Here is a 1,153,433-nt window from a genome sequence, read left to right as displayed (position 1 = left end):
AAAACCTTCCCTACTATCCACGGGGACTGGAGTTGGAATAGTAAATTAAACTATTCACTATCCAGCGCCCCCCACCGCAAGTCATAACGACTTGCGTTGTAAAACCTGCATGGTAAAGGCATGCATTGTAAAAGCATGCGTAGTAACGACATAGATCCGATGCGTACACATCTAAATCAGACGGTTTTCCGATGTGTGAGCTGCTCACATACAGTTGTCCATTTGAGAAGCACGGATTCTCCAAATCTAGTCCACACACTTGCAGCGATCGTCCTTGTGCTTTGTTGATGGTCATTGCAAAAGCGAGTCGCACCGGAAACTGTAAATGTTCAGTTTTGGAAAGATTATGAAAGCCCCGGGGGGCCGATATTTAACAATTTTTGTTTGTTTGCCAGAAACCTTTGCGGGAGTGTACTCAACAACTTTTAACAAATGTATTTTTTTTATTTTTTTAAAATTAATATATATATATATATATATTTATATATAATTTTTTTTTTTTTTTTGCCGGAAACCCTCGTTGGAGTGTACTCAACAACTTTCCAAAGTTTCATGCCGATCGGATGAATGGTGTAGTATTGCATAAAGGACAAACAGACAGACATACATTTGTTTATATATATATATAGATAGAATACTGTAGGACTCAACCAAACCAACAGACATTCTCCATGATTGAGTGGATGGCTAAATCAGCTAACAATTATAACTTGGAACTTCAGGGACCTTAATAGCGCTCTGAATGTCACACAGGTACCGGCAGAACTTCATAGGCATCCCATTGGCATCATTTCTGCAGGAGACTCACTTCATTCCAAAGTCGGAGATGGGGCTTGGGCAGAGCCGCCATGCGCTTTTCATATAACCCACACTTCTGCGGTGATGCGGTTGTTATCACTCAAAATGTTAATTTCAGATATATAGATGTATATGGGATGACGAGGGAAGATATCAAAACCTATATTTGACAATAGATGGCTAACAGATGCTGATGGCCAATCGTGTGTCCAGAACACTGATGGCGCTGCATTGCTATGATCGCGACGTGCAATGAACTATACTCTTGCGCAATTGTTTGGGGGTAGGGATTACAAAACTTATTAGATATTGAGCAGGGCCACCCAACAAAATCACTTATATGTCTCACATCAGCTGTTCGCAGCATACACAGCATAATAATTAAAAGTCATCTAATGGTAGATGCGTGGAGGTGTTTACACTCCAAGGTTAGGGATTATACCTTCTATGCACCTGGACATGATGCGCAGGCGTCCAACGCCCATAGGGCTGTAAGGGTTTTAACCCCCCTTACCCTCCCCCAACTTGTTGTGTGCCTCAGCCACGAAGAGAGAGACAGACCGACAGAAACACACACACACTTGTTGAGCTGCTGTGGGCTGGCTTGACAGTGGCTGGCCTCCTATCTCAGCCTCACCCCAGTATTTCAGAGGTCTTTCAAGGCCATTTATTTATTAATGAGGCTTTGTTGTTTTTTCACCAGTTCCTGGAGCCCCTTCCTTACCACTCTGGCTATTCCTTGCATTTGCCAATTACTTTTGGTGCCATAGTGTGAGAATGCATTTTCTGATAAGTACATTAGGCTTTGTTTTTTTGCAGTTTTATAGAGCAAGAGATCAATTCGAAGGTATTGAGGCACTTTACATGAGCACCAGTAGCATTATACAAGGACACATTCATTTTTGGAGGCACATGGAGATTAAGTGATTTTACCGGAAACACAGAGCTGACGCCTAGACTCAAACCTGGATCCCCAACTCAAATCCAGCAGCTCTGGCAGTTATGCCACATCCAGTTTCAAAGCATATCATTATATTTCATATAGCAAGGCATATCACAAGCCTGGAAGTTTGCTGCAGGACCCACAAATCATTTATTTCTTCCATCCTCCATCCCTGATTGATGCCATAATAGAAATAGTTTACCTTTTACCTTAGATCCCCAGTTGCTACTACGAATAAAATGCTGAGTTGCTCAGAATGTCTGGAAATGCATTCTATATTTAAACAACTCACCCATCATTCTCAATGCTCACCTTGCACTCACACCAATCACACTGTACTTACACCGCTCACCATGCACTCACACCATTTGCCCTCCTCTTACCCTGCACACCGCTCAGCCTGCCACACATGACACTCCACTCACCTGTCCCTCTCACCCTGCAGTCTCACCACTCACAGTGATCACACTGTACTGCCACCGCTCACCATGCATTCACACACTCACCCTGCACACGTCGTTTACCCTACACTTACATAAGCACACCACTCGCCCTGCATTCTCATGACACTCCACTCACCCTGCACTCAGTCTCAAACAAGCACCATGCATTCATTCTTCCCCTTTGCAATTTCCCTGCATCCAAACTCAAATGGGCACATCACTCACCCTGCACTCACATCACTCACCCTGCACTCACTCCCTCACTCTCCTTGCACACAGTCACATTATTCATCCTGCATTTACATAGGAACTCCAGTAAATGACACAGCTCACCCTTCACTCACATGGGCACACCACTCACCATGCACTTACACCTCTAAAATCGACCCAACACTCACCCTTGGCTCCCACCAACCACTCTGCACTCTCATCTTTCCCCCGCACTCCCACAGGCACACTGCTCAGCCTGCACTCACACAGGGATTCCATTCACTCATCACTCATGCAGCTCACGTTACTTGCACACAGGCGCAATTGTCTGCCAGAACTCACAGAGACACACCACTCACCATGCACTAACTTCCCTTACCATGCACTCACCTGTCAGTCCCACAGCTCATCCTTGACTCTCGCCACTAACCCTGCTCTCAATCAGGCATACTAGTCACCCAGTATGCACACAGGCACACCACTCACTCTAAATTTACACTGCTCACACCCCCTACCTGCACTCATTCTTCTCACTCTGTGCGCATTCCTCTCGCTCAGCACTCACATGGGTCCGTCTCTCACCTGCACTCCTGTAGGTCACCCTGCACTCACATTGGCACAACTGTCACTCTACATTTGCAACACTCATGCTGCATTCAGTCACACTATTCACAATAACCCAGCACTTACATGAGCACACCTCTTATGCTGCACACATAAAGTCATTGGCAAAGCCCCTTCTTGTATACAATATGTCTTGCAGGCAACAGAGCATGCACAAGCAGGGCATGCGTTGTCACAGGCAAGGCCTAAAAATGGCCCAACTTTCATTTCTACAAATGCACCTGCGGAATACCGGATCTTTCCATACAGCCAGATACCTAGGCAGCTCCATCTGTAACTATGTGGCTGGTGCAAGAGTGGAGAGTGAACTGAGAATGCTGAATGGTGAAAGGAGGGAGATCAGGGCTGAGGCTCTGGGGGAGGGTGAGGATGAGCAATTAAGTATCAGTCTGAGGCTGTGGGGATAAGCTGGGAGCAAGTGTTTATTTGGTCCAAGAGGAGAAAACAGGCAACGGCTGCAGAAGGGGGAAGCAGACCCAACAGGCTAAAGATGACGCAATACAACAGAGGCTGTGAGCTGGTAAGGGAATAGACTAGGGACTTTAAGCCAATGGTGCATTTTGGGTGGAAGAAGTAACACTGGCTCCTGCGGTACTTTTTAATCCTTCACCTGGGCCCTCTTGGTCTACCCAGTGGCCTGTGTTTTTGTTTGCTTTGAAGGAACAAAGTAGATTGGCAATCGGGCCCTGTTGACCTGCTTAGAGGCATTGCTCTGTGGAGGCAGTAACCACAGTGTAGAACTGTCTGAGGCTGTATGCACCAGCTTCTGTAGGACACTTGGCGTCAAGTACCAACAATATTTCAGCTGAGAGGCTGGGCCCTGTGAAAGCACACCAAAGCTTTGGCTTTGCATGTGAACACATGTGCCAGCATTGAGGTTTTCTGTTCATCTTCTCAGTTCAGAGATGTTGAATTGCTGCTTCCACATATTGAGACCAAAGGGTTGCAGGTGATGCTATATACAGCATTGGCCCTATACCACCGCAGAGCTTTCGCTGTGTTAGGCAGTCCATTTTAAGCAACCTTCAGTTTTTTTAAAGAAGTTTCAGATATTACTTGAATTCTAACTTCTGCACATGACATTGAACATTTCCGCTTTCACCCCTTCGCTCTTAATCTTTCATTGGTTTAGAAACATTAGGCTGAAAATCAGAAAGTGAAACTTGCTTTTACAATTGTTGACATAGTTGTCCATTTCCTCTGTATGACACTTTAAGCCATTACTGGCTTTCCATTCACCACAATGGTTTATTCTGGTTTTTGTTGTTGCTTTTTTACATTGTATGTTGGGTTTGAAAATCCCAACATGCATCGTAATACTGGATTAAAAATCATGTTTGCCAAAGGAGTGAATCATTTCATCAGATCAATTAGATGCTGTGATATTAATTTTTTAATAGTGGATTAATTTGTTCACAATAGTGCAAGTGCTTACACAGTGCTGTGATGGTGCTTTAAAAAGTGCATTACAGCACTATACAAGTATCTTAACTTTTCCAGTCTACAGCATGGAGTTATGTCATGGGTTGCCATGACATAACTTATTATCTAGAAGCAGTGCAGTGGTTTTATCCAAATTACAGTTTTAATTTCTTTCCTTTCATGCATTTCTTGCCAATAGTCTCACACAGTTCCTTTCAGCACCCATTGTGCCTTTGATTTCATTGAAGTCCTAGTAAGTGAATGGCACTGGCTACGTGGATCAAGGTAGTGCACAATGCACAGTTGTCCTGTCAGATTATGAATAGGAATTATTAGTAGGTAGCAGGGAAAACAGACTGGAGCCAAGATACTTGATGCCTGTCTTGCTTCAGAGAAACCTGTTCTTTGTCCTGTAGAGATGACCTGTGTCCGGAAGAGTAGACCGTAGTCAAGAGAGCTAAACATGAGACAAGAGATCTGAACAAGGAGAGGAGAGCAGACGATGGGCCTGTAGATCACAATGACAGACCCACTGGAAAGGTTCACAGGTTTAAAGGGCCCTCTAACCACAGTAACTGAAGTGGCCATACCTAAGAACATCCTGATGCCTTGGCAGCACAGTAAAAGGCCTCTCGACTTTCTCTTGCAGTCTGCATGACACACATACATTGCATTAACCCTCCAAATGATTTTATACCCCTGATTCCCTCTCCATTGCTCAATCATAATTCCATAAATGTTGCACAGTTCACTAGAAAACAGATTCTGAAAACAACCACCAGTTACTCATCTTTAATCTCCTGACCACACAGGACTTCATCAAGGCTGCACTGGTAGATGCATGCCCTGGTATATATGCAAGAATATCCTCATTAATAGCTCTGCAACTAATCTAGCTATATTGATCAACAACTCCTTAGATAAAGCTCTCTTCTCAAAAGAACTTCCTAAATCTAAGAGGCCTTCAAATAAGGGCTCTTTCTAACTTCCAGTCAATAACAAACTGTTTCTAGGCAGAATGATTAAAAGATCAACATCAAGACAAACAGCTACATTCATCTAAGAAAGTAACCTTGAAGATTACTGTAGTAAATAAGATAGCGTAGTCCTTGTAGTTCCTTGTAAGTAGTTTATTCATGTAAGATGGTAAGATAAGAAGAAGAGGATAAAACCCCCTCAAGAGCAGCCTCCTGCCCCTCAGCTCTTCATCTAACTGACAGTCTTACACACTCAACATTCTAACAAGCTCTCACACCAAACATTCTAGGCTGAGCAGCAGGAATAAGTACAACACATCTCCCTTCTTTAATAGAGAAACAATAAAGAGGAATACAATTGCGGAGAACAAGTCAAATCACGCAACTTCCGCAATTAACATGAAATCAGGTAACATCAGCAACTTAACATTCACTCACGCATACCAGCAAACTACATTCACCACCACCTTCTCCCTTTCTCAAACAAATAAACAAACCTCCCACCGAAATTACTCCCAAATCAAAATAACCAACACACCACCACGCCAACACACAGCATACAAAACCCAAGGAACCAAGCATACCGACTGGCCAGGTCAGCAAGAAGCAAAACGGTCCAAACTCACGGCGTGACAGGGAAACATCAACCAATCATAGACAACATTATACAAAACTTACAAATGTGACAACAGTCACGTCACTTAGGTCACACGCTCACCCGCTAAGGTCAGGGTCGACAAAAAAAAATAATAATAAATAAAACAGGTGACCTGTTCACACCCTGCCATACCAAAGCAGTAATCCAAAAGTGCAAAACAATATAGTAATGAGTGGCTTAAGTTTGACAGACATCTCTTGCGCAACATAAAACTCCCATACATGCAATGAGTGACCCAAAACTACTTCTCAGTCATCTCATAAATAGTAGAAAGCATGAGTGACTTAACACATAACAGGCATCTCATGCACAACCATAAAAATAATGAGTGACTTAGAAGCTAACTGTCATCTCATATACCACAAAACATGTGAATGGACTAATTCAACTTAATGTTCTACTGTCATTTTCATGCACACCCCAAATAAAAATGACAGAAAATCTCATGCTCAACAAAAGCATGAATAACTCAAAACTTGGTGTGATCAAATACACAACCACAAACTGATGAGTGACTAGAACTACCAGTCCTCTCATGTTCCACATAGATTATTCATGTAAGATGGTTAGATAAGAAGAAGAGGATAAAACCCCACCAGGAGCAGCCTCCTGCCGCTGAGCCCTTCATCCAACTGACAGTCTTACACACTCAACATTCTAACAAGCTCTCACACCAAACATTCTGGGCTGAGCTGCAGGAATAGTACAACAATTACAAAACAGATTCTGGTATGGCTGTGGCATGAAAGAAGCACTGATTTCCACACGGGATGATTTAAACACTGCAATGGATTCAAATGGAGTACCGGGATTCCTATTAATTTATCAATCCCTTGCCTTTGATTCTTTCCATCTTTGCAGGGACTTGGAAATGGACAAATCTCCTTAATTACCTTTGTATCTGAAGTTAGCTAGACCTCTGCCATGGAGACTGCCACCTATGCCCATTATACTCACTACAAATCAACTTTTTTGCCAACCCTTCAATAACAGCCTGGTGCATTACTGCCTAAATGTGGCTCGTGCTTTCAAATATGGGAACTGCTTAATGTGGCATGCTAACAATAACCATGTTTTTTTTTTAGTGTGGCACATGTGTGCGGCAGTGCATTTAAATGCAGTAATATTACCAACTCATTGGCACACAATAAACTGAGGGAGAGGGAATGGTGTTTGGGGAATTAAACCTGTGCCTTACCAGTTACCTACCTCAACTTCACGTGTGGTAACCCACCAAGCAGTCCTTTACTTCATACAATAATAAAGTCTGGGCCCAAAGTTTTTCTCAAGACCCTGCGACCTGCAATTTCAAATGTCAGGAGAGCCGAATACCAAGACTGCCTAGACGTTATTCTACTGTGAGCCACTTTCATTCACCACCAGGCACTCCCCGACTCTTTATCTAACTCTTGCAGGCTATTTTTCGTTTTTGATTTCTCCCTTTATCATGCTTTTTGCATCTTTCTCTTTCTGCTTTCCTCTTTTGTTTTTTTCTTTCTCTTGTTCTGGAACATAGTCTGATGGAGAAAAATTAGTGCAGGACCTTAAACATTAGTGCAAGTGGGCTCCACCTGCTACCACCATCTCAAATTAGGCAATGCCACTAATTCTAATATTTTAAGACCTGAACTTAAGGGCAGCCATATCCAAGAATATTTTGCAACATCCAATTGGGCAAACTAAATTGTACCTTCAGTCATTCATTGGGCAGGAGCATATTTCTGGACTCACTACCATAAATATTTCACATGCAAATGGTCCTGCACAGAAGGAATGAGGGAACTTGCAAAAAGGGGATTGTCTTGTAATAACTTTGTGGAAATATCTCTTATGAGCTCCGTATTCAAATTTATAGATGTTTTTTTCGTTTTAAGTGCACTCAATCTGTTTTTCAAAGATCACTGTGAACCCAGGAACAGTGCCAAATCTTCAAAAACATGCTCGTTATAAAATCAAGTCTGTCCAATATGTTTAAATTGCACAGTTTGTCGCTTGTTTTCCTACTATTGCTATGAGGATAAAAAATTTAAATTTGATACTTGTATAGCGCACTACTCACCCGCAAGGGTCTCAAGGTGCTTGTACGAATACCGCTGTGGAACCCATCCTGGCTTTCCTTGTGAGGCGTCCACTCCTGGGCACCCCAAGGTGGAGGCCAGGCATCCTTAGCGTTGTGGGGGCCGTTGTGGAGATTAAGCAAGTTATTGCCCAGAGTTGCAGAGTGGGACTCCATGATTGGAATAGGCACCGAGGCGAGAATTATCAGGTCCGTGGAATTTTGATCCCAAGACCCGCCGAGGCGGCAAATTGAACCCTGGTCCCAGGCTAGACCTCTGCATCAGGGTCTGCCGCTCTAACCATTGAGCCACACTTCTCCAATGCCACTACTGGAAATGCCTGTCCTGACACATGTCTTGATGTATTACCCCCCTCACCTGAAATGTGGCTCTAGTTGCGCCTCTGATGATGTGCCTTCTCATATAGACAACTGGTTGATCATGAGGGATGTCAGCATGCAGACTCAAGATATTGCTATGTAGTCTCTCCCAATACTCCCCAGTGATATTAGTTGTAACTAGTGTAAACCTGAACAATCCTTGGTATCCCAATCGAGAGCCCTGCTAGATCTTGTTTTTGTTGACAGCGTCAGACACAGTATAGAAGAACACTTCAAACTAATATGAAATCAATATCGAGACACAGTACACTAATGGGAGCTTTAAAGCCTACACCATAGGAATGTGCACTTCTCTACATGCAGGGATTATTACACTGACTTACATTACCCTGGGCAAGTAAGAAACTGAGCTAAAGCTATTATGATTATAATACTCGTGGCAAAATAACATCAAAGCTAGGAAGCATACACACCCAAAATGGATGCAGTGTAAGGAGGAGGCAGACCAGGCCCGCAGGTATAGTAAAGACGAAATGCACAGATGAACACTGGCCAGAACATTGAACCCTACAATGGGCAGCATGGGGAATTGTGGCGATAGAGGAAAGGGATGGCATCAGACACACATCTATCAAAGGTATAATGCAAGTCTTTGCAAACTTTTACGAAGATCAAGTGGTGGAATTTCTGACTGGAGCAATCCTGACAATGTCGAATGGGAAGGAGCATGGAGCTGAAACCAGCACAGATGACTTTAAAAAAGAATACGTGGACATGTTGGCCACTCAACTATTAGCAGTTTTTGAGGTGGTGCAGCAGTGCGGCTTCTTGCCCGGGGCTAAGAGAGAGGCAATTATTACAAATAGTCTCAAATCGGGTAAGTCTCCCGCTGACTGTACATCCTGAAGGCTGCTTTCACTAATTAACATTGATACTAAGATTCTAGCCGAGGTGATAGCAAAATCATTACAGACATATCAGAGGGCTGGTGCTGCCAGAGTTGTCTGGTTTGATATTATTCCAGCTAGATCTACAACAGATATTGTTCACACATTTTTTCCTCTTACTCAGAAGATTGACCACAAAATAGCCATACTTTACAGCACTATTGCATTACCATTGGATGGCCCAAAAGCCTTGGACTACTTAGGACCTTCTTTAGAGCTTGTCGTAAGGATAACTCTATCACAGTGGTGATAGATATCCCATTTACGGAAATATAAATCCAATTAGAACCTATGGAATTTATATTTCAGCAGACGGGGTAACCCGTTTGCCAAGATCTAAATCAAGCCCTTAGACTGGGGCTGTATGTTCCAGGTGCTGGATCTAATAGGGCAACGGGAGGGTTTCGAAGGTTGTATATGCTTGGTTTATACTGATCCAACTGCTTGAATCAGTATTACCGGTAGTCTGTTACCACATATTGAAATACAGAGAGGTACGAACAAGGATACCCGCTGTACCTGCTACATTTTGTACAAGTAATCGAAGTTTGTTTAGTATCCTTAAACAATAGCATGGGGATAACGGTTTGTGGATTACCAGCAATAGAAACCCAATATCATTGCATGCTAACAATATTGCACTATCTATAAAGGATCCCACTAATATTATCTCCCCAATAATTAAAGAATTCCTGGGGTTTGGTTCTCAATTCTGAATAAACCATAAACTGGGAAAGCTAATTTATAATTCCCAGAAATCCATTGGAAATTGTGCCAGTGCTAGATTATCCACTGCTCTGGTGCAAAGAGCCCATGGGACATCTAGGTGTTAAAATGTACAGGAATGTGGAGACCGTGATTAGATAGTACTGTGCCCAGCAGTGCTGAAACTTTCAGGAGAATGCCACCAAATGGCAAACATTATTCCTATCTATAGCAGGCCACATAGTGATAATAAAGATGGTTTTCCTTCTGTTTTTTACCTGTTTGATTCTTTTAAACATATATTTTTTTTAGGTATTTACACACTTTCGTACTGCAGTTTGTATCGACAAACAGTTAAACAGTCTAGGTTAAATTGGATGCAATTTACGCTCCCATCAGCAAGAAATGGATTCGCTGTTCCAGACTTTGAGAGGTATTACTGGGCTGCTCATCCTTGTGACAAGGAGAATACAAACCCCAAGCTATAAAACAGAATACATAGCAGCACCAATCCCACTGACCATGGCAATAGTAAACAAAATGCCAAGAAATAGAACACAATTTCATACTGTACCAAATACAATACAGACTTGGAACAAACCGGCACTTACTGGGCAATTGGAGAATGGCTAGACACCGGAGCTTCCTACCACTGTTAATACCTTGATATCAGCTACGCTGTAACCCAAAGCTCAACAAAAGGGGAAGGCATGGTTTGGCAGTTCGGGCTGGACTGTTCCCATGAGGCACAGGGTCAGACTGATCTGCATATGGCCATGTCTGAACTGGGGTGGCTGAGTGAGCTAAAGAATGGTGATGGATTAAACCCAGATCAGTTGACTGGGGGTGAGTGTTTGATTTGCTCAAATGCTCCGCCCGTCATCCCCTTTTGTTTCGCTTTGTAACCCAAAGCTCAGCAACAACTGACACTCTTGGGAAGGGAATATCTGGGATAGGAGAACTGTGTACTGGTGGCTCATTAATTACACTAGAACACTTTAAAGCTAAACAGGAGGCATCCCCATTAGATATTTTTCTGTACTTCCTACTTCATTAAAGGCTCGTTCTAATGCATTTCCAGCGACGCTTCTCTCCTTTAATGCGCTGACATATTACCATGGATAAAGACAGAGATGAGAAAACACTTGAATGATGACAGATATACGCTTCTGAGATTGTGTGAGCATTGAGTGTTGCCAACACTTCTCTTTGCTTTATTGTTGTGTGCTTCCTTTTTGCCGATTGTGAAAATAGCTGGATTAGAGATGGAGTTTACAGGATGTATTTAATGGTATTAGCATTTTGTCTGTTTCCTGGTTGAATAAAATCATGAAAATAAAAAGTATGCATTTAATAAAACAGTAAAGTGTCAGGACCCCAAAAACACTTTGCGTTCAGCTAGGCTTTTACAGAACTGAGCAGAAGGGACAGACATTTCTAGTGGTTGCCCAAAAAGAATTAAACAAGCCTTACATAGTGCCACAAACAACCACCACAGGTAGACGTTCAATAACCGCCTTGTGGTCAAAAGTGTCAAACACAGTGGAGAGAGCAAGATTACTCCTGGCACACCTCCGATGCCCAAATTGTTCTCAGTTAATCCACAATCACTGCTAAGGCCAGTCCTGTGACCCTATCTGGATGAAACAGTACGTTGTCATAGATCCTGAGCTCTGACCCTTTCAAAATTGTCCTGCCTCAAGTTTTCTTAGTTTATGAAGTGCCAAAGGCAGTGTGATGGGAGGATAGTTAATAACACTATCTGGATGAAAATCAGAGGTTTATTGTCCTGAGAAAATATTACCCCATATTTTCCAGTACATTAAACAAGTCCTGCCACAAGGGACTTTGGTCAAAAGAAACTCATTAGCAATGACATTTCAGGGGGGATGCCGAATTCTACAAAGACTTACAGCTCTACTAGTCAATTCAAGAAAATCCCAAACGTTAAGTGAGTTCTGACACTATTCTGATATTCCTCTACTTTTTGTTTGATTTTATTTAGATTATTTTAATAGAGCAAGCCTATTACCAGGTGTAATGGAGTGTTGCTGATAGTGTGTGGATGCATTAGAGAAAGCAGAGCACACAATGTGAGACTGAATAGATCTGGTAGGTTGCATTGGTGTTGGACATTGCAGACCTGAGAATGGTAAGCATATGCTAAGGGATGGCCTTTATTGAGTACAGTAACATAAAATATTACATTTACCTATTTCAGCAATATTTGTAGAACGTTAGGTATTAAGATGTTCCCTCAACTGTTGGGTGGTCTGGGAGAGCCTTGAGTTGGTTTCAGCATCTGAGTGCATAAACAGCAAATGTTCTTCTTTGGGTTTTTGGATGAGATTTGTTGACTAATTAATGTGATTATGTGTTGTTTTTTTGCAGACTAGAGGTGCTCAGTCTAGATAGCCTTTTTTGCGGATTGTTTGCCACATTTTTAAGGCTTTGTATAAGACGTGTGCTTGTAGAGAGAACCAGTGTAACTGTATGTATATATGTGATAATTGTGCGGCACAAACCTAGCCAAGAAGCAGTGGAATGATGTACACAGTCAAAGGCAAAGATACAGTCAACAAGCGAATGGAAGGGTCCTTCAGTTCGGACAGTGGAATCGGACTGTTACCTCGTTGCTGCGATGCAGTGATCTTTAAAGAGGTGTGCCTTCAGCTGGTACCTCACTTGGAGCAGGGTTGGGATGATCCTGATGGATATGGGAATACCATACCAGATCCTGTGTGCATAGAGGGAGAGAGCCTGTTGCTTTTTTTCATTTTATTCATGCGCATCTTCGTTTCCTGCCTGATGGTGTCCATGATAGGGCTTTGCTGAGTGTCACCAAAGGTGGTGACCTTGTCAGCCATATAGGCCAGGGTGCATGTTGTGATGTCTTTTGTAAATGATGCCGAGGAACCAAAAACAATTATTTATGAGACTTATAAAATGGAAAGATCATATGTGGAGCAGCAACATTCTGTCATGTCAAGTGCACACTTCTGGAATATCATTTGATTTGGCTATAGTGTTGCACTGGGGAAACTTAATTCTGGAATAGTGTGGATACAGGAGCTATATTTTAAAATGGCTCCTCGTTGGCCAGTGAATACCACATTGGCTCTTCTTGAGGTAAAGAAACTTCGCATTGACAACCCCGTTTCAGCTGAATTCTGAAAGCGCCTCTCACGTCTGAGATTGCATAACATGTCCGCAGTTGAATCACAGAGCGCAGATGCATTCTGTAACCCGTCCTATTGTAGGGGAATTCTCGAGGTTATCTAAGGAACTATGGGGCATATTACATTGCTTGGTTAGCGTGAAAAAATTAACGCTGAGCTGCAGCGATTTGTATCGCAGATAAACCTTGGTATTACCAAGGTTTATCGCAAATGCGATAAAAATCGGCAGCAATGCATGAATATCGCTGAAAAGTCAGCGATATTCATGCATTAGCGAGCTAATGCTCTTAGACATGTTATCCACCTCCCATTGGATAACATAATTAAGAACTGCTCAGGGCAGGTGTTAGCTTTTGGAGATATTCGCGCTTAGCGCGAATATCTCCAAAAGTTGGTAATAGGAGATAGCGATGTTAGCGACTGTTTCCAGTCGCTAACATCTTGGCACGCCCACTTTGCATGTCATTAGTGATAAATATCACTGACATGCAAAGTGGGGCCCAAGATGGTCGCTATCTCCTACTAGCTCGCGCTAACTGGTGTTAGCGACAGCTAGGTAATAGGGAGATAATTGTATCTCCGCTTTCTTGGCTTTTAAAGCCAAAAAAGCGGAGATAAACCCCCTTGATAATATGCCCCAAGATTCATTTTGCGAGCTTTTCAGATTGACATTGCATTTTAGGGGGCAGCGAAATTATGACGTTTATTCTGAGGATGCAGCTCAAATCTGCATTGGACTAACAGAGTGCGGCTGAATTAAGTAGGGCCGCCTATGTCTTTGTTTCCTCAAGGGGGCTCTCCGTGGGCGTCTGGTTATGCACAAGGATATCTAAAAGAAAGTGCGCAATTTGTCCTTCGGATCCAACATGAACATACTACAAGAGCAGCTAAAATGTCAATCTTATTCTGTAGTGCCATTTTAGGGGTAACTCGGCCCTGCTGTACCCAGTTATCTCAGGCACGAACGGAATAAACCATGTGCCCCCGGCAAATATCTATGCACCGAGGTGAGGAGACGTGGGTGGCAAGCAAGGCAGAGTGAAACACAGACTGGAATAACTTAATGCCTGGCTTTGTGTCAACACTCCGGTTTGCATTTCAATCTCCCTGATTGCAATCAGAGCAGGATTAGAGTCTTTTTGCATTAAGTAGGCTAGAAAGCAGCCTCACTCGAGATAAACCTGGCCCGAAATTCTGTGTTCACACACAGAAATGAAAGCTCGAGGCAGGTGTTTCCACGTCATTCTCAGTCATTGTGCGGAGAAAGAGCCTTTCAGTAGAGATGCTGTCACAAAGGCACCATTATAACACAGTGGGTTGTGCACTCGCTGTGAAGATTCCTGTGTAACATTAAGGCCATTGGTTCAAAACCTTCTCTAGGCAGGGCTGATAAACATGTTCATCCTTGTGGGGTAACAGAACTTGAGAACCGGTAAACTGCGTAAATGGGCATTTTTTCTTTCATAAAATGTCCACTCACAAGTCAAAACAAGCATGGGCAAAGTCAATAGGTCTCGCCATTGGAATCTATTGGTTTTGTCAGAGGTTTATAGCTGTGCTGTGCAGCATTCCTGTGCCGTACAGTATAGTAAAGGAATAAAAATAAAAATAAAAGGTTTAATGCGGCCCTCATAATTTTGCAGGCATGTGCACCATGCATCATTTTGTAGACATGCGCACCACGCATGTGTAGACAAACAACTGACATGGCGTTCTTTCTATTTAGTTACCTATCTAAGTTGGACCGGTAAAAAAACGAAAAAAAACATGAAAGTCTTTCTTTGTTAAAAAAGTGAAGCGGCGGAAGCAACACTAGGGGAAGCGGAAGCAAGCCAGGCAGCAGCAGCAGCCCACGGGGTGGTGGAAGCAGCACTGAGGGCGAGTGTTGGGGTCGGAGAAGCAACAGGCAAGTGAGCAATGTGGGGCGGTTGAGGGAGAAGCATAATGGCAAGCAGGCAAGGGAGGAGTGTAGGGGTGGGAGAAGAAGCAATAGGTAAGAAAGAGGAGCGCAGGTGGGGGACACAACATGGAGGGTGGGGAGAAGAAGCAATGGGCGAGAAAGCAATGGAGAATTATACATGGGCAAGCGTAAAACAGAGGGGAGAGGAGGCAAGCAGACAGATAACACAGAATGCAGGGGAGAGAAGTACGCAAGGGAGACAGCTGGAGAAAACATGCACTCTTGTGGAGTGCTCAACGGAAAAGAAAAAAAAGTAGTGCTTGAAAAGAAGGCAGTGGACGCATTGAAGCCAGCCAATCAAAAAATATGGTAAAGAGGCAATGCTCAATGGGAGGGTTAAGCACAAGAATGACACCCTGGTGCATGCAAAATAAGCATGCAAATGAAAGTGTTAAGAAAGCCAGCCAATGCTAAGCAATTGTAGGATTCCTAGCCCCTATATGTACTTGGTAAGCCCACAATGTGTCTTGCAACAGACAGCTGGAGAAAACATGCACTCTTGTGGAGTGCTCAACGGAAAAGAAAAAAAAGTAGTGCTTGAAAAGCAGGCAGTGGACACATTGAAGCCAGCCAATCAAAAAATATGGTAAAGAGGCAATGCTCAATGGGAGGGTTAAGCACAAGACTGACACGCTGGTGCATGCAAAATAAGCATGCAAATGAAAGTGATAAGAAAGCCAGCCAATGCTAAGCAATTGTAGGATTCCTAGCCCCTATATGAGAGTGCATGCTCTGTGTTAGACCCAGCAGTTTCCAGCTGGCTGGGACGCATCGAAGCCAGTAAGAATCCACCATCCTCGATAGGATGAGTACGATACATGTGTCAAATAACCTGTGCTCACTCTTGGGTAGCTTGGCACAGAGCAATCAGGCTTAGCCTCAGGGCCCAAGTGTAAAGTGTTGGCACAACACCACCCTTGCAACACACTGCGTACACTACTAAAGAGATTCCATACGTATATATGGAGGAAAGTTATCTTTCCTTATGTCAGTCTATCACTGACTCGTTGGATAAGCTGGTGCCTCTTCGTAGGTCTCGAGGGAGAGTAAACCGTGCCTTCCCCTGGTACACGGAAGAGCTACGACTGCTTAAGCTGAGCTACAAATGTGCTGAGCGCGCGTGGAGGAAGCAGTACTTGCCATCGGCAAAGGCCTCGTTTAGGCTCGCACTGCAGGGCAATAAGACGCAGATCAAGTTGGCAAAGGCGGCCTTTCTGGAATCCACCTTGAACAAGGCGCCTAATAAATCTCAAGCCCTGTTCAAAATTGTCAGGGACTTGTCTCACCCAGTGTGTGTGGCCAACACGGTCGTGGCGTCGCAGGCCCTGTGCGAAGCACTGGCGGGTGCCTTTGAGGAGAAGACTGCAAAGATCCTAGAGGGCTTAAAAAACCCTCTGCCCGCGGCCCTCGTCTGGGAGCTCCGGTTAGCCCGCTCAGTCGACCCCGGTCAGTCGGGCTTCGTCCTGACACGGGAGCTCCGAACGGGTCACCCAGTCGACCCCAGCCGACTGGTGCAGCTCTTATACAGGGCACTCTTGGAGTGGGAGCTCCGGGTGGTCCGCCCAGTCGACCCCAGACGGGCACATCTAGCCCCATTCTGGGAGCTCCGGACGGAACACCCAGTCGACCCCAGCCGAGTGACCCAGGTCTTTGCTTGGGAGCTCCGGAGATCTCATCCAGTCGACCCCAACTAAGACGGTTTCCCTGTCCCTCTTGTGAGGAATTTTGAAGCATGGCACACACAGTCGCCTCGGGCTCCCCGCTCGACCCACTACCTCCCAAATTTTGGAAGGTTTTCCACGCAGAACTCTTTCCGCCCCTGCATGCCATCTGCCTCCAGTCCCTGGAGCTTGCCTTGGTTCCTGATTGCTGGAAGTTAGCAGTAGTGTCACCTCTGCTTAAGAAGCCAACGTTAGACCCTGCCTGTCTCTCCAACTACAGGCCAATCTCCCTGCTCCCATTTCCTATTAAGATCATGGAAAAATGGGTGACCCGCTCGCTCTCAGGCTTTCTGGAGAACATCGGTTGGTTTGATGAGGCACAGTTTGGCTTCCGCCCCGGGCACGGGACGGAGTCAGCACTGGTTACCGTAATGGACAATCTTCGTACGCGTGTCAACAGTGGTCGGGCAGCCTTTTTAGTGCTGCTCGACATGTCGGCCGCGTTCGATACGGTCTGCCATCAAACCCTTATCAGAAGACTGGAGGAGTGCGGGGTCACAGAGAGTGCTAGAGATTGGCTGGCTTCCTATCTGGGTAGTCGGCAACAGCTGGTTTCGCTTCCTCCATTCCGCTCTGAGCCAAGGAAAGTTGGACAGGGGGTTCCACAGGGCTCGGCCATCAGCCCTATACTTTTTAATCTGTATCTTCGCCCCCTGGTCCAGCTTATAAAATCTTTTGGTGTCTCGGCTTTTAATTATGCCGACGACACCCAGCTGGTCTTTTCTCTGGAAGGAAACAACGCGGTCTCGCTGGAGACATTTCATCGCTGTATGGCAGTCACAGCAGATTGGCTACGGGCCAACTCCCTCCAATTCAACAGCTCTAAGACGGAGGTACTCCACTGCTCCAGTGACCGAATTCCGCGGGTTCTTCCAGAGAACTTTTGGCCCACCACCTTTCCTGAACCAGTAGCGGCGGCGGAGTCAGCTCGCAACTTGGGGGTAATCTTCGGCCCAAATCTACAGCTTGACTTGCACGTAAACAAATCCATCTCTAAGTGCATGATGCTGTTACGCATGTTGCGTAAAGTTCTGCCCCTTCTCCCCGCACAGGCCAGGCCAGAGGTAGTCCGCAGCACTATTCTAAGTCGTTTAGATTACTGCAATGCGCTACTTCTGGAGGCCCCAAAAAATCTGGTGGGGAAGCTACAACGGGTGCAGAACATGGCCGCCAAGTTGGCTCTCTCGCGCCCCAGGTCTAGCTCCTCCACTCTTGCTTTAAGAGACCTGCATTGGCTCCCGGTGCATCTGCGAGTGGTGTATAAGGCCGCGTGTCTGGTGTTTAAGGCGGTACACCAACAGGGCCCAGTACCACTTCGTGACATGTTTGCTTGGTACTCTGCCTCGCGGCCCCTTCGCTCCTCTTTGGCCAACCTGTTGGTGGTCCCGAGGTTCCAGAGAGTTAGGATGGGTGGCCGCTCATTTAGTGTTGCAGCGGCCAGACTCTGGAACTCCCTGCCTCTCTCTCTGAGAAGCCACAAGAACTACCTGCCGTTTAGGAAAGCGTTGAAAATGCATCTGTTTCCGAAAACTGCCTGAGCAGCGAGAAGCGTAATCGTCCTGAAGTTCAAAGCGCCAGGATGCCCTCTGGGTGACAGGCTTGCGCTCTACAAGTATACAAAAATAAATAAATAAATAAATATGGAACACTGGTCTTTGTACCACACACACATTGAAATCAAAACAAAATATACACTGTACATACACTTTACAGTTATGTGCAATTGTCAAACTTTCTCATTATCAGCAAAATGGCAAGAACGTATATGCCCTATTAAGAGGTATTCATCCCACACAACATTCCCTAATATAAAATACCCCTGACAGTTGCAATGGTCAAGGAATCACAGGTCTTTGATTATGCCTCGAGACCCATTCCCACAGTCATTCAACTACACCTTCCAACGATACACGTTGCCCTTGCTGGCACCATGCTGAGTAGATTGTCAGAACCAGCTAAGGTGGAAAGAAACAGTTACTTGGTTTCGTCAATCCGGATTAGACCTCCAGGCACCCAGCAGCACCTGCACAAGTGCGGGAGGTCTATCCCCCCGTAGACAAACTTAGTGACCCAGTAAACTGCAGAGCTCCCAAGTCTGTAGAAAAGTTTCTCCTCCAGTGGAAGCACAAGCTAATGTAGCTCTCGGCAGCAAGCCATAGGTGTACACAAGGCACATCAAAAACTCTTGCACCCTGTCACAATGTTCTCCACAACAAAGCACCTTGTGGTGTGGGTACAGGGCGAGGGAGCCAGCGACCTTGGACAGAGGCTCTATTGTCCTCCCGATCTGGAGGTTGGAAATAGTCTCATATCCTGGCTCCAGCCCCCCAACACCTATCGGACACCACATGCTCTGGAGTGCAAGCTAGCACATGTTCCCTGGTTACAAGCACGGGTCCTTTGGACTCTGCAAGTTTCCCCAGCACTTCTCGAACTCCTCATATCATATCCCGGCACCTCTGGTGGGCTGCTGATCTTTGCAAGCACACTCCTCTGAACAGTGTAATGATGGTGTACGTCGGGACTGTCCTTGTCCCAACCGACAATCACTTCCACCAGTTTTCAGCGCACTCTGCATAGTCTTTACAATATTGGGGAAATGGGGAGATCCTTTGTGTCCCTGGGATCTCGTGAACAGGAGGCCAGCAAACCAGCCCTTGGAGGGTACTTAGGAGCCCGAGCTATGACAGTTGACACTTAGCTGCAGGCCTGCAACTTTCAGGCAAAATCCAACAAGTGATAGACACCTTTCTGGAGCACGACAGGATCCAGGCCACCACAAGTCTGTGTATAATCCAGTTGCAGTCCCGCCTGTCCAAATATTCCTCTTGTGGGTGTCCCAGCGCCGAACCAGCGTAGTATGGTTCCAAATACAAACGCATCTCTAAATTATGAGGCCACAGCCCCAGTAGTTATCTCTACAATGGCCTTTGGAGTTATGATCAGTTCAAAAGGTCACCTTTGAAATGCACAGGCCCTCTACAAATGTTGTCCTGTCTGCCTTCCTACCCCAGTCGGTTGGATTACTATCTTCAGTGGGGGCAAGACCTTGCCCCTTGGAATGTAGGTGCCAAATCCACCCCCATGCAACTATCCCAGAAATGCCCCTCAGAGTCAGAGGTCTGCAGTTTCCCTTGAGCCCCTAGTTTTTGGCCTTCTATCAGGAATGCACAGATGTAGCTGTACCCCCGCACCCAGATGTGAATTAGAGACAGACGAACAGACACACAGAGCCACAAGCATTTAAATGCCCACTTTTCCAAAGTGACATTTCCACATACATAATGTCGGATACCATCCAAACTCATCGATATCAAACACTATACCCAGTGCTTTAAATGGAAAAAAATAAGTGCAGGTACTCTCCGAATTGCGATGTAGACTAGGGGGCGGGGCTTGGGGTGGGGCTAGGGGCGGAGCTATGGGCAGCACAAAGGGATCCGGCCAGGGGCCCATTTAAGCATAGATGCACGCAGACAGGGCATTCAGTACATGTATTTTAGAAACGGTTACATTTGCTGCAGCCCACATTAATAAACCTTGATTCCCACCTACTGCGCTACAGCATTACTATTGCCACCTTCCTCCTCTGTCTGGTTGCAAACAAGTGCTGCTGTTTTCTGCTATGCCAGCAGGAAGCCTTCTCTTCGATTTCACGAGAGTAACAAAATATGTGTTAGCAGGTCCTGCTCACACACGTACATTTCAATGCACTCCACAGAGCCTAAGTGGACACTGTGCAGGCGCACAACGCCCATTGAGCTCAAAGGGCTTCAGCCCCTCCCCCCTGTCCCCCCTTGTGTGTGGCAGCCAGGGCTAAGACAGCTTCCTGGCACACCCTCAGGAAGAATGAATTTAAAAACTGTAGATATGTCATTCACCGGCTAGACAGAGCATGCCATATCCCTAATGAATCAAAGCCTGGCGGCTCCCCCTCGGGCACACCCGTCTCTCCCTCTCTCTCCACCTGCTAATCCCTTCCCTCTCCCTCAATCCGCTCACCACTTCGGTCCTCTGCCTGAGGATTGGCTCACTGTGACACCAGGTCAACGGGTTAAGCGCCCGCTGCTCGTGTGTGAACAGCCTTTAGTCCCTGGCGACCTGTCCTGTTGTTTTCAGCGCAATGAGGTATTCAATGAGGAGGTAGGCGCTAAGGTATTCATTGCGATCATTTCCCAGGCTTCATCCCTTTACTTCATTCACCAAAGAAAGGCATGGTCAGGAAGTTTGAGTTTTCGAGCCGGGGCTGAGACAGCTCCTGGGCACACACACAGCCACCGCACCTGAGTACTTCACAGGTCTTTAGAAGACCATTAGCTTGCTAACGAGGCTTTGTTCTTTTTCTCCCCATTTCTTAGAGCCCCTGCATCTCCACTCCCACTCTGACTATTGCTGGGAGAATTAGCCATCCCTCGCCCCAGATCTGGCTCTAGTTGCGCCTCTGACACTGTGTCAGTAATCACAGTGTGAGTCGCCCCCCTCCCAAACTTCCTGCCAGCACTGAATGGCCTTCTGAAGGCCGTGCAAATAGCACTTTGTAAAGCGAGATTAGCACTCGATCAGAGTGTTTCATGTAAAGGGATCCACTCCTTGTCAGTGTTCCACTTCTCTTTGAAAATGCCAATTTCACTGAGTTTGACTCATATCCCCATGAGTACCGGTACTCTCTTAGGACAAAGAAAAGTTCCGGTACTTAAGCGCCGAAAATTTAGAAGTGCCGGTATTCAGTACCGGTGAGTACCAGCCCATTTAAAGCACTGACTATACCGCTACGATGCTGCACCTAACACATTCTGCTCAATAGCCTTTTCCTACATTGCCCCATGGTAATCCAATATGAGAAGCAGGCTCCATCATACGGAATAAACCATCCAGTGCCTTCACTGCCCTTACATGTAATCCACAAGCTATACCACTTCCTGACATGGCACCTTGTCCCCAGGGAGAACTCTGATATGGCAAGAGACATGCAGAGCCCTGGCACGTAGCTTTTAAAGTGCCAAGCTGAGTAACAGTAACCTGCACACACAGGCCCACCAGGGCCAACCTGTGGCACAATCGATGAGCTACCCAAGGAAGAGGATTCGAGGTACATACCCTGGGTATATGTCTTACTCCTAGACAAAGGACTTACAGCTAACTTGAATCAGATAATCAAGTATACACCAATCGCTAGTATGAATATGACCAGCGCAGCGCTTTGGCACTGAATGGAAGTGTCAAACGCTCTCAAAGTCATAATCCAGCAAAACAAGGTCCAAACATGTTCCCTGCTGGATTTCTTGTTTTGAATCAGTTTTCAGCTGAGGCTCATTTCGGCTTTCCAGGAAGAAGTTTTTCAGCCGGTTATCCTTCTTTACCGCTGCTGCTCTTCCGCTTTCCGGCGTGTCTGCAAGGTCGCTTGAGGGCAGGGGGTCCTGTTTCATCGACGTTTGGAATTGTAAGGTATTGAGCCCCATCCGGGTAGGAAGCGCTGGAGTGCTCCTCCCGCTCTTAAGACATTGTATTTCGGTAATGATTTCAATGCTGGATACTCTCGTGGAGCCTGTTGCCTATAAACCTACGCGGTGCTTTCAAACAGCGGAACAGCTCGCACTTGCTCAGTGGTATTGGAACTGGGCTATTGACTAATGCAGTTGCAACTAACAATCCCTCAATATTACGCTATGCTAATAACAGCGTCCTCATGGTGCTATTTATAATTCACCAATAGGCACTATAACTGTGACTTTGTTTTTGTTTGACTCTATTCCTTGAGCACATTTACACTGTGGCATTCTCGACCTATGACTCACAATGTGGGGTCTCTCTGGAATAGTAATTTCTTGAAACCTACTCTATGAGAATTGCTGCTTTGCAAACTGTTAGTATCTGACTATCTGCCCGACTTGCTGTTTCTGTTCTGCCCGTACCTGCCGCCACCAGTCGCACCTTGCTGCAGGACTCTGAAGGACCCACGGAGGCCGCCTGAACCAGGGCCACGCCAGACTCTGTGGACACCGCACTTTTGTCCCGCTGTTGTTCTTGCTGGGGGACTACACCGCCCAGCAGCCCTTGCGGCAGAAAAGCTGCGATAACGAGAGGAGGTGCATAAAGGGGGGGCAGGGCTCCCGTCCGCGCCCATCAGCGGCCGCAAGAGGCTGGGCTGCGCCACCCCTCCAACATTGACTCCTGGACATTACGTAAGCTCGTGTTAATGGACTTGGGCTGAAGGGGGATGTATTAATTTGATCAAGAGACTGTATTTCTTTAATAAGCTGATCATTTCCATCTATAATTGTCTATAGTTTATTCATTTTGGGTATTAGCAAGACTACGCGTAAAGGGGGGGGGGGCGGGGTGGGAGTGGCAGGGACCTTAGATGCCTTCCTTACTCGGGCAGAATCCGTGTTAATACACGAGATACAGCTAACCGAAAGGAGGCTCTCACTGGACCCTTGTGCTCATCTATAGGGCAAATCCCCTTACTAGAGCCAACTGTTGCTCCAACTCCATGTCCCAAACCATCATTAGTGACAGCAGGTAGCACACAGTTAGGCTCTTCTAATACCTGCACTGGGGATAGCATATCTTCCTCACCCCCATCTACCCCTATAAATATGCTTACCAGGCAGCAAAAGTTAGTAGCAGTCCCTGGAAGTAATGCTCAAGCAAAGAAAAGGAAAGCGCGCAGTGCCCCCAAAGTCAGCCTTCAGGTCTCAAAGCAGGCTAAAAACAGGAGTGTGGCACTAGGGAGGGGAGGGATCCCAGCTCCACTCGCCGCGTCTGACAATATCAAGGTGGGTGCAGCAAGTTCAGATCCTATCCCATCGAGGTTTCAACATCTAGACTTCACAGAGGCTCAAGATGTCTTTTTAAAATGGATGGAAGCCAAGTTGTCAGCCCTGATTGATCCTCTTATGTCAAGATTAGCCGCAATAGATCAGAGATTAATCAAAATAGAGGACAATATAACTAAAGTTCCATCCTCTCATTCTGGGAGTAGCCACCCCGAGGTTATGGGTGCCAGTCAGGTGGTAAATACATCTGGGTTACCACAAGAAGCAGTGGCTTGTCCACAATCCTCTCTAGTGATCCCTCTGAACCCCCCTGTTTCATTTATACAAGCACACAATGGCCCACAAACATGCAAGGAAGGACCAAAGGGCCCAGTGGGGTGACTACAGGGTCAGGGAGGGGACATGCTGACAAATGTCTCTTCCATCTTCCTCCCGAGGCTATACCCCATACCATAGTGTTGGCTAACATTCCGAGATTGCAACCCCGTGAGGAGGAAGATTGATCCTCACTTAAGAACAAGGCCCTTCATTTCTTGAATTTAAGGACTGGGCTTGGGAGTCATCTTTTCTCTGAGTTCATGGTGGTTATAAGGGTCGCATGGGTTGGTAAATCTGAAAAAGTCCTGGCTGGGGAAAGTGCAGTTGGGCAGCTTTTTTTATGATATGTAAAGATGCTATCAATGTCCTCTCGCTGGGTTATTTTTACCAATCAAGCACAAATTCCAGAGGGGCAACGCACAGGATACCGGCGCACTCGCTAGGCCCCAACAATTGTGTGGTCCCGACCTCCAATAGATATGAGGCACTTAGTTCACTGGAGGAAAATGATTGACTGGGTCCCATATTCGATCATCCCACTCCTGTGGATTCAGCCATAAGGGATATGGGAGATTTTGGGCCTATACTAAATATCCAGAGCCAAGGGGGTCCTCCTTCTGCAACAAATATTGCCCCGTAAGGCCTAAATATTGGAACAAACAGATTTGGGTTAGATGAGAGCTCTACTGAGACATACCCCAAAGAAGTGAGCCCGCTGGCTAATGTAACCGATTTAAGTGCAGCGCCTGGTGATAATTCATAAAACACATGCGTCAAAACCAGCACTGGGTCACTAAATCTTGCCCTGATCTCCTGGAATATTGCCGGGCTGAAGAATAAACTACTATCATTAGACTGGCTGTCTTTTATTGAAACCAATGAAATTCTGGTATTTCAAGAAACATGGTCAGTGGACCCCGAGTTCAGACTAGGCTACCTAAATTTTTCCAAACCTGCTATTGCTGGCCAAAGGGGGAGACAAATGAGGGGATTAACTATTTGGGTGAGACAGAACGATAGGTATAAAGTACAGCAGTTGGACATTGATAGTAACGATATTTTAAAAATTAAAATAAAGTTTCCTGATGCTGAGGACCTTATACTTTTTAATGTTTATGCCAGAGGGATGCCTGGAGGGAAAGCCTCATGCACTATCGCTCTTCTGGATTCCTATCTCGATCAGTATAAACAAGGGGAATTATATTAGTTGCCGGTGACTTCAACTGTTCCTTTGAACCACTAGACACTAATGATGTAGACTTAGGCCTTGAGGAGGATCTGCAATGGGATATTCCGCAATTAACACTAACCCTTATTAAGAAATGGACCGGAGCTGCTTTACAGTTAAAAGTGCTTTGCCTGGAGCATGGGTTAAGGGCGGTAAATGGGAGGGTGAAATGAGATAAGCAGGGCTTTCCTACTTAGAGTAATGGGTTGCGATGTAGTCATATAGCCTATATACTCCTCAACAAGGATTATTGGCCTTGTGTAAAAGACATGGTTGTTTTGGAAAGGGTGGAAAGTGACCATAACCCCCTGGTACTATCATTCCACCTGGAAGGAAGTTATGTTGCAGAACACCTTCCTGCAGGTGTGGAATTGCATCTGAGCAATGATGCAAGGAGAGTAAAATGGTCAAAAATATTAAATAAAGAGGATCAGTTAGAGGCTATCAACCAGCTGGTCGGAAAGGCAATCATAGATCTCCAAAACTGTTTTTCATAACAGGAAAATAAGTCCAGAGCTACTTCCATCCATCCTGAACTTTTTAATAAGCTGAAGGGCTTTTTTATAACTAGTATTCAAAAATCCAAACATTATGCCAAACCCTAGGTTGATTCATGGTATGGGAAATCATGTAGGGAAGCCTACATGGCACTAGCAAGGGCGATAAGATCTAAAAACAGGGATAGGATTAAAAATGTGAGGGTGAAGTACAAGCTAACACGATACAAAGCCAAAAGGGAATGGGACGAGCAAAACTGGAAAGAGCTGTACCATGCTAGTAAAGAAAGAATCATGGTTGCATTTTGGCATCTGGTCAAGTGGGGCAAGGGAAAGCCCAGCCAACCACCAACCAACCATGTAGCACCCGAACTCTGGATCTCACACTTTAAGACGCAGTTCGCTAATAGTGCCCGAGAATGTGAACTATCTCTTGGTCCTCCCATTAACCCTGTTGGCAATCCCATCTTATATTTTACTAAGCAGGAGGTCGATATAGCACTCCACACTGTACCGAGTGGTAGAGCGCCTGGGCTTGACTGCGTTCCTGCTGACCTGTTCTTGTATAATAAGGCTTTGTGGGTAACCTACATTCAGTCTCTATTGAACGCCATTGCAAGTGGCTCTCCCATCCCTGAATCATGGATGGGAGCTTTGGATTTGCTGACCTTTTTAATTAAACTTCATGATGCGAATGTTGCTCAAGTTCGCTGGGGTCAGCTAGGGAAAGTGACAGACAGATTTCCAATCGCCAGAGGGGTCCGACAGGGGTGTGTACTGGCACCAACACTATTTTCCCTGTACAATAATAGGGTGACCCAGTATTTTTCAGATCACCCCACTGATGCCCCCACCCTTGATGGTAGGAAGATCCCTCTGCTAATGTTTGCAGATGATACCTTGTTAATTTCTAAAACGCAACGAAGCCTGCAGACGGCGATTGCAAGATTTGAGGTGTTCTGCCGGGATCACAGCCTTATAATTAACGTGGACAAGACTAAGTTCATGGTGCTACATAAACAAAAGATTGTAAGTGAGAGGGTAGCCATGAATGAAGTCACACTTGAGCAGACCCAAGTTTTTACTAACTTGGGTATCACGCTAGGATGCAAATTAAATTGGAATCCGCATATAGATCGGTTGGTCCTTAAACATGCACAATTATCTGGTGCCCCATTAAAGGAAATGCACCTTTCCCATACAAAGCTGATTGCCCCTATGCTAAAAATTTACAACTTAAAAATTACTGCTTCAATCCTGTTTGGGGCTTCGGTAATCTAGCGGCACTGACGACCTCTGAACATAAATTTATGAGGGGCATAACTGGCCTCCCTCAATCTACCCCATTATTACCCCTCTACTATGATTTGGGATAACAGTTCCTAGAGGATGTGGCACCTTATAGACCTGTGGCCTACTGGAGGAGGCTCTGGGTTACCCCGAGCTCGCCCAGTACGCACAAGCTCTACTTGAGATCAGGGATGCAGATAGTGCGTGTAAAATCTTATGGTTAAGGCAGGTAAAGGCCATCTACAATGACATGGGCCTCAACTCTTTGTAACAAAACCCTGTAGATAATGTGTTTCCATCTCGAAAGGATTTTAAGGAGCTATATTGGCATATGGTCACCATGAAACGCTTCATGTCATTAACTAGGCCCTCTTTTTCAAGAGAGTTATTGGAGACTAAACACGCCTCTGTCAATGAAGGGTATTGGGATTTTATTACGGTCACTAGTGATAGGAAATGGTACCACAAATTCAGGGTGGGTACCCTCCCTATCAATTCATTCATTGGTAAATGGCGTTCCAGAACTTGTATGGAATGCCCATTTTTCCCGACTGTGACAGAAACTATAGCTCAGGTTCTCCTTGTTTGTCCAGTCTATATAAAACTGAGGCGCACATGGTTGAAGCCCACCTGTTTGACGATGGGGATCAATACTGGTATTGAAGCACTAAGGATATTGAAAACGGATAGCAACGAATCAACTGTAATTGCGGTTGCTACATTTTTACACGGGATGTGGATAACCCGTGCCCAAAGGCTGAGCCAAATATAAACTGTTATACTCATCTACCTGGTCTTTTAAAAGAAATTGTTTTTAATTTGGTCTCAATCACATTCTGGTTTCCAAAATATTAAGGCCTGGGATTTTTGTCTCTTTTTATTACGTTTTAGACTAATTTATTGCACATAGTGATGGAGTACTTGTGGACTTATTTTATATTATGTAATTTTTCTATTATCACGAGAATGGAATGTTATGTTATTACTATTTTAAATGTAAATGTCTTTCATGATTATGTGCATCGAAATAAAGACTTATCGAATCAAAAGCTGCTCTATTCTATGGCAATTGTTATTCATCGTAATTAAAAACATAGGCCTACAATACATCATCTCCAAAGCACCAGAAAATGTATGACAATGGTTAAATATACTTAATTCTTCTTGACCCAAGACCAAGTGAGATCAATTACAAGGTTTAAAAATGGCTGACTTCTATTCCAAAATGTGCTCAGTAAAGCATAGATCCCACAGAGCGCATTCTGTAATTCTACCTTCCATAGCTGCTCACGACAACAAAGTTTAACGCAACTGAATATAGCACTAATGTGAAAATTCCATAGAATTACCATTCAAACACTGCACTACTGTACAATGTTCAAAGCAGTACCTCAGCAGGAAATAGTGTTTTGTGCTAAGTGGATCATCTATTATGTGACCAGCTTCCACGCCTATGGACAGGAAAATTACAGTAAACACAGTGACATGGGCCACTATGGGATCCACGTTTCTCGCTGCACAGCTTTTCCAGTGCAGGCAAACCATGTCTTCCTACACTGCAAAGCTGTTTAAGAGGGTATCGTTTGTCCCATATTATTCTGCTTGAATACTGACTGCTGAGAGGCCACTCAGACACTAAATTATGTGACCAATTCGGATTTGTTTATAGGTCGTGAAAAAGAATAGAGCAAACATCAGTTTTTCAAGCAATTATGATTGGCCATCTTTTGAGTTCTGAATGAAGAAATGGGTCTCTGCCATCCAGTCGTCCATTCGTATTGGTGGCCAATCAGATTAGCTCATGCAGGCTGCAACTCCCAAAGAATGAGCAAGCAGTGATTAGGGTTCTTTAGTAACCAAGTCCACAGGGATTGATGTCGTTCAGGAAGATTTATTGTAGTTGGTTACAGGATAAATAGATGAGATAGATAAGTCTAGCACAGGTCCTGAACAAGCCCCACTAGGAGCAGCCAGCATGCTGCTCAGCCCATTCTCAACTGGGGCTTTTCTTCAGAGACTCCCAACATTCCGCAATACATCATCACAGTAACATTCCACTGGCTGAGCATGTGGTGGATAATGGCATACATAAACATGAACAGGAAACTAGGATACTACAGCTTCCCTCAGAAACCTGCTGCTATATCTGCCAAATGCAGGGATTGCCAAATAATGCTGCCTAGTCTTGATTCCACATCATGCCTCTTTAGTCCAACATCCTACTGTTTGATGTCACTGTCTGAATCTAGCAGGTTGGTTCTCATCCCTGCCTTCTCCCTTTGTCAATGTTTTCCTCTCTTTCTCTTCCCATATTTGTGCTTTTATGCCTTTCTCTCTCTCACTCTCAGTCAAAGTCTGATGATGAAAAGTAACTCCTCGTTCCCAATAATAATCTGCAACTACCTGCACAAATGAAGTGTCCCCAACACAGGTGCTGCCCCTGCGGAGCTGATTCATTCCTTCATCTGGGGAAAAGACAACTTTGAAGGTGAGCAATAAATAAATTAGTTAATAAATGTATCACTCTAATTTCGGCAGATATTACCAATAGTCTCCAGTAGTAGTGCTGTCCTAGAGGCTGACATACACGTAGGACTAACACCAGAATGTGGGACTGTTGTTTATGGTACCTAAAGGAAGCCAATCAAGAGCAGCTGGGATCAATCGGTGGTGGCTGCACAGGGGGGTAAGCGGGAGTAAAAAAAGAAATTAAGAACTCACCCCCTAACCGCACCTCTCCGCCGTCTCCTGCCGTCTTCTATCCTAGCCGGTCTTTCGAACAGGAAGCATCTAGGCTGAGTCTCCCCTTAGCAAATCACAAAGCTGCAAAGCAGCATTGTGATTGGTTCCCCTAAGCCAATCCTAAAGCTGCAATGCAGCCTTGTGATGGGTTTGAGCGCTGTGGTTTGGCACTCAGACAGGGGCTGGGGTCCTGTGCAGGTTCTCCATGCAGGCTGTAATGCACACACACACAGGCCTTCTTTCGGCATTGTGATGTAATCGGGTTCGTCCTGGGGATTTTATTTGGGATGGTTGGGATTCAGGAGAGGGATTTCATGCTCTTCAGATGAACTCATACACAGATCCAATAAATTAATATTGAATTCACCTTCGAGTTTGTGTGAGTTACTACAGAAGTGGCGACGAAGATGGGATTCAAACCCACATGCGCAAAGCACAATTCACCTTTGAGCTTGTGTGATACTACAAGCTGTTTCATAATCTTACTTTCCTTGTTCATAGAGTGCTGCTGCAGGAGATGTGGAAGAAATTCATGGAGTGGGTCTAACACAACAAGTAGTATATTGATCTTTATCAGAGAGAGGGTATTTTTGACTGCTGGATTCCATGATATCTCAAACTTCACACTGGTGGATTAAGATGTCACTTAGATATCCTCAGTAGATTATGGTTTTAGAATATGACGCCACTTGAATATCCTCAGTAGATCATGTTGTCGAACTATAATGTCACTTGAATAGTCTTAGTAGATTATGCACTTGGGCTATGGTGCCAGTTTGATATCCTTTGTAGATTATGGTTGTGGACCATGAGGTCACTTCGAAACTCTCAGTAGAAGACATTTTTTTGTTAAAAGTTTGAAAAATGAGTTTATTATGAAAAAATGATACAGGTTAATAAAACAAGTAAATAATACATGAGAATGACAAAGAAGATCAGTAAGGGAGGTATGGGAGGAAGGAAAGGGGAGGAATTACATGAGCTATATACATAAATGCCTGATTATTAATAAAGATTAAATATTGAATGAAATAGCAAGTTGTGAGCTAATAAACAAGGGTATAGGTTACAATAAGAAGTCAGGGGGTGCCGAAAAACTTCCTGAAGGGCAGGTGGAGGTGCAAATGACAGCTTTACAGAATCATCTAGGAACTGAGTAATAAGTGTCCAAAGTTAATTTTATTTTTTAACCCGTTAGCCGCGGCAGTAATTCTGCCGCGGTGCGGGCGTTTCCGTGCGCGGGCGGGGCCGCGTCGGCCATTGGCCGACGGCAGCACTGGGAAGGTAGTGCTGCCGTCGGCCAATGGCTGACGGCAGCAAGGAAAGGGTTAATAACCTACCTATCTACAATGCTTTATACTGTATGCTAAACCTCCTGCATCATCATAGCATACTGTCCTTCATTCAGTGTGTTTAATCTGCCTGATATGCATTTAAAATCCATGCTTCTGTGAGCCAGCTTCAGAGCATTATGTATGAACACTGCTATTTTTGGAGGATGCGCACCTTGGCGTACACTTGCATTAGGTAGACGGATGAATAACAAAGGTGCCTGGAGCCCGGCACGGTGCAGAATGTAGAAGGCTTCTATTAGGCAGGGTAAGTGAAGTCATACGTCACTGAGATCTTATGTGTAAGCAGCTAAATGCTCCTGCTGCGAATGCTCCCTTTGCATTATTTATAATAACCCTAATGACTGCATTTGTGATCTGACATTGCATCGTCCCGGTGCTCCGGATTCACGCACTCAGCGTTTTTCTGCCCCTGATAACTAAACAAACAACACAGCAATCACCGGGAAGAAAACTAATAGGGGCGCTAGGATTGCAAGGCGCTGGAGAGGAGGGGCTGAGATGGTGTCCGCGCTAGGGGAAGGAGGCACAGTTTATGGGGAAGAGATATCAAGGGTGGGAAGGGAGTGCAGGCGGTGGGAGTGTGAAGGAAGGGCAGCTGAGTGGGAGGAAGTGGTTCAGGCTAATTACAGGGTTTGGGACATTCAAAGATGACTCTAGTGTGAGAGAGGGGAGCGGTATGGTCTAGTGAAGGAAAGAGGCGATCTCCAGGTGGAGAGGAGAGAAGGGACCTTGTCCTGTGGTAGAAGGAGGTTTAAAGTGAGGAAAGTAGGACGCTGCCTGGTGAGAGAAGAAAGCAGAGGTGAGTGGGGGAAGGAAGCACAGTCTGGCGAGAAAAGGAAGAAACAATGAGTTGAGTAAGGGGACATAACCTAAAATGACAAACTGACTCTGGGGCAAAGGAAAATGATAATAGAGAAAGAGGCTTAGTCAGGGCTTAATTTGGGCCGGTGGATGCCGGTGAGGGCCACCTGCACTCATTTTTGGGGACTGGAACTTATGAAGGAAAAACATACAAAGTAGGGAAGACGAAGGAATGGAAAGAAAAAAAAACTTCCACAAAAGGAAGAGCCACGCAAGATTGATAAAGGGGCAGGGGTGTCTGGTAGTGGATTCACGAGGCCAGAGTTGAATTCCAGACTATGCTACCTTGGTATTTGGAGCAACAACATAAAATTGCACTGGGTGCAAGAAGCTTCTGACCAGAGCTTCAGGCACCAGTAGTCATTATAAATTAAGCACTAGGAATAGTCTAGTGAGAGGTACGATTGAAGCTTGGGGGACAAGGAGGCTAAATCTAGCTGTTGAAGGAAGTGTATTCTAGTAGGTGAAAAGTAAATCTCTAGGGGAGGAAGGGAAGTAATCTACTGGTGGAAGGAAGAGTTGTCAGTCGGTACAAGGAGGCATGGGTCATTGATAAAATGAGTCAGAGTATTGGAAAAAGGAGGCATTTTCTCTCATAGTCTGCGGAAACATGAGAACTAGCCTGACAGCGGTAGAAGGAGCAGGACAGCGACATAGCAACCGAGGCTCGAGACTAAAGACAATGTACTGACATAGGGAAGAATGTACAGACCACTTGAGGAAGGAGGCCTCATTTAGTGACCAAACACTTCCCAGTGTTGTGGAGGGCCAAGAGCACCCAGTCCTATGTTTCTTTGGCAGTTGCAGTCTTCTGTTCCTCAATGCCATGAATCCCCCGGGATGGCTGGTCTTTCAGTGTCTCCCTAGGGAAACTCCAAGATCGGAAAAAAAACAGGGAGATTTAAGAAGTTTGACAAAATAAGTGAACGAAGAAGTTTGAGGAACGCGACAACCAATGGAACTTCAGGCTGAAGGAATTTGGATGGTTTTAATAATGCCCTGTCGGGAGATAAACTCAGGAAACTTTGCATTTGACACAAAGAGCGAAGGTTCCAAAATGTGCGCATATATAGTAGAGGCTGGAGTTGATTAACTTAATAAGTCCACACCATATAAGATATCTAATTCTTTCATTCATTCACTGTGAACCTCCACCCAAAAGTCCTCCTTTATTGGTCGGTTGGGACCACTCCATACTGTTCACCAGACTGCCTTCCTTTTCAAAGGTGAAATGTACGCTGTAAAAGGTGACGAACTGCTGCAATTTCTGCCACCCGTAACTCTTGTCTGCTGCTCTGGGCTGCGCTCACCTAGCGCTAAGGGTTCACGCCATCTGCTGCCTTGCTGCCTGATAGTCCCCCCCGCCGCCGCTCACTTTACATCAAAGCGGCCGCCGAGTGGGGGGACTACACCATCCAGTAGCCCTTGCGGGATAGTCCCGCCCTCCATCGCCAATCAACGCACACGGAGGCGCTTGAAAAACCGACATTCCCTCCGCGTCGCGGGACGCGAGTGGGACGCCGGGCTAAGCCCGGGCAAAGGGCGAGCCTGACGGAGGAGGACGGGACGGGCCACCCCTCTTTCGTCTTTACAAGCCCCCTAGGCTGTTGGGAAGGTAGGACATCTTCACCATGTCTACAAACTGTGACAAATCAGTATCTGCGGGGGGCAGTAAAGGAACACTTGAGAGCTACTTTACTAGGGCTGCTACGGACCTGGATAAGGATATTGTGATGGCAGAGCGCAGGATTGAGCGTCGTCGCTCCATTGAATCCTTGAAAAATAGACCTCTGTCGGATTTGGTGCCTGTACCCGTTTTGCCGGACACAGCCTCTGACTTTTTCAGCAAAGACCCACTGTCTTTGGACAAATTCCCCTTACTCCTTAGAGACACTTCGCCGCTTCATGCTGTTGTAAATACTGCTCCTTCACCCAATGTGCTGTCCCCAAGCATCCCTATTACAGGACCAGATGTAATTAACATTCCTTCTCTTCCAGCTAGGGAGTTACCTAAAAAGAAGGGCAAGTTGCCCTATGTACCCAAAGCTCATGGCCCTCCACCATCTAAAAGGAGAAGGGGGGGGAGGGTACCTCAGAGGTGTAAGCTCAGTCATTCTGAGTTTGGCAAATCCCTAAAAGCTAATGCTCCAGCTGTATCTATGGCCAAGGCCCCAGTAATTTCTGCGATAGTGCCACTGGCTTCGGTGGTGTTAGATACAAATGATATAATGCCTGTTACCGATTCATTATGTGAAGCAAAAGATCTATGCTCCCCTTTTACACTGGCCATCCCTGAATTCCGAAAACCTGACATACAACATAAACCCACCCTTCCCTTAAAACCTAGAATTCCCTTGCTTCCCCTCATCCCTTACTTCCCACAATTTATGCAACATTCCAGAGTTTGGTTTGATGATATCAAGCAACAGAAATTTAAAAATCCAAAATACATTTAAAACTATCATAATAGATTCAGAATTCTCCAGAAGCAGTTGAGGAAGGCAAACAAGTATTTTAAGGTTAAGCAGGATAGAGGCATAGACAACAGTTCAAAATTTGGCCACCCATGCCTGAAGTTCCTGTGCCGCAGCATGCTTGGCGGACATTAAGTTGCGGGCCCCCTGGCAGGGCCGAACTGGCCGTAGCAGGCATTGGGCATTTCCCCGGTGGGCCGCCAGGCTGGGGCCTGGTCTTGAGCCCAAGGTGGGCCATTTTTGTTACCAGGCATCTGCAATATCTGTTCCCTGCAACAAAATCGTCCGAAACCGGAACTAGCAAACAGCTCGCCGTACCCCCCTCGTACCCGGGAGTCGGCTGAGCAGTTTGCCAGGGCTGATTTCGGTTCCCAGTCCGGCCCTGCCCCTGGTAAGGTGGCTGCGCACAAATGATGATCCAATTATTCCACTTCCATGGGTGCCAAAGACTTGGTAGATGATGTATTTGAAACTGATTAGCACAAGAGTGTATTCCCCTTTCAAATGCATCAAATGGTGTCCATATCAGGATGTCCTGTCCCTCACTTGGTTTCTGATTTGAGTTGTTGCCACTACTTAGCAACGGTAACATTACTTACTGTCCTGGCTCAACTACTCTCTTTGTATCATGCTTAGTGGCAACACTAAAGTAACAAAATCAATCAATCAATAATATCATGATAGCGGAATCAAACTTTAATTGAGAATAGAGACCAAGTATTAGACATATGCTCAATCACCTTGATAATATCAAGGAACAGATCTATGTTTCATCGTGTCACAGAGCATCTTTTACAGACATAAAGGACGCCCCCTTTGTTCAAAGTCTGCTTATGCTGGTGACATGGTGCATTACCGTCAGAACAAGAAAGGTTCAGCCAGTTGTGAAACATTTCTGCTTTCTGAACTAACTACGCCCACTTCCTTCCACACGAACAGAGGTTAAAAATCTTCTAGGATAGTCCAGGTATATAGAAAGAATGGTCATCTTGAAAACACTCGCCAAAGTCACGTTTGGGTGAATTTTTAGTTAGTCCACCATAGTCAGGTAAATTCAGGGAAATTTGCAGTTCACAAAGAAATACAGCATTTCCTGCATTAGCCCAGGAAGTGTAGTTAAATATTATCAGTCCCAACAGCTTCACGCCCCACCCAACATGGTTGAACATCATGCTGTAGGGATTTGTTTCAGTAGAGGTGCTCTCTTTCTCAATTCTTCTCAATTATCAGAAAAGTCTGGGCAGGACTTCCAGTATGGAGGAATATGATGACTGCCAAGCCACTGCCACTGTCTTTCCACTTTGCTGCTTGCAAGCCTGCGGGGAAACACAATGGTAGATTCTCCACCAAGCCAAATCCTTTCCCATATCTGAAAAGTTACATCCAGGCACCTCTAGGATCAGAGAAGGGAGAAATAGTTCTACAATTCTGAAAACAATCAGCTGCTACTCCTGTTTGTGCATGACATCTGGAAACTGCTTGCTGCAGTACAAGACGTGAATCTTATGGAATTTAAAAAAAAGATATGACACTAACAAATTCACGGCTTCACAACTTCCCACAAAACTAGTCAACATACGTGAAACCACTTCCAAAAACCACTCAAAAAGCCTATGAGCAAACATCTCAGCGTAAAAATAATGTCACAGTATCCAAAATGATCAAAAAAATGTCCATTTATCAATAATAAACATTCTTTTTGAGAGTTGATACCCATTACCATGGCATTGGGCACCCTCTCCTCTGGATCCTGTGCTTGGATACCCTAGTGTTATGTTATGTCGAGTGTAACATATGGCTGTGTGAAGCTTTAAAAGGTTTCTGTAACTCAAATTCGTATTACCAAAGATTTTTTTTAAAGTAGGAACATTTGCATGAGACAATCTTCAGAAAATCTTTTCCTACTTTTACCAAGAGAATTTACTCACCAAACACTTTTGTTCTTTTTCCCGAAGAATGTTTCTCAAGCACAGTTTGGTGGAGTTAGAAATCCAGTCAACCTCTGCAAACTCTGAAAAGTTTATCAACTTCAACAAAATCTGAGAGAAATGCTTAATTGCCTGGGATTCTGTTTTATGTGAATCCTTCTCCTTTTCCCACTTTGTCCTGCTTCCATGAGTCATTCCGCCAGGGCATGTCAAGTCAAGTCAAGTCAATAAATTTATATAGCGCGCTACATACCCAGAGGGTCTCAAGGCGCTTGAAGAGGGGTGGGGAATTACTTCTCGAATATCCAGGTTTTAAGTTGCTTTCTGAATGCTAGGTGGTTTTGAGTGAGGCGAAGGTGCATGGGAAGTGAGTTCCAGTATCAATAGTATCAATAATGATAAGTTCAGAGGTGCAGTGGCACTGGCCCTTAGGGATCAGTGCAGCTTAATAATAGCTGCTATTCACTACTCATCTGGGGTCACTTGGTGGCATTTTTCTTGCTTTTATTAGGACTGTCTGCACCCTTGTTATGCCACTAAATTCAGTCATGACACAGTTGGGTTACAGCTGGAGCCTGCAGTATTAAATGGTAGGCTCCAATCAATGCCTTAGTTGAAATCCTGAATTTTCCACGTTCTTGCACGGATTGAAACTAGAAATGATCAACTGAGCTAGCCTAGCCCTTGGTGCTTCAAGAGAAGGGACCTATTTCTTTGTGGGAGATGCCCCTCGCCAGATCTAGTAATGTGATGAAGATTGAGCATGGACATCAATTCACCAAAAAGTGAGGATTAGTAGAAGTAAATCATGCATACTTGTCTAACTGAGACCATCGCATTGTTTACCTCTGTCCCATTAACCACATCCTATTTAGTACCGAAGGCCTCTTTGAAGGGAAAGAAATCCTGGGCAAGAAGACCTCTGTCTACTTTCTCTGCCTAGACAAATGATATTCACTGACAGAACCATGGAATAACACTGCAGCGAGCTCGAGCACGCAGGATCCAGTGCAACATCTGCTGTGCAGAACGAGCCAGACAGAACACCTTTGGGGAATTCCCAAACACACCAGATGGGAATTTACAGAACATGACCTAAGTTTAGAAACAAATCTACTGATGCTTTGCTGTCATGTGGAGTGTGGTCCTTAAACAGTAATACCTGACCAACAGAAGTGAAAGGAAATCTTACTGTAAACGTGCACGTATGCATCATATAAGACCATAAAATGAATAAGGAGCTGGGGTTGGTAATTCCAGGAGTCCCTGCAGAGCCCAGGAAATTGAGACTGGAGAAGTTTTGGTTACAAAATGGTGGAATGAAGGGGCACCAATTTGGATGTAATTCTTCCCTTTGATAAAATAACCCACGATGGAGCGTCCACTAAATAGTGCATGTATTTCCATGGACTGACATAGGACGGTCTAACCAATTTGATAGGTAATAGTACTTGATGGGTTGAAGCATTGGCACATCAGAGTGCCAGAAATGAAGATTCTAGTGCCTGAGACAATAAGTAAAGAAACACAAGCTATTTTCTATTGAAAGAGTGGAGCGTCCCTTCGGGGCATGAACATCTATGAAATGTATAAAGCTGCAGTCTAGGACATTGCAAGGATGTCGCACAAGGTCTCACAAATAGAAATCAAGGTGCATGAACAATTCTCTGTCGTGGGCAAAGGGCATAGATTGTGGCTTTTCCGATGCCTTTTGCAAGACATTCCTGATGCAGGATTGCCAAAGCACCATATATGACCATGGACACAAAGTAATGCATTTTAAGAGTAATGAATTTTAAGAGTTGTAATGCATTTTAAGAGTTGTATCAATGGTTCACGTTATTTAAACCAACTCAACTAAAATACAAGAATACAGTGGCTCGTAGAAGCATAGTCAAGAAAGAGAGCACTGCATTTCCAGTGGCGTGGAGACCTCCATAACCTCACTCCAATTTACTCACTGATTTCCAAGGGTGCATCTCTTTTGTAACAATTCCTAGGATACTTCAGCAGTGCACACTGGAGAGAAATCTGTGCATGCTTGGCCATCAAATATTTAAACTCTAGCAGTGCAATGTGCATTCTACCTCCAGAAGGAAAAGCCTTGCTGGCCGAATATGGGGAGAGCATGTAGCCTTACGGCTAGAGCGGTCAACGTCGAAGCTGGGGAACTGGGTTTGACGCTCAACATCCTGTGATTCTGGGCAAATCACTTAATCTCCCAGTACCTAAAAAAAATTAATGTGTCCTTGTGTAGCAAAACTGGTGCTATGTAAAGTGCTCTGAACCGCGATATCTTCGGGTCTAGTTTGCGTTATATGGAACTCTAAAAAAAAAAAAAATATATATATATATATATATATATATATATATATATATTTTTTTTTTTTTACCTACTGGTGATAGCCAGTAGGTAGATATAGTTAGGATTAGCTACCATAGGAAATCCGCAACACTCTATTGGGAATAACTTTGGCGCCGGTTGAGGAATTTGCGTGTAATTTTCCAAAATTTTGGCCAGCTCCGCTCCGCTCCTTCCCTGAAAGTTTCGGGTGGATTCGTGAAGTGGGGGCTGAGAAAAAAAGGGGGTCCCAAAACGTGCTTTCCCCATGTTAATTTCCATAGGACGGTCTGACAAGTCTACAGCCCGAACCGCTGAACGGAATAACGCCAAAACTTTGCATAATTGTAGGGACTGGTACGCAGATGTGCCTTTGCTATGTTTGGTGAAAATTGCTCCAGTGGTTTTTATTAAAATTAATTTCAAAAACACATATATATCTGGGCAGAGCCTAACCACACATCTCATCGTGAGATCTGATTGGCTGTCAGCATTTCATCCAAGAAGTGTTGGCAGCCATCTTGGGACCAATATACATGATAGCACCTCATTAAAAAGCAATGTAGTTAATAGAGGGTTTTAGGACTTTAGTTACATTATAAATCATTTGTTGATGGTACCATACTCATTTTAGGAATTGTGGTGTGTTCTAAGGTGATTTTACCATGTGAAAAAACCTTCTGCTGGGATATCATGAATCATGTTTGAAAGAAAACTATTATCTCATGCTTTTCCCACAGTGGTTTGGAAGGGGATCTATAAGCTAAACTGAAAGCATATTTTCTGTAAATTCACATTATCTTTCTCAGTCATGTGAGAATGAAGTCTGACATTCTCAGTAAAACATGTACATCCAACAAGGACAGAGACTGTCAGTTGATCCCTTTGTGTTCTACTGCAGCCTCCTAGAGTGTTCTAAAGAACAACTAGAGCGCTAACAGTCCTACTTATTACAAAGGTATGGCACACCTGAAGCCGTCTTGATTGGAATAAAGTGGTAACTCTTAAAACATTTAATTTGAAAAGGAACAACATGAGGGGGTATATTTTGCCATAGAAAGTATGATTAGCGCTGCAGAAAGAAAAATTAGGGCACATTTTGAGTGATTTCTCAAATCCTCTTCTATTTTATTAAAAAAGTCTGACATGCAGTCTCCTAAGATGGCCACCAGAGACAAAAGAGCCCAAATGTAGCCCAAATATCACCCAGATGTAGCCCAAGTATAGCCCGATGACAGAATGTCCCAGAGTGTTCTAAAGAACAACTAGAGCGCTAACAGTCCTACTTATTACAAAGGTATGGCACACCTGAAGCCATCTTGATTGGAATAAAGTGGCAACTCTTAAAACATTTAATTTAAAAATGAACAAAATGAGGGGGTTCATTTTGCCATAGAAAGTATGATTAGTGCTTCAGAAAGAAAAAATAGGGCACATTTTGAGTGACTTCTCAAATCCTCTTCAATTTCATTAAAAAATTCTGACATGCAGACTGAAACATGCACTTTGAATACCAGCAGCAGACTTCCCTGGTGAGCAGTAGCTTTACTACAGTGATCTAATGAGCAACTAGAGTGCTAACATTCAGAATTTATGGCAAATGTGTGACACATCTGAATGGAACCAAAGTAAACAAGCATTGAAAATGCAATAGATCTCGCCCTCGTTCAAGTTAAAGCCATTCTGTTTGTAATGAGGAGGCTTTTTAGCTTTGCTTTTATTAGTGTTTTTAAAACTTTCATGTAAATAACATGCATATGTATAAATATATATATATGTATGCATGCATTTATATTTGTATTTATATAGATATGCAGATTATATATGTTTATATATGTATGTATGTATATATATATATATATATATACAAAGAGTTACCACAGTGCGTCGAGCACTTCAGGGTGGGGGCTTCAAGTGCGAGTGGCAGCGCACTAAACATCCAAACAAACGAACCTCTCCAGCAAGAAGACGTCAGCCCACACAGGTAAGTTCAAACGGACCTCCTTTATTGACAGGAAACAAACGGCATGATGCATTTTGGCATAGTGTGCCTTCCTCAGATGCCTAATGTTTGTAGGATTCGCCTGCACACAACGGGTTCCACTGAGGGCAAGATGAATTTCAACCCGTAGCTACGAGTTGATTGGCTGCAGACACACTGGCGGAAGTCCTTGCCCCAGTGGGCGGTGTCCGCAGCTCTCCCAGGATTGTGGTTATTGTAGTGTGAGGGGGTCATCTGTCTTTACCTACACCCTACCAACAATACTGACAGCGCACCGGTGTCACTTCCCTTAGTAGGCAGCGGTGACGCGATGCAGTCATCTCCCAAAATTAATGGCCTGTCGAAGCGCTGTCAGCTGCGGTGGCTCGGCGTCTTCCCAAGAGCTTTGAGACATACAAAGAGTTACCACAGTGCGTCGAGCACTTCAGGGTGGGGGCTTCAAGTGCGAGTGGCAGCGCACTAAACATCCAAACAAACGAACCTCTCCAGCAAGAAGACGTCAGCCCACACAGGTAAGTTCAAACGGACCTCCTTTATTGACAGGAAACAAACGGCATGATGCATTTCGGCATAGTGTGCCTTCCTCAGATGCCTAATGTTTGTAGGATTCGCCTGCACACAACGGGTTCCACTGAGGGCAAGATGAATTTCAACCCGTAGCTACGAGTTGATTGGCTGCAGACACACTGGCGGAAGTCCTTGCCCCAGTGGGCGGTGTCCGCAGCTCTCCCAGGATTGTGGTTATTGTAGTGTGAGGGGGTCATCTGTCTTTACCTACACCCTACCAACAATACTGACAGCGCACCGGTGTCACTTCCCTTAGTAGGCAGCGGTGACGCGATGCAGTCATCTCCCAAAATTAATGGCCTGTCGAAGCGCTGTCAGCTGCGGTGGCTCGGCGTCTTCCCAAGAGCTTTGAGACATACAAAGAGTTACCACAGTGCGTCGAGCACTTCAGGGTGGGGGCTTCAAGTGCGAGTGGCAGCGCACTAAACATCCAAACAAACGAACCTCTCCAGCAAGAAGACGTCAGCCCACACAGGTAAGTTCAAACGGACCTCCTTTATTGACAGGAAACAAACGGCATGATGCATTTCGGCATAGTGTGCCTTCCTCAGATGCCTAATGTTTGTAGGATTCGCCTGCACACAACGGGTTCCACTGAGGGCAAGATGAATTTCAACCCGTAGCTACGAGTTGATTGGCTGCAGACACACTGGCGGAAGTCCTTGCCCCAGTGGGCGGTGTCCGCAGCTCTCCCAGGATTGTGGTTATTGTAGTGTGAGGGGGTCATCTGTCTTTACCTACACCCTACCAACAATACTGACAGCGCACCGGTGTCACTTCCCTTAGTAGGCAGCGGTGACGCGATGCAGTCATCTCCCAAAATTAATGGCCTGTCGAAGCGCTGTCAGCTGCGGTGGCTCGGCGTCTTCCCAAGAGCTTTGAGACATACAAAGAGTTACCACAGTGCGTCGACGCACTGTGGTAACTCTTTGTATGTCTCAAAGCTCATTAATTTTGGGAGATGACTGCATCGCGTCACCGCTGCCTACTAAGGGAAGTGACACCGGTGCGCTGTCAGTATTGTTGGTAGGGTGTAGGTAAAGACAGATGACCCCCTCACACTACAATAACCACAATCCTGGGAGAGCTGCAGACACCGCCCACTGGGGCAAGGACTTCCGCCAGTGTGTCTGCAGCCAATCAACTCGTAGCTACGGGTTGAAATTCATCTTGCCCTCAGTGGAACCCGTTGTGTGCAGGCGAATCCTACAAACATTAGGCATCTGAGGAAGGCACACTATGCCGAAATGCATCATGCCATTTGTTTCCTGTCAATAAAGGAGGTCCGTTTGAACTTACCTGTGTGGGCTGACGTCTTCTTGCTGGAGAGGTTCGTTTGTTTGGATGTTTAGTGCGCTGCCACTCGCACTTGAAGCCCCCACCCTGAAGTGCTCGACGCACTGTGGTAACTCTTTGTATGTCTCAAAGCTCTTGGGAAGACGCCGAGTCACCGCAGCTGACAGCGCTTCGACAGGCCATTAATTTTGGGAGATGACTGCATCGCGTCACCGCTGCCTACTAAGGGAAGTGACACCGGTGCGCTGTCAGTATTGTTGGTAGGGTGTAGGTAAAGACAGATGACCCCCTCACACTACAATAACCACAATCCTGGGAGAGCTGCGGACACCGCCCACTGGGGCAAGGACTTCCGCCAGTGTGTCTGCAGCCAATCAACTCGTAGCTACGGGTTGAAATTCATCTTGCCCTCAGTGGAACCCGTTGTGTGCAGGCGAATCCTACAAACATTAGGCATCTGAGGAAGGCACACTATGCCGAAATGCATCATGCCGTTTGTTTCCTGTCAATAAAGGAGGTCCGTTTGAACTTACCTGTGTGGGCTGACGTCTTCTTGCTGGAGAGGTTCGTTTGTTTGGATGTTTAGTGCGCTGCCACTCGCACTTGAAGCCCCCACCCTGAAGTGCTCGACGCACTGTGGTAACTCTTTGTATGTCTCAAAGCTCTTGGGAAGACGCCGAGCCACCGCAGCTGACAGCGCTTCGACAGGCCATTAATTTTGGGAGATGACTGCATCGCGTCACCGCTGCCTACTAAGGGAAGTGACACCGGTGCGCTGTCAGTATTGTTGGTAGGGTGTAGGTAAAGACAGATGACCCCCTCACACTACAATAACCACAATCCTGGGAGAGCTGCGGACACCGCCCACTGGGGCAAGGACTTCCGCCAGTGTGTCTGCAGCCAATCAACTCGTAGCTACGGGTTGAAATTCATATTGCCCTCAGTGGAACCCGTTGTGTGCAGGCGAATCCTACAAACATTAGGCATCTGAGGAAGGCACACTATGCCGAAATGCATCATGCCGTTTGTTTCCTGTCAATAAAGGAGGTCCGTTTGAACTTACCTGTGTGGGCTGACGTCTTCTTGCTGGAGAGGTTCGTTTGTTTGGATATATATATATATATACACACATACATATATATAAATGCATATGCATATATATGCATATATATGCATATATATATATATGTGTATATGTGTGCGTGTAGAGAGGTAGAGAGGTAGAGGTAGAGAGGTAGAGGTAGAAAGGTAGAGGTAGAGAGGTAGAGACTAGTAGAGAGAGAAGTAGAGAGAGGTAGAGAGGTAGAGAGTAGAGAGTGAGTAATAGAGAGTTGAGAGTGAGTAGTAGAGAGTAGTAGAGAGCAGTAGAGAGAGTAGCAGAGAGTGAGTAGTAGAGAGTAGTAGAGTGAATAGTAGAGTGAGTAGTAGAGAGTAGTAGAGAGTGAGTAGTAGAGAGTGATTAGTAGAGAGTAGTAGAGAGTAAGTAGTAGAGTGAGTAGTAGAGAGCAGTAGAGAGTGAGTAGTAGTAGAGAGTAGTAAAGAGTGAGTAGTAGAGAGTGAGTAGTAGAGTGAGTAGTAGAGAGTGAGTAGTAGAGAGTAGTATAGAGAGAGTAGTAGAGAGTGAGTAATAGAGAGTAGTAGAGAGTGAGAAGTAGAGAGTGAGTAGTAGAGAGTGAGTAGTAAAGAGTGAGTAGTAGAGAGAGTAGTATAGAGTGAATAGTAGAGAGTAGTAGAGAGTGAGTAGTAGAGAGTAGTAGATAGTGAGTAGTAGGGAGTGAGTAGTAGAGAGAGAGTAGTAGAGAGCAGTAGAGTAGTAGAGTAGTAGAGAGTGAGTATTAGAGAGTAGTGGAGTAGTAGAGAGTAAGTAGTAGAGAGTAGTGGAGAATATTCCAAAGTTTGGCACAGCACCACTTGCACAATAAGTCCAATCAAATCATATCACTTAGAGTCCTTATTGAAGTGCTGAATCTTGGTGTATATTCAAATGCTTTTACTTTCCTTAAGTTTATGTACCATAGCCAGCCGACGCGTTTCATTCTGTACAACAGAACTTCTTCAGGGCGTTCTTATTTCCTTCAAGTTATGTCGGTATCCTGTTGTCATATAACTAGATATTTCTTTCAAATGTTAGACGAGACGTAAGTACATTCTTATTCAAAGTGACTAGGTATCAATTTTACCCACACAATTCGAGCAGACTTGAGTAATTGATAGCATCCTCAAAGTCAGTCTTGCAAAAATTCCAAAGTATAGGACATGATAATCCAAATCCAAATGTTTCTCAAGAAAAGTCTTTTTCAATCGTTCGGAATATCAGCGTTTGGGCAGATATGACCCAGGGACCCCCAGTATGCAAGGGGAATTAGTCCCCCTCTGCAAACGCGCCAGAGGCCTGCGTTGCAGAGAGGTGTAAAAAGGGGCATAGCCTCATTACACCTCTGTGCAATGCAGCCCCCTGGCGCATACTGCAGGTTCAAGGTGGGCTAGTTGGCCCCCAGGGACCCCTAGTATGCAAGGGTAATTAGTTCCCCCTCTTCAAACATGCACGGGGGCTGCATTACAGAGAGGTGTAAAAATAGGGTGTGGCCTCATTACACCTCTCTGCAATGTAGCCCCCTGGCGCATACTGGAGGCTCCTGGTGGGCTAGTTGGCTCCCAGGGACCCCCAGTATGCAAGGGGAATTAGTTCCCCCTCTGCAAATGCGCCAGGAGGCTGCGTTGCAGAGAGGTGTAAAAAGGGGCATAGCCTCATTACACCTCTACAATGTAGCCCCCTGGCGCATACTGGAGGTTCCAGGTGGGCTAGTTGGCCCCCAGGGGCCCCCAGTATGCAAGGGGAATTAGTTCCCCCTCTTCAAACATGCACGGGGGCTGCGTTGCAGAGAGGTGTAAAAAGGGGCGTGGCTTCATTACACCTCTCTGCAATGCAGTCCCCTGACGCATACTGGAGATTCCTGGTGGGCTTTCAGGTCTTATATAGTTAGGAATTAGCATTAAAAAAACCTTTGAAATTCACTGAAAAAAACATAGGTTTCAGGCCTTATATAGTTAGGAATTAGCATTTAAAAAAACCTTGCAAATTCACTGAAAAAACCTTAGGTTTCAGGCCTTATATAGTTAGGAATTAGCATTTAAAAACCTTTGAAATTCACTGAAAAAACCATAGGTTTCAGGCCTTATATAGTTAGGAATTAGCATTTAAAAAACCTTTAAAATTCACTCAAAAAACTGTAAGTTTTAGGGGTATTAGAGTTAGCTGGACATTTCACTGATGATGTCACATATTACATAATTCATGACATGGTCAGTGACATCACTGATGACATCTCAAATGACATAATTGATGACATCACTGATGACATCATCCACGTGACAATCACATACACCTTTTCGTACACTAGTAAAATCTTTCATCACTCTTTGTAAAATACAGAGTATCATATTTGAATCCATTGTACAGCAATACAAGTATCTAAAAACCCACTCAGTGATTCATAGATGTATACACACATCTAATCACTTACCTGTAGATTCACTCATACATGCTGTCAATGAGCAATAGAACACTATCAAAAATACTTATACACCTAAATTGACATTACACACCAGCACACATCCTATTCACATATGAAGTCATCCTACTCACTTATGCAAACAATGGATCATACTTACATATTTACCTAGCTACACACTTATACAAACACAACTTCATCTATTCATTTAGATAGTAAGTCCTACTTAGTGAATTATAAAATCATCATTACAAGTATGAAGTTATCCATACAGTCACTCACACAATCATTGAGGCTTATGTATACGTATTTATATACAACAACTGACACATACACTGCCTTTTACTTTTCTAGTTTGTTGGACATGTACCATTGAGAAATATATTTGCTCATCACCACACCCATATAGATATTCACTCACCCAAACAACTGTAGAACATGAAGTTTTAACTTCATATATCTAGTGAATCAACTATTCACACATCTTTGGGCAGTCACACACCCCCCACCGAACCACACACACATTCACTCTCCCATACAAATACTCAGTTAACTAATCAATAACTAATATAGACTTTCACATAGCTAGTAACCAACTGGAGAACAAGTTTACACAACAACTGACAAAGTGATACAGATATTCAAACAATTTAGTCACTATCCACTATATTTAGTGAGACACTATAAATTGGTCAAGTAAACAGTCAATTACACTGCTACTAAATCCTCCATCCAAATATTTATTTTTATATATCCACTCATTATTCAATGCAAATTGCTATATATATAATGCATATTTGAATAACGAAGCAAACCACATTCACTGGATGATGTCATCAGTGAGGTCATCAGTGATGTCACTGACCATGTCATGAATGATGTAATATGTGACATCATCAGTAGTGGATTGCGGGTGCGCGAAATATAGTTAGTCCAACTAACTATATAGGAGCAATTTCAATGGTTTTGTATGAGTGAAATGTCCAGCTAACTCTAATACCCTTAAAACTTATAGTTTTTTTAGTGAATTTTAAAGTTTTTTTAAATGCTAATTCCTAACCATATAAGGCCTGAAACCTATGGTTTTTTCAGTGAATATATATATATATATATATATATATATATATATATATATATATATATATATATATATATATATATATATACATATACATATATATAGCAACACAGTATCTTCATGCCCCAGAAGGCGTGGGAAGGAGGTTTGGAGGATCACCTGTAACTGTCCCTCCCTCACCTAAAAAGGACCAACGTACACGTATGGTATGAAGGCGCAAACATGGAGCCAGTGTGTGGCAGAAGCAGCCGGCTGTGGACTGCCAGCACTTACTGTAAATTGAGAGCCAGTGTCATGAAGTCATCTGAACACATCTACTTAGAGCTTAATTAATTGGTCTCTTGTGAGGATATGTGCCCTGTACCTCGCCCTACTCTTGGCACTGAAAGTACAGAACATTTGGCAAATTAGATGAACTTATTGGAAACTTTGATAACTGTATCAATGGTGAATCCTTTCCGCAGCCTCTAAGGCTGAAGATACAGAGACCATTTTGAATTGGGCACGAGGGAGTGCTGACATATTAAAAGGAGAAGCTATGCGCTGTTATTGGTTGTGTGTAGTCCACGCAGAAACTAAAAGTTAAGCTGGCCGAACAAACCTCACAACAGATGTGAATGGTTGAGCACTAAAGCTTTGATTGAATGGCATGCAGCATTACACACAGACTCTCTCTCACTCTCTCCCTGAGGAATTGTGTGTTTGTGAGAGCGCGTGAGGCAGAGAAATAGGAGGGTGCACATATGTTACAGAAAGGGAGAATGCGGGAAAGAAAGGGATGCTGAAGAGAAGTGGAAAGGTGGTGAGAGTGTGTGTTACAGACAAGGGTTAGGTAAGAGGACTATTCACTAAAGAGTGACCTTAAAGAGAAGTTGAAAAGGTGGGACTAGAATGTGTGTGAAAGAAAGTTGTGAAAGAACACACTGTAAGAGTGGTGGACGAGGATAAAAAGTGTAAAGTGTTGTAAGAGTTAAGCAAGAGGAAACTGATTATGAGAAATGATGGAAGAAAGGGGGTCAGAAGGTGGAGTGACCTGATGTGTGCAAATAAAGAAAGTATCAGAGGGAGAGGAGAAAGTGTATGATGTGTGAATAGAGGAATAGGCAGTGCCAGTTCTTGGGTAAACCAGAATTAGTGGGATGCCTACGGTGTCACCAACAGAGGATATCATAGTACTCTACAACCAGAAAAAGAAGGTCCATCTCTAGAGTGGGATGGCACAAAAAGTGGTGTTCAGCTGGTTTGGCAGAATATGTACACTGATCTAGGAGAACGAAACCAGATGATTTACTTGGCCAAGGTCCCTCTTATCTTGTCCTGAAGCATGCACTGCTATTGCAATGCTTAGATTCATTAGGCTCTCACAATGAACTCCTATATTGCCCTGCACATGCCGTGACATCCCATTTCTGAGCTGCTCTTAAGCTGTGACACTCAAAGTACGGCCTGGGGGCCTTTGTGGCCCTCCTGACCTTCACATGCTAAACTCGAGTTACCAGCAGCACTGGGTTGCTGTTTACTTCAGAGAGCACTAACACTCAGAAAGATGTTAAATAAATGGGGAGAAGATGTAGCCTTATGGCTAAAGTGGTCGATGTCCAGCTGGGGTACCGGGTTTGAGTCTCTGCAATGACGCTCAACATCCTGTGATTCTGGGAAAATCACTTAATCTCCCCGTGCCTAGCAAAACATGAATGTGTTCTCATGTAATGCAACTGGTGCTATGTAAAGCCCTCTGATACCCGATATCTTAGAGTCTAGTTCACCTTTATAAAACTCTAAAAAATGAAACAAATTGGAAGATTTTATTTACAAGTTAACTGAAGTAAAGCGAAATGATCTAATAAAGCATCCTGCAACATTTAACCACCCAAAAAGCTGCACTCCCATCCTGCTAGCAGCAGTGCGGCACTCTGACTCACCACAGACCATACTTTGTGGCCCCTCGGAACATGTTTGTAGCTATGCTCTAAAGGCTCGACTTGCAACTTCCACTGCTAATTCAGGATTAAGAACTGTGAAAATCCATTTTACATGTGAGCTGTCATACAGTGTGATCAACACAAAAGAACACAGGGGGTCTGGAAGCCAACTACTCTGGCTAGGCTGTCCCAAGTCTCAGGAGTGAGCTTGAGGTACCGACGGAGAGAGCGGGGCCTCGTAGACCTGAGCACGGTCCAGGTGAGGTGAGGTCCTTTCCCCTGTCATATCCAGGGCCGGCTCTAGGCATGTGCAAGCTGTGCACCTGCACAGGGCCACCAAACCCCAGGGGCCACCACGCCAATATATATCCTTAATATATTAATCCTCTGAGGATGGATACATATTTGCGTGGTGGCCCCTGGCAGGGATTTGGCGGCCTCCGGTTCTGTTATACTACTAAACATCCTGACCCCCTCCCCTCTTTACTGGCCTGCGCGCTCCGCCCCGCCCGGACCACCTCTTCCGGGCCCCCTACCTACGCTCCTTGCCCAGGGCCACCATGAGCCTAGAGCCGGCCCTGTCATATCAGATTCATAAAATTCCATTGACACGGAGGATTAGTGTATTAAGGTTGGTACAGGTTGTATCGTTTCCAACCTTTATTATTATTGTTTGTGATTTTGCTTTGGTCACATTAATATTTGATAGCAGTAGCAACATTTTGAGAGCAGAGGCCCTGATGAAAGCCGAGGGATTGATTGCCCATTAGGCAAAAACATGTTGGCCCATTTTCCCACAGATATTTGTTGATACTGTCGTTTGCACTGTTCTGGTTTTTAATTAGGGGATGTGCCCTGCTATGTAATAGAGTTTGTTTTTTAAGACACATCATCCTATTTTAATTCACCACATTTGCTTTTGTTGCACTGAATGTTCCCTATTTTCACAACCATCAAAGATCAGCTATCAGAAGGCGTGGACCTGATCCAATCCTATCAACTGTTTGTGTGGCTATTAGTCTCGATGATCAAGGGACTAGCCTATTCACTAGGTGGACAGCCAGATGATATGACTGATCACTAAGTCTTGTTTTGATGGTAATCCACTATTTGATGGCATGGATCTTGTCGACCAGTTTAGAATATATCCTGTGTGTGTTGAGTGATTCATGAGTTGCCAAATTGGTAGGTGTCCCCTGTTATGAGGCTGTTCTGTGGTGACCTGGGTACCTTTTGACTTGATAGTCTTGATAGACAGCCTAGCCAGATTAGTTGGCTTCCAGACCCCCTGTGATCTTTAGTGTTGATCATATAGTGTAGTTGGGGATTTGAACCAGGCAAGGGTCTTAAAATGTATTATCCCTTTGACCCTCCCTTCTCTGTTTTTTGTGAGCTGTCACACAGTGCCATACAATCATGAATCTACCCACAAAACTTTCCCAAGGCACCTCTCATTTGACAATCACAGTGCAATTGTTTTCAAGTGATGAAATATCTACCAACCGTTTCTACCACATCTCTGTATTAATTTAGTATTCCAGTACTGAGACATCCCCAAAGCTCTCGCAACCCCAATCTTTTTGGCTGACATGCCAGTACTGAGACATTTACGTGTTACCTGCACCATGCACCACATGTCCATCACTGAAACATCCACAGTGAGGTCTCCTTATGCACATACACTCCAATCTCACTACTGAGGCATCAAGAAGCACGACAAGGCAACTCTTCCGTGTACCGCACCGTGCACTGATATCGCAGTAGTGAGACAGTCATTGACTTTGATCGAGATATGTTCCAGATTCTCACATTGCACAGCCTTCACATGCACCACTATTTAAGCACCTTCCTTTTTCAAAACGTATGTGGCACAGCTGAATTTCTGCTCTTTGCCACATTCTCCTCCTTAAGTCACTCTATTTTCCTATAGTTCTTTCTTCTTTATCATTATGGAATTTTTTTCAGGCACCATTCTCCTATCTCTTTCTCCTCTATCACTCTCATCTCCTAGCTGACTTGATCCCTACAATATTTTTCTCTCTGTCTTCTACCATCTGCAGCTTTCTCTTCATCCTTGTCTAACGGTCCTTATCACTGACATGACGCCACATATAAAAGACTGGTAACTGTGCCTTGTTCAACATTTTGACTGTGGTTAGAAGATGCACACATTCAAACCCTCTTCCGGCTTGGGTAAGTCGTTGTTTAATGAAACAATAAAAGAAATTACATTTTGGCAATGTGGTACTATGGGGAACAAGTGTAGAGGCATTGAAGTGGACCGCACTTCAGGAAGGAGCAGGCCACACCACCTATATTTACTTTGCAGACACTGCCTTTTGGGTTCTCCCTTGCATTAATCAGGCAGATGGGTGATGACTATGAAGATGAATCCATCACTTTGCAGAAAGAGTGCTAGCGGCCATGTTGGTGAAGGAACTTTAGAAGTCTAAGTATAGATATGTAAATGTGTTATGGTGAGCATTTACCAGCAGAGTCACTGCTTCAAGATCAGATGAAGAGCCATGAGGATAGCCAGAGGTAGACACAAAGATACACCTGCGAATGCGGAATAGCACCAGCTTATCTGCAGGTCTGCTACTTCCCATGGACCCTTTACCAGGCTACTGCACCCACAGTTGGTACACAGCATCTGCACCATCAGACAGTGCATGGCTCCTGCTCCAGGAGCTGAACAGATAAAGGTGGGATTCAGCAGCAAACTACAGGAACCTCACTGCAGGGAGTGCCCTGCTTCCATGTTCACTTTATTAGCAGTTCTGGAATTGGACATTGGTGCTGGTGTATGCAGTACAACCTAATACCAGCAATGCACGCATTAACTGAGACTGCTGCCAGAACGCTGAATGCTGCCAGACCCCTGCACCCCATGCCAAGTAGAGGTGACCTTGCATGATGTGTGTGGCTCACCTCCACCCTCCCCTGTAGATGTGTGTTGGCTCTAATCAAGCCTGGCGGAGGACAGTAATAGGACTGACAGCCAGACCAGCAGAAAACCATAGCAGTGTGCCTGAGTAGCTGAGACAGCAGGACAGGCAGAGCACAAGGACTTCTGGAGTTACTTGCAATTACAAGCCTCAAAGTGAAACCAGCAGTGTTGCTAGGATATAATGGTGCAGGATCTTCAGTAGACACAGTGACACACACAATGATGTGACGGCTGCAGGAAGCGACGCATTACTGACGTCACTAGCAAGTCAGAACAGGAGTGAAAAACCTACTTCAAATCTACTGACAGGGAATAACAACTGAACGAGCGTGGCAGCAGCACTCACACATTCATTCATTTAGTCACCAACCTATACACTCGGATCTGTGGATTACACACCTGCTGCGGAGATCCGTGTGCATCTCACATGGCACTGATCCCTGAGCTGTGCATCTCCTGGAAGGGATGGGACCTTGCACTACTGTTGCCATCCTGCACCTGTACTGGGAGGAAGGGAAGCTTGCACTGCTGCTGCCTGATATGTACCTGTCTTGAGAAGGAGAGAAGTTTTGCGTGTCATAATTGTCCTTTAAGGGAGGGAAACCTTCACTGCACTGCTACTCTTACCTGGGGGCGGCTGCAAACCGTACAACACATTGTTGACTTTAGTAGGTGATATGTATCAAACTGTGGCAATCCCCAAAAATATGTGAACAGGGTGTCTGAAGTAGTTCCACACAGAGACAGTAGATATGTAGATAAATACAATACCTCTTTATTCTCAAGGTATATATATATATATATATATATATATATATATATATATATATATATATATATATATATATATATATATATATATATATATATATATATATATATATATATATATATATATATGGATCGAACATACAACTACAGAGTCCAGGAGAAGAGAGCCAGTCCCAACAACTCTCCAGGGTCATCTCACCAGCATTCTAGTCAGCCCTGAGCTAGGAGTCTAGAACACTCCCATGTCAGACCTCCTCTCACACACACTAGACACCACACTATGCCACAGTTTCGTATCTCCAAAGTGACTCCAAGCCATGCCTTCAGTCAGTGAGATATTTATTTTGCTCACTATATATTACATGCGAGAATCTTTACACCCTCACTTACTATGGAGAAGCAAAACTGCGAGTCCCATAAAAGTGTTACTGGCTAAAAAAACAGAAATGACTGAAGGTGTAACACATGCCATAGAGAGGTTATAGGCAGCTATGAGATTTACTTATTTTGCATGTGAAACAAGCAGTTTTTACTTTTCACATTTTCGGTTTCCGGTTTCTTTATAGGTGGCAATACAAGTTTAAGTGCTAAAAAGTGCAGAGTTTGCCTTCCTGGTACTTAAGTTCTATGTGTCGCAACAAACTGCTAATGGGTAAACATTTACACGTACTTAAATCAATGTGGCATGAAAAACAATATTGCCCAACGCAGTAGTAGGGGTTAAAAGGAGCTCATTACTGTATTGGAGCACCCAGGAGGTTAGGGCCCAAGTTAATGCGAATCCCTGTAGTCTAAAAAAAATCATTGTGTGAGAAAGTATGAGCACTGAGGAGCAGGGGCGGCCTTAGGCATGTGCAAGCTGTGCAGCTGCACAGGGCCGCCAAACCCCAGGGGCCAGCACGCCAATATATATCCTTAATATAATAATCCTCTGAGGATGGATACATATTTGCGTGGCGGCCCCTGGCAGGGATTTGGTGGTCTCCGGCTCTGATCCACTTCCAAACACCCTGACACCCCCCTCTTCACTGGCCTCCGCGCCTGCGTTCCTCCGGGGGCCCCCTGCCTACCCTCCCTGCCCAGGGCCACCATGAACCTAGAAACGCCCCTGTGAGAAGGAGCTGGGCATCGATGCCACCGATTAATTAAGCCAATGAGGGTCGGAGCTAGAGAGTGGGGGTGGGTTTTTGAACAGAGCAGGGTTTCATCACCTACTCCCACAGATCCCTAAAACAAAAACAGAGGCTGCTTTGGAAGCCGTAGTTTATGATGTCATTGCAGAGGTTCTATAGACGAGCTGAAGCCCCACCCTCTCTGTTGATGGGTTTGCAGCTAACCCTTCACCGTATGATGTTGGCTCTGAAAGTGTCTAGAGTTCTGATTATGTGTGGGTTAGATTTTAAATTTCATTTCTGTTTGGCTTAGGCTGAAAGTCTCCTCCCTTGCACTTATAAACCGTGCACTTTTTTTTATGTTAACATTGATGGTGACATTTTTTATTTGCTGCTGCTCCTGCCGACCCCTCCATCTCCTGTTCTCAAGGCTGAAATCTTGCTGCCCTAGCGAATTTAGTATCTGTTTTGCATAACTTTGCCTGAACCCAGCTCTGTAACATGACTCATCCTTGTGTGCCTCCTTTGTTCATCCTGGCCTGAACTGGATTTTCCTGCCTGGGCAGACCCTTGAAGGTGCAGGATTGGTATCTTTGTTAACGCGAGCTGGGGGAGAAAGTCCCTCGGCTTTCCTCCCAGGAGACAGGTCAGATTGGGCTCTGTTGCAACTCAATTACTAATAAACTAGTGGTTTGTATTCTCTTCTGTCTGACTGACTCTTCATTATTTGGGAAGGCATAGAGGTGGTCCCGAGTGAACCAAATGACCCGTTTTCTGGGTCATTTCCTTCATGTGGTACAGAGTTACCAAGTGAATGGTATGGTTGCATCTTCGCCCACTTTGTTACTTCCAACTAACAGAATTTTACTCGCCTACTCCCCTTGCAGAGGAGTAAAATGTGTCCCCGAAGTAGGGCTACCATGACAGGTTTTGCTTCCAGATTTTACGGATGTTCATAGTCCATGGCAGAAAATCACCTAAAATAATTTGCTGTAAATGTAAGTCTTCCTAGGGAAGCTGTCTGTGTTCACTAGTCCTTTGTTACTAGTAATTTACTATTTGCCAGAGAGAAAGGGGAAAGTTAAAAGCAAAGGCTGCTATACACGACAAGGGAACGTTTACGCATTAACTAGCACAGTTCTATCTTTATTGTTGGTTTTGTTCACAGTAGTTTCTCTCTAAGTGGATCCTGCTTACTGATGTTTTTCTCCCAAATTGCCACCTACTTTCGAATGGCCATATCATTCATAAGGTACAGTGCTATAAATGGGAAAAATAAGTGCAGGTACTCAATAAAATAGAGGTGTGGTAAGTGGGCGGGCTAGTGGTGGGGCTAAGGGCAGGATATGATCACACATAATGACTTTTGTACTAGTTGCAGCACATATTAAAGCACATGAGAAATGCGTTTATGGCAATAAAACAGATTAACTCATTCACATAATGAAAGCCACAATGGCACTTTCAGCGAAATGGTCTCTGCACACCTGATTGACAGTGCATTGTCTGTCTAGCGATCCTGTCCTGTTAATCACAGCATGACACAACCCCTTTCACACCCCTGTAGACTGGGGACATTCAAATGGGCGCTGGAACTCTGAAAACGGATACTTCACGGCTCGGCTCATTACAAGCTCCTCGGAAGCAGAGCGGCATCTGCCCTGCATTGGAGAAGAAACTTAATCTGTGCCTGCCATGCCGTAAATCAGGGTACCGGTACTCTCCCTGGTTACAGAGAAGTGCCGGTACTGACGGCTAAAAAATTCGGAAGTGCTGGTACTGAGTACCGGTGAGTACCGGCCCATTTAAAGCACTGCTTAGTTATAAATTCAATGTGCCTCAATCAAGGGAGCATCTACAGTATAGACAGAAGGGGTGCATTCAGGTCTTTGTTTATTAGTGACCCTCTATGTGATCTTGTCCTCATTGGATAATTTACTGGCACTCCATTTGATTGCCTGCAAGAAGGTGTCCTTTTGCTACGGATTGCAATGTATATCACTGTGAATCGTGAAGCTGTTTTAATAAACACAAAAAGAAATGCATACTTTTGTTCATCACTAGGGTCACAAATTGTTATATTAACTCTATAATGAGTGGGATGTGACTTACATACAAAGTAATTCTGAATGAATTAATAAGAATTAATTAACACATTGCTGACATGAAAATCTGCTATGAAAGCAAAGGTTGCATGCAACAAGAGATGATCCCTAAAATGTCAAAATGTCATCTTTACATCGTTTCGCTATTGCAGTTAGTGAATCCCATGGATCTTGATTTCATTACCCCAGTACAATTTATCATGGCATGTGCCACTCTCACCATGAAAGAGAATTTATTCAAATATGGAGATTTAGTGTACCTACAAACCTCTGGTACCAGAATGGGGAGCATTTTTTCTCCAAGCTTGGCAAATCTATATGTCCACTGCTTCGAGCAAGAACATGTATTGACCACAACTAACCCCTTTCACAACTCAGTACGGCTGTGGAAACGATATATAGATGACATTTTGCTCATATGGCGAGGCAATATCGAATATCTGCAAGGTTTCCTTACATGGCTTAACAACAGAAACAAATTCTTACGATTTACGGTAGAATTTGACAAAAAACAACTAGCTTTCCTGGATTTGCTGATCTAGCTACTTCGTCAGGTCTCCAGTCAGAACTGTACAGGAAACCTATGTCACGCAATTCCCTGCTATACTATGATAGTTACCATCTGAAATCCCTAAGGGATAATCTTCCTTACGGTCAATTTCTGAGGGTACAGAAAAATTGCTCCACCAAATCTGGGCTCAAGGAACACTCTACCTTGCTTACTGAATAACTACATCTGAGACAATATCCCCCTAAACTGGTGCCTCGTTCCCTCAAGCGTGCTAAAAACAACAATCGCGAGGCTCTCCTAGAACCATCAACACCCAAACAAGGTTTGCAGAGATTGACCTTTGTCAACACATACAGCACCTTATCTAACAACATCCAGAGGATTGTCAAAAGACATTGGTCGATACTAAACACAGACCAATAATCTATCCAGCTTCCTCTTTTTGCATTCAAACCTGGACCGAACCTTAGAGATCGATTAGTCCACACAAGATCAAAAAACAAGACAGCACGTATCGTAGGCATAATGTGGGACTTACCGCCGTTCAGGGCCACTATCCCTGTGGCACTTGTGCAGCTTGTCCGCAGACAAGAAAATCATTGGAGATCAACATTGGTACTAATAGGCCATGACTACAAAAAAGATTAACTAACCACAATAGCGATAAGCTCATATACTTGATCATTTGCCCGTGCCAGTTGAAATATGTTGGCATGACTACCCATAAAATAAAGATAAGAATTTAGGAGCACAAAAGTACTGTACGATGCAAAAAGCAGGCCACCAAACTCACAAGCCACTTTCTGGAGGCTAAACAAAGTCCGTCGGATTTCCAATGGACAGTTTTGGAACAGCCATATATTTCAGACCATGTCACACACATATCGAAATACCTCTTGATTAGAGAGCAAAAATGGGTTTTCAGGTTAGGCAGCGACAAGACGGGACTGAATGATGAGATTCCATGGTCCTCACTGTAAACAGCATTTTCGACTCCATCATCTTCATTGTTATAGTGACGAACATCACTATTGAGCCATAGTCAAGTACTCCACACTAAGAGAGTGTTCGATCAGAACATACACAGCCATAAGGCACATCTTGCGGGCTCACAAATTACAATCTACCCACTGCGAGCTTTTTAGATGTGTATTCCTACATCGATACACTCTAGTAGGCTGACGTTGTGCAGAATAAGTCAATATCAATAACGTTTTTTTGAAAGAGAAAAGGAGCATTATGTGTTTCCATCTCCATGATGTGCTTCTACCTTTATGCTTTCTCCTCTTCACTAGATAAGAGGCACTTATCATGTTATTGTTGTACATCCCATCGGGTATGTCTCAATTCAAACCTAAGGCCTTTGTGCCGTTTTCTTTTTGTCACTGTAGTACTCATTACTTTCCAGAGATATAATAATGTAATAAGAATATTGCCTTCTAACCATACCCACTAAGTATACTTTGGGAGACGATAACATTGACTAAATACTATTAAATATGCTGCCTATCAGCTTCTAACCATACTAAAATTACAAGTCGCTAGTGCGACTACACGAGACGCGTGATCGCGGGATCACGTGATATGTCATTTATGATTTGACCACATCGTTTCCGGAAGATGACTTGCTTTTCAGGTCTTTTTTACATAAACGACTTGGTATCTCAAGAAAGATGGTTCCCAAATATCGGAACAAATAAAGATGGGTCTAATAAATATATCTAAACTTACGAATTACATATCCCGAGGAATCCTGGTCACGTTATGCATCCACTAGACGCGCTAATGCTCAATCAGCGCTCTCGGTAAATAAAAATGGCCGGGACTGTCCGTTTGGTACCTCCCCAAGTCGGCTTAGACGCTGACAAGAAGTACTGACGGACAGGTAAGGGCGCCAAACTCTGCTAAGCTTTCATTTACGATACTGGACATCATGTCAGCGGATTATGGGGCGAGACCCGGGAACAGACTGTGGCTTACACTATGCCGGCAAGCTTTCTGTTAAAGTGTTGGTTGAAATTTGCGACCCGAGCCTTTCCTTTGAAATCATGAAGGCCAGGCATCAAGCAAGAGAGAATGGCTCGTTGTCATCAACGGTGTGAATGACGATAGAACTACTGAATTTTATCTTTCGACCTCACCATGTGAATGAATACATGAATGATCATCACGTGACCTCTATGCCACTGCAAGTAAAGATCATAACAATAAAATGGCATGATACATCTACTTATACAAACAGACAATAAAACCAGATTTACAAAATGATCATAGGCTCAAGTAGGCCACATTATCGAGTCTCACAGTGAGTCAACGTGATAGGATTGCTGAATTTGACAATTTGGGAAAATGTTATGATGAATGAATGAGGGGCTTTTCACTCAAAATGCACAAACAGCCAGGTGGAAAAGGAACATTTAACATTGTTTCTTGTGCTTTTTCCCCTTATTTTAGAGCGGTGCTTCCTCTCCATGAGACACAGCCAGGTGAGGTGAGGCTCTTTCCTCCTGCTAAATAGGTAAGCAGGGGCTGGGTTACATCTAAGTGATAAGATAATACATGATGTGACGGCAATTAAATATGAATGTGAGCAGTACGCCACTGTGATTAACTTTTTCGTAACTTCAGGATGTTGACACAACATAACACCTGAATATACACTTATACCTTAGTTCGAGATGCATGTTACAACATAGTAATGCCTGTTTTTTCTTCCCAGTGACAATTCAGTCCATGTGCAGGAAGGAATCAATAGACACCTAGAACTCCAGGTGATAACGTTCTTTTTTTCTTCTTTTTCACTATTTTATTCACATTTGCACATTGCAGTAGCACATATTCTCAAAGGTCCTGAGGAAGGCAAGGACTAGAAGGTCAATTTATATTGCTGAAACATGTCGACCTATATTCTATCTGGGCAGAAATTTGTTTAAGACTGCTCTTTGTTGCTCTGGTATTTTAACATTGGGGAACTGAGTAAAATAGTAAAATACAGTGTTACTCACTCACCCAATATTAATTCACTTTATTTCACATTCACATGCACTGCAATTTTGTCACCCATCAGATTCGACTACTAGTCAACATCAGAAGGACCGCACGGTGAGTCATAAATTTATGTAGGACGTTCTATCTAGTCCTTTCTCATAATTTATGTCTCACAGACGAGAAGGTCCATAAGGTGTCTCAAATGATGAAGGGCGGTACCGTATGTGGTGACTGATGGGTATCCTTATCTTTTAGGATAATTCCAGGACTAGCTACACATTTCTTCTTTATCCTGGTCTGCTGTTCACATTGGATCTTATAAGGTAGTAGGTTCATTGTATGTAGACTCATGGATACTCTTTTTGTGATACAGTAGTAATATGGACTGTGTCTATGCTTGGTCTTAAAATATTCCCTAGGGCACTTCCCCATCGTGTTGTTTTTGCTTATTTTCTTGTTCCAACCATTTGTGCCTGCAGCCTGCATACCGGGTCACAAGAATTGGTGTAGCTGGGAGTAGGTCTTTGTGTATTGCTTCCAGGCAGTACGACAAAAGGGGAATAGATGTGTCAGGATGGGCCATCTCTGTCAGGATTAGGGGGAGGAGCTGTCACTTTTGCCCTGTACAAATACTTTGTCTTAGCAGACTCATAAATGGGTTTACACTAGCATTTTGTGTCCCCAGACAAGCAGGGGACAGGGCAGGGAGGAAGGAAATTACAGATATTAGGGGGAGGACTCTAGAAGCTTCTCTTACTTCAAAGTGGACATCAGATGAAAGTAGTGGTCTCCCATACCCAACCTTTCAGATCACCACTGGACCTCTAGATGCTACCAGAAAAGCCTGCCCAGCTGTAAAGTCTGCTGTACTGTCATTCCTTCTGGTCAAGGACTGCTTTGCTGCCTAAGCCTTGCTGTTGTTCCCACAGGACTCTTCTGCTGCTGTATGCTGCCCTGCAGAACCCAGCCTACCTGTGTGGACCCAGTACGTCAAGGAATCTCCAAGTCAGTCGACTGGTCCCCTGTTCAAGCCACAGGGAAATAACATGCTTTTTTGAAGCAGCTCCACTCATCTCAAATGGCTCTATGCAGCCACCATCAACACTGGCCCAGTGCAGCCAGTTCATCCTTGACACCAATACATTTCAGTGCAAGTCCTCACAAACCCTGGTCGCTTCTTTGATGATGATGCAGTCCAACACCGATACCGTCCAATCGTGACACATCTTACCCCCTGTACTGATGGATTGCAGTGCAAGCCCAATCGGCCTCCTTGACGAGGATGCAGGGCCTCGCTTTGAAGCTCTTCATCGTTGGTTTTCCCGGGAGCATCGCATCTTAATGTTGGACCTCTCATCGCAACTCCTCGTCGATGGTTCCTCTATGCTGGCCCGCACATCTCCACGCAAATAATTTAAATCTCAATGCCCAGGCCACAAGGTACTTTTCAGTGGACTGAACTAAGCCCTGTATCTGACCCACGTTCCATTGCAGTCAGCCTGAACTTCTAATTTGTATCTGGTATACTGCAATCATATAACCGTGATTGATGCTTTTTGTTTCTTAGTGCTTCATTCCTACAAAACCTTTGAAATTGCATATCTCCAGTTCTACTAATTGAATTTTTGTTGTTTTGGTGTCAGAAAATGTATTTAACTCTATTTTTCTACACTGGTGGCAAGAAAAATGTTAGCTATCCCAAATAGGTGCATATGATTCATGTCTCATGAGCATTACAACTTTACAAAAAGTTTGAGGATGAGTTTTGTAGGCATCAATGAAGCGATAACCACCAGAAGAGTAAAGTTAGTTATTCAGAACCTTCTGATATTTTACTGCACACATCAAAGCAATCTGAGGAGTATGTAAGATGAAAATACCTTTGAAGCCCTGCAGACAAGGAGGGGAGGAGAGATAAATGAAACCATAGGAGATTGACAATTATGGGAGGCCTGTTTCTGAACTGCACCCTCAGCGCAGCAGTGTGCATGGAGGACACTAAGAGGTTAAAATTAGGGTTCTGAATCCACTCCTAGAATATTTAGGAAAAGCATATTTTTCACCAGAATATTAGTGGTGTCTTATTTTCTATTCTAAACGCAGAATATTTGGGAGAACATTATTGTTAGACTTGGCATATTTTGGCATCTTTCCCCTGACTTTTTACTTTCTAACCTCCTGTTTTGATGGTCTGCTGTACTTTGTTTTGGCTTGTTTCTTGTCTCTTCACACTTTACCACTGCTGATCAGTGCGAAAGTGCAAATGCTCCCTCTGTAAATTGTGTTATTGGTTGGTATTTTCATGATTGGATTCTTTCATTTACTAGTATGTCCCTAGTATTGGGCACAGGGGTGCCCAGAGCCTATAAATAAAATGCTGCTGGTGGGTCTTTAGCACTGATTGTGCCACCCACAAAAGTAGCCTTTCAAATGTGTCTCAGGCCTTCCACTGAAAGGCCTGTGCACACAATTCTAAAACTGTGCACCCATTCGCCAGGCGTCATTCTTCCCTTTTATTTACATATATGTCATCCCTAAGGCAGGCCCATGGCAGCCCCATGGGCAAGGTGCAGTGCAGTTAAAAGGTAGGACATGTAGTGGTGTTGTTTTACATGTCCTCTTGGGTAAATACTATGCATTTCCTTTTTCACTACTTAAAGTCTATCTCTTCCATAGGTTAACCCAGAGTCTTGCTAGAAAAACCTTTCCGGTGCAGATTCGAACCGGAAGAGGATAGAAAGTTGGAGTTTTGGATGGCTGAACTCAAAATATAAAAATACACCTTTTAGTAAACATGGTTTGAAATTGAGTTTTTGAAAATACCGCTTTTAGAAAAGGGGCGTTTTTTTGATTAACTATTCTGTGCCTACCTCTGGAATACACATCTGGTTTAGGCTGACTGGTGCAGTTTGTACATTCATTCCAGACTTAAACAAAGGGATCTGAGGAGTGCCCTGCATAGCCTAATGTGTCTTACTGAGCTAGAGTGGTGGGGTGAGTTGTCACTGACACCTGAATAGGGCTGTGACTGCCTTTCAGAATGCGGTCACCACTGTCTGTAGAGTGGTTGGACCAGGGAGGACAGAACTTGTTCTAGTAAGGCAAGAAACACTGTTCTTTGAGGTTTGCCAAATTCAAAGGCTAAAACTCGTAAAAGTATTGGGGCACTGACCCCACAACGTTATAACTCTTTTGGAATAAGGAACCTGCCAAGAGGAGGAGCTGGAGAAGCTGTCAGGAGGGACTTCTACTTTGCTGTGTGCTTTGTTGTGTTGGCCCGCTGCTTGCTTTTTCTGTCTTGAGCAGTGAAAGGGCTGGACTGAATTTTTTGCAACTTATTACCTGATTTTCTCAAAGGGCCTGAAGTAGAGCTTGCCTCCTGTTGGAAGTCTTAAGGACATCAAAAACTTCAAATTCATCTGACAACAACACTGGGAATAGTTTGTTTTGGGCTTCAACAGAAGAAAAACAACTACAATGCTGTCAACGAATTCACTGCTGGCTCCGTGACCTGAAGGCATCACCTGGAGCATTGCCCACTTCACAACACAACCCTTGTGTTACCAAGGCCGCTGCTTGCACTGTGACCTGCGGGCAACTGACCTCCACATTGCCGCCCTAGTATCACCGATAATGCTGATCCATGCCAACATCAATGCCACTTCCTACATTAATTCCTGTGGACATCGCTCGTGAGATACATGAAGCATTCCTCCCTCCCACACTGAAGCCTTGGTCCACTGACATCGGCACCACCGACTCCAGCCTCATCAACCAACGCTGTTGCTTGCAATACAATCCGTGGGCACTGCCCCACTTTGCATTGCAATCTTGGGTCTACCGATGACAGCGTTTCAGCATCAATGATGACGCTGTCTGCATTGTGACCTGTGAGCAGCATACATGGCATCTCCCTGTTTCACAATGCAGCCCTGGTCTCACCTACGATGACAGATGCCATCATTGAGCTGCTGCCTGTATCATGACCTTTGGGCACCACTGTAGGAGAGTAGGATCTGCTTCCTATGGTCACTCCCACTTTTTGCTGTGATTCTCTGGTTTTTCGACTTTAGTGTGGTTGTGGGCCTGCTAATCAGACCCACAGCCCAGCTGTTCTGTCTCTAAATTAATACCATGTACTTTAAGTACATACCAGATTGGTTACTGGGTCACTCTTGTGAGCCCCTGTATAGTGTACCATAGGTACCCAGGGCATAGGTCCACGATGCCCTGCATTATAAAGTTACTGTTTGCAGATTTTCCAGACACTTTACCTTGCCTGCAAGCTCGTGGTCAGCCTGGACTGTTAGATTTGTTTGTTCACGACACCATGATAGGCCTGGACAGAGTGATCTACTTCAAAGGACTGTATTTTAAGCTGATTCATGTAATATTCAGATCTGTATTACTCTATGCTAAATTTTTATCACTTTGTCTTATTTTATACAGATAAATATTGGCTATTTTTCTAAAACTTGTGTGGTGTCATTTTGTAGTGTTTACACTGTATTACTGTGTGTTATGTGCAAACGCTTTACATATTGCCTCTGAGAAAAGCCCGACTGCTTGTGCCAGGCTACCAAGGGGGTGAGCAGGGGCTATTTTAGAAGTGTAACTCCATTATCCTGACTATAAGGAAGGGCCCTTACTTGGACAGGGTACAAACCTGCCCACTGGAAACCCTGATTTCTAACAGATATAAATTGCCCACGCATTTTTACAAAGGGTTGAAAGGCAGTAATTTGGCAATGCAGAAAGTGCTTCCCTGAGGGAGCCATGTAAGGTCAAGAACTACGAATACTTAGTTAGATACTGAGACATAAGAAATTACTGGAGACTGACAGACACAGCATGGTTTGACAAGGCTGCCAAAGAACAGGAATGCCCATGGAGCCAGCCAAAAACACCAAATGCCAGTAAATTCTGTCTGCCTTCAAGCATTATAAGAAATGTGTCCACTACACAGGCAAAGGAGGAAAGTAGGAAAGCAGGGAAGAGGGTAAAATAAGCTTACAGATGCAAGATAAATCTGTCAAGAGGTCTAGACGTGGCAGAGAGGAGACACTGGCAGCACTGTTTATGACTTCTTTTGAAGCCATGCATCTCAAGCTGCATTGTATTGTCATATTTTCACATGAACACTGCCAGCGAAGGTAGATGTATTGTTTTTATCATGCTGATGTTGCATCCTTTGAATAGCTCAGTATTCATCAATTCCTTTGCCACTTGACATCGCATCTCCGCACAGGGCTGGGTTTCTGATGATCATGGGGTTTCCCTAAAAGAAGAAAAGTTCCAAAAGGAGATCAGGACTTGTAGTCTTCCACTTCAAGTTATTGTGTGCAGACTCTTAGATGCTGGTTGTGCGCATCTCCAAAAGTAAGTACTCTGTAGGAGGCCAGTGCTAAATGTCTTGCAGGGCCTCTTCCTTTTCCACATCTTAAACATGGCTTGGCAAAGTTGTGGTTCTTTATCTGTACCCTGTGAAGTAATGTGGGAACATTTGCAAACCCATTAAAGAGTGCATTAAAAAAATTTTTTACGCAGGATCCAGCACCTGCATTCATGTTTTAAATTGCAGTAGAAAATCCCAGAAAGCAATTTGAAAACGTAATGCTCAGCATAGCAAGTGAAATATCTGCAAAAGTATTTTTCTCTTGCTTAATAGAAACTGAAACTTTTAAATCCACTTTCTATAAAAGAAATTTTCTTCAAAGATGTTTTTTTCTGGAGAAAACTCATCAGCAAGGGTGCAATAGGTAAAAGAAGTTAAAAACTTGACGATTTACCGCAGAGTGAAAATCAAGATTCTCGGCTCTCGGCCCATTTTTTAAAAGGAATAAAAGCCATCCATAATCTGGTATAGAAAGGAGCAGAAAAATGTGGTGAGTTTCAGAACGAGACTGGCTATTTCCTGACCGTACGTGCCGAGGACTCCTCTGTGCAGCAAACCACCCGTTAAAAGGAAGAGAAATATGAGAGCGCGATTACTGTATCTGCTTTTGAGCTCTCTATCTGTAAATAACAGATCATAAAACACTCTACAAGCCCTCAGCAAACAGTTAAGGACTGTGGGGCATATTATCAAGGGGGTTTATCTCCGCTTTTTTGGCTTTAAAAGCCAAGAAAGCGGAGATAAAATGATCTCCCTATTACCTAGCTGTCGCTAACACCAGTTAGCGACAGCTAGTAGGAGATAGCGACCATCTTGGGCCCCACTTTGCATGTCAGTGATATTTATCACTAATGACATGCAAAGTGGGCGTGCCAAGATGTTAGCGACTGGAAACAGTCGCTAACATCGCTATCACCTATTACCAACTTATGGAGATATTCGCACTAAGCGCGAATATCTCCAAAAGCTAACAGCTGCCCTGAGCAGTTCTTAGCCCAGTTATCCAATGGGAGGTGGATAACATGGCTAAGAGCATTAGCTCGGTAATGCATGAATATCGCTGACTTTTCAGCGATATTCATGCATTGCGGCCGATTTTTATCGCATTTGCAATAAACCTTGGTAATACCAAGGTTTATCTGCGAAAAAGATCGCCGCAGCTCAGCGGTAAATTTTTGTCTCTAACCAAGCAATAGCGATAATTATTGCTATTGCTTGGTAATATGCCCCTCAGCTTTTTTGCCTCTTCTTGAAAGTAGCGTTGGTTTTCTCTGACGATAAATGGCGAAGTCCTATCTCAACTCAACTGATTAGTTAAATGTCTCTTGACCATCTGAACTGTTGAATGTGACTACTTTATCTTCTCTAAAGTCCCCTATTACCTCTGTGGTGCTGGAATACTATATAAAAAGGTTGAATCAATATTTACTTGATTCAATGTAAACTCCTTCTTCAAAGCAGAGTAGTTGGATTGCCCATAAATGTGAAACCTTCTGTAGCCTGACATTTTTCAGAACTGTCTTATTTCTAAAAAGTGATAAGAACCTTAAGGTTTCCAATGGTCAGTAAGATACGCCTAGAAAAAGACTCATGTTCAACCCTCTCAAAAGGGGCTTTCCCTTTTACTGTCTGTTGTACCCATGGCTCCTCGTTCGGCCTATGGGAGATCCACGCCTTGGCGTCTTCAAGGCGGATCCTCCCATAACGGTCCCCCTGGTGTGTACCATGCAATCCATCTTCCATCGCTCTGTTGAAAATTGCTGTTATGACACTTTGAGTGGAGGCGCGACAGTACTGTAAATATATGACGAGGATCATCTTCTTACCTGAGCCTACAGAAGACGTTAATTACAGGGAACAGATGAAGAGGATTCTGTCAATGTCAGAGTTCTGACTGACAGCACCACTTAGCGCACTGAGTGTCAAGGTAGGATCCAATCAATACTCAAGGTTACAAAAACATCACTTATGGGAGTACTCGCTTTCATGGCTGCAAGGGAATTGGATGGTATTGTTGTTCTGAAGGGGCATGAAATTGTGGGACTTGGCTTCTGCAGCCCTCATGAAACACGATTAAAAACATTAAGGGGCTGTGTTTTCTTTTTTTAATTCCTCTAACTGTAATTGGGTTGTTTTGGGATTTTAGCTTATATTACTGATCAGATGGAAGAATTACTTCTAACTGAAAGGTTAACATGATACTTTTGTGTTAATGTTATTTGTGTTTTTGGCTGGGTAAAAGACTGTTCGGCATTATAATTTTGCAGGCAAAGTACGCAAACTTTATGCTTAGCAAAGTTGCACATTGCATATTTTTATTGCCTAACGGATTACCACCCAAATCTGTTATCCTTAAAAATGTTTCCATCAGAACCATTTTGTGGGCTAACCCTCCTCCTGGTTTTGTGAGCTTTACTCCAGCCAAAAAATGTTAGTTTATTCTTTTCCCTACTTTTTTTTTATTTCGAATGCATGCAAAATTAAATCCACATGAAAGTGGCAAAGTTTTAAACGCACCTTCATAGAACTGACTTAGGCAAAGTTTCACAGTTTCTGCCAATTGTAATCGGGATTACAATCAACGGAAATGTATATCTTCCTTTAATTGTTCTGCAGGGCAATTAATGCGGTGACCTGTGGGGCTTTACTTGTTCAAGAATACGTGATGGTGCCCAAACCTTTTCTCAGAAGCCCGTGGCTGCCGAATACCAAGACGGTCTATTCTTGATTCAGCATTATTCTTTTCCGATTCACCATGTTATACTGCCCTCCCTTTCAGGTGTCCCATGGACCCCATTACCTGGATCTGAATACCATAAAACCTGAATACCATAAAAAAGGGGAGAGGCCACAGGGCCCCCCTCCTCGAGCATTAAAAATCCCCATGGACTTCATGCCCTGGGGCCAAACGCCGTTTAAAAGGGGAGGAGACCTTGCAGCCTTATCTCTGACCCTTAATAAGGCTTGTGGACCTCATACCTGGGGGGCCTTAGTTCTCTAAAGTGGATGCACCCGTGCCTACCTGGGACACTGATCAAACAGCAAGTTGGAAGGAATATAGCATGCTACAACGCATGCTTTCACATCGTGTTCCATTACAACATGGTCGTTACAACGACCGCGTTGTTAGAACGCAATACCTTTACAACGCAAGTCATTAGATCGACTTGCACTAAATCGTGCTCCAACCTTATGAATAGTATAATTTACTATTCCAACTCCACCTTGCGCAGCAGTAGGGAAGTTGTAGCTTCTTTTTCATCTCTGCTTCTGTCTCTCGTTGTCAACATTCTCTTCTTCCTTTTCCCACCTTTTCTGCTTATATCTCCTTTCTTCTGGGCCAAAGTCTGATGAATAAAAAGGGGTCCGTCCCAATAATAGAATGCCAGTGGGCCCCACCTGCAATGGGCGGCTCAAATTAGGCACTGATTGAACCTCATTCCCTTATAAGAACTCTGGTCACAATGCGCATTCAAGGAGTTGCAGCATCAAATATATACATTGATATTCTACTAGCTTCCTAAGGTTGACTTCTCTGATGAGAAATCCATTTTATTGCCATTTTTGTAAGTTTGAGGCAGGTTTAGGATAATCTGGAAACCCAATGTTTTGAGAAACCAAAATATGGCAAAGATGTTCAGTCATATTTCATGAAGGCCAGCTCCGAGCCTGTGGGGTACATGCTTCATCATTTAGTGAGTCGGGCCTAAATTCAGTGCTTAGAAGTTACTTCTTTTTCAGCACACACTTTGCAATTCATCCCACTAACTTACATCAGGGGTCTCAAAGCCTAGACCCTAAATTTACCAACGAATGGGAACTATGGTGTGAAGGAAGAAACCACAGATGAGTCAAAGAAGAGGCGTGACTTGCACAGGTGCTGTAATGATAGCAAGAAGGGTATGACTGGTTCAAAACATGTTTAGCGAGAGCCTTTCATCTGTGTATGGGCTACCTTATATGATGTGATATCTGAACTCTATTCCAATGTCAAAAAGTGTTCGTGTGATATGGGAGTCTCAGAGCCGCCTACCACTTTCTGCGGTGGGGCCTCGGAATTCTCTGTTATGCCACTGACTTCACCTCTACCATCTTCAATGCTAGATCCATACTAAAGCTCAAAAACATAAATTAATCTTCAGAAACAATGAAAAAAATCAAACTTCCGTCCTACCAAGTACATCCCACATCTCAAGTCTCTTCCAGAAGTTCATTCCTTACTCCAACTAACCTCTATGCTATCAGTACATTCCATACTCCTACACATGCTTCTACATTTTTCTGACTGTAATATTCCTCTATCATACAATTAGTTTGACCTCCGATCCTCTTTCGCACATCAGATTTTAGGTTTAAACACTCCCTAACTCCTTACTGTTCTTCTGTTTGCACTTCCTGGTTAAGAAGCCTAAATGTTCACATTCCCGACATTTCTTATTAAATGCTCACATCCCTTAAGTTACATTGGCTGTCTATGCCAACTTAAGGACTCCAATAAATCAATGTTGCTACCATTCTTGTCATATTCACCAATTTTCTCTTTCAACACTTCCAAGCTACCAGGTACCACAGTGGATCACACAAAGGTGTTCTTGTTGAAATTATGAGAAATGTTATCACAATCAGCATATTTTAATGCAGTCTTGCACTCTACAAATATGTCACTCTGGTGAAATCATTTGCCCAAGAGAACTTAATTGGGCTGTAACTGTCCATGAATTATCGGTCTGAGCACAAAGGTATGACTGACCTCAGGATAGGAGACCGTCTTACCCACCGATGTAATGAAGTGATGCACCAAAAAGTATACAAAAAAGTGATGGATGGAATGGTTGTAATTAATCCCAGCCACTGGGCTGCATCCCAGTCTATCGTTATTTTTCACACCATGTCACCTCAGTTTGGACCCAGCTATATGAAAATCAGTTTGAACCCTGCTCCAGTTGGAAAAGCCCAGCCCAAACTGCCAAGCCAGGTCCTACCTGAACTGGACACGCAAGCAACCCGGGACCGGTTTCTCCCTAGTTATGGGCTCATTGGCTGATGGACTGAGATGCGTCCCGAGCAACTACCAGTGGCTGAGATTCATTTAAGCATTTCAGTCATCACTTTTTGTATACTCTAATGAATGGATCCTGTGCAGACAAATCAATCAAGGAATCAAAGCAGAGTGAGGGACGACTGCTGGTGGTGGCAATAATTATCTCAACATTTGTGGAGCACTGATATGTAAATGTTTCTAGAATTCAGACAGAGATCTTTCAATGGCTCACTGTATTTTTGTGGTCTTTTTCCACTTTGTCCTTCTCCTACCTCGCAGCCAAGACCTGGAACAACCTCCCCCATACACTGCTCCAGTTCAGGAAAGACCTCAAGACCTGGCTATTTAAATTACCCCAACTGATCTGTACACATAGCACCTTGAGACCCTAGCGGGTGAGTAGCTTTGTATTGGACTTCTTAATGTAAAAAGTAAATTGCTAAAGGAGTGCTTCGCCAAATATGCTTATTAATTATTAGGTTGGAAGATGTGGGTTAGAAAGGCAGCATATGGTCTGAAACCAGAGAGACATCAGGAGAGGGCATTACAGTAAGCGAACTGTGAATGGCAGGGAAAGCATTAACCCAGGTCTGTGAAACAAATCAGCCCTGAGTTAGTGTTGTATCATCCCGCACTTTTAGAGAGTGAGCATAGACGACTCTTTCTAGAGGCGTTCAGCAGTTACGTGTGAAGTGGTCCTTAGCCCCATGTAGTTCCTTGAAAATATACCAGAATATGCCATGCAGTGTATTTTGCAGCACAGTTTTCCAAATATTTTGGCTAGGAGCCAAAGTCGACAATGGTAGTTCTGAACAGGGACTAATTGGATGTTCAAATATTTGGGACACGGCTATGAGTACAGGACTCAATTCCAATCCCTCAGCAAACAGGAGTTTGTGAAGAGACGAGCATTATAAAACAGGGAGGAAATTCCTGCACTGCCTACAAATTGTCCTGAGAAAATTTCAGCAAGTATAGCCTGCCCATAATTACGGGGAGTAAACAAAACACATATAGTCACTTTTAATTCATGATTTACGCATGTCAACTTTAAATATGAGTCCTTTGCAACACTCTGTAGTGACTTTGCCTTAAAGTATGAGTATTTACTAATGCGGTAAATACTCCACACTACTATCCTGTACCCACTTATGATCAGAGTCTGAATTTCAGCAGGTTTGACCCGCGGAAATTTGCCAGTGGAAAATGTGTTTGCGGTGATAATTACCGCATTGCACAGGTTTCAGATCTTGAGCAATTTCCCTCACTCAGTCCGCACTTCCAGGATCAGGGCCAACAGGTTTGCTGGAGCTGAACCCAGGTAGTGAGAAGTGCAGCTGCTTTTTCGAATCCAACATCTGAAAAGGAACCGATGGAGTAGGTCTGGTGTGGTGATCTGGGTGAAATGATGGAAACAACCAGTATGTTTTTGTGGATTCTAAATAGAAATTGAGTAGGAACTCAACCTCTGCTTTACCTTCCAATCAAAATCACTCCACATTCAACCCTCTACAAACCCCTGATCTTCCCCCAAATCTGGGTCATTGCAAATTCAAAATGGCAAAGGAGCTGGGGTGGGAATAGAGAGAAGGGCAGAGTTTGCTTGGAGTTTCAATCGTAAATGGTCAAGACTAGAAGGAAAAGACGAGGCCATGAAGCAGGAAACAACCGTTTTATCACTTGATCGACACAAAGGACACATCCATTACTGCACGCCCGGTACAAAGATGAAGGTACCACACTGACTTATTTAGTGGCTTTGCAGCTGGGAGAGAGCCCAGGTCTCCAGCCAGCTGGTCAAGCCCAGTAGAAGAGGGACTGCATGAGAGAACGTGCCAGATAATGCAGAGGCTGAGAAAAAGTGAGGAAAAGAGTATGTGGGTGCACCTCACCCATTTGAGAGGACCTAATTCAGAGGCTTGCTAAAAGAAGTACCTCAAACAATAAATACATAAATTCAAAATGTAAAGAGGTGTAAGTTCAGAAATGGCAAGCGCGGAAGGTGGTGGGAGACAGGAGGGCCAGAGAAAGAGACGGTTTTGAAACAAACAAGTAGGTAGAGAATATTAAGAAAGTGAGGGACAGGAACTGAACAATGTACTCCAGAATTGATCTCTGGTAGCGAACATTAATCCTTACTATTCCTTCCAGGATGATTTATGATTAACTCTATTTTACTCCTTGTTAACAGCAACCACTAGTGTTAGTCCAAGCTTAACCAATCACTGTGTTGCATTTGATGACTAGTGCACTTCTTTGGTCAACCAATGATATTTTGTTCCAGGACCAGCTGACTTTAAGTAGTTGGGCCAGCAGCTTTCCATCTTTGGTGGACTAGCAACAGATGATGATCTGATGGCCAGCAACATTTATTGTCTTGTTGTGCTTAAGAAGCAAGGTTTGGTTTTACAATATAGCCTTATAGCTCGCCGTAGCGGGCTATACCAGCCATGAAAGGCCCGCTCCAGCGTCCACGAGGGCCATTAACAAGGGATCGGGACTTTAATGGCAGGTATAGCCCAGCTACGGAGGGCTCCAAGGCTATTAGAACATTCTGTCACTAGAGGGCAGAATGTTCCAACAAATAAAACAAAAGCCTCAGGGAGCCCCCCTCAGGCTCCGAGGGGCCTTTGTGAAAAAAGACCATTAGAACGTTGCTCTGCTGGCTTCTACTGGCCCGTAGAAGCCTGGAACACTCCATTGTCTGCAATGGAGTGCTCAACGTTCTAATGTTCTAATTTTGAATAGTTACTCTGTAGCGCCCCCTCAGAAGTACAACAGTCAGTGCACCACACATCCCGCCCCTCACAGAACTTCTGACCAACAAAATTGTCAGGGCTGGACTAGCCATATGGGGCACCGGGAAAAATCATGGAAGGCTGATGATCAGGCCTTGCAGCGGTGAGTAGACAACGATATCATCAGCTATCCAGAATGCACACATTTTTACTTTATACACATTTATAATTTACACGCTCAAAATCTCCTTGGAGAAGGTCGGACTCACTCGCTACAATATGGTGCTGGTATGAACACGGTTTCCAGGGCTGCTTCAGTTCCCACTCCATCCTTGGACGGGCTCGGGATTCAGAGACCTGCAGTGCCATAACAGAAGCCTGCTGAAGCATCACCTTACATGTATTCCCTCTCTCATCCCACTTCTTCCCCTGTACGCTCCCTCACTCGTGTCCCCCGCTGATGAATACTCTCAAACCCCTCACCTCTTCCTCTCTCCAATTTCCTCACCCACACTATCTTTCGTATAATATTTCATTTCCTCTCCACCTTTAACTCCTAATCCGACGCTCGCCGATCCTTCCCTTCATCTTCCTCTTTCCCTTCCCACTATCTCTCCCCCGCTCCGAGCTTCAGATTCCACAAATTGCTTTCCATCCGTCATTTGTTGGTGCGTTTGCTATTTTCTCCCCTGGCCGGCCTCCGTTATTTATTGTTCTCATACAGATACGTTGAAGCCTCGGCCGGGCTATTGGCAGCAGCAGTGTATGATGTTGCGCTACTGCGAAAGGCATATAGCGCTACACACATTGCACGGCACGTTCTCCGAGACCACTTGCTCTCGACCTCGCTTTAATCAATTGTTCTCATTCATTTATTCAATCAAACAGTAATTCGTTCCCAGCACCGCTATTATCGCGGCCAAGAGCTCCAACAGGTCTTCGCTGAACAAAGCAGTAGACGCCAAAATGTATAACCCGACCCATTGGTTGATGCAAATGGCACGTCTAACGTTTCCAGACAGCAGCTGTGACTTGGCGCCCGTTCAAGGCACTCCAACCGTCTAATGAGGCCAGATTCCAGCACAGAAGAAAGAAGAATTTGTTCTAACTTGTTGAATTGCTTAGGGGTTTACAATGTCACCTTTGGAAGATATTCCGAAGGAATTAGAAGGATATTAGAGTCCTTTAACATTTGTTTATTTCTGCAAGGCTCTCTTTGTTTCGTGTACTTAAATTCTTTCTTAGTTAAATAAAACCAATAGAGAAAACAATTATATTAACACTACAAAAACAAGCATTGGCATAGCCAATAGGTCTCGCTTTTGGAACCTTATAAGTGTTTAGCCATGCAACACTTTATGTTGTTTAATCAAGGATACTGTGCTGGGTAACTAAACACTTATAATGTCCTAAAGGCGAGATCTATCGGCTATGCATTGGGGGGCCCTATAAGTGTTTAGGTAGAGCTATTGCCTTTGGCAATGTTTCCAAGCTGTGCAGTAGAGAAGTGTGGCTGCTATGCAGCATGCAGAGACGTTGTAATTAAAAAGTGTAAGAAGCACTAAGTGATGCTGTGGTGTCATTCGAGTGATGCTGTGCTGGCCCTGAGTTATGCTGTGGTGGTGTTGAGTGAAGTTGTGCTTGCCTTGAGTGATGCTGTGGTGATCCTCTGTGATGCTTTGGTGGTGCTGACTGATGCTGTGGTGATGCTGATTGATGATTTGGCACTGCAGAGTGATGCTGTGGTATCATATAGTGATGCTTTGGTAGTACTGAGTGATGCTGTGGTAGTACTGAGTGATGCTGTGGTGTTCCTGAGTGATGCTGTGCTGGCCCTGAGTCATGCTGTGGTGGTCCTGATTGATGATGTGGTGGTGTTGCCTGATACTGTGGTGATGCTGATTAATGCTGGTGTAGCATTTAGTGATGGTGTGGTGGTACTGAGTGATGCTGTGGTGTTCTTGAGTGATGCTGTGGTTGTGTTGAGTGATGCTGTGGTGGCCCTGATTGATGCTGTGGTGACCCTGAGTGATGCTGTGGTGGGCCTGAGTGATGCTGTGGTGGTGCTGAGTGATGCTGTGGTGTTCCTGAGTGTTGCTGACTGATGCTGTGGTGATGCTGATTGATGCTGTGGTGCTGCAGAGTGATGCTGTGGTAGCATATAGTGATGCTGTGGTGGTACTGAGTGATGCTCTGGTGGTACTGAGTGATGCTGTGGTGTCTCGAGTGATGCTGTTCTGGCCCAGAGTGATGCTGTGCTAGCCCCGAGTGATGCGGTGCTGGCTCTGAGTGATGCTGTGCTGGCCCTAAGTGATATTGTGGTGGTCCTGAATGATGGTGTGGTGATGATGATTAATGCTGTGGTGCTGCAGAGTGATGCTGTGGTAGCATTTAGTGATGGTGTGGTGGTGAGGAGTGATGCTGTGGTAGCCCTGAGTGATGCTGTGGTGGCCCTGAGTGATGATGTGGTGATCCTGAGTGATGCTGTTGTGGTGCTGAGTGATGCTGTGGTGTTCCTGAGTGTTGCTGACTGATGCTGTGGTAATGCTGATTGATGCTGTGGTGCTGCAGAGTGATGCTGTGGTAGCATATAGTGATGCTGTGGTGGTACTGAGTGATGCTCTGGTGGTACTGAGTGATGCTGTTGTGTCCCGAGTGATGCTGTTCTGGCCCAGAGTGATGCTGTGCTAGCCCAGAGTGATGCGGTGCTGGCTCTGAGTGATGCTGTGCTGGCCCTAAGTGAGGTTGTGGTGGTCCTGAATGATGGTGTGGCGATGGTGATTAATGATGTGGTGCTGCAGAGTGATGCTGTGGTAGCATTTAGTGATGGTGTTGTGGTACTGAGTGATGCTGTGGTGTTCTTGAGTGATGCTGTGGTGGTGAGGAGTGATGCTGTGGTAGCCCTGAGTGATGCTGTGGTGGCCCCGAGTAATGATGTGGTGGTCCTGAGTGATGCTTTGGTGGCCCTGAGTGATGCTGTGGTGGTGCTGAGTGATGCTGTGGTGGTGCTGACTGATGCTGTGGTGGTGCTGACTGATGCTGTGGTGCTGCTGAGTGATGCTGTTGTGTTCTTGAGTGATGCTGTTGTGTGATGCTGCGGTGGCCCTTAGTGAAGCTGTGTGGCCCTGAGTGATGCTGTGGTGGCCCTGAGTGAAGCTGTGTGGCCCTGAGTGATGCTGTGGTGGGGCTGAGTGATGATGTGGTGGGGATGAGTGATGATGTGGTGGGGATGAGTAATGCTGTGGTGGTTCTGAGTGGTGCTGTGGTGTTCTTGAGTAATGCTGTGGTATCCCTGAGTGATGCTGTGGTATCCCTGAGTGATGCTGTGGTGGCCCTGAGTGAAGCTGTGGTGGCCCTGAGTGAAGCTGTGGTGGCCCTGAGTGATGCTGTGGTGGTGCTGAGTGATGATGTGGTGGTGCTCAGTGATGCTGTGGTGGTGATGAGTGATGATGTGGTGGCGCAAAGTGATATTGTTGTGTCCTTGAGTGATACTGTGGTGGTGCTGAGTGATGCTGTGGTGGTGCTGAGTGGTGCTGTGGTGGTGCTGAATGTTGCTGTGGTTGCATAGAGCGATGTAGTGGTGGCATTGAGTGATGCTGTGGTGGTCTTGAGTGATGCTATGGTGTTGAGTGACGCTGTGGTGGTGCTGACTGATGCTGTGGTGGCGTTTGCACGGATCGATCTACTCTGGCTATTTTGCTTTCTCTTCCTTAATAACATGACGTACCAGAGTTGTTTTAAATCTAAACACATTAAACATGATATTACAGGTGTAGATTAACAATGGGCAAGAAATCGAAGGGTTGGTCCTAAATGCTGTAAGCCTGATGCCAAACAGTAATAGCCCTAGTTAGCTAAGAATTCTCAAATGTACACAAGTCAATAAGGAGATAGGATGTGCAGGAAGCCACCACAATTAGAGTTTCAGATTTTCAATTGTGGCTAATATTCTTAGTACCTAGAGGAACGGAAGTATTTACAGGTAGATTCATAAAGCCGAAATCGGCTCGCAAAGGGCCAGATTCTGAGAATCTGGCCCTTTGCGAGCGCTATTTTTGCATTTGGGATTCATCATCCCAAATGCAAAAATCGCAATTCTAGAAATTGCTAAATTGCGATTAATTGCATTTAAGGAATCTCAATTTGAGATTCCTTAAATGCAATTCATGAACCATTCAAAAATTGCGAATTCACAATCTGGGGCCGCTATTTACCGCGAAGTCTAACTACGTGGTTAATAGCAAAAACTTTGAAAAATGCACTAAAGTGCATTTTTCAAAGTTTCATGTTGCGCACACACATGCCCTAAGGGCATGTGTGTGCACAACATATGTGCACACATCAATTTCAGGGGTGCAACAGGGTGTCCTTTGGACACCCCTGCACCCTTGAAATCGCAATCTCAATTTGCGAATCGTTAATTGGGATTAGCAAATTGAGATGGTCTTCCCATTCATTCCTATGGGCCTCTAGGCCCATAGGAATGAATGGGGAGATATTTCTTAATTGCGACTCGCAATTTGCGAGTCGCAATTAAGGAATTATTAGAAATCGCTATTTTTGAAGTGATTTCTTGATGGATAGCATTTTGCAATTCCTTAATAGCGAATCTGTATTTTTCGCTGTTAAAGAATCGCAAAATGTGTTCTTCATGAATCTGGGGGTTAATTACATGAAAGGTAGTGGTGGCTGGAAACCTGCTATACCTAAGGGTCAATAAATAGGTTTGACAAAAAAAATCCTGATGTAGAAAAGACCTCCGACATGATTTATTAAATATAGCAGAACAATAAATAAGGATCGATGTGGCTTGGCCAAGAAATTAAGCCTGCCAATGGAAAAGAACAAACATTTTTACAATAGATGTAAGAAAAAAAGTATGCTTGAAAAAAGATGGCAATTTGCATTTTGAACCAATAGTATAAAGTTTTGCCATTTAGTACAATTTGATGCAGAAATGAATATTGGCTATTTAAGATATAGAATTATGAGGTTACATGGATCACTTATGTAAACAAATAGTATAGTGCGGAACAAAAGCTAAGCAAAGGGAGTAAGTTAGACCAAAGATTCAGATTTCATCATCCTTAAGAAAGCGGCGAGTCAAGTAAAATTGCAGAAATCATCATGTGAAAGTAGCTGAACTGTAAGTATTTTGTTTAAACATCATACACACAAGTCAGAACTATTTTTATAAATGCACAAAGGAAAGGAGTTTTGTCAAATATCACTCATGCCAGGCTGAAAAGGTATGAGAGGGTTAATGGGCCATGACGAGGGAAAAGGCAGATGGCTGCTGTGCACGTGCCCGCCGCGCGTAACAGCAAGCTTTAGGCCACAAGCAAAGGCCTGTGGTCGCATTTCTAAAGCCCCCCACTCACTAAATATCTCGCCTTGCAGAGCATGCGCTGGCTCAGGCGGGACCTAACAATGGCAACATCAACAGGTTTTGTATATAGCACCTAAACGTTGCTATAATGTCTGATTTTTATAATAAATTATGTTTTCATTATACAGTCGACTGGTAGTGATTTTATCAACCTCTGAAGGATGAAAGATTGATATCATTGTGGCTGTTTCGCTGTCATGTATTATTTTAACCAACAACAAATAAACGCATACACTGCAAATGAATTTAGACAACTGAAGGACCTAAAATCTTAGCCAACTTTTGAGCTTGTCCCTTCTTTTCCTCATGACAAACAGCAGGACATTGGTCATGCAAATTGCTGGAAAGTAACTGAGGCCTTCATTTATGCAAAATACACCAACCTTGGGGACATTGACCCTTAAAAAAACAAGCATTGACAATGCTAAAAAAATGCCTTATAAATGATTGAGCCTTTTATGTTGTTTATGGATTTACACACTTAACAAGTCATCATACATTCACTCACTCAAATATATGTATGAATGCAAATATATTCATTCTTTGACACATACTTGCATTAACCTTCTGACACAACCAAAATAAAAAAGCAAGATTAATTAAATAATACAAGTAGGACACAGAAAACATTTAATTATCTAAACACTGTGGGCGTATGCCTGCAATATCATTCCATATTGGTCACCTGGTTTAGAGGAATTGCCACTTTGTATGTGGCACACTGCAGATGGAATGAGTATCAAGCAAACAGTCTTTTAGCACAACCTAGGAAGCTGTAATAACCCCTTAAAAAAATAAAAAGAGGAGAAGCAAAGAATGAATAACAAAATATAAAAGGAGAACAATGAAAACTAAAGGACTGGCGAAGCACACCTGATACTGAAGTACACTCATTTTCAGGTGGATATGCACATGTGATCAGAAAAGGCCATCAATCACAAGGCAAGAGAACTAATTTGCGGATGTGGGCTGAGTCATTAATCCATGCAGCACACCACCATGGATGGAAGCTGATTGTAAATAACTAACAGATTGGTAGAAGTGGGCTGATCTAAAGTCCCATTATGATTTTAAGTGCCTCAATGGATATATATAAATACTCTAACCCACCCTCTACATTCCTTCCAACACATTTCACACGAAGAATTTATGGGCCTGGTCAAAGCAAGCAGGCCTGCCGGCAGCCCTTCTGACCCGTGTCCATCGCTAACCTACAAGACAACTCTCCTAACAACTTCTGCTGCCTCACCAGTAAGAAGAATCATCAACAATTCCTAAATATTTCCAGAAAAACTCAAAAAAGTCATACATACGCAAATTACTGAAGAAAACATACTCGGACCCGCTGAACCCTGACAACTAGAGATCGATTACAAATGGACCTTTCCTGGGCAAACTGACAGAAAGAGCAGCATTCGCTCAGATCTCACAATTCATTGAAGATAATGCCATTCTTTCAGACTTCCAAATGGGATTCCGTCCAGGAAGAGGCACAGAATGTGCCCTCGTTGCCATCTGGGATGCCTTGAAGAACACAGTTGATCTCAATGGGGTTGCTGCACTACTTCTCTTGGACCTCTTGGCTGACTTTGACACAGTTGTCCATGATACTCTGATACGAGGACTCTATAAATTGAGGGATTGCTCTAGACTGGATCACATCCTACCTGCACAACAGAACTAATGTCATCCATACTCCTCCTTTCTTGTCCAAACCGTACTTCACGAAAGCAGGGGTCCACCAAAGCTCTATCATCTCGCCAATGCTTTTCAACATCTATATGAAGTCATTACTGGCACTGATCAATCAATTTCACATCATGTGCTATAACTATGCAGATAACACACAAATACTCCTTCTACTGGAATGCCCCAAAGACATTGAAAACGCACCAATTTTCTGTTGTCTTAGAGCCCTGGATCAATGGATGAAGTGGAACATCTCAAATTGAATGCTTCCAAAATGGAAATGCTCATATGTGGTGATTGGAAAAATTATGACCAACTTCCCACCTAGTCCAATGATGTGGGAACACCGCCTAAAGTATTAAAGAAAGTAAGAAACTTCGGAACGACAGTGGACTCCAAGCTATCAATAAATGCCAAGTGGACCAACTGGCAAGATCAAGCTTTGTTACTATAACTGCGACAACTCTTCCCCCATTTGGATTTTCCACACAAGGACTAGGCTACCATCTCTCTTTTCTGTCGAAACTCGATTACGCCAACATTCTCTATCACAGATCACCTTTAGCCACTATGAAAAGACTACAATGGATTCAGAACTCGGCTGCCAGACTACTCTTACATATGAAGCTGCAATACCACATCTCCCCTGCCTTTAAAGCCCTGCATTGGCTACCGGTTGGTATAAGATCCTCATTCAAACGGCTTTGTAACACCCACAAAGCGATAAATGGAATGGGACCGCTCTTCATAAGGAATAAAAACACATTCAACAACGGAAGCTCCGCTTTAGAGTGGCACCTTGTCTCAAAATTCCCACGTACAATAAAAAAACACGTGTGGTACATCCTTCTCTGTTCAAGCAGCCAAACTATGGAACTCTTTACCCCCCAACATAAGATCCATGGATAACCACCTTAACTTCAGAAAACTACTCAAGAATTGGCTCTTCCCCACATAACCACCATATGCAAACAGAAATATACAGCATATTCATCTGTATAAAAGTATTTATTTGGACAATGGGTATGTACCCAGATATGTGTATTGCTTTGTATAAACGTGTGTATTAATAATGTTTTAAAAAATATAGATATTCATTAGTTCTGCTTAAAATGTTACATATTACTGATGATTACATTATTCTATGAATTGTTCATGTATAAATATATGTGACTGCATACAGAAGTAAATCTTTTATCATAACTATTTATCTACAATTGCTTCACTATTGAGTTACAAAAAATCTATGTATTTATTACTTTTCTTCTAATTCTGCATATCCAATGCATTACCCTATTTCTCACCCTACACCGCTCTCAATGTTTCCTCTACCTCAACACTGACTCATCTCAAACCTTATTCTGCCACTCTTTCTAATGTACCACCCTATTTCTCACCCTATACCACTCTCAATATATCCTCTACCTCCTCTCTCTCATTCATCCCAAACCCCATACCACTACTAGGATCCCAAAAATAACCCTCTCTAGACTCTTCCCTTCTCTACCCCTCCTTGCATCATCTCTTACCTCTTTTACTATTCAGATCCCCCCAAAAAGCCTTTCTAATCCCTTCCCTCTGACTCTTTCCCCCTCACCTCCCTTTTAATAATCCCAAACCTCCTTCTATTGCAATGAGCTCAAAACAAAAAACGAAAAGAAAATCTAAATTCTTCCCTCGTCTATCACTCTACTATCTTTTTTCAATCCAAATAACAGGCTAATGGGCAACGCTCAACTGAATTTCATATTTCACTATACTAATTCACCACTAATCCTTTATGGGTTCCGGAGTAACATGCTACTCGCCAAAAAAGAGCTTCAACACCTCATTAGGGGTAGCAAGCGCTATATAAATGCCAAATTTTTCCCTCTCTATCCCTCTTCTATTCTTCTTAATCCAAATAACTGACTAACATATCCACCACTCAAATTACTTTCATATTTCACTATACTAATTTACCAGTAATCCATTATGGGTTTGGAAGTAGCATGCTACTTGCCGAAAAAGAGATTTAACACCCCATTAGGGGTAACAAGTGCTATATAAATGCAAACCGTTTTCCCTCTTCTATCCCTCCACTATCTTTTTCAATCCAAATAACTGATTTACTTATCCACCACTCAAATTACCTTAATATTTCACTATACCAATTCACCACTAATCCTTTATGAGTTCCTTAGTAGCGTGCTATTCTCAGAAAAAGCACTTAAATGCCTTGTCAGGAGTAGTAAGTGCTATATGCAATTACAATACAATAAAATACAATTAAAGCATTATTTAATGTTTTTTAGAAACACAATATACTGGCAAACAGCAAAGCCTGTCAGGATTTCCGAAGAGATTCTAGCAATAATTATTATAGTGCTAATCTTATACCACTTCCATCAGGGTTCTCAAAGGGATATCCAACACCAAAATCAAACCTATATAGATAATCTATGTGATTTCATGCAACAAAATACCAGACAGAAGGCTTTAACATGGTGCAAAAACAATCCTTATTTAAAGGCCAATTGACTTTGATCTTTGTGTTACATAGTAAATACATATGGCTCACAGCATTTGTTGTAACTTTTTTTTATAATAAACAGATACAACCAAAAGCATCTGAAGTATCTTTTCCTAGTGAACCAATCTGGGCTATAGCTGTTATCACTGGCTTGTCACAATAATCAACCCAGGAGTACAGAATTAAGCTTAAGTGTTTCCATAAAACAATCATCAGGTATACAGGCATCACTCATAAAATTACAAAGTATACAAAATTACAGCACAGCAAAATACTCTCTCAAGAGGTTCTAACAAGGATTCTGACAATATCCTGAAAATCTTTGAACCCCACACTCCAAACACTTGCCAACTATGGTAGTCGTGTATGTTCCATGTAACAAAATACCAATCTGTTGGCTAAAATACAGATTGCATGCAACAAAATACATACCTGTAGGTTTTAATACAGAATAATACCAATTATTCCTTAAAAACTGATTCACTTTGACAATATGTCAGGCCTGCTGCCTTTTAACGCAGAAGTGGGGACCCCCTCTAAAGAAATTTAATTTAAAGCCAGGGAAAAGAGGGGGAAAAGGCAAACATACAATGAAGTGCTCCCTCAAGGCCTATATTTCTTTTGTCATGGAAACTGAGTTCAACATGGGCTCAACAAACAGTTATATCATATCAATAAAGCTAACCAATTTGATTTAATCATCATCGTTTATTTAACTTCTTTATACATTTCATTGCAATTCATTTCTTTCTTATTTTTACTTCTTAAAAACTTTTTTTTTGTGTATTAAAATAAAAGTCAACAGTATTTCCACATAGGATTCAAAGATACATATAATATACTGTCAAACAAGAAACCCCAGGAGTGAAAACATTTACATATACCTAAAAGACAAAATACAAAAAACTCATCCAAACATATACAGACTCATACAGCATTCACACAGAACGCATCGGGGAAAAAGGGGAAACTACAGATTACAAAATCTCCACGACCAAGTATGTTGCATATGTTCAACAGGGTCTGAACATGAGGTCGAAGCGCGTTTCAGTGGCATGAAAAGAATAGTACGGCCACCTTCTTCAGGACATTTCCAGATACCCACAAAAGTAAAAAAACATCCAGGGTACAAACTAAGGAGATGGCCAAAAAAATTGCTGGCAAACATGCGCAGCAGCGTCTCATAAGCACGATATTCAGTCTAAAGTGCTTTCACATGGTGTCAAATATATGACAAAAATCGTATATTTGCAGAGACAGCGTCCCAGCCAAGACTCAAATTTCTACTCTGGTAACAGAAGATGTGTGTATAAACTCTCTTTTTTCCATAAATCTGTAGTTATAAATGGCATAAATTCCAAAAGATCTCAACTGCGTGGCGTTTAAAGCGGCATCTTCCTACCAATGACCTTGCAACAAAGATCCTCTGTTGTTCGCGTTTATGTGGGGCAACGGTCACCCAACCGGATGACCTTTTTGCCAGATGCGTTCTGTGTGAATGCTGTATGAGTCTGTATGTATTTGGATGAGTTTTTGTATTTTGGCTTTTAGGTATATGTAAATGTTTTCCCTCCGGGTGTTTCTTGTTCGACAGTATATTGTATGTATCTTTGAATCCTATGTGGAAATACTGTTGACTTTTATTTAAATACATATACAAAATAAAGTTACATAAAAAAGTAAAAATAAGAAAGAAATTAATTGCAATGAAATCTATAAAGATGTTAAATAAATGATGACCTCTGATGCAGTGTGTTCCAAATCATGGCTTAGTTGCAACTTTTTATAAAGGTTCCTAAAGAAAAAGGAGCCAAACTCGGATTGTTCGTAACCCGAAGCCATTCCTAAGCAGACCGCTGTGCACTGTCCTGTCCTGAATAAGCTACTGGTCTCAGCTTAGTTACCAGCACACCAAAGTTCACATCACTGAAAGCACCATCGCAACTGACGTTAATTGGAGCCTCAGCTTGGTTTCCTTCATAAAATGTGCCTACCTCGAGACTCAATTGGCCATCGTTTGTGTCTACATATCCGCCTACCAACAAATGTCAGTGCACACTTTTCCACCAGGCAAACACACCACCAGCCTTCAGTGCAGGCTTCCAGACACACACACCACCAGCCGTCAGTGCACGCTTTGCCACCAGGCGCACACACCACCAGCCGTCAGTGGACGCTTTCAACAGGCACACAAACAGCACCAGCCATCAGTGCACGCTTTCACCAGGCATACACACCACTGACCGTCAGTGCACAATCACCAAGCACACACACCACCAGCCATCAGTGCACAATTTCTACAGGCACACACACACACCACCAGCCGTCAATGCACGCTTTCACCAGGCACACACCACAAGCCGTCACTGCATGCTTTCACCAGGCACACACACCACCAGCCGTCACTGCACGCTTTCACCAGGCATACACAATACCGGCCGTCAGTGCACACTCAGCAGGCACACACACCACCAGCCATCAGTGCACAATTTCTACAGGCACACACACACACCACCAGCCGTCAGTGCACGCTTTCACCAGGCACACACCACCAGCCGTCACTGCATGCTTTCACCAGGCACACACACCACCAGCCGTCAGTGCACGCTTTCACCAGGCATACACAATACCGGCCGTCAGTGCACACTCAGCAGGCACACACACCACCAGCCATCAGTGCACAATTTCTACGGGCACACACACACACACCACCAGCCGTCAGTGCAAGCTTTCACCAGGCACACACCACCAGCCGTCAGTGCAAGCTTTCACCAGGCACACACATCACCAGCCGTCAGTACACGCTTCCACCAGGCATGCCCACCACCAGCCATCAGTGCACGCTTCCACCACACACACAACACCAGCTGTCAGTGCACGCTTTCCCCAGGCACACACCACCAGCCGTCAGTGCACGCTTCCACCAGGCACGCACACCACCAGTCTGCAGTGCACACTTCCACCAGGCACATACACCCCCAGCCATCAGTGCACAATTTCTACAAGCATGCACACCACCAGCCATCAGTGCACGCATCAATTGTTAACGCATCCACAATTAACTATTGTAGCAATCGCAGTATGGCGCACTTTACTTTTAAACATGTCAGTGCATGCTTTTCCACCAGGCACACACACCACCAGCCTTCAGTGCTCGCTTCCAGACACACACACCACCAGCCGTCAGTGCACACCTTGCCACCAGGCACACACACCACCAGCCATCAGTGCACGCTTTCAACAGGCACACACACAACACCAACCTTCAGTGCACGCTTTCACCAGGCGCACACACACCACCAGCCATGAGTGCATGCTTCCACCAGGCACACACACCACCAGCCTTCAGTGCACTCTTCCAGACACACACACCACCAGTCGTCAGTGCACTCTTTGCCACCATGCACAAACACCACCAGCCGTCAGTGCACTCTTTCAACAGGCACACACACACACCACCAGCCATCAGTGCACACTTTCACCAGGCGTACACACCACCGGCCGTCAGTGCACACTTTCACCAGGCACAGACACCATCAGTCGTCAGTGCACGCTTTCACCGGGCACAAACACCACCAGCCGTCAGTGCCCGCTTTCACCGGATACAAACACCACCAGCTGTCAGTGCACGCTTCCACCAGGCACCCACCACCAGATGTCAGTGCACGCTTTCACCAGGCACACACACACACCAGCAGTCAGTGCATGCTTTCACCAGGCACACACACACCACCAGCCGTCAGTACACGCTTTCACCAGGCACACACCACCAGCCGTTGGTGCACGCTTTAACCAGACACACAAACCCCCAGCCGTTAGTGCACACTTCCACCAGGCACACACACCACCAGCCTGACGGGCACACTTCTACCAGGCACACACACCACCAGCCATTAGTGCACAATTCCTACAGGTACACACACCACCAGCCATCAGTGAACACATCAATTGTTAACGCTTCCACAATTAACTATTGTAGCAATCGCAGTATGGCGCACTTTACTTTTAAACATATTCATCTAAAGCGCAGCATGCCACCATTGCTACAAAAATAAATGCACTTTTTTTGGCCTACAATTTACAGACTTATGTTGCAATTGGTGTTGCAATATTTTGCAATGCCAATAGCTCAAACTTAATTAATGCGAGACCTATTGCATTGCAAATGCTTGTTTTTATTTGTGCTTTCGCACTTAAAAAATCTTTGTTTTTTAATTCACTGATCCAAGTGCATCTGCCATCTTGGTGGCAAGAAACAAAGTAAAGCAAAAGCCACCCACGTCATTCTGCTCGCTAGGGCATGCATCCTGGATCATGAGTGCATCAGTGGAACGAGGCAACCCTTTTTTTATTATAATTGTGACCATTCTGCACAATATACCGACACTATACAGCACCGCCAAAACCTGTTGCCAAAGCCAATTGGTTCCAAAGGTGCAATCTATTGGCCTTACCAATGCTTTTTTCTCAATAATTACTAAGAACTCGACTTTAGACCCCCATTACCCACACCTGGGTCTACCTTTCTGCCTTGACAGCGAGATTCTCGTTCTCCTTGCCTAGCACCCCACCTAGAAACTCTTCACAGGAAAAAGCAAGGCGTTGCTCGAACTCTACGGCAGATTCGGTACAGTCAGCTAGGACCAGTACTACACGCTACATTAAAGCGTCTATCAGAAACCCCTGCGATACTTACATGTACGCAAAGATTATTATTATAAAAGCACAGCAGATTCTGAAAAGGAACAGAAGTAACCATCCTACCACCCTAATTGCTGTCTCCCTGCGATTTTCGTCTTCCTTACTAGGCGCCTAGTGGCAGGTTTATCGAGATGATGAAAGGCGGAGTTACAGGACCGACTGCAGAGAGGCACTGACATAAGCAAGAAATGTACAAAGTTTAATTATTGGATGTGAGTAGCCGATACGGGCTCTCAAATTAAATACAAGGGCTGTAATTCACTCCAGGGCTTTTGCTGATGACAGCAGAAGCCAGCGATTCAATTATAACATTATGCTAGGTAGGCGGATAGTGAGTGCAAGGTACAGAGCGCTGCCTGGCTGCAAGGGGGAATGCATTTATATATGTACTGACAGGTGGTGGATAAGTGAGATAATAGAGTTTCCTCACAAGTAGAGGTGTCTGACATTTGTGAAATTTGCTTTTGCATACTTAAGCAAGATTTCGGAAAAATGCGATAACATTTTGTGAAATTCATATTGTGCATTTATTTCTTTATTTTAAAGAGAAATGTGCACTTGCACTCATATTGGATGTATTTCACGTTAAAATAAGATCAACAAACAGACGTGCCACGAACAACATCCGCCCTCATTCTATTCGTTCGAATTGTTTCTGTGCTTCAGCGTGAGGTTTTCTACCTGAACACACATTAATTTATGATGCTTGGCTTTATAGCATCATTTCAGATTTTTCAGGTAACACACAATGCGAAATACCAAAAAATTACACATGAAACGAATGGCTTCCCAGGCCTTCTCACATGTAGGCCTGTGCATAATCTGCATAATTTTACACAAAAATGAAACTGCACTTGAGAAATTTTGTTAAAAACAAGCCAGTTTGCATAGCAAGTTCTGTTAGGTGTCACAAGTGACTTTTCTAGGCAATGGCACAGCACGTAAATGAAGTTCAACAAATCTTTATTGGGTAGATAAAATCACCATAAAAGAATGCAGAGCCATAATAATAAAATCAGTTTAATAAATAACAATAAAAAAGCATACAATAGTTACTTATAAAAACAAGGAACACATAAAACAGTTAATCAGGTCTCATTTCCCTCGATGCACAGACAACTCGTAAAACAGGATAAAACAGTAAAAGTCACCTGTACCGTGGGTAGCATCTGTAAATACAAGGCAGGCCTAACTTGTTTAAAGTGCAATGATTTCAGCAAAGGGATTAAAAAAGGCTTCCTCAACCAACTGAAGCAAGAGCAAAACATCATAATATGGAGCAAATCCTGCAGAGACATATTTTCGCAGCTGCAAGGTGTCTTTTCCTCAGGTTGAAACCACCCAAAAGATGATGCAATTGATTAAACCTAAACCTTCTCAGTAAAAACCTGTACGCTGTGAGCGAACCAACCCCAAGTATGGCTCCACCCCCTGTACAGTTTTTAGAAGCACGTGACCCCTAACTGTTGGCTTCATAAGTTCTAAGCTTTCTCTCTCCAAACGGGAGCGTTGCAGGAACAATCTCCCAACTCATGTCCTGATTCATAAAAATATCATTCCTACCTAAAGAGAAAAAAGGAAGCTTTAACATGAGCAGTCCATGGTATACTAATTACCCAGTCCAGAGACAGACAGTCCTCAAGAATCAACCAGCTTAACTTCTGTTCCTCCCTGCTCTACATCTTAATCCAGCACAGGAGCTGGACATAATCAAGTCCCAATTTCGAGTGCACAGAAAATGCCGGGGTGGACTTGGGGATCTGGGCCAACTTGCGCAGAAAGTTGTTATCCATAGTCTGAATCCGATCCACCGTAATGTACCCCCAAACCTTGCTGCCATAGCGCAGCTTTGCAATGCACTTTGCTTGATAGATTTTTAAGAGGTCCCTTGGTGCCCTGGACCCAAGCCTATGTGCAACACTCTGATCTTTTGGCCTCCACCAGGGGTTTCCAACTATTTTCGAAGTCAAAGAAAACTCCAAGATAAGGGAAGGTCTTGATTTTGGCCAAAGTAAAATTGGATACCTTAAAGGTCTTACTGCTTGTAGATTTGGGGCCCAATAACATGATATAGGTCTTTGAGAAATTAACCAAGAGGTCAAAGAGTCCCATAAAAGAGACACACTTGGCCAGCAGCAAGTCCAACCCTTGTGTGGTCCGAGCCATCAGGACTGCATTGCCCGCATATAGTAGAACGGGGAAAAATCTGTTCCTAATCTTAGGGCAGTCAACAGACACCGATAGGAGTGCGGACTCTAACCCGTTCACTTATAAAGTGAACAAGAAAGGTGAAAATATGCACCCCTGGCGAACCCCACAGCTTGTTGAAAATGATCAAGTTCATGTTGCTCTTTGAGAAAAATACACTGAGGCTGAGGTCAATGAATGCAGATCTGATAATAATGCTACAATGCTACGATCGACCCCCAACTCAATGAGCGAGGCCCACACTTTTGCATGGTTCACCCTGTCAAAAGCGGATGTCAGGTCCATAAATGTGAGATGTAGGGATTCAGACCGAGCCACGGTATATTTGTTGATAATTAAATGGAGGTTGAAGAATTGGTCTGCAGTCGATCTCCCTGCCCTAAATCCATACTGGATGTCACTCAAGATATTATTCCCTTCTGCCTAGTCCGATAGCCTATTTAAAATCACCCTCCCTAGAACCTTAACCGTAGCATCCAACAATGAGATTGACTCATAGCATTGCAGATTCTCCTTTTCACCCTCCATAAATATGGGGGCGATCACGGTAGCAGACCAAGAGGTTAGCAACCCCTCCTGTACTGACGCATTCAAAATATGCGTTAATAGAGAAGCACAAACCTTAATATTAGCTTTAAACAGATCTGGCTGTATACTATCTGGGACTGGGGTTTTGCTTCTGGACAAAGTAAGAATTCTTTGTTGGATTTCATCTAATGTGAAAACCACTCAGTTACCAATTTTAGCAGGTGCCCCAGGGGTTGTACCACCCCCATGATTATAAATACCCTCACAATGAGCCACCCACTGTTCCTCAGGGATATAATGACACAAAAGCAAGGCAGGGTCCTCAGAAAACAAGGCCTATTTACAACACTCCAAAAAAGGCAGCTATCCCCCGTTTCACAAGCATCACAGAACTCACCTCAGGCACACTCCTGTAAATTAAGTCTACACTTCTTTTGAGCTAACTTGTAAGCCCATCAATTTCTAATCAATTGCCCGTCCCTCAGGGACTGCTTCAGGGCTGCCTGCAAAGTTCTCGAACAGTCCTTATCAAACCATTTGGGGTTTTGAGACTTTAGAGTGCTAGAAGTTGTAACACTCAAAAGTTTGCACAGCCTTACAATGCCTTCATAAGCTTCCAATACCTTAATTTAAACCAATGGAGAGTGTCCAGGCAATGTAAGTCGTACACCCTGCAATGTGTGTACTTGCCACTTGAGGTCCAAAGTGAACCCATTCAACTCAATTTTAACAAACATAATTAAGGCCCCCTTGGCTCTACCAGCCTATGAAGGCACTGCAGATACAAAATAAGTCATGAATCTCTCCAGAAAATAGCTATTATCAGTTGCCCATGTTTCTTGAAGACATATTTTGTGGAAGGGTTTGAGGTAGATACCCACCTAGGGTCAATAAACGTAGAAGCAAGACCTGCAATAGTCCAGGACAGCAACATAAGACCCTTTGGTTGATGAGTTCTAACTATCTGGAGGGCACCCAGGGTTCTTTGAGACTAGGAATATTTAGATTGGTCCAGTCAATCGCAAGACTCCAATCCACCCAAAGGGATAAATCTCTTGGCGATGGGTAATGGGTAATGGGGGGTGGCCTAATAGCAAGTTGGTCATTAACTGGGCAAGACCTCCTACCAGAGGAGTAAAAATGTGAAGCATTAAGTTGACAGCCTGGTCTGTAGATAAATCCCAGTGGCCAGGCGACTATACCTGGTGGGCCTCATGTCAATTGGGGGGGGCAAGTAGTTTGCCAACTAGCCAGGGATTATTACAATTATCCACCATGCAGTCTCCTGCGGTTTCCCATCCTTGCCTATCCAGCTTATTCTCCGTACCATAATTATAGCATTTGCAAGCTCCCTCCTGTGAGAGAGATGTGAGCTAATCCAGTGCATCACCTTATTTTTAAGTTCTTGATATGATTCCCATTAGGGTTGGAACAAGAGAGGACATTACCTAGGGCCATGACATAGGGTGCTGCTTCTGGGGGCATATTTAGCACACCTCCTGGGTTTATGGTGGATGCAGGGGACTGACTGCCCCTAATTTATCCTGAGGACGTGGAAGGGGATCAATACTACGGGAGCTATGACTTACTTCCAAAGGCAATAGGTTTAAACCTGGTTGGGAGGACCCTGACACTACACCACCAGCTTCAAGGGTTGCCGTAAGGCCCATCCACGGGATAAGTTCACCCATCCCCTGTAGCTCTTCTTCAATACCCTGCTGCAGGCAGCACCCAACCCTCCCCTTGTTCATCAAGGAAAATAATTCAGAGACCTTATCTTCAATATGAGAAAGTCTCAACAGGATTTGGCCCAGCTTGTTATTCAGCAATGTCTCAAGGTCTCTAATCGAGACATTCCTGTAAAGAGAGTCCCTTTCCTCTCTAGGTGAAATGGGAATAAGCGGGTCACCGGCAAAAACTGTGCAGAAGGCTGGAGAGATGCCCCGGCTTTCCTTTTTTTTCTTTTTTGCATTGGACTGATGGCTAATGTTGTTGGGGTTATAAATCTGTCTGTTCCTGGGGTGCCCCCATCTGATCTTCTTCACACTCTCACATAGGGCCCCTATCCTGGGAAGGCACCACCACACTACTACAGGCAGTAACCAAAGGGGAGGAAACATAGGGAGTGTGTCTGTCCAGCGAGAGCCTCCGCTCAAGAAGTTCTATTTCTTTGGACACGGCCCCTACAGCCCGATGGAGGAAACCTTCCATGGACGATACACAGGGAGCGGCATACAGAGGTTAGTGGGAGGGCCTTTCTTTCTGCCCACTGATACGATATGCTTCAACACCATTCAGGGCCACTTCACCACTTGACCAACAGGATACCAACTGAATTAAATGAAGCAAGAATGTCAATAAGGCAGCCTCACAAGGCAATGAGGACAAAGAGTCACAGGCACTGGATAATAAATCCCAGAAAACAAAAAAAATACTTTGATCTTGACCTCGTTACTGGATAAAACGTCTCCGAAGCGCAAACAGTAGAACAAATAACCTTCAAACCTCCAAGCTGCTCATTTAGAGACGAGCCGAAGGGCGTGGCCCGCCTGCCTCTACCTGCCACTGACGGGCACAGTCAGGCCCGCTCTTGGCCCAATCTTCGCCCGGGCACGATATGGGAGCCCTGCCCGGGTTAAGTAGCACCTCCTAGTATGTACAGAGCCCCAAGCGTCTTCCTACTGCGATCGTCACTGGGCGTTGAAGTCATGCCCACCTCATTCTCCTTAGAACGGCTACCAGCAATGAAGTATGCCTGTGTTAAACTCTTGACAGTGTTGATCTCGAATGTCTCATAGGTGTAGGAGCCAGGCAGCACAATGTCATGATAGGCGCACAGTGCAATACATTTAGTAGTGTCCAGCCAGCACACCTGATGTGGGGTGGGTGGGCAGTGGTAGGCATTCACTAGTAGTCGTTGCATGCCAACAAGAGTCCAACTGTCTCTCTCCCTTGAATGGGCCAGGGAACCTTTACGCCCTGGTAGGGCGCAAGGGTTCAGGTACCACCCCCTGGGGTTATAGTGAAAAGCAGAGGAGCGGGTGTCAAGCTTCAGTCCAGGCATAGAGTCAGGTTGCAGAAGTTCCCAAACGCGTGTCTAGGAAAAGCACAGGAGTATACAGGACTAAACACACATCCACACTTGAGTCTCCAACCAAGGGGCCTGCCGAACAGGAGAGGGAGCCCCAGGCAGGGGAGTCCCACCAACTGCAAGCTGTTCCTGGCCTTCAGCAGTCCCAGCTCTCTCAGGCCCCACCCACTGGTCGAGACCACAGCACAAATCTGCGCCACCCCCAAGGCGCCACAGGCCAGCCCCCCGGAAGGAGAAGCAGTGAAGGCACCATTAGGCTTCTGATTATTGCAGCAATATTGAAACTGTCTTTAGTGAAGCAGGATGACAGATTGATTTTAGTTTAACAAGAGATAATCCAAATGTAAAGCTATTCCATCATTCAATGTTCATAGTTTACCTGAGATTTAACAGGACTCAGCTGTTGGTACTTGGGCCAAAATTCACCCTGGTCTATATTGCTTTAAGACACGAAGAGTCCTACATCACACCCAGTTTACCTCCTTTCATCATCCTTCCTCTCCATAGGTTATTACAGTCAAAAGCTCGTTTTTGAACTTGGGTGAAGCTCCCAGTGTTGACAAATGGGGAAGGTGGGATCCCAATCTCTGATGCTTAGTAGTTGGCTTCTTGGAAGATTTTGTAGATAATACCCCAGGCCTGTGTGGCTGCAGACACCCTCAGGGAATGCTATGCACGGATTTTGACGAGGGATACAATCTGTAATTTACCTTCGATGGTGTACAAGGGTGGGACTGGGACTGGGCTGGATCCTGGGTGACAGTAAGGGGTGGAGGGATGATGAGGCGTTGCTACCTTTTGAGGGTGCCTGGGCAACCACACACATCTCTACCTCTCTTTATAAGCCTCCTCTCAGTCAGGAAGAACTAAGAAGGAGCCTGTAAAAGATAGATGATGGACCAGAAATGCTGACATCCATATTAGTAACCTCGGGGGTGCACCCACCTATAATTTGCAGTCCAGGACTCTTAAAACTTTCGGAAGGGAGTATGGCACCAGCTCCCTGACACTCCAACAGTACTTGTGGACAATGGACTAGCTAAGCTAACTGAAGCAGACGTCCTGTGCTTCTGTTGGTCTGATCCTGCTGTAGATCCATGAGAAGTGGGCACTGTGTCAACTGCAAGAGGTTCAAGGCTTGAGTGGCTAGAGAGCGCATGCAGAGAGCATGGTTTGCCTGGGTGGTTCAGAATAGACTGCTAAGAGGAGTAGGCAGAATGTTGCATACCACCCGCAGAATTTAAAGAATTTGGTGACTCAGTGTTATTCTTGTAATGAGAAGTTCTGGCCAAATCCTGCTAATGTCCGCATGGCAGAATTTTTTCCTGTGAGGCTCCAGAAATGCGAGTGAGATTTGATGCCCCCAGCACCATTTTCAAATGCGGGCAGTTGTGGTCAGAGGGCTGCTTTCAAGTAGATTTGCTGCCACCTGAGTAGATATTATACTTGAGCGGCAGCAAAATCAACTTGATTGGCTGTGCACTCTTGCACATCAGATGGTGCCTTTTATGCTTATTTCTTAGCCCTGCTCATGCTATTGGTGCTAAATTGCAGCATGAGCATCACGACATGTGGATTTCTGCCTGTTAGTGGAACTCCGTAGAATCTTGTTGAGTTTCTTTTGAAACTCCGCATAATTCCGCAAAGTGGAACTCTGCGAGTTCTGCCCACCCCTACTGCTGAAGAAGAACCCCAACTCAGGAGATCATCTGGTCTGCTTAGGAAGTCAAGCAAGGATCCCTTAAAGCTACTTTTAGGGAGCAGTGAACAGTTGTGGCAGGGTTGTGATGGACTCCAAAAATACTCAAGTAAATATTGCACTAAAAGAGTCTCTAGGTCTTAACATAGTTGACGGTGAAAGACCTACAGGAGCTGACCCTTTAAATCCCACTGAAATGCATCAAGTGGGACTCAAGAGTCCATCTTTTAAATTTGCCACTCTTACATGGTGTCTATCATACTGCAGCGAGTGTCCTGAGGCTTCGGGCACTCACTGCTGATAAAAGGTTTCTAGAGCAACTTCGCACTATAGAGACTGTGCCCTGTTTTCTGTTAGATGCCCCTTTGAGATCATCGCATGATCATATGCTTTATTCATCTGTTCCCCTTTAGGGGTGGGAGAAACAGCCCGTATCCCTCATTGGACAAAAAATATTTCGCCTGCCAATGGAGAGCCACCAAGCTTCACTTGGTCAGCCAGGTGACTGAGGCTCACATGGCACCTGCAGCCCTACCTGTTTTCCTTCCACACCATTGCACCCAAGGAGACAGAGAGAGCATGCAGGTGGATAGGATAGAAACAAATGGCTTTACAGCAGCCATAGGATTAAAAAAAGCATTTGCAATGGAATAGGTCTTAAATTTACGAGGGTTTGAGCTACTGGCATTGTAAATGGCAATGCCTTTTATTTATGTGTTGTTTTTAAAACAGATAAATAAAAGTCATTGCCATTTACAATGCCAATAGCTTACACTCTCGCAAATGCGAGACCTATTTCATTGCAAATGCGTTCGATGCCTGGGCTATAAAAATTGTAAAAAAGCTTTAGGAGAGAGCATGTTGCAGACAGGACAAAACTATTTTAGAGAATAGTGCTCTGAGGCTGTAATTAAAGCCTACTGAGTAACAACACACGTAACAGGGGGTGACGTCATGCAAGGTAACAAAATGAGACATGGCAGTACTGAGGAGGGACGACGAAGCCTATTGGCCAATGAACAGTCACAGTTTACAGTGGACAATGACACAAGCCAATGCAAAATATGGGCAGGGAGTGGGCGGAGCTTCAAGTCCCTACCTGAATACAGCATTCCTCACAGAGCAGAGCCAGCCCAGGCTCGATCTGATACGAGTCATGTGAGGAGACAGCAGAACTGTGCCAAACCCAAATAATCTTGATGTATGGTCCTTTTGCCAGGGCAGGGTGGAGTGAGAATAGTGTGTTGGCACCAGTGGTGCAGGGACACAGTTTTCAGAAGCTGAAAGCTTACATGGAATCAATATTGTAGGAAAGGAAGGCTATGGTTCTTTCCCCGAAAACATAAAACATCCTGGTTGCTAGGCGTCCAAGACAACCAATCAAGACCGTAGGCTGCAGTCCACAAGCCTTCATTGGAAAATTCAATCCAGGACAGAAGACTGTGACAGTTTGTTAGTGAGTGCTTTGGTGTAAATGCTTGACCGTTTTTTATGTCCAGCCAAAAACATGTTTATGTTTCCATTGGGAGATTTATGTCAATGTGGAATACCGTTTTTAGATCTGCATAATAGTTATTTTCGCCTTTAAGGGGGAATATTTTGTTACGCCAATAAGCTAGTCTTATTGAGTCTGAAAACCATTGTCAAAAGGGATGGTATGTTTTTATGTTAAATTGTAAACCCCAACTAAAGTCTGTGGATCTAATTATTTTCATTTCGTTCACATTTGTGATTTGGGGTTGTGGACTGTATTGAATCTTGGTATTGAGCCATTGTAATGCTTATATGCCTTCTGTATAAATTATAAGAATGTGCATTGCTGTTTTAGGTTATTTAAAATTCTCTATTTTTATAAATTGGGAAATATGTATAATATTTCTATAAGAATGTATTTCTTAGAAATTAAGTATTTTTATTGTGAAAATCCATATATTTATTGCAATCGGCCTTGTTAGAGACATTGCTGTTTTTTAAAAAATAATTTTGTGGCAGGCAAAACACAGACTAGGTTTACAGGATTAAATGCCCCAGTGATACATTTTAAGGTGGGTGATTTGTCCTGTGGTTGTTCTGCGAGGCCCCTACAAGACATGTTCTGAATTGTTAATTCTACTCTAATGTTGTATGTATTTGCAATTTTATATGTAGTATTTTGTTATGTATTCATTTCACAACTTTACCTTTCAGAGTAATGTCACTGTCTGGACATTGATTTATTAAATGTTACTGTGTAGCTTAGTTTATCTAGCCCGCAGTACCTCACTGAGTCAGCCTTGGACAGCGGTATGTTGCTATCCTGGAAGCCAGGCGCTAAAAGAAACACTTGGTTCTCAGTTTGAGACTTAATGATACTGAAGTCCCCAGGACACTAGAGCTCTATTGATGCAACAGCCACCTAGTAACTTCTGGTTGCCTGGAACTCCCTGAACCAGATTTCTCACATAGGGTTTTCACTTTTCCTAACCTTATTACTCTAAACAGGTATTAAAAGCATTCTCAACAAAATAAATACATCTAACTGGCAGCCATCTTTATTTCATGACAACTAATCGGTATTGCGTATCTTCGCTCAAATTCCCAGCCACCTCCTAGAGTATGCCAACACTGGTGAATCAGAAAATGGCCCGCCATTTGAAGAAACAATTTCCTGAGTCCTTGGACAGTGAAAACTATTTGCAGCACCAAAAATAATACCATCTGACTTGCCCAATGATGAATGAAAAAGCATGAGAAGATCCTATTTAACTGCCAAAATCATTTTCATAATGTTCATAAAGGAAGAGGCAGGTGAGACTGCTGGGAGATCAGAATATGTCCCACCAAGCAAGCTCACCCTCAGATGTTGGTAGGTCTGGTTAAGAGTTTGTGTCATGTTAACCATGCCAATGTACCAGTGACCATTATGAGTGAGTCTTGGATAACAGATACATTCTGTGTTTTTGTGTTACATCCTGATGATGACATTAGAAGGGGTGAGATAAAGGGTGAAGAAGTAAGGCTCCCTTTTTGGCCCTTACATTATTTAGATTCTGAGGGGGAGATTTACAAAAACATCTTGCAACACTGTGCAGCGAGGTTGTGCTGCATTGCGCAACAGGGAGGAAGCAGGAGAGCACCATATCTTCAAAGATATGCCTCTCTCCTCCCCTTTCCCTTGTGCCGGCATTGATTTCAGCTGTCTTGCGCAATGCACACACCTTAGTGCCGCAGCGCTAGGGTGTGTGCATGAGTGTAGCATAGGTTTTGTACCCTTCCTGTACAAAATACTATGCTAGGCATGATGCACAGCTGTTCCCACTTTGCATGCTTGCTGCATAGTGCAGCACGCATGCAAACTCGGAAAAGGAAGGAGAAATGAAATCATTTATACTTCCTTGCCCCTAGTTGAAAAAGGCGCAGTTTTATCACGCTAACCTCAATCTACTGTTTTTAGTAAATTGGGTTTAGCATGAGAAACCTTGGGTGGTTGCATGGGAACGCCCATGCACCATCCACGTCACGCCCCCATGGCGCAAAGTAATGCGAAGCAGCGCAATGCACAGCTTCACATTACTTTTACGTTATTTCCAACACTAAACAAGTTTAGTGCTGGAAAGCTACCTAGGAATAAAGATTCTGTACGGTTTGCGTCACTTTTGTGAAGCAAAATCTTAGCAAATCTCCCCCATAGCTCCTAAACAGAGATAAAGTCATTTGCGTCACTTTTGTGAAGCAAAATCTTAGTAAATCTCCCCCTGAGCTCCTAAACAGAGATGAAGTCCGTACATAACCAGGGGAAGACTCAAAAAATATCGGACTGACAAGATGACTTCTCTGGGTTCAATATTTTAACTATTTCGATTCTGAGTTTTTCTCATGGACCCTTTTAGGATTATTTGTCGTTTTGGTTCAATTTTTCCTATGAAATTCTTCCGTATTTTTATTGTGTTGTATTTTTCAGACAGCAGGTGTTTTTCGACAAAGCAAGGGAGATCTTTTCTAACTTTCCATTCTTAAATGGCTAATTAAGTATTTTTGTATTTTCTCAATAAGCAGTATAGTCTACAATCCCACTTAATGTTTTCAATAAACATTTCCCTCTTTGAAAGAAACTTCCTTTTCAAGCTGTGTCAGCTCTCTACAAGCCTTAGTCTAATCTCACACATCTGCTGTAACCTGGATATTTTAGAATATATAATGCCTAATTGAGAAACAAATAAAAAGTTCTGCATTACAATGATATTACTCCCAACCTAGCCAAGGTTAAACGTTTCCGAATCCTTTTCAAAAGTAAAAAAAAGAAAAACACATTGTTGAAATTGATTCACATGGAAGGAAGCTCTCAGAAGATGAAGTTTGACACTGCACCTTTCGGGTAGACAGCACTTCCAATATATCAGAATGCATTGTACATTTGTTTTGGTTAGTAATGACGGAGTCTAAGGATTCAGTCTTCATGATTTGACATCATTAAACTAGTGCAGGGGAAAGGGTGGACTTTGATTTCAACGAAGTCTCCTATGATGAAGAACCAGGATTACAAGTAAGTAACATTTTCTTATACTCCATGGGATCCTTACTTATAATTAAACATTTGAATAGCATACCTAGCGAATACCCACAAACATGTGGTAAAAAAAAGTAGTAGTATGGTAGAAAATGAAAATGACTACTGAGAAATAAATAATCAAAAAACTGATTTCTCAAGGAGGCCTGACCATTTAGTGTCTACATCAGTACGAATCAAGAAAGTAGGGTATAGTAAAGGTATGTGTGTACTCCCCGAGTTGAAACTTTTTAACCCCTTCCATGCTGATGAAGGCCCCCAGCCATCATGCATCACAGTGCTCGTGTGCTGAACCCGCCCACTCTTAAAAACAGCCGCACATGCGCAGAATCGCGGCTGCGCCCAAGGGGTTAAGTACCAGCATTATGGAGGTTCTTGTTAAAGATGTTTTCACTACTTTACCCTACGAAGAAAGTGGTCTGGAATTTAAAGGTAAAGTTCTGGCAGGACTGGGGTTTGCGGAACATGAACAAGCAGGAAATCAGTTTGGATGAAGCAAAACTGGCTGAACGTGAATGGAGCAGCAGTATGTCACAAAATGTGTTTGGATTGCACAACATCCAACAGTGTAAACAAAGAGCCTTAAAATCAAGCATGAATCTATATACCTTCTGTATGGGGTGGAGTTTAAAACAAAGCTGGCTAAAAATAATGATGGTAATATGGCTAGCCAAGACTACTTTTGGGAAGAAAGCCAGGTGATTGCTGATGACTACAGTATCTAAATAAAAAAAAAATCCTGAACAGTTGCTGGGAGTACATTGCCCTTTTCTCTCTGTGCATGCAGAGTAATTGCCATCACTCTCATTCCTTCACCCGTCTGTGCTCTTGCCTACACACTGAAATGCACACTCCATTAGTAAGAACCAATACAACTTCTTTCAACTAAGCAAACTCTAATACCTGATTTGTCTGAGAAAATTCATAGCACACTTCCTGCATGAAGCCCTGCAACCTACCTGCACCTGCTACATCAACATAAAGAACTGTGCGACCAAGAAAGCGAACTGGCGGGTGTCTGACTGTTGTGTAGAAGACCTCCAAAGACACTGCGGACAAAGCACATTCCTGCGCCTTGTTCTTCTCTCCATTGGCTCAAGGTTATGGTGCCATGTTTGAGTTGTATTTGTTTAAGACTCGATAAACAGCTTAGCTCGTGTAGCATGACTGTCTTTATAATGCCATTCCCATTTTGTAACCTACCATTATCTAGACTCCCAAGGCTATTTACTGCTGCCAACTGAGTAGATGGTACCCATTTGTTACTACTGGATAGACAATTACTCCCTGCCACACCTTGCTGTATTCATTAGCCAAATACTATGGTCAATCATACCATGGTTTCCCTATTATTGCTCCAAGGAGGACCCATAAGAGCATTTACCAAAGCTGATTGCATAACCTCAAGGCCTATGGTTTGTTCACTGTTGGTCCTGCGTGACTCCCTCGTAGCACACATCATGCCCAGTTGCTTAATGCCCATCCAGTGTGTTGCCTTCTGAAGTAATGGGGTGTGTTCTGCATTCATGTACTACAGTTGTCTTCATAGTTCTTACTCCTCAGTCATTTCAGAGTGATCCATCAGAGATTATATTGCATAACGTGTATGGCCTTGATTGGATCTCTGCCACACCTAGGTGAACACCTAAGGCATATACCATATCCTTTGAATAATGGTTGCTCCTCTGTTGCTGCAGGTGGACCCATCTCTGTGTATTCTCTGGCTGCAGTATAATCGATTCCTGTGGGTTGCTCATCTGCTGCTCTTGTGTGGTCTCGAAGCACATACTGTAGATAATGCAAGCCAACACCCTTCTCAGGAGCAGCGTTTCACCTCTGAGCCAGTGGCAGCCGGCACAGGTTAGAACGGTGTGGTGGGGCGGGCCGGGCGTGGAAGTGGACAGACAACAGAATAGGTCAGATTAAATAAATAAATAAATAAAAACACTTAACTTGAGGTTGCCGCATCGCTGAGTCCACAATGCGGCAAGCGCAAGGTAGGTGGTTTTTATTCTTTTATAAATTTTATTTTACCTTTCCGGTCATCTGTCAACTTTACCCCACCCCACCCCGCCCAACCACTTTTATCTGTGCCAGGCGCCACTGCTCTTAGCTCTTCAGATACCGCTATTCAGTTAGTTTTAAATGGGCCTACCTGACATATAACCACATGCCCAATCACCGGCAACTTTTCTCACATTTTTCCTCCCACTCATGTACAGGGCTAATACTTGCTAACACACACACAATATAGTCACCCTGCACTCGCACTCGTTATCCATTCAGAAAGTAGCATGTAGGGGGGGAAGTGCCTTATCGTCTCCTCGTTTACTCTTCAACAATTGTTTGCAGAGTCAAAGGGACAAACCCGATAAGGGCCCAACTCTGGCCCTCAAGCATAACACCAAACAACGACCCACAATTCAAAAACTCACTTCCATCCATGGCACTCCCACAGAGCAGTGTTCTACACACCCACAATGGTGCTTTAGCACCTCATCAAAGTTATGAATTGCTATATAAATGCAATTACATTACAATACAACATCTCATAGAACCTTTAGCTCTAATGAAATCGTGTGAGTTGTTGGCGGCAGAGCTACACCTCCTTCCCCTTAACTCCACATAATTCATACAGATCCACATTAGGCGCAGCACGCATTAGAGTTGGATAGGCGCTACATAGGCAACTAGCATGACGTGAAATGACACATTGCCAGCACTAGCTACTAAAGCAAGGCAATCAGTCTTTGTAGTCAGCAATAAGGGGACTGAAAAGTGATTCACCACCGCGGAATTGATAATGAACTCCATTTAACACTCACTGATTGCGCTGTTAAGAAATGAAGAAGTGTTGGCTTTCACAAATCACTGCCCTGTGCCAACGTTAACTTTCCCTTTATTAACTCTTTATATGTCCACACTCAAGACAGTTTTTAGTGTTTGGTGGGCAAAATTATGCATGTGTCTGCTGTGTGTGTGAATATTCTAAACATTGGCTTATGGACCACCCTTTGGATGTAAACAATTACAATGCAGATCAAAGTATAGTCAGAATGGGGGCAACACAAAGGTATTCCATCTCACTGGTGGATATTCTTGAACAAAAGCCTCTACTTGAACTTGGCCAGGTCTATGTTTCTTTCGAGGAGACACTGTGAAAATGTGACATAACATATCCAGGCTTTTATTATCTCCTGTTGAGTTACCTCCCCTAAAGCATGCATTTCAGCATACAGCACTGTACCTGAGCTGAATGAGGTAGGCTTTCCATTTTTTCCCATATACTTTCCTGGTTCATTGGTCAACCTAACAATTCACCTTTTCTTTCTGTATATGCCTAACTGCATGATGAATATTCTATTTGCGAAAAAGAAGAATTCTCTTGGAGGCGGAGCTTGATGCCCAGGCAATATGGCGATCGGGCCCCTACTACTACCATTAGGAGTGCTGCTTCCCAGAACAGTGTGTCCCATCAGCTGAGGACTGGCCCCGCCCACAGGGAGTCACAAACATGATGACAGGGCCATAGCGGCATGGGCCCACAGCTTCCATGCCCTAGGCCGAGTTCCGCTGGCTAATTCCTGCAGCTTCCCCATCCATGCAGAGGCCCCCCATGCCGTGCCGTCCCATCCTGGTCTCTGGCTGACTGCGAAGAGATTTGCGGCCATAGAGGATATATGGGGCCCAGCCATGCTTGCGCCGTCTGTGGTTCACCTGCCACTGCACATGCTGTAGCAAGGGTGGTGGCCTGCAGGGCAGGGAGCAGCAGGAGGTCGCACTGATCACAGCTACCTTCCCATCCACAAGGGACAAGACTGGTGCTGGAGCACTCACTCTCCAGGACAGAGACCCGCTTACACTCCACCCCAAGTGATGGGGCTGAGGCAACGGTGAACAAGTTGTGGGGGCCAGCACAGTCCCCCACTATGGTGGCCTGCACTTCCACAGGCTACCTGACGCCATTCTTCTGGTCTGCTGCTCATCACCATTGCTGCTTGCCCCTCCCTCCCCCATGGGGCCTGGTTCTTCACTCCCTCGCCTCCGTGGGGAATTGCTGGTGTGGCAATGCTATTGGCCTACAGGTATGGAGGGGAATGCTAGTACTGTGGAGTTCTGGGTCCTGGCTGAGTCCTCCACAGGGGTACTGAGCCTGCCCCTCCCCTGCGGCCAGGCCTGGGGCAGCATCTTCTTGGTTTCATATGGGCACCATGCTCACCCACACTTTCACCCCTTTGTGACCTTAGACCTGGTCATCTGCTGGGACCCCCATTCTTCTCCTCACATGGTCCTGGACTTTGATCATCCCTTCTCACGTTGATTCCCTTCGCCATGTCGAAGTTCTCTAGGCAGCTCCTGTTCATGGAGGTGGTAGCTGGGAAACAACGTAAGTCTGGGAAAGATGCAGACTCCTCATCAGGCTCCGCCCTGAATGTCACCCTGAGGGAATTCAGAACTCTCAAGACTACACTCTCCGAGATGTTGGAGAACACATCCAAAACCTCGGTGGACACACAGAGTATCTGGCAGGACCTTGCCAGCTGTCCATGGCTGAATCCCCCCTAGACCAGATCGATGACAAAATTGAGGGCTCGACAGGGTCACTGGCCCCTCCAGAGGAAGACTGTGGAGCTGGAATACCGGTCCCACAACAACATTCGAATATTAGGGGTACCAGAAAAGCTGTAAGGAGGCAACAACATGGGTTTCTTAGTCCTCTTTCTGCCAGCCTTCAATAACCTGTTCTTTAGTTTGTTCGAGGTCCAAAGTGTCCATAGGTTACGGCAATGCAAACCACCAATCAATCAGGACCCGAGGCAGATCATTGCATGTTTTCCAAGACACTAACAGCCCAGGCAAGTGATCAAAGCAATGAAAAAGAATAGTTCCTTCCTACAAGATGGACATGCAATTTTCCTATCTCAAGACTTTTCCAACTCCACACTCATCAACTTGGCATTCGCTATGGACTCCTGGATCCAGCGATCATGTTGATCACCCACAACAACAAAATGATGGAATTCCACTATCCTGGTCAATTGGAGGGGTATCTTGATGCGGCAGTGCCAACTGATATGGACCTGGTCACAGGCCCAGCTCATGCTCTGCCCTTGCTCAGGTAGGTGGGCCACCTGGGGCCTCCCACAGATGAACTCCAGCAGCTGGAGGAAGTCACTAGACCTGTTGTCCCAAGCTTCGTCTTACCCAAAAAGAACCACATTCGAGGAACAAGCCCCAGTCCCCTTGTAAGTCAACTACACCTGCAGCAGAGACATATCATTAAACTCATGCTGGGACATGTCAGCGGGACGCATATCCCACCATACTGCACACTGGCAGCTGCATACACATGGCCACCCATGATCTCTTCCCTCTTAATGCTGGTCCCACAGAAGGAACTGAAACGCGGTGGCCACCCCCCTTCGCAAAACTTGTATGCTCAAGGGATCCTGGTTACTGCACCTCGGCACCCTGACACACTACTCCGGCACAACTAAAGTTAGGTTCCCTTTCCTGTACGGTCGGTCGCTTTGCACCTGCCCGTGGTGCCCTTTCCCTCTTCCTTCCATTTTTTCTTCCGTTCTTAGTTTTCCTTACCCTGTGCGTTCCTCACAGACACCTTTCATAGGGGTCCCAGGCTTCACCCCCTTACCTGACAGTGATCTTGTCGAATGTGAACGGTCTCACCCATTAAACTAAACGCCTGATTTTTAATTGTACTCAGTGCTTGAAGCCCAACATAGCTCACCTGCAGTAACCCAGTATCTTGGATGGGAAGAGTGAAAAACGTCACTGGGACGTATGGGGACTGGCATGCCATGTTTGTAAAACTGAACCAGGGTTCGGTGAGGCTCACTGTAACAAGCTTTACCATAAGGAAGGTGTTACCATACTGCTGGCTAAGCATTTACAAGCAAAAACCTTTTGAGTCTGACGTGACCCACATGCCCATTTTATACTCATTAAGGTCTCCTTGCATGACCAAGTCCTTATCTGATCCATATGCACCAAGATCCATTTTAACAAGCCCACCTATGCTGCTTTAACCAGGATCCTTCAACAGTACCCCAAAACAACATCTGTTGGGGGTGAACATAGTCCCTGACCTCTCGATGGATAAATCCAACTAACCCTTGCTCTACACCACTACAGACAGGGGATGTTTCAGCGTTATGTTGTCGGACTTCTATGTGAGGGATCCCTGGAGACTGCTCCATCCCAACATGATGGACCATACCTATAACTCTGGGGTGCATGGCACCAGGTCCAGAATCAACTTTTTTGTCTCCTCAGCGTGGTATTGGTTGGCAGCTTGATAGATGCCGCCATAGTTCCCTCAGGGATTTTGGATCGTGATGTGATCCAACTCTGGTTCAATTTGGGCACACTTTGGCTGCATCCATCAAGTTGGGAACTAAACCTCTCATATCACAAGGTCCCTGCAGACAGAAAGCAGTTGTGCTCCTACCTCTGATCCTTTCTAGACCTCAGTGAAGTGTCGACAGACTCGCCAAGGCACCCTATGGGCTGACGGAAAGAACGCAGTCTTTGGGGATTTAATGCATGACACCTCCCAATGGAACCGTGAGGCCTCACACAAGCAGATCCAACTTCAGACCACCCTCACCTCCCTCACTCACTTCCCAATATTCTAGGTCCCACTCGCAGGCTATGCTGCAGGCCTTGCAGCAGGACAAACACAAACATAATTCACTGTACACCTCTAAGGGGAAAAAGCTCTGTTCTATCATAGGCAGTGCCATTACAAGCGTGGGGAAAATGCAGGCCATCTTTTGGTACTGCAGTTGCGGAAGCAGCACTCCTCACATGTCCTACTGGCCATTCGGTGGGATGATGGCCAGCTTCTCACCCACCCTCTGTACATCCCAGAGTCCTTTAGCACTTACTGTGAAGTCCTTTGCTTCACGGACACCGCTACCGAAAACATTACAGCCTTTCTGACTAGCAATCTGACCCCACGCCTCTCGGTCGACCAGAAAATGTCTTTAAATATCAACATCACCCCAGAAGAAATCCTAGAGGCAATTGATGGTTTGCCCTATGGCAAGGCCCCAGGGTTGGAAGATTATCTGTCTAAATACTAAAAGGTGCACAAGGAAATGCTAGCCTCCCTTGCTTTGCAAGGTGTCCTCTAAAGATGCACCGCTACATAGCTTCCTGACCGAACCTAACAGGGCCTCCATTACCCTTCTCCCTTCTGCAAAGTGCTGGAGGCCTGACTCATTGGAGGGGGACATTCAGGGCACACGTCAGTGGTGCATGCTGGTAGACACCATCCATCCACTTCTTACACAAGGTGGATGTTGTCCACCCTGCCAAGAAGTTGGACCAGAATGAAATATGCAGAACTTGTCCCAGTGTAATTTTTTAACCCCTGACACATTTAGCAGCGCTTGCACGCCATTGTCTGCTTTCCTTTTCCAGCAGCAGGGTGCAGTTGGCAAGGGGCTTTATTTTAAATTCGAGCTGCATGGGACAAAAACAAAAACCGAAGTCAAAGGCTGATGTTGTGGCCATCAGTCCTCCTTTTGTTCTGTCCTCGTTGGGATCCATCTAGAGCCTCACACCAAGATGCAAATGCAATGGAGAGGAAAGAAAGGCACACAGCTTGATATTATTTCATAAATACTTGAGGCATGGTTTTGACATTGTTCCTGCCCTGTATATAAGAGATGCTCTTGCACTGTAAGAATATCAAATGAGTTGATCTGTCCTGATACTTACACAAATAATAATTGAAATATCACTAGTTTCATTTTTTTATAGCTGTACTCATTCCAGTGCAGCGGCAGAGCGCTTATATCACACATACACGTTATACATTGACAATAAATAATGTGTGTAGATTCATTTACAGGATGTACTACATAAGAACGTGAGGGTTACAAAGTGAAGGAGTCGCATATCCTTCATAGCTCGCTGTGCTCTATTAGAAGGATTACAATTTATGAATTGCAAGTAACAAAAGGATTTCTGTGTTAAAAGCAGTAACCCACATACTTAGTTACATAAAATAAAAATCTGTTATCTGCATGTTGGATGATGTGGTGTGGAGGATACAAATAAACCCTCTGTGCTACTTTGATTAAAAAATGGGCCTGGATAAAACACAGATCTATCTAGTAAATGCTTAAGCTCCAGAGTTATCTTACCAGTATTATTGTTCCCTCAGATTTACTGGGATTTTGCAGCAGGTGCCTTCTTAACACAATAAGATATTTTAAAATGCAGACTTTGCAACCAATTAAGCAGAACAGATTTATGACTTCTCCTTGTTGCCAATTTCTTTGCAGCAGAGTTTAAAAAAAATGTTTAGGTTGAAGCCCAGTTCTTGCAGCAGGGTTGCATCACATTTTTGGCACAACCCAGATGCAAAATCTGCTTGGTTAAATCTCGTAATGCGCTCAAACGTACTCATAACAGACCTACTAACATATGAGTGAGGTGTTAAGATATGATGTCACTTTTTGTAATGTCACTACCTGTGAGGTCACGGGCTGTGATTCACCTTCCTGTGATGTCACTTCCTGTAATGCAGCACTGTGATGTCACACGCCATGATGTCACTTGCATACTGCATAACTTGGTTAGTTCCCTCACTTTATTTTTAGGACTTATGCCATGGGGACATCGTTCATCCACTTTGGGATTGCCCTCTCTTTTGGCCTACTGGTCCACCATCACCACAACAATTAGACAGACAGTGCCTCTCACTGGGGCGTTGAAAGCACAGACAGCCCTCCTACATGACTTTGTCCAATGTCCAGATATCACAAACCAACAGTTCAGGGTACTGGACATGGCCCTGGCCACCACCCAGGTCTGCATCCTGATCCTTTGGAGTTCACCCACATGTCCGACACCAGAGTTCTGGCTGCAGGAATTGTTCAGAGTGGCTGCTTTCGAAAGGATCATTGCTAGACTCACCAACCATTATGGACACATGGAGGACCTTTCTCTGAGACTCCTGATCCACACCCTTTCCACAACCTCGTTCCCTCTTCTATACCTTCCAGGTCCTCACATTCTCCCGTCACCTCAGGGCCCCCTGCCCTATCCCCCACCCTGCCTAATCTCCTCTGCCTCCCCTTGTCCTGGTTCGATGGAGAGGTCTCCGCACAGGGCCAGTACTTCGAACGCCCAGCAGAATCACACACGCCTTTTGCTACACCCCCAAGTGATAGGTTGTCCCGCTGCAGAATAATGGGGCTTTCCACCTGCCGTCTACTGACTCCCCTTCTTAATGCCCCAATACACCACCATTTCGCTACCATGACTCCCTTTGCTCTACCCCAAGCGGCCCGCTCCTGGGGGAGCCATCCACACTTCCCTCCCCTGCTGCCCACTCCCCCGCTCTGGATGTCCAAGGGCTAGGCGGGTCCTTTATCATCTCCTACCTGTACCCTGATAATTGTGCAGGAGCCTCCAGCTGGACTCCCCCATGCCCTGGAGCCCTTGGCTTATAACGATCTTATGTTATACTTTTTTGCTTATGGTCATGCTCTATGTTCTTCTGCATGCAGTCACTATGTGCTCTTGGCTTGTAACATTCACTTCAATAAAAAAAAAGTACAAAAAGAATTCCCTCAATCATGACTAGAGGTGTTTGTACCACTAGTTGACCAGTGCCAGGGTGTATCAACAACATTAACGCCTTTCATGCAACCGGTCATGTAGTGCGCCATTATTTAACGCAGTATATGTGGTCTAGTGGCTACCGAGGAAACAATATATGTCAACAAAGAGAGAGGTAGGGAGAATCAAGGACACTCTCTTAATCCCCAGTTAAGTATCAAACAACAAAAGAAGAGAGGTCTGGTCAGTCACAAGGCTGCCAGGAGTATGGAGCAAAGAGATAAGAGGGTTTTTTTTGTACACAGTCACTCAGATTGAGTAGGAAAGCCCTCACACACCGACCTGGTCAGTGTCATGCTTCATCATCGGGCCCCACCGAAGAGACCGAGTGTCTCTTCGGTGTGCTGCGACGCCAGAAAGACTGCGGAGCTGGTCGTGTGGGGAGGACGTGTTGTGTAAAATAGAAATTAAAAGTGCCTAACAGGGTATCAAAAAAACTTTTAATGAGTGATCCCTAAGACACGTGTGGGTGGTATATGTGTCTGAATTTAAGTGCCACGGTTGTTAGGATTTGGTTAAATTCAGCTAAATACCACGAGGTTTAAATTAATCAGTCAACATGTTTCTGCCGTACTAGTGGTATGTATTCACCAAGGCATTCTTCAGGACTATACCCCGGCGGTATGGACACTCTAATAGTCCACCCTAACCTGGGGACGTGAAAGTGAAAAAAGGAAAAGTGAAAAAGTGCTTAAAAATTAGAAGAGCAAATGCTCATTCCAAAAAAACCCCAAATTCAGGGGTGTATCAGCACCTGTAAGAGAGAATAAACAGACAAACAGATATAGACATACGTACGATTAGTATATGCCAGGATAGACTTATCATAGTGCTCCTAAGATGGTGGCAAACTTTTGTGTGCACACAATAAATGATATCTTATGCACCATCCAAGTAGCCCTTGGGGATGTTGTAGTATTATACACTAGGAGGTGGAGTGCTAAAGGTGGGTTAAAAACTACTATTGTAGTGGGGGAAGTAAAAACACGATGTGAATTCTCCATAAGGAGGGATCAATTTGACCAACTGGTCGGTGACCCCCCTAAGATGGTAAGTATGGAGGGTATCTCACTTTAAAACAGGGCGCTACTAGCACCATGGGTCTCGGGAGGAGGATTGGAGCGCGCCTGGCACATCCTAGGAAAGGAAAGAGTTAAATGTCATTGCAACCCAAGCATACAGGTACTTAGCTTATGGTGATCGTAAAAGTCGTTCCGCTTAGGATGCAGACTCACGCCCTCAGCACTCACAACCCGCTTCTCAACCTGCAGGAATCCTCTAAACCGGACCCCGATGATGGAGAGCGGGGCCGGTAAATGAGTTTAAAAGCGCTTTGTTTTCCGTTTACGCGCTTGATTCCGGGTTGGGCGTGTCTCGCTCGAAGCGAGGCTTGGAGCGCACACGCCCATGTGGGCGGGGTGCGCTTCGGATCAGAGCGAGGCTTGGAGTGGTGAGCCTATCCTTGAGCTTGACCTGAAAGGGATTTTGGCACGCTAACGGTTGCTGCTGCAACAGAAGGCGCTCGTTTCCTTTCAGTGATAGTTTGTAAAATCAAGTGTTAAGATGGGCAATTTCCTTAGCTTTGGTGATATTAGCACTGCTGCTAATTACAAACATTTGTGTTTTGTTGTCAGACATAGTTCAATATTGAGGCATTGTTGGTGAAAATGCGCAGGTTGTAGAGATGCACCGATTATTCAATATCCGGGGTATGTATATACAGATCACCTTTATGTCACGTTATCAGATACAGTTTCAGACATATTACGCTGGGAGCCAGGGGGTTCACGATAGGACTGTGTTCCAGGGGATATCGTCGTTGAGGCCATTGGTATTTGTCCCCAGATGGTATACCCAGCGCTGTTCTTTTTCGAACAGTCTGTTTTGTACATTCCTTGTACCATCGATTGCTTCAATCACAGTCCACCTCATATCATTGGTGGTGTGATTTTTGTCTAGGAAATGGCGACTCAATTTCGTTGTTACTTTTTTGCACCTTATGTTGCTCCGGTGCTCGCAGATACGTTGTTTCACCTTTCTAGTGGTCATACCTACGTAACGGAGCTGGCAAGGACAGGTGATCAAGTAGATCACATTGATCGAGTTGCAATTGGTGTGTTCACGTTGGGTCCACACTTTCCCTTCTTCTAGTGCCAGTGTTTTGGTAGCTTGTGTTAAATGGCACACACTGCAGTCCGAGCAGGGGTAGTGCCCGGTAATTTTAGGGAGACCCCATGATGTTGTCACTGATGGTGTCGTGTTTTGTGGTTTCTCTTTTGGGCGTGTGTGAAAAGACCAATCAGTCAACCTGACGGAAAAATTAAAAAATAGAGGCTACCCTACTTCTACCCTCAATAAAGGATTCAAAAGAGCAAAAAATCAACCAAGGGAGGCACTCCTTGAAGAAAGGACTAATAATCCAGAACAGATTCCACTCACCTGTGTCACCACATACAGCAGTCTCTCAAACATCATGAAAAAGAGCATAAACAAACATTGGAATATTGTAAAAACCTTTAAAAAGGACTGGGAAAAACCCCTTTTTTCATTCAAAAAGGGACGCAGTTTAAGAGATGCCCTGGTCCACACACGCCCAAAAGAGAAACCACAAAACACGACACCATCAGTGACAACATCATGGGGTCTCCCTAAAATTACCGGGCACTACCCCTGCTCGGACTGCAGTGTGTGCCATTTAACACAAGCTACCAAAACACTGGCACTAGAAGAAGGGAAAGTGTGGACCCAACGTGAACACACCAATTGCAACTCGATCAATGTGATCTACTTGATCACCTGTCCTTGCCAGCTCCGGTACGTAGGTATGACCACTAGAAAGGTGAAACAACGTATCTGCGAGCACCGGAGCAACATAAGGTGCAAAAAAGTAACAACGAAATTGAGTCGCCATTTCCTAGACAAAAATCACACCACCAATGATATGAGGTGGACTGTGATTGAAGCAATCGATGGTACAAGGAATGTACAAAACAGACTGTTCGAAAAAGAACAGCGCTGGGTATACCGTCTGGGGACAAATGCCAATGGCCTCAACGACGATATCCCCTGGAACACAGTCCTATCATGAACCCCCTGGCTCCCAGCGTAATATTTCTGAAACTGTATCTGATAACGTGACATAAAGGTGATCTGTATATACATACCCCGGATATTGAATAATCGGTGCATCTCTACAACCTGCGCATTTTCACCAACAATGCCTCAATATTGAACTATGTCTGACAACAAAACACAAATGTTTGTAATTAGCAGCAGTGCTAATATCACCAAAGCTAAGGAAATTGCCCATCTTAACACTTGATTTTACAAACTATCACTGAAAGGAAACGAGCGCCTTCTGTTGCCGCAGCAACCGTTAGCGTGCCAAAATCCCTTTCAGGTCAAGCTCAAGGATAGGCTCACCACTCCAAGCCTCGCTCTGATCCGAAGCGCACCCCGCCCACATGGGCGTGTGCGCTCCAAGCCTCGCTTCGAGCGAGACACGCCCAACCCGGAATCAAGCGCGTAAACGGAAAACAAAGCGCTTTTAAACTCATTTACCGGCCCGCTCTCCATCATCGGGGTCCGGTTTAGAGGATTCCTGCAGGTTGAGAAGCGGGTTGTGAGTGCTGAGGGCGTGAGTCTGCATCCTAAGCGGAACGACTTTTACGATCACCATAAGCTAAGTACCTGTATGCTTGGGTTGCAATGACATTTAACTCTTTCCTTTCCTAGGATGTGCCAGGCGCGCTCCAATCCTCCTCCCGAGACCCATGGTGCTAGTAGCGCCCTGTTTTAAAGTGAGATACCCTCCATACTTACCATCTTAGGGGGGTCACCGACCAGTTGGTCAAATTGATCCCTCCGTATGGAGAATTCACATCGTGTTTTTACTTCCCCCACTACAATAGTAGTTTTTAACCCACCTTTAGCACTCCACCTCCTAGTGAATAATACTACAACATCCCCAAGGGCTACTTGGATGGTGCATAAGATATCATTTATTGTGTGCACACAAACGTTTGCCACCATCTTAGGAGCACTATGATAAGTCTATCCTGGCATATACTAATCGTACGTATGTCTATATCTGTTTGTCTGTTTATTCTCTCTTACAGGTGCTGATACACCCCTGAATTTGGGTTTTTTTGGGAATGAGCATTTGCTCTTCTAATTTTTAAGCACTTTTTCACTTTTCCTTTTTTCACTTTCACGTCCCCAGGTTAGGGTGGACTATTAGAGTGTCCATACCGCCGGGGTATAGTCCTGAAGAATGCCTTGGTGAATACATACCACTAGTACGGCAGAAACATGTTGACTGATTAATTTAAACCTCGTGGTATTTAGCTGAATTTAACCAAATCCTAACAACCTTGGCACTTAAATTCAGACACATATACCACCCACACCTGTCTTAAGGATCACTCATTAAAAGTTTTTTTGATACCCTGTTAGGCACTTTTAATTTCTATTTTACACAACACGTCCTCCCCACACGACCAGCTCCGCAGTCTTTCTGGCGTCGCAGCACACCGAAGAGACACTTGGTCTCTTCGGTGGGGCCCGATGATGAAGCATGACACTGACCAGGTCGGTGTGTGAGGGCTTTCCTACTCAATCTGAGTGACTGTGTACAAAAAAAACCCTCTTATCTCTTTGCTCCATACTCCTGGCAGCCTTGTGACTGACCAGACCTCTCTTCTTTTGTTGTTTGATACCGAGGAAACAAGACACCCGCCTACAAGCCTGGATTCCACAGTAAACCAGACTGTCTCCCTCCGCATATTATGTGATGTCTCAGAGCCTTACTACTCCTACCTGCCAAAGAGGAGAGTGCTTGGAAAAACCTAGCACTGTATTAACAGGCGCACAAAAATTGAACATTTACATGGACAGATGTGTGCTAGATTGTTAAAAACATGCACGTAATTTGGAGCCCAGTACTTGTAAGGTAGAGATGCACACCTGTCCTCTCCATGCATCTCTGACTCCCGAATTCTCATGCCCTCCCTATGCTGGCTTTCATGGTCCTTCCCCTTCATGGAGGGCCTGGGACGCAGGCGGGCCACACAATGAATAAAAGACCGGAGTGGCCAACGCAGTTGCCCTGACTCTGAAGTAAAATGTTAATTATGGGAGAAACCGGGGCTAAAGTCGTGGTACCACGCGGGTGGATGGCGTCCCCCCACTTATTTTACCGGGGGGACGTCCCCCCAGCCAAACAGCTGGACTTCACTCTTTGGCCTCTCTGGGACGAGAAGCTCGGCACCTTTTGTGACGTCACTTCCTGGCGTGACGTCACTTCCGGTGACAACTTCCCCCCACTTCTTTTTTTACGACTTGTGCCCTGGGAGAAACCCTGGGGAATGAGGAAAGACCTGGGAGGGGGTGGGGTGGCGGGGAGAGCCCAACTTCCAGTAGCAAGTGCTTTGTAGATCCAAAAGGAGCGTGAATGCATACATTATTCATCGTCTTTTGTATGTGTGGGAGGAGCTCACAGTGCACATCTTTCGAGGGCAACAAGAGATTTTTATTTATTACCAAATTGCTGACTGTGGAACACAAAGAGGGGAGTTTAATTCCAGCTTCACCACTGGACCACATTCTGTATTGTAACTTTATTTATTGTTCAAATTTCGATGTATTTTTCAGTATGCATTTGTACAAATACTCTTGTCTACATGCTTTCGTGGGCAAGGATAATGCTTGCTCTCCTGCTGAACCAAGCCCTTCCAGCCTCACCTCTACCCATCAGTGACACCAAATTTTAGGATATTATGCGAGGTTTCCAATGTCAATTGGCTTCTTTGGCTTCGTTCGACTCGTCCTCGCTTTACTGTTAGAGTTCGAGCAGTGATGTCCCTCTTTTTCCCATCGGACATGATCCTCTGTCTACTAATTACCAGGGGCAAACAAGCTCTATCATTTTCGAGGTGACCTTTTACAGTGGTGGCAACTGCATTAGAGCGGAACCCATTGTTTTAGGTCTCGCCTAAGCAGCGCGAATGCGATGCATAGGAAAGAGACCTCTTGAGATTGCTTCAACTTTTCCTGCAAAGACGTGCACGCTTTGCATTGCTGTCAATGCAATGCGTGTATATTGTGGCGATTCCCTTGCAGGAGCACGCGTAGTTGCATGCTCCCACAAGGGAATCTCGCAGGCCCCCTCCCCTGCTGCCGTGCGAGGCTCGCGTTTGTTAATAAGCGCAACCGGAATCTGGAATTCATGACCTCCAAGTCTGCGCACAACTACCTCGCTGCCGACTTTCCAAACAGACCTGAAAGTCCTTCTCTTGCAACAGTATTTAAGTAACACACTGTAATCAACTATTGGCACCTCTATACTACTTCAACCTTTTTGTGGCCATATATACACCTCTCGTGCACTGTATAACACCTCAACCTTCTTACGGTCATTAAATATTCTGAATCCGATTTCTGAGATGATGTATATTCATGCACTTTCAACCATACTTATACCTGTTTCTTCTATCTTTACATCTGTAACTTCCACGTAACTAAATATTTCTCCTGTAAAGCGCTCTAGCACATTTGGTTAACAACCACGCTATATAAACATGCACAAGTAAATAAATAATTTAATAGCAGGCAGCTACTTTTTGTATTTTCATTTCAAGCACTGCGTACAACGTCGACCCCAGACGGGCCACGCGCTTCAGGCCGGACTGAGAAGCAGGAACGTGGGCAACTGCAACATTACACCGAAGATGGTCTATCTGTTACTTGTGGAAATAAAAACCAGTCACCAGATCCCAAAACAGGCAGAACACAGTTAGCCGCAGGATCTCTGTGTCAGAATCCGTGCATCACTCCCTCTGACCACCGAAGACAAAACTGTTCAGACTCAGACCTGAATGTTGCCTGCGTGGACCAACACCCTCCTCTCTAAAACCGCGGACAGAAACACTTGCCCGCTACTAAATGAGGTTGACACATTCCAACTACCGGAAGGGCTGCTTGGACGGAAACACATGTAGACTCGGCAGCCATACAACACTTCAGATTTAAGTCCATTCAATAGGTGTGGCTGCATTTTGATGGGCGGAGTGAAGGGCGAGTGGGAGTGAGCCGCGGTGACCCACAGGATGGGCACTTCGTGGGGACTCTGAGCCAGAGGGCTGGGCATAGGCCGAGCCCCCAAGCCCGTGCCCCTACCTCTGAAAGGACTCGAGCAGAATCGCTTACATTTGAGCTACATGTTGCCAAATCTAGAGGGCGAAGCTCTCCTCGTGGGGAGGGCACTTCACGCCGACGAGGGGGGAGGACGAGGGAGTGATGGGCGTTCTTAAGATGGAGGTGGAGGCAAAAGTGATGATTCGCCGGAATTAAACTTTCCTGACTTATTTTCGCACCCAGCTGAACTTCCGAGAGTGACTCAAATGAAGTGCGGGCCTTTTAATAAATACAGCCTCACCTGGTAATGTGCCGCCTTCCTCAGAGAAGAGCCGGAGGATGGATCTGGGGGCAGTCAGCGGAACCAATCTGCGCGCCCCGGAGTCCCCAGTGCACAGGACCTCACAAAACACACTAATAGAAGTGTCAGCATCTGCCACCTGCCCGATAAATATCGCCGCGCTATGCATATGTAGGGGCCCCGCCTCGTGCGTGCCGGCTTGTGTGGGCAAGGTTATTAAAAGAGGGAAAAGACATATATCTGAGGGAAAGGGGTGGCTGCAAAGACAACAAGCAAGTCAGGCCTCCAGCTTTCTACGGCGCCACTGAAGGAAACAGGAAGTATGGAGTATATAGCGCTACAGAGTCTCTTCTAGATGCCTGGGTTAGGTGTTTGCCAGTGGTAGACGATTGAGGGCGTTGGTGGCGAACATCTCATATGGTTGGCCGTGCTGGCTCCCTAGTTCATTCGAGTACACTATCTGTCTAGTCTTCACACGTTCTTCATGTCTCCCCATGTGTCTTCCTTCACCTCACTTCTCCATTATCCCTCTATTTCTTTTTTTTTTACACTTTCATGAGTCATTATTAATTTATGCTTTCTACAGCCATGTCTTCCTCTCTTATTTGGTCACCACAAAAATTACCGTTTTGTCCTGTCCGAGTTGTTCAGCTTGAATGTAATGACGCTCAGCCTTTTTAGGTCTCGCCTAGACGAAAGCAAAAGCGAAGCTTTTGCTGTCTAGGGCGAGACAACTTATGTAATCACTTTTGGGGGAATGTGGACAGCAGACTGTCACGAGCTTCTCCTGCCGGAGATTGTACCTCGTGAGCGCGCACGTATTCCCATGCGCAAAGAAAGCCTCACTCACGCATGCGTACATACACACACTGCATACACACACGCACCCCCCTTAAACAGACACACGCGCACACAGACAGACGCATGCACAGACACACTCAAACAGACACACGCGCGTACACCCCAGCCCCACTCACCCCTCCTCTCCCTCAACACACTCACCGGTTCTGGCGCTGCCCGTCGGCGGTTCTGCCTCTCGGGCGGCGGTAGCGCTTTGCGGGGCTCTCTCACCACATGAGAGCCCCGCCTTCCCCATGCGCCCGGCCGCTCTTCACCCGGTCCCCCATCTCGGGACCGGGACTGAATCAGGAGCCTTCGTGTCTCTCTCTCCGCGATGGGGCGGGACTTCCGGTTGGGGCCGCGATGGGATTGGCCGGCTGCCCAACCGCTTCCGGGTTGTCGCAGGCATTGCGGCAGACCGGCGGGGACTTTAACAAACTCCTGGGCTGCAGTGGTGAATTAAAGGCACACGAGGGGTGGGCTCCCTCCCTAATTTAAATATGCCGCGAGCGGGCGAAACCTGGAGTGCGGAGAGTACGGAGAGTTTGTGTTTGGCGTTGAGTATGTGAGGAGCAATTTAGGGGAGGAGGGAGGTGGATGGTTAGTTGTTACAATCATTATTCCTACATGTGCCTCCTCACTCAGTTCCCACATGCTTATGTGAAAGCAAACTGTGTTCTGAAGGGTTGTATGTGGTTTTGGTTAAATCTTACTCTCACTAACACTTAACATATAACCTCGTGTCTCGCATTTCTCCCCACCCCCCTCCCCACAGCAATGCCAAGAGCTTGTTTTATTTTATCCCTGTCAGTGGAGGGATTTTTTTCCAATTGATGGGTGAATCTGGTCTCCCCTATGTCTCTTTTTTGGCCTTTACCACACCATCGGTTTTGAGGTCCCGGTATTTCGAGTTGCCTATTCTTACTACTGGGCACCCCTCACCAACATGCCCTCTGGTGACGTGGACGCATGGTCCAGATGCATTTACAGTCCTGCTGCCAGCTTTCTCCTTTCACCGCTCCTTTCTAGGCCTTGATATTTTGTCCCCATGACATGCAGGTATTTGTCATGGTGCCAGTCACCGGTTGTACTCTACTTATTTTAGCATTCTTTGTTCGTTTACCCTCATTTGTAATCATCTCTTTTCCGATTCCTCCTCTTATTATATATATATTTATTTATGCCCTCTTTTCCATTTGTCCGACAGTCTTGCTTCCTTACCACCGTGCTATGCATTGATCCTGGTTATCGAACAACCATTAACGGGAGACTCTGTCTCTTTTCCGTCACAGACACGCATAAACTTAAGCAGCACCGAACCGACACCTATCGGCTGGAGGACACTGCAGTCGGTCTTCCTGCATGCTGCCTAATTAACGTTTTCATGCTCTTTTCATCCCCCTTATATACGGCTTCCCAGGCTCACTAGGGCCACCCTGCACGGATAGCCGATACCTGAGACCGAGATTCTAGGTAAGACCTTTGAACGGCCGCGCTGACATAGACCTTGGGCATTTTGATTGTATTTTCTCTACAGCCCGCACTCCTCTTTCCCCTAGCGGATTCTAGAACGTGAGTTGCGGCTTCCTACAACTATCTTTCCCAACATGCGCTGTTCATTCACTGCCCTTCTGCCGTTTTCCATTCACTGTCCCACTTAGTGTTCCCATATTCAATTTTCAAGCACCCGCCTCCGTACCCCCCATGTACCAGTATGCCATTGCTTGGCCGGTGGCGTTATAGATGAACACCATGCATTCTGGCCCCTCGTGTCTCCATTAGCCCGTAGGCCCGCTGGCGCACGGGCGGAGTGCCCCACACAGGTTGCCAGCACACGGCACCCGCAGGCCACCACCCTTTCTTTGTATTATTACCATGTAAGGTTGCCACACGCCACTAGTGCAGGTGCACGTCACCGCTTATGGGTGACTAGGCTCCTTTCTCCCCTGCGCCATTGTTTCACTTTTCAATATCTGACGACATGGTGCCAAGGTTTACCGCCTTATCTGCCATGTTTGCCCACTAGCTCTCTGCACGCATCGCAGTGAGGTGCTTACCTTAGGCTTCCATCTTTCACGTCAAGCTTGTATTTAAGGGCTCTCATTTTCTTCAGGTCTCTCTTCACCAGCACTTATCAAGATGGCCTCTTCACCCTTGCCAGCCTTAACTTTGAGTGCTGCTGATTGATTCCTTTTCCACGCACCAGGAGAGGCCCAGGCTGGACCTACTGCACTCACGTCCTCAATGCACGATCCATCTTACATCTGCATTGGTATCTACCCCTCTGTTTTATTTACCCCACCAGGGCCATGCGTGGTCTGTCATTATGCCTGTTCCGCCTCAGAAGCACCACTGAGTTCTGTATCCAATTGTATATGACAAGCGCATATGGGGTCCCGTAGGCAATCGGCTGTACATATCCTCTGTAGCCCTTTGTATGTCATTACATCACTCAGTGCCACCACAGCATCAATCTGGGCAACCATTCAACAACAACTGGTTCAAATATGTTCTCTCAATGTTTGAAGCTTCATTACAAATGTCACAAAAAGATGTTAATATTTCACTTCTGTTCTTGGATTTTCGTCACAAAAAAATACACTGAACATAATCTTCACAAAAGTTATTTACAAAAGTTTAAGCTATTGCCATTATAAATTACAATAACTTTTATTTAAGTATTATTTAAAAAAATAATTTAAAGCCATTGTTATTTGTAATATCAATACATCTAAGCCTCGTAAATACAACACATATTGCATTACAAATGCTATAGGTGTCACATTTGTGAAAGTTAAAACTATTGGCATTGTAAATGACAAAGCTATTTATTTCGGTATTTTCAAAACCAACACATAAATAAAAAATGTGTCATTTACAATACCAATAGCTCAAACTTTCCTAATGCGAGACCTATTGCATTGCAAATGCTTGTTTATAGTGTTGTGGGATAAAAGGCTGGAGCACATCAAAGATTTTTACATATATACATAAAACATTTTTTTGATAACCCAGAATGTATACATGGAGCACATTGACTCTTGATTCTGAAATTTAATGGGAACAAAGTGTCTTCAAACAAACACAAAACACGTTAAGTTTGCTTTAAAAACACTCAATAAATCATTTCTCTAGGTCTCATTTAGTACACTCCCTCTTTAAGAAGCAGTTCGAGTTGTAACAGCTGTCGTTCTTTCACGATGTGAGGGCCAGCACTACCACTTGGAAAACATTATTCCAACACCTCTGTCCCAAGGGGTGAGAAATAATTTCTTGAGATCACATTTGTTACACTACTTTTTCAGTAGCAGTAGATTTTTCACATCCCTAATCCTTTTGCAATGTGACATTAGGGCCACAGACTACACTCGAAAACATTGCTCCAGCACGTCTGTCCCAGAGGGTGTCAACGTTTCACACGTGGTTTTACAGCCGTAGCGGATGTAAAGATTCATAATGTTTCTGAATTACCTAGATTCATTCAGATCACACTGTACAGAAGTTGGGGGATTGCCATCAGTTCTGCCCAATAACATATGCCAAAGATAATTTCCACAATAAGCTCCTTTGAGGCAAAAGTCACACATTTAGTGATCAGCAGAGATCAAACATCACGTGAAAAATCTGATTTACCAGAGCTGGATTATTTTTCAGTTAATCAAACTTTGGAGGCAACCCAACAAGGTTAGTCAGTTGACTTATAAAATATAATTTCAGATCCAGATTCAATGGGGTACCGTGTATTTGTAACGCACGCGCTCCTTTTATGCTTCCTCTGAGTGCCGAATGAGGCATTTGCTGTTACCCAAATCAGTAGTACTCCTGTTGACCTCAGAAAGATGAAGAGCTCACCCATGTGTGCTTCCTCACCACTTCCCTCTGTCATGTGCGCACCCTGTGTGCTTCTTCCCCACTTCCCTCCATGATGTACTCACCCATGTTTGCTTCCTCCCCACTTCCCTCTGTCATGTGCGCACCCTGTGTGCTTCTTTCCCACTTCCCTCCATGATGTACTCACCCATGTTTGCTTCCTCCCCACTTCCCTTTGTCATGTGCTCACCCATGTGTACTCCTCCCCACTTCCCTCTGTGATGTGCTCACCCTGTGTGCTTCCTCCCACTTTCCTCAGTGATGTGCTCACCCATGTGTGCTTCCTCACCACTTCCCTCCATCATGTGCTCACCCTGTGTGCTTCCTCCCCACTTTCTCTGTGATGTGTTCACCCTGTGTGCTTCCTCCCACTTTCCTCCGTGATGTGCTCACCCATGTGTGCTTCCTCACCACTTTCCTCCATCATGTGCTCACCATGTGTGCTTCCTCCCCACTTTCTCCGTAATGTGCTCACCCTGTGTGCTTCCTCCCCACTTCCTTCATGATGTGCTCACCCATGTTTGCTTCCTCCCCACTTCCCTCCATGATGTGCTCACCCATGTGTACCCCTCCTCACTTCCCTCTGTGATGTGCTCACCCTGTGTGCTTCCTCCCACTGTCCTCCGTCATGTGGTCTCCCATATGTGCTTCTTCCCCACTTCCCTCCGTCATATGCTCACCCTCTGTGCTTTCTTTCCAATTCCCACCGTGATGTGCTCACCCTTGTTTGCTTCCTCCCCACTGTCCCTCCTCGCCCTTCATCCTGCACCTCCAAGTCCAATCCCCCTCTCTAGCATCTCCTCTCCTGTACCAGGGCACAATTTTACACCTCACATACTCCCTTCTCTTCCCATTAGCTTCATTTCCCACAAAAATTGATTTGCTTCAAGGACATAAAAAGCATTCTCATTACAATGTCAATACCTCAAATTCTAGTAAATGCGAGACCTATTGCATTGCAAATGCTTGTTATTGTTTTAATTTAATCCCCTGGACATGCCCCCATGACTCTGACGAGTCTTGGGGGCGGGTCCAGAGGATGACACTGCTGGTGGGGGAGTTTTGGGCACTCCCTTCACTGCACATGAGGGTTTGGCCGGCCATCTCAGGCCGGCCAACCCCTCATGCACAGTGAAGCTCTCTCTAGCCTCAGCTGCATTGCTGGGGCTGGAGAGAGCAGGCACAGGCTCCCAGTCTGCTTCGGAGTGCAAGTTGCCAGCGCTCAGGCCAATCAGGAAACTGCTCTTATGCGAGAACAGCTACCGGATTGGCAGCATGGCAGGCTGGGAGCCTGTGCTCATGGCAAGACGTAGAAAGAGCGCAATGCGGTGGTAGTCTGCGGCGGCATTAAGGTAAGTGTATTTATTTATTTTTAAACGTATGCTTCTATATAAGTGTACACTTTTTTGTATTCACAAACTACGAGTTAATAGTACGTTTATTACTGTAGCAAACTTCATACATAAAAAGTATTTTATGTCAGTGGGATATAATTCTTGAGGTCAATAGAGCAGGTGGTGAACTGCTGTCACTCAACAGCTGATCCATATTACAGAGTTTGTTTTCTTATGGTGATTGGGAGTGACAACAAAGACAAGGGAACAAAAAGCTCTGACAAGGGAAGAGTTAGAAGTGAGAGGGAAGCCGCAACATGGACAACAGGCGGATGGGAGTTCATCACAGTCAAGAGGAGGGATAAAGCAAACCAGAAAACAAGTAGGTGGGAGGGAAAAAGCAGCACAGAAAATGGGTGGTTGGAAGAAACAAACAGCATGGACAATTAGTAAGTGGGAGTGAACAAACAGCATGGGAAACAGGTGGGTGGGAGGGAACAAACAGCATGGAAAACGGGTGGGTGGGAGGGAACAAACAGCATGGAAAACGGGTGGGTGGGAGGGAACAAACAGCATGGAAAACGGGTGGGTGGGAGGGAACAAACAGCATGGAAAACGGGTGGGTGGGAGGGAACAAGCAGCACAGAAAACTTGTGGGAGGAAGGAATCGAGCAGCACAGAAACGGGTGGGAAGGAGGGAACACGCAGCACAGAAATGGGTGGGAAGAAGGGAACAAGCAGCACATAAACGGGTGGGAGGGAGGTAACAAGCCTCACATAAACAAGTGGGAGGGAGGGAACAAGCAGCACAGAAAATGAGTGGGTGAGACAGAACAATCAGCACGGACAATTGGTGGGTGGAAGGGAACAAGCTGCATGGAAAATGGGTGGGTGGGAGGGAACAAGCTGCATGGAAAATGGGTGGGAGGGTACAAGCTTCATGTAAAATGGGTGGGTGGGAGGGAACAAGCTGCACGGAAAATGGGTGGGTGGGAGGGAACAAAGCAGCATGAAAAAACGGGTGGGTGGGAGGGAACAAAGCTGCATGGAAAATGGGTGGGTGGGAGGGAACAAGCTGCATGGAAAATGGGTGGGTGGGAGGGAACAAGCTGCATGGAAAATGGGTGGGTGGGAGGGAACAAGCAGCACTGAAAATGGGTTTTTGGGAGGGAACAAGCAGCATTGAAAATGGGTGGACAGGAGGGAACAAGCAGCACGGAAAATGGGTGGGTGGGGAGGAACAAGCAGCACGGGAAATGGGTGGGTGGGAGGGACAAGCAGCACGGGAAATGGGTGGGTGGGAGGGACAAGCAGCACGGGAAATGGGTGGGTGGGAGGGACAAGCAGCACGGAAAATGGGTAAGTGGTAAGGAACAGGCTACATGAAAAATTAACAAAAATCACAGAATATGGGTGAGTGGGGGGCCTCCCATGCAAAGGGTGGGAACAAACAAAATAGATAATATGAAGGTGGGTGGAAACAATTAACACAGACAGTGGGAGGTCGGGCGGCAGCAATTAACACTGACAACAAGAGGGTGGGAGAGAACAAGCAACACAGACAATGGGAGAGAGGGAGGGGGCAAGCAACACAGATAACTGGAGGGTGGGAGGGGACAAGCAACACAGACAACAGGAGGGTGGGAGGGAGGGGACAAGCAACACAGACAACAGGAGGGTGGGAGGGGGCAAGCAACACAGATAACTGGAGGGTGGGAGGGGACAAGCAACACAGACAACAGGAGGGTGGGAGGGAGGGGACAAGCAACACAGACAACAGGAGGGTGGGAGGGGGCAAGCAACACAGACAACTTGCAAGCAACACAGACAACAGGGGGAAAGCAACACAGACAATGGGAGGGTGGAAGTGGGCAAGCAACAAAGACAATGGGAGGGGGAAGAAACACAGGCAACAGGAAGGTGGGGGGGAAAGAAACACAAACAACAGGAGGGTGGGAGTGCGCAAGTAGCACCGACAACAAGAGGGTGGGAGGGGGCAGGCAACACAGACAATGGGAGGGTAGGAGGGGGCAAGCAACGCAGACAACAGGAGGGTGGGGGGGCAAGCAAGGCAGAAAATGAGAGGGTGGGAGGGGGCAAGCAATGCAGACAACGAGATGGTGGGAGAGGGCAAGCAACACATACAACGGGAGGGTGGGAGGGAAGAAGTAATCCAGACAAAGGGAGGGTGGGGGAGAACAAGCAATACAGACAATACAAGCACCACGGACAATGGGAGGGTGGGAGGGAACAAGCACCATAGTCAACAACAAGCACCACGGACAAAGGGAGGGTGGAAGGCAACAAGCACTATGGACACCGGGAGTGTGGGAAGGAACAAGCACCACAGACAATGGGAGGGTGAAATGGAACAAGTACCATGCAAAATGGGATGGATAAAGGGTACAAGTACCATGGACAACATTGCAAGCAACAGGGACAATTAACAAGCAACACAGACAATGGGTGGGAGGGAAGAAGCAACACAGACAACGGGATAGTAGGAGGGAACAAGAAACACAGGCAATGGGAGGGTGGAAGGGAACAAGCAACACAGACAACTGGAGGGTGGGAGGAACAAGCAACACAGACAACCGGGGGTGGGAGGGAACAAGCAACACAGGCAATGAGAGGGTGGGACGGAACAAGCAATACAGACAACAGGAGGATGGGAGGCAAAAAAGTAACACAGACAATGGGAGGGTGAGAAGGAACAAGCAGCACAGACAATGGGAGGGTGTGAGGGAACAAGTAACACTGACAATACCAGGATGGGAGGGAACAAGCAACACGGACAACTACAAGCAGCGTGGACAATGGGAAGATGGGAGGCGACAAGCAACATGGTCAATGGGAGGGTGGGAGGGAACAAGCAACAAATAGAACAGGGGAAGAAGAAATAAATAAAACAGTACACCAATAACAGCACAAGCAGCCAAAGAACGTAATCAGAATTAAGCAATCAGTACTTGTTCCATGCTCCACGGAAGGGCAGAAACAAGAAAGAGGAAGTAACATTGGCACGTGCATGCCTAATGAGAGCCAGGCATATAAGAGAGATAAAGAAGCCAATGAATGGTAAGCAAGGGGCAGGTTCCAAGCCACATTTAGTACCTGCAAGCAACAGCAAATGTGCACTGTCTCAGCAGAGACCTAAAAAAGATCTAAAACATTATAAAGTTAAGCTACAAAAATCAACTTTGATGCCAACTTACTTCTATGCTCGCACCCTCCTTTCTCTGGTTCCAAGTATACCTATGTAAAATTTAGATTATGGTTGCAAAATTTGCAAACTCCAGGTTATGCAGCTCGCATTACACAAATATGTATACTGCTCTAGCCGAGAGGCAAATCCTGTTCAAAGCAGTCTCTTAACTTTATCTTGCATTACGTTTTCACATAAGGTACACCCCTGTGTGAAAATGTCTAGAGTGACAGTGGCAACATTCATTTCACACCGTTTGGATGATTTTGTGAAATTTTGCACAAATTTCACTCATTTTCACTAAAATGTACGAAAGCTGGGCACGTTTCCTTGCATCAAGAAACAAAGCAAATGCTTTCTTGTACTGACAATGTGGTAGTCAAAGCCCTTCATGATGCAAAATAAGGCTAAACGTATGTCTTTTATTCTGGATTCAAATGGCTCTTCTACAGACAGTATTGAGCAAAGCAGCCTCAGTGGCCTTTGCCTTCAAATGTACTGCTGTCTCCTTCATGGGCTTTGCCTTATTCATTGACAGGGCCGGCTTTAGCGCTGGTGGCGCACAGTGCGACAATCATTTTTGGCGTCCCCGCCCCCCATGACCACCTCCCCGAATTCTTTCACTACCACCGGGCAGAAATGCACCTCTTCTCTCCAATCATAAGCTATTGCTAAACACAGTGTTCTGCCACGTGCACTAAAGGTCAAAGCATTCCAGGATTTCGAGGAACATAAGGCAGCTAAAAGCAATTAAAATGTTGAGGTACCATCACTTTTACAGAATGGTCGAAGTTGTCTGACTTATGCTCAGGCGAAGAATGGCGTCGCCAGCAGATTTTTCCTACGACAGGATATCCAGCCTCAGGGAATCGTTGAACGATCTCAAGAGCGGCCCTGAGACCCTGAGCACCAGGGAGTTGAAAGGATGGCGCCGCCCAATGGCGTAAACAGTGATCTGTCCCGCTGAAGCACTGGGCCTGTTATTTGCCAAATAAAACCAAAGTTCACAACAAATTCAGAAAGTTTCAAAGCAACATGCCATGCAACTTTACATAGTCCTAGGTTTCATAGCATGGACTCAGGCCATTTGTCAGACTTGGTCGAGGTATCTAACTCTGCCACCCTGCCATTCACCAAATGCAAAGGTCTCCGCCACCCTGGTGGGCGTTTGAAAGGCACCACCGACACTGCGGCTCCTTTGAAATCACTAAAAATTTCATGTGGGCTTTCAGCATACTTTTTTGTTTCACAAAAAGAAACTCTTTGAAGTGGGAGTTTGATTTTGAAACCAAACCACAAATTTCCCTGGTGGTCTCAAACAGGAAAAAAGTAAATTATACCGCATGCTCCAAAGAGGGCGGGTGGTCTACTTTCACCAATGGCCTCATGTCTGTTGAGCTGTCGGTGCAAGGGTTCCACCGGCGAAGCACTTGGGGCACCACCAGCAGAAACATTGTGTACAGCCCAACTCTTACTAGAGTAGATGGAGTGTCAGTGTGGTGGGCAGAGTACGCCACCATATTTGCAGCAAATACCTTGTCCACCAGACACTAATTAACCCCTTTTCTCTCTAGCTAAGTTAAAGAAAAAGAAACTGTCGAGACATACTCTGGCTGAGGCAACTCCTCTTGAGAATAGACGCCAAATAGGTTTGGGGACAGTCATCATCTGAAATGTCCACAACTGACATTCAATCATTGCTGCAAAAAAGTAACCTGAAATTGAGACAAATAATTTCAGCACTCCCTTCCCTAGCAACCACATCAGAACTAGAAACAAGCATTTGCAATGCAATAGGTCCCGTATTTGCGAGAGTTTAAGCGATTGGCATTGTAAATGACAATGCCTTTTATTTATTTCATTTCAAAGAAGCAGCCGTCATTGTCCCGGGCTGCTTGGAAAGTGAAAGCACTCATGGCGAAAGAGAGGAAACCAAAATGCTTGAACTGCCCTTTCTGAAATATGAATCAACCATTCCAAACGTGCGCCAGTGGGATTCCAAGTGGGCATTCCCTCATTTGCCTGGTACTTTGCCCCCTGCAGATCAGGAATGCCTTTGCCCTTGCACCCATGACATGCCACAGTCTGCTGGGGTGTCTCCTACTGCTCCCCTGCTAGTGGGACACAGGGGTCAAAGGAACCCATTTGCCTCCTCTAGCTGACAGGTGCAGTCACTCACTGCACCTTCTTACATGGGGATCCCAGCTCCCTCCTTTAGGAGCTACCAGTCCCTCTGCACTGAAAAGTGGACCAGTACCTTGAATCTGCCCATCAACACTGTCCTGTCCCAGCGTGGGTGGCAGTTCGTGTTTGCACTGCATCTGCCCATTTCTTTCTGCATAATCATGTCCGCAATCCATGCCTGCAACATGCACACCCAGTGAATGCTGCCCAATGGTACAAACTGGACAGCTCACCCAATCTGTAACCTGTGACCTGGTTTCTCAGTGACATGAATCCTATGGTGACACAAATGCTTCAGAATAACCACTGACTATGTAAATGAATTCCATGTAGATTAATCGTATGTCTATTTTTCTGATATTGACATCCTGAAAATGTGGCACTGATCTGCCCGCCTGGACCCACACTTGACAGATCCAATACAATGTGTTGCCTAGTGGCTCTCATGCTCCCCAACCAAACACGCCCTGTCCTTACCATGGTAAAGGACAGTTTTTTGAGTGGCACCAGCCTATACCCACTAAGAAGAAAAACAATCTGAAGACATATGCTACTTCTCTAATGACACATACATAGGTGACTAATGATATGACAAATGGAACATTTCAATTACACATTGTTAACAGCAGGGAAGAGAGAGAAGGAGGGCAATGGGCTTCCACATGATTAAGCAAACCTACATGCCATTTATTTTGTAATAATTACGGGCAGTGATTAGAGGATTTCTCATGGAGCTATCTTTTACTTGGCTGTCATTCAATTCATTACACACTGGAAAATCTGTGACACATGCTGTTATCACTCATTATGTCAGGCTTACATGAAGCACCAGGGAACTCGTCGCTGTGGCTGGTGGGGCATGGGGATGCATCCATGGCAGGCCCCATCAATCAGGCGTCATTTGACATCACAAGAAAGGTATCTTTGCTCCAAGAACAAATGTGTCTTGATTTGTCTGCCAACTCCTCATAACGCCACCCCATTTCCACGTTGGTGTGTGTTGCACCTGGCCCTTTCTGCCCGGTCAACCGAGATTTTTGTCTTTTTTGCTGAGCTTGTATTTGTAGGCTTTATGACTCTGTGCCCTTGACCCCTGCTAATCATAGGTAAAGTGCTTTTGCTCTTTACCTTAAACATGATAAAATGTGTATACACCTGATTGGCACATTTAATTTACTCATACGTTCCTGATAAATTATGCTTCGTATACCTAGGGCCTGTAAATGAAATACTACCAGTGGGATACATCACTCATTTTGCCTTCCCCTAAAGTAACACTGTAAAACATGCCTCAAGCTTGCCAATGCAACCTTTAGTGCAGTTGTAAACTGCCATTTCGAGCTGACACAGTAAACCTTTTGCAAAGCCTAAATCTACATTTTTTATACTTAATAAATCACCGCTCAGGTAGCCTGTTAGACCTATCACTACATTGTTTGTCTTCACTCTTTATTTTTTGCTTAATTTGTTTTTGTTGGCCTGTTGGACTGCTAACCAGTGCGTAAGTGCTTGTGCTTTCTCATTTAAACATGGTGAAATTGGCTTACACCCAATTGGCATATTTAATTTACTTTTAAGTCTCTAGTAAGTGGGACAACATGTACCCAGGGCCTGTAAAAATACATGCTACTAGTGGGCCTTCAGCACTAATTGTGCCACCCACTTAAGTAGCCTTTTAAACATGTCTGAGGCATGCCTGTGCGTGCAGGTTTATACTAATGAACACAACCAGCACCAAAGGGGAGCATTGAAAGACTCTACCAGCATTGCTCCCAAAGGTAATCCAAATAAACAGAAGAAGCAGGTAGTCTGATCAAGACAAAAAACTACAGGGTCATTTTAATCCTCTGTAAGTCTCTAAGAAGAAGGAGAATGAAACCCTCACTCACCATGTGGAGGCATGCTTCATCAACATGTTTCTACTCCCACCACTAACAAGTGGGTTAGTGGTGTGGGCTACAACTCTCACAAGATTAGCTTGGAACTCTTGTATGATACCTGTAAGGATGTGCCTATTGGATCTGTTCGATGCAAGTGAAGTGAGCAGAGTGTAATAAAGGACAGTAAAATAGTGATTACAAATATTTATCAGTATCATAGCTTTAATGGGTGTTCCCAAGGAGCACACTAAAATAGAAAATAAATGGGCATATAACTTCACTCTATATGATAACGGGGTCAGTATGTTTCTGCCATTCCTACAGATCCTACAAAGAGGTGTAAGGCATTTCTCACAACCTACATAGTGATAACTTTTGATTGAGAGCAGCTAGGAATGTCATGTTTAGTGTCTGAGGAATTGACATGTAAAAACCTCTTTAATGGTAAAGTCAGATTTTAAGTCACATTTCTGAAAATGCCACTTTTAGAAAGTTTGTATTTATTTGTCCTAAACATGTGGTACCTGCAACCTATTCCTGGGTTACATGAATAGGTGTAGCTGGTGACGCCCAACAGGATCTTCATGCTACAGCGATGAGCATCCACGACTCCCGGCCTGCTCTTTGTGCTACAGCAGTGACCATCTGCAATGCTCTTTCTACTCCTTTCAGCCTCCTCCACTGTGAAATTGTTCAGTTGATCTCTGTATCTGGCCCGAGTTCCATCACAATTGGACTGAACTTGTGAATTCCTCCAGGTCTTGCATGACCAAATAATCATGAGTGGCGCTTTGTGCTTTTAGGTTCCATATTTACTTTAAATCTTTGTAATTGCATATCCCCAATTCTACAGTTTGGATTTTTGTCATTTTGGTGTCAAATAATTCCTTTAAATTTCTTCTATTTTTCTAAATTGTTGTGGGATTTCTCTTGTGTTGTGCTTTCACTTTAATGCAGTTTGTGTGCTCCATACATAATTCACACATTGCCTCTAAGTTAAGCCTGATTGTTTTTGTTCCAAGTTACCAGAAGGTTAAGCACCGGTTAAATGAGTGCCTTCTTCTGGTTAACAATAACAAGGATTGTGGCTATTGCATGAGTAGGGTTCACCATCCTCAACCAACAGCCCAAATTTTCACATAGGCCATATGGGCTCATAGGGCCTGGAACGTGGTATTTAAAAAGTAGAGCATGTGTACTCAAGTTTTGCATGCCCTGACCGTGAAGAAATCCTAAAGTCATTTTTCACTGTGGAAAGGCTATCTCTCCCATAGACTAACCCTTTGTTACCTTAAGACACTTGACACCTTCAGTTTGGAACTAGATAGACAAAAGCTCAATTGAATTGCAAATTAAAATCCTCTTTAAGGGTAAAGTCAGATTTTAAGTTACTGTTCTAAAAATGTCACTTTTAGAAAATTGTCATTTCTCTTGCAATACCCAAATGTACCACTCTGCCAGGGTCCAGGGTCACGTGAATGTGAATGACTCTCCTATTATGGGTTGCAGGGCCAGCGCTAGGCATGGGCAGTGTTGGCAGCTGCCCAGGGCCTCGCACTAAGCTCACCAGCATGGGCCCCCGCATTGCGGTGTGCCCTCTTGTTGAAAGGTGTCTCCTTGCAATTAGGGTCGATGGGAGGGGTCCCCTCTCGGGCCTCTCAGGGATAATGTCTGGAGGCCTATGGGAGGAAGACGCTTCCTCTTGTCCCAATTGTAAGGAGACCATTCAGAGACACTGAGGGGCACCCATTGTCCAGCATTTTAGAGCCTCCATAGTTCTAACTTGTAGCCTACAAGAAATTCTCAAACCATTGGGCTGAAGGTGGGAGAATTGCTTGGGGGCTGAAAGTTAAAACTGTGGTTGTGCTAAAATGCTGAACAATGGGCCTCCTGAAGTGTCTCTGAATGGTCTCCTTGCAAGGGGTCACATATAAATTAGAGGGGCCTCGCACATTCCCTTTTGGCCCAGGGCCCCGCAAATCCTAGAACCGGCCCTGATGGATTGGGTATCCCTTCCAGAACAGGGGGACAAAAGGGGCCTGGGTTTAGAGGAAGTGAGTTTTTCAGACAGGATGACTAGGCAGCAGATTCAGCTGAGAGTCCTCACATAAATTTCGACTATGAGAGGTAATTTCTTCAGCGGGAGGAACCTTGTCCCTGTACCCGACTCATTCTCTTTTGCTGTCAGCCTAAACTTGTGACTTTGTCATGGTCCAGTGCAACCAGTTTACCACTGGTGACGCTTTGTACTTCTGGGAACTATTTTTACCTAACAAAATTAAATTCGTAATTCCTGGTTTGCTAATTAGACTTTGTTGTTTTAGTTTCATTTTATTTAATAGAATGTACTCTGTTTTTCTAAATTGGTGTGGACTTTTAGCTGTTTTGTGTTTTCACTTTTTTACTGTTTCACCACACCCAGATAGTAACCCAATTTCTTAGAGTAGGCTTTAATATGGAAGTCTTCTACTAAGCATTATTGTGGAATGGAGGGACATGATTTTCAGGGATACAAATAGTGTTCATCACAGATCAAAGGACATAAACCATATGAAAGGATTAGGGCAGGACCACAAACAGAAAAAAACAAGCCCTACTCCGAATGACAGTAATAATGGAGTGCTATCTTCTGCTTTGTTCGTTTCTCCCTCTTTCTCGCTAAATTATTAAATATTTCAATATCTGTGACACCAAGTTTCCCATACATTTATCTTGTGGCCAGACATAGATAACTCAATGTGAAAAACCTCAAGCGTTGAACGGGCAAGCACATTATGCCCTCCTTAAAAAAGAAAAATGGATCTCCAACACATGCATGAATTTTCGCTTCCCTTGCTGTACATGCTGGAAAATGTTTTGCACATATTCAGTGCAACAGCTAATGAATGGCTCACTCCTCCTGCACTACAAGAACGTTATGTGCTGATTTAGACATTCCCAAAACTGGATAACTATGAAAAGAATTTAAAATTCTGAAACAGAGTCAAAAAGATGGGAAATGGGTGGTGGCTAGTAAGTGAAGAGAGAAAAAGAAAGAACGAAGGAGAATAAGCTATTGGTTCATTAAAAACCGCTTAGTGAGTTAACGCTTGGCTCAGACATCTGTTACAACCTTTTTGAAGCCTGTCAATTTCACCTCAGTTTTCCATCCTACTTCGGTCGGGAAATTGTTCATCATTAAATTGGCTAAATGAACTACTGTTATACACATTACTTTAAAAAGTCACTAGGATTGAGCATTCTCGAAATATTTGCTCATCCTCCAAAATAAATATACATATTTCTAACGTGGGGGCAGGGTACACCTTATACTTTTAGCTGAGCTGGCTTGCCACTGGTGGAAGGATTTCTGGGGGTTTTCAGAATAGTTTGCAAAAGCTAGGAGTCCCATTGCATTAAATCTAAGCTCTGAGGAGACAGAGAGGTTTCTAAGTCAAATTACACCTGTAAGTCAAGTGGTAGGAAATGAATATAATTAATGAATAAAGTATGAGTAGTGTATGCAATGTTACTACCAGAGTACTGCCATGGCAGTGTAGAGGATGGGGAGAGCCTGATGGCTATGAGCAGGGCCACTGGAATTTGCGGTTGCATGTTTTTTTCCCTAGTTGTGGATTTGACACATTTGCTACATAATCAATCAATCTATCAATCAAACTGTGCTTATATAGCACAACATATTACCCATGGAGGTATCCAGGTGCTGGGTTGAGGGTCTCTGTCAAAGAGCCAGGTCTTCAGTCCCTCACTGAAGTCTGCCAATGACGGTGATGTTTGAAGGTGGAGGGGAAGGGTGGTCCAGGATTTGGCGGCATGGTGGGAGGAGGTTCATCCTCCGGTACAGCGGATGTATGGTGGCTGTGCGAGGGCGAGGTGAGCGGAGCAGAGATTTATAGGTAGCTAGTAGAAGTTTAGGCAGTAGGTCATGTATGCTGGTCCTTGGTCATGGAGGGCTTTGCAGGCGTGCGTCAGAAGTTTGAAATGGCATCTCTTGTGGCTGGGGAGCCAGTGGAGGTCGCTGTTGCTGGGAGATGTCCGTCATTTGGGCACATTGAGGATGTCTGGCTGCTGTGTTCTGGATCAGCCGGAGTGGTCACATGAGTTTGTCAGTGGTGCCTGCATAAAGTGCATTGCCGTAGTCCAGACGGCTGGTGAATAGGACCTGCTTCACTGTTTTTCTGATGATGATGGGTAGCCATGTGGAAGCATGTGGAGGAGACAGAATTGGCCTGTCATTTCATGGAGAGTTTGCAGTCTAGGATGATGCCAAGGTTACAGGTGTAATCTTTCGGAGTGAGTCCAAGTTCTGATGGTCACCAGGAGTCAATCCAGAGAGAGGTGTGACTAACAAAGGTCAGTACTTCGGTTTTGTCCATCTTGAGTTTCAGGCAGCTGCCTTTTATCCAGGCTGAGATGTTCTTCATGCAGTTGTGACATAATTAACCCTCTGTCTCTACTTAATAGTTTTCAGATTTGACAGAAAAATATAGTTCCTTGACCAAATTGCAAAAAACTTTATTAAAAAGTGCCAAACCGTAGTTCTGAGTATTACTGGCCCTTTGCAAAGGTTAATTGATGACCTTTCAGTTCGCAATTGTTGCATTTAGATGTTAAACTGGTACCAATATAGTGTTGAAATGACATCATTTGAAATACATAGGTGTGGCAACACAATATCCTCCTTCAAATACTGTCCGACACAAACATTGTTTCCAGAATATCATCTTAAAAATAAATCATTTGCTTTAATTATAGAAAATCTAAACCCAATAGGACAATATTTATGTAAACTATATTTAGTATAAAATATTTGTGTCTGGCAATATTTATGGAGAGAGAGGGAAATAAAGGGAGGGAGGGGTAAGATAGAAATAAAGCAATCAGCATGGAGCTTAGAGAGAGAGAGAGATGAGTAAGAGGACAAAGGCGGAATGGATAGATAGGAAGAGAGATGTTGAAGCAGACAAAAGGAAGCTGGGCTGGTTTGAGAATTTGTGTCAGCAGTGGCGGCTGGCACAGTTAATAGCGGCGAGTCCAGCCCCACCTCACCGATCTTACCTGTGCCGGCCACAAACTGTGTGTCAGCTGCTTTTGGCTCCCCAGTCCAGCGCCGAAGGGACAAAGTTGACTTCAGCTCAAAAAGAAGATAACTTTAAGCATTCCTGAAGGAGCTAAAGCTAACCACACAAGGCACACAACGTCAGTAGCATCTATTATCTTGAACCAACTTTAATGTCCTCTCATTTTTTTTTTAAATCTAAGATATTGTCTTCCCCAAGATGACTGTGGCCGAAAGTCGACAAAATCATGCTGAAAAGTAGATTTTGCATTAGCAAATCCAGGTAAAGTTTATGACTTTACTACACATCACCCGAAGTGGAGAGACACCTAATATCCTGCTGCAACTCAGAATGTCCTGCTGCAAGAAATACCATGGACAGAACAATCAGCATCAGAAAATCTTTCTGTCTATGCAGCAGTCCCCGCTGTTCTGGTATAGGGTTATGGAGTGGCGAGAGGAACGGCGGGGTAAGGTGTCAAAGTCAATGGGCCTTCACCTACAATCTCCTTGCATGTCCATCTTTCATACAATTATAAAACAGTTCCTGGAATTCTCATAGCTGTATGTAAATTTCAGAGATTTCCATGAGTACTCAAAAGAGAAGCACATGTGGAAATGTAAATATGTGCATTCCGTCATGAGGAAACGTTATGCTTCAGTCCATTTGATAACTTTCTCTTTTTGTGGAATTTTGTTGGGTGGCGAGGGGAAATATTTTTTTGCCAGGGAGAAACTCTTTCCATAAACCCTGACAATAATTATGCTCCTGCCCTTGACAAGAGTAAATTATCAACTGTTTTCAGGGTACGAATTTACCTGGACAAGAGAGTTTGTGTGTTCATCGGCTTTGCTGATACACCAACACTCCAACTTCCAGGAGCCAAAACCACTGTACAGTTCTACCAACATAATTCTGCTATGTTGATGGAATTTTCGGTTTGATAAATACCAATTACATATGTAAATTCACACTATTCCTCATTCATTCTGTAAATCACCAGTGCTACTTTGCGTAGGTGAATGAAAGCTATTTACAAATCAATTTGAAATTTAGGAGTGAAAATACCTTAGTGAAACAGGACCACCAAACCTGCCAATTCCATGGTGCCATAGTACTGGCCCTCTTTACATCAGTACACTGCAAAGAGACTATATTAAGCTAGGGAGAGCTAGAACCAATATACAGTGGTTTTTCCTTGTTGCATCACACAGTGCAAGTTATTACATGATTTGCAGAACTAGGGCCTCTAAAAAAGGTATATATATATCTTTGGTGCTCCCTTAAACTATCTTATAAAGTAATAGTCTTTATTGTTCTCAAAACGGTAAGTCTTGTGGAAACTGTGAAACTATATAGGACTGCAGCTTAAATCTTACCACCCGGCTGGAATCGGCCAGTGACAAAGTCGCCCCTTTTTAAAACATCAAAACCCGTAGACCACATAACGCGCAACAATGGTTTTCTCCTGCCTTAAAAAAACTCAAATTAAGTCTTCGACAAGCTGAGCGTAAATGGAGAAGACATTAGGAACCGGAGCTAAAATGAATCTACTTGTCTCTTTTTAAGGAATATAAAACCACTATCATCTCATGTAAAACTGAGTTTATCACGCAGAAAATTCTAAATTCTGCCAACAAAACCAGAGAGATCTTCTCAATCGTAGATGAACTGACAGGCCTTGAGAGGGTCTCAGCGCAACCCGTGCACTCTCAGGAACTTTGCGACTCATTAAATAAACCACTACTTCTTTGAAAAAATTGTCATGATAAAAGCCAGCATCCCAGCATATAATCTGCCTACCTCTCCCGCCTCACCCCGCCACCACTCATTCTCTTTCAATCACTTTCCTCCTATCACCCCTGAATCCTTCTCTAAATTGCTGCTCAAAGTCAAATCAGGTTCTCCCCTCGACAGCGGCCCACCTCATATACTACGAGAAGCTTTCAGCGCTTGCCCTGACCCCCCCCCCATATCTCTCTTGAACACCTCACTCTGTAGCGGCACAGTCCCCGACTCTTTTAAAAATGCCGAGATTCTTGCCATTCTAAAGAAACCTGGCGCTAATCCCCTAGTGATGAACAATTATCGCCCCATATCCCTTCTGCCCTACCTGAGTAAGATCCTGGAGGCGCATGTGGCAGGCTGTCTGAGTTCTTTTGTCGAGGAATCCTGCTACCTGGATTCCCATCAGGCTGGTTTTAGGCCGGCACACTCGACCGAAACTGTCATTTTGACCGTCATGGACGAGTTACGCACCGGAGCTGACCTGGACTACCCCCAGGCCCTGATCCTTTTCGATCTGTCTGCTGCATTCGACACGGTCGATCATAATATTCTGATCGACCGTGTCCGCAGAGCGGGCATTGGGGGCCAGGCCCTGAGCTGGCTACACTCTTTCCTGACGGACAGATATCAATCCGTCCGACTAGGCAACTTCTGCTCAAAAAAAGGCCGCCTCTCTTGCGGAGTCCCACAAGGCTCCTCTTTATCCCCCCTCCTGTTCAACCTGTACATGCGGCCTTTGGTCACTGCATTGAAGGACATGGATGTCTTGGTGTTCAACTATGCAGATGATCTGCAATTAATCTTTAACATCCAACCCACTAGTCATTCCGAACTCAATCTGCAGGCCATAATGACCTATATCAGCAAGTGGATGAACATCAATCAACTAAAATTGAACCCAGACAAAACAGAGTTGATTCTGACAGGCAGCCTTTCGAACCCCTGGAACACCAATTTCTGGCCACTATCCTTGGGTCCCCCGCCCGATCCACTACCCTCGGCAAAAAGCCTGGGGATCAAGATTAGCAAGGACCTCTCAATGAAACCACAGATAAGCTCAGTGGTCTCGGGCTGTTTTCTCATGCTACAGAAAATAAAGAAAATAAAGCGATTTCTCTCTACAGAGGCACTAACTCTGGTTGTTCTCGCACTCATCATCTCGCGACTCGATTATGCCAATTCACTCTATGTAGGAATCCCGGCATACCAATCACAACGCCTTCAACTAATACAGAATCACCCAGCCAGACTCATTTTCCAACTCCCGGCCCGCCAGCACGTAAAACCACTACTTAAACAACTGCATCGGCTCCCTGTAGAACAACGCAGCGTCTTTAAGTTAGACTGCATCGTGCACAAGGCACTGCTAGGCGAAGGCACTCTCCGTTCATCTGGCCAACATCTTCTGATAGCCCCGAGATACAAGCGCCTCAAACATGGAGGGATCCGATTCTCCACACTGGCCCCTCAAACGTGGAACTCCCTCCCTCTCTCAATACGCTCCAATCACTCCCACCTCCAGTTCAGAAAAGAGTTAAAAACATGGCTGTTCCGACAAGCCTTTTCCATCTGAATTCTCCCAAGCCATTTAGAGCATTGCTTCCGAAGCGCCAAGAAACCTATCCGGTGAACGTTGGGCTAAATAAATATTTTAACATAACATAACATAACATACATAACATATGGTGCCTCAGTAAAATTCGCCAAGTATTTTTAGAAATTGCATGGGAAATACATTCAGCAGGTATCTTGTAGGACTTTTTTATTCAAAGGCCTAACTCGCATACAATGTTCATGAAGATGACATGCCATATGTATTTTTCATTATATGTGTAATTTCAAGAAAACTGTGCACATTTTAAAGGGCTAACATTTTACAACTTCACCGACCTGAAGTCCAGCACCAAAAGGTGTTTCGCAAAATAGGTAGCAACATATAAATTCTCAAATCTATTCACACAGTGCTAAAAACATTCTTGTATTCAAACTATAACTCAACCAGTTCCTCTCTCTGAAACAGTATCTCTTTCTTACCATGACACACAAGCAATGGCAAAGCAAATCGTTTTGGGTTTTTATGAGGTGAGGTGTCTGGGAATAGACGCGCTACTTCCTGTATGTTGCCAACTCTGTCTGAGAGAAAATCCCATAATGAAGCAACAGCTTGGGCTACACTATAGAAGCTGGGGCCAGACCCCATTTGCTAACTAGCTTCATTAGTGGAGTTATGATGTGACCTCAAAGAAGAGTGTCATGAAAAGAGGCCAGTAGGTTATGTTTTTTTTTTGCAAATAGCAATCTTAAAAGGCATACACGGGAAAACATTGCACAGCAGATACTTTTGACAAAGGGCCTGCATTTTAACTCTATCTTAACATACAACCATATGTTCACAGACGTCTTTACCTTGTTAAATTAAAAACTGCAAATAAAACAGCATCCTGTCATGGCAGCTAAGCTTAACAAATGAGTGTGCAATGGAGTTTAGTGAATAACACTGATTCTTAATAAGAGGTTAAGCATTTACACTGTAAATTAAAAGCCACAAATCGGCAATGAAAAATTTGCAGTGCTAGCTAAGTAAACACCTCAAAAACACACATGCTTTGTCGCACCAGCAATCTAACAAAACTACTTCATATTGTCTCCTCAACTAAACCCAATGCGAGTAAAAATAAAAAAAGACAAATTAAGATTCGATAAAATGCCATGGCCTTGATTCACAACGTATTCAAGCATTGGCAAGCCACGAAAATCACATGGTAGCCCATGGCTAAATAGGGCTGACCCAAAGCATACAGTCTCTATGTACTTCCGCTTAATGTACTTCTTTGAACATTCATGACATGCAGGCTTTCAGTTCGCCAGAGCTGTCTGTAGTCAGACTTAAAAAGAGAGCAGGACAAAGAGGCAAAGAGATGTGGAACCGTGAGGTGGCGAGGTGGGGTATGTTTTTTCTTGTCATTAAGCATGGTGGGTACATTGAAGCAGTAGAGGTATTTATTTTAAATTGTTTGATCAATCGCAGTTTCCAAGTGGGCGCAATGTATTTCTCACTTGGTGGGAAAGCCTTGTAAATTGTGTTCTTATTGAAACTGCAGGCTACACCGGCAGTGAGAACGAAGCTGCTGCCAACCGGCTGCATACAAATCATCCTCAGGCATCCACAGAGGACAGCCAGCCGCGGGCACTGTACATGGAATAGGCAATCATGGCACTATTGTAGGAGAGGTGATAGGGTCACCTGGTCATGCCAACGTAAAAGCTGAAAGAGAGGGCTGCTTTCAGAGCCAGTGACATTCACCATAGGCTGATAGCCCTTCCCTGTCACAGTCATAATTTGATGCATTACAAGCCAGCCAAGCATGTGACTTACTTTGACTGCTGTCACTGGATGCTGCTTGCAAACTAAGTCTTCAGTATACAAGTTTGGAGGGTTGTATACCCAGGGCCGGCTTTGAGCTGGTGGCGCCCGGTGCGACAATCATTTTTGGCACCCCCACACCCCATGGCCGCCTCCTCAGATTCTCTCACTACCACAGGGCAAAAGTACCCCTCATCCCTCCAAACATAAGTTATTGCTAAACACAAAGTCCCTCCCTGAGGTCAGCGCACAGTGCACTGGCCGCACTGCCCTAAAGCACGCCCAGTGTATATCACTATGTCGGGAGTCCCAACATTGGGAGGCAACTCCTCAGGAGTAGCATTTTATCACAAGTCAACATATCACATTAAATGTGACATTTTTGGATGGCATTGCAGTGCATATCAGTAGTCTGCGGTGTAACTGCTGATATGCTCTGCTATCATTCTCTACTATCAATAGTGTAGTAAACTCGTGTCTCTTCCAAGTAGTAATTAACAACATTCAGGTATTCCTTGCTCTGTGTGCATTTGGTGCCTGTATGATTGTTGTTTATGCTCCTCTTCTCTCCCTTCTTCACGGTCCCTTTTCCTTCCACTTTTTCCCTCTCCTTTGTATCTCATCAGTTTCTTCTCTTTCCAGGTCTCCCCTCCCTTGTCACCAGCCACCACTTCACTTTTTCTCACTGTCCTCTTCGCCTCCATGAGCCCGTAGATGGTACTCATTGTATTCCATTCTCTCGTTCTCCTCATTCCATCCGACATCCATCCTCGTCTGTCTATAATCCCAATCACTAGACCTATTCCATCCTCTTCTTTTTGCCTTAATAACATTTTCCTTCTTATTTTTCTTTTGCTGCAGTTTCCAGTCCTTCGTCTTTTCTTCCCTTTTCTTTTATCAAAGATATTTTTTTTCCTCCTAACTTCTTCCTTGCTCTTAGTCTTCATTTTCCAAATCAGTCTTCTGTGCTCCTCACTACCACCTTCCCTTCGCCCTTTATCCCAGGTTTGTCCATCACTTCCTCCTTTTTAGCCCCCGCTCTCCATTCTTTCTCTAGTTTCTTTCTCATTCTCTTCTCTCCTTTTGATTCCTCAATTTCCTCAGTTCTCGCCACTCCTGTTCTTAAATCTTTCCCTTCTTCACTCTATTTACTTCAAGTCACATTCCCCTTACTTTCCAAAGTTTCCAGCACCTTTCCACCTCCTCCTGATCTGTTGTTCCAAGTTACTTTCTATGTTGCCCTTTCCCATTCATTCTTCACCTCTAATAAATCTGCTGGCTACACTTCTTTTTCACAGCACCTCTTTTTCTTTCACTTCACCATCTCAGGCCCCTTAGCATTCTTTTCTCGGACCTTCTCCACCCTTGTTGCCATCACTTTCCCACCCCTGACATCTCTTTTAATAACATTCCCATTCCTCTCGGTATTGGAGCTACTATTCCCTAGACTCTATTTTCAGAACTCATTCATCAACTATTTCCACCATCGTTTCGTAGCAGCCCCCTTTTCAATCCCTTGTTCTAACAGTCTTCTGTTTTCCTCTCCTCTTCTCTCGCATTTCCCTCACTCCAGATCACTCCCCGCTCCTTGTTCCCTCTACCTTTCCTTTCATCCTCGTTCAGAGGTTCTCTTTTCTTCACGCGCCCTCTCATCTCTGGGCTGGAGCGGCCATCCCCTCCTTCTTGAATCAGTATATACTTGTTCCCATCTCTCCTCCCACCTTGTCCTCAATTTCCCAGCTCCCTTCTTAAAACCTATGTGTGCAGTATCCTTGAAGACTCCTCTCTCATACAGCTTCTATTCAGGGTCACTTCCCTCCCCGTGTTTCCAGTTCGTTGCCGACCCCAAGCCTTCCTTCAGAGCTTGTCTTTTCATCCCAGCCCCTTTCATCTCAAGGCTGAAGCTTCAATAGCCACCCACCACTTCTTCTTGAACTGCTCTTTCCTGGAGCCCTCTTCTCCGATCGCACCATCATTTGAAAGGCCCTTGTAAAACCCCAATGTCCCTTGGGCCTTTGTTCTTCCTCTCTCACAGTATCGTCTTGCACGTGCCCTTCCCCTTTGCCCTCAGCACCTTCCTTCCACCCACTTTCAGTAATTTTCCTCACAATTCTATTCTTGTCTATGCTAAAAAAATACCCGTCACCACCCCACTCTTTCTTCATAAATAAATCCCAATTTGGTGGGTCCCTGCTTTACTCCTGCAGCATGGTCTAGTTCTCGGTCCTGTTTAAATCCCGATGTCCCCAGGACACTTCTTTCTTCTTCTCTCACGTTTCCTTCTTACAAGATTTGTACCCCTCCCCGCATTTTCGGTACCTCCCTCCTCCTCCCTCATTCAGGGATTTCTGACGTTTGCTTCATTCAGGGCTCAAGCTGCCCTCGCCCCTTCTTCTCAAAGCCCTATTTGGTGGTCCCGTTCCCTGGCCCTGTTTTCCGAGCCCCCTCCCCGTAGTAGAGCCCTCCTCTCCTCCTGGCTCGCAGTCCCTTCTTCCAAGGTTCCTCCCGCACTCCCTCCCCCTCATTCAGAGATTCCCTTTTCATCGCGGGCCCATTCATCTCCGCGCCGGGGCTGCCAGCTCCCGGCCTCCTCTTGGCTCGCCTTCTGGGAGTCTTTGTTCGGGTTCAGGCTCCGCTTTTGACTCGGAGTTTGGAGTCGGCTACAAGAAGCTGGCAGCGGGCGCCGATCGCCCACAATTAGCCCCAGCTTACCCCTGGGAGGCCGTTATAGACGTTAGATGTTCCCTCGGAGACTCTGGTAACGTTTAACACCTTCATGGCTGCTCCTAGCGAACGGGTGAGGAGGGTGGAAGGGTTGAGATTTTGATCAATACCTTATCACTATCGATCTAAAACCCCGGTCTGGTCGACTGAATCTTTATTGCCTGTCTTTGAGGAAAGAAGGTGCATCTCTTAACAAGTTAGCTCCCCCAGTAAAGGACTCTGCTTCAAAGGATCACAAACAACTTCTAGCTTTCAAAGATTTATTATAAGTTGCAGGTACAAGCATCTCAAGATGAGATTCACCAAATATACGGGCCCAACTACATACACGTGTTCTCTGAAAGCCCTCAGACGAACAACGGAAACTATCAATACCAGTTCTAAAAACAATAGTGCCGTTAGCATAGACACGTATTGAAATCTATCGCTCATTACAGGCGGAAGGAAATTACAGGTTAGGCTTTCCCTACCCTGCTCTAGATGGTATCCCTACTTAACCAGATCTTATTCTATCAAAGGTGTCAGCAGCGAATGACTCCCAAGGGAAGCCACCCACTCTCGAACTCTTGGTGAAAACCTATAGTTCTCCAGTCACGACCCCTCTCTGCCTACCCATCCGCTCTCTAAAGGGTCCTCAGGCGTCTGCTCTGCCTCCACCCAGGGGTGCTGTCCCTAATACAAAAATACAACAACATTTAGGACGCCCCTCGTGAGACGCCCCTCACGTGGTGTAGCTTCTGGCTTTTTCCATGATGAGGCCTTGCGGTTAGAGTCGACCTTGCTTCTCAGACTCGTCTCCGGCCCGCTGATACCCCTTAAACATTCCGAAACCCTCCTCCATGTCTGGTCCATTTCTTGAACAAGTTTCTATTCATTATTTTAATCATTGAATACCCCCTTTTCTCTTCTAGACAGACTTCTGCAGCCTAATCCCATTTCTCATGGTTTTCCAACCGCGTTGCAACATTCCCCGGTCCAGACCAATATGTGTAAATCAACACTAAAAGCTTTCCAGCTCTACTATATTTTATAGCATTCAACTTCTTTAATTATTAGCATGTTAGTACTCATTTTCTACTGACTTCGGTAAACACATCTATAAATCAAAAAAACCTACTCATTAATTCTAAACATTAGTGCAATCCATATTGTATATTTTAATCACCTTCCCCCTCCCGCCTTGCTCAGGCCCTGAGGCCTACCACATTTCAACGTTTCCGTATGTCATCATACATTTTAGCAGCTACACAACATGGATTCAGGAATAATTATGTTTAATAAAATCGCATTACTTCTCACAACTCTGTATTAGTTCCACTTCTATCTAAACTTCTATATTAACTACATATTTTAGAATATATCTTTGGATACTATCAGCACTCATGGCATTTCTCTTCATGATTTGTGCTTACTACGTGTAAGTGTGATGTATTTCTACATTTTGGTCAGTTTGCGCTCTCTCAGTTCCCCCCTTTGATGACCTCTCGGGGTCATCATTAATATTCAAACTGCAGTGATTGCTAGCATAACTCGTTTCTGTGTTTCCAAAGCCCTCAGACTCCGGTACTGACTATCTTGTATAGCAGCCAATCTCTGCAGCTGTTTACTCCGAGCTCTCTCTGACCTTCTGGATCTGTACCATTTGAATACCCTCACCAATCCCCACAACACAATCCCACAGATCAATATTATGATGATAGGTTTCAGTATTTTCCACACAAAGCTTCTGCCTAAGGTGGTGAGCCAACCTCCTGCGTCACTTATCCCCTGGCCCACCTTTTCCCAGACATTTTCTCTGCTCAAATCTTCAATCTCCTTGTGAATATCAGTTATGTTCCTAATAACCTTTTCAAGGGGCTTCGAATTGTCTGGAATGTAAGTACAACATTCTTGGACCTTCAAAGCTTTACAGACTCCGCCCTCTTTTGCTAATAGGACATCTAAGGCAAGACGGTTCTGAAGAACCATAGCCCTTATCGATTGCATCTCTCCTTCTACCAGCATTAAGGACTGAGCAGTACTGGCAGACAACCTGTCTACGACTGTTGCTAGTCGTCTAATTTTAACATCATTAAGAATTAATCCTAGAAAAGGGAACACAGCTCCAAAGACATCTCCAACCATTTCTGCACCTCCTACATCTCTCCTTCCCCTCGATGATGTCTTGCCCTCGATAATCTCTAAGTCCTGGGCATGGTATATTTTAGGGAAGATAATTGCCAAGTAACATGAGCCATACCAATTATCAGGTAGCTTCACGTAGGCATTTCTTCCACATACGAAATATACATTTGGAATCACTTGCATTCCCTTCAGGAAGTCCTTGGTGTAATACTCTAAATTGAAAGCATGTTCACAGCTAACTTCTCCCACGTATACATTTTCATAATACGTTTTGGCTCTGTGAAGGCATAACTTTCCTCTCTGCGTTCTATCTAAAGCTATTGGACCACTACTACCCTTTCTTTTGTGTACCCTTTCTTCATCGGTCCAATCTGTTTTCCCTTGTCCTGATTTTTTCAAAATCTTTTGTCTCCTATTCCGATCATCCACCTGCCCTATGAACTTTTTCTCGACCTCTGACACCTTGCATGTCAAATTATTTCTGCGGGCATGTGAAGTATCTAAGGTAATCCAAGGAATGAAGAACTTGGCCAATCTGTCTTCACTCTTCCAGTAGTCCCATTTGTTCATTTGCTTATAATTTGGGACTTCTGGTAACACTGAGTCATAATTGGAGAAATAGTATTCAAAACTATCTCTCCCATAAAATATACTAAGCAATAAGCTACATGTAATGCCATATGTCAGCGGGAGGTGATGATAACGAATGCCTTCGTCTACAGATGCCGGCAACTGCATGCAGACGTAGCAGTCCTTGACCTCCATGGCATCGACATATTCATACAATAATTTTGCATAAGCATTTGACCTAAAGTCACCTTGGGACTCATCTACATGTAACCTGCGAGCTTCTGCAGCTAATAACGCTTTCTCTTGTGTGTTTTCCCCTTTCCCACCAGCAACGGTGGGTGTAAGCGCCTCTACAGATTTCACATCAGTTACCTTCGCCTCTTCCTCTCGTCCCTTTACATAGGAGACTGTCACTACTAGAGCTATTAGTATTATCACTCCTACTATTAGTGTACCTATTATACATTTTGCTCTGCGGTTCTGAGTGCCGGCCTCCATTTCGTCAAATAGTGTGATTCTCTCGTAACTCAGCACAAAGTTCTTTTCTTTCTTTCCTTCCTTTACAGTCTCTTTATTCCTTTTATCCTGAGAACCACGCAACTGGAAGCTGACAACCCTTTCCGCCAAAGTTCTTTACAGTTCAATACAGACAACCCTAGCCCTTCTCCATCAACTCAGGGAAAGTCCCTAAGATTCTCTGCTTCCTAGGCGCTAGGTAATCTTCTTTTCTTCACGCTTATTTACAAAGTCTTTTAAGCATCCACTATCAGGCGCTCGCCTGCAGCTTCGACAGCAAAATTCAATATCTCCAGACGAAGATTGTGCTCTTCTGCGGCTGAAATCTTTGAACCAAAATCAGGGAATTGCAATTCTGTGAGAAACATGTCCTTTATCTTGCTGAGGCGGGGAGGACGGGGGAGCATGAAAGTCAGTGACCCTTCTTGTTCGACACCGGGCACTAACAATCTTATCTCCACTGTTACGATGGGCTCAGAACTGGACACCACCACCGCTCTGATCCTCCCCGTCACTGGTTTCGAAGCCATCTGTCGCCAGATATGTCCACTCAGGGGTGGAGTATCTTCTGTTAGGCACACGCACTCTCCTTGACCTCCTCAACTCTGGTGCTTCAGCGCCCTGAGCACCGTCTTCTGGGTCTGAGTCTTCTGATATTGGAGGAAGGATTCTCTCCAGAGTTGACCTTAGGCTAGAGCTCCTTCTCTGCGGCCAATCAGCTTCTCCGCGTACCCTTCTACTCCGTCTTCTCCTCCTTGGTTCACGCTCTCTGTCAGACCTGTCAGTGTCTGACTCGTACTCCCAGCTACTTTCTCCTTCAGTAGCGTTGTCTGTTTCGCTGTTGTACTGACCGTCCTCAGCCTGGTCAGACTCGTTCCCTGCTTCCGCTGGCACCCCTACAGCTTGGCTAGCCCCCTCTATGGCTTCTCGGTCCGCTGCTGGACGTCTATCCGAGAGAGGAGCTGTTTCTATCAGAGGTGCTGGAACCCTCCGCGTATGCGACGCGTGGATCCAATTGGGCAGGCCTCCCACTTTCACGGCTGTGTTTGTGGTCAGGATGATCTGGAAGGGCCCACGCCAACGAACATCCAAGCAGCTGCTTCTCACGTGCTTCTTCACCAGGACCCAGTCTCCAGGAAGCAAGTCATGACAAGGGTCCTGGCACGATGGTACCTCGGCAGCCTGCACCTGAAGGGACACAGAATGAATGGCGTCAGACAGCCCCTTACAATAGTCCAGGATCATATCATCTGTGATGCTAATCAATGCAGCAGTTGGGACAGAAGGTAACCTCATTGCTCTTCCCATCAGTACCTCATGAGGAGACAAACCAGTTCTCCTATCCGGGGTACTACGGAGGCTCATAAGGACCAATGGCAGCGCATCAGGCCAACTCAAGGATGTTGATGAACACACCTTCGCAATTCTGGCCTTGATGGTGCCATTAATCTGTTCCACAATTCCTGAAGCTTCTGGTCTATAACTGCAATGTAGCTTTTGATCGATATTTAAAGCTGCGCAAATCATTTTCACAAGCGAGCTGTTGAAATGCGTTCCCCTATCTGATTCCAAAGAGGCCGGCACCCCGAAGCGCGGGATAAGCTCCCTGAGCAATATCTTAGCTACTGTGAGGGTGTCGCACCTGCGTGTAGGATATGCCTCAACCCATCTGGAGAAAACGCAAACGACCACCAGGATATAACGGAGGCGGCTGCACCTTGGCATTTCAATAAAATCTATCTGCATTCTGTTGAATGGACCTCCTGCCCTCCCTATGTGGCTCAGTGCAACTGGGGTCTTTTTCCCTACATTCAACTGCTGGCACGTCACACAACGCTGGCACACTGCTTCGGCTGCTACTCTGAACTTGGGGTTGAACCAGGTCTGTCTAAACACTCTCAGCATAGCATCTCTTCCCAAGTGTACAGGACCATGTATTTGTCGGGCCATTGGGCTCACCATCTCATTGGGCAACACTGCTCTGCCATCTGCTGAAACCCAGAAATGGGCCTCCCCCACTACACATCCTGCCTTTTGCCATGTTTCTTTTTCACAGTCAGGAGCATTTTCTTGCATTTCTTTCAGTTCGTCCCAAGTGTCAACAGTTTCCAATATCATAGCTAATTCAGTCCTTACATTTATTCCACCCACTTCCACCTCGGTGAAAGAGTACCCCGTTTCCGCGCAATACCGTGCGACTTCGTCGGCATATCTATTGCCTTGTGACACGAAGTCCATGTTTCGGGTATGTGCGGTACACTTCACAACTGCGATACCTGCTGGACATTGCAATGCCTCTAACAACAGGCGCACAAACTCTCCATTGCGAATGGGAGAGCCTGAAGAGGTCATGAACCCTCTTTGAGACCACAACTGCCCGTAATCATGAACTACCCCGTAACCATATTGACTGTCAGTGTATATGGTGACTCGGATTTGATTGCCTGCCAGGCAGGCACGCGTCAGGGCAATAATCTCGGCTACCTGAGCGGAGTGTACTCCTTCCAGGCATCCAGCTTCCACTACTCCAGTAATTGTACAAACAGCGTAAGCTGCTCTTAACTGCCCAACTTCGTCTCTTACACATGAGCCATCGACAAAGAAAATTTCATCGGGGTCAGTCAGTGGCTCATCTACGATGTCGGGTCTTGGTTTGGTGCATAGTTCAGTCACATCGAGGCAGTCATGGTCTGTACATTCTTCATCATCCTCAATATCATTTGGAAGTGGCATTAAGGTAGCAGGATTTAAAACAGAGCATCTCCTGAGGGTCACGTTCTCTGCAGCAAGAATGACTTGCTCATAGCGCGTGAGCCTGCTATTCGTCAGATGCTGAGTTTTAGTCCTGGTCATCAACAATTCAACAGAATGGGGCACATGTACCTCTAACGGATGCCCCATAACAATATTCTCACACCTCTCAATGCTGACACCTGTTGCAGCAACGGATTTGAGACATCCGGGCAACGCTGCGGCTACTGGGTCTAAAGTAGCCGAGAAGTATGCGACTGGTCTACGGGCATTCCCATGGATTTGGACTAACACAGACAGCGCGCATCCCTCTCTCTCACAACAGTAGAGTAAAAATGGTTTATCGTAATCTGGCATTCCCAGAGCCGGAGCACGACACAAGTCCTCTCTCAGCTGCAGGAATGCCATCAAACAGTCTTTGTCCCATGGTACCGGATCACTCACCTCCTTGTGCGTCAGTTTTTGTAAGGGCTTTGCTTTCAGTGAAAAGTTTGCGATCCACTGTCGGCAATATCCCACCATTCCTAGAAACATCCTGACTTCTCTCTGCGTTTTAGGCGCACTCATTTTCATGATGGCCTCTATCCTGTCTGGTGACACCTTCCGTTTCCCTTTCTCAATTCTGTGTCCCAAGTACTGTACCTCTGTCAGGCAGTACTGCAATTTTCCCGGGGACACTTTATGCCCATTTTCGGCTAGATGGTTTAACAAAGCAATAGAGTCTTCCCTGCAAGCTTCCTCTGTCTCTGACGCCACAAGAAGGTCGTCTATGTACTGGACCAGAACTGACCTCTGGGGCAGTACTAGACTTTCAAGATTTCTCTTCAGGAGCTGGTTGAAGATCGATGGGCTCTCTGTATACCCCTGAGGAATACGACACCATGTTAGGACGCGACCTTCCAGCTTAAATGCGAAAAGAAAATGGCTTTCTTCGTCCAAAGGGATCGAAAAGAAAGCCTGGCAAAGATCAATTACAGTGAACCACTCTGCTTGGAACGGTATCTGAAATAGTATCACTGATGGGTTCGGTACCACTGGACAACACGAAACGACTATGTTATTAATCTTTCTGAGGTCCTGCACTATCCGAAATTTCCCATTGGGTTTCTGCAGACCCATAATCGGGGAGTTACATGGACTACCCACGATTTCCTTTAGTATTCCCTGCTTAATCATGGACTCAATCACGGGTTGTATGCCTGCAATCGTTTCTGGTGTCAATTTATACTGAGGGGTTCTTGGGAACTCAGCATGTGGTTTCACTACAATTTTCACTGGGTCCACTCCCTTCACCAACCCAATCTCTTCCCCAGTGAAATCCCATACTTCTGGAGCAACGGTCTCCCTCAGATCCCAGGGTAATTCGTCTACTGTCAAAGTGGGATACAGTTCCACACATATTCTGGAATTGGCGACTTTGAAGTCAGCATCATCATCATTAGTCAGTACCTCCACGCCCTGTGGTGTGCAATATATAGTGCAATTTAATTTGCACAAAAGGTCTCTTCCTAGCAGACATACAGGACTAGAATCGCAAACCACAAACTGGTGCTCATCACTGTATTTCCCTATCTTCACCTGCACGGGTTCCGTCAGAGGACTGGTCATTCTCCTGTTAGCGACCCCCACCACTTGTATGGTCTCTCCAGACATGGGCAGGCCTGGCACAGCGGCTGACCTGATCGTGGACCTGGTGGCTCCTGTGTCCACTAGAAATGTCGTGGGGAACCCTGCCACTTCGGCCTCAACATAGGGTCCCCTCTGATCTACCTCTAGAGCTGCCCCGAGGGTGCAGTCATCCCTTTCTACCCTCTGTCCAGGTAGTGGGTCCACATAATAGCATTCCTCTCCTCCGACAAACAGTGGCATCTGTCTATAGGTCTTACCCATAGTCCCTACTCTGGGTGGCTGCGGGAACTGAGCTCGGGGAGGTGGCCCCCCCCCTTTGAGCATCTTTCCTTGGTACTGCGTTACCCCCCTTGTAGGCACACTCTGGGTCTCGTCCTCCTCTACCTCTTGGTCTCCTATCTCAACATTATAGGGACACTCGCGTTTCCAATGTCCCACCTCGTTACACTGGTGGCACCTAGTTGTTTTCTTTAAGGCAGTTATATCTATCCTGGGTCTAAAGGTGGAGTTCTCCTCATTGCCCTTGTTCTGACTGTACTGTTTCTTTCCTCCAGTACCTGTTCCCGGTTGTTGTTGCTGCTGTCCCCCCTTCCCAGCTGCCTGCATCTGTACCACCATCAGTTTCTCCTTTAGTTTCTTAGCCTTGGAGTCTATCTCATCACAGCAGTACCTAGCATACCTCAGTATTTCGTCTAGGGGTTTATTTTGCCAACAGATCAAGTGTTGCTGTATCATTAAACTAATATCCGGTCTCAGACCCAAGACGAATTTGGACACAAATTGCCCTATGTCCCTTGGATCCATTACATCCAGACCGCTATACTGTTTGAACGCCTTCAGCAATCTCTCATAGTATTCGTGGACTGTCTCTTTGGGTTCCTGTCTTGTTCGGTCAATTTTTACCCAATCTATGTCTTGCATTGGCACTTTATCTTTCAGCCAAGTCATTACTCTCTCGAACCTTGCCATCACACTCTCGGACGGCCCATTAGTCTTAGCATCTCTCTCGGGCTCTATGGTGGGCCACTCAGCGCTAACCTTACACGCGGTCCACAAATCTCCTGGCACTACTATGTCAAACAGCGTGTTCAAATCTATCCATAGGACCTTTGAGATTTTTACAAATCTCTCAACTTGCTTATACCACTCCACTGGGTTTTCCCGCAATTTGGGGAAAGAGGTGGTAAAGGCAGCCAAATCCCCCCTACTCCAAGGGACGTGGACATAGGTCCCATTTGCGACTTCCCTCAAAGGGTATGTCTCTACTCCCTGCTGTCCTCCCGGTGTCATCATAAGTGTGCTTCTCCTGACGGTCCCTCTCTTGGACCACCTCTCCTCCCACTTATCTAGGGCCCTCCATGTCCTTATTCCAGTGATCAGTTCCCTTATATGTGTTTTCAATCCGATGGTTCGCCTCTCATCTAGGTCTCGGTCTGTGTAATGTAGCCTGTGGTTGCCCTGTAAGGCTTTGGTTCTTGACAGGTCTACCATGTACTTGCCTGCCAGTTCCACTAATTTCTCATGGGTTGCTCTCGCCTTTCGAGTTAGGTCCTTTGCTATGAACAGAATTTCACCCTGCTCATACATGTCTATTCTTTCTAAGGGCAGGGTACCATCCACCATGTCATCCAAATCTGACTTTAAGCTAGAGACATCGAGCCTTTTGGCCTTTATTTCTGCTCGTAATATCTCCTTCGAGGGAGGTTCACAGGTGTCTCTCCCATCCCAACTCCGGGCCCTTCGTTTGGGTTCGGGAGAGTTGGGGAGTGCTCTCTCTCGTTCCCATCTCTCCAGATCCCATGCTCGGCCATCCGACCTTGGAAGATGATGGAACACAGGCTTGTTACCCCCTATCTTACTCTGTCCGTTCTCTCCTCTTTTCTCACAGTAGGACTCCCTGTTATTCTCCCTTCGGTCCCCATCCTCTCTTGGCCTTGTATCACTCAATACCTGATACGATCCTTCTTGGTTTCCCATATTCCCTAGGCTGCGCTCATGTCCGTCATCACAGGGACTATGATGCGGCCTTTCGCAACTCCCACTCTGCTCTCTATTGTCTGGTACGCAATGGATGCACTTAAAGCTGTCTCTGTACTCCCGATCCCTTCTATCCTCATCACTACATAGCGGGCGAGACACCCCTCCGTTTTCCAGGTCTGATCTACCTCCACTCCGGGCCCAATGGATGCCTCTCCTATGGTCTTTCTCCCTCCCGTCCCACTCCGGACTGCTCTCCTCAGCCCCGCAGTGAGTTCGGGCTCTGCTGTCCTGCCTTTCTCTTTCAGCTTCCGCCACTATGATGCTCTTATGAGCCTCAACTGCCTCATCCCATTGCTTCATGTACTCATTAAACTCTTGAAAGGATTTCCGTCCTGGTCCCCTCATATCCTCTGGGTATCTAATGTTCCCAAGATCCCCTGCCGTGGGTACTGGGGTACTCCACTCTCTTGGTATCGGCATCTGGCTTGGGGAGTTGATCGTATCATTCCTTCTTGTCATCTCTGCTCTTTCTCTGTCCCTCCATACCCGTTCCTCTCCTCTCGCTCTCTCTGGGTCATATATCGATACTATAGGACCTATGGTAACAGGTACTTGTAGTGCATCGGGTAACGCGTAGGATGTGGCACACCCCATTTCTGGCGCTCTTTGCACCACAACCCTCCCGACCACCTGTTGCACTTGGCTAGGCTGGGACAGTTCTTTCTTTGCAGCAGGGTCCCATTCGGAACTGGGAAGCGGCCCATGCTCTCCTGCATTGCCCCCCCCTTTCTCGGCATCCCCTTCTGCTCTGTTATACGGAGGCGGCCTGTCTGTCAATAATCTGTTTATCAGGCTATCCTCTGTCTCGCTCTCGTCATCCTCTTCTAGGGGGCTTTTATTTCCTGGCATCTCTAACACTGGATACAATTTGTTTACTTCCATGTTATGCGCCCTCCATCTTTTAGCATCCTCATCCCACTTGGCATCCTGCACTGCTCTTACCGAGCGTTTCACTCTTTCCTGCCGTCTGTTCATGTTCTTTTCATGCGCTGCCCTAATCCATGCATTAAGGGCTTCAAACTGTGTTGGTCTAGGCAAGGGTCTCGTAGAGGTCATAATTGCTTTTAATCTGTGTAGCACCTCTAGTCTATACGTCCCGTACTTCGGGAACGTGAGTTCCTCATTTCCATCTGTCATCTTACTCCACTCTGAGATCCACAGAATCGTGTGCAACCCAACATTTACCCCCATGTAATGAGCTGGCGTACCCTCCGGCGGGGCTTCTTCCCCTTCATACGATCCCCTACGTTCTCTTTTAAACAGCGCTTTTAACCATTTAAAACACTTCATAATTATGCGCAAGATTTCCAGCTTGAATACTCTGTTTACTTCCTGATGACAATTCACCAATCCTAGCGCGGCTTTGCTAGCTGGCCTATCGCAGCGCGGTCTTTCACCGGCCGACCAATCCCAGCGCGGCACCTTCTGACGTCACTAGTCTCCGCTTCGCAGCAGCACCCCTCCTTTCTCAGCTCTCCTCGCGGTCATGCATGCGTCCCATTCATACACCGAAAAATGACTACTTCCGACCAAGCGGTCACTTCCCTCGACTGTACGTCCACAGTCTATCTGTAATTATCAACACAACTGACGAGATGTCTGCCGTCACTCTGATAGGTTCTTTACGCACACAGTAACTTCCGACCAGCGTCTGTTACTCGCGCACTCTCCCCCTATCTGGTCCTTCGGGTGGTCACTGGTACCTCATGACCCCCTTCACCCTGGTTAACAATTACTTCTGGGTGTCCGATACACCCGAACCACTTAAGCTCTCTTTGAGCCTAAGATTTCCACCGGTTGCGCGCGCTCACAACCTGTTCCACAGCCACTCTACAGTCATTCAACTCCGCCAAACATTACAACATAGATACAATACAAAACACCGCAATCTTAACACGCATGACCCTTTATACTCACTCTCGACCGATACTGCTGCTTCTCTGCTTCACGTCATCCGGTCCTTCTTCCACGGGCGGTTCTTCCGATCATCGGTCTCTAAGGGGCTTGGGGTAATCTAACCTGGCCTAGATCACCTTCCTCAAGAAGGCAACCATTCTCTATAGCTACCAACTGGAAGGGTTGAGATTTTGATCAATACCTTATCACTATCGATCTAAAACCCCGGTCTGGTCGACTGAATCTTTATTGCCTGTCTTTGAGGAAAGAAGGTGCATCTCTTAACAAGTTAGCTCCCCCAGTAAAGGACTCTGCTTCAAAGGATCACAAACAACTTCTAGCTTTCAAAGATTTATTATAAGTTGCAGGTACAAGCATCTCAAGATGAGATTCACCAAATATACGGGCCCAACTACATACACGTGTTCTCTGAAAGCCCTCAGACGAACAACGGAAACTATCAATACCAGTTCTAAAAACAATAGTGCCGTTAGCATAGACACGTATTGAAATCTATCGCTCATTACAGGCGGAAGGAAATTACAGGTTAGGCTTTCCCTACCCTGCTCTAGATGGTATCCCTACTTAACCAGATCTTATTCTATCAAAGGTGTCAGCAGCGAATGACTCCCAAGGGAAGCCACCCACTCTCGAACTCTTGGTGAAAACCTATAGTTCTCCAGTCACGACCCCTCTCTGCCTACCCATCCGCTCTCTAAAGGGTCCTCAGGCGTCTGCTCTGCCTCCACCCAGGGGTGCTGTCCCTAATACAAAAATACAACAACATTTAGGACGCCCCTCGTGAGACGCCCCTCACGTGGTGTAGCTTCTGGCTTTTTCCATGATGAGGCCTTGCGGTTAGAGTCGACCTTGCTTCTCAGACTCGTCTCCGGCCCGCTGATACCCCTTAAACATTCCGAAACCCTCCTCCATGTCTGGTCCATTTCTTGAACAAGTTTCTATTCATTATTTTAATCATTGAATACCCCCTTTTCTCTTCTAGACAGACTTCTGCAGCCTAATCCCATTTCTCATGGTTTTCCAACCGCGTTGCAACATTCCCCGGTCCAGACCAATATGTGTAAATCAACACTAAAAGCTTTCCAGCTCTACTATATTTTATAGCATTCAACTTCTTTAATTATTAGCATGTTAGTACTCATTTTCTACTGACTTCGGTAAACACATCTATAAATCAAAAAAACCTACTCATTAATTCTAAACATTAGTGCAATCCATATTGTATATTTTAATCACCTTCCCCCTCCCGCCTTGCTCAGGCCCTGAGGCCTACCACATTTCAACGTTTCCGTATGTCATCATACATTTTAGCAGCTACACAACATGGATTCAGGAATAATTATGTTTAATAAAATCGCATTACTTCTCACAACTCTGTATTAGTTCCACTTCTATCTAAACTTCTATATTAACTACATATTTTAGAATATATCTTTGGATACTATCAGCACTCATGGCATTTCTCTTCATGATTTGTGCTTACTACGTGTAGCGCATCAATGTGCGAGTATGACAGCTGATCACGGATTCACAACACGGAATAGACCCATTCACAACAATGAACACAATAATTAGACAAGGGAGACAACGATGCTGCTTCTCCCCGATATGGAATTAATAATCCTGCACCTCGGTGTTAAATGGAATGCAACCGACAGAGCTTTGGAGGCAGAAACATCAAGCGTCCCTTTACTATATGTATTTCTTTATTTTATTTATTTATGCGATTTTCTATAGCGCGAACTTTACCCGAAGGTGTCAGAGCGCTTTACATAGGCACCAGTTGAAAAACATAAGGATTTAGGATTGCATGCGTTACAAAGAGGATACACACGGAAAAATTGCAAATGTACAAGATGTAAAGTCACACAAGGAGGAGATACAAGTGGATATACTCGAAGAGTCACATAGGAATGGTAGAGAGTACAAAGGTCCCCTGCATATACTAGTGATTAGAGTTATCTCTATATACATTGGGAAGGGATACGAGTGGATATACTCTAAGAGTCACATAGGAATGGTAGAGAGTACAAAGGTCTACTGCATATACTAGTGATTAGAGTTATCTCTATATACATTGGGAAGGGATACGAGTGGATATACTCTAAGAGTCACATAGGAATGGTAGAGAGTACAAAGGTCTACTGCATATACTAGTGATTAGAGTTATCTCTATATACATTGGGAAGGGATACGAGTGGATATACTCTAAGAGTCACATAGGAATGGTAGAGAGTACAAAGGTCTACTGCATATACTAGTGATTAGAGTTATCTCTATATACATTGGGAAGGGATACGAGTGGATATACTCTAAGAGTCACATAGGAATGGTAGAGAGTACAAAGGTCTACTGCATATACTAGTGATTAGAGTTATCTCTATATACATTGGGAGGGGATACGAGTGGATATACTCTAAGAGTCACATAGGAATGGTAGAGAGTACAAAGGTCTACTGCATATACTAGTGATTAGAGTTATCTCTATATACATAGGGAGGGGATACGAATGGATATACTCTAAGAGTCACATAGGAATGGTAGAGAGTACAAAGGTCTACTGCATATACTAGTGATTAGAGTTATCTCTATATACATTGGGAAGGGATACGAGTGGATATACTCTAAGAGTCACATAGGAATGGTAGAGAGTACAAAGGTCTACTGCATATACTAGTGATTAGAGTTATCTCTATATACATTGGGAAGGGATACGAGTGGATATACTCTAAGAGTCACATAGGAATGGTAGATAGTACAAAGGTCTACTGCATATACTAGTGATTAGAGTTATCTCTATATACATTGGGAAGGGATACGAGTGGATATACTCTAAGAGTCACATAGGAATGGTAGAGAGTACAAAGGTCTACTGCATATACTAGTGATTAGAGTTATCTCTATATACATAGGGAAGGGATATGACTGGATATACTCTAAGAGTCATATAGGAAAGGTAGATGGTACAAAGGTCTACTGCATATACTAGTGATTAGAGTTATCTCTATATACATTGGGAAGGGATACGAGTGGATATACTCTAAGAGTCACATAGGAATGGTAGAGAGTACAAAGGTCTACTGCATATACTAGTGATTAGAGTTATCTCTATATACATTGGGAAGGGATACGAGTGGATATACTCTAAGAGTCACATAGGAATGGTAGAGAGTACAAAGGTCTACTGCATATACTAGTGATTAGAGTTATCTCTATATACATTGGGAAGGGATACGAGTGGATATACTCTAAGAGTCACATAGGAATGGTAGAGAGTACAAAGGTCTACTGCATATACTAGTGATTAGAGTTATCTCTATATACATAGGGAGGGGATACGAATGGATATACTCTAAGAGTCACATAGGAATGGTAGAGAGTACAAAGGTCTACTGCATATACTAGTGATTAGAGTTATCTCTATATACATTGGGAAGGGATACGAGTGGATATACTCTAAGAGTCACATAGGAATGGTAGAGAGTACAAAGGTCTACTGCATATACTAGTGATTAGAGTTATCTCTATATACATTGGGAAGGGATACGAGTGGATATACTCTAAGAGTCACATAGGAATGGTAGATAGTACAAAGGTCTACTGCATATACTAGTGATTAGAGTTATCTCTATATACATTGGGAAGGGATACGAGTGGATATACTCTAAGAGTCACATAGGAATGGTAGAGAGTACAAAGGTCTACTGCATATACTAGTGATTAGAGTTATCTCTATATACATTGGGAAGGGATACGAGTGGATATACTCTAAGAGTCACATAGGAATGGTAGAGAGTACAAAGGTCTACTGCATATACTAGTGATTAGAGTTATCTCTATATACATTGGGAAGGGATACGAGTGGATATACTCTAAGAGTCACATAGGAATGGTAGAGAGTACAAAGGTCTACTGCATATACTAGTGATTAGAGTTATCTCTATATACATTGGGAAGGGATACGAGTGGATATACTCTAAGAGTCACATAGGAATGGTAGATAGTACAAAGGTCTACTGCATATACTAGTGATTAGAGTTATCTCTATATACATTGGGAAGGGATACGAGTGGATATACTCTAAGAGTCACATAGGAATGGTAGAGAGTACAAAGGTCTACTGCATATACTAGTGATTAGAGTTATCTCTATATACATAGGGAAGGGATACGACTGGATATACTCTAAGAGTCACATAGGAAAGGTAGATGGTACAAAGGTCTACTGCATATACTAGTGATTAGAGTTATCTCTATATACATTGGGAAGGGATACGAGTGGATATACTCTAAGAGTCACATAGGAATGGTAGAGAGTACAAAGGTCTACTGCATATACTAGTGATTAGAGTTATCTCTATATACATTGGGAAGGGATACGAGTGGATATACTCTAAGAGTCACATAGGAATGGTAGAGAGTACAAAGGTCTACTGCATATACTAGTGATTAGAGTTATCTCTATATACATTGGGAAGGGATACGAGTGGATATACTCTAAGAGTCACATAGGAATGGTAGATAGTACAAAGGTCTACTGCATATACTAGTGATTAGAGTTATCTCTATATACATTGGGAAGGGATACGAGTGGATATACTCTAAGAGTCACATAGGAATGGTAGAGAGTACAAAGGTCTACTGCATATACTAGTGATTAGAGTTATCTCTATATACATAGGGAGGGGATACGAATGGATATACTCTAAGAGTCACATAGGAATGGTAGAGAGTACAAAGGTCTACTGCATATACTAGTGATTAGAGTTATCTCTATATACATTGGGAAGGGATACGAGTGGATATACTCTAAGAGTCACATAGGAATGGTAGAGAGTACAAAGGTCTACTGCATATACTAGTGATTAGAGTTATCTCTATATACATTGGGAAGGGATACGAGTGGATATACTCTAAGAGTCACATAGGAATGGTAGATAGTACAAAGGTCTACTGCATATACTAGTGATTAGAGTTATCTCTATATACATAGGGAGGGGATACGAATGGATATACTCTAAGAGTCACATAGGAATGGTAGAGAGTACAAAGGTCTACTGCATATACTAGTGATTAGAGTTATCTCTATATACATTGGGAAGGGATACGAGTGGATATACTCTAAGAGTCACATGGAAATGGTAGATAGTACAAAGGTCTACTGCATATACTAGTGATTAGAGTTATCTCTATATACATAGGGAGGGGATACGAATGGATATACTCTAAGAGTCACATAGGAATGGTAGAGAGTACAAAGGTCTACTGCATATACTAGTGATTAGAGTTATCTCTATATACATTGGGAAGGGATACGAGTGGATATACTCTAAGAGTCACATAGGAATGGTAGAGAGTACAAAGGTCTACTGCATATACTAGTGATTAGAGTTATCTCTATATACATAGGGAGGGGATACGAATGGATATACTCTAAGAGTCACATAGGAATGGTAGAGAGTACAAAGGTCTACTGCATATACTAGTGATTAGAGTTATCTCTATATACATTGGGAAGGGATACGAGTGGATATACTCTAAGAGTCACATAGGAATGGTAGAGAGTACAAAGGTCTACTGCATATACTAGCGATTAGAGTTATCTCTATATACATTGGGAAGGGATACGAGTGGATATACTCTAAGAGTCACATGGAAATGGAAGAGAGCACAGCGGTCTACTGCATATTCTAGTGATTAGAGTTATCTCTATATACATAGGGAAGGAATATGACTGGATATACTCTAAGAGTCATATAGGAAAGGTAGATGGTACAAAGGTCTACTGCATATACTAGTGATTAGAGTTATCTCTATATACATTGGGAAGGGATACGAGTGGATATACTCTAAGAGTCCCATAGGAATGGTAGAGAGTACAAAGGTCTACTGCATATACTAGTGATTAGAGTTATCTCTATATACATTGGGAAGGGATACGAGTGGATATACTCTAAGAGTCACATAGGAATGGTAGAGAGTACAAAGGTCTACTGCATATACTAGTGATTAGAGTTATCTCTATATACATTGGGAAGGGATACGAGTGGATATACTCTAAGAGTCACATAGGAATGGTAGAGAGTACAAAGGTCTACTGCATATACTAGTGATTAGAGTTATCTCTATATACATTGGGAAGGGATACGAGTGGATATACTCGAAGAGTCACATAGGAATGGTAGATAGTACAAAGGTCTACTGCATATACTAGTGATTAGAGTTATCTCTATATACATAGGGAGGGGATACGAATGGATATACTCTAAGAGTCACATAGGAATGGTAGAGAGTACAAAGGTCTACTGCATATACTAGTGATTAGAGTTATCTCTATATACATTGGGAAGGGATACGAGTGGATATACTCTAAGAGTCACATAGGAATGGTAGAGAGTACAAAGGTCTACTGCATATACTAGTGATTAGAGTTATCTCTATATACATTGGGAAGGGATACGAGTGGATATACTCTAAGAGTCACATGGAAATGGAAGAGAGCACAGCGGTCTACTGCATATTCTAGTGATTAGAGTTATCTCTATATACATAGGGAAGGAATATGACTGGATATACTCTAAGAGTCATATAGGAAAGGTAGATGGTACAAAGGTCTACTGCATATACTAGTGATTAGAGTTATCTCTATATACATTGGGAAGGGATACGAGTGGATATACTCTAAGAGTCACATAGGAATGGTAGAGAGTACAAAGGTCTACTGCATATACTAGTGATTAGAGTTATCTCTATATACATTGGGAAGGGATACGAGTGGATATACTCTAAGAGTCACATAGGAATGGTAGAGAGTACAAAGGTCTACTGCATATACTAGTGATTAGAGTTATCTCTATATACATTGGGAAGGGATACGAGTGGATATACTCTAAGGGTCACATAGGAATGGTAGAGAGTACAAAGGTCTACTGCATATACTAGTGATTAGAGTTATCTCTATATACATTGGGAAGGGATACGAGTGGATATACTCTAAGAGTCACATAGGAATGGTAGATAGTACAAAGGTCTACTGCATATACTAGTGATTAGAGTTATCTCTATATACATAGGGAGGGGATACGAATGGATATACTCTAAGAGTCACATAGGAATGGTAGAGAGTACAAAGGTCCCCTGCATATACTAGTGATTAGAGTTATCTCTATATACATTGGGAAGGGATACGAGTGGATATACTCTAAGAGTCACATGGAAATGGAAGAGAGCACAGCGGTCTACTGCATATTCTAGTGATTAGAGTTATCTCTATATACATAGGGAAGGAATATGACTGGATATACTCTAAGAGTCATATAGGAAAGGTAGATGGTACAAAGGTCTACTGCATATACTAGTGATTAGAGTTATCTCTATATACATTGGGAAGGGATACGAGTGGATATACTCTAAGAGTCACATAGGAATGGTAGAGAGTACAAAGGTCTACTGCATATACTAGTGATTAGAGTTATCTCTATATACATTGGGAAGGGATACGAGTGGATATACTCTAAGAGTCACATAGGAATGGTAGATAGTACAAAGGTCTACTGCATATACTAGTGATTAGAGTTATCTCTATATACATAGGGAGGGGATACGAATGGATATACTCTAAGAGTCACATAGGAATGGTAGAGAGTACAAAGGTCTACTGCATATACTAGTGATTAGAGTTATCTCTATATACATTGGGAAGGGATACGAGTGGATATACTCTAAGAGTCATATAGGAAAGGTAGATGGTACAAAGGTCTACTGCATATACTAGTGATTAGAGTTATCCCTATATACATATATATATACACACATAGTAGATTTCCTCAGGCAGAGTTCCCTTAAGTGGGGTCGTAGGGGGGATGTGGTCTCAACACCGAGGGAGGGTGGGAGGGAATCAAGGGTAAGGCGAGAAGGCAAAGCAGAAAATGGAAGAAACATTTGAGGAACATCAAGGGGGAAACGAGGGAAAAGGGTAAAAGACGAAGGAATGGACAAGAAGACAGGCCGGGTACCAGAGAAAAACGTCAGAGAACAGCAACAAAATGGCGGGCAGGACAGAAGGAAAAGTAAAGAAGTCCATGAGAGTCTGTGGTCCACAAATGCAGTGCCTCAAGTGATACCCGTACCAGGGTCTGTAATTATGATCATCCGACTCTCCGATGCGTCTTATAGGCATGCCCCTGACCATAATGAAGGTGCCCTGTCCAGTCTGATGCCTGCTTGTAGATGTGCACTTTGGTGCTACATGGAGTCGAGGTCACCGTGTGTGGTCTCGGCCACTTTGGAATCAGGCAGACCTCGTGTCATCTGCCTTTGAGCCTCTGGTGTCCCCCTTGTAGTGCTTTGTCAATCCTGAGGGTGACCACCGGCGCTGGCTTCTTGCTGTGCGTGGCCTCCGCTTCAATCTGTCAGTATTCAGCCCAAGGGTGCCTTTGTTGCGATGTCAGCCACCGCCCGCCATCTTAAAGTCAGGCACTGTGTTGGGGCATTACTCCGGTGTCCCGGGCCCCCCGGCAACTTCCCTCCAAGTCTGGCTCACTGCTACAGCTGGTGTGCGCTCCGTTCCAGCACCCGACGGGCGTTCTCTTCCCAGATCTCAACGGAGGATCGCCGTAGCCCGCCAGTGCACTCCCAGATTGCACGCGCGTCGGGTCCGCTGTGGCCATTCTCTGCCGTTGCTGCCAAGATGGAGGTGTGGCGCGAAGTGACAGCCACCTCTGGAAATGCCAGTAAGATGAGGGTGGGGTGGCGGTACCAGCGATGCGTCCATGTTCTGGCCCCCAGTAGCTGCCTCAAACGTTCACTGGAGTGGGGAGATTTGGCACCTGGGCGGGGGGCCATGCAGCAGTATCCCCCGCCCGCCCTCGGTCTCAACCACACCTCTCATGGTTTGCGGTGGTCGGTGTGGAAGATCGGCGTAGAATAGGTAGAAATTTCCCCTGCCGTCGCCCTTGGCCGCCGTCTGGTGCCCCCAGTCCGGGAGTGCGCCCCTCACGAAACGGAGCTTGACCGCCCCGGAGTAGGGGTGTAGTTCTGGATACCGCCATGTTGTTGCCAGACACCGGGATGGCTCTTCTGCGATAATCCTCGTCAACGCTGCGGCTTTCCGTGATTACAGCATCCCTTTTGGCGCAGCTTGAGTTCTGACTTCGGTTTAGTCGGCTTGGAGCTCGGATTGACGATGTGATACCGTCTCTTGTGCTGCCCGAACCTGGAGCTACCAGCAGAGCGCGTCCGGGCAGCACACTACAATACGTAGATTCCCTCTCTAGGGCGCTCAGTGCTGCGAGAGCTGGGAAGTTGTGACCCCCCTCCTTCCCGACCCATCAGGGGCAGTATTACAGAAAGTGCCGCGGGGTACCGGGGTGCAACAGGGATTTTTGCCCGCTTGACGCGCTCCCGGGGCACTTCGGTATTACAGAAGGGGTCGCAGACACTGTTGCGGGCCCTTCTGTAATACCGATAGTACTGGCGCACTTAAAGTCCCATCTCTATCTGTGGGAGATGTTCCCTCATTTGCGTGGGGGAGTGGCCCTATGAAAACAAGGGAATTCCTTTGACTCTGCACATACAGGCACTGAGGCAAAAAAAAAGTCAGAAGGCGCACTTGACAGCGCGCAACCTAGAAGGTGGCGCACTGTTGGTGCCCCCCTGATGGCAGCCCTCTGGCAGGGAAAGAGGATCCCATGGACCCCCCAGATATCACCTTGCAGGCGGGTACAGTTGCACCTGCCTGCAGGGGAATCTCTAATCCCCTTCAAATGTGCAGGCAGGTTGCCGCCTGCACTGTGAAAACTGAGCGCCTGTAAAGCAGCTGCTGTTTTTTACCTGAATGCACTGCCCGTGGGCAGAGTTCGCGGCTGCCCTGGGGGCAGCGCATTCATTGTAATAGTGTACATTTTCATTGTTTATGCATGGCTCACTTTTTTAAAGGTGCGCCTGACACAAACAATGAAAATTCATGTATTGTGTAATGTGGCCCAAAATGTATTGTGACTCCCACCCACCAGCATCCTGTGATGATTGACAGGATCCGTTCACTCACTGATAAGTACCAACTCATCCCATTTGAGAGCAGATCAAGTTCACAAAATTAAGCGAATAAGCACTTTATTGTCCAGCAACACTCAGGAAATCAATCCACTTTTGACTCATAGAGACAATTAGGCGTCTTGCTGCTGGTAGCACCCAAGACTAGGTGTTCCGATTTAGAACCAAGACAGTAGTTCTGTTGGGATGCCAATAACTTGAATGAATGACAACACTTACATGGGGCACTACTACACAGGTGTCTTCAGGCGCTGGAGTGTTAATGTTAATAGCCTGTAAACAAAGAAGGACAGATAGTCCGAGGGGTAGTAGCGGAAGGTCGGAAAAGAGGAAGAGAGAGGCACAAACAAGCTCATTATATTATAGAGTTTTGAGACTAGTTTTGAAATGTGCTAGAAGAGAGGGGAGAGCATGTGCCCAGGCCCCATCTCCCACTTACCTGGACTGGTCCTCCAACCAGTCTAAGGTGCTTTTGGACCAGCCCTCGTTACCTCAAGGCCCGCCTTGTTCTTGCATTCCTTTCTTGCTCTCTACTCCATCCTCTCGCCCTTCACTCTTGTGCCCCTCTCCTAGTCCTTTTCACTCTCTCTCTCTTTTGCCTTTTACCCTGTGCACATTCTCCATTCTTCACTCTCTCTCTTTGTGCCTGTTTACCACTCTCTCTCTTTGTGCCACTATTTGCCAGTTTGCCTTGTGTCGGATTTTCCTTTGCCCTGCTCTCCTCTATTTCCTCCCATGCTTTCCTGCCTCCCACCTCCCCCTCCTATGCTTTCCAGTCTTCTGCCACTTTTTATCTGCATCTCCCTCAAGTGCCTTCTCCCACCTCCTGCTCCTACGTTTCCCTAGGCCTCCCTCCACCTTTGTGCTGCCCCCGCTCAGGACCTATTTAATGGCAGCCGTGCTGCTGGTGCACCAAATGCAAAAACAACAGTTGATATACAAACACAAAATGGAAGGTGCACACAATTAGAGTCAAAAAAGCAGTAATGTCTTAAATATCTTCTTCTTTATTTAGTAGTATTCATTGGACATAGGCACAGTTGATGGACAGAATGCATAACAATGTTATAGATTCACCCCAGTACAGAGATCTGGACCTAAATCCATCGTTTTTTTCCTCACTATGGCATTCCAGTTTGAACCCAGCCATATGCAAATCAGTCTTAACCCTGTGCCTCATGGGAACAGTACAGCCCGAACTGCCAAGCCAGGTCCTCCCTGGACTGTAAACAAGCATCCTGGGACCGGTTTCGGGGTTTCACCCCTCTTCAGCGAGGATAGCTTGATTCCAGTGGCATGGAGAGCACGGGACTCACGTCGGCGCATACCCATCCCACTCGGGGTGACAATTGCAAAAACAACAGTTGATGGACAGAATGTAGAACAATGTCATACATTCTCCCCAGTACAGAGATCTGGGCATAAATCCAACGATTTTTTGCTCACCATGGCATTACAGTGGGATGGGTATGCTCAGATGTGAGTCCCATGCTCTCCATGCCACTGGAATCAAGCTATCCTGGCACTCCTTCTCCTACATCACCACTAACCATCCACACCCCATTAGGATCCCGCATCCCTCCTCAAGTTTTGCAAGAAGCTGAAGGCCTGCCTATTGAACTAGGACCCCATAGGCCTACTCGTCTACTCTAGCGTCTGGATATCCATAGGGTGATAAGTGTGCCATATAAATCCTCATAAAATAGCATAACAGTCCTTCCTAAATGTCTCCAATGGAAACATGTTTTCCTCCTTACCCACAGTTAAAAGACGGAAGTGTGGACACTAAGAAGATATTTATTAGACGATGTAAGCTCCCTCATAGTTTGCCAAAGTACAATGTGTCCATCATGTAAGATGGCGCTAAGGTGTGAGAAGATTTGATTAGGAAACTCATGTACTTGGAAGCAATATGGTCATCAATCAGGTCAATGTAAATATCTTCTTTCCCACAAGATGTGGCCTCTCGTACGAAGTCCTACGATTACCTACATTTTGCCGAGTCTATAGTTTCTAGACTAGCCCTTGACCACCCTGGATAAGGACCATTTAAATTATCTAAGTGGAAGTTATCCGCAGCCCCAATTATCATCAGGACTGTTGATGGTTGAAGATGGTGAAACTTATGAATAGTCTTCCACCAGATGGAAGGATTTGTTTTAGAAACATGGGTCACTTTGGCATTCATAAAAAGATGCTTGTCATGGAGCACCGCTAGATTCTTAACTGTTGGCCTAGAACCCATACATTGTTCAAAGATGGGGGTAGATTACTCCTGCACCTCCAATGTTCCTTAAGGTTTCTCGAATACCAAATCAGACAATTTCAGAATGATCTTGCTATAGTTCCAGCAAATCATATTTTAATATTTTAAAAAAGTGGTTTGGAGAGTCCTATGGCTAAGTGCAACCATACAGTCAGAATATAACCTGGGTGTAATCTTTATATGATTGAGTTGTCTCTCTCGTTAACTAATGATATTAAAGTGTGGGTGTATTATCAACAAGCATTGGCAAAGCCAATAGGTAAACCTGCATTTGTTATAAGTATATATTGAAGAGTCATTACAACTTTAAAAGTAATCAAAAGTCAACATGCTGCCAGAAACAGGTGGCATGGATGTGTTTTGAAAAAAATGTAAACACATAAAAAAAATTACCCAACTTAAAGATCAATGGAAAAACAATTACTAGAAAGCTGAAATGAAAGTAGGATTGGCCCACCAACTCTGGCAAGGACGTGGTTTACTTTTTAGACGGATTTGGGCGAGCAAAAGGCCATAACTAACAGTGAAGAGCTCCAAAGATGAAAAATTATGACCCATTGCCTCATGCTGTATACTGTGGTTGGCAGAAACTAAATGCGAATGACATTTGAGCCAATCAATGAATGAAGAGAGCTGACCGAAAACCCCTGTATAATACCTATTTGAATATATGTTTGCATTATTATTACTTTGAAAAACATTAGTGAGTGAAAGCAATAAAGCTGTCCCTAGGCACGATCTAAAAAGAATGGAGAGCCCTTTCAGATGATGGGGAATGGGAGATGAATGGTCTGACAGGGAAAAATCAAAGTGTCCCGCAAACAAAAAGTGAAAGACCCCATGCTCCTATACACATGCCTTATGGAGGGCAGCATCAGGAAGTACACCTGTGGCCTCACTGTTTATGCACAGAACGTCCTACACTTGCAGATAGTGAGTCTGTTCGGATCATGCCACACACAATTGGCGGGTGTAAAGTGCACACTTGAGCTGCATGACCAGATGACCTCTCTAGGTTAAGGCAAAGATGCTGACCGCACAAGTTGCCATTTCAAGAAAATAATGATAAAAAATAAATAATAATTAATAGATATTAGAAAGATACTCTGTGTTGCAGAGGGCATTTTCTACTTCCACCAGTGGGCTGTGTCGGGTATTTGCTTACCTCAATATTTCTGCAGCGACATGTTCCATCTCTTTTCCTCGCTACCGTACAAATCAAGTGTAGTATTTGCAGCAACGAGGGAAATAGGTGACACCGCTGACTTTATCAGTGGCTTCAGGTTTGCCAGCTGCCACTCAGGTGAGAGCAATGAAAAATACTCCAATGCATCTTGATGTGAGATGCATGTAGGGGAGGATATCTGGCTTCAGAACCTGGGGTGGGCACAGTCGATCTGCACCCGCTTTGGGCAAATGGAATTCAGGATAGTATTCAGAATGCACCAGACTATGTTGTCTTAATTAAAAGTTTGCCCACCTCTTACCTACACCTGCATGTACGTCCTCTAAATGATCGAATGGATCAAGATATTTCTTATGACCTATCAAGCACTGACAAAGGTAATATTACATACTTTTGTATTGAGAAATACTTTCTCTAGCTTCATTATCATACAGAATAAGCACCATAAAGACAGTAACAGTGCATTTTTCCCTTTTGCACGAAAAAATAAATAAACACCGAGATGAGCAGATGGGTAACTCCCACCCCTACAAACACACACAGAAGGTACATGTGCAGCAGTTGCTGGTTAAAACCCTTATCAAAAGGGGCCAATGCTTGAACGGGCACAAATCCAAGTACGCTTCTCCACTGATAGATAAAGAGTGAAAGGGCATGAAAACATAGCTTCTTGCTCATGCACTACTTGGGATCCAGTCCAAGAATATAATGGCCAATGAGGGAACTCCGCATGCAGAGTAAGTTAAATATGCCAGACAGGGCTATGCCAATTTCATTATGTTGAAGAGGGGAGCACCGGCACGTTACCTCTGGTTATCAAGGGTAAAGTGCACAGAATTCTACAGGCAGCAAAATCAGTCAAACCAAAGATCTTGGGGTACACCACCCAAATGATAGTCATTTCCAATATGCTCATTCTACCTTTGATAAAGCACAGTTTTGAACAGGAAGCTTGGCACCTTAAGGACATCATTCATGCCCAGCACACCACATTCCTGAAGAAAAATGACCCCATCAGCTCCCAATTGGAACTCCAATGGATGCCTGTGACAGCCCACAACACCAAGTCGAACAGCACCTTGTATAAAGTCATCAGTATATCTATCTTGATGACAAGCGTACCCTCTCCCATAGCTCTGGGCACGTCCACAACCAGGACACCATCAAAGTGGAGATGACAAAGTGAAGGAAACAAAAAAATATGCAAAACGCCTTCTCCATTTACACAACCACGATCTGGAAGATCATTCTAATTTCCATTAGGGCCGCCCGAGCATTCTGAAAATCAGGAAAGAACTTAAAACACAATTTATTGACCAACACTTTATTTATTTATTTATTTAAGAAGCTTATAAAGCGCGCGGCTACCTCCAGCGGGGGTGTCCCGGCGCTAAGATTACAGGTTTATCACAAAAGAGGGTTGCCTGGTTCAGATCCATCCGAAAAAGACCATAGGCTACAGAGGAGCTCTTAATCAGTGTTTGGTGAACAGCCAAGTTTTTAGTTTGCGTCGAAAGGCTTGCTCAGACTCAATGAACCTAAGGTCCAGGGGAAGGCTGTTCCAGAGCTTGGCTGCTGTAACGGTGAATGTTCTACCACCACTACGGGTAAGCCTAAATCTGGGGACATTCAGTAAGCGAAGGCTGTTTGATCTCAGATGTCTTGCTGAGGATGATATCTTGAGTCTTTTACTCAAATAGGCCGGTTACTTCATGACACTGACAAGTTACACATGACAAGTTACTTCATGACACTGCAAACAGTCTACACGCCCTATGTGAACCGCAGATCCTTCCCCACATTCTCACTCATTGTATCTCTGCCATCACCACATGCATTGCTACACAGTTTTTTTAGTTGGGTAAATTGTACAAATGCCCCATACATGCATAAGTATAGCTAGGGCTGCTGACCCTGGACTTATGGAACCAAGTTTGAATCCCATCCACAGCTGAATATCCTGTGATTCTGGGCACATCACTTAACCTCCCCAGACAGGGGTGTAACACAGGCTCCTGAGCCCCCGAGAGCAGAGGGAACCCCCAGCCTTTCAGGAGCCCCCATTCAGCCAAAGACAAATTCATATGGGTGAGATGTGACAATTAGTGGTGTCTCCTCACAAATTTTCCATGTGGGGTCGCATCATTTTACGTTAGGCCACTGTGCCCATGCCTAAAAATGAACAAAGTCTGGGTCTCTTGTACACTCTCTGAGACCCTTGTACTAAGTTTGTGCTAGATTAACTGGAAACATATATATACATTGCTGACATGGGAAAGTCCTGCAAGGCGACACAAGCAAACTGTACACCTAAACACACCTCAGTATCTGTTCAGCAAGCTAACCGTCAGACCACTAAGCTTTTGATCTGACATCCATCTTGAGACCCCCAGTTTAAGAAACCAAATGGTTCTTTCCCACTTCTATTTGGTGATGCCCTCAACATTTAGAACTCCCTCCTTGATGAACTACAGTCACCCCTATCGCATACCACAACCTGATTATAAATCACATTCCACTTGTACAACTTCTTTATGTACCTAGTTGCATTATTTGAACTCCATGACATATATATGGTACTGATGCCCTTGAGGTCCTGGTCAGTCCACATTTTATTAAAACTCAATATATTAATAATTAGAGGCGCTGGCCAAATATTTCAGAGGGGACCGCTGCCGTCAATGTTATGTCAGTGAAATCATACAGATTGTAAAAAAATCCTAGTGTTACACAAAGTGTAGCGAATGAGCCACTTCCATTGAGCCGAAGAATGGGGTGCGAATAGTGTGCCCCAGTGGTTCATATTGGAGCCCATTGTCCTAAATAAATGAGTAAAAAATGGCGCGATAAGGTTCCAACTTTTACACAGAGCACACTTTCCATTGAAATTGCCTCTAAATTTGCATCATTTATTCAGCTTTACTGCTAAACCTATGTAACACACAAACTAACATTCTGAAATCAATTGTCTGCATATATTTATCATTTGTGCCTTACATATGTGAAGGATCTTGGCTTGTTTTGATCTTAATAAAAAGTCTTTGTTTCAGTCTCGCCTCAGAAAATAAAACGACAGAGTAGCCCATTAAGGGTTTTTTAGGCAACTGGAAATTGCTAGTTATTGCTGCTAGAGGCCAGAGATAATAGATGCCCTTATTTAACTCACCAGCAGTCTCCCCTCACAACATGTCCGCCCCACTCTTAGCATTTGCCCTGCAACATTTGCTCCTTACCTACTAGCCAAGGTCCGATGTTCCTGGAACTCCTTCTGGCACAAGGTCATGGAGCCAGAGCCTCTGCCAATGCTTGCAGAGCCTCATGCAATACCACAATTCCAGTGCACCCGAAGGTCATCTATCAGCGTCAGGAAGGCCTATATTTCATGAGTGGAGAATCCTGTGCACGCAAAACTGCCCAGTTGTGTGGGCCGGTATGAAGGAAAAGATTTTGTTGGTGAAGTTAGGCAAAGTGATTAAACTTTACCCAACTTTGCCGATGTAAACGTAACAAATTTACCAGGTTTCACAGGCGAGGTTTTAAAAAATTTCCACTTCTAACTGTAATATGGCTCTTTGTGTGTCTAGTCTACTTGTTAAAAATAAATAAAGCAGAAAAGCCTTATGGAAATAAAGAGAAGTCCCAAACATTGACCATCATGACCCTATTGGCTTGAAGCCATCTTGTATCACTACTGATGCCAGCTATGAGAAGATTTCACAGTCCTTATTTTTTTCTTTGGGTTGAGGTACCTGTGGTTTTAGGTCAAAGATCAAGGATTACATACACGAGAAGGAAATTCCACTCACACTTTGAAAACAACAACCTAAATCCTTTACATTAATAACAAAGATGCTTTGCTGAAGGAGAAAAGCAGAGAGCTCAAAGTCACCAAATTAGGCATGAGTAACTCATCCAACCGTATTCTTTATTTGTATTCTAGGCTTCCAGTCTTGCCTTGACATTGAAAGATGCACAACTACGATTACTAGAATGCATCTGATAAAAACAAATTTGGATAAGCAATTTATCTCTGACATGGACCATCTTGAGAGCTCCTTATAACGGATTTGGAGATCGTGAATTAGCTTTAGGAACATTCAGAGACATTCATATCTGTCAAGTGGTTTCTTATAAAGTGTTACACCCTTAGCCAGTTCCTATCTTTTCAGCCATCACTTCAGGCATTTTTTGTTCCCCTGCTTACAATGCTAAAATTGAAACCTCAAGATCCCGCATGCAAAGTGCTGGTGGCTTAAAAGTAGATCTGGTTGAAGGAGTCATACATAACTAAAGCTGGGCGAGCCAACTAATGAACAGGAGCCAGAGTCCAGCCAGGGTCGGGCTTGGATCTTAGAGCCCATGCACAAGTGAGCCCTAAAAATGTTTACTATATATATCATATAACACACATCCCCTAAATTATGATAAAGTCTCTTCAGAATTCATAAACATTTGCTGAACACATGGGAGCTGTGACATTAATATGCTACAGTGTAGCACTGCACTGAGAAGTATTAATTAAAAGTGATAGTTTTCAAACATACACCAATAATGAAAAAGGCAAGACAGTTGGTATGTAAACCCTATATGAGGACCGAGATTATTATACAGCAGCATAATAGTCTAGTAAATCAAACAAAATAGGTTTTTGTACATCTGGTATTCTGAACTCACATATTTGAATGTGCTTTCCTACGCAATCATGAAGAAAAAGACTTTTGCTGAAATTAAATATTTGCCTAAGATCAGAAAATGGAAGCATGGAAGCTGCAATTTATCCAGACTGTTTTTGGTTTGACTTGTACAAATTAGCCAGTAAACGTGTATCTATTTGTCTTTCCTTGTGCTAAGGCTTTGTACCGCTTTGTGCATTTTTTAAACAGCAAAAACTTTACCCGAAGGTTTAGCGCTTTACATGAGAACCAGTTACGGTACACAGGTAACCATTCACTGTTTAGAGGTGTGGGAAGATTTAGCGATTGGCCCAGAATCACAAGATGTTGAGTGTCTGCAGAGACTCAAGCCTGGTTTCCAAGTTCCAAACGCAACAGCTTTGGCCGCAATGCCACATCCAGGTTACGGGGAGTGAGGCAGTTAGAAAGCTGCCTCGTTATGGGCTCCTGAGTTCCACTAGGAACTTGAGTTGAGCTAGAGCAAGGTGTCAGTCTTGCGCCTGGTATGAGTTTTCAGTAGCTCGACCACCATTATATATTACACTTAGAACTCTGTACCAATGAGACATGAACTCAAACACATTTTGGTAATGCATCGGTTTTGCCTATGTGATTAATAAAGTACTGTTTTATCAATCATCATCCAGGAAAAGGAAAGAGCTTCCTGACAAATAACACAGGATTGGAGAGGATGTGGTGCAGTGGCCAGAGCTGCTGCCTTGAGAGCTGTGGATCCCAGAACAAATCTCTGCATCTCAACATCCTGTGATTCTATGCAAATCACTTAATCTCCCTGGGTGACAAATTGTTATATAAATAGGCTACAAGAGTAAAAAAGAAAAACTTTATGAAAAAATTGTTCCACCAAAGCAGATGTTAACAGTATTTTGGCGACGAAACTGATAAGAGAAGCAGACACAGAACTGGCATTGGTAAATGCAGGAAAATATGCTACAGCCAATAGAAATGGAGGAAAAGTAAGTAGCAGAAGCCAGGAAAGAGAGGAGGCGGGATAGAAGTCCTTTTTAAAATTATACTAAAAACAATATATTTCTCAACCACAGCGCAAGCCCTGAAGCCTAAACAGAAAAGGGTACAGTTTTGAATAATATTCCCCAAAATAGAGACATGAGAGAAGCAAAAGACAATCATATACACAGAAACTGACCACCGCATTCTGCAGTGATCATAAAGTAAGGAAAGAGATCATGAAAGTTTTGCTTCAATTTTGAAATTCTTGCAAAAACAGTAAAAAAAACAAAGCAAAATCATTCGGGGAAACAAAGTACATAAAACCGCATTTCTCAGAAACCAGAAATGTTCCTTTATATTGTTCATATCAAAGGGCTGGGAAATATTTGATGTACATTTTATTTTAAGCTTCATGCCGTGAGACCCTGGTGGTGTGTGTAAAGTCAACCGCAATGTAGAGAGTGATCACTGAAATCACTGCAAAGCCCTCACAGGTGAGGACTTTTAAAGCGGAATATGACCCAGAGCCATTGGAAGACAGCAATAATATGCTATTACACATGTGTAGTAATCCACAAGCACAGCAGCTGTCTCAGTGGCCCACCTCTGCCTTCTCCATCGTTCACATGGCAATGGAAGGTGGTGTCCCTGAATTAGGAGCCGTTTCTGGTTCTGCCATCACATACTTCCTCCTTGCTCTCCATGTGTCAACCGGAAGTACTGCCCAATTAAGAACCATCTATCAGGATCGGCACTGTCCAGGGGGGATTCCAGCAATGCTCTGCTCCTTTCTCATGACTAAATAGGAGTGAAGGCAGTCACTATTTTCTGACCTGGAAAAAAAAAGAGTGACCAGACGGCTCAATACTACAGAAAAAAATGCTTTTCGGTTTTTGTGCCTGTTTTTTAGGTCCAGTCTAGCGCAGCGTGCATGCGCTAAACTAGGAGATGACCTCTTGGAATCACTCTGGACTTCGAGCAAGCTCGTGCGTGTTGTAGTGGCATTTCATTGGCCTTTGCGTGTGGCTTTCAAAAATGCAATTGTCCAAAGGCGTTTTTTTGCCCCACCTTTTCTTAAAATGAGGACGGCATCCACCTTGCGATTACTAGCAGCAGCATGCAGTGTGCATCCGTTGAGTGTTATATTTCAAAGGTTGTTTTTGGTCTGCTTTGAGGGCAGCGCTTGTGAAAGCCTCCTCCCCTTCCCCTTCCTTCCCTCCCCCGGCTCCTTTGTGCCTCTTCCAGGAGCCAGCTGAGACGGGAGGAGACTCACTTGTTTTCATGGTGCAGGCTCTCCACACTTTCACTCTCTCTCCCTGCGCAAGTTTGGTCTATGATGTGACGAGGGCCGGATTGATGCCAGCAGGGTGGTCGGGCAAGGGATGGGTGGGATGGTGTTTGCTTGCAAGCAGGTGGTTTTTGTGGTATGATGGGTATAGGTGAAGCAAAACATATATATGTAGTGGCTGAACTGCACAATGTGAAACCAGAAAGCCTGGGATTAATCACAGCATCCCAACTTTACCAAATTGTGTGATCCAAGGCAATGTTTTTTTTTTTTTACTTCCTCTCCTTTATCTTCATTATTACATACAAGAGAACCTCAAAATACAGGACTTCAATATGTGCGCTGTATAAAACCATCTCCTGTGTTTTATTTAATAAACTATACTTGTGTTTATGTAGAATAAGAACGCAAGTCACCCAAAGAGTGCGCATAACAACTGACATGCCTCTGAGGTCCCTATTGGCATTGTTGTCAGGATGTGGGGAAGAACGTGTCTGAAATCATGTTTAAAAACAAGCATTGGCATAGCCAATAGGTCTCGCCTTTGGGACCTTATAAGTATTTAGTTATGCAGCACAATATCCTTGGTGCAACAACATCAACTGTTGCATGGCTAAACACTTATAAGTTCCCAAAGGCGAGATCTATTGGCTTGTTTATTTAGAGATGAGCAAAACAATAGTTGTTTAGTATTGCAAAGGCATTACAAATGACTAACATCTGGCACCCAAACCATTCTTATAGCTTTGGGGGCCTTGAATAGCCTCAATTGTCACACTTGTAGGAGCGGGACGGTTAGTAGTTTTGTTTGTGGTGTGTTTGGCAGCATGGCTGGGGCAATGGGTGGTGCAAACGGCAGTGGCCTCTTGACGAGGGCCCTGGCACTTACGTTTTTTGCAAACTAAGCATTGGATGCATTGCTTCCACAGCCACTTGACCTAAATGAAAACAAGCTGGCCCTAGAGGTGTGAGTGAACACACACAGTACTCTCTCACACCTTCTCAACCCTGGGAATTCTAAGAGCCTCTGTGTACCTGGTACTGGGGGCACGGAATGACGGATCACCTTGTTTGTAATTTGTATGCTGACTGCTTCATGTGGGAAAAAGCACTGATATGCGTTAGATTAATCTGTGTTGCATGGTATCTTAGCAGGGTTGAAAGTTTCTTTTTTTTAAGTTCAGAAATTTTTTATTGAAAGAATATGAGATAAGCTTACAAAGTAAGACAAAGAAAATAACAAGCAAAAGTATACATGAAGGTAATTAAAGATATTAATATAAGCTACAAAAAGAAACATCAAAAATTGAGACTAAATATAAGCAAAATTGGCAACTGGTATGATATAAGGTAATAAAAGATATACTAAATATACATTGTAATTACAAGAAAAGCGAAAATAATATTAATATGTTTAACAAAATACAGGAATTCATGGAGGTTTAGGAACTTCTTGTTGTAACGGGGACAAAGGCAGAGAACTCTGAGCACTTAAATCAAAAAATAGTGTAACTGGACTCCACAATTCTTTTCGCTTGTTGAAAGTGTTTCTTAAGAGTTTTAAGTTGCAGTTATAGTCTCAGTAGCTCCAGTTTTAAATGTGTCTATCCTAGTCATAGTCTAATACTATGATTTTTTCGGGCTTCTTCAAAAGTTTGATTTCAAGAATTTGTTTTTTTCTGTTCACAACGCAATGAATTTTCGTTTGATTCTAAGACTGATGAAGACACAACATTTTTTCAGTTTCTGCAACCAAGCTTCTGCAACTGAGTCAAAATTCGTTACTTTAAAATGTGATACTTTATTATTTTGTGACACCATTTATTAACCAAATAAAACATATTCATTCTGGGATTCAGGATATGATTTGTCTGATTTCAAGCTATAAATACCATATGTTCACGCCTCCATTTGTTTCTTTATAGTGCCCCTTCTAATAAGTCCCTTAATTTGTCTTAATATATATATTTGGAAAGCACAAGTGTGATTGCTAAAAGATAGACCCTTAAGTAATATGCCACTGCACAGCAGAGCTATTATTCAGGTTAAATAGATCTGCCCAGTTACGGACCAACATGACAATTCAAGTTAAAGAGGGCGGGTGACGTGCCACACTAATGGTCAATTCCATGGAATATAAGTCTCAAGAAACAATAGCAGTATAATATCAGAAAGTTACACTAGCAGTAGAGTTAATAATGTTCCAAAAAGCTTCATCAGTATAGATGAAAAAAGTCCTCTGACGCCATTTAAATAACATCAGCAAGAAGTGTCTCCAACTCACTATGACTTAAACTCGTAGCTCAGCATTTAATATGTTATGTGCATATCATGCAAGACAGCAGCTGTGAGATCAGCTGGCTGGTTCATAGCCTCTCAGGGTGCCTCGGTCATCCCGTCCACACTAGTGATGGCTGCGGTCAGAATGGAAGACCTACTTCACTATTTGTCTCGGACCCTCTGACCAGCCAATGAGCGGGCTACTCTCCCTAAACCTTCCTGTGATTTGCGATTATTTTTGTTATTGTTAATTGATGCTGCTATAGCGCGCAAGATGCACAACACATCTCCCTCTTTGTGCCGTTGGTGCAGGGTGGGAAAATTGAACAGGGTAAACTCTGAATAAATGTTTGCAACATGATCAGACATAATGCAAAGCGTTATACTATTGACAGCTTACGTAAACCACCCCAACTACTTAGTTATCTAGGATCCAATGTTGATCGAGTTAATTATCTAAGCTACTTACATTGGTCATTTTGAAATGTGCATTTTCTAAAGTCCGCCAGACATCACTGATGTTTCACCAGTTAAATACAATTATAAAGAAGTTGGTTTGCAACGCGATGCAAAAAGGGAAAAAAATCAAAGACTTCTTTTGAAAACAGAGTGAAACAAGCTCTCGGAATTGGTCAAAGGCAGCCACTTGTTTATAATTGCATTGCACTTTCACTTAGTGAAAGCGCGACACAAAAATAAACACGCAGCTGCCTTTTGCATGCCGTCATGAGACGTGAACAGAGCTGAAAAGAAATGCCGTCCTCGGGGAAAATAAAGTCACAGATTGCGGCAACAGCAGAACCCTGAGGATGCGAAGAACAAGCTGCAGGCAGAAATGCTTAAGCGCTTATGGCAGGTTACATATTACTTGTTTATCAGGAAGTACGAGCAGGGCGGAAGTGGGCGGGTGTGGCCAGGGATGCCAAGATGCGTGGCCGCGAGACACTCTCTGTGGTGGGAGGGGGAGCAGGGGGTCAGCCTGCGAGTTGAGCTGAAGGCTGGCGGCTGTGCACGTGCACGCTCGTGTGAACGCAAGCGCTAGGCCACCAGGCAACACTTTGAAAGCCCCGATACTAAATGTCTTGGACAGCGCATGCACTGGCTCAGCGAGACCTAATAACTATCACTTTTAAAATTATACTTCTCAATGCACTGATATAATCACATGTCCTAAGGAGAAACGGTACTGCGTGTTAATGCAATACACTTTTTGCTTTTTATAGATTCTGCCATATTTTTACTAGGCCTGGGCGGAATTCGCAGAGTTCCTCAAAGTGACCAAAAAACTCAGTTGCACTAGGAGGAGTTCAGCAAGTCGCAGGGTGCATTTGGCCATGCTGATTGCTTTGATTTTCAGTGTTTGTCTCACACTTTAAAATCAGAGCCAATGGCACCATATACAGCGCAAGAGGGTCCTGCTTCTTTTCTGCCACTCAAGTAGGTTTTTTCATAGTGTGCTAATTCCCTCTCTTCCCTTGTTTTGCTCATGCTTCCCTAAGCACCCTGTGTATCGGCACAGTGTCTAACACTCTGCTGGCCACTTGTGTCTTAGGGAGACTGTGGGTTAAGCAGCATTTCCATTTTTATGCACTCCTTGCTACTTTACTTTCTCAGGCTGCCCCATGAATCTCTGCTCCTCTTCATTGTCCCTCCCACTGTTAGCCTCACCCCTTTGCCGCATTGGTACCGCAGCTTTCTGTCTCACAATGTCCACTGGGGCATCCTTCAGCTTGAATTTCTTCCTTGCAGTGAGACAGCTGGACAAACTTACTTCATTTCATGCAAAGTTGAAAAACTTCACTCAGCTTTGTCAAATGCAAAGCTTCTGACTTCTCACAAATATGTTGGAGAAGGTTTTTCATTTGCTGGATATTACCTTTCTCACAAAGGGATTCTTTATTACATAGGATCTGGAGCACTATAATGTGTAATACTTCCAGTTGTGTTATGTGGCATATTACAGTGACCAACCCTTTCGCAATAGCACCTGATATGCCAATATAGGGCCAGATTCTTACGCAGTTTGGAAATCATTCTGACCTTATCGGTTTGTGTGATTGGTTTCCAACCGAATCAGTATGATGCATCTGGATGCTTCCAGTTACGATTTGGTTGGACTCCCATTGACTTCAATGGGAGCCTTTGTTCCGACCAAATGCATTGGCTCCCATTGAAGAAAGTGGTGGCTGTGGAAAATTGGGAATCCTGTGGCACGCACCCCCTGGTGACTGCCACACAGTGCATGGCTGGTAAGGGGGACCCATGGGTACCTCCACAGGCCTGATTGGAAAGGCTCTGGGTGCAGGGAGGCCCGTCACTGGCCGCCAAAGTCCGATTCCAACCGATTTGAGTCAGTTAGCACGATTCGGAAAGGCTGTCTGAATCCAGCATCGCAATCGGTCATTCGGAAACGCTGCCCATAGAGACCTATGGCTTGGTCATTCCGAATGCCATTGGGTTTGTATTGGGATATTCCTAATGCCTAACTCCCATTGTACCCGGTCGGTCAGAAACCTTTCCGATTCGGTCAGAAAGACAAGTCACTGATTCAAATCCGACGGAGCAAATGCTGTTAGGAGGCCTTCCTAACTGCATCATAATCGGGTCCTTAGAGTGAAGCACCTTATAGATTCAGCACACTGTACTGCAGGATTCCTATGGCATTGCGAAGTGGGTATATTACAGTGCAGTATTTCATTGAGGATTCAAAATGCTGTATGTAAGTAATTATGTGGCTATAGAGTGGATGTAATGCTTTTACACTTAACCTAGGAGTTGCATTCATGAGTCTTTGGGTAATGGCCCGATATGATGCTGTATTTTTCAACATTATGTTGTTTATTCAAGACACTAGAAACTAGATATAGTGTTAATTTTCAGTTTGACGTATATCATTCCGCTGGCATAGATGTCAGTTTAACACACTTTGCTACAGTAGACCTGTTGTGCCAATGTGAACATAGTGATGCCTTATAAAGTGACATTTTATTCATGCCTACAAATAACTTTTTGCTGTGTTTTGTTGAAAACCTATTTTGAATAATACCAATCATTAGAGTGGGCTTTGTGGCAGCCCACCGCATACCTTTTGTTGATATCCTTCAATCTCATTTGCTATCTTCTTGTTCTATGCCTGTCCTTCCTCTTCCTACATGTGTCCCTTCCCTGTAGCATGGCTTCTTTATCATCCTTTTGATTGGATGACTTGTACTCTTCAATGGCTCACATCAGGGAAATACTTTTTTCTTTTTCTATTGGAGCACTTGTGTTTTCTTGTTCTCTCCCATGCGTTTTTTCTGACTTAAAACCCCATTCCCCGACTCTCCATGTTGCATACTGGGCCTATTCCTCCCAGCCTGTCCGTAAAATAATGCTACAGGTATATTTTTGCAAAGTATCACTAAACAGGAGCTTTGGTTTTCTTTTATCTCGTGTCTGCCATGGGTTGCATGAAAGCTTAGATTTTGGCATAAAAATGCGGCACTTAGGGTGTTGGGAAAGGGGCACACACTTAGCCTGTGTTTGAGGCGAAAGGTATATTTAGACAGACTGGAAAGATGTCTCTTTGCTTCAAGGCCTATAAATCAGATCACACGGCTGCTCAGGGCATCAAGTGGCTGGATTTTTTTTATTCTAGTTCTGAGTCATGTAGAAAGCAAATTAGAAATATTTTCCTTCAACTTCTGACTCTTCCACAGACAGCTGTTATGTTCTTTCTAATGTGTGCAACTAGTCCTCTGTATTATTGTCAAGATATCACAAAACAAGTACGTATATCAATCTGACCAGAAGCGATGACAAAATCACACCTGCTCATGCACTGTTCACTTGGAATTATTTTGCTAGATCGGACACGATTCTTTGTCTCATCAGACTCTTGGCTTCCCAATAGAAAATACTTTGTCTCATGAACAAAGGTGGGCCAGCACTTGTCTGCGTACAACGCAGAAGTTTGCCTTTTATAGTGTAACGGGTAGCAATGTTAGTCTAGATAATGGGGACTTGAAAACATTTCCCGGGGGCCGAAAAAATTTGCTCTTTGCTGTGACTGAGGGCCACACTGATGCCAGCAGGGTGCTGGAAGGTGGCTGGGGGGCGTGAAATGGGTGTAGGGGAAGCGAAGCATAAACACCAAGTGGCAGAACTGAATTGCACAATGTGTAACTGGAAAACCTGGGGTGCAGTACACCCTTGTTAACTGTCTTTCTTTAACTGAAATGAACCTTTAAATAAATGCTTGCCGTTTATTTTTTATTTTTTTTATTTAAAAATATTAGTGCTGAGTCCAGTAAACAGCAGCCCAGTGCTGCTGTTGTCCAGGGGGCCACATGCAAAGGTCAGGAGGGCCGCATGCCGCCCCCTGGGCCGTACTTAGATGGTCTAGATGATGGTATTAAAATGCAATGGCCCCTTGCCAGGACTGATGGTGCCGTCTTGTCTTTTCCTCTGTCCCACTGATGTCAAGCCCCATTTGCTATCTCTTTCATGCTTTACCCACATCCCCTTAATAGAACAGATATTCACAGTCTCAAGAGGGCACAGCAAAGAGAATATTGCAAGTAACTGGGTAACCAAAATTATTGGCATTGTGACTTTCGCATGCCCAGTAAAAATTATCACAATTTTCTTTGCACATATTTGGGTATTTATATCATGCTTTATTACGCATTTCAGCGTGCATCTAGCCACTCTCAATCATTAGAAGATATGAAAAGAGAGGTAGAGAGAGATGTAGCCCATCACCATGGATAACAAAGGTTATCAAACAAGGAAGGTTCGGATCACAATTCATGCCTATTTGATTCAAAGGTAATAACTTATGTGATCATGTAGGTCCTGGCCACCCCAGGGGGCCAATAGAGGGCTTTGCCCTATCTCCACGCCCCAACAAAAGACCAATGGCCACTTTCTTTCTGTTTCGTGGCGACCTCTTTGCCAAGAGCGACACCATGTTTTACTGTAATGCAAAGCATATTTTTTCATTTTCATAGACAAATCCCAAAAAAAGGCCTACGCTTCTGAGAAATGACCATGGCCCTGACATGCAGGGGGCTGTCACTTCTGGCTTAGCAGACTGTGGCAAAGGAATTAGTTATTTTTTTAAGAGGACTGTACTAAATAGGGCACGCCTCTTAATGCCTTAATGATTAACACTCTGTTATAGATTGACCACATTCCTTCATTGACCACCAAAAGAGCCATTTTGGATCCACCAGCATTTAATCTGGATTTTTCACTTATTTAATGATATGGTGGCACAGGCGGAATATTTGTCGAAATGGGAGAATTGCCGATTCAGGGCAGTAGTCCCTTTAAATGCTAAATAAACTGGTTGAGGGACTAGATCACATCTCTAAATTTATGTCCACTCACAGCTATTGTCAATTTTCACCTGTCCAATAACAGGCACAGCAAATCTGGCATACTCAGTAACAGAATTTGCAAATGTCTTTGATTGTTTAGTGATTTTGCTAGGTTATACATTCTTGGTGTTGCTAACTATTGTTCATTCCCTTTGGTAAAGGATAGTGGCAGTTCGCATGCTGAAAGCTTCATACATTGGTAGTTTCTATCATTCCAATATAAGCTATAGCCAAGCAATTTCCCCGTACTCGGTGTGGCAAAGCATATCCATATGCTCAGTAGCAAGGTTTTTCCCTTTTTGCATTGATAGAAAAAATTACAATTGTGATTATAGCAGTGAGAGACACAGGACTCTGTAGATTCATGAACCTGCTTCTGTTTTATTTATGTAGTTTTATCACTAATACTTAGAGTCAATGAACTAGATGTTAAGATAAATCTGTGCAGCAAATAATTTTAATGGGCAGTTAAATCCGTGGATGAGTGATGGTGTGTTGCACTGTTACGACCAGGAATGAATCTCAAACTTTGGCGAGTGTTCCCAGTGGGATGCAAAATATGCTGATGAACTGAGAATGCAAGTAATATAAGCAGCTGTTCATGAATTTGAACGTTTGATTTGTTCTGCAGTACGTCCATCATTTGTGTGTTTTTTGCTTTCTCACCCTAAGTGCACCGGGTATGCCCAGAAGTGGGTCCCAGGCTCACTGCACCACTGGATTCAAGCTAGCCTGGCTGATGAGGGGTGATACCACAGAAACGGTCACAGGATGCCTGTTTCCAGTCCAGGATGGACCGGGCTTGGCAGTTTAGGTTGGACTGTTCCCAGGAGTGGCAGGGTCAAGACTGATTTGCATATCGCTGGGTCTAAACTGGGTCTAAATGGTGGGCAAAAGAACAATGGATTTAACCCAGTTCTCTTGACTGGGAGTGAATTTTTTATTTACTCCCCATTCTGTCCATCATTTGTGTGTCTTTTGCTGTTCATGAATTTGGAGCTGAGACAGTTGTACTTTTTCTTCGATGTATATCAGATGAGTGTACTTTGATGTGAATGCAAGAGCCATAATGATATCCTATACTAATGCCTATACTGTAAGGCAACTATGCAGTGCTTTATTTGAACGGGAACACTCACTTTTTTTTCATCATTAGACTTTGACCCAGAACAAGTGCGATAAAGGCAAAAAAGAGGGAAGAGAAAGCTTGAAAAACAGTAAAATAGGGAGAAAGAAGGGATGAAAAAGAACCAGCAAGAGTGAGATGAAAAGGCAGGGAGTGTCTTGTAGTGAATTAAAGAGGCATGAGGTGGAATCAAGACTCAGAAGGTTTGGAATTTGACACTCCTGAAGTTCTCAATGGCAGAAATGGGCTTCCAAGCAAACGTTTGAGCTCCGGTACTTATTCTTTTACAAAGTAAGCACTGCAACTAAGAAAGTGATTTCTTACCACAGGCATATGTGAATTTAAAGATTGGATCCCACAGAGAAATTAGCATTAATATTGTTATAAACTCACAGTAAAAAATGATCAAATATGGCATCTACTCTACTCTTTCACAGAAGAGAGTACACAGCTTCTTTACCTCAATGACATTTTTCTAACATAATTTGTGGAATCTACAAAAATGAAATATAGTTCAAAACTGTTTATAAACATAACTATATGTTTTAAAGTTTTTATATGTGTTTATCTTTTTATGCAGATGAAATTTTGCTAAGTTAATAATATTTTTAAAATAACTACTTATTTAGTAACTATCACAAACTGAATGAACCACAGGCATATTACAATATTCTGCTGAATTATATTCATAGCAATCACTACAAGATAATAGAGGGAGTGCTGAAAATTTTCAACCACTCACCCCCAGTCACTATATTTTGACACTACCTGTGGATTTAACTTTTGCATTTGTATTTTGAAAACTTCATACAGCGCATTATACCCCAGGTTGTCAAAGCGCTAGCCATGGGTAAAAAAGTTGTAACATGAAAAAGAGAAAAACCGACCCAATAATTACGGAAGGGAAAACAGCCAAATATTCAGTTTTGTGAAATAAACATCATGGGACGTAACACTGACAATGCAGGAGGGCTATGTATTCCACAGCTTATCTGCAGCAACTAAAAAGGTCTTCCCTCCCCATCCGGTTTTCCAAAACATAGGTGTGTTCATCTTCATGAGTGAGGACAACCTCAACAGGTTTTTGAATCATATTCAAATGTAGTCTGTACTGCAGGTCAGGGGCAATTTATTGACAATGATAGGTTTTTCATATCTGGGCTCACTTTCGCCTTCTGGTCTAAGCTAGCATCTGTGTCAAATTTGGTTATCATGGTACCATTTAAGGTTGATCTAGCATTGGTACACTTCGTTTTTTTACAGAATGGGCAATCTTGGAATGTTTCTAAATCGGGCCAGAGGTTCTTGGCAATAGTTTTTATTGTTGCTCACTCTCCAATTTTGCAAAGGTGGTGAACCTCTTCGAATTGATCAAGAATGGCTTAGTAAAATGATCAGAACAAAGCAGTTTGCGGAATCATATGCTAAAAGAGTTGAGGGTCTAAAGCGTTTCAATGCCTCTTGGCAGTATTAGCACTCAATTATAAATCAAGACTCTGCTCCCTAGTATGGTCCAGTGTGCTTTGGATCATTAAGTGCCTCATAATCCTCAGAGCGAGAAGGTGCTGCTCTATTCAGAATCCAGAGGGCACAATTATAAACTTTACTTTTTTGGCTCACTACCCTCTAATGCTTTTTTATTGCTAACTGAGTAAGAAGATCATTCAAGACAGCATAATTGTCCATTAACTAATTGCACCGCAGCACTTTGAATATTGTTATGTATTTTTATTAAGTTCTTTGCACTGTATAAAGATGTATGCTTAGTCTAGGAATACAACTTTATGTACTAGGATCCGTCCACTATGCACCGTAAGAAAGATTTGAAATCTTTCCATTTTATAATGATGTATGGGTGGGGTTAATAACTTTATGCTCCAGTATTTATTGACTTTTAGAAATATTAGAAATCGAATGAAATATCTGATCCAATTTTCTGCGCTTAATTAGGATGTATTCCTAGACTAAGCATACATGGTTTTCTTATGTATAATAGGAATCTCATTTTTGCTTAGTAATAAAATTAGAATTCTTTTCTCACTAACGTGAATGCAAATTGCTATGGAGTCTTAAAAATGCATTTAGGGGCTCTAATACAGCCTAAGCTGGTAAATGTTTATATTATAAGAATATTACCTCTGATGTACGTTATCTATGTACATTTATCCTGGATTTGCTAAAAAAATAATAATAATTATATATATATATATATATATATATATATATATATATATATATATATAGGCTTAACTTGCATTTATGCAGCCATGTTTTAAGTTCACCTGTGGTCTCATCCTGTGTAAATAGTGTATGTCTGGTGTATATATATTTATTTGGAATATGCTTGTACATTCATGTTTTTATACTTATATTTATATAGGAATAATTCATTGTCTATTTTTCTACACCTGGTTTTAACATGATATTGTAAATCAAGTATATTGCGATTATTTATAGTGATGACAAATTGTTTACAAAACACTATTTGCACTTTGACAACGTGTTGCACTTTGCCTAATTTGCACTGCAAATTGATTTTTTTTTAAAAACTTGGATTATCCAGTGATTTTTTAAGTGTATTGCCCACAACGACAATATGGCATTTGCACTTTATTTACTGTTATTTGCACATTACGATATAGGCTGAATTCAGGGATTATCCCGTGATGAGCTTTGCATATGAATGTTGTCTATGTCTATGATACTTATCATTTCACATGTGACCATTTTTCACCAATGATGTTACACCAAAACCAGCACTAGCACTTTAAAAATTGCCTCCTCCCTAGCATGCGTCATGTGATCAAGGCCTCTGTGAAGGCCGAAACGTCATGCTGAGGTGTGCCGTCTCCCCGACGAAATAAAATACACTGCTCACCTGCACTTGGTCTCCTCTCTTCTTCTGCGCTATCCAGGATTGTGCTCCAGGCGAGAGTAAGCAGGGATTGTCGTATATATATATATATATATATATCCTTCTTACTTCGCTCGATACCGCTCTCACAGTATCAACAGTCACCTCCAGACCGTCGGAAAACGAAAAAGGCAGACCCAAGAGATTCCAGTGCAGTGTTTTAATTCATCTTAAAATTCAAAAATTCCAACCCAGCAAGCCCGCATGACGCATTTCGCCTCCAGCCGGAGGCTTGATCACATGATACATTGCTAGTAATGGAAGAGGGTACTTAAGGAGTGGAGAGTATTAGGTGGGCGGTGCCAACCAGGTAAGAACCGCCCTTTCCATCGACCCCATGTTACACATAATCCATGTATATACATTTAACAGTTTGGATCCGTATTTACAAAAACCATGATGATTTATGTACAAAAATAAAGGGCAAGTGCCCTAGTTTGAAAATGGTCACAAACAGTCACATCATTCTTATATCCGTAGATTGCCGGTGCAACATCCCGCAAATTACAAAACTGTACAAATATATAATCTATAATCTAGACCAAATGTTGGTAAATAGAAAAATATATATATATATGTGTATGTACAACTCTCCTCTGTGTATATAAATAAATAAACATTTAGAACAATCCATATTCGTTGTCATATGTACATTATTTACAATTAAAAGACCTGCTATTGAGTATTCTAAGGTCTACAAAAATCTAACAGACTTGATTTTATCCATAAGGACTAGTTTGCAACTCAGATTGTCCTGTTACTCCTTATCTATATTTACAGATCCAACTGTGTTTTCTATCCATCACATCGAAAAAATGTGGAAATGGTTATAGTGTATACCACTATCTAAGAGGTATCTAGGGGCCTAATTTTATCCTAGTAATTGTCCTTTCCAAATTCGTACATATTTTATCTCTTCCAGAAGACTCCCCTAATAACCTGGTGCAAACAAATGTGCAAAATAATCTAAGAAAAAATGTGCAAAGATTTCTTATGTGTGGTTTTTAAAAAACAATTTCATGGGAAAGATTGAGGGAATTTGGAGTGGAAAAGCTATCAATTATTTATCATCTTTAGATATTATCATATACATTAAAATTCCTTGACATATAGAGACCTAAATTCAAACGAATGGAAAAACCAACCTAAAAACGGAAACAGTAACAGTATTCAGAGTAATATCCACTCGATATATCGTGTAATCATATCTACAGACAGGTATATAAATCTTCGCTCGCGTTCAAGCCCCGTGGGGCCTTACTATCGAGCTCAATTATATACCTTGTCTCCAACAGGCGAAGTTGAACATCTCGATCTCCTCCCCTTCTAAGTGGCATTACACAATCAATGGCATAGTACAGCAATGAAGAAGGATCACTATTATGTGTGCTTTCAAAGTGGCGAGCCACTGGATATGCCTGATCTTTGCCCACAATAGCCCTAATGTGTTGTAATACACGTTTGTGAACTGGCAAACGTGTGCTCCCCACGTAGCGGAGATCACACGGGCATTGCAAGATGTAAACTGCAAAATCAGTTCTGCAAGACATACGTTTCTTGATTTTTACGGGCTTGATTTTAAAAGGCACCGTGTATTCTGTCCTGTTACAACCATTTTTGCATGCCTTACAAGCACTACACTTTTTGAATCCTCCTCCAATAGCACCCCAGGTGTCAGACACTCGTTTTTCTAGGAAGTTGCTCATTAATTTATCTCCCATTGAGATAGACTTCCTAAATGTAATGTCAGGTTTGCTCATTACAAATTTCCCTATCACAGGATCCCCTGTGATAAGGTCCCAATTCTTATAGAATATGCGTCGTAACTCCTTGTGCTGTCTGCTGTAAGTTATGATTACTCTCGGTTTTATCTGCTTCTCCTCTGTTATTTGTACATTCACTTTTTGTTTTACTGCTAATGCTTCTTGTCTTGTTATTGAAGCTGCTCTCCTAATGGCTCTCTGGATGGTATTGAGGGAATAGCCTCTCGATAGAAATCGTGCCTTGCTCTCATCCTGCGACTTGTTGCAATCCTCATATGTGCTACTTATACGTTTGATGCGCAGCATCTCGCCGAAAGGAATGCTGCTGATCAAATGATGAGGATGCCCACTGGACGCATGCAATATAGTATTGCCTGCGGTAGGCTTTCTGTGCAACCTAGTGGCTATCCCTGTATCTCTTATGTATACTTCCATATCCAGGAATACTACTGATGTCGCATCAATATTGGCAGTGAAACTCAAATTCAAATCATTATTGTTTAGTTCCTTAACAAAATCCTGCGCCTGCTCATGAGTACCTTTCCAGACCATGAACAGGTCATCAATATACCTTAAATACAGTAACATATGATTTTGGGTGATGTGTTTAAGGATGTTGTTGAGGACCCGCTCCTCCCACAGCCCCATGTGAAGACACGCTATACTCGGGGAGAAGCAGGCCCCCATAGCAACACTCCTAACCTGTTGATAGATTTGATTATCAAACAGAAAATAATTATTCTCTAAACACAACTGAATCATAGTTAGCAACATTTTGTTATGAGCCGAAAAATTCATTGGTCTTTTGTTCAAATAGAATTCAACTGCTCGTGCCCCATCCGAATGTTTGATAGATGTGTATAAGGACGCGACATCTAGTGTCATGAGCAAATAGTCAGTGTTCCAAATCATACCATCAATTTTTCTGATAAAGTCTGCAGTATCCTGTACATAAGATGGTAACCCTTTTACCCATTCTTGGAGAAAAAAGTCGATATAGCGAGATATATTTTCTGTCGCGCTATTGATTGCCGAGATAATCGGTCTCCCGGGCGGTACGTGTATGTCCTTGTGAACTTTCGGTATCAAATAGAAAGTTGGTATAACCGGAGGTTCTTTCTTCATAAAATTATACTCATCATTGGATAGTAGTTTTGCACTACGCCATGCCATTAGTTTTAAGTTTTGATCTTGCCAGGCAGCTTTAATTGTCATTAAGTTACTTTTTTTGTAACATGAAGAGTCAAAGAGCTGGCTTTCTGCCTCTGCCACATACATTTCCCTTGGCCACAGTACAATGTTCCCGCCTTCATCCGCTTGGCGGACTATTATATCTTGCTCCTGTTCCAGTTTTTTGATTAGGTTGTAGTACCATTGGTTTTTCTTGTCAAAGATTCTTTGTTTTTTATTTGTGTTGGCATAGAGTTGTTTTTGTTCAGGGATTATCCCGTGATGAGCTTTGCATATGAATGTTGTCTATGTCTATGATACTTATCATTTCACATGTGACCATTTTTCACCAATGATGTTACACCAAAACCAGCACTAGCACTTTAAAAATTGCCTCCTAATTAACAACACGGGGATGAATGGGATTCTGCACATTGTTTAGTGATAGACACAAGACAGTATAAGCCCACTAGAGGCTTAATAATAATTAGGAATAACATGGGATTCCGTCTGAGTTGTGCACAGAATTACACGCCCACTGGGGCAGTATACAAGTGAAGAGCAAGTCGATAATGTGGCTTCTTTGAAAAAATCGGGCTATGATATAGGGGCAACATGGTCTCCTCCAGCCTAATTTTACAATTGCTGTAATAACTGTGCCAAAAATAACTTGCACGCATGTATACAATTTTTGCACTTGTACAAAGTATTTAAATCATGCAATCCACAACATAGGCGATTATTTTATTTTAAGAGCGCTATGACTCGTCGACAATGTGTAACCCAGCCTGAACTACGAGTCTGTTATTTATGTCTTTCGCGCTGTAGTCTATTATCACGTGATCGGGGTGCTTTACACATGGGTTATAATGGCCGCCACAAAGCATAAACTTTCGGTGATCAAGCCTGCAGGTCAGGCAAAACGCGTCCGAGGGGCTGACTTCAATAAAAGAATTTTGGCCAGCACATGGTGTCGTCAAGCGTGTTGTTCTACTGCGTGCTTGAGAAGTTAATATATATATGTATATATATAGGCCATCACTAACAACGATGTGACTTACCCGGTTGGGAGACATTTTAAAGATTTCCACTGCAATAAATTGGAGAATTTCAAATACCTTGTCGTGGACACAGTCAGCCGCGGTCGGTAGTGGGATGACCTGCAGGGCGGTGACGTGGGGAGGGGCAGGGTGGGGGGTGGTAATGTATGGATTATGGAGTTTTACAGGTAAGTAAACATATAAATAAATAAAACGAATTTTGTTGTGTGCACTGCATCACCAAATGCAACGCAGTGCATGCAACGAAATTCGTTTTATTCATTTATATGTTTACTTACCTGTAAAACTCCGTAATCCATACATTACTACCCCCAACCCTGTCCTCCCCCTCCCCACGTCACCGCCCTGCAGGTCATCCCACTATCGACCACAGCTGGACACAGTCCTTCCATTGAGAAGGGGAGGCAACTGGGAAGCACTGCTCAGGAAACACGTACCTGCTAAATCCTTTATACAGACACTTATACACCCACTCATTCTTCAATACAGCTTGGCATATATATAAAACAGATTTAAACTTTACAGAAACACACAGTCACTGGATGATGTCATCAGTGATGTCATCAGTGATGTAATTTGAGATGTCATCAGTGATGTCACTGACCATGTCATGACTGATGTAATATGTGACGTCATCAGCAGTGCATTGCGGGTGCGCGCCTTATAGCTAGCTGAACTAACTATAACAGGGGAATTTCTATGGTTTTGTACGAGTGAAATGTCCAACTAGCTATAACATGTCTGAAAACTATGTTTTTTTAAGTGAATTTCTAATGTTTTTTAAATGGTAATTTCTAACTACAACGTGTCTGAAACCTATGTTTTTTTCAGTGAATTCCAAAGTTTTTTAAAATGCCATGACCTGCCACAAATGTAGAGGCTCATGGAGGACATACTGTGGATGGAGGCATAAAGGATGGCACCCAACACAGAACATGAAATGTAGCTGGGACCTACCATGCCCTCCAGATCCTCATCATGACATTGCTGCCACAAGGCATGGTGAAGAGAAGTGCTGCTGCCTCCACACCCTTCACATCTCTGCCCCCTGGTGTGTTAGTGCCTCACAGTGTGGCAGGCGTATCCACTGCGCCCCAGAAGTGTCAGTGGCACACAGTGCGGAATACAGTCCTTAACCGTCCACTGATGTGTCAGTGGCACACACTGCAGAAAATAGTCCACCTTTGTCCACTCATGTGTCAGTGGCACACAGTCCTGCAGCTGGTACAGAAAAACCCACAGGTGGGGCAGTGCACACATACGAGGACGAGGACATGGATGGGTTTGAGATCAGAAGAAGGCACTACCATTCATTTCTGGCACCTGGCCTGTTTATCCTTGGTGCCACATCTAGCTCCACGACCTTCCGATGTCCCACGTTACACTCTGATGCACTCACCTTGGTCCGCGACATGTCCTGCCATATCCTCTTCAATGACCAATAACACGGCGACCTCACTGGGGACTGTACCTCTCCAGTTCAGTGGTACCTGTTATCCCCGGATAGACTCTGGTTCGTCCTCCATGAGCCCATATTGTGAAGTGTGCTTGTCCTGTCCTTCTACCGCTCCAGTTGCTAAACTCCACTGGATGTGCAATAAACATCCAATTGATGCACTGCTGTGTTATCTCTTAGCTAATTTATGTATGAATATGTGGAAGAATGTAGAGACAGTTATTCACCTTACATCAATGATGCTCATCTAATGGGATGCCAGTCACCGTATGCTACATAGCCTATTGTGTTTCTGGCGCCGTAAACACTACAATGGGAACATACACATTAGTCACTTCCTTGTGTGGACATGTACTGAACCATGTACAGAGCCCCAGAGTCATACTGGCTATCCCTGCCCTGTTCCATCGTACGCCACGCTACGCCACTCCGATTACATTCTGACGTTGGCCCCACGTAGATACCTGTTGCAGGCGTACTCGCTGTTGGTGTGCAGGTCAGTGGTCTAGTTGTCAACATGTCACGACCACTCCCTGAGAGCAGGTTTGCACACACACCACACCCATCTGGCACATAAGTCACAGGCCATGTGACCACACAAACCTAATGGATCGACAACGTCACATCCTTTATTGCCGGTGGTGACTGGATGGCGGACGCTCCACGGGTCTGAATCATAAAGACTCCATGAAAAGTTGTTCAGAGGGTTAGTCGCACCTGGAGCTGTATGACCATCAAGGGCCTACCACCATGTGGCACGGACTTGAGTTGCACAGGGTTAGTGCCACCCGAACATGATGTGGCCATCAGGGGCCTACTAGCAAGTGGCGTGGACTTGAGTTGCACAAAGTTTAGTGCCACCCGAACATGATGTGGCCGTCAGGGGCCTACCAACACGTGGCGTGGACTTGAGTTGCACAGGGTTAGTCGCACCCTAAGTTGTATGGCTGTCACCGGCCTACCACCACGTGGCGCTGACTTCCCTTACACAGGGTTAGCGGCTCCAGAAGCCGATGTGGTCTCTGCCATTGATGACTCAGGACTCAGCGACATATGTGGGATCTGCAGGGCCGCGGAGTGTGTCAACATAATGTGCACCAACCCATAGGGGTGGGACCGGGCCCTGGAGCTTTCGCAGGCACTTTGAGTGCCCACTGGTAGACACTCCAGTGGCAGCAGGTAATTATTTAGTCATGGATGCGCAGGGGCGGCGGTGTCTCTCTCTCTCTCTCTCACTTCCCTCACTTTACTCTCTCTCTCACTCTCTTCTTTCCTTTCCTTCTATCTCGCTCACTCTCACTTTCTCACTCCCTTCCTTTCCTTTCCTTCCCTTTATTTTTCTCTCTGGATTTTTTTTCTTTCTCTCTTTCTCTGTGTCTCACTCCTTTCATGTGCATTACACACATCCTTATTTTGTGCTTTATTTTCCAGGCTGTGTCGTCGACATTGATGGACCAGACAGGAGTCTTCCACCTTGTTGTTTTGTGTTGTGTTTGTTATATTTCAATAACGTTTTTGGTTGTTACTTAAGTGCTGTGTGACTCTTTCTCGTTCTTATTACTGTTATTTGGTGGTGTCCACCATGGTGTTAAATTTTGGGGCAGTTATCGTGGGAATACTGGTGATGTCTGTCATTTGCACCAGCTTCTGAATAGTATTTTAGATTTATCTCAACTTTAGTTGCATTAAACTGCTGATAATGAGATGCAGAGTAGGCGTTCCCGTGCAAATACACATGAGGTACACCTTTGCAATTTATTCTAAATACTACAATCCTGTTTTGAATTACACTGTGGTAGTGGGTACATTTGCAGTGTACACACAAAATCAATGAAGAAATCTCATTGTATTTATATTGATTGGGAATAGTGGGTCAGGTGCTGGATCTTGACGGGATACACTGCCCAGTTTGTTTATTTTTCTGTACACGAAAAAAATGCATCACAACTTTCACAATGAAAGGCAAAAGCTGCGATGCGAACAAATTCCGGCGATAAGCCGCATTAGCACCGGGGATTTTACACCTGCTTTCTGCTGGTGTTAAGCAGGATGACTACCTGCAGCATGAAAGGGAACACAGCTAAGAGTCACACCGGAACACCCACAGGTGCCATAGAGTCAATAAGCATGATACACGGATACCCATGAGGGCCACAACACTCATCGCAACTAGGTATGGGTGAATTTAGCGAATTTGCGATTCGCGAATTTGCGGATTTTGCGAATTCGCGTATCCGCAAATTCGCGAATTTGCGAATTCGCCGATTTGCGAATTTTTTAAGTGGGGGGGTCTTTCATGCGAGTTCAAATGTCTCTTGTGTGTATAAAAGGTCTGAGACCGATCAGAGTCCTCGACAACGCTCACAATTGTTTTTGGGCTGAAGAATGCGTCACTGAATTTGAGCTTCAACTAGTTCCAGCGACCATGTGTGTGTTACTATGCAATCGCGCCGAAAGGGCGCTGGGGTCCCCTCAGTGAGCTGTGCTGGCCTGGCTTCCATGCAAGTTCACATGCCTCTTGTGTGTATAAAAGGTCTGAGACCGATCAGAGCAGTAGATGAAGAGACAGACCCTCCTGGTCACAGGAACAGCAAAGGGATTGCGCTCGTGAAAGTCAAGGATGCAAAGGCCTCTATCCAGCATCACATCTGATTTTCGTCTGTAGATTTGGGAAGAAAGCACACCAAAGGGCATGGTGTAACTATTTTACGATGGCGCCGGCAAGCTGCCAGCGCCATCCTAAAATAGTTACTAAATTAGCTTCAACAGGAAGCTCTAATAGATAAAATAAAGCAGGTGCTCGAGCACCTGCTTTATTTTATCTATTAGAGCTTCCTGTTGGAGCTAACTTAGTAACTATTTTAGGATGGTGCTGGCAGCTTGCCGGCGCCATCGTAAAATAGTTACAACAGGCCAGGCTTCAACTTTTGCCCCCGGATCCGCCGCTCGCGGATTTGCGAATTCTCTGTAAATTCGCGGGAGTTCGCGGATCGCGAATTTACCGAAAATTCGCAAAATCCGCGAGCGGAACGGATTTTGTGCTCAGCCCTAATCGCAACAACCCAAGGACCGCCAACGCCCCCCAAACCCGCAAGTGTTTCCGTGTGGTCATTGTGTTAGTATGATGGGCACGGGCCCTGAAACATCACAGTGTGCTGTCTTCAGCGGATGTTACCATGTCACCTCAGCGTTAGAAGTGAGCTTACCAGCTGAGCTTCTGCATTGTGGACGTCACCTGCATTCAACTTGTGTTGCAATATCGCATGTGCCTATCAGAGTGGTGCATGGACCTGCGCCTCTCCAACCTGTGGGTAGCTGACATGTATTACGACGGGTGTGTGTGCCCCGTGTTGGCCCACGACCAGAAGTGTCATGGTGATGCCCGTTTATAGCATGCATGTATGTTTTGCATGCATGTTGGGAATTGGGCCTGTGAGATTGCACGTGTCGTAGTATGCACTAAGCAAATTGACCCACTCCCCGTTTCTGCTTTGGTGCACATTGGGTGCAGTGGTTGGAGTCAGCACATCTGTCCCGGTCAGCTGATGGATTACGTCAAAGACATGTCAAATATTGTGTCCAACCATCATTTATTAGAGATAGTGGCTTACGCAGCTGCACTCACGTTCAAGGTACTGTTTTATGGTTTAGGGTAGTACAGTGGTGTTTGTGTACTTTAGGGGGTTGTGCAGTGTAGTGTAGTGTGTTTGTGTAGTGTTTGAAGGTTCGTGCTGGAAATAGTGTTTTGGGATTTAGGGTAGTGCAGTACTGTTTCGTTAGTGTAGTGAATCGTGCCGACAGACTAACTCACAGAGCTCTGAGCCGACGCACTGGCTTGTAAAGGCATAGCCTGATGTAGGGAGAGGCAGTGTGAAAAGGGTATCTCACACAGACACAGATACCAGTTTTGCCTTGCAGAGGTAAAACTACAAACCCGATAGTTTCTACACGGACAGATGCGAGCTGATAGACTGAATCACAAAATGGCTGCCAACACTTCCTAGTTTTAACAGTTCACAGCCAATCAGCCTCAAGCTTGCGCTCGTAAAGCCTCAGCCAATCAGATGTCCGAATTCTAAAATGTCAATATCTGTAAAATTTGATATTTCCCAAAAACTACTGAAAGGATTTACAGCACTTAAACAAAAGCGTGCTTTCTGAACCATCACGTTTCTCCCTACTAAATTTGGTCTAATTCCGTTCAGCAGTTTCACGTGTAGTCTTCTCTAAAGTTTCGTATGGAAATTGCACAAAGAAAACATGTTTTGCGCCCCCCTTTTTTTATCAACCCCAGACCAATAACCCCCAAACTTTCACTATAGGAGCTGATCAAAAAAGAGAAACTTTTTGGATAATTTCGTAAACCTTCGTAAAACGATGCCAAAGTTATAAGCACATGCAGGGCTACAAGAGGGGGCCGCACACCACCCCTCCCAACATGACTGAAGCCCTGGAGCTGCGAGGACCACAGCGGGCCCCTGCAGACCCAGCAAGTCCCGCTATTATTTTTTAAGAAATGCCCCCGGAACCTAGGCCCCCAGGGGCCTCATTAAAATATAAAACGCGGAAACCCGCGACCCCAGCGCAAATTGCGCCGATTTTGTTTTTTACAAATAAAATCTATTTTTGGCCATATGGGTCCTTCTGGGACCCCCTGAGCAGGCCTAGGGAGTCAGGGAGTTTCTACACTGCCCCCTTCTCTTGTTTTATATCTTTGTTTCTCTGTTTTCTGGTGACTCGCTTCTACCGAGCCACAAGATGGCTGCCAACACTTCCTGGTTTGGAGTGTTGGCAGCCAATCACAGTGAAGCTCGTGTACAGCACTTAGGCTCCGCACAGATATCAAAACCTTTATTTTTCTAATTTCTCACCAACTTCTGACCGGATTTACACCATTTAAAAAAAAAGGTCACTTTCCAACCCACGCACTACCTTTGTGCCAAATTTGGGGTAATTCCGTTCAGTAGTTTCGGCTGTAGCCTTGCACAAAGTTTCCTATGGGAAATTGATTTTTTGACTCTTATTGTTTGAATTTCTCAAAAAATACTGAATGGATTTACACCATTTAAAAAAAAGGTTGCTTTCTGAACCAAGTTCTACCTTTCTGCCAAATTTGGGGTAATTCCGTTCAGCAGTTCGGGCTGTAGCTCATCGCAAAATTTCTTACGGAAATTAACATGGGGAAAACGCGTTCTGGGACCCCCTTTTTTCCCAGCCCCCGCTTGACGAATCACCCCCAAACTTTCAGGATAGGAGCTGACTTGGATAGACTTTTTGGGGGGAGAATTTCAGAAAGGTTTGTCAAATGACGCCAAAGTTATTAGCAAATCAAAAAATGCTTTTCCTATGGAACTAGGGTCTAACTATAACTACCTATATATATATATATATATTCAATGAAAAAACCATAGGTTATAGGCCATATATAGTTAGGAATTAGCATTTACAAAACCTTATTTTACTCGCATAAAACCATTGAAATTCCATATATAGTTAGCTAACTATAAGCGCTAACTATATATCGCGCACCCGCAATCCACTGCTGATGATGTCACATATTACATCATTCATGACATGGTCAGTGACATCACTGATGACATCACTGATGACATCTCAAATGACATCACTGATGACATCACTGATCACAACATCCAGTGATTGTATGTGTCTGTAAAGTTTAAATATGTTTTACATATTGAAGAATGAGTGGATGTATAAGTGTCTGGATGAAGAATTTAGTAGGTGCATGACTGACTGTATGAGTGAGTGATTAAATGTGTCTCACTGAGTACATGGGTTAGTGACTAAACTGTCTTAATTCGTGCATCAGTATGTTTGATGTTGTGTAAGCTGCTGCATGTGTTGATCAGTAGCTATAAGAGTGGCCATATGGGTTATTGATTGGTTGCCCAAATATTTGAATGGGAGGCTGAGTGTGTGTGTGGGTGGCTGGGAGGTGCGTGACTCTGTGCATAGATGTGTAAGCAGTTGATTCACTAGGAGTATGAGTTCAAAAGTGCATGTGGAAACAGCTATATGGGCGGTTGACTGTGCATGGGTGTGTTGGTGAGTGAATGGATTTCTCATTGCTACATGTGCAAGTAAGTACGTATGTAAAACACAATACATGTGAGAGTTGAGATATATAAATAACTGAACATAAGAGCCAGTGAATGTGTGAGTGGCTGTATCGATCACTGTGAGCTTGTATCAGGGATTATATAAGAGAGTAAATATGTGTTATTATATGTTTGAATAAGTAAGATGTGTATAACTGTATAGTTGAGGAAATGGAGGTGTGATTGATTCTTTGCATGACTGACTAGGTGTGTGAGTAACTCCATGGATGAGTGACAGTCTGTGAGTGTCTGTTTATACTGAGTGTATGTAAGGTTATATTAGAGTCTGAAGAGGTTCATTGTATTATCACATGAGTGATGTGATCAGTGATGACAAATGAGATGTCATCAGTGATGTCATTTGAGTTGTCATCAGTAATGTCATCAGTGATGTCATTTGAGATGTCATCATTGATATCATTTGAGTTGTCATCAGTGATGTCATTTGAGATGTCATCAGTGATGTCATCAGTGATGTCACTGACCATGTCATGAATGATGTAATATGTGACATCATCAGCAGTGGATTGCGGGTGCGCGATATATAGTTAGCGCTTATAGTTAGCTAACTATATATGGAATTTCAATGGTTTTATGCGAGTAAAATAAGGTTTTGTAAATGCTAATTCCTAACTATATATGGCCTATAACCTATGGTTTTTTCATTGAATTTTCAAGGTTTTGTAAATGCAAATTCCTAACTATATATCCACTATAACCTATGGTTTTTTCTGTGAATTTCATTGGTTTTTTAATAGCAAATATGAAAAGCTTTAAAATGTCAAGTACGTGATAGATAAAAACATTTTCGTATTTATGCACGCTGATGTGCTTTGAACGCTGCCCCCCCCCCTCCCCTCTTTTGCCTTAGTAGTACTCTCTCTTTGCAGATACTGAAGGGTAGTTAACGCAGGCCTTTACCCCCGTTGTAATCCGTCGTGCCTCCTTGTCTCTCCATTTGATTGATTGTTGTCCAAGCATTTACTGTTTTAGAATTGGTTCTCTTTGGATCATTCTCTATTTACAAACAAGCACAAAGTCGCAATACTCTGTTTAGTCTTTGCAGATAGTGAAAAATCGTGTAAAAAAATAAAAGTAATCGAGCAAAATCAGTAGGCCACTAATTGGATCTCTTTTTGACCTCGCTAAAATAGAAATATTAGGAACAACCCTTCTTGAGAAATACGAAAATAGTGAGATGAACTGAGCTCCACACCATGAGGGCTGCAAGACAGCTCGGCTCCATCACCCATCCCGCACAAAATAATGACAAACCCTATGCAAATATTAAAAATATAGACAACACACCAGCAAAGAAACAGGGTAAAACATTTTATTAAAAAACTATTTACATAACGTTGGTTTATAAGATGATATCAGTAGTGGACCGATGTGTGAATAGATCGAAAACAGCACAAGGCTCCAAGATCCGGATAGCAAGCTCCTGGATGTTGGGTGCCATAGTTTAGAGTTCTGAATTTCAGCCTTTTTCAATGCCTGTGCTTTGTTGAATCAAAATGGCGGCTTGACACAAAGCTGACTCAAGCGTTGTTACTGATGCTATGCAGACCAAAACTGGTTTTCAGTTTGTACATTTTTCTAGATTTTTCAATCCAAGTTTGGTTGACTTTGTAGAACGATGGCTTCAGATTTTCAACATACGGTGTGGTGGCGCTAACTGGGAGGGGGCGCTTCGCTCCTGCCCCCTCCCCAAGTAAGATTTTCATACGTGAAAGTACGTTAATGGTTTTGGTCCCTGAGATGCTTCGATGTCACTACCATTCTCAAATAGCATAAGTTCTGGATGTTGGGTGCCATAGTTAAGAGTTCTGAGCAGCGCTTGTAACACTGTCTGAAGCTTATTTCCACCTACTGCAGCTTCACTATTCTCAAAGTAAGTGAGTGTCGTTTGTGGACCTGACTGCATTAGAAAACAATGTGATATGTTACCTTCCTAAACAGCTTGACGGAGGCCCCTGAGGGGCGGTGTGATGGCCATGGACTCGGAGAAGACGCTTGGCTCCGACACCCTCCCCAAGTCTTATAGCACTGGTGTAGCCTGAGATCGCCCCCGACATAGGCGGCCGGCTCCCGGGGTCCGGCGGAACTTTTTGCCTTTTGATGACTCTTCAATTCTGGACCTTGTCCCAAAATCCGTTTGACCTGAAGACAAGCTGTAGTGGGGCGCCCCTTTATCGTTTTAGTTGCCATTCCGCCCGCTTTTGCTACACTGTGCCTCTTCCGCCATTCAGCTGTTTTCCGCCCGCTCTTGCGACTACAGCGTCTCGCTCACCATGTAGTTGAGATGCGCCCGCTCTTGCGGTGCAGCGATAGGCGGCTGCCACACGACTCTCAAAATGGCGGCCGGCTCTTCGGTTTTGGGCCTGGTCCACTAAAATGGCCCTGGGACACCTTGGAACTCGGACGCTTGTCTGCTAGGGCTTGGGTCCCATTCTCGAAAAGCGTCCCCTCAGCCGTGAAGATTCTACAAAAGTCTTGGGGGCCTCCGACTCCCGCAGGCTTCTGGTGGGGAGCGGCTGCCATGATTGCTCGTGGAATGGCCACGACGGAGCTACGAGATGGTAGTGGTCTCATGCTGACGCCAGCTTTAGTCTGAAACATCCAGAAACACTGTAGACTACCAATTCGATCAGTTCCGGTAGCGCCCCAACATGACCCGGAAGAGAAGAACTTGCCCTCCCCTCTTTGACTGATGGTTCTTGTTGCCTGTCCCCTCTGTTGTCATTTAACAGAACTTTTTGGACTGCTGAAAGGGGTTGTGTTCTGAACGGTGGTTGGTGGAGACATTTAGACTATATTCTTGACCTACGTTGTCGCGTAATGCGTTTTATGACACGCCGCGTTAGCGCACCCGGAAGTGATCCGAGGCGCGGCGCGCAGCGCGTAACGTAAGCATAACAGGTCATGTGACTTGTTAATAAAACTTTTCATTGGTTCATTTTACTTTTGTTAATTTAATGATGAAAAGCTTGGTCATATGACCTAAAAATTACGCTTTTTATTATTTTCGAACAATATTTTTTTTTCAAACATATGTTATAATATTCCAGGCTAATGTACTTTCCCGGAAAATTTACAACTGTCTTGCAAGTAAAATATATTCCTTTTTCGAGAAAAAGGGCGTTTCTTCCTTCCATGACGGAGCCGTTGAGTAAAAGAGATTCGGCCTGCTGTCTTAGTCGCCGATACGCCTGATTATCAGATTCTTATCGATCACTTTATGTTGCAGACATGAAAAACACAACTGCCCTTGACCATTTATCTTTACTGCGTTCCTACATATTATACCTTTTATCCGTCATGTAATTGGACTGCTTTATTTCACTTGCCTTTTACTGATTCCAAAACAGTCACTAAAAGTAAAAACTTTACAAATGAAAATACTACTACCGTGTTTTGTTTTAAAAACCTTTATTGTGAAAATGTCAGTATACAAATACGGGCCTATAACCACGTGGGCCGGCCACGGAGCAAACTCAAATCGTATATGATGAGGAGACATTTACACTGTAGAGGAACGTAACGAGCGGGCCATTAGGTGACAAGAACAAAGGTGTCTAACAGTTGCGGAATCGGTGGACGTACATTTTGTAATTAAAATACGACAGGGCCACTTACAATAACATTTTCTAGATATACATTTGCGGGCAAAGAGTTACGAGTCCCATTTATACCGGCGCCATTTTGGGCGAGGCCGGGCAGGTCCAAGATATAGTCAAAATGTCTCCACCAACCATTGGCCAGACCAGAACCCCTTTCGGCCCTTTATGTTACAAGATGGTGTCTTCTATTCAGAAAATATTGGTGGCAGCATTTTGAAAGGAAACAGAAACAGCCGTTCTCCTAGTGAGTTTCACATTGTTACATTTAGGAAGAATGTTGAAGAGTAGTATGTGGAAAATCTGAAGCCATTTTTCTACAAACTCTCAATCAGACTTAGATGGAAAAAAAACCTGAAGAATGTACAAACTGAAAACCAATTTTTGTCTGTATAGCACCAACAGTAACGCTTGAGTCAGCTTTGTGTCAAGCCGCCATTTTCATTCAATCAATAGCGTCCCCCTGCACACATTCAGGGACCTGGTCGTGTCTTTAGATGAAACGCATTGTAGGAAAAGAAGCAGAAAGGAAAAGGAAAAAATTTCCGCCGGACCTAGTGAAGCTGCAGCAGGTGCAAATAAGCTTCAGACAGTCTTACAAGCACTGCTCAGAACTCTCAACTGAGGCACTCAACATCCAGGACTTGCCATTCGGATCTTAGCGCCTTGTATTTTTGTTTTGTTCTTGATGGAGGGGAAACAACAAAAAACAGGCATTGAAAACGGCTCAACTGGAGCAAAAAAAAAATTACTTCTTGGGTGCATTAGGGCATTTATGATTTTCGAATGCCGTATTCATCAGGTTGGTGCTCATGTTGCCATAGGACAGCATAGCACCACAGTGTATACAAGTTAACTTCATATGTTCAGATGAGGCAGGTGGCATATTTAGCATTCACCTTCTTTGATCCAGGAGGGATGGAGAAAAACTGCCAGATGAAACTTGAAACTTGGCCATCCAGATCTCGGCACATCGGTCCGCTACTGACAGTGACCGCAACTCAGCTGGACACGCCGTCTTTCGGCGCAGCATTGTAGGATGGCCACACCAGTGCGGCAATTTGCTGGACACCACATCGGTGCCATCCGCATCTCGACGCGTTGTGCTGCCTTCGGCCTATTCGCACATCGGTCCGCTACTGACAGTGACCGCAACTCAGCTGGACACGCCGTCTTTCGGCGCAGCATTGTAGGATGGCCACACCAGTGCGGCAATTTGCTGGACACCACCTCGGTGCCATCCAGATCTCGGCGCGTTCATTCATTCAATAGCGTCCCCCTGCACACATTCAGGGACCTGGTCGTGTCTTCAGAAGAAACGCATTGTAGGAAAAGAAGCACAAAGGAAAAGGCAACAAGTTCCGCCGGACCTAGTGAAGCTGCAGCAGGTGCAAATAAGCTTCAGACAGTTCTACAAGCACTTCTCAGAAATCTCAACTGAGGCACTCAACATCCAGGACTTGCCATTCGGATCTTGGCGCCTTGTGCTGGTTCCGACCTATTCACACATCAGTCCGCTACTGACATCACCTCATAAGCCAACGGGGCACCCCACGCCGACTTCCGGCGCAGCATTGTAGGATGGCCACACCAGTGCAGCCACTTGCTGGACACCACCTCGGTGCCATCCGGATCTCAGCGCGTTCGAGTCACTGTGCCGGAAGAGTAACCGGAACTCAGCTGAACACGCCGTCTTTCGGCGCAGCATTGTAGGATGGCCACACCAGTACGGCAATTTGCTGGACACCACCTCGGCGCCATCCGGATCTCGGCGCGTTCGAGTCACTGTACCGCAACAGTGACCGCAATTCAGCTGGACACGCCGTCTTTCGGCGCAGCATTGTAGGATGGCCACACCAGTGCGGCAATTTGCTGGACACCACCTCGGTGCCATCCGGATCTCGGCGCGTTGTGCTGCCTTCGGCCTATTCGCACATCGGTCCGCTACTGACGCCGCCTCACGTGCCAACGGATTTTCTACGCTTTTTGTAGCCCTATGTCGCATAACAGGTCATGTGACTTGTTTATAAAACTTTTCATTGGTTCATTTTACTTTTGGTTTCCTAAAGATGGAAGGCTTGGTCATATGACCTAAAAATAACACTTTTCATTGGTTTAGAACATTTTTTTTTCCCAAACGATGAAAGCCCCACCTTGTTTCTGGATCATTCAGACTGAAGCTGGCGTCAGCATGAGAGCACCACCATCTCGTGGCTCCGTCGTGGTCATTCCGCGAGCAATCATGGCAGCCGCTCCCCACCGGAAGCCTGCGGGAGTCGGGGGCCCCCAAGACTTTTATACAATCTTCACGGCTGAGGGGACGCTTTTCGAGAATGGAGCCCAAGCCCTAGCAGGCAAGCGTCCGACTTCCAAGGTGTCCCAGGGCCATTTCAGTGGACCAGGCCCAAAACCGAAGAGCCGTCCGCCATTTTGACAGCCATGTGGCAGCCGCCTATCGCTGCACTGCAAGAGTGGGAGCAACTCCACAACATGGTGAGCGAGACGCTGTGGCCGCAAGAGCGAGCGCAACTCAGCTAGATGGCCGCCACCTGGGGAGACCCGTTCACGCCGCCTCCCCCCCCCCGGGCCGCCGCACGCCAATTTTCGGAGCAGCATTGTAGGATACCAAAACCAGTGCGGCAGTTTACTGGACATCACCTGGGTGCCTGTCGTACATGTTGTGTCAGCCATGTGACACTGGACACAGACCGCTACTGACGAGGCCTCCCCCCGCACCACCCGGGACGCCCCACGCTGTTTTTCTGTGCTGCATTGTAGGATCCCTAAACCAGTGCGGCACCCAGGCGACATCACCTGGGTGCCGTCCAGAACTCTGCACGTTGTGCTGCCTTGGGACTATTCGCACAACAGACCGCTACTGACGAGGCCTCCCCCCGCCCCACCCGGGACGCCCCACGCCAATTTTCGGAGCAGCATTGTAGGATCCCTAAACCAGTGCGGCACCCAGGCGACATCACCTGGGTGCCGTCCAGAACTCTGCACGTTGTGCTGCCTTGGGACTATTCGCACAAAAGACAGCTTCTAACCATTGTTGCTTTTTGTGTTAATAAATGTTTAAATGTTTTTAGTTTTTGTTCTGTTCATTATCGTTAAAAGTTAATAAAGTTTTATAATCTTACTTTGTTGGAGTGTTATCTATTTTTTGAAAAACGGGTGAATGGGGCCTTGAATCGGGTTATTGTCATGTGTGGGCTTTGGAAGTGTGCTGCTGCAGGATCGGACATTTCAAACTCAAATGCACGTTCTTTTTCTTACCTTTCCGAAGCATGGAGCGCAATAGCAAGCAGAGAAAGGGTGATGCACGTGTTGAACACTACCTGACCTGGCAAGTTGCTGGCAGTGCCCCCCCGCCCGCTCCTGAAAGAGGGCACACACACACCGCCGCCCCGAGTACTTCAGAAATCTTTAAAAGACCATGCGCTTGTTCATGAGGCTTAAATGGTTTATCACCTCTTCTAGAACCCCTACATCGACCCTCTGACGTTTCATGGAAAAATTACCATGTAACACAATACCAAGCCCTATCAGCTGAAACCCCCAAGGAATCGTGGGGCATATTAGCAAGGGGGTTTATCTCCCCTTTTTTGGCTTTAAAAACCATGAAAGCGGAGATAAAATTATTTCCCTATTATCAAGCTGTCGCTAACACCAGTTAGTGACACCTAAAAGGAGATAGCGACCATCTTGGGCCCGGCTTTGCATGTCAGTGATACTTATCACTAATGACATGCAAAGTGGCGTGCCAAGATGTTAGCGACTGGAAACAGTCCCTAACATCGCTACCTTCTATTACCAACTTTTGGAGATATTCGCACTAAGCGCGAATATCTCCAAAAGCTAACACCTGCCCTGAGCAGGTTTTAGCCATGTTATCCAATGGGAGGTGGATAACATGGCTAAGAGCATTAGGTCGATAATACATGAATATCGCTGACTTTTCTGCGATAATAGCAAGGTTTATCTGCGATAAAAATCGCCGATGTGCGGCGATAATTTTTGTCTCTAAACAAGTTATAGACAAAAATTATCGCTAGTTGTTAGTAATATGCCCCCGGGTTTTTGCTTGCAGAAATCGGGAGGCGGGAGACTAGCACTGAAATCAGTACTCACACGCCTGAATCAGGAGGATTGGCATGTCTGAATTCTCTACAGCTGGGGCCATAAACTACATCCGCAGGGGTAGGTGATAGCCTGGGACCAGCCTGGCATCTAAAATGGCTGCCGTGCACGACAAAATTGTGGCATTCGAAAAAAGGCAAGATGGCGCAGCCGCTGGAAGAGATGTATCAACATATATCAGCCTCCTCAGCCACCCTCAGGAAACATAGGGGATTAGGATACGTCTCCCGCACCCCCTTATACCTAGTAATTTAATTTACGAAGCACAAAATGGCGAATTCCCGTTTCGCTACCAGTTTGCGGCCCAGTTCGCGGCCCGTGAAGCGCTTCTACCGTGAAAAATCATTTTTTTTTTCTTTTCCCCACGGGTCCCTTTAATAACCCCAACAACATTCCTAGGGGGTCAAGAGGGGGATACCTTGCCCCCTTTCATTAAATTCACCCTTCGTTTTTCACCTCTTCTTCTCTCTCGATCCTACCGAGAGACAAGATGGCGGCCGCTCCGGACTGTCACGCAGCAAAAAAAAAAAAAAAGCTCACGCACAGCCGCTGGAAGAGATGTATCAACATATATCAGCCTCCTCACCCACCCTCAGGAAACATAGGGGATTAGGATACGTCTCCCGTACCCACTTATAACTAGTAATTTAATTTACGAAGCACAAAATGGCGAATTCCCGTTTCGCTACCAGTTTGCGGCCCAGTTCGCGGCCCGTGAAGCGCTTCTACCGTGAAAAATCATTTTTTTTTTCTTTTCCCCACGGGTCCCTTTAATAACCCCAACAGCATTCCTAGGGGGTCAAGAGGGGGATACCTTGCCCCCTTTCATTAAATTCACCCTTCGTTTTTCACCTCTTCTTCTCTCTCGATCCTACCGAGAGACAAGATGGCGGCCGCTCCGGACTGTTTAGAATGTTGACAGACACCGGAGAGCCAATCAGCTTTCTGCGCGCAAAGTTCCGATAAGCGAAAAGTAAGCGGACCGGATCGCTGCCCAGAGCGCTGTTACAGATATATATCTTGATTTAAACGTTAATTTCTCAAAAACTACTGGAGCACATATATTGAGACCTAGCAAAGGCACATCGGGCTAACAGTCCCTACAATTTTGCCAAGTTTCGTGCAAATCCATTCAGCCGTTCGAGCTAAAAGTGAGTCCAACCGCCCTATGGAAAAATGAATGGGAAAAACACGTTTTGGGACCCCCCTTTTTTCTCAGCCCCCCCTTGACGAAACCCCACCAAATTTTCAGGAGCTGCTCAGAAACAAAATGTGCCATTTTCCTGAAAATTTCAGCCGATTCCATCCACAAACGCCAAAGTTATTAGACATAGAATTTTCAAAAGTCCCATAGGGAATTAATCCTAACTATATATACCTACTGGCGATAGCCAGTAGGTAATATATATATATATATATATATATATATATATATTACCTATATTACCTACTGGCGGTCGCCAGTAGGTAGTTATAGTTAGGATTTTTTTCAATGCAAAATCTCAAAATTCTATTGTGAATAACTTTGGCGCCGGTTGACGAATCTACCTGAAAATTTCCTCAAATTTGCCTCGTGGAGCTCCGGTCCTTCCTTGAAAGTTTGGGGGGGACTCATCAAGCGGGAGCCGAGATAAAAGGGGGGTCCCAAAACGTGTTTTCCCCATGTTAATTTCTATAGGGCGGTCGACCTCACTTTTAGCCCGAACGGCTGAATGGATTTCCACCAAACTTGGCAAAATTGTAGGAACTGGTAGCCCGATGTGCCTTTGCTATGTCTCAAGATATGTGCTCCAGTGGTTTTTGAGTAATTTAGGTTCAAAAAAATATATATATCTATGGCAGCGCCCTGGTACGCGCTCCGGGGAGCGCTCTGGGTGCGCCACGCGAGGTGCCCACGGAAAGCTGATTGGCTCTCGGGTGTCTGTAAACATTCCGGAGCGGCCGCCATCTTGTGTCTCGGTAGGATCGAGACACAAGAGGTGGGAAAAACAAAGGGGGAAATGACCATAAGGGGGCAGAGTAGACCCCCCCTTGACCCCCTAGGTTTGATGTGGGGGCTATAAAAGGGCCCCACGGGTGAAAAATGTTTATTTTTTTTGATTTGCGTGGGGGGAGCGCCCAGTACGCGCACCGGGGAGCGGACCGGGGAGCGTGCCATGGGGAAAAATGAATGATAAAGTTTTTAAAAAATGTAGCCTTTTTTTAGAAATTGGAGGTAGTTCTAAAAAGAACTGTTTTTTTTCTTCTTTTTGTTGTTTTATATTTTTTTTCATGTTTTTTTTAACATTTTGGACTTTTTTTGGCTTTTATGAACTGTTTTGTATTTTTTTTGGTTATTTTTATGGGGAGAAACAAAAAACAGGGAATTGAAAATGGCTCAACAGGAGCAAAAAAAAATCAGGAAAAAATTAGGGTTTTTTGGGGCAATTGTGGTTGTCACCAGCAAGGAGGATGAGCTTTAGGCTCTGCTCACCATAGGAGATGGTCTTACCGCAAAAAATACAGGTGACCCTAAATTCTCCAAATCGTGGTTGAATGCAAGGGATTGTCTCCCTTGTCTCTGGTCCCGATGGAGTGGGTTGTTTTCGTTTGGAGGTGCTGGGTGTAGATTGGGGAGGGTTGCTGGCCAGTTCTCTCATTTCTGCGGCAGCATAGTTGATAGGGTGCTTGCGCTGCATGTGCCTCATCATGGTATTGTTCCCAAATGAATATTTTTTATTTGGGTTACCTCTTGAGAGTTCCGTGTCACAGATAAGGCAAGTCACCTTTGCCGCATTCACTTTCTTTTTTCCCTCAGGGATGGAAAAAACTCCCATACAATGTGTGGCTTGGGTTGGTATGGGGTATTGTGTTCTTCCAGCCACCTCCTCCTCGTCCCCTCCTCCTCTTCCTCCTCCTCCTCTTCTTCTTGACCACCAATGTGATGTTGTGGTGGTCCTCTTGGCGGTGGTGGTGGTGGAGATGCTCCAGCTGATGCTGCAACTGTAGCCATTTCAAAGTACAACATATACCTAAAAGAGTGCAAAACAGGTCTTCCTCAGTCAAAGGACAAAGTCAGAATAAGGAAAAAAGGTGGGGTCTTTCATCATTTGGAAAAAAAAATGTCCTGAACCAATGAGAAGTGTTATTTTCAGGTCACGAGACTAGGGATATCATCATTATGAAACCAAAACTGTTCTGCACCAATTAAAAGTGTTATTTTCAGGTCACATGACCTGACGCGCTTACGCGACGCGCCCCCGGGCGCGCCCGTAGGTGCGCCCCGGGACGCATCGCATAAGCGGGTCGGATGTTTACGTTGCGCGATCGTATTCGCTCGAGTGCTTCCGGGTGCGCTTACGCTGTGCGTATCACGTGGACGCGGCTACGCGATACGTCACGATGTTGTTTTCATTCGCGGCAATAGCGCTAATGGTACGCTCTCCGGAGCACGCCCTGGGGCGCTTTAAAAGACTACGCTTTTTGGGGCGCTCACCAGGGCGCGCCCCGGGAGCGCTCCAGGGCAAAAAAAAAAAAAAAAAAAACATTAAAAACATTGTTTTAAATACAAATATAATATAGGATTCATTCATTTTCGAAAATATTACATTTGATAGCTATAGACATTTGCTATTAACAACATTTTGTAATTTACTGAAAAAAACATAGGTTTGGGGCCTTATATATAGTTAGGAATTAGCATTTAAAAAACCTATGAAATTCACTGAAAAAAACATAGGTTTCACACCAGTTATAGTTAGCTGGAAATTTTGCTGACATAAAACCATTGAAATTCCCACGTTATAGTTAGTTGGACTCACTATAACTTGCGCGCCTGCAATGCACTGCTGATGACGTCACATATTACATCACTCATGACATGGTCAGTGACATCACTCATGACATCACTGATGACACCATCCAGTGAATGTGTGTCTTTCTGAAATATCAATATGTTTTATATATGTATTTGTAAAGGTCGATGGACGAATAAATGTTTAAATAAGTGTGTAAATGGATCTTTATTTTTAATAAAATATTGATTGGTTAACTGGCTTGTAAAGTGTATCTTATATATATATAGGCTCACACTTTGTTAATTATATACACACATGCAAAGTGAACACCTCATGAGTGCATCCTTAATATTCATTCGCTTAACTAGCTATGGCATGAAATAACAATATTAACAGTTGTCTCCACAAACTGCAATTTATATTCATCTTAAAAGCCAAACAGTTAAAAGTAAAGCAAAAGATTTCCAGAATCAGGTTTTGATGTTGTCTGTATTTTGACTCTCACTGTTGATATGGGGTAAGTATATTTTCTTTCAATTTGCTTAACTGAAAGCAAATGCGTAGTTCACATGAAATCAAAATAAAAAGTGAGCCATAACTTTGCCAGATATAAAATAACAACACCTAATGAGCGCGAATACTGTCATATTGAAATATACCTCACACTTGATGATAATCTAAAAAAGCACTGTCTGTTCAGGCAGTGTGGTTTATGGCATCAGTCCGCTGCAGGAACGTTATATGCTGGTATTTCATTTCAAATGTGGTTCTCTCTTCATATGATTCAAAGGTTCTGGTCAAATCTGTATTTATTTAATTGATTTGTACAGTGACATAGGTATTCCTGTAGATATAATAAGCGTGCAGTATTAATCATGTTGGTTTGGAAGTTGCTCAGGAAAGTTGTGACACAAATTCTTTAATAATAATGATATATTGGCTTTTCTTAATAATCATTGTTTTCCCCGAGATACTGTCATTTACAATCTAATTTCAAGTGTGGATTGACCAAGACCCAGTTGCGGCCTCTGTTTGAGACGAGTGGTGGGGCAGGTGGAGGGGGGAGTCAGGAGGGGCCGTTAGGGTCACAAAGAGAGGAGGGCCAAAATAATAAATAATAATACAAAAAAAAATACCTTGAGCCGACTGCAACCTGCATCCTGCTCCTCTGCTTAAGGCAGGCACAGGCTCCCAGAGTGCTGTACAGCCAATCCTGAAGCGGCTCTCACATGAGAGCAGCTTCAGGATTGGCCTGAGCGCTCTCGATTGGCGCTCCAGGACAGACTGGGAGTCTATGCCTGCTCTCTTCAACCCCAGCAATGTAGCTGGGGTTGGAGAGAGGTTCGCTGCACATGATGGTTTTGCCGGCCTGAGACGGCTGGCCAAACCATCATGCACAATGAAGGGAGTGCACTACCACTCCCTTCAGTGCAGTCACCACCCAGGCCCCACCCCCAAGACTCGGCAGGAAAGGAGAAATAAAACAACATGAGTGTCATTTTTTTCCCTTCCCTGATGCTTTTTGGGGGGGTGACGCTCCTCTGCCATAGCGGAGGAGCCGCTGCTGCCAAGACCAACGTCTCACAAGCAGAAGATACTGAAAGCTTAGCAGGAAACTTCTGAACTGTTCAGTTCCCTTCACAGTCAATCTTTAGCATGCCTGTCTCTGCCCAATTCTCTAGATCACATCCACTTAAGAATTGTACAAGCCTGCTTTTTGACGGGCGAGTGAGTAAGGGAAAGCAAAAGAAAGGAAGATAGAGGCACAGTGAGACTAGAGAGAGAGGGAGAGAATTTGTAGAGACGTTCTCAATTTTCTACAAATACCAAGAATTGTGCTGCCTTTTGATTAAGGTTAAAGGTTATATAGCTCTTTCTACACCTGCTTTGACCCAACTCCATGCCTGTCAGCAAACTTCCACAATGTATAAATCCCTATGGAACATCTTTCTGATCCAGAGATCTGGAGCAACAACAGAAAATGGTGTTGCCAAGGAACAAGATAAGTGAACTCGTTTTCAAAATGTTCAGATTTTGGGATGCCAAAGTCCTTCTTGCCATTGGACTTCTAAGTAATTCAGGATTCCTAAGGAATTCAGCAACATATAAATATGTAAACTTTCTAAATGCGTGTTATTGAAGATGTAAGCCAAGGGCAAATGCAGTTGGAAATTTCTATCTGCTTATACGTGCAGGCATTTAACTCTACAATGTCTCAACAGCACAAATCAATGGACGATAGTAGTGTTTAAAGAGCAGCAGTGAAGACTTGCACTAGTGATCTTGCGTCACATACCCAGAAGATCAATGACAATACTACACCCAGGTAGTGGAGTGCAGAACGGTCGAAATTTGCTTAATCAAATTTAACAAACATTCCACAAAACTACTATATTTCACATTTACAAAATGTACAACAACTTTCATGAAAATAGAAGGTCAGTGTATGCTGTGCATTCAAAACCCGTTCAAGAATTCAGGGGGGTGGTTCAAGGAGATAACGTCTCTGGTGGGAGACTTCTTACTCGAACCAGATTTCGGCAGCCATTGTGCAAAATGTTAGAAATTTCGAGGGCGTCATAAAAAATGTGCGCGGGCCTCTACACAAGCCATAAGCTTTAATCAGAAAGTCCATATTCTGTCAGATGGATAACATCGTCGTTCAGTAGAGCACATACTGATTAAACCCAGGATAAAAAGTGTTTAATTCAAGTACATGTGTATCACAAATAGAATTTGCATTATCATAAGTGTATCTTTCATCGATGCAGCTATTAGCTTCAACAAATGGTAACTGGCGCTATACAAACATGATTATTTTTCATGTGTTTAATTAATCACTGGTGATGCATGGATTACAGAAACAAGAATGCCTTGATTGCAGGAATGATGAACATGTTAGCAATTTTCCAATTAATCACAGCTCGTGAAGAAGCTACTGTTGCGATGAATAATGTTGACGTGGCTTGTCCCCTGACCCCGGCGCTCTTGTGGCGGGAGCCTCAGCACTGTGCTGCAATATTCTCCTGCACAGAACATTAGCTCTGGCTGCCGGGAGGATGGAGAGATTAAAGCATTGAAATGTGATGACAAGATATCATAGTTATCTGGTGAAAATATTCAGTGCATGTGACAAATTGGGGCCCTTTGATGAAGCTATAAAATCTACTTACTGTAATAGGAAGTTCAACCTCTGAGAATGAGATTGCATTCGAGATTAAAAAAAATATCAAAAGAGGACGAGAAAATAAACAACTTGCAGAGACTGCGGGTCCAATTCCCAAAGGAATTTGCGAGTATGTGATGTAGGACACTGGTAGTAATACTTAAAATACTCATAAATGCCGCTGTCGATTGGCTCCAGAGTTTAGAAGCCAATGGAATGGTTCCTAAGTATGTCTAGGAATCTAGAAAGGAATCCAGAAAAGTACTAATAATGTTCTGTTGAACACAAACTACTCTTCTTGCCCGTCCTAAATGTGATTCTGCACAATTTTAAATAGAGTGAGCCTAATTCACAATGATGAGTAGGGTGAACGGAAAGCTCCTTCGAAAAGTTGCGGTCTCTTAGTCTTCCTATGTATCAGATCTCATCTTGCACCAGTGCAAATTTACACTCGGCATGTTTTTCAATGTCATTGTCGTTGCGTTTTATACAGTGAGTTGCTGCCACTAATGTGGCCCTTACATCACTTAAATATGTGGATGAGAAGGGCTTGTTCTGTTGGTGTAGCCTATATGCTGTGCTGGTGCTTGGAGTGTGGTCGATGGTTGCTCCAGATGTGTTGCTGAGTGCCCTGTAATCTTGAAGCAGCAAGTGCATGGCACAGAAGAAATGTACAGCGATGATACCGGGACTGCAGCGTAGGCACATTGGTAAGGAACCTTGAGAAACTTGTGTGCAAGTTTCTTGAAGGTTGTGCAGGTGTGTGTGCAGGAGAGCAATCAGAGATGTGCTTTAAACACCATGCAGCATAAGTACACACAGCTAAGTCGGTGATGAAAGATATTGTTTAGCTTTTGTGAGGATCAAAGATGTGGTGGCCTATGAACCCTACTTAGATATTATCTCCATCCCTTTTGACCGCACTTTGTACTTCAAGTTCAGAGTGGGGACTCTCCCAGTAGGCAAAGTAGTTGCCCGCTGAAATTACCCTACCAATCCTCTCCGTTTTGTGCGTTTTGTCCCTCCCGTGTAGAGTCGGTAGCCCACATTCTTTTCGAATGTCCGGACTACCGTGCTCCGAGGAGCCGGTGGCTCAAACCTCTATGCAGACTCCTAGGCACCCGTTAGCATTTAGTGGCAATGCGTATTTTAATGTCTGACACTTCTACTGTGATTGTATGTGCTGTGTCAAAATTTTTAAAATGGTCTTGGTTGATTCGTGCAAGAAAGCTTTCTCTGTCAATTTAATCCTGTCTTAACTGTTTTTTACATTCTCTTGGCTTTTAACTTTTTGTACGTGACTAGAATGTGATTGCTTTTTATGTTGTATTTTGTATTCTTTGTACACGCTTTTATGCTATTTTTATATCGAAATAAAGCCTATCAATCAATCAGTATCTTTCTATACACAAGCTATCCAGCTTGTTTCTTTATAGATTATCAACCCAAGAGGAGTACGGGCAAGCACATAATTAATGTTCATTCATTTAAAACAGATGACCATTTTCACTATGAGGGTGAGATTGTGAATTACCAATTCTTGAGAGCTTTGGAAAAGGCCTAGCGATCATCAATATTATTTATCTGCGCCGGGATGGTGTATCAAGGATTTCCTGGAAAACAGAAACAGGATTCTTTCTCTAGCAATTTGTGTTTAGTTGGATTCTCTAAACTCTGAGGTGCATCTTAGAGCAGATAGTTCATATGGGTGGACAATGTCTTCCCATGGAGGAAAGAGGTCCTTCTCTGTGTGAGAACCGGTGGGTTGTACGGAGGTCCTTGGATGAGACTCTTCTTGCAATTGTAAGCCAAGTGCCTTGGGTTGGACTACTTGGCATCTTCCATGTGCAAAAGCAAGTTCAGTCTTACGGCCCTGTTTTGTATTGGTTGTTGCCTTTTGAGCACATATGTAGGTGTGCCAAGATAGAGGGCATTAGCATAGTCCAGACATAAGAGCCCAAGGGCAATACACCCCTAGAACTGATGAGAGTTTCAAAGTAAGTGGATATTTCTCCTAAAAATTCTTAATTGATGAAAGACAGTTTCGAAAATATCAGTTGATCTGGGGTCCAATTTAGAGCAAGGGTCACCAACCTTTTCTGTAATGAGAGCTACATATGTTCCTCAGCGCTTGACTGGCAGCGCTACCCTCACCGGCCAGGAGCACCTTGTCCCTCGCCTGCAAACCCAGTGAGGTGGGTTCCATTTTCCCCATTGACCGGCTGCCCTCCCTCCCGCCGCCGCCGAGGAACACCAGGTGGCCGCTGCGCGGAGGGAGAACTACTACTCCCGGCATCCCCTGCGGGCGCTGACGCCCGTGACGCGCCTGGAGGCGCAGAAAACGACACGAGAGGTCCCGCGACGCGGGACGCGCGCGGGTCTGTGCACGGGGCTAAGCCCGGGCAAAGGGCGGGCCCTCTACGGCCCTCATCGGACAGAAGAGGCCGGGACGGGCCACCCCCCCTGGCCGTGCACTTATAATAGGTAAGACATCTTGTGCCAAACCACTCTCACTCCTTGCAGGTGCCTACTGTTACTTACAACATGTCTCGTAAGGGGCCCCCGAAGATTCCCACTGTGACTAGGGACTTGGCAAAGGGGACGATGGTTCATTATTTAATCAAGACAACACCGCCTGTTGTCGCATCACCAAACCTATCATTTCTGGAGGAACTTAACAGTTTATGCAAAACTAAGTATGCGGCCGTTAAGTCGACATCAGAGCACATTAATGTCTCCTTTTGCTCTTCAGCCATCACAAGCCCCCATCCCAGTACATCATCCCCACCCTATGGAAATCTCCTGGCTACTTCCCCCTGCCCACCTGAAATAGGCAGTACGAACCCTATAATGTTCTCCCAGGATTTTACAGGTGAAAGAAAACGACCAGCCGAAAAACAAACAGACTCCCAAGCCAAGGAAAATAAATTGCCTGCACCCCCAACTTCACCAACCCTTTTGGCCCAGATACAGACTATGTTTAATGCCGCAATACACCCTTTAATAGAAAGAATGAACGATCTTGGGGACAGGATTGCGGCAATAGAGGAAATGACTAGGACAAACTCGATACTCCTAAAAAACAAGGCCGACCCCAACCAACCACAGCCTTTACGCGATATTGTAAAGCCTCTGACAACTCCACAAAGTAGTGTTCTTCAACTCCATCGGCCATCACCAGGCACACTAACCCAAGCTACCGAGGAAGTTTCCACCAAAATAAAAACAGCACACAGCTGTTCCTTTAAAACGGGGCCGAACAAAGTAACCACACCACCTAAAGGGTCACTTTCCAAGATAAGGAACATACAAAGAAGAACAAACCATATCCACTTACCACCAGAAGCTGCCCCGTTCGTGGGTGTCCTTTCTGGGGTCCCTGAACTCACAAAGGGAAAAACTGAAAGTGAACAGGAGCTGAGAAATAAGGCCCTATTTTGGCTAACAAAAAACAGACCCCTACCCCCTGACATTGATGGTAGTATACAATGTGTTAGAAGGGTGGGATGGTTGGGTCCGCTCCGAAAAGAGAGATCCGGTGACCTGGTTCTGATAAAGTTTATAAACAGTAATGTTGTCCCTTACCTCCAGTCCTGGAAACCACAGATAGGAGATGGTCCTATACATACCTGGGGATTATCTGATTTTTATCCCAGAGAATCACTTTATCCCCATACAAGAACATTGAAGAGGCCAACTTTTGGCTGGACCAAAACGGCTCCGGGTTGAGGGGTTTTTAATACTCAGACTCTTACTTGATACACTGCTGATTTGGTACCTGATTTTTCTTAAAGATTTTTAGCTGTAACGTTATTTACCGTGATATGATTTGAAATGTAATTGTGTATATATTTTGCAATGTGCTTTTATGATTTTATACCTAAAAAATCGAATAAAGCTAAAGTTCAAGTTCAAGTTCAAGTATGTTAAAAAAAAATCATTGAGCTCTACTAATATTATTAGCATTGTAACAGTGGCCAACATATGCCAGGTTTTTAGCAGATTACTGCCAGTGATCTCCTCAGTTTATCAGACATGGTTGCCAGCACTAATGTAAAAAGGCTTTGTCAGTATGAAATGCCTCTCTATCGGTAAGCCAGAGCTGCAATGCCAATATTATCAAGGTAATAACATTTGTAAAATATATTTTGGAAATTACGCTATTTTTCTTAAAATATCAGCTTATTTGTTTTGAAAATAAACACATTTGCTTCTCAAATACACACTCTCAATTTTGGTATATGTAATTGTTTTCAGCCAAACAATAGCTTCTAATTTATTATGGATTTGGATGATCACAGGACAGCTACTTCCAGGTTACTAGATAGCTACCAGTAGCTCATGAGCTACTCGTTGGAGAAGCCTGGTTTGGAGTCTGTGGCAAATTCCACAAGACACCATCTTTTAGGCAAAACATGAGCAAATGGTTCTTCTCAAGTGTTGATTACAGTATTTTCGGCACATTTTTCAAATGACGTTTGGTAATTCAGTTGAAGACGACTCAGCAGTCAGAGTTGAAGTAGGGTTTATGTTTCAACTTTATGCGAGTGTTGTCACCACAACTATAGCAGGTTAAGCTGAATAACTTGATGACATAGGATAACGTATAGAGGTGGGTATTCAGGAGTAATGGTGCAATCTAAGTGTCTGCTGGTAAATTTCATTCAATTGAGTTAGAGTGCCAGATATAAGGTGGTGTTGAAGATATGTGAGCAGCATGAGATAAGGATGACATTCAATGTAAAGCCTTGTCCTGGTTCCCAATGTCATGGTGATTTGTGAGGAGAGTCTGATTGTGATTCATATTAAAGGCTGCCAAGAGGTTGACAAGTATGAGAGTTGCTGTTAGAAAATACATCTTTGTGCATGATCACCCCCATTGTTTTGGACTGACGCTGCTGGTGTTTTGACTCTGCACTGGAACTTTGTTAATCACGACCTATTGCATGTTCTGTGATCTCTAAAAACATGGCAAAATTGTCTATACTCCTTTTTGGTATATTTAACTTAACTATAAGGCCCAAGCATAAGGAAAAAAGTCTACCAGGGCCTGGAAGGTAAATGTCACTAGTGGAATGCAGCCACATTGTGCCACCAGTAGAGTGACAGTGCAACACATGACAGCAGGGTTGCCACCAGCAACCACACTGTGCAGGTAAACTTCAAATTCAAACTAACAAAATAACTCCTTTTGGCAGGCTTAAACCCTTGTTTTAAATATTAATAAGCCAACTCTAAGTTGACCGTAATGCCCAAAAAGGCAGGGGGCATGGTATTTAAAAGTAGGACTCATAAATGTCTTTACAGTGACACTGTCCCAAAATATATGTTCACTGTCGCAGTGTTAACTATGCCATAGGAAAACACTGAGATATAATATTAAAATTAAATAGTGTTATCTCCGCCTAGGAAACAGCTAAAAATGTAATTGTTGGTCTTTTCATTTATTAAGTCAGATTTGTAATAAACATTGTACAATACAAAAAGTACCTTTAAATTGTCATCTTTACCCTGCCTAAAGCCTCTAGAAGCCCACTTGCATGAACATCCAACTGTCACCCAGGAGCTGATTAACACTTTGATGAGGTGTGAATTTGCTCCCAGAGCTAAGACAAAGGTCTTGGGTGTTGGGAGGTGACCTGATACTCTGACTCGATTGCCATCAGGGCAGTGCCCAGGAACTTAATTAACTTCAAAGAGTCCTAACTCATCACAGGCAGACATAGCTAACACCTGAGTCTGCTCTCTTCCTTTGTCTTCCTAGTCAGTCAGGCACCAGGCGCAGTGGGAGAGGAGCTGCCACAGAGTGACCACAGAGGAGGGGCTGCTCATTTCTATGGCCACACCACTAGGTTGGGCACAGGACCTCTCCAAAAGAAAGGTTCTGCCATCTAGATTTTGGGTGGCACTGTAGGATTATTTTTTGTAGGGTACACAAGAAGCACAGCAAAATAGGGTAAAGTTACTCATGAAAATCTTTTCCCTATTGCTTAGGGAAGGACCATGAGTTTTACTCCACCCACAGGCTAGTGCGAGGCATTAATATGGCACACCTGTGCACCCTGGATGTCTGAAAGACAGTAGAAGAACTGTACCTGCTTTTGAGACCTGTGAGAAGAACCCTAAGGCTGGACTTGCTCTCACTTGTACTCAGGACAAAGAAATAGGCACCAAAGGTCAGTAGGCTGACCTCTTTTTAAGGCACTGGGACACAAACACTGAAATACTCTGTCTTTCATGAAGAGCACATATGACCAGTTTAAATTGGACCTGCTCTGGTGGTGGCGTCTGCTGGAGTGAATTCTGACCGCCATGTGCTGATTCTGAGCTCCAGGAATTTTTGGCTGGTGTTGAAATGTACTCCTCCTGCCCAAACCCAGAAAACTGGGACTTTGAAACCTTTTGCCTGGAGAATCATTGCGGATCTGGGACCAACATGCTAGGCAATCCACTGATGCTGCTAGTGGGCCTGACTTTGCTACAGCTCCAGCTAAGTTCCTATCTGCATAAACAAATCCAATTCAGCTGGCCTGACACCAACCAGCATCCAACAACTGAGTAGCTACAGCCTTGCCCCGCAGAAGAAATCTGACTTCAAGAAAACAATCTAAGTCTGAAGGAAGAAAGCTTCACCAGGTCCAACAACAAGCAGTATCCGATCAAAGTCTACGACTTCTTGGGCGCAATTGCCAGACTTTTCCCACTAGAAGCTTTTCTCACCTTCAAAAACAGCTTCACTGAGACCACGTCCTTCATAAACCCATAGTAAACAAGTTCATCCTCGGACCCAGCCCTGCTGAGGATTCTACCATCTTAGAAATGTTTTAAGTGTATAGGTAACTTTCTGACCAGAACCAATCTGGCCTGTTGTATCTGACCTGCACTCCATCATGGTGTACTTTAAACCTTACTCTTGTCCCTTTCCAGCACGACCAGTTTCATGCAGTTGGTGCTTTGCGATTTTTGGCACTATTTATATTTAAACATTTTTAAAACTCATACTTCTGTCCATCTTGTTGTATTTTTGTATTTCTGGTGTCATTTCTTTCATTAAAATATTATCTATTTGTATGCATTGCAGTGGGATGGGATACATCCTTTACGACACAACTTTTACCACGCAGTGCCTTTACAACACAGGTTTTTCAATGCAAGTCATTACAACGAATTGCGCTGGGGGGCGCTCTAGGATAGGTAATAGTTTAATTTACTATGGAACACCCTCCCTACTACTCACGGGGACTGGAGTTGGAATAGTAAATTAAACTATTCACTCTCCAGCCCTCCCCAACGCAAGTCGTTGTAACAACTTGCGTTGAAAAACCTGCGTTGTAAAAGCATGCGTGGTAAAAGCATGCGTTGTAACAATGTACATCCCAGTGGGATTTACTGTTTTGTCTTCTTGACTTTTTAACTGTTCTGATACTTCTAACTGCTTTAAACATTTTCTCAAGTTAAGCCTGCCTGCTCTGTGCCATGGCTAAGAGGGGTTGATCTCAAGTTTGAATTACTGAATCTTCTCCAGGACCCAACAAGAACAGTGCCATTATTACCTGTGTTTTACACCCATCCACCCCACCCCCCCCATAGGAAACGTTCTCCACCATTCTTATCTACTTTGGATTAGAGGTTATCCCATGATGTACAAGGGTCAGAAGATCACGTGGGCATCAGCCAGGAGTTTGTGGTCCTCAAAGTCTTTACTTAGTTTGGTGAGCGCAACTCGTTTATTAAGCTTAGCCATGGCTGAATGGTCTATAGATGCGCTGTCTGTTTCACTTTAGATTATGCTTCCACAAAAGTGGTTTGATCTAGGAGGTCTTCGTGTCATCTGGGTATGTTCTGCTGAAGAATGAGATGCTCGGGAGTATTCCAGCTACCGAGAAATCCGAGGTAATTCTTGATGATTACAGTTTGGCATAGTTTATGTAGAGATCCTGATTTGAAAATGTAGGTGGTAAGTTTCTTGAGTAATGATTAGCTGACTTTCAAACAATCAAAACTAAGATATTTAGACAAAGGTGATCAGAACAGCAGCCCAAAACCAAGGACGGTGGCTGCCAGGTAGGCTCACTCATTTTGCAGTGACCTGTGTACCACTTGAAGATATTGCCACTGCTGCAATATTTCTAAAGATGAATGCAGAAAGGCAAGCACAAATCTGCTGAACTCAACACTCTTCCTGCTTATTCACATGCCTGGGTAATAGAGACAATTTCCCTGCATGACCTTAAGTGGCCAATGTAGGGAAATGAAATAGAGAGGTAAAAGGGTGCATTCCTACACGTATGTAAATATTAATAAATTAGTAGTGGGTATTTTATGCTGAGCATCAGTGCTCATGGTCTGCATGAGCGTTGTTGTACTGGGACCTGTAATGCACACAAGTGTGATATTTATCCTTTGAGGCCATTGTCCTTTCCAAAGAAAGGAGTCACAAGCCCGGTCAGGACTAGTGGTGGGTGAAATTGCAAAAGTGTTTTCATGTGTAATACATGTAAGCTTTACGTATAATACAAATGGGCAGTTGCCTGGTTGAGAACTGTTCATGCGGTATGCCATCGCGTACAAATCGCACATGAAATAGCCGCTCAATGCATTGTCCATACAATTTTAAAGTGACATGGGGAGGAGTTTTAGCACAACACATTCAGCTGAGGCACACATCCATCTTCACAACTCTCACAAAATATTTTCTGTGTGAAACGAGTTTCACACGAGAGCAAATTACATAGACAGCTTATGCATTAGAAAAACTGACATTATTGGAAATGCTGTTAACCTAAAAATTGAGGTTCACTTGAGATTAGGCTCGCTTAATAAAAATTCTTAACACGCTTAGTGTGAGCTCCGTTAGGGAAGTCATTGAGCAGCAAGTCCACTTCTGTCTGTGTATGAGGGATGTACACATATGTGTAACCGCCTCATCTCCTTGCCGGCTCCTACAACAAGATTTACATTGGGAACACACATGCATCCACAAATGGACTTCCAAATGCACAAAATATGCTTTCTTTTTAAATTTTTAAATCTGGTGTTAGCAAAGACCTTTTGATTTTACTAAAATGATTATATATATATATATATATATATATATATAGCATACAGCACAGAGTACTGGGTCATAACATCTCAGTCATCCGGAATGTCATCGACATTCTGGTCTCTGCACACCAAGTAGTTCCCTTCAGTGGCAGGCACTGCTACGGCAATATTTTTGCTTTTAGCCAATGATCTTTTTTTATATTTGCAAGGGCCATGTAGCTCCCCCAACAATAAGGTTCTACAAAAACGATAACAAAAGTAAGTAAGCATCGAGAAAGTCAGAAAGAGTGGCAGCCAAATGAAGACCTATTAGCTTTGCCAATGCAGCTTCTCCAATGCTTGTTTACCAATAAAGGCAAAATCTTTGTGAATGGACCATCAGGAAAAATATGTTCCCTACTTTTAAAAGAATTTCACAGATACTTTGGGATAGACTTTTCCACCAAACTGTGCATCTTAGGACACCACATGAAACAGATCTATCTTTAAATGGGAGTGAACCACACACATAACAAGTACATTAAAAACGTTCAGGTTTTCGTCTGTATCTACGGGTCAACAAGGACTATTTTAAAGCAACTGTAAATGACGGGCCTAATTTGCAAAGGTAAACTACACTTTTTTGTAAGTTTACATTTCTTTGCTATTTACAAAGGGATTTACGAGTAGTATCTTTACGAGTGTGGAATCTCTTCACATAAACACATAGGTCTCTCTATGTGCAGAGACTATGCACTCATAAAGATACTACTCATATATCCTTTTGTGAATAGCAAGAAATCGTAAACTTAGACAAAAGTGTACGGTAACTGTGAAGTACACAGCGGAGGGAGCATGTAATCCAAATAAAGAGTTTATTGTAGGTACATCTTCATGGGCCCAAACCACACTCACAGCCAGTGGCAAGTCCACCTTGTCTAGTCTCCACTAACCGTCTCAACGCCCACATTCCAGAGCCCCCTTACATTCGAACTGATGATGTTGCCAGGTTACAGAATCTCACATCATCACCTGGATACAGAAACACCACATCACTTCCCTCACCCTATACAAACAAACAACATATTAAAAAATAAGAAAACGTTAAGTATATACAAGCAAAAGACATAGTGATAAAGCAGCAAATGACATGTGATGTTTACCAAGAACAACCTTATCATCACGCGAATAAAAGGCATGCACAAGCCTTCTTTGAAACATAATCTCATTGACACACAGGCTTCCTCGGAACCAGTTGAAGTCTCACACTTTGGTTCTCTAATGGAGCCTGCAAGGAGTCATTATTACACGCCTCACTTCCGGGATCCAATAATGAGCTACACAAATATTTCTCAGCAGAGTAGAACTTAGCTACCCTTTATTGTTCTATATCCTGTGATCTCTTGTTTTTACTGTTTTTTTAAACACTTTTACTTCATTGAAAGGTTGCCTGAATTTAGACGGCTTCCCTTCTTTGCGCGGGGATTTGATTTTTCTTCAGTCCTTCGACTGTACAGCAGTCTCCTTCATAGCTTTCCTCAAACCACAGAGACTTTTCCTCCACTTCTTCTCTCTCTCTCTCTCTCTCTCTCTCTCCCTCTCTCTCTCTCTCCATCTATCCACATTACGAACCTGATCATCCACTTTCCTCCTGCTTTCAATCACCAACCCTGAAATAGTCTCACAACTGGGAACCCTCCCCTTAAAACCTGAAAGGGTGATACCCCCGTAGTAGAGCAAGGTGTTAAGTGATATTTGCACACCTTTCTTCTCATTTAATTCTCCCACTCAACACCGCACATCAAAGACTGTTGAAGGATTTCCTAAAGCACCTCGATAAAGCGCTCCACGACAGCTTTGAATTCAACTCTCTCCGCATCCTCTGCAAGGGTTTCCTAAAGCACCTTGATAAAGCGCTCCACGACAGCATTGGATTAAACTCCCTCCATATCCTCCGCAAGACTTTCAAGTGGATTCTCCCCAAATGCAGAAAGACCATCACCCACGCACTCATAACCAGCAGATTGGACTACGGCAACGCCCTCTACGCCGGAATCAGCAAAACCCTGCTACACAAGCTCCAAACCACACAGAACAATGCAACCAGACTCATCCTCGGAACCCCACGACACAAGCACTTGACCCAGTACCTATGAGACCTACACTGGCTCCCCATCGAGAAGAGAGTGACCTTCAAGTTACTTACCCACGCCTACAGATCCCTCCACAACATCCGACCCAAATACCTCAGTATTAGAGTGTCCTTCCACCCACCCAAGAGGAACCTCCACTCCGCCTATCTCACCCTGGCACAGACCCCACGCATCCGCAGAACCAGAGCAGGCAGAATAGCCTTCTCCTACGTGGCAGCAAAGACCTTGAACAAGCTCCCTGTCAACATCAAATGATCCCCCACTCTGCACACCTTCAGGAAGTGCCTCAAGACCTGGCTCTTCAACTGATCTGGAGTTGCACTCCCCCCCCACCCCCCACAGCACCTTGAGACCCTCACAGGTGAGTAGCGGGCTTTATAAACCGCTGATTGATTGATTGATTGATTGATTGATTGATTGATTGATTGGTTGAGGGTGGTACAATGCTGTCTTCTTATGCTTGATCCCTCTGTCCTTCAAGAAACTCTCAATCACTTCAGAGGCTAACACCATTATAGGTGAGCACAGAGGAGATGAAACTCTCCCTCTCAAATATTTCCTTCACAAACTTTATTTCCTCTCTGGACTCTTCTGAGTTTACGATCCTGCATTTAAGTAGCAAGTTGGGGAGAGGATGTAGCCTTATGGCTAGGTCAGTTGACCTCGAAGCTGGGGAACCGGGTTCGAGTCTCGGCAGGGACGCTCAACATCCTGTGATTCTGGGCAAACCTGCCTTCGGAACATCAACCTCTCAAAATCATCCCTACTACCTTCTGCAACACCTCATCATTCTGCAGTTCTCTCTTCCATTCTGACACCTAGATGACCCCCTCCTTCCCCAGACCCACTTTCACTTCATCATTAAAATCTTCCCCTGCAAAATGTTGTCTGTCCTCCACACTATCTTCGTCATGTGTGTGACACAGCCTCGAGAAGCAGTCAGCCTGAAAGTTACATACCCCAGCGACAGATAACACCTAATAAACTCCTGAAAGGCAGACACCCATTTACGTATGCAATGTGAAACTAAGTCATTGCTTTTTTTAAAAAAAACTTCTTTAAGAGGCTTGTGATCAGGTTTCGCCACAAGCGCATGTCCACAAAGACCCTTTGTGAGCTTCCTTAAGACCCAATAAACACCCAATGCCTCTTTTTCCGTATCCAAGTAGTTGATCTCAGCACCCTTTAAGTCTCTTGAAAAGAAAAGAATCCTCCTGTCGTGTCTGCCAGACCTCTGAATCAAGACTGCCCCCATCCCTTTAGAACTGGCATCAGTCATAACCAGTGTCTCATCCCTAATGTCAAAACTGCCTAAATTGGATGCACACTCCAAGCTTTCCTTTATGTCAAAAAAGATTTTCCTCACAAGATCTACACCACACAAACTATTTGTCCATGCCAAGTAAAGCCCTCATACACATAGTTCTCTCAGCAAACTTGGGCACAAATATATTATAAAACTCAGCCATGCCCAGGAATTTCCCCAATTCCTCTATGTCTTAGGGATATGCTTTTATTTTGATGGCACACTCCAAATCACTTTTGGGTCAAAAGCCATTTCCATTGGTAAAATGACCCAAGTACTCTATTTCAGGAATGTTATATTTGCACTTCTCATATTTTAATGTTAGCCCACTCTTCTGCAGCCTCCTCAGCACGATGCAATCTCTCATCATGCTCACAACGATCAGTCCCGTACACCAGTGTGTCATCCTCATAGACCTTCAACCCTTTGAAACCTTCTAAAATTCTCTTGATAGCCCTTTGAAAAACTGATGGCATGGAAATCAAACAAAACATCATCCTGATATATTTGAAGGTGCCAAAGGTAGTGACGAAAGTGGTGAGTTCCTGGGAGGAAGGATGAAGCTTGATCTTGTGATAAGCAGATGTAAGATCGAATGAGGAAAAATGTTAGGCACCATTGAGGGAACATAACATGTCATTGATATTCAGAAGAGGGTAATGGTCCACAACAACTGGCTTGTTAAGTTCTCTAAGGTCCACACAAAGCCTGGCCTCACCATTGGCCTTGCATGCTGTCACAACTGGTGTGTCCCACTATGATGCCATTGTCCACCAACTTATCTAGTTCCACCTTCATACCTTCCCATACGAACATCGGAATCCCGTTCACCGTGGCAGCTTTTGGTTGTGCCACAGTTTTCAGTTTGATAAAGTGTACGTATCAGATCTGCAATACTTCACGAAGTGGCCCTTTCTCCCACACTTATTGCATACCACCTTCCAGCCAGGATAATGCTTGTAGTTGGTCATGTGGCCAGCATACCCACATCAGTAGCGTTTCCCCACAAACATTTTGTTTTTGGTTGCAGCTTTTTTCTTGCATTGTTTTGTTTCTATCAGATTTGTTTTAAACCAATTTTTTGTCCACATTATCAGTTTTCTTTGTGCTTTCATTGCTGCTCCTTATGGTCTCCTCACATACTTTTGAATTTTTAGACATCTTAGCAGTTGTGAGATCTTCTAACAAAGAACGAATGTCCTTCCACATATTTTATTCTGCTTTCTCTAATGAGCACCCCAACATAAACTGGTTCCTCAGACATTCTTCTCAGTTGCCACCAAAACTGCAAGTTGAAGTCAGCCTTCGAAGCTCTGTCATATACTAATCCACAGATTCACCTTGTCTTTGCATCCTCTTCCAAATTGGTAACGCTCAAGCGCTGTGCTCAATTTGGGAAGATAATGCAGGTCTAATTTATTTCGACAAATCTCAAGTTCGTTAAGATTTGCAACATAAGCATCAGATAGATCAGGAAGGTGTTTTAACACCTCCTGACCTTTGGTACAGAAACAATGGATCAGCAAGTAAAATTTTTGCTCGGCGCTAAATGATGTCCCACTCACCCTTGCGTAGTACTGAACACCTTCTTCCATTTTAATCAAGGTACCAGTGGGTCACCCGGTGAGAGGAGGTGTGACATTCTGCATGGCACACAAAATAAATCAAATGACCATAAGTAAGCAGTAAATGTTTTTCAGCGTTCTACCACTACAGGAGCTAGCTGCCTGAAGCACCCCTAATGTAAACTAACACACAACCAATACCCTAGACCACATCACATAATGAACAAAAATAGCATATGCAAGATATGAAAAGTCAAGGTTAATATGGTAAAATAAGTAGGGGCAGCAGACAGGAGTAGTTTGTCTCAACAGAGGTCAGTATGAAGCAAAAGTCTTTGGAACTGTTGGTAGTATGCACATGTCTGTAAGTCTGCAAGACACCATGCACTTGCATGCGTAGCAAATCACCAATGGCCAGGAGCAGAGCTATATTATCACGCAAAGCAGATGTTAAAGTTCTCGATGATTTATAGTGTTGCCTTGAGCTGATGAAAGTGTTGCATTAAAAATTTAGGGTGAACAGACATTCACCATACCACACAGAGGCCGGGACACATTCCAAAGACTCACTTAGGCCGCATGGCGTTGCACACTACTCCGGCATGGGGTTATATAGTAGCTCACCGCTGGAACCTCTGAGGGAATGGTAATGTTAGTGAAAGTCACGTGCATCAGCTAACAGAGTGTACTAGCCTCCAATGGCTATGAAGCTTCTGCTGAGAATGCAAGGCAACAACATCTTGACACATGTTGCTGCGAGTAGTCCTGCGTTAATGTCACCCTGTCCCCAAGGACTGCTAGGCTTGGACAGAGGTTGCCTGGTAACCACACATAGGCGCAAGTTACTGTGCATTTCTGAAGGCAACTCATGTGACAACAGACTTGAACAGAGGTTGCCAGGTAGCCACACACAGGTGCACATGTGTCTCTGTCGGCAACTCCCTTGATGAGAGTCTCATGACAGTGATGAAGAACCACAGCTCCTGGTGTCAGTGACTAATAATTCTGCAATGCTGAACTCTCGCACCGGCTCTCAAGCTCACCCCTCTCGACCTTCAACCACCATCCCGCTACATGAGGGGTAAGGGCACTGGAATAGTAGGTATCCAAATGTTACACAAAAGCAGTACACAGAGTTCAAAAATCTCGATCCTCTGCAGTAGTGGCTGGCATGACTTGCAGGTCGGGCGGCGGGTGTGGGGCTGTGCAGCTAGGGGGGTCACTAATAAAAAATAAATGAAACCTACCTTTCCACAGCCCGGGTCCCACATCTTCCTGCTCTCCTGCCTCCGACAGGAACAGTAAGCAGGCAGCCTCCCTTCCCTCCCCTAAGCCAATGACAACACTCCAGCGGAGCGTTGTGATTGGTCAGGATGCCGCCCAGCCAGGGGCTGTAGGAGATGGAATTTTCTCCATGTAGGCTGCAATGCAGCATGCATAAGGAAGTGCAGAGTGTGCATGACTGGTAGGGGCGGCCCGCCCAACCGCAAAGCACAAAGACAGATAAAATGGTAATAACTTTTGGTCATTACCATTTTATGTTTTGGGTTTCTCGCGCAGTGAGACCGAGTGGGGCGACACTCCTCCACCCTAGTGGAGGAGCCGCTAATGTCCTCTGTTGCGATTGTGGCCAAAAGCTGTTTCTCCGTTTTTGGGCCGCTGTCAAAAAATGTCACAAGCTGCAGGTTAGAGAATAAACAAAAAACGAGCCGGACAGTTAACGTTTTTAGAAACAGATGAACACCCAGTATAATCAATTGCTAGGCTGAACAACCATTTGTGTTGAGTCACTTAATATTTTATGAGAGATTATGAACCAAGTTTTTTAGCATCAAAAAATACACCACAACATTTACAAAGGTTCACAAATACATTGAATAAACCAAAAACAATACATTCAATCAAATGGTACACACATAAACAATTGTGATGAAGATAAATATAGACAACTGTACAATGCCTCAACAAAGTACGTCATTGAGGCACCAATCCTGAATGCAAATTGAACAAGTGGACTGGCAAGATGAAGAACTAGCCTACTTGTTTCACCCACCACAGAATACACAGTGAATTTGTCACATGGTGCAGAAAATAGGAAAACACATAAACTATACAGCAGTGTAGAAATGTGTAAGTTCTATTCCTATTACGCCCTAGTAGTTTGGTATCTTGGTGGAACTGGACGCCGACGCGTTTCGAACCCAACAACGATTAACGGGTTCTCCTCAGGACATGGAGTGGGGGGTCGTTGTCACTGTGAATTAATTAAAAAATGGTATCAATGGTGAGCTAGCTGACAACTACTCCTCACTGAGACTCGAACACTTAAAAAAACGTACAAGTACCTTATGCTTGGGGTGTCAGGAAACTCCCTGTGAATGAGATAGTGTAAAAAACCTCAGTTACAAACGGTCTTTAAGGGTCCCTATGAGCCACCATGCTGGATTAATGGATTTAACACATACCTCGATGTGGTAGACACTGGAAAGTGGTTGGGGTGCCGGCGCACCTTAGGTAGATGGTATACGATTTTGGAACGCCTAAAAGAAGCAAGAGCACTTCTTAATACAGCCCTGAGTGTTTCAGCGTTATATGAAGGTGTAGTAACATTTAAAATCCTACCTTCATATGTAGGCATATAGATTTTTGTTGTGCGCGTACGCAGGCGGCAGCCGCCGCAAGAGTTGAACAACTGCAGAGACAGAGAGTGGGTGTTTTAGAAGAGGTATAATATTGCGCTCGCTCGTCAAAAACAACATTTGTGTAGAGGGACTTACTTTAGAGACGATGGAGTGAAGCCCTGCGACCGGCACCCAAGCGATACTGAACGACAAGTCGAAGCTTGGGGGGATGTGTCCGATTGTATTTACCACGGACAGAGTCCTGGTGCATCTTGGAATACGTAGTTCAAGATTGCGTGATTGCGCAATGTCCATAACTGAAGTGCAGAGGGAGGCTCAAAAAAGGGGGTGCACAGTTGGAGAACAGGTATCCCAAGATGCACCAGGACTCTGTCCGTGGTAAATACAATCGGACACGCCCCCCCCAAGCTTCGACTTGTCGTTCAGTATCGCTTGGGTGCCGGTCGCAGGGCTTCACTCCATCGTCTCTAAAGTAAGTCCCTCTAAACAAATGTTGTTTTTGACGAGCGAGCGCAATATTATACCTCTTCTAAAATGCCCACTCTCTGTCTCTGCAGTTGTTCAACTCTTGCGGCGGCTGCCGCCTGCGTACGCGCACAACAAAAATCTAAATGCCTACATATGAAGGTAGGATTTTAAATGTTACTACACCTTCATATAACGCTGAAACACTCAGGGCTGTATTAAGAAGTGCTCTTGCTTCTTTTAGGCGTTCCAAAATCGTATACCATCTACCTAAGGTGCGCCGGAACCCCAACCACTTTCCAGTGTCTACCACATCGAGGTATGTGTTAAATCCATTAATCCAGCAGGGTGGCTCATAGGGACCCTTAAAGACCGTTTGTAACTGATGTTTTTTACACTATCTCATTCACAGGGAGTTTCCTGATACCCCAAGCATAAGGTACTTGTACGTTTTTTTAAGTGTTCGAGTCTCAGTGAGGAGTAGTTGTCAGCTAGCTCACTATTGATACCATTTTTTAATTAATTCACAGTGACAACGACCCCCCAGTCCATGTCCTGAGGAGAACCCGTTAATCGTTGTTGGGTTCGAAACGCATCGGCGTCCAGTTCCACCAAGATACCAAACTACTAGGGCGTAATAGGAATAGAACTTACACATTTCTACACTGCTGTATAGTTTATGTGTTTTCCTATTTTCTGCACCATGTGACAAATTCACTGTGTATTCTGTGGTGGGTGAAACAAGTAGGCTAGTTCTTCATCTTGCCAGTCCACTTGTTCAATTTGCATTCAGGATTGGTGCCTCAATGACGTAATTTGTTGAGGCATTGTACAGTTGTCTATATTTATCTTCATCACAATTGTTTATGTGTGTACCATTTGATTGAATGTATTGTTTTTGGTTTATTCAATGTATTTGTGAACCTTTGTAAATGTTGTGGTCTATTTTTTGATGCTAAAAAACTTGGTTCATAATCTCTCATAAAATATTAAGTGACTCAACACAAAGGGTTGTTCAGCCTAGCAATTGATTATACTGGGTGTTCATCTGTTTCTAAAAACGTTAACTGTGCGGCTCCTTTTTTGTTTATTCTGTAAGAGTGGTCCAGGCCGGTCAGGGACAGGACCCAAGCCTTTCCCATTTTTCCTGTACAAGCTGCAGGTGTCAGGATCCACAAGTCGCGTGTTACCGAATGTGAAGTACACAGCGAAGGAAGCATATAATCCAAATACATGTTTATTGTGGGTACATCTTCATGGGCCACCACCACACACATAGCCAGAGGCAGGTCCACCTTGTCCAGTCTCCACGCCCACATTTCAGAGCCCTTTACATTCCAGGTGATGATGATTTCAGGTTATCGAATCTCACATCATCACCTGGATACAGAACACCACATTTACCTTTGTGAATCAGGTCCTATATGCTTCCTTCTGAACTCTAAATAAAGGAATATTTTGTGTTAAAGCGATTCTTGAGTGGGAGGAGAAATGGAAATGGAAGTTATATCACTCAATTTGACAGAAGATTTTGACATATTTCAGAGAGAGAATGATCACTAATGCTTCATGTAATTGCTTCTGCATCAAATCAGGAATTATTGAATTAAAATATGAAACTTATCAGGTGGCAAGCATTGTGGAACGTTTTCTAGCTCAGTTTAATCGAAATTATTTTATTAAAAAATACATCCATTATCATTATCCTTACATGATGACAAACCGATGTCTCATGAGCATCTGTATTCCAATGTCATCATTCGAAGAAGTTAATTCTTTTATTCAGTGATGTGCTTCTCGGATCACATTCAATCATTGATTTAGCTTCTGTCCTCACATCTGATGACTCTGAACTTCAGTCATCCTAGCTTTTGTGACTTGTGCAGGCACTGCATGACATCCCAGCCTTTCACGATCAATATTCCTCAAACTTCTAGAGTCCTACAGCATGGCTGAGGTTCCAGCACTGTCATGCGATGATCTGCAAGGATCATACATCATTGTTATTCCATGGGTTGCTATGCTCCCACAATACTATTTTGTCATCTTCTGTGCTTGTCTGTTTTTCAGTCAACTAGCTGCTGTCCTGACACATTACTATTCTGCACACTACTCACATAGTCCACGAGCTGCTATGCTCCTATAGAATCATTTCATGAGTTGCAGTGCTTCCATAGTGTCAGCACATGAGTTCCTGTGCTCTTTTTGTTTTTTTAATCTAGAGAAACTGGCATTTAATTTACAAGGAAATTCATATTCCATACAAAAAAATGTTCTATTAAGAAACTACTAATAGTCACTGATCACATTTTAACATTATCAATTCATTTACACGAGTATTAAATATAAAACTTTTACATCCATAGTTACTCTCAAACTGTCGAGCTTATTATTGTATAATGTCTCAAATAAATTTGAATTGTGTATTATTTTTTCTCGCGCCTTTAGTTTCTTATATGGCTTTTCCCATTCCATATATTTTAAAAATCGGCATTGTTCTTTATGTGGTAGACTCCTTTTTATCCATAGTTTAGCAATACATATAGGTGCAACAGTGATTGCAATAAAGCAAAAACATTTCAGTTACCTGGAGCATCGTGCATCAAGCTCTATCATAATAGATTGCATAGTGATCTCGACCTTCCTACCCAAAATTTGTTTCGATTTATCAGTGACCCCCTTCCCAGAAAATGTTTTACAGTTGACAGTTTGCAAACATGTCTACATCATCAGCTTCATCCATCTTACACCCAGGACATTTCAAAGACTTATGTTGCCTTTATTTATATAATTTTTACAGGGTATATTAAAATTTTGAAAAATTAATTGAGGGCGGGTGAAACCCTACTCAGGCAGCAACCACAATCTCTGTCATGGTAAAACACAAGCAAACCCCAACTAACGTGTTTACCTCTCTGGTAGCTTGGCAAAAACACAGTTAGTCTTAACTTAGAGGCAATTTGTAAAGTATTTATGCAGTATTTCAAACAAATGTGACAGTTAAAACTCATTAGAAGAAAAAGCCCACACCAATTTAGAAAAATAGAGTAAAATGTAATAAATGATTTGAGACCAAAACAACAAACATTTAATCAGTAGAACCAGAGATATGCAAAGATTTAAAGGAAAATAATGCCTGGAGGCAGAAAGTGGCAACTGTGGTCATCTAGTCATGTCGGACCAGGAGAAAGTCACAAATTCATGTCGACTGCGATAGACCACAGGCGGCACACCAAGGCCAAGTTAGGCCTGCTCAACAAAGTGCCTTAAACCTTGGTTTGTGAAGTGTTGCACATTCCCACATCAAGGATTCATCAAATAGTGGCGGTTTCAAGGAAGCTGCTAGGCTGTGATGTGAAGTCCTGCCTCATTGTGGAGGACGCTGTTGATGGGGGGGCTTGTGATGCAAACGTCAGCATCAAGGATATGTAGGTCTATGGCGGCTCCAAAGAAGCTGTGGGGCAGCGATGCAAACTCTTGCATCTTTGTCAAGGATGCTGTCAACGAGGGGGTTGCTGTGGGAAGTCATACATTGCTCAACGACGGTTGTGAGGAGACTGCGGGCTGCGATTGGGAGTCCAGTGTCAGGGATGTGTCCACTGAGGTAGTTCCAAAGTAGAACTGCAAGTAGATGCAGCACACAGCATCAGTTCCGCCCACAGCTGCGCTATCAGAGCACCTTCAGGCCCACTTGCAAGGGTCCAAGACCATGGTGGCACCACTTGGGGGTAGGACTCACAGTGGACAGAGTCCAGTTGCTGAGTTCAAGGTGGTTTGGGCCTTTTCTGTTTCTGAGCCCTTTGAGTCACTCTGGTCGTCCTGGGTTCAAGGTGCAGGTCCAATCCTTCTTACTCTGGAAGCAGGTCAGCAAGGCAGCAGAACAGCAGTCCTTTTTTTTCACAGTAGCACACAAGTCTTCCACAGGTCCTGATGTATACTAAAGAGTTGGGTCTGAGGGTCCATTATTTATATGTTTTGCCCACTTTTAAGTAGGAAAAGGTTCTGGAGATTTCTACCTTCAGAGGAGCTTGTAATTTCCAGCCTCCCTGTCTTGGGATCAGTTTGTCTTTGATCTCAAAAGACTAATGTCAAATCATTTGTGAGATGCTCATGTAGAGCCTTTATGATATGTAAGTGTGATAGGTGACAGCTCTTTCCCCTTATCAGGTCAGAAATGGCCTACTCTGCCAACACCTACTCCCCCTTGTCTCACATCTGGGAGAAATACACATTTCCATTTCCATTTCCATTTCATTTTTAAGCTCAGGTTCAGTTATAGTAAAACAAGAGAACCCGGGCTTAATAATGGTTTTGGAATTTTTCTTTGTAACATGTTATTTATTTTCTGTATTGTCTGTGTGATTTGTCCATTGTTGTAAATATTGTGTTCTCAATGTCCCTGGGTATTGAAAAATGTGAATGTAAATGTTGACAAAATATCTGTTCTGAATTGATGAACAATAGATTTTATCTAAAAAAGCTACTATAAATAAATATTGATATGATCATGACAATTTAGGTGTGTGATGATGGTGTATGAATGAACTCAAGAACTGATATCAATACTGGCATTTGAGGTGTTGTTAGATGTTATAGAGGGTCTAGCCTTACTGATTAAGGGCCAAATTCTATATAGTGTTGCAGCAACTCTATAAAAGTGGCATTTTCAGAAATGTAACATAAAATCCGACTTTACCATTAAAGATAATTTTAAATTACAATTCTTTACACACCAAACTCGATATCCTATATGTTCCCATTTGAAAGTTAGCCCTTATTAAATGCAATACGACAATCCAAGGTTATCCTACCGGAGTAATAGGTCTTGTAGTAGTGGAAAGTAAGTCTAAGGATCTTTCACTACCAGGATATGTAAAAGTTAAAAGTATATGTCCAACTTATTAAATGCGCTGTACCCTGTGGGCTATTTAGGGCCAACCATAGTGGTGAATTATATGTATTGAAATGGAGGTTTTAGGCCTGGCAAAAGCCAATATTGCTATGCTTAAAGGAGAGAGCACAAGCATTGTAGCATTTTTGAGCAGTGATAAAGTGTGCTAAGTCCTAAAGTCAGCAAAAAATGAAGTCGGAGAAAACAGGAGTGGGAGAGCAAAAAGTTGGAGGAAAATCGCACCAAGGATGTGCAATGTCTAACAATACTTTATAAATTATTTCGTAGAGATGAATCATTCAGTTAGTAGCATAGAATACTTGATTTCTGTATTAAATGGAATTCTGTAACAAATCAGGTGTAATTTGTGTTTCAATATTGTGGCTAGGGCTAGTTATCATTTCTGCCATGTTCTCCTGTCTCCTAGTCTCCAATGGAACAGACAACAGGTCAGAGCCAAATTATATCCAACTCCAAGGATGACATAAAAGCAAACGGAAAATTTGGAGGCAGGTACCTGACTTTTGATAACTGCTACAGATGCAAGTAGTACCTTTTTCACAACTCCATATAGAAGCTAATATCAGCACCTGTTGATGGGGTTGATACAGAAACATGTCAAACTTATCACATGCGGAGAAAAAAAAACCTTTTTATGTCTACCATTAGGGAAATCAATAAACTACAACTGTCTACCTAGTAGGGAGTTTTAGACACCACATGTTTTGACACACAATTTTCCTCTCTGTACACTCTTGCACTATTCAGGACTAGATAGATGGCATAGATTTTTCATCATACATTATCCCCACAAACTCCCCTGAAGGGAAAAGGGTAGAAACTTACATCTACTCCCAGGAAGAGAAGATGGGAGGGGCTCAATAATAACGCATGTCACCCATTGGGTGGGAGAGGGCCTTTGTCCTTGAATGAGAAGCGGTCCAACTTGAACTTACTAGGACTAGATATCTAACTTGGAAGTGAGGGCAGCCATTTCTCATTGTGTTCATCGTGTTATTCCTTCCACAAGAAAAATATAAAATCGTGAAGTTTGGGCTCCTTGAGACCATGAATGGGCTCATTTGTGTCAATATTCTGCTGGCCAGATAAGCGCCAACACTAAGCTTGGATGAGAACAGTTCTTTGCACCAAAAGTGACTATCCACATTGATTGGTAGCACAAGACCTGCTCTTCATGCTGAACACCATCTCATTGCTGTCTATCCAATGTGAATGAACTCTTCATGCTGGACGAGAGAAGGGCTAACTGGGTGTCCTGTATCCTGCCCAGGCTTCATTATGGACAGCCTGAACTTTCACCGGTCCAATGCGACCAGATAATCACATGTGGCAATTTCTGTCTCATGGCACCATTTTCACTAAAAACTTTAGAAAATGATATCTATGGTTCCACTGAATTGAGTTTTGTCATTCTGATCATTTTATCTATTGAAATGTACTCTATTTTTCTAAATAGGTTTTCTTGTTTTTGTTTTTACTTTATTACTGGTTGTGTGCTGCATAAATACTTTACACATTGCCTCCAAGTGAATCCTAACTGCTTTTGTGCCAAGATACCAGAGGGTTAATTAAACACAGGTTAATTTAGTGACATTTGTGGTTCCGCCTGACAAGTATTGTGGTTGTTGCTTGAGTGGGGTTTCCATCCCACTCAACAAATAACTGACTTTGTTACACATTGCCTAAGTCTTACATATATTTATTTTCCTATTTCCATTCCATTACTGAATGCTGTTGATGTGCTTTTACTAGCTTCAGTTAATTTTCTCTAATCTTCTCTCTCCCTCTTCTCTTTTTCCTTCTTCCTCCTATAAGCATGATAGTGAATGGTTAAACCTATGAGAACATCCTTCAATGAATCCCAAACTACATTAATTGCTGTCAAATTAAGATTTCTTTTAAGAATTTTTTTCTTTCTATTCTCATAAAAGAAATACAATCTTGATCTTTTATTGCTTCTCCTTTTAAAGCTAATCAAGGCACTAAATTCTTATAACTAACAAATTGAATACAGATGCATAAAGTATTATGATCAGAGAGTGTTTTGGTCAAAATGTCTATTTTAGTTTTTTCAAAAAATTCAAAGAGATAAGAAATACATCTATATAAGAATATTGTTCTTGCCAGATGAGAAAATAATTTATATCCCAGCCATTCATGAATCTAACTAAATCTAGTATTTTAATGGCCTTGTGTATACTCACATTACGATTGCACAGTGGGTACTTCTAGAGTCTAGCGCTGCAGATAATATGCAATTAAAATCTCCACATATTATAACATATCCATACCAGGAAGCGAGTTGTATTTACAGTTTGTCATAGACAAAAGGATCAGGATTGTTTGGTCCACTTATCGTACGGAGTGTCTTCAACAATTATGAACAAGGAGGTTAGAGATAACCTAGGGACCCATATTATCACTGGAAGTGCTTCCTATCCTGAGATAGCTATACTTATTTAAAATAGCAGTGCCTCTTGCTGTATCTGTTTGTGCTGAACATTCTGTCAACCTATACCCAAACTAACATAACCATACCCTTTTTTGATAAGCAATATGAGTTTCTTAAACCAAAACAGTAGTATAATTGTTCCGATATTATTCCTCGATACAGCACATCTCTTTCTAGGACTATTCAAGATATTAACTTTACAGCTGAACATTTCTAAACCTTCTATTCCTCAAATGGAATCATGCCTTCTTTAACTTTGTCAGATTTCTCATTCTTGTATTTTAGTTTGTCACCCTGAGCCCTTCCCTCAAGGTGCTCTCATGAAACACTCTATCCCCATAACCATGTTGATGCCTTGAATGACATCCGATACAAAAGGGGGTGGTGATGGACGGGTGTGAGTGTTTGATTGCTTCAGATGCTCCGTCCATCACCACCCCCTTTTGTACCACTTTGTTCGCCCTAAGTTGGCCGGGTATGCTCAGACATGAGTCCCTTGCTCACTTTGCCACTGGATTCAAGCAAGCCGGGCTGAAGACGGCTGAAATGCCAGAAACCGGTCCTCTGAAGCTTGTTTCCGATCCAGGGAAGGCATGGCTTGGCAGTTCGGGCTGGACTGTTCGCATGAGGCACAGGGTCAGACTGATTGCATATGGCCATGTCTGAACTGGGGTGGCAGAGTGGGCTAAAGAATGGTGATGGATTAAACCCAGATCTGTTGACTGGGTGTGAGTGTTTGATTGCTTCAGATGCTCCGTCCATCGCCACCCCCTTTTGTACCACTTTGAATGACATCCAACAGACAAATGACATTCTAGCTAGAGAACTAACGTTTAAAATTTACTGCCAACATACTAAGTATGCTAAACACCAATTTTTAGCATTAGTATACACATATATCTGCTCATGACATATTGTATAGTTAATTAATCGTGTATCTGTTTGAATGCTTTAGAAGGCACCTATGGCTTTAATTTAATGTGTCTCTCACAACTAGTTTCTAACCTTTTCTACTCCATATAAAATGTATATTGACCTTGCCCTAATACACTGGGTGGAAACTGCTTGTACAACCACTTTCTTTAAATCTTTTCAATGCTTGCATTTGCTTATACCTTGTGTAGATTCATATGACACATCATGAAATATCCGATAGATGAAACAATCTAGTGAAGTAAAAGCTTTTGATTCCTGTGTCCTTTTCCGTATTTTTACCTGTACAGTCCTGAAAATAAAACAACAATGTACGAGGTGGGGCGCCAATATAAGATTTATTGAAAGGTGCACAATGTGCCCTGCCGATTGCAAAGTCTTCTTCTTTGCCCTTAGCTGCCTTTTTAAAGATATTGGCTTGGATAATCTTCTTTAGCAGCTGGACCAAATCCCCATTCTCTTGTCATTGTTCTGGTAGCCTGATAAATGGCACATTGATTCTGTTGGATCTATTCTCTGAGTTCTTGTTCTAGTGCTCATTATACTGTTTGGTGCTGGAGCTGCTTTGAAAAGGGGTGTTGTATTTAATTTCAAGATCTTCCACTTTGGGTGCAATTACTGAAATACGAGCAGTTATTTCTTCCACTTTTTAAATTCACAACATTTTCACCATTATATACATATTGGTTGCCACGCTTACTGCTGTTAAAGGTAAAGTCTGCCACAATCTTATTGTGAACTATGTTTGTCTGTTGCGAGACTTGAGCACTATTCTCAGTTCTATTCACAGTGCCGATGGAGCCCGCATGAATTGGGACGTTTTTTGCGGCAGCCGGAAGGTCTCTATGATCAACGCAAGAATTGATGATGAAAGTAAATAATACATGAGCCACCGATCATCTACTGTGGCAGCAACACTGGCACCATATGATTCTATACTCCTGCACTACTACTTATTCTTCTACATTGTACGGTTTACTTTGGGAGGAGTACTGCCTCTCAATCTATCCCACATGACTGCCTACGCACACAATAATCACATGCATGCCTCTACCACTTCTTCTTTCACGCTCACGCACCTATGCCTCTCAGTTTTACCCGGTGATGCACCTTCACCTTTCTTTTATGTTCTTTCGCTGTTCATTTATGGCTCAAGCTTGTTTTATCCCATATGCCTGCCTATGCACACAATAATTACATGCATAAAACTTTTAAAATAAATAAATGCCTGTATGACACCCTATTGCACATCAACGCACCTATGCCTTTCAGTCTTGCTCGGTGCCGCCCCTTCGCTTTTCTGCTGCATCTTCAGATGTTCTTAAAATGTTATGTGTCATTGATGTTTTTATACATTTTAGACCTTTTGCCAATAAGATGTATGTTCCATGACGTAACATGCACTGTATTTGTAAATGATTATAGGTAATCATACAATAAAGATTATTTTATCTTATTCTCCGTTTGTGGATATGTATGTAAATGTAAAAAAATGTAAATTGATACTTGTATAGCGCACTACTCACCCGCAAGGGTCTCAAGGCGCTTGTACGAATACCGCTGTGGAACCCATCCTGGCTTTCCCTGTGAGGCGTCCACTCCTGGGCAGGCACCCCCAGGGTGAAGGCCAGGCATCCTTAGCGTTGTGGGGGCCGTTTTGGAGATTAAGCAAGCTATTGCCCAGAGTAGCAGAGTGGGACTCTATGATTAGAATAGGCACTGAGGTGAGAATTATCAGGTCCGTGGAATTTTTTTTTTTTAGCCAAAGACCCGCCGAGGCAGGGAATTGAACCCTGGTCCCGGGCTAGACCTCTGCATCAGGGTCTGCCGCTCTAACCATTGAGCCACACTTCTCCCCCAAGATACCCCTTTATGGCACCATCCTCAATCGCTGCTAGCAACCGGTACAATCGAGCATGAGTGTCCCACCGTCAATGTGCCTGAGCCTCATTTTTCCCTGGGGCCCATTGTGCTGCTCCAGAAGTCCCATCTACTGGCATTTGCTCCACCATCTCCAAAGCAGTGACTGCTAGTTCTGCCGACTCCGCCAAATCCAAGTCCCTAGTGTTTTGGTCGATACCACTAAGGGTATCCTTATTCTATCTGGAGCCTCTCGGGGCAGCCAGTCTGACTGCTACTAAATTTATTTAGAACCAAGCTATACCTGGATGATGAGCCCTAACTAGGGCCAAACCGGCCTGGAGCTGCTTGTGTTCTGGTTCAGGAAGGACCTGCTCTAGCAGCTCGGGCTGGACTGTTCCAATATGAGCAGGTTCAAGACTGATTTGCACATGGCTTGGTGCCAACTGAGGTGGCAAAATAACAGTGGATTTTGATGCAGCACAAGTAATTACCAGTGGCTGGGGTTAATTCAAGCACTCTATCAATCACTTTTTTGCAACTAATTTGATCTGTAGCTTGCTTTTTTTAAGAGGGAGCCAACCCACGGTTTCCAGCCAGGTGGTAACGACTATCAATCCATATGGCCGCTTCAGAGATCCTCCTTACACAATGACCATCAGGTGAGCCGCTTCATACTTTGATCCTCTGTACGGTATTTGAGTACACTTTCCGTACTCACAGCACGTATTGCTTTTTCTCGAACAAGAACGCTGAGAGCGTCAAACGATTAGTGTCTGCTCCTGCCTCACAGTTATCATCTTTGCTCCTGAGCTCTTACAATATTTTTCCAAACAGAGAACAATTCCACAACTTTCTATTCTTACACAGGTCCCAATCCACCACTTTCTATCCATGAACATGTATGTTTGTTCACACAAGAACTTTCCATAAACTTAGCGGACACAGTGCTTTTCCATAACCATGCACCTGGAGTTATGTGATTGTGCGGCCGCTACGTTTTTAAAATAATTATGGATTGGCCTCATTTGCTACATAATTCTTCATTTTATGCATAATTTGCAGATTTAACACAAAAATGTTGTTTCTAGCACAAAATGTTCAAAAGTTACTAAAAGCACAGCAGCGAATTCGAAGTCCCTTTACAAAGCTTGACTGGTCACCTTTCTTTTGCTTGTTGCTATATTTGGGTGTTTACCTGGTATTAATGAGGTGCAACCAATGCCCAGGGAGGAGTAATCAGTGTAACTATGTATTACAATTATAAGATGTGCCGCATTATGCTATGGTTTGTCTTGCAGCATAATTTACTCAAACCTGCAGCAGAATTTAACTCTTCCTTGCAGCATATTTCTAGTGGCCCGTCCATAACCTTCAACGATTCCATATGATCATCCATAGCCTTCTACTTTCTCCGCTAAAAAAGGATTATTATATCACATTCTGTGCCAAAGATGATCTCAGCGTTCTACTTTCTACATGAACATTTAAAAACGTTCTTTGCTCAAAAAGATCATTGCATGCCATTCAATGTTTACACATTACCATAACATGACGTTATATGTATCATCGCATGAGTTTGTGTTGCAAAAGAGAGTTAGAGGACGTTTTATGGTTCCTTAGGATCATTCCATATCCTCGAAGTCTCCAACAAAATCATTAAATGGCCTTGATTGATCCATAAAGTGATCATATGATAAACCCCTACAGTCCTACAGTGTCATTCAATTCTGCAGTGCTCATGCATGAGCATTCTCAGGCTACTCATGTTTTTACGGGCAGGTACGTCAGATGTGACAACTAATTTAATGTAAAGTACTATAACCAAAGTATGGAAATGTACCACTTACCACACAACACATATTGCTGAAACCTAGTGTTGAACATGGACATTCAAGACACTACATTCTTTGAAGTCGTTTTAGAATGACCTAATAGGCTGGTAAATTATAGTTTCTAGGACTTCCTGTTTTTATTATGTGTGTTTCCTACTTCACTTTAACCAAATACTCTGCTTTTCCCTCAGGATTGTGTGTTCTATGATCACTGTCACTGCATCTCCCCTGTTTTTGCAATCCTGTTGGAATTACATTGTATTTTCCAGTGAAGGAATTAGATATCAAAATCCCTAGGTAGAAAACCTACTTCTCCCTTATTCATGTTTTATTAAACATCGTATGCTTGCCATATGGGAGCCCTGGTTTCTATCCCTTGACATTGTCAAACTCTTCAGCTAATCTGACAGACCAGGAACTGATGGCTGGCTCCTCCCACTCTTCCATGGCATTTACATATTTTACCAAAGAGTGGTAAGATTGGCTGACAATGGAGCGCTGTATTTCCCTTTTATCCATCTATAAAAGCATGGCCGGGAAACCATAAATATTTACAGTTGTCACGTTCATTGTAAATTGACAGGTTGCCACCTATGAAAACCTCCATCTTTACATTACGGATCCAGACGGTTGATAGCAATCTGGATACAGTTTCCGAGGTGTTCAGAAATAATAACGTCTTTTTTGGAGGATGAGTGCATACGAGATAACAGTATGTGGATTCCTATCAATCTGTGCTCTGTATTGATAACAAAAACTGATTAGCTAAAATATGTGAGGGGTGTTAAGAAGCATACGTCTGTGACTTTCATAGGTGACAATCTGGCACTTTTATTTCCATCCTGCTGACATTCCCTCCCTGAGATCTTCTGATACTTTAGAATCCATGGCCTTCATTTGCCCAGGTCCTGGGTTTTACCAGTGGTCCTGTGAAGCAAAGGGGAGTACATCAATGCTCCATCACTGTGGAGAGTTTATAATAAAGGGATGCAGATCGAAGGGCAGATACCGACTACCATTCTCCTTTTTCAGCTCTTGTCTGCCTTTATCAGTGGGCCAATCTTTGTTGACACCCCCTGTCCAAAGACCAAGAGACATCTGTCTCTACTGATTCCCTCACTAACACCCTCAAATGATGGCCCCCAATCCGCCTTAACTCCTCTATCACGTGTTTAGTTTCATCACTAGAGCTACTTGCACCAATGTAGTGTTCCAGAGAGCTTTACATCACACAGACATATTATACAGAGACAATGAATCAGATGAACAGGTTTTGCAATGGTTCTCATCCTTCTTCCAGAATCGCTCCCAGAGAGTGAAAATCAAAGCCTTTACTTCTGACCTTCTCCCCGTGAACAGAGGCGTCCCCCAAGGTTCCGTTCTCTCCCCTCAATTGTTCAACATATGCATGGTACCCCTCGCTGCCATTCTAAATAAAGCCAACATCCCCTTACATCTATACGCAGACAGGATTTACCTAGAATCCTCTTCCCTCAATGACATTCTAAGACATTCTAAGACTCAATAATACTCTCGTAGAAGTCCAAGAGTGGTTTTCAACGAACCACCTTAAACTCAATCAAGGTAAAACTGAGATTCTCCTCATCTCCAACAAGGAAGAAAACCCGCAAATGATGGAGTGGGTGAAAGCCATTGATACTCTCAACACAAACCTCACTCTGACAAACTCAGTAAAATCACTGGGAATCACCCTGGACCACAAACTATCCACAAACTATCCCTGACTAACCACAAGAACTCTTCTAAGAGCGCCTTCTTCAATCTGAAGCTACTCAACAAAATCAAACCCTACATTCCACCTACAGATCTCAAGCAAGCCACCCAATCTCTGGTGTTATCCAGACTGGACTACGGGAACGCGATCCTCTCTGGTACGCCTCTCTCCCACCTAGCACCCCTAAAAACCACCCTCAATGCAGCGCCCAGAATGGTCTCAGGAGTAAAAAAATTCGACCACATTTCTCCTGCACTCAAAGATCTAAAGTGGCTCCCAGTGGAAATGTGGGCCAACTTTAGAACGGCCTGCCTGATACACAAAGTCTTGCACACAGGGAAACCAGAATACCTAGCCTCGAAACTCAAGAAAGCCGGTCAAGCTAGAACTCTCAGAAGCTCAAACTCCCTCCTTCTCATCCCCCTGAAAACAAGCAAACAGAAAATGGTGAACCACTCCTTTGCAGGGAATGCTCCGAAAATCTGGAATGCCATCCCTGTGGACATCAGAACTATTCCCTCCTTTCTAAAGTTTAAAAGCCGCCTAAAATACCTCTACCTCAACCAGGCCTTCCCAAACCCAATTACGTAACGCTAATGCGCTAATCATGTCAATCTTCAGACCGCACGCACCGGCAACCGACCTCACCCCCTATATCCTCCCCATTGCATGGGGTCTACTCCACTAGGGGAATCTCTCAGGTTAATACCTTGCCAAGGCAGCAAAAACTCTCCCTGACCGTTCTACCTCAACGAGGACCTCCAATCCCCTGAATCCTAGTCCTCAGTGGCACACCTCAGCCCTCATCACCTGTGGTCGTTCTGAACGCATATCTTTGTGTTTATTTTATCTGCGGACTATCTGAATGCTTATCTTTTTCTGTTTTTTACTCGTTGACACTGTATTTGACTTATTCATATCATGTTGTGAAGCGCTCCGATACCCTCGGGTCTGGCCAGCGCTATAGAAAACTCCTAAAATAAAATAAAATAAATAAATAAATGTATGGGAAATGTTAAAATAAGGGCTGCAAGGTATAGGAACCACATGTCAGCAGCCATACGGATAGGAATTCTATATTAAGAATGCTTCATCTGGAGAAACGGCGGAGCAGATTTACTACGTTTTCATGCAACATAGCACGGTAACTAAAGTTGCCCTATTTTGTGCAAAAACGAGAGAGATCATAGGTTTTGAATTCGAAAGGTAACCTGCAGACTTATACTGGGGGAGTCCTGTTCCCTATAAAATGACATACTTTGGCAAGGTTTAACACTCTACCAGTTAATGTATGCTGAGGAGGTGTAGTTGTTTGACACATATCGCTTTCTATCACTGATAGTAGATGGGAATTTGCGTCAAAATCCATCAGTGGTTGCATGGGAACATCAATGTACTACCCATGGTACGTCTTCTTGACTCAAAGTAGATCATAGTACGCCTAGTGCTACTTCACGTTCCTTTTGGGTTATTTTCCAACACAATTCAAGATTTGTGCTGGATGCATGTACCAAACAATGCTTTGCACTTAGTTTCTGTCACTTTTGTCATGCAAATCCGGCACAAATTGTTAGTAAATCTACCTCTCAAACTCAGTATATTAATGTAACACAGGGGTTGATTGTGTCTATGCTAACAAAAACGTACTACTACCCAAAGGAATACTTTTTTAGCAACCTAAGAATGATGAAAGATTGAGAAAAAAAAGCAAAACGGTTCTGAGTCTATTCTTTGCAGTTCGCTTGCAGCAATGTCATGCCAGTTCTAGCTCACTGTGCTATAGTAGATTAGATGGGTAGTCATTTATGAAAGGCTAGTAGCAGAATGATCTCTGACAAATGCAGAATCCCCCTAAGCTAAATACAAAAAGTACAAATCGGTGATAGGCATGCTACACGCTGCCAAGTGCAGCTGGAACAGTAACCTTCTATGCCACGTTATCATGGTCCAAAACTATCACCAGTCATATCACAGATCTCTCGCTTTCATGGTGAGAGGTAGCATGATACTGTTACTGTCCCCTTAAAATTGCAGCTCACACAAATATCTCGGCAGCCTGCTCTTATCTCTCCTCTGCCTCTCATTCAAATGGCACCCCCACTTCCCCTTGACCTGGTGAGAGGGCACGGATCTCAATGCCCTAAAGCTGACTCTGGGCAAGAGGAGTAAGCCCAGGTCTCTGTTGATCACACCTGGAAGAGCTGCATAAATATGCACTGCCATCATCTCCAAATGTCAGCCCAAGTGAAATGGCAAAAAGACTTGGAGTTACTACATAGGAAACCCATTTGGATGCCGAGTTTGGCAAAGGAATCTTCAAATCACAAACTTTCCCTTTCATCTTCACTTGTGAGAAGGAAGGGGACTCTGCATTTATTTGGTGCAGACGAGATCCCTTTCACTGGTGGAACAAAACTGCTGTGCTCTCTAAATAGAGGTCTATCTTGAACACCATAATAGATATTTCCTGATGGTTCTGTGAATGGTGTGTTTTAGGTTTTCTCATCATATTGTATTGCACTTAGAGTTTCATTTAATTTCCATCCGCAAAATTAGTTTGGGTAAAATCGGTGTTTGGCAAAATATTTTTTGTGGATTTTCTTGCCCAGAAAAACTACTTTTGCAGTGTTCTTCCACGCAATTGTGTTAAACATGTGTGACCTTCACGAAGACGGTGGGCTTCATTTCCATGTTGCTGTCTTTATATTCTGCTCCTCAGTTATGTCTCTATGTGATAGCGCATTTTGCCACTGCAATCCTTATTCGCAGTAACGGTTCTCCCACAGAAACATTTTGCCTTCACATTGGTAGCGTGCTTCTTTTAATTATAAATGTTCTTTTCAAGTCAGAGTCCTCACTAACCACTTGAGACCCTTCTTCAAGTAACAGGCCTCAAATATACTACTAAGACCAGTTTCCCCGGAGGCAGGCATCTCTTCCAGTCTTAGTCGTCTGTGATAGCACAATGCCATGGTCCAATCAGAGACACCTCACACTGTCTCAGCAGTCTCAGCAGTCTCAGACAACTCACAGAGCCCTAAACGCCTCTTGCATTGCATTGTGCATGGCCAAGACTCAGGTGGCAAATGTTGTTCCAGTAGGCTCTTCTGTTAAAGGACACCTTACCCAATCTCAGACATGTCACCCCTTTTCACGTGTCTCTGATAGTTGCAGGTATCTCAGACTGGAAAGGAAGCCAGTATGTGTGTGCTCCCTGATCCAGCGTAAGACATTTCACACAGCAGCTAATAGGAAATGGTGTCTTGTCCAGCGTCAGACATATCGACCAGTCCCTGTCACCTCTTATGGATTATACATTTTACACATTCCCATGGGTTTTCTCTAGTTCACACTGCCCAATCAATTCTCCGACATGTCACATAATGCCTTATAGTACATGGTCCTGGTTCAAATCATAGACGTCATACTGCGGTCTAGATATGTCTGGTAATACAGAGTTCCAGATCCAGTCTCAAACTTTTAACACTGTTGAAGGTATATCTACAAGTCCTGTATACCCCACAGTAAAAGTCGAAGACATCCTTCTTAGATCCAGGCATCCAGGATAGCAGCTAGAGTCTGGCTCAGTCCCAGGCATCAAGCATAGACCCAGGCATTCGTTATAGCAGCTCTGGTCTGGCGCAGTCTAAGACACATCACGTAGCCCATGGCATGTATTACGGTACACAGTGCCTGATCGAGTCTCAGAGATCCCCATAGTACATATCACTCACGCACCGCGGCATCTGTTACAGTATACGTTGTCTGAGCCAGAGGCGTTTTAAGGTGTGAGCAAAGGGGGCCCTCGCCCAGGGCCCCGGCCTTTCAGGAGGCCCCTGATAGAGCCATCTCTGCTCTGCAGATTCTGTTGACCCTAAAAAATTCTTAAACAGATTGTTTTAAATATTGTTTTTCGTTAATTTATTTATAATGTGGATGATGTATGAAAGTCTATTACAGAAACTTTGCAAAATAATTTTTGTTTTTCTATACCATGCAACATCCATGAAGAAGGTTTCTTTTAGATCAAAACTGGGAGTCACATATGAGAAATGGGAGAGGGTGACAATGATTATTTTGTAATAATATTAGTGAGCTGCTGTTGTATTATAATATTTAAGACACCCATCACTATCCCCGAATATTAGATGTAAACACATTTAGTATGCGAACCAGTGTGCCTGTGCGCTGTCAGTGACCTGGCCAAAGAGGGCATGAATGAGTTCAAATTGGATCGTAAATTCAAAGCTGTTCCGAAAAAGGCCCCTAAAATCCTAAAGATGTCCCTGGTCTGACCCAGTTTCATAAATGGCAGTCACCCTTAGATGTCTCTCCCAGCCTGCCCCTATCTCGAACGCTCTCTTTCAGTGATCACTCCGGGCTGCCGCTCTCAGCAGTGTGCACACCCCAGGACAGACGCAGCTCACTTAGGTTGCAGTGTGCCTCACTGCGAGTTGAAACAACATCCATACGGGATCCAGACGCGGTGCCTGACGGGAGATGTATGGGCGCTGCCACCAGACGTTCCCAGATAAAGAACGTGGCCGAAACAGATGGGTGCGCAAGGTACTTATCTCCGGCCCTGATGGATTCCTTTCTCTTCCCGTACATATTCCACAGTGTTTAGAAAAAAGCAAGGTGGCATAAGGCGCGCAGGATTGATTGCGTCTCTGCCGCCCTTCCTAATTACAGAAGGTGGCAGAGCAGCGTGCGAGTGAGCGAGCAGCCCGCCGCCCCGCAGAGGGAATCTATTCCAGAAAGATGAGGCGATGGCGGACTCTCCAGCCTCCATCACTCTCGTCCTATTACCAGGGCTCCGGCTTTCAAAGACTGCCAATTTAGCAGCGACTGCCGCTGTCTCCACAAGATGTACCTTTTGCTTCTGAGAAATTCCATTTACAGGAACGCTCGTGTCGCCTGACGTCCCTAAAATTAGAGCCTCGCAGCGGATGGATGGATGGACGGATGACACATCCCTAGCCCCGGTCCTGCGGCCACATCTTTCATTTCGTGCGGCTGCAAATGTTGCTAACCACTGATTGTCCGAGGATATGAAATATAATGAAACGACCACGGGAGTGATGGCAGATCAGAAGAGCTTTTCATCACTTATGAATTGCCACTGAGTATGGCATGTTTTCATTAGGAGCTGGAACCAGGACCTGATGTCCTAGTTCAGTTCTGCTTTGGTGCTGCTGGTGGGTGTGTTTGTGCTGCACTTTTGTGGAAGCCATTTTGAAATAATATGCACGAGTCTGACGAGAGAACCTAGTCAGTCTGGGCTATGGTTAACAAAAACATATTAAACTTGAATTCAAAATAAAATGAGCCTGTGGAGAGAAGCCCTCTAAATCAGTGGCTTCTCTCTGGCCACTGTCAAAGTTCTTCACTCAATTACTGCTGGCTCGAGAGGGTCAATAAGTGTCAACGTTAGACTGTCTCTTATACACCAAGGGGGACACTTTAACAGTTGATGCTTCAGAGTTTAACACAAAATGGGAAAGCCGTCCTCTGCTCCATCAGATTTCAGTCTCTTAGCATGAGCGATCAATGGAGAACCTGACAATCAGTATATTGATTGTGAAAAAAGTTGGAACATATAGAAGCTAATCGCCTAATTTCTTTACTCATTGTGCACCAAAGAGGTGGCAGGGACCTGATGTTTTGGTATCAAATCTTGGCCGCTCTGATCAGAAATTTAGATCGAAATCTGGAAACATAAATGTCACTTTTAAGTAATCTTGAAGAATGTGGAAGCTTGTCTGTTTTGTAATACAATGTTGTATTCTTTTGCAGATTACAACAATATATCAAGGTATGCGTATTAATACTGTGTTAAATCACCTCCAGAGTATAATTTCCATGTGACCTGCAGTGAACCTAGGGGTGGATTGCTGTAATTCCTAAACATACATGTATTATTTTACTTCTTTCCTTCCTGGCTAATATTAACACATAAATCACAACTGCATTGCCACTGCCTTCCCTGTGTACATGTCAGTTGTTGAGTTTCTGTTGGATCCAGTTGTGGCTGCTGGGTTTTCAGACATTTCACAATAAGTCTGGGAGATAAAGAAAGAATGATTCCTGCTTACAATCAAATACCAGCCGCATGCAAAAGGAATTAATGAAATTCAGAGAACTGCTAAGAAGGAGCTGGTGCTTCTCCATAGCAGATTGCTGGTAGCCCAAAAAAGAAATTTACCAAATCCACGATCCATGAAAGTGCACTCATCAGCCTGCCTTTTCCGACACGTTACTTTAACTTGAACCTTGATGAGGCATACATCTGTGACAGATTGTAACCCGTGAACTCCTGCTTATATCTGGTCCATAACTAGTTAAGGAGTTATTAGTGCAAGCTTTTTGGTTTAGGCTACACTTGTTCAAAAATGCAGTTGGAGAAATTCTACATAATGCAGAACACTAACTTTCTAAACTTAACAGGTTTTCAGCCTCTCTGCTTCTTATGCCACTGGTGACCATTTTCCGATTCCTTCTGAACACTGAATAACATTTCCAGAAAAAGAATTAGCTGATATTGGTTTCAGTTTAAAAATATGTGTATTAATTAGATTAGGGCTTTTAGGGGACTTCTTTGAGTAAATAATGCTGCATACCTTTATATAGGTAAAAGTCCACTGTTTCCTCAAGATAGAAAAGCAAGAGAACATGCACATAACTAGTATATAACAGGCAATCATTAGCATGTTATCTCACCCCCTAGTAATGTCCCCCAACAAAAAAAACACCTGGTCCACTTCAAAACACACTCTACCCTAGTCCACCCCAACATCAATCATTACACAACAACCGAAAGAAAGAGCTTCATAACTACAACCACACACGTGTATTATTTGGAAAATAATTCCAATTAACAGGAAAGCTTTCAAAGCACAAATGCCTGAATCCAGGGGGATGTGCTAAAAGCAATTTGGGGTAGCTAAACCCAAATGCCAGGATTCCCACCCACCCCAGAACTTACAAAATATGCAGACCAAATAAAGTCACATAGCAGAAGACAACAAGATTTGCATTTCTTTATCTGCAAAATTGCGCTGTTTTCAACAAATGAGTGTCTGCTAAAAAATATAGGTGCATATTATCAAGGGGGTTTATCTCCGCTTTTTTGGCTTTAATAGCCAAGAAAGCGGAGATAAAATTATCTCCCTATTACCTAGCTGTCGCTAACACCAGTTAGCGACAGCTAGTAGGAGATAGTAACCCTCTTGGGCCCCACTTTGCATGTCAGTGTTATTTACCACTAATGACATGCAAAGTGGGCGTACCAAGATGTTAGCGACTGGAAACAGTCGCTAACATCGCTATGTCCTATTGCAAACTTTTGGATATATTTGCGCTAAGCGCGAATATCTCCAAAAGCTAACACCTGCCCTGAGCAGTTCTTAACCATGTTATCCAATGGGAGGTGGATAACATGACTAAGAGCATTAGCTCGGTAATGCATGAATATCGCTGACTTTTCAGCGATATTCATGCATTGAGGCCGATTTTTATCTCATTTGCGATAAACCTTGGTAATACCAAGGTTTATCTGCGATAAAAATCGCCGCAGCACAGCAGTAAATTTTTGTCTCTAACCAAGCAATAGCGATCGCTATTGCTTGGTAATATGCCCCACAATCTTTTGTTGACACTAAAAGCATTTGATAGTGTCTTTCCATTAATAGCGGGCACTTTACTAAATATTATAAAGGTAATTTAAGAGTTTGAGCAAAGTGGACATGTTTATTAATAAAGTTAGGAGAAGTATTCAAAAGCTTGACACAGTGAATCACAATTCAGTGACACTTCCTCTTCAAACAAAAAAACCTCCTAAAATCCAAAATTACATCAATTAGGAAAGTACACCTGAAAAAACACCAAAAAGATTTAACACAATCTTCTACAAACACAATGTCTCCATATGGGTGAATTGTCATACTTGTCCCAAGACAAATAGGCTTCCTCTCATTTCATAATGCAATGATCAGTGTGGCACTCTGGGAGACACAGCACTAAGGCAATCTTTCTGAATAAGAACAGAAGGGATAACATATACATGAAAAATGTCTTTAGATTCCTACGTCGAAAGCTTTCCAAGATGCACTAGGTAATGCCACAATTTGGTGGCCTAGGGTATTTACCTCATACCTTCACTTGCATCTGGTGGCAACGGTCTACTCGGATCTAACAGACATGGGGTCTTCTATGTTCTGTCAAAGTTTTAGATCGATAGATCCCCAAAAGTGAAAAGAGCTGTAGGAGAAAACCTCTCGTTTACCTTACTATTGTTATAGAATGTACTGTCAGGATGTGACTATTATCAATTATTTAATCCCACAGACTAGATTGTAACACTTCCTATTCTGCACTCCATGGAAGAGCTACCAAATTACTTTTCTTTTTGCCGAATTAAGTCCCATGCAAAATGCTCATCTTTTTCAAGACACATGAATCCACCAGGTTTATTTAATCAACTTAACCGAAAAAGAAATCCTTTTATAGTTATTTTCTTCATATAAATGTTATATTTGCAAAAGATTTTCGTGCAATTTTCTGTATGTATGTATGTATGTATGTGTGTTAAGCATGGGCGAATTTTGCGAATCTCGCGTTCGCGAATTTTGCGGATTTGCGAACTCGCAATCCGCAAAATACGCGAATTCCCGGATTTTTTTTTTTTTGTGTGTTCGCCCGTGTTTCTGCCAGTTGGCGAGGGTTTTTACAATTTCCCAATTTGTGAACTTACCTGTCGGGTCGCAAGTTTTGCGAACTTGTTGTTTCTACGTGTCCAGCCTGTTTGGGACACTCTTCTTCATCACTGCCACTCTCTGTCACCACTGCCACTCTCTGACTACTCATGCCACCCTCTGGCCCACCCATGCCACCCTCTGTTTCATCACCACACCCTCTGGTTGTCCAGTGTACATTATTTTCGGCAAAGCAAAGCACACCTTCCCTGCCTCAAGTGACCTGAATTAATTTGGGGCTGATTAATGTGTCACAGAATATTTTTTTAGCTGGCACCTGCTTCCTTAGTGCGCCCTGATTAGTGATCTTTTGCACTTGCTAAGTGCTTTCATTGTTGCAAAATTAGTTACAACACCTGCCCTGCCCCAACTGACAATAATGAATTAGGGGCTGATTAATGGATTTTAACTTCCAGCCTGGCTCCTGCTTGTCTCCCTTAGCTGTAATTCAGGACCTTTGTGGCATATGTGTAACTATTCTGAGGTTCAGAGCAGGGTCACATAATAGTTGCAACTGGCAACTGAACTCTGGAGGGGCCCCTCAGGAAGCACTACAGGAAATGGCTACTAATGATGAGCCTGAACTTTTGAACCTGGTAAGTAGTTTCAGTTTTGCTAAGATCGTATTTCTGCAATTTAGCACTTATTCGCGGGGCGCGAAGTTGTACTGGGAAGCCGCGAACTCACGCGAACAGTGCGAGCAGTGCGAGCAAAATCCGCTGCTCGCGGATTTGCGGATTTTGCAGGAGATTCGCGAATCTCGCGGATTGCGAATTTCCCGAAAATCCGCAAAATCCGCGAGCGAAACGGATTTTCCGCCCATGCTTAATGTGTGTTCTTATATAACGCTCGACTTACCCATGGGCATCTCGGTGCTTGCATTGGGAACCCGTCCTGGCTTTTCCCTGTGAGATAACCCGTACTGGGCATCCCCAAGGTAAAAGCCAGGCATCCCGCCGCGGGGGGCCGTAGTGGAGATTAAGCAAGCTATTGCCCAGAGTTGCAAAGTGTGAACCTGTGTTTCGAGTAGGCACCGAAGTGAGAATTATCGAGTCCGTGGACACCTGGGCTCGGACACCTGGGCTCAGACACTGCCGCGTCGGGAATTGAACCCTGGTCCCGGGTCTGACCTCTGCTTCAGGGTATGCCTCCTCTAACCAGTGAGCCACACTTCTCCACTTTCTGCAGTGTGCGGAGGTGAAGTTGTACAGTTTCACGCACCTGTATTTACTCTCACGGTCAGCTTCAGGCGTACACTGGGAGGGAGTACGTCTTTGCATTCCCCCTGCTTGACAGTGAGCAGTACCAAAGGCCCTGGGGCAAAGGACGATGAGATGAGCCACCCTCTTCCTGCCAAGCGCAGTTCGATTCCAGATGGTGTCTGTCTGCGCCAGGGAGCGCCGTTTAGCAAAGGAAGGTAGAGCTGGAACACGATTGATGAAGCATTTCCACATCTGATGAGGAGGCAGCGTTGCTGCCTACAATTTAACAGTGTCTCGGTAAACATACCAAGCCCCTCATGCCTCCGGAAGGGAAGTAGATGTGCTGAGAACCGCCTCTGCCTCATCAAGGGAGAAATAGACAGACACGAAAGAGAAATGGGAAATGACTCGACTGAAAAACACACTCATAGCACATCAGGGGACTGGCAAGTAAACACAGTGACAGACACATCCGCATGCTACTGCTCTAGGCTGCCACACAAGCCGCCGGGGGTAGGCACAGGGAAGCCCAGGTGAGCCCGTTGAAGATGTCATGCAAACGCAAGCCAGACATCTAGAGTGCCACTCCAAAACAAGCATCTCTTTGCACAAACAACCGAATATTGCACAAGCCCAGAAGGGCACACAAAAACGAAAGATGCTTTAATATACTCACATATTTGAAGATCATTTAAGTTTTTCGAGAAATCCTACATATTTGCACACAAAGTAAATTATCCGGAGTACATGACTTACATTAAAGCAAATGTAAGCTGTAAGAAATCTGCCTTTTCCTGCATAGGTACCCCGTAAGGTTTGCCTTTTACTGGACCCTATCTTTTTGCACTCAGTGCACTTTTCCCCTGTTTACCAGGAATAAAAGTTACTCTGCTCCCCTTTGAATATTCGTGAATTGGCTTATTTTAAATTGACACATTTAACTTGCCACTAAGTCCCTTGTATATGGTGTTAAAAGTGCACCGAGAGGGGACTGGTGAACCTTATGTGCTATGCACTTTAGTTGCAGTGCAAAAATGGCTTCAGGTCTACCCGGTGTAGCCTGACTGTTGCAATGTACACTTGCAGTGCTACCGGTTTAAATAACCAGTTTTAACTGTTTCAGATATTAGTAAGTCACACCAGTGTAGGATTTGTAGCCCACAAGGCAGGACACTTGGTATTTAAAAATAGACATGTAGAAAATTATTCTTACCATGTCCATACAGTGACATGGGCTAAAAAGCTTTTGTCAATAGGGCTGGTTGGAACCTGCAGAGTATTACTCCGTGGAATCCCTTGTAGTTACACAAAAACTCCACGAGATTCTGCGGAATTCCGCAAATGGCAGAATCTTGGCATGTCGTGCAGCTTGCGTTTATTCTTAGCGCCAGGAGCTTGTTCAGCATTGTAAAATCAGTGTGAGCCTGCTGCTTCCTTTTGCTACTTGAGTAGATTTTCTGCTTCAGCGGCAACATTCTCAATGCGGATGGTAGTGACCTCCTGCGACTGTTCCCATTGAGAAATCGTGCTGGGACTCGACCTAGCGCTCAATTTTTTGCTCTCACCAACTTAATGTTGGCGAGCCATTCTCAAGAAAAACTTCGCCACAAAGCAATTCGCAGAGGTTTTCCGAAACAACATGCTCCAGGCAGAGCGCAGAATGGGTATAACTCTGTGAACACTGCCCACCCACCCATAATCTTTACAGGCTTAGCTGTTCTACGCAGAAAACAGAGTGCAGTGCAGATTAAAATACTAAAACTGTATCTCAGGAGTGAGACCAGCTACGAAATTAATTAGATAACTATTTTGGATAGTTATTAAAAATCCAATTCAATGGTACAGTTGCATTTTTATAAAATAAATATTAGGGGAAATTATTTTGAGATAGTTAACCTTTACCTGTCCGAACTTCCAGAAGACTAATTGGCATAATCCTCTGCCAGCTGTCAGACGGAGCTCCGCCTTGGATATGCATAATATAGTTGTGAAATCCTCCCCAGAAACGAACAGTAGGCTACATTGGGTGGACAGAGATGACTCCTCTGATCTCCATAGAATATGCAGGGTGGGGGCTGTGGGCCTCCTTTTTTACACTGCAGTGTCACATTGTGCTTGACAGGCCTGTTAAGCCACTTCTAACACTCAGAGTACACTTGAATGGGAGAGAACAAGATGCCAAGACAACTCTTGTATATCCACCGCCTGGTAGCTGAAGGCCCTGCTTTTGTCCTACCAGAATTCTGTCTCTGGGTTTTTTGTGGGTACAGCACCTACCTCAAACTGGATTTTAGTATTAGATGTGGAAGGACACTAGGATTACTCTAGCATACTGCCCCCCACACACCCCTATTTAAATTCCATCACAAAATATAGACGGAAGTTGGGGCAAGCTTAGCACTGAAAGTCTTTTTTACATTCGCTGATGATGGTTTGCATTCACTGTAAGAGCAGAGAAAAAGAGTCTCCTCTTTTCTCACTAAAATTGATTATGGAAGCAATATTCCATATAGCAGAGGCTGCCATTTTCTATATTTTAAAATATGTTCTTGTGTGAGACCACTGCTCTCTCTAAAGAATAATTATTTTAAAAATCATAACGTTTATTGAAGTACAGTAGAGGAACACAATATCAGGTAATAAGCAAATACAAAACAATCAACTTAGATAGTGAATTGAACATTTGAGTAGTCAATATCGCAGTTTGGTGGCTAAAACTAAGATTTATGTTTGGGAAAATACTTGGAACTAGTAAAAGTGAGAATAATAAGAAATGTTTTCTTGCATGGCAAATCAAAAAATTGTCACTGAAGTGTGGAAAACCAATGCTATGTCTTTTACATTTGGTATTTGCACGTTTTAGGTGCAATTCATCATTTTCAGAAATAGCTGTATTCCCATTAAACAAAATAGCAACCTAACTATCTCCAACCGTGTAGAGACAGTATTTAATGCCCTAGCACAGATTCCCAAAAAAGCACCATGGAAGAGCACAGGAACGCAACCCTTTTAATCTTGCTTACACATATGCAATACATGGAATGGAATGCCCTGGAAGGAAGCACCCGCCATTGCAACAACTGCTGAAATAATATTCATAGGAATTTTCCTGAGGCAGAAGTGTGACCAAGCTGGACCTGACTTGCTTCAAAGAAAGCAAAAATCTACCAATGTCTTGCAAGTGGTAACTGCCCTCCTTATGCTCAGCCCCCTTGAAAGAGCATGCACAAGTTCAGTAAAATAAGAAAACAGAAGGAAGCAAGTTGACAGTAAGTTGAGCAAAATCAGGCAAAAAAATAGCCACTGGCACCTCTTCAGGCCTGTATTTAACAGAATGGAGTTATAAAGCAAATCTAAAGACATTGGGTACGAGCAAAACAGGAAATGTGCATGTATGTGTGCTCTAACAGAGTGAATGATAAACATCATGGCGTCAAACCAGTCAGACATTGAGTCACTTCGGGTTAAAAGACATTAAATGAGCAGGCAATATAACACTCACCACCAGATGTGTCTGCATTTTGAAACTGCACAGTTTCTGATCATTGTCATTTCAAGCAAAGGCTCATAGCAACCACAAGGCAGAGTCCTTTGGCCTACTCGTAAGCCAAAGGGTTTTCAAGCATCTAGCCCTTCCTCTGTCTACAAAGGAGAAAAACAAGACAAAAAACAATCTAATGTACACTGCTATCCACCACATTTGAAAAAAATACATTCCTAAGAAAGGTGAAAGGCCTTCCTTATAAGCATTCAGGACATGCCTAAGCACTCATATGATGTTCTTGCCCTGCAGTCATCTGTACAGCATGGATTTTTTTGGGGTAAGCTGATTGTTTTATTCATAACGCAAGTCCGGGGTACAAGCAGGTCCAGGGTGTCCACCCACTATTTTCATAGGGTGGACACTGTCCACCCTGCAAGTCTACTTTTTAGGTCTCGGCTAGCGAAAGGCTGCGCTTGCGCAGTCTCACTCCGAGACTTTATGTCTTAGAGAGTGGGGCTTGAACCCGCCCCACTTCTCCATTGGTTGGCTACCTAAACGGAGGCCAGCCATTGGAGGAGAAGGGCATCCCTCCGTTTAAGCCCCGTCATTTTGGGATTCGGGGGCATGTTTTTTCATGTTCTTTCTCTCCTCTTCCCATTGGCTGGAATTTTACATTCCAGCCAATGGGAAGAAGAGAGAAAGAAAAATATGCCCCAAAATCCCAAAATGACGGTACCTTTCTCCAAGGCATTTCGGCATGACCTCGGTGAAAGATGGTGGTGTTCGACTGCCCTCCTGACGGCTTCCTCCCACCTCCCTCGCCGCCTGTCGCAGGGCATTAGGGCTTTTCATAGGGACTTTTAGCCCTGAAAGGTTGGCAAACTCAGCATTTTGTTTTCCGAGCATGGGGGTGAGGGGGGAGGGGGTTGAGAAGAAGCTTCAGGAAACTTTTGCTTCAAGTTTCTCCGTTTACCAGCCCCAAACTAACAAATAATCTTATTTATATATTTTTAGCTTAAACAAAAATGTTGGTTTTAATATTCCCAGAGGTGCTATGGTGCACGTTTTGAATGCAATGTTTACACGGTGACCGTTAGAAGGCTGGGCTCGGATGTAAACTCTGGCTTTCATCGACATTTTTTTTATCCAAACCTCTAAGTGTGAACCAAAGCCTCTTCTGTGTGCTCCAGTCTGGAGAGCAACCTACCCGTCATCAGTTCCTGCAACAATGCAAAGTTTTAAAACATAAACATGAGGGGCGCCCCTTTATTTAGGTCCTTTATAATTGCGTAGAGGGAGAGATAAATTTTCCTGGTCGTGTTAAAAACAGGAAATAAAAAAAGCAGCACGCGTTAATTTATTTGCAAGAATAGCATATTTTGGGAAATGGAAGAGGTACTTTATAAGAGTTTTGGCAGGCGAGTGGACTCATAAGAAGAGATTTTAAGGGGGTGGGGGTTTAACAGAACGAGGGGGCACCCCAACCCGCAGAGTTTCACGTTGTCAATAAACCTTTTCAGGCGGTTGACCAAGAGGGCTTTCTATTACACATACGGGTACAACCACGCCCCCTATTTTATTACCAGCACTTTCCAAACAGTGTTCTAAAGGGGCACGGTTCTGGGGTCCACCTGAAGAACACGGCACACCTTCCTGGACAGGCACGCACAAAAACACGCACCCCTTGTCCTGCTGATTCTGCGCTGACAGTAGGGACAGAAGTTACCCAAGGGGGTCCCAGATGAAGCGAGGTGGAACGCCGACCCACATGCAGCAAACAAACACACACACGCACACGTCCATGACCGTCCAGACAGAGTTACGCACTCAGGAGCAGCTAGGTGGGGGTTTTGGGTAACGTAAGGTAACACACACGCACTTTAAGTAGTCTGTCAGCAAGGCAGTTGGAAGACAATCGTACACTCACACAACGACAAAGATGCCCCTACGGCCACTTGCCATCGAACCAGAGTTAGACACACAGTAGAGCCAGCTGCAGCCCGGGGGTCACAGGTAACGCGAGGTGTTTGCCCTAAACTGGCAGGCTTAGCTCCTCGGAAGGCAGCGACGCATACCTGGGGTGAGGGCCCCTGACGTACATCACTGTGGAGGGGTCAGAATGTACCACTACCGCAGCCAGGTGAAGAGGGCACGACGCTGGGGCTGCCCACCGGAGAGGCTCCCCTGCTGCAGCCATCGAGTTCAGGGCGCAAGTAAGCAGTACCCAGGGCGCCTTCTCGAGCCGGTGTCCTGGTAGAAGCTTCTCCAGTAATTATTTGTATAATCCGGTAAGTAGCCTTCAGCCTCTTGCTGTTGTGAAAGGGATCCTCTGGCTGGGTGGGTGGGTTGGGGCTCGGTCAAGCTGGGGGTTTGTATTTGGAGTTAGTCCTTTTTTTATTGTTGGGCGTGTTTCCTGGTGCGGTTTGGTCGAGGTACTTGTGGGTCTGGATAGGAACTGAGAGGCGATCTAACCGGAAACGTCCCACTTGTGATAACTTGGTATATGTGGTTATAATTAAGGCTGCCTTGTTTCTGGCAGATGAGGGGCTCAAGAAAGAGCCTTATTTCGTGAGATCTCCGTTTCACCTAATCTCTGTTATGTGGCGATATCATATTTTATTTTAAGGTCACTTAAACATAGCAAACAGGGCACACTAGTCGGGAGGTTGACGGACCCACGCGCCCACTATTTTTGGAAAGAGGGCTATGTTCCCCTTAGACCGAGGCTGAGCGGCGACACTTTAACCCCAGCACTGCGGCTGTTTGTATTTCCAAAATGTGTTTGTGTATAACCGGACGTCGGGATGTTATTAAACCTCTGTCCCACCGGCAAGAATGCTCCAACAGTGAGTTATGTTCTGTCTTTGTGGCGCTGTGTGTGTGTGTGTGTGGCTCTGTGTGTGTGGCTCTGTGTGTGTGGCTCTTTGTTCCCTCGTTGTGATTCTGCCCTTTATTCCCTCGTTGTGATTCTGCTCTCTGTTCCCTCGTTGTGATTCTGCCCTCTGTTCCCTTGTTGTAATTGTTTTTCTGCCCTCTGTTCCCTCATTGTAATTGTTTTTCTGCCCTCTGTTCCCTCGTTGTGGTTCTGCCCGTTCCCTTGTTGTGATTGTGCCCTCTGTTCCCTCGTTGTGATTGTGCCCTCTGTTCCCACATTGTGATTGTTTTTCTGCCCTCTGTTCCATCATTGTGATTCTGCCCTCTGTTCCCTCGTTGTGATTGTGCCCTCTGTTCCCTCGTTGTGATTGTTTTTCTGCCCTCTGTTCCCTCGTTGTGATTGTTTTTCTGCCCCCTGTTCCCTGTGTGTGTGTCTGTCTGTGTGTGTGTGGCTCTCTGTGTGTGTGTGTGTGTTGGGCTCTGTGTGTGTGTTTTTTGGGCTCTATGTGTGTGTGTGTGTGTGTGTGTGTTGGGCTGTGTGTGTGTGTTGGGCTGTGTGTGTGTGTGTTGGGCTCTGTGTGTGTGTGTTGGGCTCTGTGTGTGTTTGGGCTCTGTGTGTGTTTGGGCTCTGTGTGTGTGTGGGCTCTGTGTGTGTTTGGGCTCTGTGTGTGTGTGGGCTCTCTGTGGGTGTGGGTGCTCTGGGTGTGTGTGTGTGCACTGGGTGTGTGTGTGTGCTCTATGTGTGTGTGTGCTCTGTGTGTGTGTGCTCTGTGTGCATGTGTGTGCTCTGTGCGTGTGTGTGTGCTCTGTGTGTGTGTGTGCTCTGTGTTTGTGTGGCTCTGTGTGTGTGTGCGTGCTCTGTTTGTGCGTGTGGCTCTGTGTGTGTGTGTGGCTCTGTCTGTCTGTGTGTGTGGCTCTGTATGTGTGGGGGGCTCTGTGTGTGTGGGGCTCTGTTTCTGCTAATACTCTCTACTACTCTCTAATGCTCACCTATTGCCATTGTAAATGACAATACCATTTATTTATGTTAAAAAAAAATGAATGCCAATAGCTCTAACTTTAACAAAGCCGAGGCCATTGCATTGTAAATGCTTGTTTTCAGAGCAGCAACGTGCAGGCAGTGAGGGGGCTTTCATATTTCAGACTCCAGCTGGGCCAGTAACAAAAGCTGAATCTAAGGAGCCATCAGGCCTCCTTTTGTCCCACTATCGCTATCTGAGCGGTCACACCTGGATGCAAGGGAGGGGAAACAAAGGCTCCCAGCTTATCTCTTCACAAATACTTGAGAGGAGTATTTTTTACTTTTGTCAGTCCCTGTATATGAGTGATATACATGCACTGTAAGATTGTCAAATGTGCTGGTCTGTTAGCATCTACACAAATAACATTTCAAATACCATAATTATATTTTTTTAGCGCCTTAAGACATTTAAAAATGTGGATTTTGCAACCAATGAAGCACAACACATTTACTGCCACATTTATCCTTGTTGCGAATTTCTTTGTGGAAGAACCAAGAGAAAGGAACCTGCTGAATTGATGTGCTTCTCTTTACTTTGTCTGAACTCGTGAAAAATATCAATTTTTATACATGTGGAGTGCTGAATCATTGTTGATGTTGAAATCGATGCTCACACGTCACGCAAAATCTCATTTGTTAAATCTTGCAATGAACTGAAATGTACTCATAATAGGCCTGCGAAACATATGTATAAGGTGTTAAGATTTGATGTCACTTCCTGTGAGATCATGGGTTGTGATGTCACTTACTGTGAAGCCGGCCCATGATGTCGTGCTGCGATTTCATGTGCTATGAATGTCACTTGCATACTGCCTAACTTTGTTAGTCCCCCCACTTCTGTTTTTAGGACTCGTGCCCTGGTTTTAATACTTTTAAACTGTAAATCACCGAATGCTGCAACTATCAACTTTAAAGTGTTTAGCAGTACGCTTTCGCTGGACAACACAAACAAAAGCAAAGAGCCAATTAATTCAATGCACCTGTATTTCATTGTCAATGTCACCTGCGGAATGCTAAAAAACACATGGCTTTTATCCAATCAAAAAGAAGATTACATTTCAGCTCTCCTTCATGTAACCTGTCACCTAAAGTAGCACTATGGAAAACAAGACATCACAAAGCATTTTCTGAATTACCTTCGAAATACAAAGCGCCTCATCTACAGTATTAATATTATGCATGGCTGCATGGCGGTGGAGAATCCCAGACAGTGGTGACCTCAATTTTATATCTATTTAGACAGCGCTAGTGGAGGAGGCCCACTGAACCCAAACGTTAGTTATTCTGTTGTGAATCTGGGCGTCATCAGAATGTATCTAAAATACTTTTAAGAATGGTTGACAGAAGAGCAATGACTTTTTTTTAATGAACTTGAGAAGGTCCATCATAGCAATAGCAAGGAATTGTTGAAGACGATTACTTTAGCACAATAAGAACAGGAGACCTAGTTCTGAAACAGACATTGAAGGTTGGATTGGGACCTGTGACTGGTGACATTCACAGGATTTCCTGTGCTGAAAATATGTGAAATGCCCAAACAATGACACGAAATTACATGTAACTACATGACATGCCAGTCCAGTATTGTGTACACTTTTGGACTTAGGTTGCAATGTCTACAAAAACAAACCTCAAGAAGTGCATGTGGCAGGTTAAATTTCACACGCATTCTGTTTGTTCGCGTCATACCCATGCTCCTATAATAGAACTTATACCTAGACAAATTATTGATTACATGACTAGCGAAATGGCATAATCTCCTGCATTTTGCATAACAAGCGTAACATAAAATGCCAGAAATTGGACAAGATTATGCTGGCGTAAATGAAATGTAGCCCAGACGGAATAGTGGGACGTAGATGTATCACTGCTTTTGATACGGGGAGAATTGGCTAATTTAGGTACTGCACAACTATCTGTCCAGTTGAAAATATTTTAACATATGCATACAAAAAAAAGTATTTTAAATATGAAATTCCACTTATTGCACCTCAAACTGCCCACCTCGCGTAATCGCTCCTTCTCTCAACTCAACCCATTGATATAGAATGGGTAAGCGAATAGAGTGAAACTTACATTTTCGAGTTAATCTTACTACAGCATGTGCATACAAATGTATGACTCGAAATGTCTCTATTAAAACAAAACAACACCACTCACACAGGACCTACTAGCACAGAAATACAATAATTATTAGTAGTAATAATAAGACGAAGAAGAAGAAAACATTAGGGTAGAGGTACCGCCATGGATGCCAAATAACAAATAAAGCATGTCAGTACCCACCACTTGCAATCTCTAGGATAAAGCACTTGCTTCAGTATAAGATTTAATTCTATAAGTGAGTGGCTGCCAGATAGTTCTATGACTCAGCTCACAAGGAGGGGAGTGTTGTTATTTCTTGACCCTAGGAGCATAAAAACTTATCTTGCCATACTGTAATAGTTATTCACACACAGATGCATACTATACATTTATGATTATTGTTTGTACTTTAATCATCATCATACAAATTTATGAGAAAAAGTCTGCCGTCTACTAATAGTTTTCTAATAACTCCCATTTTCTGTCTCAATTTGTGGTATGTAAAAGCTGGCGCAAATCAGGGAGGCAAATAACCATTATAACTTTCTTCACTTAAAAATGAGAGAAAAAGCATGACATATGTGTTACGTCTCATTCTAAGGTCTGGAATGCAAATATGGAGCAAATTAAGCATGTGCTAATTATCGCGTACCCCACCAATGGTGACTTTCATAGGTGCCCAATGCAACCTGGATTGCATGTGCATTTACAACAGTGCCTGAGTCTGACTCAACCACAACATTTTAGCAATTCAAATCATAATTACGGGGAAAGATAGAAGGTCATATACCATTTTATGCTACCACCCACAATCTTTAGGATCAGATTTCTAGATAGCCTAAATGTTCTACTTTTTCCCTAATCCAAAGGGACAATGTATTGCGTAGTCTACCGTTTTCTGGCAGAAGAAGTCGAAACGCTACTGGTGCATACGTGAGGCTACAGACTAAATGTCTGGATTCTGTCTTAGAAGAGGCAAATTACATTTTCTTTTTTTTTTTTTTTTATTTCATCATCAGAAAAACAAAGTGTAAACAATTGATTATTTTAACATATATATCAGTTATAACAGAAGTCATTCAATTAGTGCTTTGTCAATTAAAGAATCAAACGAATTGTACAACATATTCTTAAAAGGCAAAGTTTAAACGAAAGCAAAAACAAAAAAACAACAAAAAAAAGAGAAAAAAAATGAAAAATTACAAAGAGTGCTAAGCAGTTTTTGACCCCACCGACTATAATCTTGTAAGAATAAGCATGAGTCTATCCCTCTTTTTAGTTAACCGTCTAATTTAATTTTCCATTTTTCAACTGGGGCCCATATCCGCTTCCCAAGCTGCTTTGCCTTCGCACCTTTTTTTTCATATAAAGCTTTCTCTAGAGTATAGATAGCTAATAATTTTGAAAGCCATTGTTGAAACGAAGGAGGATTAGAGTCTTTCCATACCGTTGCAATACAAAGCCGGATCAGCGTCATTGCAATAAATAAAAATTCTTGATGGGGTACCTCCTGCCCCTCCTTTGCCACCCCAAGAACCATAATCTCATTAGTTAATTTAATCGAGATTTTCAATTCCTCTTTAAAGAATTCCTCCATAGCTTCTTTAAGGGGATCTAGTTTAGGACAAGCTGCAAACATATGTATTGTGTCAGCCTCCATACTCTGACATCTTGGGCAGAAGATCCCACTCGTGCCCCCCCAACTGGCTATTCTATGCGGTGTATAATATAATTCATATAGAGTCTTAAAATATTGTGCCTGCAGATTTGCAACCTTTAAAGTAGTGTTTCCTAACCTGAGCGATTTTTCAGCCTCATTTCCTGATAGATTTAATTTATTTCTCCATTTATCAAATACCTTTCCTCTGTCATCCTCATTATACTGGCATAATGCACCATATAGTTGAGAGATTGTGCATCCATCCTCATCTCGAACAAATTCCATCAGGTCTACCCTAATAAATTTACAATTGCCTGCTTGTTTTCTCTGCAGGACTGACCTTATCTGTAAGTATTTGAAAAAGTCTCTCTGATCCAAATTGTATAGCTGTTGCGCCCTTTCAAATGTTATTAACCCTGATTGATCTGTGATGTCTCCAATTGTGCTGACCCCAAGATTATCCCACCGCCTCATCACTTGATCATGGAATACATCTGGGAGAAGTTCATTCATATATAAAGGAGTATAAAAATTCATTCGCCCTAATTTAATTTTCTTCCGGATAATTGACCAAGCTGAGATAGCCGCACCCAACACCTTGAACTTCGTTCTTTTATAATAGTTTAACTCCCTGAAAGTAAGGAGTCCCTTATTAGAATCCAAAACCAGCAGTTCATATATATCCAAATTACATTTTCTGAAGGAACAATGAAGCGTTGAGCACCATTGTTAAACATTTGAACTCTAAGTCACCATCTGCTGTGTTCGGCCTGGCCCTCTTTGCACGGTCACCCCAGATTTTTCCCTTCCCTTGCCTTTCTTTGATGAACCTGTTTTTTGTTATCTTTTATGACTTGGTGCACTTTTTCTCTGCTAACCAATATTAAAGTGCTTGTGCTCTTCCTTGACAACATGGTAAAATTGGCACACACCCAATTGGCACATTTAATTTACAAGTAAGTCGGTAGAATAAGAGACTACAAGTACCAAGGGCCTGTAAATTAAATGCTGCCAGTAGGCAGCGACACTCATTAAGCCACCCACTAAAGTATCCTGTTAAATCATGTCTCAGGTTTGCCACTGCAGCCTGTGGTGCAGTTTTAAACTGCCATTTTCATCTGGCAAAATATGCTTTTGCCAGGCCTAAACATTCCATTTCAATACTTATAGACCTAAATCTTCATTTTGAATACTATGAGTCACTCCTAGGATAGGCCTATAGGCTCATAGGGCAGGGTGCATGGTATTTAAAAAGTAGGACATTTGTGTTTGTGTTTTAAATGTCCTGACTTTGAAAGACTCCTAGGACCTATCTCTCCAATTCACTAACACTGAGTTACCTTATAACATAATAAGTGCTAACTCTAGATTAGGAGCAGATAGATATATGCTGTTTACAGTCAAATGAATTGTAATTTAAATCCCTCATTAATGGTAAAGTCAGATTTTAACTCCTTGCGTGCTCCGGACGGCCCCCGGCCATCCTACCTCATGCTGGGCGTGTGCTCAGGACGGCCGGGGGCCGTCTGAAAGCCGCCCATTCCCCACCGTGGCACGAATTCCGCACCTGCGCTGGGGAATTAATTAGTGGGTGGAGTTCGGACAGACCCGGCCATCCTGCGCACACGCCCAGCGTGACGTAGGATGACCGGGCCATCCTGAGCATGCTAGTAGTTACGCCCCCCCCCCCCCCCCAAGTACATCCCGCTCCGCGGCGAAATTATTGCCGCAGTGAAGGGGTTAAGGTACCATTCTGAAAATGCTACTTTTAGAAAGTTCAGAGCATATACTTGTAAATTCATGGTTGAATTTGATAAGTCTGTGTTTCTTTTCAGTCCAAAAATTGGTTTGATCAATTTTTAAATTAACAAAGAAACAGGAATGGTCTAATAAAAATTCCATTCGGACTGATAAAAGATAAAAGAGATGACTGTTCATTACTCCATGAGTAGTAGGAGTGTACAGTAGAACGGAGCCGGGTCCTTGTTTTGTGTTCTGAATTTTGAATAGCCCTACCTGGCCCCAGTCCGTTGGGCAAAACCCCTATAGATTTTTGCACTTTTAGAAAGTTGGCTTTCTCTTGTCCCATTCAACTGTGCCTTCTGCCAGTGTTGTGTGTCCCATGACTCTCAATCGCTCTGCAATTTGTGTCTTGCTCCCAGCTAGACAGTCACACAAAGGGGGGCACTAATCAGAATGCTCCTGAACCTGTGGTAATTACAGAAGAATGACTTGAAGGACTGCCTTCCTGCCCGAAGAAGGAAGGTCGGATCTGCTTGCCTTGATCCCAGTCTACCCAAACTTAATCCAAGGGTCAGTTGGCTTACCTTCTTTGTGAGCCAAATGGACACAGCAATCTTTCAGAGGTCTCCCTACATCTGTCCAGCTGACCAGCACCAAACTGGGCCTGCCTGAGCCCTGCTATTAGCTCTGCTGGTGTGAATCCTGGCCACAAGAGATGCTCCCCAGGTCCTGGCCCTTTGGCTGGCATCAGTTGGAATTGCTCAAGATAAGGTGAAAATGTGAAGTTGGGCTCTTGGCAACCATGAGAATTGGCTACCCATGACGACAGCCAACAAGAAGCTCCAGTGGGATCAGCTCTTTGTGGTGATAGCCACCGTTCACAACAATCGGCAATGCAAGAACTGCCCTCCAGATCAACAGTGACCATCTGTCATGATCAACTAATGCTAAGCTCAAGGAACAACCAGCTGTTTGTGCTACAGTAATAACCATCCATGACGCTCAACCTGCTGCTCATGCAGAAAGCCTGTTCCCTGCGCCCCCCCCCCTTCCAATGTGAATGGAACTCTTTCCGGCAGATTTGTCAAGGTAAAACTTCAGCAAGACTAACCTGGTCCTTGTATTCGACCTGTGTTCTATTGGGATTGGCCTGAATTTGTGACTTTCTCTCTATCTAGCACGACTGGATAACTGTGAGTGGCACTTTCTGTTTATTGGCACTATTTTCACCTAAACTCTTAAAATTAATATCTCTGGTTCTACTCATTAGATTTTGTTAGTTTTGGTGTCAGTTTTGATGTTTAAAAATTACTCTCTTGCTCTAAATTGATGTGGGATCTTTTTTGTGTTGTGTTTTCACTTTATTAGTGTTTGTGTGTTGCATTAATACTTTACATATTGCCTCTACTTTAAGCCTAACTGTTTGGTGCCAAGCTACCGGAGGGTTATGCTCTGGTTATGCACTGGTCAGCATTATGTGGTCCACCCTGACAAGGATTGTGTTTATTATTTGAGCAAGACTTCCTTCCCCTCGCAATTAACCCCTTCCATGCTCATGACGGAACGGTTCCGTCATGAGCATCGGTTGAGCTGTGCTAATGACGGAACCATTCCGTCATGACCACACCCATTAACATTAGGGGTCAGCACTGGTGATAAATCTGGGCAGCAGCCAAGGTGTTAATAACCACATTTCTTACAGGCTGCAACGCATGCATTGCTTGCATACCCCTCTTTTAAAACTGGTACCAGCTTCTTTCTATCGAAAGTGCTCTCTCCAACCTGGATCCTCTCTTACCAACCATTATTTTCTTTAGGATGTGTATGACCCATCTTTAAAGGCCTCGGCACTGAGGCAAATCATCAAGGAGTAGAAATCCTTTAGTTTGAGATGGTGAGAGCCATATCTTGACAACGTTTTGTTAACTATATTGATGCCAAGATCTTTCTTTTTGATATCCTTTCACATCTTTATAAACATCAACTCTTTGTTGATTGAACACGTTATTCATTTAGAAGCCTGAGCATTTGCTGTGATCTTTAAAAAATTACATCACCTATGTTGACCCATGGACCAGTCACTAATACCTAATAAGCAGCCATAAACACTGCTCACCTTTTCAAAGCCAGAAGAGGAAATGCCTCATTTTCATTTTCTCGCACAGCCTCATAAATTTAGCATGTCAAACTGCTCCAGGTTGCTCTGCTCTGGCAGATTGAAAAAGCAAACTATGCTAAAGTGCCTTAATAGGCTTGGATTGCACGCCCTGAAATGAGTGTCCCGTCCTGAAAAAACATAATGAGGGAAAAAGGCAATTAACAGACATTAAGTGTCGGTCTCTCCTACTCACTTTTACTAAATACAGATTGCATACCAAGAGCATTAGATATGTATCTCATGATTCGGTACAGTGTTAATAAGTTAATAATTTAAGCCTTAGGATCAAAAGTAGGTCAGGGTAAGTTGTGAAAATGGAGTAATTTTGGGTGCTGGTAATACTGAAATGTTCCCCTATTTCTTAACCTCATAGATATGCGGAAAACATTTTGTTACATTTCCTGCGAAGAATGTCCCTGGGAATGACACCCTAAAACAGGAAGAGGAAAGATGTTGACTGCAGCACTGTGCCCTCCCTGGATCACCAGACCGTGGTGAGGAGGAAAGCCATGTCACTGCTGGTGGGACCATGGAGGACGTCTTGCCCCATGTTGTGGTGTGGATAACTAGGTACAGTGTGAATGTGCAGGTTTCGGGTAGGGTGGGCACATTTGAGTGGGAGACCGTCGGGACCTCCAGTTCTCTCATGTGATCAGGCTTATTAAAATAGGGGAGAGGATAGACAGATCGCATGCTGCACCAGTATCTTCTCAAACCCTCATCCCCATAGACCTGAGTAGCTCTAAAGAAATTCCTTTTATACTAAGAACACCTATGAATCAAGCGTAGCTAGTTACAAATTATGGGGACTTGCATGCCCTGAAGCAATGTAACTTCTCATATCTCTGATTCAGGGTCAGATTGGCCTATAGGGCAACCAGACAATGTCATCATGGCTGGTCTTACAGGTCAGTGTATAGGCCGTATTGTTTGTAGGGCTGTTTTATGGCGTGCTGGGCCATATCTTACTGTGGATTTTTGGGATATATCACAAGCACTGTCTGCAGCAAGAACAAATGCATGCAGCCTCACATTCTTTGCAAAACACATATCTAGGTGCACCATCGGAGCTCATCGAACCATCTGCGGTAAGATAGCGGGGGTGACTTGTCCCCCACCGCAAAGACGCTCAGTCATTGCCCTTCTTGCCCCCGCAGGGGCCGGCGGCGGTGTCCTCCCCCTGCTCCCATTAGAGACGGCAATAGAGTGCCCATTGGCTGTAGGGCAGAGCATTGCACCAGGATCGGCTCTGCCCCGTGCAGCTCCTGAACGGATCACCGGGCATCCCCAGGGGACCTTGGAGATTCTTTAAGCAGGCGGCAATATCCCCTCCCTGCCACCCAGGCCTAGGGCAGCTAGAAGAGCAGTCGGGTCCTGCTACAGCCTCACTCACACAAGAAGAACTGCATGGGGTAACAGTGGAGTGTCCCACAACCCCGGCCTGCACATTCTGTCCTGCCTGACCTTAAGATGGATGTCCTGGCCTGATCCCTGGAAGATTTGCCGTCGAGTGCATAGCAACCCAACCTTCACCTTGTTTTTACAAAGATCTTCTTGTAGCGACAACAGCTCTGTGCTTTCTGCAAAGGGCAAAGACAGGGAAACTGGGCAGAAAGATAATGCAAGAAACAGGCACTGAGATATCAGTACCAGATCTTCCTGTCACTGCCAATTACACGCTCTGGAGAATTTGGCAAAGTTTCATGTAGATAATCCTACTGTGCAGCAGCCACATGAAGTCCTGTTAGGAATCTCTTAACTTTTCCTCCAAAATCTGAGTCATCCGAGTAGAACCTCTAGTGGTATTTAATGTGCATTGCCAGGGCGAGCTGGAGGGTGAGGCAAGCGGCGCTTCACAATAAAACCGGGACTGATGCTGCTGATGGAACTATGACAATGCCCCATGGGGGGGAAAACTTGAATGTTGTACTTACCGCGGAGCTCGATCTACATGGCTGATGCCCGGTGGAGCTGTTTATATCACAACAAACAAGGGCTTTGACTCATCCACAGTAAAGCAGAGTCCAATACTAGAATAAACAACAGAAGTGCAAATACTGTGACTGATTTCACAGAAAACAACTCAATCGGAACCCACGGGGTCATCATAAATGTGGCACCTGTGTGTGTTGCGACAAAACGATTGAAGGTGACGTTTTTTCGTACAATGGAGTTTTTTGGAAGCACCAGACATTTACTAACTGTAAATCTAAAAATGTCGTTTACGGAATTTTATGCCCCTGCCAAAAACTTTATGTTGGCAAAACATCCCAGGAAATCAGACAGCGTATCAGCCAACACAAATCTCGAGTGAGAAAAGTTGTTGCAAATGCACCACTTGTCAATCATTGGACTTCTGCGGGACACATGGAACAAGACATCAAATGGACTGTTCTGTCCAAAGTGGATTTAGACATAAGGGGCGGCGACATTGAGGAAAAATTGTGTCAGCGTGAAGCTACCCTTATTTTAAAATTCAATACGGTCCTAAATGGGTTAAATGAACTATCAGAAGTCTCCCGAGCACTCTAAAAACCATGCGTGTTACCACAGTTTCACCCTTCAACTACAACTCCCAGCTTTCTCCCTATGATCATGTGACTGAAATCTCGCGCACTGTTTGCCTTCATTCGATCACCGGGTTTGAATCTGCAACACGTACACCGGCGTGCGGAAGACTGCGAGACGCCCCGGTTATCGCTGCAAGAGAAGCCAACACAAGGTAATTTCGGTATGCGTTTGTTGCGCGACGTTCAACATGACCGTCAAGTGCTCGAACGCATGAACTAACACGCGCCTCCCGATTCCCTTTCAGCCAGCGGCTCTGAATTGGCGATCCACCTCCTTACTTAAACAATCGGAACGGGACCCTGAGCAATTTTCCACGTCCCAGAGGTATTTTGCCCTTCATTACTGCTTAAAAAACCAGCTCATGGCTAACCTCCGTATAGTGCAAAAAATTCATGGTTTATATGTCTTCCATTTTTATAGCCTTTACAAAAAAAGCGCCTTGTCAAGATGGTTCCCTGACTTTTATTTTGAACGCAGCCCCCCTGGATTTAACAACACCTGACACAGGTACATTTTTTCATCTAAACACCCCATAAATGACTGCAGGTTCTGTTAGTGATGTATTACTAAACTCAGGCTAATTCTTTGTCCACAGCACATCCCCGTGCCCCAACACTGATTACACTCAGGTAGGAGGCTATGTTTGGCTTTGTGGGTCGCTGTTTTGATTCCATAAATGCAAGTGTACTAAAAGGAATTCCTTTCCTTTTTTCAGATTTTCTGGTCCTGATGAGAATCGGACAAAGGGTCCGATTCGAAACGCATCGACCTTGTGTACCTTTTGTTGTTTAGGTTTTGTGGTCAGAAAGGAATTGTATACATCTTGTTTGTTATACAATCGTTGTGATATTGAGTATCCTTCAATACTTTTAATGCTGTTTGTGATTTGCTTTCAACTTGGTTTGCCTGACCTCATTTACTTTCTTGTTCGTTTTATCTCACATGCACAATGTTGATTATGGTATGTATGGAATGTGAGTGTGAATGTGGAACGACTGATATATGAAAGATTGTGTTCACTACACGGACTGCTTGTCCTACTGTAAATTATTCTGTCTATCTTTTGTTGGTGTTCCTTATATATATACATGTAAAAAGCATTTTTCTATTGTGTGTTAGTATGTACAAAAAAATAAGATATTTCAAATATATATAAATAAATACAATTGATTTATTTCAAAAGCCGACTAGCAATTGAGTCATTGTTAGTTTGGGTTCCGATTGAGTTGTTTTCTGTGAAATCAGTCACAGTATTTGCACTTCTGTTGTTTATTCCGGTGGAGCTGTTTAGGCAGCTATAGAGGAGTCTGGCTCTGGTTTACCCCCTAAGCCGCCACCTACCCAGCCGGACATTGGACATTGTTTTTCCTCATCTCCCCCCTTGTGGTGTTTTACCTTCCCCCCGTTGACCTACCGCGGTGATTGAATTTGGCACTGGACTTAGTGATTTTGTGACCCCATCTGGGTTATGGGCCTGCTTCCTCTAACTTTTTGGGTCCTCAAAAGATACTTTTCTACCACTGCAGGTCTGCCAGAATCTGATCTGCTTCCCAGCCCCCTGTCTCCACTCTCCTCCCCATTCCCTATATTCCTCTATTGGGGACTTGTTTCTTCTGTGTTTAACTATGCAACTGTAACTTATGTAACCCATGAAAAGCTGTTTTTCCTGTTATTCCTGATCGCTGAGACCTGAGCAACATGGCTGATGCCCGGTGGAGCTGCTAGACAGCTATAGAGGAGATCGGCCCTGGTTCACCCCCTCTGCCATCACCTACCCAGCCGGACATCGGGCACAGTTCTCACCGTCTCCCCGATGTGTCTCCTTCCTTCAACAAATTACTGTAACATTGTTTTTTTTGCCTGTGTTTTACTATGCTTGTGACGGATGTGATTTGCAACTTGTGACTCAACGATCCTCATGTTAAGTGCTCTGATACCCACAGGTCTAGCCAGCGCTATATAAAACTCTTCAAATAAATAAAATAAATAAATACAAGTCTAAAATTACCCTAATTTGTAAATGTGGGCCACATTTTAAGCTACCTAATTCGTTAATGGGGGCCTCTTTCATTTTGGTGTCATGGCCTCTTTTCTTTCCCAGTCAGAGCCTTCTCTGAATTGGACAAGGGATGAAGACATATGTAAGATCTCCTTCTCTTGGCATAGCTCCAGCCAGTGCTTTAAATTTGCTGGTACCGTCCGGTACTGAGTACCTGTACTTCTTTAATTTGAAAGGGAGAGTACCTGGACTTCTCCGCACTGCTGCAATGCATTCAATGGGAGAGTACCAGCACTTCTCGGTACCTACACTTATATTTTGCATTCAAAGCACTGGCTTCACTCCTATAAACAAACTTGTTTTGGAAAGAATCTGGCAGAAGCTCTGCGGAGGGGCGCTCTTTCCTTAGTGCTGTCCGGGGCGGGCTCTTCCGCAGGGTCTGGGCTGCGGGCCAGCATTCCGCGTCAAGAAAGCATAAACTCATCATGGCTCCTCACCTCTCGCCGATCGAACTGTCCGCGCGACGGCGAGATGGATAGGCGGGAGAAGGCCTTCCAGAGATCTTCTTTCAACTCATCCTCCAAGGGGCAAGGAGACGGGTATAAATTTTTATTTCAGTGCTCTTTTTAACATTTGAAGATGCCATTCTCAGCACCCCTGTGGCCAATAAATTGATCTCCAAAAGAGAGGATGAAGAATGGCCCCCTCCCTTCATGTCTTTAGGGAGTGATTCCCCATTTAGCAGGCCCTTAAGAAAAGAGGAGGAAAAGTCTTTTGTGCTATTACTTTTGAGTTCACTGTGCTGTCAGCTCCTTTTTAGATGTTCCTTACATTTTAAAATCATCCCATTTCGAGCTGTTCACTTTTTTTCAGGAGACAAAACTTCTTCAAAAATCCCACTACAGCTTGTCAATGTTTGTGACTGACTTATCACAAAATCTTTCATCATCATATAATATTTCAGCTGAATAAAGACAAACATATCCAGAGGCATACATGTCAAATCAAATGATTTACTTATTATGACAAAGAAACAGCAAATGTTATGGTTCACAGGCAATAATATGTGTTGTTACTTTGTCATAATAAGTAAATCACTTTATTTGACATGTACCCCTCTGAATATATTTGCCTTTACTCAAGTGAGATATTGTATGATGATGAATGTACTATGATTGTTTAAATCTGCTTTAAAAAGATATTTATTTGTTTATGTGGATGAATTCCTTGCTTGCATCTTTCTACACTTGTATACTGAGAGCCTAACGTTCAAGGGGGTATTGGCTTGCCTATACTTTTCTTTCTTAACCACAGACTCGTGGGGAGAGGGAGCAGATCACCCAGGTCACCACAGGCAGACTGACACCCGACACCGTCTTGGTCAATGGTGCATTCAAATACTAAATGATCCCTACTGCATTATTTGGCAAAATGCCCCTAAAATTCAACTAAGGCCCGATTCTGTACACAGAAAGGTTCTAGCCAGGGCCACTGGAGCCCAGAGGAGGGAAAATGTATGAGGCAACCATTTGCGAAAGTTGTTGAAGGTAGCCCTACAACCTTGTCATGGTGGACTCTCTCACAGATACATTATCGCCCTGGGCTCAAATGCGGCTCAATAATAGATCAAGGGTGTCCCTAGTCCATCAGGGTTGCAATATTTTACTTTATGCTGCAGGCTGGGGAATGAAGGCCACATTACACCACAACAAGCAAATGTCCTGCCCTTGCATTCTGGTTACCATAACATGTATTTGTAGAGTATATTAAACATGCCCAAGGAGGTCTCTTGAGACTGTTAATAGATAACAGATCTTTGCTGTTACCACAGGGTAAATGGTACATATTTATTCAACATCAGAAGGATCAATGGTAAAGTGATTGAACTGGTGACTCTGGGGTCAAACACAGCTCTCTCAAGTAAATGCGCTAACACATTAACCCCCAGATTTATCAAAGCCACATTCTGTGAATTCTAAATTGCTAGAATAACCGAACTGCAATTTAGAATTCGCAGAATGGGATTCATGAAGAAATGCGATAAAAAAAGCGAATCGCAATCGGCCTCAATTGCCGTTTGCGATTTTGCTTAAATAGCAAAAGAATTCGCAGAATCGCCCTTTTCCATGTAGAAATTGCGATCTCACAATTACCGAAATCGCAAATTGCGATCTCGCTAATTGCTAGATCGCAAAAACGGGAAGTCACATTTCCAGCACCATGATGACATCACAACCAGGAAGCAGGCAGTTCCTTCCCTCATTCAGCACACTGAGCCTGAAAGTGGAAGCAGCACTGGCCAGAGCTCCACTACAGACCACCTTCAGCTGCAAATCAGGAGACAAACCACCCCAGAAAATGTCCCAGGAAGCAGCAGGGAGCAGTGCCTCAGGAAGGAAATGAAAATTCTAATTTTCCGAGCAGGAATTGAAATATTTAGGGAGTAATAATAATAATAATAAATGATCTTTATTCGGTTTTTACAGTTTGAAAAAGCCATAAAAGATAACATGATATTAAAAACATTCACTTAAAAAGCAATTACATTTAAATTTTTAAAATATTACGAAGAGTGAAAAAAGGTAGTGAATGACGGTTTTACAAATTATTTCTATGTCTCATGATACATTTTAAAAAAAATATTTAGGGAGTATCCAAAGATCATGACCCGCTTTTCGGGAAGGATTCACGGAGGGTGCCTGAGGCAGACAAGAGGCGCATTTGGCTGTGCATCCACGTTAAACTAAACGCAGTGGGAGTGACCCAGCGCTCAATAGAGTACCTGAGGAAGAGGTGGTATGACCTCAGAGGGCGTGCTAAGGAAAGAATTGCAGAGAGGCTGGGGGAGCGACTCACAACCGGAGGAGGAGAGCCCACTGTACCACCCAACACCCCACTGGAGGACCTTGTGGAGGACACCCTGAATCCCGAGGCATGCGTGGGGGTAACCCGGCTGGACTCCTCCCGACCCACCCAAGAATCCCAAGTTAAGTGCCATGCGACTGCGACCCTGTCCCCTAACAATGGCCATGACTCCATAGCTACCCATTAGAAACCCCAGTCATGCAGGCCATGCTCACCTGAAAAGCCCAATTGCATTGTGGGACTTGTAGTGTGACTACATTTTCCAGATAGCCCCATACAGCCAGACCTGTCCGGTGAGAGTCATTCCAGTCAGGGAATGCTAGTCTGCATGCATGTAACAACCTCCCATGTGCAAGAAACATGTCATTAATCACCGTCCCATTTACATCACAGGTGGCGCAGAACAACCCAGCACCGATAGTGAGGCCCTTCACATTGACGACAATCCCGAGGACACCGAGGGAGAGGGCCATCCTAACCCTCAACCAGGACCATCACAGCCAGCACCAGCAGCAGTAGTACCACCACCTGCCCCTGGGGACAGGGCCACCCCTGCAACAACAGGTGCTCCACTACCACCCCGAGTTACAGCCATGCCAGTGGCACTGGCAACTACAGCTGCAGCACGGAAGCAGACAAGGCGCACAGCCACTGTTCGATCACAGTCCAGCGGACTGGTGAGGGAGCCACGCGACACCACACCACGCGCTGGCAGGGGGGTGAATGTCCGGGTACCTGGCCTGTCTATTGAGTGTCGGATGCTCCGTGTACATCAAAAGCAGGCACGTCACTTGGCGGCCATCCACCTGCAGCTGCACAAGACTGCACGTAATGTGGGACAGCTCACTGACAGCATGGAAAGCATGACCTCTGCTGTCCGGGAAAACAGCCAGGTCCTGTTGTCCCAGCAGGATGTCAACCGCCGCCACCACCACCAGCTGCTGACCCGCCTGTCAGCGTACACACGCTCCAACCACATAATCGGGAATGCCACCTCCCAACTATTGCGTCGATCACTAGCGATGCAAATACAAATGGTGCAATGCTGCCAGGATGTCGCTAGGGCACTGGAGCAAGTCACCACTGCAGTGCAGAGTCTGCAGGCGACTGGCCAGGCCAGGCAGGTGGGGGGGATTATGCCAGTGAGGGCAATTCCAGCCACAGCAGCCTGTCATTGCCGCTGGTGATGGTACCCCGCCACAGCACCAGGCCCACTGCAGCCTCACGGGCTAATGCTGATGTGGAGGAGGTCGAAAGGCGACTGGGAGCGTCCGCCCGGAGGCGCCACTGACTATTTAATATTTTCCATGCAGGGCCATGCTGATGATACAAGCATGCCCTCCTCACAAACATGGGGATGTATGAGTCAATACGGCTCACATGCAATTTATAGAAAAAATATTAATTTATTGTGAAAAAAACAATAAGATTTATTATGCACAAGTTAATCTGACTCATGTCATTATTTCAATTGTCATGCATGAGTGAAGTGTTGGGTGAGGGGAGTGGGTGCACTAGAAACAGTTCATTGTGATTTGGTTGCGGCGCCTGTGGCCTTCAGCAGGATTCTCCACGCGTGCATGACGCACATGTGCAGGTGGGCGGTTGTCCCCTTCCGACTCACTGCCAGAGATCTCTACAGGTATCCTCCGCTTGGTAGCAATGCTGTGGAGTATTGCACACACGGCCACGATGCGGCAGCAGACCTCAGGCTGCTATTTGAGGGCCCCACCAGTCTTGTGAAGTATGCGGAATCAGCTCTTCAAAAGCCCAAATGTCCGCTCAATGCAATTTCTTGTGCGGATGTGTGCAGCATTGTAACGCCATTGTTGTGGTGTGGCTAGCTTGAGGTATGAGGTGAGGAGGTACTCACGGAGACCGTAGGCGCTGTCACCTGAATGAAAGGAGCAGAGGGTGAGTGCCTGTTATGCGCAGCTACATGGTCGCAATGTACTATTTGTTGGCATGTGTACTTACCTAGAAGGTGTCCTTCGCCAAAGTCTCCCCTGGCCAGTCGTGTGTGCATGCTGCTGTACCGGAATATGAAGGAGTCATGTGTGCTCCCCGGGTATTGTGCCACTATGTCCGTGATGATTGTCTTAGCGTTGCACACCATCTGGATATTCAGGGAGTGGTAGGACTTGCGGTTCCGGTACATGTATTCTGATTGTGCAGATGGGCATATGTGGATGTGGGTACAGTCAATGCACCCAATTACATGGGGGAATTGCGCAATGTCGTAAAAATCAAGCTTGGTTTGATTCAAGTCCTGTTGGGTGGTCGGGACTTTCGCGGCTGATGTGCAGGATGCCGGGGACGATGTTGCCAGACCTGCTCACTTAGCGTAGAGGTCGGCACTCAATTAGGCCCCGAGCCGTGACCGGTACCCCTCGATCACTCAGAACAGGGACCAACAGATAGGCCACTCCATATGCATTAACCAACGGACCAACAATGAATATCTGACCACTCCTTTTAGGATACGCATAACCCCTACCCAGGAACTGCCCACACTTCCCCTTTGCACTGTCCTGAGGAAGACCCGCCGAGTAAGGGTTATCATCCCTACCACGAGGGTCGAAACGTCGACTACCAACTGTTGCACATAATCATTGTGTTATTTTGTACAGCTGTTATTTATGATGTCTTATTGAATGGTATACTTAATCGATGATTAATTCTGGTAAGGCTCCTCCGGGAAGCCATCATCAATTGTTGAAAGTGATATACAATTGAATTGTCACTTCACCTACCCTCACCACTCCTGAGCACCACACTCCCTCCCCCTTTCCCTGTACAGTGGGCACTGTTAAAAATGTATATTATATGTTTGTAAATGAAAAAATACAGTATTCAACGTATCAACACTATATGAATAAACAATAGTGTTTTATCAAGTGAACGGTTAATGAATATTTTTCTTAATATTTTGAATTTACTCACAACTGGTCAGGGACCACTTTCTGTATAGCACCTGAATGAAAGGAGCAGAGGGTGAGTGCCTGTTATGCGCAGCTACATGGTCGCAATGTACTATTTGTTGGCATGTGTACTTACCTAGAAGGTGTTCTTTGCCAAAGTCTCCCCTGGCCAGTCATGTGTGCATGCCGCTGTACCGGAATATGAAGGAGTCATGTGTGCTCCCCGGGTATTGTGCCACTATGTCCGTGATGATTGTCTTAGCGTTGCACACCATCTGGATTTTCAGGGAGTGGTAGGACTTGCGGTTCCGGTACATGTATTCTGATTGTGCAGATGGGCAGATGTGCATGTGGGTACAGTCAATGCATCCAATTACATGGGGGAATTGCGCAATGTTGTAAAAATCAAGCTTGGTTTGATTCAAGTCCTGTTGGGTGGTCAGGAATGTGATGTAATGGTGTAGCCGGGTCAGCATTGCCTCCAGGAAACTCCTTAGGCAGCGGGACATGGTGCTCGGGGAGATCCCCCCTGCAACAGCAACTATCCCCTGGAAGCTTCCGGAGGCCAGGAGGTGCAGGCTGCACAAGACCTGGACATGGGTGGGCACGGCATTGGTCCTCCTTGTTGGGTGCTGCATCAGGGGGTCTAGGTCCCGGATCAGCTTTGTAATCATTGCCCCATTCAGGCGGCACTCTGAGTAGATTTGCTCCTCAGTTTGGCCCAGAAGGGTGATCCGCTGGTGGAAGATTTGCACCTGGATCCTGCGTCTGTTCGTTGCTGCAGCCTGGAGCCTTCGCCGCCTGACCACCATGTAGAGTCCTGGCATTGTGAAAGTCCTCACGCTCCTACTGTGTCTCCTTAAGTGTGTTTGGTCAGGCCCGCACCTGTGGCTAGTTTAGTTTTTTTAAAAACTTTTTTTAAATAGACTTCATGGTTACCACCTGGTTTGGGTTCTCCTTAAATTGCGCCTCGCAAATAGCGATTTTTTGCAATTTGCGATTTTTCATGAATTGGGTTTGCGATTATTTAGCGAAATCGCAAATTATTTCGCAGAATCCTTGCATTCTCGCTAATTCCGATTCGCTAAGGGGGCTCCACCTAGATTCTGCGATTTATTTTGCGAATTTGCATGATCAAATTAGCAAATTTGCGATTTGGTCATTTTTCACATCATGAATTGCATTGCATTTAATTGCGATCGCAATAGCTAATTCACAGCTATTGCGATCGCAATTTTGGTTGATGAATCTGGCTGCAGGTCTCTAGGAATTAATGCCACCATATCAGTTTTCACCTGATGAAAATCTTGTGGGCAAGAGGTGCACTTTTCACTTTGCACACTAAGGAATTTGGGGAAACCGGTGGCGGCTGCCACAAACAAAGGTTGGTGAGGGGGTGGAGGGAAAGTGGGGGGGTGAGTGCGGGTGGAACATAGGGGGTGTTAATAATAATATAAAAATAAAAGAATGTACCGTAAGCTGCAGGAATCCTCTTGTCGCGCCTCCTGTGCTCTTTCTGGTCCCAGCAGTCCCTGGGACAGACTCCATGTGAAATGCCTGTGCTGCTGTCAGCAGCACAGGGATTGGTCTGAGAGGGCTGAAATGATGCTCAGCTCAAGTCAGGGAGTCTGTAGGTCTTCTCCAGACCAGCTGCTCAATGCAGCCGGGTTGTAAAAACCTATATGTGCATGTGTGTTTGGCCAGGCTGAGACAGCCAGCCAAACACACATGAGCACTTAGAAGTGCACATAGCACTCCTCCTGACCACTCACACGCCCCACCCTTCCCTGATTACACTGCCGCAGAGCAAGCAAATTAAAAAATAAAACAATGGCAGAACATCATTTTATTTTTCACCTGCTGGCTTTGAGCCAAGTAGTAGGGTGACGCTCCTCCGCCAGTATCGAGGAGCAGGCACTGGGAGAAAAACATACAATTTGCACTTTCCTGAATTGAAATCTCCGAATGGAAAACAGAGCGTACATGACACTCAATGCCAAGATTCTTGCCACTGTCATTTACCAGGTGCAAAGAACAGCTTTCATTCATGGGCATGGTCTCTCTGTCCTCTTTGTTTCTTGCCCTGTTTGTAGAACAATAATAGTGAGTTATACTTTAGGCTGTAGCCCTGCAGTGCTTGGGATTCTGTTAATGAGTCTTCCACCCCACCCAGAGTCAGGAAAGGGCAGGGTGAATACACAAGAGGCTGAAACCTGAAAACTGTGACTGCACAGGTTGGAGATTACATTTTCCTGCTTCAGCTGTGTGCCTACCCCAGGGGAAACGTAGCAAAAGGAGCTAGAACAGGACCTGCACAGAGAGCTGAGGTTAATGTAAATTTAAAAAAACATGAAAACAAATATATGTGTAGTGTGTGAGTGTGTGTGTGTAATTCTGTGTATGTGTGTGCGAGAAAGAGAGACAGCGAGTGTACAACTGAGTGTGTTTATATATGAACAAGTATGTGTTGAAAGTAGGTGTGTATCAGTGGCAGTGACTGAGAATGAGTGGGTGACGGAGTGAGTGTGAATGAGTCAGAGTTAGTAAAAATGAGTGAGACTAAGAGTGACTGCATATACCTAAATGTAAATTAAAGAATGGATGAGAGGGTGAGAAAATGAGAGTGAGAGAGTATGAGTGAGAATGAGAATGAGTAACTTACAGTAAGGGAGTGTAACTGTGAATGCGAATGAGTGACTGAGAATAAGTGAGCCTTAGTAAGAGGGAGCAAATGATCAAGAATTTTCTTTGTGGTAGAGTGCAGTAATAGGAATTATTTTAAATCCTTTTGGGGAAGTGTGAGTTTATACAGATTCTTGGTGGGCTAATAGATGATTTAAAGGAGGTTAGGTAGTGTAAGGTTACAGAGATATCACTCTCCAAACTAACATTGGCACAGTAATAGTTCTTGCCTTTGGGACCTTATAAGTGTTTAGCCATGCAAAAGTTGATGTTGTTGCACCAAGGATATTGTGCTGCATAACTAAATACTTATAGGGTCACAAAGGTGAGACCTATTGACTATGTCAATGCTTGTTTATAATTCTATGTCATTTCTAAGGAAGGGCTAAGGAGCCCTAAAGACAGGTGTGCTATATTAAAAAGAAGGACTTGTGTTTTTCCATGTCCTGGCAGTCAAAGCCCTGCATTGTCATTTTTACTATGGTAAGGTTAATGGTAGGCACACAAGGAAAGGGTTGCGCTTTGGTTTTGGTAGACAAGTTTCTTCCTAGGAGGGAAAAGCAATGTCATCCATTTTTTCAAGGACAATGCAGCCAAAATGAGCTCCACACACCATGAGAAGGGTCTTGTCATGTCGGGAGTGGGCAAAACAGTCCACTCTGGGATGGTTAGATGCCACTCTTCACTAGAAGTCGTCATTATTCAAGAGGGGACCTGGTATCTCATTAGCTGGTTAGTCACCACCACTCCCTAGGTTTGTACTGGGATAACATTTACACCTTTTGGCTCCCAATCCTCAGATCTCCACAGTATTGGAAGAAGGACCGAAGGAGAACTGCCCCAATGCTCCTTGTCCCAACAAAGAGAGGCCACAGCAAAGACTGGTCTCAGGGCATAATTTGTTAAAAAAAAGAAGTGCCAGGCCTTCATCAGGAGTTTCCTGCAACCTGCACCACCAATTGCGCCTATCAGCGCAGCCAATACAACTACTAACCATCACACTCCTACAAGTGTTACAATTCAGGCAATTCCAATGCTTTAGGAATTGCTAAGGTGGCAGGCATTTGTCATTTTTAATATATATTTAATTAATAAACAACTGTTATGTGCTTATCTCTAAATTACATAAACAGCACCCCCATGTGACAGACTGTCATAAGTGCTGGTTTTAAGTGCTGGTGTCGGGCACCGGAAAGCACTGGCTCAAATCAAGCATTGACTGGACTTCACCTGCTGCACCTGAGGACTTTCAAAGAGATGACTGTGTCTGTGGTGCCGCACTGATGGAAAAGTCACCCATGAATACTAGACAGAAGGAGTGACTTTGAGAGTCAGTTGGCTGATTCCCTATTACAGTCTCAGGGCCATGAAAGCTGAGAAGCCTGCACCCTTGAGAGCCCAGCCCACAAAGCCTTACCCCTACTATACACTGAATTTCACCTTGAGAGGCACTGTCCTGACCCTCATTAAGTGCCCCTGAGTTTGATAAATCCACGAAAACCTTCGGAGTGTATTTCGATGGTCCCGCAAATAAGTTATTGCCAACCAGAGGAAACCGCTGAGGCTGCCGTTACCCGGCGATCTGTGGCAACTTGCCCTGTGATGGACTTCACCAGGGCCCTAGTCCGAGATCAACCCCTGAGGCCAAAGATGACACCCTAAGCTCAAAGACCAAGGGGTTACCATGTGAAGGAGCACAGCACCCGCTCATCATCGCCAGCATCCCGCATCCCTTGCATCAGGACTACTCCATTGACTTAAATAGTATCCATATGAACGATTTGTAACTGGACTGGAGACTGCTAAAATTGACAGGTGCCTGTCCCACTGGACCGGTTTGATCTCTGTGACTGGGCCCCTATCAGAGCTGGCATCCACAAGGGTGCCTACATAGCTGTTTTAAACTTGATTGTCATGGCTAGCCCTAAACCACTTTTTCAGTCAATTACTTTGATTGCATTGAAAGAAAACGCCTTCATTTATTGTTTCTTCTGAAATTCATATCTTCAGATCCCTCTGGCATGTTTTGTTTGTTCAGAGGTCTTTTGAAAGATATAAAAATAACCTATTTTTATAAATTGTTTTCTTATTATTAAACTGTTTTGGTACCACCTAATGCTTTACACTTGCTGCTTTGAGAATGACTGCTCTGAACCACAGCTACCCAGGACTGAGCTTAGGTTTTTTTTGAACAAACCTGACTGGACCGCATAGAGATTGGTGGCATTGTTGCACATTCAGGTCGTACAGCCACACCATCTACTAACCACATTCTCGCAATCACACTGTGTAGCAGGGCTCAAATAATCCATCACTGAGTCCTGGTGTAAAGCTGAGAATATTTATTCACCCTGTCTTTGTTATAGAGAAACAAGGAGACCAGAGAATAGCTGTCACAGTTCTGATTTAGGCCTGACATTACAGCTTCCCTCTCTTTTTGTAAGGGCAAAACAAGAGGAGCAAAAACAGAGCCCTTGTATGAAACCTTCCTGAAAAGGACAGTTTCTGGGCTTGATAAACGCTGGTGCATAGACCTGTCGCTGGCCCAATGTCATGCGAGAGTACTTCAGTCAATGATGGATTACCAGTCAAGAATATTTTGCATTCTGGGAGTTAAAAGCCACTAAATATATTACATTGAAGTCATGAGGGGTCGCCAAACTGTCTAATATTTGTACGGTTTAAACGATATTTCGAGTAAAATCCGAGAAGCCACAATTATAGAAGTGTGAGCCGATTCCTCTTGTGGGCAGTGGACAGCATATGAAGCGTGGCCACATCTTTCCTGAGGTTTCCATCCAAATCACTACCATTAACTCCCTCTCCAGAACATCAGCACCACTTCCCCGGGGCCTTAGAATCTGGTCATATTTGCTCACTTATCCTCAATACACTAATCTCACACATAGCCTGCAGCAAGCCGACTCTGGCTTCAACAGCTCCTTCGAGAGTATGCATGTGTCGCAAAGCACCGAAAGGCGGCATGTTGACTGCATATGGAGCAGAGACATGCTTTGGGGCCAGACTGCACTGAACTTGTAGTTGAAAAGCTAGGACTGGTTCAAGGTGTCATGTCTTACGTGACACAGAGAGCACTGATTGGTCAATGTGTGCTTACGTGGCCACCATATGTTCACCAGAAGCCACGATCATTGCCCCATTGGATCCACAGCTACATCATAGTCCATCTGTTGTCGCCAAAAAGACAAGATGCATTTCAAACCCAGATCAGCCAACTGGAACTGCAGTTGAGCCAAGGTCCATCTGCTGCCTCCCTGTGACCACCTTGCAGCATTCCACACGCTATCCTCCTAGTCCTAGCTCCGCCAGTGCTACCAGACCAGATATAAGTTTCAATCCCCCCCTAAAAGGCAGTGCTCTGCTAGCAGGGAGATGGCTACCTTGTCTGTCATAAACATAAGCCAACAAGTCCCCTGCCATATCGCCAACTCTCCACGTTAAAAATCCAGCCCGAGAAGGCAGGGAGCGGGAAAGTGTATCCGACAGCCGAGGGAGCCAGAGAGCGCCGGTGATTAATGAGCGGGTATTGGTTTTGGAGAGGCGTCGCTATGCCATTAAGTGAAGCACTGAGGCATTACCTATTAATTATAAACACGCTCCCCCTTAAGCCTTAATGAAAGAGGTAACTATTGCGAGGGGCGGGCTTTTCTCTAAGTATAACTGGTGTATAAGACATCACCCGTGAATCTATTAAATTAATTTTACATCTGTGTAATTTAGCGGAGCCCCGGCGAGATGTGGCTCGTTCGTTGCAAGGATGGAGCTGAAGGAGGGGCTGGGCCTCACTCACACAGCTGCAGCATTACTCCCCTTCCAATGTTCTAGCATTTTCTTCCTCTCCTGTGCGCTTCATCCACAGCAAGCCCTGGGTCACCATTGCGGGACACCACGGTCTTCTCACTTGTGGCCCCTACTATCCGTGTGTACACACGCCCAGAAGACACCTTCAACCTAACCAACACTTCTCCCCCATGCTTTTACTGGGGACAGGTTCAGATTTCTTTATTCGCTTCAAGTTTTGTACATTTTGAAAATTAGCCCAATATGTTGTCCACCGCTTTCTGAATAGAGCAGTAAAGAAAAGAGAAGGTATGTAGAATGATCTAAAGAGAAGGGGGATTTAAGTAGGGCAAGGAGGTGGGGAAAGAGGAAGCCATGTACATCTGCAAGTAACTTCACTAAGATATGAATTTATTGTAGGTTACTGAGGTTTTCCTTCATTGTAATGACAGCTCAGCTGAGCTACAGTGATCGGGCTAGGTTGCACCTGCACCGTTAGGTTTATCTGCAGAGGCACCCAATATATTCACCCAATGAGTTCTAAATCCTTACCCCTTTGTCTGATGACTGGTAAACAAAAATGCAAAAGGGCCTGAGGTGTGGTGTACAGAAATCTTGACATCAGTCCGAGAGACTGGGGAAAGCTACATATGCGCATGTCTGTCTGTGAGCACATATGTGTATGCACTTCTGTGCACGTGTGCATGTGTGAGAGAAAATGAGGTGGAGAGGCAGGGGACGAAGCTGCCGAGGACTTGACATCAGATATAGAAACGAGACTGAGAAGAGATCTGGCAGACGGAAACACGCGCTCGTCCTCCAGGAGTTAATTAATCAAGTATCACAAAAACATTATGTTTTCTTTTATTTTTGTAGCATTTAGTAAATTATTTCCGGCTACTTCTAAGCATTCAAATTTTGAGCCGATAAGGAAATTAGGACACAAAGAGCTGAAGTGGTTTGCTCAGGATTAAACAACGTGGTCCAGAGGAAAGGAGCAACACATTGCAAACTAAAAGCGTTGGCAACAAAATCTTGTGAGTTTTGCTTTGTGATTGGCTGCTGTTCAAAATATTAGCCCATTTGGTCTTCAGTTCCAAACCTACAATTCTTTATGGTGATCAGATTTCAATACCACTCTTCTCATTACTGTGTAAAATTTGTGAAGTAAGTGGGTGGACCCCATCTTGTCATCAACCACCCACCTGGAAAAACACACCACCATATTCAACTGGAAAATGGCACCCTTATGATCAGTCTTATAAAATAAACTGGGATGAATTTGCTTGGACACTAATTCTCAAATTTCCCAGATGTGATAACCCAACAGAGAGAGGCCACAGATCGAATGGGATATGAGCTTTAAATCCCTTCAAATGAAGCCACATAAATTCTCCTCCAGAGTAAAAGTCTAGCTAGGGGTGAATAGAGACATATATTCATCTTTTAAGGATGATTCTTTGATTGAACTCCCCTCTAATGGCTTCAGCTGGGACTTCTTTGTAGATGGAGGGAAGCCAATGACCGAGTAGACATGGATCTGACTTCTAGGGATAATGATTCTGAGAGAGGCCCTAGCTCGAATGAGCCCCAATATTAATACAGCCTCAAACACTCTGGTGACGTCCTTAGAGATAGAGGGTAAACAATGACTTATGGACATGGAAACTGAGGCCCCACGGACCCTTACAATGAGCTCCCTCTAAACAACCTGTTACTTCTTTAGAGACAGAGGACAGCCTACGGCCCAACAGACCTGCGGCATCATCTCCCATCAATCAACCTTCCAGAAATAGAAGCCATGGTCCGAACTGAGAATGAGCTCCGTGCTAAATCCCCCATGTGGCAGTTACTTAAGAAGCAAATGATGTCCAAAACCTATAAACAAGAAACCGATAAAGTGTTTGTCAATATAAATGAATCTCAACAATCGAAGTGGCACACAGAGTTTGGCATTATCAACAGTAGAGATGGCTAATATAAAGGTAATCCAAACACTGAGATGGGTCACAGAATAAACCTTACCCCTACCATTAGAGATGATGTTTTCAGATAGCGGCTATCATTTGGATCAGCAGTGAACAGTGACTCCCCTCGAGCTATTGGAGGTGAACATGTCAACGAAGCCCAAGGGCGAATGGTCATGGAGATTCAACTCCCCTTTGGTCTCCATTAACGCTCCACTGCATCAAAAGAGGTTCACTCCAGGGTGAAGTGAAGACCTGAATGCACGGCACCGCGGCCACCGCAGCAGATGCACTGTTCTTTAAGGAGAACTTCACCCACAAAGTTTTGGCACTTCACTCAGTTTGAAAATATAGTGACTTTCCCAGGCCTCACCTGCACACAAATTTAACAAAACGTTTTTCTAAAAATAATATTCACACAAAATCATTCTTCCTGGGAAAATTCTGCTATTTTGTATTGCATTTTTCTCCAACAAGTCTAACCTTAGCAGGCATTTTTCCTATATTTTTTTTATATTAAGCAAATTCCATAAAATTGAAGGGCACTGCAACTGTCTATAAAGAAAACCTAAATAAGTTGCAAGTTCACTGGCATCCTTAAACAAAAGTAATTCTTTGCATCTTCCTAGTCATCGTACACAGTCTTGTCCACAATCCACCACAGTGAAAAAGACATGCTACCACAGGTAAAAAACGTATCCAACTAGTTTTTATGGTCTGGCTTGACAGCGCAGCAGTCAGCGGACAATTATGAGAGTATCACCTGAGAGGGGCTTTGGCTTCGCCCACAGTTTAGGCGCCAAGAGTACATATTTTGATTGAACAGGAGTTGTGAGCTTCCTTTTTTTTTTTCATTCTTTTTTTTATTGAGAATCCATGTAACAAATAAGAAAGCAGTATAAATGAATTTCAATGAAAGGTATGTAGAGGCCGGTTGTCAAATTACATAGCTAGTATGTGATTGAATTGATTCTTGTATATCATGAAGTAGTTAATGGTATTAATATGAATATTAATATGGGTATGGTACACAAAATGCCGGCTACCGCAAACAGAAATAAAAGATGAGAAGAGAATATAACAGATAAGAGCATTACCGAAGCCATAATCCTAAAAAACAATGAGTTTGCTACAATCTACTAGCACGCCAAGCAGCCACTGGTGCCCAGATCTTCATCCCTAATTCTCTTAATTTTTTTCCCTTGAGTTCATACATAGCCGCCTCCACATTATGTATTCCCAATAGTCTGGACAGCCACATTTGAAAAGTTGGGGCCTCAGTATCTTTCCAAGCTGCTGAAATTAAAATTCTAAGTACAGCTGTGGAGATAAAAATTAAAGCTTCAGTCTCGATATTTAATTTCAATTTGCTTTGGCATCCTATAATCATGAGTGTCGGAGACAAGGTTATCTGAGCATCCAGCATCCCTGAGCAGAATGATTCAATCTCTGTTTTGATTGATTCTAGTTTCTCACACTGATAAAACATATGGGTAATATCAGCTGGACCTTTGCAGCATCTGGGGCAGTTACTGTTCTCCCTCTTACCCCAATCATACAGTTTAGAGGGGGTATAATATAGATTAAATAATGTTTTAAAGTGTTGAGCTCTTAAATTGGAGGAGCGTAGGAATCTTCCATCCATTACGAGGGCTGTGGAGTGTCCTAGCTGAAAGGGGGTTTGGACCGAGGTTTATGAAGGCTATTCAGGCTATGTATGTCACCTCAGTCGCGAAAATCCAAATGAGTGAGAGTTCGGATAAGATCTTCATTACGAGGGGAACAAGGCAGGGTTGCCCATGCTCACCCATTCTATTCACACTATATATTGATCCTCTAATACGTAAAATAATTAACAACACAGAAATCAAACCAGTAGTTACAAAGGGATTTCAAACAAAAATTTTGGCCTACGCCAATGATTTAGCTGTTATTACTACTGATCCCGAAGCGGCTATGCGAGAATTAGTGGGTACTACGAGCAAACTTGGTGGACAATCAGGCTACCGCTTAAATGTGGGTAGACGCAGGTGCTCTGCTCCAAGAACATAAATAAGTCAGACTCCAGATTTGTCGACTCCGTGGTTTACTTGGGGATAACGATCAACGCACAGCCGGAGTTGATAATTAGAGACAACTTCATCCCTCTTATGAAATCCATGAGGGAAAATCTGAAAAGAATGGATACGCTACAACTCTCAATAATAGGTCATGCCAATGTTATCAAAATGACTATGTTCCCCAAGGTGTTATATAAATTTCGGTCGATCCCCTTTAAAATAGAGGGGAAAATTATCAAAAAAATAGAATCCATCTTTATGAATTTCTTGTGGCAATATGGAAAGGTTAGAAGATCCATGAAATTTATGTCTCTGCCTCAGGAAAGGGGGGGCTTGGGAGTGCCAAACCTCAGATACTATCATTAGTCTTGTCTTCTTACGCAGATGGCTATATTATTCGATCCAGCGGGAAGCAGCATAAACTCCCCGACTAGACAAGATGGGATCCCATCTATCTTTGAATTGCTACTTGGCAGCGAGGCTACCGGTGTATTACTAAGGAGAACAGAAAGAAAATATTACAGTAAGTCAAGACTTACGACACCCGAAGGGATATGGGGAGTCTGGGCAGCAGCTCAGAAAGTACTGGTAATCTCTAAATATAATCACCACACCCCACTCTGGAACTCGGGCCTCTTTCCTAACCTAAGTAATGATGGGTCTTGTAGACACTGGGCATGACAGGGTATCCTGACACTGGGGTAAGTTATTGTCAGGGATGAGTGTAGAACTCTGGAAGAACTAAGACAAAGGCACTCCCTCCAGGGTATACAAGATTATAAATATGCTCAGGTGGTCAGTACAATCAGATCCATAAGGCCCGTATCACCTTAAGGGAGAGGTGTAAGATATTGGACTATCTGAAGGGGGGGTGAACCTAGAATTAACTGTGTGTATAGGCTGTTTTTGGAGGAATCTCAGGACGATATGTGCAAAACTGAGGCAGCCTGGGCTTCAAAACTGGGGGATCCGGACATTGACCAGGAGTTGTGAGCTTCCACCAAAAAGTTAAAGTGCTTGCTCGCCACACAGCTGTGATTATTTTGCTTAATTCAGGTGGCACACACATGACATTGTAGTACTATTAAAGGTGCTTTTCTCTGGCAGCAGCACAGATGGGTGGAGGGCAATCAGTGACCTACATTGATGTTTAGGTCTGACTTCACATTGCAATTGTCACCTGACCTTTTAATGTACACCAATATTATTCTACAGTTTTTTTCTTCCACACAAATACATATGCATTCCCATGTTATTCACATTACCATACAACATTTTTTTAAGCCTGGCCTACTGGCATGCTAATGCTTGTTTAGATGAAGAAAGACAGTACCTCATTATCGGAGATGAGGGCTGGGACAATTATTGCATCCAGCCCATTTACTCCAACTTTTATCACAGAACCATAATGGTTTCCAGCTTTACACTTGCAAACTTATATCAGTGTCTTCCTCTTGTCTGTTCAAGGATTCTGAAATTAATATTTTGGTCTTAATCATTTCTGCTGATTAGTTAAACCATGCCTCAACTTCCCTTTCTTTAAAAATACAAATCTGTAAAGTTACTGTAAAGAGCGGGAGGAGGCAGAAATAGGATTTAAACTTTTTTATTCTTAAAGTTACAGATAGACCCACTGGTGCTAGAGTCCAGGCATCTCTTCAGTTCAGCTCCAACCGCTTCACTGAAGTAGAATCTGGATCACCAGAACACAATAACAGAATTCCATATTACATAGCTAAGAGTCTAACAAGGGAGAAGAACTACAAAACTAAGTAAGGGAAACTACAATGGAAATGGAGGACATACACCACATGTTCCTTTCTAAACAAAATGAAACAAAAAAAATAAAGAAAACAAAATCAATCTAACACATAATCACAGAATTTCTTAGGCAAATTCACACTTCTTCTAGATCGAATAGGAGCATACAGAACAGAGGAATTCAAAGAAATGTCATTTCCTAGATCAGTGCCCACCGAATCAGAGGGAGGTAAGCAAGCAGTGTCAGGAACAGGAATAGGAGAGTTCTCAAGATTGTCACTGGAAAGGACAGATCCAGGATCTGGAGATTTCTCAGCCTTGTCGGTGGAATGAGCAGATCCAGGAACAGAACAAGCATTGTTATTGTCATTGGAAAGAGATTTCTCAGCATTGTCGGTGGAATGAGCAGATCTAGGAACAGAACAAGCATTGTTATTGTCATTGGAAAGAGCAATATCATCAAACCAGGCACCATCTCCCATTTTAGAAAAGAAACGCTCTTGACCAGGTTTAAGAATTATCACAGAACTCTTGCTCCACCAACCCTTATCCTTAAGCAAAACAGTGGAATTGGTGACATCCTCAACTTCAAAAGGTTCAGAGAACTTAGACGAACCCTTGGGGGTGAAAGATGGTTTAATAATTCTAACCCAATCACCAATAGAAACATTTTTGCTTTTAGAATGATGAGATAAATCATGATAGGCCTTACCAGACACACGAGCAGAATAAATATTGTTCCTAGCCTTAATGATAGAATCCTCCAAACTGATTTTATTAGGTTTGGCACTGCCAATTAAAGGCATGAACAAGCATCTAGGTTCTCTGCCTCTCATTAAAAAATAAGGAGATATGCCAGTGCAAGAATTGGGGGTCAAATGGTAACTCCAAATTTTCTCCTTAAGAAACTGCAAAACATCAAGATTGCTTTCTAAAGCGGCCTGAACGCCTTCCTTAAAAAATCTGTTAGCCCTCTCCACCTGACCATTTGAGCGAGGACTGTAAAGAGGAGCTCTAATGGCAGTAACCCCAAACTTATTCAAAAAAACTTGCATCTTACTGGAAACAAATTGGACACCATTGTCCGATATCAAAGAAACAGGTGCTCCCTCAACCCTAAAAATGTTGTCCAAAAAACATACAACTTCATCAGTGGTGGGGTGTTCTACAAAAGAAAAATAAATCCATTTGGAGAAATCATCAATTAATACGATGAGAAATCTCATCTCTCTTCCCAGACACTCAAAAGGTCCCGAAAAATCAATGGAAAGCCTTTGCCAAGGGCCTGTGGGACCATTACCTAAGGACAACGGTTCAGAAGCAACCTTCCAGTGCTTATCAGAATTGATACAAACGGAACAGTTATCAATGAATCTTTCCACTGAAGCATCTAAACCAGGCCACCAGTAATGACATTTTAACAACTTCTTGGTAGCAGACACACCAGGATGCCCAGAATGCGCTAACTGAATAATTCTATCCCTGAGGCCAGCAGGAGGGATGAACAAATCTTGTCTTATCAAAAAATCATTTTGAATGGACAACTCCTCGGAGACTTGAGCAAAACTTCTTAGAGGTAACTCCAAATTCTTTACAGAAGGCCACCCATTAGCAACATAAGATTTAACCTTCTGCAAAACACTATCATTAGAAAAATGATGTCTCCAATCCTTTTCCTCAACACCAAAACAACAGAATTCTAAAGCGTCAACAGAAGCCACGACACATTCATGCAGATCAAGAAGCTCATCACCAGAGTCATCAACAGGAGGTAATCTGGACAAACAATCTGCGGTAACGTTTTTCCCACCAGAGATGTGCTGAATGGTGAAGTTAAACTCTTGTAACCTCGCAATTAATCTAACTAACCTCGAGGAAGCATTACCACTTCTCACGCCGTCCATCATGTAGACAAGCGGTTTGTGATCAGTTACCAAAGTAAAAGGCCTCCCCCACAAAAAATTCTTAAACTTCTCAACAGCCCACACACAGGCAAGGGCCTCTTTCTCAATAGTGCTGTAGTGAGCTTCTGCACCCCTAATACTCCTGGAGATGAAAGAAATGACACGTTCTTTGCCCTCAACAATCTGAGTGAACACCGCACCCAAACCAACAGTGCTGGCATCAACAGTCACAAAAGAATCGCCTTCAGGGTCAAAAGTGTTTAAACCGGGTGCCTTAGCAATGAGATTAACAACCTTCACAAAAGCAGAATCATGAATATCTGTCCACAAAAATTTAGCACCTTTCTTAAGTAATAACCTAAGTGGCTCTACAACCAAGGCATACCCCTTCACAAACTTGGCATAATACTCGCTCAAACCAAGAAATGAGCGCAAGGTATCCTTGTCTTTGGGTTTACTGCAATTTTCTAAACTGGAAATAATGTCTTTTTTAGGAAAGATGCCTTCAGGAGTTATTTTGTGGCCTAAATAATTAATTTCACTGACCAGAAACTTACATTTATCTTTACTCACTGTCATTCCCTTGCTGTTTAAGGTGCTTAAAACCTTTTCCAAGATAACATTATGTTCAGAAATGGACTTAGCAAAAATTAGTATATCATCCTGAAATGATTGTACACCTTTGAGACCATGAAACAGATTCTCAATCAATTTTTGAAAAACACTGGCCGCTGACGCTAGGCCAAAAGGCATTCTAAGAAATCTATATAGGCCAAAAGGGGTGATAAAGGCTGTCAAGTCCTTTGACTCCTCTACTAAAGTCACCTGATGATAGGCGGATTTAAGATCAATAATGGAGAAAAACTTTGCCCCATTAACTGCCGCCAACATTTCCTGTATCCTAGGTATGGGATAGGTCTCAATAACAATGTTTTTATTTAAAGAGCGAAGGTCAACACACAGCCTAATATCGTTATTTTTTTTAAGAGCGATAACTATAGCAGAAACCCACTCAGAACTGTCCGTAGGTTCTATGATACTCTGAGAACACAGGTCGTCTAAATGTGCTTTAAGTTTATCTCTCACTCCCAGAGGTACCATGCGGACTTTATGTTGGACAGGTAAAGCATCCTTCTTGAGTTTGATTTTATGAGAAAATCCTTTCACCTGTCCAATAACATCCTCAAAAACTTTTTCATGTTTATGAAGAATAGAAGACAGGGAATCATCCTCTAAAATAATACTACTGACAGGCATATCTCTTAATTGGATTGGTTGATCAGAACCTGGACACAAGTTAATGCCGAGCTTGCCAAGGTCAAACCAACCCACAATATTCTTTCCGTCAATAGCCACGTAAATTTTAGTAAAGATTTGGCGAGTCTCAAATTTTAGAAAATCCTGAAAGAAACCCAACATTTTAATCTTAAAATTACCAAACGCCTTAGGATTTATGTCGGAAATGTTAAGCTTGACACCATTCCAATTTTCTTTGAAAAATACGTCAGATAAAATGGTTACTGGCGAACCAGAATCAGCCATGGCTTCAAACTCAACCTTTCCAACAGAAACAATACCCAAAGGAGCTTTGAAAGGAAGAATAACACTGTTAATATAATTCTCAAAAGAATCATCATAAATGGTGATAATCATATTGTGCATATCATTTTCAACATCAGAAACATAACTGACTGTAGTATTTACATTTATCTTAACAGTTTTACAGAATGCAGAAAAATGACCATTTTTGCCACACTTGGTACATTTCTTTTTTAGTGCGGGGCAATCAGAAAAGTTCGCTAAATGTGATTTAGAACCACACCTAAAACAGCTTAAACCAGACTCCCTATTAGTCTTGAAAAGATTTTTGCTTCGAGTTTGAACTGAGCAAATAGAAGAGACACTTGCATTTTTAACAGATTCCGCTTCAATGATTTTAGAAGATTCTATGGATCTTTCAATGCCTTTGGCTAGATCAATAACCTCTCCTAGCGTAGGGTTGCGGCACGCCAAAAGTCTTTCTTGAACCTTCTTTGAGAAGCAATTAAAAACAAATTGGTCTCTGATAGAAAAATCAACAAGTGCTCCAAATTGACAATTGGCAGCTAATACCCTCAAGGCTGCCACGTAATCTTCTACTGACTCATCAGACAACTGTTTTCTTTTGTGAAAAGCATGTCTCTCGATCAAAACATTGGGTTCATCCTCAAATTGCTTTCCTAGTCTGGCAACAGCTTCCATGAATACATCCCAAACAACATCTCCTTCACCTGCCGGTGCTGTAATAGGTTCAAGATTTTTAAAAATTTCAATTGCCGCCGTACCTAAGTAACTGAAAAGGATAGCTTTTTTCCTTTCTGGCGAGAACTTAGAACCATCAATTGCGACAATATAGTTTTCGAAGGACTCAAACCATTTTTTCCAAGACAACTTAGGTTTTCCAGGAATTTGCAGGAAAATGGAAGGCTGATTGCAAATTTGAGAAGAAGCCATGTCAAACAGAAAAAAAAATAAAGTTCAAAGAAGATAAGAGAGACTTGGTCTTGTAGAAAAAGTGTGCAAATCACTGAAATTAACAGAGGCTTGCAGTTGTAGAATAAGTGTGCAAATCACTGGAGAAGAATACAATTTGCACTTAAAATAAAAGTGTGCAAATCACTGAAATTAATAGAAACTTGCACTAGTAGAATGAGTGTGCAAACCACTGAATAGGTAACTTGCATTTAAAAATAAGAGTGTGCAAATCACTGATGAAAACAAACAAATTAATAATAGTGAAGAAAGCGCAGTAACGTAGAATAAAGGATGTGATTGAAAAGTAATTTTAGAAAGTGAGCGAATCACTGTGTTCGCTGAGCAATTAGCTTGAAGAGCGCTTTAAATTCGAACAAATATGCGCTTAAAGTAAAGTATGTGTTTGAAAAGTAATTTTAGAAAGTGAGCGAATCACTGTGTTCGCTGAGAAATTAACTTGAAGAGCGCTTTAAACTCGAATAAATATGCGCTTAAACAGTTTCCATGACAACTTGAAAATGCTGTCAAAATGGCTGCACGTTGCGTCCAATGCGATGCGTTTCAATGAGCTCACGCGTTCCAATACGCGAAGACGTGACTGCATGCAGCGTCACAGAGCTCAGAACGCAAGAGGACGTGGAAGACTCTTCAGCGCATGGAGCCAGCGCGAGCGGCAACCAACGGCAAAAGGAAAAAGTAAGGGCCGTTTAAATCCAGAAAAAGAAAATTTCGTAACAGTACCTTATGTTGTAGGAAAATCACGGGAATTTCACAGCGGATGCCTAGATCTTAAAGAGAAGGACAGTGGTAGCCGGAACAATCACGCAGAGGTCCGAATCCAAGGGCTTCAGGAAAGTAGAAGTCTTCTTTCCTTGAAAATGGCTACACAGTGGGTCAGTAATTAATTAATTAACCTCGTCGCCATTGTAAAGAGCGGGAGGAGGCAGAAATAGGATTTAAACTTTTTTATTCTTAAAGTTACAGATAGACCCACTGGTGCTAGAGTCCAGGCATCTCTTCAGTTCAGCTCCAACCGCTTCACTGAAGTAGAATCTGGATCACCAGAACACAATAACAGAATTCCATATTACATAGCTAAGAGTCTAACAAGGGAGAAGAACTACAAAACTAAGTAAGGGAAACTACAATGGAAATGGAGGACATACACCACAGTTACCCAAAACCCACATTTTCCCCCCACACCCACATTTTCAGTAATAAATTATTGTTTTTTTTCTATTTCAGAACTTGAATAACATTTTGGAAGTGGACATCTTGGTATCCTTATGGTGATGAGTGACAATAAATGCATACACACACAGCTTACATTACTGGTTCAAGTATAACAAAGACAGCGCTTCAGTATGCATAATGCGATGATCTTCAGAGAATGATTCTTGCGCAGCTGATCGTTTTGTGCTGCAGATTGTGTTGCAACCTTCAACATCGAGACATGCCCCAGGGCTCCTTCTCAGGCATATAGTTCCTCAGTATTGAATGGTCTTCACGCACTTCTTCAGGAACCTTTTGACCCTTCTACAAAAAATTATTCTTTTGGAGGCCTTCCTAGTTGTTTTGTCCTGATGATGACAGGTCAATTCATTTAAGGGCCGAAACGCTTGCCTTTGTTATACTTGAACGAGTGATGCTGACTCTTTTTGAATGCATTAATTGTTATGACTATCAACTAAAGACTTGTAACCTTTTTCCTCATTGGTGAAGTGTACTTTTTTGTTCACACACACCTCTAAATGTTTATAACTATGTGATTCACACAGCAAGACAAGCACCATTTATTTTATTTTCTGTACATTGTCCCCTTGCAATAAAGGTTTGTATATTTTTAACAAACTCTCGAGCGGTTTCTGAAGGAATTATTGCTGTGCATACTTGCAGTACCTTTGGAATAAATTGTGGTGACTTCCTTTGAAAACATGGACATAAATAAATGTTAAAAGTAATCATCACTCATATGATGACTTCTGTATCATGCATAGCTTATCTCTGTATGGGACAGCAACCTATGCCGTCTGCATTGCACAGCGTGTTTTCAGGGCTGTGTTCATGCAAGAATATAAATCTCTCTGCATCCTTATTAACAGTGCTATGAATTGTGCCATTCAGCTAAAGTCAATTTAAAAAAAGACGATTCTCAAAATTAAATGTGCTCTTTTTCGGAAATAAACAAAGCAAACTTCAATCTACAACTCTGGAAGTAAATAATTTCCATTTTTAATTATCCAGCCAATCTTCTGCACAGTCAGATTGGGCTTATTGGCAGTGCTTTTATGCACATTTCTGTATTTTCTCAAATACACTGATAATGGAGTCCGCAAAATTAGGTAAGGAGTCTTCTCAAATTGAGCTAACAAATTACGTGCATTTACAGCCTATTCAAGCTTCCATTAAAGCTAGTCACATCTGTAAACATCTGTGACTCATGGCAGACCTGTGGCCATCATTCACTGGGCTTACAGATAAACGCAGTCTGTTGACACCTGCTGGTCACACTGAAGATTACAGTCTTAACCCACAAAGCAGTAGAGGTCAAATATGCCCCTTCCATGTGTAACAATCCAGCTGCAAATGCACCCATAAAAGACATTTTGTGTAACAATGGAAAACAAAACAGAAGGGCCGAATCACATATGAAGTTATGAGTTTGGAAAGTAGTACTAAGGGAGTGCTCTTTTACCGTATCACCATTCCCAGTAAACACTTAATTCATTTGAGTGTTTCTCTTTCACATAAAAGAGATAGGATGATTGCAGAATTGAAGAATCCATGTGTAAAATGAACCACTAAAAGCAGTTAAGTATTTGTTGAAAAAAGTTGTTAGAATCAGTTTAATGTAATTCAGAGTCAAAGACACTCTAGTTCAGAATGTGTTGTAAAATGCATACAGATTCTTTCTTTCCCATAATTACCTAAAGTGTGCAAAAAATAATCATGATGCCAAAAATATCTCTGCTCTGCTGATACCTGTTCATGAATAGAAATAGATCAGCAGAAGGAAAAGCCAGCATTCGTTTTCGTTGTTTAAATTGCAGATTTTATTAAGCTCCATGTACTGCCTCTCCTCTTGGATGCTGCTTCTGGCATCAGGCATTGTGATGTCACAATTCAACTGTAATATCTGGTCACAACAGAGAAGCTATGTCATTTTTGAATTCAACTAACTTGAGATGTCATAAGCGACCTTTAATCATAAAATTAGAGCCAGGCTTTTATACAAGGATTGGAGGCTGCTAAGTGCTATCAAGTCATCTTACTACACATTTGAAGAAACCATGGATGTCTACCCTGTTTAAAATGGTCTCACTGGCAATGTCTATGTAAAAACAGAAAAATATGTAAATCTCGCAGTGTATTTGTGCATTCTTTTTAAGCACACTCTAACCAAAGTGAAACCGTTATCATATGTTGAGCAAGTGAACAGTAAAAAGATAATTTAACCAGACTTTGATAAATGACATATATTCAATAGACCAGAAGTGAGAATGGAAAGAGTGGGCCACTAAGCATGTTAAGGCATGTCAAGAAGGGAGGGGGTAGGCCAGAATGGTGGATGGGTATGGGTAGTGAATGGATGAATGAGTGCGTGAAAGGGTGGGTGGGTAGGCAGTAGCTAGGTACATATGCATGTATTTCAATAGTTGCAAAGTATGTGTAAGTGAAGTTTAAACAGGGTAACCATTTACTTCCATATTTTAAAATGTTCTCTCCATGTCTGGGCATCACAACCAAACCTATGGTCAACAAATGCAGAAATTCATGTAATTTGGAAGTACTGTTTATATAAATCTCTATTTTTCTTAAATTAACTACTACAGGAATGAAGTGTTAGAACACTGTGCGACTAAGCTAGACAATCAAATCTATTTGAGGCCAAACGGTCTTGCAGTGTGATAATGACAGCGCCATCAAAATGTGATGCAACTTTAGACAAGACCGGCAACCAAGATCCTCATACCTTTTCATTTACTCAAGTACAAGGGATCCTTGCTGAAAGAGATCAGTCAAGCATACAGGCTAAAACAGCCATCGCTCTCCCAAAAGCCTGACGAACCGCAGAAATAACATACTGAACTAACAGCAAAAGAACTAGAGAAGGAGACTGACCTCAGGCAGCAGGTATTTCTGGAACTCATACCCGCAGGAAACAATAATTGAAAAGCTTTGGGTGTCCAAGAAGTGACAGGCCACACACCTACCTGAACTTGCAGTAGAGAAAATATAAACCACTTCTGAAAGAAGCGCAGCAAATCCTATAGATCAGTAGGTAACACTCATTAAAAAGGCACCATAGTCAGTAACCACTCGCTCCAGCATCATGGGAGCCAAGTGTGCCTTGGTCTGAGAGCTCAAATAATTGGCACGTGGGAACCATGTGCTTCCCCTTCCTGCTGCAGAAGAATGCAATCTGACCCCACAGAAATAGTAACAAGTATTTTGAAAGCCAATAGGTCTCGCCTATGCAGGAGCTAATGGCTTAGCTTATGTGTTTTAGCCATGTTATACACCAGCGGAGATATTGTTCAGCATGGCTAAAAAGTTTGTGGCATATTGGCGAGTGGTGTGGACTAGAGTGGAGTGTTGTGGAGTGGGTTAGAGTATTGTAGAGTGGCCTAGAGTAGAGTGGATTTCCGTGGAGTGAGGTGGAGTGTTATCGAGTTGCACAGGGTGTTGCAGACTGTCATTGAGGGAGAAGAATGTTGTAGAGTGAAAGGCATACAGTGGAGTAGAATGTTGTACAGCTGAGTGGCGTAGGTTGGAGGAGAGTGCTGATGGAGCAGGGTTTTACGAAAAAGAAAAAAAACCTTGTTTGAATTGACACCCACGTAATATTTACTAACAGTGTGCAGTGGAAACTAACGTATGAATTACATAAAATACATGGGAAACCCCTTAGCACATGTGTGCACTAATGTGAACTAATGCATGTAAGAACTAGACCGCTTTTCGTATCTTTCATTTTGCTTTAAAAATAATAATAAATAATGCTGCTTTTGCTTAAAGCTTTGCTAAGAAAAACATTAACATGGCATAGTGCAAAGGTATGTGGTAAACAGTGAAAAGTGCATTTCCTGTAATTAAGAAATGCCTATGTTTTATTCGTCATAGTGAGCTGGATGGGCCGGCATTTCCTAAAATGGACATGATAGAATGGGGGCTGGAGAAAAGCATAAATAACACGATAAAAAGACAGTAAAAGCTGAGCGAGGCAGAAGAAGTGCAAAAGGCCAAGGTTGATCAGCTACGAAAAACATTGTCTGCCAAGAGACGAGACTGGCAGTGGGACCCGAAGTCAGTGTATATACTTCTTCCACGGACACAGCAAAAAGAACTCATGTTAATGATTAAATGGTTACATGTATCATGAATAAATAAACAAGTATACAAACGTCTAGGACCTCGTAATGAGAACAATGTAAACAAAGAGGACTGAAGAATTATGAATGTGATCATGGGTGTGTGATTGACCACCTTACAAATCATCCAATAAGGGATTGAGTTCAGAAAATTGTTTCAACTATTGTGGGTTGGACATGTAGGTTTTAGGGTATAACTGGTGTGCCCTGGGAGTGGGGTTTGGGCAGATGCTGCAGGAGAGAGAGATAGATAGAGGGGGGATTCATTGCTGTCCGTCAGTTTTGCAGAAGCCTAGCTGATCCTGTCCCTGTCCCGTTCCTGTATCCTGAAATCTTTGCTCCCTGACTCTACCACAGGGAATAATGCCTTGCCCATGGTGGTAGTATTTCTAAGAGATCTTTGGGTTAGTAAAGTTTTCATGTTCGCCTACATTTTGCATTAGCATTTGTGAATGTACTTTTGTCTCTGAAACTTATGTCTCTTCATCTATCCACTCATTTATATGCATTTTGATCATTTGATGAGTTTGACACTGTTTGCATTTTTATTGATGTTCTTATTCTCTCCCTTTGTGAATTATCTGTGTTTGCCTTGTAACTTATATGCAATGAGCATTCTTTCTCTCACATTATTTTGTGATAAACTTTATTAATCTTACAAGGAGTCTGTGATTATTTAGCTAACTAGATGGATAGATAGATAGCATTATTATTACCATCAACTTCTCAACTAATGGTCCGTCGACCAGAGGAAAGAGAGTTGACATGCAGGTTCAGTTGTATATTTAGAAATGTCAGATATGAACCTGTAAAGGAAACCGATTGATCAAATCATTAAAACTTGACCCCCAGTGTACCAAGGATTTGGGTGAATGTGTAAGGGCCATTTATATGTGATGATATTCAGTATTGATCCCTGATTAGGTGTTGCACTTGATCAGTGTGGTCGCTAAGCTAGGCTCTTTTATAATGTTCCTCTCTCTCCTGTTAGAATAGGAAGCCCACAAATAGTTTGTTTAGGGGGAGGTATTTTATTATGTATGCTTTTTCTTTTATGTTACAAAAAAGAAAAGAAAGAAAGAAAGATATCTTGTTTTTTAGTTGTGCTGTGACTGACAAAGTCTTCTCCTTGGAGACAGAGTCCAGAGATAAACGTCTCTCTGTGTAGTTCTCTTGGGAAAAAGGGGGAAAATGAAAGAGCGATGATGTGAGTCGTCTGTGGCTTCCTTTTTCCTGTCAACAAACAAAGGGGGTCAATATATTATCCTGATGGTATTATGGAAAAGAAGAAGGAAGTGCCACCATCACCTATGCCCTAAGTTTGTGCTGTGCCTAGGTGAGAAATTGAGGGGGGAATGACGACGTGCTTTATTGTGAGGCGCCTCGTGCACGGCCACAGGGAGGGAAGTCACGCCTCCGCTACACTTGGTGGAGTGCCAGACTCATAGGCATTGCTCCTGGAGCTGTTCTCTGGGGCGCCCATTGTCTCCTTTCGGTTGCGGGTTCCGTGCTTGTGGTAGGTCCTCAGCTCCTTCGTAAATCTCCTCTCCAGCTGCTGGTGAGTCGTCTTCTCTCCTGCTGCTCTCTGAATCCGGGTTTGGCGTTCCCGACATGAGAACGCTTTTTGCCGCTCCACCCCTTGCTTCCATGGGTTCCTGTTGGGAGGGTGGAACAACAGGACTGTCGACCTTCCTTCCTTTTGATGGTTCTACGGCTGCCATATTGGAAAGGTTGGCTCGCTCGGTGATGGGAGAGGATCGACCACAGTCAATTGTCTGTTAGCGGAGGATGATCACATTATTGATTAGTTTAGCAATAATTACTGATTATTGATCATATGTTCTTAACATGAAAAGTTAGTGTCCTATCATATGCTGTCTAGAAATACAGATACAGAGTTACCTGAGAGATCCCGGGATGGAAATTTAGCCTGAAGTAGGCAGAGGAAGAGTGTGGATAAAGAAATCACACTACAGAAGTACTATGTCTGTTGTTTTAATATTGTATGGTGAAAGGCCGTAGGTGTTATATTTAGGGACTATTTCGTATGTGAGTAGGGTACCTGAACTAGTGAAAGGTCCACTTCCGAAACTTTGGCCTTATCCCCAGAGGAGTACCAATACCTCTTTTACCGAAAAAGTATTCTTGCGAAACTTTGGCCTTATCCCTAGAGGAGTACCAAGTCCACCTGTAGCTCATTTGGACATAAAATAGCGCTGGTCATTATTCTTTCTTGTAGTGAAAGAATTATCTTTGAAAGGCTGAAAACTACCTCTTTATTTAGAGAAGAAAACAGATAAGCATTGTTTTATGTTGTTTCTAACAGCAATTTAATTCATAAAACTACATTACGGGATTATTTTGTAAAGGGAGAGTCAGTAGCAGGAGTAATACTGACGTCACAAAAAGGTCGCACTGGCATTGGACAGGCATTGGAGTGAAGTAAGTTCAGAGTGGTCGGTTGGTGTGAGCCATGCAGGTATTTGTTGAGATAGTAGATACATAGGGAACTGTGATTGGATAGTTGGTGTGAGCTGCGCTGGTATAGAGTGAATAGAAACAAATAGAATAAGTCAAAATATGGAAAGATTTTCCTTGTTTGTTTGTTGAGATACATTAGTGAAAAGGAGTTAGAAAAATGAAGGTGCTTAAGAAAATAAAGAATGTCTTTAAAACGGACAAAGCAATAGTGACTAGAGAGGGAATTCTTATTCCACCTCTAAGAACGCCTGCTACCTATATGATGTTGGAGTGAGGATACCATATGTGTACTTGGTTAGAAAATGGGGTGGAATATACAAAGGGTAATGGTGTTATAGTTTTCCCAAAACATCGTTCACTCAATGTAAGGATTTTACCAAATTTGAGAAATCAAGTAAATTTATTGGAGCCAAATCCCAGACCTACACAGTATGAAGCGTTAGAGGAATGGGAAGTAGAGGCATTCGAAAGAGAGAAATATTGAGGCGGCAGGAGATACAGGAATATAATGTCTAGAAACCCTTTTGAGAAAAGGGAAGATAAAATGAAAAGATTGAGGAGAGCTGTGATAACTGAAGGTTTGTACCCAGTTTTAGTTGCTGAAGATCAGACAGGAGGCAAATGTAAAGAGAAAAAGAAAAATATAGAGACTTCGAGAATCAGCTATGACGATTCTGATGATGAGTTATTAGACAACATTTTGACCAAAAGACTCCCGTCAATCACGAGAATTCAGGTGAAGTGACTTCAAATGCCCCACCAATGGGAGCCCTGTTAATGCCACAGGTCCCGACAATAGGTAGAGTAGTACGAGAGAGTGAAATGAACATGTTGAAAAAGGCAAGAGAAGAACTGACTCAGAAAAAAAATCAGTTGAATTTGAATGTGGAAGCATTAACAGTAACTGTAAAAATCGGACCCATGATTCCATTGTATGGAGAAAAACACAATATATCAAAAGTATATGCATTGACAGTCCATGGAATAGTGTCAGGAATGAAATGGTGACGGTAGCTGATGAGGATGGACAGGTTGACCCAAATACTTCTTGGTTGGATCTTCCAGTTTGTGAAATGATAACTGAAACCCCTAAGAGAAATATACAAATTGATTTCAGGAGAATAGGGTTGAATGTCACTCCAGTGACAGGGAGTTCAGTAGGTCCTTCACCAGATGAATTAGAGGACTGGATAGAGGAAATGAAAAAGCGAAAACCACAACCGCAGAGTATAGATGTGAAAAATGGAAAAGCGAAAACCTCAACCGCAGAGTGTATATGTGAGCAAACAGAGTAGATTTGTAAGAGATGTTTATGGGTACAATAAATCCAGACAGATTAGGGACTACCGAGATGAAGAGCTGTTGTTTTTGAGTAAAAATATTACTTTGAGAGCGAGACATCTTCATGAGAAAATAACAGAGGCTGCAAGTGAATATGGATTAGACATAGGGAAGTCAAAGGTGTTGCAGAAAACGTACAGGTTGGATTCTACTCTTAAGGATTTGGAAAGTTTGAATGCATCTGGAAAAAGATTACAGGTAAAGGAGTTGATGAATATTCTGAAGAAATGGGGAGATGTAGAGCGGTGGAAAGGCAGATGGACGAAAAAGAAAGAAGAGGCAGCTGTCAAAGAGGCATCTTTGTTTACGTTAAGAGAGACAGAACAAGTCGAAAAGGCATGTCCAATGAGAGAAGTTCCAGGTGTTGGATATTTTCACGTTCCCTGGACAAGTCAGGACATATTGTCCTTTACGAATGATTTTCTCAGTTTGAGAGAGCAACCCGTTGAGTGGTACAAGCAGGTAGAAAGGTTTGTGAAAGTTTCAAAGGTTTTGTTAAAAGATTTAGATGGTTTATTTGAGATTGTTGTTCTAGCTGATTTATGGACAAAGTGTAAAATCACTGTTGATTGGGTAAGAGGAGAATATCCTAGAGATCCTAAAATCACTGTTGATTGGCCAAGAGAAGAATATCCTAGAGATCCTAAAACGGGTGCACCATCAGATGAGATGATGAAAAAGTATAATCAGGTCATCACTTACTTAAATGGAAATAAATTTCCCTAAGGAAACAGATTGGGTTCAGATAGATAGAACAATCTAAGAACCAAAAGAATCAGTACTTGCCTAATATGAAAGGTTGTTGCAGATATTCAAACAATACAGTGGGTTTGAGAATATTAGAGACAAAGATATGGGACACTTTTTTATCACTTTGTATTTAGATTGAAGCCAGAGATTAGTAACATGATTCAGTAGCATTTGATCTGCTGGCAGAGCAAAACAATTGATGACATTTTGAGGTATGTGAAGTATTGTAGTGACAATATTGAATCGAGACATAAAAAGTTAAAAGAGAAAATGATGTGAGCACAAGTGAAGGTAGCAGTGTAGCAAGAAGGAAACAGTGGTTCTCAAACAGGCTATCAGATGAATGGGCAGAATCAAAATGGTCAGGTAACTAGTGGAGGCAGACGTAGAAGTGAAAATGAGTAGAGAGGAGGCTAAAAAGAAATTTCCTTGTCATGCGTGCAGAAAGTATGGACATGGGAAGAACGAGTGTATATCTGCTCAAAAGAATAATGGGGTAAATCAAAATTTAAAAATTCACAGATGCAGAATGAGATGGTTGTGAATCAACAGCAGCAGCAGGTAGTTACTCCACAGTTACAGTTGCCACAAGCCCCTATGCCAAATAATGTGAATGCTCAAGTGCAGAGGTACAGTGCAAACACTGGATTTGATGGAGATGACCAAGTTGGTAAGAATCAAAATGTGCAAATAGTTTCACAATATTGGTTGCAGTACAATGAGAGTGATTCAGACTCATCTCAATGACGGTGGCTGAGGGGGGAGGAAAAGTGTGTGCTTGGCACATCTTTGGAGGTAGATCAGTCAGGTCCATTTGTTGACGTGAAAGTGGAGGGTAATGATATTACATTCCTAGTGGATACTACTGTGAGAGCAGCAGGAATTCTGAACCTACTCCTCTCGGAGAAACTATCCTAGTTGTAGGAGTCTTGAATAAACACATTAGAACGCCTTTCACAAGTTCAATAGAAGTTCATATTGGGAGTTTCAGAGACATGCATCATTTCATAGTATGTGACAAGAGTCCGGTGAATCTCTTGGAAAGAGATTCACTCTGAAAAATAAATTGTACCATCTATTGTATGCCAGATGGTATTGCGTTTCAGACACCTGATGAGGATGTCGCATTCAAGATGAGGTTAGCGAAGCAAGGGACAAAAGTGGATGAGTTGTTTTCACTTCTCACAGAAGAAAATTTGCCTCAAGAGTTCAAAAGTACAGTAAGGTCAGATGTGTGGGATTTCACAGCAAACCAGATTGGTCTAATGATAAATGTAGATCCTATTCAAGTTACAGTGAAAGAGGGTTCCATATATCCAAACACACCTCAGTACAAAATGAGTCCAGAAGTAATTGCAGGAGTTGCTCCTGTAATTGACCAAATGATTGAGCAGGGAATTCTGAAAAAAATAATGAGCAGGTCTTGTAATTTGCCTATCATGGGAATTAAAAAGCCTAGTGGAAAATACTGAATAGTACAGGATTTAAGAAGAATTAATAAGGTTGTAGTACCCTGTTGTCTAATAGTGCCAAATCCAGCAGTGATTCTGTATCAGATTCTCTGTGATGCTGAATGGTACACAGTGATTGATTTGTGGCATTCATTTTTCTCAATTCCTTTACATCCAGAAAGTCAATATTTGTTTGAATTCCGGTTCGGAGACCATGTTTTGGCATGGTGCCGAGTTCCCAAGGGTACAAAGTGGGTCCTTCAATTTTGATCAGATTCTAAAAAAGTGTTTAGAGACATTGATCATGCTTGGAAAATCAGTTTTGGTTCAGTACATTGATGACCTGTTAGTGGCAACAAAGACACGAGTGACATGTGTGACAGATGCCATTGCCTTACTGAACCATTTGGCAGAAGGTGGACACAAAGTGTCACCAACAAAATTGCAATTTTGTAAACAGGAAGTCCAGTACCTAGGACACAAAATAGAAAAAGAAAAGAAGTCAGGAGGGTGACACCGGAACGAATTAGTGTGATTAAGCAAATGAGCCCACCTAAGACTCAGAAAGAAGTTCAAATGTTTTTGGGAATGGTTGGATACTGTAGACAGTGTATCAGTGTTTTTTACTGATTGCAAAACCTCTACAGAGGTTGACACAAAAAGATGTGAAAGATCCGATTGTTTTAGGTGATGAAAGCATGGAAGCTTTTACTAAATTGCGAAATAGTCTTTGTCAAGCACCTGCATTGGGAATGCCAAATTATGCAAAAGATTTTGCATTGTACTGCTGTGAAAAACATGGATGTGCACTTTCAGTCCTAACTCAGAAACATGGAATGGCACGACGTCCAATAGCATATTATTATGCTACTTTGGAATCAGTGGCTACAGCTTTGCCAGGCCGTTTGAAAACAGTGGCTGCTACTTGTGTGAGTCTGGAGAAGAGTGAAGCGATTGTGATGGGACATCCAGTCAAGGTATATGTGCCACATTCAGTTTAAATTATTTTGACACAGACAAGGATGCCGTATATGACCTATAGTCGGCTGACTAGGTACTATAGAGTGATCCTGGTTGCTGAAAATGTGACTGTGGTGAACTGCAATACCATAAATCCGGCAACCCTGTTGCCAAATTCATATTGTGAGAAAGTGAGGGATGAAGCAGATAATGATTGTTTGGATGTGACAGAATTGTGCACCAAACCAAGGCCTGACATTGAGGATGCCCCACTGAAATAATCAGATTGTTTTATGCTTGTTGATGGATCATGTTTGAGAAATGAGAAAGGTGATTTGTGTTCTGTCTATGCTGTATGCACCATAGCTGGAGTTTTGGAAGCATCCTGTCTAAAAGGGGTAAAACTCTGCACAAATTGATGAATTGGTAGCTCTGATTAGAGCATGCAAAATTGCCAAAATCCCCCGGGTAACCATATTTACTGACAGTAAATATAGTTTCAGAGTTGTCCACAATTTCAGGCAATTGTGGATGCAAATGGTATTTCTGACTTCTTCAGGTTCCCCAATCAGGAATAGCAAACCTGTAAATGATTTATTGGATGCCTTGCAATTGCCCAAAAGGATTGCAGTGGTCCAATGTTCCGCACATAAGTCAGGAGATGATTATGTGGCAAAAGGCAACAGATACCTAGATCAGGTATCGCGTTTCTGTGCACACAATTTAATAGCCCTTAACAGAGGGATGGAAAAATAAAAAAACAATTGCCACCTAATGTTCTCTTCTTCATTTGAAACTTGGGATGAAATCAGGCAGCTGCAGGAAGAGGCAAGTGACAAGGAAAAGGAAATATGGAAAAATTCAGGCTGCAGAAAGAGAGCAGATGACGAAGTGTCGGTTTATATAGATGAAAGACCAGTCATGCCAGAATGTTTACTTTCAAGGGTATACCATGGAATTGTATGTATTGGAAGAGATGCAATGATTAGGCTCTTCAAGCAGTCATGGTATAACCCAAAATTCAGAGTCAATGCAGAAAGTATATATATATATTGCAAGTAATAAATACAATTATGAGGCAGACCTATAAGATCATCTATATATTTTTAAACCATACGATTTACACATATATCTTGGTGGTTAACATAGGAAAGAGCCAACTCTTGAGTAGCCTTCTGAAGGTGAGATAGTTACCCTTGGATTATACATTTGGGTGTAATGAATTCCATGGTTTGGTTGCTTGAACAGAGAATACTACCCATGGTTCTTTTCTTGTATGCTGGGGTTTTGAATCAGGGTGGCAATCTGGAGCAGATTTTCCTTTGTTGTATTTATTTGGTGATTTTATACCTGGTGAAGAGTGGCAATATTCCATGTATTGCTTTGCAAGTGATACAAAGCAGTTTAAAGGTGATCTGCTTGCAATTGTTTACCAATGTTGGATCCCCGAGCTAGGGGAGATGCGGTCTTGTGGCTTTACATGTAGGAATCTTGGAGCAGCGTTCTGAATTTGTTGTGGTCATTTCATAGTTGATAAAGATGATCAATGGTGGAGGCCATTGGCATAATCAAGTTTAGACAGTGCAAGAGACAGTGGCTTGGACCTTGTGTAGTAAACCTAGGTGGGGGTTGACATGTCTAAGAGTTTTCGTAGTAATGGAGCTTGGTCTTGCTAACTTATCCACTTGGACATTCATTGATAGCTTGGAGTCCATTGTATTTCCATGCTTTCTTACTTCCTTGGACTCTTCAGCAGGGGTTTGCAGATTGTCAGCCTGGGCGAAGCAGGGGGTTATAATTTTTCCATGCGCCACATGTGAGTAGTTCATTTTTGGATGCAAAGAAGTATTTGTGTGTCATCTGTTCAGTTATAACATGTGAGCAAAATTAATTGATCATTGCTGTTATTGACTTCATGTAGGTGTTGAAAAACATGGGTGAGATGATAGAGCTTTGAGGGGACTCCTGCTTTTTTGAAATACCATTTGAATAAGAAAGGGGAGTATGGATGACATTTGTTCTGTTATGACCGTAGGGCGTGATCCAGGAGAGAGCAGTCCACTTTATAGCGGCTTCGTGAAGTCTTTTAAGTAGAGCGTCATGATCAACTGTGTCAAAGGCAACGGAAAGGTCAAAGAGAAGTAGGGTGGCGGCCCCTGTTCTGGTCTATTGTGTTTTTAGGGTCATACCGCATGGTGATAAGGGCAGATTTTGTGCTTCTTCCTGGATGGAATCCTATTTGGAAGTCAGAGAGTATGGAGTTATTGTCAATGAAATGTGACATCAGGGTGAATGCTGCTCTTTCCTTCAGTGTCACCAGAAAAGGTCTATTTGTAATCGGTCTGTAGTTGTTTGGGTCATTTGGGTCCAGGTTTGTTTTCTTTAATAATGTGTGTATGTATGTCTTTTTAAAGTCTTCTGGAAGGACTCGATTTGGCAGCAGAGGTAGATGAAAGAATATTCTTACAGATTTGTGGTGGACAAAGGTCAGAAAGGCTGCACACACCTGATTGTTTAGACAAGATCCATAAATGTAGTTTCTGAAAGTTATTTGAAGAAATGCAGTGGCTGGGTTAGCCTACCCTTGGCGGGAATTGTTGAAAAAGGGTTGGTGCTGGGGGTTTCCTTTGTCTTAAATTGGAATCCAGCATGGCTGCTTTGGTTGTGTAATGATTTGCCAGTTTGTCAGTAAATTCTTGAGAAATGGGATGAGTTCCTTTTGTGCATTTAGGTTCACAAAAAAGTGTGAATTTGACTTGTATATTGTATGAATATTGCGTGGGTGAAGTTTGTCTTGAGTGCTATTTGTTTTGAGCCAGGTGCATTGCAGTTTTGCACTTTGTTGTTTTATCTTTATTAGTTCTGCATACATCCAAGGTGCTTATTTTCTTTTGTCCTTTTTCAAACTGCCCCACAAATATTGCTAGTACTAGCAACTAATATTTATTAATATTGATTGCAACCTTCACCAAATATACATAACAGGTAGGTGCACTGGCCTAAAATTACAGAAAGTAAAAACAAGTAAATCACAGTTATATGTGCCTAGTTTTTTAAATTCCTTCATAGCTTTTAGCAGAGCTTCCTAGAAACTGGATACAATCACACAAACATCTTTGTGTGAGGATCAAAACAAAACAGCATTTTCATAAAATAAATACTGTTTACCTAAAGAAAGAGAATCGGCAACATAAAACCTTAAAACTTTAGGCAAGGACACAATTAGTAAAACCCCCACCTCTAAAGCCAAGTAATCTACAGTATCTGCAAGAACTTTTAAAACATTTTCAAGAAAATCTAAACTGGCTTAATTTAACGGACCAGCATCATAAACATAAACAGTCTTATTCACAAAGGCATTCCACAGAGTTACATAAAAATTCAGCAAGATTTCATGGAGTTCCACCAATGGGTGGAAATGTGCATGTTGTGCTGCTCCTCCTGCAATTTTGTGCCATATGCATGAGCAAAACTGAAAAATCAAAGCAAACTGCACTATGCAGTACAAAAGAGCATGCAGCCATTCGAGTTGATTTTGCTGCTGCTTAAGTAAAAAAATCTACGTGAGTGGCAGTAAATCTACTCAGGAATCAGCCCTCTGACTGCGACCACTCACTTTGGAAAATGGTTCTAGGGGACACCAAATCTCGCTTGCACCAGCTCGCATTTCTGGAGCTTCATGGGAAAAAAAATCCACTGTGCAGGGATTAGCGGAATTCACACGGAACTCCTTGTTACAGAAGTAATTCAGAAGCACCATATTCCACCAATTACGCGGGAGGAATGAAAAATACCACCCATCTCTACTTCTAATAAGACCCCTACCATGTACAAAGAACTCACCAACCATTTTATGAAATGGTTTGACTGCCTCCAGCAGCTTACTCTGTCTCCTCACACCAACCTTCTTCAATCCATTCACTGCTTTGAGTGTGCTATCATCAATCATAGCACTCATCTAATCATCCTTACAGACAAAATTCTCCAATCCGTCTATGGTGTCCTTCACAGTAGCCCCCAACTCCACAGTATGGAAATCACACTCCCCTGCCACATCAGGTAGCCTCGACAAACAGTCAGCAACTTTATTTTTCCAATTTGGGACACAGCCAATCTTTCCAAACACCCACGTGATTCTTTGTGCCTACAAGCCCCAAAACCTTCAACAATGGCTTGTGGTCACTCCTCAACACCATCCTACTACCCCAAAAGAAAGTACAGAAGTAATTAGGTACCCGAGCATAAACCAATGCTGCTCACTTGATGAACGAGTTGTTCCTTTTTGTCCTGGACAGCGAACGAGAAGCAAAAGCAACTGTCTTTTCCATTCTCCCATATATCTGTGAAAGCACTGCACCAATACCAAAAGCAATGGCATCTACTGTAAGAATATTTTTCAATCCAACCTGAAATGATGCCAAATTGCTAGCATTGGCAATATTATCCTTGAACTGCACAAATATTGGCTGTTAATCCTCACCCCATGCACAGTTCCTCCCTTTCGTCAAGAACACACACAAGGCCACAGTTTTATTTGCAAAATATTGCTCAAATATAGAATAGTATTTCACCTTACCCATAAAGGAATGTATCTTGTCTTTGTTGTTGAGCACTTCAACAGTGACAATGGCACTTACCTAACTCAATTTTGGTTTGAATCCTTCCCCCATGATAGGAATACCAAATGCTCAATCTCCTGCAAGAGAAATATATTTTTTCTCTCTGTAATGTCAAACCAGCCTTGGCAATGAGAGATAACATCATGCAAGGTTTCTTTATGCACAGCAATGCTGTCTCCAAAGACCAATATATCTTCTTGAAAAGAAAATGACATTTTTGACACCCGACAACACATTAGATATTAATCTTTCGAAGACACTTGCAGCGGATGGCACAACAAAAGGTAATCTGTTAAATTGAAATATACCATCGCTTATGATAAAAGCAGTAAAATGCTTAGAGTCTGGGCGAAGCTTCACCTGGTGATACACACTCCTTAAGTCAGGCTTCGAAAAATACCTCCCCTAGACAACAACATAATCAGTTTTTTATGTTCAGCAAAGGGAAACAATCTGTAGTATTGTTCTAATTGAGGCTGCATAAGTCACCACAAAACTTCAGTGGCCTATCTGACTTCTTCGTTTTGACGATAGATGGGTCACTGAGGTTTTGTACCAACCTACACAGCGCCTTCCAAAGATTAATCTATAAAATGCTGTCAGGTGTCAAAAATGTTGTTTTGTTTCAAGACGACATATTGGTCTTTGAGACAGTTATGCTGCACATAATGAAACCTTACGTGCGGTGTTATCTCGTATTGCCATGCTGGTTTGACATTATGGAGAGAAAAATGTACATTTCTCATGCAGAAGGTTGGAGGAAGAAGTTAAACCAACATGTAAATTGTTAAATGCCGTAGTCAATGCTAAAGTGCTGTGGTTTTATACTTTTATTCTTTGCTTACCTCTGTCATCGACACTCTGTCTTCCCTGCAGTGCTGGACATTCCCTCCCAGGTAGCCCACTTCGACTGAGGCAGACCCGAGTTAAGTGTTTCTCGGCTTGGAGACGTCCCGCTTGAGAGCCATTTTTACTAGCTCCTGTTGTGACAGTCTCCACTGCCATTTTCTGCAAGTTAGCAGACCAGTTCTCCCGCCTGACTACCACATAATCACCACAGCGACGCAGACGTGCAGCGGTCTTCAGATTCAGAAGCCTGTACTGAGGCCCATATCTAGCCAGTGGCTTTGCTTTCCAATCTGTCCTGTTCTGTTTTTATGTTGAGCACTGTGCACTGCTTTTTAAAAAAAAATAATTTTAACTTGTGGTGTTTAGGCGGTGCTCTTAATGTGGTATTATTCTTTTATTTTTGCTTACCTCTGTCCTCGCAGCTCAGTCTCCCCCTGCGGCGCTGGACACTCCCTCTCACGTAGCCCACCTTGACCAAGGCAGACCAGGGTTTGGTGTTCCTCGGCCGTGGATATGTCCTGCTTGAGCACCATTTTTACTTGCTCCTGCGATGACATTCTCTGCCACCATTTTGCACAAGTTAGCAGACCAATTCTCCTGCCTGGCTGCTATATAATCACCACGGCGATGTGAACGCGCAGTGGATATGCCCAGCAGGCGCGCCTCTGGTGCTACCCTGATGTCCCAAAGACAAGCCCATCTTCGCCCGTCCGCTTCTGGATCGCACCCAGCGCCGTCCATGCTGCCCACATGGTTAGCGGAAAAGTGGTAAGATTGGGGGCGTAATGAGCTGCTGACGCTTAGACCAAACAAATGCATTGCCATTCCTCTCGCTGATATGGGGGGAAGGGGACAAGGTGTACTGCTGCCCCTCCTGTAATTTTGCCCTTAACTCCAGGCTTACCCCACAGGCCTCTGAGACCGAACATGCTCTACCTCAGATTTCGAGTCCCAGCAAAATAATAGCCTGCCTAATTAATTGTAGATCCCTACCCAAGCACGCACTTGAGGTCTGCCAATCCCTTGAAGATAGCAAATGGGATATCATGTTCCTCACTGAGACTTGGCTAAGGGAGGACACAAACCCTTCAGTAACCCTTGCAAAACCTCCTGACTATCGCATAATCTGTGTCAATAGGGGTGGGGACAAGCATGGGGGCGGGGTGGCAACTGTCTATAAGGATTCCTGGGAGATTGCCTCCTACAATCTAGATCAAATTGGCAACATTGAAATATTAAAATATCCCATGCCTTTTCCTTCTTTGGGCTCCTCCTTTACAGGCCGCCGGATTGCTACCATAGTGTCATGCCGATACTGGCAGACTGCATCGCCCAAATACCCACACGCTATGCTAATTTTACTGTCCTAGGGGACCTCAACCTGCATGTGGATGACCCCCCATGCACCCATACATAAATTTGTTAACGACATTGGCGGGCTTCAATCTTGTCCAACTAGTCTCATCCCCCACCCATAAGGCTGGCCACTCACTTCTCCTATGCAAGACCTTCAAATGGATCGCCCTCGAACACAGAAAGACCGTCACACAAGCCCACGTCACCAACAGATTTTTCTTCAGCAACGCACTCTACGCCGGAATCAACAAAAACCTTACCTGCAAACTTCAAAACATCTAGAACGCCACCGCCAGACTAATCCTCAAATTGCCACAACACTGCCCCATCACCCAACACCTGTGCACGCTCCACCGGATACCCATCGAGGCAAGGATCACCTTCAAGATTATCACCACACTCACAAAGCCTTCCACAACACCGGACCAGCATATCTGAATAGCAGACTCACATTCCAAGCACCCCAAAGGACTTAACGATCAGCCCAGCTCTCCTACGCCATGGTCCCTTGCATCAGGAAGCCCAGATCGGGAGGCCGCTCCTTCCTCACAGCAGAGCCTGGAACTCCCTCCCACTCCACCTCATACAGACAACATCACTCCCCAACTCCATGAGGGACCTCAAAACATGGCTCTTTGATAGACCTCCTCCTTGATGGACAGGACCTTGCGCCTTCCACGCTCAGCGCCTTGAGACCCTTACGGGTTAGTAGTCACGCTTAACAAACCCATGATTGATTGATTGACACTTGACCACGAACATGCAGGATCTGAGGGTTGACAAGCCGCTGCATATTATCTCGTTTGGAACACTGTCTGGTCCCTTTCTGGTTTCTCCTGAAGACCACACCAATGACCACCATTTGATCCAATGAAGGCAAAAGGAGCTGGGGCAGGATCACCCCTGAGACCCTAGGTCCTGTACTGGGTGGCTTAAGGCCTCACCTCACAAACAATCCCGACCACGATGCCGCATGTTTTAACACGTGGCTGTGGACAGCGCTTGACAAACTTGCCCCTTTGAAATCTGTTAACCTTTCCAGATCTACCCCATCTGCCCCATGGTTCTCAGATGAAGTCAGATGTAAAAAGAGCAAGTGTAAAAGACTGGAAGGCGATTGGAGAAATTCTTACTCACAGAACGTCAAAAACATCTATAAAAACGCGTTGAAAGATTATCATATCATACATTACATACTTCCAAGAGAAGGGAATTCCTGGCTTACCGTATTGCCAATGCTAAAAGCTCGTCAAGGGAAGTGTTTAGGATAGTGAAATCCTTCACTAATCCCGCAGCATTAGAGCACGACTTCCGACCTTCTCAGGACCTTTGTACTAGACTTTCAAATTTCTTCGATGAAAAGATAATGCAGCTCTATTCCTCTTTTCCCCTGCTTCTGATCCCAGAGCAATGGGAGTCAACCACTGCCCCCCCAATACCCAACCTGTTTTTACATCCTTTCTCCTGTTTCCTGCAGACGTGTCCCTACCTGAACTGTGGAAATGTAAATCAGGGTCGCCTGGGGATCCCAGGGTCGCCTGGGGATCCCTGTCTGGCTCAGCAGTTCAGACTGCTGGCCAAGTGGCTTAATCTGGTCCTATATCATATCTGGAATACTTCACTTAGGTCTTGAATCTTCCTTGCTGTGTGGAAACATGCTTACCTTTTACCTCTCCTGAAGAAAACCAACGCCGATCCGGAGGTGCTCAGCAACTTCAGGCCTATTTCCCTGCTGTCGGCACTGGACAAGGTGCTAGAGAAGCTGGCCCATTTACAACTAGCCAACTATGTGGAAGCCAATGAGTTGCTACATGACTCTTAATCTGGCTTCCTGCACAGGGTTCAGCACGGAAACTGCACTGCTTGAAGTAGCAGATTCCATCTTTTTGTCCATAGACGGCAGTTCATTGGCCATGCTGGTGCTATTAGACCTTTTGGAGATATGCGATACAGTGTCGCATGTGATCCTCATGGAAAGACTCAAACAGATAGTTGTGCAGGGGACGGCACTTGTTGGGGATTGCCTCCTATCTCAATTGCCGTGGCCAGCAAATCCTTCTCCGCCCGTACATCTCCTCTGTGAAACCGCTCAGATGCGGAGTGCCCCAGGTCTCAGCCTTGAGCCGCTGCTTTTTAATATCTACATGACTCCACTGGCAGCTCCCAGTGCTATGAGAGGGATCAAGTTGATTTCCTATGCAGGTGACACCCAGATGGTGGTTTCCATCAAAGATCACTCTTCTGCAGCTTTTGATTCTTTCAAAAACTGTTTACAAGACATAGCAAGCTGGATGAACAAAAACTGCTTAAAACTATATTCTGATGAGACGGAGGTCTCCTTTTTTTAACTCAAGCTCCCCCCCGCCTTCTGGCCTATGGTAGCCCAGGGAACTTGGTCCCCACCAGTTCATAAGGATTCAGTCAAAAACCTTGGAATCAGGTGGGACAAGGGCTTAGTCCTTCCAGGTCAGGTGCAGCAAGTTTGGGCAGCCTGCCTCAGAAAGATGAGATTGGCGTATCAAGAGGGAGAGAGAGGACTAGAAAGCTAGTCCGTATGCCCTGGGGTTTACATGTTTATCAGCAAGGACTAGTTTGGGTGTGACCATATTATAGGACTCTGAACTGTATTGTCAGCAGGCACCTATTAGGTTTTTTTATGAAGCCCTCACCCACCAACCTAGTTGTTGGCATGCTTCATCATCGGGCCCACCCAGTGACACCTAATGTGTACCAGATGTGCTACGACTCCTGATTACAGCGGAGCAGGTATTTTTCTAAGAGTGCAGTGTGGTGAATTGTGCAGTGAAGTTAAAACGGCTAAACGGTGCTGGCTTTCCTCAGGACCTTAAATAGTGCAAATGTGAGTTAAAAACAATAAAGTGAGTGTTTTCAGACTATGTGTCGCACTCACTAAGGACATTAGGTGTCACTGGGTGGGCCCGATGATGAAGCATGCAACCAACTAGGTTGGTGGGTGAGGGCTTCATAAAAAACTTAATAGGTGCCTGCTGACAATACAGTTCAGAGTCCTATAATATGGGGACACCCAAACTAGCCCTTGTTGATAAACATCAGAAAGATGAGAACCATTAGAAAATTTCTGGGTCTCCTGCCGGAAGAAAGCCAAAGGACCACGGTGCATGCCCTGGTGACCTCTAACTGCAACTATGCAAATTGCCTTTATCTGGGATTGCCCGGCTTATTGATCAAAAGGCTGCAAATGGTGCAGAACGCAGCAGCCAAGTTAATCAGCAACGATACAAAAGGGGGATGATGGACGGAGCGTTTGAGCAAATCAAACACTCACCCCCAGTCAACTGATCTGGGTTTAATCCATCACCATTCTTTAGCTCACTCAGCCACCCCAGTTCAGACATGGCCATATGCAAATCAGTCTGACCCTGTGCCTCATGGGAACAGTCCAGCCCGAACTGCCAAGCCATGTCTTCCCTAGACCGGAAACAAGCATCCTGGGACCGGTTTCGGATTCATAATCCTCATCAGCCAGGCTATCTTGAATCCAGTGGCCAAGTAAGCAAGGGACTCATGTATGAGCATACCCTGCCAATTTAGGGCGAACAGAGCGATACAAAAGGGGGATGTTGGACGGAGCGTTTGAGCAAATCAAACACTCAACCCTAGTCAACTGATCTGTTAATCAGCAAGGCCCCACGGCGCCAGCACATCTCCCAGCACCTCAGACAACTTAATTGGCTCCCAGTAGCCAGGAGGATTGAATATAAGGCCCTGACTATTGCATTCCATACCTACCAGGGCAGGGGCCCTGGCTATCTGAGAAAGAGACTTTGCCCGTACCGCCAAGAGAGGACCTTAAGATTCAACCTCCGATGTTACATTACTGTCCCCCACTTCTACAAAGCCAGGCAGGGGGTAGGTCATTTTCAGCGGGGACTGCCAAATTGTGGAATAACTTGTCTCCTTGCTTAAACATGTGGAACTAGGAACGGGATTTCAGAAAGACGCAGAAAACTTGGCTCTTTAAGCAAAGACTAAGCTGTCCAGGTCTTCTCTGCTGTCTGTCATGCTAGCACCAGGACACCTGGCCGGGGTAGCCCGGCACTTTATTAATGCTTATTATTATCATTATTATTATTATTATTATTATTATTATTATTATTATTATTATTATTATAAGGACAAGCTAAGATCTTTTATATAATTAGTGGATTACTATTCTAAATGTGTGCAAGATTTTGCTTATAAAACTGATGGTTTGGTAAGGAAAGGGGGGAACATTTGTGTGGAGTGAGGACCAACAGTCAGCATTTTTGCAGATTAAGGATAATGTTGCCAAAATAATGTAATTAATCCTTAGAGACACCATTGGGCTGGGCTGACGCTCAGTCTATCTGTCAGCAGAAACCCTGTGACTTATCCAAATTAGGCACAAACAGCAACTGACAAATACATTAGAAACCAACACCAGAAGCCAGTGATGTCATAGTTACATTACATCGTCAACATTCCCTGGAACCCTGATATATCAAACACTCTGGTGAAATATTGGTTGCTAGGCATTAAATAATCTTTACACTCTGCAAATGTGATGTGTGTTCTTTTGTATCATGTTTTTCTAATGTAATAGTTAATACAAGAAACAGATTTTGCTTCAGTCCATAATACATACTCATAGTAGCCCTAAACTGAAATCCAGAATAATGCACTTTTTAACAAATAAATGGATTTATCCATGAATGACATTTATTTAAAAAACTTGAAGACAAATATTCTTCACTAATCCTGATGATGTTAACAATAGTACAAGAGCAAACACATTTTATTAAATGTTCTGTTTATCTTTTACATTTAAAAGTGGAAAGATTCCACTTCCTAGCAACTATAAAGCACAGTAGCTAATTCCAGTATTTATACGGGTGCAAAAATAGTTATCCATCAAATACTGATGCGAACTCTGATCAATGTATTACTACAGAAGAATGAAGATAGGGCATTTCTACTATTTTTTCATAAACGCAATTGTATGTAATGTGCCCCCTGTTCACCATTAAACAAAAATGATCTAGGAGGAATCTAAATAAGTAAAAAGACATGTATTCTGCAAATGAAAACTTCTTAAGTAAAGCACTAATTTGACATGAGCTTCAAGGAGTATTTTATATTGTTATTTCGTTAGGGTCCTGGTTGTTTATTGTATTTGTAAATTTAATCTGATAAACAAATACTCCATACAAAATGTGCATCACAAGAAAATCTAACATATGTAAAGAATATACAACAAAACCATAATTCTAATCTACAGTCCTCATGAGTTTAACCTAATCTTAACCAAATTTAGATAAAACCATCTTGGTGGCACACCAGATTTCCGAAACGATGGCTTTGTGAGCTTAACAATGGTTGTTAGGAAATGTGATGATCTGAAGGTCATGAGTTTGAATCTAAACAAACCTAACTCAGCCTTCCATTCTTTGCAAGCAGGTAATCTAATCACTGTAAATTGAGTAGTAATAACATCTCTTGTTTACAGCACTTTAAAAAGCAAAAAAGAAGACTAAAGTACTGCATGAAAAACAAGCTACTATTATGGATGACTTAGCACCAACAAACCCCCAACAAGGGAAACCAGTCTCTCAATTACAAATCAGTGAAAATTACAATATGACTAAGCGACTCTTTCAGAGCAGCACATAAACAACAAAATACCAAGCATGGGGAAGACCGCGTCTGCATGTTATATCATTAAGTGGTAATTGTGCAGGCCTAAAGAGGAGGAACAAAGGCTTATCATCAGCCAGTGTTCTGTCTTACAAATATGTTTATTTATTTTATAAGTTTTATATAGCGCTAGCTAGACCCGGGGGTATCAAAGCGCTTTACATACATAGGTGCATAACACAGCATGACAGAGGGATACATTCAGATAAAAGCCAAACACTATAAGTAGTTGTACATTGTATAGCAGGACATAACGGTACTTGAGGATATAAGCAACACATTATAATTTGGCATAGAAGGGGAGCTCACAAGGTTGAAAGCATATTTCATAATGTTGTCATTGAAAATTGTAAGTCGATAATTTTCCGAAAGGGGCCAAACAGACTCCTTGGCATGTGAAATTAAGACATGCGTCAACCTACTCTTCAATGTGCCTTTGTAGGATTTACAAGGATAGTCAAATGACCATTATCCACTGGAAATTGAACCCTCAAACTCATTGACCTATTCTCTCCAGATCCTGCTACGGCAAAAAGCTCAACAGAAATGCTGAGGCAGCAGTTTCAAAAGCATACCAATTCACCAGTAAGCACTGGACAGGGACGCCACTAACTTTGCAGATCTAATTTTCAAATTTGAACCCACGTAATCGGATGGGATAGAACTACGTCATGCATCTGTTTCTTTCCATATGGGACCTTCTCACTTGAATTTGTCAATATGCCACCAGACCGTTGCTATAACTGTCAAAAAGAAAAATGCTTATCAAAGAAGAAAAAATCAAAAGGCCATACATGCCCTCCAAGCCTCGTATTATAATAGTTGAGTCATCTTGTAACAACGTTCACCCCACTTTTTACATAATCAAAATGGGAATGTCGTTTGAGCCGTAATTATAACTGTTGACCACTCCTATGACACGCCAGTTAAGGAAGCCATACACCTACAGTCTGGAGAAGTTAACAATCATTCTGTTGGCATGGAAATATGTTGTTGGCAAATCGAAATGCTGGTATAATTCCACCTGGGTATGTGAGAATAGCACTATATCACCCACAGAGTGCGGTGCCAGTAAACAGCTGAAACTCCACACTGTTTAAGCAGTGCCTTACGTACCATGGTAAAATATCAACGAAAAGTCCAGCTGGCCAGGTTTCTTGAATTAGAATCCTCTCCATCTGTTTCCCTTTGCTGTGTAAATTGAAACATTCTGATTTAGAGTGATTAAGAAGACAGGTCGGTAACTCTGAGCGCTAAAAATATATACCAACAGCTTTTTTACATTTTCTTTTTCCACAAACTGTTGGTGCCATATTTTTCTTCTTGAAAACGTTCAAGAAAATTCTCATTCAACATTTTAGTTCCTCGTAAGATTAGCCCAACCTTGTAGTTTATTTAGGAATTCCATCTGCCCTTGCAGTACTGCCAAATTCTATTTGTACATTGACACCCAGTCAGCCAGAAGGAAAGTGCGGGATGAGCAGGAAGGGAAATAGATAGAGAAGGAGGAGTTGATGAAGGAATGGGCGACTGGGAGGCATCCATCCTTTGTTTATTGGAAATGCAAAATAGAGATTTCAGGCAAACTGACCTGTTGATGCACAGAGCATCATGTTTAATCAATTAAATGGATCTGTAGCAGTGTAACTGCAACCGGTCTTTTGTTTATATAGGGCTCTTCACTTAAGGATGTGTAGTGTCCACGGTGGACCACGACAGTTGTGGTCACATCCTTCTTTCCCCATCCAAACACAAACAAAGAGAAAAAAGCACTGCAAAAGAACTTCTCCATCGAAGCATCCAAGACATAAAACAATATACCTCTTATGCCCAAGGACTGCCCAAACCATCCTCCAATTTAGGAGAGAGGTGAAAACACTCCACTAAAGAACACTACATCATGGTATAGTAGCATTCCACTTCCCCTCGTAGAAGCCAGCTTTCTCTCCAACAGATCGTCGACTGTATCTCTCCTTTGATCCCTCTACTGTGTCTCGCCATTTTTGGGGTTTGTGCTGTACAAATAACACTATCTGACACACATGCATACACCCCTTTCTTACTTTGTCCTGAAGCTGAGCAGACATTTGTGTGAGATTGAGTTTGTCACCATCACTGCACCACTGTCAGATAACCCTCTCCTCCAAGTCTCCTTGGACTGAGTGTGGGCGATAAGCTCACAATTAGAGAAACAATGTGTATCTGTAGTTTTGACCCCTCCTGGGAAGCCCCGGGAACTACTTCCTCTTGCTCCCTCTTGGTCTAGCTCTTCCGCTGTCTTGCTCGGCAACCCACTGGAGAGGACAAGCCAAGCTGGTGAAGATAGTAGGAAGCACGCTTTGCCTTGTCAAAGTCACCATTCAAAGTTTGCCAAACAAGGACCACCATCCTGGAAAAGGAAAGCGTGTTCCTTACAGAGTCCCGAGACTAAAATATGTCATCGTGAGAACTACTTTGAAACATTGTTATATTGTTATCCTTTAACTGATATTTTAATTATCATAATGATTAATGTTGATAATGTCAGTATAAGTATTGATCTAATTATAATCATTATTATGTGTGATAATAATAGCTCTATCCCTAATATTAGTAATAGTAGTATTAAATCAAATCTAAACAATAGTTGTGCAGCACCAAAACTCCCAAACCTGGTGACGAAGTACTGCGAAAAGAAGACCTCCAGCTGCTACTCAAATTAATACCAATTAGCTATTTTCTAAATGGTAGAATATAATCCAACAGGAATAATATATGTTGCTTCATCTTAGAGCCACAACGTAGGTGCCATTTAAATAAAGTCGGTGCCATTGTTATAAGGCACACAGAAGATAGGATTCAATGTTTTCAGGATTTATGGTGAAGGGTCAGAGGAGAGTGTTCACAACCAGCACAGTGCACATGATGTCTTCACGTTATCATCAAGAATGGGGTGTCAATTAAGGCAAATTGTTAAAATGAGGTGGGGAAAATACATAAGGGTTTTGGACAAGACAAAATAACTTTGGTGACAAGAAAAAACATCACCGAATAGTATCAAATTACGCACAAAAAAATTGCCCATTGTTAGGCTGTCCGAGGGTACTTGAGAAACTAGGTGGGGCTCTGTGAAATTCCTCTACTCTACGTGAGTAAATTGAACAAAATTATTTGGAAAAGAAATTGTGGGGGAGAAAATAGGTGCACACTGACTTTTCACAAGTTTGCTTTTCAGCAAAATACGTTGCTTAATGAAACTTGGAATACTGACTGTCATTGCTTTTTTGTCAACAACATATTTTGCTAGAAATAAAATATGCAACTGGATTTTTGCAGTGGACATTTTGTGTAAGACCGAGCAAATTTTGCCCGAGACATAAACAAAGTCGAGATTTTTTATTTTATTTTATGAATTTGTGAAATCATTTATTTCACCGATTTGTTTTGAACTGCTGTGGTTGGGGGTTTAGTTGTTTTTTCTTGCACTTTTGAATAAAGCGGATTCGACCAGAGGGTGTTGAAGCCCTTTGCATGAGCACCAGTTGCATTGCACAAGGACACATCAGTTGTTTTAGGCATGGGGAGAGGGAGTGCTTTGCCTGCAGTCGTATGATGTTGGGTTTATGCCCAGCCTTGAGTCTTGTCCCCCCTGCTCAGGATTCGGCAGCTCTGACATTTACGTCACTCATTTCTCTAAGCATGAATGAAAGAGGGCATTACACAAACTATTGATTTTGTTTGCACAGTTTTATATAAGGCATATTGGTTCAGTGGCATTGGATCAGCATCACACTTTTTTTTCAATATCTTGGGCTCCTAAGGTTTAAATGATATATAGGATTGGAATCACATGTTTAAGGTGTCTGCCCTGGATATGGAACACTATAAAGTTACTCTCTACATCTTACATTCTCTGAATACTTGCTAACTCAGAAAGCCTTCTCCTACTATACCCCTAATTACGGCATGAAACAATCATTGGAAATGCAATAGGTCTCGCCTTTGATTAAGTTAAAGCCAATTACTTTGCTAATGGTATTGTATAACTAAGCAAATGGCTTTAACGTAATGAAAGGCGAGACCTATTGCATTTTTAATGCTTGTTATCTAATGGTATAAGGACATGCAATCAGGCAATTAACTGGATTTTTAGCCCTATGGTGCCCCTCGAAATGGCAAGAATATGCAAATTCTATATAGCTGTGCAGGACTCCTTCACAAACTCACAACAAAGCATGATTGTGAATCGATAACTCCAGGGTTTTGTACCATGGACATTAGGTATTGTAGAGTTTGGTCATTTTGCACTGTCTGAGAGGGACTTGGTAAGGTATTTTATCCCTTCTATAAAAAACTCAAATTGAATCAATCATAAAAGACTGCTAATAGTTAAATTATCCGAAATCTAACTAAAATTGCTTGTATATTTTGATTTTTTTTTAATTTGCTTGGGTACTATACGTTAGTATCTTACAGGGCTTTGTAAGGAATTACCATTCTCTTTGTCATTTTGTATATCATATATTTTTTATGTTTTATATTGTCATCGTTTTAAGTAATCTATACAATAAATGATGCATTGCTTCTGACCAGTAGTTGCATTTGTATAGTGCCTCATACTCATGACAAGGACTCTAGGCGCATTCAGTGAAAGGGTAGCAGGCTGCTCAAATTGTGGGCAGTGTTTAAAGAGGACAACATAGTTTGACAGGTGAAGTGTTTTGGCGTAATTAAGTACAGAGGAGTTGCCGTGCCGTCTGGGCATGAGGAGTGCACGTGCCATCCTTGTGCACAGTGGCCTCTGTGATAAGTGCTACGTGCCACGTGTGACGCCCAGTGGAGTGCTCAAACTATGTCATGCCCATCTCATACATGCACCTGAGTGTAGAGTGGAGCAAAGAGCAGCAAAACACCCATTTTCCTGTGCCGCTGACTACTTTTTTAAGTGGGGCGGGAGCAATTCCAATCTACGGAGTGAATACGGTGTGCTATTGGTATGTATAGAAAGGGTGCGGCGAAGAGACTCAAAAGGATATTACCTTTAGGCAGGGGATCCTAACCCTCTGTCCTTTGTGGACCCCGATTGAGTCACTTCTTGAAGCAGGGGACCCCGCTCTAAACAATCTGTACCACTTGAACCTCAAAACAATAAATACAAATACAGGAACAAGTATGCACAGGATTGTGGAATTCCTACACCAATGACACTCTGGACATATTGCTTGGGGTCACGCACAAGTTTGTATGTTTATTTTATCCACTGGACAAGTAGGCCCAGACCCCTGCAGTAGTAACCCTTTATCCGCCAATTCATAGTACCTTCATTGTACCGCTATATGGATTTGTGATCTGTGAAAGAGGAGTCTGCAATAAATACCTCAAAGTGGCTCATACTTGTATATAAGTCACTAATGCAAAAGCCTTTACATTTAGGGTGAGTAGACAGGGAAATGCAGAGAGTTGCAAGCTCAGCTTGCATTACTGACATTGGTTCCAGTGGGAAAATGTGTAGAGCTTTACACACCTTATCAATTTGAGGCTACTTGTAGGGCCCCAGAATGCTGCCTCGTTTAATGCAAATACACAAAGAAGCTTGAAAGCAACATTGGTGTTACATTTCAAAATAAAATGTGCACAACAATGTTACTGCTTCCCAAAAATGTTTTGCAAAACTATTCTGCAGTTTTAAATAGCTTTCTTCGAATCATTTAGTAAAATGTGTTTGATGCATGCCAATTCTAAGAAAATGTTATAACAGAGCATCATGGTAAAACCATCTTGGGCAACATGAAAATAAATGAAGAGGCGAGTTCTTAAAGAAAGTGATTGGGGAAACAAGGTAGTGGGTGTGAGCAGTAGAACTTGGGAGGCGTCAGCCGGGATGGGATGGAAGGTGAGGGGGGGGACTTGGTGCTGCATAGGTAGGGACATGTGGTAGTTGGTATTAGCCTCCACTCCACCCCTCCGCCCCAGAATACGCCTTGGGTGCAAACAGCTCCCAGCCTGCCCTCCGGAGACGAGTCACTGCGGCAGAAATTTGAGCCACACACCTGGCAGGCAAACAAACACCCGGCCGGACGTGCACAACTATCAGAGGGTGGGGTGGTGTCACTACATCAACCCTCTCCCCCCTCATCCCCGGTTTAGAAAAAAAAACATGGCCAGGCTGTTTGGGTTATAAGAGGAGGTGGGGACACATCACTACATCTACCCCCTCTCCCCCCCAGTTTAAACAGCTCATGCCCTGGCTATATCGGTTATCACACAGGAGCAGGGCGGTGTCACTACCGCCCCCCAGCCATTTATAAACAACATATGCCCAGATGGTCTGGGTTATCAGAGGAGGCGTGGAGGTATCTCTACATCTACCCCCCACCCCACCCGCCACGTTTACACTACACATGCCCAGGCTGCCACGGTTATCAGAGGGGGGCGGGGGTATCTCTACATCCACCCGCCAAGTTTACACTACACATTCCCAGACTGCCTGGGTTATCATCACAGAGGGTGGGGAGGTATCTTTACATCTACCCCCTCACCAGATTTACAATACACATTCCCAGACTGCCTGGGTTATCACAGGGGGAAGGGGGTATCTCTACATCCACCCCCCCCCCCAAGTTCACACTACACATGCCCAAGCTGTCTGAGTTGTCACAGGGGGCAGGGGCATATAACTACACTCCCACTCCTACATGCACAGTTTACCCTACTCCACCACCGCAGGAGCCACTTCCATGCACTGTCATCACAACAATATCCCTGGGAAGTGAGGCCACGCCCACCCTGGTGCACAGGTGCATGCAGGCCCGAATGGAACTCAGACCCACATTCATTACAGCACAATGAAGCTTCACCGGCGTGACTAAGTCGTCCCCTCCCCCCCCCCCCATCACCACAGGTTGGGAGGGAGCCACCCTCCCCCAAGAGCATACTTGCCGGGGAGGGAGGGTGGCCCAGGTAGACTGCACTGCGTGGAGCGGGTGGGCACAGAAGGAGGGGGAGGGGTGGTGTGTGTAAAGAAGGGAGAGCAGGGAGTCAATAAGGAATAAACTATGGTGAAGACAAAATTACTACAGTGGGTAAAGAAGGCAGAAGTAGGTGGTGAAGGGGGGCTGGCCGGGAAGGGAAGGATTAAGAAAACAATTTAGGAATTATGAAAAGAAAGGCGAAAGAATGAGAAAGCAGAAAGGGAGGGGCTAAGAAGTGTCGGGAGGAAGTAAAAGCAGAAGACAGACAGACGGGAGTAGTAAGGGAAAGTAAAAGGAAAGAGTGGATTCAGCAGATAGAGAAAAGGATTGAGTCAGAGGAGACGGTTCGAGGAGGGGTACAGGGGTGTAAGGATGGAGGGGCTGGGGGATGGAGGAGAGGTTAGACATTGGGGTAGGAAGGTACAGTAGATATAAACTAAATGCGGGAGCAAAAGGCGGGTGTAAAGTGTGCTTCATAAGTTTACAGATTGATTGATGGGGATAGAAAAGATGCAAAAAACACAGTTGATGGACAGAATGTAGAACAATGTCATACATTCAGCCCAGTACAAGGATCTGGGCCTAAATCCATCGTTTTTTGCACTCCACACCACCCTGGGTTAGACACTGGCTATATGCAAATCAGATCTGACCCTGTGCCCCATGGGAACAGTCCAGTCCGAACTACCAAGCCATGTCTTTCCCAGACCGGAATCAAGCATCCAAGGACCAGTTTCTGGCTATCAGCCTTCATTCAGCCTGGATAGCTTGACTCCAGTGGTGTGGAGAGCCTGGGACTCACGTCTGAGTATACCCAGCACACTCGGGGTGAAAATTGCAAAAAACACAGTTGATGGACAGAATGTAGAACAATGTCATACATTCAGCCCAGTACAAGGATCTGGGCCTAAATCCATCGTTTTTTTGCACTCCACACCACCCTGGGTTAGACACTGGCTATATGCAAATCAGCTCTGACCCTGTGCCCCATGGGAACAGTCCAGTCCGAACTACCAAGCCATGTCTTTCCCAGACCGGAATCAAGCATCCAAGGACCGGTTTCTGGCTATCAGCCTTCATTCAGCCTGGATAGCTTGACTCCAGTGGTGTGGAGAGCCTGGGACTCACGTCTGAGTATACCCAGCACACTCGGGGTGAAAATTGCAAAAAACACAGTTGATGGACAGAATGTAGAACAATGTCATACATTCAGCCCAGTACAAGGATCAGGGCCTAAATCCATCGTTTTTTTGCACTCCACACCACCCTGGGTTAGACACTGGCTATATGCAAATCAGCTCTGACCCTGTGCCCCATGGGAACAGTCCAGTCCGAACTACCAAGCCATGTCTTTCCCAGACCGGAATCAAGCATCCAAGGACCGGTTTCTGGCTGTCAGCCTTCATTCAGCCTGGAATCCATCGTTTTTTTGCACTCCACACCACCCTGGGTTAGCCAGTGTCTAACCCAGGGTGGTGTGGAGTGCAAAAAAACGATGGATTTAGGCCCAGATCCTTGTACTGGGCTGAATGTATGACATTGTTCTACATTCTGTCCATCAACTGTGTTTTTTGCAATTTTCACCCCGAGTGTGCTGGGTATACTCAGACGTGAGTCCCAGGCTCTCCACACCACTGGAGTCAAGCTATCCAGGCTGAATGAAGGCTGACAGCCAGAAACCGGTCCTTGGATGCTTGATTCCGGTCTGTGAAAGACATGGTTTGGTAGTTCGGACTGGAATGTTCCCATGGGGCACAGGGTCAGAGCTGATTTGCATATAGCCAGTGTCTAACCCATGGAGGTGTGGAGTGCAAAAATACGATGGATTTAGGCCCAGATCCTTGTACTGGGGTGAATGTATGACATTGTTCTACATTCTGTCCATCAACTGTGTTTTTTGCAATTTTCACCCGAGTGTGCTGGGTATACTCAGACGTGAGTCCCAGGCTCTCCACACCACTGGAGTCAAGCTATCCAGGCTGAATGAAGGCTGATAGCCAGAAACCGGTCCTTGGATGCTTGATTCCGGTCTGGGAAAGACATGGTTTGGTAGTTCGGACTGGACTGTTCCCATGGGGCACAGGGTCAGAGCTGATTTGCATATAGCCAGTGTCTAACCCAGGGTGGTGTGGAGTGCAAAAATACGATGGATTTAGGCCCAGATCCTTGTACTGGGGTGAATGTATGACATTGTTCTACATTCTGTCCATCAACTGTGTTTTTTGCAATTTTCACCCCGAGTGTGCTGGGTATACTCAGACGTGAGTCCAGGCTCTCCACACCACTGGAGTCAAGCTATCCAGGCTAAATGAAGGCTGATAGCCAGAAACCGGTCCTTGGATGCTTGATTCCGGTCTGGGAAAGACATGATTTGGTAGTTCGTACTGGACTGTTCCCATGGGGCACAGGGTCAGAGCTGATTTGCATATAGCCAGTGTCTAACCCAGGGTGGTGTGGAGTGCAAAAATACGATGGATTTAGGCCCAGATCCTTGTACTGGGGTGAATGTATGACATTGTTCTACATTCTGTCCATCAACTGTGTTTTTTGCAATTTTCACGGGGATAGAAAAGAAGCATATAAAAGGACTGAGTGGGAGTAATGTTATAGGGGCAGAAACGAGTAAACGTAACATTTGTAAAGCACTTGTTCACCCCTGGGTATCCTGGCACCGCATAACAGATGTTTATTCAAATCTCACTCAACGGCAATCATTGTAAGAATGTATTTGTATTTACTATAGCACTGACATCACTGCGGGGTTTCAAGGCGCTTTATATAGGCAGGTATGAAAAAAACACCAGGTAGAAGTCGACCATGAGTTGACTTAAGACATAAAGCACATGTTTCCAATATATCGTGTTATACGAACACACAGGATTTGAGTACAGTGATGTGTGTTTAGCAGTGGGGACGGTTAAGTGCATGGATGAATTATAGAGGATTTATCGACATTGGGAGGCTTATGAACCAAGCAGGCCTGCACGGATTGGAGCCGGCGATCATGGGGTCTAACACACATCCTCCCAGTCGGCACCACTGGAGGTAGAAGGAATGAAAAGGGTGACTGGTGAATGGATCGAGAGGGGGGTGCAGATGGCTGTGCAGAGGAAGGGGAGATGGGAGGGAGGAGAGGTGAGAGCGGTGCTGCAGTGGAAGGAAGTACGGAGAGAGATAGTTATTAGCCATGGAGGGAATGACGGAGCCAAGAGAACGGGATGGGGGAAGTTACAGTAATGACTGAAGGTGAGGAGTGACTGCCCTGGCATGAGAGGGGCAGTGTTAACCCCAGTTTACCCCATAACACCCAGGCTGGCCAGCATTCATTAAGACCATGCTTCTTGCACAGCGCGGCGCGTCACCTCACGACTGCCTCACAGCACATTATTTCTATTCATTTTGCTAGGGGTATTTATAGTGCCCAGAGGTACCACTTCTTGGAAGCATAGCAAAGCCGCCGGATTCTAGGCGCTGTACAAGAGATCTTCGAGAGGCTTTCAAAAGAGGAACAGAGGAGGGGGAAACAATAGAGAAATGTTTAGAACTAAACAGCAGCCCCATCCATTTCTGAAAACGCAAGCCTTCTTCCTTTCTCGCATCACGCAGTTTTCTTCGTGCTGTCTGTAACGCCTCTCCGCACTGCGCTCAATATTTTTTAGTTACACAGACCTCCAACGCTATCTCCCGAGAGCTGGGACTAACCCCATACTCAGTTTAGGACACCACCACGGCGCACCTGGGTACTCTTACCGATAGGCCTGGTGACTTTACAACCCCTCTGACGGCTCCTGGCACTCACCTCTTTTACCGGTGGGAGGCTCCCGGGTGTTGTGAATACCTCTCCTCTGAAGGGAGTTTCCGTGATTCAATCTTAGCCCCGCCCAGTGCATGCCAGCCTGGTGCGGTGGACCTGCTCCGGTCACAGGGCAGGTGAGTGTGTGAGGAGCGCTCCGCAGAGAGAGGGTGCGAGTAGGGTGGAAACACGAGCGCAGGACAGGGCCGCCTCTGCCACAGGCTCAGGACCTGTGCGGGCCAGCCCCTCCCCCTTCCTGTTTCTGGCTCACATTCAAATGAATTTTATTGCCACGACAAGGCAAACACCGGGGTTGCCGAAGATAACCAGAACGGCGAGTTAGCCCTTCCTTCAATATCCAACAGTAGTTCGGTGGTCAGGGCTGTGCATTTTACAAGTTATACAAGCTGTGGAGAAGTAAATTTGTACAATAGACCAACCACCTACATCTGTTGCCAGGCGATGCTGTGCATTTCTCCACACCTTATTGCTTCTGGCCCGTGTGATGATGAGACAAATGTTACATAATGCCATCTCACTGATTCTGACAGCACGCCAGAGTATTCCCTTTTTATTTTCGAACATTTTTGATTCATCTCTCTGCAAAGTACACGTAAATCAGATGAAAGAAGGATTGCCTGTTTTTGATTTTTGCCGAAGTCTATAAAATGAAGCTAGATCAAAGCTCTACAATTTGTGTTTGAAAAAGTATCCGCACAACAGTGATTGGTCAGTGTTTGAAAACGCTGTTACAGGGAGTTACAGTAACATTATTGTGTGTGTGCGGGGGAGACTGAGAAAAAGTTCTGTCAAAATTGTTATCTACTAAAACAAGAACGGCCCGCTTATGACGCCGAGTTTTCTGTTTTTCTGCCGTCCCACTTGGACAGGCTTGGCCGGACTTTCTGCTGGCATAAAAGGTTTATTATTTTCTTTATGGGGCCATCTGTTTGGACCCATAAAGTAGATAACAAACCTTTTACGCCAGCAGTGAGTCGGGCAGCCAGTCCAAGTGGGACAGACAAAAAAGAGAAAAGTGTACGTCAGGGGACGCTCTTTCCCAATGGCTGGCCACCGTTTAGCATGAACGGTGACGCCGGGCAAAGGGAAAGAGGGGCGGGGCTTAACACGCTAGAGAACCCTCCTGATGACACTAAATCTCGCCAGCGAGACTGCGCATGTGCGCAGTCTTACGCTAGGCTTTGACCTAAAAAGGGCATTGATTTACTCTCATTAGATTCATCTCCTTTCTTTCTTCAGAGTGACCCTCTTCTTACCTTCCATCCACTGCACACATTCTAGCTGTGATACAGCCTCCGCTCAGTCTCATGCCTGCCTCCATCCTTCTTATTGTATTTCTGCAGTTGGCTGCTACCTCATTTCATATATCGCTACCTCATTTCATATATCACAACCTCTCTTCTTTAAATCACTATCCCTGCAGCCTAACACTATCTAACCTCTGCCAGCCTGTTTATCCCACCAACCGTTCACCTGAAGCCACATAATCCCCACTAATGATCACACTTACCTGGTATTAATATATAACAAAGTAACTAGAGTAAATGCAAGCAATTTTTCTTGAGAGCACATTACTAATCACAATAACCACTGGTCTAACCACTAACCTTGGGTTCTGGAGTAGTGTGCTACTCATATAATTACAATTGCAATACAATACAATATGTGCACTGCAGTCTTGGCTAGGTGAATACTGATGAAATTTTTAAATAGCAATGGTTCGTTGGTTATGAGTTTGATACTGTTTTGAGTGAAGTTAAAGAATATATGGAAAAGGGATGGCTGAATAAGAAGATGACTGTATGAGTAAGACCATTTTGAGAGATTAAAAATGAGGTATCATGGGGTGATGATGGATTCCTTTTAAGAACAGGGGTCCTAAGGATTCACAATATGACAAAAAGATAACAATATAGACTACAATCAGTACTATATTTTTGAAAAAACGCCCAGCCGGACGTAAATTTATTCATAAGATAACGTAGAGTCGTGTTGGCCCAAGGAGAGGCCAAAGATAGAGGCAAGATAGGGTACAGTCCTGTACCTATCCCAAAAGGTTTAGAAGAGATAAACCAGGAAGGGGGAGATAGAGCAAAAAAGAAGAAGCTTTTCCGGCAAGCAAGAAGTTTTTGAGCCAGAAGGTGACTTGTAGTTACAGTAAATGCAGTTACAACAAATTCACCCTGCAGTGTCAACAATTTCAAATAAACATATTAATATGCTACACTGCATATTGCGTCGACGTTTCGATCCCTAAGGGCTCATAATACAATGGGATCATCATCAGGACAATTTTTATAGTTAGTGCCTGCAGTAAATGTAGCCTGGCGCTACTACTAGTCGCCTTTAATTTGAATAATTCTTCTTACCGGAGGAAAGGAGTATCACCCGGTTTGCAACATCAATTGCTGGCCACATGTAGTGTGGGCCGTGTAGGTGTGGGGAGAATTATCTGTTATTTTCGGTGTTTGCGAGGTATCCTTCTGATGGGTCCTCGTGGTTGCTAGCTACGTGTGTTACTGTGCTAGCTGCTACTGTGAAAGGGGCAGAAGCTGATCGAGCTTCGCCCAACCCGCCGCTGCTTCCATCAAGAAGCAAGCTTCGCCCAACCCGCCGCTGCTTCCACCAAGAAGCAAGCAACTGTTCGGAGTGACTCCAAGCCTCCAAAAGAGGAGCGTGTATCCCTTTCCACGCCCCCGGCTACAACACACGTAGCTAGCAACCACGAGGACCCATCAGTCCTCGTGGTTGTCATATTGTGAATCCTTAGGACCCCTGTTCTTTAAAACAAGTTAAGTAACCCACGGTCCGAAGGTCCCCTACTGGGTTCCCTTGTGTCCAAAAAGGATTCCTTTTAAGAGGCATTAGAATGATTCCACCTTCAATACTTAGTAACAAGAGTCTAGAAATATGCCATGAGAGGCTTTTGAGAATCATCAAGTGCAAGAAAGGAGTTAGCATGTATCATTGGTGGCCTGGTATTGATATGGAGATAGACATTTTTGTACGAGAGTGTGTTGATTACATGGATGCTGATAATAGCTTGATTTCATTTAGTTATTATGAACAGGGAAGGGAAATTATTATTTGCTAAGAAGGGAGACATGTTATGTTCTATTACATTCTATATGCAATCCCATTCTCAGCCACGCTATGAGAATGTGATGACAAGGTGATTGACAGTTGAAGCAATGAGTTGGAGGAGAGGTGCGAAGCCCTTTTTTCCTGGCTGTTCGTGGCTGTTGTCTCATCTGGTTAAAGAATTTAATTTCCTGCAATCATGTGGAAGTTTCATGCCTACACAATGTGCCATTTAGCACATTTATTTGGACATTAATCCTGGTCTATATAAAATAGGTTTATGGATTTCTAATTTTTGTGCATCAATAGCAATTTGCGGTATGCAATTTTACATTATATTCCATACGTACAGACTGATTTAAAGCAATTTACTTTTTTTAAGTTTTCTATGTGCATGTTTTCTTTTTTTAATGGATGCTAACTAGGCTGCATTTCTGTATAAAATGTCATCTTAACCAAGATTGAAGTCATTCTTATCAATCATTCAGTGATTCGGCCACACCCCTCCACATCCAACTTCTCCCCACAGGCTCTGCAGAGCACAGCCAAAGCTGTAACGCAATTACTTATTTTCCACTGTTGTTATTGTTTTGTCCTGATGAACCTTCCCCAGTTCAACTGTAACTTGTAACATGCTTCATCTTTCTTTCACTGGTTCACTGAGACCTATACATTCAAATAAGCCTTTATTGTTGATGTATCTCGGTCAATTGGAACATCTCACAATGATAATCGCTTAGAGGGTGCAAAATAATTATTAAAGTAGTGGGATAGTATTTAGGTGTTAAACTAAAGTGATGTTTATTTCTCATGAGCGCTGATTTGCTCAAGAAATTAAATGTTTGCTCGCATCACATTGATTCTGCAGAAATGTTGATTTAATATGCAAGAATAATGTCAAAAAGCCTCTTCATTTTGTGGGTCAGCTAGAAGTTTTTTGTAGACATATATGCTGTCCATTTTCCTATTGATATCCTATTGATTTTGATGTCCAATTGGGGCTTACAATAATTTCAGATTTTTTTCATACTCGGTTTAACTCTGCATTAAGAGTCTTTGTGGTATTGACTCTGTACCACATTACTGTTGGATTTTGTAATAAAACCCTTTAACTTTTCATTGATCTAGAACTTAGCTATTGAGTGGGCCAAATTAATAATAAATTGAATTTGTTGATGAATAGTATTTCTCCTGAATTTGATGTTTTGGGAGATGCCTTAACAGAGAGACAATTTGTCTCCTGAAATTGAGGTTTAATAACTCAGTTTCCAGTCCACATAAATATGAAACTATATCCAAAGTACATTTTGTCTGTCATGATTTTGAGGTACATTGTTTTGTTTCCACAGTTTGTGGAAAAAGATCTGGAAAGTACTGAAACAAACTCCGAAAGCAAACTATATCTGGACCAGTATTATGCCTTTTGTATAAGTGAGACCATTATTGTAGCTGTTTAAAATATTTGACATAGTTGTGGTCATAAATCACTCATGTAACAAACAATTACTTTGTTGTGGTAAACAACCTTTACACTGCAGTGATTACACCATGATGTCATTACAACACGGTCGTTACAACGACCGCATAGTTAGCCCCCAATGCCATTACTATGCAAGTCATGACACCGACTTGCTGTAGATGGCGCGCTAACATTAGGAATAGTATAGTTTACTATTCCATACTATTCCAACCACTTCTCTACTGTTACGTAGGCTAAAGTTGGAATAGTAAATTATATATTTCTAATATCAGTGCACTATCTACTGCAAGTCGGTGTAATGACTTGCGTAGTAATTGCATTGCGTGGTAATGACGCAGTCGTTCTAACGACCGCGTTGTAATGCCACGCGATGTTTTGACTTGCGTAGCAAGTAATCATATTCCTTTGTTGTAGTTACAAAAAGAACCAAAAGGAGGCAGAATTATTCTTTGGTGGCATTTAAATTGAGCTCTCCGCCATGAATCTGTTCTTTGGTAGTGGTATTATATATATATATATATATATATATATATATATATATATATATATATATATATATTCATTCAAGCATCTCCTCCAGGCTGGATTAGATAAGACAGGACACAGCGGGGTAAGGATTCCAAATTTAATAATGGGCTCACATGACCGGTTTCGGCGTGTTGCCTTTGTCGAATGTTTCAGTCCCACTTTCAAGTCTTTCACCTAAATCATTTTTGTAGGCTCCTCCTTACCCAGTGGTGGTTGGCCCAGCTGCACCTCGTGCTTCCTCATGCGATTGAAAGTGGACTACTGGTCCCATAATGCCGCAGAGCGAAGCCTCAGTGCAGTGAAGTGAAGCAACATGATTCAAAATTAAAAATGTACGTGCGCCTTTCTTTCTTCCATCGACCTCTGTAATAACAGTTCTTGTGAGTGCAGTTCAAGTATTAGCATCTCTCAGGCACGTTGTTCCTGTCAACTAGGTGACTCACCAGAGGTTATCGACGGAGGGCCAGGGAATTTTCTCCGTTACCACGGCTTCCTTCAAAACAAGTTCCCATGTTTTTCCTGGCCGCAATTTCGAAAGGGTCCTGCCTGCGCGCCACAGGGAACGCAATAACATTCATTCAAGCATCTCCTCCAGGCTGGATTAGATAAGACAGGACACAGCGGGGTAAGGATTCCAAATTTAATAATGGGCTCACATGACCGGTTTCGGCGTGTTGCCTTTGTCGAATGTTTCAGTCCCACTTTCAAGTCTTTCACTTAAATCATTTTTGTAGGCTCCTGCTTACCCAGTGGTGGTTGGCCCAGCTGCACCTCGTGCTTCCTCATGCGATTGAAAGTGGACTACTAGTCCCATAATGCCGCAGAGCGAAGCCTCAGTGCAGTGAAGTGAAGCAACATGATTCAAAATTAAAAATGTACGTGCCCCTTTCTTTCTTCCATCGACCTCTGTAATAACAGTTCTTGTGAGTGCAGTTCAAGTATTAGCATCTCTCAGGCTCGTTGTTCCTGTCAACTAGGTGACTCACCAGAGGTTAACGACGGAGGGCCAGGGAATTTTCTCCGTTACCACGGCTACCTTCAAAACAAGTTCCCCTGTTTTTCCTGGCCGCAATTTCGAAAGGGTCCTGCCTGCGAGCCACAAGGAACGCGATAACATTCATTCAAGCATCTCCTCCAGGCTGGATTAGATAAGACAGGACACAGCGGGGTAAGGATTCCGAATTTAATAATGGGCTCACATGACCGGTTTCGGCGTGTTGCCTTTGTCGAATGTTTCAGTCCCACTTTCAAGTCTTTCACTTAAATCATTTTTGTAGGCTCCTCCTTACCCAGTGGTGGTTGGCCCAGCTGCACCTCGTGCTTCCTCATGCGATTGAAAGTGGACTACTAGTCCCATAATGCCGCAGAGCGAAGCCTCAGTGCAGTGAAGTAAAGCAACATGATTCAAAATTAAAAATGTCCGTGCCCCTTTCTTTCTTCCATCGACCTCAGTAATAACAGTTCTTGTTATGCACATGGCAAGACTGTAAACAGAAATTAGCCCTGACAAAAATATTGAAACCAGTCACATGCAGCAGGAGGTCTTAGCCAGTATGGGGCCACGTGGAATTTTTGAGTTGAGGCAGCCTTACCCATTTGGGAAATAGGATGAATTATAAATACATCTCAAAGCAGTCTCCTAGACTGCAACCCACCTGGAAAATACCAGAATGGCAGAACGGCCAGTCTGACCCTTGTTCTGTAGACTAGATGTTAGTGAAGATGACTGCTGTATATTGATCCTTTCAGAATTCTAGGTGAATGAGCCATGTACAGTGAATGTTGTGACCCCTTTTGCTATGCTTTCGAACATATGGATAATAAGGGTTTCTTTTATTCAGTTCATGAACTTTCGGTTTGTGACTAGGGATTAGGAAAGTGCAAAAGCATCATTTTTCCAGTAAAGTCTTCAAAAATACCAAACACTGTTATTCCCTTTGCAAAACGTCATTTGCAGGCAAAAGATCTAAAAATGAATGGGGCCATTATGATGTTGGGTGGATTGGCACCGCCTGACTGGCGGTGGCGATCCGCCCAACATCTTTCCCCACCCGCCCACCATTTACCCCCGCCCTTTTACAATGGCGGGGGTCACAGCGGTGGACAGAATGATCATCCGCCGCTTTTCCGCACGCAGGCAATCATTACGATTGCCTTCCGTGTGGTCCCTGCCCATAATAATAATATGGTGGTGGTACCTAGCAGGCACCCCGTCATATTATGATGAGTGTAGATTTTGGCCTTTCCATGGAGGAGATGCAGCCATGGAAAGGCATGTGGTTTTAGGCTTTGGGGGCCCATAGCAGGCCCCGTTGTGTTGGGTGGGTTTGGGGTGTACTTGTGGGGTACCTAAGGTACCCCCCTACATTGGCATGCACAAGGTGGCAGGTACCGCGTGGTGCCTGTCACGTTGTGCATGCCAATGACCAACATGCATATTTGACATTGTGGTGGGTGCCACACAAAGAACCGCAACCCCACAATGTCAAATATGGGGGATGTGAACACCAGGGTGGCGGTCGCATCCTAATGGGCACAGCGGGACCACCGTACCTCTGGCAGTTGGTCCTGTTCACCGTTACGGAAAGTCCGCACGCCATCGTAATGGACACCTAAATGTTTTTGAAGAATTTTCCCCAAAATGCTTCACTTTCTGAGAAAATTCCATTGTAAATTATTTTCATGGCCTGCTTACAGTAAAGACTTTGTTTGCTGGATATATATTCCATAGTTAGTCTTATAAAATGTTGCGGACCTTCCAGAACTTCACAAAATAATAAAAATGTGCAGAGGAAAAACTTTTAATAGTTTAAGAAGTGGCCAGATCCGTTAGAGTTAGACATAGACATGTGTATGTAAATGCCCCCTCAGAATATATCATAAGAACACTCATGGACATGAGGAAATTCAGAAGAAGGGCTGACCTGCTGTCTGAAGAAGTAAGACTGGACCTGTGTTCATTGAACTCAGGACCCCAAAAGTGACCCCAGAGGTCAGTTAGCTGATTCTCCTGTTTGAGCTAAAGGGACACGACAACTGTCCTTGCAACTACCCAGCTGAACAAACAACTGGACCTGCATGAACCATGCTGTTGACCTCTGACAGAGTGAGTCATGATCCCAAAGAGAAGCCCACCAGTTTCTTGGACCCTTGGCTGGCACCAGAGTGCACTCCTCTTACTTCCAAACTACAAAAACGGAGGGGCAAGTTAAATTCCATGGGTTTTGGACTTTTTGTGACTATAAGCTAACTCTTCACGTAACCAATGGCCACTGCGTCTCCTACCAACACAAAGGTTTGATGGTGACCTGCTCTTCACACCAAACAGTGACTGCTCCTGCCTCGTGCTAAAGCGAAGCTCCTGCATAGACCTGATTCTCGCGACAACACCAATTTCCTTGCGACATCCACCAATATTAACCTATGACTCTTATCTTGAACTATGAGGAGGTCACTCATCTTGACGAAGAAACTGGTCCCTGTATCCAACTTGTACTCTATCACAGTCAGCCTGAACTTGGGACTTTAACCTGGCCCAGTGTGACCGGATAAGTGAGAGTGGCGCTTTGTGCTTTTTGGAACTATTTATACCTGAAAATTTAATCATTCATACCTCTATTTCTACTTATTGGATATTTGGATTTTTGGTGTCATTTTATTCAGTGAAATAGTCTTTATTGTCCCAAATTTGTTTTGGGATTTATTATTGTGTTGTGCTTTAAAATGATCACTGTTTGAGTGCTGCATAAATACTCTACACATTGCCTCTAAGTTAGCCCGGACTACTTTTGTGCCAAACTTCCAAAGGGTTAAGTACAGGTTTACTCGGTGATTTTTGTGGTTCTTCCTGACAAGGATAGTATTCATTATTTGAGTGGGATCTCATCCCTCTCTAGTAATAAAACAGTTTCTTTCAGGGTTGAAGAATAAATAAAGAAAACAAAGGAAGAGTGGCCAAGATGTCGCTGTGATCAGACTCTTCCCCCCTGGGCTCTGCTCCTTGTTGGGCCCAGTGTTTGCCATCCTGTGTCCATCCCACGTTTAGGGCCTCCTGTGCCAGCCTTGTCTGGCCCTGTGTGCTGGGCCCCACCCCTCGGCAACCCTCCTCTTGTGAGGGATTGCAGTCACCAACTGGGTCCATGCAGCGGGAGAACACGTCAGCTGCAGGCACGGATATTCCCCGAGGGCTGCATGCTCATGGACCCTTGCTTCCGCTGGAGCTGGACAACTCCGTTGCTGTGGTGGTGCTCTTCCAGGGCCCCCAACCCCTACTCGCTATTGCAGAGCCCTGCTGTGATGGCGACTGGGACCAAGAGCGCTGCACGGGGGACCGCGATGGGAGCTGCCTCTGGGGCACCTGGGAGTTCTGATGCTGCCTGAAACTCCCAAAGAGAGCGGTGACTCTGGGGACATATCCTCAGGGACTGGACTGGGCCATCAGCCTGGACAACGAAGGTGAGGGGGCAGCGACAGCCCATGAGCGAACAGGATGCTGGAGTGCCCTACGGGGCTTCCGGGTTGTCACATGGGGAGGAGGGGTGCAACCTGATTGCAGCTGCAGTGCTCTAGTCTGAGGCTGCGGCAGCCGTGCTGACCAGTGGGTGCCCCCCCCCTAGGGGGGTCACTCAAAGAGGAGACTTGTGCGCTGCGGGGAGCCTGAAGCCCCCCTCTTGTTAGTGGTGACTTTAGACTCTATTACAGTAGGAAGAGCCTGGGGGTGAACAGGGATTGCTTGGTGATCTGCACGGGGGCGGCTGGCTTGAAATCATCTGCCCTTACTGGGAGAATCGTCTGCGATGGCGAGGAACATGGTGAGTGCCTGGTGGGATCCTCTGTGGGAAGGGCCCCCCTCTGGGGTGACGTGGTTGTGTTGGGCAGGTGTGCTGACGCTGCAGCAGTTATAAGAGGGACGCACTGCTGGGCTGCTGGACCCTGCTGTCTGATAACCTGGGCAGCATGCCTCACCCTCATTTTAGGGACGGGGATACCCTGAGAATCATGTCTTCGCAGCTGCCTACCCTGGGCAACCCCCAAGTCTGTCAAGAGTGTTGCCATATTGGGCAGCCACACACGCCCTTTTGACTGGGTTAGACTGTGACTGACGAGCATGTTTCATCCTAAGGTCGCCAGTCCTCCCCCTCAGAAGTCCATCAAGGCCGTGTTGGGGGCGCACTGACCCAAGCAGAACCAACCGAACATTTGGAGACCACACTGGAGAAGCATACCAACATGTTTGATAAAATCCTGCAGGCGATCCAGGAGTCCAAATTGGCAATGGAAGCTCACCTGGGAGCTATTCCGGATAAGACTGGATTGATGCTGATGAACTATGCCAAACTGGTGGAATGGGCAGATGAGGCCAAATCCTCACTGGCTGCCCTTACACCTTTGATGAGGACCATCCAGAAACAGCTAAAGGCTTCCAGGCTGAGATGTGGACCCTCCAGGCCGGGGCCAAGGATGCGGAGGGTCACTCCCACCACAATAGTGTCCGCTTGTTAGGTTTTGCAGAAAGAGCCAAGGGCCAAAATACTGAGCTGTTCCTCAAGGACTGGCTTGTGAACATGGTCCTGGCTAATAAAGTCCTGAAATTCTTCTCCATCAACAGCGCACAGGGTCACGGGCCGCCCTCCAGCACCAGGGTCCTCCCCGCGCCTGATCAGAGCATGATTATTTAATTTTCAGGACAGGGACCTACTCCTGCAAATATTCAGAGAAAAAAATCCCTTGGACTTAAAAAGGCAATAATGCTATCACAGCATACCCAGACTACTAAACAGAGGTCCACATGTGAAGTAATACCTTTGCAGCGGTTGAGGCCCAACGTTGCACCATGAATCTTCTGTATGTCTTGTTGTTTCTGGCCTGCCTGAGTGTGGTGGACGCTGGTACCACACACTTCTTCTCATCCCGAAAGAGCCCTGGTGATGGCTTTGCGACCAAAAGAGTGCCTGAGCCCCATGAGGGTGGCCAGCCGGGTCATGGTCTCTCTCCTCTGAAAAACAAGCTTCAGAACACAAACAGATACCGGGCGATTGCTCCGGACACTGACCAAGACTCGGTGCCTAGGACTCTTGACTCGGGCACCCCTGACCTGGGATCACTGCAGACACCAGTGGGTTCGCCCAGACAAGGCGTACCCCCCCCACCCAGATTCCTGAGGTGCCGCAGGTGGTGAGTCACTGTTGTTCTGGGTGGCTGTGAAGAGGTTCTTGGCTGCCTGGTCACTTAATTCTGGGGCCCCAGAGGAGATAGTGACTTTGAACACAAAACACTGTACCTGTTGTTAATGGCAGGGCCTGATGTAGGTGGCGGAAGCTGCAGTGCCCCGATGAAGGATGCTGTTTGGGCCTCATTCACAATAACATGGACATGTTCTTGTTGCAGGAGAATACTTTATATCAGCTGCAGTTTGGGGTGTTGTTGCATGACGCTGGAAGGTGCTCAGGCCTGGGATAGGCAAATTGTTCATCACATTTGTTTTCTCTCTTTCTTTATAATTTGGCTGGAGGGATGGGCGGCTGGCTGGTTGGGGCGGGAGGGGAAGGGTGAATGGGAGACTGGCTGTTACTTTTAGCACCTTGACCTGGAATGTATGAGGTATCGGGACCCCTGCTAGGAGACACAAAATATTCCTTTATGCACACAACACTTCACAGGGCGAGTTTATGGACTCCCTCTACCCGGTACCATGTTACTTCAGCCACAGCTTCCGAGGCTGTGGGGCGGTAATTTTAACTGAGTACATGATACAGACATGGACCACTTCATGCCCCCGCTCCTGGGAACACAAAGTTTACAGGCAACAAAACATTTTCATCCCTGGACTCGGGCCCTCAACTAGCACAATGTTTGGCGCCTGGGCCATCCCGGGGAGACGGAGTACCCTTTCTACGCACCGGTGCACAATGCTCACACTAGGTTGGATTACTTCTTTAGCAACACTGACTGTTGGCCCCTCATACCTGGCTATTTAGGCCAAAATCTGTCTGACCATAATCCATTGCGGATCACGTTCCAGTGGGGGAGGACGAGCGCTATTATTCCAACTTGCTGACTCCCCACGGAAGCGCAAGACATGGTGTATAGAGACACAGTCGCTACACACCTAACCCAGTACTTTGCCGATAATGCGGGCTCAGTTGACTTTCAAGGGTTCAAATGGAACACCCTAAAGTTGGTCATGCGGGGAAACTGTATCAGTACAACATGGGGAGTTTGTGTAGCACTCACATGCACTCCGCTAGACATACAGACATGTATTCAAATGACTGAAATAGAGGCAGTGGCACCGCCTGCCACCATCTTACAGCCTTGCATCATCAGTATCAGGAGGAGGTTGGTAGATTGTCTGCTCTGGATTATAAGACCTCCTTAGCCCGCCACCATGCTGAAGGCGATAAGCTGGGGCACACACTGGCATGGTTGTTTCGCTCTGAGGTCCCCAGGACCCTGATTGGCACCATGCCGGACAAAGCAGACTGTGCAGTGAACAAGCAAACTGATATTAATGAAATATTCACACAATATTACGAATGGTTGTATCCCCCCCCCCCCCCCCCCCCCCCCATGGAGCGGGCTCCAGGGCAGCTACAAGATTATCTTCGTGCAGTGGCACTTTCTCGTTGACACCCATACAGTTTTGGGATCTGGAACAACCCCTCCATTTAGAGGAAGTTCATATGGCTATTAGTCAGATGGCCCGTGGCAAGGCCCTGGGCACTGATGGGTTTCCTGTGGACAGGGGCAGCTCCTCCACTAGGGTGGAAGAGCGTCGCCCCACTGCTTTCTCGCGGTGCGAGAAAGCCAAAACATAAAATGGTAATAACTTTTGGTTATTACTATTTTATGCTTCTTTAGGCATTGAAGGCGGGCGGGTGGGTGGAGCTGCCCGGGTAGAGCAGAAGTAGTTTTGCCCACTCCTGAAGGTGCAAAGACTATTTGTTTAGCCCTCTCGGGCTGCCCAAACCAGTCATGTGCACTCTGCACTTCTCCATGCATGCTGAGAACATTCCATCCCCTACAGCCCCCAGCTGGACGACATCCCGACTAATCACAATGTGAGTCATGCCGGGCACTACTGCCCGTGGAATATTACGCTACCTACAGAGAAACTCTAGCCCCTTGCCTGTTGGAGGTTTATCACGAGGAGCATGACAAGGGCTCTCTTCCAGGACCTCATAGTGATGCTACCCAAAGTGGGCAGAGATCCTCTCAAGGTGAGTTGCTAGTGCCCACTGTCAATGCTGAACATTGACTATAAAATATTAAGCAAGGTCCTCGTCAACAGACTGATCCCTGTGCTCAGCTACTTTGTTCACTCAGACCAATGTGGGTTTGTGCCACGACGGGCAATACACTCCAATACTCGGCGTCTATATCATTTCATGGATGCTGTATCTAGGGGGCTGACCTCCTGGTGGCGATCTCCCAGGATTTTGAGAAAGCGTTTGATATGCTGATTTGTTCTTACTTGCTCCAAGTATTAGAAGCCTTAGGGATGGACCCTAGCTTTTTACAATGGGTCAAGATACTGTATTCGGCCCCACAGGTAAGGGTCCACACTGGCTGTCAGATTTCATGTTCTTTCTCCATCAGAAGAGGGACCCGACAGGGATACTCCCTGTCCCCAGTGATGTTTATGCTAGCCATGGAGTCAATAACTGTACAGTTGTTTACCAGGGGCCCGGCTTGGGCTATCAATGCTGTCTTTATACATGGATGATGTCTTGGTATATCTAAGGACCATACATTTACCCTACTGGCCCTCTATGCCCTGCTTGATATTTTTGGTAACATGACAGACCTCAGGGTAAAGTGGGGCAAGTCCTGTATTTTCCCACTGTGCTGGGTCATGCCTCAATGTCACATGGCGCCAGTAGATGGGCGTCTCACCTGGAGCTTTGAAACTTTAGTTACTTAGGTCTGAATTTCTATCCTACCGACAGGGACTCGATCAACGGGATTTATTGCAGTACCATGACCTTGCTTTGCCGATTCCAACATTTTTGGACTAGGCTGGGTCTGTCACCCACAGGTAGGGCTTCAATAGCAAAGATGCTTATCCTCCTGCGGCTTTTATACTTTTTCCTTGCCTTACCGGTGATTCCCCTGAGATCCTTTTTTGCATGCTCTGTGAAGTTTGTTATCCAAGCTTGTCTGGGGACGAGCTCGGAAGCCAGTTTCTCTTCCAATGATTCAGAGTCCTATGCTAGAGGGAGGGCTTGGGGTCGCACGCCTGGAACTGCTTTTCACAGAAGCCCAGTTGCAATGGCCTATGCGCTGGCTGTCTGGCTGGTGATGAGGCTGAGGAGGGTAGACTCATTCAGGAGGTCCTGCTAGAGGTTGCTCCGTGTTTGGACCCAGGTGATGGAACAGGTGTCAATGGTGATTGATCTGCAGGTACCACCAGACCCACTACCGTGTCTTTTGGGGATTACGCAATGTACCAAGGGCAACAAGCACTATCTCAAGCTGGTGGACCTGGCTTTAGTCCTTTTTAAAATATTAATATCTATGGCCTGGAAGACTCTGCAGCCGCCCATGCTTAGATGCTAGCTTCAGGTGACTCGCAAGTGGGCTCGGGCAGAGGCAGACGCCATGCTGTGCTCATCGGCTACAGGGAGGAGATGGTGCCACCTTTCTTTCGAACTCATATGTCCTTAAGTTATTTTACCAACTAGATGAACCCCCAACAGGTGACAGACTCCCATGTACTACCACTTGATGATGGTTTGAAAGATATGGGTACCATGGGCCTCGTCGTACATGCTATGGCCTGGGTGGCGCTGCTGCACAGGCAGATAGCTGCAGGGATCCCTGTAGGGATACACCTTTATTCCCACCTCCCGCCCACACTTATAAATTTATCGACACATGGTGTTGGGGAAGAGATCCTGATCATCTCCCTGTCGCTCCCGAAAAGGTGTCTCTAAGCAGCATCAGCCAAAAGAGTTTTGTTGGTTGTTAGTTTGTTCTATTTTATAACATGCAATTCGACTGTTTTTCTATCACATTAGATGCACTATGTCAACCTGGAGTTCTTTTCCTAGGTGTCACACGTGCCACATTTCTCAGTTTTTTTGTAGGATTTGCTAGCAGTATACCGTCTTTCTGAACAAGATGGGCCATGTTTGAGTACTCACTCCTGGATGATACATTTTGCTGAATTTTCTCTAATGTATGCTGTTGCGTGTTTAAAAGCCAATAAAGATATCTTAGAAAAATGAAAGAAAACTAATAATGGAATGGATGAATGAGGGTCTTAAGCCCAATAAGAAGCGTGGATCTGAAAAGGGTCTTTATAAGGAAAAGAGGCATGTAGTGTACTGAAGGGAGGTGGGACCATGGGGAGGAAGGGGAAGAAATAGTAGAAAAAAGGTAGGAAAGTGGGAAGTTGGGATAGAGAAGTGAGGCAGAGAGGTGTTGCTGAGAACCTCCGAATGGAGTCAGTGAGACTAAAGAAAGGAGCAGATTAAAAAGGATCCAGGGAGTTAAAGGGAGATAAAGGGAGCAATGGTGAAGTTTAATTGAAGGTATACACGTTGATGAAATGTTGGAATAATGAGAAACTGTCAGGAAACATACAGAGGGGGATAATTTGCGCGCAGCCTATGTAAAAGTTGATTTTGATTTAATAAAGATGTGTGCCTAATATTATGACTATTTCAGCACGATCAAGAAAACGCTGCACCTTTGAAATGCTGCATTTTCTGTGTTTGACAACTAAGCACGGACAAGAAGTCAACTCGATACTCTTTTCCAACAAAGTCTTGATGTGTGTTTTCATTTCTCATTCTTACCCCGCATGTAACCAAAATGTGCACTGATTCTAAGTGTTGACATGCTGTTCTCCAAGAACACTTGAGGATACCTTTTACTACATCCATTGCCCTTCCTGCCAATAACACTGGGAATATAAGACTTACATAGTATTTGTCTACATCTGTACCTGCCACATCCTATGATGTTAGGTTAGAATAGGGAACAGTAACATTCAGTTACAGGTGATGTATAATTCTGAAATGTGATTTGTGTATCTTTGACCTCGTTACGATGGCTGTGTGATTTCCATTGAATTCTATTGAGTCTATAAAAGCTGAGACATTTGGAGGTGGGCCAGCCTGGTTTGCCGATACTATGAGAGAAGAACTACGTCAGTCGATCTCTTGATTTTGACTTAGAATATTTTTGTTTACAGACCTCACATCAGTTCAAACTCTTTTCTACATCCGTTTGAGCCGTATACTAATTCCCTATACCGATTTACTATCCATTCCGATTAAGCATATGTTTTTGCCTTCTGTATTGATCCTAAATTAGTTTTTAAATATGCCTTTATAGATTCTCAATTTACTGGACTCCATCCTTTTTGATTCAATGCTTAATTATTAACTATACCGATATTTTTGTTGTCATAACTGTTATCTGTTGGGACTCATTGCCTCATATTTTGTTCAGGTTAACATTGTCTCTAATCCCGCTTAGGTGCTTTATCATAAGGGACCTGATAAGATATCGCCGACATCTATTGTACAAAGCTCAACATCTTGTTGCCTCAAGTTATGAGAAAGCGCCTACAGGTGACTGATTGCAGAGGTGCATAAATACACTCACTCAGAAAGAAAATGTACAGCACAAGGAGAGGCTTGGATCCAGAGGGGGTGAGGGGAGGGCTTGCAGGAGTCTCTTGAGTGCATGTTCACTTAAGCTAACAAGCTGCTCTCTATGTCCCAGGGTGTGTTCACCAACATAGGGGATCTGAGAGGTGACTTTATGCCCTCAAAGAAGGTGAAAGGGCCACTGTGCTTCTAAGGCTGATTAACAGCAGGTACTGAAGCCTGGCATGACCCCAGACTAGCATTAAAAAGATTGACATCCTTCAGATCATCAATTATAAATAACTAGAAGTCTTTTCCTGCTGCATGGACAAAGGAGAGAGCTGCGGAGGAGAAGAGAGCAACGGAGTCCATGTAAAAGCATATAGGGAGGGAGTTAGGAAAGAGAAGAAAGTGTGCAGAAGGGAGGGATCTGGCAGGAAAGAAGGAAGTAGGGACGGATGAAGGAAGAGGAAAGGAGGGGATATGATATAAAGGTAGGGATATAGAAAGGAAGGTACGGAGGGAGCTAGGTAAGAATGGAGGAAAGAGGTGAGGCAGGAAGAAGGAAGGGATGATGGAAGAATGGACTGGGAAGAGAAGACTAGAGTGTGAGAAGAAGGAGATAAAAATAAATATTGAAAAATGGAGGAATGAAGAGACGAAGAGATGGAAGTAGAAAGGAAGGCGGAGAAGAGATGAGGTATAAATGGTGTAAGAAAACCAGATTAAAGAACAGAGAGGACGGAATATAGAAGGAACAATTGACAAAGAAATTAACAGAATGAAGAAAAGTAAAGACAGAAGTTAGGAAGTGGGAGACAGTGAAGGAAGAAATAATAATAAACACAGTTAGCCATATAGGAGAAAAGGAAATGATAACTGGCCAAATTAAATTAATTATGCTTTCATAGAATGCTCGTTTGACCAAATGAAAGAATTTAGGAGCCCCAGCTAGAATTCTTAACATGCCAATCCCAAAGTGGTAAACAGGCATCTGTAGCCAAATCTTCACCTGTGCGTACGAGTCACCACAGCTCTAATTAGCCTAAATCACATTCATTGATCCAAAAAAAGACAGTTAGCTATGCCCATGTGGCTACTATGTATTCTTTGAACCAATCATCACCACCACAACACTAGGAGAAGAAGAGTCTGTAGCCTGTAATACAAATAGGTGCTGGAGATAAAAAAAAGGAGTCGTCTGCATCTGGATCATATACCAGTGAGAGAATGCACATGAATTTGAACACTACAGGTTCAAATCACACCAGAGTAGACATGCTATCATGCATTACATAAAAAGTCATTGATGAGTGGAGAATAATGTCAGAAAGCAAGACTTGAAATAAAGCATTTTTATCAATACTATTCACATACATGGCAAAGATCCAACCAGGATCACTGACTGGAAGCGTTGGAGACACTTTACCACTGACGATGAAGCCAGGGGTCTGTTTAGGGCACATTTGGCACTGTACTAAAACATCTCTGGTACAAGATACTCCAGGACCATCATCTAAACCTTTAGAAACCAACTCAAGAACTTTCCAGGACGTTGTACCAGGATCCGGGAATCAATGGCATGCATTAGCAGAGGCTGAGTATTTGGAACTTGCCACTGGGGATACTGGAGATCTAGAAAAAGCCTTCCGCAAACTACAGCGGAGTAAATCATGACCTTTGTCAGTGATCGTACTTTGCGCCATGTGAAATGGGGTTGAAAATCATAATTGTGGCAGGGAATGTTCTTCATGGAAATTTGTTCGCACAGGGAGTACAAACAAAACCAGGATGAACTTATTTAGAAATTCAAAAAATCAGTTGGCTTCGGTCTATTGTGATGCGCTACAGAACGTGTATAAAGTGTTCATACACCCACGAGGATCACCAGGCACTGCGCCAGCTTTCAGCGTGGGGATTCCAAACGCATTTGATAGTGGTAGCGATAGGAAAACAGCCAGACTTTCTCTGTGTTCTATGAATTTTAGATGATCAAAGACTCTTTTAAATGGGGCAGAAGTGTATTCCATAACGAGAAAGACAGAATGGAAAAGGGCTCTACTTTCTTTTTGTTTCTTTTGGTTGGCAGGCATACTGTGAATCCCCAAAACAGGACTATATCGTCTATGACACCATGTAGATATCTTTCCCTTACAACAGGAGCTGTTTGTTTCACTTTTAACAAATCCTTGAGGATTGTTTCTGGCTGAGAAACAAAATGGCCATCATTACGCCCTGCAAAGGTCCTCTCTGTTGTACAATAAAAACTGAGCTTTATTCTTTCATTAATAGGGCTTTTTAAATAAGCGATTATTTCAACATCTGATTCTCCAGGTACATGCTGTGATTTTGTAACAAAGAACTCTTCATGTGTTCGCGCCAAAAATACGTGGAAGTAAAAAAAAAACACTCTGGTGAGGTGGCATTGCTAGATACATAACACGTGGCCACTTAATTCAATGGCGCCAGGACACGGATAAACAATTGCCAAAATTAGCAATGCTTGTCCACGCAGGTGTATGGCGTGGTGCCCAGAAGAAAAAAAACGCATGAGGTAAAAGACTGATCTGAAGGAGTTGCCTGGCTGCACACAGCCATTTTCCTCTAAGGATTGCTCCTCTTTTAGCTTGTTCACCGCAAGTCCTTATTTCTGCTGATTGGGAAAAAAGCTACTGACAGCATCCAGGTTCCAGATTGCAATTTTCTTCCCATCCTGTTAGTCGGAATAGAGTCGGAGGAAATTCATCAGTGGCGGGGACCAGCGGCCGACCGCAGGATCACCCATAGATTGAGTATGTGCAGGCTAATTGAGTTTTACAGGAGAACTCACTCAGTATGCGTTGGGAATTTGCATTGTTCAATCAGTCGAGGCCTCCCGACTGATTGAACAAAGGAAATCTCCAGCACCTATTTGTATTACAGGCTACAGACTCTTCTTCTCCTAGTGTTGTGGTGGTGATGATTGCTTCAAAGAATACACAGTAGCCACATGGGCATAGCTAACTGTCTTTTTTTGGATCAATGATGGTGAAATGTTGCTTCTCCTGAGTTTCAAAAAGAGAAAGAAAATCCAGAGAGAAAAGGACTCTTTAAAGGATTTCCCTTCTCCTACAACGCTCACCTGGCATGACGTCATGCCGTAACTTCTCCACTAGTGAGAAGTGAGCAGTGTGAGCACGCACACATTGATGTGCCTGCTGTCACTGCAGTCTGGAAAAAAACAGACCGCCTTTTCGAGGCCTCCTTTAAAAAACCTGCTGGTGCTCAGCACCAGTGAGACCAGGCCTACTTAAAGCCCCGATGTTCAGCATCTTTGCACAGGCACAAATATAGCGATGCCCAGCTTTTCAAAAGCACGCTATTGTGACTCTGTGTGTTGCAAGAGTTTGACATTAGTAAAAACGTAGGATGTTTACACTGGCAATATGTATTCTGATTATGTAGGGATTACAATTTTTGAGGAATAATTAGAAGGATCAGTGACAAGGGTCCTCTGCAGCTGTGAAATATTTCTCACTCAAAGTTCCCGTAATTTTTGTAAACAGCTTGATTTACTAACCATTGTTTGCAAACTTTCCTACGTTTGAATCTCACGTTCAAAAGAAGACTGACTTGGAAGTGGGGAACATCGTTTACAACGCGGTATTTACACCGCACTACCTTAACAACGCTGCCATTACAACGCAAGTCGCTACTACGACTTGCACTGGATGGCTCTGTTAGTTAAGGAATATTGTAATTTTATATTCCTACACCTTCCCTACTGTTATAATGTTCCAGAATCTGCGCCCTCCAGCGCAAGTCGTTGTAATGACTTGCGTTGTAATGGCAGCGTTGTCAAGTACCGCGATCTAAAAGATCGCGTTGTACTGACATACATCCCTTGGAAGTATCGTTGAGGGGGATACAAAGTTCTCTATCATCTGTCCAGTTCCAAATTCACCTGGAAAAACTGTTTTAAATGTAGCATGAGAAAACACCACATCTATTTTCAGAGCCAGCTGTCACTTGTGATGGAATATTGTCCATTTGTGTGTGTGTGTGGGGGGGGGGGGGCAAGCATTGGCAAATCCAACAGGTCTCGCCTATTGAAGAGTTACTGGCTTTGCCAATGTGTTTTTGCCATGTTGTACACCAGTTTGTCTGCTATTCAGCGTGGCTAAAAGTTAGTGGCTTAGAGAAGAGTGGCATGGAGTGTCGGACAGTAGAATGGCGAAGAGTGGAGTAGAGTGCCATAGGCTGAAGTGATATAGAGTAGTGTTGTGTATTGGAGCGGCATTGAGTGGAGTCTCAGTGGAGTGGTGTAATAAGTGGCATAGCAGGGGGGTTGTTTGCCTCAGGTGGCATGAGCTTTGGGGAGGTGGCCTTCCCCCGCTCGTATCTGCAGCCGTTGCGGGGCGGAAGTCACAGGTATCGCGAGCCCCCGCTCTTACATGCAGCCACGGTGGGGGGCAAATGCATGAACCACCCTGGGCGGCACAAGGTGTAACACGCCATGGGTATAATTTACTTACAGTGGACTGGTGTAGTGTGCATTGCTGGGGAGTGTTGCAGAGTATAGTGGCATGGAGTGCAGCGGCATAGAAATCAACAGCGTACAATGCAGCATCACAGAATGCAGTAGTATAAAGTGAAGTGGTGCAGAGTGGAGTGGTGACGAGTGGAGTGGTGCAGAGGTGAGTGGTTTAACATGTTGCAGAGCAAAGTGGGGTAGAGGGGTACAGAGTAAAGTATAATGCCTTATAGTTCACAGATGGAGAGTGGAGTGCTGCAGAGTGCAGCATCGTAGAGTGGAGTGCTGGAGAGTTTAGTGGCATAAAGTGGAGCGATTCAGAGTAGTGTGGCGTAGAGTGCAATGGCATAGAATACAGAATTGCAGAGTAAAGTGGCATTAAGTTCAGTGGCAGAGTGCAGTGTTGCAGAATAAAGTGTTTTAGAGCAATGTGGTGTGGAGGGTTGTAGAGTGCATTGGTGTAGAGTGCACTGGCGTAAAGTAGAAGGGTGTAGACTGCGGTGGCATGGAGTACAGTAGTGCAAAGTATAGTGCAGTGGTATACAGTGCAGTGGTGTAGAGTGCAGTGACTTAGAGTGCAGTGGTGTAGTGTGGCGTAGAGCACTGTGGTGTAGAGTGCAGTGCCATAGAGTGGAGTGCAGTGGCGTAGAGTGTCATACAGTGAAGGGGAGTGGTGTAGAGCAGAGTGGACTGGTGTAGCATATATTGGAGTAGAGTATGGAACAGTATAGTGGCGAAGAGTAAAGTTGCATAAAGTGCAGAGACATAGAATTCAGTGGTGTAAAACGCAGCGTCATAGAATGTAGAGTGAGGCATAGTAAAGTACAGTGGCTTCGAGTGCAGTAGTGCAGAGTACAGTGGTGCAGAGTAGAGCGGTGAAGAGTTGGATGACAGAATGATGTGGCTTAGAGTGGCGCAGAATAGAGTATAGTGGCTTAAGTTGGAGCAGCATAGAGTGCAGTTGCATAGAGTGGAATGCTACAGAGTGCAGTGGCAAAGAATGCAGTGATGCACAGCAGAGTGGCATAAAGAGCATAGGCATAGAGTTCAGTAGTGCAGAGTAGTGTGGCGTGGAGTTCAGTGGTAGAGAGGGCAGTGGTCCAGAGTAGAGTTTCGTAGAGTACCTTGGTGTAGAGTGGCATAGACTAGAGTGGCGTAGCGAGCAGTTGCGTAGACTACAGAGGTGAAGAAATGAGTGCTGTGGCATAGAGCGCAGGAACATAGAATGTCGTTGCAAAGAGTGCAGTGGTGTAGAGTGCAGTGGCATATAGTGTAGTGGTATAGAGTAGATTGTTTTAGAGTAGAGTGATGTGACGTAGAGTAGAGTGGTGCATAGTTGGTTGAGTGGAGTGGCCTAGACTGGAGTGGTGTAAAGTGAAGTGGTGAAGAGCACAGTGGAGTAGAGCAGACTAAAGTGGCATTAAGTGCATTGACATAGAGTAGAGTGGTGCAGAGTAGAGAGGTGTAGAGTGAAGTGGCGTAAAGTGCAGTGGAATGGTGCAAAGTGGAGTAGAGTGCAGTGTTGCAAAGTGCAGTGCATGGAGTGGTGTAAAGTGGAGTGGTACCGAATACAGCTCAGTGGCTTAGTGTGGAATAGAGTAGAATAAAGTGGCGCAGAGTGGAATATGCATGGTGAGGTAGCACACAGCCATTACAGACATCACATTTTCAATTGAAATGACCATTATATTGCACAAACATACAGTTTTACTAATACAACTATACAGCACACAAACTATAATGTGTGGAAATGGCATCCCCTAGTAAATTGATTTGTTTTGATCAAATTAAAGTATTTGTTTCCAACACTCTTCAGAATTAACACAAACTTTGCTTCATTTGTGCTTTCCGAATTCTGATATAACATGAAATACTTGCACAGTTCATTTGTCAGTCATAAAAACTTTTATTCGGTTACAGTTTTGCATAACCACGAAAAGTACAAACATTAGATAAAAGACCACGTTTCTATATACATCTTAATTAATAAAAGCACAATTCATTAAAAACATTTTTTAAAAGGATTATAAAAAAAAACTTCGTTTAACAGATAACATACATTTAGAACAGTATGCTGGGCCACAAGTTTGCTGCGACAAATTTTAGGCACAAATTTAATAAAATCATTACAGAGTTGGTGTTATAATCAAGGTCTGTGGGCAGCACTAAACAATATGAGTATAATTCTGACACAGGGTGCTAAGACACACAAACGCTGCGCCGGATATTTAAACATAGTTTTAAGAAGCCAGCTACACATTTTGCATTATATACAGAGTCCAAGGACTGTAGTGCCAAGTAAGCGGGCCGACATGTTCTCAAACCCATTGTACGCAGTACAGGCAGAATCCAGCGCTTACGTGGGATCGTATAATATCTACAAAACAGTATTATATGAATTGTTAACTGGTCCGAGATCCCATCGCAGGGATATTTCATTAAATTGTGTGACCAGCCTTGCTGTTTCGGATATGTTACTAAATGGTAAAATGTATTAAATCTGAACCTAGTCAGTAAATATTTGTCATAAGTGCTTAAATAAAAGGTTAAATATGGCTGGATCCCCAAAGTAGTCTGAATTGTTAGAATATGAGCGTTTGAAGGTTTGCTTATTTCCTGTGTCAATCGTAGTTCCCTGAGATGAGAGAGGCAGAGTTTTTTCAAATCTTTCCTAGAAATGTCCGTCAGTGTAGATGGGTCCCAGAAATATGTAATACGATCCAGGTCGCCTAGGAAGTTTGACATACCGAAGCCATGGAATGTTATGCCAGTTAGCTAAAGGCCAGGCAGTCTGTTAAGAGTGAGCGGGTTAGGTGGCACTGCGTTTTAGTCCAAACGCGGTGCCACAGAAGGATCGGCTGAACCCTGATGATATCGGTCAGATAATCAATTCCCAGCTCAATGTGGCAACCATACGTAGGGGCGCTTTGGGGTACAGCCAGCAGATATTTTATAAACCCATTCTCAACTATTTGGAGGGCTTCAACTGGTGTGTACCCCCAGACCCCTGCCCCGTAGGTCGCTACGCTATGGCATTTGGCATAATAGATTCTTAGTAATTCCGCTGCGGCGGGCTTACCCAATTGCCTTGAAAAGGAAACTAGGGCCAAGGTTGCTCTCTGAAAGAGCAGTTTTTTACTGACTAAACCTTGCTTCCAACTTAGCTTGTCATCCACTAGGATTCATTTAAATGTTGTTGTGTCTTAGAAAAAAAACATTTCCTGCTCCCAGTATCTGGCAAGATTGTCAAATAAATCCTCTCACTTTGAAGTCATAGAAAGAAAAGTAAACATCAGGCTCTCTTGGAAGACATATCCTGATATTTGACCTCTGCCTTTGAATGCACAGCAAATGTGGCAAGATAATATCAGGATTCACAGGCCCTTTTAGAGAAAGGAACATTTATGGAAGAATATAAGGAAAGGTAGTGTGAAAAAGTGTTGTTCTTTGAGAGTAATGAAGTGAAGCTGGACAGTCTAAAACAAATAAAGCCAGCAAATAGAAAGCCAGCAAATGTAAGCTACAAATCACAAGACAAATTGTAAGCAACGGATGGAATGCATTCCAAAAGAAGCTCTCTGAATGTCCCCAAGATGTATTTTGTAAACTAGACAGCTCCGCTATCTGGTAGGCTTCGACCTAACTGGGAGTAGCAAAAAAGGAAATGTCGCAGACTATAAGTAAGCCAAGTTTCTGCATAATAATAAAAATAAATTTGTTTTTAGTTAGGGTTAAATGCAACATTTCTGCTGTTTCTAATTGCTTTAAATAAAAAATGTTGCTATAGCAGAATTTATGGTTTTCAATTTAACCACCTTGGGTGGATAAAAGGTTGAATTTATAATCTTCAATGAAACTATGCAAGACTTATTTTAAGGAAAAAATCTTTGCACACCCTAGCAAGGTGTCGATTTGCTTGGCCTTTGCTTTTATTGAGGCGAGTCCCTGGGAATTAAGGCTTGATTTTAGGTTCAGTGGTTAGACAATTAACTAGGCCTGGGCGTTATATTCTGCTCCGCTCAGGGAGTGTGCAGAGATTTTATCCCGCTCGCCGACTTTAAGTTGGGAAGCGCGTGCCAGGAAAATCTTTCTCCATACCACCTTCCAGTGAGATTTCTCAACGTGGGCGGACAAGGATGGCTGCTACCGCCCGCTTTGAGAAACCTTCCATTCGCGTTGAGGAAGCTGCCGCTCGAGTAGAATATCTACTTACGCAGCAGAAAGAAGGCATGCCCTCTTGCTCTGCACATGGTGCCACTCGAGGAGATTTTCCAGTGTGGGACAATACCCGGCGCGAAAAATCAGCATCAACTGCGCACCCTAATGCACCCCGCCGCTTGCGGAACTCCGCATAGTGCAGCTACGTTTTTGGGTCATTTTGCTGAGTTCCGTGTAGCTGAACTTTTACAAACTCTGCCCAGGCCTACAATTAACACATTAGTGTGGTGTATTGAACACTTTCTCCAGCATGGATGAGGAAAGCCTACCTGATAAAGGTATGCGAAAAAGCAGTTGAAGTTTAGAGAAGATGGCAAACCTCACAACTTGACAAAGCTGCAAAGTGTGTTGCCTTCAGAAAGCTTCGCTTCTTTGCTGATATTTCTGACAAAAAATGTTTAGCAAGGGACATTAGTAGACAAAGTACCAACAAAAACACTTTTTTACTGAATGTAATGGTTCTTTTTTTTATAAACATTGTTTAAGAACAAACTCAGTTTCAAAATAAAATTGGAAAAATGTATCAATCTTCTACTTAGGACATGTAAGAAACACAACCAAGTGTGAAACATGAGACTCTCAAGCCCTGTTACTTATACAGAAACGTACAGTGAATCCTGAGATTTGTTGTCTTCCTTTATTGTTGTTCCCAATTTATTTGCACTAAGAAGCACCCCACATGCTAAAAAAAGGTAGATCTACGCCAGAGGCATAATTAAAAAAAATAATGCCTTTTAATGAAATTGCATCACTGCCAATTTCATACGATTATAATCCTAAAAATACAATTTCACTCATCTCCAGTTACTATTCCTGACAAGTTTGCACTGTTAAGGTATTTTGTTTAAAGAAATATCACTATGTCAATCGGTACTAACTGTCCATGTCTTGAACTTGAGCAAGGGTAGATGCACAAGTCTATCTTCTAATTTATAGAATGTGCGCACTGTTTTTCTAAGCATGTTCATTCTCTTTTATCGATGCTAAATGTACTTAAATCATGATTCTTTCACTGTGAAGCCAAACAGTTACCCCCTCCCTTTCCAAATCTTCTAGCAGATGAGATGCTTCATTGGTTTCTGAGGAGAATAGGGATTTGACCAAGGAGTAGATTGAGGAGGAAATGGGATCAGAGGAAAAAGCAAACTGAAATTGGAGTTGGCTGCCCAAGAGGCAAGCTCCTTTTCCAGCATCCTTCAGTCTCCAGCAGTCCCGGCTGTCCAGCCAGCATGTCTTAAGAGGCTGCAGGGCAATAGCAAATCTCTCCCTTAATGGATATTTTCGGATCCCACCAAGAGGCAGTGGATATGGGATGGCGAGTATCTGTCAAACGCCGGCTTGATCTGAAGCATTAGCATTTCAAACGGTGTCCCCAATCTTTCGTATGTCTAATCCGCCCCGACAGATATGAAAATTGAAAATTGAAATCAAGGTGAATCCTAACCGCAGTGTGCAACAAAACGCACACCATCCATATTTCACCCAATCTAATGTTTGGCAGATATTATAGAAAAAGTATTTTTTTCATTCACATGGTAAAAACCTATCAGAGAGTAATATGTGGATGGCCATTTCCTCTAGGAAAAAAAGAGATGTGTGTGTGTGTATATATATATACATATATAAAGGTTTTTATGAACGCTATTGTTTGAAGCATACTAGTAAAAAAACTGAATATTTTCCACACACATGTACAATCCATAGTTAACCATATGAAAGCTTAGCATGAAAAAATATTTGTCAATTATATCTCCCTTTAAAACTTCTTATATGCTCTTGCTACTAAGAATATGCCCATACCTAGGCTAAGATTGGAGATAAAATACGAAATAAACCCAGTTCTAGAATAGCAGTAAACTGTGTAAACAGTTCCTATGCAGTTAAAACTGGCTAAGATGTTCATAAGAAAAAATGTATGCCGGTCAATATGTTGGCGGCTCATTACTTGTTTTTGTCGTCTATGCTTTAGCAGTTTGTTATTTTTAGGCTTTTGGTCTCACGTGGGATAGTTCCAGGCAGTGAATATTCAGTGCTGTTATCTCAATGTCAACACTTCAAAGGCATGCCACAAATCAGCATCATCCCTAAATGTCTCCAAATAAACAAAGACAAATGAAAATAAGGTGGCGAATTCTGAAGACACAAACTGTCCAATTCTTCTGACAACTTCCTTAGCAGGAAGTAAAGCGATATTGACCTAGCTCAGAAGAGGTCTGTCTTAGGACTTCACCCCGCAAAAAAAAAAAATCAATAAATAGCAGGAAAAGGAGAAGCCGAGAAGCCTAGCAATTGGCAACTATGCATATTTAAAAAATAAAAATAAAAAAAACGTTGCCAGCTTCACAAAGTATGAAGAGATCAAGGTTAAAAAAATACGTTCCTGCACCTCAGCATGTCGGAGTGTCAATGAGTTCTAAACTTCTGTGATCCCAGATGGCCCCAGGGAGGCCTTCTGCCCGAGGTGAAAGGAAGCGCTCTTCGGGTGGCAGCTAATGTATTTTTCCGCTGTCACTTTAGGCTTGCAGATCAGCGTGACAGCAAGGAAACAGTTCCTTGCAGCCGGATGTCCTCCAGCACCTTTAGCTGCTGAGAATATCACCCGAGTTATGTAAAACATTGCTTTGGGAGAAGCTGAAATGTTACTCATCCTTACAAAATGTGAAGTGTCCTGACTCGCCAGAATATGCAGGCAGAGTTTGTATTAAAATTGGTACACCCCCTATACAGCAATGACAACTGAAAATTCCCCTATATCCTACACCTCTTCTATCATCCAAAAACATTTAACCCCGTATAAAAAGCTTTCTAGGAGGGAGAAGACCAGTTAAACCATCGGGTTGAAAAGGGGTTTAACAACTTCTGCAATAAGGAGATCTGCCTATGATGGGATTAGGTTAATCATGAGAACCTGCTAGAGGCACCTCCTATTTCACACTACACTGGCACAGCACCAAGTAACACGTGCTGCTGTTGGTTTTTGAACAGAAATAGTGAAACCCCTTTTGAACCACATTTTTTAACAGGTCCTCTCCCTCATATAAAGCTTTTTAGAGGGAGCAAAATAGTTTTGAATAATACAAGGGGTGTAGGAAATAGGGGATTTTCTGTTATCGAATTTTGAGTGGCAGGCTCCTCTTTGTGTGGTCAGTCTTGACAGTACAGTTGTTGCCAGACAATAATGTGAGTATAACCAGAGGAGTCAGTCTTTGGCTCTGCCCACATGTTGGGGGCCAGGAGTACATGTTTTGATTGGGCAGAAGATGTGCGCTTCCATAAAAAAGTGTTTCCCACCACACAGCTGTGATCGTTTTGTTTATTTAACCAGCTGCCTGAGCTTGAATTGTCAGGTGCACAGACAATCTGAAGCAATGCTACTAAAATATCTGTTGACAGAATAGAACAGAGGAGTCCAGTCATTAATCAACATGAAGTTTTAGGTCTGTCTTGACAGTGCACTTATAAAACAGCCCTTGGGGATTGCTAATGATTTGTTTCCTTTTTGTCCCTCTAAGCACCTCTTTTTGGTGAGACACCCCTATTCAGCGCAATAAAATGAAGCCTCAGGAATGCAGTTTCTGTAGTCACAACACTAAAAACAGCGAAGAACTGCATGCCCAAATTAGGCTAGCCTGGATGTTTTCCTTTTATTTGGCACCTCCTATGCTCAAAGCTGCCACGTAAGCCATGACAAAGATATGCAGACACAGTTTTTTTTCAATGCTGGGAGCAACATCTCAGCTAGTCTGGACACTTTTATTAATTTTGAAAATGTACTTGTGATTTGAAGGCACCAATTTCCCCATTCCACTCTAGCATTGCAAACTTACCTTCACATAGTTTGTCGTAGTGGCTGCTTTATCCACAGTGGCACACAAAACTTTGGAGAAACAAAAACTGCTGTTATTACAACCATTTTTAAATTGAAAAGAACTTAATCTGCCTGGTTGGTTGGGTATTTTTCTCCTCCACACCAAGAGCTGAAAAGTCCAATTGCCATATTCAAAATCCGACTCAAAGTCACAAGTAGCCACCACAGTACTAGTTCATGGCAGACAAATCAATTTAATTTCTGCCTCCCATCCATCACAAAATGCAATACAGTAGTGAGAGAAGACATGTACTACCAGAATATGATTGGTTCAAGGGCCTGCCAATTAACTTCCAACACACTTTCAGCCATCTCCTGACACCTCACTCCTTCATGTAGCAACACCAAGGTAAAGAATATCCACCTGTACATATGCTGACTTCACAACAGTGACTTCCAACACATTGTCAAGGTAAGCATACATAGGATGTATAGATTTTTTATTCCTAACTCCACATCCATTTACCTTATAATATTATGAGGCTGTGAAGTCAATATAAGAGCGGTAAATATATAAACTTTAACATTAGTTTAGAGCATCCCACTCCCAACAAAATAGTTACGGAGCAAGTGGTGCTATGTTGAGAACAGTTTGCTATAATTAGTATCTCAGAGGGAGGGGCTCTTCTTTACACAATTTGGCTTTTCTGCTACCAAGGCTTTAAAGGATACAGAGTTTTTTTCAGGAGATCTTCTGAAACTGGTCAGAGCATGACCCCTTACCACCCTCTGTTGTTCATAAATAAGGTTCTGAATCCTGGAAAGTGGTTTTAGATACCAGAAGCTAAAACGTAAATAGAGTATTGGCTGCTTTAAATGCAGACATTCATTAAAAATATAAAAGAATAGGCTGTGAATATACCTTGTTGAAGAGCCTTTGGATACCCTCCCAATATAATCTGTATAACCCCCTACATAAGTGTTAATACATGATTTATCAATATTATATTGTGATTCGTCAAGATTTTCTCCCAAAACCGATTAATTTTTCTTAGGATATGTTAGGATTACCCTAAGTAAGAGAGACATTTACTTTGAATTAGTCAACTCTTAACATGTGTATATTAGTTTTGAAGATGCTTGATATGATTACATTCAGAGGAGGCATTTGAAAATGTAGATTGGTCATAGGTGTTCAAGACACAGCAACTAATGAACTTTGGAGATGCCTCGTTGACTGTATTGAAGCCATGTATAATGGTTCCAAAGCAAATTTTAAGTAGATCAGAATACAAAACAGTTCACCCGCATAAAGGAACACAGCAAGGGTTTCTATTATTCTCACTACCCTTTGTTATAGCCCTCAAGCCATTTGCATGAGCTGTTAGGTTTAATGCTAACATTTTAGTTGTCAAAATAAGGGTACATTAATACAAATGATTACTATTTGTAGGCTATTGTTTATTAACACTATCCACCAATGACAAATCTCCTCCACAACTGCTTGAGTTGTAAAACACTTGTTGGAAATCGGGTTTATGGTTGAAGGGGTGAAACTCTACTAATGCAACAGCCACAATATCTGTTAGAGTGAAGTCACAAGCAAATGCCGAACTAACCTGTGCTCAACCATCTAGCAGCTTGGCAGAAGATCAGTCTGACTTAACTGAGAGGCAATGTGTAAAATATTTAAGGAGCACTTCACATAGTAATAAAGTGAAAATGCAACACAAGAACAATCCCACACCAATTTAGTAAAATAGAGTAAAATGTAATAAATCATTTGACCCCAAACAACATTCTTACCTACACCCAACTGAACATTATCACTTATTAATTGTAACAGGTTAACCTTATATTATCTTATGGGAGAGGCTGGCATAGCATCAGTGAAAAAAATAATTTAAGAGTTTTTCACTACCAGGACATGTAAAAGGTAAAAGTGCACTTCCAACTTTTTAAATACACTATATTTTATTTTTAAAAGGAAGGTTTAGACCTGGCAAAAGGTTTATTTTTCCAGGTCGAAATGGCTGTTTAAAATTGCTCACACATGCTGCAATGGCAGGTTTGAGCCATGTTTGAAAAGACTACTTAACTTGGTGGCACAATAAGTGCTGCGTCTGAGTAATAGCATTTAATTTACAGGCCAGGTACATGTAGTACCACTTTACTAGGTCTTATGAGTATATTAAATGTTCCAATTGAGTGTAAGCCAATTACACTATGATTAAAGGAGAGAGCACAGACACTTTAACAATGGTTACAGGGGAAAACATCTCAGAGCCCTAAGGCCATTAATAACGAGATCAGCAAAAATGGAGAAGTAAGGCAAAACGTTTTGAGGAACCCATCCTAAGGCTGACAGGTCAAACACAATTATTGCTCCCTCTCAATCTACAAAATGAACTAGAACAAATTGACTGTGATTCCAATACTAAAGATGATCAACAAAAAAAAGAACACAGCAAATGTCCACTACAATGGGAATCAAAACAACTAACATACCTTGTTTTAAAGAGTCAACTATGATAATAGTTTAATTGATGGGCTCATAAAAAGCCTGAACCCTGAATTGAACATCAGCACATCATCATCTTTTGACTCTGTGTTAAAACTAATACAATAAAGATGAATGTCTTACTAAGGATGATGACAAGTCACGGTTGACATTTTAAAACATCACAATTTGTAGAACGCTTTAAATATTTCATAAAGAAGGTTTTATTTTCCAAAGACAATGTTTTCACAATGATTATTAATATGCTTTCACTATACATCAATATAGCTACGTGTTCAAATTGTGTTTGCATAGCCCCCCGTAATTGGTTAATATCGAAAAACAAGCAATAAAGTAATCACTGTTCTCAATCTTCCTTTTCTGAATCATCGAGCACTGGAATATTGTCAATGAATACTATAATATCGAAGGTTGTTACCATAAACGTGTTCCCTGTGGTATATTTGGTGGAGCATGCCTCCTCAATTAGCATCAACAGGTCTAGAGCAAGGACTTGTACAACCCCATGTCAAAAGAATATTTGCCATTTCGACAATCATGTTCCCCTTGCAAGAAGGCATTTTGGGGTCATTTGTTGCAAACTGGCATCTTCCTCTGGTCATTTGTGGTGTTGCAATATGGTAGCTGCCAACTTTAGTCTTTGTGGTGCACCGATCCTGACCAGAACTCCTGCTAAAACAAATATTAGTACTTCGTCAAAGTCATAAACAAAAAAACAAACCAATATGTAGCACTTGTAAAGTAGAATACAAAACACAAATAAATATATGAACGAATGAAGCATATTTCCCTGGAGAAATATGTTCATATTTTATACATGATTTGAGATTTTCCCTGGAAATACAACCTCTGAACTGAGGCAACCAGATGTATGTCTTAATTCAGCAAAGCCCATATCTTCAGTCCTGTGTTTCCAGGGAAATGTTGAAGAGGTAATTGATATCCAGAACTGGAGGCTGATGTTCAGTTCCCTCAATAATATATTTGCAAAGGGAGAGAGCCTAAAGCAAGATGGGAAATATATTATCTTCTCCTGCTTACTAAGAGGAAGTTCAGATTTCTTGACAAAACTTAGAACCAATTTGAATGAAGCATGGGTACTTTGGAGGGAGAGGGAATATGCGCACTTGACACTGTGATTTCCTGAGGTGAACAAGCAGTAGATGTGCATACTTCATCAAATATATGGTTGTACGTGGGAAGATCATGGGTAGATGAAAAATGCTTAAAGCAATGACACTGGGAGAGAGATCTCCTCTTCTGTTTAAGGGCCGGCACTGTACAATTTCTGCTTTATTTCCCTCTCAGGTATAATGCAAATCTCGACTCCTTGCCTTGTCTGCGTGATGGACAGAGTGGCCGAACTACCTTAAATTTTTTGTTTCTCTCAAAGTTTTTTTATAAAAAATGCAAAATGGCTTTTAATACCATTTAAAAAAAAATACTCTGCATATCCATTTAGTAGATGAATACAGGAGCATACTTAAATTGGAAGATGATGAGTCAATTTTTCACATCTGCACCTTTCTAAGAACCGCTGTATGGGCCAGCGAAACGATGAGTAACCTTTGAAGAGCGTTTCCAAATGCATGGGCTATTTTAGAAACTTGTCTCATGTGTTTTAACATAATGTGTATTTTTGACCAATGCTACTGACATTTTTTTATTGTGATATGAATTTGTGTTTTTAGCTTTGTATGTTGTATTTGATGTGCTTCTATGGATATGGTCTTATCCGAATAAAGTATTTCTTAAAGCATTTTTTTAAAGAAGTGAGCGATTTTTGTCTGGAGTGGGAACAATCGAATAAAACTAAAGGCAAGTTGAAGAGCAAGAAAAAGAAGCACACGATGAAGTGAGCAGCACGTAGGGGTTAGGAGCAAGCAATAGAAAACAAGCATTGACATAGCCAATAGGTCTCACCTTTGGGACCTTATACGTTTTTAGCCATGCAACAGTTGATGTTATTGCACCAAGGATATTGTGCTGCATAACTAAATACTTATAAGGTCCCAAAAGTGAGACCTATTGGCTCTGCCAATGCTTGTTTGCATTTTTTGCCCTGAGTGGGAAGGGTATGCCCAGAGCAGAGTCCTGTGCTCACCATGCCACTAGTGCCAAGCTAGCCTGGCTGATGAGGAGTGGTACCCCGAAACAGGTCCCAGGATGGTTGGTTCCGGTCCAGGGAGGACCTGGACTGGCTGTTCGAGCTGGACTGTTCCCATGGGGAGCAGAGTCAAGACCGATTTGCATATGGATGGGTCTAAACTGGAATTACATGGTGTACAAAAAAGCGATGGACTTAGGCCCAGGGCTCTGTAATGGGTGTGAATGTTTGACATTGTTCAACATTCCGTCCATCACTTATTCTTTTTCCATTCAACAAGGTTGCTACATGTTTTCCACTGTGGTCGTACATTCCATCCATGCCATCATTGGCCCATCCCTGTTACAAGTATGTAACAAGTGCCAGAAAAGAGGGCATTATGCAAAGGGTGTCAAGGTCGGAAAGTCTGATAGCAAGGAGTGCAAATATGGTAGGATGTACTGAAATGGGGAAGGAAGGAATGTGATGAGTTCTACTTGAGTAAGAAGCAAGTGAGGTGATGTTCCATACTCAAACTGTGTGGCTTCTTGTGTCCACAACAGTGGAATGAGAGTCTTGTTATAGGCCCATACATTAATATATGTTAGGCACGTTTCCAGGGGTGATCCCATAAAAGGCCAAGATGAGGACTCTGAAATTTTGAAAGCAGCTTATAGAAATGTTGAGATATTTCAGAGCAGAATCAGACATTGAAGGGTGGAAGGTGCAAACTAGTGTAGATATGGGTAAGGATGGTGCATGTTTTTTTGTGTTGTAGGCAGTACCATGACTTGTGGATCAAGCTGGATTTTAATCACCCAAATCAAGTACTTAGCCTGTGTGGCGAAAAGAATTTTCTTCAGGAAGCATAGAGTAGAAAGGAGTGGAAGAAGTAGCTTTCCCTGGTGTAAAATGCCCAGAGGAACATAAAGGATTTTGACACAAGACTATTTTGAAGAGGCCAAATCTATGGTTCCTATTGTATGCCATACTGATAGGGGATTTACAAAGGAACAAACAGAAGAGGTTATGTGAGGACGTACTGACTGAAGAAATTAAAGTTTCTAGAGACTCCTGTACCTATTTTGGTCAGAAGGATGGAAGTTAACTCTCCTTGACCTCTACGCCAATGTATGGCTGGACCATCACTGCCTTCCTAACATTAATGAACTATTGGAGTGGTGAGAAGATGCAGAAGAGTGTACGACTCTAGATGCATTTTCCGCATACCTTCAAAGTGCATTGCACAATGAGTCTAGACCAGTGGGGGCTTCATCCTAGGGCAGAAGGTAGCACTTTATAGCCAACTCCATGTATAATTATATGTATGGATAGCTGCCTCCTGGTTTTTAGAAAGTTGGTGTAAATGTGGCTTCTATCACTTTATGAGATTGGGAAGGGTTGTTGTAATGCAGAATATCCTCAAATTCATTTCCCTTGAAACTTGGAAAATACATCATGTGTATTTTTTGCGTTTCTTATGCAATACTTTCACCTGTGCACTTGGGATCGCTCCATAAACTAGTATTATATATAGTGCATTGGTCTCTGGCACGTCGGCACGCTGCAGCGTTTGGTTTTTGTGGCAGGTAAGGTGTTCAGCAATTGATTCGCTGGAAACTGTAACTTGCCTGGTCACCCGAAACTCAAGAGTTATAATATCGGCAGCGCAAATTTAGCCATCATCCCTCCGGGGTCGAAACATACATTAACGGAAGCATCCAGTCAGCAATCACACTATGCCATATGTGCACTAAACTTTCAGATAGTCCAGTACAATAGCAACTGTCTGTCTTGCAAAACCTTTGGCTGAAGAAAACGACGAAATATGCCGCGGCCCGGTTGCTTTTTTAATTGACACCACCTCGTGGTCCACTCACAGGATTGGGGTTGCCGGGTAAAGTGTGGGCTGGAGGGAAGCTTCAAGCTAAACAACGCTGACAGATGCACCTGCAGTGCACACGACCTTCGCTCCACTCCACCACGTGGCTATCAGTGAAAAAACACACCGGAGCTCAAATTACTTCTTCCCACTTTGACTGCAGCACGGGAAGCAGACACCTCGAGTCGGTGTGGGGCGTCTTCAATAGTCCTCGTGACAAACTGTGCGCACTCCGGTTTCTTGGTTTCCCGCCTGTAACCAGTCCTTTCTCAACTCGTCACATGGTAGGTCTCACCCTGTGCCCCCTGTGATTAGTCGGGAGACCCGCTGCCCTGTAAAGAGCTGGAAAAGTTTGGAGAGTGATCATTTTCTCTACTCCTGACTGGTGTGAAGCTCCAGCGCTTAAATCACTAATTTTACGTCCACGTCATCAGGGGTGGAGACTAGTCCTCAAGCTTATGTCGTTGCTGAGCTGATGACCTCCAGCCCGGCAAATTCTGTGGATTTTGGGCCCACCCCGGAGAAGCAGCTTTAGGGAAGGCGTCAGTGTCATTGAAGGCCATGGAACGCGTGCACGGTTGTGGGGAGAAAGGCTGATCGATGACATGAGGTCCTCTCCTATGCAGCGCATGCGCGCTGCATAGGCAAGACCTAACCATGGGGCGAGGGGATAAGCACCAGATTGAGAGCACAACATGGAGTGTGGAGGTAAGGAGAAGCACATGTGCAAGAGATCTCAACTTGGAACTTGGAATGTGCGAAATGCACATAATTTACCTCCATGTAATTGTGCAAAATGTTGGCAAAAATTATCAAAATTTAGCAGAATAATGAGAAATGCTACTCTGTCATTTTGCACTTTATTATATTATGAAATGTGTCCTCACGTCAAATTTTGACACAAATACACATTTTGTACTAATAAAATAGTGCAAAAAAAAAGCACCTGCATTTAAGTTACATTTTTATGATCTGTTCGCAGTACATTTGTACATTGAATGGAACATAATTACGCGAAGTGGCATATTTATGTAATTATGGAAATTTGAATACAACTTGTTAGAACTGGGGGTCTCTAGTTGGCTGAGGTAGGTACCTTCATCCAAATAGGGACCCTTGCTTCTAAGTCAGAGAAAGGAAGGACACCTTCTCAGATAGCCCCTGCTCATCCCCTCAGTAGCTTGGCAGTGGCACGAGCAGCCAGGCCTATCTCCAAGGAAAATGTGTAAAGCATTTGCAACCATGCTCTCAGTAACCTGGTGATAACACCACAAATGGGCTCCACATGAGTTTCATAAAACCAATTATATGTTTAAAAAAAAAAGTTTTACGATGAGACCACACAATCAAAATCCAACATATGTGTATTTGTAATATTTCACCTTCCCGGTTATAAGGCCAGCAAGCCCTTGTAGGTTCTTGCAGTATTAATGAGCAATTCTCAATGATCCAATGCAGTCCTAATGCAATGCTATGCAGTTCATACTGCAAGAATCAGGCACTTCGTAATATAAAAATAATGCAGTTCGTAATGCAACAATCAGGCAGTTCGTAATGCCAAAATAATGCAATTCGTAATGCAACAATCAGGCAGTTCATAATGCAAAAATAATGCAATTTATAATGCAGCAAAATGCAATTTATAATGCAACAATCAGGCAATTCGTAATGCAAAAATAATGCAATTCGTAGTGAAACATTCAGGCAGTTCGTAATGCAAGAATAACGTACTCTGGCACCGATCATTGTGCTCTGGACGGTCTCTATGCCACTCTTACTGACTTGCAGTTAGCTACTGCCAAAATAAGCCCCCTACACTGTTATGATGGAAAACAAAGTGCAGCTCCACACTCCGGTACTGGCACTCCTCGGCAAGTACAGGACGTGATACGGACTTGAGCGGAGGCTCACACTGCAAATATGGGAAAGGCAGAGAGCATTTCTCTTGTAGCTCACACCCGCCCCAGGCGGCAACACATGCAAGCTCGTTGAGCATTAACTGGGGGTACGATCTCACTCCCCTCTCCTCGCGGCTTGGGCCTCCGTGCGAATTCATTGATTTTGGGAAATGGATCTCGGACCCCCGACGGGGATGGTTTGAGGTCTCTGTTTGACAAAGGCAGGCTCAGGCCGGTGGCAGTGAATTCCCACAGCTCCTCTACGGATGCTGGTCTGTGTCGATGGCAATGACGATCGCAGCACTTCTGGTCACCCTGTCAATCAAAGCAGAGAACAAGACTGCTCCAGGACACACAGTCATGGGGCAATTTCTCACGAAGGTCTCAGGCTGCAACAGTGCACATGCACACAGTGTCACTTAGACTCACTTGAGCACTGGGTGCCCATGATCACAGGGCAATTCCTATGAAGGTCTTAGGCTGTACGAAGCACATGCACACAGCGTTGCAGAGACTCACTTGAGCTCCGTGTGCCCACAATCACAGGGCAATCCTCACAAAGGTCTCAGGCTGCACGAAGCACACGCACACAGCGTCGCCGAGACTCACTTGGACTCTGGGTACACACGATCACAGGACAATCCTCACGAAGGTCTCAGGCAGCACGAAGCACACGCACACAGTGTCTCTGAGACTCCCTTGGACTCCGGGTGCACACGATCATGGGGCAGTTCTTATGAAGGTCTCAGGCTGCAAAAAGCACACGCACACAGTGTCACTGAGGCACACTTGGAAACTTTTATGTTCCTGAGTTTCCACAACAGGGAGCCAGCTCTCCTTGGGCACTTGGGGAAAAGTTACTTCAGGACACAGCACATAGCAAAGTCCTCTCAAGCAGGGGAACACAGCACACAGCAAAGTCCCTTAGCCTCTCCTTAGTTAGACCAGCAAACTGCAGGCCAGCCCCAGACCACACAGCAAGGCTCAGTCCTTCTATTCAGTCTCTTCAGCTGTTCTTTCTTTGGCATATGTGCCTCTTGGCCACAAAGTAGTTTTCAATGCTTTTCAGTCTTGATCAGTCTGACGTTCAGGGGTTTCAGCTCTCATAGTTATACCCCAAAATGTCTTTGACGTCTTTGTGTTCAGGGGGGCACTGACCCCTGTCCAAACCTTTCTGGGTGTCTCCCTGCCAGTGACATCTTCTTCCTTTGATAGTGGGGGTCTGGATCCTCAATCACTCAGCAGGAAATGGAGCCCTTGTTTTGTGGCAGCAGACCAGGCCTCTTAACCTCCAAGGGCTACTCTTCCCCCTCCACTTCAGATGCAGGTCAGCCTGTTGCTGTCTCACCTCCTCCCCTGGGTCAAGACATTTCCCAGATCCTTTCACATTCCAATCTAAACAGTCATTCCACAACCAGGCAGAGATACACATAATTGTTAGAACAAATAAACCAGTCACTTCTAAATGTGTGGTTTCTAAACCCACAATTCAAAAACCACCTTCACAAACATATGTGTTATTAAATTGTGAGTTCAGGCACACTAAACTTTACCTCTCCATCTTAAGCCTATGGGAAGGTAGGCTCGAAACACAGCTTTCCCCATTCTGTCCCATGGACAAGATAGCCGTACAACAGTGAAAAATAAATTTGGCAGTTTTTCACTGTCAGGACATGGTACACACCTTAGTACATGTCCTACCTTTCGCACCCTGCCAAGGGGGGTACATTGGGCCTACCATAGGGGTGTATGATGTGCATAAAAAGGGAAGGGTAAGGCCTGGCAAGTAGGTGCACTTGTCAGGACAAAAAGGCATTTTAACAAACTACGCACAGACACTGCAGTGACAGGCCTGAGTTCTCTCTGTAGAGCTACTTGTGTGGGTGGCACAATTAGCGCTGCAGGCCCACTAGTAGCATTTGCATTACCAGCCCTGGCACACATAGTGCACTTTACTAGGGACTTTACTAGTAAGGCAAACATACCAATCATGGACAACCAATTACCATTACACTTTACACAAGAGGCACTTGCACTTTGACACTGATCAGCAGTGGCAAAGTGCCCAAAGCATCTAAGTTGGCAACACCATGTTAGAAAAAAGGTCTAGTGGGAAGCCAAAAAGTTTAGGGAACATTAGCCAACAAGCATTGGCATAGCCAATAGGTCTCGCTTTTTGGACCCTATAAGTATTAGTTATGCAGCAGAATATCCTTGGTGCAACAACACCAACTGTTGCATGGCTAAGCACTTATAAGGTCCCAAATGCGAGAACTATTGGCTGTGCCAATGCTTGTTTAAATGGACTAGATGACTTTGTAACATTGTAAAACATACTTGATAAGTTGTCCTGTGTCATATATAACACTTTCTGCTACTTCTGGCATTTTAGCCAACACCAATTTAAAATGTGGGTCTTCGAAACAATAAAAAAAAGTGTTAAAGAAAAACGACAAGCCCCATAACGCAATAGGCTGCATGGCTATGTCATAGTGCACTTGGCGGAAATGCTAAACAGCCTAGTGCAGAGAGTCTTTAAAATGCAAATAGAATCATTTCACTGCTATTAGGCTAACATTCACAACAAATTTCTTTATTCGCTTTGCAATAGCAATCATAAAAACCCAGTAAGACTATGGCCTACATAAACATAACTGTTTTGACTGACTGACATCACTAACCACACACAGAACAGGCAGAAGGCAAATATTAACAGAGACTGAAGCACTTTTGCTAATTGTAAAAGTGAAGAGAAAGTGGATCTGAGCTGGGAGTGATGGATGAAATCTTAACAGCTCGACGAAATTGTTAATTTCAATTATGTCATGACTTCCTCGGGGGTCGTTAAAGAGCATTCAGACACCATGCAGAAAAAGGATGTAGACAAGACACCGCGCGCCAGAGTTCCACAGAGTACCCCAAGAAGAAAACTCTGTAATCCAATCCATGCTCCAGTGCAGCAATTTTCTCAAATCTCATCTACCTTTTATAATATCCAACTGGGATTTTCTAAACTTTTGATTTTGCCAATGACCACTTGATGGCAGAATAAAGCAACTAAGGTAAGTCTAGACCCGATTTATGATTAAAAAGATAACGGTTATCAAGTTCAAGGAGCATTCCAATAGGAAGAAATATATTAATCCACACAATCATGCATCTGCAAATATAATTAAAAGGAATTGTGGAACGGCCTTTTGCTTGTTGGTGTAGAATGTGGGGTGAGACCCATCATGACAATCATTAAAAGCTATGTTTCGAATTCAGAACTGACCCTATTCATGTACATATTTGTGCCTCACTAGTTACCTCCTAGTGTAAGCAATATAGTCCACGGTCTCAGCAAATAACCACTTTCACCATGACCAGGTTCCTTTAAATTTGAATACATCGATGCGAGCCGTGTGTAAAGTTAAAATCAGTTGAATGGATAGGGATACTCCATTGACATAACACACAGCAGACTGTGTTAATATTCATAATCAAAGGTTAAAATAAAAAAGCGAAAGTGATCGCAAGTGGTCAGCGTGCAGCAGTAATCATGCCATATGGCTCCTCTGCTCAAGCGCGCACCCGCGCACATGCACTGCAAGCTGTAGCCGGCTGAAGCATTTTTTGAAGCCCTCACTTAAAGTATCGCCAAATCAGCGCAAGCGCTGGGTCAGGCGAGACCTGAAAAGGGCCAAGTACAACACAACTGTAAAGCAAAATTGCTGAAATTACATGACTCACGCCGATGTAATAAAAATTTTGCCCAGGTCTACATGAATCGTGGGAGAAAAAGATGCACAAGAGAGAGATTGTTGAAAAACACATGCTTTCTTAAGTGATTTACAAAAAAAAGAGAGAGACAGCTGGAGCGCTTAACAGAAAACAGAAAAGTAGCTTCGTAAAAGTGAGCAATGAAAGAACACGAGTAAGCCAATCCTGGTAAAGATGGTATGTTCCTGGGAATGACAAATACAAAATTGAAGATGGGTAAGGGAAATAGTGGACTAAAAAACAATTAAATGAGAGACACAATTAATCCAACCTATGGTGAGCAATAAGCGGGCCTTAAGTCAACCAAAATGTCTTGATAAGCCCACAATAGGTCTTTTTCAACCAGGCAATTTGCCCTGTCTGGTAGGCGAGTCCTAAAAACGGTGTGTGCAATGTAGTAAGTGATGGTAATCTGAGTCTAAAGTCAATGCTGGAGGTTTAATATGGCAATCCTTTTGTAACTGATAGATATATAGGCAGAATTAGAGAGCCAAGCAGATCGTGGGTTATATGTTGAAATATTGACGGCAGAAACCGTGCTTAATTTGAACTGGTGATTACAGGGGCCTCCAGCACTCTTTTTTGGGAACAGGGCCTTAATTTCTATTATCACATTTTGATCCAGAACAAGAGAAAGCCAGCAAAGGGGAAAGAAGGAGGAAGAGAATCAGACAGTAAAACAATGACAATGAGAAAAAGAAGGTAGGAAAAAACCTGCAAGAGTGAGATACAGGGAAAAAATGCATGAGGTGAAATCAAAATTATACAGCCTTGGTATTTGGCAACCTCCGATGAATGCCAGCGGTCTTCTGGTAACAGTTTAGTCCATGGACTTATTATTTTTCATTCACTGATGCTACTAAAGTATTTGGGCCAAAAGATAGAGGATCAAAATATTGAGAAGATAAGTGGTTGCAAGTAATTATAGATTTATCTTTCTTTACTCCCCATAGACGTACTTTGAAGATGTATATTGTCAAATTACTCATTTCTGAAGCTAAGAAAAGTAAACATATATTTATGTTCTTTTGGTTCTAAATGTTTTGTCCACTACATTTGGGTAGCAAGGTATTCTGAAATCGATATTCAGGTGGCATTCCAGATTATGTAGCACATCCTTCATATTATGCAGGCAAGAGGTAACACACAGTATGCATCTGTAGGAACAGGGGCGACTCCTCCAAGAGGGGGGAGGAGCTTCGCCCTACTAACAGATGCAGAAGCTAAAAAATAAAACAATATTTGATTATTGTTTCATTTCTAAGCAGCTGGCTCAGCCAGTGTGTGCAGGGAGGGGCGGGGCTGGGGCATGGGAAGGGGTAGGAGGGGTGCTATGTACACTCCCTAAGTGCCCATATGTATTGGGCCGGCCATCTCAGGCAGACCAAAACACACATGCACACTTAGGTTTCTCCAGCAGGCTGCATTGGGGCTGGAGAATCTCCACTCCACTCAAACTCCCTGCCCAATCCCTGCGCTGCTCAGGCTAGAGCAGCGCAGGGATTGGGCAGGGAGTTTGATGCAGCCCGAGTGCCTGACGAGACATGGAAGAGGAAGCACCCAGCGTGGCACGGGACACGGCCATCAACTTAAGGTACGTTTTTAGGTCTCGCGACCTATCGATGTGCGCAAGCGCATCGAGCGGAGCGAGAATTCAAGTGGCGAAAACATCGTCAAACCAAAGGGCTTTCAGCCCCTCGGTTTTCATGAAGTTCACGTAAACAAGCACGCGCATTCAGGGCCAGCCCAGCACATCAAAGGGCTTCTCCTCCCCTAATTATTCATGGCCGGCCGCAGGCCGGCCGTACTCTCAGTTTCCCAAGCCCGCCCCCATCCTCCACGCATCTCCTTTCACCATGCCTGCACTCTATACAGCCCACACAAATAGCCCACTTCTGCTGCTGCACCAGGTATGACTATCTTGCCACAATCAAACCTATCCGCCACCAGTCTTCCTTTAACATCTAACCCATGTTTAACAATCTTTAAAAAAAAACATAACATACAGCCTAACACTGGCTGCTTGGCTATAATTCGTAATCCATAAGCATCAAACTATTTTATAACTAACTGACTCAGTCCTAGCCTTACCAGCCCTTCACACCAAAATGCACTCGGACAGGCATCTGTTGCTTCCCCAGCGTCTCGGCCTCACTTCTCCTCCCCCCTAATTACATCCCGCTTTCACTTGAAAGGGACCGCCAATGCTTGTTTCATTAGCTCCCCATCTCTCATTCTGTCATCTTCCCCCTCGTCCCTCCCCCCACCAGGTCTCTTCTTTCCTTTTAAGAAGGCCCGCAGTTCACTAATGGAAATGTGGCATTGCATGGCATTTTAAAAATTTTGTGTGTGCGCGCGCACGCACCACTGGGATGTGCATCTTTGTATTGCAGAAATAAGCAGCAGATTTAGGGCATTGTTTCTGCAAAATAAGAAATTCCAATGGCAGTCTGACTTCATTATGTTTCTTGTCAGAATGGTGTTATAAAGAATAACATTATCCCAGGGCCAATAGAGAAGAACCTTCAGATAGTTTAATATGCAATTTGACGGTATGAAAATTAACAAGGATAATCTTGTACAAAGGTACACCACATATTTGTACACAAACAGACCTTCAATAATACTCACATGCGTGGGAATGCGCACATCAAGGCACAGGCTCATGCATGAGCACAGGTGCCTAAATAATTACATACATGCAAATAGACACGCACTCACATTTCTATAAACATGCACATTCATACATGCAGTCTCATATGCATACATTGCATTTCCATACCAAACACACATGCAAGCCCACACTACACAATCACACGTGCACCCTCACAAACAGCCTTCTTCCTTCCTAAAACACAGCTTATTTTTGTTAATGGCTTTTTTATATGCGTGTCTGTGGTGTTAAAAATGTCAGCATAGCATTCCCCATAGCTTCCTCGTGACCCCCTCCCTCCCTCTTCTCTCCTCGCTCCTTGTGCTCCCTCCTTCCACTCAGCATTGAACATGTGCCTCGGTGCCTTCAGAGGAAAACACGACTCTTCAATCTTTTTAGAACAACGTCCGCTCATCTCATTCTACCTCTCCCTTCCCCCACCCCGTGTTGGTCGGTCACCTCTTGCTTTTGGAGACAGCTATATGGCTGCAATAAAGCACAGCAGCAATGCCCCATTCTCAGCTCTTCACAGCGCACTCTCTAGCTGTGCTGTGACAAAAGGAGAAGGAAGGGCCTCGGCCCAACCCCAGGGGGCAGCCACTTATCCTGATAGCGGGGCACTTACTGGGCAATAGTATCTCGTCCCAAGGGGATTTACAGAAATGAGGATTTAATGGCAGATAAGCACATGCAGCCTGCCAATTTCCGGTCCAATTGGACATCAAGGCCCCATATAGGCACAAAGCTTTAGCGCACAAAGCTAGAAACTACTGCACATGCAACACCACTCACACATGCAACGCCACTCACACATGCAATGCCACTCACACATGCAACGCCACTCACACATGCAACGCCACTCACACATGCAACGCCACTCAACCACGCAACGCCACTCAACCACGCAACGCCACTCAACCACGCAACGCCACTCAACCACGCAATGCCACTCACACACGCAACGCCACTCACACACGCAACGCCACTCACACATGCAACGCCACTCACACATGCAACGCCACTCACACACGCACACATGCAACGCCACTCACACATGCAACGCCACGCACACATGCAACGCCACTCACACATGCAACGCCACTCACACATGCAACGCCACTCACACATGCAACGCCACTCACACACGCAACGCCACTCACACACGCAACGCCACTCACACACGCAACGCCACTCACACACGCAACACCACTCACACACGCAACGCCACTCACCCACGCAACGCCACTCACTCAAAGCCACTCACACCCACGCAGTGCCACTTTCACCCACACTGTGCAGTGCACAATAGGCCTCGCAGTAGGAAAGTTGGAGCTATTGGTTTTGTACATGACAAAGCCCTTTATGTTTTTAAAATGAAACCAAAAATAAAAGGCATTGTTATTTGCAATTGTAATAGCTCCAACTTTCCTACTGCGAGACCTATTGGCAACGCCAGTGCTTGTTTCTTTTTTTTCGTTTCCCCCCCCTGAGCTCCCCTCCCACGCGCACCCTACCTCCGCGTCCCACTGTATTTTGTATGTGGCGACTGCCACTGGTAGGAATCAAAAGCAGGCTCATACTCGGCAAAACCTCATGTTTCTGCGCACAGTCAGTCGTTTACATCCTTCACCGTGTGTGTGCCTCTCTTTTACCCTCATGCACTTCACCCAACATCTTCTCTATAGGACACACTATGCTCAACATCCTATCAAACATATATTCCGAAAGGGTGCTCAAGAACATGATGAAAATCAGGACGCTTTGTCGCCTCGTCATGGGTAAGACGTGCTATATAAATGATGCTATGCAATACAGTGTATTCTATGTGTTTTCGGAACTCTTCAAGAGAGCACGATTTAGCATACCATAGTCAGAGGGACTTACTTAGAGACAGCTGTTTGAAGCTACGCATTTCACAAGAACATTTCTGGTAGGCGCAGGATTTCGACAGATTAGGAAATGCATCACAAATACCATTTTGGATGCAAATGAAAGCAAGCAAGTCCTAGGAGCTTTAATAATTAATTCCTGGAAATCATATTATGATCCTGCAAGTAACAAAGCTCTCCAACAAAGGGGAGGTTTAGGCTAATGAGCTTCATACTCTGTGGCACGACTGAGAAGGAATGAAATCCCCAGACAAAAGAAATCGGATGTAGAACATTCATCCCATTTGCTAATGTTTATGAATGAATGAATCATTGAACGCATTTTTATAATGCAACAACTGCGATCTAAACAGTATCCGAGCGCTAACCTCCCAGGAGAAAAAAACTGAACATATCATGCTGGGAAAAGCCAAGTTTTTAATGCTTTCCTACACTGGCGCAGAGCCTGAACTGCCCTCACAGAAGGCGGAAGACTGTTTCACAGTTGAGCGGCTCTGACTGAAAATGCCCAGTCGCCCATTCTGACTTTATGAAATTTGAGTATACAAAGAAGATTAGACTTTGAGGAAGGTATTTCTCTCAGATGTGCGTAGCGCTTTGATGTCTTTTGCAGAAAGATATGACCTTTATTGTGTATTGCAGAAAACAATGAACGTGATATGAATGTGATATGTCAATGGAGCTCAACCAAGGCTCAAGAGGAGGAGGAATGTCTGGGCATCTTCAAAGCAGCTTCAGCGGCCACTGCTTGAACTTGATACAGTCTTTTGAGTAACGACTTTGGAGAGCCCAGCAAAAGAAGAATTTGTACTTGTAAAGCGCACTAATACCCCAACTGGGGTGTCCTGGTGCTGTAACGCATACCACTGTGGAACCCTTCCTGGCTTTTCCCTGTGAAATGTCCACTCCTGGGCACCCCCAAGTTGAAACCAGGCATTCCAGTGCTGTTGAAGCCGTTGTGGAGATTAAGCAAGCTATTGCCCAAAGTTGCAGAGTGGGGCCCATGATTAGAATAGGCACCGAGGCAAGAATTATCAGGTCAGAGGAAATTGAGCTCAAGACCCGCCGAGGCAGGAATTGAACCCTGGTCGTGGGCCAGACCTCTGCATCAGGGTCTGCCGCTCTAACCATTGAGCCACACTCCTACAGTAATCAAGTCTGCTTCAAATCATACACTGCACAACCAGAGCTCTTGTAGATGATGGGGAAAAAAAGGTAGATTTCTTCAAAGGGTACGAAGCAGCGCAACACAAGTCACCACACTTGTGTCAACATGGACCTCAATGGTAGGTTGTTATCAAAGTGAACCCCTAACATGCGTACCTCTGATGACACTTGTGGAAAAGTAGTGTTCATCCAAGGATAGGAATTAAGGGGCAGTCCGACCACTGGCTTACATGCAGAGTACCAAAGAATTTCTGTTTATCTCCATTGAACTTTAGGGATTCACTGCTTATCTAGCTCGAGATTCTCCTTAGACAGTTGTGAAACATGTCTAGTATCTCTGGCCGAGAGGTGTCCAAGATGGGAATCAGCTGAGTGTCATTTGCGTAGTTGATGAAAAGGATGCCATATGATCTAATAAGAGTCGAAGAGGGTGCTGATAGATGTTAAAAAGTGGTGGGCCTAGTGCTGAACCCCGGGGCAGCCCATGTACCACTGCTTATAGTGGGGATCCGCAAGGGGAGAACAATATGGCTTGTGATCTCTCATCTAGATAGGATTGTATTGAGTAAAGAGCTTGTCCAGTCATCCCCATTGCATGAAGCCTTCAAATCAAAAACTTGTGATTACCTGTTTCAAAGGCAGCTGACAAATCAATTAAACAAAAGCTGGTGTTTGCCCACGATCCACCACTGCCCACAACTCATTCAATACTAGCACTGATGCAGATTCGGCATCTTGGACCTGGATGAAGTCTGATTGTGCCATATCTGCCTGGAAATCTCTGAAGGACATTGTTCCAAAGGATTCCAGATTACTGGTATGGACCAATATAGTCTCATCCAGTATATCCTCTTCTGCTTGTGATAGATTCAAGCGGGACATCATAAATAATATTCAGAAATGTATCAAAAAAGTCTGATAGATTATCACATACAGATTGAGAAGGTGTAGGGGCCTGCTTTGGGCAATCTGGGTCAGCAAACTGGTGAGCAATGTCAAATATCTGTCTGGTACTGTTTGCAGCCTCCAGAATGGCCTTTGTGCAATAATCCTTTTACGTACACATTTTTTTGCAGTATTTTAGAGCATGCCTCAGATTTCGCTTGTCCCCTGGTAAAAAAGAAATGCACCATTTCTTCTCTAATTTTTACAGACTAGTTTGCCCTGTTCCGTGATTTCTGAGTGTCAATGTGCACAAGGTCTTTATTCAGCGAGTTTTAATCCTTTTGAGAATTATTATTTTAAATAAAGCCTCTATAAACCCCTGTTGTAAGAAGCTGTAGCTGTCCTCAACAGAACAGCTTAGCATCTCTGCATGCTGTAATTGCAAAGGCCCTCTGTTATACGGGCAAGCTTAGACCCAAGCTCTCTGAGGGGCTGACCTCATGGTCTTCAGTATGGGGGAAACAACATTTGGATAACCTATAGAGCAGGATACTAGAGCATAGTTGGACCTGCTCAAAGGAAGGATACCCAAAGTCCTATTTGTAAAAATAAGATCCAGTGTATGTTCACACTAATGAGTGGACCCTGGGACTTCTCGCTGTAATCCAAATGAGCCACGTAAATCTTTAGAATATTGACTCAGCTCATCTTCAGTCCAAATATTGAAATCACCAAAGATCATAAAATTGGAGTGTGAAAGGACCAGGATCATAGTAATGTCCAAAAATAATTGCACAAAAGAAGGCTAAGGGTCAGGGGGTGACAGCACAAGATCCCGGAAAGAGAATTGCCAGCCACCCCCTCAGGGTAAAACCTAAGATGTCTTCTTCCACAAAACTAACTAGGCCCAGAGTCTATAAAGCCTTCCCTAAAAATGATGGCAACTCCACCCTCCCTCTGACCCTCTCTAGGATGGTGTAGAACCTTGTAGTGGATAGGACAGGACTCTAGTGTTTTAACAGATGGTTTCCTAAGTCCCACCTCCCATCACTAGAGAAAGTGGTTATTCCCCATTCACTATAGTCAACATTCAGGTTAGGGCCCACTAGTAGACTGAGTCTCAGGAGTCCAACTCCGAATCTCATTAAATTAAAAAGTGCAGCAGCACTGAAGCATTCTATGACAGGCAAGATTCCCCATGGCGGTTTGGCCCTTAAATCAGTCTTACCTGCACCAGCAGGACCTGCATGACCGGAGTCTCTGAGTGTGCCCTCTTGACGGGTGCTGAAACTGTAGCTGCTGTCTCCGATGAGTTCTTCACAAGTCCTCAAGTAGCAATGGTCAGGTATCCATCTAATTCCTCGCATGCGGTCCTGTGGAGACAGCAGATGGTGAGGGTCCTCTATGCTCCTCCAATGCTGGTAGGTTTAGGAAGGGTTCGATGCTCCTGGTACTGGTGGTCCTCAGTTGGAGCTTTGGGACATACTAGTCACCACAACAGCCTCCTCCTCTTCATGACTGTCTCAACCAGACCATGTTCCTTGCTTTTTAACGGTGGCCTCACTGTCCTAACTCTGTACAGCCCAATCAACACAGCTGCAATCTTCACGGTGGCCCCACATGGTATACGGGATCACCAACTTCACTCCACACATGGCCTATGGCCTGACCATTATGGCAATATTCTTCATGGCGGCTTCATATGGTATATGGGGTCTCCAACTTCACTCTGCACATAGACTACAGCCCGATTGGCAAGGCAGTAACCTTCACGGCGGCTCTACCTGATATACAGGATTGCTGACTTCATGCTCGCACACAAGCAATGAACCTATCAGTGCAGCAACTCCTCTGGCATACTGGTATTGCTGACTTTAATCTGCATGTGGGCAATGACCGATCGATGCAGCAGCCATCTTCTCACACTTCGCCACCGGTATCCAATCGCCAGGAACCTCCACTGGACCTCACTCCCTCCAATGCTCTCCTTTTCCTCCCTAAGCACTGGTCTTTTCAAGCAGACAGGCTCTAGTGCTCCAGACTTCAGGGCTAGGAGATATGGGTTTCCTTGGATGATGTCCCCTCATCCAGCTGGGATACTGGCAGCCCTTGGCCCCCAGTCCTGGTCACAGGCAGAAGTCTTGCAGAGCTCCTCCTTCTTGCACAGCCTTACTTTCTGCTTGACAGTTGACTATCTTGGGAGGCTCGTACTCCCCTTCTTATAGTCCATTTCCAGACACCAAATGTGATTCTGAGTCTTTGAAGTTTATATTGGGGTTCTGCTTCCTTTCAAAGTGTCTTCTCCTCTGGACTGCCCTTCATCCAGAAAGCAGTCTGCCACAGCAGCAGCGACTCCAAATCTGACAACACAGGCCATGGGCATGACTAGATTTTGAGCTTCACACCTGTGCCAGTTCACAGACATATGTGTATCACAAGGTTATCCTAGTGCCAGCTGCGGCCTGTGCAGCTAAGAGCAGTAGGGCGGGCGGGTTGGGGGGCAATTCTACTAATGACCACGAGGGAAAATGAACAAATAATAAATTTTTTCTTGTCGTCGCCAGTAAAAATACCCCCCACCCCGCCCCACCGCCCCACCGCTCTTACCAGCACAAGCCGCGGCTGCCTAGGGCCTAAGCCCCAATCTTTATGATTATCTTATCAGCCCCTTGTCGTTCCTGAGATGTGCTCAGACCCTTTCCTAGTGAACTGTCTCCGAATCAAAGAGCACCCTTTGAAGTATACTGAAGAGCCTGTCTCTCTCTTCCTCCAGTGTGTCCCACCCTGCTCACAGGACTGCAGCAACCCCCAAATCTGTATGAGGTAATTCCTCTACCTCCTCACATTCCTCCAGTTAGCCATGTGTCTCCCAAATTAGAATCCATAATCTTCTATGTATTGAACATTTACGGGCACACATACACCCAGCACATGCATATAAAACATACACTTCACAGCACTACACACCAAGCCAAAATAGGGTAATGGTGAGTTAATCACACAGCAACAGAAATATAAATAAGTTAGCCGGTAGGCCTCATTCCAGTGACACAGGTAAAAAGGCCTGCTCACTCCTGGTCTCTACGCATGATGCTGTCAACACCACCCTCATACTGCCTAGCTCCTAGCAAAGGCAGTAACCTTTCACCACTATGAGGGTAGCACTTTGAGAGCCCCTCCCAGTTCAAAGAGACCACAATACCTGAGACAGGCCACTGCCATGTTGCACATTCGTGATCCGTGGTCGCACAGGACAACAAAAATCAGCATCAGGGATCCAGGCATTGTTATGGGTGGGGCATTCAGGGCAGGGGTGCACATACATTACTATGTGAGGGACTTTTCCATCCCAACAAATTCCATCTCTATAATCACTCTAGAAACACATTTACCCGTGAGGCTATTGGCAATGCTTGGAAAATACCCACAATCTTACACCTGTTTGTTTACAGCATTCTGTTGCTCGACTCACACAGGAATGCCCATAAGCCTGCCCCTGGTAGTATTTACTTATGTTGAAATGAAACTATCTTAGAGCTCTGTTTTCTGTTTGAGCAACACCCATTTACAGAGGCAAAACCCATCTCCCTTTTCCTAATTCAATGACACAGGAAGGGTATTTTCCCCTTGTAAATGGAAGCTTTTGGTTGAATTTTAAAGAAGCAGCATCACAAGCCCCTTACAGTGGCAAACTGCTCTCCTGCGACAAGGGAATGATCAGGGCAACAGGAGAGCGAGTGCCACTTGCCGCAGTCCATTCAGTCTCATACTGCGACTCCAGCCCTGCACACAGTTTGGCAACTGGCACACCCACCAAAAGAGCATACAGTCCAGCCAGGCCTGGACTGCTTCACACCCTTACAACCTTTTTAGGCCCTGTCTGCAGTTTGACCACTCCTACTGCCCCGACATCTGCTCAGGACTCACAGTAGATCAGGCCTGGGGACAACAAGAGTAAATCCTCCATTGTTGGGCCCAGTAGCTCCTACTTGCCCCGTGCCCACAGAATGGGATTCTGACAAGGGCACACATACAGAATTCATGTAAGGGTAGGGGAAGATGTTTCTTCACAGGAGAATGTACTTTCACAAAGGAGAAACATGCTGAACTTGTCCTAGTGTCATTTTCAAACACAGGGATGCGTTCAGCAGCGCCTGTACGTTGTCTGCTTTCCATTCCCAGCAGCAACGAGCAGGCGGATGGGAGCTTTTTGACCTCCAGCTAGGCCAAGTTAAGGAGCCATCAGGCCTCCTTTTGTTTGAATACCCTGACTGGAGGCTGCCTGGAACCTCACACTTAAATGTAAATGCCAGGTAGGGGAACAAAGGCACACAGCTTGTTATCTCTTCACAGGTACTTGAGAGAGGCAGCTTTTGACTTTGTTCAGTCCTTGTATATAAGAGATGCATGCACTGGAAGAATGTCAGGTGTGTTGGTCTGTCCCAGTATTTACACAAATAACAATTTCAGAGGCACTATTTCATTTCTTTTATAGTGCTACGCAGCCCAATGCAGAGTGTCAGAGCTCTTTACAGTAACATACACATTGTACATTGATAATAAATCATGTACATGCCTAAATCAATCTACAAGATGAGTTACATGAGACTGGGTTACAAGGTGTAGGAGTCACATGTCCTTCATAGCTCACTATGCTATATCAGAAGGATTACAAATCATGAACTGCAGATAACAAAATAAATCTGTGTGTTAAAAGCATTAGCTTACTTTACTATCTACATTAAATACAAATCTGTCATCTGCATGTTCTGTAACGTGCTTTTCAGGAGACATATTAACCCACTATGCTACTTTGATTCAAATCTGGGTCTTCACAAAACACAGATCTCTCCAGCAAGTACGTTAACCTCCAGAGTTAACTCACCATTATTTCTATCCCCTGAGATTTACTGGGCACCTTTCCAGCAGATGCCTTCACCCATAAAATACTTTAAAATGCAGACTTTGCAACCAATTAAGCAGAATAGATCTACTGCCATGCTTCTCCTTGTTGCCAATTTCTTTGTGAAAGGGTTTGAAAAATATATATAATAGTTGAGGCCCAAATTTTGCGTCAGGATTGCGCCACTTTTTTGGCACAACCCCAACGTCAAATCTCATTTGTTCAATCTCATAATGTGCTTAAATGTGCTCATGATATACCTGATAAACATGTATGAGGTCTTAATATCTAAAGTCACTTCTTGTGATGTCACATCCAGTGAGGTCACCTCCTATTATGTCACATACAATGTCACATGTTGTGACATCATCGTGTCCTGTGGTGGCACGGGTCATGATTTCACTTGCATACTAACTAACCTGGTTAGTCCCCCACTTCATTTTTTTAGGACTTGTGCCCTGGTGTACACCACAGAACAGAGACATTTACAAGGCATGTGGCTGTAGTAATAGGTGTGTGCCTTTAATGCCAAAACGAAAGTAAAACTGAGTGGAATTTTTTTTTAAATTGCAGCAAAAAGAAATAGGGGCCAAATGTGAGTGATGGCAAGGTTGCCATACCTGAGAACAGTGGGGTAACAAAGGCTCCTGCAGCCTCCGCCCCTGGCCTGAGAGCTCACGAATGGATGCGGAGAGTGAGAGGGGGGCCTTCGAGTTTCGTTACACCACTGCCTGAGAAAGGAGGGCCTGGTGGTTTTAAAACTTTTCAATGTGGTAATACCTATTGGATTAGTGCTACATGTGTGTACCATGTGCTCTTTTGTTTGTTAGTAGGTTATCGGTTTATGGGGAAGTATGTTTCTAATGAGCAAATCCCTGCCCGGCCCCAACACTTGATTTAGCTCACCAAACAGGTGTTGCACTGGATTTTAAGGGCCAATGGCAAACACACTCTTCAGTACCCCCGGACCCAAAACTAATGTTTGACATCGCATATTCTTTCCCTACTATCTATCCTTATGTTTCTACCTAGTGTATCAAGCTATCAATTTGATGCAACATTTGTAAAGCGCTCGGATAACCTTCCAAGGTCTAGATCGTGCTATATAAAACTTTTAAAATAAAATAAAATATGTGGTCATATGGTAGGCGTGGAGACGAGGCAGGTGAGTGTGACTAAGTTTAGGAATTTCCCGGTTGGTAACTAAACATTGCTTTTCATTGAGTCTACAAAATGGGGCCTCCTTCCCCAATTCTTCTGGGGGGTTTTAAAAGCATTCATCAAAAATCAACAACTATGAATGAAACAAACAAAAAACGAATAATAATAATTAGAAAGATCAGAAAGCGCCCCATCATCTTATTTCTTCCGCGTTCACCGCTGCCGCTTCCTATTAAGCGGGAAAAATCAATACATTAGTCACTGCGGCCGGCTGTGAGAGAACGTCTAATGGATGTCAGGGGAGATAATGATTGCTGTTAGAAACTTTCATTTCACATTTAGCGTTTATAAAGTGCTCAGGTGGGATCTGAACAGTGATAGGAGAGGCCTCGTCTGATTCATGAACATCGGCCAAGGCCACACTGTTCTTCCCCGGCATGGCCACGCGCTTCGGGTCAAGGTCACATACAGGGCCCATTGCAGTAAAGGCCTGTAATTTGGACGTGAGGTTACAGCCAGGCCCTCAGACAGGACATGTGAGAGGAACGGCCTCGAGCGAGCATCTAAGGTGAATGTGAAGGTCACAGACAGGCCCTTTGAGAGAAAAGCCCTTATGAGAAAATGTGAGGGTGTCCAGTGGCAGGACGGGTGTTGAGGTGAAATGTGAGGGGAGAGTGTCTAGGACAGAGACATTCTCTGCAAGGAAAGTCCTTAGGCCGCCAGGTGAGCTGGGTGCCCGGGCCACAGTGGTCTTGTGAGAAGAAAGCCCTTTGCTGGGCCTATGGAGCCAGGCCACAGCCAGAATTACTGAAGACAAGAAGAAACCTTGTAAGGGAATGTGAGCTAGATGCCAAGACCATAGAGGGAAAGGCCTTGACAATTGCTAATTCTTGCATGGCATAAGTTTACAGTACGTTTATGATTTAGACTAAACATTATGAAAACTTTTTCAACCACGTAAAACCTGGAAAAGAGGTTAGAGCTCCAACCTTCATGGAAAAGAACTTCACCCATACTCATCCACCGCTCCAAGCCTCGTCGGGGGTAGTAAGCGCTACATGAATGCAATTACAAATTACAATAATATGGGCCCTGCCAGAGACTCCGCTCGCTCTCCTGCCTGTAGCTTCAACGTATCCCTTGGGACAGTGAGGAGAGGATGGTCCTGGTTACCCCAAGGAGGAATAGAGATGCCTCACTTTGCTTCCTCGTGTGCGAATGGACCCAGAATACGACAGCATCTAAGCACGCAACAGGCTAGTTTGAACCTAATCCTATTACTGACTGGAAACCGACGCAGAGACCTTCTTGTCAAAGAGGCGTCATCTCTGAGCCTTGTTATAGAGGGGAAAGCTGTATTTTGGTTCATTAGGTACCCGCCCAATGCAAACGTTAGGAAAATGAGAGAGAGAGAACTGCAGTAGTCAAGCCTAATACACTCCTACTACTAAGGACTTGTTTTTGGTGGACAGTAACTGAAATAACTTTTAGCTTCCTAACTGGTGAAAACCTCATTGAACCTCATTAACCATTTTCTCCTGCTGCTGTCATGACCCCTGAGATCAAGGGCAGCAAGAAAGGAGCGAGGGTGCCAGAAGTACAATCAAGGGGTAGCAACCACGGCCCTCTCTCCCTCTATTAAAATTTAGCGCTCCACTAAATGTTCTAGTTTTTTTAGATACTGATGCAGCATAAAAGCTGATCATTTTTAACACAACATAAAACCAGATTTTGACAATAAAACTCTAATGTGCATTTTTCACATGTCTAGAAAAACAACACTGAAACAGAGAAAAGTTGAAGTACCAGCACCCTAAACTTGTGCTTGTATTTGTAGCTATGCTGCAAAAACAACCCGCAACAAAAACGGCCCTCACCCTATTGGCCCACCGGGGAAACGCCTGGTGCCCGCTGCGGCAGTCCGGCCCTGATCGTACTATTATTCAGTCATAGAGGGGTAAGGGGGAAGGATCCAGAGGAAATTAATTGAAAGGACAAAATGATTCAAATCAGTAGGAGAGGGCAATCTGAGCATGGAGAGAGAGTGAAGAAGGAACCTTAAACTCAGGAAATGTCCTGAGAGTTTCTGGGCCAAGGAGGCCTACTGGGAGATAGGCAGCCTCAGAGGAAGCTGAGGGAAGGATCTGAGTTGCAGTCAGGAGTATAGGGGAGAGCCTGAGCTGGGGCGCAATGTCTCCTGTGACCCTACCGCAAAATATATTTCTGAGGAACATTTCCTATGAGAACAGGGGTGTAAAGAGACCAGCTGATGCAAGAGAGAGATGTCATGACTGGATAGAGGGGCTGGAGAAAGGGGAGGTGTAAGAACAAGTTCACCCGCATAGTATCCTTCATAAAAGGCGAGGGAGCAAAAAAGGGGTGCTCTTAGCTAAGGCAGTAAATCGGTTTTCTGGTATTGTGCTTTTAAAGCATCTAAAGTTAGAGGCATTTCTTACCAATACTAGTAAGTCTGCTATCTGCCTTTAAAATCATAAACATTCAGCTCGAGAAAGAAATCACCCCAGCAACACGTCCTCCTCACAGCGAAGAGTGGAGGCGCACTGGGCCAGATCATCACACACACGGCTGGAGGGAAGAGCTGGCCGCTTAATCACTCTCTCTCGGGGAGGGCAGCAGCATGGCAGTGAGTGGTGTGTGCCCAAGGCCCTCAAGAACTCTGCAGATGAAAAGCCACCCATTAGGGTCTCCACTGAAGCCTACTTTGGCCTCAGGTGAAAAGATGTTGCAAGCGCTCTGCCATCTACGAACATAAGATTTCATTGGAGTCAGAGGTTATAACATCAGCTTGAATAAGAAAGACTTTTTCCATCAAAATTCCAAAACCCTAGAAGATGAAGAGTAATCTTCACAACATCCACCTGCCATCCACGACCAAACTGCCAGGTTGTATCACTTACCCACTTTACTGGCAGGCGACCGTGGAAAAGAGGTCTGTCGAGGTTTCAGTGGCACGGCAGCTGCTCTGTAAATCGGTAGGGTTCGGGTCCACAAACCCTTGTTTCAAAGGATTAAGGAAATAAACAATTTAGCTAACCACTAACCGGTCCCGCCCATCCCCGCAGCAGAGTGCTACTCACTTAAAAAGAAAAAAATCATCAAGGAGAGTAAGGGATATATGAATGCAATTACAATGCGTCCGTGGCCAGAAGTAAGGGAGACAGGGAAGTTTAGGGAGACAGGGCCCCCAGTAAGAACCCAGTATTAAAAAGAGGCCCTGAAGGTGGATTCTCTCCCTGAAATTTGATTTGGGAAATGGTATGCAATTTGAGGGTTTAGAGCATGCAAAGCTTGTTGGTCCTTTTATCATTACTGGTGTCATTCCCATCAAAGGAATAGGTGGAAATTTCTCTAAAAACAATACATTTGAAAACATACTTGACCAATACATTACTTCAGAGCAAGATGGATTTAAAGAGGAGGTGTTCAAAGTTGCAAAGTCAGCTCACTGCTATCCATATTTGTTTGTACATTTTGCAAGATTCATGAAATGGAAGGCTTATAGTGTTTTTTCTTTTTCTTTCTGTGTTTTTTTTTTTTTTTTTAGAAAAAGGAGCAACACTATTAGCAATCGTTTGCGATAACAGGAAACACTGCTTTGAGAGACGTAGGGGGACTGATGCTCCTCGCCCGCTGTCTTGGTGGCTGGTGCTTCTCCCCTGCCATCTTCTGCTGGCATCCCCAGTCACTCCAGGAACACCCACCTGTGGTAGAGGGTGTCTAGACTCTGAACGGATGTCCCTCCTCCTTAGGCAGGACATTCTGAATCAGAAAATTGAAGCCTCTAAAAGACCTAGTGCCATTAACCTGACCTTGTGCGAAATCAGGAAACTTTAACTAACTTTAGTAAAGAGTGAAGGTTTTCAACTTCGCCCAACTTTATGGGCAAAGTTTGACCTCTGTTTACCACTAATTTAAAGACAACTTTTCAGGAGGCTGCGAGCATGATCATCAAGGACTTATGGGCTGCAGCATTGGTAAAATAGAAATAACATTTACATGCCGTATTAGTGGCAGTGGGAAGATATGTCAGCTACTGAACGTTTTACATACTTTGATCCAAAGCACTAGCTACATTTGAATGGATTTTAAAAGCAGTTTGAAGAAGCGGCCAGAGACAAAAGCCCTTCTTAACAGCTGAGGGCTATATTCAAATCTGGTTAAAACAATTGTTTGCACAGTGGTCATAATTAAGAGTTTTGTAATAATGATCATCCCTTTGCTGTTTTCCCCGGATAGATTCCGGCATGTCACACCTGCCAAATTTTATCTGAAGGAATTGCTGGTAAAAAATGCAAAACATGCGTAATTTGGTGTGTTAAATACCGACTCTACATGTTACGGCGCCGGTTTGAAGTTAAAAGCTGTGAGTCGGAGGTATATACCACACGTGGTAAATATGTCAAAATATGTCACCCTGGGCTAATGCTATTAATCAAGTGTAGTAAATACCACACCTTATTCCAACCAACTAATGAGTGTCAAAGGCATGCGCTTTTGAAGAGCACAAACAGGCATGATATAGAACTACATTGTGAGTACATGGGACAGGTCCAATGCTGTGGGCTGGCTGGAGACTCTAGTTCCATTTCCGGTCTAAGAAGCCTTGTTTGTCTAGAGCAGGGGTCCCCAAACCGGTCCTGGAGGACCGGATCCATGCCAGATTTTTTGGATATCCCCATTGAGATACATGTAGTAATTTTAAAAATCTGGTATGGATCCCGCCCTCCTGGACCGGTTTGGAGACCCCTGGTCTAGAGAGCAGCCTGTGTGTGGTGCTTTGACAATATATCCAGGCACGTGCTTTCAGATTACCTGTCACTTACTGCTTGCATCGCGCCTGTCATATGGCTGCTTAAGAGTGCTCGACTATCCATAAAGAACACACATATTGTTCTCTCTTTTCTGTGCAGCAGGTCCCGTGTGTAAGCTCCTCCTGGCAGTACCAGTAGGCAGCTTGTGTTGGGAGGAAAGGCATTTATTTTTCTGATCGGTAAATATTACAAGCCTGGCAGTTGTGTGTACTGAAAATAGAAAATATTAACTTGCAGGGGGGCTATTGAGCAATGCTTGGTGTGCGGGCAAACTTCACAATATGAGGTAGTCGATAGGCTGTCAAGTTTAAATGTGGACTAGAAATGAGTCATGTCACTTCCATATCAGAAGCATTGCTTCTCAAAGTGTAAGCTGTACTTTTCAACCACAGGACTAAAGCTTCTAGGCAGGACTGAAAGGCATTCAAATAAAAAGTAACGGCACTCCTCAGCAAAATGTGTCATAACTAGTGGCGTGCGGCGCAGGTAAGCATGTTGGGGCGGTTGAGCAGGGAAAAGTTGACAAATGACAGAATAGGTTTTATTTATATATTTAATTTGACCTATTCCGTCGTCTGTCAACTTCCTCCCCTCCCACCCCGCCCCGCCCGGCCCACCACACCCTACCGCACTTACCTGCACCACCAGCCGCTGGTCACAATAAGTTACTGGGGGAGAAGAGGCCGAATGTCATCGGTAATATATGTACCAAAATATATGTGGGTAATGAGACTGATTGGTCAGACCACAATAGAACTATAAACGACCACTTTATAGGAGAGCATTTGAGTTGTAGTCTAAGGACATTTTTAGAAATGAAGTGGAAAAGTGTGCTTTAAAAGGAACATTGTGCACGTAGCACTGGTCAAAACAAAATCAGCTGTCCATTCCACTCCCATCACCATCTCTCCACGTGTCTCTACCTCTCATTTTATTCCTGCATGCTTTCCTTCTATCTTCTCTACTTGCACATCAAAATCTCTGTCCCTTTTACCTCTCTCCCCATTTGCTCCTGTAACCCTCTTTTTTAAGCTGTCTCTGCCTATTTTCCCTTTTATTCATCCCCTCCTAAATGTTTCACCCTTTGCTCTTGCTCTTAGCCATGTTCATGAATTTTCTCTCTATCATCTGTTTTTCTAACACTACTTCCCTATATACATATTCTCCTTTGTGTTTTTATTTGCCCGCGTTGTTACCTGTACACGCTTTCTTTCTTTCTCTTTTCTTCCTTTTCCAGGTCTTTGCTCGGCCTCTCCCTCTTTCTCACTTTATCTTTTTCATTTCTACCCCTCATGTTTTCTTCCCCCTTAATGTCCCCTCTGCCTTTTCTAAAAATTCTCCAATACATCTGCCGCACTTCTTATCCTTTCTCTTTCTTTTCTCTCTAACACCCTTTGCCTGTCTGTCCTTTTGCATATGCCACTTCCCTCGTACTATTCTCTACTTGAAGTTCTTTCCTTCTTCTTCTAAGGTGTAGCAGGAGAGAGCTGTTGTTCTAAAGTTCAGAATTATGAATTTAAATGCAGCATTGCTTGCCCAGATGCAAAATATGCAATGTCAAATGATGTAGAAGAGTTGCTTAGCACAGTGCCAGGTTCAACCCTACAACACCTAATTTTTCCAGAGAGGTGATTAGATTAAGGAAATGCCAAAAGATAGCATATCTATGTATCCACAAGTAGAACTATATATCTGAGAATTGTCCAGTATGTAATCTTTACAACCTTGTACACTATCTTTTTGAACAGAAATATGGCAACCTATCAGAGAGCAGCTACCACCGCGAGGTGTCAATACTCTGAATTTCAAGGTACAATAGACCATCCATCCTCTCTAGAGAAATGGCCACAGAGTTCCACAGCTCTTCTCACAGAGGTACTGGCACTTTCCAGCAGAGGTAGAAAAGTTGTGCAGAGAAGTTTAATTGTCGGAGAAGTATAAGTATTCTCCTTTTGACCGAATCAGCGCTACTGCTTTCTACTGAGACCCTAAGGAAATACGCGGATGAAGGACAAACAGCGGCACTGATCCTGCTGGATCTCAGTGCCGCATTCGACACTGTAGCCCATCATACGATGTTACAGGGCCTGAAAAGGGGAGGAGTGGTGGGTAAAGCATGGGCATGGCTGGAATCCTTCCTGAGGCACCGCTGTTTCCAAGTGGCACAGGGCCCATTTCAATCCAAAAATATCTGTCTGAAACAGGGAGTGCCTCAGGGGTCCAGTCTCAGCCCAGCCCTCTTCAACCTGTATGTTGCACCGGTAGCAGAAATCACGGACAAGTTTGGGGTGGAAGTCGTGACCTACGCAGACGACACGCAACTGGTTGTGACTTTAACACTGCCTGAGGGACAGGCCGCCACCAACTTCGGCTCCTGTTTGAAGGAACTAGCAGCGTGAATGGCAAACAACTGCCTCAAACTAAATGGTAACAAGACAGAGGTACTGATTGTGGGGAAGGCCCCATCGGTCTGGACCTCAGCATGGTGGCCATCAGTGCTGGGTCCTCTTCCCACTCCAAGCAAACAGGTGAAGAATTTAGGGGTATGGCTAGACTCCAAAATCTCATTGGAACACCATACCAAACGGGTGGAAGGCACCTGCGTTGGGATAATGAGGGTTCTTAGGAAAACACTGGACCTATTGCCACTCTCAGCTAGGAAAACCATGGTCCAGGTTTTGATTACATCAAGGCTGGATTATGCGAACGTTCTCTACTTGGGAACCAGCGCCAAGTGAACTCAGAGGCTGCAACGCATTCAGAATGCAGCGGCACGCTTGGTCTTGACGCTGCCCAAGATAGCACCCTCGAAGAAAGCACTGAGAACACTGCACTGGCTTCCAATCAAGGAAAGGGTAATGTTCAAAACCCTGTGTACTGGCCATCGGATTCTACAAGGGAAAGCGCCTTCATATCTACACAAACTGATTACCCCGTACCACCGACAGCTCAGGTCCAGTGGGACAGGACAGGTCCTAGTTCCTAATTTCAAAAGAGTGCGAATGGGAGGACACTCCTTTCACGTTCTAGCAGCCCAACAATGGAATAGACTGCCGGTGAATCTCCGGTTGGAGAAGGCAGAGGCAGTTTTCCGTAAAGGGCTGAAAACTCATTTATTTCCCAAGGAGTAGGCAAGGAGTTGGTAGGGTAAGGTAGGATTGTGAGGAAGACGTAAGCAACTGTAGGTGAAGCGCTCAGGCTTTACGATGACTTCTACAGCGCGGGGACACACCAGTATGGTGTAACCAGGCGCTTTACAAATTCAGTTATTATTATTATTATTATTGAAAACGTGCCCTTCCCGTGTTTAGAAATACCTGCAATGTCTCTTTAAATTGAATCTCAGCAGCACTGTGGACAAGAGTAGCGCTACTTAATAAAAAAGTGTCTCGCTCACTGAGACATTCTGCTATTGTATGGTTACAGGTACAGACGCCCTGCTGACGTGTGTTGGTGCTTCTCATTAAAGAATGCATCAAGCGTTTTACAAGGTGCTGATCTGGGCCATTAAAAGCACAGCTGCCTTCCTGGGAAGTGCTTGCTCGGTCCCATAAAGGATTCGCAGCTCTTTTGAGAACTTCATTCTGTGCTCTCTCCCAACGAAGGACCGCTTGGGAAGCTCGTTTATCCTTTGGTGACAGCCAGGGATGTGCCTTTGTATGTGACACAACTGGGCCTGTGCAAAGGTGTACTGTCTGTGGCTGAAACCTTGAGGCACAACTTTAACTGCTGTGCTACGAGGCTGGAAAAGCATTTCAAATGTTTTTGTAAAGGGGGGGGCATTCCTGCTGCCATTCAGGTGTGAGAGCAGCAGCGCTTACTTTTTTGCCCACTGCACTTTCTCTTTCCATCACTCCCAGATGCCCCCAGTGTCAGGGAACAAATATGCAAGCTCTTCACGGTCATCAGATCCCAGCAGCCTGACCCCCCCATCATGGCGGATAGGGCAATAAGCTGTAGGGAGTTGGCGGTTTTTAATGACACCGCATTGATGGACACTCTTGGGGAAAGCCTGCATTTTACACATAACATAACATGTGCATTTCAAAGCACCCATTCACCTAGAAGGGTATCGTGGCACTGAATAGCGGATGTTTAATATTACCCGAGTTAAAGGTGGTCATTTTATCGACCTCAGAAGGCTGAGTGGACCCACCGGAATTTGTACTAGTGACTACGAGGTCAAACACAGGCCGGACAGTGGACGCATTAGTCCACTAAACAACCAGACTGGGCCACAAAGTAGGAAATGACCTCAATACACCAGTGTACACAGGAATGATAACAACTTCACATGGCACTAGGTATAAACCTATTCATAACCAAAAATCATGTTTAATATAGTGTACGTGTTATTTTGTAAATTGTATCTTCATTTAACATTCAGAGGGCATTAGGAAGGAAGGTGGAAACAGGTGCATGCTTCAACATTGTCTACTTAGCTACCTACTGCTATACTCCTTCCCGAGAAAAAGGCAATTCCTAGAATTGGGCGAGGTAGGGTCACTCACGTGATGTGACAGGCTTCATCATTTGCCACCTCGTCCCACCTTGGTAATGTGGTACTACCCGGGCGGACTCAACCTCAGAATCGGGCTGACTTTAGGGGGTACTTAGTAATTTCTTATTTTTTCCTGGATAAAGTACTTTAATCTAGTTTATTGAATTAAAAAAGCCTCAGGATAAACCACAAAGTATTCTTTATTCAGGTGGTGTCCTAGACTTGTTTAAAAACAGTATTAGGGGATGTATATGGTTACTATGGCCTATACCCCATCACTGAATTATTTTATCTATCTTGCCAACATGTTTCTGCCTGTAGGCTTGAGCCTGACGGTCTCAGGCATTCTTCAGGGTCAAAACTATGTTTCCCTACACTTTCAAATATAGTGAGTCCAGTGTATCAACAAACATTAGAGAGGCCTCGCTCTTACAATTTCACCAGGAACATTAACCTAGTGCTCGAAGGCTAATTGCCTCATGGTCTGTTCCGGGTAGGCAGCTCCTAATGTCATACTTGCGCCAAGGTAGAGCACCCACACTGGTTCTACCATGCCGCGCTGGACAGCCGACTGGTACCGAAAAAAATGGTCTTGAGCACGATAGTAGGGTGTCATGCCAATTTTGGTTTTGGGATTGTTTGCTCAGGGCAGGCGTGAGCCCAGTAGGGGCTTTTCCTCTCCTCTTTGTGTTATATGGTATGCTTGAACATCACACGTTATTTACATATTTTATCTTTTACATGTAGTGTACATGTGTTAATGAATGTTCACATGTTATTAGATTTTAATGTGTAAATACAATGAACATCACAACAGAAATGTAGTTGTATTGTATCTAAAAAGCACAAAGCGTAATTCAGTTGTCTGCAGATAGGTATCAAAAGGCAATTTCTAATCCTATTGCTTTCCGTTATGATAACTCACATAAGCTTCAAAGTGTTGACCCTAGAAAAGCTATCTCCATATTACAAAATTCTTGGAAATTAGACTACAGCCCATCCGTGATGGGGGAAGGCAGCTCTGTTGGGTCATCTCAGATTAATTCTAGAGAAATTTAGGGTATGTGCAGACCTATAAAACAGTCATATGAACCAAGCTACTACCTTGCACTGATTAGGATCTGGCTTCTATAAGCTAAGTAAAGAGTTCTGATTCAGGTTCGTAAAGCAGAGAAGCTATATTTCACAACAGGCCAGAGACTATGGAAAGCCTGTAGAATGGAGCAGCGTCAGGCAAAAGTAAGGCATACCTCCCTGACTTGTGGGCGACTCTGACCAGGCCCTTCTGGATAACTAAAGCACTACACCGTGCAGTTAACTGGACATTCCCTGATTAAACATCACTTCTGAACTATGGTTTTGGTTTGAGTAGTGTCAGCCTCTTATGCATCAGGCATGGGGAAAGTCACGTGAAGGGCTTCCTTGAGAGCAATACAATTTGGAGTCCTGCACAGAAGTGCAATCTTTTGACTCTGCAAGTTCCAGTTGGAACTCAACTCTCCCCTTTCACATTAAATATGATCGACTCATTCAGTTCTTGCCCTCACAGCTGTGACTGCTATCTAGTACTGGCCAATTTCTAAAAAATAAAAAAAAAGCAATTGCACTTCGCCGAAACTTTTTATTTAACCAATGCCTACATTTCGCTTCCCTCTTTGCTTTCACTGGTCACATATGCAATGTGAGCTTTATCATAATGGAGGTTGGAAATGTTTATCTTTTGATTGGAGGAAAATCAGGCATGTTTGAAATTTGTGTAATGTCCTTTGCAGAAATTGCAGAACTTTAAAAAATGATGTGCAATTACACAAAATGTTGATTCAGCATTTTGCACTCTTTTCTCAGGCCGCAATACATTTAACATTCATTTTTGGATGCTAGGGTACATGTCGCACTAATTAATAATAGAACCAAATTGTTTTGACACTAACAAAAGCCACTTGCGGTCTGCTCATCATGCTGTTTCCATGCTCCAGCAATAGGATTTTTACTCAAATGGTACTGCAATAAAGCAACATGGCATAATGACAGAATTTCAGAATTTCAGAATTTTGTGCAGTATGACATCATAAGCAACATTTTGCCCAAGCCCAGAAAAGATAAGATATGCAGAAATAGAGCTGCACAGTACACATATTCACAAACGGAAAGAGCAACGTTCTAGATCAGAAAGAAGGTCGGACATTAAAATGTTAAATACGCCCACCTAGAAAAACATACTCTCCTCTGATAACTGGCAGGATGCCACACTTCAGCCACTGATTTCCCCTTCCTCCTACAAACAACTTGAGTGAGGAGCAGGTATTTTATTGTATAGATACAGCATATAGGATATCTATGTGATTGGGTGATGGTAAATGTATGTGCAGTGCAAGGGAGTGAAATTTAAAAAGAATTTGGAAGAAAAACCTACTTTTATTCCAACATTTCTTCCACGATCTCATGGAAAGCTCGAGGCACCGACGGAGAGGGCGGGGTCTCCAATTCCTGAGTAGTTACCAGGTGAGGTGAGGCCTATACCTCATACAAAGCAGGTGTGAAGATCACCCTGCTAGTATTGAGGTATTTTGTATATGAATAAGTGTATGCACATTTGCACAAATTATAAGTATGCAGTAGCTATTTATGAATTAGGTCCTGAAGAAAGCCTGGGCAAGTGGCCCATGAGGCTGAAACTTGTTGACCATCATCTGATAAGTGGCCTTTTTGTTAAAAGCAGCTTGTGATACGTTTTTAATAGGATTGGAAGAAATGTTGGAATAAAAGTGTTTTTTTCTTCCAAATTCTTTTAAAATTTCACTCACTTGCACTGCACAAACATTTTCCATCACCCAATCACATAGATATCCTATCTGCTGTATCAAGTGACTACAGGGGTTATTCTTGTAACTCTTTCTCTACACCTCTTTCTCTTTGCGATCATCAAGAGAGGTGGTGGTAGGATATCCAAATGATGACACTGGCCTCTCTTGGCCGTTGATGGAAATCAGACTTTCCTCATTGGGGTCGCTTTCTGTGTACTCTTGTTGTGGAAATATTTGTATTTTCCTTTGCTCTCTTTCTTCATTTGACCACCAGATTTTGTTATTGTAGTATATAGTTGAAGTGGGGATTAAATCTGTTAGTTGATCGGTAAACTGTCCCTAGGACCTTTTTCCCATTGTGGAGTTATTTGCGATGACTTGTAGCTCGCTCAGGCACAAGGAGTCTGTGACTTTTCTCCAACCTGCTGTGCAACACAGTCAGGTTGGAGAAACATAAGTGTGCATGTCTATTTGGCCAGCCTAAGATGGCCGGCCAAACTGACATGCGCATTTACAAGTGCCCAACACTCCTCCCTACTGTGACGCAATGTTCTTCAGGATGGGGCACCCTAACCTCGGCTGGCATAAAGAAATATAGAGCACAGGAACAACGTGAATGAACTGAATGCAAGTGGATTTTGTTTATTTCACATGGGATTTCATGCTGTTTTATAATTCAAAATGCCTCCTCACATCCATTTTGCACATGAGGGGCCATAGTGGCATTTTGCATAACAGTGCAGAATTTTGTATACTTTTCTAGCATTTACGTATCTTCCATCAAGCAAATTACATGAGTTTCACCTTAGCTCACTCCTTTCACTTACCAATGATAAATCATAACATATTAAACTCTATACTTCTGCATACATACAATTTATACAATGCCATTGAAAATAAATGAGGACCAATAGCACATTAATTTCAGCAAATGTAGTGATAAGCGCAGATTCAGACATGTATTAATATAGTGCAGAAGTTAATTCCCTTGTTGTTACCAGACGATAAGGGATCTGGATCACACGCTGGATCATTATTGCTTCAAGCTATGGATCCAAACAGTTACAACAGGCTCTGGTCCTTCTAAAGTACATCTATTTATAACCAATGCACATGAAAGAAAACCTGGGCGGAAACCATGTATGTACATGTGTTATTCATTCCCATTGTTGAAGAGGGAAGGGGTGCATGGCCAAGTGCAGCTTCACCGCTCATGAGTCCCAGACCTCACTGCACAAAACGATGGCAATAAATAGCATTTTGCACTCTGCACATCTACAATGTATATTTATGTATGGAACAACCCAACCAGCACACTACTTTCTATACTCAGTTACCTTAAGAAGGGCAGACCTATGGTTTGTCTTTATATTATATAGTAATAATTCACATCTGATCCACATTAATACTAGTCTCATAACACTCAGTAGTCAGCACCCAATTGTAGCTTCATTCTCTTGCACTCACACAGAGCATACTACACTGTGGGTCATGTCTATTGCCCAGTTCTGTGCCAGCCCATAAATCAGCCATCACCAACTGAACGGGCATGGAATAATGGAAGAGATCTGCCACTTACAGCTAGCCAATCGGAGGACTCTCATCTGATCCACAACTGCAGGCTCCAACTAGTTACACACCTAGACGGATTCTTTGCATCTTACAATGACATTCAGAGATGGAATGATAACAACAAAGTCCACCCAGCAGATCCCCCAACACTCCTGTCTCCAACTATGTCTGACCAGGACAAAAAACTTTAAACAAAATATCAGGTTGGACAACTCAGTGCAGTAACCAGCTAAGTAGAATATGATCATACCAAATCCCGGAAGGGGGATCTGCAGAACTGCTCAAAGCTGCCAGCCTGAGGAAAACCCCAAGCTGCGCACCTGTCTCTCACACCTTTTGATTGACCACACCACTAAGCACTGAATGCCTCAACACAATAACCCCACCTCGGTGGTCATCACGAGCAACATGGAAACACTTCCGGCCAAGGATCAAAAAACAAATGCATCACCCTTTCAACCACACACGCTACAAGGCATAGCTGGATGCTTTATTGCCCCACATAGTGTTATAAAGCGCTATATAAGTATAGTGCAGGTGTGTCTGCTAATCTTGAATGTTCATACTTGCCTTGATTTGTCCTATTTTCTAGGTGTAGTCGTATTTTGTAGCTGTATATTTTGCCTTTTTTTTTTAAACCACGGTCTCCATATCCTGACGAATTTGCTTAGTTTCTAAAAAAAAAAAATTAAATACATTCACACTTTCCTTTCAAGTATTGCCCACTGGCTTGTGCAGCGCAGTTACATTTGGAGGGATGATAAACTGTAGGCAGCACACTGTTCTTGTTGTGTAACTATGGGAGCTAAAGAACTAGATTGCTGTTAACAAAAAAACGAACTCGCATCTATCATGGTGTTTTTCATTCATTTCACGCTGCATCCTACTCCTGAAGGGGCCCTTGGGGACGGGGCCACATGCTCGCCTCTGTGACGCCTCCTAATGAATTGCCTGGAGCCGCCAGAGAGTCGCTGCTGGGAGCGAAGCTCCGCTTTCTGCAGCGCGCGGTCTGAAATAATGGGGGGCTCGGCGGAGCGGGGCGAGCGTGCACCCCCACCCACTCCCTACAGCCCACAGCTTGGATCTGGATGGATTTCCACCGCATTTTTCATCGTTCCCGGTTATTTCCACCCATGCTCTCTTCACCGGATGCTTGCCGGATAAATCTTGCAAATCGAGGTTGTGTGTCCCTGGTGCCACCCTGTATGGGATTAAGAGCTATATAAATGCACACCATAACATCACAGGGACTTAAGCATCTTATCCCTACCAGAAAAAGTCAGAAGAATAGGTTGTCATCCGGTCCCATCGATTGATGGCGCTGACCAGGGAGCGAAAAAGTAATCTCCTCTTCACCCTGTGAGACGCGAATCACATAATCAAAGGGGAAAAGCCACCACAGGAAAGCGCGCAGCGTGAGAGGCGTGCAGAGCGGAGTTCGAGTCCGGCGCAGTGCTGATTACCTGCACAGAACCTCGGGCTGGCGTTATTTATATGTAAACATTTAGTATACACAACAGCGCTACACAGGTGAACACTGCCAAAAAGTAAGCACAACAGCGTGTTGCACAGGCAAACACAGCCACACGAAAAAATAGACACAGCACGCAAGGAACAATTCAGGAATTGGCCCAGCGACTGGGTAAAAGTAACTCAATGGAACCCACAGTCTTAACTCTAAAAGGATGAATGGCTGTGCCAACCCTGCTGGGATTTGAAACAGTGGCCTTTAGAATTTCCGGGCATTCATTTTAGAGAGCCAGGAGTAGTAAGCAATTTTTTAAAACTGAAAACAGCACTTAAGAACAGTGTTTCTTTGATAGTAGCACAAACATTAAACACTCAAAATTTACTATGAACAACGTAAACTTAAGATGAGGTTGTGGGGAATGTGGGGGTATCGATCGATGTAGTTGGAGTGGCATTCTCTTGAACGCACAATGTAAAAGCACGACATTTACTAAAAATCAGACGCAACTTAGGTCCCACCCATTATCATGTACTGCTCTTGACGTTAAATATGGCATCATGAATAATATAAAGTCTGACATGGGTGACATACTTGATTACATCACTGAAGGTGATACTCCTTTCTGAGTTTATGACAGTATTACAAAACCCAAAGGGGTCACAGGGTAAAGAAAAGCGCATTTCATAGGGAATGCAATGAAAAGCAGTATACACCGCGGAAACATTTAAACATCAACACTATGGCCTTTGTGGACCACAAACATAACTGTACTTTGTGAACTTAAGATGTCACATATTGTAAGCAGGACGCGTAGGCAGGGTTGGTTGTTGATCTTCTTCTTTATTTAATTGAGTAGCAAGTATAACAGCGACATGAGCACAGGAGCCTCCTTCGCCTTCCCCTCCAGCAACTGACTCCCCCGCTGCATTCCACAAACAACCTTCCACGCACTCCACACTCGCACGCCATACACGCTCTACACTCGCACGCCATACACGCGCCCACACATACACGCGCCACACACACGAGACACACACGCACAATACATACACCAATACCACACACCCTCCTCCTCAAAAACTTAAGAACCATCGGAAGAATCACCCTAACTTAAAATCCAAAAACCTAGCTGGCATCTTCCTTACTCTATCGCCACGGCGAAGACATTCACCACCAATATCAACATTTGAATGAGATGATCCAACACCATCAACATCTATAAAATCTCTAGCACCAGATGGACCAACATCATCAACATCATTAGGCTCACACGTACCTGCATTACCGGTCGACCTCAACCCCAAATCCTTAACCAAACCAAAATCATCACCTAACAAGTAACCACTACAAGACCCACCATCAGAATGTACACCAACCACACCCCTCCTCTCATTACAAAAGCTCAAATGGCGAAAATTCCACCTTTTGCCATCTTCCAATTCAACAGCACTACCAAAAACCTTAATTACCTTTAGAGGTTTGGACCATACACTTTCACCTTTCAATACCTTCCTAGGGTTCTTCACCCTAACCATCTGACCTATCTTAACTAGAGGCCAGTTACATCTGTTACCGTGATACTGCTGATTGCGATCTTGATACCTTTTGACTTCAAATCTGACTTCTTCATCAATGTCCTTAGAGTTACATTGCATTTTATTATTTCTTTTCCTTAACCACCAGGGAACCAACCCCGTAAATGGCTTCCTGCCTCTCAAAATTTCGAAAGGTGTCTTCCCAGTGGCTGAGTGGGGAGTTACACGATAAGCAGTCAACCTCTCTTGCAAAGCCTTCCTCCAAGGTAATCCTGCACTTAGTGCTAATTCAATCACTTCCTTGACCACCCTGTTGAAGCGCTCAACTTGGCCATTTCCCTCTGGGTGGTATAATGATGACTTAATGTGCTTAATGCCCATTACCAATAAAAATTCTTCCATTTTTTGTGAAACAAATTGGGGACCATTATCCGAAACTAAAATTTCAGGTACACCCTCTCTCGAAAATACATCCTCTAAAAACTCAATAACAACATCCGTGGTCATTCCGTTCACCATTCTTACCTCGGGCCATTTTGAATAATAATCCACCAATACTATGGCATAGCAATCTACAGAAGACAAAGCTGAAAATGGCCCCATAAAGTCGATAGCTACTTTCTGCCACGGATATTCAGGTAGCTCTACCATGGTCAATGGCACACTCAACGGCTTAACCACTTTATCACTGCTGTTACAAATTTTCAAATCCCTTACTAGTTTGTCCACCATGGAGTCCACACCTGGCCACCAGAACCATTCCTTAACTCTTCTCTTAGAACTGGACATACCACCATGTCCAACATGACTTCTCTCAGCAATGTCCTTCCTTAAGCCAACTGGAGGCACAATCCTGTCACCTCTTAGGATGATATCATTGACAATACATAACTCATCCTTAATCTTAGAAAAGGCAATAGATTCACCACGTAAATAAGACTCTCTAGGCCATCCTTCAACTATGAACCGTTTAATTTCTTTTAGGACCACATCCTTCTCCATCTCACTCACCCAAGATGCTTCAGAAATATTGCTAACAACATTCTGGGCGTCTATAAGGAATACGTCCTTAGCGGTAAACGCCACTTCACAATCAGTGTTGGTCTTTGCATCAAACAAATCTGCATTGGGTAATCTAGATAGACCATCAGCCACAACGTTGTCTTTACCGGGAATGTATTCAATGTCAGAACTAAACATTTGCAGCTTTGAAGCTAAACGAGCTAATCTTGGCGTTAAGTTCTTCCCCCCCTCAGGTCTTAAAATGTTCACTAATGGTTTGTGGTCAGTACAAATTTTAAACTTCCTTCCCCATATATACATTCGAAATCTTTCAGCTGCCCATGAAGCAGCCAACAATTCTTTTTCTATAACGGAATAGTTCCGTTCCGCTTTAGTCAAAGTACGTGAAGCATATGCTACTACCCACTTTTCAGACTTGACCCGTTGGGAAAACACAGCACCAATACCATACCCAGACGCATCCACAGATAGAACACATTCAGCCGTTGGTAAAAAGGGTTTCAAACACGGCGTAGTAACTATTTCCTTCTTCACTTTCTCAAAACAAGTACTCTGTTGATCACCCCATGAAAATGTTACACCTCTCTTTAGTAAAGATCTTAGAGGTTCAACTTTTGAAGCATAGTTCTCAATAAAACGTGAATAAAATTCTGTCAGACCAAGAAATGACATTAATTGTTCTTTGCTTGTAGGTTCTGGAACAGCTAAAATAGCATCCACATGACTAATTTTGGGTCGAATACCATCCTTAGATATGACATGACCTAAGTATTCTACCTCAGATTTCCCAAATACACATTTCTCATTTTTAATAGTTAGACCACTTTTCCTTAATGCTTCCAAAACTGCAAACAAGCTTTTATCATGACACTCTTTGTTCTTCGCATATATTAAAATGTCATCTTGGAACACTTTAGCATTTTCAATGCCCTGTAAGACCCTGCACATTTCCCTTTGGAACACTGCAGATGCACTGGCGAGTCCAAAAGGCATACGTTTATACCTAAACATTCCTTCTGTGGTGATAAAAGCAGTGCAGTGTTTAGAATCATCCTCTAACACAATTTGATGGTATGCACTAGTTAGGTCTATCTTGGAAAACCAAGAAGAACCACCCACAGATGATGTCAATTCTTGCAAATTTGGAAGAGGAAATGTATCCACCCAGATAGCCTCGTTTAAACATCTTAGGTCTACACACAAGCGCAAATCGCCATTGGATTTAAGCGAAATGACCACTGGCGAAACCCAATCAGAACTTTCAACTGGTTCAACAATACCATCACTACATAGTTTTTTAAGTATTTCACTCAATTTTTCTCTATAACTAATTGGGACATTTCTAAGTTTTTGCCGAATGGGGCATGCACCTTCCCTTAATATTATTCTGTGCTTGAATCCAACCATTTTACCAATTCCACTTGAGAATACATCAGGAAATTTCTCTGGAAGATTTGAGTAAGTATCCTTTTCAATACACTCATCTTGAACACACTCATCTTGAATAGAATAGACTGGACATTCCCGTCTAGGGTCAATTTTCATACCTAAATCATAAATGTGTGGCCACCCCAAGATAGTCGCACCTTTATTGGCCACATAAATTTTTCCCTGACAAGAGTTGCACCCAAAACTTATTTGGGCAATTATAAAACCTTCTAAGGGTATTCTGTGTCCGGTGTAACTCCCAGGATGTATATCAGGACCTAATAATGGCCTGCTGGGCCACAGAGATTTGAACGAATCCATACCCATAATGGTATACCAGGCACAAGAGTCAACCATGACCTTTACTTCTAATCCATCGATATTAACAAGACATGATGGTAACTTTTTAACCCTACTCGCCCCTCTAGCTACTTCATTGTGAATACTGCATATGTCACCCACTACATGGAAGACATCATCCTGATTTTCACCCTGGACACAATTAATGTCATCCTGCTCGTCATCTTGCAAGTAATTAACTTTCGCTTTAAAATTTCGACATACTCTGGTAAAATGTCCTTTTTTTTTACAGTTAGTACAAATTTTATCAAGGGCAGGACGCCACTTATAATTAGCTAAATGAGTAGAAGACCCACATCTAAAACATGCAAATTTTTTCGGGTCATTATTTCTTTCGAAACTCCTTTCATTGCCTTTCTTACTGGGATAAGATGAATAATTTGTCATCTTATTGTCACTTTTGAATTTGAACTTGTCACTCTTACTTACAACATTAATGGAATTAGAATCAGAATCATTCTTTTCATTCCTGACCTCACGAATGCATTGGTCGGAAATTTCTACACCCCTAGCTACTTCAATAGCATTTTTCAAAGAAGTGCTTCCGGATGACCATAGTTTCTCTTGGATCTTCTTCGATTTGGTCTTCATAAGAATCTGATCACGCAAAACTTGGTCATACGTCATGCTTTCAAATTCACATGTGACAGCTAAACCTCTTAAGGCTGATACATATTGATCAATAGATTCATCACTTTTTTGAGCCCTTGAGTAAAACTTAAACCTTTCCATTACTACATTAATTTTTCTCCCAAATCTTTCTTGCATTTGTTTAACAGCACATTGGTAAACACCCATGTCACCAGCATTCTCAATTTTAGGAAGATTTTTAAACTCCCTTAATCCTACCGCACCTAATCTATGTTTAAGTAACGAGACTTTTCTTTCTTGTGAAGATTCTTCTTCAGCTAAAACTTCCACATAAGCTTCAAACATATCTAACCATAAGTCCCATGCAATAGGAGGTTCACCAGATTCTGCTAAAAAAAATGGCGGTGGATGAATTGAAGACATTTCGATAAAAGTACAAGTTACACTATACAGAAGAAAAGAAGGAAAATTGTTTAAAAAAAATAATTAATAATTAAAAAAAGAAAAAAAAAAAAATTCTTTGTAAATACTTGCACAAAAAGTTCACCAGAGTTCAAAATGGTATGGTAATACCTAACTTCCTTATAATTATGTTGACCAAATAGTTGCAAATGCTTGCACAAACAGTTCACCAGAGTTCAAAGTGGTATGGTAATACTTATCTTCTTTATAATGTTGCTCAAACAGTTCATCAAGGTTAAAATAAAATTAAACTTGGTAATTCACCATTATTTGTATTAAAATGGTATCTGGCGTTGAAATCAGCATCAGGCAATTGGAACTAGTCGAAGATCCTTTGTAGACGCGTTATTTCCTTGACGCGTTGTGAAATTGACGCGTTGCTTCGTTAACGCGTTGCTAGGATACAGTAAATAACAAAATCGCCGCTGTGCTATCGCGTGAAAATACTCAGCGTAGTGACGATATGGTGGGGTCACGTGGTAACGCTGGGCGTAGTGACGACACTCTTGGATTCCACGCTTAAGAGCAAGCGCGCGCCGATGTTGGTAGAAAGTCAGCTTGAAAAATGCACCACGAAGAATAGTGATTTTGGAGGTAAAAAAAAAATATTTTGACGTACCAATTCGCCGAGAAGATCGCCGTTCACAGTATTAGTTGCCGTTCAAGGTTAGTTGAGCATCATTTCGTGAATAAAGTAAAATTGGGAGAATCTGAAAAAAAAAATTTCCTTGCTCGATGTCGCTGTTGTTGAAGATCCCGCTCGTCGCCATGTATTGTAAGCAGGACGCGTAGGCAGGGTTGGTTGTTGATCTTCTTCTTTATTTAATTGAGTAGCAAGTATAACAGCGACATGAGCACAGGAGCCTCCTTCGCCTTCCCCTCCAGCAACTGACTCCCCCGCTGCATTCCACAAACAACCTTCCACGCACTCCACACTCGCACGCCATACACGCTCTACACTCGCACGCCATACACGCGCCCACACATACACGCGCCACACACACGAGACACACACGCACAATACATACACCAATACCACATCACACCTGAAGCATGTAAACAAACCAGTACCCAATGCACAAAATCACACGTGCTTTCACTCATAAGTCCTCACACAATCTAACCCACAGGCTACTTACTGATCGATGAACTATTGACTTAACCACAACATAAGAAACTGAGTTATTCCATCGTTCAACGACACTAGTTCACACTGTTATGCGCCGCGAGGCATCCACTATGCAAGAATTCACGGGGAAATACAACTTGAGGTAGGCAACAGGCGATGGTGCCTCAGCCGGTAATGTAGCTCTGGAGGATAATGTGTCTTCTGCAAAAATGTGAGGACAACGAGAAGGTCACTGCTTGGACACCCAGCAGGTTGGTTGAGGTGTGTAATGAAAGTCCTTTGAAATAATCATCAGCCACCCTTTTTTGAGACACCACAGGTGGCAAGCATAAACAAAGAAATATATATGAGGGAAGGTGGAACACACAACTGCTGGGCAGAAAAGCAATAGCAAGTTAAACACTGAATACAAACTCAGGGACAAACAGCATGGGGAAAATGTTATTGTAATTTGGAACTTCAATTATTTGCCAAGGAACAGATTGGATTCCATTGTGAGCACATCAATAAATAGGATATAAGTATATTATGTGTTTCGAAGGTAGGATTCATGACCCAGGGGCACCATGAGTCACCGAGTACTAACAGAAGTAAACAAAAGTTTGAATCTCCCAAAGATAACATCAGAACCGAAAACAATGAATAGAAGAAGTGTATTCCAGAGGAAGTTAGAAGTTGTTATTGTGCCATTTGAACGGGAGTTTTATCAACATTTCAGTGGACAGGCATGCTGTTGTATTTCAGTTTCAGGAACACCAGCTTTATACTTAAGACACAGAGCTGGATACAGAGAGAAATCAGAAAGGTCCAACCTTTCCCCATTCAAGCTAGACGCAGGTTGTTTATAGTAGATTACTAAACTCTTCCTCAATTGTCCTTTGTCCATGCCAATCTGCAGACATCCATGGCCAGACGAGTGTCAAGGCAGAGCCTGAGAGCTGCTGTCTCTGTTTATTCTCTCATCCCCGCTTCTGCTGTAGGTCGCACATATCACCCGAGTGTGGTCAGCAGTGGTTGAGGCGAGGGGGGAGAGAGCATCGCTCCTCTTTGAAGCAGAGTGCAGACACTGGTGATTGTAGTCATCAGCCCACATACACCTGCTTCGTCTTTAGTCCACCTCCCATAGTTCTATCGTTTACCTGTCATTAGTGTAGCCTCTAGCCTTTAATAATAAAGAAGACCTATGATGAGAACCCAACCCCCATGCATTTCCAATCTCAGCTCAACTTTGAGCCTTCAGTCTCAGGCAAATGTGCCTCCTTATGAAGCCGTTGTCTTTTTTCTTTAACAGGTTTCTTGCTTCTAATGAGGTTAACCTGCTCTCTTATTTCCCATAACACCAACCGCTGGAAACTGTGAAAAAGGAACGAAAGTAACAAAGACATAGAAAAATACCTTGCAACCTTGCATTGTGTAACTCCTCTTCCTAATTTGCTAATTTTCAAAGAAAAATAGAAGTTTACCTTTATTGCATTCACAATACTTTATCCTCGTGTACTTGTAAGTAGAGGAGATGTTAACGCAACACAGTAGACAAGGCCTGAGGAGAATAAAGAAAGTCATGCTCAGTATGTAGCGCCATTGATTGAGTGCGGATAGCTGGGGCCAAGAGCAGGCAGGTCTACGCATCGACTGTTCACATAGGTGTTCTGCAGTGTTCTGCCAAAAGATAATCTCTGCAATCTTTAGGCCCAAATGGAAGCTGATGAATAAGAAGTCCCTGGCCAAAGTGCACATGCCTTGAAGATGTTTTCACTGAAAAAGTCTATGCAATCTCTAAGGGTTGTACTCTGCTTTTGCCTATGAGAATGCGTTTGTTTCTAAAACATGAAATGCTGTTAGGCATCTATATTTACTGGAAGATACATTTAGTTGATAGACATTTGGGAAATGTGTTGCAGCAAATTTTACAACCACTGCCGAGAAACAGTAAGGTAGCACGCAATCCTGGTGTTTCCTGCATGATCTACCTCCTAAGGCCTAGACCAGCCACCACAACCATTACACCTTCACTATAGTGATTTAAAGGCAGGATACTCAGAAGCATTACATCAATTCTTTCAACTAATCAGTGACAGCAAGGTCGTGCATGTATTGATAAGGAGGCTTGGACCCAACTCTGGAGTCACCTTAGCAGGAGAGCAAGGCTTGCAAATAAAGATATGAATATGTGTGCCTTCAATTAATTGCTAAATAGATCCTTGGGTCCAACATTCAATTTGTTAAAAAGTAAGTGTAGTGGTCGAAAGTTCTTCTTATTCGTCTGCTGTTGATGCAACAGAATGATGGAGCGGCTACATTTCAGTAAACTTTCAGTTGCACCCAACCCCACACTGTGCAGAGTCTTCAACTGTGTGTAGCGGGGAGTTGGCCGTAGGGACTCGCCAGCGGCCATAACCTACACCCAACTTTGCTGCGGGCAGCCAACCCTTGCTACACAGTCTTTCGCATTGTGTAGCGGGCTGGGGAGGGTCTGGTAGCACAGCTTAGCCAGGCCCTATACACAGAATGGGTGACCAACCCCACCACTGTTATTTGCCTTCAGCCCTGTGCAACAGGGGTGGTCTGCAATGCCCAGACTCTAGCCAGGCCCTGCGACCAACTTTGCTGTGGGTGGCCAACCCTACACAGATGGCTCAACTTACACTGACCCTTTAACCATGCTTCATTGATTATTATTATTTTTTTAGTTTTCGTGGGTTCTGTGGTACTGATGCTCAAAATGTACCAACAACGTTCCACCGTAACATGCAAGTTTCCCTGGAAATGTTTGCATTATTCAATAGTACCTATAGGCAAAGCTTTTGTGATGACATCCGTGGGAATACTGACTCTCCTGGGTGTCAATCAATTGGTTACAACATGCATGGGCAACCAAAGATACCTGCTTTTCAAAGGTTTAAGTAGTCAAAGATACTTTAGAGTTTGCAAGTTGAAGTGGAAGGTGGAATTGATGCTGGAGGAAAGGGAAGAGGGAGGGGGAAAAGACTGTGTGGAAAGAAAATAATTTCAATCTTCGATGGACTTAGGCCTTGAAAAGGGAGGCCGTTCAAGTTCCAATTTGCAGACAGGGGAGCAGAGAGATTATTGAAAAAGGAGTCAGAGAAAGAAAGTAAATTTGATTGTTGTGTGTAGAGATATACATGGAGACCAAAAGAGGGGATCTTAATTTCAGTAATCAGCTCTCCTGTGCATGAGTTACCAGATGTTAACATACCATGTGTATTTGTAAAGCGCACATTCAGCCAGAAGGGTATCTTGCCACTGAATAACAGGTATTTATTATTACCCAACTCAATGGTACTCATTTTATCAACCTCAGTAGGATGAAAGGCTGAATGGCCCCACCAGGATTTGAACCTGTGACCATGAGGTCGAACACTGACCCCCACAGTGGGCGCATTAATCTACTAAAACACCAGATCTGTTCCTCCCCAGTTTCAGCCTTGTGTCAGCAAATATTGCTGGAACTCTCCTGGTCCAGCAAGATTCAAGGAGACAGGAGCGAGTTGAGGACTGTGAGCCCATCTCAGTTCATTCTGATGCTCACCTCAACAGGGTTGTCCATGCCATCATGTCTCTTGGTCTGCTGGTGACAATTCAAGGCAAGTTTCCAGAAGCAACAAGGAGGTCAAAAGGGGAGTGAGGGGTGGTTGTGGGTTGGCATTTCATCATTAGCAGATATTTGCATTTTGGATGAAAATATGTGTTGGTGGAAGAGGTACAGCAATGTAGACATATGTACCGAGGTTTATTCCTGGTGATTTGTCCTTCTTGAAGAGATCTTGTCTCGTTTTTGAGTGTGTATGTGCAATGTTGTGTGTGCCTCTCTTGGTATGTAGGGGTAGGGATTATCTGAAAATATGGGTTGTTTGTCACAATATCATCACAACACATTCCAGGGTAAACAGGATGAATAGACTGAAGCCTTCACCTCCTGCACCTCATCAAATGAACTTTATTCGGTTTATCAAGAACCATCAAAGCATACAGATACAAAAGCATGTACATCATTAAAAGTCTAAAATACAATTCATGCAATTAAAAAAGTAAAAATAGTAGAGAAAGCCCTTAAAATTTAAAAAAATCTAATCAAAAGAAAAAAACAAGTAAAATACCCAAGGTACAGCAGTATTCTTCTGACACAATGTCTGTGCAATTCTAGCATGGGGCTAATATATCCTTACTTAGTGAGCACCCAGTACTATAATGTAATTGAAGAAAGTCACACGAGCCCCAGCTAACAGAATTCAGTCCTAAGGTGGAAATAATATGCTGTTCCTCTTGCTAGAGTAACAACCTTGGAGCTTTTGTGCCAAACATTGGCTAAAAACCGACGTACCGAAGCAAAAACTATTGCTTCTGAGGTGTCAGTTTTTAAAATTGTGTATGCAATTTTGTAAGATTTAACTTTCAGGTTTAAACAGACAGGGTGTATCCATTTCCTGGGCAAGGCACTATATTCTGGGTGGAAAAACAAAATGTGTTCCTCAATCTCAGGAACATCCCCACAGGCAAGGCATTTATCTGAATTTCACTCTCCTGCCCAATTACTTGTAAAGGGTTTTAGTGGTAAACTACCCAACCAAAATCTCACAAACAGACTTTTGGCCAGGGGAGGAGAAATTATAACAGGAAAAACTTCAAACATTGGACTAAGCTTAAATTCAAGAACTGATCAGTCAGACAACCTAAAAAGCTGTTGCTAATTGTTGGTCATGTAGGAAGGCCCAATACCTAGCTTTAAGTACAGCAGCCTCAGCCTTTCCCATGTTCTCAGGACTTTCCCAAAGTCTGCTTAGCCCCAATCCCCTACATCACGTTGAGATATATTGTAACCAAGGGGTTGCATCTAAACCCATTGGTGCATTAAAACATTTCTAGTATCCTACGGGAGGTCTTGTAGAGATCCAAATGAATGGATAATCGCCAGTCCTGCCAGATTCACTTACAGTGTTCAAAAAAGTTTTTAATTGTAATTTCTTGGTAGATCCTTTCATGGCTTCAAGAAACACAATATCGAAAGAACCAGCAAACAACAGCCAACATGTGTTTTGAGAAAAATCCTCCTTCTCAAAGCCAAACGTGTGTTTGAATAGAAGACTTCTAATACGTTGCAGTGGCTCCATCGTAGTAGTGGTAAATCCACATCTGAGTTATAAGTCTGCCCCACTCAAACAGTATCAGGAGTACAAAGTCCTTGCTTCTCCGCTCGGATTCTACAAGTCAGGTTGGCGTGCATGTGCAATGTTAAGCAGGCTCATGCTGCTTTGTGGTGCAGTAAGGTAGTGTCACCAGGTGGGGTGGGGTGACATTGGGGGTTGTCTGTCGTAGTACAGTGAGTCTTGAAGTATGGTTTAAGGTGGACTGAGGTGTGTATGATGAAAGATCTTAAGGTGAGTGTCTTGGGATGTATTACCCGCTATAATTGTCGCATGTTGTTACGTAGAAATGCATGTGACATGTGCTCTGTGTCCAGATTGTTAGAAGAAATGTATGTTATAACGTGCTACTCACACAGGTGGATAACCTATAATTTCTAGCACTTTGGCCTCAACAATTTGGAAACCCCATCTAAGCAACGATTTAAAAAAAAACTGTGAGCATTGCTCCCAGGGGACCTTTTTTATGAAAAGTGTTGTATCGCTGAGGGAAATCAGCGATGTGACACTTTTCAGTGCGCCCTCCTTGCGACACCTTCGTTGCGTTGTATTCACTGTAAGGCGCTCCATGATGCAAGGATTTAGAGATAAGTCAGGAATCCTAACGTATATGTAGGTGTAAAAGTGGTGCATTGCTGGGGTGTGTCTGTAAACAGACGCAACTCCAGCAATGTGTCCTTTCACATGGGGTAAGGCCCATGTGACAGGGCAAGTGTCACCCTTACGCTTATGCTGTGAGGCAGGCATAAGGTTTTGACGTAGTGGCGTCCTAGAAGTGGTGCAGTTAAATCCGATAGATTTCACTACACCACTTCTACGAGGCTTTCTTGTGGGGGAACGCCAACCCAGCATACATTATATCTGGCACAGGTATAATGTAGTGCATGGGTTTACAAATTGACACATCTGCCTAGATGTATCACTTTGTAAATATGGAGCAACGTGGCCATTATTTACGCCGCCAGTGCATCAGCAAAGTTACTGACCGGCTGCATAAAAGTGCCACAAGGGGCTCATAAAGAAGCCCCAGGGTGTCGAAATCTGTGAACACACTCCTCCAACACTTCTAGTGGTTTGGCTGCACGTTGCATTGCCATTTCTTTATTCCCAGGGGTAGATGCCCTTCTCATCTGGCCTCTGGAGAGGGGTGATACTGTCTGTACACTGCCGGATATTCGGCAGTATCCAGGGCCGCTCCTAGCCATGGGCGGTATGGGCAGCTGCCCTGGGCCTCGCGCTCAGGGGGGCCCCGCCGGCGCCGCCGACCCCACAGTTGCGGAAATAATAAATGATGATGAAGAAAAGCGCTGCGCAGTGAGCACAGCACAGTGCATTCTTCCGCCCGTCCAATAATATCGAGAATGTGTGTGTTTCTCAGGGGGGCCCCGCCGCCGACCCCGCAGGAGGCTGCAACAGAAGAAGCGGAATAAAGGAAGATACAAAGAGAGTAGGAGAGAAGGAGAGATGTATGTTAAAAGGCTATTGATGAAGGTAAAAGTAGGGGGACGAGAAGGGCAGAGAAAAAGATGTATAAATTAAATAAGGCAAATGGTAAAGTGAGAGAATAAGACACGGATGGAAAATAGTGATGTTGAGAGAGGGGAAGAGAAAAGCAATAAGAAAGGGAAGGAAGCAGAATATGAGAGAGGGGTGTGTCAGAATGAGACCAGAATTAATAAGTAGACCGCTTGGACCACATTATATAAACTTTGGAGTACTGCCAAAACAGTATATATTCATTTTGCACTGTTTTTGCTATGTATCTAATACAAATAGGCGAGTTTAGGTGGAGGAAGACGAAAGGAAATGATGAGAAAGTGGGCGGGATAGAAGAGTAGATTTTTTAAAGGGGTTTAACCGGCAGATTTCAAGTGTGAGGCAGGACAACAGAGCCAGAGGGGAAAGGTGGACAGGCGAGTCAGAGAGGTCACATGTATGTCTGCGAGTAAAAGAGAACGTGTGTGTTCAGAATAAAAAAGAGACCAGTGCTGGAAGTGGGAGAAAAGAAATGTACACAGGGATACCGTAAATAGGGGTAAGCATAAAAGGGGTGGGGGTCACAAGGGGCAGAGTCTGACTGTCACCGTATCCACTAAAAAAACCTGCAGCACCTAAATAAATTTGCAACAAGTACTAATATTTGCTCAGCCCCTGAGGGGTTGCAGCTCTGAACGCACAGTACACAGAAAGCAGTGCAGATAACTGTGTCCTGGTACCTGCAAATTGCACCGGCGCGGGAAAAGGCAAGAAGAAAGTGGGAGAGAAATTCAGAGCGAAACGAATAAGGCAGGGACAAGAGATGTGGAAACAGAAATTCACAGCAAATGGGTAGCAAGAGATGGAAACGGCAGAATTGTCGATTTGGCGAGGACAAAGTAGAAGAATCAAGGAGACCTCGATAAAGAAAGGTGGGGTATAAACAATGGGGTGATGGGGAGAGGGAATTCGAGAGGTTGAAGAGGAGACAGGAGACTTGAGAGGGTGTTTGGATAGTGGGTACATTTGGCGATGGAATGGGTGGCGGTATCAGTGTGGAGGATAGAGATGGGAACGTGGAAAAAGGGGACTTGGAAAGTGGACGTATGGGTGGAGACGGAGACAGACGTAGAGAGAGTGATAGAAAAACACAAATCGGCAGAGAGAGAGAGCGAGGTGGACAGCAAATAAATGGTGGGGGAGCATGGGTGACGGGGACAGAGAGATGGAAAGAATGAGATTGGGACCTCGAGCAGACAGAATGTATGGAAACGAGATGGAGCTGGAGGGAGAATATATAGAGATGTAGGCAGAGAGAAGGGACAGAGACACAAAATGGAGCAGGAAAAGTGAATTAATCCGCTGGAAGAAGCCACACTAGAAACATCGCAGGCGATTTATTTAAGGCTGAGACCTCCGAAAGTGCTTCAGATCTATCGCACAGACATTACTTCATTCAACAAATGAAATGTGTACCCAGAGAAGTCGGAACAGGATCAGCGCTAGCGGAGACGTGCAGAGGATAGAGCTTCCAGGCGCTCGCTTGCTGCTGTTTTCTTTACCCTCTGGTTCCTTTGGAATTTGGGGGCATTTCCAACCAATCATTCAAGGAGACGGCAAGTGTTACACTCATGGATATTTGCTCAACTGTTTTCCATTCCCTCTACTTTTGTCCATGTTACTGATATCCACATTAGTTTGCTTCACTGATGCCAAATAACTAAGATCAAAAGTCCTGCGAAGTCACTTTCTGTGATGTCACTTGGAGGGCCTCACATCTTCCCTTTCGCCCGGGGCCTCAGAAGGCCTAGGACCGGCACTGGCAGTATTGTCTGGACCCAATGAATGTGTTCTCTACTCACGTATAGTGGTTAATACCAGCTTTCGATGCGGCGAGGAGGATGTGTGTTTTAGGTTGTGAAATGCAGTGCGCTGAGAACGCGATGTCGGGAGGGTAACAATATTTTTCCAATCTTAATGAAAATGTCTGCAAAGAATGGATCTTTATGAATGTTTTTTTTTATGTATGTATTATTTTCTAAAGCGCTGGCTTCATCAGTCCGATTTCCAGAGTGCTTTACAATTCCCTGTACATGTTTGTATGAATAGGAAATAATACAGAGCAATAATTTCAAAGCACTATACAAAACGTTTACAGCGGGAGGCAGAGAAACATGCACTGGAAGAAACGTCGGAAGGCCAGGCAAAAATGTTTTTGCAACAACAATAGTTTTTACATCTGTATAAGTTCACAAGTGTACTGGTGTTATAGTATAGCGTTAGTGTAGGCCTTCCGTGTGGTACACTGCTTTATGCCATCGAAATGTAAATACCCTTAAAAGGTTTGAGGAGTCTACAGATATGTGGAGGAGAGTGCCAGAGAGGGATATTGGGCCCAGAACATTCAATCTTCTGTTTTAAGAGTTTTTAGAGGGCTCTAGATGACTAGATTTGAAATCAATGCCGCTTGGCAATGCCTGTCATTTTCTCCAGAACGAGGGTGAGTCCCTAAGGCTTTGACAGATAATCATGAACAATTTTGCTACTGGTTCCCGACGGCCCTAATCACAGATCCTTTGGGACACAGTGGGATGAGAGATTGCTGCCTTACCAGAAGATGACTGAAAGATTTCACACAGTTTGGGAAAGGTCATCAATGGTCTTCAACCCTCTAAACAAATTCTTGGGTCCTGTTCACAAAAATCATAGGGTAGCAGAAGCAAGTACCTTCCCTCAAGCTTAGGAAGGCAATGAAGCCCCAGAGGTTCAGTGTTCAAACCCTTCACCAGTATGTAGGCTTTACAGGAGTTTACTAACTACAAGGTGGAGTTATGGACTTACTCAATGTTTAGTGTACATTTTTTTTTCTCATCCTGGTAACATAATTTTTTTATGGCAGGTGCCCATCAATGAGCAAGCAAATTTGTGTGAAGCAGAATTTACAAACTGGCTTTGCAGAAGGTGTCTGAGTGAAAGAATTTGGTTTGCAGCCTATCCAACATGACTGCACACTCAATTGACAGACGCCAACCCACGCTCCTACAACCACAAAGCATTGGAAATGTCTGATTTGCCTGGCATACAGTTAATTATTACTTGGGTTTCACTTCTGATCTTTGCGGGCAATTTAATGTGTATCACTAAAGGGCATTTTTGGTAAGTTTTCACCATGCGGTGTTACATTGCTGAATATCAGAACATTTTGGAACGTGGTCTCAAAATCTGATCAAACTGTCCAAAAATAACTGCAGTGCCACATGCTCACAAAAATAGCTTGATGGCGCCCAAGGAAATTACAAAATGAAAGTCAGAAGAGGAAAAGAACAGGGAGAAGGTTCGGTAACTGCTGAACGGAGTGGTGTGCAATGGTTTGAACAATGCCGTATTCCAGGATCCCCATGAGAGATGACTTCACATACCACGAATGAATCGAGTCAAACCCATTTCATGGTCAGTGGTTGTCCGGACAAGCTGTTGTAGCAATCTGGCATCATTAAAGCCCATGAGGATCCGCAGTGAACACCGCCAATCCAAGACAAGAAAGGCTGTGCGTTGAGCCTACTGGGATTTTGGAAATAACAAGGGTGGGTGGATTGCGTGCTGAAAATATATTGAAGAAAAAGGCACCCCAGACACATTACAAAGAAAAACAGCCATTGTCTCAAAACCACATAAAGGTAAGTGCTACCTACCTCAAATAATTCAACTTCAAACTAACAATCCAACCACTAGTTCTGTTGCCCCACAGCACACCTCATCCACAGCACACTCTTAATCACATCCAACTCAGTCAGAACTCTCTCTGGTGGCTTCCTCAAGAATATAGAATAATATTTCAGTGTACCTGAATCGGTTAGAATACTATAATAACAAAACCACAGGTCTATCCATCACAATATCTCAAGAACACCTATCCCCATTAAAAGCCATGCTCCAACCATGCTTCAACATTCAATGTGTAGTTTTAAACTGTGCAAAGATGGGGAAGTTTTCCCACTATGAGGAGAGGTTTTTTTTTTTTTTTTTTGATTTAAGGATTTTTATTGAAAAAATAAGTGGCATATACATTGGCAGTTTTACAACAGTGCTGAAGAGAGAGAGGAGGAAAAAAAGAGAGAGGGGGGGGGGGGGGGAGTTAGTGTGGCTTCTTTAAATGTTCGTCGAGTTGTTTCCACATGTGCTCTTGGGGCGTGTGTTCTTTCGAGAGGTTGCCCGTGATGTTGTCTGCTCCTCTTAGGAAGGTGACCCAGTTGATCCATGTTTTGAAGTTTGCTTTCGCCGTGTTCTTCCAGTTCGTTAAGATTATCTTCAGGGCTGCTGTCAGGAGCAGGTCTAGGAGGTCTCTTTCTTCCCTGCCGTTCAGGTTTGCTGTTACATGCCCTGTCGCCAGTGTCACATAGTTTAGTACTAAGTCTGTTTGGAGCATGTCATTTATGAATGCGTTTATTTGGGCCCAGAACCTCTTGACTTTGACGCACCCAAAGATAAGGTGTTCAAGTGTGCCCTCCTCTTTCTGACAGTTCCAGCACTCGCCTGAATCTGCTATTCCGCTTTTGTGGAGTCTTGATGGGGTCCAGTAGGCTCTGTGGAGAAGCCAGTATTTTGTTTGTGCCAGTTGCGGGGTGATCTTGCTTTTTGTGGCTGAGGCCCACATTTGCGCCTGTTCCTTTTCGTTTAGCTGTCTGCCCAGGAGTGTAGCCCATGAGTTTGTTGTCTTCTTGTTTAGAGACAGGGTCGTCGGGGCGAGCAGTTTGTAGATCTTGGCGGTCTGGTGTCCCGCCGAGTTTAGCATTTGCACGTACTTGACGATATCCGGTTCTTCTCGGGTTAGGTTTGCTCTTGTTATGGCAGACCTTATTTTCAGAAATGTGTATAGCTCTCTGTTGGGGAGGTTGTGTAGTTGTTGTAGGTTTGAGAAGGTTAGCTGCTTCCCCTTTGTTTCTATTTGTTTGGGAAGGCTTATCCCTTTTTTGATCCATGCGTCATAGTCTATTACTGCCCCTTGGTATGATATTTTTGTGTTGTACCAGATGGATTCCCATGTTGTACCTCTCAGTTTCTGTGCCATTCGCTTGTCCACCTTCATCAGCGCTTCTCTGGTGTGCTTCAATATGGTGTTGGACCATAGGGGGTGTTTGTTTGCAGTTAAGATCGCTATCGGGTGTAGGCCTCCTAGGAGCTCGCTTTCTAGTTCCAGCCAGACTGGTTTGTAATGTTGTGTTCCGTCGATCCATGCGAATCCTTGTTTGGCTAGGCAGGCTGTCTGGTAGGTTTTGAAGTTTGCCAGGTTGAGACCACCCAGTTCCTTCGCTAGCCTCAGTTTGGGTAGGCTAATTCGTGGTTTTTTGTTTCTCCATAGGAAGGTGTTGATCAAGCCATCTAGTTTTTTGTGGAAGCCTTCCGTCATTTGGATCGGTAGCATGTTTAGCGTGTAGTTTATTGCGGGTGTGATCATCATTTTTATCGTCTCTATCCTTCCCCACCAGCTGATGTATTTTGGCGACCACAGTTCCAGTCTGTCTTTGACTTTTTTTAGCAGGGAGTCTTCGTTGTGCTGTATCGTTGATGTTAGGTCCCTTCCGAACTGTAGGCCAAGGTATTTGAGTGGTTTCGTTTGCCAGGCTAGGCCGGAGTCTCCTAGTACAAGTTTGGTGGTGTGTATGTTCATTGGTTTGCATTCCGATTTGTCCTTGTTGAGTTTGTATCCGGACGCTGCTGCATATTCCCCTATTGCCTCCATTAGTACTACGATCGACGTTGATGGCTTGGTGGTGGTGATGAGGATATCGTCTGCGTACGCTGCCAGTTTAACTGTCTTCTCTCCGATCTTGACACCCGTTATTCCCTCATTGTCTCTTATTTTTGCAAGCAGTGGTTCAAGTGCCAGTAGGAAGAGACCAGGTGACAGTGGGCATCCTTGCCTGGTTCCTCTTTCCAGTAGGAGCGGGTCGGATGTGCTCCCGTTGACCACTATTTTTGCTGTCGGTTTGTTGTACAGGGCCATTGTCATTGCTATGTACTTCTCCCCTAGTCCAAACTTTGTCATGCAGTTCCTGAGGAATGGCCACGAGACTCTGTCAAAAGCTTTTTCCGCATCCAGTGCTATCATGACCGCCTGTTCATTGCTCTGTGTTGTGTGGTTGATCAGATGGCATAGTAGCCTTGTGTTGTCTTGCGACAGCCTGTGTTTGATGTAGCCCACTTGTGAGTTGTGTATGATGTCAGGTAGAATTCTATTAAGTCTGTTAGCAAGCACCTTTGCATAAATTTTGCAGTCCACATTTATGAGTGATATGGGTCTGTAGTTTTGCGGGTATTGGTGGTCTTTACCTTCTTTGGGTATTATTGTGATGTTTGCCTCACGCATGGTGTTCGTCATCTCCCCTTTCCTTATGCAGGCGGCGTACGTTTCCGATAGTATTTTCTTGATGTTGGGGCAGAAGGTCTTGTAGAACACGGCGGAGTACCCGTCTGGTCCTGGGGCTCTGTTCCGTTTTAGCTGATTGATTGCGGCTTCGATTTCGTCTTCCGTTATATCCGCCTCTAGGGGTGCCTTCTCCTCCTCCCTGAGTTTCGGTAGGTCGATGTCTATTAGGAGGGAGTGGCCCCCGTCTTTGCTCAAGTTCTTGTCCTCGGAGTATACCTCCTGATAGTACTGTCTGAAAACCTCCAGTATGCCTTTGTTTGTTGTTTGCGATATGTTGTTTTTGTCTGTTATTGCTGCTATTGTGTGCTTCCTTTGCTTCACTTTGAGGTAAGATGCCAGTTGTTTCCCTGCTTTGTTCGCTCTGCATAGATTCACCGACTTGAACTTTGTTAGCCATGAACCTGCTCGTTCGCTTAGGATTCTGTTTAGCTCGTATTTTTTCTTTGTGAGCGTGGCTGCATGGAATTCTATTCTCTGCTGCCAGCCAGGACTGGGTGCGTAAGGGATAAATTAGGAATTACGGTGGGTATCACTGCACAGGTTTCTAACTCCCGGTTCTTAACTCTGAGATGGCTGCATCAAATTAGCATAAGGAAGTTAACATTAAGAAACACACAATTTTTCTACTCTAGCTCCAGCAAGTGGAGGTACTCTCCCATTGACTTTTCTGCTTTTATTGTCTCCTTAAACTGCATTTAGGGCAATTCGCTGCTACTCCTAAAAAGTGTATACTTCATCAGGAAGTATTAGCAGAGGCCATTAAAATGACTTTCGCATAAGTGAGGATTGCCTTTCCTTTTCTTTGTGTTTTTCAAATGTATGTATTGGGTGCCACGCACAGCAAAATAAATCATGTAACAATCATGATAACATCGGTTGTGCAACAACCAATCACATCTGCAGTTTGCACGTCCAGTATAAGCAGAGATCTATGCTGTATTGAAGGTGTATACTCAACCATAGAACTGTAAAGGTGAAAAAGAACAGTAGAAGAGAAAGAAAGAAAAAGAGAAAAAAAGAGAGGGAGAAGACAAAAAAACAAGAGCAGTGTTAAAGGAGTCATCAAAAATCAGCATCATCTTGTCTCTCCCAGGGAAGAAGTGCAGGGACAGCTTGTGGGGGACCTTTTCTTCCGTTTAGGAGGGCAGACAGTAAAGGATCTGTGCTGACACTAAAAATGGTGGGACTCACCTACCAAATTTATGATCATATTTGCCGCCTTACTTACCATTACAAGTAATTCTCAAAGGTTCTCCCGGCAGGCATAAGCTAATTTCCATGTGCAGAAATCCTCACCACTAGTGCGAAGTTCTCTGTCTCGTAAACCCCACTCAGTGGGTAGGAAATCAGAGGTCGGAGACATGGTTACCCTTGGAAGCTTGTGAACACCCATAAAACAAAGCATTTGTGGGAATTCAGAAACCACTCTCCTTCCCCATTCCACTCTGGAAAGGACCAGAAATCAACTCCAGCCAAGGGATGGCATAACTACTCTTTCAGGATGGGAAGGGGGTCGATCACCCCACGATTTGCTGGGGGTGTAGGGGAAGGAACTTCTTTACGGAGAGAAATAAGTGTTTGTGAATTTCAGAAAGTTCTAAATCTACACTCACATTTAGGTGTAAATATAAAATTTCAGATGTACAACTTTCTTTGCCCACTGGGCCCCATCTGCTCACAGTCCAATAGAATTGTCCCACTACATACACATTGAAAGTAACAATGTACCCATCTGCCCATTTAAAAAAACATTACTTAGATCATTGATAAATGTCAAACTTTGGTATTTGGCTGATAACTGGATGGATGGTCATTTAACCTACAAGAGCGAAATTTACAAAGACTTGCAATTTTAAAGAAATAATAGTGCATGCCCCAAACATCAAATACATACTTTCTAAGAATAATGACAAATTGTGATAAATTAGTGATCCCACGCTTCCTTTTTTCCCTAGGCAGAGCTTGGATAATTATTGCATTTGACACACAAAATAAATTATGAGCAAGTGATTATTAGTTTCATTAATAGACATTATTAATAGACATCATTTAAACATTTTAAATTATTCTTAGTTTACAATATTTTTTTTCAATCAGCTCTTGATTCCCATCAGTTTAAACTAACAGACTTACGCAAAGTCAAATATCTGTTTTTGTACATCAGTCTGAAGTATCTGCCAATGGGCTTGTGGAATTTTTTGAATGAAATGATTCTATACAATATTTGATGTAAGCAAAAAAATCACAAGCTTGTGGAACGGTGTACTTAAAAAGTGGTGTCTACCTTTGTATATATGCATGCAATCAATCTAAGCAATACATCTAAACGGGAGTTATTTATGTAGTCATCAGGAAAAAAATCAGTCAATGGTATATCACGGTTGGCCACAGTATAACAATGACTAGAAATGGGTTTTCCATGTAGATTTTTCAAGATCTCGATTTCTCCACTGGACCATAGTGCAACAAAACAAATATAATTGGTAGCTGGTAGCACAGCAGCTTTTCTTTGCCAGATTCACAGCTATTACCTTATTAAGGGCTAAGTTCCTCATTATTGTTAACGAAAGCCATAATCAAGCTTAGCTTATGAAGCAAATCACAGCTGCTCTCGGTGATTTATGCAGCCACAAGTCATTCCTTTGCTTTCTTTAGGGACAAACCCATTGAAAAGCAAGTTAATGTTCAGCGTCTCCTTTAATGGGGAGGCAAAACGTACTTGATCTGGAACATTGACAGGGCCAGATTTACATATATGCTTAACAAGCTGCAGCTTAGGGTCTCCCATTACCAAGGGCCTCCATTAACTGTAAACATCATACAACATAATATTATGATAATTTGTGTTCCAATGTTGGCTATCACTGTTAAACGCTAATCAGCTGCCATTTCAAGCAGCTTGCTTCATGATAAGGGTAGATAGTAGAACGTCACGCGTGAGGCATTCTGGGTTCTGAATCGCTGGAGCATGCGTCTGCAGCAGTAAGTATGTGACGGGGTGCGTACATTGCACCCGCTTCAAGATCAGTGTTTACTTGGGGTTGAGAGAGACAATCCCGCCTGAATGTGAGCGAGCATGTAAAAATAACCCACTGTGCAGCATCACGAAAAATTAACAAGTTTAAAAAATGTGAAGATCTTTCAATAAAAGTAAAACAGTACATTCCTTATCTTCCCATTTCTTGCAATTAGTATTATATAATTATTATACAAACGAATTGTAATTTTCCTTCATTTATAACCTTTATTGCACATAGGAAAGTTGTGTTGGCTGCTAAATACTATTCACGTTAAATCTGAAGAGATGGTTTGAAAGTGGACACCAATGGAGAAAGAAGCAGTCCCTACTAAGAGCTCAGTTATCCTGTTGCCTAAAGCTATCAGTTAATTCACTGTGATAAAAGAAGCTTCATCCACCAAGGGTGAGGGTTATGATAATCAACTTTACCAGCAGCAGCTTTACACATGTACATCATTGCTTCAATGGATAATACAAATATCCGAAACACCTGATGCAGACAACAAAATAGAACCTCAACAAAACACAAATAATATAAAATCTGGTGATGTTGTTTTTCGGTCCACTTTAAGTAATGATTACATATCATTTTGATGTTTAAGAAAGGGTTTCTGATAGTCAATATTGGGAGGATACCAGTCGTGGTCGGTTCCGATCCAGGGTAGCATGCGGGGGAGGGGTGTTCAGGAAAATGAAAAAAAGTGTTAAAAACGTACTGCATCGCTGTATCTCTTCTCTGTCTCTCTTCCTCATCGCTCAGCACCACTGGAAGGATCAAGTGTCACACCCAGAATCCCTAAGCCAATCACAACGCTACAATGCAGTGTTGTCATTGGTAAGCACCCAGGCTCCAATGAGCCAATTAGGTCTGAGTGCAACGATTTGACGCTCAGCCAGGGAATGGGATCCTGGGCATGTACTCCACCCAGGATGTAATGCAAACTGGGTGGAGAACATGGTAAGTGTGCAAGAAAGTTTGACCGTCCGCAGACAGCCGGACGAACATTCATGTGCACCAGCAAAGGGTGCTTGCCACTACCCATGTTCCTGTGTCAAAGCAGCCCCACCTGCCGCAGCAGGACAAAATAAAGTAATAATAACCTTGAGTTACTATCATTTTATTTTTCCTTTATTTTGCTGCTGCAGAGCAGTGGTGCAACGCTCCTCCACCTTAGTGGAGAGCAGACACTTAAAATCAAGCAAGAGATTGCTCTTGTGGTACTTTTCACTCTAAATATATTAATGATGTAAAATACCGCTGAGACTAACTGGAAGATTTCTGAGATCCTGCCAATTTATCAGAAGGGGAACCGGGCAAGCCGACTAATTATCACCCTAATAGTTTAATTGATTTGTTGCAAAACATTTTTTGCAAACAAGTACTGTTTCACCTGCAGAATTGGATTCATGAGGAGAGTATTTTATCTGACTTCCAGGCAGTTTTTCTCACAAGTATCAGTACTCTGGATATAGTCCTTAGGCTTTTGTGTCTGTATTGGTGTGAGGAGTCACTCCACGTGAACAAAGCAAACACAAGGAGATGATGGACGGAGCGCTGTAACTTTTCAGACACTCACCCCCAGTCAAAGATCTGGGTTGAATCCATCATCATTCTATAGTTCCGTTCAGGCTGGACTGTTCCCAATCACAAGGTGAAACTGATTTTTATATAGCTGGGTCTGAACTGAGGTGGCGAAGTGAGCTAAAGAACGATGATAGATTCAACTCAGATCTGTGACTGGGGGTGAGTGTTTGAAAAGTTTCAGCACTCCATCCATCATCCCCTTGTGTTTACTTTGTTCGCCCTAAGTTGGCAGGGTATCCCCAGACGTGGGTCCCTTGCTCACTTTGCCACTGGATTCAAGCTAGTCTGGCTGAAGAAGGGTGTTACTCCGAAACCGGTCCCAGGATGCTTGTTTCTGGTTCAGGGAAGACCTGGGTTGGCAGTTCGGGCTGGACTGTTCCCATGAGGCACAGGGTCAGACTGCTTTGCATATAGCTGGGTCTGAACTGAGGTGGTGAAGTGAGCTAAAGAACAATGATGGATTCAACCCAGATCTGTGACTGGGGGTGAGAGTCTGAAAAGTTTCAGTGCTCCGTCCATCATCTCCTTGTGTTTGCTATGTGCAAAATTATACAGTGGACTAATGTAGTCACTGTAGGGGCCTGTGTACTGTAGGGGCCTGTGTTCGACCTCATGGTCACAAATTCAAATCTTGGCAGGGCACTCAGTCTTTCATCCTTCTGAGGTCGATAAAACAGGTACCATTGAGTTGGGTAACAATACACCTCTGTTATTCAGCAACAAGATACCCTTGGATAAACAGGTGTTTATAAATGCATGTTATGTTATCATGAAATTGAAAAAAGACAAAATGCATTTTTCAATTGTAGACTAAAAATGTGAATATAAGAGAAAAAGAGTTAGAAAAACAACTTAATTACAGAAATGCACTAATCATCACTGATGAACCTTCCTCCTGAGGTAAATTAAGAATAAAATCCTTCATTGCTACCATGGAGTCCTTTGAAAGTAATTTACAAAGCAGATATGAAGTGTTTGGGGCTATTTCATCAACATTTTAGTTTCATTCAAATTTATATAAATCAGGTAAAGATCTAGGGAAAAGTGTAACCCTCCTAATAAAGGGTTATAGTGACAATTCAGGTGATAATTGTTATGGTGACATAAAACACTTTCAGTTGTATATAAAGAAAAGGGATCTAGAAAAAACATGTTTTTAATTCCAAGATATAAAGAATATAATTATTGAGACAAAATAGAGTCTGTATTTCCTAACGTTGAAGCTAAATTTGTATTGCGTTTGGGCCCAATGAGAAATTTCTCAGGAGAGAGATCACTTGAGGGGCTAAAGAGGATAAACAATGGAATTGTACAACATTGTTTCAATGAACAGTTACTTACCTTAGCATTTTGCCCATTGAGAGTGACAAGCTTCAAAATGTATCATTTGATGACATCATGTTGTATTTTGCTATGATTAAGGTAGACATATATTGTGAATAATGTATTTTGAATTTATAACACTTTACTAAATTTAGTTTTATGTATTATTTGAATTTTTATTTTTGTTGCAACAAAAACTGGAAAACATGTGGGACGAATAGGTATTGTGATATCCTATTATTCAATGTTGCTATTTATTTAATACACATTAATAAACAATATGCACAAATATAACTTGCTTTTTAATATATATTACATGACTAATGAATCATGTTTAATTGTACAATCCATCCCATTTATTTTCAATTTAAACACTTTATATTTAATATGATTTGGTAGACCTCATTTAGGTTATAGTTTAGGTCTGCAACAAGTTTAAATTCGGCCCTTCCCAGTGGGGACAGATATCTATCCTTTAGGACCTCAATACAGTGGTGTAACACAGTCCCCCACAGCCCCAGCGGTGTGTGGGTCCCCCAAGCGTCAGGGGGCCCCCTCAGCACAGTACTCTGGACGGTGAGCTCCAGATTGAGTCCGGAGGGAGTCTTCCACGTATCTTACATAGGAGGGCCCTCATGTTTCGTTACGCCAGTACTTCAATAGAGTCCTGGATCATTGTTCTTAGATCAGTGTACACAATCTACCATGAGGTATTCACATATGTGAAAAAATTACAAAAAATAACTTGCTGCACAACACACAAACAGATTCGAAACGCATCCAATCAGCTAAGGTTTGATCACTTTCCATAATGACAATTGTTCAGCTAAAACACTAACTGACGTCTTTCTAATAGTTTTAATCACAGGTATTTATATATCCCTTTTTATATGCTTATACGTGAAAACCATCACCCATTTTAATATACAATATACTTTCCAAGGATGTCGATGCCATTAACTCATGGACATTAACTGTCAGCTTCGATTAAGGTTTTTGTAGCCTGATTCATCAAGCCGAAATCGGCTCGCAAAGGGCCAGATTCTGAGAATCTGGCCCTTTGCGAGCGCTATTTTTGCATTTGGGATTCATCATCTCAAATGCAAAAATCGGTAATAGCGATGTCGCAATTTTGCGAGGAGTTACATTTAAGGAATCTCTATTTGAGATTCCTTAAATGCAATTCATCATCCATTTAAAAATTGCGAATTCGCAATTTCGGCCCGCTATTTACCTCGCGGTAAATAGCGAAAACTTAGAAAAATGCTTTTAAAAGCATTTTTCTAAGTTGCATGTTGCACAGACACATGTCCTTTGGACATGTGTGTGCGCAACACCTGTTTCAATTTGCATTTAAGGGGTGCTACAGGGTGTCCTTTGGACACCCCTGGCACCCTTTAAATCGCTATCTTATTTGCGATTAGCTAATTGCTAATCGCAAATAAGGAATTCTCCCCATTCATTCCTATGGGCCTTTTGGCCCATAGGAATGAATGGGGAGTTATTCCTTATTTGCGATTAGCAATTTGCTAATCGCAAATAAGGATTGTGTAGGAATCGCTAATCTTTTTGCGATTCCTACATGAATCCCGTTTTGCGAGTCTGTAATAGCGATTCCTTATGAATCGCTATTATAGACTCGCAATGATGAATCAGGCTGTTGGTGTCTTTCCCCCATTCCTTTGCCTACTATGTTAGTTGGGAATACCTCCCTTTGTTAGGTGGAATGCTAAGTATGGGAGATCTGCAATTTTACTGTTGTATATGTTGCCAGTGGTTTCATTAGTACAAATCAATTGTCTCACAAGTTAGTTAGTTTAATATGATTGGCTGAAACGTCCCAAGCCAGGCAACATCAGTGTGACGTATGCAGACAAAAAAGCGCATTGCTATGAGTAGGAATCCAGAGTGCACGTTCCGCCCACCCTCTGCTAATAACACCGTTGCTGATATTCAGTGCTTAATTTGTAAAATATGAAGTGCAGGTGCTGAAATGTTTGTCAGAGGCCACACCCACTTTTTTCTGGCTCCACCCACTCCCTCCACTGGCTCCACCCACTTCCTCTATTAGCTCCACCCACATCTTCAAGTGGCACTGCTAAAAGTCAAATATAATACCTGAACTGAATTTCAGAAAGGGAGCCTTCGTAAGGTTTTGATAGAAGGTTCCCCGTGAACCATTTTGAAAAAGATTAAAGCAAATGGGCATTTAAAGCACAAGTTTGGAATAAATTAGCTAAAACCACTAATACATTGTAAAGGGACAATGTCAGTGCTCTGTGTGCTGTTTTGGGGAAAGGACAATACTGAGAGGGTAGGACATGCCATTTTTAACAGAGTCTATGATTTCAAAGGTAGACTGTCCCACCAGTCTTGGCACTGAAGTGCACTACTTTTGAGGTGGATGTGCACATACGATCAGGACCAAGGCGTCACTCACACTGAAAGAGCCAATAACTGAAGGGGACTGAAGACACTTGGGAATGAACATGGAACAGATGATAAGAGAAGAGGTCTCTGTGTATATGTATTTGTTAAGTATACTTTTTTTAATACAGGAGGCTGGTGATGCTACAGCGATAACTGTTTCTAGTCCAGAACGCATACAAGGATGTTAACACATATTTTTGACATAGAGACAAATTGTGAATGTGATTACAAGCATGTAGCTATAACATATATTAATAAACTTCAAAATCACAACGTTTGTTGCTGCAGTGTGTTTCCTTCAGAAACTTTTAGCCAAGCATCTCTTTGAACCCTATACATTCATGTTATTTTCTGACTTTACTTTACAACTTTTGAGTAGACAGAGGCAAGCCGCTAATTAATTTATGTCCTGGCCTGTGCCTACCCAAAAATGAATGTATCCTCATGTCACGTAACTGGTGCTCCTGTAATACATCCTCTGGGTCAAGTTCATGTTATATAAACCTGCCAAAAAAAAGACAAGTTCCATGATAGAACTGGCCTTGTCAGCGTCCCTGTTCTGTACACAAGATGTTCAAAAATCTAATATTGGATTTGGATGCAATATGCAACATTCGAAAATGGTCAGTGGGATTTTCCTTCAGGGTTGTCACCTTTTGCTTTGAACTATGATACTTCGATTTCACTCGTCCATGATCAGGCCAGGGAGAGCATTAAAAACGGACACGGAGAGGGACTGGGGGGGGGGGGAGGCTGTTCACAAAATGGCAGCTACACGCAGTGACGTGGTCCTCCCAGGTGACAACATCAGGGCAAAGAGTAAACACATACATGAGCGCGCGAGATGTGCTGAAGACAACATGGGGGCTGTGCCCCTTTAAACCTTGCTTGCATAAGTTGCTTGCTATCAATCTTAGCGCCGAACGGAGATGACAGCCAGTGATCCTTATCATCCTTAGCAAGTCACTCAACCTCTCTCTGCTTTTAAGTTGTAACCAAAAGCTGCTGGAGTGCAGAGCCAGAGAGACAAGCTAAACTCCAGGAGTAAGATCTGAAAATAGACTGACTGATATCAACGTAAATCTGTTGTTGAAAATATTGCAATGATATGGATACATATGATATGCCATGCTGAAATGAGGGGTGCCATGGTGCTTGTGGTGATGGTGGTTTGTGAGAGCCACATTGCTAACATAATCATGGTTGTATTCCCTAAAACACAGGAAGTACGAGGCGACGCCATGATTTGCCAAAGAAAGACAGGCTGCTGCGCCAGACTGGTGCCGTTTGATAAATCCAGATGGCTATTAAATGAGAAACTCGGGTGCCACGAAGCCTGTGTGAAGCAGACACGAAGCCCTAGAATTACACAGAGAACCCCCTGATATGAAACTGAAACGAGTCCGAGCCACAATTGTGGGATTAATTAGGCCCGAGGCGAGGGGCCCGAGCTAAACCTCTAAGTGACATCCGCCAGTGCGGTGCCCTCCCTGCCGAAAGTTTCATGTGTGACTCTGATGATATCATCACACATGACATGACACAGCGCCCTTCCCCGGTGTGGGCGGCACTGGCACCTCAGTGCCACTGCCACGGTCTGTGCTACTGCTGGCCCGGGTACTTTTTGATAGTGTATTGTATTGTATTGATCCATAAACGCCACGTGTGTGTGTATTATTTCTTCCTCATTAGGAAAATCTCTCTAGTCTTGACTCTCACTCCCCGGCCGCACAGTGACCTTTACAGAAACCACAGGTACAGCAGTGAAATCAACTGAAAAATGTTAATGACTTTGTAGACGTTATTTTTCTGGCTAACCTTAAAGTACTTACAATTTAACAGACAAAGCGCGTTGCTGTGAGATTTACCCATTGCGTGGCTGCTCATGATCATTGAGCGCATCTTCGCGTCCCGGCATTTGCATCCATTTATTCGGATGCATTTTGAATGGGGAGAAATTATCATCATTTGGAAGCCTCTTAGTCAAATATACATCTGCCTTTACGTTAATAGAGAGTCAAACAGACAAAAAACAGGGTACATTTACAGTGCGTTCCATCTCAAGTTAACATCTCATCAGGCAGACATGGCTCCCAGTATGGAGCTGATTCGCTGCTGTGTACAAGATTTCAAACTCCCACTGCAGCCATGAAGCCCCTGGTTTTTATCCCTAATTGTTTCATTCATTCAACGATACTGTAAAACGGTGGGAATGCGTTCGAAATTACACAGCAGCAATTGCAAAGCAAAGAGAAGCGCGCGCGAGGGCGCCATGCAGAAGGAAGTGCCGCCGGTGCCTGCCTACCTGATGAGGAGATGCATGGCTGCTAAACAGAAAGAAGTGCAGGGCCGACCTGGGCTAGAAAGAGCGACTGCCTGGCAGTGAAAGTTAGGAAAATTCAGGCCTATATCATCATGTCAGCCAGATGGAGAATGACTGGATATGCGTGCCAACCCACAACATAGGAAATAAGTCAGTGGGACTGGTCATTTTGTAAATGGAATAAGTCCAAAGTGTTGTTCTGTCAGTAGCGGGTTGTGAGACGTTATGCTCTCGGTTCGGTGTCTGGATGGTGACGCCGCATTATTTCGGCATAAATTGGCTGTGGGCTGTGCAGTGGCATCCCTAGTTAGCTCAGCTGGCTTCGCTTAGCTTACCTAGTTAGTTAGTTACTTTACATGCTACAAATTACAACAATTATTTCAATTACTGCTGCAGAGCTTAACTAAACTTTAGGTGCTTACCACCGTGCTTTGCTTAACTTAATTTCGATCTTCACTTCGTTCTTCTTTCTTACCGTTATTCATGATGGGCCAATCGGCAGGACACACACTGCTGCTAGCTTAGCTAGCGCTGCTGCGCTCTGATTGACTCACTGCAGTCCACACACTGACTGCTGCTCACGCTCAGAGGTACTTCTACGTGTCGTGCTGCCTGCTACGGTTGATACCACTACCAGGCCATCACTGCACTGCAGTCTCTAGTGCGCCACCAGACCAGTACTGCACCAGTGACCAGACCAGTCACACAGCCAGGACAGGCAGCCCAGGCGGCTCTCGTCGTCGTTGTTGGTCGCATCGGGCTGGGGCCTCACCGCACCGGGCTAACTTAATGTGCACAGCACTGCAGTGGATGACTCGTGGCGTGGGCCGTCTGTCCGTGATGTGGGAAGCTGCCGGCGATTTGCCGAATGTAACTGCCAGTGCGCAGTTTATGCTGGGGCGTGGCAACTGGTGGCAGCCTGCCTGCCTGAGCCAAAGTGAAAAAAAATCTGCGTGCTACCGCGCGCGCTGCCTGGCTGGGCCCTGCCTACCCCCGGCCCGGCCCCATCAGAACCTCCAGCCCGCCCAAATACATTTGTGCGCTTTCTGAAGTTCCGCGGCCCGCCCACCCATTGGCAAACTGAACTCAAACAGAAACTGTCTACAAGTTGCCATTATGAAACGAAACTTGCTGCCTGGCACATATTTTATATTTCGCCTAACTGAATAATAAATACTATTATTCGACTCTCTTAGCCTGGGCAGGAATGGGCAGCAGGGAGGCGCCAGTACTACCACCACCTCACGGCTCACGTGCAGAAGAAATGTGAGTTTGGCCGTGTGGGGGGAAGGGGGGCGGGCTGGAGGAGGGGGCGGTGCACTCACTCGACTCGCAAAACCGAAAATAAACACCCTGAGAGAGTGACGTGACGCCGGGGGTGAAGACAGATACACACACACACTGCTATGATCACGATGACATGAAAAAACACGCTGCGGCCGCCGGTTAGGCCTGGGGCTTCAGATAGTAAAGTACAAGAGAATACAAAGGTTTATACTGATACCATATATTTATTTTTACAAACTTTCATGTATGTGGGTGTGCGTGCCGTAGACCCGGCCCTGACATTTAAGTGCCGGTGCTAAGCACCGGAAAGCACCGGCACAAATTAAGCACTGCTGATATTGTACCATTCTGCAGCTTGAGCCCGTATACTTATGAGCGGGCATAGTTCGGAAATGTTTAGGTATTTAACGAGTTCACTTAAGATATAGTTAAAAGCCCGCCTGGATCCTGACATACCCAATATTGTGGCACAGAATTTAACATGCGAAGAACATCGCGCGCCAAAAGGTGAAACAAAGTCGGGAGACAAAGCAGCACCCCGAGTGGGGGAAAGGTTTGGGTAGCTGGAAGCGGGGGAGGGGGAAATGAAGCTAAGGACAGCTCAGGTGGCTGTGATAGGCCGGCATGACGGCCGTAGCTATCAATGGTGCAGCAGCTGCAGTGGCACAGAGGCCTCGGGGTTCCCCTAATTACTGCTTTGTTTTACCTCCAATTCAGCAGTCAAATGGCCTATTTTACTTGACTGACCTAGGACCCTTGGCATCCTTACTACAACACTCTAGGTAGAGGGTGCGAGTGCTTGGGCGTCAGGGGCCGTTGTGGGGTCCTAGGAAACGGACATAGCTGATGGCCGAAGAGCACTGGCCGCATGCATACCTGCAGCATGGATGGAATCGATTTCCTGCAGCTGCGCATGCTCACTAAAACCATGGGCCTCATTTATGAGAAATGACGCATCGCTGCGTGAAAGCAGCGATGCGTCACTTCTCAGTGCGCACTCTTTGCGACATTCCTGATGCGTCATATTTAATGTTTGATGCATCATGTCGCAAGGAGTTACAGATATGTCAGTATTTCTGACTTATCTGTAAGCCCAAAAGTGACGCATTGCTGGAGTGTGTCACAAAAGTGACGCAATTCCAGCAATGCGTCCTTTCACATGGGGCAAGCCCCATGTGAAAGGGCCCGCGTCAGTCTTACGCCTGCTGTGAGGCAGGCGCAAGATTTTCACGCAACGGCGACCTAAAAGTGACGCAGTGAAATCTCATAGATTTCACTGTGTCACTTCTACGACCCTTCCTTGCGTCAATACGCCCCCCTTGCATACATTATACCTGGTGCAGGTATAATGTGGCGCAGGGGTTTACAAAGTGACGCATTTACCTAGATGCATCACTTTGTAAATATGGCTCAACAAGGCGCATTTTTTACACCACTGGTGCGTCACAAAATGTGACGCATCTGCGGCGTAAAAGTGATGCACAGCCTCATAAATGAGGCCCCTTATCCCTCTTTTTCTAAACTTTGTGAGCTATGCACATCGCCGAGCTCGAAAAGGTGTGTGACGTTGTGATTTGGAGGACTTCACTCCTCGTAAAAATAGCTGTCTCTCCAAGATGAACCTTCAACTTACGCCTTCGGAGCATAGGTGGCAATGTCGCTTTCTCTTTTTAACATATGCAGCATCGCCATTCTCTTTCTACGCCGAACTTTGAGTTTCTTGGTAGAGAGAAGGACAACATTAATGAATTCACCATTTAGGGGAGTCAGCAAACTATAGAACAGAGCCTGAGATAAAGTGATGAGAAGGCTCTTCACATGTCAGCATATTTTCCCCTAGGGCGGTCCCCCATCGCTAGCAGGGCACTACTCCAGGGACACATCAAGAGCTCTGCCTTGCGGATGAAAGCTGCAGTTCATATTAATGGATCCATAAGAACGGGCATGGAGGCGCGGACAGGCGCGACCCCCCGCCGTTCTGCCCTTAGATGAGGCTGAGGCAGCAGAGACAAGAGGCCTGCTGCACCCCTGCTGCTCTGCTGATGGGACTGCAAGTGAACCCAAGGAGCTGTCCATGCAAGCGGCCTCCCGTGGTGCTTCAGGAGAAGAGGACAGGGGGAAGTGGTTTTGCGTGGGCTGGCTCATACCGCCCCAGTCTCCGACAGATGTTTCATGTAGAGCAGCCCTTGCTCCATCTTGTGCTTAACAAGCACTCTTAATCTTCTTGGCCTATCAATGGAAGTTTTCAAGAATGTACAATGCAAACAGACTGACATTTGGCAGTGTCCCTGGTAGACAGTTTGGGTTAAATTCTCTTCAGGTTGGCGGGATCGTTCATAAAACAACCACTCACTGACTCTCCGATCCAGCCGCCTGCTGGTCCGCTTCTTATCTATGCCAAGTTTATCCAAATCTGCTCTCTAAACTGATAGGAAAATTGAAAAAATTAACCAGAATGGCAAAAAAGACCTCTTGAAGGCATTTAGTGTATTCACATCTCAGCTTTCTGTGGACTATATAAATGGATGAACATAAATAACGTGGCTGGGGGTTGTATGCCAGATTTTCTTGAATCCTCCTCATGAATCTTTACTCATGCATGCACCATGGTGGAAGGGTGCCTGCACTGCAGGGATGATTGTATATGTGCAGGAAGTGACTTCCTGCACATAAACAATCATTAAGGGCCCTTTGCTGCTTCTATGTGTGCTGCGGAATGGGAAGGCGTAGGATTCTGACCCATTCCCAGGTTTACAACAGTTTGTAAGTCTGGGAATGTGTCAGGTTCCTTGGATGTTGCGTGGGAACACCCAGAGCAACACCCATGGAACACAGAGTAATGAGTGAAAGAGGCCCATATTTACAAGGGTATGAAAAGTCAGGCAGGATGACTGTACGTGGCCTTGTAAATATGGGCAGGCACGCTGCGCCACCGGTGCATCAAATAAAATGACGCACTTTGGCACAGTGGGCTTGCAAGTGAGGCCCCAGGTCTTTTCCAAGGGGTATCTTACACTCATAAAAGCATGCGGACACTTCAGAATTCGTTAAGCTTCCGAAATAATAGGCTCTGTGACGGTGCGTACCGCTGAGGCGTCGCTCTGGCGCAGCAATAGCGCAGAAGCAGCGAGAGAGTGACAGGACCTAAAGAGCTCTCTGTACTCCTAAGCAAATGACGAGAGAAGGGGGCGGCCCCTTGGCTCCAGAGGGAAGGTAGATCGATCGGAACGCGCCTCTTCAAACGCTCTTCATTCCCTGGCCTACACAAGAAGCTGAAAGGAAAATGGCTTTGCAGAAATAGGCCTCTATTCCTATATCAACGGCAGCATGACAACCTCTTGTAAGGGTCCTATTAGCAGGCTGCCGGTACTTAGAGTCATCGCTAAAAATGGCACCTAATTATTATTATTTTTTGGGCGCTTTCCCTGCAAATCACAATTTCCTGTCATGAAGCCGAAAAACCCACCCACACGCCGCCACAAAAGCCTGCAGTATTAATACAGGGGGAGATATTTATATCGGTGCATGGATATTGTGGTCTCAACTGGGTGCTGCCGAGTCTTAATCGCGTCAGTGGCGGTGTCCCAATCATTACATTAGCCTTATGCACATCTATGGCGTCTCATGCATTCCACCCCAGACAAACATCAGGCACTTCAAAGCTACCCAAGACATACCTAACATTACTGACGCCATTCTTTTCAATGGCATTTTACACATTCTGCCCTTATACATTCATAGAGTTTTACTCATACTTAGTCACATAAAATTCCAGACTGTTTTACTTCTAACATCAGTCACATAGCCAAAAGCATAAGTTTAGGGTGGCCGGGTCACCAGTAATGACTCAGCATTAAAGAGAGGCACTGAAGGTGGACTCTCTCCCTGATATTGGGCAGGGGGAATGGTACATAATGTTGAGGGTTTAAAGAACACAATGCTTTATGGTCCTCATATTATTGCTGGTGTCAGTCTCCTGAATAGAATAGGTGGATGTGCTCATAACATGATAGATTTAAAGTAGGATGGGTCAAAGTTGCAAAGTCGGCTGACTGGCAGCTTTGCCTTTTTTTGCAAATTCAGCAAGCTTCAAGGCATTGGAGAGAGGATGTGGCCTAATGGCTAGGGAAGTCGACCTCAAATCTTATAGACTGGGTTCGAGTGTCGGCAACAACGCTCAAAATTCTGTGATGCAGGGCAAATCGCTTAATCTCCCCGTGCCTAACAAAAATGAATGTCTGTAACACAATTGGTGCTCATGAAAAGCGCCCTGATACCCGGTAAGTTCGGGTCAAGTTTGCGCTATATAAATCTCTGAGGGAAAAAATGCAAACTGTTTAACTTTTTTTGCTTCTTTTCCTTTATAAAAAAAGGAGCAACTATGTCAGCAACTTTTTGCAATAGTATGGAACATTGCTCCTGAGAGCCCTGAGAGGCAGCGGGTGGCTGATGCAACTCACACATGTCCTCATTCACCACCAAAGAACACTTACCTGTGGTGGTGGGTGTCCAGCCTCATCACGCAATTTCTTACTGGCGTATATTCCTCGCTCCTTGGACAGGACATTCTGAATCAGAAAATATCACCATTACAAGACCTAAAAAGATAAACCTTAATCTGTACCAACAACACTTTATCCAGCTTTGTAAAGTGTGAAGGTTACCAACTCTGCTCACATTTGTGGGCAAAGGTCTAACTTTTCCACTACTAATTTATAGATAACTATGTAGGAGGCTTGCAGCATGTCCATCAAGGACTTTCGGGTAAAGTTATTTGTAGACACTGTATGCGAAGTGTTTTATGGCTGCCCCATTGGTGAAATATAGATAGCATTTAAGTGCAGTTTTAGTGGGGAGATGTGACAACTAATGGATATTCCAAATCCTTCTCATCTAAAACATCATTTAAAAAGGAATTGATTTTAAGAGCATTTTGAAAAAAATAGCCAGAGACAAATACCCTCATTACAAGCTAAGAGACAAATTCCACAAATAGGAGATGTGTGATAATTATCACCCGCTCACAGTATTCCCTGGATAGATTCAGGCACATCAAACTCACCAAAAGTTATCCAGTGAAAAGTAGAGTAAACAATGCAAAAAATGGTGACTCCAGTGTGTTCAATCCTGATTCTGCATGTTATGCCTCATTTTGAAGTTGGAAATTTGGAATAGGAGGTATTTATCACACACAGGAAATATCCACCCTGGACAGCTATTCATTTTTCGGATTGGTGTCGGAAACATGGGATTCGTGTAGTGAAACAGGATAATGTTTGCTTGTGCGGGTGTCATTAAACAATCATAGGGCTGGATATACAACTTGGGCTTTACCACATGAGGTAGGTGATAGGCTGTCAACTTTAAATGCAAACTAGAAACCCTTTAAGTCACTTCTATATCATTTCTCAATAGGTCTACTGTGCTTTTCAACAACAGTACCAACACTTCAAAGCATTACTGTAACGCATTTAAACAACAGAATGTAACAGCACTTCTGAGCAAAAGTGTGTCATAATAAGTACCTAGCAGGGGAGGGTGACAATGGCTTTGGTAACGGTTGTACCAACATGCAAAATGGGGTAAATAGCATTGGTCAGACCTTTATAGAACTACAGATAAATACTTTTCAGGCGTGTGTTTCTGTTCTAGCCTAAGAGAAATGTATAAAATAAGTGCAAAATCGTTCATTAGAAATTTGGCCTGTAACATTGGTCAAAACACAGTGAGCTTTTGCGCAAAAAGACTCCCATTATGATTTCTCCATGTGTATCTACAAGTGCTTAAATTGGAAAACATAGAAGTGCAGGTACTCTGTACCAGAGCTCCTGCTTCTTTCTGAGAAGTACTGGTACTCGGCAATTAAGAAGTGCCGGAACTCAGTCCAGGACAGCACCGGACATTACCGGCCTATTTATAGCCCTGGTCTCTACCTCTCCGTTTACCCCTTCATGCTCTTCTTCCGTCATCTCTTCCTGCACAATATTACAAAATAACATTTACCTCGAATGATATTATTTGCCATACTATTTAATCACAAACAAGACAATTAATCTCATGGTCTTATGGGCACAAAGATACATTTACTTCATATCATATTTTCGAAATGAATTTGACATTATTTTTCTTTTTTCACACACAGCAATCGATCATGCATTCAAAGCCATAAATGTACCATAAAAGTCGGTGCGAGAATTTTTTTTAAATGAGTGCAAATGTGAATATCCATCAAAGATGGTGTCGTGCAGCCAAAAATTCATGTACAATTTTAGAAGCCAGCTCAAATTTTCATAATAAGAATGCATGATCAATGTCCATGTAAACAAATTTCTAAAATCGTGCGATCTCTGTTCCATCACAGATAGACCAAAGAGGGCTAAGTGGCAAGTCCTTGGGAGACCTATGTCAATTAATGAGTCCAATTTACTACAGGCCCCTCTGCAGTTCTTCAAGCCTTGTAACCCTGTGGGATGTATGTCAATGTGTTTCGACCCCTATCCTTTGAGGACTCTCCTCAGGGCTCGGAACTGGAGGGCCTTTACGTCTTGAGAAAAAAAGAAGAATGTTGCCTTGAAAGGTTTTTCCTAATGACAGCCAAAGCTTTGCAATATCCTCCCAACTGACTTAACTACATGCAATATTTTCAGGGTTTCCTACTGGTTTTTCTGTATCTCCATTAATTCTCCTCTTGTTCCTTTCCACAGAGTTCACAAGCAGTGTCGTTTTTTTCTTCACCTCATAATCTCTTTCCCCACTACTTCTCTCAACGTTTGCTCCTCTTCCCCTCTCTTTTCATTTGTTAATGCCTCTTTTCCGTTTAATCTCTGTTCTCTTCCATTTTTCTTTATCTCTCCCACTTTTCCATATTCGTTCACTTGTTTCTATTATCTCTTTTTCTACTGCTACCTCCGAATACACATATTCTCTTCTTTTTTTCTGTATTTGTCCTCTGTTTTATCCATACATATTTTCTTTCCTCCTCTTTCCCTGTCTCCAGCTCTCGCTTTATCTTTCTTTTCATTTGTATCCCACCTGTTTTCTCTACTCTTCATGCTCCTTCTAACTTTTCTAACCAAAGAAAATCGGAATATCCTATCTTTCTTCTCTCTCTAGTAACCTTTAACTTGTGTTTCCATGTCAATATGCTGTTTCCCTCCCACTATTCTCTACCTATAGTTCTCTTCATCTTCTTTTAAGGTGTAGCTGAAGAGAGCTTTAGCTCTAATGTTCAGAATGATGATTGCAAATTTGAAATATCTGTGAGGTGGATGGTAGGAAATAAGAAAACTTCCCCTAACCATCCCTCGCCACTGTAATGCAATCGCAATCAATCAATCAGGAATTTATAAAGTGTAACTACTCACCCATGAGGGTCTCAAGGCGCGGGGGAGGGGCGGCTACTAGTTCCTCTGGGTGTGGAGGATCATTTGAAAAGCCAGGCCTTGAGGTCTTTCTTGAATTGGGTCAAATTGGGATCAAAGTGGGAGCATTATACGAATGTAATGCACTAGGAAAGCAATGTACTTCTAAGCTTTAAAATGTTTGCATTTTTAGAGGAATCAAACATGGTGCCAAGGAGGAGCCTGTATCATGTATAAAGTGGAGCAGGTGGATTATGTATTTTTCACTTTTCAGAGTACAGGTACATAAAACAAAGACAATGTTACTCTTAGCGACAATTACAGCCATGTAGACCTCTGTACCCAAAAGAGATGTTAAGGAGAGCAGTGACTGCCAATGACAGATTCAACAATGTATTACATCTGTGTCCAGGAAAGGTGATAAATACATCATGACATGTCATTGACACTCCACTTTATCCAGGAAAATTCAGCATTAAAGGAACTGATCCGAAACCTGTTGCATCGGTTGAAGTAGAGAAAGGGGCTTAGGGTAGAGCCAGATTCAACCCTACAAAGCCTCATTATTCCAGAAAGGAGGACAAAAGAAGTACTATGCATCAATAAAGAAACGGCAACCTATCAGAGAGCAGCTACCACCGCGAGGTGTCAATACTCTGAATTTGAAGGAACAATAGGCCATCCATCCTCTCTTGTGAAGTGGCCACAGAGTTCCACAGCTCTGCTCTCAGAGGTGCTGACACTTTCCAGCAGAGGTAGAAAAGTTGTGCAGAGAAGTTTCATTGTCGGAGTAGTATCAGTATTCTCCTTTTGAAAACGTGCCCTTCCCGTGTTTAGAAATGCATGCAATGTCACTTTAAATAGAATCTCAGCAGCACCATGGACAAGAGTAGCGCTACGTAATAAAAAGTGTCTCGCTCACTGAGACATTCTGCTATTGTATGGTTACAGGTACAGACGCCCTGCTGACGTGTGTTGGTGCCTCTCATTAAAGAATACAGCAAGCGTTTTACAAGGTGCTGATCTGGGCCATTAAAAGCACAGCTGCCTTCCTGGGAAGTGTGTAGTATCCCTTTAACTGTGTGCTACTGCCTTCATATGGTATCACCTGACATCACTCTAGAATTGTTATGCTTGATATGTGCATTCTACATTCTCTGTGTGGTGGTTGACCATATCTCCTGAGCCTTGCCTACAAGTGGTTGTATAAGCTGTTTCCTTGGTACTGAATAAAGTACTCTTCTTCCAAACCGTGTTTCAGTTTACTTCATAAACTGGCGACGATCGGGATCATATGAAGAAGGACTCACCCGCTACTTAAAGGAAGAAGTACTATTTTGCTTTTATTATTCAAAAAAAAGAAACCAAGGATCAGCGTTCACACGTTTAAAAGGTATTTCATTTTTTTTTTCTTCTTCCTCTCGTCTATGTGTAATGTGATAGCACCAGCGGCAGTAATTTAATATAGTGCTTTGATCGCACCTGCGGCAGTATACCATAACGTGTGTACCGGAATCGACTGTTTTTTTTATTTACTTGTTGGGCATGTCCCCGTACTGCAGTGCGTTGTGATCTTACTTTCCTTGACATTATCCAATTTTATTCCCCTACGCTGTGTTTTTTCTCAACGTATTTGGGACTTTCACTAAGGAAAGAAATAACAGCGCTGACCTGTTTATTTTTAAAGCCGATCTGACATTCTGCCGCGTGCTTCTTTACGAACCTTCCACGCAGAGCTTCAGGTTCGCGTTGATGACTGGATTCCAGCTTCGTGTCTGTTCTTTGTCACCACCCTACGTCAACATTCCACATGACGCATTGAACGCATTAACCCTGCGTCTTCTACACGCAAAGGTCAAAGTTAAAGCATCGTGTAGCGGCCATCTCATGCAATTAATTTTTTTTCTTTTTGGTCTGATTTATTTCGTGTGTGTTTAACCTTGCACACGTTAGTTGGAAATACCAAACGGTCGCGTTTTCGCCTCTGTTTTGAAACTGTACAAACGCACAACTATATTTAATGAAACTGGTTTATTATTTCCTTCACCTTGTTGAGTAAAGAACACGATTGACTTCATCGCAATTCTCAAGAAACGAAGTTGACTACGGTGACTACGTTTATTTTATTAATTTATTATTTTCAATATCCATCCAAACATTTGACTAAACTACCTACATTGCATTGTTTTTGTTGTTTTTCTCCAGTTTTTTTTTAACTGTTTTCATTTGTGCAAGCTTACAGTTTATTACCAGAAATGTCTAATAATATTGTTGCTCCCTCTCATTTCCTACCCACTGCTGGGGATCCTAAGGTTGAATGGGACCTGTGGTATCCCACATTTCTGGCCTATGTGGATGTGGTAGAAGAGGACGGATGTTCTGCTAAAAGGAAATTAGCCCTGTTAAAGAATTGTTTGGGTGGCGCAGGTCTTAAGGAATTGGAAAACTTGCCTCCCATCGATGGAGCAGGTGACTTTAACATTTTTGAGATCGTTGTAAAACAGTTAGCCACTAGATTTGGTAGGAGAATAAACGTAGTTATGGAAAGGTTCAAATTTTATTCCCGTGCGCAGAAAGACGATGAGTCAATTGAGAATTACGTAGCTGTGTTACGAACTTTAGCTGCCTCCTGCGCATTTGAAACAATTAATTTCGAGCAGGTACTAAGAGACCAGTTGATGATGAAGACCAAAAGCAAAAAGATACAGGAACGGCTGTGGATGGGTACCGAGTCTTCTCTAAATGCTGTCATTAATATAGCTAAAGGGATTGAACAATCGGAACTCTTTGTAAGTGAAATCAGAAGTCATGATGTTAAGAGTAAAGTAGTAATCCCAGAGGTTGCCTTAGTAAAGGAGGTCCATAACCAAAGGAAATTTCCCATTCCTCAGACTAGGTATTTCCCTAGAGACAATAGATCCTCTGGTAAGAAAAATCCTATTATTTGTTATAGGTGCGGTGCGAATGACCACGTTGGCAATTATAAGGGTTGTCCAGCGTGGAATAAAATCTGTGTTAAATGTAAAAAAACGGGGCATTTCAGTAAAATGTGTAGATCCCCACAGAAAGTGAATTTGTTAACTGATCTCGACTATGAAGTCCCTGAAGAAATCCAAGAAATCAACACTCTGCTATGTGTTGGCGATTCTACTTGTCCAGGTTTTCCCAAGGATAAGGTTTTTATCAATGGTATAGAAATCACTATGCTTATAGATTCATGTGCTTGGTACAGCATAATTGGTAGTGATATTTTTAACAGGTACTGGAATTCCTCATGCTTACTACCATCAGATATTTGTCCAGGTGGATACACTGGTCGGAAGATTGATTTGATAGGTTACATGTGGGCAGATATAGGATTTAAAAGTAATAGCATCAAAGGGAAAGTTTATGTAGCATCCAAGGGTGCTTCTATTTTGAGTTGGCCACACCAACACGAGTTGAAAATTAAATTAGATCCCAATGCCTCCCCACCTGTATATATTGTATCTCCTGCTGAGGATGAATTTACTGTTTTGGTTAAGAACAAATTCCCTGAGATTTTCTCTGATGTCTTGGGTGAATTTGTAAATTTTAAACACAAGATCATCTTAAAAGAAAATGCAACACCAGTCCGACACAGGGTCAGGAATGTTCCCTTGGCCTATCGAGATAAATTAAAAACCATTCTTTCGGATTTGGTGACTCGTGGTATCATTGAACCAACCGAGTCTTCCCCCTGGGTTTCCCCAGTAGTTTTGTCGATTAAAAGTAATGGGGAACTTCGTCTCTGTGTAGACCTCCGCAGTCTGAACACTGAAATTTGGGTGGACAGACATCCCTTACCTAACATTCATGAGCTAATTTCCACTCTTTCTGGTGCTTGCGTTTTCTCAACCCTAGATTTAGCCAGTGCATATCACCAGGTTCTACTCCATGAGGACTCTAAATTTCTTACCACTTTCATAACCCCTGAGGGCATGTTCCAGTTCCGTCGCATGCCATTTGGCTTAGCCAGCGCAGCTTCGGTTTTCCAACGTCTTATGAAAGAGGTTTTGGAGGGTTGTAGCAGTGCTATTGCCTTCCAAGACGACATCTTGATATATGGTAAAGATCACGAGGACCATGACAGAAATCTGGACAAAGTACTGATGTCTGTCAAAGCTAAGGGCTTGACTTTGAAGCTTTCTAAGTGCAAATTTAGACAGAGCACTGTGGAGTATTTGGGACACGAAATCTCCGCTCAGGGTATCAAACCAAAACTTAATCACATTTTGAGCATAACCAAGGCGCCTGCACCTAGCAACAAAGAACAATTGGTGTCCTTTCTGGGTCTTACCGAGTTTTATAGCAAATTTGTTTCAGATTACTCTTCCAAAGTTCATGTTTTGAGACTGTTATTGAAAAAAGATGCAAAATTTGTTTGGAAAGGTGAACATCAAACTGCTTTTGAGTTACTTAAAAAGGAGATTATTAATGCCCCTTTCCTGAGACCTTTTGACTTGGGTAGAGAATGCATTGTGTGTGTGGACGCAAGCAACGTGGGACTTGGTTCTGTGCTGATGCAAAAGTGTCAAGGTGAGGAATATGTGGTCTCCTATGCCTCTCGTACCCTTCGTGGGGCAGAATTTAACTATTCCACTATAGAGAAGGAACTGTTGGCGTGCACCTGGGCTGTTGAGCACTTCAGGCAATTTATTTGGGGAACAAGATTCCGTTTGCGAACGGACCACAAACCCTTGATAAGCATGTTGGCCGCTGGCGGTGGTCGTACTTTGACTGCACGTTTGGCGCGCCTGGCTGCTAAGTTACAAGAGTTTCAATGCGTGGTGGAATATGTCCCTGGTCGTCTAAACGTCCATGCTGACTGTATGTCCAGATTGCCTTGTGTTTCTTTAGTTGCCACGGACTCCCTTTGCGATGTGGATGTAGTTTTAACTGTTTATGATGTAAATGATGCCAGATGCAATACCACGTCCAGTGTTATCTCTGAGTCTACTTGGCGGGATGCCATGTCTAAGGATGTTTCCTTGTCCAATGTGGTGGATTTTCTGAAGCAAGGGTGGCCTGAAGAGAGGAAACTTTCTGGCGATATCCTCTCTTTCAGCAAAATAAAGGAAGAACTCATGTTTGACCAGGGCTTTGTAACCAGGTGTGATAAAATAGTACCTCCTTCCGGTCTACGTGAAAAAATAATTTCTATGGCTCATGAAGGTCACATGGGGATGTCTAATACTAAAAGACGCATCCGTGAGTTCTACTGGTGGCCTGGCATTGACAGGATGGTAGACAAATGGGTTAGTTCTTGTTCTCCTTGCTCCAGTAGTGATAAAACTGCTAAACCTTTGGCTGCCAAATCTGATGTTTCACCTATTGAGTACTCCATGTGCCCTTGGAAAAAACTTGGAATTGATATTGTTGGCCCTTTGGATTTGTCTGACAACAAATCTGTTTTTATTTTAGTTTTAATTGATTACTTCTCCAAGTGGCCGGAGATCAAGGTTGTGGACAAGACCGGTTCCTCTCAGATTGTTGAATTTCTTGATGAAGTTTTCTGCAGGGAAGGAATTCCAGCTGAGCTGGTTTCAGACAATGGTCCACAATTCATTAGTAGTGAATTTTTATCTTTTCTTGACAGATGCGGAGTTGTTCATAAAAGGGTGTCAAACTACAACCCTCAAGCCAATGGCCTTACTGAGCGCTTTAACAGGGTCATTAAAGAGTCGTTACAACTTGCTATTAAAAGCAAACTGGATTGGAGGAAGTCCCTTCGTGCTTCTCTTCTCTCATATCGCACTTCCCCTAACTCAGTTACGGGTTTTTCCCCTTTTGAGCTGTTAAAGGGTCGTAAACCTGGTTCCAAACTTCTACCTTGGTGGATGAAAGTAAAGATCCCTCCTTTGCCTAGTGCTGATCCTTCTTTGGTTAGAGACAAGGTGTTGAAATATCAAGAGAAGATGAGATGTAATCCCACTCGTCCATTTGTTTCTAAACCTGGTATCAAGGTTGGTGATTTGGTGCGAGTCAAGTTTGGGAGATCTTGTGGTTCCAGGTGGAACAAATGGTCAGATCCGTGTAAAGTCACTGAAGTCTTTAGTAAGGCTGTCAGAGTGGAAGGTGGCAAAGTGTGGAATTTTCGCAGAATTTCTCTGTGTAGAAAACCCAATGTGCTGATGAATTCTCTACCTTCCTCAAATTCCTCTTTAATTTCTCCTGGCGTTGATTGCCACCCCTCTGATGACTGTCACCCTGCTTTGTTGGATACCTTTTGCAGTGATGTTCAAACTTCCTCGAGAGACAATGATGTTCTTGTTCCCAACATTGTTGTTTCTCCTTCAAATGTTTCTATTCATTCTGAACAGTTTTCTTCTGACAATTCTGTTCCATTTCATGTTATACAACCTTCTGATGTACCCCTAAGAAGAAGTTCTCGCATCAGGTCAACTCCTGTTAAGTTACGTGACTTTGTGCACTAGTTTTCTTTTCTTATTCCTTTTTTTTTTTTTGTTTTGTTTTTTTTGTTTTTTAAGGGGGGGAGGTGTGTAGTATCCCTTTAACTGTGTGCTACTGCCTTCATATGGTATCACCTGACATCACTCTAGAATTGTTATGCTTGATATGTGCATTCTACATTCTCTGTGTGGTGGTTGACCATATCTCCTGAGCCTTGCCTACAAGTGGTTGTATAAGCTGTTTCCTTGGTACTGAATAAAGTACTCTTCTTCCAAACCGTGTTTCAGTTTACTTCAAAGTGCTTGCTCGGTCCCATAAATGATTCGCAGCTCTTTTGAGAACTTCCTTCTGTGCTCTCTCCCAACGAAGGACCGTTTGGGAACCTCGTTTATCCTTTGGTGACAGCCAGGGATGTGCCTTTGTATGTGACATAACTGGGCCTGTGCAAAGGTGTACCATCTGTGGCTGAAACCTTGAGGCACAACTTTAACTGCTGTGCTACGAGGCTGGAAAAGCATTTTAAATGTTTTTGTAAGGGGGGGGGGGCATTCCTGCTGCCATTCAGAGGTGAGAAGAGCAGCAGCTCTTACTTTTGTGTCCACTGCACTCTCTCTTTTCCTCACTCCCAGATGCCCCCAGTGTCAGGGAACAAATATGCAAGCTCTTCACGGTCATCAGATCCCTGCAGCCTGACACCCCATCATGGCGGATAGGGCAATAAGCTGTAGGGAGTTGGGGGTTTTAATGACACCACATTGATGGACATTCATGGGGAAAGCCTGCAAAGTACACACAGTGGAACATTCCCTCTATTCGACAATGTACACGAATGACTAAAATTTAACATGACACGAGGTATAATTCCTTTTCATGACCAAAAGTAAGATTTAATTTAGCGTACATATCACTTTATTATTAGGCCTTCTTCAGTTAGCATTTCACGGGCACTAGCAATGAAGGTGGAAACATGTGTGCCTGAATGAACATCACGGTTTATTTACATATTTATTCACCAACTAGTAGTTTACATGTGTATATTATTGTTCATATATTATTAGAGTTTCAGTGCGTGAATACAATAAACATCTTAACAGAAATGTATTTCTATTGCATTTAATAAACACAAAAGGTTATTCACTTGTCTGTAGATACTTATGAAAAGGCAATTTATCAACCTATTGCTTTCCTTGATGTCAACTCACAATATTCAAAGGAAATGAAACGTCAACGTGCTGACCCTGTAAGAGCTATCTTCATATTACAAGAATCTTGAAAATTAAACTGCAGCCCATCGGTGATGGGAAAGCTCTGTTGGGTCATTTGAGATTCATCCTAATAAAATGTAAGGTATGTGCAAACATCAGCAGCAGCCATACAAACCTAGCATACTGTCTCGCCACGATCAGACATGGCTTCTAAAAGCTGAATGAAGAGTTCTACTGCAGGTACATAAACCCACCAAGCTATATTTCACAACTGACCAATGACACTGGAAGGTCTGTAGGCTGGAACTGTACAAATATAGGGCTTACCTTCCTGGAATGTGAGTGACTCTTCCCTAGCCCTTCAGGATAAACAAAGGGCTGTACCATACAGTAAACTGGAGATTCCCTGATTAGACATTACTTCTAAGCTGCTGGGGTGGTTGAGTAATGTCAGATTCTTATGTATCAGGCATGGGAAGAGACATGCAGCGTGCTTGCTTGAAAGCAACACAATGTGATGTCCTGCACAGTAGTGCAATCCTTTGACACTGAAAGTTATTGTTTGAACTCACCTTCATATAAAATACGGCAGACTATGCCCATTCATTTCTTGACCTCGCAGCTGTGACCGTTATCTCGTACTTGCACTTTCCCATTACATGTACAGTAGCCTTTTTGAACATTGCTAATAATGCGCACTGCAGTCTGGAAATAAAAAGACCAGTGCGAAATGGTAGTATGCCCTTACTTAAAGAAATGATTATGTGCATCAAAACCATCGCTATTAGACCTAAACGCACTAGTGTTATAATTATTTCAACCCAAATTAGAACTGGTAACAGTCCTTTAAATGTAACAGCAGCCATGCTGTAAAGCTCTCTTATCTTCTTCCACTAGCTATCACGGTGCATTATACTTACTCAGAAACATAAAGCATGGTTTGGAGATGTCATGATCATACCCTCCTTGGCCTCTCCACTGAGACATCTAACAAGTAATACGAACGGCAGTTGTTGATGCTATGCTTCATTTCACCCGGTTTCTTTTCATTGTCTAGATCTGATTCTCAAAGCCTTTTCATCTTGAGGTTCAATGTACACCTGTAAATAGCTCGATTTATGACTACAAACTGAGACTTTGCACTTGTAAAGCTATTTACTCACGTGAAATATTGCCATACAGATGTATAATATTGTGCACAAGTAAATCTTACTTTAGGAAAGAAGAGTGGGCATTTGACGGCATGGATGCTCTGAAAATTTGGAAACACTCCGAAACTTCACACGCTTGTGGATATTCACAAGCTTTTTTTCCAACAATTTCCACCCTTAATTACTCAGAGATGTATTTCTTTGAAAAGTAGGAGTAAATCTGTTTCGGGGTGAGAATGACACTGGAACACCCACAAAATGATAGCAGTGTACAGTAAAAGGTTGCTCAACAGGGATACATATTTACGCCCATAGAAAAAAATATAGCTGAAATAGGCCAATTACACATAAAAGTTGTTCATTAGAAAAAAAAGATCGTTGCGTCAATAAGTATTTTGACCTATGCCTGGATTTGTTTTCACTCGTCGCACGTGGAATTTGGGCTGGAACTTAATGAGGGTGGAAATACGTCTCTTGATTGGGGGGGAATGAGGCTTGTGTGAAATTTGCTTTATTTCCTTTGCAGAAAGTATTCAAAATTCACAAAAACTGTGTGATTATACAAATTGCCGGGCGACCGTTAGGGCAAGGGAATGTTTCTCCCCGCACTGATGGATGGCTAAAGCCGACTCTTTTTGTGGTTGTTGTTTTTTAAACATTGGGGGCATTTTGTTTTGCATAATTCGCAATGTTTTGTGATTTTTAAATCCGTAGTTGAGGGACTTTGCAACTTTGGACAGTAATCATCAAGACTATTCAATCAACGTCTGCCATCCCTAACTACCATGTAGGCACCTGCAGTAATTACCTTAGGCATAGGGGGATCTACTGTCCCTTTAAACAAGACTAAAAAATACGCAGACATATCGTCTGTGGAGTGCTCCCCCCCCCCCCACACACACACACACAATCCTCTCGAGACTCGAGTAAGACCTCAGTGCCTTTGTAAAGATCTAAAAAGTGCCTCCTTCAATTACCCTATTTTTCGTTTCTATCAGTACTGGCTAAGAAACCTCATTCAAAGTCTCTGAGACTCTATCTCTCCCCAACTATTGCCTACTTGACCACTCCTAAAACAGGTAAACCGGCCTTATGGTCTTAGACCACAAGTTTAAGACTTCTCCTTCTGTGCATAAAAGTACAAGAATGAACTTCAGCATTTTGATTTGCATCCTCACAGTACCTCTGGTTCAGGAATGCTCCACATTGTCTAGTTGCTCAGACAAGTCAGTGACCCTTGATATCTTACGCACACGTCAATGTGCACAAACAAAAAGAGGAAGAGAATCTGAAGTTTATATGGGGCAAGTTTGTTGACAAACTAGTTAATGTTCAAGATCATTCAATGTTCATCTAGCAGACAATAAAGGGGTCTAAAGATCAGATTCCAATGATTCTGCAGGAAAGTCTGCAAATAATGCTTCTTTTCAGCAGTTTTACATCTTTAATTTACACGCAATCTCAAAAAAGCCACCTCTTGATTCCCATTATATTGACCTTGACTTAAAACTTACAATGCATGTCCCTCCTTCACTTTCTAATGGACCTCTCCCTTATTTTCCATGCTCCACAAGTTAATTCTCTCTTGGCACAGCCTACTCAGATAGGTAGGCATGTTCAATTTAAACACTAGTATTGCACTTCTACAAACTGACCAGACTCCTTTTAAAAAAAATCACAATCTCTCCTTTAAACATCTCATCCCTGCAATCCGACAGTACCTAATGCCCTGTAACGCATCTATTATAACTGCAAAAATCTACCTGATTCCACATAACCTGCCCCAGTAAAGACCGCACCTAACGTTTACTAATTTAATCTGCCAGATAGGAACTGAAGTAGATGCATCAGGTGATTTCTTTAAGAGCACAAGACTAACCCAAATAACCACTGGAAAAACAAAAAAGGTGGGGTTCAGAGCAGTGTGCTACCTGAAAAAAGAGCTTTAGTGCTTATCAGGGGGTAGCAAGAGCTATACAGATGCAATTACAATACAGCACTGCAGCTATCTGCGTCGTCTTAATCAATCAGTAGCTTATATTGCAAAGTGGGCACTGCAATTGTATAGTCATGTCTTGATGGTGATGCCTTGCTCTGTGTCTTGTTTGGCGATTAATAAGATGAGAGTGATTGTGATGTGAAGCTGAAAGACAGAATTGTGTAGCACTACTCCAGCATGGGCTTCCAAATACATAACATGGTGTAATAGTACCCCCATTTTTTTTTAATTTATTTAAGTGAAAGCTGATTGGCAGGTGGCCACATAAATATGCTTTCTTTGTTCTTGCTGGTTGCCTTCTTGAATCCATCCATGCCGGAGCAACAACCAGACAATCATTTTGTTTGCTAATTTTGTTACTCTCAGAAGTAACGCTGATATATATGTGAGGATCCTCAGCACTGTTCTATATGCTAAAGTATAATTTAGTTAGAAGCATAAAAGTGACATATTAGGCATTTAAAGAGACACAGAACAAGGTAGTCTGTTGAGATACCTTCAGCTATGTTGAAAAGGGTTTCTAGACTTTGGAGATTCTAGGATAACCTATCTTTGGAGAGGAGTGTTTGGTTCTGGGAACAGGCCTATCTGACATAAAGTGATCCATGGTGCCAAATTCTGAGGGCACGCCTGCTAATACTAAGAGTTTTTGCTTTCCATCCACACATTTAAAAGGAGCAGTCCAAGACCCAAAATAAGCATCATTGTTTTCAAAACCTGGCTGAACCGCACATGCATGGGAGAAAGACAGCAATAGACTCTATAAATGTCTGTAGTTTTGCTACCACCACCATTATTTATACCACCTTTGCAAAAAAGTCCCACAAAGGGCGTGAATTTAGCAAGAACTATCCACCGCGATTTTGATTTCCTATGCCACAGAATAACTTTGCCAAGCAAATGGGTTCTCCAATGGCAGATAGCTGCTTTTTATCAATGAGCATCTATCTTATGGGTGTGAAGCAAAACACATGCAGGCTCTAGAGCAAAGCAGACAAGGATTTTCTTTTTGATCAATGGGCTTGGGCAATAACTCTGAAGAAAGCATGGTCTCATCTGAAACTAAATGCCAAAACCTGTAACCCTCAAATTATATTTGGATCTCTCTGCCAGTGTCCTCACCAGTCTCTTTTAACTGTCCAATCTCTCCCTCCTCACTTGTGTATACCCACCATGCTTAAAGTCCACCATGTTATCACTTAAAAAAACAAAAAACAATAGACACTCCTCTTCTACCTTCAACACACCCTCAGACCTTCCACTGCTTAGAAATCTGAATAATGTCAGTCTACAGCTACCTGACTAAGGGGCAGATGTATCAACGCAATTTTTAGTCGCAAACGCTGTGATTCGCAAAAAAGCGGGGTTTGCAACAAAAAATTTGCAAAATGGTATGTAGTAGGGAAATCGCAACGCAAAATTAAGGAATCGCAAAATTTGCGATTCCTTAATTTTGCGTAAGCATTTAAGGAATCACAAATCGCGATTCCTTAAATGCTATGCAACAAGCATTCAATTTTTGAGAATTCTCCTTAAGAAATCGCAAATTACCACCAACTTTAAGTTGGTGGAAATTTGCGATTTCTATTTCAAATGCACTTTTTGGCATTTGTGAAGGTGCCATATGGCGCACATACATGCCCTTAGGGCATGTATGTGCGCCATATGCGCACACATGTTCATTTCAGGGGTGCATCAGGGTGTCCTTATGACACCCTTGCACCCTTGAAATTATTCTCAATTTGCGATTCTGGAATTGCGATTCGCAAATTGAAAAGGACTTCACAGTCATTCCTATGGGCCTCCTGGCCCATAAAAATGAATGGGAAAGTATTCCTTAATTGCAATTTCGCAATTTGCTAATCGCAATAAACCCCTTCCATGCTCATGACAAGCTCAGCTCGTCATGCAGTACACTGCTTGTGTGCTCATGACGAGCTGAGCTCGTCATGATCCATGGTGTTTAAAGACTCCTCAGCACAGAGGGAGAATTGCTGTAGCATTGATGTGGTTAAGGAAAACTAAGAAATCGCAGAAAAATGCGAATTTGTACATACATCCCTTTTTGCAATTCTCAAATTGGGATTCCTAAAAAAATCGCTATTTGAGAATCGCAAACACGGGTGTTGATACATATGCTCCTAAGTCCAATCTAACGCATGGTTTAACTTAACACCCACACATAACTTGACATTGCCAGCACAATACTACCATGGGTCTCCGATCTCTCTCACAATCATCTTTGTCGGTTTTCTTTATGTGCATATAGCTGTTCAATTTATGTGCATATATATCTGTTCAGCAAGTTGTCTTTAATACTGTGTCCTGGATACACTGCTTTTTCCCCTGAATTGAAGTGAATTTCTGGGCCCTGTGTCTTTATCTCCTTTTGTGGCACCTCTTATCACCATTATAAAGATTACATGGAAAGATATTTATTTTCAATTCATTGTTTAAACATTTAATTTAATTCGTCATATTAACTTCAATCGACTGAGTAGAAAAATAACATTCCAGAAATAGTTACCTTTATCTAAAACAACATATTTGATTTTCACTAACATGACACATTCTTCAGTGAATTTACATTAGAATATCTAAATGGGACCCGAAAGAGTGAAAACCATGCAAATAGCATAGTTTTAACCTTACAATCATCTAAAGTATCATCATAAAATGTATTCACCCTGCTAGGATATTTGTAATACAGATCTTCTATTGACACTAGCTTAGAGAGGTCTTTGAACAAACAAACAAAATATCACATCTTTTGCTTTGTTTTGCAGTAGGTAAAAATCACATTTTATGCTAACTGTAAGACCTTTCAAAATGCATAACGTTTTAATTTGAACATCACTAAATAGAATAATTATTTTTTCTGGTTGCCAAATTCTCTCCCATTACTGTATTAACTCTAGAGAAAACATTTTCTCAAACATAGTACACTTGAATAAATAAGAAAATAATATAGTAATTTGCTGCCACTTTTGGGACATCTCCAATGACGATCATTATTAATGAAGTTAAATATCTGTTTCATTGTAGACCAATACATCCTTCTAAAACAGTTTGGCTGAGGAACGTCATGTTTATAGTCTAGGTCGAAATTTGCCACACTATAGCAAATATCAAACTAGGATGGATTTGGCATTTCTTGCCAATTTCTGTATTACAATTTTTGAATGTCTCAGCCGCTCTTATCTCATCACACATTTGTTATAAATATTCAAATTAAGTTGTAATTATCCCCCATACTTCCAAACAAGGGTTTTAAGAGAAGCGAGTCTTCGTTCTCAAGATCTCGGATCGAATTCTAATAAATCCTTAAATGTTTTTTTAATTCATGAAAATCACCTGTCTCTGACAAGAAAAAAAACTATTTTGGATTGAACGTTTTCAAGTACTTATTCTCTCCTCCTTCAATGATTGCTTGGTAGCAAACACTCAAATTGTCTACTTCTTTCCAACAAATCTCCAAGTAGCTGACAACTATTCACCAGTAAATTACCCTATTCTCACTTAATGAAATATAATCTAAAACATAAACCCTCTAATGTCAACCATTTCAATCCTACTTTTCTTCACCCATAAATCTCTTTTAGTCTTAAAGCAATTAACCTTTCCTCTTTAGGCAGCAGCCTTGGACTGCTAGTCCAGGTTACATCCCCAAAAGCCAATGTGTTAAAAATGAAGACTCACATTAGCCTGCATGGTCTCCATTAGCCACCTTCTCCTACACATACCATAACACCCTTTTGTTGTAAATAATGTGTGAATAATACAATATGTCGTTTTAGTGCCTCTGGGCTCGGTGAATGAAACACATGCGGCTGAGAGACACAAGATTTGCAGATCACAAGTTCATATCCCTGCAATGTCAACTAAGCCTTTTATCCCTCCGAGGGCAGCTAATTTAATGTCATTAATTTGGGTAATGGCAATAGATAGTATTTGTATTGTTATTGGAAGACTTGTAGTGTAGTGTGGCGTATTATAAATAAAATGTATAGTTATTATAGCACAGATGCATGTAAACCACCTAGGTTTTCAAATAGGCAGGGCACCAGACAGGGCTATTCTCTCTTCCCTCTCCTCTTTGCACTGGTTATAGAATCCCTGGTCGTTTGGGTATGCTGTGACATATACATCTGGGGTTTAGACTGTGGACAGGCAATGGAAGACAGGATAGCTTTATATGCTGATTATGTCTTGCTGTTCCTCTCTCTGCCAGCAGAGACAGGGTCTTGTATCATTTTTATCCTTCCCATGTTCAGAGCATCCTCTGGCCTGTGGGTCAACTGGGACAAGTCACTGTTGGTCCCCATACTGGACAAGTAGCAGAACGGAAATTGGCATTCAGGGATCCCCATATGCTGCCTTAGCTTTTTGTACCTTTGAGTACACATCTCCTGGAAGCCAGGACATACTGCTGCTAAGATGTGGAATTCACTCTCTGTACATCTAAGATCAAATTCTAACCTGCTATCCTTCCGCAAACAGCTTAAAACCTTCCTCTTCACCAACTGAACGCATCTCCAAGCTGTTGCTTCCTGAGGCACTATCCCTTCTATCCTAGCGCTTGGAAGCCCAAGGGCCGCAGTCGCGCTCTACAAAACCCCTTTTCATTTCATTTCATTCATTTCATACCTGAATCCTTAGTCTTCACCCTCTGGTAAGGAAGGCCCGAGAGGATATGGCTCTGTGGGACAAACTACCACTTAATCTTCTGGGTAGAGAAGCACTCTTCCAAGTGATGGTCCTCCTGAGACTACTTTATGCTCTTCAGAACTACTCTCTTCATATTCCGCAGTGCTGGTTCAACTTGCTGATTATATGGGCACAAAAACATCTGAGAGTGCCATTGACAAATGCGTTTGTGCCGTTTACGATGGAGGGCTTGCCATGGCATATATTCACCTACACTATAGGCTACCCTACTTCTGACCATCGACGACTGGGTGCATGGGGTTTGGGGGGACCGAATATACCAGGGAGAATTGTCTCTACTTGGACTGAATAACATAACAGAGCACCGATCCCAACATTCTTTCCAGAACAGACCAAGTGGTTTTCTGAGTGTGTAGGACAGCACTGCGGTGGACAGACTAGGACTGCAAACTCACACTTGAGACCCCCTTGTGGGAGGAAGAGTGTTTGGAACAAGTGGCGAGCCTCAAGGTCTTCTGAGGATGGGACCACATCGAGATATCCTATCTGGGAGACATCTGGGATTGTGGAAAATTAACTCAAACTTGGTGAACATTATCGGCGTCATCTTGCCCCTTTTCAAGCCCATTCGTGCGCGTAAGCGGCAGCCATTTTGAATGCCATGGCCTCCCTGCCCCTCGCTGATAGCCAGCGCGTCTCTCTCTCTCTCTCTTAACCTCGCAAGCATTCCCCCGCACGCTGACAACCCCCGCTCTCTCATGCCTTGGGTCATAAACCCCTCTTCAGCGCAGCTTCACCACGGAATCCCATCCTGTTCCCAGCGCGACACCTCCCCTCATTCCTTTCATGGCCTCAGATCCTTTTGATGCAAACCCCCTTTTTCCTGTGTCCCCGTTTGTCTTCATTGTTCCCAGGCTGCCACCTGGCCCTGCGGATACTGTTTATTACCCCGTACAGTAGGAAGCTTCCCCTCCCCATCAAAAGACCCCCGAATCGATCAAAGCCCCCACCCCATGAGATCCGACCAACCCCATGCATTCCGTGAATCGGCGGAATGCCCTGCTGTGCGACAACCATCACCTGTTGTGACCGGGGTGGGGAATCCAACTGTAAATGTATGTGGGAACGGGTCTGAAGGGGAGATTCCGAGGATGTTCTTTCAAGTACTAAAGTATTGCGAGAATGTGTTATGTGCAATAAAGGTCATAAACCCTAGTATAAGAGGCCAGGCCTCAGAGATGTGGTTAGAGCACCTCGTGACGATACTTGCTGTCTGAATTGATGTGTTCTCCTCCGGAGAGAATAAAATCCTCGTTTCCTGCCTTCCAGTCTCCAGCGCCTGCTTCTTCATTGATTAATATCGGTGGGTCATAGAGGCGATACCGCCGGGCAACATAAAAGGGTCTTTGGTTACCGGTTGTCTTTGGAACCCTTTTTAACAGGATTAGGGCCACAACAGGTCCTTTAAAGGCCCCTGCGAAGACTTCCAAATACCCAATTCCTAGTTCTTTCGGTATTTACACCTTCGGCATGCAATTCTCAAATATCAGGGAGAACTGGGTGAGGTCTCAGAGTGCAATCCACTGGATGGGCGAAAAATTATGGAATCCCTGGCACGAGGAAGGGTCTTTCAGATTTATAGGACCCTGGTGTCACACTCCCTGAATCTGATGGGTCCCCTTAGTGCAAAATGGGAGGAATGGGTGGGAGCTCCAGACGAGGCTGACTGAAGGAACGCGTGCAGGGTCCCCCTTCATGCTGGCAATATCAGAGAGGCCCAGGGTTATACAAGTATCTTGACCAGGCATATCGCATACCCTTCCATCCTTGGAAGACCCAAGTATGTGCTTGCCCCGCTTGCAACAGATACCAGAATTCCATGGGAGACTTCTACCACCTGGTATTGTCCTACCCCATTATTCACACATATTGGAACATTATTATATCTACCTTAGCCCGTGTGGTGGGAATGCACAGTGAGGCACATCGGAGGGTATCACTATTTGGCATCCTAGATTATCTGGGGGTCCCCAGGGAGACAGGGCTCTGGTGGGACTGGGCACATTGGTGACTAAGAGGGATATAGCCAGGCAGTGGAAATCCTCTATGACTCCCTCCATAGCGGCCTGGATGAACAGCATGGACTAGGGTGCCAAGATAGAGGAGACAATATAGATTTGCAAGGGGGTGTCCTTGCAAATATGAGAAAGTCTGAAATAAATGATGGACACATTACATCCTAGAGGGATGAGGCTGTAGTAGTCTCAGAATGCATTTGGTATCCAAAGGGTGATATGGAGGAAGATGGGTGAGGCACGAACTGTACCAATTACAAGTTGGTTCTTCAAGAACAGCAACTGGTTGTAATGTTTTCGATAAAAATAAAAATGTTTTGATTAAAAAATATATAGCTTTTTCAAAAAGGGAAACAGACTTTACAACGTGGGCTGAGCCACTGTGCCGTTTCCATGCAAGCGAACCAATGTTTGCCGAAACCACGCATCTGCCTTAACCACACATATGCATGGTTAAGGCAGTCAGCGGTCTAGATGAGTGGATGGATGGGGAGAGGAACAGGAAGGATTGGGAGAGGAAGCTCTGGGACATGCCCCGGTAAGTGGAGCGGAGGATGGAGACGGGCCATATTTTGGCAGGAATTTAGGGGTCAGGGCGGGTGAGGTCATGGTAGTTTTAAGGGCGGAGCCGTGTTTTAGGGCAGAGGGGAAGGGGCTGTTTTCAGGGGTGAGGGTCAGTTTTAGGGCTCATCGAGGGGGGCTGGTGTCCAGGTAGTTGTTTTGGTAGGTGGCAGGGATTTAGGCATCAGGGCGTGGGGCTGGGAAAGGGGCAATTTTCAGGAATAGCGGTCCGTTTTAGGGCTCAGGGTGGGAGCTGAGGTCAGGGTAGTTTTTTCGGCAGGTGACAATTCCTAAACTGCATTTTTGTTCTAATGAAAATGACAAGTTGCAAAACAAAGTGTTTCTGCTTAGAGTGTTCCTAACGCTTCTCAAATACATGCATAAAGAAACCCTGCCTAAATTAGACACTGGCATCAATTGGGAAGATACAGAAAGGATATATTCATGTGGCACATTGCGCTACTCTTCTGTTGAAAATAACTTCAGCTTCAGAAATGGTTCTAAATGAGATACAAAGAGTGTGCAGGGTTTGACAGCAGGAAAGCACATATGGTAATGTGTGACAAAGGTTGTACTTGAATACTAATGTCGGTACGAGTTAGGCACTTTTCTTAAAGGCATGAACTTTAAAACTTAGTCATAAGAAAAAACTGCACTGAACTATTCACTAAAATCCCAGCACAGAGATCTGAATGCCTGTGTGACAATCTTTTCCGTCCATATTTTCATCAGTCTACCTGCGACCATAGGCTTTAATATCTATCTTCTCAAGGACTAAAATGCATATACAAGGAGACATGTGACAGAGGTAACCAACCACAGCAATCAATGTATATGTAAATGTGTCCGTCTACATACAGCCACCAATAAAGGTATTGCAATGTATGACTACACAACAGACCACTTGGAAAAAACACTGCAAAAATATTCTCAAAATATATATACTGCTAGAATTCTTAATCTCTATGAAGGGCGCTCTACAAAAATGTGAACCTGTAAATTATCAAATTGAACTAAACTTAATCCCCCAACTTGTAGGGATAAGTCAATTAATTTTTTTTAGCTGCGATTCCTGCATACTAGCGGTCAAGTGATTAATCGTGCCTGAGGTGCTCGTCAACACTTTTAAAGGAAACTTAAAAACCTAGTTAGAATATTGACATCACTATTTTATCAATGTTTGTAATAATAGTGATAACTTATTTTTATATTTCAGTCCATACCACCCTAATGCTGTCTCTAAGCATTGCAAATAACAGATGGCTCTCGTAATCAATGTAATGGAAGGCAATACGTTTTAATGTGCTGCCAACAGTGACACTTCCTCTCAGATCCCGGGCCATAACCAGTAAAAATGTCATGAGTTGCACCTTGGAGCAATCCACAAAACAGACCAAGTGCACTGGCCCGTGCCAGGTGATAGCTCTTCTGCCAGTCTGAGCATCATGTGGAACTCTGGCACCTGGGCATCTAGAGCATAAGTGCTACAATGCAAAGTTGTAAGACTGAAAGGCCAGATTGTCTGGGGCATTTAACACTGGTAATCTGCAGACATAGGAAGATTGCCTCAGGATCAGTGTAAAGTCATCTCAGTGTCTATTCCAGGCATGTTTGCCAGAATATACAGCACATAAACGGTCACCTGATGCAAGACAGCATTTCATCGATTCAATCTCTTGCGCTGGCATTGGCCAGAAGAGGAACCAATACACAGGCTTGTATACTTCAATAACTTTAAGCTCCACAACAAACCCTCCACACAGATATTATGTGGTTGCTCTTGTACTGTTTTACAGCAAGACGTCAAATGTCGAACTTACAGATGTTATACTTACCCATCCTATGCTATTGCACTGTGATATTTTAGAAAGCCATGTATTAAAGTGCTCTGAACACGTAAGTAAGTAAAGTAAGCTTTATTCGATTTTTCAGTTAAAATCATAAAAGCACTACAAAAACATTTGTACATACAACAATTAAAAGTATCGTATACATATTTGATACAAAATAGACGCTTACTTAATCATTAAGAATATTTCATGAAAAAACAGAATAGAAAGGTACCGTAAAATACAAAGATTTCATTGGTAGCAGGCGACGATGAATTACAGGAAGAAAATTTAACACAATGATTTTCTGTACATTATTACCCTTTTTAAAAAACATGAAACGGCGTAAATGATCTGATCTCCTTCTAACTGTAAAATTTTTTGATATGCTGGTCTACATTTTCGTAACCCCCATCGTTTTAAAAGCGGCATCAAGAATTGTTTTCTGGGGTTCGTATATAGTTTGCAAAAAAACATAATATGAATGTTAGATTGTACCGAGATGTTATCACAAGGGCATATTAATTTGTTAGAGGACCAGTCATTAACATTAGGTAGGGTAACCATGCGGAAGAAAATACCCAGACGCAAGCAAGTCAACAACATTCGAGGGTATGGGCTCTGTACCAGGGCAAGGTAAGTTTGCAAACCCTCAATTGGTGTAATTTCCTGGTAATTTAGTACTGTGCGCCTTGATTTTTCGCTGTTCCATCTAACAGTTTCTAGATGGATGGTTATCATGTTTTTCAATGCTGATCTTGATAGTCCATCCAGGGTTCTAGGGTTATCAAAGTACTCTGGGTGGCCCAGATCAGTAAACGTTGATCTCACATAGGATAACCATTTAACATTGGCTGCCCTGTCTAAGGCTAGACAGTCTTCAATAAGATCTCTATTGAAACTGGCTTCATGTGTGACCCACACTTTATGCCAGAGCAAAATGGGGGACATCTTAATGATGTCATTGAGATATGTGACTCCTACCTCGATATGTGACATGTATGTGGAGGTGCTTTTGGCCACTCCCAGAAGGTAGCAAATAAATTGATTTTCGCAGCTCTGTAGGGAGTGGTCTTTCTCAATACCCCATATGCCCGTGCCATAGGTGGCCGTAGAGACGCATTTAGCCCAATAAATCTGGATCAGCTCCTTGATAGGCTTGCCGCCAGTTCTATCGGAAAAAACGCGCAAGGCGCCTATTGTGCGGCTATATGCCAGCTTCCTAGCGGGTATCGCTGCCTGCCAACGGCACCATCTATCAAACAGAACGCCTAGATAGCAGAATTTATCAGTAGTTGCAATTTTTTGGTTATCTAGGAATATGGTACAAGGAGCTCTGTTAATCTTCCGGGTACAGGGCATTGTGAATGTTTGCGAGATGTTAACTCTGAGGCCTCTATCCCTCATATAATACGCGAAATTGGTTATCGCCCTTTGTAAACCAACTTTGGTCTGGGACATTATAGCCGCATCGTCGGCATATAATAAAATTGGGACCGGTAAGCCTTTAACAGTTGGGTAATCATTAGGTAAGGTTGCGAGGTGCTGTCCGATTGAATTAATATAATATGTGAAGAGCAGCGGGGCCAGAATACAGCCTTGTCTCACCCCTCTAGTAATCGGGAATTTCTCTGTGCATTCCCCCTGTTTACCATACCTAACTCTTGCCCCTGCCTCTTTATAGAGCTCTTTGATAAAAGTAATGATGCGATTATCAATGCCCAGTTCCCCCAGTGTTGCCCACAGCAATGCATGATTAGCACAATCGAACTCGGAGCTAAGATCGATAAAAGTTATAAAAAGAGCTCCGCGTTTGACGTGAGAATACTTGGAGACGAGGAGGGACACATTTAAGCACTGTTCAATTGTCCCTATTCCTTTTCTGAATCCGTACTGTAGGTGGGAAACAACATTATGGTCTTCCTCACAGAGTTGTATTCTCTTTAAAATAATTCTTCCAGCCACCTTCATTAGTCCATCCAGTAGTGATATTGGCCTATAGCAGATGGGATCATCCCTGTTACCTTTTTTAAATATAGGGACCACGATAGCATCAGTTCAGGTATCAATGAACCCACTCTGGTTTCCCTTATTTAAAACATTTGTGAGCAAGGGGGCCCAGAAATCTGGTTCTGCTTTATAGACATCTACTGGCATGCAATCTGGTCCTGCGGCTTTGCCTGTTGCACTTTCCCTAATGGCATCGTGAACTTCCTCAATAGTGAATAATAAATCTATAGGGAATGGATGGGCTGGGGGATATTCTAAGCCACTCTTATGTACTCCCTTTTCTATGGATGGGCACACCCCTGATGTTATACTGTCTCCAGAGGTTGTGTGGTTATACAATTGTCTAAAATGTCTTAACCACCTTTCACCCGTTATGGCTAAGTCCATAGTGTTAACACTATCCCTTGGCTGGTATAAAGATTTTACAGCCCTCCAAAAAAGAGAACTGTTCTTCTGCCTTGATGCCTCCATCAGTGATTCCCATGCTTCCTTTTTCAAGGTCAGCTTTCTTTCTTTAATAGATGATTTGTAAACTCTCCTAGTCTCACGTATTATGGCTGAGTTTTTCGGTTTTAAGGACAGGGCTCTTTTTAGATCTTTTAGTGCCTTAGTGCACTTTCCATTAAACCACCCTTCAGACCTTTTGATGTTTCCTTTAGGGACTCGAACCAGCAGAACATGTGTCTCAGTGTGTTGGAACTGCTATAGGAAAACCAAAAATCAAACAAGTATAGATTTGGCATATCTATGGCGTATGTTTCAGATGTGTGCATGTACAATAAACATTAAACCTATTAGCTTTGCCAATGCGTACTTGCTTGTCAGCAATGAGATGCCAGACCAGACAAAAGCTTTAAAAGAACGGATGGTCCAAAAAATAAAGGAAGCCTTTTTCCTGTAATACTCTTCATCAAACGCCCTTTCCAGCACTCGATCGTCTCCATAAGTAATCCTCCATACTCCAAATCGACCACTGAGTAGACATGACAATAGCCCGTGTCCTGATCTTCCTGTACTCCTTCGACCCCATTCACACAGGCCTCCCTAAAAGGTCAGGCTACAAAGACTAAAAATCAATGCATCTAGAATGTGTCTTAACCTTTATAAACAAGACCACACCAGCCCTGCCTACAAAGCTCTGTGGTTCACCAGTCAAAACCAGGATTAAATTCAAAGTTCTCTGTATCAGTGTTTAAACCGATTGGGAAAAAGAACCAAAATGCCTGCAATTTGTAGCAGTGGATATATAACGGACCAATGCATTCCGTTGTGACGCATGCCATTACAACGCTGTTGTTACAACGCAAATGTCATTTTCATGCATGATCATTAACATGCATGTTTTTATGATTATGCGTTTACCATGCATGCCTTAACAGCGAATTTCATTGTAAAAGCATGAATGGTAAAGACACATGCATGCTACGGTTTCACCAGTAAATATAAGTATTTTACAAGCAAGTATAAATAAATATACACACACACACACATCCTCAAAGGGAATGTATATTCCTGTAAAATACTTACATTTTCGTGGTAAAGGCATATGCCTTGTAAAAAAATGTACAGGTAGGTACAAGCACTTTTTTGTTTATATATAAGCAGAAACAAGAGACGCAGCTGGGCTTCAAAGGTCTTTAATCGTAGATTTGGGCATAACGTGTTTTGTCGAACTACCTACCTCAGATGCCACCATCTTTGCGCAGCCTCTCTGAATAGTGTCTTATGTAAGCTCCTCCTTCCCCATTGGTGAAGCGCACTTGGACTGAATTACCAGCCGGCTGACAACGGTAGTTCATGTTGTAAAACTACCGGTCCCACAATGCAGCATGATGAAAGCAGAGTGTCCTGGCAAGTATAGGTTTTCATACGTAGTTCAAGGAGAGGACTTGAGCAAGAATTGGAGTAAAAGTCATTTGTCCGCTACTTTCCAGCTCACGTTTCGCGCTTGGCTAAAAGGATAGAAGGCGCCTGTACAGAGACTACGCCATTCAATGAAGTCATGGACCTGCAAATACTTGCTCATCCTCAGTTTCAGTGGTCAGGTGGCGGGTCACGGCAATCGGCTACCACGGAAAAACCTTCACTAATTGCCAACGTGTGTTGTGACCTCTTGTAGAAAGGGTCCCTTTAAGAGTGTCACTGGCAAACACGTGAATATCCAAAAGTAGTTCCTTCCAAGCAGAAATACGGGACGCAGCGGGGCTTCATATATATATATATATGTGTGTGTGTTTTTTATATATTTGCACATACATAAATACATAAGAATGTGTGTGTGTGTGTGTATATATATATATATATATATATATATATATATATATTACCTACTGGCGATAGCCAGTAGGTATATATAGTTAGGATTTTTTCTCTATGGAACTTTTGAAAATTCTATGTCTAATAACTTTGGCGTTTGTGGACGGAATTGGCTGAAATTTTCAGGAAAATGGCACATTTTGTTTCTGAGCAGCTCCTGAAAATTTGGGGGAGGGTCGTCAAGGGGGGGCCGAGAAAAAAGGGGGGTCCCAAAACGCGTTTTTCCCATTCATTTTTCCATAGGGCGGTTGGACTCACTTTTAGCCCGAACGGCTGAATGGATTTCCACGAAACTTGGCAAAATTGTAGGGACTGTTAGCCCGATGTGCCTTTGCTAGGTCTCAATATATGTGCTTCAGTGGATTTTGAGAAATTAACGTTTAAATCAAGATATATATCTGTAACAGCGCTCCGGGCAGCGATCCGGTTAGCGAACTTTTCGCGTATCGGAACTTTGCGATGCGAAGCTGATTGGCCCTCCGGTGTCTGTCAACATTCTAAACAGTCCGGAGCGGCCGCCATCTTGTCTCTCGGTAGGATCGAGAGACAAGAGGAGGCCAAAACAAAGGGGGAAATGAAGGAAAGGGGCAAGGTAGACCCCTTCTGACCCCCTAGGATTGATGAGGGGGATATTATAGAGCCACGCGGGGCCCCAAAAAAAAAAAAAAAATCCGATTTTTTCGCCGTAGAGACGCGTCTTGGTAAGCGAACCGGGCAGCTAACCGGGCAGCTAACCGGGAAGCTAACCGGCAGTGTAACGGGAGTCTGAGGAGTAGCTGATTGGCTGTCAACATTGTAAACAGTCCGGAGCGGCCGCCATCTTGTCTCTCGGTAGGAGCGAGAGACAAGAGGAGACCAAAATAAAGGGGGAAATGAAGGAAAGAGGGCAAGGTAGACCCCTTCTGACCCCATAGGATTGATGAGGGGGATATTATAAAGCCACGCGGGGCCCAAAAAAAAAAAAAATCTGATTTTTTCGCCGTAGAGACGCGTTTTGGTACGCGAACCGGGCAGCTAACCGGACAGCTAACCGGGAAGCTAACCAGCAGTGTAACGGGAGTCTGAGGAGTAGGTGATTGGCTGTCAACATTGTAAACAGTCCGGAGCGGCCGCCATCTTGTCTCTCGGTAGGATCGAGAGACAAGAGGTGGAAAAATAAAAGGTGTAAATGAATGAAAGGGGTAAGGCAGACCCCTCCTGAACCCCTAGGATTGATGAGGGGGCTATTAAAGTTCCCTGCGGGGCAAAAGAAAAAAAAATTGTGATTTTTCGCGGTAAAGGTGCTTCCTGGTACGTTAACCGGGCAGCTAACCGGCAGCGTAACGGGAGTCCGACATATTGTGTTTTTTGAACGTTTGTGATATGTGCACGTGTGGATTTTGTCTAATTAAGGTTAAAAAAATATATATATATCTTTAAGCGTGTTCTGGCGCGCTTACGTTTTGGGTTTGGTTTGCGCTGCAGAGACGATACGTCACGGTTATGCGATGCATCATGAGGCGTCTCACGGGCTACGTGATACGTCACTTAATAAAGACTATATTTTACAGCTATAGATATTAGCTTTTAAAAAACCAATGAAATTCACAGAAAAAACCATAGGTTATAGACCATATATAGTTAGGAATTTGCATTTACAAAACCTTGAAAATTCACTGAAAAAACCATAGGTTATAGACCATATATAGTTAGGGATTAGCATTTAAAAAACCTTATTTTATTTGCACAAAACCATTGAAATTCCATATATAGTTAGTTGCACTAACTATATATCGCGGACCCGCAATCCACTGCTAATGATGTCACATATTACATCATTCATGACATGGTCAGTGACATCACTGATGACATCACTGATGACATCTCAAATGACATCACTGATGACATCTCAAATGACATCACTGATGACATCACTGATGACATCACTGACATCTCATTTGACATTACTGATTACATCACTGATGATATCATTTATGTGATAATACATCTTCAGACTCTAATATAACCTTAGATACACTCAGTGTAAGCAGGCACTCACAGACTGTCACACATCCATGGAGTTACTCACACACCTAGTCAGTCATGCAAAGAATCAATCACATCTCCATTTCCTCAACTATACAGTTATACACACCTTACTTATTCAAACATATAGTAACACATATTTACTCTCTTATACAATCCTTGATACAAGTTCACAATGATTCATACAGCCACTCACACATTCACTGGCTCTTATGTTCAGTTATTTATATATGTCAACTCTCACATGGAGTGTGTTTTACATATGTACTTACTTTGACATGTAGCACTGAGATATCCATTCACTCACCAATATACTCATGCACACAGTCAACTGTCCATACAGCTGTTTCTACATGCACTTTTGAACCCATACACCTAGGGAATCAACTGCTCACACATCTATGCACAGAGTTATACACCTCCCAGCCACCCACACACATACTCAGTTTCCCATACAAATACTTGGGCAACCATTCAATAACCCATATAGTTACTGATATAGCTACTGATTTAAACATGCAGCAGTTTACAGAACATAAATAATGATTGCCAAATTAAGACACTTTAATCACTAACCCATACACTCAGTGAGACACATTTAATCATTCTCTCATACAGTCAGTCATGCACCTACTAAATCCTTCATCCAGAAGCTTATACATCCACTCATTCTTCAATATGTAAGACATATTTTAACTTTACAGAAACATACAGTCACTGGGTGTTGTCATCAGTGATGTCATCAGTGATGTCATTTGAGATGTCATTTGAGATGTCATCAGTGATGTCATCAGTGATGTCACTGACCATGTCATGAATGATGTAATATGTGACATCATTAGCAGTGGATTGCGGGGCCGCGATATATAGTTAGTGCAACTAACTATATATGGAATTTCAATGGTTTTGTGCAAATAAAATAAGGTTTTTTAAATGCTAATCCCTAACTATATATGGTCTATAACCTATGGTTTTTTCAGTGAATATATATATACATATACTTATATATATCCTTATAACCCCACAGCCCCTGAACCCATACCCACCGTTAACCCAAAAATTACATTTGCCACACCAAACCCACCATAAAACCTAAAATGGCCCCGGCCACCCAAAATCCCACACCAAACTCTAACATTACCCTTGCCACCCAAAACCCGAAACTCTAAACTCTAAAACTACCCTTAATAACTACTGGATGGATTTACACCAAATCAAAAAAAGCACAGTCTGCTTACCAAGATCTAGTTCTTGCCAAATTGGATGCAACTTGGTTCAGCAGTTTTTGCTGTAGCTTTGTCTTAAAAAAGTCTTTGGAAAATGCATGGGGAGTTTGTACTTTGGGACTCCCTTTTTTCTCAGCCCCCGCTTGACAGATGCACAAACTAGTCAAAAAGTAGCACCTTTAGGAAACTTTCAGGGAGATTCATCAAATGGGGCCAAAGTTATTAGCAACATAAATATGTTTTTCTTATGGAAAGGAGACCAAACTGTAACTACCCAATGGCAACCGCCACTGGGTAATATATAACTCAAGTGGCAATGCATAAGCAGTATTAGACTATTACCACGCTGCAATACATCACAAGAGTAATTCTAAGAATTAACCGAGTAATTCCAATAAGCATTTTCACTAACATCAAACAGAACTACCACTGATATGAATCAGCACCAATAACAATACCAAGCAGCAGTATACCACTAACAAGCAGAATTCCACATAAAAAAAACAGAATGACACTGAGTGCAGTTCACTAATTTAAGCTTAAACCCAGTGGTGCATCCTCCGCTAAGGCAGAGGATCATCGTCCTACTGCAATGAAGACGCAAAAGAAAGGAATAAATAAAATGATAACATAACATCATCATTTTTTTTGTCCCCCTGCTGTGGCAGCTTGCATGAGGGGGCGGGCGGGACTGCAGAGCAGGGGAGAAGTGGCGGAACACTCCTAAGTGCATATTACAGCCTGCGTGGAGAACATGCCCAACCCTACAGCCACTGGCTGAGCACAGTTCCATGGCACTCAGGCCAATCACAACTCTGCATTGCATCATTGTGATCGGCTAAGGGGACTGTGCGAGCCCTGGTGCTTTCAGCTTCCTGTTTCTACCAAAAAGCCAGGAAGAGGTGGCGGCGGCCGGCCAGCCAGCTGGCTAAGAGGTAAGTGTTTATTGTTTTTAACCCGACCTCTGCCGACCCTTCCCTCCCCCACCTGCCCCACTGCTACTTCCAGGTAGCAACCGCAACTGCATAAATCAACAAACATAATGAACATTTCAATCATTCAAATAACACTTAATAAATACAAACAGAACTCCCCTGGTTTCAACCATCACTCTTATGCTGCAAACCAGCACTTTGCCAATGGAAAGCTCCACTCTCAAGAAAACAACCCATGTACCCATGCAATCCAGCACTTCTGTGATGCCTATGAAAATATCACCAAACAAAGCAGAAATTCAAAGCAACATTCCACCATTTAGAAACACCATTCCACAAATTCCTTCAACCACACTAAAGAGAAGTCCAATGTTATGAAGCGATGCTCAATTGGTGGCAAAACAATAATCTGTTAATGTCAATAATTACTTCATCCGTGTCAAACTCTACTCCATGATGCCAAGCAGCATGCCAACAGTGGCAAGCAGCAAACTAAAGACCCCATAGTTCCAGTGCACTGATGTCAAGTAATACTCTGATGATGCCAAACGGACCTTTCTTAATGCTAAGCAGAACTCCTAGTATCAACTACTACTTCACAGGTTATTTTTCCATGCGTAATATTCAAGGACGCCTACATGAGAAAAATGAAAAAGTTATGGGTGATATGTTTGCATCAATCTCATCTACTGATTATTACTGTGACCTGCATTGCATTCATTTTAGCTCATTGTGCTCCTGCAGACCAGTTTTATTTAAATCAGCCTTGGTACTGCTCCAAGAAAAACAATACAAGCCTGAAACTGGCCTGTGCTATTTTGTGCTCCCCGTCAAAGGGGATATAGTCTTTCTGTGTAGGTTTCACTATTCCTATTAGAACAGTTCCAAGACAAATTGGTGTCTGGGTGCTCCCAGTCTGGCATGGAACTCTGGGCAAAAAACAATTGACTGGGATACAGCCCCGGGTGATTAAGCATGGCTGAGACTTTCAAGCATTCAACCCATCACCTTTTGCGGCTTCAACGGTAACTAATAAGATTAAAAGCAGTGCCAGAATTAGCCATATAAGTACATGGGCTGATGTGTCCCAAAGCACGACTTTATGAAGATACCTTAACTCCAATTGTAGAAATGGAGATAAGTCTGCAGCCCAATGAGGCCAAGTAGAAGTTTTCCATCAGGAAGCAATGCTCCAGTAATAATGTAACCAGTGCTTTCTGAAACCCAAGCCGCAACTCCATCAACATAAGCCAGCACTCCACTGAGGCCAGCTAGCATTTCAACAATACAATGCACCCCTCCAAAGATGCTAGAAGGCACTTGATTAGTGTCGTGCATCACTCTGATGAATGCAGACACTGCTCAGATGCAACCAGGACTACTCTGATGCCAAGTAACACTCAGAAAATGCCAGTTGAATGCCAAACAGAGCTTCTGTGATACCAAAAATCACTCTGCAAATTCAAAGACGTACTCACTCAATAGCAAATAGCATTTGGTCAGTGCAGAGCAGCACCTCATCACCACCAAAATACCAACAGTCGGAGCCAGCACTCCACAACTGGTACGTAGCAGTCCAATTATACCACTTCAATGATGATGACAAGCAACTTATCAACACCCACCAGCAGTCCTCTGATAGCATCAATCCCTGAGGTTTTCCAGTCAATATTCAAGTGATAACAACTACCTTGATGTGTGAAGTGGAATAGCTCTTGGCTGTAGATGCCAAGAAAGTAGGCAGATACTGTGTGGGAATAAATAACATAAAATACACTGTGCATCTATATATAGTACTAGAGTTGGAGATAGAGAATTTATTCTAAGAAGGCTATAATCAAAACATAGAGTGAAGCTAGATAACAAGGAACTAACTGGTTTAAATATTGATGAAGAACTGTTTGTACATTTGTGATGAGATTTGTAGAAATAGTGCACGTGACATACATCTCATTATGAATGCATCAAGGTTCTATATGTTTCATGTATTTTATGTATTCTCTTTTAGATAGGCAAATATGTGGAGATGTATGGGGAGTTATTTTTTAGATAGAATTAAATAACCAAAGGACTAAAATAATGATTTTATTTTATTAAGAATTCTGGGATAGAATATTGAACACCTTTATGAGAAGGATCCCACTTGGGCAAAATGAGCAGTTCAGAAAATGAATTCATTTGAGGAATACAAATGACATACCAAGAGACAATGAAATGTATAATTTATACTTTATATTGCAGTGTAGTACAATACTTTAAGCACACTGGGGTATAATAATTATGCATTGTATTTGCTTGAAATAATCAATCTGATGTCAATTTGGAATATCACAATATTTATGTGTTAATGGATTGCGACGTATTATGATGGAGTCTGTTTTCCAACATAGCCACAATTCAAATTCACATTCACAAGAGACAATGTACATCTGTATGTAGTCTCTTGTTTTTTTATATAGCACATTCACATGTGGTGGAGGTATAAGTGATGTAATGAAAATGGGACCCACATGTTTGTGAGCAAGGCTACAGAGGTAGCCGAAATCTGTCATGTCACTGTCTTTTGATGGAATAAATTGTACTTTTCAACTTCATCAATCCTGTCAGTGTACCAGCACAATCTTCAACTACGAGAGGCTTTTAGGATATTTATATCTTTGTTAATATAAATATTAGCCAAACATAAGGCTGCAAGACAGGATTTCCTCATTAAAAGGGAAATCAGGGAAATATAAATGTACATAATAAAAAGTAAAAGTCTAACTGCATTACCTACTTCTTTCCTATAAAATAGATAAATGCAAGAAGGGGTGTTGTGCCCTTCTGTCTTGAACTTCAACTCTATCTCCCTGTATGAGAAGGAATAGTTTACAAACAGATGACCACTGTTAAGTTTCTTTGTTTATTCCAGGCCCGTTCAGTGTAAAATGCAGAAGGAGGAGGGGGGCTATCCAAGCTCTTCAAAGTTTTCAAAGTTTCATGGAGTGTGTGCCTGTGCTGTGAGGGCTTCTGATCCCTGTGGGAATCTGACACCGCCAGTGCCACACCCGACTGGCAGTCCCAGACCTGGCTACCTATTGGAGGGATGAATCTATTTGATGGGGGGGGATGTCATATCCCAATCACTGCTCCTGAAGCTATGCACCTACCACCTGCCACAGCCCCACCCCACGCCAGAATTCTGCTACACAGCCGGAGCACTATACAAAAACTTTGCATTGATGCAAACTGGGGGATCACTTTCCTGTGGGGGTGAACAACGACAATTTCTCATTCTCTGTGAACACTTTGTTTCACATCAAAGGGAGAACTTGCGTCACATGCTGATGGGAATTGGGAACTCAGAGTATTCACACTTAAATTAAATGCACAATTGTGTCTATCAAGGTTGAAGCATTTGGCATAATATGTATTTTGTACTGTGATACGTAACAATGTTCGCAAATTAAGGCAACTCAAACCCTGCCATTGCTTCCTTGGATCATTCGCCAAGTTCAGAACATATCATCCATTGCTTTTTTGCTGCATCACCCTGTACTTTATTCACACACCGCATGCTCTTTTCATTTTCTTTCTGTTTCCACCCCCAGTGCTCCCTTTAATCAGCGTCCAGAAGGCTTCCCTTTCTTATCCACGCATCCATGGCTGTTCCCTTCACAGCACCCACGCTGCCTATTAGCCTGTTGCTCCCTCCTTCTGCTTCTGCTAGCCTCGCTCTGTTCTCTAATCAAACAGCCTCTACTCTCTTCTCACCCTGGAGGTGTTCTCCTCTGACCCTTTGCTCTATGCACCCAGCTGTGCTGTCTCTTCAATTTATGCCTTGTCTGTGTCTATGATTTCTTCTCATCCTGCCCCTCTCTCTACCAGGAATTTGCTCCTTTCTTACCCTTCCTCAATTCAGCAATCTATTCTCTTTTTGTTCTCTGTTCTATTCATTTAGTCTCTGCGGTCTTCCTACCTTTTCCTGCAGTGCCACAGGTCTGTTCTCTTCAAGCTCTTCTTTAATTATTTGCTCAACTTATGCTCTATTCATCCAATTCCTTTTCTTCTCTTCATTCACCCAGCCTCAGTCTGCTCATCCAGGGAACTATTTAAAGTCACTGCCCTCTTCTCAGCTAGTGCTATGGTGACCTAGCCTGTTCTCTTCCGGTTCTCCCCTCAATTCAACCAGTCCCTAATCTCTTCACACACTCGAATCTATACATCCATTTTCTATTCAACTTGTGCAAATTAAACAAAAAATGTTCTCTCTTTTCTATCCAACCATCCGCAGCTCTCTTCTCATTCTATACACTATTAGCACAGTCTCTGCTCTCTTTTTGCCCTCTGATCTCTTTACCCATTCTCTACTCAAAATGTGGGTTTCATTTTTTTGGGCAGAATTGTGATATTAACGCTGGCACTCACTTCATAATAGATACCTCTCCCACAAACGCAGGCCCACCAACCCCCGACAGACAACGACCGCATTCCTGCCCAACAAACCGCCTCCACTCTGGGATTATGTTTTATGTGTGTATGTCTCTTTTCTTTATTTTCATACAAAAGTCAGAGAATAATAATCAATAATGTCTGATATATATGTTACATGTTACCTGTAAATACCAATAAAAACCCTTTATAAAAAAAAAAGATAACCCTTATGCCCCAGAGGGTTACAGCTATCATATATGTGATTATTACTAGAGTTCTTTCAATAATTGTACTAAAAACATATAATATTCTTCCGATGATTACTTTAAAAAACTTTTTTTTAAATTATAATAGTATATTCTTGAAAATCCATTCTCTTCATTATTTTGCAACAGTGAGTACTTTTCAAGTAAGTCCTATTCTCACAAAACGTGTTTTGCTTCTTCAGGCAAGCACAACTATAAAACTTTTGTGGTTATTGACATCACTATCCCATAATTCATATTACAATATTGTTGGCAGGTGCTGTATTAATTTAGTCTCTGCTTTCTTCTCATTCTGGTCTTTAACTCGGGATCTTCTGTCTTCTCATCCGTTGGTCTATTTGCCCATTCTTTCCTCTCTTCTCGCATTCTTCACTATTCCGTTTGGCTCTGCTTTCTTGTCATTCTGCGCTCTGATCAATTAACCTATCCTCTTATTTGCTGCCCTCCCCTCATCCTTTGTGTTGTTCTCCACCGTTTGCTCTTTTCTATCCTTGTGATCTAGTCACAATCCTGTGCACCTCTTTCCCTGTGCTCTGTACACACAAAATCTGTTTTCTTGTTTTCTCTCTATTGGCATTGTATTTTCTCTCTTTTCATCCGTTCTTCTCTGCAACTAGTGTTTGCAGCCTTTCCAGCCAGTGCTCTTTTCACCTAGCCTCTGCTCTGCTCTCTCCTCATCAAGTGTTCCCTTCGCTCCGCATTTTCTCTATTCTCACAGTCTCTATCCTTCCCTCTCCCAGCGCTCTTTCCACACAGGCTCTACTCTCTTTTCAGCCTGTATTCTATTTAGCGAATATGAAGAACTAAATCCTGTCTCCAGACCCCCCTCTCCCTTTGTTAAAGTGGGCAAAGTTGCTGGTAAGAAAAGCATGCAGGAGAAAAAATATTTCCTTATAAAAGCAGAGCTGGCCTTGGGCATTAAACTGCAATCCCTCAGTATCCATATAACACTGAGAGAGTTTATTAGACTTTGTTTTCCGTGTAAACGTGCAATACACTAAAATGAGCATGTATTAAATAAAGTAATAGAATAATAAACATTTTTGTTAAAAATACAAAATCCATTTTATAAATGGCATAAAAACTGGGCAGCTGCAAGTGCAACCTTTTTCTAAATGGAGCATGAATAAATAATCTAATGCTGAATTCACCGCCCTTAACCCAGACTTGTTAATTATTGATTTAAGATATTCCTTTCTCTCTTTCAATAATTGGCTACTTATTATTGCAATATACGCTAAGAAGTGTGATGAACATGACTGGCACTGGCAGATTTTATTTCCTCTATTTGATGTATAGTGTTTATATAAAATGGCCAGTCATCCAAATATCATGTGACCACCACGTAACACGGGATTAGCGTTGTAAAACAAATGTTATGCCTTCCCAACCTCGGACTTCATACTACGAAAATTAGTTAATGAACATTTAATATTTACCACCATTGTGCACTTTATTTTCTTCTGGGGTACTATCTCCCTGATTGATTGTTTGGTTGATTGATTTTATATAGTGCTCAAATGCCCGTGGGAGTCTTGGCGCTGCCATTCAAGTTGGTGAAGACCATTGACTGGATCTACTACTGGTGAAAAAGCCAAATCTTCAGGAATTTCCTGAGGGATAAGGGATCTGGACAATTCTTTAAAGCTATAGGAAGAGAGTTCCATAGTTTTGCTGTCCTCAACAGAAATCTTCCGCCACCACAAAATGCTCTTTTAAACCTTGGTAGTACTAAACATTGAGTTTCTGAGGTTTCAAGTTGGAATATACCAGATGAATTTATCCTGAAAATAGCCAGGGCCTCTATTGTGCAGGGCCTTAAAGGCTTGACATGGGCCTTGAACGTTATCCTCTTTGTCAAAGGCAACAAGTGCTGTTTGATCAAGGCCTGAGACACAGACTGGTGTTGGGATTCCTGACAGAAGTTGGGCTGATGCATTCTGTAGCCTCTGCAGTTTGTTTGAATCCCTACTATAGTAACTGTAACAATCCAGTGAAGTGCTGGAGGGAGGATGGCGGGGGGGGGGGGAAATCCATAACTCACTAGATTTCTCAGGTGCAAAATTTTGCATTATTTTTACCCCCAGACTAGTTTACCCTGCAAACTAGTTTTATCACAAAAAGTGTCACAAGAACAGTAAACTACTGCTAAGAGACCTTTTCATCTCAAACCTGTCTCCGCATAGTATCTTGCATGTCATCTAAGTGCAAGGCATGCTCTCACCATCCCTTTTCACAAGAGATAACAGCAAGTACATTTCACAAAATGTCATTTTCCTTAATTTCCAAAACAAAATGATTTCACATTCAATCATCAGTAGTACCTTCTGAAGCTATGTCCTTTCACTCAACATGTGACTTGTCCTCGCCTGAAGAACCCAGAGAGTCCGCCTCCCCCCGTTCAGATCTGAGGCCACCGAAGTCATCTGCGGAGTACCATAGGGATCATCGCTCAGCCCCACCCTCTTCAACATCTATATGAGCCCCCTCGCAGCCATCGCACGCCAACACAACCTCAACATCATCTCCTACGCCGACGACACCCATCTGATCCTCTCCCTCACCAACGACCCAGCCACCGTCAGAACCAGCCTACACGAAGGGATGAAAGACGTCGCCGAGTGGATTAAGAACAGCCTCCTGAAACTGAACTCAGACAAGACGGAAGTCCTCATCCTGGGATTATCGCCCTCCGCCTGGAACGACTCCTGGTGGCCCCCTGCCCTGGGCACCACACCCAAGCCAAAGGACCACGCAAGTAACCTGGGCTTCATCCTGGACTCCTCCCTCACGATGGCCAGACAAGTCAACGCCGTCTCATCATCGTGCTTCAACACCCTGCGCATGCGCCGAAAGATCTTCTGATGGATCCCCACTGAAACCAGGAAGACGGTCACCCAGGCACTCGTCACCAGCCGACTGGACTACGGAAACACCCTCTACGCCGGAAACACAGCCAAACTTCAGAAAAGACTCCAACGCATCCAGAACGCCTCCGCACAACTCGTCCTGGACATCCCTCGACACAACCACATCTCCGGCCACCTGAGAGACCTGCACTGGCTCCCCGTCAGCAAGAGGATCACGTTCAGACTCCTGACCCACGCAAACAAGGCTCTCCACGACTTGGGCCCCAAGTACCTCAACAACCGCCTGACCTTCTACACGCCCACCCGCCAGCTACGGTCGACCAGCCTCGCCCTCGCCGCCGTCCCACGCATCCGCAGAGCCATTGCGGAGGAAGATCCTTCTCCTACCTGGCAGCCAAGACATGGAACTCCCTCCCCATCCACCTTCGGCTAACACAGGACCACCTCTCCTTCAGGAAGCAATTCAAGACCTGGCTTTTCGAGCAGTAACGGATCCCTCTCCCCCAGCGCCTTGAGACCCTTCCGAGTTAGTAGCGCGGTATACAAATGTCATGATTGAGTGATTGATTGGCCCTCCAAATTTCTTCTCTCACTGACCCTGTAAGCTGGTCAGCTTCTTATTGCTCTCTGTGCATACCTGATGTCCTTGATATCCACTCTCTCCGTTTTTCTTACCCTGTGCTCTAGTTACATAATCTCTGTTCTCTTCCTTGAGTAAGTCAGAAGAACCACTAGCTTAATGCGGAAAGTGAGTGAGCCAGGAATAGCACAAGATAAGTCAACCCTAATCATGGAAAAGCCTTTGTGACTTGGGCCTTGTCTGTGTTCTAGTCCTGAATTTGGATTGGCCAACCTAACGTTTTCTGGCAGTTGTAGTCATCAGTTACTTCTATTGAGTCAATTGGGCTGTACACTTGAACGCAGTAAATTGTTACAGACACACCTATGACTGGAAAAAAGGAGTACAGACTGCATGGAACAAAGTGGCAACCATTCTTCAAGAGTTTTCTGTATTTCTTTACCCAGCCTCTGACCTCTCCTGTTTGAGTGCAGGGTGTTTCTACCAAAGGTGCAGCAGGTACAGTGGCACCGGGTCCCAGTGGCCTTGAGGCCTCACTGAACCCTGTTTATTGTCGTCTGCCTGGGCTGGATTTGTAAGGCGGGCACTCGATCAATAGGCAATGGGCCGGTGTCTGAGTTGCAGCTATGGGACACTTTTTCAGCAGAGTGGTGGCCGATTTGCTCATGTCTGTACTATTCAGATGTTGCCAGCCCTAGTGGGGGTCTGAGTGGCCTTTCCTGAGGCGAACGGGCTTCAAATACCTACTGTTTATCAAACGGGCAGAGGTGTCCCTCACTGGCAGCCGGCCCATTAATGTATGCAGATTGAGAAGAAGCAGGGGGCCTGAGCAGAAGTGAACTCACTTATATTCAGGTGGAGTTCACCATTGTGAACTAGTCCCTGTGCAAAGAGTCCTGTTAACATTTGCATTTTTTTTTATCTCAGTGAAGTTAAGAAAATATGCCTCCTTTAGAGGAAAATGTCACAATACTTGAAACACTGAAGCAGAGTTTTGCCAAAGAAGCAATTGTGGGACACTTTTTTTTAGTGTGCCCAGGCATATTTTGTATCCCAATCCAACCCTGCTGTCTGTTAACCATAAAGCAGTAGTGGGGCCCAGTTGCCCTGTGTCGCAGTCAGGCCCACTGCACTATTGTTAGGCCACTGTTTGTGTGGTCCCTTGTCTCCTCCTCCCCAAACTCTCGAATCTTTCTACAGGGCTGTATTTTCCCTGTTTTTCGATGTCTCTCGTTAGCCTATTGAACTCTCTCACTCTCTCCTGATCTCCTGAACCTTCCTCCAAAAGTTCAATCCATACCCCTTACTGCACTCTACCTTTCCCCCTTGCCTCTCGCTCTCAGAGTCCTGTGAACATGCTCTCCCCCCTCCCCCCCCCCGCCTCCTTCTGCTGTCGCTGAGTTTATCCGAGCCCTGCACTCTCATTTACTGACTCGTATTTCCTCGGTTCGAACCCACCACTCATTCACATCTCCCCCCCCCCCCCCATTATCTACAACTAGTCTCCCTGTTCACACCTTACCTCTCATCTCTTTGCAGTGAGCACTCCCCTCTTACCTCTGATATAAGTTTGTTTATTCATCTCTACACAACTCTCCTGTTAACCCGCTCTCCTCCCCCAACCTTAGGGCTGATTACCTAGATGTTTCCCTGGCGCAGTGCACATTTGCTCCAAAATAAGCACTGATTGTCCATTTCAAACCTGACATTTGCACCGCCCAACCCGTGCAGTTTTTTTTTTTACCATTTTGTCTCTTCCCTAAGTGAGTGGGCACAAATTGAATTTCCCAATGGTGAATTAGTGCAAGTGTCGGCTCGGAAAAATGCAATTTTGCCTAAACTCAGCTGCTGCATTCAGTCCACCCTTCACATGCAGTACATTGTCATTCCTATTGCTCGCGCTTGTTCCTCGCCTTCCGCGCTCTCACCCATGCCTTCCTCTGCCCCCCACACACACTGCCTTCTCACTCCACCTGCGCTGCGTCCCCTGTGCCCTCTCTGCCTCGAGCTCTCCGTTTGCGCGCCCAGCGCGCGCGCTCCTCTCTGCGCGCCCCACAGGGCGCTGCACCTTCCCCGTCCTCTGGTCCCTTCCTCGTGCTCATTCTCTCTGCTTAAACTCCCGCTCTTTTCTTAACGTTTAACTAATCGCTTTCCTCCTCCTTTTGCCTGTCCATCCTTTCTCTTCCCACCACAATCCTCCAGTTCTCTCCCCTTGCTGAGCTCCAATCCTGCTCTGTTCCTTCTCTTGTCTCGTGTGCCTTCAACCCTCTATTTAACGTCCCTCTCATTGGCTTCTTCCTCTGTGTAGTCTCCCTTACATCCTTCCAATCTCTTTACCTGCCACGTTGTGTAATTTTTCTATTTATTCAGCATTTATAAAGTGATAATTCGCGCGTGGTCTAATGAAAATGCTTTCCTTTATTTCAATTACCGGAGTGTCATATTTAATCTACTTTCACAACCTTAGAAAAAGCCTGTTCTGAGGGGAAGCATGCATCACACAAACAAATACATGTACAGCTGAAATCTAGCTGGTCTGAATGGACCGCAAACTACATATGCTGCTGTCATGGCAACCAAGCAGAGTCTATAGCTGCAGTACAGACTATTAAAGGGAGGATGGATGGATAGCTAAAGTGTAACATGGGTGCATTTAGAGAGGATGCTGTACCGCCTGGGATGCTTTCTTAACGCCTTTTATAGATTGCGTAACTCAAAAGGACTCATTTTGTCGGCTTCATAATGGTGATACAAAGATTCGAACCTGTGTCTAAAAATGATCACGCTCAGATCTCTGCAACGGGTGCATTAGTCAACGGAGCCACCAACCCATGATAGATAACAACGCAGATAATTGCAGAGGTAAGAAGTGGGGCAGACTTTCAGAGGCACTAGCCACGAGAGGTGCAAAGAAAGAGGCAGGAATATGAAAATAGAAAGATTCCAAAGCGAGAGCACTGAATAAGAATTGAGGAAACAAAAGAGAGTGCGGTTGAAAGAGGCAGAAAGGGGAGAAGGGGAGTGTGAATGACATATGCAGATATATGAAAAAACAGGGAGATAAATACTAAGAAGAAAGATGTTAAATTTAACAGTAACTGCAGTGAGATGGGAAGAAAGAGCCGGGAAACACGAGGAGAAAGATGGTGGGACGTAGAGAGACATTCAGAAAAAAAGGGAGGGTGGAAAGAGTGGCTCTAGGACACCCACGAAAGCTCGTAGATTACGCAGGTAGCCACGAACGAACAGAAGAGAGACAGAGAGATGCTGAGAAGGGTGGGTGGCTCTGGAGGGCACCCGAGAGAGACACGGCGGGAGTGAGCTCGAGGCGAAGGGTTTGAAGTGATTGCCCACAGGGGTGACAGGCCGATGATTACAGCAATCAGAGCCACAGGTGAGCAATGCTCGTGACAATGAAGTCCTCATGGCGGCCCCCGTTGCACAGACTCTTATTAAAGCCGAGGCAAGCAGGCGTCGAGCTCACCTGTGCAATGAGTGCACGCGCCGTGGAGGACACGCTCTCGTGGACGCACACAAACTGTAAGGTGAACGTGCTCCCTGCGCTGCAGAAAGAAGGTTGGAGCCTAACTTCAATTAAGTAAATTTTCTGTGTGCGACCAGCCTTCTTGTAAATAAATATGTCTGAAAACATTTTGCAAAGTGCATAAGACTGGTTTTTAAGCACTACTTCTTTGGGCAAATAAGGAATGCGAGACTACGGGCTTCGCCCAAGATCACTCATTTTGCTCAGAAGTAAAATCCATCAATAGAAGTCAGCGTCTTTCCTTGCCACTTATGATCTGTTTATCCACCAGTCCGCGGCGGTTGCCCACTAAAGCTGGCACAGGTTGCTGCTGCCTGGTCCACTCGGCTAGCAGGACTGGCGCTGGCCCAGAATGACGCTGATGTGCAGCTCACGCGCACCTTATACAGGCGCGTGCCAACTGATGCTTGTTTTTTCACTGCTCAGGCGGAGAGGAGTCCCAGAGTGGCTTTGCGGGTTAGAACTCTGCATTAGCACCTATATACAGAATTCTGACCTGATGTTGTAATGTATAATTATTTTGATAGGTAAACATATGATCGCTTGGCTGCAGCAATTTTAGAATTGGCATACACAGAACAACTATAGCGCACATTAGCACACACTGAATGTGCCACATCACATAGGCTATCCCAAAACGTTCAATATCCTCTCGGAATCCTATTATCATTGGACTGACGAAATGTACTTTAAACGAGGAGACACATGCAAGTCTTTCTTGAAACCAGCGTGGCCAACAGTGCACAAAGACACCTTGGCTGCGAGGCGGGTACCCTTTCAGGTGGTGGGTGCAGATCAACTCAACCCTCTGAGCCAACTCGTTTCAATACAGATGCATTTGCATTTATGTAAAGCGCTACTCCTGCAAACGCCACCTCGGAGCGCTAAGTTGAACACCCTGTTCACAATAGCACACGAAATACAATCTATGTGGTTGGGGCGATACTGCTCAGCGTGAAGCCCTCATTTCATACGGCAAAAAGGCAAAGAAGTGTGATAGAACAGCGTAACATTGCACCAGAGACGCCCGTGCCCCACTGGCCTAAGAAGGAGGGGTGCAGCCGGAGCGCGCGTCTCCTACCTTGGCAGATGAAGAGAGTGGCTAGCCCAGCCAGGATGGCCCAGGAGAAGGGGGGTTGGAGGTGCACGCGAAACCTTTCCATGTTTCCCGAATTCCTTGAGTGGGGGTTCGTTCCGGAAACTCTGTCCAGCTGTCCAGACCCTGACAGGGAAGTTCTGGGGGGTCAGGGAGTTGTGCTTAATCGCCTGCCCCGCTGGGGGTCTCGGGGGGTGGCAGGGGCGGTGTAGCTCGGAGCCCTCCGGGTACCAACAGTACACTCGTGCTCTGGCTTCGGAGGCAGCAGCCGATGAGAACAGGATGCTGAGAGCCCGCCTACTCGACGCAGTCATTGGCTGGAATTACTTAATGGACAGAGGCTCTCTAATCACTGCACCTTTCTCGCCGTAGCTTCCCTCGCCGCACCTCTGCTGGACGACTCGACGTTTAATTGAGCCGCCGCTTCCTAAGCACTAAACGTATTGCAGGTGTGCGGTCGGAGAAGCAACCAATCCTGTTAATTGTTTCCGTGGCACGCACTCTCCAAAACTCCAGTGCCAGTTCGCGGGGCGAGATGCTGCCATGCCGGGTTTTGCCTCCCCACTACAGCACGGGGTTCAGTGGCATCGCTTTCTAGCAAACTCTCAAGTGTCCCATCACAGGGCGAGCGGAGATATTTCGCATATTGATTTTGAATTATTTTTTATCAATGCTATTTTCTGCTCATACCACTTTGCATCTTGGTATGTGCAATCATGCAGTGTCAACAGAGGAAATGTTAAACAACCGCACAAGCCATCCATGCAAGGTGCCGGGAGTTTACAAATAAAACAAAACAATAATATACTGATAATATTACCACAGGCAGGATAACTCGAGTTCTCGACTCCGTTCTTCCTCCAAACACCTCCGATTACCCTTCTCACCCTGTTGGCCTCAGCATGCATCATCACCTCCAGTCTCAGCAAGTTTCTTGTCAGGCCTTCTTTACTGCGCTCTCCCCTCGCGTTGTCTTCTCAATTGTTGCTTTTAGCCCCCCTCTGCTATATCTTCTTGTTTCACACGCCTCCCTGCGCCCCTCCCCGACGTTATGTTTTTTATTCTCCTCGCTCTCTGCTAATTTCCTTCTCTTCTCATCTCATCTATCTTCCCGGGGATGGCTTTCTTCCCATAATTCGTAGATACTCTCTGTTGATCCCCACCCTCTCGGCATCCTCTCACACACCCACACACTTCTTTCTAAATGTGCTCTGTTGGACCCGGCCCTTTTGGCAGGTTCACCCCGAGACTTTTTGCTTTTTCCTAGTCTGTTTCTGTGACCTGGTGGTGGTGATTTTAGGCCTCTGCGCACTTTTTCACTGTGGTACAGTGTAAAGTGCTTGAGCTCTCGGTGTATGTGTGGTGAGTGACCTGCCCTCCCATAGGAATGAATGGGGAATATGTATGCCCATGGTAGTTCCTGATGTGTGGGGAGTGCAGGGTCGAGTTTGGTATGTGCGAACTCGTGAGATTGAATGCTGCGTAATGATATATGCGGCATGACTGTGTCTAGTGTAGAAGTACCACTTTTAGAAGTTGGCATATTTGTGTAATTTGTGTCTGGCGTGTGATTGGCTGGTGAGCCTGGTCCAGGAGTGCCTGGGCCTTCTTGTGGATTGACTGTCTGGTTTGAGGGTGACAGGGGCTGGGGAGCCTCAGGCGGTTGTTTGAGTCAGCCCGTGGAGGAAAGGCTGCATCTGCTGCCAGGGAAGTGGGAGGATGTTGTTGCTGTTGTGTGCTGGCGCACATGCTTTACACATTGCCTCAGAGTTTAGCCTTATTGCTCGTGCCAAGCTACCAAGGGGGTGAGCAGGCGTTATCTTGGAGTGTGACTCCCTTGCCCTGACTAGAATGGTGGTTTCTGCCTGGCTTTGGCGTCAGCCCTAGCCTACCAGAAATAGCCAGTTCTAACATTGTTGGTCAGCGGTGTGGATTAGGACTTGTGTTTGCGCAGTGCCACAGCGACAGCTGGCTACATTACAAAACTCTGCAGTTTATAGATAGTCACATGTTTGGGATTATTGTTTTTGATTTTTGTTTTTCCTCAAGAGTGTCATTTTCAGAATGTGTTTCTGCACTTTATGTTTAGTGGCAGATGAGAGAAAGTGACAGGGCGGGACGCCAGTAGAGGGGGAGGTTCCCATAGATTAGGAATCCCTTGCTGAGTCCAGTGCCCAATCCCTGTTCCTGTTCCCGTCCCTGTGTGGGTAGATGGAAGAGAGGGAGTGTGGAGGAGAAATGACTAGCTCAGGAGGGTGGTTATCGCCTGAGTGTAGTGTGGGTGTCTGGATTCCCCAGTATGGTAGGATCCAGTGGTGGCAGCTTAAATGTGTCCAGTGCGTGTGAAGTCCCATTCCCAGTTCCCAGAGTATGGTGCCTGGTGCTCAATAAGAGGGGTACAGGTTGTGAGTCAGAGGCAGTGAGGAACTGTCTCACCAGTCTGGAGGGGAAGTGTGTGGATGAGTGGTGTCTTGAACTGGAGGAGTTGGTGTGAGTTTTTTTAAGGAGCTTGCACGTGAGGTGTACCTCTGGTAGTGTGCAGGAGTTCCTGCAGAGGCACTGGACAAGAAGGTGGACGTCTGGCGGTGTGCTAGATGTCTTGCAGAGGCATTAGGAAGTGAACCTAAAAGTAGTGGCTTGTGTATCTGATGATCCTGTGAAGGGGACGAGGTTCATGTGTAACCCAGCTAGGTCCCAGTAGGATGGTAGGGGTATAGGGGCTCACCCCCTGTCTCAGTGGAGGCGGAGTGAGTGTGGGACGGTGTGTCCCACGTTGGCCCGAAACCCTATCTCAGGGCCTGGAGGGTTCCTTAAGGGAGAGCCAGGTCAGGGGCCTAGGCTGTACATACAGGTCATTTGAGGAGGATCTTCCTGTGTCTAGAGGACGGGGAGTGTCTGTAACCAGAACTCCGGCGGTCCTGGTGTTGGGCAGCACTACTCCTAAGTGGAGGGTGCAAAAGTCGTGGCTCGCTGAGCATTTGACCGTCTAGAGTGCTTGACCATTTGTGGGGCCTCTGGAGGTTGTTCCCCGAGGAGGGGGGAGGCCAGGTTCAGGTTCAGCCTGACCTGGAGGGAAGGGCATCTGTACTCAGTATCCTGACCGGTTTTGGCTTCTAGGGGTACCGCTCCAAGGTGGGAGGTTGCAGAACTCTGGAAGCGGGTGCAGAGGGATGGTGTACTTCTGACCCCGGTGCAACTTGAGGGTTTAGACGCTAGGTTGGGAGATTAGGAAGCTTCCAGGTCAAGAGGAATCTCTACCAAAGTGGATCAGCTGAAGAGACTGAGGGGGCTGCCCTTGCTGTGTGATCTGGGGCTCACCTGCAGTTTGTTGTTTCCACTAAGGTAGAGGAAAGGGGACTTTGCTGTGTGCTGTGCCCCCCACCTGCTTGAAGAGGAACTATGCTGTGTGCTTTGTACCTCAGAAGTGAAATAGTTTCCAGGTGGTAGACCAGTGAGGGAGTGAGGCCCTGATCTGGTAGGAGACGAGAGTTCTGGTTTGGAGGTAACCAGGTGGATTCAGAGTGGTGAAAAACCGGAAGGTATCCCTGCCCTGTGGGTCCGTGTTCGTGTTTTGTCGCCCAAAGCAGGGAAGCCCATCAGTGGAGTGAGTGGTCTACCCTGCATTTTGGCTGGAAGGGGGTTGCGTTGGACCCAGCCCTTTTGGCAGGTTCACCCAAGACTTTTTGCTTTTTCCTAGCCTGTTTCTGTGACCTGGTGGTGGTGATTTTAGGCCTCTGCGCACTTTTTCACTGTGGTACAGTGTAAAGTGCTTGAGCTCTCTGTGTATGTGTGGTGAGGGACCTGCCCTCCCATAGGAATGAATGGGGAATATGTATGCCCATGGTAGTTCCTGATGTGTGGGGAGTGCAGGGTCGAGTTTGATATGTACGAACTCGTGAGATTGAATGCTGCGTAATGATATATGCGGCATGACTGTGTCTAGTGTAGAAGTGCCACTTTTAGAAGTTGGCATATTTGTGTAATTTGTGTCTGGCATGTGATTGGCTGGTGAGCCTGGTCCAGGAGTGCCTGGGCCTGCTTGTGGATTGACTGTCTGGTTTGAGGGTGACAGGGGCTGGTGAGCCCCAGGAGGTTGTCTGAGTCAGCCCGTGGATGAAAGGCTGCATCTGCTGCCAGGGAAGTGGGAGGATGTTGTTGCTGTTGTGTGCTGGCGCAAATGCTTTACACATTGCCTCAGAGTTTAGCCTTACTGCTCGTGCCAAGCTACCAAGGGGGTGAGCAGGGGTTATCCTGGCGTGTGACTCCCTTGTCCTGACTAGAATGGTGGTTTCTGTCTGGCTTTGGCGTCAGCCCTAGCCTACCAGAAATAGCCAGTTCTAACATGCTCTTTATCACCCTAGTCTTCTCCATCCCTCTTTCCCTCGAACTCTTTCGAGTTCCTGCTTAACTTCACACTGTTGTTCCTTCCCTAGCCCCTCCTTTCAGTTTTTTTCACCTTCCTCTTCATGCCCCCTTCCTTTTACCCATTGCCCCCTTTGCTTCTCCAGTTGTATCCTCCTTCTAAAGTTCTTCACCAGGGGTGCAACTATACTCGAAATTAGGGGGGAGGATCTAAGATATCAAATGCTTAATTAAACCACCCGTGGTCCCTCCTTTTAATATTCTCGGCCACTGTGTAACAAGGGAGGATGAGTCATTTATCAGGACAATGTCTTGTGAAGTGTGCATTCTCAAAAATAACTGGCCAGCAAATATGATCTCAGCATAACAGGACTTAATAAAAGTTACTGGGGTGTTGGGTTCTCCCGTAAGGCCATTTATCATGATGAATGGCAAACAGTTCCTTTTAAAATACTTTGGGCCATTATTCCTGGCACGGTTTAGAATCTGTTTCTAGGGTCACGCATTATCAGTGGACACTGGTAAATTCTAAAACACACTAACTACTAGGCCTGATGCATTGGTTTTAGCCTAAGAAGGGGATTTAAAAAATGCTTAACAAATTTTCCAGCATTTTTCCACCAGAGAAGTTTTGGAAAGTAGTTGCAAATGATACAGTTTAAGCAATATAAGCATATAACAATTAGGCCTAGGTGGAATTATAATTCCATGTGCGGAATTGGCAGAATTTGGGTAACTCTGCATTACGCTTGTAGGGCAGAGTTTCTACAGGGGTGCCTGCTCTCCCCCCTACTTTTTATGGGGGCCACTGAGCCACAGGAGGCTAGACTTAGGCAGCACCATGCTCAGCATGGCCTTGTTTTTACTCCCCGGGTGATCCTAGTGTCCATGTACGCTGATGACGTGACCATATATGTCAAACACCCAGCAGTGAACATGGATCCCCTAATTCCTGAAATTGTCAGGTTCCGAGCCTGTCGGGCATCACCATATATTGGGGAAAATCTCCTATCTTCCCGCTCACTCCCACCACCATTAAGTTTCAATAGGAATTCCCACTTAAATGGGCAGACTCCCCAGTGAAATATTTGGAAATCTGGCTTAGCCAGGACCTCGACGAACTATGGAGTTGCAATTACAGCAAGCTCATGGACTGGCTGGAGAGCAGGCTGAACTGTTGGAGATTGCTCCCATTGTCTCTGGTGGTCCAGCTTGCCATTGCTAAGATGGTGGTACTCCCCAAGTTTTTATATGTTTTTGTCAACCTCCCCCTTCCTCTCACCGCTAAATTCAAGCGGAGGCTCCGCTCAAACTTGATATCTCTTGCATGGGTAGGAAGGCAGCCACGAGCTGCGTGGGAGATCCTTACGCTTCCGTTTGAACAGGGAGGTCTGGGCACCCAACATGGAATTATCCCATAACTGTGCTCAGGCTCAATTCGGGTTCTACTGATATAACCGATCCAATTTATGGCGCACACCACCCCTGAGAGTGTTCAGACGAACCCAACACCATTGCGCATGGTGCTTTATAGACCTCGGAACAGACCACGTGCTGAAGTAAACAAGGTTGGTTGCACGGTATGTGCCTTTGGAACTTAGGCACAGAGTGCACCTGGTGACATTATTTGCCCCCTCAAAACCACTCACTAGACACCCTTCATTGCCCTTCACTGCAGAGACGGGGGTATGCCAAAGATTACGGAAGCTTCAGCTCCACACCATGGGGCGAGCATTTCCAGACAGCCCTTTATTACCATGGATGCTAGGATCAGGGACAAAAATACTGGATGCTGGACATACTGACTTATTATCAGCTCAGAGCAGCATTGCGCACACTCTTAAATTCATTCCCAATAGTGCCACCAACATTCCAGGTGCTCGAGGAATTCCTGGTGAACCCCTCACCACGGAAACTTATTACCCAATTATACTCTGGTATGCAGGCGTATCATCCTTATGTGCCACACTGGCGCAGAGCAAATTGGAGAAGATCCTGGGAGGTCCCTTCGAGGTGGGCACATGGGTGTATTGCTGTGCGTAAGCAATGGAAATGTTACCTAACTACAGACTGAGGCTAATTCATTTTACGTCTATTCATAGACTTTACAGGACTTTGGTGTGGTTGAATAGAGCCAGCATGAGTGTAAATGTGCGGTGTGTGATATGCCTCTTTTCTGCATCTGGCCTGGGAGTTCCTGATACTGGCACTCCCAGGCCAGAGATACTGCGAGATACTGGGAGCACATTTTTGATGTGTTAAAGTTGACAATAGAATGCAGGCTTGAGCGCTCCCCTCTGACTGCCCTACTTGGGTACGTGCGCAGGGTGGCAGCTGAGAATAGGAAACTGGTGACTAAGCTATTGTTGTTAGCAAAGTGGCGGGTTGCGATTTTCTGGGGCCGTAGGCATAGCCCTCGAGTAATTGAGTGGCTCTAGGATGCTGCGTTTTGCCACAACCAGCTATCCGATTACTGGGAAGTAAAGCCCCCACAGTCTTGCCCTCAGAAGATATGGGAACCGCTTCAAAGTTACTTTAGTGCTCACCCTTTCGACCAGATTGAAGCTGTGTAGATGCTGTGTGTGGACTGTATGAATCATCTGCAATGGCGCTGGACGAGCCGGAGCAACACTTAAACACTTAAAAGTTTTTCTGTGACGGCCAGAGAGAAGTCCCTTTTCCCCCCTCTCCCCCCTTTTTTAGGTCGAGGTAATATCCGGTCTGCCGAAGGCAGAACCGGAAGTACCGAGATTTAATGATTCTTATTATGGACTATTTGTCCCGCCTCTGTTTTTGCCTCTCTCCCATTGGCTATCTTCCTAAACGGAGGCCAGCCATTGGAAGAGAGAGCTGTCCCTCCGAATAGGCTCCGTCCTTTTCGGATTTGGAGGTGTGTTCGGTGTTCTTCTTTCCACTTTTAGGCCACGCCCATTCTAAGAACACCGAACACGCCCCCAATCCGAAAAATGACCCTGGTTTCTCCGAGGCATTTCTGCCTTGCCTCGGAGAAACGTGGTCGTGTGGAGTGCTCCTCTCTTGTTTGGAGATATGTTCTTGTGGCCTATTCCCCCGTGGCAGCTCCCTGGGACCTGGATAACCCCCCTGCACCTCGGGCCTCGTGCTGGATGTCGGGATTATGGCCTGGGGTGGAGCAGTTCACCTTTGGTTTGCAGCTCTGTGCCTCCAGACAGCGGGCCTCGTCCTGCTGCGGTGGCGTTCCTCCCCTCCCCCCACCCCGTCGAGATCGAGGGCCGTGTCTACAGTGAGTCATGCACTAAGTGTACGTCAGTTACAGTCATTGTTTATAATGAGTTATTATGGGCCTCGTGGCACTGGCACAGAGCGTGTATGCGTGTGTGCTGCTGGCTGCTGTAAGTGCTGCTCAGGGTCACTTATTTACCCGTACTGCCGGTTGTGTTTGAGATCATGATGACTGATGTAAAATGTACTGCCTTAATGGTGACGACACTCCGATTCTCAATTTCCATCTCTCTCCTCACACTCTAGTTTTTTTACTGACAAGACTTCCGGGCCGGCTGGGCTTGTCTTCTTCTGCGGGGGTTGGGTTGGGGCTGTGCATGGCAGAGGCAGTAATGCGTGCGCATTTTTTGCAATTGAATTTGCGGGCATTCACTGCATTAATTTTGCCACGGCACGCCGCAGCATACCCGCGCGGCTGCACCTCGTCCTGCTCACCACTGAGTAACTGGTGGTCGAACTTAAACGCCGCCATTCAAAGTAGCGGGAGTTGGACCAGGACGACTTTGAGGTTGGCTGACTGACTCAGTGGAGTAGACTACTGCTGCAGTACGCTTACCAGGTGAGGGCCGGCGAGGCATGCCCTGGGGTGGGCCGGCGGCCTAATCATCATAATTTAAATTCCTAAATAAAGCTAGTCAGGTCAGGTGAAGCAGAGACTGGCAGGCCACAGGCGCTGTGATTACTGGTTTACATTTCTTTTTATCACTATGTTGATTGGTGAGGGTCTGATGATCATGATGAGTGGCCGTGGGCCAGCGACCCTTAGTTTGGTCATCATGATTATGTTGTCAGTAGTGCAGTGGCTTGTGGCTATTGTTGCGCAGTTGCCTTGATGGATCAGTACTCGGCTGGCCCTGGAATGGCTTCAGTTTCGGTTCAGACTCAGCAAATCTGCTAGGGGTGGGGATGTGCGTGGCAAGCAGCGTGCGCAAATCTTTTCACCTTGCAATATGCGTGCATTTGCTGCTTTGCCACACCCCAGCATGCCCGCACTGCCTCAGGCACTGAGGCTCACACCAGTCACTACCATCGTCCGAGCCATTGCAGCCAGCCAGCCGCCGATCAAAGTAGCGGCGAGATTTTGTTTTGTCACTTGTTATGCACGGTTCACAATATGTTAATAGAAGGGTCCCCCATGCCTTCTCCCGTCCACACACCCTGATGCCACCATTCCTGCCTTCTAATCCAGTGCCAGCTGCACCAGGCCGTGCCCCATTATTTCTCACTCAAACAGAGCCCAGTGGAAAATGCGGCCTACCTTTATGGTAAATCGGTAATGACACACTCAGATTCCAGCCACATGTAACTGCGCACAATCTCGGGGAGCAGTCACTGGTGGGCGGGGCGCGGCTTCACAAGAGTTGTGGTAAATACATTAATCCCCAAGGGACTCTGAAAACAGATTATCAGGACTTTCATATTTCTGGGTAAGAAATCCAATGTCCTGTCCGGGGCAAAAATAAATATCTATTTGTAATTTTTGCTTGTTGAGGTATTTCTGATATGAGGCGGGCCAGGGGTGACACCCACCTTCACTGGTGAATTATTTGAGTAAGCAGCTCGTCTGGGTTGCGTTTTTTGCTTTGTAGGTTTTACAACCATGAACCATCATTTCACTTGCTGCTACCCGGCCTCAACGCACCATTCGTGCTACTCTCAAGCTAATGAATGATTGAAGTGCGCCAGCGGTGCCTGAACCCGTGCACTTGTCCAAGTCCAGCCTGGGTCACCTCCGCCCTCTTCGCACGATGGCCCATCAGTCCAACCTCACCCCCGGACAGGCTCCGGGTCTGCGGGTGAGCACTGGCCAGGCAGGGACCCCCGTTCTACTTAAAACGTACATACAACCCAAATATGCGCTTTAAAAAAAATGGGTTGTATTTATCTACATATCGCTTTCATATCCAGTTTAACCTTGTCAAACACATTATAAATACAATCTTGCTAAATCGACATTATTCTCATGAAGAAATTTATTTACATCTGACTAAAACAGATGAGGCCAGCGCTGCCCCCACTCAGAGGGCTCCGTGGTTATCTGTATGGCAAGCATAAGTGCAGGTGTAACTTAAAATGATCGGGTAAGATGCCAATCCTGCTTCGTGCTTGAGGGCCAAGACTTGAAGTGAACATCCTCACTCTGGGGTTCGACCACAGGCGACAGTCAGTAGACGCTCACCCTGGACCCAAACCCGCTTTTTGGCCGGTGGATTCTCAGTTTGGGGACACAGGGGTCAGCACTCAGCAGACTCCCATGGAGTGCCACGGAAACTGCCAACTCCCCCCTCAGGGGGCCGCACTGGGAGGCAACACTGCATGCAGGGACTTCAGGTCTCAAGCTTCGGGATATGACGTTCCCAAGATCCAGTAGCACTGATTAATTGACAGCTGGAGCAGAACTGACTAGTGACCCTGCAGTCTTTACAACCATGAAAGACATGTCCACATTCATAGCATACATGAATTATTAATTACAAAATTCATAAAAACACTTCAAGAACGCCGCTATCCAAGAGCAAACGTAAAGGAAAGTGGCCAGGGTGGGCAGGTTGATTACAGTGGCCTAGTCATGGAGGTAAAGAGGGTGAACGCCAAACGCCAAACTTCACAAACCTCCGACCGCAGCCCGGGTGAAAAAGGGTTATTATTGCTCTCGCTCTGACCCGTTCCCGCTTTCCTTCCTAGTTTCACAAACACCTTGCCATCTGTAGGGCTGCAAAGAAGCGCCACCCTGGAGTGTGATGTGAAAAGTGAGGGTATTGCGGTGCAACCATTCAAAGCTGCGCCTTTGTATGTTTGTGGTATTTCTGTAGTGCTTGCATTGCCAAGACAGTGGACGAAGCTGTGACTACTTGAAAGGTAGTACAGTGTTATATATCTGCTGCAAAGAACTTTACCATGCAGATCAAAAAGTGCATATAATGTAAAATAGGTCAGTGTGTTACTGCTTCTGTCGGAGAGATCCTTTTGTTGATGTTATTAAGTTTATCTGTTTAGAGTGTTTTCACAACATTTTGGTTTATTTTGACACATAAGCTAAGACTATGTTAAAAATGGCATACCCTACCCCAGTATTGTCATTTCCCAAAATCGGTACAAGAGGGGGTGGTGATGGACGGAGCATCTGAATCAATCAAACACTCGCACCCAGTCAAAAGATCTGGGTTTAATCCATCACCGTTCTTTAGCCCACTCTGCCACCCCAGTTCAGACATGGTCATATGCAAATCAGTCTGACTCTGTGCCTCATGGGAACAGTCCAGCCCGAACTGCCAAGCCATGTCTTCCCTGGAACGGAAACAAGCTCCAGAGAACCGGTTTTTGGCATTGCAGCCGTCTTCAGCCCGGCTTCCTTGAATCCAGTGGCAAAGTGAGCAAGGGACTCACGTCTAAGCATACCCTGCCATTTATTTAACGATTAAGCTATTGCAAAACAATAGCTCTACTTTTAATAATGCCGAGACCATTGCATTATAAATGCTTGTTTTCCTATGGTGTTCTTTACGCACCCTGAAACTCGTTCAGGGCAGTCAGATGCTGCATTGATTTCGGGACAGGGAATGACAATTGGACTCCTGCCAACTTTATAATGTATGATATAGCTGATCATAGCTTAATAACCCTACTAAACTCTGCACTGATGCTATCTGAATGCTGGTAATATGTGATGCTGTTGTTTGCTCTTCATGAAAATCTAATAAATAAAAAAAGGCAGACTTTCTGACAAATTCTGCTAATCGGTGTGTGGTGGAATTATTCCACCGTTTGCACCTTGCATAAACAACTCGAGACTCTACAACACGCGTTTTCGAGCTAGATTTGCAGACCCTGGGGCGTTTTCAAGTCACCATGGAGCCTTCCTGCGCCATTTAATAATGCCCACAGATGCGAGCGGTTGTGGTCAGAGAGAACTGTTGTTCGAGTAGATTTGGAGGGGCAAGAAAATCAACACTAATGGCCGCGCACTCTGTAGCAATGGATGGTGCTGTTCGCACTGATTTTCAGTGCTGCTCACTCTACCAGTGCTAAAATGCAGCACAAGCAGCATATTTTCTGCCACTTGGCAGTATGGGCCAGGATGCCCGCCACCCCTTCCACCACCAATCCCAATGGGAGGAGACAGACACAGTTTGAACTTTTGGAAGGCAGGGGGGCCTCACGACCCCCCCGGACGTATTTATTAAAATATGAAACAAAATTTAAAACTTTAAATTAAAAACGTTTCATGTATCATGTACAAATTCAACTTCCATTACATTTGATGAAGACAGGTATTCAGGCGAACCTTAACAAATCTCTAATACAAAGATTTCCTAGCCGAGTCTAACATCATGACAAATGCATTGTATACGAATTTGTACATCCTAACGTTAGGGGCCAACGGCAAGGTCTTAACCGGTGTCAGATCCCTATCACCAAATTCCCGCCCTCACGTGTGAGTGGCGCATGCGCAGAGGACTTTACCCTCGTAGCCAACTGTAACTTCCCTTGTCGTTGGGGCCCCCTTTCACTCGACGCCATCTTAAGGTCGTCCGAGTTCCCGTGCAGGGTATCCGTAAGAAAGACAGCGTGGACTCCCCCCCTTTCCCCGCACTCTCTTCCGCCGGAGCGGATATCCGGCCCCCGGGAAATTCTTGGGAGGGGCATAAAGCCGTCTGCCCCTGGGAGGGGCCTATGGCCGTCTCCCCCTGGGCGACCCATCCGTAATGGGTGCCGCCCCCCATGGGAAGTTGCCAATGACCGCCTCCCCCGGGCGCTCCCATCCATAATGGGTGGCGCCCCCCCTAGGGTCCTGGAAATCACTGCTCACCGATCATGACCTTACCGCCCGACCGAAGACTAAATAAATACGACAATTAGTTACCTACTAGGGGAAAGAAAACCTATGCTTACTCTTGTAGACAGCTCCATAAATCCAACTGATTTCAACATTGCTACAAAGGGAAAAAGGTCCTATAGCACAGAACAATCTTTATTGCATATATTCCTTAACATTTCTACAAAGGAAAAAAGGCCTATAAGCAAGTATTCAATTACATGCATACTCTTGTCATCAATTTAAGATGAAAGCAACAATTCCAATAAAACATGTTTTATTACAGTCAAATAGCAACATAGGACTTTGTTCATTCCAAATATTTTGCAACAGGGGCTGGTGGGTGGGTCAAAAAACTGCAGCTTGTTCCCTTGAGGGCTCACAAGCGACGAGTGGTGCAGCCTTCAGAGCGCAGGAACAAGAGGGTGCTTCCTTGGATTCCAGCGCCTTTTATCCAGCAGCGGGAAGGTGGGGCCGCGCCCCCATCCCGCCCATAGGTCCACGGACTTCCGGGCGGGTGTTTAGGACAACCCTTTTTGGGCGGCAGGGGCGTGCTCCGACCACGTCGCTATGGGCATACCAGCCGGGACACGCCCCCCCGCCCGCAACGGTTTCCCGGGGGATCGGGGCACCCATCCATACTTTCGGGGTGACGGAGTTGTCTCCCCTTTCCATATGGGCCGGGATGCCCGCCACCCCTTCCACCACCAATCCCAATGGGAGGAGACAGACACAGTTTGAACTTTTGGAAGGCAGGGGGGCCTCACGACCCCCCCGGCCGTATTTATTAAAATATGAAACAAAATTTAAAACTTTAAATTAAAAACGTTTCATGTATCATGTACAAATTCAACTTCCATTTCATTTGATGAAGACAGGTATTCAGGCTAACCTTAACAAATCTCTAATACAAAGATTTCCTAGCCGAGTCTAACATCATGACAAATGCATTGTATACGAATTTGTACATCCTAACGTTAGGGGCCAACGGCAAGGTCTTAACCGGTGTCAGATCCCTATCACCAAATTCCCGCCCTCACGTGTGAGTGGTGCATGCGCAGAGGACTTTACCGTCATAGCCAACTGTAACTTCCCTTGTTGTGGGGGCCCCCTTTCACTCGACGCCATCTTAAGGTCGTCCGAGTTCCCGTGCGGGGTATCCGTAAGAAGGACAGCGTGGACTCCCCCCCTTTCCCCGCACTCTCTTCCGCCGGAGCGGATATCAGGCCCCCGGGAAATTCTGGGGAGGGGCATATAGCCGTCTCCCCCTGGGAGGGGCCTATGGCCGTCTCCCCCTGGGTGACCCATCCGTAATGGGTGCCGCCCACCCGTGGGAGGGGCCAATGGCCGCCTCCCCCGGGCGCTCCCATCCATAATGGGTGGCGCCCCCCCTAGGGACCTTGAAATCACTGCTCACTGATCATGACCTTACCGTCACACACCAGATAGTTGAGCGACTATCTGGTCCCCCCACACCTCCTATAGGTCATGTCTCCTCAACCCCACTAGCCAAGCTATCATGTCTCCTATCAATAAGTCATTCCCCACCCTGGACAGGTGTACCCCATCATCCGCATAACAGTGATCACTCCAGATGCACCCATGAGATATGCTTTGAAGATGAGCAGAGTGAAACAATTGCTCAATTTTATTGTTGACCCTCTTTACCGAATGGTTCAACGCTGTTGTGGACAAACCACCCCGCCATACCCTCCTCGGAATCATATAAGACCAGGCTATTGTACATCCCGGGAGTCTCTTTGCTAACCAGCTAACTGCAGAAAGTATGTGCTCAGCTAAAGCTCGTCTGCCCAGTCTTACCAAGTCATTGCCCCCAATGTCCATTATGACTGCAGATGGCGGTGACCTGTGCCGCCCTAGTAATTCTTCCACAAAACTTTGCAGTCGGTCAATACACAGACCGCCCTTGCCATGAAAGGACACCCTGAACCCATATTCCTCAGATGTGTGGATCGCATCACCTGCCTTGAATATGTCTCCGGCACGCCTCACGTATGAGTGGCCCACGACCCAGACCACACGTCTTCCATACCTTATTCCTGAAGTCGTGGTTAGCTGATGCTGGGCCGGTCCCAATTTCCGCCCTGCGTCACAGGCTCGTGAAACTGTAATACGAACAAAAGACAACAAGCTTGAGTGCACTTCATCAGTAACTTACAACATGTGCAGTCGCACATACCTCTTGAAACAGTTCGAAGACCAGCGGCCTAACTGCTTAACATTGTCTGCCTGCAGACCTTGAGCCGTAGCTTCTGTAGCGACCCCTATCCTGAATGAATGGGTCCCAAAATCACTTGGGTTCAAGCCCGCAGCTGCAATCGTGATTGCCAGCACCCTCCGAAACTGAAACCTTGTCAATGGGGTGCCGTCCGTATGTCGCAGCAAGGCCCCCCCCAGGTTGTCAACCTTTGTTTTAGGTAGGCCTCAACATGCCTTACTGGACAAACGGGACTACCTGGAGCGCGCTGCAACACAACGCTATTCCCCTGGGCCTCCTGGTCCGTCTTTGACCTGGCTATCGAGATCAGCAAAGAATCCCCCCTTCCTTGGATGTGATCCCTACGCAGACCTCCTTCCGTATCTCTTTTGTTGGCAGCCACTAGGTCGCTCACCCGCAGGACCCCATAGAACGCCAATGCGAACGCTGCCCAGAATAGTACAACCTCGCTAGGTGAGGAGCATGTCACCTCTAGTTTAGCCAGCAGGGAGGTCAACTTGTCAAACCCTATTGGGTGCCTGTTATCCTTTCTGCACCCTTCTAAGCGCCGCCAGCCGCGCAGAGCCTTCCTGACTAGAAAGGAGTCCGTCGGGTCCCTGATCCTATGGAGCTGAGCCATAAATGATATGGCGGCCTTATACCGACTTGCGGTCGCCGCCGACCGGCCTTCCTCATGAAGTGCCACTAGAAATTGGACAAAGGACTCCTCCTGACCCCATCTATGCTCTCCTGCCGGGCCCAAAAAGGCGCAGTACGAGCGGAACGCCCCTTCATAAGCTTTCCTTGTCCTGGGCGCTAAACTGGCTGCCACAAGGTTTTGTAGTCCGGGCGCCGATTTGCCATAGTGCTTCGGGAAATGGCGCTGCCACTAGCTCCGCTGAGGGTAAACAATCCCTGAAAGCCTGCATTTTGAAACGAGAGAGCGCATCAGCTGCATTATTCAGTACACCCGGCAACTGTTTTGCTCTGAATTGTACGTTTAATCTTAAGCATTTCAACACAATTTCTTTCAACAATCGCAATATCTATTTGCAGCGTGCTGCCTGCTGATTAATGCACTCAACCACAGTCATGTTATCGGACCAAAATACCACCGAGCGGTCTCTGAATTCCTCCGGCCATGCCGACAGAGCCACCCAGATGGGGAAGAGCTCTAGAAAGCCAATGTTATTCGTCAAACCACTCGTTTCCCACCATGCTGGCCATCTTTGGGCCGACCAATGGTTTCCGAGGATCGCCCCAAACCCCACGCTGCCCGCTGAGTCGGCCCATAAGCCTATTTCCGCCGACGAGGCCGGGGGTTTGCTCCAGACCACTCGACCGTTGAAATCCGCCAGGAATGCCAGCCAGATGAGCATGTCCTGGCGAACCTCCGCCGACAGTCTTGTGCGATGGTGCCCTTCCTTGAGGCCTACCATGGACTGAGCAATGGATCGTGAGAAAGGGCGAGCCATCGGTATCACCCTTAATGCAAAGTTAAGCTGACCCACTGTTTGCTGTAATTGGTGCAACGTCACTTTCTCGTTCCGGAGACACTGCAACAAGGACGCCCTGAATTTGGCGATCTTCTCCGCCGGCAAGCGGAAGCAACCCTCCACGGAGTCTAGTTCTATGCCCAAAAACTCCAGGGAGGTAGTCGGCCCCACTGTCTTACCTGGCACCAATGGTACCCCGAAACCCCGAATGAGCACGCAGAAGGCCTGCAATGCCCGTGCACAGTCCAGAGTGCCCGCTGGACCGAGAAAGAGGAAATCATCAAGATAATGCATCACATGTTGGTGCCCTGAGGCCTTTGAGAACGCCCACTCCAGAAACGAGCGAAACATTTCAAAATAGGCACACGAAATTGAACAACCCATTGGCATGCACATATCCATGTAGTATTTCCCCCGAAACGTAAAACCCAGCAAGCGCTGATCTTGGGGATGCACCGGAAGCAACCTGAATGCAGATTCTATATCCGACTTTGCTAACAATGCACCGGGGCCTAAGCGATTCAACATTACCACTGCATCATCGAAAGATGCATACATTACACTGCAAATGTCAGGATCGATTGCCTCATTGACGGAAGCCCCCTTTGGTGCCGACAAATTATGGATGAGCCTGTACTCTCCCGGGTTCTTTTTAGGCACCACCCCTAATGGGGAACATACAAAATCAGCCTGCAACTCGCCCCAAGCTAACCTCCTTGTTGATCTTTTTGGCGGCAACCGCCGGGTTGTGCTGAATGGACAGTTGGTTCTTACATGAGGGGGCCCCCCGAAAATCCCCCGCCGGGATCCTGAAGCCCTGTGAGAAGCCATGTCGCAGGATCCCAGCGGACGCATGATTAGGGTATCTGTTCAGCCATGGGGTCAAAGCCAGGATATCTACGGGCGAAGGTGTGGACTTCCGGGGCACCGTATCAATCCTGCTTGGTACCCCCTTTACCTCCGGTACCATTGGCTCTGGATCGGCAGCTAGTTTCAGGGTGTGAGGTGTTACCACAATTGGAGCACGCATGCCTGAACTTACACGTTCCTTGCGGCCTGCTACACGTACCCTTATTGAAACCCCAACACACTCCTCGCTTACTTCCGTTCCCGCCCCATCTAGGCTGAGACTCCCCCCCGTAGCTTGGCCGAAAGGGCTGCAACTGTTTCTGTGGAAAGGCCCTGGAGCCGTTTGCGCTCGACCCTGAACCACCCGCTGATCCCGGCAAGAGCTGCGCATGCCAAGATACCGTATCCAAACAATCCCAAGTCAGTGTTTCATTAAACTCTTTTGCTTTTTTAAACGCCATGTCATACCCTTTCCATTCTTCTCCTCCATACTTCTCATGGAAGCTCGTGATCCTGCTCTGATAACAAGCCAGGTCACTCAACACTTTCGGTGTACGCTCAGCGATAATCACTACAAAAATAGAAAAGGCCCTTATCCAGTTCATCATTGACTCCTCAACCCTGAATTCAGCAATTTTTGCCCGTCATACACTGGGGTGCCATAAATCCTTCTGAATCTTGGCATATTCTAACTCTCAATGATCAGTTAACAATGAAAACATATTAATATATTTGTTGGACCACACCATCTCCTTAGTAACCATGGGACTATGTTGTGCCAAGCTTTCCCGCCTTGAGGGTACCGCGCCCTCACTCATCATTGGGAGTGATCTCTTACCGGCTTCCGCCGCACCTCCAGCCGTGTCCGTCGACTTATTCTGGTTCTCGTCCGTGACCTCCTTCACCACCTGTGGAGATATAGAAGGCATGTTCGCCGCCCCAGCACCCCTTGTCTGCCTTAACTGTTCAATAATCAGTCTAGCTTCTTCGGCCGGGTCTTCTACAGCCGCGGATCCCCCCGCTCCCTTCTTCAACCAGGGTAACACAGCCGCCAACTGGAGCGCTAATTCGGGGGGCATTTGGTTCTCATCAAGCGGTGTGATAACCACAGGGATTGGCAATCCCCCAACCGGTGTGGGTACCGGGCTGGACGCTGGTGCTACTCGGACCGATGGGACCTCCATTGGGACTGGGGCCTCGCTAGGACCCGCTTTCCCCTTCTTCTTTTTCCCCTTATCCCCCCCTGGGGTAATGTTTGGCAAAGCAGGCCCTACAATCCTCTTAGGTCGCCCCGAGGGCCCTGCTTGGGCCTCAACTTGTTTCCTGAGGGCCGCTAAGCCGCGACCCAGCTGGTCTACTTTACAGAACTTCCTGTCCATCGCTGACACTTGGTTCACCAATGTGCGCAGCATACGTTCCGTCTCGGAGATCTTTCCAGTCTTCTTACCAGGCATGTCCGCGTTTAAGGTTAGCTCAGCCTGTCCTCCAGAAGTGACTTGGATTCCAGCTACGCCTTGACGACTAAAACAGAAAAAACAACGATTAAATGTTCTCAAAAAACTGCAGCTTGTTCCCTTGAGGGCTCACGAGCGACGAGTGGTGCAGCCTTCAGAGCGCAGGAACAAGAGGGCGCTTCCTTGGATTCCCGCGCCTTTTATCCAGCAGCGGGAAGGCGGGGCGGCGCCCCCATCCCGCCCATAGGTCCACGGACTTCCGGGCGGGTGTTTATGACAACCCTTTTTTGGGCGGCAGGGGCGTGCTCCGACCACGCCGCTATGGGCATACCGGCCGGGACACGCCCCCGCCCAAAACGGTTTCCCGGGGGATCGGGGCACCCATCCATACGTTCGGGGTGACCGAGTGGTCTCCCCTTACCATATTCTGTGGAATCTCGCAGAGTTTTCTGTAACTCTGTAGAATTCTGCAGAGTGAAACTCTGCGAGTTCAGCCCATACCGAATAATACAGTTAGAGTATTTGCAGGCTAGGAATAATATAGAGAAAAAAAATATTGCTGTCATGGTTGAAGGATGCCTTAAGTGCCTGCTCTAGAACAATGTGAAATATATTCTCCATGGTACTATATGGTAACCCCGAGTTACAACTGCCATTTTGATATGGTACAAGCTTGAAATCTTATCCACATTTGGATAAATGTTGGCAGTAGAAGCATACAATCAGCGCAAAGCGTGAGCATTCATGGCGTCCTCCAACACAGAAACCATACTCAAGCGTACAAAATACCATCGAACACTTGATAAAAGCAGAATATTGAATTGTAATACTTATGAAAAGAACTCTCAACAGGGCATGAAGAATAATTTGGCTACCAACTGCAGTGGTTGTGGAACTTTTCCATTTGTTCTACAGATGGCATCCGGAGGGTTTTTCTATAGATTTTGTCTGTGAGGTGAAGAGATCATTAAATATGACTTTTTGGTGAAATGCTCAGAATTAGTATAATAAAGCCCCTTGCAGGATGACTGCTGGGGCAAATCATAAACAAAACATACAAAAAGTTTTGGAGAAACTGGAACAACCAGTGTGAGGAAGAGTAAATTGTAGAGACATCAATGTCTACTATTTGCAGAGGGTTAGAGAGGCCATGAAATCTTATTCACAATATCATTAAAAAAACTATTTTTTATTAAACTCGCTCATCACTCATCAATACATTAAACAGATGGTAGTGGTTACAGAAACATTCGCATTGTATTATCAACATATATTCATTGTGCAATGTTGTCAGTGCTGTTGTTACCGCCTGGTCCGAACAGAGGGGGCGGCAGTGAATTAATTTGGTATAATGGTGCAGATTTTTCTCCCGTGTGTGGCTTTCTCTTTTCACTTTGTAAATATGTGATATATACTTGTCCAAGCCGAATCGCTGGTAAAATGGAATCCTGAGAAAACCTACTATTTGTATATACATGTATATAGAGATAACTCTAACCACTAGTATATGTAGTAGACCTTTGTACTCATTATCCATTTGTATCTCCTCCTTGAGTGACTTTAGAACTGATACATTTGCAATTTTTTTTCTCCTGATTGTATCTTTTATGTAACTCATGTAATTCTAAATCCTTATGTATCGCAACTGGTTCTTTTGCAAAGCGCTCTGACACCTTCGGATAATGTTCACGCTATAGAAAATCACATTAAATAACTAAATAAATAAATACAAATAAACATACGGGTGAAATCCAGCACAGTTATCACTTGCAATAATCAATGGTCATGGTCTTCATCGTCCGCACAGAGTTCATTGAAGGGTCTTGCCCCCTCCGCACAGTCTTCTTCACCCGGGTCTAATGCGCGGTATACTTGTAAATGTAAATGTAAATGTGTAAATGTAAATGTGTTTGTATTTATATAGCGCCTTCTACCCAGAGTTCTCGTAGCGCGGTATTCATACCGCTGTGGAACCCTTCCTGGCTTTCCTGTGAGATGTCCACTCCTGGGCACCCCTAATGTGAAGCCAGGCATCCAAGCGCTGCTGGGGCTTGCCCTGGGCCCCAGATTATCCCCATTTAATTCACACCCTACTGCGATATATTGTTTCTTCCCTCCTTTGACACCAGTCTAGATCCTTCTCCCAGTCCGCCACCACTGGCAAATGCTTCCACCCCAGTTTCGAGCTATATTCCTTTTGACTACCCCCGCGGCTAGTGCCACCCACGTTCTGGCATGTCTGGACCAGTCTTCCTCCCCCTGTATCAACAACAGCAACCCATTTCACCTCAAGCAGGACTTCTACTGAGAGAGCCAGCAACATGATCATAGCCACTGCCTTCCCAGTATCCACGGGACCTCCCAGAGGGTATGGAAAAAGGAACCCTCCTGTCCACACCCCGTCAGGCACAGAGGATCCCATCTTGTATATTAGGCTGTGAGAATAGTATTTTCTGTGAAGAACCTTCAGCTGCACTAGTATAAATCGTGCACATATCGCTATCTCTCTGGGACCCTGGAGGGACTCCATCCATTCCTGATCTGTGATGTAGTCTAAGTCATCCGTCCACTTCCCTCTCAACGGTCCAAGTGGGTCAGGTGCATTATTTATCAACTTTTTATATATCACTGAGACCCCTTGTTTCGGGATAGTGCCTAATAGTACGCAATCCTCCAGGGGGTAGGAGTCAGGGAGACTGCACTCCTCCTGGATGTGAACCCTTAGTGCATGCCCAACCTATAATAGTTAAATGTCTGAGACGCCGCCAGATCACACTCTTGGCTCATGGATTCCAGGGAAATAAAGGTTCCGCTCCTCCACACGTCCCCCAATTGCTCAATGCCTATCTTTGCTCATCCCGAGAAGCCAGTTACATTTGAGACTTCTGACAATCTGTCATTCAACCAAAGCAGGGCCCTGTACATCAATATACCATGGGTACTGACGTAGGTTTCGGCTTCCATCCAGGCCTGGACCACCGCATGAATGGGAAAAGTCCCCCTCTTCTTCCGGGTGTACAGAATGGCCTCATAGTTTTGGCCTGGCATTGCCCCTCTGTTGCCCCTATATGCAGGTTCACCCCAGTCTGCAAACACTCACTAATTAATCACAAGCAACTGTGAAGCCCAGTAATATAGTTGATGTTTTATGACCGCTAGTCCTCCATAGTATATGCATCTCTGAAACTTCTTCAAGGCAATTCGTGGGGCACTACCGCTCCATAGCAACATACAGAGCTCCTGATCTAGTTGATTAAAGAAAATCGGGGGAATAGGGTAAGGCGTGTTTTGTAGCATGTACAGGAGTCTTGGGAGGGACATCAGCTTATATAGGGCGGCTCTGCCCAGCAAGGTTAAAGGGAGGGTCTTCCAATGCTCCCCATCTGACCTATGTCAGTCTAATTGAGGAGCCAGATTATGTTTTAAAAACAATTGCTGAGCTTTGGTCACAAAAAATGGCCAGATATTTGAAGCCCACCTGTTCAATTGGGTCCACACACTGTGATGGCAGTCTAGGGGGAGGGCCAGACAGGAGGAAAATCAAAGATTTGGCCCAGTTGGTTCTGTAGTCGGGGTAGATGCTGAACAGCTCGAAGATATGTAGAATGCAAGCCATTGAGTAGTACGGCCTTGACATATATAGTATGATGCTGTCGGCGTATAGGGAAATACGCACTTCCAAACCATCATACCATTGGATCAGCTCTGATTGAGGCTGCCAGTGGCTCCAGCACCAGGGCGGAGATAAGAGGAGACAGAGGGCACCCCTGTCTGGTGCCGCCTCGACCAAGTGAGAAGGGCGCTGATAGTGCTCCATTCACCCTTACTCTAGCCAAAGGGTCCTTGTACAGAAACCAAACCCAGGGGCAGAACCACGTCCCAAAGCCTAGTCTGGCCTGGACAGTGAATATATATGGCCATTCAATGCTGGCAAATGCCATAGAGGCATCCAATGCCATCAGTGCTGTTTGTTTCATATTTCGTTGAGCTGTTGTGTGTAGCACTCACTATGTCTTCCTTAAGTTATGACGGGTGGATCTGCCTGCCATAAACTCTGAATGGTCAACGTGAATAAGTGAGTATAAATAAAGCAGGTGTCAGTCTTGTTGCCAGCACTTTAACAAGCACTTTTGCCTCTGTATTTAGTAAAGATGTGGGCATATACGAATTGTATTCCTCAGGGGGCTTGCCCGGTAAATGAATTACCACTATAGTGGCTGTAAGTGGATCGACTGGCAGCTGTCCCTATTCTCTTGCTGCCTGAAAGAGTTCCAGCATTGGTCGGGCCACTGTCTCCATCATACTTTTAAAAAGTTCAACTGGCAGACAATTCGGCCCTACTGCTTTTCCTGATTGCAGAGCATGTAGGGCCCATGATATATCCTCTACTGTTAGATCTGCCTCCATAGCCTCTGTTGCTTCCGTGGGAAGCGTCCTGAGGGTGAAGTACTTTAGGAATTTGTCGCAGTCTGGTTTTTTTCTATTACTGGCCTGTATGGAGAGAGTAGTGTAGTAGGTGGCAAATTCAGAAGCTATGTCATCATTTGTGGTCTGCAGGGCCCTCGCTTTATCTCTAACCCCTACCACCCGTGCCCTATCCCTTTCTCTTTTTTCCAGCCAGGCCAGGAGCTTGGTTGCCTTACCTCCAACATCGTGAAGGCGACTTTGAGTTGCCAGGTTATAGGATCTCATGGCATTCTCGGCTAGGGCTTCTAATTCTTGCTGGTGCAGGTGAAGCCTATATGTGTAAATATAGGGCGTCCCCTGTTATTGGATAAGTTCCTAAATCAGGGATATAGCAACAATTGAATGGAAAAATACTTAGGTAACAACATAGAATAGGGGCGTTAAAATACAAAATATAGAAACCCAGATCGTTGTAGTGATAGAATCTTTTTATTTATATAAAAAAGCGGAAAAATAATCATCTTAAATTTACATTTCAATAGTTATATCAAACAATTCATTAAAAAGAGACTTGCATATTGAATATGATGTAACAACCCTGTCACACAGTCATACTTATTAATTCAATCTTTAGTCTTGCTAACCTGTCCATAGAATTCACTATGCTATGTACATGATGATAAAGTCGCAAATCAATGTAATGTTCTCATTATTATCTGATATGAGGGATACTTCCATCTATGTATTCATATGTTTAAGGACACAACGTTTTCACAGGAGATAACAAATATTCTCATCTGTATAACAGCATAATAGAATTAGTAAGGTCAGAGTTGTTTCGTCTATGATCAAAGTTGGTGGAAACTAAATGTTCATCTTCATCATGGCTTGTTGAACTAAGCACGTTTCGGCTAAACAGCCTTCATCAGGAAGCCATGGTAACTGAAACCTATAAAAATGTATATATTAAAAAAGATCTGCGTTAGGGTCAATTAGCCTTCCAAAATTTTTGAACTATTACTTTAGTAAGTGCATCACAAATCGGTTGTGCCACCTGACTATCTCATCGTAGTTAGTACATGAGTAGTGATATAATCTTTTATAGCTTCTATTGTAACAAATTCACCTTATGTCCCAAATTTAAAGTGAAACTGCCTCATAAAAGTGGATAGATCCAACCCTATGTGAAAAGGCAGTGAAAGTTAAAAGCAAGATGCCAAAAAGATAATCATGAGATTTTTGACCAGAGATAAAGTGAAGAATATGCTTCTTCAGCATAGTAGAAAGAAAATGAAGCTCAGAAGGTGGGGGGGGGGGGGGCTTCCAACTCAAAAGGCAGTCATAGTTTATACTTGTTAGCATAGCAGGGCTAAGAAAGAGTCGACTGACACGTCATGCGGCTTTCTGTATATCAGCTTAGGGACTGCAGCTACCGCTTAAGACTTATGAAAAATCAAATGTACCTTCTAATTTGTAATGATTTCAGGTCAGGGAAAATCTTAAATGGGGAGTCCGTACCAGCCCGGACCAAATATTCTAATGATCGCAAATAAGGAAAAAGAGAAATCCATTGAGAGATCCTTTAATTCAGGATATGTGTGACCATATAGCAAGAGACACAAGATAAAGTTTACCTTTTGTATGGATACTATGCAGTGCTCTCTACGGTATATACTTACCTTAGATTATGTTAGGCAGGGTCTTTTCGTGTTGGAGCTCACTGTTAAATGCGCTTAAATATTGAAAAATGAAAAAACAAAACACATGCTGTATTGAGGATCCTATGGGTAAAACAATGTGGGAAACAATGTTTGTTTGGGTCACTTCCTAATGGATTGGGAGAGTGTGCAACTCTTACCTCCAAATCATTGAATAGTTCAGTAGGAGGATCGTGCCAAGCATCTCCAATGGCAGGATTCAAGAAAAATTTTGGCTCAGCAGCATTTTACTCGTTATTGGGATCTCGAGTCAATATACAGGTATCTTTGCGTGACTGGGGGGGGCCTCCCTCTTAATGCCGTTACTTCAGAGTCCAACCAACTTTCAACGCACCAGATTACGGTGCAGAGAAACGATACAGCAGTTTGTCATCCTAAAGAGGTGGTAAACTATGAGGCTTACATAGTAAAATGGGAATGTTCACATGATCTTAATTGCAAATTTATCGGTTGTATGATGGAATAGGCACAGAGAAAGGACTAATTGTGAGGGGTCGGAAGCGTGTAGCCATTTTGAAGTGGTGCATTGCACTTTAAAAAGGGATCAAGCCATCGGTGAATAAAAAAGATTATATCTATAAATGGTGGTATAGATATACCAAATGTCAGCTATGTGTATATATTTTTATGTCACAGAAATATGCTCGACGATTCTGTCATTATCTTCAAAGTTGGATCAGTGTATAGTTAATAGAGTGGAGGTGGCCATGTTTTAAAGAGCACTTTGTTGTGCATTGAACTACATCTGTGGCTGTAAGTGTCAGAAGAGCTCTCTAAATGTTTTCTCATACTCAAACAATGGATGTGAGAAGGGACTGTTGTTCACATGTCATTGAATCTGCATTTAGTGCATCTTAGTTTCTGATCGGAATTTTAAGTGTGAATGTTTGCTAGATATACTACATTTGATTGGATGGACGCCCTATTCGTTACGATGGTAAATGATAAATGTATGAGTGCATATTCCACATACATAGGTATAAATGTTCTAAAATTCGAGATTAAGTATCAGTTAGTTGTTAATCTAATGGTAATTTGTGGCTGTGTCATGATGTTATTTCATAAGTGCATTGCCTTAGGGATCCCCCAAGATTTATAACATATTCATGTCCCATGACTAGAGGTGATTATGTGATGGGCAGTGTGATCTCCTAGGGATACCCCTGGATCCATAGTGTATTCTTGCCTCAAGTCTGGTGAGTACCTGCAGAGAAACTCTGGGTTAAAAACATAGATCTTAAATAAAGATGTATAGGTCAAATGTAGTGTAGTAGAAACATTTGGTATTATATCTGATTACCTGTTTCCATGGAATTTCGCTGTTCAAACCTCTTTTATAGGTATTCAGTGAAAAGATCCAATAGATTTCTCTACGTTTTCTAATTTCTGTCCTCAGACTTCCAGTGTTCGTGTGAATTTTTTCCAGAATTAACTATTGTATATCATAAGGGGTGTGTTGTGCCTCAATGTAATCTTTGACTAATGGTGCCACAGAGTTTTTGGTACGTATGGCTGGCCGGTGTTCCGTCAACCTTGTAGCCATAGTGTGTGAGGTTTCCTTCATATACTCTAATTTGCAGAGACACATTAACAGATACACAATGTTGCTGGTTGCTATTGAAACAACTACATGGAACATCAATGGTGTGAATGTTTCATTAAAAAGCTTAATAAATTGCAAAATCAGCAACATTGTGTATTTGTTAATGTGCCCTTGCAAATTAGAGTACATGGGGGTAACCTCACGCACAATGGCTACAAGGTTGACGGAACACCAAACATTACATTGATGAACAACACACCCCTAATGATATACAATGGTTAATTCTGGAAAAAAATCTCACAAACACTGGAAGTCTGAGGACAGAAATTAGAAAACGCTGAGATGTCTATTTTATCTTTTCACTGGATACCTATAAAAGAGGTTTGAAAATTGAAGTTCCATGGGAACTGGCGATCAGATACAATACTAAGTGATTCTACCACACTAAATTTGACCCATGCATTTGCATTTGCATCTGTCTTTTAACTAATCCTGGGCTTAAAATCCGCTACGCTCGTGGAGTTTGTGGATTTTTGGCAACTCCGTGTTCCTCATAGAACGTGAGTTACCGAAAACGCAGCGCTACGCTACAGAGCAGAGTTTTTTTGTGTATGTGCGCTCAAAATGCTTTTTCGTATGCGCGGGAGCGACTTACCGGGATACCTGCGTTTCCCATCCGTTCGCAAGTGCCACATGATTTGGTAGCCAGCCGCATGGTCCCGCGAGAGTGTGCGATCATGAACACGTCATTTGGGCGTGCCATCGGACTGCCGCAGAAGTTTTTAGAAGATCGCGATCCCGAACATGCAGAATTTGCAATCTGGAGAAGAATCTCTCTCGAGCAGCATCAAAACCTTCTTGAAATGATGATTTGGAATAAAAATACTCCTCAGATTGACATTTGGCTGTACGTTTTTTTGTGCAAGGATTCCTTTTTAGGTCTCGCCCGAGACAGCGCATGCGATGTCTCTTTGAGACATTTAGTAAGTGGCTTTTAAAAGTGCCACCAGAGGCTTTTGTTGGCCCACAGCTTGCATTCACGAGCTCGTCCATGTGCACAGCTGCCTTCTGTGTTTTTATTGCTCTAATCATGGTTCCCTGCTTGCACTGCCCCCCTCCCTTTTTCCCCTCCCTCCTGGTCAGCTTCATTTGTGTCTTCTATCTGTGAATCATGCTCCTCTGCGCGCACTCCCCCTCCCTTCTCCCCCTCCTCTTCGTCAGCTTCATTTGTATCTTCTATCACTGTGAATGCTCCTGCTTCCATCATGGACACACACACCATCCGTCTTCAGTGCATTCTTTCACCAAGGCACACACACCACCAGCCGTCAGTGCATGCTTCCACCCGGCACACACACCACCAGCCGTCAGTGCACGCTTCCACCAGGTACACACACCACCAGCCGTCAGTGCATACTTTCACCAGGCACACACTATCAGCCGTCACACGCTACCAGCCGTCGGTGCATGCTTCCACCAGGCACACACCACCAGCCATCAGTCCACGCTTTCACCAGGCACACACACACCACCAGCTGTTGGTGTGTTTGGTTACAACTTGCAAACCTATTTTAGCCCGTTGGATTTTCGTGTTTGGCATTGTTGCATTAAAGCTGTGTTGTTTAGTACGCCTCCTTTGTCTGGCCAATGTGTGAGTGTGTTTGTAATAGTGGGTCAGCGTTTGCCTTGGCTGAGCCTCCCCATGTGGCCACTTGCCAAGGGGGCAATTTATAAAGTCTGTGTTCATATAGGCCTGCTTGAGTTCATTGTTTTCCAGGACTCCTGCTTGTTGCTCTTGTGAGTGACCATGTGGCTGGTGGCCATTTTGTGGTGGTGGTTATGGTAATGCTTTTGCCATAGACCTGCAAGTCTTCTTCCCTTTGTTCCTCTTGGCTTATTACTTCTTGTTGAGGCCTATCTGGCCATGTGGCTGGCAGACATTTTGTGAAGTCATCCAGTGTGCTTTTGCCATAGGCCTGCATTGTCTGTCTTAATTTTCTTGTTGTTGTGTGGGCTGCCTACCTGGCCATGTGGCTGGCGGACATTTTGTGAAGGGGCAGCCAGTGTGCTTCTGTATTTGGCCTGTAAGCCTTCTTTGTGGTGGCCATGCTTCCTTGCTGGTTGCCGTTTTGCATGCAAGTTTTTCTTCTTTTACCCATCAAAAATGTAGCCCAGTTCACTACATTTTCTAATAAATTTACAATATTATTGTTTTGAATTGATTAATTCACTATGTGGTCTATTCCTATTCTGTTTCTGTGGCATCTGTTGAATTTAAACATCATTTAGGGCAGGGATGGCATTGAATTGAAATGCAAAATGTGTTTTTTGGGAGGTTTCACTTTTTTCATGTGTGATAAATAAATGCCTTTGTTGGATGTGTGTGGTTGTTGTTGTGTAACTTGCAAAGCTTTCTTTAGCCCTGTGGATTTTTCATTTTTGACATTGTTGTATTGAAGCTGTGTTGTTTAGCATGCCTCCTTTGTCTAGCCACTGTGTGAGTGTTTTTGTAATAGTGCGTGGGCCAGCATTTGCCTTGGCCGAGCCGCCCCATGTGGCCAGGGGCCATTTAGTAAAGTCTGATTCCATACAGGCCTGCTTGAGCTCATTATTTTCAAGGCCTCCTGCTTGTGGTTTTGTGAGCAGGTGTCTGGCGGCTATTTTTTAGTGGTAGTTAGTGTGCTTTTGACATAGGCCTGCATGTCTTTTCTTTGTTCCTCTTGCCGTATTGCTTACATCCATTGTCAGCTGCAGCTCCCTTAATGCTGTATCCCACATGATGCACAATGTCAAACAAGGTCCATTATATTTGTATTTTTGTTCGTCTTCTTCCCTATCCTTTCAGAGTGCACTGTATACTACAGTACACCAACCATGAAAGCCCTTGTTGTTGTCAAAGTCTCACAAATGGCTACACCGTATTGTTATGTTCTTTTAATAACTGAGGTAATAAATGTAATAATATTAATAGCACTAACAAGCGTAACCAACCACACACTAAGTTAAATATATTATATTTGTTTGTTTCTACCAGTAGTAATTGGACCACCACAATGAATGACATGTTTCACTGATATTCTTCTTGCTTCTTTACTTTTAGGTGCACAAAAGAGGAGGAAACACCATCACCCATTGTACTGCCAGACAGAAGTCCTGCTGCGTACAACGTTACGTGGCATGTAACCACAGACATCTCTCCAACTTGTGCCACCGCGTGCTGCTGACATCTTCAAGATGGCCCCAAAGCAAGGTACCAGGTCCAGTACCAATAAAGTTGCCAATGAGAAGAAGATACTGCCACTTACTAATACCGGTATGTCACCCAAGACCTAAATTTGGGCAACAAAAAAATTGCACCTAGAGCAGTGGTGTTAGGGGAGAAAGCTGGGAGCAGCACCCCTGCATCAGTGGACTCACCTCACCAACCCAAGTCCAAGCCCATGTCTGTCGCGAAGGCAGCCAATCTAATCACGACAACGCCGATCAGCATTGATGTTAAAATTGACTTATTGTTATCGCAAAGTAGTACCCAATTAATGCAGGGAACTGAAAAAAGTGGGCAACAAGAGCCACAATCACCTCCAATAGTAGTTGTTCCTCCGGAAGTAAGGGCAGTTCAGGAGATCAAGCTTCCTGCAGGGGAAGAAGAAGAGTAGCCACTCTTACAGAAGATCCATTGTCTTCCAGATCCCCGGCAAGGAAAAGGAGGGTTAGTCCATCAACTTCTTCTGAAAACCCCCCTTCTGATGATCTAGACTCCACTTGGATCCCACCACCTCAGCCTGAGAGTGAGACACGCCACAAGACCAGGCTAGGGAAAAGGAATGTTCCAGAAAGCCTTAGCGTTATGGAGTCAGATGTAGAAGAGGAGGATGATGATGGTGAGGCAGTCATCATGAACATTACTCCCACCCCAGTGGAGACCAACATTACCCCATCCCACATTGTTGTGAGAGATGTGGCACGGATACCACCAACACAGAATGGCACCAAGACCACCCCAAGCTTCCATATTTCACCGGCAGCCACGTACATCCACTGCAAGTACCACCTCCATAGTAGGTACTTCAGAGAGTCAAACTTCCTGCCCAACTACCAGTTCATCCGACATTGCAAGGGGCAACAGCAGCAGGACCAGAAAGTTGACCTCCCCAGTTTGGGACTTTGTTCCGGTTAACACGAAGGCGGTGAACATTGCTATATGCTCCATTTGTGGAAAAGGTGTTAGTCAGGGTAAGCTTGGTACAAACTATGATACCGGAGGCCAATTAACCCATCTGAAAAAATACCACTTGATCCAGTGGGAGGCGTAACTTAGCGGCCAAAAAACTGCACCCATTTCTATCGGTGGAGATGAAGAAGAAGTAGAAGAAGATACAATCACGGTGAAAGGTGAATAAGAGGGAGACCTTTTCTCTGGTACACAAAGTAGCCCTATCCCAAGCAGTGCAGTGGAACCGCCCACATCCTCATCAGCAACATCTCAGTGGCACAATAGTACGAGTCAGTGCTGAACCTCCCCCCTTCTTCTTTTGTGGAAGGAGTGGGTTTCCTTGAATTTGTGACAGCCATCTGCCAAAAATGGAAGGGTCCCAGCCAGTCCTATTTCGCCAGAGTTGCTGTTCCAGCACTACATCACAATGTGCTGGAATTGCTCAGACAAGCTTTGCAGCAGAGTGTTGTTCACACCTGACAACAGACATGTGGACCAGTTGTCAAGCCAGTGATTACATGTGCATCACTGCACACTGGATCTCTTTTGTGGAGGTTAGAGAAAAGATATCTGCAGCAGGTGTTGTTGACACTGCTGAAATTTTTAATGCCACTCGAAAACATGCAACTGTAGCCATGTTCGCCATTGAGAAATCTCATTGTGCTTCAAACATTTTGGGAAGCTTTGACCGCAAGGTCTTTGAATGGCTGCGCCCAAGAGGGCTTAACATTGGTTTTGTTGCCACGTACAATGGCAATAGTATAGGTAGGGTCATGTACGATGGTGGATATTTCAGGGTCCTGTGTTTGGCACACTGTATTAACATAATTGTACAAGACTTTCTGAAAAAAGAAGACTGAGTCAGCAACTTACTGACCACCTGCAGAAGAATCTACACACATTTTAGCCAATCTTTTAAAGCCGGAAGCAGGTGAGGATCATTCAAGGTGAGCATCGATTGCCAGTTATAGCACTCATCAAGGAGGTGCTAACACATTGGAACTCAACTTATTACATGCTTGAACGTCTGTTTGAGCAGTAAAGACGAATCAATGAATATGTCATGCAAAGAGGTGATGCTACTGTGAAAGGCATGACCATTGAGATGGACCAATGGGGCCTAGTTAAATGCCTCACAGAGATGCTACTTTGTTTCGAACTCTTCACACGTGAAGTCAGCAGGGAGGACTGTACTATGGGCCAAGCTATCCCATTGTGGCACATGCTACAGGAACAACTAAAAGGGGTGTCTGCAATGTACGCAGGTGTGGAGGAAAAAAATAAGCATATGAGTTGGTGGAGAGCTTAACCCTTCGCTTATCTGAAAATAAAAGGATGCAAAGAAGCATTTTGTCATCTAACCATTACCTTTCTGCCACAATTCTGAATCCACGGTGCAAAGCAGTTCTGAACACTAACACATTGATTCCTTTTTCAGAAGTGGATGTTGCCAACTGCAAAACTTGGATAGCTGCGGAAGCCAGTCGCTTAGAAAAAGAACGGCTGGGAATTAGAAGCCCGTTACTCTAGCCCACAACAAGTACAGCAGGACAGCCAGCGTCAAGTTCAACTTCAGAGCCTGAGGGCAGTGCGGTTGGCTCACAGCAGTTAAAACCACCAACAGCACCAAGAACAATATCAACAGCAACAAGAACAAGAGCAACAGCCCCACCAAAATCAGCACAGGAATTATTTCTACAGCAAGGGCTTGTTAGGTCCAGTGCTGAGGCAAAGGCAAAAGAGGCCGCCCAAAGCGGAGCACCCCTGATCATTGAGCGGAAGGTCCTGGCCTATCTGAATGACCCAACAGAGGTCTACATTGACCAAAACCCATTGGTGTATTGGTATGGGAAAAGGCGCCAATGGCCAGTGCTCAGCAGGCTGGCGATAAACTATCTGGCTTGCCCTGTCGCAAGTGTCTCTTCTGAATGTGTTTTCAGTGCTGCTGGTCCCTTTCTGACAATGAGAAGGACCAGTCTCTTGCCCAGAAATATAGAGATGATCAAAATGAATCAGCACTTTATACCTCCGGATTACACGATACCCGAAGTAGCACAGCAGAAAGATAATGACGGCGACTTAGGTCATGGAGGTATGTTAGATGAACTACTTCTAGGAGAACCACCAGAGTTTGAGGATGAGCTCTTCTTTCCTGACAACTAGGCTTTCGACTTGTTACTGTCTTCCTTGCTTATTTACTTTTATTATTTGTGTGTGTCACTGTATTTCAGGTTCGAATCACGACAACTCCATTACCACCCTCTTACTTGTTTATTGCCGGATTGGATTTGCAACAGTGAGCAGTCAGTGAAGTAGTGAATCCACTCCTCTGAGTCCTGCTCCAGTACACTCCTGACTCGCCCTAAATCCATTTACCTCAAGCCAGGCATTGGATGGAGAATAGTACAAGAAATGTGTGCCTGCCTTGTTGAGAGTGACTCGAGTTCCCACAAAGAACCTGACTAATTAGCTATCCTCCTTTCAGGGTTGAGAGGGACTGCCCCTTCAAAACAAGTAAATGATGGCATGCATTGGACGCTGACTCTGAGTGACTTGTGTTTGTGTTGTTGTTGTACATGAAGTGTACTAGTATAATCTACCCTCAAAAAAGTGACTCAAGTTAATGTTTCCTTTCTTTTGTCATAACAAAATTGTACTACTGCAGGCCGATCCATTGCATTTTTGATTCTGGAATCTGGACTCACTTGGTGTACTACAGAGATGGACACCATGATGACCATACTATACTAGCAGTCAGTTAGTAGTATCGGAGATGATTGATGGAATAACTCATGGCATTTCATGAAGTAGCCTAGAAGTTAAACAAAGCAGTACAAAAGGGGGTGGTGATGGACGGAGCATCTGAATCAATCAAACACTCACACCCAGTCAACAGATCTGGGTTTAATCCATCACCGTTCTTAGCCCACTCTGCCACCCCAGTTCAGACATGGCCATATGCAAATCAGTCTGACCCTGTGCCTCATGGGAACAGTCCAGCCCGAACTGCCAAGCCATGCCTTCCCTGGACCGGAAACAAGCTTCCGAGGACCGGTTTCAGCCGTCTTCAGCCCAGCTTGCTTGAATCCAGTGGCAAAGTGAGCAAGGGACTCATGTCTGAGCATACCCTGCCAACTTATGGCGAACAAAGCGGTACAAAAGGGGGTGGTGATGGACGGAGCATCTGAATCAATCAAACACTCACACCCAGTCAACAGATCTGGGTTTAATCCATCACCGTTCTTTAGCCCACTCTGCCACCCCAGTTCAGACATGGCCATATGCAAATCAGTCTGACCCTGTGCCTCATGGGAACAGTCCAGCCCGAACTGCCAAGCCATGCCTTCCCTGGACCGGAAACAAGCTTCCGAGGACCGGTTTCTGGCATTACCGCGGTCTTCAGCCCGGCTTGCTTGAATCCAGTGGCAAAGCGAGCAAGGGACTCACGTCTGAGCATACCCTGCCAACTTATGGCGAACAAAGCGGTACAAAAGGGGGTGGTGATGGACGGAGCATCTGAATCAATCAAACACTCACACCCAGTCAACAGATCTGGGGCTGTTCCCATGAGGCACAGGGTCAGACTGATTTGCATATGGCCATGTCTGAACTGGGGCGGCTGAGTGGTATGACTGACAGCAGTGCATTGATTTAGTTACTTAATTTGGAAAATTATATGTTGCTGTATATGTGTGCACTGCTCAGTGCTGTCTGGCTCAAATCTAAGCTAAGTGGAAGATTGGTGGGTGCAGCAAGCCTGCCTCTGTCTTGTTGTTGTTGTTGTTGTAGGTTAATGCTGGAAACAGAGTAGACATGATTTAGCCATGCCGTCTCTGAAAGTGTTCTTGTTGCACTCCTCCTTAATTTATGCATTTTAACTTTTCTCCTTGATTTTTCATTATCCTTTTTGTTTTTCCATCTACACTTACAGGACGACCTTTACCCTGTGCTATACTGGGAAAAACAACTCACACTTACCTTATCAATCCGCATCCGTGAGGCCGGCAGTGGCACCCAAGATTGACGGACGAGGCATCCATGGAAGGAAGGACCATGAGGAATGCTGAGATACAACTCCCAATTTGACCATAACATAGTAAAATATAGTATTGTCCTCTTTTAATTCATTTAATTCAATTTTTGTCTCCAATCATTTTACTACTGTGTGTATTGTTGTTTATTATGTTTGCTTATATATGTGACCCCTACAGCTATTTTTAAAATTTTCTTTGCGCCCTTTAAAGGGATGCCCGGTACAACAGAACATAACATTTATGTAATTTGGGTCTCTCTGGGGGTAGACAGGCAAGGCAATTGCATAATAATAATAATTAATATTATATTGCTGGCCTGTACTACTAGTCTAGTACTACTCATTATTAACCATCAAGTAATCATCATGCATGCATTTCCTTTTTCTCCCTTAACAGATTTATGATGGTTGTCTGCAAAGATTGTGTGTTGTCCATATGTAGTGTTTGTCTTTGTCAAATCGAGCGAGAGTCGCTTCGCACCGAGGCTGCCCCAATCAGCTGGCCGATTGTACCGCGCCTGCATTCAGACGCTGGGACCTCAACCGACTCTCCTTGGCTGACATATTGCGGAGGTAGGGTTAGCGGTCGAGCTGGTCGAGCCCTCCCCCTTCTCTAGCTATAAAAGGATCCCCGCCAGAATAGCATTGTTTGCACTTCTCACCCCTGAGGTGGAAGCCGGGGGCATCTTACTCTACCTTTGTTTTGAAAGTGAATTGCCACGTTAAACATATGCGTGTTTGATTAATACTCACGTGTTTTTTTAAAACTGTATATATTTTAGCTGAATCTCTTTAACTACCATACCTCGGCGCGAGAGTCGCTTCGCACCGAGGCTGCCCCAATCAGCTGGCCGATTGTACCGCGCCTGCATTCAGACGCTGGGACCTCAACCGACTCTCCTTGGCTGACATATTGCGGAGGTAGGGTTAGCGGTCAAGCTGGTCGAACCCTCCCACTTTTCCCGCCCAACCATGTATAAAAGAACAGACACATCCCGTCCGCGCAGCGGGCAGGCGCAGCGGGCGCGCTGGCGGCGCGCCGGAGGTGCGCCAGAGGCAAGCCCGTCTGCGCCCGTCCGCGCCAGTTCCGGGCCGAGGGCCCAGACCCCTGGTCCAATCTCCACAAACTCCCAGCTAGTCTACACAAGAGCATCCTTGATGAGCTATAAACCATCTATAAACTCAGCTTGTACTCTACTAGACCTCTCTAACAACACTAAGACATTTGGTCATAGTTGTACACACTGTCAGTTTACAACATTGCAAAACGGGGATAGACCTCGCTCTAAACCAAACGCTCACACAATGATAAACCTAGCCCTCATTAATTCAAGGTCTCTAGTCAAACACAGTCACGAAAATAGCGGATTTAATAATTGATTTTAAGCTGGATATCCTCTTCATAACGGAGACATGGACTGACGACGCATCTGAACCGGATCTGGTTATAGCAACACCGGCTGGTTACAAATCCTATAGACAGGATAGACCAATAAAGAGGGGAGGCGGACTTGCCATTATAGCCAGAGACAAATTCGAAGTTATGACTTCACACATTCCAGACACATCGTGCGAAATCTTACGATACTCTATAAAACTCACCCCCCTTTATAATTTTAAAGGCTTACTTCTGTACAGACCGCCAGGAGCCAAGTCTACCTTTCTGGCCAATTTAAACTCGATACTAGAAACCTTGGCACTAGAAAACCCTGTAACAGTGCTGGGTGACCTGAACTTTCATCTAGATGTAGAAAATGACAGAGATACTATAACTTTAATCTCAGATATGCAGACCATGGGACTCACACAACTTATCACTGCACCCACGCACCAGGCCGGACATATTTTAGATGGAATCTTTTCTAACGCACAAGGCCTACAGATCTCGAATATCTTACCAATGACGTGGACAGATCATTATGTAGTACTCGCTACCCTGACCATAACCAACACCACAAATAAGGCAACTGCAAGGACTCATCAGGGCTCTATTAAAGCCTGGCATAATATCAACCAGCCTGACCTTATAAAACAGCTCGACACCACAAGACCGAGCATACCAGCCGACTCGGCTGTAGCAACACGGCGGTACCATGACTGGCTGAGTCAAGCCATAAATCTTCTCGTTCCTACTAAAACAATCTCAAAGAATAGATCGGCTCCCACAGCACCATGGTATACAGAAGAACTAAAAACACAAAAACACCAAAATAGACAATTGGAAAGGCAATGGAGAAAAAATTATGACCAGACATCCAAGATACGCTATAAAGAATCTCTTGCTGTCTACAAAAGTATGATCATAGCCGCAAAAAAATCCTTCTATTCAGATCAAATAGAGCAAGCAAAAAATTCAAGCCGAAAGCTTTACGAAATCACTAAATCCCTCTCAGGCCATATCCAAGATTTAACACCACCACCATCTCAAACTATGTGTGATGCATTGGCAGATTTCTTCTTTTCCAAAGTGGATGACATCTACCAGGCATTTTCCTGTAAATCTGCCGATGCTTCACACATCCCAAGAGAACCCTTGACATTGGGAAAACACCAAACTCCAACTTTTTCTAATTTTACAGCAATAACGGATGACCAAATATTGAGCATTGTATCAACTATTAAATCAGGCTCCATACTTGATCCTTGCCCATCTTCAGTCCTCCTCCCACTGATGGACTCAATAATACCTGTTTTGACACAGGTATGTAACTCCATACTGTGCTCAGGTAACTACCCTCAGTTCTTAAAAACCACGCTGCTTAAACCTCTCCTAAAGAAACCAGGAGCAGACAAGACCGAATTAAAAAACTACCGGCCAATTGCCAATCTGCCTTTCCTGGCCAAAGTGGTGGAAAAGGCCATGAATACTCAGTTATCAGAATATATTGAGAGGTATAGTTTACTGGATGATACCCAGTTCGGGTTTCGGAAACATCATGGGACAGAAACGGCCCTGATTAAAGCCGCTGATGATGTACGCCGAATTAGAGATCTTGGCGGAACCGCAGTACTGATACTGCTTGACCTCTCAGCGGCGTTCGACACGGTCGACCATAAGATCTTGGTCGACCGTGTCGAGAAGATGGGCATTTGTCACACAGCCAAAGAACTCCTAGCCACTTTTCTCTCGGAGAGAACTCAAGCAGTCACCCTAGGACCTTACCAATCTGCTAAGTTGACGCTGCCATGTGGGGTACCTCAAGGCTCATCCCTGAGTCCGACACTATTTAACATCTATGTGTCGGACCTTGCTAATGTCATCAAGGCACACGGGATGGGCCTTACCTCATATGCTGATGACACGCAATTGGTTATGGCCATAAAGGGAGATGGACCAGAAGTGGCCCAACGTTTTCAGAGGGGAATGACGGAGATAGGAAATTGGATGGCAACCAACTGCTTAAAACTTAATTCAGAAAAGACTGAAGTACTATTATTTGGCCCTCTGTCACCTAGCTGGTCAGCGGAATGGTGGCCAGCCAGTTTTGGAGCCATCCCCAAACCAGTCCATAAGGTCAGGAATTTGGGTGTCATCTTTGATGATGGCCTCAATTTCATGGACCATGCAAATAAAGTGGCTTCCACAGCCCACTATAAACTCCGCATGATTAAAAAAATCAGTCCTTACCTCCCAGTGACGGCTATTAAAACCTTGGTCAGCTCCCTGGTTTTATCGTCACTGGATTATTGTAACGGTCTATTTCTAAATACACAATCTAGAGTCCTGAGGAAACTACAGTCAGTACAAAATGCCGCAGCTCGTCTGGTTTTTGGAATTCCAAAATATGTATCCATTTCAGATGCAATTTCACGACTACACTGGCTGACGATCCAGAACCGGATTAAATTTAAATCATTATGCATTGTCTATAAGACACTTAATGGACAAGGCCCACACTCACTGAGTGAGCAACTGAAACCATACCAGCCTTCTCGCCAACTTCGGTCCTCCAATAATAATCTCTTAGTGATTCCCCGCGTAAAAACAGTATCGTGGGGCGACCGTCGTTTCACGGTCGCGGCACCTAAATTGTGGAATTCTCTCCCGCTGGACATAAGAACCTGCCCAACGCTGCTCCAGTTTCGCAGGAGACTTAAAACATGGCTGTTCACTCAATAACTCTTTAAAGGTATTGCTCAGATAACCAACATCATTTAGACTACTGCAAACAATCAGCGCCAAGACGCCTTCGGGTATATGTTGCGCTTAACAAATAGCAATAAATAAATAAATAAATAAATAAATAAATAAATAAATAAATCTTTCCCTCAAATACCCCTGCCCAAATATTCATCAAACCCTAACCCTCTTCCCCGAGGCTGTGTGATTTATATTGAGGTCTGACTAAATTAAATTAATTTACACCAATAATTGATCACATACTTGCTGGGGGCTGATGTAGTGAAAGCAACACTAACTCAAGGTAGGGCGAGGATCTTCTTCTGCTTGCCCACCCATGCTCAGTAATTGCAAGTCAATTTTTTTCCAGAGGAAAATAATCCATTGTAATTAATTGCCTGCATTGATTCATCATCCTTACAGCACTAAAGGTTACGCTTGTCCACTTCCTAGGTTGAGTCAACTACAGTTTGTAACTTGTACTAGGCTATCTCCTCCATCATTATGTTTTATTTCACTTACCATTGCTTATCATCATGGTTTCTTGTTTTGCGGTCTTCTTGTGTACTGTACTTCTACTCCTCCTTCCAGAGTCTCCCTCAGGCTCATTTTCTTTTTATGCAAATGCTACTGCCAGTGTCTACTACTTCTACCACCACCACAATGGCATCTTGGGAAACCAAACCATCATCACCATGCAACAATCGCTTTGCCTACATTTCAATAAATATCAATCACAGGTAAGAGAAGAAGTTTGGGGGAGGCATAATTAATAATAAGCAAATTAATTCATTAGTTCACATACCCACACCCTTCTGAGTCCAGTTGCAGACTGCATAGACTAGGAGGAGAGACTGACAGTACTAGTAGGACAAGTCACTCACAAGTGCGGGTACCGCATCTATCTGTTCATGTGTTACACTATTGGCAGATTATTTAATCAAGAAAACCATGTGAAGTAAAGAGTAACACCCCAAAAAACATTTATATCATATGTAAACTTCAAGTATAAATAATGTATTCCTCTAGCAAAATAAACTAATGTAAAAATCCCACACCTGAACCACCCCTTTCCCTAACCCCAACCAATGGCCAAGCTAAAGAAAGAGTCCAACCAATGTCCGCTCCATTGTCCATAACAAATAATAAATATAAACTTTTCCCGAACGCCCAATTCCCACCCACTAAAAAAAGAGTAAAAAAGGGGCAATGCGACAGAGTTCTAGCGGCGGGCTCACTTGTTACCCTCCAGGACCTTTATCCCCTAGTCGAGGCATGCCATCCGGAGGAGCATGTGGCGCTTGAATGATTTACAGTTGCATCCAAAGGGGGGCCAGCAGTGTTCAATGAAGCTCGGCAGACGGCTGCCAGACTGTGGCGCTGTACCACTGGGGGGGCCTGGCTGGGGCCCGGGGCATTGGAGGAGGCTGCAGCTGCTTCCGCCTCCTCTTCCTCCTCTGCCAGAACCACCAGCCATCGATATCCTTTGCAGATGGCCTCCAGCTTCCGGCGCCGGGCCATGGCTACCAACTCCTTCCTGTTTGGTTGTGCTTTTGGTTGGAAGAAGTAGATATATCAAGAAGGAAAAAAGACAATTGCAACCAATACTCTTAGCAAAACAGTAACACAAAATGAATTTTACACATAGTGGCACAGTAGCACTAGCAAGCACAGTACATAGCAGTAGTGGTATCCTCCCACTTCCTCAGTCTCTAACATTTGTGGGAGTTTCAGGCATTACTACTACTAGGAACTATGAAGTAAACAAGCCTACTTCTTCTATCCTTGTTTAGCTAAATTAACCTTGTTGTAGGCACGCCAGCTCAGTCAGCTTGCACCCTAGACAAACATACTCTTGTCACAGACTCACGTTATTTTATTTTACTACTTTCTGCAGGTGGGGAAGCTGTAGTCTACAACTACACAATTATCCTATTTTTTATTATGGGTGGCCATACTCTGTTACATCAATGGCAACTGCTCAATTTCACTTTCACCCTGACTACTACAACAAGGCAGATGATATCTGATCCAAATGATAATTGACTATATATGGGAAGACATGAGGTACTTTAGATTGATGGTGTAGCCATGCAGCCGATAGGCCACCCATGGCAGGCTGACATAGTAGAAAATGAATGACATAGGTAGGGAGTGGGCCTCGGAGTTGGAGCGAGGCGCTTGATGACATACATACACAATGTATATGCTGTGCTTGCAAAATACTGTGAGTCAAGGGAGTATTCTGAAAATACATCCTTGAATCAAAAACCTTGCAAAAAAACAGTCCTGTTGTTTCTCTTCTCAGCGATATTTCCATCTATCAATCATTGCATTGCTCTTCCAACCTTATATTCTTTTAATTCTAATCTTCTATTCTCTTTGGCTTTGCTACTTTGGCGCAGTTTATTTTTCTTTTACAGTCTCCTTAAAGACACTTCATCCAGTGACAGTCTGTACCTATGCTATGATGATTGAATACCATCCAAGCATCCATCCATTTAAAATAAACATGCCTATCATTTTTCCTAATCGCTCAACAAACCCTAGTTTCACCAACAACATACATTTGTTTTTTGTTTTTAAACCATCACCCGTGGCCTTTGAGTATGACCCATGAAAGAACCTGGAGGACTCTTCCTATCACCTATACAGTTTCACCAACTGAGGCAGGCATCTTTTCTTTCACCTTCCACCCTTCCTTCAACCACCCATGCATCCGATTCCAATCAGCCACCTATGCATCCCACGCATCCATATCTGCCAGTCATATATTACATCTCGCCTGTCCTTCCTCCTTTCATCCTTCTTTCCCTTTTCCTTCAAGCCGTCCATCAAGGTTGTATGACTCTTAGTCTTCTCCATAAAACTTTCCCAGCTGAGTTCAAGTCAGATAGGAGAGGCCAGTAGTTACTTAACTTCTGCCGCTAATGCTATTGCTAATGCTAACTAAAGGGTGTTTTATTCTTCAACCATTGTTCACAACAACTTAGTCTCTCTCAACATACAGTGTACACCCTTGCAGCAAGTGTGTAACTATTGTCACTAAGTAAGGAATATAAGTATAACTTACCACCTCCCACCACTGCTGCTGGCTCACCCACCCCTGCGGCAGCTGGCGCATCCACTGCTCCCTCCTGGCTGGCATCGCCTGCCCCGCCACTGGCCCCTGCGGTCGGTAGGCCTAGAAAAAACATTACACAGTTTTTAGATGCGATATACGTCTCCCCCAATTTATTCTTTTTCACTAGCAAGATTGAAAATAGTTAATACAACACCACATACTTCACTAGTACAAATCAGGTTCTAGAGTAGAGTAGACAGCAATAGTATGTCCTATCCTATCAAAAATAGTAAAATAAATGGTTGGGCATTTATTGGTAGCAATTGTCTCAAAGCCTCTCAAGATTAAGAAGACGACAACCCAAAGGACTGGACTCAGTGACTTGAGCTCTAGGTGAATCAGAGTTTTAAAACTTTAAAAATAATAAAGAGTAGCCAACTGCGAAAGCTACAGACAGATTAATAGTAGTGGTACAGAGTCAGAGGCAGTTAAAGGCAGATAGATCGAAGAAGATTTGGTAAAAAATTGAATTCGGAAACGGAAATATTAGTTCGGAGAAAATAATGTGCAGTGAAAGTTAGGGAAATATAATTATCAATATTAACAACAGGAGGACTTACTGGGGCCAGCAGCAGAGCCCTCGGTAGAGGGGTGGTCCTGGCCCTGGATAGCATCTCCAGCTCCCACCTTAGACCCCGTCATCTTCTTGCCCCTGGGTGCTGATCATGTCAGATATAATAAAAAAAGAGACAAACGTTGATGATTGGTGTGAAACAAAGAACATATTTTTAAAAATGCTCTAAAAACATTTTTGGAAACAGCAATTGCAATAAAATGTACCTATCTAATCTGATCGACTAGTAGTGTTGCTTGATTCACAGACCGTCTAGTTATTATTTTTTAATCTAGTGTTTCATTCTGATTCCAGAATCCTAAACCTAAGTACCACCTGACCTAGCCCACCTGTTCCAAAGACATTGGAAATGAATTGCCTAAAATATATTTGCTTCTTCTAGGTTTCAATCACATTCAAAATCATCAATCAATCAACCTCCTTTGACGGGCAATTGTTCACCTAGTCTGCATTTCTATTAATATTAGTCCTCAAAAATGCATAGATGGACGCATCTATACATTTGCATAGACAAATTGTTGGTTGGTTGCTGCTGATGTGCTTATGACTTAGTGCCATATTACTCACTCACTAACAAACTACAAAAGGTTCTACTAAGGACTGGAGTCAGCACTCAGCAACATGTGACGTGACGGAGGACACGTCTTTCAGACTGCTAAAAAATTACCAATGAATACTAAGTAACTAAACTACCTATCAATTCATCACTATCTTAGTGACAGGAGGAAAAAGGAATGACTGGAGTCTCTCTAGCATAACCTAACTTAAGTTCTCTAAACTCTCTTACATAATCAGCCCACGTGAGTGCAAAGTTGCAAACAAGTCCGATTAGTAGCGGCAAGCACCTGTCTAGTGTCTAGAAGAATAACAATCACATCAGATTTTTAAACGTAACTTACCTGCATGTAAGCAGCAGCATTCTTGATATTTGGGAGAAAAATAATATTCACAATAACAATAACGAAGAACAGAACACACAATGCTATTATAATTAGCTACTCAACAAGCCCCAAAACCTTAATACCTAGGAGGTCCAGCAGGTCCTAATCCCGGTCCAACAGGTCCTGATCCCAGTCCAAGATGTCTGACCACCGGTGAGTCGGCTAGTCCTAGCTGCTCTGGACCCCAAAGCAGCCAAACACTGGTAGGCGCACCCTCACCCTCCGGTGGTGACGCTCCTGGGTAGCATGGCGAGAGCCTGGCCTGCTGCCTGCTCCCAAGGTTAAGGGGACGTGGCGCTGTACAAAAAAACAAGGGCGGCCACCTACACCTCTGTGAAAAGGGCCTGGGCTGCACCCCTTCAGGGCACTGTCTGACGCAAGAAAGGCTGCTCTTGTTTGCAGGCACTTTCCCCTTCCCATTACTACTAGAGTTATATGTAGCCTTAGCCATGGTGGGTGGAGGGGGGGGGGGGGCGGAAAAGAAAATGTAGGGGTAAAAAATAAAGTCAGGGGAAGAAGTAGGAAAGTAAAAAAGCAAATAATATAATACAGTAGAAAAAAGCAAAGAAATGCAGTAAAAGTAGAAATAAAATGCAAAATATACATTTAGGGAGAGAGCGGGATAGATAATAAATAAAAACATTCAGATAAACAGTGTAAAAAACAAAGCATTGAAAAGATTAAAGAGGGATGGAAAACAGGCCCCAGAACCATGTAAAGATAGGAAAACAAGATGGCCGCACCCATTGGCGACCGCAGGGTAAAATTTGTGTGATTTTTCCCCCGAACACCCAATCCACATTGCCAAACGTCAAAAACATCTCACGAGCATGCATGCATGAGCGTATGTCAGCATGCGGAACAAACAACTCCGCATGATTGCGTACCTCCGCATAGCGTTGCAGATTTCTTTTGCCCCTTTGCATAGGCTCACGTAGTGCGGCTATGCGAAATCCGCCCGGGTTACTTTTAACCCGGAGTTACTCTGCAGGTACTCACCAGACTTGGGGCAAGAATACAGTATAGATCTAGGGGGATCCCTAAGATTACGCTGCCCACCACATAATCATCTCTAGTCATGGGACATGAATATATTATAAATCTAGGGGGATCCCTAAGATAATGCAGCTTATTAAATAAAATCATGACACAGCCATACATTAGCATTAGATTAACAACTAATCAATACCCAATCTCCACTTTTAGGAGATTTAGACCTATGTATCTGGAATATGTACACATACATTTACCATTTACCATTGTAACGAATAGGGCGTCTATCCAACTACATGTATTACATTCAGCAAACATTCATACTTAAAATTCCAATCAGAAACTAAGATGCACTAAACGCAGATTCTATCACATGTGAACAACAGTCCCTTCTCACATCAAGGACACTTGAGAAATTCCATTGTTTGAGTGTGAGAAAACATTTTGCGAGCTCCTTCCGACACTTACGGCCACAGATGCAGTTCAAGGTACAACAAAGTGCTTTTGAAAACATGGCCACCTCTACTCTATTAACTATAGGTGGATCCAACTTTGAAGATAATGACAGAATGGTAAAGCATCTTTCTATGACATGACAATATATACATATAGCTGACATTTGGTATATCTATACCACCATTTATAAATATTATCTTTTTAACTCGCCTATGGCTTGATCCCTTTTTTGAGTGCGGTGCACCACTTTAAAATTGGCCGACACGTTTCCGACCGCACACAATTAGTCCTGTCTCTGTGCCTATTCCATCACACACCTGATAACTTTGCAATGAAGATCGCGCGAACATGCCCTTTTACTATTTAAGCCTTGTAGTTTACCACATCTTTAGGACGACATACTGCCAAATAGTTTCTCTGCACCATAATCTGGTGCGTTGAAAGTTGTTTGGACTCTGAAGTCATGGAATTAAGAGGGAGACCCCCCCCCCCCCCCGGTCACGCAAAGATACCTGTATATCGTCTTGAGATCCAGATATGAGGAAAATGCAGCTGAGCAAATATTTTCCTTGAATACTGCCATTGGAAATTCCTCAGAGAATCAAGAAGGGCCTTGACTCATTACTCAGGATGGCTGAGTCCAACTAATACTATTAAACAAAACAAGAGCCAAAACTGGAAAGTCAACTTTGAAGACTAGTAAATTTAAGGCGCAAGCTGCTTTGAGTGAAGCAAAAACAACCTATATTCCTTTAAACAAGTTTATTCTATATTGTTAATCATACTTTTTTTCTTTTTTGGCACACTGTTCGTCGTGCATGGAAAATACAAAATATACAATGCAATAGGTATTATAAACAAAATATACAGACAGATAGATGTACAGTTTCAGACACACTTGGCCATACATTCATACAACATGCATTCACAACGACCCTAAATAGAAAAACAATACAGATCCGGACAGACCTGCATGGTCATTTTCTATTGCAACACCTTCGGTCCGGTACTATCCCAGCGGGTCTTGTGATCCGTAACATACCAGTTGTATTCACGGACGATCCATTGTATAAAAAAGGTTTCAGCGGCATTGAAACAAAGTGTAGCAGGGACCTCATGGTCCTCACCATAGAGACTGCACACAGGATATCTCTTAAGGAATTAGAGGAGATCGAAACTTTAACAAAGGAAATTGAGACCAACCAATTGATCACTGATTCCAAAACTCTTTTGGAGAAAATTGACAAAGAAATACTTGAATTTAAGGACTTCACGGTGACTCAAAAAAACAATAAGTTTGAAGTGGACAAAAAAAACTTTTCATTAGAATCAATCTATCCATACCTCAATAAGGATTTTTTCACACATTCTGATTCACGACGCTACTTACAGGATAACCAAGGACGATCACGTCGAAAATTTCTAACTTTCTCAGACACAACATCTTCCTCTGGAAGTGAACCAGATAATAGCAATCGACCAAATCAAAATAGGGCAGGAAGTCGACCAAATCAGTTCCAACAACAAGCCAAAAATCAGCAGCCTTTTTTAGGACGGGGTCGATCGAAACCCAGAGGCCGAGCCCGGTATACACAACCATGGCAAATGAGGACACGCCAGAAATCCTACAACAACTAGAACTCTCGCCAATTTACAATTTATCCGATAGGATGCTCTCACCAGCAGAAACATCTATCCTAACCAAAGGACTCAATTTTGTACCATCAAGACCTACGGACTTTACAAGAATGAAACTTGAGACATTAGACTTCTGTCGAAAAATTTGTTTAAAAACCTTTTTTCAAGATGCCATCGAGAACACCCATGAGGAAACCACAGGTCTTAAGAGAAAGTCTACGTTTTGCCCTAAAGGACCCAAAATCCCTAAGGAAGTCTCAACATTTGAAACCACTGTGTTATCAGGTATTTCGTCAATTGAAAAAAAGAAGGCATTTGTGAAGTTTAACCTTTCCAAAGCAGAAAAAGATGCACTAATATCAATGAAGAATGACAACACCATAGTTGTCAAACAGGCCGATAAGGGCGGAGCTGTGGTCCTATGGGACATTAACAAATATAAATTAGAAGTACATCGTCAGCTCAATGACCAGAACTGCTATAGACGCATCGGAAAGGACCCCACATTGGAACTAAAGAATCAATTATTTGATATCATCCAAAAAGGTTTTGATGAAGGATTAATAGGACCAAAGGAGTTAGCATTCCTACAAAACAAAAACCCTAGGACTCCTGTTTTCTATGTGCTCCCCAAATTACACAAGGACGAAAAAAATCCTCCAGGACGACCAATTATTTCAGGGTGCGAATCTCTGTTTGAACCTATAGCGAAGTATATTGACTATTTCTTGAAACCCTTCATTCAGACCATTCCGGCTCATCTCCAAGATACCACTGCTTTCCTAAACCGCATTTCCACCATCAAATTTGATCAGAACAGACAACTCCTAGTTACACTGGATGTGGTGTCTCTATACACCCAGATACCCCAAGAACAAGCGTTGGAAACCTTAACTGTGTTCTTGGATAAAAGGGAAAGACCAGTAAGAGTTCCTACCAAGTTTATCCTCGACCTTGCACGGTTTGCATTACAAAAGAACTTTTTTACGTTTGATACTGAATTTTTTTATCAAGTTAAAGGGGTGGCGATGGGTTGCCCCTTTGCCCCGGAGCTAGCTATATTGTTCATGGAGCTATTTGAGGAGAAATTCATTTACCAAACCAATCCTTTCGGCGGCAGTATTACACACTACATGCGATACATTGACGACATATTCATGGTCTGGACAGGAGGACATGATGACTTGGATCAATTCGTATGTTGGCTGAACTCGAGAACGACTGACATCCAATTTTCAGTCTCAGCTTCAAATGAATCCATCAATTACTTGGATGTCAAAGTGGAACCTTCGGAGGGAGGTTTGAGTACAACATTATTCCGGAAACCTTCCGATAGGAACAAAGCGCTGCATTTTACCAGCAATCACCCTCGCAGTTTAAGACAGAACTTGCCCTATGGGCAATTTTTGAGAATTCACAGAAATTGTTCTAGCAAAGAAGAATACTTCATACATGCTGAACAATTGAAAAATCGACTCATTCAGAGAGGGTACCCAAAAAAACTAATAAAAAATTCCCTCAAACGAGCATGGTGGACCCCTCGAGAGACGTTGCTGGAAAAAAGAGTGAAACCAGATGTCAAAAGGATGGTCTGTGTCACCACCTTCGGTCCAGCTGCAAACTTACATAAGAAGCTTATCATGTCGAACTGGCATTTATTAAAAAACCTGCATGAGGATTTCACAGCACCACCACTTTTTGCTTACAAAAAGGATAAAAGTGTGGCCAACTATGTAGTTAGGGCAGCATTACCAATCACCAGGGCTCCCACATTACACAGTCTCTTTGGATTGCCTCCACCAAAAGGACACCATAAGTGCGGGACATGCACTTGTTGCAATGAGACCATTGAGGATTCAGTTTTTACATTTGACAATATCTACTGGAAACACGACACCTTTACTAATTGTAAATCCAAAAATGTAGTATATGCAATCATCTGCCCTTGCCCTCTAGTCTACATTGGGAAAACAACACAGGAAATCAGAAATAGGATTACGCAACACAAATCGCGCATCCGCAGGGGGGTTGAAAATGCCCCATTAGTCAACCATTGGACCAAGTGCAAGCACGAAAACACTGATTTGCGATGGACAGTTTTGTCCAAAATTGAAAAAGACCCAAGGGGTGGTGACACTGAAGCCAAATTATCCCAACGTGAAGCTATGCTCATAATGAAATTCAACACCGCCGTTCGAGGACTAAACGAAATTTCAGAAATTTATAAGCCCAATACTTGAGCTAGTCCATGCCAGCTTTTGGTTTGCTCTCCAGCAAAACTGTGCACATAGACTACAAGTCCCAGCAACCCCACGCCTCCTTTTCCAACCAGGAAGTACCGAGGCACCATTCGCACTCGACGACTCGAGCAGTGTGAACCACGGACACTACCGAAGGAGAAGGTCTTACTCTTCGCTCCCGCATCGGTATGTTGTAACGCATTCATTTGACTCAACATGCCCGCGTTTACAACACCAGTCATCTAACAACCTTTTTCGCTCCGCTTTTCAGAAAAGGAGCGGGCGCTCAGTCAATATCGGACGGAACAGCGAGCACTAAGCTGTTCACCAACGGGTAAGTTTTCATGCCCCCTATCCCCTTTCCCTCATCGCCCACGAGATGAATGAATCATTGTGAAAGGGTTGACACTGTAGTAAATGTAGTCTTTTGTATTGTTCCCCTCACATAGCGGCTTTGATCACGCCTATTGGGAAATACAATTCCACTATGGATTCTCACCTGCCTGCCATTGTTTGAGTTCTTAATACCATTGGATTAAGGTAGGGAGCGGCTGTTGAACACAGGGAGTTGATCCCTCTCTCTTTTCTATTTATCGGAACCCTGAACAAGTTTGCCTAAGCCACCCCCTTTTTATTGTTTCAGAACCATTCCGGTCCTGAGGAGAACCCCCACTTAACTGAAAGGGGTTCGAAACGCGTCGACCAGCTTTTTGTCCCGCATCTGGTCACCAATCTTTCGTTGGAACAGTTGTTGGATTTATTTGGTTTAATAAGATAGACTGTGACAATTACAACTATAACAGACTGTTAAAATATGAAAAGAAATATTCTCCATTGAACTGATTGACCGATGCTCGGACGCATTGTTTTTCTATTTACGGTTGTTGTGAATGCATGTTGTATGAATGTATGGCCAAGTGTGTCTGAAACTGTATATCTATCTGTCTGTATATTTTGTTTATAATACCTATTGCATTGTATATTTTGTATTTTCCATGCACGACGAACAGTGTGCCAAAAAAGAAAAAAAGTATGATTAACAATATAGAATAAACTTGTTTAAAGGAATATAGGTTGTTTTTGCTTCACTCAAAGCAGCTTGCGCCTTAAATTTACTAGTCTTCAAAGTTGACTTTCCAGTATTGGAAATTCCTGGCACAAGCCACCTACTAAACTATTCAATGATTTGGAGGTAAGAGTTGCACACGCTCCCAATCCATTAGGAAGTAACCCAAACAAACGTTGTTTCCCATATTGTTATACCCATAGGACCCTCACCACAACATATATGTTTATTTTACTATATTTAGGAGCATTATACAGTGAGCTCCACTACGAATAGACCCTGCCTAACATAATGTAAGGTAAGTATATAACATAGTGAGCATTGCACAGTATCCAAACAAAAGGGAAACTTTATCTTGTGCCCCTCGTTATATGGTCACACATATCCTGAATAAAAGGATCTCTCAATGGATTTTTCTCTTTCCTTTTTTTTACCATCATTAGAATATTTGGTTCAGGCTGGTACGGTCGCCCCATTTAAGATTTTCCCTGGCCTGGAATCATTACAAATTACAAGGTACATTTGGTTTTTCGAAAGTCCAAAGTGGTAGCTGCAGCCCATAAGCTGATATAGAGCCCTGCTATGCTATAAAACATAAACTATGACTGCCATTTGAGTTGGAAGACCCCCACCTTCTGAGCTTCATTTTCTTTCTACTATGCTGAAGAAGCATATTATTCACTTCATCTCTGGTCAAAAATCTCATGATTATCTTTTTGGCATCTTGCTTTTAACTTTCACCATCTTTTCACATAGGGTTGGATCTATCCACTTTTATGAGGCAGCTTCACTTCAAATTTGGGATATAAGGTGAATTAGTTACAATAGAAGCTATAATAGATCACATCACTACTCATCTACTCACTACGGTGTGATATTCAGGTGGCACAACCGATTTGTGACCAACTTACTTAAGAAATAGTTCAAACATTTTGGAGGGCTAATTGACTCTAACCCAGATCTTTTTTAATATATACATTTTTATAGATTTCAGTTACCATGGCTTCCTGATGAAGGCTGTTTAGCTAAAATGACCGTAGTTCAACAAGCCATGATGAAAATGAACATTTAGTTTCCAACAACTTTGATCATTAACGAAACAACTCTGACCTTACTAATGCGATTATGCTGTTATACAGATAAGAATATCTGTTTTCTCTTGTGAAAACGTTGTGTCCATCCATAAATATATGAATATATAGATGGAAGTATCCCTCATATAAGATATTAATGAGAACATAACATTGATTTGCAGCTTTATCATGTACACTGCATAGTGAAATCTATGGACAGGTTAACAAGACTGAAAGTTGAATGAATAAGTATGACTGAGTGACAGGGGTGTTACTTCATATTCAATATGCAAGTCTCTTTTTAATTAATTTGTTTGATATAACTATTGAAATGTAAATTTAAGATGATTAGTTATTCCTCTTTTGGATATAAATATAAAGATTCTATCGCTACAATGATCTGGGTTTCTATATTTATTTTTTAACGCCCCATTCTATGGCGTTACCTAAGTATTTTCTCATACTATTACAGGCGAAGTCTATGCTGTATTTCTGCTTCTCCACCCCTCACCACCTCTTCTTCTTAGGTCAGAATGTCCCTCTCAATATTTTTGCACTCTCGTGCTGCCCCTCTCTTTTTCCCCCCACCAGGACCTGTGCTTGTCCCCTTATCACAGTCTTAAATGCTTTCCATAATATGATTGGGGATGGTACTGAACCCTGATTCTCCTTAAGATAGTGTTGTGCTGCCATGCATGGGTTATCCCGTAATTCCTCATCACTATGCTGCCAGGGATCTAATCTTGGAAAGGCCTGCTGGTCAATATATGGGTCCACAATGGTGACTCCTACTGGCAAGTGATCCGATATCCCCCTGATGTAGTGAGTGGTGTCTATTAAGGAGCTCACCTGACCCTGGAGGGCAAATATATAGTCCAGACGTGACATGGAACTGTGAGGGGCTGAGAAAAATGTGTATTGGGTGCAACTAGGGTTGTGAAGTCTCCACAGGTCCACCATGCTCATTGCCGACACAAATGTTCACAGTGCCCCTTCGGCCGGGCGAGTCTGGCCCCGCCCAATCGATCTAGGGCTGGGAGCATCACTGCGTTCATATCTCACCCCACCAGCAGTGTGCCTGTCAGGAATAGTAACAGCAGTGCTCCTAATCTAGGGACGACTTTGGCATGTAGCCTAGGTGGGATATACATCGAGCAAAGAGTCAGAGCAGTACCCTCCCATACACCCGCATAACAGCATTGTGTGCCACAAAATGTCTTTGGGATCACGTATGGAACTGAGGCTTTGACTAGTATCCCTAATCCTTGTGCATCTGTGGTGTAGCTTGCATGTGTAAGGAGCTTATATCCAAAGCGGTCTAGTGCTTTAAAGTGGTTACCCCTCAGGTGCGTCTTTTGGAGCATCACAAAATCTGGGGAATGGTGCATAATGTGTTGTAGGACCGGGGTACACTTAATTTTATTGCCCAGCCCATTCAGATTCCAGGACCAGATACGAAGGCGATTGAATTTATTTATCTGTAGATGTACATTCTGGGTCATGGAAATCTAGCAGTCCACTCAATATTGGTGACCGCCTTGCAAACACCATCTTGCGCCTTTGATTCAGATTAGCATAACATGATAACATGATAAGGATATAACAGTGTCAAACTTACCAAAAGAACTCCCTTCCTTGCCTCCCTGCATAGTGAGCTAACAAATACCCATCACCCCAACCTGCAGAGCGCCTGTCACCCACACTTGTACATACAACTCTGGGTGGGGGAGCATTACGTGTGCGCCAATGTAAACACATTAAACTGTAATGTTCTATATTCACCCCTGCTCATGAGAAACTCAATGCTGCACCTATGCTAACCCAGGTGCAGAACTTCCACCCACACCCAAGACAAATAAGCCGGGCAGGACTTGCCCTGGACAGGTCATCATAGGCACTATTCACTCCTCCTGTCGAGCCCCTCCTCCCCTCCCCTTGCCAGTCCCCAACTCCAAATCAGTAGTCAACATAGGCACTGCTAGACTGAATCGTCTTCACGAGCCGCCAGGTTCTGCCCATTGGTGTTCTCTCCTGCCGCAGTGTCCTTCCTTTTTTGACGTTTGCGTTCTACCTAACTTCAGCCCTCCATCCAGTCCCATGCATCCTCTGGAGACAAGAAAAGATGTGACTTCCCTTCCATAAGTACCTTCAGCTCGGCTGGGTATAGCATTATATAAAGTATGCCTTTTTCACAGAGGACCCGCTTAATAGAGTCAAATGTTTGGCGTTAATGCTGCACTTGAAGGGTGAAGTCTGGAAAAAACCAGACAGTCGCATTTTCATATTTGACATCACCATGGGACCTGGCTGCCTCTAGTATGGCATGCTTTTCCCTATAGTTGAGTATGCGGGCTATGATTGTCGAGGGGGGGTGCCCAGGGCAAGGTGGAGGTCCCAGTGCTCGATGCGCTCTCCCCACAGAGAACAAAGTAGATAGTTTTTTGCAGTGCAGCATTTTAAGTATCGAATCCTCCAGAAAGAACTCTGCAGACGGTCCTTTGGCACCCTCAGAGACCCCACCACATGGATATTGTTCTGACGTGCCCTCCCTTCCTGATCTTCCAGCCTCGCCATGAACTCACCTTGTTGCTTGGTCAGTTTAAGAACTTGGTACTCTCATCTTTTGGTTTTGGATTGTTGGCCGCTTATACTCACCTCTTCTTGAGATACCTTCTCCGCGATTACTTAAAAGTATTCACGTAGGAGGTTCACTTCCTCTGTAACTGCATCCAGCTGGTGCTTCAGTGTGCTCTTTAGGTCGCTAATAGTTTTCATTATGTATCTGAGAGTATTGTCTTGTGCTGGTGCCCTTCCTCTCAGGGGTCTCAACTGTTCAGTGGCCTCCGAAATCTCTTCAGCAGGACGCAAAGAGACAGTATACTTGTCTATCTGGTTAGCTTGTCCAGGGTGTGGGCCCTTTGTATGCACCATGGTTGACTGGGGTAGTGGAGCAGAGAAGGGGGATGCCGGGCAATCACCCTGATCTTCTTCAGTGGGCGGGTAAATCTATTCCCGGTTTCTGCTCCAGGTCGCCCTGTGTTGCTGCTGGCCAAGTTCAGCCCCCCTCCACCTGGGTAGGACTTGTCAGCCCCCAAGTCTGGTGCTGGTCTCTACGGGGATTCTGGAAGGGATACTGAGGGTTCCTCTGTGCCATGTGGATCACCCAGAAAAAGGGGGTCCTCAATCCTAACTTCTTCAGCCCAAATGTACATGCCTCAATGGGGTAAGCGCACCTCCGATCTGCATTGGGCTCTCGCTGGCACCTCTCGAGCAGAGTCGAGCTCCGAGGGTATCTGAATGTCTGCCGGCCTCCCTGTCTCAGAAGGCCCCAATCTGTGAGGAAGCAACCTCTACCCTAAGCGGGGGGCAGGTAAATGCAGGCGGGTATCAGGCCCCCACCTCGATCATATCTGCCCAGGGAGGTGGGGTAGGGTATGTTCAGCATGTGCAGCGTTGTGCCCATTATCGTCTCTCAGACCCGGGCCCTGATCTGCTGGGGGCCATTTTGGGGATCTCAGTCAGCCCTTTGGCACCAGCGATCTCTCATCAGCCGCAGCTCCAGAGGATGAGATCAGCCTGGAGTCCGACTCCCTGCACGCTCCTCCCCGTCTGTTGTTTGGGCTGGCTCCTCCCCGGGTCCCGGGGCCTCCGGATCTGGGAGTCGCTGCTCAACCGAATTTGTGCCACCCAGGAACAGCCACAGAGGGCCCCTACAAGCAGGTCCCCTGGACTCCTCAGGCCGCAAACTGCTGTCCACAGGCCACTGTGATCACAGGGCCTCCACCTCGCTCCAGGGCCCAGGAGCCAGAGGCTACCTTCTTGTACCCCACCCATGCCCGCTCCGATTTCCACAGGCTCTCAAACTAGTACCCGAAGGACAGAAGGACCAATATAGCGACTCGGGGGTCCCCCTGCCGTCTGGGAGTGGGAAGATGGTGATGAGCCGGTTTGTGACAGATTTGTTGGGGTTTATAGAACAGTGGTTAGAAGAGCCGACTCACTGTACAGCCATTCCTCTCAGCTGCAAGCCACGGCCCCAATCACAATCGCATTTGATTATCAGTGGTAGAGTTCTGAATAGGAATCAGGTACTCCAAAACATTTGATATTATACATTTCAAGCACTACCCTCCTGATATCCTAATTGTTTCCCTAGTATGTTATGTAAAATGCTTATAAAGCGCAAACAGCTACCCACTTTCAGGCGCATTTGGCAACAGATAGAGTTACTTCCAGCTCAGATGGATTCTAAACAGCCACAGCAAAATCTCAGATGTTCTGGAAGAGTGTTCCAAGGTTTAGGGCCTAGAAATACAAAGGAGCGAACTCCCAGGCATGTTAGTTTAATCTTAGGAAGTGTGCACAGAGAAAGGTTACTAGAGATCAGATATTGAGGCGGCTAATACAGTTTTATTAAGCCATTGATGTAGGAGGGGCTGTCCCAGCCCTTGCTTTAAAAACATAGCACCCAGCCTTAAACTGGACATGTTTTTTACACATTCAGCCCGGGGAGCTCACAACGAAGAGAAGTAGCCGGGGCATATTTTGGCATTCTTTAATTGAGCCTTGCGGCTGCATTCTGCCCAAACCTGCAAACGTCTCAAGAAGGCTCTATCAGCCCCCAAGTAAAAAATGTCACCATAAATCAGGCAAGATAAAATAACAGCCCTGATGATTATCCTTTGGGCAGCTACAGGGAGAATCCAGATGAATTTCCATAACCATTTCAAGGTAGTAAAACAGGTCCCAGATACCTTTGTCACCTGCAGCTTCATCAATCAATCAATCAATCAATCAATCATAGCATTTGTAAAGCGCACTACTTACCTGTGAGGGTCTCAAGGCGCTGGGGGCTGGGGGATGCTGCTACTACTCGAAGAGGCAGGTCTTGAGGAGTCTTCTGAAGGACAGCAGGTCTTGGGTCTGCAGTAGATAGGGAGGGTGTTCCAGGTCTTGGTGGCGAGGTGGGAGAACAATCTGCCGCTGCAGGTCACTCTTCGGGTGTGGGGGATTTTGGCCAGGGTGAGGTAGGTGGAGCGGAGCTGGCGGGTGGAGGTGTAGAAGCTGAGTCGGCTGTTGAGGTGCGCTGGTCCGGTGTTGTGGAGTGCCTTGTGTGCGTAGTTGAGGAGTTTGAAGGTTATCCTCTTATTGACTGGGAGCCAGTGCAGGTCTCTCAGGTGAGGTGTGATGTGGCTGCAGCGAGGGATGTCAAGGATCAGGCGTGCACGGGCGTTCTGGATGCGTTGGAGCCGTTTCAGGAGTTTGGTCAAGGCTCCTGCATAGAGGCCATTTCCGTAGTCCAGCCTGCTGCTGACGAGGACCTGGGTGACAGTTTTACTTGTTTCTGTGGGGATCCATCTGTAGATCTTGTGGAGCATGCTTAGGGTGTTGAAGCAGGAGGAAGAGACGGCGTTGACCTGCTTGGTCATGGAGAGGGTGGAGTCGTGGATGACCTCTAGGGTACGTGCGTGGTCGGTGGGCGTTGGAGCTGTTCCCAGTGTGGTCGGCCACCAGGAGTCATTCCGGGCCGAGGGGGTGGATCCAAGGATGAAGACTTCTGTCTTGTCCGAGTTCAGCTTCATGGAGAGCTTGGATTCCACTAAGAAGCCTAAGTTCTTAACTTTAAGCACTGATCCTGGGGAAGAACCCATGTCTCTGGGGTCAGAGTATTGGCTGATTGCTTTGGGTGACCCTCCCTATTACTGTGCTTTACCTTCAACAGCTGAAACCCCTGATTAAGTATTTGACTTCTTTTGGAAAGTGAGTGATCAGTAGGGGCAAATGTATATCTGCCCCTGGCAATAAGGCCACTACCACAATATGGGGCTCAGTCAGGTCTTAGAACATTATCCCCATGCTCAACCCTTGGTAGCTTGGCTGTGAGCATGCAGGCATAACTTCAAAGACAGGTATGTCAAGAATTTAAAAGCAACAATTTAGTAAATATTTAAGACACAACACACAATAAAAATCCAACACCAATTTATAAAAATAGGAAATATTTTTCTCTTTAAAATGACACAAAAGGGGGCGTGGCCAAGATGGCGACCTGACCAGACGCAAGATCGCGTGGCTCCCCGGCCCTGATCCCTAGCTAAGCCCCTAAAAGTTACTTAAACCCCCCAACACAGTACCTTTGGCCCACTGGGTCCAGACCCGGGTCCCTGGTCTGCAACTGCGAAGCGGAGGCGGCACCGGTTCCAGGAGATGCTCTTCCCCCTCGAGGCCAGCAGAGCAGGCTAGGGCCGCGGCGACATGGCGGCATGAGTCGGGGGAGCAGGGACTCCCTGTGCAGCCACCGGTGGGATCTTCGGCGGCAGACGAGCTTGTGAGCTCCGAAACAGGAGGTCCAGCACTGCCACAGGTGCCGGAGTGGCACAGGGTATGGCGGTGTGAGCCCGGTTGGCGCAGACAGCAGCAGCACACCAGGTGAGCGCCCGCGACGGGAGGCGCCAAAATCGAGGCCCTGGCTCGGGGCCTGAGCCGGACCGGGGTGCTGGATTCAGCCGAAGTGCCGGAGACGTGCGGCGAACCAGCGGAGCAGGCAAGGCGCCCATGCACAGCAGAGACCCAACGCACTCCCAGCGGGATGGGGAGAGAGCAGCGGCGCAGGCGACCTCCAGCGTGGGAGAGACTGCGCAGTGTACCGCCTAAGGGGGTGAGGAGCGCAAGGAGCGTGAAAATTGAGCTCCCGGCTCCAACAGTGCCGGAAAAGTGAGGCGGCCCAGCGGAGCAGGCAAGGCGCCCCAGCAGAGCAGAGCCGCCGCCATACAGACAGGCAGTGGAGAGAGCATTGGCGCAGGTGACCCCCAGCACGAGAGAGGCTGAGCAGTGCCCCACCTAGGAGAGTGAGACACATGGGGAGCGCAGCAATCGAGTTCCCTGCTCCAGGGCCTAAGTAGGCCACACTACCCCTGCGATGCAGCCAGCACAACGGCAGCTGCCCCAAGTGACTTGAGGAGGCCGCATTGGCCCGTCCGGTCATCGCGGCACAGGGGAGGCAATCAGCGACGGTCATCTGTACACCCGCATGGAATAGAAGGCTACATTGAGAGGAGTGGCTAGGCCTCGCAACCGGAATCTCTGCCCAGCACTTGTAGGAAGGAGCCGGTGCGGTACGTGCATGGAGGGTGCCGCTGGGGGACGCAGGACCCTGTCCGGGCCCGTCTTGAACTGCGGAGTCCCCACCAGGAGACCTACTGCAACGCCACAAGGGGAAGCCAGAGCACTTACGGGACTCTAAACTGCAGGGCCCGAGCACCACCACAGGCCCCTACAGTGGGGCCGACCGCAGGGTACAAAGATCAGGCCCCGGACTTGGGCATTTGTGCCCCAGAGTGGCGAGCCCTGCCGAAGGCCCTGAAGAGCGTTACCGGCGTCGCATCACGACCTGAAGATATCCCACGAGACAGTAACTAATAGGGGGCCCAATACCGGAAAGGGACACGCAGCCTGACACTTGCGGTTCCGGCGGGTCACACGCCATGGCATCTTCAAATCGCAGAGGGGGTCGCACCATCACCGAAATGTTAACGAAAGGCACGCCCAAAGGTGAGAAGGGCCCGTCGCCACCCTCGTCGTCTACAGAGACTCCGGGGCATGAGGACAAAGAAACCCCCATTACCACAGCTTTCTTGGAGTCCTTATTCAATTACCTGTGGGACGACTTCGAAACCCTCAAACAGGACATGGCTGGGGAACACCGGGAGTTGCGTCGCGAAGTGGATGGGCTGGGGGACCGGGTAGGAGCGATTGAGGAAGCGGACCACAACAGAAGTGAGGAGGTGGAGATCTTACAACAGGAAGTCATCCGGCTCCGAGACCAGCAAGTAGACATCCAGGCACATGCAGAAGACCTCAAGAACCATTCCGGGAGAAACAACATACGGGCACGGGGCGTGCCACTCAAATCGGAGGGAGACAACGTAACTGGCTACCTGCAGAAGCTGTTCCGGGAGGTCCTGGCGGAACCTGAGGACTTTGAGGTGCGCATTGATAGGGCACATAGAGTGGGCCTGACGCGCCGGGTACCTGCCCCGCCGCCTGATATATTGGCCTTCCTGCCTGACTTTCCACTGAAGGAACACATCCTGAAAGAGGCATGCTGGAAACAACCCCTTAAATTCCAAGACCGCCCAGTAGCGCTGTTCCAAGACCTTTTAGCCATCACCCTCCAAAAACGGAAGAGCTTTAGAGCAGCTACCACCTTTCTACGGGACAATGGGATCCCCTGTTCCTGGGGGCATCCCTTCAGACTTATCTTCAAGTGGAAGGGGACGTTACACCAGCTTCGATCGATGCAGGAGACATGTGCGCTACTGGGCATTGACACTGAAGAGACTTCGCAAACTGAGGGTCTGACACCCTGGCTATCACCATTGAAATCCATGCAGCCCTCCCAGGAGAAGTGGCAACGCGTGGGACACCAACGTTCACCCAGAAGCAACCTGAAACCAGACCCCACGACGGTGGCACATGAGCAAGCGGCAGCCGTGATGGAGGTGTCCAAAGGCGCATCGATAAAGCCTGAGGCAGGAATCAGGGGGGTTCACCGCACTTTCACTGCACTGGGCTTGGGGGTCGGGACGGGGGGCCACTAGGGTCGCCACTGCCACACACTCCCTTCTTTCCTACTACTACAGGCCTGAACTTTGGGTGACTGGCCTGGGACTATCTTCTTCTCACCACAGGCCTTGGACGATGGTTTGCAGTTGGGGATATCTGTTGGGACTAGGTTGGGAGGTAGCGGGGTGGCTTGGGAGTGGGAGAAGGGAGGCTGGTTAGTATTTGTTCAGGGGGTGTTTTCAGGTGGGGGGCAGGGTGGGTTGTCCAGTGCTCCATTTTGGTCTCTCGAATCTAGGTCTCACACCAGCACAAGCCAAAGGGCGCCATTTGGGGAATTCCTTTTCTCCCCCCTGACAGAGGTCACCTGACCGACGTCGCAACCAAGCTCTACACTCCTCTGCACACTATGACGCCCACCATCCTTAAGATATTGACCCTCAATGTACGGGGTCTTAATAACCCAGTCAAGAGACGGTCGGCCCTTTCCTACTCGGACAACATGCAGGCGGACATCTGTCGGCTCCAGGAGACGTACCTATTGGCTCGAGATTGCCATAGACTCCGCTCACGCAAATTCCTGTGACAATACTTCTCTTCTGGCCCTACTAAATCTGCAGGGGTAGCGATTTTGGTGGCGCGACACCTCGAGGGGGAGGTACCCCACAAGAGCGCGGAACTGTGCGACAGGTTGCTAGCATACCACGTTGCTTTAGGCAGTTGCGAGGCCCAGCTTTGCTGGGTATAGCCACCGGCACGGCCGGCCTACCACTGCCCACCCACACATATATCTCATGCCCCTCCAGGCTGGGTGACTAGCGTGACTAATCCCTATGTTATACATGCCGCCTACAACCTTTAAGATCATGCCCCTTAACGTACGGGGTCTAAACAATCCTATTAAGTGGCGTGTGATTTTGTCCCACTTAGAAATTGCCCAGGCAGACATCTACCTACTGCAGGAGACCCACTTGCTGGCCCGCGACTGCCATAGGCTGCGCTCACGCAAATTCCCAACTCAATTCTTCTCCTCCGGCCCCACTAAGACTGCAGGGGTGGTGATCCTGGTGGCATTTTAAAGAGGAAGTCCTACTCAAGAGTGCTGAGCAGAAGGGGAGATTGCTGGCATATCGCTTTGCTCTGGGAGGCCTGACGTTTACGAATGGGTCCCTTTATGGCTCTAATGAGGGCCAGGAACAATTTCTCCACACAGTCCTTACAGACATCACAGACACACCGGATAGGCATATTATACTGGGGGGGGATTTCAACATGGTCTTTGACACAGTTCTGGATAGGTCCGCCCAACGCACTCACCTAACTGGAGAGCTCTCAGCCAATTGCACTGACCGGATGACAGAGCTGGATCTTCATGATCTGTGGCGCCGCACACATCCACACGATAGGGAATACTCCTACTATTCTAATGCACACAAAACCTACACCAGGCTAGACCATCTCTTAGTCTCTATTCCAGTCTGCGCTCTGTCCACCTCAACGGAGTTAGGGGTAATCTCACTCTCGGACCATGCACCAGTCACTACCACACTCACTTTGCCATCAGCGTCATATCCTCCCTGGGTCTTGCGTCTTCAGGACGCGTTACTACACAGGAAAGATGTGGTGAAACACATTCAGGGCACTATCCAAAACTACCTGTCCCACAACGCTAACTCTGACACGACTCGGGCGATACAATGGGCAGCCATGAAGGTGGTCATCCAGGGGGAATTTATGGCTATTTCCTCCGCTGAATATAGGGACCGGCAACACAAGCGTGGTGAGCTCATGCAGCTTGTGCGTAAACTCGAGCAAATGCACCAACGAACTGGGGCACCCAGAATCTGGAAGCAACTGAAAGTCGCACGGCAACTACTGGCGGCTCTGGACACGGACCGGGCGGAGTTCGCAGCCCTGCGACTGCGACATGCCTATTACACGGGCGGAGACAGATGTGGCCGCCTCCTGGTGAATAGACTCCGAGTTAAACACCAACAACAGGGGGTCAAAGAGCTCTCCCGCCCAATGGGTCCACAGTCACAGAGGACGCCCAGATCGTGGATACCTTCCGCAGCTTTTACGCTACTCTTTATACGAGCAGCCCATTGGCCGATTCGGCAGCGGCCGAATACCTGGACTCAGTATCACTCCCCTCTCTAGCACCTTCGGAATCGGAATATCTGGAAAGGGATATCCGCATCGAAGAAGTGATCTCCGCCATCGCCAAACTGAAGCCGGGGAAAGCTCCGGGTCTGGATTACTTTACAGCCATCTTTTACAAAACGTTTTGCACCATACGGTCATCCCCAAACCAGGGACCCAGACCAAGCGGACTTCATCCCCGAATAGTAGATCACACCAAAAGGGTCGCCCACCTCATAGAAAAAGCCTCCCGAATCCCTGGGGAGAGAATGATGCTGGCGGTAGACATCGAAAAGGCGTTCGATCGAGTACACTGGCCTTACCTAGAACAGGTCCTGGCAAAGGTCGGAGTTGGGGAGAAGTTCTGCACTCTCATTTTTAATTGTTACAAATTCCCCACGGCGGTGGTGCAAGTAAATGGTTATAGCTCGGAGAGATATCGAGAGGGGCACGAGGCAGGGATGCCCACTGTCACCCCTATTATTTGCCCTATATATGGAGCCATTCGCTCACAGGATCCGCCAGAACCGGGCAGCAATGGGGATGATGTTCGGTGGCTTCACACACCATCAGTCTCTATGCGGACAATGTCCTGCTTTTACTAGAGAATCCGCGGACGGCCCTACCGGCTTGCATAGCGGAGTTGGATACCTTTGCTGGCGTGGCCGGGTTCAAAATGAATGCGGACAAGTTCATAGCCCTCGATTTAGCCCTAGCCCCCCCACCAAAGCCTACTTACAGAACCTCTTCCCACTCCAATGGTCATCCGGCACAATGCCGTATCTGGGAATCCAACTGGCTCCCACGCTTCCAATTATGACGACGGCCAATTATGCTACACTCCAAGGGAAGATATGTGAAAAGTTAAGATGCTGGAAACACTTCCACTCTCCTGGTTAGGCAGGATCGCAGCGGTCCAAATGACCGTCTTGCCCCAAATCCTCTACCTCTTCCAGGCATTGCAGCTGCAGCCACCTGTAGGGTGGGACAAGCAAACACCGGCGGACCTCGCCCACTTTATCTGGCAAGGCCGGAAGCCGAGAAGGAAAAAGGCACTGGCCATGTTGACCCCAGAGGCCGAAGGCTTGGGGATACCGTACATGCGCAAATATTTTCAGGCGGCGCAATTGCGCTACTTAGTGGAGTGGAGTAAGTGGGAGTCGGAGAGGCACTGGCTCTTTCAGGACCAGGCAGTTGCAGGGCGCCCACTCCAGGAAATCCCCTTTCTTCGTAAGGCTCACCGACCCGCTAACCTTTACGCCTCGTTTGTCAGTCCCCCTGGAGGTGTGGGACGCCACTAACACCATTCACGAACTTACCACTTTTCCCTCACCACTTACGCCATTGGTCGACAATCCGGACTTCACTCCGCCTAGCACAGGGAGCATTCGCTTACTGGCTGCCCGCGGGGTGCCGACACTGGGCACTCTAGCCACAATTGAGGGAGATGGCAGATAGGAAACTCCAGCTGTATGAAAGGTGGCTTCTATCCCACACAGCTGACACTAAATTAATATCCGACCTGTACAAATTTTTGCAACCACCAACAACACATCTCTACAATCCAGGCAGGGAACGCTGGGAACGTGAACTAGGTAGGACCTTGAGCCATAAAGAATGAGACCAGATCTCTTATAGAGCACGCCACTCTGCATACCATACCCGGCTTACGGAGACACTAACCAAGATATCCACATATTGGTATTACACCCCAGAACAGATACATGAGATGGACTGCAATAAAGACCCAAATTGCTGGTGGGGTTGTGGACACACGGGCACCCTGTTACACCTCTTGTGGGACTGTCCCCTTTTCAATGCATATTGGACGCAGGTAATAGATGACATTGATACTCATTTCCAAACAGAACTACCCTGATTCCCTGCCTACGTCTTGCTGGGGCTCCCTAATCCATTGACATACCCCTTGCGCTCGTGCAGGGGGCGCCAGATGGCCATTGCCCTAGGTTCCGCAGTACAGAACATCCTTACGCACTGGCGCACTACTATGGTACCCTCCACTACAGGCTGGTTACATAGGATGTGGTGTGTATTGGGGATGGAGAAGCTGTCACTCACCTTAGCCGGAGACATAGATCAATATGATTACCTCTGGCAACCATTTCGCTCACTGTTGGTCACTGAATTTAGGGAACTCACCTGCCCGAGATACCTCCGCCTGTTGCAGCTCTTGGGGCCCAAAGAGGCGGACTCCTAAGGAGGATGCGGATGGAGAGTTCCTCACGAGCTAGAGTGGGGGGCAAGGGGGGATGGATTTGAGCACTGGACAGGGGGGTGAGGGGGGAAGGAACGGGGAGTTTGGGGGGCAGATGGCGTGGTTTCCTTTTGGAGGGTTGTTCGCAGCACATACGGTATATTTATGCCTTTAATTTTTTGGTTTCTGAACGCTTTGCCCGCCCTTTTTGGGGCTGTCCTTGCCTTTCAAACGTTCCATGCCAATGTTGGACACCATAGCATATGCAATGTATGTTTGGTTTTATATGTGCTGCTTTCAATAAAAAGATTTAAACCTAAAATGAAACAAAAATGAAAAAAATCCAATGTAGGGAACCAGAGATATGAATTTCTAAAGATTTCGCACTATATAGCACATAGAAACCTATAGCGCATATTGGGATATCTGGTCATGCTAGACCGGGTCAAGGTGAAATTTTCAGGCCGACTGTGATGGAGCACTGTGTGGCTATCCCTTGCAGTAGGTCTTGGTCAAAGTCTTTACCTTCTGACGTAGAAAACTTTCTGGAGCTTTTCTTCTCGGGGTCCATCAAAGCTCTCGGCCAGTCCGGATTCGATGAGGGTTCGTCAGCTTGTCTTGCAAAAAACTCCCGGTCAACCTTTTGGAAGTCTGACCTCCTAACTTTCCAGCGGAACGAACCAGGGATCCATGCTGGCTTGCAGTTGAAGGTGGGTAGCTTGGCTCTCATAGTTGGTTCCGGTTACCTTCCCTACGTTCGGACTCAGAAACGTTTACAAAGCTTTTTCTTCCGGGGTTGCTCAAAACTCTTCAGCAGGTTGGCTTTGGTAAGGGTTCATCTGCTTGGGCTTCCGCTAACTCTCAGTAAAACTCTGGAAGTTGGACCTCAGAGCTTTTCAGAGGGACAAACCTGGATGGCAGGCCTGCTCGTGTGTGAGGGTCACCCACTTGGCCAGTCAGTCGAGTCGGCCAACTTATGAAGCTTTTTTCCAAAGTTGCTCCAAACTTCTGGAACTTCTCACTGAAGTTCCCTAAAGGTTCCCAAAGTGTCCAAAAACGTACTCCAAGGGTCTGGAAGCTCCAAGATGCTACTTAATAGTTCGGGACTTCAGGACAATCCACTTGGAAAAAAACCCTTACAAATCCACTGGTAGTACTCCAGGCTGAGGATTCTTGGTGGTGATGTTCCAGGTGAGCTCCGTTAACGTGTAGCTTTCATGGAGTCCACTCTTTAGTACTTTTGTTAAGTACACAGGTCTGTAGTTGAGATTGAGCAGCAGGCGCAATCTTCAGAGTGTAGGGCCTGGTTGGTGCAAATCAAACTCCTCAGCATGGACCCATCTTCTCTCTTAAGTTTCAAGCAGCAGATCTGAGAGGCTCTGCCCCTCTCAGATACTTATTCCAGGTTCTCTAGTTCACTGAGTCAAGCAAGAGTGCACTCCTGTCCAATGAGGTGCAGGTCAACACCCCAGGGTATGACTGCATCCTCCGAAGTGTGGCACTATTCTCACCCAGAGAACACCATTTCTCCGAAATGCATCACAGCTGATTTTCCAGCAGGGAGAGAAGATCTGGCTAAACACACCCCCAGGATGGTTACTCTCCATAGTCTCTCCCCCTTCCATCTGCTCATTCCTTCCTTAATCCCACCATCTGGCTGGGTTCAAAGAGGAAAAGAGTAAGTAAAACGGACTTCTTCTGCCTGTCTCATCCTTCCCTTGAAGAATATTGTTTACAACCCCTCCCCCTGCTCTGGCATTCTTATGTAGCAGAAGCCTGCCCTCCCAGAAAAGCTGGCTAGCCCCAGGGGCTATTCATCACCTCATCAAAGGAGCCTAGCTAATCCACTTAACTCTGACCAATCAGGATAGACCATTGGAAGTCTGGCTTTTGGCTTAGTGACAAGAATGTCTTATAACTTCTTGTCTGTATACTTTAGGAGAAATTCAACAATACCATATTGTTGGATATATCAATACTATCCTAGGAAATCATTGAATGTGATTTTTATGATTATCCTAGTGGGAATTATTAGTTAATACATTTTTGTCATGTTAGCCTATGTGGCAGAGGATTTGCAATGGGAAAAATTACTTGGGCCATTTTTCCATCCTCAGGGCTTATAAAATATATTTTATAAGTACCCTGCCCATATCTACATGGATGTACGTTGTTACCACGCGATGTATTACATCGCGGTACTTTACAACGCGTCTTTTACAACTCAAGTCGTTACCACGACTTGCGCTGTAGGGGTGCTGGACTTAGGAATAGTTAAATTTACTATTTCAACACCAGCCTACGTACAGTAGGGAAGGTGTTGGAATAGTAAATCTACTATTCCTTAGCCTAGAGCGCCCTCCAGCGTGGTTAGGACTTGCGTTGTAAAAGACGCGTCGTAACTGCACTGCGGGATAACATCCGCGTTGTAAAGGATGTTCCCCATCTACATGACCCCCATCCCTGGAACACCTAGGGGAGACTTTTACGGGTTCTGAATATGTATAAATATTGCAGATCCTCACTCCACAGTGCTCCTAGCATAAACGTTAGTTTTGTGACGCACTTTATCACAATGTGGGGAGTGAAATGTGCAATTTCACTTAACCCAGGGCATATAAACTCATTTTATAAGGGTCCTCCTAACAAAAAACTTGAACCCCGCCCCCCCCCACCCCACTCCACCTCTGATACATAAAAGTGGAAACCCTGGGGGTACCTAATATGCCCAAACCTTGTAGTTTATCAATGTTTTAAGTGGTGCAAACTCTAATGTCGAGTTTGGGAACAATTTGTATTTTGAAAGCAGTCCTGCAACACAGGGCTGCTTTTAAACTGACCTCAGGCTTCAGCAGTGCACGCATGCAAGTGCAAAAATGACTGCTGGCCTCTAAACTACCATGCCCTATTATATACTAGGGACATAAAGGTAGTTGCAAGCCCCTTGACCTATTATGTACTAGGGCCTTATAGGGAAGGTCATGCCAACCCACAGTGTACCTTAGGGTATGGATGTGTTTTTGCTGTATTCTAATTGTCTCTTTCAGAAAAGCATTGGCCCTGGGCCTGGTTAGGCAGGGCTCAGGGTCAGTCAGCCAAAAAGTTGGGGGTACCCAGGGCTCAGGGTGACTTTGCAACAACTTCCAACCCCCTCATGTAATCTGTCTTTTCAGAAACCAATTTATGTCTCCTTCAGCGGAATATGTCAATTAGGAAGAGACTCATGAGAGATCTGACTATCTTGTACGTGCAAAAGGTGGACAGTGTCCTGACTCTTAGTTGCTCACTCAAGCCTGCCAAAGTATATCTTGAACACCTCATCAGGGTGTCTATCACACTGCTTCCAAAACAATATTAGCTCCATCCCTCTTTCGAGTCATTCTGCCCTTTCCCCCCCCCCCATTAGCTTTGTCTGGCAAATAATTAGTGTCTTGGGGATCTTCATTACTTATCTACTCTTTTCTGTCTCTCATGTCTCTATCTATCTATCTATCTATCTATCTATCTATCTATCTATCTATCTATCTATCTATCTATCTATCTATCTATCTATCTATCTATCTATCTATCTATCTATCTATCTATCTATCTATCTATCTATCTATCCATCCATCCATCCATCCATCCATCCATCCATCCATCCATCCATCCATCCATCCATCCATCCATCCATCCATCCATCCATCCATCCATCCATCCATCCATCCATCTATCTATCTATCTATCTATCTATCTATCTATCTATCTATCTATCTATCTATCTATCTATCTATCTATCTATCTATCTATCTATCTATCCATCCATCCATCCATCCATCCATCCATCCATCCATCCATCCATCCATCCATCCATCCATCCATCCATCCATCCATCCATCCATCTATCTATCTATCTATCTATCTATCTATCTATCTATCTATCTATCTATCTATCTATCTATCTATCTATCTATCTATCTATCTATCTATCTATCTATCTATCTATCTATCTATCTATCTATCTATCTATCTATCTATCTATCTATCTATCTATCTATCTATCTATCTATCCATCCATCTATCTATCTATCTATCTATCTATCTATCTATCTATCTATCTATCTATCTATCTATCTATCTATCTATCTATCTATCTATCTATCTATCTATCTATCTATCTATCCATCCAAACCCACCCACCCACCCACCCACCAGTCATGCAGCCATCTATCCATATTCAGTGAAAAAACATAAAGGTCAAAGTGACTTTACAGTTAATTGACATTTTTCCTCAAAAACACTGAACTTCACTAGTTCTAGTTATCTCTAGTAACTACTACTCATACCCTAAGGTAACTATGACTCGCATCCCTGCCATGCACAGTCTTGTAATCAAAGACGTCATTTCAGATGTTGCAGTGATGTGATCAATGATGTCAAAGAACAAGTCATGAATGATGTAATATGGGAGCTATTTAGCAGTGCATGGTGAGGGTATGAGTTATAATTATCTTAGCAACATTAAACGTTTTACTTGTCCTACTTTTAAATACCATGCACACTACCTTATGGGAAAAAAGGTGCCCACTTCAGGGTAGGGGCGGGCGGAATTCACACAGTTATACTCATTGTGCAGAGTGACATAAAAACTCTGTCAAATTCACAGGAGGTCTGCCCATCCCTAGTCCTAGAGTGAAATACGAAACAACGCTCGCTCTAGAGAAAATCAGACTTTTGATGTCACTCATTGGTGCCAGCTCGCACCACAAGAGTGAGCAGCACTGTCCCATCCATCAAATAGTTCATAAGACAGGCCAGATTACTGCAGAACTGCAGTGTGCAACACATCCACGAAGGCTTTTGAAGCACAAATACAGCTTCTTGATCACTTACCTCCAGCACCTCACAGTCCTGCAAAAAGAAGCGACCCAATACAGCCACAGATCACAATTCACACTCTGCCTGCCATTGCAGCTAGTGTGCCACACTCCCCGTGGAAGAGGGTTACCAGTGTGCTGTCGATTGGCCCCCGTCATCTTGCGCTCCAACTGGTCCTTCAATTCTTCTTTCTTGATTGCTTCCATTCTTGAACAGTCATAACACGTTTGCCCTAAAAGCACTATGTATCCTCTTTTCTGAAACCACTTCGCCCTTTGTCATACTACAGCTGCCTAACAAGTAAGAACATGCTCTTCTTTAATTCCATTTAACGCATACCATGGGAATAGAAAGATAACTCCAATGCTACTATCTTCATAGTAAAAAGGAGGTGGGAGTACTGCATGAGCCAGGCAAAGCACCGTGCTTATTTATTCATTGCACTAAAATAAGACGCAGTCTTACAGAGATGTTGCTTCTTACACGATCAGCCCCTGAAGTTGTCTCTGCTGCTTTGCCCCTTTCTCAGGCATTGGCTTCTCCCCTTCATCTGTGGCTCCTCTTCCTGCACATGAAGCTTGTGTGCGTCTTTCAAGGGTGGTCTACTCATCTTGCCATTGGGAGGCAGGAGGGTGTCTTAAAAGCGTTTTTGAAGAAACATCAACATTACAGATGTTAAAAGGGATGGAAACTCCACTGAGATTCAGGAGCAGAGTAGTTGCATGCTTGAGTTAAGACTCCCAAAAGAGGGAAATTCGGGTTTTACTCTCACTCGAGAAGCAAACCTTGTAATACATACACCTCAATGATGGACTTCAAGTACAATTTGCAATTGCCAACAAGCCAACATTAATCAAAGCTTTAAACACCTTAATTTCGAACCCATCTATTTTTTGATTCCTTAACCCCTGCCATGCTCATGACCAATGTTGCCTCTAATTGTTTTTCTTTGTGTGCGGCAGTATAAGGTTTCTGTGCGCTGCAGCCAAGGCTTTGTGCGCCAAGAACCCAACCACATGTGTGGGTGCTGCAACAAATATCAGTGGAAATACCACTCAAACATTTGCTTAATAAAGTGACAAGACAGTGTATTTCTACACATACAGTACCACATGAAGGGTCTTAAGGCAGATTTGCAACATACAATAAACATAAAAAGGATACAGTATTCAAAAGCATATTCTCCATTAAAAGTCTTTTAATCTAACAATGTGTCCCTTACTATCACTAGTCAAATGGAAATGCTAAATCCTTGAGAGAAGTTTGTGTTATTCAAGATTGCACCACAATGGAATCTGAGAAAATGCATTGGTGTGTCCTGTCCTTAGCCAACCACAGAACATTCCTTCTATGAGTTTTATCTCTGGCTGCATTTCAGGCTTAGACTAACACATTTTAGTGTTATGGTCATCATCACCACACTGAAATGCAAAGTCACACATTTATAAATCCTCCTCAGATGTCAAGCCCAGTACCAGCTGGTAATGAGCACCACTTTTGAAGCAGCCTAAGGATGTCAGCCGTAACTCAGGCTGTGCACACTGAGGATATGCTAAAACTATCCCAGCACAGTGGTATTTAAATAATCAAAGCTCACGTATGAATGCTTTTTTCTGTACAGCCGGCCATGTCAGTCACTTGCAGGCCCTTGGTAGACTGTGTTGGAAACTGACAAAGTATGGCGCAGCCAAGGATGGCTATATGAAATAATTTAATTAAAATCTTACCTGCTCATTTCCTCAGTCCCCTGCAGCCTCTCAGACAGGTTAATTTTGCTGAATGTTGTTCAGTTGTTGACTGAACAACCATTCACCACATGTCCCGCTTCAATCGCGTGACACATTTACAGTGTACTGGCACCAGGGTCACCATCACGGCCCGGGTGACAGCGAGCTGAGACTTAGAGCTACCCAGTGCAGTTTATGTTAGGACTCAGACTCAGTGCAGCCCCTAGGACACACAGGCAGCAGCCCCTCTCTGCTGACACAGATTGTACGGTGCTCCTTTATGGGTATTACATGCAGCCTTTTGTCTGAGGCCAGCCCTGAAAGGCCAGGCAAGGTCAGGCCCGGCCTCTCTCCTGCAATAATCAGCAAAGCAACGCCAATGAACCCTAGCCCCATCTCAACCTGGTCCGAGTCTTCCTTTGCACAGGTGAGCTGAACACTGCATGTGTGAATGTGGTTAAGATGGACTGCGAAGGAGTAGGTTGGTTCTCGTGGATATGAATGGCGTTAGTTCTATTGGCTGTGTGGTGGTTGAACGCACTGGGTAGGGCAAGTTGGTTCATATTGGAAATGGGGTTCTAGTGTACCGGGTAGAGCAAGGCGGATTTTGCCCTTAAGAAAGTGTAAACCATAGCCATTGAAATGCATTCATAATTGCAATGAAATTTTGAATATGTCACACATAGAAATCTGAAACATTGGCAGCTATGTGTAGTCCCTTTTCTGTTCATGTGAAATTGCCCGATTTTTGGCTTTAAAATACTGGTCTCCCTATCTATCATCCAAAGTCATGCAGCAAGCCTACCAGCATGACGTGTGCTTTCACAATACCAAATACATATTGTGGATAGTGAAATCACACGTTGTGGTATTAGGCTTGTTGCCTGCCTTTTGTTAATAGAGCACAGCAGATTGCATGCCTTTTTGAAACTTTTCATGTTAATTGCAGGGCCCGACATTCTTACACTGGGCTGCATTTAACATGAAAACTTTCAAAAAGGCACACAAACTGCCGTGTTCTGTTAAGAAAAAGCACACAGCAAGCACAACCACATGACGTGTGATTTCACAATCACTAATACATATTGGTGATTGTGAAAGCACACGTTGTGCTATTAGGCTTAGTGCCTGCCTTTTGTTATTGGACCGCAGCAGGTTGCATGCCTTTTGGAAAGTCGTCACGTTAATTGCAGCACCCAACATGCTTACACTCGGGCTGCATTTAACATGAAAACTTTCAAAAAAACAAAAAAACTGTTGCGCTCCATTAAAAAAAAACATGCAGCAAGCCTAACAGCACGATGTGTGCTTTCGCAGTCACTAATATATGTTAATGATTGTGAAAGCACACATCGTGATTTTAGGCTTGCTGCATGATTTTTCTCAACAGAGCGGAGGGGGGCAGATTATCTGCTTTTCTTCAAGTATTCATGTTAATCACAGAGCTATGATTAACATGAATACTTGCCTCTCGTGGTGTGTGCACACTGCAAAATGATGTCTATAAGATACATACACGTTGTGTGGAATTAACCCTTTGGAATATCCAGACACCCATTGGATTGTACTATGTTATGCCAAAGAAATTATAACCTACGTTTCGAAAGATACAGATTACAAAGTGAATAAAACTTTGTGTTTTTTCAACTGACCTACTTTGTCTTATTGCCTGCAAAATTGTTTCGCTCATGGGAGTGCTCAAGAGCTCCACCTTACACTTGTAAGGTTCTTCCAGCACACTGCAAAGAAGACACTGCACGCTCTGATTCAAATAGGTGCGCGGGTGCGCACGCGCGCAGCTTAGAGACAACAGTGCTCATGACGGAATGTTTCCTTCATGACCACAAGTTCAAGTGTGCTCATGACGGAACCATTCCATCATGAGCACATGCTGAGAAAGTCCCTCTGCTGCAGACAGCAGAGGGATTTCCCATTTTTTTTGCCTGATGAAAAGGGGATGAGCTTCCCCAACCTCCCCAGGCCTATTTTTTAATTTTGTTGCAATGACGGAAAGCCCACGAAAAACCAGTTTATTTTTTATTTTATTGATGTTGGGGTGGGGGATGCCCAAAATATGCATGACATTGCCCCCACCCCCAGTGAAATTCCTGTCTTTCTGCCCCCACTCCCCTCCGGGCAGAAAGCGCACTAGGCTCCAGGGATTTTTTTTATGATGTAGGGGTGGGGGCTGCCCAGAATGGGCATTATAATGCCCCGCCCCAAAAACAATTACCACAGTCTTTCTGCCCCTCCCCAGAGGCATATTGGGGCAATAGCTCCTTATCTGTCCCACGGGGGGCAGAAAGCCCACTAGGCCTCAGGAAATATATCTTTTTTTAGTTCAGGGGTGAGGTCACCCCCAAAAAATGCCACAGTATTTCTGTCCCGAGGGGTGGATGGGGCAGTGGCCCCTGATCTGCCCCCCAGGGGGTCAGAAAGCCCCCTAGGCACCAGCGATTACGCTGGCTTTTATTATGCGTAGGGAGGGGGCTGCCCAGAATGGGCATACCCATGCCCCCACCTTCCCAAAAATTATCCACAGTCTTCCTGCCCCCCTTGGGGGCATATCAGGGAACCCTCCCCACCCCCTGTTTCTCCCCCAGGGCGGCAGAAAGCCCAATAGGCATTGACTTGTTTTTGGCAATGTGCCTACGTGTGGACTTTGGGCTCCAGCGCAGCCAACACATAGGGAAACCTAGCAAACCTGTAAAAAAAAATTAAACTAGACACCAAGGGAAATTCAGGATGGGGTGACTTGTGTGCCTCTCACCAGGTTCTGTTAACCAGAATCACTTGCAAACCTCAAACTTAGTTAAAAAAACACATTTTCCTCATATTTCCGTGATGAAAAGTTCTGAGATCTGCGTGGATCCACAAATTTCCACACACCCCGCATTTCCCACAATGTTCCGTGAAACATGGTACCTCACTAGTGTGGGTAGGCCTAGTGTCTGCGACAGGAAACATTCCAAAACGCAACGTGGATACACCACATTTTCACAGTGAAAACTGACCCTTTCTTTGCAAGGTGCCTAGCTGTAGATTTTGAACCCTAGCTCTGCTGGCACATAGGGAAACCTAGCAAACCTGTAAATGTTTTAAAACTAGACACCCAGGGGAATCCAGGATGGGGTGACTTGACTGACTCTCACCAGGTTCTGTTACCCAGATTCCATTGCAAACAACACAATTTGTAAATAAAAACCCACATTTTCCTCACATTTCTGTGGTGGACAATTCTAAAATCTGCATGGATCCTCAAAATTCGACCCACCCTGCAATCCCCAAAGTCTTCCGAGAACAATGGTACCTCACTTCTGTGGGTAGGCCTAGTGCCCGTGACAGGAAACGGCCCAAAACTCAATGTGGACACACCACATTTTCACAGTAAAAATGCCTAGCTGTAGACTTTGAACCCTAACTCTGCCAGCACCTAGGGAAACCTAGCAAACCTATACAGTTTTGAAAACTAGACTCACAAGGAAATACAGGATGGGGTGACTTGACTGACTCTTACCAGGTTCTGTTACCCAGAATCCCTTGGAAACCTAAACATTTGTCCAAAAAACTAATTTTCCTCACATTTCTCTGGTGGAAAGTTCTGGAATATGGCTGAGCAAAGTTGAGACAGGGTGACAATATGTTGGCAGGATTCACACATGATGGAAAGGAAATTGATTAATTTTGCTGGTGGAGGGGAGGAGTTTATAAGCACTTCAGCATTACAAGAGTGACACAGAATTACTAAATTCCTCCAATTCTGCAGTCGGAATAAAAAATTCAGCCACCCCCTACTTTGGAATTACTTATCTATATTTAAAGGTAAGGGTTTGACTTGTAAAAAATTTGACAGGTCGAATTTGCAGTTCAAAACTGCACAGCCAGGCTACGATGGTAGGCCTGTAGATTCTTAGAACATTGGTGCAGAGGTTCTCTATAGCAGTGGTTTGCTCATAGCACACAAGTACTCCAGGGGAGACAGTTCAAGGACAAGCCCTGACCTTATTGAGTATATGATGTGTCAGGTGGGTGCAAAGTTTTCCCTGCTGGGAGGTTCTATAGCAGTCCGCCTTGCAGTTCTCCAACCAAATCTGTGTGCCATTGGTATTTGCTAACGATGTCTCTGATAGTGCATCACTTTGGATTGTGGGAATGTTTTGACGCTGTGCCTAATTTAATACATTTCATAGGTGTTGAATTACATAGGTTAAGATGCTTATGAATATACCTTGTAATAGTGCCCTACAAAGCCCTAATTCTGAATACTCAACAATACTCCAGAAAACATGATATTTTGATAGAGCTAAGATTTCTTTTAAACACTGTTTGTGATATATTTACATCCTTATGATACTTTTTCTTATTTAGGTCTGATGGTAGGCCTTTTGATTTTATTAAAAGGTTTTTTGTTGTGTCATTCACATTTCTTTCCACTCATTACAGCATGGGGCAATGGGTTTGCCCACTTTAGCCATCTGCAAACTTCACTGTGAATTACAACATTCTGCTCTTTCACAAGGGGCACATCTGCATAAACAGTAGCTATCTTCAGTGTCAAGGGTTACAATGGCAATGTATGCTTGCTGAGATCAAAACTTATTTACTGCTCAGCAGCATGCAAGGCCAGGCCTATTGGCTTTGCCAATGATTGGTATGTGTTTTACTTTTTTTCCGTTGTCCCCTTAGCTTCCACTGAAACCAGTTTCATCATTGCACAAATATATAGAGGCATGAACTTTATATAGCTTTTGCTACAGCAGATTTCTGTAGTTAACTCATTGACACAAATGTTATAAATTTGAGATTGGTAACCCACTATGGCTGTCCCTGCTGGATTTCATCCCTATGCCCTGTAGGATAGACAAACATTCTTGAAAAAGTCACAAAGTTGACACAAGTACCCACATTAGGCCTGGCAAAATTTTCTTTCCACAGTAGAAATCTTGCAAGATTCACACATTTTATGTGAGGTGAATTATGCAACATTTCTTGCTACAATGTACAAAAGTTTGTAAATTTTTTACCCACCAAACACTAGTTTAAGCATAAAGGGGCATATTTACAAGCCCCTTGCACCGCTGGTGTGTCACTTTTTTTTGACACACCAAGGGCGCAGTGTGGTGCTTCATATTTACAAGGCTACAGAAAGCCACCCTGCGTGGCATTTTGTGGCTTTGTAAATACGGACCCTTTTCATGCAGTACTTTGCGTGAAAGGGTGTGCCATGGGTGTTTATGTGGGTGTTCCCACACAATACACATGTATTCTGCCGTATTCCGAAATTTACAATGTTTCGTAAACCTAGGAATTCATCAGAATGCAATGCCTCCGCAGGGAAGGTTTAAGGAGGCGCAACAAGGAGACATTCTTAGATTTCTGCTCCTTTTTTACTCTTTCTATGCATGATCCATTCTGCAGCAAACATAGACAGAGGAAAACACATCACATGATGTGTACCTTCCTGCACAAAAACAATCTCCCCTAAAATGCAGACACCATTGTAACATGGCGTCTGGGTGCTTGCATTGGTGCACAGCAGCCAATTGTGCGCCAGCACTAGGGAAATCACGGGGATGCAACATTTAGTTGTAAATATGATACATCCATATTTTTAGAAATTGATGCAGTGCTTTCTTGTGGTGCCACACTACATCACTTTCTTGTAAATAAGGCCCAAAATGTTTTACAGGGACAGCAAATATAAAAGACCGAAAAGAAACAACAGCACTCAACCTGCTCGACCACTCCGCAGCATTTGACACAGTTCCCACAACACACTCATCAGAAGACTCCACAAGTGTGGTGTTCAAGGACCAGTGTTCAAGTGGATCTGCTCCTTCCTCACTGGAAGAGCCAAAATAGTCAGACTGTCACCTTTCACATCTGGGGCTTAGAAACTAGTATGCAGAGTCCCCAAGTGTTCTTCCTTCAGCCCAACTCTGTTCAGTGTATACCTGACTTCACTTGCCAACATTATCAGTTCTTTCTGCATCACTATCATCTTCTATGCAGACTATACCTATCTTATCCTCTCCCTGAGGCACAAGTCACCCACCACCAGAAACCCACCAGAACTAGCTACAGCAAATACATAACCCTGGTAGCGGAATGGATGAGACCTAGCTTCATGAAACGTAACTCAGACAAGACTGAAGTACTGTCTTTAGAAACAAGAACTTCCTGTCAGAAAGCACCTTGTGATCAAAAGAACTGGGACCCACACTAACACCCATTGACTATACCCAAAATCTGGGGCTCAGCCTGGACTACAAGCTCAACATGACTGCATAAATCAATGCAGTAAGCTAAACTTGCTTCCACATCCGACAAATGCTGCAAACAATCTTCAAGCGGTTTCCTCAGAACACCCGACAAACTGCCACGCAAGCACTCATCACAATCCAACTCGACTACAGCATCACACTGTACGCCAGAGTCTCCATGCAGCAGACTACAGACTATTCAGACTTCAAACCATCCAGAAACCCATTGCAAGGCTCATACTCAACCTTCCTTGCTACATCTCACCTCATCTCAGTGAGCTCCAGCGGCTCCCCATTGACAAATACAGCCAATCCATACTCCTCACACACACACATACAAACCCCGATACACCATGGGACCTGCATACCTCAACCGCAGTATACACTTTCACAACCCATCGAGACATCCACACTCAGCCTCTCAATCACTCACTCCCCCTCCCCTCATTCACAAAAGTAGAGCAGGAGGGGTTAGATCATTCTCTTAACCCCTTGTATGCTGATGACAGAACCACTCCATCATCAGCTGCAGTGGCGCTGTGCTGATGACGGAGCGGTTCCGTCATGGCCCGCCCGCCGCTCATGCGCGGCGCGAATTCCGCGCCTGCGCTGAGCGTTCTATTGAGCGGGCGGGGCCATGACGGAACTGCTCCGTCACAAGCACAGCGCAACCGACGCTGGTGACGGAGCGGTTCCGTCACCAGCATGCGCCCGCTGCTCTTCCGCCCCGCCCCCATAGCACTGCAGCGGAATAGCCGCCGCAGTGAAGGGGTTAAATAATACCCACAACATGGAACAATCTCCCACAACACATGCGAGTCTCCTCCTTGCTACTTGAGTTTAGCATGAAGTTGATGACTTGGCGCTTTGAATAATTTAGAAGGGCCCACACACCTTCACATCTGCTCAATCGCCTGGTTGCTGTCACAGGTGATTACAGCGCTCTACAAACTGAAATGACATTGCTGAACTGCAAAAAACTGCATGTAACAAGCAGGGCATACTTTGAATCCTTGTGGGTTTTTTACTCAATCTTTCATTTTTCTGGGGTTTACAAATAAGATCAGTTTGGTGCCAAAAATGGGATTGGTTTGTGCTATCTTAAAGATTATTAATGAAGTAACCCATAACCATGTTTCTAGTGTTAACTGGTCAGGTTCCTTGCCCAGCCTGCCTCTTCCTTTTGTATGGGCTACCTTTGCCATTGCCTGTATAGGGAGACAGAGAAGTGCCTGGCTGCTCTGCCACAGCGTTCAGTGCATGCATATTCCAAATGTAACCGGTCCTTTTGTACATGTTTGAGTAGTGTGGTGGGGTTGGAGGTCTAGTTCACGTCATAGATGGGATTAAGGCTCCCTCCCTTCGATTCTAACCTCTGCCTCCTGTGGCCCCTAAAATTAGGAGTCCTAACTTTACTACTCCTAAACTGAGAAAAATCCTAACTTTAAGACTTTCGGTATTCACAGAAGGCATTGAGGAGTCCTAAAGATAGGACTCCTAACTTATGTGAATACCGAAATGAGTAAGTGCCTTCTGTGAATACCAAAATGGTAGTAAGTTTAGGATTTTGTCTTAAGTTAGTTCTGTGAATCGGGCCCCTTGAGTGTCACAAAAGACACTTAAAACATGATGTATACAAAAAACGTTTGTATTCAACAAACATAATAATAAACACAACATGAACATCATGTATTTCAGTGCATAAATCGCATACAGAATTATTACTAGCAGCACCAGGGCCAGCCCTGTTCAAATGACATTAGCAATAAGCACACAGGGAAAGATCCTAATATACATCCCCTAGCACTCTTATGCAGTGCAACACATTGTCCACCGCAGGGACACCATAGCAATTCCTATACTTTAATACCACACAGTTCGAGGGGGACACAACGATATCAGAAATCTGTACATGTACAAAATTATACCACATTTTACCAGCACCACGATCCGAGGATGCGCATGAAAAACTAATGTCAAACGTAATGTTTTTCTAGCAAGAAATAAACGTATCGGGCAAACCCCCGTCCAGTGTCATGAATCACGGGTGGTTCCCCACTGTCACTCCCACAGACACCCACTCTGCACCGGAGTATGGTGCAATGGATATCAGACAAGTCCGTACAAAAGCACTTGATCATCTATACACTCAGCACCCTAATGCAGAGCAACTGATACCCAGCAGATCAATTGGTTACACTTTGCAGACCACGTGGGCCCAAGCCTCCCTCTGCCCTCCAACTCACCCGACTATCTAACAATCACAGATTGGAGACATCACTGTCCTCCCCCTTGGCACTAGACCACACATTGCTCTAGTCAATCTTAGTAAGGGTCCCAGGATGTAGGTGGGGGGTAGGCAGCAAGTTCAATTAGGAAGCAGTCGGCAAAAGGGGTTTGGCACCCCCTCGAGAAGTTCACCCACAGGATGCGGAGCAGACACGGGCTGGGGCTAAATAGAGGGTCACGTCAAAGGGTTCACCAAGAGCCTTCCAGCACCAGCCCAGTTCTGTGAAGCACAACGAGGGGGTTCACACAGTCTCTTGACCCGCTCCCGATAGTTTGAGGTGTTTCTCCAGCCCTGTCAGCCATTCTCACCACTCAGGTCCGAGCCGGGCAATACTACCTAGCAACACAGTGATGTCAGGGAGGGAGGGTGAGAAGAGGGCAGTTAGTCTGATGTGCTGAGGGCCCAAATGAGGAAACAGTAGATGAATGGAGAATGAAGCAGGGGGCTCCTCAGAAGGAGGAGGCAACCCGTTGGGTACATGTTAATCAGAGTCGCACCCACACAATCTGGGCACAATGTTGGATGCGTGATGATACGGGTCCCACAAAACAAAGAGTTGAACAATCTGTTCTTTCTTGGAAACAAGGCACAACGTCTGATGCACGCCGATTTTGGCCACACCAGACAACTCTGGTCACTCAAGCGATTGAAATGTTGCAAATTCCGTACCTCCCTGATGAAATGGGGCACAACATCCAGTGCACATCAATATTGGTTGCACCAAAAAGTTCCGGCCACACACATAGGCACAAGTTCAGCAATGCCACACAAGGTAGAATGAAGCATTAATATAGTTACACCCCCAGCGCCGATGGTCGCAACCTGTGAATCAGACACCGCATACAAGAAGCATGCAGTCGGCGTGTCGCATGAGAGAGATGCAGAACAATTGACAAAGAGGGCCACGCGGGTTCCCGCAAGCGATGAATCTGCTCACCTCCAACTAGATGCTTATGCGTGCCAAGCTCCCCATGAAGGGGGCCACAAGCCTTAGATGGAGGTGAGACTTCAGGATCCGCACTAGGCGATCCGGTCTCCAGGCGCAATTCTTAGTTCCACACCCACGCTAGGGAACAGCAATATCTTACACATGAGGTAATCTCAAATAAATGTACATCAAAATGTTGTATTGGTTTATACATTTTCGGAATATTAATTGTTTTTATGTAAAAATATTTTTTAAGATTTCATAAAAATTGAAAAATGGAAAAATATATAAAAACTGTAAAATTGATTTTAATTAATACAATGCACTGATGTTTTTACATGTACAAAATCTTTTTTTGCCCTGATGAAGTCCCTATAAGTAGTAGTGGTAGTAGCAATAGACATTTCTTGAGCGCATATTTCACCCTTAGGTCTCATAGCGCTTTGCCAACACAGAGTAATTAGAGGGGAGAGACAGAGTTTAGTATAGTCATGAATTGAGATCTTTACAAAGTTTTTTATGGTTCGTTTCCTGGCGGAGTTTGGTGCAGTACCAATCTATGGATTTGTTTTCCATCTTAGTGCCCCAAAGCCTTGTAGAGTTTAAACCCACCACATAATGGAGTAACCCCTTTATTGATAATATTGATAGCACTTAAGAGTGCAGCTAGTTCCTTGCCTTATCCATGTGTTATAAATGTTTCACAAGTGGATATTATTGAGCTTAACACAGCCACCACCAACTCACCACCACCAAAAAGGAAAAGAAAGGAGGTGCATGCCAAAACCACTAGGAAGTCCGGGGCCCACAGCAGAGGGAAAAGGATATTCCTGCTAACTTAGACAAAGAGTACCAAACATCTCTAGTAATGGGCAGTGCCAGCACATTTACAGAATCTGTTGTAGCTGAGCTATAAATTAACTTATTAGATCACTGTTGATCCTTTTTCAGGAGGTTGGAGGACATGTTACATGGATTCCGGCTAAAAATACAGGATCGTTTCAACACAATAGAGGTAAAAAATAAAAACTTAAATTCAGAATAAACTGAGCCATTGTGGCAAGCCCCCAATTTTTAGTGCAGCCAACACTGTGATGATCAGTAATAAAAACAGCACTAGGTGTGTGGCTTGGATGGCATCATGGCGGCTGCAATTTAACTGAGCTCCGACCTGAACCCTACAGATCTGCCTATATTCCTGATCGGTAGCTCACACTCCTTCCTGCTGCTGAACTGGCACTGAGACCAGTGGGGACACCGTCCATGCCCCCAGGAGAGACGCCCCTCATCACGCCCCTGATGTTTTACATGTACAAAATCTGATTGGGATGAGTACAGTAGATTATTTTTTTCGAGATAAGTTGACAGTGGCTGGTTCACTGCTGCTTCCATTACTTTGACAAACAGGGGAAGAAGAGAGATAGGCCTATAGTTGGCTAGTTGTTTGGGGTTGGCCGTTAATTTTTTTAGAATTGGTATAATAATGGCTTTTTTCCAGTGTACAGGCACAGTGGATTCTGATAATGAGAGTTTAAGGATATGGGTTAGGTTGGGGATGAGTGCTGAACCAATTTTGAGTAGAATCTGTGCGGATACAGGGTCGGTTGGTGGACCGGATTTCATCCTATTAACTTAAATGGAGGTGTCTTCTATTGTAAGTTTCCTAAATTCTTTAAGAGAATGGGTGTCTGGAGGGGGAGTTTTATTCTGACTATGTAGTGTGTTAGTGTCTTGGGGAAACATTTATGGATATCGTTGATTTTATTTACAAAAAAGGTTGAGAGTGAGTTTGCCCACTCCTGTGGGATGGCATGTGGAGGAATGTCTGAGACAGGGTGTGTAAATTCCTTCACCATTTTATAAAGTTCCTTGTGGGAGTTGGAGGCTTGGTTTATGGGGTTTTCCAAGATAGTTTTTTTTTGGCATTAGCAATGTTATCCATATATGGGTGGTGAAGTATTTTATATTGATATCTGTCCAATGTACTTTTTGCTCATCTCCATTTGCATTCTGCCTTTGTGACCGCTGTCTTGGTGTATAAGTCCCTATAACGGATAAAACGTGTTGGCTGGGTCTGCAAAAAAAGTGATGTTTTTGAATTGAATAAAGGATCTTAAGATAATGGACAATGTTTGATGATTTACTTTAAAGTAAAGATAAGAGACTTGGTATACATAATTAGAAAAAAGAGTGATTACACCTACTAAATCAGATGGCCATTAGAAAAGTATAAGATTACATTGCAGCCGTCCTAAGTATGAAAAAACATTTGTTCAGGATTGAGTGTAAGGAGCAGTGAGATCTCTTGGAGTTGGAACATTACCAAAAGATGGAATGGAACTTTGGCCTGTGCACTCCAAGGATCACCACTGACACTTTTGTGAAATCCCCACTAGCATATCTCACCCTTTGATGCAGGATGACACTAGTAGTTATAATGGAGCGTGCCTGTGAAGTTGGGGGTAGCTCCAAGGGTCTCCCTTTGAACAACAGATGTCTCCCCTACATTTCTGTCCTTTCTGCCATGAGGCCGTGGAATGCAGATCTTAATCTTTAGTGGGGCACGAAATGGCTACATAGGCAAAGAGTCAAAAGATCCTCTTACAATCTCTGCAGCCAGGCTCACAAATGGCAAAATGCCCAGTGTTTTATAGCTGTTGTTGGGGAATGCCTGGATGTGCAAACCTCCAGCGTGGACTAGAGCAAAGCACCAAGGTACACAAAGAGTCTCGGAGCATAGAAATGCCCAATTTCGAGAAATTATATTTCTATGTGATTCACAACAAAGCCACCTCGACCCATTGTCCAGGGATTCTTGCTGCAACTCCTACGCTATGAAACATTATGAGACTGCACCCCTGTAATCCACTATTGAAGCCTGAAGTAACATCAGCCACTTCCCTATGTTAATTTATTGCAAGAGCAAACCTCATAGGTAGAAAAAAACACATATACCTATTCCTCACTACCTGGGCAGGGGATACACAGGTGTACCTGCCCTGCCTTTCACCTACCACTCACTCCACACCTTATGACGTACCCTTGGGGTACTCGGGTGGAAGTGAAAGGTCCTTGCAGAGCACCTGGTGACTTAAACAGGCCACTATGAGTAAGCGCACAATTGCACGCAGCAGCCTGCAATGACAGGCTGAATTTGTATGAAGAGCACCACTGGTGCAAAGTGCACACCAGCCTGCAATTGCAGACTGGCCACGTATTTAAGAGCATCATCGGTGTAGTGGCAGGCCGGCCACGTATTTAAGACTCTATCAGTGAAACATGCACATCTGCCTTTAATGGCTGACTGGTCACATATTTAAGAAGCACCATTGGAGTAAAGTGCACCCAAGGCTGCAATGGCAGGTGTGACATGTAATTAGGAGCACAGTTGGTGCGAGTGCACATCCCAGCCTGCAACAGCAGGCTGGGCACATGTTTAGAACACTCTCAGCACAGAGCATATGCATTCAAAGACACCATTGGTGCCTGGGCCCTAACCAGCCTACACTGACAGGCTGGATCCAGGTCTTAAACCATAATAGGTGCAAGTGTGCCCCCATGGGTCGGCCATGGCAGACCTGACTGATGTGTCAGAAACCTCAGGTGAGCACCACTTCCTAACATGTGTCGGAACCCGCATGTACTTTCACACCACACTTCCAGTGGGAAGTGTCCCAGGCCTTAACAAGAGAATCACCACACCCAGGAAATATCCCGTAAGGTGAGCCGACCACCTAGGTAGGTAGAACTTACATGGAGGGTCATCGCTACCCCGCAGTGCACATACAGATGCAGCTTGCTGGACACTCACCTAGTGCATGGAACAGTGTGTGAGTATGAAACAGTGTATGAGTATGAAACATTTTTGGAAGGGTACTCAGGTGGACAACACATTCAGTGCACCGCCCTTATATTACCCATGGTCGCTCCTGCCCCTAGTATGTGGTGTGCCTTTTTTACAGGGCACTCACCGGTACAACACCAAACCCAATCAAGTGAGCACCTTATCCTGACATGTGCAAAGGGGGTCATACGCATTGTCCTGCTGCAGTGTAGGGGGAAAGTGTCCAGAGTCCTAAGATCAGGAAAAGAGAGTTGGCAAAAACTAGGAGGACAAAAAGCAAAAGGCTACAGGGTAATCTCCCTAAGAAGTGCCATGTCCAACACACTCCAAGAAGGTAGGCTAGACTTCCCCTTCAAGTTATAATGGGAAAGAGCAAAGCCAGTTACTTTAAAGGTGGAAGTAACCCAATAGCTCTTGTGACTCCTTCGATTACGAACTACCTTTCAGCAGTCATGGGGCGATTAGTACTGAACTTGGACTGGTGGAGAAAAGGATTGATTTGGTGCAGTACCAATCTATGGATTTGTATTTCACCTCAGTGCACCCATGCCTTGTAGAGTTCAAACCCACCACATAATGGAGTAACGCCTTTATTGATAATATTGATAGCACTTAAGAGTGCAGCCAGTTCCTTGCCTAATCCGTGTTATAAATGTTTCACAAGTGGATATTATTGAGCTTAACACAGCCACCAACAACTCACCACCACCCAAAAGGAAAAGAAAGGAGGTGCATGCCAAAACCACTAGGAAGTCCGTGACCCACAAAGAGGGAAAAGGATATGCCTGCTAACTTAGACAAAGAGTACCAAACATCTACTGTAATGGGCAGTGCCAGCACATTTACAGAATCTGTTGTAGCTGAGCTATAAATTAACTTATTAGATCACTGTTCATCCTTTTTCAGGAGGCTGGAGGACATGTTACATGGATTCCGGCTAAAAATACAGGATTGTTTCAACACAATAGAGGTAAAAATACAAACTTAAATTCAGAATAAACTGTGCCACTGTGGCAATCCCCCAATTTGTAGTGCTGCCAACACTGTGATGAACAGTAATAAAAACAGCACTAGGTGTGTGGCTTGGATGGCATAATGGCGGCTGCAATAGAACAGAGCTTCGACCTGAACCCTACAGATCTGCCTATATTTCTGATCGGTAGCTGACATCACACTCCTTCCTGCTGCTGAACTGGCACTGAGCCTAGAGGGGGTACCGTCCATGCCCCCAGGAGAGACGCCCCTCATCCTTGTCGGCGTGACAGGACCTACTGCACTGCCGAGATGCAGGGGGTAGTAGCTTACCTCATGCCACATTGTCAACGATATTCCTAGGCCAGAGGTGGGGAGCCAGATGGACACAGGACTGGCATGGTGATCCCGGAGGTAGTCGTGCCACAGAGGTAAGGAGAGAGCATGCGATCTGGTGAGGCCTCCTGTCTCCTTTCCCCTAGGCACCGGGATGTTTCTGCGGGTGTCGGAAAAGGCCCTGCACCGCTGGCCTGCAGCTGCCTCACCCCTAGGGGGTGGGAGATATTACTGCTCGGGCCGGAAGTGGAGAGTGGGTACAGGAAACTCAGCGAGACATCTGTCTTAATACAGGAAGGTTTATTATTTATAAACCAATGTAAGTATACAGGCAATAGGGAGCCCACTGCAGGAGCAGCTGCACAGTGAGGAAACAAACAGCAACTGCCAGGGCAGAGTAGAACATTACATATGCACAATGAGAATTCCATGAATAACATTCTAAATATTAAAGTAGCAGTATGTAACTTACCACATACCCCCTCCCACAAAAAACACAAAAACCAATACAAAACATAATCATGCAATTTGACAGGTAACCTACAAACCCGCTAATTGCTTGTGCCTTCATCATCAAATGAAGAATGAGGAAAACAGGTTTAGAAAGGTTTGAAGATGAAGCATGTGTGACTACCTCAGAACAGTTAGGTACATTCTTGAAATTTACAATGTCAAAACCAGGAACAAAAGTGAAATCCGAATCATCTTCATCCAACCTGTTCGCGTAAACCTTGTTGAAAATCTCAACTTGAGTGTCATTAGGTTTAACAATATTGTTTTTATTCCATCACCCCCTATTTTCAAATTGAACAGAGGGCTTGGTAACTTAAAAAACACAAACAGGTAGAGAGAATTTAGACTGACCCTTGCAAACCTTATAAGGCCTTATATGAGAACCCAATCATTGATTTTGAATGCAGGAGCAGCTTAAACGGACTTAAACGGACCATCATAAGCCTTCTTCTGAAGTAACTGCTTGGCAGAAACACAATCCTTGACTAACTGGGGTTCTACTAAGGTGTTTCTTCTTTGAGACAAAGCAGAACCTACTGCTAAATCGGTGAACCATTTAGGCATGAGTTCAGACTTGGCTTTTCTACCCCTGAGGCTTTTGAAAGGTGTAACCCCAGTGGTAGAATGCGGTGTATGTAGTTAGATAAGCCCAATCTTTCTTCTATAAAAAGTCACCTACATCAACGTTAGCTGCAATAGCAGTTTGAACACATTCTTTGAGGAAACGATTGGGCCTCTCTACAAGGCCATTGGAGGAAGGATTCTACAAAGCTACTTGAAAATGTTTGACTTCAGAACTCTCCAGAAAGTTAGTAACTTAATGGGGAAGAAATGTTTGACCATTGTGAGTGACAATAAAACTAGGAGTGTCTTCAATACTAAAGAGATTCTGAAGGAAGGAACCCACAGTGGAGTTAGCCGTCTGCACAAACAAATAATAGATCCATTTAGAATGATAATCAATGGCAACTATGCAATATTTCTTGTCAGAAGGTAACAAAGGGAAATGCCTTGAAAAAAACAATGCAATCTTATTCTAGAGAGAATCAGGAAATGGAACAGGGATTAAAGGTTTTCTGTTAGTTTTCCAGTGTTTGTCATAGACAATACAACTTGGACAACTATCCACAAAAAGATATACTTGTTTATCTAGACCAGGCCACCAGTAAACGTCTTCTAATTTATCTGCAAGTAGTAGAAATCCCTAGGTGGCCTTTGTGAGCAATGTTTATGATTTTGTTTCTCAGGGAAACCGGAGGTACAAAAAGGCCCTTTCGGACACAAACCCCATTTTCAAAAGACAACTCCTCAATAACTTGTGCAAAACATCTTAAATCACTAGTCAAGTTTTTACGAGCTGGCCAGTTGCCCTTAATAAACAACTCTACTTTCTTGAGAGTTTCATCCATTGTCATAGCAGATGACCATTCATTTTGAGAGATGCTGCCACTGCACATGGAGATAGCATCTACACGACCAACAACGCAATCCTTATGAAAATCATCTTCACCTTCGCTGCAATCAGGAAGGGTAATGCGAGAGAGACAATCTGCTAGTACATTCTTACCTCCTTGAACGTATTTAATAGTAAGATTGTATTCTTGTAGTTTGGAAAGTAATCTTACTAGTCTAGCAGAGGATTTACCCAAACCATTACCAGACAATAAGAAAACCAAAGGCTTGTGGTCAGTGAAAACTTCACAGCTGGTACTCCAAATGTATGTTTAAAATTTTTGAACTGCCCAAGTAATGGCAAGAGCTTCACATTCAATCGTGCTGTAGTTACATGCAATATGGGTCAAGGCACGAGATGCAAAAGCAATGGTGTTTTCCTTACCACCCACCCACTATCCAAAAACTGCACCTAGACCTTTCTGGCTTGCATCCACAGTTATGAAAGAATTACCATTGGAAACAAATGGATGTAGAGCGTGTGCGTTTATGACTAGCAGTTTGACTTTCTCAAAGATATCCTGGAGAGATTGTCAGTCCATACACATTTTGTGTCCTTTTTAAGAAGACACCTAAAAGGTTGGACTACTTATGCATAGCCAGGAACAAACCGGACATAGTATTTGCAGAGTCCAAGGAAGGAACGTAGAGCATCTTTATCAAGAGGAGGAGGAGCATTACATATTGCATCAACATTTCCAAATTTTGGTTTAATACCTTCACTAGATATCATATGTCCAAGATATTCAACTTGACTAACGAGTAGTGTGTATTTTGTAACTTTCACAGTCATACCTTTATTTTGTAGAATGTTAAGTACTTTCTTAAGAACTTGTAAGTGTTCTTCCTTGGTCTCTGTGTGGATTAAAATGTTGTCTTGAAATGCTTGCACCTGTGGAAGGCTACCAGAAAGGTTGTCCATAAGCTTTTCAAAAACGCTTGCGGCTGAAGCGAGACCAAAAGGTAGCATTAAATACTTAAAAGCACGGAAAGGAGTCACAAAAGCTGTTATTGCTTGACAACCCGGGGAAAGCTGGATCTGGTGGTAAGCAGAATGAAGATCAATTGTGGAGAAGAACTTTGATTTCACTATATTGGCGAGCATTTCATGTATATGGGGTAAAGGGTGACAATCAACAAGGATATTCTGGTTAAGAGATCTCAAGTCTACACATAAGCTGAGATCTCCAGTCCTCTCCCTCTTTAAAACCACCGGAAAAACCCACTCGGAAGCATTAATGGGAGAAATGATGCCCTTAGATCAAAGATTAGACAGCAGCAATTTTAAATAATTTCTGACACTGAGAGGTACAGGTCTAACCTTATGCACAACTGGAACATCATCCTTTTTAAGCATAATCGAATGTTCATAGCCTTTGACAGTAGCTACAGAGTTCTTCAACACATCAGGAAATAATTGTACTAAATTATCAACAGTTGAGTCAAATTGATTAACAGATAAGATGTTGTTAGGAAGGTCACCCAAAATGATAGGAAGATCTTGTACAGGACATAATATGGGGCCTAGGAGGGCAAGGTTTTTCCATCCTATAGTATCCCTTCCCTTGACTGCTACATAAATCTTAATTTTTGCAGATCTGCCTAGACACTCTACTTTGTCCCAAAAGTAGCCTAAAAGATTGAGGTCAAAAGCTTTGGGGCTGATATCAGGAGCCATGAGTGGCAAATCACTGGGCCACAATTTGTAAATTGTGTCATCCGCAAGAATAGTGACTAGAGCTCCTGAGTCAGCCATAGCCAAAATAGTTTTACCATCATTAGAAATGTCAACTAAAGGCCCTTTAATAGGTTTGACAGAATGTAGTATGGGTTCAGGAACATCAATGGTAACTATAATATTTTAAAACTAAGAAACACAATCTTGAACATCAGAACAGTCTAAGGAAATATTTGAGACTTTAACCCTGCTAGAGTTACTGTTCGATGCTGCGTGTGTTCCTCCGCTGCACTCCTCTTGAAAGTGACCAAATTTGCAACATTTAACAATTATTTTCCTATAGCTGGGGTTATTTCCTATGTGGTTTTTGGAGCCACATCGAAAACAAACTAACTGACCCCTGAAAGTTGACATTTTGAAAATCTGTTTGCTGAAAATTGTTAAGAGGTAATAGCACAAATGACACTCTCATCAGAGATCAAGTTTACAGTAGCAGGATGAATAGTGGATTGGTTAGGAAGAACAGAGGGTTGGTTAGAATAAGTGGACACACTTCAGATGTGACAATTGACCTCTCAATACTTTTGGTGATGTCAATTGTTTCAGCTAAAGTGGGATTGCGAGGACTGAGAAGACGCTCTTGGATCTTTTTGGAGTAGCAATAGAATACAAATTGATCTCTAATATATGTATTAACATTAGGACCATATTCACATTTTTCGGCTAAAACTCTCAAGGTTGCCACATAATCTTCCACAGATTCTTCAAAAGATTGCTTACACATAGCAAAATTGAACCTCTCTAAGAGGACATTCGAGGAGTCAGAATGCTGTTTCCCCATGCGCAACTTAGCTTCAATAAAGACGTTCCAACCAGTATCTTCTGAATTAGGCACAAGAACACGTGGAGGATTGTCAAAAACCCTGCGACCTGACACTCCAAGATGATTAACTAATAAAGATAATTTCCTTGGGGGAGACTAAGCATCAGCGTCTATGGCAGTAAGGTAGTTCTCAAAGTTCCTTTAGCCATTCCGCCCACTTTAAATCAGGTTCACCTGGTTTTGCAAGGAAAGGTGCAGGTTGAATCACTCCTTGACTGGTTGCCATAGTGGGAAAAACAAATGAAACAACAATAAGAAACAAAAAAAAAATATGTATGAACCACAACAATATGGAATAGGTGTGTGGATCACCGTAGAGTAGGTATTGCAGACGGTCCAAAAAAGTAAACTGGTGTGTGAATCACCGTAGTTTAGGTGTCACATAAAGTAGACTAAAGTAAACTGGTGTGTGAATCACCATAGAATAGGTGTTACACACAGTACACAATGAGTTGCCCGCATGAAAGAGTAAGTGAACAGGTGTGCGAATCACCAATGGTGGTGTCGCGCACATATTGTAGAGAAACCACGATCTCCTCAAAGCTGCCAAAATTCTCTAATAGTGTGTGAAACACTTGCTGAAGTGTAGCACCAAATGAGTAGACGTTGGAGTAGGAAGGCAATCTTCTAAACGACTCACCCAAGATGGCCGCTGCACATATGATGTCACGACGTTCCCACAATGCTTGGCGGCTTCCTACGCACTGTGCGGCCTCAGGCAAGCAGGAAGAACTTGGTAACAAATGTTGGAACTTCCAGGCTCGAGAAATCTAAGCAATCAAGGTGAGAGTGAGCGCAGGGTTACGTGGTTGTGATGATTTGAAACATGTACAACTATGCGACCAACAGAAGGCAAGGGTTGGACGCAGGGGAATAAACTAAATCACCCACCTCAGATGGCACAAATGTCCAAGGTAGAAACAGTCACAAGAGAGAGTCTTGGCAATGTCCCAAGTAGAGACAGATATACGTGTAGGCATAAACCTGTGGGCTCCAGTAGAAATGCAGAACAGGAAGCAGAAAGTAGAACAACCCCCACTCTGGTACCAAAATGTGGAGAGTAGGTACAGGAAACTCACGCAGACATCCGTCTTAATCCAGGAAGGTTTATTAATTATAAACCAATATAAGTATCCAGGTAATAAGGAGCCTACTGCAAGAGCAGCTGCACCGTGAGGAAACAAACAGCAACTGCCAGGGCAGAGTAGATGATTACATTTGCACAGTGAGAATTCCATGAATAACAATCTAAATATTAAAGGAGCAGTATGTAACTTACCACATTGGCTCGACTCTGCATGAGGCCTTGCAGCCGCACTCTCCACGACTCTGGAATGGGCTCCTGCCCTGGAGGTCGGTTTCCGATAAAAGCCCACAGGATGCCTAGCGGGAGCGACCTGGGAGGCTCCCCTCCTCATCCTCGGCATCAGTGGCCTGTCAGTGGGGAGCTGGTCCCTGCCACTTGCCCTTTGACTTGTTTTGGTTCATGCTGTGCCTGAAACTGGGAGATAGAAATTTGTCCTGCCCTGCTTTCTTCAGTCTCCTGATGTGTGAATAATCTGGAGCTCCTGATTACTTCAGCAGGATACTTACCTGACCCCTTCCTGTGCTAACTATCTGGTGCATGCCCCTTCCAGCTGCTGTTGCCCAAGGCTCCTTCACACCTCTCTGAGCTTCTGGATGTAAATGTAAATGTAGACGTAAGAAACAAAATATAATGATGGACCCTACCTAATGTCAGCACCTGACTCACTTTCTCCCCGTGATATTCTTTGACCCCTAAGTTAATGAAGGGGCATGTGTGCACACTGGATGGCACCCATCATAACTGTGCCTATTCCCTAGGGAATTTCAATGCAAATAAAACAACCGCACAGGTGCACCACAAAAAACAAGACAATAAGTGCAAATGGTATTTGAGCACAATGAAGAAATATTTCTCAGAGAGATGTTGATAGTCTTCTCTTAATCTTTAAGTTTGTGATCCGTCGCTTGTAGAAAAAGTGTGAAAGGAACCGGGGGTCCAAGGGACGCCTTCCCGGACAATGTAAACTTGATGTACGAACCGGAATGTGTATTATTTCATTCCAATGCCGAATTAACAGGGTTAGACATCTACTTACTGTAAGTATGTTGATGGACGATGAGAGCAGTGCTTTACAGGGTTCCTGGGCAGTGTAAATGGTCTTGCTACCTTAGTTTGTGTCTGTCTTAGACCATGTACTGAATAATTTGTACAAATAATGGTGGACAGGTCGTCCTATTAGTCCAAGGGAGGAGGGTGTGGGCACTGTGTTCCAGCAGGCCGTTCCTGGTAAAACAGCCGGCGCCCATCCACAGCCCTCGTCCCGCCGAAACACCTACAGCGACGTCGTAGACGTACCTGTAAAGCGCACTGATACTCCAGAGTGTCCTGGTGCTGTACTCATACCGCTAGGGAACCCTTCCTGGCTTTTCCCTGTGAAATGTCCACTCCTGGGCATCCCCAGGGTGCAACCAGGCATCCCTAGCACTGTCCGGGGCCGTTGTGGAGACTAGGCAAGCTATTGCCCAGAGTTGCAGCGTGGGACCCATGATTAGAATAGGCACCGAGGCGAGAAATCAGGTCCAAGGAATAATGAGCCAAAGATCCGCCGAGACCAGCCGAGGCGGGAATTGAACCCTGGTCCCGGGCCAGACATCTGCATCAGGGTCTGCCGCTCTAACCATTGAGCCACACTTCTCCACTGTCTGTCCTTGTGGTTCCCATACTTGGCTGGGAGCTGTCCTATTGTAACTTGGGGGCGGAAGTGTCCCAGCCACCCTTTCTTCACTGCACTCCTGTACCTACCTGGAAGATCTGTTGGCTGTGCTATACCCGCCTACCATTTCCCAGATCACTGTTCTGCTATATGGTGAGCTGCACTCTTGCACCATTGTTGTTTTCCTGGGTCCTAGAGTCCTGCTCAAGGTGGTGGCCCCTGGTTTGCCGGCTGGGGTGATATATGGAGATGCTTGATCTCTGATCGCCTTCAGTGTCATCGATGGCAAAGGAGTGTGGAATTTCCACCCAGGGACCTGGCTACTCGTGTTGCTGTGTCTTTGTGTCAAATGGGCTGGTCCTTCTTCGGTGTGGAGCCTCGGTGATCAGCGATCCCACAGCGATGGGAAAAGATAGACCTACTTGTTCCACTTCCTCACAAACTTGCATGAACAAATACACTACTGTCCCCACCAATGCACCGGCGGGCTAGCCCGGGGAATAAATCCACTTTTCCAGCCACTGATACCGCCACTATCCTTCAATCTATCCAAACCTCACAGGATGCAGTGGAGAGGAAAATTAGAGATGTTGCGAATGGACATGGTATTACAGCACGGGATCTTCAGAATGCCACTGCAAGCATCACAGAAGCTGAATTGCTCATCTCCACGATTGAAGATAATGTCTTGACTCTCAAAATCCAGGTCTCAACCCTGCTATCTCGGACAGCTGAGCTCCACAGGTTCACCATAGAGAGGGCACACTGAGCGCTTACTCATAAAATGTATCCTGGAGCCTACCCCAGACAGAATATAGCTCATATCCTTAACTATAGGGACAGGGACGCAATCTCTAGATAGGCTCGAATACAATCTGAACTTTGATGGGGTAATACCAAAGTTCTCCTATTTCCAGATTACACACAGCAGGTGCAACAATGCAGACTGTTCTCTTGGACCGAGTGAAACACGCTGAGGGCCTCACCTTCTCCTGCCGTCACCTTCCCAAAATCCTCCTGCCTCAAGAAATACTTTTGCTGGAGGACCGCTGCCCCTTCTCAGTGCGCAAAGGATAGGACAGGGTTTTCCACGTGGGGAACTCTTGTGAGTCTCCTGGAGTTACTATCCTCTTGCGGTGCTCATTTCCTCTTGCCGTCTTCCATGTCATATGTGACCCACATGGACGCTTACCTGCACTGATGGGGTCCTAAGAGGGCCAGGTGATTTCCTTAATATGCGTCTAATCACAACACGCAGTCCTTAATAGTTGCCTCCGGGACCTTTCCAAGCTCCATCTGAACCTACCACAGGGACTTAAACTAATAGGGGGAGACTTCAATGTAGTGCTCAATCCAAAGACAGACACAACTGGGCCTCTTACTGACTCTAGGCATTCAGGCGCGCATTGCAGTGTGTATTGGACCTCGGCCTTTGTGACAGCTAGAAGGTATGGCACCCAAAACTTCGCCAATTTACACAGACCTATGCAGCCCATCATACCCACTACTGCATAGACTTGATCTTCCTACCCGTCACTGATTGTCAGACACTCTCATAAATTCAAATATTACCGATCATTCAGATTATCCGATCATTCTTCGCTTCTTCAAATTCGACTCTCCAAACCTGGCTTACGCCTCTTGTGGCATCTTAACGCTTGGTATCTACTGGACAAAACTTTTGCACAAGCTAATAGCACTGACCTTCAAGATTAACTTTCCACTAATTTCAGTTCAGTAGCATTAATGGGCACCTTGTGGGCTGCTAGCAAGGCGAATATACGGGGTTTCACCAGTAGTCGCATTTGGACATAGGAACATGCTCGCTCCTCCCACGTCACTCAGTTGGAGGCTCATGCCATCCTCTTGGAGAGGCATATTGCATCTGAACCCCAAGAAAACACCTCTCGCCAGTTGGGTTCCCTCTATGAAGAAATCTGTCATCACTCCCTTGAGGCTTTCAAGCAGGGTTATCACTTAGACGAGATAATGTACGTTTTTGGTTGACAAGGTGGAGTATTTGAAGTACAATATTTCTGCTGATCGGTTGAGACCCATTGAGAACCTATGGGATGTGTAGTATTCTTTCCATTTCCATTGTATGTGCATTCTCTGGAACCTAGAATGCTTTGTTGGTGAAAGTTCCTGACTTTGTCAGTTGCTGCCTAGTAGCTGATGGTTGGGGTGTTATGAATAAACTCACCTTTAATAGATAACCTTATCTGGTATTTCTTTACAACTTTTCATTGGCGACGAGGGACGGGATCCAGAAAAGATAAGAAGAAAACACCCTAACATCAAGCTAAGTAGTTTGATATTCATTGACTTATTCCTAGACTTTTTAAATTTTTATTGAAGTAGAACGACTAAAGAAAATCTCAGGAGAGATTTGGAAAATTATAATGGTATGAATTTAAACTTCCCCAGCGGCTGTAATTTTGAATGGGAAGTTAGCGCTCTTCCCCTGCGGCAGTAAATGGTATTTAAGGAAATCTTGGGACGATTTTGAGGAAAATAAGTATATCTTGGATGTTTTGTTGATTTTAAATAACTCCTTCTCCAGCGGCTGATGTGGGTTTAGAGAATTTAAGGATATTTAACATTAGCAATGATAACTTCTCCCGCTGCGGTTTGAGGAAAGAAACTGAGAAGGTACAAGGATAAAACATAACTTGGCTAAGTAGACAAGAACTGAAAACATATTGTGAGACATAAATGTGAAAGGAGGTCTCGTTACGTTACCGTTTTCTTGCTTCGTTTCTGCTTCGTTCTGCAAGCGGAGCTCCTCTCTGCTCGGCTCTTCACAGAAAATGATGACGCAGTAGAATGAGGAAAGGGACTTGGTGAAGAGCTTACAGGAAGCACCGCGAGATCTCGAGCGTGCGTTTCATCCTCAATTTAAAGAAACGTCTAATATGAACTGTCTCAATGTGTTGATGAGTAGTAGAATTTAAGCTGTGCTACGTCTTTCTCTATGGTTGATAGAAATATTGAGAAAGAATTTAAGTTTTCAGTAGTTCTGTATGAATATAGTAATTAATTTTCAAAATTAGTTATTATAAAGAAGGACGTTAGTTTATTTGTGTATAAACATTTACACCCTTTTATTTTATTAAGTAGAGATATATGTTTGGTATATTGTAAAATATTCTTTATTAATCTAAAAATAAGTTGCTGTTCATTTAGATTATAAGTTAAGAAAGAATATATATATAGAGTATTGTCACAGGGATTCCGTGCTCAGACAGAACTGTGCATAGAGGCTTGGAACCTCAGTGAATTAGGGTGTGCCAAAACTCACCTTAGTACCCAAAAATCCCCTACCAGACTAGCCTACAGTGTCTCATTGGTTATCATAAACTCCCAATGCTTAGACAAACCAGAACATGAACTTACTACACCTCAGGTAACGTGGAGCACATGAACACTCTTTCTTTATACAATCATTCCAATCCAGAACAAGGAGTAAAAGAGGACACGTGCATATTTGAAATGTTTATTCACTAATGCAGTCCTCTCATGCGCAGTATCTTAGCTAATACAAGCAAACATATTATAAGAAACAAAGTAATCAGCATAGTCACTAGTCCATAGAACACAAACGGTGCAAGAATAGTATTATGCTCAAATGAATAGGGTTTAACAAAACCTAATTCTCACCCTCCCTAGCTAGTATATTATATTATATCTAAGAAGGTCTCTTTTGGGTTTTAGCAGAGCGGCCCCATACCTCGAGATCCTAGTGGTGAGGGATCACATCATCAGCAACCAGCTCTCTGCATGCGAAGCACCATCAAGTGTGTGTGTATGCTCTTGTGCAAAGCAATATAAAAACGCACCTAAAGCCAGAACTTGGCTGCAGCTGCATGTATGTTATGTCTAGGGACGAGCGAAGATCAGTGCTCATAACAACTACTGTGTTGAGATATCCTTGAAGGTTTCAGCACTCACTGTTCAGACACAGTTCGCCAAGCAAGGCTGATATCAGTGTAACAACCTATTATTCTGGTATGAACCGAAAACATTTTACTAGGCTCAAAGCTAAAGCAGCAGATGCGTGTCGTGTGCAAAAGCAGCAGAAAGGAAAAATGGCGTTTAAACTCACAAAAAGCTCATGCTAACTTAACACAGTAATCAGGCTACATCTATCCATATATCACCCTCCATTGATCCGAGCACGTATCAGATAAGATAAGATAAGATAAGGGACTCAATTGTTGAAAGCAGAGTTCAATAAAACGCTCAGTTCGAAATCGAGTAGGGGAGGAAAAAAATGTTGTCCGTATAAGAAATCCAAAATTTCACCAGCATGACATTGTAACGTCCACTGTTAGTAAAGCCAATAGGTCTGTTTTATTAAAAAATGTCCATAAGAATTTGGAAAAATTTTGAGAGAAGAAAAAAAAAATCATGACATCAATGGCTTCAATAGGAGTCAGCCTAAAACTGAGTAGGCAAAATAAGCAGCAACCACTTCCAAAAGGAAGTCACTGTTATCCTCCGAAAATAACTCAGCCATCCAATTTAAAAGAGAGAAAGAACATACATGCTCTTCAATTACCGGAGCCTCTAGTATCATCAGAGGACAACTCGGTGGGTTTTCAATGAAGCTGTGTGCCGAGAAATCTTGCACCGCTGCGAATATATTCCAACGACCCAGAACTCCATGCATCGCTGCAAAGGCCATAATCCCTCCGTCAGAACAAAGCAATTCATGAGCAACTAAGGGACTCATGAGATGATCATAATCCACTTCAGGAGACACCAAATTGCAGAGACACAAATCCAGGGCCCACATGAAATCACAGCTCAGGCAATGAAATACAGGCTGGACACAGGTGAAATAGGAAAATCGAAACGATAATCCACATGATGCACTCAAAGTTGCAAGTGGCAGCACACCATAGCATTCAAGCATCCTGTTGCGAAACAGCGCTAACTGCTCCTGCTCGTTTGCAAAGACAGGACGGACATCCATTTTGCAATAAACAAAATAGGAACAAAAAACCAGCAGCCAGTGCCAACAAAACAGGAAATCCACCAAACAGACCGGAGAATATCGAGTGAAGGAAAGCAGGAATGACTCCAAATATTTTCTGGAAAGAAGTCACTAAGCCACCGCTGACTACTTTAATAAAATGAGCCATCCCTGAAGTGGAGGATGCGTTAAAGATTGTGTGAATCAGCTCACCAAAATGTAAAGGAAGCTCAGTATTCAACAAGGCATGCACTTCTGTGCGGGTGTTAGTTACGTGAAGGACAAATGTTTCTCGAGCAGATGTCAGGGCAACTTCTTTTTGTGACAATAAGGCTCTTATTCTGCTCATCTTATTGAACTCTGACTTCAAGGCCGGAATTCTCGGCCAGATGGAAAAATCCAGGTTCCCATGCGGGGGTGGATAAAGCACATTCTTACAGCAAACGACACGCTCACTTACTGTTACAATAACCCACAACAATCTTCATTGTTTAAAATCAAATCACTCCCGTTAACTAATAAAGTCGGGACTATAGCAGGCACCGGTGTACCTTTTAAAACACATGCTAAATTAGGGCGGTCCATGTTACATGAACCATGCAATTGGATGTGCCTACACATCAACGAGTGATCCGGTGTTTCTGTACACTCATCTCCATTCAGATATACCTCTTTCCCCTTCCTAAGGCATCTATAAGTAAAAGGGAGCAACCAGGCTTCATGTAAGTAGGAGGCACCGAGGCGCTCATATCTGCCAATGGCAAAATACTTCACGCAATTTGAAAACCGAAAGAGCGGGAAAGGGAGAGTAATCACTCCGTGGATTAGCCACGTTGCAGCCGTGGCCTCTGCCACTGAAAAGGGTAAAGACTCTAAGCGTTCAATGTGTAACATCGAAAAAGAAGCATCTCTCATGGAAAGCAAACGCTGTTTTTCAGTCAAATTAAAAGGTGCAAACAGAGAAGTGACATTAACACTGGCCCAAGGCACTTTACCATTTTTCAGCGTCTGCAAGGTCCACGCAAATTGCATAACAGAACGCAATTGATTTTGACCATGGTACAAAACAGACACTTCATTATGTACAATTTCAACTACAGATGAAACAATATTATCTAATGTATAAATTCGGGAGGAAAGGGTATTAATGCTGTTGTCCACCACTGCAAGCACTTTTTCTAAATAAGCTTGGTCAATGGCCCCAAGGCGGGTAGCCGTTTCAATCTGTGATGTTTTCCAGAGTTCATTATAAATGGCATATATCCATCTTTTAGATCTACCTTTAGCCGGGCCCTTGATGAAATCATTTAAGTCAACCTCGTCAGTCAGTTTAGACAAATGTAATTTTACCGACTCCAATGTAGAGTGTTTGAGCCAATTCTGACATAATTTGCCTACTGAATAAGTGGTTACAGAATGGTCACTCTCAAAACGGGAATCTACTCTGACCTGAGTAAAACCCTCAGCCAGGCCCAAAAAACGATGTTGGCACGAATCTGCACTTCTGTGCCACATCAACCAACCCTTGGGATCCAAACTGGATATGTTAAAGGATGACTTTAGCAAAAGGGTCTGCAACTCTCTAATTGAAAATTTAGTTAAATTTCGCCAACCCGAATATTCTTCCAAATCAGGGAAGGAAGGAGTATTTAATTTTTTAGAAGTAGCCAATCCAAAGCATGTTGTCTGTGAGATGCTAGAATTCAAAAACAACATATGATTTGGGATGAGACATGCACGGTGCAAAGCCTCAGTGCCTTGTACCTGCCAACTTTTAGAACCCCAAACTGATTTAAGGTCAATAGTTTCCTTCCAGACCTCATAGCCACCAACAGCCAATTGGTCTAGAAAGGACTTTGAATACAGTAACTTAGTATCGGTAAGTCTAACTTTGGAATTGGATTTGTCTGTCATTTTAAAATAAAATGACGCGGGATTGGACTGATTAAAATCAGTAAAATATGTATATTTTTTCAAAAATGTGTCTGAGCTGCCTCTCAAAGGAGCTGGGCAATGTTCCCACTGGGTATAATTCACAGTACCCCTCCTAGAATTAGTTTTGTGCAAATAATGATTGCCAAAATGTTGGTAGCAAAACAGGTCACCATAATTAGCAGATTCTAAATATAAATCTTCAGCATCAAAGGCAGCATAATATTTCAAATCAGCAAACAAAGCCTCTATGGACCGAACCTCCCAATCATCAGAACGTATATTTTGTTGAACCACATCCCCCATATTAACTCTAAGTACAATAGGAACATTAACAACTTCAGTCGGGCCATGGATTTGAAATTTGACTGCATTCCAGACGATTCCATCCAGGACAGGCCATGCAGTGATATTAACAAAGGCCAAGTCTCTTTTCAGTCTGTGTGCTGAATGCGAGGAGGAGTGGGGTGCTAAAGTTCCATTCAGGTGTTTGATGCATGTTCTCTCCTCGACATAATGTCCATTGACAAATCGGAAAAAATAAAACACAAAACCAATTGACATAAAAATATAGAGAGCAAAAAGCCTCAGCCAAATGTAAGTCCAAGGGGGTATGAAAAAATGTTTTTTAAACAAAGTCGCATAGGCTTTCAGCCTTGTGGGCTTCTCTGATGTATGTGAAACAGTGTCAAATGAAAATCTGGATTCTGTGGCTAAACGAGTTTGCAAATCAGGCATCGATAAGTCAGTTGGGTAAGTGTAATCTGTATCATCAAGGTGAGTACCAGGCAAAGCACTCAATAAAGGACTGGAAATTGCAGGCATCTCGAGGACCATCTCCGGTGCACAATCTGAAGCAGTGGCCAAAACAGAATTTCTCACCATCGAAGGACATGAGACCGCCGGTGTCATGCTAAGAAGAATCGGCCACTCTGTGTATTTTGACATTGTCAATGGAGATATACCTGTTCTCTTTACGACCTGGAAGTGGTGGTAAAATTACTGTTCTTGTGCCCTTCACTCCAAGCACGGGAACCGGAGCACGGTATGAGGGACCAAATTCCTTTTTGTTATCGATCTTCTCTCGAACCAGTTCTCCAACTTGGGGTAGCCAGCCAACTACCGGGATCTGCAAGGCATCATCCGGGGTGGAGGGCAAGTGTTCCTTTGCGAGACTGTCTCTGGTCTCTTGTAGAGTCTGTAAAACATTGCAATGTTTATCTGCGTCAAAGGAGACAGCCGAATCGACCGCCTCTAGACAGTCAAGGTCCGGGACATACATCTTGATACCAAAGAGCATATTGTACGGGGTCCGCCCACCCAGAGACCTTCTAGGGAGATTATTAAGGGCACGCTATAAAGATGGACCAACCATTTTCTGCCAGTGCCTATAACTCGAGCTGTCAGTGATTGCTTTAAGTCACGGTTCATTCGCTCCACAACACTATTACCCTCAGGTCTGTATGGAGACGAAAACTTGACTTGGACCACCATCGAAGCCATGGCATCCCTATACGCCTTAGAGGCGAAAGCAGGACCCTGATCCGAATGGAAGGTGCCACAGACAAAAATCCCCACAAAGACACGCAAATCCCTGATGACAGTCCGTGAATCAGCGCTGCAATGAGGCCAGACCCAAACAAAGCGTTTGCATGAATCGACTGCTACCAAGATGAACTTGTACGCAGTATCAGAAGAAAAAGGACTGCAGTGATCTAAATAAACACAACCAAACGGTTTATTAGAAATGAACAACTGTGTTTGGGGTGGACGCTTAGCAGTTGAAGGCTTAATCTGCTGGCAAATGTCACATTGAAGGACATAGTCACGCGTCTGTTTGTACAGTCCCCGCCACCAAAAACGTTGTTGCAACTGAGCCACAGTAGCTGAAACGCCCGCATGCGCAGACGCAACCCCTTCATGGGCCGCTGTGATCAGTGAATGTCTGTGATCAGAGTTGGGAATCAACCTCTCCCCAACTTCCGGAATTTTCACATAAGGAACCTTATCGGGACTTAAGTGGTATGTGTACTTCGAAGGAAACCCCGTAGGATATTTATCTCCCTTCTCAGTGGCAGCAACAGCCGCCAAGATATCATTATCAATCTTACTTTTGGACCGTGTGACTGCTGCAACTAAATATGTCGATACTGCTGATTTCGCTGCTTCATCAGCAAGCGAGTTGCCAACAGCATGGACTCCCACGCTCTGGTGACCGAGAGTATGAATTACAAACACGAGTGGAAACTGCTCTTTAAGGTCAGCCACTCGGACCCAGATCATTTTATGTTTTATTGTGCTACCTTTGGAATCACGAAAATCATTCTGAATCTAATAGAACAAGTTTTCATTGTAGGACTGGACACAGTAGTAAGAATCACTTACGATTAGTGTTGTCACACTAGGATCCGCGTACTCCAATGCAAGCATCAGAGCACGGAGCTCTGCCAATTGGGCAGTGCAGTCCCCTAGAGTCTGACTCTGGACTTGAACTCATCGTTCACCATGGCACCTACCACAATGGCGCATGCGGAAACGTAGGCGTGTTTAGAACCATGCGCAACCTGCGCCGAGCCATCAGTGTATATGATGCAATGGAAATCCTCCAAAGGCCGCATAGCTAAAGGTGCAGGATGAACAAACTCATATTGCAAAAACTCCTGCGAGCGTAAGGAGGCATCAAAAATGAACGTGACATCCGGAGACGTCAATGATGCTGCCCATTGTATCCCCGGAGGGTGCAAAGCTTTAGAATGAGGTACACTGGCTTTCGTAACTGCTTCCAAAGCAAGACGCGGGGTAACAACCAACCAACATGCGCTTTCCCTGTGACAGAGCGCGTTCCTTCAGAATCGCCATCTGCACCGCCGTCAAAACTCTCTCCACAGTGGAAAATCGCAATTCAGCCGAAGTGTACAAGTGTGACTTGTAAGCGATAGGTACTGTATCTCCTTCGTTAAAAGTTAGGTATGTGAAACCCACCGTCCAAGGGATGATTCTTATCACCAGGTTGGTGTGATTATCATGAGTCAATAAGTATTCAGAAGCAAGCAGGTCAGCTTGCAAAGACTGCAGTATAGCTGAATGCTTAGGCAGCCAGTTCGATTTTGTAAAATTTGGTTGTATCAAGGCATACAAGGGCTTGATACGCTGAGCATAATCCGGAATGTATGTCCTCCCGAAATTCAAAAAGCCCAGTAAAGATTGTAACTTTTTCAGAGTTGTCGGAGCGCGCAATTGTGCGCATTTCTCCAAGAAGTGAGGAGCCAATCCTCGACCTTCATTGTTGAGCTCGTAGTCCAGGAACAACACTGTGTACTCTGCAATGTGAGATTTTGCAAAGTTGAATTTGTAACCAAAGTCCGCAAAGCTACAAATTAAGCGGTCAACGCGACACAGATGCTCCCAAAGTTCATCATCAGTGAGATAAATGTCATCCACATATGAACAAGCATCCGGGTCAACCCTCTCTAAGAGGGAGACTATGCGAGCAGCAAACACTCCAGGACTATTCTTATAGCCCATGGGTAAACGTTTGAAATGTTGTGGACACCGCCGCAAGTAAAGGAGGTCCATTGGGAACTAACACCATCCAAATGGTGGCCATAAAAACCATTGGAAATGTCAAGCGTGGTTTTAAACTGTTTACGCACAAGACTATCCACCAAAGCAGAGCCGTGAGTATTCTGTACTGCACAGGTACGGCAATGCGAGTTTAAATGCCGGTAATCCAAAACCAAACAATATGAACCGTCAGGTTTGGTTACAGTAAAAAGAGGGTTATTCATTGGTGACACACAAGTTTCAATAACACCCTGATATTCCAATTGTTCAAGGATTTCCGCAACGGAAGCCTTCTCTTCACGCTTTAAGGGATATTGGGGTTGAGGCTGAGGCATAGACCGCAAAGGAATCTCGTGGTGAAGGGAAAATGTATCCCATCCACAGTGAGTACGGTACAGAGCCGGCGCAAGGGCCTTAGCTCACTCTTCTGCAAAATTCAGCGCATGCTCCTTCAAGACTGTGTGCGCGAAACTAGGGAGGATTACCTCCTCCCCTCTCGGAGCTGCGAGCCCAAAAGGTGGGGGCCAGTCAGTCTCCGCTAACAAAATATCATAGGTAGTCGTAAGATTCTCCCAAAATACCCCCTCTATGGTGCATTGAATGTCACCTTCAATGAATAAGACTATTTCATATATCCTGTCAGGGGGAGCTACTCTAGTGTCAGCTGTCTCCACAACAACATAACGGTCAGTCGCTGTCACCTTCAGTAGTGGACGCAGGGCTTCTCGCACTATGGTAATCTCCGCTGCGCTGTCCAGCAAGGTCAGAGCCCACGTCTGATTCCGAAGCTGGGTTCTCACTATCTGTGGCATATCTGTGAGCTGTTAAAGCAGCGACCTTCTTTTTCTGAAACTGGGGTCTCTTCTGTGTTGAATCGTCCTGCTTGCCTTTGCCGTCTTTCGGTCGCGTCCTTGCTGGCCGCCCCGACCTTTGCCGCCTCCTCCACCACCGGATGAAAAAGCCGATGTGTCCTGTAAAGAACGAGGAGAGCGTTGATCAGAAACCTGAAAATGATCAGGTGATTTTATCGTCGCGCGATCACACAAGTCATAAACACGTTCTGCGGGCGCAGGCAATGGAGACACAGGATGGGACTCCTGTTTCTGTTGTTGTTGTTTACCCTGTTTCTGTTTTTTAGGCCAATTTTGTTTTTTGGACTTGGGCTGATCGTCGCTTTCCGACTTCTGCCCTTGGGGTTGTTTTTTCTCTTTAGCAGAAAAGGGCTTGAGACCCCTACTATTGCGGCCCACGGTTTTATAAGCCGCCACAATAATTTTCGCCAACTGCCAGGGTTTATCTGCATCGGGAACCGCCTGCAAAGCATTGGCTACCTGAATGTTCACCGCATCCCCCTTGACAATAGCAAGGATGAGATGGCAAACCACATCAAAGGTGCCACAGAGGCGCATACCCAATTCAACCGCAGCCTCCGGCCCGTGGTCATCTTGAACACGTTTGAGGACCGTCAGCAGGACAGCCATAGACGGAGTGCCGTAACACCTCGCGTAGACTGCCGTAAATGTTTTTCCCCATGACTCACAGTTACCGATTTGAGGGGTCAAGTCCTTAGGTAAGCTAATTGTCAGAATCCTGTGTTTTTCACCAGGAGACGTGTTAGGAAATACTGCTTCCAGCTGGTCAAACTTTTCGGCAAGCCAGAAAGGAAAATCATCCTGTTCTTGGGGACGCCTGCCCATCACAGTGTGGACCATAACGGGACTGAGGTTAATACCGCTCTGTCCGGCGGGAAGCGCCGCACCAACCGGGGCCCCGCCTGGGAGATTGCGGGTTATGTATTGCACTAACGACCTGATCACGCTGATTGAGACTACATGCAGTCTTCGTAACACAGCTACTGAACATGCTCCATGTTGGGGATGAGGGGTAAACCCAGCCAAAACAGGCCAAGTAGCGCCTGGAATGGACAAAGGACCCAACCTCGGAGCTGCTAATGGATGGGGTAGGGTGCCATTAAACCAAACTCGATGCTGCCAAGTATCAATAGGAACCTCCTGTGCCCTATAGGGAGTATATTCATTCGGCACAACAGAGGGAGTGTACGTATGGAACACACCAGAAGTACCGTCCACAACAGGGAAGGTCACCTGGTTAAGCTACTTCCGCACTCACCACCATTATGACCGCCACGCCTCCCAGCTCCCCCTCCCACGCTCCACCCCCTCCACTTCTCAACTTATGACAGATGCATCTTCGCGCAGCGTCCACGCGCAGCGGTCGCGCCGAAGGTGCGCCAAAGGTAAGCCCAACTACGCCAATCCGCGCCTGGACCGCGCCCAGCGCCAGACCCCCTGGCCCTCGTCCCACCCACCCCACCCACATTACATACGCCGCCTCCACCCTCCTAGCCCTAAACCCCGTTCGACTTCCCAACTGCGCCCAAGCCGCCCCTGGACACACCCATGGATCCTTCACCTGCAACTCCTGCAAATTCGACGGCACCAAGACCAACTCCACATCCACTAACACCAAGCCGAGACCTGACACCAACCACCTAAAATGCATCCTGCTCAACACCCGCTCGGTCCACAGACACGCCATTGACCTTTGGAATCTTCTAGACACCATTTCTCCGGACGTCGCTTTCCTAACAGAAACATGGATGAACGCCTCATCAGCTCCAGACATCACCATAGCCATCCCGGAAGGCTACAAGATCATCCGCAAAGACCGCACCAAGCAAACAGGAGGAGGCATCGCTATCGTCCATAAGAACTCCATCCGCATCTCAACCAGCTCAGACGTCAACCTCGCTAGCGCCGAACACCTTCACTTCCAGATCCACACTGACCCCAAGACCACTCTCAGAGGCACCCTCCTCTACAGGCCACCAGGACCCCGAGCACAATTTAGTGAAGACATCACTGACTTTATCACCCTACACGCCCTCCCCTCCGAGGAATACATTCTATTGGGAGACCTCAACTTTCACTTGGAAAAAAACAACGACAGCAACACCACCACCCTTCTGGACAATCTCGCCAACCTCGGACTCAAACAACTTGTTAATACCCCCACTCACGAAGCAGGTCACACACTCGACCCTATCTTCACCTCCAGCAAACATATCTCCTTCAGTCACACCACTGCTCTCCATTGGATGGACCACAGCTGCGTTCACTTTTTCTACAAAAAGACCACAACCCACAACCATCCTCAACCTACTCTGCGAAGAAACTGGAACAAAATCACCATCGACCAGATCTCCTCATCGCTTCTTCAAAACCCCCCTGCCCACTCTTCGAACCCTAACCAAGCAGCCATTAACCTCACTCAATGGCTAACCAACAGCGCCGACAACCTAGCACCCCTGAGAATAGGTCAAATCAAACTAGGCAACAAAAACGCCCCCTGGTTCAACGATGATCTTAAGAAATCCAAGAAACTCTGTCGCTTCCTTGAGAAGGCATGGAAAAAAGACCCAAACACCAGTACCAGGGACGCCTTCAAAAACTCCACTCGCATACACCACCAACTGATCCGGACTGCCAAGAAAGCCGCCTTCAAAGATCGACTCGACAACAACGCCCACAACAGCAAGGAATTATTCAATATCGTCAAAGAGTTTACCAACCCCGCTGCCAACTCTAACGACATCACTCCCTCTCAAGCCCTCTGCGACTCCCTAGCTTCGTTCTTCCACAACAAAATCGCAGACATCCACAACAGCTTCGACAACCAACCCGGAGACCAACCCACCCAACCTTCCGCCGTACCTTCACCTCCCTTGAACATCCTTAATGACTGGAACCCAATCTCCACTGAGGACACCATCCGCCTGATGAACTCCATCCACTCAGGATCCCCCACAGACCCATGCCCTCACCACATCTTCAACAAAGCTGATTCCATCATTGCACCACACCTCCGAGACGTCATCAACTGCTCCCTTAACTCCGCCACCTTCCCGGAAAGCTGGAAACACGCCGAACTAAGCGCCCTTCTGAAAAAACCCACAGCGGACCCCACCAAACTCAAAAACTACCGCCCAATCTCGCTCCTTCCATTCCCGGCCAAAGTTATCGAGAAAGCTGTCAACAACCAGCTCGCCGCCTTCCTCGAAACCAACAAATCCCTCGACTCCTCACAATCTGGCTTCCGAGCCAAACACAGCACTGAGACCGCACTCATCGCAGCAACAGACGACATTCGAACTCTACTGGACAATGGAGACACAGTCGCCTTCATCCTCCTCGACCTCTCCGCAGCCTTTGACACAGTTTGTCATAGCACCTTAATACAACGCCTCAGAAACATCGGAATCCAAGGAAAAGCACTAGAATGGATCACCTCGTTCCTTGCCGGAAGAACTCAGAGAGTCCGCCTTCCACCATTCAAGTCAGAGGCCACTGAAGTCATCTGCGGCGTGCCACAAGGATCCTCACTCAGTCCCACCCTCTTCAACGTATACATGAGCCCCCTCGCGGCCATCGCACGCCAACACAACCTCAACATCATCTCCTACGCTGATGACGCTCAACTGATCCTCTCACTCACCAAAGACCCTAACACCGCCAAAACAAACCTACATGAAGGAATGAAAGAAGTAGCCGATTGGATGAAGCACAGCCGTCTGAAACTGAACTCCGACAAAACAGAAGCCCTTATCTTAGGAACCTCCCCCTCTGCCTGGGACGACTCCTGGTGGCCAGAGTCCCTTGGAAAAGCTCCCATCCCAACAGACCACGCACGGAACCTGGGCGTCATCCTGGACTCCTCACTCTCGATGACCAGACAAGTCAACGCCTTCTCATCATCGTGCTTCAACATTCTTCGCATGCTCAAAAAAACTTTTCGCTCGATCCCCACCTACACTAGAAAAACGGTCACCCACGCACTGGTTACAAGCCGCCTAGACTACGGAAACACCCTATACGCCGGCACCACCGCAAAACTCCAGAAAAAACTCCAACGCATCCAGAACTCATCAGCCAGACTCATACTTGACATCCCGCGTAACGACCACATTTCCGGTCACCTCAAAAACCTCCACTGGCTCCCCGTCAATAAGAGGATAACATTCCGCCTCCTAACCCACGCACACAAAGCACTTTACGAACTTGGACCCGAATGCCTCAACACACGACTTTCCTTCTACACCCCCCCGCCAGCTACGCTCCTCCAACCAAGCCCTTGCTGCTGTACCTCGCATCAACAAATCCACCATGGGAGGAAGATTCTTCTCCTACCTGGCGGCTAAAACCTGGAACTCACTTCCCACCCACCTTCGCCTCACTCAGAACCACCTAGCATTCAGAAAGCAACTTAAAACATGGATATTCGACAAGTAACTCCCCACCCTTCTCCAAGCGCCTTGAGACCCTCTGGGTATGTAGCGCGCTATACAAATGAACTGAATTGAATTGAATTGAATCCACAGGAACATTATAATTTTGCAAATGATTGCGCACCGCAATGCGACTATGCTGCGGAATGTCCACCGCGGACATAGCGACACAGAAAACTAAAGGTACAAAGTCAACCCTGTAGCACAACTGGGTAGTAATTCAAGGAAACCGTTTAGAAAGATTCAAGCTTGAAAAGACCCAAACAAATATAGGTAGGTTTGTCCGACACCACCGTTAACCGGAAGCAGCAATGAAGGGGTTAAGGGCTGAAACAATGTACTACTCAAGTATCATGCTATAAGACCACCAACGATTGGGAGCCATGTCGCTGGCATTCCGTGCTCAGACAGAACTGTGCATAGAGGCTTGGAACCTCAGTGAATTAGGGTGTGCCAAAATTCACCTTAGTACCCAAAAATCCCCTACCAGACTAGCCTACAGTGTCTCATTGGTCATCATAAACTCCCAATGCTTAGACAAACCACAACATGAACTTAGTACACCTCAGGTAACGTGGAACACATGAACACTCTTTCCTTATACAATCATTCCAATCCAGATCAAGGAGTAAAAGAGGACAAGTGCGTATTTGAAATGTTTATTCACTAATGCAGTGCTCTCATGCGCAGTATCTTAGCTAATACAAGCAAACATAATGTAAGAAACAAAGTAATCAGCATAGTCACTAGTCCATAGAACACAAATGGTGCAAGCATAGTATGCTAAAATGAATAGGGTTTAACAAAACCTAATTCTCACCCTCCCTAGCTAGTATATTATATTATATCTAAGAAGGTCTCTTTTGCGTTTTAGCAGAGCGGCCCCATACCTCGAGATCCTAGTGGTGAGGGATCACATGATCAGAAACCAGCTCTCTGCATGTGAAGCGCCATCAAGTGTGTGTGTACGCTCTTGTGCAAAGCAATATAAAAACGCGCCTAAAGCCAGAACTTGGCTGCAGCTGCATGTATGTTATGTCTAGGGACGTGCGAAGATCAGTGCTCATAACAACTACTGTGTTGAGATATCCTTGAAGGTTTCAGCACTCACTGTTCAGACACAGCTCGCCAAGCATGGCTGATATCAGTGTAACAACATATTATTCTCGTATGAACCGAAAACATTTTACTAGGCTCAAAGCTAAAGCAGCAGATGCGTGTCGTGTGCAAAAGCATCAGAAAGGAATAATGGCGTTTAAACTCACAAAAAGCTCATGCTAACTTAACACAGTAATCAGGCTACATCTATCCATATATCAGTATATTTAGTGTTGTTGATTCTATTTTAGGTTTATAATTGAAGATGCAAAATGTAACTACTCCACCGTTTTTTCTAAGTGAACCAGGAGAACCTAAAGTTAAATGGAGTATATGGAAAAACATTTTTGCACACTATGCAAGGGTTTGTGGGAATAATTTCAGTGCAGAAAGAAAATATTCCTTGTTAATGCACTGTCTTGGGTCGAGGGACACGAAGTTGAGGAGTATTTAACTGCACTAAGGAAATTGTCATCTACATGCAAATTTGGTCCTGCTAATGAAGAACGTTTAAGAGATCAGTTTGTATTAAAGTGTAGAGAGGATAAAATAAGAGAAGAATTGTGGCTCAAAGATGAACCACCGCTAGAAGAGGTTATAGGTATGCCCAAGAGGGTTGAGCATATGTTGAAGTGCGTTAATGAGTTAAAGAATGACAAAGGAAAGTCTGAAGAAAAGATAGAAAAAATAGAAGTGAAGGAAGATGTTTCTCAAGTAAAGGAAGTGAGAGAAGTTAGGACCTCGGTGAATGATAAAAGTAAAGAAGAATCTACTTTGTCTGCTGTCACATGTTTTAGATGTGGTAAATCTGGGCATAAAGCAAATTCAAAATTTTGCCCAGCTATGAGTTTTCTATGTCATGGATGTGGAAAGAAAGGTCACTTTGTAACATTTTGTAAGTCAAAAGATAAAAAAATAGTTAATAAGGAAATAAAAGAAGTTATATGTCAAGTAAAAGACAAAGATGAGAATGATTATCCTACTGGGAAGGTTAGGATTGATGGTGAAGAACTAGAGATGCAATTTAATTCTTGTGCACGCATTACAATTATTTCAAGAGACATTTATGAGAAATGTTTTAAAATGAAGAATACGCTCTTTAAAATGGATGTGAGTCCAGGGGGATATGGTGGTGCTCCTATTTGCATGATGGGTTAATTCAATGCTTCAATTGAATTTGGAAATAAAATAGTTGTTGTAAAAATGTATGTTTCAAAAGTTGGTGATTGTTTGATTGGGTGGCCACATCAACGTTTACTGGGAGTAATACTGAATCCCAATTCGAGTCCCCAGATTCAAACTCAGGAGGTTGAATCAAAAAACACTTCGTAGAAGAGTTTCCTAAACTTTTCCGATCAGAACTAGGTTGTCTAAAAGGCTATAAACATGGTATAAAGTTAAGAAAAGATGCTTTACCTGTATTTGCGAAAGTCGGGAGGATTCCATTAGCAATACAGGAAAAGGTGGAACAGGAATTGAGGAATTTACAAGAACAAGATATCATTATTTCTGTTGAGGCAACAGAATGGTTGGCGCCAAGAACGGTCTTAAAAAGGTTAGAAAATGCTGGATTAACATTGAAATATGAGAAATGTAGATTTTCTGTCACAGAGGTAAATTACTTAGGTCATTGTATATCAGCAGTTGGTATTTCACCTAAAAAGGAAATAGTTGATACTATAAAAAAAACTGCTTTCACCTAAAAACAAGGAGGAGGTGGTTTCCTTTCTTGAGATGGTGGAATATTATGGAAAGTTCATTGAAAATTTAGCAAGTAAATCATGTAATTTAAGAAGTCTGTTAGGTAAGAGCAAAGAATTTAAGTGGTCAGAGGAATGTCAAAGGGATTTTGAGGATATTAAGAAAGATTTGGTAGATGCTCCAGATTTGCAGACATTTGTTCCTTTTGAAGAAACTTTTGTAGTTACAGATGCAAGTTCAAAGGGTTTGGGTGCTATTTTGAAACAAAGAAGGAATGGACAAGAGAAGCTTATTGCTTGTGCTTCTAGGAGTTTGAGAGGTGCGGAACTGAACTTATCAGTGATTGAGAAAGAAGCTTTGGCTATATTTTGGGCCTTAAGGAAGTTCAGAAATTGTTTGTGGGGTTTGAAATTTAAAGTCTGTATCGATCATAAACCTCTTAGAGAAATTTTCATGGTGAACGGATTGGATAATGTTTCTTCGAGAATTATAAAATGGGTTATTGGTCTTCAGGAATTTAATTTTGAACTAGACTATATTCCAAGTGTAGAAAATGTATCTGCAGATTGTCTTTCACGTCTTGTTGATGATTCTCAGGGAGTGGTTTATGAAGATGATATCTGTGAAAGTGAAGTAAATGTTTGTGAAATTACTTCAGGTGTCATACTTGAGGAGGAATGGTTGGATGAGAATGATAAGGATTGTGACATTAGTAACGTGATTAATTCAGTTATGAGTAATTCTGGTTTTGACAACTTGTTCTCTAAGGTATGGCATTTAAATAAAAATGAATTGTCAGTTGAGAATGACATTCTTTTAAAGGGTTCTAAGTTGATTCCTCCTGGTTCTTTGAGGAAAAGGTTGATTGAAGAAGCACATCAAGGCCATTTAGGTATTGTAAAAACTAAGGAAAGGATTTGATGTTCTTTTTGGTGGCCAGGAATGGATTTGGAAATTGAAAGAGAGGGAAGAGAGTGTTTGCAATGTAAAATAAGTGATAACATTTTAGTTTCTCGCTCTGCTCCCATGATTTGTCATAATCTTCCAAATGGACCTTGGGAAGATATTGCCATAGATATTGTAGGACCACTTGCTGGTGAGCATCGAACTCCTTATCTGATAGTTTTGATTGACTTATATTTTAGATGGGTTGAGATTTTGTCTGTTTCTGAAGTAACATCTTCATGTGTCATATCTTTCTTAAAAGAAATTTTTACAAGAGAAGGCTTTCCGAAAACTCTTTTGTCAGATAATGGTCCACAATTTTGCTCAAGTATGATGTCAGAATTCTTGATATCTCGTGGTATTAAACATAAAAGATCTTCAGTTTATCACCCAGAAACTAATGGAGCCGTGGAAAGGTTCAACAGGGTGATAAAGAAAGAAAATATACAACTTTCTAGAGCTAATACATTAGATTGGAAGGAGGAATTACAGAAGTGCATTTTGGCACATCGGTTTTCTCCACAGATGTCAACTAAAAAGACTCCTTTTGAATTATTCAAAGGGAGAACTCCGAATACAAGTTTGAGTCCAACATGGATGTTTTGGGGAAAAGGTGTAAAAGATAATGGTGTTGGAGAATGGAGACTAAGAGAGATGAATCTTCGTTTGAAAAATAAAATCAATTTTGATGAAAGGAAAAGAGTAAAAGAAGGAAAAGTTGTAATTGGTGATGTTGTTAGAGTCGAAGCACCAGTAGGATCTCTGTCTTGGTCAAAATACTCTACTCCTATGCGGGTTATCAAATGTTTCAGTAACTCGGTTAAATTAGAGAATGGTAACATTTGGAATTTAAATCGTGTTGCTATTGTTAAAAAATGTGATTTAGATAAGAGTTTGGATGTAAATCATTCTGCATGTTCTAATGATTCAAAGATATCTCAAAATAGACTTAGCACACGTGTTAAGAAGATTCCGGCTTATCTCAAAGACTATACTATTTGAAAGTTTATATTATATGACTTTTGTATATGTTCTTTACATTGCATTCTGTCTTCTTTCTTGGATGAATGTTTATTTTATAATTTTGTTTCATTTATATCTCATTTATTAGTTTAATCTTGTTATAAGAAAGAAGATGTGTAGTATTCTTTCCATGTCCATTGTATGTGCATTCTCTGGAACCTAGAGTGCTTTGTTGGTGAATGTTCCCGACTTTGTCAGTTGCTGCCTAGTAGCTGATGGTTGGGGTGTTATGAATAAACTCACCTTTAATAGATAACCTTATCTGGTATTTCTTTACAACTTTTCAGGATGCAAGAAGATTGGCTCCCCCACCAGATGATAAAGATACATGGATTTCTTTCTTAGGCCTCATAGATATGCTAAATATTTCAAAGGTTTTCAGAGAAAACTGAAAACTGAGATTGCTCCTGAAGAAAGATGCCAGTTTTGCATGGGAGAGGACCAACACCAATGTTTTGACCAGATAAAGAAGGATATCTGTGATGTGGGTAGTCTTACATCATTTGACATCAAATTAAAATCTGTACTTAAAGTTGATGCTAGCACCACAGGTATTGACACTATATTGTCACAAGCTCATCGTAAGTAGGAGAGAATGATTGCATTTCCCTCCAGGACATTGACCACCTCTGAGAGAAATTATTCTGTTATTGAGCATGAGGCTCTTGTAGCGGCTTGCAGTTGGGGTTGTGAGTATTCCAGAAATTACTTTTTGAGCTCAAAGTATGTTTTGCAGACCAATCACATACTGCAGATTAAGGTGTTTTTACCAAGAGGGGCTGGCAAGGGCTCGGCGAGACTGGCAAGACTAGCCGCCTGCCCACAGGAATTTGCTATATTGTTGAGCACATTCAGGGGTGAGGGAACACTCAAGCGGATTGTCTGTCAAGATTGTCTTTGGATTGGCAGAAGGTTTATGGTCCTGCTGACGGAGAGGGAGGGGGCTGTGGCTTCACTCCAAGATGTATTGAGTTTAGGGGAAGCGCATGTTATCATGAAACAAGAGTGTATTATGGAAATGCAATCTGATGTTACATTGAAAGAAGTGAAGCATTCGGTTTTGCTACAAAGCATGAGAGAGAGAGTGCAGTGGCGCTTTCTGTCAGATCTTATCTGAAAGTCCTGAATGAATCGTCAGTGTGTGAGGATTTGACGGTTATGAGAGGAAAGCACTGCGTTACTCCTCAGGGTTTATGGACCAAACGCATCGAAGTGGTGCATGAGGGGCATTTAGGCCAGTCTAAAACTAAGGAAAGGTTGAGAACTGAGTGGTGGTGGCCAAGGAATCGATGTTTATGTGAACAGGTGGGTGCAGAAGTGTGGTGTGTGCAAGCAGAGTGAAAAACGCTTGATAGTGGGTGCACATGATGATTTGGGGCACATAACAGATCCAGGGAAGGCATGGAACACAATTTGTTGGTCTTTATAGGGCCCATGAATGAATTGAGAGGGATTTGAGGTTTTCCATGGTGATTCTTGATGTGCATACCAAGTGGTTGGTGGTTACGTTTATGAAAGAAATCACCAGCAGAGCAACAGTTTCCTTGTTGAAGGAGGTTTTGTGTAAAGAAGGCACTCTGTCAGTGATCATTATGGATAATGGCACGGAGTTGGCCTCTCAAGAAATGCAATCTTCTTTTAAATCCTTTGGTATTAAGCACAATTGCACCTCATTCTACAACCCCCAGGGGCTTTGCTGAGAGGGCTAACTTCATGATTAAGGGCACCATTCAGATGGCTGTGGTTTGTGGTTGAGATGTGCACGGGATGGTTTAGGAAATGGTGTGGGCATATAACTCAAGTGTACGCGGAGTGACAGGCAAGACCCCTTTTGAGGTAAAGCGTGGTAGGTTACCAGCCATGAAGTTGGTTTCAGCTTAGATGATGGTCTTTGGGGAGTGGGGGTTCCTTCCTTCAAGCACATTTGCGAGGGTGACTGAGTGAAACTTCATAGTGATCGGAGTGGTTGTGGTCTGTAAATGTCCAGGGGGCCATTTAAAGTGGTCTGTACTCTACGATCTGTAGTTGTGTTGTAAAATGGAACAAAATGCAACAATATGGGTGGCACTGTATCAAAGAGGAGGTCAATGTAGATTGGATGGTAAAAGGCACAAAAATAATGCCTATCTGCTAATGTCAGATGATGAATTGAGCTCTTCTCACCAAATTGATGCCCCAAGTAAGAGGTGATGTAGAATTGGAGGTCCCTGGGGACATGGACCCTCAAATCCTTTTGTGGGGGAAACAAGTGTCCGAAGGGTTTGTCATCCACCTGGTTATCTCAGGGATTATGTTCATGATTGATGTTAAATTTGTGTAAAAAAAAAGAGAAATGTAGCTAGTTCATTTATGTCCTTTCTTTGTTGTTATAAGGGAAGAGGATGTGTGTGGTAAGTAGGTATAGCATTATACTGTTAGTAGGTTTCTTTTTATTGTGTACCACTTTATGGAATACTAGTATTGCATTATTCTCTATGCCACGTATGTTATTCTAGAATGTGAGGCTCCTCTGAGCCATTCGTTGCCTGACTGCTGTCTTCATCAGTTGTGGGTCCTGTGGTTGGAAATAAAGCATTAATCAATGCTTGGAATATTTCTCTTGTTTCCTGGTATTATTTCTACAAGTCACACTACATAAATTGGTGATGATTGTGGCTTTTGTTTCCTGACTTTCATGTTTCTGATGTCGGACCTTCCAACCTCCGCTTTGGGAATCTACAGTGATTCGAACTGAACTGGATGTCGACTTTGGTATTGTTTGGATTTCTGGAAACACAGTCTTTTTTTCTGGAAACACGGTCTTTCTTTCTTGGACGGATACAAGATCACCTGGAGGGACCGCGCCAACCAGACGGGAGGAGGCATCGCCATCGTCCACAAGAACACCCTCAGCATCACGACCAACTCCGACGACACACTCACAGCCGCCGAACACCTGCACTTCCAGATCCACACCGACCCCAAGACCACCCTCAGAGGCACCATCATCTACAGACCCCGGGACCACGCACACAATTCAGCGAAGACTTCGCCGACTTCATCAGCCCGCACGCCCTCCCCTCCACTGACTACATCCTCCTCGGGGACCTCAACTTCCACCTGGAGAGCAACAACGACCGCAACACCACCACCCTGCTCGACAACCTCTCCAACCTCGGACTCAAGCAACTGGTGACCACCCCCACCCACTACGCCGGCCACAGGCTCGACCCCGTCTTCTCCTCCAGGAAGGACATCTCCTTCAGCCACGCCACCGGACTCCACTGGACGGACCACAGCTGCGTACACTTCAGCTTCAGAAGGACCACGCTCCACCACCACCAGCAACAGGGTCCCCGCAGAAGCTGGAACAAGATCACAGCCGACCAGCTCGCCGCATCCCTGAGCCAGAACCCTCCCGCCAGCTCAGCGAACCCCAACCAAGCCGCCAACAACCTCACGAGGTGGATCAGAAAATGGGAAGACGACCTTGCTCCACTGAAGACCCCTCCCAGCAGACCCGGCAACAAGACGGCATCCTGGTTCACCGACGAACTCAAGAGCTCCAAGAAGATCTGCCGAGCCCTCGAGAAAGCCTGGCGCAGAGACCCGACACCAGACAACATGACCACCCTCAAGCTCCCACCCGAAAACACCACCAACTGATTCACGCCACCAAGAAAACCGCATTCAAGGAACAACTGGACAACAACGCCCACAACAGCAAGGAACTCTTCAACATCGTCGAAGAGCTCTCCAACCCCAGCGCCGGAAACAACGACTTCACCCCATCGCAAGACCTCTGCAACTCGCTCGCCTCGTTCTTCCACAACAAGATCGCAGACATACATAACAGCTTCAGCACACAGCCGACGCACCCTACGAACGCACCAGCGCCCCCCACCACCACCCTCCGCGCCTGGACCCCGATCAACACCGAAGACACCATACGCACGATGAACTCCATCCACTCTGGATCACCAACCGACCCTGCCCTCACCACGTCTTCAACAAGGCCGTCTCCGTCATCGCTCCCCATCTACGGGACATCATCAACGCCTCCTTCGACACTGCAACCTTCCCAGAGAGCTGGGAGCATGCCGAACTCAGCGCCCTACTGAAGAAACCATCAGCGGACCCCACCGACCTCAAAAACTACCGCCCCATCTCGCTCCTCCCGTTTCCGGCTAAAGTCATCGAGAAGACCGTCAACAGAAGGCTGGCTGCCTTCCTCGAGACGAATAGATCTCTCGACCACTCGCAGTCCGGCTTCCGGGCCAACCACAGTACCGAGACCGCCCTCATCGCAGCCACCGACGACATCCGAACCCTGCTCGAGAACGGGGAAACAGAGGCCCTCATCCTCTTGGACCTCTCCGCGGCGTTCGACATGGTCTGCCACCGCACCCTAGTGCAGCGCCTCAACAACATCGGAATCCAGGAGAAGGCACTGGAATGGAGAGAGTCCAAGATCACAGCCGACCAACTCACGACCTCCCTGAGCATGAACCCTCCCACCGGCACACCGAACCCAAGCCAGGCGGCCACCAACCTGACCAAGTGGATCAGCGACTGTGCTGATGGCCTCGCCCCCCTGAGGACCCCGCCTAGCAGACCCGGCAGCAAGAAAGCCCCATGGTTCACCGACGAACTCAAGAACTCCAAGAAGAACTGCCGAGCCCTCGAGAGAACCTGGCGCAGAGACCCAACTCCGGACAACATGGCTGCCCTCAAGCTCGCCACCCAAAAGCACCACCAACTCATCCGCGCCACCAAGAAAACGGCATTCAAGGAACGACTGGACAACAACGCACACAACAGCAAGGAACTCTTCAACATCGTCAAAGAGCTCTCCAACCCCAACGCCGGAAACAACGACATCACCCCTTCGCAAGACCTCTGCAACTCCCTCGCCTCCTACTTCCACAACAAGATCGCGGACATACACAACAGCTTCAGCACTCAACCGACGCACCCCACGACCGAACCCCCGCCCCCCACCACCACCCTCCGCGCCTGGACTCCGATCAACACCGAAGACACCATCCGCACGATGAACTCCATCCACTCCGGATCTCCGACCGACCCCTGCCCTCACCACGTCTTCAACAAGGCTGACGCTGTCATTGCACCCCACCTGCGGGACATCATCAACACCTCCTTTGACACCGCTATCTTCCCGGAGAGCTGGAAGCACGCCGAACTCAGCGCCCTACTCAAGAAACCATCAGCCGACCCCAACGACCTCAAGAACTACCGCCCCATCTCGCTGCTCCCGTTCCCTGCAAAAGTCATCGAGAAGACCGTCAACAAGCACCTGGCCGCCTTCCTCGAGACGAACGGATCCCTCGACCCCTCGTAGTCTGGCTTCCGGGCAAACCACAGCACCGAGACCGCCCTGATCGCAGCCACCGATGACATCCGTGCCCTGCTTGACAACGGAGAAACAGCGGCCCTCATCCTCCTAGACCTCTCCGCGGCCTTCGACACTGTCTGCCACCGTACCCTAGTACAGCGCCTCAGCAACGTCGGAGTCCAGGAGAAGGCACTGGAGTGGATCATCTCCTTCCTCGCCGGGAGAACACAGAGAGTCCGCCTCCCTCCGTTCAGATCGGAAGCCACCGAAGTCTTCTGCGGCGTCCCTCAAGGCTCCTCCCTCAGTCCAACCCTCTTCAACGTCTACATGGGCCCCCTCGCAGACATCGCACGCCAGCACAACCTCAACATCATCTCCTACGCCGACGACACCCAGCTGAACCTCTCCCTCACCAACGACCCCGCCACCGCCAGAGACAACCTACACGAAGGGATGAAAGAGGTAGCCGAATGGATGAAGAACAGCCGCCTGAAACTGAACTCGGACAAGACGGAAGTCCTCATGCTGGGATCCACACCCTCCGCCTGGGACGACTCCTGGTGACCCCCCGCCCTGGGCAGCGCACCCCAACCTACAGACCACGCACGCAACCTGGGCTTCATCCTGGACTCCTCCCTCTCCATGACGAGACAAGTCAACGCCGTCTCCTCGTCGTGCTTCAACATCCTGCGCATGCTACGTAAGATCTTCCGGTGGATCCCCACCGAGACCAGGAAGACGGTCACCCAGGCCCTCGTCACCAGCCGTATGGACTACGGCAACTCCCTCTACGCCGGAACCACCGCCAAGCTCCAGAAGAGACTTCAGCGGATCCAGATCGCCTCAGCACGTCTCATCCTGGACATCCCCCGGCGCAGCCACATCTCCGGACACCTGAGAGACCTGCACTGGCTCCCGGTCAACAAGAGAACCACCTTCCGACTCCTCACCCACGCACACAAAGCCCTACACAACCAAGGCCCGGGATACCTCAACAGCCGCCTCAACTTCTACGTTCCCAAACCCCAGCTTCGATCGACCGGCCACGCCCTCGCCGCCGTCCCCCGCATCCGAAGAGCCACCACAGGAGGACGGTCCTTCTCCTACCTCGCCGCCAAGACATGGAACTCCCTCCCGACCCACCTCCGCCGGACCCAGGACCACCTCGCCTTCAGGAAGCAACTCAAGACCTGGCTGTTCGAGCAGTAGCGGACCCCCCCTCCCCAGCGCCTTGAGACCCCTTTGGGTGTGTAGTGCGCTATATAAATGCTGTGATTGATTGATTGATTGATTGATCATCTCCTTCCTCGACGGAAGGACACAGAGAGTCCGCCTCCCCCCGTTCAGATCAGAAGCCACCGAAGTCATCTGCGGCGTACCACAAGGATCTTCACTCATCCCCACGCTGTTCAACATCTACATGAGCCCCCTCGCAGCCATCGCATGCCAACACAACCTCAACATCATCTCCTATGCCGAAGACACCCAGCTGATCCTCTCCCTCACCAACGACACCGCCACAAACAGAGACCAACCTACACGAAGGGATGAAAGACGTAGCCGAGTGGATGATGAACAGCCGCCTGAAACTGAACTCAGATAAGACGGAAGTCCTCATCCTGGGATCGTAGCCCTCCACCTGGGACGACTCCTGGTGGCCCCCTGCCCTGGGCAGCACACCCAAACCAACAGACCACGCACGCAACCTGGGCTTCATCCTGGACTCCTCCCTCTCCATGACCAGACAAGTCAACGTTGTTTCCTCGTCATGCTTCAACATCCTACGCATGCTACGTAAGATCTTCCGGTGGATCCCCACCGAAACCAGGAATACGGTCACCCAGGCCCTCGTCACCAGCCAACTGGACTACGGCAACTCCCTCTATGCCGGAACCACCACAAAACTCCAGAAAAGACTCCAGCTCATTCAGAACGCCTCAGCACGACTCATCCTGGACATCCCCCGACACAGCCACATCTCCGCACACCTGAGAAACCTGCACTGGCTCCCCGTCAACAAGAGAATCACGTTCCGACTCCTCACCCACGCACACAAAGCTATCCACAACCAAGGACCAAGATACCTCAACGACCGCCTGAACTTCTACACTCCCACCAGCCAGCTTCGATCGACCAGCCATGCCCTCGCCGCCGTCCCCCGCATCCGAAGAGCCACAACGGGAGGAAGATCCTTCTCCTACCTGGCCGCCAAGACGTGGAACCCCCCCCCCACCCACCTCCGCCTGACCCAAGACCACCTCGCCTTCAGGAAGCAACTCAAGACCTGGCTGTTCGAGCAGTAGCGGACCCCCTACCCCAAGCGCCTTGAGACCCTCCGGGTGAGTAGCGCGCTATACAAATGCTTTGATTGATTGATTGATTGATTGATTGCTACTATGCAACGCTTCTGAGTTATTTTCAAGTTTTTTTCAACTTTGTCTGCACGTTGCGGGTATTCGTCTGGGTTGGAGTCCTGTTTACATTCAACTCCTCCATGCATTCCATCTTACCTGATGACAGTCTCACCCGCACTGCTTACATTTTGAACTGGATCAACATTCCAGCATTCTTCATTGTTCTCTTCCTCCTTGTGGACACAGGCACGTCATAGTTCAACGTGCCCTATTTACTTCAGAAAGTTTCTTTTCAACACGTTCAACGTCATACGTGGATCACGTTTTTGGCCACAATCTTTGAATTTAGGCTTAACTCGGATTATATCCTAACATATGTACGACGTTCTTTGTGGTTTTTTCATCCCATTGCACAGTCTACCTCTCTGCTTGTTCCTGTGATGAGCATACAATTTTTCAATTCATTTTCACTTCTGACTTGGATCGTTGTGCCTGTATCTCTACCTACCAAGCTGCAGATTGCTGTTACTCGAGTAAGGTTCATGATTTATTTGCGGGCGGTAGAGGGCACCAAGCAAGATGGTCACACCTCTGTGAGGCTTCTGCTGCTCGGGACATGATCCATCAATTATCCTCCTCTGATCCAGTCCCACTCAACTGAAAACGTACTGACGAGGCAGCTCCAGTCATCCGCCGCCTCCCACAACAACTATTTTGCCGCAAAACATCCGGCAACCCCAGCAACAGCCTTTGTTTGGGTCGCACTGGACTGCACCAAAATAGTGGCCACGACGGATGCGGCCTTTTAAGTAACCTGCCGCAGTGATATCTGCTGGCTCCTTATGCACACTGAGCAGGTACATATCACCTAGCTGGCTCGATCAAAAGGCCTACCTCACCTGTTGCGGTGTGTTGGAGTCCCCACTGCTGGCTCTTCGTGTAGCTACATAGAGAGGTTCCAGCTGTGGCCCGGAGTGTCCGGACTGGTGCCGACTGGAGGGACTCTTGTGACCCACGCTGCTGTCACAACACCCTCTCGTCCCGGTGATCCCGGACTGCAGGCCTTCTGGCGGGAGAACTGTGGTCAGCACCGTCATTGCTCTGGGGACGAGTGCTCTTTCTTGGTTTGGGTGCGGCCTTACCTGGATCTGAAAGGAGGCCGGCGGGGCCTATGCCGTCTAAGTGTGCATCCTGAGACCGGAGAGCGGCCCGCACCGAAGAAATGATGCCCCGCCTCGGGCCCTGGTGAGTCCGCAACAATACTCTGCTGCCCCCGCCGGCCACCCCGCACCCTCCCGATATTTCCGGCTGGAAGCACGTGGCCCGCCACCCTCCCCCATGCAAGGTGATTGCAATAGTCCGCTGCCGGCCTAAGAGCCTTCTCACCATTTCTGCCTGATACCTGCCAGCTGCTGACACGGCCTGAAGTGGCCCTAATACCATTCGTCCTGGCTCCAGATGGAGTTTTCATCGCTCACATAAGCTGCTAAACATAGGCACCGACAGACACTGTGAGGGTGCACAAGAGCGATCAACGTGAATAGAGGCTCAAGGAAACTGAACAACATATTTGTGACTTAGGCGATGCCTCCGCCACCACCATCACTAAAACGCTGGATATGGAGAAAGTTTTAAAGCTCATAGCCGCAAAGAATGAGGACTTGGAATTGCGCCCCAGGCGCAACAATTTACGAATCCTTGGAGTGCCAGAATCCACCACCACTGGCAGAATGGAGGACTATATAGAGCGTATGCTCATAGCCGCCTTTGGCAGAGAGGCTTTCTCCTCGGTGTTCATCATATAAACAGCACATCGCTCACTAACCTCCCGCCCAGTGCCTGGCCCTACTCCTAGCCCTATTAATGCTAGACTACCTAACTATCCGGATTGAGACGCTGCCCTTAGACTTGCTAGGGAACACAAAAAGGTACTCTTTGATGGCACAGAAGTCTCAATATACCCGGACTTTACAATGGCTGTTCAGGAGGGACGCAGAAAATTTCTCCTGGTAAAGAAAAAACTCCAACAACTGAACATTGAATGCGCAATGCTCTTTCCTGCGCACCTCATGATTACTCACCAGGGAAAACAACACTCCTTTACAAACCCTGAACACGTCTATGACTTCCTAAAAACTCAACCCAAAAATGCGACGGACCGCCCCTCCCCTTCCAGCCGATCCCATAACGATGGCGACATGTCAGATGTGGAATGACAATTCTATCCTGCTTCATGGCTCTCATATCCATTTCCACGGGACAAATGCCATGATGGCGCCCCCCCCCCCCTGTTTTCTTCATACTACCTGGAGGCCTGTACACCCCAAGGCAAACTACAAGACATCCTCCACTGCTGCTACTATAATCGCTTTGGAATGGTGAAGCATACCACTCATACCCCCCTAGGCACCCTTGCCGAAGCAAGGGGTTAATGGTTGCCCTCTCTCTGCTACCCACTCAGGTGAACCCTAAACTGACATGGTTTGAAATGCTTAATATGTTCATCCCATCTTTTTGGGAGTGTGGTACATGGGGACTTGGGAGGGGGAGATATGTCACAGCAGGGTTGGGCTGCTGATGTGGGAAGGGGAGGGAATGGTTTAATACCACTTTTTATTGCACTGATTAGCACATGTATACCATGGCTGACTAACCATTCCCCCCAAATAAAATTTCTGTATATGGAATGTGCACGTCCTGGGTGATCCCCGCACGCGAAGACATATCCATTATTATCTAGACCGCCACAATAGCCTCTGTGCTATGCTTCAAGAAACGTACCTCGCCTCCACCACACCCACCACATTCATGTCCCGCTGGGCGACCTGCAGATGCTTCTTATCATACTCCTCCTATGCCTGGGGCACTGCCATCCTGGTGAAATGCACACTTTCCGACACCCCCATCGGATCTTACGGAGACCCACAAGGTCGATACAGCATCCTGTGGGGTTGACTGTCTGCCCAATCTATAACTTTTGTGTCTTGCTTTGGGCCCAATACTGATGATCCGGAATTCTTTCGGATCCTTTGGGGCAAAATACTTGACATAGGTTCCACACACTTGATGTGGGGGGGAGATTTTAATGTCACCTTAGATCCGACAATAAACCGGTCACACCCACAACCCCTTCACTACTCCTATGCACATTACACCCTCAACCGCATTGTAGGGACCATGATCTAATTGACGCCTGGCGAACCCTCCATCTGCAAGCTCGTGAGGGCTCCTGCTTCTCCACTGCTCACTCCTCCTGGTTGCGCTTAGAGAGTTGGCTCCTTACTAAAGGCTTAACACCCTGGCTGTCACACGCTACTCAACTCTCGCGCACATACTGCGATCGCTCACCGGTTCTCCTCACCCTCACCCCGCCTCATGAGGAATCACCTTATATCTTCTGGCGCCTGGCTCCACAGACCCTATTAGATCCCGTCTTTAAAGAGGAGCTGGAGCAAGAAATAACAACAATATTCCATGATTTGGGAGGCCTTTAAGGTCACCATACACTGAAATTGCATCACCAAAAGCGGGGGTGTCTTGAAGGAGATACGCGCCACACTCCGAAAATTAGAATTTGAGCTTAAGAAAACAGAACTGCTTATGCAGGCTACGCCCACCTCTGATTTGAAGGCACACTTGCAAGACCTACTTACGGACTACCAGGAGACGGCTGAACGGGAATGTAAATTTAGGGGAAAATACCACCAAGCGCGCTGATATGGAGAAGGGGAAAGACTGGGCAAAGCGTTAGCCTCCTTGATTTGCCCCCTCTAGATTCTCCAATACGTCCTAGAAATAGTTGATGGGGACAACCAACTTCATAGAAACACCCCAGACATAGTAGATGTCTTCAAACATTTTTACAAAAACTGTGAACAAGACACACAGAACGCAGCCTGTAGACTATAGTCAGGGTTTGTACTGAGCAGAGGCACATCTCATAACCTGCGTACCCTATTTGCAGTCCTCCATGATATTGACCCAGACATGAATGCTGAGGCCATCTTTCTCGACGCCACTAAAGCGTTAGATTTCCTGAAATGGGACTACCTTGCCTTTGTTCTGTACCGTATGGGATTCCTCACCCAATTCTTAGCCTTGAGGAAAATGACATTTTACATGGTCAATGTGTCCCCTGCTTGTTTAGTGTATGTGCATGTCACCAATGCATTTTCCCTCTCATGTCTGCAATAATGATGCCTCTGCATTTCCGTCCCACATTAGGATGTCAGTCACCAAGTCCCCCATGAAGAAACGTTAATTCTGCACTGAGGCCCATGTTGCCAATGTATTTGCATTGTGCACGTTTAATAAAAGTCGAGATGAACCTGTTTTGTGGCTCAGCCTGAGCCAGTCTCCGAATTCAGGTTTCATGCCTCCAGACACTCTGAGGGTTGCAGCTACGTATCCCTGACCTCTCGCATACTTCTGGCTCAGCCGAAAGGGGCCCAGCCCGGGGTGCCAAGACAGTATTTTGCACACAGTTATCTGCTTGCTCCACAGAAACACATTCCTGCCTAGTGAAGAAGGTAAACAGAACCCGTCTGCTGAGATAGGGCCTAGCCTTTCTGTCTCCGTTCAAGTGATTTACAGAGCTCGCATCCATAGAAGGCCCATGGCCCCCACGCAATGAACGATGAAATATATGCCCACACCGGCTCTTGGTGATGAGCAACCTTTTGCTTGAGCGACCTTTACTTCAGACGATACATCCTCCAAACTTAAGATATCAGATAATACCAGACGTGCAGGTCGTCCTGACACTGAAGGTTTCTCTACTAGACCAAAAGTCAGCTCCCCCCAGCTTCCCCCAGTTACACGTCAATTGCACGTCATTACCAAGTTACGCACACAAGTAGGGCAAAGGTTCCAGCTGGCCATGCAGACCCCCTTCATGTATCCACCCACCTATGACTCACCTATGACTCCTCAAGTGAACGCCCACATGTACGCGCTCTTGCACGCCCACAAGCTCTTATGTCTCTCTTTCTCTTGCTCTGCCTGGAACGCTCCTCCTTCTCTATGCAATTCAATGTATAAATATTGTACTCTGTGAATAAAGTTCAGAAGACCCTTCCTGAACCTTAGTGGTGATGGAACCCGATTCTCCCTTAACTCGAGTTACTGAAATAAAGCCCTTTTGAATCGGACACCACGGACTCTGCCTCTCATTTTATGCATGACCCTTTGTTTAAGTATAGAAACTATGACAGGGTAATATTTAATTTACCACAGCCTGGATAAATTGATTTTACACTGCCCTGCGTGCCACCGTGATGGTCAATGGCACTCAATCATTCCCCTTCCTGATAGCCAGAGGCACTCAACAGGGGTGCCCTCTTTCACCCCATCTCTTTGCTCTGGCAATTGAACCTCTGGCCGCTAAAGTCCGGCAGCACTTCCGGGATCATGCTCTCATCTATCCAGAGTGACAAATATTAATCTCCTTATATGCTGATGGAATCACCCTTTTTTTTACAGAACCCGAATGAAAATCTCAACCCCATTGTCAGGTTACTCATCCTATTTGTTAGCCTCTCCGGGGTCAGTGTCAATTGGGGGAAGTCTCAGATCTATCCCCTCACTGACGCCACTACCCGCTTCGAACCTGACTATCTTTTACGTGGTGCGATGATACACTCACCTACCTTGGTATAGTCATCTCCAGCACTCGAGAGGAACTGATGAAGGCCAACTATGGGCGCACACTTGATCTAATAACTGAGAAAATTACCAGGTGGATCAAACTACCCCTCTCCCTGGCTGGGAGAGCCGCCCTTATAAAAATGGTGGTCCTACCCAAACTGCTCTACCTCTTCACTAACATCCCCCTACGCTCCCAGCTGACTCTTTTTCAAAGCTGCTAAAACTCAGCTCAAATGCCTCATTTGGGGCGGGAAACAAGCCAGGTTATGATGGGACACTCTCACAAGACCCTTTGACACTGAAGGATTTGAAGTGCCGCATCTGGAATTATACTTCACTTGCGCTCACGCTTGCTTTGCATCATATTGGATAAATCCCCACCTACATGCCTCATCTTGCGATAGAGGACGGATACATGGCAACCCCCTGCACAGCCTATATGAGAACACCTGCTGTCCCGCAACGGCTTGTCTTCACCACTGTACAATGCACCACAAGCGCCTAGCACGATCTAGCTAAATTGTTGCAATGCGCCCTGCTATATTCCCCTCTCCTTCCTCTCCTCGGAAGACCTGACCTCCCGGTCACACAAGAGGGAGGCTGGCTGTCGTCGGCTCCTTCGGAAATGTCCATCCAGACCTGGGGGGAACTTTACATTGGGGGCAATTTTTGCACCTGCAAAGACTTCTTTGGCTCCACATCTCCTACCCCACTAGAACGGTTTTACTATGTCAGACTACGTCAGGATGTGAAGGCCCTCACTCCCTGCTTTCCATGGGATCCCCGCATCATGCCTCCCCTACACGCCTTCTACAACAAACGGCTCCTGCACACATTGTGTCACTATTATATTGCAAGGTACAGAGAGACAGGACATACGATCCCCCCTCAGCTAAGGACAGATGGGAAGAGGAACTAGGATCCCCCCTTCTCTGAAGATAAATGGTCTTTCTGCTGCAGGCAAACTGGAAGCATCTCTGCCAGCAGCAGATTGCGAATCATTCATTACAAATATATTGACTCTCTATACTACACACCTGAGCGCTTGCACCACCTACACCTCCGAGATAGTGACCGATGTGATCGCTGCGGAGGTGAAGGAGCAGACTTTAGACACGTTGCCTGGGACTGCCCGCCCATTCGCAGTTTCTGGATGGAGGTGCTGGCAGCGTTGGAACACATGACAGGGCTACATATTCCTGACAACCCCCTAACCATGCTTCTAGGATATACTGAGACACTGGCCGTCAAGGTACGGAGGTACGTCTCTCTAGCACTCCTCCTCGCCAAAAGGCAGATTGCTTGTAAATGGGAAAGAGAGAGGGCACCCACATTTAAAGACTGGCTATAAGATCTCATGTATTAGCAAGAGCAATTACACATTTATGCAGAACTTCTACCCCCTTCCTCCCACCCACAGGATATATGGGCCCCCCTCCCACTATATTTACTGGAGCACACCGCCTCCACAGACTTAGCTGTTGATCCCCGCATTAATGAGGATGGGGCACACACCGGGGTGGCAAACTGATGCATGAGGGGCCTAACTCAAGCCAGGGTGTACAGCCCAAGTGGGGCGACAGGGTACCGGGCGCTATTATTCCATAACTCAATGGTCAGAATATGTCAGCATAGATGGGCATCAGCCACCAGCAAACGTGCTCAAGTGATATTGTTGTTTTCTTGTTTGTTGTTTTGGAACAAAATGCTTATGACCTTATGATGCTACCCACTCAACTTGTCCAAACTAACGCGGCTGGCCCGAAGTGGTTGTAGGCGGCTTGCTGTGTATTCCTTCCCCGCCTATAATGCTTGGAAGAACAATGATCTGCGATGCCGGACGCCTAGGGATGTAGGCACCATGCTGTGGTCAATACTTTTTGCCTCTAATAAAGGTTTATTGAAAAATCAACAACAATTTATTTAAAAAAGGTTCATATTTTATTTGTACTTAGTTTTTTCTGCACGCATTGCAAATTCAAATAACATTTTGCCTCCACCTTCTTTTTTACAAGTTCCAGGCAAACCTATTTCACCTTGGCATAAATGGTTGAGAGTATTTTCTAATTATTTAGAGGCTACTGATGCTATTGAATACTCACCTTCTAGAAAAAGAGCACTTCTTTTTAACCATCTGGGCACCGCAGGACAACAACTTTTTGACAACCTACCTGTAATACCTGCACCCTCAGGTGATGACACTTGGAATGTGTATACAGAAGCACTTGCACGCTTGGGAAAGCAATGTAAGGATGAACCATCAGTGATGGTGGAACATCATGTGCTGTTTAAACGTAAACAACAACATGATGAATTGATTGAAGACTATTTAGCTACTTTACGTGTACTTGCCGCTAAATGTGAGTTTGGTCTCAATCTTGACATTTCGTTGCATGATCAACTTGGGTTCAACTGTTTTAACAAGAAGATACAAGAGCGTATACTCATGTGTAGTAATCCCACTTTGGATGTAGTTATGGGAATTGCTAGGAGCATTGAATGCTCTGTTACCTCATCCAAAATTTTAACTGAGAACATCAATGCTAATCCCACTGTCACCCCCAGTAATACTGTGATGGCTCTTTCTGCCAATAATAGCAATGAACATGATGTTAATGTTGTGGTCACTCGTTTTAAAAACAAGAAAACGTTTGAGCATAAACCTAATATATTTTTTTACAGGTGTGGCTCCAAATTCCATGTGGGCAATTATCCAAATTGTCCTGCTCAAGGTAAAAGGTGTAACAATTGCAAAAAGATTGGGCATTTTTACACTGTTTGCAAAATGGTTAAAGACAAAAGCAAAATTAGTCAACTTAGAATTGAAGATAAGTCAGTTTGTGATGCTTTGAGCTTCGTCTCACTTTCAGTAGACATTAACATGCTTTATGATAAAACGGTCAAGGGACCTATATGTGAAGTGCTTATTGGTTCTGTTTCACTTAATATTATGGCAGATTCCGACTCCACCCATAACTATAATATCAGACAAAACGTATGACAAATTATGGTCCAACACTACATTGTTACCTACTGATGTCAATCCCAAAGCATTTGGGGTGTATGATATTATTATAAGTGTATACTTTAGTGATACTATAAAGTTCAAAGATAGAAAAATTCATTCTAAAGTTTATGTTGCACACAAGGGGAGGGACATTCTAGGATGGCATGATCAAGCAAGTCTTGCTATTAAACTAAGACCGGGTCATTCTGAACCTTTTGTCCTGGGTGATTTGCCTATATTATCTGTGGAGAGTACACAGTCTAAGGGCTCTACTGTATTGAGTTTGTTGAACAAGTACAGCACTGTATTTAGTGACAGGGTTGGTTTGGTAAAGGGCTTTGAACATACTATAAAGTTGAAAGACAACGCTTGTCCTGTTATTCAAAAGGTCAAGCCTATACTTCTTTGTGTTCACAAGACATTATATGTCCTGTAGAATCTTCTGAATAGGTTTCGGCTGTGGTGGTCGCACGCAAGACTTTGGGAGACATCCGCTTGTGTGCCGATTTAAGTGTGTTGAATAGAAATATTGTAGTGTACTGCCATCCCTTGCCTCAAATTCATGATATGCTAGCTAAGATAGGTCGTAGCAATTTTTTTTCCACCATAGATTTACGCTCAGCGTATCATCAAATTCTGTTGTCCTTGAAGTCAGAACCTCACACAACTTTTGTTACTCCATTTGGTGTCTATATGTATAAAAGACTACCGTTTGGTTTAGTCTCAGCAGCTAGCATATTTCAGAGGTTAGTAGAACAAATGTTTGATGATATACCTGGTATTCAGGCATTTATTTTTAGAAATTGTTCTTAACAAATTACTGACACATGGTATGACTGTTAATGCTAAGAAATCCAATTTCATCACTCAAGAAGTTGATTATCTTGGTCACAATATTTCTAGTGTTGGTATTAAACCCAAAACCACCTTGCTTGATGCCATCAAAAATGCTCCTGTTCCTTTGGATAAAGACTCCTTAAGAACGTTCCTTGGCTTAAGTGAATACCTGGATACGATTCCCGATGTCAGCGAAGGCATACACCGGGCGGCATCTAAACTTCAGGCGGCATCGTTCACTGACATCGGGAATCGTATCCAGGCTCAAACTAAGAGCGAATATTACCAGGGCGGGGTTCGTGTAAAATGGACATCATCGTTTGAATACAGTGAAAGTGACTCCGCAGGGCAGACTGTTGAAACACAGGCACCCTGGAACGCGGAATCCAGAAGTTTAAAATTGCATGAAACTAGAGCGTCGCTCCCAACAAGATACAGCCCCTGACTAAGGGCCGTGGGGCCCAAAATGCATAGGGCAACTGGGCATTTCTTGAAAGAAACAATGGATTGTTAAAGGAATGCATTGTAAATGTAAACTGAATATTATGAAATTGAATACTGTTCTGATCAACTGTATACTTTCAGTAAAAAAGTGTTGACAAAAACCAAATGTTGAGTATTTTGCGAAATGCTATGAAAGAAATTTGATTAGCTTTTTTTAAGATATTCCCAGCAGGGATAAGCAACAGTGCACAGAGGGCAAGCGGTTTCGCTTGGTTGGTTGAGTTTATGCATCAAGCGCAATTGGGACATTGTGCAAACCTCAGTAGCACGCATAGAGTAGTTGATTTTTAAACAGCCCAGAAAAAGTTAATAAAAGGAGTGCCCTTCCTCAAATAATTTTCGTTATTACCGTAATAACTACCATTTGTTTCTGCCTTCTCGCACGGCGAGAAAGCAGAAGTTCCTGGTTGAGAGTGGGCGGTGTTACTCAAGGGCAGGGGGGAGTGGCTTGCCCACTGTTGTTAATACTGTCTGTTTGGGCGGCCTGAGGCTGCCCAAACAGACAGTATTAACAACAGTAGGCAAGCCACTCCCCCCTGCCCTCAAGAAACACCGCCCACTCTCCCTGTTCTCTCTGTATGCTACAGCATACAGAGAGAAAATGACGCGGGTGGGGCAGCGGCCTGACCAATCACAAGGCTGCGGTGCCGTGGAGGGGAAGGAGGCTGCCTGCAGCCTTCCTGATGACGAGCATCCGGGGAATTCGAAACGCAGGACGGCGGGAGTCCGGAGTCTTGGGACGGTAAGGTAAGTTTTACTTTTATTATTTAGCCCGCCTCCCCCCCCATCCCCTCCCGGCGTGACAACCCCATTTCCACCACCCCCCACACCTGCCCGTAAGGCCGGCCGCGACTGATCATAACATTGTGGGCCAAACACCCTGTGACTTTATTCCATCGCCTGCCCAAACTGTGAAGGTGACTAGAGGCAATTCAGTTTGCAGTCTGTGTTGTGCAGGCTGTAATTCACATTGATTCAGCGGTCAGGTCTTGATTCCTCCATATTTGGGGGGCGGGGGGACTTCAATGGCTCAGAACTATCACAAGGCCAAATGGATCGTAAACTTGCACTGATTGATGACTAGTTCCACCTGCTATGACGTGCAGTGTTCTGGAATGTGCCATGCCAGCTGTGTGGGTGGGAGAGTCTGGCAAGACAATGGCAGTGCTGCTGTGTTTGTCAAGTAACGGATGGCCATATGCCAGGTGTCAGTGTTGTGGGACATAGTAGTCCATTTCTGTACAATGGCTCTAATTTGGGCCCGGAAATATAAACTGATATATTTAGGAATGTGGCAGTACAGTCAGTTATGCATCACATAGTTTTCAGAAACACCAGGAAAAAAAATTGCCTTCTAATTATTATTTTTTTGTAGTCTGTAAACAATGATATGCAAATTTTTAAAGCGGAAAAAAGTGGGAAAACACTGACACATTCTGGAAACAGAAAACTTTGTGTGCAAAAAGAAGCTTTGAATTGACGCTGGCACCCCTGTGAGTCACCAGAGCTCTTAGAGGTGATTTCACACGGTATTGTTTCTGCAGATTCAAGTAACTCTTTTCTTTGTGGTGCTCTGTAATACTGGCTTTGCTATTACAAATATGCCTTTCCTTACCTGCTGATAACTTTACGTATGCCCCTTCCTGTGACGTAGTAGACGTTGCACTCACTCTCCAATGTTCTTGGTGCACTTAATGCCTCTGTACACTCTGACTCTCCTGGCGTGGCCCTTAACAACCCTGGCTGAACACTCTCACCTGTGCAAATGCTTGTTGCTTTGTCTACCAGATCTGTTAAGAACCATTTCATCTAGCTGTGTTTTCTCGTCTCTCCTGCACCCGGGCTCCAGAGTCCGGCATCCCTGGGTCCCACCCCGCCACAGACACCCGTGCTGGCTTCTCTGAGCCTTTAGCCAGCGGGCTGAGTGGGTAAACTGTATTTATGTGCACAGTATTCTATAGTGCCCACGAGGCCACAGAAGAAGCATAGCGCTACAAAGAAGCATCAGCGAGAGACAGACATCCGGTGCAGCTGGGGCCCTTTTAAAGCTGGGCGTGTAGTACATTTTGCCTCTGGTGTCACTGTGCAGATACAGGCCAGATGCCTCTCTGGTCCCAAATAGGGGGGACAGACTGGTTCATGTTGCTTCCTCGCTAAGTGCCATTCATGATGCATGTTTTCGCCCCACTACCTAGAACATTCACCAGCCGCCACTGCACAAAGTGCATTTCCATCTGTCAAAGATTTGATCATTAATACTTCTGCAATTAAGCCTCTCACACATGGCGTGAAGAGTATAATTACAGTAGACGAGAGTGCCAAAGGTCTTGGGGCAGTTCTGAGCCACACTACTAAGAGAGCTTCGTTATCATCAGACTACAACATGACATAGAGGCTATAAACTTGGACAAATGATTAAAATAGCCTGATAACATTGTAAAATAATGCACATTTCACCATAACAGAGAGTGACATGGACGGGGCATACAAGTGAACCAAAAAGACCTAGAGACTCGGTAAACAACGTTGAGATACAAAATCGGCATATACATATACTATTTCAATTCTCAGTGTATGGCCAATGTTTTGAAAACACCTTTTAATGTCTGAGTAAATGAAGAGGGCAAGTTGCAACATCATAAATTTAAGCTAAAATATAGCGTAAACAGTTGATTGCAACTATTCATGTTTGTTGTATGTGTTTGTGTCTTCTGTGTTTTTTCCATTACAGGCACAGTTGACCTCCCTTTGATTATCAGTGGAACACAATACCCTCTGAAAGTAGCTTCACAAGTTGTGTAAGTACTTACCCTTGGTTCTGATGAAAGTCCCATAGACCCAGCTGGGCATAATGGGGCAGAAACATGTCGGCCCGATATTTAACTAGACGTATAGAGGATCCAGTTACCCGATCCACATCTATACACCAGTGGTTTTAACAATTTTGACTCATCTTTCTTTGGATTAAATACATTTATTTTGAGATGAGCAAGAATTTTTTAACTCACATCACTAATGAGCACTTGTAGATACCATTTCTGGACACTACGACGTATCCAGTGGTTATCTCTGGCTAGAGGTAAGCATACGACAAACAAAGACCCGATGATGATGCATTAGCGCATTGTTACAGGCCGAGAATCAAGATATACCGCCCCTGAACTACATGCGTGTATGAGGGTTTTTGAATACAGAAGGAAATAAATCCTGGAAACGCAGTTACAAGTTGTCCATTCTCCCCCACTTTTGATTGTTTAATATTAAGCAAGGAAGCTGAATGGACTGTTAACCTTCTTCCTCCCTCCCTGTTGATTTTGAACCAAATTGTTAATGGTCAGGAAAGTACCATAGCTTTTGCATCATGCACACTGAATTGGGCTGAGCAAAACTACAGTACTATAGAGCGGGAGGCTTTAGTGTGTACTTGGTCAGTGGAAAAATTCAGGATGTACGTTTGGGGTACCAAATTGCAACTTTACACTGATCACAAACCTCTGATATATAATCTTGGTGATAGTTGTTCCAACAAGGCTTCTTCTTGACTTATAAAGTTACTAGCTAGACTTCATGAGTTCAATTTTGACATCAAATATTTACCTGGGGTCAAAAATGTATGTGCTGATTGTCTTTCACGTCTTCCTTTGCCTGGTGTTGATGATTTAGTTAGATGTGAAAATGATTTTGAATGTGTATTTTCTATTGAAGATGTAGTACAAAATACTAAAATTATCCAGGAAGAATGTTTACGCAGCTTTGGCACTGACGATTCTTTGCAAAATTTCAAAAGATTTTTAGTTAAAGGTTGGCCACTTGACAGAAATCTTTCTTTGGAAGAAAGGACATTTACCCAAATTGCTCCCGAGTTATTCTTTTCTAATGGTATATTACTACGACAAGATAAATTCATTGTTCCCAGGGGTTTGAGAGACATTATAATTTCTGTAGCTCATGAGGGGCATTTAGGGAAATCCGCACCAATAAATAAAATCAAACAAACTTATTGGTGGCCGGGCATTGATAATCAAGTCAAAAGACTTATAGATCAGTGTCCTCAATGTCTTTGTTCGGACAAGCACTGAAAGACCTCTAATGCACCACTTTGTCCTATTCAATGGCCTACTGGTGCTTGGCAAAAAATTGGTTTGGATTTTGCAGGTCCTTTTTCCGTTTTAGGTAATGATAAAATATACCTCATTGTTGTCATAGACTATTTTTCAAACTGGATCTATTTTGCCTTTGTTAAAAATGCTGATGCTAACTGAGTTATACTTTTCTGACAACGTTTATTTTGTATTGATGGCGCACCAAGGGAAATTATAACTGACAATGGGTCCCATTTTAGCGCACTTGTTCTAGTAAATTTACTTGTTCGTTATCTCTAGGAATGGCTTTAAGTGCCACTTTAAGGTGGTTATGGGAGGCCAAGCATGCAGAATTAAACCACCTATATGCTAGGACTTGGCAATGGCTAAACTTGTGTCAGCTTCAGGTAATGAACAGACCTGGAAAACATCCTTATTATTCTTGATTAGATCTTGAATAAAATTGTCAGGGTTAATTGTATTCCTTTTTATTCTCAGACCTTCGTTAGCTGAGTAATTTAAATCCACTATCTCATTTGATTTATGTATGTCTCGTGCTTTCAAGTCAAGAACCGCAGACAGGGGATGGTGCAGTTAGCATTAACTAAAAAATCTGAAGTGAATACAGAAACATTTTCTGCGATCAAAATAAAATTAATGCTGCTACAATTACCGTTTTCATTATAACCAAGTATTTCAACAAATGTCTTTAACCTTCATGGCTTTCAAATTTACTGAATCCATCACAGCCGCCCCCCCCCTCTCATCCACCCAGCTTGTGAAGGAGATGCTAAGTTACAGTAGCATTTGAATCCATCAATGAAAAACTGGTCTGTCTTCCACATCTCTTGCAAACATATTTAATCATATTTACTACTAAATGCTAACCAGTCTTGTAGGAAAGTGGGGTATTATGTAGTGAGGCTGGTTAGGCTTCTCTATGCAAACCTTCACGTTCCCCCAAATAGTTCCTGTGGATTTACACTAGTAAATCCCTACCTCAATCCCGGTAGTGTGGCGCAGAGCAGTCAAGCTTTATTAGAGGGACATATGTTAAGCATTTCAGAGTACCAACATGTCCAATAAGTCATTGACACGACTTGAAAGAATTACAATTCCGAATTTATAAAATAAAGCATATTTTTATGTGAATTTAAACAGCAAAATTAAGACAATCGGTAATTATCACTAGAATAATGGATTTTTAAAGGAAAAATTAATCAGTGCAGGTTAATGTGCCTTTGCTCTGTGCAGGTCATAAATTTGCAGACTCAGGTCTCTTCTTTGTCCTTGGTTGCAAATCGATCAGATCTGAGGTTCTGGTGCCCGGGAAGACCCTTAAATCATAGATTTAGTGGTATTAAGGGTATGGGTGCTAATAGCGAATGGGCTACTAGCCCGATGCCCAATATGCCCCTGAGGTCACCATTTCCTGTGGAGGGTGGCGCCTTTGCTACCCAGAAGGCTCGATTCTGTACTTTTAAAAATGGCAGGACCTTTCTTCACCTGTACACACCAGGTAGCCCACCTTAGAGGTGTGACTAGCCTTCTGGGGGTGTATGACTCCTGACTATCAAATGTTCCTACCTGCCCAGGTTGCAAATGTGCTGGGTGAGAAGAGGTTGGCTTTTTCTTCCTCCGGGAAGAAGCCGGATTGCATTTCACTGGGGGTGGGTGCTTTGAAGCTCACTGCCCTGATGTGTCACTGCACCAGCCATCCTGTCAGGGAGGGAGCTGACAACTCCTGCCCAATCAGGCCTTTGTTTCTATCTCCAGGGAGAGTTACCACTCCTGTAAAAGGATAAGATTCCAGTCTTGGCAGTAGCAGCTGTAGGCTGTCAGCCTGGGCACAGAAAAGGCTGGGCAACCCGGTGGACAATCTTAAAGGTAGCCCCATGGGTGCATGTGACATTAAATCTGTCTTTCAAAAAAGGTCAGGCTTAGTGAGACAAGTTGTTTGGTACCAAACGTGACATATTTCAGTGGGACCATAATGAACCTGGCAACCTTGAGATGCCCAGGTGCCAGCCCATGGCCCCCTTAACACTTACAGTTGCCCTTAATGGAAAAAGACTACTATGAGGACATATAAGCATACACTTATATGTCCAAACCTTTAACATAATTCACCCTGTCTCCTGAGCTCAGAATACCTATGTCAGAGGTGACTGTCATAAATTTAAAATAGTGCTGTCACTTTTTTGCTCATTGTGAGGGCAAAGTCGAGTTTGAACAGTTTGCACTGCTCCTGTAGTCGGCAATGGCAGACCTGCTGTCATCTGTTTACTTGGGTTGCTCAGGGTGGCACAATCATTGCTTCAGGCCCTGGTGACCCCTTTAACTCCTGTGCTCTTGTTACCACTGGTGTCACTAACTATTTAGAGAGAGCATTTGCATTGGGGCCTGGTTGGCAGGCTGCAGGACTCTTTCAGAGTCATAACTATCAGCAGTAGAGAAAAAGTGTGGGGTGACCAACAAAAAGGGTGCCTTACTACAAATCTGTATTAGAAAGTTTGGTGCACAGGCTAGCTATGATTCTGGAGAGAAAATGGAGACCCCTTGAGACAGTGTCCTCTGTGGGACAGAGGTTGATAGTTAAATCAACATTATTGAGAAAGTACGTACAGATGTCAATATCGCTCAGCTATTCCCAGATATCCCTGAGGACGGGAGTCAATCAAGTTCTTCAACAGAGTTGAGGTCGAAAAAACAATTCCAAGTTATATCCATTTGAAGGGCCCCTTTCCTCAATTGGGCTATAAACAATATTAGCACATGGCTGCGTGTTCTGCATATTTGACTGTAGAAGTACCCCAAGGGAGGGCCCCTATTGATTAATCAGGTGTCTTAGCATGTTTGCCACTAATGTAGGGTTTATAAAATGTATCTCTACACAGTGACCATTCCCAGGCTCCGGATCATGTCTGATCCAAAACTCTCCTAACTAAAATAATGTAATTAAACAAGTCATTAGGCCACCTCGAGTTCAAACTGCCTTTGCTTTTAGATCGAACTCCTGATCTTGCTTATCAGCAGCCAAGGGAAGTACATTTTATAGGACCAGGTCATAAACTTGGAATCTGGTGGTAAATGAAAATGGAAGTTATTGCCTGTGTTGCTTTTACCTCTTCTATTTGAATTGGGAAGAAAAGGAGGAGATAGGGCACGGTTATTCCTTCTAATAGGTATAAACGGATGTCTGGAGTGATTAGCCAACTGAAGGGGTTCATCTGTCATACCTATTAATTTTTCCTGAAGCTTACCAGTCATAGCTTAATTTGTAAAAAAAAAATGAAAAATAAGTGCCAGGGCTCTCGTCAGAAGGCCACTGCAGTTTGCACCATACATTGTCTGTGCCATCGTGAAAATGTATAATGTGTATTAGTCATTTTTTTATTAATATTGATATGTCTTTAATCACATATGATATAAGAAGTTTAATATATTGTATACCATTTTATCTGTCTGATTTAAGGTTTTGTCATTTTTTGAGTTATTGTTTAGGTTTATGGTCAGTGTGTGTTATCATTAATTGTTGGCCCGACCATTTGAGTGGACAAAACGATCGTCTTTATGAAATTTCTTTCCCCAGGGCAGAACCACTGTGCATATATAGTTGGCAATGATAGTAACAACACAACTAGTAACATCATTCTCCTACAAGCGTGATGATTCCGACTATTTCAACCCCTCAAAGGTATAAGAATGGCTTGGGCAGCAGGTAATAGTAATTTTGAAAGTATATTGCATTAATAATTAGCTGTTGCTGCGCTCATCTCTAAATTTGCCAGACAGCACAACTTTGTGGCCGGCTGTAACAAGCACTCATGTTGAGAATTAGGTGCAGGTGCCGAGCACCGGAAACCACTGTCCAAATTAAGCACTGTTAACATGTGCCAATACAGAGGGGTGAAGAGCTGCAGAGCCAGCAGCTATGCTTCCAGGGGGCTAAAGCGTTTTAGGTCGAGCATTCAAGACCTCTTGTATATACTTTAGTATATACTTATATGTGTATGTACTTTGTGGGCTCTGGAGATCAGCCCTAGGACTTGTATGCTTCCGTCTAGGGATTTTTTTTCTGTTCAACTGCCTCTATTTGACTTTGTTGATAGAAAATGACTAGTAGAGGTCAGTAAAATACCAGAATTGCTTTCTGCTTGTTCAACTGCCTCTATTTAACTGTCTTGATAGAAAACGACCAGTACAGGTCAGTATAATACCGGAATTGCTTTCTGCTGAGTGACTTCCTTTTTTTTATTTTCTGGCAACTGCCTCCATTTAACTTCCTTGATAGAAAACGACCAGAAGAGGTCAGTAAAATACCAGAATCCCTTTAGCACTCTCTAGATTCCAGTTCATAGAAATTGTCTTCCATGAGCACCCATAGACAATAATATTTTTTTCAAATCTTGTATTTTCAGTGACATGGCCACAGAAGACCCTGATTTTATATTAAAAACAGAGCTTTGGACTATACCATTTCCAGCTGAAAGACAATATTTCTTTCCATGTGTTCCCATACCTGGCATGTCAAGCAGTTTGGTGCTTACTTTCCCTCCATGTTCAAGAACAGTAGATGTTGCAGCACCCAGGCTAATGTGCTGCATAGCTAAATACATATTAGGTCCCAAAGGCTAGACCGATTGCATTGCAAATGCTTGCTGAAATCGCTGCCCGACAGACTGATCCCACAAGTCGGGTTTCACTGATTTGTATATAGTACATTCAAAAGGGGACAAGAAATATTGCTTTATTTATTTATTCTCTGTTTACAAATGACTGATGTGAGCTCTAGATTTATAATTCAAGAGGCTGAATTCTTCTCCCTATGCTTCTATTTCTCTGCCACTGGGTAACCAAACACCCTGCAGATATTCACGGGCAGAAGCATAGTCGCAACTAGAGCCAAATTTTGGGGGAGGCTACAAAAAAATTAGGGGGGGGGGCTGACTCTTCCAGCAATATGCAGAGTGGAGATGCAGGGGCTCTAAGAAAGGGTGAAAAGCAACATAGCCTTGTTAACACGTAAATGGTCTTTTAAAGTGCTATGAAGTACTCGTGTGCACTGTGTGTGTGCCCGGGAAGCTGTCTCAGCCCGGGCTGACACACACGACGGGGGGGGGCTAAAAATCTTTGAGCCCAATGGGCGTTGCTCGTCTGGGCAGAACACATGCAATAACTGTGCACTTTGAACATCACTCCCAGCACCATCATTCACACCCAAAAACTTCAATCTACTGAGCTGAGTTACTTTTTGCTACCTCAATTGAACGTTCAACTCAGGATATGTTAACACACTTCCCCAGTAACAACAGTAGCAGGAGAAAAACTGAGTACTAACTTAAACTGTGCTGTAGCTTATGGCTTTATGTATATATTAGTTATATATTTATAATATCAGGAATGCCTGCATTTTTCCAAATAACTCCAAAATAAGTCACTCATGAGCATATTACCAAGAGGCAGCGATAATTATCGTTGGCCGCCCTCAGCGTGAAAATGTTTATCGCCGGCTATCGCTGATAATTATCGCCACGTTAGCGCTGTATTAACAACGCAGAGCGCAATGGCAATAATTATCCCAGCGATAACGATGTCTTCCATGGAACATCGCTGGTTTTTCAGTGATGTTCCATTGAAAACGGCAATAACCTTGCTGATACGACCCTGTGGTCGTATTAGTATAATCCACCCCCAATGATAATAAGTATAGCTAAGTCAGCATTTTAGCAGACGTTAGTTTTTGGTGAAAACTGCGGTTTTGCGCCAATAACTAACGTTTGCTAAAACCCTGAGGGCCACCTAGTAAATATCGCAATGTTTATTTAGCTAAAATTTACAAGGTAGTCCGTCAGGGGTATGCCCAGTGATGCCCACTTTGCATCTCATTAGAGATACAAAGCGAGGCGTTGGGAAAAACGGGTGCTAACATGCTTTAATGCATGTTAGCATCCCCTTGTAGATAGAGCGATAATCTTATCTCCGTTTTTTGGGCTTCTAAATCCAAAAAAGAGGCGATAAGGCCCTTGTGATTATGCCCCACGGTCCCTCTTATTTGACACCCTACTGCCCCGGCCTGCCCCATATTCTTTGGTTTTGGGTTGGCCACATTGCTTCTGGGTAATCTCAGACCAACACACCTAACAATTATTGACTAAAACACCCTCCTTCTCGTAAGGTTTATTATTATGTTAGTGAATCCAGTAGAAGGAATGAAAAAATATATATAAGAAATGGAGGTCAAGAAATGACGGTAGGCCGTCTGCCTCCGCACAGCCAACCCCCCTCATGGAAGCTGAAGGGAGAGAAGGGGGGCAATGGGAGTTGTGTTCTGGCTCTAAACTGGGGGTGGGCGTAACTTGCATAATTTGCAGTAGTGTAACTAATTATGCAGAATTACTGCTAAATTACACAAGATTCCGCATAATGACTTGAGATGAGATTTTTGGTATTTAGCGCTATTTCCCGAAGCATGTACTTGCGCTAAGAAATAGCACTAAATGCAACATAACATGAATAGGAGCAAGATTTCCCGCCAACTTACTCCTGACACTACGTGGCTTATAAACAAACAGCTTGCACTGCCGGTGCATCACTTTTTGTGACGCACCAGCGGTGCGACTTTCTGCCCCATATTTACAAAGACACAGGGTGGCTTTTCATGTCCTTGTAAATATGGCCCCTTTACACGCAACACTTTGCGTGAAAAGGGTATGTCATGGGTGTTACTGTGGGTGTTCCCACGCAACTCCCATGGCTTCCACCACATTTCCAGATTTACGAGAAATTGTATGGAAATACATCAGAATGCTCCTTCCTCACCTGCGCCTCTTGCTCCTTTCTTCATTTTCACGCGCAGCCTTTTCGCTTTCTTTAACCATCAATCTCTTAACTTGAAAGCCCGAAGGTAGGGTCCTGCAGAGAAGGAGGTAGTTCCTTCATGCAGGGATCCTCCATGCAAAGAGGGTACCTCTCGGCCCGGCCGGTGAATGTCCTTAAAGTGCCTAACTTTATGGGCCACCTGCCAACGTTTCTCCACTTCCCTTTCACCCACTTTCTGGATTCTATTTACTCTTTTTCACCTAATTCCTCGTTCTCTCAGATCCCCACGCTCCCGTCTCTCTCCCACTGAGATCAATTAAATGCACAGTCTTGTTCCGAGAACATCTTTCGCTGCTTCACTTTACATCCCTTTAAGCAGAATTAATATCAACATAGATTCGATTTAGTCAGCACTCAGGGCATCTCAGAGAGGAAGCTGCTCATTTCCACTTTCGTAGCATGCCGCGGGCCCCAGGCAGAAGCAAACATGTCAGCAGTGTGGTGCCCAGGGCAGTGTTCAATTGGTGTGGTCTTACTTTCCCAAGAAGTCATCGAAAGAGAAGACGTTTATACAGCATGGGAGGACTCCGAGTAAACCTGTGAACGAGCCATTAGCAATACAAGTACATTTTCAAACAGCGCTTCACTCCGCTCGTCTACTTCTTCTGACAGCTATAAATGACATTTCTACTGTTTCCCATCTTAATGACACTCAGTTTACCAACAGCGGAAACATACATGCAAGGCTGACTTCGCTTTACCAGGATTTGGCAAGCAGATCATGACAGACATCAACGGCGAGCGTTAAATCACTGAGACCTCGCTGCCAAAATAATATTGCTGTCCAAACATAACAAATGTTCCAAAAAACACAAGTGTACAAAAAAATGCATGTGTGCTGGCGTCTAACGTAATGAATAGAGGTCCACTGCTGGGGAATAATGGGGCATATTACCAAGCAATAGCGATAATTATCGCTATTGCTTGGTTAGAGACAAAAATTTACCGCAGCGCTGCGGCGATTTGTACCGCAAATAAACCTTGGTATTACCAAGGTTTAACGCAAATGCGGTAAAAATCGCCGCAAAGCATGAATATCGCTGAAAAGTCAGCGATATTCATGCATTACCGAGCTAATGCTCTTAGCCATGTTATCCACCTCCCATTGGATAACATGGCTAAGAACTGCTCAGGGCAGGTGTTAGCTTTTGGAGATATTCCCGCTTAGCGCGAATATCTCCAAAAGTTGGTAATAGGAGATAGCGATGTTAGCGACTGTTTTCAGTCTCTAACATCTTGGCACGCCCACTTTGCATCTCATTAGTGATAAATATCACTGACATGCAAAGTGGGGCCCAAGATGGTCGCTATTTCCTACTAGCTGTCACTAACTGGTGTTAGGGGCAGCTAGGTAATAGGGAGATCATTTTATCTCCGCTTTCTTGGATTTTAAAGCCAAAAAAGCGGAGATAAACCCCCTTGATAATATGCCCCAATGTGCGGACAAACGGGTCACCTCGAGATGTTTGGTGGAAGTTAATAATATAGTAGTTTGTAGGCGTGGCCATTTCGAATGCAGGAAAAATACTCTGCTCGGCATTCTTGTGCAAGGATGAGAGAGAGAGAGACCAGAACTTATAGCCTCATGTGTCAATCTATTTTGCTTTCGCAAACGGTGTGAATCACTAAATGTTACTGTTTGCAAATGCAAAATAGCCTTTCAAGGTCAATGAGGGCTTTGGCCGTGCATTTTAGGCAATTACAATTTTTTGTGATTGCCTAAAAGTGCAACTCCAAATAGGGAATTGCAATTTGTGATTCTCTAAGCACATGTGCCAAGCATTTCCTAAATGAAAACTGGGCATTTAGGGAATGCTATTACCATTGACTAATTGCTGATGGTAACCATTGTGCAATTTTTGAACATGCAAAAAAAATGCATTTTTCAGAGTGTTTCATGTAGCACACACATGCCTCTAGGATATGTGTGCGCTTTATATGTGCACATTTTTGGGGGGTGTTTCAGAGGGTCCTTAGGTCCACGGACACCCTTGGTTTTGCATTATTTAATTTGTGATTATCAATTTGGTAATCGCAAATTCGGTAATGCAAAACTACCTATTGAGTAGCCTTCCCTAATAGTGATTCCGCTAATTGCGATTCCAAGTCTGTAAAATTAGCTATTTTCTTGTATACCATTTTGCATTCCCTAAATAGCAGTTACCTAAAATTCGCTATTTAGGGAATGCAAAATGGAACATTGATACATGTGGCCCTTATTTTTGTAATGCAGCTCATTTTCCTTTAAAGAAAACGGGCTTCATTACCCAAACAAATATATATTGTTTTATTTAAAAAGCAATCATAGACATGGTGGTCTGCTGAAACCAGCAGGCCACCATCCATGTGATTGTAGCCATTCCCAATGGGTCATAATTTGCGACCTTCCTCATGAATATTGATGAGGCAGATCCATTTGTGACATATTGTGAATCGCAAACAGTGACTGAGACACTGTTGTCCATAGCTGTTTGCAATCTCCTAATTGCGATTCACAAAAATATGGCAGGTTTTGCATGTTCCTTCTATCCTCCAAAAACCCACCTATGAGAATTTTGCAACTCCCAAACTAAATTCACACATTTCTTGAGACTGCTCGGGATGGATAAGGTTCAATTAATGAAGCACATACACATTTAATAAAAAGCAACTAAGCACACAAATATGTCCCTAAACAGTACCAAGAGTGATGGTCACCAGAGAGCCTTTCAATGCCTCACACATATGGGGTGGCAGCACAGGTCTTAGGAGGATAAGGGATGGTGGAATCGGCGATCAATTTTACTGCGGTCTAGGTTAACAAAACAACTGTCTATGGTTTTGTGAAAGCAACCCATATATTTCATCGAATATATGAAGCTGATCTTTCAATTTCAAATTGTATGCTCATAGGAAGCCATGAGCATCAGGTTGTTGCTCCAGTTGCAAAATGCATATCTTCGCCACAGCGAAGGCTGTGTCAATCCATCTTTTCTAATGGGTATTGAGTGCTAACAGTTCGAGAGGGTCATGAAGTTATCAATGGCGATGTGGAAAAGACCAGGCCACCTGCATCTCTCATGCTGATCAAACCCCTTTCAAGAAGCACGCAGCTCACAAACTGCATGGCCATAGGTATACCATTCGGGCTACTACATGTCCAGCAGCGAGTATCAAACATCAATGTGCCCTATGAAGCTCATATGTCATTCATGGCATGGTTTGCACTATTTAAAAAAATGAATTAGAGGCACGCCTCACGCAGCTCTTCCCAGCCAATTTTAGGCAGAGCCTGGGCAGCTCATGCGCTGCTCTGCGAGGCATGCTGTGTTGCAGTATGGACTTGAAGCCCCGCACACACTCTGCCCATATATGTATTTGGCTTTTGTCACTGTCCTTCGTAAATGCTGGCTTCTGATTCATTAAAAGACTTGCTAGTGCCTCCTGCGTACCATCTTGTCTTCATTTGAAACCTCCCATGAGGACCCGCCCTTTTACATTGTTTGTTACACAGTACGTCTTATTTAGTCTGTAAGCACTATTTTCTTTTATGAGTTTCTCCTACTGCAGGCACGACATGCTTTCCTGCAACATTCGGCAGGCCATGCACACTTTCACTTTCCAAGCAGCCCGGGACAATTGCGGCAGAGGTCTCGCATTTACAAGAGTTTGAGCTATTGGCATTGTAAATGACAATGCCTTTTATTTTTGTGTTAATTATCAAAACAGATAAAATGCATTGTCATTTACAAAGCCAATATCTTAAACTCCCCCAAATGAGAGACCTATTGCATTGCAAAGATGATAATTTATTCAGCAGAGTACACCTTGTGACATTGAAACACAGTTATCCAGATTTGTAAAGTCCGGAGTCACGCTCCGAAGCTAAACAATCTTTTCATGTATCCAGGGACTGGTGACTCTGAGACAATGTGAGGACCTAGGACTGTCGCACTGACTTCACAGGCAGGGTTTCAGTTGTATGCATCTCGAGCACTGGACCATTGAGAAACTCAATTCAACTTGCAGACTTTGGAACAACTTTCAAGTGCTGTCCTCCAGCAGATTCTCCACGAGCAGGACACTTTTGTTAGGCCATTCAGTCCAGCGATTTGCATGGTTTCCTGGTTGTCTTGCTGGGTTGTTTAAAGTGGAAATAGGGTATTCAAGGACCCTTCAATCTTCACCAACTTGTGAGTCAGGTCCTCTTTTGACAAACTCTCTAATTGATTTGTTCAGCAAACAGGTATGCTGTCATGGATCATGTCTCGAAAAGTGTGATTCAAGAAACTCAAAATTTCCAAGTAGCTGATTCTGTGGGGATAGCTTTGGAATAGATGACCACCGACTGAGCACTTCATAGTGGCAGCAGCCAAGGCGATCACCTCACTTTTGAATTACTTTATTTTATATCCAGAGAAAATGGAAAATTGGGTGACTAAATCTAGAAGCATTGCGAGAAACAAGGACCCCCTGGACACTGATATCAGTGGGCTCCTAGGGCAGGGACAATGAAGTGTGAACAAACACCCTAGGCAGTCAAGGCAGTGGCAAAACAAGTATAATCAAATGACAGTAAAAACTATAAGTAAAGAAAGGTTTTTTTAAAAAAGGTAATCAAAGCTTTAATATAAACGGTTACAAATCATATCCATTCTCCCATTTTCCCCTTTCTTCCCTCTTTCTTTCTCTCTTCCTTCCCCACAAAATGAAAAGTTATAAAAGCATTTTTTCTTTGTATATCGTTTTCCCCTTTTGGGGCCTTTCTTGTTTATTGGCACATTATTCTCCACAATTATTTTAATTCCTATTGCTCTTTATTTGTGCTATTGTACTGATGTTTTACATTGTTTTCTTCAACTCAATAAAGCTTTTCAAACTTAAAAAAAAAAATCAGATACATACATGACATAATCATAATCTTACAATATGGACATAAGGTTTAAAAAAACATGCCTTTCATTATTTCATAAGCATATATATGAAATCAGTATCATTAAATTTACAAAAATCACACTGTGGCGAGTGCAACTCGAAGCACGTTTCGGCGTAAAGACGCCTTCTTCAGGAGCCACACAAAAGTGATGAAATCTGAAATACACATTAAAAATAATCAAAACAATTTAATAAACCTTCTTATTTCATCATGTAGAAAGGATATAGACACATCAAACACATTTTAACAATGAATCCTAAACTTCAGTTTTTACTGCCAAGAGAAAAAGTAATATCATGTTGCCAACACAATTTGATATATTAATGAACAGGATTGTACCATACTCAAGCCACTAAAGGGGGGAAAGGGGGGGGGGGGGGTGACGTGCAAAAAAAATAAAATATACAGTAGAACATACAGTCAGGATTGTACTGGGGATGGTTCCCTTTACATGTATATATTCATTCTATTTATACATTCTTATGCTCATATATACTCACTATCTAGAAGCACCCACTAGTGAGGAAATAGCATAAATAGTATGTCATTCGCAGACAGCAGGTGCTTTGATTCTCTAGTAATCCCCTTCACTCCTCTTTCGTCTCTAATGACTACTGCCGAAGGTGCTAAGGCCAGCAAGAAGAGCATTGGTAAAAACAGACATCTCATAAGAGTGCAATGCTAGTCCATTGCAATGTATGAATTCTGTGGGTGATTGGAATACCCCTTAAATGTTCTTGTTGACATAAATTACTAAAACACGGCATTGCTTTTTTCTACCTAATTCGAGCTGAAAAGAAATCAAGGATTATTGTTCATCGATGATCATTAATCACATCACTCTCATACACATGGCCATGTTTTCATTCAAAGTTAATCTTTCATTGCAAAACAAACCTTCAATTCGACATGAAAACAAAAACACAGATATTTGTAAACATAAAAACGAAAACACGGATATTTGCAAACAAGAGGTGGAGCCCGTCGACTCCCACCTGTGGAGAACCCTTTTTCAAATATTCAAAGCTGCAAAAACGTCTTCCGACAACAGTCTTGTCCTTAGACTGCCTAGAGATAGCTACACAGGTTTTTAAACCACAGACCAACCTACAGGCCATCCGACAGCATTCATGGTTCACCTCCCGAACTATGCTGGCTAAGCCCGCTTTTTCAAGCGCCGCTCCAGATCTGTTCGAGTGCTACCCAATCTCAACTGCTGGCGTTCCAAGAGCAGTCCGGCCGAGTGAGAACCGCAACTCCCACAAAGGCGTCTAGTCTCTATCTCTAGTTATCTCACACAAACCAAACAAGAGGCATCTGCACGTGCAATTTCAATGTTGCCCCGTCAGACGCCCTATTCAGAGTTTCTCCGTGACCATAGGTCACCAAATGCCAAGTACCAAGTCCAAAATCACCAAAAACGTTATCCAACACAAAACGAGACAAGACACTCACCTGGTGCACGCAGGTCAGATTGCACGTTCTTCACTGCCAACTCCTGTTAGGGCCAACGTGGCTGGTTCTCGGGTTACACCCGAAGGACACCCGAAGGACTCCGGCGTGTGGCCACTAGCAGCCGGGGTTCTCGGGATCGGGAGAGCGGAGCAAACCCCGAATTCTCGTTGGTCTATTCTTCAACCCCCCTGATCGAGATCACCCCTTTCAACGTCCCGCTTCTCGTCTGAATACAGAGGGACGACCCCCAACGCTGGGTCCCAGCGGAGTCGCCAACTGAAGTACCGAAAAATTACTTACCACCTCCCAATTAGTGTTACATTCACAACCAATTCCATTCCCATTACCAATAATCAGTCGGTTGGCAGTGCAGAAGGTCCAATCATTAATTTTAACAAACAAACTCTGCCAGAGGAGCTCCTTGCGACCTAACCCCACGAGGTCCGCCAAGAAAACTGCTGGCACATTGTCAGAACATCACATATATACAGTTGCATTCTCGAAACCGTTACCCAAGATGGAAAAATACAAGTTGGTACAGGTTGGTGCAGAAGAAAAGACCATATATGGGAGACAAAGCGCTCTTGGTTTAGCTCATCCTAGATTAGCAAGGTCGTACGGGTGACTCCCTTCTGCTAACTCCGAGACAGTCCGCCCGCACCCCTCCCGGAATGTGCCTATCAGGCCTCCTCCTGCTACCTATAACCATGACAGGCCTAACAAGCTGAAACAACAGTTTTGCAACAGTTGGGCTATTTCTCAGGAGAACGACTTCGGTAAAAGAATTGAATGGGGTCTGTTAATGTAGGGCATCGAGCGAGGCCACAAAATGGCGTCTGTCAAGTCAAGCAAGTGTAAAACGTGCAAAGCGGTGCAGGTTAGAAATCTGAAATACTGCAATACGGATTCATGCTAGTGTTTGCGTATGTGTGCTAAGTAATTTAGATACTTCATGCTAATTCTAAAGCATCGATTATATGCTTTGCATAACCGGAAATCAATTCCGGTTCCTCACGACTCATACAGACAGTCACACAGTTTAGTCACTAACCCATGCCTTCAATAAGACACATGTAATCACTCACTTAAACAGTCAGTCACACACCTGCTAAATCCTCCATCCAGACACTTATACACCCACTCATTCTTCAATACAGCTTGGCATATATATAATACATATTTACACTTTAAAGAAAAACACAGTCACTGGATGATGTCATCAGTGATGTCATTTGAGATATCATCAGTGATCTCATAAGTGATGTCATTGACCATGTCATGAATGATATAATATGTGACATCATCAGCAGTGCATTGCAGGTGCACAAGTTATAGTTAGATGAACTAACTGTAACAAATTCCTATGTTTTTTGTACGAGAAAAATGTCCAACTAACTATAATGTCCCTGATACCTATGTTTTTTTCAGTATATGTATATCTATATCTATATATATTTTCACAGAAAAAAAACATTGGTTTCACACATGATGTATAGTTAGCTGGACATTTCACTCTTACAAAACCTTTGAAATTCCTCCATTATAGTTAGTTCAGCTAACTATAACTCGCGCGCCCGCAATGCACTGCTGATGACGTCACATATTACATAACTCATGACATGGTCAGTGACATAATCCAAAAAAATCCACATTTTTGTAGAGCGCACAATCACCCGTAAGGGTCTCTAGGCGCTGGGGGCCATCGGGAAGATTAAGCAAGCTATTGCCCAGAGTCACATGGTGCTGGGCTAATCTGCCGCCGGCGCCGGGGATCGAACCGTGATCTCCAGATTCCAGAGTCAGTCGCCCTAGCCGAAGGCACCACACCTCTTCCTACTCATCACTCTTGACATCACTCATGACATCTCAAATGACATCACTGATGACATCATCCAGTGAATGTGTGTCTTTCTGAAAAATAAATATTTTTTATATATGTATATATAAAGGTCGATGGAAGAATAAGAGGGTAAATAAGTGTCTAAATTTGTGGGGTTTTTTGTAAAATTGATTGTATAACCGACTTATTAAGTGTATCTTAGTGAATACATGTATTAGTGAGTCATTTTAAAATATTTAAATATCTGTATCAGTGTCTTACTTTGTGTATAGGTGGCTGCATGGGTTGATGAGTAGCTACATGAGTGGGCATACAGGTTATTAGTTGGTTTTTTTGTGTATCAGTATGAGTGTCTGTATGGTTCGGTGGGGAATATTACTTAGGGCATAGATGCATGAATGAGTGACTCACTGTTTGTATGTGTTTTGAAGACAGCATGTATGCAGGACTGTATGGGTGGATGAGTGTGTGTATGGGTTTGTTAGTGAGTGAATGACTGTCTCAATAGTATCTTTATGAGTAACTACATATGTTTTAAACATATGTGAGTATTGATGTATATAAGTAAGGATATATGAGAGTGAGAGATTGGAAGTGTTCCTGTACAAATAAGTATGCGTTTCTATAAGTGATTGTTTAGGATAGTAAGTATGTGTACGTTTCTATAGAAGTAAGTGTAGTGGTGTGTGTATAGCTGTACATGCAAGTAAATGGATGTTTGATCTTTTATTTACATGTGTGAGTATGTGTGTGAATAACTCTATGGATGAGTATCGATGTGTAACAGGATGTATAGGTGTATGAGTACATATGATGAGTGAGTACATGTATGAGTGACTATATAGAACTGTTGCTGAATGAGTAGATGTGTATGTAGATGTTGGAATTACTGAATAGGTTGTTGTAACAGGTATTGGTATCTCCATTTTTTCGAAAATTTTAGTTTCTATTTTTGAATGTGTGTATCAAAGGTTATATTAGGGTGAGAGGAGGTCTGCCACTCTTTCACAAGGATGATGTCATCATTGATGTTATCAGTGATGTCATTTGAGATGTCATCAGTGATGTCACTGACCATGTCATGAGTGATATAATATGTGACGTCATCAGTAGTGCATTGCGGGCGCGTGAGTTATAGTTAGCTGAACTAACTATAACAGGGGAATTTCAATGGTTTTGTATGAATGAAATGTCCAGCTAACTTTAACATGTGTGAAACCTATGTTTTTTTCAGTGAATTTCTAAGGTTTTTTAAATACTAATTTCTAACTATAACGTGGCTGAAACCTATGGTTTTTCAGTGAATTTCAAAGGTTTTGTAAATGACAATTTTTAAATGTATTAATTGTTATCTTTTTTAATACTGATTTACTACATTGTTTTAAGTATTTATTTTTAGATATTTTATTTTTTAAATTACATTACATATTTTTAATATAAATTGGAAAAAAATGTTTTTAAAAATATTGAAATTGTAATATTTGTTTTTTTTATTTATACATTTTTGAATTTATATATATATTATATAGCAGACAATGATATCCAATGGAAGGACATTCAAGTTACTGGTAAGTACCGTTAAAATTACTTTTCAGGATCAGCAGTGTGCTGAAAGATGCAGCACTGAGGTCTCTCCTGATAACAGATGAGTAAATCGAAATGTGTAGTTCGGCTGATTTTAGCGGAATTTTTTAAAGATTCAAAACTCCACACTTAGAAGAATTTCCAAGTGAAAGCAGTCAATGTTAGCCTATGGAAGGAAATTCAAGTTACTGTAAGTATGGTTAGAATTACTTTTCAGGATCAATAGTGGGTTGAAAGATGCAGCAATGAGGTCTCTCCTGATAACAGGTGAGTAAATCGGAATTCGTAGTTCGGCTGATTTTAAAGGAATTTTTTGAAGTTCCAAAACTCCACACTTAGAAGAATTTCCAAGTGAAGCCAGTCAATGTTAGCTTAAGGAAGGAAATTCAAGTTACTGTAAGTATGGTTAGAATTACTTTTCAGGATCATTAGTGGGCTGAAAGATGCAGCACTGAGGTCTCTCCTGATAACAGGTGAATAAATCGGAATTCGTAGTTCGACTGATTTTAGAGGAATATTTGTACATTTCAAAAATAGACACTTTTAGAAACTTTTCTGGTGAAAACCACACAATGGATTCCTATGGAAGGAAATACAAGTTACTGGTAAGTACACTTAGATTTACTTTTCAGGGTCCGTACTGGGCTCAAAGATGCAGCACTGACATCTCTCCTGATAACAGGTGAGTAAATCGGAATTCGTAGTTCGGATGATTTTAGAGGAATATTTTGCTCGATAGTGAATGAAGGGGGCGGGGTCTGAGGTGACATGTGTGCAAACAGGGCCTGTGGTGCGTTTTAAGTTGGGGAATTAATTCCTCTTCAATCCTGAGGTCCCTTCTGTGCCAACTAGCCCACCAGGTACCTCCAGTATGCGCCAGGGAGCTGCGTTGCAGAGAGGTGCTAAGAGGCCATGCCCCCTTTTTACAACACTCTGCAACGCAGCTCCACGGCGCTTACTGGAGGTACCTCTTGGGCTAGTTGACCCCTAGTTGTCCTTTGGATTGAAGAGGAAATAATCCCCAACTTAAAACGCACCACAGGGCATGTTTGGTACACATATATCACCTAAAGCCCCGCCCCCTACCTTCACCACTGTGCAAACGCGCCCCGTAGCACGTTCTAAGTTGGGGGATTAAGTCCACTTGCATACTGGGGGTCCTTGGGGGCCAACTAGCCCACCAGCAACCTCCAGTATGCGCCAGGGGGCTGCGTTGCTGAGAGGTATAAAAAGGGGCGTGGGCTCATTACACCTCTCTGCATCGCAGCCCCCTAGCGTGTTTCTAGAGGAGGAACTGAATCTCCTTGAATTCTGGGGGTCCCTGGGGGCCAACTAGTCCACCAGGAAACTCCAGGATGCGCCAGGGGGCTGAGTTGCAGAGAGGTGTAAAAAGGGGCATGGCCTCATTACACCTCTCTGCAACGCAGCCCCCTGGCGTGTTTCCAGAGGGGGAACTAAATCCCCTTGAATACTGGGGGTCCCTGGGGGCAAACTAGCTCACAAGGAAACTCCAGTATGCGCCAGGGGGCTGCATTGCAGAGAGGTGTAAAAAGGGGCATTGGCAGGTCTGAGGCATGTTTGAGGTCTACTCATGTGGGTGGCACAATGGGTGCTGCAGGCACACTAGTAGCATTTGAAGTACAGGCCCTGGGCAGATATAGTGCACTTTACTAGGAACCTACTAGTAAATCAAATATGCCAATCCTGGAGAACCAATTACAGATACAATATACTCAGAGAGCACTTGCCCTTTAGCACTGGTCAGTAGTGGTAAAGTATTCAGAATCGTAAACCCAGCAAAATAAATATGCAGCACACAGCTGATGACATCACCCATTACATCGCAAATGATATAACTGATGACATTAATGATGACATCATCCAATGACTGTTAGTAATTCAGAAATGTTTTTGAGACTTAAAAGATATATACTAAGCTACTGCATAAGTTACATTTCTATTGTTTCTCTACTAGTAATTAGTCATACTATTTCTAATATATGTTATCTGTCTCTCTGTATCAATGTGTGAGCAGAGTGGACGGCTACTATGCTTTCTCACCGGACACTGCCTCTGACACTAGAGACTGGCTTTCTGGATCACTGTGGTGGGTGCATTTACTATTGACACAACTGTGGCTCATAGTTCAACTTTGTTTTGGAATCTTTGTTACGCCATCTTGGAGGGTGAGGGATAAGTGGGAGGGACTTGATTTGCATTTTGAGTTATTTATTACACTGAGAAATGAGTGTCTACAACCATTTGTTGGAGAGGGAGACACAATCTCTGGAAATTCTGACTGATGTTATGGCTATTTGGGGATCATCAGGTACTTATGCAAAATGTCATGTGTAACATCTAATGCATATTTGGAAGCAGGTGTTTTCCTCCAGAACATGGTTCATGTTAACACATTGATGATGAGTGTACAGATATGCTTGACTTACATTGCAATTTTGTGTTTGTTTACATAAAACAATAAAAACATATTTACAAAATCAATGTGTGAGTAGGTGCCTAAATTGCTGTATGAGTGTGTGAGTGGGTGTGTAAGGGGCTGTTTGGATGAGTGAGTGGCTGTGTGAGTCACTGTATAGGTGAGTGACCGGGTGTGTGAGTGCTGGTATGAGTGAGTAAGTGAGTGTGTGTGTAGCTGTTTGGCTATGTGAGTGGGTGTGTGAGTAGCAGTATTGGAGAGTGAGGGTCTTTGAGTGGCTGTATGGGTGAGCGCTTGGTTGTGTGATTGCAGGGGAAGCCAGCATGGCTCATGGTTGGGGGTGTGGGGGATCATGGGGGAGGGTCGAGTAATGATTGAGAGGAAGTATACATAGTAAGCAAATAAATAATCATGTACCTTTCTGATGGAATGCGTGTCTCTGCTACTGCTCTCCTCGAGGAACAGGAAGCTCAGCCGAGCCCCACTGACCAATAACAATGCTGCAATGCAGCACTGTTATTGGTTGGCACCCAGGCTCCACCTGACCAATCACAATGCTGCAATGCAGCGTAGTGATTGGTTTTGAGCTTCCTGGTTTGACGCTCAACCAGGGAATGTAGGCCTGGGTATGTTCTCCACGCAGGCTGTAATGCAGCCTGCATGGGGAATGGGGGAAGTGCGCATGACTGGTTTGGGTGGCCCAAGAGGGCCACACGAACAGTCATTGTGCACTTAGGAGTGGGCAAACCACTTCAACCCTGCTCTGAGAGCAGATCAGCACCACCCACCCACCTACCCACCCGCAAAGCAGCACAAACATATTGAAAGTTATAATTTTATGTTTTTTCCTCTCCCACTGCTTGAAAGCAGTGGGGTGACACTCTTCCACCGTAGAGGAGGAGCTGCTACTTTGTGATTGGTGGTATGAATATTTGAATGGCTTTGTAAGTGGGTGTGTGGGTGTGTGAGTGGTTATGTGAGTGACTGTATGGGTAAGTGGGTGTCTCTATCACTGTATGAGTGAGTGAGTGAATGTGTGAGTGGCTGTATGGGCAAGAGTGTTTGTGTGAATGGTATATGGGTGAGTGAGTGGCTGTTGAAGTTACTGTATGGTGAGTGGTTGTGGTAAAGACTGTACGGGTGAGAGGATATATAATTGGTTGTGTGAATGATTGAGGGGGTATGTGAGTGGCTGTAAGGATGAGTGAGTGGCTGGGTGAGTAGTTGTATGGGTCTTTGAAGGAATGAGTACATGAGTGGCTGTATGGGTGTGTGAGTGGGTGTTTGAGAGGTTGTGTGGGTGTGTGAGTTGGTGGGTTAACCGGGTCAATGGATGATGTCATCAGGGATTTTATTTGAGATGTCAACAGTGAAGTCATCAGTGATATCACTGACCAGGTCATGAGCGATGTAATATGTGAGGTCATAGGCAGGCATTGTGGGGGTGTAAGTTATATTTAGTAACTAGAACTGCTGAATGTCTATGGTTTTGTATGGGAGAAATCTGGCCATAACTATAATGTTCTTGTAACCTTTGTCTTTTTCAGTGAATTCCTTGAACCTTTGGTATTTTCAGTGAATTTCTACTTTTTTTACATTTTATTTTGTAACTTTTGAAAATAGTTGTGTGAGTGGCTGTATAGGTTGGTGAGTTGTTGTGTGTGCAGTTAAGTGGTCTGCTAGTGGGGTTGGGGCCTATGACTGAGTTCATGAGTAGCTGTATGGGTCTGTGAGTAGGTGTGTTAGTGGTGCTCTGGATATGTGAGTGGGTGTGCGAGTGCCTGTGTGGGTCTGTGACTAGATCTGTGAGTGGCACTATGAGTGTATGAGTGGGTGCATGAGCAGTTTTGAGGGTGCATGAGTAGATTTGTCAGTGAGTGGATATGTGAGTGGGGGTTGAATAAGTATGTGGTTGGGTGTGTGAGTAGCTGTATGGGTATGTGAGTTGGTGTGTGAATGGGTGTGCATGTGTGTGAATGGGTTTGTGAATGGGTGTGCATGTGTGTGAATGGCTTTATGGATCTGGAAGTGGGTGTGTGAGTACCTGTATGGGTCTGCATGTGGGTGTATGAGTGGTTTTGTGGATCTGTGAGTACCTGTATGGGTCTGTGAGTGGGTGTGTGAGTGGATATGTGGATGTGTTAGTGAGTGAATGTTTGAGTGATTGTATGGGTCTGTGAGGGGGTGTGAATGGCTTTGTGGGTGTATAAGCATATATGTGGATAACTGTATAGCTGTGTGGGTGTGTTTGAGAGTGACTGTATGGGTCTGTGAGTGACAGAATGGGTGTGTGAGTGGATATTTGAGTATCTGTGTAAGAGTGTCAGTAGCTGTGTAAGTGACAGGGCCTGAACGGAACCTCACCTGACCCTTTATCCAACAACATTCCACAGTTTTGCACAACATATCTACCCAATATCTGCGTAACTGGAGTACTTTCTACTGGTTAATTGGTAAGTTCTACCTCATTGGGTAATTGTCCAGTGCTTACTCCAAGTTATAGATAGTAATTGACCATGAGGAAATGTCTACAGTGACCGTGTGTACATTTCCATAATGTGATTGTTCCTTGTAAGTCTTCAGCAGCGGCCAGTGCAGGTAAGTGTGGTGTGGCTTGTGGGGGATGTATACAGATGAAGGAGTATGGAAAGTTAAATAAATGAACACATCCTATTCCATCATCTGTCAACACTCACCCGCCCCACCCCACTGGACTTACCTGCACCGACTGCTGCTGTAAGTCTTTATCTAGAAATCTGTGATAACATGAATATTGCTATGGATAAGACAACAAAACCACAAAGAGTACAAGAACACTTCCTCTTACCTACATGATGAAAGTGCTTCTCTGTTTGGTGGAGTTATCCTCATATTCATATTGAGATGCCGAAGGAGGCAAAGATTGATAATGAAAATAATGAAATACCTGAAGCTCTCTGAGGCACAGGTCTGCCTCCTACAAGAAACGCACTTAACTGCCGGGAAATCCAAAAAACTGTTCTCTGATATGCCGTGGGTTAAAAGTTATTGCTCTTCCAATCAAACAATAAATAGCTGTGGAGTTGCAATTTTGATCAAACAGGGGTTAACGTGGATCGTCGCGCATTTGGATCTTGGAGGCACTGACCTAATATGTGCTTCTTTTTATGGTCCAAATGTGGATGACTCATCCTATATTTCTAAACTTCAGTCTAAGTTAATTCTGGAAAACCCTCCAATGATTGTGGGGTGGGTTTCAATGTCCTTCTAGATCCCCTTAAGGACAGGTCAAATCAAGGGTATTATATAGGGGCACCTCGTATTCTGATTGCAATAAAAAATTTGATGCATGGCCTGGAGTTGGTAGATGCTTGGAGGGGTAAGATGGGAGATTTAGCTGAGTTTATGTTTCATAGTAAAAAATACCATCATTCGCCCAGGATTGATTATGTGTTAGTGATCAGAGATCTCTTGGATACAACTTTTGCTGTCTCCATTCTCCCAAGCCATCTTTTGGATCATGCCCCAATTTTGTTTTCCTACAAAAAAATAAGAAATATGACCCAAACTAGATGGACACTTAACAGGGGAAAGTTGGCCAACCCAGACATTATTCAGGACATTAAAATATCTTCCTTAGAGTTTTCTGATCTAAACATCGGTTTTACGACCATCGGAGTTGTCTGGGATGCCTTTAAGGCCAACCTGAGGGGTCGGCACCATGACCTTATATGCTCTAAAATGGAGCTGAAGGTCGGGATTTAAAACTAAGAGAGGAAAAAATTAAGCAGCTAGAAGCAGAATGCCTCTCATTAGCAGGAGGGCCACCTGAAAGGTTGGGTAAATTACAGGAGGATCTTGAGCAAGCTAGACAAGATTTTAGAGGGAAGTTAGATGAGAAGTGTAAGGCTCAATGGCTTAATAAGAATATGGAGAATTATGAATATGGGGAGAAGGCAGGTGCACTGCTGGCATGGAAGGCCAGAACTTACTGCTCTAAAAACAACATAAGCAAGTTAGTGATAAACAACAATGGGGATAAATCTACTTGTATAGAGGATATACAGGAATGCCTACTCACATTATTCTCAGATCTTTATAAAGAGAACTTGAACCCCTCAAAACAACAAGTACGGGCATGGCGAGCACTAACTCACTATTTTCCCTAATGCAGGCCGGTAAAGATCTCCTGGACTCCCTGATCTCGTTGGAGGAGATAAAAGCTCAAATGAAGATATCTAAAAATAATAAAGCATCTGGTATGGATGCCCTGCCAAACGAAGTCTACAAACTTCTGTGGGAGGAGTTAACTTCAGCCTTGGGGACTTTATTTCAGTCCATCTATAGCCTAACAGGTCAAATCCCTAGCTCTTGGAAGGAAGCAACTATTGTCTTAATACCTAAACCCGGAAAAGACCCTTTGAGAGCAGATTCTTATCGTCCGATCTCCCTGCTGAATGCAGACTATAAGATCTTTATGGGCATTTTAGCTGGGAGATTGGCTAAACAGGTCTCTGGATTGGTTAATACCGACCAAAAGAGCTTCATAAATGGACGCTATATCCAGGAACAGATGTAGTTGCTTATAGGCAATATAGACCTGGCCATAGTAAGATCAGAACCCTTGGTGGTAATCGCTTTAGATGCCGCCAAGGTGTTCAACAGGGTGCGTTTGGCCTCCCTCTGTGATGTATTCGAAGTAATGGGCTTAGGCCCCGTATTTATTCAAACTATGAGACAATGCTACCAGGGAGCATCAGCAACAATTCTGATTAATGGATCACTCACTTCCAGCTTTGAAATTCATAGGTGAACTAGGGAAGGGGGCCCTATTTCACGTCTGGTATTTGCCCTGTACATAGAGCCGTTGGCCCAGGCTATAAGGTTATATGAGTTAATTCATCCCTTTAAATCTCAGCAGTATCTATCTAAAATAGCCTTATATGCTGATGATATAATTCTTTACACCAGCAATCCAGAAGTAACAATGTCATGGGTTGAGACCCTCTTGGAGGAGTTTGGCTTGATTTCAGGTTATCTAGCAAACTCCTTCAAGACGGAGGTGATGAAGTGGCATTTTGATCAGTGGAGGGGACCGACCAGTACAGAGTTAAAATACTTGGGCATTAGCATAGTCAAAGATCTTGAGAAAATCCCCCTTTTTAACTTGAAAAAAGTCACTAAGGAAATAGACTGTCTTTTGGTAAGGTGGAGAAATCTCCCCTTAACTATTTATGGGAAGGTAAATGTAGTAAAAATTATTATCCGCCCCAAGTTGACTTATTTGTTTAATGCTGTCCCCCTGACGTTTCCTTAACAGGGTATTTCCAAAGTTCAAAGTAAGATTGGGAGCTTTGTATGGGAAGATAAGGGGGTGAGGCTGTCATTGAAGAAACTGAGGCGCAGGCTAGTCAAAGGTGGGTTAGCCCTCCCAGACATCAGCTGGTATTTGGTTGCATTCCAATTTAAAGCTACCCAGATCCTTTTGTCTAAACAAGCGGTAACAGCAGGGGGATTTTTGCTTAGTGAATTGGCAATGAATGAAGGTAGGGGTAGCGCAGAGGGGTTTCTTTACAAGTTTGGGTCACCTAAGTTCTTTAAAAGGGTGCGTTTGAAGGTTCTTAAGAATGCATTAGAAATTTGGTTCAAAGTAAGGACTAGGTGTGGGATTGGTTACTATTCTGACCATGCCCCCATATGGGACTCTCCAGGACCCCACTTTGTCTTCAGGATGGTTTGGCCAGCCCCATTAAGAGAGCAGGAGTCTCAATATGGTCGGACTTGGGGGACTCAAATGGTATTCACTCGTGGGAAATATTGAGAGCCAGGATAGGCCCCAGTATATCAAAATGTATGTTTTTACAACTAAAATCCTGGTTTGAGGCTGACACTGGGGGTATCAGGGGAGATTGGGATGCAGAAGTTTTGTTTATGTCTGCTCAGCAGTTGATGAAAGAAGTTTTCAGTTGGTATAGGAAGCTTGTTGAATCAGATGATCTAGATACCCCCTCACAGGCATCGGTTTGGAACCAATCCCCATTTGAATCTGATATAGGAGATCTCTTAGAACTATCCTTAAAACTTCTCTATAAGTACACCAAATCAGCTAGCTTAAAGAAAAAACACTTTTTTGTGGCCAATCGCATTCATTATACCCCAGCTAAAATAGCGAAATCTGCCCCAAATCCGGAGCCAAAATGTCACAGATGTATGGCTCCTAAAGTTAACGATATTCATATCTTCTATGAGTGTTCTGAAATGGGATCGTTCTGGAAGGGGATTGGTGACTTCCTGCATAACATTTTTGAAGTCAACATTGTGGTCAACGGATCCTTAGTCTACTTTGTCAATGATGGACTCTCTACCTTGGATCTGGCATCGACTCATAGAGGATTACTGTTATGTCTGATTCTGCTGGCACGTAGAGAGATATGTATTAAATGGAAAGATCCCACTCCCCCAAAAACTGAGGACTGGCTTAAATCCGCATTTGCAATGGCTTGGCTTGATCTTGTTGGTTCCAGCAACAGCCTAATTAGTCTCTGGCAACCCCTTATCAGTATGGACCGAGACTTGAGACTGTTCTGACATCTATGCGAAAAGGTACTCGGTCCTATGATTACACCTGAAACCCAATAAAGGAGTCGGTTGGGCGACCTAAGCAAGTGCAGGAAGCCGGAGGGCGCCCAGGTTGACAACAACGGCTGTATAAGTTCTGCAATATGCTTATGGGTAAGATGAGGACCAAAAAAGAAATATCCTCATATTCCTTGGCATCAAAAATGCATTACCAAACTTAAAAGGAAATGGGCTGGGTGGACTCTTGTTAAGCTGTCCATCATTCTGGCAAAAGGCAGGGAGGCTGAGTGGGTCTGTGAGTGTATGTGAAAGAGGCTGAATGGGTGTGTCAGTGGGTGTGTGAGTATAAGTGTGGGTATGTCTGTAGCTGTGTGAGTAACTGGGCCAGAACGGAACCTCTCCTGCCCTTTTATCAAACAAGAGTCCACAGTTTTGCTGAAAAAGTCTACCAAACTGCAGTAATTTCTACTGGTTCATTAGTAAATGCTACCTCGTTGGGTAATAACTTGTTCATAATCTACAGTACCGCTGTGTAAACAACCATGAGGTAATATCTCCAGGGACCTTGTGTGCGTACAATTTCGGCAATGTTATTGTTCTCCAGCGACTTCACCCACAAGTCTGCGACAACATGAATCATTGTCAAGAGAAGACAACGAGAATACAAAGAGATGAATCTCCACCTAACAAGGGTACTTCCTCCTTAGTTTATGAAGTAAAGGGGAGGGGACTGCGTGGCCAGCGGCTCAGGCAGTAGCCATGTCTAAAATCTCTATGGGAATTTGGATGAGAAATGTACTTTTTTTGACCCCTCCTTTTTCTCGGCCCCTGCTTGACGGATCTTCCCAAACTTTCCATGCACAACTAGGCATGGGTGGCCACTTTTTATGGAAACATTTGTGAAGATTCGTCAAACAGCACCAAAGGTATAAGCAAGTCAAAAAACACTTTACCCATGCTCACCATACATATATACACATACACATACACACATATATATATATATATATGTATATATATATATATATATATATATATATATATATATATATATATATATATATATATATATATATATACATGTATATATACATATACATATATACATACACACACATACACACACACACATATATATATAAAATTCACTGAAAAAACCATAGGTTATAGACCATATATAGTTAGGAATTCGCATTTACAAAACCTTATTTTACTCACACAAAATCATTGAAATTCCTTATATAGTTAGTTGCACTAACTATATATCGCGCACCCGCAATCCACTGCTGATGATGTCACATATTACATCATTCATGACATGGTCAGTGACATCACTGATGACATCACTGATGACATCTCAAATGACATCACTGATGACATCTCAAATGACATCACTGATGACATCACTGATGACATCTCATTTGACATTACTGATCACATCACTGATGATATCATTCATGTGATAATACGATGAACCTCTTCAGACTCTAATATAACCTTAGATACAATCAGTGTAAACAGACACTCACAGACTGTCACTCATCCATGGAGTTACTCACACACCTAGTCAGTCATGCAAAGAATCAATCACACCTCCATTTCCTCAACTATACAGTTATACAAACGTTACTTATTCAAACATATACTAACACATATTTACTCTCTTATACAATCCCTGATACAAGTTCACAATGATCCATACAGCCACTCACACATTCACTGGCTCTTATGCACAGTTATTTATATATGTCAACTCTCACATGTACTGTGTTTTACATATGTACTTACTTTGACATGTAGCACTGAGATATCCATTCACTCACCAATACACTCATGCACACAGTCAACCGCCCATACAGCTGTTTCCACATGCACTTTTGAAACCATACATCTAGTGAATCAACTGCTCACACATCTATGCACAGAGTCATACACCTCCCAGCCACCCACACACACACTCAGTCTCCCATACAAATACTTGGGCAACCAATCAATAACCCATATAGTTACTCATATAGCTACTTATCAACACATGCAACAGTTTACAGAACAACAGACATAATGATGCAAAAATTAAGACAGTTTAGTCACTAACCCATGCACTCAGTGAGACACATTTAATCACTCACTCATACAGTCAGTCATGCACCTACTAAATCCTTCATCCAGACACTTATACATCCACTCATTCTTCAATATGTAAGACATATTTTAACTTTACAGAAACATACAGTCACTGGATGTTGTCATCAGTGATGTCATTTGAGATGTCATCAGTGATGTCATCAGTGATGTCACTGACCATGTCCTGAATGATGTAATATGTGACATCATCAGCAGTGGATTGCGGGTGCGCGATATATAGTTAGTGCAACTAACTATATAAGGAATTTCAATGGTTTTGTGTGAGTAAAATAAGGTTTTGTAAATGCGAATTCCTAACTATATATGGTCTATAACCTATGGTTTTTTCAGTGAATTTTCAAGGTTTTGTAAATGCTAATTCCTAACTATATATGGTCTATAACCTATGGTTTTTTCAGTGAATTTTCAAGGTTTTGTAAATGCTAATTCCTAACTATATATGGTCTATAGCCTATGGTTTTTTCAGTGAATATATATATATACATACATATATAAACATATATCATCTGTATATCTATATAAATACAAACATAAATGCATGCATACATATACTTATATGCATACAGATGCATGTTATTTACATGAAAGTTGAAAAAACACTAATAAAAGCAAAGCTAAAAAGCCACCTCATTACAAACAGAATGGCTTTAACTTAAACAAGGGCAAGATCTATTGCATTTTCAATGCTTGTTTACTTTGGTTCCATCAAGAAGGCATTCAGATGTGTCACACATTTGCCATAAATTCTGAATGTTAGCACTCTAGTTGCACATTAGATCACTGTAGTAAAGCTACTGCTCACCAGGGACGTCTGCTGCTGGTATTCAAAGTGCATGTTTCAGTCTGCATGTCAGAATTTTTTTAATGAAATAGAAGAGGATTTGAGAAGTCACTCAAAATGATCCCTAATTTTTCTTTCTGAAGCACTAATCATACTTTCTATGGCAAAATTAACCCCCTCATGTTGTTCCTTTTTAAATTGAGTGTTTTCAGACTTACCACTTCATTCCAATCAAGATGGCTTCTGGTGTGCCATACTTTTGTCATAAGTAAGACTGTTAGCGCTCTAGTTGTTCTTTAGAACACTCTGGGACATTCTGTCATTGGGCTATACTTGGGGTACATCTGGGTGATATTTGGGCTACATTTAGGCTCTTTTGTCTCTGGTGGCCATCTTGGGAGACTGTATGTCAGAATTTTTTAATGAAATTGAAGAGGGTTTGAGAAGTCACTCAAAATGTGCCCTAATTTTTTTTTTCTGCAGCACTAATCATAATTCATATGGCAAAATATACCCCCTCATTTTGTTCCTTTTTAAATTAAATGTTTTAAGAGTTACCACTTTATTCAAATCAAGATGGCTTCAGGTGTGCCATACCTTTGTAATAAGTAGGACTGTTAGCGCTCTAGTTGTTCTTTAGAACACTCTGGGACATTCTGTCATTGGGCTATACTTGGGCTACATCTGGGTGATATTTGGGCTACATTTGGGCTCTTTTGTCTCTGGTGGCCATTTTGGGAGACTGCATGTCAGAATGTTTTAATGAAATAGAAGAGGATTTGAAAAGTCACTCAAAATGTGCCCTAATTTTTCTTTCTGCAGCACTAATAATACCTTCTATTGCATAATATACCCCCTCATTTTGTTCCTTTTTAAATTAAATGTTTTAAGAGTTACCACTTTATTCCCATCACGATGGCTCCAGGTGTGCTATACCTTTGTAATAAGTAGGACTGTTAGCGCTCTAGTTGTTCTTTAGAACACTCTGGGACATTCTGTCATTGGGCTATACTTGGGCTACATCTGGGTGATATTTGGGCTACATTTGGGCTCTTTTGTCTCTGGTGGCCATTTTGGGAGACTGCATGTCAGAATGTTTTAATGAAATAGAAAAGGATTTGAGAAGTCACTCAAAATGTGCCCTAATTTTTCATTCTGCAGCACTAATCATACTTTCTATGGCAAAATATACCCCCTCATGTTATTTCTTTTTAAATTAAATGTTTTAAGAGTTACCACTTTATTCCAATCAAGATGGCTTCAGGTGTGCCATACCTTTGTAATAAGTAGGACTGTTAGCGCTCTAGTTGTTCTTTAGAACACTCTGGGACATTCTGTCATTGGGCTATACTTGGGCTACATCTGGGTGATATTTGGGCTACATTTGGGCTCTTTTGTCTCTGGTGGCCATTTTGGGAGACTGCATGTCAGAATGTTTTAATGAAATAGAAAAGGATTTGAGAAGTCACTCAAAATGTGCCCTAATTTTTCATTCTGCGGCACTAATCATACTTTCTATGGCAAAATATACCCCCTGATGTTGTTTCTTTTTAAATTAAATGTTTTAAGAGTTACCACTTTATTCCAATCAAGATGGCTTCAGGTGTGCCATACCTTTGTAATAAGTAGGACTGTTAGCGCTCTAGTTGTTCTTTAGAACACTCTAGGAGGCTGCAGTAGAACACAAAGGAATCAACTGACAGTCTCTGTCCTTGTTGGATGTACATGTTTTACTGAGAATGTCAGACTTCATTTTCACATGACTGAGAAAGATAATGTGAATTTACAGAAAATATGCTTTCAGTTTAGCTTATAGATCCCCTTCCAAACCACTGTGGGAAAATCATGAGAAATTAGTTTTCTTTCAAACAATATTCATGATATCACAGCAGAAGGTTTTTTCACATGGTAAAATCACCTTAGAACCCACCACAATTCCTAAAACGAGTATGGTACCATCAACAAATGATTTATAATGTAACTAAAGTCCTAAAACCCTCTATTAACTACAATGCTTTTTAATGAGGTGCTATCATGTATATTGGTCCCAAGATGGCTGCCAACACTTCTTGGATGAAGTGCTGACAGCCAATCAGATCAGATGTGTGGTTAGGCTCCGCCCAGATATATATCTTTTTTTGAACCTAAATTACTCAAAATCCACTGGAGCACATATATTGAGACCTAGCAAAGGCACATCGGGCTAACAGTCCCTACAATTTTGCCAAGTTTCGTGCAAATCCATTCAGCCGTTCGAGATAAAAGTGAGGCCAACCGCCCTATGGAAATTAAAATGGGAAAAACGCGTTTTGGGACCCCCCTTTTTTCTCGGCCCCCCCTTGATGAAACCCCCCCAAATTGTCAGGGGCTGCTCAGAAACAAAATGTTCCATTTTCCTGAAAATTTCAGCCAATTCCGTCCACAAACGCCAAAGTTATTAGACATAGAATTTTCAAAAATCCCATAGAGAAAAAATCCTAACTATATATACCTACTGGCGACCGCCAGTAGGTAATATATATATATATATATAGATATGTGTGTATATATGGGTTATTTATATAACCTTGGCTCCCGCCGCGCCGTCCAAATTCAAAGCTCCAATCCCCAAGAATTCAGGCAGACAAGCAAATGGGGCACAGCCGGAAAATGGTTGATTCAGGTATGCTTATTTATTTTTCTTGCTTTCTCTTTCTTTTTTCAGCCAAAGTGTATAGCGCGCACAAACACAGGCCTACGTGTTTCAGTTGAAGCCTTGTACTGGGCCATAGAGTGCTATCACACAGAGTGTCTATTTAAAGGGCCATTGCCCAACAAATGCTTCACCCTAAATTAAAATAATAGTACAATTCCTTCCATTATGAATAGATTTGTGTAAACCTCAACATTATAATTATAACTCAAAATGCTTATTCTCTCACATGTCTTTACATGTCTTAATATGTCAGCAAATTATATTATCTAACAGGTTGTATTTTAGGGAATGGATATATATATATATATATATATCCATAGGAAAAGCATTTTTTTATTTGCCAATATCTTTGGCCCCGTTTGACGAATCTTTGCAACATTTTTAAAACCACTGACCAGCTCCAGTCAGCTCTTGTAATGAAAGTTTCAGGGTGATTCGTCATGGGGGGGGGGGATGAGAAATTGTTTTTGGAACAGACTGCAGGGACTTACTGGAGGTAATAGGAGGGGGAGTTGGCCCCCAAGGTTGATGTTGGGGCCAACTTCCTCTCCAGTTACCTCCAGTAAGTCTCACACAGTGGGATTGCTAAGAGGTCTTCAGGGACCACGCTCACCTTTCTCCACCACTCTGTAAATGCGCCTCGTGGCACAGTACTTGTTGGGGATGAAGTCAACTTTATTCCTGAGGGACATTGGAGGCAAAGAAGCCCCCCTAGTACCTCTTGTATGTCCTACACAACGGAATTCCTGAGCACTGGTCGGAGGCCCAGCCCCCTTTCTCGACCACTCCGCAAATGCTACTACCAATTAAAGAAGCATTTGCAATGTAATAGAGCTCACATTTGCGAGAGTTAGAGCTATTGGCGTTGTAAATGTAAAAGTTTTTTACTAATGTTTTTGGAGTGGAGTGGATGTTGGTTGTGTGTAGTGGAATACTGTGGTATGTTGTGCAGTGAAATTATGTGGATAGAAAGTAGGTGGTATTTAGTGTGTAGGAATTATGTAGAGTGGGATTATGTGCTATGGAGAGTAATTATGTGGTGTGATTGTGTTGTGTAGTTGTAACCTCAGGTTTAGTCTTCCTCATTTCCATAGAAGCTAAACTATAAACTCAATGAGACAAAAAAAGAAAGAACCACTGAGGAGCACTTCTGGACCTAGTCAGAGGTATCAGCATGGCCACTGGAATTGTGTGACTGTTTGACTGCACCACCTTTTGCACAATTATACATTTCCTGCATGTGCCACATACACATGCAGAAACGGCTCAAACATTACCAAAAATCCAGCGACAAGTGTTACAGCGTGGTGGAAGGCCCTGTGCAAACCTAGAATGGTCACCTGTTACTTATTGCTAAATGTGGGTGTTAAATTGGTACTAATGGTGTGTAAACCATTCTTGCCTCTTTCTGCGCCTCTCTAGCCTCTTTCTGCACTTCTATTGCTTCTTTCTGCACCTCTATGTTGTCTCTTTATGCACCCCTGTTGTCTCTTTCTGACCTGGTCTTCCCTCTTTCCACACCTGTTGCTTTTTTCAGCAGTTCTCTTGCCTCTTTCTACACAGTGAAGTAGTGTGGCTCACTGGTTAGAGGCGGCAGACCTGAGAGCAGAGGACGGCCCGGGACCAGGGTTCGATTCCCGGCGCGGCAGGTTTCTGGACCAGGGTCAGTGGACTCGATAATTCTCTCGCCTCGGTGCCCACTCTGATCAGCGTTCACACTCGGCAACTCTGGGCATTAGCTTGCCTCATCTTCACTAACGGCCCCACCAGACCGCCGGGGATGCCTGGTCTCACCCTGGAGATACCCATTAAGGGACCATCTCTCAGGGAAGCCAGGAAGGGTTTCGCAGCGGTCGAAGCGCCTTGGGACCCTCCGGGTAAGTAGTACGCTATATAAATGCCTATACATACATACATACACTTCACTTGCTTGTTTCTGCACCTCTGTTGCGTCTTTCTGCACCTCGGTTGCCTCTTTCTGTAACTCACTTGCTTCTTTCTGCACTATTGTTGCCTCTTTCGGCACCCCTCTTGCCTCTTTCTGCACCTCTGTTCCTTCTTTCTGCACTTCTCTTGCCTCTTTCTGTACACCTCTTGCTTCTTTCTGTGCTTCTGTTGGTTCTTTTGCACTGCTCTTGCTTCTTTCTACACCTCTCGCAAATGTCTACATCCTTTTTGCCTTTTTCTGCACCCCTCTTTCCAGTTTCTGCAGCTCCCTTGCCTGTCTGAACCCCTGTACCCTCTTTCTGCTCCTCTTTTTCCTGTTTCTGCAACTTTTTTGCCCGTTTCTGCGGTTCTCTTGCTTCCTTATGCACCTCTTGCTTCTTTCTGCCCCCTTCTTCCCTTTTCTGCGTTCCTCTTGCCTCTTTCTGCAGTTCTCTTGTCATTTGTTGCACCTCTATTGCCTCTTTCTGCATTTCATTTGCCTCTTTCTTCACTTCTCTTGCTTCTTTTTACACCTCTATTCCTTCTTTCAGCAATTCTCTTGCCTCTTTCTGCACTTCTCTTGCATGCTTCTGCACCTCTGTTGTTTCTTTCTGCACCTCGCTTGCTTCTTTCTGTACCCCTGTTCCCTCTTTCTACACTTTTCCTGTCTGTTTCCTCACCTTACCTGCCTCTTTCTGTACCTCTGTTGCTTTTTCTGCACTTCTCTTGCCTCTTTCTGGGCCCTTTGCGCTTCTTTCAGCATCTCTGTTGTTTCTTTATGTACTTCTCTTCCTTCTTTCTGCATCCCTCCTGCCTCTTTCTGTACCCCTCTTGCCTCTTTGTGCACCTCTCCTATCCCCTTCTGCACCCTCTTGCCTGAATGGCCTCTTTCTGCACCTCTCTTGCTTCTTTCTACACCTCTGTTGCTTCTTTCAGCAATTCTCTTGCCTCTTTCTGTACTTCCCTTGCTTGTTTCAGCACCTCTCTTGCATCTTTCTGCACCTCTGTTACCTCTTTCTGTACATCACGTGCTTCTTCCTGCACCCCTCTTGCCTCTTTCTGCACCACTCTCCCCTCTCTTTGCACCTCTCCTGCCTCTTTCTGTAACCATGTTCCCTCTTTCTGCACCTTTGTTGCCTGTGTCTGAACCTCTCTTGCCTCTTTCTATACCTCTGTATATCTTTATGCACTTGTATTGCCTCTTTCTGCACCCCTTGTGCATCTTTTAGCACCTCTATTGCTTCTTTCTGTACTTCTCTTCCTTCTTTCTGCACCCCTCCTGCCTCTTTCTGTATCCCTCTTGCCTCTTTGTTCACCTCTCCTACCTCTTTCTGTAGCCCTTTTGCCTCTTGTTGCAGTTCTGCTGGTTCTTTCTGCACAACTCCTTCCTCTTTCTACACCCTTTGTGGTTCTTTGTGCAACTCTTTTGCTTATTTCTGCACTTCTCTCTCCTTTTTCTGTGGAGAAGTGTGGCTCAATGGTTAGAGCCAAAAAACACGAAAGGGCCTTGACTCCTAACTCAGGGTGGCTGAGTCAAACTACAGTTCAATAACAAAACAAGGGCCACAACTGAGAGCTTCCCTTGGACCAGCGTACAATTTATGTGAAAAGGTTGGTTTGAACCAAACAAAAACAACCTGTTAAACGTATAGCAACACGTTAGTTTAATTTTTCAATTATCATATGTTTGAAGCACTATGTTTTAGTGCATGGAAATACATACAATTCAATATGCATTATATACAATAATAACGTGAAAAACAAGCATGAAAGAAAAAATTAGCACACTTCACATACACTTGGCCAATCAATCATACAACGCATTCATACAAAAAGGCAAAAGAGCAAAACGACAATGGGTCCACATATCTGTCGTAAATGAAAGGGTAAAATCCTTTTGTGATTTTACAATTATTTGCAATTTTTTGACATTTCAGAAAAAGTGTCCAATCTTTAGTTGATGGTGAAGGAGTCTTTTAAGACACTATAAGTATCAGCCAGATACGGGACAGGAGTGGTCGACGCGTTTCGAACCCTCACAAGTAAAGGGGATCTCCTCAGGACCAAAGTGGTTCTGCAACAATAACAAAAAGACTACTTAGAGAGGTGTTCTAATAAAGACAAGAGACTAGACACCTGTGTTTCGACAACAGTGACCCCTACCTTATGCCCAATAAGTACGCGATTCAAACGTGGACAATGAATTTCCAGATGTAAAGATCAACGTATTTCCAACGGTAGAGTGCACCCAGGGGCTGCAGAAGAGACAGATAGAAAGGCGTGCTGGGTTTAGGTTAAAATACAAAAAACTCAATCATTCACTCAACCTGACCTGACATGGGGGCGGGTTGCTAGTGAAAGCTTACCTGCTATGGCGCTGGATTCTAGCTCGCTAGACGATTCGGCATTTTTCTTTAAGATTATCGAGCCGTTCCACCGCTGAAAGGTAACGAAAGTGGCGTTAGACCGTCGGTGCCTAGAAGCAAGTCTTACATATCCGGGCCGGTACAACTTCTCCTGAAAACGTACCGTTGTCGGAAAGGCAAACGTCCTAACTCCGGCGTACGAGGAAAATTCACCGTAACTCGCTGTGGAACTTCCTGGTATAAGACACTTCCCATGTGGTTCTGGGGTTTGTAGTGAAGTATAGGGAAGGCGGAGTGGCAGGTAGCGATTGGTCCTTCAAGGTGGTTCTGGGGCTTGTAGTTTACTGGCTCCAGTAAATCAGAAATAGAGAATCCTATATCAGAATAGAACGTGCCACAGTGTGAAATTAATAGATCAGATATTAGGTTTATAAATTTCAGAAATTTCATTTAAACCTCGTATTGCTGTGTTGAACTTCATTATCAACAACGCTTCACGTTGGGCTAGTTTTATATCCAGATCACCTCCCCTAGGGTCTCTTTCAATTTTGGAGAGGACTGTCCATTTTAAATCCGTTTGTTCATGTTTCTCGTGTATCCAATGGTTGACCAACGGAGCGTTTTCTACCCCTCTCCGAATTCGTGATTTGTGTTGCGTAATCCTGCTCCTGACCTCTTGCGTTGTTTTCCCAATATAGACCAGGGGGCAAGGGCAGACTATGGCGTACACCACATTTTTAGTTTTGCAGTTTGTGAATGTCTCATGCTTCCAATGGATGTTTTCAAAACTAAAGACGGAGTCTTCAATGGTTTCGTGACAGCAAGTGCACGTGCCGCATTTATGATGGCCTTTGGTGGGTGGCAATCCAAACAGACTTTTCAGTGTTGGAGTTTTCATAGTCGGAAGGGCTGCTCTCACTATGTGGTTAGCTATACTTTTCTCCTTTTTATACGCAAAAAGTGGGGGTGTGGTGAAATCCTCATGAAGCTCTTTCAGTAGATGCCAATTGGACATTATGAGTTTTTTGTATTGATGGGCCGCTGGACAGAATGTGGTGACACACACCATCCTCTTTGTAGCTGTTTTGGTTTTATTTTCAAATAAGGTCTCCCTCGGGGTCCACCAGGCTCGTTTGAGCGAGTTTTTTAGCAATGTTTTAGGGTATCCTCTTTGGATGAGGCGATCTTTCAAGTGGCCAGCATATTTGAAATAGTCCTCTTTGCCTGAACAATTTCGACTGATTCTTAAAAATTGTCCATAAGGTAAGTTTTGTTTTAGGCTCCGTGGGTGGTTGCTGGTGAAGTGCAACGCTTTGTTCCTGTCAGATGGCTTCCAGAATAAGGTGGTGCTGAGACCCTCTTCAAGGGGTTCAATTTTAACGTCCAGGAAGGTGATCAATTCATTGGATGCTGTAACTGAGAACTTGATGTCATTTGTTCTTGAGTTAAGCCACTCCAAAAATTGGTTTAGTTCTTCGTGGCCTCCTGTCCAAATGAGGAACACGTCATCAATATAACGCATGTAGTTGGAAATGTGGTTGCTGTAGGGGTTATCGTTATAGATGAACTTTTCTTCGAATAGTCCCATAAACATTATGGCCAGCTCTGGGGCGAAGGGACACCCCATCGCTACCCCCTTTATTTGGAAATAGAACTCTGCATCAAAGATGAAGAAATTCTTCTGTAAAGCTAAGCGGGCCAAATCTCGGATGAACTCAGTGGGGACTCTAACTGGTCTTTCCCGGTTTTCCAGGAAATACGTTAATGTTTCCAGAGCTTGATCTTGCGGGATTTGGGTGTATAAAGACACCACGTCTAAAGTGACTAAAAGTTGTCTATTCTTGTCGAAGTTGATGGTAGCTATCCGATTTAAGAAAGCAGTGGTATCTCGCAGGTGGGCAGGGATGGTATCAATGAAGGGTTTGAGAAAAAAGTCGATATATTTGGCAACCGGTTCAAAAAGTGACTCACACCCCGAGATTATGGGGCGGCCAGGTGGGTTACTCTCATCTTTGTGCATTTTTGGGAGCACATAGAACACTGGGGTTCTAGGGTTTTTATTTTGTAGGAAAACTAGTTCTTTTGGACCTACAAATCCTTGGTCAAAGCCTCTTTGGATTACCTCAAACATTTGATTCTTTATTTCTAAGGTTGGGTCCTTTCCGACACGTCTATAGCAATTATTGTCATCTAACTGGCGGTGGACTTCCTGTTTATATTTGTTAATGTCCCAGATAACAATTGCTCCGCCTTTGTCGGCCTGTTTGACTACAATGGTGTTATCATTTTTTATAGTCAACAAGGCGTCTTTCTCAACTTTTGGTAAGTTGTATTTGATGAAAGTTTTCTTTTTTTTTCAATTGAAGATATGCCAGATAGGACGGTACGTTCAAACGTTGTCACTTCCTTTGGGATTTTTGGTCCTTTGGGACAAAAGGTCGATTTTCTTTTTAGGCCAGTGACTTCCTCATGTTGTACTTCGTCAGAGTCCTGAAAGAAAGTTTTTAGACGGATTTTACGACAAAATTCCAGTGTCTCCAGTTTCATCTTAACGAAATCCGTGGGTCTGGACGGAACAAAATTTAGTCCTTTGGATAAAATCGCTGTTTCGGCTGGTGTAAGGATCCTGTCGGATAGGTTAAAGATCGGTGATTCATTTAATTCTTGTAGAATTTTTGACGTGTCCTCATTTCCCATGGTTGGGTGAAGCGGGTACGACCCCGGGTTTTCTGTTGGCCTCATCCTAAAAAAGGCGTTTGGTTTTGGCCAGATCGGTTGTCTGTTCTATTTTGAGGAGGACGATTGGTGTTATCTAACTCACTATCTGAAGACGAAGTTGTGTCGGAAAAAGTCACACATTTTCGGCGTGATCGGCCTTGATTGTCTTGCAAGAATCGGCGTGACTCCGTACGTGTGTAAAAATCCTTAGCTAGGTAGGGGTAGATGGCCTCCAAAGAGAAATTCTTTTTGTGAATCTCGAATTTGTTGTTTTTTTGAGTGACAGTGAAGTCCTTAAATTCCAAAATCTCCTTCTCAATCTTCTCCAAAAGTGTTTTGGAATCGGTGATTAGTTGATTATTCTCAATGTCCCTCTGTAAGGTTGCTATCTCCTCCAGTTCTTTGAGAGATATTCTATGTGCGGCCTCAATGGTTAAGACCATGAGGTCCCTGCTACATTTCGTTTCAATCCCACTGAAGCCCTTTTTGTAAACCGGGTCGTCAGTAAAGACGACTGGTATATTACGAATTACAAGTCCTGCTGGGATAGTTCCTGCCCGAAGGTGTTGTAGTAAAAAATGTCCGTGAAGGTCCGTCCGGATCTGTTTTTTACGTAAACGGGTTAACTTGTCTGACTCGTTCTGGGTATTAGCAGTAAGGCTGAGGGTTGCTGAAGCAAACACTGGGGGGTCTCTCATAAGATTCTGAATGTGTTCCTCACTAAAGGCAAGTGTGTCTTTATCAGCCATTACATAAGTGGGCACCTCTTTCAAAAGAAAAAATAATAAACAAATAACAAATGAGTGAAAGGGGGAAAGGAATAGGAAAAAACACCCCAAAGTTTGTGACCATACACAATTGCCCCAACAATGGGCAGAAATAGAATCAATGAGACACAATACCCTGTGGCAGATGCTTGCATGCCTAACAGGACCTCGCGAGCACCAAGCCCGCACTAAAGTCAAAAAACACGAAAGGGCCTTGACTCCTAACTCAGGGTGGCTGAGTCAAACTACAGTTCAATAACAAAACAAGGGCCACAACTGAGAGCTTCCCTTGGACCAGCGTACAATATATGTGAAAAGGTTGGTTTGAACAAAACAAAAACAACCTGTTAAACGTATAGCAACATGTTAGTTTAATTTTTCAATTATCATATGTTTGAAGCACTATGTTTTAGTGCATGGAAATACATACAATTCAATATACAATATATACAATAATAACGTGAAAAACAAGCATGAAAGAAAAAATTAGCACACTTCACATACACTTGGCCAATCAATCATACAACGCATTCATACAAAAAGGCAAAAGAGCAAAACGACAATGGGTCCACATATCTGTCGTAAATGAAAGGGTAAAATCCTTTTGTGATTTTACAATTATTTGCAATTTTTTGACATTTCAGAAAAAGTGTCCAATCTTTAGTTGATGGTGAAGGAGTCTTTTAAGACACTATAAGTATCAGCCAGATACGGGACAGGAGTGGTCGACGCGTTTCGAACCCTCACAAGTAAAGGGGTTCTCCTCAGGACCAAAGTGGTTCTGCAACAATAACAAAAAGACTACTTAGAGAGGTGTTCTAATAAAGACAAGAGACTAGACGCTGGTCCAAGGGAAGCTCTCAGTTGTGGCCCTTGTTTTGTTATTGATCAATGGTTAGAGCGGCAGACCCTGATGCAGAGGTCTAGTCCGGGACCAGGGTTCAATTTCCCGCCTCGGTGGGTCTTGGGCTCAAAAATTCCCCTGACCTGATAATTCTCGCCTCAGTGCCTATTCTAATCATAGAGTCCCACTCTGCAACTCTGGGCAATAGCTTGCTTAATCTCCACAACAGCCCCCACAATGCTAAGGATACCTGGCCTTCACCCTGGGGATGCCCAGGAGTGGACGCCTCACAGGGAAAGCCAGGATGGGTTCCACAGCGGTATTCGTACAAGCGCCTTGAGACCCTTGCGGGTGAGTAGTGCGCTATACAAGTATCAATTTATTATTATTCTGCATTAATTAAATACCAATTTAATACAATATAATAATTAATCAATAAAAAAAAAATATTATTAAAATGCATTAACTATTAATACAAATTAATTACCAATTTACAATTAATTAATTAAAAAATTAAATTAAATTAATTAATTCAAAATAAATACCAATAAATAAATAAAAACATTTAATTAATTACAATTAAATAACTTCCCACCCTATTCCCCTATAAACCCACAACCCGATCCGGAAATACATTAATTAAATTCACTTAATTATCAATTAATCCATTAATAAAAAGTATTGACCAATTAATAATTAATTAATTACCAATTAAAAATTAATTAACAATTTATTCAAAATAAATACCAATATATTAATTAAAATATTTAATTAATTAAAATTAAATGACTTCCCACCCTATTCCCCTATAAACCCACAACCCGCTACAGAAAATAAATTAATAAAATTCACATAATTATCCATTAATCAATTAATACAAATTAATTACCAATTAAGATTTAAATAATTACCCATTAAAAATTAATGAACAATTTATTCAATATAAATACCAATAAATAAATTAACATATTTAATTAATTATAATTAAATTACTTCCCACCCTATTTCCCTATAAACTCACAACCCGCTACAGAATTAAATTACGCAAAAATTAAATAACATAAAATTAATTACCTAAAATAAATTACAAAAAAATATACACTTTGCACACATATACTAACATACAAAACACTTTAAAAAATTCGATATTATTAAAAATTCGATAATTTTAATAACCTATATTATATACTTCGATATTTTGACTTTCTATCTTTATAAAAATCCATATTACATTACTTACCTTAAAAACAATATTTTTGATGACTATATTCTGTCCATTCGATATTTTGTAATTCGATATTTTGTCTGTATACAGTTTCCCTCTGCACTTATCTTTCCTCTTTCTTCACCTTTTTTTACTTTTTTCTGTACTTCTCTTGCTTTTTTCTGCACCTCTCCTGATTCTTTCTGCTCCCTTCTTCCCTTTTATCCTCTTGCCTCTTTCTGCTATTCTGTTGCCATTTTCTGTACCTCTCTTGCCTCTTTCTGCACCTCACTTGCCCCTTTCTGAACTTATCTTACTTCTTTTCACACCTCTGTTGCTTCTTTTAGCAATTCTCTTGCCTCTTTCTGCACTTCTCCTGCTTGTTTCTGCAACTTTCTTACATTTTTCTGCACCTCTCATATTTTTTTGCACCCCTGTTGCCTCTTTCTGCACCTCACTTGCTTCTTTCTGCACCTCTGTTGCTTCTTTCTGCACCCCTCTTGCCTCTTTCTGTACCTTTCTTCCCTCTTAGTGAAACTCTCTTGCCTCTTTCTATGCCTCTCTTCCCTCTTGCTGTACCCCTCTTGCCTCTGTGTGCACCTCTGTTCTTTCTTTCTGTACTTCTCTTGTCTCTTTCTGCATACCTCTGGCCTCTTTCTGCATTTCTGTTGGTTCTTTTGCACTGGTCTTGCTTCTTTATACACCTCTCTTACAATTTTCTGCACCCCTCTTGCCTTTTTCTGTACCCCTCTTTCCACTTTCTATACCTCTCTTGCCTCTGTCTGGACCCCTGTTCCCTCTTTCTGCACCTCTTTCTCCTGTTTCTGCAACTTTTTTGCCTCTTTCTGTGGTTCTCATGCTTCCTTATGCACCTCTTTTGTTTTTTCTGCACTTGTCCCCCCTCTTTCTGCTCCTCTCTTGCTTCTTTCTGCACCCTCTTCCCTTTTTTGCGTCCCTCTTGCTTCTTTCTGCAGATCTCTTGTCATTTTCTGCACCACTATTACCTCTTTCTACACCTCACTTGCCTTGTTCTGTGCTTCTCTTGCTTACTTTTATTCCTCTGTTGCTTCTTTAAGCAATTCTCTTGCCTCTTTTTGTACCTCACTTGCGTCTTTCTGCACCCCTCTTGCCTCTTTCTGCACCTTTATTTCCTCTTTCTGCACCTCTCTTGCCTCTTTCTGCACCCCTGTTCCCTCTTTCTGTGCCTTTCCTGCCTGTTTCTGCACCTCTCTCGCCTCTTTCTTTATCTCTGTTGCCTCTTTCTGCATCCTTTGCGCCTCTTTTGGCACCTCTATTGCTTCTTTCTACACTTCTCTTCCTCCTTTCTGCACCCCCCCTGCCTCTTTCCACACCCCTCTTGTCTCTTTGTGTACCTCCCCCACCCCTTTATGACCCTTTATTGCATCTTTCTGCACCTCTGTTGCCTCTTTCTGCACCTCACATGCTGCTTTCTACACTCCTCTTGCCTCATTCTGCACCCTCTCCCTTCTTTCTGCTCCTTTCTTATCTCTTTCTGTACCCCTGTTCCCTCTTTCTGTACTTTCCATGCCTGTTTCTGCACCTCTCTTGCCTCTTTAGGCACCTCTGTTACTTCCTTCTGCACTTGTCTTGCCTCTTTCTGCACCCCTCTTGAAGCACCCCTGTCGCTTCTTTCTGCACTTCTCTTGCTTCTTTCTGCACCCCTCTTTCCTCTTTATGTACCCCTTTCGCCTCTTTGTGCACTTCTATTGCCTCTTTATGCACCCCTCTTGCCCCGATTTGCACCTCTGTTTGTTCTTTCTGCATGCTTTTGCTTCTTTCTGCACTTCTATTGCTTCTTTCTGCACCTCTCTTGCTTCTTTCTGCACCCCTGCTGTCTTTTTCTACACCTATGTAGTTTCTTTCTGTACTTGCCTTCCCTCTTTCTGCAACTCTCTTGCTTCTTTCTGTACATCTCTTCCTTCTTTATGCACCTCTCTTGATTCTTTCTGCACCTTTCTTCCCTTTATTGCATCCCTCTTGACTCTTTCTGCTATTTTCTTGCCATTTTCTGCACCTCTCGTTACTCTTTCTGCACCTTACTTGCCTCTTTCTGCACTACTCTTGCTTCTTTCCACACCTCTGTTGCTTCTTTCAGCAATTCTCTTGCCTCTTTATGCACTTCTCTTGCTTGTTTCTGCACCTCTATCGCATCTTTCTGCACCTCTGTTGGCTCTTTCTGTAACTCACTTGTTTCTTTCTACACCTCTCTTGCCTCTTTCTGCACCCCTGTTCCCTCTTTCTGCACATTTCCTGCCTCTTTCTGCAACTCTCTTGCCTCTTTCTGTATCTCTGTTGCTTCTTTGTGCAATTCTCTTGCTCTTTTTACACCCTTCACACCTCTTTCAGCACCTCTGTTGCTTCTTTTTGCACTTCTCTTCCTTTTTTCCGTACCCCACCTGCCTCTTTTTGTATTTGTCTTGCCTCTTTGTGCACCTCTCCTATCTAGTGTGGAGCAGCATGGCTCAATGGTTAGAGCGGCAGACCTTGATGCAGAGGTCTGGCCCGGGACCAGGGTTCAATTCCTGCCTCGGCGGCTCTTGGACTCAATTTCCCCGGACCTGATAATTCTCGCCTCGGTGCCTAGTCTAATCATGGTTCCCACTCTGTGACTCTGGGCAATAGCTTGCTTAATCTCCACAACGGCCCCAGCAGGGCTTTGTATGCCTGGCTTCACCTTGGGGGTGCCGAGGAGTGGACATTTCACAGGAAAAGCCAGAATGGGTTCCACAGCAGTATGAATACAGCGCTTCGAGGCCTCCGGGTAGAAGTGCCCTATATAAATACTCTACATTTACATTTACTTTTTCTGCACCCCTCTTGCCTCTTTCAGCAATTCTCTTGCCTCTTTCTGCACTTCTCTTCCTTCTTTCTGTACCCCTTCAGCCTCTTTCTGTACCTCTCTCTCTTGCCTCTTTGTGTACGTCTCGTACCTCTTTCAGCACCCCTCTTGTCTTCTTTTATACCTCTGTTGCTTCTTTCTGCACTGCTCTTGCTTCTTTCTGCACTTTACTTGTTACTTTCTGCACCGCAACTCATAGCGTACCCTGGTATATGTAGGTGTTTTCACTGTATTATAAGTGTTTTTCAGCATAGCACAGGCTCCGGGCCTGGTTGATCAGAGTCAGTTACCACCAGTACCCGTCAGCAAAAAGTTGGGGGCATAGGAAGACTTTACAACAAGGCCTCTTTCTGCAGCTCTGTTGGTTCTTTCTGCATAGCTCTTGCTTCTTTCTGCACTTTTCTTCGTCTTTATGGACTTATGTCACCTCTTTCTACATTTCTCTTGCCACTTTCTGCGCCTTTCTTCCTCTTTCTTGCACATGTCCTACCTCTGTAGGCATAGTTAGAAATTAGAATTTAAAAAACCTTAGAAACTCACTGAAGAAACCATAGGTTTCAGGGACGTTATAGTTAGAAGTTAGCATTTAAAAAACCTTTGAAGTTCACTGAAAAAAACATAGTTTTCAGGGATGTTATATTTAGAAATCAGCATTTAACAACCTTGGAAATTCACTGAAATAAACACAGTTTTCAGGGACGTTATAGGTAGAAAATAGCATTTACAAAATGCTATTTTAACACAGGTTTTGGGGACGTTTTAGTTAGTTGGACATTTCACTCGTACAAAACCAGAGAAATTTGTCTTTTATAGTTAATTAAGCTAACTATAACTCACGTCCCCGCAATGCACTGCTGATGACGTCACATATTACATCATTCATGATATGGTCAGTGACATCACTGATGACATCACTGATAACATCTCAAATGACATCACTGATGACCCAGCCGAAAATTAAAAAATTTAAAATGCTTATTGGGACTGGTGGTCCTTGTGGGGCCCCTTGAGCAGGCCTAGGGGATCAGGGTGGTTCTACTCTGCCCCCTTTTCTTGTTTTTTTTAATCTTTTTTTACTGTTTTCTTGTGACTCGGTTTTACCGAGTCATAAAATGGCTGCCAAAACGTCATGGTTTAACGTTTTGGCAGCCAATCAGAATGAAGCTTTTGATCGGGAGAGTTTGCAAATAGTCCTCGGTCACCAGATATCGATATTATTTAGTTTAAAATTTCTCAGGGACTACTGAATGGATTTACACTATTTAAAACAAAGAGTGCACCCTGGACCAAGTGCTACCTTTTGTCAAATTTGGCTTAATTCTGTTCAGCAGTTCGGGCTGTAGCTGCGACAAAAGTTCCTATGGAAATGAACATTGAGAAACGCAGTTAGGGACCACCCTTTTTTCTCGGCCTCCGCTTCACAAATCACCCTGAAACTTTCACGGCAGGAGCTCACAGGAGCGTGCCATTAGTTTTGAAAATTTCGCCAAGATTCGTGAAATGGCGCCAAAGATATTGCCAAACCAAAAAATGCTTTTTTAATGGAAACTAGGTCCTAACTATATATACATATAAGGAGATCTATTATGATCGAACAGAGAAAATCAAGAAAGATGCAGAAAAGAAGATACTACTTCGCGACTCATTATAGATTTTAATAATCAGAGCAGAGAACAAAAGAATATCATCCGCAAGATTTGGGGAATACTAATGCTAGATGGAACACTATGAAGGATATTGTCTCCTCATCCAAACATCACGTATAGAAAAACAGAGTCCCTGGGGGACAGCCTAATGCAAAGTCATCTAGAACTGAAAAAATCAATAACATTATCTTGGATGAACACTCCAGGCATCTGGAAATGCTCTAAGTGTAGAGCATGTGAACATGGTCAAAACTTAACATCATATCAACTCCAAAATGGCCAAACTGAATATATCAAGGATCACATAACATGCAAATGCAAATTTGTGGTATACTTATTAGAATGTTCCTGCAGAAAACAATATGTAGGAAGCACCATCAACAAATTAAAACTTAGAGTCCTACAATATTTACGAGCTATCAAAAGCAGTGATTTCTCCTACCATATTGCTAAATATTTTAACAACTTCCACTCACGTGATAGCCAGCAATTAAAGTACTCATGGATTAAAATTGTGAAATCGAAAGAAAGAGGTGGAGACAGAACCCTCAACCTACAAAGAACAGAGTCAAGATTAATTCTAGCGATTGGCACTGAAAAACCATTTGGCCATAACTTAGATTCAGAATTACACATTCATCTGTAGCAAAATAAACAACTGAGTGTGTCTTTACCACAATTAGTGAAGAACATCAAGGTACAATGGCAGGACCCATCATGAGAAACTATCGAATGACAAACTAGATGTATGGGACAAAATAAAGGATGATCATTACTGGTATACTTCATGAACACTTGATCCAACTGCTGCTCATTAACAAAAAATTAAAAAGAGCAAGAGCTGAGTAGAACATATGGGACAATGCCTCTTCCTGCATGAACACTGTATAATGGCTGTTTTCAAATGCTGATTTTATTTAACAAATCAACTTTTTAATGGTATATTTTATGACTTACAAAAGCACTCTTTGCACATCAATTGAAAACTGATATCTTGTAGGGGTCAACAAAGTTGATTGTACTTCACATTTACTCATTCCTAAAAATTATCACTAGAATGAACATACTAGTCACTTTATAAACAGGTGGCTAAACCTCTTTTTGCCCGTAGCTTAAGTTATACTTTATAAACAGATTTGTTTTCAAAATGATGTAAGAATGTGCTTTACAATTGATGAGTTGTGAACTCGTCACTTTATATTAACAATATACCTCATAGACTGTGCTCATACATGTGAGGAGAAGAACAAGATACCATGCATAAAATCAGGGAGATGTAAGAAACAGAGATTAACAGTGCAGAGTGGAAACTCACTGCAGTATACAAAGCATTACCAATTATGTTCCTAGCCCAATTATGCTCTCCCTCTGAAACCTGACAATACTTTCCTCTCTCCCCTCCCCCAAAGGGTTGAGTAGACAAATTGTTTTACAAACACTCTGGCGCTTTAGATTTTAGAAACACAGTTGCTTTCCTTGTTTTCAACTCGCACCTTCCACACTCACTAATGGTTTCCATTAAAGATTACTGTCATAGTCAAAATGGTAGCCTGTTATATATTTATGCTATCAGTGAGGATTGACAAATGTCTAGTCTTTTTTCTAATAGAAAGCAACGAGGGAAATAGCACTGATCACTTTAAAAAAGAAACACTAGGCTCTAGGACTCTATGGTCCAGTAGAATGCTGGGAGCCGAAACGCATAGACCGTCCTCTACCATTTGTAACTTGCACTATGGTTAAATAAAACGACTTTGGAGTACCTTTTGACGTGGTGCGTGATCCTTCACCGAACCAAGAAGCTGTTCAGGGGAACGGAGGAATTCTGAACATATAAAGGCTCACTTTGATTGTTGTTTTATTTTCCTTAAGGTTTGCCATCCAGCCCACTGGGGTATTATTTGTAACAGACTACCAGTCCCACAATTCAATGCTGATACTCACCTGAGATTGGATGTGATGATTAAAGAAAGGGACAAAAGACTGGTGTCTGCATGTTTGGCGAGCATTTTGGAGCAGAAAAGCCTTTGATAAAGGGAGGATTCCTGAAACGCGTCAGGCTCTGCTGATGCAAGTGGTGCCTTGGTTCTCCCCCAGAACTTGAACGCGCTGTCTGTGAGTGCACCCTGCACCTTGGGTAAACTGTGAACCTTAAAATATGCGGCCGACCCGGCCGAGGGTGCACCGCCGCGAACTGTTTGGCGGTTCTGCTGCTGGTCCTTGGATCTGCGCTTTGGAACATTCTGGCGTTATTTTGAAAGGAGGAGTTACAGGAAAGGCTCACTTTGATTGTTGTTTTATTTTCCTTAAGGTTTGCCATCCAGCCCACTGGGGTATTATTTGTAACAGACTACCAGTCCCACAATTCAATGCTGATACTCACCTGAGATTGGATGTGATGATTAAAGAAAGGGACAAAAGACTGGTGTCTGCATGTTTGGCGAGCATTTTGGAGCAGAAAAGCCTTAGATAAAGGGAGGATTCCTGAAACGCGTCAGGCTCTGCTGATGCAAGTGGCGCCTTGGTTCTCCCCCAGAACTTGAACGCGCTGTCTGTGAGTGCGCCCTGCACCTTGGGTAAACTGTGAACCTTAAAATATGCGGCCGACCCGGCCGAGGGTGCACCGCCGCGAACTGTTTGGCGGTTCTGCTGCTGGTCCTTGGATCTGCGCTTTAGAACATTCTGGCGTTATTTTGAAAGGAGGAGTTACAGGAAAGGCTCACTTTGATTGTTGTTCTATTTTCCTTAAGGTTTGCCATCCAGCCCACTGGGGTATTATTTGTAACAGACTACCAGTCCCACAATTCAATGCTGATACTCACCTGAGATTGGATGTGATGATTAAAGAAAGGGACAAAAGACTGGTGTCTGCATGTTTGGCGAGCATTTTGGAGCAGAAAAGCCTTTGATAAAGGGAGGATTCCTGAAACGCGTCAGGCTCTGCTGATGCAAGTGGCGCCTTGGTTCTCCCCCAGAACTTGAACGCACTGTCTGTGAGTGCGCCCTGCACCTTTGGTAAACTGTGAACCTTAAAATATGCAGCCGACCCGGCCGAGGGTGCACCGCCGCAAACTGTTTGGCGGTTCTGCTGCTGGTCCTTGGATCTGCGCTTTGGAACATTCTGGCGTTATTTTGAAAGGAGGAGTTACAGGAAAGGCTCACTTTGATTGTTGTTTTATTATCCTTAAGGTTTGCCATCCAGCCCACTGGGGTATTATTTGTAACAGACTACCAGTCCCACAATTCAATGCTGATACTCACCTGAGATTGGATGTGATGATTAAAGAAAGGGACAAAAGACTGGTGTCTGCATGTTTGGCGAGCATTTTGGAGCAGAAAAGCCTTTGATAAAGGGAGGATTCCTGAAACGCGTCAGGCTCTGCTGATGCAAGTGGCGCCTTGGTTCTCCCCCAGAACTTGAACGCGCTGTCTGTGAGTGCGCCCTGCACCTTGGGTAAACTGTGAACCCTAAAATATGCGGCCGACCCGGCCGAGGGTGCACCGCCGCGAACTGTTTGGCGGTTCTGCTGCTGGTCCTTGGATCTGCGCTTTGGAACATTCTGGCGTTATTTTGAAAGGAGGAGTTACAGGAAAGGCTCACTTTGATTGTTGTTCTATTTTCCTTAAGGTTTGCCATCCAGCCCACTGGGGTATTATTTGTAACAGACTACCAGTCCCACAATTCAATGCTGATACTCACCTGAGATTGGATGTGATGATTAAAGAAAGGGACAAAAGACTGATGTCTGCATGTTTGGCGAGCATTTTGGAGCAGAAAAGCCTTTGATAAAGGGAGGATTCCTGAAACGCGTCAGGCTCTGCTGATGCAAGTGGCGCCTTGGTTCTCCCCCAGAACTTGAACGCACTGTCTGTGAGTGCGCCCTGCACCTTGGGTAAACTGTGAACCTTAAAATATGCAGCCAACCCGGCCAAGGGTGCACCGCCGCGAACTGTTTGGCGGTTCTGCTGCTGGTACTTGGATCTGCGCTTTGGAACATTCTGGCGTTATTTTGAAAGGAGGAGTTACAGGAAAGGCTCACTTTGATTGTTGTTTTATTTTCCTTAAGGTTTGCCATCCAGCCCACTGGGGTATTATATGTAACAGACTACCAGTCCCACAATTCAATGCTGATACTCACCTGAGATTGGATGTGATGATTAAAGAAAGGGACAAAAGACTGGTGTCTGCATGTTTGGCGAGCATTTTGGAGCAGAAAAACCTTTGATAAAGGGAGGATTCCTGAAACGCGTCAGGCTCTGCTGATGCAAGTGGCGCCTTGGTTCTCCCCCAGAACTTGAACGCGCTGTCTGTGAGTGCGCCCTGCACCTTGGGTAAACTGTGAACCTGAAAATATGCGGACGACCCGGCCGAGGGTGCACCGCCGCGAACTGTTTGGTGGTTCTGCTGCTGGTCCTTGGATCTGCGCTTTGGAACATTCTGGCGTTATTTTGAAAGGAGGAGTTACAGGAAAGGCTCACTTTGATTGTTGTTTTATTTTCCTTAAGGTTTGCCATCCAGCCCACTGGGGTATTATTTGTAATAGACTACCAGTCCCACAATTCAATGCTGATACTCACCTGAGATTGGATGTGATGATTAAAGAAAGGGACAAAAGACTGGTGTCTGCATGTTTGGCGAGCATTTTGGAGCAGAAAAGCCTTTGATAAAGGGAGGATTCCTGAAACGCGTCAGGCTCTGCTGATGCAAGTGGCGCCTTGGTTCTCCCCCAGAACTTGAACGCGCTGTCTGTGAGTGGGCCCTGCACCTTGGGTTAACTGTGAACCTTAAAATATGCGGCCGACCCGGCCGAGGGTGCACCGCCGCGAACTGTTTGGCGGTTCTGCTGCTGGTACTTGGATCTGCGCTTTGGAACATTCTGGCGTTATTTTGAAAGGAGGAGTTACAGGAAAGGCTCACTTTGATTGTTGTTTTATTTTCCTTAAGGTTTGCCATCCAGCCCACTGGGGTATTATTTGTAACAGACTACCAGTCCCACAATTCAATGCTGATACTCACCTGAGATTGGATGTGATGATTAAAGAAAGGGACAAAAGACTGGTGTCTGCATGTTTGGCGAGCATTTTGGAGCAGAAAAGCCTTTGATAAAGGGAGGATTCCTGAAACGCGTCAGGCTCTGCTGATGCAAGTGGCGCCTTGGTTCTCCCCCAGAACTTGAACGCGCTGTCTGTGAGTGCGCCCTGCACCTTGGGTAAACTGTGAACCTTAAAATATATATATATATATATATATATATATATATATATATATATATATATATATATATATATATATATATATATATATATATATATATATATATATATATATTTATATATATATATATATATTCACTGAAAAAAACATAGGTTTCACACCAGTTATAGTTAGCTGGACATTTTACTCATACAAAACCATTGAAATTCCCCTGTTATAGTTAGTTGTACTCACTATAACTCGCACGCCCGCAATCCACAACTGATGATGTCACACATTACATCATTCATGACATGGTCAGTGACATCACTGATGACATCACTGATGACGTCTCAAATAACATCACTGATGACATCATCCATGTGACAATCAAATACACCTCATCACACACTAGTATACTCTTTCATCACTCACTGTAAAATAGAAAGTGCATATTTGAAACCATTGACACACCAATAGAAATTTCCAAACACCCAATCACTTAGCAATAGATTCAGTGTTATATGCAGTGAATAATCAACAGAACACTATCAAATATACTTATATGCCTATTTCAACATTACACACCAGCACACATTATATTCACTTATAAAGACATCCTTCAACTTATGTAAACAATTGATTATACTTACATTTACTCATCTACACACGTATACAAACACCACTTCATCTATTAATATAGATAGTAACTCACACTTAGTGTGTTATAAAATCACTATTACAAGTATACAGTTATCCACATAGTGACTCATACAATCACTAAGTCTTAAGCACACTTAATTAGATATAACTGTCACATACACTGCCTTTTTTTTAAAGTTTAAAGGAGATGTACCATTGAGAGAAATATTTCATCACCACCACACCCATAAACATGTACTCTCACTGAAAAAACTGTTATATCATATAGTCTTAACCTCATATACCTACTGAATGAACTATTCACACATTTATGGGCAATCACACACCCCCCCACCAAACCACATAGACAATTATTTGCGAATACAAATACTCAGTTAAGAAACCAATAACAAATATAGGGCCAGATGTAGGTATCCAAATACCGGTCGGTAATGGCCGAAAATACCGATTTTCGGCAGTTACCGACCGGTATTTGGATACTGAGATGTAGGGGCATAAGAAAATGCAGATTCGGTAATTTTACCAATTCGGCAATTTTACCGTATCTGTAAATTTACCGAATCAGTAAATTACCAATTCGATAAAATTGCTGATTCTGTAAAGTTACCCATTCTGTAAAATTACTGAATCTACATTTGAAGATGTAGGTGGCACTGTAAACAGTGCCACAGGATTGAGGGCGCGCGAGTTATAGTTAGTACAACTAACTATAACCTGGGAATTTCAATGGGTTTATACGAGTGAAATGTCTAGCTCACTATAACACCTGTAAAACCTATGGTTTATTCAGTGAATTTCTAAGGTTTCTTAAATGCTAATTCCTAACTATAACTTGTCTGAAACCTATGGTTTTTTCAGTGAATTTTTAGGGTTTTTTAAAAGCTAATTCCTAACTATAACTTGTCTGAAACCTATGTTTTTTTCAGTGAATTTCAAAGTTTTTTTGAATGCTAATTCCTAACTATAACATGTCTGAAACCTATGGTTTTTTCAGTGAATTTCAAAGGTTCTGCAAATGACAATTTTTAAATGTATTAATTGTTATTTTTATTTTTTTAATACTGATTTATTACATTTTTTTAACAATTTATTTTTAGATATTTTATTTTTTGAATTACATTATACATTACATTACAAAATATACTTTCTCAAAATGAATTACTTTAGTTTAACTACTTTGAAAATAGGCAATAGTCTTCTAAGTACAGTAGTTACAGTTGTTGTAATGCGCAACGCAATTTCAGACACAATGCAACATTGTGGTAAATGTGAATTTCTAGTTAAATGCAATTAGTTACTTTTTAGATTACTTTTCTAAACACAGGACTGGATCCTATATTCAGTCCTGGGACATCTCCTGTAAACAGTTGAGTAAAAGCGTTTTGGTTGCAGTAGTGATTTTTAAGGAATATTATTGTATTTTAATAGTTGACACTTAGAAACTTTTTCACATAGAATCACCAATGTTATCCTACGGAAGGAAATTCACCTAGCAGGTAAGTAGTGTTATTGTTACTTTTTCTTTCTCAGTGGTGGATCCTGGATCCAGCACTGGTGCATCTCCTGTAAACAGTTGAAAGAATGCATTTAAGTCATACTGGCGATTTTCTAGGAATATTTGTAGTTTGTGAAAATAGACACTTAGAAACTTTTCTGTTGAAAACCAGACAATGGATTCCTAGGGAAGTAAATACAAGTTACTGGTAAGTATGGTTAGATTTACTTTTCAGGATCAGCACTGGGTTCAAAGAAGCAGCACTGAGGTCATTCCTGTTTACGCCTCGTACCTCTTTCAGCACCCCTCTTGTCTTTTTTTATACCTCTGTTGCTTCTTTCTGCACTGCTCTTGCTTCTTTCTGCACTTTACTTGTTACTTTCTGCACCTCTCTTGCGTCTTTCTGCACCTCTGTTGCTTATTTCTTTACTTCTCTTGCCTCTTTCTGCACCTCTGAGTTAGAGGTAGTGTTAATCCCCATGCCCTATTATGTACTAGGGCCTTACAGCAGAGATCATGCCAATCAAAGGGGTACCCCAACTCATAGCGTACCCTGGTATATGTAGGTGTTTTCACTGTATTATAAGTGTTTTTCAGCATGGTTGATCAGAGTCAGTTACCACCAGTACCCGTCAGCAAAAAGTTGGGGGCATAGGAAGACTTTACAACAAGGCCTCTTTCTGCAGCTCTGTTGGTTCTTTCTGCATAGCTCTTGCTTCTTTCTGCACTTTTCTTCGTCTTTATAGACTTATGTCACCTCTTTCTACATTTCTCTTGCCACTTTCTGCGCCTTTCTTCCTCTTTCTTGCACATGTCCTACCTCTGTAGGCATAGTTAGAAATTAGAATTTAAAAAACCTTAGAAACTCACTGAAGAAACCATAGGTTTCAGGGACGTTATAGTTAGAAGTTAGCATTTAAAAAACCTTTGAAGTTCACTGAAAAAAACATAGTTTTCAGGGATGTTATATTTAGAAATTAGCATTTAACAACCTTGGAAATTCACTGAAATAAACACAGTTTTCAGGGACGTTATAGGTAGAAAATAGCATTTACAAAACCTTACAAATTCACTGAAAAAAACACAGGTTTTGGGGACGTTTTAGTTAGTTGGACATTCACTCGTACAAAACCAGAGAAATTCGTCCGTTATAGTTAGTTAAGCTAACTATAACTCACGTACCCGCAATGCACTGCTGATGAAGTCACATATTACATCATTCAAGATATGGTCAGTGACATCACTGATGACATCACTGATAACATCTCAAATGACATCACTGATGACCCGGTCAAAAATTAAAAAATTAAAATGCTTATTGGGACTGGTGGTCCTTGTGGGGCCCCTTCAGCAGGCCTAGGGGATCAGGGTGGTTCTACTCTGCCCCCTTTTCTTGTTTTTTTATCTTTTTTTACTGTTTTCTTGTGACTCAGTTTTACTGAGTCATAAATTGGCTGCTAAAACGTCATGGTTTGAACTTTTGGCAGCCAATCAGAATGAAGCTTTTGATCGGGAGGGTTTGCAAATACTCCTCGGTCACCAGATATCGATATTATTTAGTTTAAAATTTCTCAGGGACTACTGAATGGATTTACACTATTTAAAACAAAGAGTGCACCCTGGACCAAGTGCTACCTCTTGCCAAATTTGGCTTAATTCTGTTCAGCAGTTCGGGCTGTAGCTGCGACAAAAGTTCCTATGGAAATGAACATTGAGAAACGCAGTTAGGGACCACCCTTTTTTCTCGGCCTCCGCTTCACAAATCACCCTGAAACTTTCACGGCAGGAGCTGACCGGAGCGTGCCATTAGTTTTGAAAATTTCACCAAGATTCGTGAAATGGCGCCAAAGATATTGCCAAATCAAAAAATGCTTTTTTAATGAAAACTAGGTCCTAACTATATATACATATAAGGAGATCTATTATGATCGAACAGAGAAAATCAAGAAAGAAGGAGAAAATAAGATACTACTTCTCGACTCATTATAGATTTTAATAATCAGAGCAGAGAACAAAAGAATATCATCCGCAAGATTTGGGGAAGATGGAACACTATGAAGGATATTATCTCCTCATCCAAACATTACGTATAGAAAAACAGAGTCCCTGGGGGACAGCCTAATGCAAAGTCATCTAGAACTGAAAAAATCAATAACATTATCTTGGATGAACACTCCAGGCATCTGGAAATGCTCTAAGTGTAGAGCATGTGAACATGGTCAAAACTTAACATCATATCAACTCCAAAATGGCCAAACTGAATATATCAAGGATCACATAACATGCAAATCCAAATTTGTGGTATACTTATTAGAATATTCCTGCAGAAAACAATATGTAGGAAGCACCATCAACAAATTAAAACTTAGAGTCCTACAATATTTACGACCCATCAAAAGCAGTTATTTCTCCTACCCTATTGCTAAATATTTTAACAACTTCCACTCAAGTGATAGCCAGCAATTAAAGTACTCAGGGATTACAATTGTGAAATCGAAAGAAAGAGGTGGAGACAGAACCCTCAACCTACAAAGAACAGAGTCAAGAATAATTCTAGCGATTGGCACTGAAAAACCATTTGGCCATAACTTAGATTCAGAATTACACATTCATCTATAGCAAAATAAACAACTGAGTGTGTCTTTACCACAATTAGTGAAGAACATCAAGGTACAATGGCAGGACCCATCATGAGAAACTATTGAATGACAAACTAGACGTATGGGACAAAACAAAGGATGATCATTACTGGTATACTTCATGAACACTTGATCCAACTGCTGCTCATTAACAAAAAATTTAAAAGAGCAAGAGCTGAGTAGAACATATGGGACAATGCCTCTTCCTGCATGAACACTGTATAATGGCTGTTTTCAAATGCTGATTTTATTCAACAAATCAACTTTTTCATGGTATATTTTATGACTTACAAAAGCACTCTTTGCACATCAATTGAAAACTGATATCTTGTATGGGTCAACAAAGTTGATTGTACTTCACATTTAATCATTCCTAAAAATGATCACTAGAATGAACATACTAGTCACTTTATAAACAGGTGGCGAACCTCTTTTTGCCCGTAGCATAAGTTATACTTTATAAACAGATTTGTTTTCAAAATGATGTAAGAATGTACTTTACAATTGATGAGTTGTGAACTTGTCACTTTATATTAACAATATACCTCATAGACTGTGCTCACACATGTGAGGAGAAGAACAAGATACCATGCATAAAATCAGGGAGATGTAAGAAACAGAGATTAACAGTGCAGAGTGGAAACTCACTGCAGTATACAAAGCATTACCAATTATGTTCCTAGCCCAATCATGCTCTCCCTCTGAAACCTGACGATACTTTCCTCTCTCCCCTCCCCCAAAGGGTTGAGTAGACAAATTATTTTACAAACACTCTGGCGCTTTAGATTTTAGAAACACAGTTGCTTTCCTTGTTTTACACTCGCACCTTCCACACTCACGAATGGTTTCTATTAAAAATTACTGTCATAGTCAAAATGGTAGCCTGTTATATATTTATGCTATCATTGAGGATTGACAAATGTCTAGTCTTTTTTCTAATAGAAAGCAACGAGGGAAGTAGTACTGATCACTTTAAAAAAGAAACACTAGGCTCTAGTACTCTATGGTCCAGTAGAATGCTGGGAGCCGAAACGCATAGACCGTCCTCTACCATTTGTAACTTGCACTATGGTTAAATAAAACCACTTTGGAGTACCTTTTGACGTGGTGCGTGATCCTTCACCGAATCAAGAAGCTGTTCAGGGGAACGGAGGAATTCTGAACATATATATATATATATATATATATATATATATATATATATATATATATATATATATATATATATATATATATATATATATATATATCGGCACACACTTACTTTGTTTGCAAGAAAGTAGATGGCACTCCAAGCTTGGAATTTTTCTCAGTATATTGGCAGACCCCCTGCCCCCAAAGAAAGACAAAGGCGTTTCGCTGAAAAACGGCTTCCTCAGTGTCAATATCCATAACAACTCACGCCATTATATCTCCACCTCTCTGTCAACATCGAGAGAGGACTAACCAAGGCCATGTAAATGATTTGGCAGACATCTTACAATGTGCAAATTCGCAATCTTTAGGCTATACAAGGAGAATGGCGATCAAAAGTGCTCGTGCAGTTAAAAACAAACGGGGAAACCCCATGTAATTCATTTTGAAATACTTTGCTTGCGTGGAAAAAGTTAATTATAACAAGAATAATTTGTGTAGGGATTTGGTAACATGATACATAATCAAAACTCAATGTGTAAAATACCTCAGGATTGGATTCACATTCAAAATACTTGTTTTGTATATTGTAAAACTATCTATACACAATGTAAGAAATCCTGTCCGAGGTTCACAGTTAATGTATCTACACATGCAACACATCATGTTTCTCCAAAGCCTTTCCTTATGTTATCATACATGATCCACGCAAGTATGTGACTATAATGCCCTGTATGGGCTGATTCTCTGTTTTCTTTTCTCTCGCCCTGAATGGGCTTTGATCTCCCTTATCCCAGATTTACAAAATTTGGAGTCTGATGGACATGGGGTGTGGAGGAAGGATTGGCGGATGGTGTACTCATAGTTTTTGTTTTGTGTCTTGTCTGATTGCTGGAATCTTTACCCCCCATTTTTTTATATATATTTTTCATCCTGACCCTCTTCATGTTATCTATTCTAGGTGTACCCAAAGTTCTTTGTCGTTGTTTAGGCCTCCAGGTTTCATCGTCTGGAGATCAATGATATATTGTGACTCCATAGCCCTTAATGTTCTTATTTTGTCACCACCTCTTTCTTGTCTTTCCAACTGATCAATAAGATAAAAGGAAAGTAAATCTCTGTTGCTGTTGTGGTGAGTTTCAAAATGGCGTGCCACCTGGTAATTCTTGTCTTTGTTAGTGATGGCACGCATGTGCTCCAAGATGCGCTTTTTCGCTGGGTTGATCGTACTCCCAATATATCTCTTGGAGCACGGACAAACCAGACAGTAAATCACAAATTCTGAATTACAGTTCAGAAATTTGTTGATGTTTCTGTTGGGCCGTGAGTCATTGGGTCTACCGTCATATTTGGTCTTTTTATGACTGTATTTGCACGCTTTACAGTGCATGCAAGGGTAAAAACCCTGGATAGGTTTTGATGTGGATGATTTTGGGGGATCTTTATAGTGACTCCTCGTCAGGTGGTCACTCAGGGACTGACAGCGTCTATAGGTGATAGCAGGTTTGGGGGTATACGATTCTTCAAGACACTATCCGTTTGGAGGATGTGCCAATTGTTATTAAAGATCTGGACCAGTTCTTTAGATTTCATATTGTAGGTCGTGACCATTCTTGTCACTGTTTTGGACTCCACTGTCTTTTTCAGATTTTTGTTCTGTAAGAGATCTTTCCTGTCCGTAAGCTCCACTCTTTTAGAGGACTCAGCAAGCGATATCTTGGAGTAGCCTCTCTCTAAAAATCTAGAGACCGCTGCTTCTTGTGCCAGTAGGAAATCGCTATGTTCTGAGCAATTTCGTTTCAGGCGCAATAGTTCACCAAACGGAATGTTTTTTATCAAGGTTTTAGGGTGGTGACTAGCCGCATGTAGTACGGCATTTCCTGCCGTTGGCTTGTGGTAAAGTTTTGTTTGAATGGTGCCCCCTGCCACAAATACCTCAAGATCAAGATAGTGGACTGATCTGTCACTGATTGTGCTGGTAAATCTTAAATTGAGACTGTTGTCATCCAGCGTTGCCACAAACCTCTCAGCCGAGGGTCTGTCGCCCCGCCAGACGACAAACAAGTCATCAATGTATCTAGTCCAGATCATGATGTGATTCAACCACTCCTCATTGGTCCCCCCCCCAGGCCACATGCTTCTCCCACCAGCCTACGAAAAGGTTCGCATAGCTGGGGGCGAAGCACGTGCCCATGGCGGTCCCCCTGATCTGACGGTACAGTACACCTGAAAACAGAAAAATATTATTGTACAGACAAAACTCGGTCATTTTGAGAAGCATACGGTTGTGTTGATGAAATTGTATGTTTTTCTTCCCAAGAAACCATTCAATTGCTAAAAGTCCCTCCTGATGTCCAATACACGTGTATAAATTGGCGACATCTAGAGTAATGAGAAGCATATCTGCTTCCCATTGGATGCCGTCAATAATCCTAAGGAAGTCCTGGGTATCCCTCACAAAAGAGGGAAGATCTTTGACAAAAGGAGACAAATAGTTATCAATGAATCTGGAAGTGGCTTCTAAGAGGCTGCCTATGGACGAGACAATTGGTCTCCCTGGTGGGTGCTTGATATCTTTATGCACCTTTGGCAGGTGGTAGAAGGTAGGGATGATTGGATGTTCGCAATGTAGGTACTCATGTTCGTTTTTACTCAGCATGCCTTCATCCAGCCATCCCTTAAGTAACTCATGATAATCAGAGATACATTTGTCAAAATCCTTTTTATTGATAACCTCATAGCAGTCTTTATCCTGTAGTTGTTTCAGGGCTTCCAGTTTATAATGTTCCTTGTCAAAAATCACTATATTTCCCCCCTTGTCGGAGGGTTTGATCTCAATTGTAGAGTCTTCCTTAAGTGACCTAATGGCTTGCCATTCCATGCTCGAGATATTAGAGTTGTTTCTTGTCATTTCAGTTTTTTTAGTGGTTAATTTATCCAGATCTTGTAGGATCGCATCATTAAAAACATCAATGGCGTCGTGTGTGACATGTGGTAGGAACCTCGATTTCCTTTTGAGGTTGCTAGGATCCCTCTTTTGGACTATTTCTTCTCTCCTAAATACCTCACTCAAACTTGGTAAGTCTTCCATTCCCGCCAAGGAGTGTGTCACTTGTAGGAGAGGTAGGTCACCATCAATGAGGTTGTTGCCAGTTTGCTTCGTTGATCCTATGTTCGTTGTTAGTCCTGATTGTGGACGTGTAGCAAAGATCTTTTCCAATTTTAGTTTGCGTACAAAATTAAAAATGTCAATTCTTGTTTCCACTGGGTCGAATTTAGCCATTGGGCAGAAGGTCATGCCTCATTTTAGTACCTTCTCTTCGTGGGTTGAGAGTTTTCTCTGGGAGAGGTTGATAATGGTGTTTTCCTGCTTCACCATCTCCCCCTCCTGCCCCTGCTGCGGGTTACCATAGGTGTTGCACCTTGTGCGGCCCCTTCTGCCGCGCCTGGTTTTCCTCCTCTTTTTATGGTGTTTTTTTTCGCCGTCTGGGGCTGCGGTCGTTGTCGCGTTTCCTTCATTACCTAAAGTTCGTCTGAAAAAGGCTCTGCAGTGGTGGGTCAAGTACCTCTTCTTACATTGGTTCTTGTTGATTCATCCTCTGATTTTGAAACTTCGGATTCAGAGGTGACATTAGTGGTTGCCCGTTGTGCTCCCTGTGCGAGTCTTTTTCTGGTGGTGTCGAATTTCTTCGCGAAGGTGAGTATTCGGCCCGTTAGGTAATCTTGCTCATCCCTCTGGAACTTGGTTTGCTTCCTCTTTTTGATTCCGTTTTCATATTCTTTTATTCTTTTTTGCATGTTCACACGTAGGTCATAGATAGTCTTCGTATCTTTATCTTTTATGATTAATTCCTCAAGTCTTTGGATCTCGGCGAGAGCTTTATCTCTGTCGCTCCATGCGTATTTAATTAACATTAACAGCATCCCTTTGCTGGAATCTGCAGTGTATGCCGCCCAATCTTTCAATAGTTGGGGGTCCGGATTTTCGTAAGATGGAACAGTAAAAATCGGTAGACCTCTGGGAACCCTGTTGCAGTCTACATATCTCTGGAGCGACGTCGCCTCCCACCATTTTCTTATCTCACGTTCCTGGGTTTTTTCTAACTGGTGGAATAGAGTCTGTAAATTGCTCATTGGTGTTTGTTGCATTGCCATAGTCTCTGATTTTTTCGTGACTGTATTGAGGCTTTTAAACACATCATCCGCCTCCCTTTCCCTCTCCGCGGTTGAAGACATAATAATGGGAGAGTTTGTGGCACTTGCGTTCCACGCTGTGTACTAGTCAGCAATTATCTCATGGGGTGAAAAGCAGTTTGGCGGGGGTCTGCCAGAATAGCTCCAAAGCGGGACAGAGGTAGAATTATTACAGTTCATATAGCCGGGTACTCGTGCAGGCAGCACTTACCCTCTCCCGGTGTCCACAGTAGCCGGCGGCGTTCCGCAGTTACACGGGTCAGGCAGGCTGGAAGCAGGTTTCCTCCGTGTTCTCTTAATGCTCCTGGTTCCGAAATGCGGGTACCTCCATGGATTTCTGCTACCTCGGGGCAAATGGCCACATTAACTTGCTGCACTGGACGGTCACCGCCGTTGCTCCGCCCATGTCCCGGGTGCTAGCGTCTCGCGGTGGTGAGCCGCGTAGTATCTATATATATATATATATATAGACCGCCCTATGGAAATTAACATGGGGAAAACGCATTTTGGGACCCCCCTTTTATCTCGGCCCACACTTGACGAATCCCCCCCAAACTTCCAGGGAAGGACCGGAACTCGACGAGGCCATTTTGAGGAAATTTCCAAGCAGATTCGTCAACCGGTGCCAAAGTTATTCCAAATAGAATTTTGAGATTTAACATTGAAAAAAATCCTAACTATAACTACCTACTGGCGACCGCCAGTAGGTAGTATATATATGTATATATATATATATATATATATATATATATATATATATATATATATATATATATATATATATATATATATATATATATTCACTGAAAAAAACATAGGTTTCACACCAGTTATAGTTAGCTGGACATTTTACTCATACAAAACCATTGAAATTCCCCTGTTATAGTTAGTTGTACTCACTATAACTCGCACGCCCGCAATCCACAACTGATGATGTCACACATTACATCATTCATGACATGGTCAGTGACATCACTGATGACATCACTGATGACATCTCAAATAACATCACTGATGACATCATCCATGTGACAATCAAATACACCTCATCACACACTAGTATAATCTTTCATCACTCACTGTAAAATAGAAAGTGCCATATTTGAAACCATTGACACACCAATAGAAATTTCCAAACACCCACTCAGTATTCATAGAACTATACACACATCTAATCACTTAGCTATAGATTCAGTGTTATATGCAATGAATAATCAACAGAACACTAACAAATATACTTATACGCCTATTTCAACATTACACACCAGCACAGATTATATTCACTTATAAAGACATCCTTCTGACTTATGCAAACAATTGATTATACTTACATCGTGTACTCATCTACACACGTATACAAACACCACTTCATCTATTAATATAGATAGTAACTCACACTTAATGGGCTATAAAATCACTATTACAAGTATACAGTTATCCACATAGTGACTCATACAATCACTAAGTCTTAAGCACACTTAATTAGATATAACTGTCACATACACTGCGTTTTTTTTCAAGTTTAATGGAGATGTACCATTGAGAGAAATATTTCATCACCACCACACCTATAAACATATACACTCACTGAAAAAACTGTTATAAAATGTAGTCTTAACCTCATATACCTACTGAAAGAACTATTCACACATTTATGGGCAATCACACACCCCCCACCAAACCACATAGACATTCATTTACCCATACAAATACTCAGCTAAGAAACCAATAACAAATATATGGCCAGATGTAGGTATCCTAATACCGGTTGGTAACGGCCGAAAATACCGATTTTCGGCCATTACCGACCGGTTTTTGGATACTGAGAGGTAGGGGCTTAAGAAAATGCAGATTCAGTAATTTTACCAAATCGGCAATTTACCAAATCGGTATATTTACCGAATCGGTAAATTACCGATTCGATAAAATTACCGATTCTGTAAAGTTACCCATTCTGTAAAATTACTGAATCTACATTTGAAGATGTAGGTGGCATTGTAAACAGTGCCACAGGATTGAGGTTGCGCGAGTTATAGTTAGTACAACTAACTATAACAGGGGAATTTCAATGGGTTTATACGAGTGAATTGTCTAGCTAACTATAACACCCGTAAAACCTATGGTTTATTCATTGAATTTCTAAGGTTTCTTAAATGCTAATTCCTAACTATAACTTGTCTGAAACCTATGTTTTTTTCAGTGAATTTCTAAGGTTTTTTAAATGCTAATTCCTAACTATAACTTGTCTGAAACCTATGTTTTTTTCAGTGAATTTCAAAGTTTTTTTAAATGCTAATTCCTAATTATAACATGTCTGAAACCTGTGGTTTTTTCAGTGAATTTCAAAGGTTCTGCAAATGACAATTTTTAAATGTATTAATTGTTATTCTTATTTTTTAATACTGATTTTCTACTTTTTTTCAAATAATTTATTTTTAGATATTTTATTTTTTGAATTACATTATACATTACATTACAAAATATACTTTCTCAAAATGAATTACTTTAGTTTAAATACTTTGCAAGTAGGCAATAGTCTTCTAAGTACAGTAGTTACAGTTGTAATGCGCAACGCAATTTCAGACACAATGCAACATTGAGGTCAATGTGAATTTCTAGTTAAATGCAATTAGTTACTTTTTGGATTACTTTTCTAAACATAGGACTGGATACTAGATTCAGTCCTGGGACATCTCCTGTAAACAGTTGAGTAAAAGCGTTTTGGTTACAGTAGTGATTTTTAAGGAATATTATTGTATTTTAATAGTTGACACTTAGAAACGTTTTCACATAGAATCACCAATGTTATCCTACGGGAGGAAATTCATCTAGCAGGTAAGTAGTGTTATCGTTACTTTTTCTTACTCAGTGGTGAATCCTGGATCCAGCACTGGTGCATCTCCTGTAAACAGTTGAAAGAATGCATTTAAGTCATACTGCCGATTTTCTAGGAATATTTGTAGTTTGTGAAAATAGACACTTAGAAACTTTTCTGTTGAAAACCAGACAATGGATTCCTATGGAAGTAAACACAAGTTACTGGTAAGTATGGTTAGATTTACTTTTCAGGATCAGCACTGGGTTCAAAGAAGCAGCACTGAGGTCATTCCTGTTTACGTCTCGTACCTCTTTCAGCACCCCTCTTGTCTTTTTTTATACCTCTGTTGCTTCTTTCTGCACTGCTCTTGCTTCTTTCTGCACTTTACTTGTTACTTTCTGCACCTCTCTTGCGTCTTTCTGCACCTCTGTTGCCTATTTCTTTACTTCTCTTGCCTCTTTCTGCACCTCTGAGTTAGAGGTAGTGTTAATCCCCATGCCCTATTATGTACTAGGGCCTTACAGAGGAGATCATGCCAATCAAACGGGTACCCCAACTCATAGCATACCGTGTTATATGTAGGTGTTTTCACTGTATTATAAGTGTTTTTCAGCATAGCACAGGCTCGGGGCCTGGTTGATCAGAGTCAGTTACCACCAGTACCCGTCAGCAAAAAGTTGGGGGCATAGGAAGACTTTACAACAAGGCCTCTTTCTGCAGCTCTGTTGGTTCTTTCTGCATAGCTCTTGCTTCTTTCTGCACTTTTCTTCATCTTTATGGACTTATGTCACCTCTTTCTACATTTCTCTTGCCACTTTCTGCGCCTTTCTTCCTCTTTCTTGCACATGTCCTACCTCTGTAGGCATAGTTAGAAATTAGAATTTAAAAAACCTTAGAAACTCACTGAAGAAACCATAGGTTTCAGGGACGTTATAGTTAGAAGTTAGCATTTAAAAAACCTTTGAAGTTCACTGAAAAAAACCTAGTTTTCAGGGATGTTATATTTAGAAGTTAGCATTTAAAAACCTTAGAAATTCACTGAAATACACAGTTTTCAGGGACGTTATAGGTAGAAAATAGCATTTACAAAACCTTGCAAATTCACTGAAAAAAACACAGGTTTTGGGGACGTTTTAGTTAGTTGGACATTTCACTCGTACAAAACCAGAGAAATTCGTCCGTTATAGTTAGTTAAGCTAACTATAACTCACGTCCCCGCAATGCACCGCTAATGATGTCACATATTACATCATTCATGATATGGTCAGTGACATCACTGATGACATCACTGATAACATCTCAAATTACATCACTGATGACCCGACCAAAAATTAAAATATTAAAATGCTTATTGGGACTGGTGGTCCTTGTGGGGCCCCTTGAGCAGGCCTAGGGGATCAGGGTGGTTCTACTCTGCCCCCTTTCTTGTTTTTTTATCTTTTTTTACTGTTTTCTTGTGACTCGGTTTTACCGAGTCATAAATTGGCTGCCAAAACGTCATGGTTTGAAGTTTTGGCAGCCAATCAGAATGAAGCATTTCATCGGGAGGGTTTGCAAAAACTCCTCGGTCACCTGATATCGATATTATTTAGTTTAAAATTTCTCAGGGACTACAGAATGGATTTACACTATTTAAAACAAGGAGTTCACCCGGGACCAAGTGCTACCTCTCGCTAAATTTGGCTTAATTCTGTTCAGCAGTTCGGGCTGTAGCTGCGACAAAGTTCCTATGGAAATGAACATTAAGAAACGCAGTTAGGGACCACCCTTTTTTCTCGGCCTCCGCTTCACAAATCACCCTGAAACTTTCACGGCAGGAGCTGACTGGAGCGTGCCATTAGTTTTGAAAATTTCGCCAAGATTCGTGAAATGGCGCCAAAGATATTGCCAAATCAAAAAATGCTTTTTAATGGAAACTAGGTCCTAACTATATATACATATAAGGAGATCTATTATGATCGAACAGAGAAAATCAAGAAAGATGCAGAAAAGAAGATACTACTTCTCAACTCATTATAGATTTCAATAATCAGAGCAGAGAACAAAAGAATATCATCCGCAAGATTTGGGGAATACTAATGCTAGATGGAACACTATGAAGGATATTATCTCCTCATCCAAACATCTTGTATAGAAAAACAGAGTCACTGGGGGACAGCCTAATGCAAAGTCATCTAGAACTGAAAAAAATCAATAACATTATCTTGGATGAACACTCCAGGTATCTGGAAATGCTCTAAGTGTAGAGCATGTGAACATGGTCAAAACTTAACATCATATCAACTCCAAAATGGCCAAACTGAATATATCAAGGATCACATAACATGCAAATCCAAATTTGTGGTATACTTATTAGAATGTTCCTGCAGAAAACAATATGTAGGAAGCACCATCAACAAATTAAAACTTAGAGTCCTACAATATTTACGAGCCATCAAAAGCAGTGATTTCTCCTACCCTATTGCTAAATATTTTAACAACTTCCACTCACGTGATAGCCAGCAATTAAAGTACTCAGGGATTAAAATTGTGAAATCGAAAGAAAGAGGTGGAGACAGAACCCTCAACCTAAAAAGAACAGAGTCAAGATTAATTCTAGCGATTGGCACTGAAAAACCATTTGGCCATAACTTAGATTCAGAATTACACATTCATCTGTAGCAAAATAAACAACTGAGTGTGTCTTTACCACAATTAGTGAAGAACATCAAGGTACAATGGCAGGACCCATCATGAGAAACTATCGAATGACAAATAGATGTATGGGACAAAATAAAGGATGATCATTACTGGTATACTTCATGAACACTTGATCCAGCTGCTGCTCATTAACAAAAAAATTAAAAAGAGCAAGAGCTGAGTAGAACATATGGGACAATGCCTCTTCCTGCATGAACACTGTATAATGGCTGTTTTCAAATGCTTACAAAAGCACTCTTTGCACATCAATTGAAAACTGATATCTTGTAGGGGTCAACAAAGTTGATTATACTTCACATTTAATCATTCCTAAAAATGATCACTAGAATGAACCTACTAGTCACTTTATAAACAGGTGGCTAAACCTCTTTTTGCCCGTAGCTTAAGTTATACTTTATAAACAGATTTGTTTTCAAAATGATGTAAGAATGTACTTTACAATTGATGAGTTGTGAACTCGTCACTTTATATTAACAATTTACCTCATAGACTGTGCTCACACATGTGAGGAGAAGAACAAGATACCATGCATAAAATCAGGGAGATGTAAGAAACAGAGATTAACAGTGCAGAGTGGAAACTCACTGCAGTATACAAAGCATTACCAATTATGTTCCTAGCCCAATTATGCTCTCCCTCTGAAACCTGACGATACTTTCCTCTCTCCCCTCCCCCAAAGGGTTGAGTAGACAAATTATTTTACAAACACTCTGGCACTTTAGATTTTAGAAACACAGTTGCTTTCCTTGTTTTACACTCGCACCTTCCACACTCACGAATGGTTTCTATTAAAAATTACTGTCATAGTCAAAATGGTAGCCTGTTATATATTTATGCTATCAGAGAGGATTGACAAATTTCTTTTTTCTAATAGAAAGCAACGAGGGAAATAGCACTGATGACTTTAAAAAAGAAACACTAGGCTCTAGGACTCTATGGTCCAGTAGAATGCTGGGAGCCGAAACGCATAGACCGTCCTCTACCATTTGTAACTTGCACTATGGTTAAATAAAACCACTTTGGAGTACCTTTTGACATGGTGCGTGATCCTTCACCGAATCAAGAAGCTGTTCAGGGGAACGGAGGAATTCGGAACATATATATATATTCACTGAAAAAACCATAGGTTTCACACCAGTTATAGTTAGGAATTAGCATTTAAAAAACCTATTAAATTCACTGAAAAAACCATAGGTTTCACACCAGTTATAGTTACCTGGAACTTTTACTGACATAAAACCATTGAAATTCCTTGTGCGCCTGCAATGCACTGCTGATGACGTCACATATTACATCACTCATGACATGGTCAGTGACATCACTCATGACATCACTGATGACACCATCCAGTGAATGTTTGTCTTTCTTAAAAATTATTTTTTTTATATGTATTTGTAAAGTACGATGCAAGAATAAATGGTTAAATAAGTGTGTAAATGGATGTTTGTTTTTAAAATAATTTTTTGGTTAACTGCCTTATTAACTGTATCTTAGTGAATACATATATTAGCAAGTAACTTTTATATATTAAAATGTATGTATCAGTGTTTCACTTTGTGTATAAGTGGCTGTATGGGTTGGTGACTGACTCACTGTTTGTATGTGTTTTGAAGACAGCATATGTACAGGACTGTATAGATGTATGAGTGTGTATATGTGTATGTTAGTGAGTAAACGACTGTCTCACTATTGTCTTTTTCAGTAACGACATATGTTTTAATCTAGTATATGTGATATTGATTTATAAAACTGAGTATATGTGAGAGTGAGAGATTATAAGAGCTCCTGTTTAAATTAGTATGTGTTTATATAAGTGATTGTTTAAGAGAGTAAGTATGTGTAAGTATTCTTAGAAGTAAAGTGGTAGTGTGTGTATAGCTGTATATGCAAATAAATGAATGTTCATTAGTTTTTTTGCATGTGTGAATATGTGTGTGAGTAACTTTTGGATGACTGTCAGTGTGTAACAGGATGTATAGGTGTATCACTACATATAATGAGTGAGTATATGTATGAATAACTATATAGAACTGTTTGTGAATGAGTGGATGTGTATATAGATGGTGGAATTACTAAATTGTTTGTTGTAACTGGTATGGGTATCTCCACTTTTTTAAAAATGTTAAATACTATTTTTGAATATGTGTTTCAAGGCTTACATTACACTGAAAGGAGGTCTGTCACTCTGTCACAAGGATGGTGCCATCAGTGATGTCATGAGTGATGTCACTGACCATGTCATGAGTGATGTAATATGTGACGTCATCAGCAGTGCATTGCTGGCGCGCAAGTTATAGTGAGTCCAACTAACTATAACGTGGGAATTTCAATGGTTTTATGTCAGTAAAATTTCCAGGTAACTATAACTGGTGTGAAACCTATGTTTTTTTCAGTGAATTTAATAGGTTTTTTAAATGCTAATTCCTAACTATAACTGGTGTGAAACCTATCGTTTTTTCAGTGAATTTCATAGGTTTTTTAAATGCTAATTCCTTTCTATATCGAGTTTCTAAACTTTTTTTTTTTTTTACAATTTGCTGTTTTGTGTAAGTATTCATTTTTGATTTTTTTTTATATAATTTTTTCCTTTTGCGCTCTGGGTGCGCGCTCCGGTAAGCTCTCCGGTAAGCTTTCCGGTAAGCTCACCGGTAAGCTCACCGGAAAGCGCACCCAGAGCGCTACTTTCGTTCGTGAAAAAAAATATGAATGAAAAGTTAATAATAATGCAAAACATTTCGTATCATACAAATAAAATCAGTTTTTTTTTATAAGGAAAATGATTATGCATTTCTGTAAAAGTATGATGACGTCACTTCGGCGCGCAACGTAAGCGCCCTCGGAAGCGCCTATGTTCGCGCCGCGTATACGCCCCCAGAAGCGCCTACGTTCGCGCCATGTATGCGCCCCGGAAGCGCCTACGTTCGCGCCGCGTGTGCACACCCGGAAGCGCTCCGGTGCGTGCAGCGTAAGCGCGTCGGGTCATGTGACCTTAAAATAACACTTTTCATTGGTTGCTAACAGTTTTTTTTACAAAGAATGAAATCCCCACCCATTTCCTTCACTTCTTCTTTCACTTTTGTGACTGCAAGACCTGCCTTTTTGCTCCTGGATATTTCTTGGTTTTACAATGGCTGCCAGACAATCCAGCAGTGAGGATGAACCAGAATTCATCAATGAAGAGCCTCCTCAACGAAAAGTTAAGGAACATTTCATTTGGAAATTTTTTAAAATCCCAACTGACCAAAAAAAGGTGAATGCTCCAAAAGTGGAGTGCAGGATCTGCAAAGAAGTGCTGTAGCGGGGTAACCCCTTAAAAAAGTACTCTTTTGGAAACTTCACGATGCTGCGCCATGTCCAGAGGAAGCACCCCCAGAATTTTGCCCGGGAAAGTGTCAGGGCTCTGGCACAAGAGGTTCCCAGTGATGGGGCCTCTACATCCACCGGAGGAGCAACTTCTTATGGGAGGGGGCAACCGCAGGAGCAGGTGCCAAACATTCAACCTGCATTTAACCATGGTGTCCTCAGATGCAGATACTGCAATCAACTCCTCACCTATGGGGAGCAAAGTGTCCAGCTCATGGTTCGAGCATTGGAGAACCATCGCTGCCCTTCCCACCCCTAATTTATTTTGTTTTTTTTGCTCCTGTTGAGCAGTTTCCATTCCCTGTTTTTGTTCCTGTTTAGAAAAAAGAAGAAAACCAAAAGTTCTTTTCAGAACTACCCCCAATTCCCATTAAAGAGCTATATTCTTAAAAAAATGAAAAAGAGTAAGTGAAATAGAGTGCATTGATAATGGAAAGGAGAATGAGTAAGAAAGAACAGAAAGGTATGAGAGGAAAAAGGAAGTGAAGTAGGAGGACAGAAAGAAGGTGAGTGTTAGGAAAGAAAGTTATGAGAAGATGAATGAATATGGGGAATGTTGATATTCAATGAAAATGTTGAAAAGGAACAGGAGTGTGGAAGGATAAGAAAAGATGCATTGCTGGAGTTGAAGGCAGAAGGCCTCATTTATGAAGCCATGCGTCACTTTAACGCCACCAAAGCATCACTTTTTGTGACACAACAGTCCAATAAAAAATGCACCTTATTTATTCATATTTACAAAGTGGCGTTTCTAGGTAAATACGTCACTTTGTAAACCCCTGTGCCACATTATTCCTAAGTTCGGTGTAATGTATGCAAAAGGGACGTATTGACGCAAGAAAAGGTCGTAGAGGTGACACAGTGAATAAACTGGAGGCCTCATTTCTGAAAAGTGACGCATCGCTACGTGAAAACAGCGGTGCGTCACTTTTCTGGGCGCACTCCTTATGACATTCCAGATGTGTCATATTTAATTTATGACTAATCAATTTGCAAGGAGTTACAGATACGTCAGTATTTCTGACGTATCTGTAAACACAAAATTGACGCATTACTGGAGTGCATCACAAAAGTGACGCAACTCCAGTATTGCGTCCTTTCACATGGGGAAAGCACCATGTGAAAGGTCTTGCGTCAGTCTTACACCAGCTGTGAGGCAGGCGCAAGATTTTGACACAACAGCATCCTAAAAGTGACGCAGTGAAATCTCATAGATTTCACTGCGTCACTATTACAAAGCTTTTTGCGGGGGGACGCCCCCTCTGCATACATTATACCTGACACAGGTATAATGTGGCGCAGGGTTTTAAAAAGTGACCCATCTACCTAGATGCGTCACTTTTTAAATATAGCGCAACAAGGCGCATTTTTTTTCACCGCTGGTGCGATGCGTCACTTTTCTGTGCACACTCCTTACGACATTCCAGATGTGCCATATTTAATGTATGACGAATCATGTTGCAAGGAGTTACAGATACGTCAGTATTTCTGACGTATCTGTAAACACAAAAGTGACGCATTGCTGGAGTGCGTCACAAAAGTGACGCAACTCCAGTAATGCGTCCTTTCACATGGGGAAAGCACCATGTGAAAGGTCTTGCGTCAGTCTTACACCTGCTGTGAGGCAGGCGCAAGATTTTGACGCAACAGCATCCTAAAAGTGACGCAGTGAAATCTCATAGATTTCACTGCGTCGCTATTACCACGCTTTTTACGGGGGAATGCCCCCTCTGCATACATTATACCTGACGCAGGTATATTGTGGCGCAGGGTTTTAAAAAGTGACCCATCTACCTAGATGCGTCACTTTTTAAATATAGCGCAACGAGGCGCATTTTTTTACACCGCTGGTGCGATGCGTCACTTTTTTGTGCGCACTCCTTATGACATTCCAGATGTGTCATATTTAATGTATGACGAATCATGTCGCAAGGAGTTACAGATACGTCAGTATTTCTGACGTATCTGTAAACACAAAAGTGACGCATTACTGGAGTGCGTCACAAAAGTGACGCAACTCCAGTAATGCGACCTTTCACATGGGGAAAGCACCATGTGAAAGGTCTTGCATCAGTCTTACACCTGCTGTGAGGCAGGCGCAAGATTTTGACGCAACAGCATCCTAAAAGTGACGCAGTGAAATCTCATAGATTTCACTGCGTCGCTATTACCACGCTTTTTGCGGGGGAACGCCCCCTCTGCATACATTATACCTGACGCAGGTATAATGTGGCGCAGGGTTTTAAAAAGTGACCCATCTACCTAGATGGGTCACTTTTTAAATATAGCGCAACGAGGCGCATTTTTTTACACCGCTGGTGCGATGCGTCACTTTTCTGTGCGCACTCCTTACAACATTCCAGATGTGTCATATTTAATGTATGACTAATCATGTCGCAAGGAGTTACAGATACGTCAGTATTTCTGACGTATCTGTAAACACAAAAGTAACGCATTGCTGGAGTGCGTCACAAAAGTGACGCAACTCCAGTAATGCGTCCTTTCACATGGGGAAAGCACCTTGTGAATGGTCTTGCGTCAGTCTTACACCCGCTGTGAGGCAGGCGCAAGATTTTGACGCAACAGCATCCTAAAAGTGACACAGTGAAATCTCATAGATTTCACTGCGTCGCTATTACCAAGCTTTTTGCGGGGGAGCGTCCCCTCCGCATACATTATACCTAACGCAAGTATAATGTGGCGCAGGGTTTAAAAAAGTGACCCATCTACCTAGATGCGTCACTTTTTAAATATAGCGTAACGATGCACATTTTTTTACACCGCTGGTGCGTCACAAAAAGTGACGCACAGGCGGCGCAAAACTGGCAGCGCAAGGCCTTCATAAATTTGGTCCTGGATTTTCCTCTTACTTCGCTCCCCGGTGCGCTTCCCGGTGCGCGTACCGGGCGCTCCACCCGCGCAAATTGAAAAAAAATATTTTTTTAAAATGCCCCGCAGGACCCTATTTTAGCCCCCACATTAAACCTAGGGGGTCAGGAGGGGGTCTACCCTGCCCCCTTATGGTCAATTCCCCCCTTTGTTTTTGCCACCTCTTGTGTCTCGATTTTACCGAGACACAAGATGGCGGCTGCTCCAGACTGTTTAGAATGTTTACAGACACCAAAGAGCCAATCAGCTTTCTGCGCGCAAGTCGCGTGGCACGCCCGGTGCGCTCCCCGGTGCGCGTACCGGGGCGCGCCTATAGATATATATATTTTTTTGAACCTAAATTACTCAAAATCCACTGGAGCACATATCTTGAGACATAGCAAAGGCACATCGGGCTACTAGTCCCTACAATTTTGCCAAGTTTGGTGTAAATCCATTCAGCCGTTCGAGCTAAAAGTGAAATCAACAGCCGTATGGAAATTAACATGGGGAAAACGCGTTTTGGGACCCCCCTTTTATCTCGGCCCCCGCTTGACGAATCCCCCCCAAACTTTCAGGGAAGGACAGGAACTCGACGAGGCCATTTTGAGGACATTTTCAAGCAGATTCGTCAACCGGTGCCAAAGTAATTACAAATAGAATTTTGAGATTTAAGATTTTGAGATTTAACATTGAAAAAAATCCTAACTATAACTACCTACTGGCGACCGCCAGTAGGTAATATATATATATATATATATATATATATATATATATATATATATATATATATATATATATATATATATATATATATATATATATATATATATATATATATATATAATATATATATTTTCACACAATTTGGTCTGCTCACAGGATCGCTCCACAGCGGGTGCTGGCGTTGGGCCAGACCATTGGCCAAAAGACAAAAAAATATATATATATATATATTCACTGAAAAAACCCTAGGTATTACACACGTTATAGTTAGGAAGTAGCATTTGAAAAACCTATGAAATTCACTAAAAAAACCATAGGTTTGACACCAGTTATAGTTAGCTGGAAATTTTACTGACATAAAACCAATGAAATTCCACGTTATAGTTAGTTGGACTCACTATAACTTGCGCGTGTAATGCACTGCTGATGACATCACATATTACATTACTCATGACATGGTCAGTGACGTCACTAATGAGATCACTGATGATACCATCCTTGTGACAGAGAGACTAACCTACTTGCACTCTAAAGTAACCCTTAAAACACATTTTGAAAAAAAAAACTAACATATGAAAAAAAGTGGACATACCTATACCAGTTACAACAACCAATTCAGTAATTCCAACATTTATATACACATCCAATAATTCACTAACAGTTCTATATAGTCACTTGTATATATACTCACTGATTATAAATAGTGATACAGCTATACATCCTGTTATATACCGACAGACATCCAAAAGTAAAATCACACACATATTCACACTTGCAAATAAACTAATAAACATCCATTTATTTACATAGACAGATATACACACACTAGCACCTTACTTCTAAGTAAACTTACACTTACTTACTCTTTTAAACAATCACTTATAGAAACACATACTTATTTAAACAGGAACTCTTTCAATCTCTCACTGTCACATATACTCACTTATATATATCAATACCTACATAAACTAGATTAAAACATATATCGTTACTGATAAACACACTAGTGAGGCAGGCATTCACTCACTAACACACACATATACACACTCAGCCATCCATATAGTCCTCCACATCCATTAAGACACTTATTTGAACATTTATTTTTACATCGACCTCTACATATACATATATAAAACATATTTATTTTTTTTAAAAAACAGACATTCACTAGTTGGTGTTATCAGTGATCTCATGAGTGATGTAATATGTGATGTCATCAGCAGTGCATTACACGCGCAAGTTATAGTGAGTCCAACTAACTATAATGTGGAATTTCATTGGTTTTATGTCAGTAAAATTTCCAGCTAACTATGACTGGTGTCAAACCTATGGTTTTTTTTGTGAATTTCATAGGTTTTTCAAATGCTACTTCCTAACTATAACGTGTGTAAAACCTAGGGTTTTTTCAGTGAATTTCATAGGTTTTTTGAATGCTAGTTCCTAAGTATGTAATCACGTTCGTAACTAGATAGTGTCACCGCCTACACGTCCTGAGAAGCGCATGTAAAGTCATGTGACTTGAAAACAGGACTTCCAATTGGTTCTAAGTAGTTTCTGTTCTGGAATTTACACGAAGCACTCCACCCACTTTCCTCACAATCTTTTCTACTCTCAAGAGACAACAACGTCGAGCATCTTCCGGAAAACTTTGCTGAAATGGCTGCCGTTCCGCATTCATCTTCCGAATCTGAAGGAAATGAGCGACCATCGTTACGAAGAAAAAAGGAATCTTTCATTTGGGAATTTTTTACTTATCCTGAAGATCAAAAGAAGGTGAATGCGCCAAAAGTAACCTGCACGATATGCAATTCGGAGCTCTCAAGGGGAAATCCAAATAGAAAATATTCCTTTTCTATACACACCATGCTGCGGCATGTTAAACAAAGACACGCTGAGCATTATGCAAAAGCATCGACAAGAGCCCTGGCAACGCTATTACCATCAGAGGTGGCCAGCACATCTTCTGGTGGACGACCTGTATCTCCATCGAGTGCTGAGATGGACTTGAGACCATATCTTGCGAAGGTGCACATGAAATGCAACGAGTGTGGAGAACTTCTTTTGTACGGAGAGCAGAGCCTCGTTCTTATTCAACTCAAAATTGATAGTCATAAATGCCCCAAGAAAAGATAAATTTCTTCACTTCATTTTCATAGTATTACATACTGAAAAATGTACTAGCAACTTTAAGAAATCGAAAGCATCATAACACTTGTTCCCCCCCCAAAAAAAAAAAAAGAAAAGTTCTTTTCAGAACTAACTCTTTCTACCAAAACGTGCTCCAAGAGCATATTATGACATGTTTTTTCGCCGCTTTATTTTAGTGCGCGACCGGGTGCGCGCACCCTCCTATCGCGTACAGGACCTGAGATTTGCATGTGAAGTCATGTGACTTCAAAACAACACTTCTAATTGGTTCTTGGTAGTTTCTATTCTGGAATTTACACGCAGCACTCCACCTACTTCCATCACTTTCTTTTCTACTCTCAAGAGAGAACAACGTCGAACATCTTCCCGAAACTTCGCTACAATGGCTACCATTCCTCATTCATCTTCCGAATCTGAAGGAGATGAGCGACCACCTTTCACAAGAAAAACGGAGGCTATGCTATTACCATCAGAAGTAACCAGCACATCTCCTGGTGGACGACCTGTATCTCCATCGAGTGCTGAAATGGACTTGAAACCATGTCTGGCGAACGTGCACATAAAATGCAACAACTGTGGAAAACTTCTTGTATACGGAGAGCAAAGCTTTATTCTAATTAAACACAAAATTGAGAGTCATAAATGCTCCTAGAAAAGTTAAATTTCTTCACTTTATTTGGATAGTATGACATACTGAAAAATGTCGTAGCAACTTTAAGAAATCAAAAGCATCATAACACTTGTTTCCAAAAAAAAAAAAAAGTTCTTTTCAGAACTAACTCTTTGTACCAAAACGAGCTCCAAGAGCATCTTAGCTAATATTTTCTCGCCGCTTTCATTTAGTGCGCGACCGGGTGCGCGCACCCACCTATCGCGTACAGGCGTCGAGACACGTATGTGCAGTCATGTGACTTAAAAACAACACTTCCAATTGGTTCTTACTAGTTTCTATTCTGCAATTTACACGGAACACTCCACCCACTTCCCTAGAAAACCAGTTTATCGAAAAACTTTTAAAGCCTCCCCTTATAAAACATTCGACATCGTTCACATAGCAGTGTAGTAAATAGCACTAGATACACTCCGTCCCTTAATTATAAGAGAGTTATTGCTATGTGAGAAAAACTTTTGTTTTCACGTGATAATGTGAAATGCTGAGCCTGTTACAGAATTTTCTTTCACATATATGTTACTATTCTCCTTCGACCACTAACACCGTAGAAAATACCACCATGGCGGTGATATTTTTTACACCGAGAACGGGCGATTTGTATCGCTTAGAGCCCTTGCTATTATAAAGTTTTATTTCCTAAGTCTGTGATCTCCAACTGTGCAACGTGACTCCCCTGTGTGTCATAATGAGGTGCTAAGAGCACCACGTACACTATACTGTGACAAAGCATCCATAAATTCCGCGGACATTTCTACCCTGCTATCTGCAATTATAAACATCAAAAGGAGCTACGCTGCGCCCCTTGGAGAGCCCTCACTCCCACTGCTACAAAGGCTTGGCAGTTGCCAAGATGCACAAAAACAGCGTCTCGGATCCATTGAACTTCTGTGACGGTCTCAATGAAAATAAGCACTAAACAATATTCAAGTATGTAGCAGTCCGTCTACTTGGTTAGAGACTAAACATTTACCGCAGCACTGCAACGATTTCTTCCGCAAATAAACCTTGGTATTAATGAGGTTTAACGCAAATGCGGTAAAAATCGTTGCAAAGCATAAGTATCACTGAAAAATAAGGATTATTCATGCATAGCGACCTAATGCTATTAGCCATGTTATCCACCTCCCATTGGATAACATGGCTAAGAACTCCTCAGGGCAGGTGTTAGCTTTTAGAAATATTCCCGCTAAGCGCAAATATCTCCAAAAGCTAGTAATAAGAGATAGCGATGTTAAAGACTATTTTCAGTCGCTAACATCTTCGCAAGCCCACTTTGCATGTCATTAGATATAAATGCAACTGACATGCAAAGTGCGGCCCAAAATGTTCACTATCTTCTACTAAGTGTTCCTAACTGGTGTTAGCAGCAGCTAGGTAACAGAGAGATAATTTTATCTCTGCTTTCTTGACATTTAAAGCAAAAAAAGCACAGATAAACACCCTTCATAATATACCTCTATATTCAAATTGAAGTAGGCGTAGATCTTGACGCAGCAATCACATGCACAGTTTTGAAAGAATATGGCCCAGAAACTCACTGAGTAAAATCTCATAAATTACAGTCAACCACTTTCAATACGTATTACTTCAGAAGAACACTTCTTTATAATACACGGCTCTAGAATGACATACATACCTCGTCTTTATAGAAACCCTTCAGGTTTTTTTAACAGCTGTTAAATGCTTCCATACTCATCACAAAGCTGCTCCATCATGAGCATTGCCTCAGCTGTCCCCAGGATGGACAACTTTTGTGATGAACTTGCCGCTGTGCATGCAGAACACTAACATTGTGCTTCCTTAACACGTTCTATTCACTAAGCAGAACCATGACGGAACCACTCTATCATAAACACATCTGAACCATGGGTCATAGAAGGAGTAGCTCTATCATGACCATACAAGTACCACTAAGCCCCCCAGCCCCCTAACCTTGAGGCAGAATTGGCAATGCAACACAGGATTTAAAGTCCTGCAAAGAACACCATGTAACATTTAATATCATATACACCATTGTTTTCATATATCACTTTTGCTAAAAGTCACTCAGTGAAATGTCGCTCATTTTATTAAATCACTTTTAAAGCATACCTTCTAACAATGCACCCAATCCTATATGAAAGTATTCAATATAAAAGATGACATTGCTTTAAGAAGGATAGAGAAATAAATAACACAATGTTGTAAACATTTCTTTATTATATATACTTACCTAATAAAAAGAAAAAAAAAGAAAATTTCTTATTAAAACGTAGCAGCTGTGGAAAAAAAGTAAAAATAAGATTATAAAGTATATTATTTAAAGAAAAAAAAATAGGAAACAATAAGAGAGATGCAAAGAAAACTGTCAGATATTATTAATTAAACTTACCTTATACATATAATATCTGTGGAGGAGAGTAAAAAAAAATCTATTATAATACATATTTCTAAATGCAATATAACAAAATAAGTAAACAACATATTAAATGATTTATTTTTGCTGTTCTCAGAATACATTGATTTTCACTATCAAGAGTGATTTCAATATTAATCATCATATAACAGCGGGGAAAAAAACACAATCAAAATGATTGTGTTTAAAAAACCCATACAAAATCTGCATACATATTATAAATACCTGAAAAAAACATGTCTTAAATGTTTTCCTCAAATTCGCAATTTCTTGAGTAAGCACACTACATCTTCCACAGTTACAACCTAATTAAAGTATACCACTTATTTTTCAAGATATCTCAACAAAGCCCCGTGCAGCAATCTCCTTTAAAAATATGTATTGAAAGACACAGTTTCATCTCTCATACCTTTCCGCGTGGCCAAATTGTATAAGGTAACTCATTATCTTTTAAATACCTCTCCCAAACACTTGCGTCCATATAAGTTTCTAAATAATTCTCAAAAGTACTCATTTTCTTCTCTCATATTTTTCCACGTGGCCAAATACTATGAGTTAAGTAGTTTTTTACTGAAATTATTTAATCTTAGTCTTATCTATTGTTTTCTGTACTTTCACAATCAAAATTTATACTATATTTTATACCATCAAACATTAAGTAAATTCGTACCTGATGTTATCACTATGCAAAACACAAATTTCATTTATAGATTTGTACACCCTCATTTACATAATATTTATAAACTAGTAAGTTTCAGATCTTTATAGTATACATATTCCTACAGCAAACCATTCTACTGAAATTTGGGTTCCAAAAATAACAAATAACAGTTACTTAAGGCAAAAGGCAAACGTTTTTTAAAAGTCAATTGACTATCATTGCAAAGTGTCCAGCCACTAGCACACTTCAAATAAGCTGTATAATGTCCTGATGATGTAGAATGCCCTTCATGATAAATAATGGCTACAGTTACAAATGTTCTTATAGAAATAGAAACTTGAGAAGCCACAAATTTTTTAATTAAAGTGGATAATTTACTCCCATCAGCTCTGCACCGTTGAAACATTAAAATTACATATTGTCCATATCTATGGATAAATAAAGTTGATAACATTTCAGACTTGCATTGAGAACAGACCATGTTTTGATGCGCATCTTTAACTAGTTTATGAAAAGGCACTTCTTTGCAGTCTGGTAATGTCAAATATAAAAATCTTTCACTGGGTATCTCAGTACTACTTAAAAAGGAGCAATTATCACACTTATGTTCCCATTTATAAGAAAGCCCAAAAAGACTATCAATATCTACACCTTCATCTTCCAAAGCTGTAAACATATACATAATAAATTCCTGACAATCTTGCTGAATATTCTGAGAAAACTGATTTACTCCTGCACATATGTCTAAAACATTCCTTAATTCCGAAACACTTCCTACTTCACTATCACCACTACTACACGTTTCAAATATAGAATTTAAAGAATGACAAAAGGTATGCTCCTGATTTTCTATAATCTGTTCCTTAACATTTTTCAGAAAGAAAACAACATTAACTACTACATTTGCATAGCAGTTGACACCACACCTATTTTCCAACTTAAATCCAACAATCTCTTCAATACTAACAGTTTTGCTAGAGCTACCAACAACAGCTACATCTTTTTTTCGTCGTTTCTGGACTACTTCAGCACATTTGTCCTCATTTTTCCTTTTCTGACCAACTATACGCCTTTCAATTAAAGGATATTGAGGTAAACTTGGAGCATATTCTCTTCTTAACCTATTATACTCCTTCACACAATTTAAATCTGCACTAATCTTTGTCTCATCATAATCAATTAAATAAAGTCCACATAAAGTTCTAACACGCGATAAAGCAACATACGCCATGCCCTCTTTGAATACAGTGCTTCCAATATTTACCAAAGCACAATCTACACTTAAACCTTGAGATTTATGTATAGTCACTGCATATGCTAAACAAATTGGAAATTGCTTACGACGGACATATAAGTCTTTCACGAGCAAAAAACGAGTTGAACATTGACTAATTTGTTGAACTTCCTCAATCCCATCAAATTTTATCCTCAAAAATTCAATCTCATCTCTATTGGTATAATTGACAAAACCAACAACATTACCCATTGCTCCATTTACCAATCCTCTTTCTACATGTAAATTTCTTCTTAAAATTATCCGACAATTTAAACATACATACAGATTTTTCTCTAAACCAGCAGTTTTAGATATAGTTTTTTGAAGAGAATCCAATTTCAATTTCAATAGTACTACCTTCATGCTCTATTCTATCTTTAGCTTCCAGTTTCTTAATTTCTTGATTTTCTAAATTCAACATTTTCTCATTAAAAACTGAACATTCTTTCAGAGTTGGCATCAAGCATATCACTGTCTTATCTACTACCTCTTTACTATATATTCTCTCAGGAACATTATCTTCATTAGGAAACAGCTTGGAAAGTAATCGAGTTCGTAGAGTCTGTTTCGCATCTTCAGTTAATTTTCCAATCCTAATATCTTGAAGAATACTTCCATATTTAGTATCCTTTGCCTGTCGCATATTTTGAATCAGTTCAATATATTTGAAATGTGACCATATATTTACATTTCCAATACTGCCCAGGCACTTTCTAGTCTCCTCATGTGTAACAGTTTCAAATACAGGTTGTCCTTTCACAGGAGTCAGCTGCAGTAGATCTCCAAAAACTATGACATGTTTACCTCCAAATAACACATCATACTCTGTCTTAAGTGTCTGTTGCATTCTTAAATGCACAAAAGCAAGCATTAAATTGGAGACCATGCTTACTTCATCAATAATAAGAAGTTTCATTTTTTTAAGGACTCTAGAAACTTCAAAACAAGCTTCTCCAGATAGCTTCTGATATTGTAATTTATTTTCATGTTCAACTGGCAGCATCAGCAAACGATGTAAAGTAACACCTTTTATATTATGTGCTGCCAATCCAGTTGGAGCAGTAACAACACACGACAGTATTGACTGAGTTGTTTGCTGTAAATATGTAGTAATTCCTTTAATTAGAAAACTTTTACCAGTCCCAGCTTCTCCACTTACATATAATCGAATAGGCTCAAATGACATACATGAGCAATCTTTTCTCTCATGACGAAAGCCATGCTCAATGTGCTCTGTCACTTCATCATATATCTGTCTTTGCTCAACATTAAACTGCTTCTTTAATTCTTCTAAGTCGATTACTTCCTCTTGACCTTGCTGCATTGCGCTTTCCACCTCATCCATCGCGGTGGCTGCTTCACTTTGAATAATTGGTTGTCCCAGTGGATCTTGACTTAATGATGCCGAACTTTGACTACCTTGTGAACTATCTCTAGCAATCTCTGCTGCAATTGTTGCTTCTTGCTCTATTTCGTCATTCAACATTTGCAGATAATTGCTGAAAACAGGACATTCAATACTACTTTTAGATGCGTTGAATGAATCTTCATAACTATCAAAGTCTCCAAGTAGTTCCTCTTCTCTACGCCATGGTTTAAAGAGTTGCAAAAGAGCAAAATAGTAAAATTCTCTTTTATCAGGTGTTTCGCAACTCAGTTTCCGATGATTTATCAAGTGTCCTTTTCTTTGTTTTACCAGACATCCTTCATGTCCAATTACAGCATGTACACCTTTATCAATATTCTCGGTAACATTTCTCTTAAAAGTATAATTTTGAAGTATTTCATACAAACAAATGATTTCAAGCACAGTACTTCTATTTGGATAGTATGTATCCAACATATTTGTTTTCAAAATGTCTGTACTGTTTGGTTCTTTCTGGGCTAAGTGCTCAATTTCTTGCACAGGTTTCAGAACACGGTTTCGTGTTTCTGCTAGGCCCAAACTCACCCAGAGAATAGTCCTTGACTTCGCATAAAGACTTGCTGATGATAATCTATCACAACATTCATATGCTCCAATTTCTCGATGAGACAGCATCTTCAAACTGTACGTATATAATTTCTTGCTCAGGCTCTTTTCATGAGAAATGTCTTCCCACATCTCCTTCAGTTCCGTCTTTTCAGATTTCGTGATGTAAGACGTTACATATCGAGCCACAGCAATAGAGTTGTCTGCAACATATTGTATGTCCATGTTAGCATTCCACATGGACAAAAGACTGGGTTATAGTCATTAATATATTTCGATTCTTCACCTCTTCTTAAATTGTACGTATTTTTAGGTGACCTCCTTCTGATATTATGTCGCAAACATGACATCAAATTGTTGACTCTTCCTTTTGAAAGTACCGGTCGTGCAAATCCAAAGCGACATTTGGTATAAAATTTGCTCTTTGATTTGAATTTTCGCCGACAATATTTTCCACAGCGATGACTTTGAAAACGTAACACTTTTCCTCTTAAGTCCTTATCAGTGGTACTATTAGGTATGTCACAAGTGGCATACTGTTCAATAAAAGACAGTACAGTCTCATCCGAGTCTATTCCAAATTTAGGAGCATCCTTGATCCATAGCAGCATATGAATATGAGGAGCACCTCTTGCTTGATATTCTTTTCTCCAAAAGAAATCCAGTACTTCACCAAGAGGCAGATTTTTCTTGTTAGTAATGAAAGACATCATAGCTTCAAATCTATGATTAAAATACCTGCAAACATTAACTGGATCTAATGAACACAGTTCTCCAGGTGTCTTGTACTTTATATTTTCTATGTTTGCATTCGCCTCCCGAAGAAATTCAATTAAATCTTCCCAAACATACTCTGCACAGCTTAGAGTTAAAAACCATGTTGGTGCTCCTAAGTTTCTAAGCATGCACTTCAAATCTCCATGACGACGGTACCAATACTCATTTGTACCCCGCTGACAAGCCATTAAATTAATTAAATGAGAATCCAAAACACTATCTTTCTGATGCACTCTATCCATAAATTCCTTTGCTGAAATATTTTGCAGATGTACACCACTTTTTAAGATATGATTTACTGCATAAGACAGACCAGATAAGTCACTCTCAAACAGAAGATGAAACAGATATGGAATGCATTGGCGAAACCTTGGATCTTCTGCATATAATCTAGTTGTCCGGTACTCAGATGCAGGAATCTGCATAGGTCGATCATCATATCGTGTACCTTCACCTGTAGGAAATAACTGTGGAAAACAACGACCTTCCAAACTTTCTTCCCAGACACTAATAGGATATCCTTTCGCCTTTTTCATCTGAAATAATTCAATAGCATTCCCTATTGCTTCTTTGGAATGCAGTGGATGAACACTGTAATGTTCATAAATTTCTTCAGATCTAGATACATCAACTTTTTCAATTTGTCCACTACACAAATCACTATCCTCTTCTTCACTTACATCTTCTTGTTCTACGTATACATCTTTGTAATAGTTATTATTTTGCACTAAATACAACGTTGCCTTTTTCACTTTCCTAACATCCACTAAATCTTGCCAGATTTTCTTACTCTTTGTAGGTACACCATTAACTAGAATAACTAGAGGTTCCTCTTCTACATTTTCAACACCAATTGTTTCCATATTTTTTTTAAGATCAAGAGGCAAATACACAACTCTACCCTTTAATCCTCTTAGTAAGTCTGAAGGATTTAATTTACCAGTCTTAGGCTCCATTCGAACAATAGCCTGAAAAGGATGTACACATTGAATCAGAATCGTCTCATAAGTATTTAAATTCATCAATTCAGATGGAATATTTACCAACTCTAAATTATTGTGAACAGCTCTAGCAGGCATTTAATTTTCATCTAATTTATTATAACAATATTTACAAACACGTTGCTCAAAACCCAAATCAAAATAGTTTTCCACCAACAAATAAGTTGCAAAATCTTTCCATTGACCATTACTTTCATCTTCACTTTTTAAATATAAATCAACTAACCTCGTTTGACTTTTGTAATGAATTCGTCGGCAACAGACACAAGAAAAATTTGGTTTCTCACCTGCAATTACCTTACACTTTATTATTTCTTGTTCAAAGTTTTCAATATTTACATTCCCAACATTTTCTAACACATTTCCTTCTATAATTATATCACCTTCTGCATTATCTTCCTCGGGACCAAAATAACTTACCTCAATTTCTGCACAAATCTTCTTAACATCTAATTCACATCCATACAAAAGAGCACTATTTAACGGTTTAAGTTTAAGTGCTGGATTTTTTGCATAGTACAACTTTCTCACTAATTTTCTCATTTTAGTGTGATGCACTGCTAACATCCGGAAGTGATGAAACACACTCTGGCATATTTTTTTAGAGAGACAAGCCAGAGAATGGCCTTGCAGACCTATTTTCTCGCGCACTCTGCATTAATCTAATTCTTGCAACATTTTAATTTTTTTCTTTAGACTTTCTTTAGTGTACTTACGTAAGAAATTGCGAAAGAAATCAATTGAATCCTGTCGTACACTACAAATGCTACTACAATTCCAACTGTAAACAGGAGCATTAGAACGTCCCTCTAAAGCTTCTCTACCCATAACATCTTCTGCATTTCTAACCACAATTTTCTCTTTCTCAATAACACAACCATCCTTCACCTCATACGCTCGACCAGTGGTGTCAACTGCATGCAACAGATCGTTACTTTGAAAGTAACTCTCTTCATTAAAAAATGGCTCAGAACTTGAAGTATGCATCCACTTCCCAGAAAACACTTTACAAAAATTACTCCTATTTATATGTCTCTTCCATTTACTTTTACTTTTGAAAACTTGAATCGCCTTATTTAAAATATTTATTCTATTAAGTATTAAAATAAATAACTTTCGTTTGGTCTCAAATGCACGCTCAACAAAAGCCTCTATATATAGTTTTTTTAAAGAAAAACAGATCTTTTTTTAGAAACTTTTTCCTTTTGTAATAAATTCGCAACAACTCTGTTGTAAAACATACGCTTCCTGATTTGGCTAAATTGATTGGTCCGGGTTTTACTGTACTGACTTTCATCTTTCCGAATTCCAGTAATAGTAGTTTGTTTAACTCCAGATTTCTTTTTAGATGATGAAATCCTTTTCTCCTTCTGAACTTCAATATTTACATTTTTCCTTCCCAAAATTCTTCTAAAAAACTTTTTAGTTTGCTTACCAGGAGTACTCTTATTTGTATCCGTCCTCTCAGTCTTTGAAAATAATTCTGTAGTTTTCTTCTTTAAACTGTACGTCCGCTTGTAGAGTTTCTTTTTTTCAATTCTGGTCGGCATCTTAATTTAAAATTTTGATGAGATTGTGAACCTGTAAGACACAAAAATAACAAATATTATAGTTCAGTACTACCATATACCGTACAAATTAAAACCACACATTCATTTTTTAATAAAATACACATAATAACAGAAAATCTCTGAACAAAGTAGTAAATCCTGTAGTGAATTTTCCTTCTAAATTTATCACACTGTATATTTCTTTAAACTTCATAGACAATTTTTTAAATTTTTTTTAAAAGCATACAAACAGTACACTTTTTTCAAAAACTATCAGTCATCATAACTGTTTTAAACTTTTTTTCTACAATCTCTTTTACACTTCATGAGAACATATCTTATCACTCTCATGAAGCACTTCATCGACAAATATATCAAGAAAACTATCATCACGAATGGTTTGCTATCACTTTTTTTAATTCATTTAAAAGTTCATAATTTAAAAGAACTTCTAACAACAGTTCATCAGAGACTTCCTCAAGTCTATTGTCCTCCTCTTCTATCAGCTCTAAATATGCTGAATCTAATGAAATGTCCATAAAATAGTCATTTTCATCTTCTTCCTCTCCAACAACCGCGTCTAATATTTCCTCCATCAGTTCATTTATAATTTCAAAATGCACTTCATTTTCTTCAAAAAAAAATTCCATTGTATTTTTTTCTATAAATTCTTCTTTTTCCTTTTAAAAAAATATAAAGACTAAAATATATCTTTGTCCACAAGTGTATAATTTAAAACTACCTTTACTAATTTTTAAACTACAGAAAATTTTATAATCTCTAACTTATTAACTCTATAATTTGTAAGATACCACATTCCTCTTGTTTTGAAAAAGAAATTGGCAATATAACTCTATACATTGACACTGTGTTTTTTTTAAAATTAAATAATTACTGTTGATAAAAGACATTTCACTGTAAAATTTATTTTTAGATTTTCTACATATTTGAAATATTTATTACCTGTATAATAATTTTTAGAGACCCATTTCTTTTATTTCATCACTACAAAGTGCAATATAAATATATGCACTCTAAAGAAAAGGATCACACTATACAAACCATTTAATTCACTTTAGAGATTACTACTTCCCACAGAGACAGTTCCATTTATATTACAACAGTATACTCACCATGTCAATGTCTTAGCATATGCAAAATGTCATACTTACCATGAACAACCACCTCATAATAAAACTCTACATTAATATTTAAAAAAGTGCCTATACATAGTATATTCACAGATATGCAGGAAAATGAGCATTAAATTTAGATCCATATCATAATACCTCTCTGTAATTAAAAATGGAACACTGCCAAACATAATACAACAAGATTTTAAAAATAATGAGCACTTCACAAGTATTATTAAAACAAACCTGAAAGAATTATACTCCAATGATTTCTAAATCTCAACTCCTTGCAAAATATCACATATCCCAAGCTCATTAAAACATAATTTGAACTGTCAATAGAGAACATCTCCAAAAACATATGTACTATAAGCAGATAGGACCACATGTGAAAAATTTGAGATAAAATCATGTTCAAAACATTTACAAATTATTCTTTATTATTTTCATCACCACCCACAGAAATTGCCAAAGCCCAAAAAAGGAACTCACCTGAAAAAAAGAATATGTACTCTCAATATATGAATTCAAATAGCAGGTTGTTCCTTTCAGGCACCAAACACTCTAAAAATGGAGAAAAAAAATTATTAACTTATAACAAACTTATTTCCTACACAATATACAATAATTATAGCATTGAACAAGCATAAGTAATAAGATTCACAAAATACTCTCCATTAAAAATAAATACAAAATTTCTCATTTATAAAAGCATTGTGCCACAGATATGTCACTTTTCCCCATATTAAAATTCATGCAACTACACCAGTAGGCTTTCAAAAGTAAAAGGCCAAGTCACAAAACAAAAAAAGCCTTATTAATGAAACATTGCGCCGCCACTGCGTCACTTTTACCATGGGAAAAGTGACGCACGGGTGACGCAAAGCCGACATAAATAAGGCCCCATGTCCGTAGAGAAAAACTACAGAACCAGCATTATACACATGCAAGCAGTACACTTGCACAGAACCACAAAACAGCAAGAGCCACCATGTTAATATATATCCTTAATATAATAAACTTCTAAGAATGGATACATATTTCCGTGGCAAACTCCTTAGCAATATTTAAGTGACTAGACTCCTAGAAAATTTATCAAGTCATTATGCTCCTCTCCACTGCATAGCCGGCGACCTAATTCTGTGCAGTTCCTATACGACCGGCAGTACTGCGCCGTTTCCTTTACCACCTTCGTAAATTCAAAATGCATGTCCCTCCTGCCTTCGCAAACGAACCGGACCACATACAACTATTTTGACAGAGAATGCTTCAGTACTACGGCACCTTACCACTCTCAACTTTGAATACTTCATATCGATTATCATTTCGATATTCGTATTTCACCTGTGTGCAGCCTGTATTTCATTGCCTGAGCTGTGATTTCACGTGGGCCCTGGAATTATATCTCTGCAATTTGGTACCTCCTGAAGCGAATTACAATCACCTCATGAACCCATTAATTGATCATTAACAGCTTTGTTCCGACGAAGAGATTATGGCCTTTGCAGAGATACAAGCAGTTCTGGGTCATTGGAATATATTCGCAGCGGCGCAATATTTCCTAACACAGAGCTACATCGAAAACCCACCGAGCTGCCCTATGATGGTAAAAGACGCTCCAATAATGACAGATCATGAATGCTCCTTTCATCTTCTCAATTGGATGGCTGACATGTTTTCAGATAATAACAGTGATTTCTTGTTACAAACACTTGCTGCCTATTTTGCCTACACAATGGACGGTTAACTCTTTCCTAACAGAGAACTACATCGAAAACCCACCGAGCTGCCCTCTGAAAATAAAAGAGTCTCCGATTTTAACAGATCATGAGTACTGCTTTACTCTTTTCCATTGGATAGCTGACATACTTTCAAATGATAAAAGTGATTTCCTGTTAGAAGCAGAAGCTACCTATTTTGCCTAAACAATGCTTCAATAACTCTTATACAAGCCATTGACAATGCAAAACTCGCTAATATATGCTACATGTTCCCTAATTAATGTGTAAATTTTAAACGAGTTTTTTATAACTGTAAACGCCATTTCGCATCTCAACTGCTTATTTCCGCCTCACACGCCTCTACTCCTTTAATTTCCTATAAAATGATGTTTTTAAAAAACTTTACAGAAAAATATGTTCTTTCAACAATATTTCCATTATTACTTGTGCTGTATTTCAAATGCAATACTGCAACCTTCAAAAGATATCTCAATACCATAGTTCTCCTCCATAATGCACCAATCCACCATTTTGTCGCTTTTGGCGCCTTTTTTTTCCCTCACACAGTAACAACACAAACTTGATAGTGCTTCGCATGTAGACAGCTGATTGATAAAATAATGATGTATAACCACTTGCATTTTCATATATCGTTCCTAAACTAAAAGACCAGAGACCTTCTTCCATTTATTAAAATATAATATACTTCCTTATAAGAGTGTACAATGTTTTTTTCCAACTATATTCTATTTTCTTCAACTATAGCGTTTATATTCCATGTACTACTGACAATACCAATTACTGTGTTTTTTACAATTTCTGTACTCATATCACATAATGATTTGCCTTTAAAACAGTACATTTCTAAATAAACATTTCAAATATTCACGGTTTCTCTTTTAATCCATAATCTCAACTGAAATGATTTCATATTGAAAAACTATTCATGGGTTCCACATAACCTTAACTGTAGACACTGAGGACCTTATTTATGAAGACCTTCCGCCGCCGGTGCCTCATTTTTTAAAAAGACAAAAAAGTAACGCACCGTTGGCGCAAGACCTTCATAAATAAAGTCCTGAATGTTTTCTTTTCTCGACCTCACTTACTAATACTAGAACCTGCAAGCCAATTACGGCCCGTGAACTCTTTCTTAGTAGGTCGCACACCGTACAGACAGTTATACCACGGTTAAATTTTTTTTTTACTGTTACCAAGCACCGCCACAGTTCCGCTTCACTCAGAGTTAATCACTGCTCCCACGCTTCTACAGGCCAGACGCTATGTCGTATTTCTCTCCTTATCACCCTTTCATCTCCACAAGAACAAACAGTTCTCCGCCACCCACCAAAGAACAGACTCAGATGCAGAGGCACCAAAGAGTGAAATACGACATACCCTCTGCTCTGAGAAAGCAACCAAGCGGTAATTGTGAAAGAAAACATTCAGTAGCGCTTTAAAAATACAAATGCAATTATATAATTATTTTTGGGAAACGTTCCAATCACTTTGATAGTACTATCTGTGTGTGCCTCCACAGCAAACTTCCTCAGCCCGGATTGAAGGCAGACACACACAGACAATAAGATAACACAGGGCAACGGAGATTGAAAACAGAAGGGACATTAAGATGCAGTCAAACAGCAGGACTGAGAGAGATATTTATATACTCCGTTTCCAACGTCAATTTACGAACACATTTACTACACAAATCTCTATACAACCTCATGGTCAAAGCTTTTCATTTTATTTCACTCGACCACCTCCCTCACCCCACCAGTGCAAACGGCGACCAGAAACCGCACTATAATTTTGACGTCTAACAGAAACTTTGTGAATACCTTAATCATTACCACTTTAGCCCCCTTCCCCATCCCTCTCGCCCCACCCCCACCAGTGCAGGCCACGGCCACCAATCAATCATTGTTTCTGATTAAACTATATTATACGGTACATGACAAAACAAACAGTTACGCACTTACCTTTACCAATGCTTTGAACGATGTAGAACAGTGAAAGTCACAAAACAGATATTCGTTAGCGGAACTCTGAAAATTGCTTCTATCACTGCAACCAAAATTGAATGGCACAGATATCCAGTCAATACACACTCATATAACTCTCTTCAGCCAATCACATTTCCTCACGCAAAATTGTAAAATCAAATTTACATTTCAATTGGTTGTCCTTCACCATATTTTCAGACTCACGTAAGAGACACCCATCACCAACTGCAATCTCCGGCTGTTTCCATGGTAACACCTCATTCTACACCTTGCTGAAGGCACAGGTCAAAAGTTCATGTCTCAACGTTCTACAGCAAACTTAGAAGATTGTTTTCCCTCCAGAAACACCTGCCAATCCACAACTCTGTTACATGTCTTTTTTTTCACACCCAATACTACTTTTCGTTTAACATAAACATTAACATGCAACGTACTCTTCAATCTCCACTTATTATAATCAACCAATCATTTTTATTTTTTTAACCACACACAACCTCTTCCTTTTTCTTTATTTACAATTTCAACTTCTAACTCCCATTCCACTTCCAGAACCGATCGGAGGACGACTACAAATCCCTTGAAAATGAAGGTCTGGCTAATAGGACACAGTTATATTCACTTGAGTGAAAAATATGCAGTAAGCAGATGAATTTGGAACCTCGGCTTACCAAATGTACACATTACATGGATTGCCAAAAGAGGATTGAAATGTCACCAATTGATTCCATTGGGGAAAAATGTATGCATCTCCCAGAACCAAACCTTATAATTATGCACTGTGGTGGGAACGATCTAGGCACAATCACTGGGGTAGGTCTGGAAATGCTTCTAAAAGACACCTTTCGACAATTGATGACACTTTTTCCTCGATCTGCCTTGGTATATTCCAATATATGCCAAAGACAGAAATGGAATTGGTCCAATCAACATTGTGCACAATTGAGAAAGCAAGGAGACATGTAAATAAATCTGTTTCTGCGTTCCTCAGAGATTATAGCATGGGTTCTATTTACCACAACAACTTGCGATACCACATGCAAGACGTCTATAGGAGAGACGGTGTTCATTTCACAAATGAGGGAAACAGAATCTTCCTCTGCAACATCAGGCTCTGCATCGGTACTTACTTATAAATGCAGAAAACACTCAATTAACACAAGGACTCTTTTCAGAGCCATCTTATATCTAAGCACTCAAACTTCTGATTTTTCTCCATTTTCACACTCTCGTTAATAGGTGTGCGCGACTGGGTGCGCGCACCCCGCTATTTTTTTCCGGAAAAAAATTATATCTTTTCGCGTTTAAGGGCCTTACTGCACACCCCGAGAAAACCTACGCAGCAAGACAATCTCTACCTTCTCCCCTTTCCATGTTTCAACGCTTTGAAATGAACAATATATTTACTCGCAGTGACAAAATGGCGGACAAAACTTCCTGATTTCCTTCGAATCGAACGTTAACAGACGTCACGCAGCAAAAAAAAATTCCGCTCATGCGCAGCCGCTTGGGTGCGCGCACGTGTGCGCGCCTATAGATATATAATTGACTTTAACTTTAATTTTCTCAACAACTACTGAACGGATTTACACCATTCCAAAAAAAGCGTAATCTGCGAACAGGACTCTACAGTTTTGCCAAATTTCTTATAAATCCATTCAGCCGTTCGACCTGTAGCCGAGTCTAAAGGTCCTATGGAAAATAACATGGAGAAAACACGTTTTGGGACCCCCCTTATATTTCAGCCCCCACTTGACGAATCCCCCCCAAACTTTCAGGAAAGGAGCGGAGCGGACCGAGCCATCTTCTTTGAGAAATTCACAAAGATTCATCCACCAGGGCCAAAGTTATTCCAAATAGAATGTTGAGGATTTCCTATGGAAAACAATCCTAACTATAACTACCTACTGGCGACCGCCAGTAGGTAATATATATATATATATATATATATATATATATATATATATATATATATATATATATATATATATATATATATATATATATATATATATATATATATATATATATATTCAGTGATGTCACTGACCATGTCATGAATGATGTAATAAGTGACATCATCAGCAGTGGATTGCGGGCACGCGAGTTATAGTGAGTACAGCTAACTATAACGGGGGAATTTCAATGGTTTTGTATGAGTAAAATGTCCAGCTAACTATAACTGGTGTGAAACCTTTGGCTTCTTCAGTGAATTTCAAAGGTTTTTTAAATGCTAATTCCTAACTATAACGTGTGTGAAACCTCTGGTTTTTTAAGTGAATTTCAAAGGTTTTTTAAATGCTAATTTTAAAATGTATCAATTATTATATGTATTTGTTATTATACAAATGTTCTATATTTTTCACACAATGTTGCAAACCAAACCAGCAAGGGTGTTTGACTTCTCAATATACCAGCTTATCCTGTGCAATGTTCCTTTCAATGACTTTTTCTCAACCATTAGCATTACTCCTTTTAAAAAACAGTAGCATGCACCCTAGTTTTCAATGTTGCATTTTCAGAAACCACCAATCATTTCTTTTTTTTCAAGTGTACTGAGTCTCATCCACATTTTTTTTCTAAACTCCTACTTTTCAAACTGCCATTTCATTTCCAGAGCCCATCTGAGTACCATCTGAGTACAACCAGATCTCCCTTCAAGATGCTTAGAGTGTGGATTGTGGGACACAGCTATATTTTCTGGAGTGAAAGGTATGCAGCAAATAGATGCTTTCTCAACCTTGATTTACCAAATGTGGATATTATGTGCATTGGCCAGAGAGGATTGAGATGTCACCAATTGATGCCATTGGTAAAATCCTTTTTGCATCTCCCACACCCTGACCTCAGAATTGTGCACTGTGGTGGCAATGACCTAGGCACTTTGACTGGGGTAGGTCTGGAATTGCTTTTAAAGGACACCTTTGGGCAATTGATGTCACTTTTTCCACAAACTGCCTTTGTATATTCTAATATATGCCAAAGGCAAAAATGGAACTGGTCCAACCAATATTGTCTGCAGATTGAGAAAGCAAGGAAACATGTGAAGGTTTGTTTCTGCTTTCCTCAGAGACTATGGTATGGGTTCTATATACCACAACAACTTGTGTTACATACAACATGCAAGGCATTTATAGAGGAGAATGTGTACATTTCACAGATGAGGGGAACAGAGCCTTCCTCTTGAACTTTAGACTCTGCATCGGTACTTACTTGTAGGTACAAAAAACAATCAATAAACACAACAGCTCTTTTTAGAGCCAACCAACATCTAAACACTCAAACTTGTTATTTACCTGTATTTTTTTTGTCTTTTTTTTGCCGGCGTACGAGCACCGTGCGCGTACCCCGCGATTTTTAAAATAAAAAAATGGTTTTCTTGGCCTTCGGGGTCCTTCAGGGACCCCCTGAGAAGGCCAAGGGGGTCAGGGAGTCTCTACCCTGCCCCTTTTCACGTTCTACACTTTTGTTTTTGGCTCTCTTCTGCCTCGGAGACACAAAATGGCGGCCAACACTTCCTGGTTCTGACCGATTGGAATGTTGACAGACGTCTAACAGCAAATCAGTATTCCGCTCGTGCACACCCGATACGCGCACTGCATGCACCATGTGCTCACACGGTACCCGCAGGGTGCGCGCTCCTAGATATATATATATATTTTCTTTTGATTTTCTCAGGAACTACTGAAGGGATTTACACCATTTAAGCAAAAGCGTGATCTGCAAATCAGGCTCTACTTTTTTGCCAAATTTCTTGTAATTCCGTTCAGCAGTTCGGGCTGTAGCCGTGTCTAATCGTCCTATGGAAAATAGCATGGGGAAAACACGTTTTGGGACCCCCCTTTTTTCTCAGCCCCCACTTGACAAATCCCCCCAAAACTTTCAGGGAAGGAGAGGAGCAGAGCGGGCCATCTTCTTTGAGAAATTCGCGAAGATTCATCAACCGGCGCCAAAGTTATTCCCAATAGAATGTTGCGGATTTCCTATGGAAACTAGGTCCTAAATATAACTACCTACTGGCGACCGCCAGTAGGTTATAAATATATATATATATATATATATATATATATATATATATATATATATATATATATATATATATATATATATATATATATATATATATATATATATATATATATATATATTTATTCTCACTGAAAAATCGTAGGTTTTAGGGGTGTTATAGTTAGCCAGAAAACCATTGAAAATCCCCGGTTATGGTTAGTTGTACTAACTATAACTCGCGCGCCTGCAATCCACTGCTGATGATGTCACATATTACATCATTCATGACATGGTCAATGACATCACTGATGACATCACTGATGACATCTCAAATGACATCACTGATGACATCATCCTGTGAATGTGGTTTGCTTCAATAATTTAAATAAGTATTACTTATATATATATAGCAATCTGCCTTAAAGACTGAGTGGATGTAAAAGTGTCTGAATGGAGGATTTTATGGCAATGTGATTGACTGTCTAAGTGACGAATTTAAAGTGCCTCACTAAATATATGGGATAGTGATTAAACTGTGTGAATACCTGTATCAATCTCTTGTTGTGTAAACTACTACATACGTTGGTTACTAGCTATGTGAAAGTCTACATTAGATATTAATTAGTTAAGTGAGTATTTGTATGGGATAGTGAATGAATGTTTGTGTGGTTGTGTGGGACATATGTGACTGTCAAAAGATGTGTAAATAAAATAGTTGATTTAGTAGGTATATGAGGTTGAGACTGTACGTGGAAACAGTTGTTTGGGTGAGTGAATCTCTTTATGGGTGTGGTGATGAGTAAATATATTTCTCAATAATATATGTCAAACAAACTAAAAATATTGAAGGCAGTGTATGTGGCAATTGTTGTATATAAATAGGTATACATAAGACTCAGTGATTGTGTGAGTGACGTATGGATAACTGTACACTTGTAATAGTGATTTTATAACACACTAAGTATGAGTTACTATCTATATGAATAAATAAAGTGGTGTTTGTGTAAGTATGTAGCTTAGTAAATATAAGTATGATCAATTGTTTGCATAAGTGAGTTAGATGTCTGCATGAGTGAATAGGGTATGAGCTGGTGTGTAATGTTAATGTAGGGCTATAAGTATATTTAATAGTGTTCTATTGATCTTTGTATGAGTGAATCTATAGGTAAGTGTTTAGATGTGTGTATAGATGTAGGAATCACTGAGTGGGTTTTTAGAAACTTTTACTGGTGTGTTAATGGTTTCAAATATGGTACTTCATATTTTATAATGAGTATTGAAAGGTTATGCTACTGTATGATGAGGTGCATCAGTTTGTCAAATAGATGATGTCATCAGTGATGTCACCGGTGATGCCATTTGAGATGTCATGAGTGATGTCACTGACCATGTCATGAATGTTGTAATATGTGACATCATCAGCAGTGTGTTGAGGGCGCACGAGTTATAGTTAGTACAACTAACTATAACAGGGGAATTTCAATGGGTTTATACGAGTGAAATGTCTAGCTAACTATAATACCCGTAAAACCTATGGTTTATTCAGTGAATTTCTAAGGTTTCTTAAAGGCTAATTCCTAACTATAACTTGTCTGAAACCTATGGTTTTTTCAGTGAATTTCAAAGTTTTTTTAAATGCTAATTCCTAACTATGACATGTCTGAAACCTATGTGTTTTTTCAGTGAATTTCAAAGGTTCTGCAAATGACAATTTTTAAATGTATTTATTGTTATTTTTATTTTTTTAATACGTATTTTCTAAATTTTTTAAACAATTTATTTTTAGATATTTTATTTTTTGAATTACATTATACATTACATTACAAAATATTCTTTCTCAAAATGAATTACTTTAGTTTAAATACTTTGCAAATAGGCAATAGTCTTCTAAGTACAGTAGTTACAGTTGTTGTAATGCGCAACGTAATTTCAGACACAATGCAACATTCAGGTCAATGTGAATTTCTAGTTAAATGCAATTAGTTACTTTTTGGATTACTTTTCTAAACACAGGACTGGATCCTAGATTCAGTCCTGGGACATCTCCTGTAAACAGTTGAGTAAAAGCGTTTTGGTTACAGCAGTGATTTCTAAGGAATATTATTGTATTTTAATAGTTGACACTTAGAAACTTTTTCACATAGAATCACCAATGTTATCCTATGGGAGGAAATTCACCTAGCAGGTAAGTAGTGTTATCGTTACTTTTTCTTACTCAGTGGTGGATCCTGGATCCAGCACTGGTGCATCTCCTGTAAACAGTTGAAAGAATGCATTTAAGTCATACAGGCGATTTTTTAGGAATATTTGTAGTTTGTGAAAATAGACACTTAGAAACTTTTCTGTTAAAAACCAGACAATGGATTCCTATGGAAGTAAACACAAGTTACTGGTAAGTATGGTTAGATTTACTTTTCAGGATCAGCACTGGGTTCAAAGAAGCAGCACTGAGGTCATTCCTGATAACAGGTGAGTAAATCGGAATTCGTAGATCGACTGATTTTAGAGGAATATTTGTACGTTTCAAAAATCAACACTTAAAAACTTTTCTGCTGAAAATCACACAATGGATTCCTATGGAAGGAAATACAAGTTACTGGTAAGTATGGTTAGAATTACTTTTCAGGGTCAGTGCTGGGCTAAAAGATGTCGCACTGGGTACTCTCCTGATAACAGGTGAGTAAATCAGAATTCGTAGTTCGGCTGATTTTAGAGGAATATTTGTACAATGGTGAAGGAAGGGGGCGGGGCCTGAGGTGACATGTGTACAAACACCACCTGTGGTGCGTTTTAAGTTGAGGAATTAAGTGCCCTTGAATTCTGAGGTCCCCTGGGTGCCATCTAGCCCACCAGGTACCTCCAGTATGTGCCAGGGGGCTGCATTGCAGAGAGGTGTTCAGAGGCCACGCCCCTGTTTACAACACTCTGCAACGCAGCTCTGTGGCGCTTACTAGAGGTGCCTAGTGGGCTAGTTGGCCCCCAGGGACCCTCAGTATTGACAAGGAATTAATTCCCCAACTTAAACCGCGCCACAGGGCGTGTTTGCACACATGTGAAATCAGTCCCCACTCCCTCCCTTCACCATTGTGCAAACACGCCCGTGGTGCGTTTTAAGTTGGGGGATTAACTTCCCTTGAATACTGATTGTCCCTGGGGTGCAACTAGCCCAACAGCTACCTCCAGTAAGCGCCACAGAGCTGTGTTGCAGAGAGGTGTAATAAGGGGCATGGCCTCAGAACACCTCTCTGCAACGCAGATCCCTGGCACATACTGGAGGTAGGTGGTGGGCTAGTTGGCCCCCAGGGACCCCCAGTATTCAAGGGGAATTTGTTCCCCCTCTGCAAACACGCCATGGATCGCGTTTGCAGAGTGGTGCAATAAGGGGGGGGGCAGCCTATGGGCTCAATCCAGTTAAAAAAAAATTGAAGTAGAAGGGGGGCTGTGTAGCCCCCCTTCTTTTCAAATTTTTTGGCCCTGGGGACCCCATCCCCCAGGGCCTGCCCCCAATTTTTTGTGTTTTTATTTAAAATATTTGGAAGGGGGCCTCTTGGCCCCCCTCCTGAGGCGTAGTCTGCCCCGGGAACCCCATCCCCCGGGGCATAGGCCCTTTTTAACAACTTTTTGTTTATAAGGAGTGGGGCTATCTTTCCCCCTCCTGTGGCCACTTATGGCCCCGGGGACCCCATCCCTGGGCCAGCCCTTTATTATTTCTTTTTTTTTAAGTTCCTTTTGGGGAGGGGGGCATGAGGCTATAAAAGGGTCCCGCTGGGCAAAAAAATAAAAAACAATTCGATTTGCGCGGGGGGAGCGCCCGGTTCGCGTACCGGGGAGCGCACCGGGGAGCGTACCGGGGAGAAAAGAGAATGGCAGAGTTTAAAAATGTAAGTCATTTTATATAAATGGGAGGTAGTTCTGAAAAGAACTGTTTTTTTTTCTTTTTGTTGTTTTATGTATTTTTTTGTTTTTTGGAACATTATTTTTTTGGGGGATTTTCAGAACAATTTTATATTTTTTTGTAGTTTTTCTGGGGTGAAACAAAGGACAGGGAATTGCAAACAGCTCAACTGGAGCAAAAAAATTGAAAAAAATTAAGGTTGCTTGCTGTAGTGATGGTTGTCTGCAGCTCGATTAAGTAAAGTGATGCTCTGCTCACCATAAGATATAGTTTTGTTGCAATATATGCAAACAAATTTAAATTTGGAAAACTTGGTTTGAACATTAGGGACCATCTCCCTAGCCTCTTCACCCGATGGAGTGGGTTGGTTGGAGGTGCTGGAAGTAGAAGGTTGGGGAGGGTTCTTGGTCAGTTGCCTGACTTCTGCTCTTGAATAATTGTTTGGGTGCTTCCTCTGCATGTGCCTTATCATCGTGTGGTTCCCAAACAAATATTTTTTGTTTGGGTTCCCTCTTGACAGTTCTTGGTCACAGATGAGGCAATTCACCTTTGCTACATTTTTACTTTTTTGGCACCCCTTGGCATTTTGAAAAACTCCCAAATAAAATGTTCTTTGGGTTTGTATGGGGGAGTGTCCTCAGGCAGATATTGCCTCTCCTCCAGCTCCTCCTCGTCCTCCTCTTCTTCAGGACCACCAATGTGGTCTTATGGTGGTCGTTGTGGTGGTGGTGGAGGTGGTGGTCCAGATGCACCTGCAGCTGCTACTACTGAAGCCATTTCTCACAGAATGCAGGTCTTCTTCACTCAAACAACAAAGTGAAAATGAGGAAAAAAGGTGGGGTCTTTTATCATTTGGAAAACAAAACTGTTGTGAACCAATCAAAAGTGTTATTTTCAGGTCACATGACCCGAAGCGCTTACGCTACGCGCCCCGGGGCGCGTCCCGGGATGCGCCCAGGGGCGCGTCGCGTAAGCGCGTCGAATGCTTCTGGGTGCGTTTACGCCGTGCGTATCATGCGGACGCAGCTACGTGATACTTCACGATCGTGTTTTCGTTCGCGACATTGGCGCTAACGGGACGCTTCCCGGTTTGCGCACCGGGGCGCTTCAAACGAGCACGCTCTCCGGGGCGCTCACCGGGGGCGCGCAACGGGAGCGCTCCAAGGCGAAAAAAATATATATATATTTTTAAAAAAGGGAAAAATTGTAGGGACTGGTAGCCCGATGTGCCTTTGTTATACTCAAGTGGTTTTTACAAAAATTAACTTTCAAAAAAATATATATTGTGCTACATTGGGCTATATATATGTTAGAGTCCAAATGTAGCCCAAATGTAGCCCAATGTAGCCCAAAGATGGCCACCAGAGACAAAAAAAAACAAAGTAGCCCAAATATCAGCCATATGTAGTCCAACTATAGCCCAATGATAGAATGTACCAGAGTGTTCTAAAGAACAACTAGAGCGTTAACAGTCTTACTTATAAAGTGAGACTTATAGTTAGGAATTAGCATTTAAAAAACCTATTAAATTCACTGAAAAAAACATAGGTTTCACACCAGTTATAGTTACCTGGAAATTTTACTGACATAAAACCTTTGAAATTTCACGTTATAGTTAGTTGGACTCACTATAACTTGCGCGAAAGCAATGCACTGCTGATGACATCACATATTACATCACTCATGACATGGTCAGTGACATCACTCATGACATCACTGATGACACCATCCTTGTGACAGAGTGACAGACCTCCTTTCAGTGTAATGTAATCCTTGAAACACATATTCAAAAATAGAAACTAAAATTTTCAAAAAAATAGAGATACCCATACCAGTTACAACAACCAATTCAGTAATACCACCATCTATATACACATCCACTCATTCACCAACAGTTCTATATAGTCACTCATACATATATTCACTCATCATATGTAGTGAAACACCTATACATCCTGTTACATACCGACAGTCATCCAAAAGTTACTCACACACATAATCACACATGCAAATAAACTATTGAACATCCATTTATTTGCATATACAGCTATACACACACAACCACCTTACTTCTAAGGAAACTTACATATACTTACTCTCTTAAACAATCACTTATAGAAACACATACTTATTTAAGCAAGAACTCTTTCAATCTATCACTCTCACATATACTCACTTATATACATCAATACTCACATATACTAGATTAAAACTAAGCATTGGCGGAAAATCCGTTCCGCTCGCGGATTTTGTGGATTTTCGGTAAATTCGCAATCCGAGAACTCTTGCGAATTTACCGAAAATCCGCAAATTCGCACGCAGCCGATTTTTTTGGTTGGTGATACAATATTAAGGCGTGCGGCGTTCACTTACCGTCATTCAGCGTTTGCCGACTTGTTTTTCTCGATATTTTGCGAGTGCTGCGCCATTTTGGATCTTGCTGAGGGATCCCGCGGGAGTTTGGCAATGCACCGCGAGAGTTCGCAATTGCGAACATGTAGATGCGGCGGGCAGCAACAATCTCGCACTCGCAAAATTACAAAATTTGCAATTCTGCACAAGAAATCCACCAGCAAGCAGCATAAACCTTCTGAAAATGATGATTTTTATCAGAATAACTCCTCAGGTTGACATTTGCCTGCACTTTTTTGGATTTGAGGCCTTTTTGACTTTCTTTGGATCACTTTTGGATTAGAAATCAACTTTCACAAGTAAGTTTGTTTGGGGCATTATAGTTGCTGTTCTGCAGAAAAACGAGTTTTGCAAAACTGAAAGCACTCAGCAGGTGCAAAAGTTCACTCATCATTAGTAACCATTCCCTGTAGTGCTTTTTGAGGGGCCCCTCCAGAGTTCAGTTGCCTACGTTTGTTTGGGGCATTACAGTTGCTGTTCTGCAGAAAAAGAAGTTTTGAAAAACTGAAAGCACTCAGCAGGTGCAAAAGTTCAAACTCATCATTAGTAACCATTCCCTGTAGTGCTTCCTGAGGGGCCCCTCCAGAGTTCAGTTGCCTACTTGCAACTATTCTATGACCCTGCTCTGACCCTCACAGCAGGCTCATAGAATAGCTACAAGTAGGCCACAAAGGTCCGGGGAAAAAAAATTGCACTGCAACAGAAAGCAAATTACAGATAAGGAAGCAGGTGCCAGACAGGAAGTTTAAATTCAGTGACACATTAATCAACCCCAAATTAATTCATGTCAGTTGAAGCAGGGCAGGTGTGCTTGCTTCCCCCCCATAATCTACAGTGATGAATCAGAGGGTGGCAGTGATGTACCAGAGGGTGGCATGGGTGAATCAGAGGGTGGCAGTGGTGAAACAGAGGGTGCTGTGAACCTGTGATGATGAACCAGACATAGAAACAACAAAGTTGCGACCGTTGTGAGCCAACAAGTAAGTTCGCAATTGCGAACTGATACAAAACCCTCGCGAACTGGCAGAAACCCTTACGAACACAAAAAAAAAAATCCGCAAATTCGCGAGAGTTCGCGGATTTTGCGGATAGCGAGTTCGCAAATACGCAAATTCGCGAACGCCAGATTCGCAAAATTCGCCCATGCTTAATTAAAACATATTTAGTTACTGATAAAGACACTAGTGAGACAGTCATTCACTCAGTAACACACACATATACACACTCATCCACCCATACAGTCCTGCACATATGCTGTCTTCAAAACACATACAAACAGTAAGTCAGTCATTGATGCATCTATGTGCTAAGTAACACCCCCACCAAACCATACAGACACTCTTACTGATACTAAAAAAAACATCTAATAACCCATATGCACACACATGTAGCTACTTACCAACCCATGCAGCCACTTATACACAAAGTGAAACACTGATACAAAAATTTAAATATTTAAACAATACTCGCTAATATATGTATTCACTAAGATACACTTAATAAGCCAGTTAACCTATCAATTAAAAAAAAACATCCATTAAGACACTTATTTAAACATTTATTCTTCCATCGACCTTTACATATACATATATAAAACATATTTATTTTTCAGAAAGACACACATTCACTGGATGTCACTGACCATGTCATGAGTGATGTAATATGTGACGTCATCAGCAGTGCATTGCAGGTGCGCAAGTTATAGTGAGTCCAACTAACTATAACGTGGGAATTTCAATGGTTTTGTGTCAAACCTATGGTTTTTTCAGTGAATATATATATATATATATATATATATATATATATATATATATATATATATATATATATATATATATATATTCCTCACGCAACCGGATGCAGACGAAAAGCAAATCCACCAGCCCACTCGATCAGGATAGAAGATGTATTTCTTTGTGACAAAAAGACGCGTTTTGACCACATCCATGATCTTGATCACCTGAGCCGATCCTGGGTCATACACCATTTAAGTAATTTTCTTTTGGTCATACATTCCACGTGACATAACAATAGACAGAGAAAAAATATTTACAGTTTTAGTGAGTTGAAAAAACAACATAGTGGATACTATACAACGCATTGGTAAAAATGTTATCAGACACATCTTGCTTAATATACATTGGGGTGTTGATGCGGGTTTGGTGTGCTAAGGTGTCCTAGGCTTGATTGCATCATGTGTTTCATGCCATAGGTGAGGTGCTTGAGTGCATCCTAGTTTCAAGGGGTGTGTGTTTACTACAAGGTATAATACCTGACTGCGCGCCCTAGCTTTAGGTTGGTGTTGCCTCTGTTGACGCAACGGAGCGGTGCCGGTACAGTACTGTTACAAAAAGGAAGAGAAAAGTTGCTGGGGAGGGGAAGGGGTGGAAAAATTGGGAATGGATGGGGGGGTGAAGCGTGAGGCTAGCTTAAGCTGGTACCAAGGTTATCTCTATTCTTTCACAAATGGGAATGCATCTCCTCATCTAAGTTCAGCCCTCCTGGGAACTTGCTACCAGCTTGTAAGATAAAGCGTGATTCTAATCTGCGAAGGACACCTACTCTGTTCCCACTTCTTGGGTTCAGGTTCATGCAGTCTAGACCAAAGTATTTGGCCTTTGTCCAATCTCCATTATACGTAACTGTGAAGTGCCTAGCCATGTTGTAACTGTGGTCTTTGTTGGTTATTGCCCTCTAGTGTTATAGAATCCTCTACTTCGCAGGGAATATTGTAGAGCCGATATACCATAGGTCACATGGGCACACTACGGCATAAACGACAAAATCGGTGTTACAAGTTATCAACTTGGGAATCTTCCATGGGGTTGTGACCTTTCCTAGGGTAATTTCAGTTATATTGCTGCTGTGTCTAAATGCCTTGCAGTTTCCCCATTTGCGGAAGCCTTTGGCTTGTTTGAGCCAATTGGATTCCTTAGTTTATAGATGGCTATGCACCAGCATGTCTTTAAGTGAGGTTCTTCTCTGGTACCCAGCCCATCTATGTCCTATCTTGTTCCTTAATATAGGGTCCTGCCTCAAGATCCCCTACCTGTGTTTCAAGATTTTACATAGTTGTTCTGCATGGCAGCTGTACCTAGTGATGAACCTGACTGGTTCAGTGATGTCGTGGTTGCTATCATCATTACTGCTTGTCTTGGGCAGGATCTCGTCTCTCTAGAGACCCCTCACTCTGGCTTCTACCTGTTTGAGGGATCTAGTTGGGTAGCCTCACTCCCTGAACGTCAGTTTCATAGCCTGTGTTGTTTGTTCGAAAGCAGTAGTAGTACTGTAATTTTTCTTTGCCCTGAGAAATTCGCTGTAGGGTATGCCCCATCTAAAACTTGGTGGAGGACTACTCGAGTCATGCAAGATAGAATTCCCTGCAGTTTTCTTCCTGAAGAGGTTGGTGCAGAGTGTTCCCCCCTCAATAAACAGTTTTAAATCTAGAATTTCAATTGTTTTCTTGCTATAGTGTCTGGTGAATTTCAGATTAACAGAATGTTCATTAAGTAGATCAATAAACAGATTTTTTTCCACTTCACTCGCTTCCCACACAAAAAACACATCATCGATGTAGCTTGGCCATTTTTTAACGTTGTAAATGTCTCAGTTTGGTCCTTTCAGAGCACCAGCTTCTCCCACCAGCCTACCATTAGATTGGCATAGCTGGGGGCAAAGCAGGTACTCATGGAAGTCCCCTGCAGCTGTTTGTCATGAGCTTTTCAAACATAAATACATTTTCTTTCAAAGATGTATCATTCATCTCTAAAAGCATGTGTGTATGTACCGACAGATGGATATCACATGTCTTCAGAAAGGATTTGCGTGCCTTGAGTCCATTGTCGTGTTTAATTCTTGTGTAAAGGGACTCTACTTCCAGACTGACTAGTAAATGGTTGTCATTGATGACTGTGTCACTGGTTTCCTTAAGGAATTCAGTTTTTTCACAAATGGAAATAAGAAGTGGTCAACAAAGGTTGACGTTTTTTCAGAGAGGCTGTTTTTGGAGGAGATTATTGATCTACCTGGGGGTTCCTGTGCATTTTTGTGGACTTTGAGCAGAAGGAAAAATGTGGGCGTGGTCGGTGGCTCATTTCTGAGAAACCTCCTCTCATCCCATGTTAGTAGTCTTCCCTCATGCCAGTCCTCTAGTCTACTATAGTATCTGTGTTGTAGTTCACTCAGGTATTTGTTATCAACTTTGCAATAGCATTGTATGTTGTTCAGTTGCCGGTAGGCCTCCCTAGTATAGATGGTTTTGGTCATAAGGACTATGTTGCTCCCTTTGTCTGACGGTTTTATTATGAGATCCTGGTCACTCTGTAGGTTTCTGATGGCTTCCCACTGAGTTTTGGTCATGGTCTTGTTGCGTGGTGTCGTATGTATCAGTCTCTCAAGGTCTTGAGCAACTAGGTCGCTAAAGATGTCAATATTGTCCTTAGCGGTCATGGGTACAAATTTCGACCAGGCTTTGAACTCTGTCGTCAGAGTTTCTTGTGTTCCTATTCCAAATTTCTGTGTTACATCCTGTATACGTGCAGGGTCAAATGAATCAGTCACTTTGACCATAGTGTTCAATTCTATGTCTTCCTCTAGGTCAGTCATCATCTGTAGCATAGGTATGTCTTCAATTGCCAGTCTATTATCTGTGCTCGGTGTACTGGGGTGTCTGGCCCTACCCATTTCTATAGATTTTTTACCATAGTGTAATTTATACAATTTTTATAGAGGTCAACTCTTGCTTGCCCAAAATCAAAACTGATATTGGGACAAAAGGACGGCCCTAACTTCCATACATCTTCTTCTTCTTTCGATAGTGTTCTGTTTGTGAGGTTCATTACTGTTAACTGTGTAGTATTGTCCTCCATTATGGTTTCTTGTTTATCGGGCCTCGTGTTCCCATGCAAACCGTTCTTACATTTCCTTCTGATGATCTTCCATTTCTGGTTTAGGTTTTTGTTCCGCGTCCTCTTCCTCTCATTTTCCCTCTGGTAGAATATAATTTTGTCATTTGCAGGAGGCGTAGTTCCTCGGAAAATTTATGTTGTTCGTGTAGACTTGATGAGAGGCTGTCTGTGGATTCCTGTTCAGAACTGAGATCAGTATTGCATCATTCTCTGTTTGCCTCCAGGGTGCCCAGGGCCTTGTCCTTTGTCAATGCTGATCTTGCCTTGTTGAATTTCCTGGCAAATGTCAGTATCCTGCCTGTGGCATAGTCACATTTATCTCATAGGACCTTGCGTTGTTTTCTAGCCACTACTTCCTTTTCATGTGTTCTCACTTTGTCATCTACTACTTTAAGGACTTTGCTGGTCTCCGTTTGATCAGTTTCCTTGCTGAATTCCTCCATCAATCAATCAATCCAGTTCATTAGAGCTTTATGTTCTTCCCACGCATTGGCAATGAGGATTTCCAGCTTCTTTTTGGAGCAAGCGGTGATGTTTTCCACCCAGTCTTTTAGCACTTGTGGCTTTGGGATTGATACAGTTGGGGTAATCGGTATTCTAAGCCCTCTCATGATTCTGTTCACCTCTAAATAGTTTTGGAGGGAGGTTGCTTCTTTAATGTGTTCTTAGCGTGTGGCGCTGGAGGGACAGTGGTTGGGTATCCTCGAGTTCTTCACATGTGGTCATGTACAGGTAGTAGCCCATGGAGGGTTCCTGGATAGTCCTCTGATGCTGGTAAGTTTCCAGGGATTCTCGCCATAGGTGGGGGGCTTTGAAGCTCCTGGTGCTGGTTTTTAAGCGTAAAGCGCAACACAGCCCGGTTCCTTAGTGCAGGAGAATAAGGTATTCTAGACAAGAGAAAAGTAACCTGAAAAGGTGTATCCTGAAATACATATTTATATTCTGCATAACATTTTATCAAGACATCATACCTATCAGTGGGAACCCTTAGACGTTGGAGACTATACTCCAGAAACAGGCAAACAACAAAATTGTTTATACATAGTTGTTGTAGTCACTACCCAAATCTCAAAGGAGATCTAGATATTATTTGGAAAATCATCTTGTGTATCATTATTTCAAAAGAAATCACACTAATTTGTTTGTTCGAATACTTTATTCGGTTCATATATTAATAAACCGTAAAAGCACACACTCATTTTACATTCACCTATTGAGCTTAAAACCCTTTAAAACTACACTACTACATTTCATCTTGAATTAAACTTGTGCAAGTACATCTTAAAAGCATAAAACAGCCTTTAACACATGATATATTTAATAACATGTCCTAATTTCTTAGCACAAATTCACACACTTAGGTCATAATTAGTAGGAGAGGGTCAGATCCAGTATCATTCCAATGTTGTGCCACCTCTTGGTTGGAGAGCCTTTTCCTTAAAGTTATTACGTTTACAAAATAGTTAGCTAAAGTATAACAGACCCCAATATTCTCCATGTCCCTTAAAAATTGAAACTCTTCCTTATAATGATACAGAAACAAAGGCAAATGATGTATGTGAAACGATCAGACTCATTCTCTGTAGAAAGAAAATCAATTAGACCCTACATCTGGGCATCTAGTCACCAGGCTAAATATTTAAATAATTCAAATACTCACCAAATCTGCCCCCAATTGATTTACCCTGTAGGTTTGTATATCTTTTCTTTGAAAATGTATAACAAATTAAAAACATAAAATAAAAGATAACATCATAATCAATAATCAGTCATGATTCCTTCCTACACATACAAGCTAATCCTGGTTGCAAACAAACACAAATTCATAGGCAATCCGTGAGGAGATAGTCCAATACCCACAAATGAGGGATACTTCCACCTCCGCTCAGTCCAAGAAGTGTGTATTCGTAAATGTGCACATATAATTTTTACTCCGTTAGACTTTTTGTGAGTGACGCATTTCGGCCCACTGGCTCTGGCCTCTTCAGGACATGGGCAAACAAGCATTTGCAATGCAATAGGTCTCGCATTAGGAAGGTTTGAGATATTGGTATTATAAAAGAAAATTTCTTTATTCATGTTTAATTTTTGAAAATCGCGAAATTAATAGCTTTGTCATTTACAATGCCAGTAGTTATAACTTTCGCAAATGTGACACCTATAGCATTTGTAATCCAATATGTGTTGTATTTACGTGACTTACATGTATTACATATATCTTACATGAACAAATGACACAAATAGGTAACTGAAGTACGCAAACAGCACGGAAGAAACCTATAGATGCCATATGAGACGAGCCACCAAGTTAGGAGGGGAAGTGGTAGCTTTCAGATGCTTTTACACATAACAAGACTTACCCTGTGAGTCCAGAGAGATCTGAACATGCACCGAAGGCGGGCAGTAACAAGCATAAGCCGGAAGAAGGGGGTGGGGGGATGCTTTGAAACACGCACACACACGCTACCTTGCCCTTTTCGGATGTAAATAAGTAATTTATAAAACAAATCGAAATAATATCAAAATATATAACGCACACCTTTACTAAACAAGGCCAGCTGCAGGCGGGTAGGGCATGCACTTCTCAGTGCCTCAGAGCTGAAAGGGGGGCGAAGCGCTAGATCTGCGCCTCGCCTGGAGGGTATAGGCGAGGACGGCTGAGCACAGGCGGAGTCATGAGGGCCAGTCAGATCTATCGTTTAAGGGTAGAATCGAGGTGGTAGGGCTGGGGAAGAGTCAGTGCTATGTGAGGCTGGGACAGAGTCGGCTGGGGCACAGTCAGTGATCGTGTGAGGCTGGGGCAAAGCCAGTAGGCATGCACGGCCGGTCGAGGTGAATGCGCAAGGGGGCGCGGGAGTGAGCGTGGAGGAATGGTGACAAAGCCAGTAGGCATGCATGGCCGGTCAGGGTGAACGCGCAAGGGGGGGCGGGAGTGAGCGAGGAGGAATGTGACAAAGCCAGTAGGGTTGCACGGCCGGTCGAGGTGAATGCGCAACGGGGGCGCGGGAGTGAGCGTGGAGGAATGTTGACAAAGCCAGTAGGCATGCACGGCCGGTCGGGGTGAATGCGCAAGGGGGGGGGAAGGGAGTGAGCGTGGAGGAATGGTGACAAAGCCAGTAGGCATGCACGGCCGGTCGGGGTGAACGCGCAACGGGGGGAAGGGAGTGAGCGTGGAGGAATGGTGACAAAGCCAGTAGGCATGCACGGCAGGTCGGGGTGAACGCGCAAGGGGGGCGGGAGTGAGCGTGGAGGAATGGTGACAATGCCAGTAGGCATGCACGGCAGGTCAGGGTGAACGCCCAAGAGGGGGCGGGAGTGAGCGTGGAGGAATGGTGACAAAGCCAGTAGGCATGCACGGCCGGTCGGGGTGATTGCGCAAGGGAGGGCGGGAGTGAGCATGGAGGAATGGTGACAAAGCCAGTAGGCATGCACGGTCGGTTGGGGTGAACACGCAAGGGGGGGCGGGAGTGAGCGTAGAGGAATGGTGTCAAAGCCAGTAGGCATGCACGGCCAGTCAGGGTGAACGCGCAAGGGGGGCGGGAGTGAGCGTGGAGGAATGGTGACAAAGCCAGTAGGCATGCACGGCCGGTCGGGGTGAACGCGCAAGGGGGGCGGGAGTAAGCGTGGAGGAATGGTGACAATGCCAGTAGGCATGCTCGGCCGGTCAGGGTGAACGCGCAAGGGGGGGCGGGAGTGAGCGTGGAGGAATGGTGACAAAGCCAGTAGGCATGCACGGCCGGACGGGGTGAACGCGCAAGGGGGGGCGGGAGTGAGCGTGGAGGAATGGTGACAAAGCCAGTAGGCATGCACGGTCGGTTGGGGTGAACGAGCAAGGGGGGGCGGGAGTGAGCGTAGAGGAATGGTGTCAAAGCCAGTAGGCATGCACGGCCGGTCGGGGTGAATGCGCAAGGGGGGAAGGGAGTGAGCATGGAGGAATGGTGACAAAGCCAGTAGGCATGCACGGCCGGTCGGGGTTAACGCGCAAGGGGGGGCGGGAGTGAGTGTGGAGGAATGGTGACAATGCCAGTAGGCATGCACGGCCGGTCAGGGTGAACGCGCAAGGGGGGGCGGGAGTGAGTGTGGAGGAATGGTGACAAAGCCAGTAGGCATGCACGGCCGGACGGGGTGAACGAGCAAGGGGGGGCGGGAGTGAGCGTGGAGGAATGGTGACAAAGTCAGTAGGCATGCACGGCCGGTCGGGGTGAACGCGCAAGGGGGGGCAGAAGTGAACGTGGAGGAATGGTGACAAAGCCAGTAGGCATGCACGGCCGGTCGGGGTGATTGCGCAAGGGAGGTCGGGAGTGAGCGTGGAGGAATGGTGACAATGCCAGTAGGCATGCACGGCCGGTCAGGGTGAACGCGCAAGGGGGGGCGGGAGCGCCGGGAGTGAGTGTGGAGGAATGGTGACAAAGCCAGTAGGCATGCACGGCCGGACGGGGTGAACGAGCAAGGGGGGGCGGGAGTGAGCGTGGAGGAATGGTGACAAAGTCAGTAGGCATGCACGGCCGGTCGGGGTGAACGCGCAAGGGGGGGCAGAAGTGAGCGTGGAGGAATGGTGACAAAGCCAGTAGGCATGCACGGCCGGTCGGGGTGATTGCGCAAGGGAGGTCGGGAGTGAGCGTGGAGGAATGGTGACAAAGCCAATAGGCATGCACGGTCGGTTGGGGTGAACGCGCAAGGGGGGCGGGAGTGAGCGTAGAGGAATGGTGTCAAAGCCAGTAGGCATGCACGGCCAGTCAGGGTGAACGCGCAAGGGGGCGGGAGTGAGCATAGAGGAATGGTGACAAAGCCAGTAGGCATGCACGGCCGTCAGGGTGAACGCGCAGGGGGGGGTGGAAGTGAGCGTGGAGGAATGCTGAACTCACTATATGAGTGTGTTCAAGTCTTGCAAACAATTAGTATGGCATAGAGTCCAAGCGGCTTAAAAATCTAGTGATGGGAGCGGGCAATGTATCTGATGACCAGGACTTTAGATAAAGTGTTGAAGTGGAAACATTTTGCTCGTAAAAGTAAGAATAGAGTGCTAAATTGAGCTTTTGGTTCTAAAATTCGATTTCAGTTTGCTGTTTTCACAGCTCCTGACGCCCAGGCATATTTGTTTACCTTAAGTGTCTAAGTAAATATATAATTAAAATAAATGAGTACATGGTTTGATGATCCGTACTGCAGTCTGAAGTGATTCCACTTAGACTGAAGAAATCATGCAGCCAGCGGCTGAACGCCATAAAGAGTGTTGCAGCTGTGATCCTGGGCGCAGTGGGGGTCGGTTGGTGAGTGTGGTGGCGTAGCTAGAAAGAACAACAACAATAAACTGTAACTATTTCGTTGGCTCTAAACGCCCCTTAAAAAAAAAGGCTAGCTGAGGTAAATGTATTCATCTGGTGGGAAACCTCAGTTGAGTAACACGATCAATTTGGACTTCTGTGTGTGTAAACAGGTCACTAATTTGATTCCTAGTTGGTTCACTGGGGAATACTGGCTTATTTATTTGTGGTGCCATGAGGCTCGAGCCTGTGACAAAAGAAAGCACTGTGAATTTGAACTTCATGAGTTTATAAATTGTATTACACACAGTATAAGACAGCCAGCTGCAACAAGCTCTCGGCATTGCTGTCAGGGGGGTTGGGAAAGCAGCAGCCTTTGATGTCTGGTGGTGTAAGAGAGACAAATGTTGGTGTGCGAGGCTTCCTTTCAAGTCGGTGGGGGGGTGGGGAGCAGGGGAGCAAGCGAGTGGGAGGGAACAAGCATATGGGGTGTGAGTGAGGCCGAGCGCGCGCTGGCGAAGTGTCACGCTTCAATAGATCACATGCAGCCTTTGTGCAGAGTGCACAGAGCGATGGTCACTATATGACAACTGGAATTATGTTTTTATTAAGAAACGAGTGAACGAGGCACGCTATGGTCGGAACATGAAATGAAATGAAAAGGAGGAGTGAAAACTGAGACACAGAGAGAGAACCGGAGTGAGAGCGGTGATGCAGAGGAGAGGAAAGGAAGGGAAGGATCTGCCAAATGGTGGTGTGACGAAGGGAAAAGTGGTAGAGGTGCTGATTGAAATTTATAGGGTGGAAAGGGAGCACACCCCAAAATCGATGGCGATGTAAAAAGATTTTTTTTTGCATCAGAAGAATCAGCAGAGAGGCAGAATGTAGAGAGTGAGAAAGGCAGCAAGATGGACAGAGCGGCAGAACGAGAACGAAAGTCAGGCAGGAGGAAGGTTAGACAGCAAAAGAATGACAAAAGAGCAAAAGAAAGAGAGAATGTGACAAGGAAAAGGGGGAGAAATATTGAGAGAAAGTCAGAGAGAGAGTGGAATAGAGAGACACAACAGTACATAAGAGAGAGGAAAGAAGAGACTGAGAAGTGAGTTACGAGAAAAACATACAATGCTTCGAGAGTGTTAAGCGCTACAAGGTACAGCTGAACCTCTGGTTGAAATTATGTGACGTATTTCTTAACCTAATAATCCTCTCTGCTAGAGACATGCGGGCATTTGCCATCATCCAAAATTAAACGAAGTGGATACTAGCCAAAGATCAAACATGAATGTTACCCACTTTCTGTAAGCAAGTACTGACAGACCATTAAAATGCCGCCTCCCGCCACAAATGCATGCCAGGCATGATAACATCGATTAATGTCTCATGATAAAAAGCCGACAAGCATACGAAAAGTGCACCTTGATTAAGAAAGTACCCCGGCAACAAACTAACGTTTAAAGCATAACACATAAACTGGCCACAAAATGGTGTCTGCACCACACAAAAAGCAAAACAAGTCGGATGGGGGTGGGGGGGAGCAGGGGAGTGAGCGAGTGGGAGGGAACGAGCATATGGGGTGTGAGTGAGGCCAAGCGCACGCTTGGGAAGCATCGCGCTTCAAGAGACTGGTGGTGTGCGAGGCTTACTTGCAAATCGGATGGGGGTGGGGGGCGGGGAAGCGAGCGAGCGAGTGGGAGGTACCGAGCATATGGGGTGTGAGTGAGGCCAAGTGCACGCTGGCGAAGCATAACACTTAAATAGATCACATGCATTGGGAGGAATCCGCTTGGAATCCGCTTGGTCAAAGAGTTTGTTTCAACTACTATACTCTTGTCTATTTATCCCTGCGAGATAGAATAGTCAAGACCTAAAAAGAACAAACAACGATGATTTCAGACTACCAAGATGGGCAAAACTCGTACTGATACTCTGCTTTGTGTGTCTCCAAGCAAGGCCTCTGCGGGCAGAGATACTCTCCTCTAGGAGAATGCGAAGATGGAACTGGTTATCCAGCATAAACAAACTGCTGTAGGGTTTCTGACTGATAGCCTCACTTCCTAATCCACCATCCCTCTTCGATGTTCAGGAATTTAGCAAAGACTGGGCGGCTCCAAATAGCCATCTGGGAAGCTTGCACGCGATGCTAGTGCATCTTGGTCAATGTTGCCGGCAGTCTTTGCTTAGTTCCTGAAGTATCAATATGAGTTTGCCCATCTTGGTAGTCTGAAATCATTGTGGTTTGTTCTTTATTGCCCATGTCCTGATGAGGCCCAAAGCCATTTGGCCGAAATGTGTCAGCCACAAAAATTTGAGAAATCTAACGGAGTAAAAATTATATATAGAAATTTACGAATACACACTTCTTGGACTGAGAGGAGGTGGAAGTATCCCTCACTTTTGTGTATTGGACTATCTCCTCACGGATTGCATATGAATTCGTGTTTGTTTGCAACCAGGTTTAGATTGTATGGGTAGGAATGAATCATGAATGATTATTGATTATAATGTTATCTTGTGTTTTCTGTTCTTGGCTTGTTATACATTATCAAAGAAAAAATATAAAAACCTACAATATAAACCAATTGAGGTAGATTTGGTGAGCATTTGAATTACTTAAATAAGTACCCTGGGGACTAGGTGCCCATACCTAGGGACTAATTGATTTTCTGATTGTTTCCCAACAATAATTTGCTTTTGTTTCTGTATGCCTTTGGCCAGATGTGTTGGGGTGATGAGGGCAAACCCCTGTTTTTTGTATATATAATGATACAGCTGTTCTCTTATTGTCACATTTGAAGGTTCTCTAACCTCTATGCCTGGTACAACAGGAGCGATGCTGGAATACCAATCCCCCTACTCTAGCAACACCTGCGAGTCAATTCGTAGAACTCCACAGATAGATACCAGAGCCGGGGAAAGGGTAAAAAGGGACAAAGGAAACAAAAACGTGGTGCAATAAATCAAGAAGACTCGAAGGAAAGGAGAATAACAGTCTTCACTCGCCTGGGTGCCCCTGAATACCTGCAGGTGAACAAACAAACAACCAGTAAGTGACCCCTCCCTACTCTAATGAAGGAGGTATCAATAAAAGTAAGACACATCCAATTGCACACTTACAGGTAATACTGCGCCACCAGCTCCAAGCAAAAACAGTTCAAAATAGAAAAAATTAAGAAAAGAAAAGGTTTTTTACAAGTTCTTCAGTCAATGAATCATCCATGTATGAACAGCATGACCTTTCCGATTATTTTCCACATAGGCAAGGTCAAAAGAAGAGTACTTAGCTGCCCATAAGATCGATCACACATGAAGGTGACTTCCGATGTTCCAAACAGTCAACCCTGCGCCGCTTCTTACTTCAGGAACAGCGAAGTTCAAAGAGGACGTTTTCGAATCCAGTTACTTTTCCAAGACTATAAAAATAAATCAAGTCCTTTCAAAATGCGTATCCTTCAAGGCAAACAAAAAAATATAATGTCCTGCGAGATCCAAGTTATATCCTTGCAAAGCACAAGGAATTTGACTAACTACGGTTCGCTACGAAAGCGCACCAGCGCTACATCCAATATCAAGACTCCAAGCAAAATGTCAGTACACACAAAGGCGCTCCAGCGCGACTTGAATAGTCCCGAACTAATAATCTCTGAACCCTGGAGATGCACAAACAACGAACTCAGCACGGGAAAATCCAGGAACTCTTCAGGTGACAAGCACCGGTGAAGGGGAGGAGCAGGTTTAGATAGGCAAAAGAGAGTAGAAAGGAAAGTAGGACCAGACATCAGGCATTCCGGGAGATGTATCAACCACTTTCTCACTACTCCCTGGCTTAATCGTGACAGAACCCCCTCTCTAAGTCCGACGTCTCGGCGGACCACCAGGCTTACGAGGATACAAGGTGTGGAATCGTCGTAGGGGACGCGGACAATGTAAATTACTCTTGGGTTCCCATGTGTGTTCCTCGGGGCCATACCCCTTCCATCCCACGAGATACTGCACTCCACCTCTCGTTCTCCTAGAATCCAATATAGCCTCAACTTCATACTCATCCTCACCATCCACATCTATAGCGACCGGTCTCACAGGCACTCTAGACCCAGGGAGGCATGGTTTGAGAAGAGATACATGAAACACTGGATGTATACGCCATAGGGAGGGAACATTCAACTCCATAGCTACAGGGTTGATAATCCGAACAATGGGATAGGGACCTATGAATTTGGGCTGAAGACGTGTATTCCCCTTAATCCTCAAATGTTTAGTACACAACCAAACCCTGTCTCCCAACTGGTAAAGAGGCTCTTGAATCCTCCTCCTATCGGCGTTAGCTTTATCCCTCGCCCTCGCTACTTCCAAGTGTGCCTTGGCTTCCTCAAATACCTGTTTCAAGTGTACATGATGTTCTTGTATAGTGGGATTAACCGATGTTCCTGGTAGTTCAAGTGGCAACATATTGGGATGATAACCGTTGATGCAGAAAAATGGGGAACAACCTAAGGACGAGTGCTCGGCGTTGTTATATGCGAACTCTGCAGTCCATAGCAATGTTCTCCATTCCTCACCATGTTGAAGGGTAAAGCATCTCAGGTATTGCTCTAAGGTTTGGTTTAACCTCTCTGTCTTCCTATCGGTCTGTGGATGGTAGCTGATAGAGAGTCTAGTGTCTATTTTCAAGATGGCACACAAGGCCTTCCAAAATCTAGACGTAAATTGAGACCCTCTATCTGTGATGAGAATAGAAGGGAGGCCATGTAATCTCACTATGTTTTGCAACACCACCATAGCCAATTCACAAGAGGAGGGGAGTTTAGGTAAAGCTATAAAATGACCCATCTTAGTTAGATGATGGTCCACTACCACTAGAATAGTTGTATTACCAAGGCTGAGAGGCATTTCGACTATGAAGTCCATAGAGATGGTATGCCAAGGAGCGGGAGGAGTGGGTATAGGCCTCAGTAACCCACTTGGCCTTTGATGTGAAGTCTTAGCTTGAGTACAAGCGGAACATTCTGAAACGTACTGTGCAGTGTCTTTTCTCATAGAGTCCCACCAAAAATATCTTGATGCAGTTTGTAGGGTCTTCTGCTGTCCCAAATGCCCTCCCAGGACAGAATCATGAGTCCATTCAAGAACCTGCTGTTGTAAAGGCCCTTTTGGCACATAGAGTCGTTTATCATAAAACAATAACTTGTCCTTGCTTGAATGATGAGTGGGATTCAAAGCTATCCAAGCATCGATGTCCTGCATTTCCAGTTGTGTCTGCACTGCTTTCAGAAAATCAGTACTCGAGATAACTGCCACCTGATCTTTCTGAAATGATGACTCTTGCAGTATAGAGGGAGGCTCTTGAAGACTAGTGGGTTCCTTCATGGTATAGGAAGGATTCCAAGACAAGGCATGGGCCTTGACATTCTGAGGCCCTGGTCGATATTTAATCAGGAAATCATAATCTGCAAAAAACAGAGACCACCGTAGTTGTTGCGGTGTCAATGCTCTGGCGCTTTTCAGGAAGAGAAGATTTCTATGATCTGTATATATCTCCACGGTATGTCGAGCCCCCAGTAAATGATGTCTCCATTCCTCACATCCTTTCTTTATTGCCAATAGCTCCTTATCTGTTATGCTATAGTTGGCTTCGCTGGTGGTCAGTTTTCAAGAAAAGAAGGCTACCGGGTGGAGTTGTCCCATGTCAGGATGCCTTTGGGACAGAATACCACCCACTGCATGATATGAGGCATCGGTTTCCATCAATAACGGTTGACTTGCATCCGGATGACGTAAGATAGGAGCACTCATGAATTTTGCTTTCAACGTTTGGAATGCTTGTTCTGCTGGTTCATTCCATCGGAAAGCAGCACCTTTTCTCAGCAAAAGCGTCAATGGCTGGATGATATTGGAGAAGCCATGGATGAATCTCCTACAGAAATTTGCAAAACCAAGGAAACTCTGAAGAGCTTTTACACATGAAGGAGATTCCCACTCCACAATAGCTTGGACTTTCTTCTGATCCATACACAATCCTTGGGGACCGATGACATACCCTAGGAATTCAACCTCAGGGGTATGGAACAGGCATTTATCCATCTTGGCATATAACGCCTGTTGTTGTAACCATTCCAGTACCGCCCGTACATGGACATGATGTTCACTCAAGGATTTGGAATATATAAGGATGTCGTCTATATAGACTATACAGGAGACAGCCAATAACCCTCGTAATACATCATCCATAAAATATTGGAAGGCGGCAGGGGCGTTACAGAGACCGAATGGCATAACAAGATACTCGAATAGCCCAAATTTTGTGCGGAACGCAGTCTTCCATTCGTCTCCTTTTCTTACCCGAACTAGATGGTATGCTCCTCTAAGATCCAACTTGGTGAATATCGTAGCTCCTATCAACTGGTCTAATAGGACCGGGTACCTGTTCTTCCTGGTCACCCTATTTATGGCTCGATAATCGATACAAGTTCTCAATCCGCCCTCGCGTTTCGGAATGAAAAACAAAGGCAAAGAAGCAGGGGAGGATGAAGGTCGGATAAACCCTGTCTTTAACATCTTCTCCAGATATTGCTGCAGATAGGCGTTCTCAGTCTCTGTCAGGGCATATATCCTACTACAAGGGATGCTGGAACCAGGTTCAATGTCTATCACGCAATCATAATCCAGGTGCGTCGGTAGTCGACTGGCTTCTTGTTCACAAAACACATTCCGTTACCGTTGATATTCGTCAGGCAGGGTGGAAGTAACACAAACACTGGGAGTACAACAAGCACTGGCCAGTATATTTGCCGGACTGTCTTTCTTGTCCTTTTTCTGCAATAGGGCTTGAGTACAATGTTCCACACAAAACGTTGAATTCAGATCGATGGTACGAGCTGCCCATTTCACTAACGGATCATGCAGCGTAAGCCATGGCATACCCAAAATAGGTTGGAAGGTAGGAGCATCTATCAGATCAAATTGGATGTATTCACAATGAGTTGATCCTGTTCTCATCAGTATTTGCAAGGTATGAAAAGTCACATGGCCCGACGTCAAATCGGTTCCGTCAACAGCCTTTACAGGTTCAGGCATAGCCTTCTGAATACAGGGTACCCCAATGCTTTGGGCATATTTACGATCCATGAAATTGCCAGTAGTCCCCGAATCCAGTAATGTATGAACAAGCATAGGATCAGCAACTGCCCATTCCAAAGTTACACAAACGTTCATATGGGGTGCTGTATTTTGCATCGTGTTCGCCAAAGCAGGAAAGACCTCTTTATCATAAACACTCAGACAAGGGGTCTCCAGCTTGTCTGAGCTTCCTCGTTTCCCGACAGCTCCAGTTGACGTTCCACCACCGACACCTTACTAAAGTCCTTCCCATTCTTATACCTAGCGTTGGTCTTGGTCTTACAATCCTTAATAAAGTGGCCTGACTTCCCACAATACATACACAACTGATGTAAGCGCTGTCTGTTTCGCTCTTCCATACTTAACGGTCCACGTACCCCGCTTATCTGCATGGGTTCACTTCCATCACTGGATTGAGGCGACTCTACGACCACAGGTTTCGGTTTAGGAATAAAGAATTTGCCCTCATAACGCTGTTTATCTCCTCTCCGCTCTTGTAAGCGATGATCCAGCTGAACAGTAAGATCTGTTAACTCCTCGCAGGTAGTATGCATAGGAACCACTTGAGCCAGGACATCTTTCATTTCACCTCTCAACCCTTGGTAATACAAGGAGACTCTCTTCTCTATAGGCCACTCTGTTTCAACCACCAACCTGTTAAAATTGGTAATATGCATTAACAAATCCAGGGAGCCTTGTCGTAAAGTGATTAGTTCTCTGTCTTAAGAGAGTAAATAGGCTTTCCTATCAAACAGTTTGCTCATTTCAACGCAAAACGCTGTAAAATCACTTAGGATGGGATCATTTCTCTCAATCAACATAAATGACCAACTAGCCGCATTCCCCCCTAGATACGACATCATATATGCCGTTTTAGTTTGATCATCGGGGAAGATAGCGGGTTTACACATAAAGTGTAATTTACACTGTCCTAAAAAAATACAGAATTTCTTAGGATCCCCTAGAAATCTCTCAGGAGGTGCTAATGGCAAGGTATGGGGCTGTATTAATTGGACCAGGGATGTACCCACTGCTCCCTCTGGTGCAGGTGAACCAACAGAGGAAGAGGGAGGAGGTAGGGTCCAATTCCTAATATATGGTTGCCCTCTAGTACTAGTGGGACCTGTACGTAACAACCCGGCAATTTCATTCCGCATGATCCCCATCTCATTCCTCATCTCATGGTTCTCCTCTCTGACTGCATCTACTTCTAATTTCAAGGCTGTCATGGTTTCCAGCAAGGAAGTAAGTACTATGTTTGTATCCATTGCTCAGGTTGTAAAGCAGCGTGGGCTTGTCACTGTGTCACATTTGAAGGTTCAATAACTTCTATGCCGGGTACAACAGGAGCGATGCTGGAATACCAATCCCCCTACTCTAGCAACACCTGCGAGTCAAGTCATAGAACTCCACAGATAGATACCAGAGCCGGGGAAAGGGTAAAAAGGAACAAAGGAAACTAAAACGTGGTGCAATAAATCAAGAAGACTCGAAGGAAAGGAGAATAACAGTCTTCACTCGCCTGGGTGCCCCTGAATACCTGCAGGCGAACAAACAAACAACCAGTAAGTGACCCCTCCCTACTCTAATGAAGGAGGTATCAATAAAAGTAAGACACATCCAATTGCACACTTACAGGTAATACTGTGCCACCAGCTCCAAGCAAAAACAGTTCAAAATAGAAAAAAGAAAGAAAAGAAAAGAAAAGGTTTTTTACAAGTTCTTCAGTCAATGAATCATCCATGTATGAACAGCATGACCTTTCCGATTATTTTCCACATAGGCAAGGTCAAAAGAAGAGTACTTAGCTGCCCATAAGATCGATCACACATGAAGGTGACTTCCGATGTTCCAAACAGGCAACCCTGCGCCGCTTCTTACTTCAGGAACAGCGAAGTTCAAAGAGGACGTTTTCGAATCCAGTTACTTTTCCAAGACTATAAAAATAAATCAAGTCCTTTCCAAATGCGTATCCTTCAAGGCAAACAAAATATAATGTCCTGCGAGATCCAAGTTATATCCTTGCAAAGCACAAGGAATTTGACTATCTACGGTTCTGCTACGAAAGCGCACCAGCGCTACATCCAATATCGAGACTCCAAGCAAAATGTCAGTACACACAAAGGCGCTCCAGCGCGGCTCGAATAGTCCCGAACTAATAATCTCTGAACCCTGGAGATGCACAAACAACGAACTCAGCACTGGAAAATCCAGGAAGTCTTCAGGTGACAAGCACCGGTGAAGGGGAGGAGCAGGTTTAGATAGGCAAAAGAGAGTAGAAAGGAAAGTAGGACCAGACCTAAGGCATTCTGGGAGATGTAGTCAACCACTTTCTCACTACTCCCTGGCTTAATCGTGACACTTATGAACAGAAGTTTCAAGAATTTTTTCCTAAGACAAAAAGAAAAAATCTGCAAGAGTCTTAAGTGCAGTGTAGACTGTTGAGATGTTTTATCACATGGGCATTTAACATCAACATAGACCTAGGTATTCCCATTCGAGAATGCGACCAACTGGTGAATTGTTAAAAAACAAACTCTAGTAATATAAATCTGTGACGGACATTTGAGACCAGACTAATATATTTTTGTAGTCCCAAATGTCTAAAGTGCAATATATAACTACTCACTGCACATTTCGACATATTTCTATTCTAATTTAATTCTCCCGAGCACCTTTGTCAAGGGCAGTGCCCTCTTTACAATTGGGCACGATGGGCAGTTGCCCGGGGGCCCCACGATCATAGGGGCCCCAAGTAGATCAGAATTTAAAACAAATTTTTTGTTAAACATTTTTATTCCCGTGAGTGGTTGTGTAGGTAGGGCCTGTGCACTTCTTTGCCTGGGGTCCTATAGTGCTGTTAAGACAGCCTTGGTCCAGGGCTTGTGTTTTAGAGACACTTTGGGAAATTTGACAACATTCTCTGGGATCTCCCATGGTTTCCTTTTGCCACTGTCTAGAGATTTTATGTTATTCCTGATATAAGCTAACCATGGTATTTCTTTAACCTGGTCCATAGCTAGGCAATCTCTAAGCATTAGTTGAGTCAGTTGAGTCTCAGGTTTGGACCATATTAAGTGTCAAAGTAGCAATGGTTTGGGCTTTATGATACTTTTAATAGGATTAACACCCAACTCCATCAGTAATGTAGTTTTATAAGTTGAGCGAGGAACTGCCAATCACCTTTTAAGGAATTTGTTCTCCTGCCTTTGTATAACTTGATTATCTCCCATATTAATTATATCAATAAATAAACAATCCAGGAAAATACATAAAAATGAACCCATATTTGTCATTTACATTCAGAAAAACTTTAATTCCTTGGTTTGAACTATAAACAAGCACTGGCGTTGCCAATAGGTCTCGCATTAGGAAAGTTTGAGCTATTGGTATTGTAAATGACACATTTTTTATTTATGTGTTGGTTTTGAAAATAGCGAAATTAATAGCTTTGTCATTTACAAAGACAATACTTTTAACTTTCGCAAATGTGACACCTATAGCATTTGTAATGCAATATGTGTTGCATTTACGTGACTTGGATGTATTGATATTACGAATAACCATTGATTTTAATTTTTTTAATTAATAAAAGTTATTGTAATTTATAATGGCAATAGATTAAACTTTTGTAAATAACTTTTGTGAAGATTATGTTCAGCGTATTTTATTGTGACAAAAATCCAAGAACAGAAGTGAAATATTAACATCTTTATGTGACATTTGTAATAAAGCTTGAAACATTGAGAGAACATATTTGAACCAGTTGTTGTTGAATGGTTGCACAGATGCTGTGGTGGCGCTGAGTGATGTGGTGGTGCCCCTTGGTGGTGCTGAGTGATGCTGTGGTGATGCGACAGAGTGTAATTATGTGGCATGTAACTAAGTGGCACTGAGTGGGATTTGGAGTGTGTGTTGCATTGAGTGCAGTGTAATTATGTTGCATGTAATTATGTGGCACTGAGCGGTATTTGGATTGTATGTTGCATTGAGTGCAGTGTAATTATGTTGCGTGTAATTATGTGGCACTGTGTGGTATTTGGAGTGTATGTGTTTTGTTATGCTATACTATGTTTTGTTATGCTATGCTATGTTTTGTTATGCTATGCTATGTTTTGTTTTGCTATGCTATGTTTTGCTATCCTTGTGTGTGTGTGTGTGGTTATGTGTGTCTGTGTGTGTGGTTGTGTGTGTGTGTGGTTGTGTGTGGGGGTTGTGTGTGTGGGGGGTTGTGTGTTTGTGTGTGGGGGGTTGTGTTTGTTAGTGGGGGGTTGTGTGTGAGGGGGCGGTGTGTGAGGGGGCGGTGTGTGACGGGGCAGTGCGTGAGGGGGCAGTGTGTGAGGGGGCAGTGTGTGAGGGGGCAGTGTGTGAGTGGGAAATGTGTGAGTGGGCTGTGTGTAAGTGTAGTTGTGTGTGTTTGTGTGTGTGTGGGGGGGTTGTGTGTGTGTGTGGGGTGGGGTTTGTGTGTGTGGGGTTGTGAGTGTATGTGGGGTAGTGTGTATGTGTGTGTGTGGGGTTGTGTGTGTTTTTTTGCATGTGTGGGGTTTTGCGTGTGTGTGCCGTTTTGTGTGTGTGGTTTTGTGTGTGTGTGGTTGTGTGTGTGGGGGGGTTGTGTGTGTGTGAGGGGGCAGTGTGTTAGGGGGCAGTGTGTGAGGGGGCAGTGTGTGAGTGGGTTGTGTGTGAGTGGGTTGTGTGTGTGTGTGTGCGTGTGTGTGTGTGGGTATGTGTGTGTGGGGTTGTATGTGGGGGGTGTGGGGGCTTGTGTGTGTGGGGGGTTGTGTGTGTGGTTGTGTGTGTGTCCTGTTGAGTGCCACTCACAAGGCTGGGAAGCACCATATATACTGTTGAGGTCACCTCTGACGCAGTTAGAGGTGTCTGGTGAGATGCAAAGCGCTAGATGCAGTATTGCCATGCAATGTGACGCAATTGCAATAGGCTAACAAGGTGGCATGAACTGGATGTATATATTTATTTACATAGCGCCTTACTATTCCAGTCGAGATGTTGACTTGTGCTGTAACGCACAGGCTGCTAAAAAGGCACCAAATATGCCTCTCGGGTGATTGAGATGCGAAGCGCTTGATGGAGGAGTGTCCCGTGGTGTGATTATGTTACACAGTTGTAAGACTGTGAGGCATGGGACGGCAATGCTGTGACAAAAAAGCGAGAGCCTGTTGGGGCAGGGGGTGAGGCACAAGAATGAGAAACGGCATCTAATATGGCTGTTGCGGGAGGCTTAGGAACGAGAGGTGAGCTGTGACGCAGTTATCAATGCAGAGGGATGAGGTGCTGTAATGCCCCATGATGGGTGCCCTGGTAGGAAACTGAGGGAGCTGGCAGTATTAAATACACTGTTGGTCTTTTAACATAACGCGTGCGAGCCAGGAAGTCTGTAGCTGAGATGCAACCACTTGTGAGGCTCAGCAGGAGCAAGTGGGAGGAGGGAGTGGGAGAGGGGAAGAGATATAGATCAAAGCGCTTTCCTGGTGTCAGTGCCGCAGGCTGCCAAATGGAGAGCGCATGCCTGTCACATGCACTGTGTCTGATCCGGAGCAAGACTGTTTACATAGAGCACATGAGGGATGTAAGCAGTACACAAACAGTGGGCTGTGGTTGAAACCAAACTACGTAGACCTAGGAAAGATGAAGGCTGAACATGGAGCAAGACTGCCTGCAAAGACCACATGAAGACATGGGTGGAGTGCAGGAAGAGTGAGTGTGTGTGTGTGCAGAGAGTACATGGGGGATATAAGCTGAACATGAACAGTGAGTCTGTGTGCACGAGTAAGCAAATGCACAAGCAAAATGCGTGGTGAAAAAACTTGAAAGATATAGGGTCTGAACACGGAGTAAGGCTGTGTGCCCAGAGCGCATGTGGGCATGCAGGCAGTACACAACGAGTGAGGCTGTGTGTACAGAGCACATGGGGGTATGGGGGCTGACAGGAAGAGTGAGGCCGTGTGCATTCGAGGCCAACTGCATGCAGAAAACACCTGGAAGAAATAAAGGCGGGACAGGGAGTAAGGCTATGTGCACAGAATGTATAGGTGCATGGAGACAGTACACGAACAGTGACGCTGTGTGCACAGAGCACAGGGCAGTATGGGAGCTGAATACAGACTGAGGTTGTATGCAGCGAGCACATTATTGGGAAGTAGGCTGAACTTAAGCAGCATCACCTAATGGAGTGTGATGGCTTGAAACAAATATTAGCTGAAGCAGATGGCAGCAGGATAGCACACTTAATGTAAACGAAATATTGAGGAATGCTATCCCTCAAGAAAATAAACATGATTAATGAAAGTAAAAAGTAGCATGGTTAATAATAAAGGTGCCTTAATTTGTGCGCTTCCAGGGTATGAGTGTAATATGCATCTGGGCACTAATTTTTACACGGCTAGCAGTGAGGGTGGAATCGGGTAGTTATGCTGTAGAAGCCGCCAGGGCTACAAGAAACAGTCTTATACTTTTTAATGGAAATAGCAATGTCAACTGCTGGGCAGCTAGAGTACGACTGTATACAGAGAGCAAATGGAGGTATGGGGGCTGAATATGAAGAGTCCTAAAAAGATAACGGAGGGAAGCCGGATAGGGGTGGGAGAGCCTGGTGGGGGGGCGGGAATGCGAGCGAGGGGAGGAGAAGTGTGGCAGGCGCGCGGAGGGAAGCCGGATGGGGAGGGGGAGGAGAAATCCAAGTAAGGCTGTATGCAGGGAGAGAGAGGGGAGGTGCTGGAGCTGGGTAACAGATGGCCATGAAAGTTTATGGCCCAAAAGCGCGTGCCTGTGGCCACGTGAACTCGAAGAAAACCGCACCAAAAAAACCCTTGGTTTGACGAGTATTTTCAGCACTTGAATTCTCTCCATTTTCCATTCCTTCAGAATGGAAAAGGCGAGACCTAAAAAACCTACATTAACTTTTCACTAACCTAGGCTTTGATGTTTCAAAGCATTTCCCCCTAGACATAGAACGAGGAAAACCCTTTGATACATCGAGCATCTATTTCTTAATCAGAATTTAGTGACAAGATTAGTAAGAATCAACAACCCAAAGCAAGACAAGCACTTTAACAACAAGCAAATAATGAAACCTCATACCATTATAAATTGTATTTGTTCAGGTATATCCCTGTAAGATTTGTTGTTCCTGGTCTCTTATTAGAATGACTCAGTCACTCATCAAAAGCCCTTTCTACCAGGCCCAGGAGTGGGGAGGCACTATTCATACAAGAAAAATTGTGTCATTAAACAATTTAGGTTTCTCTGTCAGTCACTGACATCATTCCAAGCAGAAGCATGCTCGCATCATGTCATCTCACAGATCTATCGACCTAACTTCAGAAGACATGCCTTTCTAAAAGAGCATTCGGTCCAGTCCCCTTGCCTGATAAGATCACCTACTTATATTTGCGATCGGCATAGATATTACCTCATTTAGATCCTATCAAATCAGAATTACACGTCAGATGGACAGGCTTGGAACTGTAACATTGCCCTCTCTAGCTAATAGAAAATTACATATGGTCGAGCTCCTGTCATCAGCTGGTTCAAACCAGAAAAGGTGAGAGAAAGTGACCTATGCAGCTGATTTCCTTGCTTTTTCTAGTGGAGCATATGGCTTCGCATCAGGATGACATAACCTCTTGAAACTCATCCAAAATTACACAACACTCTTGGATCTAAATATGCACCTTCCAGAAACAAACCAAAACATTGGCTTACATCCCAGACTCTTCACTATCTCAGTGACCTTGGTGAGCAGCCAAAGCCTTTCAGATAAAAGGACATGCTCTTCCGCCTCCTAGTACTGGGACGACTTCCAGTCAGACAATACAGCAGCATTCGTGTATGGTGTAGTAAGCACCAGGAACGAGGTAAAGTAACAATCAATCGATCAATCAATTTAAACTTATAAAGCGCCTGGTTGCACAAAAACTGTGCGTCCCCGCGCTGCGACAAGGTCCCAAAACAAGGAGAAACAGGGAAAGGAATCAGACAATATAGTTATCCGATGGGAAAAGCCACGTCTTCAGCTTTTTCCGAACGACTGTCTCAGATGCTTCCAGACGGAGCTCCATTGGAAGCTTATTCCAGTAAGATGCTGCAAGGAACCTGGAGGAGCGTCCGCCCATCCTGGCTCTTCTGATAACAGGTATGCGTAGTTGCCCCGTGCCACTAGATCTTAGACCTCTTGTGGGAACAATACGGAGTGAGGCGATTGTGAAGATAAGAAGGGCCTTTCTTCTGCAGAATCCGATGGCTAATGCACATAGAACACGTTTCCTCATGGGGAGCCAGTGTAGAGATTCAAGAGCCTTGCTGGATGATTCTCTCTTAGGCCATTTATTAGTCAAGCTGTACAATCAAGAGGCCACCGCTGTCCTGCTTTCTGAGGAGATACTCCTACTGACACTAGTTAAATGTTCCTCAGGTGAGACGCAGCTATGGAACATCCCAACCGAACATTCTACATGCATTATGTTTAGGACTCCCAGTTTTATTGTATTTTTATTTTACATTTACGTCTGCATTTATCCATATTTATTTTTGGGCCACTTTACACTTTATTAGTTTTATCCATATTTATTTTGTGGTTTTAAAATAAAAGGACAGATTGTCCCGAGTAACCAACAAATATATGAAATAAGTGTGTAAAGTCTTCTTGCTTTCAGGTCGGTTTATTTCTCCAATCCACAACAATCAACAACGTTCAGTAGCCGTAGCCAACACGTGTTTTGTTAGATAGATGTATAGGCATCACTGACTTCATCAGGGCTCATTTCTGAGCATCGTCATCAGACTTCCTTTTGTAATCGTCATAAGATTGGAGCATATTTCGAGTATACAGGGAAACCCTCATGATATAGGCAGAAGATTCACACTTTTGTTGGCGGCATTTAAAGCAGTGTTGCCTTTTGTAAGCATAAACTTTCTCTACCCATAGTGCTTTACAAGAAAAAATAGTGGTACTTTAATTATTTCAACGCCTCCTCAGGTGTAGTAAGCTCTAAACAAATTATATTTATTTTGTGTAAATACAGGGAAAGACCAGCACATCTGATATTCTTACACAGCATGCATCTCTTGTAAACGGGACTGAACAAAGTGAAAAAGCTGCCTCTTAAGTATGTGTGAAGTGCTAACAAGGTGTGAGCCATTGTTTCCCCTCTGCTTGCCTCATTTGCAACAGTTGTGAGTCTCCTGACTGCTCCCAGTCAGAAGACTCATACACAAGGAAGTCTGATGACTGCTCAAATTGGGCATTTTGTTATGGGCCCAGCAGGAGTCTAAAATAGGGAAGCCCCATCCTGTCCCCACCTGCACGTTGTTGTGGATCTAGAGCAGACAACGTGCAGGCACTGCTGAAAATGAATTTCGTTACGCACACTGCATCCCCAAATGCGATGCAGTGCATGCAACAAAAATCATTTTATTTATTTATATGCTTACTTACCTGTAATCGGCCATAATCCATAGTTTACTACACCCCACCCTGCCCCTCCCCCTCCCCACGTCACTGCCCGGCAGCTACTCCCACCACCGACCGCTACTGGTTCAGCACTTTATTCAGTGGAGCCCAACTTCTTGGCCGGGTGGGTGTCCACCCTGTGAAAATAGTGGGTAGACGCCGTCCACCCGCATGTACCCACCGGCTCGTGCCCTGGGACTACAGCCACTGTTAGCAACTTTGGCCAGGCTAAATTAGCCATGACTAGCAGGAAAGAGCCGGTGCGGGTAGCAAGCGTTCAACGCATTGTTCCAGCTTGGTGTCTTAGGCGCTCATTAGCATTAAAGTGGAAATAGAGTGTTTTAAATTTTTCAGGTGCATTGATTATCACCTGCCAAGGATTTTTGGGGGGAATCGCATACAGATTTTGTTACTTTCTGTGCCAAAATCTACATATTCCAGAAAGCAGTGGGCATTTTCCCATCTAATAAATATATGGAGACTTGATCTACTGACCTTTATTACAAAACTCATCATTTTGAACCTTGCTGTAACAGAAGTTGCCACACATATCAGCCGACTGGTAACGAGGGCCTTAGTGAGTTAGCACTTCATGCTGAGATATGCTGAGCGTAGTTACAAGCTGCCGTCTGTGTTTGTAACTGGCCATGGTATTTTCATACAGTAATGCACTATAACCACACTACAGTAATGTGGTCCATGCGATTACTCTAAACTGAACAATAGGAATGTGAAGTAATTCAAACATCACACATTGTCACATACCAGGGATCAAGGCCTCCTCACTGTACAGCAGATGAAGAAAAGAGGCTGGATGGGCCAGAAGGTCTTTAATCCATTGATAAATATTTGTATATTACTTTCCTATTACCCTACACTGTGCTACTGCACCCAGTAGTAAATGACTATCTGAGGGTTATGTCTACAATCGAAAACATTTTTTTCTTCATGTAAGGAGACAGCGACAGTGTTACACACTGCACTATATTTATAAACAAGGGTGCTGGTTTGCTCTTCATGTAAGGAGACAATGACAGTGTCACAAACTGCACTACATTTAGAAACAAGGGAGGTGGTTTGTTCTTCCTGTAAGGAGACAATGACAGTGTCACACACTGCACTACATTTAGAAACAAGGGAGCTGGACAACAACAAACACCATTTAAGCCTTAAAAATCATGAAATAAACAAGACTGTTAGAGTCGCTTGACTGCACGGACGGAGGGCACCCCTTCGCACTGTCTGTGTTCAACTGTTCCCCACCTTCACTGATGGCACTTTCCTCTTCATTGGTCTCGTCCACGTTTGTAAATAGCATCTTTTTCTCACCTCTTCTGAAACCTCCTCCCCCAGGAGAGTCCTGATATAGAATAGAAGCACGAGCTTCACAGCTGCCATCTGCAGGGGCACATTGTGGTCACGTGCTGAAGACGTCAAAGCTGCCTTTTATTTATGGCTTTCTCCATTGGAGATGAAAGAGAGGTCCCCATTTTCCTTGTTTCATAAAAATATCTACATGTATTTTATGTATGTTAAAAACGGCCGCAAATATCAAGCTGACTTCTGGGACTGAGAAACTGCAATCGAAGACCATAAAAAAAACTTTTATCACTGCTAATGTGTTAATTTCTGATTAAGTTTCATTATAAAACTCTTAGGGATCTATAAGTATGTAGGGCGGATCAGGTGGCGATCCGCCTCCCATTTACCTCCGACGGCATCCCATTCCCCCCCCCCCCCCCTATTACTATGGCGGGGGACCCCGGCGGACGGAAAGACCGTCCGCCAGTTCTCTGTGGAAAAGGGGCTGGATATGGTGGCAGTGATATTACCATACAGGCGGACTAGTAAGTTTCCATTGCGGCGATGCGGAAGGGCATGCGGTGCATGAATGTGGGGGCCCGTTGTGGGCACCCAGGGTGTTAGGGGTGCTGGGAGTGCACATGGGGGGTACCTATGGTACCCCCTGCATTTGCATGCACAACGTAGCAGTCACCACAAGGTGCCTGCCACCAGTGCTTAATTTGTAAAATATGAAGTGCAGGTGCTGAAATTTTTGTCGGAGGCCACGCCCACTTTTTTGGCTCCATCCACTCCCTCCGCTAGCTCCACCCACTTACTTTATTAGCTTCACCCACATCTTCAAGTGGCACTGCTAAAGGTCAAATAGAATACCTGATATGAATTTCAGAAAGGGAACCTTCGTAAGGTTTTGATAGGAGGTTCCCCGTGAACCATTTTGAAAAAGACTAAAGCCAATGTCCATTTAAAGCACAAGTTTGGAATAAATTATCTAAAACCAGTAATGCATTGAAAAGGGACAATTTCAGTGTGTGCTGATTTGGGTAAAGGACAATACTGGGGGTAGTAGGGCATGCCATTTTTAACAGAGTCTATGATTTCAAAGGCACAACTTAGACATAAATTATGTGACGGAATAAAACAAAATGTTGTGAAAACACTAGTCCAAACAGATAAACTGAATAAAATCATGCAATACACTTGAATGAGTGAGCCACTGTCACTTCCAGTGGCTGAAGGGGTATGGGTTTAAGCAGGATAGTGGAATATTCCGTTAAAGCGACTGCTTTAGAGAAACAAACAAAAAAAGGATTACCATCAATTGGGCTTGTTACTATAACTTACTCCCCTGGAGCTATATGTGCATTTATTAGATATTGAGAATAGTAAAAAAGAAAGACATGAAACTATGTAGTTCTGGATGACACAGGCAACACAGATTAGAAAAGAGACATATGTTCAAAATATGACTTTTTAATTAACAATTTGTAGCTTAAGATAAAGCAAAGAAAAATGTCCTTGAGGTATACCTAGGCCAAAGGAATAGGTAGTGGCTGGGCAGTTTGAATTTGACAGTATCTTAAATAAGTCATACTTATTAGTGCAAAATAGCCAGGCATAGTGCCATACAAAATGTAATTATATAAAGACAAAGTAACAAAAATTTAAATATACCAATAAATGCATGTCCTAAAATGAAAAACAAGAAAAGCAAATTAAGGGTTATAAAAAGAAAAACAATAAAATATATTAAATAGAACAATAAATGAAACATCCAAACAAAGAAGACACATAAATATAACAAAATATTAAATAAATTGACACAGTCAACAAAGTGGTATAAATGCAAATAAATAACCTATACAAACTAGAACAACTAAATATCCTGACACAGTAAAGCCTAACTTTTCCAAAACATTGCAATGACACACATTTTGTCAGTTGGAATGGGCTACATCTATTTTCCTAGAAAACAAAATAAATAAAATATATTAAATAGAACAATAAATATAACATCCAAACAAGGAAGACACATAAATGTAACAAAAAATTAAATAAATTGACACCGTCGACAAAGTGGTATAAATGCAAATAAATAACCCATATCAAGTAGAACAACTAAATATCCTGACACAGTAAAGCCTAACTTTTCCAAAACATTGCAATGACAGTCACAGCTCACAGGTCAATGTATTGTAAACTACTGTACTGGCCAGCGGAGGGACAGGCAGATTCACTGTTACTACTTGGATGGCCACTGCCAGCCTACGTACTAACCCTTCCCAGTATCATATAGATCCTCTGCTCTGTGCTGGGCTGGCTGTGGAGTGTGGATGATACATGTATGCCCAGATGGTGTGTGCAGCAAAAGTGCAAAACCCCCGTGCTGGGCCGGGTTTCCAGTGGAGTTTTTCTCTGCATATAATTTATAGCAACTGCAACTCTCGTCTTGCGCCCCAAAACTTAGTCGAATCATGTATGGTAATTGGTAAAGCCAGAGGGTGTCCGTGTGTCATGTGGCAGCCAGGATAGTGCAGGCCCAGGGTTTAGGCATGCACATGATGCAGTTGCATTAACATGGTGCCGCAATCCTAGTCTAGTCTAAATGAGAGCCAATAGGCGCAGCAATAATTTCACCCCGGTCAAATGCGCATTTAAGGACCCGGTGACTGGTTAGCTGGCAGTGGCACCGCACCGCGGGAGTCAGCCGTGCCGGTACTCGGTAGGCACTACCAGTAGCACCCGATTGCGGGCGCCTGAGCCAGGCTTGTGCGGCGGTCGGCTGCTGGCGTGGAGGGCTTAAATATGGAAGAGAACTGGCGGGCAGTTAGAGTGTTACTGTTACGGGAACGGAAGCGCACACCTCAAGAAGCTTAGATTGGCACTGCTGCAGTACCTCAGCTCAGCCCCTGCCTGGAACGACAATGATGTCTTACAGTCAGGAGTCACGCAGATATGCTCTCCAGGCAGGTTGGCATGCAAATCCAGGGTCAGAATCGAGCCAAGCAAGACGTAATGTACGATATGATATCAGAGAATGGGCCAATTGAAAGCGGCGCGCGGACAGTCACTGAGGTTAGGGCGCACACATACATTCACATAATTGCACTAAACGGGGAACTCTCTATGCAGTACATTTTTAGAACTGTCATTTCAGGAAAAAGGCAAGGTCATCTGCTGCAGGTTACATCAGAAGCATTTGTTTAGTAGTAACCAGTCTTTTCTATATTCCGAATCCTACACAACTTAAGGTGCTTTTATCTGGATGGTGGTTACATTGTTAACACGGCCTAACAAACAATGCAAAGTAAAAACTACAGTTTTGAAAACAATTACTGCGTTATTGCAATGCAATCACAGCATGCCAAGTCGAGCAGTGGCACTGAATGCCAAAATACTTTATCGGAACAATTTCAATTTAATGATTATCATTTGAGATAGTCAGTATGTTGGCCACCGCCATCCTGAAAACCGAATGGAGTAACAATTAGCTGGCTGGCTCGATGGATTCGGGATTTCAGGCCCAAATTCCAATTACAACACAACTGACCTTTAGCAATTTCCAGTGCTTTGGCACAACCAGGGCACAACTCAAATATCAAAGGCCGATAGATTCATTTCTGCCTTTAAAAATACCTAGAAATCCATTACGTTCTGTTCTGGCACTGTCGCAGACTCGCACCTCCCAGTCCTCCCCCCTCCCCCCTCCCCTCTCTTCCCCGGTCCCCCCTCGTCCACCGGAATGAAAGGAAAACTGAACAAAGTGTGAGAGCTCTGATCGGGTCACCTAGCTTAACTTAAAAAAACTGTAAGTCATTAGTGGTGCTCTGCTTAAGCTTAACTAACTTAATTTATTGTATTAGCTTCAGTTCTTACCGTTATTCGTGGTGGGGCCGGTCGGCAGGCAGGCAGGCAAAGAGTCAGACACGCACTGCTGCTAGCCACTAGGGCTGGGCTAGCTAGCTAGCTCAACTCAGCTGTACTTTGCTGCGTGCTACCTGCTTGCTACTAGCAGCAGGCCGCAGTCTGCAGTGCCAGCGCCAGCAGCCCAGGCCCAGCCCAGTAACTTAAGTGGAGAGTGGAGACACGCACGTGACACACCCGACCCCTGGCTGGCAGCAGTACCGGCCACCAGTGACCAGACCGTCACGGACCGACGTCACCTGCACTGCACAGCCCAGGGTCAGCTCTGCCCTTCAGCGTCGTCGTCGTCTAGGCTGGGGCCGCCGCGCGGAGCCGGGCTAATTTAGGATGACTTTGGCCAGTACTGCTCTCTTAGGGGAGCTGCCGCCTTCCGCTGTAACTGCGCAGCGCGGTGGTTATGCCGGGGCGTGGCTAGCCTGCTTAAGCCAAAATGAAAAAAATCTGCGCGCGCTCACGCACAGCCCTTGGCGGCTTGGCCCCTCCAGCCCGGCCCCACCTGGCAACTAAACTGAAACTTCCGTTCCGATGCCCCTGGCCCGCCCACCTGCCTCAAACAGAAACTATCAACAACTTTGCAGCCGGCCGGCCGCCAGGCGCCCGGCCATGATGATGAAAAAATGATGAAACGAAACGAAAGCTAACTACTTCAGTTTTTTTCTCAGAGTCAGACACAGTCACACTGCATGCATATATTATTTATTAAATATTCGCTGCCTTGAATCGCTTTGGAGTTGGCCTGGGCAGGGGCAGCTGAGGGTGCCTGCCTGGGCTGGGTGCATTTCACGACGTCAGACTAATCAATGTCACAGTTGAGTTGCAGCTGCGGCTGACAGTGTTTCAACACTAACGGTTACCCGGTCCCAAACGCCGTGGCGGTAACAGTCACAGAGTGACAGACACACACATGATTGATGATGAGAGAGACTACAGTGACTCACTCGGAGTTGACGGGCGGCGGCGGGATATGAAAACGCTGCAGCGGGAGCCAGGCAGTGAGTGCGGGCTGTACAATAAAGAAATGTATATTTATTTTTACAGTCAGCAGCTGCAGCAGTCAAGATTCATAGACCCGGCCCTGACATTTAAGTGCCGGTGCTGAGCACCGGATAGCTCCGGCACAAATTAAGCGTTGTGCATGCAACAGAACAAGGTGCATCCATGGCATTTTGTCGGGCGGTGCTGTGAGCACCCCTGCCTCAAAGTTGTGGATGGGGTATGCCACCACGGCGGTGGCATCCTGATTGCCGGTGCGGGACCGCTGCACCACTGGCGGCCGGTCCCAGCACCACTAGGGTGGCGGGCGGACAAATTACTCTCCGCCCATTACTCTCAAGTCAAAGTATGCAGGGGGTAGGAATTCTACGTCTGAATTACTGTCAGGAGAGTAAATGTTTGGGGCTATAAATCATTTGCAGAGATAGAGCATTTATTACTACTTTCTGAAGGATACAAGAGGAATTAGAACAAACTTAACTCATTACCCTATAGAAAGTAAAACAAGCATTTGCAATGCAATAGGTCTTGCATTTTTTTTAGAGTTAGAGCTACTGACATTGCAATGAAAACGAATGTTTTAGCACCTTTAAGTACCCTTAAGTAATGTCTCACGGCTGCCAGGTTGGAAGTGAACCGTATGTTTAGTTATGCTTTGGTAGAAGTGAGCATCTGATACTTGGGGGTTAATATATGGGGAGGTGGGGAAAGGTAGGTGTCCTGTTGCAGTTTGTGCATGTGGCTTTCAAAGTGCAGACCCCTTGGGCCCTCAGTGCCTAGTATCGTATTCCTGGTGTCCGAATAAACACACGGCATGCAGGGGGAGGAGAGATGAAATGGAGGGAGGGGTAGTGTAGAGGCGTTGGAATATGAATGTACAGGCTAAAAGAAAGGGAGGATGAGAACAGAGAGGAGAATGGAGGAGACATGCAAAGGGAGAGTGAACATTTTCAGAGTTAATTATAACACGCAGTAGACTATGTGGCAGGAAGAAACATTTAAAAGCAGAGATCTTAGATGGGTACTGGGGGCGGGTAAGTAGTGTTGTGGGAAGGGTGAGGGTGTGGTAGAATACAGCATAGGGAAATTACGTAACGGACGCTGGGGAACTGGTTTTGAGTCTCTGCAGGGACTCTCAACATCCTGTGATTTTGGGAAAATCACTTAAACTCTGAGTGCCTAGTAAAAGATGAATGTGTCTGTCTGTAAAACAACTGGTGCTCATGTAAGGAACTCTGATACCTTTGAGTCAACACTAGAGAAAAAAAAGCTACATTCAATTTTATTTTAGCCAAATAAAAAAAGCGCTGCGAACTTGGACGGTTGGTGTGTGTGAAATACCAACCTTGCTCTTCAAAAGCAGCAGTGGATCGCCGACCAGTCCCTTGCCACATGCCCCTCTGCAAACATCCAAAGTGGAGAGATGTGGCACCCTGCTGCAGCATACTATCAAACTCAGAAATGGGAAGCAACCCACAACAAAAGGAGGAGTTGAACAATGCTGTGTAGAAGTAAAGGCGTGTTTGTTAAAGGGCGGTGCTTAACCCTGCAAGCAACGCTGATTCTGAACAAAAAAAGCATTGGCATAGCCAATAGGTCTGCCTTTAGGACCTTATAAGTGTTTAGTTATCCAGCACAATATCCTTGGTGCAACAACATCAAGTGGTGCATGGCTAAACACTTATAAGGTCCCAAAGTCGAGACCTATTGGCTATGCTAATGCTTGTTTAAGGTTTAATTTGCTGCTGCTTCAAAGCAAGAACGCAGAGGCATCCAATGATTGTTGCAAAACTTTTAGAGCCGTCTTTTAAAAAAAAAAATGTTTACAGTGTTCCAGTGAGACCTTGCCACTGGATCGCAGCAGTAGATTTTTAGACTGACTTATCTTTTTCCTTTAAAACGTCTTTATCAGTAATTCCCGTCTTGAATCTGGAGTCAAATACCTGTGGCTGCCCTTGGCCCCCGCAGGCCACCTCAGAGGGCAGCCAACCCTTAGTTGCATTTGGGCGCCTTCCCACCCCCACTCACTTCTGTGGGAGTCCAGGAGGAGTCCCCTTACAGCTACGCTGAACACGTCATGTTCACTGGGGCTCACCAGGGGATGGGGAGGGGTATTTAGGCCTCCCCCGCCATTGTTGATCCTCTTTGCTGCCCGACACGCCATCTGGGGACGTGTGCCACCTGGACCCCGGCAAAGGGGGACAAGCTGAACATCAACAATTGGAGTCCAATCACCCTCTTGAATGTGGACAGTAAGATCCTAAGTAAAGTCCTGGCAGGAAGATGCAGGAAGGTGCTGGCCTCCATCGTGCACCCAGACCAAACATGTGCGGTCCCAGGAAGGGAAATCTGGGACAGCTTGACCATCATTAGAGACACCTTGTGTTTAGCGAAAGACAGGGGGAATCCACTAGCTATCTTGGCCCTTGATTTCCAGAAAGCCTTTGACTCCCTAAGTCATGAATACCTTTTCAAAGTGCTCAGGAAAATGGAATTCCCAGAAGGTTTCATCAAAACTATTGGCTTAATATACACAGGATGTGAAAGCCAGGTCCTTATAATGGTACACTATCTGAGGGATTCCACATTGAATCAGGGGTCAGACAGGGATGCCCCTTATCACCGGCGCTCTTTGTATGTGCAATTGAACCTCTCCTACGTGCCATCAGGAAGGACAAGTGCATAACTGGCCCTCTGGTACCGGGCAGCCAAGCCAAACAGGTCAAATGTGTAACATACATGGACGATGTCACCATTGCTTGCACTGACTCTAGATCCATAAAAAGAACTTTCCTTATAACCCAACTCTTTTTCCTAGCAGCTAGGCTACAGGTGAATGTGGAGAAAACGCACTGCATGACGGTGGGACAATGGGACAAACTGTCTCAGCTCCCAGTGAAACCTTCCAAAGACCGGGTAAAAATACTGGGGATTCTTTTTTCCCAGGACATGAAGGGAGAAATAAACTGGGAGAAGATCCAGACAAAGCTCAAGCAGAAAATGGCGCTCTGGACGACAAGAAAACTTTCCCTGGAAGGGAAAGTCTTGGTGCTGAAAACAATATGTCTACCAATCCTGATGTTTATTGCCATGATTTTCCCTCCATCATACAGGTGGACAAAAGTGACCCAAAGACTTTTTGCAAACTTTTTTGGGGGTCAAAAATGGAAAAACTAAAAAGAGACACAGCTTTCAAACTACCCACAAAAGGAGGGAAAGACCTGCCAAACCTCCATGACTTCCTGATGTCACATTTTGTTAAAAACATACTGGGGAATGCAAAGAAAGACTCACATGTGGCTGCGTACACACTGTTTGCTACAAGCTTCATCCTATCAAGAGTGGGCATATGTAAACTGGACAATACAAAGCATTTTTTGCTAGAACCACCCCCTGCGTACAAAGGCATGAAACCTTTCTTCAAGAAGCTGGAAGGGAGACAAATTCAAGCGAAGGACATCACACCCCAGATGGCCTTAAGCAAAGAACTGAAAGAAACTGACTCAGTGACAATGGTAAACAACTTATCAGAGAAGCAATCAGGGAAGGTTTGGGAGATGGTGAACCACAAAGACTTGACAAACTCCCAGAAAGACTTGGCATGGATGATGGTATCCAAATGCCTACCAGTGAAGCAATTCCAACATGCAAGGAAACTGGCAAAAACACCAAGATGTCCAACACCAGGCTGTGCAGCAGATGAATCCATGATGCACTTCATTTGGATCTGCGGCGGAGCACAAAGCATGTGGAAGGCAATGGGACAGCTCATTAAAGAATTAACAGGACAGTCATCCCTGTCCTATGAACTGGTTCTCTATGGGTTGGACATGAATTGCAATGCAAATAAAGAAAGGACGCTATGGAGAATAATAAATTGTGTAAAAGAGGCGATGTGGGAAAACAGGAACCTTTCCTTGTACAAACACCAAGCAATCACGGAAAAAGAATGCCAAAAACTTGTTTTCAATAAAATGTTCTCTTACATGTGCATACACACCCATAGATTTGGACAAGAGTGGGCAAAGTAAACCTGGAAAATCAGGAGTTGGTCTGGATGGGTAAAATGAGAAATCTTAATGGAAAACCACCAAAGATAGCCTGCGTGTGCTTTTTTGAGAATGGTTAAATGTACAGCACCCAATTATAAGGGACGGATGTATGACATTACAACGCATACTTTTACTACGCATACCTTTACAACGCGGTTTTTACAACGCATGCCTTTACAACGCATAGCGCTTTGGGGTGCAGGATAGTGAAAAGTTTAATTTACTAATCCAACTCCAGTCCCGTGGACACTAGGGAAGGTGTTGGATAGTAAATTAAACTTATTCCCTATCCGAGAGCGCCCCCCAGCGCAATGCATTGTAATGGTTTGCTTTGTAATGACTGTGTTGTAATGGTAGTGCGTGGTAAAAGTTTCGTTGTAAAGGTTGTGTACCATAAGGGACTGCTTAAAATGTAAACCTGACAAATAATTTTAAATAAAGTATATTTTTACAACAAAAAAAACCTGGACCCCGGCCGTGCCTGTGTGCACGGTGAGGGTACCCCCAGCTCCACTAGTGGGCAGTCCCCCAGGCCGGGTTGCTTAGCCCGGCCATTGCTGAGGCTTCTGTGTGCCCAAGGGTGAGGTGTGGGTTGTAATTACTCCCGGCACGCTCAGGCCAGCACGCTGGGTTCAGGCCACTGGTACGGGTCATGCGCCCCTGGGGTCAACGGGGGCTTGAGAGCGGCGTTGGAGCGCTGCGGGCGCCTTTTAACCCCCTAGCCCTTACTCCTGTAGCTTGGCAGGGTTGTGCAGACTGCTTCAGGATTTGCAGATGGTCGTGGGAGTGTTGATCTCACCCCCCTCCCACGCCGTCTGGTCTAGTCGCTGTCCTGTGGCTAAGGTCGGATGGTCGTCGCGTCTTGAGACTAAGTGAGAGCGGTCAAAAGCCCTTCCCCTCACCGTCCCCCCTCTCCCTCGGGTCTCACCACGCGTGGCTATGCCCGTGTGGGACCCAGTGCTAGCTGCAATTTACCATGTCTGCCCCCCACAGGAGGCCCACCGGTCCAAAGTGGTGGACCCAGCAGGGGGGGCTGTGGCATGGGACGGGGACAGTTTCAGGGGATATATATATATATCCATCTTGGCCTCACGTCCCACAGGAGACCTCTAGAACCAAGCAGCCCTATTAATGAGAACAACCAGCTCCAAGTGCCTTCGCTTCTTTACAGGATCAGGGTACTGGAGGTACCGGTGGTGCAACATAGCTGGTCATTGCAACTACAGCGGGCTCACAGTTTAAGAAATGTGGCCAGGCCCAGTAGCCCCCAGCCCGAGTCGGCGCTGACCCGTGCAACTATTTGGCCGGCTTGCTGCCTGTATGAAAGCCTGGCGCAGCTTCACACTGGATGCCCCCCTCCATGTTTTCGCAAGCGGTCTGTGGGTAGGACAACCAGGATCCACTCTGCCGTTAATGGTGAAGCTCAGGTCCCAGGTTGCGCAATGCGTGGTGGGCGGTCAGGTGTACTCAGGGTACTGCAGTGATCGGCGGAGGGCAGGGGGGCACAAGAGCAAAGCACGGCTGCAGCCTATGTCAAAGCAGCCATCAGCACCTAGTGTCTCATATGGAAACTGCACAGCATTTCCCAACTGTGACATTTGCCCGCCACCACTGGGCTGAAAATTATTTATTTGAACGTTTGATTAGTTGGGATCTCCGGTCCGAGTCACGCGGGTGCAGGTTTTTCCCCTGGCAGCTGCGCAAAACTCAGGATTGCCTGGTCTGGTGCCTGTGTTTCGCCGGGTTCGGATCTGCTATTGTCCAGCTGAAAGGCCGCTTCCGCCCCGGTGACCGGGCTTGCATGGGGCGGCATATGAGATTGTGCGGCCCTGGGGGATCTCCATTATCATGCAGGAGTGCACGACCCCCCGCCCTGGCTGGGAGAGAGGCCGCTATATTTGGTGATGATGAGTTAATCTCCTCTGCTTTGTGCTGCACTGTACAGGACGCATCCCACTTGTGCTGTGGGCCAGATGTCTGCTATTTGGTGTATGTCAGTGTCCGCAGCACCCATGAAGGGCGGTGTGCTCCGTGGAGCAGGAAAACTTGCAAGGCGCAGTCTTTGTGCAGGATTGGATCCCCGGTGGGCCACTCTGCCGCTCATCCTCCAGAGGTCGGATAAAAGCCTCTGTCTGCACAGGAAATTGACAAATTCGGAGTTATGTGAAGAGCACGCAGTCCGTGAATTTGAAAGACTTTTGGGGTTGCAATATTATATGGAGGAGATGGGTTCTTGTAGGACACATCTTCCTTTTAAACCACCCCCCATTGCGGTTTCCTCTGCGACTTGGTTAACTTTCGACCACGCCCTTAAGTTCTCTTTAAGCATGAATTAGCGTGACACTCTCGTGCCTTGCATTCGGGCCAACTCCAAAGTATTCTGCCTGCTTGTCGAGCCGCATGTCCAAATCGAAGAACACCAGATAACTAAAACAATAAGCACTAACTGTGATTGCTATGAAGGGGATGGTCGGAGGTTGGAATCACGGCCAAGTGAAAAAGTGAAAATTGTTTGGAAGCACAATAAATTAAAAGTGGAAGAATCTAGCTTGAAATTTGTTTCTCGTGGGGGTGGTTCACCACGTTCCGTCCCCGTCTTGGGTTCGGCTCCAAAAGGGTCGGTGGCCGCTTGCTCGCTTCCGGGTGCGCGGACTGGACTGTATGGTGTGTGAGTAGAATCAGGCTGCGGTTTTTGTGTTCTCCGCTGCACGGTAATTGCCAACTCTGAAAGTAACCCAATTACTACTGATCTGCTTCTGGGCGCCGCGTTTGTAGGCGCATGGCTACGACGCGGGCCCAAGGGGTAGACTTGCAACTGCGGCTCGGCTGCAGCTGCCACGTTTTGAGCTGGTGCGACATTGCAGTGAGGCGGGGTCCCGGCACCAGGTTGTGCGCAGGTGAGACAGCGCCGGCTTTCAAGTCTGGTCACAATGGCAGTGGGCAGAGGATGCAGACTCGGCATCGGCTACAGACCTAGCACGAGGAACCGGCATCATCACAACGGGTGGATGATAAACAACTCCAAAGGATGGCTGGCCCCTGGCTATTTGACCCATCAACCGCTGGGTGGACCGGGTCGGGTGAAAGTTGTGAGGGATGGTCACGGCACAGGTAGGCCCACACCAGCCGCCCCATTCGTGACATAACACGGCAGGGAGCATTTACAGTAACAAATTTAAGACATGTTGTTCTTATGTGTGAACAGCTTTTAAAACGTTTTATAGTGATTATTTTATGTTCGCACATACTTATGTTACATAAACTGAATTAATTGTTTCGTCTCACATACGAGTGGTAGCTCAAGCAGTTACAATGTGGCACTTGGAATAGCAATCCCCATGCAGTTCATGTAGTGCCGAGGCTTGGTATTTATTGGGAGGTTGTAAACGGTTGAAAAGTTGCTTATTTGAGAGCAATAAGAAGTTATTAACGTGTCTCATTTGGCAACTGATATTTAAACCGAATTTTCGTTGTTGTTGCCAACTAAGTGATACCATCTGTTTCTCACAAGCCGATGGTCAGCGAACACGGAAGCGTTTCAAAGTATGAATTATTACCTTTTGTTCTCGGGTGAGAGACGCACATTTAAACCACCTTAGAGTGTTGATTTGGTGGACGAGGTTCACGATGATGGTCTTGCATGCCGATGGTTAACTTGAACCATGGTACTTGCGTGTTTAAGGTACGAGCTACCAATAACAAGATGCAGGGCAATTTAGGCCAATGTACATGCAGCGATAATGGCGCCGCCTCGCAGGCGGTGCGCATTTAAGTTTGTAGTTGGCGGCAGTAAGGCAAGGGCATGATTTTGTGAATAATATCATTTGACATTAACGCTGCACAAGAAAAATGGTGGGGCAGTGTGATCTTTTTGTTTTGGGGGCTTGGTGCGAAAGAAAGGGATTGAGGTTCTGTAACATATACACAACATGGTACTTCGGCCACTGCCCCACTGTAACTCAAGTGACTTGAGTCCATGACGACCACTGTTCGCCAATAAAGAAAAATGTTGCGGTAGGTGGTCTTCAGGCAATGAAGAAATGCGTTTTGTGGCATGGCTGGCTATGCTCCACTGTAACTCAAGTAACGGTACCACTGTTTCTAGATTTCGACGTACCAGTTAGTCACCGTGACCTAGTGGTTAACATCCACAGCTAGGTCCTACTAGGCTTCAGCCAGATGACCACTGGCGCAAGTTGGTCAAATGTGGTTTTTGAAAAGGGGCATAAGTGGGTTTGATGGATTAGGTCTTGCCTAGAAGAGATTGGTCTGCCTAGGGGAACCGCTGACCAGGACACTGGCACTGGTATCAAGCTGCTACCCTATTATTACGATAATGGAAATCCAGATTAAAATTGTGCCTTAAGGGTGAACCAAGAAAGCCATTAGCTGCAGATTCCAAGGGAATGCTCCTATATGGTTTCATAATTGAGTGACTGGTGCCCTGACGGGCGCTGTCGGTGCGTCTTATACCTCCTGAGCAGTCATCCACATCTGGTGCCATGGGCCCCGTCCACGTCAAGGTTTCAGATGGTTTTAAGACTAAGACATGCTGCGGAATTTGTGGCAGACAGCCAACAAGAGATGGGTCTTTCTATACATCTATACCTGGTTGAGTATCCAGGCTAAGGGGTGGCTGAGTGACACTCTGGTGTGGGAAGTGGCCAGCTGGCTGGCAGGCTGTCTAGAGGAAGGTTTCTAGCTCAGGCCTGTACAAGTAAGGGTTCAAGTGCCAGAAGTCGGCACTTGGGTACAATTTCACAGGTCTGTGGAGCGGCAGAACAGAAGGGGCTTGTGTTCAACCTCCTGGTCACAGGTTCAGAGCCTGGTAGGTCCACTTAGCATTTCATCCTTCAGAAGTCGATAAAACAAGTACCAGTGAGTGGTAACAATAACCATGTTAGTCAGCGCCAAGATACCATGGGGTGAAGGTATTCCCAATTAGTCAGAAATGGAAATTTGAAAGGTTTCTGTTCTCACCATCCCAGGAGCCTTATGAAAGGGTGCTGTCTTTCAGTAGTCTGGGGAGATGTGGTTGGAGCACAATTGACGATAATTACCAGTACAGTTGGCATTTCTATCTGAGAAGGTGCAGGGATAGTTGCTTATGTTTTACTTCCTGTCCTCATGTCCAAATACATTGGCTAACCTTTTGGCCCGCTGGGGTACCGTAGCAAAGTTGTTATGTATAACATATGCTGGGTGAGGGACGCCAGTATGGCGACACAGCAACTTTGTGCAGATGATGGAGGGGGTTTGCAGGCAATAAGGACATGACGATCCAAACTTGTCTAGTTTATGCGAGGTGGGAATCAAAGCGGACTTGTAGGGCAGAGATAGCGTAAATTCACTCCATGTCTACATGTTTATTGACTGGCACAGCACTTGGTTATGTGTCTGTACCCTCATACTGGGGATCATCCAAGTAAGGGGGCACAATAGGGTTTGGTCACCACAAAAGGATATGCACAAACTGGCACAGGGTGCGTTAGGGTTGTATCACACAGAACTGGGGGTGTCTCATTGGGCACACTCACTGCCTGTGCATTGTGCTTTGGCCGGTTTGTTTCATCTGTTCAAAGGAAAGAGATGTGGGATACCTAATTGCTCACAGCATGGCACATTAAGGTGGGCGCAAACCAGGTTGTTACCCATTAAATGTTTATCATAAATGCTTTGCGGCACCTGCAGCAGTGAGGAATGCTTCCTGATTGCCTAGGACTTAAGGGTTAGTAGCACTCCTCTCCCCCAGGCCCACAGGGCTTTCAGCAGAATGGCCACAGGCTTAGCAGGTCAAAGGGGAGATTTCTGCGCAGTGCTTGTAGAATGTCACATACCATTAAGGGCATGTTGCTACTAAAGTTGTCCCAAATTTTTGTGGTCTAACTGTGTGGGGGCAATCATTTAAGGGACAAATAGGCCACAATGTATTGAATAACAGTTGGCATTCCCAGTATTTATAAAAGGGCAGGTATTGATACATATTGTTCCCCTCAGGTTCCCATTGACTTGTCTGCTCCCTGGTATACTAGCAGAAGTTTTGGAGGGCATGACTTCACTAGGGGGTGGGGGGGACTGGCCTAATGCGATGGGCAAATCCAATATGTTTCACATTTACTAACATGTGAAAGTTGTCAGCTGCTGGTGCATAGTTTTATTTATATGCACAGTATTATTAACTTAAATAGCCGCTGTATGAAATAGTGCAACTACCAGGCGTTTACGCACTAAGGCATCTTGCAGCGGTGAGTGTTGTCATGCTGTAAGGATATAAAGTTTCAATACGACTGCCAGGTCCTGCTGGGGTGTCAGCCCATTGGCCACTTTCGGGTTGCAATCAACCTTCCTTCCTTCTGTGCTTGGTAAAATGAATATTAGTAGCGGGGTATGAAAGATCTCTGATCCAGCAGCAACATGACTACGGGAACACAGTGCACTTAAAAAATACACAGTTAATTAGGAGAACAAGGGGAACCCAGCGGGTAGCTATGGACCATGGGTGTCAGTTAAGTTTTGGGAGACAAAGGTCCTAAGCATACATAAAATAATAAACAATTGTTATATAGACCACAATAGGCTGCTATATATTTGTGTTCCTTGCCCAGCCGGACAGGGAATTTAATATTCAGATAAATAGATTCTTATTCTAAATACATTTGTACAACAACAATTCATTGCAGTAAAGCACACTCCTGTGCCGTACCGGGAGGAATGAAAGAGAGAATAGGAGAGAGTGAAAGGGGTGTTTCAGGCAAAGGAAAAAGAGCAGGCAGGGTACTGTTTGGAGTCAAAAGTTAACAGTATCTCTTGGAGTAGTGCATACAGATACAGATATATATTAATACAGTGTATGCCCACTCGTAGGAATCGATGTTTCGATCCCGTGCTCAAATTATAAAGGGATCATCTTCAGGACTTAAATGATAATTTTGCCTGGATTAAAGATTTAAATAAGCCTCTAATTGGAGGTTGGGAGGTTGGTTTTCTCCGTAGGGAACGCCAACGACATGGGGGCTTACCTTGTTAATGCAGAATGAGGCTCATTGGCAGACTGTAAGGCCAGTGATTCGTATAGTTGGAAAGCCGACAGCAATGGTTCTTCCGTCAGCGCTGACGGAAGAACCATTGCTGTCGGCTGTATCCACGGCACCATTCCAAACCTGCGGATCGTTGATCTACTCGACCGCACCCCGGAGACGGCCATCGTACCGCACTCAAAATCCAAAATTTTTACTCACCTTGAAAACAACGTCAAGATTCCCATAACCTTACGAACAAAAGGATTCCAACTATATGAATCACTGGCCTTACTGTCTGCTGCCAGATACCTCAGAGGACACCATCCGATTCCAAATCCACATGAAGCGCTTTGCTGTTACTCCATTGCCGAGCCCAAGCTCCAGCCAATGAGCCTCATTCTGCATTAACAAGGGAAGCCCCCATGTCGTTGGCGTTCCCTACGGAGAAAACAAACCTCCCAACCTCCAATTAGAGGCTTATTTAAATCTTTAATCCAGGCAAAATTATCAATTAAGTCCTGAAGATGATCCCTTTATAATTTGAGCACGGGATCGAAACGTCGACTCCTACGAGTGGGCATACACTGTATTAATATATATCTGTATCTGTATGCACTACTCCAGGAGATACTGTTAACTTTTGACTCCAAACAGTACCCTGCCTGCTCTTTTTCCTTTGCCTGAAACACCCCTTTCACTCTCTCCTATTCTCTCTTTCATTTCTCCCGGTACGGCACAGGAGTGTGCTTTACTGCAATGAATTGTTGATGTACAAATGTATTTAGAATAAGAATCTATTTATCTGAATAATAAATTCCCTGTCCGGCTGGGCAAGGAACATAAATATATAGCAGCCTATTGTGGTCTATATAACAATTGTTTATTATTTTATGTATGCTCAGGACCTTTGTCTCCCAAAACTTAAAAAATACACAATCGTCATGCTCCAACAAGCGCTATACATCGATAGCTGGGGAAGGAAATAAGGCGGGCTGGATAATTTTTTTACTTCTCCCTGCATTGGCACATCTTGTCAGGAGTCCAAGTTAGTGCACTTCAGCCAGGCAATGTTAACACCCAGCCACTGCAAGCTGATTATTTAAGGTTATCTTGGGCCTCATGATACACAGCCCAGTATTAGGCCCCTGGGTTTGTCAGCATCGTGAATTACTACATTCAACTGAACAAGAAGCGTGAACGTGGTGTACACTAGCAGAAGTTTGGGAGTGCAAAACTCCACCTAGGGGGGTGGCTCTTTGAATTTGATGGACTAGTCCAAGAGGTTTCACAGCAACTGCACGTGGAAGAGTGTCAGTTACCTGTGCATTGTTCTTGCAGATACACCATATCATATTAATTGAAATAATCACTTTAGTTTCAAGTGGTAAGCGTGAGATTCCCTCAATTTAAGCAAATGGTCACATTGTCAGAAACAAAGCTGCCTGGGGGGTCTGAGTGCAGGAACCACAGATTAAATTGAACAGGCAACAGCTTGGCAGGAATGGAGGGATGTTGAATCGAATAGCCCACCTATCAGTATGACTATTGCACAGAAATATGTCAGCTTATGCTGGGTAGGAGGATCCGTATCACCAACCAGAAGGGTGTCAAGTGGCAAACCCAGAAAATTGTTAAGATATGGGTGTTTCTGGCCTTAAGGCGGTGTAGAGCCATTCTCATTTAAAGGTATGCCCAGGTGAAAATTGTGTGCTGCTTAAGGTTCTAATGACCAGTGCGGTTTGTGGTATCTTTTCAAGGTAAGAGATATTTTAGGCACTTAATTGCTTAAAGCGTAGCACATTCAAGCAGGCATTGTTTTATTGCAAGTTACATTGGGAGATTCCCTTATTACGCCAGCAGTGGCACACGTGGCCCGCAGTACGCAGCCTGGGGGTGGATACCACAGATTAAACTGTAAAGGCAAAATTACAGTAAAAAGGGGATAATGGAAAGTGCACGAAGACTACCTTGCTCGAGTCACATATTCTATGGTGGGATAGTCACCAATTGACACTGGGAACCTTAGATTCTAGTAGTATCATTGGTAATATACACACGACTCAGTGGTCTCGTGGGGTATGTAGTCCCACTCTGAGGTGTAGAATGCAAATGAACTGCACATTGCACTATTTTGAGTGTGACAGGTGCAACAATTGATCCCTGCCAAAGCAAACTAAAAATTCTTAGGGTCAGATGCACAACATACAACCATTCACTCCAGCCTCATGGAAGGTAGTCTGTTAGCAGGGGTGTAGAACGGGACGTCTTGTGCCAGGGTGCGGTCATTGCACAGGCGACACAGCAGATAGTCTGCTGTCAGACGAGGGTGCTTGCGGGCTAGGAGGCCAGGCAATGTAGCAGAAACAATGCTAAGGACCCTCTCCCACTGGACTGCCTGAGAATGTGAGTGTAGTGGGATTTGCAATGTTACAGGTATTTTCCCGCCCATACAGGGCCAGAAGGGTACATTGCAGGAATCTGCATTGATAGAGTGGGGGTAAGACCTATAGAGCATCAAGGGTCACAGCTGGTTAGCAGGTATGGGGGTTTCTGTGATCGAGCATTAGTTAAGCAAGCCTGGTAGTTGGCGTAAGTTGTCACTCCATATGGTTGCGTGACTACGATAGTGTGCGCTATACGAACAGTCTTGTTTGCCATGGTTTTTTAATCGCAAAGGTTTGTGCACATGTCTGGTCCACCCCAACAAAGTAGGTGCGCTCTGCTCCCAGGGCAGGTTACGGGCTGCTTCAGTGATGCATGACATGCCTCGTATGCATAAAGAGCATACAGGCTGGTTGTGGAAGCGGTCTTTTTAGCAAGTGTGCTGCTGTTCCATAAATTGGGGAGGCAGGCGTTAGGGAGCTCAAAATTCTAGAAGGGCCGCAACTACAGGTTGCAGGAGGTGGGAGCCACATCAGCTTGCAGGGTGACATAGCGATGTTTAAGAGAGAGCATCCTCCTGGGAAGCCATCACAGTCTTGCAGGGCATGTGAGGCACTGGTTCCTTCCCAGAGAAGGATAACCCGCTCCATGCGCAAATTCGCTGTACAAGGGGCTTTGGCTTCAGCAGGCATGGGCTACGCATGTCTTGGCATGGGGCCAAGTCTAATGAAGCAGTGGAGCATTCATAAAAAGGGTGAATAGTGCTATGCACAAGTTCACAGACCAAAGAGGTCTGGGGTTTATCAGACATGAGCTGATCCAAATGAAGGTGAGAGGATATTTTGATGCTGATGAGGTTCACTTGTCGCAGGTTGGAATGGCCCTGTTCCTCTTGGACATACAAGAGACACTGGAAAGAGCCGGTTGCAAGTGAATAAAGTGCTGTTTGGTTGGTGGGGGGCTCTTTAGGCGACGGGGGCCGCCTCCAGATCTGTCGCAGAGTTACAGGGCTATCTGGATGCAGTTTGGGTACAGAAGGATACTGCTGCAAGTGCACAATAAGGGTGCCAGAGCCAAATCCCAGGGGTCTCATGGGAGGGTCCTGGAACAATGATGTTGGCTCCCCGTTAGTCCTTCAGGCGGTTGTGGGCTTGAACAACCGGGGGCTTGCCTTGCTTTGCTCCTCCCTGAAAGGGGCGTGAGTAATAGGGGACCGATGTGTCACGTGATCCAGTAAGGGGATCACGACTATAAGGGTAACGCTGATTGGATTTCCACAGTGCTTTGCTCATTAGGTGGGCAGGGCAGCATAGGTTAGTACGGCTACCTGTCCTTGGATCGCCCGTAAAATAACCCACCATAATTTGCATACTTTTGTATGGAATAAACCTGCGGCAATATTTTCTCCAAACAGAAAATTTGTGTTGTGTATTTATTCATGCATGCCTATTCTACTTTGGTGGGGTGGGGTCTTGCGCCTATAATGGAACTATGCCGCTGCCCTCGGCCCCTGCAGGGGGCCACCTCAGAGGGCGGCCAACCCGTAGTTGCATTTGGGCGCCTCCCCACCCCCACTCACTTCTGCGGGACTCCAGGAGGAGTCCCCTTACAGGGTGCGCTGGACACATCATGTCCGGCTCACCGGTGGATGGGGAGGGGTATTTAGGCCTCCCCCCGCCATTGTTGTTCATCTGCTGCCCCACACGTCGTCTCCCACCCTACTGCGTACCCGGCATGGGACAGGCAAGGAAGGTTTAGAGGATGTTGTAATGTTTTCTTTGTCTTTGCAGGCAGAGTTACATGGCGATCTGGAAGCAGCTTGGGTACAGAAGGATACTGCTGCAAGTGCACAATAAGGGTGCCAGAACCAAATCCCAGGAGCCTCATGGGAGGGTCCTGGAACAATAACGTTGGCGCCCCGTTAGTCCTTCAGGCGGTTGTGAGCCTGAACAACCGGGGGCTTGCCTTGCTACGCTCCGCCCTGAAAGGGGCGTGAGTAATAAGGGACCAATGTGTCAGCCAGTGAGAAACGAGCTTGTGACAGTGTTAAAGGAATGTACAGTTTATGCAGAGAGAAGGGGCACACATCCCTCAGTCGCTCCATTGTGTATGCAGGGTCTGTAGAGTGGTCGGACACACCCACATATTCCCCCTCCCCAGTGCAACAGGTTCCGCTTCCTCACTCGCCCTGCACAACAGCCCACGCTTCACAGACACTCTCATCCCTCACGTGCCCTGCACAACAGGCCGCACTTCACTGATGCCCCCAACAGGGCACGCTTCACCGGCACTCCCGTCCCTCTCCACAACACGCAGATTCCCAAACACTCCCCACATCTCAGCGCAGAACTTGTTTTACAACAAACCTCAGGAGGTTTCGGCGCCAAACAAATCAGGCAAATGTTAGCTGCCGAAAGCACGCGTGCAGCGCTATGCAAGCGGGCTGTCAGTGGGCATCGGGCGAGATATTCAAAGGCCTGCATGTAAGGCTAATTCCGTAATCCCCAGCCCGAACGAGCGGGAGTGAACAAACACTTGGTGCAAAAGTCGCTGCACTGCGAGCCGAGCTGCAAACAAAGATGGATCTTAAAATCAATAAAGTGAACCATTTTGAAACCCAACTGATCATTTCCATCCTATTTCCATTGAATGGTCCACTGGACACCAGGTGGAAACCCCACCTCTGAGTGGGCAAGGATAATGTGGTGTATCCCCGTTTCCACTGATCCCTATGCACCAGGGAGTCACAACGAGACTCACCTTCATACCCCAGTAACACCGCTCAGAATAAGACCAGCAAAGAATTGGTCCTATTCTGGGCGGTGTTTCTACATCCATGGCTGCCACTGGTAGAAATACTGTAAAGTATAACTGGTGGTGGTGGTAGAATAAGGATCAACTTTGCTTGTGGTGCCTGACATGCACCTGAGGCCTACCCAGGAAGTGGGTAACCAGGTGCAGTGATGCATGATGAGATTTCCACCACAGCCAAAGCACTCCACAGGGCACTTCCATCCTATAATGGGCGATAGCAAATTCTATAACACACTACCACAGATTACCGCCGGCAGTAATGCAGATTACAGCCAGGCAGTAATGCAGATAATCGCCAGACAGAACACTACCTCCATTATATATAACTAGCAGCCCGTCCCGACCTTGTCCGGGAGCAATCAGGCTTCCTCAACCCCCGCCCGCCCCGACATTGTCCAGAAGCCCGGACCCCCGCTTGCCCCGACCCCCGCCTGCCCCGACATTGTCCGTGGGTCCCCTTACCTCAGCCGCCGCTCCTCCCCCGTGCTCCTCAGTTTACCGGTCCGCCGCTCCTCGCTCCTCACCGCCGTTGGTCACTGCTCCTCCCGCCTGTCCGCTGCTCGTCACCTCACCGCTCCTCCCGCCTGTCCGCTGCTCCTCACGTCACCGCTCCTCCCCCGCGCCATGTATGCCGCTCCTCGTCGCGCTCCTGGACGCCGCTCCTCCCCGCGCTCCTGACGTGAGCATGCACGTCGCGGCCGGCGCTACTTCGGAGGGACTACTTTTTTTTTAATGTAAATTTTTTAAATAACGTTTTTATTTTTAAATTTATATAGCCTATAACCATCTGCACACCCTGACGATTACAACGGTGTATCGGGTGTGAGGATTGGCACTGTGGTTCCAGAGTTTACCCGCCTCGAAGCCTCAAAGTTCTTCCTTTATTATAGTAGTATAGATAAGACTCTTCATACGTATACCATGTAGGTGTAAAATATGAGAAAAAATGAAAGATAAAGGTTCGCTTTGTAATAACTTAAATGTCAGTTTAATTAATCACTTCTGATATATTTACAGAGTGTTTTGTAACGGAGGGCAGAACATGACTTATTTCCATTAAATAACATTAATAGTAATTTGAAATTAGAACTGTAAATCTATGAGAAGGAATTGTGTAGCCTCGTGTGACAGGCTTTCTGAACACAAATATTTGCTATTATAATACTAAAACACAGAGGCACTTAAATGTAAGCTAACATGTTGTGGTATGTGTTTCATTGTCATGTTTTGTGCGAGTTTTCCTGCTAAGGAATTAAGTGACAGTTGTAATGTCTTTGAATATTCGTTATAGGCTTGAATGTGCTGCCACATATAGTAAACATACAGTATTTTATTAATTATTATTATTGTGCGAATCGTATACGTTATTGGGTACGAGTAATTGAAAAGCTGTACTAAACTAAACTAAACGCAAGCAGGACTTTGCGCTACACCTTTTATTTAGACTCAATACAATTATGCACTCATGACCATTTGCCCCATTTAATTCATTTGAATATCCATCAGTCATGCAGTTGTATGCATCCGATAGAAAGGCATTTTTCATTCAGAAATGAATAAATTGTGTATGTAAGTGAAATATTCGGACAGCTCCATAGCTGCCAATGTTTCAGATTGTTACGTGTGACGTTTTCATAATTTCGGTGTAATTATGAGTGACATTTCAACGACTATGAGTGACACTATCTCGTCACCACTGACCAGAGTCACCCGACCTTCACCGGCGCGGCCCAAACATAGCTGCCAAGTTTTCAATATGCACAAGTAACACTTCTATGTTTTCAAGTCACCTTCGAGTGATATTCACATCTCATTAGTGACACCTTCAGGGACACTTGATAGGGAGCAGTGGATTAAGAAAATGTATGGTACAAAACGAAAATCCCATCATTTTAGTAAGTGCAGTACCTGGATCAAATGCACAACTCACACCTGACCTGGGGTACTATCAGCCAGATTCATCAACCCGAAATTGGCTCGCAACGGGCCAGATTCTGAGAATCTGGCCCTTTGCGAGCGCTATTTTTGATTTTGGGATTCATCATCCCAAATGCAAAAATCGCAATTCTAGAAATTGCTAAATTGCGATTAATAGCATTTAAGGAATCTCAATTTGAGATTCCTTAAATGCAATTCATGAACCATTTTAAAATTGCGAATTCGCAATCTGGGGCCGCTATTTACCACGAAGTCTAACTACGTGGTAAGGTAAATAGCAAAAACGTATAAAAATGCACTTTAGTGCATTTTTCTAAGTTGTATGTTACACACACACATGTCCTTTGGACATGTGTGTGCGCAACACCAGTGTAAATTACCATTTCAGGGGTGCACCAGGGTGTCCTTTGGACACCCTGGCACCCTTGAAATTGCTTCCTTATTTGCGATTCGCTAATTGCTAATCGTAAATAAGGAATGACTCCCCATTCATTCCTATGGGCCTAAGGCCCATAGGAATGGAATGCAAAGCCATTCCTTATTTGCGATTAGCAATTAGCGAATCGCAAATAAGGAAGCAGTAGAAATCACATAAAATATTGCAGTTTCTACATGCATCCCGTTTTGCTAGTCTTTAATAGCGAATCCTTAAAATTCGCTATTAAAGACTCGCAAAACATGACCATGATGAATCTGGGGGTATGTGATTTTTGAAGTTGCCCTGCCCCTTTTCCTACCGTACCATACCTTCCTGTAATATTTTTTTGTAGTATTAATAAAATGCAGCTGGTAATCTATACCAATTTATCTCAGTGTCGGCCTGCATATACCCTTTGATTCGCAAGTTAGAAATTAATTATGTTGTTTAGGAATGTTACACTAGTTTGTTATTTTAGTGTTGCAATTGATACGAATTACCCAAATTAATCACCACAGTTTTCCGATGATCTCTGAAGTACTTACTTAGCTGTCACCAGCCATTGCCCTATACATTTATCACCGCTCCCTACCAAATTGTTGCCGGTGTCTGGCCGCAATCTCACGCTGGCCTGGGCTGTCTCCCAGGTACAGTGCAGCCAACCTTCTTCTTTCTGAGATAGGGGATGGCAGGAGCATCGACCGGAGTTGTTGACACCTTGGGCTTATCACGGTCTCACTTAAGGATTTGAGTGGTCTGCCGACCGAAAATGGCCCGGGATCATGACAATGGACAAACACTGTGCCCTTGTTCCCAAAACCACAGTAATTGGGGGCAGGAGCTGCAAAGGTGACGTTTTTGGCAATCTGTGGCCAGCCTGGAGTGGGGGTTTAGGAGGGCAGTGGCCTAGCTGGACGCAAACCAAGATCTTGCACCATGACTCTTCCCACACTAATGTAAGTACCAAGGGGCATATTTACGAGTTCTGGCGCATCTCTGCATATCAGCAGAGATACGCCAGAACAAATGCGTCACGCTAAACTATCCTTGCTTCACGGTAGATGCGCCGCATTTACAATGCTGTGCGCCGTGGCGCAAGGGTAGGAAATGTGTGACGCATCTCGTGACATAAGGGAGTTGCGTCGCAAGCGCGACGCAACTCCAGCAATGCTCAGGGCCGCCCAATACTTAACATGCTGCGTCAGTCCTTACGCCTGCTCGAAGCAGGCATAAGGAATTGACGTAGCAGCGTTGCGGAAGTGCCTGCGTGAAATCTTGTAGATTACACGCAGGCACTTTTGCGAGGCGCACAGGTGCCGGAACGCCCACCCTGAGTGGGAACGCCCCCATTGTGGCGCTGGGCTTTATAACAAGACGCATCTCCCTAGATGCATCACGTTGTTAATGCCTCGCAGGGATGAGCCACGTTTATGCCGCTGTTGCGTCACGCAAGGCGACGTAAACGTGGCGCAAGGGGCTTGTAAATCTGCCCCCTAGCCTGCTGATGGCAAGCGCTGTAAAGATAATAAACAAAGCTGCTGCCTACCATTCTGTTTATCTGGGGGCAATCTGCGAAGTGAGTGACGTTGCTGGCCATCAAAGGGGAACCCCATAATAACCAGCAACATCACACGTCGCAGGAAAATTGCAGGCAAGGCGCCGCTTGATGGATCAACCTATGCCCAGAGTAGACTGACGGAGATAGGGCAGGCGGGGCAGGGCTGATCTGTAAAATTAACTCTGGCCTCTCCGTGTATATTTCAATTGTTTAAACGCTCAGTTTCAGCTCCTACATTAATTCAGTTATCTAATAAGTGTAATAATTGTTCTTACTCAGCATTACAGGTTTCTCACAGGTGAGCAGGAGGCTCACAACGGCGAGTGAATAATCCGCCACCAGTGCCCGGCGTCAGGTGAGCCTCAGAGGGTGCTTGCAGGCCACCCAGTGTATCTGGTATGCCGCCGCAACGTGGTGTAAGCACTTAGCAGCATGCTCAACTGCACTACCAAAATCCCACAGACACAGCTGCTGAGCAGCCCAGCTATTTTACTTTCGAAATGCTGCCCTCTCGCCCCAGCCGCCCCTCCCTATTAAATTGAGTCTTACAATAGCAGGTACTGACAGTGACTCTTCTCCTGACGTCATACCTCGTGATACCACAGACTGGGCAGACGCACCAGCCCCCAAGCCTGCCGGAGCGGCGCACATCGCGCTATCACTGCAGATTTTGGTATTGGTGGATTATAAGTGCTCCTGCTTCACAGCTGAGAGGCGCGATAATGCGTGACAGTGCATTTCAGTGCGGTGATGCGGACCACCACACTGAAATGCGTTAGCGTCATGTCTGAAGTGTGATACTTGGCAAAGCTCCAGCTCTCTGTTCGGTGCCCCCTAAATAAACATGTGAAGAAGTGCACCACACGACTAGGGAGCCAATGGCAAATGTTTATCAACAAAAAGACCTTTGTTTTCAATCCTGAGTGGCTCAGGCTGGATTTGTCAATGTATGCAAGCGAGATTCCTGTGAGTTAAAGGCAAGCAGTCGCATCACAACACCCATTTCTTCAGATAAATAATCCACCCACCCTCCTCTATCAGGGGGCCTTTTCTTCCCAGCCCCTCGCCCCCTTCCGCCAGTGCCTTCCCTGCTGCAGGTACCTCCGCCTTCCGCGAAAGCACACCAGGCAACCCAATTTCCTGTTGACACCGGAATGGTTTAGCTTAGAGTGCAGGAGCGGCAGTGCCAGTGGTTCCCTTCACCTTTCAGACAGTGCTCTCTGCTCCAGCCCCTCCCAGCAGCATCCCCGGCCTCTGTCGTTGTCCAGGAGGACGCACGGGAGACAGACAGATGGAGCAGGAATCCCCGAACCGGCCAGAGCCAGGGAAAACTTTTCAGACAAGGAAGCGCTGAAGAGGAGATAAGGCGAGGTAGCAGCAGTGCACGCACAGAGTAGGGACGGGGGGAAAACGCCACAAAGTCCTGCGCTTGTAAGGAGGAGCTGGTGCAGTTCAGAGTGGGGGAACCCGTATGTGGGATGTTTAGTGGGGAGTTGAGCCGAGCCGCAAAGCCGCAGAGTGCTCAGATGAACTCAACCGCACCGCAGATCCCCTGCCCCAACAAACCACACACGGGCAGCAAACACACAACTGGGCCACAGTCAGAGAAGCCACAGAAAGAACGGAGGAGAAACGAGAGCTTTACAAAATGGTGGGGTACTGTAATACTAAATTGTTCGGGGGAAAAAGGCACCAGGAAAAGAAGCAATCCCAGCATCAAAAGAAAGCAAACGAGGGCGGAAATCGAAACCAGTGGTGTGCGCGCACCACAGAGGAGCAGGGGGGCGAGGGAGCCTGCCGTCTGTGCTGAGTGCTGATACGCGTCCTAGACACGGACGGGAATGGGCGGAGCAAAGGCGGGACATGCACCGCCTTTGCCCAATTTTGTGCTGTTTTTGTTTTTAAAAAGCACGCTACAGCCAATGCCAGCCTGCATGGAGAACATAGTATGTGCACATGACTGTTTTGGGCGGACCGAGAGGGCCAGCCAAGCAATCATGCTCACATAGGGAGTGCAAAACAGAATTACCCTTGCTCTGAGAGCAGCCCCACACCATGACAGGGAAAACAAAAATGACAATAACCTCAAGTTATTATCATTTTTTCCCCCTTTTTTTACACTGCAAAAAGCAGTGGGGCGACACTCCTCGGCCTTAGTGGAGCAGCCGCCACTGTTAGTAACACCAGTAAGTCTAGGAGCACATCATTACTGTCCGTTTGAGAAAGCAAGACCCATCATTTCAGCTGTCTCTCCTTCAACCTCACCCCTTCGATGCCCATGGATCTTTGGCACTATATGATGACATGTTCATGACGTATCTGAGTTAGTCCCTGGCCAGTCTTCTGCCACTGAGGACTTTACACACTTAGGAGCACAGATGACACTGCAAGGGGTTATTCTAAATGCTAGAGCCAAATGGTAACATAAGGGGAACTGTGAATGTTACAGCTACATCCAAAGGGTAGTGCCAAAATATTCTGGGCCTGAACACAGTCAGGTATGCTACTCACGTTTTAACAGCTGGATAGAAGCTGCGTCTCTTGATGGTGTCACACACTAAGGGTGCAGCAGGAGGAAGAAAGCAAGCAAACAGTGATGGTATCTCTGGTGTTGAAGAAGAAACAAGCTGTATTGTCCTGCTCAACACATACTAGTGTTTTTACCAGCCACTCCCAGAGGTCTGGCTTTTAATCCCGCTCCACATCCATCCAACACAAGCATCACACGTGGCGTGGGCCTCCAAATAACAGGGCCAGAGCACATGTGCTAGTGGCCAGTTATATGTGCCATAAGCTTGTGTCATTTTCTTAGTATGTTGGCCTAGGGCCCACAACTTCACAATGGTGAGGAGTGGTCAGACCCCACAAGCAGTGCCACCCTACAGCTGATCACCATGCGTGAGGAGGCTACATTTAGCTCAGCACTGCAGCTGCAGCCTACCCAGGATAAAGTCACGCTGTGCTGGAGGAAAAGGGTGGACACCATCTTTGCTAGAAGGAGGACACTGAAAGTGTTCACCTTAACAGCTAACTACGCTGTGTGAGCACAGGGAAGTAAAAGCAGCACCCTCCTAACAAAGTGATCCATACATGGTAACCTCTTGCCAGGAACATATCTTAGCCAAATCACTGCATCAGCACAAGTACACTCTGCGGAGCTCTCTGCAGCTAGATCCTGGTGACAAGGCCGTCGCCTGCACGAACCTCGCTGCTGCAGGGAGCCCGAGGCGGTCACTGACGCAAGGAAAGTGTGCCCCATGCCCATCACAGTAGGGGGTGAAAGGGCCCGTGGCTTGTTGTCACCGGCAGAAAGGGGAGAGTGACCCCACGCCTACTGCCATGTCCACAGAGTGCCAGAAATCAACAAACACCACAGTTACTATACCCTCTGCCTCACTTGCCTGTTGTGCACCTTGGCACCACAGGTGTATAGAAGTGATATTGTGCCCTGGTAAATGGCGCTCCACCATCCGCGCAACTTGCTGACTGTTGAGTGTGGCACCTGCCAGCAGTAAGGCTGAGCCCACACCAACACTGAACATCCAGTGGCCGCACTTACGGTGAGTGCCCCCTATGCATTTCTGCACAGTGCCCGCATGAGGCAGTTTGAGCTGGGCTGTTCCCATAGGGAGCAGGGTCAAGGTTGATTTGCTTACAGCTGGGTACCATCTTCAATGGCATGGTGAGCAAAAAAATCATGGATTTAGGGCCAGATCTATGACTAGGGGGTGAGTGTTTGGCATTGTTCTTCATTCTGTCCATCAATTGATCTTTTTGCATTTGTTACCATGAGTAGGACAGGTATGCCCAAACATGTATCCAGTGCTATACTAAATTCAAGTTATCCAGGGACGACCCGGCCTGGCAGTTGAGGCTGGACTGTTCCTATGGGGAGCAAGGTCCAGACTGATTTGAATATGGCGGGTTCTAATCTGGAATGGCGTGGTGAGCAAAAAAGCAGTGGATTTAGAACCAGATCTATGACTTGGAGTAAGTGTTTGACATTGTTCTGCATTCCATCCATCAATTGTTCTTCTTATCTTTAGAAAGCTGTCATTTTCTAACTTTAGCCATTTGGTGTTTGCTATCTGTCTCTTATCACTTGTCTGTGGTGGGAGACAGCTGGGCTTTGTGTATTCCTCGACAGGCACACACAATGGGAGCTTAAGTGTGACTTGATGGGTCATCCTGGGAGGATGGGAGGGAGGAGCAAAACCCATCTTTGCTTACACCTGAATAGGCTGTGTCCTGCCCCTGTACAAAGGTTTGCATACCCTCCTGCAGTGGATCTGGAGCCAGGACAGGAAGGGCAGGACCTCTCTGTTCAAAGCCTGTCTTTGAAGTCTCAACCCTGTCAAAGGCCCAACTGGGTATAAGTACTGGACCTCTGACACCAACACTTCAGTAACCTTTGGGACCTGTGACTACTATGCCAGGAATAAGGACAACTGTGATGCTGGACTGCTCCTTTGATGTACCCCTGCCTTGCTGTGCTGCTGTGCTGCCTACTGTTCCACTGACTGAGTGAGAAGGACAGGACCTGCTTCCCGTGAACCAAGAATGACTCCAAGGGCTAGTTGGCTGGCCTCCTGATCTGTAGTTTCAGGGGGATAAAATACTTCCAACCACACTGCTTCTCCACATGGACTCTGCCCTCTGTGAGTCTGCCCTGCCAATTGGTACCACCAGGTTACAGGATCAAGACTGGACTGGCCTTCGGGCGTTTCCCCGGGAGGCTGGAAGACTGGGGTGCCGGTTTTGTTACCGGGGTCGTTTTTGCAGCAATGCAGCATATTTGAAAGCACTCACTGCTGAGTTCCTTGTATATCCAGTAATTTTGCTTTTGTATACTAATGTTGCAAAACGGGTTTGTTTGGGTAGAAATTAATTTGTATTAGTAAAGCCAACCCCAACAAATGTATTACAATCTAAATCCTTGGGTTGTGCTTCTCCATACCAAGCAGTCCTAATAAAAGCCTACCGGTATGGATTTCATGAATCCTACACCTTGTAGTCCCCTCTGTCTTATGTAACATTTTCCATACACTGATTTACACACGTATGATTCATTGTCTCTGTATTTGTGTGTGATGTAAAGTGCTCTGACACCCTACACTGGTATGAGAGGTGCTATAAAACAAAGGAAATACATGTGAGAGAGCGGTAATGGAGAGATGAGAGGCATTGTTGGAGGGTGACAGTGAGGGAATCATTGAAGAGCCTCAACAAAGATTGCTTAATCCGGATGCTCTCTAAAGTCATCACTTACTATGCTTTAAAAGCAAATACAATTGAATATATAATGAAAAATGTATTGTCAAATGACCCATTTTTGCCCACATTTTCTTGGGAGGAGAACCCCCCTAACCATCCTTGTAGGGGTCAGGCTCACTTGCTGCACTCACTATGAACCGTACAGGTGCTGGTATGACAACATTTGCCAGGGCTGCTTTGGCTTCCCAGTCCGGTCCTGTACAGGATACTTGTGGTGCATTTTAACTGGAAGTTCAACTCAAAACTGTCAATCAGGGCTTGTATAAATAATTTGCCAACACTAGCCTCTCTGGAGAATCTGGCCTATCAATAACTCAACAAAGAACACTTCTTTTGCCAAAGGTTTAGGAAAATCAGCAGAAAGTGTATGAAAATGAATTAATGGTGGTGGAAGCTTGCTATATTCTGTGATATGTTACTTGATACTCTGCCTTTCCATTTCTCTTGCATCTTATCTAGTTCTTCACCTCATCCACAATTCTTTCCACCACTCTTAAATATCCCACCTTTTTTTGCTAAATTTTCCCCTGCAAGTACCACTTCAGTTGAAACCCATGACAACACTATTGTTTCTAAGATGATAGTGCTCTGATATAAGTATTTATAATGAACTAGGGCGCTAGAGGGCGCACAAGCAGGATGGCCGTACTTTTGTGAGGCTCTTGCGGCTCAGGACCGAAATACATCAAAATCCAGCCCAAAAATCCTGAAATCTAGCTAAATACAGTGCGGGGAGCGGAATCTGAAAACTTGCTGCTCCCCAGGAGTGCGAAAGCAACACCTGCAACAGCCGGGAAGTAGAGAAACACGACCGCGATCAACAGACTCAGTGGCAGAATCAAAAAATGGGGCCCGCTGTTCGAGTACAGCAGTGCCCATGCCCACGGTGGTATCGGGTAAGATGCCATATAGAAGACCGCTGCTGCTGCTGCAAAGGCTTAAGAAAAGCACAGCAAGTGAGCGGCCAGAACTGCTGCAAGGAGTGGCACCAACACTGCGGGAACCAAGTAGACACGCTTCCATGGCCTGTACACACCGTTACCCGTGAGAATAGAGGCTGGACTGCACGTTGTGGGTGCGGCGGCTGTCCCGGGCAGCTTTTAACATCCCTGCTTGAGTGGAACCCAAGAAGTTTAGAGGGAGCAAATTGCATGAAAATAGACTATAGTCTAAGGCGTGGTGAGGCCTGATAGCTGGGGGGCATACAGACGAGGGTTCAAATCAAGTAGAGAGAGAGCAATCACTACACTAGATCTGTGATACACTGTGCCGGCAGTATTTGACGACTCTCACCAAAAACCTTTTTATTCTGGAGTAACTGAGCAAAAGTAAAAATATTTGTGGGACATCATGCCAGATTAGATGGCGTGTGGTATCAAAAGTGAAATGAAGAAATAAAAATGATCTACAGGTTTCAACCTCTTGAGTGACTATAAGGTTTTTGTCAGGACCAATGGGGTAGCCCGGGCTGTATACACATGCTAAGGTGTACCCTACCCTTGGCTCCTTGGTAACCCCACCTAGTACTCACAGTGGTGGTTAATATTTCTGTTCCTGGTTTCTAACCACGGTGAGTACTAGTTGGGGTTACCAAGTAGCCAAAGGTAGGGTACACCTTAGCATGTGTATACCACCTGGGCTACCCCCATTGGTCCTGACGAAAACCTTATAGTCACTCAAGAGGTTGAAACATGTAGACCATTTTCATTTCTTCACTTCACTTTTGAGACCACAGGTCAAACTAATCTGGCATGGTGTCTCACGAATATTTTTACTGTTACTCCAGAATAAAGAGGTTTTTGTGGATAGTTTTAAACTGGCCAACTTTTAAACCACTGTTTTTCACTTACACTCAAAAAAATCAAAAACAAACCTGCTCCACTGTAGTCAGGTGTCGCAGCACACCCGGATGGCATTCGGCTAGCCGGGTGGGACCCCAATGATGAATCATGTCACCAACTAGGTTGGTGAGTGAGGGGTCTTCTACCAAAGGATGAACCTGTCCTTCTCCTGTACACCACTATCTCTTTGGTGGAGGCTTGGAGGTGCCTCCAGGGTGTACTCCTCCGACTGTTTAGTGATCACCTCAATAGAGACCAAAATGGAAGCTATGAGTGCACGCATGGACAATATAACTCAAAAGATAGATCAACACGACGAGCGTATCAAAGAGGAGGAGCAACGTATCTCTGACTTGAAAGACACATCCGGGATAGAAAAGAACTACTCAACATGGAGCGTCTACTAAAGGTGATAGCGACTAAAAATGAAGACTTAGAATGATGAGCACGCCGCAATAATATACTAATTTTGGGCATACCGGAGCCCGCAAACACCGGCCACATGGAGGATGATGTGGAACGCCTACTCACGACGGTGTTTGACAAAGCACTTTTCCCACAATGCTCATAATAGAAAAGGCACACCGCTCGCTGGCTAATTGTCCCCCACCCGGAGCTCACCCAAGACTGATCATCGCAAGATTATTAAATTACAGGGATCAAGACACTGCCCTGCGCTTGGCGCATGAGCGACAAGCACTTTCCTTTGAGGGCTCTTCAGTGGCTATCTATCCGGACTTCACCATGGAGGTCCAGGAGGCTGAAAAAAAGTTTATACCGATCAAAAATAAACTCCAGCAAGCAAACAGCACTTATGCCATGCTCTTCCCTATACGACTTCGGATAGCGTACCAAGGCAAGCAGCATTTTTTCACAAACCCTCAATACGCTGCAGAATTTTTGAAGGCTACAGTCAGATGATCGCCCGAGGCGAATTAGCTTTGAGTCCGTCCCGCTCGACACCAGCCTTGTCTGACATAGAATAATGGGGAAAAAAACAGTCATCCACCTTAGAATTGAAAAAGGAGGCAGAATAGTGGACATGGGCCATATCAAGAATATAGCTCAACTGAGCACATGCTACAGATCCTATGAAAGAAACTAGGGACTGTGATTGAGCAAAATACCTGCAACAGATGACACCAGTGCTCTATTAAGGAACGTACCTGTAATTACCGGAATCATGGGACACCTAATCTTGTCCTGGGAACCCTTGAATTCACGAGGAGGAACTGTTGTGCCCTCATGCGATTCCCCAGAAGGACATCCCTACAACAACTTGTGTGAATTTCGTTCTTGTTTTTTCTTAATCTGTTTCTCTCTGGGGCATTTTCTTCTAGGTTAAGGGAAGGGAGGGGGGATACATACCACATCAGGATTGGGCTGCTTATGTGGGAGGAGGGGGAAGACACTTATGATAGCCATGGTACCAGCTATTAATGTAAAATACTGCGACAGCCTACCACGAAACATCAAAACCTCACTAGCCACACAATCCAAGACACACATAACAGATGATGCTTTTTCAGTTACAATGGTTCAGTTTTGGCCTGATTAGGTCCTGGAGGAAAGGTCTGGGTAGCGAGTATTTAATAAACGCTGGGGAGCAAATACTGTAGGTATAGGTAGAAAAATTATTTATTTTGATCTTTTCTTTTTTATAGGATATACATAAATATTTATACTGTATTTCAGGTGCTCAGGTGAATAGTACGGTGCAGGACGTGACAAAAGTGATCAAAGTGAACGGACTGTCAGAGAAAAAAAGAAAAGATCAAAATAAATAATTTTTCTACCTATACCTACAGTCTTTGCTCCCCAGCGTTTATTAAATACTCGCTACCCAGACCTTACCTCCAGGACCTAATCAGGCCAAAACTGAACCATTGTAACTGAAAAAGCATCATTCCACCCCAGGTTCTACTAAGTGGGGTTCCCTTGTTTATTATAAACACACATAACAGATGAGTCACCCCGCCCTGCCTGGCTACAACTTTATGATGTGGAACGTATAAGGCCTGGCAATCCCCGGAAGAGACGCCTTGTCCTGGCATACCTAGACAGGCATAATGTACATTGCGCCATGCTCCAAGAAACACACTTTAGCTCCTCAGCCCAACTGCTATTGCAACCTGCTGGGCAGCTCATTGAAGTTTTCTGTATATTCTACATATGCCTGGGGCACTGCCATTCTCATTAAGATAAATGTACCATACGTGGCTATAGGCTCGACAACAGACCCACAGGTACGACACTGGCTCATGTGGGGTACATTGGCATCTCAATCTATAACACTCGTCTGTTGTTACGGTCCTAATAATGACGATCTCGAATTCTTTAGTGTACTGTGAGGGAAAATGCTAGATATAGGGTCCACCCATGTAATGTGGGGAGGGGACTTTAACGTGGCTTTGGACCTAGAAATGGGTCGTTCGCACCCCTAGACCCACCATCATACTAATCAGACCCCCCAGGATATAGCGGCATAGATTAGCAAATTTAGCGGCACAAATATAGAAATTTAGCTGCATTTTTGCGGCACTTTATTTTACTCATAATGATTCATTTTCAGCCTGAAATCGCGAAATCCTTGAGGGTCTGTATAGGGAAGTAAGATAATGACTATTATCTCATATTAAAAATTAAATTACTCTCCTTTGACTTAGGAACTGAGTACATTTATGTTAGTTCATTACTGAATAATATTTGTTTATCGCATATTCTGTTATATTTTGACCTCTCTCGACTTAATATAATTTTATACATTGTTGATGTGAAATTGAAACCGAACTCCTGATTTATTTTTAATTTTGATTTAACATTTACAATGTTTAGTCATTGTCACAAACTTGAAGATGAAGGTCATGGTGTTATGCTGATTGTACTAAAACAATCACAGGATTGTCAATCTAATCACCCTCTAAGCCAGTCCCAGTGAAAAACACTCACAGGAAACGGAGCACAGCAAAATGACTATTAAAACTAGAGCTGTAAGCTGTTCTTAAATCCAGCTGTCCCACTTGAGTTTGCGCTTAATATGCACTTTTGAATCAGCAGCTTTCCATACATAAAATGTTAGTTCTTCAAAAGGAGTTCTCAGGAGCCGCAGGTAATTGGCAAATTTAGCCCTCGAGCCACCTGGCATCTGACAAGTATGTTATATGCTCAGGGTGGTACTATGCACTACCAGCACAAAACGTTAATAGTATCGAAAGCAGAGCTGGCTGTGACTGAGCCTCTAAGAAATTAGAAAACCCTGGTCGAAAGACGCCCAAAAGGGAATTTCAGTAAATAAAGAAAGTAAACAAAGGAATGTGAGTTCATTGCTTCTAAAAGCACGCTCAACAAGGCTCTAAGCCAAACCCTGCAATAGAAAACAGGGGAACTGGGTCCTGTAACATTGCAACTCAAAACTGAACCAAGGTTTGTAGCGCATCACAGAGCGGAGATCAGCATGTTTCACAAATCATTGCACCAACAGCACTTATGTAAAAATCGCTGCTTTTTTTTTGCAAAAGTGCTGATTTTGCAGGCATTTTTGCAAAAATTGCGGCATTTTTACAAAAATGCCGATTTAGCAGGCACTTTTGTAAAAATCGCTGCATTTTTACAAAAGTGCCGATTTTGCGGCAAACCGCGAAATCGCGAAATCCTGGAGGGTCTGACTAATCCCCAACACCAGCTACGAGAGATAGTGACTGATCATATGCTAGCAGATGCCTGGGGTGACTTACACCCAACTGATAGAGAAGGCACATGCTACTCCTCTGTACACTCCACATGGTTGTGTATAGATTGCTTGCTGATATCTAGAGGACTGAAACCCTGGTTGACAAATTTGGGCCATTTACCACACACATATTCTGATCACTATCCAGTATTAATGATGATCACCCCCCCTTGCACAACAATGCCTTACCAGTCCTGGAGGCTGCCAACACACGCCCTGTTAGACATCCCCTTCCAGACGGAACAAAAGCAGGAAATTATAGAGTTCTTCCCATGTGACATTGATACGGTGCCTCAATTATTCACAGTTTGGGAGGCATTCACAGTCACCATCCGGGGGGTGCATAGCAAAGGGAGGAGCGATATTGAGAGACATTCGCAATGGAGACTGATCTGAAGCGGCTGGAGGCCCAATTGCAATCTGTACCCAATAAAGACCTGCAGAAGCAGATTAGGAAGGCGCTAATGGAATACCAGGAGACAGCAAATACAGAGTGCTTGTTTCGTGGAAAATATCATCAAGCTCGAAAACATGGTAAGGGGGAGAGGCCAGGAAAGGCCCTGGCGTAATTGGTCCGTAAACCAAGATTTTCAAACACCATTTTAGAAATCACCAATACAGACAGCAGGACGTGCAGAGACACCATAGACATAATGAATGCCTTCCACACAGTTTACAGCACCCTATATACAACACAAAGAACGGTGCCCATAGAGATTGAGACCTACTTTGAGGATGTAGCGCTGGCTTGGTTGGGGAATGCCCAAAGAGAATTCCTCTTGGTCGAATTTGAGCATGACGAGATTTGAGCTGCAATAATGCAACTCCGCTCCAGACGGGCCCCAAGCCCGGACGGCCTCATGGTAGAATCTTATAAAACTTATAGCGACTCCCTCATACTGATTTTAAAAAGTGTATATGAAGAAGCCCGTGAGAAAGGTACTCTCCCATGGACAATGCATGAAGTCCTTATCATATCCATATTGAAGCCTGGGAAACCGGGAGATACATGCGATTCATATAGGCCACTATCGCTCATAAACTGCGATGCCAAAATTCTAGCCAAGATCCTTGCGAATCGTTTAAGTCTCCTTATGAGCATTTTGGTGTTGCCAGACCAATCAGGATTTGTGACAGGGAGGGTGACATCACACAACGTGCGCACTTTGGGCCCGATTCACAGAATGAACTTAAGACTAAATCCTAAACTTAATACCATTTGGTATTCACAGAATGCACTTACTACTTCTGGCATTCACAGAATAAACTTACTATTTTTGGTATTCACAGAACAGACTTCCAACTACTAACTTTACATCAGCACCCGGGCTGTAATTTCCGCCACCGGGCCGGAATTTACGTCTCCCCGGTGGAATTTACTTTTCCGGCCCGCAATTTCCGGCATTGTGCCGTAATTTCCGATTCCGGGCCGGAAGATACGAATTTTGGCAGTTGGTCATGTTAGCCAAGGGTAAACACCTGTCCAAGTGCCTGCCATCCCCCACCATGGATCAGCTGACACACTGCAGCCAACCCCAGCCCTGCAGCATGTATGAATGCAGAGCAGACACAAACAAACCCTTTCAGGATGTCACTGAATGTGTTTGTAGCACTGCCCTTTGCCATGCGGCAAAACTACTTGAGGAGGAGGAGGAGAGCAGAGAGGATCTTCAGACAGAGGATCAACCTATTTGGAATGTCCAGCCAGGATGTAAGGGCCAGGTACCGTTTCCCTCCAGAAGTCATCTTGGATATGGTATGTGAGTGGGATCAGGAACTTGACTCTGTGACCTGCTGATCACATGCAATACCAGCATATCTCAAGATCCTTTCTGCTCTCCACTTCTTTGCCACTGGGTCATTCCAAAGGGTCTCCAGTGACCATGTGGGCATTTCCCAGGCGAGCCAGTTGCGGTGCCTGCATCAGGTACTGAGATGCATCACTGCTAGAGCCCCCAACTACATACAAATGCCACATACACTGGCCATGAGACAAACGGCAGCAAGAGATTTTTATCTCCTTGCACAATTTCCAGGTGTGCTGGGTGCAATTGATTGCAACCATGTGGCCCTTCAGCCACCCCGCCACATTGCACACATCCTCAGCAACAGACACAGATGGTGTTCCATCAATGTGCAAGCTGTCTGTGATGCCAGTGGGAGGTTCATCAATGTGCATGCAGTGTTCCCAGGCAGTACCCACAACAGTTTCATATTCTGCATGTCACCTCTTGCCCGGCGTATGGCTGCTGGAGAATTTGGCAACATGTGGCTACTGGGTAAGTACCAAGCACTAAAAATGAGTGGTATGTGTCATTGAAATGTCTGAATGCCCCCCAATATTAACCATTGTACAATAAGAATCATGGCCCAACAGCCACTGCATGTACAAACGTATAGATCATGCTCTGTGCAAGTCAAAGAGGGAAATGTTAACAGCTGCCTTTCTTCCCTCCTCAGGCGACGCTGGGTATGCACTCTCCCCACATCTCCTCACCCCTTACAGGCGTGCAAACACTGTACCTCAGCGTAGGTACAATAGGGCACACATACTTACTCGAGCCATCATAGAGCGCACTTTTGGTCTGTTGAAGTCGCGATTCAGATGTCTCGATCGTACAGGGGGTGTGCTTTTGAACTCCCCAGAAGTTGTATGCAAGATCATATTAGCCTGTTGTGTTTTGCACAACATTGCTTTAACGCATGGCTTACACATGCCTCTGGAACCTCGGCTAGCTCTGAATGTGGGAAACCCAACCATTGCACATGACCGACGTCAGGGCATGCAAGTCCGTGATCAGCTCGTTGCCACGTTTTTCACATGAGCAACCTGTAGTGTCACGGACAACATGTGGTTTGCTGTCTGTTGTCAATGATAAAACTTGGATAGACACGACAGTGTCAATAAATCCCACCCTGAGACGACTTTGCAAGCCACACTAACTACATGCAAATTACAGCCGCTGAAAGTAGCCAAAAGGTGGATTGTGTCTCAGGTAATATGCCCATATCAGCGATCAGTGTAGTGGACAGCCCTACAACCAACTATTCACGCTGATGAAAAACAATACATGTCCTGAGAGACATACCTGGACCTCATAAGGATGGGTCACCAAATCACAAAAGGTTGCATACTCAGGCCTGTGACCTCAACAGATTTGACTCCCCCACAAATGATGGGCCCAGAATGTGAGTGATGATGTCATGGGAGAATCAGGCACCATGGGGCAGATTTATAATAACTGGTGCATCCATGCATATCAGCAGGGATGCCCCAGTTATTGTGCGTCACAGCAGACACCCCTAGCGCCATCATGGATGAGACGCATTTACAATGCGGCGTGCCATGGGGCAATTATAGACAGAAGCGTGACGCATCTGCTGCCATAAAGGTGAAGCACTGCTGGAGTTGCATCACAAGTGCAACGCAGCTCCAGCAAGGCTAGCGGTGACCCTATGCCTAACATGCTGCATCAATCCTTACGCCTTCTACAAGCAGGCGCATGGTTCTGATGCAGCACTTTTAGGAGGCGTTCCTGTGCTGGAACGCCCCCCCCCCTGCGCAGGAACGCCCAACTGTGGCATAGGGCTTTACAACATGACACATTTCCAAGATGCGTCACGTTGAAAATACCCCACAGCATGGCGTTGGCTTTGCACTGCCGCTGCATCACAAAAGTGACACAACTGTGGCGCAAATGTGGCAGACAGGGCTCGTAAATCTGCCCCCATGTGTCTGTGACATATCCACACTACTCCACACCAATGTTACGTAACACATCACACAACTCTGATAATGAGCACACAATATGGACTACATGTCCCATAATGCAATGTATGAGAAAAAGAAACTGGGGTTTGATGTAGTGTCAGCCACCCCCTGTCTGTGCAGAAATGTCATGAAATGGTCTGTTCCCCCTTTTGTTACATATTCATGATTCACACCTGCACTGTCATTTCACTTTTTCCTACAACAGAACAGCAGGATGGCAGTGGATTTGTTTACTGATTGTGGATGGACCAGGATGAATACAAAATGGTTGCCAACTACTTCCTGTAATGTATTTCCTGTCTCCCACTTCCTGTATAACATCTCCTGTATGATATAATGTGTTCCAGGTCATTTTCGGAGGTTACAGCCCAAAATCGTAAGTTTCGGTGTCGCGGCGTAACGCGCGCGCGCGTAAACGACGCTCTGGATCCGGAAACTATGTTTTCGGGCCGCAAATTCCAAAATTAAACTGGAACACATCATTTCATACATGCAATGTTATACAGGAAGTGAAAGACAGGAAATACATCACAGGAAGTAGTTTCAAATACTTTATTCGGTAATTTCTGATAAAAACCATAAAAGTTACACTTTAAAATACAACAGATTCACTGGTTTAGGTACGATAAACCGGGTACACTGGATAACGACGATGATAGTGATTTAGTGACAACATTAACACAAAAAAGAGAGGGAGACTATAATGACCATTGCTAAAAACCATTAATACACTGTGATTTTAAAAATCCAAACATTTTCTGTAGTTCATTGCACATTTCAGGAAGCCGGCCACAAAAGGGATACATTCAGGTTTAAGCAATTGCAAATAAAAAAGAGCGGGACGTACTTGCACAAAGTTTAACTTTTTTTAAAGAGATTTCAGATATAAAGTCCTGGGGAATTTCATAATATTTACAGAAGAACATAAAGTGAAGTAAGTCCTGTGGAGACTTAGAGTCGCAGCCACAGGGTGCTTACTCCTTCCCTTTATGACTGCCCCTTGGAACTGCCAGTAAAAAGTGAAAAAGGTTAAATCTGAACCTGGTTAATAAAAATCGCTGAAATGCTGACAACGGCCATAATAAATATGGCTCTATATCTAGGGAGGTTTTAAGTAACAAATTTGTCCTCACACTGAATTTCACCAATTCTTTCTCCTCTCTTTCCATTTGTTTTTTGTGTAAAGGAGTACTTAATGAGCACAACATCCATTCTGTTAATACCTTCCGGTTTTAAAAACAAGTCCAGACGACCTAACTCACTAAAACAAGTTTTTAAATATTTAAACCAGGGAATATTCATCATATAATCAAGGCTCAGGGCCTCTTTTAGAATATTATGAGTGAGGCCAAGGTGCTTATTGAGCCAACATTGCAGCCAAAAAGCAAGGGGACGTAAAGCCAAAATATCACTCAAGAAAGGCATACCAGTTTCTTCATGAACTGACAGATTCGCCGTCCCCTTTGGGACGCTCAATAATTGCTTTAGGAAGTTGTTTTCTGTCACCTGAAGACCCTCAAGGCCACAGTATCCCCATAGATCGCTTCCATAGCTTACCATGGATACACATTTGGCCCGATACATTTTTAGGATGGCTGCCATCGGACGATTACCCATTTTGGCAGCAAATCCAAAAAGTGCCGCGTTTGCCTTGATAACCTCACCCCTTTTTTTTTTAAAGTGCAGCCCAGTTAAGTTGATGATCTAACAAGACGCCCAAATAGGAAAATGTTGTGCAAAGGGGTACTGGCTTTTAGAACGCGGCCCTACCTGCATCACATATGATTTGATATTGTTTATGGACAAGACACGCTTGTCCATGAAGCCGTGAAATGCATCAAGTAGGGTTTGAAGCCCCTTAGGGGTTCGTGCCACTAGGACCGCATCGTCCGCGTAAAGCAGGACGGGCATTCCTCGATTTCCCACATTCGGATAATCGGCCCCTGTTTCTAGCAATGACCCTTCTAGGTTATTAATATATAAATCAAAAAGGAAGGGGGCTAATATGTACCCCTGCCTAACCCCCCTTTCAATGTCAAAATTCCTGGATACTTTCAGGTCATTGGAGTATCTTATGTTCGCCTTAGTGTCTCTGTGAAGATCCCTCAGGAAGTCCACCAGGCTACGCTCCACTCCCATGGCCTCCATGGACCACCATGGACCACCACAACTTTCCCCGATTAACGCTATCGAAGGCGGGTGAGAGGTCCATGAAGGCCATGAAGACAGAACCAGATCTAGCCATGGTGTACTTCCCTATGATCAAGTAGAGATTCAAGCACTGGGCCATAGTTGAGTGACCTGGGTATCCGAGATGATCTTGTTCTCCTCTGCCCAAGTACACAATCTCTTTAGAATGACCCCCCCTATGACCTTCACAACAGAGTCAATCAAAGAGATTGGCCTGTAGTTCAACGTATAGTTTCGGTCCCCTTTTTTGTGTACTGGAGCAATCATTGAAACACCCCAGGAGACAGGGTATCCTCCAATAGCTGCAGCATTACTCGCATCCCAAAACAAGGGGTTTGATTTAAAAAGGATGGGGGGGGGGTACCATCCAGTCCTGGAGCTTTTTTATTGGTCAAGTTGGCAATGCCCTCCTCAATTTCGTTGACCGAGAACATCACTGTTTCCTTGTCCTTGAGCCTTTCAGGAAGGTCTGGCTGGCACAATGTATTTTTGAATTATTCCTACAAAATGAGACACCCATTCCTCCTCAGTTATGTTAGAGCCCACTTCTCTGACCCCTTCCGCTAAAAAAGGTGATCGATTGATGGTGCTCTAAAATCTAGAGCTACTAGATAGGATCATGGGATCTAAGAGCTTCCTCCATAGTGCTTCTTTTACTTCCGCCTTGTGATTAGCCAAGGTAATTATATAGTTTTTCCTAAGAGCACAGATCAAAACTCTGTCTCTGGGTGATGTTTTCATTTCAACCCAGCCTTGAGATCACTCGCAGCTTTGGAACAGAGGCAACAAAACCATTTAGGTGCACTAGGCGTCCTTATTTTCCAGTGGGCAAGTAACATGCCTCCTACTTTAAATGCAATGTCTTCAAATGATTTTGAGATGCCTATTGGTGAAGATTCATGGTTAAGGTAGCAAGAGAATTCTGCATCGCAGGCGGTCTTCAGTGAATCGTGGAAAATGGACGGGATAATCTGACTCCATTTGATCCGACGCCCTCCCTCTGTGGGTTGTAAGTTGTTGCTGCTGTGTGCTTTATCTTTGGTCTTCATTATGTTCCCTCCTATGGTCACGCAAACAGGGTTATGGTCACTATGTGAACTTGAAATTATGGGAAAACCCCGAAGGAGGGGTAGGATAGATCTAGATGATAATATGTGATCTATAAAAGTTCCACAGCCTCTACCCCTGAAATGGGCTCCCTTAGTTTACTGAGTAGGGGGAAAAACTCATTGCAGAGGAAAGATCATGCTCGTCGAGCATGTCATTCAGTAAACTACCCTGTGTAGTGTGCTCAAAATGGAGACCCCATATCAATGGGCATCCCAATTTCAACCAGGCGTTCAACTTAATGTCACCGCATGATGAATGTTGAAATCTCCTACAATGAACAAGTTCTTCTTATAAAAGCCACCTTCTTGTTTAACAAAACTGTTCAACTTGGCTATCCCACAACCTTCTTCCTTGTTAATGGCATTGTAAAAGTTTATCACCAGAAGGGAGTTGTCCTTTTGACCCAAGGAAATGGCCTGGATGTTTCTGTTAACTGTAGAGATGGTCTAAATACTACAACGTAAGGCCAACGATACAAAACTTGCAAGTCCTCCCTTGGCTCTACCCCTAGTGGCTCTACTTGCTGGGACAAAAAAAGCTCTATACCCATCCAATGCAACATCGCAATTCACAAGCCAGGTTTCCTACAAGCAAATTAGCATAAATTAGCTTACAAACTGTACCCATATAGGGTCTGAGACTTTTCCCGCTAACCCCACAATATTCCAAGAGAGAACATTATGAACTTGATGGTTATCGGTCATACCCTGCGTGACCTCACCTGGTCGGTCAAACCAAGATGTATTAAGACAGTTATCTTCCCGAACCCCGTCAGATAAAATAGGTTCATCTGGTATATATGCCGGGGATACGGTCTCAAGCGCTGGGTTGGTTACTGGGCAACTGGATATAGGTGGGGTATTTCTAGTATGATGATTATGAGTTAGTTGATCCCCACACAGTCAGTCACAGTCATTAAGACCAGAAAGAGCTGCAAAGCGATTTGAAACCCATATCTACCCCAGGTGGGCACCCTTAGTGGTCTTAACCGTGGCGGCCCCAATCTCTGTTGCCTTCTGAGGTGGCGTGTCCTATCATAATGGCCCCCGTTCCTGATGTCAGGTTGGATTTGGGTAGGTGCCCTATAAAAGATGCCTAGGGGCAGTATCTCAATCCCCTGCCCCTGGACTCCCCTCCTTTCACCACATCTCTAAAGATCCTTTCTGCTGTTACTGGGTTGTTAAACTTTACCACTATGCAGTCGCCGTTTCTGGATTTACGCGAGCTGCCTATCCAAGACACACAACGAACCATAATGAAGTTGTACCTTGCCAAATAACCCTCCCTGGTGTTACAGTGCAACCAATGGGTAACCTTATTTTTAAGTTGATAAAAATCCTCTTTGGTGCCTTCAGGAAGGGATGGAGCGTTACCCAAAACCAGCACCAGCGGTGTCGATTCCGGGGGTTGATCAGTCACCGGAAGTTTAGCCGTGTTTCTAGGTGCCTCGTCTGAGTTGCTTGTTCCCGTAGCCAGGATGGATACTGCAATATTATCTTTGTGGCATTTGGTGCTCACTCCTACCGTACATGCGTTACCAGGGGACCCCAGTGTGTTAGTTCTTCCTTCATTAATCCCATATTCCTTATCAGTTGTGATCCTTTGCTCAGCGTCTTGAATGTTATGAGACAGGCATGATAAAAAGGATGGATTTGGGGACAGTATGCCCCCCTTTTGAGAACTGACTAATAGGCTTTCAAGTTTTTGTGTGTTTTCTAGGGATACTTGTTGTACCTTCCCTAGACTCTGGTTAATTATCTTTAGTCTCTCTATAAGTGGGAGCATAAATGACTTAAGCAGCTGTTCTATTTGGGATATTAATCCAACTGCATCACTGGGGCTGGGTGTAGTGCCTGCGAAAAAATGTGATGTGGCTTTAGGTGTTATATTTGGCAGTACTTTCGCTGGCTTGGAATTTGCATTAGAAGATAATTTTTCTATAGGGGAAATAGTTTTACTAATTTATTTGTCGGTTTAGGGACTTTCGATCTTCTTCCCATTTGACGGCCACCACCCCTTTTCCTTTTTCCGGTTTGAACAGGACATGGGACTATAGGTTTCATGTTATTGACCATAACAGGCGCTTTCTTAGTGGCTAATGCAATAGGTCGATTTTCTTCGGGAGATGAGATACTATCCACAGAGCTAATCATAGAATTAACAAGGTTAGATCCTTCTAAACCTGAGCTTACATTCCTTGGGCTAATCCCGCTTAATCTCGTGGTGTTAGATCTTTCTGGTGTTAATGCATTTTTAATTTTGCCCAAAGAAGACCGCTTTGAGCCCAGAAGTTCCAGGGATAGCCGTTTTTCTGTAATGGCTATTTCACGCTCTAGCACTACTGCCGCTCTTGTGATAAAATTATTGAGAGTCCCTGTCACTGAGGAAAAAGAAATTTTACATGGCCAATGTGTCCCCTGCGTGTACCCAATGTTTAGTGTATATGCATGTCACCCATGCATTTTCCCTCTCATGTCTGTAATAATGATGCCTCTGCATTTACGTCCCACATTAGGATGTCAGTTACCAAGTCTCCCATGAAAGAAACGTTAATTCTGCACTGAGGCCTATGTTACCCATGTGTTTGCATTGTGCACTTTCAAAATCGAGATGAACCCATTTTGTGGCTCAGCCTGAGCCAGGACCCGAATTAAGGTTTCATGCCTCCAGACACTCTGAGGGCTGCAGCTACGTATCCCTGACCTTTTGCATACTTTTGTCTAAGCCGAGAGGGGCCCAGCCCGGGGTGCCAAGACAGTATTTTGCACACAGCTATCTGCTTGCTCTACAGAATCACATTCCTGCCTGGTGAAGAAAGTAAACAGAACCCGTCTGCAGAGATAGGGCCTAGCTTTTCTGTCTCCGTTTAAGTGATTTGCAGAGCTCACATCCTTAGAAAGCCCACGGCCCCCACACAATGAACGAAGAAATATATGAAATATATGCCCACACCGGCTCTTGGTGATGAGCAACCTTTGCTTGTGCGACCTTTGCTTCAGATAATACATCCCCGGACCTAAGATATCAGATAATACCAGACGTGCAGGTCGTCCTGACACTGAAGGCCTCTCTACTAGACCGAAAGTCAGCTTCCCCCAGTTACACGTCAATTACACGTCATGACCAAGTCGCGCACACAAGTAGGGTAAAGGTTCCAGCTGGCCATGCGACCCCCTCCATGCATCCACCCACCCATGACTCACCTATGACTCCTCAAGTGAACGCCCACATGTACGCCCTCATACACGCCCACATGCTCTTATCTCTTTTTCTTGCTCTGCCTGGAGCGCTCCTCCCTATGTACAAGATTGAATGTATAAATATTGTACTCTGTGAATAAAGTTCAGAAGACCCTTCCTGAACCTTAGTGGTGATGGAACCGATTCTCCCTTAACTCGAGTTATTGAAATAAAGCCCTTTTGAATCGGACACCACGGACTCTGCCTCTCATTTAATACATGACCCTTTGTTTAAGTATAGAAATTATGACAGGGTAATACTTTATTTACCACATAAATCTGGCGCCCGAATAGGGACAAATCCCCTTCCCCACGCGCCGGAGATGTAGGTCCAGCCCTTGCCCCCTTCTACAGCCGTGAAGGACTTCAAAGTGTACACGCCAGCGGGATTTCCTGCTTACTCCCTCAGGCCCACGGAGGAGATGGACTGCGACCAGGCATCCACACGAGGCGGTGAGGATCGCGGATCATCCCAACCAGAGCCCAACCCGTGAGAGAGCAAGGTCCGAGGTTTCTGAAGGCCCACCTGTTCCGTGGCGCATGCGCAGTATCAAGTTTCCGAGGCCTTCAAGTTCTGCTTCCCGGTGAGTACCACTAGTGGGAACGCATAAAGTTCAAGACGGGTTCATTTATTTGAGCACGGTAAAGACGTGTCCATTCACTCGAACACGGTAAAGACGGGTCCATTTCGGTGGGCACAGTAAAGACGTGTCTCTTTAAGAGACCGGTATGGTTGTGCTGTATTCCAGTGCATAAAGTTAAATGTTTTCAAGTACATGTTTAACTCCATGTATCACGTTAATGTGTATCTGTTTTAATGTTTTAGTGTTGTAGTGTGAATGATTGTTTCAGTCAGTGTGTTTATTGCGTTTTTCATTAAGTTGGTTTCAACATGCCACTGTTTTCGAAATTACATCAGATAGGGACTAGGAAAGGCATACTAGAAGAGTCAGTTAACATCCCGCCTAGAGACACACCTGGTCATTACATGTATAATAAGCACGGGCTAGACGCCATATTGTTTTAAGACTTATGGGTAGATTACACGAAGGATTTAGAGGAGAAGTACAGATGGCCTATTTCGGGAACGTGGGATTCTGAATGCATTATGAGAGTAGAGGAAGCGCTATGGAAAAAGAAAGCAAGACCCTCTCAGAAAGATGCCATTCAATTATGGCGCAAAGAGTCACATAGGAGAACAGAGAAAGAATTCCACCAAGCAGAGAGATCTAAACAAGCAGCGGAAAAAGCCAAAGAAAAAGAACTGCGGGAGGAGGGGGAACGGGTCAAGGCAGAACAGGCTGATAGAGAAAGAAATGCTGTCGTTACTGGTATTTATCCCGTCCTCTCAGAAGAACTAGCTAGAGTGACCCCCTCAGAAACACCCCGTAGGTCGCGAACGCCACCACCTGTACCCTATAGAGTACGTAGAATAAAGCCAACAGCATCTGAGGCGTTTATTTCCTACTATCTAGAGGAGCCCGCACCGGACTATGTAAACGCAGATTTCCCTCCGCCCCCATCAGCAGATCAGCTCCAACAGCTCCAGCAGCTCGTGAAAGACGACGTAGGACAAGGGGCTGTAGGGGAAGGGGGGCCAACGCTAACGCCAAGGCCAACGCCAATGTCAACGCCATATAAGTTTACTGTAGATGTAGCAATCCCTCGCTGTATATACGATCCAGAACCAGGAAAGGGCTCAATGCTCGTGATTTCACTAAGATTAAGACAAGCTGTCGACTATTTGGTCACACTACCAGACATGAAAGAACACCTAGATAAAATATACCGTTTCATCAGGACGGGGCAGGGTCCCGAGAGTATAGAACAGGCCATGGAACACAGAAAGGTGGGGGTTAAGAACTACATCCTACGTTTTATGATTAACTGCCTGATCAGGGAACAAGACCAAGGAGACGGAGATGTAAAGCATGGTTTGATAGAATGGAGTGATAACATAGATGCCGGTAGGCACGACAAACAGGGACAGACAGATAGCATGTACAAGAAAATACGAAAGGAAATAGTAGCGATACACAGAGCAGGGTCTGACGAGAAGGGTGAGTCATCAACGGAAGAGTTAGAAGAGGAACAGGACAAGATAAATTATGTAGGCAGGGCACGACAGTTCGACAGGCCCAAGTGCCTCGACTACCGTAAACAGGGGTCTGCCATTAAAGAAAGATATTCCCTTGAAAATCTATTCCAGGCTACTGAAAAAGCACTGAAACGACGGATAGAGAGCGAGCGATCTCACACCCCACACGAAAAGGAATTGGCCCGGTCAGCCACCCAATGGGTGTCCAATTCTAATATATATAGCAATGATATAGTGGCTCAGACTTTCTTGAGACTTCCGCCGAACGAACAGCGTTTGGCCGGTATTTACATGGTCCAACATTTAATAACGTTGTATGAAAGTCAATATTCTGATCCCGGTCACTTGTATAAATTACTGGACGACATACTTCTAGAAAGATGGACAGGCCTGGGTACTGACTTAATTAATGTGATCCTGGATCAACGACATAAGTACTTAAATTCTCTGACCACATGCATGCTTCCCGCCCCACACCACGACAGAAAGCACCTATACATAGACAGACAGAACCCCCTACAAGAGGTACATCCCGTTAAAAATGCAACAGGTGAACTTCAACGAGTGTATGTCTACACCCCCTTAACGAAATTAGAAATACTGGAAATGAAAAAGATGTTGCCCTGCCATGATAAAGATCCAGGGGGGTTTCACCGAGAATTAAAAGACATTCTCCGCATCGGAGATTATACGTATGCTGACATTCTGAAACTATTGAAAGTACTGTTGCCTGCAGGTATTTATGAAAAACTTAAGGAAAAAGACTGGGAGGTGGGAGAGAAAAAGTTAAGTTGGGCAGAATTGGAAACAGAGGATAAAGCCAGGCTTCCGGGGGTTGGTCTTGGGGACAAAGCTAGAGAACTACCTGAACTCCTAATACAGGTTTTGCCGAGACTATTGATTACTAAAAAGGAAGACTGGGATGCTATTTCAGCCTGTAAACAGAAACCAGACGAGGACACAAGTGATTTCTATTCTAGATTCGAGAAATGCTTTGCCATTAATAGTGGCCTTAAGCCCAGTAGTGAGTCATATCCACATCTTTTCGTGAGCAAATTAGTAGAGAATTCCCCACCCCAGATCAAGAATAGAGTACTGAAGGTTGAGAGTACTTGGCAAGCAAACAGCCCTTCGCAAATGTTGCAAATGCTACAATATCACCAGAACAGGATTAGAGAAGAGCAGGATCAGGAAAAGAGACGCATGAAAGAGACAAAAATGAAGGTGCTGGTTGCCCAAACAGTACCGGCAAACACGAACAAAAATGGCAAAAATGCCACGACACCTGTCAAGGGGAACTGTAATTATTGCAAGCAACCAGGTCACTATGTAAATGAATGTGCTGTCCTGAAACACAACATAGCTACAGGCAAGACAAAAGAACGACCACACGTTCCCAGGCAAAATAGCACCCCACAGAGCACACAACAGACAGTAGCGAACTTTCCACCCCCACCACCGCCCGTTCATGCCACACAGCAAATGTATCAGTACACACAGTCAGACTATCCAGAATATCAAGCATTCTCATGAAACAGCCTTGAGAGGGAAGTTGGCTTGCCACTTATTGAGGTTCCTGTAGATCAAGAGGGTCCTTATGTACATAGTCGTGTATTGGGACAAGACAGAAAATTCCTGATTGACACAGGGGCGAGCAGAACTACCATCAGTCATGACGAGGTTCCAGGGGCACCCCTCTCGGGCTCACCGAATGTTTCCCTGGGATTTTCAGGAAAGCCTATTGTTAATGAAGTATCGAAACCAGTCTCCCTAGGAGTTGGTCCATTGTCACGTACAACAGACTTGCTACTTACTAAATCATGTCCAGAAAACTTACTTGGTATAAAGACATTAAAAGAACTAGGAGCAGTTATATGTTGTTCTCCGGAAGGAGTGCGATTGTTCTTACGTGATTTTAAGGGACATTATGTGTTGACAGATTTTGACCACAGACTCCAGAATGTACCACAGCACCTATAGGCACAAGGTCCGACTGATGTAGGTTACATGAACATAACACCACACCGTGTCACTCTCAAAGCAGGAGTAGTACTACCACGTATACGACAATACAAGTTACCACATGATGCCGTAGTGGCCTTATTGAAAATTGTTGACGAACTCATTGCACAAGGGGTGTTAGTGGAGACTGACTTGAATGTATGTAATTCACCTGTCATTCCTATCCTTAAACGAACAGACTCTAATGCACCACCAGTTTACAGACTAGTTGTTGACCTTCGAGAATTGAATAAATGTGTAGTTCCACAGTACCCAGTAGTGCCAGACATTTCTTCATTACTGCCTGCTATTGAATCTGAGGCAGCGTTCTTTACTGTCATTGACTTGAAGAATGCTTTCTTTAGCGTTCCAATTCATCCAGACAGCCAGTATCTCTGCGGATTCAGTTTAAATGGACGCAGCTTTAAATTTACGAGAGCACCACAAGGTTTTACAGAGAGTCCTAGCATTTACAGTCAAGCATTGAAAAGACAGCTGGACAGTATTAATATGCCTACCAACACTGCACTGCTCCAGTACGTAGACGACATCCTAATTACAGCACGATCAGAGCCAGACTGCGAAAATGCATCACTGACAGTTTTACACTTCCTGGCAGACAAGGGGCACAAAGTGTCCCCTTCAAAGTTACAATTCTGTGCACAGCAAGTGGTATACCTTGGACACTTGCTGTCCAAGAGGGGTAGACAGCTGACACAAGAACGTATTCAGTTAATTGCTAACCTTTCACAGCCCAAGACACAAAAGGAAGTACGGGCCTTCATTGGCCTCACTTCATACTGCAGACAATGGATTCCCCAGTATGCCTATCTAGCCAAACCACTCATACAGTTGACAACACAGGAGGCAGCGTCTTCGACTGTCCTCCCTTGGACACAAGAACATACCTTGGCATTTGAAGAATTAAAAAGAGCCTTATGTCAAGCGCCAGTTTTAGCGACTCCTTGTTACAGCAAACCCTTTACGCTTTTTGTAACTGAACGAGATGGAACAGCATTATCTGTCCTCACACAAGATCAAGCAGGAAAGCACAAGCCTTGTGCTTATTTTTCTAGTACACTTGACCCAGTGGCCCAGGCTCTGCCTGCGTGCCTGAAATCAGTTGCAGCAACAGCCCTAGCCATAAGACAAAGTGACTCTATAGTGCTGGGACACCCCCTGACAGTACAGGTACCGCATGCAGTGGAAGTTCTCTTGAACAGGACACAGACACAACACTTGACTGTAGCGAGATTGACAGGATATGAACTGACGTTATTTCAGCCACACATAGAAATCAGACGATGTAACATTCTGAACCCTGCTACACTTTTGCCCTCAAGTACAGTAGACACTGCACCACATGACTGTGTGGAAGTAATGAATACAGTGACAAAACCAAGACAAGACCTGACAGACATTGCACTGACAGGCCCTGACCTGACACTTTATGTAGATGGTTCATGCATGAGAACGAGTGCAGGGGAGTTAGTGGCAGCATATGCCGTGACCACTGCTACTGAAGTCATAGAGACACAAAGAATAGACATACTGTCAGCACAAGCAGCAGAGCTCATCGTTCTGACACAAGCCTGCATAAGAGCTAAGCACTTGAAAGTGAACATTTATACAGATTCACAATATGCATTCGGTGTAGTTCATGATTTCGGAGTCCTGTGGAGGGAGAGAGGTTTCTTGACCTCCCATGGGGCCAAAATTCTGCACGGTCCGCTTATTCAGGCTCTGTTAGAAGCAATACATTTACCTACAGCCATAGCTATCCTGAAATGCAAAGCACACACGAAAGTTACAGATACCATTTCCCAGGGTAATGACCTGGCAGACCGAACTGCTAAACTTACAGCCCAGACACCACAGACAAAGACAGAGGTACCATTATTGACAAAAAGTATGACAGTCAGGGATCCTTCTCAGGATGTACTCGATATACAGACACATGCCACTTCAGATGAAATAAAGAAATGGACTGAACAAGGAGGGGTCCAGACTGACCAAGGTTGGATGACTAAGGGAAAAGCTACATGGTTTCTTCCAGATTCCATGGTACAAGTGATCATAAACACAGCACATAGTCCAGCACACTTGGGAGAGAAGGCAATGTTAGACAGCTTACAGAATATCTGGTTTAACAAGCACCTAAGTGCGGTAGCGAAACAAAAAGTTAGAACTTATATGATCTGTTGCCAGTTCAATCCAGGTAAAGGCATTCCGGTGGAACAAGGCGGATTTCATCCTCCTGACCATCCTTTTGAGGTCCTCCAGATGGATTATATCCAAATGGACAGATGTAGAGGTTACAAGTATGTCTTGGTAGTTGTGTGTGCACTAACTAGATGGACAGAAGCGTATCCAGTCCCAGATTATACTGCTGTGACAACCGCCAGGCAATTGGTGCGAGAGTTCTTCCCTCGATACGGATTGCCCCGTGTCGTGTACTCAGACAATGGTCAGCCTTTTTCTTCTGAATTAATGAAACAAGTGTCCCTTCTGTTAGGATATAATTGGAAGTTTCATTGTGTACGACACCCTGAAGCAGCAGGCCTTGTAGAACGACATAATCAGACAATAAAGACGAAATTAGCAAAGATCTGTGCAGAAAAAGGCGTGGATTGGATGGTAGCCTTGCCAGTTGCCCTCTTTTACATGCGTATGGTAGCACATTCCAGAACAGGCCTATCTCCGTATGAAGTGGTTTTCGGTAGACCGCCAAATATGTGGGGTACGCCTATGCCTAAGAAAATAACTGATGTTGACAGTAACATGCTTACAGATTACCTGGCTTCCTTGATGTCTGCACTACTCTCTTGTCATTCACAGGTTGCCGCCGCCTTCCCTGACAACACCCAAGTCAAGGAGCACGCCATAGTACCTGGTGATTTCATCTTCGTCAGGAATTTTGATCGATCAAGCCCCCTTGAACCGCGTTGGAAGACGCCGAAATTAGTGTTACTGACCACGAGGACAGCGATCAAGGTCGAAGGAAGAAAAGGATGGCTCCATGCCCATCATTGTAAAAAGTACTTTGGGGATTCTGGAACTTTGATAAAGACAAAAGACAGTACAGACTTTGAGCCCCCTGTGCTAGAAAAGACTTCACAGCAAGAGTACAGGTCCAAATTACGATCTAGAAAGTCAGACAGCGTTTAATTGTTTAAGTCCACTAGGTGGTGAATCGGTTAGACAGGTTCCTGACATGTATAAGATCGTAGACCATAACAGCCATAACAGTAAAAAGAGCAAAATGAAGGAAAAATACTGCAAGATATTACGCAGTAGATGTATAGTAACTCTGATTTTTCTATCTTTTTTGTGCATCACTATAATCTGTATCAGCTTAATACTACATGTTTTCTTTCCTCCTATTGCCTCACATATACACTTTTCCATTAATGACACTGTAGAGCATACATTTAGTGATCTGCCACCCCATGACATATCGACTAGCCCTGCGCAACAATACTTTCATTCGAATGTTGCGCCGTTCTCATCAGATCAGTAATGCAACAGATTGCTGGGTATGTGGCCAACTGCCACCTTATCAAAAGACAAAGGGAGTTCTGCCCTTCTTCCCTTTTCCGTTCTCCCACAATGGTTCGTGCGGAGCATGGTTTGCCTTAATGTCATCACTAGACAGAAAGTCCACAGTTTACAAGGATGACTGGATATGGGAAAACTTGAATAAAGTTATGAATGAGGCATGTTTTCCAGACGAAGACGGTCTTCCCCAAAGGAAGGGGACCGATCTAGAAAATGAAGAGTAGAGCAAGGAAATGCTTCCCTCAGCTTTATTATTCTGAATGTTCAGCCCATGCAGAATACAGGTCCACCGTTTATTTCAGTCCTACCAGTAAAAGGTGATTTGTGTGTTAGAAAGAAAGGATCAGTACATATGGGACACAGCGAGTGTAATGCTGTAGTAGAGTTTAATGATAAAGGAAAGTCTTCTTTCAAAGCATCTCGCCATACCTATTTCATTTGCGGTCAGACAGCCTATGTGCATCTGCCCTTAGACTGGAGTGGGACATGTTATATAGCGTTCCTGCTGCCACCCGTCTTTCTGGCCCCATCCCATTATCATCGAGATTCACGACTAGAGCATGTTAGACACAAAAGGGAGACCGATTCCCCAGTGATTGATCAGACTGAGACAGTTTGGGAGCAATATACAGATTTCAATAGAGGATTCTTTTTCTTCATAGGTCCCGTCCAAAACAGTAAACTCATACGCAGGTTGACAAGAACTCTAGAAGCAGTAGTGAATGAGACTTCATCTGCCCTGGCTAACTTGACCCAGGAGCAGTCTGCCATGAGACTTGTTGTTCTTCAGAACCGTCTTGTTCTTGACGTCATCCTGGCAGATAGGGGCGGGGCTTGTAGAGTGATTGGCTCCAGTTGTTGCGTTTTCATTCCGAATAACGTGCCATCTGTGTACGCAGCAATAACAAGGCTCCACAAAATTGCTCATGAAATACATCTAGACCCAGGCACATGGACCTGGTCCAGTTGGCTCTGGAGTGTAATATCGGCATGGGGATGGAAAGTGTTGTCGTTCCTAGGAATTATACTGTTTATGATATTCGGCTGCTGTCTCTGTCTGCAGTGTAGCCCGGCGATTTGCGGCCTGTGTGCCACTGCCTGTGTTCCCCATCCACGTATACAAAAGATCAAAGATGAATAACTGATGCTGCATGATCAGATATACGGTATCATGAACATAGATGTATCCTGAAGGGTACAGTAGGGGACAAGGAGGGAATGAGGAAAAAGAAATTTTACATGGCCAATGTGTCCCCTGCGTGTACCCAATGTTTAGTGTATATGCATGTCACCCATGCATTTTCCCTCTCATGTCTGTAATAATGATGCCTCTGCATTTACGTCCCACATTAGGATGTCAGTTACCAAGTCTCCCATGAAAGAAACGTTAATTCTGCACTGAGGCCTATGTTACCCATGTGTTTGCATGTGTTTGCATTGTGCACTTTCAAAATTGAGATGAACCCATTTTGTGGCTCAGCCTGAGCCAGGACCCGAATTAAGGTTTCATGCCTCCAGACACTCTGAGGGCTGCAGCTACGTATCCCTGACCTTTTGCATACTTTTGTCTAAGCCGAGAGGGGCCCAGCCCGGGGTGCCAAGACAGTATTTTGCACACAGTTATCTGCTTGCTCTACAGAATCACATTCCTGCCTGGTGAAGAAGGTAAACAGAACCCGTCTGCAGAGATAGGGCCTAGCTTTTCTGTCTCCGTTTAAGTGATTTGCAGAGCTCACATCCTTAGAAAGCCCACGGCCCCCACACAATGAACGAAGAAATATATGAAATATATGCCCACACCGGCTCTTGGTGATGAGCAACCTTTGCTTGAGCGACCTTTGCTTCAGATAATACATCCCCGGACCTAAGATATCAGATAATACCAGACGTGCAGGTCGTCCTGACACTGAAGGCCTCTCTACTAGACCGAAAGTCAGCTTCCCCCAGTTACACGTCAATTACACGTCATGACCAAGTCGCGCACACAAGTAGGGTAAAGGTTCCAGCTGGCCATGCGACCCCCTCCATGCATCCACCCACCCATGACTCACCTATGACTCCTCAAGTGAACGCCCACATGTACGCCCTCATACACGCCCACATGCTCTTATCTCTTTTTCTTGCTCTGCCTGGAGCTCTCCTCCCTATGTACAAGATTGAATGTATAAATATTGTACTCTGTGAATAAAGTTCAGAAGACCCTTCCTGAACCTTAGTGGTGATGGAACCGATTCTCCCTTAACTCGAGTTATTGAAATAAAGCCCTTTTGAATCGGACACCACGGAATCTGCTTCTCATTTAATACATGACCCTTTGTTTAAGTATAGAAATTATGACAGGGTAATACTTTATTTACCACATCACGCTACCCCCTATTGTACTTTGCACTATCTTCCTCCCTTTCCCTGATAGCTGAGTCATGATCACTGGTAATGATGTTATACAGAGCAAATAGATCAAACCCTAATGCATGCGGTAAGGTACAAACTATAACAATAGTCCCGATCACCTGTAAAGTTCTGGGCGCGATACAGCACACGTTAGAGGGGTGGCCCAGCCCGGCCTCCTCCGGCCTGTGACGGCTTAGGACGCTCCCGCCCTTGTCCCGGGCTTCTCCCGGCACGTTCCTGCGCGTGTCCCGCGGGACGAGGATCCAAGCTGCAACACGGGAGGGGGGCTCGGCGGAGTCAAGCTCAGCCAAACGGGAGAGTGGAGCAAAGCCCAGCCCGCCTGAAACAGATGCAGCCCAACAAAGTACAATTCTCGCCAAGAACTCGGCTCCAAGTGGCCCTTTATGCGCCTCCTGGCACTTCGCGATGACGTGTGCGGCATCCTTGCAGCTAGCGGGGCTGCTGGGAGGTGAAGTATCGAAGATGGAGGTGAGGGGGGCTCAGCAGAGCCAAGCCCGGCCGAGCAGAAGAACGGAGCAAAGCCCGGCCCACAGGTGCTGCCACACGGGAGGGGGGCTCGGAGGAGCCAAGCCCAGCCAAATGGGAGAGCGGAGCAAAGCCCGGCCTGCAGGAAACAGATGCAGCCCGGCAAAGTACAATTCTTTGGTCCACACGTCTCTGTAACCAATCAAAACCCGTCCATAAAGCCTCTATTGCCCAATCACAGGAAGTAGTTGGCAGCCATTTTGTGTTCATTCTGAGTCATCCTCTATCACTGATCAGATCCTCAGGCATTCTGCTGCTCTCATCAAACTTATTTCCCCATAATGGCTGAGGAGTATGAGGAGAGAGCACCCCCTTTCTCAGAAAGGGAATTGGACATCTTGGTGGAGGGGGTGCTGGAGAAATTTCCTCAGCTATATGGGGACCTTGAGCACCAGCTGAGCACTGCAGCCCGGGCCAGGCTGTGGGCCAACATCGCCGAGCGCTGCAGTACAGTGGGAGTGTCCACCAGGAGTGCTAGGGCATGCCGCAAGCGCTGGGAGGACCTAAAGCGAAGGGCCCATCACAAGGCTACGGACCCGGCTGGCCTGTCTTGCCAGCACCATGTGCATCGTCCTCACCTCTCCCCACTGTACAGGAGGGTCCTGCGAGCAGCTTGTCCGACTCTCCATGCTCAACTGGAGGAGCATGAGCAGCAGGGACCTAGTAAGTGCAACATATGCAATATGTGTCTGAGAGTATGATGTGAGTGAAACAGTGCTGTACCCTTGTGTGTCCCATGTCTCCATTCACCAATTCCGTGTCCAAGCAGTAGTCACCAATATTAAAAAAGCTCACTGTGGCATATGGACTGTACAGGGCAGAGTGCATTTTGGGTGTTGTAGATGACAACTGGGTAAATGAGCCACACTCATGCATTCATATCGAATTCTGCTCTGCCAGCACAACTACCATTGAACCAAGTAAATCATAACTGATGTGTGCATTGGATGAGCTATGGTACAGAGACTGTCCAGTGTGCGCATGGCAGGCCATAGGGTCTTGGATGTTGTGATTTGCATTGCACCTGTAGAGTTGGGTTCCAAATGAGACAGATCATCATATGCCATGGAGTCAAGGAAGACCTTGAGATCCTTGCATCACTCTTAAGGTTTTCTAAATTTGCAAGGTGTGTCCACTAACAGACGTCTCACCTTCAGTGGCCTGTATTACATTTTACATGTACAGGTAGCTGTCACAATCACCCACCACTGTTTACCAGTGTACTGCACTACCTTTTAAGTCAATAAAGCCAATATGTGGTACTGGATTGTCCGATGATGTGTGGGGACGGCAAAAAGCTAGACTCACAATGTAGCTCGAGGAGTAGTCCAGACCCGATGTGGATGTGTGACCCAGATTCGGCTTGTCCCATACAATTCTACAAAGCAGATGACACTTGTCCAGACGTTAAATAGCTGCAAATCCATATCAATGGCCAAATTCTATTAAATCTGGACTCTTCATGTTCTCCTTTAGTGGACTGGCTTTTGAACTGGCACATGTAGCAGTGACAGGATACACAGATCACAAGAATGCCAAGGTTGAGGTTTGGCCAATACAGTTGCGTATGCCACAATAATACACATGTGATGTCCATGTCAAACTCAATTCAGTATATGACAGTGAACATACATGTAATGTAAGTTCATAAACAGAATGGGGGTTGGGAGCACACTGCCTCACAGTCCCAGCACAGTTCGCCCCTTTGTATCCTGGTAAATGCAGTACACAGTTCAAACTTACTTCAAAATTATCAGTGCTGGTACTGTGAGACAGTGTGCTCCCAACCCCCATTAAGTTCATAAAGACCGAGGGGCAGATTTACAAGGCGCCTCTTTTACACCACCAGTGGGTCACTTTTGTGAAGCAGCGGCGGAGCAAACAAAGTCCGGAGCAGGAGGACATCAGTTCGCCGGCGGCTACACCCTCTTCCCACCAGCGAGGAAGAAGAGGAGGAGGAGGGGACCTCAACATCTGCAGATCAGGGGGTTGCGCCCACCCGGGATGATGAAGAACACGACTCTGGTACTACGTCCCGGGTGGAGGCTGTGGACATTGTAGGGGGGAGGACTGGACACCTCGGACCATGATGTGGTGGAGAGCCACTAACCCACACACTCATCACCAGTGGTTCAGGAAGAGGTGTCCCCAGGGAAGGCCAACATTCAATCTGGGCCTGCTATCTGCCCCTCCCTACCTCTAGAGTCCCCCATGCCATCGGGGGCTCCAGCTCGATCCCCTGAAACCTGTCCCCCTCCTCGTAGCCGTCAAGCCAAACACATCAGCTCCGGACCTGAGGCACCACATCCTTCTGGCCCACCCTGACCCCTCCCGGTGTTGTTCCTCCTATGACTGTACCAGGGGACTTGAGTTGGATGGTCGAGGGTCAACCTGACATATCCGCTCGCATCTTGCTACATGTGTGTCTCAAGATACGCACGATGCGAGCGTACCTTGTCCAATCTATGGACAACCTCGGCACCCACATCCAGTACCTGAGCACAACCATGTCATCTTTTGTCTCCCAAATCCCTTCCTATACCACCGTCAATGTGTCCCCTTGTCCATTGCCCAACACTGTTTCCCCCCGTACTCCTCGTGTGTCACGTACCCATGTGGTGCCTGTTCCTGCACCAGCCAGCCGTGTGGACATGTCCGGCCCCGAGGATCTAGACATTGTGGTCCTGGCGGATGACCAGAAGGGCACTTGACTTTTGGACTGAGACATTGTTCTGGACGAAGATTTCTTTTTCCCCTTGTTAATAGAATGGTTTCCCTGATCCTCCCTGACGTATTATATTTGTTTTGCCCCAACCCAATCCAAGTTCCCTTCTCCACCGCATTCTAAAAACATAGCGTTTATGAGGGTGATCCATTCTAACCAATGGTTATGAAGCTACAAGTGTCCATTCTTCCACATGATTATCTGAATATCGAAACGGAGAACTGAATGGACAGTAATTCCTCCTCCCCCCCAGTTGATTATTAAGTGTATAGAAAGCCTTCACTTACCAACCTGGTTGGTGACATGCTTCATCATAGGGCCCCACTGGAGAGGCTGAGTGCCTCCCCAGTGTGCTTCAACGCCAGGTTTACTGCAGAGCAAGTTATTTGTGAATAGACGTGAAGTAAGTGATTTAAAGTGAAAGTGATGTTTTAAAAATGTCTATAGTGTATCAAAAAAAGTTTAATGTTTGATCACTAGGACAAGTTAAAAACGAAGTGTGGGAAAGTAGACCAAATAGATTGTTTTGTTATTTCCACTATCTTAGTAGTCAGTCAACATGTTTTTGCCTTGAAACAGTGTAAATTTACGAGGCATTCATCAGGACATGTGTGAACTAAACCCTAGCGGTGTGGACACGCTAAGGCCCACCCTGACCTAGGGACGTGAAAGTAAAAATTGTGAAATAAGTATAACCGGGGACTAAGAGTGTTACCACATTCTCCCTACCTCTCTCTTTGTTGATTCGCACTATTACAATATAGTCGGCACACCCTTTTGACTAGTTTTGGCACTTGATTGCAGGCTTTGATTCCCGGGTCTGGGACTGTTGGTGAGATAAATGTTATGTACCACAATTACAAAGGTATGATTAGCCAAGACATGTTATATTTTGTCTTAAACTGTTCACTAATATCATACGGTAAAGGTGTATGTCCATTGACAACTTTTTTGCATCTCTGGTTGAGTTTCATAGGTGGGCGCTATTTGTCCCTCTGTCGTCTCCTGACAATGTATGCATTTTGACCATTCCCTGGCCAGTTTGACTTACCAGTTAGTGAGGTTGTAATGCCTTTCTCTGTAGGTTGTCGATTCCTCCCAGTTGATGTGGGGACTTCTGCTACTGCAGTTGTCTGTGCTCTGGCTGGATGTGTCAATGGGTGAGAAGAAAGAAATGTAACCTAATAGGAATTATGCTTGTGGAATTTTTCAGGGATTTCCCTATATCTTCTGCGTTCTAACATTGTTGTGAAGTACTGCCGCCGATGGGGCAGGTAGGAGCAGTGGTGTGTTGGGGATGTAATGGCGTGGCAGAGTGGAAATGGGTAACAGGATATGTGTATGACATATTTAGATCTGATGATTCTCTCACCTTCTGCTTTGTGAATTAGGTTGGCACAGAGTGATGTACTTCTTGGAGAATTTGTGGCAGGTTTACACGCCCCTTGAATGAGATTTACACTGCTGTTGTATCACTTCTGTGACACAGCGGTGGTGTACAACAGACGACACATTTAGAATTATTCGCAACGTGACGCGTCTATGGTGAAGCGTCAAGTTGTGCGGCCCTGCGCAACATTGAACCTGCATCAGCTTTGATGTAGGCAGGGTGGGCATTCCTTTGGGATATACAGCGTAAAAGTGATTCAGTGAAATCTACAAGATTTCACAGGTTCACTTTTCATCAGAGACCGCTGCGAAGCAAACTTATGCCTGCTTGAAGCAGACGTGAGGAGCGGCACAGCACGTTAGGTATGGGCAGTCCATGGACATTATTGGAGTTGCATTGCTCTTGCGACACAACTCCAGCAAAGCCCCCCTAAACACCATCAGATTCCACACACATGTGTCTATCCCTGCACCACAGTTTACCGCCATGTAATTGCAATGCATCCGTGGTTGCATAATGGGTTGAATTGCATGTCACATTGGTACTGGCGCTTCTCTACTAATATTTGTCAATTGCTACTTAGCAGGGTTGTGTATGTACGGCAGCAGTACTGTGCCCATGTTTTCAAAAGGGGGGAGGGATTAGCCTTTTCTAATGCAAAGGATTCTGGGACTTGTGGTGCTACATAGACCGTGACACATGAGTCTCTGACTGACTATATTTTATATACACTTTGGATAAGTTCCTTACTCACAATGACAGTGTGACACAGACAATCTTTTCATGCACTTTTTCTTTTCATTCGATTTACCTGGTACCACGTAGCGGACATCACTGACAGGCAGCCCATGGACCAAGTGGGTGTGTATTGTCATGAGGATATCCTCCTCCAGTGGTGTGAGGCGGATGCTGGGTCCAGGGCATGCAGCAGGGAGGATCCTGCTTAGTTCAATCCTAGAGTATTTCTCCTTAACCCGCTGCCTTTCATCCTGCCACTTTTTCTTTAAGTCCTGTACTGTGTGCCTCTCCTCCCCCAAGGCTGAGACATTACAGGCAAACTGCTGCCATAGGGCTGCCTTCCTTGTCCCACTGGTGCTGTAGGGTGGGAGTCCATATAGGCGTTTGTGGTGCCTGACTATGAACTCCACAAGCATGTTGGTCTCGTCTGTTGAAAAGTTCCTCTTTCTCCTCATTTCCATTTTCACAGGCGATGTGGACAAGAACTCTCTGTGGCCAAAGCTGTTCCTTCGATGTGTGCTGCTTTTAGGTGTTTTGTGGTCCTGGTCAATTGGTGTTAATTGTCTTCAGCTGGAGCGTGGTGGGGGATGGTAGGCACTGGCAACATTCTTCATGAAAAAATTGAGCTATTGGCTGGGATTGGCTGCAGTGTGTCAGCTGATCCATGGTGGGGGATGGGAGGACCTTGGACAAGTCTTTACCCTTGGCTCATATGACCAACTGCCAACATTCGAATCTTCCAACCCAGAATCGGAAATTACAGCCCAAAATCGGAAATTACGTGCCCGAACCGTAAATTACGGCGCATTGGTGGGAATTGCGGCCCGGAGGCGTAACTTCCGCCAAAGAGCTGTAAATTATGGTCCGGCGGCGGAAATTACGGCCCGGGTGCGGACGTAAAGTTAGTAGTCGTAAGTCTATTCTGTGAATACCGAAAGTAGTAAGTTCAATCTGTGAATACTAAAAGTAGTAACTTAATTCTGTGAATGCCAAAAGTAGTAAGTGCATTCTGTGAATAGCAAAAAGTAGTAAATTTAGGATTTAGTCTTAAGTTCATTCTGTGAATCAGGCCCTCTGTTTGCCCTAATGCAGGACATTGATTCAGACCTAGCTGCAGTGGCAGTTTTTTTAGACGCCACCAAGGCTTTTGATTCCCTTGAATGGGACTATCTAGCCAGTGTTTTGTAGCGTATGGGCTTTCTGACTCCCTTTTTATCCTGAATACAACTGCTTTATACTAAACCACAGGCCAAAGTATTCATTACGGAATGTGCTCCCCCAGCTTTCAAATCACAAGAGGAACACGACAGGGGTGTCCGTTGTCTCCTCTCCTTTTTGGGCTGGCTATGGAACCACTGGCGGCTAAGCTCCGGCAGCACCATCGAGAATATGCACTCCAATATCGTGAAAGACAAATTTTAATCTCCCTATATGCTAATGATCTCACACTGTATTTATAAGAACTCGAAGTCAGCCTAAACACGATATTACGCAAATTTATACAATTCAAAATGTATTCAGTAGTCAACATTAATTGGGGAAAATCCTAGATTTTCCCCCTTTTTCACTCAGTCCAAAGATACAAACCTGACTATCCATTAACTTGATGCGATACCGAAATCAAATATTTGGGGATTGTGATAACTAGGGACAAGACAGAACTTATGAGAGCCAATTATGGTCACGCGATAGAGACATTGACAGACTCCATTACTAGATGGATTGCCATGCCTATTTCATTGGCGGGAAGAGTGTCAATGATAAAAATTATGATTCTTACCAAAATTCTCTACCTCTTCACCAATATCCCCTACACACCCAGCAAAATTTCTTCAGAGCCCTCAAATCTCAACTGATTCGCCTAACCCGGGGAGGACGACAGCCTAGACTAAAATGGGAGGTCATGACCCAACCATTTGCGAAGGGGGGTTTGAGGTGCCAGATATGGAGCTGTACTTTTAGTGTGCCCAGGCACACTTTGTTGCATACTGGATACAACCACCACCATACATGCTGCACCTGCCGTAGAGCATGGGTACATGGCACCAGTGCCCTACGCCCTTTTCTAAGCCCCCCATTTAATCCCAGAAGCAGGAACCTGACAACTGTTGCCTGCATGATCAGACCATGGCGTGACATTGCTAAACGCTTGCAAATACCTATCATATACTCTCCCCTGCTGGCACTGTAGGGCTGCTTAGATCTACCGGTTACGCAGGAAGTGAGCTGTCGGCAACTGCTTCGAATGGTTGAAGCTTTGACCTGGGGGGGCATGTATAAGGAGGGGATATTTCACACCAGATAAACTTTCTTTAAGGACCAGCAGCCTACCCCAATGGAGCTTTAATTATATGTCAGGCTTTGTCAGAACGTTAAGGCTGCTACCCCAGATTTTCCAGTTGAGCCTCCAAACCTGGTCCCACTACATGCCTTACTTAAAAAGATGCACCCACACGTGTGGTCTCTATGTTCTATCGAATTGCCCAGACAGACAGTCCAAATGTAAATTATACATCGCAAATCCACTGGGATTGCTGTCAAAAGACCAGTCGTATATCAGCAAGCAGCAGACTCCGCATCATACATTTTAAATATTTACATTGTTTATATTATACTCCTGTGAAACTACATTGATTCCACCTGAGAGAGAACAGTAACTGTAATAGATGTGGGGGCGCGGTAGGCGGCTTTCTGCACCTGGCATGGGAATGCACCCCCATTCAGAGATATTGGCACACAGTACTTGAGGCTATGGGCCAGGTGACTGGATCCCCAATTCCGAACACCCCACTCATTACACTATTAGGATACACAAAAGACCTTGATTCCTCAATCAGGAAATATGTCTCGCTGGGCTTACTATTAGCCAAACACAGGGTGGCCTGTAGATGGGGCAGAGGGTGGTCTCCTAAATTTAAGGAGTGGATGAATGACCTTATATTTTGTCAAGATCAATTACCTACATTTGCGGAGCTAATGCTGCCCACTTCCCGACCAAAAGACATCTGGGTACCCTTACGAACATACTTATTTGAACACTCCACCACAGGAGGGAAAGGGGAGGGAATACTCAGGACTCAAAGACGATACAGGACGAAATACCTATGGACAAGGGGCAGGGGCGGGAGATAAGGGAAGAGATTGCTATGTGAGGTCAAGGATTTTGTAGTGTGACTATCTGGATTATATCAACCTAATTTGCTATATTGCTTATGAAAATGCATGAGTACATGCTAAATATGCTATTTGAGCCTGCCATGGCTTCTCTATATATTTTAATAATATGCTGCAATGTAAGGCTTGATTAAAGCCTGTTATTGCTGGGTTTCAATTGTAAAATCAATAAAAAAAAGAATAAAAAAAAGTCATTATAAGGAACTAAACACTTATGTTTATTTCTAAGAAAATATGTCAATATTGAAATTAAATATTAATAGTTAATGTTGGTATACTTTATATGCCGTTGTCGGTGTTATTTCGATTAGCATGTGCATAATACATAATTAAATGTCTTGGTATACTCGTAGTAGGAAACATAACTAATGTTACCTTTTTTGTCTCTAGATTAAAGTATGAACACAAATCAATATTCTGAGATTTTTAATCACTGACCTTCAGGTTAAATACTCATTTCTTTAATGCTTACGTTATCTACTTGATCCACCTCTCAGCCTTAAATGATGCTCCCCAAGAAAAAACTTTAAAGTGTGTCTTTGTACCCTATTCCCAGACATGCCACATTACATGATGCTTCTCACGAATAACACTTCCAATTTGATCATACTACTGCTTAATCCTGTCCATTGGGAAGTTTTCACAATGACAGAAACGGTTTACTATTGCCCATTAAATTGAAACAAATCTGCAGGTTACATTTTTCAAAGAGGATTACTAACCATCGGTGATTTGCAATAACACAATCTATTGAAACTGATTGCACCATACGAATATTATAGAAACACTGATCAATAGACCAACAAATCCTTCTATGACGACTTCTTTCCAGGCATGTGGCAGAGTGTGCACTCTAAATAGTAACAGTATTTGCTACTGTCATTTCCACTGTCTGTTTCAGGTCCCTGGATACAGTTACACAAAAGCTACCTAAGTGACATATGCATCAATAAAGGTTCTCTGATGTGCTAAAACTTCAAGGTCATTGTCCACAGACAAGCCTGCACTTCTTTCCTCGACCCACATGTCTCAAAGTGAGCTGGTTTCACCCTTGTTCTAGCCTGGGAGAGACACTGTGTGTTTTCCCTTTCATCAAAATACCTTGGGATGTGTCCCAATGTGTAACTAGTAACTCCAATTACAAGTGTTTTCCAGGTCTATCGGTCACTTTAGTCCCCTAGATCTAGGGGGGATTCACAGCAGAAAGTGTCCACTGCAAATAGCCATTTATGAGACACATTCACCTACATTAGAGCAGCCCTTAAAGAGGGCAGTGTGGGTGCTAAGTTAATTGACACAAACCCATGAAACATTAACTGTAAGACACAGTGCCTAATGAAACTTGGGGAGAGGGCCCGCAACGTACATAGAGGGTGACCCCATGCTTCAGACCCAGGGGTGGAGGATTTTCTTTTGTTTAATAATTTTATTGGTTTTAGAGAAAGAAAAACATTTTCAATCATATAAATACAAAACAGATATTATATAGCAACCAGTATAGAGGAATAGAGTATGGTCAAGTAATTAAGAAGAGGAGGGAAAAAAAGAGGTACAGGGAGATCAATAAATAATTATAAATAGTATGTTGTAAGATTATGAAACACGAGAGAAGGAAAAGAAAAGGAGAGAAGAAAGAAAGAAAGGAAAGGTATATAAAATTAAATGAAGATATAAGAGAGAAAAATAAAGAGTAAGAGAATGGTTAATATGCAGGTGTATGTGCAGAGAGAAAGCTAACTGCAGTAGATCAGATTTAATTTTCTGAGATAATGTGAGAGAAGAAACATTAGCATTTCTGTGTTCATCACAAATATAATTCCACCAGATCAATGTTGATAATTTAGAGGTGTCTTTTCAACAGGATCACCTTAAATGGAATAGTGATAAAAAGATCAAATAGCATAGGTTTAGGAGAGAGATCATCAAAAGCAGTTGAGGCAGTGCCTAGAAAAACTTTTTGCATTGATGATGAAATGTTACATTTAAATATTTCCAGACATTTTGCCCAAGTAGATTGCCAAAACCTAAACACATTAGAACATTCACATAGTTGGTGAATAAAATTCCCAGTCAAAGCTGAACAAGACCAATATAGGGGAGAGGAGGTGGGAGAGAACCTGGATATACATTCAGTTGTAATAAAAGCTCTGTTGTAAATTAAATATAAGGATTGAGTGATACGAGCTGCTCTAGAAGTTTTGAATAACTTAAGCCAAAATGTATCCCATGAAGGAATATGAAGTAATATAGATAAACCTGCTTTCCAGAGTAACTCATTAGGGGTTTTAGATCTTTCAGAAGCAGGTGACAACAACATCTTATAAATAGAAGCAGCCTTGGGTATAAGGTTGTGTGAAATGTTGTATATTGCTGTGGTGGGGATAAGTGAGGGAGAAGCTGGAGGAAATGTATTAGTTGTTAAATAGGACTGTAAAGCAAAAGATATTAAAAGGTACTCATGAAGAAACAAATTACAAAGGGAATAACAGAGTAATGCTGGACAAGCTGATAAAATGAACATAATGCCCTTCTCCTTCCAGTGATTGTAGTAAAACTATTTACGCCTAAATTTAATACAGTTATTATACCAAATAGTAGAGGACAAAAAACATTGGTGGGGTCAAGACCTATTGACAATATATTATATAACAGTTGATTTGAGCATTTCAGTATAGGGTTATTTGATATAAAAGTGCAAATAGACATAATATAATTTTTTTAAAGGAAAAATTCTGCAATAAGGAGCGTTCAAATGTAATCCAATGTGGCATGGGATTAACATCATGTTCATAAGTTAAGGCAAAAAATTGCTGTAGGAGAGTAGGGTCTGCTATCCTATGGTCACCCCAATTTTTGCTTTTTTCTTCACTGGTTTTCGACTTACTGAGGCTGTGGGCCTGCTAATCAGACCCCCAGCCTTCTGTTCTCTCTCTAAATTCGTAATACATGTGCTATAGGTACATACCACAATTGGAAATGGACTCCTTGTCAGCCCCTGTACCATGCAGTATAGGTTCTCAGGGCATAGGTGCCACCAAGGCCTACCAGGGGCTGAAGCATAGCTTTTGCCACCCCTGGCTGGTTCTTAAATTGACACAACTGGCTGATCACTCAGCTGGGGCAAGTGGGTGTAATCACCCCTTGCTTAGATATAGTATACCTATATCTAAACCTATATCTGGACACATATAAACCTGTGAGCCACCCCTATGGAAGGCCTTATCAATCCTGGAGGCAGTGTGCGTGGTTTAATGTGAGATGGAGCTCTGGCATGAGCTGAGCCTGTCTGCAGCTGTCGGGAACAACTCCCTAAGCTGTTCCAGGATAATGCCATACCATATACTATTAAGTGCCTTCTAATCCTCGCGGTTATATAGCAACTTTGGTTTGGCTTTATCAAAACATGTTGTGTAAGGTGTCATACGATTTGGAATACTATTCCCTCGACAGTTCTGTCAACGGGGATAGCATTCCACCCCTCTAGAGGGAGAAGACATGTTACTTTACTAAAACGCGGTTGATTTTTAAAAGAGCCTCAGATCCACAAAATGGATCCTTCTGCCACAGACACAAGTCTGACCTCCTGCTGCCGACCGAAACTCCGCAGAGGAGGCCTGAACAAAGGCTTTCCTGTCACAGGGAGGTGTTACACCACTCCAGACAGGAGATAGTGGATTGGAGCAGGGAGGTTTGAAAGAAACCAGACACTGCCTGGGGAGCACAAGGCTGCCCCTTGCATAATCCGGCCAAACCGGTTCTGGGGCATACCAGCCCCTGTCCCAGCATGGTCTGGATCAAAGGAAAGGGGTGTATCCACCCCCTTCCTGGGTCCCACCCATAGGAGGGGACCTAGCAGGTTATCCAGCCCCCTAGATTGGTATAAGAATGGGAGCAGTGCCAACACACTCAGATTATCCTGATGAAACATAAGAAACAAAACACTGGACCCTTCGACATCCTACTCAATGTAGAAGACTGAAGAATCTCCCTTGTGGTCGAGGAGTGACCACCCTGTACAAACAGGCACCATCCAGCACCTCGACGTCTGCTTTGTTGCAGTTCCCGCCAGAACTCGAGCGACAGAGATCAAGGAGATCCAACTTGCCTGCCTTCTTACAGCCCGATCCACAGTCCCTGCAGAGCTGAGACCCGTGGAGGTGACCGGAAGCGTGGGGCACGCCATCTTTAAAAGACCACGAGATGCTGACCGTGCAGCCCACGAGTGATCCTTGAAGCTGTACTCCGAGGTTTGAGAAGCCCCAACCCTGAGCCACTCTTGCACCAAAGCTCACCCCTCCACACTCGACGAGTGCTGCGTGGGGCCCTTCTGCTTTCTTTGGCTCGACGCGTTGGCCCGGTCACTTGCCAGCTGGCTTGTGGTCCCTGTGCCAATGAAAACCTAAAACCGACTTGCGATTCTGGTTGCTCCAGACTTGTACCAGCTCCTCTGAAAAGGAGCCCCCGCTCTGACCCTCCTGGTCCGAGTGAGAAGCAATTTCCCAATCCCGCGTGGATTGCTCTTGCCAAGTGTTGTTGACTCCAATCTTGAAGCCAACAGCATCGACGGTGAGAGCCTGCGTGGGACAGCTTGTGACCCACGCCTGGATGTCGCAGATGCCCCAGAGCCCACGTGGCAGCGGAGAGAAGCTCCTCAACAACCACCTGATTGCGCCCGACATTGCCTGGTTCCGTCCTGGTTCCACCCTGGTCACTGCTGAGTGACCCAGACTCTGTCCCCTCTGCTTTCAGGTACTTTTCTACTCTGATCCACCCTTGGATCACACCGGACACTTCTCCTTCACATCACCTGTAGCATCTTCAGCTTCAAGCACCAAGAACCTGCGTGACGAAACCCAACGCCACTTCGACCCTATGCACCCGCTTCCTGTGGGTGAGGTAACATTGCAACACCGGTGTTCCCACACTGGTACACACCTCTAGGGCCTGTGTCTAAAGTTTTGTCCTTCTAGGTTCAGAGGAAGTGTCCTTAAACTCTATTTGTGTAACTTTTACGCACCATTGATTTAACATTGGTGCATGCGTGTGCTTTAAGCGCTGCACCCGAATCCCGCTGGCTTTTCCCGACTTCAGCATTGCTTGTCCCGACTGCTCCCAGCGATTCCCTAGGCCCTAGGCATAACCACTGCTTGATTGGTATCTCTTTTACCACTTTCTTAATATATGGTTTGAGTGGCCACCCGCCCTCATCCATAATAGTGCAACTTTGTATGTTATACTGTGCTTTTGATTTAACGCTTGTGCCCCTTTGCTCATAAAGAGTACTGGGGATTATTTTTATTAATAAACACATATATGTTTATAATATATACTTGTGGGGTGTCCTTTCATTTGATATTACAGGACTGTGATTGGTAAAACAGCTCGCTTAACACAACCTCTTGAGTTTAGCCTTTAAGGCTGCTTAGTCTATGCTACCATTAAGATAGCTTGTCTATAAGGTTGACTTACAACCAGACACCATAAGGGATTGTTTGGACTGATACAAGGTGGTTCCAGAATTGGAAACATCATATATCAGGCCAACTTCTCACATTGGTGCGCAGTGGTGCGGATTTGAGCTTGCTGTTGTTTTACCATTGCAATCTTTTTATCAAATTGAAAGATCACATAAAGTACCCTAGGTACATATAAATCAAAAGCTTAGCATATTAAGTTCTACTGAACTTAGTAGTTGTAGATTAAAGGGATTAGCACACCTTGACTACAACTCACTAGCAAGGTACAGTAGGAAAACGCTTAGTGTAGGTAAGTGCACCACTTGCACCTCACTAGCAGTCATGTCTGACACAGGAAGAGCTTCAGGCTCTGCCCCTGTGACAGTTGACCTTACCAAGGCAACTTCCAGCTATGACAAACTTAGCCACAAAGACGTGAGTTCCTTGTGCACTGCAAGGGGGCTAAAAAGGGGTAGAAACCCCACCATTCCTTCCCTGATAGCTATCCTGGAAAAGGATGACTTAGATAAGGCGAGTGCAGCTCCCTTAGACTTAGGAGATGGAGTGAACACCCCTGAGAATGAGACCACTCCAGAGGAGGAAGAAGAGGAAGAAGAGGAGGAGGAGGGCTCGGAAGTAGATGAGCCTGAGAATCAGGATCAGAGGGGTGACCAGGTTGAAGTTGCCAGGCTTAACCAGGCCAACTTAGACCTACATGGGAATGGAGAGGGCCAGCACCTCCCCAGATCCTATAACAATTCTCCCAGGCAACAGGAGGGTGAGATCTCCATCAGGGGACTCTCACATTTCTAGTGTCTCAAGAGAATCTTAAAGGGGAATGACTCCCCCCCCAGAGAAAAGAGCATAGGGCCAGAATGAGGGCTGTCCAACTCCAAATAGAGAGGGAAGAGATAGCCTTGGCTCAAGCTAAACTTGCTTTAGCAAGAGAACGAAAGTTGTGTGGCTTAGATGCCACTGGTGGCAGCAATAATCCTAGAGAGAAAGACAGGAGCTATGACAATAGAAACCTGACAAACATTGTGCCCCCCTACAAGGAAGGGGATGACATCCACAAATGGATGACTGCTCTTGAGAGAGCCTGCATGGTATAGCAGGTTCCTCAGGATCAGTAGGCTGCAAGTTTATGGTACTCCTTTTCTGAGAAAGGGAGGGATAGGCTCCTCACAGTTAGACCTGAGGATGCCAAAACTACTCTGTCCTGAAGAGTGCTCTTATTGAAGTGTTTGGCCTAACCACTGAGCAATACAGGTTGTTGTTCAGAGACACCCAAAAAGCACAGACTCAGGACTGGACTGATTTTGTTGATTGTGCCACTAAGGCTCTGGGGGGTTGGCTGCAGGGAAGTAAAGTCTCAGACTATACAGGATTGTACAATATTATCATGAGAGAGCAGATCCTTAATAACTGTCAGAACCAGCTCTTGCATTAATACCTTATTGACTCTGATCTGACCTCTCCCCAAGAATTGGGAAAGAAGGCAGACAAATGGGTCAGAACAAGGATTAAGCAGAAACCCCAGAACCATGGTGGTGACCAGAAGAAAACAGACCAGAAGGGTGGGAATCAGAAAGATAAAGAAAAGGACCAGAAGTCTTCAGGCCCCCAAACCAGTAATAAGGAGGGTGGTTCCCAAAATGGCAACAAGAAAAAGAAGAACGATGGCCCAAAGAAACCTTGGTGTAATACCTGCAAATCAGTTTCACACTGGGGCAGTGAATGCACTAAGAAAAATCCAGTTCCTACCACTGCAGCTCCTAAAGCACCTGCACCCCCTAGTACAGTCAGCAGTGGTAGTGCACAACCTAAGGGGATAGTAGGGTTAACCTTGGGTACTGAGATGGGATCTGGCCTAGTCAGAGTCCCCACATAGGCAGTTCTCCTATATGATGTGGACTTAACTTTGTCCACTACTGTGAGTCCCAGTAATCTGGGCAAGTATAGGCAGACGCCTTTGATAAATGAGAAACTGGCTCAGGCCTACAGGGACACTTGTGCCAGTGTCACTATGGTGACACCTGACTTTGTGGACCCTGGTCAGATTGTACTAGGTGAGAATTACCTAGTGACCAATGCAAGCAACACCAGTACTACACATAGTGTGGCTGTTGTGAACTTCTCCTGGGGAGGGGTAGATGGCCTAAGTTGTGGTAAGTGCAGACCTCCCAGTAGACTGTCTGTTAGGCAATGATCTTGAAAGCTCAGTTTGGTCAGAAGTGGAGTACAGGACACATGCAGAAATGCTAGGGATTTCAGCACATGTCCTTGCAGTGACAAGGACTCAGGCTAAGAAGTGCCTTCCCGAACCAGTGGTGGATCTTGGAACAATAGACCAACCACAACCCAAGAGAAAGAGCAAGAGGGTTAAGGCTGTGCCTTCCCACTTGCCCCAGGTTGAGGATCAGCCTTCACAGGAAGCTGATTCTGCAGTCCAAGAGGAGACTGTCTCAGAGGAACTGGAGCCTGGTCAGGTTGAGTTTCTGGGGACAGGGGGACCCTCAAGGGCAGACCTGGGGCAGGCCCAATTAGATTGCCCTTCACTTGAACCCCTCAGACAGCAAACTGCTGCTGAGGCTGCAGGGAATGTTCAAGGTACCCATAAAGTATATTGGGATGATGGGCTCCTTTACTCAGAGGCTAGAGACCCCAAGCCTGGTACCACCGGGAGGTTGGTTATACCTTTGAAGTTATGGGGCTTCCTTCTTACCTTGGCCCATGATATTCCCCTTGCAGGACACCTAGGCCAGAACAAGACTTGGGACAGGCTTGTCCCTCACTTTCACTGGCCTCATATGTCAGAAAATGTCAAGGAGTTTTGTCGCTCCTGTGTCACTTGCCAAGCCAGTGGTAAGTCAGGTGGCACCACAAAGGCCCCCCTGATACCACTACCTGTGGTGGGGGTACCCTTTGAAAGAGTTGGCATAGATATTGTGGGTACCATGGATCCTCAAACAGCATCTGGGCACAGATTTATACTGGTGGTAGTGGATCATGCCACCAGGTACCCAGAGGCAATTCCCCTGAGGACCACAACAGCTCCTGTTGTGGCAAAAGCCCTCATTTCAGTTTTATCAAGACTGGGCTTTCCAAAGGAGGTTCTTTCAGACAGAGGTACCAACTTCATGTCTGGATACTTAAAAGCAATGTGGAAGGAGTGTGGAGTAAACTACAAGTTTACCACACCCTATCACCCACAGTGCAATGGGCTTGTGGAGAGATTCAACAAGTTTAAGTTTAGGTTTAAGTTTAAAGTATTTCTAGAGCGCGACATACACCGAGCGGTTTCTTGGCGCTAAGATAGCAAACTACCAGAGGGAGAAGAGTCAACCACAAGGACATAAACTGAAAAGGGGGATGTTAAGGCAAGAAGGCCTGGGTAAACAGGAACGTTTTAAGAGATTTACGGAAAAGGGAATACTGGGTAAGGGATCTGAGGTGGTAAGGAAGGGAATTCCAAAACACAGGGGCCAGAGTAGCAAATTTAGAGCCGCCCTGTTTTTTTTTCTTGAATCGTGGGGTAACTAGAAGATGTTGAACTGAGGAACGGAGGTCTCTGCAGGGAACGTAAGTTTTGATGGCTGAAGATATGAAGAGGGGGGCCAGACCAGACCTGGCCTGAAAGGCCATGCATCCTAGTTTGAATAATGCGCGTTCCCGAATGGGAAGCCAGTGAAGGGTCTTCAACAGAGGAGAGGTATGGTGGAATCTGGGGAGACCAAATGCAAGACGGGCCGCCTGGTTCTGAACAAGTTGGAGCCTACGCAAGCTGTACTGTGGGATGCCGTTGAACAGGGCATTCCCGTAGTCCAGGCGGGATAGGACCAGTGCGGACATAATCAGTTTGAGTGCAGGGAAGGAAAAGAAACGAGAGATAGTGCGGATAGTACGGAGAGTGAGAAAGCAAGAAGATACCACGGAACCTATCTGGGAGTGCATTGTGAGTTTATCATTGAGCTTGATACCTAAGGTCTTAACTGAGGAAACAGGAGTAGGGGGAGAGCCGAAAGAAGGGGGCCAAAATAACGAGTTCCAGGGACTGGAGCAACCACCCGTAAGCACCAGTTCCGTCTTATCGGGTTTGAGCTTCAGGTGGTTGAAATTCATCCAGTCCCTGATGAAAAACAGAATAGATTGGAAATTAGATATAGAGTCAGGGGAAGAGGAGAGGTTGAAGATGAGCTGGAGGTCATCGGCATAATTATACGCCGTGACCTCCAGCTGCTGAAGAGCAAAGATGAGAGGGGAGATGTACAGATTGAATAACAGGGGAGACAGAGAAGAACCCTGAGGCACCCCGCACTGGACCTTACAGGGGGTAGCTGAAAACTCCCCAAGACGAACCGCCTGGGTCCGGTCCCTCAGGAAGGATGAAAGCCAAATGAGGGCCGTTCCTCCGATGCCCGCCGCCCTGACACGGGAGAGTAAGATGGAGTGATCCACCGTGTCAAAAGCGGCGGATAAATCAAGGAGGACCAGCGCCTGAGGTTGACCGTTGTCCATACCCTCCCTGAGGGTATCCAGCACAGACACCACCACTGACTCTGTCGAGTGCCTTGGCCGGAACCCCGCCTGACAGGGGGCCAGCACCCCATTCTCCTCGACATAGGAGCTGAGCACAGAGGTGACGTGTCGCTCAAGCACCTTACCCAGAAAGGGTAGCAAGGAGATGGGGCGGTAGTTAGCCAAGGCAGAGGGGTCAGCTCCAGGTTTTTTCAGAATGGGAACAATGGTGGCAGATTTCAGTGACGGGGTCACAACGCCCTGAGCCAAGGAGTTATTAAGAAACATGAGAGGGGGTAGGGTGCACACAGAGTAGATCTGCCGTAGGATGTGTGCAGGGCAGATGTCAGCTGGGGAACCAGATTTGATTTTAGGGAGAAGGGAAAGGAAAATTTCCTCGGAGAGAGGGGGGAGAGAGGTGAGTGAAGCATGGACAGGGGGTGGCTGGGGATCAACAAATGAGGGGGACGGAGGAGGGATATTGGTTTTAATGGTCGCAATTTTTTCCACAAAGTAGGAGTTCAAAGAATCACAGAGATTTTGAGAAGGAAGAGGTTTCAGTGAAGTCCTGTCGGAGAAAGCCAGGTCATGAGTGATGGAAAAGATCTCCTTAGGTTGGTTCTCAGCTGCTAAAATTTTGGCGGAGAAATAAGCCTTCTTGGTCTCTAGAATGCTTTTTTTGTAAGCCCCTAAAAGGAGAACATAGCGGGACTTGGAGATGGGACAGTAGTCCTGTCTCCATCTACGTTCTGCCTGTCGGACCGTGAGTTTCTGCTCTTTTAGTTCTTTACTGAACCACCGGTTTGCGTCTTTAGGACGCCTAATCGAGGTACGCTGAAGGGGGGCCATGCAGTCGCTTCCCTCCGTAAGCCAGGAATTAATGGCCTTAGCTTGGGCGGCAGACGCCAAGTCCGATAGAGTGGGAGAAGAGGCCAGTAGTGAGGAAGTAAGGTCCGATAGGTTAACTTTGCCCCAATTGCGAGCCCAAGAGTTTTTGGCGAGGGTAGGCCGCTTGGTCAAGCAGAGGCAGAGAGAAAAGGAGATTAGGAAATGATCTGACCAAGTGCAAGGGGACACAGTGAGTGAGGAGAGGGGACAGTTGAGGGACCAAACTTGGTCTAAGGTGTGACCGTGGATATGAGTGGGGATGTGGACCAGGGAGGAAAAATTGAGTGACAATAAAGTTTCTGAAAATTCTCTAGAAGAGGAACATTCCTTGGGGTCGGAGGGCCAGTAGTTAAAGTCCCCAAGGACCAGCACCGAAGCATAATTAACAGCCAGGGTGCCAAGTAGATCTTGAAAGGCAGGGAGAAAAGAGGGGGTGGGTTGTGGTGGACGATATACCAGCACACAGGCTAGGTGAGGGGAGAAAGAAGAGGAGCGGACCACTAAGTGGTCAATTCCTCCCATAGGGGGAGAGGGAAGAATCTGAAACTGAAAATCCGTGCGGGCAATGAGGGCAACGCCTCCACCCGTTTTCCCTAGTGGGCGGTCGGCGCGGATGGAATAGTATGATGAGGGGAGGGCAGCCAGTAGGGACGGGAGGGAAGACTCACAAAACCACGTCTCAGTTAGGAATAAAAGATCGGGTTTATCCGTATCTAGAAGTATGAATAGATCCTGATGATGTTTGATGGCTGACCTGGTGTTTAGTAACATAATAGATAGTGGGGAAGGGAGAGTGTCAAGAGTGGGCGTCGACTGACGTGCCGATGGAGAAGCAGAAGAGAGGGAGCAGCCCTGAGGGCAGGCTTGGCAGGGGGAAAAGCAGCCCATGTAGGTAATCCGGTGAATAGTGCGGGGGTCAAGGGGCCAAGGACCTTGTAAAAGAGTGAGATCGGCTGAGGTGTAGCGAATAGGGAGGCCAGGGGGAGTTGCCCCTAGCCCCTGCTGGCCGCTGACGGGCGCAGACGGGCTTAACTCAGGCGCAACTCCGGTGCGCCTTCGTCGCGCCCGCTGCGCTCGTCCGCTGCGCTGCCGCATATAGCCTCTTTAAATAGGGAGTATCGTGGGGGGGTGGCTAACAATTACATTGAGCTGAGTAGCCCAAGCCAAGATGGCGCCCGCGTCCGCGGGAGCCTGCCACACAACGCTCGGCCCACGGTGATCCTCTGAGCCCCTAGATGTAAAGCAAGTTAGTCAACCTGTCAACTTTGAGGTACAGGTGAGTTAGCACAAACACAGTAAAATATCAGATAAAAATTATGACTGCTCGTAGTCAGCAGCACAATCGAATTAAAAAGTGGAGAAAGGGTCCACAGCTCGTCAGCAGTCACAGGTGAGACCCTCTGCCACCGGGTCGTTTGCTATCACCCGCCGAGAGCCGGGAGTGCTCCTAAATAGGGAGTATCGTGGGGGGGGGTGGCTAACAATTACATTGAGCTGAGTAGCCCAAGCCAAGATGGCGCCCGCGTCCGCGGGAGCCTGCCACACAACGCTCCGCCCACGGGAATCCTCTGAGCCCCTAGATGTAAAGCAAGTTAGTCAACCTGTCAACTTTGAGGTACAGGTGAGTTAGCACAAACACAGTAAAATATCAGATAAAAATTATGACTGCTCGTAATCAGCAGCACAATCGAATTAAAAAGTGGAGAAAGGGTCCACAGCTCGTCAGCAGTCACAGGTGAGACCCTCTGCCACCGGGTCGTTTGCTATCACCCGCCGAGAGCCGGGAGTGCTCCTAAATAGGGAGTATCGTGGGGGGGGGTGGCTAACAATTACATTGAGCTGAGTAGCCCAAGCCAAGATGGCGCCCGCGTCCGCGGGAGCCTGCCACACAACGCTCGGCCCACGGTGATCCTCTGAGCCCCTAGATGTAAAGCAAGTTAGTCAACCTGTCAACTTTGAGGTACAGGTGAGTTAGCACAAACACAGTAAAATATCAGATAAAAATTATGACTGCTCGTAGTCAGCAGCACAATCGAATTAAAAAGTGGAGAAAGGGTCCACAGCTCGTCAGCAGTCACAGGTGGGACCCTCTGCCACCGGGTCGTTTGCTATCACCCGCCGAGACCCTTAAGGGAATGATAAAAGGACTACGAGAGAAGCTTAGGCAGAAATGGGACACCCCTTTCCCTGCTTGCTCTTTGCTTACAGAGAGGTCCCACAGAAGGGGGTTGGCTACAGCCCTTTTGAACTTTTGTTTGGCCACCCTGTGAGGGGTCCACTGTTTGGTGAAGGAAGGATGGGAGTTACCTCTCAAAAAGCCTAAGATAGATGTTTTGGACTATGTACTTGGTCTCCGCTCCAGGATGGCTGAGTTTATGGAAAGAGCATCCAAAAACCTGGAGGCCAGTCAAGAATTACAGAAAGCTTGGCATGACCAAAAGGCTGTTCTGGTTGAGTTCCAGCCAGGGCAGAAGGTGTGGGTGTTGGACCCAGTGGGCCAAGCAGCACTCCAGGACAAATGGACTGGACCCTACCCTATCATTGACTAGGAGCCCCCACAGGGTGCTTCATGTGAATCGTTTGAAAGCATTTGTGGACAGGGAGGACATGAGCCTGCTCATGTCCACAGATGGGGATCAGGAGGAAGAGAGTGACCCTTTCCCAGACCTGCTTTCCCAGAGCCCTGATGATGGTTCAGTTGATGGAGTAGCCTTGGCAGGCAGCCTCACTGAGCAGCAACAGGTGGACTGCAGACAGGTGTTTCAGGCCCACAACATATGTTTTCACTCACACTCAGTCAAACTAACTGGTGCACCCATGAGGTGGACACTGGTGACAGTCTGCCTGTGAAGAATAAGATCTACAGGCAACCTGACCATGTCAGGGATTGTATAAAGGCTGAGGTGCAAAAGATGTTGGAGCTTGGAGTGATTGAGCCATCAGAGAGTCCATGGGCCAGCCCAGTGGTCCTTGTGCCAAAACCTCATACCAAAGATGGAAAGAGAGATATTAGGTTTTGTGTGGACTACAGAGGTCTCAATACTGTCACTAGGACAGATGCTCATCCCATTACAAGAGCAGATGAGCTCATTGATAAATTGGCTTCTGTCAAGTTTCAGAGCACATTTGATTTGACAGTTGGCTACTGGCAGATCAGACTAGCTAAAGAGTCAAAAGCCAAGACAGCATTCTCGACCGCTAGTGGACATTATCAATTTGTGGTAATGCCATTTGGCTTGAAGAATGCACCTGCCACCTTCCAAAGGTTGGTGAATCAAGTCCTTGCTGGGTTGGATGACTTTTATGCAGCATATCTAGATGATATTGCTGTCTTTAGCTCCACCTGGGAGGATCACCTGATCCACCTGAAGAAGGTTCTGGAGGCCCTGCAAAAGGCAGGCCTGACTTTCAAGGCTACTAAGTGCCAGATAGGGCAGAGCAAGGTTGTGTACCTGGGCCACTTAGTAGGTGGGGGTCAGGTTCAACCATTGGAGAGCAAGATCCAGACCATACAGGACTGGGCTCCTCCAACTACCCAGAGACAAGTCAGAGCCTTCTCGGGCCTGACTGGGTATTACAGAAAATTTGTGAAGAACTATGGGTCCTTTTGTGGAAAATTAATACAGTTTGGTGAACATTATCTACGCCATCTTGCCTTTTTCCGATGCCACACTTTTCGTCATGCACATCCGCCATATTTTAGCCGTTACGATCAGAATCACCCTCACGAAAGACCCCCACGCACCGGTCATTCCCACTCTCACATGCCTTGCGCATAAGCAGCAGCCATTTTAAACACCATGGCCTCCCTGCCCCTCGCTGATAGCCAGCGCGTCTCTCTCTCTCTCTCCTAACCTCGCAAGCATCCCCCGCACGCTGACAACCCCCGCTCTCTCATGCCTTGGGTCATAAACCCCTCTTCAGCGCAGCCCCGCCACAGAATCCCATCCTGTTCCCAGCGCGACACCTCCCTTCATTCCTTTCATGGTCTCAGGTCCTTTGATGCAAAACCCCTTTTTCCTGTGTCCCCGTTTGTCTTCCTTGTTCCCAGGCCACCACCTGGCCCTGCGGATACTGTTTATCACCCTGTACAGTAGGAAGCTTCCCCTCCCCATCAAAAGACCCTCGAGCTGATCAAAGCCCCCACCCTATGAGATCCGATCAACTCCACGCATTCCGTGAACCGGCGGAATGCCCTGCTGCGCGACAATCATCACCTGTTGTGACCGGGGTGGGGAATTCAACTGTAAATGTATGTGGGAACGGGCCTGAAGGGGAGATTCCGAGGAGGTTCTTTCAAATATCAAAGTGTTGCGAGAATGTGTTACGTGCAATAAAGGTCATAAACCCTAGTATAAGAGGCCAGGCCTCAGAGATGTGGTTAGAGCACCTCGTGACGATACTTGCTGTCTGAATTGATGTGTTCTCCTCCGGAGAGAATAAAATCCTCGTTTCCTGCCTTCCAGTCTCCAGCGCCTGCTTCTTCATTGATTAATATTGGTGGGTCATAGAGGCGACACCGCCGGGCAACATAAAGGGGTCTTTGGTTACTGGTTGTCTTTGAACCCCTTTTAACAATTGGCGTCCCAAGCGTGGGGCCCATCAGCGACTCGTGGATCCAGTGGGAGAGGTCCTGACGACAGAGTGAACGACTGCAACGATCGGAAGGTACCCTGTCCGATAGACCCTCGTCTGACAGCCGATCATCCGAACTTCACTGGTTCCGAACAGACCTCTCTCGAGTGATCTGCGGTCCTGACTGGGAACCATCAGGAGTGCCACAAGGAGTACGAAGAGAAGAGGACGATCGGGCGCTGGATTCGGAAGACAAGAAACTGTCCATGCGGTCCGGGTAAGGTCGTGTAAACACGACGAATTGCGAAAGTGATTGATAATTGATGAGAAAATACTAGTATTACTTTTTGTTAATTTATTTGGAGATTCACTGTCTGCAAACGGAGAAACAACAGGCTCTCCCTTTATAAACAGTGAAGGATAGGTACGCATCCATCGGACCTATCTTTCTCCCCCACTGAACAATTGCCCCTCCCCCATTGATTAACTGTTATAGATTGTTTTCTGGAGATTCTCTGTCTGCAAACAGGGAAGAATAGGTCCCCTCTTTGCAGATAGTGAAAGGGTAGGTGACGCGGACCTTTGCGAGCCTACTTATTCTCCCCATTGACCATATTGATTTTTTATTTTTGACCTAACATTGATTGCTCAAGATTGGTTCATGAGGTATTCACTGCCTGCAAACAACGTAGAATAGAAATATTCTGTCTAGTCTTTGCACGCAGTGATAAGATAGGTAGTGCTGACTATTATCCCCATTGTGATCCGTCATGCCTGTCTTCTCCCCACTGGTTAGTAGCCTGTTTAGCCCGGACCGCTTATTAGAGATGAACCATCCGGCTCCGCTGGAAGGCACCCCTAATAAGGACATGTTCATGAAGCATGGATTAATCGCTATAGCCTATAGCCAACTGTGGCATAAATATACGAAAAGGGATCGAGAAAGTCAGTGGCCACTGATAGGATCCTTCGATCTTGACAAAATAGAAACGGTAGAAATAACCCTTCGTAGGAATGAAACAACACCTATTATGCTCGATAGTCTCGGTATGTGGCGCAAAGAAGCCACACGACGAAAGGAAAGCGATGAAGTCAGAAAGGGTGAAGAGACACGACGGACAACCCTCCAAACGTCTAGTAGGCAAAGGGAAGGGCCAGCGATGGCACAGTTCCGAGGAGTAGACATGAAAAGGGAACGGTGTAAAGGGATGTGCCGACAGGACAACCCCGGGACACAACGACCCGAAAGTAATCCCCCGACACTATGCACAGGACGAACAGATTTAAAACAAAACCAATGTGCTTTCTGTAGATGTCTCGGGCACTGGAAAGCCCAATGCCCGACTCTACAGAGCATAGGTAAGAACGGAGGGTCGACAGAAAGAACAGGCCGACAGAAAGGGAAAAGGCGCGAGATAAAAACCAATCAGACTAGTGCAGACAGAACAGATAGAACCACCCCGTTTGATTATGCTCGATGGCACAGATTCCGTCAGACCAATTTTAACGACATGTTAGAGTTCTGGGACTGATTGCTCTCTGTTGCTCCCCCACTCTGAAAAACAAACACAATTACAGGCCAGTGTAAACAACCCCCGTTAGAGAAAGGACTCAAGGAAGCCAAGCATCTGTTATATAACTTAGGATTTAATTACGGTAAAGATAACACACAACCAACGGTAAATAGAATAACTAGTAGAACACTCTCTAAAGCAAACTGTACTAATAGGAGAAATACAAAACATATTACGCTCACTCCGGAAGTCCTCGAAATGTAACAGTTCGACGGTCCCGCCCACCCGAAACACATAGCACGTGTAGGGCGGGGCCTGCCAACAGCCATAGACCAAAAGAGATCGCCGGCGAGAAGGTACAGGAGGCTCCTCAAAGCAGGCAATGAAATGGTCTTTCCATACTACCCTTCCAGGGATGGCGTCCCCCGGGCCACAAGTAGGGAGGGGGCGGATGCAAATGACCCCCTCCCTCGTATCTCCTGGTCCGGCCATCACGAATTCCTCCATCGAACTGATGCAGGGTGGGCAGGGAGGGAGAGGCGACGCGGACGAGCCTCTCCCGCCTCCGCAGGTAGAAGGTTTCCCAGCCCTGGCCCGGCGCCGATGTCCTCCAGCCGGGCGACGGCCATATATTTCCGCAGCACAGGACATACAATGTCCGACGGGCATACTTGCGCAGCACCGGACGTACAATGGTCCCCCAAGAGTCGGAATCAGGGGTGTAGGGTGGTCATCATGTGCACCCCTGATTCAAAGGGACGGCGTGGGATGCGCCGGGAGAGGGAGGCGGCACGGACGAGCCTCCCTCACCTCCCCAGATGAAGGCTCCACTGCTGCACCCTGGCGCCCCGAACCAAAATGTCCTGCTCCAACAGCATGATGTTCTGTCTTTGTCGCCACAAGAAGTTTCTTCCACTCCTGAAAGATACGACGGAGGGCGGCTGCCGCAGGGTCTCAAAATGGCGTCTGGGCCCTCGGAAGGCGGGTCTAGGCCGCTGGAGTAACTTTGTCCGAAATTGCAACTCGGGCACTTGCCCACCTGGGCGCAAGCCCCCACCATCGACAAACATCCCCTCGACTTTGAAGATTCTACCAAAGTCCCAAGAGCCCTCAGCCCCTTCAGGCTTCCGGTGGGGAACAGCTGCATTGATCACTAATGAAATAACCACGGCACAGCAACAAGATGGCGGTGCTCTCGTGTCTGCATCAGCTTCCGTTTGAACCACCCAGGAACATTATGGGCTAACGAACTCGAGTAAGTTCCGGCTGAACATCAACATGACCCGGTAAGAAAGACTCTACCTCCCTCCCTCTCTTGATTGACGGTCCACACCACCAGCCCCTCTGTTAGCACAGGTTTTTGAACTGCCGAAAGGGACCCTGGTCCAACCGCCAATCGTCGGAGACATTTTTGCCCCTGATGCTACTTCCGGACTAAACCAGCCTCGCCCAAAATGGCGCCGGTATCAATAGGAACTAACGGATGCCTCGTGGTGTTCCTTAGCTAATGATACTTGATGTACTAAGATTTATATACGAACCTTTGCGCACTTGATGAAAAAGGGAGGAGGGTTCACTTGACGAACATTTGAAAGGGGTCCCGTAAAAATGTTGATTTCAATGAACGATTTATTTTGATATTTATTGTAACTGGTACGTAACGTCGCTTATGATGCACACCCACGGTATACATCTAGGAAATGTGATTACAATGAGCTTGACTGTGTTTCCATTTATGAACTGAAATGCCCCTGATCCCTCATCACGCAATGAAACGTTTTTAGTTACTTGCAAATAATTAATTAGGCCTTTCTAACATGTTCTTGTGCCGCAAAATAACCCCCCCTACTGTATGTGCTTCCATCGTCGACATGTCCGGCCAAAATATGATTGCACTCTCACATTTTACGTACTGAACGATTATGCGAATAAAGGTTTTCCAAACTATGAATAGGCATCACATACTTTTGTAAATGTGGGAATTGGTGGGAGGGCTTTTTCTGTGCGCAACCGTTCTGCTCTTTTTTTAAGGTTATCTGAAAAATGGTTGTTCGGCCCTGGATTGATGATCGAATCAAAGGTATGATACGCTGCCTCCAAAATATGCGACTAAGCTCAGGAACTAACGTATGAAGAAGGACCTCGACTTCTGAGAATGGGTAAAGTAAAGCGGTGTGATTGATAGAATGTTATAAAGGTATGGTGGTCGAAGGTACTAAGGGACAGGGCTGACCGAAGAACTGATATGCCTTAGAACATCACAGCTTTGGGAATGATTTAAGGATCCCGATGGCCAGATACATCTACAAAACCAGGTACCTCGCGCTAGGCACCTCTGATTCCTCTTTTTAGCGTTTCCCTACACACGATCCATAATGCCACCCTCGAACCCCCCCATGAACCACCTATCACACTGCCCGCCCCCTTGACTTCAGAAACCAAGACCCTAGGGATTATATCCCGAGGAGATAAGTACGAGTATGTGGTAAGTAAAGGACTTTCGTGCCCGTACATTTGATGTGCTCGAATGTTGTTCCCCCTCCCTTTTCCTCCTTTTTCCCTCTGCAGGTTACATTGGAGTCCCGATTAGGGTATCGTGAAGGATCTGGAGCCACGTCACGCCCGATGCATGAAAACGGACTAACGCTGCAAGACGACACAAAAAGACGCCCTACTCAATGCGCGACCTTTTTTGTACCTGACCTAATGCTCTTCCGTCCCAAAACTGCATGCTTTCTACATCCTAACACAGACCCGAAACGTCTAACGTTGGGTAATGCACTGAATAGCCCAAACAATACACGGTCATTCTCCATGTCACACGTGTACTATTTGGCCTATTGTTACTCTCTCTCTCTCTCTCTCTCTCTCTCTCTCTCTCTCTCTCTCTCTCTCTCTCTCTCTCTCTCTCTCTCTTTCACCCCTCCACACTTTCCCTCTTCCTAGCGACTGGCACCTAATTGGCGAACCTGGTGCACCTCCTGATTGGCCCCAAATACCACAAGTATTTGCACAAATTCGTCCTAAATAAAATCGTATCGATACCACGTTACTACCTCTCCTTTTCTGCTAAATATGGATGAAAATTAAATTGGCCAAAAGGAAAGGGACAGGTAAGACGACTAAGGTTCCCTAAATTTGACCCACAGTCAGGGAACTATTTGTCAGTGGCTTCTATGATAAAAAAAAATGTCTGTGGTAACGCGACCTTCCCCATTCCAAGTTGTCTCCATACCCCAAGCAGTAAGAAATGATCGAGACACCCCCGTCTTCCCAAAATGCCCCCAGTTTGGTATCAGCTGCCCTGAACGAGAATCTGAAAAACGCCCCTTGCTCCAATTCGCTGTGTTCCTAGTTGTTTTCCAACAGACCTCACCCACCCCAAGGATAAGTTTAATAATTATCGCAAGCCCCCCCGAGTTTTTGTAGTAGCCAGGTTGCGAGAAACTATATAGAAAGTTAGAAAGATGTGTGCAAAGTTAAAATTAGATCGAAAACCGAAAGAACTTGTTGCAGTAAACCTTGTTGAAAATAGGATGTTTAGCTAAAAGATAGGATGCATTGATGTAATGGAGAGTCGTTTAGCCTATGTTCATCCCTCAGAAGGATGCCTATCAGACTATGGTGAATAGCACGTTGCACTTTTCCGTAAGATACAAAGCCCTGAAGACCGGCCTAGCCTTGCAAGACTCGTACTAGGGAAATGGGTCTCTACCAGAAGAACTGACATCTACTGTAATAGACGAATGCAATGAATGGGTACCAGACCTCGTACCACGACAAATGAATGTAATAACCAACAAAACGCCAAAGAATTAGCCACAAAGGGAAGTTGTAGGAAATCCAGCAAACCCATCATCAATTGTTTATACGTTGGCTGCAAACCTCAATGTAGCGGATGTTTACCCCAGTTGCTTGGTGTTGGGAGAGAAATAGGTTTATGTAATTACCTTCTTCTGCAAAATCTCTAAAGACTGTCTTTTCGAACTCATTTAAGGGTACCACTGTCGGAGGAGAAAGAGACCGGATGTGGGAGCACGCGGCCTGACTGCGGATCGTGGAACCTCAGCGACGGAGGCCAAGGCGAGACCACAGCAGTAAGGAGTCGCAGGATGAGGCACTGTTTCAGACAAAGCTAAGGAAAGGGCTGACCTGAAGCCCCTGCTCTATGATCGACGTGTGCCAAAAAAGTCCCCGCTCTCTGAACCTGGTTATGGACCCGCCTGTCTCAAATTCTCCGTCCCCCTGATCTGTTCCCGACTTGGCCCTGCTCCATCCCCTCCTCCCCCGACCTACCATAAGGACTGTTCACACACACACCTTTCCACCTGAACTTCCAAGTTCCTCCAAATCCTACTGAGCTATCCAGAGAAGGGTATTCCCTGCGTCAAAAGGGAGGGAGCTCCGACTAAGTAGACCACGAACTATGTTAATCTCAGAACGGTGACCTAGAACTCCACCAAGGGTCGCCCCTAAAGAGAAGATGAACGAAGTATGTGGTTCTACCCGCTGCTGAACGCCTCGATGATGATGGAAGCAACAGGAAATACCCACCACAGAGACTCAAGAAACAAACAGACCCCACAACTCAAAGACAATTGCACTTTTCATCACAATCCTTTTTCTGCCTCCTAATAACTATGCTCTGGGTTACGGAAGAAAATGCACCTGCTCCAAAACCGTAACGCATTTCTCCTATGAGGTCTGGCGAAACAAAACAAAATGTACCCCTGCCCGCAGACCTCCAACGACTCAATCCACATTAACATTCCTGTTGACAGAACGAATTGTAATCCAGGTGCTCAACAGTGCCAACAGAAGACGACAAAGACACTGAGAACTCTGATTTTTTTTTTTTTTTTTATTATATCTCATTTCTCTCCCAACCACCATTGGACTGACTATGCTCCCGCCGAGTACAAAAAGGAGTTACTTATATGATAACTTACCAGTTCCTATTCCAAATGACTATAAGTATCTATGATCTGTACCCAACGCCTTCGCTACATAATTCTAGTCTGATATTGCAGTACTATGACTTTTTCTGCAACCAACTTAACGATGAACCCGCCTACTAGATGATGTGATGTTTATAATGTGATGTTTATGTACAGTTCTTTTGCCTAAGTCCCCTCTCCCTTACTTATGACCGCTGCAATAGGTATAGATAGGAAATAGGCCAGCAAGATGTCTTGGAAATGTTAAAGGGAGGACTGTGGAAAATTAATACAGTTTGGTGAACATTATCTACGCCATCTTGCCTTTTTCCGATGCCACACTTTTCGTCATGCACATCCGCCATATTTTAGCCGTTACGATCAGAATCACCCTCACGAAAGACCCCCACGCACCGGTCATTCCCACTCTCACATGCCTTGCGCATAAGCAGCAGCCATTTTAAACACCATGGCCTCCCTGCCCCTCGCTGATAGCCGGCCCGTCTCTCTCTCTCTCTCCTAACCTCGCAAGCATCCCCCGCACGCTGACAACCCCCGCTCTCTCATGCCTTGGGTCATAAACCCCTCTTCAGCGCAGCCCCGCCACAGAATCCCATCCTGTTCCCAGCGCGACACCTCCCTTCATTCCTTTCATGGTCTCAGGTCCTTTGATGCAAAACCCCTTTTTCCTGTGTCCCCGTTTGTCTTCCTTGTTCCCAGGCCACCACCTGGCCCTGCGGATACTGTTTATCACCCTGTACAGTAGGAAGCTTCCCCTCCCCATCAAAAGACCCTCGAGCTGATCAAAGCCCCCACCCTATGAGATCCGATCAACTCCACGCATTCCGTGAACCGGCGGAATGCCCTGCTGCGCGACAATCATCACCTGTTGTGACCGGGGTGGGGAATTCAACTGTAAATGTATGTGGGAACGGGCCTGAAGGGGAGATTCCGAGGAGGTTCTTTCAAATATCAAAGTGTTGCGAGAATGTGTTACGTGCAATAAAGGTCATAAACCCTAGTATAAGAGGCCAGGCCTCAGAGATGTGGTTAGAGCACCTCGTGACGATACTTGCTGTCTGAATTGATGTGTTCTCCTCCGGAGAGAATAAAATCCTCGTTTCCTGCCTTCCAGTCTCCAGCACCTGCTTCTTCATTGATTAATATTGGTGGGCCATAGAGGCGACACCGCCGGGCAACATAAAGGGGTCTTTGGTTACTGGTTGTCTTTGAACCCCTTTTAACACTTTGTGACACCATTGAATGACTTGACATCCAAGAAGATGCCCAAAAAGGTTCAGTGGACAGTTAGCTGTCAAAAAGCATTTGATGACCTGAAGAAGGCCATGTGCTCTGCACCTATCCTGAAGAGTCCTGACTACTCCAAACAGTTCATTGCACAGACAGATGCTTCTGAGTTGGGGGTGGGAGCTGTGCTTTCACAACCTTATCAAGATGGTCAAGACCAGCCCATTGCTTTTATTAGCAGAAGGCTGACCCCCAGGGAGAAACGTTGGTCAGCTATTGAGAGGGAGGCCTTTGCTATGGTTTGGGCCTTGAAGAAGTTGAGGCCATACTTGTTTGGAACTCACTTCCTAATTCAGACAGACCATAAGCCCCTCTTGTGGCTAAATCAGATGAAGGGTGAAAATCCCAAACTGCTCAGGTGGTCCATTTCCCAACAGGGGATGGACTTTACAGTGGAGCACCGCCCAGGGACTGACCATGGTAATGCAGATGGTCTCTCCAGGTACGTCCACTTAGAACATGAAGACTTATCTGGTCAAGGTTAAGTTTAATGTCCCTGCGTTTGGGGGGGGGGGGGTTGTGTAGGAGAGTAGGGTCCGCTATCCTATGGTCACCCCAAATTTTGCTTTTTGCTTCACTGGTTTTCGACTTACTGAGGCTGTGGGCCTGCTAATCAGACCCCCAGCCTGCTGTTCTCTCTCTAAATTCGTAATACATGTGCTATAGGTACATACCACAATTGGAAATGGACTCCTTGTCAGCCCCTGTACCATGCACTATAGGTGCTCAGGGCATAGGTGCCACCAAGGCCTACCAGGGGCTGAAGCATAGCTTTTGCCACCCCTGGCTGGTTCTTAAATTGACACAACTGGCTGATCACTCGGCTGGGGCAAGTGGGTGTAATCACCCCTTGCTTAGATATAGTATACCTATATCTAAACCTATATCTGGACACATATAAACCTGTGAGCCACTCCTATGGAAGGCCTTATCAATCCTGGAGGCAGAGTGCGTGGTTTAATGTGAGTTGGAGCTCTGGCATGAGCTGAGCCTGTCTGCAGCTGTCAGGAACAACTCCCTAAGCTGTTCCGGGATAATGCCATACCATATACTATTAAGTGCCTTATAATCCTTGCGGTTATATAGCAACTTTGGTTTGGCTTTATCAAAACATGTCGTGTGAGGTGTCATACGATTTGGAATACTATCCCCTTGTAGTATTCCATTCCGTGCTTTACTCTCCACTTATTCTTGTACTTCCCTTCCCATGTTCTATTCAGAATTGTTTTGGTTCTTTCTGCCTGGGGATTCTTAGGGATCCTTGGGAGTGTAATGTTCTACTAGTAACAGTTACAGCTGTGCATCTATTCGTGGTGGTTGTGTAAGCTGTCTCCTAAGAATAAACTGGATCTAACCATCAAGAAGTCTCTTCCTGATTACTACATATTCTGGTGACGATCGGGATATCAAGCCTGAAGCTTAACAGGACCCGTCTATTTTCCTCGTTTATTTTTTTTTTAAAAAGGAAAATCCAGTTTGGAGACAGCGTTCACCGTTTGCAGTGTGGACTCATTTAAGGTACTTTTAAAATTCTTTATGTGTTAAACTATAACACCAGCGGCAGTATTTCTTACTCGACGTGCCTTGATTGCACCTGCGGCTGTTTCCTTGTATTTTGCGCATTTTCCCTCATATTTGGGAATTCGAGCGGTCACTCGCTCACAACCTGTTGGATTTCATCTCATATCTACTCTGTTTTCCCTCCGCGTGAAATCCCTGTTCTGCTGGTGTTTTTGTGGCATTTTTGGCTTTCCCTACGACTTTATTGTGGAAGCGCATCTTTCAAAAAACACACGAGACTCACCTTTATCTTCGCGTGCGCTCCACTCGCTGCCGGAAGCCCTTCACCACGCTCCTGGATCAGACGCGTCATCCGCACTCTCCGCCTCTGCGTGTACCTGCGTCATTGGACAGCGTCGTTCTACGCACAGCGCTGCGTTCCAGCAACCATCTTGGATCACCATGACAACAGTCTCCGATCCGAGTCCCGTTTTTTTTAATGCTTTTTAACGCCACAGTTATTTATGTAATTTAACCCATTCGTATCGATTATTACCACAGTTATATATGTACCTTGGCTTATTCTGTTCCGTAATTTACATCCTGGTTGCAGTTTTGTTTACAAGGGAATTGTATTGAGCATCTTTATTCACAGAGAAGGTATTCCCCTTTTCCAGACTTTCTTCAATGCTATTATTGTACAACTATGTTCTGACAACTTATTCAACCAAATAACTGTGACCTTTATTTTTATTTTTCTTTATTTTGGTATTTTTAATATTATTTAAAAAAAAATGTTGAATAACATAATTTCACCTGCACATTTCTTACCTTCGGCTGGTGATCCCAAAGTGGAATGGGACCTTTGGTATCCAACCTTTTTAGCCTATGTAGATGTGGTAGAAGAAGATGGCTGTTCCCCCAAAAGGAAACTCGCTTTGTTAAAAAATTGTCTAGGTGGTGCCAGTCTCAAAGAATTGGAAAGTCTACCACCTATTGATAATACTGGTGCAGGTGATGTAAATGTTTTTGAAGTGGTTGTTAAGCAATTAAGCACCAGATTTGGAAGGAAAATTAATACAGTGATGGAACGTTTTAAATTCTATTCTAGAATTCAAAAAGAAGATGAATCCATAGAAACCTATGTAGCTGCTCTACGCACTCTAGCTAGTTCTTGTTCCTTTGAAACTATTGATTTTGACCAAGTCTTAAGGGATCAAATCATGATGCGTACTAAGAGTAAAAAGATACAGGAACGTTTATGGATGGGTACTGAGTCCTCTCTTAACGCTGTCCTAAACATTGCCAAAGGTATTGAGCAATCGGAATTGTTTGTTAACGAAATAAGAGGCCATGAAACCAAAACTAAAGTAACTATTCCGGAAGTTTCCTTAGTCAGGAATCCTCCAAATTACAGGAAACCTACCTTCAATTCTACTAAAAGAGACAATTTCGGCAGAGATAATAGACCCTTCCAAAGAAGGTCTCCTATAATTTGCTATAGATGTGGCGCTAATGATCACGTGGGAAATTATAAAGGGTGTCCTGCTTGGAACAAAATTTGCGTCAAATGCAAAAAGTCAGGTCATTTCACCAAAATGTGTAAGTCCTCGCAGAAAGTTAATTTCTTATCACATGAGGAGTATGATGACTGTGAACAACCGTCTGAAATTAATACGATGTTGTGTGTTGGTGCTACTGAGTGCAAGGGTTTTCCCAGTGACATTATTCTTATTAATGGTGTAGAAATCTCCATGCTTATCGACTCATGTGCCTGGTACACCATAATTGGCAAGGATGTCTTTGACAAGTTTTGGTCCTCAAAGGAACTTTTACCACCTGATATACATCCTGGAGGGTACACAGGGAAGAAGATAGGCCTTGAAGGTTATATGTGGGCGGAGATCAGGTTTAAAGATAGAACTACTAGGGGGAAGGTTTACGTCTCCTCGAAAGGGGCATCCATCTTATGCTGGCCCCATCAGTTTGATTTAGGAATCAAACTTGATCCCAATGCCTCTCCCCCTGTCTATGTCGTTCCTCCGGAAAATGACTTTATTTCCCAATTAAAAAAAGATTTCCCCTGTATTTTCAATGATAATTTGGGGGTTTTCGCTAATTTCAAACACCGCATTATACTTAAGGAATCAGCTGTTCCCGTCCGGCATAGGGTCAGAAATGTACCCTTGGCCTACCGTGATAAATTAAAGTTAATTTTATCAGATCTAGTTTCCAAAAAGATCATCGAACCAGTTGAGTCATCCCCATGGGTTTCGCCCGTTGTTTTATCCCTTAAGAGCAACGGCGAGCTTCGTCTGTGTGTAGATCTCCGCAGCCTAAACAAGGAGATCTGGATTGACAGACATCCCTTACCCCACATACACGAGCTCATTTCCACTCTTTCTGGCGCCTGTGTTTTTTCCACGCTAGATCTAACCAGCGCTTACCATCAGGTAATTTTACACGAAGACTCTAAATTCTTAACCACTTTTATTACACCTGAGGGTTTGTTTCAGTATTGTCGTATGCCATTCGGCCTAGCTAGTGCAGCGTCCGTCTTCCAACGCCTCATGAAGACAGTACTAGAAGGATGTGAGGGTGCAATCGCCTTTCAGGACGACATCCTAATACACGGAAAAATTTTTGAGGAGCACGATAAAAATTTGGTAAAAGTTTTGAAAAGTGTGCAAGAATATGGGCTGACACTTAAATTATCCAAATGTAAATTCAGACAAAGTCAGGTCGAATACCTCGGCCATGAGATTTCAGCCCTGGGGATCAAACCTAAACTCAACCATATCAAGAGTATATCCAAAGCCCCTGCTCCCTTGAACAAAGATCAACTTGTTTCCTTTCTTGGTCTTACAGAATTTTATAGCAAATTCGTCCAAGATTATGCTTCCAAAGTTCATCCTCTCAGGGTGTTATTGAAGAAGGATGCGAAGTTTGTGTGGAATAGCGATCAGCAACATGCTTTTGAGTTACTGAAACAAGAAATTATTAATGCTCCTTTTCTAAGACCTTTTGATTTAGACAAAGAATGTATAGTGTGTGTTGATGCAAGCAATGTTGGCTTAGGCTCAGTTTTAATGCAAAAAGACAGAGGTGAAGAGTACGTTGTGTCATATGCTTCAAGAACCTTGCGGGGCGCTGAGTTCAATTACTCCACAATTGAAAAAGAGTTACTAGCTTGTACCTGGGCCTCTGAACATTTTAGGCAATTTCTTTGGGGAACCAGGTTCCGTTTAAGAACCGACCATAAGCCTCTAATTAATATGCTGGCAGCTGGTGGTGGCAGGACCTTAACAGCGCGCCTATCACGTCTTGCAGCCAAATTGCAAGAATTTCAATGTATTGTTGAATATGTTCCTTGGCGGTTAAACGTGCACGCCGACTGCATGTCCAGGCTGCCTTTAATCAATTCTATTTTTTCTGGTAATTGGAACAACGAATCAGATGTTGTCTTTAATATCGATGATGTCAACGATTGTGGTCCAGCTGGTGTTTCTTCTAGTATTTCTGAAATTGAGTGGAGGGAAGCTATGGCGAATGATTCTAACCTTGCTTCTTTAACTAGACATTTACAATATGGTTGGCCTCAAGAGCGATACTTATCTGGGGACATCCTTTCTTTTTTCAAGGTAAACGATGAACTTATGTTTGACCAAGGTTTTGTTTTTCGTGGCGATAAAATCATTCCTCCCATTTCCTTGAGAGAAAGAATTATTTCCATGGCCCATGAAGGCCATATGGGCATGTCTGGCACCAAAAGACGCATCCGCGAGTTCTACTGGTGGCCTGGTGTAGACAGAATGGTCGACAAATGGGTTCGTTCATGTTCCCCTTGTGATAAAAGTGACAAGACTGTTAAACCCTTGTCTGTTGCTACTTCTCCCATTGAATTTGTCTCTTGCCCCTGGAAGAAATTGGGCATTGACATAATTGGACCTCTTAACTTGTTTCCCCACCAAAATGTGTTTGGCCTGGTCCTTATTGATTATTTTTCCAAGTGGCCAGAGCTAAAAATTGTCGACAAAGTTGGCTCCACTCAAATTATTCAATTTCTTGATGAGGTTTTTTGTAGAGAAGGGATTCCCGCGGAGATTGTGTCGGATAATGGTCCGCAATTTATAAGCAAAGAATTTTTGTCATTCATCCAGAGGTGCGGCATCGTGCACAAAAGGGTGTCGAATTATAATCCGCAAGCCAATGGTCAGACGGAACGCTTTAACCGCGTCATCAAAGAGTCTATTCAGCTGGCTGTTAAAAGCAATCTAGACTGGAAAAAAACCCTGCGTTCCACCTTACTGTCTTATCGCACTTCACCTAACTCTGTCACAGGGTTTTCACCCTTTGAATTGCTTAGAGGCAGAAAGCCTGGTTCCAAACTCCTGCCCTGGTGGATGAAAGTTAAGATACCTGCTGATTCTTCTGTAGATCCTGCTTGTGTTAAGGACAGAGTTTTGAGATATCAGGAAAGAATGAAAGCGAATTTTTTGTCCACTAAAAGCTCCGGTAAGAAGGTCAGGGTGGGTGATTTTGTCCGCGTGAAATTAGGCAGAGCTTTTGACAATAAGTGGAATAAGTGGTCAGACCCTTGCAAGGTTATTGAAGTATTTTCAAAGGCTGTGAGGGTTGAGGATGGAAAAATATGAAATTTTAGAAGGATTTCACTATGTAAAGGTTTAGATTCTTCTAATACTGAACCCTGTTCTGCACCATCCTCTTCTAATGATCTTACCACTGCTAAGCCTTTGTGTGATCAAAATGATGCATCTTTTTCTCCTTTGTTTAACTCTTTTGACTGTGAGAACCAGAGTGTTGATCGTGTTGTTCCTGTGCCTGGTAATTGCAGTCCGTCCATGTCTGACAATAGCAACCAGATCACTGAACCACCTCCTAGCCATGTCGACGATCCTGTTAGTGAAAATGTTCCCATATCTTGTCCTGTGATTCCTAATGATGATTCTTCTCTTAGGAAAAGCATTCGTGTGAAACATACTCCTGTAAAGTTGCATGATTACTACCTTTAAGTTTTTTTTCTTTGTTTTTTTGTTTTTTTTAGGGGGGAAGGTGTGTAGTATTCCATTCCGTGCTTTACTCTCCACTTATTCTTGTACTTACCTTCCCATGTTCTATTCAGAATTGTTTTGGTTCTTTCTGCCTGGGGATTCTTAGGGATCCTTGGGAGTGTAATGTTCTACTAGTAACAGTTACAGCTGTGCATCTATTCGTGGTGGTTGTGTAAGCTGTCTCCTAAGAATAAACTGGATCTAACCATCAAGAAGTCTCTTCCTGATTACTACACCCCTCGACAGTTCTGTCGACGGGGATAGCATTCCACCCCTCTAGAGGGAGAAGACATGTTACTTTACTAAAACGCGGTTGATTTTTAAAAGAGCCTCGGATCCACAAAATGGATGCTTCTGCCACAGACACAAGTCTGACCTTCTGCTGCCGACCGAAACTCCACAGAGGAGGCCTTAACAAAGGCTTTCCTGTCACAAGGAGGTGTTACACCACCCCAGACAGGAGATAGTGGATTGTAGCAGGGAGATTTGAAGGAAACCAGACACTGCCTGGGGAGCACAAGCCTGCCCCTTGCATAATCCGGCCAAACCGGTTCTGGGGCACATCAGCCCCTGTCCCAGCGTGGCCTGGATCAAAGGAAAGGGGTGTATCCACCCCCTTCCTGGGTCCCACCCATAGGAGGGGACCTAGCAGGTAATCCAGCCCCCTAGATTGGTATAAGAATGGGAGCAGTGCCAACGCACTCAGATTATCCTGATGAAACATAAGAAATGAAACTCTGGACCCTTCGACATCCTACTCAACAGAGAAGACTGAAGAATCTCTCTTGTGGTCAAGGAGTGACCACCCTGTGCAAACAGGCACCATCCAGCACCTCGACGCCTGCTTTGTTGCAGTTCCCGCCGGAACTCGAGCGACAGAGATCGACGAGATCCAGCTTGCCTGCCTTCTTACAGCCCGATCCACAGTCCCTGCAGAGCTGAGACCCGTGGAGGCGACCGGAAGCGTTGGGCACGCCATCTTGAAAAGACCACGAGACGCTGACCGTGCAGCCCACCAGTGACCCTCGAAGCTGTACACCGGGGTTTGAGAAGCCCCAACTCTGAGCCTTTCTTGTACCGAAGCTCACCCCTCCACACTCGACGAGTGCTGCGTGGGGCCCTTCTGCTTTCTTTGGCTCGATGCATTGGCCCGGTCACTTGCCAGCTGGCTTGTGGTCCCTGTGCCGACGAAAACCTAAAACCGACTTGCGATTCTGGTTGATCCAGACTTGCACCATCTCCTCTGAAAAGGAGCCCCCGCTCTAACCCTCCTGGTCTGAGTGAGAAGCAATTTTCCAATCCTGCGTGGATTGCTCTTGCCAAGTGTTGTTGACTCCGATCTTGAAGCCAACAGCGCTGACGGTGATAGCCTGCGTGGGACAGCTCGTGACCCACTCCTGGACATCGCAGATGTCCCAGAGCCCACGTGGCAGCGGAGAGAAGCTCCTCGACAACCACCTGATTGCGCCCGACATTGCCTGGTTCCGTCCTGGTTCCACCCTGGTCACTGCTGAGTGACCCAGACTCTGTCCCCTCTGCTTTCAGGTACTTTTCTACTCTGATCCACCCTTGGATCACACCGGACACTTCTCCTTCACATCACCTGCATCATCTTCAGCTTCAAGCACCAAGAACCTGCGTGACGAAACCCGGCGCCACTTCGACCCTATGCACCCGCTTCCTGTGGGTGAGGTAACATTGCAACGCCAGTTTTCCCACACTGGTACACACCTCTAGGGCCTGTGTTTAAAGTTTTGTCCTTCTAAGTTCAGCGGAAGTATCCTTAAACTCTATTTGTGTAACTTTTACGCACCATTGACTTAACATTGGTGCATGCGTGTGCTTTAAGCGTTGCACCCGAATCCTGCAGGCTTTTCCCGACTTCAGCATTGCTTGTCCCGACTTCTCCCAGCGATTCCCTAGGCCCTAGGCCTAACCACTGTTTGATTGGTATCTCTTATACCACGTTCTTAATATATGGTTTGAGTGGCCACCCGCCCTCATCCATAATTGTGCAACTTTGTATGTTATACTGTGCTTTTGATTTAACGCTTGTGCCCCTTTGCTCATAAAGAGTACTGGGGATTATTTTTAGTAATAAACACATATATTTTTATAATATATACTTGTGTGGTGTCCTTACATTTGATATTGCAGGACTGTGATTGGTAAAACAGCTCGCTTAACACGACCTCTTGAGTTTAACCTTTAAGGCTGCTTAGTCTATGCTACCATTAAGATAGCTTGTCTATAAGGTTGACTTACAACCAGACACCATAAGGGATTATTTGGACTGATACAAGGTGGTTCCAGAATTGGAAACATCATATATCAGGCCAACTTCTCACAATTGTCTAATTAAAAATGCTGAATTATATAGTTTAAAATCAGGAAAACGAACACCACCCTCATTTTTGGGACATTTAAGTTTTGCAAGGGCAATAAGGGGATGTTTATTATTGCACACAAATTTGATGCAGATAGAATTAATTTGAGAAAAAATATGAAACGGGAATCCTAAAGGGTAACATGGATAATGTATAAAGGACATGAGGAACAATCATCATTTTAATAGTATCCAGTCTACCCCACCATGATAAGAGAGGCAACCAAGAGAGAAGTAATCTCTGGAGAGTGGTGATAAATGCATTAAATGAACAACTAATTGGGTTAAAAACAGTGGAAGAGAACACATTCCACAATATTTTACTTCTGTAGTGCACCAAGTGAAGTTAGTGTTAGAGAACATATATTGGTAGCATAAGGAGTTTAAAGGTAATACCTCTGTTTTGGAGACATTTATTTCATGTCCATAGATGCTAGAATATAACTGAATTTCATGCAAAAAGGGAGGTAGGGAGGAGAGGGGATTAGACATAGAAACCAAAATATCATCAGCATAAGCTGACAATTTAGTTTCATTAGAGTTATGTACAAACCCTGAGATAAGCACATTAACAGGGGTGAAAGAGGACATTCTTGTTGGGTACCTCTATACAGGTGAACATTTTTGGGAAAATGGTTATTGAAAAAAATACTGGCACGTGGGGTACAGTATAATAATTTAACAAAAGAGCAAAAATTCGGTCCAAACTCATACCATTGAAGAGTAGTAAACATAAATTGGCAATTAATACGATCAAAGGCCTTTTCGGAATCAAGAGAGACTGCAGCAAGAGGAGACTTGTATTTTCTCCCAAAGGTAATGACATTAGAAAACATTCTAGCATTATCAGCAGCCAGTCTGCCCTTAACAAAACCGGATTGATCGGTATTCACCAGCAAGATGAGAGGAAAGCATTTGAGCAAATATCTTGCCATCATAAATAATTAAATAGGTAGAACAATAGCTTTTACAAAGTGAGTGATCTTTATCGGGCTTGGGAACAAGGACATTCGGGGCTTCCATAAATGAACCAGATGCCTTAGAGTCAGTGAAGAAGGAGTTAAAAAGCTCAAGAAGATTAGGGGCAAAAATAGAAGAAAAAGTTGAAAAAAAGTCAGCAGAGGTCATCAGGACGAGGGGCTTTAGATTTTTTAAAGATCTGATGGCATCTGTTATTTCTTGGAGAGTTATCTAAACTTCCAATAAATCAAATATTCAGATATGGATGGGGGTTAGGTAGGCCATTAAAAAAGGTATGCATATTCTGATTAGAGGGGTTTGTGTCCTCAGAATACAGTGACTGATAATATTCTTGAAAAGTGGTAGAAATATCTGCATCAGTGGACGCCATTTTTTTGGTAAGCTCTTTTAGGATGGAACCAATATTTTTCTGTTAAGATTTGATTTTTTTTCTAAATTGGCCGGCATCTTGCCTACTTTATTTTGGCCTCCGTGATATTTAGATTTAACTTTAAGAAGAACATTGCTAGCATCAACTGTGGCAAGTTTGTTAAGCGCACACGTGACTTAAATTAACTAATGGAGTGTCAGGGGGCATTTAGATGAAAAGTAAGTATGTTCCAGTGTTTTGAGTTGTTCTAGTAGAGTTTTATATTTGGCCTGGTTGGTTTTCTTCTTTCTTGCTGAGTGTGCTATATTAAAGGCACGAAAAGATGCCGTGAAGGCATCCCAAGTATTGGGGATAGATGTGTCCAAAGGACTATTAATGTTAAAAAATTTGTTGATGAAAGTAGTAGCTTCAGATATGAAATTATTGTTGGACAAGAGAAAGTTATCACCTTTCCAACCACCAGTTTTCGGAGTGTTCAAAGAGAGGTCAAGTGAGGAAAGGACTAGAGCGAATCACTGACAAAATATCAAAGGTCACAATATCGACCTACAAAAATATTGCAGCAAAAATATCGAAGACAAGAATATCGACATCCTATCTACATTGTGGTAAGTACGCAAATATTGAGAAAAAAATATTGATGTCAAAAAATATCATTGTTAAAAATATTGTTTTTTATTTAAGTTAAAAAAATAATGAAAATAAAGTAAATAATACATATCATTAAAACAAACATAGCTAAAAACATTTTAAAATGCAAAAAAAGCATTTAAAAATATTTTTAACAGTTTATTTTAATTGTATTATTTACTTTATTTTACATTATTTTTTTGACTTAAATAAAAAACAATATTTTTAACAATGATATTTTTCTCATCCAGAAGGAAGATGGCAGCCGACTGACACCGCCGATGAGCTGCTCGGCTGAGCATCTCCCTGTATTCTGAAACTTACCAATGATGAGCCGGTAAGGTCGTACCGGGGGACCCAACAGGAACAATCGCACCTTCTCCGTACAGTGTTCCGAGCGAGAGGACCATGAGGAATGGTCCTGGGACACCCCCCTGGGGCCGTGCACGTTGTCCTGACTTACAGTCTCTGGTACAAACAGTCGCATTGCTCCTGCCGCGAGGACGTGCATCCACTATCCAGGATCTGTGCAGAGCTGCGCACAGCCTCAACTGACGCTCTACAGCAGTTAGCCCACAGCCCTGCTGCAGGCTGCGCTCATTACCGCCTCCTGTCCAGTCATCAGATCTAGCCTGATACCTTTGGCTGGAGAAAACCCTCACTGCGCTGCCCTTCCCTGTGTCATCTCCGTGCAGGCTGGGATTCACAGGTAAGAATGACAGGGAAGGGGGCGCGTGGGGGAAACTCAAAAATACACCAGTGATAGGGAGCACCCTTCCAGCTGCTACTCGGCAGAAAAATCGCAGATTCCAGGCTGCAAGGCAAAAGTGGGGGGAGAGAAGGCGAAAAAAGCTGAAAAAGTGGTATGCACAGAGAAAAGGCCAGATGAGCTGGATGCCCTGAACTCTGCTACAATTAAAAAAGGCCCTGCTCGAGTAACAGGGAAACAACAAACATTATTTACAACAAGCTTTGGGCCAATTTTAAGAGATGAGAGAGATCCAGTTTCTATTGATACTGCTGCTGGTGCTACAGATAGCGAGACCGAAGTACGCGAGCCTGGGCAAGGGGGGCCCAGCCCCAGCCCTCCCTTACTGGATGCTTCTGTGAGTGAGCCGCAGCTTTCAGATAATGCTACATCTACAACAGCCGCTGTACTTTGTTTTCTCCCTAAGGGTAGTATGGCGCAGGATTTTGGCAGCCCCAGCATTGACATTAACAAAGCAAGCCACCACGATTCCTTCCTGCTGGAACCCCCCTCCATGCACACGCTAGTAACCCCTCGCAGCTGGAGTTTACTCTCAAAACCCTGGACTGTCAAGACAAATTTTATTCCCTTACCGATGATTCTGAACTCTTAGAAATAAGTAGCTCCATCTCCAATGGGGAGGAAGGTGCCAAGTGGTATAGTGGCTCTAATACTGACCCTATGAAGCATAAGCACCTCTCAAAAGAGAAACAGCTGCTTAAAGCAAAGGGGGACAAGGACCTGCATGGCAACGACTGGGACACGTCTGACAAAGATGATAATACAGACTTATAATGGGAGTATGAAGATACCTCGCTTTCATCATTCTCTAAACCTGTTGAAATTTATGGGGGGGATCAAGCGGTGGCAGGCTGCTCCAAAGTGAGCAATGGGTATGGTTAAAACAACGAACCAGCTTTAGCAGATATTCTCCAATCCACCAGGAGTTTCCAAGCAGAAGCTAAGGCAGATAGCCGGAGGTCACGACTGGCAGCAAAGAAACTACAAGGCGCAGTGCGCAAGGTGGGGAAGACGTGCGCTGAAATTGTTGATCGCATGGCCTTGGTGGAACTGCGAACTGAACAACTGGAAAATGAGGTTACCTTGCTCAAGACTCAGCATGACGAACGCGAGGGCATCGTTGAAGACTTAATGTGGAAGCCTGAGGAGCAAGAAAGTCGGCAGAGGCGGAGAATAATCTTTGCTTTCTGGGGATTTCAGAAGGGATTGAAAAGGATGACCCAAGGAGATTTATGGTAGCTTTTCTTAAGGGAGCGTTTCCAGAACTTCAAGACTGGGACTGAAACAAGGAGGTCCAGAGAGCTCACAGATTTCCCTTATTTCGCAGCAAGAAAAGCCCGGCCTTTCCACAACATCCTTGGGAAATGTTGCTTTTCTTCTGCAACTTTTTACTTCGCCAGGCCATCTATGACCTTGCCAGACCAACTGATAAATGCCATTTTGAAGGTATATCATTCTTCTCTCGACCAGACTTTGCGCGTGGAGCGCAGATGGAGACTCCAACAGCTATTGGACCATTTCTAAACACTGGGGGCCATAGTGTACCTTCAAAATCCAGCAAGGCTTAATGTTATCTTTCAGGGGTCAACTCGAAGCTTTACATCAGAAATTCAGGCCAAAAGCTACTTAGATGAAATTGCTGGACATAAGTGATTATTATTGTTCTAGAAATGTTAAAAACACACTAACAGGTGGCAATGTACAGTCATGAACAGCCTAACAGATGCAATGACTCCTCTAGGGCTTCCATGGTATTTCTTTTCTTTTTTCTTATCTTTTTTTCTTCTTTCTTCTGGCTCATTACAGATTTAGACTCATGCGAAGGGGAGATGGCTCAGCTGCTCATGGGGGAGTGAATGACGGACGTCAGTTCCCTGCCCTTGTGCGGGGCAGGTAACCTTCAAGATTGGTGGAGGGTGGGGGGAGGAGGCTGGGAGGAAGGGGAGAGTGTGTCGGACAGGACAGGTAACAAAAAGGGTGAAATGTATTGTAGGCATTACAAATGTGTTTAGGCAGAATGTAGGCAACACTGGGATTGGTGGTAAGCTTGGCTCTGCTCCAGCTTCAACTTTCTTAATTTCATGGGGGTACTAAAAATATTATCATTAAACATTTGTGGCCAAAATGACTTAAAAAAAGACAAATAGTAACACTAGGATTATGGGCTTGGGGGGCAGACATTGTATGCCTCCAAGAAACGCATATAGAGGGTCTCAGAGACGGCTGTTGAATTCACTTGGGTATAGGTTGGTTTACGCAACTTCACAGGGGGCTTGTGTCCGGGGGGTCGCTATCTTAGCTATAGGTAATGGACTGATCTTTAGCTGATCCAAAACCAATAATTTTGGTAGGTGGGCCATCACAGAATCTCTCCTTTACATTATGCACGGTCTACGGGAGTAATAGTGATGACCCGGCTATTTTTGATGTAATCTCTAATGAACTCACACTCTGGCCCCTACCGATATTCGTCTGTGGGGATTTTAACATTAATCTTCCAACTAACTGGTCAATCAAGGATGTATGGGTATACAGAGGCCGTAAACCGCAAGTGTTCAAATCCTTAAAAAATGTATGCCTCACACATGGACTGGTGGATGGCTAGCAGACATCTAAACCCAATGATCCGGGATATACCTTTTTTTCTAATCCTCACTCCTCTCACGCCAGAATTGACTTTATGTTTATTTCTAACTCTCTCAAAACCAAATGTCAAACTGAGAAGCTGCCCCGAATACTCTCCGATCACAATCCCCTAGTTTGTTCATTAAATGTAATACCAGCCAAAACCGAGCCCACATCCTGGACCTTTGAGAAAATCCTGTTAGAGGATGACAAATACTGTGCCCATATGAAGGAATGCATCCCTAATTTCTTAGCTTATAACTTAGGTAGCACCTCAATCGATATAGTTTAGGACACCCTGAAAGCGGGGATTCGTGGTGAGACCATACAGTACTCAATGAGAGTCAATATGGCAGAGAGGTAGACCATGGGTGCCCTGCATGAGAGTCTTAGGCAAGGTGAAGAAGAATTGTCAGGAGCTAATAAGAGGGCCTACAAGGCTGACGAAATCACCAAAATTCAAAGTCAGGCTGCAATTGCCAAGGCAGCTAATACCAATATTTTCACTGAAAAGGCAGTGAGGAAAGCTGCTGCCAGGAAAGAATTGGTTTACGAAGTTAATGAATTAGTGGGCCATCAGTTAGCGGTGCGCATGCGACAACAAGCCACCTCCAATCTGATTCGTGAAATACACGATCCGGTGGAAGGCTCTATATCTGACCCAGAGCTGATTACAGAGGCCTTTTGGAGATTCTACTGGACTTTGTATACAGATGATGGACAGGGGGACACAACGGAGATAGGAAAATACTTAGAGAGTGGTGACTTTGACAAACTGGATGAGGAGGATCAGAGCATGTTGGAACAACCCCCCAAATTGGAGGAACTTGTATCTATTATTCAAAACCTTCCGAAAGGGAAGGCCTCTGGACTGGATAGCATCCCATCTGAGTTCTATCTAATCTTTTTAGAGCAAATTAAGGGTACTTTATTAGAACTATTTATTCAGATTTTTGAAGGTGGTCAACCACCCAGTTCCTGATCCAGAGCTAAAATAATAATATTCCCTAAAAAGAATAAACCCCCGGAACAGCTAGGATCTTACCAACCTATCACGCTCATTAATGCAGACTCAAAGATTTATTCCAAGCTGTTAGCTAATAGGGTTTCTCCTACTGTGCTTAAGGTGATTATGCGATGTCAACACAGCTTTGTCCCTGGGAAGTCTACCATTATTCATATACAAAGAGTGATTACCTTATTTGATGGCGCTGAAGTGGCAGGAGACCCTATGGCACTAATCCTTCTAGACACCGAGAAGGCGTTCAATAGGGTCCCCTGGCAATTCTTATGGGATACCATTGCCAAAGTCGGGTTAAAGGGGGGCTTTATTAACGCAGTGCAGAAATGATATGTTATTCCTAGGGCAGTGGTATCTGTGAATGGAAGTTTCACCAAAGAATTTACAATTTCCTGAGGAACTCGACAGGGGTGTCCATGCTCGCCACTTCTCTTTGCCATATATATTGACCCCTTTATTCGGAAACTCAAGAGAAATGAGAATATACCTGCAATTTTGCTTCAAAATTTTCCAACTAAAACTCTTGCATACGCCAATGACATAGCTATTGCCACCACTGAACCTAGCTCAGCTATGCCTCATAGTGAAGAGGAAGCTACCAGCTTTGGGCTAGTTTCTGGCTATGCCCTCAACCAAGGGAAGACTCAAATATTTAAAATAAAACAAGCAGGCTGAGTGATCCCCGGGTGGTGGAACCAGCTACTTATTTGGGGGTGACCATTTGCTCCAATCTCGAGAATTTGGTAGACATAAACATAAAACCAATGATAGGTTCTATCCAGAAAGACCTGCGTCGCCTTGACAATCTCCATCTGTCCATTATTGGTAGAGTGAACGCTGTTAAAATAGTGTACTTTCCAAAGATCTTGTATTTATTCTGATCAATCTGTTTAGAATTCACTAACCATTGGTTTAAGGCACTAAAACGTACATTTGCCAGCTTTATTTGAGCTTATGGTCAACCCCGGCGTGCTTAAAAATTTCTTACTCTCCCTAAAGATAGAGGGGGTCTAGCTTTCCCTAGCATAACCGCATCGATGCGGCGGTTTTTCCCGCTGTGCGCAGCAGTTTTGTAAATACCGCGTTACATGACGAGCTCAGATCGTCATGAGTGCACAGCAGGTAAGCCTCATGACGAGCTGAGCTCATCATCAGCGCGGAAGGGGTTAAGGATGTATTATTGGGCGTCGGTAGTATTATACAGCCGCAAGCTCATACATAATTCGGGTGATGAGGACCCGCTGGGGGGCAACTCACTGACAATTTTTCAGTTACTGCTTGGTAGTAAAAGTAGAGGCTATCTGTGGAGACATATGCATGACAGCTATCATAAAAAAGTTAAATTTAAGACTCTCTATAGCGGGTTTAGAGTGTGGAAGGTGGTGAGGAAAATGTTGAAGCTAGGTCAATTTTCATACTATATACCTCTAGTAGATAACCCTGTACTTCCAGGTGCCATCTTTAGAGATAACTGCCTGCTTAAATTGAGTAGGGCTGGATTGTCACAGTTAGGCTGCTTTTTTACCCCAGCTGGGATTAAATCTTTTGAAATGCTAAAAACTGAGTACCACCTGGACTGGCGGGATTTCTTTAAATACTTATAAATAAGGGATTTTCTTGTAGGAAAACTAAGAGTGAAAGCTGTGAGTGAAGAGACAGCTTTTATTGAATTCATTATCCAATCTAGGGTCCCTACTATTGGAGGAGTTTACTCCTCTCTGATAGCTATGCTCCCAGACGATCTGGAAAAAACCTCCCAGAAATGGCAGGATACAGTAACTATTGCCCACATGCATCAAACTCCCGTTTTGCGTTTCCAAATTTGCGATTTTTACCGAATCGCAAATATTGATTCGCAAAACGGAATGCATCATAGAAAGTGCTTAATATTTTCGATTCGGTAAAAATCACAATTTTTACCAAATCGCAAATATTATGCGAATTCAAAATTGCGAATTCGCTATTTCCATTGATTCCTATGGGCCAAAAGGCCCATAGGAATTAATGGAAATTGCGAATTCGCAATTTTGTATTCGCAAATGTTGATGCATTCCATGGGTGCAGGGGGGGGGGGGCAAAGGACCCCCCCCAGAACCCCTGAAATGTATTTTTAAATGGATGTTTCACACACACATGTCCTAAGGACATGTGTGTCTGTAACATGACATTGTTTAAAATGTAAATTAGAACATTTTAATTTTTTTTCGCAATTTACCACGAGGTTCAACCTCGTGGTAATTTGCACTTGCAAACTTTGTATTCGCAATTTGATTTAAGAATGATGCATTGCATTTAAGGAATCGCAAATTTGCGATTTCTTAAATGCAATCGCATTCTGGAAAGTCGCAAAATTAGCGATTTTCATCACAAACTAATGATACATCTGAAAAAGCATTTTTGGAATCGCAAACGGCCGATTTTAAGGAATCGCACCGTTTGTGACTCAAAAAATGCTTGATGCATGTGGGCACTTATCCGCTGAGGGATTTAAACATGCCTACTCTCTCTCCCAATACATCCTAATGTCTACCAAACTTCAGACCCAGTTTTATAAAACCTGTTTTTCTCTTTATTACACGCCAGACAAAATTGCCAAATTGGCAAATGGTAAGGTAACATTATGTCCTAGATGCAACGCTTTCAAGGCCAACTTGGTTCATGTTTTTGCAGTGTATAGTGGGCTAACAAAGTTAATACGAGAAATAGAGTAATTTTTGACTACTGTCTTACAAAGGAATATAGTCTTATCCAGTGAAGTAATTGTGCTAGGGGTCGCCGATACAGATCATTCTTATGATGGCCATGAGTTAATCTGGCGGTTTTACGGCTATGCATAGCTTCTGCATGGCTAGATCCAACGGTACCGTCCTTCCAACAATGGTTAGCTAGGCTTTTAGCTATCTCAAATCTGGAAGCTGTAGTTTATAAACGAAAAGCAAATCAACGGCGGACTAGGGGACTTAGTATTTGGTCTCCACCACTACAATGGAGTGCAACTCAGGGCTCAGCTCAGAATACAGCTTAAACTTGTTTTTTGTGATTGCTTGCTTATGTGCATCTGGTGGTATAATAAGCTATCAATATATTTGTACCTGTCTGACCGGGATGGGTGGGGGGAAGGGTGTTAATTTTTGCTGTAGAAATCCAATAAAGATCATTTAAAAATAAAGGAATATATATATATATATATATATATATATATATATATATATATTACCTACTGGCGGTCGCCAGTAGGTATATATAGTTAGGATTTTTTCCCTATGGGATTTCTGAAAATTCTATGTCTAATAACTTTGGCGTTTGTGGACGGAATCGGCTGAAATTTTCAGGAAAATGGCACATTTTGTTTCTGAGCAGCTCCTGGAAATTTGGGGGGGTTTCGTCAAGGGGGGGCTGAGAAAAAAGGGGGGTCCCAAAACGCGTTTTTAACATTGAGTTTTCCATAGGGCGGTTGGACTCACTTTTAGCTCGAACGGCTGAATGGATTTGCACGAAACTTGGCAAAATTGTAGGGACTGTTAGCCCGATGTGCCTTTGCTAGGTCTCAATATATGTGCTTCAGTGGATTTTGAGAAATTAACGTTTAAATCAAGATATATATCTGTAACAGCGCTCCGGGCAGCGCTCCGGTTCGCGAACTTTTCGCGTATCGGAACTTTGCGAAGCGAAGCTGATTGGCTCTCCGGTGTCTGTCAACATTCTAAACAGTCCGGTGCGGCCGCCATCTTGTCTCTCGGTAGGATCGAGAGACAAGAGGAGGCCAAAACAAAGGGGGAAATGAAGGAAAGGGGGCAAGGTAGACCCCTTCTGACCCCCTAGGATTGATGAGGGGGATATTATAGAGCCACGCCGGGCCCAAAAAAAAAAAAAAAAAAATCCGATTTTTTCGCCGTAGAGACGCGTCTTGGTTCGCGAACCGGGCAGCTAACCGGGCAGCTAACCGGGAAGCTAACCGTCAGTGTAACCCAAAAAAAAAAAAAAAAATTCCGATTTTTTCGCCGTAGAGACGCGTCTTGGTTCGCGAACCGGGCAGCTAACCGGGCAGCTAACCGGGAAGCTAACCGTCAGTGTAACCCAAAAAAAAAAAAAAAATTCCGATTTTTTCGCCGTAGAGACGCGTCTTGGTACGCGAACCGGGCAGCTAACCGGGCAGCTAACCGGGAAGCTAACCGGCAGTGTAACCCAAAAAAAAAAAAAAAAAAACAGATTTTTTCGCCGTAGAGACGCGTCTTGGTACGCGAACCGGGCAGCTAACCGGGCAGCTAACCGGGAAGCTAACCGGCAGTGTAACGGGAGTCTGAGGAGTAGCTGATTGGCTGTCAATATTGTAAACAGTCCGGAGCGGCCGCCATCTTGTCTCTCGGTAGGATCGAGAGACAAGAGGAGGCCAAAACAAAGGGGGAAATGAAGGAAAGAGGGCAAGGTAGACCCCTTCTGACCCCCTAGGATTGATGAGGGGGATATTATAAAGCCACGTGGGGCCAAAAAAAACAAACAAAAAAATCCGATTTTTTCGCCGTAGAGACGCGTCTTGGTACGCGAAATGGGCAGCTAACCGGGCAGCTACCGGGAAGCTAATCGGCAGTGTAACGGGAGTCTGAGGAGAAGCTGATTGGCTGTTATCATTGTAAACAGTCTGGAGCGGCCGCCATCTTGTCTCTCTGTGGGATCGAGAGACAAGAGGTGGAAAAAAAAGGTGTAAATGAATGAAAGGGGTAAGGCAGACCCCTCCTGAACCCCTAGGATTGATGAGGGGGCTATTAAAGTTCCCTGGGGGGTGAAAAAAAAAATTTGCGATTTTTCGCGGTAAAGGTGCTTCCTGGTACGTTAACCGGGCAGCTAACCGGCAGCGTAACGGGAGTCCGACATATTGTGTTTTTTGAACGTTTGTGATATGTGCACGTGTGGATTTTGTCTAATTAAGGTAAAAAAAATATATATATATCTTTAAGCGTGTTCTGGCACGCTTACGTTTTGGGTTTGGTTTGCGCTGCAGAGACGATACGTCACGGTTATGCGATGCATCATGAGGCGTCTCACGGGCTACGTGATACGTCACTTAATAAAGAATATATTTTACAGCTATAGATATTAGCTTTTAAAAAACCAATGAAATTCACAGAAAAAACCATAGGTTATAGACCATATATAGTTAGGAATTTGCATTTACAAAACCTTGAAAATTCACTGAAAAAACCATAGGTTATAGACCATATATAGTTAGGGATTAGCATTTAAAAAACCTTATTTTATTTGCACAAAACCATTGAAATTCCATATATAGTTAGTTGCACTAACTATATATCGCGGACCCGCAATCCACTGCTAATGATGTCACATATTACATCATTCATGACATGGTCAGTGACATCACTGATGACATCACTGATGACATCTCAAATGACATCACTGATGACATCACTGATGACATCATCCAGTGACTGTCTGTTTCTGTGAAGTTAAAATATGTCTTACATATTGAAGAATGAGTGGATGTATAAGTGTCTGGATGAAGGATTTAGTAGGTGCATGACTGACTGTATGAGAGAGTGATTAAATGTGTCTCACTGAGTGCATGGGTTAGTGACTAAACTGTCTTAATTTGTGCATCATTATATCTGTTGTTCTATGAACTGCTGCATGTGTTGATCAGTAGCTATATGAGTAACTGTATGGGTTATTGATTGGTTGTCCAAGTATTTGTATGGGAGAGTGAGTGTGTGTGTGTGGGGGTGGCTGGGAGGTGTGTGACTCTGTGCATACATGTGTGAACAGTTGATTCACTAGATCTATGGGTTCAAAACTGCATGTGGAAACAGCTGTATGGGTGGTTGACTGTGTACGAGAGTATTGGTGAGTGAATGGATATCTCAGTGCTACATGTCAAAGTAAGTACATATGTAAAACACAGTACATGTGAGAGTTCACATATATAAATTACTGTGCATAAGAGCCAGTGAATGTGTGAGTGGCTGTATGGATCATTGTGAACTTGTATCAGAGATTGTATAAAAGAGTAAATATGTGTTAGTATATGTTCGAATAAGTAAGGTGTGTATAACTGTATAGTTTAGGAAATGGAGGTGTGATTGATTCTTTGCATGACTGACTAGGTGTGTGAGTAACTCCATGGATGAGTGACAGTCTGTGAGTGTCTGTTTACACTGAGTGTATCTAAGGTTATATCAGAGTCTGAAGAGGTTCATCGTATAATCACATGAATGATGTCATCAGTGATGTGATCAGTAATGTCAAATGAGATGTCATCAGTGATGTCATCAGTGATGTCATTTGAGATGTCATCAGTGATGTCATCAGTGATGTCACTGACCATGTCATGAATGATGTAATATGTGACATCATTAGAAGTGGATTGCGGGTCCGCGATATATAGTTAGTGCAACTAACTATATATGGAATTTCAATGGTTTTGTGCAAATAAAATAAGGTTTTTTAAATGCTAATCCCTAACTATATATGGTCTATAACCTATGGTTTTTTCAGTGAATTTTCAAGGTTTTGTAAATGCAAATTCCTAACTATATATGGTCTATAACCTATGGTTTTTTCTGTGAATATATATATATATATATATATATATATATATATATATATATATATATATATATATATATATATATATATATATATATATATATATATATATATATATATATATATATATATATATATATATATCCACCACGGGTTTTCAACAAGGCACTCGGCACTTGGAGCAGTCTGTAGTCACGCTACTACAAGAAAACAGCAGACCCAATTATTCAATTATTCCGTGAGTTGTTCGTTTTATTCAGCAACACAGCAGCATAACGTTTCGGCCTCTCACAGGCCTTGATCACATGGTGTTACACAAGTGTATGGCCGAATATAAAGTGCAAAAGTGCTAATTGGTAACCAATCAAAACAGAGTAAAGTGCTGCAGTGCAATAGACATGGTAAAAATACTCCGTGTCATATGTAATGACATAACATAAGGAAAATACCGTTTAGTTCATTATAAACGTGAAGGTCAGTTCGCCAATAGCGGGATAAATCCCAATAAAGACCACATATATATATATTTTTTTTAAATGCTTAAAAATGCGAAGTAATATATACGTTTTAAAAATACAATAAACATATACATGTATTTACCTACTGGCAGTCGCCAGTATTTAGTTATATTTAGGACCAAGTTTCCATAGGAAGAACATTTTTTGGTTTGCTTATAACTTTGGCGTCGTTTGATGAATCGTCATGAAATTTTCCAAACTAATTCTTTGTTCATATCAGCTCCTATGTTTAATGTTTAGGGGGGGTTGTCAAGGGGGGGCCGAGATAAAAAGGGGGTCCCAAAACGTGTTTTCTCCATGTTCATTTCTATAGGAATCTTTAGACAAGGCTATAGGTCGAACGGGTGAACGGAATTACCCCAAATTTGGCAGGGAGAAGGGTCTTGGTCTAGAAAACACGCTTTTGTTTATTTGGTGTAAATCCGTTCAGTAGTTTTGGAGAAATATCGAAATTTACAGATAATGATATTTGGGAATTCTGCCATATGATAGGCTGGGACGTTACGAGCACGAGCTTGCTGCTTATTGTCTGTGAGCGGTGCGAGCGTTTGCAGCTAGGAAGTGTTGGCTGCCATTTAGTGATTCTGTTGAAGCGAGTATGGGAAAAAAGGGCGAAAAGGGTAGGGAAGAGGAGGATAGGAGCACTGTAACCTCTGTGGGAGAGTGTGAAGCAAAGTAGTCACTCCTACTGGTCTGAAAGTGCGGTGTTACTCAGAGTGACATGGTCCTGAGATGAGATGCTGCTACACTCTGGTATGAAACCGAGAGCCTAAACCGTGAGCTCATTGCTGTAAAGTGATGTGGTCTGGTCTTTGTAGCAAATGTGTGCAAGTAGTGTTAGGAAGCATGAGTACTTCACCAGAAGTGAAGTACTCATGCCTACCGGTGTGAAGACTCGGGGATCAAACCGAGTTGATTGGTGTAAAGTGATGGGCTCTAAGCACTGTAGCATACTGGCCGCTGTAGTATAACTGTGTAAGTAGTGTTAGAATGATTTTATAGTATACAGGGAGTGGGAAGCGAACTAATCACCCCTACTGGTCTGAAGACTTGGGGATTAAACAGTGAGCCTAAATCGTGAGCCCATTCCTATAAAGTGATGTGTTCTAGGAGGTGTAGCATACCTCTGGAAGTAGTGTTAGTTTGCATTTATACAATACAGGGAGTGGGAAGCAAAGTACTCACCCCTACCGGTCTAAAGACTTGTGAATGAAACCATGAGCTCATTGCTGTAAAGTCATGTATTCTGCGGTGTTGCTGAGAGTGACATGGTGCTGAGATGAGATGATGCTACATTTAGGTATGAAACCGAGAGCCTAAACCGTGAGCTCATTGCTGTAAAGTGATGTGGTCTGGTCTTTGTAGCATAAGTGTGCAAGTAGTATTAGTAGGCGTTTCTACCATACAGGGAGTGGGAAGGGAACTACTGACCGCTACTGTTCGTTTATACTATACCAGAAGTGAAATACTCATGCCTACCGGTGTGATCAAACCGAGCTGATTGGTGTAAAGTGATTGGCTCTGGGTGCTGTTGCATGCTGGCTGCTGTAGTATAACTGTGTTAGTATGCGTTCATAGTATACAGGGAGTGGGAATCGAACTAATCACCCCGCTCGGGGATTAAACCATGAGCCTAAATCGTGAGCCCATTGCTATAAAGTGATGTGTTATGGGCGGTGTAGCATATCTGTGGAAGTAGTGTTAGTTTGCGTTTATACAATACAGGGAGTGGGAAGCGAACTACTCACCCCTACCAGTTTCAAGACTCGTGGATGAAACCATGAGTTCATTGCTGTAAAGTCATGTGCTCTGTGTAGTATTGCAACGTAAGTCATAGTATAATGTTAGCATGTAATGCTGCTAGAATGTAAGTATGTAATGTTAGAATGTAGGGCTGTCATGAGGGGAATTTTAGGGAGTTTGTATTGGAGAAGATGGTTGCCTTGCTGTCTGGTCCTGTTGGTGGCTGTTTAAGCGGTCTTGTTTTCCTGCAATAAATCTACTTATCGGATCCACTGATGTCTGCCTCTTCAGTACATAAATTTGGCGACGAGCGGGAGAAGGTAAAAAGAAGGCCGCACTCACCAATATTTTGAGCTTGCTTGCATTGTCCTGAAGACACGTTTTCTTCGTGTAGCTGTTTTTACTTATCCCAGGGTCGTTGACTCATTGAGCGATGTCATCCGACCTCTGGTAGGCTTTATATTTTTAGATTTTGGGCTTCCTCTGCCTCTTCAGTACACTCTGGTTGCTGTACTACACGTGTGCAAGTAGTGTTAGTAGGCGTTTATACTAATTCTGTAGTTATGCAGTAACCAATGCATCCCTAGGGAGCGCCACGTCCCAGGCGCAGCTCATTCAATGTCCCGGGGTATGCATCCGCGGTACATATATGTTTGCTATTACTGGGCGGGAGCATGGCTTCCACCCTGTGATAGCAAATCCTTGTTTGGCTCATTGAAAGGAGAAGAGGAAAACCTTGTATCGCTTCAATAAAGCGGATCCGGATGTTAAAAAATTGAGAAAAAAATAATGAAGCAGTGTTTCACCAGTTCATTTAAATGAGCCTCCTGGTGGGAAATATTCAGTGGCCAATCCTAATATTATATTGCGGGGTCTGTGCAGGACTGGGGACCTTAATCTCACATGTAAATTAGGCACGGAAAGGGACAGACGTTTCACAGCCTACGGATCGCCACCTCCCCGGGTATTGTTTACTAATTGTTTGGGGGGCTTCGAGGCCAGCTGAAGTCCGGGGATCAGCATCCTCCTGGGCTTTACTTAAATATGCAGGGTGGGCCTCACCAATCCCTGAAGCCTCGGTGGTCCTAGGCAGTGCCTTATTGGTTTGTAATCACACGGGCAGTACTCATGGTTTTGTAAAGTGATACACGCATAGAACCCTTGCAGTTGTGGAATTCCGCAGTCTTCATTTATGTAATAGTCTGTTGGTTTATATTTGGTAGGTGCACCACAAAATTACAAATGTTTTCCCTCAAAACCTCCTATAAACACATGATTTTCACAATAAACTACAGACAAGTGTTGTCAGAAAAAGAGGACGAATACACTCACTTATTTATTGGTAAAGAAAAGAACCTTTATTAAAACAACACAAATAAATGGAAACGCAACTTTATTCGAAGAAACAACAGTATGTTTATGTTTATGTGTAGGCAACTTATATAGCGCGCAAACACCCTGGGTTGTCTCAGCGCTTCAGGAGTAATTCAGAGGATAATCGCTGAGAGAGGAGACTACTGGTTGAAAAGCCAGGTCTTTAATTTTTCCTGAACATGATAAGTGTGTGGTTAGTTTTAATGGGGAGTGGAAGGGTGTTCCAGAGTCTAGCCGTTGCGACTTGGAAACGTTGGTCTCTCCAGGAGGCTTTCTTGGTGCATGGCATCGGAAGTTGCTGTGCTGAGGAGGAGCGTAGTGGTCTGTTGGGGGTGTATAGACTTAATGATTGTTTTAGGAACTGTGGTCCTGTATTATTCAATCAATCAAAGACATTTATAGAGCGCACTACTTACCCGTGGGGTCTCAAGGCGCTGGGGGGGGGGGGTGCCGTTACTGCTCGAACAGCCAGGTCTTGAGCTTCTTCCTGAAGGAGAGGTGGTCTTGGGTCAAGCGCAGGTCGGCCGGGAGGGAGTTCCAGGTCTTGGCGGCCAGGTAGGAGAAGGACCTTCCTCCTGTTGTCACTCTTCGGATGCGTGGGACGGCGGCGTGGGCGTGGCTGGCTGATCGGAGGTGACGTTTGGGAGCGTAGAAGTTGATTCGGTTGTTGAGGTAGCTCGGGCCTAGATCGTGTAGGGCTTTGTGTGCGTGGATGAGGAGACGGAAGGTGATTCTTTTGTTGACGGGGAGCCAATGCAGGTCTCTCAGGTGTCCGGAGATGTGGCTGTTTCGTGGGATGTCGAGGATGAGTCTGGCGGAGGCGTTCTGGATCCGCTGGAGTCTCTTCTGGAGCTTGGCGGTGGTTCCGGCATAGAGGGCTTTGCCTTAGTCCAGTCGGCTGGTGACGAGGGCCTGGGTGACGGTCTTCCTGGTCTCCGTGGGGATCCACAAGAAGATCTTCCGTAGCATGCGCAGGATGTTGAAGCACGACGAGGAGACGGCGTTGACTTGTCTGGTGATGGAGAGGGAGGAGTCCAGGATGAAGCCCAGGTTGCGTGCGTGGTCCGTCGGTTTGGGTGCGGTGCCCAGGGCGGGGGGCCACCAGGAGTCGTCCCAGGCGGAGGGCGAGGAGCCCAGGATGAGGACCTCCATCTTGTCTGAGTTCAGTTTCAGGCGGCTGGTCGTCATCCACTCGGCTACATCTTTCATCCCTTCGTGCAGGTTGGCTCTGGCGGCGGCGGGGTCGTTGGTCAGGGAGAGGATCAGCTGGGTGTCGTCGGCGTAGGAGATTATGTTGAGGTTGTGTTGGCGTGCGATGGCCGCGAGGGGGCTCATGTAGACGTTGAAGAGGGTGGGGCTCAGCGAGGATCCTTGAGGGACGCCGCAGATGACTTCGGTGGCCTCTGACTTGTACGGTGGTAGGCGGACTCTCTGTGTTCTTCCGTCGAGGAAGGAGACGATCCATTCCAGTGCCTTCTCCTGGATTCCGACGTTGCTGAGGCGCTGCACTAGGGTGCGGTGGCAGACAGTGTCGAATGCCGCGGAGAGGTCTAGGAGGATGAGGGCCGCTGTTTCTCCGTTGTCCATCAGGGCTCGGATGTCGTCGGTGGCGGCGATGAGGGCGGTCTCGGTGCTGTGGTTGGCTCGGAAGCCAGACTGTGAGGGGTCGAGGGATCCGTTCGTCTCGAGGAAGGCGGCCAGCTGTTTGTTGACGGTCTTCTCGATGACTTTGGCTGGAAACGGGAGGAGCGAGATGGGGCGGTAATTCTTGAGTTCGGTGGGGTCTGCTGTATGTTTCTTGAGTAGAGCGCTGAGTTCGGTGTGCTTCCAGCTCTCGGGGAAGGTGGCGGTGTCGAAGGAGGTGTTGATAATGTCCCGCAGGTGGGGTGCGATGACAGCGTCGGCCTTGTTGAAGACGTGGTGAGGGCAGGGGTCGGTCGGAGATCCGGAGTGGACGGAGTTCATCATGCGGACGGTGTCTTCGGTGCTGATCGGAGTCCAGGCGCGGATGGTGGTGGTGGGCGGCGTTGCTGTGGTCGTGGCATGCGTCGGTTGGATGCTGAAGCTGTTGTGTATGTCCGCGATCTTGTTGTGGAAGTAGGAGGCGAGGGAGTTGCAGAGGTCTTGCGATGGGGTGATGTCGTTGTTTCCGGCGTTGGGGTTGGAGAGCTCTTTCACGATGTTGAAGAGTTCCTTGCAGTTGTGTGCGTTGTTGCGGGTCTTCTTGTTGTCCCGGGCCGCGTTGCCAGCCAGCTCCAGGATCTCAGCGGTGAGGTACTCCAGCACTGCAGCCAGGTAGACGGGGGCACCAGCGCCCACCCTCTCGGCGTAGCTTCCCTTTTATGCGATACCTAGTGCCTTGAATTCGGTCCGGCTTCTGATGGGCAACCAATGAAGTTGGCGGATGGTGGGTGAGATGGATTGGAACTTGGGGATACCTGCTAAGATTCTGGCTTCCGAGTTTTGGACCAACTGTAGCTTATTGAGGACTTTCTGTTGCGCGTTGCAGTAGTCTATTTTTGACAGTATTAATGTGGACATCAGGGTTTTGCCTGCGGAGGGTGGGAGGAAAGGGAGTAGTTTCTTTATTTTTTTAGGGTGTAGAAGGAGGAAGAGACAACTGCATTGGCGTGGTGAATAAACAAGAGTTTATCATCAAACAGGATCCCCAGCTTTCTGACTTTAGTGACAGGTTCTGGTGGGGGACCTAGCTCTTTAGGCCACCAGGTGGGGGACCAGCCTGGGGTGAGGGATCCGAAGGTCATTACCTCCATCTTATTGGAGTTTAGTTTTAAGCAATTGCTCATCATCCAGGAGCTGATGGCTAGCTGCTCCCGGAATCTCGCCGCCACTGTTTCACCATCATTGTGCACTGCTAACACCAATTGGGTGTCGTCAGCATATGAAGTTAGCCTCATCCCATGCGTTTTGATGATCCTGCCAAGTCCGACACATAGATGTTAAATAAGGTCGGACTTAGCGAGGATCCTTGGGGAACCCCACATGGAAGCATGAACACTGGGGAGTAGAAGTTGCCTATTTATACTGAATCGGTATGATCAGCAAGGAATGATACTAGGAGGGCCCTTGCAGTGTGGTTGATGCCAAGGGAAAAGACACGGTTGATAAGAGTGGCGTGGTTGACCGTGTCAAAGGCGGCGGACAAGTCCAGTAGACTGCCACGCCACCTTGATCCAAGATCATCCTGATCTCATCTGTTTCCTTAATGAGAGCCGTTTTGGTATAACATGAAATAAGTGGGTGGGATTCCTCCGGAAGCAGCGTACAAAACCTGCAAGACAAAAGTGAAACATAAATATCTGTGCTCTGTCCAAGAGAAAAAGAAAGGTAGTCAAAATGAAAGGAAGATAGTGAGAATGGGACAGAGAGGGAGTGGGTGTAAGGGAGAAGGAGAAGGAGAGTCAAAAGAACAGAGAGAGAGGGAGACAGAGCGTCGGTCTACTGCACCCAGCCCTCAATGTTTACCTTCTGTCACCCGTGTGAGTAGGATGCTGCGGTCCGCGAGAAAGAGTGTGGTCCAGCAAGTCCTTAAAATGAAACAGGTATGAATGAGGCCAGAGATTATATTGTTAGCTACGGGAACATCACTTATTCGCACCTGTGCACCCAGGCTGCTGCACCCTAGCTCCTTCCCCTGCACTGTGCTCAATTGTAGCTCCTGCGCACCGAGGCTTCACTGCTCACCTGCCACCATCGGTGTGTCCAACGACGCCCCGGTGCAATCTCCGACTCCGGGGTGCCTCTGTAGTGTGGAACCGAAGGTTTCCGGTCAGGGATGGTGTCTTGATACCACAATGGAAGGCATCAGAATGCCCAGGGCATCATCACAGGGTGAGCACCCGCTCCGCCAATTTCGGCGCAACCAATTCAGTGTCTGAAAAGGGAGAAAAAATATAATGGTGGAAACGTCTGAAGATAAATGTAGGTTTATTTGAAGCTTAATGGAGAACACCAGTTGAGGGCATCCTTCCTTCTTGAAGTACGAGCTACCAACTGTTAGTGGTAATCGTGGTTCGAACAGGAGTTGGAGTGCATGAGAATACACAAGGTTAAATAATAATATGTTACGCCAACGTTCACATATAAAGGAACAGAGCGCATGCTAGAAGCATAATGTGCGTGCGTAATGCAGTGGCGCAAGCCTGTGTGCATGTACACTTAGTAACGAGCTCACTACAGTGTCCTAAAAGACAACGCCACGTGTCTGTAGGGCAGCGCTGCCCTCTGGCTCAGGCCTACAGTACGGTCCAGCAGGTCCTTAAAATGAAGCAGAGATGTGACTGAATGAGGTTAGAGATCACATCATTACGCACGGCAACATCGCTTGTTCGCAACTGCACATTCAGGCTGATGCAACCCACCCCTCCTGCAGTACCACGGTCAACACATGTGTGTAGGGCAGCGCTGCCCGCTGGTTCAGGCCTACTGTACGGTGCAGCAGGTACTTAAAATGAGACAGACATGTAACTGAATGAGGTCAGAGATCACCTTATTACAGAGGGCAATATCGCTTGTTCGCACCTGCGCAGCTAGGCTGATGCACCCCACCCCTCCCCCAGCACTGCGCTCAATTGCAGCCCCTGTGCACCCTGGCCCCAATGCTCACCTGCTGTCATTGTTGTGTGTCCAAACACGACGGGCAGCAGTGTTCACAATTCAGATGCAGTGTTGATTGCAGGAAGCTGTACAACTCATGGATCCCTTTCAAAACACGAAATCCAGTAGGGTTCACAATTAACGTCCAGTGTTGATTGCCAGGATGGCGTACGCCTTTTGGATTGTCATATAGCTAATTCTTTTCTATATACTGTGTTAAGTTAGCATGAGCTTATTAAATGTTTAAACACTATTTTTCCTTTTTTGCTTCATTTTGCACACGACACATAATTGTTGTTTTAGCTTTCAACCCAGAAGAGCTTCTTGATTTACTTGAGAAATAATATGTTATTGCTCTGATATCACTTTTGCTCGGTACACTGTCTGCACAGTGAGTGCTGAAGGCTCCAAGGATAACTGACACAGTGTCTGCACTCCTAACAGTGGTAGAGACCCTACGCCAGGGGGTGGATGAGGGTCATACCATGGCCCTCATCCTATTGGACCTAAGTGCAGCATTCGACACTGTAGCGCACACCAACTTGCTACAGTGTTTGAATAACGGAGGAATATCCGAAGCTGCACTCCAATGGTTACAATCCTTCCTGACAGGAAGAAGCTTCCAAGTTCGCCAGGGCGACCACTACTCGAGAGACATGGGTTTGGGACAGGGCATTCCTCAGGGTTCGTCCCTGAGCCCAACCTTGTTTAATCTCTATGTCTCTCCAGTGGCTTCAATTGCCGTGAGTCATGGATTGAACATCGTGTCATACGCCGATGACACGCAGCTGGCTATCTCCCTATCGCGTGCCCCCCGTCTTGCGATGGACAGTTTCAGGGACTGCATTCAAGAACTTGCAACCTGGATGTCCACCAACTGCCTTAAATTAAACGGCAACAAGACCGAGGTGCTCGTTGTGGGGAGGAATCCATCTGTTTGGTCATCGGCGTGGTGGCCTCCATGCCTGGGTGAGGCTCCCATACCCCGCCAGGGAGTCAAAAACCTTGGCGTATGGCTCGATGCTGACCTATCTTTTGGACCCCAAATAGACCGAGTAGCAGGTGTCTGTTTTAGCGTCTTAAAAACTATACGGAAGGTCCTTGACCTCCTTCCTATGTCCGCAAGGAGAACACTGGTACATACCCTTGTGACATCACGCCTAGACTACGGCAACCTACTTTACCTGGGAACCACCTGTAAGGCTATGAATCGCCTCCAGGTAATACAGAACGCGGCAGCCCGTCTCATCCTAAAAATCCCTAAACGATCAGACACCAAGGCCGCTCTTAAAACCCTCCATTGGCTGCCAGTAAAAAGCAGAGTGGAATTCAAAGCCCTCTGTACCTGTCACCGCATCCTGGCTAAGAAAACGCCAATTCCACTTCAAGAACCTAGTGACTAGGTATACACCATCACGCGATTTGCGCTCCTCATATGGGGGCCTACTTAAGGTTCCTAGGGTTAAAAGGGCCCACATGGGTGGACGCTCCTTCCGCCATATGGCAGCGAAAAGCTGGAATTCCCTCCCTCTCCATCTCCGCCTTGATCCCTCCGAATCCAGCTTCCGTAAGAACCTAAAAACATACCTGTTCTCCAGATAATTGGTCTCTTTCCTTCAAGCTTCGCCCAGAGTCCTTTAGTTGTAGCGCGGGGACACGCTTCTGCATAACCAAGCGCTTTATAAGCTACCCTTATTATTATTATTATTAGTATTGTGAGGTCTGATCTTCACACCCCCATAGACATAACACACATGCTGCTGCCATAATCTGGCGCTAGGCGGATTTTATATTGTTGTGCTGAACACACACGTAACACACTTGATGGTGCTTCGCATGCAGAGAGCAGGTGGAAGATGATGTGATCCTCTGCCACTGAGATTTTGAGGTATGGGCCTGCCCTGCTAAAACCCAAATGAGACCTTCATAGATATAAAATACTATGCTAAATAGGGAGGGTGAGAATTAGGTGTTGTTAATTCCTATTCATTACAGCATCTTAGTATGCTGTCACCATTCGCCTTTTATGGACTGATAACTATGATGATAACTTTGTTGCTTATAATATGTTTGCTTATATTATATAAGATACTGCGTTAGAGAACCCTGCATTAGTAAATAAATATTTCAAATATGCACGTGTCCTCATTTACTCCAAGTTCTGGTTTGAAATGATTATAAAGCGAAAGAGTGTTCATGTGTTCCACGATACCTGAGGTAATCTAAGTTCATGTTCTGGTCTGTCTAAGCATTGGGAGTTTGTTATGACCAATGAGACACTGTAGCTAGCTCAGTAATGGGATTTTGGATATTGAGGTGAGTTTTGGGCCATCCTAATTCACCGAGGTTCCAGGTCTCTATGCACAGTTCTGTAGGAGAACGGAATTCCCGCAAAATGGCGCCCATACTTTGTTGACCTTATATCATGACACTCGAGTAGTTTATCATTCAATCCTTAACCCCTTCACTGCCTTTTCCGGAAAACAGTGGTGTCGGAAAAAACGACCTATTTTTTTAAATAGGTCTTTTCAAGCTTGATTCTTACTAAAACGGTTTCCTTGAATTATTACCCAGTTGTGCTACAAAGTTTCCTTTGTTTTTCAACGTTCCTGTGCTGTCATGGCCCAAGCCGTGGACATTCCGCAGCATAGTCGCATTGCGGTGCGAGATCATTTGCGGGCTTACAATGTCCCTTTGGAAGGCTTGGCTGTGATAATGGTGGTGAGTGCGGATGCAGCTTACCCTTACAAACTATTTTATTCGTGGGTGACATTTCCGGAGGTGGACGCTAATTCTCGTGTGTTCCACACATACACTCCTACTGCTGTACCTAATGAGTATACTCCGTACAGGGCACAGGAAGTTCCTATTGACGTTTGGCAGCATCGAGTGTGGTTTGGTGGCGCCCTACCCCTCACTTTGACCGCTCCGAGGTTGGGTCCTTTGTCCATTCCAGGCGCTAGTTAGCCTGTTTTGGCTGGATTTACTCCTCATCCTCTACACGGCAATTGTACCGTAGCTGAACTTCGACGACTACACGTTGTCGCAATTGCCGTGATTAGAGCCTTAGTGCATTACATGGGCCGTAATCTTCCGGGTGGAGCCCTGGGGGGTGCGGCGCTTCCGGCCGGACAGGGTGGTTTGAAGCTCAGTCCCGTCATGGTCAATGCCGTAATGGGCAAGAAACCCCAGGATAAGGATGATTTTCCTTTCTGGCTTGCCGAGAAATTTGACCAGCTGGAAGCTGTATTTCCTTATACGACTCCTGATGAAAAACACCGTATTCTTACACTTAGTTTGCCGAAAGATTTGGCCCCTGAGCTCGTTGACTGTGAGACCTGGGGTAAGACTTTTGCAGCGGTCTATGCAAGGTGCTACGGCACCTGGTCTATGTCAGTGCTGTCTACGCTCCTTAATCGTGTTCAAGATGATCACGGACCGGAGTCTGCGGTTGAGTTGGGCATGCGCCTGTGTGGCACCTTTGATGTAGTTTGCAATATCATACATGCTAATGTCAAGGGGGATGCAGTGAACTTTCAGGTTGCTAACACTTTGGCGGCGCTGCCCGATGCCGAGAAACCCCGACAGTTAGCAAAAATTATTGTGGCGGTTTATAAAACCGTGGGTCGCAATAGTAAGGGTCTTAAGCCTTTCTCTGTTAAGGAGAAAAAGCAGCCCCAGGGACAAACTTCGGAAACGGAAGTTCAGCCCAAGTCCAAAAAACAAAATTGGTCTAAAAAACAGAAACAGAGAAAGCAACAGCAACAACAACAAACCCAGGCTTCTCGTCCTGCGTCTCTGTTGCCTGCGCAGTCGGAACATGTTTATGACTTGCGCGACGATTAAATCTCCTGATCGAATTCAGGCTTCTGACCAACGCTCTTCTCGTTCCTTTCAGGACTCATCGGCCCCGACTACCGGTGGTGGAGGGAGCGGCAGGGGTCGGGGTGGCCAACAAGGACGTGACCAGCCCCGCCCAAAAAACGGTGCAGAAAGACAGGAAGGCTCGACACCGAAGAGACCACAGTTTGCCAAGAAGAAAGTCGCAGCCTTAACAGCACATTGATATGCCACAAATAGTGAGAACGCGGCTTCGGAATCTGACGTGGGCTCTGACCTTGCTGGACAGCACGACGGAGATTACGATAGTGAGAGAGGCCCTGCGTCCACTACTGAAGGTGACGGCGACTGGTACTTATGTTGTGATCGAAACAGCTGATACAAGAGTTGCTCCCCCTGATAGACTTTTTAAAATTGTCCTGTTAATCGAGGGTGACATACAGCGAACCATTAAAGGGGTGTTTTGGGAAAATCTTTCGTCTACATATGACATTTTGCTTTCGGAGGCTGACTGGCCCCCACCTTTCGTTCTTGTAGCTCTGCGAGGGGAGGAGGTAATCCTCCCCAGTTTCGCGAACACAGTCTTGAAAGAGGATGCGCTGCATTTTGCAGAAGAGTGGGCTCTGGCTCTAGCGCCGGCTGTGTACCGCAATTAATGTGGTTGGTATAAATTGTCCCCGTGCCACGAGATTCCTTTACGGTCTCAGCCACAACCTCAACCTCAATATCCCATTCGGCGTGAAGCTAAGGCTTCCGTCGCAGCTATCCTTGAACAATTGGAATATCAAGGTGTAATTGAAACATGTGTGTCACCAATGAACAACCCTCTTTTTACTGTGAACAAGCCAGACGGTTCATATTGTTTGGTATTGGATTACCAGCATTTAAACTCGCATTGCCGTAACTGTGCAGTACAGAATACTCACGGTTCTGCCTTAGTGAATAGTCTTGTGCCTAAGCGGTTTAAAACCATGCTTGACATTTCCAATGGTTTTTATGCCCATCGATTGGATGGTCTAAGTTCCCAATGGACCTCCTTTACTTGCGGCGGTGTCAAAAACAATTTTGGCGTTTGCCTATGGGCTATAAGAATAGTCCTCGGATTTTTACTGCCCGCATAGTCTCTCTTTTGGAGAGAATCGACCCGGATGCTTGTTCGTATGTGGATGACATATATCTCACAGACGACGAACTTGGGGAGCATCTGTGTCGAGTCAACGGGATTATTTGTACCTTTGCAAACTTGGGTTACAAATTCAACTTTGCGAAATCGCACATTGAAGAGTGCACAGTGTTGTTTCTGGGCTACGAGCTCAACAATGAGGGAAAGGGATTGGCTCCTCACTTCCTGGAGAAATGCGCACAACTGCGCGCTCCGACAACACTGAAAAAATTCAATCTTTACTGGGCTTCTTGAATTTTGGGAGAACATACATTCCGGAATATGCCCAACGTATCAAGCCTTTGTATGCTTTGATACAACCATCTTTTTCCAAATCATGCTGGCTGCCTGAGCATTCAGCTATTCTGCAGTCTTTGCAAGCTGATCTGCTCGCTTCTAAATTCTTACTGACTCGTGATAACCAGACCAACCTGGTGATAAGAATTATCCCTGGGACGGTGGGTTTCACGTACCTGACTTTTAATGAAGGAGACACAGTACCTATTGCTTACAAGTCACACTTGTACACTTCGGCTGAATTGCGCTTTTCCACTGTGGAGAAGGTTTTGACGGCTGTGCAGATGGCAATTCTTAAGGAACGTGCCCTGTCACAAGGAAAGCGCATGTTGGTTGTTACCCCGTGTCCTGCCTTGGAGGCAGTCACGAAAGCCAGTGTACCAAATTCTAAAGCTTTGCACCCTCGGTGGATTCAATGGGCTGCATCCTTGACGTTCCAGGGTGTGACGTTTATTTTTGACGCCTCGTTTCGGTCGCAGGAGTACTTACAGTATGAATTCGTTCATCCAGCTCCTTTAGCAATGCGGCCTTTGGAGGATTTCCATTGCATCATTTACACTGATGGTTCGGCGCAGGTTGCGCATGGCTCGAAACATGCCTACGTTTCCGCATGCGCCATTGTGGTCGGTGCCATGGTGAACGATGAGTTCCAGTCCAGTGTCGTACACACACAGACGCTAGGGGACTGCACCGCACAATTAGCAGAGCTTTGTGCTCTGATGCTTGCGTTGGAGTACGCAGATCCTAGTGTGACAACTCTAATCGTAAGTGATTCTTACTACTGTGTCCAGTCTTACAATGAGAACTTGTTCTTTTGGATTCAGAATGCCTTTCGTGATTCCAAAGGTAGCACATTAAAACATAAAATGATCTGGGTCCGAGTGGCTGAGCTTAAAGAGCAGTTGCCACTTGTGTTTGTGATTTATACTCTCGGCCATCAGCGTGTTGGAGTTGACGCTGTCGGTAACTCGCTTGCTGATGAAGCAGCGAAATCTGCAGTATCAAAATATTTAGTTGCAGCAGTTACTCGGTCCAAAAGTAAAATAGATGATGACTTCTTGGCGGCTGTAGCTGCCACTGAGAAAGGAGGTAAATATCCTGCTGGGTTCCCTTCGAAGTACACATACCACTTAAGTCCCGATAAGGTTCCTTATAAGAAAATTCCTGTTGTTGGGGAACGGTTGATTCCCAACTCGGATCGCAGAGCTACTTTGATTACAGCGGCGCATGAAGGTGTGGCATCTGCGCATGCGGGCATCTCAGCCACTGTAACTCAGCTACAACAACGGTTCTGGTGGCGGGGACTGTTCAAACAGACACGCAAATATGTCCTTCAATGTGACATTTGCCAGCAGATTAAGCCTTCAACTGCTGCGCGTCCGCTACAGACACAGTTGTACATATCTAATAAACCACTGGGTTGCATTTATTTAGACCACTGCGGTCCTTTTTCTTCTGATACTGCGTATAAGTACATCTTAGTAGCAGTTGATTCATGCACACGCTTTGTGTAGATCTGGCCCCATCGCAGTGCCGATTCGCGGACTGTCATAAGAGATTTGTGTGTCTTTGTAGGGATTTTTGACTGTGGTACCTTCCATTCGGATCAGGGTCCGGCTTTCGCCTCTAAGGCGTATAAGGATGCTATGATTTCGTTGGGGGTCCAAGTCAAGTTTTCGTCTCCATACAGACCTGAGGGTAATAGTGTGGTGGAACGAATGAACGTGACTTAAAGCAATCTTTGACAGCACGAGTTATAGGCACTGGCAGAAACTGGGTGGCCCATCTCAATGGCGTGCAGCGTGCTCTAAATAATCTCCCTAGAAGGTCTCTGGGTGGGCAGACCCCGTACGAAATGCTCTTTGGTATCAAGATGTATGTCCCTGACCTCGACGGTCTAGACTGCAAGGCTCAAGCCACGGCCTTTGATGTAGATGAACATTGCAATGTTTTACAGGATCTACAAAAGATTAGAGACAGTCTTGCAAAGGAACATTTGCCCTCCACATCCGATGATGCGTTGCAGATCCCGGTAGTTGGCTGGCTACCCAAAGTTGGAGAACTGGTTCGAGAGAAGATCGATAACAAGAAAGAATTTGGTCCTTCCTATCAAGCACTGGTTCCCGTTCTTGGAGTGAAGGGCACAAGAACAGTCATTTTACCACTACTTCCAGGTCGTAAGGAAAACAGGTTTATCTCTATTGACAATGTCAAGATACACAGGGTGGCCGATTCTTCATAGTATGACACCGGCAGTCTCCTGTCCTTCGATTGTGAGAAATTCTGTTTTGGCCACTACTTCTAATGCTGAGCCAGGAGTGGCCCTCGAGATGCCTGCTGTTTCCAATCCGTTATTGAATACTTATCCCGTTAATAACATTAATGACCTAGACTATGCCTATCCTGCTGATTTGTCGATGCCTGATTTACAAACACCTTTAGCCACAGAATCCAGATTCTCCTTTGACTCTGTTTCAGTGACTTCGAAAAAACCCTCACGTTGTGCAAATGATGCCTCTTTGTTTAACACCTTGGCTGCTAGGTGTTTTCCCCTCCTGTGCTGCAACCCAAGCTATACCATTGTTTCATGACGAGCTCAGCTCGTCATCAGCACAGCTCAACCGTGCATCATGACGAGCTGAGCTCGTCATGAGCATCGAAGGGGTTAAAAAACATTTTTTGATTCTCTCTTGGACATATATTTGGCTGGTGCTTTTTTCGGTTGACCTTTTTATGTCATTTGGTTTTGTGTTTTATTTTTTCCGTATCATCGATGGACACTATGTTGAGAAGAGAACATGCATTTGACATATTAATGGAACTTTGGCCCCCTTTTCCTCCTCACATTCAGCTCACAGACTGAGAAGAGACTTGAATTTTGTTAACATCACTGCTTGGCCGGTTCTTGATGGGATTGTGTGGGATGCAGTTAAATTTCAAATCCATGGCCCTACAGAAGTGGTTAATGTCCCTAATGTACTGAGAGTGAATATGGGGGATGTGGTGAAACAAAACATACGTTCTGATGAATGGGATGTTCAGGCTGTAGAATCATTATTCTCTGATTTGAAATATTATGCTGCCTTTGATGCTGAAGATGCATATTTAGGATCTGCTAATTATGGTGATTTATTTAGCTTTCAACATTTTGGTAATCTTTTTCTGCATAAAACGAGTTCCAGAAGGGGTACTGTAAATTACACACAGTGGGAACATTGCCCAGCACCGTAATAATGTAGCTCCAGTACATTTTTGAAAAAGTACACTTATTTTACCGACTGTAATCAATCAAGTCCTGAGTCCTTTTATTTTAAGATGACACAAAAGTCCATGTCCAAAGTTAGACTTACAGATAATAAATTGTTGTATTCAAGTCCTTTCTAGAATAATTAGCTGTAGAGGGCTACGAGCTATGGAAGGAAACCATTGACCTTAAATCAGTTTGAGGTTCTAAAAGTTGGCAGGTACAAGGCACTGAGGCTCTGCACCGTGCATGTCTCATCCCAAATCATGTGTTGTTTTTAAATTCTACTATTTCCCAGACAACATGCTTTGGATTGGCTACTTCAAAAAAGTTGAATACCCCACCTATTCTTGATTTGGAATAATACTCCGGTTGGAATAATTTCACAAAGTTTTCCATTCGAGAATTGCAAACATTATTGCATAATTCATCCTTTAATGTATCCAGTTTGGATCCGAAGGGTTGGCTGATGTGGCACAGAAGCTCTGATTCTTTCCAACGTCGCTTTCTGGGTCTAACTGAAGGGTTTACGCAAGTCAGGCCTGATCCCCGTTTTGATACTGATCATACTGTCACCACTTACTCAGTAGGCAAATTATGTCAGAATTGGCTACAACATTCTACATTAACTGCAGTTAAACTACATCTATCCCAGTTAACTGACAATGTCGATTTAAATGATTTCATAAAGGGCCCGGCTAGTGGTAGATCTAAACAGTGGATTTATGCTGTTTACAATAAAATCTGGAAGCTTTCGCGAATTGAGGCTGCTAAGCACCTAAGGGCTATTGATCAAGCTAATTTGGAAAAGGTGCTTGCAGTTGTCGATAACAGTATTAACATGCTTTCTTCCCGCATTTACACGTTGAATAATATTGTTTCTTCTGTGGTTGATATTGTAAATGATGAAGTGTCTGTGTTATACCATGGTCAAAATCAATTGCGTTCTGTAATGCAATTTGCAGACCCTTAAGGGAGGTAGAGTGCCCTGGAATTGCATGAACGTGTCCTCCCTCTTTGCCCCAGTTAATTTGACTGACAAACAGCACTTGCTTTCAATGCGTGACGCATCCTTTGCCATGTTACATATTGAGAGGTTGGAATCTTTACCGTTCTCTGTAGCTGAGGCCACTGCTGCAACGTGGCTTATCCACGGATTAATCACATTACCTTTCACCTTGTACAAGTTTACTAATTGTATGCAATATATTGTGATAGGGAGATATGAACCATTGGGGAGCTCATTCCTCCACAAGGCATGGTCTCTTCCATTCACATATAGGTGCCTGAAAGACGAGAAAGAAGTATATCTTAATGGGGAAGAATGTACAGAGTCCCCTGACCGTTCATTGATATGCAGGCACATCCAGTTACATGGTTCCTGTAATCAGGACCGGCCTAATTTAGCCTGTGTTTTGAAAGGAACTCCAGTTCCCGCAATCGTTCCCACATTCACATTACTGGCAAATGGTAGTTATTTACTGTTGAATAACGAAGAGTGTTGTGGTTTAATTAAAGGTTTCGCTTATGTGGTAACTGTATCAGAACGTGTCGTCTGTTGCAAAAACGTTCTGTATCCCCCTACGCATGGGAATTCAGATGTTTCCATCTGGCCGCGCATCCCAACCTTGAAAGCGGAGTTCAATGGTAAGTGTAGAATAAGAACCCTTCTGTCTCAAAAAGAGGTGGCCCTGAGTTCGGCCCGAGAAACATTCGTCCTTCACATAGCTAACACGCGCACAGAGGTGCAGGCGCTTTTAAATACTGATTTGCCGTTACATTTTAGTGAGCTGGTTCCTCAAATCTTTAATGCCTCCTCCACTTCTGGCCTGGCTCACTTTTTTAAATTAGTTAGCAGTGGTCTCGTGACTTCATTTGAGAAAATATTTGGAGTCATCCCTGCCTTCTTTCATTCTATATTTTCAAGTTTGTTCGGTGGCTTCCCTGTTTTGCTGGCATTAGCTGCGGGTGTTTTGGTGATATTTTGCTTTATTAAACATGGATGCCCGTCCTGCGCTGGAAGCCGCAGAGCCCCTCCTACCACTGTTTCACAACCGGATGCTTGATTACTATGGCACCCTGCCGCTGGCGACTTTAAGCACGGCATTTGGATTATCGTTTCGATTTTCCTATTTCACATGTGTCCAGCCTGTGTTTCATTGCCTGAGCTGTGATTTCGACTGGGCCCTTGATTTGTGTCTCTGCTTGACGGTGTCTCCTAACGTCGATGTTATTCATCTGATGAGCCCCGTAGTTGCTCACGAGTTGGTTTGTACTGGCGAAAGGATTATGGCCTTGGCAGTGATGCATGGACTAATGGGTCAATGGGACATACTCGTAGCGGCGCATGAGTTCTTGGCACAGAGCTTTCTTGAGAACCCACCGAGTTATCCTCTGATGATGCTAGAGGATCCAGTGCTGGAGGAGCACGTATGTTCTTTGCCTCTACTTAATTGGATGGCTGAACTGTTTTCGGATGATGACAGTGATTTCACGCTGGAGGCTGTTGCTGCATATTTTTCATATTCAGTCCTATCCTGAGATGCCTTGGAGACTTTTATTGTTTAGGCACGTACCTGTTTGTATTTTTGAAAGGTGCCTTTTTCTTTCAAACAATTCTTTTTATACGCCCCAGGTCTATTGACTTAAACTAAAGGGGCCTTATATTGAAAAGTTTAGACCATTCCATTTGACCACTGTAGGCCATCATATATGAGTCATCCCTGCCTTCTTTCATTCTATATTTTCAAGTTTGTTCGGTGGCTTCCATGTTTTGCTGGCATTAGCTGCGGGTGTTTTGGTGATATTTTGCTTTATTAAACATGGATGCCCGTCCTGCGCTGGAAGCCGCAGAGCCCCTCCTACCACTGTTTCACAACCGGATGCTTGATTACTATGGCACCCTGCCGCTGGTGACTTTAAGCACGGCATTTGGATTATCGTTTCGATTTTCCTATTTCACATGTGTCCAGCCTGTGTTTCATTGCCTGAGCTGTGATTTCGACTGGGCCCTTGATTTGTGTCTCTGCTTGACGGTGTCTCCTAACGTCGATTTTAATCATCTGATGAGCCCCGTAGTTGCTCACGAGTTGGTTTGTACTGGCGAAAGGATTATGGCCTTGGCAGCGATGCATGAACTAATGGGTCATTGGACATACTTGTAGCGGCGCATGCGTTCTTGGCACAGAGCTTTCTTGAGAACCCACTGAGTTATCCTCTGATGATGCTAGAGGATCCAGTGCTGGAGGAGCACGTATGTTCTTTGCCTCTACTTAATTGGATGGCTGAACTGTTTTCGGATGATGACAGTGATTTCATGCTGGAGGCTGTTGCTGCATATTTTTCATATTCAGTCCTATCCTGAGATGCCTTGGAGACTTTTATTGTTTAGGCACGTACCTGTTTGTATTTTTGAAAGGTGCCTTTTTCTTTCAAACAATTCTTTTTATACGCCCCAGGTCTATTGACTTAAACTAAAGGGGCCTTATATTGAAAAGTTTAGACCATTCCATTTGACCACTGTAGGCCATCATATATGCGTTTGAAAATTAGCTTAGCTCATTATTATTGAACTCTGCTTTCATGTTATGCCCCTGTTCTGGTCTTACCTTACCTTGATTTTTGACCGTGCTCGGATCATTGGGGGGTGTCATATAGCTAATTCCTTTCTATATACTGTGTTAAGTTAGCATGAGCTTATTAAATGTTTAAACGCCATTTTTCATTTTTTGCTTCATTTTGCACACAACACATAATTGTTGTTTTAGCTTTCAACCCAGAAGAGCTTCGTGATTTACTTGAGAAATAATATGTTATTGCTCTGATATCAGTTTTGCTCAGTACACTGTCTGCACAGTGAGTGCTGAAGGCTCCAAGGATAACTGACACAGTGTTGTTGTGAGGTCTGATCTTCGCACCTCCATAGACATAACACACATGCTGCTGCCAAAATCTGGCTCTAGGCGGGTTTTATATTGTTGTGCTGAACACACACGTAACACACGTGATGGTGCTTTGCATGCAGAGAGCTGGTGGAAGATGATGTGATTCTCTGCCACTGAGATTTTGAGGTATGGGCCTGCCCTGCTAAAACCCAAATGAGATCTTCATAGATATAGAATACTATGCTAAATAGGGAGGGTGAGAATTAGGTGTTGTTAATTCCTATTCATTACAGCATCTTAGTTTGCTGTCATCTTTCGCCTTTTATGGACTGATAACTATGTTGATAACTTTGTTGCTTATAATATGTTTGCTTATATTATATAAGATACTGCGTTTGAGAACCCTGCATTAGTAAATAAATATTTCAAATATGCACGTGTCCTCATGTACTCCACGTTCTGGTTTGAAATGATTATAAAGCGAAAGAGTGTTCATGTGTTCCACGATACCTGAGGTAATCTAAGTTCATGTTCTGGTCTGTCTAAGCATTGGGAGTTTGTTATGACCAATGAGACACTGTAGCTAGCTCGGTAAGGGGATTTTGGATACTGAGGTGAGTTTTGGGCCATCCTAATTCACTGAGGTTCCAGGTCTCTATGCAAAGTTCTGTAGGAGAACGGAATTCCCGCTACAGGATCCCTTTTTTTTATTGCGCATTGTGATATGTGAGGTGGATGCGGCCATATCACCTTCAGGCAGTGTGGAAGAACTGGGGCATGTGGTGTTGTCGTTATCCTATTCATATGTACGCAAAGTGGGCTGGGCTTGCATACTCCAGGTCAGCGTAGGGGTGTGAATAATTGTTCCAGGGACCTGGGCGTTGTTCCGTTCCTGCCTGGCCAGGAAGTGTACTTTGCAGTTTTGACATCGCAGAATGCGCAGTTTACATTAATGTAGCATGTACCGGGAGGGCGGCAACTAGCGCTAATGAGATGCTGTTTGAAAACATTGATTGGTCAACATCACATGTCGTTGTCAAGGTTGTTGATATGCGCAGACACAAATGTGAATGGTTTGCGGTATTATTGAAAGTGTTGCTATCGTGAAGCGCACACATGTGAATTTGCTCAGATGGAGGGAGGATCAGCAGTGAGGCTACGTCATACATAGCGAAAATGTTCATTATGGTCAAGCAATGCATATCAAACGTGAATCTGAAAGTCTCACAAATGACAAACTATTATACTGGTAAAGCCTGACAACAGAGCATACAGCAAAACAAATCTACACATTACTGTTAACTGTTTGTCACATGTGATCTAGGATGTGCACTCTGCCCGTGGCTGATGATAACCCTTTGAGCCAATAATACCCAGGCTGCAAAGCAGCACAATAATGTGCACACACACACACACACACACACACCAGGGCCATTGTGTAACACACATTTGTTTTTTGATGTAACGTTTGAGATGCATGGCCATCGCACGTGGAAGGCTTCTATACAGACCATGAATATTGATCAAGATGACCGTTGCATGTTTTGTGTAGTATAAGATGTGTACACTGAAAAATAAAAATTCAAAAAAGCTCTCTAAGCAGAAGGGGTGTGTCTCATCAAACGCTGTAGAGAGAATGAGTAAAATGGGTGGGGTCCTCCAACTGTTACAATGAGAAATGTTATGAAGCAATCAAATGCTTTTTTTTAAGGTCACATGGCAATCACGCACCGAGCGCGCAAAGAGGCCAATGCGATTTTGAGAAAATATATTTATCATAATATAAGTTTATTACAGTTAGAAATATATAAATGTTTAAAATATTTTAGATTATCGCTCGCTCTCATATACAGTTTAAAGTTATTTAGATTTAGTTTTGAGACATTAAAAAAAAGAAAACGAGGGAATGGCGTACCAGGTGTGGCACCATACGTCTATGACATAACAAAGGGCCTGGTAGCATGCACTCGTCGCATACTCAATGCACAGTGAGCGTAACCCCATACGTACATGACGTAATGCACAGCTTGGTACTGCGTACCCGTCGGATACCAAAGTAACAGCTGGCGTGACCTCATACGTATATGATGTTACGCGGGACGCTGTGCCACGAACCTGTTGGATACGAAATGCGTATCATTTATGAGTTTAGCAATATGGCGATTAGGATTTGCGTGGTAATGGAGCTTGGTACACTACCGGTATGGGAGTGCAGTTATATACATATTTTTGGGGGAAGATATAAAACATTACATAATTTTTAAAGTAAATAAAAAGAAGTATAATAGGGTTCCAAAATATCACAAAAAAATATAGGTTTTATACACATTAAAATATGAAATTAACATTTATAAAACCTTTGAAATTCACTGAAAAAAACATAGGTTTTATAGACGTTATAGTTAGGAATTAGCTTTTAAAAACCTTTGAAATTCACTAAAAAACCATAGGTTTCAGGGACGTTATAGTTAGTTGGACATTTGACTCATATAAAACCAGAGAAATTCGCCTGTTATAGTTAAATAAGCTAACTATAACTCGCACGCCCGCATTGCACTGCTGATGATGTCACATATTACATCACTCATGACATGGTCAGTGACATCAATGATAACATCTCAAATGACATCACTCATGACATCACTCATGACATCATCCAGTGAATGTGTGTTTTTGTAAAGTTTAAATATGTTTTATATATATATGCCAAGGTGTATTGAAGAATGAATGCATTTACAAGTGCCTAAAGGGAATTATTTCATGGGTGCGTGACTGACTGAGCATGTCTTACTGAATGCATGGGTTACTCACTAAACTGTGTGAAAGTCTGTATTAGTCTCTCAGTTGGTGTGTAAGCAACTGCTTGGGTTGCTGAATAGCTACCTGAGTGTCTATGTAGGTTATGGATTTGTTGTCTGAGTATCTGTATGGGTCCCTGAGTGTGTGGGTGGGTGGGTGGGGGGTATATGAGTCTGTGCATAGATGTCTGAGTGGGTGATTCACTGGTTTATGGATTAAAAAGTGTATCTGGAAAGGGCTGGCTGTATGGGTGAGTTAGTGTGTGTATGGGTGTGTTGGTGAGTGAATTTATTTATTTATTTATTTATTTTTGGCGATTTTTAGAGCGCGCAAATACCCTAGGGTGTCTCGGCGCTGTAGTTGCAGATCACTCCAGAGGAGGGGTGGATTAAGCAGGGAACAACCATGTCTTTAGTTGTTTTCTAAATTTAAGAAGGGTCGGTGCACACTTGATGTGTAGCGGAAGTGCATTCCACAGTATAGCTGTGGCCACGGAGAAGCGTTTGTCGCCCCAGTTGGCCCTTCTTGTACGGGGGACCATGAGTAGGTGCGCTGAGGATGACCGCAGGGTTCTTGAATGTTCAAGCGGTCGGAAGGCTCTTCTTAAGAATAAAGGTCCTTGGTCGTGAATAGCCTTATATGCAATGCATAAAGATTTAAACTTGATGCGGCTCCTCACAGGTAGCCAATGTAATTGTCGGATGTAGGGGGAAACCGATGCAAATCTAGGGATAGATAGCAGTGTTCTGGCTGCTGCATTCTGGACAGTTTGCAGTTTATTAAGAACCTTTTGTTGTGTGTTGAGTAACAATGCATTGCAGTAATCTGTTTTGGAGAATATTAGTGCACTGACCAAGGTTTTGCCTGCATGTGGCGGTAGGTATGGGATTAGTTTTTTTATCCTTTTTAGTACGTGGAAGGAAGAGGAAACCACAGCATTGACATGTTGCTGGAATGTCAGCTTATTATCGAAGATAACGCCCAAGTTGCGTACCTTCGTCACCGGTTCTGGAGGTTGTCCCATCTGGTGAGGCCACCATTGAGGGGACCAGGTTGGTTGAAGCCTCCCGAATGTCATCACTTCTGTCTTATCAGAATTGAGTTTAAGACAGTTGGATGACATCCAGGAGCTTATTGCCTTCATTCCCATTTGGAAATTGGCTGCTACCGAGATTCCGTCATTGTATATCGACAACACCAGTTGGGTGTCGTCAGCGTAGGTAGTGAGGGAGATTCCACAGGATTTTATGACCCTCGCCAGGTCCGACACATAGATATTAAATAGTGTCGGACTTAGCGAGGATCCCTGTGGAATGAATGTCTTAGTGGTATATCTGTGACTAACTACATATGTGTTACGGCACTATATGTGAGTGTTGGAGTATATAAATGACTACGTGAGACTAAGTTATTTGAAGAGTGTCTGCTTCTACCAGTGATTGTATAAGACAGTAAATATGTAAAATGCATCCTGCTCAACACCCGCTCGGTCCACAGACACGCCATCGACCTCTGGAATCTACTAGACACCATTTCTCCGGACGTCGCCTTCCTAACAGAAACATGGAGGAATGCCTCTTCAGCCCCAGACATCACCATCGCCATCCCGGAAGGATACAAGATCACCCGTAAGGACCGCATCAAGCAAACAGGAGGAGGCATCGCTATCGTCCACAAGAACTCCATCCGCATCTCTACCAGCTCAGACGTTAACCTTGCCAGTGCCGAACACCTCCACTTCCAGATCCACACCGACCCCAAGACCACACTCAGAGGCACCCTCCTCTACCGGCCTCCAGGACCTCGTGCACAATTCAGTGACGACATCATCGACTTCATCACCCCACACGCACTCTCATCCGAGGACTACATTCTATTGGGAGACCTCAATTTTCACCCGGAAAAGAGCAATGACAGCAGCGCCACTACCCTTCTGGACAATCTCGCAGACCTCGGACTCAAACAACTTGTCTTTACGCCCACCCACATCGCAGGTCACACACTCGACCCTATCTTCACCTCCAGAAAACATGTCTCATTCAGTCACACCACAGCTCTTCATTGGACGGACCACAGCTGCGTCCACTTTACCTACAAGAAGACCACAATCCACAACCATCCTCAACCCACCCTGCGAAGAAACTGGAACTAAATCACCATCGACCAGATCTCCTCATCGCTTCTTCTAAACCCCCCCGCCCACTCCTCAAACCCCGACCAAGCAGCCATTAACCTCACCCAATGGCTATCCGACAGCGCCGACATCCTAGCACCGTTGAAAAAACGTCAAATCAAACTAGGCAGCAAAAACGCCTCCTGGTTCAACGATGATCTTAAGAAATCGAAGAAACTCTGTCGCTCCCTCGAGAAGACCTGGAAAAAAGACCCAAACACCAGCACCAGGGACGTCTTCAAAAATGCCACCCGCATACACCACCAACTAATCCGGTCTGCCAAGAAAGCCGCATTCAAAGACCGACTAGACAGCAACGCTCACAACATCAAGGAATTATTCAACATCGTCAAAGAGTTTACAAACCCATCAGCCAACTCCAACGACATCACCCCCTCCCAAGCCCTCTGCGACGCCCTAGCTTCCTTCTTCCACAACAAAATTGCAGACATCCACAACAGCTTCGACAACAGACCCGGAAACCATCCTACCCAACTTGCTGCAGGACCTTCACCCCCCTTGAACATCCTTAACGACTGGAACCCAATCTCCACTGAGGACACCATCCGCCTGATGAACTCCATCCACTCAGGATCCCCTACAAACCCATGCCCTCACCACATCTTCAACAAAGCAGACTCCATCATAGCACCACACCTCCGAGACGTCATCAACTGCTCCCTCAACTCCGCCACCTTCCCGGAAAACTGGAAACACGCCGAACTCAGCGCCCTTCTGAAAAAACCCACAGCTGACCCCACCGAACTCAAAAACTACTGCCCCATCTCGCTTCTCCCATTCCTGGCCAAAATCATTGAGAAAGCTGTCAACAACCAACTCGCCGCCTTCCTCGAAACCAACAAATCACTTGACTCCTCACAGTCCGGATTCCGAGCCAAACACAGCACTGAGACCGCACTCATTGCCGCAACAGACGACATTCGAACTCTACTGGACAACGGAGACACAATTGCCCTCATCCTCCTCGACCTCTCCGCTGCCTTCGACACGGTCTGTCATAGCACCCTTCTACATCGCCTCAGAAACGTCGGAATCCAAGGAAAAGCACTGGAATGGATCACCTCTTCCTCACCGGAAGAACCCAGAGAGTCCGCCTCCCACCATTCCAGTCAGACGCCACTGAAGTCATCTGCGGCGTGCCACAAGGATCTTCACTCAGCCCCACCCTCTTCAACGTATACATGAGCCCCCTTGCGACCATCGCTCGCCAACACAACTTCAACATCATCTCTTACGCTGACGACACTCAACTGATCCTCTCACTCACCAAAGACCCTAACACCGCCAAAACAAACTTACACGAAGGAATGAAAGAAGTAGCCAAATGGATGACGCACAGCCGTCTGAAACTAAACTCAGACAAAACAGAAGTCCTCATCTTAGGCACCTCCCCCTCCGCCTGGGATGACTCCTGGTGGCCAGAGGCCCTCGGAAAAGCACCCACCCCGACAGACCACGCACGGAACCTGGGAATCATCCTGGACTCCTCACTCTCGATGACCAGACAAGTCAACGCCGTCTCATCATCTTGCTTCAACATTCTTCGCATGCTCAAAAAAACATTCCCCTGGATCCCCACCGAAACTAGAAAAATGGTCACCCACGCACTGATCACGAGCCGCCTGGACTACGGAAAAACCCTATACGCCGGCACCACCGCAAAACTCCAGAAAAAACTCCAACGCATCCAGAACGCTTCAGCCAGGCTCATACTAGACATCCCGCGTAAAGATCACATTTCTGGTCACCTGAAAAACCTCCACTGGCTTCCCGTAAATAAGAGGATTACTTTCCGCCTCCTAACCCACGCACACAAAGCACTCTACGAACTTGGACCCGAATGCCTCAACACACGACTGTCCTTCTACACCCCCTCCCGTCAGCTACGATCCTCCAACCAAGCCCTTGCCACTGTACCTCGCATCAACAAAACCACCATGGGAGGTAGATCCTTCTCCTACCTAGCAGCTAAAACCTGGAACTCACTTCCCATTCACCTTCGCCTTACTCAGAACCACCTAGCATTCAGAAAGCAACTTAAAACTTGGTTATTCGACAAGTAATTCCCCTCCCTGCCTCAAGCGCCTTGAGACCCTATGGGCATGTAGTGCGCTATATAAATCTATTGACTTGACTTGACTTAGTATCTGTATAAATAAGTGATGTGGTATGTATATAAATAACATAGTTGGTGTGCTTACCTGTAGACATGAGTAAATGGGTATGTGATTGATTCTTTGCATTACTGGCTAGGTGTGTGAGTAACTCTATGGATGAGTGTGAATTCATGTATAGATGTATCAGTGCATATTATAGTCCTGTATTGATGAGTAACTACATGTATAAGTGACTAGATGTGAGTGTAGACCTAGTAAATAGTGAGTGGTATGTAGATTATGGCATTCTTGTGTGTATGGTTTCAAAAAACGTAGTCTGCATTTTAGAATGGGTGTATCAAAGTTTATATTAGGGCATCAGTATGTGCCTCAGATTATCGTGTGGATGATGTCATGAGTGATGTCATCAGTGATGTCATTTGAGATGTCACCTACCATGTTATGAGTGATGCAATATGTGACATCATCAGCAGTGCATTGCGGGTGCACGAGTTATAGTTAGCTCAACTAACTATAACAGGCGAATTTCTCTGGTTATATATGAGTCAAATGTCCAACTAACTATAAAGTCCCTGAAACCTATGGTTTCTTTAGTGAATTTCAAAGGTTTTTTAAATGCTAATCCCTAACAATAATGTCTGTAACACCTATGTTTTTTTCAGTGAATATATAATATATATACTTATTTATTATTATGTTTTAATATTTATTTTAATAACTTATAAACTATTTAATCTTTTTATCAATTATAAATACATTTATATATATACAACAATAATATAAATAACAATCAAATACATATATGTAACAAATACAATTTTTTAAAAATCTTTTTAAAATTAATTATACACTACATTAGCTAAAATAATACAAAAAATATTAGATAGCACAGAAAATAAAATTACTATTGCAACTCCAGTGAGAGCAACAGTAGGAAAAGTGTTGGATAGTGTAGGGGTAAACATTACTATTCCCACTCCAGTGAGTGCAACAGTAGGGAAAGTGTTGGATAGCGTAACGTTAAAAATAACTATTCCCACTCCAGTGAATGCAACATTAGGGAAAGTGTTGGATAGCGTAGGTGTACAAATTACTATTCCCACTCCAGTGAGTGCAACAGTAGAGAAAGTGTTAGCTAGCGGAAGGGTAAAAATTACTATTCCCACTCCAGTGAGTGCAACAGTAGGGAAAGTGTTGGTTAGCTTAGGGGTAAAAATTAGTATTCCCACTCCAGTGAGTGCATAAGTAGGAAAAGTGTTGGATAGCGGAGGGGTAAAAATTACTATTCCCACTCCAGTGAATGCAACATTAGGGAAAGTGTTGGATAGTGTAGGTGTACAAATAACTATTTCCACTCCAGTGAGTGCAACAGTAGTGAAAGTGTTAGCTAGCGGAGGGGTAAAAATTACTATTCCCACTCCAGTGAGTGCAACAGTAGGGAAAGTGTTGGATAGCGTAGGGGTTAAAATTACTATTCCCACTCCTGTGAGTGCAACAGTAGGGAAAGTGTTGGATAGCGGAGGGGTACAAATTACTATTCCCACTCCAGTGAGTGCAACAGTAGGGAAAGTGTTAGCTAACGGAGAGTTAAAAATTACTATTCCCACTCCAGTGAGTGCAACAGTAGGGAAAGTGTTGGATAGCGTAGGGGTAAAAATTAGTATTCCCACTCCAATGAGTGCAACACTGGGGAAAGTGTTGGAAAGCGTTGGGTTTAAAATTACTATTCCCACGCCAGTGAGTGCAACAGTAGGGAAAGTGTTGGATAGCGTAGGGGTTAAAATTACCATTCCCACTCCAGTGAGTGCAACACTAGGGAAAGAGTTGGATAGCGGAGGGGTAAAACGTACTATTCCCACTCCAGTGAGTGCAACAGTAGGGAAAGTGTTGGATAGCGGAGGGGTAAAAATTACTATTCCCACTCCAGTGAGTGCAACAGTAGGGAAAGTGTTGGATAGCGGAAGGGTTAAAATTACTATACCAACTCCAGTGCGTATAACAGTATGGAAAATGTAGGATAGCGTAGGGGTTAAATTAACATACTTATCAATTTAATATTTTTGTAAAATAAATAACATATTAATAATTATTTAACAAAATTATTGATGAATACCTATTAAATTAAATTAATATTTACTTAAATAACATTACATTACTCCCCACCCTATTCCCCTATAAACACGCTACACATAAAAAAAGAACATAATTAATGTAATTATCAGTTAATAAAAATTAATTGACAATTAGTAATTAAGTAACACAAAATAATTACCAGTAACAGTAAATATAAATTAGTAGAAGTTAATTATAATTAATATAATGATAAATTAATCAAATATTAAAAATTAATTACCCGTTAATTAATTAACAATAAATTAAGAATCAATGACAATAAATAAAACCATATTAAATAATTAATTAAAATTAAATTACTTCCCACCCTAGTCCCCTATAAACCAAAACCCGCTTGGATACTAAAACGCATAATTTACTCAAAATAATTACTACATGTATTTAAAAATAAGGGAAAAAAAAAGTTGAACATACATATAAAATACATACTAAAATACATAACACTAAAAAATCAATATTATTTTCACTGATATTTTTCTAACAATATTATTTACTTAAATATTACTTACTTTGATATTTAAAAAATCGATATTACTTACCTTACAGTTGATATTCTGGTCAATGATATTCTTGACTTCGATGTTCTGTCTCTACGATATTAAAAACTCGATATTAGTGTAGGTCGATATGAACATTTTTATATTTTGACTGCACACCGACTGGAGCATGGTCAGAGATAAAAATAGAACCAATTTCGGAAGATTGTATGGAGGGAAGTGAGGGTTTACTAACCAAAATATAATCAATTCTAGAGCGAGTATGATGGACATTGGAAAAAAATATGAATTCAAAAGAGTCAGGATTACAGGTTTTCCATACATAAAATAATGGACGTGTGGCAATGGCAGATTGAAATGCTCTGTGGGATTTGTCTGGATTGAATTTACATTTAGATTGTCTGTCAGAAAATGGGTCTAAGCACTGATTGAAATCACCTGCAACAATAATGTTGGGATTATCAAAAGAGGATAGTAAAATCTTAATGTTGTTCCAAAAATCAGGGTCTAGTTTAACAGGACCATAAATATTGAATAAAATGATTTCTTTAATGTGAATGACAACCTTTGCCATTACCCAACTTCCATCACTATCACATTGAGTAGATAAAATTTGTACATGTAACAATTTATGGAAAAGAATAGCAACACCACCCTTACGATTGGAAGCTGGGGAATAAACAACTTGGCCTACTCACTGTCTCTTTAATTTAAGAGATTCTGCATCATTACAATGAGTTTCTTGCAAGAAAGAAACATGTGAATTCAATCTAGATAAATGAGAGCATACCTTTTGTCTTTTAACAGGGTGTCCCTGACCACGAACATTCCACGAGTCAACGTTACACGTATTGGGAAGTGGGGTGGTTATTACAAGGATAGAGGTGATACACTGCAGAAACACAGCTGAAAACAGAAAAACACTATTTATTAAGTAAATGCGGAACACAATATGAACAACAACAAGTAAAAAGAGAAGGACATTCATCATACAGAATAAAAAAGAAGAACAACTAATAACATAAGGATAGGTGATAGTGAGAAAAGAGATAGATCAAGGAAAGAGATCCAGATCTAAGACAAAGAGTAGAAGAAATAAGCATGGGGCATAACAGCACCAAGAACAAAAAGAGCGACAGAAGAAGAGGTACTAAGATATAGAAGAGAGAACAGCCATAAGGAACATTATAGGGAAAAGTTTAGAGGTGTTGGGAAGAAGAAGCAATGGAATTTGGGGAAAGACTTTGGAGAGAAGACTTTAATTTGACAGGATCGTCAAAAGAATGAGAAGTGTCCTCATGAGAAATTTTACACAGACAAGGATGTAAAATGCCATACAGAATATGCAACTGTCTCATCTATGGGCAAGAGCAAGAAATTCCTTCCTTCTGGCATTGGTAGCATTAGAGAGATCCTGCAAGAGATAAATGGTATGAACAAACCAGATAAGGCGATGTTTCTCTTTTGCTGCCTTAAAAACACGGATGAGATCTGTGATTTCCAAAAATAGCATTATAATTCCTCTAGGCCTAGTAGAATGAGGTTGAACACGACCAAGACGGTGTGCACGTTGAATGTTTAGAGGTGGCTCGAATGGAAGATCCAGGAGCTCAGGCAGGAACCTCTTCAGAAAGAGAAGAAGGTCAGGGCCCTCCAAATTCTCTGGTAAGCCATACAGACGGAGGTTATTACGCCTATTGAGATTGGCCTCAGTATGTAAATTGAGGCGGTGAATCTCCAACTCCAAGATAGGAATCTTGGTGGTACCGTCATGCAAGTCACTGACACGTTGCTCGATATCAAACACCTTTGCCTCCATATTAATCCATCTATCCTCAATTTGTTGGAGTTTCTCATTAGCAGAGGACATGAAAGATTTTAATCCCCTCGCCTCATCAAGGATAGAGTCAAGAACAGGATTGTGAGATGACAAACTGGGTGAGGGGGTGGTCATCTTTTACCTTCTTGGGTTTTGTGCCAGAAGACGAAGGTGTAACGGAGGTTGAAATGTCACTAGCTATATTAGCAAGGTAAGGAAGACGATGTATCAACTTTAATGATCTTCTCAGCCTGCCCATATGCTTTATATACACTATGTAGATGAAGGCAAGCGTGAAGAAAAAATACTAATAGGCTACATGTGTCGCATGCCCAAAATGAAAGACACTCCTTTTAAAAAGAATAATCTGTTCAGAGACCAAACATGTGGCAAGTGAGGCAACTCAGTGTAGGAAATGATGTGAGGCATCAGCATGTGAAAAAAGAAGATAAAAGGAGTCTTTATGTGTCTGGAAAGACATTCTGAAGAAATGACATAGCAGGACCTGCAAGTTAGGGAGTAAAAACAAAAAGCTGCAGTAGCAGGAAAGGAAAAAAAACTTTGCCAAGCGTTAATTAATGAAACGTAGGTACTAGCTCACCAGGAGGTCACGAAGAGTGAGCAACAGGCTTGTAAAAGGGCGGCCGCTTGCTTCTGAGAGAAGGAATCTCACTGCCGCTGCTCCGAGTCAGCCAGGAAGTAAGTTGGAGTCGCACCAGCTCCAAATGCCACTCCGACCTTCAAGAAGACCATAAATAAATGCGTCCCCACCAAAACGCAACATAAACAGGCTGGGAATGTGGAAAGAGCTCCGTGCTCAAGTGGAACTCAGATGAGTGCCGCCATCTTGCTCTGGCGTGAGACCACGCCCCTCCAAAAATGAAAATTTGACTTACAGACTATGCTAGAACTGTTACCTTAGAAATAATTTAACCCCATGGCTGCTAGGCGTTTTCCCGTCCTGCGCTGGGTTTTATTCTTTTTCATTGTTTTATGACGAGCTGGCCTTGTCATCCGCGCACGGCAGGTAAGCGCCATGACGAGCCCAGCTCGTCATTAGCCTCGAAGGGGTTAATCTGCTGCAGAAATGTGTTCCCAATGAAAATGACACGTTGAAACTTGTGCCTGCTTTATATAATCACATTCAAACACATTAATAATATTGTAAATCATTTGTAGATTAATCACATGTAGGGAAAATGTGTAGTGCCTAATCCTGTGCGAAATAATATAAAAGAATTTTGTTTGTACCACGCTATCATTCTTAAATGTTTCTCTTTAATTTGGCCTAAAAGCCTTTTTATTTCTACTCTTGCTCATAGCTCAATAGACGTTCATGTAGAACATTTGCCTAGCACCAGAAACTTGCTGAAGAATGTGCTGACTTTAAATCTATGTTTCTTTTGCTTCATCACACTCTATTAGAAAATCTGCTTCATTACTTCATTACAATGAGCTACTGCGACTGCTTGAATAAATAATGATTTTGATATATTTTATGAATGCCTGAAAGAATATTATTGCCAGTTTGCCCCATCATATCCGACTTGCTTTCTATTCACAATGGACATAGAGTGCTTCTTCTAGCTTAGGTAAGAAGGTTTGCATGAGGACTTTCCTCCATGTAACAAAATCCTGAAACAATGTTTTACACTATATGAGAATGTTTACCATGGGAATTGGGAGAAGAAGCCTCAGAAGTTCACGACACCATCAGATGAGCGGTTTCCGTTGTACAAATGGAGCTAATGCCTAACAAGTTTTGTTACATTATTGTGTGATTGTATATTAATGGTTGTTCCTAGCTAGTTAGGAAGAAGACTCTCTCAGACTCTGACCCAGATCTCTTTTCCCTGCCGTGCGATCAGGGCCGGCCCTAGGCATGTGCAAACTGTGCACCTGCACAGGGCCGCCAAACCCCAGGGGCCGCCACGACGACCGAGCCGAAATGAAACCGCGTGAAATGCAAGCAGAACATCTACCAAGTTGTAAATACTGCCTGCAGTGCACGTACGGTGCACGACATAGTACGTACCGCGTTTGTGGGTCCTGTGACTGTCCCAGGGCCGTCAATCTTGTAGCGCGCGAAAGCGCTACCAATGACGGCCCTGGGAACAATGTTTGGCCAGCCCTCGCCCCTAAATTGCAGTGCCAGGGGAAGGGCAACGCTGTAGTCCCGGTACTCCGCCTTCTCTAAAATTAATGGGATAAGTGGCACGTCTTTCATCATGAGTTGGCTGCAGCGTGGGGGCCCCCCGCAGCCCGCGCGTGACATATCTGAAGAAGCTGCCCAGCAGGAACAGATGCAGGCATGCGGGGCACGGCGGTACAGGTGCTGCGCTATGCTGCCCCCGCCTGCTCGTGTCCCTCCCTAGCGGAAGAGGTAATGAAGATGTACTGAGGTAACAACAAGAAAGAGGTTGAGGCAGCAGCAACCCACCCGCAGCTCCAGCCGAACCGCCATCTCCCCAGCCCAGCGGGCAGCGACACCACGGTAGGGTCCTGGAGAGAGTCTTTTTATATAGCGCGAACTAGACCCGAAGGTAGTGGAGCGCTTTACATGATGAGCACCAGTCCAGTTAGGTAACACAAGGACACATTGTTTTTTACTGACACGGGGAGATAAACTGATTTGCGCAGAACCACAGGACGCTGAGGCTCAAACCTGGGTCCCCGCTCGGCAGATCTGGCCGTGAGGCGGCAGGCCTCATCCCATCCCCAATCTCAAAGGGTGGGAAGCCGAAGAATAAATCAGATAGAGTGTTTCTTTAGTTAGATGTTTTTTAAAACGCTGCCTTTCATCTTGTGGATCACTTTAGGCGCTGATAGTGAAGGTGTGAAAGGGATGAGGGAGAAAGGGGAGCAGGTGGCAAGAAAGATAGGGGGCGAGCAGAACACCAGGAAACTTTTGCGTGGGGGGAAAGAAGTGCTTCTGAGAGAGGAGGAAGTTCTGAAAGGGAGACAGGAAGGAGGAGGGAAGGCAAGACCTCCCGAGATGGAGAGAATGGCAGGAGACATGAAAGGAGAGAGAATGTAGGCGAGTGGAGGGCAAGGGATAAGGAAGTAAGAGTAAAGAATAGATGGCAGGCAGGCACAACACCAACTGGGCAAAAAGAGCTTCAGCTCTATTTCCCTCCTGCCCTGTATCTTAGCCCAATGTTTAATGGACTGCACTAGAAATGGGGCCGCAATGAAAGATGACCATTTTGTGCCAGTAAAGTGGCAGGTTAGATCTACAGACTGAAGTTCAAATCCTGTTTACAAATGCGCATCTGGTGTATTGGTTGCGTGTGCAGGCACGACGCCTGTCCTGCCATTTATGCAGATACTTGTGCAGTGATTTGTGACACCTAGCTGATGCTCTTCAGTAAGTGGCATGGGTGTGGTCCATGCAAACCAGCATCCATTAGAGGCATGACTGACCAGGCATTCAACAACGCAAGCAGAGAATGTGTTAGGCCACAGCTGCAGAATTTGGGGCTAGGGAACTAGGTGCGAGTCTCTACATCGGCTTAGTATCCTGTGGTTCTGGACAAATCACTTAATCTTGCTGTGCCTAAAAAACGGATTTGTGCAATGTAACTTGTTAGGCATGATCCTGTCAAACTCTCATCTTCCGTTGTTGGAATAATAAACACTTATTATTGTGCAAGGCCATTCTGTTAAAAAAAAAACTGTCCAAGAGGTAAACTTGGAAATACATATTCTGCATAGACTCTCTTTCTAGGGTGACTAGTTTGATTAGATGAGAGAGAAAGGTGTCTTGCAGTCTGGTGAAACTTTTCTCATAATGTGGAAATGGGGGGTGTTGGGCAGTGCCGGAAATGGAAAACATTTACTCCGGGTCTGGGAAGCCATAAATTGGGGTTCAAGGTCTGGCGCTGGAAAGGAGGCGGGCTCACGAGAACAGAGTCTGACAGTCAAATCAAATCAATCAAAATTAACTTTATTCGGATTTCAATATGAAAACCACAAAAGTACAAGTTTATACTGTAAAAAACACTGATAAAAATAGATACGTTTAAAAAGTACATGATATGAGTTAAAAAAAATTTAGTTCACTGTATACTGTGCAATTCATTTACTAGAGGCCGTATTTAGACGGATTCACGGGGTGCTCATAAGTTCGTACGGTGTTTAAGGCATACTCTAAGGTAGTGTGCCACGGATCTTGAGACTAGTAGATTGTCCAAGAGCTGCAATGCCAAAAATGCTGGGCGACATCTTCTGACCTTCATTGCTTTTAGGATTGGTAAAATCCATCTCTTCCGGAATGGAGTATAAAAGGTACAGAAGAAGAGGACATGGATTGTGGACTGGGAAGAATTAGAGTCACAGGGGCATGGTGTTCTAGTGTATTTCCAGTTGTTTTGGGTGGGGAATGAGACCATGATGTGAAAAAGATTGAACCTGAAACGGGTTAACAGTAGTTTTTCAAAATGTGTCAGGTCTTCCTGTAGATATGGTTGTATAGATGGAACAGATTGTATCATGAGGCTATGTTGTACCGACGGTTTACCTATTTCTGACATCAGTCTTAGTTGATTTAAATGGGACAGACATATCTTTTTTAGTTCCTTTTTCGCTATGTCTGCGACTGACTGTGGGTCGTTGAAAAACCTCAGTAGGCCAATATCTGTGAGGAAGGTTTTTACGTAATGAAGCCACCTGATCTTTTCCATATGTTCTAGGTTCATGCAGTCCTCAATGATTGCTCTTGTGAGTGTGCATTCTTCCGTTGCCCATATTCTACGCCATAGCATTATGGGTTCGATCTTGATCAGATCTGAAATATATTCTAGTCCAAGTTCTAAGTGGCATCCGAAGGTAGTCGTACTCTTAGGGACTGCTAGTAAAAATTTGAGGAAGGTGTTCTCGATCTTTTGAATTTGTTCAGCGTTTGCCGTTCCCCAAACTCCTGCTCCGAAGATAGCCGTGGTGATGCACTTTGTTTTATAAATCTTTAACATCTCCGCCAGGGGTTTTTTCCCTAGGCGGAGAGAAAAGGCTTTTAGAGCGCCGACTGTTCGTATGAGCGATAACTTGCGGGAATTAATTGCGTCTTTCCATTTGAACTCCTCGTCGATGGTAATTCCGAGATATGGGTAGGTTTTTGTTGTTTCGAGTGGTGTGTTATCTACTAAGATTGTTTTCGTCCTTTTCCCTTTACTGCCCACGTGCATCACGAAAGTTTTCTTTATATTAACTTTCAGGTTGAGGTTGGTCATGAAGGAACAGTAGTTGTTTACGGCTTTTTGCAACTGTATTGGAGTTCGGGCAAGTATCACCGCATCGTCGGCGTATAGCAATGCTGGAATTGGTCGCCGTCCTGCTGTTGGAAAATCTTTTGTGCCCTGCAGCATTGCTGCCTCTAGGCTGTTGGTATACAGCGTGAATAAGAAGGGGGCCAGTACACACCCCTGCCTGACCCCCTTCCGTATTGGGAAGCTGTCTGTGAGTTGTCCTTCCAGCCCGTATCTTACCTTGCCTGTGGCGTCAGAGTATAACTCACGTAAAAAATCTACAATTGGGGGATCAATCCCCATGTCCAGCATTATTAGCCATAGTTTTGTGTGTACCACACAGTCAAACGCTGCCGTAAGGTCAACGTAGACTAGGTGGAGACTGGTTTTTTTGACACTTGTGTATTTTGCGGCCAGTAGAGTTAGGTTCAGGACTTGGTCCACGGTGCTCAGGCCGGCCCTGAACCCGTACTGAAGATCTGAGAGGACCCTGTGTTCCTGAGACCATTCCTGTAGACGATCGAGGAGGATCCTTCCTGCCATCTTACCCACACAGTCCAGAAGTGAAATGGGTCGGTAGCAGGAAGGACTGTCTCTGTTACCTTTCTTGAAGATGGGAATTAGGATTGATGTTGACCAAGATTTAGGGAGGGTGCTTTCTTTAGCTGCGTTCAATACTTTTGTTAAGAGTGGGGACCAGAGGTCGGGAAGGAATTTATAGAGGTCCATTGGAACGGAGTCTGGGCCTGGCGCTTTACCATTTTTTGCCGATTTAATGGCTTTCTGTGTCTCGTTGATGGTAAAGTGTATATCTAACCGGTACTTCACCGCTGGGAGCGCTGGTCCAGTAGGTGGAGCTCCGGTTCTTGCCTCTCTGAAGACTTCTGAAAAGTACACCACCCAGTCTTTCGCATTAATTGCTACGTCTAAGGATGGACCCTCCTTATTCCCTGCTAGGAAAGGAGTCTTGACTATTCTCCAGAATACTATGTTGTCTTTTTGCAAACTACTATTTAAAAGCTGAGTCCAGAGATTATGTTGAATCTCTTTTTTCCGTTCTTTGAGTGCTTGCGCATAACTTTTCCGTAGTTTGGCTATCTCTTCCCTGTTTCGTTCATTCTTTGCTAGAGCTTTCTTTAGGGTAGAGTAGGCTTTTGTACACTTGGTGTTAAACCATCCTTTTCTTTGTGTGTTGTTTAGTTTTCTAGGCTTGGTTAATTCATTTCCTATGGTTTTCACTATTCTGTCATAGTCGTTCAGGATTTCGTCTGCGCCTGCTGAAGGATTTAAGCAGTTTTCGATGGATGGCCTGCATTTGTCCACTATTCTTTTGGTGGTAAGTTCTTGATCTAGGGTGCCCCATTTTAAGGTGAAGCCATTCAACCTGTTTAACATGAGATTGTCTTGTAGTAATAGAGTATGGTTGTCTTTTACTCGATTCTTGTGGCGAACAGGTTCAAGGTATGTTAATTTGAGGGGATAGTGGTCACTAAGTACGTTGTTAACCACTTCAAACTGCTTTATAGAGCCTGCGTTGTTGGTAGAAACCAGGATGTAGTCAATTAATGTTTGTGCCCCTCTTCCGTGAAAGGTTGGCTTGAATGGGGTTGTTGGTGACATTATCATATTTGCAAACCCTAGATCTAACTCGAAGATGGTGGCTTGTGTATTATTTCCTTCTTCCGTATGTACAAAATGGGTTAAGGGGTTATCATGTTCGTCAATGATCCCACAGGTGGGTGCATTACTTTGACTGCAGATGTGTAAGTTAAAGTCTCCTCCCCAGATTATTGAGTGAGTAATTTTTGCAAATTTGATTTTTTGGATATTTATTGTTTCAGTTATTTCACTTAGTATTTTGGGTAGGTCTTCCGAGCTCATGTTGTTGTAGAAATTTACAATTGTCTGAGAAATATTAATAGAAACTTTGATATTGATTATTTGATAGTTCTGATGGAGAACTACAGGTGTTATATCTTGACATGGCCAAAGATTCGAAATGTATGTTATTAAGCCTCCTTTGCTTCTCCCTGATTGCGATTTGGTGGCTTTTGAAAAGAATGTTCTGTATCCCTCTAGATGGACTGGGTCAGTCAGCCATGTCTCCTGTAGACATACTAAATCTTGTGTATGGACCAGTTCCAGGAAGGCTTTTTCTTGGTGCTTTGTTGCAAGACCCGCCACGTTCCAGAACAACAGGTTCCGCTCAACTTTGTCTGTCAGATGAGTCTTAAGGGGGACGGATTTTTCTTGTATACTTGAGTTTGGATGATCAGTTATCTGATTTATTTTAGACAAACATTTATTTAAAGGTGATGATGACAGTTTCTGCACAACCGGGACCAAATTACCATGTTGTTGTCTGATTTCGGTCTGCCGGGCTCCGTTTGGTTTTCCCTGTTTTGATGTATCATTATTTATTCTTAGCTTTGTTACAGACTGAGTTTTTCCTGTGATATTTATTTTAGAAGCAGTAGGTGGCAAAAATGGTAGCGTGATGGTTTTATGCGGGAGACTTGGAGAATGGGGCTGAGATGGTGGTCAGTCTACCATATCTGTCTGACAGTCAATTTATAATTAAAAAAAAACTCTACAGCAAAGAAATAGTTGACAATAAGTACAAATGTGACTGCACACCTGTTCTCTGTGAATAACAAAGAGGCCATGTTTAGAAAAATACTTTATGGGTTGGGGCACCTGAGCCTGCATAGATCTTGTGTGCCCAGCGATTTTCCAGAGCTAATAACAGTAAAATAACTCTGGTGGTTAATGCACTTGCTGAAGAGATATGTGTTTTGTCTCGTGCAGTTCTGAGTCATAGTAGCTTATACGTTTAACATGCCTACTGCAAATCAGGTTGTGAAGTCTGCAGATCATGTACTTGTATTTTATATTTCCAGGGAAGTGTGTAACTTTCTTTTGACACTGAGATGCTTTTGTACTTGGAGTTCATAAATTCCAATCCTTTGAATATTGCAGTGATCTATGAAGCTCCATCAAGGAGTTGCATGTAACCTGCAAGACAAGGGTTTAGAACCTTAATGTGTTTTTTCTCAATCTGTCATCACTCTAAGGTTGCTAAAAGAGTTCCTTTGGGTAGCAATAACGTCTTATTAGCATAGATACCCCCAACCACTCTGGTGCGTTCTAAATCCTGGAGGGGTGTATGCAGATGAATAGCAGGTTTCACCATAAGCTAGCATGGAGGGATTATGTGCCTGCTCCTCAGCACTGTGTATAACACGCAGGTGATAGATTTGAATGTCTTTGACCACCGTGTTGCTGCTGTTGTTGCAATAGGTCCTTCAGTTACCTGTTGGTCACAAAAATGAGGGTTCCTGCCATATAATGGTGAGATTAGTGAGTTATGTGCCAGCACCATAGAGCAGCATGTAAACTGCCAGGCATACGCTGGGAAACTCCATCTCAATATGCATGTTCACGTGTGTATGTGTGAGGTGCCAGAATTGCTTTTGAGAAGAGAGTAAGACTGTTCCTTGTGACACCCCAACTAATGGTTCTGTATTAAGATAGACAATAAAAAGGCCAAACTGCAAACTGGAGGAAAATAAAAATGTTTTATTAAAAGGTTTTAGACAAAAAAAACAGACATCATTCTTGTCCAGACATCACCAGCTTGAAGAAACAGAAGTACCACTAAGGTCACTGCACTCTAGTAATCACATCAAACTATATTTAATAGCAGGCCGTCCCAACGTTGTCAGGGTATGAGTTGCTGCCGGCCAGTAGTATATTGTTTTGTAAGATTTCGTTTTGATAGCATTTCTTATCTGTGACAGGCCTGTGAAACGCTCCGATTCACAGTGCACTGCTGATGCACTTAAGAGTGCACGTTCAGTAGTGTGTGAACTCGAGTTTCCCTACTTTATTTTTCCTTGCAAATATGAGAGTCGTATGTCTCCATTTTTTGTAATAACACAAGAGAACAGTGAATGTCCAATCTGTGGCCTATGGGAGTGTACAGGACTTTAGAGGAGCTCTTTCTTCGGTTCAGAAATTTCCTTCCATAAACATTTTTTTGTGCGCCCAGTCCCTCAGGTCGTGTGTCACAATGCCCTCCTCCTCCTAAATTGTATCATTCTGAGACGAATTCGGAAGGGTAGGAGCAGCCGCACAGGTACTGGTCAATCATCTAACGACTTTTCTGGACGTATTATTAGTAAAACACCTTCCTGAGCTCCGCTCCGTCCGGACCCCCTCTTCCGGGGCCCCCACCTACGCTCCCTGCACAGGGCCACCATGAGCCTAGAGCCAGCCCTGGTGCGATTCTTCGAATGGGGAGTTGGATCTTTTGCTTCTGTTGCTGACAGCTACTGCTAAAGGTGCCTTTATTCTTTCTTTATCCAGAGACCCTTCTCTGATCAATGCTACTGCAAAGATCATTCTAATATTGATGGTTGCTACTGCAGCTGTGGGGAACTTGGCTGAGTTTCCAGGACAATTCTTTATGGGTCGTTGTTCTTACATTCAAAATATTGCTCCTTTCCGAAAATAACTCTTTATGGGTTCTCGTTAGCATAGATTAGGCTCCTTAGATAGTTTAGTGATCATTTTCCTTTGTGGAGCACTCTGTATTAATATATGCTTTCACTAATCAATCTTTTTTAATGATATGTCTGTAAAACGACTAATATGAATAAAGATCACAAAATCAATACTAATCCTTTAGGATAAATAAAGGTGTTGGAAACTTAATCAACTTCTCATCATTGACTGCACAGTAATCTGACCGTTGATGATATATGCAAAGTTTATCTCTTTGTTCTAGCTCTGTTCTAACATGGTGGCAAACGTCCATTGACCTTTTCAACAGCCATTTACCAGAGGACGAAATCTGTAAATTGGGTGTTTAGAATTAAATATCATTCTTGGTTAATCCTCAGGCTCCTCCAGGCGGGAGAAGTCAGTTGGAAGAAGCTGCCTAACTGGTTGGTGTTTGATGGTTGCTCCTGCTACAAATAAAGTATCTTCGTTGCAATCTCTACAATTCATTGCAACTGCTTTCCAGGCTAAGATTTTAATGTATCTAGAAGCAGGCTTGGGCATGGGACTGGCCTATAACATCATGACCCCTTAAAGTTACTGACCAGGCAGGTAATACATTACTGTAGTTTAACATATGTGAAAATGTAAGACTCTGGAGGAAAGTAGAGACATTACAGTGTATAGATAATGTGTTGGGCTGAAGGCAAGCAAGTACAGAACACAGTCAATGCTTGAGAGAGTTTACTGACTTCAAAGAGGATCACTTGAGAATAACAGTTTTGCATTTCAATAGAGATGGAAGGAGGATAGAATAACTATGAATAGATTTGTTTTGTTTAGAATACTGAGAAGCGGGTGTGAATTGCTGTAGAGACTTGTGAATTTGACGAGTGTGACTGAAAGTAACAGTTAGTTGTTTCGATGCTTACTATAAATTATAACGTAAACATGTTTATATTACTTTTTTCTGCTTTGTGCTATGTCATTCAACACATTGCTGTCTGGAAAGCTGCTTCCGGTATCTATTATTCAAAAGATAGCTTACTGGAGGCTTTGTGGTGTGCAAAAGGTCTAAGTGCTGTTGTTCAGCTCGAGGAAGGAACATGCAATAGGCCCTTCCTTATGACTTGGGCATTACCAAATGCGCCACTATGATGTTAACACGTATGTGCAGTACATAATGTGAGCCTACATTATGAGGTCATGCAAGAATGACAGCCATATTTGCTCAGGAAAATATCGGAAAATAATTCTCTGTGGAAACTGTCAGTGACCCCTCAGAAACAATTATGAAGAGTACATTAATTGAGATATACTTTGAACGGGATTGCCCTTTCATGATGGCTGACATTGTTCTGTTTTCCATCTATTTCCATGCAGGTGTTTTTTCATGAATTTCGACAAGCTTTTCCTAATACTTAGTAGTAGTAGTATAGTATAGTATAAACCATTTTATAACGCGCTCCGTTACTGGAGAGTATCCTGGCGCGGGAAAAAAGAGAAAAGCAGACAACAGAGCACAGGAAAGAACCTTAGTTTACACTATTAAATAGATGTGTTTTCAGATGTTTTTTGAAGGCAGCTACTGTAGGTGTGGAGCGCAGGTGAAAAGGAAGAGCATTCCAGGCGCGAGCCACAACCACAGAGATCGACTGGCCGCCAAGTCTGGCACGTTTAAAACGGGGAAGGGTCAGTTTAAACAGAGTGGAGGATCTTAGGGTGCGTGCAGGGGCATAACTGATGAATCTTTTTCTCAAATACTGGGGACCCAGATTGTGGGTAGCACGAAACGCCAGTACCAGAGATTTAAACAAGATGCGCTGTGCAACAGGAAGCCAGTGGAGAGTGCGCATCTCAGCGCGCACGCTCTTCCATCTGGGGATGTTAAATAGTAGACGGACAGCCGCGTTCTGGATAATTTGCAGTCGTTTTACTAGATAAGAGGGGATGCCACTGAACAATGCATTTGCATAGTCCAACCTGGCCAGTATGAGTGCCCGAGCAACAGATTCCCTGGCATCTCTTGGGAGCAGGGGAAAGAATTTGCGGAGCATTTTTAATGTGGCAAAACAGGTACCAGTAAGTTTTTTTATGTGGTGTTCGAATTTAAGGTCCTCTGCGAACCAAATGCCAAGATTTTTTGCAGGTCTCCCCATCTCTTTCGGGCTGGGAATGTCAGGAGGCCAAAGAGTGCTCATAAACGAGGGGGGAAAAGAACCATAAAAAAGCACTTCAGATTTGTCCTCGTTGCACTTCAACTGGGCCTTCGTTAGCCAGCGAAATACAGAGGACAAACATAGATGGACTGTAGATGTGTCCAGATTATCATCTGGCCAGGTGAACAGCAGTTGGGTATCATCTGCATACCCTATAATCTTAGCCCCGAACTGTTCCGCTAGATAAACCAGGGGGGTGATGTAGATGTTGAACAGTAAGGGGCTAAGGGTGGATCCCTGCGGGACACCTGTAAGCAGAGGTTTGGGCTCAGAGGCATGGGGAGGCAACCAGACCTGCTGAGTCCTATCAGAAAGGAAGGAGGACAGCCAGTCTAGCACAACCCCTCCAATGCCTATGTCGGCCAGCCGGCCAAGGAGAAGTCCATGGGGGACGGTATCGAACGCGGCAGAGAGGTCCAATAGGATTAGGACCGCTCTGCCGCCTCCGTCTAAACAGTCCCGAATGGACTCGCTCATCTCCAACAGGGCCGTCTCGGTGCTGTATGCGGCCCTAAAGCCCGATTGAGCAGGGTGGAGGGCGTTGGAAGTTTCAATAAAGCTCTCTAATTGTTGGAATGCCACCTTCTCACAGATTTTCGTGAGTGCCGGTAGGAGGGAGATAGGTCGATAATTCCCTGGGGCCGTCCAGTCCAGTCCTGGTTTCTTCAGAAGCGGCAGAAGCTTGGCCTGTTTCCAAACAAGAGGAACCTCGCCCGTAGCCAGTGAGAGGTTCACTATCTGCGTGATCTCAGAGCAGACAATTTCTGCCACCTCTGAAAGCATCCGGGCTGGGCACGGATCGGCTGGAGAACCAGATTTCAAGGACTGAAGTAGAGGGAGAGTAACGTCCTCTACAATCCGCACAAAGTTCGTAAACTGCTGTCCGGAACTAGGACATAGGGAGGGACAAGGGTCAGCTGCAGAGCAGTCGGCAGGAAGAGCTGCTAAAAGGTCTTGCTGGATCATCGTTATTTTGGTAATAAAAAAGGAGGACAACTCCTCGCACCATTGCATCGAGGGTGGATGGGAAACAGCCTCAGCGATGGGTGCCACAAAGCTTTTAACAATGGCAAAGATCTCTCTGCCATTGTTATCTGCCCTGGCGATGCGCCCAGCATAGTAGTTCCCCTTAGCAACCTTAATGGCTGCATAGTAATCTTTTTGGGCAAGCCGTAGAGTGGATTTAGCCTCGGGGCTGTAAGCACATCTCCACGCTCGTTCAAGCTTTTTACACCCCAGTTTCAGTTCCCTCAATTCTGGGGAAAACCAAGGTTGGGATGGGGAGCGTCTGGATCTGGCCAACGTGGTCTGCTTAGTGGCGGCGGAAGCCGCCTGCTGTACCCACTCATTAAATTCGTCGACCGCATCGACCAGAAGCGTCTTAGCTTTTGGGCGAGTTTTAGCCAGAGCCTGTCTAAACGCAGGCAAATTGATTTTTTGGGAGTGACAGATAGATGGCGGGGGTCTAAGCTCCATAGTCTCCCACTTGAATCTGACCAGATCATGGTCAGACCAGGTTGTTTTTTCAACCGCCACAGACTGGATGGGGAAATTGGAGCATACCAGATCAAGCAGGTGGCCACCCGTATGCGTCGGGGCAGTCACCCATTGCTTGAGCTGAGCAAGCTCAAGGATTTCACCAAGCCTGTGGGCTTCAGGGGAGTCAGGAACATCCATGTGAATGTTTAGGTCGCCGACCAATAGAAACTTAGGGAAGCCTAGGGCCCGAGGAACCAAATATTCTTCCAAGGAGTCCAGGAAGTGGGTAGCCGCACCCGGGGGTCTGTAAATCAAAGAACCTCCTAAAGTAAAATGGGGAGAAGTTTTGATAGAAAAGTGGAGAACCTCACCCCCTACATCCGCAATCGGAGGCTCAGAAGCAAAGCTCCACTCTTCTTTAAAGACAACTGCTAATCCACCCCCTCTACCCTGAGGACGATCCACCCTAACGATCTTAAACCCTCTGGGGACAGCAAGTTCTACACTAGGTGCTGAGGTGCTGGTCATCCATGTCTCCGTAAGGAACAGTACCTCCAGCTGGCCATCCATCAGTAGTTCAAAGATCTCAGCGGCATGTCTTACCGCAGATCGAGCGTTAATCAGTCCCGCGCGAATGTTAGTAACAGAGGCGTTAGTGACTGATCGGGGAGGGGGGGAGGGTTGGGGGAGAAAACCACAGGTGGGGCATTTGAACATATCACAGTTCAAATCCGCACGTGTACAAGGCACACTACAGGCGGGGAGAGCAAGTCTTAAAAGGTCGTGGCGTGAGTACCTGCGTATCTCTGAAGTGGCCATCAACAAGGATCGCCGAGCAGAATGGCTGGCCCTAGGCCCGTCCGAGGCACGGACGGGCACAGACGGGCCCTCCTTTGGCGCTCCTTCGGCGCGCAAACGTCGCGCCCGCTGCGCTCGCCCGCTGCGCGACCGAGGATTGCACATATTTTATGTTGTTTTGGGATTGTAGGGGGCGTGTCCTGAAGGGGGCGTGGCCTCCGCTCGTGTCAGGGAGGGCGCGAGGGGGAAAGTGCAAGTGGCGTCAGCGCTGGCTCCGCTGTGACCACAACAATGAAATCCAGTAAGTTGTTTAAAACACAAGTAATCTGTGACAAGGTTTGCTAAAATACAAGTTTATCAGTGACAGTGAGTAATAATCAATAATAATTTTAACAAGCTGCGCAGATCAATATTCTGATCCTTTCCTATTTTAAATTATCATCATTTTTTTGTTTATACTATGTTTTTTCTTTTCTTTAAACTCTTGGATGCTTTGGATCTGGACTCCATGTCCATATTGCACTCAACTGGGAACTATGGGGTCTATTAGGATGGCGGGCGGACGGCATCCTAGTGGTGCTGGAACCGTCCGCCAGTGGTGCGGCGGTCCCGCACTGGCAATTCGGATTCCACTATCACGGTGGTGGTGGCATCCCCCATCCACATCATTGTGGCAAGCAGTGCACACAGCACCGCCCGCCACAATGCGGTGGCTGCACACTGTGCATTTGCATGCACAACATGACAGGCACTGCGCGGTGTCTGCCCCTTTGTGCATGCAAATGCAGGGGTTACCATAGGTACCCCCATGTGACCCCCATCCCTCCAACATCCTGGGGGCCCACAATGGGCCCCCAACTGCGAAATCCGCATGCCTTTAATGGTTGAATCCCGCATGCATAGTAATAAGCAGCCACCGCCACCATATTCAACCCTTTTCTGTCCGGTCAACTCATTGACCGGGCGGAAAAGCGGCAGACGGTCTTCCCGTCCGCCGTGGTACCCACACCATCATAATATGGCGGGGGGAAATGGGAGGCGGTGGGAGTTAATGTCGGGCAGATTGCCACCGCCATGCGGGGGTGGCGATCTGCCCTACATTGTAATAGACCCCTGTGTTTCCAGTTGGGTTACTGGAAAATAGCTTCACCACCAGGCACTTGAGATCTTCCTCCACTTGTAATTAAATGTGCACTGGAACTCGATTGTGAGTCTGACCCACAGGTCTGATGGTTTCGTTGATGTGGAGTGTGATTTGCATGTCCTTCAGCCTTCCAAGCCCTCTGAAGAATGCCAGGTATTCCTTAAAGATGCTAATTCAAGTGCCTGCTGGTGAAGCTCTTTTCCAGTAACCCAACTGGAAACATAGGGGTCTATTACAATGTCGGGCGGATCGCCACCGCCCGCATGGCGGTGGCGATCCGCCTGACATTAGTCACATTATGTTGTGGCAAAGAGGCGGATGAGTTGTGCCATGAAATTTCTGAGCAAGCAAGGATCTGGGATGTCTCCTCGTAGGACGTGTATCTCTTCTTGTGCGGAAGCTTCCTTGTATGTGAGCGGCTCCATGAATTTGCCTAGATTATTCACCTCACGTCTTGAGCCCCATGTGAAGACATCGACATTGGAAGGCGATAATGGGGGCTTGCTTTTCATCTCGTCATACTCCAATGCACACATGATGTTATACTTGGCTCCACTGTCAAACACATTCTGCACTACATGACCTCCTACTGTAGCCGTCTTGTCTATTTTATTTTTTGTCTACTAGCTGGATGTCCTCTGAGTGCGTCTCTGAAGCCACCATCTCTGTCATAAAGTACAAGTGTTCACCAGATCCTTTTACTGAGGTAAAATCAGAATCACTGGAATGGTTGTCACTGTGTGCTGTGATATGCCTTGCATGACAAATCAATGTAGTTTTTTGGCCCGTGGAACCGAATTCATTTGAATTGATGTATCCGCCCATGCAGACAGTCGCAAAATGATTGTAGCTGTTGCCCTTGTGACATTTCTGGCCCAGAGTCAGGCAGGCACCAACGTGTGTATATTCCAGTCCGCAGCGATAGTATGGTTTCTCTGGTTTCTCTTGAGATGGCGTTGGTATCTGCTTATCATGTCTGTTGTTACCTTTAGCCATGCGATGAACTTGTTGCAGGTTTTATGTTTTCCCACTTTCCATGTCAATGGGGTGCATTTTGTCCAGCGTGTACGTCTCTTTAAGAATTTTTTTCGAAACACAGTTCAGTGGCACCCTTCAGTGATACACAGTCTGATGGCTTCCTCGTTGTTAAATTTTTGAAACTTGCAATTGGTCACTGGTTTGTGCAGGCAGATTGCAAAATCATCAAGGGATTCATACTTTCTTTCATCCTTCACATGGGTGTTGAATTTATTTTGCTCATAGTCAACGTCTCGCTGAGGGTCAAAACTGGCCTTAAGACATTGGACCAGATCTTGGAAGGTAGAAACCGAACCAGGCGGGAAAGTTATAAGTAAATCTTCTTCATCATCTCCCACAAGATTGAGAAACAGATCACTGGCGTGCTCATCTGTGTGATTTTTGCAAGCAGCTTGTGTGAAGTGTTCGAAATGCTGAATTCATTTCTCCCTCTGAGTGCCCTTCATTTGGGAGTCTGAGAGATCAAAGGTCAGAGATCGCCGAAAGATGGAGCTAGGGATCTTTCTTTTGTCCTCAGTCATGGCACTGGTATGTTGTTTACACCAACTTTGTTACGCCTTCTGAGCTGTTGTGCAGTGATTATCAGTTATATTGGTCTTTACCCTTGATTTACAGTGCAGCCTGACCTTGAAATGGTGGCTCTGATAGACTTGAATGGGACAAGGCATGACTTCAAAATGGCAACCAAGGTAGTTTCAAGTAACAACCCTTGTGTTCCTATGGAATTATTCCGCTGGCCTTATTCCGATATGGCAGCTCGAATTTACTTGTATAGGGCCTTGCCTGACTTTGAAATGGCACAGAGGAACCTATTCGATCTTACTTATGATTTTGTTGGTGCTATTGACTTGGCCCCCACCTTCTCACTACCTCTTGCAGCAATGAAACTAGAAGCCACCAAGGCATTTGATAGGGTCAATTGGATCTATCTCTCGGCAGTAATGGAAAAGTTTAATTTTGGGGAGAAATTCTGTCGAGTTGGTCAGCTTATATATCGCGATCCCTCGGCAAGACTCCCAGTTAATGGCAAATTGACCAACTCCTTTTAGATTACCAGGAGATCTAGACATGGCTGCCCCCTCTACCAGCTCCTCTTTGACCTGTACATGGAGCCCTTCACTCAGCATCTGAGAGATGAGTCGGGTCTTGCATCATTCAAGTTTGGAGCCTGGGAGAGGATGGTAGGCCTTTATGCGGACAACGTTTTGATCCTTTCATCTGATCTGGAGTCATGAAGTAAATGAAATACCAGTATTTGTAAAGCGCACAGCAACCTCCGAAGTGGTGTCCCAGCACTGGGGGCCCTCGGGAAGATTAAGCAATCTATTACTCTTTCCTCGGGGCATGAGGTTGGCACAAGACTTTGGACATGTTTCCAGCTATGAGGTCAATGCAGGGAAAACAGAAATCATGTTGTGGAACCTGCCGGAGTGCCGGCACCAGACCAAGAATGACATAAGATTAGGATTGTCCAGAGTATAGATAAGATTGCAGGGACTAACCTTGCAAACATCTCTACGGAATGCCAGAAACTTATGAAATCTTGGGCCCATCTCCCATTGACTATTTTGGGTAGGATCAATTTGATCAAAATGCTTATATTACCGAAAATTACTTTTCTTTTTAAAACTATTTCTTTACATTTTGAAAAACAGGCAATCGACAAATTTCAGCAAGCAATGGAATTCATATGGGCTTACAGGGCCACGAGGATAGCCTGGAAGAAGCTAAGGCACAGGAGGGAGAAAGGGGGCCTCACTCTCCCAGACCTTCAGTACTATGCCTGGGCTTTTCAGTTATAACACTCAAAAATGCTGTTGAAATCCCCATATCACTCAGAGAGGGGGGTCGTGTTCTCTGCCATGCTAAAAGGAGTTGGGCTGTCGCTCGAGGGGTTTCTTTTTAAATATGGTGATCAGGATTGTTTCAAGAAGATCAGGCTGAAAGTCTCCTGGGGATGGCTCGTACATGGGCTAGAATGAAGCTATGCACTGGCCCAAATTATTTTTCAAGTTTGGCTCCTCTGTGGGATTCTCCAGTGGCTCCAGTCTGTTTGAAAGACAGACTGGAGCTATACCACTTAGAACAGCAGGGTTTAAGGTGTGGAGGGATTTGGCTTCTTACGGTTTACTTTTATCATGGTTGTCACTTCACAATAGGTTAGAGGAGGGCATGTCTAGGTTTAAGTATCTACAGTTGCAGAGTTGGTCTCAGAATCTTAAAAAACCTATAGATATAGGGAACACTCCGGAGAAGCAACTTGTATTGAGGCTGGTAGGGAGCAAAGAGGTCTCTTTCTTTTATTGATCCATAGAGGAAGCTGTTGATGGAGATTTTAAATTACCCAAAGAACTGCGGGGAGCTTCTATGCCAGATGAACACTGGGAAGACTCGTGTCAAACTTCCTTCAACACCTTGTTTGCTACTGTAAAACCAGACTGGCTTAGGAGGAATCACTACTTTACTACCCTATTTATCCCCTTCAAGACTGTCTAAAATAGAGCAGGGCCCCCCAGTCAGCTGCAAGAAGTATGGTCTAGTAAACTCCTGAAATATATACATATTTAAAGATTGCCCAGTGATTACTGAATACTGGGGGAAAGTAGGGGCAACTTTAGCTGACATCTTGGGATCCCCAGTCCCATTTTCTCTCGCCTTGATCATCTTTGGCATAGCTAGTGAAGTTACAGGCCCTGCTACCGGGATTCCTATTTTATGCAATCTTGCTGGCTAGGAGGGAAATCTATAGGAAATGGGTAGAGGTTACACCCCCCTACTCATTCAGAATAGGTGTCTTCTCTATATAAGATCTCTAAGACTGATCTGATTAGATTGCAGAATAGTAAGAAGAAAGCACTGAGTGATTGTTTATTAAATTGGTCTAAGCGCTAATTTTTGGGTGAGTTTAATTTAGGGGTTTAAGTTGTTATGTTAGCACGTTGGAAAATAATTTTTGGATCCTATGATTATGCCTCTTGGTAAACTCTCTGACTGTGTTGGGCCCTTTTCCCCAGTTGCCACACCGCGTGGGCCAACATTAACAATCTTCGGCTACAATCCACCAGAAGAGAGTGAGACCCCCACTTTTAAATAAGGGGCCAGCAACATTCCGTGGGATTGTTGTACACCGGTAGGCGGGCGTTGTCCCCAGGCGTCATTTCGATTGCCTACGTCTCCTTGAAACTGAGCAATGGTAATGACATCCTACTTTCTGTCGACTGGGGTCTGAGGTGAATGAGAATTTAAAAAAATCATAATAATAATTTTTTTTTAAAGAAGTGCAGTGCAGTCTCCAGAGTTCTGTGGTGAGCTCTAGCCCCGTGCTCACTCCAGCTGATCTCAGTGGCTTCTGGGATGCCTTTACTCATGCTTGAAAAAATGGCGCACTGAATCTGCTGCACTGAGCTTGAAGTCATGCTCCTTCATCTGCTGCAGCCGTTGCTGCAATCACGGGCTGCCAGCATGGAAAGTGCATGCTGTAAAAGAGACTGATCTGCACTGTACTGCTGCAGCGCCGCTTTGGTCACGTGGGTCCTATGTGTCCCACGTCCTCGTCGCAAGATGTCGTGTCCCCTATCCCAGGAAGGGGCATATGGTAACAGGTAGGTATGGAGAGCGGATTCTTTATTCCGCAGTCAGACGTTCGCTGGCCCTCGTCCAGCTGTGCCCATTCCCCTGGTCTAAGTGACCAGTTCCCGCCTAACCCCTTCCTGTCTGGAAATGGTGTACAGTGTCCAGGGTAATGAACAAGTGGACATGGTCCATATTCCCTGCCACATCTTGCCACTATGACAGAGAGAAATATTGTTGATTGTTGGAAAAGCGAGAATCTCCCCTTTCCGATGGTAAATAAAACCACTAGACACTAGGCATTCTTTTTCGAAGGGGGAGAAACCCCATGGCAATGGGCTGGTGTATTCCCTTTACACTCTGTCACAACAGTCTTTCTAACCCCCTTGGTCTCATAAAGATCTTCAAATCCAATCTGCCTTTACTGGAGATTGCAGTAAGCCCGTCACACCCCAGGGTGTTTCTTTTTCACAGGTAAAAGGGTTATGGATGTTCCACCCTGTCACAGCAAAATGCCCCACCCCAAAGTTGACAGAACACTCTCTCTACCCGACCCAGTGGCAGATTGAGGGATTGCCCTCAATTGGCCCTCCCCTTGGGGGAAGGCCACTAGACACCAGGAAGTATATATATTTTTTAATGGTACGTCCCACCCAGGCATAGGACCATTCTTCCATCTCACAGTTGAAAATATATTCTTTCTCCTCCCTGTAGGGCAAATTGGGGGTGGGGGGTACAAACAAAAGAATGGGTGGCGGTCTACCCTGGCATCAAGACATACACCCACCCAAGAAGGGCCAATAGAGTCTTTATAAACCCCTGGGGGCAGATAGAAGGATTGCCCTGATTGTGGAAGCTGGCCCTAATCTGTCCTGTTGGGAGTAAAGGAGCCTTAGACACCAGAAATTTCATATTTGGGCAAATCAGAGAGGTGCAGGTGTCCCGCCCTGCTACTGAGTTATACACCCATCCCACAAGGATCAACCCAGTCTTTCTGAAACCCCTCCCCAGGATAAGAAGGCAGGTTTGTCCCATGTTGCCCCACCGGGGCCAGAATATGCACTAGCTATCAGGAATAAAAATATAAATATAAAATAAGGGGGTGGTGTCTGACCCATCCTGGCATCGGGCCTCGCCCCCAGACTCCCAACAGTCTTTCTGATCCACTGGGAGCAAAAGCATTCTCATCCCTATGGCAAACTAAAGAAATATTTTATTCTTTTGGAGTTTGTATTTAAATATGTACCAGTATAGTGAGGCTAAATTCCAATATTGTCCCACACGCCATGCTGAATGGCTACACTTTTCAGGCCAGGGTCACACGCCACCTGGGGAAATCTACCAGACCCGGAAATTTCTGAAATCTAGACACCGAGGGGAGTCCAGCGTGATGTGCCTTGTGTGAATCACAAAACAGTTTCTAATGCACAATTCCCTGTAAACCTCAAACTTTCCCTACAATTGCCAGTTTTCCTTGTATTTCTGAAACATAAATTTAACATTAATTACTGAAATCCACAGCAATCCACAAAATTCCTACACCCAGCATTCCCCTACTTGTCTTTATGAAGATGCTACCTTGCGTATATGGCTGGTCCTAGTGTCCATAAAAGAATAGGCCCCAAATTGTGATGTGGAGACCTTAGCGATAGGGGAAGACATCCCGGAGAGTACAGAGTGGTGTGATTCACATGGATTCCATGACTTTTGTTGACCACAATGCATTGCATTCTCAAACTTTGCCTAAAATCATGGATTTACTCTGTATTTCCGTGACATAAACTTCTGGAATTTGCAGGGATACACTGCCTGCAAATATAATGTGTCTCAAAGTCTGGAACTCCAAGTACCCCGTGGCCAGCCTGACATTTCAACTTCCCCAGTGCGACTCTGGTCTTCCTGCTTTCCAAATACAGTTGTTTAAAAGCAGGTAAAAGTCTTTAAAGGCCCGTCCAAGGAAAATCAGTGTCAGGTTGACAAAAGGTTACAAGAAGCAAGATAGCAACTCTGCAACAGTGAGTGATAGGATCCTCCAATAGACTATTTGGGGCCTGAAGGCCCTATTATCAAGTCAATACAGTAATTCAGAGAGATAAAGGTGTACCCCTAACTTTCTAAAAGTGGTACTGTCCCATCTCACAACCCAACATGCTTCGACTTGAAATGCCTACCGATCCAGTGGATAAAAACATGACTTTGTTCAGTTAACGCACAGCCCAGTAAATCACTCAAATTAATTCAGGACCTCTGTGAATTGGTACAGATCTGTCCTTTACTTACAGATTTACAACAGAAGGTCATCTTTGTATAGCAAGATAATATAAACACACCACCCAGTACATGTTAGAATTCACATTTAGGATAGAAAGAGAGAGGGCTATAATGAGATTTTGACTGGGTCCCTCTTTTCCCAAATTAAGGAGAGATATTGTTAGATATTTACCCACTGTGTATGTAAATTGCCCTAGTTCAAACTCTGTGATATACAGCACAGTAACCTTAGGTGCTGCTCTGTTTGAGAAGGTTGCATCAAATTATTAAGTGGGCTCAGCTGTGCTAGGCACCTTGTCACAAGCTAGATCCAATAAGTCCTGTTTGATTTCTTGAGGTGAGATGGGTTGATCAAGCACTGCCCTGGCTTGTCATTCTAGGTGTGGAAGTGATATATCCTTCAGGAACCGATCAATATCCTCCAGGTGACTTGATTGTGCCTGTTATATAGTTGGGTATAATACCGTTAAAATGCCCATTAATTGTCTTTTGAGAATAAGGCCCTTTGAGTCTTTAATCATAATCACTTATTACATACTAGTGTCTGACCTACCAATCCAGGCTAAAAGACTACCCAGTGTGTCCCCCTCATGTGCTTGTGCACTGTATATGCTGAGTAGTCTAAGCACCATTGTCTCTCAATTAGGGCTGCATGTGCCTCTCTAGTCTTGGTGAAGATATTACGTTTAGCCCTGTTTGTCTCCACCTCACATTTTAGGACTTTTGAGTCTAAGCCTCCCAGCCTTTGGTCTTTCAACCCCTTAGCTCACAAAGAGTACTGAATACACTGCCCCACCGTATCACCTTGAAAGCGTCCCACTCCGGTAAGGCAGAGGAAGCCGATCTCTCATTGTCCACAAAGAAATGATCAATCACCTCCTCCAAAGTGCTCTAACATGGAGCCCGATGGCGCCAAGTCACCATAAGAGTCAGTCTGTGAGTTGTGGTCAGATATGGTCATCCCTAGGTACTCAGTCGACCCCACATCCAGAACTAAGACACTAAAGCTAACCAGGTGGTCCAGCCCAATGGGTACAGCAAGAGTAAAAATAATATTAATTCACAAGTTGGTTTCCAAAACTGCCATTTGTCCACTAGGCACTGGTCGCTCAACCACTCTCTCAAGGCTCAGGCTGACGATGAGAATGATCTATGTGCACATCCAAGATCACATTAAAATCTCCCCCATTATTACAAGCTTACAAGACCAATTTGCTAACAATTTAGCCAGGGATATATAGAACGGCTAACGCCGGGGGCATAAACACTGCACAGAACAATTAGCTTGCAATCTAGCCTCCTCTCCATGCACCTAACGTCTCTTTAAAGTAGGCATGAGCGGATTTTGCGGATTGGCAATCCGCGAATTTGCGGATTTGCGAACTCGCAATCCGCAAAATCCGCGAATTCCCGCGAATTTGCGGATTTTTTTTTTTTGTGTGTTCGCCCGTGTTTCTGCCAGTTCGCGAGGGTTTTTACAATTTCGCAATTTGCGAACTTACCTGTCGGGTCGCAAGTTTTGCGAACTTGTTGTTTCTACGTGTCCAACCTGTTTGGGACACTCTTCTTCATCACTGCCACTCTCTGTCACCACTGCCACTCTCTGACTACTCATGCCACCCTCTGGCCCACCCATGCCACCCTCTGTTTCATCACCACACCCTCTGGTTGTCCAGTGTACATTATTTTCGGCAAAGCAAAGCACACCTTCCCTGCCTCAAGTGACCTGAATTAATTTGGGGCTGATTAATGTGTCACAGAATATTTTTTTAGCTGGCACCTGCTTCCTTAGTGCGCCCTGATTAGTGATCTTTTGCACTTGCTAAGTGCTTTCATTGTTGCAAAATTAGTTACAACACCTGCCCTGCCCCAACTGACAATAATGAATTAGGGGCTGATTAATGGATTTTAACTTCCAGCCTGGCTCCTGCTTGTCTCCCTTAGCTGTAATTCATGACCTTTGTGGCATATGTGTAACTATTCTGAGGTTCAGAGCAGGGTCACATAATAGTTTCAACTGGCAACTGAACTCTGGAGGGGCCCCTCAGGAAGCACTACAGGAAATGGCTACTAATGATGTGCCTGAACTTTTGAACCTGGTAAGTAGTTACTTTCAGTTTTGCTTAGATCGTATTTCTGCAATTTCGCACTTATTCGCGGGGCGCGAACTCACGCGAACAGTGCGAGCAGTGCGAGCAAAATCCGCTGCTCGCGGATTTGCGGATTTTGCAGGAAATTCGCAAATCTCGCGGATTGCGGATTTCCCGAAAATCCGCAAAATCCGCGAGCGGAACGGATTTTCCGCCCATGCCTACTTTAAAGGAGCTTGACTGCATCTCTGGAATGAATACATTTTATGTCATTTGGCAGCTGTAAACATCCTCTGTACATTCCACGTTAGGAATTTATACATACTCACACCCCTTTTCAGTACAAAAAGTGGGTGACCAAACCACACCTATGGCAGCGCCCTCAGGGCAAACCCCCCACCCTCTTTGGATAGCCACCTGTCCACCCCCAGCAGCCAGATGCCCCAGAATCCTCTAACAGTTACCCCAGTTGCTGTGGTCAAACTTCAGTCTGTGATCATCTCACACTCATCAGAGCTGAAACCCACACCTTTCCCTCCTAAACAACCCAATCTGTAAAGAATTGTCAAACTAGGTGCATGTGTTGCAATTCTCTCTGAAGGGGAGTCATGCATTTTAGTATGGGGGGGCTCTGGTGGATACCCAGCTTGAATTGGGGAGATCAGCCCACGTCAAACCTTCCCAGTCTCTAGCCCAACTGAACTTTATAAACATGTGTGCCAAGAAGCCTTTAGTCTATTACTACTGGCCATCTCTTATTTTTTGTTTGTTATCTTTTCATGCTCCTTGCTAATTTAAGGGTAATATCTGCACCTGATGGGGAGCATTCATACAGCGACCTCGTTTCTCGCTACAGTGCTTATTCTCTAAAAGGAATGGCTCTAAAACCCCTCTTAGCACTGTCTTTTCGATCATGTCACTGTTATGGGACAAGGCCCGGCTGACCGGAGCGGGCACCGGGCAATCCCCCGGTGCGCCACACTGGTGGGGGCGGTTTTGGGCTCCTGGTGGCCGTTTTTGTTATAGGGCCGTTTTTGCAGCAATCCGGCCCTGGCAAAGAGCCCGGCAGCACCCCAATCCCGTTTGGGCGGCCGAGCACTTTGCCAGGATCAGTTTTGGTTCCCAGTCCGGCACAGTCTGGGACTCAACGAGTAAAACCCACCAGCTGAAACTGAGCTCTCAGGTGCCTATATAAGGTCATGAGCCATCTGTGGAGTGACTCAAGGAGGCCACCTGGATGCCCTACTACCACTTCCGGAATTCACTTCAATATCATACGAGTGGGTTTGGGAATCATCTGAATTGTCTTCTGCTCTTTTCTGGTGGACGGATGCAGCACATGTAAGGGCAGATGTTGTCTGTGCTGCATTTGGATAGAGTGGCATACTCCTGAGCCAGATTCCTCCAGATGGGCTCCCCAATGTCTACATTTTCGATGTGAAATGGGTGGATAGTGCCCGGATGCACATCCCTCTTTGCCAGTGTTGCGGGTTGTTCATAGACTTGGCCAAAATTTTAATTATGCCGGAGTAACTGGAATTCTTTCAGTAGATTTGCATTTCTCTTTTGACACCAAATTACAAAAATACACAATTATGCCCGTTCACATAATTATGAGTAATTTGGCACAAACATCATACTGCAGGAGACAGAAACAACAAACTTAGCAAGTGTGACCAGTTGTTGATGTTCATGTTCTGTTGCATTTAGCTCTATTTTCTTAACACAAAATGCTTCTGCAGGTCCTTTTTGGTTGAAAGGGTGTATTTTGTGCTAAATAAAATAGCTCTATATGCTGGGTTATGCTCCTCATGTACCTAATATGTAATGTTGCTTAGTTTTGTTATGATTTTGCATAATTATGCTACAACACATTGCATAAGTTACCCCGCACCTAACTTGTTCAGCCCAGTCCCATGCTGCTTCCAGCTTTGTAAAAAAGTGCGCATATTGGTTTAGCATGACTCTCGCTTGGCCAGAAAGAGGGGTTTTTAGTTGAATCCCATATCAATAAGTTTTTTGTGACTTCTGTAAAACTGGCTCTGCCATTGTTAGACCTGACCCTTTTGACAGGTTTATCCCCAAGGTTTTTGCCTGTTTTTTTCTGACCCTGTTTTCGTTGGCTATAGGATTCTGGGCACTTTACCACTATTGACCAGTGCTAAAATGCATATGCTATCTGTATAAACTTTGAAAATGATTGGTTATCCATAATTGGCATATTTGATTTACTGGTAAGTCCCCAGTAAAGTGCTCAGTGTGTGCCAAGGCCTGTAAATCAAACGATACTAGTGGGTTTGCAACACTGGTGTGCCACCCACATGAGTAGCCTTGTAAATGTGTCTCAGACCTAACACCGTAATGTCTGCGTGTGGAGAAACAGCTGCTATTTCACACAGTCTGTAGGATTTGTGTGAAAGTCCTACAAACTGTGTACAATATCAGCTGTTGTTACAAAGATTTGACTGCCGACATGGGCTAGGACTGTTTCACTGTACAACCGCGAATACTTCTCCAAAATTAAAGAGACTCTGAATTAGCTGATCAAGGGTTACCTCTAAATTTGAAAATCGAAATACAAATAGATGTCACGAGGCAAATCACATTAGAAATGTGTTTGCTACATTTTATACAACATGAATAAAGAATTATGAAGAAATATCATGTCTACATGAACTTGATTGGAGTCTGTGCAATCTTTAACCTAAGTGATTGTTTATGAATGAACTGTCATTTTCTCTGTTCTTACTTGAAAAAAATAGTGGGTAATGATCTTTCTCACTACCAAGTGAGTGTGTTCTGAGGTGTTTTTGCCTTTAATGGCCAAGTGAAATAGAACCTGTGTGATGTCATGACAAGTGCCTAGTGGCAAAGTAATACATGAAATTACGGTCTTATGTGGTATATGTGCCTCTTTATGACAAGCGCCTAGCGGCGCAGTGGTGTATGTTATGTTTGTCTAATGTGTTCTACATGCTATGCAGTGATTTATGGACTAATGTGATTTTATGTGCATATAATACAAGGGCTATTTTTATATAACCTTGTGTGCAGTCTCTTTTGTGGTGTGCCTAGTGTTTCACTGGTGTGTGTGTTTCGCAAGTACTATTCAAATTGCCTCTGGGATAAGCCTGACTGCTCTGCCAAGCCACCAAGGGGGTGAGCAGGGGTTATCTGGGTGTGTAACTCCCTTACCCTGACTAGAGTGGTGGGTTCTGCCTGGCTTAGGTGCATACCCTAGTCAACCAGAAACCCCATTTCTAACAGCCGTGTTGAACTGATAGGGTGTATTTGGGGAAGACCATGACCCTCCCACCCTCGAGTGCAAAATGCTCCTCTTTTCTGGCCACTTGCAATATGTATCTCTGTTACTAAAGTTCAACATCTTAGCAACAAAAGATCTAGTGGTACATCCTCGGGGGTAAAGGCTCCATGAGAACCCTGGGACATCTCTCAACTGGGAGACAGGTAGATCGTCCCTGAGGGGCCCCTGTCAGGTCCAGCAATGTTTCGTAGAACTACGTAGGATTTTCACCCTCTACCGGGTAGAGCATCTGTATGATCTGCAAGTTATTTCATTGTGCTCTGCCTCCCGTCCCTCCTCAGCTCTCCCTTCTAGGAATCAAATTCTGTCATTCAGACAGAAGGCGCGCCAAAGGCAAGCCCGTCTACGGTAGTCCGCGCCTGTGCATCGCCTCTCACCAGGAACGCTGCTCAAAGTCCGTCTCCCCTACTGACCTATTCTAGGGTTGCTGTCCTAGCCATTAGGTCTTCTGTTCAATCTTGTAGTGCACCTCTTCTAAACACCTTAGAGGGTCCATTTGGTTGTTTAAGTTGCAGATACTCCCCTCTATGCTTTCTCTGGTTCCCCTCCTCATACTGTGCGACCACGGCAGCAATTGAAAATCCTTCAGCTTAATGTGCGATCACTGATAAGGCACTATCTAGAAATTCATGATTTAGTCAGGGAGGAATCACCAGATGTACTTTTTTTAACTGAGACGTGGCTTAATGAGGACACAGTGGCAGAACCTAATCTCGCATTGCCTCCGGGATACTATATTTTTATGGTTAACAGAGAGTCCAGAGGTGGAGTTATTGCGGTGATTGTTAAATCCTGCTACCCATGTCTTTTTGTACAAGAAGCCATTGAGGACTGTGAGTGTGCACGTTTCAGCATTACCTTCAGTACCCATCTGACTCTATCTGGGCTGTTGATTTATCGCCCACCAGGGCCTGCCTCTAAATTTATAGCTGCTCTGCTGGAGGTGGTTTGTACTCGCGTTTTGGATACGGCCAATTTTAATATCTTTGGTGACCTTAATCTCCACTTTGATTTAGCTAAAGACAAGGAGATCTGTAGTCTTCTCACTGATCTAGCCGCTTACCAACTCCCTCAGTTGGTGTCCGGCCCCACACACTCAGCAGGGCACCTGTTGGATCCGATTTTGTTCGAATATTACGGCTGCTATCGTGGGTACTCCTACTCCTATGGGTTGGACTGACCACTCATTGGTGGTTTTGTCCCTCCCCATTACTGAATCCCCCAACAAAACCATCCATCCACCCATTTTTAAACGTCCATGGCGTAAATTGAGGTTAGAGGATTTTCACATGTTTCTTGAAACGAACCCTCTAGGACCACTTGAAGACACGGAGACAGGCTATAGTTCTTTCTGTGCCTGGATCACCAGAGGACTTGACTCTCTTATCCCTGCCAAATGGTTTAAGGGTCACATAGTCAATTCCAGTCCTTGGTTTAACGATTCTCTGTCCACTCTACGGAAGGCCTGTAAGTAGTTGGAGCGTGACTGGAGGAAAGACTATGACCCTGGAAAAAAAGTCTACTATCTGAGGGAGCTTAAGCAGTATCATAAGATCATTTGTACTGTTCGGGCAGCATACTACGCCAACGAAATCAAGCTTAGCCCCAGTCCAGCTAAGTGTATCTTTAAAATAGTTTTGAGGGTTAGGAAAAATCTGGACTCCCCCATATCATCTGATCAGCAGTGCGAGGATCTCGCTGTTTTCTTTGTTGAGAAAATTTGCACCATTTATCAGGCTTTCCCACAAGGATCCCTTCTTCCTTCTATATTCCCTCATAGATCTCTGTCCCTCCCATCCCTTCTAGCATTCCCGAGTATCACCCAGGACGAATTTACCCGTCTGAATACGACAGTTAAATCTGGCTCCCCGGCCGATCCTTTGAGGCCTGCTCAGTTTCAGGAATTCGCCTCCCTTTTGCTAGCCCCATTATGTCATCTGGCGAATTCCTCTCTTTCCACTGCTGTGATCCCGATGCCTTGGAAACAAGCATGGGTCTCCCCTATTCTCAAGAAAGCCTTGCTAGAACCTCCTAAACCTTCTAACTTTCGGCCTATATCCCTCTTGCCATGGATGACCAAAATTACGGAGGCTCATGTAAATTCTACACTCACCAACTTTTTGAGCGCTAATAATATTTTAGATCCCTCACAAAACGATTTCCGCCTGGGCCACAGCACCGAGACTGCTCTTCTAGCAGTGACGGAACATCTGCGGTCTATTCTTGACTCTGGTCAAACGGCAGCACTGATCTTGCTTAATCTCAGTGCCGCCTTTGACACGGTCTCGCATGGTATCCTGCTACAATGCCTGGAGAAGGCTGATGTGGCTGGTCCGGCCCTGGAATGGTTTAGATCATTCCTGACCGATAGATCTTTTCATGTTTTGGCCCCTCCTTTTCTCTCCCAGGCCTATTCCATCAACCAGGGAGTGCCCCAGGGCTCGGCGCTGAGCCCGTCAAAATTCAACCTTTATGTTCAGCCACTGACTGCAGTCGCCAGGCAGTGGGACCTTACTATGGTCTCATATGCTGACGACACACAGCTGGAGGTGGTCTTGACGGAGGATTCTACTCTGAATGTATCTAAATTCAGGGATGGGCTGGCGGCCATTGCGGAATGGACGACCACCAACTGCTTGCAGCTGAATGCCAGCAAAGCAGAGGTTCTGTTCATAGGGAAGAATCTGAGTGCCTGGAATGAGCACTGGTGGCCTAGTGCTCTGGGCCCTGCCCATAAACCTAAAGTTGTGGTGAAGAACCTAGGGGTCTGGATGGATTCTTCCCTCAGTTTCCAAGACCACACTAAAAGAGCTGCCGGCACTTGTTTTGGCCTTCTGCGCAGCCTTAAATCCATTCTGAGATTTTTTGATTCTTCGACCCGCCAGCTGATTATCCAGTCGGCTATTCTATCCCGACTGGACTATGCCAGCTCCATTCTTCTAGGGGCTAACCAGGCCGAAATAACCCGGATGCAACGCATTCAAAACGCCGCAGCTAGGGCTCTGTTGGGAATACCACGAACCTGCTCTACTGCTGCTGTTATTAGGAAACACTATTGGCTCCCTATGGCAACGCGTATTCAATTTAAATCACTGTGTCTTTCTTTTAAGATCTTGAAGCTGTCCACACCTAAATCTATTTACCCCTGATGTTCCCTCCCGCCAGTTACGCTCCCTGGGGCAGTACTATGTCACTGTACCCCGGCTAAAACGTCTTCGTGCAGGTGGCCGGTCTTTCCGCTATCTGGCAGCTAGACTTTGGAATTCATTATTATAGCCTGCTCGATTTCAGGAGAGCCATTAAAACCTTCCTTTTTCCACCTTACTAGGCCTGTTCCCGCTCTTTTCTGCTCTGATGTATGGCTGCTGATTTATGATGCTGGTAGCGCCGGGACGCCCCTTTGCTGGGGCAGCTGAGCACTTTAAAAATTCTAATAACATAACATAACATAACATTCAACTCTCGGACCTGTTTTTACAGGTCAGCAACTTGAAGTTATAGCTGCTGAATCACAGTTTCTATTTGTCAAACTCTATTTGACATTTTAGGGTGGCCTTTGTGTAGTCCAAGGTCTACAGCCACTGCATCCACTTCCCTCTCAAAGGTAGTCCTGGTCTCGACAATATCCTCCAGTATTTTTCTACCTTATCTTGCGTGGGTCCCTCTGCATCATCACTTGCTCTGGCATACCCACCCTACAGTGGCATAGTGTTGCTTCCTTGCTTTAAGAAAGTGGAACTCCCAACTAAAAGAATTTCTTTTTGGACTCGGCCTTGACCATCAGGATAGGAAGATCGTGGTGATGGGGAGGCTCCTCTCCGGCTTCTCTCCAATACTGGATCCAGTGTGCACGGGGTACTCTATCCTTTTACCCAGGACCTCTGTGAAAGATAGATGTTTCTTTCGAGGAGAGGGAACAAGCACACCTTGCCCAACAACTGCCATCTATACTCCACCGGCATTGGGGAAGAGGGGAGACACAAGCATCTGACGCCTACTTTAAAAAAAAATTTTTATTGAACAAAGCAATAGGAAGTCATTGGTACAGAATACATTTAAAAAAGACATTATTCACATCAAATTTTAACAGTTAGACAATTTTTAGACAATTTACAAGAGACAAAACTGGAGTAAAAGGAGAGGATTAAAAAAGAGAGAGACCATTATAAAAACTTACAACGATCCTTGTGCAAAAAACGCAATTTAAGTAAACAATACCACTGCAAAAGTGCAAAAACTGCAATAAAGTGCAACTGCAAGATGAGATATAATCCAATAAAGTGCAATTTTAAAGTGCTAGTGCAATATAGTGCAACAACAGCTATTATAAAGCAGCAATACTACCAAAAAAGAGCAAATATTCTCTTTCTCCTCTCCTCCCTCATTATCTTCCCTTCAACAATTCCAGATTGTCAAAATTTTTCCAATTTCTTTCAAATCTTGCAATGGCTCCCACCCTACCTGCATAAGCTTTTTCAAAATTACATGTTCTTCTCATTTTATTGAACCATTTTAACTGTGATGGAATCTCCCCAGATTTCCAATTTTGAAGAATCAGATACTGTGCAACTACACAAGAAATAAAAATAAATACTTCTTCTGTTTTGTTAAAAGTGCTCCTCTCTTTACACATACCAAACAGGGCCACCTCTGCTTCCGGCAAAAATACTTTCCCAGTTGCCAGCTCAATATCTGCGAATATCCCCTTCCAAAAAGTTTCCAACTTCGGGCAGGAAAAGAAAATATGACACCATCCTCCCTGGCCCAAAGCGTTACATCTAAAACACTTATTCTCGGCTTCAGGGAACATTCTCTCCAGGGCCTCCGGTGTATAATACACCAGCCAACGTGATAAAAAAGACATTCTCTTGTAGTTAGCCGCCCGGAGTGCTTTATTTCCCAGATGGCACAATACCTCCCAATCCTTATCTGAAAGAACGAACTGTGTCGAGAGGCTTATTTTCTCTAGATGTCTATCAATTACTGGAGATGATCTGGAAAAGTAAAGCTTTTTATACCAATATCCTATGCCTTTATTTTTATCTCCATACAGAGCTGATATCAAGGCAGTGGGAGAAATAAGCAAGCCACCTATCTCCTTTCTAATAAAATAGACCATCTGCAAATATTCAAAAAACGTAAGCCGTCTGGGATTATTCGTTCTAGCTAAAACCTCATGCCAGCTAAGTACCTTATTTTGTACAAACAAATGTCTTAATTCACAAAACCCGGAAAGTTCCGAATTCTTCAAATGATTCGAGGTTATCTTAAGACCCATTTTGGCAAATTCCGTCAAGCTCAAATAATTAGAACCATCAGAGCCATGTTTTTTAAAAGGAGCAGTAATCTTGATGTATACCCTTTTAACGTCTTATATCTTGATTTTTTGGGGAGCTTTGCAGTTTTTAAAAAGATAGGACTTTGTGAACCTGTTTCCTCTATCATTATTTCAAGAAAGAAATTATCTCTTGTCTGTCTAGTCCTTAATAATCCTGTCACAATGTAAAAAAAGGCTGATTCATAATATGTCTTGACATGGGGAAGAGCCAGGCCACTTTGATCAACAGAAAGTTGAACCACCGGAAGCTTGACCCTTGAGGCCTTCTTGTTCCAAATAAATCCTCTCAGCATAGATTCAAGTTCTTTGAAAAAAACAATATTAACTTTAATTGGGATATTGCTAAGCAAAAATATAAGCAATGGCAATACTGTCATTTTGACTAGTGACACTCTACCAATCAATGACAAAGGAAGTAAACACCATTGATCTAGCAGATTCCTTATTTTGTTCTTCATTTCAATATAATTCAAGGCAAAGAGTTTTTCATACTCTCCGGTTACGTATATACCTAAGTATCTAATCGGATCCCTTTTTTTACTGCTTGAGGCTGAAGATAAATCAGAAGAAAATCTATACTGGTGTTTAATACAAGAACTTCAGTTTTTTTTTCATTTATCTTATACCCCCCTATCTTCTCATAATCCTTGAGCTCCCCCATGAGGCGCATGATGTTTTCCTTTTCAGGAGCCAGATAGAGGATAAAATCATCGGCAAACAATTTTAACTTAGACATCCCGATGATGGGGGGTAAGATAGCAACATTGTTCCTTATTCTTGTTACTACGGGTTCAATAAAAAAAGTAAAAAGCAAGGGGGACAATGGGCAGCCCTGCCTTGTTCCACGATTTATTTCAATCTTCCCAGCTTGCTTAGCATTAATAATAACCTGGGCGGATGCCCCTTCGTAGATATTATGTATCATTTGAATAATTGGAACAGGGTATCCAAAATGGCCTAGAGAAAAAAAAGCGCAGACCAATTAACCAAATCGAATGCCTTTTCTGCATCGATCATTAAAATACATGCAGGAATCGAATTAATATTAAAATAGTCTAAAGCCTGTATCAAAAATTCTGTATTAGCTGCCATATACCGACCCGCAATGAAACCCGTCTGATCTTGATGGATTACCTCCTGAGCCGCAAATACAAATCTTTGCGCCCACATTTTCATAAGTATCTTATAATCAGAATTCAATAAGCTGATCGATCTATAAGAATTCACATCCTCTGGATTTTTTATCCTTTTTGACGAAGCTTATAATTGTGGATTCTTTGAATTCTGCAGGAACCTTTCCACCTAATCTAATATGATTAAATAGATTTTTCAAGGGTTCTTCTAGTTCCTTAATGAAGACCTTATAAAATTCGAAAGGGAACCCATCCTGTCCGGAAGCTTTTGCTCCCGATGTTGCCTTTATGCTATCGTGGATATCAATGGAGCTTATTTCACACCCAATTTGATTACTTCCAGTGTCAGAGATTTTGGGAATTTCTAGATTATCAAAATATTCCTGAATCGTTGTTACCTCCACCTGATATTCCGTGGAGTAAATTCTCTCATAATGATCCAGGAAAATGTTTGCAATTCTTTCACTCTGTTTTTCCACTCCGCCTCGAGGATCTCGAATTTTCAAAATGATGGATGACTCCTGTTTCATTCTAATAGAGTTAGCAGAAGCTTTCCCACCAGTTGACTATCTTTGTAGACCCTTTGCTGAAAGGCTTTTGAACTATTTATCTCCTCTAGAGTGAAAAAATCCCTCCATAGAGCTTTAGCCTGCTCCTATTGATTCAGCTGCTGATTAAGTTTTAGAGCATATTCCCTCTCGGCAGCAATCTGAACATCGAATATTTTTAACTTACGATCATTTGCCTTAGCACTGGAAAACACAATGATCTGACCCCGGGCAGCTGTTTTGAATGCACCCCATACAGAAAAAGGCTTAGCTGAATCTTTATTCACTGAAAAAAATTCTGTCACCCACTCCTTGAAACCAGAAACCCAATCCTTGTTCTGAAGAAGGGTGCGATCCAGCTGCCACCTTGGGCGCTCCCCTTCCATTCCTCCTAACACAAGCTCAACTTCGACCCTCTCATGATCCGAAAACGGATTACATCCTATCTAAGTTCTAGAGATCTGAAGTGATCTAGCTATCATAAAAAAATGTATTCTGGATGCTGATTGAAACCTATTGGAATAGCATGTAAAGGCTTCCTTATCTACATTCAAAGAACGCCAGGGATCCCGTAATTGGTATTCTGCCAGAAGTGCTTCGAACACACATTTTGTCTTAGGTTTTAATTGCTTTTTGTTCTTGTTAGAAGTATCCCTCTTCAGATCCTGAATATAATTTAAGTCTCCTCCTAGTATGATCTGCCCTGGAGTGTCCCTTAAAACTTCACTAATTTCCATCAGGCCCGAGATATCATCGAGGATGGGGCCGTAATAATTCACAAAGTTAAATATTTTCCCCAGCAGCTTCCCTGCAACCCAAAGCCACCTTCCTCTAGAGACTATTTGAACCTGTAAGATTTCCCAAGGAAGGTTCCTTGCAAAATAAATAGCAACTCCCCTCTGGGCAATCCCTGCTGAGGAGAAGAACCCATGAGAAAAATATCTCAGCAAAATCAACTTCGGGGCATTTGACTTCAAATGCGTCTCCTGAAAAAAGACCACCTGAGGATTAAAAGGTATTACCCATTTCAGTAAAGCTCCATACTTCTGCTTATTCAGCAATCCATTCGCATTTATGGACAGGATATCACACAAATTATATTTCATCTAGAAGCGTGTAAAATCTTTTACGTATTCCGTACCAACCATTAATAATAATCAAATTACCAATCCTCCTGCACATGTTCCTTTTTACTGCGTTTTCCCCCCCCCACCGTAAACCCCCCCGGAATGTGGAGCCCCCCTCCCCGTCCACGCTGCCCACATTCCTCCCTCTTCTTTCTTCTTTGGGTGTCCAACTTTTTGAGCGCTAATAATATTTTAGATCCCTCACAAAACGGTTTCCGCCCGGGCCACAGCACAGAGACTGCTCGTCTAACAGTGACGGAACATCTGCGGTCCATTCTTGACTCTGGTCAAACGGCGGAACTGATTTTGCTAAATCTCAGTGCCGCCATTGACACGGTCTTGCATAGTATCCTGCTACAATGCCTGGAGGAAGCTGGTGTGGCTGGTCAGGCCCTGGAATGGTTTAGATCATTCCTGACAGATAAATCTTTTCATGTTTTGGCCCCTTCTTTCTCTCCCAGGCCTATTTCATCAACCAGGGAGTGCCCCAGGGCTCGGCGCTGAGCCTGTCATTATTCAATCTTTATGTTCAGCCACTGACTGCAGTCGCCAGGCAGTGGGACCTTACTATGGTCTCATATGCTGACGACAAGCAGCTGGTGGTGGTCTTGACGGAGGATTCTACTCTGAATGTATCCAAATTCAGGGATGGGCTGGCGGCCATTGGGGAATGGATGACCACCAACTGCTTGCAGCTGAATGCCAGCAAAACAGAGGTTCTGTTCGTAGGGAAGAATCCGAGTGCCTGGAATGAGCACTGGTGGCCTAGTGCTCTGGGCCCTGCCCATAAACCTAAAGTTGTGGTAAGAACCTAGGGGTCTGGATGGATTCTTCCCTCAGTTTCCAAGACCACACTAAAAGAGCTGCCGGCACTTGTTTTGGCCTTCTGCGCGGCCTTAAATCCATTCTGAGATTTTTTGATTCTTCGACCCGCCAGCTGATTATCCAGTTGGCTATTCTATCCCGACTGGACTATGCCAGCTCCATTCTTCTAGGGGCTAACCAGGCTGAAATAACCCGGATGCAACGCATTCAAAACGCCGCAGCTAGGGCTCTGTTGGGAATACCACGAACCTGCTCTACTGCTGCTGCTATTAGGAAACACTATTGGCTCCCGATGGCAGCGCGTATTCAATTTAAATCACTGTCTTTCTTTTAAGATCTTGAAGCTGTCCACACCTAAATCTTCTTACCCCTTATGTTCCCTCCCGCCAGTTACGCTCCCTGGGGCAGTACTTGGTCACTGTACCCCAGGTGAAACGCCTTCGTGCAGGTGGCCGGTCTTTCCGCTATCTGGCAGCTAGACTTTGGAATTCATTACCGTTCCAGATTCGCAGTATGGATAGCCTGCTCGATTTCAGGAGAGCCATCAAAACCTTCCTTTTTCCACCTTACTAGGCCTGTTCCCGCTCTTTTCCGCTCTGATGTATGGCTGCTGATTTATGATGCTGGTAGCGCCGGGACGCCCCTTTGCTGGGGCAGCTGAGCGCTTTACAAATTCTAATAACATAACATAACATAACATTCAACTCTTGGACCTGTTTTTACAGGTCAGCAACTTGAAGTTATAGCTGCTGAATCACAGTTTCTATTTGTCAAACTCTATTTGACATTTTACGGTGGCCTTTGTGTAGTCCAAGGTCTACAGCCACTGCATCCACTTACCTCTCAAAGGTAGTCCTGGTCTCGACAATCTCCTCCAGTATTTTTCTATCTTATCTTGCGTGGGTCCCTCTGCATCATCACTTGCTCTGGCATACCCACCCTACAGTGGCATAGTGGTGCTTCCTTGCTTTAAGAAAGTGGAACTCCCAACTAAAAGAATTTCTTTTTGGACTTGGCCTTGACCATCAGGATAGGAAGATCGTGGTGATGGGGAGGCTCCTCTCCGGCTTCTCCCCAATACCGGATCCAATGTGCACTGGGTACTCTATCCTTTTACCCAGGACCTCCGTGAAAGATAGATGTTTCTTTCGACGAGAGGGAACCAGCACACCTTGCCCAACAACTGCCATCTATACTCCACCGGCATTGGGGCAGAGGGGAGACACGAGCATCTGACGCCTACTTTTTTATTTTTTTTATTTTTTATTGAACAAAGCAATAGGAAGTCATTGGTACAGAATAAATAAAAAAAAGACATTATTCACATCAAATGTTAACAGTTAGACAATTTTTAGACAATTTACAAGAGACAGAACTGGAGTTAATGGAGAGGATTACAAAAGAGAGAGACCATTATAAAAACTTACAACGATCCTTGTGCAAAAACCGCAATTTAAGTAAACAATACCACTGCAAAAGTGCAAAAACTGCAATAAAGTGCAACTGCAAGATGAGATATAATCCAATAAAGTGCAATTTTAAAGTGCTAGTGCAATATAGTGCAAAAACAGCTATTATAAAGCAGCAATACTACCAAAAAAGTGCAAATATTCTCTTTCTCCTCTCCTTCCTCATTATCTTCCCTTCAACAATTCCAGATTCTCAAAATATTTCCAATTTCTTTCAAATCTTGCAATGGCTCCCACCCTACCTGCATAAGCTCTTTCAAAATTACATGTTTTTCTCATTTTATTGAACCATTTTAACTGTGATGGAATCTCCCTTGATTTCCAATTTTGAAGAATCAGAGACCGTGCAACTACACAAGAAATAAAAATAAATACTTCTTCTGTTTTGTTAAACCTGCTCCTCTCTTTACATATACAAAACAGGGCCACCTCTGCTTCCGGCAAAAATACTTTCCCAGTTGCCAGCTCAATATCTGCGAATATCCCCTTCCAAAAAGATTCCAACTTCGGGCAGGAAAAGAAAATATGACACCATCCTCCCAGGCCCATAGCTTTACATATAAAACACTTATTCTCGGCTTCAGGGAACATTCTCTCCAGGGCCTCCGGTGTATAATAGGCCAGCCAACGTGATAAAAAAAGACATTCTCTTGTAGTTAGCCACCCGGAGTGCTTTATTTCTCAGATGGCACAATACCTCCCAATCCTTATCTGAAAGAACGAACTGTGTCGAGAGGCTTATTTTCTCTAGATGTCTATCAATTACTGGAGATGATCTGGAAAAGTAAAGCTTTTTATACCAATATCCTATGCCTTTATTTTTATCTCCATACAGAGCTGATATCAAGGCAGTGGGAGAAATAAGCAAGCCACCTATCTCTTTTCTAATAAAATAGACCATCTGCAAATGTTTAAAAAACGTAAGCCGTCTGGGATTATTCGTTCTAGCTAAAACCTCATGCCAGCTAATTACCTTATTTTGTACAAACAAATGTCTTAATTCACAAAACCCGGAAAGTTCCCAATTCTTCAAATGATTCGAGGTTATCTTAAGACCCATTTTGGAACATTCCGTCAAGCTCAAATAATTAGAACCATCGGAGCCATGTTTTTTAAAAGGAGCAGTAATCTTGATGTATACCCTTTTAACGTCTTATATCTTGATTTTTTGGGGAGCTTTGCAGTTTTTAAAAAGATAGGACTTTGAGAACCTGCTTCCTGTATCATTATTTCAAGAATGAAATTATCTCTTGTCTGTCTAGTTCTTAATAATCCTGCCACAATGTCAAAAAAGGCTGATTCATAATATGTCTTGAAATGGGAAAGAGCCAGGCCACTTTGATCAACAGAAAGTTGAACCACCTGAAGCTTGACTCTTGAGGCCGTCTTGTTCCAAATAAATCCTCTCAGCATAGATTCAAGTTCTTTGAAAAAAACAATATTAACTTTAATTGGGATATTGCTAAGCAAAAATATAAGCAATGGCAATACTGTCATTTTGACTAGTGACACTCTACCAATCAATGACAAAGGAAGTAAACACCATTGATCTAGCAGATTTCTTATTTTGTTCTTCATTTCAATATAATTCAAGACAAAGAGTTTTTCATACTCTCCGGTCACGTGTATACCTAAGTATCTAATCGGATCCCTTTTTTTACTGCTTGAGGCTGAAGATAAATCGGAAGAAAATCTATACTGGTGTTTAATACAAGAACTTCCGTTTTTTTTTCATTAATCTTATACCCCCTTATCTTCTCGTAATCCTTGAGCTCCCCCATGAGGCGCATTATGTTTTCTTTTTCAGGAGCCAGATAGAGGATAATATCATCGGCAAACAATTTTAACTTAGACATCCCGATGATGGGGGGTAAGATAGCAACATTGTTCCTTATTCTTGTTACTATGGGTTCAATAAAAAAAGTAAAAAGCAAGGGGGACAATGGGCAGCCCTGCCTTGTTCCACGCTTCATTTTAATTTTCCCAGCTTGCTTAGCATTAATAATAACCTGGGCGGATGCCCCTTCGTAGATATTATGTATCATTTGAATAATTGGAACAGGGAATCCAAAATGGCCTAGAGGAAAAAAAAGCGCAGACCAATTAACCAAATCGAATGCCTTTTCTGCATCGATCATTAAAATACATGCAGGAATCAAATTAATATTAAAATAGTCTAAAGGCTGTATCAAAAATTCTGTATTAGCTGCCATATACCGACCCGCAATGAAAGTCGCCAGGCAGTGGGACCTTACTATGGTCTCATATGCTGACGACATGCAGCTGGTGGTGGTCTTGACGGAGGATTCTACTCTGAATGTATCTAAATTCAGGGATGGGCTGGCAGCCATTGAGGAATGGACGACCACCAACTGCTTGCAGCTGAATGCCAACAAAACAGAGGTTCTGTTCATAGGGAAGAATCTGAGTGCCTGGAATGAGCACTGGTGGCCTAGTGCTCTGGGCCCTGCCCATAAACTTAAAGTTGTGGTGAAGAACCTAGGGGTCTGGATGGATTCTTCCCTCAGTTTCCAAGACCACACTAAAAGAGCTGCCGGCACTTGTTTTGGCCTTCTGCGCGGCCTTAAATCCATTCTGAGATTTTTTGATTCTTCGACCCGCCAGCTGATTATCCAGTTGGCTATTCTATCCCGACTGGACTATGCCAGCTCCATTCTTCTAGGGGCTAACCAGGCCGAAATACCCGGATGCAACGCATTCAAAACGCCGCAGCTAGGGCTCTGTTGGGAATACCACGAACCTGCTCTACTGCTGCTGCTATTAGGAAACACTATTGGCTCCCTATGGCAGCGCCTATTCAATTTAAATCACTGTGTCATCTTTTAAGATCTTGAAGCTGTCCACACCTAAATCTTCTTACCCCTTATGTTCCCTCCCGCCAGTTACTCTCCCTGGGGCAGTACTTGGTCACTGTACCCTGGGTGAAACGTCTTTGTGCAGGTGGCCGGTCTTTCCGCTATCTGGCAGCTAGACTTTGGAATTCATTACCGTTCCAGATTTGCAGTATGGATAGCCTGCTCGATTTCAGGAGAGCCATCAAAACCTTCCTTTTTCCACCTTACTAGGCCTGTTCCCGCTCTTTTCTGCTCTGATGTATGGCTGCTGATTTATGATGCTGGTAGCGCCGGGACGCCCCTTTGCTGGGCAGCTGAGCGCTTTACAAATTCTAATAACATAACATAACATAACATTCAACTCTCGGACCTGTTTTTACAGGTCAGCAACTTGAAGTTATAGCTGCTGGATCACAGTGTCTATTTGTCAAACTCTATTTGACGTTTTACGGTGGCCTTTGTGTAGTCCAAGGTCTACAGTCACTGCATCCACTTCCCTCTCAAAGGTAGTCCTGGTCTCGACAATATCCAGTGGCAGTGCATGCTGGGATCTGTAGTTTTCCACAAAAACTACAGGTCTGTGCGTGATGAGAACTGACGAATCGGGACGACTATTTAAAGGCGGAATGACTGGGATGAGTTTGATGGACTTTTGGCAGTACGGGGGTGAGAGATGGCATTTGATAAAGGCATTGTGCCGAAACGCATCATGCCGTTGTTCATGGAATAAAGCCCCTTCCTGCAGTACCCCCTTGTGTCTCCTCGTTCTCTTCGACAGTTAAAGGAACCCTGGTGGCATATATATATATATATATATATATATATATATATATGCATACATACATACATACATACATACATATATATATATATATATCACGCTCCAACACCTCCTCACATACGAGAAAGATGACAGCACCCGGGGGTTACTTATCGAAACAGTGCAGGTTTATTTATTTCTTGCAGGCACCCTCCACAAACGCGTTTCGGCGTGCTGCCTTCGTCAGTGTGGTAACAACGTTGTGCATTATATATATATATATATATAGCTATATAGATATATAGATATATAGATATATAGATATATAGATAGATATATATATATATATTCACAGAAAAAACCATAGGTTATAGTCCATATATAGTTAGGAATTTGCATTTACAAAACCTTGAAAATTCAATGAAAAAACCATTGGTTTTAGGCCATATATAGTTAGGGATTTGCATTTAGAAAACCTTATTTTACTCGCATAAAACCATTGAAATTCCATATATAGTTATAAGCGCTAACTATATATCGCGCACCCGCAATCCACTGCTGATGATGTCACATATTACATCATTCATGACATGGTTAGTGACATCACTGATGACATCACTGATGACATCTCAAATGACATCACTGATGACATCACTGATTACAACATCCAGTGACTGTATGTTTCTGTAAAGTTAAAATATGTTTTACATATTGAAGAATGAGTGGATATATAAGTGTCTGGATGAAGGATTTACTAGGTGCATGACTGACTGATTGAGTGAGTGATTAAATGTGTCTCACTGAGTGCATGGGTTAGTGACTAAACTGTTTTAATTTGTGCATCATTATATCTGTTGTTCTACAAACTGCTGCATATGTTGATCAGTAGCTATATGAGTAACTGTATGGGTTATTGATTGGTTGTCCAAGTATTTGTATGGGAAACTGAGTGTGTGTGTATGGGTGGCTGGGAGGTGTGTGACTCTGTACATAGATGTGTGAGTAGTTGATTCACTATATGTATAGATTCAAAAGTGCATGTGGAAACAGCTGTATGGGCGGTTGACTGTGCATGAGTGTATTAGTGAGTGAATGGACATCTCAGTGCTACATGTCAAATTAAGTACATATGTAAAACACAGTACATGTGAGAGTTGACATCTATAAATAACTGTGCATAAGAGCCAGTGAATGTGTGAGTGGCTGTATGGATCATTGTGAACATGTATCAGAGATTGTATAAGAGAGTAAAGTAAATATGTGTTGGTTTATGTTTGAATAAGTAAGGTGTGTATAACTGTATAGTTGAGAAAATGGAGGTGTGATTGATTTTTGGCATAACTGACTAGGTGTGTGAGTAACTCCATGGATGAGTGACAGTCTGTGACTGTCTGTTTACACTGATTGTATCTAAGGTTATATTAGAGTCTGAAGAGGTTCATGGTATTATCACATGAATGATATCATCAGTGATGTGATCAGTCATGTCAAATGAGATGTTATCAGTGATGTCATCGGTGATGTCATTTGAGATGTCATCAGTGATGTCATCAGTGATGTCACTAACCATGTCATGAATGATGTAATATGTGACATCATCAGCAGTGGATTGCGGGTGCGCGATATATAGTTAGCGCTTATAACTATATATGGAATTTCAATGGTTTTATGCGAGTAAAATAAGGTTTTCTAAATGCAAATCCCTAACTATATATGGCCTAAAACCAATGGTTTTTTCATTGAATTTTCAAGGTTTTGTAAATGCAAATTCCTAACTATATATGGACTATAACCTATGGTTTTTTCTGTGAATTTCAATGGTTTTTAATAGCAAATATCAAAAGCTGTCAAATGTCAAGTACGTGATAGGTAAAAACGTTTTCGTGTTTATGCACGCTGATGTGCTTTGAACGCTGCCCCCCCCCCACTCCCCTCTTTTCTCTTAGTAGTACTCTCTCTTTGCAGATAGTGAACGGTAGTTAACGCAGACCTTTACCCCTGTTGTAATCCGTCGTACCTGCTTGTCTCTCCATTTGATTGATTATTATCCAAGCATTTACTGTTTTACAATTGGTTCTCTTTGGATCATTCTCTATTTACAAACAAGCACAAAGTCGCAATACTCTGTTTAGTCTTTGCAGATAGTGAAAAATCGTGTAAAAAAATAAAAGTAATCGAGCAAAATCAGTAGACCACTAATTCGATCTCTTTTTGACCTCGGTAAAATACAAACATTAGGAACAACCCTTCATGAGAAATACGAAAATAGTGAAATGAACTGAGCTCCACACCATGAGGGCTGCAAGACAGCTCGACTCCGCCACCCACACCGCCCAAAATAACGACAAACCCTATGCAAATATTATAAATATACACAACACACCAGCAAAGAAACAGAGTAAAACATTTTATTAAATAACTATTTACATAACTATTTTATACTTTTTATTGCCCGATCCGGCTAGCTCAATCGATCGAGCATGAAACTCATGCACTGATAGCAAGCGTTGAGAGTTTGTAGAACGATGGCTTCAGATTTTCCACATACGGTGTAGTGGCGCGAACTGGCAGGGGGCGTTTGGATTCTACCCCTTCCCCAAATAAGATTTTCATACGTGAATGTTCGTTCATGCTTTTTGTCCCTGAGTTGCTTCCATGTCACTGCCTTACACAAATGGCATAAGTCCTGGTTGTTGAGTGCCATACTTCAGAGTTCTAAGCAGCTCTTGTAACACTGTTTAAACCTTATTTGCACCTGCTGCAGCTTCACTATTCAAAGTAAGTGGGGTCCATTTGTGGACCTGACTGCATTGGAAAACAATGTGATACGGTGCCTCCCTAAACCGCTTGACGGAGGCCCCCGAGGGGCGGTGAGATGGCGCGGACTGAGAGGGGGCGCTTGGCTCCTGCCCCCTCCCCAAGTCGTGTTGCCCTGGTGAGGCCTGAGATCGCCCCCGGCATAGGCGGCCGGCTCCCGGGGTCCGGCGGAATTTTTTCCCTTTTGAAGAATCTTCCATTCTGGACCTTGTCCCACAATCCGTTTGACCTGAAGACACGCTGTCGTGGGGCGCCCCTTTACCGTTTTAGTTGCCATTCCACCCGCTTTTGGTACTTTGTGCCTCTTCCGCCATTCAGCTGTTTACCGCCCGCTCTTGCGACTACAACGTCTCGCTCACCATGTAGTTGAGTTGCTCCCGCTCTTAAGATTTAACCGAACTTTTTGGACTGCTGAAAGCGGTTGTATTCCGACCGCTGGTTGGTGGAGACATTTTGACTATATTCTGGACCTGCATTGTCGCGTAATGCGTCATATGACGCGACGCGTTAGCGCACCCGGAAGTGCTCCGGTGCGCAAGGCGCAGCTTCCCGGAAACGATCCAGAGCGCGCCGCGCAGCGCGTAACGTAAGCATAACAGGTCATGTGACTTGTTAATAAAACTTTTCATTGGTTCATTTTACTTTTCTTTTCCTAATTATGTAAGACTAGGTCATGTGACCTAAAAATAACACTTTTCATTGGATTAAAACATTTTTTTTCCCAAACGATGAAAGCCCCACCTTGTTTCTGGATGTTTCAGACTGAAGCTGGCGTCACCATGAGAGCACCACCATCTCGTAGCTCCGTCGTGGCCATTCCGCAAGCAATCATGGCAGCCGCTCCCCACCGGAAGCCTGCGGGAGTCGACGGCCCCCAAGACTTTTGTACAATCTTCAAGGCTGAGGGGACGCTTTCGAGAATGGAACCCAAGCCCTGGCAGACAAGCGTCGAGTTCCAAGGTGTCCCAGGGCCATTTTACTGGACCAGGCCCAAATCCGAAGAGCCGGCCGCCATTTTAAGAGTCCTGTGGAAGCCGTCTATCGCTGCACCGCAAGAGTGGGAGCAACTCAACTACATGGTGAGCGAGACGCTGTAGCCGTAAGAGCGGGCGCTAAACAGCTGAATGGCGGAAAAGGCACAGTGTAGCAAAAGCGGGCGGAATGGCGACTGAAACGATAAAGGGGCGCCCCACTACAGCAGACAAGCCTCCGCCATGTGCTTCAAAACTGCATATGTATCTCGTGATATCAAGGTTGGGCAACCAGTACACAACAAGCAGTTACGAGTCCCATTTACACCGGCGCCATTTTGGGCGCGGCCGGGCAGGTCCAGGATCTACTGAAACATAACAAATGAGGCTGAAGTCTCTGAAGCAGTTGACGAACAGCAGGACATAGCAAATAAACATGAACTCTCTAAAGCTGTTAACTCACTGCAGGACAAAACAAGTGAACCTGAAACCTCTGGAATAATTGTCGCTCAAAAGAACAACACACAAAACTCTGTAGAGCCTGAAGAAAAAAAAACAGAAGGGCACTGTAGTTCCAGACACACTTAACACTAATGACTAAACAAAGATATCGTCTGTTTATGAAGCAGTTATCATCTTGACAGAATTGACAAAGAAGTGAACAGACACCAATGCTATTAAGAAACACAAGGAAATCCTAACGCATCAGCATTCTCGGAAGAGGTTGACACAGATAACATCTTAAGGAACAAAGAAAGACCTGTTCACTCTTGACACCCCAGGTGCTGTGTATGTTGCACTATAGTGCTGCATCGAGAAAACGGACAACCCTATTGATGTGGATTTTTCATTATTGATTATTGTAAAGAAATGGCGACTCCCCCCTTTAGCAGATTAGCTAAATGTTTGCGTAATTTAGGCATAAAAGTTATATTATTGTTGTTGTTGTTGTTATCGTTATAGTTCTGGTTAATTTCAAAAAATGGTTAAATATATTTACAGTTTTTGTTGCGTTCGTTATATTTGAATGTTAATAAAGTTTTAAAATCTAACTTTGTTGGAGTGCTATATATGTTTAAAAAATCGGGTGAATGGGGCCTTGAATCGGGTTATTGTCATGTGTGGGCTTTGCAAGTGTACTGCTACAAGATCGGACATTTCAAACTCAAATGCACGTTCTTTTTCTTACCTTTCCGAAGCATGGAGCGCAATAGCAGGCAGAGAAAGGGTGATGCACGTGTTGAACACTGCCTGGCCTGGCAAGTTGCTGGCAGTGCCCCCCCGCCCGCTCCTGAAAGAGGGCATACACACACCGCCGCCCCGAGTACTTCACAAATCTTTAAAAGACCATGCGCTTGTTCATGAGGCTTAAATGGTTTATCACCCCTTCTAGAACCCCTGCATCGACCCTCTGACGTTTCCTGGAAGAATTAGCACGTAACACAATACCAAGCCCTGTCAGCTGAAACCCCCGAGAAATCATGGGGCATATTATCAAGGGGGTTTATTTCCGCTTTTTTGGCTTTAAAAGCCAAAAAAAAAAGAGATAAAATTATCTCCCTATTACCAAGCTGTCGCTAACACCAGTTAGTGACAGCTAAAAGGAGATAGCGACCATCTTGGGCCCCGCTTTGCATATCAGTGATATTTATCACTAATGACATGCAAAGTGGGCGTGCCAAGATTTTAGCGACTGGAAACAGTCCCTAACCATCGCTATCTCCTATTACCAACTTTTGGAGATATTCGCGCTAAGCGCGAATATCTCCAAAACCTAACACCTGCCCTGAGCAGTTTTAGCCATGTTATCCAATGGGAAGTGGATAACATGGCTAAGAGCATTTGCTGGATAATGCATGAATATCGCTGACTTTTCAACGATATTCATGCATTGCGGCCGTTTTTTATCGCATTTGCGATAAACCTTGCTAATAGCAAGGTTTATGTGCGATAAAATTCGCCGAAGTGCGGCGATAATTTTTGTCTCTAAACAAGTTAGAGACAAAAATTATCGCTAGTTGTTGGTAATATGCCCCCGGGTTTTTCCTTGCAGGAATCGGGAAGCGAAAGACTAGCACTGAAATCAGTAGTCTCACGCCTGAATCGGGAGGGTTGGCATGTCTGGATACTCTACAGCTGGGGCCATAAACTACATCCGCAGGGCTAGGTGATAGCCTAGGTCCGGCCTGGACAATCGGACACAGAGGAAGAGGAGTGTCAGAGGGTGCGGTAGTGAATAGGGTGAAAGGGAGGTGTCGGGCGGGCACAGGGTGTGATTCTCAGAGAAGAGCAGCGCAGATGGGGGTAGTATATGGCCCATGCATGAGAGAGAGAGCGGGGGTGACCAGTGCGTGGGGGAAATGCTTGCGAGGGTGGGGAGCCATGCTGAGGATCGGCGGCGTGCAGAGAGTGGCCCTGGTCAAGGCATCTAAAATGGCTGCCGTGCACGACAAAATTGTGGCATTGGACAAAAACGCAAGATGGCGCAGACAATGTTTATCAATAAGGATTCATTTATAACAAAATATTTACTCACAGTGACAAAATGGTGGTCAACACTTCCTGATTTCCATCGAATCGAACGTTAACAAACGTCACGCAGCAAAAAAAAAAAAAAAAGCTCACGCACAGAGCAGTTTTTAGCCATGTTATCCAATGGAAGGTGGATAACATGGCTAAGAGCATTTGCTGGATAATGCATGAATATCGCTGACTTTTCAGCGATATTCATGCATTGTGGCCGATGTGCGGCGATAATTTTTGTCTCTAAACAATTAAAACGAAGCACAAAATGGCGAATTCCCGTTTCGCTACCAGTTTGCGGCCCAGTTCGCGGCCCGTGAAGCGCTTCTACCGTGAAAAATCATTTTTTTTTTATTTTCCCCACGGGACCCTTTAATAACCCCAACAACATTCCTAGGGGGTCAAGAGGGGTATACCTTGCCCCCTTTCAATAAATTCCCCCTTCGTTTTTCACCTCTTCTTCTCTCTCAATCCTACCGAGAGATAAGATGGCGGCCGCTCCGGACTGTTTAGAATGTTGACAGACACCGGAGAGCCAATCAGCTTTCTGCGCGCAAAGTTCCGTTTCGCGAAAAGTAAGCGGACCGGAGCGCAGCCCGGAGCGCTGTTACAGATATATATCTTGTTTTGAACGTTAATTTCTCAAAAACTACTGGAGCACATATATTGAGACCTAGCAAAGGCACATCGGGCTAACAGTCCCTACAATTTTGCCAAGTTTCGTGCAAATCCATTCAGCCGTTCGAGCTAAAAGTGAGTCCAACCGCCCTATGGAAAAATGAATGGGAAAAACGCGTTTTGGGACCCCCCTTTTTTCTCAGCCCCCCCCTTGACGAAACCCCACCAAATTTTCAGGGGCTGCTCAGAAACAAAATGTGCCATTTTCCTGAAAATTTCAGCCGATTCCGTCCACAAACGCCAAAGTTATTAGACATAGAATTTTCAAAAATCCCATAGGGAATTAATCCTAACTATATATACCTACTGGCGATAGCCAGTAGGTAATATATGCAGCAACAGCGGTAATTCCAAGGCTCCGCATACATCGACCCAAGAGAAACCACACGAATCCACATGTAAATGAAGGCACAGGATTTATTGAAAGTCCAAGTCCAACAAAATCTGACGCATTTCGGGCATCCGCCCTTGCTCACAGATAGTCAGTTAATGTGGCATACACAGTTAAATACCTAGTGCTTCACAGTTTTTTTTTTGTTTTTGTTTCAATTAACGTTTTTTTCTTTTTACAAGCACTACACCATGTGATCATGGAAAGAAAGGACATACTCCATTTTGAGCACTGAAACAGTCTGTTTTCCAAACAAATAGAATTCTCAATTGCAATTCACTACAACAACATTAATAGGGTTAAAATCCACAAGAAAAATTGCTAAAGTCCATGTTAAAAATAAAGTGCATCTTGGTGGCCAACAAATGCGACAAATATAATGACACATATAGTAAATTTGTCTAAAATACAAACAGAATCAAGCAAAAAGGCGCCTCATGTTACAATTCATTTAAAAAGATAATACAATCTTTTTAGATAAAACCCATACATTGTGCAAATTACGCAATCATGTGCAAACTTTATAGTAAATATCCTAATAAAGTGCAAATGCAATGTGCAAGTCATGTTGTTTATATAAACCTCATAAAGATGACGAAGTGCAATATTGTGCAAAATGATGCAGAAATGTAAACAATCGGATAAAATCCAATATTTATGGGTTTTATATATCCTATCATGTAACAAGGCAACAAAGATATTAAATGCCAGAAATAAAAAAAGGCCAACAATGATTTTGAACCAAAACATGGACCACTAGTAAAAAAAATCACTAACAATGTTAATGTGATTTTAGGTAAGGAAAACAGAGATAGACAAATAGTCCCATGTGGCTATGTCCAAATAAAAAAGTGTACCCCAAGAAAATAAAGAGGGAAAAAGCTTATATGGTTGCAACCATGAAGCAATATGTGATAAGGAAAAATAAAAAAATACTAAAGTGTACATGTGAAATTCTGTATACAAAGGAAATGCCAAAAACACAGGACAGTACTAGCGAATATTGTTTACGGTAATCAGAAGAAATGAGCAACATAGACTTACAGAAAAACGTACAAATCTTCTGTGTTGTTAAGCCCGTTTGGAAATCTACTGTCTAATTCCAAAATGAACTGGGACTCAAGTCTCCTAAGCATCCTATCTCTGTCCCCACCCCTCACAGGTTTATCTATAGAGGCAATGACAAAGTAAGATAGGCATTGTAAATCATTGTTATGATTGCTCTTAAAATGCCTGGCCACCGGATATGCTGGATCATTATTCACGATGGCCCGCAGATGCTGGAGGATCCTGACATGCACAGGTTGTCGTGTACTGCCGACATACCTGAGTCCACATGTGCATGTCAGGACATATATGGCAAACTCAGTTTTGCAAGTAAACTGACCCCTGATGTTAATTGGGTCAGAACTAAAAGGTGTGTAATACTGAGTAGTTGATTTGCCAAATTTGCACGCCCTGCACGAGGTACAGCGTTTGAAACCATAACAAGATTTCATCCACTCTCCCTTCTTCCTAAGTTCAGGAAAATCATGGCATATATGCGATCTCAGGGAGGGGCCCCTCCGAAAGGTCACAATGGGACCATCAGGCAATCTGGGCTTCAATACCTGATCGGTTAATAGGACTGGCCACCTTTGTGACATAATAGATCTTACTTGTCTCGCTTGCCTACTGTAGGCCGTTATGAGTCTGGGTGCTTCAGTGTTGTCATGTGGGACACTATCAGGACTGATATAGGGCGTCTGATCTAGCAAGGATTCCCGAGTTCTGTTGTTAGCCTTCTGCAATGCAACCCTAAGAGTAGATTCACGGTAGCCCCTTTGTCTGAATCTCTCCAAGGCTTCCCTAGTGCAGACCTCAAGATCAATTTCTGTACTGCATATTCGTTTGATCCTGAGTAACTCGCCCAGTGGGATGTTATCCACTACATGTCTAGGATGAGCACTGCTGGCATGCAAAATGCTGTTGCCAGCAGTGCTTTTTCTATGCAGTTTCGTTGCTAGGTGTCCATTGTGTATAAAAAATTTTACATCCAAAAACTCATCCTCACAGTCACTGATGGCTTTAGTGAATCTTATATTTTCTGAGTTGGTGTTTAGACTCGTTACAAAGTTGTCAGCACTGGCAAGATCTCCCCGCCATAAAACAAAAACATCATCTATATAACGTATCCACAATAAAACATGTTCATCAAAAGTAATCGCATGTTGCTGCCTGAGGATCTGTTCCTCCCACCAGCCTACGTGTAAACACGCATAGCTGGGGGAAAAACAGGCCCCCATAGCAACTCCACGCTTCTGTACAAAAATATCCTTCCCAAATAAAAAGAAATTATTATTAAGACACCAAGTGGTTAATTCCATTAGTACTTTGTTGTGGCAGTAGCAGTTAATGGGTCTTTTGCCAAGAAAGAAATCGAGTGCTCTTAGACCAGATGTATGTTCTATGCTCGTATAGAGCGACTCTATATCCAAAGTGATCATTAACATATCACTACTCCATGGAATGTTGTTAATTTTGGCAATAAAATCACTGGTGTCCTTAACATAAGTAGGTAAATCTTTAACCAAATTTTGCAAAAAATAGTCAATGTACTGTGTGACATGTTCTGCCACCCCCCCAATGGCCGAGATGGTAGGCCGGCCAGGGACTGGTTCTACCTGCTTATGAACTTTTGGGAGTAGATATAACTTGGGCAAGATTGGAAACTCTACATGGAGAAAGTCAAACTCCTGAGCGGAAATCATACCGTCCCTTTTACATTGATATAGCAACTTTTTCAACACATCCTTAGCATCATTGAAATGTTTGATTTTGGATTTAGAGTAACATGTTGTATCATTTAGTTGCCTCTTTGCTTCATTAATGTAGGCTTCCTGGGGCCAGATAACTACATTTCCCCCCTTGTCCGCAGTAGTTACAATAATATTGTGGTCGTTACCCAGTTTTTTAATGAGTGAGAAATACTCATTTTCTTTTTTGCTTTTGTAGCGTTTTTTGTGCTTCACTTTATAATACAACTTCTTAAGGTCTTCAACCACCACGTCCTGAAACACATCAATATAATCCTGAGGCATGATGGGATTGAATTTTGACTTAGGCTTGAAAGGGCTGATGTTAGCCCCTATTTGTGAAATGGAATATATATTATATTCACTGAAAAAACCATAGGTTTCACACCAGTTATAGTTAGGAATTAGCATTTAAACAACCTATTAAATTAACTGAAAAAACCATAGGTTTCACACCAGTGGAGAAGTGTGGCTCACTGGTTAGAACAGGCAGACCCTGAAGCAGAGGTCAGATCCGGGACCAGGGTTCAATTCCCGACGCGGCAGGGTCTTGAGCTCAAATGTCCATGGACTCGATAATTCTCGCTTCGGTGCCTGACCTAATCATGGGTTCACACTCTGCAACTCTGGGCCCTTAAGCTTGCTTAATCTCCACAACGGCCCCCCGCGGCGGGATGCCTGGCTTTCACCTTGGGGATGCCCTGTAGGGGCTATCTCACAGGGAAAAACCAGGACGGGTTCCCAAGGCAAGCGTGGAGATACCCCTTCGGGGGTCGATTCTGGCGCTATATAAGAATATAATAATAATATAATAATAATAGTTAGCTGGAAATTTTACTGGCATAAAACCATTGAAATTCCCACGTTATAGTTAGTTGGACTCACTATAACGTGCGCGCCTGCAATGCACTGCTCATGACGTCACATATTACATCACTCATGACATGGTCAGTGACATCACTCATGACATCACTGATGACATCTCAAATGACATCACTGAGAACATCACTAATGTCATTTTAAATGTAATGTAATGTTTTTAGTGAATGTGTGTGTTTCTGAAAAAATAAATATGTTTTATTTATGTATATGTAAAGATCGATGGAAGAATAAATGTTTAAATAAGTGTCTAAATTGATTTTTTTTTAATTGATTGGTTAACTGGCTTATTAAGTGTATCTTAGTGAATACATATATTAGCGAGTAACTTTTAAATATTGAAATATATGTATCAGTGTTTCACTTTGTGTATAAGTGGCTGCATGGGTTCGCGACTGACTCACTGTTTGTATGTGTTTTGAAGACAGTATATGTGCAGGACTGTATGGGTGGATGAGTGTGTATATGTGTGTATTAGTGAGTGAATGACTGTCTCACTATTGTCTTTATTAGTAACAACATATGTTTTAATCTATTATATGTGAGTATTGATATATATAAGTGAGTATATGTGAGAGTGAGAGATTGTAAGAGTTCCTGTTTAAATAAGTATGTGTTTCTATAAGTGATTGTTTAAGAGAGTAAGTATGTGTAAGTTTCCTTAGAAGTAAGCTGGTAGTGTGTGTTTAGTTGTATATGCAAAAAAATGGATGTTCAATAGATTATTTGCATGTGTGAGTATGTGTGTGAGTAACTTTTGGATGACTGTCGGTGTGTAACAGGATGTATAGGTGTATCACTACATATGATGAGTGAGTATATGTATGAGTGACTATATAGAACTGTTGGTGAATGAGTGGATGTGTATATAGATGGTGGAATTACTGAATTGGTTGTTGTAACTGGTATGAGTATCTCCATTTTTTTGAAAATGTTGGTTTCTATTTTTGAATATGTGTTTCAAGGGTTACATTACACTGCAATGAGGTCTGTCACTCTGTCACAAGGATGGTGTCATCAGTGATGTCATGAGTGATGTCACTGACCATGCCATGAGTGATGTAATATGTGACGTCATCAGCAGTGCATTGCAGGCGTGCAAGTTATAGTGAGTCCAACTAACTATAACGTGGGAATTTCAATGGTTTTATGTCAGTAAAATTTCCAGCTAACTATAACTTGTGTGAAACCTATGATTTTTTCAGTGAATGTAATAGGTTTTTAAATGCTAATTCCTAACTATAACTGGTATGAAACCTATGGTTTTTTCAGTGAATTTCAAAGGTTTTTTAAATGCTAATTCCTAACTATAACTGGTGTGAAACCTATGTTTTTTTCAGTGAATTTAATAGGTTTTTTAAATGCTAATTCCAATCTATAACTGGTGTGAAACCTATGGTTTTTTCAGTGACTTTCAAAGGTTTTTTAAATGCTAATTCCTAACTATAACTGGTGTGAAACCTATGGTTTTTTTCAGTGAATTTCATAGGTTTTTTAAATGCTAATTCCTAGCTATATATAGGGCCTCAAACCTATGTTTTTTTCAGTGAATTTCAAAGGTTTTTTAATAGCAAATTACAATAACTATGAAATTTAATATTTTTATAATGAATCCTATATTGTATATTTATGTAATACTATTTTCTTTATGTATATTGTTCATGGTTTTCTATTTTTGTCATTTTTTTGCCCTGGAGCGCTCCCGGTGCGCGTACCAGTGAGCGCACCGGAAAGCGCAGTCTTGCGGCGCGCCCTGGTGCGCGTACCGGTGAGCGTCCCGTTAGCGCTAACCCGCGAACGAAAACATCATTGTGACGTATCGTGTAGCCGCGTCCGCGTGATACACACGGCGTAGGCGCACCCGGAAGCACTCAAGCGCATACGATCGCGCTACGTAAGCGCCCTGGGGCGCGTAGCATAAGCGCGTCGGTGCGCGCCCCGGGGCGCGTAGCGTAAGCGCGTCGGGTCATGTGACCTAAAAATAACACTTTTCATTGGTTCAGGACAGTTTTGTTTTCCAAATGATGAAAGCCCCCACCTTTTTTCCTTATTCTCACTTTGTCCTTTGACTGAGGAAGACCTGTTTGGAGATCTATTAGTACCAATTTGTACTGAAAAATGGCTACAGTAGCAGCAGCAGCAGGAGCATCTCAGCCACCACCACCACTACCACCACCACCACAAGGACCACCACAACACCACAGTGGTGGAGATGAAGAAGAGGAGGAGGAGGAGGAGGAGGAGAGGGAGGAGGAGGTTCCTGCCTGAAGATACTACCCCATATGAGCCAAAGGAGCACATTATCTGGGAGTTTTTTTCAATCCCAAAGGACCTCAAGAAAGTAAATGCGCCAAAGGTTACTTGTCTAATTTGTGGCACTGTACTTTCCAGGGGGAACCCTAACAAAAAGTACTCTTTTGGCAATAACACCATGATTCACCACATGCAACGCCGTCACCCTAACAACTATGCTGCGGCAGAGGTCCGAGAAATGACCAGAAACCCTCCCCAATATTCTCCCAGCAACTCCCAAAGTAAGCAACTCACTCCATCGGGTCCAGAGACAAGGGAGATGGTCCCAAACATACAAACCCAGTTTGGACAATACAAAATCATTTGTATATTTTGTGGAAAAACAATTACCTATGGGGAGCAAAGCATTAAACTTATTAACCGTGTTGGTGACAACCACAATTGCCCAAAAAAACATTAATTTTTTCCTGATTTTTTTTGCTCCAGTTGAGCCGTTTACAATTCCCTGTTTTTTGTTTGTCCCCATAAAAATAACAAAAAATATATAAAATTGTTTATAAAAGCCAAAAAAAGTACAAAATGTTCCAAAAAACAATAAAAAAAATATAAAACAACAAAAAGAATAAAAAAACAGTTCTTTTTAGAAATACCTCCAATTTATAAACAAATGCTACATTTTTTTAAAAATCTGTCATTCTTTTTTCCCCATGGTACACTCCCCGTTTTTTTTTTTGCCCCGCGGGGCCATTTTATGGCCCCCATCAAACCTAGGGGGTCGAGGGGGGTCTACCCTGCCCCCTTTTGATCATTTCCCCCTTTGTTTTTGCCACCTCTTGTGTCTCGATCCTACCGAGACACAAGATGGCGGCCGCTCCGGACTGTTTGGAATGTTGACAGACACCCGAGAGCCAATCAGCTTTCCGCGCGCGTACCGGGGCGGGCTTATAGATATATATATTTTTTTGAACCTAAATTACTCAAAATCCACTGGAGCACATATCTTGAGACATAGCAAAGGCAAATCGGGCTACCAGTCCCTACAAGTTGCCAAGTTTGGTGGAAATCCATTCAGCCGTTCGGGCTAAAAGTGAGTCCAACCGCCCTATGGTAATTAACATGGGGAAAACACGTTTTGGGACCCCCCTTTTTTCTTGGCCCCCACTTGACGAATCTCCCCCAAACTTTCAGGAAAGGAGCGGAGTGCAGCGAGGCAAATTTGAGGAAAATTTCAGGCAGATTCCTCAACCGGCGCCAAAGTTATTCCCAATAGAATGTTGCGGATTCCCTATGGAAAACAATCCCACTATAACTACCTACCGGCGACGGCCAGTAGGTAATATGTATATATATATATATATATATATATATATATATATATATATATATATATATATATATATATATATATATATATATATATATATATATATATATATATATATATATATATATATATATATATATATATATATATATATATATATATATATATATTCAATGAAAAAACCATAGGTTATAGGCCATATATAGTTAGGAATTAGCATTTACAAAACCTTATTTTACTCGCATAAAACCATTGAAATTCCATATATAGTTAGCTAACTATAAGCGCTAACTATATATCGCGCACCCGCAATCCACTGCTGATGATGTCACATATTACATCATTCATGACATGGTCAGTGACATCACTGATGACATCACTGATCACAACATCCAGTGATTGTATGTGTCTGTAAAGTTTAAATATGTTTCACATATTGAAGAATGAGTGGATGTATAAGTGTCTGGATGAAGAATTTAGTAGGTGCATGACTGACTGTATGAGTGAGTGATTAAATGTGTCTCACTGAGTACATGGGTTAGTGACTAAACTGTCTTAATTCGTGCATCAGTATGTTTGATGTTGTGTAAGCTGCTGCATGTGTTGATCAGTAGCTATAAGAGTGGCCATATGGGTTATTGATTGGTTGCCCAAATATTTGAATGGGAGGCTGAGTGTGTGTGTGGGTGGCTGGGAGGTGCGTGACTCTGTGCATAGATGTGTAAGCAGTTGATTCACTAGGAGTATGAGTTCAAGAGTGCATGTGGAAACAGCTATATGGGCGGTTGACTGTGCATGGGTGTGTTGGTGAGTGAATGGATTTCTCATTGCTACATGTGCAAGTAAGTACGTATGTAAAACACAATACATGTGAGAGTTGAGATATATAAATAACTGAACATAAGAGCCAGTGAATGTGTGAGTGGCTGTATCGATCACTGTGAGCTTGTATCAGGGATTATATAAGAGAGTAAATATGTGTTATTATATGTTTGAATAAGTAAGATGTGTATAACTGTATAGTTGAGGAAATGGAGGTGTGATTGATTCTTTGCATGACTGACTAGGTGTGTGAGTAACTCCATGGATGAGTGACAGTCTGTGAGTGTCTGTTTATACTGAGTGTATGTAAGGTTATATTAGAGTCTGAAGAGGTTCATTGTATTATCACATGAGTGATGTGATCAGTGATGACAAATGAGATGTCATCAGTGATGTCATTTGAGTTGTCATCAGTGATGTCATTTGAGATGTCATCATTGATATCATTTGAGTTGTCATCAGTGATGTCATTTGAGATGTCATCAGTGATGTCATCAGTGATGTCACTGACCATGTCATGAATGATGTAATATGTGACATCATCAGCAGTGGATTGCGGGTGCGCGATATATAGTTAGCGCTTATAGTTAGCTAACTATATATGGAATTTCAATGGTTTTATGCGAGTAAAATAAGGTTTTGTAAATGCTAATTCCTAACTATATATGGCCTATAACCTATGGTTTTTTCATTGAATTTTCAAGGTTTTGTAAATGCAAATTCCTAACTATATATCCACTATAACCTATGGTTTTTTCTGTGAATTTCATTGGTTTTTTAATAGCAAATATGAAAAGCTTTAAAATGTCAAGTACGTGATAGATAAAAACATTTTCGTATTTATGCACGCTGATGTGCTTTGAACGCTGCCCCCCCCCCCCTCCCCTCTTTTGCCTTAGTAGTACTCTCTCTTTGCAGATACTGAAGGGTAGTTAACGCAGGCCTTTACCCCCGTTGTAATCCGTCGTGCCTCCTTGTCTCTCCATTTGATTGATTGTTGTCCAAGCATTTACTGTTTTAGAATTGGTTCTCTTTGGATCATTCTCTATTTACAAACAAGCACAAAGTCGCAATACTCTGTTTAGTCTTTGCAGATAGTGAAAAATCGTGTAAAAAAATAAAAGTAATCGAGCAAAATCAGTAGGCCACTAATTGGATCTCTTTTTGACCTCGCTAAAATAGAAATATTAGGAACAACCCTTCTTGAGAAATACGAAAATAGTGAGATGAACTGAGCTCCACACCATGAGGGCTGCAAGACAGCTCGGCTCCATCACCCATCCCGCACAAAATAACGACAAACCCTATGCAAATATTAAAAATATAGACAACACACCAGCAAAGAAACAGGGTAAAACATTTTATTAAAAAACTATTTACATAACGTTGGTTTATAAGATGATGTCAGTAGTGGACCGATGTGTGAATAGATCGAAAACAGCACAAGGCTCCAAGATCCGGATAGCAAGCTCCTGGATGTTGGGTGCCATAGTTTAGAGTTCTGAATTTCAGCCTTTTTCAATGCCTGTGCTTTGTTGAATCAAAATGGCGGCTTGACACAAAGCTGACTCAAGCGTTGTTACTGATGCTATGCAGACCAAAACTGGTTTTCAGTTTGTACATTTTTCTAGATTTTTCAATCCAAGTTTGGTTGACTTTGTAGAACGATGGCTTCAGATTTTCAACATACGGTGTGGTGGCGCTGACTGGGAGGGGGCGCTTCGCTCCTGCCCCCTCCCCAAGTAAGATTTTCATACGTGAAAGTACGTTAATGGTTTTGGTCCCTGAGATGCTTCGATGTCACTACCATTCTCAAATAGCATAAGTTCTGGATGTTGGGTGCCATAGTTAAGAGTTCTGAGCAGCGCTTGTAACACTGTCTGAAGCTTATTTCCACCTACTGCAGCTTCACTATTCTCAAAGTAAGTGAGTGTCGTTTGTGGACCTGACTGCATTAGAAAACAATGTGATATGTTACCTTCCTAAACAGCTTGACGGAGGCCCCTGAGGGGCGGTGTGATGGCCATGGACTCGGAGAAGACGCTTGGCTCCGACACCCTCCCCAAGTATTATAGCACTGGTGTAGCCTGAGATCGCCCCCGACATAGGCGGCCGGCTCCCGGGGTCCGGCGGAACTTTTTGCCTTTTGATGACTCTTCAATTCTGGACCTTGTCCCACAATCCGTTTGACCTGAAGACAAGCTGTAGTGGGGCGCCCCTTTATCGTTTTAGTTGCCATTCCGCCCGCTTTTGCTACACTGTGCCTCTTCCGCCATTCAGCTGTTTTCCGCCCGCTCTTGCGACTACAGCGTCTCGCTCACCATGTAGTTGAGATGCGCCCGCTCTTGCGGTGCAGCGATAGGCGGCTGCCACAGGACTCTCAAAATGGCGGCCGGCTCTTCGGTTTTGGGCCTGGTCCACTAAAATGGCCCTGGGACACCTTGGAACTCGGACGCTTGTCTGCTAGGGCTTGGGTCCCATTCTCGAAAAGCGTCCCCTCAGCCGTGAAGATTCTACAAAAGTCTTGGGGGCCTCCGACTCCCGCAGGCTTCTGGTGGGGAGCGGCTGCCATGATTGCTCGTGGAATGGCCACGACGGAGCTACGAGATGGTAGTGGTCTCATGCTGACGCCAGCTTTAGTCTGAAACATCCAGAAACACTGTAGACTACCAATTCGATCAGTTCCGGTAGCGCCCCAACATGACCCGGAAGAGAAGAACTTGCCCTCCCCTCTTTGACTGATGGTTCTTGTTGCCTGTCCCCTCTGTTGTCATTTAACAGAACTTTTTGGACTGCTGAAAGGGGTTGTGTTCTGAACGCTGGTTGGTGGAGACATTTAGACTATATTCTTGACCTACGTTGTCGCGTAATGCGTTTTATGACACGCCGCGTTAGCGCACCCGGAAGTGATCCGAGGCACGGCGCGCAGCGCGTAACGTAAGCATAACAGGTCATGTGACTTGTTAATAAAACTTTTCATTGGTTCATTTTACTTTTGTTAATTTAATGATGAAAAGCTTGGTCATATGACCTAAAAATTACGCTTTTTATTATTTTCGAACAATATTTTTTTTTCAAACATATGTTATAATATTCCAGGCTAATGTACTTTCCCGGAAAATTTACAACTGTCTTGCAAGTAAAATATATTCCTTTTTCGAGAAAAAGGGCGTTTCTTCCTTCCATGACGGAGCCGTTGAGTAAAAGAGATTCGGCCTGCTGTCTTAGTCGCCGATACGCCTGATTATCAGATTCTTATCGATCACTTTATGTTGCAGACATGAAAAACACAACTGCCCTTGACCATTTATCTTTACTGCGTTCCTACATATTATACCTTTTATCCGTCATGTAATTGGACTGCTTTATTTCACTTGCCTTTTACTGATTCGAAAACAGTCACTAAAAGTAAAAACTTTACAAATGAAAATACTACTACCGTGTTTTGTTTTAAAAACCTTTATTGTGAAAATGTCAGTATACAAATACGGGCCTATAACCACGTGGGCCGGCCACGGAGCAAACTGAAATCGTATATGATGAGGAGACATTTACACTGTAGAAGAACGTAACGAGCGGGCCATTAGGTGACAAGAACAAAGGTGTCTAACAGTTGCGGAATCGGTGGACGTACATTTTGTAATTAAAATACGACAGGGCCACTTACAATAACATTTTCTAGATATACATTTGCGGGCAAAGAGTTACGAGTCCCATTTATACCGGCGCCATTTTGGGCGAGGCCGGGCAGGTCCAAGATATAGTCAAAATGTCTCCACCAACCATCGGCCAGACCAGAACCCCTTTCGGCCCTTTATGCTACAAGATGGTGTCTTCCATTCAGAAAATATTGGTGGCAGCATTTTGAAAGGAAACAGAAACAGCCGTTCTCCTAGTGAGTTTCACATTGTTACATTTAGGAAGAATGTTGAAGAGTAGTATGTGGAAAATCTGAAGCCATTTTTCTACAAACTCTCAATCAGACTTGGATGGAAAAAAAAAACCTGAAGAATGTACAAACTGAAAACCAATTTTTGTCTGTATAGCACCAACAGTAACGCTTGAGTCAGCTTTGTGTCAAGCCGCCATTTTCATTCAATCAATAGCGTCCCCCTGCACACATTCAGGGACCTGGTCGTGTCTTCATATGAAACGCATTGTAGGAAAAGAAGCAGAAAGGAAAAGGAAAAAAGTTCCGCCGGACCTAGTGAAGCTGCAGCAGGTGCAAATAAGCTTCAGACAGTCTTACAAGCACTGCTCAGAACTCTCAACTGAGGCACTCAACATCCAGGACTTGCCATTCGGATCTTGGCGCCTTGTATTTTTGTTTTGTTTTTGATGGAGGGGAAACAACAAAAAACAGACATTGAAAAAGGCTCAACAGTGCAGGGCGCCTTGTGCTGGTTCCGACCTATTCACACATCGGTCCGCTACTGACATCACCTCATAAACCAACGGGGCACCCCACGCCGACTTTCGGCGCAGCATTGTAGGATGGCCACACCAGTGCGGCAATTTGCTGGACACCACCTCGGTGCCATCCAGATCTCGGCGCGTTCATTCAATCAATAGCGTCCCCCTGCACACATTCAGGGACCTGGTCGTGTCTTCAGAAGAAACGCATTGTAGGAAAAGAAGCAGAAAGGAAAAGGCAAAAAGTTCCGCCGGACCTAGTGAAGCTGCAGCAGGTGCAAATAAGCTTCAGACAGTCCTACAAGCACTGCTCAGAAATCTCAACTGAGGCACTCAACATCCAGGACTTGCCATTCGGATCTTGGCGCCTTGTGCTGGTTCCGACCTATTCACACATCAGTCCACTACTGACATCACCTCATAAGCCAACGGGGCACCCCACGCCGACTTCCGGCGCAGCATTGTAGGATGGCCACACCAGTGCAGCCACTTGCTGGACACCACCTCGGTGCCATCCGGATCTCAGCGCGTTCGAGTCACTGTGCCGGAAGAGTGACCGGAACTCAGCTGAACACGCCGTCTTTCGGCGCAGCATTGTAGGATGGCCACACCAGTACGGCAATTTGCTGGACACCACCTCGGCGCCATCCGGATCTCGGCGCGTTCGAGTCACTGTACCGCAACAGTGACCGCAACTCAGCTGGACACGCCGTCTTTCGGCGCAGCATTGTAGGATGGCCACACCAGTGCAGCAATTTGCTGGACACCACCTCGGTGCCATCCGGATCTCGGCGCGTTGTGCTGCCTTCGGCCTATTCGCACATCGGTCCGCTACTGACGCCGCCTCACGTGCCAACGGATTTTCTACGCTTTTTGTAGCCCTATGTCGCATAACAGGTCATGTGACTTGTTTATAAAACTTTTCATTGGTTCATTTTACTTTTGGTTTCCTAAAGATGGAAGGCTTGGTCATATGACCTAAAAATAACACTTTTCATTGGTTTAGAACATTTTTTTTTCCCAAACGATGAAAGCCCCACCTTGTTTCTGGATCATTCAGACTGAAGCTGGCGTCAGCATGAGAGCACCACCATCTCGTGGCTCCGTCGTGGTCATTCCGCGAGCAATCATGGCAGCCGCTCCCCACCGGAAGCCTGCGGGAGTCGGGGGCCCCCAAGACTTTTATACAATCTTCACGGCTGAGGGGACGCTTTTCGAGAATGGAGCCCAAGCCCTAGCAGGCAAGCGTCCGAGTTCCAAAGTGTCCCAGGGCCATTTCAGTGGACCAGGCCCAAAACCGAGGAGCCGTCCACCATTTTAAGAGCCATGTGGCAGCCGTCTATCGCTGCACTGCAAGAGTGGGAGCAACTCAACAACATGGTGAGCGAGACGCTGTGGCCGCAAGAGCGAGCGCAACTCAGCTAGATGGCCGCCACCTGGGGAGGCCCGTTCACGCCGGCTCCCCCACGCCCCCCCCCCGGGCCGCCGCACGCCAATTTTCGGAGCAGCATTGTAGGATACCAAAACCAGTGCGGCAGTTTACTGGACATCACCTGGGTGCCTGTCGTACATGTTGTGTCAGCCATGTGACACTGGACACAGACCGCTACTGACGAGGCCTCCCCCCGCACCACCCGGGACGCCCCACGCTGTTTTTCTGTGCTGCATTGTAGGATCCCTAAACCAGTGCGGCACCCAGGCGACATCACCTGGGTGCCGTCCAGAACTCTGCACGTTGTGCTGCCTTGGGACTATTCGCACAACAGACCGCTACTGACGAGGCCTCCCCCCGCCCCACCCGGGACGCCCCACGCCAATTTTCGGAGCAGCATTGTAGGATCCCTAAACCAGTGCGGCACCCAGGCGACATCACCTGGGTGCCGTCCAGAACTCTGCACGTTGTGCTGCCTTGGGACTATTCGCACAAAAGACAGCTTCTAACCATTGTTGCTTTTTGTGTTGAGAAATGTTTAAATGTTTTTAGTTTTTGTTCCGTTTGTTAAAGTTAGTAGTTAATAAAGTTTTATAACCTTACTTTGTTGGAGTGTTATCTATTTTTTTTAAAACGGGTGAATGGGGCCTTGATTCGGGTTATTGTCATGTGTGCGCTTTGGAAGTGTGCTGCTGCAGGATCGGACATTTCAAACTCAAATGCACGTTCTTTTTCTTACCTTTCCGAAGCATGGAGCGCAATAGCAGGCAGAGAAAGGGTGATGCACGTGTTGAACACTACCTGACCTGGCAAGTTGCTGGTAGTGCCCCCCCGCCCGCTCCTGAAAGAGGGCACACACACACCGCCGCCCCGAGTACTTCACAAATCTTTAAAAGACCATGCGCTTGTTCATGAGGCTTAAATGGTTTATCACCTCTTCTAGAACCCCTACATCGACCCTCTGACGTTTCATGGAAAAATTACCATGTAACACAATACCAAGCCCTGTCAGCTGAAACCCCCAAGGAATCGTGGGGCATATTATCAAGGGGGTTTATCTCCGCTTTTTTGGCTTTAAAAACCATGAAAGCGGAGATAAAATTATTTCCCTATTATCAAGCTGTCGCTAACACCAGTTAGTGACAGCTAAAAGGAGATAGCGACCATCTTGGGCCCCGCTTTGCATGTCAGTGATACTTATCACTAATGACATGCAAAGTGGCGTGCCAAGATGTTAGCGACTGGAAACAGTCCCTAACATCGCTACCTTCTATTACCAACTTTTGGAGATATTCGCGCTAAGCGCGAATATCTCCAAAATCTAACACCTGCCCTGAGCAGTTCTTAGCCATGTTATCCAATGGGAGGTGGATAACATGGCTAAGAGCATTAGGTCGATAATACATGAATATCGCTGACTTTTCTGCGATAATAGCAAGGTTTATCTGCGATAAAAATCGCCGATGTGCGGCGATAATTTTTGTCTCTAAACAAGTTAGAGACAAAAATTATCGCTAGTTGTTCGTAATATGCCCCCGGGTTTTTGCTTGCAGAAATCGGGAGGCGGGAGACTAGCACTGAAATCAGTACTCACACGCCTGAATCAGGAGGATTGGCATGTCTGAATTCTCTACAGCTGGGGCCATAAACTACATCCGCAGGGTTAGATGATAGCCTGGAACCAGCCTGGAATCTAAAATGGCTGCCGTGCACGACAAAATTGTGGCATTCGAAAAAAGGCAAGATGGCGCAGCCGCTGGAAGAGATATATCAACATATATCAGCCTCCTCAGCCACCCTCAGGAAACATAAGGGATTAGGATATGTCTCCCGCACCCCCTTATACCTAGTACTTTAATTAACGAAGCACAAAATGGCGAATTCCCGTTTCGCTACCAGTTTGCGGCCCAGTTCGCGGCCCGTGAAGCGCTTCTACCGTGAAAAATCATTTTTTTTTTATTTTCCCCACGGGACCCTTTAATAACCCCAACAACATTCCTAGGGGGTCAAGAGGGGGATACCTTGCCCCCTTTCATTAAATTCCCCCTTAGTTTTTCACCTTTTCTTCTCTCTCGATCCTACCGAGAGACAAGATGGCGGCCGCTCCGGACTGTCAAGCAGCAAAAAAAAAAAAAAGCTCACGCACAGCCGCTGGAAGAGATGTATCAACATATATCAGCCTCCTCACCCACCCTCAGGAAACATAGGGGATTAGGATACGTCTCCCGCACCCACTTATAACTAGTAATTTAATTTACGAAGCACAAAATGGCGAATTCCCGTTTCGCTACCAGTTCGCGGCCGCGCTTCTACCGTGAAAAATCATTTTTTTTTTATTTTCCCCACGGGACCCTTTAATAACCCCAACAACATTCCTAGGGGGTCAAGAGGGGGATACCTTGCCCCCTTTCATTAAATTCCCCCTTCGTTTTCCACCTCTTCTTCTCTCTCGATCCTACCGAGAGACAAGATGGCGTCCGCTCCGGACTGTTTAGAATGTTGACAGACACCGGAGAGCCAATCAGCTTTCTGCGCGCAAAGTTCCGATAAGCGAAAAGTAAGCGGACCGGATCGCTGCCCAGAGCGCTGTTACAGATATATATCTTGGTTTGAACGTTAATTTCTCAAAAACTACTGGAGCACATATATTGAGACCTAGCAAAGGCACATCGGGCTAACAGTCCCTACAATTTTGCCAAGTTTCGTGCAAATCCATTCAGCCGTTCGAGCTAAAAGTGAGTCCAACCGCCCTATGGAAAACTCAATGCAAAAAACGCGTTTTGGGACCCCCCTTTTTTCTCAGCCCCCCCTTGACGAAACCCCACCAAATTTTCAGGGGCTGCTCAGAAACAAAATGTGCCATTTTCCTGAAAATTTCAGCCGATTCCGTCCACAAACGCCAAAGTTATTAGACATAGAATTTTCAAAAGTCCCATAGGGAAAAAATTCTAACTATATATACCTACTGGCGATAGCCAGTAGGTAATATATATATATATATATACATTCACTGAAAAAGTGGAGTATACCCCTTTAAACACAAATGGGAGGTACCACTAACCATGTGACCAATGATGCTATTTAAGTTACTTCCTCCTTCCTAAACATGACATGTGATCAAGCCTCGGCTGAGGTGAAACGCGTCATGACGACTGGTGGGCTGTTATTCTATCACGAATAAAATTCACTGGTAACAAGAGCACGGAGTCTGTGGCTTTACTCAACTTTCGTTCCTGCTGCACGGCGTGTTACTGTTGCGCTGTGCTGTGCTGTTTCGAACTCAACGCATATATATATATATATATATATATATATATATATATATATATATATATATATATATATATATATATATATATATATATATACATTCACTGAAAAAACCATAGGTTTGACACCAGTTATAGTTAGCTGGAAATTTTACTGACATAAAACCAATGAAATTCCACGTTATAGTTAGTTGGACTCACTATAACTTGCGCGTGCAATGCACTGCTGATGACGTCACATATTACATCACTCATGACATGGTCAGTGACATCACTCATGACATCACTGATGACACCATCCAGTGAATATGTTTCTTTCTGAAAAATAAATATTAGTGAGTAATGTTTAAATATTTAAATATATATATTAGTGTTTCACTTTGTGTATAAGTGGCTACATGTGTTGGTAAGTAGCTACATGCGTATGTATATGGGTTATTAGATGTTTCTCTTAGTATCAGTATGAGTGTCTATATGGTTTGGTGGGGGTATTACTTAGCACATAGATGCATGAGTGACTGACTCTCTGTTTGTATGTGTTTTGAAGACAGCATATGTGCAGGACTGTATGGGTGGATGAGTGTGTATATGTGTTTGTTAGTGAGTGAATGACTGTCTCTCTAGTGTCTTTATCAGTAACGACATATGTTTTAATCTAGTACATGTGAATATTGATGTATAGAAGTGAGTATATGTGAGAGTAAGAGATTGAAAGAGTTCCTGTTTAAATAAGTATGTGTTTCTATAAGTGATTGTTTAAGAGAATAAATATGTGTAATTTTCAATAGAAGTAAGGTGGAAGTGTGTGTATAACTCTATATTCAAATAAATTGATGTTCAATAGTTTATTTGCATGTGTGAGTATGTCTGTGAGTAACTTTTCGATGATTGTCGGTGTGTAACAGGATGTATAGGTGTATCATTTCATATGATGAGTGAGTATATGTATGAGTGGATGTGTATATAGATGGTGGAATTACTGAATTACTTGTTGTAACTGATATGGGTATCTGCATTTTTTTTTTAATTTCAGTTTCTATTTTTGAATATGTGTTTCAAGGGTTACATTACAGTGAAAGGAGGTCTGTCACTATGTCACAAGGATGGTGTCATCAGTGATGTCACTGACCATGTCATGAGTGAGGTAATATGTGACGTCATCAGCAGTGCATTGCACGCGCAAGTTATAGTGAGTCCAACTAACTATAACGTGGAATTTCATTGGTTTTATGTCAGTAAAATTTCCAGCTAACTATAACTGGTGTCAAACCTATGGTTTCTTCAGTGAATTTCATAGGTTTTTTAAATGCTACTTCCTAACTATAACGTGTGTAAAACCTATGGTTTTTTCTGTGAATTTCATTGGTTTTTAAAATGCTAATTCAGAAAAATGTCGTGTATGCAACCTATACTTTTGGCAATAAAGTTCTGGCAATATTTTTTTCGAAAACAAGCCGTTTTCTTCACTGTTCAAGTTGCATAGAGACTCCTTGTAAAGCAATACAGAATTCGAAAGTCTGTACCTTGCCTTTTTTTAAACACATTAAAATTTGTCTGTAAATAAAAATAGCCTTACTAAACTTTCGTGCGTGACCCGGTGTGCGCACTTTCGGCAACAGTTGTCAATAAAATGGATATCGCATTTCCAGGCTTTCGTGCGCGACCGAGTGCGCGCACAGGCCTATATATTTCGTAAAAACCTTGCGATTTGAACTTATTGAATTTCTTCATACACCCCTCAAAGAACTTATAGTACGTCAAAGAGACTGTACCTAGACTTCTTTTTTATTCTTATGAAACTTTTCAGTAAATGGAGCCGAACGTCTTTTTAAACTTTCGTGCTTTACCGGATGTACACACCTTGGTTTTTTTTTTTGAAATATAAAACGTTTCATACTTTAACAATTGTGTGCTTAAATCCAGCTCAGATGATATACAAAATCATGATGGTAGTTGGTTCAACCCGGACCGTTTATTAGAGGTAGATCGTCCGACTCCACCGGAAGACACCATTAATAAAAAGGACATATATATAAAATGCGGACTAGCCGCTGTATCGTGCTAGCAAACTATAACATATAAATCGTTGGAAAAAACAAAAGGAATCGAGCAAAATCAGTAGGCCACTGATGAGATCTTTTTTTGACCTCGCTAAAATAGAAAAATTAGGAACAACCCCTCATGAGAAATATGAAACTAGTGAGAGAAACCGAGCTCGACGCCATGATGGCTGCAAGACAGCTCGGCTCTGCCGCCCACCCCACCCAAAATAACGACAAATATTATAAAGATACACAACACACCAGCAAAGTAACAGGGTAAAACGTTTTATTAAATAACTATTTACATGGCAGCCTACTGCAACAAAAAAAACAACACTTTCAATTGGTTCTTAATAGTTTCAATTCTGGAATTTACACGCAGCACTCCACCCACTTCCCTCACTATCTTTTCTACTCTCAAGAGACAACAACGTCCTACATCTTTCGGAAGACTTTGGTGAAATGGCTACCGTATCTCATTCATCTTCCGAATCTGACCAAAATGATCGACTACCTTTAATAAGAAAAAATAAATCTTTCATCTGGCAATTTTTCACTTATCCTGAAGATCAAAAGAAAGTGAATGCACCAAAAGTAACCTGCACGATATGTGACTTGGTTCTCTCAAGAAGAAATCCAGCAAAAAAATATTTCTTTTCCATACATACCATGGTGCGGCATGTCAAACAAGTGCACCCTCTGCAATTTGCAGAGGCAACGACAAGAGCCCTGGCCACGCTATTACCATTAGAGGTGGCCAGCACATCTTCTGATCGACGACCTGTATCTCCATGGAGTGCAGAGATGGACTTCAGATATTTAACTATATATGGTCTATAACCTATGGTTTTTTCAGTGATTTTCTTTGTTTTTTTAATAGCAAATATCGAAAGCTTTTTTGTGGAAAATGACTAAAATTAGGTATACATAAGCGGCGTTCATTTATGTTCACCACAGCCATTGTTAAAAGTAAAGTGAAAGTCGCGAAACAGTGGCCACGCCATCTAGTCCCTTTTAGGCCCCATCATGCACGTAAGTAACAGCCATTTTCTGTGTCATGGCCTCTCTGCCCACTGCCAATAGCCTATGATTGTTCGAAATTGGTTCTCTTTGGCTCATTCTCTGTTCACAAATAAGCATAAAGTCGCAATACTCTATTTAGTTTTTGCAGATAGTGAAGGATAGGTAGTGCACACTTTTGTCCCCTTTGTAACCCGTCATGCCTATCTCTGCCCCGTTTGTTGGTAGTTGGTTCAACCCGGACCGTTCATTAGAGGTAGATCGTCCGACTCCACCGGAGGACCCCCCTAATAAAAAGGACATATATATAAAATGCGGACTATCCGCTGTATCGTGCTAGCAAACTATAACATATAAATCGTTAGAAAAAACATGAAACTAGAGAGAGGAACCGAGCTCAACGCCATGATGGCTGCAAGACAGCTCGGCTCCGCCACCCACCCCGCCCAAAATAACGACAAACACTATACAAATATTATAAATATATACAACACACCAGCAAAGTAACAGGATACAACGTTTTATTAAATAACTATTTACATGGAACCTACTGCAACATGAAAACAACACTTCTAATTGCTTCTTAGTAGTTTCAATTCTGAAATTGAACACCCAGTACATCCAGAGGTCATGTCCGACAAGTTGTGTGGGGGGATGCCTTGCTAATGCCGCCACCCCCACCACCTTCTGTAGGAAGGACTCTGGATATCCTTGGTCCCTGAGAGGCTTCGATGTCCCTGCCTTGCACAAATGTCATAAGTTCTGGATGTTGAGAGCCATACTTCAGGGTCCGACAAGTTGTGTGGGGGGATGCCTTGCTAATGCCGCCACCCCCACCACCTTCTGTAGGAAGGACTCTGGATATACTTGGTCCCTGAGAGGCTTCGATGTCCCTGCCTTGCACAAATGTCATAAGTTCTGAATGTTGAGTGCCATACTTCAGGGTCCAAGAAACGCGGACTCGGAGGGGGCGCTTGGCTCTTGCCCCCTCCCCAAGTCTTGTTCCCCTGGCCTGAGATCGCCCCCGACATATGCGGCTGGCTCCCGGGGTCAGGCGGAACTTCTTGCCTTTTGATGCCTCTTCCATTCTGGACCTTGTCCCACAATCCGTTTGACCCGAAGACACGTCCTGCGGTGCCCTGGTCCAACCATCACATTTACACCGTCTCACCCGCCATCCGGCTGAATTGCACCCACTCTTCCGATACAGCGACAGGCGGCTGCCACGGAGCTCAGGAAATGGCGGTCGGCTCCACAGACTTGGGCCTGGCCTGCAAGGATGGCTCTGGGCAACCCTGGAACTTGGACGCTTGACTGCTAGGGCATGAGCCCCATTCCCAAAAGCGTCCCCTCAGCCTTGAAGATTCTACAAGAGTCACCGAGGCCCCCGACTCCTGCAGACTTCCGGTGGGGAGCGACTGCCATGATTGCTCGCGGAATGGCCACGACGTAGCCACGGGGTGCTCTCATGCTGACGCCAGCTTCAGTCTGAAACATCCAGAAACACTGTAGACTACCAATTCGATCAGTTCCGGTGGAGCCCCAACGACATATCGCGTTCTTGCGTAATCCGTCATATGACGCGCCGCGTTAGCGCACCCGGAAGTGCTCCCGTGCGCGAGGCGCGAAGCGCAGCTTCCCGGAAGCAATGCGGAGCACGTAACGTAAGCAATTACATTTCAGTTGGTTCTCCCTCACAATATTTTAAATGTCACATAAATGTCACCCATCACCCACTGCCATCTCTGGCTGTTTCCATGGTAACACCTCATTCTGCACCTGGCTGAAGGCACAGGTCAAAAGTTCATATCTCAACGTTCTACAGCAAAGTAACAACACTGTTTTCCCTCCATAAACACCTGCCAATCCACAGCTCTGTTACATGTCTTTTTTTTCACACCCAATAGTACTTTTCGTTTAACATAAACATTAACATGCAACGTACTGTTCAATCTCCACTTCTTACAATCAACCAATCATTTTTATTTTTTAAACCACACCCAGCCTCTTCCTTTTTCTTTATTTAGAATTTCAACTTCTAACTACCATTCCACTTCCAGAACCGATCGGAGGACGACTACAAATCCCTTGAAAATGAAGGTCTGGCTAATAGGACACAGTTATATTCACTGGAGTGAAAAATATGCAGTAAGCAGACGAATTTGCAACCTTAGCTTACCAAATGTACACATAACATGGATTTCCAAAAGAGGATTGAAATGTCACCAATTGATTCCATTGGTGAAAACTTTTATGCATCTCCCAGAACCAGACCTTATAATTGTGCACTGTGGTGGGAACGATCTAGGCACAATCACTGGGGTAGGTCTGGAAATGCTTCTAAAAGACACCTTTCGACAATTGATGACACTTTTTCCTCGATCTGCCTTGGTATATTCTAATATATGCCAAAGACAGAAATGGAATTGGTCCAATCACCATTGTGCACAATTTGAGAAAGCAAGGAGACATGTAAATAAATCTTTTTCTGCGTTCCTCAGAGATTATAGCATGGGTTCTATTTACCACAACAACTTGCGATACCACATGCAAGACGTCTATAGGAGAGACGGTGTTCATTTCACGAATGAGGGAAACAGAATCTTCCTCTGCAACATCAGGCTCTGCATCAGTACTTACTTATAAATGCAGAAAACACTCAATTAACACAATGGCTCTTTTCAGAGCCACCTTATATCTAAGCACTCAAACTTCTGATTTATCTCCATTTTCACACTCTTGTAAAAAGGTGTGCGCGACCGAGTGCGCGCACCACGCAACTTTAAAAAAATATATATAGATATATATTTTCGCCTTTAAGGGCCTTACTGCACACCCTGAGAAAACCTACGCAGCAAAACAATCTCTACCTTCTCCCCTTTCCATATTCCAACGCTTTGAAATCAACAATATATTTACTCGCAATGACAAAATGGCGGTCAACACTTCCTGATTTCCTTCGAATCGAACGTTAACAGACGTCACGCAGCAAAATTCCGCTCGCGCGCGCAGCCGTTTGGGTGCGCGCACGTGTGCGCGCGTATAGATATATAATTGACTTTAACTTTAAATTCCTCAGCAACTACTGAACGGATTTACACCATTCCAAAAAAAGCGTAATCTGCGAGCCGGACTGTACAGTTTTGCCAAATTTCTTATAAATCCATTCACCCGTTCGACCTGTAGCCGAGTCTAAAGGTCCTATGGAAAATAACATGGAGAAAACACGTTTTGGGACCCCCCTTTTATCTCAGCCCCCACTTGACCAATCCCCCCCAAACTTTTAGGGAAGGAGCGCAGCGGACCGAGCCATCTTCTTTGAGAAATTCGCTAAGATTCTTCAAGGGCCAAAGTTATTCCAAATAGAATGTTGAGGATTTCCTATGGAAACTAGGTCCTAACTATAACTACCTACTGGCGACCGCCAGTAGGTAATATATATATAATATATATATATTACCTGGCGGTCGCCAGTAGGTAGATATAGTTAGGACCTATTATCCATAGGAAATCCTCAACATTCTATTTGGAATAACTTTTGCGCCGATTGACGAATCTTCGCGAAATTTTCAGCTCCGGTCCGCTCCTATCCTGAAAGTTTCACGATGATTCATCAAGCAGGGGTTGAGAATAAAGGGGCGTCCCAAAACGCACTTTTCACATGCAATTTACAATAGGACTTTTAGCCGCAGCTACAGCTTGAACTGCTGATCAGAATTACACCAAATTTGGGAAAGAGGTAGTCCTTAGTTCAGACTTGTGCCTATTTGTTGTAAATCCGTTCAGTAGTTCCTGAGAAAATGACAGTTAAAAGCATTTATATATCTATGGGCGCGGTGGCTCCGCGTACCCATCCATGTACCCTAAGCGCAGCATCAGCGCACCCTGCCGTGCACGAGCTGTATTTTAATTGGCTGTCAACACTCCAAACCAGGAAGTGTTGACAGCCATCTTGTGCCTCGGTAGAACCAAGGCACAAGAAACCTCCCAAAAAACACAGCAAAACGCGAAAAGGGGGCAGGGGGCAGGGTAGACACACCCTGACCCCCTAGGCCTCCTCAGGGGGTCCCACAAGGACCCCCAGGGACCAAAATATATATATAATTTTTTTAAATCGTGGGATGCACGTAGGATCTGCGCATCCCGCTGCTGGAAAAAAAAACGCTACGGAGCGCGTTTGCACAGTGGTGAAGGTAGGGGGCAGGGCCTGAGGTGATATGTGTGCAAACACGCCCTGTGGTGCGTTTTAAGTTAGGGAATTAATTCCACTTCAATCCAGAGGTCCCCTGGGGGCCAACTAGCCCACCAGGTACCTCCACTAAGCGCCACGGAGCTGCGTTGCAGAGTATTGTATAAAGGGGCGTGGCCTCTGAACACCTCTCTGCAAAGCAGCTCCCTGGCGCATGCTGGAGGTACCTGGTGGGCTAGTTGGCCGCCAGGGGACCTCAGGATTCAACAGGGACTTAATCCCCCAACTTTAAACATGCCACGGTGCGCGTTTGCACAGTGGTGAAGGTAGGGGGCGGGGTCTAAGGTGATATGTGTGCAAACATGCCCTGTGGCGTGTTTTACATTGGGGAATTAATTCCTCTTCAATCCAGAGGTCCCCTAGGGTCCAACTAGCCCACCAGGTACCTTCAGTAAGCGCCACGGAGCTGTGTTGCAGAGTGTTGTAAAAAGGGGCATGGCCTTTGAATACCTCTCCGCAACGTAGCTCCCTGGCGCATACTGGGGGTACCTGGTGGGCTAGTTGGTCCCCAGGGGACCAAAGTATTGAAAAGGAATCAATTCCCCAACTTAAAACGCACCACAGGGCGTGTTTGCACACATGTCACCGCAGGCCCCGCCCCCTTCCTTCAGCATTGTACAAATATTCCTCTAAAATCAGCCGAACTACGAATTCCGATTTACTCACCTGTTATCAAGAGAGAACACAGTGCTGCATCTTTTAGCCCAGCACTGACCCTGAAAAGTAATTCTAAGCGTACTTACCAGTAGCTTGTATTTCCTTCCATAGGAATCCATTTGGTGCTTTTCAGCAGAAAATTTTCTAAGTGTTGATTTTTGAAACGTACAAATATTCCTCTAAAATCAGCTGAACTACGAATTACAATTTATTCACCTGTTATCAGGAGAGAACCCAGTACTGCATCTTTTAGCCCAGCACTGACCCTGAAAAGTAATTCTAAGCGTACTTACCAGTAACTTGTATTTCCTTCCATAGGAATCCATTTGGTGCTTTTCAGCAGAAAATTTTCTAAGTGTTGATTTTTGAAATGTACAAATATTCCTCTAAAATCAGCTGAACTACGAATTCCGATTAACTCACCTGTTATCAGGAGAGAACCCAGTGCTGCATCTTTTCGCCCAGCACTGACCCTGAAAAGTAATTCTAAGCGTACTTACCAGTAACTTGTATTTCCTTCCATAGGAATCCATTGTGTGGTTTTCAGCAGAAAAGTTTCTAAGTGTCGATTTTTGAAACGTACATATATTCCTCTAAAATCAGCCGAACTACGAATTCCGATTTACTCACTTGTTATCAGGAGAGAACCCAGTGCTGCATCTTTTAGCCCAACACTGACCCTGAAAAGTAATTCTAAGCGTACTTACCAGTAACTTGTATTTCCTTCCATAGGAATCCATTTGGTGCTTTTCAGCAGAAAATGTTATGTGTCGATTTTAGAAACATACAAATATTCCTCTAAAATCAGCCGAACAACGAATTCCGATTTACTCACCTGTTATCACAAGAGACGTCAGTGCTACATCTGTGAGCCCAGTACTGACCCTGAACAGTAAATCTAAGCATACCTACCAGTAACTTGTATTTCCTTACATAGGAATCCGTTGTGTGGTTTTCTCCAGAAACGTTTCTAAGTGTCAATTTATGAAACGTACAAATATTCCTCTAAAATCAGCCGAACTACGAATTCCGATTTACTCACATGTTATCAGGAGAGACACAGTGCTGCATCTTTTAGCCCAGCACTGACCCTGAAAAGTAATTCTAAGCGTACTTACCAGTAACTTGTATTTCCTTCCATAGGAATCCATTGTGTGGTTTTCAGCAGAAAAGTTTCTAAGTGTCGATTTTTGAAACGTACAAATATTCCTCTAAAATCAGCCGAACTACGAATTCCGATTTACTCACCTGTTATCAGGAGAGAACCCAGTGCTGCATCTTTTAGCCCAACACTGACCCTGAAAAGTAATTCTAAGCGTACTTACCAGTAACTTGTATTTCCTTCCATAGGAATCCATTTGGTGCTTTTCAGCAGAAAATTGTATGTGTCGATTTTAGAAACATACAAATATTCCTCTAAAATCAGCCGAACAACTAATTCCGATTTACTCACCTGTTATCACAAGAGACGTCAGTGCTACATCTGTGAGCCCAGTACTGACCCTGAAAAGTAAATCTAAGCATACCTACCAGTAACTTGTATTTCCTTACATAGGAATCCGTTGTGTGGTTTTCTCCAGAAACGTTTCTAAGTGTCAATTTATGAAACGTACAAATATTCCTCTAAAATCAGCCGAACTACGAATTCCGATTTACTCACATGTTATCAGGAGAGACACAGTGCTGCATCCTTTAGCCCAGCACTGACCCTGAAAAGTAATTCTAAGCCTACTTACCAGTAACTTGTATTTCCTTCCAAAGGATTCCATGGTGTAGTTTTCGGCAGAAAAGTTTCTAAGTGTTGATTATTGAAACGTACAAATATTCCTCTAAAATCAGCTGTACTACGAATTCTGATTTACACACCTGTTATCAGGAGAGAACCCACTGCTGCATCTTTTAGCCCAGCACTGACACTGAAAAGTAATTCTAAGCGAACTTACCAGAAAAGTTTCCAAGTGTCAATTTTCACAAACCAAAAATATTCCTTAAATAATTCCTTTACGACTTAAACGCATTCTTTTGACTGTTTACAGGAGATGCACCAGTGCTGGATCCAGGATCCACCACTGAGTAAGAAAAATTAACGTTAACGCTACTTACCTGATAAGTGCATTTCCTCCCATAGGATAACAATGATGATTCTATGTGAAAAAGTTTCTAAGTGTCAAATTTTAAAATACAATAATATTCCTTAAAAATAACTACTGTTACTCAACTGTTTACAGGAGATGTCCCAGGACTAAATATAGGATCCAGTCCTATGGTTAGAAAAGTAATCCAAAAAGTAACTAATTGCATTTAACTAGAAATTCCCATTGAGCTCAATGTTGCATTTTGTCTGAAATTGTGTTGCGCATTACAACAACTGTAACTACTGTACTTAAAAGTCTATTGCCTTTTTTCAAAGTATTTAAACTAAAGTAATTCATTCTGAGAAAGTATATTTTTTAATGTAATGTATAATGTAATTATAATGTAATTTAAAAAATAAAATATCTAAACATAAATTGTTTAAAAAAATGTAGGAAATCTGTATAAAAAAATAAAGATAACAATCGATACATTTAAAAAAGGTCATTTACAAAACTTTTGAAATTCACTGAAAAAACCATAGGTTTCAGACATGTTATAGTTAGGAATTAGCATTTAAAAAACCTCTGAAATACACTGAAAAAACCATAGGTTTCAGACAAGTTATAGTTAGGAATTACCGTGTGGTGTTATAGTTAGCAGGACATTTCATGTGTACAAAACCATTGAAATTCCTCCGTTATAGTTAGTTCTACCCGCACCCGCAATCCACTGCTGATGATTTCACATATTACATCATTTATGAAATGGTCAGTGACATCACTGATGACATCTCAAATGACATCACTGATGACATCATCCACGTGACAATCTGATACAATCTGATACAACTCATCATACACTAGTATAACCTTTCATCACTCATTCTAAAATATGGAGTACTATATTTGAAACCATTGACACACCAATACAAGTTTCTAAAAACCTACTCAGTGATTCCTACATCTACACACAGATCTAAACACTTACCTAAAGATTCACTCATACATGCTAACAAAGATCAATAGAACACTATTAAATATACTTATACACCTACATCGACATTACACCAGCACACATCCTATTCACTTAGGCCGTCATCCTACTCACTTATACAAACAATTGATCATACTTACATTTACTAAGCTACATAGTTATACAAACACCACTTCATTTATTAATATAGATAGTAACTCATACTTAGGGGTCCATTAGGATGGCAGGCGGTGGCACCACCGCAGTGCTGGATTGGTGGAAATACGCCTTTTCTGCCCGCGAGCAGCAGTACTCACGTCCCCCATATTAGTATGGCAAAACGTAGGTCAATTCCTGTCCGCCGCGGAGCGCCGCGCACCGCTATCAAAGTGCGCCCGCCACCGCGGTGGTGGGAGCCAATGGAGACTCACCGTCATGTGGAATGACGTCCACCCGCTCCACAAATTAGGATGGCCCAAACAGGCAGATGCACCGCAGCGGCGACGCTGCCCAACCAGAGATGGCGGAAACTCTACAGCGGAGCGCGATAGCAGAGACCCGGTCCACACCACTCGGTCATGACTGCCATGGACCCAGTTCTACGTGTGTTTCCGGTTCTGTACCTACTACACCACTATTATCTAATGGGCCGCTGCGAATGCCGACGCAGGTACGCAATTACACAAATACAACATACAACACAGACTGACACAGGGTCTAAAACCATAGCAGACACCCTGTTGGGGCAACAACACAACCACAAGGGCACCCAAACATGACCCACCTGCCACCATGTCACCCCACTGCATCCTGGACACACATCGACCGTGAACCTGCAGCACCGTCCCGGTCCCGGTCACGTCACCGCAGAGGTCAACACATGCGCACAATGCACAAGGCAGGGCCATTTCAAGGCATGGGCAGGGTACAAAGACAAAAGTTTTTAGTAGTTGGCTGCGCACAGGCTGAGTTTGTGAAAGAATGTGGCAACGTTGTTATGTGCCTCAGAGGTTTCACTCTCTGAACCTCGGAGTGTCAATCAGAATCCTCTGTCATGCGTATTTCTCATGGAATTACTGATATTCACTTTGTATCAAAGTTATTTCAAATGGGAAGAGGAACACTACCTACAACTAACGGGACCTCTATGGGCAATTGTGCCGCCCCGGTATAGGCAAATACATTCATGAATGTCTTCGAAAACAAGCACATCCTAAGTAGAGAAACTTGGGTGAAGCATGCTCTCTTATTCTTACAATACATCAATGACATATTTGTACTGTGGCAGGGTACCCATCAAGAACTCATAACAGCCTTGGAACATCTCAACACCATCAACGAACGCATCCAATTTACGTATGAGGTAGACAAAACTTCGATCTCATATTTGGACGTACTTCTTACACGGAAGGGGAATAAAATTGCGACCACCTTGTTCAAGAAAGCAACAGACCCGAACAACTTGCTTCACTATAGAGGTTTTCACCAACTTGCATTGAAAAACAATCTCCTACTTTCCCAACTATACAGAGTGAAAAGAAGTGTATCAAATCCAAATGAACTACAGATCCAATCAGCAAACATGATCAGTTGATTTGAAGAACGAGGATACCCAAAATCAATACTTGAACAAGTACAACTGAAATGTACATTGAAAACAAGAGATGAACTACTACAACCATCATTGAAAATCAAACAACCCAGGACAGTAGTGCTATCAAAATACTCCACATTAAGCCAACAATACAAACAAATCATTAGAACACATTGGCCCTTATTAGAAGGTGAACCAGACTTCAAAGGAATCTTCACCAACACACCAATATTCGGCTATACAAGGAGTAAAAATATTCAGGAACTTTTAAAGCCTCCTATTAACATTGAGAAGGATGATCATAAAGGGGCGATCCCTTGTCTTAACTGCAGCAATTGTCACAACATCATCAAAGGCAATACGATTACGCATCCCATGCGAGGTACACCAATCAAATTAAGAGTCACAGCAACATGTGACACAGCCAATGTTATATATCTTTTGAAATGCCCATGTGGTCTTGTGTACGTTGGCAAAACCATCAGGAAAATAAATATACGGATATCAGAACATAAGAGTAACATCAGAACAAACAATTTGAAATCTACAGTAGCATTACACTTCAACGAACGGCATCACAACATATCACAATTGAAATTTACAACCCTTGAAGTTATTGAAAAATCAACCGGAAGAGACAACAACAGAACTTTACTGCAGAGAGAGAACAATTGGATCAATTTACTTGATACAATGAAACCGAACGGACTTAACGACCGTCTGGAATTTGCTTGCTACCTGTGAACTTGAATGACTTTCCTCGTTGTATAGCACCCCACCAAAGCCTTTTGCTATTCACACATCCACACTGATCACAGATTTGCCACCGTTTGTTTATATGTCTGTAAATTTTTCATATTAACGGATTTCATCCACACGTATGATATACCACCATTATTCTTATTTAACACTCCGATTTTGATTTCATTCACACAACTGACTTTTTATCAGCAGGCGGACATCCACATCTCTTACACATAACCACATTCATTTAATCTTCAACCTGATACAGTTGTTAACATCTTAGGTTTGCATGTACCTTCTAAAGATGGCGCGGACCAGAGCACCTAGGACATTAAGTCCATCTTTTATCTTTATTTTGCCAGATCATGAACATTATGACATCACACAATAGAGAGCCCGTTTGGGGTTCAATATATTGGTTATCCAACAACAGAATGTTTTAGATTTTGACCATACATTTGAGATATAATAAACAATGCCTGACGTTTGTTTCAATGTTTTATGCACCATTCAAAGATGGCGCCTATTAGAACGCCGAGGACATTGATTCCATTGTTTATTTTGATTATGCACACCATGTGTTCACAATACTTTATTCACAACCACACGCCACAATCAAAAACACTTGCTAGTGCAAGACACATCGATTAATAGGTAAGGCTCGTAATATTTTCAGGAATCCGAGTTTAAACTCTGATTGATTCGCGCTTTGAATGCGATCACCATGCTCACTGTCGTTTTTTTTAAAGTTCACCCATGCGTCTCTCACGAAATGCCATTTTTTAAGGTCACTTTCGGTTACACCCACGCACCACCTACCACAGCACCACAAACGTTTCTAAACCGTGCGGTTTATCCGCATGATAAGCTTATTCACTTTACAATCAAATATACCGGTCACTGAACACCCGCATGATTTACTGAACACCACATGTCACCTGCAGACGCCGCTAAGACCTTTCCACTAAAATTACCACAGCACTTTACAACGTATGCCGAATACTAATAACTGCATGATTCTTTGAAAATTGCAACTCACTTGTAAACGCCGCTTAGTCCTTTTTTCACTACAACAACCACAGTGCTTTACAACGCATCCTAAACACAAGTACAATATTCCATTCAGAATTTGTTTTTTCACGCAGAACTTACGCTCCAGTTTGAAGCAATAATTTGACTGTTTTACCTATGTTTAATGAACCCATATGTATCGGGTGTGGACCCTCATTAAGTTATATTTTTTCATAGGTTTTCCCCTGAAGAAGTGCACGGGAGTGCACGAAATGTATTGGGAATGCTACTTAAAAAATTGATTGTTTTGTTCACGAAGAAAGAGTAAACTTAATTCATTGGATTTGCTGCTCAAATGCATGATGCAAATACATTTTGAAGCTTACATATTGAACAAAGATTGATCATCATTTTTTGGGATTTAACTTTTGTTTAAACTATAATCCCACTTAGAGCGTTCGAAGTTGAGCCCAGAGGGTCGTCCCCTAAGTCTAGGAGACGCATGACACAGGGTACAAAGACCACAGGACTCACCTCTCCCAACCACACATCAACACACCCCATCAAGTCACAGGCCAGGTGCCCATCCTATGCACCCCATGCACAGCAACAAGCAACACCAACAGCAACAAGCAAGCACAATACACACCCTGCACCTCACAACAAACAACCAGGGAGACAGCCACTGCAGGAGTGGCTAAAAAGGAACACACAACACCAGTGCCTCACACACTGAAGGCTGACAATACTTGCCAGCACATACACACACAAACAAACCCACATGCTAGGTGTAGCCATAAACAGAGCACACACACAGGGATGCCTGAACAGATGTCTACCCAAAAACAACACACAAACACTACAGGAACACACACAGAACCACATCAGAAACCATATCAGAAACAGACATACCTGTCAGCCAAACTGTGGCAATGCAATGGGAGCACAGACACAACAGGACTGCACAACCTCATCACACAGGAGCAAAACACACACAACATACCACAAATCACACAAGAACAGCACCAGCACAGAAATACGCTGCCGCATGAAACCAACCACAGATGAACATGAAATAAAAAATGAACAAACACCACAGAACATCAGTGGATGCACATCAGGCAACCAGGGCCATATACCACAGCACTCTATGCACAACAAACAGTGCGTGCACAACAAGCAGAACAGTCACACATAGACATGACTGACACCACTCAACACACACAACACCAATCAGCACAGCACAAACAAAACAGTACACCCAATAAGTAAATCGATACCACAGCCAACACACAGACATCGAACACAACAACAACAGATGCACCACTCTGGGACACAAGAGCAGAACCATCTTGACCAGAGCACTGGTCAGCTCACACAGATGAATTGCACACGAGGAATCCTCACTGATTAATAGCACAAGAACACCACACATAAACCATTGGGGCAATGTCCAGAGTTGAACATATGCCCTGGCCCAATAACTGCACCACAAAGCACTGTGTCACAAATGAAGTGATGGGGAGGCACATACACATGGAAACCAAGGGTACAGCTGACATCAAAGGTAACTCACTTGCTTGTCAGTAGTAGACATGGAAGGGGTGTACCATACACAAAAAGAGGGAGTGCAGACCCACAATGGGTAGCCATAAGTGGCAAACATAGGGGATGGCATCACATTACACACACCATGCCACACAGGAAGAGAAAAGGCACCAGATGCATGCAATGCATGAGAAACAGAACCACAATGGCAGTGTGGAGCAGCAGGGCCACACAGTCCACACAAACACACTCAAGACACATTGATGATCAAACAAACACAACACTGATGTGCAAGTCACACAATTTGCGCACTCATAAGTGACCAAAACAATAAGGAGGAGTCACACAGAACAGCACGGACACACCAACACACTGCACAGTGCACAACAGACAACTCACACATGTGCATACAACCATGTCCACAGGGCACAACAATACAAACAACAGGCACATACCTCCTGGGTGACACATGTGTGTCTTTCACAATCCAGGGGCACACACACATCCACACCCCCTACAAAGTCACACCCTTCACACTGCACACCTATTGACTACCCAAGAGCACACATCTCATGTAGGCCATGGGACCAGGACTAAGGGCCAACACAGGATGACCATACACATACACAGCTGGGCACACATAAAGGAATAACACACACACACATCATGACAGTGCCCAGCCTGCATGCAAACCTGTGCAGAGCATCACACCCTGTGCTGGCAGTGTACCACAACCTGACATCTGAACAGTGTACCCAAAAATAGCAAACCACTCAAAAGAGAACTGCATGACTGGTAAAAGAGCCTTCACAGATAACACTAGTATCAGTGTCTGCATGGCCTAAAGACCCTGTCACCCCGGTATAAAAATGTGATGCGGGCTAAGATCTTGGCAATGTTGAAGTCACACATAGAGCATGGACACTGACAAAACAGCAACAGGAGTAACTGTCTTTATTCACATATTGCACATATGTCACAGTAGAACAACCGTTGACAAGAGCAAGGCACAAAATGCTGCTCATATGCAAGAGAATCTGCACAGGCAAACTCCAAACAGGAAGGCCAGTATCCAGGGCAGGCGCAAGAGAGGCTGCACAGGTGAGAGTACAACGCAGGAGAGCAGTAGGGCCAGTGTTCAGGGCAGGTGGCACAGCAAGTACATGAGAGGATGCACAGGTGAGAGTACAACACAGCAGAGCAACAGGGCCAATGTCCATGGCACAGGGAGAGTACATCACAGCAGAGCAACAGGGCCAGTGTCCAGGGCACAGTGGGAAGTCCAACACAGCAGAGCCAAAGGGCCAGTGTGCAGGGAGAAGTGCAGAGTGAGGACATGAGAAGCTGATGCAAAGCTGCCCCAACCAGGGGGAAGGCTTCTCCTTGCACTGCAGAATAGACTGCACGAGCCTTATTCACTTGAATACTTTTTAATAAAGTTTTGTACACCTCTGGTTTGTCAGTGTATTGTTTTCCATTTCAACACATTAATTTCATGGTTGTAACAATTTCGAATTCATCATGCATTTGCTGTGACATCAGGTACATATATCATCATCTTTTCATATATCCCAATGCATTTCGGGCTGTCTTCCAGCCCTTCGTCAGGGGGTTACTCTACAAAAGGAAAAAGGCATGGCTGTCAGCCTAAATGTATCTAATGCACATATAAAATAAGTGCATCATGCACAAGTGTACAGACGACTCGGATGGTGAGTCTATGTGCCTATATACGTGTATTACAAGAATACCAGAAACGCACCGGTCGCGGTGCAGGAAACGAAAACGTGCTCTGAGAAAGGTGACCAGTATGTGTGGGGTACAATGCGAACAAGATACATAGTGAAACGGTGAGGCGCTTGTGTCTATGCCATATCTCAACTATCATGCAAAGTGCTTGGTGCCTGCATCGCCTGGATGTGAAGGTTACTCATGGCCCGTGAACTACACGATAATCCTGTGAATGAACGTGTAGGAAATATCAGGGGAGATTCACTGTTGTGCTGTTTTCTCTATGCAGATAACCTGAAATGCAAGAAAGTGCACACGAGCGGTTATCGCTAAGCGGTGCTGGTGTATAAACATGTGTGTAAGGGGTCCTGGAGAGGTACTTACTGTGTGTTGAAAAATGTCTCCGCGTGGTGGTGAATACCGCTAACCCTCCATGAAGTGAACGCGTTGTGAGAATGCCGGTGTGTTAATATTAAGTGAGCGTGAACATAGTGGAAGGACTTGACCAACTATTGTGGGCGCCATCTTGGAGAGGTAAAGTTATACTGGGATCAGTGAGAATCTGTCATGCGTCGTGTATAGAAATATATAGACCCAAAAGGAATATCCAATTACTGGATAATACTCCATAAACAGTATCGGTTAATACACATTATCGATCCAAATGAACCTGTAAAAAATATTGGAGAATAAATGCTGGAACCGGCATTAAAAATAGGAATAGAAATAGAACTGCAATAACGTTACACTAGTTTTCCATAATGAATCATAGATAACATAAAAATTCCATCCTGTTGTTTAACCCATGTGGTTGCATCGTTGCCATGTAGTGGATCCAAAAGTTTTCACGCTTAAGAAGTGTGTTTTTGTTTTGTCTGGTAGGTTTAATCTGCTCCAAAATCAAGAATTTCAATTGAGCCACAGTGTGGTTCTTCTCCACAAAATGTGCTGCCACCGTGGATTTCACGTTCTTTGTCCGAATATTGCTTTTGTGCTCCAGGATACGAGTTTGTATGTTCCTCTCAGTATGGCCTATATAGCTGAGGCCACAAGGGCACTTTAACATGTAAATGACATTGGTGGAATTACATGTGGCATTCACTTTGAGTTTCACTTTATGACCTTTCATGGGATGGTTGGTATTGTATTGTTGCAGTTACTGCAGTTGAAACATGGCACAAGGCCCTTGTATATGGTAGTTTCTGTTTGTTCTCTAGGTTTCGTGAGAATTTCTTTCAGGTTGCGTCCTCTTGTGTAGGCAAAAATGGGTGCTTGGGCAAAGATATTGTTGAAGTCTGGTTCCGTATTTTAAAGTGCCCAGTGTTTTAAGATGATTTTCCGAAACTGGTTACTGGTAACGGTGTATTTAGACACCACTACCATGCGTGTGTTTTCTGGCTTGGGTTTGACACGTAACAAGTCATCTCGCTTGGCCTTCTTACAGTGGGCTGCTGCCTTCTGGAGTGTCTCCTGAGGGTACCCTCGTGCCTCAAATTTTTCTAACATGAGTTTTTGTTGTTCTTCACTCTCTACTGTTGAAGACACGATGCGGTTGACTCTCAATAGTTGAGAATAGGGTAAGTTATGCTTGAGACCTGGTCGGTGGAAGCTCTCGAAATGTAATATAGAATTACGATCCGTGGGCTTTTTGAAAATGGTTGTGGAAATTTTGCCTTCATGTTTATGCACCGCTACATCCAAAAAGTGTATTGTATGTTCATCAAAGCTCCAAGTGAATTGTATCCGGTCGTTGATGCGATTCCAATTCTCTAGGTAGTTTAGAAGACTGGTCTGGGTGCCTGCCCAAAGAATGAATATATCATCAATGAATCTGAGATATAATCGACCATGTGATTTCCAAGTGTTGCTGTCCAGGATGTGAGTCTCTTCGAATACTTTCATGAAGGTATTCGGGTACGATGGCGCTGCACAATTGCTTATGGAAGTGTCGCATAATTGGTGAAACCAGTTGCCATCAACAGTGAAGTAGCTGTGGTGCAGTGTGAAAACTAGTAGTTCCATTAAAAACACTTGAAGGTCAGGGTCCAGTGTAGATGTTGAAAGAACTTTCTCCACTGCCTCTATGCCCAAGTCGTGGGGTATAGAGGTGTATAATGAGCGTACATCTACTGTACATAATAGCAGTTGTTGTTCGTTTAACTGGTTGATGCAAATGTTCAATTTGTTCAAAAAATCTGTGGTATCTCGAATGTACGATCCGGCTTCCAATACAAAAGGTTGGAGATACTTGTCCAGGAATTTTCCAATGGTTTCGTGTATGCTGCCTTTTGTGGACACTATGGGTCGGAAGGGGGGCTTTGTTTGATGCTTATGTATTTTTGGCACCATGTACATTTGAGGTGCCGTGGAATTGTTGGGAGTCAAGTATCGTCTGACTTTGTCATTGATGGTTCCATTGTCGAACGCTTGTTTGATGATAAGATTGAGTATATCGGTGTACTCTTTGGTAGGGTCCATGTGAAGAGGAGCATAGGTGTTTAGATCAGAGGTATGTTCAACAATTTGCTCATGATAATATGTGGCATCCATAATTACTAGCGCTCCTCCTTTGTCAGCCGTTTGACAGACTATGCTTGTGTTGTTGGCCAATTTTTGCAAGGTATTCATCAAATGTACATGGTGCCAAAAATACATAAGCATCGAACAAAGCCCCACTTCCAACCCATAGTGTCCACAAAAGGCAGCATACACGAGCACTTTGCATGATAGTTGAGATATGGCATAGACACAAGCGCCTCACCGTTTCACTATGTATCTCGTTCGCATTGTACCCCACACATACTGGTCACCTTTCTCAGAGCACGTTTTCGTTTCCTGCACCGCGACCAGTGCGTTTCTGGTATTCTTGTAATACACGTATATAGGCACATAGACTCACCATCCGAGTCGTCTGTACACTTGTGCATGATGCACTTATTTTATATGTGCATTAGATAAATTTAGGCTGACAGCCATGCCTTTTTCCTTTTGTAGAGTAACCCCCTGACGAAGGGCTGGAAGACAGCCCAAAATGCATTGGGATATATGAAAAGATGATGATATATGTACCTGGTGTCACAGCAAATGCATGATGAGTTCGAAATTGTTACAACCATGAAATTAATGTGTTGAAATGGAAAGCAATACACTGACAAACCAGAGGTGTACAAAACTTTATTAAAAAGTATTCAAGTGAATAAGACTTGTGCAGTCTCTTCTTCAGTGCAAGGAGGAGCCTTCCCCCTGGTTGGGGCAGCTTTGCATTAGACTTTGTAATTCTATACCTTGTAAGGACCAGACAGCGATACCTCCCTAACACGCCACAGATCATAACCGTGATCACCATTATCAAACTGAGCAGTGCCAGCCCCAATAATCGTCATTGTTAGTCGACATGAGAATTTGCACAGGAAAGGCCAGAACAGGAAGGCCAGTGTGCAGGGAGAAGTACAGAGTCAGGACATGAGAAACTGCACAGGCAAGGCCAGAACAGGAAGGCCAGTGTGCAGGGAGAAGTACAGAGTCAGGACATGAGAAGCTGCACAGTGAGTGTGTTTGACTGTACCCCTCCATGGTGAGCAACACACCCAGGTTGTAAATAATGGGCAGGACTAGCACACCTGTATGAGAGACAGGTATATGAGGGGGACTACCACTCACTCTTAGCTGTCAGGGGGACTTGGAGCTGGCTGTGTGTGAGGGACAGCAGGACCACTTGACTGGGGAGACAGAGGCCCAGGTGACGTAGGTCTATCAGTGGCCCTGCAAGCTGGAGGGCTATTTGGACGAGGTTGGTGTAGTGGCACGTGGAGGTGGAGTCATGCAGACCTGTGACACAGTGTGGGTGGTAGAGGTTGGAGGGGTGCCTTTCCACTTCTTGGGAATGCAAAATGGCTTCCCTGTACTGGGGTTAATGGGAACTGGTTGGGACACAACAGGCACACACACCAACAGAGCAGTTTCAAGTGCAGATTCTGGCACTCCCTCTGGTGATATGCTGGATCCTGCGGGACGCTTTGTCTGGCTACGCCACTGGACCACTTTCCCCCTTTTTGCCAGGTGTCCCCCCTACAGTGCCCTCCTTTGCCTGTTTCTCAGGGGTAGCCCCTACAGCGCCCTCCTTTGCCTTTTTCTCAGGGATAGCCTCTACAGTGCCCTCCTTCACTTGCTTCACTGGGCTTGGAATTGGAGTTGATGTGGTGGGGGAATGTGGCCCTGAGCCCTTCCTAGGTGTACCCTAGCCAGACAACACCCCCTCAGTGGGCATAAACACTGCACGCCTAGCTCTGCGTGAAGTTTTAGGGCCTGGAAAGTCCTTCGCTGGTGATGCCTCTGAGGCATGGGAGCCTGATGCCTGCTTCCTTGCTTTTTCAGTTTTGATCTTCCCTGACGGGCTCTTGTTTTTGCATTCTGGACTGGCTCTGGTCTTCTGTGGGGATGGTGTCTGTGGGCGGGGCCGCTTGGATTGCTTCTGCTGGGTGCTTCTTGTGCTGTAACGTGACTAGGAACCGTGGTCACTATCATCTGATGTGGCCACTGACTGGGGGTGGACAAAGGCACTGGAGCAGGAATGGGAGCATGTGCCTGTTAAAAGGCAGAAGTCACTGTGGACGACAAAGCCTGGACTGTACGGTGTAGGCCAACACACGTCAGAGTGTATGCCCTCCATGTAGGCAACCACCTGGCCTAATTTTTTATCATAGTCACTGAAGGCATTGAGCAGGGCTGTCTGGCCCACACAAAGCTGGCACAGAAGCTCTACAGACTCAGCACTGAGGGCAGCAGGGGGGACAGGTGCAGGATCAGCGGTGCCAGGTGTGAATCTAACTCATCCCCTCTTACTGACATGGACACGGGCAGCACCAGAGGAAGTGGATGGGAAGCAGAGCACTGGCCGCTGTGTGGTAGTAGATGATGCAGAGTCCCCATTCCCTGTGCCTTCCAACATAGATGCATCCCCGCTGGCATCAGATGATGTTGTACTTCGTGTCTCAGGCAGGGATTCCTCCTGCATACTCCGGTCCCCCTCAGATGCGCTGGTGGGCTATGTGTCACTGGCCTCCGGTCCAGCAGTAGTGCTACCCTCGCCACCACTGGTTTCCGGCTCCTGTTCCTCAATGTCCACTGTTGATTCTGCATGAGAGAGAGATGCAGGGTTGTGTCAGTGTCATCATCAGGAAAAAGCAAACCAATCAATGGAGTACAGGAGATGCACAAATCTACATGGTGACCACCACACCCTGCAATCACATTACAACTACACACTACATAGGCCACAACAGTGCCTGTAACCCTGAATATCTGCCATGTTGAGGCCACACAGCACAACACCCTGCCCGTGGATGAAGTGTACCAGACACACAACTTGCACTGCACGCACCTAGGGACATTATGTGGAGACACCACTTATTACCACTGACAGACCTTGAGGGAACAGGAGGGGACAACACACACACCTATTAGGACATGACAGTCCACATTGGCAAGTAGGCCATACCAAAGACCATGTGGTAGTCTGGGGCACATTCTTGCCTGATGTGTGTGCCTCACCGATCATGGTGCTTGCAAAGTAGGCATACATGCAGTCACACTCAGATAGTTGACACTGCTGTTCACCCCCTAATAGATTCCCCACACCATCCCAATGCTGAATGACCATGTAGATGCTAACACATCTGGCAATGAATGGGAAAGCACAGCAGGGAGGCTCACCCTTGTAAGGGCAGTTTGGGCCAATGCATGACACTGGCACCCATCCCAGCAGCCACTCTCATGACACAGCACAGCACCATCCCACGAACATCACATGGGCCACTGCTGCCCCAGGCCCTGTACACATGCATCCGCTCACAGGCAAAGTCACTCTCCCCAAATACTCACCCCTGCCTTGCTGCCGGTGCTCCTTCAGACGTGCATCCAGTTCAGGATGAGTCACTGCCAAGATGCGGCACATCAGTGGTGTCATGTTGCGCCGTGCCAAACGCCCAGTGCGGGTTAGCAGCCCCACTGTCATATCTGCCATGTTCTTAGCCAGCCAGCTGATGTCGTCTCACCTCTTGTAGCAGTGGGCGCGTTGTCGGTTGGATACCCTCAGGGCTCACACCTTTGCTGCAATGGCCCTCCACACGGCCTTACGCTGGTGTACCTTGAGCTGCAGGCATGGGAGAAGAGAAGGGGACATGATCAGTGACACAGTGTCATGGACCAACATCTATCAGTACAGTAGCAAGACACAGACTCATTACCAACTGTAATCTCCTTCCATTCTAAACTGGGGTACACCTCAGAAGGGCACTCTGCATGGGCCAAACAGATGTGATTGCATGCATTTATGAGGGCGCAGAGGGTCCCTGATAATCTCACACACATGCAGAATGACTGCACTGAACACCCCCAGTGGCTTGCACACATCTTCAGTCCTATGCACGTCTGGCCACTACATACATGACATATCTACCTGTGTTTGTGTGTAGAATCACTGTGTGCATGACTGGGCAGCATTCAATGAGCATGGCCTGTGAACATATGTGTATGTAATGTGTGTGGTATCGGGGTACATGGACTCACCAACAAAATAGCCATCTACACAAGTGTGGTTGTATGCAATTATACAGGGCTGAGATGGTGCATAGCTTTATTTCAGTGTGAATGAACAAGAGTAAGGACACAGTAAGTACAGTGATGTCATCTCGTCTTGGAGGGTGGGCACTGGGCATAGTCTCTGGGTTCACACTGAGTGTGAAAAAAGGGGAACACAGAAACAATCACCCAAGCAATTCCTGTCCTGGCACCTGCATGTCCAACATCCTGTGGCTCTGTATGGCTGACAATGTAACACACTCCACTGAGACATACAACTACAGGCAGGGTAAACTGTGACATTGTTTGTCAGTGTATGACACTACCCCACACCCTCAGGTATATACTGCAGCAGTGCCATTACATCTCTGACCCCCCTGCCACACTCCTCCCTTTACGATGACTTACCACAACATTGGGTTCCCCATATAGTCTTTGGTACTGTGCCAGCACCTCGTCCAAAAGGACCTCCAGCTCCTCGCTTGTGAACGGACTGGCACAGATCTTCTCTGTCCTTGCCATCCCTGTGGACATAGAACACCTGTGGTGGAAGTGGGTGGTGAGGGGTCCCAGGCAGCAGGCTCGGGAGGCAGCAGCAGGAGAGAGTCCCAGGCAGCAAGATTCTGGGGGCAGCAGCAGGAGAGGGTCCCAAGCAGCAAGGCTCTGGAGGCAGCAGCAGGAGAGGGTCCCAGGCAGCCAGGCTCTGGGGCAGAAGCAGGAGAGGGTCCCAAGCAGCAAGGCTCTGGAGGCAGCAGCAGGAAAGGGTCCCAGGCAGCAAGACTCTGGAGGCAATAGCAGGAGAGGGTCCCAGGCAGCAAGGCTCTGGGAGCAGCAGCAGGAGAGGATCCCAAGCAGCAAGGCTCTGGAGGCAGCAGCAGGAGAGGGTCCCAGGCAGCAAGGCTCTGGATGCAGCAGTAGGAGAGGGTCCCAGGCAGCAAGGCTCTGTGAGCAGTGAAAATGTGAGGCTTACTCCCACAGATTTATAGCCCCCTGGGATCGTTTCTTAGGTGCCAAGATGAAACAATTGGTTGTTCAAGTCTGCCTCTTTCAAACCCATCCAATGACCGCCTTTGCGGTGGCAGAGCACGCCTTCCGCGATTTTCAAAACTGCTTCATGCCACTGCAATCATCGCTCCCTTTGGCTGTAGGCAATGCTCCATGGCGGTGATGTACAGCAGGGGCCCGGGGTGCGCTACCGCGTGGTGCATCTTTCAAAAGCATCCAATGACCGCCTCCCCGGTGGCGGAGCATGCCTTCCGCGATTTTCAAAACTGCTTCATGGAATTGCATTCATCGTTCTCATTGGCTTTAGGCAATGCTCCATGGCGGTGATGCACCGCAGGGGCCCTGGGTGCGCTACCGCTATGGTGCATATTTCAAAAGCATCCAATGACCGCCTCCGCGGTGGCGGAGCATGCCTTCCGCGATTTTCAAAACTGCTTGATGCCATCGCAATCATTGCTCCCATTGGCTGTAGGCAATGCCCCATGGCAGTGTCACACCGCCGTGGCCAGGCGGTAGCTACCGCGATTTGGGTGGCGGAGCATGCCCACCATCATCTACCCATGTCTCCATGCCAATGACTACCGCACTTGTGATGGGGTGGTGCTGGTGTCACACCGCCGTGGCCAGGTGGTAGCTACCGCGATATGGGTCACATGCTGTGGCAATGTCCATCGTGAACACTTTTACAGTACACAGCGGTGACATGCTTAAGGGCACATCATTGTGCACACAATGCCATTATTCCATCAAATCCACAGGGGGACGCACGTGCCATGGTTGGCTATGTGTGACGTACATTGGTCTGTGATCCCTGCAATGCCAATTATGCATTTGATGGTTGATGATGCGTGACAGTGTTGTAGTGGACTCAACAATGTATAACAAATCAATGTGTTGTGTGTCATTGCTGACATTGGCAAGGCTTGTCTCACTGTATGGTGTTGTTACTTACTTGTCTTACATATCTGATCATGCACACAAATGACAGTTCGCCATCTACTGTGATCATTGTGTTGTGGATGTGTGCCGAGTTTACATGATGCATTGAGGTTTGACAGGTACAGCAGATGAATTTGAGACAGTCATGTTAATTTTACACACATTGGCTGGATGGTACGCCACGAGGCATGCACATGTGAAATGTGGGGTTCAGTATGTGTGCATTCACATTGACCTATGCGTTGTTTGCAGCACTTGTTCTTGGGAAATGGAGAGGTGTGCCCTCTGTGTGTCTCAAATGTACACCCATGTAACCTGGAGTGTCACGCATTTCACATGGCAGTCTTTCTTTTTCCGTGACATCCTTGATGGGATGTGCTGTGGGCATCTCATGAAGGTTGTCATTGACATGTGTCCATGTTCTTCTCAACTAGGAGGAGGCCTAATCTCCTACGTCACTTGACACTGCTGGAGGACATGGAGGATGTTGCGATCATTCGAAAATTCTTCCAGCCTGAAGACCCTTTGTGATCTGTTGGAGCCCCACCTGCAGCCTCGTTGACACTACCCACCTGCTTTCACACCAACGTACAAAGTGATGGCATCCCTCAGTTTTTTGCAACTAGTTCCTTCCAGGAGACTGTGGCCAGCGCTGCAGGGATGTCACAACCCATGTTCAGCCTGGTGCTGAGGGATGTACTTGCAGCCATGATGATCTATAAGGATAGATACACACATTTCCCCAGGGGAGCAGGATTGGCTGTTGTGAAGGGAGACTTCTATCCGCTTGGGAACATCCCCAATGTTGTTGGTGCCATCGATTGCACCCATGTTGGTCTGGTGCCACCACAGGTGAATGAACACATTTTTGGGAATCGTAAACATTATCACTCGATCAATGTGCAGGTGGTGTGCCTTGCGGACATGACCATGTTGCATGTGTGTGCCAGATTCCCCTGCTCAGCCCATGACGCCTACATCCTGAGCAACAGCATTGTGCCCAAGCTGATGGCTAATCTGCTTCCCGAATGTGCTTGGATTGTGGGTGAGTATGCCTAGTGATATGGCATGCTGTGTGTGTGACCTGCTGCCCTCTGCCTGTGCAACATTGCAATGTGTGTTTGTCATTCACAGGTGACTCTGCATATCCCAACCGTCCATGGCTGCTGAGCCCACTACGGAATCGTTGTGTCATTGAGCGGACTTTTGGCCTGCTCAAGTCAAGATTCCGCTGCCTTGACAGGACTGGAGGTGCACTGCCATACTCGCCTGGGAAGGTCTGCAAAATCATTGTGGCATGCCGTATGCTCCACAACATGGCCATTCACAAGGGGATTCCCCTGCTCCTGGATGATGGTGAGGACCCCAGGCCCCCGCCTGTTCGGGCCCTGAGTCCAGTGATGAGGACAGTGGAGAGGTGGAAGGAGTTGACATGCGTCAACAGCTCATCCTCCGCTACTTCACTTGACGGTGGGTGACGAGGTACGACTTGTACATTGTCTGGTGTGGTTGCTGTTGTTGTGAAGGGCTATGTGCGGATGGTACAGACAGGCACATGTTGAGTCACCTGTGTGTAGAAATGTGGCAGTGATATTTCACATGTGAACGTACACAGAACTCTGGGGCATATTATCAACAACTAGCGATATTTATCGCTAAAGAAGCTTAGCAACATTTTTTTATCGCCAAGCATTGTCGGATTTTATCGCAGAGATAACGTGCTATTAGCAACGTTTATCGCCAATGCGATAAAATAACCGGCAATAGCTGCGAAATGCGTGAATATCGCTGAAAAACCAGTGATATTCATGCATCATCGCCAATAGGGTCTTAGCTAGAATATCCACCTCCTATTGGATATAATGGCTAAGAACTGGTCTGAGCAGGCATTAGTTTTTAGCGATATTCGCGCTTAGCGTGAATTTTTTTAGTGCTACGCCTGCCTTGCTAATAGGCGATAGCGACGTTAGCGAATGCTTTCAGCCGCTAACTGGTTGGGTACGCCCACTTTGCATGTCATTAGCGATAAATATCGCTGACATGCAAAGCGGGCCCCAAACCACTCGCTATCACCTAAAAGCTGTCGCTAACTGATGTTAGCGACAGCTTGCTAATAGGGTGATGAAATTATGGCCGCAAAAGCAGCGATAATTTCATTTTGCCTGCCTTGATAATATGCCCCTCTGTTTGTTGACACTTGTTGCACATTGTGTTGTTTGCCTGTAGACTGATGTGAATGCTTGGTGTAATGTTTTGTCTGTGATGCCATACTAACGCCAGTGATTGTTGTTCTGTTGTCTCCCTAGGTGCCTTAAAAGTTATCCAGGCCTACATACTGTACATCTTTTAGATACATCATGGACATTTTGAACACTGTAAATATTGCACTAAAGACAAAGCTGCACCAATTGAAGTGTGTAAGATATTTTATTTACAAAGTTGACATGTGAGGGGTGCGGGCATATTTACATGAAGGTGGTGATGGAGCAGTGAGCTGACAGTCACGGTAAATGAGATGCAAGAGTAGACACCACATGGATGTGGTGACCCAGTCTAAAAGACAGGTGCCATTGAGAAGGCAGTGTGGGGAAGGACAGTCCAAACAGTCAATGCAGTGGGGAAAAGAGTTGCCATCAGGGCTGGCTCCATGACTGGCGTGTGGTTGGTGCTTTGCCTCCAGAGACTCCCAGGCTCTTCTTTGGACTCTCCCTTGATCGTTTTGGCAGGGGGGCCTGATGCATGGCCCGCGGCGTCTGAGGACTCACCCCTCTCTGTGGCGGCAGGGGAGGATGATGCACTGTCATCCTGCAGCACAACAGAGGGGGCGGAGGTGTTGCTTGGGACGCCGGCCTGTCTCTCAGTAACGCCACTTGCTGGGCCATGAGGTCCACCATTTGTCCAATGCGTGTGTCAATGGACCTCATCAGCAGGATGAGCTCACGTAATAGTTGGTCAGACCGGCCACTTTGTCCCTGGACCTGTTCATATGCCCCGATGACTCTGGTGAAGTGGTCCAGGGATGGTGTGCCAATCTCCTGAGGTCTGGGGGTGACCCCGGCCCTCCCACCTGCCCTGCTGCCACCGACCTGTTGCCTCGCCACTGTGGGTCCCCAGACACTCTCCCTGCCGTCCACAGTTGTTGGTGTGGCCTGGTCATCCCCTGGGACAGGGAGGGTGCTGCAGGTGGTACTGGTGGTGGTGGAGTTGGCAGCAGGGGAGGCACAGGCCTTGACTGCAGGTGTCTGCTGTGCTGTTGTTGTTGCAGACGTGGTGGTGGGGAGAATGGGGCTTAGGACCTGTTGGTCCCTGGCACACCAGATGGGCCGGCCTGTAGCTCATCAAACTATCCTGGGAGTCAAAATCCGAGAGTCCATGTACCAGGGGTGGAGACTGGCTCTGCTGGTCGATGTTGTCCTCAGCAGTGAGTTCTTCATCACCTGTGGATTAGATGGGGAATGGTCAGTGTTGGGCACTGTGCAAGTATTCTGTTAGCTGCGTGTCATCCACTGTCTTCACTATTATTATCAAGTGCAATACTGTGCCTCATTACATGGTACAGAGGTACATCAATTACTCGTACGTGTCAGGTATCGATATATTGCATGCAATTGGTGCTGTGTGCAGTGATGCAGGTCTCCCACTTACAAACAGCCAGCCTAGTGAAGATGGCTACATACCTGTAAGTTTGTTTGGTGAACAATACAATGGCTTCCATGTGTTCCTGGGTGGGGTGGGGGGAGGGCTCCATCTTGCTGGGGTGTGGGACAGGGGGCATGGTGGGAGTTGTGGTACAGGCCTCCCTCCCCCAAACAGGCCTCCCAAGCAAGATGGCTACCTACCTGTGAATTTGTTTGGTGAAGAATGCAATGGCTTCCATGTGCTCCTGGGTGGTGTGGGGGGGACTCCATCTTGTTGGGGTGTGGGAGTAGTGGTACAGGCCTCCCTCCCCCAAACGGGCCTCCCAAGCAAGATGGCTACCTACCTGTGAGCTTGTTAGGTGAAGAATGCAATGTCTTCCATGTGCTCCTGGGTGGTGTGGGGGGAGGGCTCCATCTTGCTGGGGTGTGGGACAGGGGGCATGGTGGGAGTAGTGGTACAGGTCTCCCTCCCCCAAACAGGCCTCCTAAGCAAGATGGCTACCTACCTGTAAGTTTGTTTGGTGAACAATGCAATGGCTTCCATGTGCTCCTGGGAGGGGGAGGGCTCTATCATGTTGAGGTGTGGGACAGAGGGCATGGTTGGAGTAGTAGTGCAGGCCTCCCTCCCCCAAACAGACCTCCTAAGCAAGATGGCTACCTACCTGTAAGTTTGTTTGGTGAACAATGCAATGGCTTCCATGTGCTCCTGGGAGGGGGAGGGCTCTATCATGTTGAGGTGTGGGACAGAGGGCATGGTGGGAGTAGTAGTGCAGGCCTCCCTCCCCCAAACAGGCCTCCCAAGCAAGATGGCTACCTACTTGTAAGTTTGTTTGTTGAACAATGCAATGGCTTCCATGTGCTCCTGGGCGGGGGAGGGCTCTATCCTGCTGGGGTGTTGGACAGAGGGCATGGTGGGAGTAGTAGTGCAGACCTCCCTCCCACATACAGGCCTCCAAGGCAAGATGGCTACCTACCTGTTAGGTGAGGGTGAACACTGCAATGGCTTCCAACTGCTTGTGGGTGGAGGAGTGCTCTTTCTTGCTGGGGTATAGGCCAGGGGGTATGGTGGGAGCAGTGGTACAGGCTGCCTGTGCTCATGCTCCCATGGTCATATTGGTGGCTATGTTTAGGGTAAATGGGAGTGAGTGAAGTTTGGATCTGTGAGACAGGTTTTTGGTGGGTGTGTGGTGGGATTTGTCTTGGGTGGTGTGGGTTTTTGTTTGTGCAAGACAGTACATATCAGTGTGTTGGTTAACATTTGTTTGTACTTACCAGCCTCTACTACCCCGGATATTCCTGTTTGACTCTCAGGATGCAGTATGGCAAGCACCTTCTCCTCCCATGGTGTGAATGTTTTCTGTGGGATGGGAGGGCCACTGCCAGACCGGTTAGCCAGCTCCCAGTTCTTGCTCCTCCTCTCTTTGACAACCCTCTTCAAATCATGACACCGCTTCATGATCTCCTTCTTGGATCGCGGGGTGGTCCTTACTGCATTGACCCATTGAACTATCCTTTCCCACATTTGTGTCCTTGTGGCTAATGGTGTCTGTTGGACCAGGCTACCAAACAGTTGTGGTTCCACTCTCACTATCTCATTTACCAGGACTGTCAACTCACTCTGTGAATTTGGGCATTTTCTGTGATGCCATGGTGTGTGGTATCTGAAGTGTTTGTGGGTGCAGGGGTGTAAGTGGTGGGTGTGGTGTTTTTGTGTGAGGTTGCAAAGGATTGTGGTCAGTGAAGGGGCTGTGTGGGTGTGTCATAATGGGAGTTGTCCTGGAATTTTTATGTTTTTGTTTGGCGTTTATTGAATTTTTTCATTTGTAAGTGTTTTGTGTATTTGGGGGGCATGGCTACATTTTTTGTGTGCACTGTTTGCCTTTGTTGTGGTTTTTTTGCATTGTCCGCCATGTTTTATGAGGATTGTCCACAGCGGTGGCCATGCTGCATCTCTCCCGCTGGCTCTCCCATTCACTGCAGTGTGCGACCGCGGCGGTCGGAAACAGCAGTTCGTACCGCGGGACCGTCGGGGATATACTAATTTCCCGTGCCGTGTCTCCGCTTTGCGTGCAGCGGGTTTAACTTTTCCTCTGCGTTTCCGACCGCCGCGGTCGGTTTTTGGACGTCACCGCCCGTGTAGGGTGTTTTTTGTTGGCCCGCTACCTCCGCTGTCGGTCTTTTTTGGCGGTTGTTCCTATTCTGACCGCCGGTTTATCCGTGGTCCCGGCGGGTGGTTGTTTCCCGCTTCCATGGTGGTCGGGGTGGTTTTCCGCCCGCCATCCTAATGGGGCCCTAAGTGTGTTATAAAATCAGTATTAGAAATATACAGTTTTTGATACAGTCACCCATACATTCACTGAGTGTTAAGTATACTTATTTATAACCAACAACTGTCAAAAACACTGCCTTTTATATTTCTACTTTGTTAGACAAGTATCATTGAGAAATATATTTACTCATCACCACACCCCTAAAGAGATTCAGTCACCCAAACAAGTGTTTCCACGTGCAGTCTTAACTCATATACCTACTAAATCAACTATTCATACATCTTTGGACAGTCACACACCTCCCATCCAACCACACTCATTCATTATCCTATACAAATACTCAATTAATTACTACTAATATAGACTTTACATAGCTATTAACCAACTTATGTAGTAGTTTACACAACAAGAGATACAGTGAAACAGATATTCACACAGTTTAGTCACTATCCCATATATTTAGTGAGACATTTTAAATTAGTCACTTAGACAGTCAATGACAGTGCTACTAAATACTCCATCCAGACACTTATACATCCAGTCAGACTTCAATACAGATTGCTATATATATATAATATTTATTTAAATATCGAACCAAACCACACTCACTGGATGATGTCATCAGTGATGTCATCAGTGATGTCATTTGAGATGTCATCAGTGATGTCACTGACTATGTCATGAATGATGTAATATGTGACATCATCAGCAGTGGATTGCGGGCGCGCAAGTTATAGTTAGTAGAACTAACTATTACATAGGAATTTCAATGGTTTTGTACACATGAAATGTCCTGCTAACTATAACACCCCTGAAACCTATGTTTTTTTCAGTGAATTTCCAAGGTTTTTTAAATGGTAATTCGTAACTATAACTTGTCTGAAACCTATGATTTTTTCAGTGAATACATATATATATATATATATATATATATATATATATATATATATATATATATATATATATATATATATATATATTATATATATATATATATATATATATATATATATATATATATATATATATATATATATATATATATATATATATAGAGTATTCAATAGTCTTGGTAGGAAAAATCTTCCTGTTCCTTCCTAAGAAGTAATCCAGCGGTCATATGAAAATAATCCCTCTAAATACCTTAACTTTACTAAATTTAGAGTCTGATTATGAGTTCAGCAGTCCATGGGACCGCAAAACCTGTAGGGAGGTGAGGTGGCAGTCGTGGACCACAGCACCAGTGGTCCAACCACCGCATTACGAGTGTGACGGACGGACCGTGAGGGGACCACCAAGAATCAGCCAACGTTGGCGGTGGCGCACTGGTCCTGAGGCTGCAATATGCTCACAGGTGCTGCTGCAGCACCACCATGCATATCACACGTTTCCTCCCTACCTCACTTTTCATGTAGGTGAGGCCACCGTGAAAACAGACGACTGGAAAGCAAAAGGGCCCTAAACTGTGTTCTTGAGCCTCTGGGCCTGGGGATGCTTGCAAGGGGACACGTTTGTGTACCCCTGAGTGCATGCAACCCCTGTTCTTGCATGACATGAACTTAACAGTCCATGCTGCACAGAATCAGCCTTTGACATACCCTTTGCAGTGCCTTTTTGAAAGGAACCGCTGTGGAAATGCCAAAGGACTGCCAGCCAGACTTCAAAAATACTTGTAATCTGGTGGGGGGTGGCAGTGATCTTAGGTGGTTCGGGAGAGGGGTGGTGACGTGCCCGCCTGCTCCCATACCACCAAAGTCGTAAACAACCCCATAATGTTAAAAACTAGATCAAAGTTTGTTTCCTCAAAATTACTTAGTTTCAGATACATTTCTTTTCCCCCCAAACATTTCATTAAAGCCACTGTTCGCCAAATGAACAATAATCCAAATAGCAAGGTTTTGGATGCAGGAACATTCTATCATGTTTACATAGTAAGCTTACGTGGTGTCGTTGAATGACTGGTGCCTATAATATTGACATCATACAAAGCTGAAATTAAGTAATTTCGATACTGTATTAATGTCAGAGCAGAAGGATCCAAAAGTCAAGGTAATTCCATTTACCATGACAGAAAAAGAGATTCCCCTTCTGACAGTTTGATTAGCAAGTAAAAAGCTCAAAGATGTTCAGACAGAGTGAGATACAGTTTCATTGTTTTCACAAACATCTCTAAAGAATGAAGAAAATAAGAGAATTAGATGGAGTAGATTCAATTTAGCTGAACATTATCTACAATTGTATCAGCTTCACAAAGGGCCCCACAAGTAAACCAGTCCTGATGTTCTTACCCATGGAGGAAATACGTGTGTTGTAGAAGCTAGAAACCATAGACTGTGTGGTACTTACCTATTGAAAAGAACACTTTACAACAAGTTGGTGTAATGGTACAGGGAACCGAAACAGAAATAATAATCATAGTCACTCTTAGTGCAAATTTGCTGGGTTAACACAGATCTAGTCACCCCTCTCCTTCTGTCCCATATTGCCACTTTTCATCAAGCAGAAGGCCATCCTGATTCATTGGGTTGGCCCTTATCGGACCCCTCGCAGTCCTTTTGATGAGTAAAGGACTCCAGCCATTAAGGTCTATACCAATCTCTCATGTTGTGGGGTGTTGGACTTCATACTACTATCACTTTGGTATATTATTTAATTCATGGTGGCCAATATTTCCGTCAAATCATTCAGATCTTCCTTTACCTTCTCATCAGTTCTGAACACCCTAAGTCTCATCTCTTCTGCTAATGCCCTAGCTTTCCTAGTTGGTTGTCTGTTTGACCCCTAATAGATGGCTTTGCAGCACTTTCCCAACAATATTCCAATGCCATACACTAAAGTTGCATTTTCCTATTCAGGGATTTTGGTCAAATGCGCAATAAACAGAGCCTGATTTTGATCTTTCATTTGATCCCAGTGGTAGTGCATATCACTGGTGTCACCTTCTCTCAATATTTGTTTATCATCAGACACCGTCAGGTCAGTTGTATGAATGTGACTTCCTGGTCTAAACATCTAGTAGAAATAGGGAAGTATCCTTTGGATTTTGTAACAACTTGTCATTGATCAATCATCTATGTCTTGCACATCTAGTTCAACTAGGCTCACCATTCATGCCTCATCACACTTGGGAAAAATGTATCATATGACTCCCACAAAAATACATTAGCTGTCAAAGTTACAAAAATATAAATCGATTTATTAATAAAAAATTGAAGATAAAAAGTACAAATTAAAATCAGAGGGAAACCTGTACCAGACAAGTACCATATATCATAGTATCACATCGGAAATATACACATCAGCTCTAATATACAATCACAAATAAGTAAACATTACATTCAAAAAAAGAAAAAAAATATGAAAAAAGGAGAGTACATAACACAGGCAAATTCCATATGCCCCTTATTTGTTACACATCTGTGTTACAGCAGTGGTTGTGGTGTAAATCTTGGTACCCAGTGCTCGATGACATCCGCCTTTATACAGATTATGTATTAAAATGTGCGTCGACGTGTTTCGATGCGTTAAAATTATTTCACCATCTTTTTAAAGACAAGACAATTCACACTCTCTGAAATTGTAAGATTGTATATGATGAAGAAATTTCAATAATCCCAGTGTCTCTATAGAAAAAGACAAACCTCAATTAGCTTAGTCCTAATCAAACAAAAACATAGAGACAACATACTAAATGCAGTGTACATGTCCTAAGATGAATGCTGGTACATTTATTATCATGAAGGTTCTCCCAGTAGTGACTCAGAACACCCTTTATTTAATTATTAAAACACATATGAGTATTCCACATTAAAAACCGTTATTATTACAACCATGAAGGTAAATTGTTCTCAATTCATCAAAAATTGAAAATAAACATCAGCAAATCACTATTGTACCAGAGAGTTATATGATACATCTACCTCAATCACACCTCTCACAGTCTATTATCCTAAGAGGTCATCTACTTATCAGCAGGCCTCTCTTACTTCATTCATTCAAAGCCAGATGACCCCAAGTAAAATTCAACTTTCTACTTAAGAACAAGGATATTTAATAAGAGGATGAGGAAAAAAAATGTTTTATGTTATACCTCCCCTTCTCCAAATAGTACTACTAAATCCCCAGTATTGGTCAAGTTAATACGAGACATAATTTATCCTCTTAATATTCACAGATTTGTTTTGTGAAATATATCTGTGAAAACATCATATTGCCATGTTATATACCCCTCCCAGTTGGATACATCAGTAACCTAAGGTATGGGGGGCAGGAAAAGATTAGGGAATATATTTCACCTGACTCTTGAACTGAAGATAGTACAAGTTACAGACGTCTTATTGCTGCCCGTTAATCTTTAAAACGTAAACCTCGTGGCCAGAAAATCTAGAACACACATAAAATAGGTTCCGATACTATTTATATTATGCAAAGACATTTTTTATGTGATAGATTCACAGACAGATGTATTGTGTATCTAGTTACCTTCTAGATTGTACTTCATATTATGCAAGATATAACTTGAAGTGGTATATAAATAGCCAGGCTTCTTTTTACTGGACGTGATAGTTCCTTGGTAGACTTGGACCGGACTAATAAATCTTTCATCCTATTAGCCTCACTCTTTGCATTTAGGGTCTGAAAAACAATAGTATTGTAGAATCTTTTAAGCGAACCCGCAGATAATGAATGTTAATCGAGTGATTCAAAGCTAAAAATCTATGCATTTGGGTATTTTAAAGTCTCAAAAACGTATGGAAGTTCTATAAGACTAATTACCCCTTATGTTGCTTATAAGCATATTGCCTTGCTTTCTATTTCAAATTATTGTATATGGGAAGCTGGTTGATGTTAAAAAAGAGAACCCCAAGCATATTTCACTAGTTATAGTTTAATTGTTCTAGGGGTGCAAATGCGTTAGTTTTGCAAAACTAGCAACCCACCGCCTCGTGGCCCTCCCGAACTTACATGGATGAAACAGTCCTCCCAGCAGAACCTTGACGTGGGGGGCCGAGTAAAAATGACCGAACTACAATCTATGCTATATTTATATAGCAACTCCTAATGAGAGGTGCCCTCACCTGTTTGGGGATTGTACTGTCGACCCCAGAGTCCTCGATCTATGCAAAGTTCGACTACGCTAATACTTCCGGTACGGGCCGGACTGCGACTCTATGATCCGCCCGTCGAATGCGGGCGCCATATTGGAACGAGAGCGATAATAATTAGTTGCAATATCGTCAATCCCTAATACCTCTCTAAGCATCCTACATATGTATATTGTTTCGCCAATTTGAACTTTCCTGTCCATATAAAGAATAGCATAATATATATTATGTGAAAACCTCATCCCAATAAATGAGTTGTGCAGAACGCACAATACCACATAAGACTCAAAGGTACAGCGTATAGATAACCATTGCAGATAAAACATTTTTTTAAACTACTGTATTCACATATAAGGCAACATGTAATATACTCCAGTTTAGCCTAATGTTAATCTGGAAAATGTGGATTACATACAAATTGAAAATTCATTGTATTTATACATTAATTAGTGCCTCTATATTAATAAGCTAACTTATCACCCTAACACAATATTAATGGCTAAAAAAGGGAGAGAATTAAGTTGGACAGGCAGAATGACAGAAAAAGGGAGTTAAGTCTTATGAAAGATATCCATTTTCATAAGGTTTATCACAGCATCAATCTCTTGGGCAATACCCCAATATCTTTTTATTGCATCTTGTCTAATTAATAAATGACATCCAATCTTATTTTGTATTATGACCCTTGTTGACAGTGTCCAATCTACATATGTACCACTGTTCTCTCATTTTTCTGAGCTTATCTATATTGCCTCCTCTTCTATTGAACTTAATTTTTCCCAAATAAACCACCAGAAGTCCTCACATTTGTGGTTATTTTGGATAAAATGTTCGGTCTAAGGAGCATTTGCTTTTTGAGTCAGTATAGCGGATTTATGCTCCGTCAGCCTGTATCTCAATTCTCTGCCTGTCTCACCTACATAGCCGAGGTCACATGGGCAGAATAAGAGATAAATTAAATTTTTGGTTCTACAGTTTGTTAGATCTTTGGAGGAAAAGGTCATGCCATAAAAAGAGATAGTTTTATCTACCCTACACTGTTCACAAATCGAGCAGGAACCGCACTTATTGTTACCAATTGCTTTAGTTTGAAACAACGTGGATTGAAAATTCTCTTCAGTGTCTCTATACGTATGAACCAATGAGTTGCGAAGGTTGGTGTTACGTTTAAACGCAAACAGTGGTATCTCAAATGGACTCTCCCTGTTACTGTGAATGATTTTCCAGTTCCTATTAATTATATTTTTGACTTGATTGCTGACTGCTGAAAATTTACTAACAAAAACTATTGTCTCTGTGTTGTTGTTCCTATTTTTATGTTTATTCATATCAAGCATGACTTCCCTATTATAAAATAGTGCTCTCTTAAATGAATTTCTTATAAGCTTTTTAGAGTAGCCCCTGTCACCTAGCTTTTTCTTCAGTTCATCGGCATGTTTGTAGAAATCTTCAATATTGGTGCAATTTCTGCGTATGCGCAAAAATTCACCAAAGGGGATATTGTCTCTCTGTGCTTTAGGGTGATGACTTTTATAATGTAGAAGGGTATTTTTATCGGTAGGTTTCCTGTACTATTCTACCGCCAGTGTCTTTTCCTTATCCTTAATGCAAAAATCTAGAAAATTATTATGTGAGTTACTCCACTGTGAAGTAAACCTGAGATTAGGATCTCCCATGTTCAGCCAGGTTATAAATTCTTGTAGCTGGTCACTGGTACCACTCCAGATGAAGATAATATTGTCTATGAAGCGGTACCAGTGGCTGATGCTCTCATAAAAGGGGTCCATTTCATTGAAAATGTGGACCTGCTCAAATCGGCTCACATAAAGACAGACCAGGCTTGGGGCGCAAGTTGGCCCATACTGGTCCCCTTGATTTGGTGATACAAGTCCCTTTTATATAAAAAAAAGTTGTTTTTTAAAACCATCATGACACAGCTCATAATGAAGTCAATGTTACCCCCACCTAGATCTTCTGTTTCTAAGATTGACCCAATGGTTTTGATGGTATCATCTTGGGGTATATTAGTGTAAAGGGCTTCAATGTCCAAGGTGACCAAAAATTGGGTCACCTCATTGAAGCCCAAACCCTCAAAAGTAGCAATGGCATGTGCTGAATCCCTCAAGTATGATCTTTGTTTTGCCGCAATTGGTTTTAAAATGAAGTCGGCATATTTACTGAGGGGTTCTATAATGGAACCAATGCTGCTGCCTATAGGCCTCATGGGGGGGGTCAATAGCATTTTAATGGATCTTCAGCAACCCATATATTGACGGGATAATGGGCTCTAGGTTGCTCAAAAATGTATATTCTTCTTCACATATCCATTCTTCATGTATGGCAACTTCTAATAGTTCACATACCTCTCTTTGTAGTTGGATGTTCCCAGAGTGTGGCACTTTTAGATAATGTTCTCTCACCTCAAGGAGATTCAACATTTTGCAATCATAGTTGTCATGGTGAAAGATCACTAACCCGCCACCCTTGTCGGCGGGTTTGATGACAATTTTGACATCATCTTTCAGTGTTTTGAGTGCAGATCTTTGTTCTAATGAAAAGTTGTTAGTGAGATAATGAGGTTGGTTAAAAAGATTTGTACCTCTATTTCTACAATTTTTTCAAAAGTTTCTATATTGCTGCTCACTTGTCCCAGAGACGGGGTAAAAGATGATTTTCCCCGAAACCCTGTGACATTTGTATTCGGGCGACCCTCTCTGTCTGTGAAGAAGTCTTTAAGCCTAATCTTTCTAAAAAACAGTTTAAGATCTTTTTCAAACTCAAATTGATTAGGGGCGGATGTAGGTGCAAAGCTGAAACTTCGTTCTAAAACCTCCTTTTCTACTTTACTAAATGTTTTGGAGGAAAGATTAATGATAGGAATTTTTTTATCGCCAGTACCGGTGGTTCCTGGTCTTTAAGTATTCTTGGGATGGATAATTCCTGGCTGGTTCTCCCCTGTTGGGGTTCCTGAAATTCCCCTGGCCTCGCTTCTGGCACTGCCCTAAAAAAGATTCTGTTTCTTGGGTCAAAGTTGCCCTACCTCTTGTTTCTGAGTTGTGAACTTCCTCATCACTGCAGGAGCAGGAAGTGTCAGAAAAAGTGATCCGTTTTTGGCCACCCCTTGAGTAGATTGGTCTCTGGTAATTAGGCTTCTCCCATCTCTGATCCTTTTTACGTTCATAGTAGTCATTCCCTAAATAGGGATATATCACTTCAGCACTGAATTTCTCTAAATCTTTTCTAAGCTTATTCCTTTTTTTGTTAACCAAATACTCACTATAGCCTTCAGTTTCTAATTTCATTTTGTCCAATCTCCTTTTAATCTCATCTATTGTGCGTTCTGCACGACTAGTTTATTGGGATGAGGTTTTCTCATAATATATATTGTGCTATTAGTTATATGGACAGGAAATTTTTAATTGGGGAAATAATATACCTATGTAGGATGCTAAGAAAGGTACAAGGGATTGACGATATTGCAACTAATTATTATCGCTCTCGTTCCAATATGGCACCCGCATTCGAGGGGCGGATCATAGAGTTGCAGTCCGATCCGTACCGGAAATATTAGTGTAGTCGAGGACTCTTGGGTCGACAGTACAATCCCCAAACAGGTGAGGGCACTTCTCATTAGGACTTGCTATATAAATACTGCATAGATTGGAGTTCGGTTATTTTTACTCGGACCGCCACGTCAAGGCTCTGCTGGGAGGACTGTTTCATCCATGTAAGTTCGGGAGGGCCAAGAGGCGGTTGGGTTGCTAGTTTTGCAAAACAGAACACATTTGCACCCCTAGAACAATTAAACTATAACTAGTGAAAAATGCTTGGGGTTCTCTTTTTTAACACCAACCAGGTTCCCTTATACAATAATTTGAAATAGAAAGCAAGGCGATATGCTTATAAGCATTATAAGGGGTGGATAGTCTCATAGAACATCCATACATTTTTGAGACTTTATGATACCCAAATGCATAGATTTTTAGCTTTGACTCACTCGTTTAACATTCATTATCTGCGGGTTCGCTTAAAAGATTCTACAATACTATTGTTTTTTAGACCCTAAATGCAAAGAGGTGGGCTAATAGATGAAAGATTAATTAGCCCGGTCCAAGTCTACCAAGGAACTATCACGTCCAGTAAAAAGCAGCCCGGCACTTTATATACCACTTCAAGTTATATCTTGCATAATATGAAGGACAATCTAGAAGGTAACTAGATACACAATACATCTGTCTGTGAATCTATCGCATAAAACATTTCTTTGCATAATATAAATAGTATCGGAACCTATTTTATATGTTTTCTAGATTTTCCGGCCATGAGGTATAAGTTTTAAAGATTAATGATGTATCATACGACTCGGGGAAATCATCTTTTACCCCGTCTCTGGGACAAGTGAGCAGCAATATAGAAACTTTTGAAAAAATAGTAGAAATAGAGGTAAAAATCTTTTTAACCAACCTCATTATCTCACTAACAACTTTTCATTAGAACAAAGATCTGCACTCAAAACACTGAAAGATGATGTCAAAATTGTCATCAAACCCACCGACAAGGGTGGCGGGTTAATGATCTTTGACCATGACAACTATGATTGCAAAATGTTGAATCTCCTTGAGGGGAGAGAACATTATCTAAAAGTGCCACACTCTGGGAACATCCAACTACAAAGAGAGGTATGTGAACTATTAGAAGTTGCCATACATGAAGAATGGATATGTGAAGAAGAATATACATTTTTGAGCAACCTAGAGCCCATTATCCCGTCAATATATGGGTTGCTGAAGATCCATTAAAATGCTATTGACCCCCCCATGAGGCCTATAGGTAGCAGCATTGGTTCCATTATAGAACTCAAATTGATTAGGGGCGGATGTTTTTTATTAATAAATTGATTGATATTTTTATATTTTTGACAGCTAATGTATTTTTGTGGGAGTCGTATGATACATTTTTCTAAAATGTGATGAGGCATGAATGGTGAGCCAAGATGAACTAGGTGTGTAAGACATAGATGATTGGTCAATGACAAGTTGTTACAAAATCCGGAGGATACTTCCCTATTCCTACTGTGTAGTGCCCTAATCTGTTTGGTTTTAAGGGGCTCCTCTTTGTTTCTATTGGTTTTGAGCAGAGCCGGACAGGCTGAAGAGGTCTTTGACTTTCTGGAAAGCTTACAGCTTCTTGATAAACTATAGCGCAACAATATTATTTATAGGATAAACATCTAGAACATCTATGAGACATCTTTGGGAAGATTCTGTGTAGTCAAGTGAGGGTAAGATATGTGCGATATAAAAAAAAGAAAAGGTGCTCATTGAAATCCGGCACTGTACATTACTTGTACCTAGGCAAAAGCAGTTTCCAATTCAATGTCACATAAGGGTATTTGTAAGTCCCTGTTCCAGGCTTGCCTGGCCTTCAGTGGAGCTCGTCGTCTATCTGCCTTCAATTCCCCGTTGAGGAGTGAGACTAATCAATGTACCTTTTCCAGCATTATTTCCCGGGTTGTAGATGTCGTTGGAGCAACTGGGAATCCAGTCCCGATCTCTCTGGCGAGACTAGCCAGTTTTGCAAATTTTGGGAACTAGCCCAGTTCAACCCCAAATGCATCCTGGGCTTCCTGAAAGGTTAATAATGTGTTCATGCGGTGTTAGTCCCCTAGAGTCTAACATCTTTCCTCTCTCCAAGCTGTCAGTGACATTGCTGATGTTATTTGCCTAAAGGATTGGAGCCACCAGACCTGGAACGATCTAGCAAAGAGAAGTCTAGCTAAAATACATAGGAGTTGTTTAATGTGATAATAATATTGTATATGCTTAAAATGTTAATTGCAATCATATAACTTTATATATATGTATTTATGGCAAGTATTTTCCCAAAAACAATTAGACACAAAAAAAATACATTGGAGTTCCCAGCCTACTGTAACTTGTCTCACCACATACAGTATCATGGGGCTGCACTCTATCCCACAGAAGGCTTATGGGCAAAGTACCCTCCTACACCGTTCATGCAAGTAATCTTTTCTCCCACTTCGACTACTCGGTACACCAATGACCCACATACTGAAGAAGTGTTGCTCTCTGATCTAGCTCCTGGCCAGGTAAACCTGGACCGCTCTGTATTTTATCCAGTTTCAGAAAGTCTAAGCACACCCTACTTCTCTTCACTGCCCATGTTAAGAAGACCAACAGACTATCCAACTTTTGGGGCATTGGTCTGGGTATGAGGCCGAATAAGTTTTTGGAGTTTGTATGAACACTGAGGAGGCAGCACCTTCTTCACTACTGCAACCCTGCCCAAGACAGAAAATGGGCGTGTGTTCCAAAATGTATTGACATCTCTAGGCCCTGCATTATCCTGGTCATATTGTGGGAATACTGAGCATCTGCTGTGTGAGCCACCCATATCCCTAAATAGCAAAATGTTTCTGTTTCCAGGCCTACATTCAATAGAGAATGCTCTGCTTGAGACTTTCCAGCAAATCCCGCTAACGGGAACAGGACTGTTTTTTTTTTAATCCACAGGCCTGAGGCCTTTGCAGACCTCTCCAGCACTACAATTAACAGTGTAACAGATTCTCTAGTCTTATTTAAACATACCAAGGTGTCATCGCCATGCAACGTCACTGTATGAATTATACCCATGGACGCATCACAGTTCTAAGCCAGATCTCCAAAGGTTCCATCACCAAAGCAAATAGTAAATGCGACAGGGGGAAACCCTGCCTATTACACCATGTGACATCACAGCTTCTGCACACCACACCTTCCAACCAAACCCTTGCTGTTGGTCGACAATAAAATAAACGTACCCGGAACAGGAGGTGGGACCCGAACCCCATTCTCTTCAGGACCTCCATCACATATCTTCAGTCTAGGTGTCTCATGTTCATCAGAGTACTATGACAAGGCAGGAACCCACAGTCATCAACATGTATTAGGACCCCGTCTTAGCCTGCTAGATAGTATTTTAGCAAAACCTTCTTGATCGAGCATCGAAATCGATCGATATGCACTCAGCTCAGAAGCATCTTTATCCACTTTAGGTATTACTGTTATGGCCTCCCTCACACTGTCCAGTAGGGAAACCAGTTTCTTCTCTACATATACCTCTAGAATTCTATCAGAGAGGACCTCGCCGTAAGCTTTGCAAAACTCTGATGGGGATCTATTGGGCCCTGGAGTTTTCTGTGAAGTTAGCAGTTGTAGGTCAACCAGGATCTCTTCTCGCTGGAAAAGATTTGAGAAAATCTGATATTGGTCCACTGATACTGGCGGCAGTCTAACCTTATTCAAAGAAACTGTTGCTTTGTCATCAATGTCATCAAGTGGGATCTGGTATAGGTAAGTTACATATACTCCTAGAGTTTCATTGGTAGTAGTTTGGGTCAAGGCCCTTGAGCCATCCGCCCTGTTTAGGGTCAATATATGAGGAGGAAGTTTCTCTCTATTTGACTACCAAGTCAATATCCTCCCTGATTGATCACCTTCTCTATGTAATATCTGCCTGGAATCCAAGTAGGCGAACTAATCTAAGGCCTGCCTGTTTGATCCACCACTCTTCTTCACCTCCAAAGCCTCTAGCACATATCTCTGGTCCGGCATTTTCTTTAAATAAAGACTCTGAAGTTTGTGTTTCTGATGCATAAAGATATTCTGTAACTGTTGCTTTAGGTCATAGGTTTTTCCCATGAATTCTCCCTGATTGCGGCTTTCAAAGCCTCCTAGTGCATTGTTCTACTGCCTGTTGTCTGCCAGTTAGTATCGAGGTAATTGTTCAATGCCATACAGATAACAGCCTGGACGTCTACATCTCCAAGTGCCTCTGGAATCACTCAAGAGTTAGGACAGGTTCCCTTGTCGACCCATGTCGTAGTCAGTCAACGGGGATGAGTGATCTGAGAGGAATTTGGAAAGGTACCGTGCCCAGCAAACTTGGGCCCTACCTGGGGCAATAACAATTTCCTGTCTAGACAGCTATTTGTATCATGTGTCAATGAGTAGCAGGAGTAACTCCTGTGTGCTGGGAAAAAGGCCCGCCATATGTCAATGCCCCCAATCTGTCCATTACCCTTCATATTGCATTTGTCATTGTTGGCTTAGTGTTTAAATTATGGTGGTGTCTATCAAATAACTCATCCAGGATGCAATTAAAATCAAATGCCAAAATAACTGGCAATTTAATATATGAAAGCAGCAAATGAAGCAGGGTCCAGTAAAATGCCCTGCCATCTGCACTTGGTGCATAGGAATTCAAAAGCTATAGTTCCGCTCTGTCTAATAACCCATACACTTACATATATATTGTCCTTCTACATCTGCCCAAAAGTGTCTATGAATGAAAAGCACACCTGGGGCTACCCAAACTGACACCACCTTTGCAAACTATGAGCATGTAGAGGAGAACATCAGACCTCTTCATTTATTTGCATTTTTGACTGCTTTGTTGTCTATCTGATGTGTTTTCTGAAGAAACACCAGTTACAATCCACATCTACAAAAATAGGTAGCGTTAATTGAAATTGTTCAGCCCATGTATATTCCAAGTGGTTATGTTAAATGTATGTGATTAGTTGCCAACCATGATAGTAATGACGTTGGTAGGTCCAGTAACTGCCGGAAACCTCTCTGGGGAGTACTGGTCAGCACTCGCTACCTGAGTTCAGTGTCTGTGGCCCTTTCTTGTTTTGCATCATGTTCTATTTGTCGTCTGGTCCCTGTAGTTAAAAAAAAACTGAAAACAGTAAAACTCTGCCTCTCCCCCTCCCATCAGGTAAACACCTCTTATGTAAAAAAAAAACTGGTGTCACCTGTTAGTGTCCCACAAACATTGAGCCCTTAAACTTTCTGTAATGAGCCTAATTTATCTAAGTTGTAAACCTAAACAAATGAAGGGTACAAGTCTCCCCGGCTGTGCCCCCTAGCCCTTGTGCACCATTCCAGGAAAGGTGGTCCCTCTATCACCCTAACCAATTCCTAACCTTTGCGAGTGTATCGATTACCCTGGGCAGGTTAGCATCTCCACCCTCCTCCAAAAAAGGTGTTGTCTCTGTTCTAGACCCATGAACATGCAGAAACGTAGCGTGAAGGGCAACCCCTCTGAAAACTAAATGTGCACCTATTCTGATTCCATGACAGAGGACAGTGGCACTTCCAAGCTACCCCCCCCCCTTTTCAATAATACCTCTAAACATAGAAAATAGTCCAGGACTTGGGTGGGTGGGTTATCAGGTCTCAAAAGGCTTTCTGTTGGCCTGTGGCCTCTTCAACAGTGGCCCCTGTCAACCTGTTCAGCTGTGCATTTGATCTACCCCAATCTGCAATGTCCCGACCCCCAAGGGAGCAGCATGTGTAGAGGCTTCTGGCCCGTCCTCAAAACTAGTGTGAAACCCTGTCTCAATATTATACGTTCCGTACTTGGTGGATGAGTCTCGAAGCATTGCATGCCCCACGGAGTGGTCCCGTTGTCACCGCCAGTCACTGTGAGGGCTGCCTGAGTAAACTATGTTCTTGTCCTTACTCCCTTCTTTGGCCACATATTCAGTCAGTCCCATACCTCACCTGGGCTGACAAAAAAGTGTGATGTTCCCGTGTGAAGCACAGTCAGATTTGCGGGGAACGACAACACATATGGCTCGTAAACGATTGATTCCAAGAAATAATTTCTAAGCTTCTGGACTTTCTGCGTGTAATCAGGGGAAGATCTGCATAGTGGTGCCTTTGCAATGGGGATCCCCTTTAATTTTAATTGTTTTGAGGAAAGTTTCTCTTTCTCTATAGTTATAGCTTTTGGAAATTATAGCTAGTGGCAGGGCCCAGGGAGGAGGCCTTGGCGCCAATGCCCTCTGTGCTCTCTCCATTGTGAGAAAATGTGACAGATTCTCTGGTTGCAGCGTTGATAGGATCCACTGTTCTAGGAGCACCCGTGGCAAGTCGTTGCACTGGCTTTTCAGGCAAGATGAGCTCGTAGAAGGTTGACTTCGACCATCATAATGTTAATCTTGTTTTTGAGCATGAGTTTAGAGCTTACAATCACGGCCAAGATTTGTGCCCCTGTTCGTTCCAAAGACTGTGAGTCCTGTCAAGCCACACTGTTGTCTCTCGACTTGTTGACTATGGGGGCTCAGTATACTGGTCCATAGTTACGTGTCTGTTGAGTGGCTTAGGTGGGCTTGTCACAACCCATCTTGTGGCCATGGGATGCACCAGGAGGGGTCCACACCCCCTCTCTGGCTACCAAAGAGTATCATCCAGACCTAGTGTATCTCAGCTCGACATCACCCACCACATTCATGTGCACTGTTTAGGAGTCCCCAGGTATACTCACACTTGTGCTGTTATGCCTGATGCATTGGCTCTTAGTAGTGTTCATATGACAAAGGGTAAGCAAATGAGTGCCAGCACCTTCCACTCAGTCACCATTTCCTGAGCAGCTTGTCTAGTGCCTGCATGTCAGCCGCATTCACAGCTCAGGGAGTGGAGGTTGCTACATGATGGAAGAGGGAGAAATCCAGAGCTGCGCACATCCATGTTTCATGCTATCCTTGGGATCCCAGCCTCGGCCTTGTCCTGCAGTCCCAAGCCCCAGAGTCACTAGGTTCATCCACTTATGAAGACCTCTCAGCCCGAGCTGGTGGGTTTTCCCATACTGGCCAAAGGACAGTTGTTCTTCCAACCTCTACCCTGGAGCCAGCTCCAATGAGGAGGGTCTCATGACAGCAGGTACCCCCTCAATCTAGTCCCATGCAATTTAGGCAGAACTGTTCTTGAACCACTCATCAGTCTCCGACCATCCAGCTATGGCGCACTGCGTCGGCTGCCTCAAGCTCCACTGCCACTATTTGGGTTGGCCGTGTCAGGGCCTTGGAACTCCCCGACCTCCTCATTAACAGTTTTGAGTAGGGAAGGTGCATTACCAGAGGGGGTCTAGAGTGGCCCGGCTATCAAGGCTAAACTTGGGGGTTAATTACTCCCATTGCACTCCAGGATGTTGGCGGGTTTACTCGACAGTAAGAGGCGAGACATGTAGAGCCCGAGCTCTACATGTCTTGCCTACCATCTCACTTGGCCATGCCCCCAGTTGATTGCTTACTTAGTGTGAAAGGACTGATAATGGAATTTTAGGTCAATCTGAAGAGAGGCAGTGGTGAGAGTATGAAAACACTGCATTGCTTGACCACATCATGCTATCACCAATTTCCAGTAAATAGTGCCATAGATTGTTTTTGGGTTATTAGACAACTTCATTAAGTAGGTGCTCTCTAGTAGAGTGATTGGAAACGTTTTATGGCCTTTCATATTTAGCAGGGTTACTTACAATGGTGTGAAGGTAGATAGCTGGATCATTTCTTGAAACAATGCAGCAATTGAACCTGTGCAAGAAAGCTATACTATTTTCAACCGTTATGATTCAAACAATTAACGTAATTGTCAGAGAGATAAAAATTGGGTTTACAAATAATTTAACTACGGGTTCACCTATGTAATATGATAGCAAATCATGTTTAGAAAATGCCTATGTTCACCTTGTAAGTTAATCTACTGGTTTCAAGAAAGCTACAATAGGCAGTGACTATCTATCACTTCCAAAAGGCACTTCAATTCAGTTGTCAAATATGTATTTAATTTAGTCTGCCATAAGGTCATTACATCGTCAGCTTAATTGAATTACAAGAATACTGGATCTAATTCCTTTTAGAACAGCAGCGATTCCATTCAGTGTATTTACCCTCCACAGCAGTCATTTGCCCTGTTGTGCACTGTAGCTCTTGAGAGATTCTATATTTTGTATAAAGGTTAAATTGCACTGTCACCAAGCAGCAGTTGATTTAAAATGTTTACAGTTGCATACCTATCTCTATGGATACCAGCATGAATGGGTTTCAGGACTGAAAGTCTGCGTACACAGCAGTGTTTCCATACAATCTTGAGATACAACACCGTAGTACTAATATATTTGCAGACGGTTTGCACTTTTAGATCCTTTCTGAGGCTTGTTTGTTTTGAAGAGATCAGTAAATTGGTGGGAAAAGCACATCTTAGTTTACTAACTCATATGTTGCAGTTTTGCAAATTCGCACAAACCTTTTAGTATCCATGCAGATTAGCAAAACTATTAGGATAAGAGGTCAAAATATGTTTTTCTTCATTTTACCAACAGCGATATTTTTGGCCACCAGATACAAAAAAATGCTGCTTTGAAGAAAATCATATCTAATAAATGCACATAGCCCAATCATTTTTCTGAATTTGTGGCACCATGTAACGGGTTCTAATTTGCGACCTGTAAAGAATTTAACAAAATTACCATTATACTATAGGTTGGTTCTCTAAATTCTAATCAGAGTGATTTTTTTAATGCTACCAGGTTTTCTTAAAGAAACAGTGCTGCATTTAAAAAAGAAAGGTTTGAGTTTGCTGTGATCGCTGGACCACTGCCTACTCCACAGCAAACTTGTTTTTTCACTTTCACAAAGGGGGAAGTAGTCCCAAGGAGACCCCATCACTTTTGCAAATGCATTACCACCCCACCTTGGAAGTTGGCAATTTCTTATTATTTTTCAACTGGATTTCAGTTGCAAAACATCGCTACCTCGCATGTAAAATTGCTATTTGTAAGGACGCCTATGTTATGTTAAAGGGTATTTGTGAAGCACACAGCTACTCAGTAACAGTGTCCCGGAGCTAATGAACCTCGGAGCTGGACTGATGCTGTCCCTGAAGGGGAAAAAACCTTAAGGTTGTTGCTGGAACAGCCAGGTTTTCAGCAGCTTCCTAAAGGCGAGTAGGTCCGACACCTGTCTAAGTGTTACCAGCAGGAGGTTCCAGATTCTGGCAACCTGAACATGCGGCCTCAAGTGTGGATGCTGGAAAACATAGGGACAACCACCTGATGCTGTGAAGAAGACCTCAGTGCTCCGCAGGGAACATATTGTGTGACTCTCCTTCTAAGATAGTGTGCGCCCCTACCTTGCAAAGCCTTAAAAGCCAGAACCAAGGCTTTAAAGCAGATTCTTTTTCAGACGGGAAGCCAATGCAAAGCCTTCAGGTGAGGTGAGATCCGAGCTCTCGGTCCAAGCATGAGGAACACCCTGGTGGCCGCATTCTGAACCACCTGTAGTCTGTTCAGTAGGTACTCCGGGAAGCTTAGGTATAGGACATTTACATAGTCCAAGCTTGGGACAATTAGGGCTTGGACCAAGGTCTTCCTGTGGATGAGAGGCAGGAGGGGTAGAAATGTCTTGAGCATCAGCAGGAGACTAAAACAAGACACTGCCACTGACTGGATTTGGGCTTTCAAGGACAGGGTATCATCCAACTTACCACCAGGTTCTTGACCGTGTTAACTGAGGCAAAGGGAGGTGACATGTCTGATGGCCACCATTGTTTCCACTTGCCTCGAGATGGAGAACCGAAGAAAAGTATCTTCAATTTCGCTGGGTTACATTTAAGTTTATTCTCTCTGAGTCATGTGAAAACCCCAGTGAGGCATTTATTGATCTTCTCCCCTACAAAGTCCTCGCCCTTATCACATGCAAACAGAAGCTGCGTGTCGTCAGCATAGGAGATTATTCTCGCACCGCAAGCCTCCGCCAGGGGAGCAAGGAGGAACATGTAGTGGATGAAAAGTGTTGTGATCAAAATAGAACACTGAGGGACACCCACCTTCATGGAGTGAATGGGAGCCGCGAAAGGAGGGGACCAGGCCTCTTGGTATCTATCCTCCATAAAGGAGGAGAACCACTTGAGCACCATGCAACCCAGGCCATCTCCTGTAATCTCTGCAGGAGCCGGTCATTTGGCACGTTATCAAAGGCTGCAGAGAGGTCCAGCAAGATCACTGCTTTACCTCCTTTATCCAGCCTCCCCTAAATGGACTCAAAAATTTCAAGCAGAGCTGTCTCAATGCTGAAATAAATATAAAACCGGACTGGCGCTAGCGGAAAAGGTTATTTGTTTCACGTAATCCGTAATGACGACGTTCACATATTTCTCCAGGGCTTTAGAAAGAAACGGGAGGAGTGAGATAGGTCCATAGTTGGAAGCCACTAAAGGGTATGCAGAAGGCTTTTCTAGCAGCAATAGAATGTTAGCATTTTTCTATCTGCATGGCACCAGGCCAGTCCCCAGCGAGGAGTTAAGGACAATATTAGCAACTTAGTTAATAACCTCGGCCACCGAAGCCAGGACTTTTGCTGGGCAGGGGTCCATGGGGGAGCCTAACTTGAGGCCTTTCATAATCTCCAAGGACGTCTTCATTAGAAGAAGGGGAAACTTTGTTAAAGATGGGCCTCAAATGGGAGCTCCGGGTGTTAGAGATTCTGTGCTCCATCCCTCATTCGAGAGTGTCTCCGCGAAGGCAAGTTGACTTGTACATTCCATTTTAGGAGTAAAAGGCCTGGCAGACACATTTGAGGAGGAAAAGTCTTTCCAATTGTGAAAATGTCTTTGCTTTTCTTTACCCGGTTAATCAATTTTGGTGGAGAAAAATATTTTTTTGCCTCATAGATTTTATTGTGATGGACTTTGAAGGCTTGTTTATAGATTTCTTTGTCCTCTGAGTTAAAATGCTTATGCCATACTCTTTCCAGACGTTTGCAGGGGCTTTTGCTCTGCCTAAGAGCTTCATTGAACAATGGGCAGAAATTCTAGTTGACTTGGAAGAGCAGGTGGAGGTAGGAGCAAGCACTTGGGAGCTTTGCTGCAGCCAGTTCTCCAAGCCGAGAGCATCCCTCTCCGGATTGCCACTAAATGAAAGCGGGTGATGGAATAGTATTTCGCTCAGGGCTTCTGGAGTAATTAGATGGAAGGGTCTTGAGGTAGCTGCGCTATGCTTCCCAAGCAATTGAGGGCATCTTATCAACCTACACACCTTGAAACCTATCAGGTAATGATCTGACCATACTAAAGGTAAAGGCACATCTATTTGGAGCTCTGCATTAGAAAAAATCTGATCGAGAGTGTGACCCTTATCGTGGGTGGGGTGATAAACATAAGGGGACAGATTGAAGAAAGCAAGGGACTCAGTCAGAGAGATGGTCTCTTGCTCTGCTGGTTTGTCTATATGAATATTGAAGTCTCCCAGGACCAAGAAGTGCTTATACTTGAGGACTAAGGGTGAGATTAACTGATTGATGGAATTGAGGAAATTCTTGTCTGGCCCAGGGGGACTATATATTAAGACTCCGGCCAGAGATTGGTGTACTGATAGTACACAATGGAAACCTAAGCATTCAGCTCCGTCCAGCTCTCCTATAGTGACTATGTTGCAGTAGATGTCATTTTTAAAAATAATTGCAACTCCACCGCCCTTGCCCACAGCACGATCCTTCCTCAAGATCTGATAGGCTGGGGGGATGTCAGTAGCAATGGTGGGGATAGAGGCCTCGGTGAGCCACATTTCTGTCAGAAACATTATATCCAAGGTAGACTCTTGCAGCAACTCAAAAACATGCTGGTCATGCTTCCTCAAGGAGCGAGCGCTGAGTGAAAGTGCTTTGAAATGCCCGCCTTGGATAACTAGGGAGCCCGCTCTGTGACCCCTGTCCACATAGTTCTCCCTCCCCGGGTTAGTCCCACTGTTGTTGTCAGAAACCACCCATGTACCGTGTGTACACTTTGAAGTGGTGCTTTCAGGGTTCATAGCAACGAGGTTGTGGCACCGAGATGCCTTACCAATATTTAGTAGCATGGCTCTATTGTAAATTCCAAATAGCGACTTGGTATGGGGCCACAAAGTTATTTTAGTAGTTGGCAAAAGTTTACTGACTTCTACAACGGTTTTTAGTAGAAAATGTGTCTGCAGTCACAAACAGAAATTCAGGCTGTGTGCGACCATAAAAACATTCAGTGTATATGGCTCTCGGATCAGATTAATCAAGAAGTTTTTCTGTAGTTTCAAAAAGATAATGCATATGTGGAAGTAAAAGCAACCAAAGTCCATATACATCTGTACATTTCAAAATAAGACGAATGTCTTTTCAATTGTCTGTATATTGCTTTAGGAGGAATGAACTTTGAAGTGTGCTATTTAAGAACAGGTGATTCTGTCATGAATACAACTACATATTTCTTTCGCAGAGTATGATGATTGACCCTAAAAACCTGAATTTACCTAAATGCTTAAAAAAACCCTGGTGTTGTGTATATATAGATTGGTGATGTCACAATACACCCATAAATGAGGTGCATTACCCCACAAGTAGTAGTAAATGTCAAACACATATTCAGCTGTAATGACAAGTGTGTGGTAAATGGGTGCACACGATGGTGTGGGAGATGAGTGTAATGTGGTCACATCTAGAAGGTATGAGGTCGATTTTTCAGATTTTCATCTATTGAAGGTACAGATGATACGGGGTACTTATTTGTTGACAAGCATGCAGAGAATTATACACATCAATACTCTCAATAAGAGTTTCTCTGAGCTCGTAGTGGTTCACAAAGACACTTGTATATACAGAATTTTTTAACATTATAAAAATGTTATTTCTGTGTCTTCTTTTCCCACAGAAAGAAGAGAGTAGGATAACTTTCTGATCGCAAGCAACATAGCCTGGACTGTAGGACAAGTAACAAATGCATAAGAGCACGGCGTGATTGACATTGGTGTATTCTCTATAAAATACTATATACCAATTTTGAGGGCTCCCAAGAGGAATCGCAGGCTCTGAAGAAGTTCAGTAAATTGTGTTCAGATTGAAACACGTTGACCATATAGATGCTGGACCATAATCAATTCACCAAGAGCATCAGCTGTGTTGTTAATCTTGCCATTGGGCCTCAAAAAATACATTCTTCTCGGGGCTCTTCCTAGGCAATTTTAATAGTTTTAAATGAGATTCCAGCTACTGAGGCTATCACTATAGACCATAGGAGAGCTCTACGTGATATCTAAGTGCTCCCGCCATGTGTGGGATTGAGCCCTTCCTGCGTTTAGTACTGTTGAGGGTGCAGACCCAACTATGAAGCACGCCAAATAATAACTACGTAGGTGAGGGTCCACATAAAAACGGAAACCTTTTTATTCTTACGTATGGGGTTGGGACTACAAATTTGATATGGCCTGTTATTGGGAGAGATCTCATCTCTGCTAGTGTCTTAATGTAGCTTTAGCCTATACCCCCAAAACTCTAACTAAAACACTACTTTTTCCAGTATGCATGGTACATATGGCCATGCTATATCCTAGTACCCCTTTATACTTGTACATATAGAAACGGTGTATAGCTGTAGAAGAGCAATTGGTCCTGCATGGCCTAATCCCAGCAAACAAAAATTCTTAAGTGGTTGGAATTTAAGATGATCTTAAAACATGGATTTTGACAACGACATTGAAAGGGTCAGATTTAAATTGAGAAATCAATTGGATATTGGAGAGAATTTGGAAGAATTGCTTGGACTTCAATCATAGTTAATTCTTCAATTACACTGATGTTCCAAAACACTCAATGTGGACTCAAGCTGTTACCTACAAGCTGGGTTTAGGGCAAGAACTACCACCACTGACCAAGTCCTCCATTGCAGTTAGTATATTGGAAATATGTTACAATGGGTGTCCGCCATTTATATGTTATCTTCGTCGACCTTTGGTCGGCATTTGCCCTCGTCCTTAGGGAGATCCTGTATGAAGTCTTGACCAGCATGGGCTTCCCAAAATGTCATGCAGACATCCTCAGAATGCTTCACATGAATAATTTTGCACAGGTCAGGTGTAGAACATCTAGGGGGCTGACAGCGTCTTGGGAAGAGAGACAAGGGCGTGTCTTAGCTCCAACCCTTTTCTTGCTTTTTATCAATGATCTAGTGACCCTCTTGGAGCAGTGTAAGCATAATGCCCCGAGCCTGGCTAGTAGGAAAGTCCCGTAACTCCTATTTGAGGACAATACCTTGTTTATATTGAAGTCTCCCATGGGCATTCAAAATATTGTCGATCAGTTCGGTGTCTTCTGCAGGCAGAGAGGACTAGAAATCAATATTAGCAAAACCAAGTATATGGTCTTAAAGCCCTGTCGTACCACTTTGCCACATTGAGTCTTTAATGGTGTTCTTCTGGAGAGGATTCACACATTTGACTTGCTGTGATTTAGCCTTATTGTGTCTTTTGGCTGGCCTTCCCAGATACAGAAGCGCAAACATAGGCTGGAGCATTATACAGGTGGTATCCTGAGGGCTGTCCAGGGCTCCAGCTTTAGCACGGAAAGACCTGCATTACAAATCTATTACCTGCGGACGCGGGGGTCGTTAAACAGTGGAGAACTCTCGGGGCCTGATAGTGTAAAGGACATGGAAAAGGTGGAGAATTATTTTCTACGACTCATCACCAATTTGTTTCCCTCCGGCTAGACCTGGGTATCAGGTATCTTGTTCATAGGATAAGACTTAGACTCCTGATGTATTGGAGGAGGATTTGGGCTGGCACCCTATAGGATGGGTATAGATGACATTTTAATGCACTGTGGGGTCGATAAGATTCCTTGGATGTAACACATCAAACGTAGTTTAATTGAGATCGGCTGTGAGAAGGTATGGGTACATTCAGAATCTGCTTGCAGGGTGTCTAAGCCCAATCTAAAGGGAATGTATTAGAGACACATAGATGAAGGGCTTTACAGGCTTATGAGTGTGAGCTCCTTGACCTCAGTATTCTTAAATTTCAAGGATGCTCACTCACTGGAAGGGTACATGGATGATATCGAGCCCCTGACTGCTAGAACATTGTACATCAAATTTCGGTTTGGGACCTTGGCCATTTCTTCAATTTACAGTGAGATGGCTGCATTTTCTTACCGACTCAGGCAAGAGTTGTCCCTTTTACCCTGGGATTAATGAAACCCTAGACATGTTTTCTACTTCTGCCCCCAGTATCATGCACACAGGGGGGTTTGGATTTTGCTGTTACGTCACAACAGATGGACCAGGGACCCTAGATCCGCATTATGAATATTAAGATCGAATACAGCCCACTCAATAGTCTTTGCTGTATCCTGATTTTTACTATACACGTAGAGTCGTAGACTGAAATGAGTTGCTCCCCCCCCACAGATTAGGTTGGGGAACTTGTATCCTACTCCTGTGAGTAATATGCAAGCAGCTGATATTGCATGAGTGATACATTTGATTTTATTAGGGATTTGAATCTTTGGCTACAGGCATGTTTTTATCTATTTTCGAATTTGCAATATCATGATTAATTGAGGTCTACTTGCTGTTACTGTAGGTGTGGTATGCTTTCCAAGTAGAGATTGCATTGTTTTTATTAACATGTATGTTTATATTCTTCCTATTTATTTTATTCTGTTGTATTAGTATGATTGTTGGCCATTTGCTACTATTTCCAATATAGGGGTTTTAAATATGTCTTGAGATGTTTTGAATGTTTTATTTGTGCCTTATGACCAAAATAAAGATACTGATTGATTGCCTCAAGCTGAATTCGACTCCCACACACCTCCATTTGGTTTTAAGACCCATCTTGTTGAACTTACTCAGAATAGTTTATTGGTGTGTATAATCCAGTATCTGCTACCTGTGAAATGATGTTCTGGATAATTATATTTTATACTATCTAACAATGTGGTGTAATATCGAGGGACAGAATAAAACAAAATGTAAATGACATAACTTTGGAACAATACACTTTCTAAATACAAGGTAGGTCCCTTCAAACATTGTTCTGCAAGTGGAATGAAAATGTATCAATAGTGAGGAGGTTAAGGCAGTCAGAGAAATCACATATACCTCTGACATTCACAAAGGGAACTATGGATATATAATTACACAAAACTGTTGCCACCGGACTACATATATGGGGTGGTGGATAGCTGCATGACCTGACCAAAGGCCATGCTCAGTGGCCAGTGGCCACCGACCATGGCAAAAGGGAATGACCAGTGTTCACTGGGAAACTGGTTACTGGTCACAGATACGGCTTAAGGAAATCTCTAAACCATGTGCCCAATTGGAGTGGGCAAATACCATTCCCAACAGGCACTCTGGGACAGAGATGTTCTGCAGGATATGTCTGAGTGTCACTACTTTACACATCCAAATGCGGTATCCATGCATCTTGATATAGTGGACTGAACAAAGAACATGGTATTTGCCTGTTGCCTGCAGGAAATGGTCAAAGACAACTTGATAGTGGGTTATGGCAGCCGTATATTGTTCATAGGGCATGACCTATGCCCTGCTACTGATGTATATTTCCAAAGGCTGTAACACATTGAATTTTTGCTGAGCCACTGGGCTTCATAAAGTATGTAGTTACAAAACGTATTTTCAAAATATTTATTATAAGGCCCCAGAAAAACATCAGCTAAATGTTATGGCTGTTATCCAAAACTTAGAAACAACAGTAATGTGGTAGTTATTTTTAAGTAAACCATCAAATGTTCCCCCACAAAGCACTTTTCTTGATTCAAGATACCATCACACATAAAGTCAAAGAATCATATGTGCTGTGACCTAAAACATATATGAATTCACTTTTTCCCCAATAACTGTGGAGTGCCATTGAGATATCACATTGCAGTACCACTTATCATTCCTGGGTTTCCCTGTCCCTATTTTATTTTGTATACAAAGAGTATGCAGTTCCTAAAGCTGTCTCATTGTGGAACACCGCTAGTGTATGTCGTGACGGAGAGGTTGGGATCCGACAGTGTGGGCGACTGACAGTAGGGCAGTAGGACCCTGTGGGTCCTCAGGCAGAGTGACCAGGTCACCGGACACCAGATCCGGTGACGGGACAGGAAGGGGACAGACAATGACCAGGACAGAGACGTGGACGGACGTGGGGACGAGCAACTGCATGATGTAAGAATAAAGAAGCGTTAAACTAACCTGCGTCCTGTGTGTGGTGTACACCCCTGCGCACAGCATGGATACGACAACTGGCGACGAGGGAAAGTGACAAACAACGCGTGGGTCACAGTGCGGAAAACAGATGGCTGGAGACACACCAGGAGCCCACCCTGGAAGTGCAGGAGACAAAAAGAAAGAATGCCCATTGAGCAGCGACGTGGGAGCACATCCCGGTGAAGACGAGCGCGGATGCGGTAAGCGCTGAGAAAAAAGGGGAGTGTGTTGAAGAGGCTGGCGCGAGCCGTCGCAAGAGCATCCAGAGCCTCAGCGGCCATATTTGAATGGGGCGAATTGAGAGAATAGCACAGAGAACAGCAGTGGGCCGGCCCCAGCGAAAGGGGTGCAGAGATGCTGACTCTCCACTAGTGGTTGGCTGTGCTGTGGGGGAGATGTCGTGAACACAGCCAAGTGATCTCGTATGTCTGTGAAGAGGAATTATATTTGAAGTGGCGGCCATCTTATGAACAGGCAATGCGATTGTGACCGCGAAACTGCGCGAAAACGGTGGCGGCCATTTTGGATGAGGAAAGAAGGACAAAAAGAATGGAGCGGCCATTTTAAGGCCAAATAACGTCGGAAAGGAAGGAAATGAAAAGAACATAAAGACAAACTAAGGAGACGAAATAAGGACGGAAAGAACAAAGATCTGGAGCTTGCTAGCTGGAGAGGAGAGCCAGAGAAGTGACAGGGCAGCTGCAGGTTGCCGCAGTTTGAACTCACCCAGCAAAGGACAGTTGTGGCAAGGGGTGTAGCTGCTACAAGAAGACTTTTATGATAAACATTTATGAATGGGACATTCAAGAAAAGAGCAGAGGGAAACAGCTGAGCAGACATTTCAAAGCCAGGCAAAGGGCAAATAAGAAGAATAGCATAAGACAAGGTGAATTAAGGAGAACGCGAATAATAAAAAGGGAATAGAGAAGAAAAGACAGAAAGAAAACGAAAATAAGAATGGAAAAGGTCTGAAAAGAGAAAGAAAATAAAAGTTTGAGTGAAGAATAAAGGATAAATAAAGCGCAAAAAGGGCGCACAAGTGAAAAAGGGCAACAAGAGAAAGAAAGAAGACAGTGCAATAAGAAAAAGGAAAACAATAAGTGAAAGGAAGAGAAAGGACATAAAGAAAAAGACAAATCGACAAAGATAAAGAAGAAAAAGAAAGACAAAGGAAAGGAGCAGAAGAGAGTGGAAGAAGCCAGAGAAGGCTAAATAAAAGACAGAAAAGAGAAATAACACAGAAAAGAAAGGACATAAAGAAAAAAAAAGTAGAAAAGAAGAAAGAAGATAAAGAGAAAAGAAGAAAATAAAGAGGAAGAAAGAAGATAAAGAGAGAAGAAGAAAATAAAGAGAAAAGAAGAAGAAAAGAAGAAAGAAGATAAAGAGATAACAAGAAAATATAGAGAAAAGAAGAAAAAAAATAAAGAGAAAAGAAGAAGAAAGAAGATAAAGAGATAAGAAGAAAATATAGAGAAAAGAGAAAAGAGAAAGAGAAAGGAAGAGAGAAAAGAGGATAAAGAGAAAGGACAAAAGGAAAGCAGAAAAGAAGAAGAAAAGAAGGAAGAATAAAGATGAAAGAAAAGAAAACAAAAGGAAAGACATAAATATAAGAATAAGTCGCAGGAAGGATGCAAATATAAGAAAACAAGGAAATAAAGAAAAAGAAGAATAGGAAAGCCCAGAAGAGGCCAAAAAAAAAAAGGGGACAAATAAGAAAGAAGTAAAAATAAAGGAAAAGCCAGAGATAAGGCCAAATAGAAATAACAAAGAAAAGAGGGACAAAGATCACCAAAGAAACAGAAAAGAGAAAAGGAGAACATAGAAGAAAAGAAAACAAAAGGAAAGACACAAAGACAAAGGAAATAAAATGGGTAAAAAGGAGCAACGTGACAGGACTTTGGCGCAGGAGAAACAGCAACAAAAGGAAAGGACAAAGAAATACAATGAGCAGAGCGGACAGGCGCCACCAAGGAAGATCAAGGCAAGAGACACTGCATGGCCAGGACCAAAGGTGGTGAGACAGAAAGAAACAATATCGATATTCAGACAACCGGTTCTCCAAAGATTCACTGGCGGTGACGAAAGTGAAAGGATCGATGATGATGGCTGTCTCCGACCGACAACAAACAACAAGGAAAAGATAGCGTTTCAAGGAGCTAAAGGCGGATGAAGAAGAAATGGCAGCGGCAACTGCAGCCACATAGAAGGAGGAAGATAGAGGACAAGGAAGCGATGGAGACACTAGATCACGAAGGACATTCAGTAAATAACAGAGACTCATTGAAGAGATGTAGAGTGACAAGTTCTCTCTCTCTCTCTCTCTCTCTCTCTCTCTCTCATTCTTTCACCTTCATCAATATAACTGTGAATGAGGACTATGATAAATGTGTCACAAACATTTGTTTGCAACAAGGGGGGAGATGTCGTGACGGAGAGGTTGGGATCCGACAGTGTGGGCGACTGACAGTAGGGCAGTAGGACCCTGTGGGTCCTCAGGCAGAGTGGCCAGGTCACCGGACACCAGATCCGGTGACGGGACAGGAAGGGGACAGACAATGACCAGGACAGAGACGTGGACGGACGTGGGGACGAGCAACTGCATGATGTAAGAATAAAGAAGCGTTAAACTAACCTGCGTCCTGTGTGTGGTGTACACCCCTGCGCACAGCATGGACACGACAGTGTATACCCCTTACAAGAGTGGTTGGTGGAATGTTAATATTCAGGCGTTCACCTACCCAAATGTGTGGCATGCTTCATCATTGGGCAGCTCTTCACCGGGCTGGCGCTGCAACACCCAATGGGCCCCTTGAGAAGGCTCTTTGCCGGATATCTTTTAAAATCATTCGCCATAGGAAGCCTATGTTGAGGGTGCTGGAAATGTGGAGACTCCAATCTACACTGAGACACGAGACAACTTTAGGAACCGCACTCTAGTTCTATATGATTAGTCTATACTCGGGAGCGTGTATGGTGTCCTGAATTACTGCCATTCCCCTCTGTTGTTGATTGAATCATTTAGTTAAACCAGAAAGGCTGCAGTACCACTGATTTTTATTAGGAATCCTCACCACAGTTTTACATGGGGAACACAGTTTTGAAGGCCACTGCTAAGACAGTAAATAATTATACTCATGGTTATCAACAATAGGACTCCTTAATATAAGATTATATTATTTAAGGTACAGGGGCACACATGTGGTACATAACGTCATTTTTGTGATATAGATTAAAATATGTTTGGAAACATTTTACCACATATAAAGGTTAACAGCATACATTGGCATATGACAGCAGCACTTGGGCATCCATGGCACCTTCGGAGATTAAGAGAGTATTTTGGAATATGTAATGCCCTTTGGGTCTTAGAATTACATTTTATTTCGGTCTTGAAGGGGTTATAAATCGTTAACTCTGACAAGGTGATTAACAGCCTTATTCATGAAGGGGCCGTTTTGCGAGCCCCTAATAGCGAATCATAGCGATTCGCTATTAAGGACTCGCAAAACGGTAATCATGTAGGAATCGCATAATAAAATGCGATTCCTACTGATTCCTTATTTGCGATTAGCAAATTGCTAATCGCAAATAAGGAATAACTCGCCATTCATTCCTATGGGCCAAAAGGCCCATAGGAATGAATGGGGAGTATTCCTTATTTGCGATTAGCAATTAGCTAATCGCAAATAAGATTGCGATTTGAAGGGTGCCAGGGGTGTCCACAGGACACACTGTAGCACCCCTCAAATGATCTGTGACACAGGTGTTGCACACACACATGTCCAAAGGACATGTGTGTGTGTAACATGCAACTCAGAAAAATGCATTTAAATGCATTTTTCTGAGTTTTCGCAATTTACCGCGAGGTCTGACCTCGCGGTAAATTGCGCCTAGAAATAGCGAAATCGCAAATTGAAATAGGATGTTGAATAGCATTTAAGGAATCTCAAATAGAGATTCCTTAAATGTCATTTCCTCGCACATTTGCGACATCGCAATTAGCGATTTTTGCTTTTGGGATGCTGAATCCCAAAAGCAAAAATCGCACTCGCAAAGGGCCGGATTCTCAGAATCCGGCCCTTTGCGAGCCGATTTAGCCTTCATGAATAAGGCTGTAAGTTTCACAACTTGGCGCAAGGTGAAATTAAACTCACCCGACCCAGCTGCAGGTTAGTATTTCCCTCTGCATGATGTCTTGTGGATGAGAAATCCTTTATCAGAAATCACGAGAGGCGTGCAACCCTTCGCATGTAGGTAAGCGATGTGGGCAGGCGATAGGGAAGCGAGCAGTTTTGAGAATACAGACAGGTCAGGGTGCAGCTCAGGAAACAGAGATAGGGTCACTAAGGAAGTGCTGGATAGATTGCAGGAAGTACTCGGGATTTGCTCTTTGAACATGGGATGTGAGAAGGGTGCTATTTGCAACATTTCACGCGATTCCCTGTGTGACCATTTTTGCCAGAAGAAACTGCTTCCCGCTGCAGCGCAAGATCAATAAAGGTGTCCCATTTTAAAAAATCTTTTCAAGCTATACATTTCACGACTGGGGAGTTTTAAAAAAGGACTATGTTGTGAGTCACCTGACTTCTCAACCACTCATACAACTCAATTTATTAAAAATCTGTGACCACATCTAGTGAAAGAGAGGTGAAAGGGGGGGACACTGAGCTACTGCAGGAATATTCCAGCAATCATGCTGGGCCACAAGTTCCCCAATCTTTAGATTGATCTCACCAGTTCTGGGTAAACCAAATAATTTGACCTTCTCTAATAAAGAAATCCCCAAAGGTGGTACTTTCCAATGAAGGTATGGAGAAGTTCCAGTTTTTTGGGGCTGCAGCCATTGTGCTTTTATATTGTCAATCAGGGCAGGTATCTCTAAGTGACAGTCAAATCAAATCAAATCAAATATACTTTATTTGGTTTTAGAGTTAAAACCATAAAAGTTACATAGATCCATAAAACAGTTAAAACATACAATAAATAACGATACAAAAAGAATAAAAATCCCCCAAAAACAACAATATATACATCTGGTACAAAAGACTGGTCGGACGGAGAAAACACACACAAAGGAGTGCCTACCAATGATAGGGGTTAACTGGCTCTCTGTACAAATCCTTGATCGCAATGACTATTTCAAAAAAACTACTATAAAAGTTACACATTCTGGTTTCAACAATTGTAGATAAAAAAGGGCTGGGCAGACCTGGGTAAAATTCAACTTTTTTGAAAGGGGTATTAAAAAGTATCTGCGAGGTACTTCATAAAATTTACAAAAAAACATGAAGTGTAGTAAATCCCGGGGAGACACTCTGTCGCAGCCACAGGATGCTAACACCTGACCTCTCCAGCTCCCCTTTGGGACGGCACGCATCAAGTGAAAATAATCGAAACGAAACCTGACAATAAAAACCGCCCATGAGATGAAAGTGGCCACAAGAGATACGCCTCAATAGATGGCAATGTTTTGAGCACCATATGTTTGCGGACACTAGTTTTCCCAAATTCTAAGTCATCTCTACAAAACTTTTTTAAGGTAATGAAAGTTTTTTTTACAAATTCCACGTCCTTGAGGGTAATTGATTCAGGCTTTAAAAACAGGTCCGGCCGTCCCAGCTCTTCACAGCATCCCTTAATATAGTTTATCCATGGAATGCGTGTCATATGATCAGGGGTCATGTTTTCTCTTAAAATCTGGTGGCTAAGAGCTAGATCTTTGTTTAACCAACAATTAAGCCAGAACAACAAGGGGTGCATAGCCAGTGTATCCCCTATATACGCCCCCCTCGAGGCCACCCCCCCCCCTTGACGCTAGTCACAGCCTTATAAGAATGTGCTTTCCTAGGAAGCGCATCAGACGAGCGCAGCGGGCACGACGTTTGCGCGCCGAAGGCGCGCCTAAGGCAAGCCCGTCTGCGCCCGTCCGCGCAAAGGTAGGGCCATGGACCCCTTACGCTGCCGGTCTCGACCCTCTTCACCAGGATCAGCTTCCGTCTGGGCCTCCCTACTCCAGAGAGGAGCTCATCCTAATAGGTAAGCAATTTGCCTATAAAGGAATACTGTCTCTATCACCCTCCTCCCTCCCCAGGGCTGATGTACTCTGTGATGATGTTCTGTATTGCGGGCTATTAAACGTCAGGTCTCTTCCTAAACACTGTACAGAGATCCAACTGCTGATTGACTCTCATGAACTGGACATCCTTTTCATGACTGAAACCTGGACGCGTCCAGACTGTCTGGTCGATCCGGGATTTGCCTGCTCCTCCGGGTTTAAATTTCTCCACCTCCCCAGACCTATTGGTAGAGGCGGAGGTGTGGGAGTTATTTTTAGAGCCTCCTGCAACATTAAAATCCTTACTCTTGATCCTATCCTGGGCATCAAGTTGCTAGGACTCTCTATTCAGACCCACGCCGGAAACATAGTTACAGGAATTTTGTTCTATCGCCCACCAGGGGCGTTTAGCCTTCAGCAGCAACAAGCTTTGATCACTACCCTAACCAGTATTGCCTTATCTCACCAGAAGCTGGTTATACTCTGTGATTTTAATCTATGGCCAAACCTTATTCTTGACTCAGCTCTCAAGAACCTACTTTCCACCTGTGACAGTTTTGGCCTCTTCCAGCTGACCTCCAAAGCCACCCACAAGGCGGGTCATCTGCTTGACCTGATCTTTGCGTCACGTGATTTGGTGGTAATGGGAGATACTCTTCCAATGGATTGGACTGATCATTCATTGGTTAGTTTCTTTCTTCACAAGACACCTGGCCCTTGCATGGCCCCGGCACTGAACAAGGAAATTAAATGCAGAGACTGGAGGGCTCTCTCACGCGCACATTCTACGAGCGAAATGTTCCATTTGCAACAACTTTTTGATATGAACAATAGCACAGACGACAATTACAATTCCCTTATCTCCAGCATCTCTAGGGTGGTCGACTCCCTTGCCCCCCTCAAAACTCGGACCTGCAGTGGTAAAGACTCTGCCCCTTGGTTCAACGCCGACCTAAAACTGCTAAAACTTGAATGTAAACAAGCAGAGAGAAGGTGGAGACGGGATTATAATAAAACGTGCACAGACACATGGAAAAATAAGGTCCACGCGTACAAAACTCTCATCAAAAAATCCAAAGCCGATCACTACGCCTCCTTGATCTGTAACAATACTAACAATTCCAGGAGCATTTTTAGCATCCTAAATAGCGTCACTAACCCGGAGTCTTGTAAAAATGCGATCGTCCCGTCCCAAGACCTCTGTGACAACTTGGCCCTATTCTTCAAGGAGAAAATTGAACTTATCCTTAAAGATCTGGATACTCCTTTGACTGCTGGAAATCCCCTCTTCTTGAATACTGCTACTCCGGAGAATCAAGTGCCTAACTTAGCTATGCCTCCAGAAGAATTCCTTTGCAGGTGGCCATCGCTAACTCTCGAAGTCTTCACTATGGTAGCTAGAGGGATCGTGTCTGGGTCTCCACTAGACCCAGTACCCCCTAAAATCTGGAAAGAATTCGAAGCAGAACTCTTCCCCCGCTCCATCTTATCTGTCAGCAATCCCTGCTGACCGGCACTGTCCCTGCCCACTGGAAACGAGCGCTAGTCTCTCCTTTGCTGAAGAAACCCTCCTTGGACCCGGACTGTTCAAAGAGTTACAGGCCCATCTCACTGTTGCCATTCCCTGCCAAGATAGTGGAAAGGGTGGTCAGTAACACCCTTTCCAACCACCTAGAACACCATCTACTACTGGATGGGGACCAATTCGGTTTCCGGCCTGCCCACGGAACTGAAACTGCCCTTATTATCGCCATGAACGAACTTCAAAGGTTAGCAGACAGAAGTCAGGCATCATTTCTGATACTGCTCGACATGTCTGCCGCCTTTGACACGGTGAATCACAAGATCTTACTGAGACGCCTATGGGAGGCAGGAGTGAGGGATACAGCATTGCACTGGTTCCACTCCTTTTTGCTGGACAGGCAACAAGCAATATCTCTACCTCCTTTCCAATCTGTTTTTTCTCCGGTAACGCACGGGGTCCCACAGGGCTCTGCCATTAGCCCAATACTTTTTAATATTTACCTCAGGCCACTTATTCTCCTGATCAAAAGCTTCGGTATCAAAACCATTAATTACACCGATGACATGCAGATGATCCTCTCCCTGGAAGGAGAGGACTCTATCTCCATAGAGATCCTACACAACTGCCTGCGGGAGACATCAGGGTGGCTGAAGAATAATTCACTCCAATTCAATGCAGGGAAAACCGAGGTGCTTTTTAACAGTGGCTCGAGGATCCCCCGTCCGTTCCCTAGCAACTTCTGGCCCCCGGAAACAGCGGCTAATGTACAGCCTGCAGACTCTGTCCGCAACTTAGGGGTCATACTTGACCACAAGCTCAGCATGGCCCATGTTCAGAAAACCTCTGCCTGTTGCTACACCATTCTGCGCTCTTTAAGGAAGGTTCTTCCCCTCCTACCCATCCAGGCTCGCGCCCAAGTAGTTAGATGTACAATCCTGAGCAGGCTGGACTACTGCAATGCCCTCCTGCTCGGGGCCCCGGAGTTTCTATTAGACAGGCTCCAAAGAGTCCAATCTGCGGCTGCAAAACTGGCCTTGGGGCTTCCGTGGCGATCCCATGGACCATCCGCCTTGGCACAATTGCATTGGCTCCCTCTTAGACAGAGAGTGCAATTTAAGGCCCTTTGTATTGTCTTTAAGGCCCTCCACGGCTGCGGCCCAGCCCCCCTACAAGCCAAATTTGTGTTGGGTGCCCCAACTAGACAACTCCATTCCTCGGATGCCAAATTGGTAGTCACCCCCAGATTCAAGAAGGTCAGATCTGGAGGTAGATCTTTTGAGGTCACCGCCGCCAGACTCTGGAACTCCCTCCCCACCGAGATCAGACATATCGATGAACTCTTACCTTTTAGAAAAAAGGTTAAAATGTGGCTCTTCCCGGGCTAGCTCAAGCCCTTTTCAGCTCCACCCCCAACCCTCCTCAGACTCTGTCAGCGCCAGGATGCCTGCAATGGCGACAGTTTGCGCTTTACAAATTCTCAAAATAAATAAATAAATAAATAAATAAATAAATAAATAAATAAGGCAAACCCAGTTCCTCATGAACTACCAAGTTTGATTTTTCACTAGGCACTCCTAAAATGTGTTTTAAAAAGACATTCTCCGCCACCTGCAAAGCATCGTTTGCTACATAGCCCCAAAGTTCACTCCCATAGCGGGCAATGGCAACACTTTTGGCCTGTTATATCTTCAACATTGCGGCAATTGGCCGCTTACCCATCTTCGCTGCAAAGTTAAAGATTGCGGCATTTGCCCTTATAACCTCCCCTTTTTTTCTCTTGATCAGAGGACGCCAGTTTAACCGATCATCTATCAAGACACTCAGGTAAGAAAATATCATGGTCACCAGAACGTTCTCGTTACCCACTATGAAAGGGTACTGTTTCTTCGGGCGAGTCCCGACCTGCATGATACAAGATTTAGAGTTGTTAATGGCAAGTTCACGATCTTCCATAAAGCTTCGAAATGTATCAAGCAGGGTCTGAAGTCCCCTTGCCGACCTAGCAACGATACAGCATCCCCCGCGTATAGCAGGACGGGCAGAACCTGTCGCCCCACGTAAGGGAAATCGACCCGTGTTTTTACCAGGGTGTTTTCCAGGTCATTGATATATAGATTGAATAGGAAAGGGGCCAGAATACATCCCTGCCTAACCCCCCTCTCTGTTTTGAAATCCCTGAATACACGAAGATCCTTGGCAAATCTAATATTGGCCTTGATGTCCCTATGTAGATCCTCCAGGAAATCAACCAAGTTATCCTCCACCCCCATGGCCCTCATGGATTGCCACAATTTCCCCTGATTGACACAGTCAAAAGTGGAGGAAAGATCCATGAAGGCCATGTAGATTGTACCTTGGCGAGCGATTGTATGCTTCCCCAGGATCATATACAGGTTGAGACATTGGGCCATGGTAGACCACCCTGGGCGAAATCCATATTGCATGCCACCACGGCCCGTGGTGGGAGTTTTGGTGGGGCGGAGAGGTGGGGCCGGGGAGGGGCAGGGTGGGGGGTGCTAAAAACTGAAGTATGGATAATTGAAGGTAAGTAAATAGCTTAATTAATAAAACAAATTTCATAGCGCACCCTGCATCGCATTTTGAGATGCAGGGCATGCTACGAAATTCGTTTTATTAATTAAATTGTTTACTTACCTTAAATTATCCATACTCCAGTTTTTAGCACCCCCCACCCTGCCCCTCCCCGCCCGCCTCTCCGCCCTACTGAAACTCCCTCCACGGTCCGTGGCTGATTGTATGTCAGATGTGATCTTATTCTCTGGAGCCCAGGAGGATAGTCTTTTAAATAACACCCAGCCCACAACCTTAACCACAGAATCAAGAAGGGAGATTTGACGATAACACAGAGTGCTGTCGCGATCGCCCTCTTGAAGACCGGCACAGTGGTCAAGATGCCCCAAGAGCCCGGGCAACCGATCCTGGCCGCCACATTAAGCACCACCATCAGGACCGGAGTGTGAGAAGTTAGCCTGGCATATGATGTCCACTAGTTCTAGTGGGCACCTTGCACCAGTCTAATCGCCCCTTATTGATGGTGGTTGTAAAGTCAACCTTATAGAAAGCTATCCTAGTGGTAGCATGGACCAGCAGGCATCAGGCTAAGACTTCAGAGAGCGTATTAAGCAAGTTGTGTTACCAATTATAATCCCTTGAGTACCAAATGAAAGGACACCACACAAGGTATATATATCATATATATATATATATATATATATATATACATTTCCACCAATGCTGGTTAGAGAGTGCTGCTGTCACGGGAGGTCTTATTGCAGCCACCAGCCGGCTGTTTATAATCACTCCAAAAAACACCAACGTAATGATGTAAACAAGACACCCAGAGCTCCGATTTTGAAGATTTATTAGGCATATGACATAATCTCCACGACGCGTTTCGCCATTACGGCTTGGTCACGCTCGTCTCGTGGTATTGGTTGCCATTTTTAAACACAACACCCCAGTGCACTTTGGTTTCCATCACGTATTGGTGGCGGTCATTTTATAACATATAAGTTCTTGTTCTAATTCATGGGTTGAATAACATAGTGCAGTAATAATCAGATAATATCAACTGATACGGTAGGATTTTCTAATTTAAACAGTAAATCAATTAATAATCCTTATTTACGTGCAAGTTTGCAAACAACAATAGATAAATTCTCTAATGTTCGGATAAACGTAACGTGATTCATAAAACATTTTCATTAGACTCATATTACCGTTTGTGCTACCAACAGTTTTAGTACACCATGAATAACCAAATAAATGAAATGTCAAGCGAGTCGTCATTGCGTGTAGTGACGCCCTTTCATTGGATGTTTCCAGCAAGCTCACTCATGATTGGTTGTCGTCTCGTATCTAGGAAACGTCCATAGCAACCATCAAAACAATTTAATCGGACTCAAATCTTGATTCCATTTCTCGAGATAATCCCAATTTATCATTAGTCGGTATCGCCCTAGTGGGCAATTGTGGGCAATTGTACATGTTCACATAGATTTATGGGTCTATAGCGAGTAATCATTCCAACTTGTATCAGTGATTAGTTTCGCCCCATTGGGCAATTGTACACAATTGCATCACATCATATGGATCTATAGCAAATGCCTTGAAGGACAGATCCAGACTCTTGGTGGAGATAGAACAACTGACCCAGGAAATTAGTCAACTAATTACGAAGGAGTCACTGGAAGATTTTCTTAAAAAACTGACCACCAAGATGGATAAACTCGAAGAAGAGATTACAGCCAAGAAACAACGCAAATTTATCAGAGATTATAAAGACTATCAAGCAGGACGTACCCTCACATTTCAAAGGAAGTACAATCACCTATTTGACAAAAAAACTGGAGCAGCGATTGTCCAAAGTACCGCAGCAAATAATATTCAGGAGGTCACAGAAAGTGACATATCGGATGACAACATTTCAGATGCTTCTACTATAGACATAAACCAAGAAATAGTCACAGATCCATCAAAAAACCCCAATTTTTTACTGCAGTTCCAGATGATAAGCAAAAGCCGAACAGAAATGTACCAATCGGGGGGAACACCAAGAGGCAGAGGACGAGGCAACAGAGGCGGAATCACCGCAACAAACATGCCAAAAAGAGGCGGCGTCAGCGTAAACAAAGCTCCAATGGGAATGGCAACAAGGAGCAGGAACCAGAAATTAATATGACAGTTGTCAACCTCTCAACAAGAATACTGTCCAAGGAAGAGGAGAGTACATTAGCCCTTGGTTTATCATTTTGCCCATCCAATATTATGAACTTTGTTGACACTCGAATTGACCTGTTCCGATTTGCAAGGAAGTTGAAGTTAAAAAAATGGTTTGCAACGAAACAAAAGCCAGGGGAAAGCGTGAGTACCTCCTCTAATATTTGCAATCTTGACAGTAATGATTTAGAACTAATGCACATAATTGACTCTGATCCGGCAAACATTAGTATAGCAGATGTGGACATGATTGATACTAATGTGGGAATGAATCCAGGATCCCTGTTTAAGCCTAAATCATTTTTTTTTACCTGTCATTCAATGTGATGCAATAGATGTATTTGAAAGAGGTGTTGTCAAAGATCTCACCAAAATACGCTATCATAAAATTTCACGGACAAAGAAGAATCTGACCAATGACCAAATTATAGCTATGGACAATCTGAAAATGGACAATAATATTGTCATCAGAGAAAGTGACAAGGGTTGGCAATGTGGTGGTATTAGACAAAGCCAAATATTTGAAAGAGGGTTTACGCCAACTTAATGACAAAAACTGTTATTGTAGAACCAACTGTGATGAGGTACTAGGATCCAATATGATGTTTAGGGATCTTTTGTTAGAGTGGAAAGACAAAGGTTTACTGGAACATAAGGAATATCAATATTTGTACTGTGCACATCCTAGGATACCTGTTTTGTATCTGCTCCCCAAACTGCACAAGGACTCCCAGAACCCTCCGGGACGTCCTATTGTTTAGTCTATTGGCTCATTGTTAGAGCATACATCAAAATACATAGATCATTACTTAAGACCCTATGTAATTTCCCTTCCTTCTTACATCAAGGATACAACACATTTTCTGACAGTGATCAATAGTATCCACTGGGAGGATGAATATATGCTAGCCACACTAGATGTTAGTAGTTTATACACTAGCATACAACACCACCAGGGCATACAGGCGGTCAAACACTTTCTGAAGACACGATCAGTCTCCTACTTACAACATTCTCAAATGCTTACGGACATGATCGAATTCTGTCTGAAAAATATTTTTTTTTATTTTGATGACATCTTGTATCGACAGTCACAGGGCACAACCATGGGGACCTGCTTCGCCCCCAGCTACGCAAATTTATTCATGGGCTGGTGGGAGGAGCAGGTCGTCAGGGAAATGGCTGAATTCGATCAGGTTGCCCTGTGGCTTAGATACATAGATGATATTTTTTTCATTTGGTGTGGAGACGAGGCATCAATACAATCTTTTATCGACAAATTGAATCTTAATCATTTGAATCTCATACTGACAGGACATACCAGCAAGAGTACAGTAGAATTCTTAGATGTAATTGTGGCAGTTGCGGATAACCAACTAAATACCAAATTGTTTCGCAAAAAAACTGCGGGCAGTAGTATTTTAAATGCCACCAGTTGTCATCCTTGTAGCTTGGTAGGCAGTATACCTTATGGGGAGCTACTGCGTGCCAAGCGCAATTGTAGCACAGATGATGCATATCAGGAAGAAGAAAGGATTATGTGCGACAGATTTCATAGAAGAGGGTATAGTCATAAAATGATACAAACGGCTAAAGAACAAGTGACTCTCGAAAATCGAGAGGAATTACTCAACCCTCGCATTGAGACAGAGGAAACTGATAAGATAAGATTCATAACCACCTTTTCTGAGCAATCACATGAGGTTCGAAAGATTTTCAAAAAACATTGGCATGTCTTGCAAACTGACAGCCATCTGAAGAAATATCTTAGTGATAATCCTCAACTTACATTACGTAAAGGGAGATCACTCAAAGACGAACTGAGTCATAACCATGTAACCACCAAAAGCAATTGCATAAAGGAGGAAGATATGGGTTTTAAATGTTGCCGGAAGTGTAAGGCTTGCAGATTCAGTAAAGATTGCAAATCAGTGACGATTCCCAATAGCAAAAGAGTTTTCACAATTCGGAAAAAACTGACATGTAACACGGCATATAGCATATACATTTTGATATGTCCTTGCAACAAATGGTACGTGGGCAGCACCAAACACACAGCAAAAAAAAGGGTGCTAGAACACTTCCGTGCAATACACAATAATAACAGACAATATCCAGTTGCGAGACATTTCTCTGCTATGCATATGCAATATGAGAATCTGGTACAGTTGGCTGTTATTGACAGTGTTGATCTTGGAATAAGAGGGGGCAACAGGGAATTGTCCCTCAGAAAATTAGAGTCTAAATACATTGTAGACTTTGAATGTTTAACACCAACTGGTTTGAATACAACCGAAGAATTATCAATTCATTTATATGAATGCAAAGTGATGGATATGAATTTCTCCGGTTTCTAGATTTTATTGTAACTCATTTTATTTCTAGATTTCACACATCACATGGTGGCGGAAGATATGGGATTTGTAAATAATGCTAAGGAGGCTTAAAAGGCGTTCAATGTAAAGGATAAGTTCACGATGACTCAGAGACCCACTTGAACAATTGTGACTTTCAGCCCACTGGGGCACCACTATTTGCTATAGATCCATATGATGTGATGCAATTGTGTACAATAGCCCACTGGGGCGAAACGAATCACTGATACAAGTTGGAATGATTACTCGCTATAGACCCATACCTCTATGTGAACATGTACAATTGCCCACAATTGCCCACTAGGGCGATACCGACTAATGATAAATTGGGATTATCTCGAGAAATGGAATCGGGATTTGAGTCCGATTAAATTGTTTTGATGGTTGCTATGGACGTTTCCTAGATACGAGACGACAACCAATCATGAGTGAGCTTGCTGGAAACATCCAATGGAAGGGCGTCACTACACGCAATGACGGCTCGCTTGACATTTCATTTATTTGGTTATTCATGGTGTACTAAAACTGTTGGTAGCACAAACGGTAATATGAGTCTAATGAAAATGTTTTATGAATCACGTTACGTTTATCCGAACATTAGAGAATTTATCTATTGTTGTTTGCAAACTTGCACGTAAATAAGGATTATTAATTGATTTACTGTTTAAATTAGAAAATCCTACCGTATCAGTTGATATTATCTGATTATGACTGCACTATGTTATTCAACCCATGAATTAGAACAAGAATGTATATGTTATAAATTGGCCGCCACCAATACGTGATGGAAACCAAAGTGCACTGGGGTGTTGTGTTTAAAAATGGCAACCAATACCACAAGACGAGCGTAACCAAGCCGTAATGGCGAAACGCGTCGTGGAGATTATGTCATCTGCCTAATAAATCTTCAAAATCGGAGCTCTGGGTGTCTTGTTTACATCATTACGTTGGTGTTTTTTGGAGTGAATATATATATATATATATATATATAGACATATACATATATATATATATATATATATATATATATATATATATATATTCACTGAAAAAACCATAGGTTATAGACCATATATAGTTAGGAATTCGCATTTACAAAACCTTATTTTACTCACACAAAACCATTGAAATTCCATATATAGTTAGTTGCACTAACTATATATCGCGCACCCGCAATCCACTGCTGATGATGTCACATATTACATCATTCATGACATGGTCAGTGACATCACTGATGACATCACTGATGACATCTCAAATGACATCACTGATGACATCTCAAATGACATCACTGATGACATCACTGATGACATCTCATTTGACATTACTGATCACATCACTGATGATATCATTCATGTGATAATACGATGAACCTCTTCAGACTCTAATATAACCTTAGATACAATCAGTGTAAACAGACACTCACAGACTGTCACTCATCCATGGAGTTACTCACACACCTAGTCAGTCAATCAAAGAATCAATCGCACCTCCATTTCCTCAACTATACAGTTATACAACCTTTACTTATTCAAACATATACTAACACATATTAACTCTCTTATACAATCCCTGATACAAGTTCACAATGATCCATACAGCCACTCACACATTCACTGGCTCTTATGCACAGTTATTTATATATGTCAACTCTCACATGTACTGTGTTTTACATATGTACTTACTTTAACATGTAGCACTGAGATATCCATTCACTCACCAATACACTCATGCACACAGTCAACCGCCCATACAGCTGTTTCCACATGCACTTTTGAAACCATACATCTAGTGAATCAACTGCTCACACATCTATGCACAGAGTCATACACCTCCCAGCCACCCACACACACACTCAGTCTCCCATACAAATACTTGGGCAACCAATCAATAACCCATATAGTTACTCATATAGCTACTTATCAACACATGCAACAGTTTACAGAACAACAGACATAATGATGCACAAATTAAGACAGTTTAGTCACTAACCCATGCACTCAGTGAGACACATTTAATCACTCACTCATACAGTCAGTCATGCACCTACTAAATCCTTCATCCAGACACTTATACATCCACTCATTCTTCAATATGTAAGACATATTTTAACTTTACAGAAACATACAGTCACTGGATGTTGTCATCAGTGATGTCATCAGTGATGTCATTTGAGATGTCATCAGTGATGTCATCAGTGATGTCACTGACCATGTCATGAATGATGTAATATGTGACATCATCAGCAGTGGATTGCGGGTGCGCGATATATAGTTAGTGCAACTAACTATATATGGAATTTCAATGGTTTTGTGTGAGTAAAATAAGGTTTTGTAAATGCGAATTCCTAACTATATATGGTCTATAACCTATGGTTTTTTCAGTGAATTTTCAAGGTTTTGTAAATGCTAATTCCTAACTATATATGGTCTATAACCTATGGTTTTTTCAGTGAATTTTCAAGGTTTTGTAAATGCTAATTCCTAACTATATATGGTCTATAGCCTATGGTTTTTTCAGTGAATATATATATATACATACATATATAAACATATATCATCTGTATATCTATATAAATACAAACATAAATGCATGCATACATATACTTATATGCATTTTAGGGTTGTTAGGGCGTTTTCGTGTGTATTATGTTGCTTTTTTAGGGCTTTTGGGTCAATTAAGTAGGGTTCCCAGAGCCTAGGGCTGAGGGGCCGGTTCAGTTTCGTGCGTATTGGTGTTGGCAAGGTTTTGAGGGATTTTGGCGGTTTTTGGTCGAGATTTGGCCGTTTTATAGCTTTTTTTGTGTTTGCGGGGGGCGCGTATTCGGGTTGAAATTCGTCCCCGTTCCAGTAGATGGATTGGGCTGATTTTTGGTGAGATGTTAGGGAATCGCTGGAACTAGTGTCCAGCCAAGTTTGAAGCGGATCGGAGCAGTGGAAGTGCTTTAAAGAGCAATTTTTGTGCGGAGTAGCGAATTGTCATGTTATTCAATGGGAGTTTTTGGTGCGCATGGAGAAGGTGAATTTGGGGTGTTCCAGTTGCGCTAGAGGGACGGGGCTTGGGTGAGCTGTAGGGAGAGTGGATCGGCAGGTGTGCCGAATTTTTGGGATTTGTTGGCCGAAGGGAAGGGTGTGCTTGGGCAAAGTCGATTTGGTGAAAACGGTGCGTTATTTACATGAAAGTTGAAAAAACACTAATAAAAGCAAAGCTAAAAAGCCACCTCATTACAAACAGAATGGCTTTAACTTAAACGAGGGCGAGATCTATTGCATTTTCAATGCTTGTTTACTTTGGTTCCATCAAGAAGGCATTCAGATGTGTCACACATTTGCCATAAATTCTGAATGTTAGCACTCTAGTTGCACATTAGATCACTGTAGTAAAGCTACTGCTCACCAGGGACGTCTGCTGCTGGTATTCAAAGTGCATGTTTCAGTCTGCATGTCAGAATTTTTTTAATGAAATAGAAGAGGATTTGAGAAGTCACTCAAAATGATCCCTAATTTTTCTTTCTGAAGCACTAATCATACTTTCTATGGCAAAATTAACCCCCTCATGTTGTTCCTTTTTAAATTGAGTGTTTTCAGACTTACCACTTCATTCCAATCAAGATGGCTTCTGGTGTGCCATACTTTTGTCATAAGTAAGACTGTTAGCGCTCTAGTTGTTCTTTAGAACACTCTGGGACATTCTGTCATTGGGCTATACTTGGGGTACATCTGGGTGATATTTGGGCTACATTTAGGCTCTTTTGTCTCTGGTGGCCATCTTGCGAGACTATGTCAGAATTTTTTAATGAAATTGAAGAGGGTTTGAGAAGTCACTCAAAATGTGCCCTAATTTTTCTTTCTGCAGCACTAATCATAATTCATATGGCAAAATATACCCCCTCATTTTGTTCCTTTTTAAATTAAATGTTTTAAGAGTTACCACTTTATTCCAATCAAGATGGCTTCAGGTGTGCCATACCTTTGTAATAAGTAGGACTGTTAGCGCTCTAGTTGTTCTTTAGAACACTCTGGGACATTCTGTCATTGGGCTATACTTGGGCTACATCTGGGTGATATTTGGGCTACATTTGGGCTCTTTTGTCTCTGGTGGCCATTTTGGGAGACTGCATGTCAGAATTTTTTAATGAAATAGAAGAGGATTTGAAAAGTCACTCAAAATGTGCCCTAATTTTTCTTTCTGCAGCACTAATAATACCTTCTATTGCATAATATACCCCCTCATTTTGTTCCTTTTTAAATTAAATGTCTTAAGAGTTACCACTTTATTCCCATCACGATGGCTCCAGGTGTGCTATACCTTTGTAATAAGTAGGACTGTTAGCGCTCTAGTTGTTCTTTAGAACACTCTGGGACATTCTGTCATTGGGCTATACTTGGGCTACATCTGGGTGATATTTGGGCTACATTTGGGCTCTTTTGTCTCTGGTGGCCATTTTGGGAGACTGCATGTCAGAATGTTTTAATGAAATAGAAAAGGATTTGAGAAGTCACTCAAAATGTGCCCTAATTTTTCATTCTGCAGCACTAATCATACTTTCTATGGCAAAATATACCCCCTCATGTTGTTTCTTTTTAAATTAAATGTTTTAAGAGTTACCACTTTATTCCAATCAAGATGGCTTCAGGTGTGCCATACCTTTGTAATAAGTAGGACTGTTAGCGCTCTAGTTGTTCTTTAGAACACTCTGGGACATTCTGTCATTGGGCTATACTTGGGCTACATCTGGGTGATATTTGGGCTACATTTGGGCTCTTTTGTCTCTGGTGGCCATTTTGGGAGACTGCATGTCAGAATGTTTTAATGAAATAGAAAAGGATTTGAGAAGTCACTCAAAATGTGCCCTAATTTTTCATTCTGCAGCACTAATCATACTTTCTATGGCAAAATATACCCCCTCATGTTGTTTCTTTTTAAATTAAATGTTTTAAGAGTTACCACTTTATTCCAATCAAGATGGCTTCAGGTGTGCCATACCTTTGTAATAAGTAGGACTGTTAGCGCTCTAGTTGTTCTTTAGAACACTCTAGGAGGCTGCAGTAGAACACAAAGGAATCAACTGACAGTCTCTGTCCTTGTTGGATGTACATGTTTTACTGAGAATGTCAGACTTCATTTTCACATGACTGAGAAAGATAATGTGAATTTACAGAAAATATGCTTTCAGTTTAGCTTATAGATCCCCTTCCAAACCACTGTGGGAAAATCATGAGATATTAGTTTTCTTTCAAACAATATTCATGATATCACAGCAGAAGGTTTTTTCACATGGTAAAATCACCTTAGAACCCACCACAATTCCTAAAACGAGTATGGTACCATCAACAAATGATTTATAATGTAACTAAAGTCCTAAAACCCTCTATTAACTACAATGCTTTTTAATGAGGTGCTATCATGTATATTGGTCCCAAGATGGCTGCCAACACTTCTTGGATGAAGTGCTGACAGCCAATCAGATCAGATGTGTGGTTAGGCTCCGCCCAGATATATATATTTTTTTGAACCTAAATTACTCAAAATTCACTGGAGCACATATATTGAGACCTAGCAAAGGCACATCAGGCTAACAGTCCCTACAATTTTGCCAAGTTTCGTGCAAATCCATTCTGCCGTTCGAGCTAAAAGTGAGGCCAACCGCCTTATGGAAATTAACATGGGAAAAATGCGTTTTGGGACCCCCCTTTTTTCTCGGCCCCCCCTTGATGAAACCCCCCCAAATTGTCAAGGGCTGCTCAGAAACAAAATGTTCCATTTTCCTGAAAATTTCAGCCAATTCCGTCCACAAACGCCAAAGTTATTAGACATAGAATTTTCAAAAATCCCATAGAGAAAAAATCCTAACTATATATACCTACTGGCGACCGCCAGTAGGTAATATATATATATATATACATACATATATGTATATATATATATATATATATATATATATATATATATATATATATATATATATATATAATTCTAAACACAACCCCTCTCCACTCTTTATGAGGTCAGAGGTAAAAGCACAATACAAGAATCTCAATCAGCATACGATAAGTTGCACAGTGTACGTTTTGCCCTAGAGGCCTCACAAACATATACTAAAATAGTGGTATAAGAACCACGTGAGAATTAGAAAGCAGCCCTAGGGCCTGAGGAATCACTGGGGCTACTCTAAACAACCAAAGGTTAGGAAGTAGGAAGCCCATGGGAGACGCGTGCGGTGTCTAAACACGCGGGTTACCATTGACTTTCTATGGGAAACGAACAAGTTACAATTTTACAGTTTAAGGATACTGGACTATGATGAAACCCTTTTAGGCTTAAACACTAGGAGGGCCAATACCCTCGAGACTACCAGAGTACTCGTGTTACCTCACTCACGGAAGCCGGGTGCATAGGTGTCTTTTGGTGTCGGGTTTCATCGTCCATTTCAAGGGAGAGCTCCAAAGAAGTGCTGCAGGCGACCAGAGGAAAAGTGTCAGGGTGGATCGAAGATCTGAAGAACCTGAAAGCAGAAGGGACAGAGTCTGGGTCACTTGCCAGTGACCAGGATGGCGATCGAAAGCTGCCAGCCAATGTCGGGTGATCTCAGGTGAAAAGGTGAAGATTTTCTCTTCTGCCACGAGGACCAGGAGGTGTTGATGACAACCAGGAGCTGGATTTGAGCTGTCCAATAAAGGATCTAGTTGACTGTGGTGTTGATATCTGGATTGCACCCAACAAGCCTTAGCAAATGCAACCCATGCAGGATGTTGAGATTGGCTTCGGTGCAGACCAGCAAAGTCTGTGGCACTTCTCCTTTGTAGGAAAGCTGGAGCAAGCCTGGGGCAACCAGGAAACCAAGTTAGATTCGAAATAGAGTCTTCCAGGGGCTCACTAGCCAACGGACTAAGAACCGTGTAGACGCGTCAAGCTGAAGTGCAAAAGCGGGGCCCACGGGACACTCGTGGAGTGGGGACCTCTGAACTTCCTTGCAAATGGTGCTCGGGTCTGGGGCTTCAAGCACCCCAATGCACAACTTCAAGTTACCTCGTGAAGTGAGTGCAGCTTGTAAAATGCAGGATGTTCAGGAGTTCCGGTCCCACGTCTCTCGTGTCCGCCACGGGTCTCAGCTTTGCTGTGATTGAAGGTAGGGGTCAGAGATGTCTGGAAGTCCATGTCCTGTGTCACAGATTCTTCTGGATCTGGCGGGAGCCTTGAAAATGCCGACTGAAAAAGTTGCTGTTGGTGCCCGTTTGAACAGGGTGGTCACTCCTTGACCACAAGGGAGATGTCTTCCATCTTCCGGTCAAAGTGAAACATCGAAGGTCCAGGATATATGTTTCAGAGTTTCACCCAGGGTAATTAAAAGTCCTAGGGACTGGGTTCTTATACTTATACTACATTTAGGGGCTGTACTTACTTTAAGGTCCCTCCTATGGGTGGACCTGAGAAGGGGGTGGTTACATCCCTTTCCCTTTGTCCAGTTTTGTGCCAGAGCTGGGGCAGAGAGCCCCAGCAACCGGTTTGAACTGGGAAATGCATGGAGCACCTAGTGTGCCCCAGGCAGTGTCTGGAAAGCATTCACTGAATGCATCCCTCCCTGCCCCAATACACAAAACCCTGTCTGGGGAGGTGCCAGCACCTCCCTGGACAGGAAACCTATTGTCCAGGCCTCCGCTGCCAGAGTTTCATCCAGCAACTGGAGGTCAGACTAGTGTCTGTGGCAGCAGCATCCATTTTGTGATGATGAGGCTCTGTTTAACTTTAACCGGGTAAACCAGTAACTACATGTTTTCTCCCTCTAGAAGGGTGGAATGCTACCCCCGCCACCAGAACTGGTGGTGGGGGGGGGGGGGGGGTAGTATTTCAAAGTATTTGACACCTTACACGACATGTTTTGATAAAGCCAAACCAAAGTTAGCATTAACCGCGAGGATTATAATGCACTTAAAAGTATATGGTATGGCTATATCATAGAAACGCTATAAGGAGATGGTACCAAAAGCTGCAGAGGGGCTCAGCTCATGCTAGGGCACCCTCTCACATAAAACCAAGCACTCTACCCCCAGGATTGTCGAGGTCTGGGGGATACCATCCGGGCCTGGGGCCTTGTTGCATGTGAGCCCTAGAATACCCTTCTACACCTCTTTCTGTTCAAATGTTACTGGATCGTTAGTGATGGCCATACCGTGAACCATGGGGCAGGCGAAGATGGATTGAAGGTGAGAAACTCATTTGTCATCATTTATATTAGTGCCTACTTCTCCGTCCCCCGCCCTTTCAAATAGAGGTCGGTTAATGATGCCCCAAAACCTTGCACTATTCCCCAATTTGCTTGCCTCCAGAAGATCCCTCCACCTTTCCTCCTTCAATTCACCCTTACGGGTGGCCAATGCCCGTTTGTACTCGAGACGACAGGCGCTAATCAAAGGTTGGTTTCTTGGGGTGGCTTTTAGGGCATCTTTTAACTGTCTAGCTGCCCTGGAGCATAGTGGGTTGAACCATCTGGGGTCCGATGACACCGTCCTGTTCGAAGGAACGCATAGGAGAGACCCTACCTTGGTGATAATGCCATCAAAAACCTTGAGGACTCCCCCCGGAAGGGATCAGATGACATACAATAGGCTAATTCTGATGCAAAAGACCCTTGAACTTTGCCGTAAAATTAGTCTGGAGATATCTGCAACCATTTTAAGTGGTGACCTCCCTCTTAGGGTCTCAACATGCCTGGGGCTGTCACCCTAGCTAATGTTGAGATCAGCCTTACTTCCAGGTGTATACAGACAGGATTATGTTCACTAAAAATACTGTCCATAATTGTGAACCCGCGAAGACTTGACTGAAGACCAGTGAAGATCAGAATATGATCTATAAAAGAACTGCTACTACATCCTTTAAAAGAGGGGATGGGCTGTTTGCTAAGGGGGCGGTAAAAGACATTGATGAGAGGAAATCAAATTCGTTAAGCAAGTTGTTTAATACATCCCCCTGGACTGAATGCTCAAAATGGAATCCCCGCATCCTGGCACATCCCAACTCAGCCATACTTCTGGATTAAGGATCTCCACATGGGTGAATATTAAAATCCCCCGCCACCATAAACTTATGAGCAACAGGGCCACTAGTCTGTCTTATAAGACAACCCAACTAGGCAATTTTGAACTCCCCCTGCATGATTATTGTATTACAAAAGTCAACAATGGCCATACTGTTGTTTCCTCTCCTTAGGACAATTACTTGAAAATTCTTATTATCAGTAGGGAGTTGCTGTATCCTGCAGGGTACAGCTATCGATATATAGATCACCAGCCCTCCCCTCACCCCTCCAGCTCTACCACATGGGGATGATGACGTGGGAACAAAGAAGGCTTTGTATCCCTCCAAGAACAGGTTACAGTTCACAAGCCAAGTCTCCTGGAGACAAATCACAGGGAATTGTCTGATAAACTACATCCAAATAGGGTCCTGAAATTTTCCTATCAGTCCTGCTATGTTCCATGACAGAACATTATACAAATCTGCCCTTGCAATCTTCCCTTGATCTAGAACCGGTAAAAGCGACTGCTGCTGAGTACTGGGCTTCCCAGAGCTCTCCATGGCACTGGGCACAGCGTCTCCCGTGGGAAAGCAAGGGGACACCTGTTGATATGATAGCTCATCGGCGGACTCTGGATTCGTGACAGTCAGTTAAAAACATTCCTGCAGCTTGATATCCCTCAGGATGTCTGACTGCAGGAAAAAGGATTCAGGTGATACAAGACGTAACCTCTTATAAAGTGGTTAAACTTTGCCCATGTTCACAAAGAAAGATGTTTTTCAACATGGCCTGGTTAGGCGGACAAACTTTGAAATGCACACACCCCTAAGATTAATTTCTGTAGACTTGCTAGCCATTAAGAAGTTTGCTATCACTCAGGGGTGGCTCCTCCACTAAAGTGGAGGAGCGTCGCCCCACTGCCTTCAAACACGACACAGAAAGGAAAAATAAAATTGTAATAAAGATGTTAATATCATTTTATTTTTCTGTGCTGTGACACCTTTGTGGGGTGGGGCTAGGTTGTGCAGGGGGAAGAAGTGGTGGCCCCCTCCTAAGTGCCTATGAATGTGGGGTCGACCTTCTGGGGCCGGCCAAACATTCATGCACACTTGGTATCTCTCCACCCAGGCAGCAATAAAGCCTGGGTGGAGAACATGCCGAGGCTTCCATTCCCCATCTGAGCGGCGAACCACAGCGCTTATACAGATCACAACGCTGCATTGCAGCGCTATGATTGGCTCAGGAGAGCCTGGGAGCTTCCTGCTCCAACAGAAGCCAGGAAGTGGACGACAGAGAGGCGTTGGCTGGTCAGCCAGCCGGCAGGTAAGGGTTTTTTTTTAATTTGCACCCACCCTCCTTCCCACCTCACTACTAATTTGCGGAAGCAGCAGAAACTGCTATCACTGAATGCAAATTGCCAGATTCCGCAAGATTTTTTGCACACCTAAATTAAACAAGCACAAAATTACATTTTTTAAGCACCCTCATATAATATGGATCCCAGAGCCCACCTCATTTCGGGCAATGAAATGAACACTTAAATCTGTGGAAATTTTACTCAGACATTCGGGTATATAAATAACGCCTATATACTGAGAAATATTGAACTTTATTTGCAGGAGAAGGAACAAGTGATTAACTCTCATTCTTATTTTGTAGTACCTCTCTTTCACCCTTTCACCTCTGTGAACCTACAGATTCAGACTCCTCTTTTATAGGCTTTAGAAACCTACCAACCCATGTTATACTTGCTGTTGCTTTAGTAATGTAAACCTCCTCCCAGTATGTGTTGTTGCTGGCAACTTTCTTCCTCCGTATTTGACAGGAAATTATAAATGTGGAAACTCCACTGTGCCAGAGGAGATTCTTAATTTTCAAATGCTTATTGTGCATGTAAAACTCCACCAAATCAGGATTTTATATGTGCAAATGTTGTCCATTGCATAAACTAAGCAAAACTATTATAATCCTACCGTATTGCTTATTTTGATTTCAATGTTGGATGAGAGATTTTGGTAAAGTTAAATCAATTAGTCACTACTTTTGTCTGGTGTGCAATACCCCAACGATAACTAGGAAAAAACCTATGTGGATAGTTGGAAAAATGGTTATAGTTGTTGCCTTTGTATATTGATGTTGCTTGTTCATCGCAAGCTATGAATAAAAAAAAGTAATACTAATGATGCACCACTGAATCTTAAATGTTTTATTGACTCAGACCTACATTAACGTATGGGCTTTCTTTTCTGCGCTCCGGTATTACTTGTCTTTGTAATTCCTTGGCCTGGTGCTTCCTTAGAGCTGAGCATCTCACCCCAGGTGGTGGGGTGTACATACTGGCACAGGGCCAGTGACGCAAAAAAGTCTTTCTCTGTTGATATACTGTTTCCCAGAACGTTTTTCAACAGTTAATTAGATGTGCAAACTTGGGGACATATTATCAAGGGATTTATCTCTGCTTTTTTGGCTTTAAAAGCCAAGAAAGAGCAGTTAAAATTATCTCCCTATTACCTAGCTGTTGCTAACACCAGTTAGCGACAGCTAGTAGGAGATAGCGACCATCTTGGGCCCCGCTTTGCATGTCAGAAAAATTTATCACTAATGACATGCAAAGTGGGCGTGCCAAGATGTCAGCGACTAGAAACAGTCGCTAACATCGCTGTCTCCTATTACCAACTTTTGGAGATATTCGCGTTAAGCGCGAATATCTCCAAAAGCTAACACCTGCCAGGAGCAGTTCTTAGCCATGTTGTCGAATGGGAGGTGGATAACATGGCTAATAGCATTAGCTCGGTAATGCCTGAATATCACTGATTTTTCAGCGATATTCATGCATTATTCCCGATTTTTATCACATTTGCGATAAACCTTGGTAATACCAAGGTTTATCTGCGATAAAAATCGCCGCAGCTCTGCGATAATTTTTTCTCGCTAACCAAGCAATAGCGATAATTATCTCTATTGCTTGGTAATATGCCTCTTGGTACCAGAGCCATCACCTAATGCTTTTATTAGTACATCATGTGTTCCAGACCAACCATGAATTCAAACATTCACTATATGAAAAGATAGGGCATCCAGATTTCATGTTGCGTAGCCACGTTGCAAGCAAGAGCTAATGAACAAGAGAAAAGTGCAACAATTGAGAAATTTATGATTTCTTAGTGATGAGGAATATAATGACATTAACATGCTTAATCCTAGGACATCGGTTATTTACTTTCTAATGAAAGTCCATAAGAACTCCACACCCCCTCAAGGTAGACCAATAGTCTCGAGCAACAACTCTCAGTGAACGATTATCAGAGTTCATTGATATTTACATTGCATCATCTGTAAAGGCATTTCCATCTTACATTTAAGAAACCAGTGATTTCCTGATGCAAATCTACAACATTCCTTGGGAGGACAATATGTTTCTAGTCACCATGGATGTGAAATCGCATTAAAAATGTACTTCACATAAAAATGGATTGAACAGAATGGAGCATTATTTAAACAGTAGAAGAGCTAATCTTTTATCACACAGCACAACGCTATTAGAAATGGCCAATTTTGTACTTATCAATAATTTTTTCTTCTATGAGAACAGTTTATACCATCAAGTTCGCGGGACTGTGATGAGTTCATGTTCTACGTCATCATCAGCATCTCTGTTCATGGATGAATTTGAAAATGAAACTAGCTGCAGGGAATTGTGCTATCTTTTCAGAATAATCTCCTTTGGCTCAGATTAATCAATGACAATTTTATTAAATAGAATGGTGATGTAAAACTTTATTACAGTTTCACTCAATTCTATATCAGAATTCTCACAACTTTGAGTTGACCACTGAGTACAGCAAAGAAACCCTTAATTTACTTGATTGCACATTATATGTAGAGAATCAGAAAATCATTAGTAAAATATACAGGAAGCCTAGATCAGTCAATAGTATAGTACATTCCACTTCTGCATATCTGTCACATCAGATACACAACATTCCCTTTGGCAAATTGAGCCAGAAGAATAAGTGGTAAACATTCAATCAATCAATCAAATAAACTTTAGTCATTTTCACGTACAGAAAACCATAAAAGTTCGAAAGCAGTTAATTCAATTCAAAATAAACTTTATTCGGTTTTTCACAATTAAAAACCATAAAAGTATACTAAAACACAGCCCTACAGTACAAATGTAATCATTAATGCATCATTTACAAACGGGGAACATGTAATCGTTAGCAGCCCTACTACATAATGATTATACTCACATTTGTTATTTACAAATTTTAAAATCAGGACATAAATATAAAAAACAATTAATCATAGCTGACCCTCGACTTGATTGCAGACTTTAGAAAACCAACAATAAAAGGAACACAGTCTTCCCTCGATAGCCGGAGAAACAAAAGAGCTGGCCCAGCCTGTATAAAATTCATTTTTTTAGGTCAAGCTAGAGTACGCATGCGAAGCATGCATCTAGGTGGACAACTATTGTTGCCCGTCTCCTGGGAATCTGAGACAGCGTTCGGCCACGTGCTTCTGGTGTCTCAGATTTGTCCGTGTGAGCGCGCTTTTGCTGCTGGCTGCTCGCGTTTCCATCAGAGATTTAATTGTGTGGGCACGCTTTCGGTTTTGCTTATGTCTTTCACATTACCTTACTACATATTTGCTTTTTCGTGGTACACCTTGTAAAGCCATCCTAGTGCTACTGTGTTTGCTTTTTTGTGATTTGTGCACTTCATTACGTTTGTGCGTGTACTTTGACTAACTACGATAGTGTCATGGAGAGACTTTGCAAACCGCTTTTAAACAGCGTGCATCTTCAAGAAAGTGGCGTCATGCTATGCTCGTTCTTTTTTACCTTTCTTCTTACAAAGACTGGTGTTTACTTTAGATGTATGCTGCATTAAAGTAACATAACTAAACTTTAGCAGTCGTCTTCCTAACGTCACTTAACTTTACTGACTACGTTTCACTGCAACTATCCTAATTGCGTTACAGTATGTTTCGCTTGTGCCACAATAATGTCATTACTTTACACAAAATGCCAATAAACAATATGTGTTCATGCAATATAGCCGCATGGTACGTTCATTTTTTTGATACTTACAAATACAGTGCAAAAGTGACAACATTCACAAAAGACCTTCTCCACAGAACGCCTTCAGAGGAACTTCTACTGCTTCTTTTGTGAAAAAATTGATAGCTCAAGGCCTATGCTTGTAGTCTCGCAATCCCATGCCTGTGTGTCGCCGTCTTGGAAACGTTAAATACTCTGCTGCACATCAGTGCAGCTACAGTCTTAGCCGAGACAGTCCTTTGGCCGTTCAACTATTTGTGAGTGCCCATATGCCTAAAACATCACAAAATGGCACTGCCTAGCCCTATTGATTCAGCATCAAAAGCACAATCAGCCTCCATGTAACATATGTAGGAAGTCAAATTGCCACCAAACAGCAATATTTCCACCTATACACCAAAGCTGCAACGTCTGGGAACTGAATTAGCTGACACCCGTTTTATGTAGCATCATAAACTACATCTAACCCCAAATCAGGTACAACAGAAAGTACAAATGGCCTCCAAAACACCAGCCTCCCCATCTAGCAGTGTTAGCTTACAAAGTCAGTAAAAATGTTCGTAGCACAACAGATTCTTGTGTCAATTCTGTTTGTATTGTGAAGTGCTCAGACACCCTATAGGGAAAGTTCATGCTATATGTTACAAAAACATAAATAAATACATTAAACATAGCGCCATAATAGTTTCGTTCTTTTACACATGCTGCTTATAAATAACGTGTTTTCCTGCAACATGGCCACATGCCACGTTTAGTTATTTAATGCTTTCAGATACAGTGCAACACTTATAGGAAGCACAATCAACCTCCATGTAACATATGTGAAAATTCAAATTGCCACCAAAACCGATATTTCCACCTATAAACAGCAATATTCCCACCTAAAGACCAAAGATGCAACGTCTAGGAGCTAAATTAGCTGACACCCGTTCTATCGAGCATCATAAACTACAGCTAACCCCAAATCAGCTACAACAGTAAGTACAAATGGCCTCCAAAACTCCAGCCTCCCCATTTAGCAGTGTTAGCTTACAAAGTCAGTAAAAATGTTCGTAGCACAACAGATTCTTGTGTCAATTCTGTTCGTATTGTGAAGTGCTCAGACACCCTATCGGGAAAGTTTATGCTATATGTTACAAAAACATAAATAAATACATTAAACATAGCTCCATAAAAGTTTTGTTCTTTTACACAGGCTGCTTATAAATAACGTGTTTTCCTGCAACATGGCCACATGCCACGTTTAGTTTTATTAATGTTTTCGGATACAGTGCAACACTTATAGGAAGCACAATCAACCTCCATGTAACATATGTGAAATTTCAAATTGCCACCAAAACCGATATTTCCACCTATAGACCAAACGTGCAACGTCTAAGAACTTAATCAGTTAACATCAGTTCTATCTAGCATCATAAGCTACATCTGACTCCAAATCAACTACACTAGAAAGTACACATAGCCTACAAAACACCAGCTTTTCCATGTAGCAGTGTTAAGTTACATAGTCCGTAAATTTATTTAGTGATGCAGCAGATTCTTGTCATAGTTCTGTTCGAATTGTGAAGTGTTTCCTGCAACATGGCTGCATGCCATAAACACATACATGAAAAAAAAAATACATGAAACTTAGCTACATAATACTTTCATTGTTTTATACAGGCTGTCTCAAATGCATACACACACACATGCGCACACACACACGCAGGCAGGCACACACACACACAGACGCACGTACACACGCATGCACACCCACGTAGTCACACACACACACAGGCATACACCCCTCCCCCTCCCCCTCCTTACCTCACCGGGCTCGCACCATCTGCCACATACCGGGCTTCCCATAGGTGCCCCGTAGAGCACTTGAGCTCCTCTGCCAGGCCAGCACGAAGCGGGGCTCTCCCCTTAGGCATGGGAGCCCCGCAGTCTCCCCGCTGGTCTTCACCCGGGCCCCCTCCAGGGACCCGGGACTTCAGCTGCGGCACTTCGCTCTCACTCCGGGCTCCATCCTCAAAAAGAAACTTAAGAATGGGAATAGCGCGCATGCACAGGCAGCCCCCACCCTCCCACTCCTCACAGGCCGGATACTGAGCTTGTTTAGTAATGTTTTCAGCTAGAGAGAAGTGACAAAAGCAATGAATTTCAGCGTCGGGAAGAGACAACATGCGACTGCATCGCACTCAGAAGCAAAATGAAAGATAATGTATTGCAATTCAAGTTATTAAAAGCAATTATATGCAGGCCGCCCGTCACTGACATAATAATTTAAGCAGAGATTGCAAAATAGTCAGACGCCTCTAGCCTAGTCTCCGTAGACTTCTCTCAGTAATTTTTATCCAGAGCAGTCAGGCACCTCTATTTATTGCTAATTATTTACCTTCCTTTCAAACGCCGCGTGATGTCTGCCACTTTGCAATGTTGATGCCAGAGTTGAATTTTTTTCTGTTTTTTGGGGGATTGTTCTAAATCCTGTGGTGACAAACATTAAAGTGAGGTCATGCATGGGGGCGCGTGAAGGGGGTGGGATAGAAGGAGCGGCGAGAGGGCGCTCTGGGGAGAGGGGCCAGCTTGTGGGTCTGCCGCGCTGTGCACCTCTCGCGCTGCTTCCAGTCCCTCTCTCTGTTGTATCTCTGTTGTATCTGTCTGCTCTCTCACTCATTCCTGTATTCATTCATTCAGTTCATCGTTCGTTCATTCATTTCGCATGAATACCGTTGTGATCCTGCTCCGTTAGTTGTACCTGTTCTCCTTTCTCCTGCCTCACCACATGCACCACCGCCACATCCTCCACCACATCATCCACCACACCTCCCACCACCACATCCACCACCACATCCACTACCACATTCACCACAACATTCACCACCACATTCACTACAACATTTACCACCACATCCACCACCACATCCACCACCACTTCCACCACATCCACCACCACCACCACATCCACCACCACCATATCCACCAGATCCACCACCACCACATCTACCACATAAATGTGTGTGTCTGTGTGTGGCTCTGTGTGTGTGTGTGTCTCTCTATGTGTGTGTAGGTGCAAATGCAATGTTCTTCGATTTCCATCACAATAAAATACACTGAATAAATCTTCGCAAAAGTTATTTACAAACGTTTAAGCTATTGCCATTATAAATTACAATAACTTTTATTTAAGTATTACTTATTAAAACAATTAAAAGCCATTTTTATTTGTAATATCAATACATCCATGTCACGTAAATGCAACACACATTGCATTACAAATGCTATAAGTGTCACATTTGCGAAAGTTAAAACTATAGGGATTGTACCTGACAAAGCTATTCATTTTGCTATTTTTCAAAACCAACACATAAATAAAAAAAAATGTAATTTACAATACCAATAGCTCAAACTTTCCTAATGTGAGACCTATTGCATTGCAAATGCTTGTTTAAAACAGGATTAAAAAATGTTTCCGGGGGACATCATAAAACTTACATAAAAACATGAAGTGTAAAATATCTTGTGGGGACATCCCCTCGCAACCACAGGGTGCTAACTGTTGGCCTTTCCTAAAGCAGTCTAATTTCATTAAGAACATAATACAATAAAATTGCATATAATAACAATCAAAGCCCCTGAAGGCAATCAGGGACCTGATGAAATACCCTGCCTAAAAAGCTAACAGTGAAGTACGCTTTCTAAACAATGTGACACACATAGTAGATACATGTACACTGAGCTTAAGCCGTAAAACTAAAAAACACATGCCTCTACACCGCATGTACTCCACAGATGGGTCACTAAGTGTCCAGACAGGTCCTGGTTCTCACCGTAGATTTCAAGTAACTCACGAAAAAAAAGATACAATCAGACTTCAGCAATTGAAGGAACAGAAGCGCAGGGCGTACCTGGTTAAAATTCAGCTTCTTTAATAATGGGACTAAAAGGTATCTCCGGGATACCTCATAAAAATTGCAGAAAAACATAGAGTGTAGCAAATCCTGTGGAGGCACTCCATCGCAGCCACAGGGTGCTAACTCTTGGCCTCTACTGCACCCTTTAGGCACAGCAAGCAGGAGGTGAAAAAGATCCAGACGAAATCTGGACAATAAAAACCGCTCATATATATAAAGGCTCGATAGATGGACTTGTTTTGAACATCAAGAATTTTCGGACACTAGGTTTCCTCACCTCTCTCTCATCTCTTTCTAGTTTCCTTAAACTAACGAGGGCTTTCTTGACTAACTCCACATCCTTTTTTACAATACATTCAGGCTTCAAGAATAAATCTGGGCGCCCAGCTCGTCGAAGCTACGTTTCATGTATTTAAGCCATGGTATGCGAGATGCATGATCAAGGCTCATACATTCAATTAGGATCAAGTGACTGAGCGCTAGGTCTTTATTCATCCAGCACTGGAGCCAAAAAACCAAGGGGCTCAAAGCCAAAATATCGTTAAGAAAAGGCTCCCCCAGTTCTTCATGAGCCACCAAATTTGAAAAACCACTTGGAGAGCCCAACAATCGCTTCAGGAAATTATTCTCAACTACCTACAAGGTGTCTGTGGCGATGTACCCCCAAATTTCACTACCATAGCAGGCTATAGCTATGCTTTTTGCCTGATAGACTTTCAGCATTGCTGAAGTTGGCCACTTGCCAATCTTAGCCGCAAAATTAAAAATAGCAGCATTTACCCGCATCAAATCCCCCTTTTTCTTCTCATTAAGTGGCCCCCAGTTCAAATGATCATCCAATAGCACCCCCAGATACGAGAAGACAGTCGTCAGAGGAACTTTCTCAGTGCCAACTGTGAATAGAAATCTTTTCTTAGGCCTCAGCCCTACCTGCAATATGTATGATTTTGAATTATTAATTGCTAGATCACGCTCCGTCATAAATTCTAGAAAGGCGTCTAAAGAGGATTGAAGACCCCTGGCAGTTCTAGCTATAAGAACAGCATCATTCGCATACAATAGGATGGGAAGCCCCCTACGCCCTACATACAGAAAATCTGCCCCCTGTCTATCAAAGCCCATCCAGATCATTTATATAGAGATGAAACAAAAACGGGGCCAGAATACAGCCCTGCCGTACGTCCCTCCTGATCTCAAAATCCTTGGACACACGAAGATCCTCGGAAAATCTGACATTGGCCTTCGTGGCCCTGTGCAGCTCCTTAAGAAAGTTAACAATATTGCTCTCAACCCCCATGGCTCTCATGGACTACCACAAATTAGCCCGGTTGACACAATCAAAAGCAGACGATAAGTCCATGAAGGCCAGATAGATAGTTCAATGGAGGGCAATCGTGTACTTACTAAGTATCATGTGAAGATTGATGTATTGGGCCACTGTTGACCGCCCTGGGTGGAATCCAAATTGGATATCAGAAATATTCTTGTGCGCTTCTGCCCAGGAAGATAGTCTTTCTAGTAACACCCTGCCCACTACCTTTACTACTGAGTCAAGAAGGGAAATCGGTCTATGGCAAAAAGTGCTATTACGGTCTCCCTTCATGAACACAGGCACAATAGTTGAGGTGGCCCAGGACTCAGGACATCCGTTCCTAGCAGCTGCATTAAAGACGAACAAGAGAACCGGCGCCCAGAAACATGGATCTGATTTAAAAAGGTCTGGTGGAATGCCATCCTGGCCTGGGGCTTTATTGCTCGTTAATCCAGCAATTCCTGCCTCGACATCATTCTGCTTCGCCATTGATGTAAATGTGCTGGACTTGTAAAGCGCACAGCTGCCCGTAAGCGTCCCGGCGCTTGCTTAGGGAACCCATCCTGGTATTCCCCTGTGAGAGACCACAGCAGGGTGTCCACAAGGTGAAAGCCAGGCATCCCGCCGCGAGGGGCCGTAGTGGAGATTAAGCAAGCTATTGCCCAGAGTCGCAGAGTGTGACCCCGTGAGTTGAGTAGGCACCAGAGCGAGAATTGTCGAGTCCGTGGAATTTTGTGCCCGAGACCCGCCGAGGCGGGGAATCGAACCCTGGTCCACAGTCGATCTCAGCTTCCGGGTCTGCCGCCTCTAACCACTGAGCCACGCTTCTCCACTTCACTGAGGATGCTTGAAAACCACAACTAGGGAGTCAGTATTCGACTCAAGTTGCTGAGTTTGCCCTGTAAGACTTTGAAACATGGTTTTAAAATGGGTCACCCATTCATCCTCAGTGATGTCGGAACTCAAATGACCCCCTGCTTCTTGTTCAAATAGCGGTCTATTAACAATATTCCAAAACTTTGCACTATCCCTAAGAGTGCTTGGCTCTAACAGCTACCTCCATGCTTCCTCTTTCAGGGCACCCTTGTCTTTGGCCAGTGACTGTACTCATTACGGTGAGCACTTATCAGGGGATGGTTTCTCTGGATTATTTATAAAACCTCCCTCAGCTTCCTTGCCGCCTGTGGACCTGGGGTCTCCACATGGATGACAGTTTCACTCAATTCTATATCAGAATTCACACAACTGACCACTGAGTACAGCAAAGAAACCCTTAATTTACTTGATTGCACATTATATATAGAGAATCAGAAAATCATTAGTAAAATACACAGGAAGTCTACATCAGTCAAAAGTATAGTACATTCCACTTCTGCATATCTGTCACATCAGAAACACAACATTTTTGGTGAATTACCTCGAGCCAGAAGAATATGTGGTAAACATTCAGGCCCTTATTTATGAGGCCTTACGTCAGTTTTGCGCCACCGGTGCGTCACTTTTTGTGACGCACCAGCGGTGTAAAAAATGCGCTTTGTTGCGCCAAATTTAAAAAGTGACGCATCTAGGTAGATGCGTCACTTTTTAAACCCCTGCGCCACATTATACCTGCGTCAGGTATAATGTATGCAGAGGGGGCGTTCCCCCGCAAAAAGCCTCGTAATAGTGACACAGTGAAATCTATGGGATTTCACTGCGTCACGTTTAGGACGCTGTTGCGTCAAAATCTTGCGCCTGCCTCATAGCAGGCGTAAGACTGACGCAAGCCCTTTCACATGGGGCTTTCCCCATGTGAAAAGACGCATTGCTGGAGTTGCGTCACTTTTGTGACACACTCCAGCAATGCGTCACTTTTGCGCTTACAGATACGTCAGAAATACTGACGTATCTGTAACTCCTTGCGACATGATGCGTCATACATTAAATATGACGCATCAGGAATGTTGCAAGGAGTGCGCAGTGAAAAGTGACGCATCGCTGTTTTACGCAGCGATGCGTCACTTTTCATAAATGAGGCCCTCAGATTTTAACGATGAGGCAACTAATATTGGAGAACGCTTCTTTCAATGAGCCTACAGCCCACAATCCATTCAGAAATCCTTCACTAAAGTCAGATACATGATGAGAAACGAGTTGGTACTGGCAAATACTAGAAATGGAAGATGGACCATTCGTTTTGCCAGAGACCCTGTGGATGGATAGCTTGCCAAGGATCGCGACAGAAAACCAATGGCAAGTAACTATGTTCATGCTTTATAGTATTGTTAAACCTGCAAACCTAAGGCGAAACCTTTTATTTACCATTCACAGGGCATATTGGTCTCCGTATAGACTTTCTAAATTTAAAGTTGGAGGAATTGTTGGATGTCCAAAGTGTAAAGTTCCAAATGTGGATGATTTGCATATGTTTGTGTCTTGTCCAAAAATCAAGCAATTCTGGATAGATGTAAGTAACTCTCTCTCCAAATCTCTGAACCAACGCATTGAGGAAAGCCCTGAATTAATTATTACCGGGAGATATGATTTAGAAAACAGATTTTTGAATAACAATGTTAGGCTTATTTTTTATGCTATGTTGCTAGCACGTCGAGAGATATGTAAACTATGGGTCTCACCACTTAGTCCTAGTTTAATGGATTGGATTTTAGCTATGAGATATATGGCTAAGCTTGATATTTTAGACCGTTCTAAGAGAAATAGAGGATTTTGGATACCCTTCTTGTTATGTTTTGGTTGAATTATTTATATGTTGAAGTCCGATGATTAAGCCCGTGCCTGTCTCGCTGGTATATGTTTTTTGTTCAGGACGATAAATAGAGATGGAGGACACACATGTTGAGTCAGGTGGCCAAGAGGGATAGTTCAGAGGAAGGCCAGACTCAAGAATATGTGATGTTTATGCCCCACTACTCTAAACCAGCCTATGAGATATAAAAGCCCAGTGGTGGACTAAGATAGAAGTTTTGGGTGGCGAGGTGGCAAATGAGGATATAAAAAAAAAAAAAAAAAAAAAGAGAGAAACGAGTTACAGTACAACAACACTAGTAAACAAGATAGACCCGCAGTGACTAGACACCCAGTAGTAACACCATCAGATTTGTAACTAAATATAACAACGAAAGCATGCGGATGCACAAAATATTGAGAAACCACAAGGATCTTCTCAGCTTAGATTATGAATTAAGTACACATTTTAACAAACGACCCAACATTACTTTTCAGAGAGGGAAATCATTAAAGAACATTTTACGTGCCAGTGACACTGTGTGTTACTGGAAATTAACCCCCAAAAAGGAGACTATAGCAAACTTACCCGTTTTTTTTAAGTTGGGGTAACTGTATCTGCTGTGACTTTCCATGTGGAAAACAGACTCACTTCTGTGACCTTGAACAAAAGAAAATATTTACAATAACTGATTTTATAAACTGTAATAGGCGTTTTTGTGTTTATGTAATTACATGTGTTTGATGTAAAACATGTGTGGGCTCTACTATCAGACCACTCAAAGAATGCTGAAAAAAACTTCTCAGAGAGTTTAACAAGCCCAATGAGAAATATCCAATATTGATGCATTTGAGAGATTCTATATAAGGACAAAAATTAAGTAATATTAGTTTTGCTGCAATTGAAATGATTAAACCCTTTAGAAGAGGAGGGGATCGTACGCAGCGTTTGCGTGAGAGATTGTTTCAGATTTTTAAACAGCCGTGGTGCGTCCATTGGGGCGTAGGGGCGTAGCCCCACCAGCCCATGGACCCGCGGCTGCAAGTAAAATAATTGTCACTGTGCAATTTAAAAATAATTATCATGATTATCAGAGCGCCGCCGGGAATCCGGGCAGCGCCCGAATGAAACGGGAGTGCGTGCGCTGCGCAGGGGGGTGGGCTGGTCTGAGTGACAGTCGAGTGAGTCGTTCCACGAACATTTCTTTGTTGTGTCAGACAGTGGACAGGTACCTAATGCGCAAGTGCTGTTTGGGGCTGAAACTAGCCCAAGCATGCGCATGAAAGTTCCCCCATAGCTAGTGACCAGGGGGGTGGTGGTTAAACCTGGCGGCAGCCCCCGGCGTTAAACAGGGCGACAGGGCGAGCAGTTAGTGTGCCCCCCTAGCCAATCCTGGTGCTGCATGCAGCGCCATGATTGGCCGGTCATCGCGCAGCAGGGCAATCCATTATTGAATGCCGCGCATGGGTTGCTCAGCGGCACTGCACAATGGCCAATCACTGTGTCTGACTTCATGTAGTCATGCAGTGATTGGCCATTTTACGGCACACGGGGCTGCTAATGTTGTTGGATCCGCCGGTTCGCTGGGGCCCTGGGACTCGCCTCGTGGTGTGTGGAGTGGAGTGTGCGCATCACCAGCCTGCCCTGTTCTTTGCTTCCTTTATCGAGTCTCCTGTCGTCCTGATGCAGTTACGGAGATACATAGAGTTAATTCTCTTCTTTTAGTGAGTATCCACTGAGTTGTTTTTTAGGAGGATAATAACAACAGGCCTGTTTGCTGAAACAGGTGGGCTTGGTGGTGATACGATTGCGTAATAATCCTTGAGAGTGGGATTGATGGCACACCTGACCTGTTCATACTTCATAGGTCTTCTAACAGCGCGAGGTGCACTGGGAGAGCTGCGCCGCGCGTGGGTCCCGATAAAGGAACATTGGGTAGTGTTGAAGCATGGCCATGTGTTTATGGGCTCACTCAGTACAGGAGTAAATCGCGCAGGACGTCAAGATTAAGATATCCATTGGTCCCGGACCGGTGCTAAAATGACTGAGGTTTTGCAGGCAGCTCTGAAGAGCTCTAGCAGTAGGAGATTACACAGAGGTGTTAACCCTGGCATTTCAAATAGGTGCTGTTCAACAGCGCTGAGAAGCACTGGCGAAGCCTAGGCCAAGGGGTGTACTAGGATGGGTAAGGGGTCGGATAGCAGAGCGATGCAGCGCAGTAGTGAAGAGCAGTCGCAGAGGTCTTCAGTATCATGACGCTGCGCAGTATTTTTTAGGTGAATTATAGAGCAGTCAGCAGTGAGGATATCCGCCTTGGAAGGAATAGCTGCTGCGCAGCAGACCTGAGAACTGTAGATGGCTTGAGTTGCAGCAGTGGGAAGGGAAAGAGCCTCGGGGACGTTACATGGCAGTGTTGGTGTTCACTGGCATAGCTGCGTGCTGAGCCTAGTACCAGTGAAAGGGAGTTGGGGGAGGGGACTTTGGGGGGCTTCATGGCAGGTTGAGGTGCTGCTCTGCCGGAGCCGCGAGTCCCACTTCTGTGCTGTTTGCTGCGAGTTTGGCTCGTGCCAGTCGAGCGTTACTCTAATTCCTTCAACCGCCAGCATGGCTCAGTCGTTGGCAGTGGCACCCGGCCCTTCGATGCCATCTGCTCAGGATCTGCCCCTGCCATGCACCGAGCCCACACACACTGGCTTTGCCACATGACAAAAAGCGTGATCCTATGAATTAAATTAAAGAATGTGGAACTATTTTGTTTGAGCAGATAGGAGTGACTTGAAAACGTATTTGTCTGAAATGGGTCGAGGCTGCCCACAAGCTATTGAATTTCATATTATTAAAAAAAGCTCTTATTAATTGCTATTGTTTTATTCTTGTGGGGTGCTGCAAGCGAGAAATGTTAAGAATTCTCAGACACACACCAGTCTCGTAGGGGTTTTTAAAGTTTATATTTCTTTTGGAAAGAGTTGATCACACCGCAGCCACGGCTGCGAACAGTGCAGCAAGCGATCCACTTTAAGGACATGTGACAAACGCTCTTCTTGTGAGATTACCCAGAATCCAGAGAATTTTGATGGAAATTGAAGTTTTGGCCTCAATCAGGATTACAATATTTCTGTTAAATTTCCCTGTTACTGTAGAATGTATCCAGAAAAAAGTGCACAGAATGACGGAAAAATATCTTGGCAGGCAACAGTGGTGTAACAATTGTTCCATGACCCTAATGTAAGCAAAACATTTCACACTTGAAAGGAAAAAGCTGCAAAAATTGGGGTTCAATGAGCCCATTATATCTCTAGTAGCAGTTACCGTTTTACTCTTGGAAAGGGAATCCTTGTTAATACCATGGTTTTTTGGGGCCTCTGCCAGGTCAGATTTTGACCAGAGTGTCCTGTAGAGCCACCAAACATATCAAGAGACATTACCACAGACCAAACCCTGGCTCCCACCTGTGGTCATCTTTCAAAGCAATCTATTCAAGATCAGTCCAGTAGGTTTTCCTCAATAACCATGCTCAACATGCACAACAGTGGAGGAGTGTGGCTCAATGGTTAGAGCGGCAGACCCTGATGCAGAGTTCTGGCCTGGGACCAGGGTTCAATTCCTGCCTCGGCGGGTCTTGGGCTCAAGTTCCTCGGACCTGACAATTCTCACCTCGGTGCCTATTCTAATCATGGGCCCCACGCTGCAACTCTGGGCAATAGCTTGCTTAACCTCCACACCGGCCCCAACAGCGCTAGGATGCCTGGCTTCACCCTGGGCGTGTCCAGGAGCGGACACTTAAAAGGGAAAGCCAGGAAGGGTTCCACAGCGGTATGAGTAATAGCACCAGGAAACCGCTTGGTGACAGTGAGCTCTACAAATACCTTGACATTTACAACATCAAGCACATGCCAATATAATGATAGCTGCACCCCTTAAAGGCAGCAATTCATTCTTCTATTTGATGTTGACCAAATCTTCTCCAATGAGAATAATAGTTCATGGTCATCCATAGCCCATTGTTGTTTTCTTGCTTCTGGCCTGACAGTCCCCCCTCACATGTCCCAGTATTCTCAGTGACATGGGTTTGATAGCAGCTCACAAGTAGCAAAGCCCCTACAGACTTCACCTGTGTCAGCATTACTCGCAAGCTGCAAACAGATGCATGTCCGGAAACGCCTTAGCCCCAGGGGGTCATGGGAATGGAAAATAAATAAAATGAATGCAGCTGCTCACACTTTGACTAACTTTTGTTAATATCTCAATCAGGTCTGGATTCCTTGTTGCATGCAAGTTGCATGTGATGCCATTGATCAAAGTCATATTTAGCCAGTTTTTATTTATTTTCTGTGATTACTCAAAAATACTTTAATGTTTTAAATTTTCGTGGGGAGGGTTAACCCCCCCCCAACCCCCCTTTTGGGGTTCGGGCTCGCTCGCTCGCTAAGGTGCTGTATGCAAATCACTCTGCGCCTCACCACTTTGAAATGTCACCAACCGCTCCTGTTTTTAAACTCCAAGCGTTTACGTTAGGATTTAATAAAGAAGAATTACATTACCTATTATAACTCATCACATTCTAACAAAGATCATATATTATGTCTTGCATTGTTATACAATAACTGTTGTCAACTTTAAGATAAGGGCATCTGAAGGGGCTGTTACCCAGATTCATTACACAACATTCAAGACTTTTGGTAATTTTTCACAAATGTTTGAATTGTGTATTTTGTTTAGGACAATATGCCAATGATTATAAATAACCCTCATTTTTACAGAGGGCCTTATAATTTGAGTTGGTCCATCAAGATACTTCACTTTGAGAATTCCTACATTTAAGCCGTGTATGGTTTTTGTTTCAGTCCATGCCTTTAGATTGAGGGAATTGATCTTTAATTGTCCGCTCACACTGTATCACTGTAGACTGTTAAGGGTTTATTATTTTGAGCTATCAGTCGTTGTGTGATACTTTACACCACTGAATGGTATAACGAGTAGCTCTTACCTTAGGGATCATAACTAGTTAGCTGTTCTTTATCTGAGAACATCATGAGAGTCACCCATCACATTATCATGAGTGATCTTTGCGTTTTTCAGTGTGATCATTAGCCATCATTTACTTTTGACAGTTGCTACTCTGTGGTTTGTTAACATTTATTTTCGCTTCATCTATCTATAGAAAACTTTCAAACAGCTCTAGCTCATTTACCTTTTCAAGTTTACCCATTGGTTGCTGTGAGGATCTTAGACCCGTTAGATGAGTGGCATTACATGACATCTTGCCCTTTCGCTGCTAAAACCATTTGCTACTATAACATTTGCTTTTAAAATGTATTCTCTGCACTTTACCTTTTAATTTGCCCTGCAGTTTTATTTCTTTATTGTTGTGGGAATTTTAAAAATTGGGAATTGTATTTGTGGAGGGAAGGGGAATCAAACCGGTCGCCTCGAGCTCCGTGACTGCTAGCCACCATTTTTCCTCTTCGGTGCTGTCTAGTGGTTGGATGCTGGCCCCTTCTAAACAGGTCGCTGCGCTAGTGCGTAGCGGACACACACAGCGGAAAACACTCAGTGGGTGTGCCGCTGGCGCGCCAAAGGCAAGCCTATCTGCACCCGTCAGCGCCTGGGCCAGTCATGCTTCCAGTTTTGCTTTGGAGCCATCTTAAGTGATTACCTATGATAGGGACCACTTGGTAGTGCTTGATAAGGACTCGGCGTGTAGACCCTATTCGGTTACTTTGGGGTACAATGGTTCTGAGAGGTGCAAAGACTGTAATTGGTCAGCCCGACCTTCTCTAAAAGAGCACAAAGTTAAATGGGCTATGCCTGCCCCGGTCAGGGGACAAGAGGTCCCAGATATATTTTGGAAGGCTTCTCTATTGAATGTCCGGTCCTTGAAAAAACATGAATTTGAAATCTATGATTTTCTAAGCGATTCATCCCCTGACTTGTCGTTTCTCACAGAAACCTGGTTAACGGATGTTTCTAATCCCACTATTACCAATGCGATTCCGCAGGGCTACCAGATCTTGAGGAAGGACTGCCCGGAGAGGAGAGGCGGTGTGCTAGCTATCGTATATAGGAGCTCCTTTTTTGCACTCCTTCAGCGGATGTCGTGATAGAGGGGGCAGAAAGTGTGGGCTTTCTCTTAACTCTCTCGGCTCAGCAATCCATGGCAGGAGTAGTAATTTATCACCCTCCTGGTCCGGCAAAGAATTTCCTGGACTCGATTAGCCATTCTATTTCTCCCATTGCAGCTAAATATAGCCATTGTATGGTCTTGGGGGATTTTAATATCCACATGGATAAATCTCTGTAGCCTGATCCTAATAGACTGTATGAATCTTTGGATATCCTTAATTTGCCCCCGTTTGTATGTGGTGTTACGCATGACAAAGGCCATTTACTGGATCAGGTTTTTTCCTCTAATCAGATTCATGTGGATGCCCCCTTAGCCCTAACCTGGTCCGATCACTACTTGATCAATTTTAAAATCTGCAAAGTTGCCGTTAGGCCTCAACCTTTAGATATAGCCAAGGTGAATCATTGCTTTAGACCATTTCACTTGATGACACCCGAGAACATTCAGCTGGCGTTGCGACAGCTGCCGATTCTCTTAAGCGGCGTCCTGGAACAGGATGTGACGGCTTTAGAGGACTGGCTACAGCAACAAGCCACTGAATTGGCCCCCTCTTGTGTGAGACCTGCCAAATCTACTCGAGTCTCAGCCCTTTAGTTTTCTGAGGCTCTAAGGGATAGTAAAAGAGCCTGAAAACATCGTGAAAGAGAGTGGCGGAGGAATTATAATCCTTTAGACAAATTGATTTACAAACTGGTATTGAACAATTATTAAAGTTTCTTTGCGAGGCAAAGAAACTTTTTCTGTCCACAAATATAGATATGGTGGCTAATAAGAGTAAAACCTTTTTTAATGTTGTAAAAAGCCTCACCTCCCCTGCCTCTATAAGCCAACCGTTTGTTCCTACAAGCGATTGGACGGAACGAATGGCCCTCTTTTTCTATAAAACATTCAAACTGATCCAGGATTCCTTTGAAGCTCAATCACTGGATCGGGAGGATGTTGAGGTCCCCCATATTGCTGCCTGCTCCAGCCCCAGGGCCTCCCTGAGGGAGTTCCCAGAGATTACCTAAGAGCAATCTCTGATGTTTATGAAAACTTTGAAATCTTGTTCGTCTACAGACCCTTGCCCAGCAAAGGTTTTATCTTCACTAACAGATGTGATTAATCCTTGTGTGAATACTATTCTGAACACAGCTCTACTGGAGGGGCTGATGCCACACAGGTGGAAACATGTAAAGATCCTTCCATTATTGAAGAAACCTTCAGCAGATCCTGAGGAAGCATGTAATTACAGACCTATCTCGCTTTTGCCTTTCTTTTTGAAGGTTCTGGAAAAATTTGTCAACAAAGTCTTAACGAACTTTGTGGAGACCAATGAGTGCTGCGCCCTAGCCAGTCAGGCTTTCAAGCCAATTTTAGTACTGAGACGGCTTTATTGGAAGTTGTAGAATCTATTAAAGCTGCATCGGATAGAGGGGGCAGTGCCATTTTGGTGCTGCTGGACCTGTCTGCAGCTGTCAACACCGTGTCCCACCCGAGACTACTGGAAAGACTCAGTGATAGGGGTAATGGAGGCACAGTGTTGAGTTGGTTTGCATCCTTTTTGGCTAACCGCTCTCAATTCATCTGGGCTCCTCCCTTCTCTGCAGTAGGTACTCCTCTGAATGTGGGGGTGCCTCAGGGCTCTTTTTTGAGCCCTAACCTTTTTAATTTGTACATGGCCTCCCTGGCCCCTCTCGCCAAGAGTTTTGGTGCCAAAATAGTGTCATACGCTGATGACACTCAGCTGTTGTTTACCTGTGAGAAGGGAGCTGAGATTGATGGCAACTTAATTAACACCTGTCTCTCCAAAGTCTTCTCTTGGTTAAGTCACAATCATTTAAAAGGCAACCCTGAGAAGCCAGACATTATCTTTTTTGGGCCTCAGCCACCGGATATCTGGCATGAATGATGGCCCCAGGATATGCCTCCCCCTGTGTCGGCCATTTCTGTAGTGAAAAACCTGGGAGTCAAGATGGATTCCACCCTGTAAATGAAGGCCCAAGAACACTCAGTAGCCGGGGTATGCTTTGGGTTGTTAAAAATGCTGCAACATTTCCTACCATTGCTTTCTATCCCATACAGGAAGACAGTGGTTATGGGGTTGATAATGTCCAGATTGGACTATGTTAATTCCTTGTATCTCGACCTGCCTGCATATCTATTGAGCTGACTACTGAGACCACCCAGCTTCTGTCTTCCCTTCATTGGCTTCCAGTCTGGAAGAGAATTCAGTTTAAATCATTGTTTTTGGTTTTTAAAGCCTTCCATAAGATCAGAGCTCCTTATCTTAGGGAAAGATTTCAGCCTTATCTCCCTCAGCGCTCCCTGAGATCCTCATCTCAACTTTTGATCACTACTCCTAGGGTGTTTCGGGCCCAGATAGGGGGTAGATCTTTTCACGTAACTGCCTCGCGATTGTGGAACAGTCTTCTTTACGTGATCAGACAAAGTCCTGACCTTATTACCTTTAGGAAAAGGATTAAAACATGGATTTTTCAGGTGTGAGTTGTTGGCAGTGTTCTGGTTGTGTTTGTATTACTTGACATTTGGATGTTTTTTAGCACCGGGACACTCCAGGGAGTAGCCGCGTGCTCTATAAATATGCATTAACATAACAGGGCCGCAGGATTGGCCAGGCGAGTGCGGCAGCTGCATGCAAGAGACACAAGCACTCAATACCCTTACTACAGTTTAAAGATCTCAAGCGATATTCACCCCTGTATTTTATAACCCCTGGCCACGCCTGGCCAGAGGGTGTTACAGGGTGCAGCTTACGTGTCACCTGAGCACTGCAAGAGTGAAGCTGAGGTCCTCATACCTCCCCAACTGTTTGTTGACCTGCATCCGATTGCTTGGCAAGCAAATTCTCTCAGTCTCTGGCTCGGTAGTGGATTTGCCCTCTGGTTGTAATGCTGAGGGTGAGAATGACTGCTACTGATCCCATCATTTGACTCATTCTGGGGGTCTGTGTCCATGCCATCTCTGGCATACGGTGACTCGACCTGAGGACTAGCAGGGGGGTTTCCTTCAGAGTCAGGTGCGGGCTCAGGCTGCCCTAGTCAACTTCTGCATCTTGTGAAAGGGTTATTTCTTGGCTAGGGCGGTCTACTCTCTGGAACCACAACACATTCCTGGTGACAACTTCTCCCCCTGCTTGGCAGTGCCCATGATCCCATTCACCTGTGACACTGTCCAAGGGCATATGGAATTTTCATATAGCTCATCCATTTCGTATCAACACCAGATCCCCAGGCAGGAGCTGTCAGGATTTGGCACGCCGTTTCAGGTGACGTGTTCATTGGTCCAGACATATCGGGCCTGGGCATTTGCTGGTTCATACAGCATTTGGAGTCCACTAAATGGACACAGGGATGGTGTCCAGTCGATGTCCATTGAGCATTAAGAACCAGGGGGACCATTGTGTGGTGCAGTACTGCATTCCTTGGTACTCTCACAGAAACTGGTGTAGACTTATCTCAGGATTGGTGCCCTCCGCCACCGCAATTTGTATCTCTTTGTTCAGCGTACGCATAAAGCGTTCAACTTTGCCATTGGCCTGGGGCCACTGCGGGGTGATGCAGGGATGTCTTATGCCGAAAGATGTAAGTAGGTCTCTGAAGTCAACAGTTTGGAACGGTGGTCCATTGTTGGTGTTTATGTCTTGGGGGAGTCCCAATAAAGCAAAGGTGTTCTCCAGCACCGTGGCAACATTCATGTATGCTGTAGACTATCACCTCAACTATTGGGTATTTGGAGTTGCTGTCCATTATTACTGCTGGGAACCTTCCATCTGGGAAGCTTCCAAAGTCAAGGCTTATCTGAGACCAGGGGATTGTACATGGTTTCGGGGTGATGATGGCGCTGGGGGTTCTTGAGTACTTGTCATCTGGCAGGATGGATATTTTGCACAAAGTCATCCAAGGCGGCTTTAAGCCCAAGAACCAGATCTTCTCCCTCATTCAAGATTTCATCCGAACAGTCCCTTGATGTCCTTGATGGGCAAAAGTCATGACATTGGCCTGTAGATTTTCAGGGATTACAATGCAAGACCCTAGTAGTATCAGAACGTCTGCCGTGGCACTCAGGTCATTTTGTATCCACCACATATTTCTGAGGCGTTCCTTATCTGGGCCACACCATCTGTTAGCATCTAGTAGGAAGTTGTGCCATGAGTCTTGCTGATGGGCAACCATGAATCTCGTCATGACTGGATCACTCCTAGTCCTCTCTCGGATTTCCTTGATGGTGAGCGCGTGGGGACACCATGTTCACATAGTCTTCTGTGGTGTTGTCGGTGTCACCTTCCGCCGGAATTGGAGGTTGCCAAGATAGAAAATCAGCAGGGTTCTTCGAACCTGGTCTGTTGATTAGCTCCGTTTGATAGTGTTGCAACTGGATTGCCCAGCGTTCAATTCATGGCAGAGGGTTGTTGACATAGAAATATTTTTAGCCAAATTCTCTAAACATTGTATGACTTAAATTAGCATTCAATGCACCAATTTGTATTCAGCCGCCATTTTGAGCCATGATCGAAACTAACATCTGTCTCACTTTCTGTCTGTTTCAGCTGAAAGCAGCTGCAATCGTTTTTTTGTTTCTCCAAGGCTGAGCTTTGCTGTGCTAACGAAACACACTGTCTTTGCTAGTACATACCTTTCCCTGTAGATAGGCCTGCTCCCACCCGTAGAGCAGCAGGCGCAGGCAGAGTGACCTTGGCGTTGAGATAGCAAGGTCCTGGTCTCAGGACCTAGACGCATCCTTCTGTACCTCCTTTGTTCACCAGCTACCAACTGAAAATTTCCAGTGAGGGTGCGTCATTATTAGTTCTTAACTGCATTTTATGTGTTGCTATGCTTGCTGAAGTTAGTCCCTCTGCAGCAATCCAAGAAGGCTGGTCAGACCGGACTCCACTAGAGTGTACCTGCCAACTCTTCCTTTGTGTGGAAGGCTGAGAGGTGGTCGTGAGTGACCCTAATCGGGTCACTTCCTTCAGGGTGTGGTGCAGTACCTCGGAACAAGGGAACAAGCGGCTGGTGATGAATAACTACATGAAATGGCTGTCCGCTGATGTAGAGGTGGAAATGGTTGCATGCCCACTTGATTGCAAGTTCTTCCCTTTCTATTTGAGAGTACCATGCTTCCGTTGATGTGAGGGCTTTACCGGTGAATGTGAGGAGTGCCCATTTCCCTGATTACACTTATTGGGTGATCACTGCTCCCATGCCTACAGGACTGGTGTTGACCAGTAGTCTGTGTTTTTCTTTGTATCGAAAAAAGCCATGGTTGTCTTACTTAGCAGGGCTTCCTTGATGTTACGAAAGGCTTCTTCTTCTTCATGGCCCCACTTCCATGCAGGATCTTTCTTTATTAGAGCACGGAGAGATTCGTATATAGTTGCTAGGTTGGAAATGGACTAGCCGCAATACGTGGCCATTCCCAGTAAGCTGCGCACTTCAGACACGGTGGTAGGAGCGTGTGCTTGCATGAAGGCGTGGGACTTGCGAGGGTCGACTTGAACTCCTTCCTGACTGAACATGTAGCCAAAGAACACGCTGGAGTTCTGAAAGAATGAGCACTTGTCTTCGTGAAGTGTAACACTGTGGTTGGACAGCCGTTTCAGCGCTGCTCTAAGGTGCTGATGATGTTCTTCGATGGACGATAAATGAATCAAGATGTCTTCACTGGCATTCATTACACCCTGCAGGCCAGACAGGGTCTCTCGAATTGCATCTTGGAAGACTTCCGCTTCTGAAGAGATTCCGAAGTTCAGCCATTTGTACCGGCGTAGTCCAAAATGCGTTGAGAATGAAATTATGTAACGCCTTTTCTCCGCCAGCATTAGTTGGTGATACCCAGCATTGAGGTCCAATTTAGAGAACCATTGTGAGCAGTTGAGGCCGACTATTATGTAATCCATCATGGGCATTATGTGTCTCTCTCTTTTAATCGTTGGTTACGGGGGCAGCTCTATTCACAGCTGTATTTTGCAGGGTTGCTTTGGCTTTTCAGCGATCACCATGGGTGATACCCACGTCGTCGGACCAGAAACCTTCTCTATTACTCCTTGTTGTTCGAGTTTGTGTAGCTCTTGCTCAACCAAGGACCTCAGGTGAAATGGTATTCGTCAGTGCCAGAGGGCAACTGTCTTGAAAGATTTCTCAATATGCAATTTGACTGGGGTAGCCTTCTGACAAGCAAGCCTTGTGAACAGGTGAGGAAACAGGCCTAATATCTCATCAGTCTGGAAGGTTTTCATGGAATATGTACAAGTGACCAGACCTAGGTCTTCTGCGGTGTGGCTTCCAATGAGGGTGTCTGCCTCACTATCGACCACATAGAAAGTGGTTGTGATTTCTTGGTCTACTGTTCTCAGCTGGGTGGTCTTCTTGTCTTTTAGAGGAAAGGGTGTCTGGCTTCCATAAGTAAATATCTTGACATTAGTCGGGGACAGTGGAGGGCATGGAGGGAGTTCCCGATAATGCTGGAATCCCTATTACGTTGATAAATGTGCCAGTGTCAATTAGGGCCTTGACACTGGATCCTGCTACTTCAACCATTCATGTCGGTTGTGGGAGCCTGTGTCCCATGAGTTCACTTTCAAATGAGATGAGGAATATTTCTTCTTCTTCATCAGGGACGAGTCTTCTAGGCGGTAGCGGTGATGTTGTGATATTTTTTAGGCTCCCTGGGGTCTGGGTCTTTCAGAGCCAATTGTCACACCGACTTCGATGGTGGGCATCTGCCTTGTGTGTTTCTGTTTCTTGGTCCAGCTCTGCATGCAGTGGTGAAGTGGTTTAGGGTGGCACACCTGGAGCATGTATGTCCTTGCACTGGGCATTCTTCAAGGCGGTTTGCTTCTCTCCCACAGTACCCACATCAGGATCCATTCAGGGATTGGTTGTTGCATGATGGTGATGTCCATTTCTGTTTCTCTGGCATTGGATAGGTCATAGGACCGCACCAGGATAAGGATATCTTCTAAGGCGATGTGAGGTTGGCATAGGATGAGGCCTGTCAGCTTTTTTGTTCTGGCAGCCTTGTATTATTTGTGCTCTGACTTCTTTGTCTGGTTGTCAGCAGTGCACGTGCTGGCTAGTTCTCGCAACCGTGAGTAGAATGTGTCCATAGACTCCCCTTCCCATTGGCAGGCTTGGTGGAGTTTGAAGTTCTCACAGTCCGGGTTGAGCTGTGGACCAAAGTGTGCATTGAGTGCTCTGACGGCCACATTGTAGTTGTTTTCTGCTCCGTTGTTGTGTAGGTGCGCGAAAAGTTTGTAGATCTCCTCTCCAGCGTAATGGAGCAACAGGGATCTCTTTACTGTGCTGTCTGTCTCCCGGGTTGGGACAAAGTAATTGTCCAGTTGCCCAATCCAGGTTTTCCAGCGGGCGGAGTCGGTGGCGGGGTCCGTGAGTTCACTGAATTGTGGCAGCACGCTGACTTGTGTGTGTTGGGTGGTAGGTGGGGCAGGAGACTGTGCCTGCTGGGGACCGGCATTGACTTTTTCATCAGTCATGACTGCAAGATGGTGCGGGTGATGGGGTGGAGTGGCTTACTCACTGAGCTGAGGCAGAATATTAATTGCAGCCAACTCCTGATGAGGGTATCAACAATTGTCGGTTGTGGCAGCCCGTGCTGGTTTTCTTGTACCCTCAAGGGAACCTGGCTTCTGGTACCTAGGGTGTGGAGAGGGTGTGCCCCAGGCAGTTCTCTGGCAGGTAGGCAGGAGAGTTCTTGTGCCTTATGTTGTTGTCTTTATATTTCTGATGTTGTCTTTCAATCTCCCTGTTTAGACCTCGCCCTCGCTAGCCAAAGTGAAGGCTCTAGGGTATGGGGCAGGCAGCAGGCCTGAGGGAGGAAGTCAGCTGATGACACTCACCCGGGCGTGAAGGAGATTGCAGCCAAGGGAGGGGCCACTATGACAAGCAGTTCCCACTGTGGGCTGGCTGTGTGCCCGCGTCAGACCTGAGATGCATCCAGATTGGGGGGAGCAACGAAGCTCCGGCGGATGGGAAATAACATCATGCATTAGAGACTGCGCTGAAGACACAGCAGATTTCAGCTGGCCTATTGCGCAACGGTGCCTGTGCCGAAGGTAGGCATGTGCCAGCGTTCAGGGCGGGCTTGCAGATTTGATGTCTGGTTGCAGTCAGTGGGTGGGTATATGTAGTCACCATCCTTGTTGCCAGTGTGAGGCCGTTGGCTGAGGGCCGCAGGATTGGCAGGGTGTGCACCCTAGCAGCAGGCAAGAGACACATGATGTCAGCATTGATCCAGCGGCCTTAAAGAAATTCTGTCTCAAAAGCTCTACCCTACACCATGATACTCACCAATAATCATAAACTCTTCACAAGGCCCATAAATGACCGAGACAACAATTGGCCAACTGAATCATGTGACCTACTTAATCGGAACTATTCACAAAACTATTTACATTTATATACAACTGAAGTTTATCATTATCATGTTTATAAAATAGAAACATTTAATTAAGTCACCTAGGCAATGGATCAACTGATGGTAACTAGACTCAGAATAAACAAGACCAGCTTGTCATTTCAAAATCTATGTTATTAACTTTATTTTCAATTAAAGAGCATTTTAATTAAAAAAAACTTTTTTATTAGCATTTAATAAGCATCATTTTATTAAGTAAAGGCACATTAGACTGTCAGTTCAAAATGAAATCAGCATGAAAAGTATTTAAGCAGAACGAATCTCATTCCCTAAACCCTATTTCCCTGACTAAACTTATTAGAACCTAATAAGAAAAGTCATTAGTTCATTTTCCCTTACGTGAGTCAAAAGTCCAACAGCATCTCACGCCCTTCAGGATTCAGGAACGAGCCAGCAGCCCTCCTGCCAAGGGGCCAAGTTTTATACCTTTTCTCTATCTAAAACTAACTAAAAGAATACTTTTTTTAAAGACATTCAGCAATTTGATTGGCTGTCAGCCGTCAGTCTATGTGATCTCATTGCTTTTTTCATTCCAAAATCGTGCCTTTCTAAAACGTCTTTGTCTATTGTCCACAAGCGACATTAGCTTCCGAGGTTATTGCAACAACTTATTAAATAACAGTTCGCTGCTTCCTCAGCTTGGCTTTTCTGCTGCATCCTGTCCTTGGAATTTATTCAACACGGAGCACATCCTGCACAGTTCCTCATATTTTGTTTACTGACGATTATGATTGTGACAAAATTAATCATTCTTTTGCTGTGCTCGGCTCATCACGACAGGATTCCAAACACCCATTTTAAAGCTAGGCCTCAGGCCTCTTTTTCGAAGAACTAGTATGCAAAGAAACACAAAACATTAATTAATTTGAGTAATGAAAGTCATTCTGTTACCCACCCCCTTTACTAATGTTAACCCATTCGTTTATGTTATCTAGCTTTAAGCACAATTAAGCAGCGTTTATAAAAACCTTCTTCACATGGGCCTCAGGATTCTCCACAAGCCTTTGCCACATAAAAGACACGACATAGACGTCAGCACATTTAAAATAAGCACATGCCATTATTCAAACAGCCGCAATTAATGTTGACAAAACAAATAGACAAAGTTAGTTTATTATTTTTCAACGTACTCGCAAATGCAACAAGGTGCACATAATGTTAATCACCTCATGTTCGTGAATGCATATTAAACTAGGTTGAATTAGTACAAATCATGCATAAACTCATTAATATTATTAATTCATTATGGAATTTTAATTTTGCGAGTCAAAACACATTTTATTTCTAAAACTCACTACATCAACTCCCTCATCTGGTGATTTCTAAATCACCGAACTATACCCAAAAATGTTACCAAAATGTTAACCTTTGAAGACAACATATTTTGAACACTCTCTGTGTTAGTATTTCTAAACCCCTGTCCCAGCAGTTTGTCTGCAGCTCTCATATTGTGCTCTACGAAACTCTTCCATTTCTATCTCCTTCTCCTGTGCCTTTTTGAGTTTGTAAATCCTTCTCTTTTCCCTCACATGCTTCTTTCTCTTGTGAATCATGCAACTCATATTTAACAAAAGAGTCACTATAACTATGATTATTACAGGATAAAGTGTTTTGCCAATGATTGAACTGCCAATTTCTTGAAACCATTTTCCAATTGCTGCAAATCTTTTGCTCAGATGTTCTGAAAAATTTTCATTTTCCATGGGTTCTATTTCTGAGTGAAATTCAGTGATGTTTTTGATAAGCATCTCTATATTCTGGCTCTTATCTGGGATATAAGTACAGCAATGCTGAACATGTAAAATCCCTCAAACTCCTCCTTCTTTTGCCAGCAGAATGTCTAATGCAAGACGGTTCTGCCTAACCATGCTTCTTGTGGCAACAAGTTCTGTGTTAACTAATTGAAAACCACTTGCAATGTCTGTGGACAACCTATCTACAATTGTGGAAACCTTTCTTATTTTAATTGCATTCAGGGTTATTTCCACCATAGGATTTATTGCACCAAATATGTCACCCATGATTTCTGAAAATCTTTCTCTCCTGTACCTGTTCAGGTGTTTGCCAATTTCGAATGAACCTTCTGCATTTCTATCCACATGAAAATTTTTGCGAAAAACTAAACAAAGATAGCACGTCCCATACCAATGGTCTGGGAGGCTAAAGTAAGCTTTGTTCCCACAAACAAAATAAATTCCAGGAAAAATTGGATCTTTGCCACCTTTAAATCCCCATCCCCCTATGATACGATAAGTATCCTCGCATTGACTAGCTCCCACAAAATAATTATCATATAATGTGTTATATCTCCTAATACATAATTTCACACTAACAGGATCATCTATGTGAATAGCAGCATAACTATTCCACCATTGAGCTTCTCATCCTCAAGCTGCCAAAATCTGGATTTAGTTTGTTTAAGCATCTCATTTCTCTTATAAATCGCCCTTCTCTCCTCAACCAACTTCAGGAAAGATTTTTCTTCATCTCTCATTTTGCATGTTAAATTGTTTTTATAAGCATATTCATAGGTAAGTTCATTAGTCACTAAAAAGAATTCCCTCATCTGTTTAGCAGGTCTAACTTTGTTTAAGCTATTTACAACTTTCAGGTTAGCGAACATTTCGTAATAGTCCGAGTAATAGTACTCCAGACGACCTGTTTGATAGAACAAGCTAGCTATAACACTGCATGTAATGCCATAAGTAAGGGGAAGCATGTTATACTTAACCCCCTCTGAAACTGAAGCAAGAAGCTTCACACAGACATAACAATCCTTCACATCCATGACTTTTACATATTCTGACAAGAGTCTTGAAAAAGATTTAGTAGAAAAATCACCAACAAATCTATCTTGGTGGATCTCTGGTTTGTGCTCAATGATTCTATTAGTTTTGCCTGCAACATCATGAACAGCTTGTTTAGATTCAACTTTGCTTGTCATGTTAGCCTTGTAATCTTCTTTGTCTATGCCAAAAGGAAAGATGACTACCAAGATAATTAGGATCACACAAATAGAAGACATTTTACAGCATCTTCTAAAAATAGCACACCTTGAATTGTCAGTATTAGGCATCTTTTTTTTTTTTACAAAGTTTTTACTTAAATCAAATTCAAAAACAAAAATTTTAAAATAGTACTTATATACACCTCCCCTTTTAAAGTTTTTTTTAGTAACCCTCTAACAGCTTCTCTTCGACCTTGCATCTTACAATAATGTGTTTTTCCAGCTAACACAAGTTCTTCGACCTTGTGCCACCTAACACAATTTCTTCAGCGTTATGCCAAAAATAAATCTCAACCTAAAAGAAAACTGCTCTAATCAATGTCACTAGTTTCTTCCAAATCCTCCTAACTACTGCTACTGATTTCCACTACTGGTGGTATTATAATATAGGTCCATTCAGGGGACTTCTACTTTTGATTTGGCTTTAATGGTCTTTTTCCCCTACTGCTAATTACTTAAATTTTCTTTCCTGCTTGACTTTTCTTATCAGAGTTACCCTTTTGACTTGATATCTCATTAATCTGCTCCTTTGACTTGTTCACCAATTTGAATTTTAGATTTTCTCTTGGCCAATTATCTCCTTTTCTTATGAATTTCTTCTTAGGCTCAGTTTCATTACATTCAGCTTTCCAAGCCCTTTTTCTGAATTTTCTTATCTCAGACTCTTTATCACTCTCATCTGAATCTGTTTCAGAGATTTCAAATTTATGTCTAGGATCTTCTTCACTCGGCAGCTTCACTCCGTTAGGAACATCATCCTTGTAGCTGGCACTTGGTAATTCATCTTCTTCTTCTTCTGGAATTACTTCTAACTTCCCAGTTTCAGAATTCTTGTTCCTGCTTTCAGAGCTTTCAATCTGCTTTTCAATACTCTCCTGATCTTGATTCTCTCTTGACTCAGATTATTTTTCTGTTTCTTTTTCTCGAACATTTTCATCATTTTCTGAATCTGGAATCACAATCTCTAGATCTTTTTCATTCAGTGCCTGATACGTATCTGAATCTTCCAGATGTCGACCTTCTTGTTGATCTTCAGAATCTGGATTCTCTTCAGGTTCTTCTTCAAAGTCTGAATCAGTTGTGGTATCACTATCCTCATCAGGATTATCAGGAGGCGGTACACGAATGGTGTGACTTGCATGCACCCACCTTTTCAAACCTTTGTATTTAACTGCATTTGTTGTGACTAGTATCACCTGTCTTGCTTTTTGCCACCTGGGTACTAAACAGTTTCTTCTTCGGTGAACTTTTGTCCTCACCCAGTCACCTGGTAACAGATCATGAGCTTGCTCCTTTTCTTTTTAAATCACATCAGTTCCTACCTGATTGAATACAGAAGTTACCACATCTGATACGTTCTTACAGTATTCCATAATTGCACTTTCATTGATACTAAGAACTTTTCCAACTGGTATAAATGTTTGTCTCATTACTCTCTCTGACAAAAGAGAGGGACCCAAACAAGCCAAAGGGGTAGGGTACCAAAAGACAAATTGTCAGGAAAGATTGCCCTTTGGGTGAACTTTTAGGCTAACCTTAGTCTAGAAACACACAATCACAGTCAATATAAATATCACAACTTAGGAGCAGCAAATGATGTAATCGATACAGTCATACGAAAAAATGTACATTTTATTTCGATATATTAAAAACAGGGTTAAAAACAAGTTTAAAAAATGATATACAATATATATAATGGGACAATACATAAGGAAAATATTTCCAATTCATAGGAGGGAAATACAGTAGTCCTAAACACTATATAGGATCACACTCCAAAATGTATAGTTGGTCACTTTAAGAGGAGTTCTTTGTCCAATAACTTAGTGTATTTGCACCCAGCAAGGCATCGAAGCGTTTCGGTTATGGCAAATATAGATTCAGAGCCAAAAACCTTCCTCAGGAGAAATCAATAGTATCCCACTATAACCATGTATCTTTAGTGAAATCAAATAAAATCAATGTCGGTGCTGCTGTTGTATTCAGCTACCTTCGTACCATCTGGTGCCTCTCTTTTTGCTAACAGTGCGCGTAGATATACACTACACTATTTCACCAGCGATGTTTGAATTTCGTCGTTCGTTTTCAAACGTTTTCAATCTTTTCTATAGCTAGACCGCCTGCAGTCTGCTAGACACAATATCGAACGGTCCGGTGGGGTTCTGGTTCCTCGGGATGGCAATACCTGCCATCACGAGGAACCAGAACCCCACCGGACCATCTCGTGTTTTTGCAGCCACTAGAAGATCATCAATGTACTGGACCAATGTTGATTTTCCAGGCACATCTAGATCTTCCAAAGATTTCTTTAACAACTGTTTAAAGATAGATGGACTCTCAGTATACCCTTGAGGGATACAACACCATGCTAAGATACGATCTTGGAATCGTAACGCAAACATTTGTTGTCTCTCTGGATGCAGTGGAACTGTAAAGAAGGCATTACACAGGTCTATGACCGTGTACCATTCTGCATCATGTGGAATCTGATATAGAATTACCGCTGGGTTTGGTACAACTGGGCAACAAGGAACAACTATCTGATTAACCTTTCTCAGGTCCTGAACTATTCTGTAAGTTCCGTTTGGCTTTTTGATTCCCATAATCGGTGCATTACATGGACTGCTCTCCATTTCTTTTAAAACACCTTGTTTTATGAATTTCTCAATCACAGGAATGACACCCTCAATAGTTTCAGCTTTCATTTTATACTGAGGAATGTTTGGAAAATCTATTCCTTGCTTTACAGTAATTTTTACTGGGTCCACATGTTTCATTAAACCCATTTCATCTCCAGATAAATCCAATTTTTTTGTATTAACTGCCTCTTTCAAATCTTCTGGTAAATTGTTTTTATCAAAAACAGGAAATAATTTATTTTCTTCTTCAACCATTAGCATTGTTAATTTGTTCAGACCATCTTCTTCTAAAGTTTGGAGGTCAATACCATCCGGTGAGCAATATATTTTACAGTTCATCTTACATAAAATGTCCCTCCCTAACAGGTTAACAGGACTGCTGTTACAGACCACAAATCTGTGTTTATCTTTGTAATTTCTAATTTCAATTTTAACTGGTTCTGTTAAATCTGTTTTAATCTGTTGATTTGCTTACACCTACTAATTGGATGGACTCACCAGAGAGAGGAAGGTTTTCAATTTCCACTGATCTAACAGTAGAACGAGTAGCACCAGTGTCCACAAGAAAAGTGATTTCTACATCATTCACCTTACCATTTACAAACGGACCTGACTGATCGACCTCAAGAGTGGCTCCAAGCACACACTCTTCTTTCTCTCTCAGGCACCGTCATGAGTAATCCTCTGAATCACTTCCTTCATTTTCTTTTAACCAAAATTGTTGAGAAACATTTGACACATTTACTCTTTGTGATCTATTTACCTGCTCACTTCCGCAGAATCCCGTCACAGGACTGAACCTTTGCGCATTCACACAATTTGGAAGTGGTGGTTGTGGAATTTGGCTCTGCTGATTCAATTGGCTCTGCTGATTCACTAACTGTCGCTGTAGCTGTTGCAACTACATAAACAAAGGAAGAGTGTCCGTCAGTATAGCGTCTTATATGGTGGAGATAGCACGTAAAAATATGAGGCCAGCTGTTGTTGGTCAAAGGGCTGGGCCAACTTTTAAGAAAAAATACATGATTTTTTCAGGAAACCCTCACTCACCCTAGTGGTGACATGCTTCATCATCGGGTCCACTGGGGAGATCGAGTACCTCCCCAGTGTGCTACGACGCCAGGAGACTGCGGAGCAGGTTTTGTGAGAGTGAAGAGTGAAAAAAGAGTGTAGTTAAAAATGTCAGAGGTTGTCCCAAAAAATCATTTATTCGCTGGTCAACTTGACATAATAAAATTAAAGACTATGTGCAGGGAAACTATCCAAAAGAAATACTGGTGTTTCCCTGTTAGGGGAAGGTCAACATGTTTCTGCCCTTTAAGTGTGTGAATTTACAGGGCTTTCGTCAGGACCAGTAAGCGAGTGTTACCTCAGCAGGTATAAGCGCGCTAAGGCCTACCCTGCTGTAGGCAGTGAAAGTTAAAAAGTAGCACTATGTGTAAAAAGGTGCGTTTTAAAAAATACAAACCAAAAGGCTGGGGGATTTAACCTCTATTGCGAGGAGCCCAGAAGTCTGTAAGTAGACAAACAGAGAACACACAAGACATAAAAACAAAGACAAGTAGCTGTTGCTGCTGACTTATTTCATTTAACTGTCGCTGTAGCTGTTGCTGCTGATTTATCTCATGCAGCATCTGTGGATTTAATGATACATTTTAAAAATTTCTGGGCGGATTCTTACACTCACGCTTCCAGTGTCCAATTTTGCCACAATTAAAACATGGGAGCTTCTGCTTAAGCTCTTCAATATTTACATAAAATTTTGGTTTTCTAAAGTTCCCCTTAAATTTGCCTTGATTCTGCTCAACATTTTTATTTTCTAAGGTCGCTATTTGCTGTTCAGCTACCTTCACTTGTGCCCACATTGCTTTTTCCTTAAGCTTTTTCTGCTTTGCATCTATCTCATCAGTGCAGTATTTTGCTTTTCTCAGAATGTCATCAACTGTAAGTGATTGTCAGCCGACAATTCCGTTTCTAATCATCTCACCAATTTCAGGTCTCAAGCCATAGACAAACCTGTATATGGAATGGCTCATGTCCTTTTCACTTAATTTTTCGTAACCACTGTATTGTTTAAATACTAGCAGTAATCTTTCATACAATGAATGTACTGATTCTTTTGGTTCCTGATTTGTTCTGTCAATTTTAACCCAATCCACTTCTTTTGGAGGAATCTTGTTTTTCAACCACACAATTACCTTGTCATAGAAGTCCATGACATCAGCTGAAGGAGCACCTGTTATTTTATTTAGAGTTGGTTCTTCTTTGGGCCAACCTACAGAAATTTTACATTCTGTCTAAAGATCTGATGGGACAACAATGTCAAAGAATTAATCAAGATCAATCCACAGAACTTTTGAAACTTTAATGAATCAAGTTCAAGTTCAAAAGACCTTTATTCGAATTTCATAAAATTCATAAAAGTACCGCAGTTAAAAACAACAATTCATTTACATTATAAATTATTACAGAAATTTCATAATTAATTAATAAATCTGTCTACCTGACGATACCATTCTACTGGCTTTTCTCTCAGCCGAGGAAAATCATTTGTAAAGAGAAAAATGCCCTGCCTTGTCCATGGGACATGAACATAACCTCCGTCAGCTATTTCCCTCATAGGAAACTCATTTGCAACTTCCCCTCTTTCTCTTTTTTCTTCTTCTCTTTTCTTAGTCCATTTCACTCTCCATTTACTTAATTCACCTAATCTTTTTAGAAACACAATTCATTCTTTTACATGCGCTGTGGTATTTAGTTTTTCAATGTCTTTTTCAGAAAAATCCACTCTGTAATGTTTTTGCAATTGTTTCTGTCTACTCAAATCAGCAGCCACTTCTTCAAATTGATCATATTTATTTTTCGTTTTCCATTGTATACTTTTGCAGATAAATAACAATTCATCATCCTGATAGTGCTTTAAACAGTCAGTTCCAATGTGCCAATAATTAATTCTCCTAAATCTGCTTTCAATTTTGCGACATCAAGTTGTTTAGATTCAGGAACTTGTGGGGTTAATGGAGTCTGTGTTAAATCTGTTTTATTCATGCTCTTTTCTGAAGATCCAGAATCAGATCCTGCAACAGATGGTATCTGACCATTTGACAAACTTTGAATAAAAGTTACATTTGGCATTGTTTTTTCTCGATGTATTTCTGATAATTCTGAATAAAAATTTTCAGCCACTTTCTGAATTTCCGCATGTAATGGAACAGTCAGAGCTGAGTGTCTATTTTCTCCTTGTTCAAAAACCGGTACAACAGGACCAATTGTTACTGGTACTGTTACTGCTTCCATCCCTTTTGTTAATTGCTGTATTAATTCCTCTTTTGCTCTTAAATATTCTGAAATATTTTGTATATTCTCAAGTCCCTCTGCTCTCTTTTCATTCCTCGGGAATTCATTTCTCTGCTTTGGAATTTCTGGATAATTTCTGTTTTCTCTTGGAGTATTAGATTTACTTCTTGACCCTACTCTTTCAGGTAATCTTACAATCTAGGTGAATTTTCATCAGCTTCTCTAGGAGGTGCACTAGGAGAGGTTCCTGAAGAAACTCTCGGGGTAGACTGTGAACAACTTGGCTGATAGGGTGGTGGATTAATACAAATTTCTTCTAAAACCGCATCATCTAATTCTTCATCAAGGTGACCTCTCTTTCGGGTATTCTTTTGACCAGGTGTTTCAGTAACCATCTCTCTTACTGGGTACAAACCATCATACATATCTGCTTTTCTCCAACGACGCACTCTATCTTGATGAGTTTCCCTGTTTATGTCTAATTTTGAGCCTCTTGATATTCCTCTGCTTTCTCGTTCAAGCTCCATCATTTCAACCTCCCTGTCACGATTCCCCCGGCCGCTGGTAAATCACTGCCTGCTCTTTGATGCTGAACGGGTTGGGAGACTACATATCCCATGATCCTTTGCGCGGCGCGTTACTATGACGCTGTGCGACTAGAGAGAATAATATGGAGTCTCGCGGTGGACGCGCTGCCGATTATTCCTGTTTGGCGAGGAGAGTATCTGTTCGTGTATCCTGATTCCTTGCGGAAGGTTCTCTGGAAGTTGGCGGCGGGTAAGCGTTGGTTCGCTTAGAACGGAAACGCGGATTACTGAGGTGGGGCTTAGGAAGCGGCCGCTACGAGCGCTTTTCAACAGCGTTCTTTGCTTATGGTTCATTGGATTACCCTGGTGGGGCTTAGGAAGCGCCTGCATCAGAATGGTCCCCAGGATTCTTTGCACTTGATATCTGGATTACTCTGGTGGGGCTTAGGAAGCGCCCGTATTGTCAAGCGTCATCGAAGTATCAGGTTTTCCATGATTGAGTGGGGTGCTTGAGTTTGTGTAACTCTCTGGTGGAACCTGGTGTTCGTGTACTTGTTATACTATATCCCGTCAGAGAGCGACTTGCTCCGGTTCGTGCAGGACACCTGGGCTTAGGTGCCGCCTTACCATTCGTTGCACAGTACTTACCCATTAGCGCTTACAGAGAAGGATCTGTAGAGATGCTTTGTTTTTACTTTAAGCTGGGCATATGATTTTGTTCCTTTGATTATTTGATTTAACAAACTATTTAGGGAATGTATGCAATATCTTGGGGTTGACTCTTCCTACATTACCCCGGGAACATTCATTGCATACATTTCCTCGGAGGAGGAACCTTTTGTTGTGAGCTTACCGTTAAGGAATGTGATCATCCTTCATTTTTGTTCTGGGCATTGTTTGGTTATCTTCATCCCAAAGTCTGGGTAGGTGTCCTTACATCATCTCTGTCCTTAAGATTCAGGCCACAGGATGGGAGGGAACATGGGGGTTTTCTAATGTTCTCTGTATTATGTCTTCTAGTAGCACAACCAGGGGATTTAGAAGCCGCCCTTTAGATCCTTCCTTCATTTATGCACACCTGTAGGATATGCAGGTGAGGTAACATGTGGTATATTGCTTAGCAGGTCTTCCTGCTTAGGGTGATATTTGCACTTATTCTTTGCTTCTGTAATTGCAGGTTGCGGTTCCAGTTGCCCAGCTGTTCCCCTCCGGACACATATATTTTCCCCCGCTTGATCTCCTTAACAGTCTGTGACGTTAACAGTCAGACTTGGGATGATCTAGAGGTGGGCCCCTTTATAGCATCAATCCAATCCTGAGGAGCAACCACGACAGATCTGACAGAATAATCGGCCCAAGAGTTTTTGCTCCTCCTGGTTGGGTTGATCCAAGGGATGGCCACATTAGAGGAGGTACTGACCGCATTAGGCTTAGTACAGGTGGAGCTAGCCGCCTCCCGCCAGGAAACGGCTGCGTTGCAGGCACGTATGGATGCCATGCAGCGGAACCCATTTGATGCAGGGAACCCTGCCCCTCAGCCTGCCTCAGTGGTGGTAGAAATGCCCTCCCCTGTTCCCTTAGCTCCCCCGGAAAGGTTTATGGGAGATAGAAAGAAGGTGCAGGTGTTTATGACCCAGGTGATGATGCATTTCACCTGTAAGCCTAAATGTTTTCTTACCAATCAATCACGGGTTTCCTTTCTGATATCCTATTTAGGTGGAGAGGCAGCTCAGTGGGCGGTCCCTATTGTCAGGAACAATGATGGGATCCTGTATGATTGGGACTTGTTTTGTGCCGAATTTGAAAAAACTTTTGATAGGAGAGCTGAAACCTTCTCCGCAGATAAGGAGTTGCTTGTTCTTAAACAAGGCAATTCCGATATAGTTACATATCTGAACCATTTTAGGAGATTAATCGCTGAAACCGATTGGCCTGAAGCCAAACAGATGGTTCTGTTCTACCAAGGGCTCACAGACAACTTAAAAGACGTCATAGCACAAGTTGAACCCCAGCCTACTACGTGTGCGGCCTTTATTGATTTGGCCTTACGCTTGGACCACCGATTGAGAGAGAGAAAAGGAGAGACTGGAAGAAAGGACAGACCTCTGTTGTTCGGGGAGAAACCAACTAGTGGGGATAAAGCCGAGTGAAAATCAGAACCCATGGACATTGGAGTGGTGAGAGCGTCCCTCACAGCAAGTGAAAGAGAACATCGCCGCAAATTTGGGCTGTGTCTTTACTGTGGGAAAAAAGGTCATTTTCTACGTGAATGTCCTGTGAAACCGAAGGGAGGACGCTATCGTGCAGGACAAGGAGTAGTATCCACAGTGGACAAGGGGTCGGAAAACTCCAACGCTTGAGTCTAAAGGAAGGGAGGGACTCGAGTGCACATTTCATCCCTTCGATAACAGAGGAGGACCTAGTGGGAAACCAGCTGTTCTTTGTGGACATAGAATTATGGATTGATCACAACCCTAAGCAGGTCTGTGCCATGGTAGACTCAGGAGCAACAGGTTGCTTTATGGATTTGGCAGAAGCTCGGAAGTTGGAAGTAACTCCGGTAGATAAAACTGTCTCTGAAGACGTGTTTGCAGTAGACGGTCATGTGTTAGAATCCGGTCCTATCACCCAACATACCCCGGAGTATGAGATGTGGTATGGGGGTTATTATATGGAACAGCTTTCGTTTAACCTCATCCAGGCCCCTACCTATGGAATAATATTGGGACTCCCTTGGCTGAAGAAACATGAACCCAACATAAAATGGAAGGAACAGACTTTGGAATTCTCCTCCTCGTATTGCCAAGACCACTGCATCAAAGAGAATCCCCGACCCTCAAGGGTACTGGCGGTTACTCACACGGTCTCTACAGCCGATGAAAAAGAGGTGGAGCTACCTCGATGTTACCAGGAGTATGAGGAGGTTTTTAGTAAAGTGAAAGCTGAAGTACTTCCTCCGCATAGGGAATATGACTGCCGCATTGATTTAACACCAGGGTCAGTTGTTCCATGTGGCCGAATCTATGCGTTGTCACAACCCGAAACAAAACATCTTCGGGAATATTTGAATAACCTCCTTGCCTTGGGATTCATCCGACCATCAAGGTCTCCAGCAGCTTCCCCGCTTTTCTTCATTCCAAAGGCCAATGGGGAATTACGCTGCTGCATTGACTACAGGGCATTAAATGCCATAACAACAAAGAATCAATACCCACTCCCATTGATACCGGTGTTATTGGAGCAAGTGAGATCGGCCAGGATCTATACGAAATTGGACCTGAGGGGAGCCTACCATTTAGTGCGCATACGATCTGGCGATGAATGGAAGACAGCGTTTAAAACGAGGTATGGGCTCTTTGAGTACCTGGTGATGCCCTTTGGGCTATGCAACGCCCCTGCCTCCTTCCAATTTTTCCTTAATGAGGTGTTGAGAGACTACTTGGATATCTTTGTAGTAGTCTACATCGATGACATTTTAATATACTCGAATGATGAACCAGAACATATAAAACAGGTGAGTCAGGTGCTTGAGGCCCTAAAGCAAAACCAACTGTACTGCAAGTTAACGAAATGTGAGTTTCATGTCACTACTGTGGAATTCCTGGGAGTCATGCTCACTCCATCAGGGCAGATAATGGCCGAAAGGAAGGTACGGGCCATTGTGGAGTGGCCACGACCTAACACTGTTAAAGATATCCAAAAACTCCTTGGATTTACAAACTTCTATCGGAGGTTCATCTCGCACTTTTCAGACCTGGTAACACCACTCACAAAATTAACCCGGAAGAACACCCCCTTTGTATGGGGGATCGACGAACAAACCGCATTTGATCGGTTGAAAACCGCGTTCACGTCGGCACCGATATTGGTCCATGCTGACCCAAACCTCCCCTTCGTGGTAGAGGCTGATGCGTCAGAACTAGCGGTGGGAGCTGTTCTCTCGCAAAGGAGTGAGAGTACCGGTCATCTCCATCCCATCGCCTTCATGTCTCGCAAGTTAAATCCTGCAGAACGCAACTATACTATTGCTGAGAAGGAACTGCTAGCAATAAAAGACGCCTTCACTGAATGGAGGCATTGGCTGATGGGCGCCTCACATCAAATCACGATATATACCGACCACCGTAATCTGCAGTTTATGCGAGCAGCTCGCCATCTCACCCCCAGACAATTAAGATGGATGCTCTTCTTTTCTGAATTTCGTTTCATGGTTACCTTTCGTCCGGGATGTGACAACCGGAAAGCTGATGCTCTCACACATCAAGAAAGTCACCCAGCATTGATGGCGTCCCCAGAAACCAGCATCATCGAACCCCGACAAGTGGTAGGGGTGATCCACACGGAAGACTTTCTTCACAAAGTCAAGAGAGGTATCCAGACCTTTGCTTGGAAAACGTGGATTCGCCTACACCCGGAATGGAGAATCCGTCAAGGGTTGCCGAGAAAGGGGTCTCAGTTGCTTCTCCCCACACTTGCATTGAGACAACAAGTCTTTAAGTGGTGTCACAATCTACCATGTGCAGGACACACTGGAGGGAAGAAAACTTTGGAAAAATTGCTACGCACCTATTGGTGGCCAACCATCCGGCCTGACGTGTTTGCTTGGGTTCAGCGATGTGACGTCTGTTCGCAGGCTAAAAGCGATCATCGACCAGCACAAGGGCTGTTACAAACTATGCCCACTCCTGTGAGTCCTTGGGAGAGCTTTTCAGTAGATTTCGTGGTGGGACTCCCTAAAGATCACGGGATGACAGCTATAGTAGTCGTTGTGGACTACTTAACCAAGATGGGCCACTTCATTGCCTGTAAAGGGGTTCCCACAGCTAGCCAATTAGCCCATTCCCTGCTCATTCATGTCATCCGGTTGCATGGCCTTCCCAAGGTTATCGTTTCTGATAGGGGAGCATAATTCACCGCAAACTTTTGGAGGGTCTGGTGTGACCGATTAGGCATTGCCTCTTCCTTGTCCACCAGCTTTCATCCGCAAACGGATGGGCAGACCGAAAGGTTAAACCAGACCCTCAAACAATACCTGAGGTGTTTTGTCGATACCACTACTGAGGCATGGGTGGAATGGTTGTGGTCTGCTGAGGTGGCATATAATGACGCAGTTCATTCCTCTACTTTGTATACCCCGTTTTTCTGTACGTATGGGTTTCATCCCAGATTTGCCCCCTTGAGTGTGCCGGTCGCTGAAGCACCAATTCCGCAGTTACAGTCCAGATTAGTGCAGTTGCGGAAAACAGTAGTGCATGCAAGACAGAATCTTGAAAAGGCGAAACTTCAGTACAAAACCCAGGCTGATAGACGCCGTAGGCATTGTCCTGGGTACAAGAAGGGGGATTGGGTGTGGCTGTCCACTCGGAACATCCGTTTCAAACGGTACAGCGTTTTCAACCCTAGGTTCATTGGTCCTTACCAGGTGATTCGCCATGTCAACCCTGTGGCGGTGAAATTGAAACTCCCCTCACATTTCCGGATACACCCGGTGTTCCATGTCTCGCTGCTCAAACCTGCTTGGGGTCCGGGTCCTGCGGCTCCTGGGCCTGTGAGGGTTGAGCAGGATGTGGAGTATGAGGTGCGGCGCATTCTGGACGCTCGTAGGGTGAGAGGGAAACTCCAGTACTTGGTGTCTTGGAAGGGTTATGGTCCTGAGGAGGACTCTTGGGAACCTGTGGGTGCTATTCATGCTCCTAGACTGGTCCGGAGGTTCCATATGTCTCATCCCGGTAAACCTGGTGGCAGTCAGTGAATGTTGTGAGAGGGGGTGTACTGTCACGATTCCCCCGGCCGCTGGTAAATCACTGCCTGCTCTTTGATGCTGAACGGGTTGGGAAACTACATATCCCATGATCCTTTGCGCGGCGCGTTACTATGACGCTGTGCGACTAGAGAGAATAATATGGAGTCTCCCGGTGGACGCGCTGCCGATTATTCCTGTTTGGCGAGGAGAGTATCTGTTCGTGTATCCTGATTCCTTGCGGAAGGTTCTCTGGAAGTCGGCGGCGGTAAGCGTTGGTTCGCTTAGAACGGAAACGCGGATTACTGAGGTGGGGCTTAGGAAGCGCCTGCTACGAGCGCTTTTCAACAGCGTTCTTTGCTTATGGTTCATTGGATTACCCTGGTGGGGCTTAGGAAGCGCCTGCATCAGAACGGTCCCCAGGATTCTTTGCACTTGATATCTGGATTACTCTGGTGGGGCTTAGGAAGCGCCCGTATTGTCAACCGTCATCGAAGTATCAGATTTTCCATGATTGAGTGGGGTGCTTGAGTTTGTGTAACTCTCTGGTGGAACCTGGTGTTCGTGTACTTGTTTTACTATATCCCGTCAGAGAGCGACTTGCTCCAGTTCGTGCAGGACACCTGGGCTTAGGTGCCTCCTTACCATTCGTTGCACAGTACTTACCCATTAGCGCTTACAGAGAAGGATCTGTAGAGACGCTTTGTTTTTACTTTAAGCTGGGCATATGATTTTGTTCCTTTGATTATTTGATTTAACAAACTATTTAGGGAATGTATGCAATATCTTGGGGTTGACTCTTCCTACATTACCCCGGGAACATTCGTTTCATACATTTCCTCGGAGGAGGAACCTTTTGTTGTGAACTTACCGTTAAGGAATGTGATCATCCTTCATTTTTGTTCTGGGCATTGTTTGGTTATCTTCATCCCAAAGTCTGGGTAGGTGTCCTTACATCATCTCTGTCCTTAAGATTCAGGCCACAGGATGAGAGGGAACATGGGGGTTTTCTAATGTTCTCTGTAATATGTCTTCTAGTAGCACAACCAGGGGATTTAGAAGCCGCCCTTTAGATCCTTCCTTCATTTATGCACACCCGTAGGATATGCAGGTGAGGTAACATGTGGTATATTGCTTAGCAGGTCTTCCAGCTTAGGGTGATATTTGCACTTATTCCTTGCTTCTGTAATTGCAGGTTGCGGTTCCAGTTGCCCAGCTGTTCCCCTCCGGACACATATATTTTCCCCCGCTTGATCTCCTTAACAGTCTGTGACGTTAACAGTCAGACTTGGGATGATCTAGAGGTGGGCCCCTTTATAGCATCAATCCAATCCTGAGGAGCAACCACGACAGACCTGACACTCCCATTCAACTAAAGCTTCAAATCGAGTAGGTCTAGGCTTTGCCATAAGAGCCATCATTTTTTTTCTCAGGTTTTTCAAAACTTTAACATTAAATGATCCATCGTCCGGCCATGCTAATACACCATTATCTTTGGTATATTGCATCCAATTTTCAAACCAAAGGACAGTACGATAACCATATTCACCTTCCATATATTCTGCGGGTGTTTCATATTTATGAAGTAATTTTCCACCATTCGTTTCAATTTTCTTATCGGGGCTGAATATTTTTTTTAATTTCTGAAACCATGAAGGCTTCTTTTCCTCTTTTCCATACCATTAACTCATGTTTTGAAAGGATTCCGCTTAATTTGGAAAAGATCGTAAGTATTTCTTTGTTGTTCTGCTACTCTAGCCAATCGTGCGCGAAACTCACCAACAAGCCAATCAGGTTAAGCCACGTCACTACCTTGCTCAACCAATAGAAATACTGTTTCAGAAAGGACCAATCAGCTAACAGCTCATTTTGGTCACGTGAACCTATCAGTGCGCTTGCTGTGACGTATGTCAACCAACCGCAGCGCGAACCCTGTGACGTATACTGCTGCTGCAGCTTCTCTGTCTCCACTCCGCAAACTCACCCCTCCTTTACAAAATATTTTCACAGTGCCATTTTAAAACAATTCTTTTCAATGAATTTCAATTAGTAACTACAGAAAAACAAACCATTTGTCTGTTTCGCTAAATAAAGTGATAGTCTTTATCAATCATTCGAGTTTTCACCCTCGTGAAATAGACAACGCTATTTTCACAAAATCATTTATACACATTCAAATGGAAAACCCTGACCATTTATACATGAAATCTTTGGCAGGACTTTAACCTACCAATGGAAATCCTCAATCGCCAGTAAGAATAGACGACGCTTCCTTACCCTTCACTTAAGCTTGGAAAAATCCTATTACTCTTTTCACAGCGAGTTTTAAAATGGGCTCCTAGTCCCTATACTCAAAGCTACGATTTCATAGGCAATCCTCACTATACATACAACCTGTCATACCTTAAATCCCTAAACTTGTGTTGTACGTCCACAACACTAGTGATATAATATCACTAATTTGAAACAGAACAAATGAACTGTGTAACTTCACCTGTTACACTACTCTGCCGGCAACTTAACCAGGTATTTTCACACAGCTGGAAAAAACCTTTCGACTACATATAACAACTGAACAAACTTAACATGTGTTAAACATGTATCCTATGTATCTACATGTAGCATGTCAGTTACCATAGTAACCATCCTCTGCTACCAGAGAATTGATCCAGCGGCCTTAAAGAAATTATGTCTCAAAAGCTCTACCCTACACCATGATACTCACTAATAATCATAAACTCTTCACAAGGCCCATAAATGACCGAGACAAGAATTGGCCAACTGAATCATGTGATCTAATTAATCGGAACTATTCACAAAACTATTTACATTAATATACAACTACAGATTATCATTATCATGTTTATAAAATAGAAACATTTAATTAAGTCACCTAGGCAATGGATCAACTGATGGTAACTAGACTCAGAATAAACAAGACCAGCTTGTCATTTCAAAATCTATTTTATTAACTTTATTTTCAATTAAAGAACATTTTAATTTAAAAAACCATTTTATTAAGTAAAGGCACATTAGACTGTCAGTTCAAAACGAAATCAGCATGAAAAGTATTTAAGCAGAAAGAATCTCATTCCCTAAACCCTATGTCCCTGACTAAACTTATTAGAACCTAAAAAGAAAAGTCATTAGTTCATTTTCCCTTACGTGAGTCAAAAGTCCAACAGCATCTCACGCCCTTCAGGTTTTCAGAAAGGAGCCAGCAGCCCTCCTGCCAAGGGTCCAAGTTTTATACCTTTCTCTATCTAAAACTAACTAAAAGAATACTTTTTTTAAAGACATTCAGCAATTTGATTGGCTGTCAGCCGTCAGTCTATGTGATCTCATTGCTTTTTTCATTCCAAAATCGTGCCTTTCGAAAACGTCTTTGTCTATTGTCCACAAGCGACATTAGCTTCCGAGGTTATTGCAACAACTTATTAAATAACAGTTCACTGCTTCCTCAGCTCGGCTTTTCTGCCGCATCCTGTCCTGGGAATTTATTCAACACGGAGCACATCCTGCACAGTTCCTCATATTTTGTTTACTGATGATTATGATTGTGACAAACTTTTTCATTCTTTTGCTGTGCTCGGCTCATCACGACAGGATTCCAAACACCCATTTTAAAGCTAGGCCTCAGGCCTCTTTTTCGAAGAACTAGAACTAGCAAAGAAACACAAAACATTAATTAATTCGAGTAATGAAAGTCATTCTGTTACCCACCCACTTTACTAATGTTAACCCATTAGTTTATGTTATCTAGCTTTAAGCACGATTAAGCAGCGATTATAAAAACCTTCTTCACATCGGCCTCAGGATTCTTCACGAGCCTTTGCCACTTAAAAGACACGACATAGACGAAAGCACATTTAAAATAAGTACATGCCATTATTTAAACAGCCGCAATTCATGTTGACAAAACAAATAGACAAAGTTAGTTTATTAGTTTTCAACGTACTCGCAAATGCAACAAGGTTCACATAATGTTAATCCCCTCATGTTCGTGAATGCATATTAAACTAGGTTGAATTAGTACAAATCATGCATAAACTCATTGATATTATTAATTCATTATGGAAGTTTAATTTTGTGTCATAATTTTTATTGGAGTTCAAAGATAGGCAATTTCATAGGTTACAAAACAATATAATAAATATAAATCAGTATGTGACAAATTATATACACCTGTAATATATTAAGGAAGAGGAAAAAAGGAGGGAAACGGAAAAAAGAAGAAGGGAATTTTAATTAATTAATTAATTGTTAATTCATTGTTTCAATGTTTGATATTCACTTGTTCAGCTATTTACTTATGGTACATTTTTGAATATTTATGATGTGATAGCTCCTTGACATAGTAATATTCAAATATTATATTTTCATATTTGTCATTATAGATAATAGGATTACTGGAAGTTTAATTTTGCGAGTCAAAACACATTTTATTTCTAAAACTCGCTTCATCAGCATCATCACTACGGGTGAAAGACCCCGAACGGTCTTCGTACCTTTATTTTATAACCTCTGGCTACGCCTGGCCAGAGGGTGTTGCAGCTTCCAGGTAACCTTAGCTCCATGAGAGTGGTGCTGAGGTCATTACAGTTTTTGGATATTTTCTTCTATTTGTATACGTTCTAGTCACCTAGACACTGCTCACATGATGTTCCCATGTGACTGGAAACCTTACTTTCAATTGGGCGCGTAATAGGAGATCGACGTCTAAAGACCCTCGTTTAATTCCTCCAGATTGTTATCATGCCAGAAGGAATTTATGAGTTTCTTGATGCGTTTGTAAGCAACCATCGTATGTTATGTTATGTTATGTTATTGATTTTTATAAAGCGCACAGCTGCCCCAGCGAAGGGGCGTCCTGGCGCTTGAACAGGTACTGAAACATAACATGAAGAAAAAGGAAAAGAACAACTAATCAAGTACAGAAAACAAAAAAGTTTTAATAGCACGTCTAAAAACGATCAGATTATCCAGAGCACGGATGTGCACCCGGAGAGAATTCCACAGGCCAGCGGCAAGCACTCGGAAGGTGCGGCCACCCATCCTGCTGAGTTTAAAGCGAGGGCAGACCGCAAGATGAAGAGCCTCCGATCTCAAAGACCTCGTAGCATGTGGAACCCCCTTTTTATCTCCTAAATGACTCTATGCGCAGTAGTGAGAGTTATGCATCCTGATAGCAATAGTGTTTTTGAATTGCATATTAGTAATGAACATTCGCTAGCAACATACGTCACTCAGCAGGTTTTAATTACATTTTTCTCGCTTGCACTGTTTAACAAAATTTCATTGCAGTCATTCTTTTCGTCGTGTAGGGTTGTACACCCGCCAGTTGTATTTATTGGATTATATACAAAGCATCATACATCAGTCCAATGCTCATTATGTCTGCCTTATAAATATAAAGTGACCTTTCAACACATATTGCACTGTCAAATGCAAATTTTAATTACTACTGGCCTACTATAATTTTCAAATTATCCACATGGCCAATACTTCCGGTGTGTACCTCTTCCAATTGTATTATTTTGGTCTTAACAACCATCATTTATAGCTTCTAACTTTTGCCTAGCTTATTACTCGTTATTTGCAAGTTAACATTTATCATAGTAGTTTACTTTGGAGGCACAGATAATTATTTTTGGCCACGTAAAGGATTTCTTATCTGTATGCTTGGATGTCACGTGTACCAATTTTTATTAATGTCACATTTAATTCTATCGAGTGGTTACGAGCATATGGCTAATCACAGAACCACATGGGTGTTTTCATCTTGTTTCTAAGGGTATCTGTTCTCTTTTACCAGTTTGAGTGCGATCACGATCATGCAATTTTGCTAAATATGCCTCTTTGTCTTCAGAAATGGACCCATTTAGTTTAAATCGGAATTACATCCTTTCATGGAATATGTTTCAATCATGTTTCTGTTGTCTTAGATCACAACACACTGCCCTTTTCTCTTCTTCACTAGCTTTCTCATGCAAATACAGAAGCCTTATGATATCTAGTTGTGCAATTTATACTTGTGCTTTGAAAACAGTAATGTAGTTATCATATGGGTACGATCAACGTTTTGTTAAATTATATTCTTTCTTTGAGGGCATGGCCAAGCCGCAGAACAAGATGACCGGGGGGCTCTGAAGCTCCTCCGGCCGTTTGGGCAATCCATTGGTGTCCCACCCTCCATGGCGACCCCAAGGCACAGCTCCCATGACCTGGATATAAGGAATGCTCCCTGATTCACCGGAGCTTGCAAACGCCCGAAACGATGCAGAAATTAGGGAGATCCAGCACAAATCCACCTCCGCCCGTGAATTCAACATGGCGGCTCGCTGAGGCTCAGAAGAAGATCGGAGGGACTGCGCGGGATGTGGCGCATTCGACGGGGATTCGATTCGACTGTGTGCGGTGAGTGGGCGGGGGCAGGCAGCGCTGAGCAGCTGTTTACTGGCAATCCCAGCAAGACACAAGCGAGAGGTCCGTAGGCCTCCCGCAGACGTGCTCGAGGGCGGCCCCCGTGCGGAGGAAACATACACACTCAGCAACTCACAGGGACAGGGCCTGCGATCAGATGTTCCTGTGTGTCCCCAGTAGCGGGTGCCCGCGGGGGCGCTCCATTTGTAAATCTATCGGCGCCTTGCTCTGCCCCCTGCCGTGCTCTCCCTCCCTCCCCCAGTCATGTGCACCCGCTCTGATGCTGCTCCCCGCCACGAAGTGTACTGTGGACATCAGCCTGGATTCGCCCCTTTACCCGCTACCTGTCGCAATCCTGTCTGTGGTGGGCACCGGCTGCCTTCAAGACATTCTGAAGCCCACAGCCACTGGGACAACGCTTGATACCAGGAAAGACAGCGCGTGTATGTGGCTCACTCCGTGCAGTCCGGCCCATGCTGCCTGCCCTCAGCTCTGGCATTCTATCATTTTATCAACTAACCATATATATTTCCACACTGTACAGTGAAGAAAAGGCTGTCATTGTTTCCAGTTATTGGCATGCCTGATACTCCCTGCTTGCAATATATGCGCCCTCCACCTGTGCCCCCCTCCTGCAGGAGATGCGTGCAGGCTTCAAGGCACTGGATGTTCGCTTCGACTCCTTAGATAAACACATGGCAGACATCGGGTTAAGATTCAGGCTCATGATCGGCACCTGGATGTTGTGGAATACCGCACCTCAGATCTCGAAGATGGCACAGCACAGACACTAAAGAGGCTCGACTGTGTCGAGCGAATCCTCAAGGACGTTGCTATAAAAAATGAGGACTTGTAATCGCCCAAATGCCGAAACAACGTGCGCATTCTTGGTGCCCCAGAGACCACTGCTACTGGGCGAATGGACACCATCGTGGAAACAATTATAAGTGATCTTTTGGTAGAGATGCATTCACGGCGGGCTTTGTGGTGGAGCGCGTGCACCGGTCACTGGGACCTAGGCCAAATCCAGGTTGTCCTCCCCGACCAATTTTAACCCGGATTATGAACTTCAGGGACTGCGATACCGCGCTTTGCATGTACTGTGAATGTTGCGAAACAATATGGGAGGGCTCCAAACTTTTGCTGTTCCCGAATTTCACCATCATGGTATAGGAAGCCAGACGGAAATACAATGGAGTGAAGGCCACTCTGAGGAATCACTGGTTGAAATATGGTATGTTGTACCCAGCATGGGTCAAAGTTGAATCCAACGGAAAGACCCGCATCTTTGATCGTCCCACTTAGATGCTGGAATTCTGTCATAAATACAAAGCCAACAATGCTCGCTCTAATGATGAACATAGACTTTCACCACCACAGAGCGGATCTGACGCCAGTATAGAACTTTTCTCCAGATCAGGTCATGGTTGACTCCTCATATAACTTTTGCTGCAAGCTGGTATTTATAGTTTATAGGACATAGTTCATGCTACATCGCAATCTATTTCCTAATGGCGAACAGAGCGTCGCCTCCCCCCCCCCCCCTGGTGAACACCCTCTAAACGTTTTCTGATGTTATTGCACATTTTACAAGATTTGTTCTTGGTAGTATTGTTCAGTCTGGAACATTGTTCCTATTCGATAATGTGGGGATTGCCTCTCGGAACGGGTTGTGAGGCTGGGTGGGGGTGGTGGGTGGGTTTGGTTTTTGATCATTGTCATTGTAAAAGTTACACAGGCTAATGCAGTCAGGAATACTAGGCATATTCGATTGTTGCAAGATAGTTTGACTACGACAGTATATACATGGCTCAGGTAGACATAACTCTGCCCACTCAAAGCTGTCTGTGCTCACATGGAACATTTGCAGCCTAAATGATACACGCAAGAAACGTCAAATACTCTGTTACCTTCTTTGGCACGGTATTGACATAGCCTTCCTGCAAGAGACCCATATTGCCAAAACTGACCAAATTCGCTTTGCCTCGAGCTGGGGCACAAATAGATATTTCGCTAACTACAGCAATTATGCAAGAGGCACGGCCATCCTTATACACAAAAGGGTCCCCTTTTCCTTCCATTCTGAGACTAGGGACAATGAGGGCAGGTACGTGGTAGTGCAGGGCATGCTAATGAGACATAAAGTAGCGCTAGTCTCCATCTATGGTCCTAATATCAACTCCCCTGATTTGTATTATTCCCTACTTTCCCTCCTCATGCAACTTGGACCGACATTTCTTTTGATTGGGGGAGATTTTAATGTCACTCCTGATCCAATCTCGGATAGCACCTCTAGCGCACCAGATCCCAAGCCTCGCGCGTGCAGGGCTTTGAGCTCCTTGAAGGAACAATTCGCTTTAGTAGATGTGTGTCGTGCCCCCAACCCTCAGCACACAGACTATGCACACTACACCAGCTCTCACAACACGTGGACAATGACTGACTCCTGGTTGGCCTCCCCTGGTATATATAGTCGGTGCTGTGCCATCCAAACACTCCCATGAACGTATTCTGATCACTCTCCGGTATTAGCAAAACTGAAAGTCCCACCCCCTGAAGGTTTTGAGAGACACTGGCTGTTCCTAAATCGAGCATTGGAAAATGAGGTATTCCAAAATGACATTCGAGAGGAGATAGAGGAATATTTTGCACTCAATACTGGCTCTGTAGATTCAGCAACGATGCTGTGGGAAGGCTTTAAAGCCTATTTAAGATGTGTATGTATATCCAAACATGCAGGGGTGTTGCGAGACTGACGTAGGACTCTGGCCAGGATAGAAAAAGACCTAGCGACACTGGATTCCAGGAAAATTCTGACACAAAGCCCCGAAATCGATAAACAGTGATTGTCACTTCTGGCTGAATATAGAGACACAGCCGACAAATACATTCTGTTTAAGGGGAAATATCAAACTGCCCTGCGAAACGGAGTTTGAACGACCGGGTAGGGTCTTGGCCCAGATGATTAGACCTCCTTATCAAAATGCGTATATAGTTCAACCACAAACGGACAAAGGGCAACATCTCACGGACCGCTTCACATTCAGGGGGAATTCTTGTTGCATTTTAAGAAACTATACCCCATTAGAGTGGGACATGATCGGACAGGACAGGACACTTATCTCTCTGAGGTGGCTCTTGTATACCTCGAGAGATACATGCAGGACTTCCTTGCGGAGCCCATATCCGAGGCTGATAATGACAAAGCCATTTCCTCCCTCAAATCATCTTCGGCCCCGGGCTTGGATGGCTTCAAGGGAGGCTTCTAAAAGCCTTCACAGATTTATTGGTCCCACAACTTCTTGAGGTCTACTCTGAATACACCTTAAATGCTGGCTTAAAATCAGCAGCCTTCTAAATACTGAGATGTGTCCTGTTTCTAAGCACTCACAGTTTTTTGGCAGGTCTACCGAGCAAATTTAACCTTAAGGAGATGAACTGATAGCCCGGGATAACAGAGTCGTCCCGGAAGTATTAGGTGGGGCCAGAGCTTTAAGTGGAATGCAAAGAGAGAGAGAGAGAAAGAGAGAGAGAGAAAGAGAAAGAGTGTGTGAGTGTGTGTGTGTCTGTCTGTCTCTCTCTCTCTATAGGTGCATGGTCTACGTAAATAAGGGTGTGGCTTCAACATGCACACTACATTTCTGTGATTTCTATAGTGTGCAACCCGACTGTTATTTTGATGTAAATCACGTGAAATATAACAGGAACTACATAGCTGGTATGAATTACCATAACGTTTTTTACAATCAATGTTCAGTAATCGATCAGTGTTATTTGTCACTAAAGTTAAGGACATGAAGATATGGACCCATTTCAATGTCCGTTTTTAATTACTAAAGGCCTTGAGACGAGGGGGACCCTGCCCACTTAAACCCTTGGGTGGTTATTAATCCTCATCATCGACACTTACTGATGAGATTTATGTTAAATATGATCCACTGGGTCCTTGCTGTCCCTAAAGGTTTCATTAAAGTAGAGGACTTGGCCCCTTGTACCTTGTTCTTGTGGCAACTTCTCATTACAAGATGCAAATCACTTCATATTCTTGTGTGAGTTTTATCAGCCATTACGGAGGTGCTTCATCATGTAATTGCTAAAAGAAATGGATTAACAAGTGAATTCAGCAATGTTGTGCTTGTAAATGCTTTCATCCCCCCTGGGTATTTTTGATGCTGCAGGTTTTTGGGTGGGAGCTTTTAGACTTAGGAACAACACATTTAGATATAAATATGTGCAATAAATGAAAAAATCTAGGCAATTGCTTTTTTCTTTATGGTGCCAAATTTGTCTACTTTCTATGTTTCTTTTAATATATTTACGACAATGGTTTGCACTATGTGAGTCATTTAAAATTAAGCTTACTTTTAAGTTTACAGGCTGTCCATTAAGATTGGGCATCTAATGCCAGAGAAAATTATGGTTTTATCTTTTTTTAATGTCTTTTTCGTACTTTGTACTTATATGAATTTATAATAACAAATAACGTATTATTGACTGACTAATCTGTCTTTCTCCTCAAAGTTTGACTCAGACCACAAGGGTATCGAGGTCAGGATAAAAGAAACTTCAGGGGAGGTGACTAAGGCCACAGGGTCAAAGATGGGCATATTGTGGAAAGGAGCAGAGGAAGGGCCTAGACAGAGGTATGAATCCTACCACAATTGTCTTTTGGATGTGATTGATCCCCTGACTAAGAATTTTGAAATGACAGAGGAAGCGAATCTTAATGAGATTTCAGTCGATGCTAAAGAATTACACTAGGGGTCCCAAACAGCTATTTACATTTGGGTTATGCTAAACCTGCACTTTCAAATGAGAGAAGGAAGAGTAGACTCCTAAATATTTATCCAACATTAAATGAACTGTTGGATAAGGAAAGAAGTACTTCCTCTCAGCGCCAGCTCTGCGAAGATAATTTTATTAAAGACATAGCTGAATACGTCGGGGGTCTTTAACTCGACACAGAAGACCCAAAAGGATAATAAAAAGGTTTTAACAGAGATTTAAGTAAGGCCGGGTGAACGAGGGTATGGCTCCTCAGCTGAGGCCAATCCACATCAAGACCCTACTTAGGACGTGGCACAAGGTACACCCAAACAGGGTTTGGACCCTACCGGGCATTTTACCCCCAGAAATAGATGTTTTGAGGTTGATCTACCAGATGAGAAAGGAGACAAAGAGGAATGTCAGCAGGGAACAGTTTCAAAAGATCTTTCAGATACCGCTATAAAGGTGGAAAGCAGGTTGGCCCAGTTTTGTGGAAACTGGAGGTTGGTGTCACAGGATCCTTTGGTTTTACAGACTGTCAAAAGATACACACTGAAGTTTATAGATTATAGATATCCAAGGATCAGACAAGGACACCTCTGGAGAGAAGATTCACAGAGGCAGATTCGAAGATGGTCCCACAAGAGGTAGAAGATTTTCTGGCAAAAGAGGCCATACAGGAAGTCACATATGGGGGTTTGGGGGTTTGGGTTTCATCAGCAATATATATTCCTGGTCGAAAAGAAAGACAACGACATGTGACCAGTGATAAATGTAATGGAATTGAATGAATTGGTAGTGTATCACCACTTCAAGATGGAGGGGATTTATCTGTTAAGAGATCAATAGCTGGCTCTTGTAAAGCGTGACTTGTCAAACCCTGGGATCTCCAGGCACTGGGGTTCTGTGAGCCTCATTTGCATAGCCATGTCACTTGAGAACCAAGCCTTGAGCTTCTACCTGAAGCCATCTAATGATGGGGATTTTTGTGGGTGGATGTTGTTCAAGGACTTGGCGGTGAGGTAGAAGATGGATTGACCTCTGCAGCAGCTTCGACAGATACAGGGTATGTGGGCCAGGTCTAGGGCGTAGGAGCAGAGTTCCCTGGTTGGTTGGTGGAACGTCAGGCAGTTGTTGATGTAGGTGAGTCTGGATTTGTGGAGGGCTTTGAAGTCGTGTTTGAGGAGTTTGAAGAGGGATATTTCCCAGACGGGGAGCCAGTGAAGAGCCTTGAGGTGAGGGGAGATGCTGGTTCTTCTGGGAAAGTCGGGGATGAATCTTGCTGCTGAGTTCTGAATTGTCTTGAGGCGGGTCAGGAGTTGTTTGGTGGTTCCAGCGTAGAGTACAGTCTAGAGTTCTGAATTGTCTGGAGGCGGGTCAGGAGTTGTCTGGTGGTTCCAGCGTAAAGTGCAGTCTGGGAGGGCAGGAGCTGAGCGGGAAGCAGGAAGCGGGAACCGCAGAGAACTGGTCGGCAGCGGTGAGAGGAGCCATGCGAGGGGGGTGGGGAGGAGAGCAACAATGCAGGGGAATGAAAGAACAGGAACCAATAAGGCAGAAGGAGAAATCCAGAAGGAAAGTGCGATGAGAGTGAGATGAGAATGAATAAAAATAAAATGGAAATAAGAATAAATAGGGAGTGTGACACTAGAGTTACAACAAAACAAAACAGAGGGCAAAAAGTAAAGTAAGAGATGGCAGAATAAAATGAAGTAAGTCAAAGATGGCAAAAATGCAATGGAAATACAGTGGAGGTAAATGAGTCGACACAAGCAAACCAAGGGCAAAGGCCAAAACGGCAAGGAATCGGCAGAGGGCTCAGGAGGCAGGAGATGAACGACTCAGGACGGTCTCAAACCATGGCTGCTCAGCTGGAGGGCCAGGAGTGGTCCCTCGTGCTGTACAGTGGCAGGGGAGTGGCTACTAAGACCAGGTAAGAGATGTGTTTAGGAAAGGAGATTGTCTAACGAGATTAAATCTCAAAGATGCCTATTTGACTACACTGATTTGGCCACCTCATCAGAGATATCACCAGTTCAGATGGATGGGGAAATTATGGCAATTTTGTAGTCTACCAATCAGCCTTTCCTCAGCACCTTGATGCTTTACGAAAGTGCATCATTCAGTGGCAGCATGGCTATGGATGGGAGGAGTAAGGCAAATCCTTTACCCGGATGACATTCTAATTATGGGCAAGCACAAGGAAGTCATTTTGAGACATATAGAAATGACTATGGAGTTACTAGAATAACTTCGATTTTTGATAAACAAAAATAAATCTTTGATCCCAAGTCAGGAAACTCAGTTTTGGGTTTTTGTAGTGGACCCTGTCCAGGCAGAGTTAAAATTACCAAGGTAAAAGTTTAAAAAGTTGCAAAAGGAGTTGAGGAAGGTGTAAGGGATGAAGGAGATACCTTTGAGGATTTTGGTAGGGATTCTGGGCCTGTTACCCTCAACGATTCAGGCAATATTTGCTGGACCACAGTACTATCGGGCCCTATAGAGACTGAAAACAATAACAAAAGACTGTAATTTGGCCAAAATGTTGAAATATGGGTGCACCTTTGAATGCCCAGAAGCACAGATGCAACCGAAGCTTGGATCAACTACTACTAAATAAAGAGCATGGCAAAAATGGATTTGCAATGGAATTATTGACTGGAAGCCTGCTTTTCGGCAAAAGTATTCTCAGGAAGAGATTTATTTTTCTGATTTTTTTTAAACAAAGGAAGCAAGACTATGTTACTTCATTGAACTTAGGTTTATAAAATAAGACATTATTGGTAATTACTCCAATATTTATAACAGTTGATATTGGAATTGGAGTACAGCTTGTTATGAACATGATGCCAAAAGATCTTAGCCAGCAAGCTAGTAGAGACACACTGATATTAAATAGTGTAGGTCTTAATGAGTAGCCCTGTTGCACACACATCTTTATCAGCAATATTTTGAGTAGAGGAAGTGGTTTTCTACATGGGCTGTATCTTGTTGATATGAAGTAAACCATTGAGTGTCTTATACCGTATTCCAATTTCTTGTTTAAATGTGCTATTTGTATAGCTTAAGCCTAGCCAAAAATGGCAGTGGAGTGCTGGGCAGGGTCAAAGGCAAGCATGCATTTAACGGGCATTCGAGATGTATCTGTTTATTAGATTGTTACTGTATTGTGAAGAAGTGATCTATAAAGCAGACTTTCAAAATGTCATGAGAGATTGCATCACAGGCATATTTTTTTTTTACTATCACCTTTTCAGATGCAAGACTTACATATGACTGATTCTGCTACACAGATGGTCCTAACATATCACTGATCTGAGCCATCTCTACCAGCCATTAGTGGCAAATCTATTACTGTCTTACACTTACTCAGTTCTTCCATCTTCTCAAAAGTGATACTAGAATGTGACTGATTGTTTAGTAAACCTGCAATTCTGCCAATGCTAAACAGGATATTAAATATATTCCATATACAACACTCCAAGTCTTCTAGACCACAATACTGCCAATTACCCCATGTCATGTGCATGTGACACCTTCAGCCAGTCAAGGCTTTTTTCCGGGGCCTTAGGCTTTCTGGGATTTGTAATATTGCTTTTTTTTTATTGTTGTGTGGGTTTCAAATCTCTGCATGTGAAGTACTGTTGGCTAGTAAGACAGAACTGGTTATGGCTATCAAACTGACTTTAGTCATTTGCCAAATACGTGATGTAACAGTTGCCTAGTCCTACTAACATTTCAAAGGCAGATTAGACAAAAAACATTATACAAATTATGTTATCAGCAATTAGAATGTGACATATTTGCTTAATCCCTTACATGCTTAGGGTTTTCCCCAACAATGCCAGCCCTTTTTTGGTCTCGCCTAGTCAGCACATGAGCTGTCTCTATGAGACATGCTGTATCTGATCTGTGTGCTTCGAGAATGCCCGTTGTTTTTCATTCGTTCTTTTGTGTGCCATTCAAAAATCCATGTTTTTCAGTGGTGCATTGGTTTTATGTGTCTTTCCTTTTGGTGTGTGGTTCCCTCCAATGGAGCTTGGCCCTATTACATGCAGTTGTTACCTTCTGTCTATGTATGCTAGTTTCGGCACACTTTTTCTAAATCTCAGCTCGTGTTTTCAGAATGTTGTGTTTTGGGGCTTTTCGAGCTAAACGCGCTCAGATTACGGTATTTTCATTTTCCAACCTCTTTATATTTTTGAGATCCACCTGTCTTTGAGGGTTTTTTTTGCCACGGGGAGAGCATGCCGAGACTTGGACTTGGTTACCCAGTTCTAAAGACGTCAGCTTTGGATGTTATGCTACATTCTTTTTCCGACAATCAGTTTTGTTTTCGTATCGCAATGCTTTGACCCAACAGGAGTTCAGCAAGTATTGTTGTAGTGATAATACAGTTTGATATCAGCATGTTTCTGCCTTTCTGTCCTGAGGGGTTGGCCCATGGAGAGTATGCTGAGACTTGACCTGGGTTGCCCACTTCCAAAGTTGCCAGCTCTGGGTGTCATATTAAATCCACTTTCCCAAACAATCTGCATTGTATGCATCCACTTGTGGCTACTTCTATAATATTTAAATGTCTAAAAAATGATTGACTCAATTCCAGCCTTACTGGCCCTTTAAAAACCATACAGTATTTCCTTTTTTATATCGGCATGTCTCTGCCTTTTTTTTTGTTGGCACAGGGAGAGCACACTGAGACTTGAACCCTGTTCCCCAGTTACAAAGTCAACAGCTCTGGATAATATGTTACATCTTCTTAATCAAGCACTAGCCAATATTTGCATCCAACTTAAAAAAACATTAAAATGTCTAAAATGTCTTAAAAAACCATTAAAATGTCTAAAAGGTCTTAAAAAAAACATTAAAATGTCTAAAAACTGACTGATTCAATCCTAGTTTTACAGTGCTGGTCTCTAGGTGGCGATCGTGTGCACGTCAGTTTCGAGCTGAAGCAGAGCAGAAGCTGAGGCGGTAGCTGCGGTAGCTGCGGCGAGTGGCAAGAGGGTTTCTTTTTTCCATTGGGGGTACCCAGCCCTCAGCCCCCAAGCCCCTGCCCCTGCGCTTTGACTCTCAGCTCGACCCCCAGACGTGCAGACGTGCAGACGGGAGGCCGAGAAGCAGAGAGACCGTTCAGCGAACCGTTCAGCAGAAGCATACCACAAGCACCGGTGTGACCAGGGTCTAACCCGGGTCCCGCATCACGTACGACGGACCAGCCAGCCAGCCCGGAGCCATCGAGGGAGGTAGGAGAGGAGCGGCCGGTGAGTCAGAGAGGCGTTGGGCCTGGTATCTGCTGCCCGTTGCCCGGTGTTTTTCAGGAGGCAGGCGAATAAGTGAGCAAGTTACTGTGCCTTTAGCCTCACTAGCTATCGTGTTAATTGCAGTTGACCACTGCTATCAGCTTTGCCTTCACTGGTTCACTGACCCCAGCTGTTGGACAACCGAGAGGCGACCTGAAGTTTTGTTGCTTCGCTGTATTCCAGGGTCAGCATCAGTGATGCCTGGTTGATTGATTTGCATATCGCCATTGTCTAACCCAGGGTGGTGTGGAGTGCAAAAAAACGATGGATTTGGGCCCAGATCTTTTGACTGGGGGAATGTGCGACATTGATCCACATTCGGTCCATCACTTGTTGTTTTTGCAATTGGTTTTCTCCATCCAGCCAAGTTTATACCTTTTGGCCTGACGTCGAGAGAAGTGAAGGGCAGGGACAAAATATGAGCGCGGTTGTGGTTAGGGGCAGCCGCTAAGTAAGAGCCCGGGGGGGTTGCCCAGGCCAATCTGACTAGGTCCGTTTTGGCTCGAGGCACCCCCTGAGTGCACCACTCGTCTGTACAAACTGTCCCCCCAGCGTTCTACTTTGGCCCATCCTTGTCCAAACCAGCGGCCCTTTCAGCTCCCACGCCAGTCTCAATTTTATTTCATAACACCGTGAAGGACAAAAAATGCATTCAGGCACTAAACAACAGGCTGCAATAAATAAAACATCACGCAGCAAAAAGATCAAGAAGTCACACGCACCAAAATAAGCTCAAGCAACTCCGCCCCTAGTTGCTCTACGGCAAGGGGTTGCAACGGGGAGAGGACAAGTGAGACAGTAAATCCACCCTCTCCCCCGGCCAGCCCCGGCCGACAACGAGGAACTCAGCAAAAGATCAACAAATGTTTCTTTTTAAAAGACCCTTTATGGGCAATGTTGGCAACAACGAGGGAATTTAGGAATTTATCAAGTCCCATTCAGCCGGCCAAGAAAACATCTTATAGCCACCCAGGAACTCCAAATTGTGGCAAATCATTGATGGCCCAAAATCAAATTTTAGAATCTTTCACCCAACTTCAACCGGCTTTATTAATTGAGCAACCGCTCAAGTCTCTTACAAAAAAAACAGAACTTGTACAGGCAATGATTCACAATTCCGGTTCTCCAAAATCAAACCAAGCAAATCCGGGCAAAAAAATTGTTCTGCTTTCACCCATTTCCCCTGGCCAGGACTCACTAGAAATACTGTTCAACGATTCCAATAATAAATCGAGAATGGAGGTAATCAATCATGTTCTTGACCACAATAATCCCCAAACCGATTTTGGATATGGACGTTTAAAAACGCAACCAATCCAGAGGTCTATGAGGCTGGACGACCAGATTGACCCCTCGTCTGGTTTTAATCTTCCTAATTCGGTCAATGTAACACTGCCCCTGGCTCCAAGCCACCTTTTGCAGAAACTAAATCTAGATGTAAATCTGGTCTATGACCAATTGGCCGAGGAACAAAATCAGAACCCAGTGGCGTCCACGCCCCATAATGTGGTTGCCTCCAGCCCAAAGCAAATAATCTTAATCAATGACAGCCCGGAGCCCGTAGCATCTACCAAAAAAAATCAACACAGTCCCCAATATCAATTTCTTCGTCACGCTCATCCTCCCAACGGGTGGAGCAGACAAAGAGCAGCTCCAGTCAAGCGCCCTCCAGGTCCTGGAGGAACACCCTGATCAGTACTTTGGACTAGGCTATAAAGGCTCTAAATTTTCAATCAGATAAGATGGAGGTCCAATGTAAGTGGTGTAACTATTGTGCTATATGGCTGCAATAAAAATGATATATAATTTTTTTTTTTTTTTAAATGGAGGTCCGAATAGACTTGATAAATGTTATCGCAGAGCACATTGCCCAAATCAGCTCCAAAACAGACACAATTATTAATCTTCTGACAAACAAGAAAATCTCGGATTCTCCCCTGTTAAAACAGGTTCCAACTGACAAAGGCTTCACAAGCCCAGCTGTGGGCATATCATCGAGAAACTGGCTTCACTCCCTGTAATATTGAAAGACATTCTGGGAGCAGTTAAAAAAGGAAACAATCAGACGACAAATTTAGTTCCATCAGGAGAAAATCATAACATGGGGAAACCAAGTGCTTTAACCACTCACCCTTCACCACACAACAGTCCAGACGGGAACGGGGACCCCGCCTCGTCACCCTATCAAAAGGTCCAGCATAAAGTATCTTCAAACGCGACTGTCCATTCGCCTAAAGGTCTGAACGATCCCGAACCTCTGCTCCTCGACAACCTTACAAAAAAGCAAAGGAAAAGAACGAGGAAAGCTAGGTCCAAATTAAAAGGTAACCAAGGGATCACTATCGATACCTTCTTTGCAAAACCTTTGATTAATCCGCTAATAGACAATGCATCTGTAAACATCTCTTCAAACACTGCCACTACTCTGTTCAAAGGTCAACTCCACCCTCAGGTAACAACTTTGACCAAAAATCCCAAATTGTGGGTACAGTCCTGCTGCACAGGCCAGGCATCAACAGAAGGCCCGAGCAAGACCCAGAAAGCTCTGATTGCTTGTACTAACATAAAATCACCCTTGATACTCGCCCCGGAAGCAATATAATTGGCGAAAACGTTTTGTTCTATTTCAAACGCCAGGCAGACTCCCGCACAAGGAAACAGAACTATAGCAGGGAGCAACTTGCTCAAAAAAACAAGCTCCCTGGAGCAATTAACAACCAATCTTAATAGAGCTACAACATAATGCAGGACTCAACGAGGTAGTGACCAAACCCACGCCCACTCAGTATATGACTTGACCCCTATAAAAATAACCAAAATTGAGAACGACCGGCAGTGCATCAAACAAACACTAATGGACCAAACAGGAATAATCCAACATAAAACAGGAGCCTATGACTCTCAAAGGAGCATCACCCCGATTTTAATAACTAAAATCGGGCAAAACCATAATTGCATAGTGCAATCACACCCCGCTATCCAACCTAAAAATAATCATATGTTACCATTAATTCTCTCCCCCGCAAGGGGCCCTAGCGACATGGGTACAATACAAAATGTGATCGAACAAATAAAAAACCATTCTGTAAGCAACTTCAATCATTCTGTTATACGTGCTCAAGAAACGTAAAAAATCTCAATGCCAGATCTAGGACGAATTTTGACATTTACTCCCGAATATGAGTCAAAGGGCTTGCACGACATTTTAAACAGAGGAAATTTACTAAAACTATTTGGTCTTGTTCCCGGGCTTAGAGGTATATCTTCCCAAGACCTTGTCTCAGTTGAGTTCAGCCAAAAAAACGATCATACAAACATCGAAGTTTCGGTTACAACCTGGGCTTCGAAGGAGATACCTGCAAGGATTTTTGAAAATAAAGGATCATTCGAAGACTGGTGAATTACCCTCACACAACATACACGCAAGAGATATCCTTTCCCGCTTGTAAAAAGTATACAGAATATAAACAGGGAGGACCTAAACAGCCAGAAGCAAACCTCGTGTCCCCAGGGTGCCCTCTCGGCTACATTAGTCCAAGAGGTCGGTGGTCCCGACACATTCCAAACGCAATTTTGTCTAGGCGGGTCCCCAATCCAGGACTGGTCATGGATCCCGCTAACCCTTAACCAAAAGTATTCCTAAGGAAAATGAACTTTCAACTCAATGCATATGACCAAAACATGTACTTAAGGACGGGGTCAAAACGTCTAAAATAGGCATTTGCAGTTGGAACATTCATGGATTTAGCAGCATGGAACAAGACAGCGAGACTCCACTGTTTTTTCACAAATACGACATCCTACTATTACAAGAGACCTGGAACCTGGTATCCCCCGCCATTCCTGGCTACACCGAACATCATATCCTTGCTGAGAGAACATCCAAGTTCGGGCATCCCAGTGGTGGGCTATCCACATCCATCTCGCAGAAATTCAATTGGGAGCCGGAAAAACAGAATGTGGGACTAAACTGGGTGCAGGTAACCAAGATCTCCATAAAACCCCGTCATCAACTGCTATTAATAAACATTTACATTCACCCTGATCGAACGAAAAAAAAGAGAAACTGGCCATGCTCATTAAAATATTAAAACACTCCAGAAATCAAACTCTCAAATTTTGTTGATATTATCAGGTGATTTTAATCTTAACCTAAATCACGATGATTTGAATATCCATATCTCAAAGCAAAAAACCCGGGCAGACTCCAACACATCAATCTCAAGACAACTGACAACGCTGGGATTAACAATCTTAAAGCCCGAAAAACAGCAGGTGGACCTACATCAGCTCCAACGTATATGAGTGGCAAGGTTTTGTCAACCATTGACTTTACTTTAATAAGTAACAAACTGTTTGATTCAGTGGATGGCTATGAAATAGCAACGCAAACTGAAAGTGACCACTTCCCTCAAATTACTTGGATCAATATAAGGGTGCTGGAGTCTGCCCAGTTAACTGTTCTCTCTCACCAGATAGAGAAGTTTAATTTACGAAGATTGCGTTGGAGGGGCAGCGGAACTAAAGCCATCTATGAAACCGCAAGCGACTTTTTTGCTCTCCACGAAAATGATCAAAACGAAGACCAAGTTTAAACTTGGGAAAATCTGTTAGAGAACTTGTCTATTAAACATTCGGTTTCCTTTGATCCGCATCAAGTTCCATTAGTTTTACTGGAACCCTGGTTTAATAACAAACTAAGACAGTAAAAGAGAAAATTAGCCCAGGTGCAATGGAAGGCAACAAGAAGCAACATCCAGGGCTCCACGTCAACCTACACTCTTGTTAGGAGTATGAGAAAAAAGTATCGTAAAATGGTGTGGTGTCCCTATTCCAAATTGGTCATTAACTAGGTTATAACGGAGGGTTGATGAAATTATATTTTTAGGACTGTAGTAAGTAATGTACAAATGAACAGAATGTAATGAGAACCCTGTACCCCAATCAGAGGACAGAGTAAAATGTTTTATGATAGCTACACCAGAGAACTAAGGAGTATTTTCTCCTGTATTCAGAAATGTCCTTATAATGTATTGACCCACTCCTTTTCTAACACGCAGGAGGATACGTGAGTTTTACCCCAAGGGACTTGAATTATTGTCCTGAGGAAGGTGTGCCGCTATCCAAGGGCAGTGACACCGAAACGCGTTGACGCTTTGTTCTTTGCACATAGAATTCAAGCCCAGTAAATCTCTGGTATAAGATCAAAAAAAAGAAAAAAGAGATTTGTTCGAAAACTATCAGCAGGGCTTTATGAATCTTATAATTAATAACTGTAACGGTTGCTTTTGACTCTTGGGGGTTTAATTTCGAATTCACACTGTTGACATTGTTTCTTTACAGTAAACTGTTATGCTTGAGGTTAGTATCTGTTGATACCTTGTCATATGTTAAGCCTTGTATTGATTTACACATATAAATTGGTGAATTAATTTCTAATTGTGATTTTTATCTACTGTATGGACTGTTCTTTCCTTGTGTTTTTAAATGACAACATTAATTCTGTAATGCATTGAGTTTTACCTATTTATGTATGTTTTCTTTTGTTTTAATAAAAAAAGTCTGTGAACGGTATAAAATAGTTTATGACCAATGATTGTTTCTAGTGTGAAGGAGTGAATGAATTGTGCTTTCCAGGGATCCTCTGTATACTTATTGAAAACCAAGACCAAACAGAAGGAAGAGACGTGGGCGAAATTGCTAGTAGCCAGTAAAAAGTGCAACACAAGGGATTTCTGGGGCATTATTAATAAATTAAACAATGCAGACATAATATCCCAGGACCCCGGCATTAGCAAACAAAACTGGGAAGCCCACGTAAAAAAGCTCTATTTTAAATTGGGTCTACCTCCTGCTGAAAATCACTGTTGTTCCAATCTAACCACAAAATCAACCCACTTGAAAGGAGCAGTAGAAAACCTAACAAGTCACCCAGGCATAGGAAGGTCTGACAACCTGTCGATACAGCTGGAACTATTCTCCAGCGACAAAGTCAAAAGGTTTATTAACAAACTTAAAACTGAAGGGGCACCAGGACCTAACGGCCTTCCCAACGCAGTATTCAAATATAACGCTGACTTCTGGACCCTCCATCTCTCCGCCCTGTTTAACCAAGTTTTTGCCTGTAAGCAGCAGCCTCCATCATGGAACGGCAACATCATCCTCCCGATTTTCAAAAAGGGAGACAGGAGAATGCCACAGAACTATCGTCTGATATCTCTAATAGACGTGGAAGCCAAATTATACGCCTCTTGCATTCTGGAGGAGATTCAGGAATGGGTGGATAATAGCAACCTAATCCCTAGTTATCAAACAGGCTTTAGAAAAGGGACGGGGAACATAACAAATCTCACAGCCCTAGCCCTCCTGATGGAAAGAGCCAAAGTGAAGAACAATCGGTTATATGGCTGCTTTATTGACATTAGAGCCTCTTTTGATCGAGTCAGTAGGGGAGACTTTGGGAAAAACTCAAGGAGTGGGGGCTGTCAAAAAATCTTCTCAACTCACTCATGCTCCCCTACACGGACACTTGGGCAAGGGTTAAACAAGGGCAGGGCTCCAGCCTTACGTCAAAAATTCCAACTGAGGACGGTCTAAAACAGGGCTGTGTCCTGGCTCCATGCTTATTTAACTTATCCTTTGCAGATTTAGGAAAAAAACTCGGCCAAATTGTAAGTCATTCTCCGAAACTCTGCAACACCCCAATGCCAATCATTCAGTTCGCAGACGACATTGTCCTCTTAAGCCAAACCCCAATCGGACTGCAAAGGCTGATAAATGCTCTACAACTCTATTTAGACGAAGAACATCTGGAACTGAATAGAGAAAAGACAAAAGTAATACGTCTTATAGAGCGAAAACCAATCAAATATAGTTGGACATCTAACCATCTTCCAATAGGGGAACAGCCAGATTATCGGTATCTGGGGATCACTCTCGGCAAAGACAATTTAAAAAAAAGAACACTCTACGGTGTTAAAAGCCAAGTCCCAGATGCTAATTTATGGATATAGCCGACTCTTGCAAAAACTGGATGGCCCAAAGTATACCCATCTCATAAAAGTAATGCCCGCCCAGGTCTTACCTACACTATCGTACGGGCTGGTAACATAGCCTGGAGGGGAGGCAGGTTTATTAAACACTCTACAAAATAAAATTTATAAAGAAGTATTTAAACTGCCTAAATGCTCCTCACCAGCCCAGGTGCGATTAGAATTCGGACTTCAAAATCAAACCTTCAGATTCAGGTCAACATTTGCAAAATTTTGCCACAAACTTCGTGCAGCCTACCCAGGCTCTTTAAATAATCTTTGTTGGCAAGCAATCAATTCTGAATCTACCCAGCCCTGGGCCATTCACTTGGAGAATTGCCTTATGGCCCTCGATCTGCCAGTAGCATGGAACAAAAAAATTGATCAAGTTAGTTTCTGCAAAATTGCAAATTCTAATGCCAAAAGGAAGTCATTACTGGAAGACAAACAAATATTGTCCCATCAACGTCATGCCTGGACAGATATTTCTTCCTATTCACTCCAACAACCCCAGGCTTACTTGGCAATTCATTTTAGCCAGCATTTAAAAAAATTGCTCATCAGCCTCCGTATGGGCCTTCAGGAATCTAAGGATTTAAGACCTTCCTGGAAACTTCAAGACGACTGCCCAAAATGCAGACTCTGCGGATATCAAAATGAATCTCTAATTCACTTGTTTTGTGTATGCCCAGCCCTTATGGTATCTAGAAGAGAGTTTATACGGGACATACTGAACAAATTGAATATAAGAACATGTCGGCAGGCCGTTATTTTCTGGCTGGGAGGTTCATCCCCAATCCTGACTTGTCGGGGACTCAAATTTATGACTGAAATTAGAAAGCAGTTACAGGTCTGTCAATGATTACCCAATACATTGCCCAAGGCCCATCCTTTTTATGCTAGTGATCCCATGCGCATTCTATAAATCCCTACATTGTAAAATGGGGAGGGATCCGAGTAGAGCTTTAGTTTTAACATTTTTCTTAATTTTGATATTAACTTTTTTTTGTATCTTAACGTAACTTGCGATGCAAACTTTGGCTAATCTTACTTTTCTTATTGTAAGGATTTTTATTAATTCAACAATAAAAACATATTGTATTGTATTGTATTGTATAGTTCTACAGGACCTTTAAAAACCATACGGTGTATAAATTTTTGATATCGGCTGTACTCTGCTTTCATCTGTAACCCCGCATCTCTAACCCTGCAGGCTGCGAGCACCGCCACCACTCGTTAGCACCGCTGGAGTGATCTGCAGGGGTGGGCCCTGTGCTCAGACCCCAGGAAGGAAAGGACAGGGCTCTCATGGGCGCTGTTTGACTCCGCTTCTCCAGCCTCCTCGCCCTGCTGCTCACGTGACTCAGCAGTGGAGAAGGTGGTGATTGTGACCTGGCCAGTCTGGTGCCAAACTGGCCGGCCAGCCGATGAAGGGGACGGTGCAGTGGGCTTGTCCAATTACAAAGGATGAACCCTTGTGGGTAGCCTGCGTCCAGGTGCGCTCCCTTGCACCTGCATCCCGTTGTAAGGCTATCCTTAACGGCTGCTGCATCCCCGCCAGCGATAACAGCCCAACAATTTTCTCTACCCTGCTACCCTGTGAAAGATCTTCGCAAGAGCACTTTGTTAATTTTTACCTCCTTAACTGCCCACTGAACAGCAACTGCAACTGTAAACCTTTGCTTTGGGAGACTTGTATCACCTACCAAACGGGACTCCAGGTCCCAGGAGCACCACGGACCGCCGCACCTGAGCCGCATCTGCACTCCCTGCTGCCTGCTACTTTACTGCTCGCGGCCCCTGCTCCCCGGGATGCGCGCCGGGCGAAGCCGTTTGAGACTGGAAGGGGCTGGTATAGGCCCCCCTTCTTAGTTGCCCTGCTTTGGAAGGTTAGTCTCAATTACGTTTTCTGATAGTTGGGCTGGTGCAATACGAGCAATTAGCTGCTGAATTTTGTTAACCATGAATTTGCAGGAGGGGAGGGGACAGAATGCTGTCACAGGTGGATGTGTTGTTGGGACTTTTAGCTATTAGCTCATGAAATCGCCATGACTGAACGGCGGCTATCGCTTGATCCCCAGCAAAATAAACAGTCATCCTTGGGTGGCCTAATTCTTGTTCACTCGCCTGAAGGCAGTATGACCATAGGCTCAGATTCACTGAACTCTGTAGGGGGTTGCAGCCAAACTCCTTCACTACCGCTGGATCGTCCAACAACAGCGAACCCATCGACTGGTCCCACTCGTGTGATCAGGCACTATTGAGCTCACCAATCCCCCCCTCTGCATCGAGTGATGACGAGATCTGTCCCACAACCTAAAGCCCAAGTACTGGGAACTTTACCAGACCCAGCCTCAAATAGGAAGCAGGGAGGGGGTCTCCAAAGGCAAAAGAATTCTAAAATGCCAAAAGTGTCTAAAACTGGTGGTCCGACGCCATTACCATCTTCAACTCCACCTGATCATCTGCATACCAACCGTACAGCAAGCACCCAGAACGTTACCATGACTGGAAACCTGCTGGTTGAAAACGAAGAGAGACTATGGGCTAGAATGGGGCCCCTAATATCGGCATCTTTCTCTCCAATCCTTGATAGATTGACTGTAATAGAGGAGAAAGTAACTCATCTTGAACTTTTAGCTGTGTCCAATCATGCATCAGCCATGGTACTATTGGGGGGAAAAATTGGATCTAATGCGTTAGTGTCTAAAGCAACAAGTAACCCCACAATCCCAAACTCGCTACCTGACATCCCACAAATCCCTAATTCCCTGCCTACTGCACAAACTAGAAATAAGGGAGAGGTAATTACTTCTGATGAGGGTACAGTGGCCCAGGAAGGTGGAGGAAGTGAGGTAGGGAATACGTCTGGGGAATCTGCCCAGCTCATTCCGAGCACGCTGAGGGTGGAGGGAGACGGGCACAATGGTAGTAGCACTAGGAGCATGATAGGCATGCACGGCATGCTAGGTTTAGATAATCAACCAATCCAAGCCCCTGTGGCTATTAGTCATAACTTTAATGCAACACATCATGGGCAACAAAATAGCACATCTAGACATGATCCCAGGGTATTAAATCTCCCTCCTGCTGCAGCACCATTGGTCGTAGTCCTGGGGGATGTACCTATTTTACAGGATGGCCAGGTAGAATCCACCAAACAGTTAATCGCTAAAATAATGCATTGGCTGAACACACACTTGAAAGAAGTTGGGGTTTGGGGCTGGGACATTTACAACCATCTCATAATGGCCAGACGCTGCTCTTGGGTAGGTTATTCTGCGAAGAATGGAGGGAGTGATTGTGTGGTGGCGAACTTCAATAACACGCGTATAGTCAGGCTCATGCTTGAAGGCCTAGGAAATAGGAAAGAAGGGTTTTGTCCTGCTAAAATATCTGTGCTTCCCCTGTTTTTTTTTTATAGCCCCCACTATAACCCTGTATCAGGAGTGAGGCCCAATAGTGACTATCTCAGCAACAACTATAGGGTTATAGTGCACCCTTTTGAATCGAATCTCTCAAACAGATATGCCCCATTGTCTGGTCTAGATGACTGTGACTGGCCGTGCCTGGCTGATACATCCGAGATGGAAGAGACCCCTAAGGTTTCTGACACCCCCCAATGGATGGATTTAAATCTTCAAATAACAAATCCAAATAGGAAGGGGTGGGAGCACACTGCTGACCTCCCAGCACAGTTCGTTCCTTAGCATTATGGTAAATGCAGTTTGTAGTGCATGCCTATGTGGTATTTTGCTGGAGTGTTCCACCAAAGTTGGTGCAGGTTAGTGCTGTCCATCTCTAGACACATGTGTTTCTTGATTATATCCTTCATCAGTAGAGATAAACAAAAAATGATTTTCATCTGGGGTGACTGAGCAGGCTGCCAAAATTCTTATAGGTCTCAGTACCTCTCACAGGCGCACAGGTGCATCACCACAATCTCGTCAGCTCAATGGCTCAAGGGAGCCTTTTCAAACAGGAAGGGGGGGGAGCACACTTCTGATCTCCCAGCACAGTTCGCCCCTTAGCATTATGGTAAATGCAGTTTGTAGTGCATGCTTACTTGGTATTTTGCTGGAGTGTTCCACCAAAGTTGGTGCAGGTTACTGCTGTACATCTCTAGACACATGTGTTTCTGGAATATATCCTTCAGTAGTAGAGATAAACCAAAAACGATTTTCATCTGGGGTGGCTGAGCAGGCTGCCACAATTCTTACAGGTCTCAGTACCTCTCACAGGTGGACAGATGCATCTCCACAAGCTTGTCAGCTCAATGGCTCAAGGGAGCCTTTTCAAACAGGAAGGGGTGGGAGCACACTGCTGACGTCCCAGCACAGTTCGCCGCTTAGCATTATGGTAAATGCAGTTTGTGGTGCATGCTTCGTTGGTATTTTGCTGGAGTGTTCCACCAAAGTTGGTGCAGATTAGTGCTGTACATCTCTAGACACATGTGTTTCTGTATTATATCCTTCATCAGTAGAGATAAACAAAAAACGATTTTCATCTGCAGTGGCTGAGCAGGCTGCCACAATTCTTACAGGTCTCAGTACCTCTCACAGGCGCCAGGCGCATCTCTACAAGCTCGTCAGCTCAATGGCTCCACATGGGACTCAGGGCACTGTAGACTTGGCTATCCTAGGACAAAAGATCAGTTTAGCTTAGAAGTCATATAACATATTTTCCTGGAACATTCCTGGGTTGCTTACTAAGACAAGATCAGAGGACTGGTCAAGCTATAAATGTCTATGCCAGAGGGCAGGTAGGCGAAAAGGCTTCGCCGACCATATCCAGATTGGATCCTTTCTGAAAGCCCTAAATGGGCCCTGTAACAAGATCATTGCGGGGTTCTTTAACTGCACGTTTGAGTCGCTTGGGCTAGAAGACGGGCACCTCACTAATGATGAAGACGCGATTTGGGGTGTCCCATCATTAATACTCGCCCCAGTCAAGAAATGGTCTGATGCTGTGTTCCAGCTCAAAAGTCTAACAATGGAGTGTGGGCTCCGTGCAGTTAATTGAAGATCTAAATCAGACACCCAAGGCAAACCTACTTTTAGTAGTGGGACAAGGAAAAGTAGGATTGATTATTTCCTCATCAATTTAGAACTCTGGCAAAGGATGAGGGACATGGAGGTCGTGAATAGACCAGAGAGCGACAACGACCCTCTTCTTCTGATGTTAGATGTGTTTCTCTCTGAGAACTGGGGTGGCAGTTTGGGCAACACACCACCAGATGGGATTGTGTGCAACAACTCCTGCAGGGTAAAATGGGGTCAGGTTGCCGCGGATGAGGTCACGGTATCTCAGATCAAGCTGACACTTGAAGACTCTCTTGCAGCGCTTTCGCACCTAGATCCTAATGAGGATACCTTATTAGCCCTTACAGCACACGATGAGGCTCTGTTCACCAAGCTAAGAACTTACTTTGTTAAACCTGGAGTGCAAAGCATCAGGGGTACAGGGCACAAGGCAGCAAAATGGTACGATGGCGCATATAGGAACACCTGCAAGGCTCTGTCCAGTGCAATAAGGGCAGGTTTTGCTCCGGAGATAAGGAGTAGGAGATCTGAATACAAGGTTATCCAACAACGAGCAAAAAAGGCCCATGATGAAAAGAGATGGAAGGAGTTGCTAGCAGCATGTAATGGAAAAAAATGGCGTCGATTTTGGCATTTATTAAGTGAGGGAATGACCACCCCAGTCCGCAACCTGCCAATAACGTTCCACCAGAAGCTTGGGTCACGTATTTTCAGACACAATTCTCCTCTAGCACATACGACCCAGGACAGTTCCAGTGTGCAGATTCAGAGGCAATAATAACTTTTACCCCTCTAGAAATAGAATGTGCACTTGACGGGGTGGCTGCAGGTAGAGCCCCTGGCCCAGATGGCATCCCGGCAGACATATTTAAATCTGATCTGGAGAATTGGCTGAAATATATCCTTATTCTTGCCAATGGCTTAGCTAGAGGTGCCTCAATCCCAGAGTCATGGCATGGGCGGAGATAATCCCAATATATAAAAAAGGGGACTGAGCCTCCCCATCCAACTACCGGCTCATCAGTCTTATTGACACTATGCAGAAGTTGGTGTCCAGATTAGTGTTAAGCAGGGTAAATGGGTGGATTGACGATAATGAGGTATTATCCACCTATCAAGCAGGACTCGGCTACCATGTCAGTACTACTGACCAAGTCTTTAGATTTACGATGTTGCATTGGAACACCGTGGTTTTAGCTGGGGGCACCCTCTATGCAGCATTCATAGATCTTAAGTCAGCATTTGATCTAGTGCCCCGCAAAAAACTTTGAGACACTCTTAACAAAGCTGGGATGCCCGCAGAGATCCTTTCATTTATCATCAATCTACATGATTTTACCTATGCCCAAGTTAGATGGGGACAACAGGGGAGACAACAGAACGTTTATTGGTAAACAAGGGAGTGCGACAGGGGTGTGCCCTAGCCCCTACCCTTTTCTCCCTGTTCATCAATAAAGTGGTCTCCTACTACTCTGACTTTCCCACGGATGCTCCTAATCTTGCTCGTTGGAGGGTACCTTTATTAATGTTTGCAGACGATACTTTAATCTTGTCCAAAAGACAAGTGGGTCTGCAAAGAGCCCTCGACCGATTCGCTCTTTTCTGTGACGACCATGAGCTTGTAGTCAATGTTGATAAGACCAAGTTCATGGTCTGGCACAGAAGTAAATTTGTCAAAGCCAGAGTAGAAATGAATAATGTGCCCCTCGAACAAACTGATTCTTTTGCCTACTTAGGGGTCACAATAGGCAAAAGACTAAATTGGAAGCCACGGATGGATTTATTGGTGGTAAAGCATAATCAACTAGCGAGGGCTCTCCTCAAAGAACATCGTCTATCACTAACCAAACCAGTCACTCCGGTCATAGCTATTTATCAAGAGAAGGTTAAAGCCTCAATAATATACAGAGCTGAACTCTGGGGATTCAAAAATTTATCACATTTAGTCCAAGCCCAGAACAAGTTTTTAAGGGCATTGACTGGTCTCCCACAGTCCACACCAATAAACTGCTATTGTTGGATCTGGTGTGTACTTCTTTTGAAGAGGCACCGGGTTTTAGACCTCTTGCCTATTGACGACAGCTTTGGACTACCCGGAGTTGGATCCTTATGCGCATGCACTTAAGTATATCAGAGAAGCTGATAAACCCAACCAAATTCCATGGTTACACAAGATTATGGTTACTCTATCGGACATGGGCCATAACCACTTATGAATGGAACCAGAAGGGAATTCTTTCCCCTCAAAAATGGAGTTCAAAGCCCTATACAGGGAGTTGGTTTCGCAGAAGTCCTTTTCCCAGGTTAATGGAGATTCCTTAACATGCCTCTTTATGGATCATAAAATGAAATATAGATTGAAGGCCTATTGGGACACCGACACCGGCTTTGGGGACAGGAAGCTCTACCACCAACTTAGAGTGGGTAGCCTCCCCATAAAATTGTTCACCAAAAACTGGGGGACTGACTTAGACTTATATTGCCACTTTTGCCCATGTGTGCAAGAGACTTTGCTGCACATCCTCTTTGTTTGCCCTGCTTATAAGGCACCTCACATAAAATTGCTCAAGCCAGTTTGTGCACAAATGGGAACAAGATCTTCTTAACTGGCTTTGCGTATTCTAAAGTCTGACACCAGTGAAGTCATAGTTGTTGCCATGGCAAAATTCTGGAGCTGATCTTGGGCCATAAGAAGGATTAGGATGCAGGGCATTATGTAACCATGTATGTATTTTAATACCCTTTTTTGCCATCTTGTAATAGGTGTTTTTGAGCTGTGGTGTCTTTCTCCAACCTAAATATGTTAACATATGCCTATATCCTTGTGACTAATTTTGCCACATTTAATTGAGGTTCCATTCTTTCAGTATGATTTTATTTATCTTTGGTGATAAAAAGTCCCTCAATATGTATTTGGAACTAGACAAGTAAATGGATTTTAATGAGTTTTATCCTTTGATATTTTATATGTTTTATTAAGACAAATGTGGTTTTAATGCTGTTTTGTACATGTGTCTTTTTCCACAGGGAAGACATGGCTTGGCAGTTCGGGTTGGACTGTTCTCATGAGGCACAGGGTCAGACTGATTTGCATATGGCCATGTCTGAAATGGGGTGGTGGAGTGAGCTAAAGAATGATGATGGATTAAACCCAGATCAGTTGGCTGGAGGTGACTGTTCGATTTGCTCCAATGCTCCGTCCATCATCCCTTTTGGTATTGCTTTGTTCACCCTAAATTGGCAGGATATGCCCAGACGTGGGATCCTTGCTCACTTTGCCACTGGATTCAAGATACCCTATCTGAGGAGGGTTATGAACCCGAAAACCGGTCCCAGGATGCTTGTTTCCGGTCCAGGGAAGACATGGCTTGGCAGTTCGGGCTGCACTGTTCCCTTGAGGCACAGGGTCAGACTGATTTGCATATGGCCGTGTCTGAACTGGGGTGGTGGAGTAAGCTAAAGAATGATGATGGATTAAACCCAGATCAGTTGACTGGGGGTGAGTGCTTGATTTGCTGTAACTCTCCGTCCATCATCCCCTTTGTATCACTTTGTTCGCCCTAAGTTGGCAGGGTATGCTCAGACGTGGGTCCCTTGCTCACATTGCCACTGGATTCAAGATAGCCTGGCTGAAGAGGGTTTTGAACCCGAAACCAGTCCCAGGATGCTTGTTTCTGGTCCAGGGAAGACATGGCTTGGCAGGTCGGGCTGGACTGTTCCCATGAGGCACAGGGTCAGACTGATTTGCATATGGCCATGTCTGAACTGGGGTGGTGGAGTGAGGTAAAGAATGATGATGGATTAAACCCAGATCAGTTGATTGGGGGTGACTGTTTGATTTGCTCTAACGCTCCATCAATCAACCTCTTTGGTATCGCTTTTTTCTGGGGTTGGCACGAGGAGAGCACTCTCAAACTTGAAGCAGGTTCTCTAGTTCGCAACTCAGCAGTGCTGGATGTTATGTAACAACCTCTTTCCAAAACTATCTGAATTGTTTGCAACCAAGCGTGGCTACTTTTACAACATATAAAATGTCTAACAAATGACAGATTCAATTCCAATCCTGCCGGCCCTTTAAAAAGTATATGGTATTTACTGTTTTGATATCAGCATGTCTCTTCCTTTTTTGTTGGCATGGGCAGTGGCGTAGCAAAGTCCGGTAAAACCCGGTGCGGAAAATTTCTTGTTACGTGTTTAATACGCATATTTTTGCCATTTTGTCACCCCCCTCAGTGATGACACCTCGGGCGGCCCGCATCCACTGCACCCCCTTTCCTACGCCACTGGGCATGGGAAGTGCATGCTAAGACATGAACCCTGTTTACCCGTTACAAATTCGACAGCTCTGGATGCTATGTTACATCTTCTTTCCTAAACAATAGGCATTATTTGCATCAAAACGCGGCGACTTTAAAAGCATATAAATGTCTAACAAATTCCTTATTTGTTCCCAACCTTCCCGGCCCTTTAAAAACCATACAGTATTAAAATTTTTGGGTTTCGGCATGTCACGGCCTTTGTTTTTTGTGTGTTTTTGCATGGAGAGCACACAGAGATTAAAACTCTGTTTACCATTTTTTTAGGTCGGCATCTCTCGATATTATGCTACATTCTTTCTCCTAAACAATTGGCATTTATTGCATCCAAAGTCCTTCATCCGATGGGAGTTTAGTAAGGATTGCTCTGGTGATAATAAACTAATGTAACAAACGTCCTCAATCTGCATCCAATGCAGTTTCCTGCAGTTTTTTACATTAAAGTTTATTAGCACTACGGGAATCTTTGCTAAAGTTCCGTTGTGTGAACAGAAAGCGCGTTCACGAAGGATTGCCATATTAACGTTGATGTAGAAAGCTTCCTAAACGTGATTGAAGATGCTTGCTGCTCGTCCAAAGGGAGTTTAGCAAGTATAATTGAGTTGCTGTGTAATTTTGTCATACCCTACAATAGACTCCATTATATTAAAAGAAACGCAATTTGTGAAACTCTGGTTAGGTGTGCGCATTTGTAACATTTAAAAAAGCATACAATCTGATGGCAACTTTCATTTTCTTTTACTAAATTTGGATTTGGAATTTAGAATTTAACTTTGAAGCTTTACTTAGTTCGATTCTTTCAGTGATATGGCAAAAGTTGTTGCATATAGGCAGTTAGAGTAGTGCTAACCTATAAACCCAACATTTGTGGTAAATTTCTGGAAGGCCTTGATAATGCCATCAGAGGGTTTTCCATTAAAATAGGGGTATATTGGTCTATGGGAAGGTTTCCAAGTTTTCAAACGAGGTTTGTGTTTTGCCTTTTAGGAAACAAAGAAAAGATCCAAAATGGTGGGGTGTCTTGAAAATACAGGAAAAAGTGTGCCCTCGTCACAGTTTTCCAGGTAGAGTTATTCAACAGATAATTATTCCCCTCATTTTTAGCTACGTTCTAAATGTTTCCTAGACTTGGTTTTTCAAGCAGTTTGCAAGATATGGGGAAAATCAGTCTGAAACTCCTACAAGATCCCAGAAAGCTATACATTTCTAAAAAGTAGATACAATTCTGATCACAGCAAAGGGTCATTTGGTAAATGGATTTTCTGAAGAAGAAAAAAAACTAAACGTTATAATAGAAAAGTGAAGTACATATGAAATAATGGATAAAGGTGACAATATTCTTAACTGTAATTTTTTACACTGAAGGCTAGTCTACAAAAGTAAAATATTCTTACATCTATCACAGTCTTTTAATCACAGTGTTAGTGCTTCTCAGTTGCCAAAATGTAACCATCAGCTAGAGCCATTAACCCAGGTCTTGTTTAAACTGACGTTTCCTTGTATTTCAACCACCCATATATTTGTAAAGGAAAATCTAAATAATAAACATTTGAGATGAAGGAAAGCTATGGGTTCGTCCAATGTGCACAATAATTTGAGTTTTGAAATATTTATTCATCTTACTATGAATTTGGAGTGGTCGCTACTATAAGGTGATTCTGAGGGCATTTTACAATATGCATTATTTTGTGCTCACTCACTTACATTTGAAAACCAAGCATGAAATACTATCTAATAGAAAATAGCAAATGTCATGCTGTTCCCCATTCCCACACATCTCCTGCCAAAAACGTTCCTCATATGTGTGTGTAGGTATATTCCATGGAACAGAAATCCCCAAAACACATCAGATTAGTGTAACAAATCTCGATTTGAATTACATCAATTCTTGGATTGGGGGAAGCTACAGTATTTGTGCCTGAAGTTGGCTGACACGCAAGGTAGCCTAACAACCCAGATATTTTATAAAAGGTAGATATACATGGGATTCCATGGTGGTGTGGTTTACAGTGATCCTGCTACTTTTCTTTTATGTAGAATGCCCTGCAAGAGTTAAACTATAATCGCTGACTTTCTCCATATATCTGTAAGATAAAGTTCCAGAATTTGCAGGGGTTGGTAAAACTCCTTCCACCCAGCATTCTCACACTTCAGCCGATAAATACAATATTCTAAGTGTGTACATGGGCCTGCAACCCGAAACATAATTGTAGGAAATTGGAGTATTAGTTGGAGGAGGAAGAGAAAACACAAATAATAATAATCAGAATCCTTTTCAGGGTGAACCACCAGAGTCACTAAAGAAACCTGTGCTTAACCCTTTGGTAGCTTCACACAAATCAAATCAGTCAGGTTTAACTTAGTGGCAATGTGTAAAGTATTTATGCAGTACTCAAACAGTAATAAAGTATGTACACAACAAAAGAAAAATCCCAAACGAATTCATAAAAATTGAGAATATTGTATAAAATAAAATGACACAAAAAAACATAAATCCAACAAGTATAACCTATGATATGAATATTTAAGGTTTGTATTAAAAATAACGTTAAAAAGCACAAAGTGCCATCTGCAGTTATTCAGGCACACTAGACCTGGGCAAAGTCAAAAGTTAAGGCCTCCTGTGATGGAGCACAGGTCAGACACAAGGACTAGTTTTGTCACAGTGAAAAGTTTAAAAACACAAACACTTAAGATAGGGTCAGAGGCAATATTTAAAGACCAACCTGGATACCATGCCCCAATTAACAATACTCACATACCTAGAGTATCCAAGTTTCTACAGCAATATTCTGTATACTGTAGAATCGGAAGAAAAAACAACACTGAGATTGTCGCCGCAAAAAGAAAGGAAAAATATTCAATACATTTCCGGATTCCCATCACTCACCGACATGGTGACATGCTTCATCATCTGGGTCTCCTCTTTACAGTCACACTAGTGACCCTAAGGGCTACAACCCTATCATAGTGATGGGGAGCCAGAGGATGTTTTAGTATAGCTATTTAACCTCCTACCAGATGAGAGTAGTAGAGTGTATGGGAACTAGGTGCAGTGCGTAGTTGATAAGTGAAGTTAAAATTGAGTTGCAAGAGACCCCTCATTTATTATTATCTCTCGCAATTCAAATTAAAAACAGTGCAAAAAGACAGTTTGACCAAATTGCTGTCGAAAAAAATGAAGTGGTCAACATGTTTCGGCACACTCAGACAACGTTCTGTCCAGTGCCTTCGTCAGGACTCACCTAATGTTTCCTACTGCAATAGTGTCAAAACAAAATTCAATGTAAAAAAAGAGTTATGTCAATACTAGTACATTAGAAATGGTTGGCAAAAATACAACCAAGCCACCTCTTATATGGTGTGTACAATCCTTCCTTTGCAATAACCATGTATCTGAAGGTGTCTGCAAGAATAAAAACAATGTGCATCTCAATGCAGTTAATCTACAAAAAAAGACAGGGATATCAGAAATGTATCAAGATGGTGGTATCGAACATTGCCAGCTATCATCCTCCAATAATGGATCAAAAGCTTATATTTCTTACCTAAACATTGCAAGGAAGCTACCTCACCTCACCTGGCAACAGCTCAGGAAAAAAGGGAGGCACTGCTCTAGAAAGGAAAGAACAAGACCACAATTGAATTGATCTTACGCCTTTCTTAACAACCGACAGCTATGTCTAGCAGAGTGTTACAAAAACCTTTTTAAGTCCCATTTCTTGCAGTGTAGGGACAGGGGGAGTACATTCTAGCACCACTCAAGTGTCCTGGACCTCAGGGACGCCACTTGGGGCCTAGAACTTACTCCAACAGTGGTCTTCAGCAGGGTCCAATGCAGGGTCCAGATGTAACTGTTTGGCTGGGCAGTTGCAGGGAGAGTGGTCTCTGGTAGTTTGCTCCCTGTAGCTCAAACAGGAGCAGGGTAAGCTTCTTCGCTAAGGCAGAGAAGAGTCACACCACTGCCTTCTGCAGTGCAAAAAAAGGAAAACTAGAATGATAATAACACGTTATTATCATTTTATTTTTCCCTGCTGAGGTAGTTTTGCGGGCGGAGCTAGCTGCTCCTAGAGTAAGGGGAGGAGTGGTTGGGACACTTTGTAAGTGCGCATGATGGTTTGGCGGACTGTCTTGGGCCAGCCAAACAGCCATGAGCACTTTGAATGTTCTCCACCGGGCTGTAATGCACAGCCTAGGTGGAGAACATGCATGCACAGGCTGTCAGTCACAGTATGAGAGCTGAACCACAGTGCTCAGACCAATCACATGGCTGCTGTCATGGTGACAGTAGCATCCTCATTGACTTAGGGGAGCCTGTGTCTGGTTCCTCCTTCCGTTCCGAGACATGTCGGAAGGGAAGTGGAGGAGAGACACGGCCGGCCGAAGAGGTACGTAATTTCTTTTATCAGTGCCAAAGCAGAGCTGCAAGGAGATGCATTATGCTGCATCGGTTCTGCTCACAACACCACAGCAGGCTGGCAGAGCACCTTCATGCCCACTTCCAATGGTCCAGGACTTGGGGAGGAACCACTTGGCGAAGTAAGATTCACAGCAAAAAAGCAAACAGAGTCCAGGTGCTGGGTACAAGGTGGTTGTAGCCTTTTCTGACCCTGAGACTCTAATCAGGAGGCCAGCTAACTAGCCCTTGGAGTCAATCTGGTGGGCCTGGGTTCACAATGCAGGCCAATCGTTTTCACTCAGACAACAAGGCAGTAGGAAAGAAGAGTAAAAGTCCTTTTTGCAGAGCAGCACAGTAGTCCTTCTGAGTCTTCCATGTGTCCAGAAGTGTACTGAAGAGTTGGGTGTAAAGGTCCATTATTTAAACATTGTTCCCACTTTGAAGTAGGAGATGCTTAGAATTTCCTGCCTCCCTGCCATGGCCACAGCTTTTCTGGGGGCACAAAAGACCCCTTTGTGAGTGTGCTGAGAAGAGCCTTTGTGCTGTGCAAGTTTGGTAGGTAACAGCTCTACCCCCTCATCAAGTCAGAGATGGCCCATCTTGCCTAGACCAATTTCCCATTTGTCCTACTGTCTGGGAGCAATACACAAAGATCAACTGCCAGCCACACCTAGTCATTAAACCCAACATACAGGCTTCAGGCACCAAATGGTTGGGACAAGAAAACGCCAACTTTCTAAAGTCGCATTTTTAGAATTGTGACTTAAAATCTGACTTTTCCATTATAGGCGGTTTTTAAATTACAATTCTTTAGATATCAAACTCGGTATTCCTACCTACTCTACATTGTAAGTTATAACTCATTAAATGAAATAAGTTAACCAAATGTTATCCTATGGAAGAGGTAGGCCTTGCTATAGTTAAACACTAACTTAAGAGATTTTCACTACCAGGACACTTAAAACTTAAATGTACATATCCAACTTTTTAAATACACTGCAGCCTGTCCAATGGGCGATTTCAGGCCTACCCTAAGGGGGAGACCTACATGTACTAAAAGGGAAGGTTTTGCCCTGGCAAAAGGTTTATTTTGTCAGGTTGAGAAGACAGTTTAAAATTGCACACACATTCTGCAGTGGCAGGCCTGAGGCATATTTAAAGGACCCCTTAAGAGGGTGGCACGATAACTGCTGCAGACCCACTAGTAGCATTTAATTTACAGGCCTTGGGTACATGTATTACCACTTACTAGGAACTTAAAAGTAAATTAAATATGTCAGTTGGGTGTAAGCCATTGTTACTATGTTTAAAGGAGAGAGCACAAAAACATTTAACAGTGGTTAGCAGTGGTAAAGTGTACAGAGTCCTACGGCTAACAAAAGAGAGATCATCAAAAATGTTGGGGCAAGTCAAAAAGGTTGTGGAAAAACCATCCTATGGCTGACAGCTCTAAAAAACATTTTGGAGTACATGGTCATATTTCCGCCAAGAAGGGCATTTACCTCTCCCTTCTGTCAAGTGGAAAAAAAGCAGGCAGTGAATGTCTACAATTCAGTTCATGGCAGAAGAAAGACATTGGTAGAATGCAAATGCAAGAGCAAAGTACAAGTATACATTCACAAACACTGGAGTAACACGCAGAGGGAGTGGAGAGGGGGAAAAAACATTAAATGTGCACAGCAAGGAAAGGCCAAGTGTGAACTGTGTGAGAGCAACATAAATCCTGCAACATGCAAAGCTGCCAGACAAACACTATATAGAACCCCTGCCTCTTATACTGACACACCCGCCGCTGCCTCATAAAAGGAATTTATTGCAAATGGTTGCCATATTTGATATGGAAGATACCAATGTGACATCATGATTTTGATAGCATCAAATATGACAGATACAAACAGAGACAAAATCAATTATAGGCAGAGTCTTCTCTGTGTGACTTTCAATGTTCCCCTGGCCGCCATAGTCTCCAAACCCAGTTACACCTCTGTCTCCCAGCAAGAGTTGTGCTCCACAATCCTCCAGGTAAGTAACCATGTGTGCTGCCACTGTGTCTGTTGCATGATACTGCCTGCTGTTCTTAACCTAATTATGTCCATCTGTCTGGATGCCTACTAATGTGCTATTAGTAGCTTGCAAGGGTTAGGGAAGCCCTTATTACTCCATAGATGACAAACGGAAATTGTGAATTGCCACCAAATACCAAGGTCACCAATTGTCCAGAAAAGGCAACCACTAGAACTTTTATAGCAAAGACAATGCCATAACACATCAAAGGCCAGGACCACTATAATGCCAGCATGGCTAGCATAAATTCTAGTCTGCAAATGGTCCATCAAGGAGGGAGAGCCTATACCTGGTGCCATGATTATTCCAGGTCTATGTCTGGGTAACCACAGTAACAGCTATGGACCCCACACACCCGAAGAGGCTGAAAGGATTCCAAGAGAGATAGTCGCAGTCACTATTATGCAATTTATAGCTACCATCAAGCATTAGATGTCGAGAATATGGCACGCCTATCGATCACACAGGCTCATATGCCCATAACATGGCAAAGTAGAGAGAAAAGTGCCAAGATCACCATTGCAACCCAAACAACACAACAAATGAAAATACTGTGTATCACTTCACATTTTATTTATTTATTTGTTTACATTTGTAATGCGCACAGCTACCCAACAAAGGGTTTCCCTGCGCGGCAGATCCCAATAGCAATGCGGTTACAGAAACTAGATGTTAAAGAGCCATGTTTTTAAGGCTTTTCTGAATGTGATGTAATTCGACTCAGACCGCAATGTATGTGGCATTGAATTCCAGAGCGAAGGTCCTAGGAATGAGAAGGACTTGCCACCCATGCGTGACAGCCTGGTCCTTGGAATTTCAAAATGATTTGCCGTGGAAGACTGAAGAGATCTGGAAGGACGGTAGGGGCGCACCAGGTTTTGCAGATATTTAGGAGCGGTGTTGGTGGAAATCCTGTGCATAAAACATAGAGATTTGAATTTAACTCGGTTTTCAATTTTTAGCCAGTGTAACTTCCTGATGTATTTAGTGGTTGGAGTAGAGATGGGAATTTTACAGAGAAGTCTGGCTGCTGCATTTTGCACTGATTGCAACCTGCGGACAGTAGCTTTGTTCGCCCCCAGGTACAAAACGTTGCCATAATCTAGCCTAGATGTTATTAGGGCATTGACAACTGTTTTCTTGGTGTTTTCAGGCAGCATCCAACAGATCTTTTTTAGCCATTTTAATATGGCAAAGCAGGTGGCTGAAGTCTTTACCGCTTGCTGATGTAAACTGAGTGAGTCGTCAATAATGACGCCCAGGTTGCGAGCATGAGTAACCGGGGTAGGGGGGGTGCCCATTTCAGTTGGCCAATGTTGGGGTCCCCAAAGTTCTTTATTTTTGCCCAACACGATTAACTCGGTTTTTTCGCCGTTAAGTTTTAGGAAGTTTTTTTGCATCCAGTCGGCGATTTTACAGAGTCCGAGTTGTAGGGTGGAGGAATTATCAGAATCTGCAGCTGATAAAGAAAAAAGCAGCTGGGAATCATCAGCGTAGGAAAACATTAAAAGCCCTGTTTCCTCCACTATTTTGGCCAGGGGGCTCATATACACGTTGAAAAGCAACGGGCTAAGAATAGAGCCCTGTGGAACTCCGTGTTTGAATGTCATGGTATCGGAGCAGGCAGTTTGTGAGAAGACCTGGAACGTGCGGTTTTCCAATAATGATCTAATCCAGTTGAGAGCTGCCCCACGGATGCCCAGGGAGTGGAGTGTTTGGGCGAGGACCGCATGCGACACGGTGTCGAATGCCGCGCTGAGGTCAAGCAGCACAAGTGCCACTGTTTCGCCCTTGTCCACCATGCGGCGGATATTTTCAGTTACCCCCAGCAAGGTAGTTTCTGTGGAAAAGCCTGCACGAAATCCCGACTGGTGGGATGGTAATAGGTCATGAGTGGTAATGAAATCAGTGAGGCAACTATGTACATGTTTCTCCAATATTTTTGCAAAGGTGGGCAGCAAGGATATTGGGCGGAAGTTAGCTGGCAAATTGGGGTCTGCTCCAGCTTTCTTCAAGAGCGGATGAATCATTGCATGCTTCCATTCACTGGGTACAAATTGTTCCAGTAACGAAGCATTGAGAAGATCAGTGATGGTAACCAAGACGTTGCTGTTAAGTTGCTTTAAGACTGAGCATGGCAATGGGTCTTTAGGTGAGCCAGATTTAATAGTTTTTAGCAGCCTTTGAACCATATCAGGGTTCAGCAAGGGCCAACTATCAAGTGTGACAGAAGATGCATTAACCGGAGTAGAGCAATCCGGAATGCCTGGAGCATTACCCGAGGTAGGTGATGCACAGTTTGGGGTAGCTTCAGTGGTTAACTTATATTTATTAGAAGCTTGATTAATGTCTTGGTGAATTTGGTCGACTTTATTGATGAAGAAGGCAGCTAGTAGGTCACATTGAGTTTTATTAAGTTCAGGTGGGAGTTGAGACGTATTAGAGCCAGACAGCTCTTTTACTAGTTTAAAAAGTGTTTTGGAGTGGTCTAAGGCATTTGTGATTTTTGTGCAGATGAATTCTGCTTTAGCCTTGCTACACTGCTTTTGATACGCTATTAACTGAATTTTGTATTTTTCCTTGATTACAGGTGAGTAACTCCTCCTCCATTGACGTTCAAGATTTTTACATCTAGTTTTTTCATTTTGTAAGATATCGTTGAACCAGGGTGCAGGAGAGCGGTGGGTGTTGGGTTTAAGCTTTGTTTTGGGCAGGGTGGAGTCAATGGCTGCAAGAAGCCAGTTTTGTACTGTGGAGGAAAGCTGTTGAACAGTGGTCTTAGTGCAAGGCCTATGTTCTTCCAGGAGGGTATTGAGACTGTCAATGTCAAGTTGTTTCCACTTTCTTATAAACTGGGTGGGTAGGGGAGTATTATCTTTATTTATTGGGTCGACCTGAAGGGCAAATTTAACCAAATAGTGGTCGGACCAGGGCAGAGGCTGGGCAGAATGCGTCACAATATTGTTAAGATTGGAAAAGATGGGATCTAGCAGGTGTCCAGCACGATGTGTAGGCCCTGAGTTCTTTAAGGTTAGATTGAGAGCTGCTAAGTCATTTATGAAGTCTTTAGCTAAAGAGCATTCCTCATCCTCTAGATGCAAGTTTATGTCGCCTAAGATTGTGAAATTGGCAGTTCTCATGGCTAACGGTCCGATAAGTGCAGACATATTTGTCACCCATTTGGATGCTGCCCCCGGAGGCCGATACACAAGGACTCCGGCTAAAGTGAAATAAGGGGCTAGCGTAAGTTTAAATGTCGCCGCTTGGCAGCCATCACATAAAAGAGGTTTAAATTCGCAATTAAAAATCTTTTTGAAGATGATGGCAATTCCTCCGCCAGGTATCTTTTCCCTGTCAAGTCTGGTGATAGCGTAGGAGTCCGGAAGTGCCATAGCTATGTCTGGACCCGAACTTTCTTTGAGCCAGGTTTCAGTAATAAACAATGCGTCGGGTGCTTCATCTAAGAGTAGGTTAAAGATTTCTAGTTTATGCATTGGTAAAGAGCGACAGTTGAGGCTAATAAAGGAAAAGGATTTTGTCTTTGATTTTGAGGAGTTCTTGAGGGAATCAGACAGCGTGGATTTGATCCCTACAGGGTCAATATGTAATTGACAGGTTTGACAGGAATCCTTCTCCCACCCCAATTTTAACAACCTGCAGGAGGGTTTTATTGCTGGTTGTAGAGCCTTCAAATCGACAGACGTATATTTGATGTAGGGGGATTCTATTGAATGTATTGCTACATCGGCTATAGGTACCTGTGGTAGGTTGGGGACTGAACCATATGGTGGTGCCATAGCCCTGAGGCACGCCCGAGGCGCGGACGGGCACAGACGGGCTGACTCTGGCGTGACTCCGGCGCTGAGGAGGCGCTTCCGCAAACGCGACCGCTAGCGCGGATATAGACCGTTTCCTTAAATACCGGACACTAGAGCGCTCTCACCACTCTCGCCCCCTCACTCAAGATGGCCGCCGTAAATGCTGTTGTCACTAGCCCTCGATCTACAGCCCTAAAATCGGCTGGGAATGTCAGGAACAGAGCGAAAATAGTGGCAAGTGAGTGCCAAGTATGCCAGGTATGCTGTATGCAAACAGTATGAAAATTAGAGCACTTTTAAAATTCGGCGTTTTTAAAATAAAATAAGTGGCACAGTAGCTGGAAATTGCTCCTTGCGTGATCAGAAGTCAAACATTATGTTTGCAAAGCGCATCTTATTTCATATATAGGTAACACCCATAAATCAATGTTGACCTGACAGTATTTGTCTCGTTTCTTTTATTTATTTTTTCAAATTCTATTTCTGTTAACTTTGTATCAAAAATAATTTCTTTTCATCTTGCAAACTTAGTATCTACAACCCACACCCTCAATTTACATGTATATACATTGAACAACAAAAAATGACATTTTTTAGACATTACCTAGGGACAATACAACAACCAAAGGAAAAAAAAATTAGAGCAAGAAATAAAAGACAACCAAGCAATATTGGACGCTAAAACTTTATTGGCAAAGGTTGAAAAGGAAATAGCTGAATTCAAGGACTTCACAATAAATCAAAAAGAGATCAAATTTGATAAAGACAATAAGAATTTTTCTTTGGACACAACGTACCCTTACTTATAAGTAGATTTTTACTCAAAACAAGAATCACAGCGATTCCTCTCTGATTATCATGGGAGATCAAGAGACAAGTTTATCTCATTCTCAGACACCTCGTCCTCATCAGGAGGTGAATCAGAAAACAACGAAGGTAGATTTAACACTTTCAACCCTAACAGACGGGGAAACAGTCAACAACAAGGAAATTCACCTTTTCCAAATAGAGGCACTCCTTTTTTAGGAAGAGGTCAAACGAGACCCCGTGGCAGAAACAGATATCCAAATCAACCATGGGAGATGAGAACGAGACGTCAATATTACAAAACATAATCGTATCTCCAATTTTCAATATTTCCAACCGCCAACTTGCCCCAGCGGAAGAAAGCTTATTAAACAAAGGATTATCGTATGTACCTGCTAAACAAACAGACTTCATAAAGATGAAATCCAAAGCAATCGAATTTTGCAGAAAATTACCATTAAAGACTTTCTTTTTTGAAAATTCCACACCGACGGCTACGGAGGTCACTAGATTAAGAAATAAATCGACGTTTTGTCCACCTGTGAATAAAATACCTAAAGAGGTATATACTTTTGAAAAAACAGTCTTATCCCCTATTTCTCATCAAGAAAGAAAAAGGAATTTTGTCAAACATAATATTACTAAACTTGAAAAAGAGGCTATTTCAACCCTAAAGAAGGATACATCGATTGTAATAAAGCAAGCCGACAAAGGCGGATCGATAGTGGTTTGGAATACTCAAGACTACTTCACTGAGGTCAAACAGCTGGACGTGAAGGAATGTTATAGAAAAATTGACAAAGACCCAACGTTGGATATCCAGAACGAGCTAATCCCAATATTTGAATATGTTAGAGAACAGGGATTTGTTGGACAGAAAGAATTCAACTTTTTCAATAAGAAACATCCCAGAGTTCCATTACTATACATTCTCCCCAAAGTCCATAAAAACGTGACCCATCCACCCGGGAGACCTATAGTTTCAGTTTTGGAACCCATTTCAAAATATGTAGATTTTTTTCTAAAACTATTCATGGAGCAGGTACCGTCGTATATTCAAGATACGACAGACTTTCTCAATAAAATTGATAAAATTAAATTTACAACTGGACAACAGATTTTGGTAACACTGGACATTGTATCCCTTTACACTCAGATCCCACAAGAAGAGGGGCTGGAGGCAATACAATCCTTTTTAGAACCCAGACCTCAACCGAACAGAGTGCCCACTGACTTTATAATGACGCTCCCGAGGTTTGCAATGAGAAAAAACTATTTTACATTTGAAACTGACTTTTATTTCCAAACCAAAGGATGTGCTATGGGCTGTCCTTTTGCACCTGAATTGGCTGTTTTATACATGGCCAAATTTGAAGAAAAGTTTGTGTACAACAACAATCCATTCATCCAAAATATATTGGATTGGGTCCGATATATAGATGATAGATTTATGATATGGACAGAGAATGAGCAGACTCTACTTCACTTCTTTGAGTGGCTTAACAACAGGTCAGCCGATATCAAGTTCAGTATCAATCATGCACCACGAAGGATGACATTCCTGGATGTGGAAGTTTATGCTTCGATGGGGATTTGGCAACAGCATTGTACAGAAAAGAAACAGATCAGAAAAAATCATTGCATTACAGCAGCCACCACCCAAGGAACCTAAGGGATAATCTCCCTTATGGTCAATTTTTAAGGGCAAAACGGAATTGTTCATTCAAGGATGAATATGTCTTCCATGCCAATCAGCTAGCTGAAAGACTAAAGGACAGGAATTATCCCAAAAAATTATTAAAACATGCTATGAAAAGGACATGGTGGACCCCGAGGGAAGCATTACTGGAAAGAAAAACGAAAAGTCAATCGGATCGGTTGGTATTTGTGACCACATACGAATTTTCTTAAGAAAGTCATCTGTCAAAATTGGCATTTGGTTCAGAGCTTGGACTCCTCTCTGACCCAACGCCCACTTTTCGCGTTAAAAAAGGAAACCAGTATTGGGAATCAAGTAGTATGAGCCTCCCTCCCCAAAATTGCACCAAGACAAACATTACGGGACCAATTAGGTTTACTGCCGATCAAGGGTCATCATAAGTTTGGTACATGCTTATGTTGCAACCAGACAATGGAAGGGTCGGTTTTTCCCCACAAAAATAACAATTGGAAACACGACACGTTTACGAATTGTAAAACAAAGGACGTTGTGTATGGGATCGTGTGTTCTTGCCAGAAACTGTACATTTGGAAAACCAATCAAGAAATAGGACAGCGAATAACTCAACACAAATCAAGAATTAAGAAAAAGGTACTATCTGCGCCACTAGTGAATCATTGGATCCAACATAATCATATGGAGCAAGATCTCCAATGGACAATCATTTCGAAAGTGGAACCTGACCCCTGAGGGGGGGACTTATAAAGACGTCTCACACAAAGAGAGGCATTTCTGATTGTCAAATTTGATACTGCAGTCAATGGGTTGAAGGAACTTTCTGAAATATACAATCTATAGAACACTTGGATTTGGTTGCTGACTACAGGGATACCTTCAGATAAAGGACACCATCTTATTTATAATGGTATACAATGAAGAAAGTGGAGATTGGCGCCTCCCATAATTTACACCGGACAATTAAAAACAAGAACCACATAAAATAACTAAGACATTCTTCCCTTTTTTGAAAAATATCACGCTGGTCCCCACACAAATTGTTCTTTGTGGAGTTACCATGACAGAACTACATCTCCCAGAAACCTCGGGGTCCACACGCGGCACAGGAAGTACAAACAGGAAGCCAAGCGCTTTTGCAAGGCTCTTGTCTGTTTGATTGAGACGCACAGAACATCCACCCAAAAGGAAAAACAGGATAAACATTCGTATGTACCTGAAAGTAAGCAGCAGTGACGGTATAGCAAGACCGCGTTTACCTACGCGGTGAGGACAATTACATTCCCGCTTTGTTTGGTGATGCGCGAGCCTTAGCGCTCGTCGTAGTGCTGGATTGTGACATGAATGGGGCACAGAGGTGAGTATAGCAACTATTGTAGAGTGGCGGCATTACTATAGCGAATGTTGGACGCATGATGTTCGGCGGCTTTGCGCATTAAATTGATGTAGGAAACATGCTCGTAGGAGCGGCACGAATTCCGAAAACGCGTCACAGTGCCTCGAAAATCATAGTTACACTCTGTGTTGCCCCATCTCATTTGGTCAATAAGCGATTTGCATCAATGAAGCACAATCCACTAAGAGCATGCATGCAACTAGTGTTACATTAAAAAGGGCTGAAGACGATACGATCCTCGTGCAGAAATATGAAACGCCGTCTGTTTTCAGGGTGAAGCTTTTTGTCTAAATTGTGCAGACACGAGTATGACGGTCGAGACAATATCTCCTTAGTATGTGTCGTGAGTAAACATTAAGCGCGCTTTGAACAACTCGTTTTTTTAATGTTTTGTAGGTCATTGTTCTGGAAGAATTGTCGCTAAAGCGGAAAACACAAAAACAAGGTATGTGGAAAACATGATGGTGTTACATTGGCAACAGTCGATCTTTCAGAAATAAAACAAATTTTCCATTCTCTTAGTTTAATAGAAGCTGTTACTACAGCAAAGATGGCCGCCTGTCACCCCACCTGAAATATACAAGTAAGTGGTCTACACCACATGCAGGCCATGAGAGGGCTTTTCACTTATACAAGACTATGACGATTTGCGTTTGTTCTTTTTTCTTTTTTCTTCTGTTATGGTGAACTTGTCGTTGGTTTGATTTAGCTTTGGAGTGACTAAGGTACTGAAAAGTATTCAAAAAGAGATCGTCTGAAGGTAAATGAAGGGAGATATGGAGCATTTTGTAGAGTGATTGGTAGTTGTTATTAGATAAGGAATTAACGGAGTGTCATTGTTATTTTTTCAGTCACTGGTCCTGATGAGAACCCGGTAGCACATCAACTGGGTTTGAAACGCGTCGACCTTATATGTTCTTACAACAAGTGCAGCAAATGAAAAAAAAGTCCAGTGCTTTAAACAAGAATATGAAATCTAAGGGAAAAGTAGTTCGCACAGAGGGGTGTGGAATAGAGGCACTGTTGTGTTTAGGATATTATAAAAAAAAAATTTTTTTTTGGTATATAATTTTTATATGTATATTGTTTTGTTTGTATTTTGAAAAATGTTTTTTCTTTGGTTGTTGTATTGTACCTAGGTAATGTCTAAAAAATGTCATTTTTTTGTTGTTCAATGTATATACATGTAAATTGTGGGTGTGGGTTGTAGATACTAAGTTTGCAAGATGAAAAGAAATTGTTTTTGATACAAAGTTAACAGAAATAGAATTTGAAAAAATAAATAAAAGAAACAAGACAAATACTGTAAGGTCAGCATTGATTTATGGGTAATACCTAAATATTAAATAAGACGTGAAGTGATACACAGTATTGGCATTTGTTGTGTTGTTTGAATTTAAAGGGCCTAGCCTAACTGTGAAGAGGCCATACCTTCATATTGTTAATAAGATCACCGTTGCAACACGTGTTTCACCATACAGGGCAATATGCCCATAATATGGAAAGGTGGCAGCTTATACTAATGACACTCATGTCAAGTATGGTGATCAGACATATTACGATCGCTATAAAACATCAAGGGGTCTAGTTTAATCTGAAAACAATCTTACATTGCACATGTTCACCACTGAGCACAATATGTTTATAATGTTATAAGGGGGGAGCCTATTCTGTAGGCAGTATGGCCACAATATAAAGTAAAAAGCGCACCAAATGCCATGGAGGTAAGATTATACTAAAATCATAACATCAGGTATGACCACTATATTATACATAATGGAAAAGGGATCCTACTATTCAAAGGGAGTCAGCTTCTGCCAAGGTCAACATTATATTTGGTGCAGCCACTACAAAGTGTAATATCCCTATAATTTGCAGTGGGAGCAGCTGTGACAAGGCCACCATGTCTGGTTTGTCAACCGTGCTGGGTACAATGCCCATAACATGCTAGATTGTTTTCTCATGCCAGGCTTATCTTTATGTCAGATAGGGCCACCCGATAATATGACCATAATATGCCACAGAGAGGGCATCAGTATAAGGACACCATAGGCATGATAGACCTAGACTTATTACAATACATCAATTCATTGAATCAGTCACGAGAATCCAATTGAAGACACAAATATGTGCAAGCACACAAAGCATGTGCAAGCTTCTCTTACCTTTCACAATATACACCCTACAATGGCCTTACTGCTCTGCTCAGCTTCGAGTTCAGGCCCTGGAGAGAGACAGAAAGGCAAGTGTAACATGCAGAAGCTGTCATGGCCAACAGCTTCTACTTGTCCCGCCTAGGTCCCTGCCTCCTGTATTCATGGCAGAGGTTGACAGACACTCTGAGCCAATAAATCAGGAAGGAGGCGACTGGAGGATGACTTTCCTTGTATGACAACTGATGCATAAAACGCTCATCAGACTTTAGACCGTGTTACACAAGCATACTGCGTGCAATTGGAGAATGATCACTGAGCTGCCTCCAGCCACATGCACAGTGCGTGTGCAAGGCAGTCAATAGCTAAGCCGATGGCCTAAGTTCAGGACTTTAGCATAGCTAATGATTGCACAAGAGTGGTGGCTGGAATGTGGTAAGGATGAAATCAGACCACCCTAATGTGCCTTTCACCCCAGGATCAAAGCGAGGTTTCTGACACACTGTGGTTAAAGACTGGATACAGTGATGCTCGCTCTGGCTTCTTTCTTGATTGCCTAAGGAAAGGGCAACTCCTCTAAATACCCACAGTTCCATCTTGAACAGTAGCATGCACATGGAAGGTGTTCTGGCTCCCTAAGATGGTCTCAGTTAGTAGGAAAAAGTTTAAAAAAAATCTCCTCTGCACCTACTCTTCCAGAAGAATGCCACTTTCCCAACCGAAATGGCCGACGAAAGAAACAGACATGTTTAAGTCCCTCAAGCCTTTGGGCACTGCCAACCACGTCCTGGACCCTGAGCTCAATAAGGTCTCTGAAACATCCTGCCGAATGGCCGCAACTGCAGGGGCAGGGAAAACAGACAGGCAGAGAGAAGGGAAGCCTCTTACCACTCGCCGGACACAATTATATAACGCAAGCTGCCTTCTCCTTGCAAGTGTAATTCCCTGGGAAGACGCCTCCACTGGTGGGTCCTGTTCTGAGATTAAACAGTTTCAGCCATTCTTTCTTATTCTGGACATATGTACGATTTGTACACGCGATCGTTGCCTCAACGACTAAAATACTTCTTGTATTTATATTTTACAGGTAGAGCCCTGGTGATTCTGGGCCCCGTCCCTGACACTGCAGGGCACAGCCCTTCCACTTAGTGTATTTGTCAAGCAGGATCTGCTATCCATTATCACTGGTGCTCCATTTCATTGTCAGTGTCTCGAATTTTGGCGTGTTATCATTCAAGTTCTAGGTGACCATTAACAGACTGAAACAAAAAAATGCATCTGAAGGGATCTCAAAGTCACCTAAAGATCTACCGATCTTTAGTGGCTCACAAAAGAGGTCTATGTATGAAGAGATTCTAATAAAAAAGACAGGCCAGGTATTTCATGAAGTGTTAAAACGACCTTTATTGTAGTAAGGATCTATAGTAAAGTTCAACATTAATGTCTGAAATAACCTGTTTGAAATAACCAGGCAAGCGGAAAGACATGAAAAACGTTTCATGACATGGAACCTTCAATTTGGCAGCTTGAATCCTTTTAGGGCCTACAGCTTTTTAGATAAACTGCGTGGATATCTACCTGCACATCAATACCACAATGTCATATCAAGTCTCTAAAGTAATAAAATATGATGAGCCCAACATCAGTGAAGCTTTAAACGTGTAGAGGGCCCCCAGCTTTATTCACTTCATGATCAGACTTAGCAATAAAAGGGTCATTCAGAAAGGACACCTGTAGGTATAAGTGGCGTGCAGACGTTTTGTGCATGTCTATAGAAAACTCTGCATCTTTGTACAGACAGCAGCATTTTTTTTCTTTTTCACAGTTTTGGGAAAACCATGACTTCTGTCGCAGTTTATGTGGACTATATATATTTATTTTTTAATCATTAAATTGTTTTTTCAGGAGATACACTTTGCAGAAAACTCTATTCCCCGCCTGGGCTAGAACACTGCACTCAGAACAAAGTAAACTTTCAAAGAAAATGTCTTTGCACGCATTTATTACGATTAGTATGAAACTTACCTCCATTGCACTGAAAATTATCTCGTAATGCAGAGAAAAACTTTATATGGATAACACTGAAGGTATACTGGTGTACTGGTGGATTAAAGTTTTGCACATATGAATCTGTCACTACACTATTGTCCTTTTCACCATTACAATACTGGGCAGCAGTTTTACCAGCTCTATTAAGGAGTACTCTTTAGAAAGCCACGTTATGGTGTAGTGTAGTTCCAATAGTACCCTTTCATGCAGGACCTACTCTCTTTATGGATAACATATACTGTGGATTTGGTGGCATACTGATACTGTACACCCCCACTGAATATATCAGCCTATGTTTTCGCATTAGCTAGCTCACAGTGCCACTAGAATCTCCTGTTGTCAGAGAGATTCGTTTTTGGCAACCTCAGAACATAACAACCTCAGACTCGTGGAAACAACATACTACTTTTCACCCAGTCACTCATGCTCGCTTGTTTTGCTCTCAGAGAGATACACAGAACAAACAGTTGGGCATGCTTACAATAAGAATTTATTGTACCATTGTTCTTCTCATGTAAAATATGTGCACTGCTACAACTGTAATACAGTAGCAGATATATAGAATCAGCGGTACAGTGAATAAAAATAAATAGTATTGTTCTACCATTTTGCAATAGTCAGGATCACATACATGAATATAGAATGCATTTATAAAATAAACTGTGTACTCCTAAGATGCCTGTTTAGATGTACCTAAGTGTACCTAGCATGTGAGTAGGTGCGAAAGAGCCTAAGTCTAAGAGCCTAAGTCTAAGAGCCAAGAATCCTATTAGAATTTAGTCGAACCCCCATACCTGAATAGTGAGAGTGTGGGACTTTGTCCTGGACTTGAGCTGGACACCCGCAAGGTATCGTCAGACACTGTCAACTGGAGCGATGGCATGCCGGAGCCTAAGCATCTCTGGTCAGTGTGTCGGCCTTGAAGTCTCGGTTTCCTCCTGCTTTCTGATAGCAAGAGGTGCTGAATTTATACAGTCTATGTGCGTATGTTCCCCATTGTTCAGTACGAGGATGACGTTGGGGATTAATCCATGTGCATTGATGGGAGAGGTGAAGTGTACCTCCTGGAGAGTGTACTCCTAAATTATTCTTATGTGCTGAGGATGACGTCTTAGCAATATCAATTGGAAAATACCCACCCTCGGCATGGAACTAGGTGAAAGGTTTAGTCGATAAAAGGCTACAATACTTATAAGGCGTTATGTCCATACAAGGAAGTCTGTCCTTATTTAGAGTTATGTCTTTATAAGGCTCGTTCATAGGAAATGACAGGGAGATGCTGTAGGGAAAGTGTATGATGTTCCCTGGACCTATATCAGGGTACCGATTTGAAATATAAAAATAGAATTAACCCCTTCGATGCTCATGACGAGCTCAGCTCGTCATGCAGTACACTGCTAGTGAAGAGGTAGGAACAAAAGAGGGTAAGGCATCAGGCATGGAAAAGGAAGCTAAGTGTGACTGAATGGCAGACATAATAATGGTGTATTCAGAAAAGTATGACGAAGGTAAGTTAAATACATTTTGTAATTTCAGAAAAGTAATGAGAGTCATTATCAAAAAATTGACGACAAATACAATATTCTTTTTTTTCCAGTGCTTGAAATAAAATGATTTACCTTTATATCGAAGAAATTTGTTATACCATACAACAGATAATAAAAAACATTGCAACGAGGAAAGATCAGAGGAGAAGACATTGTGTAATACCGTTTGGGAGTATTTTAATATAGGGTATTTGGTCAAAAAAGAACAGTTTGACATAAAAACAATATGTTGAAAGGAAAAGTCTTTCAGCAGGGAGCGTTCTAGAAGAATCCAGGTAGGTACAGGGGTGTCAGTAAAGTCATAGTCCAAAGAAAAGGATTGTTTAATCAGGAAAGCGGAGTGATACATTTTAAAGTTGGGAAAGCGAACTCCACCTTCAGATTTAGGACGAATCAGCTTTTGCAGTGCTATTCGGGGATGCTTGTCATTCCATAAAAATTTAGAACAAATAGTGTTTATGCGGGAGAAATAGGAAAGGGGAATTTTGAAAGGGAGCATAGTTACTGTATAAAGAACATGTGGGGCAATCATCATTTTAATTGTGTCTAGTCTACCCCACCAGGAAAGAAATAGTGGGGACCAGATTTGAAGAAGGGAGAGAATCAAAAGTAAATTTAAGGGTATCTCTCAAGGAGGGTGCAAACCAAATACCGAGGTATTCAATTTTAGAGGGACACCAAGCAAAATCAGTATTATTAAACATGAATTGGTAACAAAGTGAATTAAGTGGGAGGACTTCCGTTTTGGACAGGTTCAATTTATATCCCGAAACCGAGGAATATAACCGGACCTCATCCAGATTGGTGGAAGGGAGGTTTCAGGATTTGACATGTAAACCAGCACATCATCTGCATATGCAGACAATTTAGTTTCAGTAGAGGGCAGTTTAAAACCAGTGATGTCAGGATTGGAACAAATTCTTTCTAAGAAGGGTTCGAGACAAAGAATAAATAATAGGGGAGAGAGGGGGCATCCTTGACGAGTACCTCTAGATAAGGAGAAGGATTTGGAAAATTGGTTGTTAACAAAAATACTGGCACAAGGAGAGGAATAGAGAAGTTTAACCATAGAAATAAAAGAGGGACCAAAACCATACCATTGTAGGGTACGAAACAGGAATTGCCAGTTGATACGATCAAAAGCTTTCTCAGCATCTAAGGATAGTGCTGCTAAAGGGACTTTGAGATGTTTGCTGTGGGCAATGACATTAGAGAACATACGAGCATTGTCCGCAGCAAGCCTACCCTTTACAAAACCCACCTGGTCCGTTTTGATTAGACGGGGGATAAGGGAATCAAGGCGGGAAGCAAGAATTTTAGAAACATTTTGCAGTCATAATTAATTAGGAATATAGGGCGATAATTTTTGCATTGGGTGTGGTCTTTATCAGGTTTCGGGATTATGATAATTAGTGCATCCAAAAAGGACCCAGAAGCTTTCGCACTCAAAATAAAGGAGTTGAAGAGTTGAAGGAGTTTAGGGGCAAAAAAGGTGTGAAACGAGGAATAAAATTCTACAGGTAGGCCATCCGGACCAGGAGCCTTTGATCGTTTGAGTGAGTTAATGGCTCGAGTTACCTCCTGTAGTGTAATTTCTTCTTCCAGAAGAGCAAACTCATCTGGGAGGGAAGGAGGAGAGGGAAGGCCCTCAAAAAAGGAAGATAAGTTTACATCAGAGGGGTGGGTGTCATCAGTATATAAAGAATGATAATAGGAATGGAATACGTCAGCAATGTCTTCATCTGATGTAACCAATTTATTTAGAGAGTCATTGAAAATGGGGCCTACATTTTTACGTTCAGATTTAATTTTCAAATAGTTTGCCAACATTTTCCCCGCTTTATTTTGGCCACCATGGAATTTGGATTTAATTTTAAGGAGGGTGTTACAGGCCTCATTGGTAATAATCTTGTTGAGTTCTGTTTTGGCTAAGATTAAATCTTGAACGGAGGAAGAGGATTCTGAAGAGAAATACAGATGTTCAAGGTGTTTAATTTTATTAAGTTGGTCATCGTATTTTTTCTATTGAGTTTCTTCTTTTTAGCAACATAGGATATGGTAAATGCTCGGAACGCAGCTTTGAAAGCATCCCAATTGTTAGGAATGGAGGTATCAGAGGGATCATTAAAGGTAAAAAATTCATTGAAAAATTCCACACTTTCTTTAAAAAAAACTGAGTCAGATAAAAGAAAGGCGTTAAATTTCCAACGACTAAATTTATAGGAAATAAGGGAAAGATCAAGTGAGGTTGAAACAGGGGCATGGTCAGAAATAAAAATGGAGTCTATTGCAGATTTTTGAATGGAGGGGAGTAAAGATTTACTAACCAAAATGTAATCAATTCTAGAACGGGTGTGATGCACAGGAGAGAAAAAGGTATACTCCAACACATCGGGGTTACATAACTTCCAAGAATCACACAAAGGACGCGAGGCAATGGCAGATTGGAAGCTCTTATAAGATTTGTCAGGTTGAAATTTACTAGAAGATAATCTATCAGAGAAAGGGTCTAACCATGGGTTAAAATCACCTGCAATTACGAAATCAGGGCAGTCAATGAAAGAAATCAGGGGTTTAATAGCATTCCAAAACTTAGGGTCAGGACGTACCGGACCATAAATATTCAGGAGAACCAGTGACTTATTATGAATAATAACCTTAGCCATTACCCAACGTCCTTCATCATCATGTTGAGAGGAGATAATTTGTACATTCAAAGCTTTGTGAAATAAAATAGCATCCCCCCCTTTTTTAAGAAGAGCAGGAGAAAATACAATCTGACCCACCCACCGTCTCTTTAACTTGAGTGATTCGACATCAGAACAATGTGTTTCTTGAAAAAAAAAAACTTGAGAACCAATTTTGGATAAATGAGACAATACCTTTTGACGCTTGACAGGGTGACCAAGATCTCGAACATTCAATAAGACAAAATTACACACCATTTAGGAGAGGGGTGATGGGCAACACGCGGAGAGAACACACGGTAAGGGAAACACTACAGAAAAGGAAACAACAAAGACATAAAAGACGTATAAAGAGGGTTCTTAAAATACTCATAGCACAAATGTAAAATCTGGTCAAAAGAACAAAATACACCATGAAGACGAATAATCGAGATAGAGATTGCAGAGGAAAAGAAAGAGATGAAGCCGTGAAGAAAAGGAAAAAGAATGTAGTAAGAAGAGAGGAGATAAAAGAGAGAAGATGAGAGGTAGAAAAGAGAACAGATAAAAGACAGAGGAAAGGAAACAGATCAAGGCACAGAAGCCTGATTGGAGAGATAGCAAAGAACAAAAACATCAGGGGCACGGATACATCGGGAAGGGGAGACATCCCCACGAGCAACCGAGAAAAAGGACAAATAAAAGGGTAAAGAGAAGATTGTAAGAGCGAAGAACAGGAGAATATGAATAAAAGACAAAAGAGAAGATTCAAACATAGATAGAGGAGAGAAGTACTAGCGAGAAAGAAAACCACAAGCAAGAACATTAAGAAAGGTAACAAGAAATAGGTTTAAGCAACAGTGTCCATCGTTGAAGGAGAAACACTCTGGAGATAAGCATGGAGCTTTTGAGGATCATCAAATGAGCGGGTCCGACCATTATGAGTGATCTTGCAGAAACATGGATGAAGAATGCCATATTGAATGTGAAGTTGTCGCATTAGAGGCCGCAGATTCAAGAATTCTTTGCGTCGGGCATTAGTCGCAGTCGAGAGGTCTTGTCAAGTCAATAGATTTGTATAGCGCGCTACATACCCATAGGGTCTCAAGGCGCTTGAAGAAGGGTGGGGAGTTACTTGTCAAATATCCATGTTTTGAGTTGCTTTCTGAATGCTAGGTGGTTCTGAGTAAGGCGAAGGTGAGTGGGGAGTGAGTTCCAAGTTTTAGCTGCTAGGTAGGAGAAGGATCTACCTCCCATGGTGGTTTTGTTGATGCGAGGTACAGTGGCGAGGGCTTGGGTGGAGGATCGTATCTGGCGGGAGGGGGTGTAGAAGGATAGTCGTGTGTTGAGGCATTCGGGTCCTATTTCGTAGAGTGCTTTGTGTGCGTGGGTTAGGAGCCGGAAAGTAATCCTCTTATTGACGGGGAGCCAGTGGAGGTTTTTCAGGTGATCAGAGATGTGTTCTTTACGCGGGATGTCTAATATGAGCCTGGCTGAGGCGTTTTGGATGCGTTGTAGTTTTTTCTGGAGTTTTGCGGTGATGCCGGCGTAGAGGGTGTTTCCGTAGTCCAGTCGGCTCGTGACCAGAGCGTGAGTGACTGTTTTTCTAGTTTCGGTAGGGATCCAGCGAAATGTTTTTTTGAGCATGCGAAGAATGTTGAAGCAAGATGAAGAAACGGCGTTGACTTGTCTGTTCATCGAGAGTGAGGCATCCAGGATGACGCCCAGGTTCCGTGCGTGGTCCGTCGGGATGGGTGCTTTTCCAAGGGCCTCTGGCCACCAAGAGTCGTCCCAGGCGGAGGGGGAGGTACCTAAGATGAGGACTTCTGTTTTGTCTGAGTTCAGTTTCAGACGGCTGTGCTTCATCCTTTCGGCTACTTCTTTCATTCCTTCGTGTAGGTTGGTTTTGGCCATGTTAGGGTCTCTGGTGAGTGATAGGATCAGTTGAGTGTCGTCGGCGTAGGAGATGATGTTGAGGTTATGTTGGCGTGCGATGACCGCGAGGGGGCTCATGTAAACGTTGAAGAGGGTGGGACTGAGTGAGGACCCTTGGGGTACGCCGCAGATGACTTCAGTGGCCTCTGATTTGAATGGTGGAAGGCGGACTCTCTGCGTTCTTCCGGAGAGGAACGAGGTGATCCATTCTAGTGCTTTTCCTTGGATTCCGATGTTTTTGAGGCGCTGTAGAAGGGTGCTATGGCAGACCGTGTCGAAGGCTGCGGAGAGGTCGAGGAGGATGAGGGCGACTGGTCTCCATTGTCCAGTAGAGTTCGAATGTCGTCTGTTGCTGCGATGAGGGCGGTTTCGGTGCTGTGCTTGGCTCGGAAGCCGGATTGTGAAGAGTCGAGGGATTTGTTGGTTTCGAGGAATGCGGCGAGCTGGTTGTTGATAGCTTTCTCGATGACATTTGGCCGGGAATGGAAGGAGTGAGATAGGGCGATAGTTTTTGAGTTCGGTGGGGTCAGCTGTGGGTTTCTTCAGGAGGGCGCTGAGTTCGGCGTGTTTCCAGCTTTCCGGGAAGGTTGCGGAGTTGAGGGAGCAGTTGATGACATCTCGGAGGTGCGGTGCAATAATGGAGTCTGCTTTGTTAAAGATGTGGTGAGGGCAAGGGTCTGTGGGGGATCCTGAATGGATAGAGTTCATCAGACGTATGGTGTCCTCGGTGGAGATTGGCTTCCAGTCATTGAGGATGTTCAGGGGGGGTGGGGGTCCTGCAGTGGATTGGGTGGGTTGGTCTCCGGGTTGGTTGTCGAAGCTGTTGTGGATGTCTGCAATTTTGTTGTGGAAGAATGAGGCTAGGGAGTCGCAGAGGGCTTGAGAGGGGGTGATGTCGTTGGAGTTGGCTGAGGGGTTGGTAAATTCCTTGACGATGTTGAATAATTCCTTGCTGTTGTGGGCATTGTTATCTAGACGGTCCTTGAAGGCTGTTTTCTTGCAGTTTCGGATTAGTTGGTGGTGTATGCGGGTGGCGTTTTTGAAGGCGTCTTTGGTGCTGGTGGTTGGGTCTTTTTTCCAGGCCTTCTCGAGGGATCGACAGAGTTTCTTGGATTTCTTAAGGTCATTGTTGAACCAGGAGGCCTTCTTGCTGCCTAGTTTTATTTGTCGTTTTTTCAGTGGTGCTAGGATGTCGGCGCTGTTGGATAACCATTGGGTGAGGTTGGTGGCTGCTTGGTCTGGGTTTGAGGAGTGGGCGGGGGGGTTTTGAAGAAGCGATGAGGAGATCTGGTCGATGGTGATTTTGTTCCAGTTTCTTTGCAGAGTGGGATGGTGGTGGTTGTTGGATGTGGGCTTGTTGTAGGTGAAGTGAACGCAGCTGTGGTCAGTCCAAAGGAGAGCTGTGGTGTGGCTGAAGGAGACATGTTTGCTGGAGGTGAAGATAGGGTCGAGTGTGTGACCTGCGATGTGGGTGGAGGTAGAGACAAGTTGTTTAAGTCCGAGGTTTGCGAGGTTGTCCAAAAGGGTGGTGGTGTTGCGGTTGTTGTTCTTTTCAAGGTGAAAGTTGAGGTCTCCCAAAAGGATGTAGTCCTCGGAGGGGAGTGCGTGTGGAGTGATGAAGTCCGTGATGTCTTCACTAAATTGTGCGCGGGGTCCTGGTGGCCTGTAAAGGAGGGTGCCTCTGAGTGTGGTCTTGGGGTCGATGTGGATCTGGAAGTGAAGGTGTTCAGAGTTGGCGAGATTGACGTCTGAGCTGGTTGAGATGCGGATGGATTTCTTATGGACGATAGCGATGCCTCCTCCTGTGTGTCCGGTACGGTCCTTGCGGATGATCTTATAGGCTTCCGGAATGGCAATGGTGATGTCTGGGGCTGAAGAGGCATTCATCCATGTTTCTGTTAGGAAGGCGACGTCCGGAGAGATGGTGTTGAGTAGATTCCAGAGTTCGATGGCGTGTCTGTGGACCGAGCGGGTGTTGAGCAGGATGAATATGTTGTGACCAGACCACTGGAGACGACGTTTCAGTCTAGCAGCTTTTAAAACAGTCATTAGCTCCGTGAATTCTAAAAAGAGCATGATAATGCCCCGAGGTTTGTTAGAGGCAGAGTTAATACGGCCAAGGCGGTGAGCACTTTGAATGTTCAGAGGGTGTGACGCAGGTTGGAGATCCAAAAGTTCTTGTAGAAATTTTTGTAAAAAAGACACCATGTCAGAACCTTCCAAATTTTCCGGAATACCATAAAGGCGTAGGTTGTTTCTTCGATTGCGATTTTCCAAATCCTCCGTGTGCAGCTTAAGTTTGTGGATTTCTTGCTCCAAAAGAGGAATTTTAGTCGAGACATCTTGAATGTCACTAACCCTTTGCTCCAAATTTAAGACTTTGCCCTCCATAAGAACCCAACGGTCTTCAATCTGTTTGAGCCTGTCATTAGTTGCACTCATAAATGGTTGGAGGCCGCGAACCTCTTCAAGTATTGAGTCCAGAACAGGATTAGAGGAAGACTTAATGGGAGAGGGCGGGTAATTCTTAGGCCGCTTAGATTTGGTACCAGTCTGAGACAATTTGGAGTCATTGGCCATGGTAAAAGTGTGAGCAGGGGCCAAAAGGCGTGACAAAGAATAAACAGTAAAAAGGATACTGCACAGTAGATAGTAGATATGAATAGTATAGAGATACTGAGTCAGCTGGATGAAATGGCACTGAGGTATGAGGAGAAACAATAGGTATCGCGTTAAAACTTTCAAAAGCTGATATCCATCCTCATAAAGTGCATTGATAATGAGTAGGGCATGAGGAAAATTAAACGATATGGTCACAACAACAAGCGGTAGAATACTTGTGGCACATTGGAGAAGAGAACAAAGTCAGTCAGACCAAATGCGAAATTAGTAGAGTGGCGGTACCCTTTTCTGCCAGAAAACACTGAGTCAGTCACTCAAAATAGATATGGGGCAAAAAATGGCAGAAAACAGCAATAAAAATGCCATATTGGTGAAGAAGATGGACAGAGCGGACGGATATTGCCAAATAAGTGGGAGGGAGTTGAAGCGGTGAGGAAAACTACGACAGGGGCTCAGCGTCCAAAATGGCGGCCGCCCGCGTCGCGTCAGAAAGAAAAGTTACCGCTATGCATTCAGATTCCACACCGCATGTAATCCACTTCTGTCGGTAACATCAGGGTCGCAAAGCCTTCCCCCGACAGTGGAGCCGTCTCAGACGACTAGAAAGCAGGAATTAGCGCTCTCATGGCATCCGTGAAGAAAGTCTGTCTCGGAGCTCATGGAGAGTGCGTCTTCACCGTCCGGCGCGCAAGCCACGCCCCCCGTTTGGTGAAGTTTTAAAAGTTTCATTCTCTCATTAAGGGATTAGTCCGTATTTTTGTCTTTTTATTCAAATTAGTCAGATAAGTCTGTTTCCAGAAATACTGAGATAATTTGGTTAGAGAGAGCATTCAAAATGACAGCGTATTCCATTAAGGAATTTGTCCCTATCCTTTTCCAAAGAACCTAACCTATCCTTTGGAAAAGAGCAAGAGAAATTTAAAGCAACAGGATAATAGTTATGAAAGACCGAATTCCTCATAATGAGTACTTATGGAAACTCAGCTGAATTCCCTAACATTTGCAGTGGCAACCATTAAAACAGGTTAAAGGAAATAATCAGAGCAGTAGCTATGAGTAGCATGGGGCAAGTCTCCTAACAGGTATCAGGAAAAACAGATAGTCATTGCTCATAGTAGTTCACAGTAATCTCCATCAAGACTAGTACAGTTAAGTGCTAAAGGGCATGGCTGGGGAGAAATAGAATGCATGGCAAGGTTGCCTAGAATGGGAAACAGCCATCAGAAAGCGGATTTTACCACGCCTGGCTATTACATCGCATGCTTACAACGCATGGTAAAAACCACGCATATGCAATGTAATGTGTAATGGCGGTGGCGGCGGCTATCCAAGTCATTGAGAGGAAACTTAGGCTGTTTTCTCACAACGACGTGCACCAAGTAGGAAGGAGGAAGCAGGAACCGGGAGCAGAGATGGCGACGCTGGAGAGGAGAGAGGTAAAGGGGGTTGAGCTTGAGATGGGGGTTTCTTTTGTAGGGTTTAGGGTAGTGTAAAAGTAGTGTTATAAAGTGTGTGTGTGTTTTGTTAACGTTTTAGTGTGTTTTTTTGTAGTTTAGTGTAGTGTTTGTTTAGTGTAGTGTATTAGGGTTTCGGGTACTGTTGTAGTGATTTAGGTTTTTGGGTAGTAAAGTAGTGTTTGTGTACTGTAGTGTTTTAGGGTTTAGGGTAGTGTAGTGTTTTAGGGTTTAGGGTAGTGTAGTAGTGTTTGTGTACTGTAGTGTTTTAGGGTTTAGGGTAGTGTCGAGTTTTAGGTTTTAGTGTAGTACAGTAGTGTTTGTGTAGTGTAGTGTTTTAGTGTTTAGTGTAGTGTTTTAGGGTTTAGGGTAGTGTAGGGCTGTGAGTAGTGTGGGTAGTGTAGTAGTGTTCTAGGGTTTAGTGTAGGGGTGGGAATAGTGTGTGTAGTGTAGTAGTGTTTTAGGGTTTAGGGTAGTGTAGGGGTGGGAGAAGTGTGGGTAGTGTTGTAGTGTAGTAGTGTTTTAGGGTTAGGGGTAGGGTAGGGTAGGGGTGGGAGTAGTGTGGGTAGAGGTTTAGGATAGGGTACTACTGTTTTAGGGTTAGGGGTAGTGTAGGGGTGGGAGTAGTGTGTGTTGTGTAGTAGTGTTTTGGGGATAGGGATAGTGTAGGGGTGGGAGGAGTGTGGGTAGTGTTGTAGTGTAGTAGTGTTTTAGGGTTAGGGGTAGGGTAGTGGTGGGAGTAGTGTGGGTAGTGGTTTAGGATAGCGTACTACTGTTTTAGGGTTAGGGGTAGTGTAGGGGTGGGTGTAGTGTGTGTAGTGTAGTAGTGTTTTAGGGTTAGGAGTAGTGTAGGGGTGGGAGTAGTGTGGGCAGTGTAGTAGTGTAGTAGTGTTTTAGTGTTAGGGGTAGTGTATGGGTGGAAGTAGTGTGGGTAGTGTTGTAGTGTAGTAGTGTTTTAGGGTTAGGGATAGTGTAGGGGTAGGAGTAGTGTGTTGTGTAGGTGTAGGGTTGTCACTTACCTTGCAAACATTAACCACAAGTATAGCTTTACCACGCATGCCTTTGCGTTGTAATGGCATGCGTGGTAAAGTCATACTCGTTGTAAAAGTATGCGATGTAATGGCATGCCGGTGAAATTGACATCGCATAGTAATACCCGCATTGTAATAGCACGTGTGGAATTACTATGCGATTTAACGTCATACAACCACCTGGAAGGCACTAACTCTCTAACTAGGAACATGTACTATATAAAAAAGCACAAAACATGTTGCAAACTCTGAATGTTGGGTCATCTCTAGCCAATAGGAAAGGATCTTCCCATGGTCAGTCGTCTTCTCGCTTGATTCCCACAGTAAAAGTCCATGTTGATATGTTGTCATCTGAATGTGGATGCAGCACATTACAAAAAGATACATCTAAGAAGGTTCTCATGAAAACCTTTGCAAGCCTGCTCTGTTAGCTGTTCAGTGTCCCATTGTGTAACAGTGAACTGCTTTATCAAATGAAGCATTAATATCTAGCATGCCCGGGTTAGATCATGAATTTCAAATTATAGCAAGCATTTTCTTTCATCAATATACTTGTTAATTATAAACATGTGGCAGAGGAAACTATCTAAAATATGATGAAGTCCTATGGTGTGAATGTGAGTGTGGAAAGAAAAACCATTTTGCAGCAAACAGCACATTTGACAAAGATGTCAAGTTCTGCAGTTCAATTATGATGTTAAAATAGCATTTTAATAAAGGCAGATTTTCTTTAACCACTATATTGACTCACATTTTCTACAGTAAAGTTAAGGCACATTTCTACATTGTTAAGAGGTAAATTTACGTAAAAATGTTCAACATCCACATATACAATTACGTAAATTAAACTAAAATATATATATATATATTTTTTAAACTTTATTTATAGTTTTCAGAGTGCATCTCACAGTAAATACCAATCAAACATTGTCACAGTGAATCAGCACATCATTTCATTAAACCGTCCATCCTATGGTCACAAACCTTGATATCATTCATTAATCATTCCTTGTCAGGGCAATACACCAATCGCAAAGTAATCACCACATGGGTACAGCAATACATTCAAAGCATTGGCAAATGAAGTGGTACACATTGTCTAAGGTACATAGTCTGTCTAGTTGTAACAGCAGGCTTTTGTCATGATAGTAAAAGACTCCTCAGTCGGCTCCGTGTCTCTGTGCGATAAGATATATTCCTGAAGGGGCCCCCAAATATCTTTGGGCTTAGAGGTGAGTGGTACTAACTCGGCATATATGGTATATTGTTCCTGACAGTAGAGTAGGTCAGCAATCCACTCCTTGAACTTTGGAGCTCTGCCCATTCCCCATCTGCATGCCACTCTTCGCTTAGCTAGAAGCAGCGATAGAGCAACAAACTTTCTGTGTGAAGCAGCGATCTGCGCCGTATGCCCCAACAGGGTGAGCAACGGATCCCTCACTAGACTAGTGCCTGTCATGCTATCCAGCGCCAACAGTACCTGCTCCCAGAAGTCCCATACAGCTGGACACTACCATGCCAGGTGAAGAAATCCCACCCCCGGTTGCTTACATCTATCGCACCTGTCTGTGGCAGCCAACCTAAACCTAAGTTTCTTCGCCGGCGTATAATACAATCAATGCAAATATTTGTAATGTATAATACACAAGCGACTGCTAGCCGAGATCTGTGCTGTTTGTCTACAACAATACTGCCACTGCACATCAGTAATCTTTCGCCCCAACTCCTCCCCCAGCGCTCACGGGATCCATCATGCAGTCCTGGTCTATTCTCTTGGATGCTTTTATATAATCCTGACACCAGATGCTTCCCATCAGCAGACCCTAGCATCTGGTGGAGTGGGAGGAGGTTTGTCGGTTCGCAGGGGAAATCGGGGGGTATAGACCGCATCCCCTGTCGAAGACGTACATATAAAAAGACATCTAGGGGCGTTGTTCGCAGTCCCTGAAGAAGGTGCTCCAGCGATCGAAATTGTCCCTCATGAAAGAGATCTCCCCAGGTAGTGACCATAGCGCACTTGCAAAGTCCCTGAAATTCCTTCTCCTGTAGAAGTGAGAGATCAGGATAACACGAGAACGGAAGACGCGACAAGTAAAGAATAGGTAGATCAATCACCTCCCTAGCCTGGTACCATGCAGCCACTGTACACGGTAGCGTGGTAGGAGATGTTGTTCGCGTACTAACAGGGCCATGTATCACACCAGTTAGCGGTATCGGTTCAGCCAGCCAATCCGCCACAGCTATGTGCGGCATATAGAGAGGTGGCTTTACCCAATAGTAGGCATAGTGTGCCTGCACGCTCAAATAGTATAATTCAAAATCAGTGACATCGAAGCCTCCTTGTTCATATGGCCTCGTCAATATTGACCACTTAAGCCTCGCCTGTCTCCCTCTCCACAGTAGCCTGAGCAACTCAGTGCGCAATGTTTTAAATAAAAATCTCCCCGGGGCATAGGGAATATTAAGGAACAAGTAAAGGAACTGAGGAAGAACAACCATTTTTATTAGGGAGGCCCTGCCTGCTAGAGAAAGAGGAAATGATATCCATTGTGTTACATTCGCTGTTAAAAGTGTTATGGCTGTGCCGTACTTTGCACGTAGTGTTTCCTCTCGATCTGTAGTGATTTGTATACCTAAATACTGCAATTCTGTCTCGCACCACTCTATTGGGAAGTCCAGTGGGAATTTGGATACTACTGATGTAAGCGGGAAGACTTGGGATTTCCCCCAATTCATGCCTATATCAGACAAGTAACCAAACCTCACAAAGTCGCGCAAAATGGGATTAATATTTTGTTGTGGGTCCCTGACATAAAGCGCAATATTGTCAGCGTACGGCGATACCAATATTGGCCGCAAATAACAGCAAAACGCCTTCTCCTGATGCAGTTGTCTAATTCGACAAGCCAAGGGCTCCACTGCAAGGGCAAAAAGGAGCGGGGACAGCGGGCAACTCTGCCGGGTGCCCCTAGAAATTATGAGTGGTCGGGAAAGGTTGCCTTTTATTAACACCCTGGCTGTGGGGAGGCTATACAGCAGCTCGATCTAGGACATGAACATTGTAGGGAGGCCCATACGCTGCATCACCCCAAACAAATAGTCCCACTCTACTGAGTCAAACGCCTTAGTGGCATCTAAAAAGACTGCGGCGAGCGGGAAATCGGGCGCGACATTCTGGATAAGTGAGAAGAGGGTCTTAAGATTATGTGATGTGGCCCTACCAGGTACAAAGCCCGACTGGTCGGGCAATACAAGCTTATCGAGCAACAGGGACAGTCTATTGTCAAAGACTTTTGCCATTTTCGTATCACAATTCATTAGGGACAAAGGCCTATAGGAATCGCAAGACTCAGGTGGCTTTCCAGGTTTTAGCAATGATGTGACTATAGCTTCCCTCATTGAAGGTGGCAGCGCACCCACTTCCAATGACTCCTCATACACCTCCTTTAGCACCGGAGCCATAATGTCTATATAGGTCTTATAGAATTCAGCCGGAAGGCCGCCTGACCCCGGCGCCTTCCCATTCTGGAGTTGCATAATAGCCCCCCTAGTTTCGTCAAGTTCGAATGGGATACTTAAAAACTCCTGCTTGGTGTTCCCAAGCCACCCGACCACCACTTCCCCCAAAAACTCTTCCAGATCCACAGTGCCCCGCCTTTGAGACACATACAATGCTGAGTAATGTGTAGGAAATGCCTCCAGAATGCTCTGTAAATCTCTATGCGGCTGCCCCTCCGACACTTGTATTTCTATAACATGTGCATTACACCGAGGGGTCCGCGTCAGTGCAGCCAGTACTTTCCCTGGTATTTCACCCTCTTCATATCTATGTGCTGTCCAGTACTTGCCCCGGAATTTTGCCTCTCTATGTGAGTGTCTTCGTATTCAGTCAACGTTTTGAGAAAGTCCTTTAGCACTTGCCCCACCTCCCCCCTCGCCATGCGCCTCTCCATTACTTTCAAATCTCGGTCCAACTTACGCAGCGTATTTTGCAAATCCTTCAGCACCCCAAAACTCTTAGACATACATTACACACGAACCGTTAGTTTGAACGCTTCCCATATTACCTCAACACTATCCACAGAGCCTTTGTTGCGGACAAAGAAGTCTTTGATTTCCTCCCCCAGCTCTGTGCGGGAAACCAGATCCAGAAGAGCCGTAGGTTGTAGCCGCCAGCTCGGCCTAGGCCTACCATATCCTGGAAGTGAGAGGAAGATCTTAACTGGGCAATGGTCGGAGAATGTCCGGGCGAGATGCACAGCACTTATAATAGTCGGACACAGCCATCTGGTTAGCAAACAATAATCTATGCGCGCCCAGGTTTCCATTTAGGATGTAAAATGTGTGCCCTCACGTTGTAAGGAATGCATGTACCTCCAACTGTGTATTAACCCGCCTTCTGCTATGATTCCCTGCAAGACATCCTGTGCCCTCGTGTAGTGCTGCTGACCTGCATTGGATCTATCTGCGTGCAGGTGTAGGTCAACATTAAAGTCACCCCCCCAGATTATGTGAGTCGAGCCTGCTGACAAAATTTTGCCCCAGAGATTTGTGAAAAATTCTGGGAAGTCAGTATTGGGGCCATAACAGTTCACTATTGTAACAGTTTCTCCACCCAGACGTCCCCACAATATGATGTACCTCCCCTGTGGGTACTCCAGAACACCTATCTTCTCAAATTGTGTGTATTTACTGAAAAGTATGGCCGTACCCCGGGCATAAGAGGAGTAGGAGGAGAAAAAGCGCCAGCTCGCCCATCGACTTGCGAAGGCAACAGTGGCACACTGTGCTATGTGCGTTTCTTGTAAAAGAGCCACCTGAATGTGTTGCTTATTAAATAGGCCAGTACTTTTCGCTTCTTCCTCGAGTCCCCAAGACCCCGAACATTCCATGAAATCACCCTAAGGGCGTTACTATACTCCTGTGTCATCGTGCCAATTGCCCCATCAGACCTATTTTACGTAAGGAACTACATTCCAATACCTGCAAACATGACCATATATCACGGAGAAAAGATGTGCATTTTTCCTACCGTGACAATCAAACTGTCCCCCCCAGCCTCCCGCCTCCCACTCAAGCATCCCAATCATGCCAGTATTTCGCTTTCCCCCGTCCCTCCCCGAAAACTTCGATTTCACCAAGTAGGCCAACTGGGCCAAACTCATCCCCCCATACTCCCATATGGGGATGTTCAGAAAAAATCATCACAGTAACATTGGAATTGGGGCTCTCCCAGTTGGGGAATACGCCTAGGTGGCACACGAAACACCTCTTGCCAACCCACACACCACTCTCTCACTGTGGTGCCTAGATCCGACTCGAGGGTGACTGACAGCATATCATTTCCACTCTCCCCACAAATTGTCAACATTGCAATGGCCTCAATGCATCTGTGCTTAGTGTTCTATCCTCTGCTTTGCTTACAAATATTTGCAGCAATCATGTCCATCACATCTGGAGTGTAGCCTTACAGCTCAATGGAATCCTGCACCTAAACGTTCATTCTTCCGCCGGTGACTGCGATCTTGGGGAGTCCTCTGGGTCCGGTTGCACTCTCTTCTCTCGCTTGAGGTGCTTCAGATAATCCTCTACCTGCTGTGGATTAGTGAAGAATTTTTGCGACCCCTGGTGAGTAATCCGAAGGCGAGCCAGGTACAGCAGTGCGTAGTCGATTTGAGCTTGTCTAAGTTTATGTTTAACGCCCAAAAACTTATCCCATTCTTTTTGCACGTGAAGCGTGAATTCAGGGTACAACTTTATAGGTATACCATCATATGTTAATTGGTTTTTCTCCCGGGCCACGTGCAAAGCAACATCCCTGTCCCTGTAGTTCAACAGGCGGGCAATAATGGGTCCAGGGGTATTGCCAGGAGAGGGCCGCGGCCCCAAGAATCAATGTGCACGTTCGACCACAAACTGAGAGGAGAGCAAGTCTGTACCCACCATCGCTTGTAATAATCGTTCTACGTACTCCTCCATTTTCCCGGCATTTGTGCTCTCTGGCACCGCTAAAATCCGTATGTTATTCCTGCGGCTGCGAGCCTCAATGTCCTCACTCTTTGCCACAATAACTTTGAGCAACTTGTCCATTTGCGCAGTCGCTTTTTTCAATTTAACGGTAGAGTCCTCCACATCTGACACACGTTGCCCCGCCTCTTTGAGTCGTGCCTCATGTCCTTCTATTGTCCGTACAATGGCGTCCATCCGTGTGGAGACTGTGTCGATCTTATCAGCCATATTTGCAAAGCCTTGTCGGACTTTGTTTAAAAGCGATTAGAGGGCATCCCCAGGTCCCTGTTGAGGATCTTGCTGAGGGGCACTGGCTCCAGAGTCCTCCTCCACATTTTGCTGGTTGTCGTTTTTCTTCGAGCTATCAAAAGTTAGGTGCGGTTGGCGGGCGTCCGGCCTCCCCATTTTAGCTTCAGCACCTGGCGCTGGCAGATCTCCCTCTCGACGATGCCGCTTTTGCATTGTTAGTTAGCCCTACCAAGTCGCCTGCTACAGTCCACCGCAGCACAAGAATCAGAGAACGAACAAGGCTCGGGCATACACTGTCAATTGCAATTAGCCTCCCAGCGTTCCTGTATAGGTTTGGTCGCTTCAACCAGCCAGTCTACCGCAGATGGGCGAATATAGACCTCAGTCTGCTGTCTCCTCAGCTTTACATTGGACTTGCACTGTACTGCCCCCTTGGAAAATATTATAGGCGATGCCACTCCCTCTCTCCAATACTCCTTTTAATAGCGGCAACCGGTCAATAAACCAGGTTTCCCTCCTCAATATTTACCTGGTTGGCAGCATCAAGCCCTCACACCTGCTCATTGTCCTCTGATGGGGTGCTTGCAAAAGCGCCATTCAATAATTGCCCCCTTCGAGCTAGAGCGCAGTCCTGCGTCCGCACCCCCTGCAGAGCGTCTACCTTGCCAAACCGCTGGTGAATATTATGGGCAATGTCAGCCCCCAGGCCTTGCACTGCTGGTTCCACTGTCCACTCGCACCCCACTCCAGCGCTCCTTGCAATAACAGCAGCAGGGCCTTGCATAAGACGTCCCTCTCCTCTGATCTGCGGGCTATCAGCTTCCAACCCACACACATGTGTTCAATCCTCCAGTTCAATGCACCACGAACAGCCAGAAAATGAGTGCCTCCTCCAGGCTGGAGAACTACGTACAGCCGCTCCTCTCCTGCGCCCCCTGCAGTGTGCCTACCTCGCCGATCCCCTCCGAGGCAGACTGCAGCCAGGGGCTCGTAATGGCGCCGATCGGTCCCCGGGGGCCATGGTGGGAAATTGTGGTGGTAGTAGATGGCGCACATAACAGGATGCTTTCCCCTGGGTCTCGGATTTGAGCAGTGCAAGGCCCTTGTCGCTCTCCCCCAAGATGGCCGCCCAGCTCGTCCACTGATTATGCTCCTCCACTAGCAAGCTTGTAGGTCAGTTCATTGCCAGAACAGCACAGCAGACTCTCTCCTTTCCGCGCCTCTTTTGCCACTTTATCAGCTCCGCCACAGGTGCCCATCGATGTGTTGCAACTGCCTCTCCACACCTCAGGTTCTCTTCATACGGCCTCGTCCCGGCCCAGCTGCCTCGTGGTGAGCCAGGGGCTTGAGTAGACAGCCACTCCTCATGCCTGCTCCAAAGGCAGCCGGTGCCACTCCCGGTGCACACTGTGCTCCCTGTGCAGCCGCTCCGATCTCCTGCACTCGGCAATATTCAAGTATCGCTGCAATGCCCAGAATTTCAGGATGTCTTTCCACACTTCTGAGCTCTAAATGTGGATGAGTGGACGGATAAATGCCGGATATTGTCAGCCGGTCTGTGGGAGCCTCACTCCACGGCGGCCATTCCACCCGTGCGCCACCTAGCGCCCCAATTAAACTAAAATATCCTGGAGAATTACTCACTGATAGAATTAATCTGAAGGTGACAGTCACACATACCGCCAAAATATTTCATCTAATCAGCAGTAGTGACAATGAGTACATAAGCAATTTTGTGGTTTAATGTGTAAAGGTGTCAAAGAAGCAAGTACCTGATTGCGTTTCCAAGTACCTCATGTGGAAGGACCCGCCCGTTTTACTAAACCTGTCTGAGATACTTAGTATATATACCTAAGTGTTTTATATGTTTCTATGTTATTGTGTGTGCAATTATGGCTTGTTTCTAAGCAAACATATTCATTAGCGAATAATGAAAACACTGTTAAAAATGTAGCTTCAAATACTGAGTTCAAAAAGATAATTTTTTCACAAATGTGTGTTTGTCCAGGTAATAATGTTACCGGCACTAAGCCAATTTAAGATGACAATAAGAGCTTTGTGAATAAGGCCCGCAATTGTTTGGTTAACATGGAGCTGTGTGATCAAACAAAAAGATTCTTTCACATAAACCCTTAAACACTCTGTTAAATGTTTTACAGACAGTTGTCTTTTTCCTGGAGACTATGGAAAGCAAGCAATTTATGTATTTTTTTTTATGATTTACAATTCTAAACTAGGAATGGCTGAAATTCCCTTTTCTCGATCCGTGGTACATTACAAAACTGGGGGCAATTCTGTATCTTGCCTGCCCCAGATTGAAACAAGCATTGGAAATGCAATAGGCCTCGGATTTATTTGAGTTTGAGCTAATGGCATTGTAAATGGCAATGTCTTTTCGCCATTTGTTATGGAGTGTACGAATGTGGTGTGTAGTGGAATTATGTGGGTTGGATTTGAATTGTAGCAATGCTGTCATGCTGCATTTTAGATGAATATGTTTAAAAGTAAACTGTGCCATACTGTGATTGCTACAATAGTTAATTGTGGATACATTAACAATTGATGTGTGTACTGATGGCTGGTGGTGTGTGTACCTGTAGAAATTGTGCACTGATGGCTGGTGGTGTGTGTGTGCCTGGTGAAAGCATGCACTGCTGACATTTGAGGTGTGTGTGCCTGGTGGAAGTGTGCAATGACAACTGGTGGTGGGTGTGCCTGGTGAAAGCGTGCACAGACGGCTGGTGGTGTGTGTGCCTGGTGAAAGCATGCACAGACGGCTGTTGGTGTGTGTGCCTGGTGAAAGCGTGCAATGACGGCTGGTGTTGTATGTGCCTGGTGAAAGCGTGCACTGACGGCTGGTGGTGTGTGTGTTTTCCTGGTGAAAGCGTGCAGTGACGGCTGGTGTTGTGTGTGCCTGTTGAAAGTGTGCACCGACGGCTGGTGGTGTGTGTGCCTGGTGAAAGTGTGGTGGTGAGTGTGTGGTGGTGAGTGTGTGGTGGTGAGTGTGTGTGTGTGTGTGTGTGGTGTTGTGTGTGTGGTGGTGTGTGTGTGTGGTGTTGTGTGTATGTGTGTGTGGTGTTGTGTGTGTGGTGTGTGTGTGGTGTTATGTGTGTGGTCTTATGTATGTAGTGTTATGTGTGTGGTGTTGTGTGTGTGTGGGGTTGTGTGTGTGTGGGGTTGTGTGTGTGGTGTGTGTGGTGTGGGTGTGTGGTGTGTGTGTGTGTGGTGTGTATGTGGTCTTATGTATGTAGTGTTATGTGTGTGGTGTTGTGTGTGTGTGTGGTGTTGTGTGTGTGTGGTGTTGTGTGTGGTGTGTGTGTGTGTTGTGTGTGTCTGTGTGGTGTTGTGTGATCCTCTGTGAGACACCGGGGTCTGTCGTCTAGAATGGAAGCTTTGGTCAGATGAAGGAGCATGGAAATAATGCACTCCTGTGAAAGAGCTGGCAGGTGATTGAGGTCCCACTTAGGAGTCAAAGACTCTGAAAGCAGTGCCCCTGTCTTTAACACCACCACACCAGTGTGCCTCAAGTAACATGTGCCAGGTCTTCTAGGTGCCTAGAACAACGTCCCAGTGAAAGCACTGGACTTCACTGGCACCAAAGCACATAATTTGTCCTCACCCTGCACACTCACACACTGCTCACCCTACACACTCACACACTGCTCACCCTACACACTCAGACACTGCTGGCTCCGGACACTCACATAATGCTCACCCTGCATACTCACACACTGCTCACCCTGCACACTTACACACTGCTCACCCTGCACACTCACACACTGCTCACCCTGCACACTCACACAAAGTTCACCCTGCACACTCACACAACATTCACCCTGCACACTCACACACTGCTCACCCTGCACACTCACACACTGCTCACCCTACAAACTCACACACTGCTCACCCTACACACCCACACACTGCTCACCCTGCACACTGACACACTGCTCACCCTGCACACTCACACACTGCTCACCCTGCACACACACACTGCTCACCCTGCACACTCACACACCGCTCACCCTGCACACTCACACACTGCTCACCCTGCACACTCACACACTGCTCACCCTGCACACTCCTGCCTGTGTTGCCTGTTTCTATGTACTGTGTATGTATCAGCCCGAGAGAGAACGTAACTTGGCCTGGCACTGCCTTGGCGGTGGGAGCTGTAACTTTGAGTCAGCTCACCCACTGTTCTCCAGTTCATATCCAAAAATCGTAGCGCCTAGAAACCTGGTGATCGCAATATAAAGGCGATATCATTTTTTTAACTTGTTACGTTATGTGATCCTCTCTGAGTCAGCCCACCCTCCGTTCCCCAGTTCCTATCCAAAAACTTTAGCGCCTAGAAACCTGGTGATCGCAATATATGGTGCTATAGGGTTTTCTTGTTTTGTTTTACTTGTCGTTTGCAATCCTTACTCTGTGGAACCAAAAACAGAAACTTCTCCTATATACCGCGCTTGCACACAGGTACTCGCCGAGCCACCTACCTATGAGCCAGGCGAATATCCAGACCCAGGGCAACATCTTCTCTCACTGCCTGTGACACCTGAACACAACCACCAACTCTCCAAGTAATCCGGGCTCGCGCGTGCTCCGCGCGGCTTCTAATGCAGGCTCGTGCTTAGTGGAAGGAAGAAATCCAGATGTATTCACGCCGGGCATCCTCAGAAGATCAGCCCCGTCCGGCACCGAGAACGACCCCCAGCATCCATGCCAGGGCCCATGAAGGAGGCTGGAGGGTGGCAGGCAGCGGAGCAAGGGGAGTGGGGACCGGGGAGGCACCTGAGGTGCAGATAAGGGCAGATGATGGGCGGATGGGGTATAGAGGCGCGGGCAGGTGAGGTACAGAGATCGATGCAGGTAATGCAAAGAGGTCGTTGCAGGTGAGGTACGCAGGAGGAGGCAGGTGTTATAATGCGGCGGGAGCAGTTGAGGTACAGGGTGGAGGTGATGGGGAGGGATAGAAGCGGGGCAGATGTTCTACAGATGTGGATGCATGTGAGATATAAAGGTTTAAGGCAGGACCTGTCTGGGACCAAGGAAGGTGAGGCGGGAAGGCAGGAGGAATATAGTAAAGAAGTTTAGATGGACAAGAGAGGTATGGGGATGAGGTCTGACTGAGGTAGCAGCAGGTGTGTAACAGGTGAGGACGGCAGGTGAGGTATGGAGTTGAGGTACGAAGTCAGGTGAGGTACTCAGGTGGGAATGCTGGAAGTGTGGAGAGGCTGCCGGGTGCTGAGGTTGGGGGGCTGTGGGGCAGACTTGTGCTGTCTCCTGCAGCCTCAGAGATGTGCTGAGCTGCGGAGCTGTTCCTCGCTCTGAGGCAGCTCAGAGGCTGGGGCTGGAGGGAGGTGGAGTCTCGGCGCTGCCTCCCAGCCCAGGGGAGCGCCGGAGCCGCTCATTCACCGCTGAGACAAACAGGGGGCGCCGGAAGCACCCCATGGGTCCTCCCACCCGAGGGGGTGCAGCCGGGGGCTCCGGCGTCCCTTTGCGAGCGCTCGACATGTTTTATTGGAGTTTCTAAGCAAAATAAATCACACCGATGAATGGCCCCTAAAGAAACTCGGTTCATTGGACTAAACATTGCAAAATCACACTGTCACTCGAAGGAAACTATCTGACAGGAGCGAGGACCAGGCCCCGCGAAACCCCCTGCCCTGCAGCCTGTTTTGTTTCAGCGCAGACTCGGGCGGCGGGGCAGAGCCAGCCTGCGGGCGTGGGAGGGACCTACATGCAAGCATATGTTTTGAGTTATCGCGGCTGTCAAGCTGCGATAATTCAAAATATATGGCCTCTGGTGCGCGTAACAGACACCAATAGGCCATAGGCAGAGCTACGCGACCACCTATGGCCTATTGCGTGTTCTGTTAAAAAACAGCACGCACGCAAAGGCCAATGAAAATGGACCTTGGAAATAACATGCACGAGCTGCATGGAATTTCCAGGTCCTTTTTCAAAATGCCAGGAAAAGGACTCTTGCTGCGCGACACTGCTGCGCAGTGTTCGCTAGGCCCGAGCCCTAAAAAGGGAAGAATGCAGGCGAAATTCCCCACAAAATAAGAATTCTTGATTTTCGCTGTGAGAAATGCACAGATGAAGGAGTTTTTGTGCAGGTCTGGTCAATGTAATTTCCTTAATAGTTATTATATTAGGTTAATACATTACTCTCCCCCTTTTTACCACCCATGGAACATGGGATATGCCCCAATTCGGCTTCACAGATGTGTTTCTCATTCTGCCTTCTTGATTGCTGAGACTATCAATGACAAGTGTAGTGCCCAGAATAGTAAAGGGCAAGCAAAGGGAAGTAGCTGCTACCTCTAGTGAATCCCAATTAACAGCCATGGTACCTCGCAGAAGATTAATTTACATCCCTTTTTAACTCTGTTCTCAGTTTTTCAGACTTTGGGGCAGAGCACTTGTAACTGTACATTTATCTACAACAAAGTGAAGGGTTTGCCTGTCCAACCATATGAGATAATCGACAGTGAGTACAAGAAGATACCTTAACAGTAAACAGATTTATAAAGAAAACCCACCATTCTAAACAGCAGATGATAGAAGTCTAACTTGTGTTTAACACAAACATCGGCAGAAAGCATTCAAAATTAAGGAAGGCAATTTTATTTTCAACAAACTAGAGCTTCACCCTCGATCAGTTAGAGAGGGCAATGTTGAAACTCATACAATTTGCGGTTACATATATAAAAAAATTCTCAATGAAAGCAAGTTGAAGCGGGAACTCGTGACAAAAGTGAAACTTGCAGTTAGTCAATAATGAGTTGGTGCAAAGATCATCTTATGGGAAGTAATGCGAGAAGACCTTGGAAAGCAAATACAGTTAAAACTAACAGGAGCTCATTCTACTCTTTTCTGAAATCCTCGCTTCGTTGTGTCAACTTCTGAACAAGGCTAAACTTTAGCATGGTCCAGCAGAAATGTGAAGTGTACAACATGGAATACCAAAACTATAGCTCATTTAAAACATGTGTAAGTCTGCTATGATACTAAGGCTTTGAAGATCCTGAAGCAGGGTGCAAAAACAACATTTTCAATGGTTAACATTATGTGACTATGAATATTAAGATACACATGAGCATTAGCATTTTCATAGTAAACGTATAAACATTAAAGCACCTATAAAGATGAATTCACTTTCACACAACCTTCAAGTACAAGCAATTGTTTTTTTTTAGTTTTTTTTTTTTTTTTTTTATTGAGAGTTCATAGACATAAATATACTATACAAAGTACATATAAGTCTCATTTAGAATTCCAGCTATACAAAATGCATACATGGTGAACTACAAATACTCCATAGTGCAATCACAGTTTCTAATCATGGGAAAAAAGATCATTCCTTTAAAGTGCAATGTGCAATGTACAAGATCTTATTTGTATAAGATATAGAAAGAAACCCCAGAGGATCTAACAAACAATTATATCTTATCTTAATAAAGTAGAAAGTAATGCCAGAGGGACTAGCATTCAAACACACTCCAATATTTCTCGTATTTTCTCACTGCCCCTGATCTTATTGCGTATTTATTTTCCATCCCTTGTATCTTTGATCATTTTAATCTCCATGTATTAAGAGTGGGTACCTTATCTGTTTTCCACAATTGCAGGATAAGAGATCTTGCTACTAGGGCTGCGATAAATAAGCTTTCATCGTGGGCAGAGGCAACAGAAGAGCAGCCCAAAACCGCAATAGATTCATTAAGTGAGATTTGGGGATCTATTGTATTTTTGAGATATTTCTCAATCTCCTCCCATAAATTCCATATTTTGGAACATTGCCATATAATGTGTTTCCAGTTGCCCTGTTCCTCACATCGGAAGCACTTATCTTCTACTTGGGGGTATCTATTATGGAGAAAAGAGGGTGTTCTATAAAT

This window comes from Lissotriton vulgaris, chromosome 2_1, assembly GCF_964263255.1.
Source record: "Lissotriton vulgaris chromosome 2_1, aLisVul1.2, whole genome shotgun sequence".
In the NCBI taxonomy this organism is placed as follows: domain Eukaryota; kingdom Metazoa; phylum Chordata; class Amphibia; order Caudata; family Salamandridae; genus Lissotriton; species Lissotriton vulgaris.
Note: the sequence above shows the minus strand (reverse complement) of the source record.